We start from the raw sequence: 1,153,433 nt of genomic DNA on the forward strand, positions 1-1,153,433 counted from the left end.
ACTGGTGAGATGCCCCAAAAACACAAGAAGGCTAAATGATATGCCCAACATCACAAAAGAAGTTAAAGTAGCAAAGAAGGGATTAGCCTTCCAAATCACAAACCATCCTTCTCTACTTACCCCCTCTTTGCTACAGTGAGCAAGCGATGCTGTTCCAGGATTCCCTGACCCAGAGGACATGCTTCCTGAGACCTGCTCCCAGCTCATGTTTCAAACTCCCAGGCGTTACATTCGAATAGCCTTTATTTTTATGTTACTGACAAATCTACCCAGACTTACAAAACTGTTCCCTCCTCGCGCACCTTCATACAGCTGAGAGCCTCAGAACTAGTGTTCACGCTCCTTAGGGCGGGGCACGGGGTGGGCGGGGGGGAGTGATCAAACGGTTAAAAACTCAGGCTCCAAAGTCAAATGACCTGGACTCAAATTCTAGCTATGTAACCTGGGGCAAGTTACTTAGCCTCTTTCCTCATCTATAAAATGGGGATGAATAATAATGCTTACCTCATGAGGGCTCAGTTAAGTGATGTCTATGAGAGGCTTAGTACAGTGCTTGATGCAGATAGCTCTACAAGTTTCTTTTTAATTTTTTATTGACATATAGTGGATTTACAAGCTGCATAAATTTTAGATTATAATCATTACCTTTTGATAATTTGAGGCAGAACATTCCTATCACACGGGACAACAAAGTCTGACAGACCTCAATCCTTGAAATCACTCAGTCTGCTTCAATGATCTCTTTCTTGGAGAAATTCTTCCACTAAAAGAGTATAATTGGGGGGAAAGCAAGAAGAGAAAAGAAGGTGGACATATTCTGCCTTTAATGGAATTTCAGCCGCATTCTCTACTCTTGTATATTCCCCCTTAGCAGGGGCTAGAAACCTGGGGACTACATTTTCCACCATACCAACCGGGAGGATTCCAGGTTAGCTTGTGTGATATTTGGGAGAAGGAAGCAATCTCGTTGCTCCCGCATCAGGAACAGGCAAACATGACCCACAAACATGAGCTTTGCCTTTACACATTTCCCCAGTAAAGGCCCGCCTCCGTGCTGCAGGCAAATGTGACACTGGCAATTGTTCCTGCAGGTTCTGAAATTTCCTGATTTTCCATAAGCTAGTGGTGGGCCTGAGCACTCATGATGGTTTTTCCCTCACCTTTATACCTCCACTCTTCCAGAGATTTTGCAAGCCCTCTATTCCTTGTATTAAGTCTCTTATTGCTTGAAATACCTAGAGTGGTTTCTGTTTTCCTGATTGGTTCATTGCCTAAGGAGTGAGAAGTCTCAACATACTCATTCATTCAACAGTTATTTATTGAGTACCTAAGACAGTCAAGGCACTGTTCCGGGTGTTAGGAAAACAGCAGCAAACCAAACCAAAAAAGACCTGCCCTCCTGGAACTTACATTTTTGTGGGGCAACATACTGGAAATAAATGAGTAAACAAACAAATATGGCAGGGGTTGATAAGTTCAGGGCAAGGAGGACAGACAGTGTGGGATGGGGTAAGGGGCACTATTATAGGGTAGCCCTGGAAGGCTCCTTGCTAAGGTGAAATTTGAGCTGAGACCTGAAGGAAATGAGGGAACAGGCATGCAGCTATCTGGGGCAGAGTACTTCGGGTAGAGGAGATGGCAGGAACAAAGGCCCTGAGGTGCTTGGCCTATTGAGGGAATAGCAGAGTCAAGCCTCACTGCGGCTGCAAAATCAGAGCAAAGGAGAACAGTAAGAAGTGACCGCAGAGGGGTGCAGGGAGCTAGCCCAGCATCTCCAAGTGAGATGAGGAGCCATTTGGAGGTCTTCAAACAGAGGAGTGACACAATCTGATTTATGTTTCATTCAGATCTCTCTGACTACCACGTTGGGAATAGAGAGTTGGGGGCCAAGGCAGAAGCGGAGACCAGGTAGAACGTTGTTGCCATAGCCCAGATGAGAGATAAAGGCAGCCTGGACCAGGCTGGTAGCCGTGGAGGTGGTCAGTGCTGACCATGTTGCCTGTCTTCTTGGAATCTATGTGTAGGTGCACTTTCTTAAAAAAGTAAAATATACATAACATAAAATGTGGTAAAATATACATAACATAAAATTTATCATCTTAACCACTTTTAAGTGTGCGGTTCAGTGGCACTAAGTGCATTCACAATGTTGAAAACCATCACCACCATCTACCTCTAGAATTTTTTCGTCTTCCCAAACTGAAACTCTGTACCCACCTAACTCCCTATTCCCCCCAGCTCCTGGCAACCAACATTCTACCTTCTGTCTCTATGATTTGACTACTCTAGATGCCTCATCCACATGAAATCACACAGTATTTGCCTTTTTGTGACTGTCTTTTTTCACTTAGCATAATGTCCTCAAGGTTCTCCTTGTTGGCTGCCATGTTTTGAAGGTAGGATTTGGCAGACTGAATGAGGAAGAGAGAGCAAGAGGAGGCAAGAACGATTCCTAGATTTTTTGACCTGAGCTGGATGAAGGGAATACTTTGTGGAAAGCTGAGCTAATAAGTCAGCCCACAGCAGTGTCTACCTTCCAGCATGTTCTCCCATCCCATTCGCCCCTCCCACTCCTGCCCTCAGCACCTCGCAGGCCTCACTACAGCTGGCGTGTCAACAAGGGACTGGTGAAACATTTAAATCTTTCCATCATCCAGATGAAAGAAACAAGGAGGATCTTGACATTCATCCTGCCCTCCCCCAATGTCAGTGAAACAGAAAACAACTCAAGAGTCTAAGAACACCATCAGAGAACAAACAACCATCTCAGGCACCGATCTACACACCCTCAGAGTCGGCAATTCACCAACTAAAATGCTACAAGATAAGATGCTGAGAGAATCTTGTACACATTATCTCAACCTAAATAAAGAGTGAGCGTCAGCAAGGAAAGCTCTCCCACCGAATCCGGCCCTGGAGCCTGACAGTTCAGTCCCTGTTCACAGAGAAGGTCTCAGAGCCAGTTGCTTTCCTCTTTTCTCTTCCCATGACCATTCCCCTTGGTCAGCACTCATTTCCTCATAACTAGGGTGTTGGTGGTGGTGTCCCCACAGCATTCTGCCTCTGGTCTTGCCCCACCCCAGTAAGTCTTACAAGGAGATGCAGACGAATCACCCCCTGCTCAGAGGTTTAATGGTCCCCTTTTTCTAGGGCATCAGTCCTTGGGTAGGAGGGATGGCTCAGTGGACATATGACACTTTTTGGAGGGGCTATTTCCAACTACCTCCGCTCCTGGAGACTCTCAAACCACCCTCCTGGGGCTGTGTGCTCCCTCCTAATCTGGGAACGATGGATCTGCACAACAAACTCCTTTGCATGACCTTCAAGGCCCTCCCTGAGCCGGCCCCAACCTAACCTCTCCACACTTAATCTCAACTACTTTCTTCCACACACTCTAACGTCCAACCAAGCTGAGCCCCTCATTATTTCCCCACACACACGCTGTGCAACCTCTCACCCATGCATCTGTTTTTGCCTTTGCTTAGAATGGCCTCCATCCTATCACCACATATTCAGTCCTCCCTCCTACAACGTCCAGCTTCAATGCCACTTCCTCCAGGGAGCCCTTCTTTGATCCCTCCACCTGGATGGACTATCTTCTCCAAATCCCCGTGACTGTCTGCTGTGGGCTCCTTTCCTGTGGGAAGATCCTTCTCTCCTATCAGACCATGAACTCTTTAAGGGCACCGTTCAGTCACACTCTTATTGGTTCCTCTCACAGGGCCTGACACGAGTCTTTAGGGTTCAAAGTTTGTTAAATCAATGAACAGATAAGACAATCATTTATGTGAGTCAAATATATAACTAGAAAATCACTCAGCACAGGGACTCCTGGAAATGTCAGTATCTTATTCGTTTCCTTGCTCTATGCCTGCTACATATCATCTGTATTATCACACACAAAATCCAATGAGATAACAGAAAAAACACATCAACTTTTATCGTAGGTTTGTATTAACTTTCACATTCTCAATTGCCCTGTTTTTTCTCAGTCCTATTCCATAGTTTTAATATCTTATTATTGATCCATTCATTTTACTTCTTTACCAAACAAAACAAAAACAAAAAAAGAACTTTAAATTTTGTCCAATACTCCTGAGAAATCCTCCCTCCCACTTAAGTCAAAACAAGGGTAACTATAGTAGGTTGAATTTCGGCACCCGACGAGATACATCCAAGACCTAACGCTCCCCCATCACCTGTGAATGTGACTTAATTTGGAAATAGAGCTTTTGCAGATGTAATTAAGTAAAGGATCTCAAGAGGAGATCATCCTGGACGTGGAGTGAGCCCTAAATCCAATGACTGGTGGGGGATCTGAGACACACACACACAGAGGAGAAATGGGGGAGAGGGCCATGTGAAGGCGGCGGCAGAGATTGGAGTGATGCTGCAACAAGCCAAGGAACTCCTGGAGCCACCAGAAGCTGGAAGAAGCAAGGAAGGATCCCCACCCCCTAGAACCTTTGGAGGGAGCGTGGCTCTGTTAACACCTTGATTTTGGACTAATGGCAGAACTGTGAGAGAATAAATTTCTGCTGTTTGGAGCCATCGAGTTTGTAATTTATTATGGCAGCCACAGGAAACTAATACTAATAGTCATTGTATCAGTCCCCAAATGACACCCAAACCCAGTTCTTCAGCCAGTCTCCTCTCTTCCTATTATGTCTTTTTTAAAAAAATCATCTCCCTTTCCCCATTTTACTTGGCTTTCCTCTCTCCCACCTTCTACCTTTCAGCCCCTGTCTCTGTGTGGGCTGCCATAAAAAATGCTACAGACTGGGTGGTTTAAACAATAAACATTTATTTCTCACGTTCTGGAAGCTGAAGTCCGAGATCAGGGTGCCGGCACGTCGGGTTCTCGTGACTTCTTCCAGGTCGCAGACTGCCGACTTCTCCTTGTGTCCTCACATGGTGGAAAGAGGGCAAGCTAGCTCTCTGGCCTCATATAAGGGCAGTAATCCGTTCCTGAGGGCTCCACCTTCATGACTAATCATCTCCCAAAGGCCCCACCTGCAAATACCATCACGCAGGGGAGAGTGGGTTACATAAACATTCAGTCCATAACAGTCCCCTTTCCGCCTTTCTGTTTTCTTTCTGCTTCTTACTGTTTCTTTCTGGTTTGGGTCCCACTATTCCTAACCTCGCTTCATCGTGCCAGTGGCACCTCTGGACCTCCCCCCTGAAAGTCCCCCGTGATGAATGCTGGGTTTATACTGCACACTTCACCGTGTGGGAGCTGAAACCTCTCATTTGGAGCAAAAGCCACAGGAAATAAGCAAGAAGCTACTCATCATGTCAGTAGAGAATCTTAGCCCTCTACCTATCCACTCGCCTTCCACATCTTCTTTCTCTTTCAGGTCATCATCTCTCCTGATAACCAGTAATTTCAGTCATTTTCTACATGCGTTTCTGTTGGTCTTCTGAGAATTCTCATTTTCTGGAATAGAAAGGCCTCATCGTCTTTGGTGAGCCTGGGTGGTGCAGGGGGTTAGTGTGCTGGGGGAGATTACAGGGTGACAGGGATGGGGGCAAGATGGCATCACCCCACTTTCTGCCGACCCTCAGCAGGAGGGAGTAAACAGAGCAGACAGCACCTGGGAGAAAGGAGATATTTCTAATGACCTCCTTCCCGGGTTCTTCCCCGGAGCCTGTGTTATTCCTACCCTTCTGGGGCTCTGCATTTCTTTCACTGAGCCAGAAAAGAGCTTAGTGAATGAAGAGTAAAATGTCCTAGCTGCGTAGGATGAGTGTAGGAAGTCATCAAACCAGGGCTGGAGGCCCCCATCACAGCAGGGCTTACCTGGTGAAACACCACTCAGAAGTCACCTTTTGTGTGTGTGTGTGTGTGTGTGCATGCACACATGCAAAAGACCTCTTTTTGCGTCCTTTAAATTTTCTCTGTCAAAGAAATGTATGTAAAGTAGTTTAAAATCAAATATCCGAAGGCACTTTTACAATTCCTCTGCCCCATTCCCCACCTGTGCCCCTCTCCCCTGGGGCGCCAATTTTGAACTTCTTGAGGCAGTTATCTCCATTTTTAAAAAGATGCTTATACTGTTATTTCTGTCACTTCTTGATTTACCCATTTTAGACACTGGCTCTTCACTCTGTGTCGTGATGCATGGAATTTCAGCCCTCTGCTCTCTGCTTCCTCCCACCTACGATGTTAATAAAAACCAGAACAGGCTCCTAATTATGGGGCCCTTGCTGGGTGCCGGGCACTGTTCTGTTTTGGCACAGCTGGTCACCCTTTCCTCCTGGACACACGGTGGCTCCCAGGGCCCCACACTCCCTCTGGCTCCTCCCGCCTTACCAACCACTCCCTTGGTCACTTCTGCCGGCTCCTTCCCTTCTCCTTGCCCTCTTCAGGATGGAGCATGCAGGTCTCAACCCGGTCCTCTCTTCTTCCCCATCTACTCTCCCCTGCTTGGTGGTCTCATCCAAGCTCATGGCTCTGAGTACCTCCATTTCTTGATGACTCCTGCCCTGAGCCCAGACCCTTATGTCCGACTCTCTTCTTGACATCTCCACTTAGACGGCTAGTAGCCGCCCTACACTTAACACATCGCACACCCACTCTGGCTGATCATTCCAAAGGCTGCTCCCTCTGCCAACTTCATCATCTCTGTGATGGCAGATCTATCATCACAGTCGCACAGGTACAAAACCTGGGGGGAGGCTGTGGTACAAAGAGAAGACAGAGCCAGTGAGAAATTCCCCACAGCAGATGTGGTGAAGGCATCTTTAAAACAAGCTACTATCACCAACGTTCATAGCAGCATTATTCATAGTAACCGAAAAGTGGGAAATACATAAGTGTCCATCAACAGATGAATGGATAAACAAGATGCGATATATCCATACAATGGAATATTATTCTGCCATAAAAGGAATGAGGTTGATAAATACTCCAATATGGATGAATCTTGAAAACCTTACGCTAAGTGAAGGAAGCCAGACACAAAAGGCCACATGTTGTATGATTCCATTTATATAAAATGTCCAGAATAGGCAAATCCATAGAGGCGGAAAGCAGACTATTGGTTGCCAGGGGATGGAGGGAGGGGGAAATGAAGGGGAACACTAACGGGTACAGGGTTTCTTTCTGGGATGATGAAAATGATATGCAATTAGATAGTAGTGATGGTTGAACAACGCCATGAATATACTAAAAACCACTGACTTGTACACTTTATAAGGGGGAATTTTATGGTGTATGAACTACATCTATAAAGCTATTTTTATGAGCTAATATTCAAATTTAAATTGTTTGCTGTAATGTGTTACTAAGTAACTCATTCTCATTACTCCAACCTTCAGTTAAGGACTGCTACATACGCTGTCTCTGTTAGAACACTTTAAAGCAAATTGAGGGAAAAGAGTGACGTTCTGTGTTTGGGTGAATATGGAGAAAAGCAGACAGCCACACAAGGTGAGATGCAGAGAGGAGATCAAGAATTAAGGAAGCAAAAAATTAGATCAAGAAGTAACTAGGAGAAGCCTGAGAGCTGTGGCTCCTAGAGGTATCTGGGGCAGGGGGGCCAGAAGGCAGGACCTGCTGATTTTCCTCCCGTTAGAGGCATGGGGACTGTAGAGATATTTGCTAATTTCTTCCCAGCCTCCCATCCTTAGTTATGTTCAGATATGTACCTCTCCCTGACCCAGCTCATACACTGCATGGAAAGTCTTTCGTTATAGGGGTGGGGCATTGCCTCACAACTAAGCTAATCAGTGATGGTCCCGAGAAGGACTTAGTGGGTCAAGTCAAAATAAAGTCCAAGACTATTGTTCCGTGACTGGGGATGGAAACAGTGTTTCCTGGTGATATATCTCGGCGAGGGAAAGTCCAGGAACTGCCTTCAGCCATCTTGAGAATATGAGGGAAGAAGTGGTTTGAAAAATGGAACCAACCCAAGATACTAATTCTGACATGAGCCCTGGATCAAGCTGCATCTAAAGCTCTGTCTACTATTGGACAATTCAATTATATGAGCCAATTAATTCCTTTTTATGGGTTGAGCTTTCTGTTACTTGGAGCAGCAAAGATCACATCTATGGTCAGGTGATAATGTTTGAGAGTACAGAGACTGTGCAAAATACACCTTACTATCCCCCTACTATGTTACTAGTTTCGTTATCAAAGGTTTATAAAAAGGGGCATAAAACCTCCTGAAAATTCTGCTTATGAAATATTTGTCTGGGTTTCATGATAATTAACACAAATCCATAAAGGTTTCAAAACTGAAGAAAAATGTAACTGACAAAATTAATTTTGATTTGTGTTTGCCTTAAATATTTTGAAAATAGAAGTCTAAGCTTGGCAAACCCAAGTTAGAGCTGGATTAACACCAATCCTGTCAACATGTCCACCATTTGGTTTCTGTAGGAAGCCAGGTGCCATGTTGTTTTGGAGTTTAGTGGGCTGCAAGTCAAAGTTGGCCATGCCCAGCATCGCTCTTTACCTGTAATCCACCCAGATTGCATTACACAGTTCATGTATCAGCTTCTAGGGGCCTTCCCATCCCAGGAACTAGCTTGGAAGCTTTTCATGTGATGTTCTACGTGACAGATGTCTCTGTATCTAAAATGGAAAATTATAGCAATTGCTGGAAATGTCACCATTATCGCTTGACTATGCAAGAGATGCACCCAAAACAAAATGCTTAAGCAGTGTTGAAAATAAAGTATGAGCAAAAAACTACCAGGCAAATGAAATAAGGAAAAAGCTGGGATCCCACGATATTTATGAACTGAATGTAGAGGATCTCTTGCTTAGTGAAAAAGTGTGATGTATAAAGATGCATAAAGCTTGCTACCTGCCTACACACTGACACAAACTCCCCCAAACTGGTGAACACAGGGGAAAGGGAACTGAGTGGTTGAGGGAAAAGTTTCTAAGAAAGAATTCATTTTTACCCTCTGAGCCTTCACACATTTTGAGTTTTGTACCAAGTGCATTTTTATTCATTCAAAAAATAAATTAGATAATTTACTATTTTTACATCCTCAGGTTATGATCATCCATATTTCTTTAACTAAATGGTGAACAGCCTCTCTAAGGCCCCTCTAAGGCCCCAGCATACACACTGGGATCAGTTCCTTACTCATAATGGTCACTTGCAGTATGAAAAAGAAATCACCTCTTCAACTTCCTGTATTTTTCTTTCTAATGGAGGAAATTTGGGTTAATAAGCCCTTAAATGTTACATTTAAGTTTGTGGCTGGTCATTATTATTAAAGTCATCGGAAGTGAGAAATAATTTTACCTGGCGGTCATGACTCTACCTTGGTCAATAATCCACATTATTTATTTACTCATTCATTTATTCCTTCATTCATTTTTCCTACTTGTTAATTAGAAGCACTTAGTAGAGCAGACTGTAAACCTACCCATAATTTCTCTTCTTGCTACCAGTAGGTCACTGGAAGGTTAATGGTTTTAGCAAACTCCAATATTCCCATCCCCACACACTAACCAGAGGCATGCGTCGGGCTCGGCCAACACCTCATAGCCATCGGTAACCCGAGAGCACCCAATTCTCTGCCACCTGGGCCCAACTCCTCACTGAGTGAGTGAATCATGCCCCTCTCCCAGCTGAGGACCTGGTCAGCTGTCCCCGGGTAGACACAATCTTTTCTTTATATAATGTCTGCTACAATCAAAGCTTTCTAAAAAGCCCTGGGAGCTGGTAAGTAGGGTTTTCCCAGTTCTCCAGAGGAAGCTGGAGGGTGAACTTCAAGGCGAAGCAGGAAACCTCACAACCTTCCTCACCAGCTCTGCTCAGTCCACCTGCCCTCACATTATTCTTGGCCCCTTTCCTTCAAGATTTACTAATGGTTTCCCGGAAGAGACTGGTCTGCAATTTCAATCTCAAAAAAATGCAGTATAGGTGTCATAGTTTGTTCTAATTCCCGTCTCATCTATGTCTCGTGGCAGATCTTGGATATTTTGGACTCTAGGATCTTTCATTTGCCAATATATTTGCCAATATAATTAAATACGGAGCAGAGCAGATCAGCCCACCCCATAGCCTCAAAATTATTCAAATTTTGCTCATCCTCGTGTGCCATAACTGCAGCATCTGCTTGAGTAACCATCCCCCTGCCTGGCAGTCATTATTTCCCACTTGAGGCATATTTAAAAACTAAGTGGATGTGCTTTAGTCTCGCTGTTATCATTTACCAATAAAAGGAAGCCAGATTCAGTGACAACAAGCTCTCTGCAAATTGCTTAACACTGGATATCTTTGGGAGCTTCTCAAAACTGGTGAGAAGAATGAAGAAAAACAGCAATTTTCTTTACAGGGTTTAGAGGCTTTTCCATTGATATTTCTGAATGTCAGATAAGAGCATTGCTGCCTTTCTAAGTATTAGCCACAAGAAGAGAGACAAAAACAAAATAGTTTGTACCACACAGCGCACAGCTAAAGAGCCAGGATATTATTATACAGTTCGTCCATGTATTTAGTTGATAAAATATTTCTACAAGACCAGCTTTCATGCTATTTTGACAACATTAATCTTTGTGTCTATAGATTAAGACAAAGAAAGGTTTTAGCCAGATACTCAAGGTGTCCGAAAGCTTTAGAAAAATATAAATAAAGATTCTGTACTTATAGTACAAAATAGAAACAAGAAACCCAGGCACTTTCTTCTGCCCCTAGTAGATTTCTCGTTTTTGACTCTTGCACCTGTTTGAGGAGGCCTAAGCTAGCTGGCTCCGGAAGTTTGTGCCCTTGCAAGTGCTATCTCTACCTGAAACAACCTCCCCTCTCCACCACTTGTCTGGAAACTTCCTACTCATCCTTTAAGACACAGCTCAGATGTCACCTCCTAATTTTTAGACTCCCCAAGCCAGGGTTGCTGCTCTATCTTCTGTGCTCCAGCCATACTTTGACCATCACTCGACCAGGGCACTGGCCATGGGTGTTGTGATTCACCCATTCACACGTCTGTCTCCCTCACTACACAGCAAGCCCTGTGAGGGCAGGCTCTGTGGAGTAATCTTTAAGGCCCACTACACAGTTTGGTGTGCCTCACTCAAGGAAGGAGCTTACTCATGAACAAATAAATGAATGAGTGACTGACTGAAAGACTGAATGAGATACACACGTCAAAGGCGGCAAGCAGATGGCTGGGGAAAGATAAATCAGTTGTCACCAGCTGCCAGGTCCCACCAGCTGCACCACTCCACTTAAGAGCACACCTCTGGTATCACTCGTGAGAACTGCCTTCCCAGATGTAACAGCCCCTCTTGAGGATGCACGAAGAACTCTCCTCCTTCCCATTGATAAAGAGTGGGCAATAATTATTTTAAATAATAATTTAAATTACTTGATTGATAGCGTCTCCCTTTAATTCATTTTTAAGACATGAAAACTCCACCATATTTTACCATACAATCAGGCATGCTCTTCAAGCGTCACTGAATATCCTCTTGAACAATGGCGGAAATGGGCCTCTGGACAACCACTGAGCTTTGCATGGTGATTTCCACAGGAAACGTATACATGAAGGGATCTAGAGACAGCCTAGGAAGACAGTTTTAAAAAAAGAAACTCGGCATGGAGACTAATGAGGGACTTGGCAGGTGAGACCAAGGATTATATTATAAAAAACCTTATGTCATCTTTTTTGGATGCTCTTTTAATAAATTACTCCCTTTTCTTTTTCACTTCAATGAAAAATAAAATATAAAGTGCAAAATCAATTCTCTTTTCTTTCCAAACCAGACATCCCATATGATGAAATGGTGTACCAATGGTTGGCCTAACAACAACAGTGACGGACATAAGCTTGGTCCCTGGAGTCAGATCTGGGTTGGAATCCCCATTTCATCACTTCTTAGTACCATGCCCTTAAGCTCTTTGTGTGTCAGCCTTTTCCACTGTAAAATGGGGATAATAACACTAACCAATTGTGAAGTTTCATGAGTAAAGTGCCTAGTGTGGTGTCTGGCACGTGCTTAATGCTCAGACTGTTAAGTGTTAATACCGTTATTATCGTTAGTACGCTAATATTTCAGAATTCAGTTCTGTCTTCATATCGGAACATATTAATGTTCACGTTGTATGTTCGTAAGTGGCATATTAATTTTAGACTGGAAATCACCATGTTTTTGGTGGCCAGCTCTAAATGAATGTCCTCCTTCTATTGCATTTTTCCCCAAGGAACTGCATTATTGTACCAAGTGGTAATCACATTTTCGACTTTTATATTTCCCATGGTACCTGGTACACTGCAGAGCAAACAGTGGGCCTTATAAAATGGTACTGAACCAAATATAAGAAAGTGAAAAGAGGGACTTAACCACTGATCCAGTGGTTAAGACTCTGCGCTTCCATTGCAGGGGGCACAGGCTCGATCCCTGGTTGGGGAACTAAGATCCCACATGCCACGTGGCCAAAAAAAAAGTGAAAAGACAACAGAGTAATGCAAGGATGTAGTCCGTGCAGCAGACATGACCTGCAATCAACAACCTAAACATTAATTGAGTAAAGATCAAAGAAAGTAACTCTAGGTACATTCTTTTTTTTTTTTCCTTTGGAAATTTATTTTTATTAATTGAGTTTTAAAACAACGTAAATGCCTATCTTCAGTTAAGTGTTAATTATGATGCCCATTTTTTTTTAAACATCTTTATTGGAGTATAATTGCTTTACAATGGTGTGTTAGTTTCTGCTTTATAACAAAGTGAATCAGTTATACATATATATATGTTCCCATATCTCTTCCCTCTTGCATCTCCCTCCCTCCCACCCTCCCTATCCCACCCCTCTAGGTGGTCACAAAGCACAGAGCTGATCTCCCTGTGCTATGCGGTTGCTTCCCACTAGCTATCTATTTTACGTTTGGTAGTGTATATATGTCCATGCCACTCTCTCACTCTGTCACATCTTACCCTTCCCTCTCCCCATATCTCAAGTCCATTCTCTAGTAGGTCTGTGTCTTCATTCCCGTCTTGCCACTAGGTTCTTCATGCCCTTTTTTTTTTTTTAGGTACATTCTTAATAGCTTTCTCAGAAGCTTTATGGAGAAGTACCTGGAAACCTCATAAAACTAGCATTTCAACTGTGTCTCATCTGGCTGACTTGCTTCACTTGTGTCTCATTTGGCTGACTTGCTTATAAGACGCTGTGATGAGCTTTTCAAGGCCGGCGGAGGGGTGGGGAGAGACTTCACAGAAAAAATAATCTTGGAAACACAGCGTAATGAGCAAACGTTATTTAAGGAACAAGGTTAAATGTGTTCTGTTTTTCAAAATATAAGCCTTTATTATAAAAATCACACTCAAAGTATAAAGCAGGGACAGGGAGTTATTGTTTCATGGGTACAGAGCTTCAGTCTAGAATAATAAACTTCTGGAGATGGGCAATGGTGATGGCTGCACAACATTGTGAATGTACCTAGTGCCACTGAACTGTGTGCATAAACTGGTTAAAGTGGTAAATTTTGTGTTATGTATATTTTACCACAGTAAAAAAAAAAGAGTATAAAGAAGTTTGAAAATCACATGCTTTCACACATCTCTCTAAACATATGAACACACATATATAAAATTTGCACTGACCTTGTCTCACTCAGCTACAGATATCTTTTAAACTCCAATATTTAAGGATGACCTTAAATGAAATAATTAAAGTAATAAGGCTCATTCATATAAAACAATCATAGTCAAATCCTTCAAATCAGCTGGTGGACCACAGGGCTTTCAGGAGGTCTCCAGGCTTCTTGTTACGTTCCCTTAAATGGGCTCAGGTACAAGAGGTAGCACATTGTTTATACAGGAAATTTCAAAGTCAGAAGGGAAAAGCTGTCTTTTATGAAAGTGAAGAGAAGAGAGACAAAGAAAGTAGGCACTGGAAATACTTTCAAGAGGTAAGAAAGCCAAAATCCATAGAAATCATGAAACTAAAAGATTCATGTCACCTTCATTAGTCTTACTTTTTGCAGCCCTAGAAAAGTCCAAGTGCACTGCAAAGAAATTGTTCATAGCTCCATCTTTTTCTGCAAATGACTCATGGGAGACCGAGGGGGTGAGAGAGCCATGCTTTTCTTTTACAATCACTCTGGCCTGCAGTCAGCAAGCGGGCAGGGGCTTGGGCACCGCTGTCCTCTGCAGGTCACCCTCAGTTCCTGGCACCAACCCACCCACATGCACTTGGTGCTCTCAGCACAGTGCGCACGCACGCCAAACACCCACCTAGGAAAGGGTGAAGAAAGAGGGGGAAGGCTGTCTCCCCTCTGTCTTTCTTATGTCTTTGCTGCTCTTTCTCATTATCCCCTATTGCCAGAAAGTAAATTATGAAGTTAATTTTTAGCAGCAAAGTCTGTGTTTTTTGGTCTTTGTTTTCCTAGGATATATTTATTAGCAGGTTCAGTATATGATTGTGTAGTCGGGTGTTTACAAGTTTGCACGTGCAGTTCTTTTCTGTTGTTTTTATTAAAGAGAAAAGTATCCTTTTCCTCAACACTCTGTAAACTAGTCTATTACACTGGACCTGGGTGGAAGTTTCTCCCCATTAAGAAGCTATCTCCCTCCCATTTTAGGGTGGATAAGTCCACACTGAAACCTTAAACCCCTTTGGCTATGTCAGTTCAATAGCCTTTTAAGGAGCAAAGATGGCAGGGCTCTGGAGGGGGAGTCGTCCACTGACATTTCCTCTTATTGCCTTTCTGTGGCCACAAGCCACTGCCAGCGTGACTCAAACATGTCCTATCAACATGCCCAGGACAGGTGACAAAAGCAAAAACAGACAAGTACAACTACGTCAAATTTAAAAACTTTTGTGCATCAAAATTAACAGAGTGAAAGGCAACCTACAAAATGGGAGAAAATATTTTCAAATCTCATATTTGATAAGGGGTTAATATCCAGACTATATAAAGAACTCCTACAACTCAACAACAAAAAAATCAAATAATCCAATTTTAAAATGAGCAAAGGACTTGAATAGACATTTCTCCAAAAGACAATATACAAGTAGCCAACAAGGATACGGAAAGATGGTCAACATCACTAATCATCAGAGAAATGCAAATCAAAACACTCATTAGAATGGCTACTATCAAAAAACCAGAAAATAACGTGGTGACAAGGATGTGAAAAAAATCGGAAGCCTTGTGCACTATTGGTGGGATTGTAAAATGGTGCAACCACTATGGAAAACAGTATGGCAGTTCCTCAAAAAATTATAGATAGAACTACCATATCATCCAGAGGTCCCATTTCTGGGTATACACCTAAAAGCACTGAAAACAGACTCTTTTTTTTTCAGGAATTTAAAAGTTTCCTTTTTTTTTCTTTTTTTTTTTCACAACTCACACACACACACACTGTATTTTATTTTTACAAGAGATAAAGTAACTGACACCAAGCATTGTAAATGGGTGACCACAACAAAAGCAACAATGATTGCAATTACCAAACACAAAACACACTCATACTTTGTCATAATATTGACATTCAGTCCAGTAATCCTCCACTGTAACAGCTCCTTTACTTTGCAGTGAAAATTGATTTGTATATTTTTTGCCTCTGAGTCCTTGTGGGATTTTTTTTTTTTTAATTCAAACAGAAAGTCACAAAAATTATAATCATCCTCATCAGTTCACTCAGTCCTACGTAATTAATTTTTTTTTCATCTTGATCTTTTGTTAGCACTTTTATGAATTCATCAGTTTTCCATTAGAGTTCTGAAAATGCTTATTCATTCAGTTCAGCAGTATAGTCAGTTACCAGAAACCTGTACTTGTCAGTCTTTTCCATGAATTTCTTGAAGATGAAACCCTTTCATAGGAACATTTTTGCGAAAGCATCAGAGTACACCCAGAACTGTCTGAAAACAGACTCTTGAAGAAACATTTGCACGCACGCATTGTTAGCGGTACGATTCACAACAGACAAAAGGTGGAAGCAACCAAGATGAACAGATAAACAAAATATATGTACATACAATGGAGTATTATTCAGCCTGAAAAAGGAAGGAAATTCTGACATATGCTACGACATGGATAAACCTCGAGGACATTATGCTAAGTGAAATAATCCAGTCACAAAAGGACAAATACTGTATGATTCTACTTATGTGAGTTATCTAGAGCAGCCAAATTTATAGACACAAAAGGAGAATGGTGGTTACCAGCGGCTGGAGCAGGGTGAAAGGGGAGTTGTTGTTTAAAGGGTGTATACCATTTCAGATTTGAAAGATTAAAAAGTTTTGGAGATCTGTTTCATAACCATGTAAATATAACAACCGTACACTTAAAAAGGGTTAAGATGGTAAATTTTATGTTATGTGTTTTTTACCACAATTTTTAAAAACGCGCTCCAAATCACAGAGACTTAAGAGCTTTAAGGAATTTTTTTTTTAATGTTTTGGTCTTCTGTGCACAAACTAAGAAGAAAACAGACTCTCCCTTGATTTGAGTAAGGGTCTTGCCTCTGTCCCTTGGGGGAAACATTGCGTAGATGGAAAGCCACCTAATATTTCAGGTGACTTTCCAGAGGATGGAAACCGTGCGCCATTAGAATTATTGTACCTCTTTCTTTCCTGCCCAGCAAAGTATGTCTGGAAAAGTCAAAACAGGTCCCTATCTTTTTTAAGAAGTTTCATTCCTCAGTGTTTGTGTGCATGATATTAAAACAAAAGTCAAATTTTAATATTAATTCAGCTTCATTTTAATTTTAAAAGTTAATGAAGGCCTTAGTCCAAGGTACGCAATGGGCCAGGCATTCAAGATGAAACATGAGGGACTTACAGTTTAAAAGGGAAGTCAGATGAATGAATAAGTAACTGTGCTACAAAATGACTCCTGCTAAAGAAACGCATACATATAAAAAGGTACAGCACAGTATGGGAAGACGAGGAGAGAATATCTAGTGGAGATAGAAAGAGTAAGGACAGGTCACCACTGAGCTGAGTCCAGAAGCATGAGGCAGCTCATCTTAGTGGTTAACCCACAACACAGACTTTGGAGCAGAGGGATCCTGGACGTCAAAACATGGCCCTGCCGCTGCTAGCTTTGTGCCAGAAGCATATTAGTTAACCTCTCTGAGCCTCAATTTCCTTACCTGTAGAATGGAGACAGTAATTTTTAAAAAGTCAATGTATAAAATTATAAGGGTTACCTTAAATAAACTAACATAAATAAATGACCTGCTTGTAGCACATGCTCAATATATGTTAACAGTGTAGTGTTATCAGTTAACCTAAAAGAGAAAGGTGACACAGAGACAAGAACATGTGCAAAGGCATGAAGGTGGAGGCACGAGAGCTCTTGTGTTCTTTGGGAAGAGCCTGAGAGCCCGTGTGCATGGAGGGGAAGGCTTGCAGGGAGGAAGCAGGAGGGGAGGCTGGAAAGGCAGTCTTTGGGCAGTGGGGACCTGTGGAGGGTTTAAGCAGGAGGGTGATGAGACATTATCTGTGCCCCTCATGTAGTCTCTTGGGCCTTACCATTTTAATAGCTGGTCTGATTTCCATGTCTGAGGGCTTCACAGGCTCCCTGCCTGCAAGCACTGCAGGAGGGCCATGAAGTGCCACAGAACTGGCACCTCTCCCCGACCCCAACCAATGCCTGATGAGAGCTGGAGTATAAATACCCCAGCTCTCTCACCCCTCAGGTGGGATAAATCTGAGGCATATATTCCACAGTGACTCCACTGGTTCCCCAGCAGTACTCAGCTCCAGTTAATCACATTGGTACCTGGCTTGATAACACATCCCTTACTGGCTGGCTTCCCTTTCCCATCTCAGTTCCCTACTCCCACGGTATCATTTCCTGGGATCACCTCCCAAATAAATCAAGGACCAGAATCCTTGTCTCAGGGCCACTTTTTTTTTTTTAATTAATTAATTTTATTTTCAGCTGCATTGGGTCTTCATTGCTGTCCGTGGGCTTTCTCTAGTTGCAGCAAGTGGGGGCTACTCTTCGTTGCAGTGCGCAGGCTTCTCATTGCAGTGGCTTCTCTTGTTGTGGAGCACGGGCTCTAGGCACGCAGGCTTCTGTAGTTGTGGCATGCAGGCTTAGTTGCTCCGCGGTATGTGGCATCCTCCCGGACCAGGGCTCGAACCCGTGTCCCCTGCATTGGCAGGCGGATTCTTAACCACTGTGCCACCAGAGAAGCCCTCAGGGCCACTTTCGACAAAACCCATACTAAGACGTGTGCCATGACCTTACCTGTTTAGAAAGATACTTCTTGAAGCAGATGAAGAATGGATTGGACTGGGTGGAGCTAGAGGCAGAGTTAGGAGACCACTGCAATAATCTAGGAGCGAGATGATGAGGGCTTGAACCATATTGTATTACAGGAGTAGAGTGGAAGGGACACTCCAGAGACAGTGAGGCAGGTCCTGAGTGACTGATGCATGTGGTCTAGGTTGGGCAAACAAGATAGTTGAGGAAGAGCCTCCTCTTGTAGGTTTTGCTGCATATGAGGGACTTGCAGGACATTCACTGGTGAAAACCTCAGCAAAAGGTTGGATCTCCAGGTTTACGTATGGAAGTTCTTGGCTTGTAAGTGGTAAATGGGACCATAGGGATGAATGAGGCCACGTGGAGAGAGGATTAAGGAAGAAAAGCTAAAACTAGCATCCTGGGGACACTAAATATTTAAGGATAGTAATAAAAAGAGGCATCGGTCAGAGGTAAGAAGTAGTCATCAACAAGAAAGGAGAGAATCTGGAATGAGTATGTCTTTGAATCCAAAAAGCAGGAAATGCTGTAGTGAATTCAAACAGATTAAGGCCTAGAACAAGGTTACTGGCACTGGCAACTGCTATGTCGGGGGTGACCTCCACCGCAGCTTGAGTAGAGTGATGAAGGCGGAAGGCAGACTGCGGGAGCCGGAGAGACAGAGGGAGGTGCGGGTGTGAGCTCAGAGAGGATGGAACTCTCTTTCAAACTGCTGGGCGGTGACCAGAGGGAGACAGAGGGACCATGGACATGGCGGGGGCAGGGGGAACACATCTAAGGGAAGGGAAGGTGTCTTTTAAAAGATGGCGTAGACCTGAATAAGATTATGGTCTGAGAGAAATAAGCACATGGATAAAGATAAAGCTAAAAGGACAAAGAGAATATTTGATAGAGGAAGGTCAGCACTGATACAACCGGGGAGCGGGGACAACTGCATAGGAGGAAGCTGGCTTTGAAGAGAGTGTGAGGGCTTCTGAGAATGAGGTTAGGAGGTAGGGATGAGTAAAAACAAAGGTAAATTTAGAGATTAAGAGGACTGCACGCTGCACAATTGCACATAGAGGGAATCTGGGCTGGCGCGGGTTGGTAATGGAGAGTGTCAGGAATTAAAGGGCTGCTTTAGGAGCTTGGGCAGCAGTGGAGTGGGGGACAGTGAGAACTCCAAAGGCCTGTGAACTAAGGGACCTGAGCACCAGGAGAGGGCAATGTGGAGGCAGGTGCTGGGGCCAAACCCAAGGAGCAGACACTCCCAGGACAATCCCTGCCTGGCATCTGCACCTTCTGGCCCCGTATCTTAAAGGTGCCATTTGGTCTTAGATGAGCGAGACTGGAGAGCGTGCAAGCCTAAGGGTGTACATTCTCTGTGAAATAAGAGGCCAGGTCCTCAGATCAGAAGGCCCAGGGGTGGGGGAGGAACTTGGAAAAGAGTTGCAAAGATCGGGAGCAGCCTTTGATTTCGTGTTGATTAAGGAGGTCAATGATGGGATGCAGTGTGCAGTCTCAGAGGGCCTGGGCCAGTGAACAGCTTGATGCCCACTTGGCTCTGTAAAGTCTGTTACCCGAATGCACACACATTTCCTTTTCCACATCTTGACTCTTGGCTCCACCTCCACTTTTGCAACTTGCAAACACCTAAAGCCAATAAAACTCCTGGTGCTGACCTTCCCCGGCATGGCGCCCTGTAGGTCTCATGGTGTCCATATCCACTTGGTGGAATGACTCCCCAGTCACCTTCCTCCCAGCACGGTTTTCAACTGTTACTGATTGTGCCTCGTGTCTCCCTTTTACGCCCATGGTTCCCACTTCTCTCTGTAGGTAGTGCTGACCCCTGCCCACTCACCCCCACTATTGCTTCACTGCTCTCAGGACGCCGAGGCCTGGATCTTAGCCATGTATTTGGATAATGTCCATCAAGGAATTAGAAATGCAATCTTTCTTTGGAGTTAGGTTATTACTGTTTGGAAATAGTTCTATTTCCTATGTCATATGAATTCTTAATAGCTAGATAAAGAGAATTTTAAAATTATCTGGTTAATCCTGATTATTGCAGAAATTAACCCAAATTTCTACCTGCCTTACAACTCCAAAGTCAGTGGTAACCAGTGTGTGTTGTTGAATGACCAAATTTAAAGTGGAAGAAACAGTAATAATAAGTTGCAAATGAGTTGTGTGAGTGATTTTCTTATTTTTCAGTATATGTTATTTTGATATATAACTTAAATATATTAAATATCAAAATACACAAAAATATATGTGTATGTTAGTTGATTATTTAATGTGTTTAGTTGGGGAAGAATTATATTCAGAATTATTATGAATTCTTGCTGTGCTATTATTTATATAGTTATTTTAAATCATCTTTTTTCCCTATAACCCTATGATCTTTGAAACCTGTTTTATCAAACTGCAACAGCTTTATTAAAGCAAGTCAAACCCAAACACTTCACTTCCACCTACATTCAAGAAAAGATAGATTCACCGTGACAGAAACAGCAGTGTAAATGCTAACGCAAACACTGTAAATGCCAGAAAATAATAAGGTAAGAATGTTACCCAATGTAGCCTTGGCTGGCATAGGTGCCAAATGGGGGCTTACACTTCTGATAAGAACACAGGCAATTTCAAGCCCCAGCTGTAACACACACAATTATAAAAATAAAGTGCATGTTTTTAAAAGAAACCAAGAAATATTTCTTTTGAAAAATTAAACAAAACAATGAAGGGAACTGCTATATCTTGCTTGTACATACTGCATTTCAAAGAAACCAAATGGCCCTTGAAGGAAAATTATCCTAAATAGAGTAATTCCAGCATATAAATGCAAAAAGAATGATAGAATTTTTTTAAAAATCACCATTTCACAACACTTACTAAATCATATTTATCGGCAAGCATTAGGGAAAGGTTAATGGGGAACGTTATACTGTCTGGATCACACTGACAGCAACTGAACCTGAGCAAGTGATGATAAGAGAGACAACTCAGACATTACATGCCACCTGTGGGGAGGCGATAAAAATATGCCACCTCCGACGAAGTTGATTTACAAAAAAGCAAAAACAAAAGCAAAACTGACCCTGAATTTGATCAAGGCTCTAGGTATAACAATGGGTCTAATAGAAAATACAGGGAAGAGAGGGACATGTCAAATACCACCACAGAAATGCAATCAGACAAACCCAAAATGTGGGAAATAGAACAGAACCAACGGCCAGGGTTTTCAACAAATAAAGAGCAAGAACAAAAGTGGACAGGAGTGTTAAAGACTAAAAGACCCATCAACCAAACTCAGTGTATGGACCTTGTTTGGATCCTGATTGGAAGAAACCAGTAGTAAAAAGACATTTATGAGACAATTGTGCAAATTTGAACAATGATTGTGTATCAGATGATATTAAAGAATCACTGTTAAATTTTTTGTTATGATAATGGTTTCATGGTTGTGTGGAAAAAAGAGGAGGAGATCCTTATCTGCTAATGGTAATATCAAAGCCCTTACAGATGTGATGTTTGGAATTTGTTTTGAAATAATCCAGCAGGACTGAGGGTGGAGGTGAGGGAAACTGTGGAGGGGGAGTAGATAAAGCAAGATTCATGGGTAATGGATACATGGGGGTCCATTTACCCCATTCTTTCTGTGTTGAAATTTCTTAACAGAAAGTCCTTTTTTAATCACCTAAACTGCTGCTGAGTCCATTGCAAAGGTAGTTCCAAAGCAACTTAAACTTGCTTGTGCTCCATCCATAGACTCTTCCCTCATGTCCCCACCTTCTCCATCAAAGCACCCCCTCTTATTTCCAATGTCCCCATAAAGGCCCTTGAAACCAATTGGTCATTGTCTCTGGCTCTGTATATTCAGTCTACTGCCCCCTGCCTCTTTTTACTCTGTCCTATCCCCGAACCCACCCTCCCTCTTTAGGTCTACTTTTTGGATTTTAGACTGTGAACATGACTTCTTTTGCCGTCACCCTCTGGCCAGCCTCTAACAGCCCACTCTACACATAGCCACTCTTCCTCTGTCCACATTTCTTCAACGGGTCTTGCTCCTGGTACCAGGGAGTTCTGAGCCAAGCGGTGGTCCACAGACCTCCTCAGTCTGGTCTCACCCTCCTACCTGTGGAGAGGAACACCTGCAATCCTCCTCCTCGTTACGGAGGTCGAGTACTACAGTAACAACCCTGGCTGTCTCCAACTGCTAACGTGGTCCTTCCCTTATGAAGAAGACAAATCTGATTGGTCCCAGACAAGGGTATGTGTTGAGCTTTGCTTATACTGCTTTTTACCACTTTTTTGAAAAGTCTGTACTGGGCCTGCCTCTCCTGTATTTTTTGTTCTACCAACAAACAGGAAATTAAGGCAACCAATAAATCCTTCTGCCACTGGGATGTAAAAGTCATTTATTACACGGATCATAACAATGGATTCAGAGGTTCTATATGCACTGCTTTCCCCATAGACGAATCCTATCTTGATTTGAGAACGAGGCCCACACTTTGGCCTCAGGTTCCAGCTACATTCTCCAATCTACCTTCTAGCATCAGAAACTATTAGGCTGCTCATAAACTGTCCTGGAGATGTCTTTGATCCCCATTTACCCGGTGAGTTTTGTGCCTGTGTACTATTATGTAGAACTGTGATGGAAAAGCAGGTAAGGAGACCTGCAAATCTCTAACACAAACCAAACTCTTCTTCCTCTACTTATTGTCTAATAACACATCATTAGAAAAGGCCACTGTTGGCCTTGATTTCAGGTCACTAAAGATTGACAACATGTCATTAAAAACTAAATACTATACAAGATCAACTTAAAACATCATTATATCATACACCTAGGAAGCGCTCAGAAGCCAACCTGAGAGGCTTTCACTAACCAAAGACTGTGAGCATCAGTAAGAAAAATAACTATAATGGATTGAAACATACCAAATAGTCGTAAGTTTACAATGATACTAAAAAAACTGATCACTGTTACAGAATGCTAGGAGGCCAAATCATTATTTTGAAAATTGGTAAATAAAGGAAAATATTCAAACATTTATCCTGCCTTTTCTTATAGGACTGTACCACCGGGTAACTGAATAGTAGATGAGAAATATCTTTCTTTAAAGAACAATTTCAACTGATAAGTGAAGAAAGAATGACAGAATTAGATTATCACCATTTCACAGCCCCTGATGTATTAATAAACCCAGCATTCATCAATAACAGCACTGACATCATAGACAGACAACCAGATACCACGTACTTCCTGATGGAAGGACATAACACCTAAAAAGTCATCTTGCCCCGCCCCCGCCCCCCCCCCCCCCATCAAAGCTGAATTTGATCAAGCCTAGATCCAACAGCCAATTTACCAGTTGGAGGAGTCAGAGGAACACGTTCAACTACGTGTATACCAGAGGGTGCAACCGGCAAAATCCAAGCTGTGGGAAACTCTACAGGACAACTTGGTTCCTTCAATAATTAAGTGTCAAGAAAAAAGAAGTTTGGAGGTGAAAACTAAATGTCAAAGGAAACTTAAAAAACATAGCAGCCAGGGCTTCCCTGGTGGCGCAGTGCTTGAGAACCTGCCTGCTAATGCAGGGGACACGTGTTTGAGCCCTGGTCTGGGAAGATCCCACATGCCACAGAACAGCTAGGCCCGTGAGCCACAATTACTGAGCCTGCGCGTCTGGAGCCTGTGCTCCACAACAAGAGAGGCCGCGATAGTGAGAGGCCCACGCACCGCGATGAAGAGTGGCCCCCACTTGCCACAACTAGAGAAAGCCCTTGCACAGAACGAAGACCCAACACAGTCATAAATAAATAAATAAATAAATAAATAAAAACAAAAAAAATACCAGCCAATCACAATGCAATCAATCTCATTTGACTTCTAATTCAAATAAACTGTTTTTTTAAAAGCCACTCATCACATTTGTGGGAAAACTGATCATTTGAACACTGGATAATTGATAATATTAAGCAATTATAATTCTTTAGGGGTGATAATAGTATTGTGGTTGTGTGTTTTGTTTTTAAGAATCCTTATCTTTTAAATGTACATGCTGAAAAATTATGGATGAAATGAAATGATGTCTCGCATTTGTTGCAGAATAATGAGGGGGAGGTGATACCAGCAGATGGAGACAGGGTCAGCCCTGAGCCGACGGCTGCCGAGGAAGGAGATCCTACACGGGGTTCATCGTACCTTTGCCTGCTGACCCTCCAGGATAAAACACCACAAAAACATGCGTATCGGAGTCTTTTTGAAAGTGGGAGGATCCTCTCTGCCTAGCACGACAATTTACAGTTATTATTTTGTTGTTGTTGTTGTTATTACTGCTGTTAAAAAAGAGAAAAAGAAAAAGAATTCGTCCTCTCCTCCACGCCGCCCACTCCCTCAAGGGGGCAAACTGTGCTTTGAGTCCCAGAGAACTGGGCTTCCTTTGCAAACGTGGCAGAATCAAAGCCTTTACACAAACAAACAAACAGCTGACCTGTCTGGAGAATGCAGGTGGTCTCCGGGCCTGGGAAGCGGGAAGGCAGGAGAGGTAGACCTATGACCCCCGTCAGGTTCTAACGTCAGGAGGTATGTGCTGCCGGGGCTCTGCTGTTGGCTGGTGGGCAGTTGGGAGGGAAATGAACTTCCCATTCTCCATGGTCTGGCTTTCACACAGCCTTCTCTGCTACAGTTTCACTATAGTCTTAACCCTCACGCCAACATATTCCCTTGATGGATAAAGAAGATGTGGTACATACATACAGTGGGATAGGGCTCAGCCATAAAACAGAATGAGATAATGCCATGTGCAGCAACACGGATGCAACTAGAGGTTATCATACTAAGTGAAGTAAGTCAGACAAAGACAAACACCATATGATATCACTTATATGTGGAATCTAAAATATGACACAAATGAACCTATCTACGAAACAGAAACAGACTCACAGACATAGAGAACAGACTTGTGGTTGCCAAGGGGAAGGGCAGATAGGGGAGGGATCGACTGGGAGGCTGGGATTAGCAGATGTAAGCTATTATATATAGAATGGATAAACAACAAGGTCCTACTGTACAGCACAGGGAACTTTATTGAATATCCTGTGATAAACCGTGATGGAAAAGAATATAAAAAAAGAATGTGTGTGTGTGTGTGTGTGTGTGTGTGTGTGTATATATAATTGAATCACTTTGCTGTAGAGAAGAAATTAACACAACATTGTAAATCAACTATACTTCAATAAAAATAAATAATAAATAGTCCCTTTAAAAGTCTGTCGAAAAAGCCCTATTTTTGTTTTCTTTCTATTGGCTGTGCCATGCGGCATGCTGGATCTTAGCTTCCTGATCAGGGACCGAACCCGTGCCCAATGCAGTGGAAACTCGGAGTCTTAACCACTAGACTGCCAGGGAAGTCCCAAGCCTTATTTTGAAAGAATGTGCTCAGGTGCCCATCGGTTTCTTCACAAGGGTCATTCTAGTTTTCCTGAGAAGGTGACAGGACTTGTCAGGTGGTGATAGGTGGTGATGACAATGATTGAAGTCAGTTTTGATGTTCAATGATTGTCACGTTCTTGGCAAAAATTGTTAGATTTTAGAGGTACCATGTAAGTGCCCAGATTCTTGTGTGACACAAGGTCAACTGAGGGCTCTTTCTAACATGATTGGCCAGTAGGGGCTTGGGGCCAGACCTGATCTAGAAGAACGAAGTCATGTTTCAGGCACAAGAGTATGATGGTTGCCTGTCACATCTGAGAGTCACATATTATCCATTCCTTCCTTCCTGAATTATTATAAAATTAAGAACCCCCAATCTCTTCCCACTTACCTTTAGACACAAAATTTTTGTTAAGGGCTTACTTTTGGTACCACACTGGCTCCTTGAGATCTAGCCCTTTTAATTTCTAACGCAGCCCCAAAACAATGCCAATCAGGCCCTGCCTCAACCCGCTTCCACTTGGATAAGAATGGTGATTGGAACCGAAGATCAAGAGAGTTTAAAAGAAATTCAGGCAATCATGGGGATCAGGATAGTTCACTTAGAATGAGATAAAAGGAGATTTAATAGATTTCACAAGCAAGTAAAAAAACTGGAGCTGTCATTGAGTTGGATGTAAAATACTTGTAGTATTTTCTAATCCAGGTAAGTCCAGTTTGTCTCAGGGAATCTGAAGGACCACTGAACAGAAAGAACTGGGTGAGAGTCTGAACAGAGGCCCTCAGTGGCACTGGTGGGTAGGGACACAGTAGGCTCTGGGATCGCCTGTGTCTTTTTTGCTGACCTTGCTCCTCCTCCCTATCTCTAAACGTGGACTGCCCCCAGGCTCAGTGCTCAGAGCCCTCGTCTTCCCTACCCACGCTCCCTCCTTAGGGGATCCCATCCAGCCCATGGCTTTAAATGTCATCTATCTACTGACTGCTCCAAGCCTAGCCTCTCCCCTGGGCTCCAGGCTTGGACAGTAAACCTGGATGTTTAATTGGCCTCTCAGTGTATGACCCCCACCACACCCTCCATCTCCCCCCTAAACCTTAACTAATGGCACCCAGTCACTCGGGCCAAAACCTTGTAATCTTCCTTGACATTTCTTTCTCCACTCACATCTAATCTGCCAGGAAATTCTTTTTTTTTTTTTTTTTTTAATTTATTTATTTTTGGCTGTGTTGGGTCTTCGTTTCTGTGCGAGGGCTTCCTCTAGTTGCAGCAAGCGGGGGCCACTCTTCATCGCGGTGCGTGGGCCTCTCACTATCGCGGTCTCTCTTGTTGTGGAGCACAGGCTCCAGACGCGCAGGCTCAGTAGTTGTGGCTCACGGGCCCAGTTGCTCCGCGGCATGTGGGATCTTCCCAGACCAGGGCTCGAACCCGTGTCCTCTGCATTGGCAGGCAGATTCTCAACCACTGCACCACCAGGGAAGCCCAGGAAATTCTTTTGATTCTGCTTTTCAAATGGATCCCGAATCCAACCACTTCTCACCACATCTACCATTATCACCCAGGTTTGAGACACAACCTCCCACCTGACAGCCCACTAGCTCATTCCATAGCACTCAATGGCTTCTCTTCACGTGTAGCAAATAACCAGGCCTTTTCCCTGCCCACACAGGGCCTGGGCCCTGCCTACCTCTCCATCCCCAGCTCCTACCTCTCCCTTCACTCAGGCTACCACAGTCTCGGGGGCCTCCTTGCTGTCCCTTCAGGCTGCCAAACGCTTGGCACTTGATGTCCTCCCTGCAGGGAATGCTCATCCCCAGTACTCCCTCCTGTCTTCCAGGTCTCTGTTCACACGTCACCTCTTTGGAGAGGACGTCCACAACACTGTAGCCAGAACAATACCCCATCACTCTCTTACCCCTTACCTTGCTTTGCTTTTCTCCACAGTGCTTATCCCCACATGACAGATATATCTACTGATTTATTGTTGATCTCCCCAAAGAGAATTTAAGTTCCATAAGGGCAGGGACTTTGTTTTGTTTACTAGATCAGCTCCTAGCATGGAATATCACTAAATAAATGTTTATGAGATGAATGAAGTTAAAATGACATGAAATCCATGGAAATCCTTTCCATGAAATCCCTGAGGTCACTAGATTAGGAAAACGGCTTTTCTTATTCCCAGAAATCCTACAAGTATCTGGACCCAACCTCATTATATAATTTTAAAAGATTTAGAATATAGAGAAAATATTTATATTCATCATTCAACAGATATTTACTGAGTGCTGTAGATACCGTTATCAACTCCTGTGCAGGTAGCCCTTAATGCTCAGAATAACCCTGTAAGGTAGATATGGTTACTGGCATTTCATAGCTGGGCAACAGAGGTACAGAAACATCAATGACTTTTCCCAGGTCACATATCCTGTACCTGGCACAGCTGTAATCCAAAAGCAGGCCCATTTTTCACCCTAAACCATGTTATAATTCTATTTTAGCAGGAGCCTCGAGCCATTCCATTCTGGAACATTCTCTCCCTCCCTGGACAGGCAGCAATATTGCCAATATGAGCACAAAAACCATTTGTGGTTCATCTCATCACTTCCTCTATGAAGTACTCTGTGAGTGCCACCAGCAGAGCTGGCTGCTCTCTGCGCTGATGCCAAAGCACTTTGCTAGCATTGCTGAACAACTATCCCTTGCTATAATTACTTGTCTCGCTGTCTCTCCCGTAAGACTGAAATCTCTCAAGGACAAGGACTGTGTCTCCTATTCATCTCGGCACCCCTGGTGCCCAGAACAGCGTCTGGCATGTAGTGGGAATTCAATAAATGTTGACTGAATGAGCAAATGAACTACACTGGGAAACACATTCCCATCCCAAGAAGCGGGTAGTGGAGCAGATGGCCAGTGGGGGCCTCGTTCTTGCTTTGGTGATCATTCCTCACTTCTCATTTGCATGTTTATTTCCCCAGGTGCTATTTCTTTGCTTGGATATCTGTGACGTCTCCTGCTAACTGTTTTGTGCAACAGTGGCTCATTCTCACCAATCACCTCCTCCAAGTGAAAACCGTTCAGAATGAAAGAGAGTACCTCTTGAATTCAGATTCTGCCTGTAGTGCTGTGCTTTGTGGGATCCATTTCACAGCGACCAGAGGGGTTCTTCTTTCTGACACAAAACAATCTGTGAGGTTCAAATTTGGTGCCTCCTTGAGCTAATCCAATTGAATTCTTTAGTATACATGGTCGTGAGCCTTTAGAAAGCTCAAGTAATCAACAGAATGCAAATTTCAAAAAAAAATCAATGAGATTATTGTTTGCCTATCAAATTGGCAAAATTAAAAACAAACAAAAAAATGCTGATGAGGGTTTGGGATATGAGAACAATCTTCCTCTGGGAGAGCCTGAAAACACATTAACAATAGGCTTTTTAAAAGGTTCCCAGCTCTTTAAAGTTGACCCAACAGTTCCATTTCTAGGAATATGTTCTAAGCAAATAACTAAATTAAGATTTAACTGCCGGGATGTACGTAACAATTTATTATAACAGAGAAAATTTGAAAATTATTTAAATAACCAGGAATAAGGAATTAGTTAAATAAATTAAGGTACGTCCCAACAATTAGATACTATTCAGTGATTAAAATTTATATTTTAGGTGAATATACGTAACAGAGAAAGACTGTTCATGAGGTATTAAAGTGCAGATTACATAACAGCATGTGTAATATGAACCTATAATAAATATTCATGGTGTTTATTTATTGCTCCAATAGCAACCTGACTTCTTACTGGAGTGTTTTCTCCCCCTCACTGAGTGTAGCTGTTTGTTGGATGATTCTTAGGATGACCTGCGCCTCCTCAGCTCCCCGGGCTGCCTCTCTCAGGACACTGACCTGAGTCAGTGCAAGGCCACCCCTGTAGCAGCGGCCCCTGACAGGCTGTGCCAGTTATAAGATGGTTGCTATGTCCTGCTCCCTGCTTCTTTGCCTCCGGAATCTTGCTTGGCTCCTGTCTGCCCTGAGCTTGGCTCCCCTGGCTCCTGTGGGCTCTGTGAACACCCCTTCCTCAGCCAAGGTACCAGCCTGTGAATCCCCTTTTGCTTCAGTTAAGCAGGCTTGTTTCTGTCCTTATAGCCCAAGAACTCCAACTGATGGCTTCCACAGTGATACTCCGAAGAAGTTATATAGAGATACGTATTCTTGGCTTTTCTCTTCTTTTTGCTTACTGGTATTTTCCAATTTGCTTTAAAAATACCATAATAATTTTTAGAGTATTTTACATTTTACATTGAAACTGAGATAACTGATTAGGGTGCAGCAAGAAAATTAGAATTTCTATTTTAATTTATACGCTATCTTCAAAATCAGAATGAGAGCTCACCAACATGTAATACGGATGGACACTAACATTATCACTGGATCTGTGTGTGAGGCAATCACATATCAGGAAGGCAGGCAGGTGGCCCAAGGGCAGCATGTGGGTGCCTTCACTCCCACACACACTTTCACCTCGCTCAGTGCAGTGGTCTTACTAATTTTATGGGTGTCAGGTAAGTGGCAGATTCACAGGTGTTACCTAGTTTTGACAAAACTAGCCCTAATAAACTGGTAAGAGGCTAAAATAGTTTCCTACAAAGTAACCTTGAATTGAAAATAATACTAATACTCTAAACAGAAGTGAACTTCAAGAAAATGGCAGAGCTACAATTCTCCTCCAAGGTAAAAACTATGACAGTCTAATCCGATTTGATGAGAAGTAACTAAGAAATATTGTAAATTATCAAGAAGAATGGTTGGAAAATAGATTTACCTTTACTATTACTAACAATGAACTCTGCCTAAGTAAATAAATATCATGTCTTGAGCAGGTAACCAGGTTCAGAATGGAGCCATCATAATTAGCAAGACATTTAGAAACTAAGCGTTCAGAACACAAAAATAAACCTAGACATTTTAAAAGCTATACTTAGAGTCAGGTGATACTCAATCCATACTACAATAAATTTCATAATCAGCGATAAATGGTTAGAAGCCTCTTTCAAGATTTCTTACTGAGTAGCTGAAGACTTACTAGGAAAGTACCAAGAGATATTTGGCACTTTGTACAGTCACTCATAAAAAACTATGTCCTGAATTTCAGAATGTGCTGCTTTATCTTATCTCTTTCTCCAAACAACTAGAGTTGGCCCCAAGTTTTCAACTTTGTGAATATTTTTTTCAGAAAAATAAAACACCTTTCCTCAAATGAATAAGAGCATTTTCTCCAGTAGGTGAGATGAATAATTCATGTTGCTCTAAAAGCACTATGACTGATAGCAATTTTTTTTTAAAAGAAGAAAGATCCAGCAATCTCGCTTACCCATATATATCCAAAAGAATTGAAAGTAGGGTCTCAAAAAGATACCTGCACACTCATATTCACAGCAGTATTATTCACAATAGGCAAGAGGTGAAAGCAACTCAAGTGTCCACCAGTGGATGAATGCATAAACAAAATGTGGTATGTACAAATAAGGGAATATTATTCAGCTTTTAAAAGGAAGGAAACTCTGTCACATGCTACATCATGGTTGAACCTTGAGGACATTATGCTAAGTGAAGTAAGCCAGTCACAGGAGGACAAGTACTGTATGATTCCACTCATATGAGATACCCAGAGTAGTCAAACTCATAGAAACAAAGTAGAATGGTGGTTGTCAGGAGCTGGGGGCAGGGAGAAAGGGGAGTTGGTTGATGGGTATAGTATTTCAGATTTGTAAGATGAGAAAGTTCTGGAGATCTATTTTACAACAACGTGAATATACTTAACACTATTGAACTGTGCACTTTAAATATGGCTAAGATGGTAAATTTTACACCAGCTGGGTTTTACTACAATTAAAAAAAAAAAAGACAAACCACCTCCTAAAATCTCCTAATTGCACTTTCTAGAAAGAAACATGACCGCTTATAACTAATGACACGACGATAGCGAATCTCCTGGTATCTCCACCAGTACCTCCGGTGGCTCATCACCTTCACCCCATAGATCATAGTATTATCTGCCTACAGTCCCACACTCTCTGACTGTCTATACCCAGGCAGCAGGTTGGCCTATCTGTCTGTCTCTCCCTTCCTTCCCACCCCCTCTCTTTCTCCTTTTGCTCCTTCCCTTCCTCTCTCCCTCCCTTGCTGTTTTCCTGTAAATAATCATTTCTGTCACACTTTAATCTTTAAAGAATTTTCACTTTAATTATCTCATTTACACACCAGTCCTGTAAGGTAGGTGTTCTTTCCACTTTACGAATAAGACGCAGAGACCCAGCAGTATTAAACATGTGCACCAATCACCTAATCACTAAGTGGCAGAGCCCAGTTCGAAATCCCACACGTTCACAATGTAACACTGCCCCAGACAGTGGTTCTTACACTGGAGCATGCATAAGACTCCCCTGGGATATCTGTGAAAATGTGGGTTCCTGGGTCCCACCTCCAGAGAGTCTATTCTCGGGGTCTGGAATGGGACCCAGGAGTCTGAATTTCTAACAAGCACCCCTCCCAGGTGCATCTAAGCAGGCGATTAGTAACCTACACTTTCACTAGGTGCAGGCCTCGGAGACGGCCACGCCTGGCACAGGCAGGGCACATGTGACCATGAGGATCTCTGCTTATTTAACCTGCCCAGAAGGGGCAATGGAGTGACATGGATCTTCTATAGGGAACTGGCTATATAAACAAGGTACTTTCTTACCTGGAAGCAGTTAGAAAAGGGAAAGAAAGGAAAGCAGGAAGGAAGGAGAGAAAGCTCTAAATGCACCTCATTCCACAGAAAATAATCCTGCCCGTGAAAATCCCAACCAGCCTGTCGTCTCAGATGTTCTTCTTAATCTCTTACCATTGGACACTAGGACATTTGGTACCTGCAAAGGGGACTGCATCTGCCCTGCTTTTGGAAGGCGGAAGAAGAACTAGAGTTGGGCTCTTTATTTTCCAGACAGATGCACAGGAGGGAAGCACCTGATCCAGAGTGAGTCACAAGCAAAGCCTAGATCAGGGTGCAAGGATCTCCAGACTGCCAGGCCTGCACCCCGGACCCTGAGTCATGCAGCTTCCCCAGCCCAGAGGTGTGAGAACGGACCTGTCTTTCCACAGGGCCTGGTATGGCAGGCTTTGCAGAAGCCCAGAGTCGTAAGGACAAGCAAACTCTCTACACAGGAGACCGAGCACTCTTCTTGCCAGGAAAATGCCATTGTGATTTAAATTGGATGTTGAGGGCTAAGATGAGTGAAAAGAGGTAAAATATGAATCAAAATGGTTAGAGTATAAAGAAGAGTGTTCCTTTTGCAAATATGCCACATTTATTCTGCAGCTAGGAGATAAAGATGAGATTTCTGTGGGAAGCCTGTTGTACTTTTTCATGGCCGTATAAAAACAAATTTGTGCTAAAGTGAATCATATTGCATAAAGCTAACTCTTATGACTACCGAAGAGATAGTATTTCCTTGAGATGGGGTGTGAAGTTTGACATCAGTCAGAACTTTTGAAAGAATTCTAGAAGGTGAGACTTGGGGGTACCCAATCCTGAGGCATCCTTCCCGAGAAAAGAATATGGTATCTCCATTTATGAAGCGACCGGGTCTAATTCACCAGCCTGTACTTCTCTGGTATGACCAGGGTCATGCAGGGTAACGGGCTTAGAGAAGACAACTCAGAGCTGCCTTGTGGGCTCCGAACAAGTCCGTGCCTGGGCTTATGTGTCGGGCACCAGCACATGCTTTCATGCTACATGTTGGTGCCGGCCCCTGCTGCCAAATGATATGCCCCTGGGTATACTTCCACCTTCAAGGGTGTTCATGTCTCTGGCACCCTCCTTTCCGGCTGCAGTGTGTCGCCTATCATAAGCCACCTGTCTGCTAAAGCTGTGGGGGTCACCACACCCCCTTCCTCATAGTTCTCTGCCCTGGCCTAAGGGCATGTGGCTCATGTTCATCTCTGGGTGGTGATTCTGACAAGCACGGCTGAGTGAGTGGCACATCAGGCCTCCACTTGGCTCTCGCCCTGGCATAATCTCGGGACACTAGAGAAGGAAGAAATGCCTCCCATTACTACACTTCTGTGGTTATTTTTCATAAAACCTTCTATAAATGATGATTCCTCAGCATCATTTTTATTCACTAGTTTTCAAATGGGATGACCACATATTAATCATTTAAACCAGGACACTTCTAAGAGGGAGATCTATTAACAACCACACTGGGACAACAAATGTAGGCTGAGACCACCCTGGGTAACCCAAGACACATGGTCACCCTGCTTAGGAAGCAGTTGAGCTGCACGAAGACGACACAAGAAGCAGAGTCCCAGCTGACCCCGGGTGACACAGAACATGAACAAAAAAGAACTCTTACTGTAGTAAGCCCTGAGCTCTTGAGTTGTTTGGTATCACAGCATAACCTAGCACAAACTGATGAATACAACCCCTTATAGCTGTGACCCATATCGCTGGGTGGCTGGGAGGATTGAATCAGCTAATATATAAAAAGCACTTAGATCAGTGCCCGGCACATAGCGAGCAGTCCCCAGATGTTAGCTATTATTATTAATTATAATAATAACATAGGAGAATGAAGGAACACTCTAAAAACACAGTGAAGTCAAATTTCAAGCAAAGCATGTAATTACTCAGGAATGGCAGGAAAGCCCATCATCTCTCGCTCCCGCTGCACAGCTGTTTGCCCCTTTGGAGGTCCTGAGGCCCTGCCTCCGTCTCTCAGTCTGAGAGCCCGCTTCTACCTGTATGTATCTCTAATACTCAGACTCCAGAGAGCGTTGTTACAACTGCTTTCTTGTGAATTCCTCTACTCCCTTGACCTTTGGTTGCCTCCATCTCACTCAGATGACAAACCTTAACCCCGAATCAATACAACAATCCATCATTTTTGCTCCTGGGCCCGAGTTACTGAACAAAATCCTCCAGGATTTCTTGAAATTCTTACATGGGCTCTTTCTCAACTCTTTCTCCCATTTCCCACAAGAGATATTGCCAAATTTTACCATTCTCCTCAAGCTCTGTAACCTACCACCGTCCTCTTCACTCAGAAAGCAACTAGAGGCCCTGAACGTGCCCTGTCTGAAATGTGGTTGCTGATGGACTTGCAGGTCTCCCTCACTAAACTGTGATCTCGACTAGTTAGGGACTGATTCATCGTGCAGCTCCAGTTCCTAGTACATTATCTAATAATTCTCAGCAAATGTTTCATGAATGAATGAATGAACAATGATAGAGTCTCTTAAGTAGCAGCCCCCTGCATGCCTAGGAGGAAGAATCACAAGCAACATTAAATGTTTATATGTATATATAGGCACATGCAGTGGTGAAGCATCTTTAAATAGAGGTCACTGTGTGTGTGTGTATGAAAGAATGATACAGGTTATGGAAGATTATTCATTTTCCTTTATCTTACTTTCCCCTTTGCTTTTCCACTGTGATTCTTTGTGCTCAGATAACTTTATCCCGCTCTTTCCACAGCTGTACCTCCTGCACCCCATAAAATTTCTCAATTTTCTTACTCAGTATTCAGGACAATATTCTCATGACAGGTATTCTGAATAGGTTAAGAATTCTAAAGACCACAAGAGAATTGCCACTTCCTTACATTACAAATTTCCAATCAGTCTTCTTTTCTCAAGTTTCAATTATCTCAACTCCTTTAGCTATTCCATAAATGGTAGGTAATATGCTAGATCAGCAAATTTAAATTTTTATGCTAAGTTACCATCATCTCAAATGAGATTTGTAATTGGCACTCATAAGAAATTAATTATTAATATCTGTTTCAATGACTTTCCTTCCACATTCTGATTGCTGAGGTGTTTACTGTTTTAAAAAGAAGCTGTCAGGGCTTCCCTGGTGGCGCAGTGGTTGAGAGTTTGCCTGCCGATGCAGGGGACACGGGTTCGAGCCCTGGTCTGGGAGGATCCCACATGCCGCGGAGCAACTGGACCCGTGAGCCACAGTTGCTAAGCCTGCGCGTCTGGAGCCTGTGCTCCGCAATAAGAGAGGCCGCGATAATGAGGGGCCCCCGCACCACGATGAAGAGTGGCCCCCACTCGCTGCAAATAGAGAAAGCCCTCGCACAGAAACGAGAAAGCCCTCGCACAGAAAGCCCTCGCACCCAACACAGCCATAAATAAATAAATAAATAAATAAATAAAAATAAATAAAAAGAGCAGCTCTCTCTTTAAACAAAACAAAAAAAAGAAGCTGTCATCACATTACTACTCATTTTCAATTTATGGTCATTCTGCCCCAAACCAAGATCTTTACATGCAAAACTTTGGGTCATTCTAATCATTCTTCATTTTGTCAGCTTAATTAATTTGAAAGTAACCTGGGTTTTATTGTAGGAAATTAGTAACAATCCATGGATAATGTTAAATATTTTAAGAATAGTTTTAAAATAATTAGCAGTTTGTCATTCCATAGGGCTAGACATACTAAATAAATTTGTGTTTTAAACTGTTATGATCACCTTTAAAAAACAAAATATCTTGAAATGGTTGTCACAAGGCATTAATTAGCAATATGTAGGAATTATAAAATAAAATGTGAAATTAACAAGGACAAGCAATTCTTAAAATGATCTTTCAACTAGAAATGAAGTCTGTAGAGTGTTTAATTTTCATCTATCACCATCATTGTTATATAGTCTTTGTAATGAATTGAATTCGATTCTGGATCAATTGCAGCAGACAACATTTCTTCCATTTCCTCCTGAGAAAAAGGCTCACCTGGGAGGAACAAGAAGGGAAACTCATCATTTACAATCCTCTGATTTTTTTCTTTCTCTTTCCACTAGCCCACTTACTTGCCGTGGAGCCCCACCATCCCCCATTGTGTCTCTAGTTACTCTCCCTGGGGCCATAAAGCCAGCACATCGTGACAGTCCAGAGGTTCAAAGAGCACGCTGTTGGACCCCTGGCAAACTCTGGAGTTATTTTACCTTGCAGGTATCGTATCTCAAGCAATCTATAGAATCAATCGTTTCAGCCAGAACAGCAGGAGGACATGAAAACATCATAAATAAGGTTGTTTATTTACTTAAATTAAAACCACTAAAATTGCCAAAGGATTAACCTCGAGTCATAGTTTTACAGGGAGTGTAATCATTATATTTAGTAAGGGTATGAAGAAAGGATTAACCGGTTGCTATGCAGAAATGCTGAAGAAGAGATAACAGAGGTTTAAGCTGTAACAATGTCTATGAATATTCTCTAACCAGGGTAGGTCAATCTAGTGATCCAGCTGCACCCACGGACAGATGTGTTCATCAGCCACTTCAACAGTCCTCTTTGTTATAGTTTGGCCCAGTGCTGCTGTCAAATGAAACCACAAGTTGGAGAGAAAATCTGTGGGCTTTAGTTGGATTCAGATAGTAGCTGAAGGCCATCTTGGATACTGGTTTCACCAAGATGAAAAGCAAATTCAGGAAGAACATTGGAAACACTGTCATCTATTTAAGATAGAACTTTGTCCTGATATTAAACAAAAATACAGAAACATCCAAATCGCCACCTCACCCCTAAAGAGTCTTAATCCAAGCAGGTAAATTACTAAGGCCTGAGAATTACCTACCTTCTGAGTTTGTCACCTGCCACTACAAACAACGCTTTCTAAGGTGGAATTCAGTTAATAATACAGAAATTATTCAAGTGGGGACTTTTATGACAATGATGATAGTATTACCAAACAATGGGAACGTGCTTGAGTTCTTCTGAAATCATGTCTACGTCCTAAGGAAAGAAAGAATGCCTAAAATGCCTAAAAAGACAATTCCTGAATCTTTCTTATAACCTGATTGTTAAATACTAAATCCACTGCCAATGAACTTTGCTGGGCATGTAAGTCCTTATGAGAATACTGACAATAAACATTTATGGAGAACTACCGTGTGCCAGGCACTGATCTCAGTGCTTCACAGATATTAACTAAGTTAATCTCCCAGCCACCTCACGAGAGGTAAGAACTATTATCCCCACTTTCAGCTGAGGACACCAGCACACACAGAAGACAGGCAGCAGCCCCAGCCGTGAGTGGTGGGACTGGATCTGCACGCCAGCAGTCCAACTCGAGGTCCAGGACCCACACTTGACTGCTTGGAACAAGGTTTTGCTCACAGTGAAATACGGAAGGTGGTCACTGCTTCCTCAGGCAAGGAAAGAGATACGTAGTATTTGATTAAGGATGGGAGGAAAATAGCTTAAGGATTAAAAGCACAAGTTTGGGAGCCAGACTGCCTGGGTTCAAATGCTCTACTGTCTCATTAGCTTTAAGACCCCAGGCAAGTCACTTAACCTCTCTGTGTCTCAGTTTTCCTGTCTGTAAAATGCAGATGATAATAATACTACCTATCTCATAGGCTTGTTATGAGAATTAAGTGTTATTATTTGAATAGCACTTAGAACATTGCCTGGCACATAGGTAGCAATATGTATTTGTTCAAGAAGTTTTTTTCAAGATCTTCCCTGCTGCTAAATGCTGTCTGACACAATACACATACCTGGACACATGTGGACTTCTATCTTGTAGGAACTTGATTCTATGTGATTTATTATGTTCACCATACAACATCCTGGGCATTTAGAATGCATATTCTCAAAGTGATTAATATTCTGTGAACACTGTGAAAAGCTGCACTGTCTCTGTATCCACTGCAGTCTGTTTCTGATTCCTCTGTTTCAGTCAGTAGCACTATCATAATACCCGTCGTCCAGGCCAAAGCCTTGTTAACTTTTGACTCAGCTCCCATCTTAATCCCCGGCACTCTGTTACTCATCATGACCTGTGGATCCTTCTGTAGACAGTCCTATTGTATCAGTCCCTTCTTTCCATTCCCATTGCCACTGCCAGATACAGCCCTTCAAAATGCTGAACTAGCCTCCTAACTGGTCTCCCCAGTCTCTCCTCTTTCTCGCTCATCTCACAAACCTACCAGCACCAGATTAACCTTCCCACAGTCTCTCTTGCATTGTGTGATTCACCTGCTCAGAACCCTACGATGCTTCTCCATTGCCCGCAGGATGAATGCTCCTGAGCCCCGGCCTCCGCAATCTAGTCCCGGTCAATCGACCTAGGTTCATTTCCTACCGTTTGCCAACAAGACCCTCTGGGCCCTGTCTTCTCACAGGGTCCCGAAATATCGTGCTCATTCCCACCTCCCAGTTTTTGTTCATACTTTTTATCAATCTATGTCTCCCCCTCATCAGCCCCTTCACCCATTCTACATTCACCTCCTCACTAATTCATTAATTCAACCAACATTTGCTGAGGCTTACTATGCGTGGGAGGTGCTACAATGCGGAAGATTTTACCCCTGCTCTCAATAACCCACCCAGGTAATTCTACCATCTTAGCAAACCTATTTTCTCTTTAAGTCTTCCCAGACCAAGCTTTCCAGGCTGGTCCAGCCCACATTGATCTTCTGATACTCACTTTTTTCTACTGTCTTATATTTTGAATTGTTTTATAAGTTGGTTTTATTTCCTCCAATAAATTTCCTTGAGAAAGGGAGCCGATTTTAGTATCATTACCTCTCGCTGTGCTTAGTATCCCTCACCTACACAGTGTCATACTAATGACATTGAACTGTTTTGGCTGTTTTGACGAAATCCATATTGCCTAATATAACCTAGGATTTACTTCCCTTAAAGTAATTCCTAGGCTGGTGCTTTGAAACATAACATTTCCATCAAAGTTAACCCCTAAGATAATTTTAACAAGGTCATGAGTTCTTGGATGGCAGTTATGACGATCATGCCACTCTTACTCTCACCCCCTGTATTCTCATCTAACAGTGGATCAAGTCAAAAATGGTCCAATCAGTGGCACGTGGAGATGCAGTCTTAATCTTCCCGACTCAAAATTCCCTGCACTTCTGATTGTCTCAAGTGATTAGCAACTCTGAATCATTCAGGACTCATCTGTGAACTAGTGAACTGAACAGAGACAGAGCTCTAACTTTATATAGGAAGAGGGGAAGTGACCAATATGAGAATGGCTTCAAAAGAATGTCCATTAGGCTACTGACATTCAGGGAAAACAAATTTATACATCAGCCTAAGCAGAGAGAATTCCTAAAGGAAATATGTTGGCATATATAGGTGTGCATATATATGCATGTATGTGTGTGTGTGCACGTGTGTGTGTGCATGCATGTGTGCACAGTTCAAGTGCAAAGCAAATATATATGGTACCATTAGCATAAAAAACTGAAAAATTTTATGTGAATTCATATTTACTTGAGGCTGTATGATCCCTAATTTCACCAACTGAAAAGTTTTTTAAAAAAGGAATTTTTATAGACTCCAATTCAAATCTTCTATCTAGTAACAAGCACTGATTTATAGTGATTGAAAGTTCATTTTTTCCTGGTGGCATACCCTTTATTCTGGAAATACTCTAAGTGAATGGAATGACTTCAATTTATAGAAGTATCATTATACTTTCCAAAATCCTGTAAGGCAATAATCCATCTCCGCTTAACTTACTCTTTGCCCTCTTACCCCCTACAAATCAGACCGAAACCAAAATAATAAGAAGGGGAAATAACTCCTTTTAACTAGAATGATTGATTTTAAAGTATCTCCTACAATTTTTGCCTAATTGTTTTTAAATTATTAATCACTTAAATAAGTTACTGTTATAAGGTAAGTAATAAACCACTCTCACCTTCTTCAGTCATATACTTGATCAATTCTTCCTTAGAAAGAAACCCACGTTTAGCTGGATCTAACACCTAGGGGGAAAGAAAAGATAGATATTATATTTTTTGTTTGGTGAATAAATTCTACATGATGAATTTTTCATGTAAATATAAATATATATAAAATCTGGAATTTACACACCTCAAAAGCTCGAAGAAGGATATCTTCCGGAATTGGTCTATATCTAATTATGCAATAAAAGGAGTAAATGCCACAGTATTTAGCTCAGTCTCTACGTAACAAATGATCACATTAAAAAAAAAAAAAAAGCTGCTAACATACTAGGATATTTAATAATACTTCCCGCACTGAAATATTTTTGGATATCTAGATGATAAAGTTGAAAGTACTCCACACCCACAAGGAATACTTAGTTAAAGATCACTGGCATGTTTGATGTTATCTATTAGCTTTCTCATTATTGTGGAAAATAATCCGAACAAAACTTGTTCCCATTATTATCTACTCCCAGGTAGATGAAGTTACATGCACTGAGACCCTGTGGGATGCATGGGAGGCCAGGAGGCTGGAGCACAGGGAGCGAGGAGGAGAATATTTTCAGATGATGCTGGAGAGAAACAGGGACCAGAACGTGCAGGGCGCTACCATCCATGAAAGTGACTTTGGTTATTTTTGTTTATCTGGGAACAAAATTTCTACAGTAAACCAACTATGGTAAGCTAATGCTACACTTTCTCCAGAAAAATAATTAGGGTTAATTCTTATTTATCATTGATAATTCAAAACAGAAGATAATAAGAATGTTGTTGATTTATGCTTTTTGCAGCTTATTTGCCCTTTAATTACACTTTGCTTATTAGATTAATACTGAAGTGGCTGATACTTCTGAGCACATACCAACCAGCAGTTCAGAAGTATAGAGGAAAATTAGAAGGAAGCTATCCTATGATAAATATTGGTTGAGTATAACATATAAAGTGAAAAAGCCAAGTGTTTTGAAATTAATGCAAGTCCAATCATTACCTTACCTTGACAATTGCACTTATTTTCTTACCTTCTTTCCAGTAGTACTTCAGTCATCACTGGAAGAAATTTTTCAAATCGAATGTATCCAGTGGGTTCTTCTTCCTCCACCTAAACATTCAATAAAAAATAGCCACTTATTCATTCAACAAATGTATTGAACAACTACTTTTTTCCAAGCACTGTGCCAAGTGCTGGGGATTTGATAATGAGCATCCTTGGGCATGGTCCCCACTGACAGCATTTATATGCTGGGAGTAGAGACATATATCCATCAACAAACAACAAAGCTGAGTGTCTAATTATAAGTTTATGTTAAGTACAATGAAGTAAAGGAGCATAGCATAAAGAAAACTTTTCTGGGCCAAATCATCAGGAAAGGCATTCATGAAGAAATCACACTTGAGGTGACTTATAAAGGAGGGTAGAAGATAATCAGACAAAGACAGCAGGGAAGACGCTCCCAGGGAGATGAGATTACAAGACCCTGTGGGATGCGCTGGAGGCCAGGAGGCTGGAGCACAGGGAGCGAGGAGGAGAATATTTTCAGATGAGGCTGGAGAGAGAAACAGGGACCAGAACGTGCAGGGCGCTACCATCCTTGAAAGTGACTTTGGTTATTAACCTAAAACACTGTTACCCTAAATCACTGAAGGTCTCATAGATGTGTGTCTGAAAGATCACACTGGTTGTAGGTGAGGCAGCTTCTGCTGTAGTCTAAGCAGATATGACAAGGGCTTGGATTAGAGTGGTGGCCATGGAGAGAGAAGTGGGTGCTTTCAAGAAATATTTAAGAAGTAAAATCAATAAAACGTGGCGCAGCATCTATTAAGTGCAAGGATAAGAAAAAAAGAGGAGTCAAGGACAACTCCCAGGATTCTGACTTGCACAAATGGGATGGAGTAATGTTTTTCCCTGATATAAGGAACACTGGGTAAGAGACCAGGTTAGGGGACCAATCTCAATCTCAAGGACTAAAATATCTATCGAATCACTGTAATATTTATTAAATAGCCAGATGGCCTGTGGAACATTGTTATATCACCACTAATTAAGAGAATTTTTGGTACCCAGCACCATTAGATGAGAATGAGGAAGACTCATGCCCACAGGGTTCAACTTGGATGGTGTGGCTGACAATACGCTATTGACTTTAACTTTCATGTCATGCCATTTATGAGGGGCTGTAAATTTTCCACTCCCTTTCAAAAATTCTATTAAAAGGCTCACACATCCCAGTTCAACAGTGGAGATTTTTAAAGATTTATTCTTTGAGCAAAAGATAAGAAATCTATAGGTGCTGCTAAGTGGAACACACTGCCATCAAATGACAACTACTTTTGAATGTTTATACTAGATTCTTACCTAGTATGAGTGAAGCCCTTGGACTCCACTATCAGCAAAAAATGTCATCCATCTAAAGACAGAATGACTTGTTTCAGAACTTCTGAGCCCACCAATACGCGAACAATTATTTTCAGCTGCCTCTAGATCCAAGGCAAGCTTTTTGCAAATTAAGGTTCATATGGCTCCGATGTGCCTGAGTAGCACTCTGTAACTCCCAACCCCACAAGCCTCTTAAAAATAAAATGTCCATCTCGTGAGACTGCCTCTGGAGGGATAATTTTTAAATTACAATGTTGAGTTTCTATTCTGATTAATCCAGAAATCTGTTCCAGAAGCTAGAGCAATGGTTTGTTTCCCTTTCCCTACCCCCAACAAACCACTGCAGAGCAAACAGTCTTGACCTTGAAAGATCAAAGCTCCTCTTTAATTTCTGAGCATCCTCATTAACCTACAAACTGTTTTTAGTTTTTCTAAAGGGAGTTCAACTCTACAGCACTCTCTCCATCACATGAGAATTCACAAACACATACTATGTCCCTCATAATGCTTCCCCCCCATCGCCGCGCTGCTGCACAACTTCCACAAGCCCTTGGTGCTCTGAACATGGGTGAAAATGTTGCAGGTCATTCTGGCCTGATAGATCTGTGTAGACCCAAAACTCCACAAAAATAATAAGTTAAAGCAAATCTCCAATAAATCACGATAGCAGATGAGGCATACATTTTCCTTAGCTTTTTTTTTTTTTTTTTTTTTTAAAGAGGGATAATGAACAAACAGGGGACTTGGGGTTAAAAAAAGTAAGAAGAAAAAATGTGTAAGTCCATCTTCAACTTGGGCAGATTGTGAAAATCTTTCTATGACTCAACACTGTCCTCTAGAGGCCACATCTAATCTGTTCTTTTGTACTAAAAGACGTACAAGCAATGGCATAAAAACAATACAATTATATGATATTTCTAAATATAGCATTAATGAACTGTATAATATATACTATATACTACTTTATATTATAAAAAGTTTTTTATTCTTTAAATAAATTTATTTTTGAATAGTTTTAGATTTACAGAAAACTTGCAAAGATAGTAGAGAGTTCCCATATACCACCCCACCCCGCCCCAGTTTCCTCTATTGTTTACCCTTTCCTTACTATGGGACAACTATACTTGGTTCATTGTCACAACTAATGAACCAATACTGACACATTATTATTTACTAAACTTTATGCTTTATTTGGATTCCATTGGTTTTCTAAGAGGCATTTTAGGGAATTCCCTGGCGGTCCAGTGGTTAGGACTCTGTGCTCTCACTGCCAAGGGCCTGGGTCCAATCCCTGGTCAGGGAACTAAGATCTTACAAGCTGTGCAGCATGGCCAAAAAGTAAAAATAAAATAAATAAGTTTAAAAAAATAAATAAAAAATAAAAGGCATTTAAAAAAATCTGGTACATTACTCTACCATAAAAGAGAAACAAGAAGAGTAGGGTAGAATACCACTCCTGGCAATCTGGAAATGAGTGGGTAGAGGGAGGATAAGAGGTGGTTCTATTATTTCTGGTGCAGGACAAACTAGTTAACTTTATGAGGCCATGAGTAAGACAGGACAAAAACACTACTTTCTAGAAATGTTATGCAATGATGGCTCAATGATTATTTAAATCCACATATTAAAATGCCTTTAAGATTTAATAGAAATATATCAAATATTGAACCATTCTTTATAGTATATTGTATATATACATATATAGATAGGTAGAGTTATGGGTTGAGTTGTATGTTCCCAAAATTCATATGTTGGAGTCCAAACCCCTAGTACCTCGGAATGTGACTTATTTGGAGAGAGGGTACTCACTGAGGTAATCAAGTTAAAATGAGGTCATTAGGGTGGGCCCTAATCAAATATGACTGACGTCGTTATAAAAAGGAGAAATTTGGACACAGAGACAAGCACACAGGGAGAACGTCATGTGAACATGAAGACAAGCCATCTACAAGCCAAGGAGAAAGGCCTGGAACAGATCCTTCTCTCATAGCCAACAGAAGGAACCAACCTTGCCAACAACTTAATTCTGTACTTCTAACCTCCAGAACTGTGAGACAATAAACTTCTGTTGTTTAAGCCACTGTTTGTGGTACTTTGTTACAGCAGCTCTAGCAAACTTTACACACACACACACACAAACACACACGCACATTGTTGTGAAGCTTACATGAGATAAGACATAAAGGTTCTTTGTGAACCTTGAATTACTATGATTATCATTATTTCAATCAATAGTGTACACACTTCTGATTCTATATCATGCAATGATACCTCCTCCAAAAAGAATCAATCTCTGGTGCTAAAATTTTAGACACATCCTCCTTGACCCACCATATGGACCTAACTTTTTACAGAAGTTTGATCTTGCCTCCTATCTGTAAAATGTCACATGGAATGTGACGTGAATGTATTAAACTGCTGGGCTAATATCTTCTCCCTCGAGCCCTGGATCCCTGCCTAGAGGACAGGGTATGCGGATTAGCAGCAGTGATGTCTCCACCTTTGCTGTTCCCCTACATGCTTCTTGGACTGATAGGAGAGGGAGAATAATAGACAGCCACCAAACACCTCCCTCCTCTTCAAAAGACAAAAACAAACAAAACAAATATATCTTGTTACTACAAACATGAATGAGGCAAAGTAAGTTATAATCTAGTCTGTTTCATCTAAGAGAAAGGCTTATGAGCTTGAAAGGAGGTAATAATTAGAAAGTAACCTCCGTAGCATTTATGAATGCAAAGGAAATAAAACCTCTTTGCAGGAAGATCCTCAGCTTAGCCTTCAAGTACCATTTATAGTGAATTCATCTTAATAGCCTGCCAGCAGGTGTCCGCCCTGATACACCTGGCTTCTCCTCCTCCAAAGAACTATGGTGGTAGAGGCAACCTGAAGACACTGCCTCCTTGCCACACAAAGGGGCCACCTCCACAAGGCTAGCTAGCACAGTGCCTTCAGACAGTCCATAGTCTCTTTGCATCCTTGTGCCCAATACAGAGAAGTCTCAATAAATATGTAAATACTGTGGGATATTTTTTAAAAAGCAACATTTATCTAAGTTTCAAAGCATGAGGCAAATACTGTTTCTCACTCTACTTTGGTAAAAGTCAATTTTCTTAATCTGTTTTGCTTCTGAGGAAATTCGGGCACAGGGAAGTGAAGTGCCTATCTTGGTCCTCAAAGTCGGTCAGGTGTTCTGATGGGATCATAGCCCAGGGTTCTTTCTCCCATTCCCATAGTGAAATCATCAGGCCACCTCTTTTCTCATTAAAGCATTATTTATTTTAATGCTGAACTCATTGATAGGTATAATAAAACACAGTGAAAATTCATTTCTCCCCAGTGACATACAATCAGTCAATAAACTGAACTATTTCATGCTTCAAGAAAGCAAGATAACACCAGTAGTTAAGATGGTTTATAAAGCACCTACATTTCATCTAGCTCCAGGTCACCAAATAAGATACACACATGATTTTTTAAAACTACTTATAGTAAAAAATATAAAAACAAGGAGATAAGGAGATACTTCAAGTTCGACTTGAATACCACATATACAAATTTGGACATAAATCACGTTTCAAAACCAAAACACAAATACAATTTAGAAAGTATTTCTCTACTTTGGATAGAATAAAATAATAACAAAAATTCACTGGCATTTGCCAATTATATTATCTTCACAAATAAAAAACCTGAAAGCTACCTACTTTAGAAAAATTATTTACTCCAAACATTCCAGAGGCTGTTGTGTAAAAATTGGGATATGTACTTCTTTTGGGTAATAAGTCTCTTTCTTAGTACTGGAAGTATCAAAAAAGACTGAATCATCTTTTGGCTGGACTATCAGAGAGTCTAAGAATCAACAGGAGGCTAAACCATGTGATCAGTAAGGTCCCTTCCAACTGTAAGTTTCTATAATTTGAAGCGATGGGGGGAGTTCAGTGGCTGTCAAGCCATTAATTTCCCCATTTTATCCTCAGGTCAGGGTTGGGATGGGGAGGGTAAGAGGCTCCAGCTACACTAATTGTTTCACACCCTTCAGTTTCATTTTCTCTCCACGGAGGCATTGAGTGTCCCTCCCTACTCCTAGTAGAGCCCTCTCCTATTTGACAGAGGCAGTAAGTATTGAAGCAATTACCACTAAGGTAATCCCCTACCAATTTATATCAAAAGCAATTGTTTAAAATTGTGTTGCAAAAAGACTGGAGGAAAAGCTCTATCCTGGGTTGAGATTTGGTTAAGATTTGGTTAGCACAATAAATATGCAAATACTGTATAAACTTTATTAGGTCCATAGATATATTTAAAATCACATTTATAACAACATGTTAATTTAAAAATATCACTGTTTTTATATTTTATGAAGCAATTTTACTCAAACTCTCTATGTATCTTCAACAACAGACTTTCTGGGTTTTTAAAATATTTATTTATTTATTTAATCTATTTATTTGACTGTGCCAGGTCTTCGTTGCGGCATGTGGGATCTTCGCTGCGGCATGTGGGATCTTCAGTTGCGGTACACGAACACTTAGTTGCGGCATGTGGGATCTAGTTCCTTGACCAGGGATCAAACCTGGGCCCCCTGCATTGGGAACATGGAGTCTTAGCCACTAGACCACAGGGAAGTCCTTAGACTTTCTGTTTCTAAGAGTTTGACTACTTTAGATACCTCATGTAAGTGGAATCATGAAGTATTTGTCTTTTTTGTGACTAGCATTTTCACATATCATAATATCTCCAAGTTTCATTCATGTTACTGTATATGACAGGATTTCCTTCTTAAAATGTTACTTTTTAAAAATTAGATAATAGTATGAAAGAATCATCTTGATGTAATATTGAGTAAAAAAGGTAAAATATTCTGGTTGTGTTTGAGTGATGGATACAAGACAGATCACTCCCTTACTTTTTTCTTGTCCAATTTTAATCAGCATGTATTTTTTTAAATAATGAAATTTTTGTAATAACATGAAAAATCATTGTGATATAATTAGGGAAAAAAGCAATGTTCAAAATTGTACAAACCGAACTGTACTATAAGATTACTGTCATGTTAAAACCATGTGCAGGAAAATAATATGGGAGGAAGCGCACTGAAATACTAACAAGGATTATATTAAGGTGATGGATTGGGGGTGTGGCCAAGATGGCAGAGTAGGAAGACCCTAAGCTCACACCTTCCCACAGGCACACCAAAATTACAACTACTTACAAAGCACCTCCCTATGAGAATTATTTGAAAACTATCAGGAAAGACTTTTCACAACTAAATATATAAAGAAGTAACCATAACAAGACAGGCAGGAGGGCTGGAGACACTGTATTTCCAGAACCCATACCCCTAGGTAGGTAGTCCACAAACAGGAGGATATTCACAACTGCAGAGGTTCCCCACAAGGAGCAAAAGGTTCAAGCCCCATGCTGGGCTCCCTAGCTCAGGGGTCCTGCACCAGAAGATGAGCCCCCAGAATGTCTGACTTTGTGTATAAGAGAGCTGGAGGGCTGTAGGAAACAGAGACTCCACTCTTAAACGGCACACATAAAATCTCACACACTCCGAATCCTAGCACAGAGGCAGTAGTTTGAAAGAAGCCTGGGTCAGACCCACCTGCTAATCTTGGAGAGCCTCCCAAAGAGGCAGGAAGCAGCTGGCCCTCCAAGGGATGAAGGCACTGGCAGCAGCCATTTCTGGGAGCTCCTTCTACCACACTGACACCAGCACCGGCAAGTGCCATCTGGAGTCCTCCCTCTAGCACATTCGTGCTGGGGGCTTATCCACCCACCAGTGAGCTGGCAGCAGCCCCTCCCGAACGCCCCTCCCCAGGCCACACAGACAGCCTCGGATGGACCAAGCCCTGCCCTCCAGTGGGCCGGCAGTGGTTGCCTCCCCTCACCAGGCTGCTCAGCCAACCACACAGGAAGCCTACCCCACCCTCCAGCAGGACCACAGCCACTGCAGGAGGCAGGGCTTTGCAGCCAACTGGGCTGGGGACCAGCCCCGCTTACCAGCATGCCCACAGTAGTCAGCCCTGCCACAGTAGAAGGGCACACGCAGCCCACATAGGGGGGCATATAGCTCTGGTGACCAGAGGGGAGTGTGCTGCTGGGCCCCATGGGACTCTCCTACATAAGGCCACTACTCCAAGATTGGGAAACAAAACTGGCCTACCTAATACATAGAAATAAACAAAGAGAATTAGGCAAAATGAAGAGACTGTAACAAGAGACAAAGAAGGACATTATATAATGATAAAAGGATCAACCCAACAAGAAGATATAACAACTGTAAATATATATTCACCAAACACAGGAGCACCTAAATACATAAAGCAAATATTAACAGACATAAAAAGAGAAATCAACAGTAATACAATAGTAGGGGACATTAACACCCCACTTTCATCAATGGACAGATCATCTAGACAGAAAATCAATAAGGAAATACAGACCTTAAATAACACATAAGACCAAGTGGACTTAATTGATATTTATAGAGCTTTCCACCCAAAAGCAGCAGAATACATTCTTTTCAAGGGCACGTGGAACATTCTCCAGGATAGATCACATGCTAGGCCACAAAACAAGCCTTGGTAAATTTACGAAAACTGAAATCATATCAAGCATCTTTTCCAACCACAGTGCTACGAGGCTAGAAATCAATTACAAGAAAAAATCTGCAAAAAAACACAAACATATGGAGGCTAAACAATATGCTACTAAACAACCAATGGATCACTGAAGAAATCAAAGAGGAAATAAAAAAACACCTAGAGACAAATGAAAGTGCAAACATGATGATCCAAAACCTATGGGCTCAGCAAAAGCAGTTCTAAGAGGCAAGTTTATACTGATACAAGGTTACCTTAGGAAACAAGAAAAATCTCAAATAAACAACCTAACCTTACACCTAAAGCAACTAGAGAAAGAAGAACAAACAAAACCCCAAGTTAGTAGAAGGAAAGAAATCATAAAGACCAGAGCAGAAATAAATGAAATAGAGTAAAAAAAAAAAAAAAAAATCAATGAAACTAAAAGCTGGTTCTTTGAAAAGATAAACAAAATTGATAAACCTTTAGCCAGACTCATCAAGAAGAAACGAGAGGGCCCAAATAAATAAAATCAGAAATGAAAGAGAAGTTACAACTGCACACAGAAATACAAATGATCATGAGAGATTACAATTTTACACCAGTAAAATAAACAATCTAGGAAAAATGGATAAATTCCTAGAAACATACAATCTCCCAAGACTGAATCAGGAAGAAATAGAAAATATGAACAGACCAATTACCAGTAATGAAATCGAATCAGTAATTTAAAAACTCCCAGCAAACAAATGTCCAGGATCAGAAGGTTCACGGGTGAATTCTACAAAACATTTAAAGAGGAGTTAACATTTATCCTTCTCAAACTATTCCAAAAAAATTGAATAGAAAGGAACATTCCATGAGGACAGAATCACCCTAATACCATAACCAGACAAAGACACCACAAAAAGAGAAAATTACAGGCCAGTATCACTAATGAACATAGACACAAAAATTCTCAACAAAATGTCAGCAAACCAAATTAACAATACATTAAAAGGATCATACACCATGATCAAGTGGGATTTATCCCAGGGATGCAAGGATGGTTCAATATTTGCAAATCAATCAATTTGCAATTTGAAACACCACATTTAAAAACTGAAGAATAAAAATCATATCATCTCAATAGATGCAGAAAAAGCTTTCGACAAAATTCAACATCCATTTATGATACAAACTTTCAATAAAATGGGTATAGAGGGAATATACCTCAACATAAGAAAGGCCATATATGACAAACCCACAGCCAACATCATACTCAGTGGTAAAAAGCTGAAAGTATTTCTTCTAAGATCAGAAACAAGACAAGAATGCCTACCCCTGCCATTTTTATTCAACATAATATTGGAAGTCCTAGCCACAGCAATCGGACCAGTGTACACAATATCACACTGTGCACAATACCACAGAATATGTGTACAAATAAAATACTGTCTTGATTACTGCAGCTTCATGTAAATCTTGCAATGAGGTAGTGTAAGTCCAACTTTGCCCTTTCTTGTCAAAATTATTTCGGTTGTTCTAGGTCTTTCACTTTTCCATTCAAATTTTAGAATCAGCTTGTAAATTTCTTCAAAAAAGCTGTGATTTGGCTGAAAATGTACTGAATCTATAGATCAATCTGAGAAGAACTGCCGTCTTAAAAATACTGAGCTTTCTAATTCACAAACAGGTATATCTATGCATTTATTTAGACCTTAATTTCCCTCTATAATGTTTGCTGTTTTCAGTGTTTAAGTCTCACCTTTGTTAAATTTCATTATTTCACTTTTTATGCTATTGTAAATGGAACTGCTTGCTTAACTTCATTTTTCTAATTGTTAATTTCTAGTTTATAGAAATATAATTAATTTTGTATGTTGACTTTGTAGCCTGTGACCTGGCTAAATTCATATATTAGTTCTAATGGCTTTTAGTAAATTCCTTAGGATCTTCTAGATGAACAATCGTGTTGTTTGAAATAAAGACAGTTTTACTTCTTATTTTCCAAACTGTGTATTTTTTATTGTTTCTTGCCTTGTTGCACTGGCTAAGACTTCAAGTACTATGATGAATAGGAGTGATGAACATAGACATTCCTGATTTTAGATAAAAAGCATTGAGCTTTCACCACTGAGTAAGATATTAGCCTTAGGTTTTTTTGTAGAGGTCCTCAGCCAGGTTGAGAAGCTTCCTTTATTCTTAGTTTGCTGGATATTTTTATCTTCAATGGGTGTTGAATTTTTTCAGTGTTTCTTTCTGTATTTACTGAAATGATCATATGGTTTATCTACTTTGTCCTGTTAATGTAGTAAATTAAATTGATTGATGTTAAGCCAACCTTAAATTTCTGGGATAAACACCACCTGCTCAAGATGTATCATCCTTTTTAACATATTTTTGAAATTGATTTGGTAAAATTTTATTAAGGACTTTTTGCATCTATGTTAATAAGGTCTATAGTTTTCTTTTCTTGTAATATGATTGTTTGGTTTTGGTATCAGAGTAATACTAGCCTCAGATAATGAGTTGGAAAAGTGTTCTTTCCTATAATATTTTCAGAAAGATTTTTGTATAGAATTGGTACTACTTCCATAAATGTTTGAGAGAATTCACCAGTGAAATCATCTGAATCTCTAGCTTTCTTTGTGGGAAATTTTAAATTATAAATTTAATTTTGGTAATTGATATGAGACTATTCAAATTCTCCAGTTTTTCTTGGGTCAGTTTTGGTAATTTTTGTCTGTCAGGGAATCGGTCCAGTTATCTAAGTTGCCAGATTTATTGGCATAAAGTTTTTCATAATGTTTCCTTATTATCCTCTTAAAATGTTTGAAGGATAATGATAACCCCTCCTTTATCTTTTTTTTTTTTTTTTTACACAGAAATTACTCTTTAATTTTTGCTTCAAGAAGCAGGGACCAGTGACTACAGATCTCATACTATTAAGAATTGGTAGAAGGGGGCTTCCCTGGTGGCGCAGTGGTTGAGAATCTGCCTGCCAGTGCAGGGGACACGGGTTCGAGCCCTGGTCTGGGAAGATCCCACATGCCGCGGAGCAACTAGGCCCGTGAGCCACAACTACTGAGCCTGCGCGTCTGGAGCCTGTGCTCCGTAACAAGAGAGGCTGCGATAGTGAGAGGCCCGCGCACTGTGATGAAGAGTGGCCCCCACTTGCCGCAACTAGAGAAGGCCCTCGCACAGAAACGAAGACCTAACACAGCCATAAATAAATAAATAAATAATTTAAAAAAAAAAAAAAAAAAAAAAAGAATTGGTAGAAGGGAAATTTCATAATTGAATTGAAAGATTATTTTTTAATTTTTATTGCAGTATAGTTGATTTACAATGTTGTGTTAGTTTCAGGTATATAGAAAAGTGATAGATATATATATATACCCTTTTTCAGATTCTTCTCCATTATAGGTTATTACAAGATATTGAGTATAGCTCCCTGTGCTTTCCTTTAATCTTGACACTGGTAATTTGTATCTTGATGTCCTTAGCTATAAGTTTATCAATTGTATTTGAAAAGACCAGTATTTTGCTTTCAGTGATTTTCTCTGTTCATCTTGTATTTCACTGATTTCTGCACTTCATAATTTTCTTCCTTCTATTTATACTGGGTTTACATTGCTCTTCTTTTTCTGGTTTCTTAAGATGAGAATTTAGATAATTACTTTTAGATCTTTTTGTCTTTTCTAATATAAACACTTAAAGTGGTAAACTGTCCCCTAAGTGCTGCTTTACCTGCATGACACAAAGTTTGACACACTGTATCTTCATTATTGTTCAGGGAAAAATATTTTCTAATTCCCCTTGTGATTTCTTCTTCAATTCGTGAGTTATTTAGAAGTATGCTGCTTAGGGACTTCCCTGGCAGTCCAGTGGTTAAGACTTCACCTTCCAATGCCGGGGATGTGGGTTCGATCCCTGGTCAGGGAGTAGGACCCCACATGCCTCAGGGCCAAAGGACCAAAACATAAAACAGAAGCAATACTGTAGCACAGTATTGCTTTAAAAGTGGTCCACATTAAAAAAATCTTAAAAAAAAAAAAAGTATGTTGCTTAATTCCAAGTATTTGAGGATTTCCTAGTGATATTATTCTCAGTTGATCTTTATTTAATTCTTTTTTTTTTTTGTATCAGAAAACATATCCTTATGATTTTAATTTTTAAAAATCTGTTATGACTTGTTTTATGGCCCAGTACTTAATCTATCTTAATGAACATCCCATGTACACTTGGAAAGAATATGTGTTTTGTGGTTGTTGGGGGTAGTGTTCTATAAATATCAATTAGGTCAGAATGGTTGATGGTGTTGTTTGTATCTTCTATATCTTTGCTGATATTTTATGTAGCTGTTCTATCAATTACTTAGAGAGGGTTACTGAAATCTTCCTCTGTGATTGTGGAATTGTCTGTTTTTCCCTCTAATCTGTCCATTTCTGCTTCCTGTATACTAAAGCTCTGTTATTAGGTATGTAGACATTTATGATTTTTAAAACTTCCTGATGAATTGACCTTTTTTTAAAAATTATTAGCACCTTTAATTAATTATTTATTTATTTATTTATTTATGGCTGTGTTGGGTCTTCCTTTCTGTGCGTGGGCTTTCTCTAGTTGTGGCGAGCGGGGGCCACTCTTCATTGCGGTGTGTGGGCCTCTCACTATCGCGGCCTCTCTTGTTGCGGAGCACAGGCTCCAGACACGCAAGCTCAGTAGTTGTGGTTCACGGGCCTAGTTGCTCCGCGGCATGTGGGATCTTCCCAGACCAGGGCTCGAACCCGTGTCCCCTGCATTAGCAGGCAGATTCTCAACCACTGTGCCACCAGGGAAGCCCGAATTGACCTTTTTTTAAAATCACTGTGCAATGTAATAATCTCATCAACATTGGTATTATTTTCCAAACATCTTTTAGTTCTCCTTTGTAATTACTTTAAATTCTCCATAATACCACTTAGGTTTGAACTTTAAGGGATGAATACCTCTAAATATCCTTTCCACTTGTACTAAAATGCCATTATCTCCTCCCAGCTCTTGCACACTGAAGATCCTAGATAGCTCTAAATTAATATTAAAGGAAGAATTGTTTAGTAACCTGTATGTTGGCAAAATTTTTATTAACCTTTCTCACAGTTGCTGGGTTTTGTGATATTCCAAACAGGCAGAGATTATTTGGGGCAAGTGGCTAACTACAGAATATTAAGTGGAGGGATCAATGCTGAGTGATTTTTTAAATGATCTATTTCAAGAGATACATCAGATTTCAAGTTGATCTCCAGGAAGTGGAGGGCTGAAAGTTAGTATGCATAGACACTAAAATTCAAGTAAATGACAACTAGAGAATGACACACAGATTTCAATTTTTTACAGAAGAATTTTAAAGCATAGTCATTATTTCATTTCAGAGCAAATGAGGCAGAAACAGTTTCAGTTCTGAGACTATGACAGAGCATTTAGCAATACAACATTTACCCCTAGATGTTTACTATTATGTAGCTTTGATTTTCTAAATGTATTTGAATCATACAAATATCTACATGCTTTCTTCCTCTCAGTTATTTGGGAAACTTCAAAAAGGGTAGTCACACCCAAAGCTTTTTAAGCGTCTGGCTAGAATTTAATCTGAATAAACTGTGTTGTGAGCAAGTATAGAAAAACATTTATGGGCTTAGACAGCTCAGTGATCCCTACTGGTCCATAACTGTTCTAAATACCTGTAATTTTCAAAAGTTGTGTCAATGTACCTAAGAAAACGGTAAAGACAAAATAAAGCATTGGGACCTGAGCACCTACTGTGGTTAACTGCCCAAACCCATGGGGGCATTTTGGTAGAGAGCCACCTACAGAGCAAGCAAACCCAAATATGCACTGAGGGCCCACAAAGTAACAGCTGATTCCTCACAGTTATTAAATTTAATCCTCATAAAAACACTATGGTATTGATGCATTCCTTTTGCAGATGTGGAACCAGGCTTTGAAAGATTAAGTGGCTCATCAAAGGCGACATGGCCGTAAGTGGTAGCTATGGGATTTGAACCTAGATCTCCTGACACTAGATGTGGTATTTGCTCTACTTTGCCAGAGAAACCTATAGATCAGGAGTTGGCAAACTTTTTCTGTAAAGGGCCAGATCCTTTAAGCTTTGCAAACCATATGGTCTCTTAACTCCGTTCTTGTAGTAAGTAAACAGCCATAGATAATATGTAAGTAAATGAATCTAGCTGTGTTCCAATAAAACTTTATTTACAAAAACAGGTGGTGGACTGGTCCAGGGGTTGTGGCCCAGGGGCTTTGGCCCAGGGGTTGTGGTTTGCTGATCCCTGCTACACATTAAAACATACAAGCAAACCATAAAAAAATTAGGCTCTAAAGTTTCTCTTCTACTGACTTTCAGAGACATTTTCATTACTGCTCCCTTACTCTACTCAATTACACACAATAATTATGATTTCACTGTAAATTCATCTTCCAGTTCCTAGGTCTTCCACAGTGCCAACTTTCCTCTCCCTAACACAAATTCTAGCTTTGATGATAATCACTTTACGGGAGTGAGCAAAACCTTTTTTTTAAAACAGTGAGGACCAATGAAGGAAAACAGATTTTTTTTTTCCCCCTCTGCTCAGTAATAATACCTTTACTGGATCCCAAAATGAAAAGCCAATTTCCTGCTTTACTGAATACTTTTAAATGCTAATGAAAAATTGGTACTTCTTTTTAGTAATCAAAATGTTAACATGGAGCAACAGAGCCATCTTTCTAATCTTCCATGTGCTTTAGGATTCAAAACATGTCTTCTTATATATTATTTCATTTATCTTTGAAGCAAACTCTGAAGTAGGTGTCATTATGGAGAAACTGATATTCACAGAGGTTAAGCGACTCACCCAGAGTCACAACTCCTTCTCTTCTGTGTAACACTGAACAAGCAAGTACTGTGCTAGGTGCAAGGAAGAAGGAGATAAATAAAATCACACTTCCTTGCCTTTCTCCTTACCCTCTTTGTTGATCCCTGGCCTCCACCAAAACCCACATACCTAGATAAGCAATTCTGAAAAGATTCTTCCCCTGGTGGTTGCCCAGGTAGTTTTTTTTTTTCCCTTCAGGCCTCTGCCTTGTTGAACTGAAAGCTGTACTTGAAATCAGATTGGACACTTTTCTGGAAAACCAAACAGGGCATGAAGCTCTCTGGTCTTGGGCTGTTCATCACCGCTTTATGAGATAATTCCCTCCAGCAACTCATCTACACTATTACAAATAAGCATTTTCAAAAGTCAATGTCAAGGTAGTTATTATTTTATTTACTACTGCTTCTGAAAGTTAGTTATATTTCCCCAAATATATTCTGTAGTCTCTACTGCTTCTATCCCCTTTGAACTGACGTTACTTACTATATTCCTTCATCTGTCAATACTCCCTCTGCATATAGTCAGTCCCCTGTGTCTACTGGCCTTTCTTCAACTAATTATAAAGTGTGTAATATCTAAAGTGAGGTCCTTACTTGATCCATTGCATTACCTGGTCATAAACATTTCTTCAAGATCTGATATTAATTCTTGCAGATCCTGTTGATTTGCTAATTCATATAGCTGTCCTAATGTCTTCACTGAGCACATTTGGTAGTTTAGGGCATTTTTCACTTCAGGTAAGGATTTTTTTTTTTTTTAATTACAAGAAGATGGAGTCGCACAGAGAGTCTGCTGAATGGAACTTTCTTAGCCCGACTTACCTCTGCAATCAGATCATGTAGCTCTCCTTCACTAGGGCAGCATCCTAATGACCTGATAATTGTTCCGATCTCTCTGGGGAAAAAAGCAGTCAATTGCTTTAGAATATAAACTCTGAAAAGACAAGTGCTATATTTCTCTAAATTATTTCAGAGCAGATGTAGCAGAGCAAACAAAGGCATACAACAAATATTGCCTCAAGAGGATGGAAGATACTTTCTGAGGAAAGGAAAAGGCAGACAAGTGAACCCAAGAGAGAAGAAAGAAGTGTTTGTGTTGACTGGCAAGTGCAAGCCCTGCCTGGGCCAAAATCAAAAAGTTCTAGAAAAGGAAAAGAAAGGAGGGAGAAATAAGAAAAAGAAAGGTCAGCCACTTACTAAATGGCTTTAAGTGTTCGTTAATTCTTTTGAGCCTCAGTTTCCACATCTGTAAACTGGGGATGATAATTTGTAATGTGGTGAAGTCTACATTAGTGGCAGAGAACCTAAAAGCATGAGCTTTAGTGGCAGACTGCTAGGGTTCAAACTCCAGCCCTGCAATTTGCTAGACTGGGCAGGTTAATCCCTGTGCACATAATCCTGCCTGGTAGGTAAAACCCAGTATCTCCCTTGAAATACTCAGAACTAGACTGGGAGCAGTCTAAGGGCAAAGAGCCATCGTAGCAAAAGCACAGCTTTCGGCAGAGCAGCCACCCAGTAAATATCAGCTACTCCCCACCCTGCCCCATGGTAATTTACTTCAATTCAACAAATGGCCTAAGGAAAGTAGAAATTATATTCAGTACTCCCTGGGTGCTGAGACAGAGGATTTATAATAGATTGTTAAATATTTCCACTTAAAATGATTAAAAAGTTGTGACATTTTGAATGTTAATTTCACAAATATTCACTTAACTAGAACATTTAGCTTCTTTACCATTCTGACTAATATTGGTGGTGTTATATTTACTCTCTATTTTACTGAGAAAATATTTTAAATAAGAATTTTTAAGTTCTTCACTTAAGGAGGCTGCAGGATGAGTATCAACTTAAGAGAAAAACCTAAAGTCAGTAACCGTGGAAGACGGGATTCTCGACGTTCACTGATTGATCTGAAGGCCAGCTAAACATGTAAGGTCTTCACGCCAACTCTATTTCACACCTCCCTGAGCACCTTAGGCTCAACACCTCTGCACTGCTTTTCATGCCCACAGCCCTCACTGAGGCAGGATCTGAACATGATGCTACTACTAGACACTAAAAATATTTTATGAGATTATACTTTCTCTCAAGAAGCCCCTAAAGGTGACCCATGAAACTGGCTAACACCAATGTAGTAATGTTCTTGTAACATCAGACGGGGCTATTGCATACATTAGAACAAACAGTTAATGAGGCAGGGACAAAAAATATAATTTGAGAAGTATTCACAGATTTATCTCCTCCGTAACCTTCTAGGCCTTCTGTTCTTCGAATCAGAGAACTGCTTCTACTCCAGACTCAGCAGGACAAGAATAAAGGCTTCCTTAACTCACAGAAACAAAGGGAGTGTAGGGAAGGGAGGAGGGAAAGGCCTGAACGCCCTTGCAGGTTAGAAATCTCAGGGAGGTGGGATGGGGAAAAAGAGAAATTTCAGGCCTGAGCTGCGCAGTACCGTAGCTACTACCTCCATCTGGCTATGGGGCTCTGGCAATGTGACTAATCCAGACTGAAATGGGCTCTAAGTTAAAAATATACACGGACTTCAAAAACTTAGTGTGAAAAAAATGTAAAATATCTCACTAATAATTTTAAATTGATTACATGTTGAAATCATAATATTTTAGACATATCAGTTAAATAAAACATATTGTTAAAATGCCCTTTTACTTCTTTAAAATATGGTTACTAGAAAATTTTAAATTATATGTGTAATACTCCTTTTGATGGTACTTTTCTAGGCAATAGCTGCCATCATGATTCACACTTTGCAAAGACAAGTACAGTACATAAAGAGAAAATTAGAATTACATTGTGCTGTGTCAGCAACATAATCAATCCCCTCCTTGTGCTACTCTGAGAAACTTTCAACCTTATTTCTTTATTTATTGGCCGCACCTCACAGCATGTGGGATTTTAGTTCCCCGACCAGGGGTTGAACCCGTGCCCCCTGCAGTGGAAGCGTGGCGTCTTAAGCACTGGACCACCAGGGAAGTCCCTCAACCATACTTAAATGAATTCCTTTGTCGCTGACCCAGGTCTCATGTCTTCTGCCAACATCTATGAAACAGTAACAGACTAACTTACTAGCTTTCAAGGGGGATAAAAGCAAACCATAGACTTGACATGTATACGGATGCACAGGAGAAAATCTGGGCTGGAAACACAGATCTGGTAACAATGCCATGGGAGCAGAAGAGCTCCTCCAAGAAGAGTATCCCGGCTGGAAGAGATGACGAGCCAGGAAGAGCTCAGAGTACCTACACCGACACAGTGGTCTAGTACCTGCGCTAGACACAGGGAAGAGGAGCCAGGGGGTAAGCAGAAATTCAGGACACGGTGGTGTCATGGAAGCTAAGGAAAGAGATGGAAAGATTGAGTCATCTTTGGTGTCCAATGCTGCTGAGAGGTCGAGTAAGACAAGTTCTGAGAAATGTCCACTGGATTTAGTAAAGAAGGAAATCAGTTCTGATTTTTGATCAAGGATGTTTCACTTGAAAGTGGGGGGAGAAATCAGATTGCACTGGGTTGAGGTAGATGGATCTATAAAGTGAAGGGGAAGAAGAGATGTCTGGAGGGGGACATGGTGTCAAGGAAGATTTTTTTTTTTTAATTTAAGACCAGAAAGAGGTGACCATGTTTTAATACCAATGGGAATGAGCCAGGGCAAAGTAGAAGGCTGAGGAGGGCACCGTCAACTGAGCAGGTGGGCTTCCAGAGGAGGTGGGAAGGGCTGGGCCAGGCGCTTAGTGCTGTGTCCACACAGCCATCCGATCTGAGGTCCTGCCACCAGCAAGTTGCTACCTGTGAGAGGGTGGCAGGATCCTCCTCGCAGGCTTAGAAAATTTTACTCTATCCCTCTTTCTACTTCCCTTTGAAGAACCTATCACCATCTTCTGTTCTTCTGAGTGCATCTAGCTAGATTGTCACACTTTGCCTATGCAGACCACAGAAAACAAAGCTTAATGATGTCCTCTAAGCATCAAGAAACTTCTTTCTCTCTAGTCCTGAAACACAAAGGCCTGATGATCTAAGAGAAAAGGGCAAAGACCCTGCGGCTGATGAGTCCACAGTGGCCTAAAGAACAATACAAAACTCAAGAGCTCACCTGTACACAAACAACAGGTCTGCTAGCTCACCCACCCTGCCTCCTGTGGAAAGCTAACCTCTTCCTCTGTGCTCCGGGGCTCTGGAAGCTGTGGTCGGGATCCCTTCGGCTGAACTTGGCACAGAGGAAGGTGATGCTACCCCCGCCTTCCGGCCTCAACATCTCAGCAGCACAGTGATTTTCCTTGTCCTTGTTTTTCCTAAAGACTGCATTAGCCTTGGGATCCCAGTACAATATGAGAGCGGAGGAGGAGGGGCCAACGAACTGCTAATGTTGAACTTTGCCTGGTCTTGGCACATGGGAAAATGGAATTTGATGAGATTTAGAAAAATACAGAAATGTGACACATCTTTTTCCTCTAGGCTATCATGCACTTCATATCTGTAAGCCTAGTTTGTGGTTGGGAGTGGGATGTGAAGGCCTGCCTCGCCTCTGTGTGGAAAGGCAAGGTCCTCTGCCAAGAGTGAATGGGGAGGCACGGGCTCTCATCTGCCACTCGCCACCACGACCTGCCTCTCCAGGCACCCATTTTCCAGCTGGCGAGCCCCGCCCTCGCTCTCACGCTCTAAAGCCTGTGCTTCACCTGCTCTACTGCATAGTCTCTGGGTGCCCCTCCAGAACCCCTCTCCATTCTTCTCCTGCTCCACCCCCTGCGGGCCTGACCTCCTACTGCACCGGCTCCCTTGGCCCCAGGCTTCCGGCTGCAGCTGTCCAACTCAAGGCCGAGCATTGCAGGTTTCCGTTGCTGGGTCACATGCTGCCCAAAACGTAGGGGCTTAAACAACAATGAGTTCTTATTTTTCACAATTCTGTGGGTTGGCTGGACGGTTCCTCCACTGGTTTCCCCTGGGCTCACTCACGCAGCTGTGTTTAGCAATTAATTAATCTACACATATGGTTGTTCAATATTCTATAGTCAACCATTCAAAACTGCCGTTACCATCATCCTGGATTCTGGGCCCCTTAACTTCCATCCTGCCTGCTCTAATGAGCCATCACCCTGAGCAGCTCTAACTTTTACTTTCCTGTTCCTGCAAAGCGCTGCTGGAAGAAAATAATTAACAAAAAACAAAACAAATCAACCATGGCCCACTACAACTTCATGCCATCCAGCATCAAGTATCCTGGACGCCACCTGACAATCCTTTCTTTCATCTCCTGTTGATTCCCTAGAAAACGCCTCCCAAGACAGCTCTTTTGAAGCCTCTCTTGCCTCAAGCTCCAAAGCACTGACTCCCTTAATCTCAGCAGAAAACCCTGTCACCTCCTTCACTGAACAGATGAAAACTGCTAAGGCTGGCACCATCACCAACCCTCCGACCACCTGCTCAGTCAGCTCAGGCTGCTCTAACTACGCACCACAGACTAGGTGGCCTAAACCATGAACATTTACTTCTCATAGTTCTGGAGGCTTGAAGTCTGAGAGATCAAGGCACCAGCGGATTCGGGGTCTGGTGACAGCCCTCTTCCAGGCTTGCAGACAACCACCTTCTTGCTGTGTCCTCACAGGGTGGGAGGAGAGGAGAGCAGGCTGTGGTCTCCCTCTTCTTCTGATCCCATCATGGGGGCTCCACTCGCATGACCTCATCTAAACCCAATCACCTCCCAAAGGCCCCACCTCCAAATGCCATCACATTGGGGGTTAGGGCCTCAACATATGAATATGAATTTGAGAAGAACTCAGATATTCAGTTCATACCACCACCTTTCCAGGCACTTCCCTCACACCACTTTAGAAGTATGTACATACCCCCTTCCTTACAGTCTCAACCTTGGAGGAATAAAAAGTGCTCCTCCTAATAAAGCTAACCCCTATCAGTTTTTCTTAGTTCCAGTCTTGGCTCTTATTCTTGACGCCCCTGCCTCTCTCACCATCTTCACTCTTTTCCTTTATTAGTTGCTTCCTCTTTTGCTGTAAAACATTCACATATCTTCCTTAACTTGAAAAAATTTCTGATAGGTGCCCTACCACCTCCAGCCATTCTATTTCTCAGCTTCCTTTTGCTATCACAATACTTCTTCTAAATTACTTATCTTGTAACTGTCGATTCCATTTCCCACTCATCCACTCCACACCTAACCTCTCTGCAAAATCCTGCCATCACTGGGTCTCAACCCATCAATCAGTCCATGTCTCTCTCTCACTCCCATGTTCCCTTCCTTATCTTCATCTGACCCTCTCTTCTTCCTACAGCCCCCTTAAGTGCCCCCTGCCCAGCACCCTTATTTGCAAGATGATCTCTACTGTTAAAAATATTACAGAAGGCTAAGAGAATAAGAAGTATCTTAGATTTGGACAAAAAGAAGACCACTGGTATCTTAATAACAGCACTTACAGAGGAGAGAGGAAGAGAACTGCCCCCCCCTGCCCCCAAGAGTGCTAGTGGTAAGAAAGTCTAGACCACAAGTACAGAATACACAGTTGAGGAGGATGCCTACTGAAGAGAATGCATGTCACACCTAATGGCACAGCTCCACAGCACTTACTCTGTGCCAGGCACATTCTAGCACAGGGCATATATTAACTCATTTAATCCTCGTCGCCCTATGAGGTAGGTACTACTATTATCTCCATTTTACAGATGAAGAAATTAAATCCCAAAGGTGTTAAAGAACTTGCCTGAGGTCACATATAGCCAATATGTCAAAGCAACGACTTCCTCAGGACTAGGGAAATCTCGGCAGCTGTGGAGAAGTCTGACAAGTGGGCTAAGTAGAGAATGGGGATGAGAACAGAAACAAAATCTCTCACGATGTGAGAAAACTAGATGAATTAGCTTTTTGGCTTAGGAATGGACATCTCCTCTAAGACTCCTAGAAAGAACAGACTTCACATCTCACTCATCTCCCTTATACCACGATCATGATTTGTACGGATGTGAGAAAAAATATCTCCTCACAATAGCTCTGTGTGGTAGGTACTATTGTTTTACAAATGAGGAAAACTGAACCACAGAAACATCAGGTAAATTTCCCAAGATCCTAGTAAATAGTGGAAATGGGATTCAGACATACACAAGCTAGAATCTATACTCTTAACCACTGCGCACTGCTGTCTCTCATAAATCTCAACTGAGCATTTAGTTAGGCTTAAAGGAGAACTTCTTGACTATAACAAGGTGCTTCTAAAGAAAGCTGTGGATATGCCACCCTATGAGAGCCTTGAAGATAGATCCAGGGATCACAAACTGATGACCCAAAGAACAAATGTGGCCCTCAGATAAGGTCTTGTTTAGCATAGCATTGGTTTGCTTCTTTGTTTAGAGGGGACATACATAAATACCATGAGAACTGTCCTACACTTCTGATTCACACACTTATATTACAGGCCCGGTCTATGTAGGAATCTGTGTTCATCACTCCTGGAAAGTATCAGTTTTGTACTGTTTAGGAATTCACCTGCAAGAAGCAGGGGAAGGAGCCAAATGGCTTCTTAGAGTTCTCCCAAGTGGTCTGACTCTAAGATTATTTTTAAAAACACAGACACACAAAACCTGTGGCTTATAAAAGAGAATGTTCTTGTTCTCAGAGGATACACACTGGAGTATTTAAGGGAAAAGGTCCCAGTGCCTACAACTTACTCTCAAAGAGCCCAGCAAAATGAAAATAATAATAAAATGCACAAATACATACATATAAATATATACATGTACATACATATTAATATGTATGTACATATATATGGAGAAAGTGCACACAATCAAAAGCAAGTGTGGCAAAATGTTAAAAATTGGCGAATCTAAGCGAAAGTACACAAGGGTTCAGTGTACCATTTACTATTCGTCCATAAGCCTGAAGTTTTTTAAACTTCATTTCATTCTCATAATCAAAACCAAAGTAGTAAGAAATTCTGCCTTGTATAAACTATTCATAAAACAATTTGTTCTTTCATGTTATACTATTTTTACCATTTTGGCTTGAAAAGCTGATTATTAAGGATGTCTTCACCCTCAGTTTCACAATAAAATATATTAGTTACAACATTTTTCCTCAGTATTTTAGAATTTAATATTGAAAACTTAGCAAGATGATAGATGTAAAATATTCTGTTTCATGAAGTCCAAGTAGAGGTGAAGCTGGATACCAGTCTACCATTCTTTCAGGTAAAAGAAAAGCGTATGAAACGGATGGAGCCCTTTTCATCCCTGGACCAAACAATGAGAAGGCAGCACGGGGAACTGTTCCTGCTGCTGCAGGAAAAGGGCTGTTTTGTTTTGTTTTTTTAATATCTTTATTGGAGTATAACTGCTTTACAATGTTGTGTTAGTTTCTGCTGTATACCAAAGTGAATCAGCTATATGTATACATATATCCCCATATCCCCTCCCTCTTGGGTCTCCCTCCCACCCTCCCTATCCTACCCCTCTAAGTGGTCACAAAGCACCGAGCTGATCTCCTGTGCTGCTTCCCACTAGCTATCTATTTTACACTGGTGGTGTATATATGTCCATGCCACTCTCTCACATCGTCCCAGCTTACCCCTTCCCGTGTCCTCAAGTCCATTCTCTACGTCTGCGTCTTTATTCCTGTCCTGCCCCTTGTGAGTGACTCTAACAAGCTCTGGGCTCAAGCTCTCTAAAGATGAGTAGCACGTCCCAGCGGAACAGTCAGATCAGCCTCTGACCCATAAGGCAGCTCAACGGGAGGTGGCTTTCTGTGGCCATTGGTTTACTGCACTGCCCTGTAAAAGCCACAGAGAGGGCGACGGAGAAGAAAATAATGCAAAGGCAAGTGAGGCGGAGAAGGGAGGTGATGTTTACGTACTCATAGCCCCTTCCGCTCTTGTGTGCTCTTTCTTCAAATGATACCGGACGAGGTATCATATTTCAAGAGGCCTCCTGGGTTCCTAAATAGAGTCCTCGAGAGGGCAGTAAACGGCAATGACAGCAGAAGCAAAGGTAACTCGGAGCTTCTCTTTTTCTCGCAGGTCCTGAGGCACCAAAGACCAAATGATGCCCTGGGCTCCTCTCACGTTATAATCCTAGTGCCAAGAACACGGGACGCAGCACAAGGGGTCAGGTGGGCTCTGAAGAACTCAAGATGGATCTGGGTGGGACAGAGACCCTGGCCATTCTGAAGAAAACCATACTGTGAACATTCAGCCCCATGTGTTGTAAGGCTCCTAAAGGTGAGCTAAGAAAAAAGGAGAAATGCAAGAAAGAATAGAGGCCAGAAAAAGACCAGGTCATTAATTTTTTAGGAAGAGAGAGGTGTGAAAAGGAAGAGATCTAAAAAGGAAAACGTAAGAAAACACTGAAAGAGGTGAAAATATAGTTTTAGGAGACAAGGAATAGAAATGTCAAAGCTTAATGAAAATAAAAGAAAGAAGTTCAGAAGTAAGAGGAAATAAGATAGTAGACAGGAACTAGAAAATGAAACAAAAATATGAAATAGGAAAGTAATTGATAGAATTATATGTAATATTAAGGCTGATTAACCTATTTAACTTCTACTGAATGAGATTTTGAATCAAGTGAATTGATTGAAAATTATGTTAAAGTAACCTTTTAAAATTATTTTAGTATTATTAAAATTATTAAAGTACTTAAAATTATTAAAGTCACCTTTAAAAAAACTATTTAAAAAACATATTGACGTCAAAGTAGTAAAGTAAAATTAAAACAGTTTTTAAATTTTAATAATTTCTTCTGAAGTCTTTCTGTTAGGCTTTTGGAAGAGTAGAGAGAGAGAGAAGGCATAAACAAACTCATTTGTGTACAGGAGTGTGCATGTGGTCAACTGGTTCCTCAGGAGGAAAAGCCCTGATCAGGAGCATCTGTATCTCTATTGGGCAGTTTAAAGATGCCAATCTGACGTCACTCAAGGCGGAGCTGGGAAGAGATGCACAATAGCACACCATCACATGGTATCCTCACCATACAGGAGACATAAATCATCTCCAGAGCATAAATAAGACAAAAACATAGTAGAGTAATTAGGAAGTGGTAAGTTTTGAGTATTTGTTAATTTTGTTATTTTTCACTGGTAATAAAAATATTTATTTTACATTTTACATAGAACAACTTGGAAAAGTATAGAATGCTTTATAAGTTTGTGTGTCACCCTCGTGCAGGAGCCACACTAATTTCTCTGTACCACTGCAGTTTTAGCCTAAGTGCTGCCCACGCGAGCACATTTGCTTTAAGTGTCATTTACTTGTAAGTTTATATAACTTATTATTTTTTTTTTATAAGCAAGGCAGCTTTTTTTTTAAATTAATTAATTAATTTATGGCTGTGTTGGGTCCTCGTCTCCGTGCGAGGACTTTCTCCAGCCGCGGCAAGCGGGGGCCACTCTTCATTGCGGTGTGCGGGCCTCTCACTATCGCGGCCTCTCCTGCTGCGGAGCACAAGCTCCAGACGCGCAGGCTCTGTAATTGTGGCTCACGGGCCCAGTTGCTCCGCGGCATGTGGGATCTTCCCAGACCAGGGCTTGAACCCGTGTCCCCTGCATTGGCAGGCAGACTCTCAACCACTGCGCCACCAGGGAAGCCCTATAACTTATTTTTTGTAAGTTAGGTTTTGACAGTGGCTTGCAGCATTCCTGAAAACTTACTCATCGGTTCTTGTGAGCTGGTACAAGTCAACATGAGTTCACTCCAGCACACCACTGATCCTGTGAGTCCCAGCCACGTCATTCAACAGGTCAAGTGACTTCTGCCCTGCCATCTCTAGACAGGTGCATCTCCTGAACAACCAGCATGGTTAGGACCAACTCACTTAGTGTTCTACCATATATACAAACCAGAAACGAATACAACCTATGTAAAAAAAAAAAAAACTTTTTCCTTTGGAAAAAAAATTTTAAATCAATTTCATGGACTTTTATCAGGGAAGTCCGATTTTAAGGACTTGAAGTGAAACAACTGATTTTCATTTTCTCTGAAAGCCCTACCAAAATTGAGGTGTTGGTAATTTTTTTTAAATTCCATGAGGGACTTCCCTGGTGGCGCAGTGGTTAAGAATCCGCTTGCCAAGGCAGGGGACACAGGTCCGAGCCCTGGTCCGGGAAGATCCCACATGCCGCGGAGCAACTAAGCCCGTGCACCGAAACTACTGAGCCTGCGCTCTAGAGCCCGCGAGCCACGACTACTGAAGCCCATGTGCCTAGAGCCCGTGCTCCACAACAAGAGAAGCCACTGCAATGAGAAGCCCGCGCACCACAATGAAGAGTAGCCCCCTCTCGCCACAACTAGAGAAAGCCCGTGCACAGCAACGAAGACCCAACGCAGCTGAAAAAATAAATAAATATATTTATAAAAAATAAAGTCCTTAAAATCTGCAGAGACATTTCTTTTATCAGAGTAGATTTCTCTTACATTGATAAGAACTGCAAACTAACTCCAAAAGCCTTTTTGGTTAAATACTGGTTTAACTTTGGTTAAGAATTTGTTTCCATAGCTGCACTATATACAGAGTAGTAGATATGGAGGTGAAATCATTCCACAACAAATGAGTCACAATAAGGTTGTCCAATAGTGGCATCATCATTTAATTTACATACGGCAATTGGACCACTTAAAATGTTTGGCCAGGGGCAGGCTGGCTCTTGGTAGGCTCCGTTTTGGTGAGTGCAGTATCATGTTCCTGACACAAGGTGGAGCCAGTGGCATTGAGCTGGGTTGTGAGTCTTCAGCTTAAGGGCAGTCTAAGGTCAAAAAGACCACAAAGTGAAAACCTGATTCAGGATAACTGCAATTCTAAGGGAGAAAAGAATAGGCAAAATATTGTACCTCCTCTATGAAATAGTTGACACTAGGCTAAGTATGAGAAAATGTTTAAAGCAATTCAAAAATGTATAAGAAGGAACAAAGTAGGATTTGAAAATGATTTTTATTTATTCAATAAATATTTTTGAACACTACTATGTGTCAGGTAGAATAGAAAACAAAACAAAGACCTTGGCCTTGTGGAAGGCATTTTTTCACAGACTAAGCTTATTTTGGCAAAGCCATGACATGAAGCTGAAATAATGCCTCATCTCCTTATTTAACAGAACTACTCTGTTCAAAGAAAGGCCTCGGGACTTCCCTGGCAGTCCAGTGGTTAAGACTTCACGCAGCACTATTCGTAATAGTCAAGACATGGGAACAACCTAAACGTCCAACGACAGATGAATGGATAAGGAAGATGTGATACATTTATACAACAGAATACTACTCAGTCATAAAAAGAATGTAATAATGCCATTTGCAGCAACACGGATGGACTTAGAGATTATCATAGTAAGCAAAGTGAGTCAGAAAGACAAATACCATATGATATCACTTATATGTGGAATCTAAAATATGACACAAATGAACTTATCTATGAAACAGACTCACAGACATAGAGAACAGACTTGTGGTTGCCAAGGCAGAGGGGGATGGAGGAGGAATGGATTGGGAGTTTGGGATTAGCGGATGCAAACTATTATATGTAGAATGGATAAACAACAAGGTCCTACTACATAGCACAGGGAACTATATTCAATATCCTATGATAAACCATAATAGAAAAGAATACGAAAAAGAATGTATATATGTATAACGGAACCACTTTGCTGTGAATAAAATACTTGAAATAAAAAAAAAGACTCTGCGCTTCCACTGCAGGGGGCACAGGTTCGATCCCTGGTCGGGAACTAAGATCCAGCATGCTGCACAGCATAGCCAAAAAAAAGAGAAAAAAGAAAAGGCCTCTTTCTCCAAAGTTCCCTATAATAAGTGAGGATCATTTTTCCACTGCTAAAATATGCTTTCTGAAAACCTTCTGTTATTTCTTATATTTTCCTATGAGCTACAGTTCACAGCCTCCAAGGGAGGAACTCTGGATCTACTGCGTATTCATAAAAAAAAGGCTCTATAAAATATTGGACATTATAGAGAGAGATATAATAAATAAATAAGTTAATGACATCTTTACTTTTACATCTGCTATGGCTCAGACACTGCCCTAAGCACTGTGGTTACTGTCATGAATTAAATAGACTAGGTCCCTGCTCTAACCATGGAACTCACAATCAGGAGAAAGTACACACACACACACACACACACACACACACACACACAAAAATAAGTATGAGATAATTTTAGGCAGTGATAAATACTATCAAGAAATCACAGACTTCCCTGGTGGCGCAGTGGTTAAGAATCTGCCTGCCAATGCAGATTCTGCAGGGGACACAGGTTTGAGCCCTGGTCCGGGAAGATCCCACATGCCATGGAGCAACTAAGCCCGTGCGCCACAACTACTGAGCCTGCGCTCTAGAGCCCTCGAGCCACGACTACTGAGCCCATGTGTCACAACTACTGAAGCCCGCACACCTAGAGCCCGTGCTCTGCAACAAGAGAAGCCACCGCAACGAGAAGCCCGCGCACCACAATGAAGAGTAGCCCCCGCTCGCCACAACTAGAGAAAGCCCGCACACGGCAGCGAAGACCCAATGCAGCCAAAAATAAATAAATAAATAAATTTATTTTTTTAAAAAAAGAAATCACCATCACCACCACCATCATCATCATCATCATCATCATTTTCATAACTGTATTAGTTTACTAGAGCTGCCATAACAAAATACCATGACTGGGTGGCTTAAAGAACAGAAATTTATTTTCTCACAGTTCCGGAGGTTAGAAGTCCAACATCAAGGTGCTGGCTGGTTTAGTTTCCTCTGAGGCCTCTCTCCTTGCCTCGCACATACCTGTCCTCTTGCTGTGTCCTCACATGGCCTTTCCTCTGTGTGCCTGCATCCCTGGCATCTCTCTGTGTGTTCAAATTTCTTCTTGAAAGCCCACAAATCAGATTAGATTAGGGCCTGCCCTAATGCACTCATTTTAACTTAACCACTTCTTTAAAGACCTTATCTCCAAATAAGATTATATCCTGAGGTGCTGGGCACTGGAGACATAACTTGTGGGGGAACACAATTCAGCCCGTAACAATAATAATAATTATTACTATACTCCTGCTCCCACCATCATTCTCTGACCACCATTCTTGCCTGGACTGCTGCCACAGCTCTCAGGCAGTCATTCGGCTGCTGCTCTTACCAACCACCTCGACCCATTCTCCTCACGGCAGGCAGAACAATCTTTTAAAAGTGAAAACCACAGCATGCATTTCCTCTGCTTAAGACCCTCCAGTGGCTCCCCAATGCACTGATAATCTAAACTCACTTTCATGACCTACAAGGCTCCACATAATTTGGCCCCTGCTGACCTTTCTGACTTGATCTTATACCACTCTCCTCACAGCTACATTGTTTTTTTTCGCTTTTCTCCAACACACAAACCCCTTCTCTTCATAGGGCCTTCATATTTGCTCTCCCCCAGTTCATCACATGGCTGTCTCCTAATCTTAAAGATCTTAACTCAAAAATTACCTCCAGAGAAACTTTCCCCGACCAGAATGTTTAAACTGTTCCATCCCACCTAATCACCCCTCCTTCTCTAATACATCATCTTATTTTTAATTTATAGCACATTTTATTACCTCATCCTGTTTTAATTACTTCATAGCACTTATTACTATGTGAAATTATATCTATTTATCTGTTTGCTTGTCTGTCTGTCTGTCTCTTCTTTCTAAAATACAAGTTCCATAAGGACAGAAGCCTTTCACTGCTGTATTTCAACACTCAGAAGGAGCTCACACCTCATAGGGACTCAGTAAATATATGTTGAATAATAAATGAATACTTTTCTATACATTCACTCATTTAATTCTCACATCAATCCATATTATAATACCCACTTTAAAAATAAGGAAACTGGAACTCAGAGAAGCCACTTGACCCACTATAGGAACATGACTAGTATGGAGCAGAACTGGAGGCTGGTCCCCCTCCTCTGACTCCTGAGATTCTGTCTCTCAGCATTCTTGGCAATAACACCTTCTTAGAACAAATCATGGTGGTTAGTGTAATTTGGGATGAAAAGTAGTGACAGAGAAAAAGACTCAGATGCAGATCTGAATCACTATGCCTTCTGCATTTTTCTCATGGATGTTCTGGTTATAACAAGGGTTTAATAAATGTTTACTAAATTAATTGACTAAAACATTTTTCATTGTTGTAAAAGGGCTAAATAATTCCAAATTCAACATTGCCAAATGGCTGCTCACTGCCCAAACAATGCAAACAAATAAAAAGCTTAAGAAATAACACTGAAACACCATTGGGCAAACACTACAGTAATCATTGTTATGGATAAGATCAACCAATGGATGCTAAAATTAGTGGGCAAATATTGAGGAGAAACAGGATGTTTGCATGGCCTTGAAATATCTCCCCAGGATATTTACTAATTACAAAGGGGAAAATAACAACCTTATAGTGGGGAAAACCTGGCAGATGCTACCTTAACCAAGAGAGCAAGGTTAACGTCAGCACTGAGATATATCAACATCAAGTACCCCAGCCATGGTGCTCTGAGAAAAATACAAAATCGCTTCTATGGTATTCTTGCCAAAAATGCATTACCTCAATCTATGCATGACAAAACATCTGACATACCCAAACTGAGGGACATTCTACAAAATCACTGAGCAAGACTTTTCACAAGTATCAAGTCATGAAAGACAGAAAGATTGAAGAACTGTCACAGAATGGAGGACCTAAACAGATACAATAAGCAAATACAACACAGGATTCTGCATTGGATCCTGGAAGAGAGAAAGGAGATTAGTGGAAAAGCTGGTACAAATCAGTAAGATCTATAGGTGGAGTTCATGGTTTTGAACAAATGTTAATTTCTTGATTTTGATAACTGTGCTACGGTTATAGAAGATATGACCATTAGAAGAAGCTGGTTGAAGGATACACAGGAAAACTCTGTACTAGTTTTGCATTTCTGTAACTCTAAAATTAATTTCAAAATAAAATGTTTTTAAAAACATCAAAAAGATTAAATTTTAAAATAATAGCATACTAAGTTCCTTTTTTCTCTATGGGCAAAGAATGGAGATTTCTGGTTAATCAGATATTTTTAAAGAGTTACCACTTTTACATATTAGGGATATTAGCCATTTGCAATATAACATTCTCTCAAGTTGTCATTTATCTCTTGATTTTTCAATGTGTTTTTAGCTTGATAAAAACTTTTAAGCAGAATGTGTCAATCTTTTTACTTCTGGATTTTATTTTGAGTCATTTTCTCTACTCCAAGTTCATAAAGGAATTCATCCACATATTTTTTTAATACTTGTAAGATTTTATGTTTTACACTTAGATTTTTGTTGCATAGAGACTTTACCTTGGTATACAACCTGAAGTACAGACCTAATTTTATATTTTTTTAAATGGCTACCTAGTTGTTAAGTCTATCTTTTCCCCACTTACTGGAGATGTCACCTATATCATGTATTACCTTTCCATTGGCACTTGGGACTATTTCTGAATTTTCTGTTCTATTTCATTGGTCTGTTATGCCATACTCTTTTAATTGTAAAGGATTTGTAATATGTTTTAATATCAAATAAAGCTAAATTTACCTCCTTGCTCTCCTTTATCTGCATTTTCTTGGACATTCTGCTTATCTGTTTTTTCATATGAACATTAAATTCACTTGTCTAGCTCCAGAAAAGAATTTGTTGGTATTTTAACTGTGTTTATATTAAGTTTATAAGTTGATTTAGGACTACTTGACATCTTTGTGATTTCAAGTATTCCTATCCAAAAACACGGTACGTCTTTCCATTTGTTCAAGTCTATTTTTATATATTTTTCAGGTTTTCCTAATGTAGCACTGTATTTTTTTGTTATATTTATGTCTATACATTTTAACTTTTTTGGTGCTATTGTAAATGGGTCTTACCTTTCATTATATCACCTAACTGGTCATTACTGGTATAATTGAAATCTTTTGCTTTCTGTATATTAAATTCATTTCCTACAACTTCATTAAACTTTCTTTTTCTGTGCAGTAATTTTTCCACTGATCTTTTGGGTTTTCTGGATATTTCATGATTTCATATCTGCAAATAGAGACAGTTCTCTTTCTTCTACCTTTTCTACATTCTACCATTTTGTGTCCAATATTTATGCCTCTGTTATTACTTGTCTAACTGCTGGCTAAAGCCTCTAATACTAAATAATTATGGGGAATATGGATATTCTTATTTTGTTCCTGAATTTAATGGAAATGCTGATTGTGTGTCCTCATTAAGTAAGAAACTGGATTTTAGGCTGAGATATACATATTTCATGTTACGGAACTATTTCCTCAAAATCTATTTCATTGAGTGTGATGGCTAATTTTATGTGTCAACTTGATTGGGCTTAAGGGATGCCCAGTTGGCTGGTAAAATATTATTTCTGAGTGTATCTGTCAGGGTGTCTCCAGAATCTAGCATTTGAATTTGTAGACCTAGTAAAGAAGATTGCCCTCCCCAACTTAAGTGGGCGTCATTCAATCTGTTGAGGTCCTGAATAGAACAAAAAAGCAGAAGAAGGGCAAATCTGTTCTCTTTGTTTGAGCTGAGACATGCATCTTCTCCTGTCCTTGGACAACCATCCTCCTGGTCCTCAGGCCTTCAGGCTCAGAATGAACTATACCACTGGCTTTTTGATTCTCCAGCTTGCAGATGGCAGATCATGGAACTTCTTGGCCTACATAATTACATGAGCCAATTCCTAAAATAAATCTCCTCTTCTCTTTCTCTTTCCTTCTCTCTCTATTTTAAAGATATACATGTCTTTAAAATTATGAATGTGTGCTGAATTCTGTCAAATGCTCTTAAGTATCTATAAATATGATCCTATGCTATTTCTTCTCAGGTCTACTAATATGATGAAATACATTAATACACTTCCCAACATAGAACTATTCTTTCATTCCTGATATAAATCCCATTTTGCTTTAATATGCTATTGCATTTTGTTGCAAGTATTTTATTTATAATTTTTGTATAGAGCCTCATAAGTAAGATTGTTTTGTAGGGTTTTTTAATGCAATCTTTATTAAGTTTTGGGTATCAATATTATAGTCACTTCAGAAAAATAATTTGGAAGTTTTCCTTCTTTTCTTATTTTCCAGAAGAGATTAAGTACCATTGGGAGTAAAATATTTTTAGGTTTGAAAAAATTCTATGAAACCATCTGGATTGAATGAAGCCTTTTTGTGAAAGAGCTTTTTGAAAACTTGCCTACTGATTCTATGTAATTTAGTGTGTTTAGATTTTCTACCATTACTGGGATCAGTTTCTCTGTGTGTTTGTTTTGTTTTGCTTTTTATTTTCGGCAATTGACTTTTTTTTAAGTGTATAATTCAGTGGTTTTCAGTATATTCACATTGGTGAGCAGCCATTACCACTACTAATCCTAGAACATTTTCATCACCTCCAAAAGTATCCCCATACCTATTAGCAGTCACTTCTCATTCTCCTCTCCCCCTACCTCCTCGCCATCATTAATCTACTGTCTGTCTCTATGGATTTGCCTATTATGGACATTTCATATAAGTGTCATACAATATACGGCCTTTTTTGTCTGGCTTCTTTCACTTAGCATAATGCTTTCAAGGTTCATCCATGCTGTAGCATGTATCAGTACTTCATTCACTTTTTATGGCTGAATAATATCCATTATGTGGATATACCACATTTCTTTATCCATTCATCAGTTGACGGAAATTTGAATTGTTTCTACTTTGGGAGTATTATGAATAGTGCTGCTATGAACATTCATACACAAGTTTTTATGTGGACATATTTTTTCATTTCTCTTGGGTATATACTTAGGAATGAAAATCCTGGGTCATATGGTAACTCTATGTTTATATTTTTGAAGAACTACAAAACTGTTTTCTAAAGTGGCTGCACCATTTTAGACTCCCACCAGGAGAGCATGAGGGTTGTAATTTCTCCACATCCTCACCAACATTTGTTACTTTACTTTTTAAAATTATCCTAGTAGATCTGAAGTAGTATTTCATTGTGGTTTTGACTTCCATTTCCCTAACAACTAATGATGTTTGGCACATATTTATGTGTGTATTAGCCATTAAATGTGTTCTTTGGAGGGATATCTATTCAAATCTTTTACCAACTTTATAAATGGGTTATCTGTATTTTTATTATTGAGATATAAGAGTTCTTATATATTCTGGATGCTGGACCCTTATCAGATATATAATTTGCAAATATTTTCTCCCATTCTGTGGCTGTCTTTTTGTTTTCTTTATGGTGTCCACTGAAGCACAGAAGTTTTGAATTCTGATGAAATCCAACTTACCTATTTTTTCTTCCTTGGTTGCTTATGCTTCACGTGTCATATCTAAGAAACCACTGCCTAATCCTTGGTCACAAAGATTTACACCTATGTTTTCTTCCAAGAGTTTATGTTTCTTCCTCTATTTTGAGTTAAGTTTTGTATATGGTATGCTTCATTCATTTGCATGTGGATATCCAGTTGTACCAGCACCATTTGTTGCAAAGCCTATACTTTCTCCATTGAATTGACTTGCCAACTTTGCTGGAGATCAATTGACCATAAATGTAAGGGTTTATTTCTAGACTCTCAACTCTGTTCCACTGATCTACATGTCTAGCCTTATGCCATATGCCAGAATCACAGAGTCTTCATTACTGTAGCTTTGAAGTAGATTTTGAAATAAGAAGTGTGAGATCAACTTCTTTTTCAAGATTGTTTTTGGCTATTCTAGGTCCCTTGCCATTCCATATGAATTTTAGGATCAGCCTGTCAATTACTGAAAGAAAAAAAAAGGCAGCTGGGATTTTGATAGGGATTGTGTTGAATATGGTGATTAATTTGGGGAGTATTGCCATCTTGACAATATTAAGTGTTCCAATCCAGGTACACAAGACTAGGATAAGCTTTGACAAATTATATTTAACTAGAAAGTTGCCTTTTTCAGCTAGATTTTCAAATTTGCTTATAAAGTTGTACAAACCACTCTCTTATGATATTTTAAAATTTCCTCTGTTTTGATGGTTATTTCCACAAAGTCATCTGTGCATTTGTGTCTCCTTTAAAAAAAAATTGCCATTGGTTTATCTTTTTTTAGCCTTTTACCAAAAAACAGCTTTTCATTTTATTTATTAGTTCCTACTATTTCCCTGATTTCCAGCCCCGTTAATTCTGTTTTTATCTTCTCTCATTCCTCCCTTTGCTTTCTCTCAGTTTACCCTTTTTCCCTAGTTTTTTGAGTTGAATGTCCTATTCATTTTTTTATGCCTTTATTTTTCTTGATATAGGCATTTAATGAGTTTTGATTTGATTATATCGCATAGATTCTGATGTCATTTCCATTTTCATACCTCATTTCCATTATAGTTATTTTCAAGAAGTTTTCAATTTCATGGTTCTAAAATTTCCCCTTTGACCTAAGAATTGTGTATAGACTTTAAATTTTTTCTAGGCTGAGCTCCAAATTTGGGTGTGAATGAGATCTCCCAGGAAAGGGGGTAAAGTAAAAAGATGGATGGAGATGAAACTCTGGTGGACATTAATAAGCCAAATAGAGGGATAGTTGTCCCCAAAAGGAGCTAAGAAGAAGAGTCAAGTTGGAGATGTTGGATGAAAACAAAAGGTGATGTCATGGAAAACAAGGGACAAGACAATTGGTGACCTCAGGGAACACAGTTAGAATGGGAATGGGGTTGGTAGATAGAAGTCAAATTACAAAGTGCATGTTGAAGAATGAACAGAGTGAAGGTTATCACTAAAGCAAACTCCTTTTTTTATTAAGATTCTTAGCTATGAAGAGAAAGACAACGAATGAACATAAGCTGGGGTGGGGGTTACTGGGTAGAAGTTTTAACCGTCGTTTTATATGGGAGACATTTGTGCAGTGGGGTAGTTTAGAATAATAATGGAGGCTTTTCCATCCATAATTCTTTGTACCCTTCCCCCAACCTAGGCAGCTAGGGCATTCCAAGTTCACTGCCTCAGGGAGAGGATAACTCAGCAGAATACAGAGATCAAGGTGAATGCCAAAGAAAGCTTAGTTATGGAAAGGGATCATTACTTGTGAGAGTGTGGCTAAGGCACCTACACTATCCATGCCTGCCCCTGTGGAGACCTCCTTGTTTCTGCCTGGCTTTAGGCCATGTGCTCAGGAGAGCCACCAGGCCTTGTTAGCTTGGAGAGCTCTCAGCGCCAGCTCTATGCTGCTCTTTCGCTTGCAGTCCTAACAACCGGGGCTTATTATGGACAGCTCTGTAAGGCCACCGCACAGACACAGTCATCCAAAAATTTTCCCAAGCTCTAATTAAGATTCCTTTGAGCACAGTATGGGAATCCCTCTTGCTCCATATACCCCTGTCTATACCTGCTACTGTGAGACTTTGTAGCATTGAAGTTTGTTCTTCAAGTCTCTGGTTCAAATCTGCTCATTTTTCTGTGGTTTTTTAGCTTCCCAGGTTTTTAGCTCCCCAGGTGATTCTAATGTGCACCCAGCACTAGGAACTACTGCTGTAGTCCACATACCAACCTACCCACCATCCTGTAGCTAATTTCCTTTCTAAAAACCCGAGTCTAGTCTTATCAATTCTCTGCATTTATGGATTTATCTTGCCTACACAACTGAATCCAGTCTCCTTAGGGCAGCGAATAATCACTCTCTGGCCCCTAACCCACCTTTACACATGCATTTCCTAATAACTCCTCACAACTAGTTACATACCTGCTGCTGTATATAGACAGACAATGCTGCACACGTTACAGAACCCAAATATTAAATAGGTTTGTCTTTAGTAGGTTTATAACTTAGGAGAGACAAGACTATAAGCTTTCAGTTAAAAATATAAATACTTCTAGAGTTAAATTAGCAAAGGAAAACCTAAAATGAGCTCTCAAGGTTAGAAACTCTTACAAAATGCATCACTAGTTTTCAGAAAAAAGTAGACATCTGAGTGCCACTTCTCAGTAATTCAAACACTAAAATAGAAGAAGGCAATGGGTTAGGAGCTGGTGTGGCTACCATGCCTTTAAATAAACCAAGAGCTGCCTTGAATTACAGTGCTTACGGCCTGGCTTCTGGCCTGGTTTCATTTCTGCATTATACAGTGGCACCTCTAACACTTGTTTCTGAATCCTTCAAAGACAAAAATAATGAATTCCCATGCTCCTTGGGACCCTGCTACTGTAACCGAATCTTCTCCCTTTCATAGCCACCTGAATAGAACCCATACCTGTCCAGTCTTTCTCACCTCCCCCCAGGGAAAGAACAGATTTAGACATCTTGCCTTATTATCTCTGTAGATGAAATGGATGCACTTTCTGTCATTCACTCTATCTAGAATACATAGAACACTCAACTCCACTGCTGCAATTGACTACAGTTTAGACAAAGTTACTTGCTCTGTGTTCAAGGTAGAACCACTAGTTACGCCTACTGCCCTCCAACTAAATCTGCGGCAATTTCAAACAATCTGATATCCATAACTTGTGATTTGTGGAAGAAGTCTTAAAGGGAGACATTCTTCATGTCATGCTTGACTGGAGTAGCAAAACAATGATGGCTCTCCTTCTCTGCCCCAGCAGCCCCCTCTGAAGGGGCCACCCCATCAACCAACTTCACTCAGCCTAGGACATAGCTTAGTAAGATACCTAGGGGCCCCAAAGCCTTCCTTGAGTTCCTGTGAAGAAAATTCAATAAGGACAATCTGTGAGGATAATGGTCACTGTTATAACAAACACCAACATCCAGTGGCATAATACTATTGTCACAGAAGTGGCTTATATTAAATTCAAAATGAGTTTTCCTGATCAATAGGTGGCTTTCCTCCAAAAAAATCGTTCAGGGACCCAGCTCCTTCTATCTTCCGGTTCTATCATTTTCAATACATGACTTCCAACGTCACTGTGCTTGCCTGTATCAAGCTAGAAGGAGAAAAAGCCTGAAAGATCACACGTGGAGGTTTTTATGGATCAGGCCTAGAAGTGGCACACATCACTTCCACCTACATCCCATTGGCCAAAACTCAGTCATAATTCCCAGCCTCCCTGTATCTGCAAGAGATTCCGGGAATTATAGTTTAGTCCATGTTCAGGAAGAGAGCAAACAGAATTAGACCACCCAATCTCCACCACAGTCGACCAAAATGACATGAATCCCTAGCACTACCAGGGAAAGGGGGTGTTAAGAAACCAGTGAGTTTATCACAGAGCTCCAAGTGGCCTACAAATTGGGTTGGAATGGCCTAATATTAGGCTTATACAACCTCATCAGGATTTGGGGGTCACCATACCAGACAGGCAATAAGGTACCTGACAGATCCACAGTCTTCCTGAGAGTTTCTTAGTGTATATATTGTTATGTTTTATACCATTTGATCCGCCTCCTTAGGCACAGCTGCTTTAACCAGAGATGGCTACTTAACCAAAAAATGATCTCTCTCTCTATAGGCCTACAAAAGAGAGGCCTATGAAGTTGTCTACTGCAAGAGCACTGCTCAACAAAAGCACTCTCTACTCAATATTGACAAATAGCCAAAGCGGCCTTTTCTCTCTTCTTCCTTGGGAGTTTTAAAGGAAGAAAAACAGAGAGGGATACAGATGAAAGAGAGATGGAAGAGGAATAACAGAGAGAGAGAAAACAGCAGAATCAGAAGGCATCAGAAGCCATGAGTAAGTAGAAGCAAAGGGACAGGAGACACACAGCGGAGGTTAAATTAGTCAGTAGCAAAGTAGGAAGAAGAATCTGGAAGAGAGGGAATAGAAGTATATGAGTAAACAAAGGGGAAAGGTGTGGGGGACACTAAATTAGGAGTTTGGGATTAACATATACACACTACTATATATAAAATAATCAACAAGGACCTACTGCATAGCACAGGGAACTCTACTCAATATTCTGTAATAACTTATATGGGAAAAGAATCTGAAAAAGAATAGATATATGTATATGTATAACTGAATCACTTTGCTGAAACTAGCACCTGAAACTAACACAACATTGTAAATCAACTATACTCCAGTATAAAATAAAAATTTAAAAAAGAAGAAGTGTATGAGTCAAATCACCAGCGTGTTAGGCTGCCAGAAGTGGAATTGAAGTGGAGTCACAGAGTGACTGCTGAAACACTAGTGCCCTGTGTTCCCTTAACAGCAACAAATGTCGCTCCAGTGAGCTAAGAGGCTTGAATGCACTGCAGTCAGTTTTTTGCTTATTCCTTATGATTATAAGAAATAATTACTTCTTATATCACTTATTTCCAAATAGATCCTTACAATACCCTTCAGTTACTAAGAAAACTTAAAAGATTATCTGGTCCCATGCAACCTGAAAGAGTGCAACCAACAGAATGATGACAGGGAGCCAGATTTCCAAACATGCCTGTGGCTATCTGAGCAGACAGTAATGCTTCTTGGGTGTGTCCCCTCTAACTTTCAAAACTAATGAAGATACTGCCATGAACTGTCCTTTGTTATGCATTTGCATCAAGTCTTCCACATTTAATAATGCTGACAGTTTTCAAATGGAAACCAATATTTTATTTCGATGTTAAAGAGAACAGGTTGAGGCCACAGAAGTACGAACTTGGAAGCCACAGAGGGTACACACCCAGAGGCCACAGGAATTATATGCCCAGAGGCCCCAGGAAGTACACTCCCTGAGACCACCGATACTCAGAGAGCCTCTGGCTCCCAATTTTTGTAGACACACAGCAAACCCTGCACCTGATCTAGATAATAACAATAAGTACAACAGACAGATACCTACAGTCCAGAGTCAAGAAAAGTTGACCTCCAAAGATAAAATACAAAAAGTCTTCTTTATAAAAACAGGCAATTAAGTACCCTGAACAGGATAGCCCGAACCCAAGTGTTATTTTTATGTCACAATTCCATCATATTAATCAACTTCCATCTATAAAGCCTGAGACATAGTTTACTGGGATACCTAGAACCCCACACCCCTTCTGATGCCCTCCAATACATTTATGCACTCAGCCTAAGATTAACTGGAGAACTACATCCATTCCAGACTCCTGAATGCCACTGAGAAGCCATAAAAATAAACTTCAGCACAGGTTTGACCCCATCCCATGAGAACATTATCATACTATGAATGTAACCATATGAGTAAAAAAAACACAGGGAGGCAAGAAAATAATATATATGCATTTCCTTGTATATGCATAGCATATTTCTGGGGTGATCCCTAGAAACTAGTGCTTTCATTGTTAATATAGTCTGGAGGGGTTTTGAATGGCTGGTGGAAGGGGCTTAGAGGGACTTTTCTCTGTACTTTGTTCTCTTTCAATTTTTAACCATGTGAATATATTAGCTATTCAAAAATATTTTTCAAAACAAATTTTAACTCCCTTTCCTGATTATTCTCTTCATATCCTGTAACTGTTTAAGATCCACTGCTCTCCCTCAAATCTTACTTTCTCCTTTAACATCTTTAACAAACTCTTCTTTCAATCTCACAGAGTGAGTTTCTGTCTTTGTTAAGACTTCTATAACAACATACCACAAACTGAGTGCTTATAAACCACATATATTTATTTCTCACAGTTGGAGGCTAGGAAGTTCAAGATCATGGCACAGGCAGATTTGGTGTCTGGTGAGAATCTGCTTCCTAGTTAGCCATCTTTTTGCTGTAACCTTACATGGTGGAAGGGATGAACTAGTTCTCTGGTCTTTTTTATACAGCACTAATCCTAATCATGAGGGCTCCACCCTCATGACGTAATCACCTCCCAAAGGCCCCACCTTCAAACACTATCACACTGGGGGGTAGGATTTCAACACATGAAACTTGGGCGAACACAAACATTCAGACCACAGCAGTTTCTTATTTACCCTCTCCACCATCCTACTGTCAAAATTTAATTATGTAGATCAAAATACCCTATCTCCCAGCAACAATAATAAAAATCTTCCTATTTAGGAAAAGGTAAAAAATAACTTGGGCTTACAGGATTTATTTTTTGGCATTCTAGGAAAGGGATAAAATCTTTGAACAATTCCACATGAATAATTTTAGCCTTGATACAATGGTAATGTAATATCACAAATAACCCAAATTTCCAAAATTAGGAGAATGAAAAATTATGAAATGCCTTGCAGCCATTAAAAATAATAATATAAATTTATAAAATGTCATTTAAATACAAAGTATTCAAGTATAAGCAAATGTTTTAAAGATGAAAGAACTCTTGGGATTAACATATACACACTACTATATATAAAATAGATAATCAACAAGGACCTACTGTATAGCACAGGGAACTCTACTCAATACTCTGTAATTACCTATATGGGAAAAGAATCTGAAAAAGAATAGATATATGTATATGTATAACTGAATCACTTTGCCATACACCTGAAACTAATGTAACATTGTAAATCAACTATACTCCAATATAAAATAAAAATTTAAAAAATAAAATAAAGACAAAAGAACTCAGGGAAAAATACCCATGAGCACTTACTGAAAAAAAAAAAAAAAAACAAGAGAATCTAGACAACAGAAATAAATCAAGGAATTCAAGGATGGAGGAGGAAATGGTGGTTAGCAGAAATTCCATTGAACTGTGGGAAAAATATACTAAAAGATTGCATGAATACTAAAGTGTGAACATTCTACCTTGTCAATGTAAAAATATTAATAATAACATACCTAAGATAAACTGGGGTGGGGGGGCTTGAGGGAGAAAAATTAGAAGGAATTTTGAAAGTACTAACACCTTCATCTTCTACAGCAGGAAGTCAGCTGATACTTTTATATTTGAAATGGGTAGTTTTTTTAAAAAACACAGTGACTACAACCTCTTAATGTTTTTCTTGTTATCTTTTCTGAATTTAACATAATGTCTCTCATGGCTAACAAACATTTGAGGTTACACAATTTCTTCAATTTAAATTAATTTTTTTCTTGTGTTACATTCAAGTAAAATTAATACTTTTATTTTTAAAGACCATGATTATTGTGATCTTATTTTTATAGGAATAGTCTCTTCCTTCATTTAATAAGTTTTATTGGTGATCTACTACGTGCCAAACACAGTTCTAGGTGATGAAATACAGCAGTGAACAAAACAGACAGAAACCCCTGTCCTTGTGGAGATTATACGCTAGACTTTTTTCTTCCATAATTTCTTTCTTTTTCCTTCCTTCCCTTTCCTCCTTCCTTCTTTCTTATTAACTCCCCACCCTTTTATCCACTTATCCTATTACACATGGATAAAAAAGATCTAGAATAATAGTTCTCTGACATTAATAATTGTTATTTCAAGAGGTAGAATTCGGGATAATTTTTTTAAACTTTAAGTGATTCTTTAATCACAGTTCATCAGAAGGACTATTACAAGCAAACCAGTTTTTTACAAAGCGACTTCAAAGTGAGACGGTGAAATAAGATATAAACCACTCTTTAAAAATATTTATTTTTATGTATAATTGTGAACTATTTCAGAGAAAAGTACAGAAAAAAATATTACAGGGAATTCCCTGGTGGTCCAGTGGTTAGGGCTCTGCGCTTTCACTGCCAAGGGCCTGGGTTCAATCCCGGGTCAGAGAAGTAAGATCCCACAAGCCACGCGGTGTGCCCCCACCCACCCCCCCAAAAAATTACAGACAGCCTTATATCCAATACCAAGATTTAACAGAAGTTAACATTTTGCCACATTTATTTGCTTCAGATTTTGCTCCCTAACAATAAAACATTGCAGAAACAACTAAAATTCCACTCTTCATCCCTCTCCCTCCATCTTCAGGTGCAACCACTCTTCTAAGGATAATGTTTATCACTCTCATGCATGTATTTGTCTTCATAAACAATAGACTATCACTTTGTACATTTAAAATTTACATTATGCAGTTATCATAATGTTCACTTCCTTTTGCAGTATTTTAAACTCAACATTATTTTTGAAATTTATCCAAGTTACTCACGTAGTCTTATTTCATCATTTATCTTATTCATGTGTGTGAATTATCATTGTATGAATAAAATTATAAAAATTCATCCCCTATCAAGGGGTCTGTGGGTCCAACAATCCCATTCCTCTTTTAAAATATACTTTTCCATTCCACAAAATGCAGGCCCATTTACCTATGCAGTTTTTCAAAAGCTCTTTGAGTGGCCCCAAGCTTTCTCAGGTAATAATTGCTTGGGGAAACTGTCCATGCCATTTCTCCACACTGCTCACACTTGTTACTACCTGATAAAAATGAATTGTGAAATGTTGTATTAACTTCTCTTCAAAAATAGTATTAAAAGTGAACAAGTTGGACTTCCCTGGTGGCACAATGGTTAGGAATCCGCCTGCCAAGGCAGGGGATACGGGTTCGAGCCCTGGTCCAGGAAGAGCCCACATGCCACGGAGCAACTAAGCCTGTGTGCCACAACTACTGAGCCTGTGCTCTAGAGCCCGTGAGCCACAACTACTGAGCCCATGTTCCACAACTACGGAAGCCCATATGCCTAGAGCCCATGCTCCACAACAAGAGAAGCCACCACAATGAGAAGCCCGTGCACAGCAACAAAGACCCAATGCAGCCAAAAATAAATTAATAAATTTTAAAAAGTGAAGAAGTACAAGTAATATTTATGGCACCTCCAGTCCTCTTAGGAAGAGTTATTTCTAAATCATTACAAAAAGGTTCTTATTACCTATATCTTACTGAATTTTAGACAAGATCTAATACACTTAAGGTTCTTGCCAACTGCTTAAGAAACCTGTCTCCTTATCAGTAAAATAAATGAATACTGGGTGTTGCATGCCCCCAGAGACTCATGCTGAGTTGAGATGAAAGCTGTGAAAAAAAGACTCTCTGCATTAGCAAAAGGATACCTGAGGCTGCTAGACTGCATAAGTTTGCCTAAAGACTAAAAAAACAAGGAAATATTAGGAAGAATCTCTTATAGATGTGGCAGGTATAAAATAAACACAAAATAGTGTGGAATACTAACAATAAGGTCACTCTGCAAAAGCACTGAAGCTTAGGAATGGCTCAGATGGATCTGGTTGGAGAAAACGGAAAGACTAGAACTTTTAAAACCAGCATTGGACTCTACCTCACTTTTGTTCACCAAATTCTTGAGTATCAATCTGTTCCGGAATTGACTAAAATTGAGTGTTTAAAAATATATGTTGATCTAACTTTATATACTTTTCAAAAGTCATATTTTTTCACTTGATACTCAATATTCTTGTGGCTTAAGTCATGCAGGTATTATTATTTCAATTTTATAAATAAGCAAAATGAAATAAAAAGAGGTGGCCTATTGTAAAAAACACTGATAGAGCCAGCAACTGACTTTATTGACTTCTAGTGTACTTTTATTGCTAGAATCAAAGATGAAAAGAACATAGATTATAAAAAACTAGACATGGGGCTTCCCTGGTGGCACAGTGGTTGAGAGTCTGCCTGCAAATGCAGGGGACACGGGTTCGAGCCCTGGTCCTGGGCCCTGGTTGCCGCGGAGCAACTAGTCCCGTGAGCCACAACTACTGAGCCTGCGCGTCTGGAGCCTGTGCTCCGCAACAAGAGAGGCCGCGATAGTGAGAGGCCCGCGCACCGCGATGAAGAGTGGCCCCCGCTTGCCGCAACTAGAGAAAGCCCTCGCACAGAAACGAAGACCCAACACAGCCAAAAATAAATAAATAAATAAAAACTAGATATGTTTGTGAACAAGATTAGAGCTACTTTCAAATTAAATTTATCAGCTACATGGAAAAATTAGCTTCCTTACTCCTTTTTTTTTGGTTGCGCTCTGCAGCTTACAGGATCTCAGTTCCCCAACCAGGGATTGAACCTGGGCCATGGCAGTGAAAGCACCAAATCCTAACCACTGGACCACCAGGAAACTCTCAAGCTTCCTTACTTTAGGGGTATTCCTTGTGGAGTGTGCCTTATTTTTTACCAAACTAGCTTTATTCAGGGTAAATTAAATTTATTCTGTTAAAACTACTCTAATGACTTTTGTTTGTTTCCAAAACTTAAATCCATGCTCACAAGGTGTGTCATATGATTAATTTTTCTAAAATTTCTGAATACATGAAAGTAGAAATAGTCAAAAAATAGATGGCATACATTTCACAGCCTAAGGCTAAGATCTTTCATGTATTAAAAGATAAATCACTAAATGGAAAAATGGGGAAAGGTCATGAACTGCCAGTTCAAACAAAGGGAAATACAAATTGTCTTTAGACATGCAAAAAGATGTCTATAATTAGGGAAATGAAAATTAACACTGAGTTTCTAATTTTCACATATCAGATTGGCAAAAGTTCCAAAGTTTGATAATTAAACTTTAAGAGGGAGTGGGGAAATAGGCATGCTTGTATAATGATGCGAGAGAATATACTGTCAAGATAGCAGCACCTACCAAAAATATTCATGCAATTTGACATATTTCCAAGAATTTATCCTAGAGAAAAAGTCTCAGTTGTGCAAAATGACATGCATACTCAGATATTCTTTGCAACATGGACTGTTATAGCAAAAGCCTAGAAACAACCTAAATACCCATCAAGGGTAGATTAATTCAATATATTATGGTACATCCATATAATGAAATGAGGAAGCTCTTTATGTACTAATAAAGAATAGTCACCAAAATATATTTATAGGTGAAAAAAGCAAAGTGCATAGTGATTTATATAATATCTCACCACTTATGGTAAAAATACACACACATCCTGCAACTCAATGTCAAAAAAACAAACAATCCAGTTTAAAAATGGGAAAAGGACTTGAGTAGACATTTCTCCAAAGAAGATGTACAAATGGCCAATAAGTACATGAAAATATGTTCAATATCATAATCATTAGGGAAATGCAAATCAGAACCACAAGATTCCACTTTATACCCACTGGGATGGTTATTTTAAAAAACAAAATGTATTGGCAAGTATGTGGAGAAACTGGAGCCTTGTGCTTCGCTGGTGGGAAGGTAAAATGGAACAGCCACCATGGAAAACAGTACAGTGTTTTCTCAAAAAATTAAACATAGAACCACCACATGATCTAGCAATTCTACATCTGGTTACACAACCAAAGAATTAAAAGCAGGGACTTGAAAAGACAGTTGTGCATCAGTGTTCACGGCAACATTATTCAAATAGCCAAAAGGTGGAAACAACCCAAATGTCCATGGACAGATGGATGGATAAACAAAATGTGTTATATACACACAGTGGAATATTATTCAGCCTTACGGGATGGAATTCTGATACATGCTACAACATGGATGAACCTTGAAGACATTATGCTAAGTCAAACAAGCCAGACACAAAAGGACAAATACTGTATGATTCCACTTACATGAGGTACCTAGTATACTCAAACTCATAAAGATAGAAAGTAGAATGGTGGTTGCCAGGAGCTTAGGAGAGGGGAGAATGGGGAGTTATTGTTTAAAGGGTATGGAGTTTCACTTTGGGAAAATAAGAAAGTTCTGGAGATGGATGGAAATAATGTGAATGTACTCAATACCACTGAACTATACACTTAAAAATGGTTAAAACGGTAAATTTTATGTATATTTACCACAATAAAAAATACATACATACATACACACACTTGTACTTGCATGGACTATCTCTGGAAGAATTAGAGAAACTTATAATAAATCTTGCCTTTAGAAAGGGGAACCAGATAGCTAAGTGAAGAGATTTACCTATCACTATATATTCTTTGTACCTTTAGAATTTTACCCCATGTGTATATATTATCTATTCAAAAATATAATTTTCAATCACACTTATTGATTGAAATCTGAACACAGAGCAGGAAAATGTATATAAGTCAAAATGTATTATGGTCTATGTTTTGTATGAGGAAAAATAAAAATGCCCCTAATTAATGCTACTGAAAACTTGCCTCAATGTTTTTCAAGATGCAACCTTCAAAAACTATTTAACAAGGAAAATGGAAAATAAAATGAACTGCTTCAGAACTTAAAAGATCAAAACAGAACACCCAGATATAAGTAAAAATTCTTATGAGAGTAAAATATAACACTGTTAATCCAGATTAAATAGAGGAAAAACAAACCTAAATTATGTACTTCAAGAATATAAAGTAGAATAATAATACCAGCTAATATTGTTCTAAGCTTTAAATCCCAAACTAATTCATTCCAAGTTAATATTGTTCTAAGAGCTTTAAAAACGTCCACTGACAACAGTTGTTCTCAAACTTTTTGGTCTCAGAACCCCTTTTACACGCTTAAAAATTATTCAGACCCACAAAGAGCTTTTGTTTGTGTGAGTTATATTTATCTATATTTACCATACTAAAAAGTAAACCTCAAAGTTTAAAAATATTTATTTACTAATTCATTTAGAAATAATGATAAACCTATTATATGCCTACATAAATAAAATTTTTATGAAAAATAACTATATTTTCCAAAACAAAAAATAAATTTAATTAGAAAAATGGCACTGTTTTACATGTTTGCAAATCTCTTTAATGTCTGGCTTAACAGAAGGCAGCTGGATTCTCATATCTGGTTCTGCATTCAATCTGTTACAATATCACACATGTAGCTTTTGAAAAACTCCAATATACACTTGTGAAAAATGAGAATGAAAATAGCAAATACTGTCTCAGATTTTTTATGAAAATAGTTTTGGTTTCACAGACCCCTGAAAGAGTCCTGTGGATACACAGGGGTCTCCAAACCATTTTGAGAACTACTTACTTACATCAATCCTATGTGGCAAATGTAAAAACTGAGGCACAAAGAGAATAAATAAATTACAGTCACAAAGCTAGGAATGAACCCAGAAAGTCTGATTCCAATCCCCAGGGTTGCCCCTCAGAGCCAGGAGGAAAGCAGCAGGGGCCCATTTCATAATGTTTTACATAATGATTTAAAAAAACCCACTGGCTGCCTGGCAGTCACAATACCAGACCTCCACTCCACCTAATGTGCTAAAATTTCAAATTAAATCTTTTAATTCATGCAAAGCAGAGGTTAAGGGGTGCCGGTCTGCCCTTCAAGGGAAACAGCGTCACTGAGGGATCAAGCACATTAGGGCAGGAATAGCCAAATGCCCTGGAAGCCTCTCAAGAAACAGCTGTCTCTTCCAAACCGAGCTATTATGTCTGTCTCTGGAACTCTTACTCCATTCAGACCCTTCCTTACACCATTCAATCTACACAGAATACTGCCTTCAATTCTTAATTAAAATGTTCAGAAAGAAGAGTAATAAAGAGACTAGTTCTATCAGATAGTAAAGCATACTATAAATTGATAGCAATTAATATAGGATTGTCCTAGTATATATGATCAGGAGGTAAGGCAATAGATCAGAATACATAGCCTAAATTAGACTCAATTATAGAAAATGCAGTACATTATAAAGTGGATCTAATAATTCAAGAAGTAAATAAACTGAACTGTTCAGCAATTTGAAAAAAAAATCTATTTAGACCTTCACTTTTAATCATATGCCAAAATAAATTCTAGCTAGATGAACTGTTTTTACAAATACAGGAGCCTGCTGAGGCTGGGCAAGGCAGGACCAGACCTTATTCAGCACTGCATCCCCAGGCCTATTCCAGGGCTGCGGCACAGCTGCCCCAAACAGAAGAAACTAATTTGAGTTTCAGCTCTGTGGCTAGCCTATTATTCGATCTTGGACAAGTCATTTTGCTTCTTGGTCCTTAATTTCTGATTTATAAAGACTGGACAGGAATGACACCTGCAGCATGAGAACACTCACTGTAAACTTGAAAGTGCTACACAAATTAGCAGAAGGGGTATAGACTAGAAATTGCATTCATCCATGTTCCTACCACTCAGATATGCTTAGCATTAATATTTTAGTGCTAAAAACAATGCCAATTTTCTTAGTAACTTCATTTTATAAAGTAGACATTTTAAGAACATACACTTTTCGTCGGGGCCTCAGTACAATTATTTTAATTCTGAATGGGTAAACGATGCATCCCCTAAACATGTTTATTTCCCCTGAATTGGCCCTTCTATCAAAAAAAGGCCTGGCATCACTGCTCCAAGGGATTTGGGAAAGTTTCTCTTCACTGCTACTTTCAGGAAGCCTCAGAGCAGGAGACGAGCCCATGAAGTCCATGAAGGGTGGGGTGGAGGGGAGCAGGGAGGGAGGGGGCGGCACAGTCCAGCAAGACACCAAATTAGAGAAACGCTGACATGACCTTGAGCAAACTATTTACCTTCTCCTAGTCTCCAAAAACTGGAGATGCCAAACCCTTACCGTACAAATAAAAAAGACTAAAATGAGGTAATGTACACAAAAACCCTTAGCACCCAACTATAGGTAGACGTCAGAGAGCAAGGCTTGAGTAAATGCTGGTTTCCCTTCTCTGTTCCCCCTCTCTTTCATAAAGCTATCCTGGTTCTTCTTGCACTTTCCCTGACTTCTCTGACAGGGAGAACCCTTCCGCTCCAGTGAGAGGTCTGAGGTAAAGGCACGTGCCATCCATATATTTAGCTATTCAAATTGCAGGTGAGAGTCGCAAGCTCCCCACCCCATCCCAAAGCCTATCAACCACCACTACTGTCCCACCCAGTTTCCCGCTAGGATGCGCACACTACGGAGTGTCATTCACAATGCGCGCAGCGAGGCTGGCGCCACTTGGAGCTGTGCAGTGCTCAGCCCTGCACGTTACCCTCACACTTCCTTGACAATGGCGGAGCCAAGGCTCCCACAAGGGCGACTACAGTTGCAGTGCTCAAGTTAACTCCATTCTCTACCTTATCCACTGCAGTAAAGCCCATAAACATAGTTGAGGTAGCAAACAAAACTTTGTAAGGTGTTACTATAAAGTAATGAAACTGACTGAACTTATCACTCTCCTTTCCTGCAATCGCACCTTGTACCTTCAGGTGTGAGAGACTAAGGAATACATATACAGTCAGCCCTCCGTATCCGTGGGTTCCACATCCGAAGATTCAACCATCCACAGATGTAAAATACTGGGGGAAAAAACCCCAGAAAGTTCCAAAAGCAAAATCTGAATTTGCCACATGCCACAGGCAACTATTTACATAGCATTTACACTGTATTAGGTATTATAAGTAATCAGAGATGATTTAAAATATACGGGAGGGACTTCCTGGTGGCGCAGTGGTTAAGAATCCGCCTGCCACTGCAGGGGACACAGGTTCGCACCCTGGTCCGGGAAGATCTCACATGCCGCGGAGCAACTAAGCCTGAGCGCCACAACTACTGAGCCTGCACTCTAGAGCCCGTGAGCCACAACTACTGAAGCCCACACACCTAGAGGCCGATCTCTGCAACAAGAGAAGCCACCACAATGAGAAGCCCATGCACCGCAACAAAGAGTAGCCAGCCCCCACTCACCGCAACTAGAGAAAGCCCGCGCGCAGCAACGAAGACCCAATGCAGCCATAAATAAATACACAAACAAATAAATAAATGAATAAATTTATATATAAAAAAATAAAATATACAGGAGGATGTAGGTAGGTAATATGCAAATTCTATGCCACTTTTTAAAAGGGATTTGAGCATCCCTAGATTTTAGTATCCTCGAGGGGTGAGGGGTGGGGGGTGAGTTGGGGAGGAGTGGGGGTGTGCCTTGGAACCAAGCCCTTGTAGATACCGAGGGACGACCGTAGCTACAATTTGTCATACATAAAACCTCCTATTGTTCATTCAGTTTAGCTCAAATTTAAAGCACTTAGTCCTGGGAGTTCCCTGGCACTCCAGTGGTTATGACTCTGTGCTTTCACTGCCGAGGGGCTGGGTTCAATCCCTGGTCTGGCAACTAAGATCCCACAAGCCACGCAGGGGGAAAAAAAAGCACTTAGTCACTTCCCACTGTTTTGTCGGCCTCTGTACTACTAGTTTCTGACTCTTGAGATTGTGATCCCATCAAATACTCCTCATTCAGCTTGGTCTCCTGGAACAATGGTATCATTGCCTTTCTTTGATGTACATATGTGGCATAGATTCTACAGCTTCTGTTATATGCATGTATAATCTCCTCTACCTTTTGCCTCTTCTTTCTTCACACTATTCTTTGTCTCCTGTCCTCCATTCTAGATCTACCAGTATTCATGTCTTTTTCTCACCTTTTTATGTTCTTTTGGTTCTTTTGGTTATTTTACTTGAGGAGTGTATCATGTTTAAGTATTATTAATCCTTCTTTGTAATATCCCATTCATAGCTTGATTATACATACCTATGTATTTTCTTTTTTTATTTTTTAAAATTTATTTATTTTTGGCTGTGTTGGGTCTTCATTGCTGCGCGTGGGCTTTCTCTAGTTGTGGCGAGCAGGGGCTACTCTTCCTTGTGGTGCGTGTGCTTCTCACTGCAGTGGCTTCTCTTGTTGCAGAGCATGGGCTCTAGGCACGCGGGCTTCAGTAGTTGCGGCACACGGGCTTAGCTGCTCTGCGGCATGTGGGATCTTCCTGGACCAGGGATTGAACCCGTGTCCCTTGCAATGGCAGGTGGATCCTTAACCACTGGGCCACCAGGGAAGTCCCCATACCTATGTATTTTAAAAGAAAATTCTGTGCATTCACCCAACAAATACACACTGAGTGCCAACTATGTGTCTAGTACTAAAGCTATAGTAGAGTTGGCCTCATTCACAGAATTTAGTCTATAGGTTAGAATAGGCAATGTGGATATATATTCTTTCCACCAGATTATGAAGAATAAGAAACAGTATTGATCCGAAGCAACAGATAGAAAAGACCTTTCACAGGGCACAGAAAAATAAGTACTTTAAATAGCATAATAAATCCAAAGAATGCAAAAAGAAGAGAATGAACCCTCTTCTACTTTACAAGTTGTATCAGCAATTTAGAATTAGAAGAAAACATTTCCAAACCTCACATCCACTGTATTATTTGACTCATGGTCAAATACTTCAAAAGCTTCTTTGATTTTTTTGTGAAATTCTGCTACTGCTGTCTCTGCAAAAGAAAAAGTAAATAAAAATTATTTTAATTTTAAATTCAAAACAAAAATTTCAATAACTAGAAATTCTAGGAAGGAAGAACATGGCAGAACTCCTTCCTAATATTTTTTATTGGGCAGGGGAGAGGCTATGTAGGAGAATGTCTTTACGCTTAGGAGAGGCACACCGAACTCTTTAAGAGTGAAATGTTATGATGTTTGCAATTTACTTTTTTCCCCCCTTCCTAATATTCTTTTTTTTTTTTTAGTTGTTTTGTTTGTTTTTTTATACTGCAGGTTCTTATTAGTCATCAATTTTATACACATCAGTGTATACATGTCAATCCCAATTGCCCAATTCAGCACAACGCCATCCCCACCCCACCACAGTTTTCCCCCCTTGGTGTCCATATGTCTGTTCTCTACATCTGTGTCTCAACTTCTGCCCTGCAAACCGGCTCATCTGTACCATTTTTCTAGGTTCCACATATATGTGTTAATATACGATATTTGTTTTTCTCTTTCTGACTTACTTCACTCTGTATGACACTCTCTAGATCCATTCACGTCTCAACAAATGACTCAATTTCGTTCCTTTTTATGGCTGAGTAATATTCCATTGTATATATGTACCAAATCTTCTTTATCCATTCGTCTGTTGATGGGCATTTAGGTTGCTTCCATGACCTGGCTATTGTAAATAGTGCTGCAATGAACATTCGGGTGCATGTGTCTTTTTGAATTACGTTTTTCTCTGGGTATATGCCCAGTAGTGGGATTGCTGGGTCATATGGTAATTCTATTTTTAGTTTTTTAAGGAACCTCCATATTGTTCTCCATAGTGGCTGTATCAATTTGCATTCCCACCAACAGTGCAAGAGGGTTCCCTTTTCTCCACACCCTCTCCAGCATTTGTTGTTTGTAGATTTTTCTGATGATGCCCATTCTAACTGGTGTGAGGTGATACGTCATTGTAGTTTTGATTTGCATTTCTCTAATAATTAGTGATGTTGAGCATCTTTTCATGTGCTTCGTGGCCATCTCTATGTCTTCTTTGGAGAAATGTCTATTTAGGTCTTCTGCACATTTTTGGATTGGGGTGTTTGTTTCTTTAATATTGAGCTGAATGAGCTGTTTATATATTTTGGAGATTAATCTTTTGTCCGTTGATTCATTTGCAAATATTTTCTCCCATTCTGAGGGTTGTCTTTTAGTCTTGTTTATGGTTTCCTTTGCTGTGCAAAAGCTTTGAAGTTTCATTAGGTCCCATTTGTTTACTTTTGTTTTTATTTCCATTACTCTAGGAGGTGGATCAAACAAGATCTTGCTGTGATTTATGTCAAAGAGTGTTCTTCCTATGTTTTCCTCTAATAGTTTTATAGTGTCCAGTCTTACATTTAGGTCTCTAATCCATTTTGAGTTTATTTTTGTGTATGGTGTTAGGGAGTATTCTAATTTCATTCTTTTACATGTAGCTGTCCAGTTTTCCCAGCACCACTTATTGAAGAGACTGTCTTTTCTCCATTGTATATCTTTGCCTCCTTTGTCATAGATTAGTTGACCATAGGTGTGTGGGTTTCTCTCTGGGCTTTCTATCTTTTTCCATTGATCTATGTTTCTGTTTTTGTGCCAGTACCATATTGTCTTGATTACTGTAGCTTTGTAGTATAGTCTGAAGTCAGGGAGTCTGATTCCTCCAGCTCCGTTTTTTTCCCTCAAGACTGCTTTGGCTATTCGGGGTCTTTTGTGTCTCCATACAAATTTTAAGATGATTTGTTCTAGCTCCATAAAAATGCCATTGGTAATTTGACAGGGATTGCATTGAATCTGTAGATTGCTTTGGGTAGTATAGTCATTTTCACAATATTGATTCTTCCAATCCAAGAACATGGTATATCCTAATATTCTTAATGTATCATTTGGCATGTTTAACTTCCTCTAGAGATCTCAAAGAATGGAGCTTTTTTTTAAACTTTTTTACTGAGGCATAATACACAAACAAGAAAGTACCAAAGGTGCACTGATCTCAAGTACACAGCTTACTGAGTTTTTATATATGTATATAGTCACAGAGCTGAACTACCACCCAGATCAAAATATAGAACATTCCCAGCACCAGCCTATCTTCCATCTCAGTTTGGGTAGATCCTAGCCTGAGAAGCAGAAGGAATCCAATGCCACAGATATTGTGTTTCTCTAGTGTGTCCACCTGTCTTGCTTTACTCTATGCTTGAGGAGGATGGAAATTGGGGAGTGGGAGGCATACAAAAGCAACATGTTACACTCGCTCAAAAAACTTTCAAACTAGTTTTGAGACTAAAACTTACTTAGATGAAACAATTAAAACGTCATTTATTCAGTAAATATCGATTGAGTACCTACTATGTACCACACACTATTCTAAGTGCTACGGTTAGAGCAAGGAACAAAATAGACAAAAATTCCTGCCTCCGTGGAGCTATTTTGTGTGTGGTGGGGGAGATACATAAGCTTATACACACTTGGTAAAATACACAGTAAGTCAAATGGTGCTAGAAAAAATAAAGCAGGGAAGGGACATGGGCGCTGGCAATGTGGGTAGGGGAGAATGGGATGGGATGGTGGTTTGGGAAGGCCTACCTAAGTGATAAGGTGACAGCTGCACAGACCAGAAGGAGGAGAAAGAGCCAGCCTTGTAAATATCTGCAGGAAGATTTTTTTAGCCAGAGAGAACAAGAAAAGCAGAATGGTAGGAAATAAGGTCAGAAAGGTATGAGTTTGGGGGTGGGGACAGATTCTATAAGGGCTCTGCAGGCTACTTTAAGGACGGTGTCTTGTACTTTGAAAGAGGTGAGAAACCACTGGAGGGTTCTAAGCAGCGAAGTGACATGGTCTGGCTTCTATTCACTTTGGCTATTATGTTAAGAATACCCTGGAAAGGAACAAGGATAGAAGAAAAGAGACCAGTTAGGAGGATATTGCTATATTCTAGATGAGAGAATATTGTACTTACTATTTGAAAAACAAATAGTTTTTCTAGAAAAAGTGGAAAGGGAGAGATTAAGTATGAGTTTAGATAATTATTTTAATTATAAATATATTCCCTTTACCCTAACATAACCACTAACATAACATTTTGCTGTATTTTCCTTTCTTCGTACACAACCTTTTATTAACTACCATTCATTCTCCTAACTACTTCACTGAAATGTTTTATTTTTCCAGGTTGCAACATAACCTTCAATTCTGAACAGTACCAAAGGAATGTAATAATTTATTGATAGTGTTAATTTTTCTTTATTATAATAAATAACATGGCAGCAAACTTCCACTAGTTTAATAAGCAAATAAATGTTATCTCATTATTTAAATTTACGGCTCTTTGCTTACAAGTAAGTCTAAATAATGATCCTTTATGCTTGTTTACCACCTCTATTTTCTATGTTATGAATTGTCTGTTCATGTTCTCTGCTCATCCCTACTGCGATTTTCTGTTTTTTCTTAACAATTTGTATGAGCTCTTTAAATAATAAAGACTTAACCCTATGTCATGATTACTGAAAACAATTTTCCAGGTCAGTTGTTTTCATTTGTTTTCCTAAAATGAAAACAGTTCCATCTCCTTTATGATCACCAAAATCAAACATGATTACTGAAGAAAAAAAAAGTGAAAGAAGTTTAGACTAAGTTAAAACCACTTCAAATCCTACCATGCAGAGTTAACTACTCTTAATGTTGTCCTCTAATTTTTCACTCAACAATAAACTGTGAGCATCTTTTTATTCTCAAAATTTATTACATTATAATTTTTAGTGTCTGATATTCCATTATAGAACTTTATTATAATTTATTAAACCAACTCCCTAATTGTAGACATTTAGGTAGTTCCCAATTTTTTTGTTTTTACAATAATTCTTGAGTGAACCATTCTTCCCAATTCGTCTTTGTGCATTTGTCTTATTATCTCGCTGAAATACAATAAGTTGAATTTGTGTTAGATATTGGGAATGCTCTTATTAGTCTTAATAGTACCTTGGGAAAATCTCACTGGTTATAATACTGCCATTGCACAAAGCTGATGTTTGCTTTTTAAATTTAAGATTATTTTTTAAAGTACATTATCTTTTGTTTCTATTTTAGTCACATCTGTTAAGATTTCTTCTCATCCTTTAAAGTTTAGAAACATATCCTTTGAAAGGACCACCAAAAGAGGGAGAAAATCATCCTTTTTCTATAGGTTTGGTGAATACTCAATTCTATTTTCGTCTACAATTTAAAAATATACTTACTCTTAAATCCATCTGAAAGTTATTTTGTCATGATTCAAAGTGAAAGATTAATTTCTAATCTTATTTTAGTAATTTTTTTTTTTTTTATCTTTTTTTTTTTTTTTTTTTTTTTTTTTTTTTAAATTAATTTATTTATTTAATTTATTTATGGCTGTGTTGGGTCTTCGTTTCTGCGCGAGGGCTTTCTCTAGTTGTGGCAAGCGGGGGCCACTCTTCATCGCGGTGCGCAGGCCTCTCACTATCGCGGCCTCTCTTGTTGTGGAGCACAGGCTCCAGATGCGCAGGCTCAGCAATTGTGGCTCACGGGCCCAGTTGCTCTGCGGCATGTGGGATCTTCCCGGACCGGGGCTCGAACCCGTGTGCCCTGCATTGGCAGGCAGACTCTCAACCACTGCGCCACCAGGGAAGCCCAGTAATTTTTAATTTACTAAGCACTTGAGTTTTCCTCCTACTTTATAATGTGTTATAATCCTTTATGTGATGGAGACTAGTTCTATTGTCTATTCTATCAATTCCATTCTGAATTGCATTTCTAGTCTTACACCATTACCATCCTATTATACTTATTACCACTGTTATTGGCCTTCTTTTAGGAATGTTCTTTAATATTCTCACCCGTGTATTCTTCCGAATGAAATTTCGAAATCCAAGTAAAATTTAGAAATTCCAAATAAAACACCATTGGGAGTTTTATTGCTATTGCAATGAGGCTGTATGTTGAGAAAGAATTAACATTTTAAAATAGTTTTTGGACTTCCCTGGTGGTGTAGTGGTTAAGAATCTGCCTGCCAATGCAGGGGACACGGGTTCAAGCCCTGGTCAGGGAAGATCCCACATGCCACGGAGCAACTAAGCCCGTGTGCCACACCTACTGAGCCTGCTCTCTAGAGCCTGTGAGCCACAACTACTGAGCCCACGTGCCACAACTACTGAAGCCCGCATGCCTAGAGCCCGTGCTCCACAACAAGAGAAGCCACCGCAATGAGAAGCCCGTGCACCACAAAGAAGAGTAGCCCCCCGCTCACCTCAACTACAGAAAGCCCGTGCACAGCAACGAAGACCAAACACAGCCAAATAAATAAATAAATTTATTAAAGAATAATAATAATTTTCACATCTAAGAGATACATATTAGCTATATAGCCTGTTTTTAATCTCTAAGTTAAACGTTATGTATTATGGCTTTCCTCATATAAGCCACACACAAATTCTCCAAGATTACGCCTCAGTATTTAAGGAATTTTGTGGATATATGAAGGAATCTTTTTGGAAACCTTGGAAATTCTAGAAGTTGAGATAAATATTGATTTCTAAAAATTTGCTATTGATCTTATATCCATCTATTTCCTGAAAATTTTATTTTCATAATCCCTTTTCAGTAAATTATTTTGTATTTTCTGATAATTTATGTTGTCTCTTCTTTCCAAAATGCATACTTCTTATTTCTCCTTCATGACTTATGACACTGGCCAGAACTACCAAAACAAATTTAATTCATAAAATGATAATGATAATCCTTGCTTTTTAAAAACATTAATAGATTAGAATACTGGTCTTTTACCAGTAAATATAATGCTGACTTGTGTTTTGAAATAGGTATTACTAATAAATCTAAGGCAGTGTTCTTCCATTCCTGTGCCTACATTTTTATATTAAAAACAGTTACTAACTTTTAACAACCTCTTATCAATATTTTCTAAGTTTTCTAAAATGTGTTCTGTTTCACACTCATTCTGCAAGGTGCTTCTCAATAAAAGGATTCAATGATCAAAAATGTCTGGGAGGGACTTCCCTGGTGGCGCAGTGGTTGAGAATCCGCCTGCCAATGCAGGGCACACGGGTTCGATCCCTGGTCCAGGAAGATCCCACATGCCACAGAGCAACTAAGCCCATGTGCCACAACTACTGAGCCTGCACTCTAGAGCCCACAAACCACAAATACTGAAGCCTGAGTGCCTGGAGCCCGTGCTCCGCAGCAGGAGAGGCCACCGTGGTGGGAGGCCCATGCACCGCAGCAAAGAGTAGCCCCCACTCGCCAGAACTAGAGAAAGCCCGTGTGCAGCAACAAAGACCCAACGCATCCAAAAATTAAAATAAATAAAAATAAAAAAAGTCTTTGAGATATTCTAAAGAAACTTGTTAACTTTAATGCAGCATTTTCCAAATTTACTGGATCATGGAATCTCCTTTTTCCAATTGTCATCTGTCAGGAATAAATAATGCTTTAATTGACATTTGGAACTTTTCTAACTCAGGAATCCTCACCCATTGGACACAGGTATGATGTGAATGGATTACAGGGGCATCCAAAAATACTGATCCTCTCATTTCTCAGTGTGGCCAGGTCGAGGTTGGGCAGCAAAACGCAACTATTCCAGGGCTTCCTAGCAGGAGGCTCAAAGCAGTACAGGATCTGATGGCAAGTCCCTTGGTCACACAGGTGGCAAGCGCAACAAATGCTATCAGGTACCCACTGCTCCACACTTGCCATGAAGGTGATCTACCACATGGGCTCCTATTTCAGAAGCCAGAAATCAAATGCACCACTGCTCACCATGGACAAGGAACCCATGGAGCCACTGGAATAGTTCGTGTTCCCCATGTCCATGGAACATAATATGTAATCCAGTGTTGGGACTGAGGAGGCTTGTGGCTCTAAGAAACAGCCCCCAATCCTTATCGTCACATATATTGGCTAATTCTATCCCTGTGCAGCTGATGTGCCCTTTTAGTATCAGCCAAGCCTGCTTCACGGCTCTAACAACACATACATGGTATATAAATTAAATCTTCACCATTATTTTTAAATAACTGATACGAGAAAGTTCAACTGGACTAAAAAACCATTTGCATTATATCACAAAATTTTCTAAGTTATATTTATTAATTAAAGGAGGAGTCTTTGACAGAAACAAACTCACAGATATAGAGAACAAACCAGTAACTAGTGGTTATCAGTGGGGAGAGGGAAAGGGTGAGGGGTGAGACAGGGCTATAGGATTGAGAGACACAAACTACTATGTATAAAATAAATAAGCAACAAGTATATATTATACAGCACAGGGAAATATGCCATTATTTTGTAATAACTTTAAATGGAGTATAATCTATAAACACTGAATCACTATGTTGGACACCTGAAACTAATGTAATACTTTAAATCAACTACACTTCAATTTAAAAAGGATACATTTTTGAGATTATAAATATAATTTCAACTGTTTTAAATTTTTTAGTGGTTGAGAAAAATACTTTTACATTTTTACATAAAGTTTCCCATTGGTAATAAACTATCAAAAATTGAGGAGCTTATATTTAAAAATCTGATCACGAATTGAAAAAAGTCATCCCTCGAATCCACAGGGAGATTGGTTCCAGGACCCACGGATACCAAAATCCGAGGACACTCAAGTTCCTTATATAAAATGGCATAGTATTTGCATATAACCTACACACATCCTCCCATATATGCTAAATCACCTCTAGATTACTTATCATATCTAATACAATGTAAATGCTATATAAATAGTTGCTGGGCACACTGCAAATTCAAGTTTGAATCTGAAATTGAAAGCTTCATATGGTAAACAACTCTATACCCATCACCTGTATCAAACTATGACTGATATTTTGCCGTTTTTTGCTTCTTCCCTATGTCTCTGTCTCTAAGTAAATTGCAGACATTACAATTATTCATCCCTGAATACTTCAACATGCATCTCCTAAAAATAAGGACATCCTCCTACGTAACCTCAATATAATTATGACATCCTTAAAAATTAACAAAAATTCACTAAGATCATCTAATATCTCTTCAATATATAAATTTCTAAATTGTACCATAATGTCTTTTTTATAGTTATTTTTTCAACTTACACTCTAATTAAAGTTTATGTACTACATTTGGTTTTAATATTTTTTGGTCTCTTTTAAACTACAACAGTCCTTCATCCTTCCCTAGTCTCCTATCCCCCTATGAAATTAGCTTGTGGAAGAGACCAGGCTATGCAATGTCTTATAAAATGTCCTACGTTCTGGACTTGTCTGATAGCAGTTCTTGTTTCACCTTCATGTTAAAAAACTACTTCTCCATTAAGTTTCATTCCTTCAGGACATATCACCTGCTACGCCTTCTCATTGCTGTCTTTTACTGAGTCTCTGATCACTTTCCTCCAAATTTATCACCCCAACTAATTCAGTTTCCAACAACCCATCCTCACAGTTCTATTTGATCATCAACACCTTTTGATTCCACTTATTAAAGTCTTTTAAAATCTGTCTCCCTCCCTCCATTTCCACTGCCACTGCTTAAGTTTAGACCTTCATCACTTCTGAACTGGATTAATACAGTCACTTCCTGTCTTTTTGCCTTCAGTCTCCTTTCCCTCCATTCCCATTCCATCCTTGAAACCATAGTCCACATTTTGCTAGGATGATCTTTCTAAAACAAAACTTTGCTCATATGACTTCCTGGTTTAAAATCTTTCAATGGTTCCCAATGTCTTTAAAAAAAAAAACATTCAGTCTCCTTAATCAGGTACACAAATCCCTTTACAACCTTGCCCCCTTTTTATCTCAAAAATGCCATTTCTCAGCACGTTCCCATACAGATTCTCCACTTTGAAAATCTTTGTAGTTTTTCAATTAATATGCTTTTTCATTGTCATTGTGATTGATAGTCCTTCTGTATGGAACAGTCCTCTCCTTTTTCCGGGCTAATTCTACTCATCATTCAAGGCAGTTTAAGAGTAACACACACCTTTCTGAAGGCTACCCTCATCCTCTTTTTCAATTAGGTACCCTCCTATGTAATCATGTAGCATCCATGGATATCTCTATTATAATATTATATCAAACTGTGTTGTAATCAGTGGTTTACTTATTTGTCTCCCCTTCCATACTTGTAAATACCTTGAGAACAACTTTGACACTGCCTGGAACATACTAAAATCTCAATAAATGCTTACTAAATAGTTAATAATTGCATGTGAGATAATCCATATCCCATTTGGTTATGACAATTCACAATTTCCCTTTTTGGTGTTTTGTTGGGTATTAACAGAATTATATTTATTTCCTTCATATAATGAAACTAGGTAACGTTTAATTTTTTTTCTATGTTATAGAACAATTTGTATAACAAGAGAATTATCTGTTGGGTAAGAAATTGGCAAGGAAAGAATTAAGGTAGTATAACAAAATGACAGACAGTAAAATGCAGTGTTTGACAAATTTAGCAATATATTAAAAGGATAACACATCATGACCAAGTGGGATTTATTCCAGGGACACAAGATTGGTTCAACATACAAAAATCAATCAAAGTTCCATACCACTTTAATAGAATGAAGGCAGAAAAGCCACATGATTAGGACAATTGATATAGAAAAAGCATTTGACAAAATTCAACACCCTTTCATGATAATAATATTCAGAAAACTAGGAACAGAAGGAAACTTCCTCAACATGATAAAGGCCTTATATGAAAAACCCACAGCTAATATCATTTTCAATGCTGAAAGACAAAGCTTTTCCTGTAAGATCAGGAATAAGACGAAGATGCTCTCTTTTGCGTCTTCTATTCAACATAGTATTGGATGTTCTAGCCAGATGATCTGGGCAAGAAAAAGAAATAAAAGGCATCCAAGTTGGAAAGGAAGAAGTAAAATCATCTCTGTTCACAGATGATATCATCTTATATGTAGAAAACCCTGACTCTGCCAAAAAAACAAACAAAAACAAACAAAACCTGATAGAGCTAATAAACACATTCAGCAAAGTTGCAGGATATAAAATCAACACACAAAAATCAGTCACATTTCAATACAATAAAAATTTCAATACAATAAAAACAAACAATCTGAAAAGGAATTTTTAAAATTCCATTTACAATATCACAAAAATATCAACCCCAAAAATACGTAAGTTGGACATCATCAAAATTAAAACTTATGTGAATCAAAGGACACTACCGAAAGAGTGAAAAGACAACCCACGGAATGAGAGAAAACATTTGTAAAGCATTTATCTGATAAGGAATTAATATCCAGAATATACAAAGAACTCCTATAACTAAACAACAACAGAAAAACCAACCCAGTTAAAAAATATGAAAACTTTGAACAGCCATTTCTCAAAAGAAGTTATACAAATGGCTTATTAGTACCTGAAAAAATGCTCAACATCACTAGTCATCAAATGCAAATCAAAACCACAATGAGATAATACTTCATGCTCATTAGGATGTCTATTATAAAAACAGAAAATAACAAGTCTTGGTGAGGATGTGGAAAAACTGGAACTATTGTGCATTGCTGATGGAAATATAAAATGGTACAGCTAGGGACTTCCCTGGTGGCGCAGTGGTTAAGAATCCGCCTGCCAATGCAGGAGACACGGGTTCGATCCCTGGTCCGGGAGGATCCCACATGCCGTGGAGCAACTAAGCCCGTGCGCCACAACTACTGAGCCTACGCTCTAGAGCCCACAAGCCACAACTACTGAAGCCCGCATGCTGCAACTACTGAAGCCCGCACGCCTAGAGCCTGTGCTCTGCAACAAGAGAAGCCACCACAATGAGATGCCCACGCACCGCAATGAAAAGTAGCCCCCACTCTCCACAACTAGAGAAAGCCCGTGTGCAGCCAAAAAAAAAAAAAAATGGTACAGCTGCTGTTGTGGAAGACAGTACAGTAGTTCCTCAAAAAATTAAAATCTAATTACCATACAACCCAGCAATTCCACTTCTGGGTATACATCCAAAAGAATTGAAAGCAGTGTCTCAGCAGGTATTTGTACACCAATGTTCATAGCAGCATTATCCACAGTAGCCCAAAGGTGTAAACAACCCAAACAGCCATTGACAGATAGATGCATAAGTGAAATGTGGCATATATATACAAGTGGAATATCACTCAGTCTTGAAATGAAACTATGACACGTACTACAACATGGATAACTTTGAAGATGTTACGCTAAGTGATACAAGCCAGATATAAAAGAACAAATACTGTATGATTCCAATTATATGAGGAACCCAGAATAGTCAAACCCATAAAAACAGAAAGTAGAATGGTGGTTGCAAGGAGCTGGGAGGAATATTTGCCAGGAGCTGGGAGGAATTTGCCAGGAGCTGGGAGGAATGGGGAGTTATTGTCAAATGGGTACAAAGTTTTTGCTTGGAATGAGGAAAAGTTTGGGAAATGGATAGTGGTGATAGTTGCACAGCACTGTGAATGTACTTAATGTCACTGAATTGTGCATTTTTAAATGGTTAGAATGGTTTTTAAAAAATCCTAAAAATCAAAGTTAGAAAGAAAAAAGAACCCACCATTCTAATGAAACTGTTCTAAAATTGATAGTGGTAATGGGTGCACATATCTGTGAATATATTAAAAACAAATGAATTGTATAGTTCGAAAGCATGAACTGCATGGTATGTGAATTATATCTTAATCAAGCTGCTATTAAAAAAGATGGAAGGGATATTATAATTCTTACACTCACAAGGAAGATAATTATGTAAGTAAACATTTCTCTTATTCTAATAAATAATGTGTGTATTTTTTTAAGTTACTAAAATTAAATATTAAAAAATATATATATGCCAATTAATGCAATTTTTAACAATTTTGTGAAGGCAGCCCATTTTATTTCTTCCTTCCCAATCTAAACTTTTATTTCCTCTTCTTGTTTCGTTCCATTAGCTAGCTGTCTTAGTCTACTTGGGCTGCTGTAACAAAGTATCACAGATTTGGTATTTTATAAATAACAGAAGCTTATTTCTCACAATTCTGGAGTCTGAAAGTCTGAAATCAGGGTGTCAGCATGGTTCGGTGAGGGTTCTCTTTCAGGTTGCAGACTCATCATTGTAGCTTCACATGGTGGAAGGTGCTAGGGAGCTCTGTGGGATCTTTTTTATAAGAGCACTAATCCCACACGAGTGACCTACTCACTTGCCAAAGGCCCCAACTGCTAATACCATCACCTTTGGGAGTTAGAATTTCAACATGTGAATCTGGTGGGGGACACAAAAATTCAGACCATAGCACTAGCACTTACAGTATCTTGTTGAAAAGGTGTGGTGAGATGGGACATCCTTGCCTTGTTCCTGTTCTTAGTGGGAAAGCTTCAAGTTTCTCACCATTAAGTCTGATGTTAGCTGTAGATTTTTGTAGATGTTCTTTATCAAGTGGAGGAAGTTCCCCTCTATTCCTAGCTTACTGAGAGTTTTTAACATGAATGGGTGTAGGATTTTGTCAAATGTTTTTTCTGCATCTATTGATATGAATGTGTGATTGTTCTTTTTTGGTCTGTTGATGTGATGAATTACATTAACTGACTTTTGAATGTTGAAGCAGCCTTGCATACCTGGGATAAATCCCACTTGGTTGTGATGTATAATTCTTTTTATATATTGTTGGTAGCTGACAATGCTACCTGAAAGAGTAAACCCAGAGCTCAAGAAGAAAATAGCACCTATGGTATTTCAAAACAAGTAAGAAAAACAGATCTTAAATAAAGTAGACACCACAGTAAATAATACACTTCATTCTAATTCAAATGTCTTGTTGGTTATAAAATTAAAGGGCATACATATTTTAGAGAATAAAGTGGGTTTAACAATTCTAATACTCCTTCTGAATACTATTATCCAAGGTTCCAGGTAGTTAAGCCAACCGACAAGCTAAAACGAAAGCATCACTTTCCTTTTCTTGCCCTTTTCTGATTCTGACTAGTGATCTTTTTTTGAAGTATCCCTAACTTCTTTTATTTATTTAGATTCTTCATCTTGAATATAAAAAAGCCAGATTGTGTATATTATTGCCAAAATATAAGATCTGGCCTCATCATATAGGGCTAAAATACCATAGTAACAAGTCAGAAAGCTATTAAACTATTTTCATGTTGACAGCCTAATGGAAGCTTTAAAAAGTTATACTGTTGTCAGAAAAAATATATTTAAACTATTCAAATTAAATGAAAGTACAACAATGTGTCTTTGCAACAATGGATGTGAATGTTTGCCAAAAATATTTGGCAACTTACATTGTTCAAATCAATATTTCAAAACAACAATGGAAATAATGTCTCTGATTTTAAAATATTTTATGGAAAAATAACTTCTATCAGGAAAAAAATCTTTAGGATTATTAGAATATAACAAATGAGGTATTTAAGGAAATGATTATGTTTTAAGAAATAGATTTTTTTTACCTATAAGTTTATTAAAATTAAATGTAATGTGATCAAGTGTGTTATCACGAATTTTTAACAGTATCTTTGTAATCAAAGTACTTCTCTCTATAAATTTGTGTGTATGTAACATTATTGTAAGTTGGTACTAATTTAACTTAAGTTGGCCCATTATGTGCTCATTAGTTATTAACACACCAGATTAAGATTTTAGGCAAATTTTGAGAAACTTCCATGAAGTGTTTGGCCGATGACATATTTAGGTCATTAGAGAAAAAAAAAATCAATTAAAAACCTCAGAATGTAGAATGGAAAGAAAATTTAGAAGTCATGTAGCCCTTTCAACTAATGGGAAAATTCCCTCTGAAATGTGTTTATGTGGTCATGGATCAGGGTTTGGTTTATTCTTCTGTACTGTCGACTAATCACTTGTTTTTGTTTTTGTTTTTAAGAAGCATTGCATTGACCAAGGCTACCATTAATGAAAAATGTGTTTACATAGGTCTTAAAAAAGAAACAAAAAAAATCCATACACAGTTCTCCTTCATAAGGCACAAAGTCTCATTTAAACTTAACTCTTTATTAGTCATATCAATAGAAAAGTAAAGTCATAATTCATAAATGTGCTCTGGAAATAACAAATCTCTTGCTATAGAATATGTTTAAACTATAACTTTAACATATGTCAAAAAATGCTTGGGAATTCCCTGGCTGTCCAGTGATTAGCACTTGGTGCTTGCTTTCACTGTCGTGGCCCGGGTTTGATCCCTGATTGAGAACTAAGACCCCCTGTGTGGCACAGCCAGGAAAAAAAAAAAAAAAAGCTTGGTTGATAATCCAAGTAACTCTGTCTATTTAATTCATGGTTACATCTAATTCAATATCATAAACGTTATCTCAAAAATTAAATAAAGCTAAAATATAATATGTAACTTTTCAGTAAGGTATATGCAATTTTGTGAAGCTTGGGGAAAATATTAGCAAGAATATATTTAATTTCACAGAAATGTCATGTTCAGCAGGTGTTCTAAAAAATGTTACTTTTTATACAGTGCCCATTTAGCAAAATATGGAATGACCATATGTGGAAATAAGCAGTTTTACAAGATGGTCAGATGATGAAATAATATCAGAAATACTAGTTAACAAGCACATTTTTATAACAGAACAACTGTAATATATGTCAGAGTATCTTATATATTTTTAAATATATTGTATACTGATGGAAGGTTTATCTATTTTGATAAAATAAGAATCTTAGCAGTATTTTTAGGAGTGTCAACAAACAGGAATACTTTTTTCAATTGTTGTGTACCCTCCATTTCCCATGAATTCTTAATACTAATTAACTGTGCTTTTAAAAATCATATCCTTGCTCTTCCCGCCATCTTTCCATGCCGCCATAATGGTGCGCATGAATGTCCTGGCTGATGCTCTCAAGAGTATCGACAATGCCGAAAAGAGAGGCAAACGACAGGTTCTTATTAGGTCATGCTCCAAAGTCATCGTCAGGTTTCTAACTGTGATGATGAAGCATGGTTACATTGGCGAATTTGAAATCATCGATGATCACAGGGCTGGGAAAATTGTTGTGAACCTCACAGGCAGGCTAAGTAGTGTGATCAGCCCCAGGTTTGATGTGCAACTCAAAGATCCAGAAAAATGGCAGAACAACCTGCTCCCATCCCATCAGTTTAGTTTCAGTGTACTGACAACCTCAGCTGGCATCATGGACCATGAAGAAGACGAAAACACACAGGAGGGAAAATCCTTGGATTCTTTTTCTAGGGATGTAATACATACGTGCAAATAAAATGCCTCAGAGGACAAAAAAAAAAAAATCATATCCTTTATGTTAACTTTGGTCAATTATTTTCCTCTTCCTTAAAAAGTAATTCAAAGTAACAAGAAACAAAATTGTACTACAGTTTCAGAAAAGAAACTAAAAAGCATAAGGAAAAGTTCAAGTTTTTGCTCCTTTACTTCCTTATAACTGGATGTAACTAGAAGAGAGAGTGCAAGGTGGGGACAAACTTGACATTATTAAGGGTGGTTTTTAGTAAGACGTATTAAAGGAATTTGGATTTTTTTCTAAGGGCAATAGGTATCAAGTTAGGATTTATAAAGTAGGGAGTATCAGACTAGATTTATAATCAAGGAAGATCACTCTTGCTGCTAGGAGGAAAACCCAACTGGAAGCAAAGAAATGGTTAGAAGATTCATACAGTGACCCAGAGAAGAGATGATGAACATATCCTCACTGTGCCCTATGCTTCCCCATAACTTTGTAATTGTTTGACTGTTTCCCCCGCCCCAGACGCCGACACCCATTAGACTGTAAACTCCGTAAAGTCAGAGGCTTCATCTGTTCTCATCACGTTTATATCCCCAGGCCATAGCACAAAGCAGACACATAGTGGGTACTTAGTGCTCAATAAAAGTTGTTATATGAATGACTAAATGATTTTTAAAAAAAAGAATAACCATATAGATGCTAAACTTAATGCAAATACCCAATAAGCATTGCATTCTATAGCTCAGACAAGCTTCTAGCCTTTCTCTCCTAATCACCTGTGACTACAGATATACACCACCATATTTAGCCACATTTTAGAACTTAAATACAGCAATTATATAATTCCTGAAAGAATGAAGAAGATGATGGGAAAGAAACAGTAGTTCAGATAATTTCAGATGGTGTTTCCAGAATAAGTTAGTTACTAACTGGAGGCTTAGAGTGAAAAGGGTAAAGGAGAGCCCATGTTTGTTTCATTCATTAGTTTATTCATTTACTCAACAAATATTTGTTGAACACCCCTTATATACTAGGCACTGTATTCTTTAAAATATTTATAAATAATGTAGTCCATACACTCTGGACTCACTACTCAGATCCCATCTTTGCCAAGGTAGTATGTAACCTTGCACAAGTCACTTAACCTCTCTGTGACCTAGTCCTCAATCTGTACAATGGAGCTCATGAGAGCTACCTATTCCACAGAGCCACCATGGGCATTAAATGCTTTATGTAAAGTGTTGGGCACACAGTAAGCACTCAAAAACGTAAGCTATTTTTATTCTGTTACATTGGGAATTTGTAACTTGGGGATTGCTTTTACTTTGTATCCAAAAATGTGAACTATGGAACATTTTAGCTTCATTTGCAGGATGGGTATGGAGAATAGGTTTGAACAAATTTTATACATGTACTATATATATCAGATCCAAGGGTTTTATATACATGATTTTATTTAAAAGCTAGAGCTCTGGAATCAGAGAGAACTGGCTTGAATCCACAAGGTCATACTAGCTGCAGCAAATTACCAAATTTCCCTAAGGCTCAGTTTCCTCATATATAAAGTGGGGGCGATGGTAATGATCATGATGACGATGACGACAACTACCTTGCAACACTGCTGTGAGGATTAAAGGGAACAATGTATATGGAGACTCTGGCACACAACAGTGCTTCTTAGGTGTGAGCTGCTATAATTATTTCCCACAAAAATCATCTGGATTAGGCATTAATATCCTTACCTAAAAGATGATGTTACTGAGGCTTAAAAAGTTAAATAAGTGACTTGAGGACAAATATCTAGTAAATGAGAAATTAAAGATTCAAGCCTAAGTCTGTATGGCTTCAAAGATTCTATTCTTTTAGCTATATTACTCTTCTCCTCATTGTTTTTAAAAACTTGCTTAGGTTATAAATAAATATTATCATATACAAGAGCTGGCATTTAAGATTGATATATCTGTAATTCTGCATAATAGGAAGCTTTGAATCTTTGAAATGTTTTCATGTGTAAGTTTTATGATGCTTGTAATAGTTGTAAAAAAAAGACACAACAAATTGTATAATTTTACATTAATATATGGCACAATGAAATAGGACTTAGGGGTCCTAAGTTTTTGTTTCCTACTGAAGATAACTGTTCCAACTGTGACCACTTTTATATCCTATTTTTTTTTAACATCTTTATTGGAGTATAATTGCTTTACAATGGTGTGTTAGTTTCTCCTTTATAACAAAGTGAATCAGCTATACATATACATACATCCCCATATCTCCTCCCTCTTGCGTATTCCCTCCCACCCTCCCTATCCCACCCCTCTAGGTGGACACAAAGCACAGAGCTGATCTCCCTGAGCTATGTGGCTGCTTCCCACTAGTTATCTATTTTACATTTGGTAGTATATATATGTCCATGCCACTCTCTCACTTCGTCCCAGCTTACCCTTCCCCCTCCCCATGTCCTCAAGTCCATTCTCTATGTCTGTGTCTTTATTCCTGTCCTGCACCTAGGTCTTTTTTTTTAGATTCCACATATATGTGTTGGCACATGGTATTTTTTTCCTCTTTCTGACTTACTTCACTCTGTATGACAAACTCTAGGTCTATCCACCTCACTACAAATAACTCAATTTCATTTCTTTTTTATGGCTGAGTAATATTCCACTGTATATATGTGCCACATCTTCTTTATCAATTCATCTGTCGATTGACACTTAGGTTGCTTTCATGTCCTGGCTATTGTAAATAGAGTATAGCCTATTTTTAACATGATTCCATCATAGGGTCTTAAAAGTTACAGGTCATGTACATACTACAATGGGGGTTCTAGCCAGACATGAAAGATTGTAAGCAAGTTTTATTTTATTATATTTCTGTTTACCCAGCTTCAGGGAACATTTCATAACAACAAAAAGAAAGCAAGCAAACAAACAAAGAAAAACAGTAAAAACTTAACCGAAAATATTATCTATTTTTTGGCTACGCCACACTGGCACCCTAGGCACTGAAAGCACGCAGTCCTAACCACTGGTCCACCAGGGAATTCCCAACCCAAAATTTTAAAAAACAGAATTAGGTTGGTTCTCATTCTTTAATAGAGACAACTTAGTAGGGAATAAAGCAATGAAAAGAAAATTAGAATGAATAGAAAAACTAAACTGAGGAAAATACAGCTTGAATAGAAAACATACAGAAAATGGAAGGATTACAGAAAATACACAAAGGGACTTAGTGCTTTTTATTTTAGTAAAATGCAACCATATGGGAGGGTCTCATATGATTATGATCCAAACCAAAGTCAAACTGAATCTTTTTTTTTTTTCACCACACCATGTGCCTTGCAGGATCTTAGTTCCCCACCCAGGGACGGAACCCAAGGCCCTGGCAGTGAAAGCACAAGGTCCTAAACACTGGACCACTAGGGATTTCCCCCTTATATAATCTTAAATTATAATATGTCATGATAAACTAAACTTCTCATGATATACTTGTCATGCCTTTAGTGGAAGAATTTGCTTTCAAAAAATAAAGAACTACAAATATATGAATTATTACAAAAATATTTCATGAATTTAATGCATTAATTACACACTCTCAGAGTCTGAAGACTTCATGTTGTGGACTAGCACATCTATTTGTTTAACTTTAAGCCCTCTCTCACCCAAGTGACAGTCCTATATTTCTACTACATATCTCACCTCCTGAAACTCAACCTATCCAAAACCAAACTGATTTTCTATCAGAACTTCTATCCATCTACAGATGGAAGGCCCTATGAATTATAATTGCCTATGGGCCATTTGCTCATACCACCACTTCTTAAACAGGCTAGTGTGATTTCTCCACTACTGGCCAATTCACTCTACTCCTTTATTTTATTTATTTATTTTTTAACAGATTATTATTTTTTAAAATTTATTTATTTATTTATTTTTGGCTGTGTTGGGTCTTTGTTTCTGTGCGAGGGCTTTCTCTAGTTGTGGCAAGTGGGGGCCACTCTTCATCGCGGTGCGCGGGCCTCTCACTATCACGGCCTCTCTTGTTGCGGAGCACAGGCTCCAGATGCACAGGCTCAGTAATCGTGGCTCACGGGCCCAGTTGCTCCACGGCATATGGGATCTTCCCAGACCAGGGCTCAAATCCGTGTCCCCTGCATTGGCAGGCAGATTCTCAACCACTGCACCACCAGGGAAGCCCTATTCCTTTATTTTATTTTTTATTTTTTATAACATCTTTATTGGAGTATAATCGCTTTACAATGGTGTGTTAGTTTCTGCTTTATAACAAAGTGAATCAGCTATACATATACATATATCCCCATATCTCCTTCCTCTTGTGTCTCCTTCCCACCCCCCCATCCCACCCCTCTAGGTGGTCACAAAGCACCAAGCTGATCTCCCTGTGCTATGTGGCTGCTTCCCACGATCTATTTTACATTTCGTAGTATATATAAGTCCATGCCACTCTCTCACTTCGTCTCAGCTTACCCTTCCCCCTCCCCATGTCCTCAAGTCCATTCTCTATGTCTGTGTCTTTATTTCTGTCCTGCCCCTACATTCTTCAGAACCTTTTTTTTTTTTTTTTATTAGATTCCATATATATGTGTTAGCATACGGTATTTGTTTTTCTCTTTCTGACTTACTTCACTCTGTATGACAAACTCTCAGTCCATCCACCTCACTACAAATGACTCAACTGCGTTTCCTTTTATGGCTGAGTAACATTCCATTGTATATATGTGTCACATCTTCGTTATCCATTCATCTGTCGATGGAAACTTAGGTTGCTGCCATGTCCTGGCTACAGTAAGTAGAACTGCAATGAACATTATGGTACATGACTCTTTTTGAATTATGGTTTTCTCAGGGTATATGCGCAGTAGTGGGATTGCTGGGTCGTATGGTAGTTCTATTTTCAGTTTTTTAAGGAACCTCCATACTGTTCTCCATAGTGGCTGTATCAATTTACATTACCAACAACAGCACAAGAGGGTTCCCTTTACTCCACACCCTCTCCAGCATTTATTGTTGGTAGATTTCTTGATGATGGCCATTCTGACTGGTGTAAGGTGACACCTCATTGTAGTTTCGGTTTGCATTTCTCTAATGATTACTGATGTTGAGCATCCTTTCATGTGTTTGTTGGCAATCTGTATATCTTCTTTAGAAAATTTCTATTTAGGTCTTCTGCCCATTTTTGGATCGGGTTGTTTGCTTTTTGATATTGAGCTGCATGAGCTGCTTGTAAATTTTGGAGATTAAATCTTTGTCAGTTGCTTCATTTGCAAATATTTTCTCCCATTCTAAGGGTTGTCTTTTCATCTTGTTTATGGTTTCCTTTGCTGTGCAAAAGCTTGTAAGTTTCATGAGGTCCCATTTGTTTGTTTTTGTTTTTATTTCCATTTCTCTAGGAGGTGGGTCAAAAAGGATCTTGCTGTGATGTATGTCATAGAGTGTTCTGCCTATGTTTTCCTCTAAGAGTTTTACAGTGTCTGGCTTTACATTTAGGTCTTTAATACATCTGGAGTTCATTTTTGTGTGTGGTGGTAGGGAGTGTTCTAATTTCATTCTTCTACATGCAGCTGTCCAGTTTTCCCAGCACCACTTATTGAAGAGGCTGTCTTTTCTCCATTGCATATTCTTGCCTCCTTTATCAGAGATAAAGTGGCCATGTGCATGGGTTGATCTCTGGGCTTTCTATCCTATTCCACTGATCTATATTTCTGGTTTTCTGCCAGTAGCATACTGGCTTGATTACTGTAGCTTTGTAGTATAGTCTGAAGTCCAGGAGCCTGATTCCACCAGCTCCATTTTTTTTCTCAAGACTGCTTTGGCTATTCTGGGTCTTTTGTGTTTCCATACAAATTGTGAAATTTTTTGTTCTAGTTCTGTGGAAAATGCCATTGATAGTTTGATAGGGATTGCACTGAATCTGTAGATTGCTTTGAGTGGTATAGTCATTTTCACAATGTTGATCCTTCCAATCCAAGAACATGGTATATCTCTCCACCTGTTTGTATCATCTTTAATTTCTTTCATCAGTGTCTTATAGTTTTCTGAGTACAGGTCTTTTGTCTCCTTAGGTAGGTTTATTCCTAGGTATTTTATTCTTTTTGTTGCAATGGTAAGTGGGAGTGTTTCCTTAATTTCTCTTTCAGATTTTTCATCGTTAGCGTATAGGAATGCAAGATATTTCTGTGCATTAATTTTGCTCCTGCTACTTTATCAAATTCATTGATTAGCTCTGGTAGCTTTCTGGTAGCATCTTTAGGATTCTCTATGTATAGTATCATGTCATCTGCAAACAGTGACAGCTTTACTTCTTCTTTTCCGATTTGGATTCCGTTTATTTCTTTTTTTTCTCTGAATGCAGTGGCTAAAACTTCCAAAACTATGTTGAATAATAGTGGTGAGAGTGGGAAACCTTGTCTTGTTCCTGATCCTAGAGGAAATGGTTTCAGTTTTTCACCACTGAGAACGAAGTTGGCTGTGGGTTTGTCATATATGGCCTTTATTATGTTGAGGTAAGTTTCTTCTATGCCTACTTTCTGGAGGAATTTTATCATAAATGGGTGTTGAATTTCGTTGAAAGCTTTTTCTGCATCTATTGAGATGATCATATGCTGTTTATTCTTCAATTTGTTAATATGGTTTATCACATTGATTCATTTGAGTATACTGAAGAATCCTTGCATTCCTGGGATAAACCCCACTTGATCATGGTGTATGATCCTTTTAATATGCTGTTGGATTCTGTTTGCTAGTATTTTGTTGAGGATTTTTGCATCTGTGTTCATCAGTGATATTGGCCTGTAGTTTTCTTTCTTTGTGACATCTTTCTCTGGTTTCGGCATCAGGGTGATGGTGGCCTCATAGAATGAGTTTGGGAGTGTTCCTCCCTCTGCTGTATTTTGGAAGAGTTTGAGAAGGATAGGTGTTAGCTCTTCTCTAAATGTTTGATAGAATTCGCCTGTGAAGCCTTCTGGTCCTGGGCTATTGTTTGTTGGAAGATTATTAATCACAGTCTCAGTTTCAGTGCTTGTGATTGGTCTGTTTATATTTTCTATTTCTTCCTGGTTCAGTCTCAGAAGGTTGTGCTTTTCTAAGAATTTGTCCATTTCTTCCAGGTTGTCCATTTTATTGGCATAGAGTTGCTTGTAGTAATCTCTCATGATCCTTTGTATTTCTGCAGTGTCAGTTGTTACTTCTCCTTTTTCATTTCCAATTCTGTTATTTGAGTCTTCTCCCTTTTTTTCTTGATGAGTTTGGCTAATGGTTTATCAATTTTGTTTATCCTCTCAAAGAACCAGCTTTTAGTATTATTGATCTTTGCTATCGTTTCTTCATTTCTTTTTCATTTATTTCTGATCTGATCTTTATGATTTCTTTCCTTCTGCTAACTTTGGGGTTTTTTTGTTCTTCTTTCTCTAATTGCTTTAGGTGTAAGGTTAGGTTGTTTATTTGAGATGTTTCTTGTTTCTTGAGGTAGGATTGTATTGCTATAAACTTCCCTCTTAGAACTGCATTTGTTGCATCCCATAGGTTTTGGGTCGTTATGTTTTCACTGTCATTTGTTTCTAGGTATTTTTTTGTTTTCCTCTTTGATTTCTTCAGTGATCTCTTGGTTATTAAGTAGTATATTGTTTAGCCTCCATGTGTTTGTATTTTTTACAGATCTTTTCCTGAAATTGATATCTGCTCTCATAGCGTTGTGGTCAGAAAAGATACTTGATACGATTTCAATTTTCTTAACTTCACCAAGGCTTGATTTGTGACCCAAGATATGATCTATCCTGGACAATGTTCCATGGGCACTTGAGAAGAAAGTATATTCCTCTGTTTTTGGATGGAATGTCCTATAAATATCAATTAAGTCCATCTTGTTTAATGTATCTTTAAAGCTTGTGTTTCCTTATTATTTTCATTTTGGATTATCTGTCCATTGGTGAGGGTGAGATGTTAAAGTCCCCTACTATGATTGTGTTACTGTCGATTTCCCCTTTTATGGCTGTTAGCATTTGCCTTATGTATTGAGGTGTTCTATGTTGGGTGCATGAATATTTACAATTGTTATATCTTCTTGTTGGATTGATCCCTTGAACGTTATGTAGTGTCCTTCTTTGTCTCCTGTAATAGTCTTTATTTTAAAGTCTACTTTGTCTGATATGAGAATTGCTTTCTTTTGATTTCCATTTGCATGGAATATCTTTTTCCATCCCCTCACTTTCAGTCTGTATGTGTGCCTAGGTCTGAAGTGGGTCTCTTATAGACAGCATATATACAGGTCTTGTTTTTCTATCTATTCAGCCAGTCTATGTCTTTTGGTGGGAGCATTTAATCCATTTACATTTAAGGTAATTATCGATATGTATGTTCCTATTACCATTTTCTTAATTGTTTTGGGTTTGTTATTGTAGGTCTTTTCCTTCTCTTGTGTCTCCTGCCTAGAGAATTTCCTTTAGCATTTGTTGTAAAGCTGGTTTTGTGGTGCTGAATTCTGTTAGCTTTTGCTTGTCTGTAAAAGTTTTAATTTCTCCGTTGAATCTGAATGAGATCCTTGCTGGGTAGAGTAATTTTGGTTGTAGGTTTTTCCCTTTCATCACTTTAAATATGTCCTGCCACTCCCTTCTGGCTTGCAGAGTTTCTGCTGAAAGATCAGCTGTTAACCTTATGGGGATTCCCTTGTGTGTTATTTGCTGTTTTTCCCTTGCTGCTTTTAATATTTTTTCTTTGTGTTTAAGTTTTGATAGTTTGATTAATATGTGTTTTGGCTTGTTTCTCCTTGGATTTATCCTGTATGGGACTCTCTGCACTTTCTGGACTTGATTAACTATTTCCCTTTCCCATATTAGGGACGTTTTCAACCATAATCTATTCAAATATTTTCTCAGTCCCTTTCTGTTTCTCTTCTTCTTCTGGGACCCGTATAATTCGAATGTTGGTGCATTTAATGTTGTCCCAGACGTTTCTAAGACTGTCCTCAATTCTTTTCATTCTTTTTTTCTTTATTCTGCTCTGAGGTAGTTATTTCCACTATTTTATCTTCCAGATCACTTATCCATTCTTCTGCCTCAGTTATTCTGCTATTGATTCCTTCTAGAGAATTTTTAATTTCATTTATTGTGTTGTTCATCATTGTTTGTTTGCTCTTTAGGTCTTCTAGGTCCTTGTTAAACGTTTCTTGTATTTTCTCCATTCTATTTCCAAGATTTTGGATCATCTTTACTGTCATTACTCTGAATTCTGCTTCAGGTAGACTGCCTATTTCCTCTTCATTTGTTTGGTCTGGTGGGTTTTTACCTTGCTTCTTCATCTGCCGTGTGTTTCTCTGTCTTCTCATTTTGCTTAACTTACTGTGTTTGTGGTCTCCTTTTCACAGCCTGCAGGCTCATAGTTCCCATTGTTTTAGGTGTCTTCCCCCAGTGGCTAAGGTTGGTTTAGTGGGTTGTATAGGCTTCCTGGTGGAGGGGACTGGTGCCTGTGTTCTGATGGATGAGGCTGGATCTTGTCTTTCTGGTGGGCAGGACCACGTCCAGTGGTGTGTTTTGGGGTGTCTGTGAACTTATTATGATTTTAGGCAGCCTCTCTGCTAATGGGTGGGGTTGTGTTCCTGTCTTGTTAGTTGTTTGGCATAGGATGTCCAGCACTGTAGCTTGCTGGTCATTGAGTGGAGCTGCGTCTTAGCGTTGAGATGGAGCTCTCTGGGAGAGTTTTCACCATTTGATATTACGTGGAGCCAAGAGGTCTCTGGTAGACCAATGTCCTGAACTTGGCTCTCCCATCTCAGAGGCACAGGCCTGACACCTGGCCAGAACACCAAGACCCTGTCTGCCACAGGGCTCAGAAGAAAAGGTAGAAAGGAAGCAAGGGAGGGAGGGGGGGAGGGAGAAAATAAAATAAAATACAATAATTAAAATTAAAAAATTTTAAAAAGTATTAAAAATAGAAAAATTAAAAAGTAATAAAAAAAAGAAAGAAGGAAGAGAGCAACCAAACCAAAAAACGAATCCCCCAATGATAACAAGCACTAAAAACTATACTTAAAAAAACCAAAAAAAAAACCAGACAGAACCCTAAGACAAACGGTAAAAGCAAAGCTATACAGACAAAAATCACACAAAGAAGCATACACATACACACTCACAAAAAGAGAAAAAGGAAAAAATATATATATCTATATATATATATAAAAAGGAAGAGAGCAACCAAATCAATAAACAACTCTAACAATGATAATAAACTCTAAATACTAAACTAAGATAAACATAAAACCGGGAACCAATTAGATGCAGAAAGCAAATCTTCCTTCCTTCATTCTCTATGTTGAGCCAAGAACACATCCTCAGTGATTCCATGGCATCCTGTACTTACTTCCTTCTCTTCATTCATTGAGCTCCTACTATGCACTAGATGCTGAAGACACAGTGTAGAACAAAACAAACATTCTCATACTCTAATGGAAAATTAGTAGTAAACAAACTACACAAATAATTGTGATTAAATCATTGCACTGCAATCAATTGTTTGTGCCTGTCTTTCCCCCAGTAAATACTAAATCCTTCAAAGCTATATCAAATTGATCTTTATATCTTCTGGCATTCAACAATGTCTGGCATAAAAGAGGTATTAATAAATAATCTTAACTAAAGGGGAGCAAGGCTTAACTAATGAAGGAAGGTCCTGGAGTACCTCATTCACGATGAGATCATGAATACAAATGAGAAAATTAGCCTTGAACAAGAGTAGGAACAGCTCTTCTATTAGGATAACTAAAGGAAGGTGGGAAAGCAGAGTGCTGATGAAAGTGTGTTTACAGGTAGAGGCAACAAGTTAAGAGAGTTCAGGTCTGATGGCTACCATTTTTTAAATACAAGCAAGATCATCTACTGAGAATAAAGAGGCTGAAGTTGGATCAGATGGCTTAAAGGCAGACTTCCCCAATCCCCAAGCCAGTATTAGGCTAAAGTAGACTTTGTGGATGCTGCCATCTCCTCCTTTTCTTCCTCCTCCTTCCCCTTCCCCCTTCTCCATCTTTTTTTCTCCTCTTCTTCCTCTCCTTTTCCTCTTCATTTTTTTTCACACCCAGAATCCAAAAATTCTTCCTGCTTGGAGAGAATCCCTTTGTATATAGTATTAGCAGAATACAATGTTCTCTCTCTCACTAAGTAAGTCAAAAAGGATAGATCTTCCCTCTCCTAGTCTTCTGGTGACAAAGGAACAGCCATGTGACCTAGGCTCAGCCAATCAGATGTTCTTGTGCAGGATTTTTGAATCTTAAGGAAGTAATACAAAAATGTAGAGATAATTTTTAAATTATTTATGGGAATGGCAGAAGCAATAACAGCAAGAATTTAGTACCAGTGGTCCGGGGCAGTGGCACATTAACCAGATTGTCCTTATAGCATGACTTTAGCTGTGGTATAGGCTGCTGAGCCTCCTTGGTTCTTGTGCTTTTGTCCAAGCTGGTTTCCCAGCTTTCCTGTTGATTTTGTGAACTCTTTACTATCTTCTAATAAATTCCTTTTCTACTTACATTAGCCAGAATCAGTTTTGTTTGATTAATAAACTGAGAGGAGGGAAGGGGAGAGAAGAATCAAGAAAACTAGAGGTCTTGATAAGATCCAACAGCAGGTATTTTATATGTAAGGAAGCAGAACACCACTGGAAATCTAGGAGATTGTAGCTGGCCAATATAATGAAAAAGTAAAGATTTCAAAGTGTCTCACAGGGTTTAGCCATGAAAATAGGATGTTGAAAAGGGGCAGAAGGTCACTGAAGTTGAAAATAACAAGAAATTATGAAACTAGTGTGTTAGATGAATGAACCTTGTCACTTAAGTTACCCAGAATGACGGTAGAATTTGGAATGGAGAGAAAACTGATAAAGAGTGCCAAAGGCTTTGACCAACAAAGAGTAAACTAGAGGGAAATTGATAAATGACAGTGACAAAGAGAAAAGCTGAATAATGTGGAACAAATTTCAAAGGAAGAAGAATTTTTATACAACAATAAATGAGAATTGGAACTAGAAGTGGGCTGATTCAACTTACTACTTGAAGACAAAAAGACACAGGGGAATGAATAGCCCTTACTCAAGATGGCCCCGAAAGAAGTGGTATTCCAGAAAAAAAAAAAAAAGCCAGGGTTAATTTAAGTAAGAGATGTGAAGGATGTTTATTTACTTTAGAATTAGTCTGAGGCTCCAAAAAACCTGCTGTACAGCATAGGGAGCTCAGCTTGGTGCTCTGTGATGACCTAGATGGGTGGGATGGAGGCGGGTGAGAGGGAGGTCCAAAAGGGAGGGAATGTATGTACCCATATAGCTGATTCACTTCACTGTACAGCAGAAACTGATACAACACTGTGGAACAGCTATACTCCAATAAAAAATAATAATAAATAAAAGTAAAAAGGCAGGAAAAAAAAAGAATAAGTCTGAGGCTTCAAAGGACTCCACAGAACGTGGTGAGAAGAAGTCAGAAGGATAAGGTCAGAGCTATATAGAGAAGGGAATACAAAAAAGGATAATTGATCAGAGATGTCCACCTATGAAACGAAAGTCAAATACCAACTGCTGAACATAAGTATACTGAAGAAAATTCATATTTAAATACAAAGACAATAATCCTATGGGCTATTTACCTACTCTTTTATCTAAGGCCTAGGCTCCCAAGTCTTTTTTTCCCAAACTTAGGTTCAAAATCTATGTTCTCTATTGAGTTCTTGAACAACTTACTTGATCTCTTTAAGCTTTAATAGGGGGTAGCAGTTCCTTTCAGGACTGTAAATACCAAATGAACATGTGGCTATCTAACACAGTGCTTAGAACCTGTAGGCACTAATAAACGCTCACTACACTATGAAATTCTTAAAGGCACAAACATGGTAAACAACCTCCAGATGGCTCCCAATGATTCCTGCCTCTTGATTTTCACTCATATGTATAGTCCCCTTTCACATTATACCAGCGTTGATTGTATAACCAATAGAACATGGCAGAAATAACAGTATGTCACTTCCATTATTAGGCTTTTATTGTAGTCTCTCTCTCCCTCCCTCTCTCTCTCTCTCTCTCTCTCTTTTTTCTCTCTCTTTCTCTCCCACCCTCCCTCTCCCTCTCTCCCTCCCTCCCACTCTCCCCCTGCCCCTGAAGATAAGAAATGGCTTCTGGGCAAAGATCAAATTTGGAGCTGCCAGGAAAACACAGTCTAAACATAAAACAAACTATGTGGCTGTAAAATCCTCTGTTAAGACCTCAGAATGATCAAATATTTGACCTTAGGGCACCATTCGAACTAGCAAAACAACCTCTAAAGAGTCTGAGGGTGTCACAGACCCTTTCAATCAAACAATAGAGTTTTGAAAGAAGCTTAATGTCTCTCAGCTCTCTCAGCAGAAGCTCAAAGTAAAAAATGGCTTATCTCTGGGCTTCCCTGGTGGCGCAGTGGTAAAGAATCTGCCTGCCAATGCAGGGGACACGGGTTCGACCCCTGGTCCGGGAAGATCTCACATGCCACAGAGCAACTAAGTCCACGCACCACAACTACTGAGCCTGCGCTCTAGAGTCCGCGAGCCACGACTACTGAAGCCCGCGTGCCACAACTACTGAAGCCCATGCGCCTAGAGCCTGTGCTCTGCAACAAGAGAAGCCACAGCAATGAGAAGCCCGTGCACCGCGACAAAGAGTAGCCCCTGCTTACCACAACTAGAGAAAGCCCACGCACAGCAACAAAGACCCAACACAGCCATAAATAAATAAATAAATAAATTTTTTAAAAAATGGCTTATCTCAAATTTGTGTATGTGGCTTTTATCTAATGGACAATAAGATTCATAGGCGGCCCATGAAGATTTTAAGAGAATTATATTTGCAGAAACACCTCCATCTTGGAATAAAAGGGGATAAAGACAGTACAAAATGAAAAAAGTCTTTAACTCCCAAAAATTCTATTGACAGAAAACAGGTTTAGAAAACTGACTAGCTGAAAACATTTACCATCTCTCATAAAATTAAGGATGACAAGAGAATATAACCAAGAGCCCAGAGGGCTGAGCTAAAAGCCACCTAAAATCATTTCTGGTCAATAGGGCCAGGTCCTAATCAAGAACCTACCAAAATTTGCCCTGCTGGATTTTATGGACCAGTAACTCCTGTGTGCCTCCTATTTTCACCTTTTTTAAAGAGAAGTGTCTATGGAGGTTATCCTTTACCCATTCCACCATTTCATGTCAGGTGGTAAGCGGCAAATAACTTGTTTCTTTAGTTCATAAGTCTACAGATGGACAGAAATTATACTTGAAGAGCTGTACCATAGAACCTCGTCCACACCTGGGCTTGATTTAGATATAACATTTTGGACTTTTACCTAATGCTAAAATGGGATGAGGCTTTGGTGGATCTTGGAAGAGGGTAAAAATATTCTATATGTGGGAAGAATCTGAATCATTGGGGACCAGAGGGAAGACTACGGTAGTTTCCAAGATGGTTCCCAAATATCCCCACCTCTTGGCAGTCACACCATTGTGTAGCTGTCTCCACCATTATTCCAGTGATGTCACCAATAGAATATGGCAAAAATAATGGTACGCCATTTCAGAGGTTAGGTTATACAAGCTATTGTGGCTTCTGTCTTGATCTGTCTTTCTATCTGTCTCTTGGATGACTCACTCTGAGGGATGGCAGATGCCAGGTTATAAGCACACTCAGATGGCCTAAGAAGACTCCCATGCATCAAGAAACTGAGGCCTCTGGCCAACAACCAGTAAGGAACTGAGGCCTCCTGCCAAAAGCCATGTACGTGAGCCCAAGATCTGTGAGACACTCTGAGCCAGAGTCCCCCAGTAAAGCTACATCTGGAAACTGTGTGAGTTGTTTTAAGCTGGTAGTTTGGGGAAGTAATTGGTTGCACAGCAATAATTAACTAATACTGGGACTATGTTGAATTCATTCCTTTATTTCTGTAATCCTAGTTGCTTCACAAATTTTGCTAAATCTGATTAGTTTTATTTTCCCTTCTCTCTCGCATCTGGGTTTGTCATTATCTAAATCTTATAAAGAATTTAAAGTTTGAAAAATTATTTTGGAAGTAGTGTTAAAAAACTTTTACTCACTAAACATATACTAAATTGTGCTCCACTGCTGCTGTGGTCTGCAATTTTAAGGAAAATAGGGTCCAACTTAGCTTTAAAATGAGCTGGATAGGCTTCTATCTTTTCATAGTTTGCTATTTTATTGTAAACAGCTTTTACAAATTTTAAGGAAAGTTTTTCCTTGATGAAAAACTTTTCAAGCCTAAAAACAGTGTGCAATCACAGGCATATCTATAAAAAGATGTCTATCAACTGTACTTTATGGTTTAGAAGAAAGCTTATTGCAGTTTTCAGTTCCCATCAGCTATTCCTATCTCTGTTTTTTGGTGTGGTTTAAAACACACAGTCACAAAATGTAAAACGCCTTCTATAAAATTCAACTGATTTTTTTCTTGAATTAATTGGTCAATTTTAACAGCTTTCTTTATTTTCTGCACTATGAAAACCAGAGTGACCAAAAAAACATAGTTTCCTTACAGATACTCATTTCCTGATTTTAAATAAATGTCAAGATGTTTATTTACATGATTTTCTAAAAATTTGGAGCATTAATATAAAAGTTTAAAATAGCAGGTAATAACATAAGCCCTGCCTATTACTAACTATATATTTGATCAAACAGGTCCTGCCTCCTACTAGCCTATTTCTTTATCTATAAAGCGAGAATAATACCTCATAGGGTGGTTATGAAGATTAAGTATAATAATGTATATAAAGAGATAAATATTGAAGTTGGCTCATAGTAAACAAGCTCTCAATAATGTACCCAGAATAATAATCAGGAAGAGTAATACCAAACAGAAAAATGTCCACTAAAATTTATTTTATTAACTAAACAAGAAAAAAATAACCCAAAATGGGCAAAAATGGGCATTTTCATCTCTCTCTCTCTCTACATGTACATATATGTGAAAAGATGCTCAATACCATGTGTCATCAGAGAGTTAAAAATTATAACAATGACAGTACTGCCATTTTAACAATATTAATTCTTCCAATCCAAGAGTATGGGATATCTTTCCATTTCTTTGAATGCTCTTTTATTTTCTTTATTAATGTTTTATAGTTCTCAGCATATAAGTCTTTCACCTTCTTGGTCAGGTTAATTCCTAGGTTTTTTTTTTTCTTTTTTGTGTTTTTTTTGGTGCAATTTTAAAAGGTATTGTTGTTTTACATTCTTTTTCTAATACTTCATTGTTAGTGTAAAGGAATGCAACAGATTTCTAATACTTCATTGTTAGTGTAAAGGAATGCAACAGATTTCTGAATGTTAACAGATTTCTGAATGTATCCTGCTACTTTGCTGAATTCATTTATTAGATCTAGTAGTTTTTGTGTGGCGTCCTTAGGGAACGTAAGTTGGAACAGCCACTATGGAAAACAGTATGGAGGTTCCTCAGAAAACTAAAAATAGAATTACCATATGATCCAGCAATCCCACTCCTGGGAATATACCCAGACAAAACTATAATTCAAAAGTATACATGCACCCCTATGTTCATAGCAGCACTGTTCACAACAGCCAAAACATGGATACAATCTAAATGTCCATTGAAAGATGACTGGATAAAAAAGATGTGGTACATATATACAACGGAATACTACTCAGCCATAAAAAAAGAATGAAATAATGCCACTTGCAGTGGGAAGCAGCTGCATAGCACAGGAAGATCAGCTCTGTGCTTTGTGACCACCTAGAGGGGTGGGATGGAGGGTGGGAGGGAGGCGCAAGAGGGAGAGGATATGGGGATATATGTATACATATAGCTGATTCACTTGGTTATACAGCAGAAACTAACACAACATTGTAAAGCAGTTATACTGTAATAAAGATATTAAAAAAAAAAAACAGTGAGACACCACTACTCACCTATTTGAATGGCTAAAATTCAAAAAACTAAGAATACCAAATGCTGACAAAGACATGGAGCAGTAGGAAGTGTCATTCATTGCCAGTGGGAATGCAAAATTGCACAGTCACTTTGGAAGACAGTTTGGTAGTTTCTTACAATGGTAAACATAGCCTTACATACATGATCCATCAATTACACACCTTGATATTTACCCAAATGAGTTGAAAACTTATGTCCTCACAAAAACCTGTACTTGAATGTTTACAAAAGCTTTACTTATAATTGCCAAGGACTGGGAGCAACCACGATGTCTTTCAATAGGTGAATAGATAAAATAAACTGTGGCACATACATATATTGGAATATTATTCAGTGATAAAAAAGAAATAAACTTTCAAGCCATGAAAAGACATGTAGTGACCTTGCATATTACTAAGAAACCAGTCTAAAAAGGCTACATACAATATTATTCCAATAATGTGAGATTCTGGAAAATCAAAACTATAGAGGCAGGAAAAAGATCAGCTGTCAGGGGTTTTAAAGAGAGTGGGTAAAATTAAAAAAGAAAAAATTAAAAAATAAAACACAAAGAAAGAGAGGGGGAGATGGTTGAATAAGTGATGGAATTTTTTAGGGTGGTAAAACTATTCTGTAGCATACTATAACAATGGATACATGACACTGCATTTGTCAAAAGCCACAGAACTTTATATAACACAAAGTATGAACCTTAATGTATGCCAATTACAAAGAAAAACATTTAGGAGGTGGAGGCAATCCCAGGATGGGATGCAGATTGTGACAAAAGAAACTGTACTATAAATGTATGAAACAATCTCACTGAAGGAAACGGGGGAGGAAAGATGCTGACCTAAGTAATTTTAGAAATGAGTGGGATCTGTAAGACTAAAGACAAAAGTAACAAACGGCACATAAGCACTGTCCCCCAGCTGACAAAGTTGTTTCCCACGGGGATATGAATTAACAATCTGACACTGCTATACATGTATGCTGAAACTGAACAATAAAGTAAATGCATAGTGTATGGTGGGAGCCAGGTTTCTCACTGTCAGAGTGGAAATTTACTGATAAGCAATAGTAGGATGTTAGAATGATCCATGTAATAATGGATTAGAGTTGGAAATATCAATATGAACTCATGTTCAGCTTAATATTGATACTGATAGTTACACACACACACACACACACACACACACATATATATACCTCTATGTGTGTGTGTGTATATATATATACACACACACACACACGTTAGTGTAAACACATATATTTCCTTGCTCTGTCAGCCAGGAGCACCTAGAAGCAACAACACCCCAGTAGCAGTGAGAACACCTAGAACCTAGATCTTGGTTTCTAATACCATTCTCCAATAAAAGGAACCAGGGTTCTTTGGAGAAATGGCTGATTCTAGGACTGGGGTAAGAAATATAAAGGACGAGCCCAGAGTATCTTGTTGTCAGAAAGTAAGGTTGTGCTTTAATTTTTTTTTTTTAATTAAAAAAAAAAAAACCCTCACATTGATGGGACTGCATCAAAGGGACACAGGAGTCAACTGAAGAGCTCCCAATGACCAAAGCTGGAAGAATTTGAGCAACAAGATAAATAAAGTAGTAGTGAATTATAACCCAAAGTATAAAATAAATATCCATGAGGCTATACTGACACAAATGAATGACTGATTAAACAAATAAAAAGGAGAGAAGAGACAAATCTCCTGTGCAGAAGAATTCCAAGTAATTTATGTAGATTTTCTGCCCTTAAGAAGGCAGAGCATTACTCCCCACTCCTTAAGTATGGTCTGTGCATAGTGACTTCTTTCCAAATAGTAGAGTATGGAAAGGGGGAAAAAAGATATAATTATTATATCAGGTTAGATATGTAAATCATCTTTTCTAAAATACTGAATAAAACTATATATTTCATACTCTGTTAAAAATATATCTTTACATTATTCTTAGTTGTTCCTACTCTTCTAGGTCACAAAAGCATACAGCAGACTTCTTTATTATAAAGTAAATGTAACTAAATTAATATATCATAATACAATGCTTTTTAATTGGTGAAATCTCAGAGGCAAGTTATATCATTACACAGTAATTCCTTTTTCCTTCTTACCATATTAGGCATTACCAAAGCCAACAGTTTGACATTGTATTTGTTTTTCAGTAATGGAAACGCTAAGGCTAAAAACTATCTATTATACCAAGTTAAAATCAAACCATACAAAGAAAAAGCCAAAACAATTTAACATTTAATTTCAAAAGAAGAAATTAATGATAATAAATACAGAGGGAGCTGTCTTAACCAAAATATATGTCAAACTGCCTAAGAAAATAGAGAGGTTTTAAACAGTGCAGCTGGTTTTTTTTCTAAAGCTAAGATGTCTGTATACATATTTAAATATTTAACTAGGTACTCAAAACCCCACGTGCAGAAATGAAGAGAAAATAATAAGCCCCAGGAGGAATCCTTACCATGAGAACTGCTTAAAACACAGAACAAAGAAGGTAAAGAAATGCATTCCAGGTTAATTAACTAGAAGTACAAATAATGTTGTTGTTCTATTTGACCCAAGTAATGCCAATACCTTTTCCAGAGACATGCTGTTTAAAAGAAAAAAGAAGTCAAGACCCAATTAAGTTGTTTTTTGGGGAGGAGAAGGAGTTCTAAATGAATTCTTATTTTATAAACGACTTGATCCAAAAACAATATACCACCAAAACACCTGGCTTAAAAATAAGATACCGGTGGGGCTTCCCTGGTGGCGCAGTGGTTGAGGATCTACCTGCCAATGCAGGGGACACGGGTTCGAGCCCTGGTCTGGGAAGATCCCACATGCCACGGAGCAACTAGGCCCATGAGCCACAGCTACTGAGCCTGCGCGTCTGGAGCCTGTGCTCCGCAACAAGAGAGGCCGCGACAGTGAGAAGCCCGCGCACCGCAATGAAGAGTGGCCCCCGCTTGCCGCAACTAGAGAAAGCCCTCGCACAGAAACTAAGACCCAACACAGCCATAAATAAATAAATAATTTTTAAAAAAAATTTAAAAAATAAATAAATAAATAAAATACCGGGGCTTCCCTGGTGGCGCAGTGGTTGAGAATCTGCCTGCCAATGCAGAGGTCACGGGTTCGAGCCCTGGTCTGGGAAGATCCCACATGCAGCGGAGCGACTGGGCCCGTGGGCCACAACCACTGAGCCTGCGCGTCTGGAGCCTGTGCTCTACAACAAGAGAGGCCGCGGCAGTGGGAGGCCCGCGCACAGCGATGAAGAGTGGCCTCTGCTCGTTGCAACTAGAGAAAGCCCTCGCACAGAAACGAAGACCCAACACAGCCAAAAAATAAAAAATATAAATAAATAAATAAATTTATAAAATAAAATACAATACTGTATTCACTCATCATCTAGCTTTATGTTAACACACACTTTCATTTATCAAATATTTATTGATCATCTACCACAAATACATTTTAATTTAAAAGGGAAACAAACAAGCTATAGTAAACTGTAACAGCAGATGTGCTAAAACTCAGCAAAGTATGCAGACAGTACTATAGGAGCACAAAAGTGGCACCCAACTCAGTTTTGAGGGCGGGACTTAGGTAGAGACCAGAAGAAATAGTCAGAAATTGAAATGGAGAGGTGTTAATTCATCCATAACCCTCTCCTCCAAATCTCAACATGCAGTCACAAAGAAATTTAGAATCTCCAGACTCTAAAACCTTGTCTATTTCCTCTGCTGCCACCTAGTCCAAGATACCACCATCATCATCTGCTCTTGCCCTGGTCCAATCTGCCACAGTGCAGGCAAGTGACATCTTAAAAACACAAACTGAACTGTATTATCTCCCTAATTAAAAGGCTTTAATGACTTCCTCTTGCTCTTGGATAGAAGTCAGCACCCCTGACCTGGTCATCTAATAGGTATGGCCTCTGTCTACTTATAAACCTCATTTCACAGTCTTACCGTCTTACCCACCCTCACCTCTCCACTCCAGCTACACTGGCCCTTATATTCAATGCCTCTAATAAGCCATGCTCCTTTATTTATTTGGGCTTTTAAATCTTCAGTTCCTTTAGCTGAAAACAAGTAGGTTTTTCAGTATAGGGAATGCCACACTCAAAGCCCCTGAAGTAAGAAAAAATTAAGTCAGGAGTCCCTCTTCTAGAACTTTTCGAACTTACCCCAAATATCATTAAATGTTATGTAAGTATGGTTCTCTCCTCTACAGTATATAACCTCTAAGAGGGTAAGGCCCAAATATGTTCTATTCTCCAATGTCCAACATAGTGCCTGACACAATAAGTAATGAGTGGTAACATGTATGGAGCTCTTACTACATGTGAAGCTCTCTGCTACATGCTTTACCACCATATGAGGTAGGTTCTACTATACTCCTCACGTGACATGTGAGGAAGTTAGAATAGTATGTACCTAGCCTAAAGCTACCCAGCTCTTAAGTGGCAGAGCTGGAATTTGAACTCATAAACAGTTACTATAGATTTCATGTTCTTAACCACTATGCAATACCATTTATTCAATGAAGCCCAGGATGAGAAAACAATATATGCACAGGCTTAGTACTTTCATTACAGGAACTTTCAAACTGTTCATTACGGTGAAGTATAGAACGCATGGAGGATGGTACCTACCAGACTTGTGATTAGAGAAAAACCTGGAGAAATAAAACATCATAGTCTGCTCTGCTACAGTTGAGACCGTCCTAAGGCAATGGGAAAACATTAAAAGGTTTTAAACAGAGAATACATCACCAGATAACCAGATTTCAACACAGTAAATGAAAATAATTAAAACAATTAAGAGGCTTTTGCAATAATCCAGTAGACGCAGGTAAATGTGTATGTGTCAGGAAATTGAGGGAGTTTCTATTTTATGGCTTGTATTTTCCCTGCCATATCAGTGAAACAGTGAATAGGGTAATGAGGGAATTAGAGATATAAGATCATGAATTGATATAGATGATCCAAACTCTTTTTGAATCAGTTAATGTTTATCAATGTCATGATAGATAACAAAGACTAAAGTACTGCTCTAGATTAAAGGGGACTAAAGAGACATGACACTGAATACAATATGTGATCCTGGACTGAAATCTGTACTAGAAGGGGAAAATGCTATAACAGCCATCACTGACAACTGGGACAACTGACAAAATTGGAATATGGACCACTGAATTAAATTAAAATGGTGTATCTACACCACATTAACAAAACGAAAGACAAAAATTACATGATCATCTTCATACACACAGAAAAAGCATTTGACAAAATTCAACATCCATACGTGATAAAAACTCTCACTGAAGGGGGTATAGAGGTAGCATATCTCAACATAATAAAAACCATTCATGACAAACCCACAGCTAACATCATACTCAACGGCTGAAAGTCTTCCCACTAAATTCTGGAAAAAGACAAGGGTGCCCACTCTCACCACTTCTATTCAACATAGTACTGGAAATCCTAGCCACAGCAGTCAGACAAGAAGAATAAAAGGTATCCAAGTCGAAAGGGAAGAGGTAAAACTGTCACTATTTGCAGATGACAAGATACTCTACACACAGACCCTAAAGTCTCCACACAAAAACTATTAGAACTAATAAATGAATTCAGCAAGGAACAGGATGAAGATTAATAAACAGAAATTTGTTGCATTTCTTTACACGAACAATGAAATACCAGAAAGAAAAAGTAAAAATATAATCCCGTTTAAAATTGTGTCAAAAAAAAAACCCTAGGAATAAACTTAAACAAGGAGGTGAAAGACCTATATGCTGAAAACTATAAAACATTGATAAGGGAAACTGAAAATTATTCAAAGAATGGAAAGATACCACATGCTCTTGGATTAGAAGAATTAATATTGTTAAAATGGCCATACTACACAAAGCAATCTTCAGATTTAATACAATCGCTATCAAAATACCCAAGACATTTTTCACAGAACTAGAACAAATAATCCTAAAATGTATATGGAACCACAAAAGACCCAGAATTGCCACAGCAATCCTGAAGAAAAAGAACAAAGCTGAAGGCATAACCCTTCCAGACCTCAGACAATGCTACAAAGCTACAGTAATCAAAACAGCCTGTTATTGGCACAAAAAGACATACAGATCAATAGAACAGAATAGAGAGCCCAGAAATAAACCCACACACCTACAGTCAATTAATATATGACAAAGAAGGCAATAAAATACAATGGGGAAAATACAATCTCTTCAGCAAGTGGTGTTGGGAAAGCTGGACAGCTGCCTATATATATCAATGAAATTAGAACACTCCCTCACATCATATACAAAAATAAACTCAAAATGGTTTAAAGACCTAAATATAAGATATGACACCATAAAACTCCTAGAAGGGAACACAGGCAAAACATTCTTGGACATAAATCTTAGTAATATTTTCTTCTCAGTCTCCCAAGGCAAAAGAAATAGAAGCGAAAATAAACAAATGGGACCTAATCAAACTTAAAAGCTTTTGCACAAGGAAACCATCAACAAAACAAAAAGACAACCTATGGACTGGGAGAAAATATTTGCAAACAAAGTGATCGACAAGGGGAATATCCAAAAATACAAACAGTTTGTACAACTCACTATCAAAAAAACAAACAACCCAATCAAAAAATGGGCAGACGATCTAAAAAGACATTTCTCCAAAGAAGACATACAGATGGCCAACAGGCACGTGAAAAGATGCTCAACATCACTAATTATTAAAGAAATGCAAATCAAAACCACAATGAGGTATCACCTCACACTGGTCACAATGGCTATCATCAAAAAGTCTACAGATAATAAATGCTAGAGAGGGTATGAAGGAAAGGGAATCCTCCTACACTGTTGGTGGGAATGTAAATTGGTGCAGCCACTATGGGAAACAGTATGCAGGTTCCTTAAAAAACTAAAAATAGAATCACACACACACAAACACACACAGGAATATTACTCAGCCATAAAAAAGAATGCCTAGAGACTATTATACTAAGTGAAGTCAGTCAGACAGAGAAAGATAAATATTATATAATATCACTTATATGTGGAATCGAAAAAGTCATACAAATGAATCTATATATAAAACAGAAACAGACTCACAGGCATAGAAAACAAACTAATGATTACCAAAGGGGAAAGAGAAGGGGGGAGGAATAAATTAGGAGTATGGGATTAACAGATACAAACTACTATACATAAAATAGATAAGCAACAAGGATTTATTGTATAGAACAGGGTACTATATTCAATATCTTGTAATAACCTACAATGAAAAATAATCTGAATATATATATATATATATAAAACTGAATTACTGCTGTACACCTGAAACTAACACAATATTGTGAATACTTCAATTTTTTTAAAAAAGTGTATCTAAGTTCAACTTCATTGAGATTTTACATAAGAGATTATCTTTTTTCTTATGAAATACATATAAAAGCATTAAGGAATAAAGTAACACAATTGTATGTAACATACTCTCAAATGTTTCAAGCAAAAAATACATATATTATAGATACATAATATGTATTTTTAGTATATGTATATGATAAGGAGAGTGATAAAAATGTGACAAAATGTTGAAATTAGTTAATTTGGGTAAAGGGAATGTGGGAATATCTATACTATTCTTATAATTTTTCTGTAAATTTGAAATTATTTCACAGAATTATTATACAAAATTATTTTTAAAAATAATCAGTGCTGAATAAGAAGGTAGTTCAAGAATAAAATATCTGAATTTAAGATGTCAGAGGTGGCACAATTCTAGATGATGCAATATACAGTTTGGCCATGAGAGTGGGCAGCTGAAGTATAATGGAGATTAAAAAGTCACTGAAACTGAAGTCACATTTGAAACAGTTTCCCTCTCATTTCATTATTATTGCACAGTTTCTATGAAATTTCATTTACTGATTTCACCTGAAGTTTTTTAATCTCTAAATTCCCTTTCACTCTTCTTTTGAAGCTTTTAGTACTTATACTATTTTATAATGTTGTTACCAATGCAAATCTACCAACCAATTAAAGAGGTACATAGCTCCTCTTCCTCATTACTAATGAAGATCTTAAAAGAATTTCAAATCCCCATCTCTTTGACATCCTATTAGACATACTACCACTTTTCAGATTTATTACCTTGGGTCCTACTCAGAAGTATTTAATCTATGTGGTAATATCAAATTGAATACAAATGTTAGTATTTCAGCTACTATATCAAAGTTGGTAAAAATCATGGCACATCACCCCCTACCATCAACTGTGCCAGGTATCCCTAAGTCCTAAATCTCTCTGATTTAAAGTAAACTTCCAGTCTTCCGCAGGGATGGAAGGGAAGTTATCAGCTGGTTACTCCAAGGGATGACAGATCCAACCATTTGCCTTATGACTTTCATCCAAACCTCCCAAATTTAGCCTTACTCCACACACAGGCCATCAGAGACGGCTGCTGCCTCCAATCCTAAGCCCTTCCAGGATTTTACAGCTCCACTTGGTTTGTTTCTTTTAGGCTCCCTCCTCTATAGGCTTACGTTTATTTTCTTTGGTTCTGCTAAGTTAGTGGCCACTCATCCATCAATTTAATAATTTATTACCTCTTGAGTAATGTCTTTTTACAAACCCCTATTATCTCCTCTCCTGTTCTCTTTATCTTTGTAAGTCTATGCCTTTTTTTTTTCCTTTACTGTCATTCTAGTGGGGTTTCAGAAAGGGTAAAAATAAAGGGGTGCTCAATCATCATGCTGAAGTGGAAGTGCCATTCTAGCTGTTTAAATGATGAGGTTGGATGAAATATGTAATTTCCAATCTGAGTGCCTCTGCAAATGTAATGAGGGTAACTCTGAGCTATTTTCAATATTTTTAGAAGGTTAACAGAAAAATACATTTACCCATAATAAGACCATGCAGGGTGACATTAAACTTCTTTACTCAATGTGTTACTCCTGGTTTATTCATTCCTTCAACAAATATTTACAGGCTGACTACTACCTCCTACAATTGTTCTAAATTCCAGGGATTAAACAGTAAGTGAAATAAAGTCTCTGACTTCATGGAGTTTTCACTATAAAAGGACAGACAAACAATAAGCAAAAAGATGTATCTTACCCTGATCATAAGCTGACTGATAATTATGTATCTTTGATTAAACATTTTTAAAAGAAAATAATGTAAGTAGTACAAAAGAATCACAACAAGGTACTCACAGAATTTAGAAATTAGATTATCTTCTGTAACTCCTAAGTATTATAACTAGTAAGAACCAACAAAGACAAGATTGAATGAAATCATTTTTCCAAAGGGGATAGAGGGTGGGGATCAAAGCTGTGTCAAAAGATTCTTGACACAAGGCATTCATTGAATATTCACTGCAGCATTATTTATAGCACAGAAAATTTGGAAACAATGTAAACATCCAACAGTCAGGGAAAGCTTAAATATATTTCATAAATATAATGAATGCCAGGTATTAAAAATAATGTTTGAGAAATACTTATGACATGAAAAAGTGCTTATAATAGTAAGTGGAAAAGCTGGACATAAAACTATATACAAGGTAATCTCAAATCTGTAAAACAAAAAAAATACAAATCTGCCTAGAAAAAACCTGGAAGGAAATATATTAAAATGGCAAATTTTACTCTAGATTCTAGATCAATGGTTTTTTAATAGCATCCTCATCCTACGGTAACTTGTTAGAAATGCAAATTCTCGGGCCCCCAATCCCACCTCAGCCGTCCAAGACTTAACTGGTTCAGAAACTCTGGGAATGGCGCCCAGCAGCTATGGTTTAACTAGCCCAGGTGATGCTGATGTAAACTGAAGTTTGAGAACTACTGCTCTAGATAATGAGATCAGGGGCCAATTTTCCCTTCCTTTTATATAAAATTCCCCTTGATTTCTCTATATGGGGTATAGAGGCTAAGAGCACTGGCTTTGGAGTCCTTGCTTCAACACTTAGCTAAGTGGCCTTGGTCACATTGCTTTACCTGTCTTTCAACACTAAATATTTCAGTCCACTCTATCCTGCTTTACATGGTTTCTGACAAGAAGCCTAGGTAAGGTGTTTTTTTTTCTGGCTTCTTTCAGGATTTTCTTGTTATCTTTGGTTTTCTGCAGTTTGAATACAATATACCAAGGCATAGCTTTTTGCTATTTATTCTGATGGTGTTCCCTTAGCTTCCTGGATCTGGTTTGGTGTCTGTCATTAATTTTGGAAAATTCTTGGCCATTATTACTTCAAATATTTCTTGTGCTCCATTCTTTGATTCCTTTCCTTCTGGTAATTCCAATTATGTGTATTTTATACCTTTTTTAATTGTCCCAGTTCTTGGATGCTCTGGGTTTTGCTTTGGCTTTTCATTTTTTTTCCCTGCATTTCAGTTTGGGAAGTTTCTATTGACATCATTTTCAAGCTCAATGATTCTTTCCTCAACCATGCTGAATCTACTGATAGGCCCATCAAAGGCATTCTTCATTTCCATTACACTGCATTTGGTCTCTAACATTTCCTTCTCTTTCTTAGAGTTTTCATCTCTCTGCTTACAATACTCATCTGTTCTTGCATTTTGTCTACTTTTTCCATTACAGCCCTTAACATATCAGTCATAGCTCTTAAATTTTTTATCTGATAATTCCAAAATCTGTATAATATATCTGAGTCTGGTTCTGATGTTTGCTTTCTCTTCAGGTTGTTTTTCTTGCCTTTTAGCACGCCTTGTAACTTTTGGTTAAAAACCACACGTGATGAATCAGGTAATAGGAACTGAGACAGAAGATCATTAGTGTGAGGCTTTATGTCAATTTTACTAGGAATAGGGTGTGTTTAATGTTTGCTGTAGCTGTAGGTGCCAGATTCCTGAGAATTCCTCCTTAAACACAGTTTGCATCTCACACATCTTTCAGTTGTAATCCAGTGTTATTGTACTGTAGCCCTGTTGATGTGGTGATAAGCTGTAAGTGAAGAAAAGCATTCTATAGTCTCATGATTAAATTTCAGTTTTTTAATGGACCCGGGTCTCTGAATTGTGACCTTCACAAGTGTTTTTTAGCTTATCCCCATCCTCTTAGATGAGACAGGAAGGCTACAGGGCACTGGAGTTGGTTAAATAAAGATAGGTAAGACAAAGCTTTGGTAAGGTCTTTTCCTCCTGGAGAGCAGATCTTTGCTATGAAGAATGTTCTGGAGACTTCAAAATGGTTAGTTTCTTCCTCCTCCTTGCTAGAGCAACAAGGAGGTCTTTCTTGACACTTTACCAGATAGCCTTGTGGGATTCCTGGAAGTAAAACCCAAGGAAGTGTGAGGGACCTCCCAAGACTGTAGGCTCCCAAAAGTTTCTCATTTACACAGACTCCACACAGCCATCAGCTATTCACCAAAATTACGAAGTATTTCTTCCAGTTTATGGCAACAGGGGTGATGACTTCCAAGCTCTTACCTGTTGGAGCTGAAACTGGAATTCCACTTTACCATCCAAGCCCTTGTTATTTGTAGAGAGGGGATAAAAGAGGTATCTCCCACATAGGTTTGTTGGAAGGATTAAATAACATAATTCACGTAAAATATTTAGCCCAGTGCCTACTTCAAAGTGCTCATTAGACTGAGAACTCTTTGAACTGAAGTTTAAAGAAACTAAGTGACATGCCCAAGTAAAATCTGAAAAAAAGCAGTATCCAAATTCAAGCCCAGGTCTTAGGCTGCAAATTTATTGCTACATTTTACTTATTTTTTTAAATGAATTTATTTATTTTTGGCTGCCTCGGGTCTTCACTGCTGCACGCAGGCTTTCTCTAGTTGTGGCGAACCGGGGCTACTCTTTGTTGCAGTGCATGGGCTTCTCATTGCAGTGGATTCTCTTGTTGTGGAGCACGGGCTCTAGGCGCGCGGGTTTCAGTAGTTGTGGCATGCAGGCTCCGTAGTTGTGGCTCGCGGGCTCTAGAGCGCAGGCTCAGTAGTTGTGGCACATGGGCTTAGTTGCTCCACGGCATGTGGGACCTTCCCGGACCAGGGCTCAAACCCGTGTCCCCTGCATTGGCAGGCAGATTTTTAACCACTGTGCCACCAGAGAAGTCCTAATGCTACATTTTTAAAATAAGTTATTTTATTACACTCTTAATACCTAAAAAAATCCATACTAGAGGTTTACAAAGCATTGTCAAGTATTGGACTTGGTAAATATGTTTTCACAAATGGGTAAGAATAATTTATAATTTGCATTCAGATTTTAAAATATAAAAATAGTTGCTAAGTGGGTCTTAAAATTTTGTAGAAATGACATTAGTATGAGACTCTTTAAAAATAAATGCCCCTGGAAAAATCTGACCACCCTGATATCATCTTCTTCTGTTTTCTCCTGTCATTCTTACACATTTACACACATAATTTTTATATGGTTTTAAATGGCTACAATCCAATACATAACAATTTACTTTGTATCCCCATTTGTCAGACAAGTAGATTTTATCAATGTCTCCAAATTTATAAAAAACTTTAAATAATACAAATTTCCAAAGTGGCTTCCAAAAACAATGACAATTTTTTTTTTGGATGAAGCATTTCCATTTGACTTTTTTTAAGTATGGTAAAATAGACATAACAAAAAATTAACCATCTTAACCATTTTAACCATCTTAACCATTCAGTAGCATTAAGGATATTCACACTGTTGTGCAAACAATCTCTAGAACTCTTATCTTGCAAATCTGAACACTATACCTGAAACCTAGCAGGACCCTGTGGAGCTCCTGGGCATGGAAGCCTTTCTGTGTTCCCCATTTCTTGTTTGTAGGGAACAGACTCCAGCCTCCATGACCTTTCCTGAGTCCCAAAGGGCAGATTCAAACAGTTGCTAATCAGGGGAGGGGATGCAGAGACAAGGGAGGAGCAGTCAAGAAACAATAGTGCAGCCTTGGGACAGGGTCCTGGTTCCCCTTCAAGGGATACACATAACCATACAGTAAGTCCCCTACATATGAACCTTCAAGTTGCAAACTTTCAAAGATGCGAATGTGCACTCCATCAACATCAGGCATGAGTGAAATTGCAGCTTGCCCTCTGTCTCCTATTGTTGACGATCCTTCAGCTCTACCATCTTCCACCTCCACTCCCTCCTCCAGTCAGTAACTCTTCTTGTCTGTTCACTCGATGCCAGCACCTGTATGTCAGCTGTTTTACTGTACTACTGTACATTTCAATGTACTGTACCGTCAGGTTAAAAATGTCTTCATTTTTCATATTTGTTTGCTTTTTATATATTTGTGTGGAAAGTATTATGAACCTATTACAGTACAGTACTATGTAGCCAATTGTGTTAGTTGGGTACCTAGGCTAACTTTGTTGGACTTACAAATTGGACATACAAACGCTCTCTCAGGATAGAACTTGTTTGTATGTAGGGGACTTACTGTATCTTTAAGCTCTTCTGCAGAACTAAAACCACCACCAAATGGAAGATGTTCCAGAGAGAGGGTCACAGTTTGATAACCTCAAGAAGCTTATCAGGAGACCACCTGAGGCCAGATTAAAGGAATGCAGGCCCTGCACACACCCTGATCATTATTAGCAACCCACCCTTGAACCACTGCTATAAAACTCCTCACCAAATCCCACCGGGTTGGGACACACAGTTTTTCAGGGCACAAGCCAGCTGTATCCCCCTTTGCCTGGCAAAGCAATAAAGCTATTCTTTGCCAAGACAGAGAACTTCACCCAGTTCTCTGTCTCCAAGATTTGATTCAGCACCAGTGCACAGAGGCCGAGTTTTCGGCATCAAATTTGGCACCCAACATGGGGCTGACTTGCGGACAGCCCCATGGGGGTCCCCTGGTTGGATCGGACACTCCAAGGTTTTCTCCACATCAGCCTCTTTCAAGAGAGCAAAGGATTGGAGAATTCCTTTAAAGGCCAGATCACCTGGGACCCTTGCCTAGAAAGGCCGAGCCCCAGTCATACCCATTCCACCATCCCGGCAGCTGGAACTCCCAGGCAGGAGCAGATGGAGGAAGAGGGACCATCCCAGCAGCTGCTGAGGCCATCTTCATCTCAAGAACATTCCTCTCTTCTTCCTGCCCATGACGGCCTGAATGTTCTACTCTAAGGAATTATCTTGGGGAAGGAGAAAAGTAGTGTCTGGGACGTCGTGATACCTCAGCCAGCATGTGGTACGTCCCCTGGCATGCAGTCCGAGGCCCCTATGGCCCTGTCCATTTAGAGGAACCTTGGTTCCCATTTGGGGGATTTTTTTATTCTGGGAAATCCCATTTGGAAGGCACACTGCTTGGACAGAGGTCACAGGCTAAGTTGGGACTTGGAAGCCAATTTGAGCCTTGTGTTATTTGGTTTTTAGTTTCTGTTTGGTTTTTGGTTTCTTTGGTTCGAGGCTTCTGTTGCTGGCAAGGATTTTGGTTTGTTCTTAGTCCACACATGAGTGTTCTATCAGTCAAACATGGGAAGCGCTTCTTCTTAAATTCCATCTGATAGCCCCCTGGGGAAAATCCTGGCAGACTGGTCGACCTATAGTTATAAACCTATGACTAAGAAAAAGGAATGAGGTTCTATTGTAATTCTGTTTGGGCAACATACATTCTTGAAAATGAGGAAAGGTGGTCTTTGAATGGTAGCCTAAATTACCATACTATCGTCCAGCTAGAGTTGTTTTGTCACAGGAACGAAAAGACAGGAGGAATTTTGTATGTTCAAACATTCATGCAGCTACATAATAAAGAAAGTGAACAGTAAGGTAATAGGAGAATGGTACAAAGAGAAAAGAAAATAATTTTGTCCTAGAGCTGGTTGTTTCTGAATGGGGAAAAAAATAAGGGACAAAATAATATGGATGCAGAATGTGATGGAAAGTGTGTGAAAAAGGGACACTGAGAAGAGTTGTGCATGATCAGGATTTTCTAACATTGGATTAAATCTATTTGGGTAAATGGATTTTGCTGGGAGTGGGCTGGGGCAAGAACGGATTTGGTTTCTCCCTCCAAAGTTTTCTGGGAATATTTTGATAACAGCTTATGAGTTTCTTTGCCTTTAAGTGATCTGTATTTGCCTTTGAAATCTTTTCACTTTGGTTAAGTAAATAAGTATTGTTTGGCAGATTCTAAAAGTTCTTCTGACCTCCAGCCAACTTAGGTGCTTCAGAGGAACCTTGAGGCATCTCAGAGAAATACTAAATTAACATGTTAAATTACATGGGAAGCACTGTCAAGTGAGTAATTCCTAAAAATGTAGTATGTCCTGGTAAAATTTTATCAGTCATTATTCTAGTTATTTGTAAATGTTGTATGTCACAGCAATAACTAAGTTTCTTTTGTCAATCACTGTGACTAAATGTTTAACCATGACTTTTTAAGTCTTTCTGTGATTTATAGACAGTTATTATTACACTCTGATACTTTTGCAAAGTGCTTCATCTTCAAGAGGATTTATGTGAAGGACCCTTTTGACAAATACAGGTCTCTGATAAATTTCACATCACACTGCTGAACTGGGTCTACTGCTAAAAGCACATGTACAATGCTTGTGTAACAACTGGGTATAAACGATAAAGTGTATGGTCTACAAAGTGTTTCCTCATTAACATACCTCTGAGCTTATTCACGATACCTGATCAGTTCTCCCCCAATGTGGACTACCTAGGCAAATATAAAGGAGGCATAGCACCAAGGGACATCATCTACACCCAGAGCAAACAGCTGAATCACTCCAGCATCAAGGGACAAATATTTTGATCCTCAATGTTTTCTATTGAAAGACTTGCAATCAAAAGAGGAAATGATGAAAGAAAAAATATCTGTATGTATTGAGGTATGGGGAAGTCACTCTGGCTTCTACATGGTTTAAGTTTAAAAAGTGGCCTATTTTGTGGCCCTTTGGACATGCATTGTACATCTGCTCTGGCCACTGAGGAAGAGAATACATTTGAAGGTCAAAATGGAATAACTATGGTTCAGATATCCAAGGTAAAACTAAGTGACCATTGTGGAAGTTCCAGTTGTCACTCCTCCTACTTCTAACTGGGTCTGCTGCACCAAAATGGTGGACCAAGGAAATGAGATCTTAAGCAATACAAGACTCGGATCCAGGACTTGGAACTCAAATATTTTTAATTTGGTAGCCATTCCGCAAAATTTAGGCAGGACTACACCCCATTTCAGCAGTAACCCCATTCCCTGAAAGATCTGGGGAAAGATAAAACTGAAAAGGGGGATTAAAACTGAATCCCCCCTAAAACAAAGTTCATCTGCCAAGTTTATGACTGTTTCTATCCAAAATGATTATTCCTTTTCTTGTCCAGCATCTGTTCTCAAGATTGAAGAGTATCAAAGAAAAGGGGGGAGAGAAACCAAGCAGGACTCTGTGGGGCTCCTGGGCACAGAAGCCTTTCTGTGTCCCCCATTTCTTGTTCATAGGGAATAGACTCCAGCCTCCACAACCTTCCCAGAGGCCCAAAGGACAGATTTGAACAGTTGCTAATCAGGGAAGGGAGGGGATGCAGAGACAAGGGAGGAGCAGTCAAGAAACAATGGTGCAGCAGGGTCTTGGTTCCTCCTCAAGGGATACACATAACATCTTTGAGCTCTTTACAGAACTAAATCCCCCAATAAATGGAAGATGTTAGCATTCTTCATTCTAGATTAAAGGAACCAGAGAAGTTCTTCAAGAGAACACCTGAGGCCAGATTAAAGGAACCACAGAAACTCATCAGATCACCTAAGGCCAGATTAAAGGAGTGCAGGCCCTTCACACACCCTAATCCTTATCAGCAACCCTAATCTTGAACCACTGCTATAAAACTCCTCACCAAATCCTCCTGGGGAAGGACACAGAGTTTTGAGGGGCACAAGCCCGCTGTGTCCCCATTTGCCTTGCAAAGCAACAAAGCTATTCTTTTCTACTTTGTCCAAAACTCTGTCTCCGAGATTCAATTTGGCACTGGTGTACAAAGGCCGAGTTTTTGGCATCATACCCATTAAACAACAACCTCCCTTTTATCCTTCCCCTGGCAACCACCATTCTACTATGAATTTGAATACTCTAGATACCTCATAGAAGTGGAATCATAAAGTATATTTGTCTTTTTGTGACTGGATAAGTTCACTCAGCAAAATGTCCTCAAATACGCATGAACATATACATCCATGCAGTGTATATGTCAGAATTTCTTTCCTTTCTAAGGCTGAATAATATTTAGTTTTATGTATATGCCACACTTTCTTTATCCATTCATCCACTGATGGACACTTGAGTTGCTTCCACCTTTCAGCGATTGTTAATAATGCTGCTATGAACACAAGTGTACAAATATCTGTTCAAGTTCCTGCTTTCAATTATTTGGGGTATATACCCAGAAGTGGATTTGCTGGATCATATGGCAATGCAATTTCTAATTTTTTGAGGAACCACCATACTATTTTCCACAGCAGCTGCACCATTTTACTTTTTACATTCCCAGTTAAATGTCCACAAGCGCTTCAATTCCTCTACATCCTCACTAATACATTATTTTGTTGTTGCTGTTGTTTTTTTATAGTAGCCATCATAACGGGTATGTCCATTTGATGTTTTAAATTATAAATCTTCTTGACAAATTTTTATAGGTTAGTACAAATAAATTTCAGTCCAATTTTTCTCCAAACTTTTCTTTTTTTTTTTTTTTGGTTGCGTCACACAGCTCGCAGGATCTTAATTCCCTGACCAGGGATCGAACCCAGGATGCCAGCAGTGGAAGCACAGAGTCCTAACCCCTGGACCACCAGGGAATTTCCTCTCCAAACTTACTAATTCAGAATTAGAGGAAGCAAATTAGGTTTCTATAAGTTAGTTTTCTTCTTCAGTTAGTCTCTCCCTGAATGCTAATCAGTCTAAAATACGGAGAAAACTTATTAAGTGGCCCCCAAATATGCATGAATGAATCATGTGTGAGCAATAATTGGTAAGACTTAAAGTTTTTCTTAACCCTTAGATTCCATGTCATGCATATAGAATCTACTAATCTAAACAGCCACTAACTCCCTAGAATGCACCAACCACTTTCCTTCCTATTTATTCAGCATTCCTTTAATGCCAGGCATTGTGGGGTGATGAGGGTATAAGGATGAATAAGAAAATACTGCCCACATTACAACAATATTATGAAATAGATATAATTATTCCCACTTTACATTTGAGGAACCTGAAGATCCTTAGGTTTAGCATGTTGGCTAAGATCAGATACAGCTTGAGAAGGCTGTAATTCAAATTCAAATCTTACTCCAAAGCTCACGTTTTCTACTATTCCATACTGTGCTCTGTACTATCAACAGTTCACTTTTTAAAAAGTAATATTCACCTGTAATTTCTACTTTTTACTTTAGATTTCCAAATGTTGGGTTTTGAGAGGAATGACACAATATGGGGAAACAAAACACAAAACAAAACAAAAAAAACTTGTAAAACTTCAAAGACATCTAGGAGTTGATAAGGAATTGGAAGCACTTTACCAAGCAATATTATCAAAGCATGCAAAGTCAAAAGAATATTTTAATACAAACAAAAATAGTAAATCCTAGAAAGAACTTTGAGTATCCGAGGCTTGTTTAAAAAAAAAAAACTGACACACCTTCCAAAGCTCACTGGCCTGCCAAAAATTATAATGTTATTCCTAAGCAGTCTGTTTCCTAGACATGACTTTAATCACAAGTAGAAGATCCTTCCAGTCTTACATAAAATTCTCTAGGAGACAGAAACATTAAAATAAAATTTAAAGATCCAAAGAATCAACAGCTGCATTGATTCTCCATTTTAAACAAACAAAACAGAAGAGAAAAACATAAAACAAAAAACAATAATGCTCTGGCTGAGGAAACTTATACAGAAATGACAGAAATTCAAAAATAATTTTTCCTATCCCATTTCAAAAATTCCCCTTTCCGTAAAACAAATAAAATTAAGTCCTTTTTAAAAAATTTAACTTGATTATAACATTTTTAATTCTTCTATTTGCTAACATAACTATGTTACATTTTCTAATCTAGGAAAAAAAAAGTTATACTATGTTAAAGTACAAAAATGCTACAAATAAGCATGATTTCACTGTATATAATCTTACAGAAAAATTTTATAAAGAGAGCAAAATAACCCATCATAGACTTAGTTACTTTTCCTTACCAGTATTCTCACTACTTGTATCAAGATTAATCCCTAAATGTTGAAGAACAGCTAGGTGTGATGGCTATCCAGAAACTTAATCCTCCTTTACAACTTTAAAAAAATTCAAGATTAAATATGAACAATTCAAAATACATGTATGTTTTTATTTTTTAAAGACATGCCAATGAATACCATGGATCTCAAAAAATGTTTGTTGAGCCAGATGAAATAAAAGCATATAGCTTACCTGAAAGAAAAAGGAAAAAACCCCTAACAATAGTTTTATGTGCTTTTAGGTGTAGATTTTTGGGGAAACAGTAAGTAATGCTTTGATTAAAACATAAACACTTTTAATTAATTCAAATGATCTGAATGCAACACTATTTATTGAATTCCTACCATGTGCTGTATACTCTGCAAGACACTCTATACAAAGAAGTGATCTCCCCACCCTCTTGGAGCTTATAAGGCAATGGATATATCCTTCAAAACTATCCTTTTTCTTTTGTGTGATTCCATGCTCATAAAGAAACTTTAGAAATATAGATTTGCCCTCTCCAAAAGCTTAATACACATAAAACAATATATGATATTGCAGAGGTCAGCTTTCTGATCAATGTATCAACATACCCCTATTTAAATTAATAAATCATTATTCAGGTTTGCACATCACTCTTCACAAGTTTAGTTAGCTTGTGTGAATCCTCAAAGCCAGGTCTATTCTTATTAATTAGTTAGACGTAATTTCTGAAACTTAAGTGTTGAAAATCAAATATAGGAGTGGAATATGTGTATACAAATATGATATCAGCACATGAGTCTCTAGTTTATCCTCAGACAACATACTTCTATTTCATCATGCCCTTCAAACTGCAGCTAGTTAACTCATAAAACTGTTGTAAAGAGTAAATGAGACTTCTTCTTGTGAGAGCACCAGAGTCACAACTAACTGCTGAACAATCATCAACAGAAAGACACTGGAACTCACCAAAAAAAATACCCTACATCCAAAGACAAAGGAGGAGCCACAATGAGACAGTAAGAGGGGCGCAATCACAATAAAATCAAATCCCATAACTGCTGGGTGGGTGACTCACAGACTGGAGGACATATATACCACAAAAGTCTACCCACTGGAGTTCACTCCCAACCTGGGGGTCCAGCAACAGGAGGAGGAATTCCCAGAGAATCAGACTTTGAAGGCTAGTGGGATTTGATTGCAGGACTTCAACAGGACTGGGGGAAACACAGACTCCACTCTTGGAGGGCGCACACCAAGTAGTCTGCATGTCAGGACCCAGGGGGAAGGAGCAGTGACCCCGTAGGAGACTGAACCAGACCCACCTGCTAGTGTTGGAGGGTCTCCTGCAGAGGGACGGGGATGGCTGTGGCTCACCAGAGGGACAAGGACACTGGCAGCAGAAATCTGGGAAGTACTCATTGGCTTGAGCCCTCCCAGAGTCCACCATTACCGCACCAAAGAGAATGTAGGCTCCACTGCCGGGTCGCCTCAGGCCAAACAACCAACAGGGAGGGAACCCAGTTCCACCCAACAGCAGACAAGCTGATTAAAGCTTTACTGAGATCTGCCCACCAGAGCAACACCCAGCTCTACCCACCACCAGTCCCTCCCATCAGGAAACTTGCACAAGCCTCTTAGAGAGCCTCATCCACCAGAGGGCAGACAGCAGAAGCAAGAACTACAATCCTGCAGCCTGTGGAACAAAAACCACATTCACAAAAAGAAAGACAAAATGAAAAGGCAGAGGACTAGGTACCAGATGAAGGAACAAGATAAAACTCCGGAAAAGCAACTAAATGTAGCGGAGATAGGCAACCTTCCAGAAAGAGAATTCAGAATAATGATAGTGAAGATGATCCAGGACCTTGGAAAAAGAATGGACGCAAAGATCGAGAAGATGCAAGAAATGTTTAACACAGACCTATAAGAATTAAAGAGCAAACAAACAGAGATGAACAATACAATAACTGAAATGAAAAATACACTAGAAGGAATCAATGGCACAATAACTGAGGCAGAAGAACGGATAAGTGACTGGAAGACAGAATGGTGAAAAGCACTGCCACAGAACACAATAAAGAAAAAAGTATGAAAAGAAATGAAGAAAGCCTAAAAGACCTGTAGGACAACATTAAACGCACCAACATTTGCATTATAGTGGTCTCAGAAGGAGAAGAGAGAGAGAAAGGACCCAAGAAAATATTTGAAGTGATTATACTTGAAAACTTCCCTAACATAAAAAAGGAAATAGCCACCCAAGTCCAAAAAGTGCAGAGAGTCCCAGGAAGAATAAACCCAAGGAGAAACACTCCAAGACACACAGTAATCAAATTGACAAAAAATTAAAGACAAAGAAAAATTATTAAAAGCAACAAGGGAAAAACAACAAATAACATACAAGGGGAGATAGCCTCAACCACCAGAGGGCAGACAACAGAAGCAAGAAAAACTACAATCCTGCAGCCTGTGGACCAAAAACCACAGTTACAGAAAGATAGAGAAGATGAAAAGGCAGAGGGCTATGTACCAGATGAAGGAACAAGAAAAAACCCCAGAAAAACAACTAAATGAAGTGGAGATAGGCAACCTTCCAGAAAAAGAATTCAGAATAATGATAGTGAAGATGATCCAGGACCTCGGAATAAGAATGGAGGCAAAGATTGAGAAGATGCAAGAAATGATTAACAAAGACCTAGAAGAATTAAAGAACAAACAAACAGAGATGACCAATACAATAACTGAAATGAAAACTACACTAGAAGGAATCAATAGCAGAATAACTGAGGCAGAAGAACGGATAAGTGACCCGGAAGACAGAATGGTGGAATTCACTGCTGCGGAACAGACTAAAGAAAAAAGAATGAAAAGAAATGAAGACAGCCTAAGAGACCTCTGGGACAACATTAAACGCAACAACATTCGCATTATAGGGGTCCCAGAAGGAGAAGAGAGAGAGAAAGGACCAGAGAAAATATTTGAAGAGATTATAGTCGAAAACTTCCCTAACATGGGAAAGGAAATAGCCACCCAAGTCCAGGAAGCGCAGAGAGTCCCATACAGAATAAACCCAAGGAGAAACATGCCGAGACACATAGTAATCAAAGTGGCAAAAATTAAAGACAAAGAAAAATTATTGAAAGCAGCAAGGGAAAAACGACAAATAACATACAAGGGAACTCCCATAAGGTTAACAGCTGATTTCTCAGCAGAAACTCTACAAGCCAGAAGGGAGTGGCACGATATATTTAAAGGGATGAAAGGGAAGAACCTACAACAAAGATTACTCTACCCGGCTAGGATCTCATTTAGATTTGATGGAGAAATCAAAAGCTTTACAGACAAGCAAAAGCTAAGAGAATTCAGCACCACCAAACCAGCTCTACAACAAATGCTAAAGGAACTTCTCTAAGTGGGAAACACAAGAGAAGAAAAGGACCTACAAAAACAAACCCAAAACAATTAAGAAAATGGTCATAGGAACATACATATCGATAATTACCTTAAACGTGAATGGATTAAATGCCCCAACCAAAAGACACAGACTGGCTGAATGGATACAAAAAGAAGACCCATATATATGCTGTCTACAAGAGACCCACTTTAGACCTAGGGACACATACAGACTGAAAGTGAGGGGATGGAAAAAGATATTCCATGCAAATGGAAATCAAAAGAAAGCTGGAGTAGCTATACTCATATCAGATAAAATAGGCTTTAAAATAAAGAATGTTAAAAGAGACAAGGAAGGACACTACATAATGATCCAGGGATCAATCCATGAAGAAGATATAACAATTATAAATATATATGCACCCAACATAGGAGCACCTCAATACATAAGGCAACTGCTAACAGCTATAAAAGAGGAAATCGACAGTAACACAATAATAGTGGGGGACTTTAACACTTCACTTACACCAATGGACAGATCATCCAAAATGAAAATAAATAAGGAAACAGAAGCTTTAAATGACACAATAGACCAGATAGATTTAATTGATATATATAGGACATTCCATCCAAAAACAGCAGATTACACGTTCTTCTCAAGTGCGCATGGAACATTCTCCAGGATAGATCACATCTTGGGTCACAAGTCAAGCCTCAGTAAATTTAAGAAAATTGAAATCATACCAAGCATCTTTTCTGACCACAACGCTATGAGATTAGAAATGAATTACAGGGAAAAAAACGTAAAAAAGACAAACACATGGAGGCTAAACAATACGTTACTAAATAACCAAGAGATCACTGAAGAAATCAAAGAGGAAATAAAAAAATACCTAGAGACAAATGACAATGAAAACACGACGACCCAAAACCTATGGGATGCAGCAAAAGCGGTTCTAAGAGGGAAGTTTATAGCTATACAAGCCTACCTAAAGAAACAAGAAAAATCTCAAGTAAACAACCTAACCTTACACCTAAAGAAACTAGAGAAAGAAGAACAAACAAAACCCAAAGTTAGCAAAAGGAAAGAAATCATAAAGATCAGAGCAGAAATAAATGAAATAGAAACAAAGAAAACAATAGCAAAGATCAATAAAACTAAAAGTTGGTTCTTTGAGAAGATAAACAAAATTGATAAGCCATTAGCCGGACTCATCAAGAAAAAGAGGGAGAGGACTCAAATCAATAAAGTCAGAAATGAAAAAGGAGAAGTTACAACAGACACCACAGAAATACAAAGCATCCTAAGAGACTACTACAAGCAACTTTATGCCAATAAAATGGACAACCTGGAAGAAATGGACAAATTCTTAGAAAGGTATAACCTTCCAAGACTGAACCAGGAAGAAACAGAAAATATGCACAGACCAATCACAAGTAATGAAATTGAAACTGTGATTAAAAATCTTCCAACAAACAAAAGTCCAGGACCAGATGGCTTCACAGGTGAATTCTATCAAACATTTAGAGAAGAGCTAACAGCCATCCTTCTCAAACTCTTCCAAAAAATTGCAGATGAAGGAACACTCCCAAACTCATTCTATGAGGCCACCATCACCCTGATACCAAAACCAGACAAAGACACTACAAAAAAAGAAAATTACAGACCAATATCACTGATGAATATAGATGCAAAAATCCTCAACAAAGTACTAGCAAACAGAATCCAACAACACATTAAAAGGATCATACACCACGATCAAGTGGGATTTATCCCAGGGATGCAAGGATTCTTCAATATACGCAAATCAATCAATGTGATATACCATATTAACAAATTGAAGAATAAAAACCATATGATCATCTCAATAGATGCAGAAAAAGCTTTTGACAAAATTCAACACCCATTTCTGATAAAAACTCTCCAGAAAGTGGGCATAGAGGGAACCTACCTCAACATAATAAAGGCCATATATGACAAACCCACAGCAAACATCATTCTCAATGGTGAAAAACTGAAAGCATTTCCTCTAAGATCAGGAACGAGACAAGGATGTCCACTCTCACCACTATTATTCAACATAGTTCTGGAAGTCCTAGCCACGGCAATCAGAGAAGAAAAAGAAATAAAAGGAATACAAATTGGAAAAGAGGAAGTAAAACTGTCACTGTTTGCGGATGACATGATACTATACATAGAGAATCCTAAAACTGCCACCAGAAAACTGCTAGAGCTAATTAATGAATATGGTAAAGTTGCAGGATACAAAATTAATGCACAGAAATCTCTTGCATTCCTATACACTAATGATGAAAAATCTGAAAGAGAAATTATGGAAACACTCCCATTTACCATTGCAACAAAAAGAATAAAATACCTAGGAATAAACCTACCTAAGGAGACAAAAGACCTGTATGCAGAAAACTATAAGACACTGATGAAGGAAATTAAAGATGATACCAACAGATGGAGAGATATACCATGTTCTTGGATTGGAAGAATCAGCATTGTGAAAATGAGTACACTACCCAAAGCAATCTACAGATTCAATGCAATCCCTGTCAAATTACCAATGGCATTTTTACGGAGCTAGAACAAATCATCTTAAAATTTGTATGGAGACACAAAAGACCCCGAATAGCCAAAGCAGTTTTGAGGCAAAAAAATGGAGCTGGAGGAATCAGACTCCCAGACTTCAGACTATACTACAAAGCTACAGTAATCAAGACAATATGGTACTGGCACAAAAACAGAAATATAGATCAATGGAACAGGATAGAAAGCCCAGAGATTAACCCATACACCTATGGTCAACTAATCTATGACAAAGGAGGCAAAGATATACAATGGAGAAAAGACAGTCTCTTCAATAAGTGGTGCTGGGAAAACTGGACAGCTACATGTAAAAGAATGAAATTAGAATACTCCCTAACACCATACACAAAAATAAACTCAAAATGGATTAGAGACCTAAATATAAGACTGGACACTATAAAACTCTTAGAGGAAAACATAGGAAGAACACTCTTTGACATAAATCACAGCAAGATCTTTTTTGATCCATCTCCTAGAGTAATGGAAATAAAAACAAAAATAAACAAGTGGGACCTAATGAAACTTCAAAGCTTTTGCACAGCAAAGGAAACCATAAACAAGACGAAAAGACAACCCTCAGAATGGGAGAAAATATTTGCAATTGAATCAACGGACAAAGGATTAATCTCCAAAATATATAAACAGCTCATTCAGCTCAATATCAAAGAAACAAACACCCCAATCCAAAAATGGGCAGAAGACCTAAATAGACATTTCTCCAAAGAAGACATACAGACGGCCACGAAGCACATGAAAAGTTGCTCAACATCACTAATTATTAGAGAAATGCAAATCAAAACTACAATGAGGTATCACCTCACTCCTGTTAGAATGGGCGTCATCAGAAAATCTACAAACAACAAATGCTGGAGAGGGTGTGGAGAAAAAGGAACCCTCTTGCACTGTTGGTGGGAATGTAAATTGATACGGCCACTATGGAGAACAATATGGAGGTTCCTTAAAAAACTAAAAATAGAATTACCATATGACCCAGCAATCCCACTACTGGGCATATACCCAGAGAAAACCATAATTCAAAAAGAAACATGCACCCGAATGTTCATTGCAGCACTATTTACAATAGCCAGGTCATGGAAGCAACCTCAATGCCCATCAACAGACGAATGGATAAAGAAGTTGTGGTACATATATACAATGGAATATTACTCAGCCATAAAAAGGAACGAAATTGAGTCATTTGTTGAGACGTGGATGGATCTAGAGACTGTCATACAGAGTGAAGTAAGTCAGAAAGAGAAAAACAAATATCGTATATTAATGCATGTATGTGGAACCTAGAAAAATGGTACAGATGAGCCAGTTTGCAGGGCAGAAGTTGAGACACAGATGTAGAGAATGGACATATGGACACCAAGGGGGGAAAACTGCGGTGAGGTGGGGATGGTGGTGTGCTGAATTGGGCGATTGGGATTGACATGTATACACTGCTGTGTATAAAATTGATGTCTAATAAGAACCTGCAGTATAAAAAAACAAACAAAACAACTAATACTAAACTTTCATTGGGTTATTTGTATGGAAATATGTTAATATAAATGTTTCAGACATTACATGAAATTTCTAAAAATCTTGTATTTGTATGGAAATATGTATGGAAATATGTTAATATAAATGTTTCAGACATTACATGAAATTTCTAAAAATCTTATATTTGTATTTGTATGGAAATATGTATGGAAATATGTTAATATAAATGTTTAAAAAAAAAAAAATACAAAGGAACTCCCATAAGGTTAACAGCTGATTTCTCAGCAAAAACTCTACAAACCAGAAGGGAGTGGCACGATATATTTAAAGGGATGAAAGGGAAGAAACTACAACCAAGATTTCTCTACCCAGCAAGGATGTCATTCATTGGACGGAGAAATCAAAGCTTTAAAGACAAAAGCTAAGAGAATTCAGCACCACCAAACCAGCTCTACAACAAATGCTAAAGGAACTTCTCTAAGTGGGAAACACAAGAGAAGAAAAGGACCTACAAAAAAAACCCAAAACAATTAAGAAAATGGTAATAGGAACACACATATCGATTAATTACCTTAAATGTGAATGGATTAAATGGTCCAACCAAAAGACAGAGGCTCGCTGAATGGATACAAAAACAAGAGCCGTATATATGCTGTCCACAAGAGACCCACTTCAGACCTAGGGACACATACAGACTGGAAGTGAGGGGCTGAAAAAAGATATTCCATGCAAATGGAAATCAAAAGAAAGCTGGAGTAGCAACACTCATATCAGAAAAATAGACTTTAAAATGAAGAATGTTACAAGAGACAAGGAAGGACACTACATAATGACCAAGGGATCAATCCAAGAAGATATAACAATTATAAATATATATGCACCCAACATTGGAGCAACTCAATACATAAGGCAACTGCTAACAGCTATAAAAGAGGAAATCGACAGTTAACACAATAATAGTGGGGGACTTTAACACCTCACTTACACCAATGGACAGATCATCCAAACAGAAAATTAATAAGGAAACACAAGCTTTAAACGACACAACAGACCAAACAGATTTAATTGATATATATAGGACATTCCATCCGGAAACAGCAGATTACACTTTCTTCTCAAGTGCACACGGAACATTATCCAGGATAGATCACATCTTAGGTCACAAATCAACCCTCAGTAAAGTTAAGAAAACTGAAATCATATCAAGCATCTTTTCAGACCACAATGCTATGAGATTATAAATCAATTACATGGAGGAAAAAAAAGTAAAAAACACAAGCACATGGAGGCTAAACAATACGTTACTAAATAACCAAGAGATCACTGAAGAAATCAAAGGGAAATCAAAAAAAAACCTAGAGACAAATGACAACAAAACACAACGATCCAAAACCTATGGGATGCAGCAAAAGCAGTTCTAAGAGGGAAGTTTACAGCAATACAAGCCTACCTCAAGAAACAAGAAAAATCTCAAATAAGCCATCTAACCTTATACCTAAAAAACTAGAAAGAAGAACAAACAAAACCCAAAGTTAGTAGAAGGAAAGAAATCATAAAGATCATTGCAGAAAGAAATGAAATAGAAACAAAGAAAACAATAGCAAAGATCAATAAAACTAAAAGCTAGTTCTTTGAGAAGATAAACAAAATTGATAAACCTTTAGCCAGACTCATCAAGAAAAAGAGGGACAGGACTTAAATCAATGAAATTAGAAATGAAAAAGGAGAAGTTACAATGGACACCACAGAAATACAAAGCATCATAAGAAACTACTATAAGCAACTCTATGCCAATAAAATGGACAACCTGGAAGAAATCGACAAATTCTTAGAAAGGTATAACCTTCCAAGACTGAACCAGGAAGAAACAGAAAATATGAACAGACCAATCACAAGTAATGAAATTGAAACTGTGATTAAAAATCTTCAACAAACAAAAGTCCAGGACCAGATGGCTTCAAAGGTGAATTCTATCAAACATTTAGAGAAGAGCTAACACCATACTTCTCAAACTCTTCCAAAAAACTGCAGAGGAAGGAACACTCCCAAACTCACTCTACGAGGCCACCATCACCCTGATACCAAAACCGACAAAGATACTACAAAAAAAGAAAATTACAGACCAATATCACTGATGAATATAGATGCAAAAATCCTCAACAAAGTACTAGCAAACAGAATCCAACAGCACATTTAAAGGATCATACACCATGATCAAGTGGGATTTATCCCAGGGATGCAAGGATTGTTCAATATATGCAAAACAATCTATGTGAAACACCATATTAACAAATTGAAGAATTAAAAACCATATGATCATCTCAACAGATGCAGAAAAAGCTTTTGACAAAATTCAACACCCATTTATGATAAAAACTCTCCAGAAAGTGGACATAGAGGGAACCTACCTCAACATAATAAAGGCCATATACAACAAACCCACAGCAAACATCCTTCTCAGTGGTGTAAAACTGAAAGCATTTCCTCTAAGATCAGGAACAAGACAAGGATGTCCACTCTCGCCAGTATTATTCAACATAGTTTTGGAAGTCCTAGCCACAGCAATCAGAGAAGAAAAAGAAATAAAAGGAATACAAATTGGAAAAGAAGTAAAACTGTCACTGTTTGCAGATGACATGATACTACACATAGATATTCCTAAAAATGCCACCAGAAAACTTCTAGAGCTAATCAATGAATTTGGTAAAGCTGCAAGATACAAAATTACTGCACAGAAATCTCTGGCATTCCTATACACTAACAATGAAAAATCTGAAAGAGAAATTAAGGAAACACTCCCATTTACCATTGCAACAAAAAGAATAAAATACCTAGGAATAAACCTACCTAAGGAGACAAAAGACCTGTATGCAGAAAACTGTAAGACACTGATGAAAGAAATCAAAGGCGATACAAACAGATGGAGAGATATATCATGTTCTTGGATTGGAAGAATCAACATTGTGAAAATGACTGTACTACCCAAAGCAATCTACAGACTCACTGCAATCCCTATCAAATTACCAATGGCATTTTTTACAGAACTAGAACAAAAATTCTTAAAATTTGTATGGAGACACAAAAGACCCCGAATAGCCAAAGCAGTCTTGAGGAGAAAAAACAGAGCTGGAGGAATCAGACTCCCTGACTTCAGACTATACTACAAAGCTACAGTAATCAAGACAATATGGTACTGGCACAAAAACAGAAATATAGATCAATGGAACAGGATAGAAAGCCCGGAGATGAACCCACGCACCTATGGTCGACTAATCTATGACAAAGGAGGCAAGGATATACAATGGAGATAAGACAGTCTCTTCAATAAGTGGTGCTGGGAAAACTGGACAGCTACATGTAAAAGAATGAAATTAGAACACTTCCTAACACCATACACAGAAATAAATTCAAAATGCATTAAAGACCTAAATGTAAGACCAGACACTATAAAACTCTTAGAGGAAAACATAGGAAGAACATTCTTTGACATAAATCACAGCAAGATCATTTTTGAACCACCTCCTAGAGGAATGGAAATAAAGACAAAACTAAACAAATGGGACCTAATGAAATTTACAGGCTTCTGCACAGCAAAGGAAACATAAACAAGACGAAAAGACAACCCTCAGAATGGGAGAAAATATTTGCAAATGAATCAACGGACAAAGGATTAATCTCCAAAATATATAAACAGCTCATGCAGCTCAATATTTTAAAAGCAAACAACCCATTCAAAAAAATGTGCAGAAGACCTAAATAGACATTTCTCCAAAGAAGACATACAGATGGCGAAGAGGCACATGAAAAGCTGCTCAACATCACTAATTATTAGAGAAATGTAAATCAAGGGCTTCCCTGGTGGCTCAGTGGTTGAGAGTCTGCCTGCCAATGCAGGGGACACGGGTTCGAGCTCTGGTCTGGGAAGATCCCACATGCCACGGAACAACTAGGCCCGTGAGCCACAACTACTGAGCCTGCGCGTCTGGAGCCTGTGCTCCGCAACGAGAGGCCGTGATAGTGAGATGCCCGCGCACCGCGATGAAGAATGGCGCCCGCTTGCCGCAACTAGAGAAAGCCCTCGCACAGAAACGAAGACCCAACACAGCCAAAATAAATAAATAAATAAATAAAGCCAGAAAACATCAAAAAAAACAATGTAAATCAAAACTACAATGACATATCACCTCACACTGGTTAGAATGGGCATCATCAGAAAATCTACAAACAACAAATGCTGGAGAGGGTGTGGAGAAAAGGGGACCCTCTTGCACTGTTGGTGGGAATGTCAATTGATACAGCCACTATGGAGAACAGTATGGAGGTTCCTTAAAAAACTAAAAATAGAATTACCATATGACCCAGCAATCCTACGATTGGCATATACCCAGAGAAAACCATAATTCAAAAAGACACATGCACCCCAATGTTCACTGCAGCACTATTTACAATAGCCAGGTCATGGAAGCAACCTAAATGCCCATTGACAGACGAATGGATAAAGAAGATGTGGTACATATATACAACAGAATATTACTCAGCCATAAAAAGGAACGATATTGGGTCATTTGTAGAGACGTGGATGGACCTAGAGACTGTCATACAGAGTGAAGTCAGAAAGACAAAAACAAATATCGTATATTAATGCATATATGTGGAATCTAGAAAAATGGTACAGATGAACTGGTTTGCCAGGCAGAAATAGAGACACGGATGTAAAGAACAAACGTATGGACACCAAGGTGGAAAAGCGGGGGTGGGGGGAGGGATGAATTGGGAGATTGGGATTCACATATATACACTAGTATGTATAAAATAGATAACTAATAAGAACCTGCTGTATAAAAAAATAAAATAAAATTCAAAGAAAACAAACAAAAAAAAGGAGTAAATGAGATATACAACAGTGCTTCTCAAACTTTAATGAGCATGTGGATCATCTGCAGGTGTGCTTAAATGCAGACTCTGATTCAGTAGGCCAGGGGCAGGGACTGAGCTCCTTCCTTTCTGATAAGCTCCCAGGGATACCCGGCTGCTGCCCAAAGCAGGAGGGGACAGGCTGCTCAATCCAGCTGACTGTTCCCTCCCATTTATGGATGTCTTATCTCCCTTACTGATCTCACCTTCCTTGGGAGAAAAAAATATTTTTTTCAGTATTTGTATCCTCCGAAGTTCTAACCTAATAAGAATGCCTTCCATATGGTAGGCATTAAACACATGCCAACTGAATGAATGACATCCAGCTTTGACATTCATACTTCTTCTATGGCTATAGACAGAATTGTTTCTTCTTTGAATTAGCTTATTTTAAATAGAAAAGTATTTTTGAAAATTGAGAAATCAAAACAGCTTTCAATCTACTTTTTTTAAATGAAGAAAAAAAATTGTATTTATAGCATAATACAGCGCTTTTTTTCCCTCAGGCTGACCTAATCATCTTTTTTAAAAATCCACGATTAACTTGTTAAAATTATCTTCTAATGATTCTTCCATTTTTTTGTAAATAACAATTTAATAAATCAAAGTAAGTCATCTGGTTTTCTGGAGAAGTTTTACAACTAATACAAAAAAAAGTAATCATTTTCTTAGGATGTACCTTATACTTTTAAAGCACCACGATAAAATTATAAGGACATCTTAGGAAAGGTAACATGTAAAAAATAAGTCTGACTTTTAGATTAACGGTACCATAAAAAAATCAAACAGTATTATTGCCATCAGTAGGTACCTCTTTTGCAGTTTTGTGGGTTTCTCCGCTGATTTTCTGTGATCACCGTGACAAGTGACTAAGTATCTAGGGCTGGCTTCTACGCTTGTAAATATTACTTGTTAACCTGATTACATCATTGTTCCATGCTGAGAAAAATGGTATGTTTATGTTTCAAGCACTCAAGAAAAGAACAAAGGTGGAGTATTATTTTCATTTCTAAGATGTTTACCTCTACAGTTTCATGGCTTTTTTGATGTTTTTGCGATGAGTTCGCCAATTACCAAAATAAACGATTATTTTTGAGTAACGTAGGATAGTAACCAAGGATCAAGTTTTTAAGCAAACCGCCGAATTAAAACAACGTAATGGTCTTGCAACTAAACATGGATAACCGGGTTTTCGCTTCCCCACACATGAAGCACATCAATCCCCCCCCCTCCCCGATATGGCGCCCCGGCGCCCCGAAGCCCAGTCCTGCCTCTGCCGCCGCGACCGCGCGCGCTGGTCCGGCTGGTACCGCAGCAGAGACCAGGCCAGCGCACGAGGCTCCACGAGTTCCCTCTGGAGTTTGCTCTTTCGTCTTTATTAAAGTTTTTTTTGTTGTTGTTTAAGACAAGACACCAGGCGGGTAGCATAGCGCCGGCCACCAGGCATGCACTTCGGAGCCTGGAGGCTCGGAGGGAGCGGCAGTGCCCTCGAGGCACTCCTCCTACGTCCCCATTACGGAGGCAAAATGGTGGTCGCGAACGCCAGCCCGCTGGCCCGGGCGGGGTTTCGGCGCGGCAGGGGAGGAGCCCGCCAGACTCTGGCGGCCGGATCGGTCCTCACGCAGGCCCGCCCCGGGGCCCACAGCCCGAGAAGCTGCCGGCGTGGCGCCTGCGGCAACCAGAGCCCGGTCGAGGGATTGGAGGCGGCGTCCCCGAGACCATGAACAAGGACGCCATTATGACCCTCCCCTGCCAGCGCCTCGGCCGCAAGCCGCCCTGGAAGCGAGGCTCGGGGCTCGGAAAAAGGGACGAGGAAGGAGGAAGGGGGTCAGAACCAGGGCCAGGCGGGAACCGAGAAGCGGGAGGGGCGGGAGGGGCGGAATGACTGCCTGGCGGGAGCGGAGGGGCGGGGCGAGGCGAGGCGGGAGGAACAGGGGAGGGGGCCTCCTCTGCAGGGCGGGCGGCGGGACCTGGCTCGGGCAGTTCTCTCCCTGCGGGTGGGGTCCAGAGATAGGGTGACCCACCCTGTCCCGAGCTCCCCGGTGCGGCCCGGGATCGCGGCGGGCGGCTACGGCTGAGCTCCCGCGGCGCCTCTTACCTGTGCCTTCCCTGCTTCTGTCGTCCGCCATCTTGTTGCGGCGCCGTCGCCGGGGAGAGCCCTGTCGCTAAGCTAGGTCACGGTGTCCTGGCCCCCTGCAGCCCTGCGGCTAGTCGGCCCTGGAGGATAGGCGGCTCCGAATCCCGAAGGAAGAAGACCCTGGGCGTGGGTGGGGGAGGGAAAGCTTGGAGCGCGCGCCCTCCCCCTTCCCGCCATGGCCCTCTGGCGCCCGGGAGACCGGAAGCCCGGACCCGCAGCCCGCGACCACTGACCCGGGGCCAGGGCTTCAGCCTATTCCTTCAGTACCGAGGCCTGAGCCCTGGTTTTTCTGGCGTGGAGGAAGTATTTAATAATAAAGTTCCGAACCCCTCCTTTCCCTTGTTTATGATCCATTTGGGGACACAATGCTCTCCGCCTCCCCTCCAGTTTGTAGGATGTGGCGTTGCTCGATTTTTTTTACTGCATATTTTAAAACGCAATTGGAGAGATGGGTGCAGAACTCGGCTCCGGGGTGACAGAACCAACCGGCAATCCCACCGCCTCTCCTTCCCGTCCGCACCCCGCGGAGAGGCCGGACTTGCCCCATCTCTGGCCCCCAGTTTTCTCCCGTCCAGTGCTCGCCGCCGGCTCCCAGAGACGGGGACTGCACGGCGGGCGAGAGCTGGAGCTGGGACGGAAAACTGGACCGGCGCGAGAGGAAACCAGAGCCATTAAACCGTTATTACTGGAGGAGCGGAATCGCTGTAGAAAAACATGTGTAAAATCGGCGCAAACACTGCGTCGTCAAGGCTGCGATTTCTGATACAAAATAGAAGGTTCTCATAGCAACAAAAACGTGCCCATCTTATGCTCACTGTTACGTACATGAAATTTCTTGTGAAATTTGACAAGACCTCCAGTTAAAATTACTGGGAAGGAAAGTTTTAAATCTCGCTTTTCTAAAACTTCGAAGCCGTGGCATGATGTTAAGTTTTTGTCTCATTTTAAGGAAAAGTTCACTATACTAGAATATTTTCTTTTAAAAATGATTTTTGAGTAATATGCCTCATGGTATGGTTCAAGCAAATATATATTTTTTAAACGAGATTTAGATGCTATTTAAATGCATGTGTGTACTAATTTAAATTACTTGATTTTATGTAAAAATCGATTATAAACAACTGTAAGTATTAAGAGGCCTTCAAAATAAAAGGTATTTAATGGTTTTACTGAGTTTTTATGCTCATATTATTCTGGTTCTATAATCCCTCAGTAAACCCTAAAGAAAACTAATATTCTTTATCAAAATATTTTTTCTGTAGAAGATATATGGTGCTGTGATCAGCATTCTCTCTGAAATTGACTATAAACAATTGAATCTTCACAAAATGGCTCATATTAGAAGATAGATACATAAAATGAAAACAATCGTGAACAGTAAGGTCTTAATGCCGAAAAATAGGGGAAAGTAGTCATCAGCACTCGTATATTTAAATTTCATAGTCATCATGGTCTAGCTATTGGTTTTTTAAAGACCCCTCTTTCCATATAGACGATGAAGGCCTTTGAAATAAACGTGGGAAACCCCAGCTTTAGTCTTCAGGCCCGCTACTGTGCCTTTTCATGTGCTGCTTTCTGTTTCCTTTTTACGGAATGACTTTCCCTCCTCTCTCTCTCTGCCCTAACATTCACCCTCCCACAGACACACAGATGTTCCCTCCCCGTTGTCAGTGACCTCCTTAAAGGTCATGCACTCCTTGAAGCTTTCCCTGTCAACCCGTTACTCTGAGGTACCATAGCCATACTGTAGACCCAAATCACATTGATTTTCAATGACTTGTTTCCCCCTAACAAACTGTAAGCTCTTGAGGACAGGAAGTGCTTTATTTGTCCATATATCCGCAGTGCCTAGAACAGCTTTTCAATGTTTATGTCTAAATTAATGTGCATTTTAAAAATTAGGACAGAATTTAGTCTTCTCAATGACTTATTAAGAAACAAAGATTTTTATTGTCTAGATTATTTCAAGCCATGTTAATCTCTACTCTGAACTCCTACAGCGTATTTAAGACAACACTCTCTAAATTTGGATGAGTAAAAAAAATTTATGTTAATTAACTCCTCCCCCCAATTAGATTTGAAGACTGGATCCTAATATGTGCACCTTTTGTATACCCACAGCACCTATCCCAATTTGGGGCACATACTATGAGCTTAATATGTACTTTCCAATTGACTAATTGGCTGATTAGATATAAAAGTCTGTAATGATTCTGGAAAACTTTCCACAAAGTGAAAAAAAATGGTTATCCAGGTGATAATTTAAGCCCACTCTGCCAATCAGTGGGGCCAGAGGGATGTGTACAGGTTATGTCTTTTTTGCATGATTGAATTTATAGTGTTAAATTTCTTCTCACAGGCATCTGTTCTGTGCCCATGAGGGACACAGAAATGTTTCTTCTGAATACAGTTGACTCACTTACCTAAGGTGGGGGTAAAGTGGAAAGGGTGAGTGGTGTGAGTAACGCAAAATGACAGTAAAAAATTCTTCACAGCACCTTTACTGTCCTAGTATGGAGATCGTTGACATCTCCTTGGACTAGGAATAATTTTTTTTTAAACTGGATTTTCCTCAGCCATTGCCCTGTACTGACCTCATCATCCTAGGCAAGGCATTAATCTCTTTAAAACTTAGTTAACTTAGAAAAATGGAGATAGCAATGTCCAAGCTCCTTGCCTTAGAGTTTTCATGAGACTGAATAGATGTAACTGAAAGCTTTGAAAATTTTAGAGAACTTGTGAGGAATCCCCACTTCCATGTAGGAAGGAGTACTTAGAGGTCAAACCCCAACTTCTTTTCTGAGATTCAGCTTCGACTTGGAGAGTTTCCTTTTCCTGTGCTTCAGCTACACCACGGGAGGTGGTCTGACTCCAGGTCTTAACGCAGGTTCCTACTAGAATCCGCTGCCTGCCTGATGTGATCTAGCTTACATGATAGAGCTTCATCTTAAGTTTGTGGCCCCTTCCTGATTTCCACCTTGCCATTTTTAAATCTTACCAAGCATGAGCAGCCTTAAGCATATCTAGCTTCCTTGGGCTCTAGACCCAGGAAAATGAGAGGCATGGTGTTACTTCTCTGGTCTAATTCCAGTTTTCTAATGAAAGATGCGTCCCTTCCCTGGATGATTAACATCAAGAATGTCCAGCCTTTCAAGGAAGACACTACTCCTACACTACCCCTACCCATAAGGCAAGTAACCTTACCCTGTGATCTCAAAAGGAGAAACTTAGTAGAATACAACAGGATAAGAGTACAGTTTCATTACAGTTACAATAATAAAAATAACTCTTTAAATACTTTGTGTATATTATCTCTTTTAATCTTTATGAGGCTGATAGTATCTCCGTTTTACAGATGAAAAAGCTATATATTCACATTAATGGCCTGTTTAAGGTTTCAAAGCTGGTTGGTAAGAGAGCTGGCTAGGAATCTAGTTCTGATTCCAGAGCCACTCTGCTATACTGCTTCTTTATAAATGTAAGATATCATTGTTACATTCTATTTAGTAACCTGAATATTTAGAGAGGAATGTTACGGGCAAAAATTCTGGGGGGAGTTTGTCACCTTCCTCCCTCACTTTTTTTTTTACTGCTTCAAAACATCAACCAAAGCAACTGGCAGAGACTCAGGAACTTTAAAGCAACCGGATAATGGCATGCATGTTGTCCTTGTCTGGACAAAGAATTAAACTAAAGTCCTAGCAGGAGAGGAAGTGAAACCCACTCTTCTACCACGCCCCAGCGGTCTGCTCACCTTCTTTTCTTTCCTTCCCACCTTCCTGCAAATTGAGGTTTCAGGTCTCTCAGTAATGAGGGAGAATTGTGTTAAATCCTTGGCTCTGGACAAGAGCATATTCAGTGCCAGAGTTCCTTCAGGCTTTTCAGGGAGACCCAGAGCAGGAAGCTGGAACTGCAGCACTTGGGGGCAGCTTGAAAGTAAATCTTACATGAAACCACAACTCTTAAAGCATTTGGAAAAATAACTTCCTGGCCCTACTTCTGGCAAAAGTACATGTTTCTTTCTATTTCCCTTAAGAACACACATTGACACAGCAAGTTACTGTTTAATTCATTGCTTAAGCATTTCCTGTTCTAAGCAGCACTTTTCAGGGACACTCATTGCTAAGCAACTTTTGATGGGTCCCTGTTCTTTATTCATTGAAAATCAGACCCGAAAGGGGAAGGGTAGTAGCTAACCCAGAGATTCAAAAAATGTTCATGATCTCTCATACAACCTCTTACCCCTTAAGTGTGAAAATAGAGGAAAAGCTAGAATTATACAGGTGATTGACTTTGGAATAATTTTTTTTAGTTCCAGCTTCAAAAATAAATCTTTGAACTTAACTTTCACTTCTTACCGTGTTTACATTAGGAGATAGAACAGTATAGAAGAATTAAGCACGTAGCCTTAGGAGGTAAATGGACCCAGGATTGAACCTCAGTCCACTGTTCATTAGCTATATGACTTTGGGCTTCCACATCTGAGGTTACACGGAGGTAAGGAGATGATTGACCAGGTGAGACATGGAGGCCACCTCTGCTTCTCCCTTGACTTCTGGACTGATTTAATTTCTTGAGACTACGGCCACGCGACTCTCTGCTGACTCTAGGGCCAATAGTGATAATATTTGGAGCATTTACTGTGTTCTTGGAACGATGCCCAGCATTTTACATCATCCCAGTAACCTTATAAGAAAGACACTGATATGGTTCCCTTTTAAAGATGAAGAAAACCAGAGTTAAGATCCCAAAATGTCTTCTCTGGGAGGAAAGGTGGCTTTCCTCTGCTGAGCTCCAAAGCCTTTCCTGAGATGCCTCCTCAGAACCTTAGTCTGGATGTTCCATTTCCTCCTTATGACAAACCACTGGGACACGACTGCTTTCCTGCCTCTTGAAGGAGGGGTTGTCCAGCCAACGAGGTGAAGAGGCGGGCCGTGAGGGGGCTGGAGCATCCCAATCTCTCTAGCTCCACCTTCCCTGCCACCCTTGGTATGACCATGTAGACATTTTTTTTTTTTTAATCTTAAGGGTTGCACTACTGACCTATGGGGAAAGAGATAGGATAATAAAATTAACGAATGGGGATGTTATAAACGTCCTGGAAACTTAGAAAAATTTTACAGACATAGTTCCTGATATATAAAGCTCTTGACACTCTCTGAGATGGTAAGAGCCTGTGCCTGGCACACCTGGCTCTTCCTTCACTCTGCCATTCCAATACTGCCACTACTGAAATTAATTTTCCTTCCCAGAGTTTATACAGATTAACAATAGTCCAGGTGGCTCTTGCAGGACATAAATAAATAAATAAATAAAAATTTTTAAAGCCTAGGAGATAGATAGTTTTATATAGACATATGGATTTTTTAAAAAATTTTATTGGATTATAGTTGATTTACAATGTTGTGTTAGTTTCAGGTGTACAGCAAAGTGATTCAGTTATACATATACCTATTTTCATTCTTTTCCAGATTCTCTTCTCATATAGGTTATCACAGAATATTGAGTAGTGTTCCCTGTGCTACACAGTAGGTTCTTGTTGGTTATCTATCTTATATATAGTAGTTAATCCCAAGCTCCTGATTTATCCCTCCCCCCCGACCATGTTTCCCCTTTGGTAACCATAAGTTTGTTTTCAATATCTGTAACTCTGTTTCTGTTTTGTAAATAAGCTCATTTGTATCATTTTTAAAATTAGATTCCACATATGAGTGATATCATATGATATTTGTCTTTGAGAGACATATGGATTTTTAAATTTCAGATACTGACAAGTAAGTTCATACTATTATTTGTATTATAGATAATTCCAATACTGTTTGCAGCTTTAGAATTGAGCAGAAAATGACTCAGTGCTGTGCCTCATCTTGACTTTGTGGGCCTGGCCTGTGATTATGGCCACTTACCCTTAATAAAATGCCTGTGAATAGCAATCAGTTGAGACTGCCCACTCTCCTGCATTGGAGGCTAACTCCTTGAAAAAATTCCGCATTATCTAGTAACTGCCCTAGAACAGAGATCTGCAACCCCTTCCCCAAGAGAGAATACCACTAAGCAAAACAATACAAACATAAAAAGATTTTTAAATCTTCACAGGTTTTGCTGGGTTTTTCTTTGTACTTTTTTTTTTTCTTTTTCAAGTCAGCTCTATCTTCAAGAAGGTAAGGGAAGGTGTGAGATTGGGAGTGAATAGCGGTGACAGGAAAGAGAGGTTAGGAAGTTATTTTTAGGAAGGCTTGGAGGGGAAGGGAAAGTCAATTACATACAGGGAGTGGGTGCAGGGAGGCTAAGCCAAGGGAAAGCTGGTTAACTGGGGAAGGGCTTACTTAGTCCTCTGGTCCCTCTTGTTTCTTCCTACATGTTCACAATTCTTCCTCACCAAGTAGTGAAAGAAACGCAGCTGCGAACTCCTGGGTGGGAGGCGTGACCTTGTTCATTTTAGCCTCCCTCTCCATTCTTGGAGAAGGAAGTTTTCATTCAGTTATCAGAAAATATTTATGAATATTTTTTTTAATTAATTAATTTATTTATTTATTTATGGCTGTGTCGGGTCTTCGTTTCTGTGCGAGGGCTTTCTCTAGTTGTGGCAAGTGGGGGCCACTCTTCATCGCGGTGCACGGGCCTCTCACTGTCGCGGCCTCTCTTGTTGCGGAGCACAGGCTCCAGACGCGCAGGCTCAGTAATTGTGGCTCACGGGCCTAGTCGCTCCGTGGCACGCGGGATCCTCCCAGACCAGGGCTCGAACCCGTGTCCCCTGCATTGGCAGGCAGACTCTCAACCACTGCGCCACCAGGGAAGCCCCATTTATGAATATCTTATGTCCTGTGTGCAGGACGGTCTGTTAGGCACGACAGGGAGTACCCAAACATGATAGCTGACAGCTGCTTTCCTTTTGCTGAGATACTTTTAGAGCTGGTAGTGTTAAACTAGCAATCTTTTGGGAATTCCCTGGCGGTCCAGTGGTTAGGACTTGGTGCTGTCACTGCCAGGGCACAAGTTTGATCCCTGGTCAGGGAACTAAGATCCCACAAGCCTTGTGGCCAGGCCAAAAAAAACAAAGAAACTAGCAATTTTGGGGGTTTGGGTTTTTGGGTTTTTTGTCATCCAATCTCTTGGTCCCGAAGTTTACTAAATTATTGGCCCACAGAACTCAAATACCCACCCACCAAAGCTACTTTCTCCTTCATATGACGTATAGTGTGTACTATACCCTTCCTATAGTCTCAGCATACCCAACAATGGTTTGTATCTGCAGTGTGTGATCGATTATTAGTTATCCAGAACACCATAGAACTGTGTCATTGGATTGAACTAATGGTGTCTTTTCTCCAGGAGATAAGTGGTTACAAATTTAACTAATTTGACTAAGTCTATTTACTGGGTTTGTTTTTTTTTTTAATAAATTTATTTATTTATTTATTTATTTTTGGCTGTGTTGGGTCTTTGTTGCTGTGCGCGGGCTTTCTCTAGTTGCGGTGAGCGGGGGCTACTCTTCGTTGCAGTGTGCGGGCTTCTCATTGCAGTGGCTTCTCTTGTTGCGGAGCACAGGCTCTAGGCATGCAGGCTTCAGTAGCTGTGGCACGTGGGCTCAGTAGTTGTGGCTTGCGGGCTCTAGAGCTCAGACTCAGTAGTTGTGGAGCATGGGCTCAGTTGCACCGCGGCATGTGGGATCTTCCCCGGCCAGGGCTCGAACCTGTGTCCCCTGGATTGGCAGGCAGATTCTTAACCACTGCGCCACCAGGGAAGCCCACTAGGTTGTTTTTGTGTGTTTGCTTGTTTAGGCCGCTCTGTGCAGCTTGTGGATCTTAGTTCCCCAACCAGGGATTGAACCTGTGCCCCTGCATTGGGAGCGTGGAGTCCTAACTGCTGGCCTGCCAGCAGTTAGAAGTCCCTCACTAGGTTGTTTTATTTCAGTGCCTGGAGTGGGTCCCAAGGCCTTTGAATTCATAGACCTTTAACTAAGTAGAATGTTAACTAGAAATTTAGTACTAACTATGGCTTACATCTCATACGGGAGTGTATATCGTAATCATACGATGATGTTTTTCATGGAAAAAAATATACAACCAAGAATGTAATAAATACTTTTAAAATTGATGTCCACAAACACAAAACCCTCCCTGGATGATCTTAAATAACTATGCCTATACAGAAGTAAGGCTTAAAGCGTATCTTCTTTTTAATGGCCTTCTCTTTAAAACGTGAGTGATGTGAGTGTCCAGTAGACTGTGTTCTTTCTTTACATTAGTTATTTTTAAAGAATAATCACTTTAAGAAGGAACAGCGTAATGGGATAGCCAGGCGCAAGAATCTTGAATTTTATTTCTATTTTTGCTCTAATGTTATTTAGGAATATCTACTGCTGGAATTTCTGTGGATTTATTAGACTTCTATGCCTCCATTTCTTTAAAATGAGTATAACATTTTTACCACTTATGCTCTGAAATCTTAGGATGAGAATTATGATCTCTTCCATTCAGTATCACTTGCCTAGTAACACCACAAACAGAATTTGAGGATCAAACATGTTGAATAGGATCACTATCTTATCTTCATAATGTGAAAAGCAAATTTTATATCCAATCCAGGGTGTGTACACCTATATGCCGTCCAAATCTGTTGTACTCTCATCTCTGTCTGGTCTTGAGCTATCGTGGCAATGAATACTTCTTTATACCCCATAGCAAAATATCACTATTAAAATAAAGTGAATGAGAAAGATATCAGCTAGATATAATCCTAGTTTTAAACAACTGGCCTCAATACCATTCTTTGCTTTTATCAATAGACTTTATTTTTTAGAGCAGTTTTAGGTTTACAGGAAAATTAAGCAAAAAGTAGAGTTCCCATATACCTCTTTTTAGCTCCCTCTACACACAGTTTCCCCTACTATTAAAATCATGCGTTAATATATTCTTTTTTATTACATTTAAATAGTTGAAGACAGCTATTGCTTTGGTGAATAAGAAAATAAGTATTCTCGTGATCGTAAGGAGTTTGACCTGCTGGCTACTGATAGAATTTCTTTGGCACCATTTACACACAGACTAAAGTTATTTTATTCGGTAAGAATTCCCATATTTAAATAGCTACTCAGCTAGTTGGGGGCACAGTTTGTAACCAAACATGATAAAGGAAGCACTAAACTTGTAACATTAAACTATAGACTGAGGTTCTACCCCTAACTTCCCTTGGTTAGTAGCTTTGGCTGTGTCTCTTCACCTCTGTGAAATTCTGGGATGGATTAGAAAAGCTAAAACAGTCCTTTTCCATTCTTTCATTAATTTCGTAATCCCTTGTTCCCAAAGTGAGTAGAAGACTATTTTAAGTGGCTCAAATATGTGTGTGTATGTGTTTTGTTTTTGTTTTTTACTTAGTTCTGTTTTTATTTTAGTGTGTATTAAAAAGTCTAGTACCTTGGACCCATGATTTCACAAATGTCATCGCTTAAGATGAGATTGGTCTTTGGTTTTTTAAATTAGTTAATTTATGTCAAATTAAGGAAAATGTTAAGTATCTAATTATAGAAGTAACAGGGATATGACAAAAACCAGAAGTAAAGAGCATGGAATTCCCTGGCAATCCAGTGGTTAGGACTCTGCTGCGCTTTCACTGCCAAAGGCCCAGAGACTTAAGATCCCACAAGCCGCTCAGCGCAGGGCTAGGGTGGGGCGGGGTAACTGAGTAAGGTTTGGGAAACACTGGATTAATTAATGTACTAACCCATTTGAGAAATTGTTTCAAGTGGGGCTGTGTCCCACAACTCTTTTTTGTGATCTATACTCTAAACAATTTGGCTCAATTAATGAAACTTAGAATTTACAGGAGGAAGACAATACAATAAGAAAAGTATTTTATTAGAGAAATGCCAAGAAGTTAGGGAGCGCAGCGCAATTAAATCTAATCCCAAAATACCTTCACTATTTCTGGAAATTAGACAAAATCTACAGGGCCAATTTGTGAATAAAGGGAAGGGCTAATTAAATCTATTTTAAAGTTTTTCAGGCTCTAACAATTTCCTCACATTGTATGGCTTGTAATTTGATAAATTAGCCATGAACTTATCCTAGTGTTTGAGTTAATTCACAGCTCTTTCTCAAGTAAAATTCTGTCATGATTCTATCAGTAGGCAACTCCATTCTGCATGGCACCAACTGAACTGGCTTTTTATTTGGGAGGAGAAGAGATATTTGACTCTCATTTTTACATAAGTATAAGGCTTCCTCTGTCACCTCAAGTATCTAAAGCATGTGACTCTTTCTTTAATCCACACATGGAACGTATAAGGCCAAAAAGAGTAATGCATTTTATTCATCTCCGTTACCCATGTATCTTTGCCCAATGCCTGAAACAAATACTTGTTAAGCCAAAAATTGAAATAAGTTAATTATGAATAAACCATGATCCTGTTCTGCTAAAGATACACTTAAAATATCAGTCATTTGAAATTCTTTCATCTGTCCATTTTTCTGGATTTTCCATGCTCTACTGGTATAAATCAGAAGGCAAAGAACTTGGATTGTGTCTCAGTTCCCAACCATAAGTTATAATATAGTACTCTTTTAGAGAGTGGACAGAAGGTGCCTTACTTGAATAATTATTTCTGTGGTGTGCAAAGCTGCCGTTGAAAATATCTGCTATTCCATGCAATGTCCTGTATTTAAAGGTTCATTTAATAACCTCCTATTAAGTTTGGATAGTCTTCACTGATGAATGTTTATTGTTTCTTTGCCAGAAAGCAAAATCTGTCTTTTTTTCCCTTAGCTCTTGGGAGCTATCAGTCCTTGATTATAGTAATCCACTTTTTTCAGGTACTTAGTAATACCTATTGCCTCTGTTACTTTTGTAAATGACAATAGCTAATATTCAGAATCCTATGGTGCTAGGCCCACAGCTAGCATACAGGACTTTAACACTCACAGTGATCCTATGAGGTATATGCTATGATTATTCCCACTTGATGTTTTAGAAAACTGTGGCCCAGAGAAGTGAGATTCCTTGTCTTTTGACCAAACTGAGACATGAACTTAGGTAGTCTGACCCTAAAACCTGTGCTATTGCTACTCTCCTATGGTTTTGTCCCTAATTCTCCTATTTTGCATCATGTTTTACAAATAAACCTTTCTATTTTCCAAAGGAGAAAGGTTAATGTTCCTAAATTTATAAACCAATTTTATGGTGAGTCTTTCTGTGAGTTTTTTTCAATCCTTTGTATTGTACTCAGAACATGCATTCCTAAAATGTATCTGTTTTTGTATTTGTATTCTTATGGAAAGATTTGCTTGATGTGATGTGCCATTACTTCAAGTTATAATACAATAACCGTCTGTCATTCTCTTCTTCATGTTCATGGAATAAGATTATATGGTTTAAGGACACACATTCATGGTTTCTTCCCTAAATAATCATGCCTACAGCTGGGGCACCCTAGCAACTAATTGTGTGCTCCAGACAACATTTTAAAAGTAGGGCACTAAAGGAGGCCCTAAGCTGCAACCCTTCTCCTGAAAGCCACTCTGGTCCTGGGGAATGAGTCCTGGGCACAGTGACAAGAGTTTTTATCGGACACACCAGCTCCCAGGGTTTCAAATGACAATGACAGAGTGTTAACCCAAGTTTCTAAGTCTGCCATTGTAAATCTACCGAACACAGAGGGAATAGTTATGAACGTAGCTTCTGTCCCCCATCCTTTCTAGTTATCTACCAGTCTAGCCATGTGTGCATCTGCACCCCAAACATTTGTAACATCAACTGTCCTCTCTTCTCCACCTAAAGATTTTAAGAAAATGCATATTAGTATGTTAAGTACTGAAGCCTCAAAATTAATAGGTTTGTAACTGATGCTATTGCAGACAAATAAATAAGAATATATCACCTTAGTTTATTTATTTGCACATGTAGATATATGCATGTATATATGTATTTTCTGCTGTAGAGAAAGGATGTACCGAACCTGAAACAGAAGATAGATAATTTTATACAAATGCATAATCAGTTTATGCATGTTCTTCTTTTTCTTGTTGTTGTTGCAACTGCTGTCACTGCTTTCCATGACTTGGTATCTTAGATTGAATTTCTGCTCTTGCTATGTTTAGAAACTATTTTTATCTTGGCCAACTGACTTAATATGGAACCATGTGAGTGTTGCTATTTTTAAATATATAATAGTCATCCCTAGAACCCATTTAAAGCCCTGTAGAAGACTATTGTGTGCCTATCCCACTCCACTGCACATGTTCCAGGATGTAAGATAATGATTTTTAAAAAATAAACATTTACTGAGTTCCTACTGTATGCCAGGCAACAGGCTGTGTACTTTCATGTTTTCTTATTTACTAACAACAACAACAAAAGCCTGTGTTGCTAGAGACTTCTTGCCTCACCAAGCATATTGTGACTCTACATGTAATTAAAAAGCTGTGTACTGAGTGGAATAAGCGTGGGTATTAACTCCAGTCAGTCCTGAGTTCAAATCCTATCTTTTTTTTTTAAGAAGATATCTAGGGGGCTTCCCTGGTAGCGCAGTGGTTAAGAATCTGCCTGCCAATGCAGGGGACACGGGTTCGATCCCTGGTCTGGGAAGATCCCACATGCCATGGAGCAACTAAGCCCGTGTGCCGTATCTGCTGAGCTTGAGCTCTGGAGGCCATGAGCCACAACTACTGAAGCCAGAGAGCCACAACTACTGAAGCCCGCATGCCTAGAGCCCGTGCTCCGCAACAAGAGAAGCTACCGCAATGAGAAGCCTGCACGCAGCAATGAAGACCCAATACAGCCAAAAGTTAATTAATTAATTTTTTTGAAAAAAGAAGATATCTAGGATGTAGGGACCCTAATACAACGTTAGCCAATATTTATTTATTTATTTATTTATGGCTGCATTGGGTCTTCGTTGCTGCGTACGGGCTTTCTCTAGTTGTGACAAGCGGGGGCTACTCTTCGTTGCAGTGCGCGGGCTTCTCAGGGCTTCTCATTGCGGCAGCTTCTTTTGTTGCGGAGCACAGGCTCTAGGTTCATGGGCTGTAGGCGCGTGGGCTTCAGTAGTTGTGGTTCGCGAGCTCTAGCTCACAGGCTCAGTAGTTGTGGCTCACGGGCTTAGTTGCTCCGCGGCATGTGGGATCTTCCTGGACCAGGGATCGAACCCGTGTCCCCTGCATTGGCAGGCAGATTCTTAACCACTGTGCCACCAGGGAAGTCCTCAAATCCTATCTTTGCCACTTGTTATCTATATGAAATTGGACAAATTACCTAACCCCTCTGAGCCTCTGCTTTTTCATTTGCAAAATGAAAATAATACTTCCTTATAAGTTGTTGTGAAGAAATATTGGGTTGGTGTAGGATACTAGGCACTTATACACTGTCTGGCACAAAGCAACACAGTAAAAGGTAGTTATCGTTATTTTTTTATTATTCTGAGTGAGTTTCTTTCTGTCCTGAAAAAGAAACGATCAAAGAGCTTGGAAGACACGTGCTAGTTAAAGGATCACTAAGCTGCTCCTACAACTGTTTGACCCAAGCAGTTTCAATTTGCATGGCTAGAAGGTGCTGCAGTAACCTGATGTGGCATTTGAACAACTGCCATACCTTTTGATTGGGGCCTTTCGCCCCTGGGAGTGCTCAGACATCTGCTGGAACCCCATGAGTGAGTCCCGGTAATTGTTTAACAGAATATTAGCTCTGAGGGGTGTGTCTTTGTCTGCTTGGTCATGACACAGCTTACTGAAGAGCAGCAATGCATTACACACACCTTCAGGGGAAATCGTTGGCTCTCACATCTACATCCAACTGGGTCTGAGTTGACACCACCAGGTGAAGATTTCAGAACCCCTGAAGTGTTCTCTGGGAGATGTACTAGATGCTCTCTGGATCAAGGGCACCTAGAGCTTTTCTGGGTGGTCTGAGGTTACACCTTGTGAATTGGAATTTTCCCTGAATGCCAACAGAAAAAGAAGGTTTGGTTCCCCTACTCCTGCTCTAGTGGTCCCCTTGGTGTGGTCTTCTCCACTGTCTACAATTGGACTGTCCTCTTAAGAGGACTTGATACAGTTCCTTTAATTTGGGGGCAGGAGTTGGGAGACCTGGGCTGCTGCAGTTGGTGAGGAAGGAGACAAGAGGTCTTACATTTACTGAACACCTACTACTGTGGCAGAAACTTCACAATGAAAGTAGCATTGCAACAGGTAAATTGGGGGAAGTTTTTCCTCCAACTGTTTGCTTAGCATGAAATTTAACATGTAGTTTAAAAGCAAAATTTATATGACTATTACAAGAAACAAATCATTTTCTTTTGGTTATCTGAACAAAATGAAAAAAAAAGAGTCATCTTGCACTGAAAGTTCACTGATAATCCATGTCTTCTACAACACAATATACTTACAAGAAATATTTGTAGAATGTAATTTCGATAGTCTGATTCCGATACTTCACAGGTTCTAATGGACTTTCTCAAGAGATTATTATACCCTCAGGTATTTATTTACTCCTGAAGTGCAAGAATTTTGACATTTCCCAAATCACCTAAAATAAGTCTCTGTCATAGTGTCTGGTTCATAGCAGTTGCTAGGGCAATGAAAATTTCAATGATGCTGTCTAATACTTCAAGATAAACATTTTTCCAAGTATTTTTGCATGGAATTTTACAAAGTGAAGGGCTCTCACTTTGTTTCATAAAACTAAATGATCTAAGCAGTCCTTGGAGATGGTTGATATTTTAAATCTCTCTCCCTTGTGTACAGTCTTGTTTGGAAAACCATTGTTTTATTTGCCTTAAACAGGCAGTCAGGATTTATGTAAATGGTTGATTGTTCATATGATACAATTCTTTTTTTTTAAAGTAAATCATCACCTTTTTTGACCAGGATTCTTTATTTATTTATTTATGGCTGTGTTGGGTCTTCGTTTCTGTGCGAGGGCTTTCTCTAGTTGCGGCAAGCGGGGGCCACTCTTCATCGCGGTGCGCGGGGCTCTCACTATCGCGGCTCTCTTGTTGCGGAGCACAGGCTCCAGACGCGCAGGCTCAGTAGTTGTGGCTCACGGGCCCAGTTGCTCCACGGCATGTGGGATCTTCCCAGACCAGGGCTCGAACCCGTGTCCCCTGCATTGGCAGGCAGATTCTCAACCACTGCGCCACCGGGGAAGCCCCATATGATACAATTTTGCCAGCAAAAATCAAGTATATAACCACAAAAAGAATTTTACATGTAAATGTAATAGTTACTCAAAATTTTGAAAAAATAGATTTTAATATTTTCACATCTAAATCAAGCTTACTATCCTGCTCGTTATATTTTAAAAGTGTCCATGTTTAAAAATTCGATGTTCTCATTAGAGTTTTTGCAATGGATCAGGCATCTTTGCAGAAATAATGTATTGTTCACTTGAATGCCCAGCAGGCAGAGTTTAGCAGTTGTTATAAAGTAAATTGGCTTTAATGCGGCCATTTAACTGGTTTAACTCATATATATTATCAGATTTGAATGGGACTTTTCAGGGAATTTAGTTTGGATTTTTTGTTTTCAAAGCTTTGAAATTTATAAAAAGAAGCTCTCAGTGAAAAGGATAGTATAATTTAAAATTCTCTGGAAATTCCCTGGCGGTCCGGTGGTTAAGCCTCGGCGCTTTCACTGCTGTGGCCAGGGGTTCAATCCCTGGTCAGGGAACTAAGATCCCACAAGCGGCATGGCGCGGCCAAAAAAAAATTCTTTTTTCCATTGCTTAAAAAGGACTAACTATTTTTTGAATCAGTAATATATGCGCATGGCACAAAATCAAAAGGTACAAAGGCTTTAATAGTGGAAAACAGTCTCCCTCCCTCCCTGTCCTCCACCAACCTAATATCTCTCCCTAAATACAGTTACCAGTTTTTTTGTTTTTCTCTATTTTTAAAAAACCAGATGCAAATATATATACATTTTTATTAATGCCTTTTTAACCTTCCTTTTTGAGTAACCCCAAAAATGTCATAGCATATAATCCTTCCAGAATTCTATATAAAGCCCTTATTTTACATATGAAGCGCAGAGAAAATAAAAATTGTTTATTTTCTCTGACCCTTAGGAAAGTCTTCTATTATACATTAATACAATAATGATAATAAAGTAAACTCTGCTACAGATTATGAAGGAAATAACCAAAATGACCATATCGTATATTTTAACTAAATAGAAAACTAGTTGCATTGAAGTTAAAGATTATAATAAAATATTTTAGGGAATTCCCTGGCAGTCCAGTGGTTAGGACTCGGCGCTTTCACTGCCAGGGCCAGGGTTCGATCCCTGGTTGGGGAACTCAGATCCCGCAAGCCTCGAGGCCAAAAACAGAAAAAAAAATTTTAATTATTTGATAATCATTTTTGTATATACTGTTTAATTTTCTAATTTTCAAATTCCTGAATCAAAGCTTTTCATGAATTTATACAGGATTTGAAAAAATCTAGTTTCCCCTCACTGGGAATCCTGCTCTTCTTACTATTGTTTTCATACGCCAAGTTCAAAAAGTACAATGTACTAGACATTTTAAATATATTAGGTCTAATCCTCATAACAACCTTGCAAGATTGGATTTGTTGTCCTCTTTGGAGATGAAGAAACTGAGGCTTTGAGAACTGAAGTGACTTGCCACAGGTTCAAGTAGTAAGTGCAAAGCTGGGGTGCACATCTAGTTCTAAGGACCCAAGACATGACCCACAATGTTATTTGAAACACAAATCTCCTGGTCTAGAAAAAGGATGTGATGCTTGACGGTGTGGATCTCATTTCATCAGGCATGTGTCAGAAGCCTGAAGACACATTTGTAAACAAACTAGAGTCAGGGAAACTAGGTGAAAATAGATTTAGGTGAGGTGATAATGAATAAAATAACCATATCCTTCAGAGTGTAGATTAGCAGCCCATGTATTTCTGGGAGTCGGTACAACAGGGCTCCATCCTTGGCCCTGTTCTGATCAACATTTTATTAATGCTTAGAACCAGAGCAGTGACTATGGTATGGTAGGACATATAAATACCTATTGAATAAATGAATGAATGATTGTGCTAATCATATATTTAGCTGTCACAAAATTTCAAGTTGCAATAATTATATCAAACAGGAAATTTAAAATTAAAGTATCGTTATAGGCAAATGTGATAGGTCAAGCCTAAAACAATAAAATTTAATAAGGATAAATGTTAAATCCTAAACTTAGGCTTCTATAATTGATTTTACAATGAGAAGATATAGGTATCAAGGTTTTCAGTGTGAAAGAAAGGAAGAGTAGAAAAGGAAGGAAGGAAAGAAAGAAGGAAGGAAGGGAGGAAAGGAGGGAGGGAGGATTGTACTTTTCGTGAATAAGAACCTTCAAATCAGGCTAATAATATGATACAGCTACTGAATGAAATTAACAGACAATTAGGGAACAAAATAAGGAGGGTATTTCTTGTGCTTGCTCTACAATAGTCAGACCCCATCAAGAATGTTGCAAACTCTGGGTCTCTCTTTTAATGGGAACAATAGCCATCTGAAAAAAATCCATAGGAAAGTGACTAGGGTGATGAACAGAGTTAAATCCGTGACATAAGAATAGTAATGGTATTAAGGACTTTAGGAAAAAATAAGTTGGGAAAGCATGATAGCCATCTTTGAAAACTTGAATGGTATATGGAAAAGAAACTATACTTACAGGATATTACTGGACCACAGACTCACATGTTTGAAGAATCCTCAGAGGTTATCTCACCCACCTATCCATCTATAGCTTGAATCACAGATTATAACTTTTACACATATCTCAACGAGAGCATAACAGAGTTGTTGACCTGGAAGCTAGATTAGTGGTACTCAGAGTGTGGACCCAAGACCAGCAGCACCAGCATTACGTGGGTTCTCGTCAGAAATATAAAACTCTTGTACCCCCATCCTAGATCTATGGAATCAGAAACTCTGGAGGTGGGGCCCAGCATCCTGTAGTTTAACAAGCTCTCCAGGGGATTCTGATGCACGATAATATTTGAGAACCATTATAGATCATCAGATGTAGGTGTTTAGCCAAAAACCTTGATTGCAGGTTTTTTTTGAAAACCTACCTTCCCCTCAGTAATTCCTATTCATCTATCCTTTGACCAGGTCCAACCATTAATCCAATTCATCTTGTGCAATGGATATTTGTCAGGTTTTGGCTACACAGCTTCCAAACCTCCTTTCTATTAGCATTTGTCTTCCATTTTATGAGTCTTAAGGGTAGAAAAGGTGTCCCACTGTGGATGCCAAAGGGTCCAGATATTCCCTCTTCCAATCCTCTGGGAACAAGGTATAGACATGTGAGCCAAAATGGCAAATTAGTGGCTCCTGCCTGGAACTCTTAACCTTGAGCAAGTAACACAAAGACAAAGGGATGGTTTAGAATTCATTCATTGAGCAGGGTCTAGGGGCAGCAGATGGCAGGAGGGTCTGATGCTGGTGGTGGAAGCAGAGCATCCAGCAGGTTTCTGTGGGGTGACCTTGGTTTTGGGTGTTTCTGCCTAGCTTTCTGGGGTTTCTGTTCCTTTTCTGAGCCTGTCCCTTTTTCAGACTACCTACAGATTCTATAATCCATCCTATATCCTTTTAATTCAGTACTAAGTTAGGCAGAGTTTGTTTCTGTTGCTTACTAGAACCAGAAGGATACCTACCTACTCTTTCTTAGCACACATTGCATATCAGCTAGGCACTCAGATGAAAACAGGTAATCACCGCCGTCCAACATTAGCAAGGAGCAGAAAAAAAGGTTGAAGCTAGTGGCGGGATAGGGCTCTTTATGCCCTATCATAGTGAATCTTTAGGAAAGATTCCAAATGCTTCCTGAAATAATCCAACATTGCTTGATTTTGTAGAAACATATTAAATTACCAATGGCTGTACCACCTCTGAAATAGTCTCACCAAAGAAATTGAAACAGAATCTAATCAAGCTTCTTGAGCTTTCATTTATAGGAAATGAGGGAGTTAATGGAAGAATGAGTTAAATGACACCAGGAGGAAGCAAACAGGTGAATCCAAAATATGGGACATTGTATAGGACAACTAATCTAGTCTCTTCCATAAGTCAATGACATTAAAAAAATCAGTAAGGAAGAGGGAAGGAGGTCACTCTAGAAGAAAAGAAAATTAGGAGATATAACAGCCAAAGGTAATGTGTACATCTTGTCTGGATTCTGATTCAAATAAACTAATTGTGACATATGAAGAAGAGTAAATTTACAGATAACAAATAAAAAGAAAACAATTTCTCCAAAACCTGTTATTTATATAGTGTCATAAAGCACACCTTTGATTTTTCCATAAATGTTAAATAAGAAGATGATTTGCATTTAATAGTAATAAAAAGATATCTTATGGAATAGAACACCTAATAGTTTCAGACCTATGAGATCTAATCATGGTTACTGCTCTGTGACCCTGAACAAATTACAGGACACACTCAGCTGTAGAATGGGAAGAACCACAAGAAATAGTCATTTAAAGTACCTAATAAAGGCTATGGTAAAGAACATGACAAGCACAAGTGCTACAGAGCTGTAGCTTTTTTAACTGAGAGGGTTTTTTTTTTTTTTTACTATTTTAATTAATTAATTATTTATTTATCTGGCTGTGTCAGGTCTTAGTTGTGGCACTCGGGATCTTTCGTTGTGGCACGCAGGCTTCTCTCTAGGTGTGGCGTGCGGGCTTAGTTGCCCCGCAGCATGTGGGATCTTAGTTCCCCGACCAGGGATCAAACCCACATCCCCTGCATTAGAAGGTGGATTCTTTACCACTGGACCACCAGGGAAGTTCCTAAAGCTGTAGCTTTAAAACAATAGTCCACTAGTGTTTTATGCAGCCTCTAAGGTGGCACTCAATGGTCGCCTCCTCCTGGTGTTCGCACCCTGTGTATTCCCTCCCTTTTGAGTGTGATGTCACTGAGAAATTAGGTTACAAAAAAAGACATGTGGTGTATAATGAATGGACCAAAAAAAAAAAAAAAAGGCATCAGCCTGTCTTCCTACCTGTAAACAGATTTTGCCTTAAAATATCTCAGAATGTGCCCATGAATTGATAATTATGTGTATCTCCACTGCTTAATAGAAAGTAACATTGTTCATGGAAGAATGTGTATCTTAATGAACCACAGGCACATTAAGAAAGGAAAAGAGCCAGACTACCTTTCTTTTTTAAGAAATTTACCATCTTAATCACTTTAAGGATAATTTCAGTAGTGTTACGTATACTCACATTGCTGTGAAGCAGATCTCCAGAAATTTTTCATCTTGCAAAACTGAAACTCTATACCCATGAAACAACAATTCCCCATTGTCCCCTCCCTCCAGTCCCTGGTAACCACCATTCTACTTCATGTTCCTACGAACTTGACTACTTTAGATACCTCATATAAATAGAGTTATACATTGAGACTGGCATATTTTGCTTAGTGTAATGTCCTCAAGATTCATCCATGTTAAAACACGTGACAAGATTTCCTTCCTTTGTAAAGGCTGAATAATATTCTTTGTGTGCATACCACATACTGTTTATCCACTCATTCATCAATGGACATTTGGGTTGCTTCTACCTCTTGATTATTGTGAATAATGTTGTTGTCAACATAAATGTGCAAATATCTCTTTGAGACCCTGGTTTCAATTCTTCTGGGTATATACCCAGAAATGAGGTTGCTGGATCATATAGTAGTTCTTTTTGTAATTTTTTGAGGAACTGTCATACTATTTTCCATGGTGGTTGCACAATTTTATAATCCTAACACTGCACAAGGATCCAAAATTTCCACATCCCTGCCAAAACTTATAATTTTCAATTTGTTTTTTAAAAATAGTAGCCATCAGAGTGGGCGTGAAGTGATAGCTCACTGTGGTTTTGATTTGCATTTCTCTGGTGATTAGTGATTTTGAGCATCTTTTCATATGCCTGTTGGCCATTTGTATATCGTCTTTGGAGAAATGTCCATTCAAGCCCTTTGCCCATTTTTAAATTGGACTATTTGATTTTTTTGTTGTTGAGTTGTGCTTCTTTATATATTCTGAATATTAACCCTTTAACTGATATGTAATGTACAAATATTTTTCTCCCATTCTGTTAGTTGCCTTTTTACTCTACTGATTGTGTTCTTTAATGCACAAAAGTCTTTAAGTTTGATGTAGTTCCATTTGTCTGCTTTTGCTTTTGTTGCCTGTGCTTTTGTCATACCCAAGAAATGATTGCCAAATCCAATGTCATAAAGTCTTCTCCTATGTTCCTTTGAGGAGTTTAATTTTGGGTCTTTAATCCATTTTGAGTTAATTTTTGTATATAGGGTAAGATAATGGTCCAATTTCATTCTTTGGCAAATGCATATCCAGTTTTCCCAACAGCATTTGCTGAAGAGACTATCCTTTCTCCATGAGTGGTCTTGGCACCCTTGTTAAAATCATTTGACTGTATATATTAAGGTTTATTTCTGGGCTCTCTATTCTATTCCATTGGTCTATATGTTTGTCTTTATGTCAGTAACACACTGTTTTGATTTGTAATATGTAGCTTTGTAATATGTTTGAAATCAGGAAGTGTGAGTCTTCCAATCTTGTTCTTCTTTTTCAAAACTCTTTTGGCTATTCAGGATCCCTTGAGATTCCATATGAATTTTAGGATGTTTTTTCTATTTCTGGAAAAAATGCCATTGGGATTTTGATAGGAATTGCATTGAATTTGTAGATTGCTTTGGGTAGTATTGACATCTTAACAATATTAAGTCTTCTAATCTATGAACATGGGATGTCTTTCCATTTATTTGTGTCTTCTTTAACTTCTTTCAGCAATGTTTTGTAGTTTTCAGCATATAAGTCTTTCACATCCTTGGTTAGGTTTATTTTGATATTTTTGATGCTATTGAAATTGGAATTATTTGCCTTCTTTCCTTTTCTGATTGTTCACTGTTAGTGTATAAAACATCCCATTTTAAAAAACAGGAATATATTCTTTATGTTCAGGAATTTTCATATTCCTGAGATTTTGTTCTTTACTGATGCTCCAGGGGAAATGTTTTACAGGCTTGACATACATTTGGAATGAGTGAAGAATGCTATGGAAGTGAGAATTTTCATAACATACACATTTGTCTAAAAGGCTTCTGAATGCAACAAACTTGTGAGTACCTGTTTACCTACCATTAGAGAAATCTATAGGATAATTGACAATCAGATAGTAACTTGTTGGCATAGCACCAACAGCAGAGCGATTTTGACAAGGCCGTCTGTGATTGTCCAGCCCCAGATCCATGAAAGGAAATATTAGGCCCTCAGGTATATATGAAAGAAAACCTTCATAATCTGCCTCAAGCAGAAAAGAGGACACACACAACTGCAATGTCCAGAGGCAGAACTGGCTTTTGGCTTGGCTTGATCTAGGAGTTGAAATAATGTTACCAAGCCAGCCTCCAGTACCAGCCTTAGGCCAGAGCAAGAAGGGCCCCTGCCCAGAACCCTGTGCTGAAGGGCCTGGATATCACAAATCTGGAAACGCAAATACATTTTTTCCCTTTCGATCTTTTAAGAAAGTTTTCAGAGTTTGGCAAATTACGTGAGAAGGATGCAGTGCAGTCCTCAGTATAGAGGATGAGGGGCTTCAAGGTACCCCTGTGCAGAAGAGAAAACTCTAGCCTCTGCCCTGGGAAACCAGAGAAAAAGTTTCTGGCTGTTTTGCTTGCTGCTCCAAGTGTAGGTGTCCAGACCTGGGCGGGGGGGGGGGGGGGGGGGGTGGGCTCCACATCTGGCTACTGAGCATTTAAAATGTGGCTATTCCAAATTGAGATGTGAGTACAAATTACATACCAGAAGTTCAAGACTAGTGCAAAAGAACTAAGTGGAATACCTCATTAATAAAATTTTGTATTAGTTACATGTTGAAATGATAATATTTTCACCTGTTTAACTTTTTATAATGTAGCTGCTAAGTTTTGTTTAATGACATGTGTGGCTCAAACTATATTTCTATTAGACAGTGCTGGGCTAGGCAGACCAAGTTTTCCAGAAAATGCTACACCCTCCCTCTCCTTTGCTCAGGTGGCTTCAGGAAGCGCCTAGAACTGCTTGGAAAATTGAGGTGGGGGGTTGGGGGGACCTGCCTGCCCCAGCTTCCACCCTGCCCTGGTGGTGAATGGCACATTGCTATCCCTAGAACCTCCGTTAGGACCATGGGGGTAATCCCAGGTCAAGAACATGTTCAGGGTGACACAGAATGATACCATCCCACTGCTCTGTGGGGGTCAGATGGTGGAGGAAGGGCTCTCTAGTTTAATGAGGAGCCAGCCATGGCTCATGGGGTGGTGGCCTAGAACTTAACGAATAGAATCATAGAGCTGTAAATATTACACTCCCAAATTCAGAGATTCTTGGTGAGATTGTCTGTCCCCACCCACACCTGTTTTTTTTTTTTTTGCAACAGTTTTTGGATTATGAAAATTGAACCAAAGGCAATTGAGGGAGCTGTCAGGAACCTGCTTCAGCCCCAATCCACTCCTGCAGCACCCTGCCTGGAATACCCAGTGCTTCCACTAAGGCCACTCAAGCCTCCATCCAGCTTAAGCCAACCAGAGTGCATACCACACCCACACGTGGCACAGGCAACTGCTTCTCTCCACTCAGTTTGTGCTGCATTGCTCATTTTTTCATTTGATTTTTTTATATGCTATTCAAAGTACTTTTTCAGGTGTTCACTTTCTGACCTCCCAGATGACCAAAGGAGCTTATCTATCTTCTTTCTTAGTTGTTTAGTCTCTACCCTGGTGTTCTGGGCACAAAGATCACTCAATTACTCTTGACTATCAGTGGAATCTCTTCGTACCAGACGACTCCTCTGGAAATTGAAGTCTTTGCCACCAATGTAGGCCACTCCACTCCATTACTTCCAGGTCACTTAATAGCCACGAGATCACCGTGACCACTCTAGGTAGCTTGTGAACACATAAGGTAATGCCTGGTCATGATTAGAACATTGTTCTCTGCATATGAAATTAAGAACCAAACCAAAACAAAATCAAACAAAAAAGCAATCTCTATGGGACATCTTGGTGAATCAGCTGGGTTTACCTGGCAGTACATGGATGCCAAATCCCTGCCCTGTTCTCCTGTATTGGCTAGTTTGCCTGCCCTCTATAATACATATCCATCCCTCCCACAAGCTGTTTAAGGACAAGTAATCTTGTCTTCATCTGGGTTGACTAGGATCTCCATCTAGTCACGTTTCTCACCCTGACCCTCTACCCTTCATCTGAACTGCTGCAGCCCAAGTTCGGGCCTTAATTGCCTGGCCTGAGCAAAGGAGTCAGCCTTCTAACTGGTCTCCCCGCCTTCAGTCCTGCTCCACTTGAGTCCGTCTTCCCCACTGCCATCATCTTTCTAAATGACAGATTGAGTCACTCCCCAGCTCAAAACTATTTAACACTTCTCTATAGCCTATAGATAAAGTCCAAAAGCCAAAATACTCTACTACAATGCACTTTATTATCTGACATATAACTTTCTGGCTTCCTGCCTAGGGGTACTCCAGCCCATACCAACCTTTTCTCTCCCAAAAGCCTTTGGCCAAAAGAAATTCCTGAATGCTTTAAAAGACTGTGACTTTTGCTCAGATTGTCCCCTTAACCTGAAAAGCCCTCTTCCTTGCAATAAATAATAACTACCATTTGTATAACACATTGTCCTTCACGAAGAGAGGCTTTCTGATAAACACTCATTTGAGAGCTTCATTTCAGTGACTGGGTTTTAATTCACCACTTATTTGCTGTGTAATCATGCGCAATTTATTTAACCTCTCCAGGTTCCTCTTCTTTATTTTTTTATTTTTTAAAAATTATTATTATTATTATTTTATTTATTTATTTATTTACTTATGGCTGTGTTGAGTCTTTGTTTCTGTGTGAGGGCTTTCTCCAGTTGCAGCGAGCAGGGGCCACTCTTCATCGCGGTGCGCGGGCATCTCACTATAGTGGCCTCTCTTGTTGCGGGGCACAGGCTCCAGACGCGCAGGCTCAGTAGTTGTGGCTCACGGGCCTAGTTGCTCCGTGGCATGTGGGATCTTCCCAGACCAGGGCTCGAACCCGTGTCCCCTGCATTGGCAGGCAGATTCTCAACCACTGCGCCACCAGGGAAGCCCAGTGACTGGGTTTTAATTCACCTGTAATCATGTGCAATTTATTTAACCTCTCCAGTTTCCTCCTCTTTACAAAGGAGTTAATAATAACATCTTATCTCCCAGGCTTGCTTTGAGGACGAAATAAGTTAATACCCTTAGAGCCTTCAGAACATTGCCAGACACACAGCACACACTGAATGTGGGTTAGCTGTTATTTGTTGTCCTCACAACACTCTCACTGTTAAACAACAAATAGCCCAAAGTCTTAGAAGTTAGGACTTGGATTTTCCGACTCTAAAGCTTAGTCAGTGGATTTTGCCATAGCACATTGCTTTTCCACCTAGCGAAAATCCTGCTCATTCTTCAGAGACCCAGCTCAAGAATCACCTTCTCTCATCTCTGTGTGACCCTAGGACACAGTGTATTTCATTGAAGATGCCATTGATTGTAAGATGCACCATTGTTTTGTGTGTCATTAAGGAAAAAAAAAACCCTGCCAATAATAACTGTGAGATGCCATCAATTGTAAGATGCATCTGAATTTCGGAGATGTTAATGTGCACCTTGGAATCGGTGAAATAAGGTAAACTCTCCCTTTCCTGGGTTTAGGTGGCAGGCTGCACATATCTCTAATAAGCACACGTTGCATTGCGTTACAGCTGATTGTCAAAAGGGCTGCTTTCCCTCCTAGATATGAGTAACTTCAGGGTAGGAAATACATCTTACTTACTTTGGCATCCCAGTGCCTAACACTGTGCTTGGTACAAGATAGATATATTCAATATCCATTTGCTTAATATAAACTGAAATCCTCATATAAAATCATATTAGACACGGTGAAGGGTACACTGAGAATAAAAAATATGTGACAGACTTTGCATAATAATAAAACTTCGTTGACCCAACAGTTCGACCAGATATACGTTGGCAAGTTGGTCTTCCTGCTTTGAGGTGTAGAAAAATGAATGACGTCATAGCTTTCCTTCCGTATTGCCACTACCTTCCACAGGAAATAGGGACATTACCAGGTATTGTAAACACATATGCATCTTATATGGGTTTTCAAAGACAGATGGCCCTTTTGCCATCAAGAAAAGACTAACAATATTCTTAATGGTCTGAAGCTGTCTATTTTTAAATTAAAGAGGATAAAGAAAAATGTTCATCTCTACATTCTTTTGGGATGCACCTATTCTTTTGCTTTCTTTCCCTTATTCTGGAGGGTTTGAATGACCTGCCTTTTAAGGTTTAAAAATAGGTGCCCAGACTGGGCTTTGAAATATTTCAAAAGTACAGAATTACGTGAATCCCAGATTCTATAAAGATTTTAGCTGCATTTTCATCCCTACAAACACTGTGACTTATGTCATGCCTTCAAAAACATTAGCAGTGTTTTTTTTTTTTCCCTCTTCATCAATCCATTAATCTTTCAATGAAAAGAAAACTTCAAGTGGTGAAAGAAGGTCACTTTTGAAATCTCCTCTGTTGATCTTAAGCATGCATGCACGGTGCAAACCAGCAGTCTGGGGAACACAAACTGACCCACAGGGAAACACGGTGTAGATGAACCTCCTCTCCACTCAGAAGGATGTCTTTAGAGGGCTTCTTGAATGGCTTTCCTAATGACAGAGCAACAACTATGACTGTTGATTCCACTTAGCCTCTCTCTCTTTAGTTGTATAAAACCAAAGAGAGCGTATAGTGGATGGTCCATGTAATGCTACGTTTGTGTCTTGCTCATATTCTTCTTCTAAGATGTGGGTGTTCTTTGTGCATGTGACCTTGCTTTGTGTCATATAACCCTGTAACTTTGGTCCCACTGACCATGAGACAACTCTAGCCAAAGCCAGTGAGCCATAAAGGGAGAATATAAGCCCATGAAGTGGCCTGTATAAGAACCCTACCCAATAGGAGTAATCCAGATTGCATAGTGGTTGGCCAACCTAATCAGATCATTTATCTCGAGGAACTTTGAATATGAACCAGAGAGAAGGCATTAGAAACCGAATCTGAGAAAATGAGTATGGACGTGCCACTAAAGCAGGGTACGAAAGGCTTCTCCTTCAGAGGAGAGAATAAGATGACCATGTCATTAGAGCTGCCATTGTTTCCCACAAGATATTACTCAGAATTACTGTTCTCTATGAAGCTTGGATTTTCTGCTGCTGAGACATTTTCTTGTTTCTTTATTTTCCTGGTATTCTTATATGTTTAAAAAACCTTTTAAAATTAAAAATATGGTACATTGGACAAACTTCAAACAATAAAGAAATATATGTTGGTGTAAATGAAAACTCATGCTTTCCCATTTTAAGATCCCAAAGATAACCTTGCACATTTATTTTAATAAATCATGTTCTGTAACTTGCTTTCTTTACTCAGCAATAAATCATGAGCACCTTTCCATGTTAAAAAAAAATTATCTACCTATCTATCCATCCAGATCTTATTCTTTGCAACAGCTGCATTGTATTCCATCGTATGCATATACTATATTTTACTTATTTTTTAAAAATTTATTTATTTATTTATTTATTTATGGCTGTGTTGCGTCTTCTTTGCTGCGCGGGCTTTCTCTAGTTGCGGTGAGCGGGGGCTACTCTGCGCTGCAGTGCATGGGCTTCTCACTGCGGTGGCTTCTCTTGTTGCAGAGCACGGGCTCTAGGCGCGTGGGCTTCAGTAGTTGTGGCACACGGGCTCAGTAGTTGGGGCTCGGGGGCTCTAGAGCACAGGCTCAGTAATTGTGTTGTATGGACTTAGTTGCTCCGTGGCATGTGGGATCTTCCCGGACCAAGGCTCGAACCTGTGTCCCCTGCATTGGCAGGCGAATTCTTAACCACTGTGCCACCAGGGAAGTCCCTTTATTTTTTATTATTATTTTTTTTTGGCCGCGGCTCGTGGCTTGTGGGATCTTAGTTCCCTGACCAGAGATCAAACCCTGGGCCCCCTCAGAGAGAGTGCAGAGTCCTAACCACTGGACAGCCAGGGAATTTCCTTGACTTTTTTATTAACCACAATAATCTGATACCAATGGCTGTGGGCCTGTTTCAAAGTTTCAAAAAACCACAATACAAATACAAAAGCCACCCTTTCCCACACATGTTTATGTATTTATGTAAATATTTCTGTATCATAAATTCCTAAAAGTAGAATTTGGAGAGTCAAAGGAATGCACACTTAAAATTTTAATAGATGTTGCCAAACTGCCTCCCTACCAGTTGAGGTCATCTAAGGCTCACTCTGTTTCTTGCCATCTAAAGCATGGCAATGTGTAACCAATGTGGATTTGGCTGCACTGAAGGTCAGTAACTCCATCACAGTCAAGTTGATTGTGCCCAAGTTAAAAGTACCTAATGGAATCTATCCCTCATCACCTGGGAAGTGAAGGTGTGTCTTGTCATGCTGTCAGTCTGTTTTACAGACCCTTGCTCAAGTAGGTTACACTGAAATGAGTACCTTGTACATTTTGAGAAGTTCCTGCGATTGTCATTCAAGAACTGTTATAAGCTGGGATTTGTCCTCATAAAAGGCAACAGTCAAAAAGACACACATTAATTTCAAATGTATTATTTAGTGCAGCAGTGTGAACTGAGGTTAAGTCTAAAAAAGGTGAAAGTTTTATACAAAACTGCACCAGGCAGATTTTATGCATGGAGGCATAAAGTTAGAAGCCATCCTTGAACTATGCTATTTGGAAAGGACATGTGTCCAATGATATTAAAATAGACAAAGCAAAAATTGAATTAAGAAAGCTGAACATATCCTTTTAAAATGTAGCAGACTAAGGTGCCAATAGAGAAGCAAGGTCTAGGCTAAACTGAAGGTCGTCTTCATTCAATAACCTTTATTAAGAGCCTATAAGGTCCTGTGCTATGTACTAGGGATTCAGAGACAATTAGGATGGTCCTCTACCTCAAGACTAATACAGATCAGTGAAAGCATAAAATAAGATGGGGCAAAAGGCCTGAGAGACCTGGGGTAAATCTCACAGAGATGACCTCTGGATGGAGACTTGAAAGGTAAGCAGGTATTTTTCAGATCAAAAAAGAAGGGGGAACTATACTCCAATAAAAATTTTAAAAGAAGCAAAAAAACAAGGGGAGGGAATTCCCTGGCGGTCCAGTGGTTAGGACTCCAAGCTTCCACTGCAATGGGCACGGGTTTGATCCCTGGTTGGGGAATTAAGATCCTGCATGCTGCGTGGCGCAGCCAAAGAAAAAACAAAAAGAAGGGGGAAAGCAGTTCGGGTGAAGGGACAGGATATGTAAAATGATCTGACAAGTCTAGGGAATGTGCAAAATGGTAAGTTTCGTGCTCTTGTAGGATCGTGCTAATACGAGTATTGTCAGACATACTTCATCTGAGGAACATCTTTTATGAGCCGTGTGTCTCAGATTGGATCCTTTCTCTCTGTCTTCATTTCCTGTCTGGGATGTGCTGTTTGACGGAAGCCACTGCCCACGTGTGGCTACTGAGCACTTGAAATGAGGTGAGTATGATCAAGGAACTGAATTTTAAACTTCATTTATATCTTAATTCGCTTAAATTTGAAAACAAATGCTCAGTTCAGTTATTGGAAAAATCGTTAAGTATATTTGGGATAACCTGGGTATGTAAATGTACTTTTTCAACTGTAAATTGTGTGCAGTCTGAAGACAAACCAAGTACTTCTGATGAAAATTTAGCATCTGAATTGAGATGTGCTATAAGTGCAAAATATATACTGGATTTCAAAGACAATACAAAAACCAACAATATAAAACAGCCCATTGATAATTTTATATAGATTACATGTTCAAATAATAATATTTTAGACATATTGGATAAGAAAAATCTATTATGAAAGTCAACTTCACCTGAAATTTTTTTTTCCTTTTTAAAATGTGGCCAATAAAGAGAATTTCCTAGCAGTCCAGTGGTTAGGACTCCGAAATTTGACTGCTGAGGACCCGGGGTTCAATCCCTGGTCAGGGAGCTAAGATCCCACAAGCCTCACCATGCGGCCAAAAAAAAAAAAAAAATGTGGCCAAGAGAACATTTTAAGTTATGTGTGTAGCTTGCACTGAATTTCTGTTGCTGTTGTCGGTGTACGTCCTCATCACTCTACACCATTACTAGACTTATCCTCTCAAAACACTAATTTCATCAGACCAGAATGACGAACTCCAAATCACTCATCATGTTCTGGGACTTTAACTCCCTCCTTTCTCCTCAGTCCAGGTTGCATGGGGCTCCTCCACGTCATGTGGTCTCCCTTCCAATCCAGCTGAATCTGCTCTTCTCCTTGGCCCAAGACTCTGCTCCATCTTCTGATTTTTACAAGAGAAATACAAATTTCTATGTGAATTTTTTTTTATTTTTAAAGTGTTGACAACTCCGACAGAAACTTCCTACCCAGTAATGATTTCCTTCTTTTTTTAAAAAAACAGAACCCTGGGCTTCCCTGGTGGCGCAGTGGTTAAGAATCCGCCTGCCAATGCAGGGGACACGGGTTCGAGCCCTGGTCCGGGAAGATCCCACATGCCGTGGAGCAACTGAGCCCATGCGCCACAACTACTGAGCCTGCGCTATAGGGCCTGCAAGTCACAACTACTGAGCCCGCCAGCCTACAGCTGGTGCTCCGCAACAAGAGAAGCCAGCGCAATGAGAAGCCCGTGCACCGCAACGAAGAGTAGCCCCTGCTGGCCACAGCTAGAGAAAGCCCGCGCACAGCAACGAAGACCCAACACAGCCAAAAATAAATAAATAAAAAAAAACAAAACAAAACCAGAACCTTGCTTCAACCCAGGCAGCAAGTCTCCCACATTAAAAATAATAATAATAATAACATTTTCCATTTTCCTTTTCACTGTGGGTGGATAATGAGATAAAAAAGGGAAGTTGTGTGGGAAGTCCAGGTAAACTCCTGGGCCAGCTCAGCGGGAAAGTGCCCCTTTCTTCCTCCCCATCTTCCTCCTTCCCGGCAGAATGCAAATGGCTGGAGCCCCAGCAGCCACTTTTTACCATAACACAATATAGAAGATGGAGGAAATTCTCTGGCCATCCAGTGGTTAGGACTCAGTGCTTTCACTGCTGGACCCCGGGTTCAATCCCTCGTCGGGGAACTAGGATCCCACAAGCCAAGTGGTGTGGCCAATATATATAGATATATGATAGAAGCCATGTGTTAAGAATGGTAGAGCATGGGTTTCTCTGGTGGCGCAGTAGTTAAGAATCTGCCTGCCAATGCAGGGGACATGGGTTTGAGCCCTGGTCTGGGAAGATCCCACATGCCACAGAGCAACTAAGCCCGTGCACCACAACTACTGAGCCTGCGCTCTAGAGCCCGTGAGCCACAACTACTGAGCCCACTGGCCACAACTACTGAAGCCCGCATGCCTAGAGCCCATGCTCTGCAACAAGAGAAGCCACCACAATGAGAAGCCCGAGCAACTCAACGAAGGGTAGCCCCTGCTCGCTGCAACTAGAGAAAGCCCGCGCACAGCAATGAAGACCCAACTCAGCCAAAAATAAATAAATAAATAAACTAATTAATTAAAAACAGACAAACAAAAAAGAACGGTAGGTTGGGGAACCTACCATTACAGCACATCTCAATTCAGATGCTAAATTTTCATCAGAAGTACTTGGTCTGTATTCAGATTGCACAAAATTTATAGCTGAAAAAGTACATTCACATACCCAAGTTATCCCAAATATACTTAACATTTTTTCCAATAACTGAACTGAGCATTTGTTTTCAAATTTAAGCTAATTAAAATATAAATGAAGTTAAAAATTCAGTTCCCTGGCGGTCCAGTGGTTAAGACTTCGCCTTCCAACGAAGGGAGTGCGTGTTTGATCTCTGGTTGGGGAGCTAAGATCCCACATGCCTCGAGGCCAAAAAACCAAAACATAAAACAGAAGCAATATTGTAACAAATTCAATAAAGACTTAAAAAAAAAAAAGGTAGAGCAGAAGGGTAAGTGCCTAGGATCCTGCTGACTCTGGAGTTTCCACCTTGAGTTGCCCACCATTAGTTTTTCTTTTACGTGAGAGAGAAATAAACCTCTATCTTATTTAAGCCACTAAATTGGGTTTTCTATTCAGAGATGGCCAAGCTTAAGCTGGCAGCCACTTTAATTTTTTAAAAAGCACTCTGTAGACACAAAGAAACAAAACAAAAACAAAAGCACAAAAGACATGCCCAAGGCTCACTTAAAAGTATTTGGGCCTCAGTTTCCCTATTTGAAAAATCAGTTCATTTAATCAAGTTTTGGAGACCATTTCCATGTCTAAAACTTTGTGTTTACGTTGATATATTCATCACATATGTGAGTGCCTATTATTTACCAGATACTACTTTAGGCACTGGGGTGCAGCAGTGAACAAGAGTATAAATCAAGCTCTTCCCTGACACTTGTACTCTGATACAGTCAGTGCTGATCTTTAAGCCCGGGTGTGCCCTAACACACTGTGCAAACAATACAAGTCACTTCATTTCTTTGTTCTGGTTTGTCTAATCAGCAAATAGGTTAATAATGCTTTACCTCAATAAAAATAGCTAACATATATATTTGGAGATTATCTCATTTAATCCTTACAACTACCTCAATTTCTTTAAGAAAAACGAGAAAAGAAACTAGATAACTTGCACACAGCCAGTAAGCACTATAGCCAGGTTTCAAAATCAGTCTAATTCTTTGGACGCTTTGAGGATCAAGTGAAAATAATGAATTTGAAAATATTTGGGTAAATTAGCGATTGCATACAAATTCTTTCCATTACAAAGGTCACTAGAAAACTAGAATGCAAACAAAGTTTCTAAGTGGATGATGTGTGTTACACATATTCAGAGGTAATATTCACTAGTTTCTCTGTGTCAGGGACACTTCCCAGAGCTCTATATCCATTGCCCATGAGAAATCAAATAGTGGCCCACGTGCTGGGGATACAGGGGTGAATAAGAACAGGTAAACTGTAGAAATGGATCCACTAAATTAGGGGAACATCATTTCAGGTTAGCATTATTTGGGGAACTGCCTCAGCAGCCACAACCTCCTGCCTTCTTTCTATAGGCTCCTTGCACTCACCATCCTACTTTGTTTACCAGCTTAATTAGCTGAGGATTTGCCCTAATCAGTATCCCTTAATGATGGTTCACTCAATCATTTCACCTTTTGGTTATTTTTTTCAGTGTTGGAGGAAGATAACCTAAAGAAAACACTATGATAAAAATTACAAAATATTAACTTCTGTGATCTTCGTTCCACATGGCACACTGAGAAAAATCCAATACGTTGTTTAATGTATTTGATCAGCTTATATCTTTGCTGAAGCGTTTGGGGTTCAATTAGTGGTAAGTACACAGCAAATTAAGTAAATAAAACAATGAGGCAATAACTAACGCTAGGAAAAACTGTGTAGGAAAGAAAATTTAATTAGTCGTGAACTATATTTATACAGTCATAATAATATAAATTGCAAATATTGATTTAACAAAAAATTATGATGTGACTGTATTGGGAAGATGGAGAGCAAGAGTTGGGGATCATCTTGCACAAAAGAAAACAAGTAGATTCAAATAACCAGAAGAAACAGTTAAAGGAATTCAATGTGGTTACCTCTGGGGAGTGGGAACAGGGGATTAGGAAAGGTGAAACAAGGGACTGCTGGGGTTTTTTCTCTATTATTTGCATTGTTTATTTTTTTAAATTAATTTTTATTGGAGTATAGTTGATTTACAACGTTGTGTTAATTTCTGCTGTACAGCAAGGTGAATCAGTTATACGTATGCATATATCCACTCTTTTTTAGATGCTATTCCCATATTGGTCATTACAGAGTACTGAGTAGAGTTCCCTGTGCTATACAGTAGGTTCTTTTTAGTTATCTATTTTATATATAGTAGTGTGGAGACTGCTGTTTTAATTATAAGTCTGATAGCAGTTTTGACTCTTTAATGTATAAAACTAAATTTAAAAATCATTATAACTTATACAAACAACCCTTTGGCTTTGCCAACTGCCTGATATGTCAAGTCAAATTCTTCAGCCTGACCATGAAATGTCTTCACAATCTGTCTCCACCCTCTCTTATCTCTGAATTTTTTTCCACCTTGTACTCTTGGTTCCCCTCAAGCACTATTCACTTGGCATTCCTTAATCCCTTCAAAAACATCATTCACCCAGCCTGGGATGTCCTCTCTCCTATCTGACCTAAAATCTTACTGGTGGGTGGAACAAAGAAGCACTAGAGTGAAGGTCATCCTCTGAACAACATGAAGAAGCACCAAAATGCAATAGATGAGATCAGTCAACAGTAGATTGAAAGCTTGATAAACTGGGAAAGATTGTGTTAACAGAAGAGGGATGGTCTATCTGCATTTATAAAAAGTAGGATGTTGAGTCATTCAATATAAATTCATTAAGTGCCTAGCATGTACCAAGTGTATACTCCTGGGAGAATATAACAGGAAGTGGTACAGTTAAATAGCAAGAATTCAGAGGGACAGAAATATTACAGTTAGTCTAGAGCGCTAGAACTTTCTAGAAAAGAAGGGTCAATAGACGACCACAAATGCCTCATCTACTAAGCAGACAAAATCTCTGCAGAGAGGAACACTACAGGCTTCATGACGTTAAGGGAATGGTTTGTTTAAGATCCATTTTGCGTAAAACTCTGGGCTAGGTGCCTTATATTCATTTTTCTGAACCATACAGCAACCCAGTGGGCTACCTATTATTAATTCCATTTTTTAAAAAAATTTATTTATTTTACTTATTTTCTTTTTGGCTGTGTTGGGTCTTCGTTGCTGCACACGGGCTTTCTCTAGTTGCGGCGAGCGGGGGCTTCTCTTGTTGCAGAGCACAGGCTCTAGGTGTGCGAGCTTCAGTAGCTGCAGCATGCAGGCTCAGCAGTTGTGGCTCGTAGGCTCAGTAGTTGTGGTTCGCGGGCTCTAGAGTGCAGGCTCAGTAGTTGTGGCGCACGGGCTTAGCTGCCCTGCGGCATATGGGATCTTCCCAGACCAGGGCTCGAACCCGTGTCCCCTGCATTGTCAGGCAGATTCTCAACCACTGCGCCACCAGGGAAGCCCTAATTCCATTTTTCATATGAACAAACTAAGGTCATAAAAGCCAAAGTTTTACAGCCAATGTGAGAGGAGAGATTTGATTTCTGGTCCAATTCTACAAAGAATTTAGTGCCCATTCTTCTCCCACTACACTCCACAGTCTCCCCAGGCAACTGAATCATGCATACCAAGCAACCTCTTATTTAATGACTTCACATGTAGGAAAAAAGTGCTCTGGTTGGTCAATAAAACCTTACTTTGCTAAGCAGTTAGAATAATAGTAAAAATACCAGCTGCTAACATATTAAACATTTGTTATGTGCCAGACACTGTGCTAAGCACCCTACGCTCATGAAGTAGAAACTATTATCTATATCCATTTTACAGAGAGGAAAACTAAGGCAGAAAAGATGTGAATAATTTGCCTTGGGACACAGAACTAGTAAGAGAGAGAGCTTGTGTTCTTGACCATTCTACGTGCATTGCTATCTAACATACACTGTACTGTTGGAAAGATATCCCTTTAAATCATAGTTAGTGAGCGCCCACTCCATGGTTTGGGGCTTGTTGGAGGAATATCAGTAAAGTGTAAGACCTACTCTCTGTCTTCCAAATATTTACAACTGAAGCAAAGAGGCAAGATATACACAGTAAAACTGTTAGGTAACAACTGAGGTTTGTACATAATTAAGTACAAAATTGATTAGGGCAACCAGTAAGGGTGTTGAGATTTCAGAGAAGGGAGGTTACCAAGAGCCAAAGCAGAGATGAGATGAGCTGTGAACAGAACCCAGCAGGAGAGAGAAGACTCTAGGACAGGAGTGAGCATGGTGTCCTGGGAGCCAGGGACCAGCTTCCCCCAGCAGTGGAAGTTCCTAGCGTGAAGCAATAGGATTCACAGGCAACTTCCTTTAGAGCCTCACCTCAGAAATTCTAAGGTTCAGGAGAAGCCTTCTTGGGGCTGCTGGATCAGTCCCCTTTCCAATTCAACTTCAGACAATGAGGTGTCAACAAGGTAGCATGAGCTTCTGAGTTGTAGCTCCATCATCTCCTAAGTAGCTCCCCGGAGACTCAGGGACTAGGAGATTGTAAGCTACTAGAAGGCACACACACACACAAAAGGTTCATCCCCATATCCCAGCACCTCTGACAGAGACAGCCTCTTGCATGCACTCAACAGATGTGTGTTAAACCAGGAAGGAAGGACCCCTGCACAGATAGCTCTCAGTGTAGACGGGCAGCTAAGGGTGTGAGCGGCAGCAGAGTCTCACAGTGTCTGCTGTGTGGCCCTCCAGTTACTTCACCTGTTATATCTCAATCTTCTCATCTGTGAAAAGGGTCTATTGAAAATATCTTCCTCAGCGGGTTATTGTTGTGAACATTAAATGAATGTATAGATGTGAAGCAATTATTCACTTATGTGAATAGGGATGGCATCTATTAAGAGCTATTTATATTACTCTTATTACTATGGGCTCTAGAGACAGACCAAGTGGTTTGAAGCCTATCTCTGTGTATCAAGTGAGTAGTCTCTCCAAACCTCAGTTTTTCCATTTGTAAAATAGATATTACAGTAATACCACCAATCTCATGAAGTTTTGTGAGGATGGAGTTAAATGCACACCAAGCACCAAGCACAGGTCCGGGGCATACCTCAGTACCACAGGAGAGCATCATTCTCCTTGCTTAGTCTCTCCCCTTGCTCAGCTACTGTAGCTGGCAGGTGGCTAGCACATCTCTGAATGAGGCAAGACTTTATGGAGTTGGTGTCGTTCTACAGTCATCAGTTCCTCTTCGGCTTCCTTCTAGGGTGGTTTCTATTTTAAAATAAATTTTAAATTTGTTGTTATGCAATTTTCAAACATATATAAAACCAGAGAGAATAACACAGGGCCTCCCTGTGTATCCATTACCCAGCTTCAATAGTTATCAACACATGGCCAAGATTACTCCACCTACATCACACCTACATTCGCTCTCCTCTCTGACTAGATTCTTTTGAAACAAATGTCAGATATTGTAAAATTTTACCCATAAATACTTTTGTATGTATCTCTAAAATATTGTCTTTTTTAAAACATAATCACAATCATACTACCACATCTAAAAGTTTTAATGAAGATTCCTTAGTATCACCAAAATGCCAACCAGCATTAAAATTTCCTTGATTTTCTCATACATTATCTTTTACAGCTTTATTTTTAATTTCATTTTTATTTTATATTGGAGTATTGTTGATTTACAATGTTGTGTTAGTTTCAGGTGTACAGCAAAGTGATTCTGTTATACATAGACATATATCTATTCTTTTTCAAATTCTTTTCCCATATAGCTTATTACAGAATATTGAGTGGAGTTCCTTGTGCTATCCTTGTCCTTGTTGATTACCTCTTTTGCAGCTTATTTTTTAAAAAAATTGGGATCCAAACAAGGTCCACACATCACATTTATCTGTTTTTTCCAGTCTCTTCCCATCTATGGGTTTCACGCCCTCTTTCCTTTCCCTTTTGCAATTTATTGTTGAAGACACTGAATAGTTTGTCCTGGAGAGTTTCTCATTCTCAATGTTGATGACTGCTTCCCCATGATGTCATTTAATATGTTCCTCTGACCCTTGGAACATCTTGTTGTACCGGAAGCAAGGAAGCTGTCAAAGATGTCTAGGGTGGTGTCAGATAGACACAGGAGCACTGGCAGGAAATTGGGATATTTTGAGCATCAAATAAATAAGTAAATAATTAACTGCAGCATACTGAGCTACATCAAGTATGATAATATCCACAGGTTCATAGTAATGCTCTAAAACTAGACTCATCGGTCACCTTTGAAGGTTGTGGAGGAAGCAACTCTTTATTCCCAAAATGGGTAGATAAAAATAAAGAATCAAGCACTCATTTTGCCTTTCCTGTATGAACTGTATCTTGGGGTAATCAAGCAATTAATGAGAAGAGATCCTGCAGATAAATGAAGAAGGGATGATACAGTTAAAATATTGCCATTTTGCAACCCTTAATGAATAAAGTATCTAAGAAATGATTATCAAGGGCTACTAAAACCATAGGTGAAGGGCTGGTGGGGAACTTTATAACCGACATACCAGGTAAATAGTATCTGTCAACAAACACTGTCATCGCAAAAAGAAAAGCCACCAGGTATTATGTACCCTTGATATGACATAGTAGGAAATGTGCAGCCTGTGAAGTATTCATGCCAAAAATTCGAATCTGATTAAGCCTCTTTTGGCAACTATTGCCTTAAATGTAGTTTGTACTCTTAACATTTATTCTTTTTTTCCCCAAATGAGCAAACACTAAATGAAAATCCAACAAAAATCACAAGGCACTTGTCACACCGGGCACCTCCTAATGTGGGCACCTAAAACAGTTCCAGTAAGTAAATGCAGTCCCCCCAGTTTCAGAACCATTACATTCCTGAGATTAGGATAGCTCTGCATATGACAAGTGAGCGCTGCAGAGTACACAGGGCTTTTAGACTTCGGGATGTGCATGGACGACCTTTTGGCCCCGATATATAAGATGAACTTGTGTTCACACATGCTATGCCTTTAAAATATATTGTTACCGTGTTCAAGAAAATGATGTTACATTGGCAAGCTGTCATCTGACAGCCGAATCATCTGTCAAGAATCCCCGTCGGGGCTTCCCTGGTGGCACAGTGGTTAAGAATCCGCCTGCCAATGCAGGGAACAAGGGTTCAAGCCCTGGTCCGGGAAGATCCCACATGCCGCAGAGCAACTAAGCCCAGGAGCCACAACTACTGAACCTGTGCTCTAGAGCCCACGTGCCACAACTACTGAGCCCGCGTGCTACGACTACTGAGGCCCGCGTGCCTAGAGCCCGTGCTCCGCAACAAAGAGAAGCCACCACAATGAGAAGCCTGCACACTGCAATGAAGAGTAGCCCCCCGCTCACCGCGACTAGAGAAAGCCTGCACGCAGCAACGAAGACCCAACGCAGCCAAAAATAAAATAAATAAATAAATAAATTAATTAATTAAAATAAATAATTTTTAAAAAAAGAAAGAATCCCCGTCGGTGTGAAAGGAGAAACGGAATTGTATTTCTGAAAAGCCACAGCACTGGGGCGAGTTCTGCAGCCCCGGGACACGCGAGGAAGGCGGTCGTGGGTGCACGTCGGGAGCTGCGGGAGCGGCGTGCGCGCGCGCGCGCGGAGTGGTCAAGAGGGTGCCTGCCTGTCCCCTGGGTCCAGCGGCGCGGTTCCCAGGGAGGGCAGGGCCCATCGCGCGCTGCCTGCCTCATTATTTCCTTGAGCGTGTTTTTGATGCGGGCTGCGAAAACCCAACGGCCATAGGCTTCCTCCTATTCTCCAGTGTCAAATTCTGTATTCCTGAATAAGGGCAGGCAGATTCGGATATCATTTTCACAGATAACTTAATTACATATATTTTGAAAACCACAACTCTTAAACATGACCAGCTGGCCGGCAGTGCCTACAGTATTGCACGTTTAATTGGAGTTGTTTAGTACTCCACTTTGTGCTTAAGAACGCTGATACCTTTTTTTCTTGAATTTTATTTCAGAGATCACATGAAAAGTACATGAGTCCCAAGGAATTAAATTACAATACGAAAATGATCCCTAGATGCTTACATTAGAGAGACTATAAACAATTTTAATGTATAGGAAAATTTCAAAGTCCACTGGATTCTTCAATTTACTTCCGTTTTCAAATGCACAAAAGAAATAACCAAATAATACTTTTAAAATAATTTTGAAAAAAAAAATTCATCCTGAAGAGCAGAAGTGACATCTTTTCCTGCTCTTCTAAGTTCTGCCACAACCTGGCACATCAGTAAGAAAAGATCCAAGATGTATTCTGGCATTTATCCTGGTTCTCTTTTCCATTCTCATGGAAATGTGGTGAATGCAATTTCCTCTTAACGGTAGTGTTTAGCCTAGGTTCTATGAATTCAGTTTTTGGGCGGTGGGGTGGGAGAGGTAGAGTGGGATACACATTGGAGTTGAGCCTGAGCTTTTTTGACTTGTGTATGTTGAATCTGAAGGGAATTCTCCTTGCACAGGATGAAAAGTAAAAGATAAGTCCCCTAGTTTACCATCAACCCAGGGCAGAATGATTATTCCAAGCCTGACATTTAATACACCAGTGATCACAGATATTGCCACTGAAAGCTTTCCCAACAAAGCAGGAACCAAAGAACCTTGCAGCAGTGTCTAACTTTAATTTGCAAAAGTGAGGGAGCTGAGAGATGAGGATAAACACTGCAAAACACTATCAAGTATCTCTTTTAACACAAGGGAAAGAACAGCAAAGAGAACCGCATGTATACATATAAGTATGGGCTTACAAAGTGCATTGCACATCCAAATGCAATGTGAAAGTCTGACTGTGAAGAACTGTTTAAAGTATGTTATTTTGCCCAACCCTGTGGGACCCAACCTCCTGGGAACAGTGTCTATGCTACAATCTCTAGGCAAAGAATAAACTGGGATGAAGAGAAAAGTAAGATAAAAATTCTTTTTGTATGTTGTATCTGCATATTTTTTCCTTTCTCTAAGATGCCTAACCCCAATAGTTCTCTTTATAAAATAGTAAAATAGGATGGGGGAGGGGGTGAGGGAAAATACAGTTATGTATAACAGTTGTCATTTCCATGCTTGTGCCTTTACAGCTTTTTCAGTGGTGCTTATACCAAAATATTATTAATTCTTCAATCCATTCATTATCTTGTCTTTGAATTTGTTTCTGCAACCACAAGGAAATGTTACTAAGGCTCTCCTTCAGGCCAGTACCATATTGTTAAATTTTCAAATGTATAGTTCACATACAACGGTTGCTAAGGAATTTTTGTTTGAAAAGTAAAAACGATCATTTGTTAAGGATCATCCTTGTCATGACATCAATATGCTGGATATGGTTTCTTCATTTAATCAGGAAGGCTGTGAGCTTCTCAAGGCCATGGCCATCCCCTCTCCTTCCTTGCCCCAATGTCCTTTACACTGCTAAGACTGCAGGATGTGCTCAGGGGATATTTGCTAAATAGATGAAAGGTTCATGATTCAACTTAATTCATTTCTGTTATAAATAGTGGGCACTGGTGAAATATCATGGAGCACAACTGAAAAGAAAACATTCAAAGATTCAGCTCTGCAGAGGCTGTGGGAGGAGAGGAAAGTGCTACCTGGAAAAATAACTTGTCTTGAAAAATAAATGTAGGGGCTTCCCTGGTGGCGCAGTGGTTGAGAATCTGCCTGCCAAGGCAGGGGACACGGGTTCGAGCCCTGGTCTGGGAAGATCCCACATGCCGCGGAGCAACTGGGCCCGTGAGCCACAATTACTGAGCCTGCGCGTCTGGAGCCTGTGCTCCGCAACAAGAGAGGCCGCGATAATGAGAGGCCCGCGCACCGCGATGAAGAGTGGCCCCCGCTTGCCGCAACTAGAGAAAGCCCTCGCACAGAAACGAAGACCCAACACAGCCAAAAATAAATAAATAAATAAATAAATATTTTTTAAAAAGCATTCATTCTAAAAAAAATAAAAGTAAAAATAAAAAAAAATGTAAAGAGAACTAAAGCCTAAAGTGGAGAAATGAGGTACTGGGCTTGATTTAATGTGGCATCCTTGTCATGATGAACCGGTTACCTTGAAGAACATAAGAAGTTAATTTATTGTGCTTTTGTTAAAAAAAAAATAATAATAATGATTATCTTAGGGTCCCTTAAAATAATTTGCTTTTAATTACATATAAGTATTTATTGTGCTGAATTAATCAATTTTAGAATAAATTAGTCCTAATATATACCAGTATAAGACATTACTCTATGCCTGATAATTAACCAGAAAATTGTTCTTGTTTATGACAGAGAGCCTGCAATACTGCAGTGTGCACTCATCTAAGTATGTTGAATTCTTTGACAGGCAAAGAAATCATCAACTTTTAGTGCTGGAAGGAATCTTAGAAATCTCATTCCAGCATCTTTAATTGATCGAGGAAGGAACTGAGACCCAGAGGGGTGTGAGGACATTCACCAAAACCGACAGAAGGTGATCAGAGTGGCCCGGACAGAAACCCCAGCTCCTGTCTTAGTCTTGGGCCCAGTTCACTGGGGCAGAGCCTACATTAATTATCCCTTATTTATCTTATTGGTTTCTCCTCCCTCTCCAAAACCTTTAAAATACAAGTTTTAGAGAATTCCTGATTAATAATAATAATAAACAGCTATTAGAATGTCCTCAGATTTGTAGAAGCATGTTACACATTATATCCAAAATCATGGTCCCTGGTATAGAAGAGATTTCATTTTTTGAGACAAATATATAAAGTAAGAAAAAACAGAAAAGGGACTTTGTCAAACTTGCTCAAATAGAGCCTTTTTATTTTAATCACGTGCACCAACATTAAATGATCAAACTTTGTAGTAAAATTAAGATGTTGCTAAAAGGTATAAATCAGTCATTTGCAAACTTTCAGTCTTAAAATACTGCTCAGAACTCTAAAACATGTAACAGATAAAAGTGGAGCTGCTCTGCTTGAAGTTGAAAAAGAGAGTTCCAGCAGTTCATCCTCCTCTATGTTTCCATATGGGAATCTCTATGGCACTGTTGGAAAAATCAGTGATTTAAAGGAAATGGTCAGAATTAAGCCTAGACAAACAGTAACTGGAGTAGGCAGAGGCTGAGCTGTCCCATCAGGTTCACAACCAGTTTATTCACTACAGCATGATGAATTGAGCTATGCCACTCTGTGATGCCAAGTTCAAATATACTCATCCTCTTTATTTTTTTCCTGTATGTTTTGCTTGTTCTTTGATTCTCTGTGGCAGGGTTTTAAACAGTAAGATGCATAAGAATCACCTGGGGATCTCCTTGAAAAATGCAGCTTCCCAGCCTCCATTCCCATAAATTCTCTTTCAATGTTTCTGGGGTACAGTTCTTCAATTTGTACTTCAAATAAGTACCACAAGTGAATTTTGGACCCCTCTCTGAGAAACACTGCTCTGAAGCATCTAATAAAATGCCTTACACATGGCACTTATGTATAATACTTATTTTCCTGAATTTAATTTTCACCATATGAATTAAAAAGGGGCTTCATATTTTCAGGTCCTAATAATTATGCAAACTATGATTACCAATTAGTAAATTCAGTAATGTATATTAAATAATATATATTAATTCAAAATGAGATATGTGGGGCTTTATGGAAACTACTTTTGGTAAGAGGAACTGCAATAAGTACAAAACTGGAAAACCATTAGTAAAGAAAAAATAAAAGGAATCTTCTTTCATGTGACACAATTTTTTCTATTTGAAATAAACAACTAACATCATACTTAGTGGTAAACACTACATTCATTTAAAAATCTGAAACAAATGTGTAAGTTGTGTACCCTGTCACCACTGTTATTCAAGGTTGTTCTGCCAGTTTTAGCCAATCAAAGAGAGAATGGAAAATGAGCTTAATTATTGGAAAGGAAGAGATTATTCTTCTTTTCTCCTCTTTTTTTGTAGTTGCTATGTTTGTGTAGTTAGAAATCCCAGGAGAGTCAACTGAAATACTGCTGGAAAGAATAAGAGAATTTAGTAAAGTGACTGGTTATAAAGTCAGTATTAAAAAAAATAGCTTTCCTATAAGCCAGTTACAAAATATAATGGGAAAATGTTCAATTCAAAATAGCAACCAGGGCTTCCCTGGTGGCGCAGTGGTTAGGGATCTGCCTGCCAATGCAGGGGACACGGGTTCGAGCCCTGGTCTGGGAAGATCCCACATGCCGCGGAGCAACTGGGCCCGTGAGCCACAACTACTGATCCCACGTGCCACAACTACTGAAACCTGCGCACCTGGAGCCCATGCTCCGCAACAAGAGAAGCCACCACAATGAGAAGCCTGCACACCACAACTAAGAGTAGCCCCTGCTCGCCACAACTAGAGAAAGCCTGCACGCAGCAACGAAGACCCAATGCAGCCAAAAATAAATAAATTAAATAAATAAATTAAAAAAAAATAGCAACCAAAGAGTATAAAATGTCTAATATGGAAAGAAACTGAAAATCTCTCCTGGAGCACACAAAAGACTTGAATAAATGGAGAGGCATGTCCTGTTCCCGGTAGGAAAGATTTAATGTTAAAACTCTGTCAATTCTCCCCAAATTAACCTAGACATTTAACTCAGTTTCAACAACAACAACAAACCCAAAAGAATTTCATTGGAAATCAACAAAGTGACACAAATATAAAAATCTTGTGAGGTTTCTTTTTTCTCCTAGAGAACGATCTTTGCAAGTAATTCACAGCGGAGGCCTTTGTTCCAAGCTCGTGCAAGTGTTGCTTTTCGAAGTCCTTCTGCCCGGTCATGTGATAGAATTTCCACACAGATGCTGCTGCGGTGACTCTTCACTCTAGCCATCAACCTAGCCATTTTTCCATTTGCCATTTCTCCATATATTAAATGATATGTGCCTCATATATAGTTGTTGCTCAATAATACTTTCCTGCATGGATGGCTTGAGGGATGGATGCAAGGGTGAACAACCTCATTTTTCATTGTGTTCCTACTGATCTGAGCAAAGGGTCAATCATCAGAATACACCAGAGGAATGGTCTCTGGGTGCAAAGAAACCGACTTAATTAGGAGACCATAATGGAAAGTGTAACATTGGAAATGTTGAGCATATTAAGGAAGAGAAAGTACAAGGCAGTATCAGTCCCCATGTACGTGCACCTGTGAACGCTGGTATTCGATTGGCTCCTGTTCCTTCCATTTGCCTCGCTCTCCTGCATCACCCATGCTCAGCTCAGCTGTGGTGAAAAAGCCCTTGTCACTCTGGACATACCGTGCTGTTTCTGACTGATGGTGACCCACTCTGCACTTTTGATATCTAAAAGATCATTTCATTCATAACAGCATAACATAATTCCAAACGGACTGGTATTACAACTTCACAATTTTTACCGCATGTAAGCAAAATCAAGATCCTGGCAATAATCTTTTGTAATATCGTTCTCAGAAAGTTCTTTTAAAAAGTGAGTGAAATGGCAACGGAAAGGCTGACATTATTTCCACGGGTTACATGTGAGTATAGTCTTCCCTCATATTCCTTGTAAATGTTTTGTTTATTTATTTATATATTTATTTTTATTATTTATTATTTTTTTAATTTTTTTATAAATGTTTTAAATGCTACTGAATTGTACACTTTAAAATGGTGAATTTTATGTTATGTGAATTTCATCTCAATAAAAAATAATTTCTGTAATATAAAACTCATCATTTAAACAATCTTAAAGTGTACAATTTGGTGGTTTTTAAAAGCATATCCACGATGTTGTACAACAATCACCACTATCTATTTACAGAACAATTTCATCACCTTCTGAAAGACGCCTTGCCCATTAAAAGTAGTCATTTCCCATTTTCCTCTCCCCCAGCCTGCGGCAACTGATAATCTATTTTCTGTCTTTATGAATTTACCTCTTCTGAACATTTCATATAAATGGAATCACAACATGTGGCCTTTTACGTCTAGCTTATTTCACTTTGCATAATGTTTTCAAGGTTTATCTATGTCATAGCATGGGTCAGTGCTTCATTCCTTTTTATGGCTCAATAGTATTCCATTGTATGGATAGACCATATTGTGTTTTCCTATTCATCAGTGGATGGACATTTGAGTTGTTTCTACTTTTTGGCTACTGTGAATAATGCTGCTATGAACATTCGTGTTCAAGTTTTGTGTGAATATATGTTTTCAGTTCTCTTTGGTATATACCTAGGAGTCGAATTACTGGGTCATATGGTAACTCTAGGTTTAACTTTTTGAGGAAATGCCAAACTATTTTCCACAGCAACTGTACCATTTTGCATTCCCACAAGGAGTGTATGAGGTTTCTGATTTCTCCAGATCTTTTCCAACACTTCTTATCCATCCACCTTCCCACATTTATTTTTACTGTAGCCATCGTAGTGGCTATAAGTGGTTTCTCATTGTGGTTTTGATTTGCACTTCCCTAAGGACCAATTGGTTATTGTTGTCCTTCAGGTTTCATCTTCTCAGAAAGGACTTTGCTAACAAGCTATCTAAGGAGAGAAGGTTTATTCTCTTTCTTATTGTTCTAGCATTCTGTTAAAGTCCTTCAGAGCACTTACCACTTTCTGTTATTATTTGGTTAGCTGTTTACTTCACTTTGTCAAGGACAGTTTCTGGCACATCGTAGGAGTTCAGTAAATATTTATTCAGTGAACAAATCAATCAGAATAATGAGGGGACTTCCCTGGTGGCACAGTGGTTAAGAATCCGCCTGCCAATGCAGGGACACGGGATCGAGCCCTGGTCCAGGAAGATCCCACATGCTGCAGAGCAACTAAGCCTGTGCACTACAACTACTGAGCCTGCGCTCTAGAGCCCGCGAGCCACAACGAATGAGCCCTCTTGCTGCAACTACTGAAGCCCGCGCACCTAGAGCCCGTGTTCTGCAACAAGAGAAGCCACAGCAATAAGAAGCCTGCACACCATAATGAAGAGTAGCCCCTGCTCGTGGCAACTAGAGAAAGCCTGCATGCAGCAACAAAGACCCAATGCAGCCAAAAATCAATCAATAAATAAATAAAATTAAAGAAAAAAAGAATAATGAGACATGGAAATCAAGCAAGGTGGCTGCCAACTGGGAAGCAGTAAAAAATCCAGGAAATTGGGCAGATGCAGGAGCTGCCTAATGAGAAAAAGTAAAGGGTGGTTAGAGAGTCAGTAGGATAACTGTCATGAACACTGAGTGAAGTATGAAAAGCAAGCTTACTATAATGGAATAAAACTGAACAAAATATGCCTTTAGTCTTAAAAAATTTTTCATACCCTTTGACTTAGTTCCATTTCTAGAAATTCATCCTGAGAAAATAATCAGTGATGTAGAAAAATTTATGTATGAGGATCTTTATTGTGGCATTTTTCATATGATTAGAAAGTTGGAAACACCACCAGTGCTTCTCAATAGGGAATGGTTACATAAACCATCCACATGGTGAAATACTATGCTGCCATTGCCAAAGAGAATACAAAAACCAGGTAGGAAATGTTCAGAGGTACTGATTGAAAAAAATTAAGGGCTGAGGCCAGGGACACAGTCCTTGGTCTGAAGGAAGTTTCTTGGCAAAAGTTGAAGGTGAGGAAATAGAGAAAAATCAGGAATCTGGAGTCAGAAGCTAGATAGACACACGTTGAATTAATAAGGGAAAAATCTACTTTTGTAACATTTTTAGCCAAAATCAAAACCAGAAGCCCAAAGAGGAATGACCTAAGTCATCAGTCAGGTGCTTCACGAACACCTACTATATGCCAGGTACTGTTAGCCACTGGGAACACACTACAACTAATACACAAAGGTTGAAGTTGGATGAGGGAGACAAAAAAATTAAATAAATTATCACTAAATGATTAGTTAACTCCAAGTACACAAACTACTGTGATGAGGAAGTACAGGTGTTACCAGAATATAACAGATGTACCTAAACACTGGGGGTAAGGAAGTGACACTTAAACAGAGAGCTAAAGGAGCTGCAGGAATTCTCAAGGCAACAGGAAAGGGACGAGAGGAGGAAAGTGTGTTCCAGGCATTGGGAATAGCATATGTAAAAGCCCTGAGGTGGAGTGAAGTCCAATCTGACTGAAAAATGGGGATGGGGGTGGGGAGGAGGGATGTGAAAAGAGGCTGGCAAGATGGGCAGGGGTCAGGTCATGCAGGGCCTGGTAGGCCATGTTAAGGGTTAAGGATTTTCAACTTTTAGAGCAAGGAGATACCATGAAAAAAAAATTTTGTTGTTGTTTTTTGTTTTTTGATGAGTGGCTTAGTGAGAGTCCCCTTGGACGTTTTTCCACTTTTTAGTGTATGCCCTCGCTCCCTTGACTACACTTTATTAGACCAGAGGTATCTCACCCAAAATTTCCAATAGGTTTCTTTTTCTTTTAGTAGACTTTTTTCAGATTAAATTTATAGTCCAAGATGGTTATACCAAGTGTTAGCTTTTAATTCTTTTTTTTTTTTAACTTTTGGCCACACTGTATGGCTTGCAGGACCTTAGTTTCCTGACCAGGGGTCAAACTCCTGCCCACTGCAGTGGAAGCATGGAGTCTTATCCACTGGACCACCAGGGAAGTCCCAATTTTTTTTTTTTAAACTTTTATTGGAGTACGGTTGCTTTACAATGTTGTGTTAGTTTCTGCTGTGCAGCAAACTGAATCAGTTATATGTATACATATATCCACTCTTTTTGAGATTTGCTTCACATTTAGGTCACCACAGAGCATTAAGTAGAGTTTCCTGTGCTCTACAGTAGGTTCTCATTAGTTATCTATTTTATACATAGTAGTATATATATGTCAATCCCAATCTCTCAATTCATCCCACTGCCCCTTCCCCCCTTGGTAACCATAAGTTTGTTCTCTACATCTGTGACTCTATTTCTGCTTTACAAAAAAGTTCATCTGTACCATTTTTCTAGATTCCACATATAAGTGATATTATGCAATATTTGTTTTTCTCTTTCTGGCTTACTTAACTCTGTATGACAGTCTCTAGGTGCATCCACGTCTCTGCAAATGGCACTATTTCATTCCTTTCTATGGTTGAGTAATATTCCATTGTATATATGTACCACATCTTCTTTATCCATTCCTCTGTCAATGGACATTTAGGTTGCTTCCATGTCCTGGCTATTGTAAATAGTGTTGCAATGAACACTGGGGTGCATGAATCCTTTTGAATTCTGGTTTTCTCTGGATATATGCTTAGGAGTGGAATTGTTTTGTCATATGGTGGCTCTGTTTTTAGTTTTTAAGGAGCCTCCATACTGTTCTCCATAGTGGCTGTACCAATTTACATTCCCACCAACAGTGTAAGAGGGTTCCCTTTTCTCCACACTCTCTTCAGCATTTACTCTTTGTAGAATTTTTGATGAGGGCCATTCTGACCAGTGTGAGGTGATACCTCATTGTAGTTTTGATTTGCATTTCTCTAATAATTAGTGATGTTGAGCATCTGTTCACATGTTTGTTGGCCATCTTAATTCTTAAAGAGAGCAAATATTTCCCCTCTATGAACATTTAAAAGAACACTTGAATAGAACCAAACTGTTTTCAAATCAAGAGAAGACATGTAAACAACCCAAAAATGAGAGTTCAAGTATTTAACAGCTCCATGGAGAAAACAATCTCTTCTTTTGCCTTTGACCTTATAATCTGACTTACTAATGTACTGTCCCAGGCAAAGGCTCATACAGTTTGTTATGTGAGTTAAAAAAGCCATGTTCTTGGTCAGACTGTAGGTTTCTGCTGCAACTCTTTGATCTTTTTTTTTTTTTGAGATATGATTGGTATAAAACATTATATGGTATACAACATAATGATTCAATATTTGTATATATTGCAAAATGATCGCCATAATAAGTCTAGTTCACATTCATCACCGTACATAGTTAACAAAAATTTTTTTTCTTGTGATGAGGACTTTAAAAATGTACTTTCTTAGCAACTTTCAAATATGCAAACAGTGTTATTAACTATAGTGACTGTGCTGTACATTACACCCCCATGACTTATTTATTTTATAACTGAAAGTTTGTACCTCTTGACCCCCTTCACTTATTTTGCCCCCATCCCCCAACAACATCTTCCCATCCCTGGCAACCACCAATCTGTTCTCTGTATCTGTCTATGAGCTTAGGTTTTTGGTTTGTTTGTCTGTGTTCAGTTTATTTATTTAGATTTCACATGTAAGTGAGATCATATGGTATTTGTCTTTGACTTATTTCTCTTAGCATAGTATCCTCAAGGTCCATCCACGTTGCTGCAAATGGCAAGATTTCATTCTTTTTTACAGCTGAATAATATTCCATTTTGTGTGTGTGTGTGTGTGTGTGTGTGTGTATATATATATATATATATATATATATATATATATATATATATATACCCCACATCTTCTTTATCCATTCATCCATCAGGAGACACATGTTATTTCCATATCTTGGCTATTGTAAATAATGCTGCAATGAACATCGGGATATCTTTTTGAGTTAGTATTCTCATTTTCTTTGGATAAATACCCAGAAGTGGAATTGCTGGATCATACAGTAGTTCTATTTTTAATTTTTTGAGGAACCTCCATAACTCTTTGGTCTTTACACCTAGTCTTGCTTCTCCTTACCAAACATTATAGGTGACCAAATGCTTACCAGAGGTAAATAATCAGGTATAAAATACTTTTGAGATTTTCTGGTGAAGTGTAGGTGTCCACTTTAGGCCAGTGGGTCTCAGTTAGGGTGATTTTGCCCACCAGGGGACATTAGGTAACATCTGAGACAGTTTTGATTGTCACAGCTTGGGAAGGGTGATAGTACTGGCATACAGTGGGTAGAGGCCAGGCATGCTACTAAACATGTAACATAAACATACACAGGACAGCCCCCCAAAACAAAGAATTATCTGTCCAAGATGTCAGTCGTGTCAAGATTGTTATAAGGTAAAGAATAAGCCAGTGACCTTCCAGCCATAGAAGAAGTTTTATTTTCCCCTTTTAAAAAAAAATGTCCTTTTACCTAGAAATATGATAAGATTTAACAACAACAGAAAATTACAAGGATTCCAACTCTATGACATCCTGGAAAATTCAAAACTACGGAGACAGTAAAAAGATCAGAGCTTGCCAAGGGTTTGGGGGGAGGGAAGGATGAATAGGAGGGGAACCGTGAAACTACTCTGTAGGATGCTACAACGGTAGATGCATGTCATTTTACATTTGTCCAAAGCCATAGAATGTACAACACTAAGAGTGACCCTAATGTAAACTGTGGACTTTGGGTGCTAATGATGTGTCAATGTTCATTGATTGTAACAAATGTACCACCCCGGTGCGGGATGTTGATGGTGGGTGAGGCAGAGGGTATATGGGAACTCTCTGTACTTTCTGCTCAATTTTGTTGTGAACCCAAAACTGCCCTTAAAAATAAAATTTATTTTTTAAAGGAAAAGCTAATTGGAAAAACAAAACAACATTTAAGAAACTTGGTGAATTTCCCACTCTGACATGTTATTTGAGGAAAGGAGATTTAAAACTTCACAGAGTGAATTTTATAACTAAACCCATCTTTCACTATAACATTCTGAAAGGTGTGACAGTACCAAAGGCAAGATTCAAGTGTCAAGGCCTGGGTGTAACAGCGGTCTCCTTCTGTGGTTGATGGAGCACTAGGTCTGCAGGATGTGAATAGGTCTTACTGGAAAGAGAGTGTTTGGGAATCCCTGAGATAAAGAAAGTAAAACATTTTGTTGTTGCTGTTGTTGTTATTTTTCCTTTCATGAAGAACACTTCCAGGCCTTGCAGATGCCAATGTTCCTTGGGAATCCCTAAGGGGGTTTCCTGTATGCTGCATCTCCCAAACTTCCGTGACCACAAGACCCTTTTCTTAAGGGACATCTGAAGGGACTGTTTTGGACACGAATCAGAAGACATGGGAGAGTCATTCAGGGTGGCTAACTAGCTGGTCTTCAGGCTCAGCTTTTGCCTCTGTCCCCTTGTTTCCTTATTCGTGGTCTCCTTGCTTTTGCTTGTTTTGGTTGCGGCTCTCATCGCCTCCAGTACCCTCATCTCCAAACTTTGGCCTGTTCCCCTAGAACTGAGAGTGCAGTGCTCACGGTGGGGTGTCTGCAAGAGAGGGATGGCAGTTTCATCCCTGTGTGGTGACGACAGCCTCCCTCAATGGCCTCCTGGCCCTGTGCTTCGTGTGTGGCTGGTCCTAGCTGAGTAACTTGCATGCTTATACACTTCCCGCAAGCTTGCCATACCCACTTTGTGAGCCCCGAGCATGCCTCGCTGACTCTGAGAAAGAGAGGGGTTGAAATTCATTTTTTCTACATTGTAGAGGAAATTCAAGTCCTTTTAATGGTGTTGGGTAAAATTTTCAAGTCAGCTTCGCGAGACCTCTCTCCTGACATCCCCGCCTTGCCTACAGTACAGGGGAGTTCCTGTGTTTCTTCGAGTGGGTGTGCCTGTGCTATTCTGGGTCTTTCTTTCCCGGTTGCCAACAGAGCAGGTGTTTTTCATGGAACACGAGAGCTGCCAGGATCCACGTTGCCTCCCCCTTTGTGCTCAACACTTGTGTCTGGGCTGTCTGGTGCTGCCAGGACGGTAGGTTTATTTCCCTACCCTTCTTTTCCCATTGCATGAAGAGATGAAGCAATCTGTTAGACATACCCACAATTTTCTTTTTGTCTTTATAAGGGAGGAAGAATTTCTGACTTTTGCTATCTTAATATTTAAAGTGGAATATCTAGTCAGACCCTTGGAACTATTTACCCAAAGACTAAGTAATATTTGAATGAGTTTGTCTGCAGTGTTTCACTTCATCAAACACTCAGGAACCTCTGTATGTCAGACCCTGTGCTGGGTGCTGGGGATAAAGGGATGAATGAGACACATTCCATACCTGACACATTCCATACCTGGAGGCTGAAACAAACAAGAAAACAAGCAAGCTCAGTAGGGCAGGAAGTGCTGTGAGGGAATCTGTACACAGGGGGCCATGAGGTACAGGGAGAAGCAGTCCACTCACCTGAGGGCTTCAGGTGGGCTCCTGGGAGCAGATGCCCTGAGCTGAGTCTATGAGACTTCTGCAGGAACTCCCAGCACGATGCATTTCCTTCAGGTTACAAATGAGTATTGTATTTTCAAGTCGTTTTGTATAACACATATAATTGAGAACATTTTACTTATTTTCATCTTGATTAAGATTTTAAGGATTATTGCTAAATGGGTGGCTACCATTACCAAAGTGCTCATTTTGTCAAAGGTAGCGAGAAGAAAGTCACAACAGAAAAATCTATCAAGGCATCTTAGGAACCAAATGATAATAAATCACATTTGTATGACATTTTAAGAGTTTGCGAAGCACTATTGCATATATTGTCCTATTTGGTACCCATGATAATCTTACGAAGTAGGTAGGGAGATTGCTGATTAAACATAGCCCAGTCAATACAAGGGTTCATCTTCGCTGCCTCCTGAAGCTCTGCTAAATGACAGAAAAGAAATGAAAATAGCATAAACCTATAGGGTCAAAGAGAACAGAAGAGAAAATAACAGTGAATGAGAAGTGGCAATACATCTTTTGAACATGGAAATTGGATGAAGGGAGGTGACTCACATCAAAAGGGAAAAGCAGCACTAGGTCAGAGGAGGGTACTGATATGCTCTGCAGAATCCAGAAAGGCTCAGGACTGGCAGAGACCAGCATCTGCTGAGTGGGGCAGAAAACAGAGGAACTGGTTCAAAATCTGTAAAAGATTTCCTGCCATGTCCCTTCCACTACTCCACATAGCCAGGTGAAAAATCCTATTCCTTACCCTGCCCCAGCCCCGAGGCCCAGGAGTCCAGAGATTGATTTCTGGGGAATTGAACTGTAGAGGTCCAGACTCAGGACTAGCTGACATGCTGGAAAGCAGGAGTGAGGCACTGGGCTAAAAGTAAGAGGGGGTTATGTGACAGTGCATCAAGGCTCTGCCCCCACCTGTTCCCACAATGCTGTCATGCAGGAGTGTAATAGCCTCACCCTCATCCTCAGTAGAAGAATGACTCCTCCTTGGAGAAACTGTTGAGCTAAAATACTAAATTGCTGGTGGGGAGAGGCAGTCCTATCACCCTCTAGCAAAGCTCAACATTACCAAGCCTCAGTTGTGTTTCCTTTCAGCTTTTTAGTGCGTCAACGTTTAATGCAAATGGTCATGCAAGAATTCCTGGACATTTGAGTGAAGGCTCCCACATTAAAGACAGGAACTAAACAAACAAACAAATAGGGAAAAAAACTTGGAGAAAACAAAGGCAGTGCAGGAAACGGGAAACAACCCTCAGAAACTAATTGGTATCCTCAGAGAGATAGGATAAAATGTTAGCAAATTTTTTAAAATGAGGAAATTTCCCATAACATAGAAAGATGGGCCATAAGAGAGAAATGATTTTTTAAACTAGAGGATTAATTCAGATAGTCCAGTAGTTAACTAATAGGAATTTAAGAAAAAGAACATAGAGAGGAGAAAATTATTAAAGAAATAAGAGAAAAGGATTTTGCAGCATAAGAGAGCAGGCCTCAAGATTCAAAGGGCCCATCCAGGAAAATGGATGAAAAAAAGATCTACACTAAGTCATATCTTCATAATATTTCAGAACACCAGAGATAATGACAAATAGTAAAAATCTCTACAGAACAGCAACAACAAAAATAAATCTCAGAATAAAGATTCTGGAATCAGAATGGCAGTGGAATTCTCAAGAACAGCATTGAAAACTGGAACACAACTGAGCAATGCCTTCAAAATGTTGAGGAAAAATGATCTTTCAACCTAGAATTCTCAACTTTGTGCAATAGTTAACAAACGCGCTTACCCTACTCTTACTCAAGTGAGAGTATAGAATAAAGACATCTTCTGACACAAACAGATGGAAAGATATAACATGTTCTTGGATTGGAAGAATCAATATTGTCAAAATGACTTTACTACCCAAGGCAATCTACAGATACAGGGCAATCCCTATCAAATTACCAGTGGCATTTTTTGCAGATCTAGAACAAAAAAATCTTAAAATTTGTATGGAAACACAAAAGATCCTGAGTAACCAAAGCATTCTTGAGAAAGAGAAACAGAGCTGGAGGAAGCAGGTTCCCTGACTTCAGACTATACTGCAAAGCTACAGCAATCAAAACTGTATGGTACTGGCACAAAAACAGACACATAAATCAATGAACAGGATAGAAAACCATGTACCTATAGTCAATTAATCTGTGACAAAGGAGGCAAGAATAAACAATGGAGAAAAGACAGTCTCTTCAATAAGTGGTGCTGGGAAAACTGGACAGCTACATGTAAAAGAATGAAATTAGAACATTCTCTGACACCATACACAAAAATAAACTTTAAATGGATTAAAGACCTAAATGTAAGACCTGATACTATAAAACTCTTAGAAAAAAACATAGGCAGAACACTCTTTGACATAAATCACAGCACTATCTTTTTGGATACTCCTAGAGTAATGAAAATAAAAACAAAAATAAACAAATGGGACCTAATGAAACTTAAAAGCTTTCACACAGCAAAGAAAACAGTAAACAAAACAAAAAGACAACCGACAGATTGGGAGAAAATATTTGCAAATGAAGCGACCGAAAAGGGATTAATCTCCAAAAAAATACAAACAGCTCATGCAGCTCAATAACAAAACAAACAACCCAATCAAAAAATGGACAGAAGATCTAAATAGACATTTCTCCAAGGAAGACATACAGATGGCCAAAAAGCACATGAAAAGATGCTCAGCATCACGAATTATTAGAGAAATGCAAACCAGAACTACAATGAGGTATCACCTCACACCAGTCAGAATGGACATCATCAAAAAGTCTACAAACAATAAATGCTGGAGAGGGTGTGGAGAAAAGGGAACCCTCTTACACCATTGGTGGAAATGTACAGCCACTATGGAGAACAGTATGGAGGTTCCTTAAAAAACTAAAAATAGAACTACCATATGACCCAGCAATCCCACTACTGGGCATATACCCGGAGAAAACCATAATTCAAAAAGAGTCATGTACCACAATGTTCAATGCAGCACTATTTACAATAGCCAGGACATGGAAGCAACCTAAGTGTCCATCGACAGATGAATGGATAAAGAAGATGTGGCACATATACACAATGGAATATTACTCAGCCATAAAAAGAAATGAAATTGAGTTATTTGTAGTGAGGTGGACAGACCTGGAGACTGTCATACAGAGTGAAGTAAGTCAGAAAGAGAAAAACAAATACTGTATGCTAACACATATATATGGAATCTAAAAAAAAAAAAAGGTTCTGAAGAACCTAGGGGCAGGACAGGAATAAAGACGCAGATGTAGAGAATGGACTTGAGGACATGGGGAAGGGGAAGGGGAAGCTGGGATGAAGTGAGAGAGTGACATGGACATATATACACTAGTAAATGTAAAATAGATAGCTAGTGGGAAGCAGCTGCATAGCACAAGGAGATCAGCTTGGTGCTTTGTGTCCACCTAGAGGGATGGGATAGGGAGGGTGGGAGGGAGACACAAGAGGGAGGAGAAATGGGAATATATGTATATGTATAGCTGATTCACTTTGTTGTACAGCAGAAACTAACACACCATTGTAAAGCAATTATACTCCAATAAAGACGTTAAAAAAAATGTAATCTAGAAAAAAAAAAAAGATACATGCACCCCAGTGTTCACTACAGCACTATTTACAATAGCCAAGACATGGAAGCAACCTAAATGTCCATCGATGGAGGAATGGATAAAGAAGATGTGGTACACATATACAATGGAGTATTACTCAGCCATTAAAAAGAACAAAATAATGCCATTTGCAGCAACATGGATGGACCAAGAGATTATCATACTAAGTGAAGTTATGTCAGACAGAGAAAGACAAATATCATATGATATCACTTATATGTGGAATCTAAAACAATGATGCAGGTGGACTTGTTTACAGAAATGAAACAGACTCAGACTTAGAGTGGGCTGGTGGTTACCAAGGGGAAAATGTGAGGGGGAGGAATGAATTGGGAGGTTGGGATTGGCATATGCACACTACTATATGTAAAATAGATAATCAACAAGGACCTACTGTACAACACGGAACTATACTCAATACTCGGTAATAACCTACATGGTAAAAGAATCTGAAAAAGAATAGATATATGAATATGTATAACTAAATCACTTTGCTGTATGTCTGAAACTAACACAACACTGTGAATCATCTATGTTCCAATATAAAGTTTAAAAAATTTTTTAAAAAGACGTCTTCAGCCAAGCAAGATTTCAACACTTTTAGTTCCTGCACATCCTTCCTTAGGAAGCTGCTAGAGGAGAAGATCCACCGAAATGAGGGCGTAACCCAGTAAAGAGTAGGATACAGAGTCAGGAAAAAAAGGAATCCATCACAGGAGAGAGGAGGAAGAAAGCCTCAGGACAGAAGCTGCCACTGGGGAGTCCCAACCCATGTAGCCCAGGGACAGAGGCGCCAGCAGGATGACATCCAGGGGAGAAGGGGCACCAATAGGTAGACTTAACTTGATGCGCTTGACCATGTAGAAAATCTTGTTCTGGGGCTTTTCAATTCAGTTGGAGAATGTGGAAAGAAGTAGTAATAATAATATGGGAAATTAAGCAAATGAGAAATTAAGTAGTATAAGAAAGGGAATATAATGGTTATGCATAAATTGGCTCAACAGTAAATAAGACTTGCACAGTAATAATAAGGTAAAAAATATTGACTTAATGAACATTTATATAATTACGTTTGGGTGATTCTGGAAGTAGAAGAGGGAAGGTGGGATAATATAAGAGCATGGTACCTTCATCTTCCAAAATCATAAAGTCCAATTGTAATACGTCTGAGGTGTGTAGCGGTATAAGCATATTAATTCTTATGGCATTATAAACAGTGAGAAGAGCCAGCTAAAAGAACGGAAAGAGTTTGCTCTCAGAAGACTGAAACTGAAGGATTAGAAGGGTTGGGAAGTCTTCTGGTTACTATTGTGGGTAACAGGTCACCCCCATGTTTGGTGGCTTTAAACAGTAATGACCCTTTTCTGCATTCTCTCTCCCGGTTTCTGTGGGTTGGGGTTTCAGTAAGGTCTCTGCTAGGCAGTTGTGGATGAAGCCTGAGCTGTGCTGTCAGAGGCAGGAAATGGAGCTGGAGCTAGAGCAGCAGGGGCGGAGCAGCTAGGGCAGCGGGGCCTGGCCAGGTATCTCTCTCTGCCTTCTTGTCATCTCGGCTTCACTACAGGATCTCTCCAGGGCAGCTAATTTGGGCTTTTTCATAGCATGGTGACCTCAGGGCACTTGGACGGCTAATATGGCAGCTCAGGATTCCAGAGGTGAGTGTCCCAAGAAAGCAAGATGTCACATGGCACCTATGATAGTTTTCTGAGTCAATCTGACTGGATCACAGAATGTCCAGATACCTGGTTAAGCATTATTTCTGTACGTGTCGTTGAGGGGGCTCCTGGAAGAGATTAGCAATCGATTCAGTCAACTGAGTCACGTCGATTATCCTCGCCATCGTGGGTGGGCATCACCCTATTCGTTTAGGGTCTGGATAGAACAAAAGGCAAAGGAAAGATGAATTTGCTCTCTGCCTGATGGCCTGAACTTCTCTTGCTCTCAGAGCTCCTGGTTCTCAGGCCTTTGAACTACACCTACACCACTGGCTGTCCTGTGTCTCCATTTTTTGGACAACAGATGAGGCGCTTCCCAGCCTCCATAATTTCTAATAAGTCATATACATGACTTATTATAAATAAATGACTTATTGTAAATACATGACTTATTATAAATATATATATATCTCCCCTATCGGTCTGTTCCTCTGGAGAACTCTAATACAGCATCACTTCTGCCGTGCTGCTCTACCAGTCAAAGCAGTCACAAGGGTCGACCCAGGTTAGAGGGCAGGAAGCATGGACACCACTCCCTGGGGGGAATGTCATGGTCTCATTGGAAGAAGAGCACTGTGGGATAGGAGATACCGTTGTGACCATCTTTGGAAAATACACTCCATCATAGGTAGGGAATTGCTGTCTTTTGTAATAAGCCTTGTAGTATTACTTGACTATTCAAACAATGTGTGTGTGTTATTTTTATAAAAATCCAAATTAAGTGTCGAGGATACTCTTATCCTCTAGCAAATGAGGGAAATGTTGTCAGAGAGATGAAGAGAATTCCTGAGACAGGGCTAGGGTTTCAACCAGACCCCTCGCTCTTACTTCAGAGCTCTTTACTGCTAACCAGATGACCAAGGAGAGTCACTGTCATTTATATTAATGATCACAGTCTACCTCAATTACAATAGTTAACAAGTGCACTGGCTCTCCAACCTCAGCAATTTTAGCCTTACCTGAATATTAGTATGACTTTGAACGCAATTTATCAGACCTCAACTAAGCAAGATCAAAGCAGACACTGAAAATGCTTAATGTGATGCTTCAGGCACCTGAAAATTGAATTTGGTTCTTCAGGGGATAGACCCTGGAATTGGAGTTACGCTTAGTGTCCTTTGGGGTGATTCTGCCTTAGGCTGGGACTTTTCAGTGCCCACTTAAAACACACACACGCACACACAATTGCCAGGCTAAAACACAAAAAAAAACAAAAGTCTTTTAAATAAGGCTCTGCTGTGACTTCCCTGGTGGTCCAGTGGTAAAGAATCCGCCTCCCAATGCAGGGGACGCAGGTTCGATCCCTGGTGGGGGAACTAAGATCCCACATGCCGCGGTGCAACTAAGCCCACGCGCCACAACTACTGCGCCCACGCACCTCAACTAGAGAGAGAAAGTCCGCACGCCACAGCTAGAGAGAAGCCCGTGCCACAGTGAAAGATTCCCGCGTGCCTTAATGAAGATCACGCATGCCACAACTAAGACCCGATGCAGCCAAAAAGAAACTAAATAAGTATTAAAAAATAATAGTAAATAAATAAGGCTCTGCCTAGATTAGTAATGCAACTCTTGTCCATCCTCTAAACATCTACCTGCACAAACCACAAATTTCCCGAGAGAGGACATTGAACTTGGGCCTGTGATTGCCCAAATCTGTTCCCATTGGCAGGATGTTGCATTGCTCCGCCACAGAGTCACTCCTTCTGAGGAGCTACTGCTATTCCCAGACCACCGCCAAGGACTAGGACATCACTCCTGGGTAGCCAAGTATATTGCTCAATTTTGAACCTGGTCTATGAAGCAAGAGTGCCACGTGCAAAACAAAACAAAGCAGCATGAACTGTAAATTGAAGCAGGACGAAAAAGAGGAAGCGTTCCCAAATTATATTCTTGAAATGTTTAATGGAAGTCAGTGCTGCTTGCTTCACTGAAAATGATCTTTATGAGTTTCTGATTAGAAAGAAAATGTTTCTGGGAATCTGGATTCAAGCTGTGTGAAGGTGAGTGGGATTTAAGTGACTGCACGACAGAGAACTGAGTAATTCTAAAAGCTGCTTTAAAGAAAACAAAGGCATAGAGAAAAAAGGCAGGAAAGAGTGGAACACAAATCTCAGAAAGTCCTTTGCAAATAAAAGGGCTTAGGATAGCCTTCAAAAGAATCCAGGTCAAAATGACAGAAAGAAGGGAGAGAAAACAGGGTTCCAGGGCAGTGCTAGGCAAGCTGAGTTGATGATGGGGTAGCTGTGACCGTGAAGCAGTTATAACCAAAGAACGTGGGTAGGCGTGTGAGGCTCCACAAGAAAAGACGTGATTCCTCTAGAGACCAGTCAGGGCTGTGGCGTAGAGCCCAGCCTTGAGACTAGAAAAAGGAGATGTACTATGCAAACAGAAGGGCCATAACAGAGGCTTTGAGGTGCACCTAGAGGGAATTTGTTAGAACTCTATGCAAGGCTGAGTGTCAGGAAGTAATACCCGCGCTGTTTGTTATGAGCTGAACTGTGTGCACCTCCACCAAATTCATATGTTGGAATCCTAACCTCCAGCCCCTCAGAATGTGACTGTATTTGGAGACAGGGACATTAAAGAGGTGATTAGGTTAAAATAAGCCCATTAGGATGGGCCCTAATCCAATCTCACTGGTGTCCTTATGAGAGGAGGGAGTTCAGACACGCAGAGACACCAGGGGGTACATGTGAGGACACAGGGAGAAGACAGCTGTCTACAAGATGAGGAGAGAAGCCTCAGAAGAAACCTATTCTGATCTTGGACTTCTAGCCTCCAGAACTCTGAGAAAATAAATTTCTGTTGTCTTAGCCCCCCAGTCTGCGGTATTTGTTATGGCAGCCCTAGCAGATGAATACACCGTACTACTACGGTGGGTAGTTTGTAATCTGAAATTCTCTCTGGCTGTGGTGAAACTTAACCCTGTGCTTGATCTGACTTTGTTGGCTAAACCAAAGGGTTGCGTTGGAAAAAGCACAGTAGCAGAGAAACCTTAGGGGCAGGGTCAAGACAGAAGAATTTGGTTTCCATTGGAGAAATGGCTTCCTTCTTACCCATGGGACTGAAAGGAAGTTCTTCACACTCTTGCCCCAGAGGCAGGAGGGGGCAACATCATGCATTTCTTTATCGTTCACATTTTAACGTTAGGTCCAGCAGGACCTTTCTAATGCATAGATGGATACAAATTTTTAATGAGACTTGTTAAAATAACAGATGCAAGTAAAGACTATACTGCCTAGTGAATTTGTTTATTTTTCCCAAGCAAAGACAATTCCCCATGCCACTAATGCCCTAATTGAAAAAATAAAACATTGTGGTTGGAGAGCCATAATATAAATGACAAACTCTGAGGTCTTAGTTGGGATGCAGGAGGAGCTGGCTGACTGGCAGGGCTCTTTCTTTTCCCTTCTTTGCTTCCCAAGAAGGAATTTTTTTAAGACAAAAAGAAAAAAATTTAAACAACCAACTATAATAAAATGAGATGGAAAATAACTTTATAAATATAATATTCTGAGGAGCCAGAATAGGGAAAATTGTAATAGGGAAATGTGTCCTTTCAGATTTGTCATCTGAAGAGCTTTGAATATCACTCTAAAGACCTCAGATTTTACTTTGTAGACATGATGAGGCATCAAAGGTGCAAAGAGGTAAGCACATCGGTAGTTTAGAAAGTTAACTATGAGAAGTTCCCTGGTGGCCTAGAGGTTAGGATTCCAGGCTTTCACTGCCATGGCCCGGGTTCAATCCCTGGTCGGGGAACTGAGATTCCACAAGCCATGCAGCGCAGTCAAAAAAAAAAAAAAAAAGAAAGTTAACTATGAAAGCCAGAAGGAGGGGATTGTGAGACAGGTTAGGGCCCAAAAGTAGGGAAAACAGGAGGTTTTACAGCCCAAGAGAGAGATGAATAGGTCCTGAATGAGGGCAGTGGCCATGAAAATTGGGAAAGCAGATGGATTATTCCAGAGATATTCAAAGGTAAAAGCAGAAGGAATAGGTGATTTGTTGAAATGAGTGGGGCTAGGAGGAGAGAGTTGTGAAAGGTGAAGTCAAGGTTTCTGGATTAGGTAGTGTTTTAGTTTCCCATGATTGCTCTAAAAAATTATCACAAATCTAGTGTCTTAAACAACACAAATTTATTGTCTTACCGTTCTGGAGGTCAGAAGCCTGACATGGGTCTCATTTGGCTAAAATCAAGGTGTTAAAGGGCTGCATTCGTTTCTGGAGGCTCTAAGGAAGAATCTATTTCCTTGCCTTTCCCAGTTTCCAGGATACCTGCATCCCTAGGCTCATGGCCACCTTTTTCTGTGTTCAAATCCGGCAATGGCACACTGAGTCCTTCTCTCTTTGCATATCTGACCCTTCCATCGTCACATCTCTCTCTGACCATAGTCAGGAAAGATCCTCCACTTAGTCAGGAAAGATTCTCCACTTTTTAAGGACTCATGAGATTAGACAGGGCCCACCTGGAGAGTCCAATCTTCCCATCTCAAAGTCTGTAACCTTAATCACATTGGCAGAGTTCCCTTTGCCACCTAAAGGAACCTATTCACAGGTTCCCAGGATTAGGTTGTAGACATGTGAGGGAGACATTATTCTGCCTATTACAGGTATCAAAGAGCAGAACTTTTCAAACGGACCCATTAGTGGGCTGTGAAATGAATTTCATAGACTACTACCAGTACTTTTTCTTTAAAGGGGAATAGAAATTAATAGAGTACAGTGTGTATACTAAGAGTATTAGTGTTTCGTGAAACTTCAATTTAGTTTTTTATGTGTGAGTATACTGGATTGTGATATAAAATGTATTTCTTTTTTTTTCTTCTTTTTTTTCCCTCATCTTTACTGGAGTATAAATGCTTTACAATGTTGTGTTAGTTTCTGCTGTACAACAAAGAGAATAAGCCATATGCATACATATATCCCCATATCCCCTCCCTCTTGAGCCTCCCTCCCACCCTCCCTATCCCACCCCTCTAGGTGGTCACAAAGCACCGAGCTGATCTCCCTGTGCTATGCTGCTGCTTCCCACTAGCCATGCATTTTACATTTGGTGGTGTATATACGTCAATGCTACCCTCTTACTTTAAAATGTATTTCTTACTGAGGGTCATGGGCAAAAGTGTTTGAAAACCATTGACTTAGACAAGAAGATGATAGGAATGTTAAGTAAAATAGAACATAATGTTAACCGCTAACATTTATTGAATGTTTGCCATGAGTGTACCTATTCTAAGTCTTAACGTTCATTAACTTGTGTAATCTTTCCAACTATCAATACACCAGATCCTTCCATTATCTCCATGCTGTGAATGAGGAAATGGCGAGAGATTGAGCGTCTTGCCTAAAGTCACACAGCTAGAAAATGGTATTGCTGGGATTTAAAATCAGACAGGCCAGTTCCTAGCTCCTAAGTCTGTATATTTAACACCATTCTGCTGTGTCTAGGACCACCCAGGGCATGAGAAGGAAGGCAATCTTGCCCTTCTTCTTCATCCTGCTACCCTGAGAACTTTGCCCATGCATAGTATCCTATTTAAAATAGTTGATGCTGGGAATTCCCTGGCGGCCCAGTGGTTAGGACTTCGTGCTTTCACTGCCAGGGCCAGGGTTCGATCTCTGGTTGGGGAACTCAGATCCCTCAAGCCCCGCACTGCGGGGCCAAAAAATTTAAAAATTAAAAAAAAAGTAGGAAATGCTAATAACTGTACAGCAGAAAATAAACTTCTTATATAACTCCAGGTATGGGTGTGTACTGGGAAAAAAAGAGGAAGGTTCTCTCAATCCAAAGTACAGCGACCTTCTCTCTACAGGCTGATAGCCTGAACTGTACCTAGGAGCCTAAGTGTAATACACATCATTAAGACTAATAAGTACAAAATTAATATTGTTCCCTTAAGCAACGAAGGACTTACCAATAGATAATGTTCTTAGACATGCAATACGCCATATATCATGAATACAAACTATATTTTATTTTGATGATAACTATTCTATTTTTTGTCATAGCCATCAAATAACAATTAAGTGATTAACCATCATTCCCTTTGCTGTGGAATTAGGGAAGAAGAGAGCTGATCCTTTCCCTTGGAGAAAGGGTAAGAAATAAAAGATATGAAATGCTCATTGTTCTTTTTTTTTTTTTAAATTTTACTTATTTGGCTGTGTCAGGTCTTTAGCTGTGGCGCACAGGCTCTAGAGCACGTGGGCTTAGTTGTCCCGCAACATGTGGGATCCCAGTTTCCCGACCAGGGCTCAAACCCATGTCCCCTGCACTGGAAGGCAGATTCTTAATCACTGGACCACCAGGGAAGTCCCTCATTTTTCTTTTTGATCAACTTTGTGTCAAAGCCTTTAAGTTAAAGAAAAAAACAAATGAAAAAAAACACTTAGGGAAACTTATTTCCCCATCCATAAAAAGGAGATAATAATAACTATCTCAGAATGTGAGAATTTGATGAGATTATGTACATGAAAATTGTTTTGCAAGCTATAAGGTGCTGAGATGTGAATTAACTATATTTGTGAGTTTGTTTATCAAACATTGATGTAATACTTAATACAAGCCTACCATTGTTTTAAGTACTTTGCAAATATTAATTTATCTAATGCTCATAAAACCTCTATGAGGGAATTCCCTGGAGATCCAGTGGTTAGGGCTCTGCGCTTCTGTTGCAGGGGGCATGGGTTCGATCCCTGGTCAGGGAACTAAGATCCCCGCATGCTGCATGGCGCAGCCAAAGAAAGAAAGAAAGACAACTTTATAAGTGTCTCTTATTATTCTCATTTCATAGATGAGGAAACTGGGAGCTCCCTGGTAGCTTAGTGGTTAGGATTCTGGGCTTTCACTCCTGTGGCCCGGTTTCAATCCCTGGTCAGGGAGAGATCCTGCAAGCTGTGAGGCCAAAAAAAAAAAAGATGAGGAAACAGGCATGGAAAGGTTAAAAAATTTGCTTCCCCGCATAAAGCTAGTAAGAAAGGGAAAAGGGTTCTACCTCTAGCAGCCTGGCTCAATTCTGTGCCCTGAACCACTCTGCTATATTGCATCTATTAGGAATATTAGGATGGAAACTTTGCCCACGTGTCAAAGGAATCAGGTAGGTGGAAGTCAAATGAGGTCTCTAGCTTCTAATCCGACTATTGTCATCTCTCTACTTCTTTCCATTTTGTTTGTTATCGAAAGCGGGGGTCTATGCAAGACTTTGCTCCTGGTGGTAACACTGACGTTAGACCTTGAAAACCAGATTATTATTTATTACTCTGATTAACCTCATACTTTCGATGTTCCCTTCTCTTTATAATGTTTCCTTTCATTATACAGTATCTTCTTATCTACTTCCTTACATTATAAAAAGACTGACATTTATTCAGTGGAAAACTATGGAGGAAACCAGAAAACATGACCATCATGCAAACTTCAGATTATGTACAAACAATGTGTGATTCCTTTTTGAAGTGAAATATGTAATATTTACTCTCAAGGATGCTCAAAAGATTTTTTAATGGGTAGGGGGTTCTCAGGATTCTAGAGTACAGAGCCCAATCTACCTTCTGCTAAGCTGTCCTTATCCCAGTAATGTGTCTTCTACCCCAGAGTCAAGTGTAACTCTTTCCCAGGACTTGGACTTTGTTGAAGGTATAAAATAGCAAAATTTGTTTGGACATGTGGGAATGAGAGCTAGAGATGAACAGTTGAAAATAGTTGGTAAAACAAGGATAAAGAAACTGAGAAAGCTGTGTTGATTCTGGCAACAAAAAGTCAGGAAGGGATGGCTTTTAACATGAAGAATATGAAGGAAAGCGAAAAGAGAAGAAAGGGTAAGAGTGAAGGAGCCTCTATGATAATATGAGATTCTGTTGGTGGAAGCATTTGGTCATGGGAAAAACCCTAAACAAACACTATGTTACTGTCAACATCCTATTTTTGTATTAGGAAACATTAATTGAGCACATATTAAGTGCTGCTAGCTGCTTGGAATACAAAGATAAATATGACCAGTCTATCTAGTGAAAGCATGTTTTACATACAAAGGGTGGCTGGTTTGAATTTTGAGTGTATTTCACAGACTATTAAATAAGTCCAAGAGTGCACCTTTATGTCACCCGTAGCAGGCACTCTATGAATATTTATCGAATTGAAATATTAGAAATGGATAGGACCTGCTTCAAAATACTTAACTACTGATGCATTCATTCAACAAAATGTTTTATTGTGGTTAAATATGCATAACATAAAATTTACCAGTTGACCGTTTTTAAGTGTTCAGTGACATTAAAAACAATTCACAATGTTGTACAACCATCACCCCCATCCATCTCCAGAAGTTTTTCATCATCTCAAATATAAACCCTGTACCCATTAAACAATAACTCCCCATTCCCCCATTCAACAGATTTTTATGTATTCCTTCATTCAAAAAATATTTATTGAGCACCTGTAATTCAGCCCGATTCTCCTCATTGTGGGAGGTCTGTGTTACAGAATGAACAGGACAGATGTATTCTGCACTCCTGCAGATACAATCTAGGGAAGGAGACTAGCAGGACAGTAACGACAGGTGGGGAGCTAACATCGCTCGCCACTCGGCGGACCCTTTGCATTGGCAGTGCTCCTTTGAGGTAGGTCTGTATTACAAACAAGTGTTAGGACAAGGGAGGTGCGACCGCCATGGGGGATAAAGCTCAGTCTGGAGGATAGAACTTGGTCAGGGCATCAGGATTACGTTGAGACCTGAAAGTTGAGTTGGGGGTTAGCCAGGCCAAGAGTTTTCCCAGCACAGGGAAGGACACCGAGGCTGGCCCTGGGAACAGATGGGTCCCGCCAGGCCGATGAAGTACAGAGAAACCCGAGGTAAGACTGCAGAGGCGGCAGGAGCCACCTCCTGGAGGGCCCGGGAGGGTTCCCCGCTCTATCTCCAGGGCAGCAGTAAGCCACTCAAGTGCTTTAAGCTGGGCCTTAAAAAGATTCACCATTCTTGTGAATTGTTAATGAGTGATTCACTTCCCTGCAGCTCTTTTTTATCATGCTGATGGCAAGTACTGCTAACTTTGAACACCTGTGATAGAAAACCCACTAGTATTTACATTGTAAAATCTTTCTGTACTTGTGTTTGAAAGTTCCTGTTCTGGGAATTCACATTTAAGTAAATGATATAACCTGACTCAAGGTCTGATGAAAGATAAAACTAGAAATTAGTTTCATTTTGCACCCCAACACACCTCCCCTAGGTTGGGAAAAAAATCATATCACCTTTCAGATACACACAAAGTGTGAGCCTAAAACAGAATTGGCCGCGGTCTTTCAACTTGGGGATTTGTGTCAATTCCCTCAGTTCCTCCTGGACAAATGTAAATTAAGATTCTGTTTACAAAGTGCTTAATTAGCTTGCCTAGGCAAAATGATCAATCGTAATTTGAGAGTGAATTTGCTTCAAACTCGTCTGTCGTAGGACTGCTGGCCTGCTCTACTATTTAGGTAATAAAGGCCAGGTTCAGAATTTCAGTTTCTGGAGGGGAAAACATGGATAAGGTAAGCGCCTCTGAGGTAAAACTCCATTCTGCACCGTTAGATTGTGCAGCTCTCAGCCGACAGTGCCTCAATATCCATCCCAGGTGGATGGCGAGCTCATTCATCACCAGTGGATGCGCAGTCAGTGACTTTGTCTTCACATTTTAAAGCACTGCACTCTTTTTTTTTAGTGCCTTATCAGTTTTAATATTTTAATTTTTTTACAATAATAACAATGCTTCCGCAGAAGTAAGGTGAATAAGGCACCTGGTTATCTTTTTCCTTTAGCAAGAATGGTGCTTGTGAACTTTGTGCACAGATAAGCATCCAAGAGTCAAGAATCTCTCTGGACTATTTGTTTAAATATGACTTTACTCCAGGAGAAAGATGAACTGAGCGTGGTCTCAACGTCCAATCAGAAGAGGGGTAGCTTATTAACCCAGCCAATACCATGATCTTATTCCTAGAGCTATCAAACTTAAATCGTAAAGACTCAAGAAACACTATGTTATTACCACTCAATTTCAGAGTGAGATAGATAAAAACTTCCCCCTTCTTTTTTTCCCAAAAGTCTATGTTTCATAAGTAAGTAATAATTACATGTATACCATACATTGACATTTTATAGTTTAGTATTTTCACATACGTGACTTTCACCTCTCAGGGATAGATAGGACATTATCATTTTATTTTATTTTTAATTGAAGTATAGTTGATTTACAATGTTGTGTTAATTTCTGCTATACAGCAAAGTGACTGTTATACACATACATATATTCTTTTTTATATTCTTTTCCATTATGATTTATCACAGCATATTGAATATAGTTCCCTGTGCTATACATTAGGACCTTGTTGTTTATCCATTCTAAATGTAATAGTTTGCATCTACCAGCCCCAAACTCCCAATCCATCCCTCCCTTCCCTCCTCCCCCTTGGCAATCACAAGTCTGTTCTCTATGTCTATGAGTCTGTTTCTGTTTTGTAGATAGGTTCATTTGTGTCATATTTTAGATTCCACATATAAGTGATATCATATGGTATTTGTCTTTCTCTTTCTGACTTACTTCATTTAGTATGATAATCTCTAGTTCCATCCATGTTGCTGCAAATGGCATTATTTCATTCTTTTTATGGCTGAGTAGTATTCCATTGTATAAATGTACCACATCTTCTTTATCCATTCCTCCATCGATGGACATTTAGGTTGTTTCCATGTTTTGGCTATTGTGAATAGTGCTGCTATGAACATAGGGGTGCATGTATCTTTTTGAATTATAGTTTTGTCTAGGTATACTCCCAGGAGTGGGATTGCTGGATCATATGGTAATTCTATTTTTAGTTTTCTGAGGAACTTCCATACTGTTTTCCATAGTGGCTGTACCAATTTATATTCCCAGCAACAGTGTAGAAGCGTTCCCTTTTCTCCACACCCTCTCCAGCATTTGTTATTTGTAGACTTTTTAATGATGGCCATTCTGACTGGTGTGAGGTGGTACCTCACTGTGGTTTTGATTTACATTTCTCTAATAATTAGTGATGTTGGGCATCTTTTCATGTGTCTACTGGCCATCTGTAAGGACATTATCATTTTATAGGTTAAGAGACTGAAGTTGAAAGAAGGAAGCAACTTTGCCTAAGGTACCTGGCTTGTGAGGGATATAGCCATTTGCTGAGCTATACCTATCTACAAAGGCTCATTTATTCCACACGTCATGTGTCCTGAATGCTTACCTCTCAGGCTAATCTAAGAACATAAAATGAACTAGACATGCAGCAGTGTCCCCTTGAGAAGGTCAGTCAGTAGGAGACAGACACAGAAACAGATCATCATAAAACCATGGGGCAAGAATAGCACTGGAGATTTTGGAAGCTCCGGGGAGGCATACCTAATACAATAAAAGGTGAGGGGGGTTGGTGCTGGCAATCAGGAAGATCTTCTTGGAGGAGGTGACACCTATACTGAATCTTAAACATATTAGATTAAGCAAGTCCTAGCCTTATACAATCTCATTATCACTGTGAGGATGAGATAATGATATAATATTTATATGTGTAATATATGATAAGTAATTAAGAAATGATGCGATGATGCAACTAGACAGTGACTCAGGGAGATGACCCGTAGAAAATACAGCATCATTACTTTTTGCTAAGAAACAAAAAGTTGTAAAGACTCTCATACATACATTTTCTGTCTCTGTCTCTGTCTCTCCACGTGGTCCTGTAACTGGGCTACCACTTGACAGCTAAGCTCTACCTATCAAGGCTGCCTGGTTTCCTCCCACACATCACCTCCCCTTGGATTACAAATTTCCTGTTGTGATCCTGTATTCTTCAGAACTCTCCTGGATATTCAGTTTAACCCTGTTTCAGTGGTATAAATAAGTAGAGGGAATTGGAACAAGTTTCCAGACCTGACATGTTGCTAAGGTTTTCTTTGGTTCTATGACTTAATTCATGTGTCTCTTAATCTGTTTGTGACCATTTTTGGAGTGAGTGGGATGAAAGGAACGGGTTAGAGGTTGAATGCTTTATGTATACTTGTCCCAAAAGCCCCCAAAGCTAGGCATTGCACAACTTCTCCCCCTTAGTAAAGACTGTGCCCCCTCCCACAAAATATCCCATCTCCATTCTAATGTCAGCACTGTTTAGAAAATTAACCCAATAGTTATATTTACCAAGACTGCATGGTCATGTCAGAGCCCAAATAAACATCACTGTCATTTAAGAAAACCCTCAGAATCTTAAGTGATCTTTCTTCACAGCTCCTTTACCCTTCTCAAGACGATACAAACCCATTTGACCTTGTCAGAGTGGCCTTCATCCCTTCTCACTTGAAATAGCCTCCTACCTGCTCTTCTCGCCCATGCTCGCTTCAAGACCCTCTAGCCAGGGCTTACAAACACATGGACAAAGACGTAGTTTTTTTGGCCTGCATAGTGTTGGCCACTTCCAAAATTCAGGGGATGTCATAGAAAAATGAAGATTTCCCATGTCCCTTAAAAATGGGAAAACCTGGCAATCCTGAGTCCTGTTCCCACATGGTCATAGAGTCATAGAGACCCTTTAAATAGGGTCCTTCGCTCTAGTTCTCTGAAATCTTCATCACTCCCAAGGTGCCCCTGACCTGAGACCAAGTGACACTTATGTGTCTCATCATGACTGCAGTTTTTCTTACACCTGGATCTCTTCATTCATTTATATATCCTGCCTAGAACCTGTAGGCATGTGAGTTTTCTATACTCTTCTGCCTTACATGATCTTTCTAAAATTTGGACCCGATCATGCCACTTCTCAGATTAAAATTCTTTAGTGCCCTCACTCCCCACCTCTTTATCAGTGGAGGAAGCTCCAACTTCTAGCTTGTCTGGGTTCTTTTCAATCTGCCTCTTTGTTCCCTATAGCCATTCCCTACCTTTACCCCTACCCTTGCTCATGCCCCCTTCCCCCAAACTTTATACTCCAGCCATACTGAATTCTAGCTATAGCAATGATTCTCACCTCTGTGCATTTGCAGAGGCTGTTCCTACTGCCTGGAGTGTCCTTCCTTCTCTCTCAACCTCCTCAATTTTGAAGAGTCAACCTTTTCAGGTGCCTTTTCCCCCAAGAAGCCCCCTAACCCATTTCCCAAAGTGAATACACACCACTATCGTAGCACTCTCATAATATACTACTCTTGTAATATAACTGTTGGCTGTCTCTTTCTCCTATACTATACACTATGAAATCTTGCTGGAATTAGAACATGTCAGTTCTGACTTTGAAACTCTATCACTGGTGTAGGAAGGAGTCTGGGCATGGAAGTCAGGCAGCCCTGAATTGATATCTCAGCTTTACCACTTACTAAACTTGATAAGTTCCTTAATCCCTCTGTTTCTCAGTTTCCATATATATAAATTGAGACTAATAATTCCCACTTTATGAGATTACTATGAGGATTAGAGATATTTTGTATAAAATGCCTAGCACAGTGGCTGGTACATAGCAGGCACTCAATAACTGGCAGTTGATATCACGAATAAATGAATCAGGACAAAATACAGCAGACTTAAAAGATAGCCCAACTAAAGTGTGCTTGGGGGCTTCCCTGGTGGCACAGTAGTTAAGAATCTGCCTGCCAATGCAGGGGACACAGGTTTGAGCCCTAGTCCAGGAAGATCCCACATGCCGTGGAGCAACTAAGCCCGTGTGCTATAACTACTGAGCCCGTGAGACACAACTACTGAGCCCATGTGCCACAACTACTGAAGCTTACGTGCCTATAGCCCATGCTCTGCAGTAAGAGAAGGCACTGCAATGAGAAGCCTGTGCACCGCAACAAAGAGTAGCCCCCACTCGCCACAACTAGAGAAAACCCATGCACAGCAACAAAGACCCAGTGCAGCCAAAAATAAATAAATAAATTAAACAAATTAAAAAAAATAAAGTGTGCTTGGGTGGACCAAAGTGAAAGCAGTGAAAAGAAGGAAAGGTTATACAGACACAGAGTATACACACAGTATCTAGGCAATTAAGACAGTGCAGAAGGTGTTTTTAGTTTGATTTTTCCCCTAAACACCTGACAGCTTTTTAAAAAATTGAGATATAACTGACATATAACATTATCTTAGTTTCAGATGTACAGCATAATGATTCGATATTAGTTTATATATTTGGTATTTGTATGCAAAATTATCAACACAATAGGTCTAGCTAACATCCATCACCAAGCGTAGTTAAAAAAAAAACTTTTTTCGTGTCATGAGAACTTTTAAGATCTACTCTCTTAGCAACTTTCAAATATATAATACAGTATTATTAACTATAGTCACCATGCTATATATTACATCCCCAGGACTTATTTTCTTGACAGCTTTTTTTTAAAAAAAAGATTTATTTATCATTTGTTTATTTATTTTATTTATTTTTGGCTGCGTAGGGTCTTAGTTGCGGCACGTGGGATCCTCGTTGAAGCCCACGGGCTCTTTTCTAGTTGTGGCTCACAGGCTCCAGGGTGCATGGGCTCTGTAGTGGTGGTGCATGGGTTCCAGAGTGCATGGGCTCTGTAGTCAGCAGCACTCGGGCTCTCTAGTTGAGGTGCGCAAGCTCAGTAGTTGTGGCACGCAGGCTTAGTTGCTCTGCGGCATATGGGATCCTAGTTCCCTGACCAGGGATTGAACCTGCGCCCCCTGCATTGTAAGGAAGATTCTTTACCACTGGACCACCAGGGAAGTCCCTTCTTGACAGCTTTTAATGAAAGACTTATTTAATTATCATCTGGCAGAAGTCTGCAAATGATAGGCAGCTCTGTATATGGAATAATAAATATGATATAAGATAATCTTAGCTAATTACTGCTTACCTGCAAATGTCATACAACTGACTTCTTGAAGGTGTATGTGAGGTTTTGTTTTGTTTTCACATGTGTGAACGTTTGTGGGTGGGCAAGCATGTGTACAGACCTATACCATGGGAACGCTATAGACAGTGGCTCAGCGAATGGTCAACATGGCTGGATCCCCATGTAGCTGTACCAGTGTCCCATAGCATCCTGGTTATAGCTTGTATTAATGTCCAAACTGCAAGTTCCTGGAGGTCTGGGACTGTGTCATTCATATTTGTTTTCCCTGAACATAGTACACTACTTGGTACATAGTAGTGTTCAGTAAATATTTGTTAAGTAGATAAAAGGATGAATTGGGAGTTGACTCTGTGTGTATATATCTATAAATGTATGATACACACACACACACACACACACACACACACACACACTTTTACTCTAATTCCTGGGGCCAGCTTTCCATATAGTCTGGCTGTTGAGCCACATATAGACTAGAGTTGGTCCCTCGGTGTAAGCTGTACTTTCAAAGCAGTCTATAACAGCAGTGTCCCAAAGAACTTTCTGTGATGATGGAAACATTCTATTCTGCATTGTCCAATATGAGACCAATGTCTATGAAACATTTGGAATGTGGTTATGTGACTGAGGGATTGAATTTTTAATTTTATTTAATTTTAATTAATTTTAATTTAAATAGCTACCCTGTGGCAACTGTATTGGTTAATGCTGGTAAATAATCTCCTGTGTGTCATCTCTATGTGCTTTTCCAGATCCTAGTCAACTGATAGATTCTGGATGATACTTTTGCATGGTACTTATATCTGGAGTTGGAAGACTTTCTTAATAGTCTAATACAACCTTCCAAATAAAGTAAAAAAAATTTGTTGAGCATCTGGTGCTTGGCAATACCGCTGGAGTTATGGAGAATATGAAGTCCCTACCTTTGTGTTGCTACTATCTAACAAGGAAATGGATAAGGAAAGATGGAGCATTAAAATAGAGAAATAGACTACACAGCCTTGGGCCTGGCTCCTCTAAACATGAGTATGAAATCCGTTTTTAACACAATCCTGCTTCTAGATGGAAGCAATTGTGCAGTACACTATAAATGTAGAGGGGAGGACCTGGACATGTAATTAAATCTATGGGCCATAAAAAATCTGTTCAGTAGTTCTAAGAGTTTAGTTTAGGATCACTGACGAACCTTGGTGTTGTTCACTAATGGTGTCCACAATAATAATAGCTAAGTGGAAAGCCGAGCTTGCAAAGAAATTTACTTGTTATTTATTTAGTTATTTTGCTGGTGTTATGCCAAGAAGACTCTGCTGAATAAAATTTATTATTACAGCCTCTGCTTGATTTTCTGATAACTCTCTCTTACAACCAAGAGTCCTTTAGTTCAAGTCAGGGTTGCAGTATAGTTCACACATTTTTAGAGGATATTTTCATTTTGGAGCCCCCATCTTGTTCCCCAGTGCAGTGCCAGGCTCTCGGTGAATGTTTTGGGGTCGTTTGTTTGTTTGTTTTTTGGCTGCACCACACAGCTTGCAGGCTTGTGGGATCTTAGTTCCCTGACCAGGGATTGAACCTGGGCCCTTGGCAGTGAGAGCGTGGAGTCCTAACCACCGGATGGCCAGGGAATTCCCTCTCGGTGAATGTTGATGGAAGACACTGTACAGGTGCTGGAAAAGTCAAGTTCCTCTCCTTGTCCTCAAGGAACTTAGACTAACTTCGAGACAGATGATTATGTCGCAAGTAGAAGGTGAGAGCTTATGAGGTAATAATCCCTTTAGTCTTTCATCTCATTCTTGGCTGTTTGGCTCAGGATGGTCTAAATATTTTCTTCACCTTTTCTTATTAGGTACTGTGATACTGGCCAGCCACCAGTAACGTGTGATAGTGTGCACTTTCTATAAACTCCTCATTGCTCAACCTGCCTCGGTATAAGTTTTGGTAAATGTTAATTAGTCTTAACCTGGTAAATATTTTAGTTATCAGAAAAGCCCTGATATCTTACTATTAACTACATTATTCTAGTTTTCCTGCAGCTTTCTAATGGGCACATCTTATTCTACAGAAGCTATATAATTTATGTGAAGACAGAGATTCATAACATCAAAGACGAGATGATTCAAACAGTAACCATTTACTTTATTTATTTATTGCCACAGAAATAAAGTTATTGGAAAACCCATCAAGAAATTATTTTTCCTCTATGAAAATACTCAATATAAGAAATGGGAACTAGGAAGCAACATGACCAACAAAATACAGTCTGGGGAATTCCTTGGTGGTCCAGTGGTTATGACTTTACGCTCTCACTGCTGAGGGCCTGGGTTCCATCCCTGGTCGGGAAACTAAAATCCCACAAGCTGTGCAGCCAGAAAAAACAAACAAACAGTCTGAGGTCTTATAGATATCAATACTTTTGATAATAGATGACATTCACCTGCCCAAATGAACCAAATGGTTACTCAGCCAAATAACCATTAAAAATTCTTGATTTTCTTTCCATTAAGATGAAAGGTAGGTTGTGCATATCTAGGCCGTCTGGTCTGCCTCAATATCTGATAAACTACTGAGGCAAGTGAATGCTGAATAGATAGCTTTGGTGTTATCGCCAGGCACTGAGTGAGGCAGTCATCAGTCAGCGGCAGCTTGGGATGCAGGGCTTACAGCAGGGCTGAGTGAAGGTTGTGAGGTTGAGGGTCTCCAGGCCTAGGGGAGGCTGGGAAGAGTTGAGCACGAAGCAGGTGGGCACACAGGGCCGAGGAATGTGGCATGCTGGGGGACAGCTGTCATAGCAGGTTGGCTCCAGTAACTAAACCGTGTGTGGGCAGATGCTGGGCAGGCCGACTCCACATCGGCAGCATTTTTCAGATGAGCAGATTGTGGTGGCAGGGCCGGTGTGGACACTGTGGCAGTAACCGGAAGCACAGCAAGCCATGGCGTTGGGACTCTGGTTTGCTTTTGGAGAAACCATTTAGTTTAAACCTTTTAGCCTGTTGTGGTATCCAAGTCTAAAGTAAATGGGAGTATTTTGTACCATTTAAAATTCAAAAACTGTAATACACTAGTTCACATTTCATGTCTACTAATTAATTATAAAATGCTTTGAGACTCTCATGCAAAGTTTTGAATGTAACAAGTAAAAACCTGAATATGAATAGCCAATATTTCAAAGTTCAACAGTGCTCCTCCATTGACAGTCTAGAGTCAGCAAAGAGGAAACTCATAGAAGGTTCTCCCTGGAGAGGCTCTACAAATCTTCTAGTCTGCTCTGCTTCATTTATAGAGGAGAAAACGAACATCCAGAGGAGATGGTGCAGTTTGCCAAAGGTCACACAGCTGGTGACAGTGCCAGGCCTAGCAGTGAAGCCTGCACTCTCTTGCCCAGACTTCATTTCACTTTTTCCCAGACTGACATCTCACCATGAACAATTCATTGACAATTTACAAAATATATATAGTTATAATTTCCTAAATAAGATTGAACAATCCAACTCTAGATTTCCTTAAGTTCATTAAATTGCTCAACATAGCTAATGAAGACTGATATATACTGAGCTCTTACTGTGCTTCCAGCCCTGTACTCAGAGTTTACATTATCTCGCTGAATTTTCCCAACAACCTCATGAGGCAGGTATCATTTTAGACATGAGTACTCTCAGGTATAGAGAGATAAATAGATTGTGCAAGATCACACAGCCACTATGTGGTCTAGCTGGGCCTGCAACCCAGGTCTGTCTGATTTTTAACCTTGTACTTTTAACCAGAATTTGAAACACCCTCCCTGCTGATTGTGCTTTCCTGTTAGTCTATATGAAAGTGTACTTTTAATACTTAATAATTTGGAGGTACTTGTGACTTCTCATATTTTCGTAAGAAGATGGGAAAATGTATCTCAGTGTGTTTCATGCTACTTTTATTAAATTGGGATTGATTGTGTATACCAAAAAACAATGAGTCAATGGAATAGCATCTTGAGTCCATTGAATTTAGCATTCTTGTCAGTTCATGTCACTTCACTGCTAACAACCCTTCAGTTTCTTCCTTCTCACTGGAGGCAAAAGCCAAAGTCCTTACAAAACCACTGGCAAGGCTGCTGGCAATCTGTATCTCCCCTCCTCTCCCTAACCTGCCTGATCTCCCTGTCTATCTTTCCCCTCAGGCCTACTTTTTGTTCCCTCCACCTCAAATGTTACCTTACTTCTTAGGCTTTCCTGACCATCCCATTTATAACTGAAAATCTCCCCCCCGCTGCAGCACACCCTGCCCCTCTCCTGTTTTACATTTCCCTGCAGTACTTGTTACCGTCTCTATTTTATTTATTGGCTAACTCTAAGAGAATGAAGGCATAATTACATAGTTCACTGCTGTATTCCTAGTGCCTGTCTTAGAGAAGGTGCTAAAAAATATTTGCTGAGTGAATTATGTGACAAACTACAGATTCAGGTATGTGCCTTTGCTTCAACCTCAAAATGTTAGCTATATATTCTGAGCACTATAACTCTCTAACGCCCTGTCATAGGTCTATTACCCATGGGTAATTCACTAATCATTTTTTGCTATTGAGAATTAATTTTCCCCCTTTTCCACTCTGTATTCTTGGTAGTCTCCAGGATTTCAAAAAGGGGGGGATTTCAAGTTCCTTATAGGTCCCTCAGCAATTTAGAGAAAGTGATCTGTACTTTTACTGGTCTCCGTAGAACAGGACTATCATAACAGCATTAAAAGCATAAGAAGAAAAAACAATTATTAAAATGAAGTCACTATTTGTACTTTCAAGTGGTAAAATAAAATGTTGAATGGTAGATTTCAGCTGTTTGTAAAAAGGACAAACAGTTAAGATGATGGCTGTTTGACCATTTACAAAAACTGTTTCTCAGTTAAATGTGGTGTAAGAAGGCCCAGTGTAATGAAAAGAACCCTGGGGTGGGGGGAGGACCTCAGCTTCCTGGGCTATAAAATGAGCAGACTGAAGATGATCTCCAGGTTACAAAGGTCTTGGAGGCAAAGCCATGGAATTTTCTCATGCCCATCTAAAGTTATATTTCATGTTTATAATTACAACTGATTTAAGAACAATTGTTATAAATCAGTATTTAGATATACATTTTTCATAGGCTTTTTCCAGTTAAATAGAAATTGTTTTCATATCACTAATACTTAAAATTGTAAATCATATCTAAGGACACATAAACTTAAATGACCATCATAATAACTATATTTAACTCTGATTCATTAGGGGACTAATTATCCAGTTTGTGAACATTTAAGCCCCCTGTAGTTCTCTTCCTATTTTGAACAAGGGCAAAGAATTTGAAAAGCTCAAATTCCAGTTTGTCACTTGTTTATAAGCTCCAAGGACATTACAACCAAGGGCTAAAATGAGTTTTTGGCACCATTAGGAAGTTCCTATTTTGGGTGCTATCCCTTCCACCTTCATTAAATTGAACTGAGAATTACTAGTACTATACATAATTCATTAATTTCAACTCAAATCATTTCACAAATGTTAAACTTTCATCTTTATATATGACTGCATGGTAAAATGCATGAGTCTTAAAAGCTTTTGAAAAGAACTTTAAAAATAAAATTTATTAATCAGTTAAATCATACTAGCCTATGGGAGAAAGTTCACATGCTTATTTTTCCAAAGTTCGAATTAAAATTGGGGCAGCATTATTGTGACAGCTAAAGCACCAAACAGTGGGTATAGCTGACCTCCTTAGTCAGAGATAGACTAGACTGGAACATTGGCAAGCCACTGTGCAGATTCTCTGGGGTTTAAGACGTTCACCTCTATCACATATTTAAATTCTGGCACTCCTACCTAAAACTTGAAGAACATAACACACCTCTTACTTAGTAAAGAGAAAAATTAAACTTCTAAGACACACCAAAATAACATTTCTTTCGAGAGTGATCGTTTTCTTTTTACAAAATCACAGCCCTTTATTTTTCATGAGCTTTTATGAGGGTTTCATCATAATTTGGCCAGAAGTATTCCTATAGGAAAAGTAATAGAATCAAAGTGTGTGACCTAGCTGGGTCTCATCCTCATTGTTAACTACGGGGACTTCGTAACTGGATGACCAGGTCCTAAATTGGATAGAATAAATCTTAAAGGTGATCCGTCTTTTTGGTAGGTAAAGAAAACACAGAATTGCAGTTCTGAGGCTTACATGACTTCTTTGGCTAGAAGTGCCATAACAAGGCCTGTAAAGTATACGCTTTGCAGTATGGAGTGGAGTACACGTTCCAAAAGCAAGCATTTTTATCTCCCAAACCCTGCATCAGGGGTCATGGGAAAGACAAAAGGAAGGCCCTTGCCGAGTTTAAAATTCAATTCGCAAGGCAGGACTTAGGAAAATTAAACCAAATATTAAACGGAAGAAAATCCCCTACGTAGAGTAATTGCCAACTTGCGTTGTACAAATCAAAACTGAAATAAAATTTTAGGGCGTTCTAAACAAATAGCTGGAGAAATAGATACGACAAATATAAAATGGAAGAAAAGGTGTTGGATTCGAGTTGATAATGCCAACTTGAGGACCGAAAGCATTTGGGTAGAAGCAGCCTCCGGGCAAGGCAAATAGCAAACGAGTACTGCCACCAAAGATCTGGAAAGGCCAATAAATGTTGCAGTGGGTCAGTTTAACTGAAGGCGGTTTCCTCCTCCTCCTCCATTAGCTCGGCCCCAGTTGGAAGCGCAGTGCGCGGCGCCGCGCTCCCGGCCCGTGGCTCGGGTGGGAGCGGGGGGAACAGGCGTGGGCGGGGCGGAGCGGGCGCGGGCGCTCAGGCGGCGCAGGGGCGGGGCGGCTATATTACGTGCGCGGCACCGCCCCTGCGAGAGGACGTTGCGTGCTCGCTCGCGCCAAGCGAGTCTCCGCGTCTCCCTCGCGAACTCGGTGAAAGGAATTGGCGCCGTTCGACACCAGGCGGATCCGCTCTGCAGCAGGAACCCACCTCCAGCCGCAGCCGCAGCCGCCGCCCGGGCCGAGGAGCAGCCTCAGCCGCCGCCAGTGGCCGAGTGAGCGGAGCCGAGTTTGAGACAGCGCCTAGCGGTGAATCGGGGCCTCACCATGAGTTCCTCGCCTGTTAATGTGAAAAAGCTGAAGGTGTCGGAGCTGAAGGAGGAGCTCAAAAAGCGGCGCCTGTCCGACAAGGGCCTCAAGGCCGAGCTCATGGAGCGTCTCCAGGCCGCGCTGGACGACGAGGAGGCCGGGGGCCGCCCCGCCATGGAGCCCGGGAACGGCAGCCTAGACCTGGGCGGGGATTCCGCCGGGCGCTCGGGAGCAGGCCTCGAGCAGGAGGCCGCGGCAGGCGGCGATGACGACGAGGAGGAAGAGGAGGAGGAGGAGGAAGGGATAGCCGCCCTGGATGGCGACCAGATGGAGCTCGGGGAGGAGAACGGCGCCGCGGGGGCGGCCGACTCGGGCCCGATGGAGGAGGAGGAGGCCGCCTCGGAGGACGAGAACGGCGACGACCAGGGCTTCCAGGAAGGGGAGGATGAGCTCGGAGACGAGGAGGAAGCCGCGGGCGACGAGAACGGGCACGGGGAGCAGCAGCCTCAACCGCCGGTGGCGCCGCAGCAACAGCCCCAGCAGCAGCGCGGGGCAGCCAAGGAGGCCGCGGGGAAGAGCAGCGGCCCCACGTCGCTGTTCGCGGTGACGGTGGCGCCGCCCGGGGCGAGGCAGGGCCAGCAGCAGGCGGGAGGTAAGAAGAAGGCGGAAGGCGGCGGAGGCGGCGGTCGCCCCGGGGCTCCGGCGGCGGGTGAGTGCTGCGTGGTTGGTTGCGCGCGGCGGGAGGCCCGCGCGGGGTGGGGACCGTGCCCAGGCCTGCCGGAGCCCCGCTGGGGGAGGAGGGAGCTCCGCCGCGGGAGGGCGCCCCCGGGGGGGCGGGGGCCTCTGCGAGGGGGTGGGGGGGGAAATCCCGGATTAGACGTGAGGCCTCCGCTCGGTGTGTGACGGCGGCGGCAGCGCCTCCATTATGTGGTTGGGGGGTGGGGGGGGGGAACTGCAGCTGCCGCTGGAGGGGGAGGAGCCGCGGTGGCGCCGCCGCGCTGCGTGCACGCAGTGCGGGCACATGTCTCGGGGGGAGGGGAGGCCCGGGGCCCCGGCGGCGCGCTGTGGCGGCTCCGGGCCGCGGTATTGTGCAAGGCGCGCCGGGCTCGGCATGACGTCACTTCCGGCGGGCGGGGCTGGGCGGGTCCAGCGGCGAGCAGTACAATGCGGCCGCGGGGAGCGCGGGCCCGGGTGGGGGAGGGGAGTGCGGGCGGGGCGCTTCAGTCCCTCCCCCCTTCCTGAACTCTCTCTGGGATACACGTGGGCTTCGGGCCTGGGCCGCGCTAAGTTTTCATTAGCTTTTTCGAATATTCGAGTAGGCTGGCAAAATTAGCAATGTCCTTAGACTGCGTCACTAATTATAGTCCAGTTCCAAGCGGGTTTTTCTTTGAATTCTCATTTGAATCGTCGATTGAAAACACTTAAAAAAATGAACAGGGAAAGTAGAGCTTTTTTGGGGCGTCAAAACAGAAGAGGTTTTTTTGTTTGTTGTGTTGCGGCGTGGTCTCTTATAAAGGGGTGTCGTGTATTGTAGGAGACGGCAAAACAGAACAGAAAGGCGGAGATAAAAAGAGAGGTGTTAAAAGACCTCGAGAAGATCATGGCCGTGGCTATTTTGAGTACATTGAAGAGAACAAGTATAGCAGGTAGAGGATGCTAACGTAGTGTTACTTGTCACCTGTTCTTTATGCTTTGGTGGGGAAAGCTGTATCAGGAGACAATTCTGTCTTTCAGAGCCAAATCTCCTCAGCCACCTGTTGAAGAAGAAGATGAGCACTTCGACGACACAGTGGTTTGTCTTGATACTTGTAAGTGAAGCTGTTTCTCCCCTGTTCCTCCCCCAATTGTCAAATGTGGTTTTTGGTTACAAAATATTAGAAAACTTAACACGTGTAAACAGTTGTAATAAAAATAGGAAGATGATGGCTTATATTCAGATTCTGGGCACTTAATATTTAGTATAGTAGTTGTATTGATAATTTTACAGGCTCTAACAATTTGATAAGTTTTTTGGTATGGCTTTAAAGTTCTCATTTGTAGGAATGTGAAATTAATGCCAACATTTGACTGTCTAGCTAATGGAAACTTGTAAGACTACTTATAACTTGTCCATTTAGGCTTCTACGATAAAGTAATGTTATTTTTTTGTGGAATTATGTTAAGTGAGCTCTTTGGGCTAGTTAAATATTAATGGCTTTCCCATTAGCACGCCATTATATTCCCTATTCTAAAAGATTGTAATAATACTTTTTCAATAACTGCTCTTTTGTTCTCAATTCCAGTTCAGTAGCTGCTGCTTTAAGCTAAGTTGATTTCTTCCAAAGACCTGGGGCAGCAGCAGTGGGCTCTCACTGGGCCACTAGCTTTCTTCAGCAGCGAATGGTATCAATGGCAGCGCTGTAAATACTGCTACTTTACCCAGTTGGGTTGCAATTGAGTATGAGGAAGTATTGCAAACCTCTAAATGGGCCTTGGCTGTCAGATTCCTAGTTTTTCTAATACAAAAGAAAAATCGTTTGGTGTTGTGATCAGAAAGTACAATTCTTTCTGTGATAGAACAAAGGGTAGAAATAATTGCTTAGAGGTAAGGTGTCAACTTGTCCTGTAGATTTAAGGAGTTGAAGCTTAGATTCTCATGTTTTGGAATACATATGGTTTTTATTTAGATGTGTAAGGCAGTGTAAATACAAGTTTTGGTTTCTTATTGTATACGCTTTACCACATAATTGAGATAGTGGAGTGTTGTGTTTTTTTTTTTTTTTTAAAGACTTAAACATGGAAGAGTAGTTGAATGTTTTACGTTAAATTCAGTTGCTTAAATATTGGCGAGATACTGAAGCAATGATTTGGCAAGGTAATGCTATTATAAAAGGCTTTTAGCTCCTCACCTAGGGATATCAATTTAAGTGCATTATTGGGTTCAAACACAATTGGTTGAATTGAAAATTCTGTTAGTGATGATCGGGAATAAAAGAGCAAAGCTAATTTAAGGAGAATTCCAAACTGTAGATTTAATTTCATTTCAGCAGTAGCTTTCTAACTTCAGTGCTCCGTTGACTGAGAACTCAGAAGGTGCATGCTAATGAGCCAGTGACCCAAAGGTAGCTAGGTTAAAGACGTTTTGGATTTGGATTATTCCAAAGTGTGTAATCCCCTATTGGTATTGATTAACAGGCAAGTCTGGGGAAAGGGGACCTAAAATGCTGTAGTAGTAACAGCATTAGATGACCAGGTTTGAATTTTGCAGATTGAAACTGCCTTAACAAGTTTTAGCAAACAATTTAAGATCTAGAACCCCTGTAAAGTGCAGGATCAACAGCTCATACTCGTATTTTAAAATACTTGATCATGGCCTCCCTTCAGTTTTATTGTGGCACTGGTAAATTCTACCTGGTCTGGCATGCTTCACTTTGATTTCCTGCTATCCTCTACTGCTTGCCTCTAAATCAAGGTAAAGAGCAGAGCAGGTATGTATTAATGTCACGTTGTCTTGATTATTTTATATACTTAAAATACACATACTAAACCTCAATATTGGTTAGTTGCACAGGTAGTGTATGCTCTAGTTCATAATTTGGCAAGAATTGACTTGGTGGGAGCGGGGCTTGAACTGAAAATTCGAACAACAGCATGATCTGTAAAAATGTATGCAACATTAAGAAATATGAGAAAATTTAATAAAGTTTTGTCTATATAGCAGATACATTTATATTGGATATCAAAAGAAATAATATGGTATTTGATATAATTGCAGATAATTGTGATCTACATTTTAAAATATCAAGAGATCGCCTCAGTGCTTCTTCCCTTACTATGGAGAGTTTTGCTTTTCTTTGGGCTGGAGGAAGGGCATCCTATGGTGTGTCGAAAGGCAAAGTCTGTTTTGAGATGAAGGTAAATGCAATCTTGTGGTGTCTTTTTTTTAAGAACCTTTATGAGTTTTTCCCTGACACTTAGATGTCACTGGAACTTGTAATTTTTCAAGTTTTTGTGGGACTTGGAATCTATGATCTGTAACAGTTTAGGATGTTTGTTATATTAGAAGTTGCCATATAGAGCCAGCCTAATTTTTATTTAGAGTGTTCATTTTTTATCAGGCACTTGAAAGGCCCACCATGGGTTTGAAAATAAATTTGGTTAGGCTCCTGTTTTTGTTCCAGAGAAAAAACATGTTAAAGGAATACTTTAGTTGGTTTTGAGTATTGAGAATATGTAATTTCAACGTTTTCTTTTAAACGTGAATTAACTAAGTACTTAACCATTTTCTGTTTCAAATTAAAAGCTCTTACATCAGTTGTTAAAGTTCTTGTGGAATGCTAGGGGGAAGAGTAGAGTTGGTGTCTTTCTGTACTTTGTAGCTGGAGAAAAATTAGCCCATTGCCCGAATGAAATAAACCAGCATTGGTTCAGTGGTTTATTTTCCTTCGTTTACAGTTTAATCATTTATGATTTGACTTCCAGGTTACAGAGAAGATCCCAGTAAGGCATTTATATACAAAAGATATTGACATACACGAAGTTCGGATTGGCTGGTCACTAACCACAAGTGGAATGTTGCTTGGTAAAGTTTCCATTTGAGTATCTATGTACTCATGAGTGTTCAGGGTTTGATTTCAGTAGTTAGACTAGAAGGCATTCTAAACTTTTTGCCTGTTTTTAGAGATGAATAATAGTAACATGGACACTGGCTAAATTTTAGCTTTTCTTTCTTTGTGGTTACTTGGTTTATGACTGATGGTTGAAAGAGAATATTATCCATGGTATACAATTTGGCAGCTAGTTATATAACCACCTAGCTGTCATTAACTTTATATCTAGTATAAAGTCAGTATAGTTTTGAACTCTACATCTGGAATGTTAAAGTACGTGGGTCATTGGACTGTTTTGAAAAATTGATTTCATGAAAGTTAATTATTTTCTTAGGTGAAGAAGAATTTTCTTATGGGTATTCTCTAAAAGGAATAAAAACATGCAACTGTGAGACTGAAGATTATGGAGAGAAGTTTGATGAAAATGATGTGATTACATGTTTTGTTGTAAGTCGTAGTTAAATTTCTACATATAAATAGCAAGTTGGTAGATACGAGTATTTTAACATATCATTGTCAACTTTCAATACTAATTCATTTTGACTGAAAACTACTTAATGTGAAGTTGATCCGAAAATCTAGTCTTTTAGGGCAATATTAATTTCTGCTTGTGGATATAGGTGTTCTAGTTGTATATAACCAAATATTAAAGCTCTTTAACGTATAACCTAAATATGTTTTCTACAGAATAAAGCTTCACTCCTAACTTGACTTTTTTTTTTAAAGAAGTGTTATAAGAAGCAGATTAAAACCCATTAATTTTTTTCTCCAATTAACAGAACTTTGAAAGTGATGAAGTAGAACTCTCCTATGCAAAGAATGGACAAGATCTTGGCATTGCCTTCAAAATCAGTAAGGAAGTTCTTGCTGGACGACCACTCTTCCCGCATGTTCTGTGCCACAACTGTGCGGTTGAGTTTAATTTTGGTCAGAAGGAAAAGCCATATTTTCCAATACCTGAAGACTATACTTTTATCCAGAATGTCCCCTTGGAGGATCGAGTTAGAGGACCAAAGGGGCCTGAAGAGAAGAAAGATTGTGAAGTAAGTCACTTTAAAAAAAAGAATTTTGAAGGTTGCTTTTGCTTGGCAAAAATGACATTTAGAAGAGTTGGATGGCTGGTCTGTTTAATTTACTAACTGCCATACATGTTTTTCCCATTAAAAGGCTGTGAAAGTTCAGATATGTAAACTGGGCTTTTGTGCATTTAAAAAAAATATTTAAAGAATTCTTTCCATTGTAGGTGGTTATGATGATTGGCTTGCCAGGAGCTGGAAAAACTACCTGGGTTACTAAACATGCAGCAGAAAATCCTGGTAAATACAACATTCTTGGAACAAACACCATAATGGATAAAATGATGGTAAGTAAATTGGGCATGATTTCAGCATTTTTAAGACTAGAAGGTATTCGGGGTAACCGTTTTGTCTGTCTTTATCCATTTTGTTAGTATCTTAGAGAGAGGAGTTTGGGCAGTTAAATTGGTTATTTAAGCAGGCTCTTTACCTGTAAGGTAAACTGCCTTCCAATGGCTAGGCTTCCTTCTCTTTCCTATAGAAGGTTTTTGGACTTGGATTATCCAGTAGCTAAAAGTGAATTGAAGGCACTGGGTGTTGTTACAGGATAAAATATCCTTTTCTGTAGCAGTGGGAAAAGGCAATATTTAAATTTTGAAACTTTAACTTTTAAAAATAGGTGGCAGGTTTTAAGAAGCAAATGGCAGATACTGGGAAACTAAACACGCTGTTGCAGAGAGCTCCACAGTGTCTTGGAAAGTTTATTGAGATTGCTGCCCGTAAGAAGCGAAATTTCATTTTGGATCAGGTAAGCTGCAGCTTTGAGATTGAAAAAAGTAACTGATAATTATAGAATTAATGTTTGGGGTTATAAACTTAACTTTTTTTTTTTTTTTTTTTTTTTAAAAAGACAAATGTGTCTGCTGCTGCCCAGAGGAGAAAAATGTGCCTGTTTGCAGGCTTCCAACGAAAAGCTGTTGTAGTTTGCCCAAAAGATGAAGACTATAAGCAAAGAACACAGAAGAAAGCAGAAGTAGAGGGAAAAGACCTACCGGAACATGCAGTCCTCAAAATGAAAGGCATGAAATTTATTTCTACTGTTATGTTAAATATCTTTCTGTGATTTATATCTGTGAACTTAAATTTTGTGTCAGTAATACTGTTTCAGGAGTTAACTCTAAATGAGCGTACTTCACTTGTTTAAGGAAATGTAATTAAAACATGAATAGATATTGTATGCTTTGCAGGAATTAAGCTGCTTGAGAGTTGTAGGCTCTAGGATTGTGAATGTGTATGTAGTGGATTTGTAGGTTAATATGATTTAATGTTTTGTAGGAAACTTTACTCTGCCAGAAGTAGCTGAGTGCTTTGATGAAATAACGTATGTTGAGCTTCAGAAGGAGGAAGCCCAAAAACTTTTGGAGCAATATAAGGAAGAAAGCAAAAAAGCTCTTCCACCGGAAAAGAAACAGAACACAGGCTCAAAGAAGAGCAATAAAAATAAGAGTGGCAAGAACCAGTTTAACAGAGGTGGTGGCCATAGAGGGCGCGGTGGATTCAATATGCGTGGTGGAAATTTCAGAGGAGGAGGCAAGTTAATTTTGAGTATTATTTATTTGGTTCAATGTTGAAACAAGTGGTAATCTGTAATCTTCTAGTTTGGGTCTGTATGTTTTTCTGCTGAATTTAACATAGGAAGTTTTTGATCCTCATGTCCTAGCTGTCTTAGTAACCATAGTAAAATACTTCATGCGATTTGATGGTAAACACACCTAGGTTATGTTGAATGGTTAAATTAAACATTTTCTTCATAAAATAAAGGAATGGTCCAGAAGAACCCTAAGTCGTGTGTGAAGAAGATAACAACACACTGTTAAATGAATCGTCTCTTGTTTTAGCTCCTGGGAATCGTGGTGGATATAATAGGAGGGGCAATATGCCACAGAGAGGTGGTGGCGGTGGCGGAAGTGGTGGAATTGGCTATCCATATCCTCGCGGCCCTGTTTTTCCCAGCCGAGGTGGTTATTCAAACAGAGGGAATTACAACAGAGGTGGAATGCCTAACAGAGGGAACTACAACCAGGTAATGATTTAAGATTCCTGCAGACACTGATTCTCTGTTAATTTAGTCTGGAAAGTTAAAGGCATATGTTGTGCAGCCTCAGTAAGAGGAACACAGCATGTACGCATAGTGATGGTAAAATGAGTCAATTTCATTTATATTGATTTTTCAAGTGCATTAACTAGCAGCAAGTCAGGTGATGTCTCATAACGAATAAGTTAATCACCTGAGAGCAAATGCAGCCGAGAGTGCTCAGAGGTTAATGGCTGACTGGCAATCTATTTCTGTGGCTGTGTCTCCTCTTCTCCCCCGCCCCATATACAAACCTAACAACTTGTGCTCTTCTTAAAGGTTTTCTTCTTTTTTGTAGAACTTCAGAGGACGAGGAAACAATCGTGGCTACAAAAATCAATCTCAGGGCTACAACCAGTGGCAGCAGGGTGTAAGTAATTCCTTATGTGCTTTTTTGTACATTTAATTGTATTTTGAATTTATAAGAGTCAATCTTGAAAAAAGATCTTGTCCAGGGATTGAAGTGTTTATAAGTGTTACAGGGCAAGGTGTGAATTGTGTTGCAGTTGTAGCCATAATATCTTTTGAAGGCAAAATAGGTTGGAGTTTGCTGTAACTTAATATTTTTAAATAAAATAGTATTTAATACATGGTTCTTTTTACTGCTAGCTTTAATTGTATAAACTAACCAAGTCATAATGTGTTTCCTTTTGTAATGTGAATTGATAATGGGATATTAATACCAACTAAATCTGGCTTGATAAATCAGAGGTATGACAGGTATAAATTTGTCTCCAGCAATTACTCTGAATTAGATTGTCATTTCCTAAAAGCAGTTTGAGTGGCTTATTGATGTTTTTTCTTTAAAAAAAAAATTTTCTCTTACAGCAATTCTGGGGTCAGAAGCCATGGAGTCAGCATTATCACCAAGGATATTATTGAATACCCAAATAAACGAACTGATACATATTTCTCCAAAACCTTCACAAGAAGTCGACTGTTTTCTTTAGTAGGCTAACTTTTTAAACATTCCACAAGAGGAAGTGCCTGCGGGTTCCTTTTTTAGAAGCTTTGTGGGTTGATTTTTTTTTTTTCTTTTCTTTTTTGTACATTTTTAATTGCAGTTTTAAAGTGAATCGTAAGAGAACCTCAGCATTGTGCACGATAAGAGAATGTGTCAGTATTTCAGGGTTCTACATTTTATCTGTAAAATGTGACTTTTTTTTTATCACAACAAAAGTAAAATGTTGCTTTGTACCTGGTGTCTTTTATTAAGAATTTACTCCCCCCATTTCTCAGAGATAACAGTCGGGAGTTATTGTCACAATATAATAGAAATGTTAGCAACCAGATTCATGTAAGGACTAAGTGGTCCTCATGAATTACATAAGACTCTGTACTGCTCGTATTACACTCCATCCTCTCTGTAGTTTGCTGAGTAGTGGAGGGGTAAGCTAAATAGTAGTTTTTGACAGTAACTGGGAAGGCTCTTTCTTTTTAAATAACAATGCAATTGGCATATTTGGGAATGAAGATAAAGTTTGGAACTAAGATAGAGAAGATGGAGTGTATGTAGAAGGGCTGTTAAAAATGTAAAACTTGGTTGCATTATTTGTGGAGGCTCAAACTTGTGAAGGTTAAATACCATAATTTTTCCATTTGTTCTGCATTTTGATTCTGAAAAGAAAGCTGGCTTTGCCCATTTCTTATTAAAAAAACTTGTTGTAAATCCAGTTGTCTAATGGGATCTATATGAAGTTAGCTATGTCTGTATGCCCTTCTCCCACAAAATACTGTATAACTAGTGTGCTTGTAGTAGTTAACTCCACCATCTTTGTAAGCTAATGAAATTGTGAGTCACCCATTTATATCTTAATTTTTAATCATGTCAGTTCTTGAATGGGTATCTCCTTAGCCTGCTGATTTCTTTTTCTTTCTAAAGAAAGTGGGTGGAGAAATTAATTTAGACGTTTGTTTGCAATAAAAAGAATTCATTTTACTCTCGTTTTGGGATTCTCGCCATCAAGGTTCAAAATCCCTTTATGAAACTCCCAAGAGGAGAAAATTTAAGTGTGTGCTTTCTGGACAGCTTATTCTCTGTACTTGGAACATTTAGGTTTTAAAAACTTAAATGTATACTGACAATTGACTTTTTAAATTATGAAGTAAAGTTGAATGCTTCCCTTCCCCTCCCCGCCCAGATGACTTTTAACATTTAACGAGGGGAAAAGGTACTGGCTGGGAGAAGTTAACACTCAGTTTATCATCTTTACAAAATGCTAATGGCTGTCCTCAACTGATAATTATATATACATCTATATAATACATGAAACTCTGGGAACAGATGCTTTTAGAAGCCATCATGCAAGCCAGTCACTACTACACAACACTGCTAACTTAACCGTAGTTATGTGATAACATTAGATCCCCTAATTGTAATTTTATTGGGTTTGCACAGAACACTTAATCTTCTAAAGGACCCTCACTCATGTGAGGTGAGGAATCAGGAGTCAAACTGTAGAACTAAAACTTGACATCAGTTTAGTGTTTCATTGGTGTTTTAGGTTGCTTCTGGTAAGTATAGGTTTGTTTATATTTCTGACTGCTTAGATTTTTGTTTTAGCTATTTAAAATCAGATTTTTAACTATTTATACTCCTAGGAATTTTCTTGCTAAAAGATGAGCTGGAGTTGAGTTTCAGATGATGGTGTAGGTTCAGTTGAGAATTTTTTGGCCTATAACCCTACAATTACCATAGGAATACTTAACAGTACAAGATAGTGCCTCAGGGGCTTTTGTCTTTTTAGCAATTAACTTACTGCTAGCAACTATTTGCATGGGTCTGCTTTTCAGTATACATCAGTATTACTGGGGTTGTATAGACTTATGGGGAGGGGGGGAGTAAGCTTTGTTGCTAATCAGTGTTTGTGTCCTAAATATTTAGGTGCTATTGAAAAATCTTGGATATGCCTTCTAGCTTAAAATTGCTTATTAAAGAATTCATATTCTAATCATCGCAGTGGGAGAGTGATGGCCAAGTGACATTTGGTAGGCTGTCATGCCTGTGTAGCACAGAAAATTTTGGGAAGAGAGATGGGATAGATAAAAATGTTGCCCAGGAAAATGTTAAGTTTTAAAAAGCAGGTTCAAGGTCAGAATTATAGTAACACCTGCATTTGTATGAAGTGAAATAATCCTAGAGAGTATTTAAGAAATTAAGAAGAGGGAGTGCACCATATAGCAAATAAGAGAAAAAAAGTTGATGCCAAGTTTGGCAGAACGAGATCTGTCAATCAGAAACTTGGGTTATTGTTCACCCCTTCCCTTGCCTACCTCCCCTCAATGGCAAGCAAAACACTGAATAAACAAAAACTATCTGAACAGATGTCCCAGTTATACCCTGAGAAAACTCACCTGTGAGACTGCTGTTGGTTTAAGGGGTGCTTTCACTAGAAACTTTTGCATATAGTTACTTAATACGTATCATCCTGAGGCAAGAATTGGATTAGGTTGGTTACGAAGACGTTAATCAGGAAAGAACAGAAAGTGCTTTAAGATAGAAATCATAAAGTAACTGGAACTGTAAAAAGTTTTCTTTGTTGCTGGTAGGTTACACCTTGTTACTCCTATCTAGCCTTTGGTGGAGGGCTCTGGCTCTGACCTAGGAGGCTGAGACCAGCTTCTGGCCCTGATATCCAGACAGCAAGATGAAATCTTAAAATGAAGTATGAGTCAAATCCATTTGACATTGAAGTGACCATAAGAAGCCGTATTAAATCTAGGAAACGATAAACTGTCATTTGCCTAGGATCCTGTCTGAAAGTAAATATGGAACTAGATGTCTTGAATACTAACAGGATTTTAAAGCTTCCTAAAGACAGTTTTCCTTGAAAAAATACGATTTTCGAGGAAAGGCAACTCAGTAGTATTTCTTTTTCACCTCCTGTGGAGTTTACTTTCATGGACAGACTGTTCTGTATTTGCCTCAATTGTGGAAATTGACATTTTTCTATGAACTTTTACTTAATATAAATTGGCTTTTATCCTAGAGTTGTTTTTATAACCCGTCCCATTGCACAAATGAGGAAACATTTTGATAGCTTGTAAGGCAACGGTATAGACATCTTTCACATGTAAAGATCTGTAAGGGTATTTCTGATGTGCTTTAAAAGCCTAAACCAGAATAAAAATACGGAAGGCGTAAACTTGTATCTTCAGTCCAAGTCGTAGTTTCTGGTATTAGACATAAAACACATCTTAAAATCATTAGTTTCCATAATTTCCTTCTTACACATTGAAATGGTTTGAATCTAAACTTGGTCGTTGTTCATATTTCTGGGGCTCTGGACTTTATAAAAATGGGTTTAGGTTTTAACATTTTAGTAATAGTCAATGAAAGTAAGGGTGTATGTTACTGGCAGTGGCCTGGCAATAAGTTGCAATGCTTAGTTTATGTATTGGAACTCTTGCTTATGCATGAGTTTTAAGGGACTGTTAAATTAGTGCTTTGAGTTAGAAGCTTACCAACTGCCTCATCTCTAAACAGCAATTTGGATTTATTAGGTTAAACCACAGTTTCTTCAAATCATTAATTGCCTTAACTAAAAAATAGGTAAAACTGCAATATCCTTGTGATGTGGAGAGCCTTTATCTTGGGTAGTTTTCAGATGTGACTTTTTTTGGCCCTGTCATTCCACAACTTCTGTGCGAAAACATGCAGGTAATAGATCTAGCCAGTTCAGTGCTTGAGTTTTATTTAGGCTGCTCTAATCCCCAGTTCTTAACTTAGTACTACAGGTACATGTTTACAAGACATATAGTAAAAATACATTGTCCACCTAACTCCTGTTGAAGTGACATTTGTTTTATTAATCCTTACTAATCTTGATGTTTAAAAAGTAAATCCTTAAGAATTTGGAAATGACCTACAGTACTGATTGAGGTAGTATGTGTCCCCAAGTGTGTTGAGGTAGGAAAAAAATGAAAAACCAGCATCCCCAAGTATCTTAACATTAATCTTAAGTTACAAACTTGTGAATTTGAACAGGAAATAACCTACCTTAACATATAATTTTTATATATTTTGCTGATTAGGTATGCCATTTTATTTGGTCACATTTAGTAAATTTCAACCATGCAGATAGCTGGATCTCAGAAAATAAGAGCTTTAGGTAGGAAGGAAATGGCTAACAAAGATACTTAAGTAGGCATATATACTTTCATATCTTAGCCGATTGACTAAAGATACAAGGTGATAGGATATGTTCAATTAGTTTGCCCAAGGAATTAGTCCATGAGGAATGGTAGACTTGAAATAGGTGGGAATATTACTCATAATGTTAACCAGAATTACTCAAAAAAATGTAACACCTGTAAATTGTGCAATTAGGTTGGGAATGTGCTGTCCACCTGGGAAGCTGAATAAGTACAACTTTTTGGCATTATGTAGATAGTTGGTCCTTTCACTTGTGATTGTAGATCCAGTATTAGGGGAGTAAATGTTGCAGGTAACTGATAGGCCAGGACATCTGTAATCCGTTTGGTTAGGTGAGTTACTGGGACAAGAACTTAATCGTGTGTTTAATATGTAATCATTTGTAATTATCACCTAGGAGTATTACAATTTTTTTCTCCTTCTCATGCCAGGAATCAACATATACTTGCATCTTGACAAGGAACAGGGGTTTTGCTTTTAAACAAAACTGGATCTGTGGGTATGAGAAACTATTATAGTTGAAAGTGATGTGGGAATACCAGTCCAGGCAAATGGAGAAAAGTCTTACGGAAAGGTTCAGTTAATTTGTTCAAATATTTCAGTTACAATCACAGTGCTACACCAATGGCACAGCAGTTATTCCGGAGCATGCCCAGCTTGGGTGTCTGCACAACTGGATGTTATGAACGGACTACAGGCCTGGAAAGCTAGCATAGTGTTTAAAACCTGTGAACACTGAACTGTTGTGGCATGTTCTTTTCTGCCAGTCCTCTAATACTCCATTCTGTGATCTTACAGGAAGTAAAATTAGTTTTGCCTAGTAAGATATATTTTATACTTGCCAAGCACTTGAGAAGCACTGCCACAAATTAATATCAGCCAAAATTGTTTTTTTTTAAAAAGCAAAAGCAATCAACTTTGAGATGGCCACTGTAGACATTTAACTTGCGTGGCTTTCATGAGAAAGAAAAAAAGAGGTACAGAGAAAGTGAGATAGTTAATAACCTCAGAAGAACAGTTGAAGCTTACTTGAATGACAGGATAACTTTTTACAGTAGTTGTTAATAAGGTATCCTTTCAGTTGTCTGTAGTTAAGGGAGATGGGAGAGTCACGGTCAAGAACAACGAAAGGTTCCAACTTACTTTTTTTTTTTTTTTTTTTTTGAAAAAATAAAGCAAAAAATAATGTGCTGATTTAAATTTCATCTCCTTTTCCTTAGTCTGTCCATGTGAATGTGCTGTGTGGAAGAGTAAAAGGGTCCAAGTAAATGTGTTCCAGTGATTCCAATAGGTATTCCAAATTAATTGCTGCTTGTACATTTAACACATGTTATACTGGGCTTCCAGGATCACCTTAATTAGAACTCCTCTTACTTTAAAAAGGCAGGGGAAAGGGAGAAATTAGTAACTAGGTGCATAGATTTATCTATAACAGGAAAGAAAGGTTCTCTAGTATCTCCTTTGCATACCTGAAATGTGAGGTATTTGGTGATATGTTAGCAATTGGTGGTCCTCTTGAATAGGTTAAAGGCAGTACATGCAAATAGAGCCAAGTCCCTTTAAGGTTAAATCCTTATTCTAATGGTTCAAATTCCTTCTATTTAATGTTATGTAAGACATTGTTTCAACACCCTCCCTACTTGTAGAGTTGAAATACTTCCTTACAATATTCTAATACAGAGATATCTAGGATACCTATGTCCTTGGGTTCCCAGAATCTTTCTGCATCTGTATTAAATGCACAAATACTTTTTGTTAGCTTATAATAACTTGGAAAATGATCTTTCTGGATAATGAAGTGATGTAAATTTACATCAAAGTACAGAAAAATCAGGAAGTGAAATTTAAGACAAGGACTTTGATTATGCTAGTCCAGAGCATGTACTTTCTTGTTGCCCTGAAATTAAAGACTTAATAAGAAGCTTAGAAGAAATTAGTTTTCCCCACTACATACTTGAGAATAATGTATTTTGATGAAGTGAGAGGACTTGGGTGCTGTACTGACTGAAAATATAACTACCAGGGTTTCCTCAGTGAAATACAGTTCTACTCTGTCAAATAAAAGCAATCTCTAAAGACTTTTGAAGAGCAGACAACTTAGAGTAAAAGGTTAAAAACTTAAAGCCATTTCTGTTCATTTGAGAAAAAACATAAACTAGAATGTTTTTAAAAGCAAACTTAGAATTTAGATAGTAGAACATGTTTCATTTCATGTGACTAGTCTTTGTGGTCTAAGGGGGAAGACATTTTTGTGAAAACCCTTTAAGAAACCAGTATATGCAAATTTGAATCCCCTAAGGGTAGGCCATATAATAGGTGTTTTACAACTTACAGAACTTAGTAGAAGTTATTCCTAGAAAAGGGTAGAAAAGATAGCTGCCTGTTAAGTCCATGTGAACATTTAGTGAACAGTAGAAACCTTTAATTTAGTACTTATAGTCACTGGTAGCTTTCTCAAGATAAAAATACTTGGAAAAAGTCATCTTTAATCTCTAGAAAATAAAGAGTGGTTGAAAAGACTCAAATGTTTGCAACAGTGATCAGTAGTGCTCACATTACGAACTTTAAAATGTAATACTTTATTAAAAAACTAAGCTTTTTTGTCCCTAAAGCTTGTCTTAAAGTTTAAATATGGAACTTAATGCACAAAATAACCTGTGTAAGATACCAGTATTTGGGTGGTAGAGGATATTGTTATATATTATTACTGACCTGATTTGATGATCAATGGACCGTATTTTAAGATGCTTCCCAAAGATTTTATTCTAGAGTACTATTAAAAACCACAGTTAAAGCAATCAGTAATTTTTCTACTTTCCTCATTAAGGTATTCTGCTTTCCCAAAGTAGTTTACGTTAACATCACTTTTAAAGGGGTGTCTTAATCCCCATCCACCACAGATTTTTACCTAGGAATAGAAGGATTCAAACCCTATTTGATCCCTAGCTTTTTGCTGAAAAGTGCATAAACAGGAATCCTGAATTTATTATATAGACCTCCTCGCATTATAAAATCGAAGCAAAGGGAAACCAGCGATGGAGTAGAGGTACGTAGACTGAAGAGATGCTTGCAAATCAAATAATGGTATTAGGGATAGTCAAATTTCTTGTTGGCAAACTTGGTCAATAGAAATCACAAGTCCAGAGAAAAGCTAGTTAATTTTAAATTCCCTGAGGTTCTTTTACTGAGAAGTAAAGCAAGTAGTCAAGGAAAAACAAAGAGGGAGGGGTGAGGGAAGGGGGGGAACTGCATAAAGCACTTAGAGGTAGTTAATTAAAGTAGGTATGATAAGCTGCAAAGTTTTAAACCTACTAATTGCCACAATTCTATTTTAATCAGCTATTTAGCTGGTACCTACCGCTATATCACCTAGTGTGAAATTTCGGATTTAATGGAATAATGAAGGAAGCAGTGCAGCTGGAGGCTTCAAGTGGGCTTGGAAGGTAGGTTACTCTTTAAGCTTAAATTTGGAAAGTGTAAGCTTTTGGATGAGAGGGACTAGTGAACATTTAGTAATTAAACTAACATGTGTTGACTGCTTTATACCAGACACTTGATTGGGAACGTAAAGACAAAAATTGATAGGGTTCTTGTAGCACAAGTCAGTGACGAATGGAAGTGCCAACTATGTTAGTGGAACATGAAACAAAGTAGTATGAGAGCCTAAAAGGTGATGATCTTAATTCTAGAAGTTAGTGAGCAAGAGAGTGGAAGGTTATAGAGAGGAGGTAGGAGAAGGGCATTATAAGTGAAATGAAAACATTTGAGCAGAGGTATGAATTCAGTTCATGGTGGCCAGAGGTACACTGGAGATGGGACTGGCAAAACTTGGCAGTTTGAACTTGAAGTTGGGCGGCAGAGTGGAAGACGATGGGACTGGAGGGACCAGAAGTGGAAGTGTCAGGATCAGCGTGGAGGCCGTTGGAGGTCTGGTACCAATGCTTTAAGGGCCTAGAGCATGTTGAATGGTCCAATAATTCATTAATGCATTTTGTATCATTTTAATAGGTAAAGAAGAAAAAGTGCTAATGATTTAAGTTTATGAAATGATATTTGAAAAGTAATCCAAATAAGTAATTATATTTAAATTTCTGTTTTTATCCAGGTCTCCAATTTATGCAGTCATTCCGCTGTGAAAATGAACTAACCTTGTTATCATTGAAGGCCTTGGAAATTTTTACCAGCCGAGAGATTTTTCTCTTACTCAGGGTAAGATGTAATCATAGTGTGCTAGAGCTGGAAGGGACTTGACTTCCTTAATCCATTTGCCTGATTTCGTATGTTACATGTTATCAAACTGAAGCTGAGAATGTAAGTGGCCTGCACAGCTTGTTAAATATCAAATTTGATTAGTACTCATCAATTCCTCCACCCCACCCCAACTCATGCCTTTTAAAACATGAGTGACTGTCACATGGAATTTTTAACATAATTGTTTAAGATCAATTTGAATAATATAGACTGCACTCAGCTTTGGTTTGTGTCAGTAACGGCAGGCAGATGATCTTGAAAAAACTTCATTCTCTTTTCTAATAACCTTCCCTTGTTAATGTCCAAGTCTTTCCTTTGGTGGCTGCCAGATGATTAGGATCAATAAAAATCTCGTAGAACATATATGCTTGACAGTGTCACTCATGATAGGGCATTTGGTAAACCATATAGCTTGTGTACCCTAACCCTTATAGTGACAGCCATAAGAAGGTGAGCATGGGAGGGAAAATGCGACCTCTCTTGTGAACTGGAGCAGGCCCCTACCAATCCTGAAAACGGATTCAGAACAAAATAAAGTTTCAAAACATCTCTTTCTTGATCTGTTTAGCTCACCGTGATAATCAGTAGGACCAGTAATAATGCCACAATCCTATCCACTGGTGTCTTCTTTCATACTTATCATTTCTTAACCAGAAGGTCTCTAAGCCTGTGTTTTAAGTAATGTTGATATTTATTAAACCAAAAATGATGAATGAATGAATAAATGCTGTGGACTTAGTTGGGTGTTGGGTGCTTTTTTTAAATGGCAGCCAATTGAATTATAAATGTCTACATTAATGGAACAATATGTGTGTAATTCTGCAGTATTCTCCTTTGCACCAAGCAAGTTTCTGAAAATATTTTTATGTGTGCCATGTACATATTTAAGTTCTACTTAAAAATAAAAACTCTGCATACATCCAAAAAATATTTAGAGCAGCTAAAAACCACCTTTACTTTCTGAGAGGTGACTCACCTGTTGAAGTGGAAGAATAGGGTCAAGCAATGGGTACGTTTTTAAAATAACAATTGCAAAGTGATGACCCATTAGTTTTAAGTCTGATACAACATCACTGGCTTTCGAAATCAGAAAGTATCCCCTCATTTTTAACAGGGTACAGTAATACAGTTGTGATTTTTGTTTTTAAGGCAAGTCTTAACATCGAACTGAGATTTTATTTCTTCAAACGTCAGGTGTACTCACTGCTTACTATAAGGAAACGCTTTTCTAAGCACGTTAAACACAAGGTTTATTTTAAGTACGAGTCCACTATGTGCTATACTGACAGTAGATACAGGGCCAGAATAAGTTTGTAAATATTCATACACATGTAAAAAAGACTACAACTTACACATACTTTATTTACTTGGTTGAAAGCCTTATGGTATATAAAATGCTTTCTATAGTTGATCTCGGCTTTGTTCACACCGAAGTGAGTTGTATCTGGGTTTTCTGTGCTCAAGACTGCTCAATTGCTGCTGCTGCTGCCGCTGTTGGTTTGTTTTCTTTCAGGATCAAGGTGGGTACTTTCATATAAAATCTTGTTTTTAATTCCTTCTCTGGCAAGTCTTTCCTGGATTCTTAGCTTTGCATAATTATACCTACAATGGAACCTAGTAATGAGAACATGAATAAATTATTGATATAACATACCTGTAGAAACTAATTTGAAATTTGTAATCAAAATTTTTAAATGCTTACAGATGACTGTCAGTGGTTGTGAACACATTCTTAAGGTAGCATTTTCAGATGTTATGCCATAGGCAGGGATTGAAATGAGCATTAGGATAAGATAAAAGGTTGAGACCTTCCTAAATGAAGTATAAACCCTGACATGGCATTAATGCAGTGCCTAATGTCATGCATTCATCTGTTCGTTTGACAAATAACACAAAATGTGTGTGTATATATACATATTTAAAAGATTGAAGGCAGTCCAGCAATATAATTTTGTAAGATAAATTTCAGTGAGGGTGGGGAATCTCAGTGGGAGATTGCTCTGAGTAGAGCATGTGCTTTGGAACTAGATAAACCTATTACAGTCGTGGATCTTCTTGAATACTTAGCACACATACCAGCATCCTAAAGTCACCAAGATAAATCCTCCTATTCCAACGTCACATGATCTTCTAATTCTACCTGTCAAAAGGAAGCATAAACACTAATACACTGCATGTTATAATACTTCATCTAGGAAAAAAACTTCAGAGAAACATGTTTTTTATGTATAGAGAGAAGCAGATACTCACTAGTAAACAAAAAGTGTCCAAGGCCAGCCACGACAGATCCTAATGAGCCATACAATGTCGAATCCCGTGCACAGGGGATGTTTTCAACATCTAAAATTCCTAGGAGCTTAAAGGGCTACGAAAAATAAAAAAACTTAGATTGGACAAGAGAATATTTTATTTTAGGGTGGTTTGGCAAAGATTAAAACCATCTTTAATCATCCTGCTTTGGTATACAATATGAATCTAAAATGGAAACCCTGAGAATTTGACCAGAAAGTCCTAAGCAGGTAGGGTAAATTAAACCTAGATTATGGTACCCATGGTTATGCTATAATTTGTTAATCAACTGGTTTGGAGATAAGGTAAGGGCATACATTATTTTATGAGCTCTTTAAATATCTGTATGAAATCATTTGGGGATTTGGCTATCATTGAAATTTAAAAGCATAATTTCCTTCTAATAACCTGAGATGCATAGATGGGCAAAGTGAAACTGTCCTAACCATGTTGCTTATAATATTAGTATACTGCTGTTTTAAATTCCTTTAAGGAGGACTGCAGATTTTCTGTGTTAACTAGTAACAACACATCGGTTGCGTCTGTAAGAATAAATGCTTTGTGTTGAGACAAATCTAGTCTGTTTCTTGCCTGTGATATGAAGTTGCTGTTGATTGTATTTCTTTGTTGATAGTACATGGTAGCCACACCTAGGTGTGATGAAAAAAGCTGGATATCTAGAGGGTTGGATTTTATTCTCAGCTCTGCCGCTAACTTCTGTAACCTGTAGGACATATTTTTTTATCTGGCCTGCAATCTGTAATGAAGGGGTTCAGCTAGGTGATAATTTAAGTTCCTTCAAGTGCTAAAATGAATGGTTTTAAAATTCTTTATATAGTCTTCACTGGATTTATGGATTTGTTCTCCCTCATTAAAAAATACTGCCACTTTAAGCATAACATTTTCAACTTGAATGTCTTCTCACTCTCACTCTGTACTTAGGGGTTTTGGGAGGGCAGGACAGAATTTTATAAGTCACGCTTATGTTCTGCTACAGCATTCTTCTATTCATAAAAAAAAAAAAAACTTAAGGTACTGTTTTCATTTAATGTAGCTTTTAAAAAGGAAGCCACTTGTCCATTCTTTGGGATGAGATATACCTAGATGGTAATACACTGTAAGGGAAAAAGAGTGGAAGAAATGGGAAAAGGACAGTAAAGGGCAAGTCAGATTAAAGGTTGAAACATGAAGGTATTGTGTTTGCTTTGGCTGGGGCTTCTGCAGGAAAGACAATGTGACTTGGTTCCTAATAAAGCAAAAGTTACATACTCTTGGATCATTATGTTCCTTTTTTTTTTGCCTCTGCCTGTCCCGCCCCAACATGTTTACTTCATGAACACAGCAGGTGCTCATTGAAGTGCAGACTTGAATGTTAAAAGGCTCTTTAGTACAAATCTTCATGGACAAAGAGGTTGGGATTTAATTCTGCTTCTAGGCTTTTCGTTTAATTTAGCAAAAGATGATTGTTTCTCACCCTCAGGTCAAGAGCCAGGTGGAATTTATGGCCCCAGAGGGGAAGGAGGGTGTGATCTGTTCTGCAGCTAGGCCGTTGCCCTGGGGGAAGGATGCTAAATAGACCGAGATGGGGTGGTGGTGTTTAATGTCAGATCTTAGACGGGAGTGAGACCAGCAGCTTCTACCACAGGGTAGAATGTTAAGATGGCTTTCACATTTAAGCAGAGAAAAAGAAAGGAACCATCAAGTGTCGGCCGCAGCATGCCAAACACTGCACATCTCTGCCAAAGACAGCACTTGTTTCAAGGCTTCTGGGCTTTTTCATTTGGATTCCGTTCCATAATGGAGCCCTAGTGTGACCCCAGGATACACCAGAATCTGCAAACTTTGCGTGGGGGGGCATTTGGATAAAATTATCAGCCCCAGTTCTTTGCCAAGTGTGTAAAATAAACTTGCTGAACATCCGAAATGGTGCTGTTTGTTTAAATCAGCTAGGTAGGTAACTTTCTGAGCTTTTTAGAGATTTTCAAATCCCACCCTCAGATTCTGACTCAATAGGCCCCAGGCATTTATGTTTAGGAAACCGCCCACCCCTCAAGACTGGGAGAAACACTGCTTTAGAGATTTTAGAAAAGTAAAAATTTTGAAATTGCAGATAATGGAATAATCCAGTTTATTTTGAAAGATAAGCATATCCTTTTTAAGTGGTACCTTCTAAAACCAGCAATGTGGGTTAGAGGCCAAGGATGCTACTGCTTAATGTCCTACAATGCACGTATCACCTACAAAACTGCCTTGGTCAATGTCAGCGCCAAGGCTGAGAAGCCAGTGCTTGTCTAATCTCATAACTTTAGAGGTGCCAAGGAGCGATTAGTGCCCGGCCCTTTATATCCCTTGTTTTTAATTCTCACAACATCTTTGTGACATTTTCTCTGAAACAGGCTCAGGGTTTAAGTAGAAGGCTAGTAAGTGCTGGCAGAGTGGAAGTGGAAGTCAGTCTGACCCTGAAAGCCTGTCATTCCCACTGCAGCATTTAACCCTTTGGTTTTTTAGTAAACACCAAGGTTCACATATAGAGAGTAACAGAACTGAGTACATAACTGTAGACCTGCAATTTGTATCAAAACTGGGTAAGGATGTACAAAGACTTTTTCCCCTTTACTAGTAGGGAATTTTCAACCTCCTGGTAAAGTTGGAGTTTAGACTGCTGATGACTTAAAAGCAAGTATGGAATACTGTAATGAAGTCTTCAGCTTATATAATATTTTTGAGAGTACACTTAACTTTGATTCTCAGAAATGGATATAAAGAGTCTAAGCCTGAAGTCACTTTGAAGTAGTTATGTTTGTAATGTTCAAGGCATTTAACATTCCTCTTTTATTCCCTAGTTGTCTGCAAACTCAAGGTTCACCTGCTATTAACAAAGCCTTTAAATGTAAACTAAAATTTTAGACTTTTGGTAAGCTAATATTTTTAAGCTTAGATTTAGAAAGGCAGCCTTACCAACACACCTTGATGGAATTAAGGGAAGCTCAAAAAGAAACTTATAAGCCAGAATGCCAATTTAATAATTTATAGGAAACATCAGATCAAATTAGAGCTACTTCATTTCCCACTGTTAAATGTATCTGCATCAGTGCTCATATTCTGCCTTTCCTTTTATTTCAAAGGAGGAACTGGCCCTACTCCTATTTAAAACTAGTGCTCACTTTGCAGTTGATTACTTTCTCCACTCAAAAGACCTCTGCTTCTGTGGTTATCCCATCTTTCATTTGCATTACTTGTTTTTCCTCCTTTTAATAATCTCCAGTCTAGAAACATACAAAATAAATCCCCCTCTCTTGACACCCTTTCCCCCCAAGCCACCATCCCATTTTTCTGTTCCCTGTCACTGCAAAACTAGTTACCTGTGTGTGCTTCTTCACTTACAAACCTACGCTCCCTTTAACTTGCTTCAACCAGACATTTACCAACTGCACTCGACGGAAACAGCACCACTGAGGTTTTCTAAAAGACAATCGTTTTGCAAAATCCATCATACTTTACATCTCAGCACATGTGGCACAGATAATCATTTGTTTTTGAAACGTTTTCTTTGGCTTCAAATACAGTATTAATCAAAAAATTTTTTCATATATTTCTTTTCTTGATTCTCAATGGGTTAAGCCACCCTCATGACCCTAAAATGACAGCAGTTATCTCCTATCAAAGGTACAAAAAGGATGAAAGCCCCATTCAAGATCCCAGTGTTCTCACAAAACAATCTAGAATTTTGTGTTTGAAGTTATGGTGCCCCTGGAAATATGCAAGTTTCAAACAAGGGTACATTTTGTTGAAGTAAGCATATTCCAAATAGTATGTGAGACTTTAAAAACAGAAAAGGCACCTGAACAGTGTATAAATTGACAATTTTTTTGAAAACAAATATGGAAACAATTTACCCAACATCTATTCATAACCATTTGATGATCTAGGCCAAATTTAGATGGAAAATTCCCCAGAGAAGCAAGAACGCTGAATAAGTGATCAAAATTTTCAAGCTGAGCAGAGAATATCCTAAAACTATAGGTGCAGTGTGGCACACAGTGTGGGTCTTCAATAAATATTTGTGAATCTAATTGATCCAACGTTAATCTCTCTATGGCTTAACTATTTAAAACTTTCTTCTTCCATTGCCTTTTTTAAACACTTATTTACTCTGCATTGAGGATATAAAAATTGGGTTCCCTGCTCTTAAGACACAAATTAACTTCCAGTATAATGCTGTAATGATCCAGCAATGTACAAGGTGTCCGGGAGATAGGAGCCGAAGCACCTCAGTCTCTCTTGAGGAGTCGGGAAGCCCTTCAGGGGAGACCGGAGATACCCCTGTTTAGCTTTAATACACCCGGAGAAGAAAGCATGAGAAGAGTCACACGTCCCTGAACAGTTAGGGTTAGTTAGGTGATGAGCTTTGTGTCACAGGCCGAGAAATTAGGATTTATCCAGAAAGCAATGAGCAGCTACGACTGGTTTTAAGCAGAGAGGTGGAATTATGCATTTTACAGGGTAGCCCCCAAGGACGACTGTGGAAGGTGAAGCGAGGAAGGCAGAGCAGGAAGACATGAATGCCAGCCAGCGAAGCTATTGGTTACATATGATACTGCATACTCCACGTGGTCGAGTGAAAACAAGGTTAACGGGAAAAAAATCTCAGTCTGTTCATCACCCTCCTGCTCAGGATATAAATTCACTCGAATATAACCAAGTTCTCATTCCTCAGCATTTACCGATTCCTCTGTTAAGTGAAGTATACAGCCTTAAAGACAAGGCACCTGTCCTCAGCTTTTAAATCCCTCTTTGCTAGTAAATTACAATACGAGGCCCCTGTCAACAGAACTTTCTTTCCAAAGGGATCCGTCTTGTGACCTGCAGTAAGCTATCGGTACCGGTCCCCTCATCCTCCTAGTTTGGGTCACTTAAATCATGGCAATTAAGATAAAAATGTCGGGGGATGGGAGGAGGGGACCTGTTCGATTGCAGAGAAGCTAATGACACGTGCTCCCGGCCCGGGTCTCCCAGCTCTAGAGGCCGCGTCCTTAGGCGCCGCCCGCCCGTGCTCCGCGCGCCCCGCCGCACCCCGCCGCAGCCCGGATTACCTTCCCCTTCCCGGGCTCCCCGGCCTCCGGCGCAGCCGCCATGGGAACAGTCGGCGCCTCTCCCCCGCCCCGTCGCCGCCGCGGGCCGCCGTGAGCGGACGCCCCGCCCCGCCCTGGCCAGCCCGGCCCGCGCCTGCGTTCGCGCTGTCCGCCATTTTAGGGAACGTTTCCCAGTCTCCGCGGCGGCAGCACCGGCCGAGCCGGTTGCCTTTGGTGTGGCCGCCATTTCCTTTGTTCAGTTGAACGGATCACGTCTCCTCCACCGGGGCTCTCCCCAGCCCGAGGGCCTGGACCAGGGGAGGAGGAGGAGGAGGAGGACTCGTGAAGCAACCGCGCACCCGGACTCTTGGCACTTCGAGGCTGCGCCTTTTTCCGCCCCCGCCCCTCCTCTCGCCCCAACCGCCATTTCTAACTGTCGTCCGCGCGCGTGCGCTCGCTCCCGTGCATAGGCGCTGGGCGCGCGCGGCGGGGCGGCCGGGGCCGCGCGGAGGGGGCGTGCGCGCCGCCGCCGCTTTGTCCTGGGAACAGGAGCCCCCACCCCGCCCCCCACAAGCCCACGGCCCGGAAGTCGGCCCGTACTGGTTTGCGGCCCGCGTCCCTTTCGTGTCCTTTGTCTTCCCGCCCCGGGACGAGTCCTGGGCGACCCCGGCAGCTCCACCCAGCGCCAGCCACCGTTTCGCCCCGAGCGAAAGTGTGGTCCAGCGCTCACACCGCTTACTCCCTTCTTTGGTTTCATCTGGGAGGGGCTTTAAAATAGCGCCACTCGGTTTGCCTGAAGGAGACTGGGGACAAAATGGAGGGAGGACCTTGTCAGTGAAGACGCGTCAGGACGTTTGTGCCCGCCGTGCAGGCGGGGAAGGCGGGCGGGGTGAAGTGAAAAAAGGCCTGCGACACGCGTTTTTGAATGCTAGGTAGTGTTCCACGTATACTCCGCCCTACGACTGCGACTTAGCGTGAAATCTGCGTATTGGAGACAGCAGTCGTCTGGTGTGAGACAGGGCTTGACCGCTTTCTCAGCCCTCTAAGTCAATACAATTCCTTTTCCCGTATTTTTTTTTTTTTTTTGCACCGTAAGGAAAATGTCCCTATCAAAGCCATAATTATGCCTCCTTTGTTTATGTACCTTTATATTTCAAAGTATATTCCTGGGAAAATGTTCAAGCTTTAGAGTGTGTTATTGTGCAGAGTCATGCTGCTGTGCACACAGTAAGGGCTGGATAAGGTTCGCGGTGCTTGTTTGCTATCAGCTGCCAATGAGGTGTTTTCTTATTCCTTATGCTTTCATGATCATTTAATACCTTTCTACACACCCAGTAAAACACACAATTTACGACTTAAAGTGTGATTTTTTTTTTTAAATAAGTGACTTTGGGGGAGATTAAAGTGCTCTAACATACTGCTCTAATATTAATTAGAAAGTAGAATAAACGTCACCCCGCCCACGATATCCTGCCAGTTTGGGGTTCTTAGCTGGAAATCTTGCGCTAACTATGCTTTGAACTCTTGGTCTGTAAGGTAATATTTAAGGCAGTAATATTCCATAAAGGAGTGAGGAATTCTCTTGAAGTGATTCCTAATAATGTTGTAAAGGGAGGAGAACTGGAAAGTACCAGGGCCATCCTACTTTATTTTTTATTGTAACTTTGAAAAATTGCTAGGGTAAACTTAGGGTCCATTTCATTTGTCTTTGAAAAGTATTTTCATACATTATTTCTTTATATTAAATTTTTTAATTTCACAAAAATAGCATGTTTGATTGTTTATTTTTTTATTTTCATAGTTTATGGAGTGAAAAGCAAAAATCTTTTTCACTTTCACCCTTTTTTCTCCCCTATTTAAAGTAAACACAACTAACAGTTTAATACGGCTCTTTCCAAACGGTTTTCTTTTTTCTCTTCTTTTTAATTAAAACAACCCTGGAATATAGACTAAAAAGTAAAAGTCTCTTTATACCATACCTGCCCCCATACAAGTGTGTCTGTATATGACACACATATCTAAATGGCTACAGTATGTAATTTGCATTCAACAATTTACTTTTTACCATTTAACACTATGTTATGGAAAATTTTTCATGTAATTATCTATAGATTCTCATTCATTTTAATGGCTGCTCAGCAATCCTTTAATCATTTTCCTTCTGATTGACCTAGACAGTTTCATTTTTTTTCACTAGTCCAAGAAATGCTTCAATGAGCATTTTTATGCATTTTATGCATATATCTTTGTGCACGGGTTCAAGTATTTCTGTAGGATAGATTTCTGGAAATGGCCTGATTCAAAGGGGTATGTGCATTAAAAATTTTAATACATACTGCTAAATTGCCTTCCAAAACTACTGCCAATTTACATTCCCCATTATAACAATGTATGAGAATGCTTGTTTCCTCACAACATTCTTAACACTGCATAATATCATATTTAAAAATTTTTGTTGATCTCATGGGTGAAAAATGGTGTCTTGATTGCTTTTAAACTTTCCTGATTACTAGTATGGCTGAACATTCTTTCAAATGTTTATTAGTCATTCTTTTCCTAAACATTTCCTAAAAACTTACTTACTTGTTAACTTTGTTTATGGAGTCTTTCATTTTTCAAACAACTTTCTATTTTGTTTTATTATATTTTTTTATGGAGTCCAATATGTCGGTGTTTTCTTTTATGGCTTTTGATCTTGTGTCTTCCTGAGGCCTTAAGGCCTTCTTGACTCCCATAATAAAAAAAAAATTGAAAATAATTGTCATATGCTTTCTCATTAATAATTGTGATTATCTCTTTTCCTATTTCTTAAAAGACCAACTTTTGGTATTATTGACCAAGGCTATTTTTTTCTATTTCATTTTATATTTTACATTTTTTCTATTAACGTGGTATCTATTTTGTTGTCTTTTTTCTTTTTGAATCGACTACTTAAGTTCACATATTCTCCATCTTTCTTGATTTGTAGCAGTTGTATTTAAGGCTATAAAATTTCCTCTGAGAATCATTTTATCATATGTTGTCACAGATTTTTGACAGGTAATATTCCTACCACCATTCTTTTCTAAATTTTCTATAATTTCAGCTTTTCTTTCTTTTCAAGTAAATAAATTTGGATATGCTTTTGGTATTAATTTTTAGGTGTTTTGTTTTACACTGTGGCCCATGTATTTCTACTCTTGAGGAATTTTTTTTATTTTTGTGTGTGTGTGTGTGTGTGTACTACCTAAGAGATCATTTTGTACATGTTCCATATGCTTTTGAAAAGAATGCATTCTCTATATTAGCATTGTTAAGCTTATTCATTATAATAGTATATTGTATACATTATAAATATATAAAATATATAACTATATGATAATAACATAAATTAAGTTTATTAATTGCCATTCAGCTGTCTTTTTTTCATGGTAAGAGTTGTTTCATTGCAAGCAACAGACTGACTGTAGTTAGCTTGAACAAGAAAGAAATTTATTGGGAAGACGTGGAGAAGCTCAATGAACTGATAAAGAGTTTAAGAGTCAGGTCTTGAAAAGGACAATGTCCAGGACAGTCCCGGGGGTCTTGATAGCAAGAACTAAAGGAGTGGCCTTCCAGGATGACAGTGATGGCCTGTTCAGTCTTATTTCTACTATCGTGCTTTGCTTTTCAACCATGCTGTCTGCTGCAAGACTCCCTGTTTGTCTGGTAGTGGATGCAGATGCCCTGAATGAGTGGGTAGTTTAGCACAGTGGGTTGAGTTGGGGCCAGAAAAACTCTTCTTTAAGAGTTCCTTCTCTCACGGTGGCTGTAAATCCCCTGGCACACGGCCCCGAGTGCCTGCTTTCATCCTCTCATCTGGGAGAGAGTGTCTGGTGTCAGTAATCCCACGCTAGAAAGCTAATAGTTATCTGTAGGCAGCAGGATGGTGAGGGGTGAAATGGTTGTATCGTTTTAGGGATTTGGTGGGGCTGTGCTGGCAAACCCGCTTTTCGAGGTTCTCTCTTAAGCTTGTGTGGGGTTGTTTTTTAATCACGAATATTGTGTTTAATAATCAGTCTGATTCCAGCTTCTCTGTATCGTTCAGAAGTTCCTAACTGTCCTGGTCTGCTGCTGGTACATTATCCTGTCTTTCCAGCAGAAGTATCAATTTATTTTTATTTTTATATTCCTTTTTTCATTTCAATAGGTTTGGAGGAAGGGGTGATAAAAAATTGGGTTCAATCAGCCCTCTGTAACCAGAAGTTTGAATTTTCCTGCTCTTCTTTCCTATTTGTGTGTGTCCGTGTGGGTGTGCACATGAGCATGTGTTTAAGTCTAATGGTACTATAGGACTTGTAAAGAAAACCAGCTGTTTTCCACCACACTTCTCTTCGTTCTGAAGTTCTGCACCCCACAGGCAATGACTTTTATCTCTTTTGGCCCATTCTTCTGGTAGTTTACCTTCATATTTCTAAGTAAAATGCTCATTCTCCTATTTCTTAATTTTTCAATTTTAGGCGTTATCTATTGATAATGAAAATTTATCTCTCTTTTCTACTCCTTTCCCTCCCCCTCATCCTCTCAGTATGGTCATGTCACATTTTAAAAAGCTAAATAAGCATTCAGCATGTACGTTATTATGGCAATGTAAATGGTCATAGCTGAGCCGTGTGGGGTACTATGATTTCATTTCTTTTCTTGTAAAATTTAAAATTTTTCCTGGAGTTAATAATTGCTTTGTTTGTTTGCTAAATTTTGTTAAAGCTAGCTCTTATTGACTCTTCCTTCCTTCCTTTTCTTTTTTCTTTTCTTTTCTTTTCCTTTTCCATAAGAGATTATCTAAATTTTAGCATATAATACTCATTTGGCTCATGGGACATTTGGCGCTTGGGACAAATGTGTATTACATGCTCTTTTTTTCCCCTTACTAGCTCTAAAGAGCCGGTTGTAGACATCTCTTGCTAACTCTGTGTTCAGTGACTTCATCCTGGTAACTTAAATTTGGCTATGGTGGAATTATTTATGCCATAGAAGTCAACAAATGCTACAAATCAGTGCTTCTTTCTTTCTTTTTTTTTTTTTCCTTTTCAAACAGGTGGTTTACCAATATACCACTGAATGCACCTGTCATTGATTTTTCTCTCAAAATTCGCCTACAGAGTCATAAAACTCTCCACAATATAGTAAAAAACATTGTATGATCTGCCTGTCATTTTTTTTTTTTAAAGACATCTCTCCTGGAGCTTGTCTCCTCTTGGTCCAGTCTGTTATGGTTGCTTTCTAAGACTGATTCCCAGACATCATCCTGGGGTTTCTCATCACCTCATGCCTGTGCCAAATCACCTGCTTCCTCAATTCCTCATCTTCCTCTTTCCTGGCTTACTCCCTCATTTCGGAGGAGTACATCCTCCAGTGGCTTCCTGGAGAAAGTTTGCATAGAAGGTAAATATTTTGAGATCATCATGCCTAAACATTTTTTTTTCTTGACAGCTTTGATATTTGGTTAAAGTTGCATTTCTAGAATTATTCTCCCACTAGAATTATTATTCCTCCTAGAAATAAAGCAATCTCCTATATAATCATAATGCCATTATCACACCTAAGAAAATTAGCAGTAATTTCATAATTCATCTAGAATGTACTACATATTCAAAGTTCCACAATTTTTCAAGAAAATTCCCCAATTGTACATTGTTTTTATTTTTTGTTTTCAAAGAAGCATCCAACACTGCATTTGGTATTATGTCTCTTTAATCTCTCTTAGTCTACAACAGTCTCCCTATCTTATCTCTTTTATGCCATTGACTTTTTAGAAATTCTGAGACAGTTATTTTGTAGACTGTCCCATGTTCTGGATTGTCTCGGTGTCATTTAACTTGTCTATCCCCTTTGTTTTCTATAAAATAGAAGTTTAGTCTAGGGCTGCACTGTTCAATGTGGTAGCCACTAGCCACATGTTGTTATTGAGCACCCGAGATGTGGCTAATGCAACTGAGGAACTGGATTTTAAAATTTAATTTGAATTAATTTGAATTTAAATTTAAAAGCTCAGGGACTTCCCTGGCAGTCCAGTGGTTGAGACCCTGCACTTCCAACGCAGGGGGCATGGGTTTGATCCCTGGTTGGGGAACTGGGATCCCACATGCCACGTGGCCAAAAAACTAAATTAATTAATTAAAAAAAAAAATTAAAAGCTCATTCAATTTCATTAGTGGAAAAATTTTAAGTAGGTTTGGAACAACTTGGGTATGCAGATCTACTGCTTCAACTGTAAATTTTATGAAATCTAAATACAGATCAAGTATTTCCAATGAAAATTTAGTATCTGAATTGAAATGTGCTTTAAGTGTAAAAATACACACTGAAGTTTGAAGACTCTGTACCAGAAAAGAATGTAAAATGTTAATTATTTTAATATTGATTACATGTTGAAACACTAATATTTTGGATGTGTTGGGTTAAAGTATATTATTATATTAATTTCACCTGTGGGTTTTGGTGGTGTTTTTACTTTTTAAATGTGGCTACTAAAAATTTTAATATTACATATATAGCTCACATATTTTTAATGACATGTGCTAGTCTAGAAGCTTGATTAAATTCAGGTTAAACATTCTTTGCAAGAATACTTCTAGATGTTGTTGTGTATTTCTTTTTTTTTCTTTTGGCCTCACGACTTGCAGGATCTCAGTTCCCTGACCAGGGATTGAACCTTGGCCATGGCAGTGAAAGGCCAGAATCCTAACCACTAGGCCACCAGGGAGCTCCCTGTTGTTGTGTATTTCAAATTGCATCGTATCAGGAGGCACATATTGTTCCACTATAAGTGATGCTAACTTTGGTCCCTCAGTTAAGGTGGAGACTGCCAGAACTCACCATTGTAAAAATGCACTTTTCTTTTTGTAATTAAAAATCCATGCAAATATTCTGTTACCAAAAATCTATTCACCTAATGGTTTTAGCATTTTTTGATGATCCTTGCCTTGAATCCATTATTACATCGGAGGTTGCCAAAAGGTGGATTTTCTTTTCTTTTTAATGAACATTTTCATGCCCTTGATTTTTTTAATTCTTTTTTTAAAAATAGATTTATTTATTTATTTATGGCTGTGTTGGGTCTTCGTTGCTGCGCGCGGGCTTTCTCTAGTTGCAATGAGCGGGGGCTACTCTTCGTTGCAGTGCTCGGGCTTCTCATTGCGGTGGCTTCTCTTGTTGCAGAGCGTGGGCTTCAGTAGTTGTGGCACACGGGCTCAGTAGTTGTGGCTCGCGGGCTCTAGAGCACAGGCTCAATAGTTGTGGCGCACAGGCTTAGTTGCTCTACGGCATGTGGGATCTTCCCGGACCAGGGCCCAAACCCGTGTCCCCTGCATTGGTAGGCGGATTCTTAACCACTGCACCACCTGAGAAGTCCCTGGATTTTCTTATTTTTGTGAATTCATCTCCATTTATTAGCTGACGTTGGTCTATAAAGAAGAGCTCCTCACATCTCTGGATTTACAAAATTTATTTATTTAATGTGTTATAGTCAATTAAGGTCATTCTTTTTGATGTTCAGTGCACTTCCTTGTACATTCCCTGCCCCAGACCTGTAATCAACCATTTCTTCAAAGAACTCATGCTCCTTTCAGTGGGGATTAAATTGCTTTTTAAAGCCACTTGAGATGAATCTTTTTTTTTTAAGTATAAGAAAAACATTGATAGAATTTTATTCAAGTTAGCTATGCTTTGTATACACATGTTAATCTATATTGCTAAACATAGAACTAAATCATTATACGTCCAACAGTTATTTTCTTCAATCCATGTTAAAACTAAATCTTGGATAGTCTTAGGCCTCATATTTGTAAAAGTAGGTTAAAATACCTCTCTGAAAATGAGTAAGCAGAGTTCTCAGTTCATTCTTGTTACTGTGTGCTAGGAATTCTGCCTATGCCTGGGGGCCCCGGGTTGTACGAGAACTTCTGCTCTCTCCATCATCATCGTTGTCTCCCCTCTCTTCCCTTCTCCTTTTTTTTTAAAAAAAATCTCAGTCATATTTTTATAACTCCCCAGTTTATTTTTATTTAGTTATTTATTTTATTTATTTATTTTTGGCTGTGTTGGGTCTTCATTGCTGCACGCGGGCTTTCCCTAGCTGTGGCTAGTGGGGGCTACTCTTTGTTGTGGTGCGTGGGCTTCTCATTGTGGTGGCTTCTCTTGCTGCAGAGTACGGGCTATAAGCGTGCAGGCTTCAGTATTTGTGGCCCTTCGGCTTAGTAGTTGTGGCTCGCGGGCTTAGTTGCTCCACAGCATGTGGGATCTTCCGGGACCAGGGCTCAAACCCGTGTCCCCTGCATTGGCAGGTGGATTCTTAACCACTGTGCTACCAGGGAAGTCCCCCCAGTTTATTGTTTAACAATCTTTTCTGATATCTATCCGTATGAATTTGAGGTTATCTCAAAGTGCACAGATATTACTCATATTTCCTATAAATTTATTAAACACTGATGAGAAAATACTTATTAACTTACTAACACATCAGTATTTAAAGGCTTCAACATAATTCCTTTTTCAACAAATGATTTTTTCCCACCTAAGCCAAGATACATTTACATTGGGTTTATGTGTGCATATGAAAACAGACACCTTCCTCAAATTGATCATAAGATAAACCAGCATGCAGTGTCCTTCTTTCTGGATATAATTAAATTTTCAGAGGTAAAGTGGTTCAAATGGGAGCAAATAAGCTGAGTTCCTTATGAAATAATCGAGACAAACAAAATTTTAGAAATATTTAGGTGCTAAAGAGTAATCCCATAAATCTTTCTCTCATTCCTATCCTTTTAACAGACGCGTGTGCACTGTGGGTATTTGTTAATTAAAACACTTGAGTCTAGATTGTATGCGCCTATGGATGGGGCTATTCTTATTCAGTAAAAGGCCCTGAGGTAAAAAGATGAGCAGTATTACAGGTGGATAGAAGACATTTGTTCTTCACCAAGTTACCTACGTAAACTCACTAAAGAGGCAGAGTAGAGTATTTGTCTCAGTGGGCTCAGACGTTGACCTGGGCCTTATAATGCTGTTTTACTGCATTCTGTTTTGTTGATTTGCTAATTTGTTTGTTCCATTATTTTTGAAACTAGGGCAAAGTAGGAGGTTCAACTGGTCTAAGAACACTTAATGTACTCCATAAACCGTCTGAATCAAAGATTTTTATTTATTCTTCTGCCAAACACGACAACTGATTTCCATCTCCAGCAGTGAGTGGACGCAGTGTTGTCGAGCTTCTCCAAGAAGGCGCTGTAGCACCTAATACACCCCGAGGACACGGTCTCAAGAGTTGGAGTCATTCCCATAGTAGGGACCTTCAAGAATACGTTGTTTTTGTGGATCATAGCTCCCAAGTGGTTCAATTATAGCTTTGTGTTTTTATTATTTATTTATTTTTAGTATTTATTTATTTATTTATTTTTTAACATCTTTATTGGAGTATAATTGCTTTACGTTGTTGTGTTAGTTTCTGCTGTATAACAAAATGAATCAGCTATATGTATACACATATCCCCGTATCCCCTCCCTCTTGCGTCTCCCTCCCACCCTCCCTATCCCCTCTAGGTGGTCACAAAACACCGAGCTCATCTCCCTGTGTGATGTAGCTTTGTGTTTTTAAATGTGATTACTTTTTCTATTCAAATCTCTCAGATTGATTTCACCCTTACATAGTATAACCAAATGAGGCGGAGTCTTCTTTTAACTACCCTGTTTCATATGTAGACATTTCTGCACTGTCTGTCCTCCAATAATCAGAAACGTTTATCTGAAATGGGCAGATTCCCACCTCCTGTTGCACCGTCCCAATCCTGCCACGCTCTCAAGGGCAAGTTCAACCAACCCTCTTCCATGAAGCCCCCCAGACCACCTTCACTTGAAGTGATCCCTTCTCTTCCTGGGAGGTGGTAAAGAGTGGGCATTCTGGTAACCATGAGTTACCAGCTCTTTGACTTTGAACTTCTCTAATCTCTCAAGCTGTAAAATGAGGATAATAATAATTCCCTGTCTATAATTACTGTGAGAATCAAATGATGTAAAGTGTTCAGCAGTGCATAGTGTTAGCTAAATGGTTAATAAATTATTGTCTCAACTCGCAGAGTACCTCTTGACTGAACGCTGACTTGGAGATTATTTGCTAGTTTGAACTATTAGTTTCCTCACGCTGAATCTGTCATCTCCCAATTGTCTTGAGGGCAGAAACCATGTCTTTGCCTTTTTTCTTCCACATTCATCTGATACAATGCTCTTTCGTTCAGGTAACTGAGTATACCTAGAAACTTAAAAAATGGTTCCCTATCAATATAGCACCACGTACTGAGTGCCAGCTTTGAGCCTAGCAGTGGATTGCAAATTAGTATACAATATTGAGCAGCACAAACAAGTTCCTTGCGTTCCTGGGGTTTATTTGCTGGTCTGGGGAGATGGATGATAAGCAAGTTAGTATAACTAAGACATTAGGGCTTGCATAGAATTAAAATGTGTTTGTAAATTACAGTGCCTCATGGTGACTTCTGATTGTGTGGTAAGAGAAGGTCACTCTGAAGGTACAGATAACAAGGGGCCAGCCTGGGAAAATTGGTTGGGGGAAAAAAAGCAGAAAGAGGAAAACCTGGTGCAGGGACCCCGTGTGGGAATAAACTGTGGAGTAATTGAAGGGCTGGTGTTGCTAAAGTGAGGTGGGTTGCAGGGTATGCAGGGAATGTAGCTGGAGAGGTGGAGGGCCAGGACCACAGGGCTGGGGCCACAGCTGGGAGTCTGGATCTTGTTCAAAGTGTGATAGAAAGCCACAGAAAGATTTTAGGAGCTCGGTGACACTTTTGAGATTTATGTCTAAAACTGATTATTCTGGATGCTTAGGGGTGGGAACAGGGATTAAGGGATGCCACAAACGAGAGAGGAGGTTTTCTACATACCTAGGTTTCAGCAAAGAAATAGGTAGAGCTTCCTGAATGCTTCCAAGATGGAACCTCATTTGAATGGCTTTCTGTGAGTGCATGCTATGGGCCCATGGCTTTCAAGCACGTCCTTCCTAAGGTAACCCATGGATGAGTTCTAAAATGTTGCAGAATTTTACCAGTTTGGGAGTCTTTTCTCATTTCCTTATCAAAAAATTAAAGCATAACTCTTTTAAAATTATTCAATTTAGGGAATTCCCTGGTGGTCCAGTGGTTGAGACTCCACTCATCCACTGTAGGAGGCGCGGGTTCACAATCCCTGGTCAGGGAACTGAGATCCTGCATGCCTCCTGGCGCAGCCAAAAAAAAAAAAAAAATTAATTTATTTTATACAATAGTCTATAAGGAAATTACAGCTCGTTACTTTAATAATGTATCTGCTTAGTGCTACTTTGTATTATTATTTTCAATCTTATTGTAAAATAAGGCAAGAATCTCATTTTTTAAAAAGAAGCTTATGCTTTATTTAGAGTGTAACTCTTTTAAATACTCCCATACAACCTAAAAGACTGAACATTGTGCATGTTTTAAAATATAGGTGGATTAAGCATGTTTGAAAAACCAATAAAATGGAATGGGATAGTTGCTTTAAGCAACAGAAGGGACATATATTTTTAGCAATATCCGTACTCCAATGGTTGAACCTTATTGTTGCGGGTAGTCACAACAATAATGTAATTATAACTCGGAAATAATTATAAATCAGAGTAATGAAGATAAACCTACAAGAAGATTATGCATTAGAAAAACATTATTGCAAACTGTCAAATAGTCTTCCAAAATAAGGGAAATGTAAACTAAAATATCAGTGAGATACTGTTTCACACCCATCATTCTCATATGCTGCTGGTGGGAGTGTGTATTGATACAATCACTTTAGAAGACAACTTGTGATTATCCAATAAGGTTAAGGATGAGAGCCCCAGATGACTCAGTGATTCCACTTCTACGTCCAGAGGCTAGGTTTGCTGACCCCCCGCCAGTCCACAAAATGATTGTTACTGGTGTGAATGGAGGTAAGAACAGAAACTGAGAGTACCTTTTGAGAAACCTGTGTAGCATTCACATTGCTGAAATATCCAAGCATATGATTTTTGTGTTTTACAAAATATCACAACAGATTGAAAATTTAAAAATGAAAACAGAACTGATTCATCATGGACAGTTTGAGAAGTACTACTCCTTCTAGACCAATACTTCTTAGACTTGTTTTGTGTATACAGATTTCCTGGGAGTATAGTTAAAATGCAGATTCTAATTCAGTAGTTCTGATGCAAGGCCCAAGACTCTGCATTTCTAGCTCCCAGGAAATGCTGATACTGCTGAGCTTGGAACCACACTTTGAACAGCATCACTCTAGATTCAACTTTGATTCATGTGTAAAAGGGGGCATATGTGAGAATATTCATAGTTGTATGTCTGTAATAGCAAAAATACTGAGAAAAACATAAATGTTCTTGAACAGAAGAATGATAGATTAATTATGGTTAAGTCATGTGACCCAGCGATCCCACTACTGGGCATATACCCTGAGAAAACCATAATTCAAAAAGAGTCATGTACCACAATGTTCATTGCAGCACTATTTACAATAGCCAGGACATGGAATCAACCTAAGTGTCCATTGACAGATGAATGGATAAAGAAGATGTGGCACATATATACAATGGAATATTAGCCATAAAAAGAAATGAAATTGAACTATTTGTAGTGAGGTGGATGGACCTAGAGTCTGTCATACAGAGTGAAGTAAGTCAGAAAGAGAAAAACAAATACCGTATGCTAACACATATATGTGGAATCTAAAAAAAAAAAAAAAAAAGGTTCTGATGAACCTAGAGGCAGGACAGGAATAAAGATACAGACGTAGAGAATGGATTAGAGGACACGGGGAGGGGGAAGTGTAAGGTGGGACGAAGTGAAAGAGTAGCATTGACATATATACACTACCAAGTGTGAAATAGATAGCTAGTGGGAAGCTGCGGCATAACACAGGGAGATTAGCTCGGTGCTTTGTGACCACCTAGAGGGGTGGGATAGGGAGGGTGGGAGGGAGACGCAAGAGGGAGGGGATATGGGGATATATGTATACGTATAGCTGATTCACTTTGTTGTACAGCAGAAACTAACACAACACTGTAAAGCAATTATACTCTAATAAAGATGTTAAAAAAAATGTGTATTATATATATACATTATCAGTGAACATGATCTATAGTATCATATCAACATGGATGATTTTTACAAAGATGTTGCTAAACAAATTGTAAGTAGCACAAAAATATATAAAGTGTGATGCCATTTACATAAAGCTTAAAATTATGCAAAATAATAGTATCTATGTAGGGATGCATATACATTTAGTAAAAGCATAAAGATACACTTAGAAATGATGATATCAAATTCAGGCAAGGGTTTCCTCTTGTGGGGAGGGAGGGGTATGTGACTGGGGAGAGGCAACTAAGAGGATTCTATTCTACTTTATAGTTTATTATTACTTCATCGGGTGACAAACAGGTAATTTTTTTTTGGTCTCGCTGCACGACACGTGGAATCTTAGTTCCCCGACAGGGGTCGAACCTATGCCCCCTGCAGTGGATGCGTGGAGTCTTAACCACTGGACTGCTAGGGAGGTCCCAGGTGATTGTATTTTATGCTTTCTAAAAGTTTGAAATATCTTTTACATCACATTTAGAAAGCAGTTTAAATTCATCCAGTATAAATTTACCCAAATTTTAAAAATTCATGAAGTAAGTCTCAAATATGTCCTGCACTTTTTAAAGTTTTGCAGGGTGAGGGCACAGTGGTTGGAGGAGAAGAACGCCATTAAACTGGGGAGAAGAAATCTGAAAGCGGAAAAAGGGGTGATTTTGAGAACTTGTGCTTTTTTTTTTCCTCCCTCAAATTTGTTTAAGCTAAACTTGGGTGCAGGGTTTCTACTCCCCTTGCATCCCAGCTGTGAGTGAATATAATGCATGCCCCGTGGCTGTAGTGAGCATGGTTTATCCAGCACTAGCTCTGTTACGTGTGAGCTGACCACCCTGATTCAGGCCCCCGCTGTCTCCAGCCTAGGTTACTGGGCAGCCTCCTGGCTGGTCTTTCTGCTTCCTCTCTTAACCCTCATATGGTCTTTTCTCCACACAACACCCAGAGTTATTCTTTCAAAACAGATCAGAAAAGTCATTCACCTACTCCCAACCACCACCGGCTGGCTCACTGTGGTATTCAGAATGGAGTCCGAAGCCCTTAGTACAGCCTCCTTGGCCTTCACGAGCTGGCCTCTGTTACTGCGCTGGTCTCATCCACTGCTCTCCCCTCTTGAGCCCACACTCTGGCCCCATGGCCTCCACGGTGTTTACCCAACGCACAAGCTCACTCTTGATTTCAAGGCCCAGAATTCCCTCCCCTGCCTGGATCTTCTCTTGGTTCTCTCCTCCCACCGTCAGGTCTTTGCTCAGAGGTAGCTCCTTAAAGAGGCCATCTCTGGTCACCCTCTCTCAGGGAGCACTCCCCCTTCCACCGCTCTCTATCCCTTTAGCCCACTTTTTCTTCTTAACCCTGACTGTCACCAGATGTTTCATGAGATATTGGATTACTGTCTGCTGTCACATATACTTGACTATAATAAGCTCTTGGAAAGCAGGGCCTTAACTATTTTGTTTTCTGCTTTACCTCCAGGGCCTAGTACAGTGCCTGGCACATAGTAGGTAGTCCATAAACATTTGTGGAATCATGGATGAGTGAATCACTGAATGAGTAAGGCAGAGAATTTTGACCACTTGCTGTGGCTGGGTGGCCACATTTAATCTACTAATTGCCAGATAACTCAGGAACAATCTTGGCATTTTTTATTGCCAGTTTAGAAGACAATAAATTCTTGATAAAACATATTGCTCATTGATCATTCTTTGACATTATGAAGTCATTAAATAGCCCTTTTCCCCAGCATACAGTTGAACAACTTTATATTAATAAGCAGGGTTTACACATCTTCAGGAAAGAAGAATTAACATTTTAGTGCTCACTATGTTCTAGGTACTTTGCATACATTGTGATTTTATTTATTATTCTATTTCTTTTTTCCCCAGCAACTCTGTAAGATAGATATTTTCATTTCATAAAGAAAATGAAGTTCAGAGAGGTTAAGTATTTGCCTAGAGTCACAGAGTTGGTTCCATAATCCATATATTTTATAGTCAACATAAAGTTGTATGTTCCATGCCTGTATGAGGATCATTATCTGCATCACTGAATGTTATTGCTGGGAGGAAATGTAGACCCCCTTTAATCCAGGCTTCTCACATCACAGGCAAGAGAACTGAGGCCGACTAGGGCACCTGTCCACTCACCTCTTAACAGGAGAGCAGCCTCAGTGCTTCTGGCTCTTTCACACGGCCTCCTTCTGCTCCAAGTATGTACCGTCTTTCCTATAGTTATTTGCAGATTCCATATTTGTGAATTCACCTCCTTGCTAAAATTTATTTGTAACCCCCAAATTAATACATGGGGCACTTTTACAGTCGTTTATAGCCATACACAGAGTGGCTGAAACTCCAAGTTGCCACTGCACACGTTCCCAGCTGAGGCTGAACAAGGCTGCACTCGGCCATCCTGTAATAGCCCTAATGCTGTAAAAAGCATCCCTTTTCATAGTCTCGTTTTTTTTGGGCTGCGTTGAGTCTTCATTGCTGCACGCGAGCTTTCTCTAGTTGCGGCGAGCAGGGGCTACTCTTCGTTGCATTGCGTGGGCTTCTCATTGCAGTGGCTTCTCTTGTTGTGGAGCACGGTCTCTAGGCTTGCGGGCTTCAGTAGTTGCGACTCGTGGGCTCTAGAGCGCTGCTCAGTAGTTGTGGCACACGGGCTTAGTTGCTCCATGGCATGTGGGATCTTCCCGGACCAGGGATCAAACCCGTGTCCCCTGCATCGGCAGGTGGATTCTTAACCACTGTGCTACCAGGCAAGTCCTCGTGGTCTCTTTAATGCCATTTTTTTGCATTTTTGTGCTTTTTGTTGTTGATTATACTGTTTAAAATGGCCCCCAAGTGCAGTGCTGCAGTGCTGTCTAGTGTCCTAAGCACAAGAAGCCTGTGATGTGCCTTATGGCGAAAAATATGTGTGTTAGACAAGCTTGGTTCAAGCATGAGTTACAGTGTGGTTGGCCGTGAGTTCAGTGTGAATGAATCAACAATATCTATTAAATGGGGTGTCTTTAAACAGAAGGGCGCATAAAACAAGTTTCTGTATTGATTGGTTGACAAAAATGTTGTCACTGGAGGCTCACAGGAACCGAACCCTGTATTTCCCCTAGGAATTTGCTAACTCAGCCTTGGCGACTTGATAGAACACAACTGTGGTGAATGAGAATCACCTGTGTTTGGGGAACACATTGCAGAGTTGCATCTGGTTCCAGAGGCAAGTAAGAGGGAGTGATGTTAAAAAATGGAGACAAGCTCCAGTCCCTAAAAGAACTAGTATTTAGCTGTAATTTAAAAGTATGATGGTATTTTTTTGCTGGTAAAACCTTAGTTAAATCTCTAAAGCTTCAGTGATTGCTCTCTCCAGGATGGGAACACTGCGAGAACGTAAAAACAGTTATTCTCACTGTCAGTTTCTGACTGTATGTATGCTATAATTTTAGTATTCTTATTTTTGACTTTTTCTAAGCACAGCCGTATACTCTCATTGTTAAAATGGGAGATAATTGTAGTAAGGCAGAAAGAGCACTCAGTTTGGAGGCAAATTCTGGGGATGAGTCAAACTCTGATGCCTCCTGGTTGTGTAACCTTAAGCAAATCTCTGAACATTTCTGACTCAGTTTTCTAATCTGTAAAAATAGAGACAACAGCCAATCTTAGCTAACTCACACATCTCAGGTGTTCTAAGGGCTTCTCATTTGACCTTCACAACCCTGAGAACACCTCAGTTTACAGAGGAGGCAATTGAGGCCCAGAGAGGTCAAGTGACTGGTTCATGATCACACAGCTAGAGAGAGCAGAGCTGGGACAGTGAGCCCAAGATACTGGTCCTAACCACACACAGCCCCAGCCTCTCGGTGGCCCTCACCACCTGCTGTCTCAGACAGTCCTGGGGGATGGGGTGGTGGCATAAGGGTATAAACCCCGGAGCTAATAAAGTGTAAGGTATTACTATTTTTTTCACTAGGGTTAACATTTTGAATATTAATATTTCAGAAGGGGATTTTCCCTTAAGATATGTGGTTTTCAAAAAGTTTGTTGGAGCCATTAAGTATGCTTGTATTCATTCAGGGACCAATTTTTTGTTGTTGTCATTGTTGCCAAGACTCATTTCTAATTTTATATAGAAAGTGAATTGAAAGGAGGATTTTAAGTGGATATTTTCTTTTTAGAAATCCTTTGTGGAACTTATCTTTTGCATTCAGAATAGGATATTTGTGTTTGTATTTGAGGGTGATTTTTCAATGGCACAAAACGAGAACTGTTTTACTAGCAGCAATATATAAACTAATTATATTTGAAAAAGAAAAAGAAGAGGGTAAAAAATAGTAGCATAAAATTAGGGAGCCATTGAAAGTCTGTGCAAACTAATAAATTAGCCCTTGGAAACTCCATCCCTCCCTCAAGAAAAAAAAAAAACTTTGTCACTAAATTGAAACTAAAATTTTCCCTGGTGGGTTTCACTCATTCACTCACTCATTTATTCACAGATTTTTTTTATCATCTGCTATGTGCCTGGTGCTCCTCTACACCAAGAGAATACAGCAATGAGCAAGACAGGCCCTGCCCCTCGCTCAGGAAGCTTCCTTTTATTGAGGGGAGACGGGCAAAAGCAAGTAGAATAATTTGAAATTGTGGTGAGTCTATGAAATGGCACCGCTTTACGCTGGTGTGCTATTGTGTGAGACCATAAATGCTTGCGGTTTTAAACTGCTGAATTTTGGGGTAATTTGTTCTGCAACACTAGGTATCTACGACAGTCCTAAACTCTTGTGTTCAATTTTTCTTCCATTGGCATCCTTGGCCAACCTCCGACAACCTGACGAACCTGGACATTCTTCTTTTGTGAGCTCAGACCCAGGCTACAGAGTGTTGCTGAAAAAAAAAACAAACCCACAAAGCAGTTTTCATGCTCACCACTGTCATTTGGACCCTCAACACTACCCTACAATGTTTTCCTAGAGAATTCTCTCCTTCCCAAACGTTCTCTACCGTTTTTAAATCTCTGAGCCCTTCACCTTCCCTCCCCAGCTCAGTAGGTGCCCGCACTGTCTACATGAGAGGAAGATACGAGCCCTGTGCCTCCTGCCACTCATCTCTGGCCTCCTGCGCCCTCGTCCACCTCTCCTTTTCTTCTGTATCAGAGGAAGAGTTGAAGTCAGTTTCTTCATCTAGAATCTTCCATTCCGTCTCCTCCTACCCTCTCAGGCTCTTTCTGTATTCAACAACTTTTCCCTGTCCCTGGCTCAGCTATATCAGGATATAACCAAGTTCTAGTCTCTTAACTCTGAAAAGGAAAAAATCCTCTTCCAAACTCACATCTTTCTCTGTCTACTCCCTATCTCTTTCTTGCCTCCAGTGCTTAATCCATTAGGTCTGGCTTCTGCCTTCATGAAAACTATTTATGCAGAGGTTACTGATCTCCGTGATGATAAATCCAAAGGCTACTTTTTATTATGGGAAAATAAATTTTTTTGTTATGGGAAATTTCAAACACATGTATAAGTAGGAAGAGCAGTGCAGTGAACTTCTATGTGCTCAACACCCAGCTTCCACAACTAACAACTTCCCACCTGCTTGACCCACTCTGGGATTATGTTGAAGGAAATACCAGGTATCGTATCCTTTATCCCAAAATATTTCAGTATATATTTCAAAAATATAAGAATTCTTGGGCTTCCCTGGTGGCGCAGTGGTTGAGAATCTGCCTGCCAATGCAGGGGACACGGGTTCGAGCCCTGGTCTGGGAAGATCCCACATGCCGCGGAGCAACTAGGCCAGTGAGCCACAACTACTGAGCCTGCACGTCTGGAGCTTGTGCTCTGCAACAAGAGAGGCCGCGATAGTGAGAGGCCCGCGCACTGCGATGAAGAGTGGCCCCCGCTTGCCGCAACTGGAGAAAGCCCTTGCACAGAAACGAAGACCCAACACAGCCAAAAATAAAAATAAATAAATAATTAAATAAATAACTTAAAAAAAAAAGAATTCTTAAAGACCATTTTTAAGTCTTTATTTTGATTGGCCATTCAACAACATCTAACATTGTGTTTTATTTCTCCCTAAACTTTGAAGTCATCATTCTTTTTCACTCCTCTTGGTTGCTTTCTGGCCTCTACTTTGAAATTTTCTTGTTGGCTTTATCTCCTCTACCATCCCTTCATTTACCTGGGGCTCTGGCCCTGCTGTCCCTTCTCACCCTGCCCAGCAAGTCCAGCCCTCCCAGGCTGCACTCACCACCCACCTCCGGTGGAGCCTGTGGTCCCACCCTGTTTCCTGAACTCCAGGCTCTGCTCTCCATCTCCTACCTGACAACTTTCCCGGGATCTCTCACAGGTACTTCAACTTGCCAGAACTACGCTTATCACCTTTCCCACCAAACCTCCCCTGTTGTGTTCTTCTTTGTTAAAATGTACCACACCCACCCAGGTGCTCAATCCAGAAACCGAGGAATAATCTCTTTGCTCCCCCCAACTGTCCCCTACCCCGACCCTGAAGCTAATCGTGAACAAGCCCTGTAGATATGATCATCTGAATAAGTCTAATATCCGCTCATGTCTTTCCATCTTCCGCATCTCCATCAGAGTCACCATTATCATTCCGCTGGATTACCAGTTTCCTAACTGGTTTTCCTGCTTCCACTCCAGCCCAGCTCCCACCCACCCCACCCTAAACCACGTGGCCCACTGCGGCCACAACATATAAAATCCTGTCTTGTAATCCACCACCTAAAACCTTTCAGTGGCTCTTAATTGTTTTTAGGATAAAGAACCAAAATCCTTAGTACTCGACTTCCCTAATTTTTCAGTCTCATGCATGCCATTTCCCTCCTCACTCTCAAAGTTATGGCCAAGAATTTAGAAGTATTTTAAGTGGTTTATTGAAAAAACTGGACTTAGCAGGTAATTTGAATTAACCTTACTCTGTGGACTCATTCTGTCGATGAAACTATGAATATGTCCCATAGCTTTTTTGGTTTCTACATCTGTCATTTGAATAGCCTAAAATCCCATTGAGTTATACTGAAACTCGAAATTTATTTAAATTCTAAATTTCCCCCCTTTCTGAGCTTGGGCCTACTTAAGGCTGGAAAACTAGCAGCAGTTTCTGACCCCTCTGGGTTGGATCGAGGAGAGGGTGGAATGGGGGAGAGAGCAGTGGTTGGCGCTGCTGTAAATGGGCCACGGAGTGGCGACGGTTGTCTGTGGAGGTGGTGTGCACAAGGGGGGCCCTTCTGACCCCACCTCCAGCTGGTGCTCTTAGGTGACCTTCTGACCTCCTGTCTAGGAGGTCTCACCTCTGGGTGTGCTCTTAGATGAAGTCCTTAGATAACTCCAGGCACCACCCCGTCATAGGGTCCACATATGGTCCCTGGAAACATTTTCCCTTGATCTGCCATCAGGGAAGTACAGCTCCTTTCTTTTTTTTTAAACTTCTTTATTGGAGTATTATTGCTTTGCAATGTTGTGTTAGTTTCTGCTTTACAACAAAGTGAATCAGCTATACATATACATATATCCCCATATCTCCACCCTCTTGCGTCTCCCTCCCACCCTCCCTGTCCCACCCCTCTAGGTGGTCACAAAGCACCAAGCTGATCTCCCTGTGCTATGCGGCTGCTTCCCAATAGCTATCTATTTTACATTTGGTAGTATATATAAGTCCATGCCACTCTCTCACTTCATCCCAGCTTACCCTTCCCCCTCCCTGTGTCCTCAAGTCCATTCTCTACATCTGTGTCTTTACTGCTGTCCTGCACCTAGGTTCTTCATAACCATATTTTTATTTTTATTTTTTTAGATTCCATATATATGTGTTAGCATACGGTATTTGTTTTTCTCTTTCTGACTTACTTCACTCTGTACGACAAACTCTAGGTCCATCCACCTCACTACAAATAACTCAATTTCGTTTCTTTTTATGGCTGAGTAATATTCCATTGCATATATGTGCCACATCTTCTTTATCCATTCATCTGTCAATGGACACTTAGGTTGCTTTCATGTCCTGGCCATTGTAAATAGAGCTGCAATGAACATTGTGGTACATGACTCTTTTTGAATTATGGTTTTCTCAGGGTATATGCCCAGTAGTGGGATTGCTGGGTCGTATGGTAGTTCTATTTTTAGTTTTTTAAGGAACCTCCATACTGTTCTCCATAGTGGCTGTATCAATTTACATTCCCACCAACAGTGCAAGAGGGTTCCCTTTTCTCCACACCCTCTCCAGCATTTACTGTTTGTAGAATTTAAAAAAAAATTTTTTTTTTTTTAAATAAAGCTTTTATTTATTTATTTATTTATGGCTGTGTTGGGTCTTCGTTTCTGTGCGAGGGCTTTCTCTAGTTGTGGCAAGCGGGGGCCACTCTTCATCACGGTGCACGGGCCTCTCACTATCGCGGCCTCTCTTGTTGTGGAGCACAGGCTCCAGATGCGCAGGCTCAGTAATTGTGGCTCACTGGCCCAGTTGCTCCACGGCATGTGGGATCTTCCCAGACCAGGGCTCGAACCCGTGTCCCCTGCATTGGCAGGCAGATTCTCAACCACTGCGCCACCAGGGAAGCCCCTGTTTGTAGATTTTTTGATGATGGCTATTCTGACTGGTGTGAGGTGATACCTCATTGTAGTTTTCATTTGCATTTCTCTAATGATTAGTGATGTTGAGCATTCTTTCATGTGTTTGTTGGCAATCTGTATATCTTCTTTGGAGAAATGTCTATTTAGGTCTTCTGCCCATTTTTGGATTGGGTTGTTTGTTTTTTTAATATTGAGCTGAATGAGCTGCTTGTAAATTTTGGAGATTAATCCCTTGTCAGTTGCTTCATTTGCAAATATTTTCTTCCATTCTGAGGGTTGCCTTTTGGTCTTGTTTATGGTTTCCTTTGCTGTGCAAAAGCTTTTAAGTTTCATTATGTCCCATTTGTTTATTTGTTTATTTTTATTTTTTAAAAATGTATTTATTTATTTATTATTTATGGCTGTGTTAGGTCTTCGTTTCTGTGCGAGAGCTTTCTCTAATTGTGGCAAGCGGGGGCCACTCTTCATCGCGGTGCGCGGGCCTCTCACTATCGCGGCCTCTCTTGTTGCGGAGCACGGGGTCCAGATGCGCAGGCTCAGTAGTTGTGGCTCACGGGCCTAGTTGCTCCGCGGCATGTGGGATCCTCCCAGACCAGGGCTCGAACCCGTGTCCCCTGCATTGGCAGGCAGATTCTCAACCACTGTGCCACCAGGGGAGTCCCATTTGTTTATTTTTGTTTTCATTTCCATTTCTCTAGGATGTGGGTCAAAAAGGATCTTGCTGTGATTTATGTCATAGGGTGTTCTGCCTAAGTTTTCCTCTAAGAGTTTTATGGTGTCTGGCCTTACACTTAGGTCTTTAACTCATTTTGAGTTTATTTTTGTGTATGGTGTTAGAGAGTGTTCTGATTTCATTCTTTTACATGTAGCTGTCCAGTTTTCCCAGCACCACTTATTGAAGAGGCTGTCTTTTCTCCATTGTATATTCTTGCCTCCTTTATCAAAAATAAGGTGACCATATGTGTGTGGGTTTATCTCTGGGCTTTCTATCCTGTTCCATTGATCTATATTTCTGGTTTTGTGCCAGTACTATACTGTCTTGATTACTGTAGCTTTGTAGTATAGTCTGAAGTCAGGGAGCCTAATTCCTCCAGTTCCATTTTTCTTTCTCAAGATTGCTTTGACTATTTGGGGTCTTTTGTGTTTCCATGCAAATTGTGAAATTTTTAGTTCTAGTTCTGTGAAAAATGCCATTGGTAGTTTGATAGGGATTACATTGAATCTGTCGATTGCTTTGGGTGGTATAGTTATTTTCACAATGTTGATTGTTCCAATCCAAGAACATGGTATATCTCTCCATCTGTTTGTATCATCTTTAATTTCTTTCATCAGTGTCTTATAGTTTTCTGCATACAGGTCGTTTGTTTACTTAGGTAGGTTTATTCCTATTTAATTTAATTCTTTTTGTTGCAATGGTAAATGGGAGTGTTTCCTTAATTTCTCTTTCAGATTTTTCATCATTAGTGTATAGGAATGCAAGAGATTTCTGTGCATTAATTTTGTATCTTGCTACTTAACCAAATTCATTGATTAGCTCTAGTAGTTTTCTGGCAGCATCTTTAGGATTCTCTATGTATAGTCTCATGTCATCTGCAAACAGTGACAGCTTTACTTCTTCTTTTCCAATTTGGATTCCTTTTATTACTTTTTCTTCTCTGATTGCTGTGGCTAAAACTTCCAAAACTATGTTGAATAAGTGGTGAGAGTGGGCGACCTTGCTCTGTTCCTGATCTTAATGGAAATGGTTTCAGGTTTTCACCATTGAGAATGATGTTGGCTGTGGGTTTGTCATATATGGCCTTTATTATGTTGAGGTAAGTTCCCTCTGTGCCTACTTTCTGGAGGGTTTTTATCATAAATGGGTGTTGAATTTTGTCAAAAGCTTTTTCTTCATCTACTGAGATGATCATATGGATTTTCTCCTTCAATTTGTTAATATGGGGTATCACATTGATTGATTTGCATATATTGAAGAATCCTTGCATTCCTAGGATAAACTCCACTTAATCATGGTGTATGATCCCTTTAATGTGCTGTTGGATTCTGTTTGCTAGTATTTTGTTGAGGATTTTTGCATCTATGTTCATCAGTGATATTGGCCTGTAGTTTTCTTTCTTTGTGACATCTTTCTCTGGTTTCGGCATCAGGGTGATGGTGGCCTCATAGAATGAGTTTGGGAGTGTTCCTCCCTCTGCTGTAGTTTGGAAGAGTTTGAGAAGGATAGGTGTTAGCTCTTCTCTAAATGTTTGATAGAATTCGCCTGTGAAGCCTTCTGGTCCTGGGCTATTGTTTGTTGGAAGATTATTAATCACAGTTTCAGTTTCAGTGCTGGTGATTGGTCTGTTTATATTTTCTATTTCTTGCTGGTTCAGTCTCAGAAGGTTGTGCTTTTCTAAGAATGTGTCCGTTTCTTCCAGGTTGTCCATTTTATTGGCATAGAGTTGCTTGTAGTAAACTCTCATGATCCTTTGTATTTCTGCAGTGTCAGTTGGTAGTTCTCCTTTTTCATTTCTAATTCTGTTGAGTTTTCTCCCTTTTTTTCTTGATGAGTCTGGATAATGGTTTATCAATTTTGTTTATGTTCTCAAAGAACCAGCTTTTAGTTTTATTGATCTTTGCTATCGTTTCCTTCATTTCTTTTTGATTTATTTCTGATCTGATCTTTATGATTTCTTTTCTTCTGCTAACTTTGAGCTTTTTTTGTTCTTCTTTCTCTAATTGCTTTAGGTGTAAGGTTAAGTTGTTTATTTGAGATGTTTCTTGTTTTTTGAGGTAGGATTGTATTGCTATAAACTTCCCTCTTAGAATGGCTTTTGCTGCATCCCATAGGTTTTGGGTCATTGTGTTTTCATTGTGATTTTGTTTCTAGGTATTTTTTGATTTCCTCTTTGATTTCTTCAGTGATCTCTTGGTTATTTAGTAGTGTATTTTTTAACCTCCATGTGTTTGTATTTTTTCAGATTTTTTCCTGTAATTGATATCTAGTCTCATAGCATTGTGGTCGGAAAAGATACTTGATACTATTTCAATTTTCTTAAATTTACCAAGGCTTGATTTTGTGACCCAAGATATGATGTATCCTGGAGAATGTTCCATGAGCACTTGAGAAGAAAGTGTATTCTGTTGTTTTTGGATGGAATGTCCTATAAATATCAAGTCCATCTTGTTTAATGTATCATTTAAAGCTTGTGTTTCCTTATTTATTTTCATTTTGGATGATCTGTCCTTTGGTGAAAGTGGGGTGTTAAAGTCCCCTACTATGATTGTGTTACTGTCAATTTCCCCTTTTTGGCTGTTAGCATTTGCCTTATGTAGTGAAGTGCTCCTATGTTGGGTGCATAAATATTTACAATTGTTAAATCTTCTTCTTGGATTGATCCCTTGATCATTATGTAGTGGCCTTCTTTGTCTCTTGTAATAGTCTTTATTTTAAAGTCTATTTTGTCTTATATGAGAATTGCTACTCCAGCTTTCTTTTGATTTCCATTTGCATGGAATATCTTTTTCCATCCCCTCACTTTCAGTCTGTATGTGTCCCTAGATCTGAAGTGGGTCTCTTGTAGACAGCATATATACAGGTCTTGTTTTTCTATCCATTCAGGCAGTCTATGTCTTTTGGTGGGAGCATTTAATCCATTTACATTCAAGGTAATTATTGATATGTATGTTCCTATTACCATTTTCTTAATTGTTTTGGATTTGTTATTGTAGGTGTTTTCCTTCTCTTGTGTTTCCTGCCTAGAGAATTTCCTTTAGCATTTGTTGTAAAGCTGGTTTTGTGGTGCTGAATTCTGTTAGCTTTTGCTTCTCTGTAAAAGTTTTAATTTCTCCGTCAAATCTGAATGAGATCCTTGCTGGGTAGAGTAATCTTGGTTGTAGGTTTTTCCCTTTCATCATTTTAAATATGTCCTGCCACTCCCTTCTGGCTTGCAGAGTTTCTGCTGAAAGATCAGCTGTTAACCTTATGGGGATTCCCTTGCATGTTATTTGTTGTTTTTCCCTTGCTGCTTTTAATATTTTTTCTTCGAGTTTATGTTTTGATAGTTTGATTAATATGTGTTTTGGCTTGTTTCTCCTTGGATTTATCCTGTATGGGGCTCTTTGTGCTTCCTGGACTTGCTTAACTATTTCCTTTCCCATATTAGGGAAGTTTTCAACCATAATCTATTCAAATTTTCTCAGTCCTTTTCTTTTTCTCTTCTTCTTCTGGGACCCCTATAATTTGAATGGTGGTGTGTTTAATGTTGTGCCAGAGGTCTCTGAGACTGTCCTCAATTCTTCTCATTCTTTTTTCTTTATTCGGCTCTGCAGTAGCTATTTCCACTATTTTATCTTCCAGGTCACTTATCTGTTCTTCTGCCTCAGTTTTTCTGCTATTGATTCCTTCTAGAGAATTTTTAATTTCATTTATTGTGTTGTTCATCATTGTTTGTTTGCTCTTTAGGTCTTCTAGGTCCTTGTTAAACATTTCTTTAATTTTCTCCATTCTATTTCCAAGATTTTGGATCATCTTTACTATCATTACTCTGAATTCTTTTTCAGGTAGACTGTCTATTTCCTCTTCATTTGTTTGGTCTGGTGGGTTTTTACCTTGCTCCTTCATCTGCTGTGTGTTTCTCTGTCTTCTCATTTTGCTTAACTTACTGTGTTTGGGGTCTCCTTTTCACAGGCTGCAGGTTCGTAGTTCCCGTTGTTTTTGGTGTCTGCCCCCAGTGGTTGAGGTTGTTTCAGTGGGTTGTGTAGGCTTCCTGGTGGAGGGGACTAGTGCCTGTGTTCTGGTGGATGAGGCTGGATCTTGTCTTTCAGGCGGGCAGGACCGCATCTGGTGGTGTGTTCTGGGGTGCCTGTGAACTTATTATGATTTTAGGCAGCCTCTCTTCTAATGGGTGGGGTTGTGTTCCTGTCTTGCTAGTTGTTTGGCATAGGGTGTCCAGCACTGTAGCTTGCTGGTCGTTGAGTGGAGCTGGGTCTTAGTGTTGAGATGGAGATTTCTGGGAGAGCTTTTGCCGTTTGATATTACGTGGAGCTGGGAGGTCTCTGATGGACGAATGTCCTGAACTCAGCTCTCTCACGTCAGAGGCACAAGCCTGACACCCGGCCAGAGCACCAAGCCCCTATCAGCCACACGGCTCAGAAGAAAGGGAGAAAAAATGAAAGAAAGAAAGAAAAAAATAAAATGAAATAAAATAGTTATTAAAATAAAAAATTATTAAAAATAAAAAAATTAAAGAGTAATTTAAAAAAAGAAAAAAAAGGAAGAAAGAAAGAAGAGAGCACCCAAACCAAAAAACAAAACCACCAATGATTAGAAGCAGTAAAAACTATACTAAAAAAATAAAAATAAAAATAAAACAAAACAAACAAACAAAAAAACAAACCCCAAAATACCCAAAAATGGACAGACAGAACCCTAGGACAAATGGTAAAAGCAAAGCTATACAGACAAAATCACACAAAGAAGCATACACATACACATTCACAAAAAGAGAAAGAGGAAAAAAAAAAATATATCCTTGCTCCCAAAGTCCACTGCTCAATTCTGGGAGGATTTGTTGTCTATTCAGGTATTCCACAGATGCAGGGTACATCAAGTTGATTGTGGAGATTTAATCTGCTGCTCCTGAGGCTGCTGGGAGAAATGTCCCTTTCTCTTCTTTGTTCGCACGGCTCCTGGGGTTCAGCTTTGGATTTGGCCCTGCCTTTTCATGTTGGTCGCCTGACGGCATCTTTTCTTCGCTCAGACAGGACAGGGTTAAAGGAGCAGCTGATTAGGGGGCTCTGGCCGGGGGGAGGTAGGGGTATGGAATGCGGGTGAACCTGTGGCAGCAGAAGTCGGCGTGACGTTGCACCAGCCTGAGGCACGCTGTGCGTTCTCCTGGGGAATCTGTCCCTGGATCACGGGACCCTGGCAGTGGTGGGCTGCACAGGCTCCCGGGAGGGGAGGTGTGGATAGTGCCCTGTGCTTGCACACAGGCTTCTTGGTGGCTGCAGCAGCAGCCTTAGCGTTTCATGCCCATCTCTGGGGTCCACACTGATAGCCACGGCTTGCGCCTGTCTCTGGAGCTCGTTTAGGCGGTGCTCTGAATACCCTCTCCTCACGCACCCCAAAACAATGGTCTCTTGCCTCTTAGGCACGTCCAGACTTTTCCCCGGACTCCCTCCCAACTAGCTGTGGTGCACTAGCCCCTTTCAGGCTGTGTTCATGCAGCCAACCCCAGTCCTCTCCCTGGGTTCTGACCTCTGAAGCCCGAGCCTCAGCTCCCAGCCCCCATCTGCCCCAGCGGGTGAGCAGACAAGCATCTCGGGCTGGTGAGTGCTGGTCGGCACCAATCCTCTGTGCAGGAATCTCTCCGCTTTGCCCTCTGCACCCCTGCTGCTGCGCTCTCCTCTTTGGCTCCGAAGCTCCCCACTCCGCCACCCGCAGTCTCCGCCAGTGAAGGGGCTTCCTAGTGTGTGGAAACCTTTCCTCCTTCACAGCTCCCTCCCAGAGGTGCAGGTCCCGTCCCTATTCTTTTGTCTCTGTTTTTTCTTTTTTCTTTTGCCCTACCCAGGTACGTGGGGAGTTTCTTGCCTTTTGGGAGGTCTGAGGTCTTCTGCCAGCGTTCAGCAGGTGTTCTGTAGGAGATGTTCCACATGTAGATGTATTTCTGATGTATTTGTTGGGAGGAAGTTGATCTCCACGTCTTAATCTTCCGCCATCTTGAAGGTCTCTACAGCTCATTTCTAAGTGATTCTCCTCACTCTGCCCACAGACAGTTCTGTGGGACAGTTCTGCCTTGGCCTCTCACCTTTCAAATGCCCACCTTTACGTCTCCCCAGCTCCATGCTCTCTCAAGGGGCCTTTTGGAGCCCCTCCACAAGCTTGAGTGAGAAGGGAGGACCCTCAGCCCTTCCCCCACAGTGGAATGGGAGGGGACACACAGCTCAGCACCAAAGAAATTCCCTCGCCCTCTTTATAAGGTTAGAAGAGGGTGTTGATCTAATGCTGGTGGAACTAGGTTGGATTTTGCCCTTCACAAGTTTGGTGTAGATGGTCTAGTCTAGTCAGTGTCTCAACTGATAAGTGCGGAACTTGACATTTATTGTTTACTATTGATATTTGGCCTCTGGGGCCTTTGCTGAAACTCTGACAATGAGAAAGTTTACATTTAACATCTGGATGCAATAATTGATATTTTATTTACAAACTCTTTAAAACTTCTCAGTCCAAGTCATTGCATCAGCTTATAAGTAATAAAGATACAGTCTGTTGAAATTAAATACAATTATACTAAGATTAGAATTATAATTTAAAAATTAATTTAGTCTGGCCTTGATTGCCACTACTCCAAATTAATGAGATTTACTATAGTTTACACCACTGACATAAATTTAAATTCTAAGTAGAATTAAATTTTTTTTTTTATTTTGAAAGATTTCAAATATACCCCAAAATAGAGGGAATAACATAATGAGCTCTCAAGTATCCCTTATCTAGCTTCAACAATCAACCTTTGACCTATCATTTCATTTATATCACTCCATCCCCTTTTTCTGCTAGAATATTTTAAAGCAAATCACAGACATTGAAGGGATTTCCCTGGTGGTCCAGTGGTAAAGAATCTGCCTTCCAATGCAGGGGACGCAGGTTCACTCCCTGGTCAGAGAACTAAGATCCCACATGCCGCGGAGTGACTAAGCCTGCACGCCACAACTACTGAGCCAGAGCACCTCAACTAGAGAGCCCACGTGCTGCAAACTACAGAGCTCATGCACTCTGGAGCTCGTGCACCACAACTAGAGAGAGGAAAAAAAAACCCCTCATGCCACAACTAGAGAGAAGCCCGCACGCTGCAACGAAGAGCCCATGCACCACAACGAAAGATCCTGTATGTATGCCGCAACTAAGACACGACGCAGCCAAAAAAAAAAAAAAAAAAGCACAGACATTGCATTATTTTACCATAAATACTAAAGTAGCTATCTCTGAGAGATAAGAGCATTTAGGAAAAAAAAAAACCTCATTGGTATTATTATGTTTAATAAAATTACTACCAGTAACGTGAATAAGAATCCAGTTTATATTCACATTTCCCTGAATGTCTCAAAAATGTCATTTTACAGTTGATGTCTTCAAATTGGGACCCAAACAAGGTTTACAAACTCCCTTTGGTGGCTATCTCTTTTGAGTCTATTTTAATCTATTTTAATAATTGCCATTTTTTTTTCAAGACATGTATTTTTTGAAGAAACCAGTTTATTTGCCTGTAGAATTTCCCCTCTGTTAGATTTGGCTAACTGATGGTTGCTGGTTCATTTACTTGTTCCTGTACCCTCCTGTTTCCTGTAAACTGGTAGGTAGAACCAGAGGCTTGATTAGATTCAGGTTTGCTGGCAAGAATACTTCATTGTGGTGCCATGTACTTCATTTCTCACTTTCAAAGACTGGCCAAGTGAGATTGTGGTGCTGTCAACCTGATCCCACTATCTTAAAGCTCCTCATCAACCTTCCAGATGACGGTTTTAGTAGTTATTGATAACTGTGACCCAAATACCTCATTTAATTAGTGCCTACCATTCCCTCCAGATTTATTAACCAGACTTCTATAAAGAAGAACTTTCCTTCATCAACTATTTAGTTACCTTGAAAAACAGGCTGAATATGAAGGCAGGATAAATGCTTGGCTCTTTTCCTTCATTTAGCAATTTTCAGAAAAATGTGTTGGTACCGTAGCAACCTCCAAAGACAAGAAATGGTTTTTTGGGTGTGTGTGTGGGGATGATTAGTGTCATTATAAATACTTGGATTTTTATAATTTAGTTGTTTTTCAACCCATTGTAGCCACTAGCCTTTTGACACTCAAATTGTTCCATTTTTGGCCATGAATTGGTTCCTGTATCTAACAATGTGGCCTCTCTGTTACTGGGGTGCCATTGCATCTAGGCTCTTTCAGTGGGCAGAGATGGAAAGAAAAATTTTGTTAAATTATGAATTTATATTGATATTCAAATTAGGACATTTACAATCTGGGCACTAGGGATGCTCATTGCCATTAGGTGTGATTGTTTCTTGACCTTTTTAGTAGATAGCTACTGTATACCAAATAATAGTACATATTAATGGGTTACAGGATTTTTACTCATGTTTTCTGGATTTTATGTTCCTGTCTCTTTTCTTTTATGCTGAAAATCTTGGTTCCTAAGATAGTATAATGATTTTCCCTATCTATCCCTATCTATCTATCTATCTATCTATCTATCTACCTACCTATCTCCTTTTCGTCCTTGGAGTATACCCTGCCAGGGGTGTGCCGTCAATACTGTGTTTTAGTCTTTCTTTGTGTGGCTATGCCACCAACTTGATATTCAGTTAGATTCATTCATTTGTTTCACTTGGTCAAACATTTTGAAGTTTTAAAAATTTCCCTGCCCTTTGTTAATTTTATAATAAAAATATTTCTAGGAGATATGTTTGAATAAATACCTTGAGTTGATGCGTCCAGGAGAGAAGGGCCTCCTGCCTTTGTACCTGTGCTCCTCTCCTGCCCCTAAAATGCTTCAGAGTCACTTTTGTGCATGCTAGGCACCCTGCCATGGCCTTTGCAGACACCTTTTTGTATGACCATTTCTATCTCTAAATGAGGGAGATATTTTTATTACTATTTTGCAGATGAATAAATTGATTCTCAGAGAGGTCAAGCAACTGCTTAAGTCACACAATTAGTAAGTGGAAAGTCCAGAATTTATCACAAGTGTGCCTTGTCTAAAACCCTGTCTTCTTTTCCATTTTGCTTCATTACCTGTCAGTAATAACTCAATATGTGTAAATTTAAGTCGAGAACTTTGTTCCATCCCATTTCAGTAAAGGTTTAGCATGTTTCTTTTCTACTGCTTAAGGCTACGTCCAGCCTGTTCCTAGAAGCTTTCTTGGTAATAGTCCAAACTGGAAACAATCCAATTACTCATCAGCAGTAGAATGAGAACGAAAGAATTACTGCTAATGTGACAACTTGGGTGAATCTCAGAAATAGAAGGTTGAGTGGAAAAAGCCAGATGTAAAAGTGTGTATGCTGTAGGTTACCATTTATATAAAGTTCAAAACCAAGATAAATCTATCATCTAGAAGTTGGGGGGAGGGGTCAGTGAATGGGAGGGGGTGGCAGTGCTGGGTGCCAGCTCTTCTCTTTCTTGATTTGGGAGTCGGTTACAGGGGAGTGTTTGCTTTGAAAAAAAAAATCAATATTAAGCCAATATTATTATCCTTATCATCTTTATTTAATGGCAAAGGAAACTGAGGCTTAGAGAGGTTAAATAATTTGCCCAAGGTCACATGAAAGTGGCTGAACGGGATTCTAACTCTGTTCTCTCTGAGGCCACAGTCCATTTGCTTAACCACTGCGTAATGCAGCAGAAGATGAGCATGCAGGAGACAGCCATCTGCGGTGTGAGGCTGGCAGTGGGTGGGGTGGGGAGGAAGCTGAGAGGTTGGGAACACCGTGGGGGACTTAAACCAGGGGCCAGCCTGGGACAAAGTGTGTTCCAGAGGCTCCTGGGGATGTTCTAACATGAGAGAGGCTGGCTTTTGGCTCTGGGGGTGAGGCATGGGGTCCCTAAAGAGCACTAGGGGTTTGGAAAAAGCCACGGTGTCCACCCAAGTGGAAATTTTAAAATCTGTGACCCTCCCAATGTGATCCTGCCCATTCATCCTTTTCACTTCCCTTTCTTCGCTATTCATTGGCATCCCACCTCTTCACCACTAAGATCCTGTCATCACAGTAGGAAGGATATGTGACCTTAAGGTGTTTCTAATGAACTAATACATGAAATCTCAAAAAGGAACCAGAATGAATAATTCTAATCCATTCTAACAAATATATACCATACACATATACACCCACAGACACTGCATCACACCTTTAGGATGGCTGGAGAGGTATGGCAAATGCCGTAATAACAATTAGAGTTAAAGGTTAAGATTTACTGTTGTATTATCTATTGCAGCCTTGTAGAAAAATTCTAAAGTTCAAAGCATCTTTTTTTCTCAACCTATGAACAATTCATAAGCTTTTTATTAATATTTCCTTAGCAATACAAAGCAGCTGAGGCACATGATTTATTAACAAAAAGAGGTTGTATCACCTGTTCTCCCGTTGTTACAGGAGAGCCATTCTTTCTGACCTAAGATACAGGACTGTCAAGCTTAGCCTGAGCTCGTATCAATAAAATCCTATGGAAAGCAGCCCTTTCCTCATTGCACATAAAGAAAAGTGGTTCTTTTTTTTTTTTTTAAACATCTTTATTGGAGTATAATTGCTTTACAATGGTAGAAAGATGGTTTTTGGATTAGCAGTCACAAGTGGCCTCACCCTTGTTCTAAGCCTTGGTGCTTCAAAGACCATCCTTCATTCCTGATTGGCCCTCAAACCTGGCTGGTGCACTGTTATTCTCCGCCTGCCTGGAGCTGGGTAACATATTTGAGAGTAGTTTCTGAATTGCCCTCAATATCTCTGTTCCCCCTACCAGTGGGCTATCATCTCTTATTAGAAGACCACACTGAAAGCGTCTCACCTTTCATTCTCCACATGTTAGGTCCTAATGTTTTGTTATGATGGTTTATGAGGCTTTATTATAACTTATTAAGTAAACTAAGACTTTTTTTAAAGGAGGAGAAAGCTGTAGTATTTTCAGTACATACACTGTATTTACATGTTGAATCTAACTTTCCGAATAAAAATTGCCAGCACTGACACTCACTTATGTAGATTGTAATCAAAGGACAATGAATAATTGCTTGCTTTATCCTAATACGTACATGGCATTACATGAACATTAAAAAAACCCCTTTTCTCAGTGCAAACACAGATGCTATGGGCAACAAATAACACACCCTAGTGGCTAACTCCAGTAATTATCATTACATTACAGCTCTAAAGTTAGGTGTAAAAACAAAGTTACAAAAACCCGCTGTGTATTTGTGTTGATGTGAGAAGATTCCACAAATTTCTGCTTTGCAATTTCTTTATATTATTTTAAAACTTTCTGTTGGAAAGCAAAGCACAGATACAGAAAATCACAGAAAAATGAATGTATAATGTAATGAATTACTGTAAGGCATATATTAATATTTAATTTAATATTTAAGTTAAATTAACATCTGTTAGTAACATTTAATATTGATACAATATTATATTAACAGTTAATGTATTAATATTTAATTATAAGACATATATTAATGAATCATTATAACAACCTTATAACTACCACCCAGGTCAAGAAATAAAATTTTGCCAGCCACTGAGAAGGCCCTCCATGTGCCCCATCCCAATCATATCCTTCTCCCTCAAATAACCAGTAAAATAATCCCTTAATTGTGTTTCTTTATGGAGTGTCCTGGAACAACACTGGGGTTAGTGGTGCCACTGGGGGGTCAAAAATCCACATATAACTTTGGACTCCCCCCAAACCTAACTACTAATAGCCTACTGTTTACTGGAAGCCTTACTGGTAACATAACAGTCTATTAACACATATTTTGTATGGTATATGTATTATACACTATGTTCTTACAATAAAGTAAGCTAGAGAAAAGAAAATGTTATTAAGAAAATCATAAGGAAGAGAAAATACTTTTACAGTACATATATGTACTTATTGAAAAAAAATCCGCATGTAAGTGGACCTGTGCAGTTCAAACCTGTGTTATTCAAGGGTCAACTGTAGTTCTTTTTTTTTTTTTTTTTAACTTTTGTTTTATATTGGAGAATAGTTGATTAACAATGTTGTGTTAGTTTCAGGTGTACAGCAAAGTGATTCAGTTATACATATACATGTACCCTTTTTCAAATTCTTTTCCCATTTAGGTTATTACAGAATATTGAGCAGAGTTCCCTGTGCTATACAGTAGGTTCCTGCTGGTTGTCTATTTTATTTATTAAAAAAATTTTTTTTAATTGGAGTAAAATTGCTGTACAATATTGTGTTAGTTTCTGCTGTACAATGAAGTGAATCAGCTCTATGTGTATATATATATCCCCTCCCTCTTGGACCTCCCTCCCCCCACCATCCCACCCATCTAGGCATTTGCAGAACACTGAGCTGAGCTCCCTGTGCTTTATGGCATGTTCCCACCTGCTATCTATTTTAAGCATGGTAGTGTATATATGTCAGTTCTCTTCTCCCAATTCGTCCCACCCTCCCCTTCCCCCACTGTGTCTACATGTCTGTTCTCTACATCTGCATCTCTATTCCTGCCCTGCAAATAGGTTCATCTGTACCATTTTTCTAGATTCCACATATATGCATTGCTATACGATATTTGTTTTTCTCTTTCTTACTTCACCCTGTATGACAGACTCTAGGTCCATCCACATCTCTACAAATGACCCAGTTTTGTTCCTTTTTATGGATGAGTAATATTCCATTGTATATATGTACCACATCTTCTTTATCCATTCGTCTGTCAATGGGCATTTAGGTTGCTTCCATGACCTGGCTATTGTAAATGGTGCTGCAATGAACATTGGGGTGCATGTGTCTTTTTGAATTATGGTTTTCTCAGGGTATATGCCCAGTAGTGGGATTGCTGGGTCGTATGGTAGTTCTATTTTTAGTTTTTTAAGGAACCTCCATACTGTTCTCCATAGTGGCTGTATGAATTTGCATTCCCACCGACAGTGCAAGAGGGTTCCCTTTTCTCCACACCCTCTCCAGCATTTGTCGTTTGTAGATTTTCTGATGATGCCCATTCTAACCAGTGTGAGGTGGTACGTCATTGTAGTTTTGATTTGCATTTCTCTAATGATTAGTGATGTTAAGCAGCTTTTCATGTGCCTCTTGGCCATCTGTATGTCTTCTTTGGAGAAATGTCTATTTAGGTTTTCTGCCCATTTTTTGATTGGATTGTTTGTTTTTTTTTGATATTGAGCTTCTTGTATATTTTGGAGATTAATCCCTTGTCAGTTGCTTCATTTGCAAATATTTTCTCCCATTCTGCGGGTTGTCTTTTCGTCTTGTCTATGGTTTCCTTTGCTGTGCAAAAGCGTTTAAGTTTCATTAGGTCCCATTTGTTTACTTTTGTTTTTATCTCCATTACTCTAGGAGGAGGGTCAAAAAAGATTGCTGTGATTTATGTCAAAGAGTGTTCTGCCTATGTTTTTCTCTAAGAGTTTTATAGTGTCTGGTCTTACATTTAGGTCTTTAATCCATTTTGAGTTTATTTTTGTGTATGGTGTTAGGGAGTGTTCTAATTTCATTCTTTTACATGTAGCTGTCCAGTTTTCCCAGCACCACTTATTGAAGAGACTATCTTTTCTCCATTGTATATCCTTGCCTCCTTTGTCATAGATTAGTTGACCATAGGTGCGTGGGTTTATCTCTGGGCTTTCTATCCTGTTCCATTGATCTATATTTCTGTTTTTGTGCCAGTACCATATTGTCTTGATTACTGTAGCTTTAGTATAATCTGAAGTCAGGGATTCTGATTCCTCCAGCTCCGTTTTTTCCCCTCAAGATTGCTTTGGCTATTCGGGGTCTTTTTTGTCTCCATACAAATTTTAAGATTTTTTGTTTTAGTTCTGTAAAAAATGCCATTGGTAATTTGAATTGCATTGAATCTGTAGATTGCTTTGGGTAGTATAGTCATTTTCACAATATTGATTCTTCCAATCCAAGAACATGGTATATCTCTCCAACTATTTGTGTCACCTTTGATTTCTCTCATCAGTGTCTTATAGTTTTCTGAGTACAGGTCTTTTACCTCCTTAGGTAGGTTTATTCCCAGGTTTTTTATTCTTTTTGTTGCAATGGTAAATGGGATTGTTTCCTTAATTTCTTTCTGATCTTTTGTTGTTAGTGTATAGGAATGCAAAAGATTTCTGTGCATTAATATTTTATCCTGCTACTTTACCAAATTCATTGATCAGCTCTACATGTTTTCTGGTGGCATTTTTAGGATTATCTATGTATAGTATCATGTCATCTGCAAACAGTGACAGTTTTACTTCTTTCCTGATTTGGATTCCTTTTATTTCTTTTTCTTCTCTGAGTGCCGTGGCTAGGACTTCCAAAATATGTTGAATAATAGTGGCGAGAGTGGACATCCTTGTCTTGTTCCTGATCTTAGAGGAAATGCTTTCAGTTTTTCACCATTGAGAATGATGTTTGCTGTGGGTTTGTCATATATGGCCTTTATTATGTTGAGGTAGGTTCCCTCTATGCCCATTTTCTGGAGAGTTTTTTATCAAAAATGGGTGTTGAATTTTGTCAAAACCTTTTTCTGCATCTGTTGAGATGATCATATGATTTTTATTCTTCAGTTTGTTAATATGGTGTATCACATTGATTGATTTGTGTATATTGAGGAATCCTTGCATTCCTGGGATGAATCCCATTGATCATGGTGTGTGATCCTTTCAATGTGTTGTTGGATTCTGTTTGCTAGTATTTTGTTGAGGACTTTTGCATCTATGTTTATCAGTGACATTGGTCTGTAATTTCCTTTTTTTGTGATATCTTTGTTTGGTTTTTGTATCAGGGTGATGCTGGCCTCATAGAATGAGTTTGGGAGTGTTCTTCCCTCTGCAATTTTTTGGAAGAGTTTGAGAAGGATAGGTGTTAGCTCTTCTCTAAATGTTTGATAGAATTTGCCTGTGAAGCCATCTGGTCCTGGACTTTTGTTTGTTGGAAGATTTTTTTTTTAATAAATTTATTTATTTTTGGCTGCGTTGGGTCTTTGTTGCTGTGCGCGGGTTTTCTCTAGTTGCTGCGAGCGGGGGCTACTCTTCGTTGCAGTGCACGGGCTTCTCATTGCAGTGGCTTCTCTTGTTGTGGAGCACAGGCTCTAATGTGTGTGGGCTTCAGTAGTTGTGGCATGCAGGCTCAGTAGTTGTGGCTCATGGACTTAGTTGCTCTGCAACATGTGGGATCTTCCTGGACCAGGGCTCGAACCTGTGTCCCCTACATTGGCAGGCAGATTCTTAACCACTGTGCTACCAGGGAAGTCCCATGTTGGAAGATTTTTAATTACAGGTTCAATTTCATTACATGTAATAGTCTGTTTATATTTTCTAACTCTTTCTGGTTCAGTCTTGGAAAATTGTATTTTTCCAAGAATTTGTCCATTTCTTTGAGGTTTTCCATTTTATTGGCATATAGTTGCTTGTAGTAATCTCTCATGATCCTTTGTATTTCTGAAGTGTCAGTTGTTACTTCTCCTTTTTCATTTCTAATTCTATTGATTTGAGTCTTCTCCCTATTTTTCTTGATGAGTCTGGCTAATGGTTTATCAATTTTGTGTATCTTCTCAAAGAACCAGCTTTTAGTTTTATTGATCTTTGCTGTCGTTTCCTTCATTTCTTTTTCATTTATTTCTGATCTGATCTTTATGATTTCTTTCCTTCTACTGACTTTGGGTTTTCTTTGTTCTTCTTTCTGTAGTTGCTTTAAGTGTAAGGTTAGATTGTTTATTTGAGATTTTTCTTGTTTCTTGAGGTGAGATTGAATTGCTATAAACTTCCCTCTTAGGACTGCTTTTGCTGCATCCCATAGGTTTTGGGTCATCATGTTTTTGTTGTCATTTGTTTCTAGGTAGTTTTTATTTTCTCTTTGATTTCTTCAGTGATCTCTTGGTTATTTTAGTAGTGTGTATATGTCAATCCCAAACTCCCAATCTATCCCTCCCCATACCTTCCCCTTGTAACCATAAGTTTGTTCACTAAGTCTGTGAGTCTGTTTCTGTTCTGTAAATAAGTTCATTTGTTTCATTTTTATTTTAGATTCCTCATATAAGCGATATCATATGATACTTGTCTTTCTCTGTCTGACTTACTTCACTTAGTATGATAATCTCCGGGTCCATCCGTGTTGCTGCAAGTGGCATTATTTCATTCTTTTTAATGGCTGAGTAATATTCCATTGTGTATATGTACTGCATCTTCTTTATCCATTCATCTGTTGATGGATATTTAGGTTGCCTCTATGTCTTGGCTATTGTAAACAGCACTGTCATGAACTGGGGTGCATGTATCCTTTCATGTCATGTTTTTTTCCTGATATATGCCCAGGAGTGGGATTGATGGATCATATGGTAGCTCTACTTTTAGTTTTTTAAGGAACCTCCATACTGTTCTTCATAGTGGCTGTACCAATTTCCATTTCCACTAACAGTGTAGGAGGGTTCCCTTTTCTCCCACACCCTCTCCAGCATTTATTGTTTGTAGATTTTTTTTTTATGGCTGTGTTGGGTCTTCGTTTCTGTGCGAGGGCTTTCTCTAGTTTTGGCAAGCGGGGGCCACTCTTCATCGCAGTGCGCGGGCCTCTCACTCTCGCGGCCTCTGTTATTGCGGAGCACAGGCTCCAGACGCGCAGGCTCAGTAATTGTGGCTCACGGGCCCAGTTGCTCCACGGCATGTGGGATCTTCCCAGACCAGGGCTCGAACCCATGTCCCCTGCATTGGCAGGCAGATTCTCAACCACTGCGCCACCAGGGAAGCCCTATTGTTTGTAGATTTTTTGATGATGGACATTCTGACTGGTGTGAAGTGATATCTCATTGTAGTTTTGATTTGCATTTCTCTAATAATTAGTGATGTTGACCATCTTTTCATGTGCCTCTTGGCCATCTGTATGTCTTCTTTGGAGAAATGTCTATTTAGATCTTCTGCCCATTTTTTGATTGGGTTTTGGTTTTTTATTTATTTATTTATTTTTAGTTATTTATTATTTTTGGTTGTGTTGGGTCTTCATTGCTGTGCACAGGCTTTCTCTAGTTACAGCAACAGGTGCTACTCTGTTGCGGTGCGTGGGTGTTGTGGTGCACGGGCTTCTCATTGCAGTGGCTTCTCTTGTTGTGGAGCATGGGCTCTAGGTGCAGGGGCTTCAGTAGTTGTGGCTCATGGGTTCTAGAGCACAGGCTCAGTAGTTGTGTCACACAGGCTTAGTTGCTCCTCGGCATGTGGGATCCTCCCAGACCAGGGTTCGAACCTGTGTCCCCTGCATTGGCAGGCGGATTCTTAACCACTGTGCCACCAGGGAAGCCCTTGTTTGTTTTTTTTGATATTGAGCTGCATGAGCTGTTTGTAAATTTTGGAGACTAATCCCTTGTTGGTTGCATCATTTGCAAAGGTTTTCTCCCATTCTGTGGGTTGTCTTTTTGTTTTGCTTAAAGTTTCTTTTGCTGTGCAAAAGCTTTTGAGTTTAAATAGGTCCCATTTGTTTATTTTTTTTTTTATTTTCATTACTCTAGGAGGTGGGTCTAAAAGGATCTTGCTGTGATTTATGTCAAAGAGTGTTATGCCTATGTTTTCCTCTAAGAGTTTTATAGTATTGGGTCTTACATTTAGGTCTTTAATACATTTTGAGTTTATTTTTGTGTATGGTGTTGAAGAATGTTTTAATTTCATTTTTTTTTACATGTAGCTCTCGAGTTTTCCCAGCACCATTTATTGAAGAGACTGTCTTTCCTCCATGGTATAGTCTTGCCTCCTTTGTGATAGAGTAATTGACCATAGGTGCATGGGTTTATTTCTGGGCTTTCTATCGTGTTCCATTGATCTATACTTCTGTTTTTGTGCCAGTACCATACTGTTTTGGTGACTGTAGCTTTGTAGTGTAGTCTGAAGTCAGGGAGCCTGATTCCTCCAGCTCCATTTTTCTTTCTCAGGATTGTTTTGGCTATTTGGGTCTTTTGTGTCTCAAGGAAAATATATTAAAAGCAACAAGAGAAAAACTACAAATAACATACAAAGGAACTCCCGTAAGGTTATCAGCTGACTTCTCAGCAGAAACTCTGCAGGCCAGAAGGGAGTGGCATGATATATTTAAAGTGATGAAAGGGAAGAACCTACAACCAAGAATGCTCTACCCGGCAAGGCTCTCATTCTGATTTGAAGGAGAAATCAAAAACTTTAAAGACTTGCAAACTGGTTCATCTGTACCATTTTCCTAGATTCCACATATATGCGTTAATATACGATATTTGTTTTTCTCTTTGTGAATTACTTCACTCTGTATGACAGTCTTGCAGTTGCAAGACAGAAATAGAGACACAGATGTAGAGAACAAACGTATGGACACCAAGGGGCAAAGTGGGGGGTGGTGGTGGTGGGATGAATTGGGAGATTGGGATTGACATATATACACTAATATGTATAAAATGTATAACTAATAAGAACCTGCTGTATAAAAAACGAAAAACAAGAAACTTTAAAGACAAGCAAAATCTAAGAGAATTCAGCACCACCAAACCAGCTTTGCAAAAAATGCAAAAGGAACTTCTCTTAGCAGAAAAGAAAAGGCCACTACTAGAAAGAAGAAAATTACAAATGGAAAAGCTCACTGGTAAAGGCAAACATAAAGTAAAGGTAGGAAATCATCAACACAAAAATATGATATCAAAACCAGCAATCATGAGAAGAGGAGACCACAAATGCAGGATATTGGAAATGCTTTTGAAATTAAAAGACCAGCAACTTAAAACAATCTTGTTTATATATAAACTGCTATATCAAAACTTCATGGTAACCACAAACTGAAAATCTACAATAGATACACACAAAAGAAAAGAAAAAGGAATCCAAACTCAAGTGTAGTTCTTTCACCCAAGTAAATAACCTGAGACTCTATACTTGTCCTCTTAAAATTTTTGATATGATTCTAAGTCTGTAAATCTTAAGTTTCCCCTTGATCCCTTTCTCAGCCTTACAATTTATCTGTTGAAAAACCTGAGTCCCTTGACTTGTAAAATTTCCTACAGTCTGGATGTTGCTGACAACATACTCTTAGTACAGTTCAATATGTTCTGGATTTCCTACCTTTTCGCAGCTGGATCAAACTGAGTGTTTTTTTTTTAAATTTTTAATTAATTAATTAAATTTTTTTTTGGCTGCGTTGGGTCTTCATTGTTGTGCGCAGGCTTTCTCTAGTTGTGGCAGGTGGGAGCTACTCTTCGTTGCAGTGCGCGGGCTTCTCATTGCGGTGGCTTTTCTTGTTGCGGAGTGCGGGCTCTAGGCGTGCAAGCTTCAGTAGTTGTGGCTCGCGGGCTCTAGAGCGCAGGCTCATTTGTTGTGGCACACGGGCTTTGTTGCTCCACGGCATGTGGGATCTTCCTGGACCAGGGATCAAACCTGTGTCCCCTGCACTGGCAGGCAGATTCTTATCCACTGTGCCATCAGGGAAGCCCCAAAGCGAGTGTTGTTGAGACTTGGGTTCAATCTCTTTGGCAAGACCATAGGTGGTGATGTGATCTTGAAAATCATGAGGCACAAATGTCTGGTTGACTCCCTTTTGTTATGATAAGTTAAGCACTGATGCTTAATTCCTAAATCCATTAATTTGTTGGGAGTTGCAAAAATGGTAATATTCTATCAGTTCTTTTTCATTTATTAGTTGTAATACTTTCATAAAGAGTTGTCTCCCTTCATTTATCATTTCATTACCCAGTGGTACAATTCATGTAGGAAAGGCAGGAAAAATGTTTGATTCTTTCCCATTAAGTATAGTTTTTCAAGATAAAAGATTGGTTCTCTAATATTCTCCAAACATGATGACTACATTTTAAAAAATATATATATAATATATAATTTTAGAAAGGGATTTAAGCAATTTCAATCTCTTGGTATACTGAAGCATAAATTGCCCCATCTTTGATGAGTGAATGCCTCTTCCAATTGGCTCCTGCATCCTTTTTATAAGACCTAGTGTCTTCCATAGCTTCACTGTGATCTGATCTGACGAGATGATACTTCAAGGGTCAATGTGTATATTTCCTTCTCCAAACCAGGAATCAGCCATTCACTCATTTGCTTTATCCTTTATTACTCATACAACAATCTCAGAGCAACAAAATTAATACTACTACAGCCAATATGATTACTAAAGAGTTTTTTTAATAAAAACCTTTATGAATAGATACAGGTATATGCATAACTGAATCACTTTGCTGTACACCTGAAACTAACACAATATTGTTAGTCAACTATACTCCAAAATAAATTAAAAAGTTAAAAAAAACCTTTTTTTGGTAGGCTCCCTTACCCTGTTCTTGCGCCTTTGAAAAAAAACAAGCTGTACTATATCTACATTGTCAGACCATATGACCGCTACAAATTATACTCACTCTCTCTTAACTCTCATTTGGACTTAATTCTACAAGTAACTATGCATTTAGTGGTTACCATTAGTCTATCTCAATGTCTCTCCAGCAAAAGCTCAGGTTCACTTTCCTGTAAAAAGAAGGGGAAATAATGTGACCAACTGTGTCCATGTTGAGATGGATTACAAATAGTAGATAACATTTCATAATGCCCACTTAATAAAATTCAGCCTGCAAACTCTGTGAACTCTCTTGCACATGTGTTGGAGAATTTCTCATTTATGATCCACCATCCGATCTTTGTAGTTGGTGGCAGTGGTGATGAGGACAGTAGGAGGGAAAGAGAGGGCTGGACTTTCTCCCTCCTGTTTCCTAAACCAGGGTTTCTCAACCTTGGCACTGTTGACATTTGGGTCCAGATAATTCTTTGTTGTGAGGGCTGTCCTGTGCCTTGTAAGGTGTTTAGCAGCATCCCTGGCCTCTACCCACCAGATGCCGGTAAGACTTTCCCTGCCCCCTTCCCCACCAATTGTGACAACCCAAAATGTTTCTAGACATTGCCAACTGCCCCCTGGAGGATAATTACCCCTGACTGAGAACCACTGCCCTTGAAATTGCAGTTCCACCCTCATGATTTGGCACATTGTAATTTTAAGCAGTTAACCCCTGAGTGAAAGGGACTTGTTGTAAGGTGCAAGTCCTGACTAATGCTGTCTTGCCTTTAAGCAATATTAAAATTCCTTGAAGGGAAAACTTGTGGCTGAGAGCTAACATTTGCATAGCATAACGTAACATTCATACAATTCACAAAACACTTTTCACTTAATACTGTTTAGTGAACTCCGTAGGGATTATTAAATTTTCCTATGTTGTAGATGAGAAAGCGAGCCCCAAAATGGCTCAGTATCTTGTATGAGGTCAGAACAGAAGCAGTGGAATAAATGACACATTCTTGATCAAGCTCTCATCTTCGTAGAAAGAGAGATCCTTTCTATTTTTGTTGCACAAGGGGAAGTATACACACACGCAAGCATGTTCACAAATACACTTCTTCTTTTGGTTGCTAACTCTGTGGAATGTTTCTTAAGATTTCCATTTAATATAATTTTCTTCAGGAATAAACCAGGAATCCTCCATTACAGAAGACTCAAGATGTTATTGCATATTTTACCACCAGGTGTCGCCATAGTACATTTACACGTGTTTCTTCCATTGGTGAATTCCCAATTTACTACATTCACCAAGGATTGATATTTCAGCTAATTTTATATGTGTATTATGTAACTCGAAACAGCCCAGAGAGTATAATGAGGATTAAAACGATGAAGAAGGTGATGTTTTATGAGAAGACCAGTGAAAGAGGAACCACGGTTAAGAGGGGATTTTTTTTTCTACTTTGCAGTTGACTTTACATGTAAAGGAAGGTAGATGCTTGACCTTCATTGCTATAATTCTTTTTAGAAAAAAGTTGCTATGGACTGAATGTTTGTATCTCTCCCAAGTTCATTTGTTGAAGCCCTAATCCCCAGTGATGATATTTGGAGGTGGGACCTTTAGCAGGTGATTAGGATTAGATGAAGTCATGGGAGTGCAGCCCTCAGGATGGCGTTAATGTCCTTCTAAAAAGAGGAAGAGACTTGAGATTCATTCTCTCCCTCTCTGTCTCTCTGCCATGTGAGGATACAACAAGAAGGCAGCCATCTGTAAGAGAGCACTGGCAAGGAATCTAATTGGCTGGCACCTTGATCTTGACGTTCCCAGCCTGTGAGAAATAAATTTCTATTGTTTAAGCCACCCAGTCTATGGTATTTTGTTATATCAGCCCGAGCAGACTAAGACAAGTGTCCATAATATTTTCCCATTGTGATTTTCAAATAATGTGGGTACATTGGTTTTTTTTTTTTCAAAAGCCCCTTTACCAAATATTTGAGTTTAATTCAGGACAAAGATTGCTGAGATGGAAGGTGAGGGAAGTGTGCTATGGATGCTAAAGGAATGTAAGGCAGTTTCCACTTTCAAGAACTCACAGTCTACCTGTAGAGATAAAAATGCCCTTGTGAAAACAAAGTACACAAGGCAACTTAGGATCCAGGACCAAAACGGCCTTTCCGATGCTAAGGGCTGTGTCGCAGGCAGGCTTCTGTGGGGAGCAGAATGCTTACTTCGGAGTGCCCTTGGGATCAGCGTGGATGGAAGGGAGGGGTCAGAGCTGGACTGAGCAGAGGGAGAAGGCAAGCTGGGGTCTAGGCCCAGGGACAGCCTCGGCTCCCCCCATGGGAGTTCTGGAACTAGAAAGGGCCGTCGGAGATGTCTTGGATTGAGCCAAGATTGCTAGACCTTTATACTCCTGCAGGTATCGGCAGTGGATATGGGCTACACCAGAAGATGGGAGAATATTTGAAAATGCACATGGAAATGTTAATACTGAATCAAAATGGCATGCCTTGATTATTACTGACATTATGCTGGTAAAACAGTTGAGTGATCACAGGACCACTGATCAGTCACAGTTTCTGGATGCCTCAAACGTAAATGGCATGGAAGTAGGCTATTTAACCTTCCAAAGGTCAAGACTAAACCAAAGTCAATTAGCAGTCTGGGGCTAGATACTGAAACCAAAGCCCACTTGCATGTAGCTTTTGACCTAGAGATCCCACTTCAAGGAGTCTATTCTAACTGCACTGGACAGTGTTGACTGTCCGGCGTCCACCCCTGTGGGGACAGCACCCCTCCCCTTTGCGGAGTTTTCACCTTGGACTGAGAGGCTCCCTGTGGCAGAGTCCCACAGCCTAGGGCAGCTGGGACAATGAGTCGCCCTTGAAGGGCGATGGGGTGGGGACATCACCGAGTCCCCCAAAGGCTATCAGAAATTGTCACGGGAGGGAGGGAGCTATGTGGGCAGGATGTAGGGAAAGCTCCTGAGGGCAGTGGGATCAGGTGGGAGGGAAAAAGAAGGGGCCTTCCTGGGGGAAGGGAGCCGGATGTAGGAAGACCCAGAGCAGGCAGGACAGGCTGTGTGAGAGGAGACCCCTGAAGAAAAGCCATCTTGTCTTGTCCCTTTGAATGGAGGGTGGAGGGGTGCGCTGAGTTGGGAAGAAGGAGAGAGGAGGGGAGGGTTGTCACAGTTTGTCTCTGAGCCTGACATATCCTCAGTGACTCTGACTATTGCTACCTCCAGATAGAATCTGACTTTGTAACTGGCCAGTCACAAGAAAGAAGACCTCTAGCTTCTGACTTGCTTCCTCAGGTCCCATTTCTTGCTGCTGAAACACCGTGGGTAAATGTATAATGTTTTGCTTTGTCTTCCCCACTTGACACCACTGTTACTGAATCAGTAATGTCTTAGAGAGATCATACTGATCTTAAAGTAGCCACGGTTTCTACCGAGTTTTCTCAGATTATGTGAAGCCACACATACTCCTTCTGGGGTTCAAACAATGTATATACTGGTGAATGTGAAAATGAACTGCAAGCATTTATTGCTGCCTTGAAAAAAAATTTGTTTATTTTCAATTTTGTTATAAAGATAATATATACTAACATTTAAAAATTATGACAAGACACCAAAGTATAAAGAATAAAATGAAAATCACCAGAAATATTCCACTTTCATATAGATAGGGGTGTGTGTGTGTGTGTGTGTCCATACATGTTAGAATCATAAAGTATTTATTGTTTTAGTTTCGTGTCTTGCTTTTCACTTCACATTAAGCATTTCCACGTCACTGAATGCTTTCAAAAACCACAATTTTTAAAGATTATATACTATTCCATCAGTGGATAAACAATAATTTGTTTAACTGTCCCCCTTACCAGGTACTTAGGTTTTCTTTCCTTTTCCTTTTTCTCTTTATTTTTCTGCAATTATACCAATATATGAACATTCTTTGTGTGCATTTCTGATAATTTCCTTAGTATATTAATAAGAATCTCTCAGTTGCAAGTGACAGAAGCCCAACTCAAACTAGCTTGAGGCAAAAATGGAATGTATTTGCTTCCATAAATGGACAGAAGAAGAGCTGCCTCAGGGTTGACTGATTGGTCCCACGGGCTCAAAGGAATTCTTTCTGTCCTGTCCATTTCTCTCTGGGCTTGGTCTCCTTTCCTCCGAGTCTATATAATCTTCCTAGATGAGTCAGGGATGTGCCCTGAGGTAGATCCAGCTTTAAGGGATCTTAAATCATAAACCCCAAAGAGGAGAACATACTTGACCTCCACCCCAGTATGTAGAAATTCTCAGAAAGGGCTCTGAGTGCTCTGGCCTGGGGTGTGAGTGGACACCCACTTTGGACCAACTGTATCCAGGGTGGGCACTATGATTGGCAGCCTTCACCAGAACCACCTGGTTGAAAAGGAGGAGGAAAAATTCCCCAAGGGAAGTCCCCACAAGGATGGATGCTGAACAAAGCCAACATTTGTCCCTTACAGTTGGAATAAACTCCCAGAAGTTGGATTTCTAGGTCAAAAGATGCATGCAAATTGGGCTTTGGTTTCAGTTTCTGGCCCAAATCTGCTAACTGGCTTTGGTGTTTTCTTGACCTTTAGAAGGTCAAATAGCTTACTTTCATGTCATTTATGTTTATGACATCCACAAACTGGTGACTGATCAATGGTCCTGTAATCACTCATCTGTCTTATCAGCATAGAAATGTCAGTAACACTCAAGGAATGTCATTTTGATTTAGTATTAAAATCACTTCACTTTCAAATACAGGCAACCTTCTTGATGTAACTTGGAGTGAAAAGATTTATCTATATTTGCAGAAGATAAAAGATGGTCACTAATTCTTTAACCCTTCCCCCATTGAGAAGAAACGTCTGTGTCCCCTTCCCTTGAATTCGGGCAGGAGCTGTGCCTGTTGTGACCAATAAAGTGATGTCATGTCAATTTTGGGGTCCATGTCTTAAGAAACTGGCAACTTTCACTTCCTGTCTCTTTGAACACTCTGGGAGCCCTGGGCCACCATACAAGACATCTCATTACTCTGAGACCACTGTGCTGAAGAGTCCAAAGGAAGGCTCTTTGGTAGACATTCCCAGCTGAACCCAGTCTTCCAGCCACCACTGCCACCTTGTCACACATGTGAATGGAACTGCCTTGGACCCTCCAGATCAGCCCATCCACCAGCTGAATGAGTGACCTCAGTACCACGTGGAGCTGAGCCCTGCCTGAATTCTTGATCCACAAAATCATGAAATATAATAAAGTAACTGTTTTAAGCCATTACATTTTAAGCCAGTAAAGTCTTGGGGTGGTTTGTTAGTAATAAAGAACTGGACAATATTGTTGCATGAGGTTGGTGTGGACTACTATTTCACTGTGGGACCAAAGCACAGGTTATTTATTCATTCTCCTGACAATGGGCCTGGGGTTGTTCACACGGTTTGCTATTAGGAATATTTTTGTGCATATCTCTTGGTATAAAAATGTAAGAGTATTCTTGAGTATATTTATAAAGATGCAGTTGTTGGGTTGCAGGATACATAAATGTTTAGCTTTACAAGATTATCTTAAACTACTTCTCAAAATGCCTTTACTAATACATGCTCCCTCTAGCAATGAGTAACACAACCCTTTGATACACATCCTCTCTAACACTGAGTATTGTTAGTCATAATTCTCGTCCTTTGAATGCTCTTAAAATTGATCACATTGTGGTCTTAATTTTGCATTTGTTAATGAGATTGAACATTTCTTCATATGTTTATTGGCCATACATGTTTCCTCTTCTCTGAAATTCCTGCTCATGTCTTTTTTCCCTACTGAATTGTTTGTCCTTTTTATTGTTGCTGGCATTTATTGATTTGTTGGAGTTCTTTCATATATTTTCAATACTAATCCTTAATACTAGTTTGATGCAAATATATTTTCCTAGTTTGTACCTTATCTTTCTATTTTCTTTAAGATGTCTTTCATGAATAACATTATTAATTTTAATACAGTCACATTTATCAATGTCCTTTTTTAATATTTTGTACTTTGTACCTTAAGAAATCCTTCCCTATCTCAAGGCCCCAAATACATTCACGTAATATTTTCCTTTAAGTGTTGTTGACATTTAAGTCTTGATGACTCTGGATCTTATTTTTGCATATGGAGAAAGGTAGGGCTCTAATTTCTTTTGTGTGTGTAGGTACATCTGTGTGTGTGTGTGTGTGTGTGTGTGTGTGTGTGTGTGTGTGTGACCATTTTGTTCCCCCAGTTCCATTTACTGAATAGATACTCCTATCCCCACAAATCTGCTATATTATCCCTGTCCTATATTGAAGATCTATGTAATTGTGTTTGCCTTTCGGGGCTCTCTAGTCTACTCCACTGGTTAACTGGTCTATCACTGCACTGTACCACACCGTCTTACTAACTATAGACTTGTAATAAGTCTTGTCATAATGTGAGGGAAGCCTTCCACCCTAGATGTCTTGACTATTCTTGGCCTTTTACTTATCTCTCTAAATTTCAAAGTCAGTTTATTAATTTCCATGAAAAACTCTTGGTATTTTTTTTTAACACCTTTATTAGAGTATAATTGCTTTACAATGGTGTGTTAGTTTCTGCTTTATAACAAAGTGAATCAGCTATACATATACATATATCCCCATATCTCCTCCGTCTTGCGTCTCCCTCCCACCCTCCCTATCCCACACCTCTAGGTGGTCACAAAGCACCGAGCTGATCTCCCTGTGCTATGTGGCTGCTTCCCACTAGCTATCTATTTTATATTTGGTAGTGTATATATGTCCATGCCATTCTCTCACTTCATCCCAGCTTATCCTTCCCCCTCCCTGTGTCCTCAAGTCCATTCTCTACATCTGCGTCTTTATTCCTGTCCTGCTGCTAGGTTCTTCAGAACCATTTTTTTTTCTTTAGATTCCATATATATGTGTTAGCATACGGCATTTGTTTTTCTCTTTCTGACTTACTTCACTCTGTATGACAGTCTCTAGGTCCATCCACCTCACTACAAATAAATTAATTTCATTTCTTTTTATGGCTGAGTAATATTCCATTGCATATATGTGCCACATCTTCTTTATCCATTCATCTGTCGATGGACACATAGGTTGCTTCCATGTCCTGGCTATTGTAAATGTAACGAACGTTGCGGTACATGACTCTTTTTGAATTATGGTTTTCTCAGGGTATATGCCCAGTAGTGGGGTTGCTGGGTTGTATGGTAGTTCTATTTTCAGTTTTTTAAGGAATCTCCGTACTTTCTCCCTCCACAGTGGCTGTATCAATTTACATTCCCACCACAGTGCAAGACAGTTCCCTTTTCTCCACACACTCTCCAGCATTTATTGTTTGTAGATTTTTTGATGATGGCCATTCTGACCGGTGTGAGGTGATACCTCATTGTAGTTTTGATTTGCATTTCTCTAATGATTAGTGATGTTGAGCATCCGTTCATGTATTAGAATCTATATATCTTCTTTGGAGAAATGTCTATTTAGGTCTTCTGCCCATTTTTGGTTTGAGTTGTTTGTTTTTTTGATATTGACCTGCATGAGCTGCTTGTACACTTTGGAGATTAATCCCTTGTCAGTTGCTTCATTTGCAAATATTTTCTCCCATTCTGAGGGTTGTCTTTTCATCTGGTTTATGGTTTCCTTTGCTGTGCAAAAGCTTTTAAGTTTCATTAGGTCCCATTTGTTTATTTTTGTTTTTATTTCCATTTCTCTAGGACGTGGGTCAAAAAGGACCTTGATGTGATTTATGTTATAGAGTGTTCTGCCTATGTTTTCCTCTAAGAGTTTTATAGTGTTTGGCCTTACATTTAGGTCTTTAACCCATTTTGAGTTTATTTTTGTGTATGGTGTTAGGGAGTGTTCTAATTTCATTCTTTTACATGTAGCTGTCCAGTTTTCCCAGCACCACTTATTGAAGAGGCTGTCTTTTCTCCATTGTATATTCTTGCCTCCTTTATCAAAAATAAGGTGACCATATGTTTGTGGGTTTATCTCTGGGCTTTCTATCCTGCTCCATTGATCTATATTTCTGGTTTTGTGCCAGTACCATACTGTCTTGATTACTGTAGCTTTGTAGTATAGTCTGAAGTCTGGGCGCCTGATTCCTCCAGTGCCATTTTTCTTTCTCAAGATTGCTTTGGCTATTTGGGGTCTTTTGTGTTTCCATACAAATTGTGAAATTTTTTGTTCTAGTTCTGTAAAAAAGGCCATTGGTAGTTTGATAGGGACTGCATTGAATCTGTAGATTGCTTCGGGCGGTATAGTCATTTTCACAATGTTCATTCTTCCAATCAAAGAACATGGTATATCTCTCCATCTGTTTGTATCATATTTAATTTCTTTCATCAGTGTATTATAGTTTTCTGCATACAGGTCTTTTGTCTACTTAGGTAGGTGTATTCCTAGGTATTTAATTCTTTTTGTTGCAATGGTAAATGGGAGTGTTTCCTTAATTTCTCTTTCGGATTTTTCATCATTGGTGTATAGGAATGCAAGAGATTTCTGTGCATTAATTTTGTATCCTGCTACTTTACCAAATTCATTGATTAGCTCTAGTAGTTTTCTGGTAGCATCTTTAGGATTCTCTGTGTACAGTATCATGTCATCTGCAAACAGTGACAGCTTTACTTCTTCTTTTCCAATTTGGATTCCTTTTATTACTTTTTCTTCTCTGACTGCTGTGGCTAAAACTTCCAAAACAATGTTGAATAATAGTGGTGAGAGTGGGCAACCTTGTCTTGTTCCTGATCTTAGTGGAAATGGTTTCAATTTCTCACCATTGAGAATGATGTTGGCTGTGTGTTTGTCATATATGGCCTTTATTATGTTGAGGTAAGTTCCCTCTGTGCCTACTTTCTGGAGAGTTTTTATCATAAATGGGTGTGGAATTTTGTCAAAAGCTTTTTCTGCATCTATTGAGATGATCATATGGTTTTTCTCCTTCAATTTGTTAATATGGTGTATCACATTGATTGATCTGTGTATATTGAAGAATCCTTGCATTCCTGGGATAAACCCCACTTGATCATGGTGTATGATCCTTTTAATGTGCTGTTGGATTCTGTTTGCTAGTATTTTGTTGAGGATTTTTGCATCTATGTTCATCAGTGATATTGGCCTGTAGTTTTCTTTGTTTGTGACATCTTTCTCTGGTTTTGGCATCAGGGTGATGGTGGCCTCATAGAATGAGTTTGGGAGTGTTCCTCCCTCTGCTGTAGTTTGGAAGAGTTTGAGAAGGATAGGTGTTAGCTCTTCTCTAAATGTTTGATAGAATTTGCCTGTGAAGCCTTCTGGTCCTGGGCTATTGTCTGTTGGAAGATTATTAATCACAGTTTCAGTTTCAGTGCTGGTGATTGGTCTGTTTATATTTTCTATTCCTTCCTGGTTCAGTCTCAGAAGGTTGTGCTTTTCTAAGAATGTGTCCGTTTCTTCCAGGTTGTCCATTTTATTGGCATAGAGTTGCTTGTAGTAAACTCTCATGATCCTTTGTATTTCTGCAGTTTTCATTTCTAATTCTGTTGATTTGAGTCTTCTCCCTTTTTCTCTTGATGAGTCTGGCTAATGGTTTATCAATTTTGTTTATGTTCTCAGAGAACCAACTTTTAGTTTTATTGATCTTTGCTATTGTTTCCTTCATTTCTTTTTCAATTATTTCTGATCTGATCTTTATGATTTATTTCCTTCTGCTAACTTTGGCGTTTTTTTTTTCCTTCTTTCTCTAATTGCTTTAGGTGTAAGGTTAGGTTGTTTATTTGAGATGTTTCTTGTTTCTTGAGGTAGGATTGTATTGCTATAGACTTCCCTCTTAGAACTGTTTTGGCTGCATCGCATAGGTTTTGGGTTGTTGTGTTTTCATTGTCATTTGTTTCTAGGTATTTTTTGATTTCCTCTTTGATTTCTTCAGTGATCTCTCGGTTATTAAGTAGTGTATTGCTTAGCCTCCATGTTTGTATTTTTTACAGATTTTTTTCCTGTAATTGATATCTAGTATCATAGCATTGTGGTCAGAAGAGTTACTTGATACAATTTCAATTTTCTTAAATTTACCAACACTTGATTTGTGACCCAAGATATGATCTATCCTGGAGAATGTTCCATGGACACTTGAGAAGAAAGTGTATTCTGTTGTTTTTGGATGGAATGTCCTATAAATATCAATTAAGTCCATCCTGTTTAATATCATTTAAAGCTTGTGTTTCCTTATTTATTTTCATTTTGGATGATCTGTCCGTTGGTGAAAGTGGGATGTTAAAGTCCCCTACTATGATTGTGTTACTGTCGATTTGCCCTTTTGTGGCTGTTAGCATTTGCCTTATGTATTGAGGTGCTCCTATGTTGGGTACATAAATATTTACAATTGTTATACCTTTCTCTTGGATCGATCCCTTGATCATTATATAGTGTCCTTCTTTGTCTCTTGTAATAGTCTTTATTTTAAAGTCTATTTTGTCTGATATGAGAATTGCTACTCCAGCTTTCTTTTGATTTCCATTTGCATGGAATATCTTTTTCCATCCCCTCACTTTCAGTCTGTATGTGTCCCTAGGTCTGAAGTGGGTCTCTTGTAGACAACATATATACAGGTCTTGTTTTTGTATCTATTCAGCCAGTCTATGTCTTTTGGTGGGAGAATGTAATCCATTTACATTTAAGGTAATTATCGATTATGTTCCTATTACCATTTTCTTAATTGTTTTGGGTTTGTTATTGTAGGTGTTTTCCTTCTCTTGTGTTTCCTGTCTAGAGAAGTTCCTTTAGCATTTGTTGTAAAGCTGGTTTGGTGGTGCTGAATTCTCTTAGCTTTTGTTTGTCTGCAAAGGTTTTAGTTTCTCCGTCAAATCTGAATGAGATCCTTGCTGGGTAGAGTAATCTTCATTGTAGGTTTTTCCCTTTCATCACTTTAAATATGTCCTGCCACTCCCTTCTGGCTTGCAGAGTTTCTGCTGAAAGATCAGCTGTTATCCTTATGGGGATTCCCTTGTATGTTATTTGTTGTTTTTCCCTTTTCGCTTTTAATATGTTTTCTTTGTGTTTAACTTTTGATAGTTTGATTAATATGTGTCTTGGCATGTTTCTCCTTGGATTAATCCTGTATGGGACTCTCTGCGCTTCCTGGACTTGATTAACTATTTCCTTTCCCATATTAGGGAAGTTTTCAACCATAATCTCTTCAAATATGTTCTCTGTCCCTTTCTTTTTCTCTTCTTCTTCTGGGACCCCTGTAATTCGAATGTTGGTGCAAATGTCTCTAAGACTGTCCTCAATTCTTTTCATTCTTTTTTCATTATTCTGCTCTGCAGTAGTTATTTCCACTATTTTGTCTTCCAGGTCACTTATCCATTCTTCTGCCTCAGTTATTCTGCTATTGATTCCTTCTAGAGAATTTTTAATTTCATTAATTGTGTTGTTCATCATTGTTTGTTTGCTCTTTAGTTCTGCCAGGTCCTTGTTAAATGTTTCTTGAATTTTCTCCATTCTATTTCCAAGATTTTGGATCATCTTTACTATCATTACTCTGAATTCTTTTTCATGTAGACCGCCTATTTCCTCTTCATTTGTTTGGTCTGGTGGGTTTTTACCTTGCTCCTTCATCTGCTGTGTGTTTCTCTGTCTTCTCATTTTGCTTAACTTACTGTGTTTGGAGTCTCCTTTTCACAGGCTGCAGGTTCGTAGTTCCCGTTGTTTTTGGTGTCTGCCCCCAGTGGTTGAGGTTGTTTCAGTGGGTTGTGTAGGCTTCCTGGTGGAGGGGACTAGTGCCTGTGTTCTGGTGGATGAGGCTGGATCTTGTCTTTCTGGTGGGCAGGACCGCATCTGTTGGTGTGTTTTGGGGTGTCTGTGACCTTATTATGATTTTAGGCAGCATCTCTGCCAATGGGTGGGGTTGTGTACCTGTCTTGCCAGTTGTTTGGCATAGGGTGTCCAGCACTGTAGCTTGCTGGTCATTGAGTGAATCTGGGTCATAGCATTGAGATGGAGATCTCTGGGAAAGCTTTTGCTGTTTGATATTACGTGGAGCTGGGGGGTCTCTGGTGGACCAATGTCCTGAACTCGGCTCTCCCACATCAGAGACACAGGCCTGACACCCAGGCGGAGCACCAAGACCCTGTCAGCCACACTGCCAGCTACGTGGGGAGTTTCTTGCCTTTTGGGAAGTCTGAGGTCTTCTGCCAGCGTTCAGTAGGTGTTCTGTAGGGGTTGTTCCACATGCAGATGTGTTTCTGATGTATTTGTGGGGAGGAAGGTGATCTCCACGTCTTACTCCTCTGCCATCTTGAAGGTCTCCTCGGTATTTTGGTTTTAAGCATGTTAAGATCATAGATAAACTGGGGAGAACTGACATCTTTACAATACTAAATCTTTTAATCCAGGAGCATAGTATTAACTTAGATAATTTTTAAGCCTTTCAAGATTTTATAATCTTCCTCATATGGGCCTCTGATTTTCCACCTGAAAAACAAAATATTTGAGAGTCATTTCCAATGATCACTATTGCCTGGTTCTACATATTCCACTATTTGAACTAAATATTGAATTATGCTATCGCTACTGTTCATATTTGATTCTGTCACCCTCCTCATGTGACCCTTTTCAGTCATGTTGGGCACATTCTGTTGTTAGTGTTTTGTGTTCATGTTCACTTCAGAGAAATTATGATACCACCAACATAACTTTAGTGTTGTTAAAATCCTGGACCCTGGAGACAGCTAAGATGAGCTTAAAGGGATCATGAACTGTCAGTAGCCTTTGGGAAAGTTTTAGTGGTTTTCGTGTATCACATGATTGCCTTAAGTTGGTAGTATACTTTTCAAGTGACTTTCTTTTATTTTATTATTTTTATTTTTAATTGTGGTAAAATACACATAACATAAAAGGTACCATCTTAATCACTTTTATGTGCACAGTTCACTAGTGTTAAGTATATTCACATTGTTAGTCAGAAATTCTTCATTTTGCAAAACTGAAACTCTATACCCAATAAATAATAACTCCCCATTTCCCCTCTCCCCAGACCCTGGAGGCCACCATTCTATGTTCTATATCTATGAGTTTGACTAGTTTAGATACCACATGTAAGTGGAATTATACAGCGTTTGTCCTTTTGTGACTGGGTTATTTCATTTAGCATATGTCTTCCAGGTTCATCTGTCTTGTAGCCTGTGTTAGATTTGCTTCCTTTTTAAGGCTGAATAATATTCCATTGTGTGGATATACCACACTTTGTTTATCCATTCATCCATCAATGGACACTTGGGTTGATTCCACCTTTTAGCTATTATGAGTAAAGCTTCTGTGAAAATGGGTGAATTTCTGTTTAACTAATACCACAGAATTAATTTTGAAAACTCTAAAGTCTATACTGTGAAGGCTAGTTTCCCCTCAGAACTTTCCTGCAGTGAATGGTGATGCATTTTTTTGAGGTTGAAGTGCCCCTCAAAGGCTTTCTTGAGGCAGATGAATTTGAGAAAAGCAAGAAGACATGAGGGCCAGCTAACAATCTCTTTTAAGGTAAATATAACTACAGTAGAAGCTGTCTCCTCTAATGTGACCAGGATCAGTAGTTGATGAATTAACAAAAAGATCTACATCAGTATGGAAGTTCTTTAAAAAACTAAAAATAGAGCTTCCATATGATCCATCAATCCCACTCCTGGGCATATATCCAGAGAAATACATGATTCAAAAGGATACATGCACCCCAGGTTTCATTGCAGCACTGTTTACAATAGCCAAGACATGGAAGCAACCTAAATGACAGAGGAATGGATAAAGAAGAGGTGGTACATATATACAATGGAATATGACTCTGCCATTAAAAAGAATGAAATAATGTCATTTGCAGCAACATAGATGGACCTGGAGATTATCATACTAAGTGAAGTAAGTCAGACAGAGAAAGACAAATATCATATGATATTATTTATATGTGAAATCTAAAAAAATGATACAAATGAACTTGTTTACAAAACAGAAATAGACTCACAGACACAGAAAACAAACTTTTGGTTACCAAGGGGGAAAGTGAAGGGAGGGATAAATTAGGAATTTGGGATTAACAGATACAGACTACTATATATAAAATAGATAAACAACAAGGACCTACTGTATAGCACAGGGAACTATATTAATATCTTGTAATAACCTATAATGGAAAAGAATCTGAAAAATAATACATATTATATATATAACTGAATCACTTTGCTGTACATACACCTGAAACTAACACAACATTGTAAATCAACTATACTTCAATTTTAAAGGAAAAGAAGTTGCTTTACACTGGTGATGTTTTAAACAAACAAGCAAATGAACAAAGATCTATATCAAATATTTTAACCTAAAACACAAAATGGACATTGCTTTGCTGATCTCTTGGTACAGGGTAAGGCCTTCTTTTTGAGGATGAATCAGTTGATTGGAGTTCTGTGTGATTTCTTGAGTAAACCACACTCATAATTCATTATAAACAGTATCCAGTTTCGGTTACTTAAGTGGAGCAAGAATGTAGACAGATGCTAAATAATCTGCGTGCCAAATCCTTCCAGATTGTCACAATTTCTTCCTTTTATTTTGATAGGTATCTTTCCCATAGATAGCACTAAAAAAAAAAAAAAAAAAAGTAACTCATCTATATCTAGTTTTTCCAAAGCTTTCCACTTAGACTCCATAGAAACTTTTTACCCTAATGTGTCATTGGTATATATATATTAGGTTATAAAGTTATAATAAGTGAGATTAGCATAAATAAATTCGTGAGTAACAAAATTGGATGTTTGCAAACAACCAATTTACATCAGCCAAGGATGCTTCTAGCTGAAGGGGTCAGACACGCAGTGGGGTCCAGAAGAGCAATCTCACCACAGAGAGGTTCCAGGTGCTCCCAACACTGGTAGGGCATGTTGCAACAGGAATGGAGAACAGGGGCAATGGGATGAACTGGTTAAGTGGAGGTCAGTTATGAACAAGTCTGTTATGTCTGAATAAAAGTATAAACATTTAACTATCTCAAAGCACTGCCCTTGATTCACAAAATAAAAAGACAAAGTAATATTTAAAGAAATAGTAAAGCTAAGTATAAGTTAAATACATCCTCTTGATTTTTATCAATGATTAGCTCACGTTAGATTTTGTTTCCTGAGTCTGAAGCCTTTTAGTGCCTCTCCAACCTTAATGGTCATGGGAATCACCTGGGATGTTTGAATATGCACATTCAGATTTAACAGGCCTGGGATGGGCCTGAGAGGCTGCAGGTCCACCCTCCACACCTTGAAGAGGGAGTCTATTAGCACTTAGTGGGGGCTGATGGGCATCCAGCACTCAGAAGGGAGGCCTTACCAGATATTTTATTTTTGTTTTTTACCAGCTTTATTGAGATATAAGTCACAGATCCTGCGATTCACCCATTTTATATACAACTCAATGGTGTTAGTGTACTCAGAGTTATGCAACCATCAGCATCATGAATTTTAGAATATTTTCATCATCCCAAAGAACTCCCCCTATAAATTCGTGGTCACTTTCCTCCCCGACTCCTTAATCCTCAGGCAACCACCAATCTACTTTCTGTCTCTATAGATTTGCCCATTCTGAACATTTTAAACAAATACAATCATACAATAGTAATCTTTTGTGTCTGGCTTCTTTCACTTAGCATAATATTTTCAAGGCTCATGCATGTGGTAGCATGTATTAGTACTTCATTCCTTTTTATTGCCCAATAATATTCCATTGTGTAGATATACAAACATTTTGTTTAACCGTTCATCAGTCATTTGGAGTTTTTTCCAGGTTTAGGCTGTTATGAAGAAAGCTGCTATGAACATTCACGTACAAGTATTTGTGTGGACATGTTTCAGTTCTCTTGGGTGTATATCTACGAATGGAATCCAGGGTCATATGGTAACTCTTGGCTTAATATTTTGAGGAGCTGCCAAACTGCTTTCCTAAGTGGCTGCACCATTTTTACATTCTCACCAGCAATGTATGAGGGCCCCAATTTCTCCACATCCTCACCAATATTTGTTATCTGTCTTTTTTATTTTTATTTTTTTTTATTTTTTAATGCTATTCTTGTCTGCTTACATTCTTTTTATTTATGTATGTATGGCCGTGTTGGGTCTTCGTTTCTGTGTGAGGGCTTTCTCTATTTGTGGCAAGCGGGGGCCACTCCTCATCGCGGTGCACGGGCCTCTCACTATCGCGGCCTCTCTTGTTGCGGAGCACAGGCTCCAGACGCGCAGGCTCAGTAATTGTGGCTCACGGGCTTAGTTGCTCCGGTGCATGTGGGATCTTCCCAGACCAGGGCTCGAACCCGCGTCCCCTGCACTGGCAGGCAGATTCTCAACCACTGCGCCACCAGGGAAGCCCTATCTGTCTTTTTTATTGTACTTTTTGAGAAGATGTGAAGTGACATCTTTTTGTGGTTTTAATTTGCATTTCCCTAATGGCTAATGAGACATTTTTTAATGTCTTTTCATGTGCTTATTGGCCATTTGTATGTCTTCTTTGGAGAAATGTGTCTATTCAGATCTTTGGCCCATTTTAAAATTCTGTTGTCTTTTCATTATTAAGTTGTAAGAGTTCTTTATATGTTCTGGATGCAAATCCCTTATCAGATACATGATTTACCAATATTTTCCTCTAGTCTATGGGTTGGCATTTTATTTTCCTGTTGGTATCAGTTGAAGCAGAAAAGTTTTTAATTTTGATGAAGTCCAATATATTTTCTCTTTTGTTGCTTTACTATTAGAATCATATCTAAGAAGATTTTGCCTAACCCAAGGTCACAAAGATTTACTCCTATGTTTTCTTCAAAGAGTTTTATACTTCTAGCTCTGTTTTTTAAAAAAATTAATTAATTAATTAATTAATTTTTGGCTGTGTTGGGTCTTTGTTTCTGTGCAAAGGCTTTCTCTAGTTGTGGCAAGCGGGGGCCACTCTTCATCGCGGTGCACGGGCTTCTCACTATCACGGCCTCTCTTGCTGCAGAGCACAGGCTCCAGATGCGCAGGCTCAGTAATTGTGGCTCACGGGCCCAGCTGCTCTGCGGCATGTGGGATCTTCCCAGACCAGGGCTCGAACCCGTGTGCCCTGCATTGGCAGGCAGATTCTTAACCACTGCGCCACCAGGGAAGCCCTACTTCTAGCTCTTACATTTAGGTCTATGATCATTTTGAGTTAATTTTTGTGTATGGTGTAAGTAAGGGGACATCCAGTTGTCCCTGTGCAGCTTGTTGAAAAGATTATTCTTTCCCCATAGAACTGTCTTGGCACTCTCGTCAAAAATCAGTTGACTGACAAAAAAACAAAACAAAACAATAATAAAAGTGAGGGTTTATTTCTAGACTCTCAATTCTATTCCATTTATCTATATGTCTATCCTTATGCCAGTATCATACTGTCTTGCTTACTGTAGCTCAGTACTAAGTTTTAAAATTGGGAAGTGTGAGTCCTCCATTTTGTTTTTCTTTTTCAAGATTGTTTGAACTATTCTGGGTCCCTTGCAATTCTATGTGAATTTTGGGATTGCTGACTTAAAAAAATTGCACAATGTGAGAGTTGTGAGTTAAGTTTTCTTTGGTGCAAAATGAGGACTATAGCCCAGGAGACAGCATTTCAGATAGCTTTGAGAGACTGCTCCAAAGAGGTAGGGGGAAGGTCAGTATACATGTGATTTTTGTGAAGGGGGGAGTACATGCAATCAAGCACATATTTTGTAGAAGTTTTCTGCTAGTCACGAGGAGCAGACATCACCATGAAGGAATTTAGTGCCTTTCTAGATATGAGGAGATGCAAGAATTGGGCTCATAAAATCAGCTCCTGAAATAGCTAACTATCTGAATACCTGTTCTGCCAGTTTTTCCAGAGCACAGAGTGCCTCATTTCTGCTCTCCACCGTGAACTCCCTTCAGGGGGTGTTGAAGGTCAGCAGCTGCAGCAGCACGTGATTTAATCCTTGTAGAGGTAGATGGCAAGTGCCCATGGCAAGTGCCAATTTGTAGTTGACAGGATCAACATTGATTTCTTCACAGAGTCAGCTGGGATTTTGACAGGCATGGCATCAAATCTATAGATTTATTTGAAGAGTATTGCCAAATTAACAGTGTCAAGCCTTCCAATCCATGAACATGGGATATCTTTCTATTTATTTAGGTCTTCTTTAACTTCTCTCAACAAAGTTTTGTAATTTGCAAAGTTTTTAATTTATTTTGTTGCATTTATCCTTAAGTATTTTATTCTTTTTGATGCAATTGTAAATGAAATTTTCTTAATTTCAATTTTGTATTGTTCATTGAAACAGATTTTGTATAGAATACATACTAATCGGATTTTGTATATTAATCTGTAGTCTGCAACCTTGCTGAATTTGTTTATTAATTCTAATACTTTATTACTGTATTTCTTAGGATTTTCTATGTGTAAGATTATGTCATCTTCAAAAAGAGATCATTTGGTTTCTTCCTTTCCAATTGGAAACCTTTTATTTCCTTTATTTATTTATCTATTTTTTTACTTAATTGCCCTTTCACCACATTTTTAGAGCTGTCATTATTACCTTGATGGGTTAAGTCTTTGACATTCCAGTCATTACACATTTGGAATCCTGAACCAAGCTCTGGGTTCCTGGGCTGAGCAGAGTTTTTCTTTTAATAAGCTGACTGGGAGGGTCAGCTTTTCTCCCAAGCTCTGCTAATTACTACCTCAGTGAAGGAACCGTCTGAGGTTAGTTTCCTTCGCGGTCAAAGCCAAAGATCTCACACCTGTGGAGTCTCAAAGGCTCACATACTCTGCATTTCCCTTGCAGTGAGGGTCTCCCTATCCATGTTACCGCCTTCAGCCACCTCAGTCCTCTTTATCAATACTCTTTGCCAATCCCTGCCATTCAACAGTTTGCCAAGGACCAAGCTCCTTTCCTCCGAACATTTGCACACTTTTTAAAGTAGGGAAATGTAGGTATATTCCCACTGTTAACTCACAGGAAAAATGTGTCATCAGAGAGCTGCTGATGCGACAGTCTCCGTAATGTGCGTGAACACACATATGCATCTGATTTTCCATCTGACAGAGGCAGAAACCCTCCATAGCCGTGACGGGAAGGATTGGGGAGTATCACTGCTCCCATTTTGCTTCTGCAAAGGGCTGACTTCTGTGCCGTGTACAGGGCTGACTGCAGCCCCAGTCAGGAGGACGCCTCCCCAGGGAGTGGACCGCAGCCTGGAGCCAGCGTTTCTGGGCCCCGAGGGCAGCGCGTGCCCTCAGAGCTGTGCTGCCCTTGGGAGGAAAGCTCAGAGCAGAACCAAGGGGCCGCCTGGCCTTCACCGCTTGGGAATCCCTCCTGCAGAGCGGCGGAATAAACCAAGGGTGGTGACTTTTCCGGCTCTGACGAATGTTGGGCTGAGCAGGGGCTCCTGTGTATTCGGTTCTCTTGTCTAATGGCATTCAGATCAGTCTGTCTAGGCGCCAGCACGCAGTGCGTTGCGGTCGGGGTGAAACCCGGTCACCCGCGCCTCCCTCCCGTCTTCATGGCCGAGGTCCTGGTCAGTCACGGGGGGAGGAATGAACAGCGGGTCAGTGGCTACATTTGTTTTCCTGGTAAAGTCTTTGCAGCTAAACTGATCACCTTGCACTCTCGACCGACAGCGTGGTCAGCTTTTCAATTCAATTGGTACACATACGATATTACTAGCACTTGGAGAAGACAACTGTTCAGAAGAAAAGGACTTTCACTTCGGTCATCACCTCATGTCCCAGGCCTGGAGAGGTTGACCCTTCTTCCGTAGGGATGGTGATCCTCTGTTTTCCATTAAAGTCCAGGAGTAAAACCATACATGGTCGTGTTAGGGAACCGTTGCCGGAAGCCGCCTGCCTTGGCCAGGCACACTAACAACCGCTTGCCTGAGTTGTCTCACAACAGGTCTCCATAAAGAACACGGTGCTGCCTCTGAAAACTGGCAGGGAGAATTTGGGAGGGGCCAAAAGCAGGAGGGAGGAGATGCCAGCCCCTGTGTCCTGCTGACCTCCCAGAATCCTTCACGTTGGAATCCATCTTGGCTGAGAGTTGTTCCAGGAAGGACCCTGAGTCAGACCAAATATGGGCTAAGCAAGATGACTGGCCAGAGACAACCCAGAAAGTAACCCCATCACCATAAAACCCGAGACTGCGAGCCACGTGGCAGAGCAGTTCTTCTGAGGTCCCTCACCCTGCTGCTCTCTGCCCAGCCAACCCTTCCCGATAGTCTTTTGCTTTGTCAGTACTTGGGCCTCAGACAATTCATTTCCAAGTGTTGGACAAGAGCCCACTCTTGGGCCCCTTCCTGCAACAGCTGGACGAACTAAGTCACACTCCTGAGTTCAGTGCTGTCCAATAGGGACTTTCTGCAATGATGGAAACATTTGACATCTGGGCAGCCTGACACCGTTGCCACTAGCCACCGGTGGTTATTGAGTACTTGCAATGTGGCTAGTCCTCCTGAGGAACTGAATTTCTAATTTGAACTAATTGAAATTCAAAAAGCCACATGTGACAGTTGGCTACAGTATCAGTGCAGCTCTATATAGAATAGATAGATTTGCAGCAACATGGATGGACCTGGAGATTATCATATTAAGTGAAGTAAGTTAGACAGAAAGACAAATATATGACATCGCTTATATGTGGAATCTAAAAAAAAGAATATGCAAAAGAACTTATTTACAAAACAGAAACAGACTCACAGACTTAGAGAACGAACTTATGGTTACCAGGGGGGAAGGGGGAGGGGAAGGGACAGATTGGGAGTTTGGGATTGACATATTTAAAATAGATAACCAACAGGGCCTATTGTATAGCACAGGGAACTCTACTCAATATTCTGTAATAACCTAAATGGGAAAAGAATTTGAAAAAGGAATAGATACATGTATATGTATAACTGAATCACTTTGCTGTACACCCGAAACTAACACAACGTTGTTAATCAACTCTATTCTAATACAAAATAAAAGTTTTTAAAAAAAGGATACATAGAAACACAGACACCAAAGGACTCCCACATTAGAGACACGTCTGCTCTGGGACAGTAAATCCTCTAAATAAATTAAAGTATTTTTTTTTTTTGCTTATGAGGAGGAAGAGGGTAAATTACTTTTAAAATTTTTACCCACCAGGCAAAGGTCTCACTGTAAAGAAAAAAGTTAGAGTGTTTAAAAGAGAAATCTGAGGATTGTTTTTCTAAAAATAGGATGTTATTAAACAAAATTTTAACACCAAAATAAAAGGGCTTTTATTATTTGGAAATAATAAAAGGAACTATAGTTGTAAATGGCATGAGTTTGGGTTAATCTTATAGTCTCTTTCTGCTAATGGAGCCTTCTTTTATTTGTCAAGAAAGTCCTGGCAAATCAGAAAGCCCTGACAAATGAGTGGTAAAACTCTGCTCCAATAACAAGGATATGTTAGTTTGGCTGTGGCACTGGTTCTTAGCCCAGGAGGCACATTAAAATCATCTGGGTTTTGTTTACTACTACACTGGTACCTGCACCCCATCTCCAGACATTCTGATTTAATTTTAACTGGCCGAGGCTGGAGCCAGACTAAACTTCCTAGTAAGTCTACTCACTAATCGCTCATCCAGCTAATCACCTCTAGGTGATTCTAAGGTGCAGCCAAGGCTGAGAACCACTGATTTATAAGGTGAAGCTGAGGATCTGGTCACCCTGATCTGCTAATGCTATTAATTCAAGTGAGACACAGACTTTCAAACTTGTTGTTTAAATAAAACTTCAATGAAATCCCGAGTTTTCTTTTACCTCCTTGCATGTGGGTGGAGAAGGACGATAATCCTCTTCCTGCTTAGCATATGAGACTCACACGTGTTTAGAAAACAGATGTCAGTTTTAATAGAATTACTACCAAGGAACAAAGTATTCAGTGAGATAATCAGTATTTGGGGGCTAAAGTTTATTTCCAAGACAATTTCTGAAATCCCAGGATCATAACAGTTTTTTTTTTTTGCTTGAAGTTAATATTTGCAAGGATAGTTTATGATGCAGAAGAGCATCTACTTTTCTCCAGCTTCCAGAAAAGAGGGCACGCTTCTCTCCTCATTTTGATGTCTTTCACCAGCCCTTAGAAGAGCCTGAAGTTTTCAAAGCTAAGTGCTTGAATTCCATCAGTGAGCCTGGAGAGGTGGAAAAATGCAAGCTGAGAAGATAAAATCTTAAAATACAGATTTTAAAAAGGGCAGAGAGGGAATTAACAAATGGAGTATGGGACTTGCAATGTTTTGCAATTGCAATGTAACCCTATTAGCTTACACAGGTCTGATCAGCTGCCCCATTTTGCTGTGGAGTTCGCAACCTCTCTAAGGAAGAGCCTTGTTCGCGGCTCTTTTCCGATCTTGGACTTCTCAACCAGAAAGGTTCAGGATGTCTCTGACTAGATTAAAAAAAAAAAAATCTGTATCAATGAGATGTCACAGCCCCTCTAGAAAAGCCTACTTCCATGGTTACTTCCTCTTAAAACTGGACTCATCTTGGGAACCCTCCTACACTGTTGGTGGGAATGTAAATTGGTGCAGCCACTATGAGGAACAGTATGGAGGTTCCTTAAAAAACTGAAAATAGAACTACCATATGATTCAGCAATCCCACTCCTGGGCATATATTTGGAAAAGAAGAAAACTCTAATTCGAAAAGATACATGCACCTCAATGTTCACTGTAGCACTATTTACAATAGCCAAGACACGGAAGCAACCTAAATGTCCATTGACATATGAATGGATAAAGAAGATATGGTATAGATATACAATGGACTATTAGCCATAAAAAAGAATGAAATAATGCCATTTGCAGCAACATGGATGGACCTAGAGATTATCATACCAAGTGAAGTTAAGTCAGATAGAGAAAGACAAATATCATATGATAGTACTTATATACGGAGTCTAAAAAAAATGACACAGGAACTTCCCTGGCGGTCTAGTGGTTAAGACTCTGCACTTCCAATGCAAGGGATGTGGGTTCGATCCCTTGTCAGGGAACTAAAATCCCACATGCTGTGCAGTGCGGCCAAAAAAGTATAAAAAAATAAAAAATAAAATTAAGAAATTAAAAAGTGATACAAATGAACTTATTTACGAAACAGACTCACAGACATAGAAACAAAGTTACAGTTACCAAAGGGGAAAGGGGAGGGGTGGGATAAATTTGGAATTTGAGATTAACAGATACAGACAACAATATATAAGATAGATAAACAACAGGGACCTACTGTATAGCACAGGGAACTATATTCAATATCTTGTAATAACCAATAATGGAAAAGACTCTGAAAAAGAATAGATATATATAAGTATAACTGAACCACTTTGCTATACACCTGAAACATTGTAAATCAACCAAAAAAAACCGAAACAAAACTGGGCGCATCTTTCCTAGATTGAATGTGACCCTTCTCTGTTGTAGCTAAAGCGTATTTCTTCTGTGGAGATCGTAAGCAACCTGTCTGCATCCCTTTGATAATAGACAAGCCCCTTTCAAATTACCAGTGAAATTCTTTCCAGGCCGAGCACCTGTAGCTCCTATAATTTTTCTCACTACTAACAAAAATAATTGCCATTCTCCAAGTGCCTACTATGTGTCAGGCACTATAGTAAGTACTTTTCATTTAATCCTATGAAATAGATATCATTGTTCCCATTTTACTGACTAAGAAACTGAGGTTTAGAGAAAGTGTTTTTCCCAGGCAGAGGGAGCAGAAAGTACCAGCCCTAAAGCAGATGCCTGGCTTGTGGCCTAGGAGAGCAGTGAGGCTGGAGCAGAGTGAGTGAAGAGGGCAGTAGGGGAGGAGGGTGAAGAGATGAGGGGCAAGGTCAGGTGGGGGCTGTAGTCCATGCTAAGGCTTTCTCTCCAAGAAATGGAATGCACTGGAAGGTTTTAAGCAGTGGGGTGATGGAATTTAACCATATCATTCTGGAAGCTGTATTGAGGATCAACAGTAGGGACTCAAGGACAGAAGCAGTGAGACCTGTTAGGAGACTATTGCAATAATCCAGGCGAGGGATGATAGTGATTTGAATGAGGGTGGTGGCAGTGGGGGATGAAAAGTGGTTGGATTTTGGATATGCTTTGAATGTATGGTCAATGAGATTTGCTAACAAACTGATGTGCGAAGGGAAAAAAAGAAAACAGTCAAGGACCGTAGGAATATCTTTGGTCTAAGCAACTAGAAGAATAAAGTTGCCTTGACCTGAAACAGGGAAGACTGCCAGAAGGGCTGGTGAGTGAATTGGGAGCTCAGTTTGGGGCCTATTAAGAGGCTCCTTCAATATCCAAGTGAGTTTCAAGTAGCAGTTGGATAAGTGGGTATGAAGCTTGGGGGAAAGGTTCCTGATGAAGATAAAAATTTGAGAATCATCATCATACACATAGTATTTAAAACCGTAAAACTAGATAAGAGTCCTTCAGAACTGATTACAGATACAAGAGAAAAAATGTCCCAATACTGAGTCCTGGAGCACGCTGACGTTTAAAGACCATGGATGTGAAAAAGAAGCAACGAAAGGACTTGAGAAAAGGGGCTAAAATGTAGGAGAAGAACCAGGAGAGTGTGGTGTCCTGGACATCAAGAGAAGAAAGAGATTCTAGAGGGAGAGAACATCAGCTGTGTCACATTTCACGGATGGGTCGAGCAGGAAGAGGGCTGATAGCCGACAGGACTTTGCTGGTGACCTTGAGGGCTACTCAGTGGAGTGGTGAGAGTGAAAGCCTGGTTGTGGTAGATTCAAGAGAGACAAGAGGAGAGACGTCGGGGGTGGCAGAAGGACACTGTGTTCAATTATTTCAAGGAATTTTGTTGTAAAGGAAGGAAGAGAAATAGGCTGGTAGCTGGAGGGGGAATTGATGGGAAAAAGACAGATGTTTCTACGTTGATGGGAATGGTTCAGTAGAGAGAAAACATGATGGTGCAGGAGAGAGAAGAGATGGGCTAGAGCGGCTGCCTTGAGTGGGTGAGGTGTGTGGAACCCCCTCACATGACGGGGTTTTGGTCTGAGAGGGGCGGTTCACCATAGTAATAGCGGAGTAGGTTGAGTGCGAAGACGCAGGTGCAGGGGGGAGGGGAAAGGGTGGGGGAGGGGGAGGGGGAGGGGAAGGGGTGGGGAAGGGGGACCGGAAGGGGTGGGGAGGGGGGACGGGAAGGGGTGGGGAAGGGAGGGGGAAGGGGAGGGGTGGAGGGCGGGGGTGGGGGGAATGTGGAGGAGGTCTTTTTCTGATGGCTTCTGTTTTCTTGGTGATGTAGGAAGCAAGGTTGCTGAGAGGGAGGTTGGGGAGGAGGTGTTGAATGTTTGGAGAACAAAGAGAGGGTATGAAATCATCATCTGGGAGTGGGAGACGGAATAGACTAGTAAGTATAGTATGTTTGTAGGGCATCATTCTGGTCCCAACTGACTTTATCATGAATTTAAAGGGTGACTAGAGAGTGTGACTGTGGGTTTTTTTTGTTTTTTGGGTTTTTTTGGTCGTGCTACGTGGCATTGATTGTATGTTTTTGTCCAGCCATTGGGAGGCGCAGGGCCAGAGCAGGTGGAGAGTTAGATTAACCACGGTAATGGTTTCATCATAAGGCCTCAAATTAAGAGAGGGGCAAAGGAGTGGAAGCCATGAGCAAGTGAGTGATCACTGTGATTAGTTACAGAAGCAGGTGGATAAGGAGAGAGGAGAGGACATGAGGAAGCTGGGGGGCGGGTCTCTAGGTTTTAAGATGGTAGGTCTCAGTGGGGTCATAGGGTTGTTGGAACTGGGATATTGACTGGGTTAGCTGGGCAGAGAGGAGAGGCGGTCTGAGAGTGCGATATGAACAGGCTACAGCTGTTGGTAATGACACGGTTAAGGGCCAGACTCTGGCTGTGGTGAGACAGGAGGGGAGGAGGTCCAGGGCCTGGGGAGCCCAGGCCAAGCTGACCAGGGCTTCTGTAGGCCAGTGTGGCCCCTCTGTCCACCCAGCGAGTTTCTAGGAAGCATTCTGCTCTCCTGTACACAGGCACTGGCAGCTTTGTTTGGGGAAGGGGCCCCAGAGGTGACCATCAGAGCAAAAAGGAGAGGAGAGGAGAGGGGAGCAGAGCAAAGCCTGCTTTCTCACTGAGCACTGTTATTTACGATTTTGACTGCGTGCCTATATCTTCCACTATATACTCACGGGCAATAGATGATGAGTCTGAGTGAATGGCTGATCAACTCAGACACTTAGTTTGTGTGCGGCCTTGAAGCCACAGCTGGTTTGAAGCCAGGGCCTGCTGAAGGATGCTATGACCGGGAAATGAACTTTCACTTTCCTTGGCCTCAGGAGACTTTGCTGGGTTTGTTCTGCACTAGGAACCTGCAGCTGGAGAGCAGAGAGGAACGTGTCCTGCTCCAGGATGGGCAGGTGAGGTGGGGCAGACGTGTGTGTGTATATTGGGAGGGATGGAAGAGGTATAACCCGTCCCGCCCGCCCCATGAGAGTAGCTGAGGTGAGCTCCTCGTGTCCACTGGAGTCCTCACTTTGCGTAGCTGTCCCTCTCTGGGGACTTGCACAGGTCGGAAGCTCCTCTCTGCCTGGGAGGGTGCTGCCTTGTCTTCTCCTCTCCTGCACTATGCAGCCGTCTTTGTAAGTTTTTGTGCTCTTTGCCGGGAAAGAAAGTCTCCGTGCACTTACTGTGTCCATTAGCAGCTCACCATCCCTTGCTCCCTCTTCCTGCTGGGACAGTTGTGCAGGCTGTAGTCCATCAAGCTGATGAGGGACTTGATTTACTTGACTTGGTATAAAGGGGCATTGGCCTTGGGAAGTCACTTAACCTCTCATGCCTAAGTTTCCTGGTCTTTAGAAATGGGGAATCACTTATTCTATAAAGTTGCTAAGATGATCAAATGAGATAATTATGAAAATGCTTTGAAGCTCAAAAAAATTACTCGTTAGTATTTTGTTATCTTTGTAGAAATAACAGCAAATGAGGGAAAGAAATTCAAGCAGGAGAGCGAGCGAGTGTGAATTACATCCTGGATAGAAGAAGACTGTAAATAATGTAAGTCTTCAAGGAGCCAGCCATCCTAGACCAGATTCCCATAAAAATCAAATTGGGAAGAAATAAAGAAAAGAAGTTAACGTTCATTGCTGAAAAACAATGTATTTCTTTTAGCCCCTGTGGGAAGGGAGTTATTATTTTAGTGTGGGAATAAGAATATAATTCAGTTTTTCCCAATCAGAACCTTTTGATGTGTTACTATGATTCACAGGCTATGACTCACATATTAAAATTCTCTCTAGTATATTACTAATAGTTTATATTCCTTAAAAAGGAGATAAGATGAAGCAGAGGGATTACATAATTATTTTCTTTTAAGCTTATGCCTTGGATTTATCTGACATGATAATTTAAGGAGGAGAAACTTTCCTTCCTGCAGAGAAAGAAACCTCATTATATTCTTCAGTAATCACATTTTCAAAATGCTTGTTAAAATCAGCCTTGGTACTGTTATTATTATACTTTGTAACCTACTATGTAAGAAATTAATTTTTCTTAGGCTAGGAAGAAGGTTAAATTGTTATGCCCCACCCCCAAGATTTCTTCACTGTTAATAGTTATTCTAAAATACATTCATTATGTATTTTTGAATTATATTTGTCATTTTGAATTATGATTATCAAGATTTAAAAATCCATAAGTTCATCAAAATACAATTAAGTGCACTACTTTCCTACCACCCACTCATGTCATCAAAAGGATCAATCAAATATAAGACAAGCATCAAGCCGGGCATAATACAGATATTTTAAAATAGATTTCATTTATTCCATTTTATTGAAGACAAGCATACCTAATCAAAAATATTCTAATCTGGTAGATTCAAGACCTATTGATGATTTGAACCTTGTTTGGATTCTATTTAAATGCTGTTGAATGGGAAGTTACAAACTTCCTGAAGAATAAAGGAGTTTATGCTTTATTTTAGCTCAACTATCTTGACTTCATTAGGCCAGAACCACACCAAATTTCTCAGGATATTGAAATAACGACGATGATGATGAATATATATCAGTCATCAGAGTAAGTAAAATGGTTTCGGCACTCTGTATATATACTTTTAATCCATCCCACAACACTCAAGTTTGAGGAAACAGCCTCAGAGAGGTTAAATAATATGCCAAAGGTCAGTCAGCTAGTGGGTGGCCGAGCTAGAGCCCCATACCAGGTCAGACGTCATTGACATGACGCCTAAATATATATTCTACCAAACGAAAGGAGAAACCCAATTTGAAGAATTTTAACAAGGCACTTGATTCAGGCCAGAAGTTTAATTTGAAGGCTAAATAATTTAGATTGGCTCTCTGCCTTTGTTAACCTAACCAGTCAGTTTTTATCTCCCTGGGTGCGCCTGGGTTTGAGTCTCAAAGAATATGCACTTGGAAGAATTAAGAGGAAAAAAACTTCTTTGGACAGTATATCTTCAAAAAATCATCCAAAGCGTGTTTGTGCTGTGGCTTTTCCCCAGAGCCAGATATGAATCAGGTTTTAAATCAATTTCTTTCTGCTGAGAAATTTCAAAGCGAGAATATTCAGAAGGAGACTCAGGGAGAGCAGGACAGGAACAAAAATGGAAGAAAATTTACTGCATGATGTTACCTCAACGCAGTCAGTTTTGTCAGGATTTGCCAGCTGTGGCCTCACTTCGATTAGACTGGAGTCCATTGTTTTTGGCAGTAGTGTGAGGGTCCCGTGGCCAGGGCGTGCCCCGTCTTTCCTGTCAGGAGCTCCACGTGAGGCAAAAGAGATGCTCCTCAACCCAACTGGGTTTTAATTTAAGGGAATCAAAGCAGGAGCTGTAGGATTCTGTTCCCAATCCAGGAATCTTGAGAGGCTGAAAGATACTAGCCAAGAAAACATGTTTCGTGGAAGGAATTTATAACAGGATTATCTCCTAGGACATTTCAACGGATGTTTCCAATAGACCAAGTACCCACTCCCACTCACCCCCTCTTTAAAATATGTAGAGTTGAAGCATAACATACATTCAGAAAAGGGTATAAATCCCAAGTGTATAGCTCAGTGAATGTTCACAGCATGAGACACCTGTGTAACCAACATCAACTCAGGAAGTAAGACATTGCCACTAACCAGAAGCCCCTCCACAGCGGCCCCTCTCCTGACCTTTTACAGAATAGATCTGTTTGCCTGTGTTTTTACTTCACATAATTGGAATACGTTGTTGTACCCAGTGATGGTTAATTTTATGTGTCAACTTGACTGGGCCATGAGATGTCCAGACATTTGGTCAAACATTATTCTGGGTAAACAAACAAACAAACAAAACCCAAACATTATCTGGGTGTGTTTGTGAAGGTGTTTTTGGATGAGGTGAACATTTGAATCCGTAGATGGAGTGAAGCAGATTGCCCTCCCCCGTGTGGGTGAGCCCCGTCCAACCCAGTGAAGGCCTGAACAGAACAAAAGTCTGCATGAGCAGAGTCTCCTCCTGCCTGCCTGTCTTCATCTGAGACTCAAAGGTTTTTCTGTCTTTGGACACGAACTGAAACATGGGCTCTTCCAGGTCTCCAAACGTCCGAGTCTTGGGCTGGAACTTAACACCTTCAGCAATCCTGAGTCTCCAGCTCGCTGACTGCAGATCTTAAGACTTGTCAGTTTCCACAATCGGCCAATTCCTTATAGTAAATCACTATATAGATATTTAATTGGTTCTGTTTCTCTAAAGAACCCTGAGTAATGCATACCCTGCTTGCTTTTGCAATACTTTTACTTAATGTAATGAACAAAGTCTGTGTTAATTAACAAACTTGAGCTGAGTATGCGGAGTGCTTATCTAGCATCTGTCATGTCTTATCAATGCAATGCTTATGTTTCCTATTGTATTTTTTCTTGGATTATAGTTTTGGTGAGATGGAGGTCTCCAGAGGACCGTACCTCCCATTTTCAGTCTAGCTGAGACTTCACGCCTCCCCACATGAGGACAGTTATAAATGATGGAACCAGTAAGTGCAAAATTCCACCTGGACCCTGAATGCACAGGGCTGAAAACCTGGATCCAAGGCAGCTGTCAGAGGCGTGCTCACTGAATGGATGGTTTACCTGATCTGGAGGCGAACGAAGAACCAGACCCAACTCAAAGTAGCAAAGCGAGTTTTATCCAATGAAGACTTGTGACTGTCATCCTACATACAGAGCCCCACTTGGCTTTCACGTTAACACGTCGTTGATAGATAATAGGGGATGGAGGAGGGGGGACAAAGCTACATCTGGGGCTGGGGTGCCTTCCCCAGCATTTCCGTGACAACTGTCCACACTGGTCAGTAGGTCAGTCATTTATTGGAATATGACCCAGATGCTAATCAAGGCTTCCCTGTCCATCTGGCTGCTGCATTCATATTACGTCACATTATCCTTGATGTAAAACTTGGCCCCTTCACTGTTTTCCACTGGAAATCCATCTGTACCAACAATTTTGTGAGTTTTAACAGAATTCTGCTGAAGGATTTGGAGTAGGGGGCTCATTGTAATACAATGTACTGTGTCCCTGTCTCATTCCCCACTTTGCTTTTCCTCTTTCTCAGAAGCTCCATAAACTACTCTTCTGATCTTATGGGTAGTAATTTAACAAACACCTTGTGTTGCTTGAGAATGCCTGGGAGATCTCACTCTTAGCCCCAAGGAGCTTGTCAAAGTATTTCTTCCAAACACATATAGCACTTTCCCAAAAAGATTTAAGGAAATAAACATTTCCCCATCTCATTGTAACTTGACTAATGACATGAATTTTCTATGCTCATCATTAGGCCCAGGGAAAATATAGGAGAATATGATTCCCTAACCTCAAGGCATTTAGAGTCCTGCTGGAGAGACAGTATACATGAAATGGGAAATACTTCAGTGCCAAGCTATGAGGTAACTCAGGCAGTGAGGGTTGAGAGCCTGTCTCATGTGAGTTACCTCATAGCCGTGCTGCTCAGCTGGGGAAATGGATCTCCAGGTGGGTCTTGTAGGCTGGGCAGGATTTGGTTTGGCTGAGTGGTGGGAGGAGAATGGTTCAGAGTATGAATACAGCATCAGGAAAGTAATGAGCATGACAAGGGCTGTGTGCGCGTGTGTGCGTGCGTGTGTGTGTGCACGTGTGCCAGGAGGAGATCGGGCACTTGCTGAGAACTGATGAGAAAGAAACTTGGCTGGGAAAATGGGGTGAGATTATGGAGGGCCCCAAAAGCCAGAAAGAGGTGTGGACCTTAGACCAGTGATAATGGACAGTCCCAGCAGGTTTCTCTAGGCAGAAAGGGAGGTACCTCTGAGAAGCCACCCGAGGAAGCCCAACCTGACAGCAGCGGCTGTCACTCAGGCCCAGGTGTTGAATGTCTGCATTAGGAGGGGCAAAGGGATGGGAGATGAAAAGGCAGATCTGAGCGAAAAGGAAGCATTGTTGAAGCAGTTGATCTGCATTGGCTGTAGGCATGAAGGAAAGGGCTCTGCCCTGCCTGAGGCAGCCCCTCTCTGAGCGCCCTGCTTAGAATCAGGGTGAGGTGGGCCCTGGGGTGGGCTACAGGTGCTCTTGGGTCTGGACTCATGTCTTTCCCTGGGCGGCCCCCTCCTCCTCTCCCGCTGTCATCCTCTTGTCTTCTGTGTTAATTCTTACCGTGATGCCGCCACACTCCACCACCACTGTGGCTTCCTGAGGTTCTGCTTAGAAGAGGCTTCTAGACAAATACAACATTGCCAGCCAACTAGACTTCAATAAAAAAAATGTTTTTAAAGAAATTACAAAAATTAAAAAAAGAGGCTCCTCGTGACCCAGCGAATAAATAATATATGAGTTGGTCCTGCCGTGCTGGGAGGGAAATCCTCTCTAAGTTATTGAGAACCTGGAATTGCTTGCTTCCTTAGAAGGGATTCCTAACCGGGGGATTATGGAAACGTTTCATGAGGTGCATGGATTTAGGAAGTTACTAACCTCCAACTAAAATCCAGCACTTCCCTCCGTTATAAATGCAGGCAACAAACCACAGCAGCTCCAGCAGTCCCTGTGACTCTGTCACCAGCAGAACCCACAGATGCTCTATATCACATCGGCTGTTTTGGATATCCAGAATTACTGTTTGCACCCATCACTTCCACAAGTTTGATAGTTATAGTAGACCTGCTGCTCTATCTTGCTATTAAATATGCTGATAATGAAGCAAATAGATTATTTATCACAGATTTTTAAAATATTTGATTTGTTTCCTTTATAAGCCTATGTACTGATATTTTACCTTTAATGCATCTAGAAACATTATTCTTGAGAGGTCCACACAGACTTCACCAGACTGCCAAATGAGTCCGTGGCACAGAAGAGGTTAAGAAACCCAACTAAGTTCTCAGTTTGGGTCTAAGCTGTGTTCCTGTGCATGGAGTTGCTGCAGTTCACCATAAATATGACTCACGCATCAAAGAACTGCCAAAACATGGGACTCAATAGAACATGGTTGCCTGGAAACTAAAGCTTGATTAAATTTTTACTTTTTTGTTTTTTAAAGGAAATAAAGCATCGATACCTATAGCAGGCTGACACGTGGTCTTCTTTCTCCCACGTACCTCCAAAGACCACTCCCGGGAATCTCCAGCCCCCAGGAGAGGTCAGAGGACGCGCCCCCTCCCCTGTGCTTCCTGACCTGTGTTCTCTTTCATCCCCTGGTCTGCTGCTTGTGTGGGTGGGGAGGGTGGAGATCAGCATACTCTGAAATAATCAAAATCATCCTCCTGGTCCTCAGATATTCATTAAGTATTTCCTACGTACAGGATCATGTGCTGGGTGTGACTATATTAGAGTGAACCTCAGTTTCCTCACGAATTCATAATACTATCTCACATTTTATTGCACCTAGTGAAGTACTTTTGTGCTTCCCATTTGATTCCCACACTTTTGAAGATGATACTATAATAATCTCTGTCTCACAAATGAAGAAACTGAGGCACAGAAAAGGGAGGAAAGATGCACTCCTCAGAGAAGCTAAGCCACCAGCTTGATACTCTGTTGTGAACACCATTCTGCAGTTTTAAAATTTGGATGGCAAGGGAAACCAAATCCTATTTCTTCAGACTTCTCAGCAATTTCATGCCTGAAAAAAACTACGTGGTAATGATTTCATTTACAGACCTTGAGGAATGTTCCAATTACAAAGTGTTAAGTAGCCTACTATGACGTAAAAATTTAAAAATCTATCTGTATTACCTTCCAAAAATAAAAAAAAAGTGCAATCTGAGAAACTGTAGTGTTTCTGCCTCAGAAATACCGGGTAAGCACTTCACACTTAATAGATTCTGTCACAGAGATTTTCTCTGTTCTTACAAATGCTTTTGTAGGAGGGCGAAGCTAAAAATAGAGCTGAAGATAACATTCGTAACCTAAAATATACATAATTTGGAAGGTCTGCCACGTACAGTGATTTCAGGGGCTGGTAATTTTCTGCTGAATACTAGCTGTTTTGATAATCCCCCCAAATTTTTCAGGTTACAATGCTGCTTAGCACACAGCACTGTCAGACATTTTAATTCAGGTTATCTGGGTAACTGAAGGTATGGGTGTGTGGCATTCCAAGGAAGACGGCTGTTCTCATTCATAGGACATAAGTTGACTTTGGATTTGTGAAACCCAAATTCCAGTTCGATTTTCTGGAGAGTTATTGTATGACCTTGAGAAATTGCTTCATGTGTCCATTGAAAAATCTTAGCCTGTCCTATCCACGAGAACAGATGTGACCCTTGCCTGAAAGGGTTTTGAGCACATTGAAGAGATAGATATTTCCACATTTATATATATGTAAATCTTAGGAAAGACGGTGCCCTCACCCTTGAATTGACGTGACTTTCCAGGTCCTGTACCCACACATACCTGACAAGAACCTCTGTCCCAGTTCCAGTTTCTGGGTGAGACAATTTCTCTGATGCAATCTGGGTTCTAGACTCTGTGGCCTGGGAGGGGTGAGATCAGTTAATATGAGGGCTGGGGGCTGGAGTCGTAGAGAGGTGGCGGTTGGGGAACAAGCATCCATCTCCACCTTCCAGAGCCTTCCCTGCGGTGGGCTGTCAGGTCTGAAGATGACGTGCAGGCAACAGAACAACGTGCAGAGCTGGGGCTGCTCCTGAGGGCTGGGAGAATGCGACTCCCGTGGGCAAAAGAGAGCCTTACCGAGACGACCTCTCCCAACGTCCCGTCACCTCTCCTCACCCCCACAGGGTGGGAAAGTCTCCAAAACGTACTTGGCCCTAAAATTTTACTGGCCAGTGTCTAAACCACAGAGATTTCAGCCCTTGTTTCTTTTCAGAAACAACATTATCCACGCATCCAAATATCTTCTTTTGAAACTGCTAGGCTATTGAGTGTTTAAAAAGGAATTTGTTGACTGAAACAAATGTTTTGGGTTTCCTTAGCAGAGGTTGGAACGAAGCTGCTTCTCCTAGCCATCTAGGTCCCGCCCCGTTTGTTTGAATCACCTGAATTTTTTGCCCAGCTGCCTCAGGAGTTTCTGACAGAACCACGCAGCAAACTGCTGCAATCCTCCACTTAACATCTGCAGCAAAGTCTTTGGTGCCAAAGGCCAACAAGGAGCTGGGTGGTTTGAAATTATTGTCCAGCTGGCTATCTCTGAGAACCTCACAGCTGTCCTTGAAATGGAACAAATTTGGTTGTCCCCATCTTAACTCTTATTTCACTTTTTTTTTTCCCTTAGGTGTGGAAACTGAGACACCAAGAGAAAGTAACCTGACTTTATGGTAATGATTTTGATTTTGTGATTTAGAAACTCCAAGTGCCGTGAGAAAGTCATTCTCTAGGTTTCTGGAAGTACACACAAATAGGCTGGCTTGGCCTCCACAGCCTGTGGTCCTTCTGTGGTAAATGGAGGGGCACACCTTCCTCCTCTGACATCTTACCTCTTGGCATTTCCTCTGGGCTGCACACTGTGCTGGATTAGGTGGAAACCTAGGTCAGTCACTCAGGCACTTGCTCCTGAAATGGCTGATAGTTGAGGTAGGTGGTTTCAAACTTCTGTTCAAATCACATGGATAAGTGTGACTATTTTCCCCATCACACTGCACTAGGGGCCACAGTGACAAACTCTTTTTATGCTATAGTCTCTCCATATTTTTTCTTTGAAAATTTCCAAATATGCATAACAAGAGGGAACATAATGATCCCCATGTGTCTACCGCCCCAGCTTTAACCATCACTGACATTTTGCCAGACTTGTTTCATCTCCCCATCCTCCTTCTTTTTTTCCTGGATATTTAAAAGTAAATTCCAGACATCGTGTTTCACACTTAAATTCTTCCGTATGCACCCCAAATTAATTTTTTTGGAAAATAAATAGTAATGCCACTATCACACCAAATAAAATTCACAAGAATTCCTTAGTGCCATCTAATACCAAGTCCATATTCAAATTTCTCCTTTTACAGTAGATTTGTTTAAATTGACAAGGTCCACTCATTGTGTTTGGTTGTTTTGACCTTAAAGTTATGAGTGGAGAGCTCAGGGCAGAGGATGGAGGAGAGTGGTTGCGTCAGTGACTCAGACCCTTTCCCTCTGAATTTCGCTTTTCCTTTGGAAATTCTCTCTGGATTCCCTTTGCCATTACCTCACGTGGCTATAAGTTACAGTTTCCATTTAAAATTCTGTCCTAGTGACTATAAAAAAATCCACCCCCCCCCATGTAAATTGGAGCCGCTACTGTGAAAAACAGCATGGAGGTTTCTCAAAAAACTAAAAATTGAACTACCATATGACCCATCAATTTCACTCCTGGGTATATATCCAAAAAAATCCCACTAATTTGAAAATATACATGCATCCCAATAGCAGCATTATTTACAATAGCCAAGATATGGAAGCAACCTAAGTGTCCATCAACAGATGAATGGATAAAGATGTGAGATATATATATATATATATATATATATATATATATATATATTAGTCATAAAAAAGAACAAAATTTTGCCATTTGGAGCAACATGGATGGACTTGGAGGGCATTATGCTAAATGAAATAAGTCAGATAGAGAAAGACAAATACTGCATAATATCGCTTATATGTGGAGTCTAAAAAAATACAACCAACTAGTGAATAAAACAAAAAAGAAGCAGACTCACAGATATAGAGAATAAACTAGTGGTTAGCAGTGGAGGGGGGAGGGGCAATATAGGGGTGGGGAAGTACGAGGCACACACTATTGGGTGTAAGATAAGCTCAAGGACGTCTTGTACAAAATGGGGAATATAACCAATATCTTGTAATAACTATAAATGGAAAGTAGCCTTTACAATTGTATAAAAAATTTATTTAAAAATCCCCCCTTTTTATATCTTCCTTATAACAAAGTAGGCTGGCATCATCTCAAAGAATATTACAAAGACAGCAAAAGAAAAATTGAAATGAAAAAGCCACACAAATAACTCAAAGACTATACAAAATTATCTTAACAAACAACAGGTCCCTGACCCTACACTAACAGACTCGTGATTAAGAAGCACACAGACCTGGCTCCTTTGCACACCCTGGTTTAAGAAAACTGTATTCTTTTTTTTTTTTTATAAATTTATTTTATTTTATTTTTATTTTTGGCTGTGTTGGGTCTTCGTTGCTGCATGTGGGCTTTCTCTAGTTGCGGCTAGTGGGGGCTACTCTTCGTTGCGGTGCGTGGGCTTCCCATTGCAGTGGCTTCTCTTGTTGCAGAGTACAGGCTCTAGGTGTACGGGCTTCAGTAGTTGCAGCATGCAGGCTCAGTAGTTGTGGTTCACAGGCTCTAGAGCACAGGCTCAGTAGTTGTGGTGCACGGGCTTAGTTGCTCCGCGGCATGTGGGATCTTCCCGGACCAGGGCTTGAACCCGTGTCCCCTGCATTGGCAGGCGGATTCTTAACCACTGCACCACCAGGGAAGCCCAAGAAAACTGTATTCTATTTCCAGAAACTCAGTGCAGCTTTGTCTTGGTCCCTTTCCTACCAGCTCCCTGTCTCCATGGGGTCAGGGCCTTCTTATTTCCCAACACAGCATCTAATTGTGTATATTGTTTTTCCCCAAGAACACTATGAAAGCTTCTTCTCTCATAAAAACAAACAAACAAAAAAACTGAAACAAAACCCAGGCAAACCCATACCTCTGCCTGGTTCAAACCTTCCAGCGCCCTCTACCCTGCCCTGGTAGTACTTGGTTTTCCACCTGGGAGGGTTAGTCAAATTCTCAGTCGATCCACAGGCAGGGTTAGTTCACAAGCCTTTCCTGGTGTAGCCTGATGTCTCTGCCAGCCATAGATCCTTCCACAGCAAAGTACACATCAGTGTCCTCGTCAGTGAAATGGGATACTGTTTCTATCTACCTCACAGGCTTGTTGTGAGGCTGAAATGAGATCGTGCCTATAATACCCTTATATTACAGCGTGGCAAGAGTCAATGAATGATAGTGATGCTGACGGTGATAAAGGTGATGATTCTGATGACGCTGATTCAGGAGTATTCCTCCTTCTCCCTCACCCACCCACCACCTGTGATCTCACAGGTCAGTCATCCTGCAAAGGTCTACATGGTAACAATAGAGACGGACTTAATGTAGGGTGGTGAAAAGGTTTCCTCTTAGGTGGCGATATCTCTCTGTAGGAAAATTCCAAGCTGATTGAGGCTGGGTAAGATCCTCGAGTCAGGTATCTACAGGTGGTGAGGTATCAGTGGAAAGGGGAAAACTTTGCTTTTGAACAAGAGGGAGGAATAGTCTTTTTTTTTTAGTTCGTAAGAGGAGAGAAAAGAGAAGGAGAGAGCAGAGAAGAGAGTGGCAGGGTTGGAAAGAGCTAGGAAGAGTGCGAGAGTCGGGGAAGGCCACGGAGGCTCCACAGAGGTGGACACCTTGACACTTAGCGTTCTCTGGGAAGTCATTTGTATTTTTAATTTGCGGTTTGTGAGCCTGTTATCCAGTTCCTGCTCCGAAATTTCCACGAAAGTCTACATATTTCAGAACATTTCATGCTTTATGTGGGAGGAAGTTCGTGAAAGTCAGAGAGAGGAGAACATTAGGAGGCGAAGGATTTGTAGAAATCCTGGGGAGAATGCTTTGGATTTCCACAGGCCATGGTTTTGGGGGTCTTCTAAGGGGTGGTCCTGTCTGACATCAAGGTTGCACTAACATTGCAGCAGCCTTGACATACTGATGACAGGATCTGCCCATGCACAGTAAAGGAAAGAGAACCTGGTTCCCTCATAGTCACTATAATAGCATACAAACATTTGAGGTGTAATTATCCAATGTCCTTGGATACATAATTTACTTTCCTAACACGGAAACCAGGCTTTTCCTAGGATGCATTTATGTCATCAAAATTTTATCTCAAAATATCTGGATAAAACTTTTGTTCTTATAATAAAAAGCAATTTTGAAACAGTCGCCTGGTAAAATCTATATACTAGAATGAGGCCAACATCCATCAAGAGAAGAGGCAAAATCTGTTCTGTTTTGTTCAGTATATACCCCACTTCTGGCCCAGTTATCTGGGTAATGGCAGGGGTCACCCTTGGTGATCTCACTCTCCCACTTCATGTCTCTGCTTACAAATGTGTCACCTTTCATATACAGGGTTGATGTCACTGGACTCAGCCTTGCTGGAACTGAGCGCTGATGTAATCTTCTAATCCTAGGGCTCGGCTGGTGCAGCTCCACCTGTACCTGGTGGCATGGTCAGCAGGTGTCTGAGACAGGGGAGTGTTAGGCTATAGAAGCGAGGACAACTCTCTCATGGTCCGGGTCCCGCTGGCACAGTGCTCGCTCCTGCAGAGCTAACTGACCTTTCTCTGTCCAGACCACAGAAAACAAAGCCATCTGTTTCATACCCCACATCTCTGCATCCCAAATTTTCCTGGGAAAGTTTCCAGGAGTTGGAGCTCCCAGAGCTTGCCATTAGCTCCAGGCCTTCAGAAACAAAGGCCCTGCTGGGACTCACGTTGGGAGAACCTGTGTTTGCTAGGAGTGTTTAGGGCAGGAGATGTAAGCAGGTGGAAATGGAGAGGATTCCACCTCAGCAGCGCTAGCATTTCTCAAGCACCTGTTTTGTGTCAGGCCGTGCGTTAGGGCCCGACACGACCCGTCTCGTTCGCTCCTCGTGACAGACGAGTGTTAGGTGGGGGCAGCAGCCGGTGCTCTGATGAGACAGCTGAGGTTGCAAGAGCACCCACGACCTGAGCCACGTTGCTAACTCCGAATCAGCTCTGTATGACCCCAAAGCTAACGCTCTTAACGACGCTATTCTGCCTCTTTTTCTGGGTCTGACTCTGTCCAAATCTGCTGGCCCTTCTTGCTCTTCCTAACTTCGGAGACTGCAGGTCTCTGAGGCTATTCTGGGTACCTGGGCTGGGACAAGGCGGGCCTGAGAAGCCTGCTTCTGCTGGGGCTCCGGGCCGTGGAGAGTGCTGCAGCTTTTGGTCCAGGAGATCTGCTGAGGGACCTGGGAAACTCCCTCAAGGTGCCTTAATGGAGAGTGCCCTGGACTCTCCCAGGACCCCCGGTAGGGTAGCAAATGAAATGACAGAAGCCCAGTTAAATTTGAATTTCAGGGAAATAATTTTTTAGTACATGTATGCCTATGCAATATTTGGGATATACTGATACTAAAACATTATTTGTTGTTTATCTGAAATTCAAATTTAACTGGGCATCCCGTATTTTCTCTGGCAACCCTAGACCCAGCGTCTTCTACGACTCAGTGGCTGTGCATGGTGACAAGTGTCTGAAGACTCCAATCTCTGAGCCAGGCCTGAGGCTCTGTTTGAGGCTGCCCAGACCTCCCCTGGTGGCCTGGGGACACTGGGGGCCCCGAGAGCAGTGGCAGATGCACAGGCCTGGCAGGAGTTGCACCAAGAGCATCCACACAGTGAACCTGTGTAAGGAGAAGCCTGCACACAGGGGTGCCAAGCAGGTGCCTCCTGGTGTCTCGAGAGTGGAGTGACCGAGGAACAAGAGGGGGCTTGAGGCAGAATAAAATAGGAGGCAAAGCCAGTCAGCCAGCGTATTAGTTTGCTAGGGCCACCTAACAAAATACCACAGACTGCATGGCTAAACAACAGAAATTTATCTTCTCACAATTCTGGAGGCTGGAGGTCCAAGATCAAGGTGTTGGCAGGTTTGGTTTCTTATGAGGCCTCTCTCCTTGGCTTGTAGGAGGCCACTTTCTTCCTGTGTCTTCACAGGGTCTTCCCTCTCTGCATGTCTGTGTTCGGATCTTCGTATAAGGGCACCAGCCATATTGGATTATACTCACCCTCATGACCTCATTGTAACTTAATTACCTATTTGGACCCTATCTTCAAATACAGTCACATTCTGAGGTTCTAGGGGTTCAGACTTCAACATATGGATTTCGGGGGCACAAAATTCAGCCCATAACAGCTAGAAAAAGATTCAGGAAGCATGTGAGTTGGTTTGTGCAGGGAAATGGCTCTGTCATGGTGCCCTGGGGACCTCGTACACATCCACATAGGCCACACGAGCCAGGCTTGAGTTGTAGCTGAAGCCACATATTGGCAGAACAGCCTATAATCTTCCTGGAGCATGAGGCCATGTGAGGCTTGTAAGGAACTGCAAGACCATTTTCTACTTGCCTCCTATCTTCCTGGGAGGTGGTTGTGAGATAGTTTCTCCTCCCCTCTCAGGTTCCCATGATGCATGAGACTTTCTGCCTTGTCCTCCCTGCGCTTGGGCACAGTTGCAGGCTGTAAACTAGCTGCAGCCTGGCGTCAGCTCCTCAGCAACAGGGTGCCCCTCCATTTGCGTTGCAGTCATCTGGCCCTTCTGTTTCAGTGCTGCCCTGTGCTCGGCTGCGGGAAGCTGGCATCTTTGGCTGCTCTTCCTTGCACTGTTCATATAAACAATACGTCAGAGCTGGGGCTTGTTGTTTTGTTACCAGCCATATCTGCCAGGACTTACCTTGCGCTCACTCTCTGGTTCAGGGGGCAGGAAGCACAGACAGCCTGAATACAAGGAGGCACCCATGGAGAGCTGGGGAAGAGGCAAATGAAACATAAAGCAGTTCTTAAAGGGGAATGGCTTCTGGGGGGTGGCCCCGTGCGGTCATGCCCAGCTGAGGGGCACACAAAGGACACTTGCTGTTAGGGTGTACTCAAGGGTGATGGGAACTGAAAGGCTCCTGCCAAGGTGATTGGAAATTTTAAAAATTGCTAGAAATAAGGACTGGATAGCTGTTTGTGGTTTTTTTTCCCCCCTCCTGTTTTGTGTTTTGTTTTGTTTTTTTCGTCCAAAGGCTACACAAATATTAAATGCTGACCCCTAACTATTGACTGTGGGTGTTTTGGAGGATAAATGTACTAGAAGAAGGCATGCTATACTGGTAGGGCAAAGAGTTGAAAGCTCAACAGCAGCAGAGTCATTTACTATCCTGGGTTCAAAGAATCTGGGGTTCAAATCATGTCTCCTTAACTTACAAGCTATGTCATCTCAGGTAAATGATTTTACCTCTCCAGGCTTTAGTTTTCTCAGTCAGCAAAGTGGGAATTTTTCAGTTGGGAACCACTTCACTTGAGTTGTTGTGAGGATTGTATAAATAATTGACCCATTGTGCACTTACTGTCTGCCTAGCGTATGCTAAATGCTTTATGTATCTTATCTCATTTAATTCTCACAACTCCTGGAGAGGTAGGATTGTTATTATACCAATTTTACAGATGAATAAACTGAGGCATTGGAGGCACTGAGAGGTTAGGTAACTTGCCCAAAGTTAAAGCTAGTAACTGTGGGAGCCAGAATTCAAACTCAGGCAGACTCACTCCTGGTCCTGCTCACCTGTCAGTGGGCTACAAAATGAATGAGAAAAATTATACAAAATGTTAGGAAGAGTGCTCAGCACATAATAAGCACGATACATGGTAGCTATTATTTTAGCTTTTCCTTACTTGAATTTGACAAAATTAACAAGTGTGAAAAAGTGTACAAAGAAGCAGGAAAAAAAGATGTTTTCTTCTCTGTATTTGTGTTTTTCAAAAATTCCACAAAAATCTTACGTTTGCCATCAGAAAAACTTATTGAAAAAAAAAAAATCAATCATAATCCTACAAGGCTAGAGGCGTTTAGGTGAGGTTACATGAAGAAAATCAGGTTTTTTTGAGAGCTTTCCTGAAACTCTGGTTCCCCGCTGGCCGAAAAATACAGGACGCCTGAAACGAGTTCACAAAATACTGGAAGCCTCCAGGGCAACACAAGCGTGGGACTGAAATCCAAGCCTTGATCTGGTGAAGGCTGTGCAGCCACCTTCTGGGTCGACGCCTAATACAGTAAACGCGGCTCTGGACCTAGGAACCTCCTAGGCCCCTTGTGGTCTGTTTGAGGCCATGTCTGAAGATAACAGCGAATTCGGTTGGCTTATTGGTGGACCGAGGAATCAATCACTTGGGACTCTGGATACTGGTATCTCCTCACTTGCTGGGGCTGGGGGTTTGCGTTCGGTACCCGGAGCGGAGGCCTCTGCCGGGCATTGTGGGGTCAGCGTTCGGGTCTCCTTGGCAACGCCTACTGGGGAAGGCCGCGGGGCGCACTCCGGGAGGCGGCAGAAAGGACTCGAGCGGCCCTTCCGCGTCTTGAGGCCTCCGCCGAGCCGCCCGGCCCTTGGGTTCCCGAGTCTCGGGCCGCGGCCCCCGCCCGGCGCGCTTGTACGTAGCAGAGGCCCAGGCCTGGCATGGCGGACGCGCGGTCCAGCGGCCCCCAGCGCGGCGGCGCGCGGCACGGGCTGCTGGAGAGGATGGCGCGCCTGAAGCGGGGCGGCCCGCAGTTCGCCGAGCCCGAGGCGGAGGGACGGCGCGCGGCCGGCGACTGCGGCTCCTGCTCGGGCTGGTGGTGCTGGCGGCGGCTCTTCCCGCGGGGCGCGGCCCGCGGTGCGCGCAGGAAGAAGGCCCGGTACATGCGGCCCGGGCCGGCGGCCCAGGAGCGCGGCCGCTGGGGCCCCGCGAGCCTGCGGAGGCTGCTGCAGAAGCTGGCGGTGTGGAGGCGGCGCTGTTTGTGGCGCGGGGAGCGGCCCGAGAGGCTGGAGGAGATCCCGCTGCTGGCGCTGCACCGCGCGCAGGTCAGCGACTAGGCCGCGGCCGCCGGGAACCCTGCCCCGCCCCGCCCCCTGCACCCGGAGCTTTGGCTTCGTTTCATTTAGTAAAGACAAGAAATGAAAATAAACCGAATTCCATTTGAATGAAAGAACCCAGTTTTTTTTTGTTTTTTGGGGGGGTGTTGACATGCATTTGAAACCAAGCGACTCCGTCCTCTTGTTTCTCTCGGGCAGGGGCCTCGATGCAGTAACCGAGCTGGAAAGCAGTAGCTGCAGAGGCCTCCGGATCCCTCCTGCTGCTGCCCCGCGGGGGCATTGTCTCTCCCTAAACACCCACGTAAGAGCTGGGAGCCGCAGGGGTCTTCAATTGGAGCCAGGCCCTCTGGGATTAAAACTTTTTTTTTCTTTTAAAGAGGGTTGCTTGAGGTCTTCACATAAACGTGAGCGAACTCTGCTTTGATCTTTTGTTTACAGGCGTTTATGGACCCGTGTAAACCAACATTAGAACCAAGGCCTGGAGGCTGGATAGGGGAGTTTGAAAACTTGTGCTGGAGATAAAAGTGCAAAGGGAGAGGAATCCGGGAGACTCCTGAGTGGGTCTTTAACTTCTTCCTCTTCCTCATCAATAAAAACTTGCTAACGATACTCTGGATCTACAGGCCTGTGGGGGTGAAAGTAAAATATTAGAAGTGAAAGTGCTCGAAGTACACTGAAAGAGCTCTACGCAGTCAACGTATTTATTATTAAACTGGTATAATTGTCTCTCTCCGGGCTACTCCCAGACCGCTCACCATCCTACTACAGTCTTCCCTTACTGCTCCACCCGGCCAAAACCTCCCTTTAAACTAGCAAACTAGAAACACTGAGCAGTGGGCCTCCAAGTGCTTCCCTTGCTGTTGCTGATGTCGCTGGGGAGCTCCTGAGGCCTTCCAGGGGGTCTCCCCATGCCCTTGACCTAGAGAGTCAGTCTTTGGGGAAGGGTGGGCATGGAGGATCACCACGTGGTTAGTTCATTGCAGTGGTAGGGGAGTAATGAGGGATCCCGAGACCGGAACCTCGGAAACTGGGAACTGCAGAGAAAACAAGGCAGAGGCCGGAAAGCTGGGGCCGGGAAGGGAGGCCCCACAGGACAGAATTCTGTGTAACTGAGGTTAGGTGTATTTTGTACTTTTACTAATTTCTTTATTCCGGGCGTCGTCCAGACAGCTTAAGTTATTCTATGGGTTTGTGATAGGGGAATACATTTTCACCAGAAAAGCCATTAAGCCTCATAGCCAGCATCCATCCTTATGAGGAAACCAGTGGGGCTTTCTTGCCTTATAGCTGATTGGACCAGGGATCCCAAGATGCTTGGCAGCATCCATAGGGAGCAGCCTGATGGAATCTTCCTTGCTTGGAGGGGTTGAAACTAAGAGGCCAAAAAGGAGAAACCATTAGAAGAATACCAAATTGCTGAATCCTCAAATACTGGAACAGAGGTGCTGTTGAATAACATGTAAGAAATTCCAACTATTTAATGTTTCCTGGGTTTATTTCTTTCAGAAAGGAAAGAGCCAAATTAAAGCAGAATTAATTCTCTCTGATCCTTAATTTGAATGTAGCTATGCCTTTCTTGATTTGACTGACAGTCCGTGGCCTCTACAATACTTCTTCTTCACGAGGCTAAGGAAATTGGTCTAGACTGTGCCTGGGTCTGCGCGGATACATTCACACACACACACACACACACACACACACACACACACACACACGTCAGCTTTGTGTATAAGCACATGGAATAATGTAAATGTTTAGCTTAGAGAATTTATTATGGTGGTTTAATGTGTGTCCTCTGTCTTCCTATTTTCACCCTTACACACAAAAGTCTTACATTTTTGGTAATGCTGTTCACCTGCGATTGGTGCCTCCTGGCCATTGATTATAATGAATTCCTCTCAGACCAAGAGAATGGTAGCTTCTACTAGATTTGGTAGGCTGATATACCAGCAGGTGTCTCTTGCCAAAGCCCAAATTCAGCAGAAACATGGCCGCTGGGTGTAGATGCTACAGTAAGGTTTTGGGGTAAAGTACCTGCTGGTGGTCTCTTCCCCCATTATACCCCACCCCCTGGAATTTTACAGTATTTCATGGTGACGATTTTAACTTCTGATCTTCCGGGGCTGGAGTAGTACCAGCTTGTGACTTGTTCCTCATCCAATATCCCATCTTCCTTTGAGCAAAAAACCAATAAAAAGAAATGCAGTGCCTCATATTCAGCCATTTTTGGTTGAGTGTTTTCTGGTGCAGATATTCCATGCTTGCAGATATTCCAAGCATGTCTCTTGGCCAGAGGAGGTAAGTCAGGTTGGGTCTTCACTTAAGTGAAGCTCTTTTAGTTGCCTCTTGCCAAGGCTTTTCTAACCCCAGATTTCCGTAAGGTAGCTCTGCCTCAGGCCACTTCAAGTGGAAAAGTGTTAGCTGTAAGGAGCCAGAAGACCATAGGTCTTGAGGCAGTTCTGGGACTCCTGAGCCTCCTCCCATCATATCCACCCTCTTCCTTTCTCGCCACTGATAGCCAGTTGTTCTGTATTCTCCTGGCTAGATCTGAAGGACATGGTCTGATTGACAGGTAATTACCTTGGTTCCTGTGGATGAAGCCAGGCTACTCCATGGGTGGCCAGCCAGTCTAGAGTCTAGCTGCCTTTGGATCAATGGGTCCACCCCTTGTCCAAGCCCCTGTTTAAGAGAAACTTAAATTGCTTCCCTGAAACAGCAGTGGGGGTGGGCTGGGGGCTGTGTAGTTTGCACTAGAGTGGACAAATGGACATGGGCAGACACCATATTGAGATGTTCAGTTTGAGTTAGTGGCTATCATCGTGTGTAAGCCCTGAGGTGGGCATCCAGAGGGAAGATATCCTTGCCAATGCTATACCCTGTATGCCTTGAGATGGGGTTTCTAGAATGCTTTGCCCTAAAAGGTGGCTTGGCCTTTCTATCTTGCTTCCCTTCTTCCTCTTTAACAAGAAATCTTTTTCTTTATAATAATGTCATTACTCCCATGTTCATCTGTATGCAGTCTTGTGAATGTGGCAGGGCAGGCAGTCTTACCACATTTTTAAAAAGGACTACGAGGCTCAGAGAGGTTGTACTAACCTCTAATGGCAAAACAGGGATTTAGATATATTGTAACAGGGAAGAGCCAATTCTGACTCCATGTTGGATCTGTTTCTTTTACGTTAACCTTTGCTTTTCGTTGCTTTTGTTATTATAATCACTGTCTATAGCTGTAAGCATACATAGTGGCCTGCCACAGGGAACCCTGCCCCTCTGCCTGACTGTTAAAGTGCCTTTGTTCAGCTCACAGAGAGATATTCTGACCCTGCGCACCTGTGAATGGTTGCAGAAAAGAAGAAATTAACACATCCCCTCCCCATGCAATCCATGCAAAGAGATGTTTTGCAAGATAAATGGCCTTTTTACTTTACTTCCTCACCTCCTCCCCCTCTCTGTTCTAGAAAAGAAACTGGCATCCAGACCCTGATAAGATGGTTTTGGGGGGACCCTAGTCCACCATCTGCTCGGTCTGCCGGCTTTCTGAATAAAGTCATATTCTTTGCCTCAACACCTCGTCTCCCGATTTATTGGCCTGTTGTGCGGCGAGCAGAGCAAGCTTAGACTTGGCAACAATATTTCTTATTTCAAGTTCTGTGCAGTTTATAGATCAGAAATGCTGTGATACTTGTGAGCACAGGGCAGGAAGGGGACGGTGGGACAAATTGAGAAGGTAGCATGGACATATATACACTACTATGTGTAAAATAGATAGCTAGTGGGAAGCAGCCGTATAGCACAGGGAGATCAGCTCAGTGCTTTGTGACCACCTAGAGGGGTGGGATAGGGAGGGTGGGAGGGAGGCCCAAGAGGGAGGGGATATAGGTATACATATAGCTGATTCACTTTGCTGTACAGCAGAAACTAACACAACATTGTAAAGCAATTGTAATCTAATAAAGATGAAAAAAAAAAAAAGAAAAAGAAATGCTGTGATGCTGGAAGGTCTTTGTAAATAGAAAATTTTATTTGATAAATGTCTGGTGCATAGGAGGTATGCTTATTGAGTTAAAGAACAAGCGAAAGCACATGAGGGAAACTGGTAAACTTTTCCTATGGAAAATCTCCCTTCCCAAAAGGAGAATGTCATCATTTCAGAGCTTTTCCTCAAGTAATGGAGCTGCCAATAAAGGTAGCTCTTTTTCTATTCCAGGTAGAACAGGAAAAAGACAGCAAAGCCTACTCTCCACAATTTTGGGAGCTCATTGACTCCAGTGATAAAGTAAGACAACTTGGTATGTGAGGAATTATTTCCCGTCCTAACATGGTTTAGATTTCTTCTGATCTTGAAGGAAAAAAAAAAAACCATAATGTCCAGATTAAGTAGATCCATCCAGACTGTGGCCTGGGATGAATAAAAGAGCTCTATCAGGACTCTGGCTTACCACTGACCAGAGGACCCAAGGCCTGGCATGCCTGCACAGTCTGCCACGGTGGTCTTGGGAGCCTGAAGGAAGGAGCTGGTGAGGGAAAGAGAGGCCTGTCCCCCCACCCATCAGTGCCTCCTTGGAGAAGGACGTCAGCCTCCTGAGGAGCTCTGAACTCTGAGTTCTGGGTGGTGGCTGGGAACCAAGGGGGAAGATCAATGATGCTGGGGGTTCTTCTTAGAGAAGGTATTGTTGAACCCAAGTTTGTGTGCCTGACGCACAGTGAGGCCAAACAAACTAAAACTTCGGAGTACAGAGCAGAGGAAGTTTTATTGCAGGGCCAAGCAAGGAAAATGGATGGCTCATGCTCAAAAGACCTGAACTCCCCAATGGTTTTTGGGAAAGAGTTTTTAAAGGCAAAATTTGGGGTGAGGGCTGCAGGGTGTGTGACTTTCTTCTGATTGGTCGGTGGTGAGGTAACAGGGTGAGGTTCCAGGAATCTTGTGCTCAACCTGAAGTTACCATCCTCCAGCTGGGTGGCGGACTTAGTTCCTGTAGAACTCAAAGATATATTGTCATGTCTTGAGGAGGAACTAGGACTCTGCTTTATTGCTGCACTGTTGTTTTTTGACAGCCTTTCCTTTGTTTCTGCATTCCCTCATTTCCCTAATTAATAACTGTTTGAATCTGCCCTTTGGAACTCAGGGAAGGTCTAGGAGGCCAAAGCATTTTTTCCTACAAACAAGAAACACGGTAAAGCTTTTGTATCCAGGAGAGCCCCACAGGGTCCTATTGGGTTTCAGAGAGTGTTCAAGAGAGATCTTAAAATGCTTTACCCTCTGAAAGAGAAGGGGAGAGAGGCTGTATATTTGGGTTACCACTGAGGAGCCCAAGGGGAGGAGTGTCAGCTCACTAATAGACCAACCTGCTCAGAGTTCCAGAGCCTTCGCTCTGCCAAGGGGCTCCAAGGGGTGTATAGAGGGCCACGTGTAGGCACGTGAGGCAGCCGTTTCCCGCCAAGGGAGAGAGGTAAGATTTAAGATGCCTCCCCAGCCCCCAATCTGATTTATAGGGGTACAGGTAGACTTTATTTACATTTATATAACACTATATTCCTGACAACCACTATGTGACCTGAATCATTTAAAAAATACTTTTAATTGTGGTAAAATACACATAAAATGTATCATCTTGAGGCAGGAGATAGATGGGCCCCAGGCTGAGTAGCTGGAGTTTGCCCCCTGTGGATAGATACTCTAAGATGAAAGATGAGCTGAGCCCTGCCCAGATAAAAGATAAAGAGACCACATATTTCTAATTCTTGAGGTCAAGGAGACCTTTCCGACTGCACATGCACAGAAAGGCTCCTCAGGGCTCAAAAAGGGAGGGGGCGCCACCCATAGGAGGTGATGTCAACCTACCCATAGGCCTCTTCACTAGACTCCATCTTGGCTAAGACATGTGTGTGCGTACAGGGGAGGACCCTGAGATAAACCAAATATGGACCCAGTGCCAGGCAAGCAAGATGACTGGCCAGAGGAAACCTGGAAGAAATGCCCCATATAAGTGATTCAAACTACCACAAGGGCACGACTCTCTCTCTCTGAGTCTGCCCATGTGAATCTATTCACACATACCCTTTTTCCTCCTAATAAACACTTTACTTGTTTCACTACTTTCCGTCTCTTTGTGGGAATTCATTTCTACAAAGCCGACAGGCCAGGGCCTTGTCACTGGTCCTCGTGGCTAGGATTCAGTGCTCTCACTGCCACAGCCTGATTTCAATCTCTGACCAGGGAACCGAAATCCTGCTTCAAGCCACTATAGGCTGAGACCACCCGAGATCAGTGTTAACCATCTTTAAGTGGTATTAAGCACATTCACATTATTGCATAACCACCATCCCCATCCATCTCTAGAACCCTTTTCATCTTGCAAAACTGAAACTCTGTACCCATTAAACAACAACTTTCCCTTCTCCCCTTGAAACCTAGCAGGATCCTGCAGGGCCTTTCCAGGTACAAAAGTTCCTCCACGTCCCCCGTTTCTTGTTTGTAGAAAAAAGGCTTTAGTCTCCTAGGCCTTCCCTGAGGTCCAATGAGCAGGCACAAGCAGTTTCTAATTGTGGACTGAGGGAACACAGAAACAAAGGAAAAGCAGTTAAGCAAGAAAAGTAATAACAATAGTTCAGTGATAAAACAGAGTCCTAGTTCCTACATAACAATCTGACATATCTGCAGGGTTGTTCTGTAGGAACTAAGACCCCACCCAGCTGGAGGATGGTGACTACATGCTGAGTACAAGCACTAGATCCCAGACTGGTTGAAACCAGAAGGCTGATGATTAAGATTCCTGAAACATCATCCTGTTACCTCACCACCAATCAATCAAAAGAAAGTCATGCGCCCTGCAGCCCTTACCACAAGTGCTGCCTTTAAAAACCCTTCCCTGGAGGCCATTCAGGAGTTCAGGTCTTTTGAGCACAAACTGCTCATTCTCCTTGCTTGGTGCCTGCAATAAACACTGTACTTTCCTTCACCAAAACCCAGTGTCAGTAAACTGACTTTGCTGCATGGTAGGCGAGCAGACCAAAGTTCAGTTCAGTTACATCCTCCCTCCTAAGCCCCTGCAACCATGGTTCTACTTTCTGTTTCTATGCATTTGACTATTCCAGGTATATCATAAAAAAGGAATCACGCAGTACTTGTCCTTTTGCACTTGGCTTATTTCACTTAGCATAAAGTCCTTTAGGTTCATTCATGTTGTAGCATATATCAGAATTTCCTTCCTTTCTAAGGCTGAATAATATTCCATTGTATATACATACCACATTTTGTTTATCTGTCATGGACGCTTGGGTTTCTTCCCCTTTGGCTATTATGAATAATGCTGCTGTGAACATGGGTGTACAAATACCTCTTCAAGACCCTGCTTTCAATTTTTTGGATACATACCCAGAAGTGAAATTACTGGATCATATGGTAGTTCTATTTTTAATTTTTTGAGGAACCACCATACTGTTTTCCATAGTGGCTGAACTGTTTTACATTCCCACCAACAGTGCAAGTGTTCCAGTTTCTTGAATTCCTCACCACTTGTTATTGAAACAACACATAAAACATTGACCAGCTTAAACTGGTTTTGCTTCCTTAAAACAGACTGTTGATTAATCAGATCTGTAGCTATTTTACAGAGATAGCACTGCCCAAGTGCAAGAGGGGGACCCATGTTTCTAGGATGACTCCAGAACCAAGAATCTTCGATCTATGGAACTCAAAGAATAGAACTGTTGCCCCCAGAGCCACAGGCTAGAAGTCCTTCAATAAGGAAAATCCAGCTTCCAAGCAGCCTGAATATCTTGGTTACCACATATATGGACTGGTTAGAGACTAGCCAATCAGCTTCTGCCCCTAACCCCTTAAATTTCACCTCAATCCTGGATTAGGGAGACAGATTTGAGCCTTGTTTCCTGTCTCTTTGCCAGTCATTCTCACAATAAAGCTTTTTCTTTTCTCAAAAACTGGTGCCATAGTATTGGCTTCAGTGTACGAGAGTCAGCAAACCCTTACTCGGTAACATTTTCTGTTTGCTTGTTTGTTTATATTTTTGATAGTAGCTATCCTAATGGGTGTGAGTTAGAATTTTATCATGGTTTTGATTTGCATTTCTCTAGTGATTGGTGATGTTGAGCATCTTTTCATGTGCTTATTGTTTATTTGCATATCTTTTTTGAAGAAATATCTATTCTAGTCCTTTGCCCATTTTTTCATTGAACTTTTTTCCCTTGAGTTATAGGAGTTCTTTATATATATATATAAAATATATAATTTGAGAATATTTTCTCCCATTCTGTAGGCTGCCTTTTTACTCTGTTGATTTGTGCCCTTTGATGCACAGAAGTTTTAAATTTTGGTGTAGTCCAATTTATTTTTTTCTTTTGTTGCCTGTGCTTTTGGTGTCATATCCAAGAAATCATTGCCAAACCCAATGTTTTCTCCTAAGAGTTTTATAGTTTTAGCTCATATGTTTAGGTCTTTGATCTGTTTTAAGTTCATTTTTGTATACAGTTAAGAATGGCAAAAACTCTCCATTCAAACCCCTGTCCTAGGAGACTTGACCAAACTTGAACATGACTTCTAACCACCTAAAGCTACTTCCCTGGGACACCCAGCCCCCTTTTGAGTTCCTGTCTAGAAAAGCTCAGGGCTGTCAAAATAGTTTACTGTTTGTTCTAGCCAACACCTGAAGATAGGCCCTTGACCTCCTCTCCTTAAAGCATTTACTAAAGGAAGTTTATAACTGTGAATGTTCCTCTGTTTCTTTGAGATGTAGGACTATCTCCTACAACTGAGGAGCATCTTTCTCAGGGACCTGAGAGCCATTCCTTTGAAATGTAATCATCAGGAAGGGTAGGGCTCTGTCTCCCAGTCCCTCCTAACTTCAGTAATTGCCAGTTAGCAGGAACAGCTGCTCAAGTCACACTGACCAATCACAATGACCTGATGAACCCTTTGTCATTTGTCACTTGTGCCGCCAACTGCCGCCACTGCCGCTGCCACCGCCAGTCTCCCTTTAAAATGCCCAGTCACCTCTGCCAATTCAGAATAGAGCTCAGCTCTTTCCCCTATTTTCAGTAGTAACTGAATAAAATGTTTTTGTCGCTTTAACTCATGTCTGGCTTTGTTTATCATTGACAATGGCATAAAGTAAGGGTCCAACTTCATTCTATTCTGTGTAAGGATATCCAATTTTCCCAGCACCAGTTGTTGACTGAATCATCTTAAAAGAGCAGAGAGCTTGTCATTCAAAGGACTCGTAGGTAAACACTTTTGCAAACTGAGGAATTCTTTTGTGTGGCAAACACTTCCTTAAATTTTAAAAAGAACGCACATCTTCATATACTAGATTTTTGAATAATGCTCTATTTCTACATAGGGGTAGTTTACAAAATGCTTTCCTGTGTAATGTCTCATTTGACCCTGCTAAGAATCCTGGGATCAGTAAGTAATGCAGGCCTAGAACGCCATCCCCTGCCTCCAGCCTCATTGCCCCCTTGAGGCAAGATCCCTGACCCCAGCCCTCTAAGGCTGGATGGAGCTGCTTATGGTCTCGTTTTTTTTGTTTTAAGGCAGATCTATGGACCCCAAAAAGTGATATGAAATTGGAAACCACAAGCAGGGATTTCATTAGGTCAGAACTAATGGTTTAATTCTATTATAACTTCAGGTAGAATAGGGTTAATAAGAAGCCATTGCTGCAAGCTGTGTACCTGGAAAGGGCAATCAGATTTATACACTATTCTGCTTTTCTATTAGAGCCCCAGACTATTACTCCTAGTCTCTGTGTTTACCCGAAGAGGATCTGGGGGGGTGGGAGGAGGTATGGAGGAATGCAAGACCTGTTCTTCCTCATGAAAAAGTCCATATTTGTAGGTCAGGATGCTTATCTCCATATTCAAAACAGAAGCCTGTCAGCAACATTGTGACAGTGGGGGACACGGTCTTGCTTAATTCTGGAGCTGTCAGCTGATGGAATAGGAATCCAGCTGGGTACATTGTCCTTGACAGTTGCCCTCATCTCTCATGGGTGTGTGCTTGCGGCTGCTCAGTATTCATTTCTCATGCTGCTTGGTAAGAACACCCCCTCCCCCTAGTCTCAGCCATTAGGTTTGCAAAAGATCAACTGACCCTACTCCCAGGTCCAGAGATGGGTTCTGATTGGCTTTACCAGTGGTTCTCAATCCTGATTCACCTGAGGAGTTAAAAAGCGCTGGACTCCACTCCCAGAGAGTCTGGTTTAATTGTCATGGGTTGGGCCTGGGCATAGGTTTTTGATTTGTTTTTTAATAGACTTTACTTTTCAGAGCAGTTTTAGGTTCACAGCAAAACTGAGCAGAAAGTACAGAGTTCCCGTCTAGCCCTTCTCTGCTCCCGCTCATGCATAGCCTCCCCATTATTCACATCTCCTCCCAGAGTGGAATATTTGTTACAACTGATGACCCTACAGTCATACATCATTATTACCCAGAGTCCATGGTTTACATTGCTAGCATGCACCCCAGTAGTGAGGCCAAACAAACTGAAACATTGGAGTTTGGAGGAGAGAAAGGTTTATTGCAGGGCCATGCAAGGAGACAGGTGGCTCATGCCCCCCCCCAAACCCCAAACTCCCCGAAAGTTTTCAGCAAAGCATTTTTAAAGGCCAGGTGAGGGAAGGAGGTCACAGGGTATGTGATCATAATATACTCATGCATAATTCTCTGATTGGCTGATGGTGAGGTAACAGGGCGGTGTCACAGGGGTTAACATTATCAATCTTTAGGCTCCAGGAGGCCTGGGGGCTGCGTGCTCATGGTCATCAAGTAGTTAGCGTCTTCCATTTGGTGGGGATTGAGGGCAGGGCGGTTCACATCTGTAAAACAACTCAGGAAATGTGCATACTTCAGAGAGGAGCTAAAGCAGAGGATATGGGGGGAGGGCCTGCCCCGGGAAGGCCCCACAGGGTTCTGCTTGATTACAGCATTGGGGTTCACTCTTGGTGTTGTAATTCTCTGGGTTTTGACAAATGTATAATGGCATGTATCAGCCATTATAGTATCATACAGAGTAGTTTCACTGCCCTAAAAACCCTCTGTGTGGGGGGAGGGATAAATTGGGAGCCTGGGATTGACATATACACACTGCTATATATAAAATAGATAACTAATAAGGACCTACTGTATAGCACAGGGAACTCTACTCAATACTCTGTAATGACCTATGTGGGGAAAAGGATCTAAAAAGGAGTGGATATGTGTATATGTATAACTGATTCACTTTGCTGTACAGTAGAAACTAACACAACATTGCAAATCAGCTATACTCCAATAAAAATAAAAAACCTTCTGTGGTTTGTCTATTCATCCCTTCCTCCCCCCAACCCCGGCAATAAACTCCTGACAACCATTGATCTTTTTACTGTCTCTATAGTTTTATCTTTTCCACAATGTCATATAATAGGAATCATACAGTATATAGTCTTTTGAAATTGGCTTCTTTCATTTAGTAATATGCATTTTTAAAATTGCTCTGGTTAGTTCTAATATGTACCCCTGTTTGAGATCTTGTCTTAAGCCAGTCAACCTATTCCGTTTTGTGGCTGTGGTGTTTGGGTCAGGGATGGGCAAGTTTCCCAAGTGGGTCTAGTCACAGCAGACTTTGGTACATAGGCTCTTTTCTGCTGGCCCCAAATGAGGATGCCTGTAGCCCACCCATGCTGCAGCCATAGTGGCACCTTGAGGAGAGGGCCTGCCTGAGACTGGAGCCAGTACTGAGGAGGTGGAGCTGAGAAATGGGGAGAAACTGGGTCCTGACACATCGTATGAGCTTAGCTAAGAAGATAGGATAAAGCTGTGCCCAAAGCCAGATTGACCCCTGGGCTGTTTGGATGGATGGGTTAGGATGCTTTTGGCTTCCACAATAGAAACTCAATTCAAAGTGGCTTACAATTGAACCACTTAAATTATTTCCTGAGGGGTTGTATCATATTACATTCCCAAGAGGAATGTATATGTGACCAGGTTTCTGCATTCCCACAAGCATTTTTTGTTATTACTATTTTTCACCTTAGTCTTTTTGATAGGTGTATAGCCATATGACACAACAATTACATTTTTGGGCATGTATCCCAGAGAAATGAAGACTTATTTTCAAACAGAAAATTTGACACAATTGTTTATGGAAACTTTATTCATAACTAGCAAACACTGGAAAATATCCAAATGTCATTCAATGGGTGAATGGATGCACAAAGTGTTATACATCTGTACCATGCTATACTACTCAGCAATAAAAATGAATGAACAATTGATACATGAAACAACTTAATTGAGCCTCTAAGGAATTAGGTTGAATGAAAAAAGGTCAATCTCAAAAGGATACTTACTATATGTTCCACTTGTACAGCATTCTTTAAATGAAAAATTGTAAACATGGTAAACAGATTAGTGGTTGCCTGGGATTAGTGGGGAGGGCATGGGTACAGCTATAAAAGGGTAGCACAAGGAAGTCTTGTAGTGATGGTATCATTGAGTATTTTGATTTGGTGGTGGATACTCAAAGCTACATGTGTGATAAAATTGTACAGATCTACGCACGCAGAGAGACACATGAGTACAATGGTGAAATATAAATCAGTTTTATGTACTGTACTAATGTAAGTTTCTTAGTTTTGATATTATAGTACAGTTACATATAACATTAATATTGGTGGAGGATGGGGAAACGGTCATGGGTCTATTACTTTGTATCTTTCTGTGAATTTTTAAAAATAAAATGTTATATGTGAAAAAACAAAACAAAACAAAACAAAAAAACAAAGTGGCTTACAAATAAGGACATTATCTCACGTTATAAGAAACCCACAGGGAGACCAGTTCCAGGTTGGGTGATCAGCAGCTCACTAAAGCATAAAAGACCCAAGTTTTTCCATCTTTATGTTCTGCCTTCTTTGGTGTAGTGCCTCTCTACCTTTAGGCTATTAGACGCAATATGGCAGTTCCCATGTATCTTTTAAATATGAGAGTATCCAAAAGAAGAGGAGGACTGTATCTTCCAATCTTCTTCATAAGAGGGAGGAAGACTTTCTCAGAGTCCCCCAGCAGACTTCACTTCTGTCTCAATGGCCAGAAGGGGAATGGGGTTACCGTTAATGGGTAAGACTATCAGGGTTTACCCCTGGCCCAGGGAATAAGGTCAACATTTCAGGGAGTTGAATATCTAAATAAAATGTGGGTTTTAGAGAACCCTGATTCTCTAAAGAGAGAATTTTAGAGAAGAAGGGAAGATAAATGATAGATAAGTAAAGAGTGATCGCTATTGCTTTATTGCCATTCAAGCCAAAAATTTTTGCAGATGGCCTGACAGAGGGGTTGGGGACAGACCCAGTCAGCACTGTGCGAGGATAGATGATGACAGTCCCATAAGGTCAGAATGATGCGGCTTTCAAGTCCAGCAGACCCTTGGTCCACCCCTGAAGCCCTGTTAGCAATAGGCTGCTTGCTAACTGGCATCTCGCTGATGAAGCGGTTGATCATGGAGGGTGTGGAGTCTCCTGACTGACTTCCATCCTTTGGCAGTGCAGTGCAGTGGGCACCGACAGTGTGGGAAATGGTAGTCTCTCTCCTTGCCAGGCTGTACCAGGCGGCCTTAGGGAAGACTGTCAGCATCAGTGAAATTGCAAGCGAGCGATGGAGAGAGCCAAGTGACAGAGCTGGAGGGCAGGCAGCACGTGGGAAATGGGAGAGCCAGTCATGGTGGGCTTGCATATCTGCTCTGCTTGCCTCTTACCAGCTGTTTGACCATGGGAAAGTTGTTCAATCTTCCTGAGTCCCAATTTTCCATCTCTAAAATGTGGATAGTGACATCCATACAGGCTAGATGAGGACTACATGAAGAAATGTACAGGAGACGGCCTGGCACATAGTAGGTGCTCAGTAAACACGTTCTCCATTTCTCCCAGGGCACCTGAGACATAAGAAAGAGCACAGGCTTCAGAGGAGACTTGAGTTTGTCTCCAGGCTCTTTGCTTTACCAATGGCCAGTTATGTTTATTCCTCAGAACCTCCCTTTCTCTCTCAGCTGTGAGGATTACATGGGATGACGTAAAGGTGCACCGAGGTGCTCAGGACATCTTGCTTTCCTTCCTTGTAGGCCCACACTACTTGAGCTGAGGTAACACAGCCCAGACAGGTTCGGGGAGGAAGCTTCCTGTGTCCCCCCCCACCCCCCATCCTTCCTTAAGCCAGCGTTCCATTAAGAACAGTTGGCTGGCACCTGAGTCAGAACCTACTGTGGTGTTGGTTAGACGTGCATATTCCTGGGGTCCATAGGATCTGTTGACTCAGTCTATTGGGAAGCAATGCCTAAGGGAATCTGTGTTTTAAACTTCCCAGGAGATTCTTAGGCCTGCAACTCAGGGATCACCTTGGAGGGGTGGGAGCTGTGGGGAAAGGCTTCGGTGGGTCGCTGAATCACCTGCTCTTCTCTCTCCCAGGCCCACCTCCTGGGCCAGGTGGGACGTTTCCCGAGCCTATGTGGAAGCTGCCTATGCATGTTACACTGCACCAGTAGAAAGTGACCTTGGGGAGCAGCAATACCCTCCTTTTACAGAGGAGGGAACTGGGCTCAGAGAAAGGAAGTGAACTTGTCCCACATGTCAGGGCTGGGACTAGAATGAATGTTCCCTGTCTTCTCCCATTGCAAGCAACAGGCGTGAGCGTCAGGCCCCCATTGTCCAGGTGGGGTGGCCAGGTCCCCAGTGTCCAGGTGGGGAAGGAAGTGGGAGGTGATCAGGGAGCTTCTCCATGCACGCATTTCTGGTAAACTGACTGAAGAGGTCTGAAAAACAAAACAAAAACTAAAGAGCCAGAATCTCTGAGACTCCAGTACAGTAAGTCCCCTACAGACGAACCTTCAAGCTGCAAACTTCTCAAAGATGCAAACGTGCATTCGTATGTCCAATCACGTAAGTTAGTTCACATGTCTGGCATACATTGTCATGTGCGTGCATCCTCTACAAGTGGTTGTGCTTTTGTGTAATGTACTGTACAATACTATATAGAGTACAATAGTACAGTATCTCTATTTCAAGCCCAGGATGTCTGGAAGCAAGTGTAAAGGCAGCAGTATATAGCCGATTGTGTTAGTTGGGTATCTAGGCTAACTTTGTTTGACTTATGAACAAACTGGGCTTATGAACACGCTTTCGGAATAGAACTCGTTCGTGTGTAGGGGACTTACCGTAATTTGCTTTAACTTCTTTTTCTCATTCTATATACACACTGACTTTCATATTGCGTAGACTTCAGGCCCTGCAACCTGTACTGGCAGTCATGGATAATTGCAAACTGAAGGCTGTCTCTTGCCCCAAAGCTCCCTTTTGTGAAGCAGCCAGGGGAGGGGAAGGCAACCTTGACCAGTGATCACTTCTAAGCCAGCTTTCCCAGGCCAAGGAACAGAGCGAACAGACCAAGCTGAGACACAGTGTATTGAATCATTTGAAAACACACAGCCTGAAGCAAGGAGGACGAGATGGGGTAACACACGGGATAGGGTACTGGTGGGGTGGAAAGAGCACACAGTTATGCAGTGTTCATCAGGGCAGCAGTCTGGATTCCCTCCACACCTGGAACACTAGGGGTCTAGGGAGTGAGGGGCCCTGAAGCTTAAGCTTCATTAACTCCATGGAGAATCCCATTGTCTCTCTCTCTCTGCCACATTGGCTCACCCCACTGATGGTGGGGTTGTGAGGACCAGAGCTGAGGATGGGCAAGGTGGCTCAACAGAGTGAAGATGTTTGAGGTTAACGTTCACTCTGCTGAGGAGAGATGCAGGACGAGCTTCCCTGGCCACAGCTGTGCTCATCCGTTACCTACAGAATCGCTGGAGAGTTTGCCTGGCAGGCTGGAGCCGATTGGTGTCACCAATGGGTGGTTGTATTAGTCATGTTTTTTTCCTTTTCTGTATTGTATGATGCTTTGACATTTTGGGGCCTGGCAAACCTGGGGAGGGACTGCTGGTCCCAGCATTAGCCAATTCCTTGAAATCACCAACAACTTTGTTTGTGAGCCCGCCTTTGATATGCAAATAATCCAGAGTCTATAGGTCCCAGGGCTGGGACAGTATCCCCTTGCCCCAAATCACCCCAGGGCCAGGCACTGGAAAGATGAGGGACTGCTCCTATAGCCCAGAGCCTGCCGAAATTATTCAAACTATCTAATCCTCTGCCTGCTCAGTTTGCCTACCCTGCCTTGCCTGTTTCTTTCCAGGAAAACCACAATAAAGCCTCCTGCCCATGCTTTCTCCTCACTTATTCTACTTCCTAACTCACCTAGGTGCTTCCGCATGTGGCCTGGCATGCCTGTTTCTAGGGATTTGTGAGTATAAAGATGCCTTCCTTCAGGACAGTCATTTCTGTGTCTGCGTGTCTTATCATACCTGGTACATTTTAAAAACAGTGACCAATTTAAGACTCATGACTATTGAGTACCTCATGTACATCTTGCATATCTAGTGAGTTTTGGTGCCTCGGACACATTTTACTGTATTGTGGTATTTGGTAAAATATTTGGTAAAAAAATAAATGTGTTTTACTGTATTGTGGTATTTGGAGTTCCAGGGTATCATACAGTGTATAATGAATATTTGCAGCTTCACGTGCCTCCTTGGTCTTCCCATCCATCCTTGCTCTTTAGCACGCATGTGCTCTACTTATTTTATCTATACTGAATATGTCTCACAGGTAACTAACTAATTAGCTATACTTAACCCATCTTCTGAGTTCTGTGTCTGTCTCACAAGTTATTAGCATCTTCATCACCTGTGCTTAACATGTAAGTTTGTCTTTCCTGGATGCTGACCTGGTCCTCTCCAGCAGGTGCACATTCTCGGTCATGCAGCACCCACATGCTACGAAGGGCTGTGGAGCTGGAGTCCCTCCCTAGCTGGTGCTGGCCTCGTCCTGCCAGAAGGACCTTGTTTCCTCACAGCCTCTCACCCTGAGCTGCTATGCTGAGAACTAAATGAGCAAGTGGGAGCAAACAGATGCCCAACCCGGGGCCCTGGGTGGCTGAGGCCTGACTTGTCACAGGGTCGCAGGGCCCAGCCCCTGGCCCTGCAGCTGGTGCAGGGTCACAGGGGACTGCTGCAGACTGGTCATGACCCACACAAATGTCTGACTTGAGGGCCGCTGGGGACTTAGGGGGGAAGCGCTCACTGATCTGAGGTGCACACCTGGGGAGGGACAGGTGCTGAATCACACAAGGTGACACTGCTCCCCCAGGGGGAGGCCAGTGCTCAGTCTAATGCCTGAGTTTCCAGGGAAGGGAACGTAATAGACCTACTGGGGGTTGTTCGGCTCTCACAGGACTTCGGATGAAGGATCCTTTCAGATTTTATGATGGTCCTTTCAGATTTTGTTCAAGCTCCCTTTCTATAAGCATTGAACAGGTGTCCATGGAGGGCTAGACCAAGGACCAATCTGACTGGCAACGACACTCTCTCCTCTCTTGGTTTCTAATGATGAAAGCTCAGTTCCTGGCCAAACTAGTTGTCCCAGTTCTGTCTTTCCTTGGGGTGAATCCTCTACATCAACAGACTCTGGTAGCCTTTCCTGCAGAAGGGTCCAAACTTGTCAGAATACCTACTAGGCTCAGGCCTGGACCCCACGTCACCCATGTATGAGAAGAGAGGACAAGTCTGAGGACAAGAAATCACCAAGTGCAGTAAAATAAGCAGCGATGTCTCCTTTGGGGCCAGTGAACCCTGGTAGGAAAAGCCTAGGCTCTAAAGGTGGCCAGATGTATCTACCTTTGGACCTGTTCTGCAAGCTCCTCTGTGAAATGTGTAACAGCATCTCTCCTCGAGTCGTGGTGAGGATTCGAGTCCTGGCATGTGGTGGACATCCTGTTCATGACTGTCCCCTGGGAGGAGGAAAGGGCTGGCTCCATGGGCCCCCTGAGAGGCATCACCAAGAATTACTTTAATGTTTTTTCTCCTATGGAGCCTGTTTTGAAACTTTTAATCTGCCTGGCTACATTTATTAGTTTGTTCTTTCATATTAAAAAACTGTATTTTACTCAAGCTTATTTTCCCCATTTTATTAATCAAAGACATTTATAATCAAAGACTTTCAAGTAGCACAAGGTAACCAGTATTATCACACTCGATGCAATCTGAGTCACACACAAAAACAGTGCAATGCAATGCAATGCAATTGTAATGAAAATTAATACATGAGACCATCATTACTACTTTGAAGCACCTGGATACCCTAATTTCAGAAGCTTTACTCCAGATTAAATAGCATTGACAGTGCTGTCTGGGCATTTCCTGAACTTTTACTATATGTCAGGCTCTGTTCCAGCAGTTTTGCAATTTACCTCAGTGAATTCTCGCCATCGTCTGCTGAGTAAGATGTGCTGTCAGTCTTGTGTTATAGAAGGACAGAAATGGCAACATATGTGGGTTAAACAGCAGCTGGAAACAAAAGGAAAAGCAGATGCTTGCCTCATTTCTTTCTCCTGAGAAAGGAACTGTGCCCCGAGGAGGAGAACTGCATCTTCCACTTGCTCCTGAGAATGGTGTTGTCCCTTACACTGTAGCAGAATAAAATGATCTGCATATGCAGATAATTTTACACAAAAATTTTGTTACTGAAGGTTCAGAATAAACTTTGGGGAAATAGAGGCTGGACCATGATCTCTGAACCCCTCATCTCTTAGGTCCTTTGTCAACTATTTTTAAAGATCTAAAAATTTTTTTCTGATTGTAATAAAATATTTTAAAATAACAATCCTTAAAATTTTTTATTTCTTCCTCCTCACCCCCTACCTCTGCTTCCTGAGCCTTTATATTTCCAGATATATGTGTATCTAATGCAGCAAGCTGTGTGATATAAAACATCAGGTGAAGAGTTTAATTAAAGTGATCCTGAATGGGTTGTTCCCATACTCAACTGGTAGAAGCTCATGTAAATCCTCTTGGGAGCAACACAACTTCGACATGGGCCTGAGAGAATCTCCATAGTTAAAGTTCCAGGGAACATGAACTCACCTTAAAAAAATTATAAAACACACAAAGAAGCAAGGCACTCTATGTATGAGCATGAAAAAAGAAGCTAGCAGCAATAAGCACATAAAGATTTAGACACTGGAATTATTAGATAGGGAATTTTAAAAGTATCTTTAAAGAAAAAAAACCCTTAAAGCTTGAAAGTATAAGCAGGGAGCAAAAGATTGTAGGGAATGAATAAGCAGATTTGGAAAGGACTCAAATAGAAATCCATGATACGAACACATATCTGAAATTAAAAACACAATGGATAAAGTAACAGATTGATCTGGCTAGAGATAGAGACAGTAAACTGGAAGGTAGATCCACATAAATTACCCAAGATGCAGAACAGAGAAACAAAGAAATGGGAATATGTAAAAGAGAAATTAAGAGATATAGAGCATTGGGAGGGTGTAATAAAAGTCCAGCTGGAATTCTAGAAAGCGATATTAGACTAGATAAGAAGAAATGTTTAAAAAGATTATGGCTGAGAATTTTTCAGAATTGTTGAAAGATATATTGCTTTTCAGATTCAGGAAGCCAGAAGACTCTCAAACAGAGTAAATAAAAAGTCATCTCTACCCAGACAAGTTATAGTGAAACTACAGGCTACTAAAAATCTTAAAGTCAGCCAGAGAGAAAAGAATCACCATGAGAATGTAAACTCCATACAGGCAGGAATTTTGCCCATTTTGTTAGCTGATTTATCCAGATGGAAGAGTACCTGGCATATAGTATGTACTCACACATATCTGAAAGAAAAAATGAGTGAATCAACCTCCTACAGAGGAAAAGGAGTTAGACTGATGGTTGACTATTCAATAGAAATCACATTATACCAGGAAACAAGGAAGGGGAAGGGAGAAAGAAAAAGTGGGAGAAATAAAACAGCACAAAAGAAGAAGGTAGAGGTAAAAATTGAATACATTAGTTATCAAGGTAAATGTATTAAACTTTGTTAAAAGACAAAGAATCTCAGGATTAAGGGAAAAAACCAACAACAACCATCCAACTATATGTTGTTTATAAGAGACACACCTATAACAAAGGACACAGGAAAAATGAAAGTCAAATTAATGAAAAGGATATACCAGACAAATACTATTCATGTTTGTTTCATGAATAGTATTGTCATGAAAACAAAAGTATTTAATGAAAACAAGTAGTATTTTCATGAAAACATTCATGTGAAAAAAAAGAAAGCTGGTGTATCTATATATTTGATAAAATAGACTTTAAGAAAAAGAAGATTTTTTTAGAAATAAGGAGGGTCCCTATATATTGACAAAAGGTTTTTTATTTCAACCAGAAAGCAATAACCTTCTAAATATGCATGTGCTTAATAATACTGTTTCAAAATATATAAAACAAAATCTAGCAGAAATATGAGGAAAATTTGAGTAAACCATCATCTTAGTAAGGGATTTTATAATTAATCAAGTAGATGAAAAAAAATTCAGCAAGCAGATTTGAACAGCACAATTAACAAACTTGATCTCATCAACATGTAGAGAAAAATGTGCCCAATAACTGGTGAATAAACACTCATGGAACACTTAAGAAAAACTGATCCCACAACTAAAAACATGAAAATTGCAAAAGGAAAAATCTCATTGGTATAGGCAAATACACAGTAAAGGTAGTAAATCAACCATATATGTAACCTTCCTAGTAGGAAGGTTAAAAGACAAAAGAAGCAAAATCATCTATATCCACAATAAGGAGTTAAGTCATATATAAACAAAACAAAAAGATGTAAAATATGATGTCAAAAACAATAAACGTGGAGGGGGAGGAAAATTGCAGGGTTGTTGAACTTAAGAGATCAGCAACTTAGAATAATCAGATATCAAGTAATCATCTGTATATTATGATACATATATATATTATGATAACCACAAACCAAAAATCTGTAATAGATACACACACAATAAAGAGAAAAGAATTGAAACATAACACTAAAGATAGTCATCAAATCACAAGAGAAGAAAGGAGAGGAACAAAAAAGGAGAGGAACAGATGGAGAGATATACCATGTTCTTGGATTGGAAGAATCAACATTGTGAAAATGAGTATACTACCCAAAGCAATCTACAGATTCAATGCAATCCCTATCAAATTACCAATGGCATTTTTTACGGAGCTAGAACAAATCATCTTAAAATTTGTATGGAGACACAAAAGACCCCGAATAGCCAAAGCAGTCTTGAGGCAAAAAAATGGAGCTGGAGGAATCAGACTCCCTGACTTCAGACTATACTACAAAGCTACAGTAATCAAGACAATATGGTACTGGCACAAAAACAGAAACATAGATCAATGGAACAAGATAGAAAGCCCAGAGATTAACCCACGCACCTATGGTCAACTAATCTATGACAAAGGAGGCAAAGATATACAATGGAGAAAAGACAGTCTCTTCAATAAGTGGTGCTGGGAAAACTGGACAGCTACATGTAAAAGAATGAAATTAGAATACTCCCTAACACCATACACAAAAATAAACTCAAAATGGATTAGAGACCTAAATATAAGACTGGACACTATAAAACTCTTAGAGGAAAACATAGGAAGAACACTCTTTGACATAAATCACAGCAAGATCTTTTTTGATCCACCTCCTAGAGTAATGGAAATAAAAACAAAAATAAACAAGTGGGACCTAATGAAACTTCAAAGCTTTTGCACAGCAAAGGAAACCATAAACAAGACGAAAAGACAACCCTCAGAATGGGAGAAAATATTTGCAAATGAATCAACGGACAAAGGATTAATCTCCAAAATATATAAACAGCTCATTCAGCTCAATATCAAAGAAACAAACACCCCAATCCAAAAATGGGCAGAAGACCTAAATAGACATTTCTCCAAAGAAGACATACAGACGGCCACGAAGCACATGAAAAGCTGCTCAACATCACTAATTATTAGAGAAATGCAAATCAAAACTACAATGAGGTATCACCTCACTCCTGTTAGAATGGGGATCATCAGAAAATCTACAAACAACAAATGCTGGAGAGGGTGTGGAGAAAAGGGAACCCTCTTGCACTGTTGGTGGGAATGTAAATTGATACAGCCACTCTGGAGAACAATATGGAGGTTCCTTAAAAAACTAAAAATAGAATTACCATATGACCCAGCAATCCCACTACTGGGCATATACCCAGAGAAAACCGTAATTCAAAAAGACACATGCACCCGAATGTTCATTGCAGCACTGTTTACAATAGCCAGGTCATGGAAGCAACCTAAATGCCCATCAACAGACGAATGGATAAAGAAGATTTGGTACATATATACAATGGAATATTACTCAGCCATAAAAAGGAACGAAATTGAGTCATTTGTTGAGACGTGGATGGATCTAGAGACTGTCATACAGAGTGAAGTAAGTCAGAAAGAGAAAAACAAATATCATATATTAATGCATGTATGTGGAACCTAGAAAAATGGTACCGATGAGCCAGTTTGCAGGGCAGAAGTTGAGACACAGATGTAGAGAATGGACATATGGACACCAAGGGGGGAAAACTGCAGTGAGGTGGGGATGGTGGTGTGCTGAATTGGGCGATTGGGATTGACATGTATACACTGATATGTATAAAATTGATGCCTAATAAGAACCTGCAGTATAAAAAAACAAACAAAACAACTAATACTAAACTTTCATTGGGTTATTTGTATGGAAATATGTTAATATAAATGTTTCAGACATTACATGAAATTCCTAAAAATCTTATATTTGTATTTGTATGGAAATATGTATGGAAATATGTTAATATAAATGTTTCAGACATTACATGAAATTTCTAAAAATCTTATATTTGTATGGAAATATGTATGGAAATATGTTAATATAAATGTTTCAGACATTACATGAAATTTCTAAAAATCTTATATGTTCTGGTATAATGTTATAAGTAATAATCCTAGTTATTACTTTAAAATGTATATCTCAGAAATAACTAATTTTCTTGTCAACTGCATTATTATGAACTTTCATCAAATCTTTTACCGTGGTCATTTTTAAGTCTTTTCTCATTTACAGACAGTTCTGGGTGTACTCTGATGATTTTGCAAATATGTTCCTATAAAAGGGTTTCTTTCATCTTCAAGAAATTCATGGAAAAGACTCTGACAAGTACAGGTTTCTGGTAACTGACTGTACTGCTGAACTGAATGAATAAGCATTTTCAGAACTCTGATGAAAAACTGATGAACTCATAAAAGTGCTAACAAAAGATCAAGATGAAAAAAAACAATTAATTACATGGGACTGAGTGAACTGATGAGGATGAGTATAATTTTTGTGACTTTCTGTCTGAATTAAAAAAAAAAAAAAAAATCCCACAAGGACTCAGAGGCAAAGAATATACAAATCAATTTTCACTGCAAAGTAAAGGAGCTATTACAGTGAAAAAAAAAAAAAAAAAAAAAAAAAAAAACAACTACAAAAACAATTAACAAAATGACAATAAATACATAACAGTCAGTAATTACTTTAAATGTATATGGACTTAATACTCCAATCAAAAGACATAGAGTGGCTGAATGGATACAAAAACAAGACCCATATATATGCTGCCTACAAAAGACACATCAGACCTAAAGACACATACAGACTGACAGTGAGATGATAGAAAAAGATATTCTGTGAAAATGGAAATCAAAAGAAAGCTGGGGTAGTAATACCTATATCAGACAAAATAGACTTTAAAACAAAGACTGTAACAAGAGACAAAAACAGATATTACATAATGATTAAGGGATCAATTCAAAAAAATATAACTGTTGCAAATATATATGCACCCAATACAGGTATACCTAAATTCATAAAGCAAATATTAACACACGTAAAAGGAAAAATTGACAGTAATACAATAATAGTAGGGGACTTTAACACCCTACTTACATTAATGGACAGACAATCCAGACAGAAAATCAGTAAGAAAACACTGGCCTTAAATGACACATTAGACCAGCTGGATTTAATAGCTATATATAGAGCATTCCATCCAAAAGTGGGCAGAATACACATTCTTTTTAAGTGCACATGGAACATTCTCCAGGATCACACACTAGTCCACAAAACAAGTCTTTGCAAAGTTAAGAACATTGAAATCAAATCAAGCATCTTTTCTGACCACAGTGCTATGAGATTAGAAATCAACTACAAGAAAACAAAAACTGCAAAAAACACAAACATGAAGAGGTTAAACAATATGCTACTAAACAACAAATGGGTCACAGAAGAAATCAAAGAGGAAATAAAAAAATACCTGGAAACTAATGAAAATGAAAGCACAGTGATCCAAAATCTATGGGATGCAGAAAAAGCAGTTCTAAGAAGGAAGTTTATAAAGATACAAGCCTAGTCAAGAAACAAGAAAAATCTCAAATAAACAACCTAACCTTATGCCAAAAGGAACTAAAAAAAGAAGAACAAACAAAACCCCAAATTAATAGAAGGATAGAAAAATAAAGATCAGACAAGAAATAAATGAAATAGAGACTTAAAAAACAATACAAAAAAAATCAATGAAATTAAGAGCTGGTTCTTCGAAAGCATAAACAAAATTGATAAACATTTAGCCAAACTCGTCAAGAAAAAAGAAAGAGGACCCAAGTCAATAAAATCAGAAATGAAAGAGGAGAAGTTACAACTGCCAGAAATACAAAGGATCATAAGAGATTAATATTAACAATTATACGCCAATAAAATGAGCAACCTAGAAGAAATGGGCAAATCCCTAGAAATGTATAATCTCCCAAGACTGAACCAGGAAGAAATAGATAATATGAACAAAGCAATTACCAGTAATTGAAATGGTAATTAAAAAATTCCCCCCTAAATAAAAGTCCAGGAACAGATGGCTTCACCAGTATTTTATACCATTTAGAGAAGACTTAATGCCCATTCCTTCAAACTGTTCCAAAAAAATTGCAGAGAAAGAAATGTTTCTGAACTCATTCTACAAGGCCACCATCACCCTGATATCAAAAGCAGACAAAGATACCACAGAAAGAGAAAATTACAGGCCAATATCACTGATGAACATACATGCAAAAATTCTCAACAAAATATTAGCAAACCAAATTACAATACATTAAAAGTATCATATGCCATGATCAAGTGAGATTTATCCCAGGGCTGCAATATCTGCAAATCAATCAGTGTGATATATCACATTAATAAATTGAAGAAAAAATATTATATGATCACCACAATAGATGCAGAAAAAGCTTTTGACAACATTCAACATCGATTCATTATAAAAACTCTCCATGAAGTGGGTAGAGAGGGAACATACCCCAACATGATAAAGGGCATATATGATAAGCCCACAGCTAACATCATACTCAATGGCAAAAAGCTGAAAGCATTTTCTCTAAGATCAGGAAAAAGACAAGGGTGCCCACTCTCACAACTTTTATTTAACACAGTATTAGAAGTACTTGCCACAGTAATCAGATAAGAGAAATAAATAAAAGGAATCCAAACTGGAAGGGAAGAAGTAAAACTGTCACTGGTTGCAGATGATATGACACTATACATAGCAAATCCTCAGGATACCACCAGAAAACTACTAGAGCTCATCAATGAATTTGGTAAAATTGCAGGATACAAAATTAATATACTGAAATCTCTTGTATTTCTATACACTAACAACAAACTACCAGAAAAAGAAATTAAGGAAACAATCCTACTTACAACTGCATCCAAAAGAACAAAATATCTAGAAAGAAATGTAACTAAGGAGGTAAAAGATTTTTACTTGGAAAGCTATAAGACATTGATGAAAAAAATTGAAGACAACACAAACAGATGGAAAGATGTACTGTGTTTATGGATTGGAAGAATTAATATTGTTAAAATGACCATACTACCCAAGGCAATCTTCAGATTCAATGCAATCCCTATCAAAATTCTAATGACATTTTTCACAGGTCTAGAACAAATAATTCTAAAATTTGTATGGAGACACTACAGCCAGCACAGAGAGCTCAGAAATAAACCCACACTAATATGGACAATTATTCTATGACAAAGGAGGCAAGAATATAAAATGGGGAAAAGACAGCCTCTTCAATAGATGGTGTCCAGAACACTGGACAGTTATATGCAAATGAATCACACTGTACTACTCTCTTATACCAAGCACAGAAATAAATTCTAAATGGATTAATGACTTAAAGGTAAGATCTGAAACCATAAAACTTCTTGAAGAAAACATTGGCAGTACTCTCTTTGATATCAATCTTAGTAATATTTTTTGAATATTTCTTTTCAACTAAGGAAAACAAAAGAAAAAATAAACAAATGGGACTACAAAAAATGAAAAAGCTTTTCCACAGTGAAGGAAACTATTCACAAAACGAAAAGGCCACTACTGAATAGGAGAAGATATTTGCAAATAATATATCTGATAAGTGGTTAATATCCAAAATATACAAAGAACTCATACAACTACACACACACACACACAAAACCTAAAGAAATAACCCAACTAAAAAATGGGCAGAGGACCTGAATAGATATTTTTCCAAAGAATACATACAGATGACCAAAAGGCACATGAAAAGATGCTCAACTTCACTAATCATCAGGGAAATGCAAATCAAAACCATAATGAGATATCACCTCACACCTGTAAGAATGGCTGTTATCAAAAAGACAACAAATGGCAAGTGTTGGCGAAGATGTGGAGAAAAGGGAACACTCGTGTCCTGAATGTAAATTGGTGCAGCCACTATGGAAAACAACATGGAGATTCCTCTAAAAATTGAAAATACAACTACCTAATGATACAGCAATTCCACTCCTGGGTATTTATCTGAAGAAAACAAAAACACTAACTAGAAAAGATATACGCACTTCTATGTTCATTGCAGCATTATTTACAATAGTCAAGAAATGGAAGCAACCCAAGCTTCCATCAATAGAAAAATTGAAAAAGAAAATGTGATACACACACACACACACACACACACACACACACACACAATGAAATATTACTCTGCCATAGAAAAGAATAAAATATTGCCATTTGCGACAACATGGATAGACCTCGAGGGTACTATGCTAAGTGAAATAAGTCAGACAGAGAAAGACAAATACTGTATGATTTCACTAATATGTGGAATCTAAAAAATAAAACAAATGAACAAACATAACAAAGCAGAAACAAAGTTATAGATACAGAGAAAAAACAGGTGGTTGCTAGAGGGGAAGGGGATGGGGGATGAAAGAAATAGGTGAAGGAGATTAGGAGGTACAAATTTCACGTTGCAAAATAAATGAGTCACAGGTATGAAATGTACAGTGCAGGGAATATAGTTGATAACCCTGTAATACATTTGTATGGTGGTATCGTAACTAGACTTATTGTGGTGATCATTTTGAAATGTATAGAAATATTGAATCACTAGGTCATGTACCAGGAGTTCCTACAGTGTTGTAAATCAATTATGCTTCAAAAACAAATAAACTCATATGGGACTTCCCTGGTGACGCAGTGGTTAAGAATCCGGCTGTCAATGCAAGGGACATGGGTTTGAGCCCTTGTCCGGGAAGATCCCACATGCCACGGAGCAACTAAGCCCATGAGCCACAACTACTGAGCCCATGTGCCACAACTACTGAAGCCTGCATGCCTAGAGCCCGTGCTCCGCAACAAGAGAAACCACCACAATGAGAAGCCTGCACACCGCAATGAAGAGTAGGCCCTGCTCGCCGCAACTAGAGAAAGACCTTGCATAGAAATGAAGACCAAATGCAACCAATAAATAAATAAATTTATAAACAAAAATAAATAAATAAAAATGTTGAAAAATAAATAAATAAAAAGTATATGGGAGGATGTGTTATATGCAAATAGTATGTCATTAAAAAGAAAAAATTAAACTCATAGAAAAAGAGATCATATTGGTGGTTACCAGAGGCAGGGGGTGGGGGAACAGGGAATTGGATGAAGACAGTCAAAAGGTACCAACTTCCAGTTATAAGATAAATGAGTACTAGGGACATAATGTACAGCATGGTGAATATAAACACTGCTGTTTGTTTTATATGAATGTTGAGTATAAATTCTGAGTTCTCATCACACACAAAATTTTTCCTATTTCTTTAATTTTATATCTATTTGAGATGATGGATGTTCACTAAACTTATTGTGATAAACTTTTCATGTTGTATGTAAGTTAAATCATTATGCTGAACGTCTTAAACTTATACAGTGCTGTATGTCAATTATACCTCTATAAAACTGGAAGAAAAGAATTGATCATGCAGTAGGCTATTAAACCTTAACAACTTTCAAAGAATTAGTATACAGTCAACATTTTTGGACTACAATGCAATTAAATGGAAAATCAATAAAAGATAATTAGAAAATTCTCAAAAACTCTCATGAGTTTGAAAATTAATGTACGTAATTCTAAAAAAACTTGTGGGTTAAAGACTAAATAATATTGTACATTACCAAATGTAAAATAGATAGCTAGTGGGAAGCAGCCACATAGCACAGGGAGATCAGCTCGGTGCTTTGTGTCCACTTAGAGGGGTGGGATAGGGAGGGTGGGAGGGAGACACAAGAGGGAGGAGATATGGGGATATATGTATACATATAGCTGATTCACTTTGTTATACAGCAGAAACTAATAAACTGTTGTAAAGTGATTATACTCCAATAAAGATGTTTAAAAAAAAAGAATAAATAATATTGAAGACTAGAAACTATTCTGAACTAGATGATATCACCAATATTATGTAACCTAACCTGAGGAACACAATATTTTGAGGAAAATATATGATTTAAATTAGACAACAAGATTGTGGATTCTGAAAGTAGCTGAGAATTCATGAAAAACAAAGAATAGCATAATAAACCAAAAAAAAAAGCGAAAGAAGGAACATTAAAAAAAAAAAGTAGAAATTAATGACAGACAACATAGTCATACAAGAGAGTACAAATAAACCCCAAAGTTAATCTTTTGAAAAAGAAAAAAAAAACTTGTATAATGGAAAAACCAAACTGGCAGTACTGAAAGAGAAGGGTGGGGAAGGGGAGAGAGAGAAAAAAGAAAAAATATTAATAATAAAAAAGAGGACATAACTATATATCTAGAAGAAATTCAAATGGTAACAAAAGAATATTATGAACAATTTTATGTACTATATTTGAAAAAATAGATAAAATGGATAAATTCTTCCAAAAGTATAACTTACAAAAAATAGAATTGAGAAACAATTGAATATCTGAATAATCTTGTAATTATTAATGAAATTGAATCAATATATTTTAAAATATTCCCATGAAGAAATCATCAGGTCCAGTCAGCTTGACAGCCTAGTTCTACAAAACATTTAAAGAATTTATCATTCTGCTCATACACAGACTTTTCTAGAGAACAGAAGAAACTCTTCCTAATTCATTTTATAAGGCCAGCACAAGCCTGAATCCAAAACCAGACAAGGACATTTCAAGAAAGGAAAATTATATGACAATTTCACTCAGAACTTAGAATACCTATCTACTTATCTATATATATACTTACCTACCTGTCTGTGCTCCTATCTATCCTAAATCCAGCAACACGTTAAGAAGATATAATGACGAAGTTGGAAGTTGGGTTTAGGCCAGATGTGCAAGGAACACAAAGTTGAAAATCAATTATTTAGAAAATCAATTAATGTAATTCACCTCATTAAGAAATTAAAAGAGACTTCTGATTCTGGCCATTATGGACTAATAGGGTTCCAACTTGCTCTCCTGCTGTAAGCAACTAAAAAATCGAATGTGAGATGTGGAACAACTGTTTTCAGACATTGGACACAGGCAGTGCAAGACTGTGATCCCTGAAGAGGGTAAAGGAAATAAGTGAGATGAACCTCACAACTGCCTTGCCTTTCTGCCTGTAGGCACCTTCTGGACCACAGTGTAGGGAGGGGGTTCCCAAGCAGAGCACGAGTCACTGAGTTGAGAAGACAGGGTTCAGAGTTCAGGAAGGCAGAAGATGCTGCAAGTTGTGGGACAGAGTTCTAGAGAGGATATAGTTACATAGAGAAAAGAGATCCAGCATTCTCCATAGGGGTCACCTTGAGACTTTGCTTGATACTAAGCGACAAAGAAGTGGGTGAAACTCCATGAATCTGGGCAAAGAATGACCTGGAAGCTTTAAGCTAAACAATTCCCAGAGCTCCACAGGACAGAGTCTGACCAGTCAGACTCGAAAGCCCTTGTTAATCATCTGGGGTACTCCATAGTGAGACCTGAAGAGCCACACCTTAATAGGAGGGCTAAACCACCCCTAGAGCATGGGCTACTACGAACCAGCCATAAAAGCTTACAAACAAGCCTTGGAAAGATCAAACTGATCTGCAAGTAATTTAATTGCCAGCCAGAAAAAAAACCCCCTCAACATCCTTTAAAGTACAGACACTCAGCAATGTAACATTTGAAACATATAACATTCAATCAAAAAATATTATGTATGCCAATAAGCAGAAGAACGTGACCCACAACCAGAAGAAAAATCAGTCAATAAAAACAGACAGAATTTAAAAACAAACAAACCAGAAATGAAAGCTATGATAGAATTAGCAAATAAGGACTTTAATATAATTATTATAAATATGCTCAAGGATTTAAAGGAAAACGTGAACAGAATGAGGAGAGATGGAAGATTTCTGGAGACTAAAAAATATAATATACTAAATAAAAATTTCACTTACTGGGATTTATATCAGATTAAGCACTGCAGAAGAAAATATCAGTCAACATCAACACATAGTAATAGAATAGAAGCTATTTGCACTAAAGCACACAGAGAAAAGAAGACTAGGAAAAAGATCAGAGCATTTGGCAATGTGACAATTATCAAAGCATTCTAACGTATGTGTAATTGGAGTTTCAGAAGGAGAAGAGAAAGGGTGGGGTGAGGGGAAGCACTGCAGAAAAAGTAGTTGAAGACATAATGACTAAAATTTTTCAAAATTTTGAAAACTACAAGAAAACCACTGTCTCACAGGAAATGTTAAAGGAATTCTTCATGTGAAAGGAAAATGATGTCAGATGAAAACTTGGATCTATACAAAGAACACTGGAAATGGTAAATATGTGGGTAGATTTAAAATATTTTTTGTCATTTAAAAGTTTCTTTAAAAGATAACCATTTTAAAGCAAAAACAATGACAAAGTATTCTGTGGTTTGTAACATACATAGAACTAAAATGTATGAAAACTAGCACAGAGAACGGGAGCGAAAAAATTGAAGTATACTGTTTTAAGGTTCAAACAATATATGTGAAGTGGTATAATATTATTTGAGTGTAGACAGTGATGAGGTAATGATGCAACCACTAGACACAGAACAAAACAACACCCACAGACATATGAACCTAAAACCGCCCTAGAAAAATAATTTTTTAAAAACCCCAAATACAGATTGCTAATAAAATAGATAAAATGGAATACTAAACTATGCTAAATAAATCCAAAAGAAGTCAGGAAAAAGGAATAAAGGAACAAAGAAAACACAGGACAAATGGTAAAAAAAAAAAAGCTAAGTGGTAGATTTAGACGGAACCATATTGATAACTGCATTCCATGCGAAAGTCCAAGAGCTCCAATCTAAGAGATTGTCACACTGGGATAAAAATGCAAGATTCAATTATATGCTATAGCTTTAAAAAAAACGCCCACTTTAAATATAATGACACACAGATTGAAAATATAAAAGGATGGAAAAAGATAAAAAACATCATAAGAAAGTGTGATTATATTAATACCAAAGTAGACTTCAGAGCAAGGAATATAACCAGGGATAAAGAAAGAGATTTTCATAATAATAAAGGGGTCAGTTCATTAAGAACATAATTCTAAATGTCTAGGCACCCAATAATAGAACTTCAAAGTACTTGAAGCAAAACTTGACAAAAACTTGAAATGCTAAAAACTTTCATTTAAGATCAAGGAAACATTGTTTGAGAGGTCTTAGCCAAAGGCATAGAGATAAATAAATGAGACAACATTAAAATTATATGGGTTTGAAAGGAAGAAACAGAATTGTCATTATTTGCAGATGATATAGCTGACTATGTAGAAAACTCCAAAGAATCTCAGATATGTAATTAGAACTAACAAGAGAGTTTTGCAAAATTGCTGGAAAAAACTTTACCTATAAAAAACAATTGCAGTCACAGGTAGGAGGAAATATTTGCAAAACAAATATCTGCTGAAGGACTGTTATTTAAAAGATACAAAAAATTCTTAAAACTCAACAATAAGAAAACAAATAGCCCAATTAAAAAGTGGGCAAAATATCTGAACAGTTACCTCATCAGACAAGAGATCCAGATGGCAAATAAGCATTAAATAGATGTTCAGCATCTTTGTCATTAGGGAATTGCAAATTAAAACAGTGAGATACCACTATACATCCATTTGAATGGTCAAAATCCAAAATACTGACAATGCCAAGCACTTACGAGGATGTGGAGCAACAGGAACTCCCATTTATTGTTGGTGGGAATGCAAAATGGTACGTCCACTTTGGAGAGTTTGGCAATTTCTTACAAAGCTAAACATATAATCCAGCAATCACATATCTTGGTATGAACCCAAAGGATTTGAAAACTTAAAAGTCCACACGAAAACCTGCACATGAATGTTTATAGTAGCTTTATTTATAATTGCCAAAACTTGGAAGCCACCAAGATGTTTTTCAGTAGGTGAATGGAAAAACAAACTATGGTACATCCATACAGTGGATATTATTCAGAAAAAAAAAAAAAAAGAGGTATCAAGCCATGATAAGACATGGAGGAACCTTAAATACATTTTGCTAAGTGAAAGAAGCCAAGTCTGAAAAGACTACATATTGTATGATTCCAACTGCATGGCATTCTGGGAAAGACAAAAATAGAGAGACAGTAAAAACACCAGTGGTTTAGGGATTAGGGATGTGGGAAAAAGAATAAGTGGAGCACATGGGTCTTTTGAGGCAGTAAGATTATTCTGTGTGATGCTTCAATGGTGGATATGTGACATTATGCATTTGGTAAAACCCATAGAACTGTATAATAGCACAAGAGTGAGCCCTAATATAAATGGACTTTAGTTAATAATAATGTATTAACTGGTTCATCAATTCACAAATGTGCCACACTAAAGTAAGATGTTAATGGCAGGGGAAAGTGTGTGTGTGAGAGGCAGTATATGGGAACTCTTTGTTCTGATCGATTTTTCTATTAATTCAAATCTGTTTAAAAAAATAACATCTATCATTGTTTTAAAAAATGAAAAATGTCAATTGCATTTTTACATATGAGGAACAATGAGTCCGAAAAATATAATTAAGAAATAAAAGATATCATTTACACTAGCAAGAAAAAAATATAAGGAACATAGGGATATAGCTAACAAAATACATGAGAGCCCTTTATGGAGAAAATTATAAAACTTTATTGAATGACACTGAAGGTCAGTATACATGGAGTGATAGATCATGTTTTTGGATAAAGACAATATCATAAAGATATGGGTTCTTTACAAATTGATAAATTAATTCAATGCAATTCCAATAGGATTTGTGTGTGGGTATGTAACTTGAGAAGTTGATTCCAAAATATACATGGAAGAGTAAAGGGCCAAGAATAACCAAATAACTTCCAGAAGAAGATGGGGAAACTTACTTTACCACATACTGAGACTTATTATAAAGCCTTAGTAATTAAGACAGGGTATCATTAGTCTGGAGATAGTAAGTAGACCAACGGAACTAGAGAGCCCAGAAACAGACTCACATATATGTGGAAACTTGATTAATGGAAATGGAACTTGTAGGTCAGTGGGTAAAGGGTAGACTATTCAACGTATTGTGTTAAGGCAAATAGTTACCTACATGGAAAAAAAGAAATAGATAAGTCACACACACACACACACACACAAAATCAATTCTGGTTGGATTAAATTCTTAAATACAAAAAGCAAAGATTAAAATATTTAGAAGAAAACGTAGGAGAATTATCTTTCCAATTTAGGCGGAGAGAGGGATTTCTTAGGATTAAAAAAATATTTACCAAAGAGAAAAATACTGATATTGCTGACTACTTTAAAATGAACTTGTTTATCAAAACATACTTTAGGACTTCCCTGGTGGTCTAGTGGTTGATACTGCATGCTTCCACTGCCACGGCATGGCCAAAAACAACCAACCAACCAAACAAACAAAAAACACACTTTAAAGACAGTGAAAAGACAAACACCAAACTGGGAGAAAATCTTTGTAACACATAGAACTGTCAAAGAAGAGTAGCCAGAATATGTAAATATTTTCTACAAATCTGTAAGGAAAAGATAAATAACCTAACAGAAAAATAGGCTAAAGATAGGACAGACATTTCACAGAAAAAAAAAAAAGGCCCAGAAACATAGAAAGATTCTTAATCTTATTAATAGTCAGGAAAATGCAAATTAGATGCGCAGCTAGATGCCAATTTATGCCTACCAGACTGGCAAACATTAAAGAGTTAGTCAACATCAGGTCTAGACAAGGGTGTGGAGTAATGGGAATGAAAATCTTCTGCTGGTGGGATTGGAGAGTGTTACAGCTACTTTGGAAAACAATTTTGATTACCCAGTGTTGACAAGATGATACAAGGACTTTCAGATGATTTGTTAAATATTATAATATATCTAGCAGGGGCTTTGAGTTTTCCGTGATGCATGTAAGAGAAAAGTGCCATGATCCTCTTCTGATCTGTAAGAGAAGTTTTTTTCAAACATCTATAACTTTTAGGAATACTGAGACAACTTACAACATTATAACATTATAATTAAGTCAGTGAATTAAGACAAGCAACCAAATACTGGTTTCTTTGGAGGTTATTTTCACATGGTGGTTATTTTCACAGGATGTGGCAACAATTTCTAGAGTCATAGGAGTCGAACAAGACCCTGCTGCTCTGAGTTGCAAATAGTGATGAATAGTCACATGTGTCCACTTTACATGGGAGAACAGGACACATTCCGTTAAAAGTTTTGAACCAAACAAGCAGATTCCTTTTTTTTTTTTTTTCCTTTGATAGAGTAGTTAGAGATCTGAAGTGATTTTACTTTTATTTCCTTCACTTTACGCCAATCATGAAGTTTCACAGTGATTTCTGGGGTGGAAGAGGGAAGGTGATGTTGAGAATCATCAGGGCTGTGGTCCAGATGGCCCCAGGAGGTGTGGGCCTCACTGGGGCAGCTGGAAGAGCATTGACAGCCCAGCGGGCAGGTAGGTGATGTTCGGAGGGACAGCTGGTACGTGATGTCCTCCGAGGCCTCCAACTGGTGCAGCTCAATCAGGCGGTCGCCTGCAGTGGCAAGTGAGCTGGCTATCAGCTCCGCTGCCTTGAAATCGCCCTCCGCAGAGACGATGGCTGCTGTTTCTGCTGCTCAGCCTTTCCCATCACAAGTCTGGCCCTCTCTGCTTCCTGCTGAGCCATCTGTTTGGCTCCCACCACTTCTGTGAACTCCTTTCCGAAGGTCAGAGGTGTCAAGGGTTATGTCATCCAGGATGAGCCTAAAGGTGGCTGCTCCCTCCATGAGGTCATCGCTCACCTGCCAGCTCTCTCTGGCGATCAGTTCTCCAGCATCCAAACGAGCCACCACGGATTTGAGGATCTCTGTAGTGATGGACGGCAGCATGTGCTCATCGTAGTCTTCTCTGATGCTGGTGAAGATTCGGGGAAGTGGCTAGTAACCGGCTGGAAGGGGATGTTGACATTCTGTACATCTTTGCTTCCAGTGATTACTGGCACGTTACGTGGTGGAGGGCGGTAAACAAAGGTAATTGGTTTCTGCACCCAAGGGATGAGAAAGTGAGTCCCTTTTCTTACAACAATGTCCTGCACTCCACAGAACGGGTCAAAGGTGATGGATAGCTCTGTGCCCAGCATCTGTATTATACAAGGCAGAATTTGCCACGCCTCCTGCAACGGCTAAGGCCAGGCTAAACTTGCCGATGGACTCAAACACTGTCTCCTTCTGCTGGACCCACTCACACCTTAGCAAGCCCTGGCTCCTCCCGGGCTCACCCCCTTCCCCTCCAACACGAGGCAGAGGCAGCTGATCCCCTATATTCTCACCTGCCAAGCAGATTCTTTGAACCACTTTTGTGATGTTGAGTATCGTCCTCCTAGCGGCTGTGTGGGAGCAGGGAACAGCTCTCACCTCTGAGTAATGAAAAAAATACTTTTCAAGCCCAGGCTCTGAAATTTCATTATATGACATTATAAGAAAATAGCCTGTGGAGCTCCGTTTGACTAGCAGATGGAGAGAAGGCTGAATAGGATTTTATTTAATGAAAGTGCAGTAAGAAGAATACATTGTTTTTTTCTAAAAATTAATAAAGTTGGATGTGCACATTCCCTCCAACTTTGCAGCTCCCCTCCCAGAGAAGCGGAAACCCTTCCATCTTCCCTCCAGCCTCACAGCTCCACCCGCAGAGGAACCCTTCCATCTGCAGCAGAAGGTATGCCTTACGATATTCATAGCCATAAATTGAAACAGGCCAAATGTCCATTAAAAGTCGAATATATAAATAAAACTGTGGTATATTTGTACAACAGAATACAGCAGTGAAAATGAACTATAATTGTACACATAAACATGCATGAATTAAAGAAATATGTAGAATTTTTAATTTTTTTTTTTTTTTTTGGCCATGCCATGCACCTTGAGGGATCTTAGTTCCCCAACCAGGGATCAAACCTGGGCCCCCTGCAGTGGAAGTGCAGAGTCCTAACCACTGGACTACCAGGGAATTCCAAAATATGTAGAAATTTTTTAAATCACAAGGGAGTATATACAAAATGATTCCATTCATAAAATGTTTTGAAATAGGTATAAGCAAATAATGTACTCTCTAGGGATGCATCCGTGGGTATTAAAAACCATTAAAAAGAAAAAGCAGGGTCTTCCCTGGTGGCGCAGTGGTTGAGAATCTGCCTGCCAATGCAGGGGACACGGGTTCGAGCCCTGGTCTGGGAAGATCCCACATGCACCGGAGCAACTAAGCCCGTGAGCCACAATTACTGAGCCTGCGCGTCTGGAGCCTGTGCTCCGCAACAAGAGAGGCCGCGATAGTGAGAGGCCCGCGCACCGCGATGAAGAGTGGCCCCTACTTGCCACAACTAGAGAAAGCCCTCGCACAGAAACGAAGACCCAACACAGCCATAAATAAATAAATAAATAAATAAATTTAAAAAAAAAAAAGAAAAAGCAAAGGAATGATTAACACAGAGTTTGGGATAGCAGTGGGGGGAGGGGGAAGTGACTGGGGAGGGAGATGGTGCTTCTGATGTCCTGCTCAGGTTCTATTTTTTAGGCTGGGTGTTGGGTGGGGGGTACAGGAAGTGTTCGTTTTATTATTTTTCAGACTGTACATATACATCCTATATATTCTTTCATATATATGTGTGTGTGTATATATGTATGAAACATATATATGTAAACCAAAATGTTGTTTATAAGAGTGAATAGGACATGAAAGTGCATGAACTTTTGTTGTGGAGTGAAATCGGGAAATGTTGCCCTGCTTGGGATGAGGGAGTGAAGGGACGGTTTGTCTTGGGTTTTCGGTTTTGGCTGAGAAACCATGGAACATGTTTTATGCTGACAGGAATGATCCAGTGGAGAAAGGGAAATTGGTGTTTTGAAGGAGAGAAGGAATAATGTTGGAGCAAGTCCTTGAGAGATGAGAGAGGGTGAGATCTAGTGACAAAGGAAGGCTTGGCTTTTGAAAATAGTAAGGACGTTTTCCCACTGTAACACAGACAGTGACTCTGGGTACAAGCTCCAATGAGTATGTAGGTTGAAAAATTGGAAGCTGTGAGATAATAGTAAATATATGTCTTGGTCTCTGGCCCCAATTCCAAGCACGGAGCTCCTAGAACCCTTCCTTGTAAATTCCTAAGTGATACGAGCCCCAGGAGCAGCTTTTGTTCTATTGAGGCCACTCTGGGTGGGTGCCTGATGGCTCCTGGTCTCCAGAAAGACTAAGCTGTGATTAGAGGCTTGGAATTTCTACCACCCATCGATTCCCCCCCACCCCCACCCCCCGCCACTTCTCTAGAAGGGTGAGAGGGGCTGAAAATGGAGTTAATAATTGATCATCCCTGCGTGAAGAAGTCTCCATAAAATCCCAACAGTATGAGGTTTGGAGAGTTTCCAGGTGGCTGAACACATCCGCATACCAGGAGGGTGGTGCACTCCAACTCCACGGAGACAGAAGCTCCTGTGCCCGGAACGCTCTCAGACCTCGCCTTGTATTTTTCTTTACCTGGTTGTTCATTTGTATTTTTTTTATCATATCCTTTAATAAACTGGTAAATGGAAGCGTTGCCCTGAGTTCTGTGAGCCTCTCTAGCAAATCAGACTCAAACTTGGGAACCTCCGATTCGTACCCAGGCTGGACAGAAATTGTGGGTAACCTGGGGCCGTACTACTAGCGATTGGCATCTGAAGTGGGGGGCAGTCTTGTGGGACTGAGCGCTTAACCTGCGGGATCTGATGCCATCTCCAGGTAGACAGCGTCAGAATTAAGTTGTAGGTCAACCAGCTGGTGTCGTGGAGAACTGCTTGGTGTAGGGAAAATCCCCACACATCTGGTGAAGAAGTGTCACAAGTGAAGTGTTCTGTGTGACAGTAAAGGAGAAACACAAGGGAGAGAGAACTGGGTATTTTCCCCCATTACAGAGGTCAACTGCCTAAATTGTCTCTATTTTCAATGAAGCATAAAATGAGGTTCTCAACTGAAATGCGTGTGGGGAACACGTGGGAGGTTTGAAGAGATAAAGTCTGAAGTGTCATCCAGGAGAGCAGCGAGCAGGCTTACAAGGGACCTGCAGGAAACCGCGTGTGGTGCTGAGAGACGGGAACGTTAAGATAAAACTGGTCAGCCCAGCCGTGTGACTTCACCCTAGCAACATTCAGCGGATCAGGCATGGGCACAGAGAGGTCTGGGTCTGAACAGGGCTGGGTTTGCCAGGCCATGAGATGAAGGGAGAAAAGGGCACAGAAGTGGAGGATCCTGAGAAGGAAACAGTTTAATTACTGACGGTGGAATTTAGGCTGAGAAGAAAAATGAAAGATGGGGCAGGGAGTAATATTAGTAAAACGAGGGCTGAATTTAGTGGATTTGGGATCTTAATGCGGTCAAAGACTTGTCTCAGTGTGTGGGGTACTCAGGGGAGCTGGGAAGTTAGTGGTCAGAGATTACTTGAAATGGAGATTTTAGCAGAGGCGCAGTTACTGGTGACGACAAGTCTAAGGTTTGCGTGCTTGGCGGAAGTGAGGAGATCAGGAGCCTGAGACAGAGATGGTAGTGCTCAACCCAGGATAGGGCTGCCTACCTCCTGGGGGCAATACGCGTGGGGACGTTTAATGTGGCCACGACTGTGGAGCTGGTAAAACTCTGGTAATTAGTGGACAGAGTGTAGAGATGCCACGTGTCTTGTAATGGGCAGGACTGTCTAGCACAAAGGATTGTCCTACCCTGATGGCAATAGAGCCCCAGCTGCGAAACACTGGGCTAGGGTATTGGATGGGTCACCTGCATGAATGCAGAGTCACTGAAGACAGGAAGAAGGTGGAGAGGAAGACGGAGGAGGAGAGGGAGAGCAGAAGAGAGCCACGAGGGAGCAGCTGGTAGAACTCGGTAGCGCGGTTTCAGTGGAGCCGGAGATTTGGAAGCAAAGAGGAATGGGAGACCGAGGGCACATACCCCGAGGGAGAGAGCACCACAGGGGAGAGCTGGGTTTCAAGAGAGGTCAAGAAGCATTTGAAAAAGTGGAGGCTCTTCGGCATTTTCCTGTCACAGACGGGGAGTTCCAGAGGGTACATTGGAAGGTGGGCCAGTAAGGATGAGGAGGAGGGCTGGCCAAATGAGAGCGTGCCCAGAGTAGCTGGGGAAGAGGACCTGGGCACGGATACTTCTGGTGATCTAAAGTAAAACATCAGGGCTGGCCGCGTGATGGCTGTAGCCTTGGTGGTCTCTCGCAGGAAGATGGATAATCAGTTCAAACTATGGTCCAGAATCCTTAGTGCACGGAACAGGGGCTTCTAGGTAACCATTCTTTGAAGTAACTCCAGAGGGTTCAAGTTTATCTTTCACATTTATGAGAGTACTCCTTGAATAATTTATATGGATTCAGTCAAATCCAGGAAAAATTCGGAAAATCCTACCACACCTCTACTGAAGTTTGGAGAAGATTCAGCTACCAGGTCCTTCAGACGTTCATGACTCCAGGCTGCCTGACAGAGTCAAGTCACCTCATCCAGGAAATTCTGATTTCTATGGGCAGAGTAGGCTGGAGCCATGCAGAATTGAGTCCTGTGGGCTAGAGCAGTGCTTCTCAACCCTTAATGTACATGTGAATTGCCTGGACGTCTTGTTAATATGCTGATTCTGACTCGGTGGGTCTGGGCTGGACCTGGGTTCTCCACTGCAGAAAAGCAGTGTACTTGAGTGGAAAGAGTAGAAGCCTTGCAACTGGCTAGGTTCAAATATGGATTTTCCTTATGCTGTCTGTGCGTTCTTGGGCTACTAACCACTCAACTCCTTTGGTGTAAAGCAGGAATAACATCATAGGCTGTTGTGATAATTAAATGAATAGCCCAAGGAGCACACAGCAGGGGCACTGCGGGAGGACTTCTCTTTCCCCTTTGTCTTGTCCACAAAACCCACTGCCTTTCCAGACTCAACGTGACACCTTTTCGTATTCGTGGGCATACTGGCCTTCTGTGGTGTGTCAGCTGCCTGCGAGGGCAGCTCTGTGGTGCCCACTCATTGACGCCAGTGGGAGAGGAAGGCACACGAGTCTTCTTCTATCTTTGATTAGGGCCAAGCTGGCTGCCCTGGCTCCCCTTAGCCTTTCTTTTTTCAGTTTTGTAATCTGAAAATCCCAGTCCCTATTTGGATGGATAATCACTGGCCACCAAGACTAAGGGTCCTAGGCGGACCGAATGGCTTTTCCTTGTCTAATTTTTCCACTGCCCTGCCCAATACATATTCCTTTTCTAGTGTGGAGTGAGTAGAGCAGGCCGCCCACCCTCCCTCTGTGGAGTCTGGCTTAGTGACTTTGCTAACTTTACCCCTGAGTCCACCTGCCTGCAAGGCTGTAAGGACAGCCTGGTGAGGCCTGTGGCTTCCTCTGCGTGGCTGCAGCTTCAGAAGCACCTGAAGGTTGCCCAGGCACTAAATCCCACTAATCACCGGGAGTTAGGGGTGTGAAGGAAACAGCCTGGCGGTCAATGGCTCCCCTGAGGCCCACTAAGGCCATGAGTGTTTCGTAGAACCAGGCAATTATTTCTGAGTGAAGGGGTCCCGGGGTCAGGGAGATCAATGTAGATGGCTCTACGCCACTCCTCAACAGCCCGGGGGCAGTACATTCTTGATTGGGTCCACGAAGCCCTCCCAGTGAGGGCAGGGCTGCAGGGCACAGGGGCGCCCATCTAGCCTTTGGAAATGAATGCCTCCCTCACCGAGCTGGGATTGAGAGGAGGCCTCGCTTAACCTTAGCTTTTCCCTTGGCCTTGACAAGATGGACTCTTCACGCTTCCCAGTGTAGGAACAAGGTATGATCCTCTTTGGGAGGATTTTCCTTTTGGGGAAAGGATCAAAGGGACAAGCTTGAGAGGGCTCAGCAGTTCTCTGGGTTTAGAATCCATAAGGAAATAAGTAGCTGCCTGCCTCTAATCTACCTCTTGGAATGCAAAGCACGGAGCCACTCATCTTTATTAGCACGTGGACTTCTGCACACTTAGAACAAGGTCCGTATCTGGGTGATAAGGAGAACTTCAGGAGCAGATTATAATGGGAAAGAAAAAACCACTGTCCCTCAGTATATTTGGTATCCTTTCTACCAGTAAAACCAGTTGCTTTACCAGATTTGAGTTGGTGATCAACTTGCTATAGTCTATCAAAAGCCTATTTAGACTGGGGGGAAAATTCCCCTTTGGCTCCTGTCCTTGAGAACAAGTGAGTTGCAGACCATTCCTACTTAGCAGAGAGTGGACAGGCATTGACAGACCACAAATGACCGCCATTATTTTTTAATAATACTTAATCCAAGAGAGGTCTTTTGAGTTTGTGGAGGGAAGTATTACTTGGCTAGGTACCAAAAGGCCAATGGAGACGGGGGAAGGGTCAGGTTGGAGGTGCAAAGCAGCATAGGTTTGTAGAAAACGAGGTGCACAGTCACCCAGGCTCCTGCTCGCTCGATGCTTCTAGATGGGGAGAGTGTGTGCACGAGCAGTGGGGGCAATTCCCCTGCAGGTCTCTTCCCTGCGATCCTGGCAGAGAGAAGAGGGCATGTTCTCCCTTCCCAGCCTTGTCTCCATCCCCCAGAAGCTGGGGCTGGCACCGCTGCCTGGGAGCAGGTGTGGTTATGCTGACAGTTAAGGACTTGGCCCGTGGACCTGAGCTCGAGGGGAATACATGAGAATAAATGTACGTGCAAATACAAGAGAAATGTATGCTGGAGAAGGGCGGACTATGTTTCTGCAGAGCAGATGGGATTCTTGGGTTTCAAAAATAATCTCCCTAGTGGGCGTAAGACAGACTACAAGGACATACTATACAACACACGGAATAAAGCCAATATTCTGTAATAACTGTAAATGGAGTGTAACCTTTAAAACTGTATAAAAATAAAAACTATCAAACAAAAGTACCCCTCCCCAACACAAATATATAACATTTGCAGTCTCCTGGAGGTCAAAAAGCACTAGAAAACATTTCTTATAAAAGTATTTTTTTAATAAATTGATGTATTTCAATGTTGTTAACATGATAGCCCAATGCTATATCAAGGTAGCAAAAGTGAAGATTCCTGGTATTTTTTTTTTTTTATATAAACACTATGAATGACAGTACATTTGCATTCAACTTCACAAGAAATTATCCTCAGGTTCATGAAGATTCTTGAACAGCTGTAACACCTTTCAAACAGTGAAGATGTGTATTGACTGAGGAGACAATGAAAGTCTAATGACTGAGCTGCACTCTAAACCATACTGAAGGAAAGGGGTACAATGGCAGTATGGCCAGCTTGCTGGACAAAACCCAAGCCTTTTAAACTTAAGTCACTGAAAGAAAATACAACATGTATCAAAATTACAGAATATCTTATAGAAATGGACCCATTAGAAGACACACAGATTAGAACCCTGAAGCAGTGAATGAGTTTCTACCCGTTTTGTGATGGAAAGAAGCCATGGATATAGAGTCCCACAGCTGTCTGTAGGGTTGAATCTCCTCATACACACAATGCTATCAATTGGTGAAAACCAGAATTCCCTGCTATGTACAAATGCTGGTGAAGGTAACTTGCACTATTGCTGTGGGTCAGAACAATAGTGGGCTGGATTTCAGGCATCAAGTGGAGGCTCTCTTTACTGCTGTTATCACTCACTGCCTTCTACCATTCAACAGGCCACACTTTCCAAAGCTGATGCCCCTTTCTTAGGGTTGAAAGAAAGAAAAAACAAAACCCAAGGGCACTGAAAACAAACAGTAGAAACCAGCAGCTTCTGACCCTCTTAACACTATATTACTGTCCAACCCACAATGAGAAATGTGTTTCGCTTGGTTACAACTGCGAAGAGAATATCTGATGCCATCATATCACATGTATCTTAATGACCGGATTTTTTATACAGGATTTTTCTTAACAGAGGTCAGGTTGAGAACAAGATTCTTTTCCTCCAAGGGCAAGGGAAAGCTGGTGAAATGCTAATTAACTGAATTCATCCTCAATTTTGAACTGTAGTGGACAAACTGACTTAAATGAGATTTTCTAAAGTAAAGACATTTCTTTATTTCTCAACCTCAAGTACCATTAGACTGCAAGCAATCTCACGTCCAGAATTTTATCTGGTGGTTCTATGATAATTGGCCTCAGGCCATTATTTATTTTTACTAGGACCTTAACACTATTTTTAAACTCCAAATGCTGCAGATGAAAGTCAATACAACAAAATAACAATAAAATCATTTGTGTGCTGAAGTGCTGGATTCTGGATAAGCAAAGGTGGAAGGCTCCTGGCTACTCGCCAAGAAGTGCCTAAATAATGGCCACTCCTTCATGTGTGTCTGTAGCACAGATTTAAACTCATGTCTATTTGAATGGATTAGAAAAAACTGGAATCCACCACATTATTAAAAACAAAAATCCCAAGCGAGCGGCATCAAACATTTTTCACTAACCTGGGTTTTAGTGACAGGACTCTTCTTTGAGTGAACTGATTCACTGTCAGAGTCTGCACATTTTATTCTAAATCTCGTATTTAGACCTGAATCAGGTCAACTTTTCATAGAGATCATAGATTCCTGTCACGTCTCTTAAAACAAGTGCTCTGCCCCCCCCTAAAGAACTGAGAATAATTTGTAAAAGCTTTCCTCTCCAGCAACAGAACAGTCAAAAGCATAAATTAGGTTAAGTGGCTTCATTTTCCTCAGGTCAAACCCAAGGTTTATTTTCCCTATGAACAGGGTGTGCTTAATTTGATAAAATGACTCAAAATCAGCTTATGGAAAAGTTAAAAATGTAGTGTACTGAAAGATATGTATCCTTACAAAGAGCAATAGAAAACAATCCAATCTAGAAGTTTAAATAAAAGTAGATGATTTAAAAACTAACGATATATATATATAAAGCTGAAGTCACTGCCTTGGATAATTTATACACTGCATCCAATATTTTATGTAGAACATTCATTCTTAAGGCAGAAAAATTGAATTTGACATGTAATGACTTGGCTCTTACATCCAAGGGTCAAACTGGGAGTAGACTTGAGCAGACAGATTCCTTGCTAATGAGGACTTATCTGTGGTGACAATTTCATTCTTCAAGTAGGTTATGTAAGAGACATACATTTGAGAGAACAGAAAAAGATGAATAAGACACATAAATATGAGTTTTCAACAAGAGGTAACGAGACTAAGCTCTCTATTATGAGGTGAAACTACTCCCATAACAAACTAACAAACTCCAACATACTCTTTCTGGTATGGTACATAAAATGTTTAAAATATCAAAGTATTAACTTTTTGGAGAGTGTTACTTTAGACTCTAGTTTTCAAGGTGTAGTATAAAAGGTAGCCTGAATAGTTAAAAGCAGTTGAATGTCAACTCACACTGCTACTCTGAAGGCTACCACTTAGGATATTCCTGCCCCACAAACAAAATCCTGTGCAGGGAGGATATCAATATATATTAAAATAAAAATGAAGCCCCCAACACATGTGCAAAAACACTTGTTACTAGTAAGAATACCTTTAACGAAAAACATCTTACTTACAGAATCAGAGGCATCAAAGCCAGACTGACACGAGAGTATACCACCCCGTGGAGGTGGACGGATATTTGGGATGAAAGCCACTGTTCGGTGGAAACCTCAGGAGCTGTACCACTCGGAGTGGAGGGAGTGCTGAGTGCCCAGGGTCGGGCACCTCTTACACAGATCAAGGTCCCAAGCCCTCAGGGCTGTGTGTGCTCCTTCACCTCTGTGCATCCTGGTACCAACACGGTAACAAAAACAAACACAAACCTAAAAGATAATTCTTAAGCAGGTGATGGTGACTATAATTGTGTAAGTACCTTCTCGTGTGCCTATTATTTATGCCGAAGCTCGGGCAATTGTCAGAAGTGTACAAAGATTACCTGCCTAATTTTTGAAGACATGAAGATTTTCTTCTTTCATGGTGGCAGGAGTCCATGCAAGATTTGTAAACAGCGATACAAAATACTGTAAACATAACTTAACAGAGCTTATATAAAACAGAAGTAAATCCAAATTTACAAGTGGGTAAAAAAGACAGAGGGAAGCTTCATACAAAGTTTTCCCTCCTGCGCCAAGTGATTTTTTTTTTTGATTACAAATATAATCCTGAGCTGAAAAACTGGGATTTGGGGGAGAGCCATCTTTGCATACAAAATATCCAAAGGACGTTTACTCTTTTACTTTTCTCTAGTGATATTCAACTGCCAGAGACAGTTCTGAAGGTGTGACTCTGGAGACATTTACAGTTTAGTGTGGCGCCCGGGTCTGGAGCCTGCGGCAGTGCTGCCCATGGAGGCGGAGGCTGCAGCATCCTCCGCTTCCTCCAGTTCGTCCTGGAGCTCCTGGCTGACGCTAGACTGCAGGGCTGCGGGAGTGAGCCACTCCTTCGGGAGGCAACTCTGGAGAAAGGGTATACAGGAGCTGAAGTAGGCAAGCCGATTGATCCAGCGAGGAATCTCTTTCCCACAAAGAATCTACAGGAGAAAGAGTGCAGTATTAGGTGAGAGGTTAGGGTTATCTGGTCAGCTGCCAAGGAGTGGAGGGTTGGGGAGGGAGGCGGATATACAAAAAGGCCACTGCACGTTAGCCTTTGGTGCTGTTACTTCCGGCCGTTGATGACAAGCAGCTCCCTAACTCGGAAGCCTGGGGTCCCCCTACTGTCAGCTCCATCCCTTCCCTTCTGAAGAACTTTGTTAAGCTGCTTACTTTTTACATCTATAAAATCAAGCTAATTCCACCTGGCTCCTTTCTTTCTTTGGTCTTTGTAACTGCTTTGAGAAGCATGTAAAAGTATTTTGAACACACAGAAGACTTGTTAATACAAGATATTATTCAAGTAACAGAAGCTCCAGGCAGTTCTCACCCTTATCCTGTTCTCAGGACTTGTAAGCCCCCTCTCTTCCCAACTGCAAATAATAAGAACTAGGTCTTTTATAATACACTAACTTTACTCTTTATTTATCCTCCTTCCCTTCTGCAGTCAAAACCAGGCTTAACTAATCCATGCTTTACTGTCCCTGTGGTGTTTTTGCCTCCAATCATGTCAAAGATTATAATCATTATAATTATGATCTGGAAGTACCATCTATTTTAGCTTAGTTGGTTTCAAAGTATCTTACATCCAAAAATTAGCTAAAATGTAAATAAGCTGGCACCTGTAATCAAGCAATGTAACTTTTCTCCCTAAAGGTTTAGCCCTATGCCTTAAGGGCTACATTTAAATACTATGTCTCTGTCTTAACTACAGGGCCAGGCGGTGGTCTCAATGGAGGGAAGGTGGCATGTTTTGATCATTTTTGATCACCCGGCCTGGAAGCACAGAGAGGTAGACAGTACTTAAAAATACCCGAAGAATGTGAATGAATTAGATCTGGGGGAAAGCTGAGCAATGACATTATACCATTCCTATCTGTCTATTCTAAAAAACACAGGCAAACAAGTATTACATTATATTTTACACCCAAGACATAATTGGGGATATATGTATATTTGAAGGTTACCACAGAGTGGTGACTAGGAATAGTTAGGTTAATGTAATAAGCCATTGTTGACTATCCAGCAGCTGTTTTCTTCATTCTCCTTCCTAAATCCTGATTTTATTCAGTAATCTACCTTCCTCCATATATCAATGTGCTTCATAGGAAGCTGACTTCATCCCAATACCTGCAGGTGTCTTGATTAACCTAAAACAGAGGTCTGTAAACTAAAGCCACCTGTTTTTATAGGTAAAATTTTATTGCAACACAGCCATGCCCCTTCATTTTTTTTTATGGCCTACAGTTCTTGGGCTACCATGGCAGAGTGGAGTCCAGGAATAGTCCACAGGCCTAAAATAGTTACTATATGGCTCTTTCAGAAAAAGTGTGCAGATCCGTGATCAAGCCAATGTCTTTTAAACTTTGAGTCAAGATCCATTAGTAGCTTTGGCATTGTAACTTGAATTCTTAAAATGAAATAGACTGTAGATACTAGGGTAATTGTGACACTTGTTTTAGTTATGTGTACATATCTGGATCATGATGTAAAATATATTTCTTACTGTAGGTAGTGGTCAAAAAATATTTGATTCATATAACAAAGTTACTTTTGCATTTAAGCTTCACTTTGGTAATCCCTCTTTCTAGGAATTTATTCCAGAGACACACTGGCAAAATATGAAAAAAGGTATGCACAGGGTTATTCATTACAGCACTTTTTTGTAGGCTAAAAATAACCCAAATGTCATTAACAGGAAACTGACTGAATACATTTTGGCACAAACAAGGAGGACCATTTAGCTGTGAAAAGAAATGAGGACTATCCCTATATACTGTTACAGAATAAACTCCATGATATAACGTGAAGTTAAAAAAACAAAGTAAAGTGTGTGTAGGATGCCTCCCAAATATAACGGTGGACAGGAACAGAGTAAGTTATAGACATTCCCATTCTAAAAGGGAGAACATGGAAGGAAGAAAGGAATCATTAGTCCCAAGCAATTTCCTTTTATAAATTTATTTTATTATTTATTTTTGGCTGCACTGGGTCTTCGTTGCTGCACGCAGGCTTCCTCTAATTGCGGCGAGCGGGGGCTACTCTTCCTTGCGTTGTGCGGGCTTCTCACTGAGGTGGCTTCTCTTGTTGCGGAGCACGGGCTCTAGGCACGGGCTTAAGTAGTTGCAGCATGCGGGCTCAGTAGTTGTGGCTCACGGGCTCTAGAGCGCAGGCTCAGTAGTCGTGGCACACGGGCTTAGGTGCTCCGAGGCACGTGGGATCTTCCCGGACCAGGGATGGAACCCGTGTCCCCTGCATTGGCAAGCAGATTCTTAACCACTGCACCACCAGGGAAGCCCCCCAAGCAATTTCAAAATCTGACTGGGCAACCTCCATTAGGTTTCAAGGCCTGGGACTAATCCTCTGTGGCCCTCAGTTCTGTCGTCTGGGCCCTTGAAACTACCCTTTTTCGCCAGGCTGTTTACTGCCTGTGAAATTTGGGAATCCAACAGTCATCTTTCATTTTGTCCTCTTTCAGTCCAAGCCGGCAGTGTTTCTGCTAATATAACATCCTCAAAAATGTTGAGTCTCCTGTGGGATTCACTCTATTAGATAAGAGGTTCCTCTACAGATCTTTCTTGGAAAATCCCACTTCTATTCCTGATTTCCACTGAGATGGTTGAGAGGATCCACGAATCACATGTTTAATCTCTTCAGCAGCAGCAAAAGGTTATCCAGTCACACCCTTGGCCTTCTCTCCACAATACGCTTTCCTAACAGTAAAGCCCTCTGCTATGTTAATTTTTCTCTGTACAGCACAGGAACCAATTCTTTCTTTGAAGACTGTTAAGTAACGGAAAAGAATCAAGACATCTATCCTACCTTTCCTATGTGGACTGAACCTCACGGTAACTAGGGGGTATGGCCTTTATTTATCCTGATTCAAACAAACTGTTAAAAAATTATGACAATTGGAAAAATTTCAACATTGTATATTTGCATTATATTAAGGAATGCATGTTAATTTTTTTTAGGTTGATAATATTTGTAGTTATGTTAAAAAAATCTTTATCTTCGGAGCTACAAGGTAAACTATGTACAACTGAAATGAAATAACACCTGGGATTTGTTTCAAAGTAATCTAGGGATCAGAGTGTTATTTCGGAGTGGGCATTTATAGATGAAACAAAATTAGCCATGAGTTGATAACTTTTGAAGCTAAGTGATATGTATATCAGGCTCATTATACTATTCACTCTACTTTTATTCAGGTTTGGAATTTCCCACTGAAAATATTAATTTACAGAAGGTATTCAGGCCAGTGGCATTTAGTAACGGCAATGCCATTCTTCTTGCTAGTGACTGGTTTAGAAATGGCATTCGACCCAATTCTGGCCATGAAATATGACCTGCTTTGGAAAGGGTGGGAAGTTCTGGAAAAAGTCTCAGTTTCTCTGAGAGAAGTAACGGGAGAGACAGAGCTTTCTTTTTTCTCTTGATGTTGGTCTATCAGGATATGGTGCCTAAAATTGTTGCAACTACCTGAAAACCATAAAAGGAGCTAGCCTGAGGGCAGAGCCAACCTAACACCCTAAGGATGGCAGCTCAGAGAGATAAAAAGACCTTAGGCCACTGATGACACACACAATTGAGACACTGACCATACTGACATGGAGCCCACCTTATCCTGGACTTCTTGTTTTGTGAGATAAAATATTTCCTCATTGTTTAAGTCAATCTGAATCAGATTCGAATGCATCTGACCTGTAGTGTAGGGGTTGGGAAACCTTATCTATAAAGAGCCAAACAGTAAATATTTTAGGCTCCACAGACCATTTGGTTTCTGATACAATTACTCAACTCTGCTGCTGCAGCCTGTAAGCAGTAAAGATGATAGGTTAAAAAAATGAGTGCGGATGTGTTCCAGTCAGATTTTAATGGATACTGAAATGTGAATTTCATATAATTTATACATGTAACTATATATTCTTCTTTTGACCTTTTCCCAACGGTTTAAAGATGTAAAAATTGGGACTTCCCTGGTGGCGTAGTGGTTGAGAATCCGCCTGCCAATGCAGGGGACACGGGTTCGAGCCCTGGTCCGGGAAGATCCCACATGCCATGGAGCAACTAAGCCCATGCGCCACAACTACTGAGCCTGCGCTCTAGAGCCCGCGAGCCACAACTACTGAAGCCCACGCGCCTAGAGCTTGTGCTCCACAACAAGAGAAGCCACCGCAATGAGAAGACTGCGCACTGCAACGAAAAGTAGCCCCCGCTCACCACAACTAGAGAAAGCCCGCACGCAGCAACGAAGACCCAATGCAGCCAAAAATAAATAAATAAACAAATAAATAAATAATTTAATTAATTTAAAAAAGGTAAAAACCATCTTTAGCTTGCAGGCTGTACAAAAACAGGTGGTAGGCTGGTATTGTTGTGCAGGTTGTGGTGGTTTGCTAATCCTTGTTGTAGAGAAGCATCTGAAATGATAACTATGATGCTTCTTAGAATTTCTGGAACAATTCTGAATAACAGAGTACATATATCAACAATCATTTATAATTAGCTATGGTTTTCTATCTGCAACTGGTTATACGACACATGTAGAAACTATGTTGTCAGAGATGTAGACGCACATTAGATTTAATAACTTTTTAAGAGTGCCTAACATTAAATTTTTTTGCCTTGATTATTTGGGGTTTACTAAAGATAGTCCCTTACCTCCTTCACTATCCAAAATTCTAGTCTCAGTTGTCACTAACAAGCTGGCTAGCCTAGGCTAAGTCCCCTAACTTTTGAGTCTCAGTTTCTTTAACAATTCAGCACTCACACGGGTGAAAGCATGAAAACTGTGACCTAAAAAGACGGCTCCAGGGACATCTAGAATTGTTCTTCAGGCACTCAACTCCAATATGGTTTTAGGGTTAGACCAGGGCTGAGGTGGTGTTACAGATGCTCAATAAAGCTAATAATTTATTTGGGAGAGAGGATAAATTGGAACCAAAGGAAGTAACAATAAAATATAACAAGCACTGAACTAAGCAGTCTGGGTCTAATCTGAGTTCTCCACAATCTTGCTAAGTCATTTCCCCAATCAGGGCCTGTTACTTAGTCTATAAAATGAGGAGACTAGATTAGATGCTGTCTAAAATCTTTGCTAATTTTAACATTCTATGGATCTTTGAATGCATTTCCTACAAATGTAATGTCTAGGGTCAAGAAAGCTTAGAACTACCTTCTCTCTTCCTTGAAAATCAACTTGGTCACCTCTGCGGTATCAATGCAACCACTAGACTAGTGGGTGCTTCTCCAACTGTTACAAATCATCTGGGATCATGTGAAAATGAAGATTCTGATTCAGTACATCTATGGTGGGGCAGAGATGATGTGTATCTTACAAACTCCTATGTGATGCTAATGCCGCCGGTCCTCAAGAAATAACTTGAGAAGCACAGCAGTAGTCTGCTGTAGTCCTGTCTGAAACCTATGCTGTGGAAGCCACGAGGGCAGTGAAAAGGGCCAGGTAGCTAAGCAGCTCTGCAGAGGAGGTCACTGAAGCAGCAGCTCATTTTCTCTTTTACACATTTCACAATTTCTGTGGTACCTGATGTGGCTTCTGCAACCATCTGCTAAGGGTCAGAAAGCTGGGAAGCTGTTTCAAGTGCTATTTAATTCTCCAGACCTTATTTTATAATCTTTTGCTTTCTTCCCATCATTTTCTTTTTTAAAGTCCTTTAATTTGGATCTACTTTTGGTTTTCTGCTTGGCATTCAAGAACTGGGAAGGCAAATAAGTGCGTGTGTGATAAACTGGCAGAGTAAAATTTCAAGACAGGAGAAATGAATTACTTATTAATAAGTAAGAGCCAGAAAAATTTCAAGTTGGCAACTAAAATTTAGGAAAAGAGAAATCATAGTGGCTAAGAAGCAGAAGTCACTTAAGCATTAATTTTTAAAATTTTTTATTATTTTTATTTTTTTCTTCCCCAACCCCCTAGGCATTAATTTTTAAGTGAAAATATAAGATTGTGATGAAACAAATTAGAATAAGAGACCCGTTATTGTATTCACTCTACTCACTGCAAAGTCATGAACAGAATTACAGTTTAAAACTGTGCTGACTCTAAAGTTACCAACTTTGGAAAGGTCACTCATATAAAAGAAATATTCACATAAAAGAAATAAAATACCATGTATTACACAACATAAATAATCAGAAAAAAATAATTGATTAAATATAGTGGGACAGTAAATATACTAGTGTTATTTATTTGAAGAACTTTTAGAATAAAATTTAACCTACCTCTGATAAAGCCGAAGAAAAGTGATTGCAGTTTTTATGCATCAAATGGTAAGCGTTGCCTTTGTATTCTTTTCCCAATTCTTCTACAATTTTTTCTATATCATCTTCTAGGAAGTCGGTGCTCCCTAAAACAACAGCTTCTCTTAAAGAACAAAAAAAAAAAAGAAAAAAAAAAAAGAAGAAAAAGAATATAGCTGCGTGAGTTATAGGTATTATAGGCATGCTTAAAGACTCATTTCCAGAAATGCTTATTGCCAGGAATATTATGACTGATGTAACAAAGCAGGGTTACTGTAAGAAGACTAAAAGGTAAATGAGGTATTTTAATAATTTCGATTATTTTATTTTCTACTTTTTAAAAGCAATAAACTCTTAAGTATACCACTTCTAAATAATACAAATGCAAAATAAGTCATTTTCTTTATTAAACAGTGTCATATTAAAAATATAATATCACAGTTATTTTTATTACTATTACATTAGCAGTTACATTATTAGAGAACCAGATCCATGCTGCAAATATTCTTGCTTAATTACACTCACCATCAAATGGCTGGTCATATTCTCACTTAGAAATAATCTTTTAAGTTATCTGCCACTGGGCTGCAGTGAGATGAACTGTCAAATGACTAATTTTTAAAAAAGCATTATAAAACCAAAACCCCCCAAAACAGTACACCACACCAAAAAAGCAACCAACCCCGCCACCACTCCCAAACTACTACCTTGGAAATGCAATAGACATTATTCAATAGAGAGTAGAATTTTAGTCAGATACAAGTTAGGCATCCAAGAAAGCTGACAGTACTTAGAAAATCCTTTTATCTAGCAGGTTTGACCAAAGGGAGACCTAAGGAATGGATTCAGGCTGGCATTATAGCACTTCTGTGTGTAAATATTTCAAATTAGTTATAGGTTAAGAGAATCATTAACTCAGTAGTGATAAAAAGATATAGCCCTATACTGAATTTCAATGTTATAACCTCATTTCACTATTTGTCACTTGGCAAGTTAACTGTTATAGGTCCAGAAGTTTCTTTAAAGTTCCTTGAAACTAAGATTCTAAATATCACTTTAAATACAAAACTCAATTAAGGAATGGAAATTTGATTATTAGCATTCAGGTTTTCAGTGCTGTTTACTACACATAAGGCTCCACAGTACACTCAGATCCACACATTTTAGGTTTATCAATACATATAATACACGTACCTTAACAACAGTTTCTTGGCTAATCTATTCAAATTATTGTAGTTTAGTTATTTCAAGTTTGTAAACAGTGTCCCTTTCATTGGGAAAATGAAGAGATTTTTAAGTGTTAAGTAGGTCACAATAAAACTTTCCTCCATCTCCCCCCAAATAGGAGACTGAGGGGAAGTAGTCATTATATAGGAAATGTTTTCTAAAGCAGAATCTTATACCAGGTAAAAACATTTTTAAAGTAGACATAGTAACTTTTGTGGGTCCTGAATAAGAGCAACAGACTTGCTTATTTCAGGCACTTTATTTGGCTGATTACTATCTTTATACAACAATTTAGATTTGATTTTAAAGTGTCCACAACTAAAACAACATTAAAGAAACATTTTAAGTGCCTAGATTTTAATCTACAGAATGAATTCTGTATGCCTGAAAACAAGCTTTGGCATCTAAGACAGTGTAATAAAAATTTTCCTCCCTACTTACTTAAATTTAAATGTTTCTCCTAGTTCAGAAGCATTTCCTGGGGAAATTTCAAATATTCCAGAAAAGGGGTAAGGATGGCCACCATAAGCAAATTCTGAAAAGAGAAAACTCATGATTTTTAGTATTTATCACATAAAACTTCACCAGTATGCTGAATTAGATTTAATAAATGATGAGGATAATAATGATACCATCTAAATATTTTTCAATTTAGTAATGCTTTCACAAACATCTTATTTACCTATTACTTGTATAGAACAGTTGACGTAAAGGACTTGAAACTCTAATAACAAAAGACGCTCAAAGGTAATCCTGACTTCTATATTTACTTTATATTGGCTAGAGGAGACTGACTAACACTCAAAGGTGAAAAAAGTCCCTGTGTTTACCTATCACGCCAAAGTATGTAGGTGGTCAGTTCTGTGTTTTGCCACTTTCTGAATTAAAGTGATCAAATTTCAAACCTGGACTTTACTGGAAAAACTGTCTAATAACAATGAGTTTTCATGGTTCCTGGGATGAAGACTCTTGGTTTATCTTTGAGTAAGAGTGAAAAAACATTAGCAAACCAGAAAAACTGAATTCAATTCCCCTCATTCAAGAAAAGATAAGCTGCAAAATTAACATACACACCCACGCACACATAAAGACACACACACTTTCCACAGCACATCTTTAAGCTAGGAGAGAGCTACTTGTACTACAGTGAATGTACATCCAGCCTCATCAGATACAAACTCTCATTCAGAACAAAAATGGAGAATGGTTTCAAATCAGGAAGGAAATAAAATTTCTGGCTACAATTCTGGTACGAGATACTTCGATATTTAAGTGGCAAATCTTAGTAGACTTACTTAAAGAATTCCAAACAAATGCTTAAATTAATCTTGTCACTTAAAATTTATTAAATATAATCTTATAAGGTCAGAACAAAGCATGGGAAAGAAAAAGGCAATTCTACAATACATTTACTTTCGATTCAGACCTTTCAGAAAAAAAAAGCAATAATGTAGAATAAGAAAGTATTTAGCATTTAATTCTAAAACAGACATTAAAAATTTAATGATAGAATTTTATAAAACACTGTAGATAAGGTTAGACATGGAAAGATCGTATTTCGATTTTCAACTTTCTCAATTATAGTAAGGAAAGTTGTAGACCTACTTATTCTTCTATTCAAGAAGCAATAATTCACTTTTAGGAATGTATTTGGCCCTGGCTTTGCTGTTTTGAGCCATGTTTCTAATTATTCCTAAGTCATTATATGAATGGGAGCAATGATTAGGCAGATAAAAGGATAATGGACTAGTATATAAGAATACTTGGGTTCAAGTCCTAGTTCTGTTAATTAGCAGTATGACTTTCAGCAGGTTTGAGCTTTAGTTTCTTCATCTGAAAAATGGAGAAAATGTCTCATGCTCTAATCTACCTCAGAGCAGCGTGGTCATGTGGTCCAAAATTCGATGGCACTTAAAAAAAAACAACTGTAACACACCATACAAATTCAGTTAAAAGGGAATATACACGCAACTTTGGCAAAAGCCAAATCAAACAGGGAGCAAACCCACAGACTACGATTTCACCCGTATCAATACTCCAACCACTGGAACTTTCAGCACAAACCTCACTGCTTTTTGGGATTATCTGGTAGATGCAGTCTTTCAGGTAAAATGGAGCTTATATGGCAGATCTTTATAGCCAACATTTAATATGGTACACTGCACCTAGAAGCAGTTAATTTAGCATATAAAAAAGGGACAGTAAAACACCACACTGACACATTTAAGTAAATGAGCCTTTTCTTTGTATTAGCTAAAGTTGGTATGTAGTCTTCAGGGGTAACTGGGAGTAAACTGCAGTAATATTATAGCAAAGACTTCTTAGCTGAAGCAAATAAAAGCATTTCTGCTATACGGTGAGTTTATGATTCAAACTAGTATATTATTACAATCTTGATGAAATCAGCAATGTGATCTGTCTTATGCAGAACATTCTACTTACAGCTTGATCAGGAGATTATCTTGTATCAAGAGAGAATTAGAACAAAGGAAAAAGCTGTTGAAACAGAGCTGCTTGATTTGAGCGGCTCCAGTTATGTTTATCATAATGAAGGGTAATAAAGAATAAAAAGGGCTAAGTTAATGACAAAGGCCATCATTCTTAAGCAAAAAGCTAGATGTAATCAAAGGCAGGATTTGCTCAGCGATATTTTTTAAACTTTATAACTATATGTTTGTAGGTCTACAAAAACAAATTTATTACTGAAATTCCCTCAGGAAATTGGTATTTCAAGTTTGACATTCTAGCACCACCCTTTTCCAACCAAAATGATTATTTTTATCACACTATTTTTCAAAGTGCAAAGTTTCTTAGGAATGCCAATACATATTAAAGCAAAACTGTCATAGTATAACAATCTCGAAAGGAAAATATTTTTTAAGACATAGTATCTAGAATAAAAGATAACCAAATCAATGTACACTTGTGTACTTTGAGTACTTTCTCCCCAGATACATTCCACTTTGGGCATTTTTCCAAAATACAGTATAAACAAATATGGGGAGATTTTCTTCTACTTTTTACAATACAGTATGGAAGTACTTTAAAAAAAAAAAAAAAAAGGAAGAGCTACAGTCATGATTTTGCAACGCCTTTAAATGAGAAAAATCTTCAGAAAGTATATTTAGACTGTGTGTACACGTACCTCTGCCATACACTTCAATTCCTGAATGAAAAACTCCAATTCCGATGGATGAGGTGTATTCGTTCATCCAATACTAAAGAAAAAAAAAAAGATTCAGAATATTTGTTCATTTATAATTCAAATCCACGTTATAGGAGGCTACTACTTTCCAAACCTTTTACTGAATATTTAGGCCTTTCTAATCCCATTTCTTGGTATTTTCCTTACAGGTCTGAAACTCCCATGATAACGACGCATTCAGTCCTAACTCTGTGCCTCTGCTTATGCCACATCCCATATGGAATTCAAATCAAAGTCTCAGTTTGTGTATAAGCACCTTATCTAAGGCTTAGCACATAAGCCATAATATCTAAACCTGGTTAGGTTGGGGAAAAAAGTGATATAAAAAGTGATATAAAAGTGATATAAAAAGTGATATAAAGTGACTTTTTAAAGAATCACATATAATATCTGTGTTCATACCTATTTTTCTTCTGTCTTAAGTGTTCCCTTTCATTCTCTGGTATGCTCCCTGAAGACAGGGATATTTTATTCTTTTTCAAAAGCATTTGGCATATATGCCCTGATTCAGCTCAAAGTTTGATAATGATAATATTAGGAATAAATAATATGAGGTACAAAGATTAGAACAATCTTCTTACTGTTGGCATGAAGAAAAACTTCCCAGAAAAGGCAATATCTGAACTGAGTTTTTAGGAACAAATGAGATTTCCCCACACAGAAAATATGGAGGGTAAAGTGAGGTTGCTGGGGGGGAGGTGGTGGGGAATGAGAAGAAATGCCAGGTAGAGGGAAGTGGATGTACACAAGTAATGTGATGTGAAATTCTGTGAGATGACTGTGAAAGGGGTTAGTGTGGAAGGGAGAGGGTTACACCTAGAAGGTAAAGGAGTTAATGCTAAACAAACACGTAACACTTAACAGTGTTACAAACCTATTTGATTTCTCCCAGGTTAGAGGGTAGATGATTTGATTTTAATTTTTCTAGGTTTATTCAAGTCTTAACCTTGGCTTCAGACCCCCAGCCAGTTTCTCCCAGACCTGGGAAAATGCACATTCTCATACACTGCTGGAGGAAACATAAATGATATGGGAGATTTTCCCCCCTAAAATGTTACTGGAAGAAAAATTAAACAATAATAAACAAGAAACATTTAAAAAAGAACAAGGGACTGTCTCATCTAGATATCAAAATAATCATTAAAACAGTATGGTACTGTTGCAGGAACATCCTTGTATACATAAGAATCTGGTATATGAAAAAGGTAGTATTTAAAATTAACGATAAAGAATAAGTTATTATAAATGTGTTGATAAAATTGACTATGCATAAAAATATATTTCACACACCTAAAAATTTCAGTGTCTCTAAAAATAATCGTATAGAAGAAAATAAAATAGATTAAAAAAATCTTAAAATGAACTTATCTACAAAACAGAAACAGACTCACAGACTTAAGAGAATGAACTTATGGTTCCCAGGGGGAAAGGACAGACGGGGAGTTTGGGATACACTGCTATATTTAAAAGAGATAACCAACAAGGACCTACTGTATAGCACAGGGAACTCTGCTCAGTATTCTGTAATAAGTTTTAAAAATAAAGAAAAAAAAAATCTTAGATGGGAAAAGCCAACCTAAGTAAAGCAAAACCTAGTATAGAGGAAAACAACAGATATTTAACATAAACATTTACAACTTTTTATTGTGTAAAACTACACAAACAAGAACAAAAGATAACAATACACAGGGAGAAAAAAGTTGTTAACACCAAGATTAGTATGAGAATACAAGTCTTCCTCTCTATCTCATCCTATTTGATTCCTGATTTTGGACAGTCTGAATTTAGATGGTAAGTTAGGAAGGTGAGTGACACCTTTTTATCTGAATCAATTTGATTTTGGATGGACGGTAGTGAGGGTACATATAGTAAGGGATTTCTCAAAACATTTATCCAAATCTATTTAATTCCAGAATTTGGGCAGCAAAAGTTCAGACAGCAAGGGATACTATATACAAAAACTCCACTAAAAAAAAATAACTCCCACAGACAAAAGTGAGCAATCATAGAAGAAATCAGTGGCTAACAAACATGGACTAGTAAACAGATCTCCCTAGTAAACAGAAAAATGCTAATTAAAACAATAAGTTACCATTCATTTTTTTTGGCCACTCAGCTTGCGGGATCTTAGTCCCCTGACCAGGGATTGAACCCAGGCCCTAGGCAGTGAGAGTGCGGAGTCTTAACCACTGGACCACCAGGGAATTCCCTACTTTTTTTTTTTTTTTTATTCATTGGATTGGCAAATATGCAAAATATTGCTAATACTTAGTGTTGGTGAGGATGTCAGGAAGATACTGCAGAAATGTGAATCAACGACAATTAATTAACCATTCCACCTCCTGGAATCTAGCCTACAGAAATGCTTGAACATAGGCAGAGACGTGTTCCAGGGTATTAACTGCAGCTGTCTATAGCACTGAAAAACTGGAAACAATCTAAATATCGATAGGAAAATGGCTACATAAACAATGGTAAATCCATATTATGAACTATCATACAGCTACTGAAATAAATGAGTTAACTCAATACGTAAGGGCATAAAAAGATATCTAAGACACATAAAGTAAAAACACCAGGTCATAATACATTATCTGTAGCAAGATCACATTTTTGTAAGTTAAATAAATTGGCCCTGAGTGTACGTTTACATGCTAAATATGGAAAAATAAAACCACGACCAATTACAACAAAAGAAAGTTTGAAGCATTACAGCTCAAACTGTTAACAGTTTGGGGGAGGGGAGTAGATATAGCCCAGGGGTGGGAATACAGGTGTGTAAAGGAATACTTTCACTTTTAACTCCATACATTTCAGGATTGTTTTCTGAATTTTCTGAATTATGTGTATTACCAACTTTTATAATTAGAAAAATGTTAAAGTAAAATACTATATTCTCTTAGCTTAACAGGTTTCAATTTATTTGAACATTTATACTATCTTAAAAGAATAGGCTGCATATATATAAAACACAAGCAGCAGCATTATCTGTATTAGCAAAATACTGGTAACAACTTAAATGTGCACCTATAAGGTAGTGGTTGAATAAACTATGATAAACAATATTTGGAATATTACAAAGCCATAAAAAGAAGGGGGATATTCTCGAGAAACTGATAGGGAGTAATTTCTAGGATATGTTAGGAGAACAAAAGGAAAAGAAAAATGGAGACATGGCAAAATGATACAGAGGCTGGTTTGATGGTGCTTTCATTGGTCAACTCTGGGAAAATCTGAATATCAAAAAGAATAACGACAATAATGGACTACAGCATATTGAATAACAAATAATCTGAGTCCATAGTAATACCAAAAAAAAAACCCCAAACCCCCAAACAAAACAGAACAGAAAAACAAAAAGTGAAAGGAGAGAAAGCTCTTTTCACAGAGGAAAGTCACCTAATAAATATGAAGTAAAGGCAGAATTAAATAGTTTTGCACCTCCAGCTGATGCAGGCAAGGATCATGGATGCTAAAACCATTGGGAGAAGGTTGCTGGAGAACAATGTTCCCATGGTCTTAAAGTATCAACCCCACATTGTCCTAAATTATAAGGAGAAAAGATACCTTAGCAATGGAAAATTATGGTATCATCTTATCCAAGTGATTAAACTGAGTGTCATCAATAGTTGGACAAACTGATGTTATGTGCCTCCTGATGTGATGAAATAGAAAGCATTTCCTTTGTTAGTTTTCTTGTCAAATATATTAAACAGAATATAATCATAAGGAAAAATCAGATAAGTCTGGATTGTGGGATATCCTATAAGAAAAGTAGCCTCGTCTTTTAAAAAACAATGACATTAAAGTCAAAAGAAGGGCGGCTATTCTTTAAGGAAGATTAAAAGGACACGATAACTATCAATATAAACAACGAAGGAGCCCTGACTGGATCCTAGATTTAAAAAAGAACAAAAAGCCAAAGACATTATTGGGGGAATTGTGGTAAATATTAATATGGACTGTTCATTAGATAAATTATTGTACCAACTGAAAACTTCTTGGGTGTGGTAAATAGTACCGTGGTTAAGTAGACAATGTATTCTTAGGAAATACATGTTGAAGTATTTAGAAATGAAATATTATAATGGTTGTGACATTTTCTGTGTGCGTGTGTGTAGAATAGGGTAAAAGAAAACAAATATGGTTAAAAACTGGTGAATCTAGGTGAAGAGTACATAAAACGTACTCTTCTTTCACTTTTTTTGAAGATTTAAACATTTTCAAAATAAAAAGTTAGGGGGAACCAAAGAGAACAATCTACTCCTCGTCTCCTTCCGACAGAAAAGATGCCTTTCCAAGTTTCCTGCTATCCTCCTCCTTTCTCCCCTGCCTTTTACAGAAAGAGAGTAGAAAATACCACAAGCTGATCATGCTAGTCTGCATAAAAATTCTGCTAGTCTTTTTTAAAAAACTGAGTTATAATTAACATAGAATGTTATATTAGCTTCACGTATACAACACAGTGATTCAATATTTTTATATGTTATGAAATGATCACCACAATAAGACCAGCTACCATCATCACCATACCAAGTCATTACAATCTTATTGATTATATTCCCTATGTGGACATCACAGCCCCAAGACTTCATTATTTTATAGCTGGAAGTCTGTATCTCTTAATCCCCCTTCACCTATTTCATCTATCTTCCCACCCCACCCTCCTATGGCAACTACTATCTATGAGTTTGTTTCTGTTCTGTCTTGTTTGTTCATTTGTTTTTGTTTTTTTATTTCAGATTCTACATATAAGTGAAATCATATGGAATTTGTTTTTCTCTGACTTATTTCACTTAGCATAATACCCTCCAGAACTATTTACGTTGCTGCAAATGGCAAGATTTCATTCTTTTTTTAATGGCTGAGTAATATTCCAATGTGTGTGTGTATATATATATACAATATATATATTGTATATATACACACACACACACACATATATACATATATACATACACACCACATCTTCTTTATCCATTCATCCATTGATGGACATTTAGGTTGCTTCTATATCTTGGCTACTGCAGTCAGTGGTTTCCTTGGCAGCCAACTTCTAGGACTTAAATTGTCTCTTCCAATTGAGAAATCTCATTGCTTATACTGTTTACAACCAATAACTTGATCTACTAACTGATTTCCTTAACAATGACACCAACAGGCTTTTGTTCTGGATGCAGACTGCTCCTACTTAAAGTTACCTGTTCTCTTTTTACAGTGTGAGCACTTCTCTTTCAAAATATAGAGTATTTTAAAAAAGAGACAGATACAAAATTGTTGTCTGCAATAATCAAAAGGTTTTAAACTCTTAATAAGTTGAACATTTATTTCCATTTAATGCCTAGTATCACTTAATTTTAACACTTTATCTTTTGTTGACCAGTAAACAGCCTTCTGAAAGTGCTTTTATAATAAATTTCCATAACGGGAATCTAAAGTCTTTCATGGATTAAAAAAAAAATCTGCACACTTATTTTTAGCCAAAGAGTTAAGAAAGGGTTAGGATGGGAGTGTACTTGTCAGAGCGGGGATCCTGGACTCAGAAATCTTTTATTCTCTGCTGCTGCACAATTGAAAAAAATCAAAAAATCTCTTCCAATTTCTGTATGTTGCCTGGTGTGTGTGTGTGTGTGTGTGTGTGTGTGTGTGTGTGTGTGTGTGTGTGTGTGTGTGTGTGTGTGTGTGTACGTATATACATACTTTAGTCTGAAATTTCCCTGCATTCAAGACTTTACATTCTACATATAAAAGGTTATGTTTTGACACATTTCATAAACTGGAAAATCTATAAAATGAGAGAAACTTAAATATGAGAGAGAAATGTACCATCTAAAAATCTGGTCAGTCCTTTGGAGTTTACTATAATGAGATCTGACCTATATAAGGTTTCTAAAGAATTGCTGAGACACTGCAATGAAAAATGAATACCTGACAGGCTTTGCAAGTGGTAATGTTACCTCTACTCTCAGATGGAAAGTTGGGCAATCAGGTAAAGTGTTTCTGCTCAAGGTTTAGGCAGCCGGCAAGCTGCTAGGAAAAGGATTTCTTAACCCAGAGATATTCCTTTGAACAGTATTAAAAAGCAGAAGTTACCCGCTCCTAACATTATTTGTTTCCTAAAGGCTCTGTCTCAATATTCTGTGCCAGGCAGGAATTAACGCTGATGTTGCTTATTCACTGTTAGCAATAACAATGAGGGACTCAATAGTTCTTTGCTTTTCATGTTCTTCGTATCTTCTATCCTTAGAAAGGGCCCCAAATGTTAAGAGTTAATTTATTTTCTAGATTAAAGCAACTATTTACTAGTTAGATATCTATTACTAGATATCGCTACTGAACTAACAGAAACAAAATGATTATAAAGAATACTATAAGCAACTGTATACTAACAGATTAGATAACTGAGATGAAATGGATAAATTCCTGGAAAGACACAAAGTACCAAAACTGAATCAAGAAGAGATAAAAATCTGAATAGATCTACAGAATGGGAATGAAAGAAAAGAGAATGAATTAGCTATTTTAAAACTACCCTCAAAGAAAAGCCTACAACCAGATGATTTTGGTGAATTCTACCAAATATTTAAACAAGAATACTAATTCTTCAAAAACTGCTCAAAAGAAGAAAAAGGGACTCTTCCCAAATCATTCTATGAGGCCAGCATTAATTTGACACCAAAACCAGACAAAGACATCATAAGGAAACTACAGATCAATCTCTTATGAATACCGACTCAAAAATCCTCAACAAAATACCAGCAAATTGAGTTCAGCAACATATAAAAAGGATTATACACCACGACCAAATGGTATTTATTCCAGGAATGCAAAATGGATTTAACATCTCCCAAAATCAATTAATGTAATATACCATAGCACTAGAGTAAAGGACAAAATCCACAAAATACAACACTTTTTCATGATCAAAACACTCAACAAACTAGGAATATAAGGAAACTTCCCCAACTTGATAAAGGGCATCTATGAAAAACTCACAGCTCACATCATACTTAATGGTGAAAGACCTAATGCTTTCCCTTTAAGATCAGGAACAAAACAAGGATATCTGCTCTTGCCACTTCTATGAAACACTGTACTGGAGATTCTACCCAAGGTAAACAGAGAAGAAAAAGAAATAAAAGACATTCAGATTGGAGAAGAAGTAAAATTATCTCTATTTGCAAATGACATGATCTTGTATATAGGAAATCATAAGTAATCCACTAAAAAAATACTAAAACCAATAATAATAAACAAGTTCAGTAAGGTTGCTGGGTACAAGATTAATATACAAACATCAACTGTAATTCTATATACTAGCAGTAAACAATACAAAAATGAAATTAGGAAAACAATTCTCTTTACAGTTGCATTAAAAAATATTTAGGGATAAATTTAACAAAGAACTACATAACTTTGTAAGTGAAAACTATGAACATCACCGAAAGAATTTAAAGACCTAAATAAATGGAAAGACATTCCATGCTCACAGATTAGAAAACTTAATATTGTTAGGATTGCAGTACTCTCTGAATTGACCTGATTCATTGCTATCCTTATCCAAATCTCAGCTGCCTTTTCTGCAGAAATTGACAAGCTAATGCTGGAAATTCAAGAGACCCATAATAGCCAAGACAATCTTGAAAAAGTTGGAATACTCACACTTCCTGATTTCAAAACTTAGTACAGGGCTACAGTAATCAACACACTGTGTAACTGGCATAAAGACAGACATACAGACCAATGGAATAGAATTCAGTTCAGAAAGAAACCCTTATATTTATGGTCAACTGATTTTCAACAAGGGTGCCAAGACAATTCAAAGGGGGAAATAAACAGTATTTTCAAGAAATGGGACTGTGACAACTGGACATTCACATGCAACTAAATGAAGTGGGACTCCTACCTCACACCATATACAAAGATTAACTCGAAATGAATCAAAGACCTAAATGTAAAAGCTAAAACTATAAAACTCTTAGAAGAAAACAAAAGTATATCTTCATGATCTTAAATTAGGCAATGGTTTCTTAGTTGTGACACCAAATATACAAGCAACAAAAGAAAAAAATAAATTGGACTTCATAAAAATTAAAACCTTTCGTGATTCAAAAGACACCATAAGTAAAGTGAAAAAGCAACCCACAGACTAGGAGAAATTTGATAAGGGATGTATATCCAGAATATATAAAGAACTCTTAGAAATCAAGAACACCACAAATAACCCAATTAAAAAATGGGCAAAGGATCTAAATAGGTGTTCCTCTAAAGAAGACAGACAAATAAAAACTACCATTAGATGCATTTCACACCCACTCAGATGACTAAATTCAAAAAGACAGATATAACAAGTGTTGACAAGGATGCAGAGGAACTGGAATCCTCATACACCGATGATGGGATTTTAAAATGGTACAGCAGTTTTGTTTATTTTATTATTTTTAGTTTAAAAAATTTTTTATTTTATATTGGAGTATAGCTGCTTAACAATATTGTGTTAGTTTCAAGTGTACAGCAAAGTGATTCAGTTATACATATACATGCATCTATTCTTTTTCAAATTCTTTTCCCATTTAGGTTATTACAGAATATTGAGCAGTGTTCCCTGTGCTATACAGTAGATCCTTGTTGGTTATCTATTTTAAACATAGCAGCGTGTACATGTCAATCCCAAACTCCCAATCTATCTTCTCCCCCCACCCTTCCCCCTGGTAACCATAAGTTTGTTCTCTAAGTCTGTAAGTCTATTTTGTAAATAATTTCATTTGTATCAATTTTTTTTTAGATTCCATATAAGCTGTATCATATGATATTTGTCTTTCTCTGTCTGACTTACTTCACTTAGTATGATAATCTCCAGGTCCACCGTGTTGCTGCAAATGGCATTATTTCATTCTTTTTAATGGCTAAGTAATATTCCATAGTATATATGTAAAATGGTACAGCAGTTTTGGAAAAATTTGGCAGTTTCTCAAAAAAATATTAAGCCTAGGGTTACTATATGACCCACAATTTCACTCCTGGGTTTATACTCAAGAGAAATGAAAATATATAGTCATACGAAAACTTGTCTCAATGTTCACAGTAGTATTACTCACTATAGCCAAAAAGTGGAAACAACCCAAATGTCCCTCAAATGATGAATGGATAAATACAGTGTGGTATATCTATAAAATGTAGTATTATTTCTCAAAAAAAAGGAAAGAAGTACTGATGCATGCAGCAAATGAATGAACCTTGATAACATTATGCTAGGTGAAATAAGTCAATCATAAAAGACCACAAAGTATATAATTCCATTTATATGAAATGCCTAGAATAGGTGAATTTATACAGATAGAAAATAGATTAGTGGCTACTTATGACTGGGAGGTTTGCAGGGAAATGGGGAGTGACTGCCAATGGGTATGGGGTTTCTTTCTGGGGTGATGAAAAATGTCTAATATTGAATGCAATTATGGTTGTAAAACTCTGAATACACCAAAATCCACTGAATTGTATACAAAGGGTGAACTATATGGTATGTGAACTATACCTCAATAAAACTGTTTAAAAAATGCTAGGAATAGAAGTAAAGGATCTACTAACTTGTACCAAAGGGTAGAAGGGTATATAATTTCACAGTTGGCAAACCTAAACAAAAACTATTCTATAAATATCATGAATCCTCCAAGGACAAAATTTCCTGCAGATACTTATCTCCAATCAAAAACTTCAATTATTTCTCAAATTACAGACCGCATTCCTAATTCCAGATAGCTGCCTTCAAAAACATGCAGAAAACAGACTATAAACAAATAACATATCAAGAACAGAAAAAAAAAAGGGAATTCCCTGGCGGTCCAGTCGTTAGGACTCTGCACTTTCACTGCCAAAGGCCTGGGTTCAATCGCTGGTCAGGGAACTGAGATCCTGCAAGCCACGCAGCGAGACTGCAAAAAAAAAAAAACCCAGGAAAAAAATATGCTCTAAATATACATGTTCTGGTCAACCACCGCTCATATATAAACAGCAGCACATTACTGAATAAATTTTATGAAGTAAATGAGATGTTTTTCTTTGGTGTGAGTTTTTTTCTGAATGGACTCCAAAGAGGGTAAGCCTTCCACAGAGATGCTCTCTAAATGTTTTTTTTTTTAAAATAAATTTATTTATTTATTTTTGGCTGCATTGGGTCTTCGTTGCTGCATGCAGGCTTTCTCTAGTTGCGGTGAGCAGGGGCTACTCTTCATTGTGGTGTGCAGGTTTCTCATTGCAGTAGCTTCTCTTGTTGCGGCACACGGGCTCTAGGTGTGCGGGCTTCAGTAGTTGTGGTGTGCGGGCTCAGTAGTTGTGGCACACGGGCTTAGTTGCTCCGCGGCATGTGGGATCTTCCCGGACCAGGGCTCGAACCCATGTCCCCTGCATTGGCAGGCAGATTCTTAACCACTGCACCACCAGAGAAGTCTCTAAGTGTTCTTGTTTCTGTTAGGGCTTCCTAGCTCTGTTATCAGAGAACACGCCTGGAAGGCTCACTCTTTAAAAACTGGGCAGGCTGCCTGTGGAAGACAGGTGTTTAATTCAAGGTCAGCAAGCCTTATCTAGTCCTTCTGCCTCAAAGTCCTGCCAAGGCTATGCAGACAATACGGATGATGCCTACTTTAAGTGGAGATTTAATGATATAACTGTAAACAAGCAGAAAAAGTACAGCAGTCCCATGGCACCCACGGGGGATTGGTTCCAGAACCCCCCCAGATTCTCAAGTCCCTTATTTGAAATGGTGTGGTACAGTCAGACCCCTGCATCTGCGGATACGGAGAGCCGGCTGTGTATGAGGACTGAGTCTTTTACTGAATGATTTCAGTTGTGAAACTCTCCTACAATGATTTGCTGTTGATAGTTATTCATGCAATTACTATCCTCTCATAGTTTAAGAGTTTTTAAATTAATAGTGTTTCTCAATGCTCCTCTAACTTGTTTTCCATCCTTTGTCATTACTTTAAAAAATTATTTACCACTGTCAAAACGTTTCACATGGCATCTCTGGAATTAAAATCTCCCTACAAAGCTCAAAAGAGCTTCTTAAACTTGCTATGTGGAAATTCATGCTTTTGTAGAACCATAAAACATTGATATTTTCTAACAGAAGATATAAATATGCAACATGAATCACAGCCAAGAACATGCATCCATGAAAAACAAACAAACCAAGCTGCTGAATTAGATATGACTGGATGTTAGCAAGATTTCTGTTAATTTTTGTTGGGTATGTCTTCATTGATTTTGTTGTCTAAATAGCAGCAGATGCCAAAAGTTTGAAATTATATACTTGGGAAACATGGATAATACAGGACAATTATATTTAAAGGCTTAGCTTTTTATTTGAATTGGGAAAAGACCACTTTTATTGCTAGAGTTTGTCCAAGTCTAAGAGTACAACCAGTATTCAGGAGACTAGTTGAACTATTGCTCTGAGACAACTGCAGAAGCTGGGATGAAGAGGTATATATAATGACACTGGGGCCAGCCCTGCAGAGAAAGCTTACCACACAGGGCCACGCTGTGTGAGGCAGGAGTGAAATGGAACACTAGGGGCAGATCCACTAAAGGAAACTATACATTCAAGTTTACCCAATGCTGACAACTATACAATCTCTCAAGGATTATATGAAAAATCAGATGTTTTCATTTGAAAGTTTACAGTTTGATTCTTCTCAAACTTTTCCCAACATACGAAAGGAAAACAGTAAACCAGCCAGCTGCTACCACAAAATAGTATCTCTCGAACCACGAAACAACAGCAGAGTTACCACAACATGTCCATGTCAACCACCTACTAAACCATTTGGTTAGCTTAATCTAAGGCTATCTTTCCCTTAGGATCAAACAGGAAAGCCCACAACGTTCCTTTGTTCCAGTCTGGATCACAAGAGTATTGCTTCTATTATCTTTGAATTTACTTCAGATTTTATTGCTTGGATAGAAAAAGGTTGATCCAAGCATTACAACGAACAATGCTGAAGCATTTGAACTACAGTGGAAAGACACTGGGCTGAGCGTCAGGAGATGGGGGTTCTTTGCCTTGTTTTCTTCATAGATATTTGGTAACTTTAAAAAAGTTTTTTTAAATTTTATTTAAAAATTTTTTAAAATTTTATATTGGAGTATAGTTGATTAACAATGATGTGTTAGTTACAGGTGTACAGCAAAGTGATTCAGTTATACCCATACAAGTAGCCATTCTTTTTCAAATTCTTTTCCCATTTAGGTTATTATAGAATACTGAGCTGAGTTCCCTGCGCTATACAGCAGGTCCTTGTTGGTTATCTATTTTAAATATAGTAGTGTGTACATGTCAATCCCAAACTCCCAACCTATCCCCGTCCCACACTGATATTTGATAACTTTTAAAGATACCCAATATGTCTCAAAAAGTGTTTGATTCCAATTCAGATCCTGGAGCCAGAACACCTTGGTTCAAATTCTGACTTCATTATTTACTAGTTGTGTGACCTGGGTAAAGATATTTATCCTCTCTGTCCTTACTTATAAAATGGAGATAATAAATAGTATCTTCCACAGAGGACAATTATGAGGATTAATAAATTAGTATGTATAAAGTACTCAGAACAGTGCTTGACCTATAGTAAACATTAAGCATTAGTAGTAGCAAACACATCTATTGATAATATGATCCTTCCCTAATACTCTGTTCTACACATTGGTAAAGGGTCGTATGCACGTGTAAATAAGCAGATTGGTTCTGGCTATCTGTTAATTCTCAGAATTTTCAAGAATCTTTGGGAGTTGATGTCAAATTACCAAGAGCAGTGACTCACTAAACTGAGTAGCAAACAATAGCAGAGTTAATTTGACTCTAAGACTCCTATAAGCAATTATTTATATTCTTGAAAAGTACAGATCTGAGTAAAAGGTCTCTGTAAATAAGGCAGTGGTTTTATAGGATTCTTATAGATTCATGAAGGACATGAGCAAAGGGCTGGAGAACCCATCTCACTTTGGTGCTAGGACCTTACAGTCTTATACTTCCTAAGTCCATGGAGGTGGCAAGTAAGTAAAGAGAAGAGGGCCAAGGAAGGACCACTAATACACGCTTTACCTCCTCTGATAGCAGCCAGTGTCACTGAAGTGTAGAAGGCTTATCAAAGCATTCCAAAGTATTAATATAAAAAGGTAAGAGGAAACCATTCACAGAAAAGTTATCATCTTGAAATATGTGGGAAGGCAATGAATACATAAATAACTATAGTTAACTTTTGAGCTCAATCTTGCTTCAATGCAAAAATTGGCCTAAATATTTCTATTTATTATTTTAAAGCATTGCTTACAGAAGTGAACTGACTGTACTATTTTATAGTCATATATTAAAATGTTAAGTTCTTCTTCTGATAGAGAACTTTCATTAAACTTATTTTAGTCAGTGATTTGCTTTATTCATTTAATAAAATGTTATGCTTCCTGTTTGAAAGCAACAGCAATGATAAATACTATCTCCCTAGTCTGGAACTTAAAACACTTAATATAAACACTTAGAGCCTGGGTCTGACTTCCTTAGAAGGCAGTATTAAATGATCTAAGTATAAAGTATGACTGTTTCCCCTATAAACTAGAACCAGTGTTCACTGGATTAAAAGTAAGCATTTTACTTAATTCCCAAAAAAAGGTGTTTAGGACAAGGCATTTCAATTACTGAGTTAAAATTCCAAAATAAACTGTGACTAGTAGAGATTGTGGGATAATTATTATAGTGTCATCTCATATAAAACTGTCCTTGATGTTCACACTGTTAAACTACCTTATGAGGTCTTTCTGGTACCACTGGATTTAGCCCAAAATAACCTTACAGCAAATGCTATCTAATATTGACAGTAAATCATATTTAATGCTAGTCATAAAGCAGAGAGACAATAACTCACTGAATGAACTGAGATTTTCTAGTATCTTTTTTAGATGAAATCATGAATATCCAGTGCTATGTCTGTTAATTTGCCTTATACTATAAGAAATATATAGATTCTATTCCATTATAATTATTTCTAAGAAAATGTCCAATCTTTTCACTACCTGAAAATATTATCTAATAAGCACATGGCCGACTTTCTATGTCTTAGAAAAAAAAATCTTTATGTAACAAAAACATTTTCATTACAAAGTTATTTATAAATTGTTGATAACAGTAGGTATTAAGCCTCAATTTTTTAGAGTACATAATCTCTCCTGATTATGAAAGATTTGTCAGTCATTTTTTAGTTAATAGTGTTTCAAGTTTCATAAATGTTCTGTAAAAAAAAATTTTTTTTCTTTTTGAGACAGTGTAGCCAAACATAAACATATGCACAAAAGCTAGCCTAGTCAAACTTCCTTGTTTGCTGGGACAGTTCCAGTTTACGTTTGCTTCAATATAACTATTAAGCCTGCACCCTCTTTTACTCTGTGGTCTCAGTTTTGATGATAAAATTTAAAGTTAGCCTAAGACTGGCCTTCTTAAGAACTGTACTCTGAGTCTTAAAAAGCTCCTAAGCACTGTCCTGATCTCATGAGTGTGAATATGCCTAATTACATACTGACATGATAATCTAAAAACCAAGGAAAATGTGGTGACATGTATTTTGTACAGAGCTAAAGGTTCCTCCTCTTTATTAACTACACAAACTAATTTTCAAAAACAAATTATTATGTTTACCAAAGGATCTAATTTCTAAGACCCACAACAAGCTAGACACAGGATGACTGTGAATTAAGTTATTTAAAGGAGAATAGATTTTTAAAAGTCAAATCAACAGTGAACCGAATGCCCCTTGAATATTTTTAAGACTAACCCTATTTTATATAATCCACTGTTTGACTCTACTAGTGATGATAAGTAGATGGGGCAGGGTACTGCCAATTCTTGGTCCTGAACCACATCTACACCAGAAAGCCATGTTCTGGAAAATCTCTCGTATCAGGCACTTAATTTAGTTGTGTGAAATAAAAATGTTAGTAAAACCCTGAAACTCCTTTTAAGAAGGCCTATTTGTACCTGACTATGCTCCTGGATTGGGTTCTAAAACTGCATGAGATCTGAGACAAAGTCTTACTTAATTCTGTACCCTCCATGTTGCTTAGTGTATTGTATTATATTGTACTTAGATCACTCAAATACTTGATGAGCTGAAATGTAGCAAGGAATATGTAATGCTTTTCCCTTTGTCCTGTTCTTAAATGTGACCCATGGGAAAGCAACTCCATTCTTTCTCTCATTCAAGAAATATGTATTGAACACCTATTATGTGCTAAGAACTAGCAATACAGAAGTGAACATGATCAAGTTCCTGTTCTCATGGAGCTTGCCTTCTTGAGAGGTATCTCTTAAACTGCAGGTTTAAAACCCATTAAAGAATCCTAAAATCATTTCAGCGGGTTGCACCAGCATTATTTTAAATGAATGAAACATAATGCAATAGAACTTATCAGAGGACATCACACACAGCAAGGTGTTTCCTGAACATCTGGTTTCAGTTACATGAGTGTATAATAAATATTATGTAAAATGTATATTTTAGTTGGTCCAGGATAAAATTGAGAAACAGTTCTAGCAGGTTCCCCTAAATTGCATCTCAATTTAAATCTCATTTAAAATTTTTACTTACCTACGAAGCTATAAATAAAGCAAGTTAGACAACTTTGATTCAATACAATGTATGTGCCAGGGACTCTGCCAGGCACCGGGGGTACAAGGGTGATTAACTCACAGTGCTTGTCCATAAGAAACTCAGTAACAATGTAAACAGTCAGTCAAAATTTGACAAATATGTGTGTAATAAATTAATAACTCATTTTCTGGGTTACTCTAACACATGCTTTCACTTATTCTTTCATAATAACAGTCCACATAAAATATGTAAATCACTTTTGGGATATTCAAGCAAGTAATTTGTGCCCAAGGCCACATAATGAGTGGCTAAACTGTAAACAGAGCCCAGGTTTCTTAGCCTTCACCTGGTGCTTTTTTTAAATCACATGACTACTTCCTAATAGTCTCATGTGGCTTTGATTTTCTTTACATGATCTTGAAGTATCCTGAAACTTCAGAATAAGATGCAGATCAATACTATTAGTTCATTATTTTTCCTTAAATGTGAAATTATGGTGACCTATCATGTACCGTCGCAAGTAAAAAGAAATAGCCATCACTTACTCTTTGCCTAAATGCCATATGACATGCCTACCTTATTACTAGTTTAGTAATGTAGAGACCTCCTATTCTGGGAACTAACCCTCAAATCTGAAGGAGTGGGAAAGTCTAGAAGATACGTTCCTTCTGGAAACTAGAATTTCGACTGTACTTCAACCAGACAACTCTTTTTATACTATTCAGTAGACTAGAATACACACAACAGATTATACTGAGAACTGCTGGAGACAATTAACATGTTAACTTTATCTGGTGGTTCATTTAACTTAGTGTTGGGCAGTGAGCTAGAAATTATAATTACACTATGGTATACAAACCAATCTCAAGCTAAGTTGTTTATTTTTAGTTTCCACAAATATTTAAAGACATAAATTAGATCCATTAAGTTCATCTGGCAGAAAGGCTGAAGACCAGCTGTCAACTCTAACACACAAAGGGAAAAAAAAGGCTATACAATTAACCCCAACTTTATACAACTTTATACATATGATGGAGATCTTGGAGATGGTGTCAAATGTACAAAAGCCCACATTTTTTTTAATCTAAATTTACTATTAATTTTTTTATACAATTTTTAAAAGGTTGCTTTCCATTTACAGTTGTTATAAAATACTGGCTATATTCCCCGTGTTGTACAATACGTCCTTGAGCCTATCTTACACCCAGTAGTGTGTACCCACCCCCGCACTCCTCTTTTCCGCACCCTTGCAAACTGGTAACCACTAGTTTGCTATCTATTCTACAACAGCCTGCTTTTAATGTTTCAATCTGGGGAGCACTTTGTTCTGTGTACTAACACTCCTTTAGATAAAGTGAAGAAATTCCAAAACTCGAGTTATTAAGTGTAGCAACGGCTGAAAGTATACAAACGGAAGCTCATTTAGCTTCTACAATCCCGCAAATAACAACACTAGCAATAACAATAGCTAACACTTTCTAGTGCTTATCATGTGCCAGGTATCATTCTATGCATTTTACATAAATTGACTCATATGATCCTTAAAAAAACCCTATGAGCTAGGTACAGTACTATACCCATTTTATTTTATTTTTAAATTTTTTGGCCATGCTGCCTGGCATGTGGGATCTTAGCTCCCCGACCAGGGATCGAACCAGCACCCCCTGCATTGGAAGCTTGGAGTCTTAACCACTGGACTGCCAGGGAAGTCCTATTCCCATTTTAGAAAGAAATAGAAGCACAGAGAAGTTAAGTAATTTTTCTAAAGTCACACAGCTAAAAAGCAGGAGGTAGAATACAAATCCATGCAGCCTGATGCCAGGCTAAACCACAAAAAACTGCATTTCATTACTTCCAATAACAGATTCCACACAGTAAGCGTGACCAAGGAGAAGGTAGAGAAGGCGTGACCAAGGAGAAAGCAGGCCTGTCTCAGCCCTGACTCTTTCTCACATCGATACTCTTGTTCTGAACCAGTGTGGATGCTTTAGGACTCTCACTTGCCACCTGACTGGCTAGCGAGACCCGTCAAGACACCAGAGCAAAGCAGGTCCCCGGAGGTGAGCAGCCAGGCACAGGGTTGAAACCCAAAGCCACTGCAGGTGTCCAGCAGCATGCTTCTCCATCCTGCAAGTAGCAGCAATGAACAAGAGGACACAGTGGAGGAAGAAACTGTTTCAGGACGACAAGTCCCAGGAGAACTTCAGGTAAGTCCAACAAACCTTTTTAAAGTGATTACTATGTTCCAAGCTCTGGGAATAAAAAGAAGAGTAACACACCGTCTCTGCCCTCAAGCTCACTGCAGGGTGAAGAACTTATAAACAGAGATAATAAGGACTGGAAAATATTACAGCATATTCATATGCTGACTGGAATGACAGTAGAGGGGGAAAAACGGAGAGAGAACAGAAGAAAAGCAAAGTCCTTGCACAGGAGAGCATGGGCTTCAGCACACAGTGGAAGGTTTGACCTCAGGCAGGGACCCTGGCAATTCATTCCCTTTCCATCTAATAGGAGGGAGGTGAACAGTGGTGGCGGAAGGATGAGAAAATTCTCTTCTATCGTTTTTTTTTTTTTTAATTTAAGTGAAATAAGCAGTGAAGCCATCAGCTGACAGCAAGGAATGTGGGGAGACAGTACGAAATACTGTAGTTGTCTTGGAGAGTGGGAAAGTCAGTTGACCATAGAAATAAGGAAGCATTGCCAGATGGCACTTAAGGTCCTCTTGGGGTTTGTGGTCATGATTTTAAAGTGAGATTAGTCTGTATGGTTGTATATTTTTCTCTAGCTGCATTTGTCTGCTGAGGTGTAGAGTACATGGAGAGTTCAATTTAACTACATTTGCCAGACAAATATGACAGAGGGAATGATTAAAATGGTAGACTACAAAATCTAACTTAGATGGCAGGGGGAGAGCATGGGAGTGATTATTTTAAGGAATTGACTCACGTGATAGTCGGGGGTGGCAAGTGTGAAATTTGCAGGGCAGGAGAGCAGTCAGGAAAGGCAGGGAAGAGGTGATGTTACAGCTCGGCTGGCGGCAGAATTCCTTCTTCCTTACGGGACCACAGTCTTTTCTTTTAAGATCTTCAACTGATTGGATGAGGCCCACCCACATTATGGAGGATAATCTGCTTTACTCAGTCTCCTGATTTAAATATTAATCACATCTAAAAAATATCTTTATAGCAACATCTAGACTGCTGTTTGACTGAAAACTGGGTACTCTGCCCTAGCCATGTTGACCCATAAAATTAGCCATCAGATGACCATTTACAGAAAAGGTTTAGGATGTAGGGGATTTTAAAAATCACTACCCATTCATGAGTTCCAAAGAGCACAGTTAAAGTTAGTTTAGGAATGGGTGTAAGATTAGGACAAATAAAAAGAGAAACACAGCACTTTCCAAGGATGAGGGCTGCTATATGGTGGTTAAGGGCACAGATTTTAGTGTCAGAGCTCTTTGTTCAAGACTGCTCTATCACTTATGGCATGATTCTGAGCACATTCTTCAACTAAGCCCCAGTTTCATCATTTTTTAAAAAGGATATGAGGGAATGGCTTATTGCAATGGCTGGCATACAGAAAACATTCAAAAATGTTAGCTCTAATTTTTTTTTAAAGGTTTATTTATTTATTTATTTATTTTTAATTTATTTATTTTTGGCTGCGTTGGGTCTTAGTTGCGGCATGTGGAATCTTCGTTGAGGCATGTGGGATCTTTCGCTGCGGCACGCAGGGCTCTTTGTTGTGGTGCGCGGGCTTCTCTCGAGTTGTGGCGCGCAGGCTCCAGGGCACATGGGCTCTGTAGTTGTGGCGCCCGGGTTCCAGAGCGCGTGGGCTGTGTAGTTTGCAGCACGCAGGCTCTAGTTGAGGCGCGCAGGCTCTAGTTGAGGTGCGTGAGCTCAGGCTTAGTTGTCCTGTGGCATGTGGGATCTTAGTTCCCCGACCAGGGATCAAACCCCTGTGCCCTGCATTGTAAGGCGGGGTCTTTACCACTGGACCACCAGGGAAGTCCCGTTAGCTCTTATTATTATGAGAAAAGACTCAATATTGTAAATCTATCAATTCTCCCCCAAAATTATTCATAAATTTAATGTCATTACACTTAAATTTTCAATGACATTTTTTATAAATTGATTTTAAATTTTATTTGAAAAATAAATGTGTGGGAAAAACAAAGAGAATTCTGAAAGAGAATATGAGAAACTTATCACCAGTTATCAAAACACAGTAGAATACTGCAATTAAACAACTGTAATGGTGCAGGAAGTGGTAACTAAATAAATGAATAGTATAGAAAGTCAAGAAATAAACTTATATATCCATGATAATTTAAGACAGGATAAACGTGGCACGTACCTCCAATTAACATGGGGAACCATGGATCATTCATTAATTAGTACTGGTTTTCGACCTGGGAACAAACATGTAGATTATTTCTATAATTTTAGGCTAGGGGAAGCCTTTCTAGGGATGACATGAGACTGAAATGTCATAAAACAAAAAAATCTTGTGGGCTACTGGGTATACAGCTAAAAGAACTGAAAGCAGAGACTTGAACAGATTTATTTGTAGACCCATGTTCACAGCAGCATTGTTTACAATAGCCAAAAGGTGGAAGCAAACAAGTGTCCATCAACAGATAAACGGATAAACAAAATGTGGAATATTATTCACCTTTAAGAAGGAAGGAAATTCTGACACATGCTACAACAGGGATGAAACATGAGGACACTATGCAAAGAAAAATAGGTCAGTTACAAAAAGACAAATAATGTATGATTCCACTTATATGAGGCATCTAGTCAAATTCATAGAGAAAGAAAGTAGAATGGGAATAACCAGGGACTGAGGGGAAGGGGAAGTGGGAAATTGTTGTTTCATGGGTATAGTTTCACTTTTGCAAGATGAAAAAGTTCTGGAGATTGGCTGCACAACAATGTGTTATACACTGAACTACACAGCTAAAAATGGTTAAGACAGTAAATTTTATGTGTATTTTAACAAAATCAAAAAAAAAAAAAAGACAAAAAAGTATGGAATTTTTTTCACAGCCTTACAAAGTACTTCTAAAAAAGAAAATGAGTAATAGCCATGAAAACTTTGGAATGATAATAAAGGGAAACTGGCCCAGCCATATACTAAGTATATTGTGAAATTATAATAATTAAAATAGTGTAGTAATCAGACTAGGATCAATCCTGTATGGGCAAGAATTTAGTATTATGATAAGGATGACATCACAATTTAGTGAGGAGAGACTTTTATTTCAAATAATGTGGGGTTAATTAGTTAATTTTTGAGTTATTGTTTTGGGGGTAGGGGACTATCACAGTCATACACCAAAATACATTCCAAATAAATCGAAACAAAATTATTTACAAGTATCTCGTTTCCCTTTATTATTGTTCTGCCTTTCTCATAATTTAAGATTATTTTGGCAGTCTTCTCTTTATATTCTAGTAACCAACTGGATGATACTTGAACAATAATCGTGCTTTGGAATTTAAATATTCTTATAGAAAATCTGACAGTCAACAAATGGAAAGTGTAAGTATAACCTGTCTTAAGAAAAATCCATTTAACAAAAGATTTCACCTAAAATAGTAGGCTCTCCTTAGTATTTAAAGTATTTAATTTATAAGTTTCACTAAATTCTATACTGTTAACTTTATTCATCATCACTTGACCTCAGGATCGATATACACTATACCACTGCAGTTTGAAGGGTCTGTAGTCATCAACATGCTTGGACCCTTAACATCGGAGTATTTGCCAATCATAAAAGATTCCCATACTTTACTTTCTGAATACAGTTGACCCTTGAACAACACGGGACCACTTAATACGTGGATTTTTTAAAATAAATATACAGTCAGCCCGCCGTATCCACAGGTTCCACATCTGCGCACATGGAGGGTCAACCACAGGATTTGAGCATCTGCAGATTTTGGCATCTAGGGTGGATCCTGGAACCAATTCCCCCATGGATACTGAGGGACGACTGTACATCAAATTTTCCATTTTAAATTACTAGGTTAACATTTATTTCATGCCAAGTCAAGGGACTGCTAAAAGGGAACACTGAACATTTTTGGGTTTACAAAATACCTTTCACAGATGGTGTGGTAGGCAGAATGACTCCTTAAGATGTCCAGATCCTGCTCTCCAGAACCTGTGAATATGCTATATTACATGACAACGGGACTTTGCAGATGTAAGGTTACAGACTTTAAGATAGATACTACCCTGGAATATCCTCGTGGGTCTCATCTAATTATAAGAGCCCTTAAAAGCAGAGAACTTTTGCTGGATGGAGGTAGGAGACATGTGGGAGAAGGGAGGCCAGAGATATGTGAAGTGTGAGAAGGACTCAATGCATTATTGCCGGTTTGAGGATGATGCAAGCGGCTTTAAGCATCTGAGAGAGGCTCGGCTGACAAAACAACAAGGAATGGGACCTCAGGCCTACAACTGCAAGCAACTGAATCCTGGGAACAATCTAACGGGCTTGGCAGCAGATGTGTCCCCACAGCCTAGGCCAGCTGACACCTTGCTTTCAAGCCTTGTGAGATCTGGAGCAAAGGAACCAGCCTAGTCCACCTGAATGTCTGACCTACAGAAGTGTGAGAGAATAAATCTGCATTATTTTAAACCACTAAGTTTTGGGCAATTTGTTATTGTGGGAATATAAAACAAATATATAGAGGGACTGGATTCTTTTATAAACTAAACCAAAAAAAAAGAAAGAAAAGAAAAAAGAAGAGGAGATACTGTCAGAGATAACATAGGAGGGCAGATTTATGACTGTCCCCCTTTTTTTTTTAGCTAGACTCACGGGTCACTGTTTCTATGTCAAGTGGTAGGAAAGTCACTGGCCCAAGAAGCATACTTGGTACAAGAAAGTTAAGACTAGTTCCTATTAACTAGTTAAATCTTACTAAAATTCAGGAACTGACAATGTTTTTGAAGGGATTATCTTCCAAGGAGTGACTAAAATCCAAGTTCAAAGAATAAACAGATTAAGAACATTTCTTCAGTCTAGTTACACAGTGTTAAAAAAATAAAAATCAAAAACAAAACAAAAAAACAATGTCAAAGAAGAATAATTGATGTTATTTTGCTATCCTATTTCCCTTCTTCGTCCAATAAAGCTAAAATCCTGCAATAAACTAAGTAAAAGTACAAGGAAAAAACCCCAGAAATAGGTATGTGACACAGGGAGAAGAGGGACCAGATGACCTTTTCATGCCATTTAAGTACTAGCACCATTCCCGATAAAACTGCCTAGTTAAAATCCCATTCAATTGGTAAGTATTTACTTGCAGAACACATTCTAGTGGCAGGCCCTGTTCTAAACACTGGTGGTAGTACGATGCTGTCAAGGAACTTACAGTTTAGTGGGATGCACAGAATTATAATACATGCAGTGATTGAGACACGTAGAAAGTACAACTAGGGCACAGATGTCAAGCCAAGTCTGATGAATAAAGGCTAAGCTACAGCTACAAGAAGCAGGGGGTTACAGCTGATCAACGCTGGAAGAGGACATTCCAGACAGAATGATCAGCATGTGTAAGAGAACCTGGGTACAGTACAGCTTATTCGGATAACGTAAAAATTTCATCGTGTGAGCATAAAGAGTGTATGTTGGGGGGAGGGGAGACAGTGGGGGATTGGTAGGAAATGGGCCTTTAACAAGAAATGGGGTGGGGCTGGGGGGGGTTCGGTAGAATAACGGGGAAGGGTCTGAAGTCAGGAAAGGAGAAAAGGGAAAAAAGTTTGTTCCTGGACATGTTGATTTAATGATATTATGGAATCACTTAGGTGAAAAGTATATTTAAATGAGTCTGAAACTCTTTCAGGAAGTCTGAATTAGACCTACAGATGTACGGTAAGTCAGACCGTGTCACACCTGCATGGCCTCACACTCTCTAGGAGTGTAATGCAGACAGGAGGATCAAAAGAATGGAGTCCAGACAAAAACTGCCTCATTTGAAGAGTCCTAGAAATTGTTTCTTTTCTATTAAGACTCTGAAGATGTACAGGTACTATTTAACAATAGGAAAAAAATTGTTTATGGAATGAATCTACAAACATCATCATATTACTGCGTATTTTTACTTTATAAAAATTCCTTAGTAGCACAAAATCCGTATCTATGACAGATATGAAGACTTTGTGCTAAAGTGACTATACCAGAGACTGGCCCAGCAAGTGAAACTAATCTGAATCACCTGCTTTACTATGTATGCCAGTAAGTTAGCAATATGTGAATAACCTCATTCCCAAGACTTGGAAAATAACTCCAGGACATGTTTTATTGGTGGTAGATTACCCCAAAGTACAGAGAGGAACATAATCACTGAGAAGGCAGCAAGCAATAATTAAGCAGCACTCTGTAAGATTAAGTAGCCTTTTGAGGATTATACTATTTCTTCATGAGAAGAAAGTTAATTCAAATGACCCTGATACAATTATTTTCATGTATGTGGCAGAGTTATGGGAGAAAAGAAATGGTGAGCAGCTCCCAATCTACTGAACAGGAAAAATACAGTCACCTAGAGCAGGCGACAGTCTCACAGAGAAAGAGGTACAAGGATACACCACAAGAGGTCCCTAGAAACAGTGGTTATAAGTGCAAATCAAAGGCTGATTTTCATGTTTACGAAGTCTGGACTAGACAGATAGTTGATGTACTAGGCCTGTACAGACAGACCACAGCAATCCTCATCAAAGTCATTTATGATGAATAGGAAGTACTACCAAAGATAAAAGGAATTTGCCCTTGACATCAAGCAAAAATGTTTCAAAAACCAAAACTGACTTGAGAAAAATGAGTATAACAGATACAAATTTGTACCTCAACCCACTGGTCTTAATTCTAAAACGTAACTCTGATCACATTGCTCCTCACCACAAAAACTTTAAATGGTTCCCCCTGGCTCACAGACCACCCCTTCAGCCCCAAACCAATAAAAATTCTAATCAAACTGAAAGTTTTGTCTCCTTTCATGCGTCCTACACTCTAGCCATACTGGATTTCCCAAATCCAACCTATGCTTTCCTACTCCTGCCACTCTGTTCATGCTGAATGTTCCCTGCCTGCGGAAATCCTACCAATCCTTCAGGTTTTGCCCCCTTTATCTTTCAGCATTCCCTGATCCTACAAGCACACTCAGTCTTCTTTACATCTTGTTCTGCTCTTATCAAAAGCATGGTATTCGGGCTTCCCTGGTGGTGCAGTGGTTGGGAGTCCGCCTGCCAATGCAGGGGACACGGGTTTGGGCCCTGGTCTGGGAGGATCCCGCGTGCCGCGGAGCGGCTGGGCCCGTGAGCCACAATTACTGAGCTTGCGCGTCTGGAGCCTGTGCTCCGCAACAAGAGAGGCCGCGATAGTGAGAGGCCCGCGCACCGCGATGAAGAGTGGCCCCCACTTGCCGCAACTAGAGAAAGCCCTCGCACAGAAACGAAGACCCAACACAGCCATAAATAAATAAAAATAAATAAATAAATAAAATTAAAAAAAAAAAAAAAAAGCATGGTATTCTGTTTTGGATTGTTACTACTGTTGTAACTCCCCTATGACTTTCTAAATTCCTTAAAGAAAAAAGGATAATTAATTAATTTTTGTGACTTCTACAGGGTCCTAACTAAATAATTGTAGGTTGCTGAGTTAGTGACACAAAACACTGACAGACCGAAAGCCCTTAAAAGAACATATAAAAGCAAGTTTATTAGAAGTCTAATAATTCAGCTAGTTACCATTCTGCTAAACATTCACATGCTCCTTCTCCTCCTGCTGACACAGGAATTATTCAGTAGAGAAAATAATGAAACAGACTGTGGTCTAGAAATTCTAGATCCTATTCATAGTTACCTGGGAAGGTTTAACCTACCCTGTTCTCTGTTTCCTTTGTAACTACCTACTTTACAAAAGTGATGTGAAGAATAAGATCTTTGTTACCCAGTTAATATTTTTTAAATCTTTCAGGACACTCCTCCCTTTAAAATATACTGGTTTTAATATCATCTCTAGCTTCTCCTACGTTTACCACATGGCAATGATTTTTGTGATTCACAGAATACCTAAAGTGTAAAAAAGGCCATTATAAGCCAAAGAATGTATTTTCAGTTTTATTAAAAAAGCAAAACACTCTCTTCCTCTACTTTCACAGACTCCTTTTAGGCTATGAAACCGTGGTCCTCTGGCCATTGCATAATCGTAATTTCTAAAGAGGTTTAATAATGTAGAAGAAAAGGGATATTGTGCTCTCAAGAGCAGAATATATCCTGAGGGACAGACGGTTTGTAACAATCTTCATGAATAAACAAGAAACCAAATTCAGATCTCTGGGGGCGGGGTGGGGAGGCAGGTAAACAGAAACAATAAAAGAGCAATAAAAATTCTTGGAAAATAAAGGCATCCACAGCTATCCACAAAAAGTTTTACTCTAGAGAATTATTTACTCTAGAGAATTATTACTCTAGAGGATTACAGTCTTCTCTGTAACTTTTTCTATCATGTGCCACTTTTCTCAGTACGTTAACACATCTCCTTTCACCTCCCAAGTTTATATGTGAGCTCAACAGAGATCTGATCTCAAATCTCAAGCAGTCCTTATGGCCTCACTTAATTCCCAGACTGTGGCATGGGAATCCCTTTCTACCCAAGATGTTACACTGTAAATTTAAAAACTTAAAAACAATACAAGGGAGTAAAAATTTTAGATCTATGAATGAGAACCGAGACTCCTGACCGCCAGTATTTTTGCTCTTCTGTATCTTTAAGACAACAAAAATAATGTTGGGGACTTTTTCATTTGTCAATCCACTTAACAAGAAATTTTAAACATCGCAGGTAGAAGGGACCCCTTATGAAACAAAAACTAATCAACCGAAAGCAAACAAACACAAGCACGCATCTAACTGCAATAGTAACTGTGTACTGGGTATTTCAATGGCAATATTATAAGGCAAACCAATCCTCGGACTCAATTCTGTGTGCTCACAGTACTCCAAAGTTAGATGACAACAAACAAGTTCTTCCCGTCACTCTGCTGTGGTCACGTCAGATACCTGTTGCATCACCTGGAAAGTGGTCTCCAGAATCTAGGAAAGGAGCACCACCATGATCCCTAAATAATTCAGCTGGGCTATTTTCTGGATAAATTTTAGCCTCATTCATTTTAATGAGGTTGCCTTGGAGGCAAGGGTGTCTTGGCTCCTGTTCACCTTTAAAGAGACTCTGTAACACAGACATCACAAGCGGTGACTTTGTGGACTTAGAAAGAAGAGCTTGGGAGTTTTTGAAGTCTTGGGCTGGTTTGGCAGAGCAGGCAGTCGGCGTGGGAGAAGCGGGGCTGCCCCGGAGTCCGGGTGGTGGAGTGGGAAGTCCGACCCCGCGACCCAAGCTTCGCGGAAGGGACAAGAGGGTCGGGCCCAGCCCAGGGTCCGGGCCAAGTCGGGGCACGCGAAAGATTCAAGGCGAACCGAGTCTTGGCCAAAGCCCCGGGGCAGACTGGGCAACGCTAACAAGCGCGTCGACGTTTACAGGGATTAAAAAATAATACTCCCCTCCCCCCACCCCAGAGAACCAAGCGGGAGGCAGCGACGCGAGGTAGGAAGCGCGTGGGGCCGGGTCCGAGCCGACCGGCGAGAGGATGCGGGCCTGGGCCGGGCTCCGGCCGCTGGGGCCGTACTCACCATGTCGTACACGTTGAGCACCACTAACTGGTTAGCCCCCATCCTCCTCCCGGCGGCCGCCGCCTCGCCCTCCAGCTGCTTCGTCTCCGCGGGGCCGAGGCCGCTCTCACCCCCGCGGACGCCTCAGGGGGCCGGAGCCGGGCACTAAGCGCACAGCGCGGCCCGCGGCAGCCGGGGCGGGAACATCGGGAAGCGACTCGTTCCCGGGCGCCGCCAACTAGACGCTCTGCGCCGACCCGGCCGGACCGCAGGCGGCCCGCTCCGGCTCAGGCGCCTCCCCCGGCGGCAGACACGTGGGGGGAAGGCGGGGCCCAAGTGAGGGGCGGGCGCCAGGCCCCCGGGGGCGGGGCCGGCCGGCCGGCGCCGGGGCTGGGCCCGCCTGCGCTCTAGCTTCCACTGCCGCGCTCGGACCTAAGATGGCGCAGCCTCGGTGCCTCTCGGCCCGGGAGGAGCGGGTTCCCAGAAAGACTACAGTTCCCAGCATGCAGTGAGGAAGCGCAGAGGCGGAGTCTTAACTGCGGTCGTTCCTCGCGGCGTGTTGCCAGCCGTCGACTACAGTTCCCAGCATGCTGCGGGGGCCCGGTGCTTCGGGCCTGGCCTCCCCGGGAGACTACAGCTCCCAGCATGCAGTGCTTGCGGTCTGCGCCCCAGCACTTGCCGTATGCTCTTGCGGCTGGTGCGGTCTTCTACCTGCCTTACCTCTCTGCTGTTGCTGCGGTTAGTTTCTGTTGCGTTTAACTCGGTGAAGCCTTCGGAATGTGGCAGAAGACCATATTGATGACGCCGTTTTCCAAATCTCTCCTCATTATTATTATTATTATTAATTAATTAATTATTCTTTTGCAAGGGGAGGGGTGGGGAAATACAGGAAGGCGGGTTATTGGTGGGGGAAGGGGTGTAACATGCATCCAGTTAATCCTCAGTGTGGAATTTTACATTTTACGAAAGTATCCTGTTGACATGGGAAGAGAGTACAGTACTCATAGATTAGCGCAATCCTGGGACGCAGTATGTGATTTTGCATTCGTTCAAAAAATATTTATTTGCCTGCCCTTTGCCAGGCCGTGATGTAGGCCCTGGGGAATATAGAAATGAACAGGAGGGAGGACAAACAAAATATCGGTGATATGTGCTTTGTAGAGAGTTAAAATAGGATGAAGTGATTGAGAGTAAGCTTAGATTGGCTGCAGTGTGAAGGTCTAGGTGACGAGGTGATGTTTAAGCTCAGATCCGAATGACAAAAAGCCAGCCCTGCAAAGCTAATTGATTCAACCAATTAAGAAGCTATTCCTCAAGTGCACGCCAAAAGGTGGCTTGGATATTGGGGGTAGTGGGTAACACTGAAGAAGTTAATTTGGAATATTTTGGAAGTAGACTCTACAGCAGGGGTTTCCCCCGCCCCCCCCCAACACACACACACACACACACACACACACACACACACACACACACACAGCAGGAGCTGAGCAGCAAGCGAGGGAAGCTTCATCTGCCGCTCCCCATCGCTGGCATTACTGTCTCAACCATTCCCCCCGCCCCACGACCCCCTTGAAAAATTATCTTCCACGAAACTGGTCCCTGGTGCCAGAAAGGTTGGGGACCGCTGCTCTACAGGACTTGCTAATGGATTGGATGTTGAGTTTGTCAGGGAGAGAACACTCAAGGATAATTTCTAGATTTTTGACTTCAGAAATTGTGTGGATGGTGGTACCATTCATAAGATGTGAAAATTGTGAAGAACAGGTTGGGAAGAGGGAAATCAAGAGTTTTGGTTTGGTCTTGTTAAGTTGGAGATATCATTTAGACCTCCATGATGTCAAGTAGGCATTTGGAAAAACTGGAGTCATGACCATGATAAATGGACTCTAAAGCCTTAGGACTGACTGGATGACTTAGGAAAATGTGTAGCTTAGAAAAGGTAAAGGGGTCAAAGACAAAGATCTAGGACCCATCATGTAGAGGAGGAAGAGGAATCACAGAGGCAGGAGGAGTACATGGTAGCACAGAAGCCGTAAGTATTAGATACAGCAGTATGGAGGTCACTGGTAGCATTGACATGAGCAGTGTCAGGGGAGGAGTGGGATCCAGAGAACATGTGCAATGGTTTGAGGGGTGAGTGTATAGTGAAGAAATGGAGACTGTAGGCAACTTGGGGCAATAGTGGGATAAGGCTGTGTGGTCAATGGAGGACATTTTAAAGATGAGAGATACTAAAGTATACTTGTATGTAAAAAGAGAGAAATTGATGATGTAGGAGAGAGAGGGGATTTCCATGGGCAAGGTAAGAAGGGGAAGAGATCCAGTGCATAAGTGAGGGTTTGGCCTTTAGTAGGAGGGATGCTTTATCTGTAGTGACAGCATATAAGGTAGATGCAAGTGGATGGTGATGGTATGGAAAGTGTAGAAGACAAATGAGGGCAGTTCTTTTCTGATTTGTTTCGATTTTCTCAATAAGAGGCAAGATCACTGGAAAGTTGGGGAGGGGTGGGGTGTAGGGAATTTGAAGACAGAGGAGAAGGTGTAAAATAGGGCATACAAATATACCAGGGAAATAGGGTTGAATTGCCAGGCAGTGTTGAGTGACAGTAAATGCTGTGTGCATGATTGTTCTTTGACTTATCCTCAGGTTGTGGACAAAGTTCTAAAATTCATTTTTGGTGTACCCAGCTGCTTTGCTTCCCTTCCCCACTGTGGCCTTTATTTCCTCCTAACCCAACTGAACAAACTACAGGTGTGGGGAAAGGCAGGCACTCTCCATTAACACGTCATAACCCCTCCTACTGAGGGCTCAAGCTACTGGTTCATTTCACCTCTTACTCTAAACACTCCCTTTGCTCTTTGTGATCTCAGCTACTCTGTCAGCTGAGTAAGGATCACCTGTAAGCTGAAAAGTCTGAGGCCCCCCATCTCCAATCCCTGTATCTCTCTTGAGCACTAGGCCAGTATAACCTGCAGCCTATTAGACGTCTCCACCAGGTGTATTAGTTTCCTATTGCTGCTGTAACAAATGACCACAAACTTAGCGGTTTGAAACAACACTACACGTTTATTACCTTACAGTTCTGGAGACCAGAAGTCCAAAATGGGTCTCCTTGGACTAAAATCAAGGGCTATGTTCTTTCTGGAGGCTCCAGGGGAGAATCTGCTTCCTTGCCTTTCTTACTCATCTCCTAGAGGCTGCTCTCATTCCTTGACTCATGGTCACATCACCCTGACCCGTTTCCGTCATATCTTCTCTGACTCTCCTGCCTCCTCCTTTCACTTACGAGGACCCTTGTGGTTACTTTAGGCCCACCTGGATAATCAAGGATAATGTCATATCAAGATCCTTAACCTAATCACATCGGCAAAGTCTTTTTTCCTATGTAGAGTAATATATTTGCACGTTCTGGGGAACTGGAATGTGGACATCTTTGGGGAGCTATTATCCTGCCCACCATACAGGATGTCCCAAGGTCACTTCAAATTAACCAGTTACAAAATTGAATTCACTGTCTGATGATGAACTGAGTTGTATTGCTCATGTAATTTAGGTACTGATCTGCCAGTAACTGAAATTATCCATCATTCATTCATTGATTCACTGAGCAAGTATTAAAGCCCTCTTGAAGCTTACTAACGAGTGGAAGACAGAAAAAAAGTTATGTATTCATTAATTTTTAATTTAAACTGAAGGGCACAAGCAGTAGTAGAGCATAATAGGAGACTTATTTGTGGTGGTTGTCAGGAGACAGTAACATTAACAAAGAAAATGTAATTAAATAGTTGTAAATGGGGTACTGGAGGCTGAAAAAGACAAAGAAAGGAACACTAAGGTATCAGAGAGGTAGTAAGCACCAGAAGCAGCTATCACCCTAGGCCTGGAGGCACAAAGAGGCTGGGATTTAAACAGTTTTAAAGCTTGGAGGAGAGTGCTGTGGAGGTGGAATCCAGAGCTCTGAAGGGGGAAGTTTGGCAGGCTGGTGCTGCTGGTGCCTCTGAGCGGCACGGTGACACGGGTCCTGGAAAGTTTTAAAAACTCCAAGCTGGAAATCAACCACTGCTCCTGAAATCTGCTACCACTGCTGGGATGAAGAAGCGTGACTAAGCTCACGCTGACAGGAAAGGTGGGAACCAGGAAGTACTTTTCTTCCTCCTGTTGCTGGTGTCCGTCCAGTACCTGGTACTAGAGAAAGCTCCCAGGGAGCTAGGTCTGGGGCAGAAATGTGGTTTGCAGAGTCCTGGCCTCAGCAAGGAAAGGCAGATTTGAAACTGAGAGATAGTAGCCTCATTACAACCTACCACAAACAATTTCTTAGGCCACCTGAAGGATTTGAAGCATTATAAAGGAAAATACATTTTAAAGCTTATTGCTGCCTGAACTGTGTTGTAGCGATGAACTGAGTCCACGCGTGTTTTTTCAATTACTTGAAGTATAACTGACAATATTATATTAGTTTCAGGTGTACAACACAGTGATTCAATATTTTTATAAATTACAAAATGATCACAAGAAGTCTAGTTACCATCTCTCACCATAAAAGATGATTCCAATATTATTGACTATATTCCCTATGCTGTACATTACACCCCTGCAACTCATTTATTTTATAGCTGGAAGTTTGTACCTCTTAATCCCCTTCATCTATTTTGTCTTTCCCCCAACCCCCTCCCCTTTGGCAACCACCCATTTATTCCCTGTCCCTACGAATCTGTTTTTTGTTTTGTTTTATTTGTTCATTTGTTTGTTTTCACATGTAAGTGAAAACAAACAGTATTTGTCTTTCTCTGTCTGACTTATTTCACTAAGTATAATACCTTCCAGGTCCATCCATGTTTCACAAATGCCAAGATTTGTATATATATTTTAGTTTTCATTCTCTATTTCATTAGAAAAAACAAAGCCACTTTGAATCCTTTTAAGAGGTGTACATACATTTTAAAATACAAAAGATGAAATAAAGTTTAAAATCTAAATAAATAGAAACAATAATGGTATGCTATTTATTTTATTTTTATTTTTAAATTTTTCTCTCTCTGTTAAAAAAAGTTGGGTTTTCTTCCTGTTTGATGTTTGTTTCTCTGACTTTTAAAAAACTAAAGTATATATATTTTTTCTATTGCCAACTTGTTGTTAACAATTTTTGCTTTAAGATATGAATTACATTACCTCACATTACATATATGAAGCCAAATTACACTAACTTAGTTGTTTACAACCTCAAATCTTACTCCCGGTACACATTCCAATAAATTTATTATGTAAAAACAATAGTTTTTTTGTTTTTGATTTTTTTTACAGTAAAGTTTTCAACTACAAACCTTGAATACGTGAAAGATGTTTCCAAGGACAAGCATAACAGCACTGATAAAACCCAAACTGACTAAATGTGTTCTCACAATATGAGATGGCATAAAAATAAATAAAATTTTCTATTATCACAATTGCAACAATAACGTACAGATAATAATGGTTTGTGGATGAATATTAACTATTCTAATTCTAGTTCCAAAAGAAAACAACAGATCATTTTAAAAGTCTATATTTAAAAGGCAATGCTTTGTCTTACTTCCCATAGGGCTACTGCTGATTCCAGCTTTAAAATGTAAAGTATCCAGCTTGAGTGATTAGCTCAAATTGTATTGAGATTGGGAAAAAATAAATCATTGCCTTTGTTTTGGAGTAACACAAAAGACTCACTAACTTCACATACAGAAACTGAGTTTATGTACGTTAACAACATGAGTTTTGAGAAGTATAAGCTGTCAACTAGCTATTTCTAATACGGAATAGATATTTTACAATATGATTAAACTTTACACATGGTCTCAAAACTGAAGAACAATTTTAAGTTCATCTTCAATATGCCAACATTATGTATCTAGGAATTGGTTCCTAGGTTCTGTCACAGAGAGGAAATCCCTTAAGCATTATGTTGAGTGGTCATTTTCAAAAATGCTAACTTATATTTCACTGAGTGTTTGGTGATGGTGGAGTAAAGGCAGGAGACTGATGAACATAACTGCCTTGATAAAGGATCCTAGACTTGTATAAGCTTGTGCAACAATTTGGATAATCCTTAGTGGTTAAGGGCAACTTCATGCAACCAAATAACATGAAATTAAATCAATAACCTTAAAAAAGGCTAAAATGTCTTTTTTCCCCCAAACACAGCAGAGAGGGATGTGAATAATGTACATACAAACTGGGGTTCTGTCAATGACAACAAGGACTATGTGTTGGTTCATATCAAATCCAAGAATATTAGACAACCAAACGTATAACCTTCTTGTGGTTTTCTTAATATGCAGCATTCATTACGGTAGTTAGGTCCCTTCACTGGTTTTTTTGCAAGTCTGAAGTTGTGTTTCTTGTGTCATTGCCGGCATCTCCACCCTCAGAGCTGCTTTTATTTTCTTCTTCTTTGCAGTCCTTGTCATCTTCATCTCCTGGAGATTTCCGGGACTGTTTAGAGGATTTCTTTGAAGTGTATGACTTCTTCCGTTTCGAGCCTGCTTTTTCATTCTTTCTTTTGCCTTTTCCATCTTCTTCCACTCTATCACCTTCTTCCTCACTGCTTGCCTCTGCAGTATTCCCGCCTTCTCCCTCGGTTTCTGAAGAGCTCTGTTGCTGAATGGCCTGGTGCCCAGTAAACTTTACTCCTGGGTTATTTTCTATCTCCCACAATCCTTCATTAAGTCCTTTCCGTTTGTTTGCCTTCCCAACCTTGTCTTTGTATTCCTTATAAGGGAAAAGGTCTTTGGGACCTAGAAATGCAGTTTCATGGGTGCCAAAAAAGAAGATAGGATACTTATTTGCTGGAGGCTTCACAGCTCCCTCCGGGAGTTCCTCAATCCGGGCCGGCCACTGCGGGTAGCCCTTCATCTTGGCGAAGACCAGGTCGCCCGCCTTGTACTCGCGGGGCCGCGGACGCGCCATCCCGGCCGCTCCGCTTCCTGGTTGTCCTTGGGCGCCGCGAAGATGCCGGGAGGCCGCCCCGCCGCGGGCCAACGGACTGCGCTGCGCTCCCCGCGGGCCGGGCGGGCGGGCGGACTAGGGGCCGCTCGGATCAGGGGCAGGGGAGAGGCGGCGGCTGGGGCGAGGGGTGGGCGGGGGGCGCAGCAGGCCCCGCGCCTCACCGCCCGGCAGCGGGGGAGGGGAGTCCCCGGCCGCTCGGCTCTCGCGGCGGCGCTGCCGCCGCCGCCGCCGCCGCCGGCCTCTTTCCCCCAGAACTAAACTATAGTTGATTTACAATATTGTGTTAGTTCAGGTGTACAGCAAAGTGACTCAGTTATAGTTTTTGCTAGATTATATTCTGTTACAGGTTATTACATGATATTGAATATAATTCCCTGTGCTATATAGTAAATCCTTGTTGCTTATCTATTGGTATTTTAGTATACAGTAGTATCTGTTAATCCCATACTCCTAATTTGTCCCTCCCACCCTCTCCCCTTTGGTAACCATAAGTTTGTTTTCCTATTTCTAGTTGTGGCCTTTTCTTTGCCATTTAAAGAAGTCCCTTTAACATTTCTTGTAAGGCCAGTTTAGTGGTGATGAACGCCTTTAGCTTTTACTTTTCTGGAAAACTCTTTATCTCTCCTTCAATTCTGAATGCTAACCTTGTAGGATAGAGTATCCTTATAGGTTATAAGTTTTTTTCTTTCAGCATTTTTAATACATTGTGCCACTTCCTTCTAAACTGTAAAGTTACTGCTGAAAAATCAACTGATAGTCTTCTGGTGTTTCCCTTGTATGTAGCTAGTTGTTTTTCTCTTGCTGCTTTTAAGATTCTCTCTTTAGGGGCTTCCCTGGTGGCGCAGTGGGCGAGAGTCTACCTGCCAGTGCAGTGGGACACGGGTTCGAGCCCTGGTCTGGGAAGATCCCACATGCCGCGGAGCAACTAGGCCTGTGAGCCACAATTACTGAGCCTGCGCGTCTGGAGCCTGTGCTCCGCAACAAGAGAGGCCGCGATAATGAGAGGCCCATGCATCGCGATGAAGAGTGGACCCCACTTGCCACAACTAGAGAAAGCCCTCGCACAGAAACGAAGACCCAACACAGCCATAAATAAATTTAAAAAATTAAACTTTAAAAAAAAAAAAAGGTTCTCTCTTTAACTTTTGACATCTTAATTATAATGTGTCTGGGGGTGGCCTCTTTGGTTCATTTTGTTTGGGGCTCTCTGTGCTTCCTGGACTTGGATGTCTGATTGCTTCACCCGTTTAGGGAAATTTTCAGCTATTATTTCTTCAAATAGGTTTTCTGTCCCTTACTCTCTCTTCTCCTGTGTTCTCTATGAGTGTTAGCACACTTGATGTTGTGCCAGAAGTCTCTTAAACTATTTTCAGTTTTTTGGTTTCTTTTTCTTTTTGCTGTTTCAGTTGGGTAATTTCCGCTAGCCTGTCTTCCAGGTTGCTGATCTGTTCTTCTGCATCCTCTAATCTGCTACTGATTCCTTCTAGTGTATTTTTCATTTCAGTTATTGTTTCTTCAGTTCTGATTTGTTCTTTTTTATATTTTCTTTCTCTGTTGAAGTTCTCACTGAATTCAACCATTCTTCTCCCAAGTTCCGTGAGCATCTTTATAACTATTACTTTAAACTCTTTATCTGGTAAATTGCTTATCTCTTTTTTGTTTAGTTCTTTTTGGAGGTTTTTGTCTTGTTCTTTCATCTGGAAGATATTTCTTTGTCTCATTCTGTGTTTGTTTCTATGTATTAGGTATATCAGTTATGTCCCAGTTTCAAGCCTGGGAGCAGTCTTGAAAGAGTGGCCTTATGTAGAAGGCCTATGGCCAGTGCCACACCTGTGGTCACCAGAGCCAAGTGCTCCAGAGACATCCCCTGTATGGGCTGCAGACACCCACATGTTGTGGTTGGGCTGTGATTGCTTCAGGCACAGTGGTGGGCAGGTCTGGCTCCCGCAACTGGGAGCCACTTTGGAGGGGTGCTGGTGTAGGCTGAAACTGCATGCTGGGTGGAGTGGGGCAGGAGCTGCTTTGGAGGGGCTGGCTGGGGTGGGTCCTCAGGAAAATGGTGGGGTGGGGCACATGGAGTTATCTAGGTTGATTGAGAGTGACAGAAATGGTGCCTGTCAGCTAAATGGAAGAACTAAAAAAAAAAAAAAAAGAAAGTTCTACCAGATCCCTGCCCATCTGGCACACATCCTAAAATTAGTCAATGAATCTTCTTCTTGTATGACCCAGGTGTTTTTCAAGCTGCTGCCTCTGGGCTGGGACTTGGAGCCAACAAGTTTGAGGGCAAACCCTTCAGGAGTGGAGCCTCAGTTTCCCACAGCCCTCCAGGTCTCCCAGATGTAAACCTCGCTGCTTTTCAAAGCCAGACGTTATGGGGGCTCATCTTCCTGGTGCAGGTCCCCTGGGCTGGGGATCCTGACATGGGGCTCAGACCTCTTGTTCCTCAGGGGGACCTCTGCAGTTGTGATATCCCTCCCTCTTGTGGGTGTGGGGTTGTGGGTTCTGACTAGATGTCTCTACCCCTCCTGCTTGTCTTGATGTGGCCTTCTCTTTATATTCTTATCGGTAGAAAGTCTATTTAGTCTTCAGGTCATTCTCAGAGATAAGTGTTCTATATCTAGTGGCAGTTGTGGTGTGTAGGGAGGTGAGCTCAGGATCTTCCTACTCTGCCATCTTGATCTGGAACAGCTGTTTCATTCTTAACTGGTACAATGTGACCTGGGGCCCACAACAGCATTGCTTCCCAGGCACTGTGATTGGACCAGAAATGAGGTTGGTTTGTTATTTCGGTTATCTGTATGAGGATATACCCTTGGGAATTTCATAGGATGGGCAGATAATTTAATATTGTTGTCCATGTGAATGTGAACTGTTTCAGATATTCTTTTCTTGTGGGATGGAAAAGAATGCATTTTCCAAGTCAGTAGTTGCATACCATATACCTGAGGCCTGATTAACCTGCCCTAGCCCTGATTCCACACCTGGCATACTGGATGCAATTGGCACTACTACTTGATTAAATCTGCAGTATTCTACTGTCATTCTCTAGGATTCATCCATTTTCTGCATGGGCCAGACGGGTTATTAAATGAAGATCTGACAGAGACCACCAACCCTGCATCTTTTAGGTCCTTAATTGTGGCATTAATCTGTGCTATGTCCTGGAAAATGATAATGATTTTCTAGCTTTCTCAGGGGTGTGTGTGGGGATGGTTTCAGAGGTTTCATTTGTCCTTTCCCACTATTATTGATCCTACTCCACAAACTGGGGGCTCAGTGTGGGCTTCATTCCAGCTGCCAAGTATATCAATTTCAATTACGCACTCGGGGACTGAGGTAAAGACCCCCGGCATGGCCAAAGCCACTTTGGCCCTCATAGGTCCCCACTCTAAAGGGGGGGCTTGATGACACTTTGGGTCTCTAGGTATCAATGTTAACTCAGACCTGCATCAAATAGTCCTCAAAACATCTGATTATTCCCCGTTCGTCAGTATAGTCACCTGAGTAAATGACCATAGGTCTGAGGGGGAATTGTCACGGTATAGACTTGCCACATGGTTGCAGGGTCCTTCTTCCTAGGGACCTGGCCACCTCTTCAGGTAACGGATTCTGGATCTGAAAATCTACTCAGGTCTGGGGACTGGAGCAAAGGATTGTGACTTTTTATAGGGACAACTGCCCTCAACCTCCTCCTCCATTCTTTTCTTTTCTTAGATGTTATCATCCAGCAGCCTTGTTGACTGCTTGATAATTTTGCCACTAACACCACTATGTTCTATCGTCACAGCTCCCTGTAGGTCAAGCCCCCATAGTTGCACCTTTCCTGTCATTATGGTAACTGTGGCCTCCTGGCTTCAGGAAGTAAAGTGCCACTACCAAACCTCTCTTACTTCAGGGCCTCATCCACCCGACGAGTCCTGTAGCCACCTCACCTATTGTCATCCCTATCTGCAGAGGAGAGACACCACTGGACGTTTTAGTGATGCTGATGGTCTTCTCATCAAAATGCCCTTGGTGATTAGTGTGCCATCTGGACCCTTTGATGGGACATAATCCTCTGCTGGGTCTTCTGGGCTTGTATAATGCCTCCATTCCAGCCCCTCCACCTCCCTGAGCCTTTTCATTCCCTCCTCTACCAACTGCCCGGACACCAGGTTTTGTTTCTTTTTTACTTTGCAGAGCGTTGGCCAGCATTTTTTCTAGGCTTCTAAGACTCACTGGGTCTTTGCTAGGGCATTAGTTAAATCCCACATCCTGAGAAAATGGCTCAAACTCAACAAATTCTTGCTTATCCAGTTTTAAAGAGGCCTCAGAATCCAATCCCAGGCATACTCCCCTGGTTCCTGCCAGTACATGCAGGTTCATTTTTGTACTTCTTCCTTCCCGTATCAGGCCCAGCACCAGCTGGATTATGCTGGGATTTAACCCATCAGAGGAGGTGGCGGGGGACCTATTGTCTTGTGGGGGAGAAGCTTCTGCAGAGCCTTCCAGCCCAGCAGAAGTGGTAGCTCTTTCTAGAGGTAGACAGGCCATGTCTGCATGCCCAGAGGGTGGGTGTGGGGTGGAGTGGCTGTGGAGAGACAACGTATTCAGAGCCATCCATCCAGATGACTCTGTCCCAGTGTTTACAATTCCAGGTTTTCCCTACCAGCACCTCGACCTTTGCATAACAGACCTGCCTTGATTGAGTGTTCAAACAGCTGTAGAGCCCTGTGATTCCCGGGTCTTCAGCCTACTGTTAAATTGTGTCTACCCTTCCTTTACTGGTGATGCTGGTCTCTATATACGCTACCACTGAGGCACTCTGGTTCCCACACTTAACCTTTAACTGCTGTGGTTCTTTTTTTCACTAACCTTCTGCAGATTGTCAAGGGATAACAAGTGTTGGTGAGGATGTGGAAGTAAGGGAACCCTTGTACTCTGTTGGCAGGAATTTAAATTGGTTCAGCTGCTATGGAAAACAGTATGGAGTTTCCTCAAAAAATTAAAAATAGAACTGCCATATGATCCAGCAATTCTGAGTATATAGTCAAAGGAAATGAAAACAGGATTTCAAAGAGATACATGCACTCTCATGTTTATTGCAGATTACTATTATTATTATTCACAATAACCAAGATGTGGAAACAACCTAAGTATCTGTCAACAGATGAATGGATAAAAAAGATGTGAGATAGCTATATCTATATTTATATATAGAGAGAGATATGAATATTATTCACCCATGAGAAACAAGGAAATTCAGACATTAGAGACGACATGGATGAAACTTGAGGGTATTATGCTACATGAAATAAACCAGACAAAGACAAATACTGTATGATATCACTTATATATGGAATCTAAAAAAGACTTAAAAAAAAAAAAGCCTAACTTCTAAAAACAGAGTAGAATGGTGGCTACTAGATGCTGGGGGGTGGGGTGGGTGTGGGAGAATTAGGGAGATGTTGAAGGCTACAAACTTGCAACTAGTAGGTGAATAAATCTGGAAGAGCTAATGCACAGCATAGTGATTGTAGTCAACAATTCTGTATTGTAAACTTCAAAGTTGCTAAGAGAATAGATCTTAATTGTTCCCAGCACAAAAAAGAAATGACAATTATGCGACATGATAGAAGTGCTACCTAACACCATGGTGGTAATCATATTGCAACAGATAAATGTATCAAATCAACTCATGTGTACCTTAAACTTACACAATGTTCTATGTCAATTATATATATTACATATGTTTCATATATATGTGTGTATATATATATATACACTTAGCAGTAACCAGCAACCTTCACTGTATTTGTTAGCCCCATGGTTTTCAAATGTTTGCTCCATTGTACCTGCATAACACTCCCCTCCATCAGGACATTTCCCCAGGTCACTACCAATAAAAACTTTAGCAATTAAACTACCACCTTGAGCCAGGAACGGTTGGTGCCTTGCATACCCTTCAGGATGGTGCCCTCTTTGCCTGCTGGGTACTGGCTGAGCCAGTCTCAAATCCTCTCCCACTTCCTGTTTTCTCAGACCACTCACATTACCCCTGGTGTTAGTCCAGGTCCTCTGGAAACTGTCACCAACATTGGATTAAGTGTGCAATAGTTTTATTAGGTAAATGCTTGTCTGAAAGGAAATAGGACATTGTGGAAGGTAGGCGGAGTCAGAGAGAGAGAGAGATCAGGTGGAGGTGCCCTCAACTGCCATGCAATATGAAGGAGGTTTGGTGAAGCCTTCAGGAGTCCTTGAGGCAGGCTGGCAGGAGTCTTGTGTTTACCTAGGATCCAGGCTGCTTAAGTATCCCCACCACACTCAGTCACTGGAGAGGGAGCGACTTGAGGGTGGGTTGGAGGTGTGGCCTTGGTGCAAATGTGGTGGTGGATTTCAGGGGGCAGCAGCTGATGCCCTGGGTCAATTACACTCCTGCAGTAGGAGGCCTGCAAGGAGCATCCTCATGGCTGCCACAAACCACTCATCTTCACCAGCCCACCTGCATCAACACACATGAACTCTGGCTTCCCTCCTATAACAGTGGGTGAAATGTTCAATTTCAGCGCTGAATCACATTTTATCTTGCCTACTCAAAGATTTTGATCCAGCAGTTACCCCTTTCTCTCCTGGATCATCAGTTTTCCCTAGTCACTGGATTATTCCTGTTAACACTCAATAGCACCTTCCTGACCTCACCTCTGCCTCCAGTTGCCCTCCATTTCTTTGCTTCTTATAGAATAAAAGGAACTCCTCGAAAGAGTTGTTTACACTTGCTGTCTCCACTGCTTAAATTCTCAGTCTTTTGTTCAAAGTGAGAAGAGATTTCCTCAGTATGATTAATTAAGTAGTATAAGTTCAGTGTGGTGAGAAACAACAGTAAGAAAGCAAACATCACCTGGAACTACATCATTTTAAGTTTGGTGACGATCACGCTTTCATTTGTCATTATGCACAGACACATCGTTTTACATAAAGAGAAGAATTGATATGCTATGTTCTTTTTTTTAAAATCATCTTTTTTTCTTTTTTTTTTTTGGCCACACCAAATGACTTGTGGGATCCTAGTTCCCTGACCAGGGATCCAACCCAGATCCTCGGCAGTGAAAGCACAGAGTCCTAACCACTGGAATTCCCTGCTATTTTTCTATTGTTTCCTTATTCCCCAGTTTTGAGGGTTTTGTTTATATCCTTCCCTCTCTATATCTCTTGCTACATACCTTCTCCCGCTCCTGCAGTGTACAGACATACACATGCACACATGCACATGATGTACACAAAATGCTACACGATACATTCCATACTTTTCTCTACGTTGTCATACACAGAGCTTTTGTTTTGTTTATATAATGGGATCATACTATAAATACTTCCTTGCAGCTTGTTTTTCTCATTTAACAAAACCTTGTGGAAAATCTTTTAAATCAACTAATACAGACTGATCCGTATGGTCAGTGACCAATCATTTATTCAACCATTCACCTACTGATAGACATTAATTCTCCTTCTAGAGTTCTGTCACACTATCTATCTATCTATCTATCGATCATCTATCTATCTATCTATCCACACACACATATATGTATATAATAGTTATATATAACTATTATATATATATAAAACTATTTGAATATTATGTATACATTGGTCCTCCCATCTCATGGATAGACTCCTAATTCCCAAGAGTGGGATTTCTGGGTCCAAGAGAATGAATATTTCAAATTTTAATCGATCTTGCCAGATTGCTTTCCAAAAAATCTTTAAAAATTCACGTTTCCTTCAGAAATGCAAGATAATTTTTTCTCATCCCTGATTCTTATTCCTTCTCAAGAGTATTACCCTTCTGAGTTTTTGCCAACAGGTGAGGAAGGTAGCTTCATTGTAACTTTGGTTTGTATCTTTCTGACTGCTGGTGTGGTTGAGCATCCTCAGCGCATAAGCACCTGATTTTGGAGCCAGTCTGACTGATGCTTCACCTACCAGCTGTGTGACCTTAGAAAAATTATTTACCCTCTCTGTGCCAGTTTCCTCATCTCTATAATGGGATAATAATAGTTCCAATTGCATAGTGTTGTTGAAGAGGATTAGATAAATTATTAGAACAATTTCTGGCACATAGTAAACCCTAAAAAAAGTTGTTTTTAATATGTTTATTGGCTATGTTCTTCTGTGAAATGACTGTATTTTTTGCTCATTTTATATTGGGTCATTTTCTTTTTTTGTTCCATCAAATATTTCTATCAGATCTTGTTTCACCTCTTTCAATAAAGATTTTAAAGATGTTTTTCATGTATGGCATACACCTTTCATATTAAATTTAATTCTATGTAATTTGTCACTACAATAAAGATTATTTTTTATTATTTCTATTGCTGTTAAACTGTCATATAAATATTATAGAGAAAAAGTATTAAATTTTAAATATTTGTCTTATATTGAGCCATCAAATGCTCTTATTCTAATAATTCTTGTTCCTAATTTTGGGTTTCCTAGGCATATAATCTTATTATTGAAAGAGAGTATTTTATCTCCTTTCCCCTAACATTTATAATGGTTATTTTATTTTCCTCTTGGAATGTCAGAACCTTCAAAACAGTGATGAATAGCAGGTATCCCTGTTTTGTTCCTGATCTTAGTAAAATGAGAAATTCTACTTGTGGACAATACCTTTGATCTGTGCCCGTCGAGTCCCATCTTGCTCCTGATCTTCCACTCTTTATGTCTGCGCTGTGGATTTCAGACTTGTTTACCCAGCCTCCACAATCACATAAGCCAATTCTTCTTCTTCTTCTTTGCTTTCTTTTTTGATGAGGGGAAAGGAGCCAATTTATGAAATTAAATAAAGTTCAATGAGGGAGTGAAGAACATGAGCTAGGATACCACCGCCCTGGCTGGGCCCAGCACAGCTAAAGCTCAGCACACCATGTATCTCTGGCTTTTCCTCCCCATATGCCAATTCTTTTAAATAAATCTCTTTATACACACACAGATACACAAAAACACACACAAAATCTCCTGCTGGTTCTCCTCTAGGTGGATCCTGATTGTTCAAATACTAATTGTTTAGAAAGCTGTGGTCACATTTGGACAAGTTAATAAGCTTATTTTGAGCATCAAAATCAAATTTGAAAACTTGAAATTAAGACAGAGTATTAGCCTCCTATTTTCAATATGATAAGTTATATTTCATATGTGAATCTACCATTAGAAAAACTTCTGAAATATCTTTGACAGACTATTTAAATTCACATATTTATTAAGTCTTTTATACATAAATTAACTACAGCCATATAAGGTTCATATGAAAAGTTTTGTGCAAAATAATAATATTTGATACATTTAAATATATTTTCAAAAATTTTCTTTCATTCTTAGGAAGGATTGTAATAGCCAAACTTAGGTGGTTTTTAAACTTTTTAATTTTTTTTTAAAAGCCATGTAAGAGTATACAGACTACCTTAAGATAAAAGTGAACACATTAAGGATTAATTTAATGACATACATTATATATTAAAATAGTTCTGTTTTGGGTAATTTAAGAACATTTTTGAGATTTTGAATTTGGTGATACTTACTATGAGCTTATACTTAGTATTTCTTGGTCAAACACACACACTCTCAATATGAGTATATATACACACTCTTTCTACATACATATATTCATAGTAAATAAACTTTCATTTTTCTAATTATTCTTTTGTTTTCTTTCAGATTTCTGCAGTGGTTCATAAATATATTCTCTGTAAATCCTCAAATAGTGAAAGTAGCTCAGAACAAGAATACTGAAGAACAGTAGCATCAGGAGAAAGAGGAAAGCTGCAACCATGTAAGCACTTGGGCTGAAATAAGAAAAGAAAAGCCATTAGAAGTCATTGTTCACTTTGGTTGTTAATTTTTTAAGTCAAATAATTTTTGAACAGCTAGCTGCTATGCCATTGTTCTCTGTTAATAACTAATAAGATTCATAAGACATCTTGTCTACCCTCAAGATGTTTACCTCTTAGTGTTTGAGGCTGACCAGGGAAGAAGATAGACAGTGTGATTGATTGATCAATATAATGAGAGAAGGAAGTATAAAGTTCTATGGGAGCCAGGCATCAGGAAGAACTTCCCGTGGAGTTGACTTTTGAACTGAGTATAAAGTAAGAGTTAGCTAGATATGAGCAGGATTAGGAGTATTAGTATGAGTTAGTTAGATAGAAATGTCTGGGAGTGTAGAAGTAGACTAAAGTGGGCATAACGTTTTAGGCAAAGGGAGATGCATTTGCAAAGACATGGAAGCACGAGAAAACTTTAAGATCAGCCCCAGACATTCTGGAACTAAAACTAGTTTAATGTGATTAGAATTTAGGTCGTGGGATCAGTGGTTAGAGATGAGGAGTCATAGGTTGTTCAAGGTGAGAAAGACAGCTTTTATCAAGCTACAGGGTATGAATTTTAGTCTAAGGGCAAGAGGGAGTTTCAGACATGTGATATAGCATTCTCCTTTTAGAAGGATGATTCTGACTGTAGTGTGAAGAACGGATGAATAGGAGGCATGAGTGTGGAGGGAGAAAACCAGTTATGAGGTTTTTGTAATAACCAAATATGGTGAGAGTTTTAATTAATTACTGGCTCTACAAATGGGGAGAAATGGATAGATCTAAGATATATTTAGAAGTTAGATTGGATTGATCTTGGTGATTGTTAAGATGTGGGGTTTGAGAAATATGTTAGAATAAAGGATGCCTCCTAAATTTGGGGATGAGGTAACTCTGAGGATGGTAGCACCATTCACTGACATAGGAAATTCACAGGGAAGAACACTTTAGAGGGTATGTGTGAATACGGTTGGTTTACTTTTGGGCATATCAAATTTGAGGTACATGAGGGTCAACCAGGTATGTGTGTGTGTGTGTGTGTACACTTATGAGATACTACTTTCAGCTGGGATCCAGACATCTGCCTCTTCACCTCATGTTCCTCCCATCAGAGTAGATTTATTTCTTAAGCCAAACACTGTGCTGTTTTTTATTTCATGTCTTGGTACCTGACTTTAGTTTTTAGTTCCCTTTTAAACCATATTTATTTGTTTGCAGTATTACACTTTCCCCAGTTCCCCAGTCTCATTAGTCTGACCTTCCTCCTCTGTGGATACAAGCTTAATCTAGCTCTAGTGAATCATTTCCTTCTTAGAAATTAATTAACTAACTTAATAAACACTCTGATATATGCCAAGTACTGTGCTAGGTGCTGGGAAAACAATAATGAGTAAAAATAGATATGGTCTTCATCCTTAGAGAACTTACATTTTAGTGGGGACATAATCATTAATCAGATAATGAGAAAATAAATATAAAATTGAACTTGTGATAAAAACTAAGTAGGAGAGGTATACAATGCAATGAAAGCTTCCTATAGCAGGATTTAGCCTGGTGAATTGGCCAAGAAATGACCCCATGGGGAAAAGAAAATTATTCTAAAATTTGAAGAATTAAATAGAAGTGGCGTTGGTAAAGTTAAATAGGTAAAGAGGGGAAGGAAGAGATTCCAGATAGAGAAAATAGCATGTGCAAAGCTCCTGCTATGGACCAGAGTATGGAGAAGACTGGGGATTGAAAGAAGGTTGATAGGTCTGGAGCTGAGAAAATGAGGGGAACATTATGCAAGATGAGACTGGAGACATAGGTAGGGGCTAGAGCAGAAAAGGTCTTGTAGGCCATGTTAAGAAGTTCCCATTTTAAGGAAAGAAACTTAAGGGTTTTAAGCTACTAAAATTAGCATTATGAGTCTATTGCAGTAATTTGGATCAGAGATAATGGTAACTTGGATTCGAGTGGTGTGGTGGTGATGGGTTTGGTAAGAAGTGGATTCATTTAAGGGCAGTTTAAGAGGTTAAATGAATGGGAGGCAGTGACTGGATGAGCTGGAGGAGAGACAGAGAGAGAAATGAATGTGATCCCTAGGTTTTTGTTTTTCATTTTTGACTGCTAGATGTTTGGCTTGTACAGTTTGATGCGCTATTTCCTGAGTGAGGGAACATTGGAAAATAGGGTCGCCATATTTTTCAACTCCAGAGGGCACCATTCACATTACAGCCTATGTGAATGAATTCTCCTTGAGCTGTGCAATGACAATTCATAGGGCTGAATGCAATTACCTTGATAAGTTATTTTACAGTGGTACAAATAATGGGGTAAGGGAATGGGTGGTAAGATCATGAGTTCATTTTTGGACATGTCCAGTTTGACCAGTCTTTGAGATATCTAAGAGAAGAGGTTAAGTAGAGAGTGGGATATATGGCCCTGGACTGGGCTGGAGATATGATTTGGGAGTTGTGTGTTTACAGATACTAACTGAAATCATGGGTATGGATGAGCTTGCCAGAATGAGCAGCTCAGAAAACCAGGACTGAGCCCTAAGGAAGGTCAACATTTAATGGCTGGTGATATACGTTGAGGCTCTCTTTACTAGAGAGAGAGAGAGAGAGAATGGCTACAGAAGGCTAGGAAAACCTGTAGAGCAATATGGCAGTCAAAGGGAAAGTCAACACTAATGGAAGCTCAAATAAAATGTGGACTGAAAAATATCTGTCAGATTTAGTGTAGGCCAGTTCCAGCTCAAGATGGTGACAAAGGAGGCTCCTGAACTAACCTCCTTCCATGGACACACCTATCCTACAGCTACATATAGAACAACTCCCTCTGAAAGAAATCCAGAAACTAGCTGAGCAACTCCTACACATTGGGTGAACGAGAAAAACCCACTCACATAAAAACGAGTAGGAGAGACTGAGGCACAATCTCACCCAAACCCCCAGCCCCAGCACAGCAACATACAATGAGGAGGGAACTCACAAATCCTAGCTTCTCCCTAAGGAGTTTGGATCCAATATCCAGTACCCCAACTTTTAAAACTTCCACCTGAGGGATGGGACCCCCAAACATCTAGCTCTGAAAGCCAGCTAGGCTTTCATCCATGAGACCCACAAGGCTGTAGCAAACAAATGGGCTCCTGAGGACTCTTGGTGGCTAACCCCCTCTCTCACTCCCCGCTCAGCACAGAGCCAGCAGACTGAAATGCCCATCTCCCAGTCTTTCCATGAAAGAGACCTAGTTGCCTATCTTAAAAGCTGAAATCTGAGGGTTAGTCTCCTAATATAACACAAATCTAGGGGCCAACTGCAATCTTCTGCAGAGACTGGGAAGCTGGCAGATGCCATCTTTGCGCTCTCCCTCTGCCTCTCCCCAGGTCACTGGTATCTCCCTGAAATGATGTTGTGCACACTTCCGATGCTCCAGTTTCTACAGCTGCTGCTCAGGGGGACACACCACTTGATCGCCTGGCTCTGGTGGCTAGCAGAGCTTATGTTCACCAGTCCCACAGGACTGTAACAACTGTTCTTAACTGGCTATTCCCTTAGGGCTCAGTAGAGAGGGAAGAGAAAGAAAGGCTGTCTTCTGGTCTTTCTCTGAAAGAGGCCTACATGCATACTTTAAAACCTGCTGCTTGAGAGTCCAGCTTCCAGCCAGGCTGCATCTAGGCTCTGACTGAGATCCTCCTCTTTGGGACGCTGACAGGTCTTGGTACACCCTCAACTACTGGGAGACACTAAGAACGAAGAAGGCAGCTTGGACAATCACAAAGGTTTAAAAGACAAACGACAGCTAGGGCTGGGCTGAACAATAAGTTCCATCTGGGAGAAGTGGCTGTTTTATCTATTGCATAGAAACCAACACAGAAAATCTAGGAAAATGAAGAAACAGAGAAATACATTCCAAACAAAAGAACAAGATAAAACTTCAGAAACAGACCTTAATGAAATGGAGATAAGTAATTGACCTGATAGAGTTCAAAATAATGGTCATAAAGATGCTCAGTGAAGTCAGGAGAACAATTCATGAACAAGTGAGAATTTCAACAGAGAGACAGAATATATTAGAAAGTACCAAACAGATTTAGTGCAGGCCAAAGCTATTCTAATGAAAAGTAATTGGTGAAGGGATAACAGAGAAAGCAGGCTGGATGGATTAGCAAAATAGGGATGGAATATAGGGAAATGAGAACTATGAGTGTAAACAAGCCTTTTAAGGAGTTTCTCTTGCAAAAGGGTGGTAGCTGGAAGGGGATATAGTTGCTGTTGTTGTTGTTTTATTTGCTTAAAAAACTTGAGGGTGATTAAAAGCCTATTGGAAGGATCTATTTGTGAGGGAAAGTTGAATATATAGAATAGAGAAGTAATAATTGATTTGGAATTTTCCTTAGAAAGTGGGAAGGAATAGGGTTCAAGGCATAGGTAGAAGAATTATATTTAAAGAGGATGTAGAAGGATAGAAAGAGGAGAGAATGGGTATAGATGTTAGTTGGTTTATATGTTTGGAATCAGAAATAAAGGTCTGATGGCTTCTAATTTCCTGTCTGATGGCTTCTAATTTCTCTGTAAAGGTGAAAAAAAAGTTCATTTGATGATTGTTAAGGAAAGGAGGTCCAAGGAGCAAGCTAATTAGATAAGGTCTGAAGCAGTTGTTATGGAGAGTGGAAACGCTGGTTGACCAGAGAAAGAAAGTAGGATTTCCGGGTAGTGTTGGCGACGTATTTGAAGTTGGTTATCAATTTGCCCTGTTGTGTAACTTTCTTTACGGGGCTGCTCAGATGTAATCACAAAGAAAGAAGGTAGTTGGGGGCTTGCCAGAGGGGTTGCCAAATTCCAGAAAGATAAGGGAGTACTAGAAAATGTTATTGAAATAATAGCCTTTGTTTGAAATGTAAGGAAATAGGAAGTAAAAAAGGGGAGAATGAAAGTAGAGGTGGAGGTCCCAATGAGGATGAAGAAGAATTGTAGCAGGTGTAGTGAATTAGCAAGCTGGGAAGGTCCAAGAATGAGATGTCTGAACTGATGCTTAGGAAGCAGAGAAGTTATGATGGTATTGAGAAGTTATGAGAGTATTGACAGTGTCCAAGGCATGACTGTGGGAGTGGATGGCCAGAGTACAGTGCAGGAGGGGGACACCAAGGATTAGGAAAGGCCACGATGGTGGGGCTTGATGTGGAGATGAAAACAGGATGGCATTGAATGAAGTGGAGTTTGGAGAGGATGAAGCAATGAGGACAGAGAAAGGACAGGGGTATAGCAGATTATATGAACCTCAAAAGGTAAGTGTTTAAAAAAATTGTGGGGGGGTTGTTTTTGTTTTTTTAGAAGAACCAGAATAAATAATAATCTGGGAGTGGTAATGGTGCTCTGAGGCACAGACAGAGAGCTCAGAGGACAGGATTTAGGTGAGTTTGCTGGTTAAATGGTGGCAACTCCAAAGGACACAGTGGAAAATTGAGGAAGTGGTTGAGCACTGGGCCAGAAAGCAAAGAAAGAGTAAGATCTTTGCCTCCTACAAACTGATCTTCAGCCACTGTTTGCTCATGAAAAGGTCTCTCTTACTAGGAAGATGTTCACCACCAGCTAACCCCTGCTCTGCCTCTGGACCCTTCAGGGCTCAGGCGTAACAGAGACTGAACTGCAGTCACTAACCTAATGGACTATCCCCTATGCTGCACCATATTCTCTGGCTGCTAAAATCCAGCTATAGGGGGGCTTCCCTGGTGGCACAGTGGTTAAGAATCCGCCTGCCAATGCAGGGGACATGTGTTCAAGCCCTGGTCCAGGAAGATCCCACATGCCCCGGAGCAACTAAGCCCGTGTGCCACAACTAGTGAGCCCACGCTCTAGAACCCGTGAGCCACAACTACTGAGCCTGCGTGCCACAACTACTGAAGCCCGTGCACCTAGAGCCCGTGCTCCACAACAAGAGAAGCCACCGCAATGAGAAGCCTGCACACCACAATGAAGAGTAGCCCCCCGCGTGCCACAACTAGAGAAAAACCCGCGCGCAAAGATGAAGACCCAACGCAGCCAAAAATAAATAAATAAATAATAAATAAATAAATAAATAAATAAATTAATTAATTAAATAAGTTGCATGTTTAAAAAGAAAAATCCGGCTACTGGGAGGTGAGCTGGAGCAAATAGGTGAGATGCCCCTTTACTCCCTCCTCTCCTCCCTAACTCACCAACTCCCCCCTTCTGTTGGTGGATACTTGGGTGGATGCATGTTCTTAATATTCATCTAAATCAAACATACAAATCTAATGAGAAAGAGAAGTTCCTGCAAAAAGGCTATGCATGTTTCCTAAACTTTCCTAGAAACCAGGCATGGCTTATCTCATTTGCAGATTATTCACACCATTAACCTCCGATTAGCACAAAAAATTGAGGAGTCAGTAATATTCAAAGTAGGGCCATAAGTAACTTCAGTGTTTGTGGTCCACTCTTGTTTAACATTTTCCAAAACAAAAAACAAAATAAAAACACAGCACAGAGAAGCAGAGTCATCTGCCGTTCCAACATTTGTATTACGACTTTTTACTCTGCTCTCCAAGGAAACTAAAGCTGAGTCCAGGGAAATGCTTTTACTACCCGTTCCCTGCATGTATTGGAATGATGGCCAGTGGTCAAGGGCTGACTCAGGGTCATTGGGGCACAGCCACTGTCTCCTCCCTGTCCCCACTGCTGCAGTCTACCATCTGCCCTTAGGTGGAGTTGAAAGACGCTTTTGATTGGGAAGACAATGGCTGTTGAAGGGGATGAACAAAAGGGGACCCAACTGCAGCAACAATTTTCAGGAATTCCTACTTGCTGTATCCCTGGTTTAGTAGATACATACAATTTTTAGGATGTCACATATAGGACAGAAGTATTAGTGTCCCAGGAAGATAGGGGAGACATTTGTTTCCTTTTTAGCTGCCACCATATCCTTTACAACTTCCCTCATTAAAGCCTGATTAGGCACCAGTCATTACCTGGGAATCACTCCAAAGGTCTCTATTGCAAATATAGTGGTGAGGTTACAGAAACTGCAAATTAGAAAAAAAATATTAAAGATTAAATTAAATACAGTGTATTACAAGACTCCCTGCACATCTCTATGGTAACAACCAAATCATGTATAATCTTAGTTAAGGTGTCATTTTCTTTTTTATTTTTTCTTTCAAGATAGTTAATAATTTTATTATTACTAAAAGAAATTTATATCAAACTGAGCATTACCTTCCATTTTACAGAGAAAAATCTCCACTACAGAGTAAGGAATGAGAATTATTAATGATGAATTGTGTAATTTCATTTAAATCACATCTATATGACAAACTATCAAGTTGGTTATTTAGTCTATGAAGAATTTGATATATTTATAAATCAAAGGCCTTTATAATTCAGAAAATTACTATATTTAAATATATACTCCCTTCTTTGTTCTGCTGATAATTTCACTGCAAAATCACGGTTGGTAGACTGACATCAAGGAAGACTTGCTAAGAATTTTGTTCCCTTAAGTGGACAACTTCACTAATTTCATTAGCTTTTTTTTAAATTGAAGTACAGTATAGCTAATTTACAAGGTTGTGTTAATTTCAGTGTAAAGCAAAGTGATTCAGTTATACATATATCTATTCATTTCAGATTCTTTTCCCTTATAGGTTATTATAAAATATCTAGTATAGTTCCTTGTGCTAAACAATAAGTTGGTTGTTGGTTATCTATTTTGTATATAGTAGTGTGTATATGTTAATCCCAACCTCCTAATTTATCCCTCCTGGCTCTTTTCCCTTTGGTAACCATAAATTTGTTTTCTATGTCTGTGAGTCTATTTCTATGTTGTAAATATGTTCATTTTTATCTTTTCTTTTTTTTCTTTTTTTTTTTTTGGATTCCACATATAAGTGGTAGCAATATGATATTTGTCTTTCTCTGTCTGGCTTACTTCACTTAGTATGATAATCTCTAGGTCCATCCATGTTGCTGCAAATGGATATAACATCTTTATCCATTCATCTGTCAATGGACATTTAAGTTGCTTCCATGTCTTGGCTATTGTAAATAGTGCTGCAGTGAACATTAGGGCACATGTGTCTTTTCAAATTATGGTTTTCTCCAGATATGCCCCTGAGTGGGATCCCTTGATCATATGGTAACTCTATTTTTAGTTTTTATAGAAACCTCCATACTGTTCTCCATAGTGGCTGTACCAATTTACATTCCCACCAACAGTGCAAGAGGGTTCCCTTTTCTCCACACTCTCTCCAACATTGTTATTTGTAGACATTTTGATGATGGCCATTCTGACCAGTGTGAGGTGATACATCAGTGTAGTTTTGATTTGCATTTCTCTGATAATTAGTGATGTTGAACATTTTTTTCACATGCCTATTCGCCATCTGTATGTCTTCTTTGGAGAAATGTCTATTTAGATCTTCTGCTCATTTTATTTTTTTTTTTTTTGTGGCTTATTCCTTTTTTTTTTTTTTTTTAAACAGCTCCTGACTTGTTTATTTATTTATTTATTTATTATTTTGGCTGTGTTGGGTCTTCGTTTCTATGCAGGGGCTTCCTCTAGTTGTGGCAAGCGGGGGCCACTCTTCGTCGTGGTGCGAGGGCCTTTCACTGTCGCGGCCTCTCTTGTTGCGGGGCACAGGCTCCAGATGCTCAGGCTCAGTAGTTGTGGCTCACGGGCCCAGTTGCTAAGCGGCATGTGGGATCTTCCCAGACCAGGGCTCGAACCCGTATCCCCTGCATTGGCAGGCAGATTCTCAACCACTGCGCCACCAGGGAAGTCCTTCTGCTCATTTTTTGATTGGGTTGTTTGTATTTTTAATATTGAGCTGCATGAGCTGTTTATATATTTTGGAGATTAATCCTTTGTCCATTGATTCGTTTGCAAATATTTTCTCCCATTCTGAGGGTTGTCTTTTCGTCTTGTTTGTAGTTACCTTTGCTTTGCAAAAGCTTTTAAGTTTCACTAGGTCCCATTTGTTTATTTTTGTTTTTATTTCCATTACTCTAGGAGGTGGATCAAAAAAGATCTTGCTGTGATTTATGTCAAAGTGTGTTCTTCCTATGTTTTCCTCTAAGAGTTTTATAGTGTCTGGTCTTACATTTAGGTCTCTAATCTATTTTGAGTTTATTTTTATGTAAGGTGTTAGGGAGTGTTCTAATTTCATTCTTTTACATGTAGCTGTCCAGTTTTCCCAGCACCACTTAGTGAAGAGACTGTCTTTTCTCCATTGTATATCCTTGCCTCCTTTATCATAGATTAGTTGACCATAGGTGTGTGGGTTTATCTCTGGGCTTTCTATCCTGTTCCATTGATCTATATTTCTCTTTTTGTGCCAGTACCATATTGTCTTGATTACTGTACCTTTGTAGTATAGTCTGAAGTCAGGGACTCTGAGTCCTCCAGCTCACTTTTCTTCCCTCAAGACTGCTTTGGCTATTCGGGGTCGTTTGTGTCTCCATACAAACTTTAAGATTTTTTGTTCTAGTTCTGTAAAAAATGCCACTGGTAATTTGATAGGGATTGCATTGAATCTGTAGATTGCTTTGGGTAGTAGAGTCATTTTCACAATATTGATTCTTCCAATCCAAGAACATGGTATATCTCTCCATCTGTTTGTATCGTCTTTAATTTCTTTCATCAGTGTCTTATAGTTTTCTGCCTACAGGTCTTTTGTCTCCCTAGGTCGGTTTATTCCTAGGTATTTTATTTTTTTTGTTGCAATGGTAAATGGGAGTGTTTCCTTAATTTCTCTTTCACATTTTTCATCATTAGTGGATAAGAGAGCAAGAGATTTCTGTGTATTAATTTTGTATCCTGCAACTTTACCAGATTCATTGATTAGCTCTAGTAGTTTTCTGGTGGCATCTTTAGGATTCTCTATGTATAGTATCATGTCATCCGCAAACAGTGACAGTTTTACTTCTTCTTTTCCAATTTGTATTCCTTTTATTTCTTTTTCTTCTCTGATTGCCATGGCTAGGAAATCCAAAACGATGTTGAATAATAGTGGTGAGAGTGGACATCCTTGTCTCATTCCTGATCTTAGAGGAAATGCTTTCAGTTTTTCACCATTGAGAACGATGTTTGCTGTGGGTTTGTCATATATGGCCTTTATTATGTTGAGGTAGGTTCCCCCTATGCCCACTTTCTGGAGAGTTTTTATCATAAATGGGTGTTGAATTTTGTCAAAAGCTTTTTCTGCATCTATTGAGATGATCATATGGTTTTTATCCTTCAATTTGTTAATATGGTGTATCACATTGATTGATTTGTGTATATTGAAGAATCCTTGCATCCCTGGGATAAATCCCACTTGATCATGGTGTATGATCCTTTTAATGTGTTGTTGGATTCTGTTTGCTAGTATTTTGTTGAGGATTTTTGCATCTATATTCATCAGTGATATTGGTCTGTAATTTTCTTTTTTTGTAGTATCTTTGTCTGGTTCTGGTATCAGGGTGATGGTGGCCTCATAGAATGAGTTTGGGAGTGTTCCTTCCTCCGCAGTTTTTTGGAAGAGTTTGAGAAGGATGGGTGTTAGCTCTTCTCTAAATGTTTCACAGAATTGACCTGTGAAGCCATGTGGTCCTGGACTTTTGTTTGTTGGAAGATTTTTAATCACAGTTTCAATTTCATTACTTGTGATCGGTCTGTTCATATTTTCTATTTCTTCCTGGTTCAGCCTTGGAAGGTTATACCTTTCTAAGAATTTGTCCATTTCTTCCAGGTTGTCCATTTTACTGGCATAGAGTTGCCTGCAGTACTCTCTTAGGATGCTTTGTATTTCTGTGGTGTCTGTTGTAACTTCTCCTTTTCCATGTCTAATTTTATTGATTTGAGTCCTCTCCCTCTTTTTCTTGATGAGTCTGGCTAATGGTTTATCAATTTTGTTTATCTTCTCAAAGAACCAGCTTTTAGTTTTATTGATCTTTGCTATTGTTTTCTTTGTTTCTATTTCATTTATTTTTGCTCTGATATTTGTGGTTTCTTTCCTTCTGTTAACTTTGGGTTTCATTTGTTCTTCTTTCTCTAGTTCCTTTAGGTGTAAAGGAACCTGCATCCCATAGGTTTTGGATCATCGTGTTTTCATTGTCATTTGTCTATAGGTATTTTTTGATTTCCTCTTTGATTTCTTCAGTGATCTCTTGGTTATTTAGTAATGTATTGTTTAGCCTCCATGTTTTTGTGTTTTTTACGTTTTTTTCCCTGTAATTGATTTCTAATCTCATAGTGCTGTGGTCAGAAAAGATGCTTGATATGATTTCAATTTTCTTAAATTTACTGAGGCTTGATTTGTGACCCAAGATGTGATCTATCCTGGAGAATGTTCCGTGCGCACTTGAGAAGAAAGTGTATTCTGTTGTTTTGGGATAGAATGTCCTATAAATATCAATTAAGTCCATCTTGTTTAATGTATCATTTAAAGCTTGTGTTTCATTATTTATTTTCATTTTGGATGATCTGTCCATTGGTGAAAGTGGGGTGCTAAAGTCCCCTACTATGATTGTGTTACTGTCAATTTCCACTTTTATGGCTGTTAGCATTTGCCTTATGTATTGAGGTGCTCCTATGTTGGGTGCATAAATAATTACAATTGTTATATCTTCTTCTTGGATTGATCCCTTGATCATTATGTAGTGTCCTTCTTTGTCTCCTGTAATAGTCTTTATTTTAAAGTCTATTTTGTCTGATATGAGAATTGTTACTTCAGCTTTCTTTTGATTTCCATTTGCATAGAATATCTTTTTCCATCCCCTCACTTTCAGTCTGTATCTGTCCCTAGGTCTGAAGTAGGTCTCTTATAGACAGCATATATATGGGTCTTGTTTTTGTGTCCATTCAGCAAGCCTGTGTCTTTGGTTAGAGCATTTAATTCATTCACGTTTAAGGTAATTATCAATATGTATGTTCCTATGACCATTTTCTTAATTGTTTTGGGTTTGTTTTTGTAGGTCCTTTTCTTCTCTTGTGTTTCCCACTTAGAGAAGTTCCTTTAGCATTTGTTGTACAGCTGGTTTGGTGGTGCTGAATTCTCTTAGCTTTTGCTTGTCTGTAAAGCTTTTGATTTCTCCATCGAATCTGAATGAGATCCTTGCCAGCTAGAGTAATCTTGGTTGTAGGTTCTTCCCTTTCATCACTTTAAATATGTCATGCCACCCCCTTCTGGCTTGTAGAGTTTCTGTTGAGAAATCAGCTGTTAACCTTATGGGAGTTCTCTTGTATGTTATTTGTCGTTTTTCCCTTGCTGCTTTCAATAATTTTTCTTTGTCTTTAATTTTTGCCAGTTTGATTACTGTGTGCCTCGGCGTGTTTCTCCTGGGTTTATCCTGTATTGGACTCTCTGTGCTTCCTGGAATTGGGTGGCTATTTCGTTTCCCATGTTAGGGAAGTTTTTGACTATAATCTCTTCAAACATTTTCTCGAGTCCTTTCTCTCTCTCTTCTCCTTCTGGGACCCCTATAATGCAAATGTTGTTGTGTTTAATGTTGTCCCAGAGGTCTCTTAGGCTGTCTTCATTTCTTTTCATTCTTTTTTCTTTATTTTATTCTGCAGCAGTGAATTCCACCATTCTGTCTTCCAGGTCACTTATCCGTTCTTCTGCCTCAGTTATTCTGCTATTGATTCCTTCTAGTGTATTTTTCACTTCAGTTATTGTATTGCTCATCTCTGTTTGTTTGTTCTTTAACTCTTCTAGGTCTTTGTTAAACATTTCTTGCATCGTCTCGATCTTTGCCTCCATTCTTTTTCCGAGGTCCTGGATCATCTTCACTATCATTTTTCTGAGTTCTTTTTCTGGAAGGTTGCCTATCTCCACTTCATTTAGTTGTTTTTCTGGGGTTTTATCGTGTTCCTTCATCTGGTACATAGCCCTCTGTCTTTTTATCTTGTCTATCTTTCTGTGAATGTGGTTTTTGTCCTACGGGCTGCCGGATTCTAGTTCTTCTTGCTTCTGCTGTCTGCCCTCTGGTGGATGAGGCTATCTAAGAGGTTTGTGCAAGTTTCCTGATGGAAGGGACTGGTGGTAGGTAGAGCTGCATGTTGCTCTGGTGGGCAGAGCTCAGTAAAACTTTAATCTGCTTGTCTGCTGATGGCTGGGGCTGGGTTCCCTCCCTGTTGGTTGTTTGGCCTTAGGCGACCCAACACTAGAGCCTACCCGGGCTCTTTGGTGGGGCTAATGGTGGACTCTGGGAGGGCTCACTCCAAGGAGTACTTCCAAGAACTTCTGCTGCCAGTGTCCTTGTCCTCATGGTGAGACACAGCCAGCCCCCGCCTCTGCAGGAGACCCTCCAACACTAGCAGGTAGATCTGGTTCAGTCTCCTCTGTGGTCACTGCTCCTTCCCCTGGGTCCTGATGTGCACACTACTCTGTGTGTGCCTTCCAAGAGTGGAGTCTCTTTTCCCCCCAGTCCTGTCGAAGTCCTGCAATCAAATCCCTCTAGCCTTCAAAGTCTGGTTCTCTAGGAATTCCTCCTCCTGTTGGCAGACCCCCCAGGTTGGGAACCCTGACATGGTGCTCAGAACCTTCACTCCAGTGGGTGGACTTCTGTGGTATAAATGTTCTCCTGTTTGTGAGTCACCCACCCAGCAGTTATGGGATTTGATTTTATTGTGATTACGCCCCTCCTACTGTCTCATTGTGGCTTCTCTTTTGTCTTTGGATGTGGGATATATTTTCTGGTGAGTTCCAGTGTCTTCCTGTCAATGATTGTTCAGTAGTTAGTTGTGGTTCCGGTGCTCTCGCAAGAAGGAGTGAGAGCACGTCCTTCTACTCCTCCATCTTGAACCAATCTCCCTTCCTATGTTTTCTTCTAGGAGTTTTACAGTATCCAGTCTTACATTTAGGTCTTTAATCCAGTTTGGGTTTATTTTTGTATATGGTGTTAGAGAATGTTCTAATTTCATTATTTTACATGTAACTATCCAGTTTTCCCAGCACCACTTATTGAAAAGACTGCCTTTTTTCCATTGTATATTCTTGCCTCCTTTGTCATAGATTAGTTGACCATAGGTGTGTGGGTTTACCTCTGGCCTTTCTATCCCGTTCCACTGATCTATATTTCTGTTTTTGTGCCAGTACCATACTGTCTTGATTACTGTAGCTTTGTAGTATAGTCTGAAGTCAGGGAGCCTGATTCTGCCAGCTCCATTTTTCTTTCTCAAGATTGCTTTGGATAATTGGGATCTTTTGTGTTTCCATACAAATTGTAAAAGTTTTTGTTCTCGTTCTGTGAAAAATACCATTGATAATTTGATAGGGATTGCATTGAATCTGTAGATTGTCTTGGGTAGTATAGTCATTTTGACAATATTTACTCTTCCAATCCAAGAACCCACTATATCTTTCTATCTGTTTGTATCATCTTTGATTTCTGTCATTAGTATCTTATAGTTTTCAGAGTACAGGTCTTTTGCCTCCTTAGGTTGGTTTATCCCTAGGTATTTTATCTCTCATAATTTAGCATATTGCTTGGAATGAGACAGGATTTAACTAAATAAACATTAATAATATGATTTCACCTATCTTCATGTGGGAGAAGAGACAGGAAAAGGACTTAGTTTTATTGAGTCCTTTCTATGTGCCCAGCAAAGTTAGGGATTTTTATCCAAGTTCTTCATTTAATCCTCTGGATACTATAAGATAGCTATTACTGACTCCTTTCACAGATAAATAAGCTCAAAGAGACTAAACAATTTGCTTAAGACTAGATGTTACTAGTGGCAAAATTAGGACTCAAACCAAAGTAGACTCTCTAGCATAGTGTTCTCAAGGTCCATCGATGTTGTCTCAGGTGGTAAGCTTTCCTTCTTTTTATGGCCAGATAATATTCCATACCACATTTTCTTTGTCCATTCATCCATCGTTGGACACTTACGTTATTTCCATATACTGGCAATTGTAAATAATGCTGCAATGAACATGGGGGTGCATATATCTTTTTAAGTTAGTGTTTTTGTTTTCTTTAGATAAATATGTAGGGGTGGAATAGTTGGATCATATGGTAGTTCTATTTTTAATATTTTGGGGAACCTCCATACTGTTTTCCATAGTAGCTGCATAAATTTACATTCCTACCAACAGTGCACAAGTGTTCCCTTTTCTTCACATCCTCATCAACACTTATCTCCTGTCTTTTTGATAATAGCCATTCCAACAGGTGGTTTTGAGTTGTATTTCTCTGATGATTACTGATGTTGCGCACCCTTTTATGTATGTCTTCATGTATGTCTTCTTTGGAAAAATGTCTAATCAGGTCCTTGGCCCATTTTTAAATTGTTTTGTGTTTTGTGGTTTTTTTTTTGCTATTGAGTGGTATGAGTTCTTTATATATTTAGATATTAACCCCTTATCAGATATATGATTTGTTAATATTTTCTCCCGTTCTGTAGGTTTCCTTTTCATTTTGTTGATGGTTTCCTTTGCTGTGCAGAAGCTTTTTAGTTTGATGTAGTCCCACATGTTTAATTTTGCTTTTGTTGCCTTTGCTTTTGGTGTCAAATAAAGACAAAGTGCTGCAAAGACTGACATCAGGGAGCTTACCACCTATGTTTTCTTCTAGGAATTTTATGGTTTCAGGGCTTATGTTCAAGTTTTTAATCCATTTGGAGTTAATTTTTTGTATGGTGTAAGATAGTGGTCTAGTATCAATCTTTCACAGGTGGCTGTCCAATTTTCCCAAAACCATTTATTGAAGAGAATGTCCTTTCCCCACTGTATATTCTTGGCTCTTTTGTCATAAATTAAGTGATTGTATATGTGTGAGTTTATTTCTAGGGATTTCTATTTTGTTCCATTGATCTATGTGTCTGTTTTTATGTCAATACCATACTGTTTTGATTACTGCAGCTTTGCAATATAGTTTGGAATCAGGGAGTGTGATGCTTCCAACTTTGGTCTTCTTTCTTAAGACTGCTTTGGCTTTTTGGGGTCTTTTGCAGTTCCATACACATTTTAGGATGGTTTGTTCTATTTCTGTGAAAAATGTCATCGGAATTTTGATAGGGATTGCTTTGAATCTGTAGATTGCTTGGGTAATATGGAACTTTATTTTTCTCTTCATTTTTTCTTTTTTTTGAGGAGTTTTCTGCTCAGCCCCTTTTCTCATCACCCTCAATTCCTTCACTGTGGGTATCTCCTAAAAGCTCTTTTCTTCTCATAAGTCAGTTAACTTATGTGTGCTCATGGAGTCACTATAGGAGATGCCCACGTTTGTGTTTTGAAAACTCTTTATCATCAGCTATTCCCTCCAACTCAAGGCCCAAATTAAAATTTTTAACTGTTTATAGGACATCTTCACTCAGATATGTCATTGTCCTCTCAAATGCAAAGTCAGAACTCTTAGAAAAAGAAAGACCTCAAAGAAAAACCACCTCAGTATCTACAGTGGTCAAAGAAAATACCTTAATTTTTAATCACCTAGTGTAGAAAACTTGAGACCATATCAGTTCCTTCTTTTCCTTCATTTGCCACACTAGATCAATATAATATCTCTTTTCCTGATAAATATTTATTAGACTTTTTCCTTTCTTTCCACTCCTCCTGCCAACAGGACTTCCTTTGACCCTTGTCTTGTTAATTCTACTCCTCTCATTTATCTGCAATTTATTTTCCTTTTATAAGATTCTTTATTCTCAGGCTAATTTTCCTAGAACTATACTATCATCACAACACTTCCCTAGTAAAGATACTAAAGAGACTCTCTAAGACATGGTTTGAAATTGAATTCAACATTATGAATTGCCTCGAATCAGTCTGCACCCTTTGTTTTTTACCTTCCTCACTCAAGGTATTTTCCACCTTCTTTCTTTCTCCACGAGCCATATGTTAATATTCAGCTCCATTCCATTATTAGTGTGATTTCTTTCATCTGAAGGGTCTATCTTAGTTCTCTGGCAATATAAATTCTTAATGTTCCCTATCCTCCAGGAAGTTTTCTCCTGATGCTCAAGATAGCATTGATTTTTCCCATCTCTGAATTATTACTATGCCTATCAATAATACAAATAATTATATTTGAAAAATATATCATGCGTTTGCTCTGATTTAACCTCCCTTGGTTTTATGTGTACCCTCCACTCCTCCTTCCCCAACCAGTTTAATTACAAGCATCTTAAAGGCTGAGATTATCCTTATGCTCTATTTGCATCTATCATAGCAATGAAACATAGTAAAGTACTCAGAATGTAACTGTGAATCGATTAATTTAATTAATGTTTAACATGAAATCTTATCTCCCACTCCCATAGAATGTTTAACAGGATTGCTCCAAAATGAAACAACAAATATGACAGGCATACCTTGGAGATGTGGGTTCAGTTTCAAACCACCGCAATAAAATGAATACTGCAATAAAGTGAGTCACACAAACCTTTTGCTTTCCCAGTGGGTATAAAAGTTATTTTTACACTATACTGTAGTCTATTAAGTGTGCAATAGCATTATGTCTAAAAAGAGACTGTGCATAACTTAATTAAAAAATACTTTATTTCTCAAAAAATGCTAACCATCATCAGAGCCTTCAACAAATCATAATCTTTTTGCTGGTGGAGGGTTTGAAATATTGCAAGAATTACTAAAATGTGACACAGACAGGAAGTGAGCAAATGCTGTTAGAAAAACGGCACTGATAAACCTGCTTGATCAAGGGTTGCTACAAACCTTCAATTTGTAAATTGAAGCACAATAAAGTGAGGTGTAATAAAATGAGGTATGCCTTTAATTGGATAGCTGGGTGGTATCAAATTAAATCAAGAAAATAAAAATTTAATTTTTAGGAACTAATGCTAAAACTATTATAATGGAACATTTATATTCACCTATAGTTTGGATCCAGGATCTTCACACGAAACACATACATTCCGGAATGGTCCAAGGGCCAAACTAAATGGTTATGGTTAGACTTGTTGATAATCTCATATGGTTGATTTAAGTCTCCTGGTTTTCCAATAGCATAAGAAAAACAGTGCTTATAGTTCTGAATAGAAAACAAAGACAAAAACCTTAAGGTCATTAGCTGACTTTAATAAACAAAATTATATACTCATATATTTATTTTGGAAAATTATTTAGAGATATAATAGTTATTCCTATCTCTTCTATCATTTTAGTGTAGTATAGTATTTTTAGAGGCTATCTTGGGTTAAAGTTTGATAAAAAGTGAAGCTTAGTGAAAGAAAATGCTGTGTTTATTTATTTGCAAACAATAATACATTAGGGTGTTGAGAATCTGTAAGCATTTAATTTCCCTAAATCGAAAACCACAAAATCCTTCAAGGATGCTTAATTTGGGACAGACACTATTTTGATCATAAGGTATGGATACAGTAGTCAAATCTTCCCCTAAGACTTTTATTTATCCCCATTACCACTGCTGTCTCTCTGTGGGTCTCATTTATTTATCTCCTGTTCCCTTTTTTAAAAGCATAAACACTATATATTTTTAAAGTCACTTTATTAAAGCTAAGGTAATAAAATAAAATCCTAAAATAATACATGGCATTTCTTCTGGATTCTTGTAGGTCCTGTATGCTTTCACACCCTACTTAAAGTCTTGCTTGTCTCTCTGTCATGTATTCTCAGTGAGGCTGAATTCTTTCTATAGCTTTTAAGTGAGTAACTCCCATTTATTCAAGTGATATTTATTTCTTGTTCTTTCCTTCATATTCTCCCTACATTTTGACATTTTTCAATATGCAGATATTGTATTCTTTCTTAACTCTACTTGGTTTTGGAGATAATCAGGAACAGTTCATATAGGTCCCTTATTTGGCTATGTATACATAGAAGTCCCTTCTATAGCTCTCTCACTTTATCTTTATTTATATATACTCCGGTATTTACCCTCCTGTTTGAGAATTTTTTTTGAAGGTGAGTATTGCCTTCACACTGAAAATTCCTCTACTTTCCTTCTTAACAGGTCATTTTCTTTTACATAGGTGAATCATTCCATAATTATATTTTAATTATAAGTCCCATCCCTAAAACTCTTAATGATGTTTTACAATTTCATGGAGTGTTACTGTATGTCTTGATAAACTGCAAAATAATTCTTCTATCTCTCTCCTTTATCACATTTACTATTATTTCTTCCCTTTGTCTGCCTTTCTACTACTTTACTCTCTGGCACATTTATAAAGCAATATGTTAGGTGTAGATTAATGAAAAACAAGTAAGAGACTCATCATTATTATTTTTTTCTTTTGAACATCAAAAAATTCATTTCTGCCTTTATTTGTATGTATGTACTTGTTTATTTATTTTTGAGATATAATTGACCTATAACATTATATTAATTTCAGGTGTACAACATAATAATTCAATATTTGTATATATTGCGAAATGATAACCACAATATGTCTAGTTAACATCTATCACCATACATAGTTAAAATTTTTTTCTTATGATGGGAACTTCTAAGATCTGCTCTTTTAGCAACTTTCAAATATACAATACAGTATTATTAACTACAGTCACCATGTTGTACATTGCACACTGATGACATTTATTTTATAACTGTAAGTTTGTACCTTTTGACCACCTTCACCCATTTCACCCCCTACCTGTGGCAACCAATCATTTTTTGATGTACCCTAACTTGAAAACATGATATGTCTTACTATTATTATTTTTTTGTTGGTGAAGTTTCTTGTAGGCCAACACGGGCCTGGGAACTTCTTGTTCTACCAAGTGAGTTAATACATGAAACCATGAACTTAATTGAAAGAATATGTGGCACATACTAAATATGTGCAGGAACTGGACACATATCCTCACAGCAATGTATTGCTGATAAGGACACATTCATCTTCTATCATTACATGTATTTTTTGTGTATAGACACCTGGGAATATTTATATTGTTTCCAACTTTCTACCTAGTTATTTCCTGATGTGAAAGATGATTCCCACTGATTGTTGCTCCTATTTTTGTCATGCCTGATTTTCCTATTGTAGTAACAGACTTTTTTTTTCCAATTATTGTGTTTTTCCCTTTTCTTTTTAAGTTGAAAGCCCACTTGATCAAGCTATATAGCCTCTAAGAAAACACATCAGCCCTGGCCTCATGAATTACAATTCTTTTTTTTTTTTTAACATCTTTATTGGAGTATAATTGCTTTACAATGGTGTGTTAGTTTCTGCTTTATAACAAAGTGAATCAGCTATACATATACATATATCCCCATATCTCCTCCCTCTTGTGTCTCTCTCCCACCCTCCCTATCCTATCCCTCTAGATGGTCACAAAGCACTGAGCTGATCTCCCTGTGCTATGTGGCTGCTTCCAACTAGCTACCTATTTTACATTTGGTAGTATGTATATATCCATGCCACTCTCTCACTTAGTCCCATCTTACCCTTCCCCCTCCCCATGTCCTCAAGTCCATTCTTTATGTCTGCATCTTTATTCCTGTCCTGCCCCTAGGTTTTTCAGAACCTTTTTTTTTTTAGATTCCGTATATATGTGTTAGCATACGGTGTTTGTTTTTCTATTTACAATAGCCAGAACAGGAAGCAACCTAAATGTCCATCAACAGATGAATGGATAAAGAAGATGTGGCACATATATACAATGGAATACTACTCAGCCATAAAAAGAAACAAAATTGAGTTATTTGTAGTGAGGTGGATGGACCTAGAGTCTGTCATACAGAGTGAAGTAAGTCAGAAAGAGAAATACAATTCATCTTTAGCCAAGAACTTCTCAGATTACTATGTCAGTAATGTCCAGAAACTCAACTCACATCCTGAGTTATAAGTATGTAGCTAGCCATTCATAACCCACATTCTCCCTTTCCTTCTCAAACTCCAACATTAACTTGGAAGAACCTGTGAAAATGCCACTTTTGTTTATGAGTCCTTCAGATTTTCTCTTGAGAATTTACAATCTCTAGAGCCACTTCACAGATTTTTATGCAAGTGTCATTCATCCTTGTAGAATCAGGACTATGTAGCAATCAGTGCAGCTCCAAGAATTGGAAGGCTATTTCATTTCAGTTATATGTTTCAGGAAGAGAGCACCTCTGATTGCCATGTTGAATAAATATACAGTGACACTCTTCAGTAAGCATAGCCTTACTCACTAGGACATAAATAGTCTTTGCAGGTACCTGCCTTCTACTATATTCAGACTCTAGACTGAATCCACCCTTTTAGTGGTGAGCTTTTTGTCTCTCATATGGTAGAACTGAACACTTAGGGCCTGGTGTGGCCACTCCAGAATCTTTATAGAATGTAAACCACTACTTCAATGTTTCTTAAATGTGGTCCCCAGATCAGCAGTATCAGCATCACCTGGGAACTTGTTAGAAATGCAAATTCGGGGGCTTAGCCCCAGATCTGATGAATCAGAAACTTTGGAGGTAGGACCCAGAGATTTGTTTTAGCAAGTCCTCTAGGTGATTCTGATGACACTTCGAGGTGATTCTAAAATTTGAGAACTAGTGCACTGTATCATACCGATTGAGGCAATCTCCAAGACTGTTAATTATCAGGTAGCTCATTCCTTCCTAGGACTATGTTATTTTGTCATATCTTATAACATTTGGGTGCCCTTTGTGAGATTCTGAGTAAGAAGGTCACTTACATTTACCCTCAACCCCAGATTCTTGGATGTCCTTCAACAAGAAGTTAGAGGGTAAGTTTTGTTTTTAACGGATTCCATTACTAGTTTACTTCCTTATGATTTTTTAAATAGCAGAATAATACTCTTTGTAATAGGTGGGTGACCTATAATTAATGAATTAGTTCCACAAATATTTATTGAGCACCCGTAATGGGTTAGATGCTAGGGATACACCAGTGAACAAAACAAACAAAATTCCCTCCCCTTATGGAGCCTACATTTTAGTTGGGGAGCCAGATAATAAATAGGATAAATAAATAAACTATATAATGTGTCAGAAAGTTATAAATGCTAATGACATTAAAGAAAATAGGGAAGGGAGATAGCAACTGTCATGGGGTGATGTTTAACTTTTTCGGTAGAGTGGCTGGGGAAGTCTTCATTGACCAATTGATTTTTAAGTAAAGACCTGAATAAAGGCATTAGCTAGTCATGATGGGGGTGCAGTGGGGATGGGGTGCAGTGAGTCCTGCTGGCTTTGTCATAACTCAAGTGACATGGGAACCATCACATGGTTTTGAGCAGAAGAGTGGCACGTTCTGATTTATGTCTTAGTAGGATCAGTCTTGGTGCTGTGTTGTGGATAGATTCATGGTGGGCAAGCCTGAAGCAGGGAAACCATTTAGGATGCTATGGCTATAACCCAGAATTATGTTACTAGGAAGATAGGGAGTGTGGTTGGAAAATGGATGGTTTGGAGTTGGGAATACAGAGGGAGATACATATCGTTTGTATATATCTCTATCTTGACATGTATAGGTTCTGATGTAGAAGCAAAATAACATTCTTATTGTAGGGTTTACATTTTACAGGCTGAAGTACCTTATATGTCACATTTTATTCATGAGATATGATTTGATTTGCCAAATAACATAAATTAATTTCAATTTAAGAAAATTTACTTGAAAACAGTATAGGCTTGATAACTGGCATTCAGAAATGCTCTTTTAGTTACACAAGATTGAAACTTCAGGCATTCTTTAGAAAGACTCAGTCTCAATGCTTTAACATGTTTGTCAGATATTTAATAATCTGCAAACAGATTTTCAGAAGAGAAAATTAAAACAAAATTGTTAGTAATGCAGGGGCAACAGAAGATCAAATAGAATTAAGATAAAGCATTTTAGAAATCATAATATAATCCAATAGAAAAATTGGATTTGATTTACAAAATCAAATTTAAACACAAAGTGTTTCGATTAACTACTTAATACTAAAACGCCAAGTTAGTTATTATAAATAAACAATTTGCAAGGTAATATTTTTCTTACCTCAGGTCCCCAGGCTTCTTCTAACGGGAGGTGCTTGTTAAGCTCAGTCATTGACTTCCATGTCTGAGCTTCGTGCAAACAACCACTCTGTCAAAAGGTTTTATATATATAGAAAGATTTTATATATATATGTTTTGTATATCAATTTATTTCTAAGTATTTAATATAGTTTAGTGCTGTTGAAAATTATATATCTAATTTTTAAATTATTTAAATGTTTGCTGACATACAGAAAAACAATGGACTTTTGTATATTGACCTTATACAGAGAGAACTTCTTAAACTCACTTATTAACTTTGTTTCAGATGAACAGTCATGTTATCTGTGAATATGAGTTTTATTTCTTCCTTTCCAATCCTTATACTTTTAATTTATTTGTATTGTTTATTGTTTACCTTATTACAGACATCAGGAACAATGTTGTATAGAAATGGTTAGAACATGCCTCCTTGTTTCATTCCTGATTTCAGAGGGAAGGCTTTCACATTTTCACCATTAAGTATGATGTTTTATACAGGTTTTTTGTAACGACATTTTATTAGGTTAAGGAAGTTACCATTTATTTATAATTTTCTAAGATTTATTTTAAAAATAATGTTATGTATGGGTGATAAATTTTTAATCAGATGACTTTTCATCAACTGTTGTAATAATCTTATGCCTTTTCTTCTTTATACTGTTAATATAGTGGATTACTTTGATTTTCAAATGATATCCCCAACCCTTAATTTATGAAATAAAGAAAACTTGGCCTGGATGGATTATTATTATTATTATATTTATTTGTTTTTATTTTTGGCTGTGTTGGGTCTTCGTTGCTGTGCGCAGGCTTTCTCTAGTTGTGGCGAGTTGGGGCTACTCTTCCTTGCGGTGCACAGACTTATTATCGTGGCTTCTCTTGTTTCAGAGAACGGGCTCTAGGCACGCAGGCTTCAGTAGTTGTGGCTTGTGGGCTCTAGAGCGCAGGCTCAGTAGTTGTGGCGCATAGGGTTAGCTGCTCCGTGACATGTGGGATCTTCCCGGGCCAGGGCTCGAACCCGTGACCCTGCATTGGCAGGCGAATTCTTAACCGCTGGGCCACCAGAGAAGACCTGGATTATTTTTTAATAAGTTACTGTATTTGATTTGCTAGAATTTTGTTCAGGTGTTTTGTATCTATGGTTATGAGTCAGATTGGCTCATCATTCTCTTCTCTTAAGGTCCTCATCAGGTCCTCCTGGATTCACAAAATGAGTCGAAAGTGTTTCCTCCCACCCTTACACTCTGGAAGAGTTTTTATAAAGCTGAAGTAAAATTTTTCTTAAATATTTGGTAGATTAGAGTTTTCTATTTTTTGGAGCGGGGGAATACAAGAAATTTTGGTGTATCTTTCAAGGCATTTGTCCATTTTATCCACTTGTCCATTGCCAAATTTGTTGATATAAATTTGTTTATAATAACCTCTATTATTTGGATTATAAAATGGTGATATTTCAATTCTATTTTTTCATTTGTCAACTGGAATAATTTTATAAAGAGATGCTTCCCCTCATCTACTGTTTGGTTGTCCATTGGTAGAGTTCATTTGAAGAAAATAGGATAAATATTTGTTTCTCTTTATTTACCAGTTTTCAAAATAAGGAATTGGTTTCCTCTCATTCTATAAAGGTGATTAAAAAAAAATCATCATGAATTCATTGATTTAATATATTTAATGAGTTTTACCCTATTGCAATAATTATTCTCCACGAAACTCAAACTGTCCCATCTTTGGCCAGTAGAAACCTCTTGATGTTGATTTCTAATTACTTTTATTTATTTATTTTTAATTAATTTAGTTTATTTTTGGCTGTGTTGGGTCTTCGTTGCTACGTGCAGGCTTTCTCTAGTTGTGACGAGCGGGGGCTACTCTTCGTTGCGGTGCGCTGGCTTCTCTTGTTGTGGAGCACGGGCTCTAGGCATGCAGGCTCAGTAGTTGTGGCACACAGGCTTAGTTTCTCCGTGGCATGTGGGATCTTCCCGGACCAGGGCTCGAACCTGTGTTCCTTGCATTGGCAGGCAGATTCTTAACCACTGCGCCACCAGGGAAGCCCGATTTCTGATTACTTTTACATGACTCTAGCAGTCCTTGATACTTACTTGCTATTGGGTATGCCAAACTATTCTAGGCTCATCTTGTACATTTCTTCCTTCAGGCGTGGAATCAGCAATTTATCTAAGAATGCCCAGTATATTTAGTGGGAAACGGTATTTCAAAACAACAATCTGGCTACTAAGGATACTTTCAGTTACTGATTAGTTATGTTTCTAAGGATTTTAATGGTCAGAATAGGAAAATTTTATCTATCTCTCTATTTGATTAATAAATTTATATCCAGAGCAATATCCAATACCTCATGAGTTCATATTGAGTCTTATTAGAATTCAAGATTTTTGTCTAACTTCTTCTATCTTAACATATGTATCTTCTTGCTTTTACAACAGAACACTTGGTGAGGAATGGTAGTATTAGAAAATGTCATTATTACACATTTGTTTTATCTCACATTATACACCTCAAAACTTTAGAAAAACAATACAAATATTATCACCAGTGTCATGATTACTGAAAGCACTTATATTTTCCCCTTGTATATGCTCTTCACATTCTCCTATCATATTTTATAATTGTACTAGATCTACATTGTCTGAGAATACACCCATTATATATTACATTCTAACCCATTTAACCCTCATTTTGTTTTAGTCCTGTAAGTAACTATATACTATATTATAATGCTTCCTCCTAGTCCTTATGTTGATATCTCTTTAATATTTTTGGTTTTCTGAAGCTTCTTACTTAGTAAATTATTCAGGAAGGGCTCTTGGAAACAATATTATCAGAGCTTTCTACATACTGATAGCAGTTTGTGCCATTTACAGTGTAATCAGTTTTGCTGGATATAAAATCCTTGGCTTGCATTTATTTTCCTTTAGTATCTTAAATATTTGACTCCACTTTCTCCTGGCATACAACACTGCTATAAAATGTCTGATGATAATTTAATTTTCCTTATAAATTTCTTGCTTTTTTGCCTATATGCCCACATGGGTTGGCTATTCTGATTTGATATTCTGAAGTATATGGTATGTTCTTTCAATAAGAAGTTTGACATTTTTTTTGGGGGGGTGGTTGTGTTTTGTTGAGTTATTAGTATTTGTTTTGTTCCTTTGCCTTGGTTCTCTTTTTTCAGGAATTCCATTTATTCTTTGCCTATCCTCAATATTTGTCACTTTCTCTCCAATCATTTTTATTTCATCCTTCATTTCTTTTTTACTTAAAATTTTTTCCTCTTTTAATTTCATGTAACTTGTAAGACATTATCTGTCGTTCACTTTCATTTTTTTTAATGCTATTTCTATTGTATTCAGAATTTTAGGTTTGAAATTATTTTCTTTCAGTAACTTAAAAATATTTTTCTTCAAAGACTTCTGGTTTTTATTATTTCTATTGAGAAATAAGCTTTAAACCTTATAGTTACTTTTTTGAAGGTAACTTACTTTTTTGCTCTGAATACTTTAAAGATTTTTCTCTTTGTTTTTGATTTTGGAAATTTTACTGTGACGTTTTTGGATGCAGATTACTTTTTCTGTGCCTTGATGTCTTTCACCAGTTTTGGAAAATGTTGCTTCTGACCAATACTCTCTCTTCTCTTTTTTTAGGACTCCAGTTCTTAGCTTTGGATCTCCTTTATGTTCTTTGTCTATATTTTAAATCAGTTTATCTCTCTATGTGTAATTCTGGATATTTCCCTCTGATCTCTCTTCTAGATGTCTAATTCTCTTTTCAGTCATCACTCCCAATAGTTGAGTTCATACTTCCAGTTATTGCAATTTTAATTTTTTTTCTAGAAGTGATTAGTAGCTCAGATATAGGCATGGATAAGGCAGAAAGATTAATGTTTAAAGTTGCATAACACTAAACAAGAACAATACCGGGGAAAGTGACATATAGGCATTGGGAAGACAATAGCTGAAGGACTGAACTGTGGAGCTCAAGTTAGATAGGAAATGAAGAGAAGAAAAATGGGAGAAGCAGAGGGTTTCTCTAGATATCTAGAGATATCTAGATTGTGTGAGAAAAATAGGCAGAGGAGTAATGGGAAAGAGAGAGCTAAAGAGTTCAGAGACTGAAATGTTTGCATTTAAATGTAATTTTAATAGGAGGAGCTATATTGGTCGGCTTCGCTGCAATAATAACTCCAACCCTCAGGGGTTTTACACATTAAATTTTAATTCTTGATCACACATAATCCAATGCAGATGTCCCTGGTTAAATGGCTCCTATGGATGACTCTCCTCAAAAAAGTAGATTAAAAACTCAGACTTTTAAAATCTAGTGGCTTCTTGAAGTCCCTTATCCCCTTCATCCAGTTCCCATCTACTCCATCTTTAATCATTGCTGTAATATATTGACATGTGAAGGAAGATGGGAAGCATGGAGGTGCATGTGAAGTTCTTAAGTACTTCATCCTGGACACATATAACTTCTGCTCATACTCCAGTGATAAGAATCAGTCACATGGTCCAACTTAGTTGTGAATGAGGCAGGAATGTGTGATGGGATGGATTTGTTTGGTCACATAATTGCAGTAATGTGGAGGGGAGTAGCAGGTGGAATTCAGGTCTCTTTGTTGTCACCCGCGTAGGTTCTACTTCTTGGAGAATTAAGGTCTCTGGTAGATGAGAAAGTTATTTTGGAAGGAGTCATCCCTGGTTTTTTATGAGATCTCTGACAAATCTCAGGAATCAATGCTGGTAACTTCTAGAGAGGCTCCATCATGATGGGAGGCTCTCAAGGGCAAAAAGCCCCATGTAGAAGGGATGGGAGTGAAGTGTGATGATTTGGAGTAGGAAGGCCTTTCTGCTGTGGCCTGCAAAGTGAACAGGAAGAATAAAGGAGATTCACTGTGGAAGCTGAGAATGACCAGTCATGGAGGATGAAGGAAAACCAGGAGAGTGTGGGGACAGTGAAGCCACGGTCAGTGGGTCAAATGCTGCAAAGAAGTCAAAGTGAGATGAAGCCTAGAGTGTGTCCGTTTGATTTCGCACAAATGTGATGAATGTCTGAGAGTGAAATGCAGGCCCATAAATAATCAAACATTAAATACAATGTGGAGAGAAAATAAAATATGAATCAATAATTGCATCATCCTACTATAAACATTATCTTTTCTGACCCCTTTAAGTCCGTTCTATAGGACAGTGATTTCTTTTTTCATAAATGAATTTTCATAGTCATAGAATTCAATATAGAGGTCATATTTTTTTTTCCTACCTACAGTTGACTGGTTCTGTTTTCCTTAGATAATTTATATAGAGATTTAAAATGGAAAGACTTGTCTAATTGCATGCTAAATTCTATTTAAATCCAAAATGTCATACCTTCTTCATAGTGTTGTTAAAGCTATAATCATCCCTGCCATGTATTTCCCACACTATGAAATTTACTTCAACATCTTCAACATAGCCACTGTCATTGTATCTGAAAGAGACAGCGAACACAAAAATAATAGTTTAGTGCAGAAGGGCTAAAAGCTCCAGCTCTCAAGACAGATGTGCTTAGGTTTAAATCCTGTCTTTATCACTTAGCTTTGTGACCCTGGGGAAGTTACGTAAACTCTTGAAGCCTCAACTTTCTTATCTGCAAAATAATAACAGTACTTACAGTATAGGTTTCCTTCAGCTCTCAAAATAAATCTCAGGACTTCCCTGGTGGAGCAGTGGTTGAGAATCCACCTGCCAATGCAGGGGACATGGGTTCGAGCCTTGGTCTGGGAAGATCCCACATGCCATGGAGCAACTGGGCCCATGAGCCACAACTGCTGAGCCTGCGCGTCTGGAGCCTGTGCTCCGCAACAGGAGAGGCCGCGACAGTGAGAGGCCTACGCACCATGATGAAGAGTGGCCTCCGCTTGCCGCAACTAGAGAAAGCCCTTGCCCAGAAATGAAGACCCAACACAGCCAAAAATAAATAAATAAATAAATTAATTTAAAAAAAGAAAAGATGACTACTATCTTTAAAAAATAAAAAAATAAATCTCATAGTAACAAAGCAGAAAATTTTCACTTTTTTAACATTTGGAACCATAAGTTCTCTTCAGTTTGATAGGAACCGTGTATTGATAAGGTGAGTAGGTGAGGCCATGCTGTCATGGCTGGTAGCAGGGAGAAAGATGGAAGGGAGCGATGAATGGAGGAAGGGCAAAGCAAGTATTCTTTGGTGTTACTTAATCAGCAAATACTCTTTGGGTGCCTATTATGTACCAGAGAATTAAAGCACAGAACTACTATGATTAGAACTGAGAAGGTACAGATCTCTCTGGAGGAACCAGCTGGAAGATGTGGCTAAGTGTTAGAGGATCAACAGCATCAGTAAGAGATGAGGTGGGGTTGAGAGGCAGAAACAGTCATAAGCTCCCTGGAGCTATAGTCACGCACAACCCCTGCTCAGAGAATGCATGATGACTTCCACCAACAGCAGACACCAGCAGACAGTTTAACGTGGACAGGGTGCCCACTCCCCTGATGTCAGGACTGGAGACATAAGCCCCACTGAGCTTACAGTATTTACCCCAAACTCAGTACGTTTTAAAGGAGATGTATTACTGGGGCTTCCCTGGTGGCGCAGTGGTTGAGAATCCGCCTGCCAATGCAGGGCACATGGGTTCGAGCCCTGGTCTGGGAAGATCCCACATGCCGCGGAGCAACTGGGCCCGTGAGCCACAACAACTGAGCCTGCGCGTCTGGAGCCTGTGCTCCGCAACAAGAGAGCCGGCGATAGTGAGAGGCCCGCGCACCGCGATGAAGAGTGGCCCCCGCTTGCCGCAACTAGAGAAAGCCCTCGCACAGAAACGAAGACCCAACACAGCCATAAATTTAAAAAAAAAAAAAAAAGTTTATAAAAAATAATTGTTGAAGTCAATTAAAAAAAAAAGAGAGATGTATTACTTCAAATTGTTATGATTTTTTCTGCTACCATATGAAAATAGGGCCTTGAGAAAAAAGCTAAAGGCAGTTACTGATAAAGTCATACCTTTGAATACCAGAGCTTGACTGTTTTAAAAATGGTTACATGCCTTCCTTCTCCATTGCCCATTTTTCTGAATGAAATTGTCCCCCGCACCCCTTGGATGGAAATTTCACTTAGGACCTTGGTCTCAGGCAGGTTGCCTCAGTGTCTGATGTATTTTCTTGCTTCACGTCTCTGTGTCTATTCATAAAAAACAGCAGATGCTTTGCAGTGTCCCCTTACTCACTGCCCAGGTCTCTGCCTGACTTTGCAGTCATTCTGTCTAGCTTTGCAGGTCGGCTATAACTCACTACCATCCACCCATGGTCATAAAAAACAGTTTTTGTTCCTTTCTCACAAATTGAGAAGAAAACATTTTTAAGTGTCAGAAAGTGTTATCTGAGAAGCTATTTTGTTTCTATCTTTAATTAGTTTTTAGAAATCATAGAGATGAACTCAGGTGTGGTTAAGTGGGGATTGGTGCAGTGGTGCTTCACTTCTTTCTTGGCATGTGATGGGGGTTATAGAGGGCTCTAGATTCTAATGAGAGCTCTGGACCCTCCCCACAGGAAAATGCACACGTGTGTGGGCATGCACACAATTTTCTATACAGTTTCAGAGATTTGGGCAAAGCTCTAATTCTAGGAGCTTTGGAAGGTGCAGCACGTTTGACCGCATCTTCTGAAAGCCATCAGATTCTTGAATTAATAAAAACTAGTTGCAAAGACCTATGTTTTATTTAAAGATCTTAACTGAATTCTGAGCAGGCATCTTTTGACAATCACAAAAGCAATAAGCTACAGTGTCATCTAGTGGCAATAAGGATAAGTTACATGACTCATACTTTCTGGGTTTATAATGATCTTTGATGTTCTATGTATTTCATTGAGAATATGGGACCAAAATACTTGCCTGTGTAAGCATGGCTTATTTTCATTAAATTTCATTAATGTGAGATATAATACTAATTAAACCTGAGAGATTCATGAATGTTACTACATTTTGTAACTTCTCCTTACAATTTGTAACTTCTCCACTATGGCAGTTCCACTTTGAAAATTGGGAAGGAGAGACCTCTCTGTTGATCCATTAGACACATATGTTTTCAATCCTGTGTGGTCACTCTAGATAGCCCATTGTATTAACCTTGTCTTTTACTTTCTGTAATGTGATGCTTTAATATCTAGGGCCTTGCTTACCTTGGAGGGATGCCCCTCCCAGGGTTAACTCCTAGAGGTAGTAAACAGCTCTCCTAGGAATGCCTTTCATATGCAAACCAACCAATCCAGAGTCCATACCCCCAGCCACCTCCTTTATGCGTTGTCACACTGGGCCACTATCTACCTGCCCTAATCACCCCAAGATCAGGTACTAGACAACAAGACAGTACTTATGCCCAGAGCCCACTGAAATTACTCAAAATAGCCAATCCTAAACCTGCTTACCCTGTCTCATCCATTCCTTCCCACAGAAAACACAGTAAAGACTCTTACCTCTGTTTTCCCCTCACTTCCTCTGTCTCCTGACAGACCCTGGTGCTTCCTTCTGAGGCCCTACATGGTGTGCTGTGCCTCCTGTTTCTTGGGATTGGTATTTACAATATATACCTTCCTTCACGACAGTCATTTCCACGTCTGTGTGTCTTAACATATCTGATTAAAACAAATCTTGAGTAGCCCTAAAGCACCCCTAAGACCTGTTACTGAACTTCCTGCATCACAGTAGAGCAATTATGTCCCACTGTTTCCTCTGGGTTGCTTCTGTAGCACCAAATTCTGGTTTAGGATGGGTTGTCATGGGAATTAAGAAAGCAAAGAGGCAGCTGGGATGACATATTCCCCGGTGGATCGTACTCCCAGGACTTGCTTTATTCCTATTAATGTTTGATAGTGAATCTGTTATTGTTTTATCTGTAAAATTCTGCCCAACCTTGTTCCTGAGCCATCCTCTACAAAGGTAAGGCATTTATCATAATTTAGAGACTTGGTCCACACACTAATTTCCTAGTGACTACACATGTCTGCCTGTTTTCTCAAGGCTTAATTAATTAGCACCCAAATTTGCCTCTGATAAATACCTAATTGAACACCGGGTTATCAACTATGTATTGCTATAGTTCAGTTGAATTGAACTCTGAGCCTTACTGATCTGCCTGTCCCTCTGTAGTTAACCTCAACTATTCAATTGATTATCCTACAAGAATTGGAGGCAACAAGCTTTATCAAGTGATTCCTTGTTGCAGAGATACAAAAAGTTACCCCTAGGGAAAAGTACTGCCACAATAGTCCAAAGGAGTGCTGCTCCAAAAGTCTACTTTCTGACCCCAGCATCTTCCATCTTTCACATCCTCTCACCTGCCCCTTGACCTCATAGGTACTTCCAGTCCTCTGTTTCCTGTCTGCTTTCCTGCTACACAGAAGTTCCTTTCTAGCTGCTCTGCCTTCCCCAATCAGCCTAATCTCATGGTTGATCATCTGACCCGCTCTCTCACTAGCATCCTGGATGCACTCAACTGTTCCTCCCCTTGCATGTAATATCTAACCTAGACATTGGATGGTACCTATGACTTCTTCATCTGTGCATGTGCTACTTCAGGCATTCAATGTGGGTGAGGATTGGACCCACTCATGGTATCTTACCTCAGTTGTGCCTTTGGTGCTGTCCAGTAATCTTTTTACTGGCCCTTAGCCAGCCCCTTCTCATATTACCCTAAGTGACCTTTGATAGTCTCCTCAAAGACCCTCCTCAACCCCTCCTTTCTCTCAGTTTACAGGTGGCCCTCCTTCTTACTTCATGTAAGTAAATCGAGGCTATCAGACATGACCTTTCTCAACTCCTACATTCCTATTTCCAAACCAGTCACTTTCTGCATTTATTTTTACTCCTTCCCTCCAAGTCTCAGAGGATGAATTGTCCTTTCAACTTTGCCACGTGGGCATTTGATTCTACTTCCCCAGTTTTCTTCATGGACCTTGCGCCTGTAGCTTACGCACTTATTTTTTTTTTAATTAGGAAATATTTCATATATGCAGAAGAACACAGAGAATAATGTGAAAATTATTACTTATCATTTCCATCCTGGTTTTATACTTTACTTATATATAAATGTATCCACAAATCATATATAGTATTGATTTATGGGTTTGAAAATATACATACATGATATTATACTGTGACTATCTTTTGGTGATTTTTTTTTTCACTCGATATTAGGTTTTGAGACAAAGCCATAGAAATTTCCAGTCTCTTGATCTCTGTTTTCCTCATCAGCAGGGCCTTCCTCATCTCCCTTCCTTCCCTATCCAACCTGAACTTCATGGCTGGTCATTTGATTCCCCCTTACAAGCATCCTAGCTCATTCATTTTAACTGCTATTTGGCATTCCATTGTCTAACTACACAGGGTATTCATCCAAATGTTCACTGTATTTTACCTTACATATGTTTCACCACAATTGCTAAAAATCTGTACTTAAAAGATACCATAAATAAACATTTCAACCATCTGTCTTTTTTACTTTGTTTATGGTGTCTTCCACTGCAGATTTTTAAAAATTGAAATATAGTCGATTTACAATACAGTAAGTCCCCTACATATGAACCTGTTCCGTTCTGAGAGTGAGTTCGTAAGTCCAATTTGTTTGTAAGTCCAACAAAGTTAGCCTAGGTACCCAACTAACACAATTGGCTATATAGTACTGTACTGTAATAGGTTTATAATACTTTTCACACAAATAATACATAAAAGCAAAGAAACACAAAAAATAAGAAAACATTTTTAATCTTACAGTACAGTACCTTGAAAAGTACAGTAGTACCAGCTACATCACCGCTGGTTTTACACTTGCTTCCGGAATCCTGGGTTTGAAATAAAGATACTGTACTACGGTGTTCTACACAGTACTGTACAGTAAAGTACACAAAAGCACAACCACCTGTAGAGGATGCACACACATGACAAAGTACACCAGACATGTGAACTAACTTACATGATTGGACATGCGAACGCACGTTCGCATCTTTGAAATTTTGCAACTTGAAGGTTCGTATGCAGGGGACTTACTGTATTATATTAGTTTCAGGTGTACAACATAATTGCTGGATCATATGGTAGTTCTACTTTTAGTTTTTTGAGGAACCTTCGTAGTGTTTTCCACAGTGGATGCACCAATTTACATTCCACCAACAGTGTACAAAACTTCCCTTCTCTCCACATCCCCACCAACATTTATCATTTGTAGACTTTTTGATGATAGCCATTCTGACAGGTGTGAGGTAATATTTCAATATTTTTAGAGATTATTTAACTAACTATTAATCTAAATAATCTTATAGATTAATCTATAATTTTATAGATTATTTAAATAACTCCATTTAAAGTTATTACAAAGTAATGGCTATACTCCCTGTGCTGTACAATATATCCTTGTTGCTTATTTATTTTATACATAGTAGTTTGTGTCTCTTAATCCCATACCCCTATCTTGCCTCTCCCCTTTTCCCCTCTCCTCTGAAAAACACAAGTTTTTGTTTTCTATATCTGTGAGTGTCTCTGTTTTGTTATATACATTTGTTTCTTTTATTTTTTAGATTCTACATATAAGTGATAACATAGAGTATTTGCCTTTCTCTTTCTGACTTATTTCACTAGGAATAATATTTTCTGGGTCCATCCATGTTGTTGCAAATGGCAGAATTTCATTCTTTTTTATGGCTAAGTAATATTCCATTGTGTGTGTGTGTGTGTGTGTGTGTGTGTGTGTGTGTATACCACTTCTTCATTATCATTTGTTAATGGACACTTAGGTTGATTCCATATCTTGGCTATTATAAATAATGCTGCTATAAACATTGGGATGCATGTATCTTTTCAAATCAGTGTTTTCATTTTCTTTGGATATATACCCACCAGTGGAATTGCTGGATCATATGGTAGTCTATTTTTAGTTTTTTGAGGAAACTCTGTACTGTTTTCCATAGTGGATGCACCAATTTACATTCCACCAGCAGTGTACAAATGTTCCCTTCTCTCCATATCCTCACCAACATTTATTATTTGTAGACTTTCTGATGATAGCCATTCTGACAGGTGTGAGGTGATATTTCATTGTGGCTTTGGTTTGCATTTCTCTAATAATTAGCAATGTTGAGCATATTTTCATGTGCCTGTTTACCATCTGTATGTCTTCTTTGGAAAAATGTCTATTCAGGTCTTCTGCCCATTTTTTAATGTGGTTTGTTTTTTGGATATTGAGTTGTATGAATTGTTTATATATTTTGGATACTAACCCCTTATTGATCATATCATTTGCAAATATTTTCTCCCATTCTGTAGGTTGTATTTTTGTTTTGTCAGTGGTTTCCTTTGCTGTGCAAAAGCTTTTAAGTTTGAATTAGACCCCATATGTTTATTTTTGCTTTTGTTTCTTTTTCCTTAGGAGACATATCCAAAAAAATATTGCTATTATTCTCTTTAATCCATTTTGATTTTATTTATGTATATGGTGTGAGGATATGTTCTACTTTCATTCTTTTACATGTAGCTGTCCAGTTTTCTCAGCACCACTTCTTGAAGAGACTGTCTTTTCTCCATTTGCTTGCCTCCTTTGTCATAGATTAATTGACCATAAGTGTGTGGGTTTATTTCTGGGCTCTCTATTCTGTTTCATTGACCTATATATCTGTTTTTGTGCCAGTACCATGCTGTTTTGATTACTATAGCTCTAAGTATAGTCTGAAGTGAGGGAGTGTGATCCTTCTAGATTTGTTCATTTTTCTCAACATTGCTTTGGCTATTATTCAGGGTCTTTTGTGGTTCCATATAAATTTTAGGGTGATTGGTTCTAGTTCTGTGAAAAATGTCATAGGTATTTTGACAGGGATTGCATTAAATATGTAGATTGCTTTGGGTAGTATGAATAGTATGAACATTTTAATATTACTTCTTCCAGTCCAAGAACACAGGATATCTTTCCATTTCTTTGTATCATCCTCAATTTCCTTCATCAATGTTTTATACGTTTCAGAGTATAGGTCTTTCACCTCCTTGGTTAAGTTTATTCCTAGGTATTTTATTCTTTTTGATATAATTTTAAACTTGATTATTTTCTTGCTTTTTCTTTCTGATAGTTCATTATTAGTATATAGAAAAACAACAGATTTCTATAAATTAATCTTGCACCCTGCAACTTTACTGAATTCATTAATTAATTCTAATAGCTTTTTTTGGTGGAGACATTAGGATTTTCTACGTATAGTATCATGTCATCTACAAATAGTAATAGTTTATTTCTTCCAATTTGATGCTTTTTGTTTCTTTTCCTTGTCTGATTGTTATGGCTAGGACTTCCAATACTTTGATAAATAGAAGTGTTGAGAGTAGGCATCTTTGCTTTGTTCCTGATTTTAGAGGAAAGGCTTTCATTGGGTGTGATGTTAGCTCTGGGTTTGTCATAAATGGCCTTTATTATTTTGAAATATGTTCCCCCTATACCCACTTTGATTAGAGTTTTTATTATGAATGGGTGCTGAATTTTGTCAAATGCTTTTTCTGAGCCTATTGAGATGATTATGTGACCTTTATCCTCCCTTTTGTTAATGTGGTGTTTCACATTGATTGATTTATTAATACTGAACCATTCTTGCATCCCTGGAGTAAATCACACTTGATCATTTTATATATTGTTGAATTCGTTTTGCTAATATTTTTTGAGGATTTTTGCATCTAAATTCATCAGAAATATGGCCTGTAATTCTCTTTTTTGTAGTGTCTTTGTCTGGGGTGGTATCAGGGTAATTGTGGCCATGAAGAATGAATTTGGGAGTGTTCCAATTTTTTGGAATAGTTTGAAAAGGATAGATATTAGCTCTTCTTTGTGTGTTTGGTAGAATTCCCCTGTGAAGCTCTCTTCAGTCCTAGACTTTTGTTTCCTGGGAGTTTTTTAAATTAAAAATTCAATTTCACTACTAGTGATAAGTCGGTTCAGAATGATTGTCTATTTCTTCCTGATCCAGTCATGGAAGGTTGTATGTTTCTACAAATTTGTCCATTTCTTCTAGGTTGTATAATTTGTTGGCATATAACTGTTCATAGTATTCTCTTACGATTTTTTGTATCTCTGTGATATTGTTTGCTATTTCTTCTCCTTAATTTCTTATTTTATTTGGGTACTCTCTTTTCTTCTAGATGAGCCTGGCTAAAGGTTCATTAATTTTGTTTATGTTTTCCAAAAACCAGCTCTTGGTTTTATTGATCTTTTCTATTTTTTCTTGGTCTCTATTTTATTTATTTTCTCTCTGATCTTTATTATTTTTTTGCTTCTGCTTATTTTGGGCTTTGTTTGTTCCTCTTTCTCTAATTCCTTTAGGTGATAGGTTAGGTTGTTTATTTGAGATTTTTCTTATTTCTTGAGGTAGGCTTGTATTGCTATAAAATTCCCTCTTAGAACTGCTTTTGCTGCATCCCATAGATTTGGGAAAGTTGTGTTTCCATTTTCATTTGTCTCGAGTATTTTTTGATTTCCTCTTTGATTTTTTTCATTGACTCATTGGATTTTTTAGTTGTGTGTTGTTTAGTCTCCACGTGTTTGTGCTTTTCCCGTTTTTCTTCCTGGGATTGATTTCTAGTTTCATACTGTTGTGGTCAGAAAAAATGCTTGATATAATTTCTGTCCTTCTAAATTTGTTGAGACTTGTTTTTTGGCCTAGCATGTGATCTATCCTTGAGAACATTCCATGTGCACTTGAATAGAATGTGTTTTCTCCTGGTTTTGAATGGAATGTCCTGTAGATATCTATTAAGTCCAACTGGTCTATTGTGTCATTTAAGACCAATGTTGCCTTATTGATTTTCTGTCTGGTGATTTGTCCATTGATGTAGGTGGGGTGTTAAAGTCCCCTACTCTTATTGTATTATTGTCAATTTCTCCCTTTATGTCTGTTAATATTTGCCTGATATATCTAGGTGCTCCTATATTAGGTGTGTGTATGTTAATGAGTGTAACATTCTCTTCTTGTATTGACTCCTTTATCATTATATAATGCCTTTCTTTATCTTTTATTATAGACCTTGTTTTAAAGTCTATTTTGTCTGATATGAGTATTGCTATCCCTGCTTTCTTGTTGTTTCCATTTGCATGAAGTATCTTTTACCATCCCCTCACTTTCAGTTTGTTTGTGTCTTTAGTTCTGAAGTGCATGTCTTGTAAGCAGCATATAGATGGGTCTTGTTTTTTAATCCAATCACTGACCTATGTCTTTTGATTAGTGCATTTAGTCCATTGACATTTAAAGTAGTTACTGATAGGTATGTATTAATTTGGTTTTGTTACTTGTTTTCTGGTTGTTTTTGTAGTTCTTCTCTGTTCTTTTAGTCTCTTCCCTTGTGATTTGATGATTGTCTTTAGTGGTATGTTTTCTTCCTTTTTCTCTAGTTTCTGTGTATCTAGTATATGTTTCTGATGTGTGGTTGCCACGAGGTTCCAACATATTGACCTATAACTACATCTGTTTTAAACAGGTAGTCCTTTAAGTTCAAGCACAATCTAAAAGATCTACAGTTTTTACTACCCTCCACCACATTTTTGGTTTTGATGTCATATTTTGTGTCTTCATGTTTATCCCTTTACTGATTATTGTAGTTATAGTTGATTTTACATTTTTTGTTTTTTAATCTTCATACAAGCTTATTTCAGTGGTTGATCCTCAGCCTTTACTATATATTTGCCTTTACTATATATTCTTCCTTTATTTCCTTTCCTATAGATTCTTTCTTCTTGTTATAGCCTATTCTTTTCCACTTAAAGCAGACTCTTTAACATTTCTTTTAGGGTAGATTTAGTATTAATGAACTTTTTAAGTTTTTGCTGGTCTGAGAAGTTCTTTATCTCTCCTTCAATTCTAAATGATAATCATGATGGGCAAAGTATCCTAGATTGAAGATTTTTCCCTTTTAGCACTTTGTATAGATCATGCCACTCCCTTCTTGCCTGCAAAGTTTCTGCAGAAATATCAGCTGATAGCCTTATGGGTGTTCCCTTGTATATGACTCTTTGTTTTTCTCTTGCTACCTTTAGAATTCTCTTTATCTTTAAACTTTGCTATTTTAAGTATGATATGTCTCGGTCTGGGTCTGTTTGAGTTTATTTTGTTTGGGACCCTCTGTGCTTTCTGAACCTGGATATCTGTTTCCTTCTTCAGGTTTGGGAATTTTTCAGCCATATTTCATCAAATACTTTTTCAACCCTCTTCTCTCTCTCTTCTCCTTCTGGCACCCTTATCATGTGCATGTTGATATGCTTGATGCTGTCTCAAAGATCCCTTAAAACTGTTATAATTTTTTTTTCTTTTTGCTCTTCTGATTGGGTGATTTCTATTATTCTATCCTCCAGATCACTTATGCATTCTTCTGAAAAATATGAAACACCTAAAAGATGTTCTATATCACCTAGTCTGCTGTTCATTCCTTCTAGTGTGTTTTTCATTTCAGTTATCATATTCTTCAGTTCTGACTGGTTCTTTTTCATGTTCTAGTTCCTTGTTAAAACTCTCACTGTGTTCATCTATTCTTTTTCCTAATTCAGTTAGCATTCTTATTACTAATGCATTGACTCTTTAACTGGTAAATTGTTTACCTCTTTTTCACTGGTTGTTTTTTCAGGGGTTTTCTGTTGCTCTTTCAATTGAAATGAATTCCTCTGTATTCTCATTTTGCTCAACTCTCTGTGTGTATGAAATTAGATGAAACAGTTACCTATTGCGGTCTTGAAGGGGTGTCCCTTTATGAGAGCATCCCTATACAGTGTGCATGTGCCCAGTGGCTTTGGTGGGAGAGCTGGATCTGAAGTGAACACAAGTCCCATCTTTTCACAGGGTGTACTGGCAACCATCACCTTGGTAGGATGTGGGACTGGAGATGGTAGGGCCAGAGCCAGGTGTCAGCCAGGGCTTCTCCTCTGCTCTGTGACCATCACCACCCTATAAAGGGAGGGGGCGAGTCCCAAGTTGCTGAAGCAGAAGCCCTGAAGTTTGGGTCTGAGCTGGCTCTGTTCCCTTTAAGTGTGTGCTCTCCCGCCTCCCAGCACTGGAACCCTCATCCCAGAGGGAAGCAGTGCTGGAATAAGAGGGGCTGGCATGGAAGCTCGGCATGTGTCAGGGTACAGGCTGTGGTGGTCTGGCTGGGGTCAGACACCTGGACTGCTTCCAATGTGCTGCCTGTGAAAGTGCCAGTAATGGCTTCCCCCACTCCACTCAGACACTGCTTTGGGTCTGAACCTCCTTTGTCCCTCACAGATGAGCCTCCCTTTGGCCTCTGCCATCCTGGCCAAGGTGTGGAACTGTGTCATGAAACAAGCAGGACTCAAGTGGTCATTTGGCTCAGGCTAGGATGTGCACTGGGGCATCGTGGGAAACCAGCCAGCCACCTGTGCAGTCTCAATCCACCCTCTCCACCCTGCTTCAGGAGCAAGCAAGTGTGTGCTCCTCATGAGTGGAGTTCAGGCTTCCTACAGTCCTTCTGTTAGTCCCACTGGCCTTCCAACCAGCCAAGGGGGCTCGTCTTCACAGTGTTGGACCCCAGGGCTCGGGCACCCAATAGGTGGTTTGAACTGCTCACTCCCTCGGGAGGATCTTCATCCATGTAACCTCCTTTCTCCTCTGAATCCCCTCCCAGGTTCACAGGTCCTGACCTGATCACTTTTCTTCCCTTCCTACCCAATTCTGTGTGGATCTTTCTGACAGCCTTGGTTGTAAAGGAGTCTTTCTGCCAGTCTCCAGTTAGTTTTCAGTGAGAATTTTCCACATGTAGCTGTATTTTCAATGTGTTCATGGGGTGGGGGCAGAGGGAGAGTCCATGTCCTTTTACTCCACCATCTTGATCTCCTCTCCCCAGATTTTTTTATCATGAAAAATATGCACAATGTAAAAATTAGCATTTTAACCATTTAAAAATATACAGTTCAGTGGCATTAAGCATAAAACTTCGTTATATGATCACAACCATCTGTCTCCATAACTCTTTTCATCTTGCAAAAGTGAAATTCCAGTTAGCAGACATTTAATCCTGTCCAAAATGTCCATAGTATATTTGGTCCATCCCAAAATGTCCTTCTTTGATATTTGCAGGACCATTTTGTCCTGTCCAAAATGTCCATAACACATTTGATCTATGCCAAAATGTTCTTTATATTTGGTCACTTTTGGTCCTGTCCAAAACATCTATGGAGGCATTTTGTCCACAGCAAAAAGTCCTTGATATTTGGTCCTGTCAAAGCTATTTGGCATAGACCAAATATTTTCATGAATGTTTTGGACAGAACCACATTTCAAGAACTTTTTGGCATGGACCAAATATCTTTTGGATCAAATGTCTTATGGACATTTTAGACAGGATCAAATGTTCTGCAAGGGAAACTTCTTACCCACTAAATGATAACTTGCCATTCCCTTTATCCTACAGCCCCTGGAAAGCACCATTCTACTTTCTATGAATTAACTACTCTTGGTACCTCATGAAAGTGGAATCATACAGTATTTGTCCTTTGGTGACTGGCATGTTTCTTTTAGCACAATGTCTTTAAGGTTCATGCATGTTGAGGCATGTGTAAGAATTGCCTTCCTCTTTAAGGCTGAATAATACTCCATTGTAGATATGTATCACATTTTGTTTATCTGTTTATCTGTCAATGGACACGGATTGCTTCCACCTTTTGACTATTATGAATAATGCTGCTTAAGAATATGATGTACAAATATCTGTTCTAATCCCTCCTTTCACTTCTTTTGGATATATAGCCAGAAGTGAAATTGCTAGATCATAGGATAATACTATGGTTAACTTAATAGTTAACTTGCTAGTTCTTTTATCCTTCAGCACTTAAAAATGCCATTCTATTGTTACCTGACCTCTACTGTTTCTTTTTTTTTTTAAAGATTTTTAATAAATTTTTATTTTATATTGGAGTATAGTTGATTACTAATAATTAATAATGGAGTATAGTTGATTAATGGAGTATAGCTGATTAATAATAAATTTTTATTTTATATTGGAGTATAGTTGATTAATAATGTTAGTTTCAGGTGTACAGCAAAGTGATTCAGTTATACATATACATGTATCTATTCTTTTTCATATTCTTTTCCCATTTATGTTATAACAGAATATTGAGCAGTGTTCCCTGTGCTATACAGTAGGCCCTTGTTGGTTATCTATTTTAAGTATAGCAGTGTGTACACGTCAATCCCAAACTCCCAATCTATTCCTCCCCCTCCTCCACCCCTCCCCCCAGTAACCATAAGTTCATTCTCTAAGTCTGTAAGTCTGTTTCTGTTTTGTAAATAAGTTCATTTGTATAATTTTTTTTTTAGATTCCACATATAAGTGATGTCATATGATATTTTTCTTTCTCTGTCTGACTTACTTCACTTAGTATGATAATCTCCAGGTTCATCCATGTTGCTGCAAATGGCATTTCATTCTTTTTTTATGGCTGAGTAATATTCCATTGTATATATGTACCACATCTTCTTTATCCATTCCTCCACTGATGGACATTTAGGTTGCTTCAATTTCCTGGTATTGTAAATACTGCTGCAGTGAACATTGGGGTACATGTATCTTTTCTAATTATGGTTTTCTCCAGATATATGCCCAGGAGTGGGACTGCTGGATCATATGGTAGCTCGATTTTTAGTTTTTTAAGGAACCTCCATACTGTTCTCCATAGTGGCTGTACCAATTTACATTCCCATCAACAGTATAGGAGGGTTCCCTTTTCTCCACACCCTCTCCACTATTTTTTGTTTGTAGATTTTTTGATGATGGCCATTCTGACTGGTGTGAGGTGATATCTCATTGTAGTTTTGATTTGCATTTCTCTAATGATTAGTGATATTGAGCATCTTTTCATGTATCTCTTGTCCACCTGTACGTCTTCTTTGGAGAAGTATCTATTTAGGTCTTCTGCCTATTTTTTGACTGGGTCATTTGCTTTTTTGATATTGAGCCACATGAGCTCTTTGTAAATTTTGGAGACTAATCCCTTGTTGGTCACATCATTTACAAATATTTTCTCCCATTCTGTAGGTTGTCTTTTCACTTTGTTTATGGTTTCCTTTACCATGTAGAAGCTTTTGAGTTTAATTACTGACCTCTACTATTTCTGGTGAAAAGTTTGCTGTAATTCTTATCTTTGTTCCCCTGCATGTAATGTATCATTTTTTCCCCTGTCTAGCTGTTCTTAAGCGTTTCTCTTTATCTTTAGTTTTCAGCATTTGTCTATGTTGTGCCTAGATGTGGTGTTTATTGAGCTTCTGGGATCGATGGGCTACTATTTATCACCAACTTTGGATATATTTCAGTCAATATTTCTTCAAAAAAATTCTCCAATTCTATTTAAGTTAGATTGCTTGATATTGTTCCATAGGTCATTGAAGCACATAATTAAAAATATTTCTTTCCTGTGGTGTAATTTGGATAATTTCCATTGAACTATCTTTATTTTCACTAATCTTTTTATCTGCTTTGTCTAACTTCCTGTTAAGTCCATGCTATTAATTTTTATTTTTAAATTTCAGATGCTGTATTTGCTTTTATTCTAGCATTCCAAACTGACTGTTTTGAAAATTTATTTATTTTTGGCTGCATTGGGTTTTCATTGTTGCACGCAGGTTTTCTCTAGTTGTGGCGAGCGGGGGCTACTCTTCATTGCGGTGCATGGTCTTCTCATTGTGGTGGCTTCTCTTCTTGTGGAGCACAGGCTCTAAGCATGTGGGCTTCAGTAGTTGTGGCTCACGGGCTCTAGAGTGCAGGCTCAGTGGTTGTGGCGCACAAGCTTAGTTGCTCTGCAGCATGTGGGATCTTCCCGGACCAGGGCTTTAACCCGTGTCCCCTGCATTGGCAGGCTGGTTCTTAACCACTGTGCCGCCAGGGAAGTCCCCAAATTGGCTCTTTTAAAAAAATAGTTAGCATTTCTTTACTGAGATTTCCTGTCTGTTCACCCATCTTCTACAATTTTCCTGAGAATCTTTTAACATATTTATACTTGCTGAATTAAAGTCCTTGTCTGCTAATGCCAGTCAGAGTCTGGGTCATCTGTAGTCTGCTACTACTAACTCCATTTTATTGCTTTGGGGTCATTTTCCTGTTTCTTTGGATGTTTAGTAATTTTTGATACTGTACTGAACATTTAAAATTATACATTGTTGACACTCTGGGTTTTGTTATTTTCCTCTAAAGAATTTTGTTGTTGTTGTTACTGTTGTCCTTCTTTTTCTTCTTCTTCCTCCTCTTCCTCTTTTTCCTCTTCCTTCTCTCCTTCTCCTTCTTCTCCTTCTCCTTCTCTTTCTTCTTCTTCTTCTGAAGATAAACAACTCGTGGATCTCCCTGACCCTGATGAAGATTAGTTTTAGGACTTGGAAGGCTTTACAGTTGTTTAGTTTTGCCTTTAACCCCAGGACATAGCATTTTGTCCTTAGCTAACACTTTTGGTTTCAGAAGAAAGCCTAAGGTGTTTTCCAATACCCTCTAATTTGGTGTGACTTTGTCCAGATTTGTCTCCCAGCATCAGGTAACTATTGAAATCTCTGCTTCCTTTCCTTACACATGAACAGTTCAAGAATTAGCCAAGAATTTAAGGAAAAAGTTTTCTATACTTTTGTTGCTCCTCCTGCATGATGCTGTCCTTTCCAAGATTTTTCACCTAAATTTACAGCTGTTTCACAGTCACATACTTTACTGTCTGTCTCTTAAGTCCAGTAGATCTGTCATTTTCTGTTAAAGCCCGATTCCCTCATACCCTGCCAAAAACTACGAAGTGACCTCAGAGGACAGTCTTACTTAGAAATCTTTCCTTGTTTCAAGGATCATGTCTTTTGCAATTTTTGCTCTCTAATGCTTCTAAAGAATTTTTTATTACAGTTTGTCTAGAGCATATATAATTGGTATTGGGCAGAGTGTATGTCAAATAAAACTACTTTGCCATTTCTAGAACTTCAATTCTGGAAGATATTTGTCTGGATATTTTTAGCCCATTGTTTTTCTATATAAATTTTAGGACCTACTTGTTAAATTCTGCTGAAAACCCTGATGAAATTTTATTGGAATTTCATTTAAGTTATGGATAGATTAGAGAAGAACTGATACCTTTATTATAATACTGAGTCTCTCTATCAAAACGTGGTATAGTTTTTCAAGTATTATAGTTCTCTTCTATGTATTTAATAATGTTTTATAAATTTTGCTATACAGGTCTTGTACAACTTTTATTAAATCTATTCTACCTTATTTTATTTTTGCTATTGTGAATGGAATAATTTTTCTATTATACAGTTTACCCTCAAAAACCATGGGTTTAAACAGTGTGGGTGTGCTTATATGCAGATTTTTTTCAATAGTAAATACTACAGTACTACACAATCTGTGGTAGGTTTAAATCCACAGATGTGGAACAGCAGTATGGAGGAACCACATGTGTGGAGAGCCAACTATAAGTTATATGTGAATTTTATTATTTTTATTATTATTACTATTATTATTTATTATATGTACATGGAGGGTTGTTCAAGGGTCAACTATATATTCTAGTTAGCATTTACTGATGTATAGAGACATTTTAATTTATTGTATTTTGATCTTGAATTCAACTTGCTGAACATTCTTCTAAGGTCTAACAGTTATTGCATATTTCTCTCATAAATTATGTATACCTGACTTCATTTAAAAATTCAATCTTAGAATTATTGTCTTTTAATATAGAAGTAAGTGCTTTAAAATTTTGGTCATTATTAATATATTTATATGTATTTCTACTATGTAACTTTTTCTTTTTACTAACTCTGTATTTTTTTCTCTTTTCATCTATAGCATTGCTCAATAGTGTAAGTTGGTCTAACTTCATTGCTACAACAATCCTCAAAATCTCAGTAAGTTAACACAATAAAGTTTATTCCTTACTCATTTTTTGTTCCACTGTGGGTGGAATTAGAGGAGGGGAGATGCTCTGCTCCACATAATCCTTTAGAGACCCAGACTTTTTCCATTTAGTAGACCATAATGCTTCTGAGTCCCTTTTGGATTCTCCAAAACTGGCAGATGATAGAAGATAAAAAGAAATAGCTGGGAGGATCATGCAAAACTTAATTTTTTGTGGGGGGGGCAGAGTCCAAGCCTGACTGGTCATGTGACACTTTGGTCCACATTCCACTGTGCAGTATTCAGGCATATGGCCCCACCTAACTGCAAAGCATGCTTAGAAACAGAGTCTAGGTGTGTGCCCTGGAGGAAAAGAAAATGGGATTTTGTATGTTCATTAAGTTTTCTCCTTATCAAGCTTTTTTCAAAAAAAACCACTTTGTTCTTTTTATTCTTCTTGTAGTGACTCTTCACTTTAAAAGCCTTGACCCCCCACCTAAACAATACTAAGATTTCACAATAATTTAACTCTAATCATCTTGCTTCAATTCCACATGTTGAGTAGTATTATTCCATTTCCATCTTGTTTTCACATCCATCAAAGATATTATTCTTAAAATTTATTTCCACAGTTTATCTTTCTTTACTTTAACCAAAATTTCTTTCCTTATGATTGATTCCTCTACTTTACTATTTTCTTTTTTGGGCTTATTTTTCTTCTTATTGAATAAAACCCTTCAGTAGTTTTTTGTTTTGTTTTTATTAAGGATTTTTAATGTAAACTCTTTATTTGCATAGGTATTTATTTCACCCTAACTCTTGAATAAAAGTTTATCTAGATTTACAATCTAAGATTAAATTCTTTTCCCTCAGCTCAATGAAAATATCATTCTATTACTTTTGTCCTATTTTCGCTGATAAGAAATCTCTCAATATAAGTGGCAGTCTATTGTGGGTAATCTATCTTATCTGTATGGCAGCATATAAACATTTTCTTTTTTTCTTTTGTGTTCTATGATTTCATTTTGAGTTACTTAAGACTTTGTGTCAATCTTCACCCTGATGACTTAGCCCTTTAATAAATTATGGAAAGTTTTCTCATTCTATTTGATTGAGTTTCACTTCCCTTTCCAACCCATTTTCTCTAATTTCTTCTTCTGGAGAAAACTATTAGGCACATGTTAGAAGAATTTGTCATTCTTTCCTCAATTGTTCCTAAATTTCTTTCTTATTTCTATATCTCCTTAACTATTTGTGTTGCATTCTGGTTGATTTCCATGTCTCTCTCTCTCTTTCTTTCTTTCTTTTTTTTTTTTTTTTGTAACCCTCTCTTTACCCATATCTTTAGTGGTTTGTAATCATCTCTAAAATTTTGAATTTAATAGCTAAGATTTTATATCTAGAATTTCTATCTTTTTAAAACATGCCTACTTTCTTTTCCTTTTTTTTTAATATGATTTTTTTTTTTTTTTTTTAGGCCACACTGTGTGGCATGCGGGATCTTAGTTCTCCAACCTGGGGTCAAACCCATGTCCCTTGCATTGGGAGTGTGGAGTCTTAACTACTGGGCTGCCAGGGAAGTCCCCCTACTTTCTTTTCATAGTCATATTTTTTGTTATAGTTTGTTTTATTTGTCTTCTTTTTTTCTTTATTTTTCTTTAACAATATTTTATGTATTCAGATTGCTTTATTTTTAGTTTTGTTGTGCCTATCTTTCAATTTATTTTATCTTCTAACTCTCCCATTTCCTCATATGGTTGGTAAACCTTTATTGACAATTCTTTGGTGGTGGTGATTTTTCCAGTGGGAGTCTTATGCCCTGGATTTGCTTTTTCAATTGCTTCTGTTGGAGCCTTAGGGATTTTATGGCTACGTGACATGTTTTTAGCTTCTTTTTTCATCTATTGATTTTTATTACTATAGTCTTTTCTTATGTATGTACATTAAATTTAGATCCCTGTCCCCATGCAGCCTTAGGTTGACATTAACATTCTTACAGGAGATATTTTTTCCCACATTCATGCAGGTAAAACTTTCTTCCTTATTTCTCTGGTCATTGAGTAGAATTTTCTAGTCTTCATATATCCTGGATTTATGAAAGACCTTTCTGGCCCCACAGAGGGTTTAAAACCCTATCTCCTAATTCCTACTTCCAGTATCCTGGATCAATATTCCTGGACTACAGTAGATCACCTGGAGCTGACTACTCTTAGAGTTCTCTCTTTACTTCTGTCACCTAGAGATTGCTCTTCAAGTTTGGCAATGCATAAAATATTTTGTTATGTTTTATCAAGGATTGTGTGTGTCTATGGTGGGTGGGGAGTGATTCAAGTGAGCTCAATCTGTTGCATTACCATATTCAGAATGACTGATTTTAAACTTTTCTTCCTTTATTAAAGAAAGCTCAACTGTAACATGTAAACTGTAAACTTGAATTGTAAACATGCTCATATCTTTTATCCTAAAAAAAGAAACCTCATGATTTTGTGTTTTACTCTATAGGTAAATTTCAACCAAAAGTTGAAAAAGTGTAGGCTACATTTTGCCCCTACATAAAAACCTTTCATTGATTTTGCAAAGCCCCTGCAATCTGACTTCTGTCTGTTCTTACCATTTCATAGAAACTACTCTTATAAGGTTCACTAATGCTATTCTAATGTCAAATCTAATGGGCATTTTCAGTGATGGTTTAGTAGGTCTCTCTGAATTTGACTCTTTTCCTCATTTTTTCTTAAAAATTCCTATTGTGGGGAGGAGGAAGGGTAAGCTGGGACAAAGTGAGAGAGTGGCATGGACATACATACACTACCAAATGTAAAATAGATAGCTAGTGGGAAGCAGCTGCATAGCACAGGGAGATCAGCTCTGTGCTTTGTGACCACCTAGAGGGGTGGGATAGGGAGGGTGGGAGGGAGGGAGACGCAAGAGGGAAGAGATATGGGGATATATGTATATGTATAGCTGATTCACTTTGTTATAAAGCAGAAACTAACACACCATTGCAAAGCAATTATACTCCAATAAAGATGTTAAAAAAAAAAACCCAAAAAACCAAAACAAAATAAATAAATAAATAAAAGACAAAGGCAAAAAAAAAAATTCCTATTGTCTTTGCTTCCAAATTCCACATTATCTATGTTGTCCTTGTGTTTCTCTGAATGTTTTTTTCTGGCTCTTATTTCTAGACTCTTTTTTCCTCTCACCATCTTTGAATATTGTTTTTTGTTTTTTAGTAGGGTAAATCTTTGGCTCATAACTCTTCTTATTTTCCATATTATAGTTAAAATGAAACACAACTTTTGATACTTTCTTTTATGTGGAGGGAGCTCAATGAGTATAACATTCTTGGTCTATCTTTGCTCTTCTATTCACTTTGCCCCTTGGGAAGTGGGTTGACTTAAATGATTGATAACTTAGAAAAGAATAAGCTGGGCATGCTTGGCTTAGCTTCACATTTTTCTTCTTATGAGTGAATTTATTGTAGGATAACATGTTCTTTTCTCATTTATGTTATACATTTACAGGGCCTCCAAGTTGAGAGACCAACAGCGGATCAACAATACCTGTGACTGGGGAGATAATTCTTCTTAACCCTGTTAGGTATAGTATTAGTGGTGTAGTATCAGGAAATTCACTTTCTGCAAATGTAAGCTACATCTGTCAATATATATTTTTTGTCAGTAATAAGTGATGAGTAATAATATTCATCTTCTGACTCATATTATTCAATTCACTCAGGATTTGGTCAGGGAAGAGGGGTACAATTGGACTTCCTATGTACCCCAGTAATTCTTTATGATCACCCACAACAATTCTTAATATCACAAAATTTTTATTGACTTCCAAATATATCCCTAGCTCAGACAGTTTACATGAACCTCAGATGCTTCAATTTAACATTTTATTGCACATCTCCTTCTGGATGTCACACAGACTCAAATTAAAAATGTCTAAAAATCAACTAGTCATCTTCCCCTGTAAGCGTACCCTTTATTCTCTATTTATATTACAATTGATGGTATTAAAATTTGTCCAGTTTAGGGAAGCCATAAACATAAAATTCATGAGTTCATTCAGCAAATATTTATAGATTGCTTACTATATGCTAGTCAGTGATCTAGGTGCTGGAGGATATAGCAGTGAACTAAATAAATAAAAAGCTCTTTTCTATGGAACTTCCATTACAGTAGAGGAGAAAAGACAATACACAAGTTAAATAAGTAAGATGTATAATTTGTTAGGTGGTAATAAATACCATGAACAAAAAAGACAGGTGAGGAGTGAAGGTGGTGCAGAGGCAGCTTATAATTTTAAACATGACAGTCAGCATAGGTCTCATTAAGAAAGTGACATTTGGGCAAAGACTTGAAGGAAGTGAGAGAACAAACTAAGTGAACATCTGGGGAAAGAGCATTGCAGGCACAGCAAGCAGCAGGTACAGTGGCCCTGAGGTGGGAATCTGCTTGGCTTACCTGAGGGACAATAAGGAGGCCAAGTGAGTAGAATGGAGTAAGTGAGGTGAAGCTCACCAGGAGAAAGGTAACAGGGACAGAAGATCACATAGAGCTTTGTAAATCAGAGTAAGGACTTGGATTTTACTCAGTGATTATACATTTTGAGCAGGAGTGATGTGCTCTAACCATTTTAAATGATTCACTGTTGCTGCTATATAGATGCAAGGGTGGAAGCAGGGAGACCAACAGAAAGGTTATTTTAATAATCCAGGCGAGTAGTGATGGCTTGGATCAGGGTGGTAGCAGTTCAAGTGGTGACAAATAGTCAGATTCTGTATGTATCTTGAAGATAGAGCCAATAGGATTTACTGATGTATTGAATGAAAGATATAAAAGAAAGAGTGGATAGGGTGATTCCAAAGTTTGACCCAATCATCCAGAAGGATAGGGTTGATATCAGTTGAAATGAGGAATGCTATTGATGGAGCAGATTTTGAGGGTAAGATCAGGAGTTCAGTTTTGAACAAGTTAAGTTTGATATATCTAGGCAATATCTAAGTAGAAAAGTGATTTACGTATTCAACATCTAAGTGGATTTATGGGTCTGGAGTTCAAGAGTTTTGCAGACACTGTTAGTGCTCACCAAATAACCCTGTGCCTGTTTACATTTTCTAGCCCACCTTGAAGTTAGATTAGGGCTATGGCATTAGGTTCCAGATAATTGGATGTGGGTGGAAATGATGTAAACCACTTCTAGGCCTGACCCTTTAAGACATCTCAGGAAATCCTCTAGTCTTTTTTTTTTTTTCAGTTTTCCCCTTTCATAGTGGTAGTCTAGGAGGCCGTGTCAAGATGATGTAGGTACGAAATATGTCAGACTATGACATGAAAAAGGTTAAGCACAGAGATGTTAGGGTTTGTTACTGCAGCATAGCCTAGCTGTATTTGACTAATACAATGGAGGATATTCAGGCTGAAGATACACTTTAGGGGTTTATCAATATATTGAGACATTCGAGCCATGAGACTGGATGACATCACTGAAAGAGCAAGTTGAAGTGGAGAAAAGAAAAGAAAGCTTTGAGCCTTGGGGCATTCCAACATTAAGAAGTCATGGAGAAAAGGAGAAACTAAGAAATTAAGGAAGAGCTATCAATGAGGTAGCAGGAAAAGTAGGAAAATGTGATATCCTGGAAACCCAATAAGGAAAATATTTCAAGTAGGAGGAAATAATCAACTGTCAATTCTTGTTAATGAGATCAAGTAAGATGAGACCTGAGAATTGATCACTGAGTTTAGCAATATGGAGGCCAAGGCCGTTGGTCACATTGGCTAGCAGTGCCAATGGAGTGGTGGGCGTAAAATCCTGACTGAGAAAGATTTGGGAGAGGATAGGAGAAGAGCTGGTGACAGTGAGTATAGTAGCGAGAGGGGTAGTGGGGTCAAGAGAGGGTTTTTGTTTGGGTTTAGTTTTTGGTTTTGGTGAGGGAAAGAATTGCATATTTGTATGATGATCCAGTAGACAGAGTAAAGATGATGATGCAGGAGAAAGAGGGGGCAATTTCAGGAGCAGTGGTTTTAATTAGGAAAGGGGGTGGGTATCCAGTTCACAAATGGAGGGACAGGCCTTAGATACCCATATACTTTATCTGCGGTTACAGGAAGACAGACAGAGTTAATGGGTACAGATGCTTGAAGATGGATAGATAACAGTAGTAGAAGTTTGCAGAAAATCTCTTCTGATCGATATTACCTTTGACTCATTCATCTTCCTCATTCTCTCTTTCCCTCATCACTCACATCTGTCAATTATCAAGCCTGCCTGTTATTATGAGTAATTTTCTCATAAGTGATTCCTCTTTTTTGTCTTTGTTGCTATCTCAGTCATTTGTTTTTTGTCCTCCCTGGACTACCAGTATAGTTTACTACCTGGTCTCCTTACTTAGACATGTTTCCCTGAAATTCATCTTCTACACTTCTTCCAGAGAGAACTAGCTAAAGCAAATATTTAATCATGCCACTCTACCATAAGAATGGATAGAAAGTCTTCCATGAGCTGGACTCTACCTAGCTAGTTTCCCAGCCTTTTCTCCTGATACATCATACCTCACTATGTGCTCTGATAACATTATACCATTTGAACTATGAAATTTCTTCCTCTAACTATCACTTTGGCTTGAAAGTCTTACTCAGTGGAATTCCCTGTTACCTTCCCCACTTCTCCTTCTCTCCTATGCCTTCAGCTAGATATTCATTATCCTTTAAGACTCAGTGACTCAGCTCAAATACTCTGGGAACACCTTCCAGAGCCCCTCTCCCTTCCATAGCTGAGTTGGATTCTTTTCTTTTCAGTTTCAATACCAACCACCCATGTCATTCCTTTCTATTGTTCCATTTAGCGTATCAGTTCATATCTAATTTATCAGACTCTTGAGCTCTTGAGAGCAGAAATCCTGTGTTATTCATCTTTGAATTCCCAGTACTTGGCACAGTAATTGGGGCAAAGTAGGTGTTTAATAATGATGATATGAACTGAAGAGTGCACTTCTCTGGGAGAGAACATTAAGATTTTTTACCACTGGAGGATTAGGCACTAGATAAAACAAAAAAACAAAACAAACAAAGAAAAAAACTAGGTCTCAGTGGGGGAAGGAGTGCCTCGGGTGCCCAAGAAAAGAAGTGGCATGATTAGATGTCTAGAAGATTGAAACTAAAGAAGATAGCAGATTAGCCTGATAGCTCAGAGAACCCATGACAGAGGGATTGTAGGAGGGTAACATAAGAGGATGAGGGCACAGCACAGAATCTTAGAACTGCCATGGATGAGAATTGGGGGGTAGTATGTGCTGGCATTCCAACAGGGAAAGCTCTGATGGCAAAACTAAATTGGAGTGCCTGATTCATTACTTCACACCTACCCACCCTAAGAGATCTCAGAAGCTGTCTTCAGCCTGAGGACCCCAAAAGCTGAAAGCATTGACTAAAATTTTGATGTTTTGCTCGTACGAATTTCACTTCCAGTAATGTATCCTCATGGCATATCTGAACTAATGTCCATACATGTACATAAATGGATATTCACCACAATTTTGTTTATAATAGCAAAAAAAAAAAAAAAAAAGAAACCTAGGTCACTTTTCTCATATTTTTCTATATTTTAAATTTTGTAACAAGCTTTATAACTTTTTTATAGTCATAAATCTAGAATAAAGTCAGAGAAGCAAGCAAACTAGCACAAAATCACTTGGGAAAGCATTCCTTGTAGTATTTTATTCATATTTTTATCATGAAACATTTTTATAAAAATTAGGTTACAGATAATATTTTAAAAATCTCCCCATATACTATCCCTTATTAGTAATCTAGTTTCTCTCTTTGCGAGCATTCAGTTATTATTGGCACATGGAAAGAAGTCATATGTCACCAGGGGGAGGTAGTTCCTATAACAGGGAGGGGTGCTGGAGGTTGTGGAGAGATTTAGAGAGGATAAAGCAAGGGTTAGGAGACTGTCTGCAACCATGAGAAGAGTCTCAGCTCTCTTACCCACTTATGTCTCAGCTTCTAAATTGTAATCTCCCTCAACATGCAGGGACCATGGATTATCCAACTTCCCATAACTAGTACTGAAAACCTAGTGTTGCATATATTTGGGTGCTCAAAAATATTTGTTATTAAATGCATGATTAATTAGGCTTCTTTTCATACTTTTATTTTGAAACTTCCAAAGTAAGTTAAAATTTTTAGTGAGAATATACTTACAGTTGAACCACAGGGTGAAACTTTTCTCTGAAATCAACTCTCAGTGGGCAGCCATATTTTTCCCAATTATATTTTACTCTCTAGAAAAGGAAAAATGCTTTAGTTATTTTCTATATTTGGCTGATTGACAAAATTATAGTTTTCTTACCAAATGTTTAGATGGTCGATCCCTCAGATATGACCTGTAAAAAAACATTTTCATTACTTAGAATCTTTCCTCTTCTCAAACTTAAAAGTTAAAACCATTACTTTGTTTGGGTAAAGAGGTATCACAAAAGTCAAACAGATAACCATAATTACAAAATACTCCTAAAATATGTGGAGATTAAACAACATACTTCTAAATAACACACGGATCAAAGACAAAATCTTAAGAGAAGTTAGAAAATATGTTCAACTAAATGAAAATGAAAACACAACTTATCAAAATTTGTAAGGTGCAGCAAAATCAGTGCCTAGAGGTAAATTTATAGCAATAAATGTATATATCAGAAAAGACTGATGATAATAAGAATAAATGCTAACTGATTCTAAATTATTGATACTACATTAATATAAAACTCAATGTTTATGTTAAAAAATACTTCTTACTTTTCAATGATGTAAAAAAAATCATGCTGAAGACATTCTTTTTTATCAAATCTACAAAAAATAAAACATAATGAAGTTGCAATATCATTCCTTATTTACTAGCACAAACATTTAATCATTTAACTCAGTGATTCTCAAACTCGAAAGTATCACAGAATCATCACTTATTGAATTAGAATCTTTGGGGTTGGTGTGTAGCCTTAGCATTTCTATTTTTAAAACTCAGCTTCACAAATGTTTCTGAAGGTACCAGAATTTGAAATATACTGATTTACCTCTTATATTTGATACATGTGAAAATTTGTAGAAAATCCATCAAAGTAAAGACAAATTTCTTTGGACTGTTTCATTCTTCATAATTTTTTAAAACACAGAGTTCTAATTACTACTAGAGACTCAGTTGCACAGGTAAGGATCTATTTTAAGAATTCACATAATTTCTAGTTAGGGTTTATGCAGACATAAGGCTATCATGGTCTATAAAATGATAGAGATTTAGTAAGTTAAATTATTCATTTGACCATTTTTGCTGGCTGCTTCCAGTGTAACTCAGAAGGAACCCCAGTCACTGCTGTGTTTATATAGATATTGGAAGCCTAGGACCACCTCCCACCCTGAATTCAAATTAGACCCCAAGAGATGCCCTCCTTCATATACAAAGCTCCTGTCAGAAGTATCATGGGCCCCATAGGTAACCTTTGCTGATTGTGAAAACTTAGGCCAACCACAACCTGAATCCAAGAAATTAGGGTCATTTTTAGAGTTCCAGAGCAGTGGGTCGTTGACTAAGAGATCTGGAAAGAGGTCCTGAAATCTGTGTTTTCAGACATGCTCTCCAGGTGATTCTGACGAGCAACCTAGTTTGACAATTGCTCTGTAAACCTTCCCAGAAATAGATTGATTCAAGCTGTTTTGCATCTCACTGAAGAAGGAAATCTTCATGCAGTGATACTGCGTACAGGGGTACTGGGAATTGATTTTGGTAACATGTTGCTTAGAGCAGTTATCCTCAAATTTTAATGCTCCTACTAATCTTGGAAATTTTGTTAAAACAGAGATTCTGACTCAGCAGGTACAAGGTGAGGCCTGAGATTCTGCATTTCTAGTAAGTTCCCAGGTGATGCCGCTGCTGGTCCATAGATTATACTCTAAGGAGCAAGGATGTAGACCATCCCAGAAATAAGATGCTATATAGGCTGTTTAAATCAGTTAACCTTTGTGTTTTCTGGAAAAATACTTATGGGAAATGCAAATTCCTTGCTGAATGAGATGGGAATATTTAATTATCTGTCCGGCAACTGATTTTAACAATTCACTACTCAAAAGATTATTAGAATGACAGATGAATAGACCTTTGTTTTGGATGAGAGCAAGCCACTTCATAAATAGATTCAGATAAGAGTCAATGTTACCCCCACCCTCACCCTAACTACAGGAAAGGAATTGCAATACATTTTTGTCTCCATTGCACATTCCACCTCAGTTAAATAGATTTGGGTATGCTGACCTTTACTCTCTCCCATGCAGAAGAAAGAGCTGTGGATAACACAAGTTCCAGTGTGCTTCATTATGAACCATAGTAAAAATCAATAAAAGTCACACCTTGGGATTCTCTGAAGGAAACACTGGTGGTTCGGTTAGGTTTGCTCTAAAAAACTTTCTCATGGAAAAAGGTGCAGGAAACTGAGGCTTCTCTCTTGTGGTTACAAGCAGTTCTCTGACAGAAATGAAATTATAACGGGTTTGAGTAGGATAGACAACAGAGAGGTATGTTTTTCTCCCTCTCATTTCTCTGGAAATGAGTTGTACACTGAAGAGCTGAGAGAGGTAATGCAAAGGATGGAAACTGGCTTATGAAAAGTGAAGGTAGAGAAAAATGCTGGTAATGGAGACAGAGGTTAAACCTGTCTGATCCAAATGTAATATTTGAATGATTCAAATGTAATATTTGACTTGGCAAAAAAGTTCAAACAAGTCTGGTTTGGACAAATTATCAACTTATAATGGATTTCATATGGACATGTCAGTCATTGGGCTAATATTATCGCTAGTAATTAGCATTTAGTTCACCATTCGTTTTTAAACATAAAGAGTAAGACAAGTCAAATGCAAATATACTTGCCCTTTAACAGCAATGAATTTATTAGCATCACAGCCAACAGATATTTGGAACACCTAAAGTAAAGTAATTTAGGTGATGAGTTTAGTGGTTCTAATTCACATGATCTAAAATATTACTACAGCTAAAAGCAATTACATTTTAGATTTGAAATAACCTTTTAAATGTAGAGTTTTGTTATACTGCTCTGTGCTGTTTTCCTCCTTCTTCTTCGATCACTTTTTTCTTTCTTTGCTTCCTTTCACACTTACTGCTCACAAGACCCAAAGGTTGGGTCTCTGCTTTCTTACTTCGATGTGATCTTTCACTACTACCTCTACAACCATGACTATCAAATCTGTAGTTCCAGCTTGCACCTGACTCACCTGGCAGGTTTCTGTAATAGTGAGTTGGCCAAAAAGTTCGTCCAGGTTTTTCCGTAAGATGTTATGGAAACACGAATTTAACTTCTTTTTAGAGTCAGGGTCCTGGTTCTTCCTCAACTGGGATAAGCTACTTATATTTCTACCTGGCTCCAGGACACCTTACTCACTACTGTCTACCCTGGCCACCTCTCCAACCCCCACCCCAGGCTTTCTAATTGGGATTTAGATACTTGCTTTCTGTTTTAAACATGTCCTGTATGTTGCATATTTCCACAAGGCAAATCTAAAAACACCCTTGGGGATCAGGAGGGCGGGGTTAGAGAATGATGTCCAGCCAAGCTTGATAGATTTAAAGAATTGCACATGCTAAGCCAAGAGCTTTCAGTCTTCATTTGAAAGGCATGCTCCCTAACAGGAGTTCATGGATTTTATTTCTTGAACTATCTGATCTCACCCATAGGACCTGATTTGTTCTCTCAACAACTCTACCCACAGTCCTTGCTGTCCATCATTATTAAATATTTTCCCATCACACGTGTTTAGAAACATGTGTCTGCCCTTTATCTTTACTAAATTATCCATATAAGGTACATGGTTGGCTGAGTTCCTCAAGTTTTTCATAGTTAGGATGCACCATCACTTGATGATCTTATTTATAACATCTCTTCTTTTATGGGTCTTAGTTCACAAAAATAATTCCTAGTCTCAGAATTAACAACCATGACTCAGGTTAAAATACATGAGTTGACCTGCAGGTGGCTCTTGAACAGGAGCATGGGTACAGAATATGGGAAGTATGAATAAGACTGTTTTGTAGGGTACCCACTGCTGGAGGGCTGACACATTTTCCTTGGGACAGGACACCTAACAGAGAAATTCTGACATGTAGCCCAAATGAAAACAATGAATGTAGTAGTTTTCTTTATTTAATATTATTCTCTTAAGTACAGAGACAGGCAAAACTGTTTCTGCCTTAGGTCAGAATCAGACACAGCGTATTCCCTCGAACTGGACAGAACAACTGAACAGAGAGGAATTCTAAAGGCCTTCAACACAGAAATGTTGGTAGACAATATATTAGACAGAGTGTAGTCATCTCTCCCTGGGAAACTTCATCTTGGAAGGAATTACTAACACCCTCTGAGGACCGGTTTACTCGGGTGGTCTCATTGCATTCTGGTTCTTGGTGTACAGTTAAAAAACTGAGATGCAGCCCTGTTGGTGCTGTCTGTTCTATTTGCTGCTCTGCTGCATGCTATGAAGACTAAGTAACAAAGATGGCAGGCTCATGTCCAAATGGCTCAGTCCATGGTCCATTTGGTCCAGCAGGTTTAGCAAGGGCTTAACTTCATCCAACTAGAGAAGTCTGTGGGTCCTCTGTCTATAATATTTATCCAGGAGGCCGATGACTTGCTTACCAGTGGGGATAGGAGCACAAAGAAGGGTCCCTGTGATTGAGAGCATACCTTGTAGTTGTGTATAGGTTTTTATTTTCTTGGCTAGCTAGAGGACCTACCTCCACAAGGCCACATTTTCCTGTTGCCTAAAGGGCTATGGCATATTCCATTATCTTCTACTATATGGCATACTCTCCATTCTATTTCAGTGGGTGGGTCAATACAAACTACCTGAAATGGGCACAGATGGTGGCTAGATTTGAACGGTCCATGTCTTGGGGTGTGCCAAGGAAGAAACCAGTAATATTAGACAATTTCTCTGTGACGGGTACCGTTCTGGGCATTTTACATAAATTATCTTATTTAGTACTCTCAACAAAGTAGAGAAATACTGTGAGATGGATATTATATTTCCCCTTTTACAAATGAGGCAGCTGAGACTCAGAGTGTTTAGGAGCTTCTTGAAGCCAGTAGGTGGTAGAGCTTGGATTTGAACTCAGGTTAGGTTAACATGTTTTTGTAATGCCTGGGCTGGGCAGGATAGGGTGAATAAGGATCCCTAACAAATCTACAAATTAGACAGGAAAAAGATGGAGGAAACCACGGTGCTTCAGGAAGGCATCTTATATGGAATAGGGTAGAGCAGTCAAGGAGCTGAAGTTAGAAAATGCAGACCAAGGCTGGGGCAGGAACTCACTAGGTTACTGTTTTTTGCTTCCTCAGCAGATTAAACTGGGTAGGCAGCATGGTGGATAAACAGGGTGAGTGGTCAGTATGCACCTGCAGGCAATTTCCTGGGGAAGCAGTGTGTGTGTCAGCAGTGCTCAAGGATGGATCACGTCTGCCTCAGTTTAAGGCTCCCTTTAAATTCATGGAACCTTGGGACTTCCCTGGTGGTTCAGTGGCTAAGACTACATGCTCCCAATGTAGGGGGCCTGGGTTAGATCTCTGGTCGGGAACTAGATCCCACATGCTGCAACTAAGAGGTCCCATGCCGCAACTGAAAAGATCCCACATGCTGCAACGAAGATACTGCACGCAGCGATGAAGATCCTGTGTGTTGCAACTGAGACCTGGTGCAGCCAAATAAAAACATTTAAATTCATGGAACCGTGCCCTGGTAGGAAGAGGTTCTTGGTGCTGGGGTCCTGAAGAGCAGGGACTATGTCTCATTTAACTTTGAATTCTTCATGTAGGTATTCCTCATTGTGCTATGCCTGATATATAGTGGGCGCTCAATATATGTTTATTGATTATTAGTTGGAATGAGAAGGAATAAAGAGAGGAGGCATCCCTCAGTGTGGAACAAAGACTCAAAGGAGGTGGTGGTGGGTGATTGCCTGAACACCCCACTGCTATATCACATTGCTGTGCTTTTGTATATGCCTCTTCCTGCTCAACTTCTACTTACTCTTCAACAGTCATTTTATGCATCACCTTCTTTTCACCTTTTCCCTCCCAATCAAAATTGCTTACTTTTTCCTCTGGGCTATCTGGTAACTGTATATCTCACATTCTTTTACACTAGTTTATGTTTTCCCCTTTGGAAGGGACTCTTTTCATCTTTGTAACTCCCATCACTTAGCACGCAGACTGAAACATAGAAACGTGGTAGGCACACAATAAAATTTTTTGAATGAAGAAATGATCCAATTTTTAAAATAAATAAACATAGCATAAATATGGATATGACTGGCAGTCTTTTCTGACAAACCATATCCAACTTTAGCTGTTCTCATTAATTTCAGTTTTCCTCTACACAATTTTATCTATGTTCAAAAACTAATAATTTGGGGCTTCCCTGGTGGCGCAGTGGTTGAGAATCTGCCTGCCAATGCAGGGAACACGGGTTCGAGCCCTGGTCTGGGAAGATCCCACATGCCGCGGAGCAACTAAGCCCGTGTGCCACAACTACTGAGCCTGCGCGTCTGGAGCCTGTGCTCCGCAACAAGAGGGACCGCGATAGTGAGAGGCCCGCGCACCGCGATGAAGAGTGGCCCCCGCTCACCGCAACTAGAGGAAGCCCTCGCACAGAAACGAAGACCCAACACAGCCATAAATAAGTAAATAAATAAATAAATGTTAGAGAGAATTGAAAAAAAAAAACTAATAATTTTACATCTTTGTAAGTGTTTATATTCTGATGGTAAACTCATGGAGGGCAGTAATCTAATCTTTTTCCAAAGTAAAATAATGGTCTCTCTACAGTGAAACATTACAAAATGTTGCTAAGTATTAGGGGGAGTGGTACTGAATGGAGTTAATATGTATTATTTAGTTTTACCACCCATGTATTATGGAAGTAAAATTTTCAGTCTTCTACCCATGTCACTTACCTTTTGGGAGACTGGACACGTTTTTGAATGTTCACTAGGTCTAACGTGAACAAGCAGAAGACCTGTGTTTTGGTATCTAGGAGAAACAACATGTACAGGTGATTATAGAATCACAAGGGATGTAGCCATGAGTCTGCCTTTGTGCAGAACAGATGAAAAGTCCCATTAACATGTTGTGATTGAACTGCCTTCCCCCCCCACCCCACCCATGAGGAATTCTAGAGGCCTGGTGGTGGTGGTGGTGGTGACGGCTCGTTGTTTCTGCTAAGGTGCCTTGTGGTCATATCCTAAAGTCACTCCCATCTCATGGTATCCCATATTTTGGCCAGCATAGGATAGGCACAATGGGATAAAATGAGTTTCTATCAGCATTTCAAGCCCTCTGTTTCATTCACACCCTCAGTCTCCTGAGGATGGGGCTTTGCTGCTGACATCTTGCCCTGCTTCCTGACAGTATTACAAGACCGTAGCCGTTGCATAGGTTCCTTCTCTAGCCTCTACAGATTTTTTCTTTCTATTGATAATGCTTTTGGAACAATAGATATTAAGTTATGAAGTTAGTTTTCTGAACCACATTATGCTGCATAATATGATCTGACTGGAAGCAAAAGGGAGATCAGACATAATGCCTTTGTAGATTATGAAATGCAAGTGAATAATTTTGTGCTCAGGCAAAATAGGAGGGCTCAAAAATTACAGAAGAAAAAAATCTGAAAGTATTATTCCTTCCCTGCCCCTACTAAGGTTTTTACTTTTTGAAAGAAGTGGGAAAAAAACAAAACACAAACAAACTAACCACAAACAAATGTTCTTTTCCTTCCAATATTCATTATATTTTAATATTTATCATATATTAGATATAAAATATACTAAATAAGTGAGGATACAAATAGCACATTTTTATATTTTTAAATCACTGTACCATATTTCATCAACTCTAAGATACATTTTTTATTTCCTTTAACACCTTTGAAAACAAGAAGCATCTTATAATTATGTCAGTTATGGCTTTTTTCCCCAAATTGATGGAAACTTTGAGTTGATATATTCAGTAATATAGTATAGCTCTGTAAGAAAAGGACACCAAAGTAAATATTGCATCTTCAATTTTCTACATAATTTTACTTATAGGTAGATTTTTTTTTTCTGCCATGGCTGATTTCAAAGCTTTTGGTATTTCTTCTCAAGTCTCAGACTGACCTAAAGTATCCTGGACAATTTGATATATACTGTACAGCAACAGAATTCTGAGTAAATATCCACAAAATCAAAAATACCCAAAGGAACCCACAACATTAGAAGAATCAAGAGAAAAGTTGGTGAGTTAGGGGGGAAGGGATGTATTGAGCCTCTCTTGACTACTGTATCTAAAGTAGCATTTTTCCCTACACTTCCTGGTCACTCTCTACTGCTTCTTTCTGCTTTATTTTTCTTAATAGCACTTATAATTATTTGGGACCATCTTGTTTATTTACTTCATTACTTTCTTCTTGTCTTCTCCCACTAGAGATATGTCACACGACAGCAGTACTCTATCTTTCTTGCTCACCATGTGTTTTGAACACCTAGAGTGCTTGGCATGGAGTGGGTATTCAAACTCATGTGGAGTAGCAGCCTAAAGAAAAATGAACTTTTCCTTAGAAGAACAATGCTACCTTTCCAGAAAATATATTGAGTCAGGACATAATGATAACCTAATGCCTTAAGATACAATTCCATGTTGGTTACCTTCCTCCAGAAATTAAGTGTTTAGGTGCTACCTTATTCCAAGATTCAGAGATGGTGTTTTACCTGACTCTACTCATAATTAAAGACATTTTGGGATTAGAGTTCTAGTTTTTGCTTAAAGATAGTATGTAAAGACTTCGGGATGGGAATGAATGATATAAGGTGCTCAAAAATTATTGAATTAAGAAATAGCCTGGTGTTTTTTGCACCTTCAGTTGGATGAGTAGCACCATCAGATAGGTCATGTTTTCATTTAATTAAAGGAGTATTTTACATTTTTATACAGAATACTATTTTCACATCTTTCCAGACATTTAAAGGAATTTGAAATCTGGATATTTAAAAGGATATGAGGTCATTTAAATAAAAGAATACATATAAATCAGTAACCTGAATAGCATATTTAATATTGAGTAGGTTCTTTTAAAAGTCTTACTTACTGCAACTTGAAATAATCATCTACTGCCTCATAATTTATATTCTGAGAAAATGTTACTGTCTGAAAAAGAAAATAAAAAAGTTTATGTAAAGTAGGAAAATTGGGAATGGGGACAATGGATAATTTCAAGACAGATATAAATCTTTCTTTAGGCAAGAAAAATAATATATTTAGCACTTTTTTCTAATTTATTTTCTTTCCTATCTCAGAAACTCCAATTATGTAGATATTAGATTTACTTTCTTACATTTCCTTATTTTACTTTTAATTTTATATTATCATAGTTCTTTTATTTATACTGCTTCTCTCTCCCTCCTCATTTGACTTTTGTTGTAGCAATATTCTTATTTTTATTTTTCATTTATAGCAGCATAGCAAACTTTTCACTTTCTTCTGTTTTCTAATAACCTGTCTCTGGACCTTTTAATTTCTTCTTTGATGTTTTCAAATCATTACAAAATCACATTGTCTGTAATTTTTGAGACCATGGGGAATTATTTGCCAGAATCTTTCTTCTGTTGTTTCTGAGTAATTTTTTTAAATGTCCATTTGCCTTTTGCATATTTCTTGCTATTTTCTTCCCTCCAGGCCACGTTTCGTCTCAATTTTCAGTATTCCGTATGGTTGCTATCATCACAGAGTAAAGCCATTTATAGAACATATATGATTATAGAGGCAAAAAGTTATAAACCCCACATTTTTAAAGTATGGTAGCTACAATTTCTATACCCCTAAATTACTTTTTTGGTAGTTCTTTGTTATATATATAAATATATATATAAACATAAGTATAACTATTCTATATATAAATATGCTATATATCTCTAGATCTTTATATATAATATAAATATAATATATATGTATATATATGTGTGTGTATATATATAATATATCTATATATCTATATTGATCTCCAGAGAGAGATCAATTGTGAGGATTGGCTAATCTGTTGTGATGAGAACAGAGACTCTGTGTCTCTAAAACACCTTAGTAAAAAGTTTTATTTCCAAAACAAAGTTTATTTACTCATATGCTGTATGCTAAGTGGTGTGACATAAATATGCAATCTTTTATGATAAAGTTGAAGGCTGTGAATGTCATCACATTAAAAATAAATCTAGTTTCATGTTCAAGGAAAGGAACTATCAAATTTACACCTGTATGCTTTTGTATGCCATGTTTTCCTTCATATGTAATCTTAAAAATAACTTTATAAGAAAGAAATTTGCCAGAGACAGAAATGAATGAACAATAAAGATGACAGTTAAAAACTCATGGGGAAACAGACCAATCACAAGCACTGAAATTGAAGCTGTGATTAAAAGTCTTCCAACAAACAAAAGCTCAGGACCAGATGGCTTCACAGGCGAATTCTATCAAACATTTAGAGAAGAGCTAACACCTATCCTTCTCAAACTCTTCCAAAGTATAGCACAGGGAGGAACACTCCCAAACACATTCTACAAGGCCACCATCACACTGATGCCAAAACCAGAAAAAGATGTCACAAACAAAGAAAACTATAGGCCAATATCACTGATGAACATAGATGCAAAAATCCTCAACAAAATACTAGCAAACAGAATCCAACAGCACATTAAAAGGACCATGTACCATGATCAAGTGGGGTTTATCCCAGGAATGCAGGGATTCTTCAACATACACAAATCAATCAGTGTTATAAACCATATTTAAAAAGTGAACAAGAAAAACCATATGATCATCTCAATAGATGCAGAAAAAGCTTTTGACAAAATTCAACACCCATTTATGATAAAAACCCTCCAGAAAGTAGTCATAGAGGGAAGTTACCTCAACATAATAAAGGCCATATATGACAAATCCACAGCCAACATCATTCTCAATGGTGAAGAACTGAAACCATTTCCACTAATATCAGGAACAAGACAATGTTGCCCCCTCTCACCACTTTTATTCAACATAGTTTTGGAATTTTTAGCCACAGCAACCAGAGAAGAAAAAGAAATAAAAGGAATACAAATCAGAAAAGAAGAAGTAAAACTGTCACTGTTTGCAGATGACATGATACTATACATAGAGAATCCTAAAGATGCTACCAGAAAACTACTAGAGCTAATCAATGAATTTGGTAAAGTAGCAGGATACAAAATTAATGCACAGAAATCTCTTGCATTCCTGTACACTAATGATGAAAAACCTGAAAGAGGAATTAAGGAAACACTCCCATTTACCATTGCAACAAAAAGAATAAAATACCTATGAATAAATCTACCTAAGGAGACAAAAGACCTGTATGCAGAAAACTATAAGACACTGATGAAAGAAATTAAAGATGATACAAGCAGATGGAGAGATATACCATGTTCTTGGATTGGAACAATCACATTGTGAAAATGACTCTACTACCCAAATCAATCTATAGCTTCAGTGCAATCCCTATCAAGTTAGCAATGGCATTTTTCACAGAACTAGAACAAAAAATATCACAATTTGTATGGAAACACAAAAGACCCCGAATAGCCAAAGCAATCTTGAGAAAGAAAAACGGAGCTGGAGGAATCAGGCTCCATGACTTCAGACTATACTACAAAGGTACAGTAATCAAGACAGTATGGTACTGGCACAAAAACAGAACTATAGATCAATGGAACAGGATAGAAAGCCTGGAGATAAACCCATGCACATGTGGTCACCTTATCTTTGATAAAGGAGGCAAGAATATACAATGGAGAAAAGACAGCCTCTTCAATAAGTGGTGCTGGGAAAACTGGACAGCTACACGTTAAAGAATGAAATTAGAACACTCCCTAACACCATACACAAAAATAAACTCAAAATGGGTTACAGACCTAAATGTAAGGCCAGATACTATAAAACTCTTAGAGGAAAACATAGGCAGAACACTCTATGACATAAATCACAGCAAGATCCTGTTTGACCCACCTCCTAGAGAAATGGAAATAAAAACAAAAATAAACAAATGGGACCTAATGAAACATACAAGCTTTTGCACAGCAAAGGAAGCCATAAACAAGACGAAAAGAGAACCCTCAGAATGGGAGAAAATATTTGAAAATGAAGCAACTGACAAAGGATTCATCTCCAAAATATACAAGCAGCTCATGCAGCTCAATATCAAAAAAACAAACAACCCAATCCAAAATTGGACAGAAGGCCTATATAGACATTTCTCCAAAGAAGATATACAAATTGCCAACAAACACATGAAAGGATGCTCAACATCACTAATTATTAAAGAAATGCAAATCAAAACTACAATGAGGTATCACCTCACACCAGTCAGAATGGCCATCATCAAAACATCTACAAACAATAAATGCTGGAGAGGGTGCAGAGAAAAGGGAACCCTCTTGCACTGTTGATGGGAATGTAAATTGATACAGCCACTATGGAGAACAGTATGGAGGTTTCTTAAAAAACTAAAAATAGAACTAACATGCGACCCAGCAATCCCATTACTGGGCATATACCCTGAGAAAACCATAATTCAAAAAGAGTCATGCAGGAATAAAGATGCAGACGTACTAGAGAATGGACTTGACGGCATGGGGAGGGGGAAGGGTAAGCTGGGACAAAATGAGAGAGTGGTAGCGTATATATGGACATATATACACTACCAAATGTAAAATAGATAGCTAGTGGGAAGCAGTTGCATAGCACAGGGAGATCAGCTCGGTGCTTTGTGACCAGCTAGAAGGGTGGGATAGGGAGGGTGAGAGGGAGGGAGACGCAAGAGGGAAGACATATGGGGATATATGTATATGTATAACTGATTCACTTTGTTATAAAGCAGAAACTAACACACCATTGTAAAGGAATTATACTCCAATAAAAATGTTTAAAAAAACAAACAAACAAAAAAACCAAAAAGAGTCATGTACCACAATGTTCATTGCAGCACTATTTACAATAGCCAGGACATGGAAGCAACCTAAGTGTCCATCGACAGATGAATGGATAAAGAAGATGTGGCACATATATACAATGGAATATTACTCAGCCATAAAAAGAAACGAAATGGAGTTATTTGTAGTGAGGTGGATGGACCTAGAGTCTGTCATACAGAATGAAGTAAGTCAGAAAGAGAAAAACAAATACCGTACGCTAACACATGTATATGGAACCTAAAAAAATTTAAAAATGGTTCTGAAGAACCTAGGGGCATGACAGGAATAAAGACTCAGATGTAGAGAATGGACTTGAGGACATGGGGGGGAAGGGTAAACTGGGACGAAGTGAGAGAGTGGTAGCGTATATATGGACATATGTACACTACCAAATGTAAAATAGATAGCTAGTGGGAAGCAGCCACGTAGCACAGGGAGATCAGCTTGGTGCTTTGTGTCCACCTGGGGGGGTGGCATAGGGAGGGTGGGATAGAGACACAAGAGGGAGAAGATATGGGGATATATGTATATGTATAGCTGATTCACTTTGTTATACAGCAGAAACTAATTTACCATTGCAAAGCAATTATACTCCAATAAAGATGTTAAAAAAAAAAACTCATGGAGAATAGATTGAGAAAGTTTAACATATGTTTAACCAGCGTTACAGAAGAAGAGAAGATAGAGAAGAGGTATAGACAATATTTGCAAGATACCTGATGAAGACAATGATTCAGAGATGTATGAGGCCCAAGAAATCCCAAGCAAAGAAAGAAGTAAAGAAACCTGCAATTAGACACCTCATAGTGAAAGTGAAGAAAGCAAAGAATAAAATCTTAAAAGCAGCTAGAGGGAAAGGTGTTAAAATTGCAAGTGACTTCTCAATGTGAACAATGGAAGCCAAAAACCAATAGAATAATATTTTTAATGCCATTTAAGAAAATCATCACCAAACTAGATTTCTATATCTGGAGAAAATATTTTTCAAGAACAAAAATGAAATATAGATGTTTTCAGATGAACAAAAATTGAGTATATAATCACCAGTAGCCTCTCACTAAAAGAAATGTTAAGGAATGTACCTAAATCAGAAGGAAAGGAATACAAGATGGAAGCACTTATGATAAAAAGGAAAAAAGATAAAGATAGGGTAAATACACATTGCTGTATAAAATAGTAATAACACTGCCTAATAGTGAATCTATGAATTCAATTACATGTGAGTTGGGGAAAGAATAAAGTATTTAATTAAATTTAGTCTTGTATAAATTAAACATTCAGGTTATAATTTCAAAGGAAAACTGACTAGAAATACAAACAGAATGTATAACTGCTGAACCAGTGGAAGGGGGAAAATGGAATGATAAAAAGTATGCAACTAAACCTAAAAAGGCAAGAAACTAGAGGAAAAAACATAGAAAGAATGGGAAAATAAAAGTACAAAGCAAGATGGAAGGCAAAACCTCAAACATATTATTAATTCCAATAAATGTAAATAGACTAAATGCTCCAATTAAGGGACAAAGATTTTCAGACTAGACAAAAATAACAAAAATTTAAAAACTCAAATATATGGTGCTTATAGGAAACATACCTAAAACATAAGGCAATAGAAAGATTGAAATTAAAAGGGTAGAAATTGTATGGAAATATTAAGTAAAAGAAAACCTGATATGGCTATATTAAATATGGAACAAAGTAGACTTGAAAGCAAAAAGTATTACTACAGAGAAAGATGGTCATTTCATAATGTTTAAAGTTTCAATTCATCAGGAAGAGAATTTAAAAACTTGGATGCATCTAATAATATGCTTTCAAATATATAAAGTAAAAATTGACAATCAGATTGAAAATGATACCAGATGAAAATCTGGATCTTCACAAAAAATGAAGAGCACTGGAAATGATAAATATGTATATAAATATAAAATGCCTTTTCATTATTTAAATCTCTTTTAAAAGATAATTGATTATATAAAGCAACAATAATAGCAATTCATTGTAAGGTTTATAAAATATGTAGAAGTAAAAGGTATGGCAACAATAGTACAAAAGCTATGTGAGGGAATATAGAAGTATACTGCTATAAGGTTATTATACTATAAATGAAATGATACAATATTGAGGGCAAACTGAGATAAGTTACAGATGTGTACAATAAACCCTAAAGCATCCAATAAAAAGCCAAAATGAATAAGGAATAACTAAAAAAGCCAACAAAGATGCAAAATGGAATCATATAAAAATAATCAAAAAGAAGGCAGAGAAAGTGGAAAAAAAATTTAAAAACAGAAGGGACAGATAGAAATCAAATAGTTAAATGGTAGATTTAAACCCAACAATACCAAAAAAAAAAAAATCACGTTGAATGTACCCAATAAAAAGGCAAAAATGTTCAGAATAGATAAGCAAGTAAGATCCAACTTAAAAAAAATTGAAAGACACAAATGATTTTCCATACTAAAAGGTTGGAAAAAAAAGATATGTTGTGCTAACATTAATCTAAAAAAGGCTGGAATGGCTATATTAATATCACACAAAGTAGATTTCAGAGCAAAAATTATCTCCGCAGTAAAAGGCATCATGTTTTAAAATGCACATGAAACACTTCTCAAAATAGACCATATTTAGAGCTATAAAACAATTCTCTATATATTTAAAGGGATTCAAATAAAAAATATCTTTTGTTACTATAATGGTATTTATTTAGAAATCAGTAACAGAGAGTTATCTGGAAAATCACTGTCCTTCTATATAACCCATAGGTCAAAGAAGAAATCACAAAGAAAATGAGAAAGTATTTTGAACTGAATGACAATGAAACCACAAAATATCAAAATTTGGGTATACAGCTAAAGCAGTTCTTTTTTATTTAAATTGTGGTAACATTGGTTTATAACATTATATGTTTCATGTATACATTATGAAAAATAGACTTCTGTATACACTACAGTATGTTCACCACCAAAAGTTTAGTTTCTATCTGCCAGCGTACAGTTGACCACCTTTACCCATTTTGCTCTCCCCCTACACACCTTCCTCTCTGGTAACTCTAATCTGTTCTCTGTATCTATGTTTAGTTTGGTTTGGTTGTTTATTTTAGGTTTTTAAATATATATATTCCACATGTAAGTGAAATCATATGGTATTTGTCTTTCTCTGATTCATTTCGCATAATATCCTCAAGCTCCATACATATTGTCCTAAATGGCAACATTTCTCCTTTTTTCATGGCTGAGCAGTATTTTATTGTTTATACATGGTTTTTTCCCACGGTTTTTCATGGTGCTTGATGAGTTTTTTCTCTGCCTGAGAATTTGAAGTAGCGAACACCAAACACCTCTCTTCTTTAGGTAGAGCTTTTTTTTTTTTTTTAACTTGATTTTGACAGTTCGATAGATTGATAGATTGGTAATTACGGCCTTTCTTTTGTTTTTTGGTAGGTGGTGCTATTGCACAAGTTTTTGGTTTTTCTAACGTGAGCTGCCTCTGGCTATGTTTAAGAATCGGCATTTCCCACCCACCTCTGCCTCTCCTGGAGGTGGCATCACCCTATGCCCTAGTTGTCACTGCTTGTGCCTCCAGGGTCACTGGTGCCTTGCTGTTGCTGCTGGTCTTGCTGCTGTTGCTGGTGTTGCCACCTGGGGCACTGCGTTGGTGTGGCCTCCACTAAGTCTGGAGTTGCCTGAGTTACAGGACCTGCTGCTGTGAGGGGAGGCGGAAGACAGGGAGGCAGCCACAGTCATGGGCACCTCTGCCACATCTGGAGTTGTTGGGCTTTTGGGCACTGCCTCTGTGGGTGGTGGAGGGCTTGAGTCGCAGGTACCTCTGTAGCTGGAGAGACAGGGTCAAAAGCCATGCTGCTGCTGCTGGCCATTTCCCTGTGGCAGTGGGCACCACTGTGGCAAGAAGGTCGGAGTCATGTGTGCCACCTCCCCTCTGCAACCAGCAGACTCAGCCACTGCAGCTGGGGGCTGGGATTACTGGTATAGCCTCTGCTCTTCCTCCAGTCCCCCTGCTCTATGTGTTCCAGCCTACCCACATTTAGATGTACACATGTGTGTCCTGGTGTGTTGGACAGAGGCGCCTTTGTTGAGTTATGGATTTTTACTGGTTGTAAATTGAAGGGGAGGGACAAAGAGAGCGTCTCATGCCACTATGATGCTGATGTCACTTCTCTAACTAAAGTAGTTATTAGAGAAAAATTTATAGCATTAAAGTCCACATTAGAAAAGAAGAAAGGCCTTAAGTGAATGACTTAAGCTTCCATATTCAGGAACTGTAAGAAGAGAAACAAATTAAACCCAAAGTAAGTGGCAGAAAGGAAATAAGGAAAGGAAATAATAAAAAATAAATAATTTTAGGACTTCCCTTGTGGTGCAGTGGGTAAGACTCTGTGCTCCCAATGCAGGCAGCCCGCCTTCAATCTCTGGTCAGGGAACTAGCTCCCATGTGCATGCTGCAACTAAGAGTTCGCATGCCACAACTAAGGAGCCTGCCTGCCACAACTAAGACCCATCACAACCAAATAAATAAACCAATCAATATTTTAAAAAAAGAAACTCAAGGAGTGGTGCTGCAAGATTTAAAAAAAATAATTTTATGAATAAAATCAAAAATAGAAAATCATTACAGAAAATCAATAAAACCAAAAGCTGATTCTTTGAGAAAATCAATACAGTTGTTAAGTTCCAGCCAGGCTGACTGGGTAAAAAGGAGAGAAGAAACAAATTACCAATATCAAGAATGAGAAAGTGGATATCACTACAAATTCTACAGACACTAAAAGGATAATAAGAAGATATTATGAATACCTTGTGCCTATAAATTTGACAAGATAGATGAAATGGACAATTCCTTGAAAGATAAAAACTACTAAAATTTGCTCAAGAATAAGTAGATAACCCCAATATCCTTATATCAATTTAAAAGATTGAAGTTGTAATGAAAAACATACAAAAAACACCAGGCCAAGAGGTCTTCACTGGTGAATTCTACCAAACATTAAAGAAGAAATAATACAATTTATACATCAATTTTTCTATAAAATAGAGGAGGACCTCTCCCCAAAACATCTTAAGAGGTCAACATTGTTGATACCATAACCAAAAAAAGACATTACAGGAAAACTATAGACTAGTAACTCTCATGAACTAATAACCCTCATGAAGCAAAACTTCTTAACAATATTTTAGTGAATTGAATCCAACGTTATATGAGGATAAAATATTATGACCAAGTGGGATTATTCCAGCAGTGAAAATAAATTATTGGAATTCACCATATTAACAGACTAAAAAACATGATCATTTTAATAGATGCTGAAAAAGCATTTTATGGAACCCAGTATCTATAAATGACAGAAACTCAGCAAACTAGGAATAGAGGGGGCTTCATCATCCTGGTAAAGGGCATATATTAAAACCCTCGAGGTAACATCATACTTAATTGTGAAAGACTGAATAATTTCTTTCTGATTGAGAACAAGTCAAAGATCTCCACTCTCATTTCTTCTAATCACCACTGCACTGGAGGCTCAAGATGGTGCAAAAAGCAAAGAAAAAAAAAGTCACATATATTGGAAAGGAAAACTGTATGTGTACACAGATGACATGATCACCTATGTAGAAACTAGGGAATTTACCAAAAATGCTACTTGAAATAATAACCGAGTTTAGCAAAGCTGTGGGATACATCATTGATATATAAAATAAATTATATTACTATATACTAGCAATGAACAATCAGAATGATACCATTTATAACAGCACCAAAATATGAAATACTTTAAAAATATGAAATACTTAGGGATAATCTGACCAAAAATGGACAAACTTGTACACTGAAAAGAATATATTTGGAGTACTTACACAACCTGATTTCAAGAATTATAGGGCTTCCCTGGTGGCGCAGTGGTTGAGAATCTGCCTGCCAATGCAGGGGACACGGGTTCGAGCCCTGGTCTGGGAAGATCCCACATGCCACGGAGCAACTGGGCCCGTGAGCCACAATTACTGAGCCTGCGCGTCTGGAGCCTGTGCTCCGCAACAAGAGAGGCCGCAATAATGAGAGGCACGCGCACCGCGATGAAGAGTGGTCCCCACTTGCCGCAACTAGAGAAAGCCCTCGCACAGAAACGAAGACTCAACACAGTCATAAATGAATAAATAAATAAATAAAAGAACGTGAATTTCTTTAAAAAAAAAAAAAGAATTATAAAGGTACAGTAATCGAGACATTGTGTTATTGACATCAAGATAGACATATAAGTTAATGGAACAGAACAGAATTCAGAAATAGATTCCCATATATATGGCCAGTTGATTTTTTACAAAGGTGCCAAGGCAATTCAATGGGGAAAGGATAGTTTTTTCAACAAACGCTGTTGGAAGAGCTGGCTTCGTATTAAAAAAAGAAAAGTATCTTGACCTTTACCTCACAGTGCATACAAACATTAATTTGAAGTAGATCATAGACCTTAAAGTAAGAGCTACAACTATAAAACTTCTAGAAGGAAAAATGAGGAAAGCTTAGTGACCTTGAGTTTGGAAAGATTTCTTAATTACAATCCAAAGTAAAACTATAAAAGAGAAAAGCAGTAAATTGGACTTCATCAAAATAAATAAAACACATTTTCAAAAGACATTGTTATGAAAATGAAAACACAAGCCACAGACTGGGAGAAAATATTTGCAAAACACATATCCAACAATGAATTTATATCTAGAGTTTATAAAAAAACTCTTACTACTTAATTATAAGAAGACAATCCCTTAAAGTTGGGCTTACAAGTTGAACAGACACTTCACCAGAGAAGATCTACAAATAGCAAATAAGCACTTGAAACAGTGCTCAGTATCATTAGTTATTAGAAAAGCATCAGGGAAATGTTAATTAAAACCACAATGAGATATCACTATATATTAACTAAAATAGCTAAAACTAAAAAATCCCAAACAAAACAATAACAACAACAAAACCAAAACACAGATCACACCAACTGTTAGCAAAAATGTGTGAAGCAAGTAAAACTACTGGTGGCAATGTAAAATGGTACAAAAAATTTGGAATACAAATTAGCAGTTTGTAAAAAATTAAACATAGTCCTACTTATGATCTAGCCAGTCTGTTCCTATGTATTTACCCAGGAGAAATGAAAGCATAGGTCAACACAAAGAGTTGTACACAAGTGTTCATAGCCATTTTACTTGTAATATCCCTAAACTGGAATCAATCCAAATGTTCATAAACAAATGTGGTTAGACAAATTGTGGTGTATCCATACCATGGAACACTACTCAGCAACAAAAGGGAGCAAACTATTAATGACCACAATGTAATAGATAAACCACAAAATGATTATACTGAAAGAAGGCAGAAAACATATTGTATGGTTCCATTTATGTAAAATTCTAGAAAAAGTAAACTAACCTATACTGATAGCAATCAGATCAGTGGTTGCCTAGCGATGGGGAATAGAAGGAGGAATGGATTACTAAGGAGCATGAGGAAATTTGGGGGGGTGATGGACATGTACATTAGTTTGATTTTGGCTATTATTTCATGGCTATACACATATGTCAAATTGTACACTTTCAATGTATGCAATTTGTTGTATACCAATCACATCAATAAAGCTCTTTAAAAAGACAATTTGAGAGAATGAAAAAAAATTCAACGAGAAAGAGGCACACAACCTAATAGAAAAAGTGACAAAAATTGGAATTTCACAGAAATGGGAATCCAAAAGCCAATAAATATATGAAAAGTTATTCAACCTCATTAATAAGAAGAGAACAGCAAACAAAATATAATACACACACATTCATCAGGCAAAAATTAAAGTTTGACTATACCAGTTATTGGCAAGTATATTAGTCTGCTGGGGTTGTCATATCAAAATACCACAGACTGGGTGGCTTAGACAACAGGAGTTTGTTTTCTCATAGTTTTGGAAACTGGAAAGTCTAAGACCAAGGTGCCAGCAGATAGATTTCATTCTGATGCCTCTTCTCTTGGTTTATAGGTGACTGCCATCTTGCTGTATGCTGACATGACCTCCTTTGTGCATGCAGGAAGAGAGAGAGAGAGAGACAAGCTCTCTGGTGCCTCTTCTTATAATGACACTAATCCCATTAGACTAGGGCCCCACCTTCACAAACTCATCTAACCTTAATTATCTTTCAAAGTCCCCATCTCCAAATACCACCACTTTGGAAGTTAGGGCTTCAACATATGAATCTGGGGGGACACAAACATTCAGCCCATAACTGCAATGATGTGGAGCAGCAGGATCTTTCAAACAGTGTTGGGGGTGTAAATTGTTTTAACTGTTAAAGTTCACCATACACATACTCTATGTGCTGGTTATTAAACTATTGTCTTTCGGCTCCAAACCCACTATTCTATATGCAGCTTTTTGGTGCAGGGTTTGAGATTCTGCAAATCACATTTTTTCCTTTGTTAGTTGACTCTCTTTTAGATATTGCAAATACGGGGTACTGGAGAGCATCTAGAAGATAAAGATAGGAGAAAATATACTACTTCTTGTTTTTCTCATTATTCCCATCAGTGTCAACCTGGCAACTCTTCATCCTGGCAGTAGCAGTTGGTAAAGGAACTGATAAGTGACAAACACACTCCCAGAACAAGCTTCGCTCATGAACGCCCTTTGAGGTACAAGCAATAGCTGGCTGGCGCCTGTTTCAGAGACTAGAGTTTCAGCAGCACCAGCACCAGTCATATTGTCCCCTCCTCAGAGATCTGGATCCCAGAGCTGTGGAGTCCCTTCCTTGGAGCTTCTGAGACAACATACCAGGTGAGCAGTACCCTCTCCTTCAAGGTGTGGGTTCTAGGTCTGTAGAACACTTCCCCTAACTTTCTAGTTTGTAATAACCCAAATTTCTTCCCTCCGTTCCCTCTATTCCAGCCCTAGAGGTGGAACAGTCACTTCTTGTAGTTACTAGCTCTGTGTAATCTCAGTGTTCCTTTTTTTCTTTTCATTTCTCTCATATATCCAGTTCTACTAATTCCCTATATTGATTTACCTCTGCTAAGACAATTGGTTTGATTTCTGTTTTTCTGGCCAGTGACTTACTGATACGGTTCTTGGTATGGAAGTAGTATCAAGAAACCAACCCACAAAGATGGAATCCTGGGATTGACTTCATTGTGTCCTTGGCCTTGAACACAGTATTAATCTCTTTGCCAATGGGAAAGGGATTCTATTATTTCACGGTATGCAGAAACGTTACAAATAATCAAATTATCACCTGTTGTTGATTGTGATATAGTATTTACTGAGGCAAATGCCCTAGGTGACAAAGTAGCCATTGAATTTAACCATTAATGACAGTGAAGACGGCTGAAATGATGGCTGCTTCTGAGTGTCCTAGATAATTTCCAGAAAGAAAGGTTAGATCCTTACACTACAAGCTCAATTTATTATTGTAGAAACAAGGTTTTATGGTATTCCTAAAAGAGTCTCTTACTTATTGTAACCACAGAGTTGACCTCACTGAAAATTAGATACAAAATTTAGGTTTGCCAGTAATTAAGATAGTGTGGTACTACCATAGGATTGACAAATAGATCAATGGAACAGAATAGAGCACCCAGAAATAGGTCTACACTTGTATGAATATTTGATTTTCAATAAAGATGCTAAGTAATACAATAGGGGGGAAAAAAAGCTTTTCAAGAATACTGAAGTAACTAGGTATTCAAATGGAAAATAACTTTGTTGTTTCCTTGATCAAAAGTCACCATACACAAAAATTAATTTGAGATCGATCATGGACTTCAACATAAATGCTAAAACAATAAAGCTTTGAAAAGACATCATAGAAGAATATTTTTTGTGACTTAGGGATAAGCAAAAGTATCTTAGAACACACAAAAAAATAACCATAAATGAAGAAACTTTATCAAAATTAAAGTTTTCTACTCATTAACAGTCACCATTAAGAAAATGAATAGGCAGGTTCTGGTTCATGATGATAACACAGGAGGATCCTGAAATCACCTCCTCCCATGGACAACACTGAATTTACAGCTACGTACAAAATAATTTCCTCTGAAAGAAGCCCTAAAACTAGCTGAGCAACTCCTACTCATCAGGTGAACAAGAGAAAAACCCACATTGAAACAGGTAGGAGAGACTGAGTCACAGTCTTACCACAAACCCCGGCCCCAGGACAGTAACCCATGAACGGGAGGGAGAGAATTCAAAGCCCCACACTTCTCCCTGAGGAGTAAACAGCTTGAACCCCACATCTGTCACCCCAACTTTTAAGACCTGCACTATAGGACTGAGCCCCCAAAACATATGGCTTCAAAAGCCAGTGGGGCTTGTGTCCATTTGACCCACAAGGCTATAGCAAACTGAGGAACAGTTCTTAAAGGCGCTCATGTGAGGACTCATGGACCCCAAGTTGCAGTGTAAAGAAGCCAACTGAAAAGTGCCCAGACTTTCTGTGAGAGAGGCTTAATTGCTTACCTTAAAGCATTGGCCTGGGAGTTCCCTGGTGGTCTAGTGGTTAGGATTTGAGTGCTTTCACTGCTGTGGCCTGGGCTGGGGAACTGACATACCACAAGCCATGTGGCACAGCCAAAAAAATAAAAAGTAAACTTTGATTATTTAAAAATAAAATAAAATAAACTTTGATTATTTAAAAAGAAAGAAAAATAAAACATTGGTCTGAGGGGCAGGTATCTAATTTAACAGACATCTAGGGTGTGGCCTACTGAAATACTCCAAAGACAGAGGATGATGGGCTCCATGTTTGTGCTCTCCTTCTGCCTCACTCCAGTTGCTGGTATCACCCAGAAAACAGCTTCTACACTCATCTTGCACCCTAGTTTTTGTGGCTGCCATCCATGGGTTGCCTCTTGATTGACTGGCTCTGGTGGCCAGTGGGGCTTGCACTCACTGGACCTGTAGGACTGTAATAGATGGAAGAGGAGGTCTTAGCTGGCTGCACCTCCAGGGCATAGCAGGCACAGTCTTTCTGTAAAAGAGGACTATTAGCTTATCTTCATAGCTATGGCCTGAGAGGCAGGTTTCTAATTAAAACTATATCTAAGGGCTGACTGTAATTCTCTTCAGAGACCTCATAGGGGCATAGGGGAAGCGTTACCTTCGTAGTCTCCCTCTGCCTTGCTCCAGGTTGCTCCAGCTCCCAAAAAGCAGCTTGTACACACGTCTGGTGCTTTTTTGTGGTTGCTGACTGGGGAATGCCCCTGGATCACCTGGCTCTGGTAGCCAGCAGGGCTCATGTTTGCAGGTCTCATAAGATTGTTAAAAAGTGATAAATAGTTCTTAACTGGCTGTTCCTTCCAGAGAACAGCACAGAGATGGTAGACTGAAATACACCCCAAGTCTTTCTGTGAAAGAGGCCTGTTAGGTTACTTTTATAGATGTGGCCTGAGGGGCAGGCTTCTAACTAAACACACATCTAGGTGCTGACTATAATTCTCTCCAGAGACTGGGGAGGCTGGCATGTGCACCATCATTGCACTCTCCCTTTGCCCCACTCCAGGTTGTCAGTATCTCAGAGAAGGTAGCTGTTATACACATCTGGTGCCCCAGTTTTTGTGTTGGCCACCCAGAGAACACATCCATCAATAGTCTGGCTCTGGTGACCAATGTGGCTTGTTCTTACAGGTTCAAAGGGATGGTAGCAAACAAAGAAACATTTCTCAAATGGCTATCAGCCTAAGGCTCAGCACTGAGGCAGCAGACAGAAATGCCAACTCCCTGAAAGAGGTACATTTGCATAGTTTAAAAGCTATTCCCTTAGTGTCTGACTTCCAATCAACTTGCATCTGAGTGCTGAGATACTCTCCCCACTTTGAGAGACTGACAGGTCTTAGCACACCCTAAAATGCTGGGAGCCACTAAGAATAATGTAGGCGGCTTGGACAATCACAAAGTCTTGAGAGACAACTAAGAGCTCAGGCAGTGTTGAATGATAAGGTTCATCTCCTACACAAAATGACCCTTCAAGACTAGAAGAAGTAGCTGTTTTATTTACTGCATAGAAACCAATGCAAAGAATCAAGGAAAATGAAGAAACAGAAATATATTCTAAATGAAAGAATGAAATAACATCACATAAAAAAGGTCTTAATAAAATAGTGATAAGTAATTTACCTGATAAAGAGTTCAAAATAATGGTTGCAGTGATGCTCACTGAACTCAGAAGAATGGATGAACAAAGTGAGAATTTCAACAAAGAGATAGAAAATATAAGAAAGTATTAAATAGAAGTCACAGAGCTGAAGAATACATTAACTCAACTGATACATACAATAGAGGAGTTCAACAGCAGAATAGATGAAGTGGAAGAAAGAATGAATGAACTCAAAGACAGGGCAGTGGAACTCACCAAAAACAGAGCAGGAAAAAGGAAAGTGAAGATAGCTTAAGGAACTTATGGAACATCATGTGGACCAACATTTGCATTATAGGAGTCCCAGAAGGAAAAGGGAGTGAGAAAGGGGCAGAAAAATTGTTTGAAGAAATAATGACTAAAAAACTTTTTTAACCTGGGGAAGGAAACAGACACCCAGATCCAGGAAGCTCAGAGAGTTCCAAATAAGAAAAACTCCAAAAGACCCACACCAAGACACATTGTAATTAAATATCAAAAGTTAAAGACAAGGAGAAAGTCTTAAAAGCATCTTGTTGTACACAAGGGAACCACATGAGACTATCAGCAGATTTTTCAGTAATAACTTTGCAGGACAGAAGGGAGTGGTATGATATATTCAAGGTGCTCAAAGTAAAAAACTGTCCTTCAGAATTGAAAGAGAGATAAAGCGTTTTCCAGACAAGCACAAGCTAAAGGAGTTCAACATCACTAAACCCACCTTACAAGAAATATTAAAGGCAATTCTTAAATAGAACGAAAGGGTGCTGTTAGTAACAGGAAATATGAAAGTATAAACCCAAGTGGTAAAGGTAAATACATAGTAAACTTCAGAATAATCTAATATGTGGACATGGTGAGTTAATCACTTATAAAGCTATGAAAGTATGAAAGTTAAAGACAAAATACTAAAAATAACTACAATAATTTGTTCATAAATACACAAGATAAAAAGATGTAAATTGTGACATCAAAATGTAAAACATGGGAGGGGAAATAAAAATGTAGAGCTTTAGACTATGATCAAATTTAAGTTGTTATCAACTTAAAATAGACTATTATAAATATAAGTAATATGTTTTATATGTAAACCACATGGTAACCATAAAGGAAAAACTTATAGGAGATACAGATAAGATAAAAGAAATGAATCAAAGCAAACCACTAAAAAAGTCATTAAACCAGAAAGGAAGAGATCAGAGAAGACAAAAGGAGCACAGAAGAACTACAAAACAGCCAGAAACAATTAACAAAATGGCAATAAGTACATACCTATCAATAACTAATTTAAATGTAAATGGATTAAATTCTCTAATTAAAAGACATAGAGTGGCTAAATGGATGAAAGAAAACAAGCCTTCTGTATGCTGTCTACAAGAGACTCACTTCAGATGTAAAATTACACACAGATTGAAACTGAAGGGATGGAAAAAATATTTTATGAAAATGGAAATCAAAAGAAAACTGGGGTAGCTATAGCTATCAGACAAAATAGACTTTAAAACAAAGACTAATATAGACAAAGAAGGTCATTATATAATGATAAAGGGGTCAATCCAACATGATATAACACATATGCACCCAACATAGGAGTACCTGCATATATAAAGCAAATATTAACAGAGCTAAAATGAGAAATAGACAGCAATACAATAATAGTAGGGGACTTTAATTCCCTACTTTCATCAATAGATCATCCAGACAGAAAATCAATGAGGAAACATTGGCCTTAAACAACACATTATACCGAATGACTTAACAGACATATCCAGAACATTCCATCCAAAAGCAACAGAATATATATTCCTCTCAAGTGCACATGAAATATTCTCTAGGATAGATTATATGTTAGGCCACAAAATAAGTCCTAATAAATTTAAGAAGATTGAAATCATATTAAACATCTTTTCTGACCATGTGGTATGAAGCTAGAAAGCAATTATAAGAAGAAAACTGGAAAATTCACAAATATTTAGATATTAAACCTTAATTAAACCCTAGAAAAATGGTACAGATGAGCCGGTTTGCAGGGCAGAAGTTGAGACACAGATGTAGAGAACAGACATATGGACACCAAGGGGGGAAAACTGCGGTGGGGTGGGGATGGTGGTGTGCTGAATTGGGCGATTGGGATTGACATGTATACACTGATGTGTATAAAATTGATGACTAATAAGAACATGCAGTATAAACAAACAAACAAACAAAACAACTAATACTAAACTTTCATTGGGTTATTTGTATGGAAATATGTTAATATAAATGTTTCAGACATTACATGAAATTTCTAAAAATCTTATATGTTCTGGTATAATGTTATGTCATAACCCTAGTTATTACTTTAAAATGTATATCTCAGAAATAACTAATTTTCTTGTCAACTGCATTATTATGAACTTTTATCAAATCTTTAACCGTGGTCATTTTTAAGTCTTTTGTCATTTACAGACAGTTCTGGGTGTACTCTGATGCTTTTGCAAATATGTTCCTATAAAAGGGTTTCATCTTCAGGAAATTCATGGAAAAGACTCTGACAAGTACAGGTTTCTGGTAACTGACTGTACTGCTGAACTGAATGAATAAGCATTTTCAGAACTCTAAGGAAAAACTGATGAGCTCATAAAAGTGTTAACAAAAGATCAAGATGAAAAAAAAAATTAACTACATGGGACTGAGTGAACTGATGAGGATGAGTATAATTTTTGTGACTTTCTGTTTGAATTTAAAAAAAGAAAAAATCCCACAAGGACTCAGAGGCAAAGAATATACAAATCAATTTTCACTGCAAAGTAAAGGAGCTGTTACAGTGGAGGATTACTGAACTGAATGTCAATATTATGATATAGTATGAGTGTGTTTCATGTTTGGTAATTGCAATCATTGTTGCTTTTGTTGTGGTCATCCATGAAAAAAAAAAACCTTCTGCTGAACAAACAATGGGTCAAAGAAGAAATCAAAAAATACTTTGAGACAAATGAAAATGGAAACTCAACATACCAAAATTTATGGGATGCAGCAAAAGCAGTTCTAAGAGGGAAGCTCATAGTGATAAATGGCCTACACCAAGTAATAAGAAATATTAACAAAAAAAATCTAATTTTACACCTCGAAGAACTAGAAAAAGAAGAATAAACAAAGCCCAAAGTCAGTAGAAGGAAGGAAATAACAAAGATCAGAGCAGAAATAAATAATTAGAGACTGAAAAAACAATAGAAAAGATCAATGAAACTAAGAGCTTTTTTTTTAATATAAATAATATTTACAAACCCTTATCTAGACTCACTGACCAAAAAAAAAAAAAAAAAGAGAGAGAGGACTCAAATAAATAAAAACAGACATGAAAGAGAAGACATTACAATTCATACTACAGACATAAAAATGATCATAAGAGACTACGATGAACAATTATATGCCAACAAATTGGACAACTTAGAAGAAATGGATAAATTCCTAGAAACATGCAACCTACAAGACTGAATCATTGAGAAGTAGAAAATCTGAACAGACAAATTACTAGTGAGGAAACCGAATCAGTAATCAAAAACCTCCAGAAAAACTTAAGTCCATGACCAGAATGACTTCACTAGTGAATCATACCAATATTTAAAGAAGAATTAATGCCAATCCTTCTCAAATTCTTCCAAAAATATAGAAGAGGGAACATTTCCAAACTCATTTTACAATGCCAACATTACCCTGATACCAAAGCCAGACAAAGATGCCACCAAAAAAGGATATTACAGGCCAATATTCCTGATGGACATAGATGCAAATATTCTCAACAAAATTTGGGAAAATAAATTCAACAATACATTAAAAGGATTATACATCATGATCAAGTGGAGTTTATTCCAGGGATGCACAGATAGTTCAACATGCACAAATCAATCAATGTGATATAGCACATTAACAAAATGAAGGATAAAAATAATATGATCATCTCAATAGATGCAGAAAAGCATTTGACAAGATTCAACATCCATTTATGATAAAAACTCTCAACAAAGTGTGTAGAGAGGAAAATACCTCAACATAATATAGCCCATATATGACAACCCTATACCTAACAACATACTCAGTGGTGAAAAGTTGGAAGTTTTCCTCTAAGATAAGGACCAAGACAATAATGTCCACAGTCACCACTTTTATTCAAGTTCTAGCCAGAGCAATTAGGCAAGAAAAAGAAATAAAAGGCATCTAAATGAAAAAGGAAGAAGTAAAACTGTCACTACTTACAGATGACATGATATTATATGTAAAAAACCCTAAAGACTCCACCAAAAAAACAAATCAGTAAAGGTGCAGGATACAAGATCAATATATATAAATCTGTTGCATTTCTATGCACTAATAAGGAACTGTCAGAAAGAGAAATTAGAAAACAATTCCATTTACAGTTGCACCAAAAAGAATAAAATACATAGGAATAAATTTAACTCAGGAGATGAAAGACCTATACACTTTAAACTATACAATATTGAAGAAAGAAATTAAAGACACATATAAATGGAAAGATTCTATATGTTCATGGATAGGAAGAATTAATATTGTTAAAATGTCCATACTACCCAAGCTATATACAGATTTAATGCAATCCCTATCAAAATTCCAATGGCATTTTTCATAGTAATAGAATAAACAATCCTAAAGTTTGTATGGAACCACAAAAGACCCTGAATACTCAAAATGCTCTTGAGAAAGAGGAACAAAGCTGGAGTCAAACTACATTACAAAGCTGTGGTAATCAAAACAGTAGAGCATAGGCATAAAAACAGACTCATTGATTAGTGGCACAGAATAGAAAATCCAGAAATAAAACCCATGCATAGGTAGTCGATGAATTTATTACAAAGAAGCCAAGAATATACAATGAGGAAAGGATAGTTTCTTCAGTAAATCGTGTTGGGAAAAATGAATAGCCACCTGCAAAACCTCTATCTCACACCATATACAAAAATCAACTCAAAATGAGATTATAGACTTGAATGTAAGGTCTGATACCCTGAAACTCCTAGAAGAAAACATAGGTGGTAAGCTCCTTGGAATTGGTCTTGGCAAAAGTTTTTGGATTTGATACCAAAAGCAAAGGTAACAAAAGTAAAAATAAACAAGAGGAACTGCATCAAACTAAAAAGCTTCTGCACAACAAAGAAAGCTGTCAACAAAATGAAAAGAAAACCTAGTGATTGGGAGAAAATAGTTACAAACCATACATCTGATAAGAGGTTACTATCCAAAATATATAAGAAACTCCAACAACTCAAGAGCAAGAAAACAAAAAATCTAATTTAAAAATGTTCAGAGGATCTGAATAAACATTTTTCCAAAGGAGACATACATATGGCCAACAGATACATGAAAACACGTACAACACCACAGGAATGCAAATCAAAACCACAATTAGATCTCACCTCACACCTGTTAAATGACTATTATCAAAAGGACAAGAGATAAGAAGTGTTATCTTGTAATGAGGATTTGGAGAAAAGGGAACCATGAATTGTTGGTGGAAATGTAAACTGGGGCAGCTACTATGGAAAACAATATGCAGGTTCCTCAAAACATTAAAAATAGAACTACCATATGATCCAGCAATTCCACTTCTGGGTATTTATCCAAAGGAAGCAAAAACACTAATTTGAAAAAATATATGCACCTCCATGTTCACTGCAGCATTGTTTATAATAGCAGAGACATGGAAGCAACCTAAGTATCCATCGATGGATAAATAGATAAAGAAGATGCGGTAAGTATATATACAATGGAATATTTTTCAGCTATAAATTCTCCTGCCATTTGTGACAACACTGATGGACCTAAAGGGCATTATGCTAAGTGAAATAAGTCAGACAGTGAAAGACAAATATCATATGATCTCATTTATATGTGGAACCAAAACCAAAACTGATACCCCCATGACCACATAGATAGAGAAAACAGATTGATCATTGCCAGGAGTGGGGGATGGGTGAAATGGATAAAGGTGGTTACAGGTACAAATTTGCAGTTAAAAAATAAATGTCATGAGAATATAGTGTACAGCATGGTAACTATAGTGAATAATATTGCAATTTGAAAGTTGCTAAAATAGTGGATCTTACAATTCTCATCACACAAAAAAATTTGTAATTATGTGTGGTGATGGATCTTAACTAGACTTAATGTGGTGATCATTTTATAAAATATACAAATATTGAATCATCATCTTGTACAACTGAAACCAATAAAATGTTACATATCAATTATACCTCAATATTAAGAAAAGAATTTAGGTCAATTAAGATATTCAGAAATAATTTTCAAAATTTCAAAACTAACTTTTGGTATAAATATCAGTATGAAACCAGCTAACAACATTAAAAACTTTAAAAAATTAGTTGTCCACTTTTGTGTATGGGTGTTATACTCAGTTTTTTCATCAGAAATTAATGATTACTTATGAAGCTTAACACCATAGTGGCCAATAACTATAACATTCTAATACTACTATAGTTCATCACATCTAAGATGCTATCATATGTAAGACTCAACCCAATTTCAAAGATGTTAAATGTTAAAAAAAAACCTAGAAAACTATGCCTTAGAAATGATGAAATATTGTGGTGGTGGTGGTAGTAGTAGAAACAGCAGAAGTGGTGATAGTTGTAGTAGTAACACATACATATAGTGCTTATTATGTGCCAGGTGCTCTTCTAAGCTCTTTACATATATTAACTCATTTAATCCTCATAAGTAAAGTAAATACTATCATCATCATCATCATCATCATCATCGTCATCAACTTCAAAGATTTAAAAACTTGCTTATTGTCATCAGCTAGTAAATGATAGAGCCAATAGTTTATTAAAAAATGCAAATTTGGGAGAGTGGACAAGATGGTGGAGTAGAAAGACCCTAAGCTCACCTCCTTTCATAGGCACACCAAAATTACAACTATTTACAGAGCAACTATTGATGATAATGACCTGAAGACTGGCAGAAAAGATTTTCCACAACCAAAGAAGGAACCACAATGAGAGGGGTAAGAAGAATGGAGATTCACTATAGTCAAGACCCACATCCCTGGGTCAGCAACCAAAAAATGGAAGATAATCATAATTGCAGAGGTTCTCCCCAAGGAAGGGGGTGTGTCCCTACATTGGGCTCCCCAGCCGAGGGTTCTGCACCAGGAAGAAGAGTTCCCAGAATGGCTGGCTTTGAAGGCCAGCAGGGATTGTGACTCTGCTCTTAAAGGGCATGCACAAAATCTCACACATTCTTAGTCCTAGCACAGAGGCAGTAATTTAAAAGGAACTAGGATCAGAACCGTTTGCTGAACTTGAAGAGACTCCTGGAGGGGCAGGAGGCAACTGGGACTCTGTCTGGGAACATAGACTCTGGTGGCAGCCATTTTGGGGAGCTGGTTCTACCACAAGGACATTGGTGCTGGCAAGTGCTCTTCTGGAGTCCTCCCTCTAGCCTATTCTGGGGGCTTACCAGCCACCAGTGCATGGCACCATCCACAGTCCCCCCCCAACCCTCCCAGCCAGCCATCATGGGACCCAACCCCACAACCAGCAGGATGGCATCAGCCTTGGGACTCCCTGGACAGTACAGCCAACTATGTCAGGACCTGGCCCTCTCCACAAGCAGCCTCAGCAGGAAGAAGGACTTGGCAGCCAACCAGGTGGGGGCCAGCCCCCACCTACCAGTATACTCACAGGCAGCCCTGCCACAACAAAAGGGCCCACTCAGCCCACACAGTGGCACCCCTAGATCATACAGCTCCGGTGACCAGGGGGGAGTGCACTGCTGGTCCCCATAGGACAACTCCTACATAAGGCCACTTCTCCAAGATTGGGAAATGTAACCAATGTACTTAATACATACATATAAACACAGAGAATTAGGCAAAATGAGGCGACTAAGGAATATGTTTCAAATGAAGGAACAGGATAAAACCCAAGAAGAAAAACTAAGTGAAATGGAGGTAAGCAATCTACCCAATAACCAGTTCAAGGTAATGATCACAAAGATGCTCAATGAACTCAGGAGAAGAATGGATGAACAAAGTGAGAAGTTTAATAAAGAGTTAGAAATTATAAACAAGAACAAAACAGAGCTGAAGAATATATTAACAGAAAAAATACACTAAAACATGAAAATTTTAATGTTTCATAATCCTTTGTATATTTTGATTGGTAACTAGTATTTTGAAGGGTTTAATTGCAAGTGGACAAATATACATTATACATGCAATTCTTGGAAAGAAATCCTATGAGAGTGTATGCAGATATTGGAGCTAGATAATCAAAGAAAGTTGTGCTGTGCTGACGAAAAGTGTAAATCTTTGTTTTTGTTCTGGAAGGAGGGAGTGCCTCAGCTTCAGAAAAGTGAGTTAAATATACTCCTTGTTTCTTGAAACATGCTCAATCCAGTCTTGTTTATTGTATTTTACTTTTCCCCTGTATCTTCTTCCCCCATTCCCTTCCCTCATAATAGGCACCCATAACATATATCAAGCAAGTATGATGCTTTACTTGTTTGATATATGTCCTTGGCTATCTTTGTAGTCTTATAAAATGAACAATACTCTTTTTTGCTTGTGATTTGTGTGTAGTTGTTTGTAATTTTAATAAATGTTACATAGTAACATTTGATAGGTCTCAGTTTCTTATTCAACACTATTTTTCGTTCAAGACTATGTTTTAAGGTCTATCCATGTAATTGTATATAAATCTAAAACAGCTTTATTTGTTTCAAAACCTGTTTATGCCAGATTGCATTATTATTGTAATTGTGGAATTAAACTAAATATTATGGACTGGTTACATACCAGTGTAAAAATAGAGTTACTCTTTCCCTGAAAACTAAGTTTGGAACTGCTTTGGAAAGTTTTGATAAAGCAAGTCACAGAAGAAATTGCTGAGCTAGGTATGAGCAAGATAACACTAAAAGGCTGGGAAAAAATTATAAAAATCTAGAACATTGGTTGTTTTGCTAATGTCTTTAAGTACCCCCCCGCCCCCGGCTATTTTAAAGAAACTGAAATGCGAACTAAGAGATGATGTCTTATGAATAAGACTACGCAAGAAAGGAGATGAGGAATTCCAATCAGTGGACTAATTTCAAAGCAAAGTCTGTGGTCCTATATTAAAAGATTGACTAATGAATGTACATACATCTATTTAAGTTAAAGTAAAATGTTTCACATATAGCACTTTCCTTTTTTAAATGATTCTTCACTTTAACTTACTTTGGAATTAAGTGAACACTTCCATTCCACTGTATCAATTAAGAGGCCCACTATTGTATATGCTTAAGAAACCTGAGCCTAGAAAGGGAGAGTGGGGAATAGAATATACAATATTTGGGAAGAAATTACAGTAACATGTAAAAATGCTTATGCTATAATATTACCTAGGAAAGTAGTACACAAAATAATATACACAGTACATTTATGTCTATTGTGGTAGATTGTTTATGAAGATGGCTGCAGTAATTCCTCCCATTCCTGTAGGTAGGTCCCTTTACAGTGTAAGTTTGCTGTTCTATTAAGAGGTGGAGTCTATTTCCCTATCATGTTAATCTGGGTTGGCCTTGTGAATTGCTTTGACGAATAGAATGTAGCCAAACCTAGGCCTTGAAAGGCCTTGTGGATTCTGCCTTCACCATCTTGGAACACTGCCCTGAGATTGCCATGTGAAGAAGCCAGGTCTAGCCTGGAGGATAGAGGACACATGGAGCAGAGACAAGTGCTCCAGCTGAGGCCCCTTATACTAACAAGCCAGTGCTTGCACCAAACATTTGACATGTGAATGAGGCCATCTTACATTATCCTGTCCCAGGCAAGCCACCAGATGACCACAGCCTCATGAATAAACCCAGATGAAACCAGCAGAACTGCCCATCTACTCGTAACCCAAATTGTTGATCCACAGAACTTGTTGTTTGAAGCCATTAGGTTTAGGGATGGTGTTATAGTGCAATAGATAGCAGATAGAACTCTACAGAGCAGTCATGCACTACATAAAAAAAAAGGAAGTGAACAATACAGTTGACAAAGAGTTCTACAGGAATGTGTTTTTAAGTGGCAAAGAGGCCCTGGATATTGAAAGTAAATATTGTTGCTCAGGAATTAATGACTTACCATATCATTTTTCATTAAAAACTTACATATTTCTCAACATTTTCAAAGCTAAATTTGGAGGGAAAGCCATTCTTTTAAATGTTAATATTATAATTTTACATTTATTAAAATCAAATGAAAGAATTTTAAAATATTAACTTACCATGGTTTTAGTGCAGTATCCTGAGGCAATTTCATAGTGAACCTGATTTTTCTCTTCTAATATTTTTGGGCCATATGATTCCACAATAATATACAGGCCAATATTTTCTGGATAGACTATTTGAGCCCAAACTGACAGGTTTTGTCCCTTGTCCAAAAGATAAAAAGCATGAAAAATATCATTATGAAATGCCATGTAGGGGCATTTTTCTTTTGTTTTGAAAGCTATACTTTGTGCTTCCAGTTTTAAGGGATATTCCTGTGGATATATTGTGCCATTTTCAAAAACATGTATGAGATACATTTTACCAGATGTATTCAAGGAAATTAATGATTTTATTGTGCTATTTGTCCATAAATGCAGCTTTACTGCATCTTTAATATTAATCTTGAAATAAAACATGACATTATTTTCCATTTTTACCACAATATTTCCATAATAATCTGGAAAAAAGAGAGAAAAGTTTGTGTTATTCTATGTTGACATAAATCCATGCTGTTTTATTTAAGTGCACTATTAACCAAAATAATTTCTTTCATAGTGATTATTTATATACTTCAAGAAAATTAGAGTGTTCAGGCACAAACCCATAACTTTACAAGATGTTTGAGAGCTTCTCTCCCACTTCATAACAGAGGGTTTTTTTTTTCTGCATACCTTTCTCCTCACATTCACTCTATCACTTTTATAATCACATTATTAACATAGAAGAAAGAGCTGGAATTAGTGCATTAAATAATAAATGAGGATGAGCATGACAGGAATGGTATTATTAGGAAGCATTGTATTATGGACTGAATTATGTTCCCTCAAAATGCATATGTTGAAGCCCTAACTCTCATTGTGACTGTATTTGGAGGTAGAGTCTTTAAGGAGGTAATTAAGGTTAAACAGGTCAGAAGGATGGGGCCCTAATCCAATATGACTGATGTCTTTATCAGAGGAGGAAGATACACCAGAGAGCTCTTTCTCTCTCTGCATGTACGAAGAGGAAAGGCTATGTGAGGACAAAATGAGAAGGCGGCCACTGTCTTCAAGCCAGCAAGAGAGTCTTCATCAGAAACCAATCCTGATGACACTTTGATCTTGGACTTCTAGCCTCCAGAATTGTGAGAAAATAAATTTCTATTGTTTAAGCCACCTAGTCTGTGGTATTTTCCTAAGGCAGCCATAGTAGGCTAATGCAATTGGGATGAAGAAATGGTGGTGGGAGGGAGACAGCACCTCTTCAGGTTCACTTTATACAAAATAATTAACTTTCTCCCCTTAATACAGTATTATGCCTAAGTTGTAGAGGTTCATAGACAATAAGTCTCTTAACCTCTTTGGTTCTATAGCCATATGTATAAAACGAACAGTTGGACTAGTTGGTTTCATAACTTCCTTTCCAGATACGACACTCTTTGCATACAGTCCCTAGGAGTATATTTTCTTTAATTTTCAAAAACAACACTTAGAAAGGACTGGCTGAAAGGAGGAAGGTGAATTCAAAGAGTTAGGGAGGTTCGGAGCTCTTTGTGCGTTTGCATCTTACATTTGGAATATGAATAATTAAGTGACATTTTCACAACTTGCCACAAATTATATTCTAATCAAGCTCTTAAATAAGAAATACCAATTTTTTTTAGGCTCAGAATACTTTAATAAGATAACAGTGTCAGCATACTACCATTTTCCTATCACACTGCTCATTAAAAACATTATTAAATGAATTTTGGATTAAATATGAAGTTAAGATGAAAATTAGGAATTATTTTTTTAAATAATGAGGATAAGAACACTATATATAAAAGTCTGTGGGACGTAGCTAAAGCCATGCAGAGAAAAGTTCATAGCATTATGCTTTTCATAGTTTTAAATGCTTAGAAAACAACAAAAACTGAAAATAAATGAACTAATTATTTAACTCAAGAAGCAGGCAACAGAATACCAACATTACAAACAAAAAGCAGAAGTGAAGAATCATTAATGACAAAAGCAGAAATTAAGGAATTAAATCAAAAAGAAAGTAGATTTGATAAATCAAAGAGTTCTTTTCAAAGGAAAGGAAAACAAAAACAAAAAATTCTAAAAGAACTAAATGATATCTTGCAAGCCAAACTATCAAGGAGTGGGACATAAACAATATTATAAATAAGCAAGAGAATATGATTACAGATACATAAGAAATTTAAACATTAAAATGGGAAGCCTTTGCCAATAAATTAGAAAATCTAGAAAAAATGAATGCTTTCCTAGGAATAAACAAACTTCTAAAATTGACTGAAGAAGAGATGAAAGACTTTAATAGACCAATTAGAGAAAATAAAATTAATGAAGAGATATAACATTCCTGGTTGGGAAGACCTGATATTGCAAATATGCAATCATCTATTCAATAAATATCAATATTTACTGAATGCCCACTATAGCTACACACTGTTTTAGATATTTGGGAGGGACATATTAGTAAAAAAACTGAAATATCATTTTCTTTTGTAGCTTCTATTCCTTTAGGGAAGACAGCCAATAAACATAAGATAAGTAAATTATACAGTGTGTTAGGTGATTAAAGCTACAGTAATCAAAACAATATAGATCTTGTGGAGATAGATGAGGGAAGGGGATAGCCTAGAAACTGAACCCAGTTAACATGAGGAATAAATGCATAATAAAATTGGCATTTCAAATCTGTAGGGTAAGCGGTGTTTAACAGAAGACTGATTTGAAGGCAACACCAGGTTTCACAGGAAAAATAGAAATAAAAAATAAAATTAGATTCCTTATACCAAATATAATTCTAGATGAATTAAAGATTGAAACATAAAAATTATAATGATAAATTATAAAAAGAAAATATGTGATAATATCTTTATAATTGGAAAGACCTTTCATATTATGACATTACGGAAGAATTCACAAATAAAAATACTAACAAATTTGACTACATAAAAACTGAAATTGTAAATGTCAAAGTCCCTGCAAAAACGCACCAGAAATTACACACAACAGAAAATATTTGCAATACGTGTCAAAGACAAATGGATAATATACATTATAAGTAAAAAACATATCAATAAGAAAATAAGCAATCCAGTGCAAAATATCTAAACAGTATGAATTGACAATCTGCAGAAAATATGACCAATGAACATACAAAACTAGATAAAACATCTAATTATAAAATGTGCAATAAAATGAGAATTACACATTTTTCTTCCACACTATGGGTAAATAGTAAACAGATTTTATAAAAATATACATTTTTCAAATACTTTTGGGTGAGTTTAGACTGACAATTTTAAGGATTTATCAACTTTTTAAATATTCAGGATTCTGATTCAAGAATTCTATATCTAATAATCTATGTTACAGGAATACTTGTACAAGCATACAAGTATATATATACATATGTATATATATGCATATTCTCCACAGTGGTTTCTTTAATTTAATTTTTATTTTATATTGGAGTATAGTTGATTTACAATATTGTGTTAATTTCAGGTGTGCAGCAAAGTGATTTACTTATACATATACATACATACATCTTTTTCAGATTCCTTTCCCATATAGGTTATTATAGAATATTGAGTAGAGTTCCGTGTGCTATACAGAAGGTCCTTATTGACTATTTATTTTATATATAGTAGTGTGTATATGTTAATCCCAAACTCCTAATTTATCCCTCCCACCACCTTTTCCCTTTGGTAACCATAAATTTGTTTTTGAAGTCTGTGAGTCTGTTTCTGTTTTGTAAATAAGTTCATTTGTATCACTTTTTAAGATACCATATAAAAGTGATATCATATGATATTTTTCTTTCTCTGACTTACTTCAGTTAGTGTGATAATCTCTAGGTTCATCCATGTTGCTACAAATGGAATTATTTCATTTTTTTTATGGCTGAGTAATATTCCATTATATGTATGTACCGCATCTTCTTTGTCCATTCCTCTGTTGATGGACACTTATGTTGCTTCCATGTCTTGGCTATTGTAAATAGTGCTACAATGAACATTGAGGTGCATGTATCTTTCTCAAATTATGGTTTTCTCTGGATATGTGCCCAAGAGTGGGATTGCTGGATCATATGGTAATTCTATTTTTAGTTTTTTAAGGAACCTCCATACTGTTCTCCATAGTGGCTGTACCAATTTACATTCCCATCAACAGTGTAGGAGGGTTCCCTTTTCTCCACACCCTCTCCACTATTTATTGTTTGTAGACGTTTTGATGATGGCCATTCTGACTGTGTGTGGTGATACCTCATTGTAGTTTTGATTTGCATTTCTCTAGTAATTAGCAATGTTGAGCATTTTTCATGTGCTTTTTCACCATATATATGTCTTCTTTGGAGAAATATCTATTTAGATATTCTGCCCATTTTATGATGGGGTTTTTTTTTTTGATATTGAGCTGCATGCACTCTTTGTATATTTTGGAGATTAATTCCTTGTCGGTCGCTTTGCTTGCAAATATTTTCTCCCATTCTGTGGGGTTGTCTTTTCATTTTGTTTATGGTTTCCTTTGCTGTGCAGAAGCTTTTAAGTTTCTTTAGGTCCTACTTGTTTATTTTTGTTTCTATTTCCATTTCTCTAGGAGGTGGATCAAAAAAGATCTTGCTGTGATTTATGTCAAAGAGTGTTTTTCCTAGGTTTTCCTTTAAGAGTTTTATAGTGTCCAGTCTTACATTTAGGTCTTTAATCCATTTGGAATGTATTTTTGTGTATGGTGTTAAAGAGTGTTCTAATTTCATTCTTTTACATGTAGCCGTCCACTTTTCCCAGCACCACTTACTGAAGAGACTGTCTTTTTTCCATTGTATATTCTTGCCTCCTTTGTCATAGATTAGTTGACCATAGATGAGTGGGTTTATCTCTGAGCTTTCTATCCTGTCCCATTGATCTATATTTCTGTTTCTGTGCCAGTACCATACTGTTTTGATGACTGTAGCTTTGTAGTACAGTCTGAAGTCAGGGAGCCTGACTCCTCCAGCACTGTTTTTCTTTTTCAGGATCTTTTGTGTTTCCATACAAATTAAATAAAAATTTTTGTTCTACTTCTGTGAAAAATGCTGTTGATAATTTGATAGGAATTGCATTGAATCTGTAGATTGCCTTGAGTAGTATAGTCATTTTGACAATATTGATCCCTCCAATCCAAGAACATGGTATATTTTTCAAACTGTGTCATCTTCGATTTCTTTCATCAGCATCTTATACTTTTCAGAGTACAGGTCTTTTGCCTCCTTAGGTAGGTTTACTCCTCGGTATTTTATTCTTTTTTGATGCAATGGTAAATGGGATTGTTTCCTTAAATTCTTTCTGATCTTTTGTTTTAGTGTATAGAGATGCAACTGATTTCTGTGTATTAATTTTGTATCCTGCAACTTTACTGAATTCATTGATGAGCTCTAACAGGTGGTATCTTTAGGATTTTCTATGTGTAGTATCAGGCCATCTGCAAAGAGAGACAGTTTTACTTCTTCTTTTCCAATCTGGATTCCTTTTACTTCTTTTTCTTCTCTGATTGCTGTGGCCAGGACTTCCAAAACTATGTTGAATAAAAGTGGTGACAGTGGACATCCTTGTATTGTTACTGATCTTAGCGGGAGTGCTTTCAGCTTTTCACCACTGAGAATGATGTTAGCTGTGAGTTTGTCATATATGGCCTCTATTATGTTGAGGTAGGTTACCTATATGCCCACTTTCTGGAGAGTTTTTATAATTGAATATTGAATTTTGTCAATTTTTTTCCTGCATCTATTGAGATGATCATATGGTTTTTATTCTCCAGTTTGTTAATGTGGTGTATCACACCAATTGATCTCTGGATATTGAAAAATCCTTGCATCCCTGGGATAAATCCCACTTGATCATGGTGTATGATCCTTTTAATGTATTTTTGGACACAGTTTGCTAGTATTTTGTTGAGTATATTTTCGTCTATGTTCATCAATGATATTGGCTTATAATTTTCTTTTTTTGTGGTATCTTTTTCTGGTTTTGGTATCAGGGTGATGATGGCCTCATAAAATGAGCTTGGGAGTGTTCCTTGCTGTGCAATTTTTGGAAAGAGTTTCAAAAGGATAGATGTTAGCTCTTCTCTAAGTGTTTGATAGAATTCGCCTGTGAAGCCATCAGTTCCTGGACTTTTGTTTGTTGGAAGATTTTTAATCAAAGTTTCAATTTCATTACTTGTGATTGGTCTGTTCATATTTTCTATTTCTTCCTGGTTCAGTCTTGGAAGATTGTACCTTTCTAAGAATTTGTCCATTTCTTCCAGGTTGTCCATTTTATTGGCATAGAGTTGCTTGTAGTAGTCTCTTGGGATGCTTTGTATTTCTGTGCTGTCTGCTGTAACTTCTCCTTTTTCATTTCTAACTTTATTGATTTGAGTCCTTTCCCTCTTTTTCTTGATGAGTCTGGCTAATGGTTTATCAATTTTATCTTCTCAAAGAACCAGCTTTTAGTTTTCTTGATCTTTGCTATTGTTTTCTTCCTATTTCATTCATTTCTGCTCTTGACGTTTATGATTTCTTTCCTTCTGTTAACTTTGGGTTTTGTTTGTTCTTCTTTCTCTAGTTCCTTTAGGTGTAAGGATAGATAGTTTATTTGAGAATTATTTTGTTTCTTGAGGTAGGCTTGTATAGTTATAAATTTCCTTGTTTGAACTGCTTTTGCCGCATCCCATAGGTTTTGGATCATCGTGTTTTCATTGTCATTTGCCTCTAGGTATTTTTTGATTTCCTCTCTGATCTCTTCAGTGATCTCTTGGTTATTTAGTAACGTATTGTTTAGCCTCCATGTGTTTGTGTTTTTTACGTTTTTATCCCTGTAATTCATTTCTAATCTCATAGTACTGTGGTCAGAAAAGATGCTTGATATGATTTCAATTTTCTTAAATTTACTGAGGCTTGATTTGTGACCCAAGATGTGATCTATCCTGGAGAATGTTCCTTGCGCACTTGAGAAGAAAGTGTAATCTTCTGTTTTTGGATGGAATGTCCTATAAATATCAATTAAATCTATCTGGTCTATTGTGTCCTTAAAGCTTGTGTTTCCTTATTAATTTTCTGTTTGGATGATCTGTCCATTGGTGTAAATGAGATGTTAAAGTCCCCCACTTTATTGTGTTACTGTTGATTTCCTCTTTTATAGTTCTTAGCAGTTCCCTTATGTATTGAGGTGCTCCTATGTTAGGTGCATATATATTTATAATTGTTATATCTTTTTCTTGGATTGATCCTTTGATCATTATGTAGTGTCTCCCTTGTCTCTTGTAACATTCTTTATTTTAAAGTCTATTTTATCTAATATGAGTATTGCTACTCCAGCTTTCTTTTGATTTCCATTTGCATGGAATATCTTTTTCCATTCCCTCACTTTCAGTCTGTATGTGTCCCTAGGTCTGAAGTGGGCCTCTTGTGGACAGCAAATATATGGGTCTTGTTTTTGTATCTATTCTGGAAGCCTGTGTCTTTTGGTTGGAGCATTTAATCCATTCACGTTTAAGGTAATTATTGATATGTATGTTCCTATTATCATTTTCTTAATTGTTTTGGGTTTGTCTTTGTAGGCCCTTTTCTTCTCTTGTGTTTCCCACTTAGAGAAGTTCCTTTAGCATTTGTTGTAGAGCTGGTTTGGTGGAGCTGAATTCTCTTAGCTTTTGCTTGTCTGTAAAGCTTTTGATTTCTCTATCAAATCTGAATGTGATCCTTGCTGGGTAGAGTAATCTTGGTTGTAGGTTCTTCCCTTTCATCACTATAAATATGTCATGCCACTCCCTTCTGGCTTGTAGAGCTTCTGCTGAGAAATCAGCTGTTAACCTTATGGGAGTTCCCTTGTATGTTACTTGTCGTTTTTCCCTTGCTTCTTTCAATAATTTTTCTTTGTCTTTAATTTTTGCCAGTTTGATTACTATGTGTCTCAGCGTGTTTCTCCTTGGGTTTATCCTGTATGGGACTCTCTGTGCTTCCTGAACTTGGGTGGCTATTTCCTTTCCCATGTTAGGGGAGTTTTCAACCATAATCTTTTCAAATATTTTCTCAGGTCCTTTCTCTCTCGCTTCTCCTTCTGGGACCCCTATAATGCAAATGTTGTTGCGTTTAATGTTGTCCCAGAGGTCTCTTAGGCTGTCTTCATTTCTTTTCATTCTTTTTTTAAAATCTGTTCTGCAGCAGTGAATTCCACCATTCTGGCTTCCAGGTCACTTATCCATTCTTCTGCCTCAGTTATTCTGCTATTGATTCCTTCTTGTGTATTTTTCATTTCAGTTATTGTATTGTTCATCTCTGTTTGTTTGTTCTTTAATTCTTCTAGATCTTTGTTGAACATTTCTTGCATCTTCTCGATCTTTGCCTCCATTCTTTTTCCGAGGTCCTGGATCATCTTCACTATCATTATTCTGAATTCTTTTTCTGGAAGGCTGTCTATCTCCACTTCATTTAGTTGTTTTTCTGGGGTTTTATCTTGTTCCTTCATCTGGTACATAGCCTTCTGACTTTTCCTCTTGTCTATCTCTCTGTGAATGTGGTTTTTGTTCCACAGGCTGCAGGATTGTAGTTCTTCTTGCTTCTCTCCTTTGTATTTCCGTGGTGTCACTTGTAGCTTCTCTTTTTTCACTTCTAACTTTATTGATTTGAGCTCTTTACCTTTTTTTCTTGATGAGTCTGGCTAAAGGTTTATCAATTTTGTTTAACTCTCAAAGAACCGGCTTTTAATTTTATTTATCTTTTCTATTGTTTTCTTCATTTCTATTTCATTTATTTCTGTTCTGCTTTTTATGATTTGTTTCCTTCTACTAACTTTGGGATTTTTTTATCTTTCTTTCTCTAAATCTTTTAGGTGGAAAGTTACGTTTTTTATTTTAGATACTTCTTTTTCCTGACGTAGGCTTGTATCACTATAAACTACCCTATTAGAACTGCTTTTGCTGTCTCCCATAGATTTTGGATTGTTGTGTTTTTGTTTTCACTTGTCTGCAGGTATTTTTTGATTTTCTCTTTGATTTCTTCAGCGATCATTGGTTCTTTAGTAGCATATTGTTTAGACTCCATGTGTTTGTGTTTTTTGTAGTTTTTTCCTGTAGTTGATTTTTAGTCTCATAGTGTTATGGTCAGAAAAGATGCTTGGTATAATTTCAGTTTTCTTAAATTAAGAGGTTTCTTTTGTGGCCTAGTATGTGATCTCTCTTGAAGAATGTTCCATGTACACTTGAAAAGTATGTGTATTCTGCTGCTTTTGGATGGAAAGTTCTCTCTCTATATATCTATTAATTCTATCTAATGTGTTATTTAAGGCCAATGTTTCCTTATTAATTTTCCATCTGGATAATCTGTCCTTTAATGTAAGTGGGTTTAAAAGTCCCCACTATCATTGTGGTACTGTCAGTCTCTCCTTTTATATATATTAATAGTTGCTTTATATGCTTAGGTACTACTATGTTAGGTGCATATATACTTACAATAGTTATATATTCTCCTTGGATTGATTCTTTATCATCATGTAATGTCCTTTTTTGTCTCTTGTAACAGTGTTTGCCTTAAGGTCTATTTTTTCCAATATAAGTATTGTTACCCCAGCTTTCTTCTTGTTTCATTTGCATGGAATACCTTTTTCCACCTCTTCACTTTCAGTCTGTGTGTGTCTTTGGATATGAATTGACTCTCTTGTAGGCAGGATATATATGTGTTTTGTTTTTGTATCCATTCAGCCATGTCTTTTTTTTTTTTTTTTTTTTTAACATCTTTATTGAAGTATAATTGCCTTACAATGGTGTGTTAGCTTCTGCTTTATAACAAAGTGAATCAGTTATACATATACAATATGTTCCCATTTCTCTTCCCTCTTGCATCTCCCTCCCTCCCACCCTCCCCATCCCATCCCTCTAGATGGTCACAAAGCACCGAGCTGATCTCCCTGTGCTATGCGGCTGCTTCCCACTAGTTATCTATTTTACATTTGGTAGTGTATATATGTCCATGACACTCTCTTACCCTGTCGCATCTCACCCCACCCCCTCCCCATATCCTCAAGTCCATTCTCTAGTAGGTCTGTGTCTTTATTCCCGTCTTGCCACTAGGTTCTTCATGGCCTTTTTTTTTTTTTTTTTTCCCCTTAGATTCCGTATATATGTGTTAGCATACTGTATTTGTTTTTCTCTTTCTGACTTACTTCACTCTGTATGACAGACTCTAACTCCATCCACCTCATTACAAATACAGCCATGTCTTTTGATTGGAGAATTTAGTCCATTCACATTTAAAATAATTATTGACATGTATGTTCTTATTGCCATTTTGTTAATTGTTTTGCAGTTATTTTGTAGTACTTTTTGATCCTTTCTTCGTCTTTTGTTCTCTTGTGATTTGATGACTATCTTTAGTGTTATGTTTGGATTCCTTTCTCTTTTCTGTGTGTGTATCTGTTATAGATTTTTGGTTTATGTTTACCATGAGGTCTACTTATAACAATGTATATCTACATGTGATTGTTTTAAGTTGCTGATCTCTGAATTTCAAACACATTTTAACAAACCTGCATTTGTACTCTCCTCCCTGCGTGATTCCTGTTTTTGACATCATATTTTACATCTAATTTTTTTGTGCATCCCATAACTGCTTATTGTGAATATAGATGATTTTACTACTTTCATCGTTTAAGCTTTCTACTATCTGTGTATGTGGTTGATTTTCTAACTTTTTTTGTATATTTGCCTTTACTGATGAGCTTTTTCCTTTTATAATTTTCATGCTTCTGGTTGTGGCCTTTTCTTTTTTGCTTAGAGATATCCCTTCAACATTCCTTTTTAAGCTTGTTTGGTGGTACAGGACTCTTTTACCTTTTGCTTGTCTGTATAAATTTGACTTCTCCATCAAATCTGAATGAAATCCTTGCCAGGTAGAATATTTTTGTTTGTAGGTTTTTCCTTTTTATCACTTTAAATATATCATGCCACTCCCTTCTGTCCTACAGAGGTTCTACTGAAAAGGCAGCTGATAGCCTTATGGGAGTTCCTGTGTATGTAACTTGTTGCTTTTCCCTTATTGCTTTTAATATTCTCTATTTTTATGTTTTGGCATCTTAATTACAATGTGTCTTGTGGTTCTCTTTGAGTTGACCATATTTGGGACTCTCTGTGCTTCCTGGACTTGGATGTCTGTTTTCTTTCCCAGGTTAGGGAACTTTTCAGCTATTATGTCTTCAAATGTGTTCTTGGCCCCTTTCTCTCTCTCTTCTCATTCTGGGACCCCTATAATGCAAATGTTAGTATGCTTGATGTTATCCCAGAAGTTTCTTAAACTGTCCTCATTACTTTTCATTCTTTTTTCTGCTCAGCATCAGTGATTTCCACTACTCTGTCTTCCAGATTGCTGATCCATTCCTCTGTATCATTTAGTCTAATGTTGGTTCCTTCTAGTGTATTTTTCATTTCATTACTGTATTCCTCACCTCTGGTTGTTATTTATATTTTCCAACTCTGTTAAAAAATCTCTAACTTATCTCTCTGTGCATCCATTCTTCTCCCCAGTTCTTTGATCATATTTATGATCATTACCCTGAACTCTTTCTTGGGTAGATTTCCTATTTCCACTTTACTTAGTTTTCTGGGGTTTTATCTTGTTCCTTTGTTTGGAACATGTTCCTCTGTTGTTTCATTTTGCCTAAGGTTGTTTTTATTCCTTTGTATCTGGTAGGTTATGTTTCCTGACCTTGGAAAAGTGGCCTTTTGTAGGAGATGTCCTATGCATCCTAGTAGCACACTTCCCTCTCATAACCTGAGCTATATACTCTAGGGTCATTCCCTATATGGGTTGCATATGACCTTCTGTTGTGGTGGGTTGACTACTGTGGGTGGCTTGGTAGGCTTTGTTGGCTCCAAATCCAGTTGGTTGCCAGGGTCTGCCTTTTAAGGAGTCTGCCAGCCACTGGTTGGTGGAATCGGATCATGAGGTGGTGGGCTGCAGAACCCCAGGGGTCCCCGGTGTTAGTGCTTTTTCACTGGTGGGTGGGGTTAGGTTCCGGGTCCAGGAAATCCTGGGATTGATGCCTGTCCACTGGTGGGTGAATCCAGGTCTTGGAGCTAGTGCCAGCTTACTATTGGGCAGAACTGGGTCCTCAGGTCTGGCTGCAGGGCCCAGGGGCCCCAGAGTTGATTTCAGATTGCTGATGGGTGGGTCCAGTTCCTGACACAGCTGGATGTGGAGTCCAGAGTGTTCCAAAGCTTGTGTTGGCCTGCTGATGTGTAGGTTCAGGTTCCAGCTGGTCACAAGGTTGGTGCTGGTCCACTGGGTCCCCAGGTTGTGGGCTGTGGTTGTCCTGTGGTTGTCCTGTGGCTAGTGTCTGCCCACTGGTGGGTGAGGCTGGTCCCAAGGCTAGAGCAGGCTTTCTGGTGGCTGGTGCCTGCTCATTGGTGGTAGAGCTGCATCCTGGGGTCTCTGGCTACAAGGCCTTGGGGGCTCCGGGTTTAGTGCTTGAGCTCTGGTGTGTGGGTCCAGGTCCTGGACCCTCTGATTGGCAGGGCTGTGTCCAGGAGTGGCTGTGGGCTCTGGGGGTCTTAAGGAAGCCTGTCTGCTGGTGGGCAGGGCTGTGTCCCCACCTAGTTAGTTGCTTGGCCCAAGGCATCCCAGTAGTGGTGGCTACAGGCTGTTGGGCATGGGCAGGGTTTGGTCCTGAAGCTAATAAACTAGAGGAAGAATTCCAAAATGATGCTTGCCAGCACCAGGGTCCATGTGGTAGAAAGAGCTCTCAAAAATGGCTGTGGCCAGTGTCTGTGTCCCCAGCATGAGCTCCATTTTACTCCTGCCTCTCCAGGAGACTCTCCAAGATCAGCAGGTAGGTCTGACCCAGGATCCTTTCAAATTACAACTTCTGCTCTGGGTCTTGGAGCATGTGACATTTTCTGGGTCTCTATTTCCCACAGCTCTCCAGAACTCCTGAAAGTAAGCCCCACTGGCCTTCAAACCCAAATGTTTTGGGGAGTCATCATCTGGTGCTGGGGAGCACAATGTGGGGTTCAGACTGCTCACTCCTTGGGGAGACCCTCTGCAATTATAATTAGTCTCCTGTTTGTGGGCTGCCCAGAGACATGGGACTTGAGTATACTGTGACTCCGTCCCTCCTACCAGTCTCATTGTGGTTCCTCCTTTATATCATTAGTTGTAGATCTTTTCTGGCAGGTTCTGGTCTTTTTCATCAATAGTTGTTCTGTAAATAGTTGTAATTTTGGTGTGCTTGTGAGAGTAGTGAGCTCAGGTCCTTCTACTCTGTCATCTTGTCTGAGTTCACCTGTTATATTTTGAATTTGCTTTTTAAAAAGTCTGGATAAATTCACAGGAACTTGTTAATAGTGGGTTATCTGAGAAATGGAAATAGTGAAGGCTGAGGACCTTTAACTTCATATCTCATATACTTATAAACTGTTTAAACTTTTTATTTCAGCATTTCTGAATGGCTTTCAGTACAATATTCAAACTTTAAGGTCCTCTAAAATCTATCCCCAACTTATCATTCTGACCTTATCTTCTTTTCACTATGGTCTTTTAAAAACACAAATATCCTGCTTCTCTCTTGCTTAAAACTCTTTAGAACCTCCTAGAGGCCTTAGAAGAAGGTCCAATTTCTTCATACGACTTTTGAAGTCTTTAATAATCTGGACTCTATTTCTCCAGAAGAGACTCATCCCTTTTCTCTCTGCAGAACTCTGTTTCTGCAGTTTATCTTTCAAGTTCTGGAAAGTATCCTGTCATCTCTGTCTCTGGGTCACTGGGCACACCAATCCCATCAATTGTCTTCACTGTCTAACCCTGGCTTATTCAGCAGATCTCAGTTTAGATACCACTTCCCTACCTCAAGGTAGCCTTCCCTACTTCCATGTCTCCCAATTTGGGTAAGGTACTCAATCTGTGTGTTTCCATAGCATCCTATATTGTCTCTATCATAGAATTAAACATGTTGCTCTATTTGCATGTTAACTTGTCTTTATTCTATGCAATTTTGTAAACTCTGGGAGGGTGGGAATTGTGTTCAAATTACCACTATATCTCCAACCCCTAGCAGAATGCCTCACAAATAGTGGTGCTCAATGAATATTTTTCAATTATTTATTCCAAAAAGTACTTATTATATACTGTTCTAGATATTGTGGATAAAGCAGCAAATATAACGAAGTCATGCAGAACTTTTTTTTTGGTGGAAGATTCAGCTAACAAATAAGTACACATATCATTTGTTAGGTGATGATAAGTGCTGTGAACAAAATAAAGAAGTGTAAGGGGCAGAGCAGGGGAGTTAGGTCAGGGTCAGGGAAGAGCTCTCTGATAAGGTGATATTTGGACTTAGACCTGAATTAAGTATAAGAGTTATGTAGATATCAAAGTGAGGAATATTCTTGGCAGTAGATATCCAGGGAAACAGTAGATATCCAAGGAATAGCAAAGAGGCCAGTCTGGCTAAGTAACACTGAACAAAGGGTCGAGGGATAGGAGATGACATCAGAGTCCTGGGCCAGATCACATATTGTTTTTCAGGTGATGCTAAAGGTTTTAGATTTTATTCTGAGTGATATAAGAAGCCAAATGAGGGTTTTAAGCAGAGGAATAATATGATTTTGCATATATTTTCAAAGGCTCACTCTGGCTGCTAGGTGGACTCTGGTTAGGGATGTGGACTCAAGGATAAAAGATGAGAGACCACTTAAAAATCTCTTGTATGTACGGGCTAGAGAGGATAGGGGCTTGAACTGGAGTGGGAATGGTGAAAAAAGGTTAGATATTAGATACACTTTTTAGATATAGCCAACAGGATTTGATAATGGCTTGTTCGTGGGATGTAAAAGGGGAGGATTCAAGGATGAGGTGATGGTTTGTGGCTGGAAGAAAAGAAATGCTGTTTACTTGATAGGGGAAGACTAGGGAAGAAGCAGGTTGAAGTGTGGGTGAGGGAAACAAGGATTCAGTTTTGGGTAGTTAGTCTGAGATGCCCACTAGTCATCCAAGTGAAGGTATCAAGAAGGTAGTAGGAAATAGTAGTTTGGAGTTCAGGCTAGGGGTCATGGATGGAGGGCAAAGAATGAATGTAAATAGAGTTCAGAAGATGTCTGAGAACCAAACCCTGAGGTAATTCTCCATTTAGGAATTAAGAAGATGAGAATGGAAAAGAGGCTGAGGAGGAATAGCTAGTGAAGTAGGAGGAAGACCAAAAAAGTGATACCCTAAAATTCAGTGAAAAAAAAAGTGTTTCAAGAAAAAGGCCATGTTGAATTGTTTCAAATGCTGCTGCCAGATCATGAAAGATGACTGAAAATTTGCCACTGGATTAGAAAAGTGGAAGTCATTGAAACTCTTGATAAGGGCAGTTTCTGAGAAAATTTGATTAGAGCGGATTCAAGAGAGAATTAGAGGAAAGAGGAAAAAGTAAAACTAGGCAATACTTCCTTGGAGTTTTGTTGTAAAGGGGAGCAGCAAAACTGGATGGTTGAGAGTTGAAGGATGATATGGGGTCAAGAAAGACTAATTACAAATTACAGTGATATCTACTTTAAATTTCATGGTTAATTTATCTCCTAACTAGATTCCTTGAGGATTAAACTTTCTATTTCTTTGCATTTCCTATAATGTTTAGTACACTACCTCAGGAATAATAACATGAAGAATAACTACTATTAACTGAAGGTTTACCACTTGCCAGGTATTATTCTAAGCATTTTATATACAATCCCTTATCTAATCAACACGACAGTCCTATATTCTAGATTAGAAACCTGAGGCTTGGAAATGTTAAATGACATGTTCATGGACTTGAAAACAGATCTATTTAACTCTACAACACCTGTTATAGATTAATTGAATTGTGTCCCCTCAAAAAAGATATGTCGAACTTCTAACTCCAAATACTACTTCAGAATGTGACCATATTTGGAAATAGGGTCATTATAGATATAATTATTTAAGATGAGGTCATACTGGAATAGGGTTGGCCCTGGTGTCCTTATAACAAGATGACCGTGTGAAGACACAAGAATTCTATGTGATGACACAGGCAGCAATTGGAATGATGCAGCTGCAAGCCAAGGAATGACAAGGTTTGCCAGCAAGTCACTAGAAGCTAGGAAAGATTCCCTAGCTTTCAGAGGGAGTATGGCCCTGCCAACACTTTGAATGTGGACTTCTAGCCTTTAGAACTGAGACAATAAATTTCTGCTGTTTTAAGTTTGTACCATTTTATGGTACTTTGTTATCGGAGCCCTAGGAAATGAATACAACAACACATACATTGAAAATGCATATGTAAGTTGCATATGTATCTGCTGATTGACCAAAATGAACCTCTGAAAAAAGAATCTGAGTTTGCCATTTTGCTTTGTGAGATCCTACTTAACATTAATAGAATTTTAAAGATTAATAGAATTTTAAAATTAGTAAAACAGCACCTTTATCAAAAGCACCATATATTAATCCATTAAAATTATTACATCTTCATAAGCAAGATATCTATTACGAAATCTAGAATAATTTTTGCAGAATGAGAATACCTTACCCATAAAAACATCATGAATAGTGCTGTTATGTGATAATCTTGATAGATTTCCAAATTCTGTAGGTGTTTGTAAAACTCCAGTATCTGTGAAATTATGATAATAATAGTAGATCCTATGTTTGTCCCATAGTATTAATTCTGGCATTGATGAATATATAAAATTTGGAATTAAAAAAGTGTCAGTAGTGACATCTAATGCAAAGTCTTGGAATACCCACTGTTCTGTATCTTCATTGTATATCACTAGGTAAATCGTTTTGATGATGTTACATGTAATGCAGTAATTTAATAACAAGGCAAGTTCCAAAGGGTGTCCTGTATACTCAACATTGTGTATAGTCAGAGTAGCAGCTGATGACATATTTAGAAGTTCTTTCAGTTTTTCAGTAGTTATTATTTTAACAAATTTAAGCAAAGCATATCCAAGATAAACCTCATTTTCTGTCCAGATTGCCATGCTGCTTCTTCTTCCTTTATCCTGTGACAAAATTGAAAATAATTAGACAATCTTTGATTTTAGGGACAGTGTTAGCAGTTCCCATCTTCTAATTTGTTACATTTAAAAATAAAACAGTAACTACTAAGGTTTAATTTTTATTATATTTCTGACTAATACTTCAGACACAGAAATATATTACATGAAAATATATTACACGCAAGCATAAAAATAAATATTTCAGTAATTTTATTATTTTATATACTTTTCCTATCAGTAGAAATAATTATTCTTAATTCCCTTTTAAATCCTCAAAGAGCATCAACCTTCTCTTTTCTTATGTATTTATCCACTTTGGCCAGGAGTGCCCCTTTGACGCTGATGTTTACTAAGGTCAAGATATAAGGACACTTACATAGACAGAGGAATGGATAAAGAAGATGTAGTACATATATACAATGGAATATTACTCAGCCATTAAAAAGAATGAAATAATGCCATTTGCAGCAACACGAATGGACGTAGAGATTGTCATACTGAGTGAAGTAAGTCAGAGAAAGAGAAAATATCATATGATATTGCTTATATGCAGAATCTAAAAAAAATGATACAAATGAACTTATTTACAAAACAGAAACAGACTCACAGATTTAGAGAACAAACTTATGGTTACCAGGGGGGAAGCATAGAGGGGAGGGATAGTTAGGGAATTTGGGATTGACGTGTACACACTGCTATATTTAAAATAAATAACCAAGGCAAAAAAAATAAGGATACTTCAAACATTATTTTTGGAATTCAAACTTCCTTGGCTAAAGAGAAGAGAGAACTTAAAACCTGAGACAAAACAATACTACCATTTTATGGACACTCTTAGAGAGGAAGGCCATGCACAGACTGCTATGTTTGAAATTCAGTGGGCATAATTTCATTCAGGGAGCCAAGGTCTCCCTTTCCCCCTGTTTCCCCTCCCCAGCTGTTTCTAATTCTTAAAGAGTTTTACTTAAAATGTAACTTCTATGTCCATGACAATCAACAGGAGTCTTTTGTGCACATCTTGTCTCCCTAAATAAATTTGTATATCTATTTAATGTACAAATATTTAGTCTATACTCAAACAGGATGTAGACAGAAATCGAACTGATAATTTAAGAAAAGAGACCATTTGGGGTAAAAAGACATTTTACCAAACAAAGATTCAATTTAAAGTCTAGAACTTCTGTTGCTAAAAACGAGTGTGAAACAATTCTCAAAAGGGAAATAGATTAGAAACAAAATGATGAGCCCTTTATAGAAAAGACACAGCTATTCTCACTATTCTTGGCAGAGGGATGGGAAGGGGAATTTGTCATAAACACGATAGATGGGAATTCCAATTAGCCCCAGACATGGAATGAGATTTCACCCACCCAAAACTCTTTCCTATAGATCTTCACTTAGTGCTTGGGTACAGTAAGCCAAGGTCTTGGGGCAAAGCAGGAAAGCTGAGTAATCCCTCTGATGCATTCAGGGTCTCTCCCAAATATAAAGCAGTAACCTCCTGAAGATGGGGAGGGGCCAGGCAGCAAGGCAGTAAAGTTGAGAGAAATCCATTAGCATTCTGGATGCTCAGCTACCATAGACAGGGAGTAGGATAAACTGAGAAAAACTCTCCCTCTGAGATATGTGTGGCCTTTACTGAAAGTATAAAGCAGTCTCCATGCTATATTGGGGTCAGGGAATCAGGAGAGAGAGATAGAGATCTCCCAAGGCAAGAAAATCTAGGGGCTGATGAGAGAGGAAAGAGAAATCTTCAGTGATTAAGAGAAAAAAAAAAAAAAAAAAAAGAGCTGGCAGCTAGACTCTAGAGCAGAGATGGCTCTTCTAGGGTTTGGAAAGCTGGTGATTCAGTTGTGAAATATGAAGAGATCTCTGGAATCCTGTCAGTGCTAAGATACCAGGCATGGCAAAAAAGAAAATAGCTATGATAAAACACAGAAGATCTAGTGGAAATATGGGCAACAAGAATGCAGAGATGGGGAATTACAGCCAAGATACGTAAATGATAAAAAAAAAACCAGAATGGAAATGCTAGAAATTAAAAATATGATACCAGGAATAAAGAAATTATTAGATGGATTTAAGAGTAAACTGAGAAAAGAAGAGGAAAAGAGCAATGAATTTGAAGAGAGGTTAATAGCATGTAACCAAACTGAAATACAAAGAAGAAAAGCAGAGTTGAAAAAAAATTAACAGGTCATCTGAGATCTGTGGGACTATATTAAATGGTCTCATATATATGTTTTTGGAATCCAAGAAGAAGAGGAAAAAGAGAATGGTGCTGAAAAAGTATTTGAAGAAATAATGTCCAAGAACACCAAAAATTAATGAAAGACATAATCCCAGAAATCCAAGAAGTTCAATTGAACCTCAAACAGGATAAATACAAAAGAAATTACACTTGGGCACATAATAAAAGTGCTGAAAACCAAAGATAAAGGGAAAACCCTAAAGCAGCAACAAGTAAAAAGACACATTATATATTTGAGAACAGTAACATGAATAATGACTCACTTCTTACCAAAAATGATGAAAGCCATAAGATAATGGAATGGTATCTTTATAAATTGCTTTAAAAACAATTGAAAAACAACAAAAACCACCTGTCATCCTATAATTCTGTATTCGGTGGAAAATGTCCTTCAAAAATGAAGGCAAAAAAATAAAGACACTTTGATACAGACAAATGCTGAGAGAACCTGCAATACAAGAAATTTTAAAGACGTTCTTCAGGTTGAAGGGAAATGAAACCAGGAGGAACACTGGATGTGCAGACAGAAATAAAGTACACACAGGAAGGTATATATAAAAAACTTATTTTGCTATCAGTTTATATCTATATATCTTTATCACAATTGACTTTTTAAAGCAAAAATATTAACAAGGTATTTTGGGATTTATAGCATATTTAGAAATAAATATGAGACCAGAGTACAAAGGATGGGTGGGGTATAAATGGAGTTGTATAGTTATAAGGTTTTTACACTGTTGTGAAGTAAGTTTTATTTAAATTTAGATTCTGATAAATTAAAGATGATTATTGTAAAGTCAAGTGCAACTACTAAAAAATAATTTTGAATTAAAAAAAATCAATACAGGAGACAACATAGAAATACTGAAAAATACATGATTCATCCAGAGGAAGACAAGAAACAAAGGAACAAAGAACAAGAGGCATTAATAGAAAACAAATGCTAAGATGGTAGACTTAACCCCAACCTTAGCAATAGTTATATTAAATTTAAGTGAACTAACTATTAAAATTTGAAGGCAGATATTGTCACACTGGAGAAAAAGCAAGACCCTATATGCAGTTTACAAGAAATATAAAGTCACAGACAGGTTGATAGTAAAATAATAGAAAAACTTACATCATTAAGCATGAAACATAAGAAAGCTAGTGCAGCTATATTATTATATATAAATAAAACCAAATGAAATATCACTTCACACCTGCTAAAAGAGTTTAAATAATAATGACTGGAGGGGGCTTCCCTGGTGGTGCAGTGGTTGAGAATCTGCCTGCCAATGCAGGGGACGCGGGTTCGAGCCCTGGTCTGGGAGGATCCCACATGCCGCGGAGCAACTGGGCCTGTGAGCCACAACTACTGAGCCTGCGCGTCTGGAGCCTGTGCTCCGCAATAAGAGAGGCTGCGATATTGAGAGGCCAGCGCACCGCGACGAAGAGTGGCCCCTGCTCGCCGCAACTAGAGAAAGCCCTCTCACAGAAACAAAGACCCAACACAGCCAAAAATAAATAAATAAATAAATGTATTAAAAAAAACAATAATGACTGGACACACTAAAGGTTGGAGAGGGTGAGATGTGGAAGTAAATGAAAAAAGGCAGCTATAAATAATTTATAATGTCTTAATTACTATAGCTTTATAATAAATTTTGATACATGGTAGAAGAAATCCTTTGCCCCAACCCTCTCCTAACCCTCAGCCCTTTACTCCATCATATACCTTTTAGAATCATTTTCTGATTTCCACAAAGTAACACTGCATCAAATCTACAGATAAGTTTAGGAAGGATTTAAAAATTTTAAAATATTCTGCATTCCAACCAAGATCTCATACATTTTTAGTGGCATTTATTTCTAGATAAGTTTTTTGTTCTACCCTGAATTGCCATATGACTTTTAGAATCAAATTCTCAATTTCTATAGAAGCCTGCTAGGATTTAAATAGAAGTTGTGCTGCATTTCTCAAGAATTGACATTTTAACAATATTGAGTTTTTTCCACCTATGAACATGATACATCTGCCCATGTAAGTCTTTTACTTTGCTCAATAATGTATGTAGTTTTTAAGTATATATATTTGCACATCTTTTGTCAGATTTACCCCTAAGTATTTAATATTTTTGAATCTATTTTAAACAGTATTTTTTAAAATTTCAATTTATGATTGTTCATTTATATGTTTATATATTTCATATACAAAATTAACTTGTTATATTTCATATAAAAATGAAATTGATTTTTATACATTGATCGTGTACACTGCAATCTGGTAAACACACTTATTAGCCCTGATAGCTTTTTGAAAAATAGATTTCATAAGCTTTTCTACATCTAATAATGTTTGAATAAAGACACTTTCCTTTTCAATACAGATTCCTTTTACTTGTTTCTTAATTCATTGCACCTGTTAGAACTGTCAGTACAATGTTGAATAGAAGTGGTGTGGGCAAACATTCTCACCTTGTTCTTTATTTTAAGCAAGAAAGGGAAGAAAGAAACAAAGGAACAAATGGTGTTAATAGAAGACAAATACCAAATGGTAAGTTTAACCAACAACAGCAATAATTACATTAAATCTGAGCAGACTAAATAGTCTTTTACCATTATACAATGCTATCTTAAGGTTTTTCATAAAGGTTCCTTGTTAAGTTGAGAAAGTTCTCTTTTATTCTTAATTTGCTGATTTTTAAAATCAATTGTGTATGTTGGATTTTGTCAAATGCTTTTATGCACCTATTGAGGTGATCATATAGTTTTTCTTTTGTTATTTTCTAATAAGGTGAATTACGTTGACTGACTTTCTCTTGTAAATCATTCTTTCATTCCTAAGATAAATCCCACTTGGTCATGATGTATTTTCCTTTTTATATATTTTTGGACCTGGTTTACTAAAACTTTGTTTATAAGTTTTAAATCTTTGTTTATAAGCGATATTGGTCTGCAGTTTTATATTCTTGTAATGTGTTATTCTTGGTTGTGGTATCACATAATGCTGGCCTCATAGAATAAATTGGGAAGTGTCCCCCCCCCTTCAATTTTCTGAAAGAGTTAAGAAATGGTGTCATTTATTTTAAAAATATATCATAGAATTCACTGGTGAAATACTCTTGGCCTAAAGTTTTCTTTGTGGGAAGGTTTTTAAACAAATTCAATTTCTTTAATTGATACAGGGGTATTCATGTTACCTATTTGTCTTAGGGAAGCTTTGGTAGTTTGTGTAAATTTGTTTTAACTTTGTATTTAAAGTTGTTTAACATGGCCCCACTGTGAAACAGGTTGGCACCAGCAAAGAGCTCACCTGATCCATGCAGATGGCTACACAGAAACCCAGCCCTGTCCTCCAATGGGCTGCAGAAGCCCCATACCCATTGGGCCACACAGCTAACTGAGCAGGAAGCCTACCCTGCTCTCCAGTGGGCCCACAGCCACCACCCAAAGAGCAGCCTCACAGCCAACTTGGCGAGGTGCCAGGCCCACTGACCAGCACACTCATAGTAGTCAGCCCCACCACAACAGAAGTGTGTATTCAGCCTACATCAGGGCTACCACTAAAGCATATAGTTCTGGTGACCAGAGGGGTGTGCTGCTGGGCCCCATAGAATGTCTCCTATGTAAAGCCACTTCTATAAGATCAGGAAACATAACTGACTTACCTAACACATAGAAGTAAACAACAAAGAATTGGGAAAATGAGACAGAGGAATATGTTCCAAATGAAGAAACACAGCAAAATCCCAGAAATAAAATGAAGAGAAGTGGAGAAAAGCAATATATCTGATAAAGTGTTCAAGATAATGAATATAAAATGTTCAATGAATTTGGGAGAAGAATGAATGAACACAGTAAGAATTTCAACAGAGTTACAAAATATAAAAAAGAACCAAACACAGCAGAAGAATACAATAGCTGAAATTTAAAAAATAGCCTAGAAGGAATCAACAGTAGATTAGATGATACAGAGGAACAAATCAGTGATCAGGAAGACAGAGTAGTGAAAACCGCATGAACTGAACAGAAGAAAGAAAAGAATTAAAAAATGAGGATACTTTAAGAGACCTCTTGGACAACATCAAGCATACTAACACTTGCATTATTGGGGAGAAGAGAGAAGGGAGGAGAAGAGAGAAAGAAAGGGGCAGAGAATTTTTGAAGAAATAAGAGCAGAAAACTTCACTAACCTGAGAAAAGAAACAGACATTCAGGTCCAGGAAGCACAGAGAGTCCCAAACAAGATGAAGAGCAAGACAAAGTATAATTAAAATGATAAAAAATTAAAGATAAGGAGAGCATCTTAAAAGCATCAAGAGAAAAGCAACTAGTTATATACAAGGGAACTACCATAAGAGAATTACCTGACTTTTCAGGATAAATGCTACAGGCCAGAAGGGAGCGGCACAATATATTGAAAGAGATGAAAGAAAAAAATGTACAACCAAAAATACCTGGCAAGGCTATAATTTAGATTTGAAGGAGGAATAGACTTTTACAGACAAACAAAAGATAAAAGAGTTCAGCACCACTAAACTGGCTTTATAAGAAATGTTAAAGAAACTTCTCTAAATGGAAAAGAAAAGGCTACAACTAGAAATATAAAAATCGTAAAAGGATAAATCTCACTGGTAGAGGCAAACATACAGTCAAGATAGTAGATCAGCCACTTATAAAGCTATTAGGAAGGTTTAAAGATAAAAGTAGAAAAATAATCTATATCCACAATAAGTAGTTAAGGGATACATAAACAAAAAGATGTAAAAAAGACGTCAAAAACATTTAAAAAAGGGGGTGGGTAAAAAGGTAGGTTGGTTAGGATGTGCTCAATTTTAGACCATCAACTTAAAATAATCACACACCTATATATAGGTTGTTATATATGAACCTCATGGTAACTGCAAACCAAAAACCTTTAATAGATACACAAAAGGAATACAAACATAACACTAAAGATAGTCATCAAATCACAAGGAAAGTGAACAAAAGAAGAAGAAAGGAACAAAAAAGAACTACAAAAACAAGTGGAAAACAACAAAATGGCAATAAGTACATACTTATCAATATTACGTAAATGGACTAAATGCTCCAATCAAAAGACATAGAGTAGCTAAATGAATACAAAAATAAGACCCATATATAAGCTATTTACAAGAGACTCACTTCATATCTAAAGACACATGAAAATTGAAAGTGAGGGGATGGAAAAAGGTATTTCTTTCAAATGGAAATAAAAAGAAAGCTGAGGTACAATATTTATAGCAGGTAAAATAGACTTTAAAACAAAGACCATAACAAGAGACAAAGAAAGACATTACATAATGATAAAGGGATCAGTCCAAGAAGAAGATATAACTAATGTCAATATATATACACCCAAAGTAGGAGCACCTAAATACATAAAGCAAATATTAACACACATAAGAGAGAAACTAACAGTAATGTAATAAAAGTGGGGACTTTAAGACCTCAGTTATATCAACAGATAGATCATCTAGACAGAAAAACAATATGGAAACCCTGGCCTTAAATGATACATTAGACCATACGGAATTAATAGATATACACAAAACATTTCATCCCCAAATAGCAGAACACCCATTCTTTTCAAGTACACATAGAAAATTCCCCAGGATAGATCACAAGCTAGAGCAGAAAACAAGTCTCAATACATTGAAGAAGACTGAAATCATATCAAGCATCTTTCTCAACCACAATGGTATGAGACTAGAAATCAACTATAATTAAAACAAAACTGTAAAAAACATAAACACATGGAGTCTAAACAACATGCTATTAAACAAGCAATGGGTTAAAGAAATAAAAGAGGAAATAAAAAATCTGGATACAAATGAAAACAAAAACACAATGATCCAAAACCTATGGGATACAGCAAAAGCAGTTCTAAGAGGGAACTTTAAAGAGATACAAGCTTACCTTGGGAAACAAGGAAAATCTCAAATGATCTAACTTTACACCAAAAAGAACTAGAAAAAGAAGAATAAACAAAGCCTGAAGTTTGTAGAAGGAAAGAAATAATGAAGATCAGGGCATAAATAAATAAAATCAGAGACTAAAAAGGCAATAGGAAAGATCAATGAAACTAAGAGTTAGCTCTCTGAAAAGATAAACAAAATTGATAAAGCTTTAGCCAGACTCATCAGAAAAAAACGCAAGATAGCCCAAATCAATAAAATTAGAAACAAAAGAGAAGTGACAACTGATACCACAGAAATAAAAAGGAGCATAAGAGATTACTATTAACAATTACACACCAATGGAATGGACAATATAGAAAAATTGGATACACTCTTAGAACTTACAACTACCCAAGAATGAATCAGGAAGAATGTATAAACAGACCAATTACCAGTAATTAATTTGAATCAGTAATTTAAAAAACTCCTAATAAACAAAAAAAATTACATGTGAATTTTATCAACATTTAAAGAAAAGTTAACATCTATCTTTCTAAAATTATTCCCAAAAATTGAAGAAGAAGGAATGGTTCTGAAGTCATTCCAAAGGTTGCATTACATGGATACCAGAAACCAAAGACACCACACAAAAAGAAAATTACAGACTAATGTCACTGATAAACATAGATGCAAAATTCCTCAACAAAATATTAGCAAACCAAATGCAATACATTAAAAGGATCATACACCATGATCAAGTGGGATTAATCCAGGGATGTAAAAATGGTTCAATATTCAGAAATCAATCGATGTGATACACTACATTAAGAAAGTGAAGAATAAAAATTATATTATGATCATCTCAATAGATGCAGAAAAAGCTTTTGACAAGATTCAGCATACTTTCATGATAAAAACTCTTAACGAAGTAGGTATAGAGGGAACATACTTCAACATAATAAACAGCATGTATGACAAACCCACAGCCAACATCAAATTCAACTGTGAAAAGCTAAAAGCATTTCTTCTAAGATCAAGAATGAGACAAGGATGCCCACTGTCACAATTTTTATTCAACGTAGTAATGGAAGACATGGCAATCAAATATGAAAAAGAAATAGCAGGAATCCGAATTGGAAAGGAAGAAGTAAAACTGTCACTGCTTACAGGTGACATGAAACTATACATAGAAAATCCTATAGACTACTGACTCCACCAAACAGACAAACAAACAAACAAAACCTCCCCCCAAAACACCAGAAAACAAAAACCATTACAACTAATAAATAAATTCAGTAAGGTTGCAGGAAGCAAAATTAATATAAAGAAACCTGTTGCTTTTCTATACACTAATAATGAACTATCAGAAAGAGAAACTAAGAAAACAATCCCATTTACAATTGCATAAAAAGATTAAATATCTAGGAATAAATCTAACCAAAAAGGTCAAGACTTGAAAAATATTAGACACTGATGAAAAAACTTGAAGACAACACAAAAATTGGAAAGATATACCATGCTTATGGACTGGAAGAATTAATGTTGTTAAAATGACCACATTATGCAAGGCAATATATAGATTCAACGCAATCCATATCAAAATACCAATGGCTAACACAACATTGTAAGTCAACTACACTCCAATAAAATTTAAGAAACATTAAAAAAATTGCCAATGGCATTTTTTTTACAGAACAAGTAATTCTAAAATTTGTATGAAAATACAAAGTACCCCAAATAGCCAAAACAATCATAAGAACAAAGCTGGAGGAATTATGCTCCCTGATTTCAAACACTACTACATAGCTACAGTCATCAGAACAGTATGGTACTGGCACAGAAACAGACACAGAGATAAACAGAACAGAATAGAGGACCCCAAAATAACCCACATTTATATGATCAATTAATCTAAGACACAGGAGACAAGAATATTCAATGGGGAAAAGACAGCCTCTTCAGTAAATGGTGTTGGCAAAACTGTACAGCAACACACAAAAAAATCAAACTCACATACAATCTCATACCACATATAAAAATAAACCCAAAATGGATGAAGATTTAAACATAAGACCAGAAACTGTAAAACTCCTAGAAGAAAACACAGTCAGTATGCTCTATGACATGGATTTTAGCATTATTTTGGGAGATCTGTCTCCTCAGGCAAGGGCAACAAAAACAAAAGCAAACAAATGGTACTACATCAAACTAAAAAGCTTTTGCACAGTAAAGAAAACTATAAACAAAAGTAAAATGCAGCCTACTGAATAGGAGAAGATGTTTGGCTATTATATATCCAATAAGGGATTAATATCCAAAATATGTTAAGAAATCATACAACTCAACATCATAAAACAAATAATTAAAAAATGGATGCAGAACCTGATTAGACATTTTTCCAAGGGAGACACAGAGATGGTCAACAGACACATGAAAGGTGCTCAGCATCACTAATCATAAGGGAAATGCAAATTAACACCAAAATGAGATAATACCTCATAACTGTCGGAATGGCTATAGTTTAAAAGACAACAATAAGTGTTGGTGAGGATGTGGAGAAAAGGGAACCTTGTGTAGTGTTGGCAGCATTGTAAATTGGTGCAGTTACTATGGAAAACAGTATAGAGGTTCTCAAAAAGTTAAAAATAGTACTGCAATATGATCCAGCAATTTCATTTCTGGGTATTTACACAAAGAAAACAAAACCACTAATTTGAAAAATATATATACACCAATGTTCATTGCAGCATTATTTGTAATAGCCAAGATTTGAAAGCAGTTTAAGTGTCCATGGATAGATGAATAGATTAAAAAAGATGTGACATAATCATAAAATAATATAATGGAAAATTGCTCTGCCATAAACAGAATGAAATCTTGCTATTTGTAAAACATGGATGCATCTAGAGGGTACACTAAGTGAAATAAGTCAGATTAAGATAAATACTGTATGATCTTACTTATGTGTGAAATCTAAAAAACAAAACAAACAAACACAACAAGATAGAAATAGACCCAGAAATACAGAGAACAAACTGGTAGTTCTGGGGTGTGGGTCATGGAGGGGGGACTATGAAACAGATTAAGGGGGTTAGGAGGTAGAAACCTCTGGTTATAAAATAAATAAGTCACAGGGGTGTAATAGATAGCATAAAGGATATGATCAATAATATTGTAATAACTTGTATGGGGACAGATGGTTAGTTACTGGACTTATTGTGGTGAAAATTTCATAATGTATGCAAATGTCAAATCACTAAGTTGTACACCTGAAAGTAACATAATGTTGTACATCGACTATATTTCAACTTAAAAAAATTGTTTAAAAAAATTGTTTAAAACATTCTTCATTAAAATTAATTTTTATTGGAGTATAGTTGCATTACAATGTTGTGTTAGTTTCTGATGTACAGCAAAGTGAATCAGCTATACATATAAATATATCCTTTCCTTTTTGGATTTCCTTCCCATTTAGGTCACCACAGAGCAATGAGTAGAGTTCCCTGTGCTATACAGTAGATTCTCATTAGTTATCTATTTTATACATAGTAGTGTATATATGTCAATCCCAATCTCCCAATTCATCCCCCTCCCCTTCCCCTCTTTGTGTCCATATGTTTGTTCTCTATGTCTGTGTCTCTATTTCTGTTTGCAAATTGGTTAATCTGTACAAATTTTCTAGATTCCACACATATGCATTAATATAGGATATTTGTTTTTCTCCTTCTGACTTACTTCATTCCGTATGACAGTCTCTAGGTCTATCCATGTCTCTGCAAATGGCATAATTTTGTTCCTTCTTATGGCTGAGTAATATTCCATTGTATATATGTACAACATCTTCTTTATCCATTCCTCTGTTGATGGACATTTAGGTTGCTTCCATGTCCTGGCTATTGTAAATAGTGTTGCAATGAACACTGGGGTGCATGTACCTTTTCGAATTATGGTTTTCTCAGCCCAGTAGTGGGATTGCTGGGTCATATGGTAGTTCTATTTTTAGTTTTCTTAAGGAACCTCCATACTGTTCTCCATAGTGGCTGTATCAATTTACTTTTGCACCAAGAGTGCAAGAGAATTCCCTTTTCTCCAAACCCTCTCCAGCATTTGTTGTTTGTAGATATTCTGATGATGCCCATTCTGACTGGTACCTCATTGTAGATTTTGTTTGCATTTCTCTAATAATTAGTGATGTTGAGCATCTTTTCATGTGCGTCTTGGTCATCTGTATGTCTTCTTTGGAGAAATGTCTATTTAGGTCTTCTGCCAATTTTCTAATTGGGTTGTTTTTTTGATATTGAGCTGTTTGTATATTTTGGAGATTAATCCCTTGTCAGTTTCTTCATTTGCAAGTATTTTCTCCCATTCTGAGGGTTTTCTTTTCATCTTGTTTATGGTTTCCTTTGCTGTGCAAAAGCTTTTAAGTTTCATTAGGTCCCATTTGTTTATTTTTGTTTTTATTTTCATTATTCTAGGAGATGGGTCAAAAAAGATCTTGCTGTGATTTATGTCAGAGTATTCTGCCTACGTTTTCTAGGAGTTTTATAGTGTCTGGCCTTACATTTAGGTCATTAATCCATTTTGAGTTTATTTTTGTGTATGGTGTTAGGGAGTGTTCTAATTTCATTCTTTTACATGTAGCTGTCCAATTTTCCCAGCACCACTTATTGAAGAGACTGTCTTTTTTCCGTTGTATATTCTTGCCTCCTTTGTCATTGATTAGGTGACCATATGTGTGTGGGTTTATCTCTGGGCTTTCTATTCTGTTCCATTGATTTATATATCTGTCTTTGTGTCAGTACCATACTGTCTTGATTACTGTAGCTTTGTAGTATAGTCTGAAAAACATTCTTTTCTTACCTTATAATAGCAGTAGACTTGGTAGTGAGTCCACTTCTTTCAATCCTAATATTGGTAATTTGTGGCTTTTAAAAAAATCTTTAGTCAGTCTAGATGAAAGGATAAAGAAGATGTGGTGCATATATTCAATGGAATATTACTCAGCCATAAAAAGGAATGAAATCGGATCATTTGTAGAGACGTGGATGGACCTAGAGACTGTCATACAGAGTGAAGTAAGTCAGAAACAGAAAAACAAATATCGTATATTAATGCATATATGTGGAATCTAGAAAAATGGGAGAGATGAACTTCTTTGCAAGGCAGAAATAGAGATACAGATGTAGAGAACAAATGTATGGACACCAAGGGGGAAAGTGGGGGGGTGGGGTGGTGGTGGTGGGATGAATTGGGAGATTGGGATTGAGATACATACACTAATATGTATAAAATAGATAACTAATAAGAACCTACTGTAGAAAAAAAATAAAATAAAATAAAATTGAAAAAAAAAGGAGGCTGTGAGCTGCAACTAAGACTCAGGGGAAAGAAAAGAAAGAAAGAAAGGAAGGAAGGAAAGAAAAGAAAGAAAGAAAGAAAGGAAAGAAAGAAAGAAAGAAAGAAAGAAAGAAAGAAAGAAAGAAAGAAAGAAAGAAAGAAAGAAAGAAAGAAAGAAAGAAAGAAAGAAAGAAGGAAAGAAAGAAAAGAAAGAAAAAGAAAGAAAGAAGGAAAGAAAAGAAAAGAAAGAAAGAAAGAAAAGAAAGAAAGAAAGAAAGAAAGAAAGAAAGAAAGAAAGAAAGAAAGAAAGAAAGAAAGAAAGGAAGGAAGGAAGAAAGAAAGAAAGAAAGAAATTCCTCAGCAAATCAAAAAAAAATCTTTAGTCAGTCTGGGTAAAGAGTTATCAATTTTGTTGATCTCAAATAATCAGCGTTTGGTTTCACTGATTTTCTCTGCAGTTTCTGTTTTCTATGGCATTAATTTACACAATGATTTTTTCTATTTCCTTTCCTCTGTTACTTTTGGTTTAATTTGTGCATCTTTTTGCTATTTTCTTAATGTGGAAGTAGAGATCATTGATTTGAGACATATCTCCTTTTCTAATACAGGGGACGAATACTATAAACTTCCATCTAAATAGCGCTTTAGTAGCGTACTGCCAAGTTTGACATGTACTGTTCTCATTTTCTTTCAGTTCAAAACACTTTCTAATTAGTTTTTAAGAATTGTCTTTTGACTCGATTATTTAGAAGTGTGTCAATTTCCTAATATTTTTTTGATATTGCAGATATCCTTTTGTCATGGTTGCTAATTTAATTCCATTGTTGTCAGAGAACACAAACTTTGTATGATCTGAATACTTTTAAACATACCTTGACTTGTTTTATGGCCTAGATCAATGATCTATCTTGGTAAATGTTCCATATGTAATTGAGAAGGATGCATATTTTGCTGCTTTTCTGAGTATTCTGACATGTTCTATTAATTTCAATTTGACCCAGATGGTTTACAGTGTTGTCCAAGTGCTCTACTCACTTACTGGTTCTCTATTTGTTCTAATTCATTACTGAGAAGAAGTATTAAAGGATTTGACTATAATTGTGGTTTTATCTGTTTATCCTTGAAGTTCTACTTTTTGCTACATATATTTGAAGCTCTTTAATTATGTTCATAATCATTTATGATTTTTATGTGCTTGTGATGAACTGACTCCATTACTATTGTGAGATGACCCTCTTTAACAGTGGTAATATTCTTTGCTCTGAAATATACTTTTATATTAATACAGATACCCTGGCTTTCTTTTTAAAGATGTTATCATGTATACTTTTGTCTATCCTTTTATTAATTTATGTATTATTTTTAAAATTTTAAAAATTTTTAATTTTTTTAACATCTTTATTGGAGTATAATTGATTTACAATGGTGTGTTAGTTTCTGCTTTATAACAAAGTGAATCAGCTATACATATACATATATCCCCATATCTCTTCCCTCTTGCAACTCCCTCCCTCCCACCCTCCCTATCCCACCCTTCTAGGTGGTCAAAAAGCACTGAGCTGATCTCCCTGTGCTATGTGGCTGCTTCCCACTAGCTATCAGTTTTACATTTGGTAGTGTATATATATACATGACACTCTCTCACTTTGTCCCAGCTTACCCTTCCCCCTCACCAGGTTCTCAATTCCATTCTCTAGTAGGTCTGCATCTTTATTCCCATCCTGCCTCTACATTCTTCATGACCTTTTTTTTCTTAAATTCCATGTATATGTGTTAGTGTACAGTATTTGTTTTTCTCTTTTTGACTTAACTTCACTCTGTGTGACAGACTCTAGGTCCATCCACCTCACTACAAATAACTGAATTTTGTTTCTTTTTACGGCTGAGTAATATTCCATTGTATATATGTGCCGCATCTTCTTTAACCATTCATCTGTCGATGGACACTTAGGTTGCTTCCATGTCCTGGCTATTGTAAATACAGCTGCAAGAACACTGTGGTACATGACTCTTTTTGAATTATGGTTTTCTCAGGGTATATGCAGAGTAGTGGGAACTGCTGGGTGATAGGGTAGTTCTATTTTTAGTTTTTTAAGGAACCTCCATAATCTTCTCCATAGTGGCTGTATCAATTTACAATCCCACCAACAGTGCAAAAGAGTTCCCTTTTCTCCACACCCTCTCCAGCATTTATTGTTTGTAGATTTTTTTCATGATGGCCATTCTGACTGGTGTGAGGTGATATCTCATTGTAGTTTTGATTTACAATTCTCTAATGATTAATGATGTTGAGCATTCTTTCATGTGTTTGTTGGCAATCTGTATATCTTCTATGGAGAAATGTCTATTTAGGTCTTCTGCCCATTTTTGGATTGGGTTGTTTGTTTTTTTGATATTGAGCTGCATGAGCTGCTTGTATATTTTGGAGATTAATCCTTTGTCAGTGGCTTCATTTGCAAATATTTTCTCCAATTCTGAGGGTTCTCTTTTCATCTTCTTTACGGTTTCCTTTGCTGTGCAAAAGCTTTTAAGTTTCATTACATCCCATTTGTTTATTTTTGCTTTTATTTCCATTACTCTAGGAGGTGGGTCAAAAAGGATCTTGCTGTGATTTATGTCAGAAGTGTTCTGCCAATGTTTTCCTCTAAGAGTTTTATAGTGTCTGGCCTTACATTTAGGTCTTTAATCCATTTTGAGTTTATTTTTGTGTATGGTGTTAGGGAATGTTCTAATTCCACTCTTTTACATGTAGCTGTCCAGTTTTCCCAGCACCACTTATTGAAGAGGCTGTCTTTTCTGCGTTGTATATTTGAGCCTCCTTTAGCAAAAATTAGGTTACCATATGTGCATGAGTTTATCTCTGGGCTTTCTATTCTGTTCCATTGATCTATATTTCTGTTTTTGTGCCAGTACTATACTGTCTTGATTACTGTAGCTTTGTAATATAATCTGAAGTCAGGGAGCCTGATTCCTCCAGCTCCGTTTTTCTTTGCCAGGATTGCTTTGGCTATTTGGGGTCTTTGGTGTTTTCATACAAAACGTGAAATTTTTTGTTCTAGTTCTGTGAAAAATGGCAGTGGTAGTTTGATAGGGATTGCATTGAATCTGTAGATTGCTTTGGGTAGTAGAGTCATTCACATTGTTGATTGTTCCAATCCAAGAACATGGTATATCTCTCCATCTGTTTGTATCATCTTTAGTTTCTTTCATCAGTGTCTTATAGTTTTCTGCATACAGGTCTTTTGTCTCCTTAGGTAGGTTTATTGCTAGGTATTTTATTCTTTTTGTTGCAATGGTGCTACTTTACCAAATTCATTGATTAGCTCTAGTAGTTTTCTGATAGCATCTTTAGGATTCTCTATGTAGAGTATCATGTCATCTGCAAACAGTGACAGCTTTACTTCTTCTTTTCCAATTTGGATTCCTTTTATTTCTTTCTCTTCTCTAAGTGTTGTGGCTAAAACTTTCAAAACAATGTGGAATAACAGTGGTGAGAATGGGCAACCTTGTCTTATTCCTGATCTTAGTGGAAATGGTTTCAGTTTTTCACCATTGAGGACAATGTTGGCTGTGGGTTTGTCATATATGGCCTTTATTATGTTGAGGAAAGTTCCCTCTATGCCTACTTTTTGGAGGGTTTTTATTATAATGGGTGCTGAATTTTGTCAAATGCTATTTCTGCATCTATTGAGATGATCATATGGTTTTTACTCTTCAATTTGTTAATATGGTGTATCCCATTGATTGATTTGCGTATATTGAAGAATCCTTGCATTTCTGGGATAAACCCCACTTGATCATGGCGTATGATCCTTTTAACGTGCTGTTGGATTCTGCTTGCTAATATTTTGTTGAGGATTTTTGCATCTATGTTCATCAGTGATATTGGCCTGTAGTTTCCTTTCTTTCTGACATCTTTGTCTGGTTCTGGTATCAGGGTGATGGTGGCCTTGTAGAGTGAGTTTGGGAGTGTTCCTCCCTCTGCTATAATTTGGAAGAGTTTGAGAAGGACAGGTGTTAGCTCGTCTTTAAATGTTTGATAGAATTCGCCTGTGCAGCCATCTGTTCCTGGGTTTTTGTTTGTTAGAAGATTTTTAATCACATTTTCAATTTCAGTGCTTGTGATTGGTCTGTTTATATTTTTTATTTCTTCCTGGTTCAGTCTTGGAAGGTTGTGCTTTTCTAAGAATTTGTCCATTTTTTCCAGGTTGTCCATTTTATTGGCATATAGTTGCTTGTGGTAATCTCTCATGATCCTTTGTACTTCTGCAGTGTCAGTTGTTACTTCTCCTTTTTCATTTCAAATTCTGTTGATCTGAGTCTTCTCCCTTTTTTTCTTGATGAGTCTGGCTAATGGTTTATCAATTTTGTTTATCTTCTCAAAGAACCAGCTTTTAGTTTTATTGATCTTTGTTATTGATTCCTTCATATCTTTTTCATTTTTCTCTGATCTGATCTTTATGATTCCTTTCCTTCTGCTAACTTTGGGGTGTTTTTGTTCTTTTTTTCTAATTGCTTTAGGTGTAAGGTTAGGTTGTTTATTTGAGATGTTACTTGTTTCTTAAGGTAGGATTGTATTGCTAAAACTCCCCTCTTAGAACTGCTTTGGCTGCATCCCACAGGTTTTGGGTCGTCGTGTTTTCATTGTCATTTGTTTCTAGGTATTTTTTGATTTCCTATTTGATTTCTTCAGTGATCTCTTGGTTATTAAGTAGTGTATTGTTTAGCCTCCATTGTGTTTGTATTTTTTAAAGATTTTTTCCTGTAATTGATATCTAGTTTCATAGCGTTGTGTTCAGAAAGGATACTTGATATGATTTCAATTTTCTTAAATTTACTGAGGCTTGATTTTTGACCCAAGATATGATCTATCCTGGAGAATGTTCCATGGACACTTGAGAAGAAAGGGTATTCTGTTGTTTTTGGATGGAATATCCTATGAATATCAATTAAGTCCATCTTGTTTAATGTATCATTTAAAGCTTGTGTTTCCTTATTTATTTTCATTTTGGATGATCTGTCCATTGGTGAAAGTGGGGTGTTAAAGTCTCCTACTATGATCGTGTTACTGTCGATTTCCCCTTTTATGGCTCTTAGCATTTGCCTTATGCATTGATGTGCTCCTATGTTGGGTGCATAAATATTTACAATTGTTATATCTTCTTCTTGGATTGATCCCTTGATCATTATATAGTGTCCTTCCTTGTCTCTTGTAATAATCTTTATTTTAAAGTCTATTTTGTCTGATATGAGAATTGCTAGTCCAGTTTTCTTTTGATTTCCATTTGCATGGAATATCTTTTTCCATTCCCTCACTTTCAGTCTGTATGTGTCCCTAGGTCTGAAGTGGGCCTCTTGTAGACAGCATATATATGGGTCTTGTTTTTGTATGCATTCAGCCAGTCTGTGTCTTTTGGTTGGAGCATTTAAGCATTTACATTTAAGGTAATTATCGATATGTATGTTCCTATTACCATTTTCTTAATTGTTTTGGGTTTGTTATTGTAGGTCTTTTCTTTGTTTTGTGTTTCCTGCCTAGAGAAGTTCCTTTAGCATTTGTTGTAAAGCTGTTTTGGTGGTGCTGAATTCTCTTAGCTTTTGCTTGTCTGTAAAGTTTTTAATTTCTCCATCGAATCTGAATGAGATCCTTGCTGGGTAGAGTAATCTTGGTTTTAGGTTTTTGCCTTTCATCACTTTAAATATGTCCTGCCACTCCCTTCTGGCCTGCAGTTTCTGCTGAAAGATCAGCTGTTAACCTTATGAGGATTCCCTTGTATGTTATTTGTTGTTTTTCCCTTGCTGCTTTTAATATTTTTTCTTTGTATTTAATTTTTGATAGTTTGATTAATATGTGTCTTGGCATGTTTCTCCTTGGATTTATCCTGTATGGGACTCTCTGTGCTTCCAGGACTTGATTAACTATTTCCTTTCCCGTATTAGGGAAGTTTTCAACTATAATCTCTTCAAATATTTTCTCAGTCCCTTTCTTTTTCTCTTCTTGTTCTGGGACCCCAATGATTCGAATCTTGGTGCATTTAATGTTGTCCCAGAGGCCTCTGAGACCGTCCCTCGATTCTTTTCATTCTTTTTTCTTTATTCTGCTCTGCAGTAGTTATTTCCACTATTTTATCTTCCAGGTCACTTATCCGTTCTTCTTCCTCAGTTTTTCTGTTATTGCTTCCTTGTATAGAATTTTAAACTTCATTTATTGTGTTGTTCATCATTGTTTGTTTGCTCTTTGGCTGTTCTAGGTCCTTGTTAAACGTTTCTTGTATTTTCTCCATTCTATTTCCAAGATTGTGGATCATCTTTACTATCATTATTCTGAATTCTTTTTCAGGTAGACTGCCTATTTCCTCTTCATTTGTTTGCTCTGGTTGATTTTTACCTTGCTCCTTCATCTGTTGTGTTTCTCTTCTCATTTTGCTTAACTTACTGTGTTTGGGGTCTCCTTTTCACAGGCTGCAGGTTCATAGTTCCTGTTGTTTTTGGTGTCTGCCCCCAGTGGCTATGGTTGGTTCAGTGGGTTGTGTAGGCTTCCTGGTGGAGGGAACTAGTGCCTGTGTTCTGGTGGATGAGGCTGGATCTTGTTTTTCTGGTGGGCAGGTCCGCATCCAGTGGTGTGTTTTGGGGTGTCTGTGACCTTATTATGATTTTAGGCAGCCTCTCTGGTAATGGGTGGGGTTGTGTTCCTGTCTTGCTAGTAGTTTGGCATAGGGTGTCCAGCACTGTAGCTTGCTGGTCATTGAGTGGAGCTGGGTCTTGGTGTTGAGATGGAGATCTCTGGTAGATTTTCACTGTTTGATATTACATGGAGCTGGGAGGTCTCTGGTGGTCCAATGTACTGAACTCAGCTCTCCCACTTCAGAGGCACAGGCCTGATGCCCGGCCAGAGCACCCAGACCCTGTCATCCACACGGCTCAGAATAAAAGGGAGAAAAAAAGAAAGAAAGAAAAATAAAATAAAGTTATTAAAATAAAAAATAATTAAAAATTAAAAAATTTGAAAAAAAGAAAGAAGAGAGCTACCAAAGCAAAAAACAAATCCACCAATGATAACAAGCACTAAAAAGTATACTAAGAAAAAAAAACAACAGCAAAAAAGCAGACAGACAGAACCCTAGGACAGATGGTAAAAGCAAAGTTATACAGACAAAATCATACAGAGAAGCATACACATACACACTCGCAAAAACAGACAAAGGAAAAAAATATATATATTGTTGCTCCCAAAGTCCATCGCCTCAATTTGGGATGATTCGTTTTCTATTCAGTTATTTCACAGATGCAGGGTACATCAAGTTGATTGTGGAGATTTAATCCGCTGCTCCTGAGGCTGCCGGGAGAAATTTCCCTTTCTCTTCTTTGTTCGCATGGCTCCTGGGGTTCAGCTTTGGATTTGGCCCTGCCTCTGTGTGTAGGTTGCCTGAGGGTGTCTTTTCCCGCTCAGACAGGACGGGGTTAAAGAGCAGCTGATTAGGGGGCTCTGGCTCAGTCAGGCCGGGGGGAGGGAGGCGTACGGAACACAGGGCAAGCCTGTGGTGGCAGAGGCTGGCGTGACGTTGTAACATCCTGAGGTGCGCCGTGTGTTCTCCCGGGGAAGTTGTCCCTGGATCACGGGACCCTGGCAGTGGCAGGCTGCACAGGCTCCTGGGAGGGGAGGTGTGGACAGTGACCTGTGCTTGCACACAGGCTTCTTGGTGGCTGCAGCAGCAGCCTTAGCGTCTCATGCCATTCTGTGGGGTTCCGCGCTGATAGCCGTGGCTTGTGCCCATCTCTGGAGCTCGTTTAGACGGGACTCTTAATCCTCTCTCCTCACACAATACAAAACAAAGAGCCAGAAAATGTCTCTTGCCTCTTCGGCAGTTCCAGACTTTTTCCAGGACTCCCTCCCGGCTAGCTGTGGTGCAGTAGCCTCTTTCAGGCTGTGTTCACGCAGCCAACCCCAGTCCTCTCCCTGGGATCCGACCCCCGAAGCTGGAGCCTCAGCTCTCAGCCCCCACCTGCCCTAGCCATTGAGCAGAGAAGCCTCTTGGGCTGGTGCGTGCTGGTCAGCACCGATCCTCCATGCAGGAATCTCTCCGCTTTGCCCTCTGCACCCTTGTTGCTGCGCTCTCCTCCATGGCTCTGAAACTTCCCTCCCCCCACCCCTGTCTCCGCCAGTGAAGGGGCTTCCTAGTGTGTGGACACCTTTCCTCCTTCACAGCTCCCTCCCACTGGTGCAGGTCCTGCCCCTACTCTTTTGTCTTTGTTTTTCCTTTTTTCTTTTGCCCTACCCATGTACATGGGGAGGTTCTTGCTTTTGGGGAGGTCTGAGGTCTTCTGCCAGCATTCAGTAGGTGTTCTGTAGGAGTTGTTCGACATGTAGATGTATTTCTGATGTATTTGTGGGGAGGAAGGTGATCTCCACGTCTTACTCTTCCGCCATCTTGAAGCTCCTCCTATCCTTTTATTTTATGCTATTTTTGGCTTCATATACAAAGTATGTTTCTTGTAGGCACCATACAGTTGGGTCTTGCTCTTTTTGATCTGATAATCTCTGACTTTTAATTATAATGTTTGGATCATTTACACTTATTTATTTATTTTAAAAATATTTATTTATTTGTCTGTGTTGGGTCTTAGTTGCAGCATGTGGGATCATCATTGCTGCGTGCAGGATCCTCATTGTGGCATGCAGGATCCTTAGTTGCAGCATGCAAACTCTTATTTGCAGCATGTGGGATCTAGTTCCGTGACCAGGGATCAAACCTTGGCTCCCTGCATTGGGAGCATGGCGTCTTAGCCACTGGACCATCAGGGAAGTCACTGGATCATTTACATTTAATTGATTATTTTATGGTTATGTTTAACTCTGTTATCTTATTTGTTTTCTACCTGTCCCAGCTTTTCTTTTTATTCTTTTCCCTCTTGTTTGAGATTAACTGAATATTTTTTATGATCACATAGCATAATTTTTAATTTTGTCATTTTAGTGGTCACTGTAGGGCTGATAATATACATCTTTAGGGACTTCCCTGGTGGTCAAGTGGCTAAGACTCCATGCTCCCAATGCAGGGGACCCATGTTTGATCCCTGGTCAGGGTACTAGATCCCACATACTGCAACTAAGAGTTTGCATGCTGCAACTAAAGATCCTGCATGCCACAATGAAAGATCCCACATGCCACAACTAAAAGATCCCACATGCCACAGCTAAAGATCCCACATGCCACAATTAAATATCCTGGACACCACAACTAAAGATCCCGAATGCGGCAATGAAGATCCTGCATGTAGCAACTAAGACCCAGTGCAGCCAAATAAACAAATAAACAAATAAGTAAATATATATTTAAAAAAATGTACATCTTTAACTTCCCACAGATCATTAAGTGATATTATACCACTTCAAATACAGTATAAAAATATTGCAAAAGTGTATTTCCACTTCTCCTCTCTTGTCTTTGTCATACATTTTATTTTTACATGTGTTATAAACTCTAAACTACATTGTTACTAGTTTTGTTTAAACACTTATCTTTTAAAGGGATTTAAATAATAAGAAGAAATATTATAAATGTAATCTTGTAGATACCATTTCCGGTGATTTTCACTTCTTTGTGTAGGTCCATAGTTCCATCTGGTATCATTTTCCTTCCACTCAAAGGGCTTCCTTTAGCACATTTCTTCTTTGTGGGTGTGCTAGTGATGAATTAGCCCAACTTTAGTATGTCTGAAAAAGTATTTTCACTTCATTTTTGAAAGATATTTTCATGGCTTTAGAATTCTATATTGGAAAGATGTTGCTCCACTGTCTTTTCACTTGCATTGTTTCCAATGAGAAATCTGATGTTATACTTATCTTTGTTCCTTTGTATATAAAATATTTTATTCTCCTGACTGCTTTTAAGATTTTTCTCTTTATCATTAACTCTGAGTAATTTGATTATGTGTCTTGGTATAGTTTTCTTCATATTTCACATGCTTGGGATTCACTGAGCATTTTACATCTTTATGTTTCAGCTTTAATCAAATTTGGATCATTTTGGCCATTAATTTTTCAAAAAATATTTTTGTACCTCCTTCCTCCTTCAAGAATTCCAAGTACATCCATATTAGGCTGCATGAAGTTTCACAGTCACTGTGATGTTCTTTTTATATCATTTATTTATTTTTGGTCTTTGTTTTCTCTGTATTTCATTTTGAATAGTTTCTACTGCTGTGTTTTGATGTTCACTAATCCTTTCTTCTATAATGTCTGCTGGTAATCACATCCAATGTCCTTTTTAAAAATCTCAGACATAGAAGTTTTCATCTCTAGAAGTTTGATTTGGATATTTTTTTTAAACATAAAATATCTTCCTATCTCTACTTTGCATGCTTTTTTCCTCTCTAGCTTTTGAATATGTGAAACACAGCTATCTCTTTTAACATCCTTGTCTGCTAATACTAACATCTGCGTCAGTTTGGGTTCAATTTTGATAAGTTAATTTTTCTCTTCAATATGGGTCATATTTTCTTGTTCTTTGTATGCTTGGTATTTTTGATTGAATGACAGAAATTGTGACTATTACCTTGTTGGGTGCTGAATATTTTTTAAAAATATTCTTGAGTTTTGTTCTGAGATGTTTTAAAAGTACTTTAAAACAGCTGGATACTCTTGGGGTTTTTGGTTTAAGATTTGTTAGATGGGACCAGAGAAGCACTTTGTCTAGTGATAATTATTCCTCAGTAGTGAGGCAAGACCCTTAGGAGCACTGTACTCAATCCCCCATGAATTGTTATGTGTGTTTTCAGTCTGGCTGGTTAGAACAGGTACTATTCCCAACCCTGTGTGAGCTATAAATTCAATTCCTTAGTCCTTTCATTTGGTTCTTTCCCCAGAATTGGATAGTTTCCCCACAAATATAGACTGATTGATACGCTGCTGAATACATGAGGGGGGCCTCTGGCAAATCTCTAGATTTCTGTGTGCAGCTCTTTTATCATTGCTATTCTGCTTTGCAAGCTCCAGCCACCTTTCTTCTCCTGACTATCAGTTCCACTTCCTCAACTAAGTGAATCTGCTGGACTCTGTCTCAGTCTCCTATGTCACTGTTCCCTGGTCTGGGAACTTTCTCAAGACATTAAGCAGGGACAATTGCAGGGCTTATCTTCATTCCCAATGTTTTTGAATATATAAAGCATTGTTTCATACTATTTTTTGCTGTTGTTTCAAGCTGGAATATATATATATATATCCTATTTTTTATTCTATCTTGTACAGAAGTGAAAGATTCTAATATAAGCATTTAATGCTATAAATTCCATTTTAGGTGCTGCTTTAGCAGAACTCCATAAAATTTGACATCTTATATCCTCACTTTCATTCAGTTAAAAGATTTTCTAAAGACACTGATGAAGAGAACTTCGAGATGATGGAGGAGTAAGATGTGGAGATCACCTTCCACCCACAAATACATCAGAAATACATCTACATGTGGAACAACTCCTACAGAACACCTACTGAACGCTGGCAGAAGACCTCAGACTTCCCAAAAGCCATGTGGCTGACAGGGTCTTGATGCTCTGGCCAGTGTCAGGCCTATGCCTCTGAGGTGGGAGAGCCGAGTTTAGGACATTGGTCCACCAGAGACCGCCAGGCTCCACATAATATCGAATGGCGAAATCTCTCCCAGAGATCTGCATCTCAATGCTAAGAGCCAGCTCCACTCAAAGACAAGCAAGCTACAGTGCCAGACACCCTATGTCAAACAACTAGCAAGACAGGAACACAAACCCAGCCATTAGCAGAGAGGTTGCCTAAAATCATAATAAGGTCACAGACACCCCAAATCACCCCACCAGATGCAGTCCTACCCAGCAGAAAAACAAGATCCAGCCTCATCCACCAGAACACAGGCATTAGTCCCCTCCACCAGGAAGCCTACACAACCGACTGAACCAACCTTAGCTACTGGGGGCAGACACCAAAAACAACGGGAACTACGACCCTGCAGCCTGTGAAAAGGAGACCCCAAACACAGTAAGTTATGCAAGATGAGAAGACAGAGAAACACACAGCAGATGAAGGAGCAAGATAAAAACCCACCAGAGCAAACAAATGAAGAGGAAATAGGCAGTCTACCTGAAAAAGACTTCAGAGTAACGATAGTAAATATGATCCACAATCTTGGAAATAGATTGGAGAAAATACAAGAAACGTTTAATAAGGATCTAGAACTAAAGAGCAAACAAACTGATGAACAACACAATAAATGAAATAAAAAATTCTTTAGAAGGAATCAATGGCAGAATAACTAAGGCAGAAGAACGGATAAGTGACCTGGAAGATAAAATAGTGGAAATAACTACTGCAAAGCAGAATAAAGAAAAAAGTATGAGAAGAATTGAGGACAGTCTTAGAGACCTCTGGGACAACATTAAACGCAGCAACATTCGAATTATAAGGGTCCCAGAGGAAGAAGAGCAAAAGAAATGGACTGAGAAAATATTTGAAGAGATTATAGTTGAAAACTTCCCTCATATGGGAAAGGAAGTAGTCTATCAAGTCCAGGAAGTGCACAGAGTCACATACAGGATAAATCCAAGGAGAAACACGCCAAGACACATATTAATCAAACTATCAAAAATTAAATACAAAGAAAAAATATTAAAAGCAGTAAGGGAAAAACAACAAATAACATACAAGGGAATCCCCATAAGGTTAACAGCTGATCTTTCAGCAGAAACTCTGCAGGCCAGAAGGGAGTGGCAGGACATATTTAAAGTGATGAAAGGGAAACCCTTCAACCAAGTATACTCTACCCAGCAAGGATCTCATTCAGATTTGATGGAGAAATTAAAACCTTTACAGACAAGCAAAAGCTAAGAGATTTCAGCACCACCAAACCAGCTTTACAACAAATGCTAAAGGAAAATTTCTAGGCAGGAAACACAGAGAAGGAAAAGACCTACAATAACAAACCCAAAACATTAAGAAAATGGTAATAGGAACATACATATTGATAACTACCTTAAATGTAAATGGATTAAATGCTCCCACCAAAAGACATAGACTGGCTGAATGGATACAAAAACAAGACCCATATATATGCCATCTACAAGAGACCCATTTCAGACCTAGGAACACATACAGACTGAAAGTGAGGGGATGGGAAAAGATATTCCATGCAAATGGAAATCAAAAGAAAGCTGGAGTAGCAATTCTCATATCAGACAAAATAGACTTTAAAATAAGGACTATTACAAGAGACAAAGAAGGACATGACATAATGATCAAGGGATCAATCCAAGAAAAAGATATAACAATTGTAAATATTTATGCACCCAACATAGGAGCACCTCAATACATCAGGCTAATGCTAACAGCCTTTAAAGAGGAAATCAACAGTAACACAATCATAGTAGGAGACTTTAACACCCCACTTTCACCAATGGACAGATCATCCAAAATGAAAATAAATAAGGAAACACAAGCTTTAAATGATACATTAAACAAGATGGAATTAATTGATATTTAAAGGACATTCCATCCAAAAACAACAGAATACAGTTTCTTCTCAAGTGCTCATGGAACATTCTCCAGGATAGATCATATCTTGGGTCACAAATCAAGCCTTGGTAAATTTAAGAAAATTGAAATCATATCAAGTATCTTTTCTGACCACAACACTATGAAACTAGATATCAATTACAGGAAAAAAATCTGGAAAAAATACAAACACATGGAGGTTAAACAACACACTACTCAATAACCAAGAGATCACTGAAGAAAGCAAAGAGGAAATCAAAAAATACCTAGATACAAATGACAGTGAAAACAGGATGACACAAAACTTATGGGATGAAGCAAAAGCAGTTCTAAGATGGAAGTTTATAACAATACAATCTTACCTCAAGAAACAAGAAACATCTCAAATAAACAACGTAACCATACACCTAAAGCAACTACAGAAAGAAGAACAAAAAAACCCTAAAGTTAGCAGAAGGAAAGAAGTCATAAAGATCAGATCAGAAATAAATGAAAAAGAAATGAAGGAAATGATAGCAAAGATCAATAAAACTAAAAGCTGGTTCTTTGAGAGGATAAACAAAATTGATAAACCATTAGCTAGACTCATCAAGTAAAAAAGGGAGAAGACTCAAATCAACAGAATTAGAAATGAAAAAGGAGAACTAACAACTGACACTGCAGAAATACAAAGGATCATGAGAGATTACCACAAGCAACTATATGCCAATAAAATGGACAACCTGGAAGAAATGGACAAATTCTTAGAAAAGCACAACCTTCCAAGACTGAAACAGGAAGAAATAGAAAATATAAAGAGACCAATCACAAGCACTGAAATTGAGACTGTGATTAAAAATCTTCCAACAAACACAAGCCCAGGACCAGATCGATTCACAGGCGAATTCGATCAAACATTTAGAGAAGAGCTAACAACTTTCCTTCTCAAACTCTTCCAAAACATAGCAGAGGGAGGAACTCTCTCAAACTCATTCTATGAGGCCACCATCACGTTGATACCAAAAACAGACAAAGATGTCACAAAAAAAGAAAACTACAGGCTAATTTCACTGATGAACATAGATGAAAAAATCCTCAACAAAATACCAGAAAACAGAATCCAGCAACACATTAAAAGGATCATACACCATGATCAAGTGGGGTTTATCCCAGGAATGCAAGGATTCTTCAATATACGCAAATCAATCAATGGGATACACCATATTAACAAACTGAAGGAGAAAAACCACATGATCATCTCAAAAGATGCAGAAAAATCTTTCAACAAAATTCAACACCCATTTATGAAAAAAACCCTCTAGAAAGTAGGCATAGAGGGAACTTTCCTCAACATAATAAAGGGCATATATGACAAACACAAAACCAACATCATTCTCAATGGTGAAACATGAAACTATTCCCTCTTAAATCAGGAACAAGACAAGGTTGTCCACTCTCACTACTATTATTCAACATAGTTTTGGAAGTTTTAGCCACAGCAATTAGAGAAGAAAAAGAAATAAAAGGAATCCAAATCGGAAAAGAAGAAGTAAAGCTGTCACTGTTTGCAGATGACATGATACTATACATAGAAAATCCTAAGGAGGCTATCAGAAAAGTACTAGAGCTAAATAATGAATTTGGTAAAATAGCAGGATACATAATTAATGCAGAGAAATGTCTTGCATTCCTATACACTAATGACAAAAATCTGAAAGAGAAGTTAAGGAAACACTCCCATTTACCACTGCAACAAAAAGAATAAAATACCTAGGAATAAACCTACGTAAGGAGACAAAAGACCTGTATGCAGAAAACTATAAGACACTGAAAGAAATTAAAGATGATACAAACAGATGGAGAGATATACCATGTTCTTGGATGGAACAATCAACATTGTTAAAGTGACTATACTACCCAAAGCATTCTACAGATTCAATACAATCCCTATCAAACTGCCAATGGCAGTTTTCACAGAACTAGAACAAAAAATGTCACAATTTGTATGGAAACATGAAAGACCCTGAAGAGCCAAATCAATCTTGAGAAAGAAACATAGAGCTGGAGGAATCAGGCTCTGGGACTTTAGACTATACTACAAAGCTACAGTAATCAAGACAGGATGGTACTGGCACAAAAACAGAAATATAGATCAATGGAACATAATAGAAAGCCCAGAGATAAACCCATGCTTTTATGGTCAACTTATTATTGATAAAGGAGGCAAGAATATACAATGGAGAAAAGAAAACCTCTTCAATAAGTGGTGCTGGGAAAACTGGACAGCTACATGTGAAAGAATGAAATTAGAACACTCCCTAACACCATACACAAAAATAAACTCAGAATGTGTTAAAGACCTAAATGTAAGGCCAGACACTATCAAACTGTTAGATGAAAACATAGGCAGAACACTCTATGACATAAATGACAGCAAGATCCTGTTTGACCCACCTCCTAGAGAAATGGAAATAAAAACAAAAATAAAAAAATGGGACCTAATGAAAGTTAAAAGCTTTTGCACAGCAAAGGAAAAGGAAACCATAAACAAGATGAAAAGACAACCCTCAAAAAGGGAGAAAATATTTGCAAATGAAGCCACTGACAAAGGATTAATTTCCAAAATTTACAAGCAGCTCATGCAGCTCAATATCAAAAAAACAAACCACCCAATCCAAAAATGGGCAGAAGACCTAAATAGACATTTCTCCAAAGAAGATATACAGATTGCCAACAAACACATGAAAGGATGCTCAACATCACTAATCATTAGAGAAATGCAAATCAAGACTACAATGAGGTATCACCTCACACCAGTCAGAATGGCCATCATCAAAAAATCTACAAACAATAAATGCTGGAGAGGGTGTGGAGAAAAGGGAACCCTCTTGTACTGTTGGTGGGAATGTAAATTGATACAGCCACTATGGAGAACAGTATGCAGCTTCCTTAAAATACTAAAAATAAAATTACCATACGACCCAGCAATCCCACTACTGGGCATATATCCTGAGAACACCATAATTGAAAAAGAGTCATGTACCACAGTGTTCATTGCAGCTCTACTTACAATAGCCAGGACATGGAAGCAACCTAAGTGTCCACTGACATATGAATGGATAAAGAAGATGTGGCAAATATATACAATGGAATATTACTCATCTATAAAAGGAAAGGAAATTGAGTTATTTGTAGTGAGGTGGATGGACCTAGAGACTGTCATACAGAGTGAAGTAATTCAGAAAAAGAAAAATAAATACCGTATGCTAACACATATATATGGAATCTAAAAAAAAAAAAAAAGGCACTGAAGAACCTCAGGGCAGGACAGGAATAAAGGCACAGACGTAGAAAATGGACTTGAGGACATGGAGAGGGGGAAGGGTAAGCTGGGATGAAGTGAGTGAGTCACATGGACTTATATATACTACCAAATGTAAAATTGATAGCTAGTGGGAAGCAGCCGCATAGCACAGGGAGATCAGCTAGCACTAGTTATTTCTGTTGTATCCAATCTTCTATTTAAAATGATCGTTGAATTTTACATTTCAATTTTTGTTAGTTTTATCTAGGTTATATTTTAACATTTATTTTTACATATTTAAAATTTTTGAAATAGAATCTACATACAGAAAATCGACCAAATATAAATAAATAAATAAATAGCTGGAAGATTGATCACAAAGCAGAAATCTGTGTAATAGCTACCTAGATTAAGAAATAGAATATAATCAGAACTCCCAAATATCACACATGCTCTCTCCCAATCACTACATCTTTTCTTTCCAGGATAATCATTATCCTAAATTTTATGGTAATGACTTCCTTGCTTTTAGTTTTACTCATTGCCTTGTCATTTGATAGATTCCTTTTTTCTCATGGTTTCCAATTTCTTTTCCATTTATTTAAATCTATTAAAGATATTTTAGATTCATTTTATTCTCTGTCGTTGGTGGTACACCTCTCTACAGAGGTCTCTGAGAAGCTAGGTCAGAAAGATAGAGTTATTTACAAGCATAAATAACTCTACAGGGACTTCCCTGGTGGTCCAGTGGTAAAGAATCTGACTTAGCAGGGGAGTGGGTTTGATCCCTGGTCAGGGAACTAAGGTCCCACATGCCATGGGGCAACTAAGCCCATGTGCCACAACTATTGAGCTCATGTGCCTCAACTAGAGAGCCTGTGTGCCATGAACTGCAGAGCCCACACGCTCTAGAACCCATGCACCACAACTACAGAGCCCACATGACCTGGAGCCTACCCTCCACAACTAGAGAAGAGAAAACCTGCACGCCACAACTAGAGAGACACCCGTGTGCCACAGCGAAAGATCCTGCATGCCTCAACGAAGATCCCATGTGCTGCAACTAAGACCCGATGCAGCCAAAAATAAATAAAATAAATAAAAAAAAATCTTAAAAAAATAATTCTACAAAGAGCTGCATAGTATAGTCTCTGATATATCACTGCATTAAACAGTATGGTAAATATATCTAAATGTGCAGGTATAATATACATATACGTAATCTTTTTACTAACCTTCAATAAATAGTTGATCCAACACCATTTTCTTGATGTAATGCCAATAATTCCACCATCAGGAAGATTTACATTGCTTCCCAGTCTTTTAAATGCATTATAATTTTTAAAGTAAAGAATACCATTTATTAAAAAAAATATTCCATCCTGTGATAGGGTCACATCAGACACACTGTGTCTTTCATCATCAGTCAGAATGTTTGGAGGCACTCTGATTCTGGTCCAAGTACGGAATGAATCATTTGTCTGAAAGGTCTCCATATCACCTACCACAACAACAAATGAAGGAACACAAGCAGCCCAATCTGCCATTAACTGACTACCTTGTGGTGAAGAGACTGGTAAAAACCCAGGAATCTCAGGTATTGTTAACAAAGAAAAAGTCAGCAGGAAAAAAATATCTGCAGTAAAGCAATCTTGAAAAGCCACTTGATTTCCTCTAATCTCCTTTAGCACATCATCTGCTGTCATCGGTATCGAGATATGCCAGGTCCTAAGAAGAGAAAAATAGAAGATATAAGAATAAAATGCACGCTCTCCTTCTCATCCATCTTGCATGGTGCTGACATTTATCATCTTTTATAAAAATTTTTATTTTTATCAACATAAGTCTGGGTAAAACAAAACAAATAGTACTAAAACATTACCACTGCCCCATTTCTCCTCATTCCTCACCTTAGTTCTCAAAGAAAAAGTTTTGACTCTTACAGCTCTTTGTCCTGGAATGTGTCTCCATATTCTCAAACAAATATTCTTATACTGTTCTCTTAGTATATAATTTTATACATTATTGTCTTCTTATATGACAAATGAAAATGTATCTGTCTCATAGTACCTACCCATACATCTCCTCTTCTCTCAAGTTAATATCACAGTGTTTAGCTAAATGTATAGTATTTACATTGTTATTAATATATATTGTTTACTACTGAGAAATGTTTAATTATGTTTTCTTATATTTATGTTTATTTACAATATTTCTCCTAAAGTTAATAATTATTTCATTTAAACATTTGTTTAGTTTTCTAAGTTTTCCAATAGGTAATTAAAATGGTGCTCCATAATATTTTCCATGTGGTAACTGCAGAGGTAATCTAGTACTTGTTTCCTGGAGTTTCCCTTTATTACTCTCTGGGTTGAAGCCACCATTTACTGGATCCAATGGTTTGATCTTTCTTGTTTTGTTAAAACACATTTTTCAGTTCCTCTCTGTTAAAGGGTATGTGAACATAAAGTTTTTGAGACCCTGAATCCCCAAAATATCTTTATTTTACATACCTGCTAGATAGTTTGGCTAGGTAGAGACTTCAGAACTTTGAGGGCGTTTTCTCCAGCCTCACGTATTTAGCTTTACTAAAGGGGAAGTCAGATGACACACTGACTCTTGTGATTCAAATGAGTTGGCTTTCTATAAGTTTTTAAGATTGTCCCTTTTTTTCCTTTGTATTCTAAAATTTGACAGAGCTGGGTCTATCTTTTGAAGTGGACACAGAGGAATCTGTGAAAACAAGCACTCTGACATGTATCTTAAAACTTATGAAAAGTTCTAAGGAGAGTTTCTCAGCAGGGCAATCCAGGAGACATCAGGCTAGAGGATGTTCAGTAAATGCTTCTTGAGTTTCCTATTTCCTCAATGAATACACACTTGGTTGTGGTGATGGCATTCCGACCACTCAGAATGAGGTCCTGCCAGGTGAAGGGAGCCCCATGCTGGGCCAGTTGTAGGAATGTCATCAAACCTCTATGCCCTAAATCATGGCACCATTAAACTTGGTGCAGTTACTGTTTTGGGCAAACCACACCACTGACTCTAACATTGGTTTCAAGCACATTTTTAAAAAATCACCAGTATCATTTTGTTATTGTCCACTGGCTACATAATAATCTCATATACACAGCCACGGTACAATTATGTATTGGTGACTATTTTGTTTGAATGGATAATTGGTTATCTACAAGACCTAGGAAGGACCCAGCGCTCAAGGCCTGGCCATGGCATACTGAGCTTTTCAGTTTTCCATGTCTGTCATTTTGTTTTCAAACCTTTGAGTTTTTAAAAAAATTATGACTACATTTATACACTTTTCAATTTTTTTCTTACTTGTTTCTCATTTTATAGCATCTTAATCTTCTTAATCTTCTTTCATGTGTATAATATCTTCTCTTATTTCTGTGAAGACACTATTTTTGTGAACTTTTCTTTGGCTCCCTGCTGTGTGCTATGTCCCCTGAATTCAGTTGTTCTGTTTATTGATTTAGGTCTCTTACATTCATGTTGGAGGCTTTCTGTAACTGGTTGCCCTTGGCTGTCCATTAATATTTACAAGAGTATCAGTAACAAGTGGTGAGACAGCTTTGAGGAATACCCCTTACTCCCACTGTGCCCCACTCTGCTTCTCTCCTCCTGATTCTAAATTTAAGTATTTCTGACCAGTTAATCCAAAGAAGAATCCTCTAGCCTGCCAGCAGGATATATGCTAGGTTTCCATATTCAGGGAGCTTGACTGCAGGCACCCTGGGGATTTCCAATTACTTCAGAATTCCCTTCTGCAAGCTCTTAATTAACAGAATTTCTGTGCTCTACTAAGTCAGTTACCAGTTCTCTCTGTGCTTTCTATCTTCTGTGCTTGCTTCCTTTCCCATTGTTTGTTTTCATAGGCTTGCAACTTTAAAAACGTTTCTCCTTGTTATTTTAGCAAGATTATGGAAGAGAACAGAGATAAATAAATATATTTAATCTGCCATGTTTTAACTTATCTGCTCTAAACTGAATTTCATTAAGTCATGTTCTGGTTAGAAACTTCAGTGGCCCCTAAATTATATCCAGCAAAAATTCAAACTATTCCAATACTTTTCATGGAAGGTTCATTTTTTTCCTATTCAATTTCACTTGCCATATTATATTTCAGGTGTGTTCTTTTTTTTTTTTTACAAACTAATCTAATATTAATTTTTTTAATTAATTAATTTATTTTTGGCTGTGTTGGGTCTTCATTGCTGTGTGTGGGCTTTCTCAGGCTGTGGCGAGCAGGGGCTACTCTTCCTTGTGGTGCACGGGCTTCTCATTGCCGTGGCTTCTCTTGTTGCGGAGCACAGGCTCTAGGTGTGTGGACTTCAGTAGTTGTGGTGCACGGGCTCAGTAGTTGTGGCTCACGGGCTCTAGAGTGCAGGCTCAGTAGTTGTGGTGCATGAGCTTAGTTGCTCTGCAGCATGTGGGATCTTCCTGGACCAGGGCTTGAACCCATGTCCCCTGCATTGGCAGGCAGATTCTTAACCACTGTGCCACCAGGGAAGTGCCAGGTGTGTTCTTTCTTTTTGCCTTCCAAACTGTTTGTACCCCCTCCCTTCTCTTAGAGCACCCAGTCTCTCTTCTCCATCTCTATATTCTACTGGTCCTTCAAGTCCTACTCAAGAATTATTTCTTCTATTTTGCTTTCTTGTTTTACCACAAAATATATCTTTTATAAGGACAATCTTTTCTAAACCCAAATTAATCAATCCAATTATATAGTTTTTTTTATGGCATCCAAGGCAACATTCTTTAAATGGATATCTGACATTCTGTACATATGCATATTTTATTTCTATTTCTTTAAAAATATCATTTATTTACTAATTTTTAAAACAAAATAATAAATCATGTTATACAAGAATATATGATACAAAACACACACCTTAAAGAATAATACCAAGATGAACACCTGTGTAATAATCACCCATATCAAGAATCAGAACATTGCCAGTAACTTGGACATTTCCTGTATGTCTCTTCTTTCCCCCTCTTCCACCCACTCACATATAGTCACTGGCCTGATTTTTTAAAATACTGAGACATAATTGACATATAACATTTTATTAGCTTTAGGTGTACAGTATAATGACCTGACATTTTTATATATTGCAAAATGATCACCACAGTAAGTCTAGTTAACGTCCATCACCATACATAGCTATAAAAATTGTTTTTGTGATAAGAACTCCTAAGATCTACTCTCTTACTAACTTTCAAATATACAATATAATATTATTAAATAGAAAATATAAATATAAAAATCCACTAGTATAGCTGGATACTTTAAAACTTCTCTATCAGTAGTTAATAGATCCAGCAGGCAGAAAATCAGTAAGGACACAGTTAAACTGAAGAGCACCATCAATCAACTGGATCTAATTGACATTTAAAGAATACTTCATCCTAAAACAGCAGAATACACATTCTTCTCAAGATCATACGGAGTATTCACCAAGATGCACCATATTCTGGGCCACAAAACACACCTTGAAAAATCAGAAATCATCAAAGTATGCTCTCATATCACAATGTAATTAAGCTAGAAGTCAATAACAGAAAGATACCTGAAATTTCCCTAAATATTTGGAGATTAAACAACACAATTCTAAGTAATATATGGATCAAGGAAGAAATCTCAAGTGAAATTTTAAAATATTTGGAAATAAATGAAAATACAACTTATCAAATTTGGGAGATGACCTGAAAACAGTGTGTAGAGGGAAATTTACAACATGGAATGCATACACTAGAAAAGAAGAACTAAAAATCAATAATCTAAGCTTCCACCTTAAGAAACTGGAGATAGAAAAGCAATACAAACGTACAGCAATCAGAAGAAAAATAATAATAAAAATTAGAGCAGAAAGCAGCAAATTGAAATCAGAAAAGCAGTAGAGAGAATCAATGAAACCAAAAGCTGGTTCTTTGAAAAGATAAATAAAGTCAATAAACTTCTAGCTGAGCTAAGAAAAAAAGACAAAGGACACAAATTACTAATATCAGAAATTAAAATGGGCCATCACTACTGATCTCATGGACATTAAAGAGTAATAAAGGAATACTCTTTATTAAATGAACAATTAATGGACAATTCTATGCCCACAAATTCGATAACTCAGATGAAACGGCCCAACTGAAAGGTACAATGTACCAAAAATCACACAAACAGAAATAATGTGAATAGGGATATATGCATTAAATAAAATAAATAAATAACCAATTACCTTCCAAAACAAAAAGCACCAGGCCCAGACGGGTTCACTGGTGAATTCTAACATTTACGGAATATAGGATGTCAGTACTCTATAATCTCTTCCAGAAAATAGAAGCAGAGGCAATACTTCCCAACTTATTCTATGAGATCAGCATTACTCTAACACCAAAACCAGATAAAAACATTACAGATAAAGCTACAGACATTTAAAATCCAATAATGTGTAAAAAGAATTATTTACCACGACCAAATGGGATTTATTCCAGTTATGCAAGTCTGGTCCAACATTAAAAATCATTTAATATAGTCCATCACATAAACAGGCTAATGAAGAAAAAGCATATAATCATATCAATAGATGCAGTAAACGCATTTGACAACATCCAACACCCACTCATGATAAAATCTCTCAGCAAACTAGCAACAGAGGGGAAGCTTCCTTGACTTGACAAAGGAGCATCTACAAGAACATACAAAAAACTTAATGGTGAGAAATTAGATGCTTTCCTCCTAAGAACAGGTACAAGACAAAGATTTCTATTCAACACCATACTGGAAGTTCTAGCTAACACAATAAGACAAGAAAATGAAATAAAAGTTTTACAAGATTGGGAAGGAAGTAACAAAATGTTCTTTGTTTACAAATGACATGATTATCTATGTAGAGAATCCCAAAGAACAGACAAAAAAATTCCTGGAACTAATAAGCAATTATAGCAAGGTTTCAGGATACAAGGTCAACTTCCATGCTTTAAAAAACTAGTTTACCACATATATGTATTAATAAACTACATATTATTTAATTTTTCAACTTTTTGCATTTTATATAAATGGAATCATACTGTACTTTTCTTCCATGACTTGCTTTTTTCATTCAATATTATGTTGTGAAATACATTCATGTTGATTTGTGTTGCTGTGTTTGATTTATTTTTCACAGCTGTATAATGTATATATTCTATAGCATAATTATACTAGAGAATGTTTATCCATTTCTCTATGAATGGAAATTAGTGTTTCAAATTTTTTCCTATTAGAAACAATGCTGCTACAAATATACTTTCACACATCTCTTGATGCACCTGTGCATGGATTTCTCTAAGGTATATACTGGTGCTGAATTGTGGAACCATTTGATATATGCATCTTCAACTTCGGCTGACAGTGTAAAAATATCTTTCAAACTGTTTGTGCCAATTTATACTTCTACTAGCAATGTATGTAAGTGTTCCCATTGATGCACATTTCTATGGTGTGAATGTTTGTGTGTGCCCAGAATTCGTATATTGAAATCCTAATGCCCAATGCGATGGTAATAGCAAGTGGAGCCTTAGAGAGGTGCTTAAGTCATGAGGGTAGAACTCTCATAAGTGGGATTAATGCCCTTGTAAAAGAGGCCCAAGAGAGCTCCCCAGTCTGTTTCACCAGGTGAGGATACAATGAGAATTCTGACACCCAGAAGAGGGCCTTTAACCAACCACACTGGCACCCTGATCTCAGACTTCCAGCCTCCAGAACTGTGAAAAATAATCTGTTGTTTATAAGTCACCCAGTTAATGGTATTTTGTTATAGCAGCCTGAATGCTGAAACATATTTTCACCAACAACAGTCTAAAATGTTAACATATTTATCAATCTGGTGTGTGTAAAATAGACCTCTCTGGGCTATTAATATTTTTCTCTAATTGTTAATAAAGTCAAACATCATTTCATGTACCTATTAATGAGTTGTTTATCAAATCTTTGCTTTTATAATTTGAGGTACTTTTATTGATTATAGAAAATTTTTCCTGAGGCAATAAAGATATTTTCCTATCTCTTTTTAAAAGTTTTTCAGTTTAGCCTTCCACATGTATGTCTTCTGAGGTTATTTTATTATTATTGGCATTATTATTAATCTCAGATTATTTTAATGTATGATATGAGGTAAGTAATTATGATATGAGGTAAGAATAAAGTAAAGCTTCATTCTGTCCCTATTAAGATGATCAGGTAGTTTTCTCCTTTAATCTATTAATGTAGTAAATTACACTAAAACATTTAAAATATTATACTAACCTTGCACTTCTGGTATAAACCAACTTGATTATATGTCATATCTCTTTTCATATATTAGTGGGTTTATTTTACTAATATTTTATTCAGAATTTTGTATCTAGGTTCATGAATGAGATAAGCCTATAATTTTTCTTTCTCATATAGACCTTGCCTGAACTGGTATATGATAATTTGCTAACTTCATTTTGCAATTTAGGATTGGAATGATCTGTGCTAGTGCTCTCTCCCCGTCCCCAAAGATTGTTAAATACTGATTAAGTTTCTTTGCTCAACTTCTATATTTCCTTTTGAGTCACCTTTAAAAAACTATTTTTCTAGAATGTTTTCTCTTTAAGTTTTCAAATGTATTGGTCTATAACTGTTTATGTATCTGCTACGTCTCTAAAGTATGTTTGTTTTTAAAAACCTAGATTAGTCTTTCCACATTTTTTCACATTACTTGTTCATGTAAACCCTTTTTTCTCAACTCAATGCCACCTCTAAGATGGTATCTAAATGGATCTCTCTGTATTATCACCTAGTGTATTTCTTTCATAGTTCTTGATACAACATATTATATTGTTTACATATTGTTAATTATCCATTTCCCATCTTAGAATTTGAATTATAATAATTTGAATTCTTGAATTCCCAATTAAAAATTGAATACAGAAGGTAGGAACCTCGACTATACCCCTAGTTTCTAACAGTACCTTGAATAGTAGATGTACAACAAACATGTGTTGAAACAATTGTGGAAATCAATTGACATACATGTGCCAAAAAACTAACTTAAATCTATACTTATTCTGTATCTAGTTACCATAAAGTTGAATTTCTTTTTTTTTATTAGCTAGACATATAACATTTTATTTTATTAAAGTACAGTTGACATACAATATTATGTTCATTTCAGGTGTACAACATAGTGATCTGACAATCAAATAAATAACAAAATGATCACCATGATAAATCTAGTAACTATCTGTTACCACACAAAATTATTACAGTATGATTGACTATATTCCTTATACTGTATATTATATCCCTGTTACTTATTTTATAACTACAGGTTTGTACCTCTTAATTCCCTTTACTTATTTCTCTTTCTAATAATTTTGTTACTAGTGTATAGAAATGCAACAGCTTTCTATAGGCTACTTTTGTTTCCTGCATCTTTATTGAATTTATTTTTTAGTTCTAATAGTATTTTGGTGGGATCTATAGGATTTTTAATATATATAATACCATGCCATCTGCAAAGAGTTTTACTTTTTCCTTTCCAATATGGATTCATTTTATTTATTTTTAATGTCTGATTGCTGTGGATAGGACTTTTAATACTATGTTGATGAAAGTGGAGAGACTGGGCATCCTTGTGTTGTTTCTGATCTTAGGGAAATGCTTTCAGCATTTCACCGAGTATGATATTAGCTGTGGGTTTGTCATATGTGGCCTTTATTATGTTCAGGTATGTTTCTTTTATACCCACTTTGTTCAGAATCTTTATCATAAATGGAATTTGTGAAAAGTTCTCTTCTGCATCTACTGAGATGATCACATGATTTTTGTCCTTCATTTCATTAATGTGGTATATCACACTGATTGATTTGTGGATATTGAATCACCCTTGTTTTCCCGGGATAAATCTCACTTGATTATGGTGTATGATACTTTTAACGAATTGTTGAATTTGGTTTTCTAATATTTTGTTGAGTAATTTTGCATCTGTGTTCACTAGTGATATTGACTTGTAATTTTCTTGTTTGTAATGTCTATGTCTGGTTTTAGTATCAAGGTGATGCTGGCCTCATTGAATTAGTTCCTGCTCAATTTTTTTTTGAATAGTTTGGGAAGAATAGTTATTAAGTCTTCATTAAATGTTTGGTAGAATTCACCTGTAAAGCCGTCTAGTCCTGGACTTTTGTTTGTTAGAATTTTTTGATTACTGATTCAATTTCATTACTAGTGATTGGCCTATGCAGATTTTCTATTTCTTCCTGATTCAGTCTTAGAAGATTGTATGTTTTTAGGAATTTATCCATTTCTTCCAGGTTGTCCTATTTGCTGGTGTATAATTTTTCATAGTAATTCCTTACAATATTTTGTATCTCTGTGGTGTCAGTTGTAACTTCTCTTTCATTCCTGAGTTTATTTATCTAGGCCAACTGTCTTTTTTCTTGATGTGTCTGGCTAACGTTTTATCAACTTTGTTTATCTTTTCAAAGAACCAACTCTTCATTTCATTGACCCTTCCTTCCCTCCTTCCTTCCTTTTTTGTCTCTGTTTTATTCGTTTCCACACTCTGGTCTTTACTATTTCTTTCCTTCTACTAACTTTGGGCTTTGTTTGTTCTTCTTTTTCTAGTTCCTTTAGGTGTAAGTTTAGGTTGTTTGTTGGTAATTTTTCTTCTTTCCTGATGTAGACCTGTATGGCTATAAACTTGCCTTTTAGAACTGCCTTTGCTGCGTCCCAGAGACTTTTTTTTTTTAAATAAATTTATTTATTTATTTTTTATATTTGGCTGCGTTGGGTCTTCATTGCTGAGCATGGGCTTTCTCTAGTTGCGGCAAGTGGGGGTTACTCTTCGTTGCAGTGTGCAGGCTTCTCATTGTGGTGGCTTCTCTTGTTGTGGAGCATGGGCTCTAGGCGCACAGGCTTCAGGAGTTGTGGCACATGGGCTCAGGAGTTGTGGCACACGGACTTAGTTGCTCCGTGGCATGTGGGATCTTCCCAGACCAGGGCTCGAACCTGTGTCCCCTGCACTGGTAGATGGATTCTTAACCACTGTGTTAAGGAAACACAGGGTTAGGGTTAGGGTTAGGGTTAGGGTTAGGGTTAGGGAACACCACCAGGGAAGTCCGTACCATGAGGTTCTTATATAACAACCTATGTACATAGCAGTCTATTTTAAGGTGATGCATGCTCTAAAGTGTTTGAGCATGTTCTAAAGGCACTATATTTTTACTCCCCCTCTCAAGGTTTTGTTTTTTACACCATCTTTTTGTTTTGTGTATTCCTTAACTAATTATTGTAGCTATACATGATTTTATTAGTTTTGTCTTTTAACCTTCATACTGGCTTTATAGTTGGTTGATCTATTACCTTCACCATAGTCTTGCCTTTACCAGTGATATTTTTTCTTTCATAATTTTCATATTTCTACTTATTATTATTATTATTTTTCTGTTTAAAGAAGTCCTTTTAACATTTCTTGAAAGGTTAGTTTAGTTGTGATTAACTCCTTTAGCTTTTGCTTGTCTGGAAAACTCTTTAGCTCTCATTCAATTCTGAATGATAATCTTGCCAGATAGGGTATTCTTGGTTGTAAGTTTTTTCCTTTCAGCACTTTGAATATGTTGTGCCACTCCCTTCTGGTCTGTAAAGTTTCTGCTGAAACGTTAGCTAATATTCTTATGGGGATTTCCTTGCATGTAAGTATATGTTTTTCTCTTGCTGCATTTAAGATTTTCTCTTCATATTTCACTCTTGGCATTTTAATTATAATGTGTCTTGTGTGGGCCACTTTGAGTTTATCTTGTTTGGGACTCTGTCATTCCTGGGCTTGGATGCTTGTTTCCTTCACCAGGTTAGGATAATTTTCAGCCATTATTTCTTCAAATAGGTTTTCTGCATTTTTTTCCTTTCTCTCTTTTTCTTCTGGGACCCCTAAAATGCAAAGATAACTACAACTTGTTGCCCCTCTAGTCCCTTAAATTATCCTCATTTTTTGGGTTTCTTTTGCCTTTTTCTGTTTTTTTTTTCAAATTTTAATTATAATTTATTTATTTTTAAAATTTTTAATTGAAGTATAGTTAATTCACAATATTGTGTGTGTTAGCTTTAGGTGTACAGCACAGTGAATCTGTGCAGAACAAAAGAATCTGAAAAAGAATATATATATATATATATATATATATATATGTTATTACAAAATATTGAATATAGTTCCTGATGTTATACAATAGGTCCTTGTTGGTTATGTATTTTATATAATAGTAGTGCGTATATGTTAATCCCAACTTCCTAATTTATCTTTCCCCCCCCTTCCCCTTTGGTAACCATAAGTTTGTTTTCTAAGTCTGTGAGTCTATTTTGTAAATAAGTTCATTTGTATCTTTTTAAAAAATCCCATATGTAAGCAATATCATATATTTTTCTTTCTCGATCTTACTTCAGTTAATATGATAATCTCTAGGTCCATCCATGTTGCTGCAAATGGCATTATTTCATTCTTTTTTAAGGCCAAGTAAAATTCCATTGTATATATATATGTCACATCTTCTTTATCCATTCATCTGTAGATGAACATATATGTTGCATCCATGTCTTGGCTATTGTAAATAGTGCTGCTATGAACATTGAGGTACATGTATCCTTTCAAATTATAGTTTTCTCCAGATGTATACCCAGCAGTGGGATTGCAGGATCATATTGTAACTCCAGTTTTAGATTTTTAAGGAACTTCTGTACTGTTCTCCATAGTGGCTATTCCAATTTATATTCTTACCAACAGTGTAGGAGGGTTCCTTTTTCTCCACACCCTCTCCAGCATTTACTATTTGTAGACTTTTTGATGATGGTCATTCTGACTGGAGTGAAGTGATAACTCATTGTACTTTTGATTTGCATTTCTCTAATAATTAGCAATGTTGAGCATCTTCATGTGCTTGTTGGCCATCCTTATGTCTTCTTTGGAGAAATGTCTATTTAGATCTTCTGCCCATTTTTTGATTGGGTTGTTTTTGTTTGCTTGTTTTGTTTTGTTATTGAGTTGTATGAGCTGCTTGTATATTTTGGAAATAAATCTCTTGTCAGTTGCATCATTTTCTCCCATTCCGCAGGTTGTCCTTTCATTTTGTTTATGGTTTCCTTTGCTGTGCAAAAGCTTTCAAGTTTCATTAGGTCCCATTTGTTTATTTTTGCTTTTATTTCCATCACTCTGGGAGACGGATCCCCCAAAATATTGCTGTGATTTATGTCAAAGAGTGTTCTGCCTATGTTTTCCTCTAGGAGTTTTATACTATCCAGTCTTACGTTTAGGCCTTTAATCCATTTTGAGTTTATTTTTGTATATGGTGTTACAGAATGTTCTAATTTCATCCTTTTACACGTAGCTGTCCAGTTTTCACAGCTCCACTTGTTGAAGAGACGGTCTCTTCTCCATTGTATATTCTTGCCTCCTTTGTTGTAGATTAATTGACCGTAGGTGCATGGGTTTATTTCTGGGCTTTCTATACTTTTCCATTGATCTATATGTCTGTTTTTGTGCCAGTACAATACTGTTTTGATGAGTGTAGCTTTGTAGTATAGTCTGAGGTCAGGGAGCCTGATTCCACCAGCGCCATTTTACTTTTTCAAGATTGTTTTGGCTTTTTGAGGTCTTTTGTGTTTCCATACAAATTTTAAAATTCTTTGTTCTAGTTCCGTAAAAAATGCCATTGGTAATTTGATAGAGATTGCACTGAATCTGTAGATTGCCTTGGGTAGTATAGTCATTTTAACAGTATTGATTCTTCCAATCCAAGAACACAGTGTATCTTTCCATTTGTTTGTGTCATCTTTAATTTCTTTCATCAACATCTTATAGTTTTTGGAGTACAGGTCTTTTGCCTCTTTAGGTAGGTTTATTCCTAGGTATTTTATTGTTTTTGATGCAATGGTAAATGGGATTGTTTCCTTAATTTCTCTTTCTGATCTTTTGTTGTTAGTGTATAGAAATGCAACAGATTTCTGTGTATTAATTTTGTATCCTGCAACTTTACTGAAATGAGCTCTGGTAGTTTTCTGCTCTTTTTGCTGTTTTGATTGGGTAATTTCCACTAGCCTGTCTTCCAGAACCATTTTTTCTGTATCATCTAATCTGCTATTGGTTCCCTCTAGTGTATTTTTTATTTTGGTTTTTGTAGTCTTTAGCTTTGATTCCTTTTAAAATATATTCTATCTCTTTGTTGTAGTTCTCACTGTGTTCCTCCATTCCTCTCCTGAGTTTGGTGAGTATTTTTATGACCATTACTTTGAACTCTTTATCTGGATGGTTGCTAATCTGTTTCATTTACTTCTTTTTTTTTTTTTTTTTTTTTTAGGTTTTGTCTAATTCTTTCATTTGGAGCATATTCTTTTTTCTCATTTTGCCTAACTCTTTGTGTTTGTTTGTTTCTGTGTATTAGGTAGATTAGTTACTTTCCCCAGTATTAAAAGAGTGGTTTTATGTAGTAGGTGTCCTGTGTGGTCCAGTAGTGTGGTACCCCCTGGTAGCCACAGCCAGGTGCTCCAGGAGAGTTCCTTGTGTAAGCTGTATGTCCTCCTCTCATGGCAAGAACATGCTTGCCTCAGGCATGCTAGTGTTCAGGGCTGGCCTCTGTGCAGTGGGCTATGAGTTCTGGTTGCAACTGTTTCAAGTGCCCTACTATGCAAGGCTTGCCTCTGAGGCAGGAATCACTTTGAGGGGATGCCAGTGGCAGCTGAGGGTGCCCAATAGGACTGGTAGGGCAGTGCTTTTGAGGGGCTTTGGTGCTTGTTGGAGGCATCCACTGGAACTGGTGGGGTGGGAAGGCCATTTAGGAGAGGTTCCACTACCAACTGAGGGTGGCTGCCAGGTATGGTGGGGGGCAGGGGGCCACTTTGGAGGGGCTCTGGTGCTAGTGGATGCTACCCACTGGAACTGGTGTATTGGGAGGCTGCTTTGGAAGGGCTGTGCTGCTGGCTGGGTCTGGTGGTAAAGGGGGCCATTTGGAGGACTCTGGTGACAGCTGAGGGTGAATGCTGGGTCTGGTGGGGTGGGGGCATCACTTTGGAGTAGCACTGACTGCATCAGGTCCACAGGTGAACCCAGAACTGAGCAATCAGTATTAATAGTTTAAATAGGGAGAGTCAGATATGGTGCCTGCCAGCACTGGGACAGCTAGATAGAGGGCAAGCCATAAACAAACAACAACAACAAATCTGATGCTCACCAGCTCCTCAGTACCCAGAGAAAGTTCCAACAGATCTCTGCCCCTGAGGCATATGCCCTAAAATTAGTCAATAAATCTCCTTCACATATGACCCAGGTGCTTTTCAGACTGCTGCCCCTGTGCTGGGACTTGGAGGGAGTGAATATTTGCATGCGGCCTTTAACAGCAGATTTTTGGTTTCTTACAGCTGTCTGGCTCTCCTAGACACATAAAGACCACTGGTTTTCAAAGCCAGATATTATGGGAAATTATCTTCCCAGTGCAGGTCACCCAGGCTGGGGAGCCTGATGTGGGGCTGAGCCCTCACTCCTCAGGGGAGGACTTCCAAGGCTATGATATCCCTCCTGCCATTGGGTTGTAATGCCAGCAGTGTGAGTCCCAGTTAGACTGTCTTGGCCACTCCTACCCATCTCAATGTGGTTTTTCCTTTTTATCTTTAGTTGTGGAATATCTTTTCTGCTAGTCTTCAGGTTGTTCTCAGAGATAGTCTCTCTATATGTAATTGTAATTTTGGCAGATCCATGGGAGGAGGCATACCCAGGCAGAGTCTTACTACTCCACCATCTTGTCCTGACAATATTTGATCATAAAGTTGAATTTCTGAATAGGTTTGCTTCCTAAAAATGGCAAAGAGCTTTTGCGTGATGTTCAAAATTTTATTTAATAGTTCTATGGATATTGGGATATAAACTTGAGGCTATACATTTATTAGAATATAATGGAAGTTTGTGTTAGCTCATTATGTTTATCTTAGGAGACGGATTTTTACCCACTGATGTTGGTGATAATTAACTCACTATGTTATTATTAATTTAGCTCTAATTAACCCAACTGGATAAAAATATCTATGCAAATATTCTTAATATAAGGACCACAGCTTAAGAAGGAAATGTTTGAAAATATATTTCTCCATGAAAAACATATTTGTAAGTAGGATAATGTGACTTACAGCAGTATAAAGCTAGGCAAAAACTTAACTTCTTACAGCAGAATAGATTCCCCACCTGATAAGTTTTTAAGTTATTTTAACTTTTGTTTTTTGTTTGCAAAATATTCTCTTTAAAATTTCAGCTTTGCTCAGCTATAATTGACAAATAAAACTCTAAGATATTTAAAGTGTACATCACTTGATATACATACATAATGTGAAAGGATTCCCTCCCACCCAACCTGGTTAATTAACATCCATCATCTCACACATTTATCTTTCTTCCTTTCTTTGTTTTTTGGTGAGATATTTAAGTTCTACTCTCTTAGCAACTTTCAAGTATACAATACAGTGTATCAACTACAGTCACCACGTTTTACATTAGAGCCTCAGACTTTATTCTTCTTATAACTGAAAGTTCATACATTTCTTACCAACCTCTCCCTATTTCCCTCACCCCCGAACCCTAGCAACCACTGTTTCTCTGAGTTTGACTTTTTTTTTTTTTTTTTCAGATTCCACATATAACTAATACCATGAAGTATCTCCTGTCTTTGTCTGGCTTATTTCACTTAGCATAATGCCCTCAAAGTCCATCCATGTTGCCAAATGGCAGGATTTTCTTCTTTCTCATGGCTGAATAATATCCCATAATATAGATATAGTCTATTGTGAACAATGCTGATGTAGACATAGGAATGCAGATATCTCTTCATTATCCTGTTTTCCTTTCCTTTAGAGATATACCCAGAAGTGGAATTGCTTGATCATATGGTACTTCTATTTTTAATTTTTTGAGGAAGCTCCATACTGTTTTCCATAAGGCTGTACCCATTTACATTCCCATCAACAGAGCACAAGAGTTCTCTATTCTCCACATCCTTGCCAACACTTCTTATCTCCTGTCTTTTTGATGATGATCATTCTAACAGGTATGAAGTGACATTTCATTGTGGTTTTGATTTGTATTTCCCTTGTGATTAGTGATGTCAGGCACCTTTTCAGATACTTGTTGGCTACTTATATGTCTTCTTTGGGAAAATGACCATTTAGTTCCTCTATTTTATATCGGATTTTGGTGTTGTTGTTGCTATTGAGTTGCATGAGTTCTTAATATATTTTGGATATTAACCCCAATCAGTTACATGATTTGCAACTAATTTCTCCCATTCGATAGGTTGCCTTTTTATTTGTTGAATTGGCTTTTGGTGTCAGATCCAAAATATCAGTGCCAAGACTGATGTCAAGGAGCTTACCATCTATGTTTTCTTCTACGAGTTTTATGGTTTCAGGTCACACATTTAAGTCTTTAATCTCATTTCAAGTTCATTTTTGTGTATGATGTAGAATAAGTTTCCAGGTTTATTCTTTTGCATGTTACAGTTTCCCAACACCATTTATTGAAGAGACTATCCTTTCTCCATTGTATATTTTGGGTCCTTTGTCATCAATTAACTGACCATGTATACATGGGTTTATTTCTGGGCTCTTGATTCTGTACCATTAACCTATGTGTTTTTATGCACATACCATACTGTTTTGATTACTACATCTTTGTAATACAGTGTAATGTCAGGTAGTGTGATGCTACCAGCTTTGTTCTTTTTTTTTTTTAAACATCTTTATTGAAGTATAATTGCCTTACAATGGTGTGTTAGCTTCTGCTTTATAACAAAATGAATCAGTTATACATATACAATATGTTCCCATTTCTCTTCCCTCTTGCATCTCCCTCCCTCCCATCCTCCCCATCCCACCCCTCTAGGTGGTCACAAAGCACCAAGCTGATCTCCCTGTGCTATGCGGCTGCTTCCCACTAGCTATCTATTTTACATTTGGTAGTGTATATATGTCCATGACACTCTCTTACCCTGTCACATCTCACCCCCCCTCCCCATATCCTCAGGTCCATTCTCTGGTAGGTCTGTGTCTTTATTCCCGTCTTGCCACTGGGTTCTTCATGGCCTTTTTTTTTTTTCTTTTTTTCCTTAGATTCCGTATATATGTGTTAGCATACTGTATTTGTTTTTCTCTTTCTGACTTACTTCACTCTGTATGACAGACTCTAACTCCATCCACCTCATTACAAATACCTCCATTTCATTTCTTTTTATGGCTGAGTAATATTCCATTGTATATATGTGCCACATCTTCTTTATCCATTCATCTGTCGATGGACATTTAGGTTGCTTCCATGTCCTGGCTATTGTAAATAGAGCTGCAATGAACATTTTGGTACATGACTCTTTTTGACTTATGGTTTTCTCAGGGTATATGCCCAGTAATGGGATTGCTGGGTCATATGGTAGTTCTATTTGTAGTTTTTTAAGGAACCTCCATACTGTTCTCCATAGTGGCTGTATCAATTTACATTCCCACCAACAGTGCAAGAGTGTTCCCTTTCCTCCACACCCTCTCCAGCATTTATTGTTTCTAGATTTTTTGATGATGGCCATTCTGACCGGTATGAGATGATATCTCATTGTAGTTTTGATTTGCATTTCTCTAATGATTAATGATGTTGAGCATTCTTTCATGTGTCTGTAGGCCATCTGTATATCTTCTTTGGAGAAATGTCTATTTAGGTCTTCTGCCCATTTTTGGATTGGGTTGTTCATTTTTTTGTTATTGAGCTGCATGAGCTGCTTGTAAATCTTGGAGATTAATCCTTTGTCAGTTGCTTCATTTGCAAATATTTTCTCCCATTCTGATGGTTGTCTTTTGGTCTTGTTTATGGCTTCCTTTGCTGTGCAAAAGCTTTTAAGTTTCATTAGGTCCCATTTGTTTATTTGTGTTCTTATTTCCATTTCTCTGGGAGCTGGGTCAAAAAGAATCTTGCTGTGATGTATGTCATAGAGTGTTCTGCCTATGTTTTCCTCTAAGAGTTTGATAGTGTCTGGCCTTACACTTAGGTCTTTAATCCATTTTGAGTTTATTTTTGTGCATGGTGTCAGGGAGTGTTCTAATTTCACACTTTTACATGTAGCTGTCCAATTTTCCCAGCACCACTTATTGAAGAGGCTGTCTTTTCTCCACTGTATATGCTTGCCTCCTTTATCAAAGATAAGGTGACCATATGTGTGTGGGTTTATCTCTGGGCTTTCTATCCTGTTCCATTGATCTATATTTCTGTTTTTGTGCCAGTACCAAACTGTCTTGATTACTGAAGCTTTGTAATATAGTCTGAAGTCAGGGAGCCTGATTCCCCCAGCTCCATTTTTCGTTCTCAAGATTGCTTTGGCTATTCGGGGTCTTTTGTGTTTCCATACAAATTGTGAAATTTTTTGTTCTAGTTCTGTGAAAAATGCCAGTGGTAGTTTGATAGGGATTGCATTGAATCTGTAGATTGCTTTGGGTAGTAGAGTCATTTTCACAATGTTGATTCTTCCAATCCAGGAACATGGTATATCTCTCCATCTATTTGTATCATCTTTAATTTCTTTCATCAGTGTCTTATAATTTTCTGTATACAGGTCTTTTGTCTCCTTAGGTAGGTTTATTCCTAGATATTTTATTCTTTTTGTTGCAATGGTAAACGGGAGTGTTTTCTTAATTTCACTTTCAGATTTTTCGTCATTAGTGTATAGAAATTCCAGCTTTATTCTTATTTCTCAAGATTCTTTGGTTATTTGAGGTCTTTTGCAGTTCCATACAAATTTTAGAATTGTTTGTTCTATTTCTGTAAAAATTACCAATGGAATCTTGATAGGGATTGCATTGAATCTGTAGATTACTTTGGATGGTATGGACATTTAAACAATATTAGTTCTCTATATGAACATGTAATATATTTCCATTTATTTTTGTCTTCTTTGATTTTTTTTTTCATCAATGTCTCATAGTTTTCAGTGTACAGATCTTTTACCACTTTGGTTAAATTTAATCCTATGTATTTTATTCTTTTGATGAAATTGTAAATGGGATTGTTTTCTTACTTTCTCTTTCTGATAGTTCATTGTTAGTGTATAGATATACAACTGATTTTTGCATATAGATTCTGTATCCTGCAATCTACTGAATTTTTAAATTAGTTCTCATAGTTTTTGGAGGAGTCTTTAAGGTTTTGTATACATAAGATCATGTCATCTATAAATAGAGACAGTTTTACTTCTTCCTTTCCAATTTAGGTGCCTTTTATTCTATTTTTTGCCTAATTGCTCTGGCTAGGACTCCCAGTACTATGTTGAATTAAGTGGTGAGAGAGGGCCTCCTTGTCTTGTTCCTGACCATAGAGAAAAAGTTTCCAGCTTTTCGCCATTGATTATAAGGTTTACTGTGGACTTGTCATATATGGCCTTTATTATATTCACTTTTATTATGTATGTTCCCTCTATACTCACTTTCTTGAGAGTTTTTGTCATGAATTGATGATAAAATTTGCCAAATGATCTTTCTGTATCTATTGAGATAAACATATGATTTTTATCCTGCATTTTGTTAATCTGGTGTATTATACTGATTGATTTGTGTGTGTTGAACCATCCTTGCATCCCTGAAATGAATCCAACCTGATCATGGTGTTTGAGCCTTTAAAGGTATTGTTAAATTTGGTTTTCTCATGTTTTGTTGAGAATTTTTACATTTATACTCATCAGGTATTGGCCTGACGTTTTCTTTTCTTTTAGTGTTCTTTTCTGGTTTTGGTATCAGGGTAATTTTAGCCTTGAAAAATGAGTTTGGAAGATTTCCCTCCTCTTCTATTTTTTGGAAGAGTTTGAAAAGGATTGGTAGTAAGTCTTCTTTAAATATTTGGTAGAATTCACCACAAAGTATTCTTAAATAAACATACATATACAAATACTTTACATACTCATGCTAGTATTTCTATAGAAAAAATTCTTAGAAGTGGGAATGTTAAGTCATAGGTTACATATATTTAAAATATACATTCTGCAGCAATCTCCCTCCAAAATATTTTAAACGAGTCTATATTTTTCAACTTACCTGTTTTACCAATTTACACTCCCAATATTTCCCTATGTTCTCCCCAAACCTAATCTCCTTCTCCATCTTCTTCTTCACTTCCTCCTCTCTTCTCCAGAAATCTTCTTCCTTCCCTTCCTCCTCCTGCTCACTCTGTTACATTTTTCTTCTTATTACCCTTCTTCCTTTGGTCATATCACATTTGTTGGGATTATAAATACAATGTGGGAGAACAAGTAAAAATCAGCATGCTTTTATTTTTCATGATGTAATGAGAATAATTCATGTTTCATCAATTAACTTAGTCTCTGATATGTATATTTGTTTTAAGTTAAGCAAATTTTCTCCTAATTCCAACTTATTAACCATTTATAAAGTCAAAATTGCATGTTAGATTTTATCAAAAACTCTTTACATACCTATTGTAAACAATTATGTCATTTTTTCCCTTTAATCTATTACTATAGTAAATTACATGAATTTCCTAATGTTGAAACATCTTTGCATATGTAACCACATTCTAGAATTTTTAAAGTCATGTTTAAAAATAAAGTGGTTTTGATTTTAATATAGTAACAATGCATCTATATTAAAAAAAATTAACATATTCTTGAGCTCTGTCTGCCCAATTTTTTATATTTGAACTATGCTAGCCTTACATAATGAATTGAAAAGATTTCCATATTCTTAAACATATGTTATTTAGTTTGAATAATATAGAGATTGTTATTTTACGCCAATAGCCTTAGGAGAATTTGCTCACAAAACCATCTGGGCTTGATGGCTTGAAGAAGGAGATTAATTTTATTACCATTTCAATTTTATATATCTTTAAAAGATAAAAAATTTCTAAAAAACAAGTGACATCACAGTCATCACATAATATTTTAACAGTAGTTCCTGAATATCTAAATATCCAGACAGTATTTAAGTTAACTATCTTCTAATTTATAGGTTCCTCCACCCTCTCTCTCTCTCTTTTTTTTTCTTTGTAATTTAGTTTTTGAAGGAATGAGTTTACTGGGCAATATTTTAAAATATAAAACAACCAGGTTGGTCATGTGCATGCCCAAGACTGTGCCTTTTGAGGGATGACCTCAGAGGCTTCATATTGTGGGGGAAATAAACTTCACTAAAGTAGTCCAGTCAATCACTAAACAAATAAACAAGGAAACAACAAATAATAATCCACTAGAGGGACTAAACAGTAGATTTGAAATGTCAGAAGAAAGAACTACTGAACTTGTAGGATGATTGAGATTATGCGATCCAAAGAAGAGAGGGAAAAAAAGTGAAGAAAAATGTATAGAACCTCAGAGAAATGTGTGACATCATTAACTGCATCAACATATATGTAGCTGGAGTGTCAGAAGAAAAGGAGAGAAAAAAAGGAGGGAAAATTTTGAACAATAGCTGAAAACTTTCCATATTTGATGAAAATCATTAATCTATACATCTAAGAAGCTCAACAAACTCCAGGTAGGATCAATACAAAGAGATCCACACACTTAACATATCATAGCAAAAATGTTGAAAGCCAAAGTAAAGGAAAATCTCAAAAGCAGCAGGAGATAATTAACATTACAAAGAAGGCACATCCTCTCACCCAACACACACACACACACCAAATTAAAAGCTGACTTCTTATAAGAAATAATGGAGGGCAGAGGCAGTGGGATCACATATTTAAAGTGTGGAGAGAAAAAAAGTCAACAGAAAAAAATAAGTCTACTTCATTTTTCAAAAATGAAGTAGAAAGTAAGACTTTTCCAGATACACAAAAAGAAAAGAACTTGTCATAGAAAGTCTGCGTTATAAGAAATACTAAAGGAAGATCTTCAGGTTGAAAGCAAGACACAGCACACAGTAATTCAAATCCACATTAAAAAAAAAACACAAAAAACAATGATAAAGGTAATTATACAATTATAAAAGAGTATAAACGGGGCTTCCCTGGTGGCACAGTGGCTAAGAATCTGCCTGCCAATGCAGGAGACACGGGTTCAAGCCCTGGTCTGGGAAGATCCCACATGCCCTGGAGCAAGTAAGCCTGTGCACCATAACTACTGAGCCTGCGCTCTAGAGACCACGAGCCACAACTATTGAGCCCACGCACCACAACTACTGAAGCCCATGCACCTAGAGCCTGTGCTCTGCAACAAGAAGCCACCATGATGAGAAGCCTGCGCAGTGCAACAGAGTAGCCCCTGCTCGCCGCAACTAGAGAAAGCCCATGCGCAGCAATGAAGACCCAACACAGCCAAAAAAAAAAAAAGAGTATAAATGTATGTTTTTCCATTTTTCTCTTAACTGATTTTAAAAGCAATTTTATAAAGCAACATGTGTTTAATTGTATTGTTGGGCCTATAACATAAAAATGTAATATATTTGCTAATAACAACATTATAGAGAGGGATGGGAACACAGCTATATTGGAGAAAGGAAATGACAACAGATGATAACTCAAATCCATAGGAACAAATGAAGAGAACCAGATATGGTAAATGAGGAAGTTAATACAAGTGCTATACATGTATACTGGCTCTCCTTTCTTCCCTCAGCTTCTTTAAAAGATATAAAATTACTCAAGCTAATAGTTATAACAACGTGTCATTGGGTTTATAGCATATATAGATATAATAATATGCATAACAATAGTAGCAAACAAGGCCAGTTGGGGTAGGAAATAGGAATGCTTTCCTATATCTCACTGGAATTAAGTTAGCATAAATCTGAATTAGATTCTGATAATATATATATATACATGGCCTGCCCTAGATAAAAAACTAAGAAAATATTTCAAACAATATAGTGAAAAAAATTAATGTAATTAAATTGTTACACACTGAAAATACTCAATACTAAAGAAAACAGTAAAGGAGGAATAGATGAAAAAAAAAGACATAAGAAATATATTAAATGAAAAGAAAATGACAGACATAAATCCAACTATGTCAGTAATAACCTTAAATGTGAGGGGACTAAGCAGACCAGTGAAATGGCAGAGACTAGGTAACAAAAGAAGATCCAACTATATGCTGCCTATAGGAGATGCATTTTACATTCTAAAATACAAATAGGTTGGGAAAAAAGGTATGGGAAAAATATATCATGCAAAGGAGTGGCTATACTAATATCAGACAAAATAGATTTTAAAACAAAATTAAAAGTTCCAAAAATAAAGAGGGATATTTTATAATGTTGAATGGTCTGTCCATCAGGGAAATATAATGATTATAAATGTATTCATCTGACAACAGAGACATAAAATACATGACGCAAAACCTGACAGAAAAAAGGGAGAAAGAAATGATTCAACAATAATAGTTGTAGACTTTGATATACCACTTTCAATAATGGGTAAAACAACAAGCAGAAGATCAACAAGGAAATAGAAGACCTGAACAACACTATAAGCTGGCTAGACATAACAGACATCTATAGAATGCTCCACCCAACAACAGCAAACTACAGAAACTAAAGAATGAATAAATGAAATGTTGGTATACCCATATAATGGAATATTACTTGGCAATAAACAGAAATGAAATACATTTGGCCTTTGCACAATGCAGGGGTCAGGATGCTGCCTCCCCTACCACCCACCTCCACCAACAGTCAAAAGTCTGTGTATAACTTTACAGTTGGCTCTCCATACACTTAGTTCCACATCCATGGATTCAACCAACTGTAGATTGTGTAGTACTGTAGTACATATGTATTGAAAAAAAAGATCTGTGTATAAGTGGACCTGTGCAGTTTAAACCCTTGTTGTTCAAGGGTCAACTGTACTGATATATGCTACAACATGGATGAACCTTAAAAACATTATGCTAACAGAAAGAAGCCACTCACAAAAGAACATATATTGTATGATCCTCTTGATATGAAACAATCCAGAATAAGCAAACCACAGAGAGAGAAAATAGATTAGCAGTGTTAAGGGCTGGGTGAGGAGGGAATGGGGTTTGTTCTTGGGTTGATAAAGGTGTTCTAGAATTAGATAGTGGTTGCACAACTCTGTGAATATCCTAAAAAATCATTGAATTGTACACTTTAAAAGGGTGAATTGTGTAGTATATGAATTATATCTCAATAAAGCTGTTAAAAATAGAGAAGAAACAAATGGTACCAATAACCTTCCTACCTGCCTGCTAAATGAGACAAGGCCTTTGGCTTGGTTTTATAGCAACTGCTTCTCCTCCCTACCTAACACCCAAAGTTTTATAAGATCAGCAGGAATTTCAGCTCCAGATTAATATTTTATCTCTCTAAATGGCACCCTCTACTTTAACCACGAATTGAACTTCTTTGCATCTCCTAGAATGCATCTGCTTTCTTAGGTCTCTGTTTGAAGGCCCTCTTATATGTTGCCCTGCTCTTTGAAAGCCTCCTCCAACTGGCTCACTTTTATTTCTTTTCAATAATGCAGATGTCACCTCTTTAGGAATGTCCTCCCTGAGGCTTAGTTAGTGCACCCTCGAAGCCTTAGTTGCTATACCATCTATATATTTCACTTCACCCTGGGCTCACTTCTATCATAGCATCTATTTGTTTACTTGTCTCCCCCACTAAACTATAAGGTCCATGACTGCAAGTATTGTATCTTTTAGTTATAAGCACCTTGCCCTGTGCCTAGGTGCTCAATAGATTAAGAAAGCCTGTCTAGCCGCATGTAAATCAATGAAGTTAAAACAAATCCTCACACCATATATAAAAATAAACTCAAAATGTTTTGAAGACTTAAATATAAGACATGACACCATAAAACTCTTAGATGAGAACATAGGCAAATCATTCTCTGACATAAATTGTACCAATGTTTTCTTAGGTTAGTTTCCCAAGGTAATAGAAATAAAAGCAAAAATAAACAAATGGGACCTAATCAAACTTACAAGCTTTTGTATAGTAAAGGAAACCATAAACAAAACGAAAAGACAACTTAGGGACTGGGAGAAAATATTTGCAAACGATGTGACTTACAAGGGATCAATGTGCAAAATATACAAACAGCTCATATAACTCAATATCAAAAAAAACCCAATTGAAAAATGGTCAGAAGATCTAAATAAACATTTCTCCAAGGAAGACATACAGATGGCCAACAGGCCCATGAAAAGATGCTCATCATCACTAATTATTAGAGAAATGCAAATCAAAACTATAATGAGGTACACCTCACACCAGTCAGAATGGCCATCGTTAAAAAGTCTACAAATAATAAATGCTGGAGAGGGTGTGGAGAAGAGGGAACCTTCCTGCACTGTTGGTGGGAATGTAAATTGGTGCAGCCACTATGGAAAACAGTATGGAGGTTCCTCAAAAAACTAAAAATAGAGTTGCCATGTGACACTGCAATCCCACTCCTGGGCATATATCTGGACAAAACTATAATTTGAAAATATTCATGCACCCCAATGTTCATTGCAGCACTATTTATAATAGCCAAGACACGGAAACAACCTAAGTGTCCACTGACAGGTGAATGGATAAGAAGAGGTGGTATGTATAAACAATGAAATATTACGCAGCCATGAAAAAGAATGAAAGAATGCCATTTGCAGCTACATGGATGGACCTAGAGATTATCATACTAAGTGAAGGAAATCAGAAAGAGAAAGACAAATACCATATGATATCACTTATATGTGGAATCTAAAATATGACACAAATGAACTTATCTACAAAACAGAAACAGACTCACAGACATAGAGAACAGACTTGTGGTTGTCAAGGGAGAGGGGGAGTGGGGGAGGGATGGATTGGGAGATTGGGATTAGCATATACAAACTATTATATATATGATGGATAAAAAACAAGGTCCTGCTGTGTAGCACAGGGAACTATATTCAATATCCTGTGATAAACCATAATGGAAAAGGATATGAAAAAGAATGTATATATGTATATGTATAACCGAATCACTTTGCTATATGTAGAAATTAGCACATTGTAAATCAACTATACTTCAATAAAATAAATTTTAAAAAAATGTTTGTCTAAACCCCATGATCACCTACTAACTTTAACAGTAACAGATTTTACTTCTCAGGGGTGTGTGCGTGTATGTGTGAGCACGCGTACGCCCGTGCACTGATGATGGTAATGATCGTGATATCAGTCATATCACTGTGGCTCACTTTAAAGAACCAGCAGGAAACATTTTGAGATATTGCTAGGATTTGCCACCATCCTGAATGAGACTCTTGCGTTGACCTTTAGCTATTAATACAAATTGTGAAACTATTGGAGTGTGACTGGTATTTTCTGAGTTGGTAACTAGTTCTGATTATCACAATTTTAATGTGTTCAAAGAAGCTCCTTGGAAATTACATATAAGATATTTCAGGAAATTCCACTAGGGTTTTTAAATTTCTTGAAGTTTCTGATAATTATTTTACTTAATTTTAAACATAAATTTTATATCCGAAATTTAAAAATTAAATACCCATTCTTCATTTTTCTATGTGGAAAATAAACTTTTCTCCTCAGAATGGTATATATGGCAGGCTTCTGTCCCAAAGTGGCCAACTGTTTGCTAAGTATTATGGAATTCTGTAAGAAAAAAAAAATTCCTCTTTTTAATATTTTCAGAGCCAAAATTAATCGGAAATTACATCATGATATACTGAATTTATTATTTTAGTTAAGACATTGTTTATATTTATAAATTTACCACATTTTCAAGATTCAGCTTTGGTATTTTTCCTACTATATAGCTTCCTCCCTATTAGAACCTTATGAAATATAAATGTCAAAATTTCCAACATGTTGAAAACACTATGCACAATCAGAATCCTGAATAAACTGAGATTATGGAGGCTCTTAAATAAATACCCTTAGTTTTAAAATTTTCTTTCTTTCTTTCTTTCTTTTTAACATCTTTATTGGAGTATAATTGCTTTACATTGTTGTGTTAGTTGCTGCTGTATAACAAAGTGAATCAGCTATATGTATGCATACATCCCCATGTACTCTCCCTCTTGCGTCTCCCTCCCACACTCCCTTTCCTACCCCTCTAGGTGGTCACAAAGCACCGAGCTGATCTCCCTGTGCTATGCAGCTGCTTCCCACTAGCTATCTATTTTACATTTGGTAGTGTATATATGTCAATGCTACTCTCTCACTTCACCCAGCTTACACGTCCCCCTCCCCGTGTCCTCAAGTCCATTCTCTACGTCTGAGTCTTTATTCCTGTCTAGCCCCTACATTCATCAGAACCTTTTTTTTCTTTTACATTCTATATATATGTGTTAGCACATGGCATTTGTTTTTCTCTTTCTGACTTACTTTACTTTGTATGACAGACTCTAGATCCATCCACCTCACTACAAATAACTCACTTTTGTTTCTTTTTATGGCTGAGTAATATTCCATTGTATATATGTGTCATGTCTTCTTTATCCATTCATCTGTCGACAGACACTTAGGCTGCTTCCATGTCCTGGTTATTGTAAATAGTGCTGCAATAAACATTGTGGTACATGACTCTTTTTGAATTACGGTTTTCTCAGGGTATATGCCCAGAAGTGGAATTGCTGGGTCATATGGTAGTTCTATTTTTAGTTTCTTAAGGAACCTCCATACTGTTCTCCATAGTGGCTGTATCAATTTACATTCCCACCAACAGTGCAAGAGGATTCCCTTTTCTCCATACCCTCTCCAGCAATTATTGTTTGTAGATTTTTTGATGATGGCCATTCTAACTGGTATGAGGTGATACCTCATTGTAGTTTTGATTTGCATTTCTCTAATGATTAGTGATGTTGAGCATCCTTTCATGTGTTTGTTGGCAATCTGTACATCTTCTTTGGAGAAATGTCTATTTGGGTCTTCTGCCCATTTTTGGATTGGGTTGTTTGTTTTTTTGATATTGAGTAGCATGAGCTGCTTGTATACTAGGAGATTAATCCTTTGTCAGTTGCTTCATTTGCAAATATTTTCTCCCATTCTGTGGGGTTGTCTTTTCATCTTGTATATGGTTTCCTTTGCTGTGCAAAAGCTTTTAAGTTTCATTAGGTCCCATTTGTTTATTTTTGTTTTTATTTCCATTTCTCTAGGAGGTGGGTCACAAAGGATCTTGCTGTGATTTATGTCATAGAGTGTTCTGCCTATGTTTTCCACTAAGAGTTTTTGTCTGGCCTTATATTTAGGTCTCTAATCCATTTTGAGTTTATTTTTGTGTATGGTGTTAAGGAGTGTTCTAATTTCATTCTTTTACATGTAGCTGTCCAGTTTTCCCAGCATCACTTATTGAAGAGTCTGTCTTTGCTCCATTCTATAGTCTTGCCTCCTTTATCAAAGATAAGTTGACCATATGTGCGTGGGTTTATCTCTGGGCTTTCTATTCTGTTCCATTGATCTATATTTCTGTTTTTGTGCCAGTACCATACAGTCTTGATTACTGTAGCTTTGTAGTATAGTCTGAAGTCAGGGAGCTTGATTCTTCCCACTCCATTTTCTTTCTCAGAATTGCTATGGCTGTTTGGGGTCTTTTGTGTTTCCATACAAATTGTAAAATTTTTTGTTCTAGTTCTGTGGAAAATGCCATTGGTAAATTGATAGGGGTTGCAATGTATCTGTAGATTGTTTTGGGTAGTATAGTCATTTACACAATGTTGATTCTTCCAATCCAAGAACATGGTATACCTCTCCATTTATCTGTATCATATTTAATTTCCTTCATCAGTGCCTTATGTGTCATATTTAATTTCTTTTATCAGTGTCTTATAGTTTTCTGCATACAGGTCTTTTGTCTCCTTAGGTTGGTTTACTCCTAGGTATATTATTGTTTTTGTTACAATGGTAAATGGGAGTGTTTCCTTAATTTCTCTTTCAGATTTTCATCATTAGTGTATAGGAATGCTTGAGATTTCTGTGCATTAATTTTGTATCCTGCTACTTTACCAAATGCATTGATTAGCTCTAGAGTTGTCTGGTAGCATCTTGTTATCTGCAAACACTGACAGTTTTACTTCTTCTTTTCTGATTTGGATTCCTTTTATTTCTTTTTCTTCTCTGATTGCTGTGGCTAAAACTTCCAAAACTATGTTGAATAATAGTGGTGAGAGTGTGGAACCATGTCTTGTTCCTGATCTTAGTGGAAATGGTTTAAGTTTTTCACCATTGAGAACGATGTTGGCTGTGGGTTTGTCATATATGGCCTTTATTATGTTGAGGTAAGTTTCCTCTATGGCTATTTTCTGGAGAGATTTCATCATAAACGGGTGTTGAATTTCATCAAAAGCTTTTTTCTGCATCTATTGAGATGATCATATGGTTTTTCTCCTTCAGTTTGTTAATATGGTTTATCACATTGATTAATTTGTGTATACTGAAGAATCCTTGCCTTCCTGGGATAAACCCCACTTGATCATGGTGTATGATCCTTTTATTGTGCTGCTGGACTCTGTTTGCTAGTATTTTGTTGAGGATTTTTGCATCTATGTTCATCAGTGATATTGGCCTGTAGTTTTCTTTCTTAGTGACATCTTTGTCCAGTTTTGGTATCAGGGTGATGGTGGCCTTGTAGAATGAGTTTGGCAGTGTTCCTCCCTCTGCTATATTTTGGAATATACTCATTTTGGAAGAGTTTGAGAATAGGTGTTAGCTCTTCTCTAAATGTTTGATAGAATTCGCCTGTGAATCCATCTGGTCCTGGGCTTTTGTTTGTTGGAAGATTTTTAATCACAGTTTCAATTTCAGTGCTTGTGATTGGTCTGTTTATATTTTCTATTTCTTCATGGTTCAGTCTTGGAAGGTTGTGCTTTTCTAAGAATGTGTCCATTTCTTCCAGGCTGTCAATTTTATTGGCATATAGTTGCTTCTAGTAATCTCTCATGATCCTTTGTATTTCTGCAGTGTCAGTTGTTTCTTCTTCTTTTTCATTTCTAATTCTGTTGATTTGAATCTTCTCACTTTTTTTCTTGATGAGGCTGGCTAATGGTTTATCAATTTTGTTTATCTTCTCAAAGAACCAGCTTTTAACTTTATTGATCTTTGCTATCATTTCCTTCATTTCTTTTTCATTTATTTCTGACCTGATCTTTATGATTTCTTTCCTTCTGCTAACTTTGGGGTTCTTTTTGTGTTCTTCTTTCTCTAATTGCTTTCGGTGTAAGGTTAGGTTGCTTATTTGAGATTTTTCTTGTTTCTTGAGATAGGAATGTATTGCTATAAACTTCCCTCTTAGAACTGCTTTTGCTGCATTCCATCGGTTTTGGGTCATCGTGTTTCATTGTCATTTGTTTCTAGGTATTTTTTGATTTCCTCTTTGATTTCTTCAGTGATCTCTTGGTCATTTAATAGCATATTATTTAGCCTCCATGTGTTAGTATTTTATACAGTTTTTTTTCCTATAAGTGATATGTAGTCTCATAGCATTGTGGTCGGAAAAGATACTTGATACAATTTCAATTATCTTAAAGTTACCGAGGCTTGATTTGTGACCCAAGATATGATCTATCGTGGAGAATGTTCCATGAGCACTTGAGAAGAAAGTGTATTCTGTTGTTTTTGGATGGAATGTCCTATAAACATCAATTAAGTCCATCTTCTTTAATGTATCATTTAATGCTTGTGTTTCCTTATTTATTTTCATTCTGGTTGATCTGTCCATTGGTGAAAGTGGGGTGTTAAAGTCCCCTACTATGATTGTGTTATTGTCGATTTCCCCTTTTATGGCTGTTAGCATTTGCCTTTTGTATTGAGGTGCTCCTATGTTGGAGCACCTCAGTGCTCCAGGAATTGTTATATCTCCTTCTTGGATTGACCCCTTGATCATTATGTAGTGTCCTTCTTTGTCTCTTGTAATAGTCTTTATTTTAAAGCGTATTTTGTCTGATATGAGAATTGCTACTCCAGCTTTCTTTTGATTTCCACTTGCATGGAATATCTTTTTCCATCCCCTCACTTTCAGTTTGTATGTGTCCCTAGGTCTGAAGTGGGTCTCTTGTAGACAGCATATATATGGGTCTTGTTTTTGTATCCATTCAGCCAGTCTATGTCTTTTGGTTGGAGCATTTAATCCATTTACATTTAAGGTAGATATCAATATGTGTGTTCCTATTACCATTTTCTTAATTGTTTTGGGTTTGTTATTGTAGATCTTTTCCTTCTCTTGTGCTTCCTGCCTAGGGAAGTTACTTTAGCATTTGTTGTAAAGTTGGTTTTGTGGTGCTGAATTCTCTTAGTTTTTGCTTGTCTGTAAAGGTTTTAATTTTTCCATGAAATCTGAATGAGATCCTTGCTGGGTAGCGTATTCTTGGTTGTAGGTTTTCCCCTTTCATCACTTTAAATATGTCCTGTCACTCCCTTCTGGCTTGCAGAGTTTCTGCTGAAAGATCAGCTGTTAACCTTATGGGGATTCCCTTGTATGTTATTTGTTGCTTCTCCCTTGCTGCTTTTAATATTTTTTCTTTGTATTTAATATTTGATAGTTTGATTAATATGTGTCTTGGCATGTTTTTCCTTGGATTTATCTTGTGTGGGAGTCTCTGCGCTTCTTGGACTTGATTGGCTATTTCCTTTCCCATGTTAGGGTAGTTTTCAACTATAATCTCTTCAAATATTTTCTCAGACCCTTTCTTTTTCTCTTCTTCTTCTGGGACCCCTATAGTTTGTTGTTGTGTTTAATGTTGTCCTAGAGGTTTCTGAGACTGTCCTCAATTATTTTCATTCTTTTTCTTTATTATGCTCTGTGGTTGTTATTTCCACTATTTTATCTTCCAGGTCACTTATTCGTTCTTCTGCCTCAGTTATTCTGCTATTGATTCCTTCTAGAGAATTTTTAATTTCATTTATTGTGTTGTTAATCATTGTTTGCTCTGTAGTTCTTCTAGGTCCTTGTTAAACATTTCTTGTATTTTCTCCATTCTATTTCCAATTTTTCAATCATCTTTACTATCTCTACTCTGAATTTTTTTTCAGGTAGACTGCCTATTTCTTCTTCATTTGTTTGGTCTGGTGGGTATTTACCTTGCTCCCTCATCTGCTGCATATTTCTGTGTCTTCTCATTTTGCTTAACTTACTGTGTTTGGGGTCTCCTTTTCACAGGCTGTAGGTTCGTAGTACCCTTTGTTTTTGGTGTTTGCCCCCAGTGGGTAAGGTTAGTTCCGTGGGTTGTGTAGGCTTCCTGGTGGAGGGCACTGGTGCCTGTGTTCTGGTGGAGGAGGCTGGATCTTGTCTTTCTGGTGGGCAGGAACATGTCCAGTGGTGTGTTTTGGGGTGTCTGTAAACTTAGTATGATTTTAGGCAGCCTCTCTGCTAATGGGTGGGGTTGTGTTCCTGTCTTGCTAGTTGGTCATCATGGGGTGTCCAGCACTGGAGCTTGCTGGTCCTTGAGTGGAGCCAGGTCTTTGCGTTGAGATGCAGATCTCTGGGAGAGCTCTCACTGATTGATATTACATGGTGTTGGGAGGTGTCTGGTGGTCCAATGTCCTGGACTCAGCTCTTCCACCTCAGAGGCTCAGCCCTGACACTCAGCTGGAGCACCAAGACCCTGTCAGCCACATGGCTTTTAGGAAGTCTGAGGTGTTCTGCCAGTGTTCAGTTGGTGTTCTGTAGGAGTTGTTCCACATGTAGATGTATTTCTGATGTATTTGTGGGGAGGAAGGTGAGCTCCACGTCTTACTCCTCTGCCATCTTGAAGGTCCTCAATACCCTTAGTTTTAATGTCAATGAAATACAAAATGGAGTTTCTAAAACTAATCTGTTGGAATTATTTCTATATGAGCTTGACTTCAAAACAACATACCCTTCAAGGCATATTTCAAATATATCTGGAGGCTCTCGAAAAATTCTATTAGTATAAAGATAGATCTTACATGTTCCCTCTTTTTCTCATGAGATTTAAGGGGATGTTGAATTGACTGGAATTATTCCTAATAAAGTCTTTTTAGAATAGAGGCAGCAGTTTCATTATGGGGAATACCTAGAATAAAAAAATCAGATAATGAGGGCCAGTCTAGAGTCCTCCAATAATGCTCCTGTTAAATTTCCTAGAAATATGTCAACCACCCACAAAGGAACATTTGAGATTGCTGTAATGAGTATCAGTAAGTGTGTATTTATTGGGACTGCGATTGCCTAATAAGAGGATTTATCGTATGTTTTGAGAGTAGTAATGGTGGTCAGGGATGGCTTCCTTGAAGAATAGAAGGTTAATGATTTTGATAGAGAAAAATAGATTTGCCTGGTAAATACTTGATAAATAATAGATCTTTTAAATTTTGTTTCTAAAAATCTTATTCACTATTCAGAATTTTAAATATAACTATCCTTCATATACCTGCAAAGGAAAAGAGTAAATGGAGCATTCTTAATGTAGCAAAGAATAAGATGGAAATAAAATACAACAAGCAACCTATACAGCAAGATGACAGAAAAAAGGATATACTAAGATAAAGTTAAGACAATTATGTCAACAAGCTTAAGAACATATGTTTCTCCATTAACAGGTTAATTCATGGTCATTAAAGATGGTTTTATAAATATAGAAAAAAATTACCACAAAGAAATCATCAAAAGTATAAAAAACATATTTAGGATATTTTCTTAGGATTTACCAAATGTAGGTTACTGTTATGTATTCATGTTATATAACCTGAAGTCTATATAAACATCATTTTAAATGACAGCATAATATTCCATTGAGTGAGTTATCATTACTTACTTAACACTCCCTTATTGGACATTTAGGTAGCTTTATTTTTTCACTTTTATAAATATTATTGCCATGGACATTATCAGATACAGTCTTTTCTAAATTAGCACTATTTCTTTTGATTACATTCTTGAAAATGTGATTACTGGATCAAAAGTTATGAACACTAAAAATTCTTGATATGAATTGAGCAAAATGATTTCTAAAAGGAATATGCCTATTTATTTTATTACTATTATCATCAGCAGATTTCACTATCTAGTGCCTAACTTCTTATACTTTTTAGAAAAGTATTCTAGTTGTAACATCAATATATGTTTATACATGCTGCTAAATTTAATAAATATCTTTTTGCTTCTTAATTGATTTTTCAGCAGCATTTGAAACATTAGACTAACTTCCCCTTTTCAGGTAGTGTTTCTCTGTTACTTGGCTTACAAGCACTTCAAACCAGTATGTCCAAAACTGAACTACTGCCTAGAGATTCTGCCTCCCAAACCAGCATTTATAAATATTTGTTGAATAAATAAAGAAGAAAATAATCTCACAACCCAGCGGAGAGTAAAGCTCTCTCACAATTTGCATGGAATCTTTTTTCATCCCTTCACTTTTCTCCTATGTGCGTCTTTAAATGTAAAGTGAGTTGCTTGTTGACAGCATATTGCTGGATGTTTTTTAAAAAATCCATTCAGTCGTTCTATGCCTTTTGATTGGGGGTTTAATCCATTTGAATTTAAGTATTTATTGATAGATAAGGTCTTAATATTGCCATTTTCTTAAATTTTTGGTCTGATTTGCAGTTGTGTTATTCTTCTCTTTCTCTATTGCTGTTTTCCTTGTTATTTGATGATGTTTGTAGTGCTTTTCTTTGATTTTTTTATCTTTATCTTTTGTAATAATATGTCTGATAGAAACTATATATTAGTTCTTTGTAACTTCAGGCTTTCATAAAATGTCTTACAGTTAAAACTATTTTAAGTTGATAGCAACTTCAATCACATAAATAAACTACACTTTTACTACCGCCCCCTTTGTGTTCATGTAGTCAGAGCTTACTTTTTTGTGTGTTATGCATCTATTAACAAATTTTTGTCTTTTAACTTTTATATTAGACTTAAAAGTGATTCATGCACCACCATTACAGTGTTATATTGTTCTGTATTTGCCTATAAAATTACCTTTACCAGTGATAGATCACATGTTAAATCATAAAATAATTTTTAAGTCTTAAAAATTTAAGAAGATTAAAATCATTGCAAGTATCTTTTCCAACCACAATGGGATGAAACTAGAAATCAGTAATAGTTTGAAAATATGAAGAATCACAAATACATGCAAATTAAACTGCACAATCTTGAACAATAATTTGGTCAAAGAGGAAATCAAAGGGAATTTTTAAAATACCTCAAGACAAAGGAAAACATAAACACAACATAATAGAATTTATGGGATGTATCAAAAGCAAGACTAAAAGGGAGGCAATAAATGCCTACGTTAAAAAAAAAGATCACAAATAAACAACCTAACTTTACACCACAAGGAACTATAAAAAGAGAAGCAAACTAAGCCTAAAGTGAGCAGAAGGAAAGAAATAATAAAGATCAGAGCAGAAACAAATCAAGTAGAGAATAGAAAAAGAATAGAAAAAAAATCAACCAAACTAAGAAATAGCTTTTTGAAAAAATAAACAAAATTGATACATTCTTAGCTAGGCTAAGAAAAAAGACAAAAGTCTCAGATAAATAAAATAAAAAATGAAAGAGCAGACATTACAACTGATACCACACAAATGCAAAGGATCATAAGAGAAAATTGTGAGCAATTACATACCAAAAAATTGTATAACCTAGAAGAAACGTACAGATTCCTACAAACATACAACCTACTAAGAATGAATCCTGAATAAATAGAAAATGTGAACAGACTAATAATGCATAAGAAGACCTAATCAGTAAGCAAAAATCTCCCAATAAAAACAACAAAACCAGGACTAGATAGTTTAACTGGTGAATTATATCAAACATTTAAAGAAGAATTAATACCAATACTTCTGAAACTCTTCCCAAAAATTGAGGCAGAGGGAACACTTCCCAACTCATTTTATGAGGCCAGCATTACCTTGATACCAAAACCAGATAGGAACATTACAGGAAAGAAAACTTGAGGCCAATATCCCTGATGAATATAGATGTAAAAATTATCAGCAACACACTAGCAAACCAAATTCAACAGCACACCAAGAGGATCATACACAATGATCAAGTGGGATTTATCCCTAGGTTGCAAGGATGGTTCAACATATACAAGTCAATAAATGTGACACATCACATTAATACAATGAAAGACAAAAATCATTTGATCATCTCAATACACACAGAGAAAGCATTTGACAGAACACAACATCCTTTCTTGATACAAACTCTCAGTGGATTGGATATAGATGAAATCTACCTCAACATAATAAAAGCCATATATGACAAGCCCATAGCTATCATCATACTCAATGGGGAAAGGTTAAAAACTTTTGCTTTAAGGTCAGGATGAAGACAAGGGTGCTCAATCTCACCACTCCTATTCAACACAGTACTGGATGTCCTAGCCAGAACAACCAGGCAAGAAAAAGAAATAAAAAGCATTCAAATTGAAAAGGAAATAAAAATGTCTTTGTAGATAACATGATCTTATATTTAGAAAATCCTAAGGAAGCCACCAAAAACTGTTAGAACTAGTCAACAAATTGAGTAAAGTTGCAGGATACAAAATCAACATGCAGAAATCAGTTGCATTTCTATATACTAACAGTGAGCTATTTGAAAAAGAAATAAAGGAAACAATCACATTCACAATAGCATCAAAAACATGAAGTACTTGGGGATAAATTTAACCAAGGAGGTGAAATATCTGTAAACAGAAAATTATAAGACTTTGATGAAATAAATTTAAGAAGACACAAATAAATGGAAAAATATCCCATGTTCATGGATCAGAAGAATTAATATTGCTAAAATGTCCCTGCTACTCAGAGCCATCTACAGATTCAATATAATCCCTATAAAAATCTCAATGGCATTTCTTCACAAGAGTAGAAAAAATAATCCTAAAATTTGTATGGAACCACAAAAGACTGCAAATAGCCAAGAAAATCCTGAGAAAGAAGAACAGAGCTAGAAGCAATCACACTTTCTGATTTCAAACTATAACACAAAACTATAGTAATCAAAACAGTATGGTACTGGCATTAAAATAGACACACATAGCAAGGAACAGAATCAAGAGCAAAGAAATATATGCATATATGTTCAACTAATATTTTACAAGACAGCCAAGAATACTCAATAGGGAAAGATAGTGTCTTCAATAAATGTTGCTGGAAAAATTTATAATCATGTACAGAAGAATGAAATTGGAACCTACCTTATACCAATCACAAAAATTAACTTTAAATGGATTAGAAATTTAAACATAATACCTGAAACTGTAAAACCCCTAGAATAAAACAGGGGAAAAACTTTTTTGACATTGGTCTTGGCAATGATTTTTTGGATATGAATATGACACCAAAAGCACGAGCAACAAAGGCAAAAATAAGTAAGTGGAACTACATCAAATTAAAAAGCTTCTGCACAACAAAGAAATAATCAACAGAGTATAAAGGTAACCTATGGAAAGGGAGAAAATATTTGCAAGTCATACATCTGATAAAGGGTTTATATGCAAAGTATGTAAGGAACATATACAACTCAATAGCAAAAAAAGAAAACAATCTGGGCTTCCCTGGTGGCGCAGTGGTTGAGAATCTGCCTGCCAATGCAGGGGACACGGGTTCGAGCCCTGGTCTGGGAAGATCCCACATGCCGCGGAGCAGCTGGGCCCGTGAGCCACAATTACTGAGCCTGCGCGTCTGGAGCCTGTGCTCCACAACAAGAGAGGCCACGATACTGAGAGGCCTGCGCACCGTGATGAAGAGTGGCCCCCGCTTGCCACAACTAGAGAAAGCCCTTGCACCGAAACGAAGACCCAACACAGCCATAAAAATAAATAAATTTAAAAAAAAAAAGAAAACAATCTGATTGAAAAATGGGAGGAGGAATTAATAGGCATTTTCCCAAAGAAGACATACAAATGGCGAAAAGGTACATGAAAATGTGCTCAACATCACTAATTATAAGGGGAATGCAAGTCAAAACCACAGTAAGATAGCATCTCACACCACTTAGGATGGCTATTATCAAAAAGACAAGAAAGAACAAATGTTGACAAGGATATGGAGAGAAGGGAACTCTTGTGCACTCTTGGTGGGAATGTAAGTTGGTACAGAAATTATGGAAAACAGTATGGAAGGTCCTCAAAAATTTAAAATCGAACTATCATGTGATCCAGCAATCCCACTTCTGGATGTATATCCAAAGGAAAAGAAAACAGGACATCTATCGAAGAGATACCTTCACTCTCATGCTTATTGCAGCATTGTTTACAATAGCCAAGATATGGAAAAACCTAACTGTCCGTCAGTGGGTGATTGGATAAAGAAGATGTGATATGTAAAAATGTTAAGTGAAATAAGTCAGACAGAGAAAGACAAATACAGTATGATCTCACTTTCATGTGGAATCTAAAAATGCTGAATTCATAGAAAGAGTAGAATGGTGGTTACAAGCGGCTGAGCAGTGGGTGAAATGGGGAGAGGTTGGTCAAAGGGTACAAATTTCCAATTATAAGATGAATAGGTTCTGGGGATCTAATTTATAGCATAGTGAAAATAGTTAACAATATTCTATCAAAGTACCTGAAAGTTGCTTAAAGAGTAGGTCTTAAATGTTCTTACCACAAAAAAGAAAATATAACTGTGTAAGGTGATCGAGGTCTTAAAAACTCTACTAAGGTAATCATTTCACAATATATAAGTATATTAAATCAACATATGTATACTTTAAACTTACACAATGCTAAAGATCAATTATATTTCAATAAAGCTGAAAAAAGAAACCAACACTCACTAAAAACAAAACAAAACAAAACCCAACCCCAAATTTATTGACTCTAGAATGGATAAAAAATGTGTGTTGTGGGCTTCCCTGGTGGCGCAGTGGTTGAGAACCTGCCTGCCAATGCAGGGGACACGGGTTCGAGCCCTGGTCTGGGAAGATCCCACATGCCGCGGAGCAACTGGGCCCGTGAGCCACAACTACTGAGCCTGAGCGTCTGGAGCCTCTGCTCCGCAACAAGAGAGGCTGCGATAGTGAGAGCCCCGCGCACCGCGATGAAGAGTGGCTCCCACTCGCCGCAACTGGAGAAAGCCCTCACACAGAAACGAAGACCCAACAAAGCCAAAAATAAACATAATAAATAAATAATAAATAAAAATTTAAAAAAAATGTGTGTTGTGTTGAAACAATGAATAACATACAGCAAAGAAAATGAGCAAACTATAGGTACATATAACATGGATAAATCTTATATAATTATGATCAAAAATAAAAAGCAATATGCAGTGTATATAAAGCATGATTCCATTTATTTAAAGTAGAAAAACAAAAATAAAACCCAATAAACCGCATTGTTTAGGAATCATGCAGTAAACTAAAGAGAAAAGCAGAGCAATTATTATCACAAAATATTCAGAATAATGGTTACCTCTAGGGGAAGGGAAGGATTATGTCCATACAAGCACCTCTACTGTGGAGGGAGAAATTATGTTCATGGAGGTGGAAAATATGGGGACCTTCTGTACTACTGTTAATATTTCATCACTTGATAGTGGTTATATGGTTATTTATTATTATTCACTAAACTGGATACTTAGCTTTTATGTTTTTTTCTTTATGATGTAATTCATAGTTAAAATGGTGAAGGAAAAAAACCTCAAATAAACTAAAACCCTGAGCCTTTTAATAGTTATTTAACCACATGTACAAATAAGTTATCCTGTACTGCATCCCTGAGTCACATGCTACTGCTGGTTCTCTTTTCCCTGGTGTGGGTGTTGGGGAAAGGGTAAGGCTCAGATAGGGATGTGAGACAGAAGTGGGTTGAGGTTCAAAGGTGAAATAAAGTACAGAAATGAGTTAAACGTAAGGGATTATTTTGAGTTCGAAGTCAGGGATGGTTAAGAGTTAGGGAAGAGAATGAAGAATGAAGAGTCAGAGGTAGAATTAGGATGTGGGTGTCTGTTAGGCACATTATCTATTGGCTGATAAAAGCCCAAACAGACAATTTATATTTTGCCAGAGCTATTTTGTTAATGATTTATCAAAACTGCAATATTACAATAATCCCTTCAAACTGCTCATGTAACAAAAATCCTGATTTGGTCACGGCAGGCATCTTAGAGGCAGTGATACCTGACTTGAGACTTAAATATGACTAGATGAGGAAAGGGAATGGGCAGCTGCTGTGGAGAGAATGGCATAAGCAGAGACACAGACTCATGGAAGAGAAGATGTGTAAAGGGAGACAGCAGAGTGCAGCTGCTGGAGACAGGATATGTGGAGAGCTAAGGCCAGAGAAGAGTGGCAGAGATGGGATACTCAGGGCTTTGTGTGCCATGTTAATAGTCTAAGACTCGAGTCTATGTTGTTTGTGAGCTCAAACAGCTCAATATCAAAAAAAACAACCTAATCAAAAAATGGGCAGAAGATCCAAATAGACATTTCTCCAAAGAAGATATACAGATGGCCAACAGGCACACAAAAAGATGCTCAACATCGCTAATTATTAGAGAAATGCAAATCAAAACTACAATGAAGTATTACCTCATACCAGTCAGAATGGCCATCATTAAAAAGTCTGCAAATAATAAATGCTGGAGAGGGTGTGAAGAAAAAGGAACCCTCCTACACTGTTGGTGGGAATGTAAATCAGTGCAGCCACTATGGAGAACAGTACAGGGGTTCATTAAAAAACTAAAAATAGAGTTACAAAATGATCCAGCAATCCCACTCCTGGGTATATATCTGGAGAAAACTATAATTCAAAAAGATACATGAGAAAAAAAACCACATTCACAGAAAGATAGACAAGATGAAAAGGCACAGGGCTATGTACCAGATGAAGGAACAAGATAAAACCCCAGAAAAACAACTAAATGAAGTGGAGATAGGCAACCTTCCAGAAAAAGATTTCAGAATAATGATAGTGAAGCTGATCCAGGACCTTGGAAAAAGAATGGAGGCAATGATTGAGATGATGTAAGAAATATTTAACAAAGAGAGAGAAGAATTAAAGAAGAAACAGAGATGAACAATACAATAACTGAAATGAAAAATACACAAGAAGGAATCAATAGCAGAATAACTGAGGCAGAAGAATGGATAAGTGACCTGGAAGACAGAATGGTGGAATTCACTGCTGTGGAACAGAATAAAGAGAAAAGAATGAAAAGAAAAGAAAACAGCCTAAGAGACCTCTGGGACAACATTAAACGCAACAACTTTCACATTACAGGGGTCCCAGAAGGAGAAGAGAGAGAGAAAGGACCCAAGAAAATATTTGAAGAGATTATAGTAGAAAACTTCCCTAACATGGGAAAGGAAATAGCCACCCAAGTCCAGGAAGCTCAGAGAGTCCCATACAGGATAAACCCAAGGAGAAACACAACGAGGCACAGAGTAATCAAATTGGCAAAAATTAAAGACAAAGAAAAATTATGGAAAGCAGCAAGGGAAAAATGGCAAATAACATACAAGGGAACTCCCATAAGGTTAACAGCTGATTTCTCAGCAGAAACTCTACAAGCCAGAAGGGAGTGGCATGACATATTTAGAGTGATGAAAGGGAAGAACCTACAACCAAGATTACTCTACTTGGCAAGGATCTCATTCAGATTCGACAGAGAAATCAAAAGCTTTACAGACAAGTAAATGCTAAGAGATTTCAGCACCACAAAACCAGCTCTACAACAAATGCTAAAGGAACTTCTCTAAGTGGGAAACACAAGAGAAGAAAAGGACCTACAAAAACAAACCCAAAACAATTAAGAAAATGGTCATAGGAACATACATATCAATAATTACCTTAAACGTGAATGGATTAAATGCTCCAACCAAAAGACACAGGCTCACTGAACGGATACAAAAACAAGACCCATATATATGCTGTCTACAAGAGACCCACTTCAGACCTAGGGGCACATACATACTGAAAGTGAGGGGATGGAAAAAGATATTCCATGGAAATGGAAATCAAAACGAAGCTGGGGTAGCAATACTCATATCAGATACAATAGACTTTAAAATAAAGAACGTTACAAGAGAAAAGGAAGGACACTACATAATGATCAAGGGATCAATCCAAGAATATATAACAATTATAAATATATATGCACCCAAAATAGGAGCACCTCAATACATAAGGCAACTGCTAACAGCTATAAAAGAGGAAATCGACAGTAACACAATAATAGTGGGGCACTTTAACACCTCACTTACACCAATGGACAGATCATCCAAAGAGAAAATTAATAAGGAAACACAAGCTTTAAAGGACACAACAGACCAGATAGATTTAATTGATATTTATAGGACATTCCATCCAAAAACAGCAGATTACACTTTCTTCTCAAGTGCGCACGGAACATTCTCCAGGATAGATCACATTTTGGGTCATAAATCAAGCCTCAGTAAATTTAAGAAAAGTGAAATCATATCAAGCATCTTTTCTGACCACACGCTATGAGATTAGAAATCAATTACAGGGGAAAAACCGTAAAAACCACAAAGACATGGAGGCAAAACAATACGTTACTAAATAACCAAGAGATCACTGAAGAAATCAAAGAGGAAATCAAAAAACACCTAGAGACAAATTAAAATGAAAACACGATGATCCAAAACCTACGGGATGCAGCAAAAGCAGTTCTAAGAGGGAAGTTTATAGCTATACAAGCCTACCTCAAGAAACAAGAAAAATCTCAAATAAACAATCTAACCTTACACCTAAAGGAACTAGACAAAGAAGAACCAACAAAACCCAAAGTTAGCAGAAGAAGAGAAATCATAAAGATCAGAGCAGAAATAAATGAAATAGAAACAAAGAAAACAATAGCAAAGATCAATAAAACTAAAAGTTGGTTCTTTGAGAAGATAAACAAAATTGATAAGCCATTAGCCAGACTCATCAAGAAAAAGAGGGAGAGGACTCAAATCAATAAAATCAGAAATGAAAAAGGAGAAGTTACAACAGACACCGCAGAAATACAAAGCATCCTAAGAGACTACTACAAGCAAGTCTATGCCAATAAAATGGACAACCTGGAAGAAATGGACAAATTCTTAGAAAGGGATAACCTTCCAAGACTGAACCAGGAAGAAATAGAAAATATGAACAGACCAATCACAAGTAATGAAATTGAAACTGTGATTAAAAATCTTCCAACAAACAAAAGTCCAGGACCAGATGGCTTCACAGGTGAATTCCATCAAACATTTAGAGAAGAGCTAACACCCAACCTTCTCAAACTCTTCCAAAAAATTGCAGAGGATGGAAAACTCCCAAACTCATTCTATGAGGCCACCATCACCCTGATACTAAAACCAGACAAAGATACTACAAAAAAAAAAAATTACAGACCAATATCACTGATGAATATAGATGCAAAAATCCTCAACAAAATACTAGCAAACAGAATCCAACAACACATTAAAAGGATCATACACCATGATCAAGTGGGATTTATCCCAGTGATGCAAGGATTCTTCAATATACACAAATCAATCAATGTGATACACCATATTAACAAATTAAAGAAGAAAAACCATATGATCATCTCAATAGATGCAGAAAAAGCTTTTGACAAAATTCAACACCCATTTATGACAAAAACTCTCCAGAAAGTGGGCATAGAGGGAACCTACCTCAACATAAAAAAAAACCAAATATATATATATACACACACACTCAAAGATTCATAGCAGCACTATTTACAATACCCATGACATGGAAACACCATGTGTCCATTGACAGACGAATGGATAAGAAGATGTGGTATTTATACACAATGGAATATTAGTCAGCCATAAAAAAGAATGAAATAATGCCATGTGCAGCAACATGGATGGACCTAGAGATTATCATACTAAGTGAAGTAAGTCAGACAGAGAAAGAAAAATATAATATGCTATTGCTTATATGGGAAATATAAAAAAAGTGATACACTGAACTTATACACAAAACAGAAATAGACTCACAGATATATAAAACAAACTTATGGTTACCAAATGGAGAAAAAAATAAATATATATATATATTTTTTTAATCACTTTACTGTACACCTGAAACTAACATAACATTGTAAATCAACTATATTTCAATAAAAATTTTTAAAAAGGAAATGTACTTAATGTCTCTGAATTGTACTTGTAAGAATGTTTAAAATGGTAGATTTTATATTATGTATATTTCCCACAATAAAAATGTATACATTAAAAGGATGAATAAATGCATGAATTGAGAAAAAAAAGTCTATGTTGTTTGTAATGGAGAAATGTTTTAAGGAAATGATATGATCATGAATAAACATGGAAATTTAAAAGAAAAAAAGCAAAGTATTAGGTATGCATGAACTAAATAATGTTAAATTATGCATATTTTCACTTAAAAGATTAGAAATTAAGTAACAATAATACTTAAAGTGTTTAATTACCATTAATTTATTTTATTCCCTCTAACGTTGATTGCCAAATAAAACAATTAATCGATTGGTTGTCATTTTAATTTATCAGTCCATCTCTTGTGAATTTGATTACCATGAGGCATGACAGCCTGCTGTTAAAAAATCATATCTTGACTCATTAAGACATAAAGAATCCCATAAGAAACTAAAACTTCTCATTTTACGTTTCTCTTCTATACATTTTGATTGTAACAGAAGACAGAACTTGAATCTTGAAAGAGATAAATTTGTAACAGATAAAAGAAAGGACTTATTTATTCACTGGGCTGCACTTTTAGGAAAATCATTAGTCTCAAGTGGTAAAGGATTCAATAAAGGACTAGACAGATTTTTGAAGGATGACTTCAACATAGATGCTCAAGAAACACTTTTAAAGCATTTTAACGGTCAGCCTCTTTATGAATAATGAAGTCATAGAAAATACGGAGAATGCTCAGTAAGAATTCTAAAGAAAGATTTATAATTGTAGAAATCGAGCACAAGTTCAAAATCACTATAATGACTAAACTAAATTTAATGGATAATTAAAATGTATCTAGTTCTAGGCTGCTTAATATAAATTATTCACAGCCCTTAAAAAAGAAATGTAGCATATTATTTTATCTATGATAATAATAATGTTTCCACCTACTAGGGAAGGTTCATTTGCATTCCATAGCAATTCACTAGGGTCTGCGTTTTCTGGATCGTATATCCATATAACGATAACCTACGAAATAAAATGTGGTTGCATTTCTTGACACTTTGGACAAATTTTATTTTTAGTTGTGGCAAAACATAACCATAAAAATGTTTTCATTTGTTTTTAAAATTTCGAATATCTCAGTTAAAAATATCAAAAGTAATATGTGTTGTTTTTAACAAGAGAAACAGTCCAAAGAATTAATAACATCCTCTACACTCCTGAGGTAACTAATGTTAAAATTTTGTATGAATGCTTATATGTCTTTTTCTACACCCACAGACACAGCAGCCTCCCCACACACTCATACACTTTTTACAAAAATGAGATTACACTATTCATGTTATTTATAATGTGCTTTTGTCACTTAATACACCATAGCCATTTCAATAGATGTAGATCTAATTCTTTTTATTGTTTTCTTCTTGAATAGACAATTTATTCTATTATAAAAATAAATTATATTAAAAATACAGTGAAAATTGTCTCTCCCACCCTGTACTTCATCACTCAGTTCCCACAAGTCTACTATACCCTGCAAGTAACTACTATTGGTAAGTTTTTTTGTATTTCTATAAAATTTTTGTGCATAACCAGTGTTATTTTTCTCCTTTTTATATAAATGCTAGTGTGCTAAATGCATTTTTGAACATTATATTCTTCACTTAAAGTTATATCTTAGAGATCTTTAAATATTCTCATTAATCTTTCATATTATTTTACATATTATTACAAATTATGGAGGAACCATAATTTAACAAGTAACCTACTAATAAATATTTGTTTATATCCTTTGTCATTACAAAGTTATAATGAGCAACTCTGAACATATATTATTTTGTACTTTTGAGTATTCCTAAAAGTGGAATTGTTGAGTCATAGAGTATACGCATCTGTAATTTTTGTAGATACTGCTGAATTGTTCTCCATAGCAGTTGCAACAATATACCTTCTCACCAGCAATGTATGAGATCTCTTCTTTCTTCACAGCCTTCCCAACATGATGTGTTGTCATACATTTGGATATTGTCAGTCGATGGATGAAAAATGGTATGTTGATGCAGTTTTAATCTGCATTTCTTTTATCATGAGAAAGTTTGAGCATCTTTCCATATATTCAAGTCCTATTTCTATTTCCCTTCTGGTGAACTATTTGCTCATTTCCTTCGCTCATTTTCTATTGGGCTGTTAAGTCTTTTATTTATTAATTTGTAGAAGTTTTTAATGTAAAGAATGTTCTATATGTTCTATATCTTGATCTGTGTGGTGGTTACATAGACATATATGTACATATGAAAACTTTATTACTTTTATAATTATGTGGCATCCCTCTTTATCCTATTAAATCTATTTGCCTTAGATTGTATATTGTCCCTATATATGGCTACCCTTCCTCCCTCCCTCCTTCCCTCCCTTTTATATTCCCTTTACCTATAGTAATCTTCTCTCAACCTATGTAATTTGAGTTAACAGCTAGTATTTACTTTTTGTTATTTTTCTCCATGCTATGCATTTGCAGAGATATACACAAATACATGCGTACATGTATTTTTTAAAAGAGGCATCTTAAGACATTTTTTTTAAAAAGAACATTGGATCACATTATACACACTTTCCACATTCTCCCTTTTTTTCACACAAGTATACATCATTGAAATTCCCCAGTGTCAACTCTTTTAATGCCTGAACAATATTCTATGATGTGCTTATACTGTAATTTACAGATCAATGTCTCTAATAATGGAGATTTACTGTGGCTCCAGTTTTGTTTTGTTTTGCTTTGCTTTACCACTATTACAATGCTGCAAAATATAGATCCTTTTCCATAGAGCCGTATATACTAGAGGTTTTATTTCTGTGGAGTATATTCCCAGGAGTGGGATTATTGATCCAAATGGTATATATATTTTTAATTTTAATAGATGTTTCCATATTGCTCTCCAAAAATGTGAATAAGGCTCTAACTCCTCACACTTTCCACCAGCAAAGTTTGAGTGCACCCTTTTGCCCAGATCCCCTCTAGCAATAGCTATTTTCCCTTGTTCAAGTTTTACTAGTGTGATGAGTGTGACATTTCATTGTTAATTTAATTTGAATTTTCTTGAGATGAAATGAAGCTCAGCATCTTTTCATGTTTCTTAGATTTGCTTTTGTGTACATAGCTTCTTTACATTCTTCTATTGGCACTTACCATATTCTTATCATTTGTAAGAGCTCTTTGTTTTGTTTGGACTTTAGGTATACAGACACAGAATTAGAATAATCACAATCCTCAGTCCATGACACACTATCGTTATTGGCATATGCAATTATGTATAATGTATAATGTATAATGTATAATGGTTTTATGCAATTATTTAAATTTTAAATTAGTAAAATGAAAACCAGGAACCCACCATCCAACTCGAGACCTAGAACCTTACAAATCTTTCATTTACTTATATATTCCTCCCTTTTCAGGTTCTCTGTTTCTGCCCAGAGGTACTCACTTTCCTGAATTCTGTGTTTATTTTTCATTAATATAATGATAGATTTTTGAACTTGATCAGCCCACACATAACCCCCTAGGGCCTGCTTTTTTTTTTTCTTTCAAGATTATGTAACTAGGATTTATTCATGTTATTGCTCATAACTGAGCTCATTCGTTTTCATTACTATTTAAAATTCCATTATGTGAAAATACCACAATTTTTCCATTTTTCTGTTAATGGGCATTTGGATTCTTTCTGTTTGGGATGGATGAATTTTATGAGCAATTCTACTATGAGCGTTTTTGTTTTTGTTTTATTGGAGTATAGTTGCTTTACACTGCTGTGTCAGTTTCTGCTGTACAGCAAAGTGAATCAGCCATACATATATATATATATATATATCCCCTCTTTTTTGGACTTCCTTCCCATTTAGGTCACCACAGAGCACGAAGTAGCGTTCCCTGTGCTATACAGTGGGTTTTCATTAGTTATCTATTTTATACATAGTAGTGTATATATGTCAATCCCAAACTCCCAATTCATCCCACCCCCCAGCATTTTTGAAAATGTCTCTTGAGGCATGAGTGCAAGAGTTTCTCTTCAGTATACACTTATACTTATTCTACTGGAGTAGAATTGCTAAGTATATACTTAGAATATATATTTATACTCTTGAGTATAAGTTGTCAAGTATGTGTAAGATAACGTAGAATCATTTCTCAAAACTTACGTCCCTCCATCTCTTTTCAACACTAGGGATATTAGCTGTGTAGTGTCATCTATGTTGCAAAATTTTTTCATAACTACTTGTTGTTTAAGTTGACTTTGTTTATGGCACTACTGTGATAAAGTTTTTAATTTTCACATTTTCAATTATGACTACCTTTTATTCATAGATTCTGGTTTCCAATCTTGAATAAGATTTCCCTTGATTCCATATAGTACAGCTTCAAGATTCTCCTGCAATCCGTCCAGGGTTTTCTGCTTTACATTTGTCTTATATGCCAAGGGAATTTTTCTCTTTTGTATGTGGTGTAAGCAAGGATTCTACTTTTGTTTTCTTCCAAGAAGACAGCTTAGTTTACTATATCATTCCATATAAATTTTAACATATTTTTTCAATCAAAAATTGGACTCTGGTGTCCAGTTAGAAACTTTAAAAAACATCTTTTTTAAGCCATTCAACAAAATTTGAGTGTAGTTCTTGATACAGGTTCTGTGTCTTCTTATATTTATTCTTAAGTATTTTATAGTCTGTACTGCTATTATGAATTTAAAATATTGTACACTTCTTTTTCTTATTTTATTACTTACACTATTATGTTCAAGACAATATTAAGTAATAATGGTGATTATGAGCATATCCGTCCAGTTCCTGATTTTAATTGAATTAGAAATATCTCATAATTTATAACAATTATTGTTAGTTATTTGGGAAGTAAATTTTTTTATTAGAATTAAGTAGTTTCCTTCTAAACTTGTTTTGCTTAGTGTTTTTATTAGAAATGGTTGTTGAGTATTTAATTTTTTTTCATATCTTTATTGGACTATAATTGCTTTACAATGTTGTGTTAGTTTGCGCTGTATAACAAAGTGCAACAGCTATATGTATACATATATCCCCATATCCCCTTCCTCTTTTTTTAAAATTTTATTAATTTATTTATGGCTGTGTTGGGACTTCATTTCTGTGCGAGGGCTTTCTCTAGTTGCGGCAAGGGGGCCACTCTTCATCACAGTGCGTGGGCCTCTATCGTGGCCTCTCTTGTTGCAGAGCACAGGCTCCAAACGCGCAGGCTCAGTAATTGTGGCTCACGGGCCCAGTTGCTCCACGGCATGTGGGATCTTCCCAGACCAGGGCTCGAACCTGTGTCCCCTGCATTGGCAGGCAGATTCTCAACCACTGTGCCACCAGGGAAGCCCTCCCCTCCCTCTTGAGCCTCCCTCCCACCCTCCATATCCCACCCCTCTAGGTGGTCACAAAGCATGGAGCTGATTTCCCTGTGCTATGCAGCTGCTTCCCATTAGCTATCTATTTTACATCGGGTAGTGTATATATGTCAATGCTACTCACTTCGTCCCAGCTTCCCCAACCCTACCTCCCCTTGTCCTCAAGTCCATTCTCTACGTCTGCATCTTTATTCCTGTCCTGCCCCTAGGTTCATCAGAACCGTTTTTTTTTTTCTTAGATTCCATATATATGTGTTAGCATATGGTATTTGTTTTTCTCTTTCTGACTTACTTCACTCTGGATGACAGGCTCTAGGTCCATCCACCTCACTACAAATAACTCAATTTCATTTCTTTTTATGGCTGAGTAATATTCCATTGTATATATATGCCACATCTTCTTTATCCATTCATCTGTCGATGGACACTTAGGTTGCTTCCATGTCCTGGCTATTGTAAATAGTGTGGCAGTGAACATTATGGTACACGTCTCTTTTTGAATTATGGTTTTCTCAGGGTATATGCCCAGTAGTGGGATTGCTGGGTAATATGGTAGTTCTATTTTTACTTTTTTAAGGAACCTTCATACAGCTCTCCATGGTGGCTGTATCAATTTACATTCCCACCAACAGTGGAAGAGGGTTCCCTTTTCTCCACACCCTCTCCAGCATTAATTGTTTGTAGATTTTTTGATGAAGGCCATTCTGACCCATGTGACATGATACCTCATTGTGGTTTTGAGTTGCATTTCTCTGATTAGTGATGTTGAGCATCCTTTCATGTGTTTGTTGGCAAACTGTATATCTTCTTTGGAGAAATGTCTATTTAGGTCTTCTGCCCATTTTTGGATTGGGTTGTTTGTTTTTTTGATATTGAGTTGCATGAGCTGCTTATATATTTGGAGAATAATCCTTTTGTCACTTGCTTTGTTTGCAAATATTTCCTCCCATTCTGAGGGTTGTCTTTTTGTCTTGTTTATGGTTTCCTTTGCTATGCAAAAGCTTTTAAGTGTCATTAGGTCCCATCTGTTTATTTTTGCTTTTATTTCCATTACTCATGGAGGTGGGTCAGAAGGATCTTGCTGTGATTTATATCATAGAGTGTTCTGCCTATGTTTTCCTCTAAGAGTTTTATAGTGTCTGGCCTTACTTTTAGGTCTTTAGTCCATTTTGAGTTTATTTTTGTGTATCGTGGTAGGAAGTGCTCTAATTTCATTCTTTTACATGTAGCTGACCAGTTTTCGCAGCTCCACTTATTGAAGAGGTTGTCCTTTCTCCATTGTACATTCTTGCCTCCTTCAACAAAGATAAAGTGACCATATGTGCATAGGTTTATCTCTGGGTTTCTATCCTGTTCCATTGATCTATATTTCTGTTTTTGTGCCAGTACCGTAGTGTCTTGATTACTGTAGCTTTGTAGTATAGTCTGAAGTCAGGGAGTCTGATTCTTCCCACTCCGTTTTCTTTCTCAGAATTGCTTTGGCTGTTTGGGGTCTTTTGTGTTTCCATACAAATTGTGAAATTTTTTGTTCTTGTTCTGTGAAAAATGACATTGGTAGTTTGATAGAGATTGCATTGAATCTGCAGATTGCTTTGGGTAGTACAGTCATTTTCACAATGTTTATTCTTCCAATCCAAGAACAGGAAATATCTCTCGATCTGTTTGTATCGTCTTTGATTTCTTTCATCAGTGTCTTACAGTTTTCTGCATACAGGTCTTTTGTCTCCTTAGGTAGGTTTATTCCTATGTATTTTATTCTTTTTGTTGCAATGTTAACTGGGATTGTTTCCTTAATTTCTCTTTCAGATTTTTCATTGTTAGTGTATAGGAATGCAAGAGATTTCTGTACATTAATTTTGTATCCTGCTACTTTACCAAATTCATTGATTAGCTCTAGTAGTTTTCTGGTAGCATCTTTAGGATTCTCTATATATAGTATCATGTCATCTGCAAACAGTGACAGCTTTACTTCTTCTTTTCGGATTTGTATTCCTTTAATTTCTTTTTCTTCTCTGACTGCTGTGGCTAGAATTTCCAAAACTATGTTGAATAATAGTGGTGAGAGTGGGCACCCTTGTCTTTTTCCTGATCTTAGAGGAAATGATTTCAGTTTTTCACCATTGAGTATGATGCTTGCTGTGGGTTTGTTGTATATGGCCTTTATTATGTTGAGGTAGGTTCCCTCTATGCCAACTTTCTGGAGAGTTTTTATCATAAATGGGTGTTGAATTCTGTTGAAAGCTTTTTCTGCATCTATTGAGATTATCATTTGGTTTTTATCCTTCAATTTGTTAAGATGGTGTATCACATTGATTGATTTGCATATATTGAAGAATCCTTGCATTCCTGGGATAAACCCCACTTGATCATGGTGTATGATCCTTTTAATGTGTTGCTGGATTCTGTTTTCTGGTATTTTGTTGAGGATTTTTTCATCTATGTTCATCAGTGAAATTAGCCTGTAGTTTTCTTTCTTTGTGACATCTTTGTCTGGTGCTGGTATCAGGGTGATGGTGGCCTCATAGAACAAGTTTGGGAGTATTCCTCCCTCCACTATATTTTGGAAGAGTTTGAGAAGGATAGGGGTTAGCTCTTCTCTAAATGTCTGCTAGAATTCGCCTGTGAAGCCATCTGGTCCTGGGCTTTTCTTTGTTGGAAGATTTTTAATCACAGTTTCAATTTCAGTGCTAGTGATTGGTCTGTTCATATTTTCTATTTCTTCCTGGTTCAGTCTTGGAAGGTTGTAGTTTTCGAAGAATTTGTCCATTTCTTCCAGGTTGTCCATTTTATTAGCATAGAGTTGCTTGTAGTAGTCTCTCATGATCCTTTGTATTTCTGCAGTGTCAGTTGTTAGTTCTTTTTCATTTCTAATTCTGTTGATTTGAGTCATCTCCCTATTTTTCTTGATGAGTCTGGCTAATGGCTTATCAATTTTGGTTATCTTTCAAAGAACCAACTTTTAGTTTTATTGATCTTTGCTATTGTTTCCTTCATCTCTTTTTCATTTATTTCTGATCTGATCTTTACGATTTCTTTCCTTCTGCTAACTTTGTGCTTTTTTTGTTGTTGTTGTTGTTCTTTCTCTAATTGCTTTATGTGTAAGATTAGGTTGTTTGAGATTTCTCTTGTTTCTTGAGATAGGATTGCATTGCTATAAACTTCCCTCTTAGAACTGCTTTTGCTGCATCCCATAGATTGTGGGTCATCATGTTTTCAGTGTCATTTGTTTCTAGGTATTTTTTGATTTCCTCAGTGATCTTTTGGTTATTTAGTAGCATATTGTTTAGCCTCTGTGTGTTTGTATTTTTTACAGTTTTTTTTTTCTGTAATTGATATCTAGTCTCATAGTGCTGTGGTCAGAAAAGATACTTGATACAATTTCAATTTTCTTTAATTTACCGAGGCTTGATTTGTGACTCAAGATATGATCCTGGAGAATGTTCCATGTGCACTTGAGAACTGTTGTTTTTGGATGGAATGTCCTATAAATATCAATTAAGACCATCTGGTCTAATGTGTCATTTAAAGCTTGTGTTTCCTTATTTATTTTCTATTTGGATGATCTGTCCATTGGTGTAACTGGCGTGTTAATGTCCCCTACTATTATTGTGTTACTGTCAATTTCCACTTTTATGGCTGTTAGCATTTGCCTTATGTATTGAAGTGCTCCTGTGTTGGGTGCATAAATATTTACAATTGTTATATCTTCCTCTTGGATTGATCCTTTGATCATTATGTAGTTTCCTTCATTGTCTCTTGTAATAGTCTTTATTTTAAAGTGTATTTTGTCTGATATGAGTTTTGCTACTCCAGCTTTCTTTTGATTTTCATTTGCATGCAATATCTTTTTCCATTCCCTCACTTTCAGTCTGTATGTGTCCCTAGGTATGAAGTGGGTCTCTTGTAGACAGCATATATATGGGTCTTGCTTTTGTATCCATTCAGCCAGTCTATGTCTTTTGGTGGGAGCATTTTATCCATTTACATTTAAGGTAGTTATCGATATATATGTTCATATTACTATTTTTTTAATTGTTTTGGGTTTGGTTTTGTAGGTCTGTTTCTTCTTGTGTTTCCTTCCTAGAGAAGTGTCTTTAGCATTTGTTGGAAAGCTGGTTTGGTGGTGAATTGTCTTAACTTATGATTGTCTGTAAAGCTTTTGATTTCTCCATTGAATTTGAATGAGATCCTTGCTGGCTAGAGTAATCTTGCTTTCAGGTTTTTCCCTTTCATCACTTTAAATATGTCCTGACACTCCCTTCTGGCTTGCAGAGTTTCTGCTGAAAGATCAGCTGTTAACCTTATGGGGTTTCCCTTTTATGTTATTTGTTGCTTTTCCATTGCTGCTTTTTAATATTTTTCTTTGTATTTAATTTTTGATCATTTGATTAATATGTGTCTTGGTTTGTTTCTCCTTGGATTTACCCTGTATGGGATCTCTGCGCTTCCAGGACTTGACTATTTCCTTTCCCATGTTAGGGAAGTTTTCAACTATAATCTTGTCAAATATTTTCTCAGTCCCTTTCTTTTTCTCTTCTTCTTCTGGGACCCATATAATTTGAATGTTGGTGCGTTTAGTGTTGTCCCAGAGGTCTCTGAGATTCTCTTCAATTCTTTTCATTGTTTTTTCTTTATTCTGCTCCTCAGTATTCATTTCCACCATTTTGTCTTCCAGCTCACTTATCCATTCTTCTCCCTCAGTTATTCTGGTATTGATTCCTTGTATAGTATTTTTAATTTCATTATTGTGTTGTTCATCATTGTTTGCTCTGTAGTTCTTCTAGGTCCTTGTTAAATGTTTCTTGTATTTTCTCCATTCTATTTCTGAGATTTGGGATCATCTTTACTATCATTACTCTGAATTCTTTTTCAGGTAGACTGCCTATTTCCTCTTCATTCGTTTGGTCTGGTGGGTTTTTACCTTGCTCCTTCATCTGCTGCATATTTCGCTGTCTTCTCATTTTGTTTAACTTACTGTGTTTGGGGTCTACTTTTCGCAGGCTGCAGGTTCATAGTTCATAGACGCTTTTCCATCTTTTCATTTTTATGTTCTACATTCTGCATGATTCCCATTCCAAATCACTAATTCTGCAATTTTCTCAAATGTATCTAGTCTTCTATTTAACCTGAATTTTTGTTTTTAGATGCCTATTTTTTCATCTGAAGACATTTATATAGGATACTTTTTAATGTACAATTATGCATAATCCTTATTCTTGTTTTCTTTGTTTTTATCCCTTCTTTTATCTTTGTGAGCATTCAAAATATGGAGTTAATAATCTTTCAGATGGTTCTCATCTTTAGTTTTGAAAAGTATGAACTTTCTCCATTTTTATGTGTGTGTCTATTCCAGGCAGTTTTGTCTTTTTTGTGGTTTATACCTTTTATTTTGAGATTATTTTCAGAGGGTTTGTTTTCTATGAGAGTCCTATACCCTTGGTTATGAAATGGATTTTATAATCACCTCTGCCTGGGCCCTATGTGTTTCACTGCTTGCATTTTTGTGTTTACCACTCGGCTCTAGGTTCCCCAACCTCTTGAGAGGTGTTTAACTTGGGAATCCACCTGAAACTCTGTGAAGGTAACTCCTTGTCCATTTACGGCCCTCAAAAGGATGTATCATTTATTTGCAATTACTCTAAGACAGTGAGTGAACCCTTACTAGTTCTCATTTTACAGACCTTTCATAAATCCTAGCTTCATGTAGGGAGGTTAGTTTCAGCTCCTCCCTCTCCCATAGGTTGGAGGCTTCATTTTCTATTCCCATACACATGTTGAAACATGACCCTTTGTCTACTAGGGCTTATATTCTTTCTAATTACCTTACTTCAGAATTCATTCTTCTCTAACCCTGGGTTTTAGTTCTTTAGTTACTTCTGACAACTAGGAAATTCCTTTACTTGCTTTTAAATTCTATACACAAGCATACCAATATTAATGTAAAAGTCTACACTAGTATTATACACAGGTATTTTGTAAAGGCATTTCTATATGTTTTGAGTGAGATGGAGGCTATTCTGCATTATCTGGGTCTGTAATAGGTATTCTACTTTTAGAAGTTTCTCTCTATTTTCTGTCTTAAAATTCCTTATCCACTGATAATACTTTCTTCCTTTTTTTGCATTGTTGTAGTTATAGACTTAATAAATAATCCTATAATGTCAGCTGGGACTGGGATAGGGATACATATGAACACATGAGCTCATTCAACCATCTTGATCCAATACAGGAAGTTTATTTCTTCTTCTTATTTTTCTGCCTCTTCTTTCCATTAAATCACTACGTTGAGAAAATGAAAATATTTATAGAGCTTAAGTTTCCAAATATTACCACCTTATTTCAATTTTCAAATTTTTGAATATATCTCTCTGTCATACTTCTAATCAGCCTCCAATCCAGATGTCAAAACTTTTGGATCTCAAAACCCCTTCATAGGCTTAAAAATTATTGAGAATCCCACAGAGCTTTTGTTTTATGTGGGTTAGCTCTATCAATATTTATTACCATATAACAAATTAAAATTGAGAATACTTAAAGATATTTATTAATTTATTTTAAAATTTATGATAAACCTATTACATATTAACATTAACTAACATATTTTTATGAAAAAAATTATTTTCCAAGATAAAAAATAGCAAGAAGATTGGTTGTTTTACATTTTACATTGTAAAATCTCTTTAATATCTGCTTTAATAGAAGAGAGCTGGCTTATCATCGGTGCTCTTACAGTCAAGCTGTTGGTATATGTTATTTTGGTGGAAGTATATGGGGGGAAATCTATCCTCACACAGATATGTAGCTGGAAAAGCACTGACCTCGTGGACCTTCTAAAAAGGTCTGTGAAGACCTAGGGGATCTTAGTCTATAACTTGAGTAACCACTGCTCTAAGCAAATTTTATTGAAAATTAGTTTAGAAAATTCCTCTTCTAGTAAATATGGAAATAAGATGGAAATAATATAGTAGTAATCTATGAAGGATATACAAAAACTTTAAAAAGTTTTACCTGGGTTAAATTGTTAGTGAAATTTCTGTTGGGAAAAAGAGAAATCATATTTTAGTAAACAGCATGCTAAATATTAGTTTGAATAGTCTACTTTCAACATACATGTTTATAAATCTTTGAATATTCTCTTTATATTCCATCACAGATACATAAATGATTAAATGCTAAATGTCAAAAAGAAGCTCATGTCAATAATTAAATATAATTATTGATCCTCATGTGTTGTCAACAAAAGGCTGAGGGGCATGAATCTATATACTTTCTTAATAATACTGTAAGCTCACATAGCCAAAGTTGCATGATTAATGTTCTTTAAAAATTTGACATGATCAATGCACATTAAAAAGTCTATTGAGTTTAGGGACTTCCCTGGTGGTCCAGTGGTTAAGACTCTGTGCTTCCAATGCAGGGGATGCAGGTTCAATCCCTGGTCAGGGAACTAAAATCCGGCATGCCACACAGCATGGTCCCCCCAAAAAATAATTCTATAGAGTTTATATGTTTTAATTTATGTCAAAACCAAATTTATCAATTAGCACTGCAAATGCTTCATTTATCAGCCTTTCAGTGTAAATTTTCTGAAAGGAGCAACATTCACTTGTATGTTTAGTTATATGTTTTTTAGAAAGTAATTATTGTCACTTTAAAGATATCTGTATTTTTAAAATCATATAATCTCTAAAAGTCAATGACTCAGGACTGTGTTTTCATTTGTGCATAGTGTTTAGTACATTATTAGGTACAAAATAAAATGAAGATGTTTGGGGAATCAGTAAATGTGCATGCAGTGAGTTTCTGAGACCGTATAATGAAAATAATATTTTATATGTTCAATCTGTTATATAAGCAAGCCACTGAAAGTAAGTACTATAAATCCTGACAGGCAAATGTGCCCAAAGTTCAGAAAGTATGAAGTTTATCAAAAACATCCCCTGTCAGTACACAGGCACCTAAAACCCACTGCAGCTGAGCATGTGCACAGTACTGGCTTGGGCCACCAGTGCTGCCTGCTTAGGTCCCTAGCTACTGGACCTGGAGGCACTGCTGAGGACGATCATAGCCCTTGCAGTCACCCTGGTCACCCTGCAGCATTTGGTAAAAACAATGCAATTCTTGATGTTTTGGACCCCAGTGGCCTGAGCTGATGAAACATGCCCCACTGGATCCAGAGCCACCACTTGCCCCTGCACATGGCACCCCACACCACTAGACCTGCAGTCACAGCACGCTCCAGCATGCACAACCACAGGTGAAGGTCTTTTCTTAATGAAGTCAGTCTGTGACATCTGGAAGTGGTGACTGCTTCTTCAAATGTGCAGACACCTACACAAGCTACAGGGACCATGAAGAATCGGGGAAACATGACACCACTTAAGGAACACAGTAAACTCCAGCAATGACCCCCAAGGAAATGGATATATATATACGAATAGCCTGACAAAGAATTCAAAATAGGGTTCTAAAGATGCTCAGAGAACCATGAGAGAACAAAGACAAGCAATTTAATGAAATTAGAAAAACAATACTAGAACAAAATGAGAAGTTCAACAAAGAGATAGAAAACATAAGGAAGAAACAAATTGTGGCGCCGAGGAATACAATGACTGCAGTGAAGAATTTATAAGAGAGCTTCAACAGCAGACTGGAACAAGCAGAAAAAATAATCAGTGAACTCAAAGACAGATCTTTTGAAATTATCTAGTCAGAAGAGCAAAAAGAATGAAAAGGAATGACAAAGCCTATGAGATCTATAGGACACCATTAAGAGAAACAATCTATGCATCATTGGAGTCCCATAAGGAAAAGATGGGGAGAAAGAGGCAGAGGCTTATTAAAAATGTGTAATACCTGAGAGTTTCCCAAACCTGGGGAGAGATTTGACATCAAAGTTCATGAAGCTAACAGGTCATCCCAAGATTTCAATCTCAAATGATCTTTTCCAAGACCATTAAGATGGAACTGTATAAAATTAAAGACAAAAAAGACAATTTAAAAAGCAGCAAGAGAAAAAAATTCTCTCAAAAAGGGAAACCCCATAAGGCTAACAGTGGATTTCTAGGAAAAACTTTGCAGGCCAGGGGAGAGTAGGCCAAGGGAGATACATTCAAAGTGCTGCAAGAAAAAAAAAAACCTGTCAGCCAAGAACACTTTACCCGGGTAATTTGTCCTTCAAAATGAATGCAAGATAAAGCTTTTCCCAAACAAACAAAAGCTGAGGAAGTTCATCATCATAAGATCTGTCTCACAAGAAATACTGAAAAGTTCTTAAAGCCGAAATGAAAGGCCTTTAATTAGTAAAATGAAAACATATGAAAATATCCAACACACTGGTAAAGGCAAGTATATAGTCAGGTTCAGAATATGTTAATATTGTAATAAGGTGATGTGTTAACCACTTACCTCTAGCATAAATGTTAAAGGGCAAAATGTATTAAAAACAGTTATGGCAACAATAATTTGTTAGTAGAAACAGAATATAAAGAGATGCAAATTATGACATCAAAAACATAAAATATGGAGGGATAGTAAAAGGGTAGAGGTTTTGTATGCAATAGAAGATAAGTAGTTATTAGCTTAAAATAATCTGTTACAGATTTTGGAGAGGGATCAAGATAACAGAGTAGGAGGAGGTGGAGCTCACCTTCCCTCACAAATACATCAAAAATATATCTACATGTGGAACAAGTCTCACAGAAGACTAACTGAAAACTGGCAGAAGATCTCCTAACAACCAAAACTGCAAGAAAGATCTCCACAAAACTGGGTAGGACAGAAAAAAAAAAAGCACATCAGGTCAGGACCAGCACCCATGGAAGGGATCTGTAAGGAAGAGAAGGTCCTCACTGGCTGCCCTAGGGAGCCCACTTACCTGCTGGAAAATCCACTGAGACAGAAGGACTGGAGAAGCCTAGACTCTGCTTGCAAGGAGTGCACACATGCTGGCTTGCTAACAATCAAGGAGGAGAGAGATGCTTGCACTGGTGGCTGCTGCCTTGCTGCACTTCCCAGTCCGAAGGGGCAAACACCCTTGCCCTGTTCTCTGTACCCCACTGCCTGGTGCAAACTCTAGCAAAGATTCATTCTAGCTATGCAGAGACAGATGGGACACCTTGGGTATGATCTCGGCAGAACTGCAGAGATCATTGTCAGCGCACACATGGGGGCGGAAGATCAAACCTGGCAGATGTTGTCAGTGGGCACACTGGGTGATGTCACAAGAATACAGAGTGAACAAGCACTGAATCTTGGGCAGACAGGCCCTGGCAGAGGACTCTAGCTAAGCAGAGACAACTGAAGAACCTGGGGTATGACTAGGGGGAGCCTCAGAGCCCATTATCAGCATGTGTACACAGTGGTGGTGAGTCTAGATGTAGCAGACACTGTCAGTGTGCACACAGGGCTGCACCACAAGAACGTGGGGCTAGGCACTAAATCTCGGGTGGACAGGCCCTGGACAGGAGTATAAGGCAAGAAGCCAGTCAGAGTGCCCTGGCTCCATCCACTCCACACTGCAGCTTAGCACCAAATCTGGCAGCCCTGGTCTCAGGCAGCAGCACAGCCACCTCATTTAGAAAAGTAAAGACAAAAACCACATGATCATCTCAACAGACACAGAGAAAGCATTTGACAAAATTCAACATCCATTCAAGATAAAAACTCTCACCAAAGTGGGTATATGTGGAACATATCTCAATATAATAAAAGCCATTTATGACAAACCCACAGCCAACATAATGCTCAACACTGAAAAGCTGAAACCCTTCCCACTAAAATCTGCAACAAGACAAGGATCCCCACACTCACCATTTCTCTTCAACATAGTATTGGATGTCCTACCCACAGCAATCAGACAAGAGACATATATAAAAGATATCCAAATTGGAAGGGAAGAAGTAAAACTGTCACTATTGCAGATGACATGATACTCTGTATAGAGAAACCTAAAGTCTCCACACAAAAACTATTAGAACTAATAAATGAATTCAGCAAGGTAGCAGGATAAAAGATTAATATATAGAAATCTGTTGCATTTTTATACTAACAATGAAATATCAGAAAGAGAAAGTAAAAAAACAGTCCTGTTGAAATCTCATTCAAAAAAATAGGAACAAACTTAACCAAGGAGGTGAAAAATCTATACATTGAAAACTATAAAACACTGATAAAGTAAATTGAAGATAATTTAAAGAAATGGAAAGATAGCCCATGCTCTTGGATGGGAAGAGTTAATATTGTTAAAATGGCCATACTACCCAAAGCAATCTACAGATTTAGTGCAATCCCTATCAAAATACCCATGACATTTTTTCACAGAACTAGGACAAATAATCCTAAAACTTATATGGAACCACAAAAGACCCAGAATTGCCAAAGTAATCCTGAGGAAAAAGAACAAAGCTGGAGGCATAAACCTCAGACTTCAGACTATCCTACAAAGCTACATAATCAAAACGTGGTATTGGCACAAAAACAGATATGTAGATCAATGGATCGGAACAGAGAGCTCAGAAACAAACCCACAAACTTATGGTCAAATAATCTGTGACAAAGGAGGCAAGAATATATAACAGTGAAAAGACAGTTTCTTCAACAAGTGGTATTGGGAAAGCTGGACAGCTACATGTAAATCAATGAAATTAGAACACTCCCATACACCATATTAAAAAATACCTGAAAATGGTTTAAAGACCTAAATATAAAATAGTACATCATAAAACTCCTAGAAGAGAACATAGGCAAAACATTCTCTGACATAAATTGTACCAATGTTTTCTTAGATCAGTCTCCCAAGGCAAAAGAAATAAAAGCAAAAATAAACAAATGGGATCCAATTAAACTTAAAAGCTATTGCACAGCAAAGGAAACCATCAACAAAATGAAAATAAAACCTATGGAAAGGGAGAAATATTTGCAAGTGATGCAACTGACAAAGGGTTAATATCCAAAATATACAAATGGTTCATACAACTCAATATCATAAAAACAAACAACCCAATCAAAAATTGGGCAAAAGACCTCTAAATAGGCATTTCTCCAAAGAATACATAGAGATGGCCAACAGGCACATAAAAGAGGCTGAATGCTGCTAATTATTAAGAGAAATGCAAATCAAAACTACAATGAAGTATCACCTTACACTGGTCAGAATGGCTATCATCAAAAGCCTACAGTTAATAAATGCTGGAGAGGGTGTGGAGGAAAGGTAAACCTCCTAAATTGTTGGTGGGAATACAAATTGGTGCAGCCACTATGGAAAACAATATGGAAGTTCCTTGAAAAACCAAAAACAGAGCTACCATATGATCCAGCTATCCCACTCCTGGGTATATATCCAGAAAAGACAAAAACTCTAATTTGATACATGCACCCCAATTTTCATAGCAGCACTATTTACAATAGCCAAGACATGGAAGCAACCTAAATGTCCATCAACAGAGGAATGGATAAAGAAGATGTGGTACATATATACAATGGAATATTACTCAGCCATAAAAAGAATGAATTATGGCCATTTGCAGCAATAATGGATGGACCTAGAGAATATTACACTTAGTGAAGTAAGTCAGAGAAAGACAAATATTATATTCCACTTATATGTGGGATCTAAAAAATAATAAAGTGAATCTATATACAAAACAGAAACTCACTCACAGACATACAAAATAAACTTATGGTTACCAAAGGGGAATGGGAAGCGGGTATAAATTAGGAGTATGGGATTAACATATACAAACTACTATACATAAAATAGATAAGCAACAAGGATTTACTGTATAGCACAGGGAACTATATTCAAAATCTACTAATAACCTATAATGGAAAATAATCTGAAAGAAATATATGTATATAAAACTAAATCATTTTGTTGTACACCTGAAACTAACACAGTATTGTGTATCAACTATATTTCAATAAAAAAAAGAAAAGACAATCTGTTATATCTATAAGATGTTTCAACCACACACACACCAGTTATAGTAGATACATACAAGATGAATAGAAGGGAGTAAAAGAATACCATTATGGAAAATCATCAATTCACAAAAGAACAGCAAGAGAGGAAGAAAGGAACAAAGGGATACAAAAGAGCCAGAACATAATTAATAAAACAGCATTAACAAGTCCTTATCTTTAAAAAAATACTTTAAATGTAAATGGATAAAATTCTCCAATCAAAAGGCATACAGTGGCTGTGTGGATAAAAAAAAACAAGACCCAACTATATGCTGCCTACAAAAGACTCACCTCAGCTTCAAGGACATATATAGGCTCAAAGTGAAGGGATGGTAGAATATATTCCAGGTAAATGAAAACCAAAAAAAGAGCAGGGATAGCTATACTTATATCAGGAAAAATAGACTTTAAGTAAAAAAGTGTAACAAGAGACAAAGAATTCAATATATAATGATAACAACCAATTATTCAAGAGGAAATAACAATTGTAAATATATATGCACCCAACATCAGAGCACCTAATATATTAAGGAAAAACTAACAGATCTAAAAGGAGAAATAGACAACAATATAATAATAGTAGAGGATTCCATTTTCACCAATGGACAGATCATCTAGACAGAAAATCAATAAAGGAATGTTGTACTTGAACTATACTTTACACCAAATGGGCCTAAAGAACATTCCATCCAACAGCAGCATGCACAGTCTTCTCAAGCACACATGGAACATTCTTCAGGATAGATCAAATGTGAGGTAAAAACAAGTCTTAGCGAATTCTAAAAGACTGAAATCATACCAAGTATCTTTTCTGATTTTTCTTTATCTTTTCATACCATGGTATGAAACTAGATCCATAACAGAAGGAATACTAGAAAATTCACAAATATGTGTAAATTAAACAACACATTTCTGAACAACCAATTGGTCAAAGATGAAATAAAAAAGGAAAAGCAAAAAATATCTTAAAACAATGAAAATAAAAACACAACATAACAAAACTTATGGGATGGAGCAATAAAAGTTCAAGTCAAGAAGGGAAATTTATAGTGATAAATGCCCACACTCAGAAAAAAGAAAGACCTCAAATAAACAATATAACTTTATACCTGAAGAAAATAGAAAAAAAAAAAGAAACAATTCAAAGTTAGCAAAGGAGAGGAAATAACAATGAAATAGAATAGAAATAAATGAGACCAAAAAAAAAAGAATAAAACTAAGAATTTTTTTAAAAAGATAAACAAAATTGGCAAAACTTTAGCTAGACTACCTAGGAAAAAAGAAAGAAGACTCAAATTACTGAAATCAGAAATGAAAATGAGAAAATCACTACCAATTCTACAGAAATTTTTAAAAAAATCATAAAAGATTACTATGAACAATTATAGGCCAAAATATTGGACAATCTAGTAGAAATGGATGAATTCCTAAAAATATACGACCTACCAAGAATAAATCATGAAGAACCAGACAAACCAATAATGAGTCAGGCACTTGAATCAGTAAGCAAAAATCTCCCAACAAAGAAAAAGCCCAGTATTTGATGGCTTCACTGGTGAATTCTACCAAGCATTTAAAGAAGAATTGATATCAATTCTTCCCAAACTCTTCCAAAAAACTGAAGAGGAATGGATATTTCACAACCCTTTTTGCGATGCAGCATTACCCCAATATCAAAACCAGATAAGGGCACTACAAGAAACGAAAACTACAGGACAACATCCCTGATGAATACAGATCCAAAAATTCTCAGTGACATACTAGCAAACCAAATTCAACAGCATATTAAAAGGATCATACACAACGATCAAGTGAGATTTGTCCCTGGAATGCAATATATGAAAATAAATCAATGTGATAACCACATTAATAGACTAAAAGACAAAAATCATTTGATCATCTCAGTACATGCAGAAAAAGCATTTGACAAAATACATTATCCTTGATTGATAAAAACCCTCAACAAATTGGATATAGAAGGAACATACTTCATCATAATAAAGGCAAGATATGACACACCACAGCTAACATCTACTCAATCATGAAAGGTTGAAAGCTTTTCCTTTAAGGTCAGGAACAAGACAAGGGCACTCACTCTCACCATTTCTATTCAACATAATAACTGAAGTCCTAGTGAAAGCAATCAGGCAAGAAAAAGAAACATAAGGCATCTGAATTGGAAAGAAAGAAGTAAAATTGTCTCTGTTTGTTGATGATATAATCTTGTATATTGAAAATACTAAAGAGTCCACCCCAAAATTGTTAGAACTAATCAATAAATTCAGGAAAGCTGCAGCATACAAAATCAACATGCAGAAATCAGTTGTATTTCTATATACTAATGATAAACTATCTGAAAAAGAAATAAAGAAAGCAACAATAGCAATACAAATAATAAAATACGTAGGAATAAATTTAACCATGGAAGTGAAAGATCTATATACCAAAAATTATAAGACATTGATGAAAGAAATTGAAGAACACTTAAATAAATGGAAAAATATCCCAGGTTCATGGATTGGAAGAGTTAATATTGTTAAAATGTTCATACTACCCAAAACCTTCTATACAGTCAATGAAATTCGTATCAAATTTCCAACGGAATTTTCACAGGAGTAGAAGAAACAATTCTGAAATACATATGGAACCCCAAAGACCCCAAAGAGTCAAAGCAATCTTGAGAAAGAACAAAGCCAGAGGCATCGCATTTCCTGATTTCAAAGTATAATACAAATCTATAGTAATCAAAACGGTATGGTACTGGCATTAAAATAGATACATGGAGCAATGGAGCAGAATAAGGGCCCAGAATTAAACCCTCACAAATATGGTCAACTAATATTTGACAAGGGCGCCAAGAACAGGATATGGGCAAAGAATAATCTTGAAGAGACAGTGTTGGAAAAATTGGATATCCATATGCAAAACAATGAAACTGGACCCTTACCTTATACCACTCAAAAGATCAACTCAAGGACTTCCCTGGTAGCGTAGTGGTTAAGAATCTGCCTGCCAATGCAGGGGACAAGGGTTCGAGCCCTGGTCTGGGAAGATCCCACATGCCGCGGAGCAACTAAGCCCATGCACCACAACTACTGAGCCCACGTGCCACAACTACTGAGCCTGTGCTCTAGAGCCCGCAAGCCACAACTACTGAAGCCCACGCACCTAGAGCCTGTGCTCCACAACAAGAGAAGCCACCGCAATGAGAAGCCCACGCATCACAACAGAGTAGCCCCCACTCGCTGCAACTAGAGAAAGCCCGCGCACAGCAACGAAAACCCAACGCAGCCAAAAATAAATAAAAATTTTTAAAAAATCAACTCAAAATGGACTGAGAACTTAAATATTATACCCGAAACTGTGAAACTCCTAGAAGAAAACATAGGGAAGAATCTCTTTGATATCAGGCTTAGCAATGAGTTTTTGTATATGACATCAAAAGCACAAGCAACAAAAGTAAAAATCAAAAAGTGAGAATACATTAAACTAAAATGTTTCTGCACAGCAAAGGAAGAAGATGAATAAGTTCTGGGGATCTGATGTACAGCATGGTGACTACAGTTAACAGTAATGTATAATAAAAAGAAAGACAGAGAAGATGCTGGTATTGGGTTAGTGAAGGAATGAAAGAGTTTTAAGAAGAAATAAGTGATACCCAGCATTAAATGTGGTACAGAAATCAAATAGTAAAAGGACTAAAAAAATCCCATTAAACTTTCAGTGACGTTGCCAAAGCAGTTTAAGTAGATAGACAGATAGTAGGCAGAGAGTACTGGGATAGACTGATGAAGCAGAACAGTGTTACAGTGAATTTGAAAAAGATGATAATTTGAGCATGACCCCTTGGATTCTTCTCCCTTCCTCTTCTGTATTCTAACCCTAGGGGAGAGAGAGAATAAAGCAAGAGAGTTTAGTTGCTAATACGGTACCTGATCCATGAATTCTCTTCCCTCGGGTCAGAATTCTGGTTTGTGGGCAGAGTCAATAGGTTAGAAAAGCCCAGGGAAGAGAGGCAGTGCTCAGCAGGGCCTTGTACTTGAGGTTTAATGCTTTGCAGTCTCTGTCTTGAAATTCTTAATAAATGTATCTTTGAACTTGTGGTTTGTATGTGAAGTATGATAGGAAAATGAAGCATGCACTTGGAGGTTTGGCTCATGTAATACTGTCTCCTATTACCTATCTTCCCTATGGGACAGACTCTTGGCCACCCACTCATTTATGCCCTGGCACCTTGGGTCCTGCCTGGCCTTCCCCTTCTCACTCCTTGTCCTGAAAACTAGTTCTGGGCTCAGGTATGAGGAGGGTCAGCACAGGGTGTTTAAGTCCTGTGACATCTTGAAGTAAGGCATGCCAGCAATTGTCCTCCCCATACCCCAGCTAGCAAAATTATGGTGTGGCTGATGGAGGTCTCATCTACGCAGGGATGAGCTTCTTACCCACCCCCAATCCAGGTACCAAGGGTGTCACAGGGCAGAGGTTGCAATATCCTTGGGTGATGCCTATCAGCTATGGGTTGAGGTGGTAGGCCCACTGTAAGGGAAGATGTCTGGTTTGATTTCTTCAGACCCCACCTCTGGCTGAAGTATTATATGTCAGTCCAATGACTGTTGAGAGGGAAAACTGAGCAGCTAATGGGCTGCACACATGCTAAACCTGGTGACTATATGAGTTTGCAATTGACCCAAGAGTATTCTCATGTCCAAGAGAGCATGACATTAAATTCCAAATAAAAAGTGCCATGATGGGTAGAGAGTGACCACAGAAGAAAGGAAAAGCTTTATATTTAATACTTTCAATGGTATTTTTCCCTTGGCTTTTGAACCAGAGGCCCGCCATATTCATTTTGCACTGCACCCAACAGATTACATAGGCAGTTATGGATGCGATAATGCAGAAATGGTAGAATATAGTATACAATGGCACTTTCCTCTAGATAGTAGGATTTTAGTAATTAAAAATTTTTAACAGATGATGAGAGAACTAGAAAACTGAAAGAAACATTTGAAAAAATAGTCTAGAATGAGTCATGGGAAATAAAAAGATAGGAAATATGAAAAGATCTGAAGCATCAGGAAGGGCAGAATGAAATGGTGGAATGTTTCTATTATGGAAATTTAAAAAGAAAGAAGAAAGAGAATGAGAGAAAACCAGTATTTGAAAAGATAGTAACTGAATTTTCAGAATTGATGAAAGGCTTTAATCTTCAGATTCAGGAACTATAATAAATCAAAAGTAGGATAAATATAAAGAAACCTACAATCGCAAAACTCCAAAGGTAAGGTTGAACTTCTTAAAACAGCTACAGAGAAAATAATGATTACCTAAAAAGGAAAAACCATTAGACAGAGAGCAGACTTCTCAACTGAAATAGCAGGAGCCAGAAGTCAATGAAAAATAATTCTAAGGCCTTGAAAATCAAAGGTTAAAGATACATGAACATATTAATATAAGACAGAACATAAGGTGAAAAGCATTACAAGTGAGAAACAAGGTCACTACAAAGTCTCAATTCTTCAAAAAATCTTAATAATTCTAAAGTTATATGCACCTAAAAGATAAACTCAAAATAAAAAGCAAAAATTTAGATACCTACAAGGAAAAGTGACATATCTACCATCATAGTGAGAAATTTTAGCCAATATCAAGTCAACAATGAGTCAAATAAGTACACAAGGTTTGAACAGTACACTTAACACACCTGATCTACTGGACATAAATAGCATACTTCATCCAACAATAGGAAAATATATTTTCTTTAGTTACGCATGAGACATTTATAAAATTTGACTACATGCTAAGCCAAAGATTTGATTCTAACACTTTTGTGATCACAATACAATTAGGTTAGAATTCAATAACAAAACAATAATTTAAAAGACTCATGTCTGTAAATTTAAAAATGCATTTCTAAACAACTCATTGGTCAAACAAATTGTAGCAGTTACTAGAACTATTTCTGAGCAATAATGAAAAATTACAATTATGAGATATTCCAATATTTGTTGATGCAGCTACAGAGGTACTTAGAAGAAATTTTATTTCCTTAAACACATACATTTGAAAAAAAGGGAAGTCTTAAGCCTAGTAGGCTAAATAACTAATTCAAAAATTTTAGAAAAACAAATTCAAAAAAAGAAATAATGTAAAAAACAAATGGAGATAAAATTGACAACAATACAAAAGCTCAATAAAGCCAAAAGATGGTTCTTTGAAAAGACTAATAAAATAGAAATATCTCTAGGAAGAAGAACAAGGAAATAGAAGGAAGGCATAAATAAAAATATTAGAAATGATAAAAGAGAGGCATACCTACAATTACTTCAGAGATTAAACAAATGTAAGAGGATATTATGGACAACTTTATGACATTAAAATTGATACTAAAATTGCTAACTGAAGACATGGATGAATTCCTGGAAAAAAAAATACTACAAAAATGGATTTTGTAAGAATTAGAACTCCAAAATAGGATTTTAACCATTAAAGAAATTGAGTTAATAGTTATAAAATTTTCCCCCCCACACTCAAAAATTCCAGGTCCAGGTAGATTTCTATGCAAGTTTCCATCAAATATTCAAGGAACATATATTTCTAATCTTACACAAAATCTCTCAGAGAATAGAAAAGAACAACTCATCCTAACTTACATGATGAGTCTAGCATAGCCTTGATATCAAAAGAAGAAAAGGATAGTACAAGGGGAGTAAAACCACAGGCCAATCTCACTCATGTATATTCGCACACAAAAAAACTAAACAATATTAGCAAATGGAATCTATCAATGTATATGAAAGTTAATTCATCAAGACCAAGTTGGCTTATTCCAGAAACACAAGGTTAGTTTAATATGGAAATATTAATAACTATTATCAATCAGATTAACATAGCAAAAGAGAAAAACTGTATGAACTTTTATGTGGAAGAGAAAAAAGCTTTGAATAAATTTCAACACCAATTCATAAAAAAATTCACAGCCACCTTGGAATAAAAGGGAACTTCCTTAACCAGGTAAAGTTTAACTCATAAGCTGTAACAAATATTATACAAAATAGTGAAATGATGAGAGCCTTCCTTTTAAGATCAGGAATAAAATAAGGAGACCTGCTATCACCCTTCTAAGAAACATTGTATTTGATGTTCTAGACATGCAGTAAGAATAAAAGGAATGGAAGCCATACTTATCAGAAGGAAAAACAAAATCATCATTATTTGCAAGTAATCTGATTTTTTTTAATTCCAAGAGAATATATAAATAAATTATCACAATATAAGAGTTTAGCAATGTTGCTGAATGCAAAAATCAACATTCAAAAGTAAACTGTATCCTATACAACAGGAATAACTAGTTAGAAATTGTAATTTAAAAAATTTGACTATTTATAATAGCAAGAAAAAAAAGAGTACCTAGGAATAAGTCTAATAAAAATGTCCTGGAACCTTTATTAAAAATTACAAAATCTTATTGGCAGACATGTAAAAAGACCTAAGCAAATGGAGGGTTATATATTATTCAGGAGTAGAAAGACACCCCAAATTGATTAAAATATTTAGACAAATTATAAAAATCCCAACTAAGGTTTTTGTAGAATTTGACAAACCAATTCCAAAAATTTATAGGAAGGAAAAATAGGCCCATGATATAGCTAAGAAATTCCTGAAGGAGGACAAGAGTTGGGGTCAGGGTGGGGTGGGTATTTGTACTATCACTTCTCAAGATTTAAAAAATAAAGTTATAGTAATACAGATAATGCAGCATCTGCTCAAGTACAGACAAATATATCAGCTAATCCATTTGTGGTTAACTAAAGCTAAATACCCTTAAAACACATTAATTACTTTTCTTTTGCATTACTTACATAACCTTGCTTCTTGGTAAGACTCTGGGAAAGTGTCAGTAATTCAGTGAAGAATGGGTAAATGTGTACTCCTGGTGGGGCTTGCTGAAATCTAGTTATCAGGACTTTCAATTCAAAGGTTACACATAAACTGCAGAGCCATCTGACTTTAAGGGACCACGTGAACCAGGACAGTGAAATTATCGGCAACAATTATGATTTACTGAAGACACAAGTATTCTGATAGGTTCTGTTTGGGTCATATGGCCATCCTCAACTAACTGCTGTGGCCAATGAAATGTGGGGTTGTGGAGGTAGTACCACATAAATCACATGAAATTAATAATTTCACCACAGAATAGGGGAGGGATGGTTCCCTCAAAGGAAGGGATGTTAAGTAGATAAAAAGAATTAGGTACATTACAGTCATCTGGAGAGCAGGGACCATATAAGACAGTTCTTTTTATCCTACACAGTGCTTAGGATATGCTTGGACTATGATACCAAAAAAAAAAAAAAAAAACTCTGATTCATTGATGCATTTTACTTATTGATTTTATAATGCGATTAACTATTTTTTCTTGTACCAGTTTTTCCTTCTTAGTTATATTCATTCACCATCATGTTAAAAAGAGTTTGAAGAGCTATCTAAGAAAAGGAGAGTGCTTTTGGAATATAATGTATACAATGGAAACAAAAGAAGCCTGTAATCTGAAAAACCAGAGTCAATTTCCAATGCTATCTTTTAGTAGCTGCATATTTTTTCCAAATTATTTAACCTATCCAAGTTTACATTTCCTCATTTATAATAAAGATAGTAATACTTACATTTAACTGGTTATTATGAAAACTGACATAGCTAATTTACATAAAGTATGACCATGTAGAAGCAGTATATGTTCAAATAGTGGTTGTTATTGTTATTTTTACTGTTTGTTCTTCACTATTAGTTGGGCATTAGTTGGGTACATTTGAGGATATCTTGATTGGTGAATAAAAGCTTATAGGGAAACTATAATGCAGATAATCAATTTGTGGTTAACTAAAGCTAAATACTCTTAAAACACATTAATTACCTTTCTTCTGCATTACTTACATAACCTTATAATACCACAGAAAGCAAGTATGAGAACTGTCCACAGATAAATAGCGTTCTTCTTCTAAATCCTAAAAGAAAATGCAAAAGAAACTATGATAAATTTAGATGACTGATTGTTTCTATTATATTTGTCTTTGTGAAATTATATATATACATTTTTTTACATATGAGATATATACATATATCATATGTATATTTTACCCCCAGTTCCTAATATTTAGTCTTTGACCCTGGTTCCTGACTCCTAGCTCCTAACACTTTAATTTCCTGAGTAATAGGAACGTCTGGCACAGAGCCCCTAAATTCCTTTTGTTCTAATGAGGCAACTCTTGGTGGGCTCCTGGCTGGGAACTGATCACTAGAAAAACCAACCCATGGTTAAAAGCTTGGAAGTTTCAGCTCAGCCTCCCATTCTCAGCTCAACCTCCCCCATTCTCTGGAGAGTGGAGAAGGGCTGGAAAATGAGTCAATAATCGATCATGCCTACTTGATGAAGTCTCCATAAAAGTCCTTAAAGTATGAGAGTAAGAGAGCTTCCAGGTTGGTGGACACATCCACAGGCCAGCAGGTGATGTACCCAAGTGCACAATGACAGAAGTTCCTGTACTCAGAACCCTTCTGGACCTTGCCCTATGTACTTCTTGACCTTGTTGTTCATCTGGATCCTTTTACCATATCCTTTATTTTAACCAGTAAATGTGTTTCCCTGAGTTCTGCTGTGTTTAACAAATTGAGTTATTTAACAAATTACTGAAATTGAGGAGAAAGTTATGGGATCCTGGATTTATCACCAGTCAGTCAGAAGTATAGGTGACAACCAGGGATTTGCAATTGGCAACTGAAGTGGGGGCAGTCTTGTGGGACTGAGCCCTTAACTTGTGGGATGTGACATTAACTCTTGGTAGATATTGCTGGAACTTTGAATGGTAGTACACCCAGCTGATACAGGAGAATTGGTCAACGTTGAACCACCACCCACCAACCAATATCTGGACACAGAAGTGTTCTCTGCAACTGTACAAAGGAAAACAGTGAATTTTCCTAGAAAGTCTTCCTCAATGAAACACAACTCAATTAATTTCCTTGTTTAATTGTTCTCAACAAGAGATGAATTTGCTTGCAAAGAAATGTTTGGCAATGCTTGGAGACATTCTTTTGTTGTTATAACTGAGGTCTTTTGAGTGCATTTCAAAAGTCACACATACCTCCTTAACGGCTGTAAGTTCTGATAACACTATATATAAATGACAAAGATATTCCTATATATACATGTATTAGTGTGTACATATTTTTTACATAACATTACACATTTATGTGGACTTCCAACACATAACAAAAGGGAGAGAAATCCTTTACTTCCTCAGGAATTGTGTTCATGAAACTGGTAAACACACAAACTCAAAAAGCCAAATTCAAATATTTTTCAATCTACAGGGATTGAAATGTGAATTACTATATTCATCTGGCCTCTCCCACTTCACCCTGTCTACCTGTTCCCTGAAAATACAGGTTACTAAGTAAAAGGAAAGCAACAGAACTTAGAGAAACACTTTACTCATGGGAAAAAAAAAAAAAAGTAAAAAGAAGGCACAAGCCCCAAAGTACAGGCAGGACTTGTCACATGAAGTCTCTACACAGCAATGGCTTTAGATACACTTATGTGGGAACATCAACTATAAGGTGTGTGGTCAGTACTTTGTTACGAACTAGTACAGTGCCATTGCTTTAAAATTCCTTATTGTTAGGGGTGGAGTGAAGATGGTGGAGTAGGAGGACACAGTTTGTGTCTCCTCACAAGTAGGGCATCGACTAGGTGCTGGTGGAGGACCTCAGACACCCTCAAGGGGACAGAAGGAATCCCCATGCCACCAGGTAGGACATGGGAAGGAAGGAGGGGAGGAAGAAAAGTTGGAGGTAGGATGGGACTGGCATCCCTGAGGGAGGCTGAGGGAGGGGAGATGTTCCCACACTCGGAGGGGCCCACTCATGGCGTGGGGATTGATGGGGATGGAGAGGGACCTTCTGGGGATTGGGGGATCAGAGAGGAACACGGCCAGCATCTCCCCTGCCACTTGCGCCCTGGCAAGCCTCCTGGGCCTGAATCCCCCCATCTGGCCGGTCAGATCCTGGGCCTAAGCACCCCCGCTGAGGCCTCTTCCAGCTGCACAGGTCCTGGACCTAACCCCCACTCCTCAACTAAGGGCTTTTCTGGCTGCATAGGTCCCAGGTCTCAGCCCCACCACCCGCTAAGGCCTTTTCTGGCTGCGCAGGTCCTGGGCCTGAGCCTCACAGCCCCTAGGCCTCCTCCAGCCTTTTTTAAAAAAATTCTTATCTTTTAATCTTATATTTTATTTTTTCATTTTTAAAATTTTATATATATATATTTTTTTGCTGTTGTGGTTCTCTTTTGTTTTTTTATTTTATTTTATTTTTTATTTGTTGTTATTGTTCTGCTCTTTTTTGTTTGTTGCCTTTTTTTTTTTTTTTTGCCACACTGTGTGGCTTGCAGGGTCTTGCCTGAGCTCCTGTGGTGGGTGTGTGGAGTCCAAAACACTGGAGTAAAGAGAAGCTCAGACCCCAAGGAATGTTAACTGGTGTAAGCTCTCCCAGAGGTCCTCATCTCAGCACCAAGACCCAGCTCCAACCAATTGCCTGCACACTCCAGTGCTGGATGCCTCAGGCCAAACAACCAGCACAACAGGAACACAGCCCCACAAAACAAAGAAAACGAGATGACAATAAAATATGTTACAGATGAAGGAGCAAGGTAAAAACCTATAAGAGCAAATAAATGAAGAGGAAATAGGCAATCTACCTGAAAAATAATCCAGAGTAATGACAGTAAAGATGATCCAAAATCTTGGAAATAGAATGGAGGCATGGATTGAGAAAATACAAGAAATGTGTAACAAGGACCTAGAAGAACTAAAGCACAAACAAACAGTGATGAACAACACAATAACTGAAATGAAAAATACTCTAGAAGGAATCAATAGCAGAATAACTGAGGCAGAAGAATGAATAAGTGAGCTGGAAGATAGAATGGTGGAAATAACTGCTGAAGAGCAGCATAAAGAAAAAAGAATGAAATGAGGACTATCTCAGGGACCTTTAGGACAACATTAAATGCACCAATATTCGAATTACAGTGGTCCTAGAAGAAGAAGAGAAAGAGAAAGGGTCTGAGAAAATATCTGAAGAGATTAGAGTCAAAAACTTCCCTAAGATGGGAAAAGAAATAGCCACCCAAGTCCAGGAATTGCAGAGTCCATACAGGATAAACCCAAGGAGAAACACACCAAGACGCATATTAATCAAACTAAGAAAAACTAAATTCAAAGAAAAAGTATTAAAAGCAGCAAGGGAGAAGCAACAAATAGCATACAAGGGAATCCCCATAAGGTTATCAGCTGATTTTACAGCAGAAAGTCTGCAGACCAGAAGGGAGTGGCAGGATATATTTAAAGTGATGAAAGGGAAAAACCTACAACCAAGATTACCCCACCCAGCAAGGATCTCATTCAGATTCAACAGAGAAATCAAAAGCTTTACAGATAATCAAAGCTAAGAGAATTCAGCACCACCAAACAAGCTTTACAACAAATGCTAAAGAAACTTCCCTAAGTAGGAAACACAAGAGAAGAAAAAGACCCACAAAAATAAATGCAAAACAATTAAGAATATGGTAATAGGAACATACATATCGATAATTACCTTGACTGTAAATGGATTAAATGCTCCAACCAAAAGACACAGGCTCACTGAATGGATACAAAAACAAGACACATGTATGTGCTGTCTACAAGAGACCCACTTCAGATCTAGGGACACATACAGACTGAAAGTGAGGGGATGGAAAAAGATATTCCATGCAAATGAAAATCGAATGAAAGCTGGAGTGGCAATACTCATATCAGATAAAATAGACTTTAAAATAAAGACTGTTACAAGAAACAGGGAAGGACACTACATAATGATCAAGGGATCAATCCAAGAAGAAGATATAACAATTATAAATATTTATACACCCATCATAGGAGCACCTCAATACATAAGGCAAATGCTAACAGCCATAAAAGGGGAAATCAACAGCAACACAATAATAGTGGGGACTTTAACACCCCACTTACACCAATGGACAGATCATCCAAACAGAAAATAAATAATGAAACACAAGCTTTAAATGACACAATAGACCAGATAGATTTCATTGATACTTATAGGACATTCCACCCAAAAGCAGCAGAATACACTTTCGCCTCAAGTGTATACGGAACATTCTCCAGGATAGATCACATCTTAGCTCACAAATCAAGCCTCGGTAAATTTATGACAATTGGAATTATATCAAGCATCTTTTCCGACCACAGCTCTATGAGATTAGAAATCAATTACAGTAAAAAAACTGTAAAAAACATAAACACATGGAGGTTAAACAGTATGCTACTAAATAACCAAAAAATCACTGAAGAAATCAAAGAGGAAATTAAAAAATACATAGAAACAATGACAGTGAAAACACAATGACCTAAAACTTATGGAATGCAGCAAACGCAGTTCTAAGAGGGAAGTTTATAGCAATTCAATCTCACCTCAGGAAACAAGAAAAATCTCAAATAAACAATCTAACCTTACCCCTAAAGCAACTAGAGAAAGAAGAAGAACAACAACAAAAAAACTCCCAAAGTTAGTAGAAGGAAAGAAATCATAAAGATCAGAGCAGAAATAAATGAAATAGAAATGAAAAAAACAATAGCAAAGATCAACAAAACTAAAAGTTGGTTCTTCGAGAAGATAAACAAAATTGATAAACTTAGCCAGACTCACCAAGAAAAAAAAGGGAGAGGATTCAAATCAATAAAATTAGAAATGAAAAAAGAGAAATTACAACTGACAGCACAGAAATACAAAGGAGCATAAGAGACTACTACAAGCAACTATATGCAAAGAAAATGGACAACTTGGAAGAAATGGACAAATTCTTAGACAGGTATAAACTTTCAAGACTGAACCAGGAAGAAATAGAAAATATAAACAGACCAATCACAAATAGTGAAATTGAAACTGTAATTAAAAATCTTCCAACAGGGGGTCCTCGGGAAGATGGCGGAAGAGTAAGACGCGGAGATCACCTTCCTTCCCACAGATACAGTAGAAATACATCTACACGTGGAACTGCTCCTACAGAACACCCACTGAACGCTGGCAGAAAACGTCCGACCTCCAAAAAGGCAAGAAACTCCCCCCGTACTTGGGTAGGGCAAAAGAAAAAAGAAATAACAGAGACAAAAGAATAGGGACGGCACCTGCACTAGTGGGAGGGAGCCGTGAAGGAGGAAAGATTTCCACGCACTAGGAAGCCCCTTCGCGGGCGGAGACTGTGGGTGGCAGAGGGGGGAAGCTTCGGAGCCACGGAGGAGAGCGCAGCCACAGGGGTGCGGAGGGCAAAGCGGAGAGGTTCCCGCACGGAGGCTCGGCGCCGAGCAGCACTCACCAGCCCGAGAGGCTTGTCTGCTCACCCGCCAGGGCGGGCGGGGCTGGGAGCTGAGGCTCGGGCTTCGGTCGGATCGCAGGGAGAGGACTGGGGTTGGCGGCGTGAACACAGCCTGAAGGGGGCTAGTGCACCACAGCTAGCCGGGAGGGAGTCCGGGAAAAAGTCTGCAGCTGCCGAAGAGGCAAGAGACTTTTTCTTCCCTCTTTGTTTCCTGGTGCGCGAGGAGAGGGGATTCAGAGCGCTGCCTAAACGAACTTCAGAGACGGGCGCGAGCCGCGGCTAACAGCGCGGATCCCACAGCAACAGGGGCGCAGAGGGAAAAACGGAGAGATTCCCACACAGAGGCTCGGCGCCGAGCAGCACTCCCCAGCCCGAGAGGCTTGTCTGCTCCCCCGCCGGGGCGGGCGGGGCTGGGAGCTGAGGCTCGGCTTCGGTCGGATCGCAGGGAGAGGACTGAGGCTGGCAGCGTAACACAGCCTGAAGGGATTAGCGCACAACAGCGGGCTGGGAGGGAGACCGGGAAAAAGTCTGCAGCTGCCGAAGAGGCAAGAGACTTTTTCTTGCCTCTTTGTTTCGCGGCGCGCAAGGAGAGGGGATTCAGAGCGCCGCCTAAACGAACTCCAGAGAAGGGCGCGAGCCGCGGCGATCACCGCAGACCCCACAGCAACAGGGGCGCAGAGGAAAAAAACGGAGAGACTCCCGCACAGAGGCTCGGCGCGGAGCAGCACTCACTAGCCCGAGAGGCTTGTCTGCTCGGCGGGCGGGGCTGGGAGCTGAGGCTCGGGTTTCGGTTTCGGTTGGATCGCAGGGAGAGGACTGGGGCTGGCGGCGTGAACACAGCCTGAAGGGGTTAGCGCACCGCAGCTGGCTGGGAGGGAGTCCGGGAAAAAGTCTGCAGCTGCCGAAGAGGCAAGAGACTTTTTCTTGCCTCTTTGTTTCGCGGCGCGCAAGGAGAGGGGATTCAGAGTGCCGCCTAAACGAACTCCAGAGAAAGGCGTGAGCCGCGGCGATCAGCACGGACCCCAGAGACGGGCGTGAGACGCTGGGGCTGCTGCTGCCGCCTCCAAAAAGCCTGTGTGTGAGCACAAGTCACTCTCCACATCGCCCCTCCCGGGAGCCTGTGCAGCCCGCCACTGCCAGGGTCCCGTGATCCGGGGACAAGTTCCCCGGGAGAACGCACTGCCCGCCTCAGGCTGGTGCAACGTCACGCCGGCCTCGGCCGCCGCAGGCTCGCCCCGCCTCCTCTGTACACCTCCCTCCCCGCGGCCTGAGTCAGCCAGAGCCCCCGAAGCAGCTGCTCCTTTAACCCCGTCCTGTCTGTGCGGGGAATAGACGCCCTCAGGCGACCTACACGCAGAGGCGGGTCCAAATCCAAAGCTGAACCCCAGGAACTGTGCGAACAGGGAAGATAAGGGGAAATCTCTCCCAGCAACCTTAGAAGCAGCGGATTAAAACTCCACAAACAACTTGATGTGCCTGCATCTGGTGAATACCTGAATAGACAACGAATCATCCCAAATTCAGGAGGTGGACTTTGGGAGCAGGATATATTAATTTTTCCCCTTTTCCTTTATTTGTGAGTGTATATGTATATGCTTCTGGGTGCGATTTTGTCTGTATAGCTTTGCTTTACAATAGCTTTATTTTACTTCACTATATTATAGCCTCTTTCTTTCTTTCTGTCTTTCTTTCTATTTTTTCTCCCTTTTACTCTGAGCCGTGTGGACGAAAGGCTCTTGGTGCTCCAGCCAGGCATCAGGGCCGTGCCTCTGAGGTGGGAGAGCCAACTTCAGGACACTGGTCCACAAGAGACCTCCCAGCTTCACGTAATACCAAACGGCAAAAATCGCTCAGAGATCTCTATCTCAACATCAAGACCCAGCTTCACTCAACGACCAACAAGCTACAGTGCTGGACACCATATGCCAAACAACTAGCAAGACAGGAACACAGCCCCATCCATTAGCAGAGAGGCTGCCTAAAATCATAATAAGGCCACAGACACCCCAAAATACACCACCAGACGTGGACGTGCCCACCAGAAAGATAAGAGCCAACCTCATCCACCAGAGCTCAGGCACTAGTTCCCTCCACCAGGAAGCCTACACAACCCACTGAACCAACCTTAGCCACTGGGGACAGATACCAAAAACAACAGGAACTACGAACCTGCAGCCTGTGAAAAGGAGACCCCAAACACAGTAAGATAAGCAAAATGAGACGACAGAAAAACACACAGCAGATGAAGGAGCAGGGTCAGAACATACCAGACTTAACAAATGAAGAGGAAATAGGTAGTCTACCTGAAAAAGAATTCAGAATAATGATAGTAAGGATGATCCAAAATCTTGGAAATAGAATAGACAAAATGCAAGAAACATTTAACAAGGACGTAGAAGAACTAAAGAGGAACCAAGCAATGATGAAAACCACAATAAATGAAATTAAAAATACTCTAGATGGGATCAATAGCAGAATAACTGAGGCAGAAGAAAGGATAAGTGACCTGGAAGATAAAATGGTGGAAATAACTACTGCAGAGCAGGATAAAGAAAAAAGAATGAAAAGAACTGAGGACAGTCTCAGAGACCTCTGGGACAACATTAAACGTGCCAACATTCGAATTATAGGGGTCCCAGAAGAAGAAGAGAAAAAGAAAGGGACTGAGAAGATATTTGAAGAGATTATAGTTGAAAACTTCCCTAACATGGGAAAGGAAATAGTTAATCAAGTCCTGGAAGCACAGAGAGTCCCATACAGGATAAACCCAAGGAGAAACACACCAAGACACATATTAATCAAACTGTCAAAAATTAAATATAAGGAAAACATATTAAAGGCAGCAAGGGAAAAAAAACAAATAACACACAAGGGAATCCCCATAAGGTTAACATCTGATCTTTCAGCAGAAACTCTGCAAGCCAGAAGGGAGTGGCAGGATATACTTAAAGTGATGAAGGAGAAAAACCTGCAACCAAGATTACACTACCCAGCAAGGATCTCATTCAGATTCGATGGAGAAATTAAAACCTTTACAGACAAGCAAAAGCTGAGAGATTTCAGCACCACCAAACCAGCTTTACAACAAATGCTAAAGGAACTTCTCTAGGCAAGAAACACAAGAGAAGGAAAACACCTACAATAACAAACCCAAAACATTTAAGAAAATGGGAATAGGAACATACATATCGATAATTACCTTGAATGTAAATGGATTAAATGCTCCCACCAAAAGACACAGGCTGGCTGAATGGATACAAAAACAAGACCCATATATATGCTGTCTACAAGAGACCCACTTCAGACCTAGAGACACATATAGACTGAAAGTGAGGGGATGGAAAAAGATATTCCATGCAAATGGAAATCAAAAGAAAGCTGGAGTAGCAATTCTCATATCAGACAAAATAGACTTTAAAATAAAGACTATTACAAGAGACAAAGAAGGACACTATATAATGATCAAGGGATCGATACAAGAGGAAGGTATAACAATTGTAAATATTTATGCACCCAACATAGGAGCACCTCAATACATAAGGCAAATACTAACAGCCATAAAAGGGGAAATCGACAGCAACACAATCATAGTAGGGGACTTTAACACCCCACTCTCACCAATGGACAGATCATCCAAAATGAAAATAAATAAGGAAACACAAGCTTTAAATGATACATTAAACAAGATTGACTTAATTGATATTTATAGGACATTCCATCCAAAAACAACAGAATACACATTTTTCTCAAGTGCTCATGGAACATTCTCCAGGATAGATCATATCTTGGGTCACAAATCAAGCCTTGGTAAATTTAAGAAAATTGAAATCGTATCAAGTATCTTTTCCGACCACAACGCTATGAGACTAGATATCAATTACAGGAAAAGACCTGTAAAAAATACAAACACATGGAGGCTACACAATACATTACTTAATAACGAAGTGATCACTGAAGAAATCAAAGGGGAAATCAAAAAATACCTAGAAACAAATGACAATGGAGATACGACGACCCAAAACCTATGGGACGCAGCAAAAGCAGTGCTAAGAGGGAAGTTTATAGCAATACAAGCCTACCTCAAGAAACAGGAAACATCTCGAATAAACAACCTAACCTTGCACCTAAAGCAATTAGAGAAAGAAGAACAAAAAAACCCCAAAGCCAGCAGAAGGAAAGAAATTATAAAGATCAGGTCAGAAATAAATGAAAAAGAAATGAAGGAAACAATAGCAAAAATCAATGAAACTAAAAGCTGGTTCTTTGAGAAGATAAACAAAATTGATAAACCATTAGCCAGACTCATCAAGAGAAAAAGGGAGAAGACTCAGATCAATAGAATTAGAAATGAAAAAGGAGAAGTAACCACTGACACTGCAGAAATACAAAAGATCATGAGAGATTACTACAAGCAACTCTATGCCAATAAAATGGACAACCTGGAAGAAATGGACAGATTCTTAGAAAGGCACAAACTGCCGAGACTGAACCAGGAAGAAATAGAAAATATGAACAGACCAATCACAAGCACTGAAATTGAAACTGTGATTAAAAACCTTCCAACAAACAAAAGCCCAGGACCAGATGGCTTCACAGGTGAATTCTATCAAACATTTAGAGAAGAGCTAACACCTATCCTTCTCAAACTCTTCCAAAATATTGCAGAGGGAGGAACACTCCCAAACTCATTCTACGAGGCCACCATCACCCTGATACCAAAACCAGACAAAGATGTCACAAAGAAAGAAAACTACAGGCCAATATCACTGATGAACATAGATGCAAAAATCCTCAACAAAATACTAGCAAACAGAATCCAACAGCACATTAAAAGGATCATACACCATGATCAAGTGGGGTTTATCCCAGGAATGCAAGGATTCTTCAATATACGCAAATCAATCAATGTGATACATCATATTAACAAACTGAAGGAGAAAAACCATATGATCATCTCAATAGATGCAGAGAAAGCTTTCGACAAAATTCAACACCCATTTATGATAAAAGCCCTGCAGAAAGTAGGCATAGAGGGAACTTTCCTCAACATAATAAAGGCCATATATGACAAACCCACAGCCAACATTGTCCTCAATGGTGAAAAACTGAAACCATTTCCACTAAGATCAGGAACAAGACAAGGTTGCCCACTCTCACCACTATTATTCAACATAGTTTTGGAAGTGTTAGCCACAGCAATCAGAGAAGACAAAGAAATAAAAGGAATCCAAATCGGAAAAGAAGAAGTAAAGCTGTCACTATTTGCAGATGACATGATACTATACATAGAGAATCCTAAAGATGCTACCAGAAAACTCCTAGAGCTAATCAATGAATTTGGTAAAGTAGCAGGATACAAAATTAATGCACAGAAATCTCTTGCATTTCTATACACTAATGACGAAAAATCTGAAAGTGAAATTAAGAAAACACTCCCATTTACCATTGCAACAAAAAGAATAAAATATCTAGGAATAAACCTACCTAAGGAGACAAAAGACCTGTATGCAGAAAATTATAAGACACTGATGAAAGAAATTAAAGATGATACAAATAGATGGAGAGAAATACCATGTTCCTGGATTGGAAGAATCAACATTGTGAAAATGACTCTACTACCCAAAGCAATCTACAGATTCAATGCAATCCCTATCAAACTACCACTGGCATTTTTCACAGAACTAGAACAAAAAATTTCACAATTTGTATGGAAACACAAAAGACCCCGAATAGCCAAAGCAATCTTGAGAACGAAAAATGGAGCTGGGGGAATCAGGCTCCCTGACTTCAGACTATATTACAAAGCTTCAGTAATCAAGACAGTTTGGTACTGGCACAAAAACAGAAATATAGATCAATGGAACAGGATAGAAAGCCCAGAGATAAACCCACACACATATGGGCACCTTATTTTTGATAAAGGAGGCAAGCATATACAGTGGAGAAAAGACAGCCTCTTCAATAAGTGGTGCTGGGAAAATTGGACAGGTACATGTAAAAGTATGAAAATAGAACACTCCCTGACACCATGCACAAAAATAAACTCAAAATGGATTAAAGACCTAAGTGTAAGGGCAGACACTATCAAACTCTTAGAGGAAAACATAGGCAGAACACTCTATGACATACATCACAGCAAGATTCTTTTTGACCCAGCTCCCAGAGAAATGGAAATAAGAACACAAATAAACAAATGGGACCTAATGAAACTTAAAAGCTTTTGCACAGCAAAGGAAACCATAAACAAGACCAAAAGACAACCATCAGAATGGGAGAAAATATTTGCAAATGAAGCAACTGACAAAGGATTAATCTCCAAGATTTACAAGCAGCTCATGCAGCTCAATAACAAAAAAACGAACAACCCAATCCAAAAATGGGCCGAAGACCTAAATAGACATTTCTCCAAAGAAGATATACAGATGGCCTACAGACACATGAAAGAATGCTCAACATCATTAATCATTAGAGAAATGCAAATCAAAACTACAATGAGATATCATCTCACACCGGTCAGAATGGCCATCATCAAAAAATCTAGAAACAATAAATGCTGGAGAGGGTGTGGAGGAAAGGGAACACTCTTGCACTGTTGGTGGGAATGTAAATTGATACAGCCACTATGGAGAACAGTATGGAGGTTCCTTAAAAAACTACAAATAGAACTACCATACGACCCAGCAATCCCACTACTGGGCATATACCCTGAGAAAACCATAGGTCAAAAAGAGTCATGTACCAAAATGTTCATTGCAGCTCTATTTACAATAGCCAGGACATGGAAGCAATCTAAATGTCCATCGACAGATGAATGGATAAAGAAGATGTGGCACATATATACAATGGAATATTACTCAGCCATAAAAAGAAATGAAATGGAGGTATTTGTAATGAGGTGGATGGAGTTAGAGTCTGTCATACAGAGTGAAGTAAGTCAGAAAGAGAAAAACAAATACAGTATGCTAACACATATATATGGAATCTAAGGGGAAAAAAAAAAAAAAAAAAAAAAGGCCATGAAGAACCTAGTGGCAAGACGGGAATAAAGACACAGACCTACTAGAGAATGGACTTGAGGATATGGGGAGGGGGTGGGGTGAGATGTGACAGGGTAAGAGAGTGTCATGGACATATATACACTACCAAATGTAAAATAGATAACTAGTGGGAAGCAGCCGCATAGCACAGGGAGATCAGCTCGGTGCTTTGTGACCATCTAGAGGGATGGGATGGGGAGGGTGGGAGGGAGGGAGATGCAAGAGGGAAGAGAAATGGGAACATATTGTATATGTATAACTGATTCACTTTGTTATAAAGTAGAAGCTAACACACCATTGTAAGGCAATTATACTTCAATAAAGATGTTAAAAAAAAAAAAAAAAAAAAAAAAAAAAAAAATCTTCCAACAAACAAAAATCCAGGACCAGATGGCTTCACAGGACAATTCTATCAAACATTTAGAGAAGAGCTAACACCTATCTTTCTGAAACTCCTCCAAAAGATTGCACAGGGAGTAACACTCCCAAACTCATTCTATGAGGCCACCCTGATACCAAAACCAGATAAAGATGTCACAAAGGAAGAAAATTACAGACCAATATCACTGATGAACATGGACTCAAAAATCCTCAACAAAATACTAGCAAACAGAATCCATCAACATATTAAAAAGATCATACACCATGACCAAGTGGGAATTATCCCAGGGATGCAAGGATTCTTCATTATATGCAAATCAATCAATGTGATACACCATATTAACAAATTAAACAATTAAATTACTAATAATAAAATGAAATTTAATTAAAAAATTAAATTTAATAATTAAATTATTGTCTCAATAGATGCAGGAAAAACTTCTGACAAAATTCAATACCCATTTATGATAAAAACTCTGCAGAAAGTAGGCATAGAGGGAACCTACCTCAACATAAAAGGCCATATATGACAAACCCACAACAAACATCATTCTCAATGGTGAAAAACTAAAACCATTTCCTCTAAGATCAGGAAAAAGACAAGGGTGCCCACTCTCACCACTATTATTCAACATAGTTTTGGAAGTTCTAGCCACGGCAGTCAGAGAAGAAAAAGAAGTAAAAGGAATCCAAATCGTAAAAGAAGAAGTAAAACTGTCACTGTTTGCAGATGACATGATAGTATACATAGAAAATCCTAAAAATGCTACCAGAAAACTACTAGAGCCAATCAATGAATCTGGTAAAGTAGCAGGATACAAAATTAATGTACAGAAATCTCTTGCATTCCTATACACTAACAACGAAAAATCTGAAAGAGAAATTAAGGAAACAATCCCAGTTACCATTACAACGAAAAGAATAAAATACCTAGGAATAAACCTATCTAAGGAGGCAAAAGACCTGTACTCAGAAAACTATGAAACACTGATGAAAGAAATCAAAGATGACACAAACGTATGGAGAGACATACCATGTTCTTGGATTGGAAGAATCAACATTATGAAAATGACTGTACCACCCAAAGCAATCTACAGATTCAATGCAATCCTTATCAAATTAGCAATGTCATTTTTCACAGAATTAGAACAAAAAATTTTACAATTTATATGGAAACACAAAAGACCCTGAATTAGCTAAAACGATTTTGAGAAAGAAAAACAGAGCTGGAGGAATCAGACTCCCTGACTTCATACTCTACTACAAAGCTACAGTCATCAAAAGAGTATGGTACTGGCACAAAAACAGAAATATAGATCAATGGAACAAACAGAAAGCCCAGAGATAAACCCATGCACCTGTGGTCACCTAAGCTACAACGAAGGAGGCAAGAATACACAATGGAAAAAAGACAGTCTCTTCAATAAGTGGTTTTGGGAAAACAGGACAGCTACATGTGAAAGAATGAAATTAGAACACTCCCTAACACCATACACAAAAATGAACTTAAAATGGATTAAAGACCTAAACGTAAGACTGGACACTATAAAACTCTTAGAAGAAAACATAGGCAAAACCCTCTTTGACATAAATCATGGCAAGATCTTTTTTGACCCACCTCCTAGAGTAATGAAAATAAAACCAAAAATAAACAAATGGGAGCTAATGAAACTTAAAAGCTTCTGCACAGCAAAGGAAACCATAAACAAGATAAAATGACAACCCTCTGAATGGGAGAAAATATTTGCAAAGGAAGCAACGGATAAAGGATTAATCTCAAAAATATACAAACAGCTCATGCAGCTCAGTATCAAAAAAACAAACAACCCAATCAAAAAATGGGTGGAAGATATAAATAGACATTTCTCCAAAGAAGACATACAGATGGCCAAGAGGCATGTGAAAAGATGCTCAACATCACTATTTACTAGAGAAATGCAAATCAAAAGTACAATGAGGTATCACCTCACTCCTGTTAGAATGTGCATCATCGAAAAATCTACAAACAGTAAATGCTGGAGAGGGTGTGGAGAAAAGGGAACCCTCTTGCATTATTGGTGGGAATGTAAATTGATACAGCCACTATGGAGAACAGTATGGAGGTACCTTAAAAAACTAAAAATAGAACTACCATATGACCCAGCATTCCCACTACTGGGCATATACCCAGACAAAACCATAATTCAAAAAGAGTCCGTACCACAGTGTTCATTGCAGCACTATTTACAATAGCCAGGACGTGGAAGCAACCTAAGTGTCCATCGACAGATGAATGGATAAAGAAGATGTGGTACATATATACAATGGACTATTACTCAGCCATAAAAAGGAACGAAATTGGGTCATTTGTAGAGATGTGGATGGACCTAGAGCCTGTCATACAGAGTGAAGTAAGGCAGAAAGAGGAAAAACAAATATATATTAGTGCATATATGTGGAATCTAGAAAAATGGTACAGATGAACCTATTTGTAGGGCAGGAATAGAGATGGAGACGTAGAGAATGCACATGTGGACATAGGGGAGAAGAAGGGGTGGGATGAACTAGGAGATTTAGATTGACATATATACACTGCCATGTGTAAAATAGCTAGCTAGTGGGAACCTTCTGTATAGCACAGGGAGCTCAGCTTGGTGCTCTGTGATGACCTAGTTGGGTAGGATGGGTGGGAGGGAGGTCCAAGAGGGAGGGGATATATGTATCCATACAGCTGATTCCCTTCGTCATACAGCAGAAACTAACACAACATTGTAAAGCACTTATATTCCAATAAAAAATTCGTTATTATTATTATTATTATTTTTGTTGACTAGAGAGGATTCAACATCACTCTTATTTATTTGCATTCATATAGCTTTCCTGAATTGAAGAAAATGTAGTGGAATACAAATAAATCTGCTAGAAATGGCTCTTTAATTGTTGATATTGTCATAGGAGTATACGATATGAGACCCACTTATCTGGGAGTACTGTTATCACTAAGGTGGTAACTGGGGCTTTAATATATTTATTAATAAAAAAGCTAATGTAAAAATCATATATGGTGATCTCCTCTTATCCACGGGGGATATATTCCAAGACCTCCAGTGGATGGTTGAAACTGCAGATAGTACCAAACCAGCCCTATATATACTGTTTTTTCCTGTACATACATACCTATGATAAAATTTAATTTGTAAATTAAGCACAGTAAGAGATTAACAACAATATATATAAAGTAAAATAATTATATCAATATGATCTTTTTTCTTTCCTTATTTAGTCAAAAACTTTCACCTTTGCACTTAAAGGAAGCACTTAATTGCTTCTCTTTGGCATATCTGAATTGCCAGAATCACTGTTCTTGCACTTTTGGGGCCATTATTGAGTAAAATAAGGGTTACCTTCACACAAGGTTATCACAAAAATAGATCTGATAACTGGGACAGCTACTAAGTAACTAATGGGTAGGATATGCTAGACAAAGGAATGATTCATGTCCCAGGCAGGATGGAGCGGGACGGCATGATAATTCATCATGCTACTCAGAACAACTGCAATTTAAAGCTTGTGAATTGTTTATTTCTGGAATTTCCCATTTAAATATTTTGGACCACAGTTGACTGTGAGTAACTGAAAGCACAGAATGTGTAACCATGGATAAGTGGGGAACTACTGTATCAGTTCATAACATAATTTGCTATGAGATACATCTAAAAATTAATGATATATTGACAATAATTTAAAAATACCTCTTATAGTTACAAGTCAACTATTTAAAACAGGTTAAATTAAGTTAAAACATCAAAAATAAGGCAAAATAAAATGTAACAGGGATGATTATTTAAGATTTACTAATTTATCATTAAAATCAACTTACTGGACCCGTAACAATTGGTTTTATAATCTGAATACCAGGAGAAGAACAACGTAGTTCTGTCTTGGGTGATCTAGCATTTAAAAACAATGGGAAAGGAGAAATAAGTATAGATGCATATGAGATTCCCCTACTACTTTTTAAGCCTAAAAACTTCCATTCTTTGCTAATAAGAAAAATAAAGAAATATAGCAATAGTTTACTTCTCTCCTATTTTCAAAGTGATTTTATCTTTCTTTTCACATCTATTAATGAAAAGAAATTTACATTAAACCACAGCCTTGAATCTGAACGTCCACACTATATGAATGGTTTTTACGCATACACTGAGTTTCACAGCAAATATCTTACCTTTTATTTTTTATAGAACAAGTTCCTGGCACACTCCACTCAGAAAATAATGTTCCTTCATACTCTAACTTAATCTGGAAAAGAAGGTAAAATAGCTCAAACAAAACTCTGCTCTAAAATTTTTTATCTCAGTGTTTAGATGTAGGGCTCAATTTTCCGAGTCATTATTTAAAGAGAGAATAACTAAAATTCAATCCTTTTGAAATTGTACAAGTAAAGGAAAAATAACAACTTTTATAGGACACTTCAATAGTCTCCCCCCAACTATAAGATTTTTATTTTATTTTACTTCAAAAGTAATCTATTAAGTGTCTAGAAGGTGACACTTAAGGTGATACAATCATCATAACTTTCTTCAGTCGCATTTTCCTTATTTCCTTATTTCTACTTTTTTTCCTTCTTCCACACTCTTTCATTTATAAGCTCTTTCTTCCTGGAAGTATGCTCATACACTTTCTAACATTATCAGTCTTAGTCTCAACACTGGTCATCCTCTTCAGCCAGAGTTGGAGCCCAATTTCACCTCCTAATATTGTTACATAAAATTATGTACATATATATATGTATACAGTTTTATGTATATATATAAATATTGTTTCATTGGTTTTACTTGAATGGGGATTATAATACCAGCTATCTCATATATTTGATGTTATAGGATTAATGACAGTGTATAAGAAGATAAAAGAGAAAAGTTCACCAGAAGCTATGATACAACCCTGTAGTATGTAAAGCAAAATTTGATAGAATTACTAGAAGATATTTTAAAAGTCACAAATATAGTGGTAGACTTTAACACACTTTTTTCAAGCCATAGATTAAACCTGAAAAAAAGGTAGTTACAGTTGACCCTTGAACAACTCAGGGGTTACGGGCACTGACACTCCACACAGTGGAAAATCTGCCTGTAGTTTATAGTTAGCCTTTTATAGATGCAGTTCTTCAGTATCTGTGGTTTCACATCCACAGGTTCAGTCAACCTTGGATTGTGTAGTACTTTAGTATTTACTATTGAAAAAAATCTTTGTATAAGTGGAACAGTTCAGCTCAAACCTATGTTGTTCAAGGGTCAACTCTGTGTGTGTATTTCTAAAATTAACCAATACAAAATATATTCTTTTCAATCTCACATAGAACATTTACCAAAATTGACCACATTTACAAAGGAAGTATTAGCCAATCTCAAAGTATTATTATCACACATACTGTGCCTTTGATAATAATGAAATAAAATAATTAGAATTTCTCATAGTTAATCAGAAAATATTTTAGGATATTTGTAATCTTTAAAAACAACTACTTCTGAATGATTCATGGAGTAAAGCAGAAATCACAATGAAAATTACACAATATTTATGAATAAACAATAAAAGCAGTTGATTTCATCAAAACCTGTAGCATGTAAACAGGCCTTAAAGGAAATTTATAGCCTTAAATATATATAAAAGAAATAAGGTAGTTTGAAAGTGAATAAACTCAGTTTTCAGTATAAGACGCTAATAAAATAACCACAGAGAAAACTCAAAAAACTAAAAAGAAGGATACAAGAAAGAAGAAAAATTGGAATTTACAAAAGGAAACAAATTGGGACAGATTAGTGGTGATGTAATGTTTTAATCTACTCAAATTTCCTTATAAACACGGAGAAAACAATTAGTATAGCACCAAAAAAAACACTGGACAACATCAACAATAAAACTCAGTGACAAGGTATCCCTCAAAATCCCAAAATAAAATTGGGTTGAGACAGACCAGTTAAAACTACCAGACTCATGTGATATCAGCAAGAAAGCAAAAGAAAGCAAGTATGATAGGCCTTAGAAGAAAACACCTCAGTCAATGATAGGTATTCAGTGGCAACCATGGCAGGACAATTTGAGAATAGCAACTCTAACCAGAGGGATTTTTACACTTTTCAATTTCTAAGTAAGTGCAAGAGGTCTCTGATAACGTCTGAAAGGGCAGGAGGAACTGGGACCTATCCTGGGCATATATCTGGAGAAAAACATGGTGCAAAAGGATACATGCACCCCAATGTTCATAGCAGCACTATTTACAATAGCCAAGACATGGAAGCAACCTAAATGTCCATTGGCAGAGGAATGGATAAAGAAGATGTGGTACATATATACAATGGAATATTATTCAGTCATTAAAAAGGATGAAATACTGTCATTTGCAGCAACATGGATGGACCTAGAGATCGTCATACTGAGTGAAGTAACTCAGACAGAGAAAGAAAAACATCGTATGATATCGCTTATATGCAGAATCTAAAAAGAAATGATACAAATGAACTTATTTACAAAACAGAAACAGACTCACAGACTTAGAGAATGAACTTATGGTTACCAGGGGGGGAGGGATGGGGAAAGGGCTAGTTAGGGAGTTTGGGATTGACATGTACACACTGCTATGTTTAAAATGGATAACCAACAAGGACAGGGAACTCTGCTCAATGTTATGTGGAAGCCTGGATGGGAGGGGAGTTTGGGGGAGAATGTGTAAACCCATCTAACATTGTTCAAAATAGAGTAGTAGTGTCAAGGGCCACTAGCAAGTCTCCTTCAGACATCCAAGGACTAGAAAATTACTGAAGACAAAAAGTTACAGATTCTCAGAAAAACCACATCCTATAGAAGCACAGCCAGCTCAGATACAACTGTGGACCAAAGTAGATATAAACCCACCCTCTCTTTCCTGCACCTTGCCCTTTGAAGCCCAATGAACGACTCGAACCCCCACCTTCAGTGCTGATGCCACTCTATGCGTCTAGCCCCTTTCCTCCCTTGGAAAGTGAATAAAAACGTTCTTTTCTTCCCTTGTTAATACTTCTGTGAATTCTTTCACAACCTGTATCGGCTCACCTAACAGAATGGATACATGTATATGTATGGCTGAGTCACTTTGCTGTGCACGTGAAACTATCACAACATTGGTAACCAGCTATACTCCAATATAAAATAAAAAGTTAAAAAAAACAAACAAAAAATGAAATCAATGAGCCAAAGACACCTTCCAGGACAAAGATCCATAATGAAGAAAGATACAGGAAAAAGAATACCAGCTGAGCTGGAAAGGGACAATAAGAACAAAGGAAAGAGAAACTACAGATAAATGAGGGAGGGAAACAGAATCTGGAAATCTCAGAAAGTATTAGCCTTAAGAGGTAACTCTAAAGGTTAGAAAAGTTATTTTGACCCACCACTCCCTCCTTAAAGAGCAAGAAAATTAATTTCATGCTTTAAAAAAAATGAGCAATAGAAAGAGGATCACGGTAAAATCACACACAGTTATAATAAGAAAAAGTAGAGAGTAAGAAACAGAATAACATCTCTGTAAGACCATACTCCATATATATATATATATATATATATATATATATATATATATATATATATATATATACACACACACACATACATATATATTTTGGTCATGCCGCACAGCTTGCGGGATCTTAGTTCCCTGACCAGGGATTGAACCCATGCCCCCTGCAGTGGAAATACAGAGTCCTAACCACTGGACCACCAGGGAATTCCCATCAATAAATAAATTAAAGCTGTAATGTAATATGAGGGTTAGTTTTATGCGTCAATTTGGCTAGATTATAGTACCCAGTTATTTAATCAAATGCTAATATAGGTTTTTCTATGAAGGTATTTTATAGATGTGGTTTATATCTACAATCAGTTGACTTTAAATAAAACAGAACACCTTTGATAATGTGGGTGGAGTCCCTTTCGATCAGTTGGAAGCCTTCAGAGCAAAAACTAAGGTTTCCTGGAGAAGAAATTCTGCTTCAAGACTACAGCATTAATTCTTCCTTGAGTTTCCAGGCTCCAGCCTGACCTATCAAACTTGCCAGTCCCACAATCACATGAACCAATTTCTTAAAATAAATCTCTTAATATAAACATATATAAATTCTATTGGTTCTGTTTCTCTGGAGAGTTATGACTGATATACCAATTATTTCAAAATGAGGCAAAATAAATAAGAAAGTGATAGAAATTATGAAAGAAAAATATAAATCAGACTTTAAAACTCATAAATTTAAAACTCATAAGCTAGAGCTCAGGAAAAAGTAGAAATAAAGAAAAAGTCAATTTAGAAATGAACTAAATTAGAAGCAAAATTGTGAATAAGCCTAATAAATAAGGTTTTGAGATAAATAGAAGGTTTTCTAAAAAAAAGAGATGAAAAGTGACTCAAGAATAAGTGACAAATATTAAAGATAGGCAAAGAAAATCCAATATATACACAGTTGTGAAGAAGAAAACGTAAGTGATTGAGACAGAACAATAACATTAAGATTAACAATAACTCAAGAATAATATGTGAAAAAAATAACTTGAAACAATGTATTGAAAGGGTGCAACTCATACCTAGGAAAAACAATTAAGAATGATTTTTTAAAAGACCAACCCAGGACCTATATAAATAAAGGCATTGAACCTGATAAGAAACCCTTTGGGGATCCTGACAAAAAGAACAAGTTATTTACAAGGGAAAGAATATCAGATTTCCAGTAGACTTTTCAAGTGTAACACTTTATGTCAGAGACAACAAAGTAACATCTGTAAAAAGATATAAAAATATTAGCCAATAACTTTTATATCCAGATACACCAACTTTTAGATAAAAGTTCACAGATAAGGTCTTATGACTCAAGAAATATTGCTCTTATGAGCCCTTCCTGAGGAAACTACTAGAAAAAGAGAAGTTCAGACCACCAAAATGACTGCAGAGACATCAACATAAGGACTGATGTTAAGTATTAAATAGGAATTATTCTGTAGAAATATGTCTACATGGTGGCTATTAAAAATGAATATAGTTGCTAATGACTATACTCTGACAATGTGTCAAAACATGAGTGCTAGGTGAATTATGGTTAGTCCAGGTTAACAGTGGCCAAATAAGTTCAACTCTCTCCACACATTTCCCCAAAAAAGTACACAGATAAACAAATAAAACCAAGAAAATTCTACATTACAGCATAGAAGACAAAGTACAATACAAACTTCAAGAAATCTGTAAGTAAAAGAAAAAACAACAATTTTTAGCACAGCTCTCACTCAAGCCCCTGTCATAATCCTTTGTGGAGAGTAAAAGAGCTTCTGAAAAACTGCAGAAAACAGAAAAGACATGAACAGAAGTTTAAGATTGAATTTAAATCACCCACAGAAAGAGAAAGTACACTCTAAGTGCAAAAAATACTGCAAAAAGACTCCTGGAAGATCAGAGCACTGATTATGAGGAAGAGACTTAAAAGTGTGTGAGAGCTGAGGTGGGAGCCTCAGAAAGGCATCACTTTTGGAGCGAAGAAGATAAAGGAAAGGAGGAACACCCTTTGGAAAGTGAGTGGTGAAGGGAAAGAGAAGCAAGGGGGAGAAATTTAGGATATTACAAGCTAATAAAAAAAAACCTCAAAGTAAATACAACATCCCCAATAAGAATCCATCAATTAAAGAAACTGCACATTGCTACAATGAGATAAAAAAGTAAACTTTAACTAGAGATCTTTTAAACTAATCCAGACTGCCAACCTATCCATGAAATTCATAAATATAAGCAGTTTTTATCTATACAAAACTACTATAAGAGAATAGAAAATGAAAATAAAAGCATTTCAGTTAATAAAACTGCCTTCAAAAAACCAAACACAAAGCAGAAGAAAACTGCAAACTAACATCCTAAACTGAATTAAATATCCTCAAACAAGTATTTGATGATGAGAAGAAAAATCATGAATTATAAATTTACAAACAAGGAACAGAAATGAACCACAAGTAGAAATAAGAGTTGACAACTAGGAATGAAACAGATGATTATAAAGCAAATGAAGACTAAATTAAAAGATAATGATGGGAGATTACATTTAAATAAAAATTGAATAAAAGGCATTGAAGAAAGACAGAAAAACAACCAAGAAAATATAAATGAAATAAGTAAAGAACCAGAGAGAAAATGATTGAAGTGGAAAGCAGACAGAAAAAAAAAAAAAAATCCAGCATCTGTATAATTGGAGTCCGTGAAGTTGAAAAGCAAAATAATGGGAAAATAACTAATATTTATATTTGGTTTGTCTTTTTATTACTGAATTATAATAGTTCTTCATATATTCTAGACACAGGTCCCTTATCAGATACTTAATTTGCAAAAATTTTCTCCCATTCTGTGGATTGTCTTTTCACTTTCTTGATGGTGTCCTTAGAAGCACTATAGTTTTTAATTTTGATGATGTCCAATTTATCTTTTTTCTTTTGTTCCTTGGGCTTTTGGTGTCATATCTAAACTATTGCCTAATCCAAGGTCATGAAGATTTTTCCATATGATTTTTTTCTATGAGTTTTATAGTTTTAGCTCTTATACTTAGTTCTTCTATCCATGTTGAGCTAACTTTTGGATATGGTCTGAGGTAGGAGGCCACCTTCATTCTTTTTCATGTGGATACCTCATTGTCCCAGCACTACTTGTTGAAAATACTATTCTTTTTCCATGGAATTTTCTTGAAGTAATTGTGAAAAATCAATGAAGTTTTAATTTCTGGACTCTTCTGTTCCACTAATCTATTTTCCTATCCTTATGCCTATCTGACACTGTCTCAATTACTGCAGCTTTGTAGTAACTTTAGAAGTCAGGAACTGTGAGTCTTCCAACAACAAGTCTTCTTGTTCTTTTTCAAAACGTTTTGCCTATTCTGGTTCTCTTGAATTTCCAGGTGAAATTTCATACAAAATTACAATCAGTTGGTAGTTTTAATAGTTTTCTTTTTAATGGATTCCTTAGAGCTTTCTACTTAGAAGGTCATGTCATATACAAATAGAGGTAGTTTGTTTCTTCCTTTCTGGTGTGTATGTCTTTTATTTCATTTTCTTGCCTTAATGCCTTAAATATGGACATGGTGTTTATATTTTTAAAATTTAAGTCATCATTTTTACATACACATTGAAATGTTTATAAATAAAATATGTCTGGGCTAGTTTCAAAATAATAAAGGAGGGGATAAAGTAGGTAGTAGAGTCAATGAAACAAGATTGGTCATGAGTTGGTACTACTGAAGCTGGCTGATGGGTATATAAGGACTTATTAAGTATAATAAAATAATTTCTATATTTTATATATGTTAAAATTATGCTAACCTCTATACTTTTGTGTATGTTTAAGTTTTTCCATAATAAAAAGTTTTTAAAATGTGAGTTTAAAACAGAGAACAAGTTCTGTGGCAATTACCAAACTTATATACAAACCTCTCTAATGATGTATAAAAATTGGTATAGTCAAGTGGCTTCAGAATGTTTCAAAAATGCTTACCAACTTCCAATATTTTAGGTTATTTGGGGTTATTAAACAACAAAAAAAATGAAATCCCACTTAAATTCACATAGAGTGGAGAGAGATTTTTTTGAGATATAATTGACATGTAACATTATATTAGTTTCAGGCATTCAGTATAATGATTTGATATTTCTATACATTGTGAAATGACCACAGGAATAAGTCTAGTTAATATCCATCACCAAATATAGTTTAAATTTTTTTCTTTTGATGAGAACTTTTAAGATCTACTCTCTAAGCAACTTACAAATATGCAATACAGTATTGTTAACTATAGTCACCATGCTGTACATTACATTCCCATGACTTACTTATAACAAAGTTTGTACCTTTTGACCCCCTCCGCTAATTTCACACTCCCCCATGCCCCAACTCTGGCAACCACCACTTTGTTCTCTGTATATATGAGGTTTTTTTAAAAATTGATTCCACACGTAAGTGAAATCATATGGCATTTGTCTTTCTCTGACTTATTTCACTTATCATAATGCCCTCAAGGTCATAAATGTCAACATTTCATTATTTTATGGCAGAATAGTATTTCATTGTGTATATACACTACATTTTCTTTATCAATTCATCGATAAGACATTGAATTGATGAGATACTTAGGTTGCTTCCATATCTTGGCTATTAGAAATAATACTACAATGGACATAGAGGCATAAATTGAATATCTTTCCAAGTTAGTACTTTCATTTCCTTTGGATAAATACCCAGAAATGGAATGACTGGATCATATGGTAGTTCTGTTTTTAATTTTTTGAGAACCCTCCATAATGTTTTTCCATACTAGCTGCACCAATTTGCATTCCCAATAACATTGCACAAGAGCTCCCTTTTCTCCACATCCTTGACAACACTTGTTATTTCTTGGCTTTCTGATAATAGCCATTCTAACAGGTGCAAGGTGATATCTCACTGTGGTTTTGATTTGCATTTCCCTGATGGTTAGTGATGTTGAGCACCTTTTCATGTACCTATTGGCCTTCTGTACGTCTTTGGAAAAACGTATATTCAGATCCTCTGCCCACTTTTAAAATCAAATTGTTTGTTATTTTTCCCCTGTTGAGTTGTATGAGTTCTTTATATATTTTCTATATTAACCCCTTATCAGATATATGATTTGCCTTTGAGCTGTTCCCTTTTCATTTTGTTGATGGTTTCCTTTTCTGTGCAGGTTTTTGGTTTGATATAGTCCCATTTGTTTATTTTTGTTGCCTTTGCTTTTGGTGTCAAATCAAAAAAATCATCACCAAGACTGATGTCAAGGAGCTTACTGCCTATGTTTTCTTCTAATAATTTGATTGTTTCAGGCCTTACCTTCAAGTCTTTAATCCATTTTAAGCTAATTTTTGTGTATGGTGTAAGACAGTATTCCAGTTTCATTCTTTGCATGTGGCTGTCCAGTTTTCCCAACACCATTTATTAAAGAGATTGTTCTTTCTCCCTTTTATAAACTTGGATACTTTGTTGTAAATTAATTGGCCATATATGCATGGGTTTATTTCTGGACTCTTTATACTGTTCTATTGACCTATATGTGTTTTTTTGCCTATACCATACTGTTTTTATTACTATGGCTTTGTAATATAGTTTGAAATCAGGGAATGTGATGCCTCTAGCTTTATTCTTCTCTCTTAAGATTGCTTTGGCTGTTTGGAGTCTTTTATGGTTCCACACAAATTTTACAATTGTTTGTTCTATTTATGTGAAAAATGCAAATGGAATTTTGATAGGAATGTCATTTAAATGTAGATTGCTTTGGGCAGTTTGGACATTTGAACAATATTAATTATTCCAGTCCATGAGCACAGAGCACCTTTCCATTTATTTGTGTCTTCTCCAATTTCTTTAAGACATTATCATATCTTATAGTTTTCAGTGTACAGATCTTTCACCTCTTTGGTTAAATTTAGTCCTAGGTATTTTATTCTTTTTGATGCAATTCTAAACAGGATTGTTTTCTTAATTTCTTTTCCTGATATTTCATTATTAGTGAACAGAAACACAACACATTTTGAATATTGATTTTTTTATCCTGTAATGTTACTGAACTCGTTTATAAGTTCTAACAGATTTCTGGTGGAGTTGTTAGGATTTTCTATATATAATACCATGTCATCTGCAAATAGTGACAATTTTCATCCTTTCCAATTTGGATTTCTTTTTTTTTTTTTTCATGTCTGATTGCTGAGGCTAGGACTTCCAATACTCTGTTGAATAAAAGTGGAAAGAGTGGGCATCTTGTTCCTGATCTTAGAGGAAAAGCTTTCAGCATTTCACTAAGTATGAATGAAAGGGGTTTAGCTGTGGGTTTGTCATTTATGGCCTTTATTAGGTTGAGGTCCATTCCCTCTCTGCACACTTTGTTGGGTTTTTTTTTTTAATCATAAATGGATGTTGAATTTTTTCAAAAGCTTTTCTGCATTTGAGATGATCATATGATATCTATCCATCATTTTGTTAATGTGGTATATCACACTGACTGATTTGCTGTTTAACCATCCTTCCATCCCTGAAACTGAGTCCCCCTGCCAAGTTTATGATTAACCTCTCTATCTAAAACATCATTCCCAGGCTTCCCTGGTGGCGCAGTGGTTAAGAATCCGCCTGCCAATTCAGGGGACATGGGTTTGAGCCCTGGTCCAGGAAGATCCCATATGCCGCGGAGCAACTAAGCCCGTGTGCCACAACTACTGAGCCTGCGCTCTAGAGCCCACGAGCCACAACTACTGAGCCCGCATGCCACAACTACTGAAGCCCGTGCACCTAGAGCCCGTGCTCAACAAGAGAAGCCACCGCAATGAGAAGCCCCTGCTCACCACAACTAGAGAAAGCCCACGTGCAGCAACAAAGACCCAACTCAGCCAAAGATAAATAAATAAAATAAATTTATAAAAAAAATAAAAATAAAAATAAAACGTCATTCCCTGTCTTACCCCACGCCTTGATTGAAGAGTAACAAAGAAAAGGGGGATTGAAACTAAGCAATGCCCAGATGGGCCTTTCTCGGTAACAGACCCCCTACATGCTCCCCATCCCTCACTTAAAGAAAAATTTCAGTCTCCTGAAATTTCCCTGAGTTGCAAAGTCTGGCTCAAGGATTAATGATCAAAGGAGTGAGATTAGGCAGAGACAAAGAACAGCATTCAGGCAAGAGAACTGGTAACAACTGAAACAATAGATCAGCCATATAGCAGAGTCACAGGACTTTTAGCTCCTCCCTGAAGGACACAGAAAGTAATGTCTGACACACATTCCTAAGTTGTTTTTACAGAAACCAGACCCCCACCAGATGAAAACTGCTGACCACAAGCACATAGACCTCCAAACTGGTTAAAACCAGGTTGATGATTGAAATTCCTGAAACATTACCCTGTTACCTCACCATCAACCAATCAGAGAACTGCACACAAGCTGATCACGCACCCTGTGACCCTCTTCCTCACACTGTCTTAAAAAACCCTTCCCTGAAAGCCATTAGGGAGTTTGGGTCTTTTGAGCATGAGCTGCCCATTCTCTTTGCTTGGTGCCCTACAGTAAACTCTGTACATTCCTTCACCACAACCCAGTGTCAGTAGATTGACTTTGCTGTGTGTCAGGCAAGTGGGCCCAAGTTAGGTTTGGTAAAATCCCTAGAATAAATCCTACTTGATCATGATGTACGATCCTTTTAATGTACCATTGAATTTGCTAATATTTTATACTGCTTGCTAATATAATGCACTGTTGATCTGCTAATATTTTGTTGATAATTTTTGCATCTTTGTTCATTAGGGATATTGGCCTGTCATTTTCTTTTCTCATGGCATCCTTGTATGGTTTTGGTATTGGGGTAATGTTAGCCTTGTAAAAAGAGTGCGGAAGTATTTCTTCCTCTTCTATGTATTGGAACAGTTTGAGAAGGATTAGTATTAATTCCTCCTTGAATGTTTTGTAAAATTCACCAGTGAGCCATCTGGTCCTGGACTTTGGTTTGTTGGGATGTTTTGATTATTGATTTAATCTCCTCACAATTAGTTTGTTCAGATTTTATATTTCTTTATGATTCAGCCCTGGAGGTTTGTATGTGTCTAGGCACTTATACTTTTAGGTTGTTAAATATGTTGACATGTAATTGTTCATAGTAGTCTCTTATGATTCTTTGTATTTCTGTGGCTATCAGTTGTAATGTCTCTTTTGTTTCCAATTGTATTTCTTTGACTCCTCCCTTTTAGTCTGCTGAGTCTAGCTAAAGGTTTGTCAATTTTATTTATCTTTTGAAGGAACCAGCTCTTAGTTTCATTGATTTTTCTATTGTTATTTTAGTCTTTATTTCATTTATTTCTGCTATGATCTTTGCTGTTTCCTTCCTTCTACTAACTTTGGGCTTCATTTATTCTTCTTTTCTAGTTCCATGAGGTGTAATGTTATGTTGTTTGAGAATTTTCTTGTTTTTTTTCTATATATATATATATATATATATATATATATATATATATATATGCGTTTAAGTTTTGAACCTACCTCTTAGAACTGCTTTTGTTGCATCCTGTAAGTATTGATATGTAGTATTTCCATTTTCATTTGTGTCAAGGTATGTTTAGAGTTCTCTTTTCTTCTTTGACCCATTGGTTGTTCAGTAGCATATTGTTTAATCCCCATATATTTGTGAATTTTCCAGTTTTCTTCTTCTTGGCATTGATTTCTAGTTCCATACCATTGTAGTCAAAAAATGATGCTTGATATGATACCAATCTTCTTAAATTTTAAGACTTATTCTGTGGTCTAACATATGACCTATCCTGGAGAATGTTCCATGTGCACTTGAGAAAAATGTTTATTCTGTTTCTTTTGGATGAGAAGTTCTGCATATATCTGTTAAGTACATCTGGTATAATGTGCCATGTAATCTTGATGTTTCCTTACTGATTCTCTGTTTGAATGATCTATTCATTGATAAAGGTGGGGTATTAAAGTTTCCTATTATTATATTACTATTTCTCCCTTTGGGGTCTGTTAATTTTTGCTTTATATATTCAGATGTGCCTATGTTATGTATATAAATATTTACAAATGTTTAAATAGTCTTGTTGGATTGACCCCTTTATCATTGTCTTTGCCTCTTATTACAGTCTTTATCTTAAAATATATTTTATCTGATACAAATATAGCTAATCCTGCTTACTTTTGGTTTCCATTTGCATGGAATACCTTTTTCCATCCCTTAAGTTTCAGTCTGTGTGTGTCCTTACTTATAAAGAGTCACTCTTAGACAGCATATAGGTTGGTCTTATCTTTTTATCCATTCAGCCACTCCATGTCTTTTGATTGGAGCATTTAGCCCATTTACATCTAAAATAATTATCGATAGGTATGTATTTATTACCATTCTGTTAATCATTTTCTGGCTGTTTTGTTCTTCTACGTTCCTTTCTTCTTCTCTGCTCTCTTTTTGTAGTTTAGTGACTTTTTTAGTGGTTTGCTTGATCCTTTCCTTTATCTTGTGTGTATCTACTGTAAGTTTTTGTTTTGTGGTTACCATAAGGCTTACATATAAAAACTTACAACAGTCTATTTTAAGTTGATAACAATTTAAGTTTTACGACAGTCTAAAGCTCTACATTTTTATTCCCCCACCTCCACATTTTATGATTTTGATGTCACATTTTACATATTTTTATCCTGTACGTCCCTTAGTGTAGTTCTAGTTTTTACTACTTTTGTCTTTAAACATTCATACTACCTTTATAAGTGATTAATCCACTACCTGTACTATATATTTACCTTTCCAGTGAGATTTTTTTCTTTCAAATATTTTCTTGTTACTAATTAGCACCCTTTCTTTTCAGCTTAAAGAAGTCCCTTTAATATTTCTTGTAAGGCAGGTTTAGTAATGATTAACTCCTTTAGCATCTGCTTGTCTGGAAAACTATCCTTCCTTCAATTCTGAATAACAACTTTGCCAGGTAGAACATTCTTGCTTGGAAGATTTTTTCTTTCAGCACTGTAAATATATGGTGCCAGTCCTTTCTGGTTTGCAGTTTCTGCTGAAAAATCTGCTGATGGTCTTATGAGTGTTTCCTTTTACATAACAAGTTGCTTTTCTCTTGATGATTTTAAGATTTTTCTCTTTGTCTTTAACTTTTGACATTTTAATTATAATGTGTTTTTGTGTGGGTCTCCTTGGGTTTATCTCAGTTGGAATTCGCTGGGATTCCTAGATCTGGATGTCTGTTTCCTTCCCCAAGTTAAGGTAGTTTTCAGTCATTATTTCTTCAAAAAATTTTCTGCCCCTTTCTCTCTCTCTTCTCCCACTGGACCCAACAAATGTGAATGTTAGCCCACTTGATGTTGTCCTAAAAGTCCCTTAAGCTTTTTTTTTTTTTACATTCTTTTTTCTTTTTGCTGCTCTGATTGGATGAGTTCCACTGACCTGTCTTCAAGTTCTCTCATCACTTCTTCCACTTCATCTGATCTGCTACTGAACTCCTCTATTGTATGTTTCAGTTCAGTTACTTCTTCAGCTCTGTGACTTCTATTTGGTACTTTCTTATATTTTCTACTTCTTTGTTGTTGTGGTCATTGTGTTCATTTATTCTTACTCTTTATTTTTTTTTTTTAATTTATTTATTATTTTTTTATATTTATTTTTGGCTGCATTGGGTCTTTGTTGCTGCGTGGGGGCTTTCTCTAGTTGCGGTGAGTGGGGGGCGACTCTTCGTTGTGGTGCACGGGCTTCTCATTGCGGTGGCTTCTCTTGTTGCGGAGCACGGGCTCTAGGCACGCGGGCTTCAGTAGTTGTGGCGTACAGGCTCAGTAGTTGTGGCTCGCGGGCTCCAGAGCACAGGCTCAGTAGTTTGGCACACAGGCTTAGTTGGTCTGCAGCATGTGGAATCTTCCCGGACCAGGGCTCGAACCCGTGTCTCCTGCATTGGCAAGCGGATTCTTAACCACTGCGCCACCAGGGAAGTCCCATTTATTCTTCTCTTGAGTTCAGTGCTCATTTTTATGACCATTACTTAATTTTTTTGAAGGATTAAAAAAATTTTTTATTGACATATAGTTGATTTACATTGTTGTGTTAATTTCTGCTGTATGCCAAAGTGATTGTTATACATATATATATATATTCTTTTCATATTCTTTCCCAATATGGTTTATCACAAGATATTGAATATAGTTTCCCTGTGCTATACAATAGGACCTTGTTGTTTATCCACCCTATATATAATAGTTTGCATCTGCTAATCCCAAATTTCCAATCCATCCCTCCCCCCACCTGCCCTCCCCCTCGGCAACCACAAGTCTGTTTCTGTTTCGTAGATATGTTCACTTGTGTAGCATTTTAGTTTCCACATATAAGTGATATCATATGGTATTTGTCTTTCTCTTTCTGATTTACTTCGCTTAGTATGATAATCTCTAGGTCCATCCATGTTGCTGCAAATGGCATTATTTCATTCTTCTTTATAGCTGAGTAATATTCCATTGGAGATATATATATATATATATATATATAGATATATATATAGATATATATAGATATAGATATCTATATATATATCTATATATAGATATATATCTATCTATCTCACATCTTCTTTATCCATTCATCTGTTGATGGACATTTAGGTTGTTTCCATGTCTTGACTTTGTAAATAGTGCTGCTATGAACACAGTGGTGAGTGTATCTTTTCGAATTATAGTTTTATCTGCAAATATGCCCAGGAGTAGGATTGCTGAATCATATGGAAACTCTATTTTTAGTTTTTTGAGAAATCTCCATACTGTTTTCCATAGTGGCTGCACCAATTTACATTCCCATCAACAATGTAAGAGGGTTCCCTTTTCTCCACACCCTCTACAACATTTATTATTTGTACGCTTTTTATTGATGGCCATTCGGACTGGTGTGAGGTAGTACATCATTGTAGTTTTGATTTGTATCTCTCTAATAATTAGTGATGATGAGCATCTTTTCATGTGCTTATTGGCCATCTGTATGTCCTCTTTGGAGAAATGTCTATTTATTTCTTCTGCCCATTTTTCGATTGGGTTGTTTGTTGCAATTGAATTCTATGAGCTGTTTGTATATTTTAGAAATTAAGCCCTTGTCAGTCACATCCTTTGCAAATATTTTCTCCCAGTCTGGAGATTGTCTTTTCATTTTGTTTATGGTTTCCTTTGCTGTACAAAGCTTATAAGTTCCATTAGGTTCCATTTGTTTACTTTTGCTTTTATTTCTACTGTGTTAGGAGACTGACTTAAGAAAACATCGGTACAATTTATGTCAGAGAATGTTTTGCCCAAGTTCTTTTCTAAGAGTTTTATGCTGTCATGTCTTATATTTAAGTCTTTAAGCCATTTTGAGTTTATTTTTGTGTATGGTGTGAGGGTGTGTTCTAACTTCACTGATTTGCATGTGGCTGTCCAACTTTCCCAATACCACTTACTGAAGAGACTGCCTTTTCCCCTTTGTATATTCTTGCCTTTTTGTCAAAGATTAATTGACCATAGGTGTGTGGGTTTATTTCTGGGCTCTCTATTTTGTTCCATTGATCCGCAAGTCTGTTTTTGTGTCAATATCATACTGTTTTAATTACCGTAGCTTTGTACTACTGTCTGAAGTCTGGGAGGGTTATGCCTTGTGCTTTGTTCTTTTTCCTCATGATTACTTTGGCAATTCTGGGACTATTATGGTTCAATATAAATTTTAGGATTATTTGTTCTAGCTCTGGGAAAGATGGCACTGGTAATTTGATAGGGATTGAATCAAATCTGTAGATTGCTTTGGGTAGTATGACCATTTCAACAATATAAATTCTTCCCATCCAAGAGCATGGGATTATCTTTCCATTTCTTTGAATCATCATCAATTAGCTTTACAAATGTTTTGTAGTTCTCAGCATATAAGTCTCTCATCTTCCTGGTGAGGTTTATTCCTAAGTATTTTATTTTTCTGATGTGCTTTTAAAGGGGATTGCTTGTTCACATTCCCTTTCTGATATTTCATTGTTAGTATAAAGAAATGCAACTGATTTCTGCATGTTAATCTTGTATCCTGCTACCTTGCTGAATTTGTTTATCAGTTCTAGTAGTTTTTGTGTGGAGTCTTTAGGGGTTTCTATATATAGTATCATATCTGCATGATGACAATTTTACCTCTTCCCTACCAATTTGAATAGCTTTTATTTCTTTTCCTTGTCTGATTGCTGTGACTAGGACTTCCAATACTATATTGAATAGAAATGGTGAGACTGGGCATCTTTGTCTTGTTACAGATTTTCGTGGGAAGGCTTTCAGCTTTTCACCATTGAGTATTATATTGGCTGTGGGTTTGTTATAAATAGCTTTTATTATGTTGAGATATGTTCCCTCTATACTCACTTTTGTATGGGTTTTTATCATGAATGGATGTTGAATTTTATCAAATGCTTGTTCTGCATCTATTGAGATGATCATTCGGTTTTTGTCTTTTCTTTTGTTGATGTGTTATGTCACATTGATTGACTTGTGTATGTTGAACCATACTTGTGACCCTGGGATGAATCCAAGTTGGTCATGGTGTATGATCTTTTTTATGTGTTGTTAGATTCAGTTTGCTGATATTTTGTTGAAAATTTTTGCATCTATATTCGTCAAAGATATTGGCCTGTAATTTTCTTTTTTGGTAGTCTTTGGTTTTCGTATCAGGGTGATGGTGGCTTCATAGAATGTCTTTGGGAGTCTTCCTTCCTCTTTGATCTTTTGGAAGACTTTGAGGACTGGTATAAGTTCTTCTTTGTATGTTTGGTAGAATTTGCCTGTGAAGCCATCTGGTCCTGGACTTCTGTTTGTAAGGAGTTTTTTCTATTTCACTTCTAGTGATCTGTTCAAGTTATCCATTTCTTCTTGATTCAGTTTTGGTGGGTTGTATGTTTCTAGAAATTTGTCCATTTCTTCTAGGTTGTCAAACTTGTTGGCATACAATTGTTCATAGTATTCTTTTTTTTTTTTATTTTTCTGTGGTATCCATTGTGATTTCTCCTCTTTCATTTCTTATTTTGTTTACTTGGGTCTTCTCTCTTCATGGTGAGCCTGGCCAGAGTTTTGTCTATTTTGTTTACCCTTTGAAAGAACAAGCTCTTGGTTTTATTGATTTTTTTCTATTTTTTAAATCTCTATTTATTTCCTTTCTGATCTTTATTTTCTCCTTCCTTCTGCTGACTTTAGGTTTTGTTTGTTATTATTTTTCTAATTCTCTTAGGTGGTGTGTTAGGTTATTTGAGATTTTTCTTGTTTCTTAAAGAAGGCCTGCATCACTATGAACTTCCCTTGAAACTGCTTTTTCTGCAACCCATAGATTTTGTATGGTGGTGTTTTCACTGTCATTTGCCTCAATGTATTTTTAAATTTCTTCTTTGATTTCACTGTTGACCCACTGGTCTTTTACTAGCAGGTTGTTTAGTCTCCATGTAATTGTATTTTTCTCATTTATTTTTCTGTGGTTGATTTCTAGTTTTATGCTATTGTGGTCAGAAAAGATGCTTGAAACAATTTCTATACTTTTAAATTTGTTGAAGTTTGTTTTGTGCCCTAGTATGTGGTCAATCCTAGAGAATGTTCCATGTGCACTTGAAAAAAATGTGTATTCTGCTTTCTTTGGATGTAATGTCCTGAAAATATCAATTAAGTCGAACTGTTCTATTATATCATTTAGGATCTCTGTTGCCTTATTGATTTTCTGTCTCAAAGATATGTCCACTGATGTGAGTGGGGTGTTAACATCTCCTACTTTATTGTATTCCTGTCAATTTCTCCCTTTGTCTGTTAGTATTTGTTTTATGTATTTGGGTACTCCTATACTGGGTGCATATATGTTGACAAGTATAATATCCTCTCCTTGTATTGGTCCTTTTAACATTATACAGTGTTCCTCTTTATCTTTCTTTATAGCCTTTGTTTTAACGTTTATTTTGTCTGATATGAGTATTGCAACCCAGACTTTCTTGTCATTTCTTTTTCCATGAAATATCTTTTTCCATCCCCTCACTTTCAATCTATATATGTCCTTTGCCCTAAAGTGGGTCTCTTGTAGGCAGCATAATGTAGGCTTTTTTTTTTTTTTTTACCCAATCTGCCACTCTGTGTCTTCTGACTGAAACATTTAGTCCACTGACATTTAAGGTAATTATTGATAGATATGTATTTATTGCCATCTTAATCCTTATTTTCCCATTGATTCTATATTTATTCTTTGCCCCTTTTTCTTTTTGTTTTTCCTTTTGTCATCTGTTGATTTTCATTTGTATTATGCTTGTGTTCTCTTCTTTTTGGTTTTTGTGAATCTATTGTTTCTGATTTGTGTTTAACCTGTTTTTCAAGTATGTTAACCCCTTCCTATATCCACTTGCTTTAGACTGGTAGTCATATAGCCTCAAACACGTTCTGAAAAGAAAAATTAAATTTCTTACTCTCCTCCCCTCATTTTATGATTTTTGATGTCCTCTTTTACATCTTCATGTTCATCTGTTTGCTGTTCATTGTGGTTATCATCACTTTCACAGAAGCTTTTAAAATTTTTTAAAAATTTTCATACAGGCTTAAGTGACTTACTTTCCAATTGTGACTTTCTCTTTCCTATTGATTCTTACTTCTTTTCTATTTAGAGAAGAACTTTCAATATTTCTTTTAGGATACGTTTAGTATTGCTGTATTCTTTTAGTTTTTGCTTCTCTCAGAAATTCTTTTTTTTTTAACATCTTTATTGGAGTATAATTGCTTTACAATGGTGTGTTAGTTTCTGCTTCATAACAAAGTGAATCAGTTATACATATACATATGTTCCCACATCTCTTCCCTCTTGCGTCTCCCTCCCTCCCACCCTCCCTATCCCACCCCTCTAGGTGGTCACAAAGCACCAAGCTGATCTCCCTGTGCTATGTGGCTGCTTCTCACTAGCTATCTATTTTACGTTTGGAAGTGTATATATGTCCATGCCACTTTCTCACTTTGTCACAGCTTACACTTCCCCCTCCCTATATCCTCAAGTCCATTCTCTAGAGGGTCTGTGTCTTTATTCCCGTCTTGCCCCTTGGTTCTTCATGATCTTTTTCTTTTTTTTTCCTTAGATTCCATATATATGTGTTAGAATATGGTATTTGTTTTTCTCTTTCTGACATACTTCATTCTGTATGACAGACTCTAGGTCCATCCACCTCATTACAAATAACTCAATTTCATTTCATTTTATGGCTGAATAATATTCCACTGTATATATGTGCTACATCTTCTTTATCCATTCATCTGTTGATGGACACTTAGGTTGCTTCCATGTCCTGGCTATTGTAAACAGAGCTGCAATGAACATTTTGGTACATGACACTTAATGAATTACGGTTTTCTCAGGGTATATGCCCAGTAGTGGGATTGCTGGGTCGTATGGTAGGTCTATTCTTAGTTTTCTAAGGATCCTCCATACTGCTCTCCATAGTGGCTGTATCAATTTACATTCCCACCAACAGTGCAAGAGGGTTCTCTTTTCTCCACACCCTCTCCAGCATTTATTGATCGTAGATTTTTTGATGATGGCCATTCTAACCACTGTGAAATGATATCTCATTGTAGTTTTGATTTGCATTCCTCTAATGATTAATGATGTTGAGTATTCTTTCATGTGTTTGTTGGCAATCTGTATATTTTCTCTGGAGAAATGTCTATTTAGGGCTTCTGCCCATTTTTGGATTGGGTTGTTTTTTTGATATTGAGCTGCACAAGCTGCTTGTAAATTTTGGAGATTAATCCTTCGTCAGTTGCTTCATTTGCAAATATTTTATCCCATTCTGGGGGTGGTCTTTTGGTCTTGTTTATGGTTTCCTTTGGGGTGCAAAAGCTTTTAAGTTTCAATAGGTCCCATTTGTTTATTTTTGTTTTGATTTCCATTTCTCTTGAAGGTGGGTCAAAAAGGATCTTGCTGTGATTTATGTCATAGAGTGTTCTGCCTATGTTTTCCTCTAAGAGTTTGATAGTGTCTGGCCTTACATTTAAGTCTTTAATCCATTTTGAGTTTATTTTTGTGTACGGTGTTAGGGAGTGTTCTAATTTCATACTTTTACATGTACCTGTCCAGTTTTCCCAGCACCACTTATTGAGGAGGCTGTCTTTTCTCCACTGTATATTATTGCCTCCTTTATCAAAGATAAGGTGACAATATGTGTGTGGGTTTATCTCTGGGCTTTCTATCCTGTTCCATTGATTGATATTTCTGTTTTTGTGCCAGTACCATACTGTCTTGATTACTGTAGCTTTGTAGTATAGTCTGAAATCAGGGAGTCTGATTCCTCCAGCTCCGTTTCTCTTTCTCAAGATTGCTTTGGCTATCCGGGGTCTTTTGCATTTCCATACAAATTGTGAAATTTTTTGTTCTAGTTCTGTGAAAAATGCCAGTGATAGTTTGATAGGGATTGCATTGAATCTGTAGATTGCTTTGGGTAATAGAGTCATTTTCACAATGTTGAGTCTTCCAATCCAAGAACATGGTATATCTCTCCATCTATTTGTATCATCTTTAATTTCTTTCATCAGTGTCTTATAGTTTTCTGCATACAGGTCTTTTTCTCCTTAGGTAGGTTTATTCCTAGATGTTTTATTCTTTTTGTTGCAATGGTAAATGGGAGTGTTTCCTTAATTTCACTTTCAGATTTTTCATCATTAGTGTATAGGAATGCTAGAGATTTCTGTGCATTAATTTTGTATCCTGCTACTTTAAAAAATTCATTGATTAGCCCTAGTAGTTTTCTGGTACTATCTTCAGGATTCTCTATGTATAGTATCATATCATCTGCAAACAGTGACAGCTTTACTTCTTCTTTTCTGATTTGGATTCCTTTTATTTCTTTTCCTTCTCTGATTGCTGTGGCTACAACTTCCAAAACTGTTAAATAATACTGCTGAGAGTGGGCAACCTTGTCTTGTTCCTGATCTTAGTGGAAATGGTTTCAGTTTTTCACCATTGAGGACGATGTTGACTGTGGGTTTGTCATATATGGCCTTTATTATGTTGAGGAAAGTTCCCTCTATGCCTACTTTCTGCAGGATTTTTATCATAAATGGGTGTTAAATTTTGTCGAAAACTTTCTCTGCATCGATTGAGATGATCATATGGTTTTTCGCCCTCAAGTTGTTAATATGGTGTATCACATTGATTGATTTGCGTATATTGAAGAATCCTTGCATTCCTGGGATAAACCCCACTTGATCATGGTGTATGATCCTTTTAATGTGCTGTTGGATTCTGTTTGCTAGTATTTTGTTGAGGATTTTTGCATCTATGTTCATCAGTGATATGGGCCTGTAGTTTCCTTTCTTTGTGACATCTTTGTCTGGTTTTGGTATCAGGGTGATGGTGGCCTCATAGAATGAGTTTGGGAGAGTTCCTCCCTCTGCTATATTTTGGAAGAGTTTGAGAAGGATAGGTGTTAGCTCTTCTCTAAATGTTTGACAGAATTCACCTATGAAGCCATCTGGTCCTGGGTTTTTGTTTGTTGGAAGATTTTTAATCACAGTTTCAATTTCAGTGCTTATGATTGGTTTGTTCATATTTTCTATTCCTGCCTGGTTCAGCCTCAGAAGGTTGTGCATTTCTAAGAATGTGTCCATTTCTTCCAGGTTGTCCATTTCTTTGGCATAGAGTTGCTTGTAGTAATCTCTCATGATCCTTTGTATTTCTGCAGTGTCAGTGGTTACTTCTCCTTTTTCATTTCTAATTTTATTGATTTAAGTCTTCTCCCTTTTTTTCTTGATGAGTCTTGCTAATGGTTTATCAACTTTGCTTATCTTCTCAAAGAACCAGCTTTTAGTTTTATTGATCTTTGCTGTCGTTTCCTTCATCTCTTTTTCATTTATTTCTGATCTGATCTTTTTAATTTCTTTCCTTCTGCTAACTTTGGGGTTTTTTTGTTTTTCTTTCTCTAATTGCTTTAGGTGTAAGGTTAGGTTGTTTATTTGAGATGTTTCTTGTTTCTTAAGGTAGAATCGTATTGCTATAAACTTCCGTCTTAGAACTGCTTTTGCTGCATCCAATAGGTATTCGGTCTTCGTGTTTTCATTGTCATTTGTTTCTAGGTATTTTTTGATTTCCTCTTTGATTTCTTCAGTGATCTCTTGGTTATTAAGTAGTGTATTGTTTAGCCTCCATGTGCTTGTATTTTTTACAGATTTTTTCCTGTAATTGATATCTAGTCTCACAGCATTGTGGTCAGAAAAGGTACTTGATACGATTTCAGTTTTCTTAAATTTACCAAGGCTTGATTTGTGATCCAAGATATGATCTATCCTGGAGAATGTTCCATGAGCACTTGAGAAGAATGTGTATTCTGTTGTTTTTGGATGGAATGTCCTATAAATATCAATTAAGTCCATCTTGTTTAATGTATCATTTAAAGCTTGTGTTTCCTTATTTATTTTCATTTTGGATGATCCGTCCTTTGGTGAAAGTGGTGTGTTCAAGTCCCCTACTATGACTGTGTTACTGTCGATTTCCCCTTTTATGGCTGTTAGTATTTGCCTTATGTATTGAGGTGCTCCTATGTTGGGTGCATAAATATTTACAATTGTTATATCTTCTTCTTGGATCGATCCCTTGATCATTATGTAGTGTCCTTCGTTGTGTCTTGTAATGGTCTTTATTTTAAAGTCTATTTCGTCTGATATGAGAATTGCTACTCCAGCTTTCTTCTGATTTCCATTTGCGTGGAATATCGTTTTCCATCCCCTCACTTTCAGTCTGTATGTGTCTCTAGGTCTGAAGTGGGTCTCTTGTAGACAGCATATATATGGGTCTTGTTTTTGTATCCATTCAGCCAGTCTATGTCTTTTGGTTGGAGCATTTAATCCATTTACATTTAAGGTAATTATCAATATGTATGTTCCTATTCCCATTTTCTTAATTGTTTTGAGTTTGTTATTGTAGTTCTTTTCCTTCTCTTGTGTTTCCTACCTAGAGAAGTTCCTTTAGCATTTGTTGTAAAGCTGGTTTGGTGGTGCTGAACTCTCTTATCTTTTGCTTGTCTGTAAAGGTTTTAATTTCTCCATCAAATCTGAATGAGATCCTTGCTGGGTAGAGTAATTTTGGTTGTAAGGTTTTCTCCTTCATCACTTTAAATATGTCCTGCCACTCCTTTCTGGCTTGCAGAGTTTCTGTTGAAAGATCAGCTGTTAACCTTATGGGCATTCCCTTGTGTGTTATTTGTTGTTTTTCCCTTGCTGCTTTTAATATTTTTTCTTTGTCTTTAATTTTTGATAGTTTGATTAATAAGTGTCTTGGCGTGTTTCTCCTTGGATTTTTCCTGTATGGGACTCTTTGTGCTTCCTGGACTTGATTAACTATTTCTTTTCCCATATTAGGGAAGTTTTCATCTATAATCCCTTCAAATATTTTCTCAGTCCCTTTCTTTTTCTCTTCTTCTTCTGGGACCCCTATAATTCGAATGTTGGTGCATTTAGTGTTGTCCCAGAGGTCTCTGAGACGGTCCTCAGTTCTTTTCATTCTTTTTTCTTTATTCTGCTCTGCCGTAGTTATTTCCACTATTTTATCTTCCAGGTCACTTATCCGTTCTTCTGCCTCAGTTATTCTGCTATTGATCCCTTCTAGAGAATTTTTAATTTCATTTATTGTGTTCATCATTGTTTGTTTGCTCTTTAGTTCTTCTAGGTCCGTGTTCAACATTTCTTGTGTTTTCTCTACACTATTTCCATGATTTTGAATCATCTTTACTATCATTATTCTGAATTCTTTTTCAGGTAGACTGCCTATTTCCTCTTCATTTGTTTGGTCTGGTGGGTTTTTACCTGGCTCATTCTTCTGCTGTGTTTTTCTGTCTTCTCATTTTGCTTAACTTATTGTGTTTGGGGTCTCCTTTTCACAGGCTGCAGGTTCGTAGTTCCTTTTTTTGGTGTCTCTCCCCAGCGGCTAAGGTTGGTTCAGTAGGTTGTGTACGCTTCCTGGTGGAGGGGACTAGTGCCCGTGTTTTGGTGGATGAGGCTGGATCTTGTTTTGCTGACGGGCAGGTCCATGTCTGGTGGTGTGTTTTGGGGTGTCTATGGCCTTATTATGATTTTAGGCAGCCTCTCTGCTAATGGATGGGGTTGTGTTCCTGTCTTGGTAGTTTTTTGCCATAGGGTGTCCAGCACTGTAGCTTGCTGGTTGTTGAGTGAAGCCGGGTCTTGGCGTTCAGATGGAGATCTCTGGGAGATTTTCGCCATTTGATATTACGTGGAGCTGGGAGGTCTCTTGTGGACCAGTGTCCTGACGTTGGCTCTCCTACCTCAGAGGCACAGAGCTGATGCCTGGCTGGAGCACCAAGAGCCTTTCATCCACATGGCTCAGAATAAAAGGGAGAAAAAAGAGAAAGAAAGAAAGAAAGAAAAAAAGAAGATAAAATGAAATAAAATAAAATAAAATTATTAAAATAAAAAATAATTATTAAGAAAAAAATTTTTGAAGTAAAAAAAAACACGGACGGACAGAACCCTAGGACAAATGGTAAAAGCAAAGCTATACAGGCAAAATCACACATAGACGCATACACATACACACTCACAAAAAGAAAAAAATATATATCTTTTGCTCCCACAGTCCATCTCCTCAACTTGGTATGATTCGTTGTCTATTCAGGTATTCCACAGACACAGGGTACATCAAGTTGATTGTGGAGATTTAATCTGCTGCTCCTGAGGCTGCTAGGAGAAATTTCCCTTTCTCTTCTTTGTTTGCACAGCTCCCAGGGTTCAGCTTTGGATTTGCACCTGCCTCTGCGTGTAGGTTGCCTGAGGGCATCTGTTCTTCGCTCAGACAGGATGGGGTTAAAGGAGCAGCTGATTCGGGGGCTCTGGCTCACTCAGGCTCGGGGGAGGGAGGGGTACGGATGCCAGGCGAGCCTGCAGAGGTCAGCATGACGTTGTAACAGCCTGAGGTGTGCCGTGTGTTCTCCCAGGGAAGTTGTCCCTGGACAACGGGACCCAGGCAGTGGCGGGCTGCACAGGTTCCCAGGAGTGGAGGTGTGGAGAGTGACCTGTGCTTGCACACAGGCTTCTTGGTAGCAGCAGCAGCAGCCTTAGAGTCCCATGCCCATCTTTGTGGTCCGCACTGATAGCCGCGGCTCGCGCCCATCTCTGGAGCTCCTTTAAGCAGCGCTCTTAATCCCCTCTCCTCGTGCACCAGGAAACAAAGAGGGAAGAAAAAGTCTGTTGCCTCTTCGGCAGGTCCAGACATTTTCCCAGACTGCCTCCCGGGTAGCCATGGCGTACTAGCCCCCTTCAAGCTGTGTTCACGCAGCCAACCCCAGTCCTCTCCCTGGGATCCAACTGAAGCCCGAGCCTCAGCTCCCAGCCCCCGCCCACCCCGGCGGGTGAGCAGACAAGCCTCTAGGGCTGTTGAGTGCTGGTCGGCACCAATTCCCTGTGTGGGAATCTCTCCGCTTTGCCCTCCGCACCCCTGTTGCTGTGCTCTCCTCTGTGGCTCTGAAGCTCCCCCCCTCCGTCACCCGCAGTGTCTGCCCATGAAGGGGCTTCCTAGTGTGTGGAAACCTTTCCTCCTTCACAGCTCCCTCCTGGTGGTGCAGGTCCCGTCCCTATTCTTTTGTCTCTGTTTTTTATTTTTTCTTTTGCCCTACCCAGGTACGTGGGGAGTTTCTTGCCTTTTGGGAGGTCTGAGGTCTTCTGCCAGCATTCAGTAGGTGTTCTATAGGAGCTGTTCCACATGTAGGTGTATCTCTGATGTATTTGTGGAGAGGAAGATGATCTCCGCGTCTTACTCTTCTGCCACCTGGAAGCTCCCCTCTGAGAAATTCTTTCTCTCTCCTTCTATTCTAAATGATAATCTTGCTGGGCAGAGTATCCTAGGTTACAGATTTTTCCCTTTTAGGACTTTGAATACACCTTGCCACTCCCTTCTGGCCCACAACTTTTCTGTAAAGAAATCAGCTGATAGCCTATGGGGGTTCCCTTGTAATTAACTCTTTGGTTTTATCTTGCTGGCTTTAGAATCCTCTCTTTAACTTTTGCCATTTTAATTATGTCTTGGTGTAGGTCTGTTTGGGTTCATCTTGTTCAGGACCCTCTGTGCTTCCTGTACCTGGATATCTGTTTCCTTCTTTAGGTGTGGGGAGTTTTCAGCCATAATTTCTTCAAATACATTTTCAATTCCCCTTTCTCTTTCTTCTCCTTCTGGGATCCCCATTACACATAGATTGGCATGCTTTATATTATCCCATAGGTCTTTTATATTGCTTTCATTTTTTTTTCACTTGGTTTTCTGTCTGCTGTTCTGATTGTGTGATTTCCATTATTTAATCTTCCAGATCACTTATTAGTTCTCTTGCCTTATTCACTCTGCTATTCACTGCCTTTAGCTCAGCTTTTGTCTTGGCAAATGAGTTCTCTAATTTTTCCTAGTTCCTTTTTATAGTTTCTACTTTTTTTTTACAGTAACCTGCATATCTATCAATAGCCCTTCTTAATTCCTTCAGCATTTTCATTATCTCCTTTTTGAACTCAGTGTCTATTAGACTGAAGAGGGCTGTTCCATAGTTTGTTCTTTCAGGGGAATTCCCTTGATCTTTTAATTTGGAGTGCTTCTTCATTTTACTTATATTTCTCTTGCTCTATGAATTTAGGAGAAACAATATCCACTGTGGTCTTGGAGGGCTATTTTTATGTGGGAGCGTCCCTTGTGTAGACTGTATGGGTTTAACATTTTTGGTGGAAGTGCTGTTTTGAGTACAGATGCCTGCCGCCTCTTTCCTTGGTGTGTGCTGGCTGTTATCCCCTTGATAGGAGGTATGACTGGTGTTGTGGTGGCCAGAGCCTTCACTGGATGTTGAGCAGGTCCTCCTCTTTGCTCTGTGGTTGTCACTGCCCTGTCGGGGCAAGGTCTGCTCCTTAGTTTTAGGAATAGAAGCCCCAGATCCATTTCTGAGCTGCGTTTCTGAACTGCAGTGCATGGTATGTGGGATTGGAGTGCTCTCACTGGGAGAGGAGCCACTGAATATTCCTCTGCCAGAGCTGTTCACTGGTGAGTGTGCTCTGTTGTGTCACCTTTCACCCGTTGTGCAGGCTCACAAAGTACACAGTTGTTGGCACTGTGCTCAGCCCCACCTCAACCATGGGCATGCCGGTAATCAGCCCTCATGTCTCACAGGCATTGTTTTCACAAGGCCACCAGCACAGATCTACTGAAGTCAGGTGCCAGGACTGGAGTAGTCATGCACCTGGACCTGCTGTGCAAGCTATGGAGGCAGCCCAGATCCTGACCTGGGTCAGCCCCCATGTGCATGCACCCACAAAGCCCACAGCTGCTAAGGCCAGACCTATCCCAGCCATGAGAGCACCCATTGTCTGCTTGGATGTCCTACAGGCGCTGAATTTACAAAGCCGATGGTGGAGGTGTAAATCAGGGGCTCACTGAGCCACGGGGAGAGATTCCAGCCCTACTTCCTAAGTCACACAGCCCTGGGGCTCAACTATGATTTCAGCCCCGCCTCTGCATGTGGGCAACCCATTGGCCTGCTCCCGGAGCCTGCCAAGGTGGCGGCCAGTGCCAGAGCCTGCTTAGGCGTGAGCCCATCAAGGTGGTGGCTGGGGCTGCGAGCCTGCCCTGGCAGCGGCAAGGGCGTAGGAGTCTGCTAGGCAGGAGCCTGCTGAGGTGGTGGATGGAGCATGCACTCCTGGAGCCCATGGAGGTGGAGGCTGGTGCATGGAGGTGGGGGCTGGTGCCAGGAGAAAGAGGCTGCTATGGCAACCCCACTCCTCCCTTTGTGCACCACTTAACAATGGAGCTTTGTTTCTAGGTAGGCCCGGGCTTCATCAGCAAACAGCTCTGGTTGTGGCTGTAATACACTCCAGCCCCTTCAGGCTGTCTCCTCCGCACAGCCAACACCAGTCCTCTAAAACCTGAGTTTCAGCACCCAGTCCCCACCCATACCAGTGGATGCGTGTCTCAGGCTGGGGCATGCAGGGTGGTGGCACGACCATCTGTGCAGGTCTCTGTTCTGCCTGCCACAAACCAGTTGATGCACTCTCCTCTGAGCATGTGAAGCACCCTTTCTGTCCTGGCTGATCTCCCCACCAGGGAGGGGGCTTCCCAGAGTGCAGGAACCTTTCCTTTTTCACAGCTCCCTCCCAGGGGTGCCAGTCCTGTCCCACTTCCTCTTTTGTTTTTCCTTTCATACTACCTGGTTATGTGGAGATCTTTCTTGTCCTTTCAGGTTTTTGAGGTCTTCTGCTAGTGTTCAGTAGGTATTGTGTGAGAACTGTTCCACTGTAGATGTATTTTTGATGCATTCGTGGGAGGAGATGAGTTCCACATCCTTCTACTCTGCCATCTTTATTCCTCTCCCCAACCATTATCAGGTAAATTACTTATCTCCATTTCTTTAAGGGTTTTTTTTTCCCCTGAGGTTTTATCTTATTCTTTTGTTTGGAACATATTCCTCTGTTATTTCATTTTCTTTGACTCTTTGTTGATTTCTACAGTAGATGGAACTACCATCTCTCCCAGTCTTGAAGGCATGGCCTTGTGTAGGAGATGACCCTACTGTTCAACCTTGCCTTAGCTCTTGGTTATCTCTCTTTGTGATTGTCCAAGCAGCCTATTTTATTTTTAATAGCTCCTAGTAGTTGAGGATGTGCCAAGACCTGTCAGTGTCCCAAAGGGGAGAATCTGTCAGCACCTAGATTCATGCTGATTAGCATCCAGATCCTCAGGCAGCAGCTTTTAAAGTGTGCAAATATATACTGTCCTGTGGGATTGCAAGCATATAAGCCCCACTGGCCACCAGAGGCAGGCAATCTGTGGTGATTCCAGGGCAGCAGTCACAAAAATCAGGGCTCCAGATGAGTGTACAAGCTCCTATATCAGAAATACCAATGAACCGTAATGAGGCAGAGGGAGAGTGCAAAGACAGTATCCAACAGTGTATGTTCCCTAAGAGCACCTTCATGTGTACCAATCCTCATGCTGAAATTTCAGGAAAAGCAAAAAGGTGGGGAGGGACTTTTTAAAATGCTTTCCATCAAGAAGATTCATGGACTACTTAATCCCTGAAGTATTATGCATACTTAATATTTTCTTTCTTTCTCTGAATATTACTTTCAAGCAAGCACAATACCGCTGGTTTTATCATCTACTCTCTTGACTTTTGTCTAACTTCTGCTCTGATAATCAAACTCTGGCTCCTAATCTGCATTTCTGCAATGACATAACTTTATTGTTTTGGGGACCAATTATCAATTAAAGATGAAACATTTCTGTCACCTATATAAAAGTAATAAAGGAACAGTAGAAAAGAAAAAGGGGGATTTAAAAAAAAGATTAATAAAATGGTCAATCATATAACAAAGTTCTTCAAGAAAAAAAGATGAAGTTCATAAACAAATAATATTAGAGAAATAAAATAACTACAAATAGAAATTTAAGTGATATGTAAAGATTATAAAGAAATGGATAGCAATAAATTTTAAGACAAATGCACATTTTAAAAGGAAATATAGTTTTAATAACCTAAATGGGAAAAGAATTTGAAAAAGAATAGATACATGTATATGTATAACTGAATCACTTTGCTGTACACCTGAAACTAACACAACATTGTTAATCAGCTCTACTCCAATATAAAATAAAAATTAAAAAAAGGAAAATATAGTTTACATAGATTCCTTTTGCCTGGTTTTGAATAATGTAAATACAACAATATCTGTAAATAGAATATGAATGTAAACTGATACAATTACTTTGTAAAATCTTTTGGCACCATCTACTAAAGCTGAACATATGCACATGCCTTATGACTTATCAATTCCACACCTAGGTATACACCCAGCAGAAATACATACATATGTTAAACAGAAAATAGGCATAAGAATGTTCATAGCAGCCCTAATCACAGTAGACTAAAAATGGAAAAAACTGATTGTTTATCTAGAGTAGAATGATATATATACTGTTGTATGTTAATTCAAGGGAATAATATACAGAATTGAAACTCCAACAACATGAAACATGTTGCAGAGAGGATCAGTCAAATCTACCAATAGAAAAGAAGTTCAGAACTCAACACATCCATATATAAAACAAAGATGATACCAGAAAAAATAATAAGGAAACAATAGATTTTTAAATACATGTTGGTTCATTCTATGGAGAAAGTAATGTAAATGCCTACCTTATATTATATACAAGGTGGACTCCAGATATTACTTATGACCTTTATTTGAAAAGTAAAAATATAAATCATATAAAAGAAAATGTAGGATAAAAATCTTTGCAACACAGGGTAGGCAAAATTTTTTCTTAAATAAAATTCCAAAAAAGTATAAACTGTAACATCAAATAAGGGAGGGGATGGCTCAACAAAAGTCATCTTTTTAAAAAATAAAGTATCCATGGACAAAGCCAATGGTTAGATGAGTAGATGAGAGGCTAGGAAATGATAACTAAAATATTTTAAATCAACATTTGACTAATACATAGAGTGGAACGTAGACAATGCTCTGTAACGAGAAAAGGGCAGAAAATTAAGTGGAAAATGGGCAAAAATGAAAAATGAAAAGGCAATTCACAGGAGAATCCTGCATAAATATGAGAAACGATGCTCAAAATCACTAGTCATCAGAGAATTGAAAATAACAACAGCAGTAAACTATTACTACGTAGTAATGAGATTGGTTAAAAAAATGGGAAATTCAATAATACCAAATTCTGGTGAAGATGTTCACTGGGTAAGAATATAAATTGTGATTGCCATTTTGGAAAAAATCTTGCAGAATTTAGTTAAGTTAGGTGTCTGTTTCCCTATGTCCTACCAACCATAGCTGAAAAATTATTGCACAGATTCATAAAAGGACATGTAGAAGGGCATTCATCACAATGTTTTTTGTGGTGGTAGGAAGCCATTCATCCATCATTAGGGAGTGGAATAGATAAAATAATATACACACACACTAGTAATCAGGCGGCATTAAGAAGAAATGAACTAGACAATGTTGAATTTAAAAAGTAATGTAGAGAGGGAAGTCTATAGCTTGGGTGACCATGCATCCTGGTTTGTCTAGACAGTTCCAATTTATACCTATTGTCCCAGCATAACTGTTAATAGCACTATCTTTAATTCTCAGTAGTTTAACAATATACTGCATGGTCATCCTATCTGTATCATAACACCGTTTTGTGAATGTTGAATCACAAAAACACTCAAAACAACACTACCTATTTTTGCTAAATACATATTTAAAGACATTTATTGGAGGGGGAATTTATATTAGGAAGATATATAGGATGAGGAAATAAAATAAAGATAAAAGAATGACACTGTGCTGTATGACTGAGTATGATTAATTTCGCTCTCTGCTGCGAAGTCAAAAAAATTAATAATTATAGTTTAAAAAAGTAAACACTTACGGTACTTCTGGTACTAAAAATGTGGTAGTTTGGGCTGTTACTGGAATACCTGCAGAGGAAAATGTCAAATATGAATACTAAAACTAATTTCTCCCCCAAATAAAAGGGATTCTATACTTGGTCAGAGCATGCCTGAGCTGCTATGAGCTTTACATTTCTGCCCAAGCACCTTCTTAGAAAGTATAGTCGGGGCTAAAACTGGGAATATCAGCAACATCTACCCATAACTCAAGGTGCGCTCAAGGTTGCTCAGTATCTGAAGACACTATAGCAAGAAGTAAATACTTTTACATCTTGTTTTTGTTTTAGAATAAAAAGTGTTGAAGAATATTGACTCTAACTCCTTCACCTGTAAACTGAGTTAAAATAAAATGAATAAAGATTGAAAATCAAAAAAACAGTATTTCTTATCTGAAGCAATGAAGTAAAGAGCAAATTTCTATGAGTCCTTGTTCATTATCATTTCTCGCTATAATTCAGAGTACTTTAAATTCTGTCTATATGATTTATCTACTCTCCAATAAAAATATAATGTGAGCCACCTATGGAATTGAAAGTTTTCTAGTAGCCACATTAAAAAAGTGAGAAAAAACAAGTGATATTGCTTCTAATAATATATTTTATTCAAAAGTATTCTTTTTTTTGGTACTAAGTCTTTGAAATCTGGTGTATATACTACACTAACAAAACATCTCAATTTTGACTAGCCACATTTCGAGTGCTCAAAAGCCAGATAAGGCCAGTGGCTATATCATAAAGCATCATCTTGAAATTCCCTTTACCTTCCCTTTGCTTCAGTAATCTATTCCATGTCTACATTACACACTTAATTGCCATTGGAATTGCTCCATCCTTAAAATCTTAAATCAGAGGCAATTTCTGTGTGTATTTGTATGTGGAATTGCTGGGATATCACTATGTAACTCTTTTAATAGATGTCAGTCACATAATGAAATATATTTTATTATTTATAATGAAACATATTTTATCTATATGCAGATTGCAGATCAAATATAAAAACATTTTAATGTATTTTTATATATCCCTATAAATTAAAATGGAATATATTTTCATCAAAGGTCTCTTTTCAAGTAAGTATGAACCACCTCCCACTTATGAATCTAAGACCTCTTTCACTATAGTAAGAAAGACAGAAACCTTAAGAAAGAGAAAAATACAAGTGAAAAATTCTGTATTTTAATTTACAAAGTTAACCTGGGCAATCTGTGAATGAAACCTGGTAGCTAAATAATAAAACTACCTTCTCTGACAAGCCCTTTTCCCCACCTTCTCCTTTATCAGCTTCCAACTCCTACTAAGGCTGGGTACAGGTTATGGAGGGAACAGTAGCTAAAGGAGTCATATTTAGTTTATTAACTTCATCACAGACAACTATAATAACACCTTCTCATTCCTGCTTCCTTAATTATGTCAAATATTTACTGTGTTATTGTTGGAAATGGATCTGGAATGCTCAAGGGTGTGGGTGTGCAGATGGCCCATGTGTTAGGACAATTTTTTAATGAAAAGGACAGTGTCATCTCACTCTGGGACTCTAAGAATGTACCTTTCCTATTCTCTCTAGTGTATTCCCACTCTACCAATTCTTCAAAATCAAAGAGAATTCTTGACTTTTACCCCTTCCTTCATCTCCTAGGAGATAAGTCCCTTCCTGACTTCACTTTTTCTCTCTCTATCCAGCCTAAAAAATATATTCTTTGGGTAAACCATTTTCTCTCAAACCCCTTATTCATCCTACTATATCTGTCCTGGAATTGGTCCTCAACAGGTCATCTGACAGAAGCATATGCTAAATCATTCATGTGGGACAACCATATATTGCAGGAAGCACAGGATTCCCAAAGAAAGTCCAACCCCCACTGGATATATTAATCTAACAGAAAAAAAGACTTTGAGACAAAAAGTGTTTTCAAGGACAAAGAAGATCAATCCATTATAAGTGTGACCCAACAGAATAGTAGAGCATGAGAAAACATATTCTTTTCAAGTGCATTATGGAACATTTAGAAAAACTGATCATCTATTAGGACATAAAGCAAGTCTCAACAAATTTCAAAGAATAGGTATCATGTGGACCCTGCTCTATGATTATAGTACAATTAATGGAGACATTATTAACAAAAATATAATCAAATATTTACATATTTGGAATAAAAACAAACTTCTAAATAATTCGAGGGTTATAGAAGAAATAGTGATTATAGTTAAAAATGTTTAGAAGTGAATGATAATGAAATGATTACATATCATTTCTTATGGGATACAGCAAAGGAGTACTATATGGGGTATTAATACCTTTAAATGCCATATCAGAAAAGAATAAAGACCAAAAACTGTGAGCTAAATGTCTGGCTTAAGATATTTGAGAAAAAATATCAGAATAAGCCTAACAAAAATAAAAGAGAGAAAAGTGAAAACAGAAATCAATAAAATAGAAAACAAAGATAGGTAAAACAGACAAGCTTCTGACAAGACATTAAATGATTTGAAGTGGTACTTTAAAATCTACACTAAAACACTTATGCTCAGGGGTTTAACATATGAGTCCAATCACAACATTCAAGGAAAAGTTATCCTAATCCTATACAAATTTTTCCAAAGAACTGAAAAAGAGATAATACTCTCCAGCTCATTTTGTAAAGCTAGTGTAACACTGATATCAAAACCAACCTAAGACATTATGAAAAAGAAAAATATAGACATAAAAATCCTAAAGAAAATATTTGCAAATTGACTACAACAAAGTATAAAGAGATAATAAACCATGACCAAGTTGCACTTATCTTATGTATGCAAAGATGATTTTATTAGAAAACTCTACAAATGAAACTCACCACACATTTTAAAGAGGGAATAAAACACAATTGTTTCAATAGGTAAAAAAAAATAATAAAATTTCACATAAATTCAAAATTTTAAAAATTTACTAAAGAAGAAATGCAAAGAAAGTTTCTTAACCATGATAAAAACCATCTACAGAACACCTAGAGCAAACAATATCCTAGATGGCAATTAGTACCATCCCCTTAAAAATTTGGAATGAGAGAAGGATGCCACTATTACCATGTCTATTCAACACTGTGTTGGAGGCCTTAGCCAATACAATAAGAAAAATAAATTAAGATTGAAAAGGAGGAAACAGAACCCATTTTTATAGAAGATCTAAATAGAGATACACAATGCTCACTGGATAGGAAGATTTAATATTCATATAGATGTCATTTCTTCCCATCTATAGAAACAGATTCACTGCAAATCCAAGCAAAATCCTGAGTTTTTCATAGTACTTGACAATCTGATTCTAAAATTTATGTTAAAGTGTAAAAGTCCAAGAATGATCAGAACCCTTCTCGAAAAGAATAGGGAAGACTTGCCCTACTAGATATGATGACTTAAAACATTGTGTTATTGGTACATCAGTAGACAAACTGACCAATGGAACAGAGCAGAATAGTAAACTCAGAGTAGGCATATGTCCATATGGAAGTTTTGTATAGGACAGAGGTGATATGTCAGATCAATTGAGGAAAATGGAGGTGAAAAATAGATCTGGATCCACAAGGAAAAAGAAGGAACTGCATTCCTACCTTAGATCATTTAAGAAAATCAACTCCATTGGGATAAGAAATATCAAAAACCAAATGTTAATGCTCTTAGTGTAACCAAGCAGGACCCTATGGGGTCTTCCTGGGACAGACTTCTCCCCCCTACATCCTCTACTTGCCTCTTGCTTATAGAAAAGCTTTAGTCTCCCATGCCTCCCCTGAGTCTCAAAAGGCTGGCTCAAGCATTAATGAAAGAATGTGAACACGCAGTAACAAACAACAGCAATTGGGCTACAAGAGCTGGTAACAATTTAAATAATAGATCAGCCATATAGCAGTCACAAAATCTTTAGTGCCTCCCTGAAGGACATAGATAACAGTGCCTGATGCACATTCCTGAGTTGTTTTGCAGACACTAAAACCCCCACCAGAAGGAAGAGGTTAACTGCATGCTGACCACCAGTACATAGACTCCAGACTGGTTGGAACCAGAAGGTTGATGATTGAGATTCCCAAAATACTACCCTGTTACTTCACCAACAACCAATAAGAGAATTGTGCACAAGCTAATCATATACCCTGAGTCCCTCACCCTCAAACTGTCTTTAAAAACCCTTCCCTGTAGTCCATTGGTGAGTTCAGGTCTTGAGCATTTATTGCCTCCTTGTACCTGCAATAAATGCTGAACTTTCCTTCACCACAACCCAGTGTCAGTAGATTGGATTTACTGCGTACCAGCCAGCAGACCCAAGTTCAGTAACGTTGGTAGAAAGTTTAGGTAAATACCTCTAAGACCTCGGGGCAGGGAAATATTTCTTAAATAAAACATCTACCCTGGAATTCTCAACTCCCCCACCCCCCAAAGGCTAACAATAAAATACAAATTCATTATATTACGTTTAAGAAATCTTGTCCTTTAAAAGCACACCTTATTAAGAACTAAAATTCAGGGAATCTGTGACTACCATGACAAAAAAATACCATTTTTGTCTTCTCTAACCTCTAATTGAAATTTAGCATTTCCTTAATTATGAATGTACACCAGGAGTTGGCAAACTACGTTCTTTGGGCCAAATCCCATCTGTTTTTGTAAACGGATTTGTATTTGCACACAGCCAAGCCCTTTGTTTACTATTGTTGGTGTATGCTGTCCCCTACAATAGCAGAGTTGAGTGGCTAAGATATAGACTGCATTGACTGAAAAGCCTAAAATATTTAATATCTGGTCCTTTATGCTAAAGTTGATGACTTCTGGTGTACAACATAACAAACGTTATAAACTCCCTAGGTTCACAGGTGAACCTGAATAATATCAGCTACCATAATTTATTGATACAGGCATGTGTTGAGAGCTTGAAATATATCATTGTATTCAAGCCTCACAACAACCACATGAGACACGTTTAATCATCATCATTTTATAAAGAAGAAAATGAAGGTTTACAAAGTTCTGTCAGAATGCTACGTTTTTACTTTTTCTCAGTACTTCAATAATCCTTTCCAACGGCTACTCTCACTCTATTTGAACTCTCCATCTGTCCATTGAGATGCCATGGATCCCTTCCTTCTGAAACCTCTATAATAGTTTGATTTATTGTGGGTATCCTTACATCTTAATGTTAGAAGGTAATAATAACTGTTATAGCAAAGCCTCCATTAAACAGAATAGTCGCAAAATCTGATTTTTCTAGTTAATCATCTGTATTTTAACCTGTGTTGAAAATCTAAAATATTTTGATACACTTTCCAATCCAGTAGTCACCTAATGTTGACCAAAAAGCAAACTTGCATGGAGGATCTCTCAGAACTTTAAAGTTTTCCTTCCCCAAATCAACCCACTTTATGCGGGAATTACATACCCTTACGTTTGTAGAGTGTATATTATAAAGCACTCTCTCACAAATCATTCAACCACAACTACCTAACGTAAACCATCAACTACCCTGTTACCCTAGTGAAGCGCGCGCACCCCCCGCCCCGTCCCCGCCACTTCTGGTGGACACTTTTTGGTTCTCCTGTGCTTCTCTTCCCTCTGGCAAAAGGGTGCAGTGGGGTCCAGGGGATGGCGACGTGAAGGTACCGCGACCCTACGGCGGGAACTTGAGGAAACAGCCAAGTCCTAACAGCGTGCCCTCATTTCCCGCCCTCATTCACTGAAAACTCTCGGAAGGGGCGGGGGGAGCCGGGGCTGGTGTTGGGGGAACTGGGAGACCAGGCTGTGGTCTACAAGAGCGCCTGGCCCCGGAACGCTGAGGCGCCGGGGTGGGTCCCCGCCTGTCCGGCCCCAGGGGCGCCCCCCTTGCCCGCGACTGGCGTCTCTTTACCTCCACAGAGCCGAGCCGCAACAGCTCAGCCAAGACAGCAGCACCGCCACTCCTGAGGCTGACATGGCTGGCGCCGGTTCGCGGCCACCCAACAGCCCGGCGCGCCCACCAGTCCGCGCGCTGCCGCGGACGCCGGTGGCTGGAGGTTGTCGGTGCCCGCGCCGGGGGCTGGGGTCGGACGCTCAACGCGAGGCGAGGGCGTGTGCGCCCGCGCGCCAGCCGCCCCTGGAGAGGCGAGGGTGCGTGCAAGCGCGCGCTGAGGCCGGGGCTCCCCAGGCGTCAGAAAGTTAGCTGCTGGACGCGAAAGCGTTAAATCAGATTTTCGGCAAAGCGAAGCTATGCTTTTTTGGAATGAAATAGCAAAACCACTTAAACTGACCACTGAAAATCCGAACTGACAGGGTGAAGGTGAAACTTTTAAGTTAGTGTATCTTTTAGCCCAAATCTTTCTTGTGACAGTATATAATCATTGCAATAGCTGTTACATATCTGGCAGTACTTTCCAGGGAGCAGGCACTCCATAAGTGATTTTAAAGGTGAACAGAGGGGGCTTCCCTGGTGGCTCAATGGTTAAGAATCCGCCTGCCAATGCAGGGAAAACGGGTTTGAGCCCTGGTCCGGGAAGATCCCACATGCTGCAGAGCAACTAAGCCTGCGCACCACAACTACTGAGCCTGCGCTCTAGAGCCCGTAAGCCACAACTACTGAAGCCCTCGTGCCCAGAGTCCCGTGTTCCGCGACAAGAGAAGGCCCCGCTAGCTGCAACTAGAGAAAGCCCGCGTGCAGCAACGAAGAGCCAAAAATAAAATAGGTAAAATTTAAAAATTAAAAAAAAAAAGTTGAACAGAAATAAATAGTAAAGTGTGCCTATTGAACACCTGCTTTATGCCCAACACTATCTCGTGCACTTGAGTACAAAAGAACAGAAACAGGACAGGACCTTCCTGGTGGTCCAATGGGTAAGACTGCACTCCCAACCGGGTTCCATCCCTGGTCGGGGAACTAGATCCCACAGGCCGCAAGTAAGAGTTCACATGCCGCAACTAAAGATCCCACTTGCTGCAACTAAGACCCAGCACGGAGGGAGAAAGGAAAGAAGAAAGGAAGGAAGGAGAGAGAGACAGCATTCTGGTTTGCAAAGGGATTTGTAATCTTGTAGTACAGCCAAGGTAAACAAACACCAAAGTTATCACGTAGTATTATAATTTATCTGTTTACTTGTACCAAATAATCTGAATCCTTGAGGACTATAATTGTATCTTTATTCATCTTCGTGTTATCAGTGCACAGCATAATCTTATTTTGTAGTAAGTTCTCAGTGTTTTCTGACTTAATGAATCACTGAATAAAAGTAGTAAAATTTGCTCTAAGGACTATTAGAGAATGTATATATATGATTTGGGAGACACTACATTTAATGCGATTCTATTCCCAGTTTATTCCAAAGCAACTTTATATCAGAACTAGATGTCATAGTTAATTTGTATTGCAGTTGGAAGAGCATTAGATCAGCAGTAGGCATTGTCAACCACAAAAATAAAGCAGCTAGTTATTTTACCAGCAAAATGGGTTTATTTGGGAGTAGCAGAGAATTGCAATTCAGGACAGGCAAGCTATGGTGAATCACAGGCAAGTCTGAAGAACAAAGGAGAAGGGGCTTGCTTTTATTAGGTTTTAGGAGGAAATGCTTGAGTTGTTTTGAACAAACGTGCATTGGAGAAGAGCCAGGGTCAGAGGTTATGGCAGTTTCTCTTTGGGTACAAGTGTTAGTGCACTGCTGCTGGGTCAAGGAGGGATCTTCCTTCCTTTTTCTTAAAAGCAGGAGATAAAATTGCTGTGTGAAAAATGTCCTCCCTTATACCAGAAGGAAAGTAGCATTCTATCTTCCTTCTTGCTGCTGGTTATGCAGGCTGCAACAAGTGGCAGGTGGGTGAGAGCTCCCTCTTTAGGGCTTCCTGACTCCATTTAAGATGAAGTTGCCTTTATTTTCACTCACACCCCTCATCTCAACCCCAGCGCCATTGCAGACACATCATTTTCACATAGCTCTCCAGGAATTTAAAATATTCCAAAGCTCAGCGGGAAAGGCTCGTGGTTAACTCTAATTTTGAAGCAATCTAAGGAATCTGATAAGCCTGCATCCTTTCCCTATACATAGTATTTCCCCCATCACATAGCAGTTAAATGACATGGAATTGAAATGACAACCAAAAAGTGCAGTCTGGGCAAGGGGGGTAAGGGGGGCGATAAGATGGAGTGGCTTTGTGGGAACAAGAATATCCTGCTCTTGGAGTGGTAAAGAATCAAGGTAAACAGGGGGACGTCAGGACCATGCCTCAGCGATTCATTCTTGAGCCAGTGCCTAGGCTGTACAGGCAGAACCTGCTTTCAAATGACTGAATTACTTACAGTTGGTGGTTACCTTATTGTAGGTGCCCAAGTTGGGTGAGCTCACTTTCTATTGAAAGCCCTTTTGTCTTATCTTGAAATTTACCTCCCCTTTGATAGGGACAACTCCTCCCTAAAATGGAACTCCAACAGCCACCCAACCCCTATTTCACATCTCGTACCAGAGCTTGTTCAGGACAAAGTGGGAGGAAAAGATAATGTGTAAACCTGTGGGAACCGATCACTCTCTCCTCACCTCCTTAGGACCATGAGTGTCCCCAGCCTACATTCCAGCTCCTCACCAGTTCCCCCAGGTCATAGTTCCATCCTGGCTCCTAATCTGAAATAGACTGTCTGGGGTCACCAGGGACCCTGCACTACTTGTAACAGAGGACATGTTCCTAGCATGTCAAATTAGCATCATTTGTTACAATATCGTGTTTTGGGTACATATAGTTTATGTCATAGGCTACAGAACTACTCATGGATAACATTGTTTCTATAATACATGAGCAAAATGCATTTCAAGTTTCGATAGACATGAAATGAATTTGGTGGACACTTCTGCCACTTCACCCTAAATTCTGACATTTAGACACATAGTCCAGGAATCCTTGATCACAATTGAAAGATTGGCACCGCTGAAGTTAACACCTTTATTTTCTGAAGACTTAGCCATAGTCATAGTCACACTGATGTACACGCTGCATGATCCTGTATTACATCTGTTTTCATTCTTTCTCAAAAGGCATTAGAAAAAAGTGCAGTACCTAATTTATAACCCACTATTCCTGCATCAGAAATATAATTCACTCTAATCCCTAACTCCATTTAAAAAATTTGCATGAGGGCTTTCTTGGTGGCACAGTGGTTAAGAATCTGCCTGCCAATGCAGGGGACATGGGTTTGAGCCCTGGTCCGGGAAGATCCCATAGGCCGTGGAGCACCTAAGCCCATGTGCCACAACTACTGAGCCTGCACTCTAGAGCCCATGAGCCATAACTACTGAGCCCGCCTGCCACAACTACTGAAGCCCACGCACCTAGAACCCATGCTCTGCAACAAGAGAAGCCACCACAATGAGAAGCCCATGCACCACAACAAAGAGTAGCCCCCCCTCTCTGAAACTAGAGAAAGCCCGCGTACAGCAACGAAGACCCAACACAGCCAAAAATAAAATCAATTTATTAAAAAAAAAAAAAATTTGCATCAATACTTTAAATTAGTCCCATTAAAATAATATAGCATCCAATGGAGTTTAAATTCCCTTAACAAGTATTTATCAAGCTATTAAAATGTGGCAGACATTGGGCCAGGCACCAAACATGTAATAGTAAACAGGATATTCTTGGTCCCTACACTTAACGGAACTTACCTTCCTTAGAGATGAGCAAGCAGAATCAAGGGTTTAATTTTTAAATGTATATAGGTTTAGGAGATAATAGAAAAGAAATGTAATCTAATTATGAAGGGTCTAAGAACTAATGTTTAGGAATGTGAGCTTTATATAGGACCATTCATTGGTTACATTCTTCTAAAAGCCTTTTTATTATAAAAACATATATTCAGAAAAGTGCACAAAAGATGTGTACAATTCTTAACAATTTATTACATAACCACTATGCAAATGTTTAAAAAGTAGAACATTATCAGCATTGCTTAAGACGTCCTTATGCCCCCCTCCCCAAACTCATTACTCCTACTTTTGTCATGAACCAAGCATCCATATACATGGGTCTGTTTCTGAGCTATTTGGTTCCATTAGTCTTCTATCCATGTGACAAACTGTGATATCTATCTAACAGAAGAATTCTCCCATCTTGTTTTTCTCCCTGGCTTCTTTGGCTATTCTTAGTCCTTTGCATTTTCATGTAACTTTTAGAATCAGTTTGTTGAATTTCACACACACAAAAAACTGTTGGGTTTTATTGGGATTTTATTAAATTTATACATCAGTTTGGGGAAAGTTGACATATTTACAATATTAGTCAGGAGGAGTCAAACTTCTTTCCTAAAGGACCAGATAATAAATAGTTTAGGTTTTGCCTCTTAGAGGCAAAATTGAGGGTATTATGTACTTATATAACCATTTAAAAAGGTGAAAACCATTCTTAGCTCACTGACTCCTGAATCTCAGTAAATCAGATGCTGTTTTGAATGGATTTAGACTGTGGACTCTGGTTTTATGGCCCCATAAATTTGTTTTCTTTTAATTTTTCTCAGTAATGTTATATAAGGTTTTGGGTGCAGTCTTGCAAATCTGTTATTCCTTCCACTGAATTCTTAATTTTGGTTATTGGATTTTTTTAAATTCCGGAATTAACTTGTTTTTTCACATGTTCAGGTATCTGCTGAAATTCTCAAAACTTGTGTATCTCCTTGAACAGAATAAGGAGTTATTTGATAGTCTATGTCTGAAAGCTCCAATGTGTCCATCCTCTTTGGGCCTGCTTCCATTGTCTTTTTACTGGTTTTTTGTTGTTTGATATGCTTGGTTGTGTTTTATTGTATTCAGGATATTTTAGTAGCAAAATTGTTTGTAGAAACAATTCGAAGTTTAGAATGATGATGTTTTCCTCTAGAGAGGGTTTTTGTTTGCTTATGCCAAGGGTTTGGGGAAACTCCCACTTTAGGATCACCTTAATCCAATTTTAAGGACTGGGATAATTGGAAGCTGAGCTGCAATCCCCTTCGAGAGCCTTTTCCTTCCCTACTTCTGGTTCACCCCTATTCCTAGGGGGCAAAGGCCTGAGGGCCACAAACCAAAGTGAGGGGCATTCACCAGGTCTACTCCCCTTTGACAGACTCTGGCCCCTACTTCTGGAAGGCTGTCAAAATCACACATCAGCCTCTGAACTGCCTCCTCCAAGTTTGACAAGTGCTAGAACAGTGGCCTGTAACATTAAGCCCACCTCCCAGGGCCTTTATCTTCTCAATGGTCCTGGTCCAATAATTCTTCAAACTCATGTTAGCTCTCTGATTCCTTTGGATTTTTAAAATATTTTGTCCAGCCTTCCTAGTTGCCCTCAGTGGGATGGTCAGTCCAAATTACCTATCCACCATTACAAGAGCAGAAATCCTCATTAGTTATTTGTTAGAGTTACTGGAGTAGCCTCATTCATACACAGCATGGTAACAATATGTAAAATGTCAGTACACCATTGTCCATCTTTGATTCTGTGTTAAAAAAGAATTTTGTAGAAACCATTAGGCCTTGGAAAAATCAATTGCTCTCCCTAACAGGAAGGTTTCTATACTCATAGCAGCAAGCATGGGTTACCTCTGTCTACCTATAGCAAATAGCAGTTAACTGATTCACACATCTTTATTGAGAGCCTATTATATGTGAGGGGAATGAAGAGATGACATTCTCACCTTAGAGCAGAACTAAGTGACTAATTAACTAGTTGACGTATCTCAGACAAACCCTAAAGTTCAGGTTTCAGCTCTCTTCTGCTTTTTCAAATTATATATTCTTCCCAAGGACATGCAAGAGTCTAATTTCGACTGCTTAAATGCCTTTATTTCTTTCAGATAAAACTGAAAAAGCAGAATAACAGCTCGATATTTTTGGCTATTGGGGCAATAATGTTTGGCAATTCTCAAAAAAATATAAATGACCAGTAAGTATATAACTTTTCATTAGAAATAAAATTAACAAATTACACAATGAGATTTTTTCTATCAAGATGGCAAAATATTCTTTTAATGATAATACACAATGTTAGGAAGGGTTCAGAGAAATGCTCTCTTCTGCTGGAGAATAAATTAGCACAGCTGTTTTTGAGGAGTACGTGTCAATACAGCAAAACCTTGAAAATGTGCACGCCCTGCAATTCCACTTTTAATGATGTAGCCAAGGAAATAATTAAGAATGTGTGAACAGATTTAGCTATAAGGTTGCACGTTATATCACGTTGTTTATAAGAGACTGGAGACAATCTAATAGTGGATCGTTTAAATAATTTATAGTACAGAAATACAATGGAATACTAAAAACAATGGCGTATATAGATGGATACCTACTGACATGGGAAGTCAGTATTTTGTTAAATGGAAAAAGCAAGTTATAAAAGAGTGTGATCTCATATTTGTTTTAAAAGACCATGCATGTTTATATACAGTACATATAGAAAAACATTGAGAAGGATGTACACCATATAACCATTGGCAATCTTTGGATGGTGGAAATATGAGTGATTAAAAATATTTCTATACCCATTTTTGTATTTATCTGAAATGAATGTGTATTATCTCTGTGTTTAAAAATGGGAAAGAAAAGTCAAAGCCTAATTTAAAAAATGCTTTGCCTAGGTTTTGGCTTGTGATACGAGGGACCATATGCACCTAGAGGCATCTGCTTGGTTTTGCTCCTTATGACCTGAGTGGATAATTCTCATTTTTGTTCTTGTTTTCCTGCAAATGCCATAATTGTGGACAACAGTTCTCTCATTTTCTACTAGAGCTCATTGAGGCTATGGCTGGGGAAGGAAGCTGCCTTTCTAGGGGAGTAGGTTGGTTGCAAAAGGCCCATACTTTAATTGGGGAACACTTAGAGTAAGCTCTGTGGAGAGGAAGGAGGAAGCAACCAGAAAACAGATGCAAAGGAATGGACTGCAGATTGTCTCTATTTAGTCGTCACTTCAATTCTAGGTCTACTGAATCTTAGAGGTAGGGATGATGGGTGGATACCTAAAACCTGGTTATATAGATTCCCTCTAAGATGGTGAGTCATTTCAGGAGAGAAATGACAGAACAACTGAAAATAATATTGAACATCAAACTGCTGCTAACATCAAACTGTTAGAGCAACCCTACAGCTATAAATAGAGGCATTTGATGGAAAGTTTGTATTCTGGGTTGGTATAGAGATTCCAAATGAACCCAGACTCAGAGAGGACCATGCCCAGTACATTCAGTAAATGATGACACTATCCATTAAAGGAGTCTCTCCTGAGAGCAAATGAAGAGTCACTTGTCCAGATAAGACAAACCTATAAACTCATGTATAATATGGCAAAGGCCTATCCCTTCTATATCCCATACCCTCCATTCTGATTCCAAGAAATGTGTCCAAGGTAATGTGTTTCTGATTAGCAGTAAATACTGGTTTGTAAATGCTTTACTTTTAAAAAGGATAAATTACTGTAGATAAAGTTAGCCATAAGAAAAAGTCATCTCAGACACTCGTATGTGTTCTTGAATGAGAGAGGAAAAAGGTGGAGTTTCAACTATCAGCACATGAGCATCACTTCTCATATGTCACTGTGGCTAAAAGGTTGAATACTGCCGTTCTAGAGCAAGAAACAAGGGAGCTCCCGGATAAAAGAGAGCCCAGGCAGAATACCAGGCAGGAGAATCAGTTTGTGAAAGTACCCCAGGGTCCTAAAACTGGGGGGAAAGGGAAATTAAGAAATGTTGTGATGCAAAGCAAACTAAGCAAGAGGCATGCACTCGAGGCTTTGAAGAAGCAGGATTAGCTCTCTGCATGCTCAACTGGACATATTGATATTCATAATTTATATTAGTACAGAGAAGGCAGTTACAGTTATACCAGGTTAAATGCCAGTTCTTGTGGGGTGCAGCTGTTACAGCTGGGTGTGGAGCTGATTCCCTTCCCCTCAGTTACTCATGGGAAACCTGTTCCATGGCCACATAGAAACTGTTCTTGTCATCGAGGCAATGCCAGCCAATTGGTCCGATTTCACAGTCTGCACAGACCAGAAACCTGTTGCCCACATCCTTAGTGAAGCCCATGTTCTGAAAGATGAACATGTCATCACCGGCCAGGGCTCCTAGGGAAGGTCGCCATCAAGATTGCTGCCATCGGCTAGAGTTGGCTTCTTTCTTATGGAAGGGCAGGAAAAGCTGCAGTGGAAGAGAGCATAAAGAATACAAAAACTGAACTGGCGCAGTTATATCATCACCCTCATTCTACTTATACTTTATAACTGCTCCCTAGCAGTTTCTTGGAATGAGAACAAATAAGGAACCCTGTCATTAAATTACAGACTAGGATGCTGGGAGGCTCCTGTGCTGCCTCTGGTCCATGCCCTGATTCTTAAGAGACATGAAAGAGGAACTTTGACTGGTTGCCGTGGTAACTTGGCTTCACTGCTATCCTGACTATGGTCCATAAGGCTCTAGCTGTTCCTAATCTCCCCCTGGCTCATTCTGCCCCAGCCACACTGGCCTTCTTGGCTTCTTCAAACAAGATTAAGTCTGCTCTGCCCTCAGATCTTGGCAAGGCCAGTTCCTTCATGATATTCAGTGCAAATGTATTTGACATTCAGTGTTTAAAAAAAAAAACAAAAAACAAGGTCAACTTCCCCTTAATGCTTCCAAGGAAAGCAAGCTTACTAGCAATTCCTGAAGGCAACCTATTCTTCCTTTGAAAAGCTGACGCTTTCCCTAAATGGAGCTGAGAAATGAAGTCAGCCTCCCAGATTCCCTACCCCTTTGTTCTGAGCTACAGGACAACTCTTCAACACTAGCAAGCTGCTATTATCTTTATGACCAGGAGTCCCTGCCTCCCCTCCCACTGCGGTCATGTCTGCAGCAGTGTAATGGGGCAGGAAAGCTGTATATTTTCTAAATGCCAAAGCTGCCACCTTTAATCTTTCTAGTCTCACCCTGAAACAAAACCTATAAAACTTAAACTAGGCCATATGCCCAGTACCCTCTGGGAATGTGAACTGATGAAAGGGTGGGGCATAAACAAATTACTCAAAAGGAAGAGACAGTATTCATACACCTTCTGACCCCTGTTTTGCCCATTATCTGAATGGCAGGCCTTTCTGTGCTTCCAAAAGCACTCCCTTCTGAGCAGGAGTCATATTAAATGGGTATGTCCCTGGCACACATGAACAATGAAAGCACTGCCCCCATCTGACTGGCAAGCCTAGGGAATGCCTATATACCAGGCTAAGAAACATGAAACATACTTTCCTTTCATAAAGGCGAGTTTTCAAATAGAATTGAACCTGGTGTACAGACCAAAGGCCTGGGCTCTAGACAAGTTGAGATCTATTGAGTTAAAGACAACCAGGTTTCCCTGGTGGCGCAGTGGTTGAGAAGCCGCCTGCCAATGCAGAGGACACGGGTTCGAGCCCTGGTCTGGGAAGATCCCACATGCTGCGGAGCACCTAAGCCCGTGCACCAAAACTACTGAGCCTGCGCTCTAGAGCCCACGAGCCACAACTACTGAAGCCTGAGTGCCCTAGAGCCCACGCTCCACAACAAGAGAAGCCACCACAATGAGAAGCCCACGCACCACAACAAAGAGTAGCCCCCACTCACCACAACTAGAGAAAGCCCGCACGCAGCAACGAAGACTCAACGCAACCAAAAATAATTAATTAATTAAAAAAAAAAAGGTAAAGACAGCCTCTAACGCTGTTATTTGCCTGATTCTCCCAATCCCTAGTGCATGTTTTAATGCCTGCAGCTCTAAAGGAATCTCCCCTCTCAGTGGTTACACAGGACATGTGCTAATCCCTCCCTTTATCCCTAACTGGCCTTGAAACACATGGGACACCAGCCCACAAACCAGATGATGCACCTGGTCTTGAGAGTGGCAATGGTGGCATTCACATCCTTGGGTACCACATCTCCATGGCAGAGCAGGCCATGTATTCGCCATGGTGAGGGTCACACTTGACCCATCTGATTGGAGGGTTTAAGCAGGCATTGGTGATCCCTGACACCAAGAGCTGCTCATGATAGCCCTTCTCATTTGAGACAATGTGTGAGCAGGTCACCAACAGAAAGTGGATGCAGAGGTAGGGCACCAGATTGGTCTGGAACTCTGTGAGGTCCACATTGAGGGCACTATCAAAATGCAGAGAGGCAATGATGGAGGACAATCTGGTCCCTGAGCCGGTTGAGGTTGGTGTAGGTAGGGCACTTGATGTCCAGGTTACAGTGACAGATATCATAGATGGCCTCCTTGTCTACCATGAAGGCATAGTCCAAGTCCTCCAGGGTGGTATGGGTGGTAAGGATGGAGTTACCAACTGCTTTGGACACTTGAGAGGCTGGGTAGATAGCAAACTCCAACTTGGATTTCTTGCCACAGTCAACGGAAAGCTGCTCCATCAGCAGAGAGGTGAAGTCTGGGCCAGTGTCCTCCTTAAAGCTATGGAAGATCAAGAGACCAGTATACCGGGCTTCAGGGTTTGTCTAGGGTAGGAGATAACACTGTTAAGGATGCAGATGGCATTATCATCTGTCCCCAGCCCTCTTCTCCTGACAGGACTCTTTCCTGTCTACAAAACTATTGTGACCTAACTACAACTGTATTCACATAAAAAACACAAAGCTTTGAAGCATAATTTATACTTAACTGTATACATATTATTATACATACAGTGAATGCCTTGACAAATGTATATACCTATAGAACCATCAAACCAATCAAAATATAGAAATTTCCATCACTCCAGAAAGTTCTCTCATGCTCTTTTGCTTCACCTCTATAGATGTGAGAAGAGAATACCTACAAGGGGCTTGGAGTTCCGGGGAGACAGATGACCTAGAAGGGCAGTGCTGTGTGTGTGAAGTGTCAGCGGTGAGGGGAGGGGAGACAAGGGTCAGGTGGACACCGGATCTGTAGTCAGAGAGCTAAGCCCTCTCAGCTTTGTAGCTCTGCCACCTAGTTGCAGGAGAGTGGGACTGGGGCTGGTGGTGGTGGTATCCAGGCCCAACCTCAGACTGGAACCCAGGAACCTGCAGGTTTAACAAGTACCCTTGGTGATTCTGATGTAGCTGTTCCTTGGACTAGAAAAGCATCAGACTATACCAGACACATGAGTAGTAACAATACAAAAGTTCTTCATTTGCAGTATTACATATATCAAATCATTATGTCCTATACCTGAAACTAATATGTTGTATACAATTATATATATTATATACAATATATATTATATACAATAAATTTTTTTAAAAGCAAAAAATAAAATAAGTAGGCTTTATGTAAATTGACAACTAAAAGAAATTCTCCTTTTTAAGAAAGATCTAAGCTTAGGGAGTGCTTTGTCATATTTTCACACAGAATCCCATTCCTCAGGTCACCCGCAAGCCCTCAGTCTCTGAGCAGCAGAGAGTGTGTCTGGACAATCCCTCTAGAGGGCCAGTGCCAAAGTACTGGCTCCTAGCTGGCCTTGGTCCTGGCTCTCCCGGCCTCAGGCAAGGGCTAGGGTAAACTGGAAAAGTGGCTAAAAGCTAAGAGGAGCCTCTCCCAGCTGGAAAGCCCTGCTTAGGAGTCCAAGAACAACAAGCCGAGCTTCTGAGGCAGCTTCCTGCCACCTGCTGGGGCTGGAGATGGATCAAAAATCAAAAAAGGTTTGGATCAGACAATCAGGCTTGACAAAGCAAGGAACCAGCAGGGCAGAAGCCAGAGTCCACAGGCTCAGGGCAGAGCAAGTTACTCAGACTTCTAACCCTAGATCCACACCCAGGACACGCAGCTCCCCCTAGAGGAAGCAAGTGGACAGACAGGCCAGAGGAACCAGCACCAGCCATAGGCCTGTGGTTCCCCTTGCTTCCACACAAGTCCAGCCTCCCAGGTGCCAAGGGCACTTGGTCTGCTCACCAGTTTTTGGATCCACTCCAGCACCAGATCGAGGATCTCCTTCCCCACAGTGTAGTGGCCTCGGGCAGAGGTGCTGGCAGCATCTTCCCTGCCAGATATCAGCTGCTCAGGGTAGAAGAGCTGCCTATACCTGCCAGTTCTTACCCCATCCTGTGCGGAGGAAAGGTCTCCTCCACGCAGGCACTAGGACCTTTGCTGCTGAGCTCCCCCACGTAGAACCGAAGAGCAGGGCCTAAGGGCACACAGCACTCCCGAGGCCCACTTGTAAAGGCCAGTCCTACCTGGGCTGTGAGGGGGAAAGTTCGGGGGTCCCTTTTGCAGTCCCTTCCCTCTCATCATAGCCACTTCAGTCTGCTTAGTAAGGAATCAGTGGTGTGTTCAGGGGACTCTCATTTGACTTTTGATTGGAATAAGAACACAGACTAATGCAGAAAACCCACTCCACAATTCAACATCTATAACAACGTCTTTAGGAAGATGGAAGAGGGGTGACGTTTTCAGGAACAAGAAACTGAGGAAATCCAGACGCAGAAAGGAGGAAGCAGAGGACCCCTTGAGAGCCAACAACAGCCAAGTTCACACAGGTCCACATCCTATTAAGGGACCCATTTCAGTTAAACTCAGCACCCAGTTCCTTAGGCAATGTTATCCCTGAGAGCCTGAGGGTAGGGAAAGGGAAGTTTAAAGATTCTGCTTTAATATCCGCTCTTTTCTGTAGTCTTCTTTCTAGGTCTGACCCCTGACTCAAACATCTAGTGGTTTCCCAGGCAGAGCTCTTTGACTAATCTCCCTCTCAGCACAGGAAGCCCGCAGGACCCCTCCTGAAGACAGAGTCTAGACAAAAGCAACAGACCTTATTGTTGTCCTTGGCTGGTGATTGCCTGCATTCCAAGAGTTTTTCCCCTAAGCAGAGCTCCCAGCTGATTTGGGGGATGGCAAGAATATGGGCTGGGGGTGGGGAACCCACCAAGTGCCCACTCACCTATGACAGAAGGCTCCAGGTCCACAGAGACAGTCCCAGACACGTGCTTGCCAGCCCTGTCTTACTGATGGTGTTGAAAGGAGTCAGCGCAGCTCCCCAGTGCCTTGTTGCTGGGCATAGTGCCACTGGGCTGGATGTCGTGCTCCAGGCAGTAGAGCTCCCAGTAGGCACTACCCATCTGCACCCCAGCCTGACCCACAGGGATAGAGATACACTCATGCTCTAGAGGGAAGCAGAGCTGTGGCACGGTCTGCGGAGGGCCGGGGGCTTTAAAAGACTTCCCTGGGAGTACCCCTTTATCTGTCCTCCCTGGAGCCTGAAGCCTAGCAGTGCATTGCCTGGTTCCCTTTATGGGGTTCCCTTTCCAGGCCTTCCCACACTTTAAGGCCCTCATTTTCTCTTCATTTACCCAGGGCTTGAGAACAGAGATGGCTAAAGCCTAGATCTTCTAGAGAAAGTCAATACCAAGCAGCCAAACCCCACTGCCTAGTGCCCTGTCTTGCTGGCTGGGATGATTCTAGAAGGCGCAGAGCCCCCGCATGCCAAGATAGGGCACCCTGGAGCTTCTAGCCCTAGACCCCTAGGAGAACGGGTCTCCAAGGCCGGGACTTGGTGTCCTCCACACCCTGAGGTGGGCAGAAGATGCAGTTCAGGTCTGTGGGTTAACGGAGGCACAGACTCTGGAGTTAGAGCGCTTTGAAAGCTCATCTGCACCCTCCCCTTTTGGGGGGATATGCACCTACTCTGGACACTTGTCCTGGCCCCCTGAGTACAGAGAGGTTAATCCAGATAACTGCTCGAGGGTCACAATGAAAGCAGAAAACTCACCTCACCCGTCCACTCTCCTCACTGAGGTAACTCCTGTGATGGACAGACTCTCCCGGCTTCTGGTCCTTCAACCCAACCCAGTCTAGACCTTCCCAGATGCAGAGGGGGTCTTCTAGAACATCGGCAGCAGTTTCACAGTTCAGTTTAGTTAGGAACTGTCCTCCAAGACAGCCTCAGAGCCTCCACAGGGGTTCAGCCCAGAGGTGGGGATCCCGAGATTCCCGGGAGGCGCCGGGGCCTGTGTACACACCCTGACTTCTCCCTTGTAACTGAGGGACTTCGCGTCCTTGGGCACCGCAACAAGGCAGAGGTGGGACAAAGCTCACTGACACCCCTGGTCGGGTACGGACCAAACGTCATGCGCCTTAGACCTCCGGCGAGTCCGGCCACCCAGCCTCAGAACCCGAGCGAACCTGCTGGAGGTTCCCCGCCGTCCCGGTCGCCGCCCCCGAACGGGCGTGGTGTCCGAGGCAGGCAGCTCCGCCCCCCGCCCGCGGCTGGGGAAACGCGCGGACCCGGGTCTCCCGCCACGCAGAGTCCGCCTCCCGACGGGAAGGCGCGGAGAGTAGCAGGGCTCCGACGCCCCGTCCGCCCAGCCTTTCCGCACAGCCCACCGTCGCCGCCAAGTCTCCCAACGCCCCCCGCGCCCGGGATGCCGGCGTCCCCTCACCGTGGTCTCTCGGAGAGGTGGAAGCTGCGGAGGGCCCCTGGAGTGCGGGCGCGCCACGAGTCCCCAGCCGCACCACAGCCTGCGGCTTAGAGTCCCCGCCGAGCCGCCGGCCTTGCTCCTTAGCCGGGCTCCAGTTGGGAGGGGGCCACCCCCGCGCGCATCTCTCGCTGCCAGGCCCCCACCCGCGCCCGCCCGTCTCTCCGCTACTGGGCGGCCGCCTGCGAAATATCTCCGCCTTGGCCGGCCCCTGGGAGGTTTGCAAAGCCCAAGGGAGAGAAAGCCTCAGGGGTTCGAGTCCTCCGGCCAGCTTGACCCTCTTCTCTGGTGGTGTATGCTGGGTCTGAGAAGCTGAAGCTTTCAGGGGATGCCTCATTCTGCTTTTGTCTTCGGTCTTTACCCGGGCAACACCGCGAACCTGGTGGGAAAAGCGCATAAACCTTGGAGGGCGATGCAGACTTGAGGTCCACAACCACCACAGAAAGAGAGATGCTGTGATGAGAACCGGGTGCTGGGAGGTTCGAAGGAGGGACAAAATGCGGCTAGGGTGGGGGAGGGGTGGGCAGACAGGTGTGGGCGAGAGCGTCGCAGGGGCAGGTAATTGAAGTATTACCCTTGACTGGGCGGTGGGGGTGGGCAACTGTTCCTGTTCAGGTGGCTCAGATTTCCAAAAGAGCAAGGGGTCCAGGCTGGCTGAAGCAGATCCAAGAGGCCTTGTGGGGTGGAGATGAAAAAGCAGGCTAGGGTCTTGAATGCTAGTCTGAAGCATTTGCACATAATTCCACTGACTCTGGGGAGCCATTGAGGGTCTTTGTTCAGAGGAGTGATGTGATCAGAGCAGCATTTTAGGCAGTACATAGATGTTGCTTGTATCTCCCCCATCCCGGGGGTGGTTTCCTATTTTTCCATGCTAAAAGGGCGTACACACATTTTCCCTCTCCCCAAGCTGTTTGTCAGCTGTCTAAAATGAGGTTTTACTTCTAAATACTTAACAAATTATTCCATTTCCTAATTTGGGAGGGTTAATTAGTGTTTGGCTTTATAAAATGATGGGCACACCACAATGATTACCCTTACTATTGGTGCAGCACATTCCAGAGGAACCCAAGCATCTGTCATCTCCTAGTCTCACTTCCTAGTGGAAAGGTGACTGCACCCAGCTTATGCGGGTCAGGCCTGGAGACTTGAATTCTTGCCTTAGAAAACCTGCAGCTGTAAATGACTTTCTGGTGATAGAGCACACGAAGACTCAAAGTTACTGTGTCACTCGCCAGTGCCCCCTGGATTCCTGCAGCTGTTTTTCCACAAGACTCTAGCCATGTCATTTGAAAGTATCCTGAAATATTTTTAAACTTAATGCTGAGGTGGCAAAAGTGGTTTAAGTCCAGGGTGCGAGGTTAACTTTCGAAATCTGAGAAGTATTCTTTGGTCTCAACCCTTGGGTTTTATGAGGCTGCCAGCTCTAAAGTGGATGCCTCTGGTCAAGGGATAAGAGGCGAGTGTGTGCGTGAATATTCAAGTAAGTATCAATACTTTGAAAACCTTCGTACATACAAAGCTAAGACATGGTTATTCATTGCCTGTCACTGCTCCAAACAAAACTCAAATGTTGTGTCCTACTGAAGGTGGGCATATCAATAATTAAAATGAAGCTACTTGGCCATAAACTCAAAAAGTCAAACTCAAGACCATCATCTCTTCCTTGCCTCTCCTCATTAGGTATCCATTCCACCCGCTAGTGGCGTCGACCAGTTAAAAACATCCTTCCACCACTTCACTGAATAGAGTGCACTCTAAACAAGGGATTATAAATACATTTGAAACACTGACATCCTAGTGTTATTTTATGGAAATTACACAAACCCTCCTCTCTTGATGTAAATATGCTTCTTTACATCACACCAATTAAAATTAGTCCTTTTACAAGGTATTTGGATTTATTTCTATTATCTAAACTGCTTCCAAGTCTAGACTTTGTTTGTTTGTTGTTTGTATTTTGTTTTTGGCCCTGAAGTTCTCAACCAGGGATTGAACCCGGGTCCCCAGCAGTGGAAGTGCTGAGTCCTAATCACTGGACTGCCAAGGAATTCCCTAGATTTTTATTTTTAACTTTTCCTTCTCCTTTTCTCTATATCACCTGTCAACCTGAAAAATAAAACAGCCAGTTATTTTACCAGCAAAATGGGTTTATTTGGGAGTAGCAGAGAATTGCAATTCAGGACAGGCAAGCTATGGTGAATCATGGGCAAGTCCAGAGAACAAAGGAAAGGGGCTTGCTTTTATTAGGTTTTAGGAAGAATTTGCTAGGGTTGTTTTGAACAAAAGTTCATTGTAGAAGAGCCAGAGTCTGGGGTTGTGACAGTTTCTCATTGGCTGCAAGTGGTAGTTAGTGCATTGTTGCTGGGTCAGGGAGGGATCTTCCTTTTTCTTGAAAGCAGGAGATAAAACTGCTCTGTGAAAAACGTCCTCCCTTATACCAGAAGAAAAGTAACATTCTTCCTTCTTGCTCCTGGTTATGCAGGCTGCAACAAGTGGCAGGTGGATGAGAGCTCCCTCTTTAGGGCTTCCCGACTCCATTTAAGATAAGGTTTCTTTCATTTTCACATTTCCTTCTTTGATCACTATCTTTCCTTGAAAGCATCGCTGATCAAGAGTAAGGTTTTCCGCATTTAGAGGTTTTGTCCCTCGTTGCCAGGAAGGAGCTTTCCTGGTTGTCCTGCCCCACGTTGGAGGGAAAGTGCAGACTGGAAACCACTGAGGCCACATTTGAGGGAAAAAGAAAAGTAGGAGGGATAACTCTCAGGCATTTCCCATCTAAAGTCTTTATCTTATCAAGGCCATAAACATTGGAGATCATCTTAAAGTGCTGAGCTAGTATCACCTTTTTTGTGTTACTGAAACGAACTTGGATCCACTCACCCATGCACAGTAAAGCCAATCTACTGACACCAGGTTGTGATGAAGGAAAGTGCAGTGCTTATTGCAGAGCACCAAGCAAGGAGTCCAGGTAGCTAGTGCTTAATAGACCCAAACTTCCTGATGGCTTTCAGGAAAAGGTCTTTAAAGACAGGGTGAGGGAAGGGAGTTGTGGGGTGCATGCTCAGCTCATGGACATTCTTCTGATTGGTTGGTGGTGAGGTAATTGGGAGTCAACATCATCAACCTTCTTGTTCCCAAATGCTCTGGGGTCTATGTGCTTGTGGGCAGCAGAAGTTAACTTCAGCCACCTGGTGGGGATTTCAGTATCTGCAAAATAGCTCAAAGGATATGGCTCAGAATATTAGTTATAGCCCTTGAGGAGGAACTAAAGGCCCTTGACTTTGTTTAATGGCTACTATTGTTATTTTGTCTTGCTTGACTGTTTTCCTTTCTTTATGCATTTTCTCACTTCTTTGATTAAATTTATTCTTTGGAACTCAGGGAAGACCTAAGAGGCTAAAGTTTTCCTACAGACGAGAGGCAGGTGGAGGACATGCCAGGGAGAGTGGGGGTGGGGGGTGAGGGGGTCTGTCCCCAAAAGGCCCCATAGGGTCCTGTTCAGTTACATTGGGTATATGTCATTTTTACAAAGATTTCATGGGCACAAAGCTTAAAATGATTATGCAAAGCACAGTTAAAAGTAATATGACAAGTTCAGTTTGCATGACGGTTCTGAACCAGGAGCCCAAATCTGAAGGTAACGCTAAATAGGTTAAAAAAGGGGGGGGTTGATCAGGTGAAATTTGTTGTAACCAGTGGGCTAGTTCCCTGATCTTGTATAATTGAGTTTTTGTCTCTCCAGAGGCATTTAACCATGTGTAAATGGTGGTATTTGCTATTGAAAAAAATGCCTTCTTGTTCAGCAAGTAGGTAATCAAGGGCTAAGCAATTTTCCAAAACTATTGATGCTTTAGCTAATGAGTCAAGTGATCCTTGTTGGGTTGCTATTGCTTTGGCTGTGGAATTGACTAGCTCTCCTAATGTTTGGAAAGATTTTTAATCATGCATTCACTGGAACTTATTCCGACCCAGAGGAGAAAGGCTCTCCCTTTGGAGGCAAACTCAGAGTCAGGTAGGCCTCCTGAAAGTTCTCTTTTAAGGAGGCTTAGTGGAGTGGGCCAATGGAAGGCTTCAAACATCTTACTCTGTAGCTGATGCCAAGGGGTTGCTGAGTGAAATTAGCAGTAGCACTTGGGACAAGCGAAAAAATTTGTTACAGGATGGACTAAAGGGTCACCATTGTCATGAATGGATTGAAGTTTCTGGTGGCAAACACAACAATTAGGTAAGTGTCCCCCTTTTGTAACAGATTGAAAATGCAGATAAGAGCATTGTCTTTCCAAGAAGAGGGAGAGGATAAGGCAAGAAGTAATAGAGGAAAAAGGTACATAGGCCTGGTCCAGTCATTTTGGGAAGAAAGATGTGTCCTTCAGCTGTTTCCTTCAATTCCTGATCAGTTTGATTCAGCAGTCTCCAGTGCTTGTTATAGGATGGGATGCCAGGTGGAGTCTTCTTTAGCTGTGAGATGTTTACCCAAGGTTTGAGTCTCTTTGATGTTTTGCTGCATCTGGGTAGTGAGGGGGACCTTGGTGTAGTCCTTTCCAAGGAAATTCAAAGGCAACCTTTGTTCTTATTGATTCCAAATCAGAAGGGTTGGAGAAAATTGGAAACATTAGTTTGGAGATTTGTAGTCAGATATTGAGGAAACAAGAAGATTTTAGGATCCAGTCCAGCTTATAGATATATAACAAAACCTTAAAGAAAATTAACAGAACAAGAATCTAATATCTACAAAGGTGCAAACATAATTTCGCTCTCCATAACTATCCCCCTTTTATCAAAAATAATTATAGTAAAACTAATTTGTATTCAATTTGGCTTGATTATTTACATAAATGCAGTAAGAATAGTGATTGACCATATAAGCTCTTTTTAAGATTACTTTGCTGGAAACTTACAAGCAAGGTACCAGGCTTATTTTTCCAAGAAGTTCCTTAAAATTGGTCATATCTGAGTCTACGTAGCTCTCTCTCAAACATGACATTCCAATCAAAGCCTAGTCAGTATTTCCAATTGTATCCTGTTATAAGAAGAACAGGTTCTCACTGAATTCAAGTAAATAACTGTACTGTCAGGAAAAAATACTTAAGAGTTTCCAAATTCTGGAAGGATCAGGTAGGAAAAGATAAATATTTCATCTTTGTTTACAATTGCTGTAAGTCACAGATGCTTAAGAGAAAAAGTTTCCTTAAATCTGGAAAAGTAAACATTAGGGGACTAACACAAGAAGTCATAAAAATTATAATCATCCTCAAAAAGACTTCATTCAGAAAAGTAAAACATTAGGGAACCAGCATAAAAAATCATAAATATTATAATCATCCTCATTTGTTCATTCAGCCTCCTGTAAATCTTGTTGATATTGATCTTGGGTTAGCAGCTTTATGAATCAATCAATTTTCCATTAAAGTTTTAGAAACTTTTACCCAGTTCAGTGTTATGATCTTAAAGTTATCAGAAACCTGCATTCTAGAGCGGTGGTCCCCAACCTTTTTGGCACCAGGTTTGGCACTGGTTTCGTGGAAGACAATTTTTTTCCCACGGACGGGGGTTGGGTGGGGAGGATGGTTCAGGAGGTAACGCGAGCAATGGGGAGCCGCAGATGAAGTTTCGCTGGCTCCCCTGCCGCTCACCTCCCACTGTGCGGCCTGGGGGGTTGGGGACCCCTGTTCTAGAGTATTTGTTAGGGTCTTTTCCAGGAATCTCCTTGAAGACGAAGCATTTTTATGGGAATATTTTTGCAAAGCATCAGAGTAAAACAATAACTCTCTGTGAATGACAAAAGACTTAAATGTCTGTTATTAAAGATCCAATAAGAGTCCACTATAATGGAATTGACATGGGAATTTGGTAAGTTCTATGACACACATTTTAAGATAATAGCTAGAATTATGAATGATAATACACCAGAACATATCAAGATTTCTAGGAATGTCATATAATTTCTGAAACATTTATAACATATACAGATGCAATATAAAGAAGGCTTAGTATTATTATTTGACAATGCTTCCCATGTAATTTCCCAAATAAGCCTAATTAGTTTAATATCTCCTTTTTAATAAAGAGAGAGAACAGATCCTTCAAGATGCTCCAGAGGCCCTCCAAAAAAATCCCAAAGTTAGTTTAAGGTCAAAAAGACTTCATTTATAGTTTGATTTTGGGGAAGTTTTTCAAAAATATCAAAAATTTTGGACATGACTAAATTGGATCACAGATCATTATAAAATAATACTTATTCATTTAACTAAAGTGACAAAAAGATTTCAAAGGTTAGAGCATTGTTGCTGGGGCAGGGAGGAATCTGCCTTCTTTTTTTTAAAAGCAGGAGATAAAATTCCTATGTGAAAAATGTCTTCCCTTATCCCAGAAGAAGAGTAATATTCTTATCTTCCTTCTTCCTTCTGGTTATGCAATCTGCTAGGAGTGGTACCTGCATGACAGCTACCCCGTTGGGGCTTCCTGACTCCACTTAAAATGAACTTAATTTATTTTCACAGTATACTTGGGAATCTAGCGACAACTGAAACACTAAACACTACAGAAAGGACCTGGGCTCTGGACTCAGACCATCTAGGTACCAGTTCAGCCCTCACTAGAGGAAGTTTACTAACTTTTAAACCCTGTAAAATAAGGATAAGATAGTTTTACCTACCTCCTATGGTTGTGGGAATTAAAAGTGCATTATAGTATTCGGCATATATTGTATGACATGGGCAATTCATTCCTTCTCTCTGAACTTCTGTTACTAATATGTAATATGAGAAGGTATAGGACTCTACGTGTTCTCTAGATTTACAGGCCTAATGTCCTCTACATTACTGCTTTACTTTCGAGTTTGCCTTTTTGATGCCTGTTCCCATCTCTGTTCTTACTTCCAGAACTTTACTTTCCAAATTCTAAATCTATAGTACGTTTCAATTTCATCCCATTTATATTTTGAAATTGCACCCTTTGTATTTTGTACACGCTATCTCATCCCTTAATAAAAACAAATTAAAAATTATTTAAATATGAACATTTTCAGAGACTGAAACGTGCAGATGGCAGACACCAAATCACTGGTATACGTCGCTTCCGCCAGAGCGCTGCCGGGAGTTGTAGTCTGACGCACAGGCACACACCTCCCCGCCTCTCCAGTTTGAAAAGCGGGAGGAAGGGCGGGTGGGCGGGGCGTTGAGGCTGAAGCGCGCTCGAAGCCCCGCCCCCGCCCCTTTCCGCTCGCCCGGTTCGCCCTGGAGGGGCGCGCCCGGCCGTGGAAGGGGCGTGGCCTTTTCCTAGGGGGCGGTGCTGCCGAGGCCGGCGTCCTCCGGGAGGTCCTGGTTCCCCCCGACAAGAGGGCGGCGGGAGCGTGGGGCGGGCCTGGCGGGAGGGTGGCGACCCGGCAGGCGGGGCGGGGGCGGGCTGGCTCTGGCTCCTTCTTCCTCCGCATGTGGCTGGCGGCCGCAGAGCAGTCCAGTTCGAGCACTCCCGGCCGCCCGCGTCCCATTCGGGCTCTCCTCGCGTCTCTGGAGCCATGGCGTTCGCAGAGACCAACTCGGCGGCATCCTCCTTGCCCAACGGCGACTGCGGCCGCCCCAGGGCGCGGCCCGGAGGGAACCGGGTGACGGTGGTGCTCGGCGCGCAGTGGGGCGACGAAGGCAAGGGGAAGGTGGTGGATCTGCTGGCGCAGGACGCAGACATCGTGTGCCGCTGCCAGGTGAGGCGGCCGGGCTCTGATGGGAAGCCGGCCCCTGAGCTCGGGCCCAGAACTCGCATCCACCGTCCAAAATAAGGTGTCACCTTGAGGTTCTTTCCTCTTATTATGAGCTGCGGCGACGTGGAGAAATGGCGGGAGGTCGGAGACCCCTGCCCTGGGGCCTTGGGCTGAGGGCTCGGGGTGGCTCCGGAGGAAGATGCGGCTTGACGGGGAGCCTTTGAGATGCGCGATGCCTGGGGAGTTGCAGTTTTCGGTCTGGGGACCAGTGCTCAAACCCAGGACTGAGGCCGGGGTGGAGGTGGGCTACTGTTCGAATTTGAGGAGCTACCGCCCGAGGCCTGCTGGCGACTCTGGGCGGAGATCCTACGGGGCCGCAAAACCTTCCCCATCATCACCCATCCGCTCAGGGAGACCAAGTGGGCCGAAACGCCCTGAAATCCAGACTCACCACTCCCCCACCTGCAGGCCCCGAGCTTGCAGAGCTTTGCCTCCTCCGGGCCACTTTGTTGACATGAGAACCCACCTCCGGGGCTTAGGGCTGTTTGATGACTGTTTAGTGGCCCCGGTGTTTTTACTCGGTACCCGGTATACTAAGGGGAGATTAATTTTACATGTTGGTCCCAGAGGTGGGAATCCCACCCAGCTCTTTTACGATTGAGGCAAGTGAAATACACGAGTGTCAAATCTAGTATTTAGAAATATTTACAGTGTTACGCTCACATCTAGAGTGAACTTTCGGGAAATGGAATGGTAAGGTACTTCCTACCGGGAGACACGTGGTTTTCAATGTAAGCTTTCTTCCTATTTGTCGTTTGCTTTGAAGCAGACTAGAGGCTAGGCCTGTGTAAAGGCTCTTAGATAACTATTACCAATTTCAAAATTCGAAATAGTTGAGCAATAACCACTTTCAAAACGAATGGTAGTGTAATATCTGATGTTAACTACTGTCTGTTTAGGTTGCAAGAATGTTTCTTCTTCATGAACTTAACCTGGCACAATATAATGATGCTGTGTACGTTCTAACAAGTTCATAGGCCCACTTGATTGGAAGTTTTCTACCTAAAATTGAGTACCATTTGAGCATGCAGAAAAGGTAATCATAGGCACATCAAAAGTTAAATAAAAATCTTGTTTTTTGCATGCAGAAATCCATCCTGCCCATTCCTTGGTTAAGACAGCTGTTGCACCAGTTGGCTCTTAGTATTACCACTAGCACCACCACCACCATCACCACCACCACCACCACCACCACCTCCTCCCTTCTAGCCTTCTATTCCTCCACCCCTCTGGCAACACACATACCTTACTTAATAACACCCCTAAAGGGGTTGCCTCACACTGCCTTAGGAGCTGCTCCAGAAGGCTGGCCTTCACCTTCCTTTTGTCTTAAAATCAGATCTGGCTGTGCTGTGGGGAAAGAAGTATGAAAATACCTAACTCTTTCTGGGTAGGAGGGGAGAGGCTGAGACCTGTTTATTTACTTCGCTGTCATTTCTGACATCTTCCTTACACAGAAATAGTAGTACTTGGGTTCAGCTACATTATGGCTTCTAAGAAGGTTTTGGGAATGTGACCATTCTACCTTTATTCTGAAAGATCCTCAGTTTTAACATCCCTTTGAAACGCAGTAGAATTAGTTTGTTGATTGGAGAAGGTGCTACTGTGTTACTGTAAAAAGTAGTCTTGAAGGAGCTCATGGACCAATCTGATCTGATGCCCTTGGAAAGTCTAGAGAGAAGTGACTGAGAAGGAGCCAAGTTTGGCTTTAAAATGTTAGCTGAAGATAGAGAAGAAACATACGAGCAGACTTGTTAGGCAGACTTTACTCACCTGGAAAGTTTTGACTTACTACCTTCCTTATATTATTTAAAAAGTGTTGTATTCTTCTAGTGCCTTTTAAGAGCTCATCATTAGAAGGATTCTTATGTCTTGTTAGTGCAAGCAGATAAGTAATGAATAGACTTAAGAATATCCCTTGTGATTCACCTTGGTAACTTTATATCATCTGGTCAGTCCTAGCAAGCTGACATCTACTTACTGAAGTTCTCCTGACTTATAAAATTGATGGTTATGGAATGTTGAAATTCTTAATAAGTATGTATAGAGAGCTGGGAAAAGTCAACTTTAGGAAAGACATTTTGAGCTTGAATTGCCATGTTTGATGATTCAAATTTTGTGTATTATTGAAAATAATATGCACTTTGTTAGAGTTTAAGCAGTATATTTTTGTCATATTCATGCCATAATCTCAAATTTTATACAGTCTTTCTCCAGAAGTGGTATACACATAATGTATCTCTAATGGAATCATAAAATAAGGAATTTTTTCCAATAAAAATACAGTTTTTTTAAAAAGAAAAGCTGACACTGCATTTAACTATATATTTTAATATATAAAATGCCTTTTTGGAAAGAATATATGCAAAGCTAGTGGCATTTTCATCATCATAGCACTTAAGACCTGTATTTTAGATTCAAGATTTATAGGAAGTTACTTATAACTTGTTAGATACACTAGATCCTTAAATAAGTGTGTAGGACTTGCATGAAAGGATGACTTAATTTTAAATCGATAGGTCTTTTAAGAAAAAGAGAAGAAGAATTAAGTATAGGACCAATTCCTAGCACAGTTCATTCTCCAAAAATCACATAATGAATATCTACAGGGGACCACTTAGCCCCAGAGTTAAAAGCTGAAAAAGGCAGGGCTTGTGCCCACAGGGAGCTTATAGTCTAGTGGACAACTGTTTCTTAAACAAGTATTTCCCAGGGTGGGGATAGAGAAGGGTACTAGTACAGGTTTTTCAAAGGGTTAAAGTATGGGAATAGGAAGGCTCCTTCCTGGCAACACAAAAATAGTTTTATTAGGAGAATATTACTGTTTTTTTCTCCCCAAATACTCTCAAAATAATCTATTATTCTTTATTTTCTTTATTTTGTTGAGTAGAAACTACAGAGATTTTAACTATTGTACTTTATACCATACCTTAAGCATGGGCTTATTTATTGTTCTGGAGAAAGTAAAGCTTGGTAGTCTTAGCTACAACTACAGGCATGAAGTTGCCTGTCATCAGGACTAGCTAGAAGAGTATTTCTTTGTGTTTTTTCCCCCAGGGCTTTAAAGTTAATATAAAGAGAAAATATTAACTAAAATTAATTATAAAGGGAAAGTATATCCTGTCACTTGCTATATAAAGTTGGCCATAAAAGTAAACACAATGAAAAAAAATGTTAATTTCTAGCTAGATGCTGGTATTTGCTGAAGGCTCTGAAACCAGCTATTAGCAAGTGATAAAGAAATGTAAAAGACATACCAGCCACAACTGAGACGTTCTCCTTGAAATAATCAGAAAGGTTGAAAGATAATTTAAAAGAGAATAATTTCAGTGTTTTTTAATGCCTTGACCTTATACAGCTAAAATTATCTTCTCAACCACTTTCCATAATTTTGAAGATGGTGGAGAATTAGCATTTAAGGTAAGCCATTCTTCCAGTTTTATAACAATTGCTATTTCTGTGTCTCCTATCAGGATTGTTTTTTATATGTAGTATTTCCCAAGTGCCTACATAAATGTATATCAGTGTGTGGTGTACTTGGTTAACTCCTGCTTTCTCGGATTACTGTGTTTTCCCTACTAGAATGTACGTTTTCTCAAAAAGAGGACTTGTTCCTTTTTTGTTTTCTTCCATAGCACCCAGTACTGTGTGAGGCAGAGAGGAAGTAAATACTCAACAAATAATTATTGGGTGACCTGGATCACCCTTAGAAATTTCTGTGAATTCAGTAGTTTAGCCCTTTCCTGAATTATTTTAACATACCCCTGGACAATTTAATTGACTGTTGGCTTGAGTTTAACGTGGAATCCCCAACTTTCCTTGGATTAACATTTAAGTAGTATTTTTAGCTAGTATTTTTTACATTGTACCATTATGTTCAAAGGCTTTTCTAGTTTACTTTAGACTTATTTCTTGTATCTATGAGAAAATAGATAACTGATAATTGTATCATTTTTGTGTATTTCCTCAGCAAATTTCAGTTGAATGCCCTGTGATTCTAGTAAATAGTTTTTCCTTGTTGAGGACAGTAGATCTCAAAGTTTGGTCAATGAGGATGTCCCAAGTTGTTCACTATTTCAACTTATTGTATTAGTGTATATAATATACCATTATCACTATTTTTGAGGTATATATTTTTAAATTATATGAGGTTGTCTCAGTATCAGATCAATATTATTCTGTTTCTTTAATTTTGGTGAGAACGGGTGAGTTAGTTTGGTAGTTTTAAGTAACTCTAGGAAAAACTTTTGCCTAGAACAAATCTAGAGTGAACTGGTAAATTGATAATATAGTTAATAGCTTACTTACTGTAACTGAATACAAATCTACTTATAGTATCTTTTGGGGACTAGGTCAGATTTTGACACCAAAGATTAATGTGGTTGAGCTACATACCAATAAGTGAAGACTGGTGATATTAGAATACTTTTATCTAACGCCAAAGGGATATTGAGGTATTCAGTATTGTCTGGGGAAAGCAGTTGAAAAGAACAGTAAGTATGTATAGCACAGGGAACTATACTCAATATTTTGTAATAACCTATAAGGGGAAAAGAATCTGAAAAAAATATATATGTATGGGACTTCCCCGGTGGCACAGTGGTTAAGAATCCGCCTGCCAATGCAGGGGACCCAGGTTCGATCCCTGGTCTGGGAAGATCCTACATGCCACGGAGCAACTAAGTCTGTGTGCCACAACTACTGAGCCTGCACTCTAGAGCCCATGAGCCACAACTACTGAGCCCGCATGCCTAGAGCCCGTGATCCGCGACAAGAGAAGCCACCGCAATGAGAAGCCCGCGTACCGCAACGAAGAGTAGCCCCCGCTCGCCGCAACTAGGCAGAGCCCGTGTGCAGCAATGAAGACCCAACGTAGCCAAAAATAAATAAATAAATATTTATTAAAAAATATACATATGTACGTATAACTGAATCTCTTTGCTGTACACCTGAAAGTAACACAACATTGTAAATCAACTATACTTCAGTAAAGAAAGAAAGAAAGAAAGAACAGTAAATAGAGGACAGTTTCCATGGCTACTCTGGCTCCAAGATGGAATGGTTCTTTACATTGGACCAACTTTTAATTATATTTAATTCAATATAATAAAATTCCGTTTTATAAAAAAGAGGTCCCATGAAATTTTTTAAAATGGGATTTTTGTATCAAGCTTTTAAAAACCCTTTTAAAGGAAGAATTTTATTCATGAGAGAAAACTTTTTTGACTTGAAATCTGCAGTTCAATTTCAATGTGTTTTAAGAAAATACCTCCATAAATGTAATGATTAAGTGAATTTTTATCAAGCATTTACAGAGAGCTGCACAACATTATTGGTTTATGCATTTTTTGCTTGCATGTCTGATCTTCCTGACTATGACCCTGGTCATCTCTGACCGTTGTTTAGTAAGTGTGTATATTAGAGTTTGGTACCTAGAGTCTAGAGCTTCTTAATTAGGAAACTGAGATCCTCCAAGGCAATGCCTCGTTCCATTTTCATTGTGAGAAGTTGTTTTATAATGGTAATTTAAGGTACAAAATACAAGGTACTTGAGATTTTTGTCATTTGTGTGACATTTATCTGTGTATGAAACTGGAAGGTAACCATAATACTGTAAGGTAAAGCAGATACCGTAAGCCTTTAAGAGATAACTGAGCAGTATACTTGGGTGTCTTTGCTAAAAAGAAATTCAGATACCCTGTATATGTTTTCCTATCTCGTGTGTCTGGTTACTGTTGAATAGTTTAATTTGATCAACTTACTGCTAGTAACTTAAACCTGCTCTACTTTGAAATCATAAGCTAATTGCAATTATATGAATGTTTTTATAAAAGAACAGTCATCCTTGTTTATAATTGCTTTATTGCTGTGGATTGATATGTTTTAGTTTTGGCAAATAGTGAAATGTTTCATCAGGAAAGGGACACAGGCCTTTCAGTGTTTACCAAGAAAAACAGCACAGGTAGTAAGCACCGAGACTCAAAAGATTGTTAGGTTTCTAAGAAGCTTGAAGACTAGGTAGGAAGTGGGAACACTTTTTTGATTGCTGGAATAGTTCAAAGGCATGGGGTCTGCGACATTGCTGTGCTCTGCTGTAATCCATAGCGTTTACTCCGACTTCTTGATTGATGTTCATTTTGAGCTCTGTGATTACTGTACAGTGTTCATGTATTCAGAGCAAAAAGGACAAAGAGAAGACACATACTATTTTAGAGGCCTAAGTGGCCTGAGAAATGCCTCTTGGCTATGTGCATGAGCTTGTTAGCCCACAACACTATTGCTAAAAAGAGACATCATTGTTTCGGGTTGTAACACTGAGTGCCTTCATCTCCTCTCCCAGCAGAAACTCACTTAGTTGCGAGAGTGATTTTGGGAAGAGGAAGACTCAGGAGTCACTTTTGCAGACTAATGTCATTTTGTTCCTGTCTAAATTTTTTTTTTTTAAATCTCTCCTGGACCTTCTTAATTAGAAACTTACACATATCAACATTTCCTGATCCAAACTTTTATTCTAGAGTTGGGCTTGACAGCCTCTGGTTCTGAGGAGTGGTGGAAAGAAACTTTAAAACATTTGTCTTCCGACTTTCTTAAGTTTAAAATTAAATTGGGGGGGGGGGAAAGTACACATGGAAACAATATAAAAGAATTAAATACTATTATTTTGAAATATACCGTCTAAAACCCCAAGAAACAAACAAACCAGTGGAGCCCAAAAGTGGCTTCATATTGTGTGGCAAGTCTCTGAGGAAAAACATAAGTCTGTAATGCCTTATATGATATTTAAGAGAACAGTTACAAAATAACTAAATACTAAATAATATTATATCATCCCTGTATCCTGCAGTACCATGTTTTAGAGGTTCTTGACAGCATAAATATTAAAATTTAGAAGTTAATCATTTTTTGAATTGAAGTATAGTTGATTTACAATTAGTTTCAGGTGTACACAAGTTAATCATTTTATATTCAGTTATTACTAGCACAAGATGTGAACTTAGAGAGCCAGCTGTATACATACCATGTTGCAATGAGTTTGTTTTGTGAATCATTTGGATTCTTTGTCTGCAAGCAATGGAAAGAGATTGTGTTAAGCAAAATGCCAATATGTTTAAAGGAAGACCAAGATGCCTAAACCTTAGAGTGGCCTGAGACAAAGGCAGACAGCTCCTGGGATCTCAACAGCCAGAACTGGCAGCCTTTCTCTTTAGGATGCTCCCTTAGGTGATAGCCATCTCTGACTTCGAAAATCAAATTCCCAAGAGAGAGGAGCTTGATTGGCTCAAGCTTGGATCAGGTTTCCCTGTCTGGATCAATTACTGTGGACAGAGGGGATGATTACTATGATTTACAAAGTAAGGGGTGAGGGAGAAGGGAAGCAGAGGGACTGAACATACAAAAGGTATAGCTGACCTACAGTTAATTTCATATGGGAAAATTAAGAAATGAGGAAACATTAATTCAGGGTGAGTCTCATTTGTAAACTGTTTTCTAATATCACTGTAGACCGCTAGTGCTTTTCTACAGGGAAGAATGTTTGGTGTTAAATAGGTTTTTATTATTTTAACTGTAATTAAAATAATGAGAGTTAGCTGTATTGGTTTTTAAAAACTAAAAGTACATACAAGAAACTTTGCTCTTCATCTTTGAGAACACAGAATTTTAGTTCTGCTCCCCCCGCCCCCATCATAATGTTCTAATTTATTTCAATGAGATACAGTTTTTTCCTGGTCATTAGGAAGCTTATTTAATATTTACATTCAATCTTAATGTAAGAATAATGGTCAAAGAAAATAGGTAAAATAAACACCAAATTAGGGGATGTTTTTGTGATTGTGGTGAGTGCTGATTGGATGACTGGATTTCTTTTTTTTTGATATATTCTTTACTTGAGTACTATTAATTTGCATTTATTCTTTTTTGGGAGGCAGTAGAATGGCTTTATTTTCTCAGACTTGTAGAGTTTTGTTTTCTAAAATTAATCAGTCCATATCAAATGAGTACTAACAATGTCATAGAACTTTATTGGTCACTGCGGGGGAAGCGAAGAAGTAGTGAGCCCTTGTACTTAAAGATCGTCTCACATCTATCCCCACTGAATTTTACATTTGTTCTTGTTATTTAACATAAGAAAAAATATCATATAAGGCATTATAAACTTCGGTTTTTCCTCAAAGAGACTTCCCACACACTATGCAGCCACTTTTGGGCTCCACTGGTTGGTTTGTTTCTTGGGGTTTTAGATGGGACATTTTAAAATTAAAAATGTTCAAAAATTAAGACATCTGAGATTCATTAAGAAATATTTTCTCTATTGATAATAACTGATCTGGAAAACAGCATTAATTACTATTCCACAGCTCCTTGTTTGTATAACAATTAATTGAACATATTTGTTTTTTTAGTTAAGTAGTATAAAATATACAGCTATGATAATTAGAGATATTTGTTAAATGCTGCATGAATGAGTGGGATCATAAGTGTTATGGGAATTTACCAAAGCAGCAAGAGGTTATGTATAGCAATAGTTATGTATAACTATTAATATGTGATTAATATTAATTAATATTAATATGTGATTAGTATCTGGGAGGATAGTTTACCAAATTTGCTTCGGGGAGTCTGTTAAAAGTATCAGTAGAAATAGGGATATATTTATCTCCCATCATTTATCTGGCCTTCCCAGTGCTACTTAGGAGAATTGTTAAGCATAATTAAACAGATACGTCCTTGCTACTTATCTTGGTACATACTACATAGAGTTGCCCATGTGAGAAGCATTCCATCACAAATGTGGGAGCCTGCAGTTCAGAGTACAGTTGACCCTCCATATCCCTGGGGTCTGCATCCAAGGATTCAATCAACCATCAGTCGAAAATATTTGAAAAAAAATTCCAGAAACTTCCATAAAGCAAAATTTGAATTTGCCATGCTGGCAACTATTTACATAGCATTTACGTTGTATTAGGTATTATAAGTAATCTAGAGATGATTTAAAGTATACTTGAGGATGCACGTAGGTTGTATGCAAGTACTACGCTACTTTATACAAGGGATTTAAACATTTGTGGATTTTGGTATCTGTGGGAGTCCTGGAACCAATCTCCTGTGGATATGGAAGGAGGACTGTATGTGCCCTTGTAACTTCGTAGTGGGTATTGGTGGTTGGGTGAGGCTGGCAGTGGTGGTCCTATTGAAACTTCTTTGTTTTGCTATCTGCTAATAACATGTGACCTTTCCATGGACCTGTGTTTCAGGACAATTTCCTGAGCTCCCAAGAAGAATTTTGTATATTCCACACAATTTATAAGTATTTTAGGTTAGCATCCAAGTAGGCACTTCAAATTTGAAGCTTCATCTGGGGCTTTTGGTGAAATGACCCTATACTCAAACTTATTTTATATATGTAGATTTAATTTGTCAAGAAATTCCTTGTGAGTAGCTCCTTCTCCGTTCACCTCAGGACTCTTTTCTGCACAATGAGTGTTTCAAGATTAGAAGCTATTATACCCCAACTCCCTCTTAGGGCACTAGTGACTGAATATACTAATAAGCACTTACATTTTCTCCCCTAACTCCTTAATAGGAAAATTTTAAGGTTATTCTTGGGTTTATTTAACCATATTTTCCTACTCAGTCAAACAATTTCAATGGGATTTAAACCATATAGTAATTCTTAATAAGGCATTGGTTATTGAAAAATCTTGGTTAATGTTTGAGTGAGCAAGCTGTTCACTAAAGTGTGATTTCAAGCCTTCTGCAGCTGAACTTTTCCAGCCTGAACCACCACCTGTATGTAAACTTGGAAGAACTCAAAGAATTAAAGCAATTTATTGCCCTCAAGTCATTTATCACCAATCACAACCACCTGCCTCAAACAAACATATCAGCCACTATCTTTCCATCATTACTTCCTGTCTTGGTAAGATATTATCTAAGAGAGTAGTAGGCTTTGTTACACACAAGAACAACCGAGTTAATAATTATTTCACCAAATGATTAGTATATCTGTAAAAATAACTTTGTGTAAAGGAGACTTACTTTAAAGGTCTACATCAAAATTACAGAGTAGATTGTTTTTTATATTAAGCAAATGATGGATTAAAAAGAAAACTGGTTCTGCTTAAATAATAATGCTTTATTGGTTGTTTGTCTCAAAAGTCATCAATACTATTAACAGTTTAATACAAATTCATTAAATTTAGTGTTTTATAACAATTTAGAGTAAATAGTTATAATAACAAATTAACTCTTTCCTAGGATTTGAGGAAATTTTAGTGACCTTCATACTCTGAAAAGATTTTTCCTGAAAAGTTGGGGGACGTTTCCTAAATCATAAAAAGTTGTGATAAAAGGACTAATATTGGTATGAGGGATAGAGTAAAAGGAAAACCGTAAAAACCAAGTAAGAATTGTCCTGTGGATTATTTAAAAAAGACTTTAAGTTAAGATCAATATATTCTTTTTTTAAAAAATATATTCTTTTGTTATGTAATATATGTTTTAAGATTCTGTCAGGATTGGTGATAAACTTGCCAAGTGTGAAATAATAGTAAAGTGTGTACCAGGAAGTGTATTGCGACATTGTTAATAATGACAAAAGGTTGGAAACAATCTGAATGCCTTTCTTTGGGACCAGTTTAATAAATTATGTGTCCATATAAAAAGGAGTGTAGTGCATCTGTTGAAAGAGATGTTCTGTTTACAAGGTTATGGAATGAGCTCCAAGATATGTTAAGTAAAAAAGCAAGCTGCCCAGGTGTGTATCTTTGCTACCATTTGTATAGGTGGAATAAAACAATGTATAAATATGTGTTTGTATATGCAAAATTACTTAGGGAAGGACACAAAAAGCTGGTGGTAACAGCAGCCTTGTACCAGGGAAGGGGAGGGTGGAGTATGGGAAGGACTTCACTTTTTATTGTGCATCCTTCTGTGCCTTTTGTATCATATGCAGATGTTGCCTACAAAAAATAAATAGTAAAAAATATTCACCTGTTGCCTTGATGGTATCAAGTGAAGGAGGTATTGCTTAACACTACCACTTCTGTCTTTCCTGTGTCTTGTCATCTACTTGTTATCTTGTGGACTATAGGCCACCACCACCAAGTCTTTTTTTTTAATTTACGCGACATACACTAGTCTTTAAGCAAGGAATTCTTTGCTCTGTACAGTGCAAAACACAGTGTAAATAAGTGTTTGCTTTCTTGAAGATTTTTTTGCAGGACCTATTTTTCTGGCATTTTTGTGAATTCATGATGATGATGGTAAAAGTAAGTAAAATACATTTGTCAAATAGCCTTGCGATCAAGTTGAACTAGTCATCCTCAGGAGATATCGTTTTGATTGTTTTTTTTTTTAAATGTCCCACAAAGATGTTGTTAAACCTTTTACTTGTTCAGATATATTCCTAGTTTGCTGTTTATTTTAAAATTTTTGCTAGTATTGTGTAGAAGTTTAAACATAATCAAGTTGTGTCTTTTCCCCATGCTTTTTAAACTTAGAAATTAGCAATATTATCTGGTCACCTAATATTCAGTCTCCTTTGTACCTAATTTTTATAATTCAACTTCACATTTTGTTTCATAGAGTGGAAGTTTCACCATGGGTTTATGCTGTGATTCTCAGCTTTAGAGGTTCCTTGACCCAGTGTATTACTTTAGCCAGAGATGAGCAGATTCAAGAAATCGGTCACTAACCAAACTCACGAGACTGATTTTAAAATTTAAAAATTATTCTCCAGGATATCCAGTATTTGAGGGATTTACCTGGGAGATATCCTAGTTGATAAGTCCATGTAAGAATAATAATTTTAGGTCATAAAGTTGCTTGACACACTCTTAGGACAATGAGAATTATATGAATATTTATATCAAGTTAGGGTAACTGGATAGATTTTTCTATTTTAAGGATTTTTTTAAGATAAATATCATGGAAAATTAATTAGATTGCTACACGTTCTACATAGTGCCGGAAACAGAATAACAAACTAATTGTTCCCTGTACTTTGTTCGCTTTTTTCTCTCTTTTAAAAAGGGATATGGGACTTCCCTGTTGGCGCAGTGGTTAAGAATCTGCCTGCCAATTCAGGGGACACAGGTTCGAGCCCTGGTCTGGGAAGATCCCACATTCCACGGAGCAACTAAGCCTGTGCGCCACAACTACCGAGCCTGCGCTCCAGAGCCCACGAGCCACAATTACTGAGCCCATGTGCCACAACTACTGAAGCCCGTGCACCTAGAGCCCATGCTCCGCAACAAGAGAAGCCACCGCAATGAGAAGCTTGTGCACCCCAACGAAAAGCAGTCCCTGCTCGCCGCAACTAGAGAAAGCCCACATGCAGCAATGAAGACCCAACCCAGCCAAAAATAAAATAAAATAAAAAGGGATATGTCTTCCTATCTTCCAGAAACCTGAGCTCTCCAATTTCCAGATCCTGTTAGGAATAACCATTCAAGTAGGGAGAGGAGAGAGGATAGACAAACTATTGTAAAGCCTGTAAAGAATAAGTATTCATGGCAAATACTTGGGTTGCCTTATTGACATTTTAGCAGGAGATCATTAATTCACTTTGGAAAGAGATATATTACTTGTCATATTTATTGTCAGGTTCATTTTTCCCAATCTTGTATTTCAGGGAGGAAATAATGCTGGCCATACAGTTGTTGTAGATTCTGTGGAGTATGATTTTCATCTTTTACCTAGTGGAATAATTAATCCTAATGTTACTGCATTCATTGGTAAGTATATAAACTGAACTTAGGGACTTTCTTCCCCCAATTGATAATAGTGTTTATTTTTCATAATCTAAACTTATTTAATCTCTAATCAAATGATTCATTGATTGCTTATTAATCTTGACAGTGGTACCTTCTGGAATATACCTAACTTTGGCTGTTTTACAACTCTTTTAGATCATTTAGCACTAATACTTTTTTGGAATGATTACTTTGCATTTATTTCTGATCATTGGCAATCTTAATTGTATAACAAAGTGTTAGATCATCAAATCAGTTTTCCAAACACTATGAAGCATATTAAGAAATACAAGAGGTCTGTGTTTCATGGATAGATTCTGAACGCTTATAACATAAGATGCAATCTGATATTTTCTCTTCTAGTCTTTTATTTTTAAAAATGCTCATCACAACCCAATAAATTGATTTTATGGCCACTAATAGGTTTGAGTCCCCAATTTGAAAGACTGTGATCTGGTTCAATTTGCCTAGAACTATATAACTAGTTTCTTTCAAAATAATAGTTTCACTTTGTTTCAAAGAAATTTCAAATTATATTGAGTGTAGTTTTAGTGTTTTATATTCTGTGTATTATGTTCTATTATGTATTTACATTATACTACCGTTTAAAACTTGGAATCATTTCTGTGGTAATTCCCTGATAAATTAGAATGTCCTACTAATCAAAGTGCCTCACTCTTCTACTATTCTAGATAAAGGGTTATTGAAGATGTATGTCTATATTATAAATATAGATGTTTAAATTTGGGATTTGCTTATTTGTGTTTTTTTTTTTTTTTAGGAAATGGTGTGGTAATTCATCTACCGGGATTGTTTGAGGAAGCAGAAAAAAATGTTCAAAAAGGAAAAGGTATGAAAGAATGAGTCTGCTTTGTCTGGCAGCCAGTTATTTTTTTTTTTTAATAAAGTATTATTGGGCTCTCATTCCAGAAAAACTTAACATTTTTGTCTTCTACTTTAAAATTACAGATTATTGTAGGACAAAATTTTTAATGTCAGTTATTAAATTTTATTCATTGTAATCAGTGTTCTAAACAAAAGAGAAACATAACAAGGTCATTGTGTAAGTCCTGATTTTTTACACATTGGTCATCTGCAAACTTTAGGTAGCTAGAATTACTATATGCTGGTGGCAAAACTCTAGGAAATTCACGAGTTCATTTTGTCATTTGTGCTCATTAGCATCCACTTCTACAGAAGCCAAAAATTAGCTTAAGGCAGTCAGAAAGCCACTGTAGCCCATTTTGTACACTTTTAGTCTCATTTCCTAGAGGATCTGGAACTCCCTTGGTTACTAGAACCCAGGGACAAAAGAGGTTTTTTAGGTCCCTGCCTCCAAATGAGGGAAATGCTTCTTCTATGCAATGTTTCCACTTCCATCTTTAAAAAAAAAAAAAAAAAAAAGACTTGATTTCCTGCCTTTCCTAATCTCTTCTGGATTTTTGGAAGTCTGTTTACATTCAGTTTGGCTGCCTTGCTAGGGTTTGAAGGGAATGTGGCAATGCAAATGATACACAATTGAGGAAAATCATTAGTGTAGTTCTCCCTGAGCTCATATTTAAAGAACTAAATTCTATTACATCGTTAAAGTTTATTTTTCACGTTTAAAAGTAGCAATCCATCCTCAAGTGTTCCTAACAACTAAATCTGACTTCACGGAATCCTGTCTTGCTATTATCTCTGTTGTCTTCCCTGCATTTTTACCTGTGTGTTGTGTCTGCCTTTTTAATTGGTCACCTTGAGGTTCCCTTGCTGCTCTCTGCTGTCCTTCATCCCCTTTACAATTTTGCCCTACTCTGTTTCCTTCTGGCCTACTAACCCAGCTGAATCTACTTATTGAGTTTCTTTGTAATATTTTGTTATAATATTCCCTAAGCAAACTTTAGAATACATATGTGTTACATGTCAAAAACAGCTATAGAGGGGAGGCTTAATAACTTCTTTCATCTATAAGGAATGTTTGTAAAACAAATCTTCGGATACTATCAAAATTAACAACTAATTTTTAATATTCAAATACTAATTTTGAAAATAGGGCTCGGTGGCTTATCCTTAGAATACTAAGTTACTCTCTTTAAAGAAAAATATTTAGATTCATTTATTTATTCATTCAACAATCATTTTTCTTGAACATTTATTGGATGACAGACCCCATACTATGAAAATTCATGGCCCCTACTCAGGCATTCACACTTAAATGGGGAGACACATATATCTTCTTATAATTCAGTGTGATAAGTGCAGTAATTGATAGTACTTTGGAGGAATTAGAACATTTTATTATTTTGTTTAATCACACTTTTTATAATTGTCTTTTGGGAAAGGGTGCCGTACCCAAAATTAACTCCCTTTTCTCAAAATTCTCCCCTTGCTTTGAACCTCACCCCCACCCCCCCGCCCCAACAAAATGATATTTCCTACCATTCCTGTTTTGGATTCCTAAAAGTATTTTATGTGGCTATGGCTGGCTTGAGTTTGGAGCTTTTTAGAGCAAAACATTTAGAAAGAATTTGTGAATGACTTTGTATAATGAATGACAGGTGAGAAAATTCTTGTTAAACATATTTCCTACGCAGAAGAAAAGATGCTAAAATGACTACTTTGGTGAAAAACACTTTTAAACAGTGTATTTCTAAGGAAATTAAGATTTAAAAATTATTATACAAAATGTTCAATTAAATGTATCTTTTTTTCCCTTCCCTCTAGGTCTGGAAGGCTGGGAAAAAAGACTTATCATATCTGACAGAGCTCATATTGGTAAGGGGGACGTAATGCATTTATTTATAACTATCTTTTTATCAGAAACATCACATGAAAGCATTTAGTAACCAATTTGTCTTTAATTTTACTGAACACTAAGTAGGATGAATTGTAATAATTGGGTTCAGATACATGGACTCTTATTCATTTTTTTCTTCTGTTTTTGATAAGGGCTAGGTTAAAATTTACCTATTTCTGAAGAATTAGCTAATCAGATGAATAATTTAAGCAGTATTTCATGAGACATCGCTATTTCTATTAAAAAATAAGCCACATTAAAATACAAAGAGCTTTTATTTGCACATATTAATACTCACGTAAAAGTAGGTCTACCATCAGGCAAGTCTTTAGAGTGATTCATTGTACCTAAAATGTAATAATACTGCTTTTTAAATGATGCAGATTTTATTCAGACTAGCCTTCTCCTCCATTGGTTAGAACAAACTGAATTCTAAAATTAATTTCAATCACCACCAGTATATTTGAAGTTTGTTTCCCTGTTATTATCCTATCTCTGAAGTGATAACATTTTTAATTACCAGTGACATGATTAAGAGGCAATAGCCAGGAAAGAGAAAGAACTATAAACCATGTAAGAACTTCTGTGATTGATTAGAACTCTTAAATTGTATTTAAATATGTATGTCTCCTGAGGCAGTAGCTACTATAGTTTTAGCATTGACCTCCATTTAAGAGGCAAGCCCATCAAAATTTTCTTAAGAGTATTTATCAGCCAAGTGACAGTACCTCCAAATAACAATCACAGACTTGAATACTATGCATAGTCTTAGGAAATCAATAAAATAACTTATTTGAAATAAACTGTACTGGATTGACATACAGCTTTTATGTGAAAACTCCCTTTTCATTTCATAGTTTGCCATAGGCTTCTTAATCTATAAAATCTGAAAAGAACAATTTGTGATTACCACTGCAAAACACTTTTATATTAGTTCATATTATCGTGTATGTTGTCCATGAGTAGATTGGTATTCCCATACTGAAGACTTTGCTAGTTGTTAGTGTGACTAGATAAAATGTAAAGAATACATACTTCTGTATTTTCCATAAAACAAAGTAGGCTGTGAGTCATTTGTATTTCACCTGACTATTTAAATTATGAAAATATTAACTATCAATTATACTTGTGTTTAAACTGAACCTTTTCTTTGAAGAGCTCATAGTTTTTTTATTTTTTAGCAAAACTGCAATTTATATTTCCAGAGTAATAGCGTAGATGCATAACTAGACAAAAAAAGAAAGTAGGAAGCTTTGCAGTCCCAAATAATAACATGTAATTTGGATGAGGACAAAAAGGTTTCATTTTGCCTTCATGAGGAAGGAGGTTGTAAATCTGTCATGTTTGTTGGCCATTTTAAGCTTCTGATTAAAAAAGAGAATCATACTCAGCCTGTCACCTATATAGTTTAAAATATTTTTTGGTTATTACCTTAGTACTTCTAAACTTTTACATATCATCACTATAGGCCTGTAATATAGGAAGCAATATTGTATTATTTTTCTTACTGACAGTCTCTTAGGTATATAATAAAAATTATATTTTTGTGCATTACTTTTGTAGTGTTTTTTATCTGCTTACACTCACTAATCATTAACCTTATATGTATTTTATTTTGTTAACATGAGTCATCTTTAACTTTCTAGTTTTTATGTATAGCCTTTTGGTATTCATTGCCTCTGTCTTGTGAATAAATGATGAAAGCCGCTACTTATCTTCAGAACTTTGTAATGGTCCTCTGTCATCTGCTATGTGAAATTCAATATCAGAATACCACAATTTAGGATTGCAAAATAGGATAATACCTAGTATGTACTCTTTGAGTAACTTATAACATTAATGCACATAATCAGGTAAGTAGTTCGGCTATGTGTAGATGTAAATATATGCTGATGATATCAATCTGTTGAAAAGAACATGGTGTTAAGAGAGATACCTGTGTTCCTGTCTGGATTCTCCACCTTTTTTCATTATAAATGCTTTGGGTCTGTCACTTGACAGTTTACATTCTTGAACGTAGCACGGTGGTTAAGCAAGTTGCTTAATTACTTTAGAGTACAAAAACCAAAGAAAATACTAATACAAAGGGGTCAAAGGACCAGAGTAATAGGAAAGTAATGTGGTTTAAATTATAACAAATGTGAATTAATTTTTAAATTTTTAAATTTATTATATTTATTTAATAATGGTTTTTCCTTTTCCATAAATTTATATTCTTAAAGGAAAGTATTTCTTTTAGAGGAGAACTGAGCCCAGAGGAGATAGCTCTGACTAAAATTTAGATATTAGTAGTAATATGTATAATAATATATGTATTCTTTAAAACATGTGTTATTAAAATGTCTATAAGAAACATGTATTTTTAGTACAGTCAATTCTGAAATGGTGAAAAGAAGTAAATAATGTTATCAAAAAATCAAATCAAACTAACTAGAAAATTGCTGAGAATCATTGCTATGTAACCACTTCACATTTTTGCTTCAGGGACTCTCTTACCATAGGACTGAAAGGACAGTTCTCTAAGTGCCATGGTAATTATGGCATTAGAACTCTCATTTCAGTACTAAGCACAAAACCTAGTCTGGTACATAGATGCTTAAAAATATTCATTCTTTCCAAGGATTTTTAAAATTTCTCATAAAATCCTGAGATTGTCAGTACAAAGTATGATGGGTGATATGCAGTATAGTATAATAGAATTACAGGGTTTAGAATTTTAGAGATCTGGATCCAAATGTTGTTTTTGTGTCCTATGGCAAGTTATAAGTCTTCCAGGCATTAGTCCCCACATCGGTAACAACGTCTCACACAAGGCTGTGCCCATGTGAGAAAGAGTTTTAGCTGTTTTATTCATAAATATGCCCAGCACCTAACTTAGGTGCCCTACCCCACTTGGCCAAGATGTACTACTTTTTCATCTGGAGGCATACTGGCCTGTAGTTTTCTTTAGTTTTAGTGCCTTCATTTTTCTGAAAGAGTACATGTAGGGGTGGTATTATTTCCTTTTAAATGTTGGCTAGAATCTTTGAGGGGATGTTTTTAGTTATAAATTCCACTTCTTTAACAGATATGGAGAGATTCAGGTTTTTCTGTTTCTTTTTGTGTCAGTTTTGGTAATTTATGTTTTTTCAAGGACTGTATTCATTTCATCCAACTTGTCAAATTATTGGCATAAGGTTTTTAATGTTTGTGTATTATCCTTTTAATTTCTGTAGAGTTTGCAGTGATGTCCTCTCTTTTATTCCTGGTATTGGTAATTTGTATCTTCTCTCATTTTCTCTTGATCAGTCTAACTAGAGCTTTCTCCATTTTATTGATTTTGAGTTTTTTCCCCAAAGAATAAGCATTTGATTATGTTTATTTTCTATTTCATTGGTTTCAGCTCTTTATTAGTCCATTCTTTCTACTTTCTTTGGGTTTAATTTGCTCTCTTTTTTTTTAGCCTCTTTAGAAGCTTATTAGATTATTTACTTTAGACTTTTTTAATATAAGCATTTGAAGTTATACATGTCTCTCTAACACTATTTTAATTGCATTTCCAAACACTGACATTTTGTATGTTTATTTCCATTCAGTTGAAAATACTTTGTAATTTTTTTGTGATTTCCATTTAATCCATGAGTTAAATATGATGTTTATGTTTCTAAATATTGGAAGATTTTCCTGATTTCTCTCTAGTATTTATTTCTAATTTAATTTTGTTGTAGGCAGAATATACTCTGTACAATCTTAGCCTTTTAAAATTTGTTGAGATTTGTTTTATGACCTATTATGTGGCCTGTTTTGATTAATGTTCTACATGCATTTAGAATATGTGCTCTGTTCTTGTTGAGTAGTGTTCTTTAAATGTCAATTAAATCATATTGGAAGATAGCATTGTTCAGATCTTCTGTATCCTAAGTGATTTTCTATTTACTTGCTCTGTCAGCTACTGAGAGAGAGGCATGTTAAAAACCTCCAACAATAATTGTTGATTTGTCTATTAATTTCTTTTCAACTTTGTAAGTTTTTGCTTTGTGTGCTTTGAAGCTGTTAGGTGCATGTATATTTAAAATTATGATTTTGATGAATTAGCTCTTTCATCATTATGAAATGTTCTCTTTATTTATGGTGATATTTCTTATTCTGAAGTCTACTTTGATATTAATATAGCCACTAGAGCTTTCTTAAGATTAGTGTATCTTTTTCCATCCTCTAATAATCTTTAATCTATTTATATCTTTATATTTATGACTCATTTATTGTCGACAAGATGTATTTGGGCCTTGCTTTTTATTCATTGTGACAATGTGCCTTTTAATTGGAATGTTTTGACCATTTACTTCTAGTACAGTTAATTAGCAGTATGGTTGAATTTATATCTGCCCATTGTTTTCTATTTGTTTTTTGTCTTTTTTTCTTCTTTCCTGATTTCTTTGGGATTTGATATTTTAAATATTATCTCCACTATTAGCTTATGAGCTATACCTCTTGTTTTATGAATTTTGGAAGTTGCTCTAGGCTTTATAGTCTGCATCTTTAAATTTCTCATGATCTACCTTAAAATAATGTAACATTTAACCTAAGGTCCTTACAACAAAATGCTTGCATTTCCTTGTAAAGTCCTTTGTGTTATTATTGTCATACATTTCACATCTACACTGTTATAAACTCCACAATACATTGTTAATATTTTTGCTTTAAACAATCAATTTTCCTTTAAAGAAATTTAAAAATGACTAAGTTGTTGGCCAGTTCTTTACATTATCATACTTAAGCAAGTATGCGAAGAACTATCTATTACATCATAATTGTGCCCCTTCCCATTGAATTTCATAACAAAATTTTAATATAAGAGATGTTTATTGAGGAAAAGAGACCTGAGAAATGACTGAGAGTTTAAAATTTTTTTAAGCATTTGAAATCCAAGGTTTGCTGGGTGTCTGTCCTTTGATTCAACAACTATCGGAAGCCTAATCTATGTCAGGTGTGGTGTTGGGCATTGATGATTCAGCAGTAGAAAAGATAAAAATCCCTTAATGGAGCTATAGTAGGGAACACAGGTATGTAATGTACCATGGTATATAGTGATACATTCTGAGGAGAAAAAGTAAATCAGAGAAAGGAGACCGGTAGTGTCAGGCATTTGGAGGAGGTGGGTGGGGAACTATAATTTTAGATAAAGTGGCCAGAGAGGCTTCACTGAGAAGATGACATTTGAGTAAAAACCTGAAGAAGATGCAAGATGAATAAGGTCTAGAGATATGCTGTACGATCTTGAGGTTATAGATTACGATACTGTATTGTGACTTAAAGCGGTCATAGTAAAAGAAAAAAAAAAAACTTTAAAAAAAAAAAAAAAAAAAAAGACCTGAGAAGGTGTGAGAAGCAAGCAAAGTCGATATTACATGTCCTGAGGCTCACACTGGACACTTTAATACAGTATAAAAATAGTGTTAATAAAACTTAACTATGATAATTAAAAAATAATAAGATGGTGTTAATAAAACTTAATTACTGAAGGTAAACAATTATCTTTAATTTAAAATTTTTTAGACTGAATCCCCAAGGTGGCATTTTGTGTTTTCAGTATCTAGGCTGTAGAAAATGGAAGAGATACTCGAGCAACTTCAGACAAAGACTGTTCTTTCAAAAATGGTAGTTGTGGTATTAAGGCTCCATGCCATGATGAAGCTTTATGAAAGTGATGATTCTGATTGTACTCATAGCTTCCTGGAACCTAGAAAAACCTAAGAAAACATTAGCTCTACGGCAAGGTACTTGGCTCACCTGCTTTGCAACAACTATTTGTGATTTGCCAGCTGCCTCTGTAACTTCTTTGATCATAAAAAATAAAACGTGCTGAAATGCAAATGCTTTTTTATTCAAAAGAAGTGGCGTACTCCAAGGTCTCAATCTTGTCCTAAGTGATTTGCAAAGTCTTAGTTTAGTGGAGCAGCTCTTAAGAACTATTCTGGCCTCTCAAAAGTAGATGACGAAGGCTAGGCTGGGCACCAAAATAGGAACATTATAATGAACTAATCATTATAGTATATAATAGCGATCTATCGGCCAAGGATTAGAATCCATGTCATAGGAAAAAGTAAACATTTTAACATACCACGTAATATAGAAGGTGCGGCACAAATGGTATACACATATTTTACTCCTTTAATCAGCATGTACCTTATTATACAGAGCCTTCTAGTACCTGAAAAGGGTACTCTGTTAACCAAGGAGGTGAAAGACCTGTACACTGAAAACTATAAGACAGTGATGAAAGATATTGAAGAAGAAACAAATAAATGGAAACATATTCCATGCTTATGGATTGGAAGAATTAATATTGTTAAAATGTTCGTACCACCCAAAGCACTGTACAGATTCAGTGCATTTGGAATTCAGTGTGTTCAGTTACATTGGAATTCAGCGCAGTTCCAATGGCATTTTCCACAGAAATACAACAAACAATTGTGAAGTTTGTGTGGAACCACAAAAGACCCAAAATAGCCAAAGCAATCTTGAGAAAGAATAAAGCTGCAGGCATTATGCTTCCTGATTTTAAATTATATTACAAAGCTATAGTAATTTAAAAAATAGTATGGCTTTGGCATAAAAACAGACACACAGATCAATGGAATGGAATAAGGGGCTCCAAAATAAACCCACACATATGTATTCAATTAATTTACAACAAAGGAGCCAAGAATATACGATGGGGAAGGGACAGTCTTTTCAATAAATGGTGTTGGGCGAATTAGAGTGCTACACGCAAAAGGATGAAACTGGACCACTATCTTAGGCTATACATGAAAACTAACTCAAAATGAGATTAAAGACTTGAACCTAAGACCTGAAACCATAAAACTCTTAGAAGAAAACATAGATGGTAAGCTCCATAACACTGGTCTTCGTCATGATTTTTTTTATTTAACGCTGAAAGCAAAGGCAACAAAAGCAAAAATAATCAAATGGGATTACATCAAACTAAAAAACTTTTGTACAGCAAGGGAAACCATCAACAATATGAAAAGGCAAGCTACAGAATGGAGAACTAGTTGCAAATCATGTAGCTGATAAGGGGTTAATATCTAAAATATATAAAGAACTCATACAACACAATAGAAAAAAAAATTTAAAAAAGGACAGAGGAACTGAACATACATTTTTCCACAGAAGACATTAAAGATCACCAACAGGTACATGAAAAAGTGCTCAACATCACTAATCATTAGGAAAGTACAAATCAAAATCACAATGAGATAATCACCTCACACTTGTCAGAATGTCATCAAAAAGACAAGAGATAACAAGTGTTGGTGAGGATGTGGAGAAAAGGAAACCCTTGTGCACTGTTGGTGGGAATGTAAATTCATGTAGTCCCAGGGAAAACAGTACAGAGAGGGAGAAGGAAGGAGAGGAGGAGAGGGAGAGAGAAGAGAGAGAAGGCATAGAGGCATATTCAGACAGGAAAAGCATATGCCTTGGAGCCAGGGACTTAAAAGAATGCCTGTATGGTGGTATGGGAGGGCAAAAAGGGGGCAGAGTATAGTGTAAGATGAAAGGGCAGACTATACAAGGAGCACATGTAAAATAGTTTTGTCTTTTTCTTTTAAGCAATAGAAAGATACTGAGTTTTAAAGACAACAGTGGTGATATATCTGTGTCTTGGAAAGATGACTGTGGCTGCATTAAAACATAGGAATTAGAGGTGTCCAAGTGTGGAAATAGGTACACTCATTAGGAGGCTACAGCTTTAGTGAGAGATGATGGAAGCTTGGGACCAGTGAGGAAGAGGGAGATAATCAACATAATCCCTAGATTTGTGGAGTCCAGAACTTCAAGAGGATATCTTAGTAAACTGAGCTTTATAGAATTGTAGGGTAGGGTACTCCAGAATTACTCTCTTAAGGACTCATTTTTAAAAATAGAATAGATTGCAATAAATAGGAATGAATGACCAGGCATATTTTCATATTAATATACCAGTTAGCATTATAATCTTCACTCCCACCATTATTGTTGCTTTTTAAAATGTATCCATTCAATTTGTCATAAAGAAATTAGGCTTAAGGAATTTCTAACTTCAGTAACTTAAAATGCAATGTATGTTGTTTTCCTGTATTACTTTTGTCTCAGCAACAACTGATTTTGTTTTTGCCCCCTCAGTATTTGATTTTCATCAAGCAGCTGATGGTATCCAGGAACAACAGAGACAAGAACAAGCAGGAAAAAAGTATGTTTTTGTGTGTGTGTGTGTGTATGTGCAGTTTAAGCATATCTAGTCTTTTTTGTTTAAATTCTAGGCCAGAAGTTTAAGAAAAATAACTATTAGGATATCCTGTTTAGATTTCAGAGAAAATCAATAAGACTGTAAAAATAAAGGAAATAGCGTAAAAATTTCATTCTTTGTGTTGATCTGACCATAAGAACTGCATTTTTCTTTTCTAACTCAGAGCTTGTTTTGATTTATTTTTAAGTTTGGGTACCACAAAAAAGGGCATTGGCCCAGTTTATTCTTCCAAAGCTGCTCGGAGTGGACTCAGGATGTGTGATCTTGTTTCTGACTTTGATGGCTTCTCCGAGAGGTAACTACCCTGTATTTCAAAATGGAAAGAGCAAATGGATTTTTAGGATTTTTTAAACCCAATATGCAAATTGATAAAAATCAGTATTCTAGTTGAGTAGTGGGAGTTGGCTTTTTTGTTTCATTTGAAATATTAAAGTTATTTTTTATTACATTTGAATTGGTCCTTAATTTGAAATTAACTTCACGAAAACAACATGATGTTGATATCATATCAGTACCCCAAAAAGACAAAGCCAAAATTATATTTAAGGATTGGAGTTTGGAATGTTTTACTGAGAAATAGAGATGTTTCCAGGGGGATGTGGCAGTGCTGTGGTGGGGTCACCACAGCCTAGGGTCCTCGGATTTTCAGCCCCAAAGACTCTGTTGTGTCCTCCCACCTGGAAATAATTAGGCTCTCAGGTACTGGTGAACTATTGTGTATCAAGCTCACCTTGAAAAATAGAAATGCCCCATTGACACTTAATCTCTGTAGAAAAATCTCCATGGGAAACCTGATAATCATCCGAAAACTGTATGGTGACTCAGTAACGAGGTGTTAGTTGGTCACATCTAATAACAGATGGCATCAAAGATTGCTCGCTGTATCCATTTTCAGTCAGCAGTTTGTCTGTCTGCACTGTTGGGACACCTCCACTGAGAATATTGGAGACAAATTGCTAACGCCTGCCTCTGTCTCTCTTAAAAGCGTCATTTTAGACCGTCCCCTTTTGTCTTTCATGCAGTACAATATAGTTAATTCAGATTTAAGTCTTGTGGTTACAGATTTCAGTCATTTCCTGCTCCTCCCACCCCTCACACACATCACCTTAATTATATTGTTGATATCCCTATCAGTAAAAAATATTTTGAGTGTATCATTTATTCATACGACTGATCTTCTTTATTAGATTCTGTTTCTCAGAGTGTAACTTCAGTTTGGGGATTGTTATTCAGACCACTTATCTCCGGAAACCATTTGAATCAAATGAAATTATTCAGAATATTTTTAAACAGAGCTGAGGTCTTGATTTATCTGTATTTTTCAGGTTCAAAGTTTTGGCTAACCAGTACAAATCTATATACCCCACTTTGGAAATAGACATTGAAGGTGAATTACAAAAACTCAAGGTAATGCTTTCTGACATTTATAATGTCCTTTTTAAAACTCGTTTGCCAAACTGGCATCTAGATCTTTCATTCATTCAGTCTTTGTATTAGGAGCTGAAAATATAAGATTGAAGAACATGTGGTTAATAAGTGCCACACAGATATGTTTAAAGTATTATAGGTAAGAAATGATGAAGTGAATTTGTATTTTTAAGTCTAAAAGCATATAGCCTAAAAGGACGTGGCATGTTTGAGTAACTTCACATGATGTAGCTTAAACAAAATATTGAGTGGGGAGCAAGGAGCAAGAATAAAGTACCTGAAAATAAAGTTAGACAAGTAGGGGCCAAATCATAGGTCTTATGCTGGTCTTATATGCAGTGATAGGGAGTTTAGCTATTGAATAATTTTTGAGCAGAAAAAAAGACCAGCTTTGTATTATATAAAAATCACTCATAGGAATTTGGGGGATAGATCAACAAAGGGACAAGTAAGAGATGATAACTTTTAAAACTAACCAGCCCATTTAAGACTGTTACCCCATAGGGTCAATTTCTTTAGCACTGTACTCTTAAGAGACAAGTAAGGTAATTGGCCAAAGATTAGGCCCACAGTTGGTGCCTGAGTTAGTCAGTAGTCAAGTTGCCTATCCTCTCCACCCTTCCATTCTTCCAAAATCTTTGGTGAGTTTCAAGCTGCTTCTGGTGTGTCTGATTGTCACTCTTAAATAAGTATGACATCAATTCCAGAACTGAATAGGAATTTACATACCTGATATGTCATTTTAGAATTGTTGCAGGCCTTAGGTCTAGCCACTCAACTGAATTTCTAAACAAAAAATGACCTCCAAGGAACATTATAAATGTTAGGTATTTGGATTTCAGTGTATGGATTGTTGCTTGGAATAGACTGCCGTTTTGTTTTCATTCTGTCATGCAACAAATATTTTAAATTTATTACTAGCAACTTGGAAATATTTACGTACTAAAGTGCGGGTATATCTTTTCAATTCTATTTTATACATGTTCCGAATGAAAGGAAAGTAGGTGAATAATAATGACCAGAATTAGGTAAGAAGATTCTTAATAGGTGATAAACAGTATTCCCCCCTTACCCTTGGTTTCACTTTTCATGGTTTCAGTTTCCCATGGTCAACTGCAAAACAACTCATAAGTTTTAAATTTGAGACTTTCTGAGTAGTGTGATGAAATCTCTTGCTCTTCTGCTCCATCCTGCCCAAGATGTCAGTCATCCCTTTGTCCAATGCATCCCACCCATTAGTCACTTAGCAGCCATTTCACTTATCAGATTGACTGTCATAGTATCACAGTGCTTATATTCAAGTGACCCTTATTTTACTTACTAATGGCCCCAAAGCACAAGAGTTGTGATGCTGGCAACTTGGATACACCAAAGAGAAGTCATGCAGTGCTTCCTTTAAGTGAAAAGGTGTAAGTTCTCAACTTAATCAGGAAAGAGAAAAAATCATATGCTAAGTTGGTAAGGTCTACAGTAAGAATGAATCTTCTTCTATCCATGAAGTTGTGAAGAAGGAAGAAGAAATTTGTGCTAGTTTTGCTGTTGAACCTCAAACTGCAAAAGTATAACAGTGCATGATAAGTGCTTAGGATGAAAAAGACCTTACATTTGTACAGTAAGATATTTTGAAGGAGAGAGAGGCCATATTTATATAACTTTTATTACAGTGTAATGTCATAATTGTTCTATTTTATTATTGGTTATTGTTGTTAATCTCTTACTGTGCCTAATTTATAAATTAAACATTATCATAGGTAGGTATGTATAGGAAAAAACACAGTATGTGTACAGTTTGGTACTGTCTGCGGTTTCAGGCATCCCCTGGGGGTCTTGGAACATATCCCTCTAGGATAAGGGGGGGACTACTATATATTGAACCAAGACTTTAAGGAACAAGGGTTGTGATGAATGGCACGGTCATTTCAAGCATTAAGAAAAAGGACTAAAACAGGAAGAAGCATGAGATTGGGGACTAGAGCCAAGGGGGGAATTATATTTTCATCAATAGGTATAACATACTCAGGTGAGTTCATGAGTGGGTCTTGGAATTTCCATACTAGTCTGGCTAAATATTTAAACATGGTTGAAACTAGATTTTATTGTAGTTATACTATAAGCCTTGGGGAAACTCTTGTTTATATTATATTTTTAATTGAATTCCTAAAATTAAACAGTATTATTAATACTTTAAACGTGTTTTGAGAAAGTTTTATCATGTTTGTGTGTATGTTAGTATTTGATATTATCTACTAGTAATACTGCTAAGGTATTTTACTGTAATGGAATACAATGGGAAAAGAATATTAGTCAATTATTGATACTTGCATGCTTGGCAGTGTCACTTGTGGCCTTCACCACATTTTGAGAAAAACCTTGATGCAGTTTATGGTTATATGGACTATAAATGCTGCTTTTTTAATACCTACAAAATATAAAAGCATAATGTAATATATTCAGGTCTTATTTATTTTCCTGAAAGCTGGTTTATGAAGTATGAGTACTTGACTATTCGGAAGATTGTCATCATTATTTGCAGTGAGGTTAAAATAGAACCTTTGAATTTCATTGTATCTCTACTTTTCTTGAAATAGTGTCTCTTTTCTGGTTCTGGAGAATCAGTATGAGAGACCAAAGCCAATCCTAATGTTGCAGTAGGGTGGGCACCGTCACCAATCCCTTTCTACTTTGCATTTGTCAGTTTTCACTGTCAGAGTCAGGTAATTTTTACTCGTATTGGTTTCACTGTAAATTTATTAGTATACGTTGAACTTGGTTTTTGTCTTTGTATATAGAGTTATATGGAAAGGATTAAACCAATGGTGAAAGATGGAGTTTATTTCCTATATGAGGCTCTACATGGACCACCAAAGAAAATCTTGGTAGAAGGTGCAAATGCAGCACTACTAGATATTGATTTTGGTAAGTGAGATATGACTTATGGGGAGTTTAACTGAGTCCTAAATTGCTTAAGATATAAATAATTAATGTTAACATTAAAGGATTTTAAAATAAGGCTTTTCGCTTGTATATTCAGGAATGATGAAAGTTTGTCATCTTATACTAACCCCTTTTTTTAAAAAAGGAATATTTTGTGTTAAGTTCTGCAGTTCATTAGAAAAATGAAATCACTATTTGGGTCAGTGGGTTTGGGTTTTATAAACTGTGATTTTTTTTTGTTGTTTGGTTTATGGTTCAATTCCAGACCTCATTTCCTTGGAACTGTAAGATGATTAGATGAATCCTTTGAAAGGATCTTTAATTCAGCCTTTTTAAAAATATCAAAAGCTATTATACATTGTTATTAAACATGCACATTCTAAGATCTATGGAAGTCTGTTTAATGAACTCCCTGGACGTGAGATTCTGAGTGGATTTAGAGCATTTCCTCCATCTTCAAAAAGTTAATGCTATCGTCTTCAAACTGCTGCCTTTCTTGGCCTAATTTGTTGGCCTTTTCATCTAAACATGATCTTTCAGGATAAATCTGATTTATCAGATTTCTCAGCTCTTACTGACATTTCATTGGCTTTTGACTCCAAGTAAGCCAATTAAAGAGTATTTCTCTATAGTAGATATGTATTTTTGATACCATAATATGCCTATCCAATCTGGAAAGAAAGCAGTGTCTAATTAGCATAGTGAATAGTTTAAGTATGAAGAGGATCTTGGGGCCAGGGTTTGGGGAGGTGGGGGAAGTACACCACTCTTTGCTTACTCTTGTCGTTTCTGGGGTTAATCCCTGAAGACAGATCAAAAGGTCAGAAAATGCTGAATACCACAAAATTCTTAGTGTACTGTTGTCACTCCAGGTTGCTGGTGCACCTTAAATATTTGTATCAGGGGAGTAAAATAAATTTGCTTTAAACTAACAGGAGAGTGTTAAAATATATATAAGTCTACATAGAATAACACCAGAGTTTTGGCATTAAATTATTTAGCAGTCATTTAGGTGAGTGCCTACCAGAAAGAGCTGAGTAATTGCATGTACTCAAGGAGCCTCTCTAGTATAAGCACTACAGCTGTAGCTTAACCACCTATGTTTTTATCTCTCTACAGACAAAAGGAATCAGGACTAAAACATCGAGGCTTTGAAAGGGCGGTTACAGTTATATTCATAAGTCTGTCAAATACCTAGAATATACTCAAATGCAGAATTTTTAAAATAATGCCTGTCATTTGTGTATATTTTACTGTTTGTTTCTATTTTTAGGAACTTACCCTTTTGTAACCTCTTCGAACTGTACAGTTGGAGGTGTTTGTACTGGCTTGGGTATGCCCCCTCAAAATGTTGGAGAAGTGTATGGAGTTGTGAAAGCTTATACAACTAGAGTTGGTATTGGTGCCTTTCCTACAGAGCAAGACAATGTGAGCCTATCTCTCAGTAAATCTAATTTAGAAGTTTTAAAATAAAAAATCATGCTTTTTTTTTTCCTTAATGAATTATTGTCTTCTGTGCATTTCACTTAATTTGCAAGAGGAATCAGAGCAACATTAAAGAAAATTATATACACCTTTATTGTTAGTGGCAGCAGATTGGCAACAAAAGGGGAGGGATTAGTGGGTACTTAAAGGTAATTGTAATTGCAAGGCTAAGTGACAGGTGGGTTTATGAAGGGATTAAGATGGTAGAAGAGAAAGAAGCTAAAAATAACAACTATCTTTCACCAAGAGCTTATTAGGGGTCAAGATTGAGGAAAATGATCTCCAGACATTGTCTAATCATAGCCGACACTTACTTGGTGGTGACTTCGGGCCAGGCACTGTTTAATTGCTGTAAACTTAGAAGCTCTTTGGATCCTCACAACAACTCTGGGAGCTGGGTGCTATTACCATCCCCATTCTACACATGGGGAAACTGAGGCATGGAGAGCTGAAGTAACTTGCCCAAGGCCACACAGATAGACAAGGCTGGAATTCAAACCTGACAGAGCAACATATTAATTGTAATTATGTCAGAATACGTGAGGTAATGAAATGATGGCTTTAATCAGAAAGGTGTAAATTAAGGAACAGATAGATCATAGATGGGAAAACTAGGCTGTAGGGAGTGGCTGTAGCTTAGAACTTTGAACATTGTTTTCAACCTCAATTCTCTTCAAAAGGACATTGTGGTAGCAACTACTAGATGAGAGTTTGCCTTATGGTTTTCAGGAAAATCATCAAACTAAAGTTCTTAGAACAAATTGACCTAACTTATCTATTTTAATAAATACTTACTAACAACTTAGTTTTTAATATGCAGCATTTAATGTAACATAACATAAAAAATGTTCTTGGTTTTAAAATAGTGGTAAAAAGTGAAGCCAAAAGTGGATCTATCTCAAATAATGCCTCCCTCACATAAAATCTATCATCTCTATGGAATTCTATCTTCAACTTACTTATTTTCTGAAAGATGTTTATCTCTAAGAAACTTTGACTTGTTATATGATCTTAAGTATAATTCTACTAGATTTAGAGCATTGGTATTCTAGTCCTAAGGTTTTATTTTCTGTTCCTTAGGAAATTGGAGAATTATTACAAACAAGGGGTAGAGAGTTTGGTGTAACTACTGGAAGGAAAAGACGGTGTGGCTGGTTGGACCTTGTTTTGCTCAAATATGCTCATATGATTAATGGATTTACTGCGTGAGTATTCTTAGAAACATTTATTTCATAAATGACAATTCATGACCACAGGTTAAGTTTTGTGGAGTGCAAACTAGAGTAGTGCACTAATAGAAAAATTTCACTCTTTAGACTCCAAATGAAATTGCAGTTCAGGGTAGAAGTGGACCAAGATATAGGGGAAGGACACATAAGGAGAGGGGCCCCAGGTTTTTTTCCTAGACATCCAAGGTTGGGAGAAAAGAATCGTGATACTCTTACATGCGTATAAGTATAGAGGAAAGTAAGACAGGCAGTTAAAAAGGTAAGTAGATAGATAGATGGAGCAACATAGAGTATATATATATACAGAGGGGAAGCAGTATAACAGTGGTTTAGTGGATGAGCTTGAGAGATGTCTGACTTCTAGATTCAAATCTCAGATCCATGCATTATGCTGTGTGACTTTGGGCAAGTTGATCTTTCTGTGCCTTTTTCATCATCTTTAAAATCTAGATAATAGTACTATCTACTTCAAAAGGGTATTTTGAAAACTAGATGAGAGCATATATAGCATGCTGCATGGCACACTAAAAATGCTACGTAAAAGTTGTTATTAACACATACACACAAGTAAATGTAAAAATGTATTCATGTTTGTATTAATTATGCTTAATTTCTAGCAAATAACAGAATAAAGGATAAAAAAGTAATCTGTGGACAAGAATCTCAAACCTAGTGTTTTATCTAATTTCTATAGATTTTCCTGTAAAACTCTGTTTTTCAGTCAGTTTATTGGGAGATTTTGATGTATCATGAAGAGGTCCTTGATGTGGTTTCCTCACTCTCCTTTGACAATTTCTGACCAGAAGGGTGGAATTGATGGTAAGGAGAGTGAAGAAATGAGGATGGATAGCATGTGTGTAAATGTACATGTATCTTGTCATCCATGTGGAATAGTCAGTTTTGCTGTGTCCCACAGCCATAGGATGCATCCTTTACTCCAGGCAGCCCTCTATGGATATGTGTTGGTTGATCCTGAGAAACTAAGCAAGAGGATGTGGCTCTATCAAAGAGTGAAAATCTACTATAATTATTAGAAAAGTAACCCACTAGTAGATCAGTTAAGTCATTGTTTTTATTATGAGGAAAAATTACATCAGTATATTGCCCTGTAGTGTTTTATGTGTGGCGCGCTTTAAAATATAATCCTAACCAGTTTTCAGAATTGCTTTGGAACTGTTAGCTTTGTATGAATTTTTCTTTACTCCCTTATCAAGTTAGTTGTTAGGGCCTTTAAGAATTTGCTATTTTAACGTCACCTTTTCTTCCAAAATTAGGTTGGCACTTACCAAATTGGATATTTTGGACATGTTTACGGAAATCAAAGTTGGAGTTGCATACAAGTTAGATGGTGAAATTATACCTCATTTCCCAGGTACTCTTTTTTTCAGGCTGTGTATAAAGAGTATTATTAGGTGTATGTATTAGAGCAATTCATAAAGCTCTTCTGTATAATTTATGATATATAGCCACAGACTTGATATGCCCTTTGTGAATAGTGCAAGTACATTCACTTACTAGCATTTGTTTCCTAGCTGCTATGCATTTGGGTGCTGGGTCGCAGCAAGCATGTGCTCAAAATAGGAAAGAAGAGACATGGTACCACTGAGCCCGGTTATGCTGCTCCTGAATCTTATCGTCCCTATTTTGAAAGTAACCTCTCTGTAGGCATTCCTCCCTTCCTTGAGAAATGTGAGACAGGAGAAAAGAGCCCTGCTTTTCAGGGTAAGCAGCCTCTTAATACATTAACAAACTATGTCCTTCAAGCCACAGGAATGATTTTTTTCTAACTTCTATTCTGTGTCTAAAGTGGATAGATGTAGGGAGATTTCCTACTTGAGGCGATGTGTTTTTTCAGGCGTATCTTTAGTTGTATGATTTCTTCAATTACTCAGGAAGTTCCAAAAATGTTTCCAGCTTCCAGAAATAGAAACTGTTAAATTGTTTAGTCATCCTATAAGACTAGAAATATGTCAAATGAAGGAATATTGACTAGCTTAATGGAACTTGGTAGGCTGGTAGGTTTTGTGACCAGTCCTTGGGAATTGAGGAGAGCTGCAAGTTCTTAGAAACATGTTTAAAGTCATTATTTGTTAGCTAACATCTGGGCCATCTCCAGTTTGGTTTCTGTTGACCATTCTTTTCCTTGATTGTGGATCACTGTTTCTGTGTCTAATGCCTTTTGGTTGAATATTGGACATTGTGGATAATATGTTGTGGAGACTTGGATTCAGTTGTCTTACTCTGAAGAGTATTGGTTCTTGTTTTAGGGGACAGCTGAATTACTGGCTGATCATCTTGAACCTTGTATAGCTTGGTTTTATGCTTTGTTAATATAGTTATGTGGAGAGCCCAAGGTGTTTCCCAAATCTCTCTAACCTAGTGTGATATAGTCTCCAAATTGTCTCCTCTGTGGATCTTGGCAGAGCTTGGTTTTAGGCTTTGTTGGGGTGTTGAGGGGGGAGTCTGTAGTAGATTTCAATCTAAAGTATGGTTTTTACTTTTAATGAACAGCCTTTCTGTTGTCTCAGCTGGATGCCAGGAGAGTTAACAAGGTATAAAGAGATCTCTCCAATCTGGCAGTGCTGGAGAGCCAGTGTACCCTGTTCCTTCCCTTTTACCAGCACTGCTTGACCTCTAGAATCTTTGTCCCACTCAACTATGTGACAACTGCTATCTGGTAAGCCTCCCACAGTCCCATTCTTTGCATGTATGGTTGAACTTTAGCCACAGGACTTTCACACAGACTTCTGGGGGAGGTACCCTCTCTGTCTGTATAGCTCCCACCTGTCTGACACTTAACCTTGATGATTCTAGCTACTTCAGCTTCCCTGAAATCTGATGTCTGCCTTCTCAGGTCAGTGGGACCACCATTCTCTACTGACTCCAGGGTCCTGACTTTCATTGATCAGGAAATTGTCCCTAGGCAGAGAGTTGAGTAGTTTTGGGAATTGCTTACGAGTTTTCTTTCTCTCAGAAACCACAGTTTGTGCTGCTTATTGACCACTGCCTGGAAAGAGTTGTCGTATATTTTGTCCAGTTTTACAGTTATTTATGCTGGAAAAGTTAGTCTAGAACCATGTACTCCATCATGGCTGGAAGGAGAAGCCCCACTGAGTCTCTTGATTCCTTCTTCTATCATCTGTCACAAACAGTTCTGACTTAGTGTGGTTCATCACTTTCTCTAAGCGTCTAAGAACATTCCTAGTAGTATGCTTTCATCACGTTTGTATCATGGATCATAGGAGAGAACTCCCATATCAATATATTCTCTTACTAAACTTTTTATTCCACCACTCACAGGACCCCTTGATCCAGTACCTTTAGGATCCAGTTCCGTACATACTTCTTTGGCTCCTACTGGTAAATGTTGGCTCAGTCCTACAGATCCTTCAGAATGTAGCCCCTCTCCTCCTTTAGCAGGCCCCACGCATCCTTGGCCAACTTATGTTGTACCTTGACCCTAGATATTGTTTGCTGGTCAGGAGGGGAGATAGAGGTAGGCCCTGACAGGGCCACAAGCTGCCTTGCAAGGCAGAGGCTTCTGCATCATCCTCAAGCAAAGGGAAGCCTTAGTCTTTAACAGAAAGTAGTAGGCCATTCTGCAGGCCATCAGCGAATCTAGGGATTCAACCCGGATGTCTCATCCAGAGTCTCAGGATCCCACTTTTTTCTCAAACAGGATCTGGCCTTGTCATAGCAGAGTTGCTGGATTTGAGAATTCAGCTTTCTCTGAGCTCTGCTGTCTGTATGATTGAGTCCTAAGCCTGATCCTCAGCTTTTCCTGCTCTCTGCTATAGGAGATGAGATTCTCTCTAGGTGTTTTCATTCATCTTTCATTGTCTTTCTCCAGTTCATGAATGGCATTCATCTAGAGCCGTTCAATTCCGTTGTTCCATTGTGCTCATTTCTCAATGCTTCAGGTATTGCGAGTGCTGTACTTCCTACCGTGGCATCCCAGTTCACCTCCCATGAAAGTTTTAACAGTTGCACTACTATGACATGCCAGAGATTATCCATACTCTGTCCACCACTAGTGATCCTCCTCATTGCCAGCCAGCTAGCCAATGATCCAGCTTCAAGATTGCATTTTATAGCCTTCTTCCTTATACCACTCCTGGCACCAACTGTCTTACTTTTGGTTCCCTGGGAAACAGACTCTCTGATATAGAGATGTATATGGAGGTAGTTTGTTTGCAAGTGCTCTGAGCAGCAACATCTGTAAGGGAGTGAGAGAAGAAGCGGGATTAGGCAGAGAGAGAAGTTGAACTACAGAGAAGTTCCATGAAAAGCCCTTAGCTGATCCCATAGGGGAGCTCTGGGGCTAGAATAGTTTTTCAGAGTAGTCCCAAATTAAGGTAAGTAGTCAGGTCCTTTGTATCCCCACATTGACAAGTCATTGGATATGGGCTGCTCCAGGGAGACAGCTGGGGAGATTCTGAACTGTGAGTTCTCAGCAGGCAGTACTCCCATAGCTGGGGAATGAGTGTCTGAATCCTGAAGAGGGAAATCTGGACAGTGTACCATAGCATCCACCATACTGTCTCTAGTCAAAGAAACTGTTCTTGTTTTAGCACCCTTTCGGTTTCTATTAGGGAATACAGAGAAACTGGTTAGGTGAGATAATGAAGAAAATTTCCAGCAAAGCCTTTGTATACATTCACAAAAACAATAGATTTCCCAGCTGAGAGCAAATATGCAAACCTTCTTTCTGTGAGATTGCTGCCATTATACAGATCCACAATCCCTAATCCATAGTGTGGAAATCTAAAAAGCTCTAAAAATTGAAAGTTGTGAATTTGGCACCAAAACTATTTGATGGCAAAACCTGACTTGAACTGATGTTATTAGAACTAATAATCTACCCACTTAGAGTGAATAATCCTGTTGCTGCAGAAATATGTTTGATTATAAAATACTAGATGGTGCACTGTTTTACCTTTCTAAATTCTGAAAAATTCTAAATTCCAAAATGTATCTGGCTCTAAGTATAAGAGATTGTGAATCTATGATACATCAAAAAGTTGTTTGACAATAGGCAGTGTACACCATGGACAAATATACTTATTCCTTTAACTTTCAGCAAACCAAGAAGTCTTAAATAAAGTTGAAGTTCAATATAAGACTCTCCCAGGATGGAACACAGACATATCAAATGCAAGGACTTTTAAAGAACTACCTATTAATGCACAAAATTATGTTCGATTTATTGAAGATGAGCTTCAAATTCCAGGTAAATATAAATAGTTTATGAAGAACTATCTTTTTCTACTTTTGACTTAACTGTCTACTTTTGAAATAGGATAAAAAACAAAATTATTACAAAAAAATAAAATTATTACTTTGTAGAGTGCTCACGATTTGCACAAATGCCCAGGAAAATATAAAATAATTTTATTCCCTAGAGTAAATATAATCATCTTTCTCTAATCCTTCGTATGCCTGAAGATAATAGATTACCTCTCGCCCTTTTGACCCTGCTTATAATTCTCTGTTAGTCTGTTTTTTACCCTCTGACATTGATTCTTATTCCTTTTTCCCTCTTAATAACAAATTCTTTGTGTCCTTACTACCACCAAAAATGGTTTGTGGTTTTTTTCATTTGGGGTTAAGCCACCCTTGAGAGTTGGGGGAGTTTCTTGACTAGATATTAGGAAATAATAGGTACAGAAAATAGGAAATCCAATTTTAAAAAATATAAGAATAAAGAATAAAACTCTTTATTAAAAAACATGTAAGCTGGCCAAGGAGTTAGGCATAACCAAGTTATGGCTATGACTAGTTATGTGAAATCTTTCTTTTAAAACATTGCTTTTTTCCTTTTTTTTTTTTTTGCACTGTTAGAGATTTCAGAGACAAAAAGTGAAGTGAGTGGGAAGTATCCTCTGTATAAAATCTGTTATGCACTTAATCTGATTTTGTATTGTTCCTTATATTTGTGGTTCATCTCCAAACGTGAATCTTGTTTTTCCATATTGCTAGCTGTGTTTCCCAGCTTGAGATCAAATCTTGTAAGCATGTTTGCTCACTGCCCTTAGTCAACATCTTTTGAAATATAAACAACCATGAATTTAACAATGACATCTATAAAATGCCATAAAGGTTTACCCATGTGGTGCAGACTATTAGAGATTCCCCTGGACTGGTACAGTAGCCAAGTTCTCAGGCTGTGCAAGTTAAAACAGTATTCTTTTCCAGATATTTCTACTTTTTGTGAGATATGAAAGTTAGAGTGGTACTGCAGTGTCCTCTTAATATCATCCATTTATCAAAGATGCTTATCTTTTCTAGTTAATTAGGAACTTGATTAAAGGTTCTTTAATCAAGTTAGGTCTCTGATTAAAGAACCTTTAGTTTCTTTAGGTCTCTGCTAGTTTGGGCCAGTATTTTACTATACTAATCATTAGGAATTGAATAGTTGTAAACATTGTGCAATGAAAACAGGAAATGGTAAGGCAAACTACCCTGTGCTGAATGTTGACTGCACATTCTGTTTAGAAATTGGCATAATCTGCTAATAGAGAAAAAAAGATAGCAAAAGACACAGTGGGGAAAAGTTAAATGGTGACATTGAGAAAAGTGTGGGATCTGTTAATCTCAAAGATTGAACATTGTAAATGAATTAATACTATTCTTATACCATTTTTTTTCCCTCTCCCAGTTAAATGGATTGGTGTAGGTAAATCCAGAGAGTCTATGATTCAACTCTTTTAAGGATTTCCAGTGATGCAAGAAACACTCCTTGAGAGGGGGGGAAAGGACTTTCTTAAATATTTCATTTATGATCTACAAATTCAAGAATAAAGACATTGAAGTGAGTTTTAAGCCCTACAGTTGCTTCCAGTCTTTTCAGATGGATGGCTGGTGTGGAGATACACTTTGGCATTTTTCAGTGTCAGCGTCCTTAGCTGGCATAATTGCCGAATCATCTGTTGCTCCTGCTGCTCATGGTGCCACATTTTCTTTCAATGTTTAGTAATAATATGATCAATGTTGTTTGAAATCTAACAGAATTACCTTCAATGTAGTTTTTCTTCATTATTGTTATTGTGTCATAGGTTTTACCTCTATTGAATGGTAAGAACAATTAACGCAGTTTTGCACAAATATTTTTACATTCTGATCATTCAGTTCTGTCATTGTAATCTTCGTTGTTCAAAAAAAATAAGAGAGGAGTCCTGTAAACGTTTGTAATGCTATAAATTCTGTTTAAGTTGTGAACTGTTTATTTTCTGCTGAGACCATTGCAAATTTGAGCTTTGGTGGTGGGAGGGGGTTATATTCATGGGTCCTTTAATTTGTACAGAACACAAAACTTATTTCTCTCTGTAAATTATTTAATACATTGAACATTTAGTTAAATGTTCAAAGAGAAAAAGTGTTCACTAAAACAGCAATTGTAATGTTAAAAAAAAATTAGTCATTAAAGGATCTGTTGTGATATTTGGTGGATATTTTTCTTTAATTTCAGACAATTCTGAAATGTACAGCTTTCTTTTTTTATCTTACCATTATTTATAAGTCAAGTGGATTGTATTTCAACATCGTGCCTGCCAATATGCCTACAAAGTCATCTATAAGTGTCCAAATGAACCCAAATTTTTGGTCATAATGTTGATCATGCCTTTATTTCTTCTTGAAAAAAAAAAAAAAGAGGTGTTATTTTGACTATTTGGCTTAACATATTGTGTTGTAGATTATCCTTCAATGAACTATTTTACATGTTTAAATTAGGTGCCACTTAAATTTATTTTATTATACCATCAATAGCTGATTAAAAAGAACCAACTATTTCTAGTATGTTTTGTGTATTGTATTTTTGTTCTGATAAAAGAAGTAATAGTAATACGACTAGTATATGTAAGAAAGAGTTTTATCTTTATAGTCTGTGGAGGTAAGGTGAGGAGAGATCAAAAACAGAATCTTTGAAAGGATCTAAATGTCTTTTATCTTCACTAGATATATTTTTATTAATAATTAGTTTTTAAAGTCCATTATCTTGGCTATAAGCATTGCATTATTGACACACATTTTTAATAATGGTCCAGAAGCAAATGTAAAGAACCCTCTCTTCAAGTCAGGAGTGGTCTTATTTTTGTACCAAAAGAGTGTAACCTTCCTATTGATGTTGATACACATTTACATATTTTTGATCATTTTGAGTGATTCTCCTGTTTCTCTTTAAAAGTGAGCTGTTTGCTGATTAAACTGGTTGAGAGGATCTGTTCTTCAGATACAGTTCAGTCTTTAAAATCATAGACAACTGTATTAAAATAATCTTTGTTGAGCAAGTGTATATGCCAGGTATTAAGTATGTGGGTGACAAGTACCCAGTCTTTCTAAAGTTATTGTAGTGAGGACAGCATGCTAAACACACATATGCCAGGATGGAAAAGAACCAGAGTGCTGTGCAGGAGAACCTAACCTAAATTTGGAAAAGGTCAGAGAAGGCCTTCAGTAGAAACAGCATTTAAACAGACCAAAAGGATAAGTGGCCGAAGTACAAAGTAGTCCATATACAAAGACTCAGAGGCTGGAAATAATTTGGAAAGTTTGAGCAACTGAACAAAATAAGTGAGGGGCTGGTGAGGCTGCTAAGGCTAATGAGGTTGGCAAGAAAAACTGGGAGGAAGGTGATGCCAAACAACCAAACCATGTTTTGTATGAAAGAAGAGGACTATAGGCCGAAACGTATACATATGCTTCAGGAGGCATCATGAGAGCACGGAACAACCACTGAAAACAAAATTCTGAATCATGAAACTTCGTAGAAGGGACATGAATGACAGAACAAGATATTTCAGTGGGGAGAGGACCTATTTAGTATATATGTTTTATATGTTAATTGATTAATATAGTTGAATGAAGATGTCAGTCCTTCACAAATGAGTATATGAATTTAATGCCATTCCAGTCGGAATTGCCGTGGTGGTCTTTGTAACTGGACAAAATTATACTGAGGCTTAGGTGAAAAAACGAATGTGCAAGAATTCCTAAGATATTTTTGAGAAAGGAATGTGTTGAGAAAGGAGGTCTTTACTCACTGGATATTAAAACAGTATAAAGCTACTATAATCAGAGTATGTGATACTGTCATGGGAAAGAACAGATACATAAGGGAAGTGGACTAGGCATTCCAGAAATAGATGCAACATATATGGGAACTTAATATAGGCATTTCATTTCACTGGGAAAAGAATACATTAAAAAGAGTGAGAGCAAAACAATCTCAACATAAAATAGAAATTTATAATAGAATAAAAATCTAACTTATAAAAGTTTTAAGTAATGAAAGTAATATAGGAAAATAATTTTAGAGCCTTCTAAAGAAAAATAAGACACTTGGAAACCCTAAAGAAAAATGTACAGATCTGACCAAATTAAAAGTTTTAAAAATACTATGAACAGGGCTTCCCTGGTGGCGCAGTGGTTGAGAGTCTGCCTGCTAATGCAGGGGACACGGGTTCGAGCCCTGGTCTGGGAAGATCCCACATGCCGCGGAGCAACTGGGCCCGTGAGCCACAACTACTGAGCCTGCGCGTCTGGAGCCTGTGCTCCGCAAGAAGAGAGGCCGCGATAGTGAGAGGCCTGCGCACTGCGATCAAGAGTGGCCCCCGCTCGCCGCAGCTGGAGAAAGCCCTCGCACAGAAACGAAGACCCAACACAGCCAAAATTAATTAATTAATTAATTAATTAATTAAAAAAAAAAAAAAGATCTGCAAGCATTGTCTGCAGTCTGGGATTTGGGGAATTCTGGAAGGCAGGTGGCTTCCATACCCCTATGTTTACCAAACATAAAAAAAAAAAAAAAAAAAATACTATGAACAAAATTTTTTAAAAAAAACAAAAAATGAAAAAACAGAAGTAAAACTTGGGGAAAAAATATTTCATCACATATCCTTAAAACACAAAGAGCTGCCTCAAATAAGAACATGACAACTAATAGATAAGCAAAGCTTTCATTTGGGAGGCTTCTGGTCTTAAGCTCTGTGAAAATGTTTCTTTGATAATTCCCTCTACTCTTAATTTTTTGTTGTTGTTGTTGTTCTGTCTCTAGAATGCTTACTAGTTAGATGATGGACCTGATTTGTTACTATATGTCTTTTTTTTTTAAAGTCATTTTATTTGCTTTTTGATTCTCTATAGAATATTTCAGAATTTTTTCTAAATCCTGTCAATTTTTTAATTTTTAGCAATCATTCTTAATTTCTAAGAGCTTTGGAAAGATTGCTTTTTCATGTTTATGGATTTAATTGTTTTGACCCATCTCTTGTCAAATGATAAAGCAATTTTTTTTAGCTTGTTTTAGGTTCTTTTCTGTTCCCTGAATTCCCTTTCCTCTGGGATAATTTCTTCTGTTTGTTTTGTTTATTTTGGTCTTTGTCTTTCATGTTGTAGTATTTTTTCAACTCTCTGGTGATCCTTGGTTGGCTGTTCACAACTAAGAGTGGAGATGTATGTATATATACATGTGTATATATATGTAACTGTGTTCTTGGGGGGAGTTTATTAACTGGTAGACTTCACTTTGGGGTGTTGAGTAAAGAACCAACTACTGTGCTGGGGGGTTCCTAGGGAATAGAATGTAGGATTCTTTCCTTTGGGATCATTTCATTTCTTAGAGAAGAACCTCTAGCATTTTGCCTAGGGAGTTGATGCCTAGTTGTCAGGCTTTCTTCTTGTCAGGATAGGGATGTTAACTCCTGTATCGAGACTTTCAATTAATCTTTCTTTTTACCAGCCCCACATCTCACTACAGCCCTGTGTCATATCTGGGGTTCTGCATCCAAAGCACCTTCCAGGTCTGTGATGCCAGTAATCTTCCTCCTTAGCTACATCCTCAGATGCTGCTGCTGCTTTTTTTTTTCCAACAGTGATGCAGTTATTAGGCGGAGGCAATTATATTCTTACCTGGTCCCACATAAAACCACTGGACTAAATGTGAGATGGTTTGCCAACACCAGCAACAAGACTGGTAGTGGGGCATTAAGAACAGGTGACAAGTCTTCTTAAGGCTGATCTTGATTCCCTGCCCTAGGCTGACCAACTTAGTCTGAAAAGAATTTGCAACATGTAAATATTTCAGGATTGTAGCCATCTGGATATACACTTACAAGTAGTTCTGTTACCATTATTTCAGTCTAAAAGAGTCACTTAAGAATGCCAAATGTTATTTTGTTCAAATGCCATGGTTACTTTAGTATAAAATCCTTTCTTTCAAAGCCACCTCTCTTCACAACAGTAATGCTCTGGCAGTGAATTAAGTGGTCTAGGATTCGATGAAACTGTGGCTAATTTCTGGTCCCAATCTGGAATGTAAAACAAATTAATGATTTATTTTAAGACTACTTAATTTTAACACACTGTCCTTTCAACAACAATTGTGTGCAATAAAATAATTTACAGGATTTAAGACAAAGGAATATATTTAAAAGATGTGGGAAAAAAGGACTTAGAAGGTTATTTCTGTGGTTCAATCTCTGATTAAGAAGCATATTATTGGATTATTTCAAAATGTAAATAAAATGAAATAAATTATATAAATTTGCATTCTTACATTCTAATTCTAGACAACCCCCCCAACCCTTTAAGCCCTACATTATAAACAGGCCACTTTGTATCATCTTTGTATCAAACTGCTGTTGTTACATCCCTAAATTCATACCCAATGGAGTTCCCTCATGTCTTATAACTCCTTGTCTACAATCACCAACAGTTCTGCTTATCTAAAGGTAAGGGTTCAAGGAGCTTGTGTTGAATACTGCAATACTGCATCTACACCTAATGAGCCAAAGACTAGAATGTTTCAATGATAGCGATATAGTAAAACTTTATCATGGACCTTGTATTAGGTATTTTATTTACATTAACCCTAATATTCACAGTAATCCTCAGAGGCCCGCTGATATTATCATTACCTCAAAGAGATTAATTAACTTGCCCAAATTTACAGGACTCGCGAGGGGAGGAGCCCACACTTAACCCAGGATTATCAGGCCCCAAAGTCCCTAATTTTTTCATTGTTCTTTCCACCTTCCACAGCACTTCAACAGAATTTAAAGATATAAACATTTCTTGATATTAAGAATGGATAACATTTCATTTACCCAGGGAATATGGCTAGAAATGCCATCTCTGGAAGATTTTAAAAATCAAATTTAATTAAGCGTGATCCTGTCCGTACTCAGTAGCCATATGACTTCTCAAAGCTTACTGTTGGATTAAATAGTAGCTCTGACTTTCTCGAGGATTGCATTGTATTCCAGGGAAATATATTAATGAAGTTTAGAAGTGTTAGGAATCCTACTTAATAGTCTTAGTGATCCTTGTTGTAGGAATTATCAATATAATGGAGCTGAATTATATTTACATTTAACCAGGTAAATGCAACAGTAAATGTTTTAAGAACACACAGCAACCTTTTTTTGGGATTTCTCCTGCCATTCCACTTAGTATATATGCCCACAGACTGGATGCTATCAAGCCTGAAATATACTATACAGATTTGTGGGTGGGGAATACTATGGAAAGAACTGTGAAATGATTTTTTAGATTTCTTTATCATTTGACAAAGTGAAATTATTGTTCATGTGGATTTGTGTGTGATGACTTCTTTGAAATTCATTGCTGAAAAATAAAATGAAGAATTGAGAACCACAGAGAAAATTTAACCAACTTGCTGAAGAATCCCATGTATTCCAAATACTTTAATGATTTACTATTATTTAATATTATCACTTTGAGCAATTTAAGAAATTTTGAAGGATAACCTTGATTATATATGATTATGCCCTGGTTTTAGAAATTAATCACAGTATAAGATGTAATTCCAGTGTATTAGGTTTTTTTTTTAAAACAAATATTTATTATGGCACATGTTTATTCTTGATCAATAATAATAATAGCTAACATTTTTGGAGGTTTCTTAATGTTACGTACAGGCACAATGCTAAATTCTTTATACGGGTATCTCAATTCTATTAGGTAGATACTATTTTTATCCTTTTTGCACATGGGAGAACTGAAGGTCAGAGAGTCTAAGGGTCACACTGCTACTGAAAGAATATATTTTATTTTGGAAGAATGAGGTTTTTGAATTATTTGGCACCAGGGTGCATAAAACAAGGGCAATTTTCATCTGAGGGGCCATCTCACTCTTCCAGGCTATAAATTCTGAGGACGAAGTCTTCATCTCTTCTACTGTGTCTTGCACATAGTCAATGCTTAATAAATATTTCCTAAATAAATAAATGAACCCCTATGTGCTGAGAAAGAATTTTACTGAAGAAGAATTTCTTAGGCAATAACCATGATCTATCATAATCTATACATAATCTGTTCTTCAACTATTCCCAAAAGAGATAAGAACTGCACATGAAATGCAAATCATTGCTAATCTAGACATAAGCTCTGCCCTTAAAATCTGATCACAAAGACTGATCAATGGATAAGATAAAAAAACCTTACACCTTGATAAACAATGTAATATTTACTTTATCTTATTCTGTGAAAAGCCCTTCCCCCAAATACTCCTTCGAGGAGTCAGTTTCTTGAATTAAACAAAAACTCTATTCAGTCTCTGCTCCTTTCTCTATCAGTGCTCAGCTTTGTAACAACTGTGTTAGGTCTCTTGCAGACCAGCCTTTTGCCTGCCTGATTGCCACCTAAGTATCTCTCAAATCCATGTAACTCTCTGTACTGCTACTGAGACAGGCTGGGGACCTGGGACCCTTTGCTACAGTGTTGCAGTGCTTAAACCTGGACAAACCTCCTACAGCAACAAAATACAAAGAAACTATAAGGGACTAAAAATAACTGTGTGCATGCTCAGTTGGGGGTAAATTATGGACAAAAAGACCGGGACTTCCCTGGTGGTGCAGTGGTTAAGAATCCACCTGCCAATGCACAGGACACGGGTTCGAGTCCTGGCCCTGGAAGATCCCACATGCCATGGAGCAACTAAGCCCGTGCGCCACAACTACTGAGCCTGCGCTCTACAGCCTACGAGCCACAACTACTGAGCCTGCGTGCCACAACTACTGAAGCCCACGCACCTAGAGCCCATGCTCCGCAACAAGAGAAGCCACCACAATAAGAAGCCCGCGCACCACAACGAAGAGTATCCCCTGCTCACCGTAACTAGAGAAAGCCCGTGCACAGCAATGAAAACCCAATGCAGCCAAAAATAAAATAAATAAATTTATATATATATATATATTAAAAAAAGATACAAAAAGACCAAAAAACCCAACTGCCACTTCCAAGGAGCCAGAAGCAAACACCAGGTGTCGGGAGCTTTTGCTCTGTTCATACCCCCTGCACACGACACCACCAAAGGGGTGGGCAAAACAGCTAAGGCACTCCTCTGGCCTGACCCCTGAACACACACCTACCCTCACCCCATATAAGGAGCCAGCTCACCCCCACTCAGGGAACCATCAAGGGAATCTGTTACTTTTTTTGCTCCCTCCTGCAACCGCTGCAGGAGCCCCAATAAAGCCTTGCCTGAATTTCTTGTCTGGCCTCTAGTCAATTTCTATTGATTGGGGGAGGCCAAGAACCCTGGTCGGTATCAGACTTAGTGGCACCCAGCATGGGGCAGTTGTACCCTGTTGGGGAGAGGACCTGGGCACCTCCGGGACCACTGACTTCCGCTTCGTCATGGGTGACAAGCGGCTGCCTGAACCTCGTATTTCGGCGTCACTACGTTTGGTAAGTCTGCCTTCCTGGACACTGGGGGTCTCAGGACCCTCATTCAGACAATGCTTTCCCCTCCCCCTTGTCCTCTTCCCTCTCCTAATATCTCCCTACTTCTCCTGTCTCTGTCCTCTCCTAATTCTCTGTCCTATCCTTCCGAGAGAGTGGACATCGGGCAGCTACAGCATCACTCCTCCCAGCTTGTGAGACCTGCTCCCTCTGGCCGGCAACGGCTCACCTTGTCAGGTGACAAGCAGAGAGGTGGGAGAGGCTCGCCTCACACCATGCAGATCCTGGTCCAGCAGGCTCTCCCTGATGGGAATTTATGAGAGTGATAGAGGTTTAAACCTCATATCATGTAGTGGCTGCAAGTCCTGTTGTCCCAGTATTCTTGCCTTTGTTTTCCTGCTGCCTCTTTCTCTTTTTCCGTCTTTTCTGTCCCTCCTCCCTTTACCTCTCCCTTGATTCTTATACCTGCACTCCCGTCCCCTTTCTCCTGAAAACTTCTTGTTTGTGTCTTTAAGTTTTTGTCATTGGTATCTTTGTTTTATGTAGTTTTGTCTGTCCAACTGCTCCTGCAAGTCTCTGCTGACATTGTGGGCATGGTGGAGCACTTAAACCTCGAAATACAAACTGGCCACATGGCCTGAGGCTCCAGCCTTGGGTTACTTAGTGGGATTTTAAAGAGAGAAAAAAAAAAAGGAGAGGCGCTTGCATCTCTCTTCTGCCTTTGCAATGTAACTATTCTGCCTGGGCTCTCAGGAACTACCTGATCCATCTGTAGTTCTCCAGACTGAGGAAAAAAAAAAAAAGAGGCATTTTAAATTCAAGCAGAAAAACTGTGAGATCTCTGGTTCTGTCTGTCTTTATATAAAAATTAACTTGTAAATGAGCTGTATTTAATTTGCTTAAAAGAAATTGAGTGCTTATATACATTCTCAGAAATAAAAAAGAAGCTCACTAGAATACATTTCAGGTTCGTGTGATCTGGGAAATATTTAATATTGAATTAATACTTGGTATTAGAGCTAGCTTAAGCTTGTGGTTTTAATTAATACAGACCTGTCTTTAGAGACATCAGCATTAAGTACAATACTTTCATTGTACCTAGGGTTACTGAAAGTCAATAAATGCATATTGTTTCTGTTATGAAATTTGTCAACAGGGAAAATAACCCAATATCATTAAACTTTTAAGTAAATGTAACTGAGATAAGAGCTTTTTGTTAAACTCTATAGGAATAATTATGTTTTGGTAATGTCCATCTAAAATAGTCTCTCCAAATTTTGGTAACTTGAAACAAAATTAAGTTAAATGTTAAGAATTCATTGAATATCCAGGCCATTTCAGATAAGATAAAATTTTGGAACATTAATTGTTAAGCATGTCTAAATTTACCTACTTTTGTCTTCTTGTGAGAGAGAAACTAAAGATGTTTGATGCCACCTTGAGATGTTCTCTACCAATCTATAGAATGTTAATGTAAAAGACAGTTCATGGTGGCTTAAGGAAAGTAAGATGTGTGTTTTCAGAAAAGAAGGTGTGAGGAATGGAAATATATTTTGTTGAAAGGAAAAAAGGGTGATTTTGTCCTAGAGCTGGTTGTTTCTGAATGGGAAAAAATAAGGGACAAAATATGTCTACAGAAATTTGCAGAAGGTTTGTGGAAAAGGAACACTGAGAAGAGAATTTTGTATGTGGTCAGGATTTTCTAAGGTTGGATTAAATTCAATTAGGTAAATGGATTTTATTAAGAGTAGGTGGATGCAAGACTGGATTTGGTTTCTCTCTCTCATAAGAGAGCAAAGTTTTCCTGGAATGCTGCTTTTGATAACAGATTGTGTGAGTTTCTGTGCCTTTAAGTGATCTGTATTTACTTTTGCAATCTTTTCTTTCACCTTAGCTCAAGGAATAATTTTTTCATGGTGACCTATGATTCTATCTGATTGGGTGTTTTAAAACTTTTTGAAATTTTTGACAGACTTCCCAAATATCAAGTTCTTTTGACCTCCAGCTAACTTTGGGGTGCTTCAAAGGGCCCTTGGAGCAACCCAAAGAGAGATCCTAAACTAGTTGGGTTCATTTGGTATGTTAAATTACATGGGAAACATTGTCCAAACTCGCTGTTGCTTGTGTCAAGTGGAATCATCAGGTTCTCCCCAGTTTTATCATAACCACCAAACAGATAAGGGAAAGGGTTTGGGGTTCTTCTGCAGTCTTGTCTCTCACCTTACTCTATGTCCAGAAATCCCCTTTGGGAATACTCCCACCTCTAGGCCCTCAGGTCCTGACTCCCGTGGCATTTTTCATTATGCCCAACTCCAATTCCTCCAGGAGTTCCTTTTTGCACCTCTAGGACCCCCTTCACTCTAGGCCTTGGCAGCCCAGACCTTGTTACAGACTACCTATTGGGCTGGCCACTTCCAAGCAGCCCACATCCTAGGCTTTATAGATGCTCATTCTTAAGGACTACACCCCAACCTAGGGAAACTTGTTATAGGACATAAACTTTATAGATAACAGATCCCCCCCCTCAAGGAGAGCCCTGGCAATGCGCTGGCACTGACCCCTTGCATGAGGGACTGGGTCGACCAGAGACACCTGGTTAGGAATTGATGGGAAAGTAGAGGACGCTCAAAATCCCATTAGGTAAGAAGGGAATTTGGAAGACACTCCGACCCGCTTCTGACAAAGGCCTCCTGGTAAAATGTCTCCAGGACACAGACTTCATATCTAGGAGCGCTCTTTCTTGGTTGCAGGTTACGCAACATGGAAGGATCCTCTTCTAAGCCAGAAGAAACACCTCTGGAATGTATTCTTAAAAATTGGAAATTTTTAAAAACTAGATGGGCTGAAAAGGGGAAAACTTACACTTCACTGTAACACTGCCTGGCCTTTATATAAGTTGGGGGGATGGATAAAAATGGCCTGAAAATGGGTCTCTAAATTACAATATCATCTTGCAATTGGATCTTTACTGTTGCAGGATGGGAAAATGAACTGAGGTTCCCTATGTTCAAGCCTTCATGATCCTTTACCAAAACCTCGCTCTATGTGGCTCCTGTAATCAAAAGCCTGGGGAATCAGAAAACACTCCCAACATTTTAGATGATCCCCTTCTAATCCTCCCCAGTTCTCAGGGGGGAAACCAAGTCTCCACTGCTTCTCCGGAGCCACCTACCTCTCCAGAGCCACCTACTTCCCCAGAGGCACCTACTTCTCCAGATCCCTCTGACAAATCCCAAACTCCACCTCCCTATGTCCCTTTATACCCTCCATTACTCCAGAAAGGAGAGACTTGTCCCTCTGAGCTAACTCACAGTGCAACTTCCTAGCACCCAAGATCAGGAAACATATGCCCTCTTAGGGAAATGGCAAAAGGTGAACAGACAATCAGAGTACATGTGCCCTTCTCTTTAAGTGACTTAGCCCAATGCAAACAGAGACTGGCTGATTTTCTGAAGACCCTAGTCAAAGTTTGCTGAAGGGTTTCAGGCCCTAACTCTGGCCTTTGACTTAACTTGGAAGGATGTCCAGATAGTCCTATCTACTTGCTGTACCCCTGAGGAGAAACAGAGAATTTGGGCAGCAGCCCAGGGGCGCACTGACCAGCTTGCCGGGTACCAACACGAACTTTTTGTTATGGGAGGAGACGCAGCCCCAAATCAGGAGCCCCATTGGCATGATAGTTCCTGGGAGGGAACAGAAGCCAGAAATCACATGATCCAATGGGTATTAGAAGGGATGAGAAAGTGTATCAAAAAAGCCAGTTAACTATGAAAAGGTTAAAAGAGTGACCCAAGAAGAAAAAGAAAATCCAGCCCTCTTTCAGGGACGGCTTATGGAGGCTTTTAGAAAATTTACTAATATTGAGCTGTCCATTCCCAAGGGTCAACCCCTGCTGGGACAACATTTTATCAGCCAGTACACTCCTGATATTAGGCGGAAACTCCAGAAGTTACAATTAGGCCCACAATCCCCTATGCCCCAACTCCTAGAGGTGGCCTTTGGGGTACTTAATAATCGAGATCAAGCTGAGGAGGAAGAGAGAACCCAAGGTGAAAACAGGCAGGCCAGGGCTCATGCTAAACTGATAGCTGTTGCTGTCTCTCATGCCATGTAACCTCAAGGCAACCTAAGGGGGCCAAGGAAGTTTAACCATCCATCCCACAAGGGGGAACACTTCAAATGTAAGTCAACTGACCACTGGGCCCAAAAGTGCCAAAAAAAAAAGCCCCCTGGTCCATGCGCAGTCTGCAAACAAATAGGTTATTGGAAGTGAGACTTTCCCCCATCCCAAAGGCGAAGGGGGGACTCCCACTTCAATACGGCCATGCTGGATGACTGAGGTGGCCCGGGGATTCTGGCAGCTCCCCTTCACAAGATGTCTATCTCCTTTGAGGAGCCCTGGTGGTCCTTAACATGGCAGGTAAGAAAATCAATTTTTTAATTGATATGGGAGCCACTTACTCTGTCCTGATCTCTCACACTGGGCTTCTCTCCTCTAAAAGCTGTACAGTGACTGGTGTTGACAGAAAGCCTCACACCCATTACTTTACTGGGCCTCTCACTTGCCAATGTGAACAGCGTTTGATCTCACACAACTTTTCAGTTGTGCCTGAGTGTCCTACCCCACTACAGGGGAGAGACCTTCTGGCCTCCCTTGGAGCCATATTATAATTAGGAGACCCCAAGCAGCCCCTTTTCTTGACTCTAAGACAAATCAGCTGGAAGAACAGGGGTCTATTCCCAGCCATATTCTACACTAAACCCTGCAGTTTGGGACAAAGGAATCCCTGGGAAGGCTATAAATGCCCAACCTATAAAAATTAGCCTTAAGCCAGAAGTTGCTTATCCTAACAAGAGAAAGTATCACATAAAGTTGGAAGCAAAAAAGGGTTTGCAACCCCTCATAAATAAATTCTTAAAACATGGCCTCTTAGTGCCCTGTCAGCCTCCATGCAAAACCCCTATTCTGCCAGTTGTTAAGCCAAATGGGGAATATTGAATGGTGCAAGACCTTAGAGCAGTAAATGATACAGTGGTCCCTATACATCCCCTTGTAGACAATCCTTACAATATATAGTCCAGAAACCTTGAGATGCCAAATGGTTTACTGTGCTTGACCTCAAGGATGCCTTCTTTTGCATCCCAATTCATCCCTCATTACAGGATCTGTTTGCCTTCAAGTGGACTAACCCTCACTTGGGCCAAATGCAACAATATACCTGGACAGTATTGCCTCAGGGGTTTTGGGACCGTCCACAATTGTTCACCCAAGCCCTAGGAAAAGAACTAAGGGAAATACACCTAAAAGAAGAGGCTATTCTACAGTATGTGGGTGATATATTAATATGCAGCCACACCATGGAGACCTCAGATCAGAATACCATAGAAGTCCTTAATTTCCTTGGGGCCTGGGGTTACAGGATATCCCAGAAAAAGGCACAAATTTCAAAACCACAACAAGTTAAATATCTGGGATATATTATAAACCCTGGAAGTAAACAGTTATCTCCAGATAGAAAACAAGTTACATTAGGCCTAAGTGCCCCAAAGACAAAAAAAGTCTTCGTACTTTCTTAGGCATGGCAGGATTTTGCAGAATTTGGATTCCAGGATTTGGACTAATGGCTAAGCCTCTATATGAAGCCACTAAAGGCCAGATACAGAACCATTACTTTGGAAGGGGGAAACAAGAAAAGGCTTTTAATAATATCAAATATTATTTGATATTATTAATATCAATAATATCTGGCCCTCATCAGAGATCCCGCTCTGAGTCTCCCTAATTTAAAAAAGCCATTTACCTTGTACATAGCTGAAAAGCAGGGGACAACTCTGGGGGCTCCTTGTACAAAAGCTAGGAGAAGCTCCTCAGCCTATAGGCTATGTTTCCAAGCAACTAGATTCCGTGGCCCGAGGTTGGCCTGGCTGCCTCTGGGTGGTAGCTGCCACTGCTTTGTTAGTGGAAGAAGCTAGCAAGCTTACCTTTGGACAGCCGCTGGAAGTCCAGACCCCTGATCAAGTACAAGGGACTCTGGAGATTAAAGGCCACCATTGGCTAACTGGAGGCCACCTTACTAAGTACCAGGCTTTACTCCTTGACTCCCCAGAGCTAACTCTCAAAAGTTGCCACACCCTCAACCTGGCTACACTGATGCCCGCAGAAAGCCCAGAACTAACACATTCCTGCCTTAAGACCCTTGACCTGGCTTATGCCTGTAGGCCTGATCTAACAATCCAGGCCATAGAAAACCCTGAGAAAGCATGATTTACTGATGGCAGTAGTTTCATTAAAGATGGAGTCAGTAGGACAGGGTATGCTATTGTGAGTGCTTATAGCGTTACAGAAGCAAAACCTTTGCCACCTAACAAACACTTCAGCCCAGAGGGCTGAGGTAATAGAGCTAACCTGATCCTTAACCTTAGGGGAAGGAAAAATTATAAACATATATACAGACTCAAAATATGCCTTCCTTGTTTTACATGTCTAGGCAGCTATCTGGAAAGAAGAGGACTTTTAAATGCAAAACACTCCCCTGTGAAATATGGAGCTGAGATTTTACATCTCATAGAAGCGGCTCAAAACCAAAACTAGTAGCAGTCATTCACTGCTGCGGGAACCAAAAGGAAAAATCTCAAATTACGCAAGGGAACAACAGGGCAGATTGGGAGGCATAGAAACAGCCCTGATGCCCAGAAAAGAAATGGCTTTAATCCCATCCCTTACCCCTTCTAACGTCATACCTAGTTACTCAACTTCTAAGGAGAGCAGGGCCCGAGACAAAGGGAGAACTAAGAGAACAGGTGGCTGGTGGCACATACATCAGAAACTGCTCATACCCCTTTCTGAGCAGTGGAAAATTATTAAAGGACTACCTGATTCTCTCCATCTGGGGAGGGATCTAGAGTCCCTGCCCAAGGTGGTACTTGACAACTGATTAGCCCTCGATCATCTATTGGCAGAACAAAGAGGGGTGTGTGCAATTGCCAATACTTCTTGTTTTGCATATATGTCAACACCTCTTCCCAGGTAGAAACCAACATTGAGAAAATTTGACAATAAGCCACCTGGGTTCAGCAGACAATTAATCACCAACTCTTTCTATTCAATATGGGCGGGGAAATTGAAAACTGCTTATCTAGTTTGTTCTCTTGGATTCCACAAGGTATAAAAAACTTTCTGGCAGGAGTTTTTCATTTTCTCATAACCCTTTTCTTTTCAGTCATACTGATTTATGCTATATTTTATCTAGTACTCCGTTGTCTTCCCTGCTGTTGTAAACCTGTGACTAAGAATTTTTGGTTCAAGAAGGAGACCTGGGACCAACAGGTTCAGAGCTTCCATTCTAAAAATAGAGCAACATGTTAAACTTTAACCCTGAGGTTAACAAAATATACGCCCAAACAGAATGGCTTCTTGGCAGGGATGACGTAGCCTCCCCTGTGTGGTCAACAGTTAAGGAAACCCTCCCAAAGTTAACCTGGTTCCTTTCCTTTCTAAACCCTTTAATGGCTATTGTTGTTCTTCTCCTTTTTAGCCCTGGTTTGTTTAACCTTTTGGTTAAATTTGTGTCTTCTAGGCTCCAACAGTTTGAAGTAAGTCTCATGATGGCTCAAGGAATTCAAACCATTCCAGCAGAGAGTGGCCCAGGTCCCTACAGGTCCTTGGGACAGTCAGCAAGGGACTCATACACCTCTAGGGTAGGCTAGGGTCTGTGGCCCCTGTCCAGCAGAAAGAAATTTCAGAAGAAGAGAACTTCAGCCCCTTACCCCTTAAGAATAAAGGTGTAGGGCTTCCCTGGTGGTGCAGTGGTTAAGAATCCACCTGCCAGTGCAGGGGACATGGGTTTGAGCCCTGGTCAGGGAAGACCCCACATGCCGTGGAGCAACTAAGCTTGTGCACCACAACTACTGAAGCCCATGCACCACAACTACTGAAGCCCATGAGCCACAACTACTGAGCCTGTGCTCTAGATCCCGTGAGCCACAACTACTGAATCCCCCACCTAGAGCCTGTGCTCCGCAACAAGAGAAGCCACCACAATGAGAAGCCCGCTCACCGCCATGAAGAGTAGCCCCTGCTCGCTGCAGCTAGAGAAAGCCCGCGCCCAGCGACGAAGACCCAGTGCAGCCAAAAATAAATAAATAAAATAAATAAATTTATTTAAAAAAAAAAAGAATAAGTGTGTAGAGTCTCTCAGGGGCAAGTGAGACAGGCTGGAACCCAGGACCCTTTGCTGCAGTGCTTCCACCTGGACGAACTTCTCCTCAAGCAACAAAATACAAAGGAACTATAAGGGACTAAAAACAACTGCGTGCAGGCACAGTTGGGGCAAATTATGGACAACAAGATACAAAGAGATCAAAAAAAATCCAACTGCCACTTCTGAAGAGCCAAGCACAAAAGCAGGGTATTGCACATGCCCCCCGCACACACCACCACCAAAGGGGTGGGAAAAACACCTAAGCCACCCCTCCAGCCCCCTTGGACACACCCCTACCCTCACCCCATATAAGGAACCAGCTCACGCACCCCGCTGGGGAACCAGCAAGGGAATGTGTTACTTGTTTTTGGTCCCTCCTGTGGCCGGCCGGCACAGGAGCCCCAATAAAGCCTTGCCTGAATTTCTTGTCTGGCCTCTAGTCAATTTCTACTGATTGGGGAAGGCCAAGAACCCTGGTCGGTATCACTACCTCCCATCATCAGTTGCCTAACTTGGCACTGGTTCCTAACTTGGCACTGGTTCCTAACTTGGCTGTACAATGGAATTATCTGGAAGTTTTATAAATTATTGATGCTTGGGACCTTCTCCCTCCCACCAGGAGATTCTGACTTAATTGGTATTGGGTATATCCTGGGCATCTGGATTTTTAAAAGTGATGTAACTGAGGTTAAAAACCGTCAGCCTAACCCCTGCAATTGCCTCCTGACCCTTTGTATTCAATCTTTGCCCCACTCTACTCCCCATCCCGCCCCCTTTTTCTTCCCCACAGTTGGAGTAATCTTTTCAAAATGCAATTTTAATCGTGTCACCTCCACCCTCTTTAAAACTTTTCAAAAGTTTCCCATCAATCTCAGGCTAGAGGCCCCAAACCTGAAAATGGCCTGTAAAGCCCTCCTTGTTCTGATCTTGCCATCTCTTCAGCCATATCCTTCTTGACTTCTGGCCTCCAACACACATTTTTTTTTTTTAGTTCTTCAAACATGTCATGCTCTTACCACAGTGCCTTTGTATATGCTGCACTCTCTGTGAAGCTCTTCCCCTCTTCCTTGCCTAGTTAACTTTTAGCTCATCTTTCAGCTCTCAACTTATCATTTCTCTGACCTGTTATATGCTCCTATAGCACCACATAAATTCTGCTTCATAGGATTTATGACGGGTGAAATTTTATGCTTATTTCTATGCTGGTTCCCCACCGAAGCTCCTTGAATGTAGAAACTTTGTGTCTATTTCTGTTTCACATGGTGTTGATGAAACCTTGCACACTGATTGGCATATAGTTAGGCTCTCAAATTAGTTACTGAAGGAATATGTATGAATGAATGAAAATGTGCTTGACATCAAATCTATCAGTGAGTTCAACTGATGTCAGCTCCAAAATATCTCTGGAACCCATTTATTCCTTTTCATCTTCCCTGCTGGTCCGAACCACCATCACCTCTGGTCTCAACTACTAAACAGTTTCCTCACTGGTCTGCAAGCCCTCCCTCTTGTTCCTCTCCAAACAGTGTCCTAATGGCAGGCAGACTGATATTTTTAAAATACAAATGATATGCCACTCCTCTGTTCAAAATTATTCCAAGTCTTCCCATTGTTCTTAGAATAGAATCCAAACATCTTACCACTCTCATCCTCACTGACTACCCACCAAACTACACTGGCCTCCTTTCTGTTCCTCAAACATGCCAAGCCCTTTCCAGCTTTCAGGCTTCGGCACTTACTATTCCTTTTTCCTGAAATGCTCTTTACATGGTTTTTTCTTATTTTCCAGGGCTCAGCGAAAACTGCATAGAGGTTTTCCCTGACTGCACTGTTAAAAGTAACCTCCCCTGGCTATACTCATCACTCTGTTTACTTCCCTTATAGCACTACTACAATCTAAAATTTAAAAAAAATATGTACTTGGTCATGCTCCATATCCCCCCCCAGAATGTCAGCTCCATGAAAGCAGATGTCTTGTCTATCCCGGTCACTGTACCCCCAGCAGACAGCACAGTGTCTACTTTGTACTGGGTGCTCAATCAATGACTGAAGCATCTTATGATTGCCAGCTTCCAAGATGGACCCCAATGATTCTCAACCCCTGGTATCCGTGCCTTGGGTCCTCTCCTCCCACACTGCTTCAGGGCTGAGTGTTGTGTGACTTTTGAACCTAAGCCATAAAAGGCATTGCAGTTCCCAACTTTATCTCAGATTACTCATTCTAGGGGAAGCTAACTGCCATGCCATCAGGATGCTCAGCCTGGAAAGGCCCACCTGGAAAGGCATGGAGGCCTCAGTCCCCACCCAGCATGTGACAGCCCTGTGAGTAGTCATACCTGACAACTATGTGAGTGAGCCACCTTGAGGGTGGGTGCTCCGGCCCCAGCTGAGCCTTCAGAGGATGAAGCACTCACTGACACTGAATGTTACCTTGAGAAAGACTCTGAGCCAGAACTGCCCACCTGAGCAGTTCTCAAATCCTAACCCACCAAAACCATGAGAGATAAAAAGCATCATCATTGATGTTTTAAGTCACTAAGTTCTGGAATGATTTGTTACTGCACAATGGATAACTAACATGCACACAATCAATGAGTCAATGAATGGAGCAATGAATATTTCAACATAAATTTTCTCTTGAATTAGTCAGGCTTCAAACCTCACTAAGTAGGGCACTAGCTAATTCTGTCTTCTTGTGTTGCCTAGCCTACACTTTCCAGTACCATATTTTCAATTGTATACAGATCCCAACTTGACACTTCTTCTGCCTAAAACCATTATTTCTATCAGAGGCGCCAACAATCCTGCAGTAGAAGTGGGAGGCTATGCAATTAGCTTTAATTTCTCTCCTGTGAATTCTCTACCAGTCCTGTCGTTTCTCTCTCCTGACGCTTTGCCATATGAGTCTTCTTCCCATTTCCCGTGAAACTTCCTCAGTTCACTTTAAGAGCAAGGTCTGGGAGTGTGACATCTCCAGACATGACCTAGACTGATGACTTACCAGTTGCTTGCTTGAGTAGGTTTCTAAGTCTCTAAGCCTCCGTTTCCTCTTCTGCTAAATGAGGTTAATGACAATACCTACTTCATGGGGGCAGTACAACTCACTGCAGCCCTGCGTGTGACACATGTATGAGTAAATCACTTAGCACGGTTTTGGGCACATGACAGATATTTTCAATTCTAGCAAGTAACCTAAAACGTAGACTTGAGTCTCTATTTTACAGACACAAAAAGGTTCAGAAAAGTCAAGTGTCTTGCCCAACACCACGCAGCTAGAATGTGCCAGGCCTGTAGCCCTCCAAGGCCTGGATTCTGTTCACTGCCTCTCACTACTCCATCCCGCGGTTCTGCCATGGCCTCCCAGCTGCTCTTCTCACCTGCCAGCTGTGTCTTCTCCCACCCATGCTAAGCAGCCTGAAAGACTAACATCCTCTGAAGCTGACTGGGTCACATCCTGGACTCTGATCCTACAATGGCTCTGATTGTCCAAATTCAACTTTCCGGACTCCTGCAGCTCCTCTTCAGTTCCAGGCATTCTCGCCCCCTCTGACTGTCCACGTTTTCCTTCCCACTTCCTCGTTCTGCCTTGCCCAGTCAGCCAGGTCCTCATAGCTGGATTCCCCCCTGCTCTCCCAGAGCTCACAAACCTCCCAAACTTCTTCTCATCCGCTGCCTCTGGTATGTCGCCCTGTTTCTTCTTTCCCATGCACATCTTATCTGTCAAGACCGAGCTTAGCTCTCCACTACTGCATGCTGCTTTCCTGGCTGTTCCAGGCCCCAGTGACCTCATCTTTCAACTCCTGCTCCTCTACTTGGTACTTAATCACTCTCTGATAGGTTGACTGTTGCCTCATCTTCCCAATTAGCTTGTGAGCTCCCTGATGCTGAGCTCATAGTCTGGACTTTTACCTCCTCCCATGGCACCTAGCCCAGGTATTTGCTTTGCTAGACGTTAACCTTGTTCTATAGGTTTGGAAAGAATTAGGAATTGTCTTCTAAAATAAGCAAGGGAGAAACCTTTTGTGTCTGTCTAACAAGACTTCCGCATAGCAGAGGAATTGTAAAGAAGTGTTTACTATCACTTTGGAAACTAGAGGCCACCTAGAGTCCCTCATACAAAGGAAACAGATTTCACGCTCAGTCTCAAGAAACTGCTTCGGCCGTCCTGCAGGGACAGGAGCCCCACTAACACTTCCGGACGACCCCTTCTTTCCAAGCCCTCCTCAGCCCCGGCAGTGCCCCCCACCCCACGGCTGACTCCCTTTAACATAACCTTCTTACAAGAGCGAGGGGATATGGGAATATATGTATACGTATAGCTGATTCACTTTGTTATACAGCAGAACCTAACAGAACATTTTAAAGCAATTATACTCCAATAAATATGTGAAAAAAAACCCCAACAACATAACCCTCCTAAGGTCCCCTGCCTGCGGGACCCTAACTCCTACCACCCTGTACCTCCTCCTCCAAATGACTTAATTTCAGCTCTCACCCTCCTCCCCATTCCCTCAGCTCACTCTCTTCTCAGGCTCCAACCTTCTCTCACCTCCCAGAAGCCAGGTTTGCCCTTATCCCAGACTCCTCCAGTCAATCTCTGGCCCCAGTCCCAGCTTCATCCATTACCACCCCCATGCCTGGCTCAACTCCCCAAGATCTGCCTGGTCCTGCTGGGTTCCCACTCTTTCCGATTGCTGTCATTTGCTGTCCCCTCAGGACCTGAGTCCCAGCCCTGCTCTGGCATCCCATCCAGGCTGCAGCTCTTTTCTCAGGGGCGACAAGAAGGAGGGCAGATTCTTCCCATTCCCCATCCCATTCCTCCCCACCATCCTTCTACTAGTTTTCTTATTTTTAATTTTATGATAAAAAGTGGCTCGCTTTAAAGAAAACTGTTGAATAAATAGTAGTACAAGTGATGCTCAGCTGTGACAGAGACAATATAGCTTAAAGGTCCAGCACAGAGCTTGGCCTGGGGCTGAATTCTGCTTCTCCTAGGTACTGTGATTTGGGGCTAGTTAATTAACTGTCTCTGCAACTTTGTCACTGTTTACAGTGACCAAGAAATAATAGCATTTACCTCAGAGAGCCGTTAGAAGGACAAAATATGTGCCTGCTACAGTGTAAGAGCCTCAGAAATATTGGGGTTTACTCATTTAGAAAGTCTGTCAATGAAGGAATCCATTCCGTGACTAAAATCCAAAGTGTCAGTGACTACAGAAGTACAGGTAATTTTTCAGGTCATGTCCATGTGTACCCCCCAGGGTCATATCTGTGGGGGGCCTCGGCCCCTCAGTACTCTCACACAGGCTGCAGCATGGAGAAATACTACATAGGGAATTTAGAATTTTTGAAACACACCTCCAGTTATAAAATAATTGCCAGGAATCCATTTCAAATAGGAGGATGAGGGGGGAAAATTCCTCTAACAATATGTTTAGGCACAATAACAAATTTGTCAAGTGATAAAGTGCTCTGAGGAGTGGTCAGACTCAAGTTTGCTTCCTACCAAGGACATTTATGAATTTTCAGTCTTAAAGTCTTCTGTACAAGGAGCTAGGGGGAGGAGGAAAGGAGGAAGCAGTCTAGGGGCAGCTCCCTAAATCCTTCTTCCTGCACCCAGACACACACGCATCCCCTTCCCCCGTAATGTGACTAGTCCCAGACATACTCCCTGAGACGGCAAGCCCATGGGAGATGCTCATCTGTGGCCCAGGCAAGGTTTTGCTTTCAGAGAGTAAGAACACTTGATCTGACTTACCCATCTTGTAAAATGGCAAAGAATAGTCTCTTTGGTACGTAGTTTCTTTATACCATGGTTCGGCAGGCTTTGAATGTCTTCGAAAACAAATGTATTGAATGAGAGTTTGTTGGTCTAATTGAGGCTGATACTGACTTTTTCTCTTAGGTGGAATTTCCAAGTCTATGAGAGGTCTAAATGAAAATAAAAACAGCTTGCTGAATACCCATTCAGTAGAAGAAAAACATTCCACTTTCTCATCAGCTGAAATCTATTCCCTAAAAGTGGCCAGGAGGCTACCAAGATAGTATCGGCAAGACTCCATAACTCCAAGGCTAGCCCTAGCAAAATTATCAGTAGATGGTTCAAGGATTCCAGACCCCTGTTCTTCCCTTTAACATCCCTCCTCCTTCCCAATCACAGGTCACAGAAGGTGACCTACATCAAAACTTCCTCTGGAGCTGCCTACGCATGGCTACTTCTTATACTCCAGATCTTCCCAATGCTCTTTTGCAATGTAATTTTTCTGTGGATATTTGGTACCCGCAAGGAACTAATGCTTTCTTTTGACCAGACTAACCACTATGGTGCATATTGGTGTTTGATGAACCTGAAATTGGTTACAACCTTCTTGTACCCTCTACTCAGATGAGAACCCTATGAAGGTAAATGTAAAGAAGAATCAAAATGTGGTGGTGGAATATCTTCATATACTTGTGGGAGTATACATTTACTGTTGCAACTTGTTTGAGAAGACTTTGGTGATATGTATTAAACCTTTAAACTGTGTATATATTTTGCCCTAGAAACCCAGAATTTAGGAATGTCAACAAAGACTTAGCTCTAAGAATGCTTGTCAAAGTATTTTTATGATAATAAAAAGAGTGGAAACAATTTCATGTGGAAAAAGATAGGAAATTATTTAAACAATGATACAGAGATATACAGAAATATCATGCCAACATTAAAGTGATGCTGTAGAATTATAATATTTGAGATGGAAAAAAAGTCCACAATATATTTTATATAAAGAAAGGTTTCAATTGAATTGTACACTTTAAATGGATGAATTGTATGGTATGAATTATCTCAGTAAAGCTGTTATACAAAAAATGGTTTCAATCAACAAAATATTAGCAAACTGAATTCAACAAAACATTAAAAGGCTCATACACCATGATCAAGTGGGGTTTATTCCAGGGATACAAGGATGGTTCAATATCCACAAATCAATCAATGTGATACACCACATTAACAGAATAAAAGAGAAAAATCATGTTTTCATTTTGACAGATACACAAGAAGCATTTGACAAAATTCAGCATCCATTTATGATTAAAACTTTCAACAAACTGGGTATAGAGGGAACATACTCCAACATAATAAAGGCCATATATGACAAGCCCACAGCTCACATCATACTCAATGATGACATGCTTTTCCTCTAAGATCAGGAACCAGACAAGGATGTCCACTGTCTCCACTTTTATTCAACATAGTATTGAAAGTCCTATCCAGAGTAATTAGGCAAGAAAAAGAAATAAAAGGCATCGAAATAGGAAAGGAAGAAATAAAACTGCATTTATTTGCAGATCACATGATCTTATATATAAAAAAACCCTAAAAATGTTATCAAATAGCTGTTAGAACTAATAAACAAATTCAGTAAATTTGCAGGATACAAAATCAATATAAAAATATCTATTGTGTTTCTTCTATAACTAATAATGAATTATCTGGCAAAGAAATTAAGAAAACAATCCCATTTTCAGTTTCATCAAAACAACAAAATACTCAGAAATAAATTTAACCAAGGAGGTGAAAGACCTGTATACTGTAGATATAAGACACTGATGAAAGAAATGGAAGAAAACACAAATAAATGGAAAGATATTCCATGCTCACACATTGGAAGTATTAATATTGTAAAAATTTCCACACTATCAAAGCAATCTACAGATTCAATGCAACCCCTATCAAAATTCCAATGGCATGTTTTCATAGAAATCAAACAAACAATTCTAAAATTTGTATGGAATCACCAAAAACCCCAGATAGCCAAAGCAGTCCTGAAGAAGAAGAACAAGGCTGGAGATATCACATTTTCTGATTTTAAACTGTATTACAAAGCTATAATAATCAAAGACAGTATGGTATTGGCATATAAATGGACACATAGATTAATGGAATAGAATAGTGAGCCCATAAATAAACCAAAGCATATATAGTCAATTAATTTATGACAAATAAGCCAAAGTATACAATGGGAAAAGAATAGTCTCTTCAGTAAAGTGTGCTGGGAAAATTGGACAGCCACATTCAAAAGAATGAAACCAGGTCCCTATCTTATACCATTCACAAAATGGGTTAAAGATTTTAATGTAAGACCTGAAATCATAAAACTCTTAGAAGAAAACATAGGGCGTAAGCTTTTGACATCAGTCTTGGCAATGATTTTTTGGATTTGACACCAAAAACAGTCAACAAAAGCAAAAATAAATAAACATCAAACTAAAAAGCTTCTGCACAGCAAAGGAAACCATCAACAAAATGAAACAGCAACCTACAGAATGCGAGAAAATAATTATCAATCATATATCTGATAAGGAGTTAATATCCAAAATATGTAAAGAACTCATACTACTCAATAGCAAAAAAAAAAAAAAAAAAAAAAACCCAAAAGGAATACAAAACAAAAAACCTATTCAATTAAAAAATGGGCAGAGGGACTGAATAGACTTTTTTTTTCCACAAAAGACTTGTAGATGGCCAACAGGTACATGAAAATGTGCTCAATATCACTAATCATTAGAGAAATGCAAATCAAAACCACAATGAGATATCACCTCACACCTGTCAGAATGGCTATCATCAAAAAGACTACAAATAGCAAGTGTTAGCAAGGATGTGGAGAAAAAGAAATACTCATGCACTGTTGGTGGGAATGTAAATTGGTTGCAGCCACTATGGAAAACAGTATGGAGATTCCTCAAAAAACTAAAAGTAGAACCACCATATGATCCAACAATTCCACTTCTTGGTATTTATCCAAAGGAAACAAAATCACTATTTCAAAAAGATATCTGCACTCCCATGTTCATTGCAGCATTATTTACAATGGCCAACACATTGAAACAACTTAAGAGTCCATTGACAAATGAATAGATAAAAAATATGTGGACTATATATGATATATTAATGTAATAATTATTAATATTAATTATAATAATTAATCACTATTAAATATAATAATTATTATATTAATTAAATATAAGAGTACTCATTGTGTGGGTGTGTATATATATACCGTGAAATACTATTCAAGCTAAAAAAGAAGAAAAGCCTGGAGACACCTTCAAGATGGCGGAGGAGTAAGACGTGGAGATCACCTTCCTCCCCACAAATACATCAGAAATACATCTACATGTGAAACAACTCCTACAGAACACCTACTGAATGCTGGCAGAAGACCTCAGACTTCCCCAAAGGCAAGAAACTCCCCACGTACCTGGGTAGGGCAAAAGAAAAATCATAGACAAAAGAATAGGGATGGGATGTGCACTTCTTGGGGGGAGCTGTGAAGGAGGAAAAGTTTCCACGCACTAGGAAGCCCCTTCACTGGTGGAGACGGGGGGTGGCGGGCAGGGGGGAAGGTTTGGAGTGACGGAGGAGAGTGCGGCAACAGGGGTTCAGAGGGCAAAGTGGAGAGATTCCTGCTCAGAGGATCAGTGCCAACCAGCACTCACCAGCCTGAGAGGCTTGTCTGCTCACCCACCAGGGCAGGTGGGGGCTGGGAGCTGGGGCTGGGAGCTGAGGCTCTGGCTTTGGAGGTCAGATCCCAGGGAGAGGACTGGAGTTGGCCGTGTGAACACAGCCTGAAGGGGGCTAGTGCATCACAGCTAGCCGGGATGGAGTCCAGGAAAAAGCCTGGAACTGCCTAGGAGGCAAGAAACCATTGTTTCGGGGTGCGCACGGAGAGAGGATTCAGAACACTGCCTAAACGAGCTCCAGAGACAGGCGTGAGCCGCAGCTATCAGCACGGACACCAGAGATGGGCATGAAACTCTAAGGCTGCTGCTGCAGCCACCAAGAAGTCTGTGTGCAAGCACAGGCCACTATCCATACCTCCCCTCCTGGGAGCCTGTGCAGCCCACCACTGCCAGGGTCCTGTGATCCAGGGACAACTTCCTCAGGAGAGCACACAGCATGCCTCAGGCTGGTGCAATGTCACGCTGGCATCTGCTGCCACAGGCTCGCTCTGCATCACCTACCCCTCCCTTCCCCCACAGCCTCAGTGAGCCAGAGCCCCCTAATCAGCTGCTCCTTTAACCTTGTCCTGTCTGAGCAAAGAACAGATGCTCTCAGGCGACCTACATGCAGAGTCAGGGCCAAATCCAAAGCTGAACCCCAGCAGCTGTGCAAACAATGAAGAGAAAGGGAAATCTCTCCCAGCAGCCTCAGGAGCAGCGGATTAAATCTCCACAGTCAACTTGATGTACCCTGCATCTGTGGAATACCTGAATAGACAATGAGTCATCCCAAAATTGAGGCGGTGGACTTTGGGAGCAATTATAGACTTGGGGTTTGCTTCTGCATTTAATTTGTTTCTGGTTTTATGTTTATCTTAGTTTAATATTTAGAGATTACTATCATTGGTAGATTTGTTTATAGATTTGGTTGCTGTCTTCCTTTTTATTTTAATATATAGATACGTATATTTTTTTCCTTCTTCTCTTTTTTGTGAGTGTGTACGTGTATGCTTCTTTGTGTGATTTTGTCTGTATAGCTTTGCTTTTATCATTTGTCCTAGAGTTCTGTCTGTCCATTTTTTGTTTTTTGTTTTAGTATGGCTTTTAGTGCTTGTTATCATTGGTGGATTTGTTTTTTGGTTTGGTTGCTCTCTTCTTTCTTTCTTTCTTTTCTTTTTTCTTCATTACTTTTTAATAATTTTTTTATTTTTTATTTTAATAACTTTCTTTTTTCTTTCTTGCCTTCTTTCTTTCTTCTTTCTTTCTTTCTTTCTTTCTTTCTTCCTTCCTTCCTTCCTTTCTTTCCTTCTTTCCCTTTCTTTCTTTCTTTCTTTCTTTCTTTCTTTCTTTCTTTCTTTCTTTCTTCCTTCTTTCCTTCCTTCCTTCCTTTTCCTGTCTTTCTTTCTTTCTCTCTTTCTTTCTTTCTCTTTCTTTCTTTCTTTCTTTCTTTCTTTCTTTCTTTCTTTCTTTCTTTCTTTCTTTCTTTCTTCTTTCTTTCTTTCTCTCTCTGTCTCTTTCTTTCTTTCTTCTTTCTTTCTTTCTTTCTTTCTTTCTTTCTTTCTTTCTTTCTCCCTTTTCTTCTGAGCAGTGTGGCTGACAGGGTCTTGATGTGCTGGCCAGGTGTCAGGCCTGTGCCTCTGATGTGGGACAGCCGAGTTCAGGACATTGGTCCACCAGAGACCTCAGGCTCTACGTAATATCAAACAATGAAAACTCTCCCAGAGATCTCCATCTCAACGCTAAGACCCAGCTCGACTCAATGACCAGCAAGCTACAGTGCTGGACACCCTATGCCAAACAACTGCCAAGACAGGAACACAACCCCATCCATTAGCAGAGAGGCTGCCTAAAATCACAATGTCACAGACATCCTAAAACACACCACCGGACGCGGTCCTGTCCACCAGAAAGACAAGATCCAGTCTCATCCACCAGAACACAGGCAACAGTCCCCTCTACCAGCAAGCCTGCACAACCCACTGAACTAACCTTAGCCACTGGGGGCAGACACCAAAAACAACGGGAACTACGAACCTGCAGCCTGCAAAAAGGAGACCCCAAACACAGTAAGTTAAGCAAAATGAGAAGACAGAGAAATATGCAGCAGATGAAGGAGCAAGGTAAAAACCCACCAGAACAAAAAAATGAAGAGGAAATAGGCAGTCTACCTGAAAAAGAATTCAGAATAATGATAGTAAAGATGATCCAAAATCTTGGAAATAGAATGGAGAAAATACATGAAACATTTAACAAGGACCTAGAAGAACTAAAGAGCAAATAAACAATGATGAACAACACAAAAAATGAAATTAAAAATTCTCTGGAAGGAATCAATAGCAGAATAACTGAGGCATTAGAACGGAAAAGTGACCTGGGAGATAAAATAGTGGAAATAACTACCACAGAGCAGAATAAAGAAAAAAGAATGAAAAGAATTGAGGACAGTCTCAGAGGCCTCTGGGACAACATTAAACACACCAACATTCGAATTATAGGGGTCTCAGAAGAATAAGAGAAAAAGAAAGGGACTGAGAAATATTTGAAGAGATTATAGTTGAAAACTTCCCTAATATGGGAAAGGAAATAGTCAATCAAGTCCAGGAAGTGCAGAGAGTCCCATACAGGAGAAATCCAAGGAGAAACACGCCAAGACACATATTAATCAAACTATCAAAAATTAAATACAAAGAAAAAATATTAAAAGCAGCAAGGGGGAAAAACAACAAATAATATACAAGGGAATCCTCATAAGGTTAACAGCTGATTTTTCAGCAGAAACTCTGCAAGCCAGAGGGAGTGGCAGGACATATTCAAAGTGATGAAAGGGAAAAACCTACAACCAAGATTACTCTATCCAGCAAGGATCTCATTCAGATTTGATGGAGAAATTAAAAACTTTACAGACAAGCAAAAGCTAAGAGAATTCAGCACCACCAAACCAGCTTTACAACAAATGCTAAAAGAAACTTCTCTAGGCAGGATAAACAAGAGAAGGAAAAGACCTACAATAACAAACCCAAAACAATTAAGAAAATGGTAATAGGAACATACATATTGATAACTATCTTAAATGTAAATGGATTAAATGCTCCCACCAAAAGACATCGACTGGCTCAATGGATACAAAAACAAGACCTGTATGTATGCTGTCTACAAGAGACCCACTTCAGACCTAGGGACACATACAGACTGAAAGTGAGGAGATGAAAAAAGATATTCCATGCAAGTGGAAATCAAAAGAAAGCTGGAGTAGCAACTCTCATATTAGACAAAATAGACTTTAAAATAAAGACTATTACAAGAGACAAAGAAGGACACTAGATAATGATCAAGGGGTCAACCCAAGAAGAAGATACAACAATTGCTGGAGCATTGAGGTGCTCCAAAATAGGAGCATCTCAATACATAAGGCAAATGCTAACAGCCATAAAAGGGGAAATCGACAGTAATATAATCATAGTAGAGGACTTTAACACCCCACTTTCACGAATGGACAGATCATCTAAAATAAAAATAAATAAGAAAACACAAGTTTTAAATGATACATTAAACAAGATGGACTTAATTGATATTTATAGGACATTCCATCAAAAACAGCAGAATACACTTTCTTCTCAAGTGCTCATGGAATATTCTCCAGGATAGATCATATCTTGGGTCCCAAATCAAACCTTGGTAAACTTAAGAAAATTGAAATTGATCAAGTATCTTTTCTGACCATAATGCTATGAGACTGGATATCAGTTACAGGAAAAATCTGTAAAAAATACAAACACATGGAGGGTAAACAATACACTACTTAATAATCAAGAGATCACTGAAGAAATCAAAGAGGAAATACAAAAATACCTAGAAACAAATGACAATGAAAGCACGACGACCCAAAACTTATGGGATGCAGCAAAAGCAGTTCTAAGAGGGAAGTTTATAACAATACAATCCGACCTCAAGAAACAAGAAACATCTCAAAGAAACAACTTAACCTTACACCTATAGCAATTAGAGAAAGAAGAACAAAAAATACCCAAAGTTAGCAGAAGGAAAGAAATCATAAAGATCAGATCAGAAATAAATGAAAAAGAAATGAAGGAAACAATAGCAAAGATCAATAAAACTAAAAGCTGGTTCTTTGAGAAGATAAACTAAATTGATAAACCATTAGCCAGACTCATCAAGAATAAAAGGGAGAAGACTCAAATCAATAGAAGTAGAAATGAAAAAGGACAAGTAACAACTGACACTGCAGAAATACAAAGGATCATGAGAGATTATTACAAGCAATTATATGCCAATAAAATGGACCACCTGGAAGAAATGGACAAATTCTTAGAAAAGCACAACCTTCCTAGACTGAACCAGGAAGAAATAGAAAATATAAACAGGGCTTCCCTGGTGGCACAGTGGTTGAGAATCTGCCTGTCAATGCAGGGGACACGGGTTCGAGCCCTGGTCTGGGAAGATCCCACATGCTGCGGGGCAACTGGGCCCGTGAGCCACAACTACTGAGCCTGCGCATCCGGAGCCTGTGCTCTGCAACAAGATAGGCCGTGATAGTGAGAGGCCCGTGCACCGCAATGAAGAGTGGCCCCCGCTTGCCACAACTAGAGAAAGCCCTCGCACAGAAACGAAGACCCAACACAGCCAAAATAAATAAATAAAAATAAATAAATTTAAAACTATATATATATCATCTCAAAGAGGGCTGCACAGTACTTGCGATTTAAAAAAAAAAAAAATGACCTAACAAAAATCTATAAAAATATATATATATATATATATAAACAGACCAATCACAAGCACTGAAATTGAGACTGTGATTAAAAATATTCCAACAAACACAAGCCCAGGACCAGATGGCTTCACAGGCGAATTCTATCAAATATTTACAGAAGACATAACACCTATCCTGCTCAAACTCTTCCAAAATATAGCAGAGGGAGGGACACTCCCAAACTCATTCAATGAGGGCACCATCACCCTGATACCAAAACCAGACAAATATATCACAAAGAAAGGAAACTACAGGCCAATATCAATGATGAACCTAGATGCAAAAATCCTCAACAAAATACTAGCAAACAGAATCCAACAGCACATTAAAAGGATCATACACCATGATCAAGTGGGATTTATCCCAGGAATGCAAGTGTTCTTCAATATATACAAATCAATCAATGTGATACACCATATTAACAAATTGAAGGAGAAAAACCATATGATCATCTCAAGAGATGCAGAAAAAGCTTTCAACAAAATTCACCACCTATCTATGGTAGAAACCCTCCAGAAAGTAAGCATAGAGGGAACTTACCTCAACATAATAAAGGCCATATATGACAAACCCACAGTCAACATCGTCCTCAATGGTGAAAAACTGAAACCATTTCCTCTAAGATCAGGAACAAGACAAGGTTGTCCACTCTCAGCACTATTATTAAACAGTTTTGGCAGTTTTAGCCACAGCAATCAGAGAAGTAAAAGAAATAAAAGGGATCCAAATCAGAAAAGAAGTGATGCTGTCACTGTTTGCAGATGACATGATACTATACATAGAGACTCCTAAAGATGCTACCAGAAAACTACTAGAGCTAATCAATGCATTTGGTAAAGTAGCAGGATACAAAATTAATGCACAGAAATCTCTCACATTCCTATACACTAATGATGAAAAATCTGAAAGAGAAATTAAGGAAACACTCACATTTACCATTGCAACAAGAAGAATAAAATGGCTAGGAATAAACCTACTTAAGGAGACAAAAGACCTGTATGCAGAAAACTATGACATTGGTGAAAGAAATTAAAGATGATACAAACAGATGGAGAGATACGCCATGTTCTTGGATTGGAAGAATCAACTTTGTGAAAATGACTATACTATCCAAAGTAATCTACGGATTCAATGCAATTCTTATCAAACTACCAATGACATTTTTCACAGAACTAGAACAAAAAATTTCACAATTTATATGGAAACACAAAAGATCCCCAATAGCCAAAGCAATCTTGAGAAATAAAAATGGAGCTGGAGAAATCAGGCCCCTGACTTCGGACTATACTACAAAGCTACAGTAATCAAGACAGTATGGTACTGGCACAAAAAGAGAAATATAGATCAATGGAACAGGATAGAAAGCCCAGCAATAAACCCACACACCTATGGTCACCTTATCTTTGATAAAAGAGGCAAGAGTATACAATGGAGAAAAGACAGCCTCTTTAATAAGTGGTGCTGGGAAAACTGGACAGCCACATGTAAAAGAATGAAATTAGAACACTCCCTAACACCATACACAGAAATAAACTCAAAATGGATTCGAGACCTAAATGTAAGACTGGACACTATAAAACTCTTAGAGGAAAACATAGGCAGAACACTCTATGACAAAAATCACAGCAAGATCCTTTTTGACCCACCTCCTAGAGAAATGGAAATAAAAACAAAAATAAACAAATGGGACCTAATGAAACTTAAAAACTTTTGCACAGCAAAGGAAACCATAAACAAGACCAAAAGACAACCCTCAGAATGGGAGAAAATATTTGCAAATGAAGCAACTGGCAAAGGATTAATCTCCAAAATTTACAAGCAGCTCATTCAGCTCAATATCAAAAAAACAAACAACCCAATCCAAAAATGGGCAGAAGACCTAAATAGACATTTCTCCAAAGAAGATATACAGATGGCCAACAAACACATGAAAAGATGCTCAACATCACTAATTATTAGAGAAATGCAAATCAAAACTACAATGAGGTATCACCTCTCACCAGTCAGAATGGCCATCATCAAAAAATCTAGAAACAATAAATGCTGGAGAAGGTGTGGAGAAAAGGGAACCCTCTCGCACTGTTAGCGGGAATGTAAATTGATACAGCCACTATGAAGAACAGTATGGAGGTTCCTTAAAAAACGAAAAATAGAACTACCATATGACCCAGCAACCCCACTACTGGGCATATACCCTGAGAAAACCATAATTCAAAAAGAGTCATGTACCACAATGTTCATTGCAGCACTATTTAGAATAGCCAGGACATGGAAGTAACCCTAGTGTCCATCGACAGATGAATGGATAAAGAAGATGTGGCACATATATACAATGGAATATTACTCAGCCATAAAAAGAAACGAAATTGAGTTATTTGTAGTGAGGTGGATGGACCTAGAGTCTATCATACAGAGTGTAGTCAGTCAGAAAGAGAAAAACAAGTACTGTATGCTAACACATATATATGGAATCTAAAAAAGAAAAAAAAAAGGTTCTGAAGAACCTAGGGGCAGGACAGGAATAAAGACGCAGACGTAGAGAATGAACTTGAGGACAAGGGGCGGGGGAAGGGTAAGCTGGGACGAAGTGAGAGAGTGGCATGGACATATATATACACTACCAAACGTAAAATAGATAGCTAGTGGGAAGCAGCCGCATAGCACAGGGAGATCAGCTTGGTGGGTGGGAGGGAGATGCAAGAGGGAGGAGATATGGGGTTATATGTATATGTATAGCTGATTCACTTTGTTATAAAGCAGAAACTGACACACCATTATAAAGCAATTATACTCCAGTAAAGGTGTTAAAAAAAAGAAATAAAACCACTTAGAGCCACCAAAAAAAAAAAAAGAAAAGCATGCCATTTGTGACAACATGGATGGACCTTGAGGGTATTTTGCTAAGTGAAATAAGTCAGGCAGAGAAATACAAATACTGTATGATCTCACTTATATGTGGAATGTAAAAAAACTGAATTCATAAAAACAGAAAACAGAATAGTGATTGCCAAAGGTGAGGTTTGGGGGGTGGCGGAAATGGGCGAAGATGGTCAAAAGGTACAAAATTTCAGATATAAAATAAGTTCTGGGAATGTAATGTATTGCATGGTGACTATTGTCAACAATGCTATATTGTATATTTGAAAGTTGCTGAGAGAAATAGATCTTAAAAGTTCTTATCACCAGAAAAAAATTGTAACTATATGTGGTGATGTGTATTAATAAACTTGTGGTAATCTTTTTGCAATATGTACATATATAAAAATCATTATGTTGTATACCTTAAACTAATAAAATGTTATATGTAAACTATATCTCAGTAAAACTGGGGAAAAAAGTGTTTCAAAATACCATCTCATTCTATTTTGTGTATATCTGGAAGATTCTACATGATTATCTATCTCTGGGTAATGACATTATGGATAATTAAAAAATTTTTTTTGATTATCAGCATTTCTAAATGTTTTAATAAACATGTATTTTAAACTGTAAAGTAGATGAGCTGAGCTGCTAGAGATGTGAAAAATATTAAATGTTTGGTGAGATTTAAGAATATCTAAATCCAATCATTCTGAGTAGGACGTCATCTAACTTGATTGTATAACCATGATTAATCACACTGAAATGTGATGACTGACAGTGTTTAATCATAACACATTATGTTTAGATACTTGGGTAAAAACCTGATTGTGGTGTGCCTCCTTTAAAGAGAGAGTGTGTTAGCAGAAATGGAGTGGCTTTACCTGAATTTCAGAAAAGGGAAGAGCAAGACTCTGTCTGTGTGTGTATGGTACTGGACAGGGGAGCAATGCTAGATGGATGCAGAGGTGCTCTGTTGTGGACTGGCGTGGAGAAGCACCAAGAATTCCCTCCCACCTCTACTTGCTATTGTTTTGTGCTTAATAGGTATTTGGTCCTGCAAAGTGGATACCTTATATGGCGGGCAGGAGCACTTCTTTCCCTACAAAAGCTTGTCTCCTGCTGTCAATCAAAATATTAGCTGTCTGATGAATGTGTCAGTCTCTTGTGAGTTTGTGTTCTGCCTGACTGTTACTGCTGTCTGGTCACTTCTGTGCCACTGACACGTATGGCTTCTGAACCAGGTCCTGGGGATTGCCCCTAGATCTACCCCTGCTAGACTGTCAGCCTGCTCTGCTTTTGCTTTGAATGTTTCTATGGAACCAGAATCTTCTCCGTTGTCAAGTAATACATCAGTATTCTGAAGACAAGACTTTCACTCAAAGGAGGAGCTCTAATTCTGAAAATATCAAGTTGGTGGGAGAATATATCTGGTGAAGGTAAGCCATTAGGCAACTATCAATTTAAACTATGACTATAAAAACGGAAGTTAGGACTGGTCCAAATAACTGCATTATTTCCTGTTTTGTTTTTTGCTCGTCTTTCCTTATTCTTATTCTTAACCAGAAGTTTAATAAAGTCATTGATTGACGTTTGCACTAAGTTTTCTCCCTAAGACTAATCTTGGGCAGGCACAAGTCTTGTCAGAGTCAAGGTTCCCTTTGCCCGAGTGTCCTGTGTTAGGAGGAGGGTGAGGCACTGGAGTTGGGGGGCGCGGTCAGAGTCCACAGAACACACGTGGAGAGTGCCCTGTGGAGCTGGCTTCTGGCAGTGGAGTTTTGTTGTTTCCTTCCTTGTTTATCCTCTGGCAGAGAACATGGCCCTAACAAGAGTTTGATGTAAGAATGTATTCGAGTTAGAACAAAGAGCCTTGAACAGCAATCAGAAAATTGGATCAACTCACGTCCCAGCTTTTACACCAACCAACTACACCTCAGGCAAGACATGTCACTTCTCTGGGCTACATCTTATTTATTAAACTGAATCAGAATTCAAAAAGCTAAAGCTACTTCCAGATTGATCATCTATTAAGTTCAGACTGTGTGCTGCTTTATAGTTGCCATGGCTCCCTTTTCTTTGCTTGGAGAATAATCAGGAGTTGACTACATCAAAGGCAATTAAGAGAAGAAAAGAAGTTTGTAAAATATACTAGATGATGAACTCAAAATAATAGCAATCATATTTTGAGTGTTTACCATGTTCTAGAATTTTATATCAATTATTTTATTTAACAGATAAGTCACTGATACTCAGAAGGAATGAAAACTGCCTAAGATCAAACATTTCATAAGTTACTCAAATTGCTGTTATTAACTGCTGTGGTTTCCAGCCCCGCAAAACTAGAAAATAGCATTGAAGTACCTACTTTTTTCCCCTTTTTGTTAAAATCACCTGCAGAAAGGCAGAAACCATTTAGACCAAATTTGTAATTTTATTGAGAAGGAAACTGACTCTCAAGAAGTTTGTTATTTGACTGAGTGAAAATGCTAAACTCATGGTGTGTCTTAAATTTCTTTGATGATTTAATAAAATTTTATATTTATTGCTAATTATAAAAGTGATATATGTTCATTACAAAAAATCTGGAAAATAGAGAAAAAGATAAAACACGAAATACAAATATCAATAATCTCACCATTCATGAAAAACCATTGTTAACATTTTGCTGCATTTCCTTCCAAATTTTTCCATCCACTAAACAATAATAATTATTATTGTTATTATTATCATTACAAATTGTGATTCCCCTTTTTTCATTTATTATTCTAACTTTAGTGAAATTTTTGAACATTAAGATTTAGGAAGGTGTCTCACCTGAGAGATCTCTTCACACTATAAGCATAATGAACTCTTGCAAGCTGCCCAGGGTAATAGCCATGGAGGTCCTTTCCTTGATGAGCAATGAATATACTAGTGGGAACAGTAAGGGGGTGAGAGAAAAGCAATTATTATGATTAGTTCTTTACAGAAGAAAAACAGCTGTGGTATCATAAAAAATACATTCAGTCTTTATCCCCAGTTCCTGGCACAAAGTTCATAAAACCTTTGGAATCTCTTGATAGGAGTGTCTTTTGTTATCCATTTTTCAGGATTTAGTTTTCAGGATTCATAAAGAAATATTTGACATGTCAGGTATTAGGTTCACAATATCAGAAAAAAAAATAAGAGAATATATAAAACCAGTGGGGCAAATGTTGATAATTGTTGAAAGATGGAAATGGATACATGGGGCTTCCTTATACTATTTTTTCTACTTTAGATATTTTTACAAACTTCCACAATGTTTAAAAAAACTCTGATAATTCAGTATATAGGGGCTAAAAATGAAGAAGCACTGTGAAGGTCAAAGCACAAGGTGCTTGTAAACCTAGAGGAGGGGCTGTAGCCCTGCCTGGGAGGGCTGGGTTGGGAGGACGTTTGGAAGCACAAGAGTGAGTGAACGAGGTGGAGAGTGAGGGGAGGTCTTCTGAGGCGTGAGGTGAGCTGGGTGGGGTGTGTGCAGCTGAAACACAGTGATGTCAGCGGGAGGGACTGAGGGCTAGTGGTGCCCAGATCTTACATTCTGAAATACATCTTCTTTTATAATTACTTACTTTCCTTTTAGATTATGGTTATAGCATTATATTGATATTTTAAAATTACGTGTAGTTGGATTATGTTATTTACAGATTTTATTTCAGGAGAGTAGCAGGGACATTACAAAATATTTGTTATAAACAAAGGGAGGGTTTGTCTGAAAGGTTGAGAACCACTGAGGTAGGTAATAGGGAATCTTTGTAGGATCTTTAAGAAGATTTATGACAAACGCAATTTTTATTTTAGCAAGATTTCACTGGTGGCCGTATGGAAAACAAATTTGAGGACAATCTGACTAGAAGTAGAGAGACTGGTCAGGACACAATCATAGTAATGTACTACGTGGGGAAGCTCTCACTTTGTGGTGGAAATGTGGATGAGAGGAGAGGTCTGACTGAGATCACTGTTAAGAGAGAGTGTTGAGAGTGAAAAAGAAGGAGGGGTCCAAGACAAGGCTGAGGCTTCAGGCACTGGGGAGAAGGCTGCCATTCTCCAGGAAACAGAACACAGGAAAGTGACCCCTGTTGAGAGGATGACTATAGAGTCTGTGTTATGTGGGGTCTTTTGGGACCTCCACAGGTTCTGAGCACTTGGTAGGTGCCATAAGAATTCAAGAAGAGTCAGTAGAAAGTAGTGCATAGGTCTGCATGAAGTAGCTTGCCAAACATGTGTTGGATGATGAATGGAAACTTGAACTATGCCTCCATTCCAACCAGCATTTATTGAATGTACATAACGTACTCTGCACACTGCTAGGTTCTGCAGATACAAAGGTGACTAAGAAGCAGGCCTTGTCCTCATAATGCTCTTTATGTGCTGAAATTGTGATCTGAATAAAGGGTCAGTGGGGCACAAAAGAGGGAGGGGTGTCTAGGGTTTGGGCAAGTAAATAGGATGGGGAAGAGGTTCCAGGTGAGGGGAATTACAGAAGCCAAGACAGAGTTGGGATCAGCGTGGAGTGTTGTGTGGGCCAGTGGGGACCTTGTTGTCTAGCTCGTGCAAAAAGCAAGTGCTCTAAGCAGGGCGGGTCTGTCTGTCTATGCAAACAGGACCTCAGGGAGCTCTAATTTTCAGAAAAACCACAGGCTGTCTAGACCTGCCCAGCGTCTGGGATAATATGACTGATCCCTGAATAGTAAATAACAGCAGGGGATTAGGTCATAAGAAGAATTACTGGCACTGTAATAGGGAATAAATGACATTTCTGAGTGCACGGGAGTGGGCGATACAGCTTTCTTAGGCACCCATCCAGTTTCCAAGCACTACCTTGGAAAGATTACCCTACGGCCACGTTATACTTTGTTAAGCATCCAGTTGGAGTTCCAGAATGACACTGGCTTCTCACAGTTGCTATACTGTTTGCACTAGGCTGTGTTTTGACTCTGGGTTCCTCCCTGGCATGAGTCCAAGCAAGCAGCCCAGGCACTGCTCCTAGAAGCGGTCTGTACAAGCCGTCTGAGAATGGAGAAGCCCCTCACCAGTACCAGGTAACATGCCCACCCCAAGTCCCTCGGGAGTCTCCCTGGGTAGGTTTTGGAGTGGAGAGAATGGGAAAGTGTGTAAGCAGGTAGGTGTTGGAGGCAGGGCTGGGTGGAGACGTGGAGAGTTTTGAGAAATGAAAGCATGATACATTTTTCCTCCAACTCTTTGGGTAGACTTTCCAAGTTCCCCCATGTGGCCTTCACCTCAAACAGGAGAAAGCTCTCGATTAACAGGTTAAAAGGTCGGTTGTTTGGAAAAGAATGTGTACCTCTTAAGTGGCAATGCCTGGCCTGGCGTGGCAGTCAGTATTCCCAGAGGCTGCACAGTACCCGGCCTCTCCCGAGGCGGGGTTGGGTGTTAGGCAAAATCGATTAATGGGTAAGAAAGCTGGGCTGGCCTCCAGACCTGGCCCAGGAGCCCCACCCTGGACTCTGCCCAGACCCATTTTATTGACTTGGCTTACAAGATTCTTGAGTCAGCTGTAGAAAGGTCTTTCCTTCTCCTTGGGTGGGAGTAGAAGTCCAGGTGCGTCTGATTCCACCCTACAGTATTTACCAGTCCCTGACAGCTTGGCTCTTTGAGGTGACATGTTTGGTCCAGACAAGAGCAAACCCATCCCCTGGGAGGGTGAATGTAACCAGAGCAGGATCTGGGCTTACCTGCAGGCAAAATCCAACATGCACAGGGGAGGATCTCTCTAGAGAATGAGGTAGCCTGTGACACAGTGACGATGCAGCCCTTGTGTCAGTGTTGGGCTTCATACATTACAAAGCATCTTTACAGAGATGATCTCATCTAATTCTCACAGTCACCTTGCCAGGTAAACATTACTAACACCCCATTACAGAAAAGGAGACTGAGGCTCAGAGGGGTTAAGTGGACTTTCTAAATATCACTCAGCTGATAAATGCCAGAGGCATGAATCAAACCCAGTTCTCTAAACTTCATGTCACATCCAGAGTTATCTTTGTATTTGTGCAATGACTTCTTTTCAGAAGAGTTCAGAGTTATTTTTGTGTGAACTCTGTGATTCGTTCACTGTGGGCAGATAGGAAGTAGATGTCCTGTACTAAAGGAATAGGAAGAGAAATAGACCCGGCAGTGTAACTGGAGGCTGCTTTCAGTTCAATAAAACAAGGGTTTTATGCAACAGAAGTCTTTGGTCCCATTTACGTTTTATTCTTGGGCCATCGATGAACTCAGAGAAAGAATGAAACTACTTAGTTTCTGTCTGTGCGGCTGCAGCCCATGTTGCAAAAGCATGAGAGTGGTTTGTTTAATCCCAAGAAGAGTAAATGGGTCCCCTCTGAAATTTGGGCTTGGGTTCCTTACTAAAGCTCTTCCCAAGCAAAAACCAACATCCTTCCAATCTTTTGGGAATCTGGAATTGCCTGTTTGCTTGGATTCTGCCATGAATGTGGGATTTTTTTTTTTTTTTTTTTTACAACTTTCTCTAAACCCAAAGAAACTTCACTAGAACCTCTGGTAGCAGTTATCTCTTAATCAGGGAGCAAGCAGCAGGGTGAGGTGAGCAATTCCAATTCCCTAGGTGTCTGTCCACCTTGCTGCAGCTCTGGAGGTGTCTGTATTTGGAAGAACATTACCTGGGTGGGATCCCTGGGTGACGGTCAATAAATTCTCGTAGCCGGATGGCAGTCATGATGGATAGGATTCTGAAAAAAAAATTAGAGTGAAGCTTCGTATTGCAAGTTTATATACATTTCCAGGCATGAGCTATCTAGTACTACAAAGTCTGGCTTGAAGGACCATCATAGGACCATCATAGCTTCTGCTAGACTATTTAGGGAAGGAAATAGACTCAAACAAAAAGAAATGGAATGCATAAGCCAATACATATAGACATGCTTTTCTTTAAAAATAGAAAGTACTGTGCAAGTTGGGCACGTAGCCTCCTTTCTCACCCTTCTTATGGTGCCTTCCTACTGCATGAGCTTGCAGGCTAAGCACTGCATCTTCCATACTCCCTCACAACTAGAATTCGGGATACAAATTAGGATCCTCCAGTCGGATGTAATTGAGTGAGATTTGGAAGATGAAAACGAGACAGAGGCTGTTTCCTGCTGCTTTGACTTGTTCTACCGGCAAGGCGGTTGTGACGATGTGGTTTTTTTTTTTTTTTTTTTTCCAGCAGAATGCCCCTGTCCAATCTGCAGCTTTGAGGGTGTCAAAAGGCAATTGTGTTGAAGGCAGCGCTGAGTGCTGTGTTCTAGTGTTCAAACACCAGCTTCGTGAGTGTGGAGAGGGGGCTGCAGTGGCAGTGCTGGTGGCTTTGGGACTAGGTTCTTGAACTCAATTGTCTGGAAGCAGTTTCCTGATCAGGGCACAGGTAGCTGCTTCCATGATGGGTCAGTTTTGTGAAGGTGTTCTAGAAGATTCCTAGAGGCCTTCCCCAGAGCCTAACCCTCCAACCTTTCCAATGATTTTGTAAGCACCTCGTTATCTACATCAAACTCTTTCTGTTTCCTATACTGGCCCTGGATTTAAACATGTAATATATAATGTTTCCAGTCTAAAATTTCATATTGCATCTGATTATCTACTGGAGAGGACTTGCCACAGAAAAACCACTGCATCTAAGTATTCAGTAGAGAAAGTGTCTACAATGGGGAGGAAACTGAATGCCTGGGGGACAGAGGTGGGAGAAAGCCTTACTTTTTTACAGTTTACCTTCTGTGTACCTTATGAATTTTGTACTATGTGTATATATTATGTATATACAAAGACAGTTGGGCCTCGGATTTGCATAAACATGGTGTAGCAGGAGAACGTTGGACTGAGACCCATGTGACCTGTGGCAAATCATTTTCCCATGGGAGTGGACTGAAAGTTTGTGTCCCCCTGAAATTCATAGGTTGAAACCCTAATCCCAATGTGATGGTATTTGGAGGGGGAGCCTTTGGGAGGTAATTACATCATGGGTGTGGAGCCCTCATGAATGGAACTAGTGTTCTTATGAAAGAGACCCCAGAGTGCTCCCTGGGCCTCTTTCTGCCATGTGACGATACAAGAAGTCGGCAGCCTGCAACCTGGAAGGGGTCTCACCAGAGCCCGACCATGCTGGCACCCTGACCTCGGACTTCTAGCCTCCAGAAGTGTGAGAAAGAAACTTCTACTGTTTACGAGCCACCCAGCCTCTGAAATTTGTTATAGCCGCCTGAACAGACTCAGGCGCCCACTAAGTATATGGATGATTACAATATCTTTCTGGAGAGTTAAGTGAGGCAGTAATGCACGTGTGAGTGTTTTCTAACCTAAAAAGCATCTGTGAGAAAGGAGAATATATGCGTTTCTACTTATGAGCACGTATAATGTGTCAGGTAACATGCATGAACTCATATTAGACTCCCAGAAACCCTGTGAAGTGTTTATCACTACTTTACTGACAAGAAAACTGAGATTCTGAGAAGTAGAATAACTTCTGAGGAACCATGGTTAGAATCCTCTGGCTCCAGAAACATTTATCTTAACGACTATGCTATATCAAAACAACCATGGGGCCCCCAGACCATCAGCCAAAACAAAACTGGGGACAACCCAAAAGAAACAGTAACCAGGAGGGAGAAAGGATTGGAAAAAAGCGTGTGATGCCTTTCTCTCTTCTTTTTATAACTTGTTAACTTACTGTCCACAGGCCAGCTGGCTGCTTTATTTCACCTCCATGTTTTTCAAGCAACTTGAAAATTTTCAAACAAGATTATAACAGAACAGTTTGGCTAGCCAACAGAGCCTGTTAATTACAAAGTGTGTTTTTACTTTTAGCACTGGTGTGCTTATTTAAAAAAAAAAAAGATGGAAGAAAGAATGACAGAGAAAATCTGAGTAAACACAGTTGAGTTCTCCCTTAAGCTCAGAAACGTGACTGCTGGGATTTCATTTTACTAGAAGTGACATGCTGGAGAGAAGAATGCAAGATATTTAGGACATTTGTGCTCCTAACAAAGAAAACACCTAGTGTGCCTCTGATGATAGAGTGATTGCTCAGTGACTAGAAATTCTGAATCAGCACCGCAGGGAACACCAGTCCTGGGTGGCTGTAACTTGGCTATGCCAAAGAAACCCTTTCAGAGGAACGCATTCATAGTCCACTTTGAGTCTAAGCCTAAGCTTCCAGAATAATCAGGAGACCTTGTCTGGGTGGGTGACATTGCCATTCTGCACCTTTAGAGGATGCCTCTACCATGTGTATAGGGTACCAGATCACATTTTGTGTGGTTAGCTATCATCTCTTGAACACACAAGACAATGTAGTTTGCAGTAAGATATGTCAGTGCATTTTATTTTAATCTTAAAAAGTAGAGTCACGTACCAAATCTGAATGTGACTCACTTATGAGCACATGTTAAACTTGTCATCATTTCTATACTCACAGCCAACACTGCACAACTGTTGTTAGAGGCACCATGAACAACATAACTTTTATCTCCTTTAAAATATATAATTTTTTAGTTGCCTTAATAGAAGATTCTCCTTCTGATGTGCCCTTAGTAAAATTCTTCCAGCGCAGACATGAGTTCTATCTGTACCTTCATCCTACCTTTCATTCAATTTCATATTAATCTTGGGAAACCTTAAACGTTTTTCTTTTCTTAAACTGAAATACAATATACTCAGGGTAAATAATGCTATAAAATAATATTAAAACCACCCATAAACAACTATTTTCATTTTTTATATTTTATGTGTATATACTCAGGTTTATACTTAAAAACTTGAAAACTCAGTAGACATTCTATTTTATATTTTTGGGTTTTCATTTAACAATATTTCATGAAAAATTTTCCGCATTGCCACAAAGTATTCTTAATTCTAATATTTAGTGTTCTTTTGTGTTGTTTGGTGAGGCCCACCCAACACTCTATTTAAACAGTATCCTCTCCACTTCCACCCCTGGACTCCTTATCCATGCTCTATGCTTGATTTTTCTCCACAACACTCATCACCATCTGCCATACTGTATGTTTACTTAGGTATCTTGTTTATGTCTGCCTTCCCCATTAGAAAGTAATCACCATGAGGGCAGGGAGCTTTGTCTGTTGTGTTCACTGCTGTACCTCTAGGGCCAAAGATAATAACTGATACACAGTAGACATTTAATAAATATTTACTGAATAACTGAATGTGCCATAATTTATGAAACCCAGTCCCTTAATGTTGGACATTTTGGTCATGCTGAACATCTATATGTTTGATTCTATTGAATTTATTTCTTAGGATACATTCCCAGAAGTGAGTCAAGGTTTGGGCATCTTCATGGCTCTTACTTACGAGGATTTTAGCCACTTTCAGTTATTAAGGCTGGACCCTAAATCACTATGGTTAGACTCCTAGGGCACAGACATTAAAATTTAATAATAGAATTTGTATTATGCTGATTTCAGAAGGTGAACTAAGGTAAATGAATAAAAGATGTACATTCCAGCAAACTTCCTCAAAGTTAATATTCAACATGCTGACTTTGGGAAAAAATATATAAGATTTATTTTGCCAACTTTCTCAGCAACTTTTTGGTATTATAGAATATATTATGGATCAAATCAAAAGTTTATAAAATATAGTAACATAGTCAAAAACCTGATAAATTCTGCTTATTTATGGCAATATTTCTTAGCAAGCCATGAAGGAAATTTCTCAACCTGATAAGGAACATCCATAAAAACCTACAGCTAACATGACATTTAATGGTGAAAGCCTGATTTCTTCTTGAAATTAGGAACAAAGCAAGGATGTTACTCTCACCACTCCTACTGAACATGCTGCTGGAAGTCTGACTCAGTGCAATAAGGCAAGAAAATGAAATAAAAGCATACAGATGGGAAGGAAAGAAAACTATCCCTATTTGTAAATGACATAATTGTGTAGAAAATCTCAAGGAATCTACAGATAAAGTTCCTAAACGAATAACTCTTTTTAACAAGATCATAGGATACAAAGTCAACACATAAAAAAATTATATTTCTATACTTTAAGTAAAAAACTAAAACCAAGATTTAAAACACAACTATTTACAATAGCTCAAAAAAAGGAAAAAGGAACATTATGTATAAATCTAATGAGACATTTACAGGCTACGTATGCTGAAAAGCACAAAATCCTGATGAAAGAAATCAAAGACCTGAGAGACAGTGTGGTCATGGATTGGAAGACTCAACGTAGTAAAGATGACATTTCTCCCCAAATTGATCTGATTTGTCTGGTTGAACTAATTAGCAGGATTTTTTGTGGATATAGACAAGCCTGTTCTAAAGTTTATTTGGAAATGCAAGGGAAATAAAATAGCTAAAATAATTTTGAAAAAGAGCAATCACATTCTGGTAGAAAGGGGATGGAAAAAAAACTAGTCCTCAGCTGACAACCAGACATTTTACATATGTTCTTTCATTCAGTCCTCACAAGAGTCCTGAGAGTTGTTTGTTATTATCCTGAATTTGTAGATGTTAAATTACATGTTTAAGGTCACATAGCCAGTAAACAAAAAAATCCAGATGTGCCTGACTCCAAAGCCCATCCTCCTTCTCCTCGAGTGCCACTGATTCATTGATTTACTCAGCAAACATTTACTGATCAACTACCTTTGCTTGGCATTGTACCAGGCACTAGGGAAAAAGCATTTGGCAAAAGGTATGTGATTCTGCTCTCATGTTGCTTATGTGGTAGAGGAGTTGAAGTCAGATATTAATCATAGAGTTGCACGATCAATGTGAAATTAAAGCTCAGTAACTGCTAAAACAGAATCCTTTGACAAGTTAGCTTTCAGGTAGTTGAGGGGCTGCATCCCTCCTTGTCTCTTTTGGAATTCTAAAGGAACAGGCTCTAAGAATGGATAAGTCACATTTGCTTCTGGACATTCTCCCTGATATGAAACTTGTGAGAAGCTCTCCTTTTGGAGATGGGCTTTCTGAGGTTTAGAAAAAGATTTTAAATACTGACACCTACTTTTTATGGTAGGAAAGAGTTAAAAATAATATTTGTTAAATTAAAGTCTTACAACGTCAAGTGGAACCAGCAGCAATTACCTGATAAGTTAATTAGCTTGTGAACCTTAAGTAAATGATAACTAGCAAGTTATCATTTAATTAATCTGCCCAAAGAAGGGGCAGAGGCAGGATATTAGAGTCAGGGTCCCAAGACTCTGATGTTATTTATCTGGTAATTTTTGGAAAATTTGAGGAATAGTTAGGGAGTGGCATTTAAACTGGTGTACAAATGGCAACAATTTATTTTCTAAATGTAGTTTATAACACCAGAGTCCTGAGTGTCCCCTTTCCTTGGAGGTGTGGCATCAGCACTCATTGCACTGGGGGAAGTTGGGCCCCTGGGGAAAGCCATGCCCTAGTAATCTGACAGTGCAGAGAAGGCATGGGGGTGGATGGCTATCTCAGAATTCATATGACCCGCCCTGACTAGGAGTATGACAGCAGCCTTGCTGACTGCCGGATTGCTCTGTGGCCAGGGCAATGTCTCCCAGCTGCTTTTGAGCATGTGTGTCATAAGAGGACATTTAGAAAATGGTTTTCAGTAACTGAGTTACTTTGACAGTCCCCTATTGCTTCTGTTTCCTCAGGAAGCCAGTGTTCCCAGTTCAGGAAGGTTAATTACCCACTTGCTCTCTTCCCCTTCCACACCCCTGCACCCAACCCCCAAAATTCCTACCATGAATTCTGCTGCCTGAATGCTTTTTCCTTCCTCTTTTTCTAGTCTAAATTCCACCCATTCTTCAGGGCTTTATTTAGGTCCTTTACAATCTCTTACTAGCACTATGAGTTCCAAATGGTCCGTTGCCTGCCCCTGAATTCACAGAGCCCTTGATTAATGCTATTACGCATTTTGGTTCTCAGTGGTTCATTGGTTTCTGAACTCATTTATTCATCATTTAAGAAAATGTTTAATGAGTGGCAATTTTGTGCCAGGCCTTGAATAAGATTCTAGAGATTCTTCAAAGAACAAGACATGAGTTTCATACAGTGTCTTTCCTCTCAGTTAAAATTATGTAAGCTCCTGGATCTTGGAACCACGTTGTTTTGATGGCCTCTATCTTTACTCTCCTTGTCCTCCTACCACACTGTCTTGCAAAGTGTTCCCCATCAAAGGAAGTGCTCAATGCATACTTCAGAATGAATGAATAAATGAAAGAATCCATCCGTCCATCCAACAATCAGTCCACTCAGTAATCTAGTAATCTAGTTAAAAGTTTTTAAGCTTTGTTCTTCTTGTATCATAAAGAGCCAGATACCTTAATATAGGTATACCCTATTTCTAAGAAAAAAAATGTTGATCTAAAACTCTTCAAATAATTCAAAATTGAAAGGTATGAATATTCAGTTTCCAAAAGAATTCTTGGCTTTACAAAATGGTCTACCACAAAGTTTCTTTAAATTGTGAGCTCCTGTCCCTAGAACATTCAAAAGGCAATCAGCTATTTAGCAATGCAACAACTAAGTGAGAGAAGAGAGAAGTACAGGCAGTAACTGGCGTTACCTGCTTAGGCTGCAGTGGGTAGAGACCTCCTTGTTCTTAAAAGCAGTCCTCTGAAGACAGCAGTTATTTCAGCTGTCTCCTGGTGTTGTAAAGGCTCACTGCAGAGTTGTGGGACTTGATCATTTTACATCACTCAAAGGGTATTGTGATGCACTATGGGTTAGAAAGTTTTGCTTGGTAATGCCTTTCAGGTCTCAGACTTATAAAAAGTAGAGATCTTTGGTCTCTGTGACAGCCCAGCTGCACATGAAAGACAGGATAAAAATTGGTGCGGAAAGGAAAACCATGTGGGCAAGTAACCTGGACTAGTTAATCACTAGAATTTTCTTTTCTATAAAGATTATTCCAAAGACAACATAAGGTCAAAGATCTGAGAGGTGCTGTATTGCAAGCACTACCCTTTGCAAGCTAAAATTGAGAAAGTAGGGGCTGGCAAGAGGGACAAATGAGTCTAGCTCTGCTTGGTCCAAGACTAGATTAGGCTCTATCCTGTTAGTACTGAAGGTATCAAAGGAGGCATTTAATTAGCCATTTGTCTGTCTTCTTTGGAAAAATGTCTATTCAGGTCATCTGCCCATTTTCTAATCAGACTGTAAGTTTTTTTGCTACTGAGTTGTATGAATTCTTTATATAATTTGGGTATTAACCCCTTATCAAACATATCATTTGCAAATAACTTCTCCCATTCAGTAGGTTGCCTTTACATTTTGTTGATGGTTTCTTTCACTGTGCAAAAAGTTTTTAGTTTAATTTAGTCTCATTTGTGTATTTTTGCTTTTGTTGCCCTGGCCTGAGGATCCAGAAAAATATTGCTAATACTTATGTCAAAGAGCATGCTACTATGTTTTCTTCTAGGAGTTTTATGATTTCTGGTCTTACATTTAATATTGAATCCACTTCGAGTTTTTATTTATTTATTTATTTATTTTTGGCTGATTGGGTCTTTGTTGCTGCACACGGGCTTTCTTTAGTTGTGTCGAGCAGGGGCTACTCTTCGTTGTGGTGCATAGACTTCTCATTGTGGTGTCTTCTCTTGTTGTGGAGCAAGGGCTCTAGGCACGTGGGCTTCAGTAGTTGTGGCACGTGGGCTCTAGAGTGCAGGCTCAGTAGTTGTGGTGCACGGGTTTAGTTGCTCTGTGGCATGTGGGATCTTCCCTGACCAGGGCTCCAACCCATGTCCCCTGCCTTGGAAGGCTGATTCTTACCCACTGCACCACCAGGGAAGCCCAGAGTTTATTTTTGAATATGGTGTAAGAAAGTGGTCTAGTTTTATTCTTTCGTAGGCAGCTATCCAATTTTCCCAAAACCATTTATTGAAGGGACTATCTCTTCCCCATTGTGTATTCTTGCCTTCTTTGTTGTAGATTAAGACTAAACCTGCGATATCTCCGAGGTATGCCTGTAGTCATTCTGAGAGCTACGAGGTGATATTTCATTACGGTTTTGATTTGCATTTCCCTGGTGATTAGTGATGTTGATGGGTTTATTTCTGAGCTCTCTAGTCTGTTCCATTGATCTATGTGTCTATTTTTTGTCCAGTACCATGTGGTTTTGATTTTCATAGCTTTGTAGTATAGTTTGAAATCATGGAGTGTAATACTTCCAGCTTTGTTCTTCTTTCTCAAAATTGCTTTGGCTATTCAGGGTCTTTTGCAGTTACCCACAAATTTTAGGATTATTTGTTTTAGGTCTGTGAAAAATGCCATTGGTGTTTTGATAAGGATTGGATTGAATCTATAGATTGCTTTGTGTAGTATGGACATTTTAACAATATTCATTCTTCCAATAAAAGAACACACAATATCTTTCTATTTCTTATTTTTTTTTTTAATTTTTTAAAAAAATTTTTATTATTTATTTATTATTTTTATTTTTGGCTGTGTTGGGTCCTCGCTTGTGGAGCTTGTGAAGGCCTGTGCGAGGGCCTTCCCAGCCACGGCGAGTGGGGGCCACCCCTCATTGCGGTGCGTGGGCCTCCCACCATCGCGGCCTCTCCTGTTGCGGAGCACAGGCTCCAGACGCGCAGGCTCAGTAGTTGTGGCTCACGGGCCCAGCTGCTCCGCGGCATGTGGGATCCTCCCAGACCAGGGCTCGAACCCGTGTCCCCTGCATTGGCAGGCGGACTCTCAACCACTGCGCCACCAGGGAAGCCCTCTATTTCTTTATATTATTTTCAAATTCCTTCATCAATGTTTTATAGTTTTCAGAGTATAGGTCTCCTGCACCCTTGGTTGTTTATTCCCAGATATTTTATTCTTTTTAATGCAATTTTAAATGGGATTGTTTTCTTGCTTTCTCTTTCTTTTTTCTTTTTAATATTTATTTATTTATTTAGGCTGCACTGGATCTTAGTTGTGGCATGCAGGATTTTCAGTTGTGGCATTCGAACTCTTAGTTGTGGCATGCATGCGGGATCTAGTTCCCTGACCAGGGATCAAACGTGGGCCCCCTGCGTTAGGAGTGCGGAGTCTTACTCACTGGACCACCAGGGAAGTCCATCTTGCTTTCTCTTTCTGACAGTTCATTATTAGTGTATAGAAAAGCAACAGATTTCTTTATATTGATTTTGTATCCTGCAACTTTACTGAATGCATTTATTAGTTCTAATAGAGTTTTTGGTGGAGACTTTCAACATATAGTATCATGCCACCTGCAAATAGTGACAGTTTTACTTCTTTTCCCCAATTTGGATGACTTTCATTCTTTTTGTTGTCTGATTGTTATAGCTCGGACTACTAACACTATGTTGAATAAAAGTGGTGAGAGTGGGCATTCTTGTCTTATTCTTGATCTTAAAGGAAAAGCTTTCAGCTTTCACAATTGAGTATGATGTTAGCTGTAGGTTTGTCATATATAGCCTTTATTATGTTGAGGTGTGTTCCCTCTATACCCATTTTGTTGAGATCTTTTATTATAAATGGATGTTGAATTTTGTCAAATCACCTATAGAGATGATCCTATGATTTGTACACACTTTGTTGAGAGTTTTTATTATAGATGGTGTTGAATTTTTGTCAGATGCTTTTTGTGCATCTATCAAGATGATCACATGACTTTTCTTTTCCTTTTTGTTAATGTGGTGTATCACATTAATTGATTTGTGAATACTGAACCATTCTTACATCCCTGGAGTAAATCCCACTTGATCATGGTATATGATCATTTTACTATATTGTTGAGTTTGGTTTGCACATGTTTTGTTGGGGATTTTTGCATCTATGTTCATCAGGTATGTTGGCTGTATTTTGTTTTTTTTTTTGGATTGTCTCTGTCTGATTTTGGTATCATGGTATGCTGGCCTTCTAAAATGAATTTGGAAGTGTTCCTTCTTCTTCAATTTTTTTTGGAATAATTTGAGAAGGATAGATATTAACTCTTCTTTAAATGATTGGTAGAATTTATCTGTGAAGTCATCCAAACCTGGGCTTTTGTTTTTTGAAAGTTTTTGATTACTGATTTAATTTTAATTATTAAAAAAAACTTTTAATTTTGAAATCATTATTTAATTTTATTACTAGTAATTTGTCTGTTCAGATTTTCTATTTCTTCCTGATACAGAGATTGCATATTTCTAAGAATTTATCTGTTTCTTCTAAGTTGTCTAATTTTGTTTGTATGTAATTGTTTGTAGTAGTCTTTTATGATTCTTTGTATTTCTGTGGTGTTGGCTGTATCTTCCCTTACATTTGATTTTATTTATTTGGGCCCACTCTCTTTTTTTTTCTCTGTGAGTCTGACTAAAGTTTTATTAATTTTGTTTACCTTTTTCAAAGAAGCAGCTCTTAGTTTCATTGATCTTTTCTGTTTTTCTTTAAGTCTTTATTTAATTCCACTCTGATCTTTATTATTTCCTTCCTTCTACTAATTTTGGCCTTTGTTTGTTCTTCTTTCTAGTTCCACTTGGTGTAAAGTTAGATTATATTAGGGATTTTTCTTGTGTCTTGAGGTAGGCATTTATCACTATGAACTTTCCTCTTACTACCACTTTTGCGCACCCCATAGATTTTGGAAAATTGTGTCTCCATTTTTATGTGTCTCAAGGTATTTTTAAATTTCTTCTTTGATTTCTTCATTGACCCATTGGTTGTTTAGTAATATGTTGTTTAGTTTCCACATGCTTGTATTTTTTCCAGTTTTCTTCTTGTAATTGATTTCTAGCTTCATACAATTGTGGTCAGAAAACATGCTTGATATGATTTCAGTCTTCTTAAATTTATTGAGACTTGTCTTGTTGCTTAATACATAGTCTATCCTGGAGAATGTTCCATGTGCACTTGAAAAGAATGTGTATTCTGCAGTTTTTTGATGGAATGTTCTGTATAGATCTATTAAGTTTATCTGGTCTAATGTGTCATTTAAGGTCACTATTTCCTTATTGATTTTCTGTCTGGATGATCTGTTCATGGGTGTAAGAGGGGTGCTAAAGTCCTCTACAATTATTGTACTACTGTTAATTTCTCCCTTTATGCCTGTTAATATTTGCTGTATGTATTTAGGTGCTCCTATTTGGGTGCATAAATATCTGTGAATGTTATATCTTTTTCTTGGATTGACCCCTTTATTATTATGTAATGCCCTTTGTCTTTTGTTACAGTCTTTGTTTTAAAGTATATTTTGTGTGATATGAGTACTGCTTCCCCAGCTTTCTTTTTATTTCCATTTGTGTGGAATACCTTTTTCCATCCCTTCACTTTCAGTCTGAGTGTGTCTTGAGGCCTAAAGTGAATCTCTTGTAGGCAGCATATAGATGGGTCTTATCTTTTTATCCTCTCAGCCACCCTATGTCCTTTAATTGGAGCATTTAGTCCATTTACATTTAAAGTGATTATTGATAGATATTTACTTATTGCCATTTTGTTGATTGTTTTCTGCTTGTTTTTGTAGTTCTCTGTTTCTTTCTTTGTCTCTACCTTTGTGGTTTGATGATTTTCTTTTCTTTTATTTTTTTTTTGGTTTCCCAGTGCATATAAAAGTTATATTTACACTATATTAAGTATGCAACAGCATTATGTCTAAACAAATGTATACACCTTAATTAAAAAATGTTTTATTGCTAAAAAATGCCAACCATCACCTGAGCCTTCAGCAAGTCATAATCTTTTTTCTAGCAGAAGATCCTGCATCGGTGTTGATGGCTGCTGACTGTTCAGGATGGTGGCTGCTGAAGTTTGGGAAGGCTATGGCAATTTCTTAAAATAAGACAACAGTGAAGTTTGCCACATTGATTGACTCTTCCTTTCACGAATGATTTCTCTGTAGCATGCACTTTACCCATAGTAGAACTTTTTTCAAAATTGGAGTCCATCCTTTCAAATATGGTTTCATGATTTTCTTTAGTGTTATATTTGGGTTCCTTTCTCTTTATTCTTTGTGATTTTTACTGTAGGTTTTTGGTTTTGAACCATGAGATTCATTAATATGTATGTATGTGTATATATATATATACATACATATATTTAGCAGTTTATTTTAAGCTGATAGTCACTTAAGTTCAAGGGCATTCTAAAAGCACTACATTTTTATTCCCTCCATCACATTTTATGTTTTTGATGTCATAGTTTACATTAAAAAAATTTTGCATATCCCTTTACTTGTTGTAGTTATAGTTGGTTTTACTACTTTTGTCTTTTAACTTTCATACTACCTTTTTAAGTGGCTAATCCCCCACATTTACTATGTATTACCCTTATCAGTGAGACTTTTTTCTTTCATATATTTTCTTATTTCTATTTATGGCCTTTTTTTGGCTTAAGACCAGTTTAGTGGCAATGAACTCCTTAAGTTTTTGATTGTCTGGGAAACTCTTTATCTCTCCTTCAATTCTGAATGATAATTTTGCTGGGTAGAGTATTCTTGGTTGTAAGTTTTTCCTTTCAGCTCTTTACATATATTATGCCACTCCCTTCTGGCCTGCAAAATTTCTGCTGAAAAATCAGCCAATAGTTTTATGGAGGTGCCCTTATAGGTGACTAGCTGTTTTTCTCTTTCCACCTTTAAAATTCTCTCTTTTTCTTTAAGTTTTACCATTTTAATTATGCTATGTCTTGGTGTGGATTTCTGGGTTCATCTTCTTTGGCACTCTCTGTGCTTCCTGGACCTGGATATCTGTTTCCTTCTTCAGATTAGGAAAATTTTCAGCCATTATTTCTTCAAATCAGTTTTCTGCCACTTTCCTTCTCTCTTCTCCTTCTGGGACCCCTATAATGCAAATGTTAGTATGCTTGATGTTGTCCCAGAGATCCCTTAAACTATACTCATTAAAAAACATTTTTTTTTCTTTTTGCTGTCCTGATTGGGTGATTTCCACTACCCTATATTCCAGATTGCTGAAATGTTATTCTGCATCTTCTAATCTGCTGTTGATTTTTTCTAGTGTATTTTTGCATTTCAGTTATTGTGTTCTCTAGTTCTGATTGGTTCATTTTTATATTTTTTATCTCTTTGTTGAAATTCTCACTGAGTCCAGTGAGCATTTTTATGACCATTGCTTTGAATTTTTTATCAGGCAAATTACTTATCTCTGTCTCATTAGGGTCTTTCTCTAGGATTTTATCTTGTTCTTTAGTTTGGAACATATTTCTCTGTTCCTCATTTTGTTTGACTTTCTGTGTTTGTTTTTATGAATTAGGCTAAACAGTACCTCTGCTGGACTTGAAAATGTGGCCTTGTATAGGAGCATCCTCTGGGTAGACTGTGTGTGCTGGGTGGCTATGGCAGACTGGTTGGAGCTGGAGTGGGTGTTGTCTAGGGGTCCTGGGGTATGCTGTGCTGAGCTGCCTTGGTGGAATGGCTGGAACTGAAATGGGTGTAGGATGGAGTCCAGAGTGCATCAGGCAAAGGCCTTTTTGAAGGGATGGCTGGAGCTGGAGCTCCAAACATGGGCCAAATTTCCCCAAGATGTGCTGAATCAGGGACACCCTAGTGAGAGGGCTAGAGCTGGAGCAGGCAGGGGCCATGGGGCACGAGGTGCTCTGTGCCTCAGTCATGCTGGTGAGATGGCTGGATCTAGGGTGGGTATGGACCAGGAGTCTCAGAGAGCTCTGCAACAGGCCTCCCTTGTGGGAGGACTGGAGTTGGAATGAGCACAGGCCAGTGGATTTCCCAGAGAACATTGTGCCTGGGCAACGTTGGTGGGATGGCTAAAGTTGGAGTGGGAACAGGTTGGGTTGTCCTGGGGTGTACTGCTCCCAGGCTGCTTGGTGGGATGGCTGGAGCTAGAGTGGACATAGGTTGGGGGTGTCCCATAGTACATTGCATCAGGGCCACCTTGGGGGATGGCCATAGCTGGTGTGGGCCAGGGGCCTGGGGCAGCTGGGATGGTCTTGGTAGACTGGCTAGAGTGCCTGGACCATGTTCTTACCTGTGCTATCAAGGTGGAGGGGAGAGGCAAAAAGTGGCACTCTCTCAAAAACTGGTGCCTCCCACCCCAGAGAGAGTTTCAGCAGTTCTCTATCCATTTGGAAGATGTTCTAGGGTTAGCAAATGGATTTTCTTCATGTATAGTCTAGGTGCTCTTTAACCCACTGGTTGTTTTTGCTGTGTTAGGGTGGGCAAGTCTGCACGTGGGCCCCTTAGTGATATCCCTCCTCATTGTAGGTCTCTGGGTTGGGGGTGGGGTTCCTAGTCAATACCGTGTCTCTGCCTCTCCTACCCATCTCTCTGTGATCCCTCTGTCATTTGTGTGCAGAAGCTGTTCAATCAGCCGTCAGTCCTTCCTCAGGAGGAATTGCTCTTTATGTAGGTCGTGGTGTCTGTGAGTGGAGGTGAGTTCAGGGTCTTCCTACACCGTCATCTTGGACCCCTCCCAAGCTAGGAAATAAAGTATTTCCATAAAGTTTCAGGTGGCACTTAGGAGAGACCAGGGGCTACATGGAACAAACACAAAATAGTTTAATACCAGAGTCTTGGTGACACAGCATTTTGTTGAAAGTAGACGGGTTAGAAAATTTAAATATAAGAACAGAAGCAATCACTGAGCCAACACTAATAGAAATGACATATGGTTCTATTGCCAGTCATCGTGTTAGTTATTTGATACATACCATCTCAGATCCCAACCTTGACCCTCGCAGGTAAACACCTCTGTTTGAAATGAAGGCTAAGAAAGGCTAAAGAACTTGTCTGAAGTCATACCACCAGGCTGTAATGAATCTGGATTTGAATTATGCTCTGACACTGAAGCCCAAGTTGAATTACATTTTAATTAAAATGTGTTAATTCTTAATTTTGAGAATAATAACATGTTCTTTATGAAAGAAAAAAACAACCAACCAAATGAAAAATCCCCATGATATTCATGGGAATGTACCTAGCAGTACAAAATAGAAAGTAAGAAAATGAACACAAACCTCACTATTCAGAAATTATCATTGTCCACAACAGGTGAACATCAGTTTTGACATCATTTTAAACATATAGACAGATTGCCATCAAGAGTTAGATAGCTTTATAAACCAAAATAATTTTAGGAAACTGGGATCATAATATACATGCCATATATCTAAAATATAAAAGTATAACCTAAGTAAATTTAAAAACATTTAACTAAAGAGTCAAATCAAAAATTGTGATGACTGATCTCCACAGTATAAGAGGTCACATGGATTAGTCATCATAAATTCCTCTAAACAATAGGGACTACTTTTGCATAAAGATGCTCACTGGTATAAATTTCTTCAAGCTTGTGCCAAGCTTATTAACCTCTATACATAGTTTTTCATTCTCTTCAGTTTTAAAATGATCTCCAAATTCTTGCACCCACCCCCAATGGGTTTCTTGTAAATAACAAGCTAATGCTTCCTTTAGAAGAGTGTTAGTGAGATTGTCCTATAAAATCTGGTCATAAAGCTATGAGACTATCATTCCTATCAGCCTATCATAGTCTATCAGCTATGACAACATGTCATATTGTCATTTGACTCTCTTCAATGGCAAGATATTGCTAGGTCACCCTAACCACTATCCAGGGAAGCAATCACCTTCTCTTATAATACCCAAATCTTATCTTCAGTCATCTTCTCTACACTTAATCTCACACTTCTTCCCTGGTGACATCAGAAAGTTCTGAGACCTTCCTTCCTCATCTGCACAGAACATCTAAATATTACTTTTAAATAATACTTGTTCTCATCATTCAGATAACATAGAAAAACATAATTAGGAATATTAATCAGAAATCCTTCAATCCAGGGACACTACTATTAATTGTTGACCTCATTAAATATATTAGTTATTATTGGGGTAGGGTGCCATGGTATATTTAGATTCCCATGAGGGTTGGCACAAAAGAAGCCTTGACTTCTAGTGACCAACACTTTATTCTAGGACAGAGCAACTGTGCTGAGTATTCCTCACCTACTTTCCTGTTACATCCCCTTTCCTTGCCACCCTGACGATGGAGCCAGCCGTACAGGGTGGGTTTTCCTGCCATTCCTCTGGTCCCCTTGCTGGCTTTCTATACCACTCTGTTCTAAAGGTGCCTTTCAAGTGGATGAGCCTTTAGCCACAAAGAGGGTGAGGATCCCTGGAGTGGAGAATGTGGTGTCCTACCCAGGTCCTCCCCTTCAGGAGATGGAGGATGGGAGGCATTTTCACATCTGCGTAGACTGTATGTTGCCTCTTCATAACTTTCAGCTGAATCTCCCTCCAACAATTGCCCTTGACCAAAGAAGACTGTCTTCCGGACTCTAAGCTCCCATCAGTAGGCAGGCTACCTCCAATGGCTTGTCAATGTGAGGACACCTGGGCTCAGTTTGGAAAACGCTGAAGGGCCTGCCCAGCTCTAATGGTCCCTGTGGAGCCAACTAGCTGAGGTTGAATTGCTGTGTCTGAGTTCAGTTTCTCCCTCTGCCCAATCCTGCTCACTTTGTTCCATTACAGAGCTAGTTCCTGAGACTCTTTCCCAGTAAACCACTTCCATACAATTCTCTGTTGCAGAGTCTGTTTCCCAGTGAACCTGATTTAAAAGAGCTGATTCTGGAAGTTGTCTGAGGAAACAGACTCTGAATTGAATTTTGGAATTCCATCATCCACTGGCAGACTATTGGTGAGGACATCGCCACTGGTGGCAGGTGGAGCAGGGAGAGCCCCTGGCATTCTGTAGCAGAGCAATTGTTAAGACTTTCACTTACAGGATATGAGAGGAAAGGAATCCACTGGCAGGTGCAGTTTCTCAGGCATTGGAGAAGTTGGAGGAAGAAGTAATTATGAGAGTAATGAAATTGGATGGCTCTGGATGAGTACCACCGTGTTTTGGTTTTTTTTTAAAGATATAAAAAAATGTATTTATTTTTATTTATTTTTGGCTGCATTGGGTCTTCGTTGCGGTGCGCGGGCTTCTCATTGCGGTGGCTTCTCTTGTTGCAGAGCACGGGCTCTAGGTGTGCGGGCTTCAGTAGTTGTGGCACATGGGCTCAGTAGTTGTGGCTTGCAGGCTCTAGAGTGCAGGCTCAGTAGTTGTGGTGTATGGGCTTAGTTGCTTCACGGCATGTGGGATCATCCTGGACTGGGGCTCAAACCCGTGTCCGCTGCATTGGCAAGCGGATTCTTAACCACTGTGCCACCAGGGAAGCCCTGCCACTGTGTTTTCCAGTAAGAGAGTGAACATCTGAGGGTGATTGATTAAGCATTAATTTAGGCAAAATGTGAAATCAGAGGCCTCCCCTCGGCAGCATATAGAAAGACCCTCATTTGCTGTGCTAGGAGGGCAGAAACTGATGAGAGTCAGTCTCAGGACTTAGGTGTAATAGAAGTGAAGCCCCAGAGAATAGTTCCAACAAGTTTGCTATGCCAGTGTCAGGGCCGTTGTTGGAAAGGAGTGGCAACCTAAGATTTGGGATGAGGAAAAAGAGTCAATGCATTTGGGAGCCTTGAAAACTCAGACTCATCTGAATTTCTGGGCCTGCGGAAGTGGCCCACTCCTCTCTTTTAAGGGTTTCTGTTCCTCTCTTGCTTGAAGACAATGCAGAGGCCAGCTTCCCTCTTCAGAATCTACCCATTTTTCCTCTTCTGGCCACAGGAAAATACTTAGACCAGGTAACAATGTAACCTGCCGGGAAAATGCTAGACTTGCTTAGAGAGGAACAAAATTGTGAGTCAAAAGAATATAAACTGAATTCTAATCATAAGGAAAGTTTAGATAAGCTTAAATAATTCCACAGAATAACTGGCCTGAACTCTTTAAAAATGATAAAATGAAGGAAGATAAAGAAAAGCTAAGAAGCTCTTCTAGATTAAGAGCCTAAAGAGATAAGACAAGTAAAAGTACCATGTGATCTTGGACTGGATCCTGGTCCAGACTGTAAAAGGGCTCTGCAGCCGACCCAGACTGCACCTGCTGGAGCCCCAGCTGAAAGCATTCAGTCCCACCCCAAGAATTTCCCTCGACTAAAAAGAGTTGCCTTTGCCCAGACTACACATTCTTCCCGGGGCAGCCCACATCCAGTGGCTGGTTGACATGGGTGTACAGAAGCCCGGGCTCCTAACCCCAGTTTGGGATGTCTCTGAAGTTCCATTCTAGCTTTGGAGCGCTTCATGGCATTGGCTGAGGCCTCTGATGCAAGTGACACACAGTTCAGCTTATCCCTTTGTCAGACCCTGTTTCCTTCACTCCCTTATATGTGTGGCTACAGAAGCACACTCCAAAAACTTCCCCCAAACACATTTCTATCACAGAGTGTGTTTCCCAGGAAACTCTATGTGAGAGGCCAACCCAAAGCTAAAAGGCCTCTCCCTTTAAAAACCACAATCTCTGCATTCTCCTTCGCTCCCAGTCCAGTACTGGGGAGGGGAAGAGGAAGTGGTGACTAAAAAGTATTCCATTAAAAGAAGAAAAGAAAGAAAAAAAGAAAAAGTTTCTTCCCTGATCAAAAAAATTATTCTCAACTTACTGGTGCCATAACATCTAACTAAAAAATCTAAAAATTTAAGAACTATCTAACACAATACTCCTCATTAACAGTTTAAAATTTTCTCTTTATCAGACAAATACTATATGAATGTTCAAGGAGAACCTACCAGGTGCTCATTACTGCTCTGGCCGCTGGGAGTGAGGAAAACCTAGGAGGGTTGGAGTCAAACACAGGCCAGAACTGCAGCTCTGCTGGTCAACTCTGCACCTTGGCTACAAAGTAGGACAACAAAACCTACCACGTAAGGGTCATTCACATCAGGATTATAGGAGATAATGCCTGTGGCAGCAGTTTGTTAGTTTGCAAAGGTTAGTTATAACTATATAGGACAGTATAGACCTCAAAAACTACTTAGACTTGGATGTTTCATTCTGACTCATGAATCTGTCCTTTAGGACAATTGCATATTGGACACTTTTTCAGATATTTTATTTAGAAAAATTTCAAACTCATTGAAAAGTTGAAAGAATAATACAATGAGCATCTATGTACCTTTCACCTAGTTAGAGCAGTTTTTAATAATTTATGAAGTTATATAAATTTTTTTCTGAGTCATTTGAAAGTAGACATCATGACACTTTAAAAATGAACAGAAATCTCAATTAGAGTCTAGGCGCTAGGAAGGGGAAGCCATCAGGCTGTGCTAGGATAGCAGAGCCCAGCAGAGGAAAAAGAAAAACTCCTCTTCTTTCCTGGCAAGGATTCAGCCAGTGAAAGCCATGGACACTTTGTTTACTGTATAAACGCTTTTTCCCCTCTATAAAAGCGTTCTCCTTCCCTTGTTATGGGGGGGACTCATGTGGCCCGCCATGGTTGCAGACCCGGAAATGCAATTCCCGTTGATCTTGAATAAACCATCCTTGCTGGAGAAATAACTGGTGTCTATTTATTTCAGGTCAACGCTATTAACCCCAGTATGTTGTCTCACCTAAGAAAAGTGACACTAAAAATTCTACAGTATCATCTCATATACAGTCCAAATTGACTCAGAAGTGTTTTTGAAAGCTGATTTTTTTTTTAATGATTCAAAATCCAATCAAAGTTAACACATTGCATTTAGTTGTTATGTCTCTGGTCTCTGCTAATCTATAACACATCCCCTCAGAATATTGTTGGCTTTTTATGATAATGACTTGTTTTAAGGGTCCACATTAGTCGTCTCATAAAATGTCTCACAGTCTATTTTTTCTTTTTCTCATAATTGGATTTTAAGTAAACATTTTTGGCAAGAGTACCACATATGGTATATTGTGGCGTATTATATACTTTTAAAGACCTGACCAAGCTGTATGTCAACCATAGCTCAATAAAGTGATTTTAAAAAAAAGACCTGACCAAGAAGTTAGATAAAGTTCTTTCGGTTTTAGGTTACAAAAATGATTACTATTAACTTGATTAAAAAATTAATTTCTTAGAGTAGATTATAAAATTGAAGGAAGGATGAGAATCACCAAGCTTCAGGAAGGCAGGCAACAGGACAGGTCTTGGGACCCGAAAAGCAGGGTTTCCTGGTCCCCTGGGCACTGAAATTGATATGACAGTGACAGAGCCCATCTGTCAGGGGTTAGGATCACATAGCATGTTCCCAGCCACTGGGGAAATAGGATCAGGCAACCACTCCAACTGCTTTCTATTTACCTGATGATCACAATTTACTGTTATATGAGGCTTAAGTAAAAATGCTTTTTTTTTTGACTTGTGGGATCTTAATTCCCTGACCAAGGATTGAACCCGGGCCCCCAGCAGTGAAAGCCCAGAATCCTAACCAGCGGACCGCCAGGGAATTCCGTAAAAATGCTTTTACTTGCTTTAATTGTTTGATTGTCCCAACAGACCAAGAGAAAGGAAAGTCTGTGAAGAATCCCAAAGCAACAGAATGTCTCCTGAGTCATAAAATCATTTTATGCATCTTGCAGACTGAATGAACGTGTCACCTCAAAAATGTAAACGTTGAAGCCCTATTCTCCAATGTGATGGTACTTGGGGTTGGGGCCTTTGGGAGGTAATTAGGGTTAGATTAGATCTTGAAGGTGGGACCCCCATGATGAGTATAATGTCCTCCTAAGAAGAGGAAGAGAGAGAGAGAGAGGGAGAGAGAATCTCTGTATGTGCATGGAGAAAAAGCCATGTAAGGACACAGTGAGAAGGCAAATCAAGAAGAGAGCTCTCAACAAGAAACAAATCAGCTAGCACCTTGATCTTGGACTTGCCAGCTTCCAGAACTGTGAGAAATAAATTTCTGTTGTTTAAGCTGCCCTGTCTGTGGTACTTTATCATGGCGGTCTGAGCTGACTAAGACAATACATCTTGTTAGTTTGCCTTCCAGCTATAACCCTCTGCTCCCTGATTAATTTAGTCACTGAAGGCCCAATCACCCAGGCCGTAAATCTGGGAATCACCTAAGAATCCTGCTCTCTCAGCTCTCACCTCTAGTATCTCACTAAATGGTTTCAGTTCTTCCTCTCATTACGCTGTCCTCACTTCCCCCTCAACTTCTGTGCGAAGGATGGGGACTCGAGCCTATGGGCTGCCCCCCACCTCCCATCCCCCTTCCTTCTTGGTTAACACAACCCCAGTTCTGTTAGGGTGGCAATGGGCCCAGCCCCAGTGGATGATTCATGACTGACCACAGCCAATGGTGACTTTTCTGTCCTTCCTCACAGCTTGGAGTGGGCTTGTGACATGGTCAGGCCAGTGGGACACAACAAAGTCTGCTGGGGTTGCTGAGCAATATTTTCCTCACTGATCAAGGAGACATCTTTTCCCGCCCACCCCTTCCTTTCTTCCTGACGGAGAACACACGTCGGGAGCCCAGCAGCCACTTTGTGGTCGACGAAGGCCGTGCTGTCACATGTGCTGCCGCCTGGATCTAGAACACTTCTTCTGCTTTGTCTGTCTGGCTGATTGTGATTCATTATTCATCTAGGGAGCCTCCCCACCCGACCTTGTACATACCTGGTCACTATGTACTGTTTACTTGTGTCTCAGCCCACGTACACCTGATGTCGGCATGTATCTTCTTTTTTTTGTGTTTCACTGGAGTCAATTTTTTTTTTAATGGATTAGTCTTGCTTAATAATGTCTTATTTATTTATTGGTTGAGTTGGGTCTTTGTCACTGCACGTGGGCTTTCTCTAGTTGCAGTGAGCGGCGGCTACTCTTTGTGGCGGTGCATGGGCTTCTCACCGCGGCGTCTTCTTTTGTTGTGGAGCGTGGGCTCTAGAGCGCAAGCTCAGTAGTTGTGGCGCACGGGCTTAGTTGCTCCACGGCATGTGGGATCTTCCCGGACCAGGGCTCGAACCTGTGTCACCTGCTTTGGCAGGTGGATTCTTAACCACTGCGCCACCAGGGAAGCCCATGTATCTTCTCTTTGTGAGAAACAGCATTTAGTTAAGAGCAAGAAATCTGGCCTTTCAAAGCCTTGGGTTCAAATTCTCACTGTGCTACTTTACCGGTTCCATTGGTCATTTCTTAATCTCTAGGCCTTCGAGTTTCCTTTTGTTTGAAAAGTGGCAATAATAATATTATACATATCATAGGATTTTTGTGGAGAATAAAGAATACATGTAAAATGTGTAGCATGTACCTGGTACACGGTAACCTCTCATCAGGCATTAATTACTGTTGATATTTCTGCTCTGGTACCTACACAAAATCACTCACTAGATGAATAAGCTCTGATTCCTAATTCAGTTCTGAACTCCTGTCTCCAAGTTCAGTGCTCTTTTTAATGGACTGCCGTTTGAGGGAGTTAAAGAAACAAATGCTTTGCTGATATCTTGGGCTCAAGTGTGCTGCTGTTGCTGGCTGTGTAGTGACACATGCATATGCCTGGTGGCATCACTCAGACCCAGATGTGACTTGGTCATCTGGCCACTTAGAATCTAGACGAGATTGCATCCAGCCCACAATACCATTACATGAGGAAGTCCAAAGCCCTCTCAAGATTTCAGCAAATTTGAGGATAGAGAGGTAGCAGGGGGTGGTTATGTTCTTATGTCATTTTCACTTTCAATTCCAGCTTCTTCAATTTATGAGTATTATAGAGTCTGCTATTTGTACCCCAATATCCATTCTGTCCTTCTTCCTCAGTAATAAAATCCTCCATTTTTAGCACAGATCAGGATTGACTCAACCAAAAACCATATAATTTCTCGGTCTCCCTTTCATTTTTTCAAGAAAATATATATCAAGATTCAGAGACTACAGCTGGAGCGCAAAGTGGAAAACTTGTTCTCTCCGGCAAGGAACCCAATCCAGCACAGTTCTAGGCTCTGCGGATGAGGTTTGGGGGAGGGGAAATGTAGTAGAGTTTTTAAAGCCCAAAGAGCAAGTACTGCTTCTGTCTCATATTAGAAAAATCAGTGTCTGAGGCTGCTGATTGGCTGGCAACATTTAGGTTTGTTCATTAGGTAAGTGTTGAGCAGGCTGAGAGCTGTGGTGTATATGAGGGGTACCTGCCTTGGGATCACGGCCTCCAGTGGCCTCTGACTGAGTGAGAATTATAGTGCCCAGTGAGGTCTGCACCAGTGTCAGAAGGCTGGGTGGCCAGGTGAACGTTTGCATCTTCGTGTGGCCATGCATCTAATTCTGGCCAAGTAAGTGCAAGTGGAAGTGTTTTGTGCTGTCTCTGGAAAATATCTTTAAAGAAAGAGCCATGGCCTTCTCCTTGCTATTGGATAAAAATGGAGGTAAGATGCAGGGATTTGAGCAGCCCTGGGACCCCATGATGGAAGCCAGGCATCTAGGATGGTGGAACAGTAAGTTCAAAGAAGCTCACTCCCTCCTGATTGTGGAGCCACCAAAACAACCCTTGACTTTGGACTGTGTTTAGGTGAAAGCACACTGAGCTTCTGTCTTTTTAAAGCCCATCTCTGCACAGCCAAACCCAAATATGTGCTGAGCAGGACAAGATCCATCTTCCTTAAAGGCAATCTTGTTTTTCAATAGGATTTTCCCACCCACTCACTCCTCTTCATTCATTCATTCTTTGAAAAGTGTTATGTATTATATACTAATACTTCTTTCACTTTATACTTAGGAAAGGACAGGAATTTGAGTACAAAAACAGTGGCACTGGGAAAAAGCCAGATGTTTTTGTGACTAACATCCTTTTTTAGTTCCCAAGTCTAATGTGGCCTGTAGGAAGCAAGGATTGACTAATAACTTGGTTGTCACAACACAATCAGAGTTTACAGTCATGTTTTTAGAGCTAATAATAACCATGGTACGATATGAGTATTTGTACTGTTTCATTGTGGAAACTTGTTTTGTTTCTCCTCCTTTCTTTGCAGCTCCACTGAGCATGACAGACGAGTGCTGATATTTTTCCTCGCCTCCTACGAGGCTTTGAACACTAGGTCCGGCGTTTCTGATGCTAATCACTTGGACTTTGGCTCTTTGCTACGATGTCATTGGAAAATGACAAGACCCTAGAGAGAAATGCCACAGATGGGAACCTGGAACGTAGGCCACCGTCAAAATTAAATTTATGGAAAAGAAAGAAATGCAAAAAAATTTGTTTACGTAAGTTTTGGAATAAGAGTCATACTTACTCTGTAACTTCCATTTGTTGAGCACTTACCACAAGCCTGACATGTTATAAAGTAGTTTTTAAGATTATTTTTCTTAATTCTCACAATGATACAAGGTGGGTAATGCAAAATTCATTTTACAATGGAAGCAAATGAGGCCTGAAAACATTTAGTAACTCACCCATGGTTACACAAGCAGTAAAGGTAAAGGTAGTCTCTGAACCCAGGTCTGCATGACCCCAAAGCCTTGCTTTGAACGATCATTTTCCCCTGCCTCCTTTGAGCATCCTTTGAGTACAGTGGGTATACTGGGTCAGAAGACCTGGGTTGGCACTCAGTAGCGCTCTGACTTTGGGTGTATTTAAATACTCTGGGCTTCTGTTTCCTCATCCAACAGCATCGTGTCCTCCTGTGCCCATCAGTGACAGGACATCATTGTCCCACAGCCCAGTCCTCCTGCTTCTGAGGTTTCCCATCTTGTAGCCTCATGTGATGACTGACTAATGTGGAGAAAACTCCTGGGAAGATTTTATTGGGCAACGGAATAGGTGGTGTTGGGAGGTTCCAGAAGGAAGAGAAAGAAGGAACTGCAGGTAAATCACGATTCCTCTCCCACCTCGGCTCCCTTGGACCACAGCTGTTGTCCTGGAATTGGGTGACTCAGTACTTGTGGCGGGAGACAGGGCTGAAGTTGCCAGAGGAAACCAAACAATTCTTATTTACCGAACTGTCAAAATCCTATGATTGCAATTAAGGAGGTAGGCAATTAACTGTGTCTTAATTATGGCAGCTGCCACTTCATCTGAATGCTGCAATTTGCACAGAGAATGGGAGGAGACTTTAAATTAATGTGTGTCTTTAAACAACGAAAAACACTGATGGAGCCTAAAGAAAATTGTCAGCGGTGGTCTCAGAGGCCCCTCCTGAAAAGAGGCCTTGTTATAAAATATGCTTACAGAACACCACAATTTTCCTCTGCCTTTGTTGCCTAATGGCTGCATTCTTAATAAATGCCCGAATGACATTATTATATCCCATTTTGTATACAATACAATTCAGTGATTTTAATAGCAATATCATCTGCGAAACCCTCTGCAAGTGTCATCTTTTTTTCTTTTTTTTTTTAAACTCAGCTTTAAAACAAAGATTTTAAAACAATGAGTCCAGACACATGGATAGAGAAACAAGCTTTTAAATTTAGGATTTTAAAGGGCAGTCAGATCCCCATCTGTACAACCACACCCTGAGGTGAGTTTTATCATCACACATTACATACGAGGAAACTGAGGCTCAGAGCAGCTAAGAAACTTGCTAAGGATCACAGAGCAAGCTATGAAGTGGCCAAGCCCAGATGCGACTCCAGAGTTTGCTCTTTTCCCAAAAGTTGGTTGACTGCACGAGGTCAAGGTACCACAGGGAGGGACCCCAAACAGGGGAGAGGACAGAGCTGTGGCAAATCTAAGGTGAGCAGCACTTGGAAGTTGCTGGGTGTCAGGGAGGGCCCTGGCAGGTGGGGCTGGACTCAGCTGCATTTAGAGCTGTGCTTCAGTCCCTGGGAGGCCCCAGGGTAGAGTGGTAAGGACATAAAGCTTGCAAGCCAAACTGACCGTGCTTCAACCTCTGCTCCTCCATTTCCGAGCCAGGTGACCTTGGGAGATGTCTTCACTGTCTCTGAGTTTCAGTGGCTTCAACGCTCTTCATCTGCATTTGGGGACTAGATCAGCTTTGCACAACTGCTGTGAGGATAGAAAGGGATAACGCATGTCAAGGGGATAACGCGGGCACACAGAAGCCACCCGGCAAATGCTAGCTCATCCTCCTTTTCCCAGAAGGGGACCCAGCTCAGATCCGGGAGGCATGGGTGGTGGTTGTGGGGGGATGTTCTGGGAAGATGCCAGAAAAATAAAAAAAATCCAGGAGCTTATGATAAGAAGTAGACCATGTGTTGGGGGAGGGAGACTCAGTCTAGGAACAAAGTCATGATGCCCAGTTAGAATCTCCAGGACCAGACCAACGTGGACAGCAAGTACCGCAGACTTCATGTCGAGTCCGGGAGTTGAGTTCGAGGCCCTCCTGCTTCAGGTCAGAGTGAGTCCTTGGACCTTCCCGTGACACTAAATGGCTTAGCTGGGGGGAGGGGGAGACACTGAGTGTGGGGTTGGGCAGGTGCCCACATCAGAAAGCCAGCTGCGAGGCCCTGGGTCTGGGCTTCCCCTTGGCAAGCCCTCTCGTCTCAGTCCTTGCATCAGAGAGATCACGACGGCCGGCGGTGGAGGAGAGAACTGAGTGAGGCGCCGGGCCCTGTGGCTGCGAGCCGCCCCACCTTAGCCGGCTCGGCTGGGACAATTGCTTCTCTTGTCTGATTGAACTTTGACCTCTCTTCCAGAAAGACAGAATTTTCAATACAATATAATAATTTAGAGATAAAATTATATAGCAGTAGAGTTGATGCCGTCAGCACCTTCACAAGAGAGTTGAGAGTTACAGACAGGAGCCTCCCTGACCTTGGCGACAATGGGCCCTAATCCTCCGTGGCGTTACCTGGCTTTCTTCCTCATTTCTCCCACCAAGGTCAGCATCCAGGAAAGGAACTGATGTTTATCATCCGGATCCTAATGTAATCTGAGGTTTGGCTTGCCTCTCCCAGAAGAAAGAGCATTTTAGCCTCTCCATTTGTAACCCACATAATTACAGAGGATCACTTATCTAACCACCAGCAGACATGCTTAGCCAGGAGACCGTGATGCTCTGTCTCAGAGAGTTGCTAGTAGTTTCCTAGAGGGGAGGGCGGAAGACGAAAGAGCACAAGGTGGTGGTGACACAGGGGGTGCAAGACAGACGAAGGGCCAGGGGGATCATCCCAGTGAGCCCCGCTGTCTTAATAACTGATTTTCTTATTCTCTAGTTGCAGGAGTTTGCCACACAGGGAAGGCAGACTCTGCACCTTGTAAATCTTGTATATCCAGATTCAACACAGAGGCAACAAATGTTTACAGGCTCCAGTCAACTGAAATTAATATTAGGCAGACTCTAGGGTCCCTGCCCATCATGCTGTCATTCAGCCCTATGAAGCCACCTAAAAATCTCCCTTGCCCTTACAGAATCACAGAAAGTAGAGCTGGATGAACCTTGGAGACCATTTGGCCTCCAAGGAAACTGCCCAAGACCAAAGTAAGGTTTGTTCATTCATTCAGAACTTCTTACTGGAGCACCTAGTGTGTGTGGGGCATGGTGCTAGTTACCAAGTATACTGTGGTTACAAAACAGGCTGCAGGCAGATCTAGAGCAAATCCTCATCTCTTGACCCTGTCTTTTACTTTTTCATAACTCATGGGAAGGCCGGTGAGCCCCCTGAGCCCCCTAAGCGTTCTCTCTAAGGTGTTTTGTAGAAGTAATTTAATGAGATTCTCAAGACAGGAAAACCACTTTTGCCTGTTGTGAGTGAAGAACTTGGAATGAGACCAGGAGAGGAAGTAGAAGGTTTGAGAAGAGTTAAAGAATCTCCAAAACAGCGGTCAGAAGACTCAGGACCCTGGAAGCGAGGAGCCAAGCAGATGGGCAGAAGCGAGTGGGAGCGGTCAGGAGCCCGTGGAGGGTGCCTCGCCCGGCAGGGCCGGCTGCTGCTCAGCTCTGCACTGCTGCTGCTGTTGTGGGAAAGTGGGCCCAGTGTACCCAGTCCTCCAGCTTTTCCAGAGAAAACAGATTTCTAATGGGAACTTTACTGACTTCCAGTACCCTGAGCAAACAGAACAAAACATGGAGTTACATTTATCCTATCAGCCATCCATTCTTGTTCTTGCCACTATGAATCTCAGATTTAAAAAACTACTTAGATGCATCAAAGTACAACAGATTACCTCTCTTCTTCTTTAATCCCATTCTGTATTTCCTGCAGTGTTTTATTCTTTGCTTTAAGAAAGGTTCCCAAGTTAATTATTCACAGTGATGAAATCGAAAATTTTAATTCAGTGGTAGAACCCCATTAGCAGAATCCATTCCAGGGGGTACACTGGGGGGCCTTCAACAGCTGAAGATGTGGGGCCTCAAATGCCAAGGAAAGCTGGGGTACATGTTCATGTGAGGAGTATTGTCCTGTCCTGCTCTTTTCTCCTCGGGCTCCCACATTGCCTCTTGGCAACGAGAAAGTATCCAAGGAAACCCTTCCCGTTTCATAGACAAGGAAACTTCCGCTGCTTCAGAGCTTTCTCTTCACCTCTGGAGACTGGCACTCCCAGCTGACCACCGGGGCTCCCAGGGCTGGGGTGTGCCTTGCTGCTGGTACCCCGGGAGAGGTGATCTTGGGGAACAGGTGTGGCCCTCATCAGTCAAGCAGAAGAATGCGGCTTGTCTAGGGCATCAAGGATTTTAAATATTTGCAGAGTTCATCCATTCTTCATTTGTGAAGCTAAGAGTATTATTTTTTAAATGCTTTTTAGCTGCAGATATGGAATTTAGGTAGTCTACTGTGAAAATTACTTGCTCATGGTCACTCCTTACAAGAAGCAGTGGGTGCTTAGAGATGGCTGCTTCTGTTAACTGACCCGCTGCTGTCATTTCAACATCGTTTTTGAGTCCTTCATCGTCTGCTGAATAAAGACCAGACTCCTTCATCTGACATTCCCGGTCCTCCATCAGCCAGCCACAGTCTCATCTAAGGCCAGCTCTTCACAGACACCATGCTCCAATCACCCCAGGCTATTTGCAGTTCCCTGAACACATTGTAAAGCTTGTTTCAGTGCTTTTATTGCTCTAACCTGATATGCCCTTCCTTTCATTTTCCAGTTATTAAATTTCACTTATTTGCTTCCTTAAACAGAGTACTGGGATTACAAATATGAATGAAATGTGGACCTTGTACTGCAGAAGTTAGAATCTAACTAACTCACAGACATAGAAAGAAATAAGCTCTCTCCACCTGGCTAACTCATCATACTCCTCAGGGCTCCTATATTCCTGTCCACTGGAAAGCTTTTAATGACCAGTAAAGGTTGGGTCATGTGCCATAATTATCATAGTAATTGTCTAATTTCCGCCCACTAGGCTCTAGGCTTTTTGAGAGAGGAGATTTTTTTATTCATAATGGCTCTTTCAGTGCTTAGGAGAGTGGTTGTTTGATATATGTTTATTGGACAGAAGAATGAATGAATTGTTAGGCTAGAGGAAGCACATGGTGCTGGGAGAACAAGCAGAGGGCACATTCATCCCAGGCATTAAAGCCAGAGAACATTGCCCAGAGAATGCCTAAGCTGAGTTCAGGGAGTGACCAAAAGTAAGAATAATCAGTTAAGGACTTCGGGTTTCTGGATCCACATGTAATGTGCTTGGAAACTGCCACTCACTCCACTGTGACAAGTGAAAAGCTGAACAAACTGAGAAAACGACAACTCTTCTTAGATGCATAAGAGATGTGAAGTCACAGGGCAGCCTGCTGCCTCCAAAACTGGGGAGGCAGAAGGTGAATACGGAGAATCACAGCTCACTGGAGCAGAAACTCATGAGCACAAACTTCACGGGAACCAGTTCCGGAGTAGCAAAACCTGAACTGTAGCTGACAAATTACTGAGGGCTCAGTGTGGACAAGTAGGAGAGATACAGACTCCAGGGGGACCCAGTCATAAAGGGGTCCCACAGTTTTGTGAATATCAGAGAAAGATCCCCACATGCTTCTGGCAGGTTGCTGGGAAAAGGAAACATTTGAAAAACACCAGAGCATTTTGTTCTTCTTAGCAAGGCTTGAGAAAATATTTTACCAGAGCCTAACCTGCTGGGATATTACTAGAGCCTAACTGACATGGAGGAAGGGAAATACCCAACTCCTGCCCACTCTAGGCATCCTGTCCCAAGAGGGAGGGACTGAGAAGCACTGGTGAAGTTCATAGTCTGCGGTGCAGGCTTACTGAAACTACTGAGACCCAATCATAGGACTGTAGACCACTTCCCTTCCCCCCCACACTTCACCACCACACTACTAAAGGCCTACATACAGCAGTTTCTTTTACCTGGTATATCATACCAGATGTCAAGGAAAAAAATGACAAAACTTATTAAAAAGTAAAAAACACAGTTTGAGGAAACTGAACTAGTATCAGAAACAGACTCAGACATGGCAAGGTTGTTAGAATGATCAGACCAGGAATTTAAAACAACTATAGCTACAATGTTAAGGGCTCTAATGGATAAAGTTGAGAGCAGTAAATAACAGGTGGGCAATGTAAGTAGAGAGGCAGAAATTTTAAAGAAGAACCAAAAAGAAATGCTGGAGATCAGAAGCCCTATAACAGAAATGAAGAATGTCTGTGGTGGACTTATAAGTAGACTAGATATGGCTGAAGAAAGAATCTCTGAGCTTGAGGATATGGCAATAGAAACCTCTAAGACTAAAAAGCAAATAGAAAAAAGGCTGAAAAAAGCAGAACAGAATATTCAAGAACTGTTGGACAACTACAAAAGGTGACATATATGTAATCAGAACACCAGAAGGAGAAGAAAGAGAGGAATAGAAGAAATATTCAAACAATAATGACCGAGAAACCCCCTAAATTAATGTCAGACACCAAACTGCAGACCCAGAAAGTTCAGAGAACACTATGCAAGATAAATGCCAAAAAACTTCACCTAGACATATCATATTCAAATTACAGAACATCAAAGATAAAGAAAAAAATCAAAAGATAAAGAAAGAAGCCACAGGTGAACAAAAAAACACCTTACCTATAGTGGAACAAAGATAATTACACTCAACTTCTCAAAAACCATGCAAGCAAGAAGAAAGTGGAGTGATATATTTAAAGTACTGAGAGAAAATTCTAATCTAGAAATATGTACCCTGTAGAATTATCCTTTAAAAGTGAAGGAGAAATAAAGATTTTTTTTTCAGACAAACAAAAATTGAGGAAGTTTTGCCACTAGGACTGCCTTGCAAGAAATGTTAAAGGAAGTTCTTTAGAGAGAAGGAAAATGATATAGGTCAGAAACTTAGACCCACATAAAGAAAGGAAGAGCACTGGAGAAGGAAAAAGTGAAGGTAAAATACAAATATTTACTTTTCTTATTCTTTATTGTTATAAAAGATAGCAGTTTGTTCAAAATAATAATAGTAACAATGTACTCAATTATATATGCCTATATTTGCATATATATGTTTATATACACACTTAGGTATATATGCTTATATGTGTTTATATGTAAGTGAAATAAATTACAACAATGATACAAGGAATGGGAGAGAGGAATCAGGGTTATTTTATTATTATTAGGTACTTGTACTCCTCATGAAGCTGTATAGTGTTATTTGAAAGTAGAGTTGGGATATTTGTAAATGTATATTGCAAACTATAGGGCAACAACTAAAACTTTTTTTAACAAGAAAGATAACTGATATGCTAAGAAAGAGAGACAATGGAATCATATAAAATGCTCAGTTAAAACCACAAAAAGCAGAAAAAAGGAGTGGAGGACAAAAACAGGAACAAAGAACCAGGGCAACCAGTAGAAAACAGTAACAAACATGTTAGATAATGATCCAACTATATCAACAATCACTTTGAAAGTCCATGGTCTGAATGCCCCAAAGGAAAGACAGAGTTTGTCAGAGCAGATCAAAAACAAGACCCAGCTATATGTTGTCTGCAAGAAACTCACTTTAAATATAAAGACTCATATAAATTAGAAGTAAATGGATGGAGAAAGATATATCATGTTAACACTAATCAAAATAAAATGAGAATAGCTATATTAATTTCAATCAAAGCGAGTTCAAAGCAATGAGAGTTATCAGGGCTAAATAGGGGCATTGCATAATGATAAAGGGGTCAATTCTCCAAGAAGACATAACAATTCTTAATGTGTATGTGCCTAACAACAGAGTGTCAAACTACATGAGGCAAAAAAACTGATAGAACTGCAAGGAGAAATAGATGACTCCATATTGTAATTGGAGATCTCAACACCCCTCTATCAGAAATGGACAGATACAGCAGGCAGAAAATCAATAAGGAAATAGTTGACCTCAACAACACCATCATTCAACTGGATGTAATGTACATCTACAGACTACTCTATCCAACAACAGAAGAATATAAATTCTTCTGAAGCTCACATGAAACATTCACCAAAATAGATCACATTCTGGGCCATAAATCACACCTTAACAAACTTAAAAAAAAGAAGTCATATAATATCTCCTGTCAGATCACAATGGAATTAAGCTAGAAACCAATAACAGAAAGATAACTGGAAAATTCCCCCAATACATGGACATTGTACAGTACATTTCTAAATAACACATAGGCCAAAGAAGAAACCTCAAGAGAAATTAAAACATATTTTGAAAATGAAAACACAACAAAATCTGTGGGATACAATGAAAGCAGAGCTTAGAGGGAAATTTATAGCAGTGTATGCATATATTAGAAAAGAAGAAATATTTAAAATCAAGAATCTAAGTTTTCACCTCAGGAACACAGAAAAAGACCAAATTAAATCCAAAGTAAGCAGAAGAAAAGAAACAGTAAAATTTAGAGAAGAAATCAATAAAATTGAAAACAGAAAATCAACAGAGAAAATCAGCAAATCCAAAAGCTGGTTCTCTGAAAAGATCAATAAAATTGATAAGCCTTTAGCTAAGCTAAAGAAGAAACAAAGAGAGAGAATACAGATTACTAATATTGGAAATGAAAGAAGGGACATCACTAGAGATCCCATGAGAATTAGAAGGATAATAAAGAAATACTATGAACAACTCTATGCCCACAAATTTAAAAACCTGGATGAAATGGACCAATTCCTTGAAAGGTACAATCTGCCAGACTTACATAAAAAATAACAGATAATGTGAACAGGTTTATATCTATTAAAGAAATAGAATCAATAGTTAATAACCTTCTAAAACAGAAAGCACCAGGCCCAGATGGATTCACTGGTGAATTCTACCAAACATTGAAGGGACAAATTAAACCAACTGTCTACAATATCTTCCATAAAATATCACAGGGAATACTTCCTAATTCATTCTATGAGGTCAGCATTACCCTGATATCAAAACCAGACAAAGACATTACAAGAAAGAAAAATATAGACCAATATCTCTCATGAACATAGATGCAAAACTACTCAACAAAATACTAGCAAATTGAATCCAACAATTTATAAATATACCATGACCAAGTGGGATTTATCCCAGGTATGCAAGTCTGGTTCAACATTTGAAAATTAAGTAAAGTAACCCATCATATCAACAGACTTAAAGAAGAAATTCTCATGATGAAATAAATAGATGCAGAAAAAGCATTTGACAAATCTAACACCTATTCATGATAAAACTCTCAGTAAACTAGGAATAAAGGAGCACTTTCTCAATTTGACCAGGACTATCCACAAAAATACTGCAGCTAACATCATACTTAATGGAGAAACTAGAAGCCTTCTTAGTAAGATCATATACAAGGCAAAGATGTCCCCTCTCACCAATCTTTTTCAATGTGGTATTGGAATTCCTAGGTAATGCAATAAGATGAGAAAAGGAAATAAAATGTATACTGATTGGGAAGGAAGAAATAAAACTGTCTTTGCAGATGACATGATTGTCTATGTAGAAAATCTGAAAGAATTGAGTAAAAAAAACCCTCCTAGAACTAATAAGCACTTATAGCAAGACTGCAAGATATAGGATAATATACAAAAGTCAATTGCTTTCCTATATACCAGCAATGAAGTGGAATTTGAAATTGAAAACACAATAACATTTACATTAGCATCCCCCAGAATGAAATACTTAGGTATAAATCTAACAATATATGTATAAGATCTATGTATAATGTCTTTTATATAATCATAAATGGGTTAACTAATCAGGAAAAGACAAAAAAACATAAATGGGTATGTACTGCATAATAGAGCTGCAAATGCAGGAAGCAAAAATTGACAGAATGAAAGAGGTAAGTAAACAATTCCACAATCATTGTTAGAGATTTGAATACCTCTTTATATCAGCAATTAATCACAGAAGAACTAGACAAAATCAGAAATAATTTATTTGTTACTTATGGAACACTAAACTTAAAAATGGTAGAGGGCTTCCCTGGTGGTGCAGTGGTTGGGAGTCTGCCTGCCAGCGCAGGGGACACGGGTTTGGGCCCTGGTCTGGGAGGATCCCGCGTGCCGCGGAGCGGCTGGGCCCGTGGGCCACAATTGCTGAGCCTGCGCATCTGGAGCCTGTGCTCCGCAATGACAGGGGCCGCGATAGTGAGAGGCCCGCGCACTGTGATGAGGAGTGGCCCCCGCTTGCCGCAGCTGGGGAAAGCCCTCGCACAGAGACGAAGACCCAACACAGCCATAAAAAAAAAAAAAAAAAAAAAAAAAAAAAATTCAAATTCTCCAAAGAATTCCCCTCTCAATTGCTGTATTAGTTAGGGTAACACTAGCTGCAAAAACAAACAAACCCAAAATAATAAAACAGCTCAAACACAATAGAATTAAAAAAATAAAAAAAAAAAAGGTAAAATATAAATTCAACTCCAAATGGTATATTTACCAGGATACTACATGTTATAGATAATAAAATAAATCTCAGTAATATTCCAAAGATTGAAATTGTACCAAGTGTATCATATGACTACAATGGAATTAATTTCAAATCAATAAAAATAAATAGGACAAAGCCCAAATAGTTGAAAATTAAACAATACATTTCTAAATAATCAGTAAATCAAAGAAAAAAAATACAAGATAAATTAGAAAATGTTCTAAACTGAATGAAAATGAATATATAGCACATTAAAACTTGTGGGATTTAATGAAAGCAGTCCTTAGGGGGAAATGTATAGCTTTAAATGTTTATAATAGAAAAGGAGAAAGGTTTCAAATCAATGACCTGAGCTATAAGCTTAGAAACTAGAAAAATAACAAATTTAATTCAAAGCAAGGAAAGAAATAATAAATATTAAAACAAAAACCAATAAAAGAGAAAACAGAAAAATAGAAAAAATCCAATAAAGCAAACCTGATTCTTTAAAAAGATTTATAAAATTGATAAACCTCTAACCAGATTGATGAAGTAAGAAAAGAGAAAAGACATAAATTCTCAATGTCAGGAATGAAACACAGGACATCACTACAAATCCTCCAGAGATTAAAAAGGTAATAAGAAAATATTATAAACAATTTTATGCCAATAAATTTGACAACCTAGATGAAACGGACAAAATTCTTGGTATATACAAATTACCAAAATTGACCAAAAAAGAGCAGAAAACTTGAACAGCCTTATACCAATTAAAGAAATTGAATTCATAATTAAAAACCTTCTCACAAAGAAAACCCTAGGTCTACATTGCTTCATTGATGAATTCTTTTAAACACTTAAGGAAGTGATACTATCAATCCTATATAAACTCTTTAAGAATATGGAGGAGGGAACACTTTCCAAGTAATTGTACGAAGCCAGCATTACCTAGATTCCAAACCCAGACAAAGAGATCACAAGAAAACTTCAGACCAGTTCCTCATGAACATAGACATGAAAATCCTCAAAAGTATTACCAAATTGAATCCAACAATATATAAAATGGATAAGTGGTATTTATCCTGGGAATGCAAGATTGATTTAACAACTAAAAATGGATCAATGAAATTCACACTACTAATAGAATAAAGGAGAAAAACTATATGATCATTTCAATAAAGGCAGAAAAAGCATGTGACATATTTCAACACCCTTTCAGGAGAAACCAAATAGGAAACTGGAATACAAGGAAACTTCTTCGATCTGACTAAGAGTATGTATGAAAAAACCTACAGCAAATGTCAATGCATCCTGCCTAAGATCAGGAACAAGACCAGGACATCTGCTTTCACCACTTCTATTTAACATTGTTTTGAATGTCCTTGGCAGCATAATTAGACAAGAAAAAGAAATAAAAAGATATATATTTGAAAAGAAGTAAAATTCTGGTGGGGATGATAAATGGAAAATAGTATGGTGATCTCTTGTTAATTAAACAGACTTACCATATGACCTTGTAACTCCACTCCTAGATATTTATTCGAGAGAAATGACAACATATTCCATACAAAGATGTGTATATGAATATTCATAGCTGCATTATTCTTAATGACCAAACACTGGAAACAACTCAAATATCCATCAGTTGGTGAATGGATAAACAATTGTGGTATATCCATACTATAGAATACCACTCAGCAATAAAAAAAAAAAAATTAGTACATGGAACAGTATTGGATGAATTTCAAGGACATTAGACTGAGTGAAAGAAGTCAAACATAGAAGACAAAACACTGCATATTGTATGATTTTAGTACAGTGAGAGAAAGTAGATCAGTGGTTGCCTGAGGGTGGGGAGAAGGGATCAACTATAAGGATGACACAAGGAAGCTTTTAAAGTGAGAGAACTACTGTATATCTTAACAGTGGTGGTAGTTACAGGCTTTCATATCATTACCAAATCTTATCAAACTGCACACTTAAGGGTGATGAATATTTTTGTATGTAATACCTTAATTTAAAAAAAAAGACATTTTTAAAGTGATTGAGCAAGAGCTTGGCCACAGCAAATCTGGTTTGACTCATTAGCTGTGGGCCATGGGAAATCTGTTTACCCTCTCAAAGCTCAGTTTCCAATTCTATAAAATGGAGATAAGAGCATCTTAGAGTTATTGCAATGAATACATGGGATAATTAATATACCTGCCACCAAGTTAATGTTCAATACGCATCAGTCCTGATGATAAAGGGAGGCCAGCAGGAGAGGAAGAAAGCATATCTCAGGCTGTGTGAGGCATACAGACGGGTGAGTGGGAGAGCAAGTTATTCAGTCTGGGGGAGTAGAGACAGAAGAGACAGAAGGGCACTCGGAAAATGAGGATACAGCAGCCAGGGGGCAGGCCTTTGAGGAGTGGAGTTACAAGGTCATATGGTAAGTCTATGTTTAATTAACAAGAGATCACCATACTATTTTCCCTTTATCATCCCCACCAGAATTTTACTTCTTTTCGAATATATATCTTTTTATTTCTTTTTCTTGTCTAATTGTGCTGTCAAGGACATTCAAAACAATGTTAAATAGAAGTGGTGAAAGCAGACGTCCTGGCTTTGTTCCTGTTAATTTTATTTGGAAGGAGAGTTATTCAAGTGGTGGTATATGCAGTGCTTAACTGAGTCTGGGAGCCAGACTGGACTTGAACCCTGGTTTTGTCACCAGCTGTGAAACTTTGGAAAGTTCCTTAAGTTCTTAGTAGTTTTCTCACCTGTAAAAAGGAAATAATAACAGTATCTAATTCACTGAGGGTTAAATGAATGATGTGGTTTCCACAGTCCCTGGAACATCTAAGCACTTGATCAACGTGATTAAACTTGTATTTTCTTGTGTGGAAAGTGGTTTGTAGAAAACTGGCAGCAAGGAGATCCTTGCGTAAGTGGTTTTGTTATCTAAGTGAGAATTGAAGGTGATGTGAGCTAGGGAAGTGATAATAAAGACAGGAAAGGAGACAGGCTGGAGGTATACCCAGAGGTAGAATCCACACAACTCTGGGACTGATTGGATAGTCACGAAAGCGAGAAAGGAATCAAGGGTAACACTCACTGAAGTTTCTGGTCTGAGGGGTGGTGCCATTTGTCCAGATCTGGGAGACAGCAGACCTCCAGTTTCCACATCAACTCTTCCCAGGAGGAGATTATTGTACTTGCTCATGAGTCAAACATGTTTCCCCACTCTATCTCCTAAGTACCCCCAACAAATGCTTATTACATTGGATTGTTGATCAGCAAGGTAAGAGGAGTATCAGTAAGTCTAGAATGATCAGTGGTGACTCTTGGATACTGAGAAAAGGAAATGGTCACCTTTGAGACATAAATTGAAAGGACTGACTTCATGATGAAAGTGAGTTTATATAATCTCACTGTATCTCCTCTGTATGCCCCTTTGTGAGTCCAAGAAATACTGAAACACAAACTAGATGAAAAATACCCCTAGAAAAAAGGAAGGGAATCTTACTATAATACCAAGTGAAACCCACAAGTCTGCTTCTTACTTGGAAGACAAGAAAACAATAGAGAAGATCCTGCTCCTTCTGGACAAGAATGGCTGCACAAAGCATCACAGCAAACACATTCCATTCAAATACACTGTGGCTTCCTGTGGAGGAATTGACTCATCTATTATGTAAATGTATAATATATAATATTACATAGTATGTATATTACATTATATTTGTTGCTTGCTTGGCTAAGTTTGCTGATATATTTACTTTTCCTTCATGTACTGATTACCTTGTAAATAATTCAGAAGGTTAGTTTTAAAAAAATATGTCCTTGAAAATAGGGTTGTCACTTATAGCCCGTATAATGTATATGGCAAGAAATATAATATACTCTATTGAGACAGACAATTTAACCTATAACAACTAGGATGCAGGTCATTTAGGGTGGCCAATGTGTAGGACATGTAGAGTGGAAGGCAGAGGGAAGTGAGACCAGAGAGACTGAGGCAAGACTTTCAATAAAATAATAATAATAATTAATAATAATGGCAAACATTGGTTGAACAGTTGTTTTATTCCAGGCACTATTCTCAGTACTTCACATATATTAGAATATTTATTTTTACAGATTTGGAAATTGAGGCACAGAGAGCATACTTTGCTCAAGTTTGAAACTTTCCCCAAATTCCTCCAAAATGGATTTATTTAACAAAAAGAAAAAGGAAAAAAGAAATGATGAAGGAAAGTGACATTTTCTGTGGGGCGGGGAAGCTGCTTTATCAGGTTTCTGGAAGCCGGCTCAATGTGACTCCTCGTTAACCAGACTGAATTGTTTTCTCTCTCCTGAAAGTCAACTGGTCAGGGAGCTTTGAGTCAGGATTGAGTCATAGCTGTGCTATGTTCTCCAACCAGAAAACAAACCTTGTTTTTTAAGTCACCAAGGAAATGTTTGAATAAACTAAATGTACTTCTGTAGTTATATGTCATCTCTGATTCATGATCTTTGTATGGTTCACTTGTAAATGGTTATTCTGTTTGTAGCAGAGTTGGTACACTGGATATTCTTTACACTCAAATTGGTCTTGTACTGTCTTTCCCAGTCTGTCCTGGCACAACTCTTTGAATATCTTCTTAAGAAACAATAAAAAATTTACTAATTATTCCAAAGCTGGGCAAACCAGTTCAACAGGCCTCAGTGCAAGAGGAAAAAGGAAGAGAATCAAGTGAAAGACTGTTTTTTTTCTGATTATTGATATAAAAGCTGTGGTTTTGTACAAATACTACCTCTGTTTTTTTGAATTCCTTCCAAAAACCAAAAAGTCCAACCGGGGACAGAGAAAATCCAGTGAAGAAAGATCAAAGTTATTCCTGTTAAGGTTTTTGTTTTTGATTTTCCTAGACCCAAGAACATTACCCAAGGATATTAATGATAATGACAATGTTTTAAATAAAGAGATTGAGCAGCCTTGTCTAAAGGTCAACTAGACCATCAGACAAGGCACTTTTAGTGATCATAGAATCACATGTTAGAAGCAACCTCAGAGAGCCCCTGGTGCATCACTTGTGTGTTAAGAGAGACAGAAGCCAAGGAAACAGCAGTGACCTGTCAAGGTCACAGAGCTTAACTGCTGAATCAGTTTCCATACTCTTTTATGTATTGAATGTCTGCGATTAAATGTGATAGTGGGGTAGAGATTTGCAAACAGTAAAAGCTGAGGTGTAAGATATCTTTTATTTTTTAATAGCGCTTTCATATATCATTTTCTCATTAGAAATTTGTCAGAGCTGGGGACACCATTGAGCCTTTGAGGGATTTAGAAATCAGGGAAACTCTTGTTATATTTGAATATGCAATGGTTATATACGTACTGGCTTAGGAAGTCAAGTTTAAGTGTTTGAAGGTTTGTAGGTTGAATTTCATGATTGTTTTCTTCAGGGCTGTCATTTCTACACACTTCTTTTATGTTCTCCTCCTCATCTGCCCACTTTACAGAGTCACTGCCCTGCTCATGAAGCATCAAGCCTAGAAGTGGCCCGGTATCTAGTTAGGAAGAAATGTTGGGGAAAGTGGACCCTCTAGAAATCACTTCCAGGACCCAATGCCAAGTTTGGAGCATACTTTTTCTGAAGAAGAAGATAACTGCTCTGAGTTTAGATGACCAAGTAAAAGATGATTATGTTAATCCTCCTCAAGGAAATCGATTTTAATTATTTTCTTTCAAACGATGAGCCAATTGTCCCATCATTGATTGAACACTTTATGCTTTACTTTTATTATATGATTATATCACAGGAAGTGAGAAAGAATTTCAATACTATTTCTTTCATTTCTCAATCCTGTAACTGTTGTACACAGTTTTAATTCTTATAGCTTTATGGACAAGGCCCCTTAATTACCTGAATGGGCAAGCAGAGACAGAATTTGTTGCCCTGAGAGACTTGTGGGCACTTGCCCCTTGGCACTGATCTGCGGTGTACAAGGACCCCCAAAGAATCACTGGGATGCTTTGTTGCTCTGGTTTGACCATGGCTAATGGATGTTTTTTCCAGACCTCCCCACGGAGAGTAAGTTAATCACAATGGAGGCTTGACCTACCTTTTAAAATTCTAAAACCACAGGTCAACATTAACATTCATTTCTCATTGGAAATAAACATGGCAACCGCCATCACACCACACACCTACTCCTCTTGGACTGCAAGCCAGAACGTGTTCATTGTAGCAGTTATTTGCACTTTGTCTCAGTTGCCTGCCAAGCCAAATCTATTGGTCTATTTTGGCATGTAAGCTCCATTAAAAATTTATTTTTATTTAGTTGGGCAGTCCAATCTTGTTTGGCTGTCTAATTCGGTTTTAGTTTCCTATTTGTCACTTCTCCTTTCATGGTTTTTTGGGCTCATTGCCCTTCTTATTGTCATGGGCAACCACATTGTTGGTCCTACTCACCTTGCAAATCCCCTAGCATAACCCAACAGTTTTCACTTGAAAATACAATAAGGATGCAAGATATAATACAGGATGCCATGCACTATTTCGGACATAATTTATAGGGTACCATGCAATATTTGGGATATACTTGTACTAAAAATTATTTGTCATTTATCTGAAATTCACATTTAACTGGGCATCTGCATTTTCATTTGCTTAATCTTGCCACACCTAAAACAACTATCTCTGTGCTTCCAAGACATAATAATGTGCAAATGGGGCCCATATCCAACTCACAACCTGGGCTTCCCGTCACTTCTTTATCTCCAAAAACCAATGGCCTTTTACTGTTAAGACCACTGGTGTGTGTATGTGTGTGTGTGCATGCCTGGGGGTTGGGGTGCAACAAGATAAACCCAAACATATTTTATTATTGTTACTCTGTTGATATGAATAATAAAACTTAATTGAAAAATTGATTTATTTTTCTTCTGACATAAAAGCAAAATGATAAAAAAAAAAGAACCCCACAAACTCAGGCCTCCCCTTTGGGCTCTCCTGCCCACTGCCTCAGAGCAGCTCTGGTACATCACCCGAACGGCATGCACTGGAATTCCTTGGACCATGAATGTACTATGGTTACCATACATGTATCATTTCAGTCATGGGAGTCACAGAGACCCCCTGCTGGCTCCCCAGTCCATGAGTTTAGTCTGAATTTGAAACAGTTCCTTTTTATTCACACCTGAGATGGCCTAGTTCCAGAGAAACTGAGCAACCTTGACACTGATCAGTGGCTATGGAAACATAGGCCAAATTCCTTTGTGGCAAGACTTCTGGTGAAAAATATCTTCAGAGCCTAGCCAATGATCCTCCTGCATTGAAAAATGTTTTCTAATAAATGTTCTCTGTGTCAAGAAGGAACTACTTCTCCCCACAAAACTCTTTTTAAAAAATGAACCAGAATGGTTGAAGGGTGGTTTCATTCACTTTTTGCCTACTTTCAGAACCTCAGATGGCAAATAACTTATTAAGTGATTAGCATATCTACACAGGTGAGATGTTAATGTAGTGTCACTTTGTTCTCACAGCAGATAACAGGATCCTGGTGGGTAGGGTTGTCCAACAATCTCTCTCAAGTACTTCAGAGCAGAATTATCAGCCTTCTGTATTCCGAGCTTCCAGATCCTACTCTTTGAATAAGTGTAAGAAATATTCCCTATAGGTTAGCACACCTGTCTCTAGAAACATTACCCATGGAAAAATTATGCTCCCATTCCTATTCCTTGTCTTTTAGACCCATCACAAATCCAGGTATTTAAGGTCCTAAAGTTAACTAATTCTACCATGGAGAAGGAAATGTAAATAAAGGTTAAATAATCGTAAAAGAGAGACCATATGTCCCAGAAGACAGCATGCACCTTGATGGGGGGAATGAGCACATTAAGATAAATCATGTCCACGTTGCAAGATGCAGGATGTTCCAGTCTCCTTCCCCATGCCCTTGCAGATCTGAAGGACTTTGGGAGTGCTGCTGGCTGAGAGCCCTCAGCTGTCAGCCTTCTCCAGAAATTACCCTTGGCTGCGAAGGGCCATCTTGCCCAAGGTCATGTCCTCTTCCTGGGACACCCTGTATCCAATGACTGTCCTTTGTGGGGTCATAAAGGCTCAGACGCCTTGCCCCAAATCATGACAACTCTGAAGGGACATCCCAGTCTTAAAGCTCCCCATGGGGTCAGCTGAGGTTTTGTTGAGACCACAGCACGGTCCAACTTCTCCTTTCAATCATTTCCCTTTCTTTCTCCAGGGATGTTAATCCCAAGAACATTCTCTAATAAGTTTCCTGCATGCTGATCTCCATCTCACAGTTTGTTTCCCCGGGAATCAACCTGTAACTGTTGCTACCAGCAATAGTGCAAGAAGCAGATGCTAAGATGGGATTCTGCAGCTGAACCACCTGCTGTCCAGCTGGCAAAGTTGACTTCATAACTGCTGGTAGTTGGGACACAGCTTAGCCCTGGTAAAAGGTAACAGTGCAATTGTTAAAACTCTGGCCGGTAGAGAAGTTGGATGGCATACCAGTGGAAGGAGATACACTAGTAGGTGAAAAGTATTAGACATTTAAGAAACATGGGGTGGGGGTGGGGAGGAAGGAATTAGAACAACAATGGATTTGGATGACTTGCAGGGGGGAAATTGATGCTTTGGAGAATGAAAGGCTGACAGTGATTGTACAGATTACAAGGTAGGTATAAAAGTGAGAGGCCTTCTTGGCAGCATGTAAAGGAATCTCTAGCTCCTGTAGCCAAAGGGCAGAAAAAACTGAGGATCAGCCCAGGATTTAATTGTAAGAGTAGCAGAGGGTTGAACACTCAGCCTAGGTAGGTTTGCTCTGTCCAGGTCAGGACTCTCATTAGTAAAGAATGGGATCTGAAAATATGAAGTTGAGACAGCAGGGGGATGCACTTGAAAATCCTGATTCCCTGAATGCTCTGAGCCCCCAGAATTGGCTCCCTCCTCCATATAAAGGACTAACATCTACCCACATGCTTGAAGACACTGTAGAGGCTATTCCCTTGCATGACAGCAGGCACCTTCGTCAGGGTCTGCCCTCACCTGCCCTCTTGAACATTAGGCCAATAACTAGCATGAAGAGACACCATTCCCCAGCTGGGAAAGTGCTGGACCTGCTAGGGGAGAAAAGGAACTATACACTGAAGGAGCTGCAGGGCCCGGCCGACATCCATTGGAGGGGGCCCGCAGTGTACAGAGAGGCTGGGTTCTGAGAGTGCTGAGTCAGAGAGTGGGGGATAGGGTGGGAGAGTGAGGGCTGTATTGACTCTATGTTCTTATTTTCTGTATTCTTGATCCTCTGGCATTTGGGGCCTTGATCCTGAAGAGAGTGCTACACCCAGGGCTAGCTAATTCCTGGAGAGAGCACATGACTCCCCTGCAAGTGGGCTTTTCATATGCACACCAACAAATCCCAAGCCCATATCCCTCAACTGTCTCTTTAAACAGACTCTCACACACCAAGTCAATAGTTCCCCTGCTGTAAGTCACCCCACAGCCAGGTACAAGACAACTGTGGACCACTCTTATAGTCCAGAGCCTGGGGAAATTATTCACACTATCCAATCCTCAACCTATTCAGAGTACCTGCCTCACTTATTCCTTTCCAAGAAGACCCCCAAAAGGCTGTAGGCCATGCTCTCCCCCTCATTCTTTTGATTCATGACCATCCCTCCTCCTTCCCCACGTGGCCCTGCATGGGAGATGTGTCTCCTGTGTCTGGATATCTGTGAGTATAAACGTCTTCCTTCATAACAAACTTTTTCATGTCTGTTGTCTTACCATACCTGTTTAAACAAATTCTCGGTATATTTTTAATATAGGGGTGGAAAATAAAGTTGGACAAGGGAAATTTTATAGATTTGGGAGCATTCTTCTGGGATATAATATTTAACATTCTGGCCAGGATCCCAGGAGACGGAGCAAATATAGCTCCCAGAAGACTGGAGAAAGCAATGGCCAATGTTAAATCAAGTAGATGTGCCAGAACTATTGAAGCAAGAAGTGGAAGAAAAGATCAGAAAGGTCAGAGAAGTGAGCCATAGTATATCTATACAGTGTAAGGCTGGAAAACCCACCCCAGTGACTACAAGCTATAGGAGGTAGGAGGTGGGTGTCTGGAGGACACTCCACTTACTGAAGTGATAAGGAATGAGCTGAGGAGAGGGATGCCAGCATTGTTGAAAAGTTCAGTGGTGGCCGTACTCAAAAGGCCAGGGCTGATGTTAGGTGATACCATAAGAGAACCACAGTCCCTGAGATTGTGGTTTCAGTGAGAAAGATAAGATCCTGAAATAATAGAGACCAAGCGGTTACACCTAACTGTCAAAAGGAAGATGGCACAGTGAGTGGCCAGGTCAGTTGGTCAGCTAAGGGACCAAGCCTACTTAGAGTTATGGAGATGGTAAACAGAACATGTGTTCCTAAGACACTGTAGATGGGCACCAAACACGGGCATTATTTACAACCAAAAAAATAAAGGATGGACAGGGGCAGCTGCCATAACTTAAAGTCACAATCCCTTGTCCATTTTCTGGACCTGAGTTAGTTTTCAGGCCCATTGATTGAAGAAGAGCTGGGTTCTTTCAAGGAAAAACCCCACAACATCACAATTGTATGTAATAATGTTTGTCCCAGTCTTTCTTCAATGATTTTTGTAGTTATTTTCTTGGATAGTGACATTGATCATCCTCAGAGTCAAGAAGCATGATCATGGCACCCCTGTTTGAGTGGAGGCATATTGGGGCCAGGTAAAAAATGGAATTCTGGCCTGAGTCTGGCTTACAGTGAGTCCACTGGGCTCACTGAACCATCTGGTGGTCCTTTCTCCAGAACCTGAATATACAATCGTGATGAAGATACTTGGTGTTGGCTTCACCCCCACATTGGTTCCTTGGCTTCTGGGATAATAGCTACTGTAGTTAAGAAGGAAGAGAGGAAGTCTTTGAAACTCTCCCCTTCTTCCCTGCATTAGCCAAATAGTAAAGCAAAACAAATATTCTATCCCTGAGGAAATAGAGAAAGTCAGAGACAGAGACTTAGGGGTAGGGAATGAAAGATGCCTCATGATCTGGAGAGAAAAATGAGACTCCCATTTATCTCTTGTTATAGATCTTCCAAGTGCATCTGGGATGTATAGAATGGATCCTAACAATAGAAGTTCACCTTGGAGAGAACTATGTGGTTATTTAAAAAATTCATTCAGAATAATCTCCATATTGGCCAGTTTTTCCAGGACTGTCTTAAGGAGGGAAGGGAGCCTGAAGGACCACACACCCAGCAACCTTTCATGGCCAGCCTGGAAGGGAAGTGGCACAACTTGGAAATAAGCATGTTGGAAACACATAGGGAAACAAGTCTTGCTAGGGGCCTGATGACTGTGCCTCTGCAGAATTCCTATCCAAGGCTCAGGGCCAAATGGGTCAACCACGTCCAGGTCAGGCTGCGGTGACCTCCTTGACCTCATCCTTCTGGTTTGTGACCTGTCACAGGTCACCAGCACGTTTCACTCAACAAACTTTGACTAGATATTGAAGATCACTGATTTTCAAACACAGAGGACTGGATTATGTGAGATATTAACAACACGATTTCCAAGAGAATTATAGCCCTGGAATGGATGAAGTTTCCGAAGGCAGATCAAAGATTCTGGGAGGGCTACGGTGGGAACCTGACTGGAGGCTGGAGAGACGGCTGGAGAAGATAACCTCCAGTGTCATTGCTCTAAATGCCTCACACCCAAGGGACCATCCTCTTAACAATCATTGTCAAAGCCAGTCATTGTATGAGAGGAGGAAGAAAAAGGAAAAGAAGGAAAATTAGGGCAGGCTAATAAAGGGACAATGGAAGTTCAAAAGATTAAAGGTAAAAAAGTAAATATAAGAAAAATAAAACAAAAACAGTAAAATTTATAAAATATAATAAACAACCCACTAAATCTGAAAGGTAATGAAAACAATAAAGGATAAAATGTCTGAGATTTAAAGCAGAAAAATAAAAGGTGAAACCCTTTTATCAGCTAGATTAAAAGATTGAAAACCTGCGGAGATAGATTTTAGCCTGAGAGTGGAAACATGTGTAATGGGCAGAAAGGAGCTGCATTTCTCTTTCTTTGATAGGAATAAAAAGAAGAGAAAATCAGGAAAGACAGAGTAGGAGTGAAAAGGCCAAACATGAGTCTAAAGTTAAATTAAAATTAAAATTGAAGGCATGCAACATATAGGGCAACGGGTGATCCTTAAAATGATGCCTGGGTGCCCGGCCCTGGGGGCACAGCACTGGGGGCACAGCACTGGGGGCACAGCACTGGGTCTTGTCAACCAGATGGGCCCCTACTCTCACTCCTACATTTAGCTTGAAGAAAGCCTCTCAAGGTTATGGCCAAATTCCAAATCAGTTCCCTCTGAAAGTTGATCTCATCCACCCAAAAACAATATTTAAAGCCCTCGAAGAATGCTGAACATGTGAAAACGCAAGGCATTGAGAGGAGGGCGGCTTCTCATGCTCCTTCCTACCCAGTCAAGGAGGGTAGTCCCCAATCTTTGTGACACTCAAACAAGATGACAAATGGTGTCAGAAACTGTGGAAGTTCAAACATCTTGTCTTATTCTCTCCTGAATATTTCCCCCATGAAAACCTTCAAATAATGTCAAAAGCAGGTTCAAAGAAATTGAAATGATTTACTTTGAAATAATTTCAAGTGTATAGAAAGTTGTGAGAATAGTACACAAAGAATTCTTGAGTCCTCTCTTATCATTATCAGAACCATTTAAGAGCAAGTTGCAATCACAATGCCCTGTCACCCCTAAATACTCCAGTGTGTGTTTCTGGATACAACCCTCTTGTGGGTTGAATAGCACTCCCTCAAAATGTATGCCCAACTGAAACCTCAGAATGTAGTCTTATTTCGAAATAGGGTCTTTGCTGATGTAATTAAGGATCTCAAGATGAGATCACCTGGGTATAGGGTGGACCCTAAATCCAGTAGGCTGATGACCTTATAACAAGAGGAGAGGACAAAGAGGGACCCAGAGACATACAGAGGAGAAGGTCATATGAAGATGGAAGCAGAGATTGAAGTGACGCTGCCAAAAACCAGGAAATGCCAGGGATTGCCGGCACCCATCAGAAGCTAGGAGAAACGCATGGGACAGTTACTCCCTCAGTTTCCAGAAGGAACCAACCCTAACTGACTGACACCTCGATTTTGAACTTCTAGGCTCCAGAGAATAGAGTTCTGTCATTTTAAGCCACTCACTTGTGGTAATTTGTGATGGCAGCCCTAGGAAGCTAACGCAAACCCTCCAAATGAGGAACCAACAATGGCACAACACTAGCACCCACTCCACAGACCTCCTTCAAATTTTGCCAGCTCAGCCAGCTCTCTTCCCTTTCTGGTCCAGGATCCAGTCAATCCTGGGACACACGGTACCTTTACTTGCTACATCACTTCAGTCTCCTTCAACATGGAATAATTTCTCAGAGTCTTTCTGTCATTAATGTCCTTCAGTTTTAAAGAGTACAGGCCTTTTATTCTGTAAGATGACCTTAGACCTGGTTCTATTTGACATTTCCTTTTGGTCAGACCTCGCCATGCATTCTTGGTAGCAACATCACAGACAGGATGCTGGGCTTTTCATATTACAGCACACGATGTCTCCCTGTCCCACCAATGGTGACATTGATGTTGAATGCTTGGTAATGTTGGCATCGTTCAGATTTCTCCCCCATCAAGTTACTACTTTTCTCTTTTGTAATGGTAAGCATTTTGTGGGGAGATTTTCTGAGATGATACCAACATCCTGGTCCTTCTCAACCTCCACTCATCAGCTTTAGCATTCATTGTTGACCCCTTACCTGAATAAATCATCAGCATGATGGTGTCATATGATGGTTTCCTATTTCCACCATTTTTTCTACATTTATCACTTGGCAGTCTACTATAAGAAAGAGCTTTCACACACATATCCCATTAACTTATTTATTCATTTATTTTCAATATAGATTCCTATTTTATTTGATAATTGAAAATAAGATATTGTCATATCATTTTGATGTGTAGGTTGTCTCAGATTTAGCCAGTGGGATCTCCTTCAGCTGGCTCCTGTGTCCTTTAAATATGTCCTAGTCATTCTTTAAGTATCTCCTTACTTTCCGGCATAAGAAGATATTCCAGACTCACATTGTTTCTGTTCTATCTTTGGAATCAGCCATTCCTGGTTCTTTTAGTAAAGAACGGTATTTAGAAACCAGTGTTAGATGTTCTATGTGCTCATTGCTACTGGGATGTTATTATTTCTGGCGCCTCTCTGTTGATAGAGCTAGAATTTGTTTGTGTATATATATACATCCCCCCCCAACATACATAACTATATCTGTGTGCATCTCTATCTCTATATATCATCCATATCTATGTATATAGATTTATATTTTTATGTTTATATATATATTTAAAAACAATGAATTTATACTATACTTCCAGTTACAATCCAATACCTCAAGTTCCTTTTCAACCTTCCCTTTTCACTTCCTGTCATCCCTCCAGCCTGGCTCCCATTGTCCTCTCTACACTTACTCACTTGCTCAAGTTACTTATTTGCTCAGTGTAACCCATTCCAAGCTCTTCACTGCCTCCATGGGGACCCTTCCCAGCACCACCCCCGTACAGCTCAGCCCTTAGACAGTGAGGTCTCTGAGAGAGGAAAGGAGGGAAGAGAAAGCTTGAAAGCAGTTTAAAAGAAAAACATGGAAGAGATAACTCTCCTGGAAGCCAGTTGCAGAATGTGAACTTTGATTCTATAGCACATATTTTGCCCTTAATGAAAGGAGGAAGTGAAAGGCATTATGGTATAGTCAGTCAGAAGAAGAGAGGCCTGAATTTCACCCGGTTCCACCATGATATTCACAATTAAGCAAAGCCAAATAGAAAGAGAAAGTGGGCTGGTGTGAGAAGAGAGAGAAGAAAAAAGAGAAGAAAGAGGCAGAAAGAACTACAGTGGCAGAGATAAGGCTTTTCAGAAAGTCCTGGGGGCAACATTCTTTCCCAGGGCCTCCTCCTCACCATTTGCATTGGGGCCACCCCAAATCTGACTGTTACCCTTCCTGGGCCCAGACTTTCCTTTTCCCCAACACCTCTCCTCTTGGACCACCAACATTGGGGTCCCCTCAATACAGCCCCTCCCCACAGGCCCTGAGACCCAACCCATTTTCTATCCGACCGCAGGACTCACACTGCTGTCCTTAGTACTTTGGGGCTTCCTCTGCCTATATTCTTGTGTTGTAGGTGGATCTGAAGTCAGGCAACTCTAGAATTTAAAATTCTACTCTGTCCACATTCTAGCTTTGTGTCCTTGGACAAAGTATTCTCTGAGCATCTATTTCACCACCTTTATAATACACATGGCCATATAAATCTCATAATGCTGTTTGAGTATTAAGTGAGTAAACTAGCTTTCTCTTTCTCTTTGTACAAATCAAGATGGCTGGTCTTGGACTTCTTGTAAGTTCCCATTAGTCCAGAAACAAAAGTCCAGCGCAGTCTTGGCAAAGACTCAGAGAAATGACCTTGTTTGTCTACAGTGAAACACTTTCTTAAGAAAACATTAGATATTAGGAAGGAGATAGAGCTAATGGCAAGAGAAATCTTAGTCATAATAAACTTCCATGACTCAGTAACCGGGAGAAAATCGATAAGGAATAGAAATTGTTTTGAAAGAAGAGAAACAAATGACACAATATTACAAGAATTATATACTGAAGTATGTAATTAAGTGGATTCTGGCAGAAAGAATCTAGTATTCAAAGATTTAAGCCTAGTCTTAATTCTCAAAACAGCTTCAATACAATTCCTAGTATTCTTTATTCGTTACTTACTTCCTGGGTTGTGTTATAAATCACAGGGTCATTAGGGGGAAAAAGTTACTGGGAAAACCTGTGCAGGCTCACAGGCCTGGCTCTGGCTGCCACCCTCCCTGCAGCAGCCTCTCTACTCCCTTTGTCCAAGAGACATTTTCTTTTTCCTGTGTTGGGGAGGACTTCTAAAGGAAGTGAGACCAGGAACCTGGAAGGTGTCACTTGAAACAAGAATGAGTCCTCTTCCTTCCTCTGAGCAATGACCACCCTTTATTTTGGCAAAGATGCTGATTTGCAAATCTGTTGTAAGGGGTTGGGGGTGACTCTCCAGCCCATGCTGGGAAGTTTCAGTACTAAAGTAACGCAAGAATCTCCTTATAAACCAGCCTCCACTGTGGGAAGGCATGGAGGCCTAGGCCACTCCTAGAGTCTCTAGCACAGCCACCTCCCTGAGGCTTTGTTCTTTTTGGCCTCATCCAAACAAACAGGCCGATTTCCCAGCAGCACTAAAAAGTCCCTCTGTGACTTTCTGATGTGCAGATTTGGCTTCAGAACTCAGCTCTCAGTAAACTGCTTCTGTAATTGAGGCTGGATGCCTCCAGGTGGCACCAGAGTGCCGCCCTCCTGAAAGGAATCTGCCCCGGGATAGAAGGGAGAATAGTTTCTCCCCCCACCCAGTTCATTTGAGGAACTACTGCCAAGAAGAATCTTCCCAATGATGAGGTTTCTACTCTGCTCAAAGCCCATCAGAGGTTTCCTGCTGTCTGCGAATAAAGCCAAACTGTCAGTGGTCTGGGCTTGAGATCAAGCTGAGATTCAGTCTTGTCTGAGCAAGCAGGATGATGGAAGAGGTTGGAGGTAGAGGGGAGGAGGCTTTTTAAGTCTGGGGAAAAGAGTTGAAGCCGCAGAAACAATGAGCCTGAGGAGGAATCCCTGATGACCATCTCTTTGTGTCTTTGCAGAGGGGCACTGCAGGCAGGAGAGGCGGGCCCTGCTTTCACCAGGACTCAGGACTCACTAGGCGGGTAATGAAATGCGACGCAGAGTGAGGAGGGGGTGTACACTTCCAGGCATGCCACAACAGCTGCGACAGCGCCTTGTAGCAGCCCTCACCGGCCTTCGTGGGCAGCAAATAGTAAAGGGCCAGGACCAAAGAACACGAGGGGACCCTGTGAACATGTGAAGCAAACCCCAAGGACCCCACAAACACTTGAGAGGATTTTGCAAAGTCAGATAGCCTCTAATTAAGGGTGTCAGGACAAGAGCCAGTGAAATAGGGTTAGGTCAGTTGCCGGCGTCTTATTAGACCTCCACGCTGAGAGACAGAGTGGCTGCCTTAGCGTGTTCTAGCTGCTACAGCAAAATAGCACAGATTGGGTGGCTTATAAACAACAGAAACTTATTTCTCGCAGTTCTGGAGCTGGAAGTCCAAGATTAAAGCACCAGCGTGGTTGAGTCTGGTGAGACCCCACTTCCTGGTTCATAGCGGATGCCTTCTCACTGTGTCCTCGTGTGGTAGAAGGGGCGAGGGGGCTCTCAAGGGCCTCTTCTGCAAGGACACAAATCCCACTCATGAGGGCTCCACCCTCATGACCTAATTACCTCCCAAAGGCCCCATCTCCTAATACTATCACATTGGGGGTTAGGATTTCAACATGTACATTCCGGGGGGACACAAACATTCAGACCATAGCAGTGGCCATATACTTTATCGTCCTGGGTGGTTTTATTACTAAAGTAACTCAAGAACCTCCTTATTATAAACCATCCTTTCCTAGATTCTTGCTGTTTCATGACGAGAAGAAACTTTTTTCTTTTCCTATCACTCTACTCGAATACATTTGATCAGATATTCTTTTCCAGCTCCTGGACAATCTCTTGGGCAGGGCCTATAACTTCTTCAGTCACGAAAGTCCCAAGCTTTCAGGAACTGGAATAGTCTCAGTTTTTTTTTTTTTTTTTTTAAAGAATCAATTTTATTTATCTATTTATTTTTGGTTGCGTTGGGTCTTCGTTGCTGCACACGGGCTTTCTGTAGTTGCGGCGAGCGGGGGCTACTCTTCCTTGCGGTGAGCTGGCCTCTCATTGCGGTGGCCTCTCCTGTTGCGGAGCACGTTCTCCAGGTGCGTGGGCTTCAGTAGTTGTGGCACACAGTCTCCACAGTTGTGGCTCACGGGCTCTAGAGCTCAGGCTCAGTAGTTGTGGCACATGGGCTTAGTTGCTCCGCGGCATGTGGGATCCTCCTGGACCAGGGCTCGAACCCATGTCTCCTGCATTCGCAGTCGGATTCTTAACCACTGTGCCACCAGGGAAGTCTCTAGTCTCAGTTTTGGATGTAAAGTCAGAGCTTTGTCTTCCAGCTGATTCAAAGCTGAGGTCTGACCAGCAGCTGTTGGGAAGCTCCGATCTCTCCTCTTGCTCCAGCTCCTTCGCTTGCTCTGCTGCCTCTGGGTTTTCCAGTGTTGGTAGGGGAAGAAATGATAGCAAACTGACACTTCTGATAGTGAAAGGGTACTACTAATAATTATGCTGGGGCAACTGGCCTAAGTGCACACTCTCCACCAGATGGGTGCAAAGCCATCCTTCAAGGTCTGTGTGGCTAGGCCATGGCCTGCTTTTGCAGCCATATTTGTTGTCACTCCCACTTCTGTGAGCAATGTTCTGGTGTTCGGGGCCAAGATATACTACCTCTCCCCACCCCTCCAGCTCCCCTAGGCTTCCTTGCTTCCTTGAGAAGCTGTGTGATAAAGTGTGAAGACACAAGACCAGGATGCTGGTGACCTGGGGAATTGAGCCCTAGCTATGTTTCTTATCTGCTGTGTGACTGTGGGCACACTACATGTCCTCCCTGAGTCTTGCCTTCTTTACCTATGGAAGGGGAATAATGCCATCTATTCCACAGTGTTGTGAGATTAAGTGATGTAAATTATGTGGACGTGTGATGTGAACTTCACATGACCGTTCAGATGCTAGGATTTCTTTCCTTGACATTTCTTTCTGGTCTCATCGGTTTCCAGAGGAAAAGGGAACCATGAAGTTAGTGTGGAGTAGTGGGGGGAATGGTGCAAGTATCTGTATTTTTATCTCTCTGACTCTCCCCAGCACTTATTCCTCATGTCCCCACCAGCTTACATGGGGAGCTTTACTTTCGGTGGCATGGAATTGTGCCCAGAGATTTGTCAGTTTTGTCCAGCTTTATCCTACAACAGTGCCTGGTACAGAGTAGGAGCTCAGTACACATTTGTTGAGTGGAGGTAGTTTGTAACATAACAATAAGAAATATAATGATTGTGTTATTTCTAAGCCCATCGCCTACCTCCTTGTCTCCATTTGAGGGTCACTGCTCTGGGATTGTTCAAAACATATTTGTTGAGCCCAATTCTGTGCCTAATTCCAATGGTGGATGTGAGGAGGGACAGATACAGAGATGAATGAGAAGACCCTTGACCCTTAAAATCTAAAGTGTAAAAGGGGAGGAAGGATACAAATGTAAATGAAAATAACCTTTCCCTTTACTTTCTCCAGATGAGAAAGCATTACAAGTGTCTTAGTGCTCAGAAAACACAAAAGTCCATATGTTTCATTGACCAAATTATACACAAAAATGTACATTAAAAAAAAAACTTTTTAAAACCCTCTTTTAGAAAATGCTTGATATTGCCTTTTTATTTTTCCTTTTAAGCTATCTGATAAAGCCTCGCCTGAAACATATTTCTCATTTCCTAACAGTGGACATTCCTAAAAATAACATCAGATACAAGCTTTTTATATTCTTACCCTGGATATTAACTTGCAGTGAAGATCCCTTAAAGTTTAAACAGCCATCTAGCTCAAAATGGGAATTATGAACAACCAATTACACTTGATTGCCAAAAGGGTCCAGGATCCTTGTGATGAATAACTTCTCCTCTCTGACTGTAAAGATTGAACGGATAGAACATTTCAGCTGAAGACAGAAGTGATTTCGTTGGTTAAATGTACACACCAATTCATAACAGGTAAGAAATTAACTGGAAGGAAACAGGACAACTGTGGGCATGCAAGTTGGCCTTCAGAATAGGGAGATGTGGCAGCTGTGTAGTCCGAAGGGCTGCTAGAGAAGCGACTCGAAATCAGTTGGAGAGCTAAGGAGGTAGCAGCGGGTTAGAAGAGAAATATTGACAAATGAGGCAGTTTGGATACTTTGCAAAGAGACTGATTTAAGAGCCACTGTGGGAGTCGGGGAGGCCAGGGAACATCAAATCTGGAGTGTCAGGCAGACCCTCGTCTGAGTTTTGTGTTCAGCCGAGAGACTGAGCACAGAGGAGAGCTGGTTCAGGAGCCTGGGTCCTAGTCCTGACTCTGCTAAGTGCCGGGGAGAGTCACTACAACATTGTGACCCCAGTGTCCTCAGCTGGTGACTAGAGGATTAGGCTAGACCAGTGGTTCTCAGCCTTTACTATACATTAGAATCATCTAGGGAGTTTTAAAAATCCACTGCTGCCTGGGCTTCACCCCCCGCCCCAGACATTCTGAAGTAATTGGGGTAGGGCAGGGTGCAGGCATGGATGTATTTAAACAACTTTATGGAGATACAGTTCATACGCCAAAAAATCCACCCTTTGAAAGTGTACAATTCAGTGGGTTTTAGGATACGTACAGCATTGTATAATCATCACCTCTATCTAATTTTACAACATTTTTTCACCCCAAAAAGAAACCCATGTGCCTATTAGCAGTCCTTGTTTCCCCCTCCACTAAGCCCTAGGCAACTAGTAATCTACTTTCTGTCTCTAAAGATTTGCCTATTCTGGACATTTCATAAATGGAATCCTATAATACCTGGTCCTTTGAGATTGGCTTCTTTCCCTGAGCATAATGTTTTCAAGGCTCATCCATGTTGTAGCATGTGTCAATACTTCATTCCTTTTTATGGCCTAATATACCATATACTAAGCATGGATAGTTTTTAAATTACTTTTTAAAAAATAGACTCTATTTTGGGGGAAGTTTTAGGTTCACAGCAAAATTGCGATGAACATACAGAGATTTCCCGTATCCTGCCCGCACACGTGCATAGCCTCCCCCGCCATTAACACTCCCCACCAGGTGATGCATTTGCTGCAACTAATGGACCTACAGAGGCAAAACATCATAATCACCCAGAGTCCATGGTTTCCGTTATGGTTCAGTCTTGGTGCTGTACATTCTGTGTGTTTGGACAAATGTGTAATGATGAGTATCCAACATCATAGCATCATACAAAGTAGTTTCACCCTAAAAATCCTCTGTGCTCCACCTATTCATCCTTACCTCCCCTTGAACTCCTGGCAACACTGATCTTTTTACTGTGTCCGTAGTCTTGCCTTTTCCAGAATGTCATATGGATAATTTTAAAGTTCTAATATGCAGCCATGATTAATAACCAGTAGATGATCATTAAGACCCTGCTGGGCTCCATGGTGCTCATGGGTGGGACAGGAGAGCCAACCAGAGCCTCTATCTGGCAAAGCCAGTCTCCAACAGTGCCGTGTCTGTGTCCTGACTTACAGGTGAGAGGGCAGCTCGTACCTCCAGTTGGGACCCTGTTTTGCAGTGTGGATGACCATTGCGCTCTGGGAGCTGGGCGTGTGTGAGTCTGTGGATGAGGAAGCGCACACCACGGCCCAGGCTGAAGACATCCCAGTTCAGTGTCTTTGTGACCAGAAGGTCACAGATAAGTCCTGAAAAAAGGTCAGAAAGGTGCTTCTAAATCCTGAAAATGATTTCATGGAGTTTAAGAGGCTCCCCCGTTGCATAAAATACAGATTTAGTTGTGAAGCCATCCAAATAAATTCACTGGTTGAGCAAACTCGCAGCTGTGCCATGTTCCTCCTCTAGAGCCTTTGTTTGCCCCTTTGGCCTGTTGTCCATTCAGAAGACCCCAACTGGGTTCTTGCCAGTTACATGGGTTGGCACCAACCCACTGAAATTGCCATTCACTGGGTCAGAAAAGATGGTTGCAGCTGTTCCCATCTTGGTTGGGATCTTTATTGTAACCAGAGGTGTTTAGACCATTAATGGGAAGTGGGTTAATACTTCTGTCCCTGCTTTTTTTTAACCTGGGAAGAAACTCAGTGCTTTTCAACACTATCACAAAGCAAGATGAAGATGAAAGAATGCACAAAACTCATAAATGCAGCCATGAAGTCACCTCCCATTATTCTGGGGTTACAGAAGGGACCCCTGGTTCCACTACTGCCCCCAGTAACCTGCTCTCCAATCAGCAGCTCTAGTGATCTTTGTAAAATATAAATCAGATAATGTTTCTTCCTCTCCTTGGTTTAATAACCCCGTAGTGGCTTTCCTGTACTTAGGATGGAATCCAAGACACTTAACCTGGTTGAAAAATCCTGTGGTATCTGGCCCTTTGCACTTGCTTTTCTCTCTCTTTTCCCACCAATTTATACACAATCTGCTGTCTCAGTGTCAATGTCTTTTCCTCAGAAATGCCATCTCTTTCTCCTTTACCCACTGTCTAAGCTAAACCCCATTCTTCCTTTTTCTTATGGCATCCTTCGCTGGCTTCACACAGCTCCTCACCATTTGTGAGTCTATGTTTCTCATGTTAGTTTAACAACCTTCCCCCCACCAGACTGTAAGCTCCATGTTGGATTTGTGCCCACTCTGTTCTCCTGTGCAGTGTCTGGCTGTGATTTCATACTCAGAAATACTTGTTGAAGAAGTGATCGAATGCGTTGGTGCATGGAGGGATTCCTGGGATTCCATAGTCCTGGGGTTGGGGTGCTATTCAGGGCTGCAACGGCTCGGGAGAGCTATGGATATGAGGAAAGGAGGGGCGTGAGGCCCAGGGATGTGATAGTTACCTACAAACAGTGAAAGAAACAGGAAGCCAATGGTGAGTGGGTGTTTAGGACCAGGGAACAAAGGGTCAGACACCAAACAACTTGTCAAGAAAACAGATTCATGACACAAGTGATGCCCTTACAGCCAAGGCAGCTCCGATAGGTGGGGCAGGAAGGGTGTGTTAGGGAGAAGGTAGGAGACCACCGAAGCTCTGTGAGGAGTTTAGGGCAGCTCCCCGTGCTTTGGAACACAGCTCTGTAATCTGGGAATCTGGATGAAAGGTCAGAGGGAGCCTGGTGGATATTGCTACCATTGGAGTCGTAAGAGACTCTCCTCCTTCCACTGAGCACCAGCATGTAAACCTGGCGTTCCAGGGAGCTACCTCCTCTACAGGTAATTTCAGGCACGGAGGATGGTCAGAGGCCATGGTTGCCCAGGAGCCCAAACTGACACCCAGTGCAGGGAGGAGAACATACCTTAAAGTCTTCTCAGAGGCCAACAGTGTGCACAAACCGTGGTCGGGCACCTCCACATCTGGACTGCAGAGGCATCATGAGGTATTGGAAGGCTTTCGTAGGCAGAATAGTGGCCCCTTCCCAGCGGTGGTCAGACAGACATGTGACGACAGAAGCTGAGTCAGAGATGCAACACTGCTCACCTTGAAGACGTGTGGGTGACCTCTAGAAACTGGGAAAGGCAAGGAAAGGGATTCTCCCCTTGCCCAAAATATGACGTCCAACTCAGGTGTTTATAATCAGTTCATAGCTCCTCCCAGTCCATATGAAATTTACCAATCAGGTGACAATTTTAACATAAGCAAAGTTGCCTGGCGGTTATAGTTGACATTCCCATTCTATTTGGTTTCCCGGGTGTGGTAGGCAGAATAATGAACGGCTTCCTGAGGATGTCCACCCCCTAGTCCCTGGAACCTGTGAACATGTTACCTTACATGGCAGAGGGGAATTAAGGTGGCAGATGTGATTAAGGTTATTAATCAGCTGACTTTAAAATAGGGAGGTTATTCTGGATTATCTGGGTGGGTCCTTGGAAGTAGAAGAGGGAGGCAGGAGCGTTGGTGTCAGAGGGATACAATGTGGGGAGGACTCAACCGGACACTGCTGGCTGTGAAGGCAAAGAGGGGTCACGAGGCAAGAAATACAGGAAAAGGCAAGGAAATGGATTCTCTCCTAGAGACTCAGAAAGGATTAGCCCAGCCAATGATTGATTTCCATCCAGTGAGACCTGAGTTGGACTTCTAACCAACAGAACTATAAGATAACAGCATTGTGTAGTTTAAAGCTGCTAAATTTATGATAATTTGTTACAGTCATTAGAAAACTAATACAAAAACTCACCAGACCGAGTGTGGGTTAAAAATCTCAGCTCAGGTATAGACAAGTGTTACTGAACCAGGTTCATTTTGCCCAGCGCACAGCAAGCCAAAACACAGAGACACCGAGGTTTGCAGCAAAGAGAGGGTTTATTCGCGAGGCAGCCATGTGAGGAGATGGGAGAACACATCTCAAATTCACCTCCCCAGAGGCAAGGGGATCGGAGTATTTATGGGACAAGGAATAGAGAAGCAGGGCGGCCTGAGGCATTGGAAGCGAGGGAAAGGTGATTGGATAAAGGTGTGGTAATCATTCTGTGCAGTGTAACTAGGCTACATACAGGCCTCTGCACATTCACAGGGGCACCAAGTGGACACTCGCACATGCCCAGTTGAAGCGTCGGTGGTTCTACCCAGTCTCAACCAGCTCGGCTCCAACCAACTAGACACTGCTGACTCCAAGCTCCTAGAAAACAACACGGGCAAACATCTTATTGTTTGGGCTACATGTCGCTTGGAGGACGTGCAAGTCTTAAAACGACTTTGATTAGTGAAGGCAGGTGAAATTGGATTTGACTAATCATTACCCAGGGTTTCACAGGTGTCAAATCATATGTTATATGTCAATTATATGAGGCCACAAGCAGTTCCCCCTGGGAGATGAGACGGCGGGGGCAGGGGCAGGGTGGAAGGCCAGAAGTTCCGATGATATTGTCTGCTGGGCTTAGGTGTAGATGTATTGATATATCCTGTAGGTCTTTACCTCTCCATTCTGCAAATATTTATTGAGGACTGTATTAGTTTCCTAGGGCTGCTGTAACAACTTACCACAAGTTTGGTGGTTTACAACAACAGAAATTTTTTTTCTATAGTTCTAGAGGCCAGAGTTTGCAATCAAGGTGTCAGCAAGGCCATGCTCCCTCCAAAGGCTATAGGGAAGAATCCTTCCCACCTCTTCCAGCTTCTGAGCGCCCCAGTTATTTTTGGTGTGTGACAGCACAACGCCAACCTCCGTCTTCACATGGCCTTCTTTGTGCCTCTGTGTGTCATTTTCTGTCCCTTATAAGGAGACTCATTGGATTTAGGACCTACCCCAATCCAGTATGATTTCATCTCAATTCTTATCATAATTACAACTGCAAAGACTATTTCCAGATAAGATCACATTCTGAGGTCCTGGGTGGACATGAATTTTGAGGAGACCCTGCTCAACCCAGCACAAGGATTTATTATGTCTCAGGCACCTTGCTAGGTTCTGGAGGAGGAACGTCCTTAAATAAGAAACTAAAGAAGCCAGCAAGCAAACTAGGGTTGTGATAAGTGCTCTGAAGGCCATGAGCAGGGGCATCCATGGGAATCAGTGTGGGTGGCAAGGAGGCCTTAGAGAGGGTGGTCAGGAAAGTCCAGTCTGCAGAGCAGAGCTGAGCTCCAAAAGCCAGCGAGGACCAGCCACACAAAGGTGAGCAGGAGAGCCTGCACCTGATGGACGGGAGGACCAGAGGCCCTGGGGAGCTGAGGGGCTTGGCAAGTTCCCAGGGGAAGAAATCCAGTGAGACTGGGGCAGGGGGAGAGCGAAGGCAGTGACATGAACTGAGCTTGTCTAGAGCAACCTTTAAGAATTTGGAGTAGAGAGAAGACATTAGACTGCATGTCTGAAGGTTCCCTCTTGCGGTGGCCTGGAGGATGGGGGGTGGGGGGGGGAGGCAGGGAGATAAAACAGGACATTACTGCAGCCTTCCTGGAGAAAAGAGGCTGAGAGCCTGGGTAGTTCACATGTACCCAGGGATGGGGCTGGGCGGCTGGGAAAGGCACCTGGTGGAAGAATGGACGGGACTGAGCTGGTGAATAGACTTGGGGTGAGGGAGGAGGAAGAGCCCAAGAGGTCTTCCAGAACAGGGTTTCGATGACTGGGTAAAAACCAGTGCCATTTACTGCAAGGGAAGTGCAGGAGAGAAAATGCCCAGTCACTTGGGACAGCTCGGAAAACACTGGGCATGGAGCCCAGAAGGCCACCAGGGAGCTGCCACCCTGCACAGTCCTCCTCCTGTGCTGCCCACACCTACCTCAGGTCCAGGCAGGTCGGGACCACCACTGTGCCCTGTGTGATGGCTGTTCTTTGCCCTCCGTGGGGCCCAGAACGGGGAGACAGAGGGAGAGCAGCCCAATCACTTGCCAGCCATGACCAGGCAGTGCCCATCGTTTGTCGGATGTTTAGAATTATGGACAAGAGACTTCAGGTCCCACTGAGGTTCTCTAGAGGGAGGGAGGGAGGGAGGCCACAGCCATTGAGGAAATATTTGAAGAAGGTAAACATCCTGATCAAGCTCACACAGCCAGTAAGTTGCAGAGCCAAGACCCAAGCTTAAGTTTCCTGATCTGGGCAACTCTCTTCTCTTTCCATGGCCCTTTGTCACTGGAGAAGGGCATTGTGGAAAACAGGTATCAAAGTCCAGGGGTTGCTGGGGTGGTTCAGGGTGAACATTGACACAGGCCTGTTTCCATTAGGTCAGTTTGATGCAAAAGGTTGTCAGTCTGTTTCAGAGACCCTGCTTCTTCCATGAGGATTGGTTTCAAGAGGGTTGAGTGTAAGGGAGCTCTTTCTGGAGTGCTCATATGATGTTTTTTGAAAGACCTTCTTACACTGTCCCTCTTTTATTCTGCTTCCAGGCAGAATCAAATCAGGCACAGAATCAAATTGATCACAGTCATGAATTCATAGAATGAAAGGAATTGTCCTTAGAAGACTCTTCTATTTTTAATTAGTTATTATTTTCTCCCTTAGTCCCCCAGCTGCAATCCCATTACCCTCCTCCTTCCCTGCCCCTCTTTGCATACCTAGACATATATTTACTGCAGCTCCTTCCACTCCCCCTTCCACCACACCCACATATGGAGACATCCTTGATAGTATACAGTGTTGTTTTGTATGCTGTTTTAAAACTCTTATAAATAGTGTACTATAAATATTCTGTTTCTTACATTTTGGGCTTAACATTATGATTTTGAGATTTATACATGTTTTATGTAGTCTGGGTAATTTCTTCTGTCTACTGCAAAGTATTTCACCAAATACATACAACATATGTTGCTTGTTCATTTCCCTGGGAAGGGGCCCTAGGTTGCTTCCAACTCTGTGACACATCCAACTCTGTATGAACCTCTTTATACATATTTCTTTGTGAACTTGTGATGATTTCTCCAGTGTATAAACCCAAGGCTGGCTTTCCTGGGTTCTAGGGATACACATAGAAAACACCCTTCAAAATGGCTCACCAGTGACCTTTGAACCAACAATGCTCAAAGGTCACGTTTCCCCACACCCTTGCCAGCATTTGATATTGTCCAACTCTCTAATTTTTGCCAACTTGATGCACATAAAGTGGCATTTTGTTAACTCAGTATGATTCTCCCAAAATCCTAATGTCCATAATCATCTTCGCTAGGACTGAAGGGAACGTAATTAATGTATCAAGTGCTGTGCTAACTGCATTTCTATTATATGTACCTTATAGCCTTTCTTTCCCTGACTTAAGTTCATAAGTGCATGATAAAAGTGCCTGCTTCACAGTGTTGTTGTGAGGCTGATCTAAGGGTCTGGCCCTTGTGCTCAATAGAGGCAAGTTATTCTTATTATCATAATTACTGTGAATATAAAGTAATTAGCACAATGTTTGGTACACAGCATTCCAGCAGAGTTTAGGCTCCATCAGAAAAGGGATTTTGTGTCTCTTGTGCACAGCTGTATCTCCAGCACCTAGAAGAACGTTTGGCCCACAGTTAGTGCTCAATAAGAATTTACTAAATGAATAAATAATAACTGTAAGCTTCTATAACGATGGTGATGATGCATATAAAGTAACTAGCACAGTGGATGGAACATAGGCCTCAATAAGTGTTAGCTAATGCATGTTAGCTCTTATTATCATTAACTCATGTCACAAAGACCCCCATGTTGGGACTTCCCTGGTGGTCCAGTGGTGAAGAACCTGCCTTCTAATGCAGGGGACATGGGTTCGAGCCCTGCTTGGGGAACTAAGATCCCACATGCCGTGGGGCAACTAAGCCCGCATGCCACAATTATTGAGCTCAGAGGCCTCAACAAGAGAGCCTACGTGCTGCAAACTACAGAGCCCATGTGCCCTGGAGCCTGCGCGTCACAACTAAAGAGAGAAAACCCGCATGCCACAGCTAGAGAGAAGCCCACGCATTGCAATGAAAGATTCCGTGTGCCGTGACTAAGACCCAACACAGCCAAAAAAATAAATTAAATAAATAAATATTAAAAAAACAAACAAACAAAGACCCAGTATCTTTGCTGTTGCTTTAGTCACAGGAAGGAATTAGGCCACTGATTCTCAAAATTGCTTGCACTCTGGGATCATCTGGGGAGACGTAAAAGTAAGTGTTAGCTGGTCAGTCTCCCAATATACAACTCACCTCTTGTCTCTCATCACAAAATACTAATTAATTTACAAAAGGAAAAAGAGTACTTTTACAGTAGAGAAGCCTGGCAGACACCATCTTAATCAAGTGATCAAAGTGGATGTCATCAGTAACATGACAAATAAACATAGTGGGCCACCCAACAGGATGCAATGAGAACATAGTGCCATTTCTGTGATATTCTTGTCAAAGATGAATAAACTAAATCCCCTCATAAGGAAATATTGAACAAACCCAAATTGAGGGACATTCTACAAAATAATCTTCAAAAGTATCAAGGTCTGAAAGTCAAGGAAAGGCTGAGGAACTTTCCAAACTGAGGGAGACTAAAGTCACCTGACCGATAACTGCAACTCATGATTCTGAATTGGACCCTTATCTGTAAAGAATGTTATTAGGACAATTAGTGAAACTTGAAATCTGAGGATTAGTTAGTAGAGATATAACAATGTTAATTTCCTGATTTGCGGTTTTTTATTGAGGTTATATAGGAGAATGTCTTTGTTTGGGGGAAATAGACACTAAAATGTTTGGGGAAGGTGGCACGCTAGGTTGGCAAATTACTCTCATTTGGTTCAGGAAAGAGTTTTTTTGTATTGCGTTTGTACCTTAGGCAGTTTGGGCTGCTATAACAAGGTACCACAGACTGGGCAGCTTAAACAACAGAAATCTATTTCTCACAGTTCTGGAGGCTGGAAGTCCAAGGTCAGGGTGCCAGCATGGTTGGGTTCATCGTGAAGGCCTGCTTTCTGGTTTGCAGGTGGCTGTATCATCACGTGACAGAGAACAGAGAGAGGCAGCAAGTCCACGTGCCTCTTCTTATAAGGGCACTAATCCCATTCCTGAAGCTCCACCCTCATGACCTAATTACTCCAAAGGCCCCTCCTCCTGATACCATCACATTGTGGGTTAGGGTTTCAATAGATGAATTTTGGGGGACACATTCAGTCCATAGCAACTTCCAACTTTTTTGTAAATTTGTACTTGTTTGAAAAAAAATTATTAAAAATTCTGGTTGGTTCCAATTTAAAGCTGATTTAATTGGTATGGGGTATAGACTGGTCTGCAAGTTTTAAAAAGTCTCCCCAGTCGTCTTATGTGTTGCCAAGTTTGAAACGACTAAGTTAGATCTTTTCTGCAAGATGATCAGTTAATTTTCTGTGATGAATTATTTCCCATTTTCTGAAAGCCTTGCACTGGGCAGTGTTTCCAGAGGGTGGTGGGCCATCACCATCCCTCCCTGTAAGCTCAGGAAAAGGCCAACCTTTGTGAAATGGGTGAGGGTGAGTTTCTCTCTTGGGTGTGTAAGTGCCAAGGGTACCTCTATGGACCAGCAACACCTTGACTCCTGCAATTGACTGCCCCACATCATGGAAAGGATCTCAGATGATGGCTGGCAAAGTCACTTGTCAGGTGAGACTGGGGTTCAAGTCCTGGCTTCACCCCTCACTGGCTGGGTGACATGGGTTATTCACTTCAGTTCACAAGCCTTAGATTCATCCTGCATACCTCTTCATAGGATTATTGTGAGGATTAAATGAAGTCATTAGGGCATGAAAATCACCTAGCACAGTGCCCAGAATGGAATAAGCATTCAATTCACGCTAGCTATGTAATATAAGTATAATGTAAGAAATTTTCTGATTTCCTGAAAATATTAATATTACCAAGGGTTTTTGAGTGTGTGTGTGTGTGTGTGTGTGTCCTGGGAGATGTTGCAGGCCAAGAAGGAGAATAACGTGCTGACAGCTACATCAGTTCAGAGAGCTAAGACCCCAAGTGGGTGGGAATAACCTTGCCATCTGTCCTTCCCTCCCTGCGGGCAGGCCTGGCAAACTCTTGAGAGGTGAGTGTGGGTCCCAATATGGGGGCTAACTGTGCCCAAACTCCCTTTGGCTACAATCTCTTCATGACCCCAGCGGTAGAGAAAATCCCTGCTCTCAGGAGGTTTAAGATCCAGAGGGAAGTGGCGAAATTAGTGGAGAAAAGAGGGCAGCAACTGCAGGAAGAAGCCCCCAGGACAGTCTAATCCGCCTTTTCATCTGAAGGTTTTGAAGGGCAGAGAGAGTCCACTTTTGACACTGTGTCTTTGGCTCGGATCTTGCTAGTAGAGAGCTGCAGAGAACAGTTGTTTGAAGGGGAAAGGAGGTTAATTGTTTTAACTTGAGCAGAGCAAACTTGGAAAGTGAGAAATCCTCCCTCTTCCAATAGGCCTCTGGTCCAAAACCACACCTGGCCTCGCATCCTTCTAATGATAATCCCCACAGAGTTCCAGGTGTTCAGCCCAGTGACTGATGGTGAGCCCTGCCGAGTTCAGAGGGACAAGATGGAGGCTATATATAAATCCAACAAAGTTTCAAAAGGTAAAAGACGCATGACCGATTACGAAAGCTTATATTGCTCTGGGAGACTGCCGAAGCTTTATTTCTGCCCTGGCTGATATGTTGTTCTGTTCCCTCTTGGAAGACAAGGCAGTCTCTAGGCCACAGTTCCTCATCTGTGAAATGGGGTGAGATTATCCACCCTGTGGGACTCATCCTGCGTGAGGCACCTCTGAAGGCTCCAGAGCACAACAGCACAATGCGCTCTGAAGAGCTGGTGCCAGTATTCCCAATGGCAAAGGCATCAGGGCCAGCTGACGCCTCAGGAGGCGTCTGAGAGACCAGTGGGGGAGAGCTGGTGGCGGGTCACACCTGCGAGCTTTGTGAGGGTTGCCAGGAGGACTGCACGATGGCAGCAGCTGTGGGGCGAGGTCAGCGGGCAGCCCAGGCAGGAGTCGGGCAAGAGGGGGCCCCTTGGAAGGTGGCGGCTGGCATCCGGCTCTGCTCCCAGCCTCTGTTGCCATCACCGAGCCACACACGTCGACAGGAGGAGGCCAGCACTTGATGATGCCAGCAGGGAGGAAACTCGGAAAAGTCGAGAAAGGTGAACGCAGAGCCACTCAACAAGATCCAAGCTCTAGAATTAAGATGTGCCCTCTTAGAGCTGATGGTCTGGGGCCAAGCACAGGCTCTCCAGAGGGGCGAGGGCTAAGAGATCACCTTTCCTAATCCCTTTATTTTATACAAGTGGGAACTCAGGCTCGGAGAGTATTGGTGGCTTGCCCAAAGACTCACAGCTAAATAGCTGCAGAATAACCAGTCATTTCCTACTTGTTTACTCTTTTCAATATAACTTAGTCTCCCTAAATGGTTCAGCATATGCCAAACTTTTGGAATTTTCTTTCTCCCGAATAAAGGTAACTTCAAGAGGTGCTGTGGCCTGGTGGATAGAATGAGGAGTGGAACTCTGGTCTTCCGGGTCCTTGCTTGTACTCTGCTCCGAACCAGAAGATGGTCTTAGAGATGGCATTTAGTGCAATAATTTAAAGCTTGGCTTAACCTCAAAGTCTTCCCCAGTGCCTTGGGGGTGGGAGGCGGGAAGTGCACCCACCCTGGGGGAGCCCTGACCCTGAGCGGGGAGGTGGTGTGTTGGTTCTGGCACACAGCCAGGCATGGTGACGGCTGTGGTTAACATAGTCCTGAGTGTGCCTTTCAGGTAACTACCCTTCAGCCCAGTCTCTGGACACACATTTCATAAGCAAAACAAGGCGACCTTCCAGGGAGCCCATGGGCTGTAATGACTCTTCCTCCAACCTCAAGGCCCCATTGGCAGCCACTGCCCCATGATGGGCATCGTCAGGAGCTGTGGTGACAAGCCCGGTGGTAGGAGTGGTGGCAGCTTGGCCTAGTGTGACCACAGCAACCAGGCCAGGGGGCACCTAACCAGCCCACAACAGCAAAGGCCCCTCTTGAAGGGGAGAGTCCCTCAACTTCACTGAATTATCAGCCCGCAGCCTCGGAGTGAACCCGGGTCCTGCTTCTCACCTGTGGTCGGATGATCTGGAGTAAGTCACTTTACATCTGAGCTTCAGTTCCCCAAACTGCAAAATGTGCAATAACATCGTAGACTAATGGGGGTCATGGTAAGAACTCAATGAGATAACATGACAACAATACCTAGAATAGTCCTAGAATCTCAGGAGTCACTCAACAAGTGACATTTCCTTCCATTTTCCTCTTAGGGTTAAATATCATTGAAACTGTCATCCAAGCTCTTGGTTGTCTTCCATTTGGGCAAATAAGCACATCAAACACACACACACACACACACACACACACACACACACACACACACACACACTCTGTCTCTCCCTTATACATAAATTCGAGAAAGAACCCTAGCTTGTCAGTGCTTACAGGCACTGTGGAAATGCCCAGGACGGAGCTCTCATCACACAGGTGAGGGGCTGGTGCCCTGAGAGACAGTGCGGCTTGGCCAGGGTTGTGCGGGCACAAGTTGCATAGCTTGTACTTCCTGCTAAGTCACGTCATGGTCTCCAACTTAGTTGTGGGATGTTTTGGGACTGTAAGCTGATGGCAAGAAGATGAGCTTTGTCTCTTAGATACCAGGGCCAGGGAGGGGACACACTGCTGATGCATTAACTGGCAAGAAGATGAGCTTTGTCTCTTAGATACCAGGGCCAGGGAGGGGACACACTGCTGATGCATTAACTGGCTGACCCAGAATGTCTGATATAACTCCTTCCTCAAATATTTTTGAGATCGTAACATGTCATCCTGGCTTTGCACTACTCAACCTGGCAGCAGAGAGATTTGAAATTTTTCTATTACAATCTTCTCTGTATGATGATGAGGTTTCCTCAGTTTTGTGCGGTTAGTGGGACAGGGGGCAGTAGTCAAGGTCTTGGAGAATTTGTCCTTGCTTACACTAGGTAATTCATGTAGGACACAGAAAGGTGGTGCCATCACACACAAGCACACGCTTGCACATACGTGCACACGCATGTTCTCTCCAGCATGATTGCCAGCACATCTATCATCCAGCTGTCACCTCTTTGACTTGGTAAAAGAGAATACACAAAAGTGAAATAAGAAGAAATCATCTGCTAGTTCAAAGCCCATTTCAGAAGGGAACCTAAATATATTTTTTCTCCATTTCCTCTCTCTTCCCTCTGTTTTTTTCCTCTTTTCTGTCTTTTTTTTTCTGACAACACTGAAGATCCCCTAAAAGTGGTTAGATCCCTTCTCATCTCTGCTAAACGAATGCTGTCTCTACCTAAACCAGTATAAATAAATCAAGACCAAACATCACTTAAGGGCAACGTCCCTCTCACTCATCTCTCCTGTGTCTGCCAAGTAAACCACTCAACACAAACAAACTCCACTCCCACACTTCAAAAGTGATGATGATTTTTCCTGATGATGACATTATTTTGCTCATTATGGAGAATTTGAAAATCATTTAGAAGTAAAACAAAGAAAAGACAAGTCATTTATAATCCCACAAACTCTGGAACAATCTGTGTTAAAATTTTAGTCTTTTTTTCTTCAAAGATCACTTATTAAAACAAAACACAGGGACTTTCCTGGTAGTGGGCAAGACTCTGTGCTCCCAATGCATGGGGCCCAGGTTCGATACCTGGTCAGGGAACTAGATCCCGCATGCATGTCGTAACTAAGAAGTTCTCATGCCAAAACTAAGAGTCTGAGTGCAGCAACTAAAGCCTGGTGCAGCCTAAATAAATAAATAAATAAATATCTTAAAACAAAACAAAACAAAATGCAAACTCGAACTAATACCAACAATGACATTTTGCATTTTTTTGTTTTCTGACATTAGAGCAGGAGCTTCTTCATGTCATTAAATAGACTTTGAAAACATAATTTTTAATGGCTGCAAATTATTTCCTCATTTAGCTCTCCCTCTATTTCTTTAACCAGATTCCTATAGTTGCATATTCAGGTTTCCAGCTTTCCAATATTATATGTAATTCTGTGATTATCATCCATGCACACAAATTCCTACCCACATCTCAGACATCAACTGAGACTGACCAGGTGAAATGGTCTGAAAACTGCCAATTCTGAAGCTGGTGGAAGCTGAAGACATCTTCAAGGTTGCTGCTAATTGGTGGGGGCCTGGGTCCCCTGGCCTCCTCTTCCCTGGGTCTGGCCTTCCCCCTGGGCTGCCTTGGTCCTGGACCACGTTTACCCTGACAAGGGACTCAGATCCTTCTCTGGTTTTCACAAGAGAAAATCATTCACATGAAACAGTGATGTGTTTAGAAGACATTGGTGAAGATTGTGGGGGTCCCTGATGGTGCCACTTGGTGGTCCTTTCCCTCCTTCCCTCTTCTGCTCATCCTGGCCCAGTCCTTCCCTTCTGTCATGCAGTGCTGTGACCTTGTTGTCACAGGCATGGCATGAGGCCACCTGATACACAGGCCCTTAAGAGTGGGGCTCATCTTCTGTCTAAGCAATCTTCTTAACAAAGGCAGTTCTCACCCTAAGAGGAATTCTAGTGCAAGCATTGAATTCTCACATGTGGAAGAAGTTGGAATGTAGCAGGGGAATGTCTGGGTTGAACGGTATGAAAAGTAGGCATTGAAAGGTGTTTAAGGCCAAGAATTAGATGTGGGATAAGAATATAAATAACACAGGACTAAAACAAGTAATTTTAAAATTTGTATGGAAACACAAAAGACCCCGAATAGCAAAAATGATTTTGCAAAAGAAGAACCAAGCTGGAAGAATCATACTCCCTGACTTCAGACTACACTACAAAGCTACAGTAATCAAAACAGCATGGTACTGGCACAAAAACAGACACAGAGATCAATGGAAAAGGATAGAAAGCCCAGAAATAAACCCATGCACTCATGGTTAATCTATGACAAAGGAGGCAAGAATATACAATTGAGAAAAGACAGCCTCTTCAATAAGTGGTGCTGGGAAAACTGGACAGCCACATGTAAAAGAATGAAATTAGAACATTCTCTAAAGCCATATACAAAACAAAAAAAAAAACTCAAAATGGATTAAAGACCTAAATGTAAGACTGGAAACCATAAAACCCCTGGAGAAAAACATGGGCAGAACACTCTTTGACATAAATCACAGCAATGTGTTTTTTGGATCTGTCTTTTAAATCAAAGGAAATAAAAGCAAAAAAAAAAAAAAAAAAGAGACCTAATTAAACTTAAAGGCTTTTGCATAGCAAAGGAAACCATAGACAAAACAAAACAAAAAAACAACCTACTGAATGGTAGAAAACATTTGCAAATGATCTGACCAATAAGGAGTTAATATCCAAAATATATAAACAGCTCATACAACTTAATAAGAAAAAAAAACCCGATTTAAAAAATGGGCAGATAACCTGAATAGACATTTTTCCAAAGACAAACAGATGGCCAATAGGCACATGAAAAGATGCTCAACATTGTTAATCATCATAGAAATGCAAATTAAAACAAGAATGAGATAACACCTCACACCAGTCAGAATGGTTATCATCAAAAAGAACACAAATAACAAATGTTGGTGACACTGTGGAGAAAAGGGAAGCCTCATACACTGTTGGTGTGAATGTGAATTGGTACAGCCACTGTGGTAGACAGCATTGGAGGTTGCTGAAAAAACTAAAAATAGAGCTGTCATATGACCAAGCAATTCCACTCCTGGGTATATATATGAAAAAAAAAAAAACAAAACGAAAACACTAATTCAAAAAGATACATGCACCCAATGTTCATAGCAACATTATTTACAATTGCCAAGCTATGGAAGCAATCTAAGTATCCATCAACAGATGAATGGATAAAGAAGATGTGGTATGTATGTATGTGTGTATATATATCTCAAACAATGGAATACTACTCAGCCGTAAAAAAGAATGAAATTTTGCCATTTGCAATAACATGGACGGACTTGGAGGGAATTATGCTAAGTGAAATGAGTCAGACAGAGAAAGACAAATACTGTGTGATATCACTTATATGTGGAATCTAAAAAATAAAACAAACTGGTGAATATAACAAAAAAGGAACAGACTCACAGATACAGAGAACAAACTAGTGGTTACCAGTGGGGAGAGGGGAGGGGAAAGAGCATAGGCATAGGGGATTAAGAGGTACAAACTACTATGTATAAAATAAATATGCTGCAAGGATATAGTGTACAACTCAGGGAATATAGCCAATATTTTATAATAACTATAAGTGGAATATAACCTTTAAAAATTGTGAATAACTATGTTGTACACCTGAAACTTATGTAATGTTGTACATCAACAGTACTCAATAAAATTACCAAAAACTAAAAATAAAAAACCAGCTCTTAGTTTCCAAAAGAAAAAAAAAAAAAAAAGAATATAAATAACGCCACAAGTATTTGTTTATGTTGCCAGACTCCAGAGTCACAATTTTAATGTGAACAGCTGACTTAGCCCAATGGCCTAGTCCTGGGAGTTCCATCTGCCTATAAATAACCTGAGAATCATCCATTAGAAATGATTATAGAAAACTTAAAGTCAGAAGAGATTCTAGTCTCCTCCTAAACCACCCCCTTACCCCCAGCCCCCCTCCCCCACCTTGCCCAGGTGACCCAACTATATGTCATGTTGCCGGTGAGCGTCAAATCCTCTCTCCAGAAGGACCACCTATTAGTGCAGCCTTAGGACCAACTTTAGATGCTTCTAGAAATCTGTTACTTTTATGACTGATATAAGTATTAAAATGGATATGAACTACGGAACAGGTAGATATTTCATCATATTAAGCTTAACAATTAAAAACGAACCTCTAGAAAAGCATGAATTCAGTCCCTCAGCTGCAAAACGGGGAAGGCTGGCAGAATGAAGCTTTTGGAGGCTGTGTGAGCAGGGATGGAGCTCAAGGGGCACACTGGTGTCCTTGGTGAGGTCACTCAATTCAGAAGGTATTTATTAAGGTTCAGATGTGTTTCCAGACATGAGAGGCCCTGTGAGACCAGTAAAAGTTTTTAAGGAAAAACCCACTGGAAGGCTGGGGCCCAGCCCAAATCCCAGGGGAAAAGACACACGATGGGGACCCCATCCAAGAAGAAATGGTGGAGCCTGCAGGTCCTGAGGATGTGAGCATTCTGAGGCCAGTGGGGGGAAATGGAAAAGGAGCCCATCTGGATAGGGCAGGAAAGGCTCTGTGGAAACATCAGGAGTTACTGGTGTAAAGTGCAGGCAGCAAGCCTCCCTGGGTCTTTTCTGTATGGGTCAGTCCCCCAGCCCGTTACTGTCCCCTGAAGGCTGCTGCCTTGGAGTCCACCAGTATCAGTTCTGTTAGCTGAGTTTGGTGTCTCTTTTCCATGGTGTCAGTTTTTTCTCAAGTAGCTGGCATCTCCTGGTGGGGCTCATAACTGCACTCAAGACCTCCTCATGGCTTGCCTGCACCGCTGGGCCCAGGGACTGCAGGGAAGGAGGTGGGCTGTGAGGTGGTGTGTCAGCTCGGAGGACTCTCTTCTTTTCAGGGGTGTGCCTTTCCAACCTAAACGTCCCAACTCATGAGCCTCCCAAGGCTACCCCAAGCCAGTCACAGCGACAGATCCCCAGACCTGCTCTTTATGCTTGGCCTGAAGCACCAGCAGGGGGCTCCACCTCTGTGGAGCTGTCCTCTGTCCTTTGTGCCTTGGGCTGTAGCTTCCTCTTTTAATCCCATCCTTGCCTGCCATCTGGGTTTTGAGGATTTGACATAATTTCTAGATCATTAAGAGCACTCCCTTCTTGGTTTCCTATGCTCTCATGATTTAAAAAATGTCTTTTAAAAAAATATTGTTTAGGGATTTGTGGGTGGGAGGGAGAGGTAAGGCATGTGTTCTGGTGGTTATCATAAACAAGTCTCCCAGTAGAACAGTCTAAACTCCCAGTTCACATGAAAGATGCTCTGCATCACTAATCATCAGGGAAATGCAAATCAAAACCACAGGAGATATCACCTCACACCTGTCAGAATGGCTATCATCAGAAAGATAGGCAAGGATGTGGAGAAAAGGGAACCCTCGTGCACTATTGGTAGGAATGTAAATTGGTGCAGCCATTATGGAAAATAGTATGGAGGTTCCTCAAAATATTAAAAATAGAACTACCATATGATCCAGCAATTTCACTTCTGGGTATGATATCTGCAGCCCCATGTTCATTGCTGCATTATTTACAATAGCCAAGACATGGAAACAACCTAAGTGTCCACCGATGGGTGGATGGTTAAAGAAGATGTGGTATATATATTCCATAGAATATTATCCAGCCATTAAAAAGAAGGAAACCCTACCATTTACAACAGCATGGATGGACCTTGAGGGATTATGCTAAGTGAAATAAATCAGACAGAGAAAGACAAATACTGTATGATATCACTTATAAGTGGAATCTACAAAAAGCCAAACTCATAGATACAGAGAACAGATTGGTGGTCACCAGAGGTGGGGACTAGGAAGTAGGGGAAATGGATGAAGGTAGTCAAAAGGTATAAACTTCCAGTTATAAATAAATTCTGAGATGTAGTGTATGGCGTGGTGACTAAAGTTAATAATACTGCATTGTATATTTGAAAGTTGCTAGGAGAGTAGATCTTAAAAGTTCTCACCACACACACAAAATTGTAACTGTGTAAACTTGTGGTGAAGGATGTTAACTAAACTTATTCTGGTAATCATTTCACAAGTTATACATATTACCAACTAATTATGTTGTACACCTAAAACTAATTACAATGTTATATGTCAACTCTATCTCAAAAAAAAAAAAAAAAAAAAAGAATAAACTTCCAGTTCAAAGGAAGGGTCTCTTCAAACATATCAGATTCTTCTAAAAATTTCCTTTCCCTTTCCAGGGAAGAAAACTAGTTCTCTAGTTTTGTGTTATTAGTTTTGGACTCTGGTATAAAGTGCCACTAAGTTCTTCTTCTGGCCCAGATTCTGGGTGAAAACAAGCTAATGAGAGTTCACGTAGGGGGATTTGAGTGTAAAGATGAAGACACAGACAGACAGACAGATGGACAGAGAGAGCCTCCCAGGGCACTTGTAAGCTCCAGGACACAAATGACACTTAGAAGAGTGCAGGTGGGGATGGGGCTGATTTGGGGGGTCAGGTATGATCCACACCCCATGCTGGGCAGTGGGCAGTGAACCCTCTGTTACATAACTAACTCATTCATTCAACCCACACACATTACTGGATGCCTCCTGCATAGTGAGGGAGGCGAGCATGAACAAACATTAGGACCCATACAAGTGCACCTTGTGAATCTCCCCAGGGTTCTCTGTGATTCCTTCCACAGTGCAATGCAACTCACAAATTAAGGCACACTCCTCTGCCCGACTACACTCACTTCAGGCACCAGCTGCAGGCTTGGGGGTTCCCAGGCCCTGCACACTCACCAACTGGCTAAAATCCAGAGGGTTCCCAGCACTACCTCAGGTTTCACAATTTGCTACAATGACTCACAGAACTCAGGGAAGTGCTGTAGGTATGATACAGTTCATTGTAAAGGATGCAAATCAGGACCAGCCAGGGCGAGGCCCGGGAGGGTCCTGAATGTGCTCTTCTGGGGTCCTCAGGGTGCGTTACTGTGACGGCACGTCGATACGTGAGCACCCCTCAGGGAAGCTTGCCCAAGCCTCGGGTGGCCAGAGTTTTTATTGGGATGTAGTTATGCAGGGGTGATTCACTGAATCATTGGCTACAGTGATTGAACCCCATCTCCCCTCCCCAGAGGCTGGGCCAACATCACATGGCTCAGAGGTCCAGCTCTCTAATCACATGTTGGTCTTTCCCCCTCCAGACTCTTTTTCTTTTTTTTTTTTAAAGTCGTTATTGAATCTGTTACAATATTGCTTCTGTTTTATGTTTTGGTTTTTTTGGCCACGAGGCATGTGGGACCCTAGCTCCCTGACCAGGAACCCGCACCCCCTGCATTGGAAGGCAAAGTCTTAACCACTGGACCGCCAAGGAAGTTCCCCCCACCTCCAGACTCTTCACACCTGGGGAAGGCAGTACCCTCAACAGCCGGTTTGCACGGCTTGGAATTTGTCCTGGGGATGAAAGGGAAAGGTGGAAGGAATGAGACACAAGCCCCCATCCTGAAACTACCTAGGAACCCACCACGAGTCACCTCATTAGCATAAACTCAGGGGTAGCCTGAGGGGCCACCATGAATAACAAGACTCCTAGGACTCCAGAAAGTCCAAGGGTTTAGAGGCTTCCCACCAGCAACCAGGGACAAAGGTCAATCAAAATCTTTATTATACCACACGTACCACATTTCCTCTACTTCTTCTCCTTAAACTTTTGTAAGATATGGTATACAGGACAGGTATTTTAACCACTGGGATATGAATAAGTGCATCCTAAATACATCTTTTTAAAAGTCCTAAAAATAGGGCTTCCCTGGTGGTGCAGTGGTTGAGAATCTGCCTGCCAATGCAGGGGACACGTGTTCGAGCCCTGGTCTGGGAAGATCCCACATGCCGCGGAGCAACTGGGCCCGTGAGCCACAACTACTGAGCCTGCACATCTGGAGCCTGTGCGCCACAACAAGAGAGGCCGCGATAGTGAGAGGCCCGCGCACCGCGATGAAGAGCGGCCCCCACTTGCCGCAACTAGAGAAAGCCCTCGCACAGAAACGAAGACCCAACACAGCCATAAATAAATAAATAAATAAATAAATAAATAAAATTTAAAAAAAATAAAAAAAATAATGGAATTCCTTTAAAAAAAAAATCCTAAAAATAAGTGTATTTACCCAAATACACGAATTCACTGGTTCGTGTTTGAAGCTGGCAGTGCCCCCGCTTCCACTGTTGCCCATCATGGCTGACCGTGTGGACGTGAGAGTACCCAGTCCTGCGTGCATTCTGACACCCCGCGCTCTGACCTTCTGCAGTCTCTTGCACGTGACTGGCACCGAAACCCACATGCTTGAAATTACAAGGTCCATCTTCTTCAACACATCCCAGAAAACGAACAATTCTGTCAGCAGTCTCATTGTGCCAACAATCGCCTTCGCCTTGTCAGATCATATGAACTTCAGCTCAGAAAGTCTGGCCACCATACCTCTGATTCCTACTCTCGTTTGGCTGATGTAAGTAGTTTATACGGTGCAGAAAAACTCTGAAGAAAAATCTTCCCCTCTCGTACCTTCCGGAGGGAAGACCCTGACTGCCACCCCCTCCCAGTGACAGCAGGAGGAAGAAGCACCTCCTCAGCGGTGGCTGAGGAACAAGCCGCAGGCTCTGTCCACAGGCTGGTCTCTGGAAGATTCTGGGGCAGCCCGATGAGGGTTAGGTGGGGATGAGTGACCTCTCTGACTGTGGAGTTCTGGCACGGCACTCTGAGGCCTTGGGAAGGAGACCCTCATTCTGCAGGGTAGGGGCGTGACCTTTCCCTTCCGTCCCCCTGACCTGCCACGGGATCCTCCTGGGACCACAGAGCCCTCCTCTGTTCCTGTCTCCCGCTAACACGCAGGCTCACTCATGACATTCAGGAGTCCAAAGGTGGCTGCCTGAGGACAGGCCTAGATGAACAAAATTTGGAAACAGGTGGAAGCAGAGCCCAGCCTGGGGGGGCAGAAGGCCTAGAAATCTGAGTCATAGCTCCTTACCACTCATCCAAGGATTTGATGTCCCTTTGGCAGGCATGCTATTTTCTCTCTGCAAAACTATTGATCTTGCTGCCAAATGTGCCCTAAGCCTTCTTCCTGCATCAGTGAGACGAGTGATAAACTGTGTAACTGGAGGACAAAAGGGGCCAGCCCGTGGGTGGGTAACCTCTGAGCTCAGGCTAGCGTTTTGGACATTTTTATCAGTAGACCCAGCCCTGGCTGGTCCACCAACCCAGGCAGGGTTGAAATTTAGCGTGAGGTGAGGACTACAACATTCGGGTTTGTTCACCAAGTCCAGAGCAAGGCACCAGAAATTCTTGGCTTCCTCCAAACAGCTGCACAGAAGCAGCGGCCAAACCCATCTTGTGTTTGATGAGTCATCCCGCGTCAGCCCTGTGCCGCGCAGGCTTCTGTGGGTGCTTCCTCAGCGGCTGCCTCTGGCTTGGGCTTTTTCCAGAAGAGGAGGTAGCCAAATACTCAGGCCCCAGTACTAATGGGTGCTTTGCGATTCCAGGTAAGTAGAGTTTAACCTCCAAAGGTTCATCTGTGTTCCTCGTTCCTCATGATCTCGCTGGCCCTATGAAAAAAGGCCGAAGAAACTGGTTTTACTTAAATCAGGAAAGTGAAAGCTAAGGAATTTGACAGTCTGTGCATTTCGGAAAGCAGGTAACAGTGTGAAGTCCTTCTCCCTCTTATCCGAAGGCTCAGGCTTTAATTTATAGGAGGTTAGGCAGCAAAACAGGCTGTGAGTCTCAGAGAGGTCTTACCAATATAATGAGATAATCTACTTCTTTAGAGATTTTAAAAAATATATTTATGTGTATTTGTGTATAAGGTTTACAAGTCGCTTTTTATATGCAGTCTTATTTAAGCTTCACAAAACTCTAAGAATCAAACATTTATTATGACCTCCACTTTACAGATGAGAAAACAGGTTCATAAAAATGAGAAGATTTGCTCAAGCATGATGCCACAAATAGTTGATGGGCGCTGAGCTACAGAACAACATTCTGACTCCATATCAATCTATGTTTTCCCTGAACAATCCAATCTATCTTCTCGAGATGTCTTAAATGAAAGCCTGTATAAATATTTGGAAGATTCCTTCAAACAACCTGTGTTTTACCATTCTTAGAAGTTGATTTTATCTAAATTTGCACATCCTGAAGACGGCCACAAGATGGCAGGGTAGCCTTGGCGATTGGAGAATTGGCTCCGTCCCTTGCACCAGTAGAGGGCTGTAGTTCCTTATTTCAAAAAGTGAGAAATGAAAACAAAAAGAAAATCAAAACAAAACAGTAAAACTTCAGTGACTACACTGAAGAAATGGATGGGATGGTGGGAGGTGTGTTTTTCTTTTTTCTTTTTCTTTTTTAAGTTAGGCAATGAGAGTTCAAACAAACAAGTCTCCATTTTCACCACTGTGTTTGCTTTTGGAGGCACGAGGTCAGGGCTCGGGCCAGTTGCCGAGCCTACATTATTCATCTGTCCAGCTCCAGCCCTGGAACAAATATGAAGAAATGAAGTAGCTTCAGTCGAGGGGAAACAGTGTTGTTATTGTTGCTGGTGACAGTTCTATTTGCCAACAAACATAAAAACATACTTTGGAACCGGGAATGGGCTTGTCAGAGGGAACTTTTGTTCCATGTTTGGGCTGGGAGGCTTCCAGATAGAAATCAGGCTGGCATTTGAACTTCAGGAGGCAGGGAGAGAGCTGTGCACAACAGCCACTGACCCAAAAGCCTGGGCCATCAGCTGCAGTTTTCATCTGGGTGTTGTTTGACTGCCGTCCATGTGGCTCTGTGCTGCCAACTGGGGTCACTGGCCTGCCTGGGTATCAGGGGGGAGCAGTGCAGGGCACGCAGTCCAGGACGATGGGCTTTCCACAAAGGGCATAAACAGACTTTGGATTCGGAGCTTTTGGAAGGTGGTCCTCACTCGGGGGCTCTGGGATAGGGAAAGCGATCCTGATGCTGCAGGATTTATTTGCTGTCAGGCCCCAATTATCCCAAGATTCTTGGCAGCATCCTTAGGATCCTTTTGCTACATGGGATACTTTAGGGATAAAGCCACCCTTCCTGTGTCTGCTGGTGCTAGTTTAAGGTAGGTAAACTCATGTGGATGCCCATCTAGAAGGCATAATTCAGAGGGCCAATCTGCATATCCCCGCTACTGCCACATAATTCAAGGTGAAGGGCCTGTCCAAAGCTGTCTGGGGGCTACCGTCTCTCTCCACAGGTAGACTGGACTTACACTAGTACGGTATCTATTTGGAAAGAGGTAAGCTTGATGAATTACTACTGCAGTGAATGTCATTAAGACATGGTAGAACTGGAAGCACCCCATACATGTAAATTCACTGCTTCTCAATTAACCTTCCCCAAAGCCACGGTCTCACAGTGTCAAATCTCACTTTACTTTAAACTTTAAATCTGGAAAGGCATCTTAGAGATGACACGGTCCAAAACTTCCATGTCTGTGCTGACGAGTTCCCTCCCAGGAGTAGTTCAAAGATGGTTGACAAACTGACGAGCCCCTTATTTTACAAGTAAAGTAACCACTCCCAGAAGGGCAGCGATGGCCCCAGTCACACACCTAATTGGCGGCCAACCAGGGGCCGGAACACAGCTGCCAACTTTCAGGTTAGTGCTGCTTCTACTCTATATTGCTTCCTTGCATCTTAAAACCCTCAGAATTATTGTAAAGCCTTATTTTAATCTACAGATTGCTTCAGGACTACACAGTAACAAGCCAGATGCAACCGGAAGAGAGACCTCTTGTTTCCAACCTTCAGATTCATTTGAGTCTCAATTCCAACCACCAGGCCTTGTAAACCTTAACTGACTCTGGAGCTAAAAAGTTTAATTACCAGCATTCAGCCTCAGATTTATGGATATTTGCGATAGAGGAATAGAAGGTGTTCAGTAGAACAGAGGCCGACAATTTTTTTTTTTTTTTTCTGTAAACGGCCAGATTGTAAACATTTTAGGTTTTGTGGGCCATACATTCTCTGTCACAAGGACTCAGTTGTGTGGTTCTGGCATGAAAGCAGCCAAAGAAGATTTGAAGATGAATGATCACGGCTGTGATGCAATATGACTTTACTTACAAAAACAGTCTGGGGGGTGAGCGGGTGGGACGGATTTGGCCCTTGGGCCAAAGTTTGCTGACCTTCTGCAAGAGAAGACTTGGTCTCTGACTTACTCTTCTGTAGCACATTCCAGATCTAAGCAATATACTCTTCATTTGTCTTTGAAGAGTATATTGACATTCAGGTGTCTCCACCCAACTTAATACATAGAATTAATTTTTTTCAGTCAGAGACTTGATAGTCCTAATTAGGCGCTTGATTTGTGTGGGCCTCTTGTGTTGCTGTATCATGCAATTTGAGCCCGTGAGGTAGGTCAGTCAAGGCAACAAAATAACAAATCTCAGAGATGAGGAAACTGAGGCGGAGGCACAGGGATGGGAGTCTGAGCCCTTCTTTGTCTATGGCGTGCCTGGGGCTGTGTGATGCCAGGCACTGTTCTTCATCATCTCATTTAATCCTCACAAGATCCTGGGGGACTTTTACTACTATGCCAGTTGTATAGATACATCCTCAGAAAGATTAAATAATGAGTCTATTCTAGTAAGCAGCAGAGCTTCCCCTGTACCACACTGAACGTTCAATTCTTAGGAATAATCACCTGTTCCAGGGCAAGGAGGGCATATTCATAATCCGTACATGTTTAACTCCCGCACTTTCCTTAGTGCTCAGTAAATGTTTGTTGAATGTTAAATGAGCTTTTGATGGGATGACAAGATCTTTTCGTTGTAAATGTTTACCTAATGTTCTTTTTGAAAATAACCGTCTGCGGGAGCAGTCCCACCTTGGCTTGACCCAAGCTCTCAGCTATTAGGTGCAGGATTTCCCCTTTAGTGTGAACGACGACGACGTCAGGCGCGGGTGGAGGGCCTCCCCGGTCACCAGCAACCTCCCCAGGCTGCAGCCCCTGCCGGGGGTGCTGGGTGTGGGCGGAGACGTCTGGGGGCGGGGCTCTGAGTTCCTTCCAAGTTCCCACCTTCTACCCTGGCGGGCAGAGGAAAGTCACAAATGCAAACAAAAAATGCCATTCAAATGCCATTCAGTATACCTCAAAGATATATTCTTTCTCTGAATGGGTGGCAAGTTTAGGGGTCTTCAGGCCAGCACTGTTGTGGGCTGCCGGGAGCTGCGGCCCCTGCCACGTGACTTTGGAGAGATTGGCTCACTTGGGGCAGTTTCAAGTCTCCTCCTGGGCCCGTCCCGGGCCATCCCGGAGCCCCATCCCGTTAGGGGAGGAGGGCAGCCGGAGCCGCTGCGTGTTGTCGGCGTGCAGGCCTGAAGGGTGGTGGCAACATTTCGGGTGGAATTGCCACAGCTGCGTCCGCAGTGAGGACGGGGCGTTCCCGCTGATCCAGGGCCGCCCCGTGTGACCAACTCCAAAGACGTCTTTACACCCGGACCTCTCCAGTTGGGGACCAGACCTCAGTTCATCCTCAAGGGGAATCAGGAACAGAGAGAGAGGGGGACTTTGGGTTCTGATAAGATGGGGAAGACACACTGCTTTCGGATTCCGTCAGGGGAAGAGATGGAGGAGGTGGGTGGTAAATTCCTGAACTGAGGGGACGGCCCACCTCCGCCTCCCCTTTCAGGAGGCCTGGCTGCCTGCCGGGAGGGGCTGTGACACCCCCCCCGGCCCCCCATAACAGACTCACCGTCTTTGTATCAGTTTTCTGTCTGTAAAATGAGGACATGGGATGATAATTTCAAAAGAGCCTGGGGTTGAATGCTTGGAGGGTCAGGGATTTTTTTTGGGGGGGGGGGGAGGTAGTGATCTTATTTTAAAATTTTAATCATTTTGACGACTTTATAATAGAAAGGATTAATTCTTTGTCATATTTGGTGTTAAATTACCCAGTTTTGGTTTACCTTTTGATTTTTTTGACAAAAGGAGCAATTAATGTAATTAATTCTAGAAATAGTTTCGTGACTTTTTATATTGCTTTCAAAGTTTTTTCTTTCCCCTACAGAGACCAAATATTCATGCATTATTTTTAAAGGTTTTATTCTTTACATTTAAGTTTTAAAATATTATTTTTTGTTTTAAAAATTTGAAATTAGTACACACCCATTTAAAAATTCAACTAGAATATATGTGTCTGTATATATATATAACTTTCATGAGAAATTAAAATGCCACATTTACACCCAGTCCCATTACCTTCTCCAGAGGCAACTAGTGTTAACAATTGATGTGTGAATTCTTCAGACTTTCTTTAAATTTGTGGCATATGCATGTGCACGTGTATGTGGCATTTATTTTTACATAAGTAAAATGCACACACACATATGTATACAAGAGCATTCTACAGCTTGGTTTTCTTCACACAACACTAGCTCTTGGAGTTCTTTCCATGCCAGCGCACTTAGCTGAACCTTATTCTTTTTAATTGCATGATATTACATATTATACATGTACTGTAATTTACACTTGACTTTTAAATTCATCTAAATTTTGTGTGTCAGTGAAAGGTGTGAGATGAGGATCCAAATGTATTTCCCTCCCCCAAGCAGCTGATTTACCCAACAGCAACTCTTTCCCATGGATTGGGGTGGGGGCATGTTTTAGTTTATAGTCTGCTTTCCAAGTCGGCACAGTGGACAGAACTTTCTAAAGATAAGGATGGCAAAATGTGTACGCTCCTCCACGGTTAGAAAGTGCGTTCCTGTGCGGAATCGTACTTGCATCTCACGGTGACTCCGTGACACAGGAAGTTATTATTTTTTAAGTTTTACACCCGAGCAGGTGAGGCATAAGGTGTAAGGGGTGAGGTCAAGGGGCCGCCCAAGGTCACACAACTAAGTGTGAGCTGGGGCTTGAATTCAGGTCTGCTCACATCCAACTCTGAGCTTTCCTGGCACCGAGGCCAGGACCAGGAGTTTCAGCAGTTCAAAGACATGAAGACGGTGAGCGCCTCTACCTTCCTTCCTCCCTCTTTGCCGAATGCTCTTCTTCCTCTCTTCTTTCAACAATTATTTACTGTGTGACAGGCGCTGTGCTAGGGTTTGCCATACAAAAGCTTCAGAACTTTCAGAAGCTACTTATTCTCAGCTTCAGCCTCTTCACCTGTATAATATCTATGAGGTACGTTTAAGCCCCATGATTCTATAAAAAAGGCTCTTCCAATTAACCAGGAAATCAAATTCAGCAAACCACCAATTTCCTGAAGCATTTTGTTTAAAACTAAGGGTTTACTGTATTATTTTGAGAACTTAGGATCCCAGCAATGGAAGGGATTCTGTACAATCACTTGTTCTGTCTGGCCTCTTGTAGATGATGGATAAATTTTTCAGGAGAAACATTGCCTAATCTTTCTGTCTCCCCCCCATGCCCCCCCATTTTTTTTAAAAGGTTTAAAACAACAAACATTTATTATTTTACAATTTCTCTGGGGCAGGAATCTGCGCATGACTTAGCTAGGTTTCTCTGGCTAGGGGTCTCACCAGGCTGCATCAAGTCTTGCCCAGGGGAGGACCTATTTCCAAGCTCACTCACTGGCTGTGAGCAGGACTTGTTGGCAGATTCTGGCCCTCACTGGCTGGTGGCTGGAAGCATTAATTCCTTGCTCTGAGGGCCTTTCCACAGGGCAGCTTCCAACGTGGGATATAACATGAGAACTGACTTCCTTTAGAGCAAGCAAGCAAGAGAAGGTGTGTCCAGACAGAAGCCACAGGCCTTTTGCACCTCACCTTGGAAGTGAGATCCCATCACCTCTGCCACCGGAGGCAGGAGCATTGGGGGCCTACTGACTTAGAGGCTGCCGACCATTGTAGGAATCTCTGTTCCTTAGCCAAGGCCTAGAGAGGATAAGGAACTTAGTTTTACTTAGTAGCAGCAGAGGAGCTGGGGGACAGCCAGGTAGTCTGGCTGTGGAGGTTGCTCTCAGCACTACGTTGCTCTCCTGCCTTGCAGTTGGAAGGCGGAGTGGGCTCAGTCCTGTACTTAGAGGACAAGGGGGCGTGGGCTGCATGCGGAAACGTCCGACTTGGGCAGGCATCTCCTTTGCGAAATGATTAGAGGAAAAGCTTGCATTTGCTTAGGTATAGTAGGCTTTGCCTTAAAATTTGAACTACATGGAAATAGTAATGATTTTCCAAAAAAGGAGTGCAAAAGAATGTAGAGAAAAGTGTACCTCCCACACATCCTTTCCCCTGGTACTTTACCTTCCCTCTTCAGAAGCAGTCCCCCCTACCATGTTCTTGGGCATCCTTCCAGAGATATTCTATGCATGCACAAGCTGGTGAGAAGAGCCCTTCTTCTTCTTTTTAAATACACACATAAGAGTAAAATGTGGACACACAGAATGGGAGATGATAAGGACTCATCCAGTAATTATAAAAAACAAGCCAAAAAAATCCTACAAATCAAGAAGAGACAGATGACCAACCAGATAAACCAACAAGAAAATGGACTAAAGACATTTTACAAAGGAGGAAAGCCAAATGGCCACTAGACACACACAGTGATGCCAGACTTCACCTGTCCAAAACCACAATGATACACTAGCGCATCCCACAGGACGGCTAGGATGTGAAGGGTAGAAAGCACCAAGAGTTGGTCCCCACAGTGTGTGAGTGCCTCAGTTTCCCCACGGCTCCATCAGCACATGGGGTTGTCACTGCATCTTGTTTTAGCCACTATCACAGGTGTGCATTCTAGGTTGTTCCTTTAAAAAAAATTTACTGCTAAAATTTGTTTTGAAAAGCAATGAATATATATCATGTGGAATTTCTGTTTCTTTGTGAGAATAAGCAGATTTGATCAGAGCACTTTGATTTCAACTCTGACTTATTTGTTTCAGATCTTTTTTTTTTTTAAGAAAAAAACAGGTGAAGCCCTCTGTGCATCCTTTCACATTCTGTTTCTGTTGGCTCAGAGGTGACAGCTTATTCTGAATTTGTTATCATTTCCATGAATATTTTAATGTTATTTCTATCCATAATAACATATAATACTGGTTTTCATGTTTAAAGCTGTATCTACATGTTAGCATACTGTACATATCATCAGGCAGCCTGTTTTTCTTCCCTTTTTTTTTAATTCACATGATGTCTTTGAGCATTCTCTGTGTTAGTGTATATAGCTCTAGTTTATTCATTTTAATTACTGTATAGTGTTCCGTTGAACCACAGTTTATTTATCCATTATCTCGTTGATGGGTTTAAGCTGTCTCTGTTTTTCCCCTGTTACAAGCAGTACATCTCTGTGCACCTGTAGGAGTGGAATTCCTGAATCAGATGTGTGTCTCTAACACACTAGCCCTGCTCTTCAAAGGGCCTGTACCAATGTTCACTCCCGCTGCAGCATGTGAAAGGCCCCATTTCTTTTCTCTCCCTCTTCACCAGCACTTAATGTTGTTAGCTTTCTTCTGTTTGCCAATCTGCTTGGTGAGAAATGGTATTTCAGTGGTGATTTAATTGGCAATTTCCTGATTACCAGCTTGGTTAAGCATCTTTTCATTAGCCGCTGGGTATCCTCTTGTGAAAGGCACATCCACATCTTTTGTCCATTTTTTCAACTAGATTGCTTGTTTTTCTTTCTGACTTGTAAGAGTTCTTCATATATTCTAGATTTGCATCCTTTTTCACTTGTACAGATCACAAATATCTTCCCTCAGTCTGCACAGTCCCCAATTTGCCTTTTAACTTTGCTTAAGATGTCTTTTTTAGATAAAAGTTATTAATAACAACATAGTCAAATTTATCAATCTTTTTCTTTATGATTTGTTCTTTTTGTACCTAGTTTGAAAAGCCTTCCTAGTCTGAAAACGTAAAACTATTCCCTTCTATTTTCTTCTAAAAGTTTTGGAGTTTTGATATTTTTTTCACTTAGGTATTTAATCCATGTGTAATTACTTTAAAAAAATTTATATTAAGGATCTACTTTTATTTTGTTTCTCCAGATGAGATAACCTATTGGCCCAGTACCATTTATTAAACAGTTTATTATTTCCTTACAGATTCAAAATGCCAGTTGTGTCATATATCAAGTTTACAGATATGCCTGGGTCTGTTTCTCAACCTCTGTCTGTTCCTTTTCTGTTTTATTTTGTTTTGTTTTGTTTTGCCCCTTGTGCTGCTACCACATTCTCTTAAGTACAGTAGGTTAATAAACATTTTTAATATTTGATAGGCTTGTTGCTGTTCCTCATTCTTTGTTTTCAGAATTGTAGCTGTTCTTGGCCTTTTGTTCTTCCATGTGCACTTTTTGATCAGTGTGTCAAGTTTGATCTAAACCACCAGATACAGAGAACTGTGGAGAATCTGTGCATAATTGACATATTTATGATATGTGGTGTTCTCATCCATGAATGTGGTCTAATTCTCCATTTATTCAGGCTTTCTTTTATGCCTTTTGATAATATTCTGTAACTTTCTTCAAAGGGTCTTGAACATTGTTAGAGGGAAACTTGACCTTTGATCGGGATTTCTGTGAGGAAGAATTTTCCCCAAGAATACTTTCTTCCTTCACCCACTTCACCTGGGAGAGATTTGCAAAGACTAACTCAGTTTAGCTCTATCCTGTTTTCTTTTGGGGAATAAGAAGCCTGTAGTGAGCAGGCAGTTTTCTTGTTCCTCTAAAGTAAGCTGTTTTTTGCTGAAAGTCCTGTTGAATATAAGTTGTGACAATAGCATCCTTCTCTCATTGCTGACCCCAGCGAAGACGTTTCAACATTTTTTCCATTAAGTGTGATGTTTCCTATAGGTTTTTTGGTAGATACCTTTTATTTGTCCTTTTATTTCTAAGTTGCTAAGAATTTTTATCATGAATGGTTATTAAATCTTATAAAATTATTTTCTACATTTATTGAAATAATTGTATGCTTTTTCTCCTTTATTCTGTTTACAGGTGAATTAAATTGATTTTTTACTTGTAACTTTAAATTTTGGTGTGATTTAAAACTTACATAAAAATTGATTTGTACAAGGAATACTCATAACCCTTTACCCATGTTTACCAGTTGTTTACATTTTGCCTAATTTGCTTTATCATTCTATATATTCACATACATATATATATACATATACATATATGTTACTTTTTTTTTCTAGAACCATTCTAGACTAGATTGGAGATATTATAAATCTTTACCCCTAAATACTTCAGTGTATATTTACTAAGAAGAAAAACATTCTCATATAAAACTGGAGTTCAATAATCAAGTCAGGAAATTAAACACTGATCCTTGACTGTTCCTATATGTGAATGTTAAACCAACCTTGCATTCTTAGAATAAACCACTATGACATGACATTTTATCATTTTATCTTCAATATATGTCATTGGATTTTATTGGTTTTCTTTTAAAAAAGAAAACATGTGTTTATGAAAGAACTTGGCCCTATAATTTTCTTCTTGGTAATGATCTTGCTCAGTTTTAAAAAGTTGGGAAGCATTCTCTTTTTTTCCATTCCCTGAAAGAGTTGTAAACAATTGGTGCTATTTCTTCATTAAATTTTGTAAAGAATTTACTCCTGAAGGAGAGAGAAGTTTTTAAATTTGGGATTCAATTTAATAGATAAAAGACTAGATTTTCTTTATTTTTGTATCCATTTAGTAAATGTTTTTTTAACTGTCATTTAATCTAATTTTCTAGTTTCTTGTCATAAGTTGCTCATAATATTATTCTATTATCTTTTTAATATATGAGGATATAGAGTTTTGTCCCCTTTTTCATTCCTGATATTTTTATTTGTGCCTTCTCTCTTTTTTCCTTGATTAGTCTTACTATGGATTTATTAATTTTATTACCTTTTAAGCAACCAACTTTGGTCTTGCTGTTTCTCTTTTATATCTTTGCTTCCCATTTTATTAACTCTTATTTTTCTGTTTTTATTTTCTTCTTTTTGCTTTCTTTGGATTTAATTTGCCACTCTTTTTCTTCTCTTAACTTCTTAAGATTGATACTAAGAGCAGTGATTTTCAGCCTTTCTTCTTTTCTAATATATACTTCTAAGGCTATAAATTTTCTTTTAAACACAACTTTAGCAGCTTTCCATGGGTTTTGATATATAGTATTCATCATAATTTCAAAATACTTTCTAATTTCTATTAAGATTTCTTCTTTGACTCAAATAATGTAGCAGTTTATTACTTAATTTCTAAATATATGTAGGGATATCTAGTTTTATGTAACTGATATCTAGTTTAATTTTACTACAGTCAGATAATATACTTTACATGACTTCTGTGCTTTCACACTTTTTGAGACTTTCTTTATGGTAATATTGGTAAAGGGTGCAGGTGTACTTGAAAAGCATGTGTACTTCAGTTCTTAGGTGCAATATTCGAAATAAGCCAATTAGTTCAAGTTTGTTAGTCATATTATTCAATTCTTTTATATTCTTGGCAATTTTTTTCATCTTCTTAATCTATCAGCTAATGAGAGAGGTGTGTTAATATCTCTCTATGACTTTGGATTTGCCTGCTTCTCCTTTAGTTATGTCAGTTTTTGCTTTGTATATTTTTGGTCTATGTTATAAGGTATATATAAATTTAAAACTGTTAAATTTTCCTGATGAATTAACCTTTTATATATGGCTAAAAAATTCCAACCTGATAATCTTTTTTTGGTGACTTTAATCAGATTTCATTTTTGTGATATTTTGTGACTTATGTTTTCCAATCTTTTTCTTAGTATTTTTTTTGCATTCCCCCTAATTCCTCTTGGGAAGTTGATTGCCCCAACTTTGTTCCTCTTGCTGGTTTGGAATTCCTCAAATATCTATTGATCACAATCACACCTACCTCCTTTTTTGGTATAATGGTAAACAACTCTAGCTTTACTTTTTAATAAAAAATTAGATTTTAGTTGTATTTTTTCATTCTCCATAGTTATAATTGATATTCTATCCATTTCCATACTCATCACTTTTTTTTCTTGCTTGCATACCATAGTTTATCTTTGGGTTTAGTTTCATTTTCTTCTTTCTTGCTAAAGAATATCTTACAGTGAGAATCTGTAGGGGTGTAAGCAGTTAACCTTTGTATATCTGAAAAAAATCTTTATATCACTTTCATTGTTAAATGGTAGTTGAGCTCAGTATAAATTTCTTGTTGATGCTTAATTTTCCTCAGCACTTTCAAGATATTACTCCATTGTCTTCTGACCTTTATTGGGGCTGATTTGAAATTTGCTGAGTGTCTAATTGTTATTTCTTTGTGAATAATTTTCCTTTTTATCTTGTGGCTTTTAAGAGTTTCTCTTTATCTGTGTGGTTCTACAGTTTCACTATGATGAGTCTAGATGTGTATTTATTCTAGAGAGTTGGAGAACACCTCTCTCTCTATATATATATATATGTGTGTGTGTGTGTGTGTGTGTGTGTGTGTGTGTATACTTTTTTTCTGTGTCTTACTGGTGAATTATTCAGTATTTCCTTCTAATTAGCATTTTTTATAGTGTCCAGTCTAGAATTGATCTTATTTATTGAGTTTTTTTTTTAATGAATATATTTTTGTATCCTGGCCTTGGAAAGTTAACTCTTTTCATATATACCTGTTCTTCCTTTATTTCTTCCCTCTTCATATTTTCCTGGTCTCTTAAAATGAAAATTATTATTTCATTTGTGTCTTTTTGCATTATAAACATATATTTTTAAATTTAAAAAAGTCTTTTCTAGGCTGTTCCATAAAATTGATTTAATCATAAATGAATTCACATTTATATCCTTGATTTCATTCTCATTAGATTTCTTCTTTGGTTGGGGATTTTGGTTTGTATTCTTATAGTTAGTGGGAAATTTTTGTTTATGCTTTCTCTCTCTCTCCACCCCACCTTCCCATATTTTCCTCTCCCTATAGTGATTTTACAGTTGTTCAGAGCCGTTGTGATCCAGACCTCTAGTCCTTAGCCATTTCTACTATTTCAAGGCTTTCTTTTCACTATAATATTGGGGATATCATATTCACTAAATTTGACTGAGGTTCTTTGTCACAAAACCTTTTCCTTGTCTTCCTGTCTCCCTAGCCAAAACCCCAGTTTGTCAGCAGCTTAATTTTTCAGATTCCTTTCATCCCAGCTCTTGCCTTTCTCAATGAAAATGACTCTAGTTCCCCTTTCACGTGGAGCACTAGTAATGCCCTCATTCTGCAGGAGTGAAATTCTGGATCATCGCTACCTGCAGGCCTGTGGTTTCAGCTGCTGCTCACCACTTTTTGTGTCTATTACGGGGTGATTATTTTGAAGCCAGTTATTTTGCTTTTGTTTTGTTTCTTACCTGACATTGCTATGTCTTTGCAACAAAGGGGTGTGAGACACCACATGAACTCACTGCACTGGCTTGATCAGAGTTCTATCCTGTTCTTGAAGAGCTCCTCATCCTTCTTCCAGTCAATGTCACCCTTATGGTCATGTAGTTCTGCATATGGCCTTGATGCTGGGCCTGGGTGATAATAGAAGACTCCTTTTACTCATAGCTCCCAAAGGATTTCCTGCATTATCTCTAAGGGACCTTTGCCTGGGAAAGGAGGTATCAGTTGCAAAGGCCGTAAGCGTTCCCTGTAAGGGTGGTCCTGGAGGAGAGGGGGCCATGGGGGATAAGCAGTGGGCTTCTTCTCCAGGCTGCTCTGCTCCACTAAACTTCCCACAGAAAAACAAATTTTTAACTGCCAGAAACACAGATGTGGAAATGTTGAAAGAACAAGAAATTAGTTGCCTACATTGTGTCACTTTTTTATATTTCTTATGAAACTGTAAAAAACTCTCAAAAATTCCCAATTAGAAAATAGAAATGAAGAAACATTATGAACCTTTTTTATGTAATTGACTAGAATACAGAGTAGAATTGGAATTTAAAATTTCTTCTATAGTTACTTTATATTACTTCCTCCTAATGAATTTCCTTAAGGAATATTTGAGAAAAACCAGCACATTTTAATGATCTAACGTGTATATTAATTGGTTCATAACATTTCTTAAATAAGAAATTTCTAGTGAGTTTGAATTATAACTAAATCAGTACATTGTGTAGAACTCTTTAATTGGAACAAATCTAGATCAAATTTTTTTTTCCAGGATAAAGCTGGACGTAATGGCTGGTTCAGTGTAGACTGTCTCTTTATAGCCTGTTAACACAATATAGAGGCACATTCAATTTTGTGTGCACGTGTATGTGACTACAAGGGGTTAAAGACCCAGGTTCTCTTAATTCTGAGAGCATGTGGTGGCCAGCCCAGAGCCAGATTGAGCCATGTTAATTTCCCAGAAGATTTCAAAGAATTATCTTTTGAAAAGGGGAAGTTTGGCTAATAAAAACCAGGATAACCTCCGGCAGTCACATGGAGAAGAATAGAAACAAATTACTCCTGGCTTGTTCGACATTGTTGCTGGGGGCTTTCTCTGGCCAAACCATACTGCTTTGTTTTTCTTTACTCCAAAGAGGGAAGTTATTTCAGTAATGTCCTGGGAAAGGCAGGAGTACAAAGTTGTGCCAACTGTTCATCTGTGTCCTCTTTCTTAGGTTCAGCTCTTTGGGAAGCATGTGAGGACTGTAAGGGCTTTGGTGCCATCAGGTCCTGGGTTTGGATTCCTGTTTTGCCGCTGACATCCAGGAAATCAGAGAAATTTATGTTTCCACTCTGAGCTTCAATATCTGCATCTCTTAAAGAAGATAATTAATGCCTACCTCATGGCCATGATGGCGAAGATTTGGATATGATAAGGGCTGTGATGCACTTGGACACAGTAGGTGCTGAAAAAAATGCATAGGGATTCCCGGAGTCCCCTTGTGGGATCAGTGCCTCTCTTCCTCTCTGACAGTTCCTGAAACCTCACCTCTCTTGTAAGTAGGTTCTTGAAAGCTGGAGCCAGATGACTGATACAGGTTCTGTGTGAAGATTAAGGAATTTGAAAATAAAATATCGGTTATCTATCGGCTGTATAACGAATTACCCCCAAACTTAGCAGTTTAAAACAACCATTTCACTGTGCTCACAGCTTCTGTAGGTCAGGAATTCAAAAAAAACACAGCTCCACAGTGCTATGACCTCAACTGGGAGAATTCAAAGGCTGAGGGAAGAAATCCTGTGCAGATATCTTCACTCACATTCCCCGCCCAGTGAGGCCCTCATATTAGGAGCACCTATACATGGCATCTCCATGTGGCTTGGGCTTCCTCAAAGTACAGCGGCCTTTACTGTATGGCAACCATGGGTCTGAAAGCAAGTTTCCCAAGAGAACCAGGCAAAAACTGTAACACTTTTCTTGTCCTAACCTTGGGGGTCACATAACATCATTTCTGCTGGGTCTCAAACCCCTCCAAGTTCAAGAGGAGGCAACAGGCTCCACCTCTTGATGGGAGGAATGTCAAGATCACATTGTAAGAACACATGAAATGGGAGCTTTTGTTATAAACTCTTTGGAAAATACAATTTGCCACAGGGGTGAGTCAATAATAAGTCCTTGAAATTTTTTACTGGATCTGATAGGAGTGTGAAAGATAGAGTTGAGGAGAGAATATCTACAATGCCATTGACGCAGTGATTCAGGTTGAAATCATGAATGGACAGAAGGGAACGTAGAGAAGTAGACATTGGGATAGGGTCAGTCTCATGCAGGCGATGAGGAAGAAAATCAAAAGGGGAAAGAGGAGTCAAGAGACTCTGAGGTTCTGAGCATGGATGCTCAGAAGGGAGGTGCTGCTATTACCTGAAACAGGGACGTCACAGAGAAAAGCAGGAGCTCCCTTGTCCCTCTTTACTCACCACAGACTTGCTCATCTTCCAACAACTCACATGTATAAGTCTCAATCTATTTTGCATGCATGCCCTTTGCTTTTCACGGATCTGCATGTTAGCTCAGATCCTGAGGTCTCAGTAAGTCCCTAAGGGGCTGGGATGATGACTCTTTGAGAGATGACATCAAGGGCTATAACTGGAAATGAAGCCATTTATGAATCAGGTTTTGAATCAAGATCCTGTGTTAACTAAGCTTTCCTATATAACTAAAAGTCCAGGAAGAAACAACTGCCCATGTGGAGCTTCTGCAAAACGTTTTAATACCATCGTGAAAGGTATGATCCAAACATTCCCTGGGGAAGGATCTCGGGTTTCTTTTATAGCATGATCTGTCCTTGGAGATCAGGCCCTTAGGAGAACCATACTTGATCACATTTTGAAGGCTCTGCTGGCAGTATCCTCTTCTTCCCTGGTCTCTGCTATCCAGGGTACAGAGATGGTTTAAGTAACTTCACTCATTCCAGAGAAGCTTAACTTCACTTCATTCCAGAGAATTTTGGGTTCACAAGAGATGTCAAAAGGAAGTTAGTTATAAGATCATTTTAAAACATTCTAAATGAATGCGATCCTTCTCCTAGTGGCCAGGGGAGGCTAAGCAGTTATTCCAGAGAAACTGCCCTTGCTTAAACATTTCAGGAACTGGCCTTTAGGAATTGTTTTTGAAGTCACTCCATGAAACCATCATCATTATATATTTTGTTTTTGACCCCAGATTGCCTTACCCACTTTTATTTGCAAGTGACAGGGATTAACTCAATTTAAGTGAAAAAGCAAATTTATTGGTTCACATAACAGGAAAGGTTGGAGCGAACCAGCATCAGGTATGGCTGGATTCAGGGGTTTAAATCGTATCATCAGATCTCTGCCTCTTTCAGTTCTCTCTGTCAGTTCAACTCATTGTGTAACACTACAGATGGCTTCCTGCATATGCCAAGGAGGAAGGCTACCAGCAACCCCAAGACTACGTCATCCCAGTTTAGTAACCTCAGGGAAAGGAAGGCCTGCTCCCCACTAACCTCCCCTTCCCCATTCCCACCCTTGTTCTTATATCATTCCCAGGCAGGACTCTGATTGTCCAAGACTGAGCCACGTGTCCATTGCTGTGGCTTGGAGGGAAAGATTTGTTACTAGGAAAAAAAAAAAAAAAAAAGCAGGCAAAGCACATGCTCTGGGAAGACAAAAATAGTAGTGGCTAGTGGCTGTCTCATCTGCTTTGCTTAGCATTCTTGACACTGATTAACCTTTAATTGTTCCCAAAACCAGCCCTGGGAGCTTGTTAGAAATGCAGATGCTCAAGATCTATCCCAGCCCTACTGAATCAGAGCCTGCAGTTCAGCAAGATCCTTTGGTGAGTCTCATGTACATTGAATTTGGAAACAGGTGGGCCAAAGGAGAAAGGCTGGCCAATGGCTCTGAAGGAGCTTTCCAAAAAGGAGTTTGAGAAGGTTCTGCACATGGCAGCATGATTGGAACAGGCAACCAGCATGTCCAGGCTAACACCACAAGGAAGGAAGCAGGCCTGGGCACCGCACTGGTGCCCCAGGCAGGGATGCAGACACCATACCGCAGCCTGAGGTCAGAGGTATGCTGAGTGAAGGAAGTGATGTTGATTCTGCATTTTGAACGAGGCACCCCTTGAGCTCCCTGAGCACAGCACCGGGAACCTGGGTGGTCCAAGTCTGCAGAGGTGCCTTCAGTGGCTTCTACAGAGAAGAGAAGAAAGCTTCAAGGCAAGAATGTCAATTCCAGGGCTATTATAGTGCAGGCAAAAGCTGACATGACTTTGCTCTCTCCCTTTTTTTAACATAAACCTTTTTGAAACAAAATATTGAATACTACTGTCAGTCATTAGAATGATTCTGAAATTTAGATCCTATCTAGTTGCAAATAGAGCCACTTCATGCATAAGAGTTTATGCAAAACACAATCATACCTAGACGGAATTTGCCCTTTCCCCAGCGCATTAGTCATAGGAGTTGGATGCAGAAGTTAGGTAAATTCTCGGTCAACTCAATCAGTTCCCCTCTCATTTACTTACTTTAAATCGAGTATTTCTGTACGAAGTGCTGCAGAGATGAAAGCCAATGGAAGTGTAATTAGATAGAAAGTTTTAGAGGACTCAAGATCTGGACCAAAGACTGGAATTGCTTCCTGCTGTCTGTCTCGAGGCCATGAGGCCTTGGAAACACAACACTGGAATGCGACACAGGCTATAATCCAAAGTGACGGAGAGCAGATTTCTCTGGGTCTCCAGGCTATGCTTTCCTTTCAGGGATGGGTCTTCCAAACAGTGTCCTTCCCATGTGTGTATCTGCTCAGGTTGCCACACAGTCCAGAGACCTCGGGAGATGCTTTTGCATGCAGAGTCCTACCAAGTCGTAGAGCGTGGGGTAAGGACATAGTTTCCAGAATCAGACCCACTGGGTTTGAATCCTTTTTTTGCCACTTATAGATGCATGATATTGGGCAAATTACATAACTTCAGTCTCCTCAACTATAAGATAGGGTTAGCAAAGGATCATTGTGAGGATTAGATGAGAAAATGTGTATGAAATGAGGTGGCAGAGCACGTGTCTTTTCCCAAGCACCTGGCACAGAGGAGGTATCGACTCTGGATGTTAAAGCACTTAAGCTCCCTTCGCAGAGCATGGAAAGCACTTAATTCACAGTAGCTGTTATTGTTCCCTAGCCTTTGTTCAGTTTTGTATGATACTTTCCTTCAAGATGCTGCACGGTCAGCCTCTGCATTCCATTCACATATGATGAATATGAATTAACATTAACTCAGTCTTGAGAATTTCATGACATACGTTCTTGAGATAATTGGACACACTCTGAGGTTTCATCGAAATGTGGAGTCCTGAACAAATTTACAATTCACAGTATGTAGTTGTTGGTCTTGATCACGTTAGGAAGAAGATTCTGGCACCCACATTCATTCTTTAAGGTCCCTGTGGCTCCTCTTGTAAATAACCTCTTCCTGTGCACAACCAAACAGGACTTGGGGGACTTGAGTTCGTGATTCTCTTAGATCCCTTTATTCCCTTTTGTTATTTTTAGTACTGGGCCTGTGCTCACTTGCAACAAGTATTTGGGTTCCTGGCTTCGGTTAATTTTTCCTTTGTTCATCCTACATAGTTGTTGAGCACCTCATCTGGGACAGTCAGGATGCCATGCCCTGGAGAGAGATAAAAATGCCAGCTTTAGGTGACCGCTTTCCCCTCCAGCCTCTGTCTCCATCACCCCCTTAGCCGCATTTGGGAACAAGCATGTAGGATGCTATCCATCTTCCCTTTACTCTGTACAATCTCTTCCCTTCATGGAAAACTGGAAGTCTTTCCCACTGGAAAGACTATAAGACTATCCCCAAACTATACCTGTGTCCTGAACTCTTTTCCAAACCCAGGACTCACATCCTCAAGTCTGGTGGACATACTCACTGGCTGTTGGCTGAGCCTCATTCTCAGGGCCTTTTGAGTATCTCTTTTGTGAATTAAAACCAATTTCACTCCACCAGAATTTTTGAAGGACCATGAAGATCTATATTTGGGTCTGTTGGCTTATTTGTTTCTTCAGTGGCAGTTTTTCCTAAGAATACCTTGGCCCTTTCTTCTTCTTTTTTTTTTTTTTTTAATAAATTTATTTATTTATTTATTATTTTTAGCTGTGTTGGGTCTTCGTTTCTGTGCGAGGGCTTTCTCCAGTTGCGGCGAGCGGGGGCCACTCTTCATTGCGGTGCGTGGGTCTCTCACTATCGCAGCCTCTCTTGTCGCGGACCACAGGCTCCAGACGCGCAGGCTCAGTAGTTGTGGCTCACGGGCCCAGTTGCTCCTGTGAGATCTTCCCAGACCAGGGCTCGAACCCGTGTCCCCTGCATTGGCAGGCAGATTCTCAACCACTGCGCCACCAGGGAAGCCCCGGCCCTTTCTTCTCTACTGATGTGCCCAAGCAAATCACTCCCCCTAGGACATTCTGCCCCTCTCACTTCCCTGCCCTCATCTGTTTGTTAACGTGACCCATCCTAAAATGTTCAGTTCAAATGTTTCTCTGAGAAGCCTCTTGAGCACAGTTTCACCTGCACCAGAATCATCTCTTCTCAAATTCCCTGGAGTCTGCATGGCCCAAATGACTCCAGGTTCAGGACTCTGAGTGTTCGTGTTGGGGTTATCTGGGTGCTAGTTCCACAGCCCCCCTTCCCCTTTGGGGAAGCCCAAAAGGGCAGGGGGACATCCTGCATCTTGCATCTGTCTCATAAAGCCTCTAGCAAAGTTTTCATTAGCTGGATGACCATAGGCAATTGACTTACCCTCTCTTCCTCTGTAAAAAGGGAATCTTGTTACCCAACCTCACAGAATATTTCATCTAACAACCTGGCTCAGGGTTCCCCATAACTCAGTGTTAGATATGTTTCTACTTTCCTTGCTCACTCTTTGTGCTTCTTAGATGTTCAATGCATATTTCCTGAATGAATGAGTTAATTAATAAATGCATGAATCAGATGGTTTTCTATTCCAAAGTGCTCACAGCCCTGATGATGTTTATCTTCATTGATGCTGAGGACATGATTATTACGTAAAAGACTGTAACTATGGACTAGTTCTTCTATTTCTCCCTCTCGGGCATTGTTTAGGACTTGGGGTAGGACAAAAGAGTAATTCAACATATGTAAACACTGGCTGTTATTCTTTTCAACTTTTGCAAACCTGATAGTAGAAAAAGGCTGTTACACTGTTGTTTCAATTTGCATATCTCTGATTACCAGTGATTTGAAGTACTCGTGAAAAAGCAACAGAAATACGTGTTTTAAACCACTTGAAGGCTGCTGAGTACTTCAAGTACTCAGGCACATGATTTAGAATGGCTGGGCATGCAGGCTAATGCAGTCAAATTCCCACCACTTCCCAGGTTGTGAGGTCCCACAGAATGTAGTAGACCAATTGCGCGGCCAGAGAAGACTGGTGTTTCAGCAAGGACATCTCCCTGGCAAGCCCTGGGAATGTGTATGCGGTCCTCTGACCTGTGCTGTGCTTTGTCACTGTCAGAAGCCACGGCCTTCCATCAAGACCCCCTTCCTTGGAAATCTCTCGCTTGTTCTCCCGCCAGTGGTAAATGAGTTCTTACCTCAATGCACTGGGAGAATGCTTGAGCCTGTCCCTCCTGCCCAGAGTCTGGACTTCACTCCTCAAGATCCAGGGAATGAGTGACCACCTTCCCTCAGTCCAAAGCCCACCTTTTAGGTGCTCACTCCCATGTCAGGACAGACTTTTGTCCAATGTGGATGAAAGTGAGAGCAATTACACTGTCGCACTGATGGGACTCCACCCGCCACCTGAGGAGTCTGGCCTTAGCTTTGTGCTTCTCGTGGAACAGCCTTCACCATAAAATGACCGGGCCATTCAGTCTTGGATAATCCTACCTGTGGGGCTTTGGTAGAAGGTCAAAACGGGCTTCAGCAACTCCTGTCTGGTCTCTTTTGGGAATCGTGCTGCCCAAAGTGATGATCAGCTTCCTACATCCTCCTATTGTCTGCTCCCAATTTCCTGTGAGCCAGCACTTGGAAAATAAACTTAAAAACATATCAACTAAGAGCAGAAAATAAATTTCAGAGACCATATAATCTAAACCCATTTTTAAGAAAGTAAGGAGAGAAGGTGCCCACCATTGAACAACCTTTTACATGATTACGCACAGCAATTTGACTTTCCTACTCTGAATTTGGATCTTTGCTATACCTTTGCCTAACCCAAAGTCCCACTGAAGTGTTTTTTCCTGATATAAGGGAGCAGAGATGAATTCAGACTTCACCATGTCTAGATAAATCACTTCACTATAAAAGATGTTGGCTTTTCCCTGGCTTCTAATGATCAAAATTATACACATGCTGATAGATAGACAGGTAGATAGAGATGGATGTATGCATGTATGTATGTATGTATGTATGTTGGACTTCAGCCAGGTTCCACAGGTACACGTGTAAATGTGCACCCCATTCTTCATTGTCATTTCTTGTAGTGATTCAGTCAGGCAGGAAGAAGCCAAGGTCAGCATGGGAACTGGATTCAGAATGCCTCTGAGGAGGGTTATCACCTGCCCATCTTGAATGATGGGGACAGAGGTACCAAAGGCTGTGGATTTGAGGACTGCTATCAGCCCGGTGCTGTCCTTGACCCTCTCTTCCAGGTGATTACCATGTAGCAAATCAATCAATAAACAGTTATCATGTGTCTGTTAAGTACCAGGCACTGACGGCCTCTGAGGGAAATGCAAAAAAGAACTGAAATTTACCTTTATTCACGTAGAAAGAGAGCTGCTAGAATTTAATCAATTTTTAAAATTATTTATTTATTTATTTATTTATTTATTTTTGGCTGCGTTGGGTCTTCGTTGCTGTGTGCAGGCTTTCTCTAGTTGCAGCGAACGGGGGCTACTCTTTGTTGCGGTGTGTGGGCTTCTCATTGTGGTGGCTTCTTCGTTATGGAGCACAGGCTCTAGGCACATGGGCTTCCGTATTTGTGGCTCGCGGGCTCTAGAGCACAGGCTCAGTAGTTGTGGCACATGGGCTTAGCTGCTCTGCGGCATGTGGGATCTTCCCAGACCAGGGCTCAAACCTGTGTCCCCTGCATTGGCAAGTGGATTCTTAACCACTGTGGTACCAGGGAAGTCCCTAGAATTTTATCAATTTCATGTAAGGTAGTAAAATGTACACCTTAAAACACCTTTCTATGACTTCTGATAAGTAGCCAAGTGAGGCACTTTACCCTAATAATTAACTGCCTGGGTTGAAATTCTGACTGTGCCACTTACTAGCTGAGTGGCCTTGGCCATGTTAACACCTCTGGGTGTCAGTTTCCACCTCAGTAAAACAGGGTCAGAGTAGCTACTTTAGCGTCTGCATAGGGCTGCCGTGAGTATTCAGTGATGTAATTCATAAAAAGTGCTTCTAATGGTGCCTGGCACATGGAGAAAGTGCCCTGAATGTTAGTTACAATCACCATTGACCTCCCTTCTGGCTGTGAATGTCCAGGTCCTTGGCAACCCTGACTCAGAGCTTAACAGTAAGGGCCAGCAGCACAGGAGGCCGTGGGTGGCAGAGGAAGGGAGAGCTGGTCTGATGCAGGAGGTCAAGGAGCTTTCGGGCAAGTTCCACCTGGAAGTTCTTGGGTTTTTTTGTTGTTGTTGTTTTTATGAAAATGTTCATACACACAAAACAGTGGAGAGAAATGTGTAATGGATGCTTACCAACCCATTTCCTGGATATGACAGTGGTTAACATTTTGCCATATTTATTTTATCTATTTAAAAAAAATTTCACTGAAGTATTTTAAAGTAACTTAGAAATATTACATTTCACCCCTAAATGCTTCACTGTGTATCTCTGAAACATAAGGGCATTTTCTTCCGGAAGCACAATATCATTGTCCCACCTAACAAATCAACAAGTCCCTAGTCTAACACCCAGCCCTCCTGGAGTATTTCAAATGACCCATTTGATTTCAAAATACACTGCTGGGGAGGAGACCATTCTGAAGCCAAGATACGAGTGGCTGTAGGTAGGAAAGAATGTTCCAGGTGTTAGGATAGGGAGGGGGACGTACTGTTGGCCACTGTCCCTCTTGTCCCCCTGGGAAAACATAGCCTGGTCTGAGGTCCTTTGTGTGACTGTGCTCATTCCAATTTGCTTCTTTCCAAAGGAGAAAAACATGTTTTTGAAGGCTGCTTGACAGACAGGAACGATATTAATAAATGACATGCAAATTTCTTAATTTCACTTTGGCTGGATATATGATTGCTACTTCTGAAATACAGGCTGGTGACGGAGCTTCTCTTTTAAAGAAGATTTCTTGAGCTCTAAGTGTACGTTGGGTTGTCCAGCTGAACATGGCTGGTGGCTGGGGGCAGGATCACGCTGACCTGAGAGGAAGTAAATAAGGACATGTTCAAATGAAAACTGGCCCTAAATAAGAAGTGGAGAGTTTAATTTTGAGACTGTTTCTTGGGTGGAGATACCACAAAGCTTTGACTGAAAAGCTGAAAAGTTCTTTTTATAGCCCTGTTGCTCGCACATGCGAAAGCAACTTTGTCGACTGGACTTTTTACACTTAGCTTTTGTGCTGGGGCTGCTCCTCTATTTCTCCTTCAATCCCACATGTTGCTGGGTGAGAGCCATTCTCCACTGCCCTGGCTTGGGTGCCCTGGGCTTCCCAGTTCAAACCACTCTTCCCCTTCTCCTAGGAATAGGGGTGAGGGCTCTCCCCATCAGTCTATGAAATATGCAGGGACCCCTCTGGTCGGAGTGTTGGCCTGTGGTGTTGCAGGGTCGGGCCCCAGCCCCATGGTGCCCAGTAGCAAAGGCCATGGGCTCTGGAACAAGACTACTTAGACTCAAAGCTGGCTTTCACCACGTGCTGCTGGTTCCCCTTCTCTCTAGGGCAGTGAGTAGCCAGTTTTTCAAATATGCTGTTTTCTTATATTTACACCTTTGTCAAGGTATTTTCATTTGTTCTGGGAAAGACTGTCCTTCCCCAAGAATGAGTGAATCACATTCTTATGTAATGAAGAAACGCTGCAACTACAAGTTGAGGGTGAATCTTAATACAAGATGGCCATGTGTTTCCTGCTAGGTGTTCTTAACTGCCTGACTTATTTAGTTTTAGTAGAAGGAACTCAGTTTTCATCGCCCCTTTTTTTAATAGACATGTTTTCTCTTGCCTGTGGGGTTCATGTACTTAAAATAAAACCCCATGGAATCCCAGGTTCAAGAGAGAAAAACGACTGGTAATACAGAGGAGCTTTTTTATATGATCTGAAGGTCATAGCCAGGCATAAGCCAAATACAATTTTATTATTTAACAAGTAACACAGCACTTATAAACCCCACTACTTGGATTTATAAGTAATATTGTACAGTAATCCATAAAATTAAAATAATACCACCAGCTATTAGCAGGTCATGAGCTTTGACTAATTTGTAAAATAGTGTTTGTAGATGCCAATAAGGACTTTGAAAGATGTGAATATTTAATTTTATTTATTTATTTATTTTTTAACATCTTTATTGGAGTATAATTGCTTTACAATGGTGTGTTAGTTTCTGCTTTATAACAAAGTGAATCAGTTATACATATACATATGTTCCCATATCTCTTCCCTCTTGCATCTCCCTCCCTCCCACCCTCCCTATCCCACCCCTCTAGGTGGTCACAAAGCACCGAGCTGATCTCCCTGTGCTATACGGTTGCTTCCCACTAGCTATCCATTTTACGTTTGGTACTGTATATATGTCCATGCTACTCTCTCACTTTGTCCCAGCTTACCCTTCCCCCTCCCCATATCCTCAAGTCCATTCTCTAGTAGGTCTGTGTCTTTATTCCCATCTTACCACTAGGTTCTTCATGACTTTTTTTTTTTTTTCCCTTAGATTCCATATATATGTGTTAGCATACTGTATTTGTTTTTCTCTTTCTGAGTTACTTCACTCTGTATGACAGTCTCTAACTCCATCCACCTTACTACAAATAACTCAATTTTGTTTCTTTTTATGGTTGAGTAATATTCCATTGTATATATGTGCCACATCTTCTTTATCCATTCATCCAATGATGGACACTTAGGTTGCTTCCATGTCCTGGCTATTGTAAATAGAGCTGCAATGAACATTTTGGTACGTGACTCTTTTTGATTTATGGTTTTCTCAGGGTATATGCCCAGTAGTGGGATTGCTGGGTCGTATGGTAGTTCTATTTTTAGTTTTTTAAGGAACCTCCATATTTAATTTTAAACCGAGCCTATTGACATTGTTCAGAAGTCTACTGAGTCAACTAGTCCTGGGCAGGAACCTCCTCAAACAAGAGGATGACAAGCAATGCCAGGGCACAGTTCCAGAAAGTTCTTTAAGCAGGTCAAGAGAGTACAGATTTTTCAAATGATTGAGAACTGGGAGAAAGTTCTGAGAGGTAGAGTCAGTTGTTTAAATCATTGGAAAAAGGGGATTTAAATAGCCTTGTGTAATCTTCAGCATGAGGAAAAAGAAGAGTGAATGAGAGAGAAAAGGAATTGCTTCCTTTACTTAGCCATAAATGAAAGCTGTATGTTTAAACATGAGCCATACAAATGAACTGCCTTATTGGTAAAGTCTGGTAATGATTTCGTTAAGCACCATTAGAATGGATGAAGAAGATACATGTAATCTCATTCTTTCCCTCATTCAAGGCTACAGGCGTCATAGTCCTTGGGACTCTTGCTTTTGGTCAGATGCCATATCACTGTAGCCACAGATTGGCTGTGAACCGAGTTGTGGACAGCCACTGAAGTTTTTGGTAGGATGGATCTTGACTTATATACAGGTACCAAAATTCCTTGCCAGGTCCTTGCCAGTCACTGTGGTAGATACTTCTATCTGTTCACCTACCATCTAGGACTTCCTCAGACTTCCTGTCTTAGGAAGCCCCAATTTGACTTGGGGTAGCCATATGGCTCACCAGAAACACTCTCATTCTTCATGACAGCTGGTGGAGTCCACATAGCACAGTTGGGCCCATGAGAAGTGGGAAGAAGTCCTTGGGAGTGTGTCTTTTTTTAAATGAAAAGGCTGAGCTTTACCAAGAGAAAGCTTCTTTTACCCTTTGTTCCCCACCTCACCCCCAGGATGCAGATGTCAAAGACACAGGTGACAGTCAGCAGATGAGTATGGAAGCCTGACCAGGGTAAGAATGGAGTGAGAAGCAGAAAGAAGGAAGAGATCTGGTCTCTGGGAGCATCACTGAGGCACTGCACCTGCCCTGGACTGTCACCTCCGAACCTCGTCCTGTGAGAGGAATAAAGCCTACTTCTTTAAGCCACTATCGTTTTCTGTTACTTTTAGCCAAATTCGTTCGTAAATGATACTGATCCAAAGAAAAGTTCTTCCAGAAAACCTGACCCAAAGTCACTTAGCAACTTATTAGCTGCTTTTTCTAGCAAACAGCACATTTTCAGCCCTAAAAATCCAATAAAAAGGAAAACTTTACTGTTTCTTTTTCTTCCTTTTCAGATCAGGTAATTCCAGATATCAATAATATTTCAAGTGTGTGAGGAGCAGAAGTTCTGTGCTTTTGACACTGTGTTACTTCATCCTTCTGTTATCACCATCTTAATGAAAAAAAGCAAGGTGACTGCAGTATTTCTGCTTAGTTTCTTTACTCTCTCCATTGCTGCCAAAGCCTTTCTGTAAGGGGCACCCAGAATAAGGTCATATTACCTTAATTCATATAGCATGACTTTGGTCACAGGTCAGGTAGAGTATAAAGAACAGATCAGATGTCATCGTGTATATTTCAGTGGCCTTCACAGCTGCTTTACCTTTCACGGGGAGGTGTGCTTGTCCTGAGATGCTCAACAACATCCTAAGGTGCATTCCATTGGCATGAAGGTTTGTCCAAAGTCCATGATAACTGGCCCGACTCATTCCCCAGTGTAAATGGGCCAGAGCTGGTCTCTTTCAACCTAAACAGTTAAACCGTGTTGTCAGATCCAAGATGAGAACCAGAAAGTGTACCAGAATGTTTCTATGGACATGGATAAACTCTTCATCTTTACTGACCATGAGAATAGCCTCAAAGCGGGGTGGGTATCATCTGAAGATAGAGTGCAGGTGACTATTCCTCAAGTCCTCCTAGAAGGCTTCACAGTGGTGCTACGTGTTGACTGTAAGTTTGAGGAAAGCCAAGGTCGATGGCGCCTGTGCTGTGTTGTCATGGTGTCTGTCAGCGGTGTCAGCTGTTACTCAAGGTGGTTCATCTGGGTCATAAAGGCTTAAGCACTGTGGTCGTAGGAGTGGTCAAACAGGTTTCGCAGGTCCAAAAAAAGCCAGAAAATAGAATAAAAGCCAAGAAGTGTAAATCCTAGTCCAAGGAGTCAAAGGCATGTCCAGGATATCCATAGAATCTCACCAGGGATTGGAGTAGAATTATTGATGCAGCAGAAGTTTTTGGAGCCTGCAAGTTGTTTCACAAGCAATCCTAGTGTAAGAATTCTGATACATTTCAAGTAAGCCCATTTTAAGCTCACCTTGCCAGGGAACCCCAGGGGGAAGAGACTAGCAGAGAATCTGAAAGTCTGTGGAGCCCTGATCTGGACCTGCTGCCACCTCCTTGCTGCTCTGAGAGGCCCTTGTCCTAGAAATCCTGACAGTCACCCTGGGCACATGGAGAGTCACAGGATAAACCTGGAGTATTTTCTTGGACCATTAATTTTGCTTAATGATATTTAGATAACCAAGAACATTTTTATGCTTAAATAATATATTGTCTAGTATAAGGCAAAATTTGCATGAATTTTAAGGAGAAGCACAAGTCTTCAAAGAACTCGGCATTGTTGGTGGGTTATGTCAGGCACTCAGCTTCACTCTCCTCTGATCCTGCAGGAGTGCTCTGGTGGAAAAGGTTTGAAAGCAGTAAATAGATGACAGCACTTTGCAAGGCGCAGAGCTCTTGTACAGATGTGATCTTTGGATTAGTCTCTCCTCAAGGAGGAGAGAGCCGTGTGTTGTCTTTCTCTCCCCAGTCTCTTCCCAAGTAATACAGAAGAGAACAAGGAAAAAAGGGAAAAAAATTACTCAAGATCTGGTCCTCCAAAGACAACCACAGGTGACATTTGGGTGGACATCTTTCAGGGTGCCCCTTGATACATACGGCAGAGACACGTGGATTCCATTTTACACAAAGAGTGATTGTATCTGTGAGCTTCTCTGATGGGCAGGAAACTTTTTAAGTTTTCAGATCGGTTTGAGTTAGGTTGACTGAAACAAATTACCATTTCCAGATACCCTCTCATAGCAAACAATGTCACACACCACCGCGAATAGAGAGAACCTTTCACATTTACCAAGAGGCAATAAATATCATCTCTTGCGTTCTCTTTTAAACAACAACAACAAAGTAGGACTGGTAGGTGCTCAATACATGATTGTGGGATGTGTGTCCAAGGATGAAAGTTAAAGTGCCATCGTCCCCCAGGCCAGGACCGTGCAAGGGTGAAAGGCCCTCTCACGACTTCCTGGCTGTGCGTCGGAACGACCCAAGCATCACTGTCCAGCTTCCTGCTGGGTTTCCCATCACCCACGGCCTCCGTGGTGGGGGGATAAGCCCAGAGAGCTGAGCCCATCTGCCCGCACTGACGGTTCCCGATGTGACACCGGCCTGCTGGGGTGGACGCGTGCCAGGAGCGGCCAACCGCAAGAGGCCCGAGCGAGGGAGGTGGGGCAGGGGGCAGATAGCCCGTCCTCGGAGGTCCTGGTTACAGCTGCTGCCAGCATGGCGTGGGCGAAACCCTGCCTGGGGCACAACTGCCCAGCCTGGGGGCGCGACTGCTTTGAGCAAAAGCTTTGTTCTGAGAGTGACTTTACAAGGTGGTTCTATAAGCAGTGGCAGAACTTCAGATGGGGATAGCAGCCTCAAGCCTCTCTCCTGTGTGTTCTGTGTGCACCGCTGGAGGGTAGAAGCTGAGGCTGCAGACTCTGCCCTGACTTTCAGTGCCCCTTAGAGCAGTCTCCGCCCTACCCCATCTCTCTCTCCCACCCTCTCTCTTTAAAAATACCCGTCTCTCTCCCTCTCTCTTCCTCTTTCTCTCTCTCTCTCTCACATACACACACACACAATGCTTATCCTACCCTGAGATCCATGAATGGGAATTTTAGGTGCCAGCTTTCCTTTGAGCTAATGCATGTAAAAAGGGCCATCTCCTTAAGAGTAGCACATAAAAGTGGGTCCTGAGGGAAAAGGGGGAAACTCTAACTCCAAAGGCCTGGAAATTTACAAAGGATGCATAAGGACTAAGACACTGGCTTTTGAATCAACCTGGATAGGGTCTTAGCCATTCCATCTATAAGCTGTTAAGACCTTGGCCAGCTTACTTAATGCATCTGTACAATGGGGAGACCACCTCAGAGGACAGTGAAGATTAAAGGCACTCACACACAAGCACTAGCGGAGTGCCTGGCCCAGAGGAATGCTCAGTAGGTGGCAGCTGGCTAGAAAATCTACCTAAGGGCCAACCTCAGCAAACCCCAGAATTCTTGGAGCTGGGAACTCAGCTGAATAAGGATGTAACCCTTGAAGCCTGCCCCCCACCCCCATTCCTCAAAGTCTTCCTTCTGTGCCGGCCACGTGCAGTCAGGGCCACAGTCCAGCACGCCCTCCACCCTTGTATTTTCTCTGTGTAGGTCTCAGCTCCCACTAACCTTTCAGCTCTCAAGCAACTAGGATTTATACTTGTATGTCCCTGTTTGAGTCCAGCACTGCACATTCATTAGTGAACCACTCTGTAGTGTAGCCAACTGGCTGAGAACACAGGATTTACATTCAGACAGAAATGGGTTTGAATTCCAGCCCTGCCACTAGTCACCTGTGCAAATGTATGCAAGGTTTTGTAAGTTCTTGGATCTTAGTTTCCTGAACAGTGGGATGGGAGTAATAATAGCATGTAAGGTTTCTTATAAGAATTAAGTTAGTAATAATTGTAAACATTTGTAAAGCACATGGTAGACACCTCGTAAATATTAGCTATTTTTCATTTTATTAATACTTTTATTATTACTGTACTTAAGTTAATTTAGTGCTGAAAGTAAAACATGACAAGACTGTGGGTTTTGACCTTCATAAAAGAAAGCTGCAGATTTTTATCCTTTGCACATGCCCAGGGTGTGCCTTGGATACAGAGAAAGGAGAGAGGAATGCCCGCAACTCTGTCAAAGCAGGGACCAGTCCTCTGTGACCCACAGGGACTCACTGCTTTGCTCAAAGCTCCTATTGTTGCCTTGTGGCAAGTTCTGTTCTCCAAGACCATTGACTGACGACTGTTTATGACGCTTTTTGGGGAAAGACATTAGATCCATACGAGGTTAATTATTATTATGCAAAGGAAGAAACCCACGAAGTATTCATAGTCCTTTTGGGTGGCATACATATTCATTTCTCTTTCTTAAAAATGATGCCTCGTTTTATTTATTTATTTGGTAACTTCTTCACTCTGTTTCTGAAAAGAATAAAAATGCAGCCTCTACCATATTAGCTCAGGCAACTCTGCTTAAGCTCTTCCAAGGTTCTCCATTCCACTCAGGTGTAATCCCAGTCCTCACAGGAGCCCGCAAATCTGCAGGACCTGACCTCTCAGCCATCGCTCACCTCCGTTCCTCCCACTGCTCTTAGTTGCTGGGTCCCAGCCACACTGACTTGCTTGTTGCTCCTGGCATACACTGCGCCAGCTCTCCTGCAGGACCGTTGCACTTCCAGTGCCCCTGCCTCGAATGCTGTTCCTTCAGGTGTCTTCATGGCTCGCTCCCTCACTTCCCTCAGGCCTCTGTTCAGAGGTCATCTTAACCAGAAAGGACTTTCCTGAGAACCTCATCTAAAAGAGCACCGGCCACCCTGTTGCTCTGCCCCCTCTACCCTGCTTTGTCTTTCAGCACAGCACTTACTACATTCTGAAATGTGTGTGTTTGCTTGTCTGACTTCTCCCACTGGAACATAAGCTCCCTGAGGGCAGAGACTTTTATTTCGTTCACTGCTGTAGACCCAGCACCTAGCACCATCCTAACACACAGCGGGCACTCAGTAAATATTGAATGAACAAGGACTACACGTCTCTTGAGTTCTGCACGTGAGCATGGAGGAGGAGACACTTTTGCAAACCCACTTCATTATGAGAGCTTCAGGTGCCCTGTAGCGAGGGTCAGCTCGCTCCATGGACAAAATGACTCGGATGGGTGGGTGCCTTCTTCCACTGTGGTCTCCGTGACTATTTTGACTATTGGGCCTGCAGCAAAGCACAGCCAGCAGATGAGGGGATGGCTTTCCGATAGAAGGTCTTACATACCACACAATCTCGATGCAGGTTCCCCATACCCCCAACCCCCATTTGAAAGTAGAGCGTTCCTGTGAAAACTTTCAAAAGCCGGAATGGCTTGTAAATTGAAGAAGCAGTTACCTTAGGACACATCTTGCCAATGGATGCACAAAATAAATCAAGATAAAGCGCAGATGCTCACAGACACAGTTCAAAGCTCTGGAGGCTTGATGCTGAGATGCTCAGGGCAGTTCCCAAGGAAGGAGCTGGGGTGCCGCACTTGCAGCTCCAGGTGCATCCTGCCTCTATAATGACTCACTGCAAGACACACACTGAGCCCTTTCTTCGATTTGGGCCTTTTCATAAAAATCACAAGTCCTCTTCAGATTTCTTTCGATTCGTGAAGACAGATACTAACGTAAGCCTTTCGTAAAAGCGAGGTGGTGTAAAGCAAATTTTTGAAAAGCAGGGGATACCTGTACACATTTGAATTAAAAAGTACTAAAGAAAAAAGGGGGAAAATGACTATGTAAAAATAGACCTTATGAGATATGTGTTATTTTCTTTGCAAGAGGGTTGAGAATAGGGATTTGTTAGAGTCAAGAGAGATGTTCTGATGGCATCTTGCACGATTTTCCTTCTCCCCAGTATTTTTATGATATTAGGAAATCAGAGAGGGCTTTACTCTCTCTTAATCATGGTATGTCCTGGAAGATCAGGAGACCGTTCAATGCCTTTCCCACTGCTTAATCATGAATTTTCACTAAGATGAAAAAGTGAAATTTACTTCTTATAGAGATGGATTTTTAATGGTGCTTTTGTTTTTTAAGTAAATGCTCTTTGTAAGACAAAGAAATAATATAGAAGAGAACAAGGAAGAAAGAAAAATGGTTACTCAAGATCTCATCCTCTGATGAACACCACAGGTAACATTTTGGCGATCATCTTTCAGGATATCTCTTGATGCGTGGATTCCCTTTTACATAAACGGCTCATATTATACATTTTATAGAAGCTACTTTCTTCACCCAATACTGTATTTTGAGGACACATTTCTATGTCAAGATATGTAAATCTTAAACACCATTTTTAACAGCCTTCAAAGGAATAATCGTATTCCATTGTATGTAGCCAGTTTCCTACTGACCCATATTTAGGTTGTTTCTGACTCTGCTGTTAGATGAGATTGTATATATAAGGTACTCCGTGGGCTCATTCCAGGAAGCTCTTGCCCCAGCTGAACTATCAGGCCCCCATGGCATTATCACTCTGGAAATCTGTCATCACCACTGATCAACGGTCTCCCTCCCCATGCCCAGCCCTGAAAACACTGTCTTAAAGGCTCCCCAAACCCAGTTCTTAACATCAACCAAATAGGCTCTATTTAGTCCATCTACCACGTGTAGAGGAGGGTTTATGTACTTATTTTTGACTTCCTAGAAAAATTCAGAACACTTTTATATTGTATCTGGCCTCAATTGTCTGTGCCTTTCTCTCACTCCATCCCCTCACTTTCTGATAACTGCAGCTCCTGGAGAATTACACCTCTTCTGCTGGATACAGTTCTGATGGACCTGGGGGTGGGGCAGGCAGGCCAGTCACTAAAACCCAGTGTGTGAAGCAGCCAGCCTCTACTTCCATTCTTTCCTCGGCCCTTCTGCTCCCCACAGCCTCCAGGTCACAGGTCTGGAAGCTACGGGGGTTGGTGCAAGAGCCCCTGCACAGGACTGATCCATCTTCAGTAGGGATACCAAGGAACCTCCCGAGGGAGGTGTGTCTTATCTCAGTGGCCTTAAATATCTCCTTTATTTTGTTTCAGGACATGGGCGGGGGGGGGGGGTGGAGGGGGAGCAAAGCCTTGAAATAATAAACTTCAGTGCTAGGTGGGCTTTTTTTTTTTTTTAATTTCCTCTCATTGTGTCCCATTATTGCACTTGTTAGGGTGACTTCTCTTTGCAAAACCCTGCTGTGCTGGGTCCAAGCGTGCCTCACTATTATTAACCTGTTGGACAGCTGAGGGTCAGAAGCATCCAGAAGCTACATGACCCACCCAGGATCATGTGGCAGTGCCCCAGAGGCCTGGGACTCAAGCTTCTGCTGAGGGACCTGCCCTCGGCTCAGGCAGAGGGCATGGGGGTTGGCTCATGTTACACAACCAGGTCACATGCTGGGGGCTGGGCTTCTCTTCTTTTTCTTGACTCACTATCAAGCAGCCACGGAAGGAGGTGGCAAGAAACCCTGGTGGACTTGTTTTAGAGGGTCTCTAGAGATGGGTGGTGACATCTTTCTTAGGTCTGTCATCAGCATGGGTGGATTAGGAGGTCCCAGGCTGGGTAACTCAATAGTTCACTGTGGCCCTACACTGACAACACCATGTACTGAAGGGTATCAGCTGTTCAGCCCCAGTTATAAAGTTATAAGGAAAGAAGAGGCTGGGGCAGCCAGAGGGAAACTAACCCTATTGAAAGTCCACTCTGAGCCAGGCGTTGTGCTGGCACTTTCACGTGTATTGTCTCTTCTGCTCCCTGAGAATCCAGTCAGCAACTCTCACTCTTCTTCCTCCTTTGGGTTGAGGAAATGGGATGATCAGAGCTGCTAAGTGGAAAGTAGCTATTGCACGATGGAGACGGGGTTTTAGCGCATTTATGTCTTCAGTCCAAAGTTAAGCTCTTTCCCTGTTACCACACTGCCCATCAATAGCACCCCAGGACAGCCTGAGTTTTGCAGGAAATCTCCTTGGAGTGAGACGTCTTCCCGTGAAGGAGTGCTGCTAAATCTCACGCAGACTCATCAGCCCCATTTGCTTCCTTTCCGAGTTGCCGTGTCATCTGAGGAGAGCAACGTCAAAAGTTGGTGCTTTTCTCTGAAACACTTGATGAGTTTCTCTCCAGACTGCAGTTGGCTCAGGGGCACCATTTTGGCTGCAATCCAGCAGAGTTTCATTTTCCCTTTTTTATTGAAAAATCGACATCTGGGGAATTAGAGCCTTTCCATATTGATTTTTCAGGGGCAAGTGAAAATTGCATTCTGCACAGTACAGAACCAAGAAAGTGCCACCTCAAGTGGTGACAGGCTGATGCTTGAGTGGCGTGCTGTACGAGGAATGATGGGGCACACAGATACAGATACAGTCTCTTTGTACTCTTGCCAAGCAAGAGTGGCCAAGCAACAGCTAATTCTCAATCCATGTAAAATGATTTCTGGAATTAAAACTTTTTTTTTTCATTTGAAAAGAAAGTTGAAGAAAGAGACCTAAGTGAGAAGAACTTTGGAAACTGAGTCTGCAGTTTCTCCTTTCAGTACATCAGGGGTGGGTCAGGTCCACACTTGGCCCCCTACCTCCTCCGAGCCTGGTACTTGAAGACTGTGAAGGCAGCCGCCCAGAGTCCTGCTTTTTTCATTCACTTTGAGGCCCAGAAAGTTATGAGCCCAGATCGTGCTCTACCACTTACTACCCAGATTGCCCTTTTGCAAAATACTTCATGTCCTGAGCCTTGGTTTTTTCATCTGTGAATTGGGGATAGTATAGAAACTACTGCGTAAGGTTGCAGTGAGGATTGACTGAGTAAATATTAGTTGACTGACAATCAATAAGCAAGACGATCCATTTGGGTTTGATAAACGTGTCAGTTGTGTGCAATCACCATGTCCCGTTTCTCAGCTGGGCCAGCCCCCTAAGGAGTTTGAAGTGTCATGGAGTTCACGGCATTCAGGGCAGGTGGACCTATGTGAGGCATGCGTTGCCATTTTTGATTCTAGTCCCTCTTTCTGTTCCATCGGGGTAAATAGTCAGTTGTGGGTGAAAACTGCCACCGCTGCGCAGTCTCCCTCTGGCGAAAGGCTCTCTGCGAGTTAATAGCAATTCGTTCTTCTCTTCTTTGCCCCCTCCCCCTGCCCTCTTTAGCACCTGTGAAATGTCCTATCTTTTTCTCTTTTCATACTCAGGCTAAATGTGAACATCAACCAAAGCCCTGCAAGTGACTCTGGCAGGAAATGAGCAGGTCTCTGCGAAGCAGAAGAGCTGGACTTTGGGGTGGAGCACGTCTGCAGCCTCGGGGATGAGGATGAAGCGACTACCCCGGGCGGGTACCGAGCCAAACTGCAGCTGCTTCTGGGTCTCCCAGGCACCGGCTTTGAAGGGAACCCGTCAGCCTGGCATCCACGAATGTTTCAGTCAGATGTGCAGCCGCTGGAACAAGAAATCAAACAACTGCTTTGAAGATGAAAAGCCCTGGGAGCACACGGAGCCCCTTTATTACCGCCCGGAGTGCGCCGACTCCGCACCGTCACTGCTCTGCTCGGGCTGGTGAAGGGCAAACCCAGCCGGAAATGCCAAGTGAAAGGGAGAGGAGCAAGTAAAATGCTGGGGGTGGGAGAGGGGAAGGGGTGGGTGCCTGTGCTTTGAAATTCTGCCCCGGAAAGGCCTCTTCAATGGATCCCCTTCCAACCTGCCCTAGTACAACAACTGGACGTGGCATGTGACAGGCGCTGTAGACAGATCGTGTTTCACACGTGCAGCTGTAATATCTGGCACACAGGTGTTTGGTTCTGTGTTTGCCAGCTGCTCTGCAGCGCCCTGCTTCTCTGGATGGGGCGGAGGTGGGGCAAACCCTCACACTTGTTGCTGCCAAAAGGGAGGAGGGGGCTGGAAATTCCTGCCAGTGGGCCGAGGGCTCAGTGTTGGAGTCAAGGCTTGCCCCCGGGGGTCCCGGGGCTCTGCCCGTGTGCTGTCGCGGGATGGGGGCTGTGGCTGCATGGGAGGGGGAGCAGGGTGACCAGGGCACCCCCAGCAAGCTGGCCAGAGTCCCAGGAAGGCCAGTCAGGAGGAGCGAGCTGAGGGAGACTAGGCCCCTGGGCTCCTGGGTCGGTTGGTTTAGGTCCCGACTCCATCTCTGAGTAATTGTGAAATCTGGCCAACTTTCTTAACCTGTCTCAGCCTCAGTTTCGTAATCTATAAATGGAGTATGGAACACCTGGTCCTTGGGCCCTTGGTAAGGGTTCCATGAGACAGTGTGTAAAGCACTCAGGAACCAGCACTGCTCTTGCTATTCCCACCTGGGAAGGTGGGTCAGGGCAGGTGCTCTCCAGGCTCCAGGGACAGAGCCCTGGACCCTTGTCCCTGTCAAGCAAGCCCAGCGGTTCTGTGTCTCAGGGTGGATGGTCAGGCCCGGGTACCCCCAGACACAGATAATTGTTTTTTTGCTCTTTTTCCTTCCTCAGGGAGGAAGACGGCTGTGTACTCAGAAAACTAAAGTCATTGAGGAAAGGCAAAGCAGGGGAGTTTGGACCTGCACTTCCAGTCCCCAGCCCCTCCCCTCCCCTCTTCCCCTGACCCAGAACTCCCCAGTTTGCGATTGTCCATGGCTGTGACTGTTACATGGAGATCTCTCTTCGCCACAGGACTCTCTGGAGGCCGTGGGCCATGTCCACTTTGCCCACCAGTACATTTCCTACACCCAAGAAGCCTGGATAGACTTTTTCTATGGGAGCAAAGGCTTGAATGGGTGGATGAGTGGGAGGCTGTCTTCACTGCCTCTGCCTCTCCCACCCCTATTTTCAATTTTTTTTTTTATTGAAGTATAGTTGGTGTACAATATTATATAAGTTTCAGGTGTACAACATAGTGATTCACGATTTTTAAAAGTTAGACTCCATTTATAGTTATTCTAAAATATTGGCTATATTCTCTGTGCTGTACAATATATCCTCATAGCTTATTTTTCTTCTTTTTTAAAAAATTTTTATTGGAGTATAGTTGATTTACAATGTTGTGTTAGTTTCTGCTGTACAGCAAAGTGATCAGTTATACATATGTGTATATCCACTGTTTTTTAGATTTTTTTCCCATACAAGTCATTACAGAGTCTTGAGTAGAGCTCCCTGTGCTATGCAGTAGGTTCTTATTAGTTATCTATTTTACATATAGTAGTGTGTATATGTCAATCTCCCAATTAATTCCTTCCTGCCTTTCCCCCTGGTAAACTTAAGTTTGTTTTTCTACATCGGTGGCTCTATTTCTGCTTTGTAAATAAGTTCATTTGTATCATTTTTTTAGATTCCACATATAAGCAATATATGATATTTGTCTTTCTCTGTCTGACTTACTTCAGTTAGTATGATAAATCTCTAGGTCCATCCATGTTGCTGCAGATGGCATTATTTCATTCTTTTTTTAATGGCTGAGTAATATTCCATTGTCTAAGTGGTTCTGGGAAAACTGGACAGCTACCTGTAAAAGAATGAAATTAGAACACTCTCTAACACCATACCCAAAAATAAACTCAAAATGGATCAAAGACCTAAATATAAGGCCGGACACTATAAAACTCTTAGAGGAAAACATAGGCAGAACCCTCTTTGACATAAATTGCAGCAATATCTTTTTTGATCCACCTCCTAGAGTAATGAAAATTAAAACAAAAATAAACAAATGGGATCTAATTAAACTTAAAAGGCTCTGCACAGCAAAGGAAACCATAAACAAAACAAAAAGACAACCCACAGAATGGAAGAAAATATTTGCAAACAAAGTGACCAACAAGGGATTAATCTCCAAAATATACAAATAGTTTATTTATTTTATACATAATAGTTTGTACCTCTTAATCTCCTCCCCTATCTTGCCCCTCCAGTATCCCCTCTCTCCACTGGTAACCACGAGTTTGTTCTCTCAATCTGTGAATCTGTTCCTTTTTTGTTATATTCACTAATTTATTGTATTTTGTAGATTCCACATATAAGTAATATCCAGTATTTGTCTTTCTCTGTATGACTTATTTCACTTAGCATAATACCCTCCAAGTCCATCCATGTTGTTGCAAATGGCATAATTTAGTACTTCTTTATGGCTGAGTAGTATTCCATTGTATGTATATATATATATATATATATATATATATATATATACACACACACACATATACATACACACACACCACATCTTCCTCATCCATTCATCTGTTGATGGACACTTAGGTTGCCTCCATACCATCCCTATTTTAAGGACAGGAAACATGCATGTTCAAAGGATGGACCTGTGGCCACGTGTCCAACCCCACATCACTCCTGGCCCTCAGACCTGCCCTCTCCATTTCTCCCAATACTTCTCTCCGTCTCCTGAGACTGGGAGATGGGAATGCCCAGGTCTGCAGGAGGTTGAAGGAGGATGAGAACAATGGGGATCCCAGGGGCAGGGGCCATGCCAAGCTCTGTGTTTGGACTTGGGGCTAATGCTGTCTTTCTGAGTGTGCTTCCTGAAGGTTGCAAACTGTTTGTTGAATGAGCATTCTCTTTTCTTTTTTCCTCTCATCACCACTATCCCATTTCTTTCAAGGAGCTGGCTCCCCCTCTAGTGAGGCTGGGCAGGAGGGAGCCCTCCTGCCACAGTCCATCCACGGCTGGGCCTCTTTCACGCTTGACCTGTGCGTGCTAAGATATCTCTCCCAGAAGGGTCTCGCTCTCTGGCTGAAACCTCTCCACTACCCCTCTGCGATCATTGCAAAGTATGAGAAGTATGAGGAAAGGAAGCATGCTTATTTTGCACCTGTTATGTGCCAGGCACTGTGCTAAACACTTTATAATCAGCACGTTATTGAGGTAGGTGTGATTACTCTCCCCACTTTACAGATAAGAAAACTGAGGAACAGAGATACTAGAACTTTCTCAACATCAATTGATAGGACTGGGGTTTGAATCCCAGTCTGTAGGATACCTCTGCCTTTGCTCTTTCCATGCCATTCAGCATTGCTAAACAACCTCATACAGTAATTCATGTGCATGAACAAATAACCATGGCCATGGGCCTGTATCCTTTCTTTCCGAGTACCAGTGTCTCTTTGGGTGATAATGCCATTCATTCATTCAGTCATTCATCCAATAAGTAGGTATTGAGCACCTACTGTGTACCAGGCTCTCTTCTAGTAGCTGGAGATAAAGTGATAAAGTGGATCGAAAGAGTTCTCCTCCGAAGTGCTTATACGGTCGAGAGGCAAATGCTAAATGGATAAGCACACAACTCAATTAGTTGGATGATTATAACTGTATTAAGTGCTATGCAGCATCAAGGGAGGCTTCCCTGAGGAGGAGACAATATTCCCAGCTTTGCCATCAACCAGGCAAGTGTCTTGAAGGGCAGAAACTTTGTGTGAGGACAACATTTCCACAGCCAGGGGGAGAAGCACCTGATTGTGCATTTCAGACAGACGTGGGCCACTGAGGCATCGCCCAGCTCCTCCCGTTCAGCGCTGAGGGGAGTGACAAGCACGTTGTAACATACCAGAGGAGGGAAAAACCCACACCAGAAGAGAATCAGTGCTCTCTTGGCACCAGCCCACCAGTGTGGCAAGGCTGCTTCTGTTTGGGTCTGTATTTTTCCTGGTACCTAAGGGATTGTCTCAGTGACCCTCACACGCCACTCCACCCGGAATGGAAAATCACTTGTTGAAAACATAAACAGAGCTTATAATAATTGGCAAGACACAGACAGCTAATCACCATTCTCTCTCCTCTTGCCCTTCCTCTGTTCCTGTTTATGAGACATACTGCCCATGTTTTCTATCACATTTTTGCTCTGCTCTTGAAAACAGAGAGAACAGCTCTGTGTCGTAGGCTGCAGAGCCCCTTTGCTGATGTGACAGGACACAGGGAAGAGGGAAGCAGGGGAGCTAACCCAGACTTCCCCAGCCCATCCCTCCTTCCCTGGAAACTTTGGTTTCTGATGGGGTAGAACAAGGCCCCTTCACTTCCCTCCTCCTCCTCATCCAATGAAACCTGCAAGGATTGCTTTCCTGCCGCATTCCAAAACTTCCTCCAAAGTTGTTCTGGGCAAGGTGGATATTGGATCTCTGTTGATTTTTGTTCCTTCCAAGATATGAGCTAGCCAGAGGGAAACACAAGATGCTTAGCCCACCTTTCCTATTAATGAACTATTTGGGGTACTCTGGGCTGCATAAGAGGAGACAGTGAGATGTTTTCTGTGGAGCCCTAGAAAGTATCAGTAGTTTCCAAACGCATCCTCACTCAGTGGGGCATGCAGCCAGGCCTGGCACACATGGGCACATGTACTCTCTTCCCCAGCCACTTTAGGACTGCAGAGGCTCAAGAACAAAGCTGCTCCTTCCCACCAAGAGTCCGGGACCCCTAGTTTACAGTCTTGACTTCCAAGCAGCCAACCTTCCAGCTGGCTTACAATTCAGTCCCGGGAAGGGAACAGGGACACTCAGGTTGCCAGAAGACCATGTAGTGACCTTAGCTGACTTAGTTTCCCCCCACACGGTGCTTCTTTACCTGGTGGGAAAACAAAACATTAACCCATGGCTCGTTGTGCCCACAGGACACAAATCATCTGGTCCAGTTGTCTTGTTTCCAAGGCCTCTAGTGGCTATTTGACTTTAAACACAACCTTAGCTTCTTAGGACACCTGTCTCTTCTTGACTTGGATGCTTGTTCACACTTTAACTTTTAGTAATCTTTCTACCCTATAAGCCTCAATATCCACATCTATAAATTGGGCTTTACTCTGAAAACAAATGAACTTCCCAAAGTGTCGCACGTCTAAATTGAAAGACATAAGGGCTGCCTCGTCATCTGTCCCAGCAGTTACACTGTTGCTGCCTCCGATTTTCCTTTGGACCATTTCTCCATAACTCAAGGGGCTATCTTTCTTGTTGGCCACTTTGCAGATGGGGCTGGGGGTGGGACAGGGAAGTCTCATGAGGTCTCAAGGCAGGAAGGGTTGATGGCAGGTTATCTCCCCCACCCCCCAACATACTCTGAAATCAGCCCAAGTTCAAGCAACCATCTGATACGTCAACTCAGACCTCATGATCTGGAGATTTGCAAGAAAAATTGCTTTGTTTTTGGAAGGGAGACTTAAATCTCCCTTAAATCTCCCTTTTTCCTTTGCCTTCTACATCTGGCCAATATAGTCTTTGTGGTCTGTAAGTAGCCAGGAAGAGCTCTCAAAGTCCGTTTACAGATCTTTCCTTCTTTCTATTTGTTTTATCTATTTATTTATTTATTTTTGGCTGTGCTGGGTCTTTGTTGCCTGCGCGCAGGCTTTCTCTAGTTGCAGCGAGCGGACTTCTCATTGAGGTGGCTTCTCTTATTGCGGAGCACAGGCTCTAGGTGCATGGGCTTCAGTAGCTGTGGCTCGCAGGCTCAGTAGTTGTGGCGCACAGGCTTAGTTGCTCCACAGCATGTGAGTTCTTCCCGGACCAGGTCTTGAACCCGTGTCCCCTGCATTGGTAGGTGGACTCCCAACCACTGAGCCACCAGGGAAGCCCAATCTTTCCTTCTTTTAAAAAGGATACGTGTGTGTGTGAGCATATACACTTGACTAATTATTAGTGGGGCAATTGATGATTCTAAACGACAAATAACATAATATCCTTGAACTGACTCCAGAGGCCTCCCATCCCCTGGGCACTTTCCAGCTCGCAGTGAGGAGAGCTCTGTGAGGATCAGATTTGTGGTTTCATCCAACCTTTTAGAACAGGAAGATTCAGAATTTGGAAAGTGATCCATCCTTTTCCTGAGAAAGATGGAATGGACCACTCTTCAGTGTCTGTGTCAAGGGAACACGTTGAACATACTCAGGCATAAAAGACTTTTCTCAAAGAGGGCTTGTATGTCTTGTTTTCTGCTCTAGCATTTGCCATGTTATGCATTTGAGATCAGTGGAGAATTCTACTCTCTTTTTGCTTGGCTGCTGTCTGTTGAAATACAGGTAGAATTGATTTATAATCAACTGCCAGTGATAGACAGATCTGTACTATTATTATTATTAACCCTCTGAGAGTTGCCACAGATACCAAAAGATTCCTTCAGTTCAATCAAAATTGAGCACAAGTCTATCACTTGACCATTCATTCTAGGTCCACTCTTCAGCACCACAGAGAATTAGCTACCCACACCACCACCCCTGGCACCATCGCTGCCCCTGGGTATTGGAGACAGTCATCCTGTGTCCTGAAAACCCATGTGCTCTTCTCTGGGAAGGCTGTCATCCAGTGAGTCCAAACTACTCAGAAAGGGCTCCCTCCACTTTTCTTCCTGACCGAGGGCTCTTCCTGCTGCCAGGGTGTACCCCTGGCTCTGGACTCTCTCTCTTGGGATTCCTGCCCTGCTGAGCTGACTTCCTGCAGTCCTCTCCCACCAACTCTAATGCTTCCTTTCCTCATTGCAAGTAACTGAGAATTGATTACACCACCTTAACAACGGACTATTAGGAGGCCTGGGGTTCTCAGCTCCATCTCTGGATTTCTGTGAAAGATTCAACTGGGGTAAAAGTATGCAGCAGAAATGTGAATGCAGGAAAACAGAAGTGGATAAGGTCTCTCAGGTCATGATGCAACACCTAAGTAAGGAAAAGAGGAAATTCTGGGGCAACCTTGGTCCATAGACTTTGTAGATAGTCAGGCAAATGGAGCAGTGTTCTTCCCTTGAATAAATTTTGCTGGAGAATGTGGTGAATGTTCTTTTGACACAAAACCTCACAAATTCAGGCTTTTGACCAAGGAGATTCTTGAGAAAAAAGCAGATCCACATTAACATGAGACCAAGGTCTGGCCTATTAATTGTCCTCCAAAACATCTAACTCAGCATCCCAATTCCTCTTTCATAACGTCATCATGATTATTTAAATCTGTAGATTTCTCAATGAAAATGCTCCTATTTTTGACTTGTACAACCACAGGGAGAAAGTTGCATGTATTTAATGGTCGGATTTTATTCTACTTCTGGGTCCTGTCAATTTTGGGGATAGTAGACAGTATTCTCCAAGTGCCCTTAATCAAAATTCTCAAAGAGAACACGGGTGCTGAATCATGGAACTTACCATTAGCAGTGGCTCCATTCTCACTGGAGGTCAGGGTGGTTGCCCAGCCCCACTGGCCCGGCGGAAGGGACACAGCGTGCATATCAGCTGTCACGTTCCCTCCTTCCCACTCTCATGACCCAAATCACACCTTCAAACTGAGACTATTACTGTACTCTTTCCAGATCTTCCTGCTTCTGTTATTTCCAATGCTCTCTTGCCACTGGTCAAACTAATTTTCTTAAAGCTTTGCTTTGTGTATGTCACTCCTCTCCTCAAATGACCATTAGTTTGTAGCAGCTTTTCTTACATTCTGTAAGGATTAATAAGCATTCCATGAAAAAGGGATTTTGTAGACAAAACAAAATTAAAGAGTTGCTTTACAGCAGGACTTTTTGGAGCCTTAAGATGCTAATAAGCATTGCAAATTTTCAAGCACTTCCCCCAAATTTACTTGACTGGGATGCTGGCAGGAAACAGATGGCTCATTCAAAGAAGTAATTGCAGGGACTATTAGCAAAAGTGTGAACAGATTAAAGAAACCAACAAGGGGAAGATGGAGCGCCCGGGGACTAGCAACAGAGGGGACTTGGGATAAAGAAGAGAACAGAGCCCAGGACAGGTATGGGCTTGAGAAGCACTGTCTGACAGGAGCCAAAACCTCCTGAGGCCGGGCCACTGGCAACCCACACGGAGGCAGAATAAACACCCTGCCTCTTTCTCCTGCCACTCCAATCATCTGGCAATTTTCCTATCATCCGAACCCAACACTGAGCCAAAGGGCACAGGAGTCCAAACCATACAGTTGCTAGAAGTCAGCCTTACAGGGCACAGAGGGAGGCAGAGAAGAGGGTGGAGAGGGGACATTCGACACAACTTTCCCCGCCGTGGAACATCCGTTAACATCTGGTAGAACACTGCTTTCGGAACGGCATCTGGCCAGCACTGGCCTAAAATGTCCAGTCCACACCCGAAGCTGGGCGTTTAAATCCCTCCATCATTTGCTCACACACTAGACCCCATGCTCTTCCCCCCTCACTACTCTGCCTTCATGTGAACTCAGGAAAACACGCTCAGTCTCACGTCTCAGGCTTTGCCTCGCGTTGTTCTCTCTGCTGGGAGATCCCATCATGGGCAACTCGTCAGCTCAGGCCCATTCCATTTCCCTCCTCCTCACGGAACTTCCATGGCCACCTCAGGTACAAGTTCATTCTCACTGCCCTCAGCAACGGGGACCACAGATTCCAATTTAGAATAGACACTATTCGTAAAGATTTTGTGTGGCTTCCAGAAGTGAGAGACAATCTGAGAGGTGTTGTTTAGATGCCCCTAAATATCAGAAGGGCTGGAGACAGAAAAAAGAACGAAATAATGTCATTTGCAGCAACATGGATGGACCTAGAGATTGTCATGCTGAGTGAAGTAAGTCAGACAGAGAAAGACAAAGATCATATGATATCACTTATATGTGGAATCTAAAAAATGGTACAAATGAACTTATCTACAAAACAGAAATAGAGTCACAGATGTAGAAAACAAACTTAAGGTTACCAGGGGGAAAGGGAAAAGGAGGAATAAATTGGGAGATTGGTATTGACATATACACACTACTATATATAAAATAGATAACTAATAAGGACCTACTGTATAGCACAGGGAACTCAGTACTCTGAGTATTTCCCATAATGATCTGTATGGGAAAAGAATCTAAAAAAGAGTGGATATATGTATAACTGATTCACCTTGCTGTACAGCAAAAACTAACACAACATTTTAAATCAACTATACTCCAATAACAATTTTCAGAAAATAAAATAAATTAAATTAAACTAAATTAAAAAAAAAAAAAAGAAGGGCTAGAGAACGCTGGTGGCTTCTGGGGGCAGGCTCTCTCGGGAACCTCAGAGGACTTTCCATCCAGGCCACTGATTTTACATTTATACTCAGTGCCTGGATTTCCACTTAGCCTTTACCAATGTTACCTCTTTTCTCTCTATAAGAAGCTCTGTGACCCTCGAGTCTACAGATGCTTGCCATTTTTCTCCTTTCCCTGAGCTGTCATAACAGCACCAGGGCATGAGTAGCAGGGTGCCAGCGGTGCTGTGGGTAGGGTGGAAAGAAGGATCAAGCAGTGGAGCCGCGACTTAGCAACCAGATGCGTTTCTATTTGGGCAGTTAATGTGGGGATGCCGGGCTGAGGCAGTGTCTGATCTCCTGGCCACGGTCAGGCAGACCCATGTGTGGCGGGGCGGGTGGAGAGGGGCTGCTGCTGGGAGCTGCTTGGGATGCAGAGGAGGGTCTGTCCCCAGCAGCAGCCCCGCCTGGCCTCACCTTCCTCCTTCGCGGCTTAGGAGCTGGAACAAGGCTCCCTTTCGCAGCCCTCTTCCACACCATTCTCTTGCCTTGTCTGGTTTCAGTTTAACTGGATGGCAGGCGAGAGAACCTCTGGCCGCTTCCTCCTTATTCAGCAAGAGGATGTTTGGGGGAGAGTGTGACATTTCGTGGGAACTGGAGATTCAGGAATGTTAATCTCCGTTTCCCTATGCTTACGTAAACATGCCGACTTCAGTATTCCAATGATTCCCACATTATCTGAGCTTTTCCAAATCACCTGATTAGAGGGTGTGCAAGGCACTCTTTATCTGGTGTGTAACAGCTGGACCTAGACCTCCCACTGAAAGGCTCCTACCCCTCTGAGGTAAGGCTTATGCCCCAAGTTCTAGATTTTAAGGGAATCAGTGAACAGAATTGCATCCCCTGTGGCATAAAGTTTTAATGGGACTTTAAGCCCTCAGCTCTACCTGGTTTTTTAGGAAGCTCTTGATAAACCTCAGTCTTGATGAGTCTGAGGGGGCACACTTTGCTTTGTAATGACGTGACAGTGTGTGTGGCGGGGGGAGGAGGGGGTGGACAATGAAACTCAAAAATGCCACCTTGCTACTTTTCCTTCTCTTTAAATGCACCCTTTCCCCCTTCGGGTGGGGTTAGAAGATAATAAAGAGATCATCTAAGGGAAGGGCTGCCTTGCCCAGTCTGGCAGCGGAGGGCCGCCTGGGAGGCATTTCTGCCTTTGGTTGGAAATGGAACCTTCCTGCCCGGCATGGTCTCTCTCACTGTGGCCTAAGAACAGACATAACTGCCCTCTGTGTGTTGTGCCGGGCTGCCCAGGTCCCCTTTGCTGGGAGAAGGATGGGAGGGGAGCAGGCCTGTGACAGTGGGACAGGTGCTGCTGTCCTGCAGGTTCCACGGAGAGTGGGATAACAGCGACCTGTGCCCTCCACTCCACACAACCCAGCGATCCTACCACCAAGCCCTGCAAACGGAAGACCCTGGTTAAGAAGCACAGCAGCTGGGCTCTCTCCATCTGTGGGGCAGGAAGCCACCCTTCGCCAGTGGATTTCCAATAGGAGTGACGCTTTCTGGAAGTTAGCACCTCATACGGCTTCTTTCCTTCCTTGGTTAAAGCGCAGGAAACTCTGGACCCCAGCAGCCTGGAGAGCTCTTCCTCCCCATCTGGGCACCAATGCAGTTCTTTTTTCTGGAGGTGCTGCTTCTCCCCAGCCCAGCCCTGTCCCTCCCTGTCCTCATACCCAGGAAGATGTGTCTCCGCCCTGGAGCGGCCCCCTTCCCCTTCCTCCACTCTTTCCCCTCCTGGTCCTTGGGGACAGCCGGTTCCTCCAGCACTGGGCTGCCACCTCAGCCCCTCGCACTGAGCTATGTGTTCACAAGCAGCATAGGTGCTGTAACCCAGGGAAACCTGGGACCTAGTTTCCCCAGGATGCTTGTTAGTGGACTTCATGCTCCTTTGCAAGCTCTTTCTCGGGATCCTGTTTTACTCCATCCCCCAGTAATTTTGTGCAAGATGGGTGGGCGAGCAGCTTGCAGGCTATATCTGTACCGTATTCCCATTCCTTCTCAACTGAACGCATGTTTTGAATGTCAGCCATTCACAAGGCACTGAGCTCAGAATTTCAGGGGAACCCAAAATGCCTAAGATAGAGTCCCTGCTCTCAAGGAGTTCAACATTTAGAAGAGGTAATAAAACAAACATACTAGTACCTCCAGGCAAGGCAGGCCAGGGTAAGAGGTCCTACAGAGAGTCAGTCCTAGCCCCAGGGATGAGAGCTGCAGCCAGCCTAGGCAGGGGACCTTGGGGCAGTGGTGATGGGGCCAAGGAGGGACTTCAGGAGCCACAGGCCTGGGGCAGCCCGGTGTGCAAGCAGTGGCCACTCACCCCTCGGTGGGGGGGGAGTTCTGTAGCCAGACCTAGGAACTGCAAATGTGAGTGTTCTTTAATTCTGCCATTCCCCAATCCCACTCCCCCTCCAGGGCTCGTTTCTGCTCATTTTGATCCAAGACAACAGGATGCGCACAAGGCCTTTCTGGGGAGCTCAGGGGGAAAAGTTCTGGATCTGAGATGGAGCCTTAGGCCTTCTTCCTCAAAGCTGGATTTGTCGGGAATTATTTCACTCTATATCCTAAGGGAAATAGAGTTCCTACAGAATTTCTCTTTTCCTGGGAAACACTTCTGGTAGCGTAGAAACTTTCGACAATGGGAGATGAACAAATTGAGAAAGAAGAGCTTCCTCTCTTTCCTTTTTCCTTTTTGGTGGGATCTTCTCGCTCTGCCCAGGTACAGTGGTGCAGGTGCGAGAGCATTGCAATTTTTTTCTACGGTGATTCTGCTTCTGACATCCTCTGGCCTATTTTCAATTTGATGAAGATTCTTAATGCAGCTAATGCTGCTTGTTCCTTGATGTGGGACAGGCTGAAAGACAGCACTTACTATAATAATTCTTCCTCCCAGCCTTGGTCTCCCAGCTCCTCCCTCCCAACCCGAGCCACATTCGGCCTCTGCTCACAAAGGCACACACTGTAGTCCCCTAAGAGATCAGCGTGGCCCGATAGGCACCTCTCACAGTTGGTACTTTGTGCATCTCCTGGGGTAGGCGGTCACTCTCCTGCCAGACAAATGGCAGGTGGAATCAATAGCCCCATGGTCTCCTGGGAAGGGTGCCTTGGTTCATTCCAGCCACACTGGAGCCTCCCCACTCAACCCCGCCAAGGATTTCTCCTTCAAGGGCAAGGTCAATGCCACCTTGGGTGGGGAAGGGCAGAGAAGAGCTTCTAATGCCACAGCACTGACAAAAGGACTAGAAAGAGATGGCTGCTGAAAAAGGGGGGGAAATTCCATGGCAGTTATTTATTTATCTATTCATTTATTGACATACAATTGATTTATAACATTATATTAGTTTCAGATGTAAACATAATGATTTGATATTTGTATATATTCCAAAATCATCGCCAAAATAAGTCTAGTTAACATCTATCACCATACAGTTACACATTTTTTTTCTTGTGATGAGTGATTTATTTTATTCTGATTATTTGGCTAGGAACTATTGACCAGAAGGATTAACATCTTCACTGTGAAATATCCATTAACTAGATGTGAAGGTGGGTGAGTGCAAATGTGCTGATGCCTCAGTGTGCCCGGGTGCCGTCATTTCCTGCTCTGCGGCACTGTGACATTCTGTGCTACTCCCCAGACTTCTCTCCCACCTGCACCTGCCCACATGCTCCAAACACTGCTGTATGGCATACACGTTTACATTATGCAGAACATGTATTATTGTACGTTATTTCTATCAACATCCATCCCACATTTAAATTCCATACCTTTCTGAAATCGTTCAAATTTCAAAACCAAAGTAAAACAAAACTGATTTTGAAAACGTCTGAGAATTTCAGCGCTCATCCCATGATAACTAAACCCCTTGGCCCACTGGTATCTTGACTCCAAGGCTGGGCATCTGTCCTCCAGGAGGGCAGAGATGGACCCCAGATTGCTGTTTCAGCATCCTTAGCCTGCCTGTTACAGGCCTGAGATGTGCAGTGTCTCAGTCTGCTGGGCTGCCATAACAAAATGCCACAGACTACGGGGGTGACACAGCAGAAGTTTATTTGCTCACATTTCTGGAAGCTAGAAGTCTAAGATCAAAGTGTCAACATGGTCAGGTTCTGGTGAGAGTTCTCTTCCTGGCTTGCAGATGGCTGCCTCCTTGCTGCGTCCGCACCTGGTGGGGAGAGGGCAAGCTCTCTGGTGTCTCTTCTTACAAGGATGCTAATCCCATCATGGGGCTGCACCTTCATGAACTCATGTCAACCTAATCACCTCCCAAAGGCGCCGCCTCCAAATACCATCACACTGGGGGGTAGGGCTTCAACATATGAATTGTGGTCAGAGGGACACAATTCAGTCCATAGCATGCAGGTTTTGTGTGTTTTAATGTTGTTCCAGTGGTAGTGACGAAAATATAAGCTGACTTGTTGGAGTCCCTGAGGTGTGCAAATCCCTGGAAGAGGCGCATGTATGCAATGTCTTATTGATTTACACACACACACACACACACACACACATACGATCTCGTTGGATCCCCACAGAGTGGGTGCACTTGTTTTCATTTTCAAATGGGAACACTGAGGTTTTCTGGAGTTAAGGGATCCAAAGTCCCTACTGAGCAGAGGTCATAAGAACTCAGTCTCTTGTTGGCTCATCTAGTTCCTTCTGACCAGGCATTGCGCTTCTGGAACCTCCTCTCTAGATGGGAGGCCAAGATAAGAAGAGAAGAAAAGTGGAAAATAGTGAGAAATCACTAAGGACAGCTGCACAGGGAACTATGTCATGTACCGGGTTGTGGGACAAGACTGCTAGTAGCATAGTAGGGACAGGGTCATTTGGTAGGAAAAACCCCACTCCTCCTTCTTTTGACTGTTCAGGCTCAAGTTGCTTTCCTCCTGAGGGCCTGGGAACATAACTCCTGGGGTCAGGGAGAGAAAGGCCCAGGAAAGCGGGCGCCTGTCCTGGGCCACATAGGACTGGTCCCTGGGCCCCATAGGACGCCTCCCGGCTCAGGTTCCACACTGCCCTCTGGCCAGAGGTCACGGGCAACTTATTGAGGTGGTTGCTTGCGCCCTTTAGCTACTGGATCCCGATGGAGTCTCCCCTTAAAGAATCTTGGCAACAGTTGTAGCCTCTAGTTTCTGTTTTTAGAAACAGCAAAAACAACATGAAAGGACAGTGCTTCTCTGATAAGGAGCCACCTGATAAACATCAGCTTCCTACCACTGCAGCTGCTCCTAGGGGGCTCTTTTCATTGCAGCTGCTCCTAGGGGGCTCTTTCGGTGTGGGCACTTGGGATCACACTGCTTCCTCTGCCAACAGTAACCTCCCTTGTACCGTGTGCCCTCTGCCAACCCTGCCTAGTGTCCCAGCTACTCGGAGGCCCAAATCAGAATGTGTATATATACATAATACAATAGAAACTTCATATATGTATATATCTATATAGGCTGATATATATATATATTTTATATATACACATATCTGTGTATATGTGTGCATGTATGTATACATACATGCACACATGTACGCATGCAAAGGTATACACATACTTACACATATGCGTGTGTATATACCTACATTGTCAGTTTGGATGCACCCTGGCACTGTGCTAGACCCTATTCTCAGGCCACCTCTGTGAAGCAAGAATGGGCCATTCTACAGATGAAGAAACTGAGGGCGGGAGACATTATTTGGCTGCCCGGAGTTACATGACCAGTAAGTAGCAGAGCAGGATGGAATCCGGTGCTTCCTTGCTCCAAGGACTGCTCTTCTCGGTGGTGGCCCTTGGCCTTTCCTGGTCCAGGAGGCCCCTGGGATGAGACCCCTACCATCCAGGACCCTGGGGAAGCACTGGCTTGGGTTCTTTTCAGGGTAAACCAATGTGGCTGAGCTCTTGTTCTTTTCCCAGACCTGAACTTTTTTCCTTCCTATTCTCTAATGTTAACAAAACAAACAAAAAGCATGGTTTATGGTGCACAGAGCTTGATTTGACTTAATATATAGAGCACACATATTCCTCAGGAGTCCATTAAGTCTACCCGAGTACAGGCTATGGACCACGTCTGAGAAGGGCCTGAGCCACCGCGGCCCTGGGTTCATCCACAGTTCACGTGGCAGAAAGGAGTGAGTCACTCGTCAATGGCACAGCCAGGGCTGGATTACCCTGCGGCTTCCTTCCTTAAATGGGCAGAGATTCCAACTGCTGTGTGAATAACAAAGACCGTAATGTCCCACTCACCAATGGAGAACAGGCCAGTGAGCAAAGGAACCGCAGCAGCTGTTTTTTTCCAGAGTGCTGAAGGCTGCAACCCTAGCCCCACTCAGCTGTTACGGTCAAACCTTGTGGGGTCCAGCAGAGAGCACAGATGGCCCAGGGCCATTGGTCCCACCCCTGGAAAACCGCAATCGGAATCTCTGTCCTTCGGACAGGGCTCCCCCAGCGAGCTCGGTGGCCAGCTCCCTGCCCAGGGCAGCGCTACTCTTTTAGTTGAAGGGAAACAGTGTTAGCTGGTGATGCTTTGGGCAGTGGAATGACACTGAGAATGCACAGGACAACAAACCTCATCTTCTCCCTCAAACCTGTAATGCCCCATCTACGCCTCCCTTCTTATCCCTGCCTTTTCGTTCTTGATTCTCCCGTTTGTCTGTCTTTTGGAGCACTGGCTAAGTGTTGGATAATTATTAAATGTGAAATGTATTACATGGCCTTCGTGCACTGTGTTTTCTTGTTAATTAAGCTACAGCAGAGGAATACAAAAAATCACCCCCATCCTGACTTCAGATTCTTTCCTGCATGACGTGTAAGTCTATGAAAAACTAAGCTTTCACATTTGTTGGAATCACCTCTAAAATCTCATCATTCTTCTTATGAAAAGGAAAAAAGAATCAAAGGTATAGCAGAAAGAACACTATGAAGGGGGCTGAGATCAGAACAGTATGGAGGTTAAGAACATGGGTTCCAGAACCAGTGGGCAGGGCTCCCAGTGCCGACCCTGTCACTGTCTTGTGGGACCCTGGGCAAGTCCCTTCAACAGTCTGGACCTCAGCTCTCTCGTCTGTGAAATGGGAACAGTAATTCTGAGCCTCCTAGGGCTCTTGTGAGGATGACATGGGGAAATACGGTATACTCTGTAGTTAGCAAGAGCTCAGGAAATGTGAGTTCCACTCCCCTCCACCACGCCCCCCCCCACCCCCGACCAAGTATTGATATTTTCCAACTCTAGCGCAAACATCACTTGGATAGGCCTTGGCAGATAATTTAAGGCAAGTTGGCTGCCCAGAGGAATTTGCTGCAGTCCTAAGGCCTCTCCATATTAATAGGACTAATTGTGTCGAAGCTGATGGAGCCTTTGGTTCGTGGCCAGAATGCGGAGGCATGAGGCCCTCTTTCATGCTTGTGAATGGTGGGGTTTGGTGAGCTTCTTTGATGAGCTTTTTTGTCCATATTCAATGAGGTCAGTGTCCCTTCCCTAGAATGGAAATGGGGTCAGTGTCCCTTCCCTAGAAACACCTCACCCACGTCTTTGCCCCTTAAAGAGGCTGCTTTGTTGTTGCTGCTGTTGTTCTATCAAAACTTTCTTTAAATTGACCTCCTTTCTCCACACTGTAGGCTAAAATTCTGGGCGCCGATTAAATGTTTCTGAAAGGAGCCCTAATGCCTTTGGTTAAATGCCAGATAACTCTCCTGCTGGAAAAGGACCCTCTTCTGACGTACCCCAAGCTCTGCACAGCATAAGGGACGCTGACCACCGTGCCCTCCGCAGGTAGAAAGAATCCCAGGGTTTCTCCACAGAGAAGAGGGCAAGCGCCTGCCTGCTCCCTCTGTGTTCTCGCCCCTTCTCACTCTTTGTCCATCCGCCTTGCAAGGCACTCCTGTCCCAGGCTCAGCTACAGGTCCAGGATGAACAAACATGTTGACTTCCAGTAAGTCCTTGGCTACCCAGTTCCCCGCTCCCACCCGGTGTTGAGAGCTGTGGCATGGAATTAGCATGTGGCTAAGGACCCAATGAAGCCATTGTGGTTTGAACCTAGTGGGCAGGACCTGACGCTCCACAGGGCTTGTTGGGTTGCAGCAGCTAAAACTGTCCAATGTGCTCATAGTTATTTCCTGACACAGATTTCACCCTCTAAAATCGCCTCACAAATAAGGATTATGATCCCATTTTGAGGATGGACTTGAGGAAGAAAGAGAGAGTGATCTGCAAGAATACAAACCAGAATGTTAGAAGTTACATCTCCACTGTGGGATTACAGTTCATTGAATTAATTAATTAATTTATTTATTTTTGCTTAGCTGTATTTTCTAAATTTTCCCTACCAGACATGTTTCATTCTTGTAATAAAAAGAGATAAAAATTTACGTTTTAAAGTAAAAATTACTAAAACAGTAGCCCGAAAGTACATCATTCTCTCCTCCAGGATGAGCTAAATCCCGACAGTTTTCCCTTTTTTCAGGTATGCTCTGTGTGAGTTGGTGAGCGCTATTTACAAGGCTATTTTAAACTAACAAGCTTATTTTGGAAGGTTGTGATAGACTTAGAGGGAATTACAGGATTTGAGTTGGGCCATGTCTTGGATGCAGTGCCTGTTTTGATGGACAAGGAGAAGAAATGACTAAGTGCCTCTTTGGCTGAAAGGAAGCAGGATCAAGCCTCTTCAAGTTTACAATGGATCCAAGTAATTACCTTTTTTATATGTCAATTTAAAAATCTGGCATCCCCTCAAGAGGCTAAGCAAGGACCATGTCTCTCTTTACACTTCTTTTTTCAAGAGTATTTGGTCACGGAAGGAGTTTGGCTTGATTAGGACCCTTAGTGCTTGCAAACGTGTGCACCGAGGTGTTCCTCCTGAGGGGCTAACCCACTTTTCAGAGCGTCAAGGCAGCATTTGTAACATAAAAGAGACATGTTAAGATGACTTTCTTCCACGGAGACTGAAAGCTCTGCGCCTAGGTACTCAGATCGCATGTTAACGTTATGGAGGCACCGTGCTACTTTGTGACCTGCACTGAGGCCCGGAGAAGGTGTGGGGCGCTGTGGTGGGAGTCCTACTTGTTCCCCATGCCCGCCTTCGGGACGGGGTCTACTCTTTCAGCTCTGTTGCTTTCCCTCTGTTCATGAATAAGGGGACTTGCTGACCCAGAGTTTCCTTGAGTGTTTTCTGTCTGTCTTCCCTCTGCCCCAGAGATGCAGACGCTCCAGCGGCAAGGGCCTGTGTGCACAGACCCCAGGTGCTGAATGCCTGGCACTGTGGGCTGGACCTGGAGCGGCCGCATCTCAGCCTGGGATTTCAACTCTCAGCAGAGCAGATAAGGCTTGATAGACCCTGGCTCTGGGCAGGCCGGGAGAGCCCTCCATTTTGGAAAGGCTCAGGAGGTGTTGGGAGAAATTGGCAAGGTTCGGGCCAGCTACAGAGAATCTGTGCTTCTCCGCCCGCTAAGATTTGGTGAAGACTTCATAGACTCATAGACGTAGGAGGCCGGCGCCAGAATTATAACTAGAGTTCCAGAATATCCTGGGGCTAGCCTAAGGGAGAACTGCTGGAGAGTTGCTCTCAGAATGGCTTGGGAGGGAGCTTTGGATGTTTTCATTGGAAATAGTAATGTATTTCCTCTGTGTGAAAATGCAATCATGTTACTGCTACATATTATAAATGGGTTTGTGTGCAGAGCCAGTGGGCAGGCTTGGGATTTAGTGCTTTCAGGAGAATCATAACCCTGGTACCTGTATGCTGAGGCAGTTTTAAAAATGAGACCATTTAGTATCAGGCGCTGTTCATCCAGGAAATAGGATCAGCCAGAAAGTTGCAATATCTGATCCAATATGGCACACTGGTGGCACTTTGCTTTATGTAATAGGAGTTTCCATCAAAATTGCTTATAAGTTGTTTCGTGGTGCGGTGGGGAGATGTAAATCCTGTTTTCTTGTTGACTTACACTGCAAGTTCATAGACTGCCAAAATTACAAAAATAAATCTTAATTTGGTCCACTACAAGTTCAGAATTTTTGATAACTCAAATGTGATCTGTGAAAGTTTATATTTGTCTGCTTAGCTAGCTGTTTCTTTGCAGAGAATGCAAACTAATAGAACAACAACCAAAAAACCCTGATGAACGATGTTTGAAATCCTTGATGGAAGCAACTATTTCCAAGCAACTTCAAATATTTTAGAAGAACTAATTACAGGAAAATTACCATTGTCCTAAATAAACAAACATGTATTGAACACTTTGTGGGTTTTATGAGAAGGATTTGAAGATAAACAAGACAGTTTCTGCTCTCAGCATCTAAATAACAAATACCGGCAGAGCAATTACAATTATTGGGCTCAAATAAATTGAATACAAGACAGAATGCTTTAAATACATCATTTTCAACTTCCCACCTTCTTAGAAGAGGATACTACGTTTCTTGCTGTACCTCCTGCACCTCATATTCAAATCTCAAACCAATGAAGCCCAATTTCTAATCCTGCCAATCAGCTGACATATTTAGCTTTTATGAACCAATAGACAATCAATAGCCTGACTTCAGTTCTCTTCTTGCATAAAATTTTAGTAGCATTTGCTACTATTGTCTGTTTTACACGATTATCCCTGTCTATTTTCTCCTTTCTAGTTTCCATCCCACCTCTGTAAATACTCTTCTTGAGTCTCTTACTAGCTGTTCTGCAGATCTTATAATGCCACTGTTTTCCCAGGGTTCCATTCTCATATGTTTCTCTTCTCACTCTGGATACCTTCTCTGAACAAGCTCATAAGCTCCTGTCACTTCAACCACAATTGGTATATATACCATGACTCAGAAATCTGCCCTTAACATTGACTTCTCCAGAGGCAAGAGTAAGCCACCCAAAGCTTCTGAGCACTAAGTGACATAAAAAGAGGAAGATTGTTACGGCGGTAGTGTGCGTAATGGACCGGATGTGGGTCAACAGAGAAGGCATGTGGGCTAGGAACGTTTTGTGTCTAGGTGAGAGGTTACGAGATACTTTATATACATTGATCTATTGTATCATTTACTTTACTTCCGTTATGCTTCTTGCCACGATATCTTGAGTTATCTGTTTATGTGCCTACCTCCTTTACCAGTGAGCTCTTTGAGGTGAAAGACTATGACTTCCATCTTTGTACCTTTTGGTCCGTAATAAATATGGCAGCATGATTTACTTGTACCAATAGGGCAGCAGTGGGATTGGAAAGAAGGAGCTAGGGAAGACATTTTAGTTATTGATAGTACTTGTTGACCAGTTGAATGTGGAGCCTGAGAGGTGGGAACAGGTGAGAAGGACACAGAGCGTCAGATTGAGGTGACTGGCAATGGTGAGGCCGTTAACTGAGATGAGGCATACAGAAAGAAGGTGGCAGTGGAGCCAACATGTTGGGTGTGGGTTGCACAGAGATTGAGGCACAGTGGAATTTGGATGTGGAAATATTTGGGAGGCAGATAGAAGCACAAAACTGTGCTGATCTACTGTGAGTTATTCCGTGCAACTAAAACATTAAAACTGGGAATTTAAACAATTATGTTAATGGCTGAATTATAGCATCTCTGGGTTTAGAAAGATCCTTAAAAATCATCTAGTCCAGTTGTCTGTCGAATACTTTAATCCTCTATAGATCTTTCCTGCCGACCTTCCTGCACTTTCGTCTCAGTTGGTGAGTTTTCTCAGTATTTACAGCTTTTTTCCTTTTTGATTCATCTTTAAATACTGTGGTCTCTTTTACTGTCGGTTTTAAGTTTCTCTGGCCTTTTTTTTTTTTTATCATAACAGATTTTTGCAAGTCATCTATTTAGCAAAATCTTTTATTTACCTGGCTTGAGTGTCCATAATTTTACTACTGGACAATCTGAAAATAGGGTTCTCCATAAGAGAAGCTTTGGATTAATTGGGAGACAAGAGGTAAGAACTGGGTTAGCACATAGCAACTGCGTCTTCTTATCTCCAAGGTTTCTACTCTTCTTGGATTTTCTAAGGGAAGCAGGAGGCAGACTGCCTGGGAGTGTGTCTTGGCTGCCCTGCCAAGAACAGACCACTATCTCTCTAGCTGAGAGCTAGTGGGCAGGTTACTTAACCACTCAGAGCTCTGGCTCCTTCCAGTGAATGGACACACTGATGGTATCAATCTCACTGGGAAGATTGAATGTGGAATGTTTAAATAGTCTTTGTCACATAGTTTGTCTTAATAAATATTAGCTCTTATTATTACTATCTCAGGCATACCCATCCATGCAAAGAACAGTCGGTACTGGGGAAACATCAAGAGAATGAGGGAAGGTGGCAGAAGCAGTCCTTGCTTCATCTAATGACAGAGAAAGGAAATGACTAGAATCAGGGAGGTCTAAATGTAACACAGAGGAAGCTTCTGCACTCAGCCAAGAGTCACTCCGCTCACAGTTTTCCAAGGGAGAGAATTACGGGAAGACGCAGCTTCCGGCATTTAGAAGTGAGAATGTTTTCATGCTCGTTGTGAGGCCTATTTTAAATAGTTTGGCTAATTAGGTGATGATTAAATTACACTGCTCCCATATGTTTGTGCTTTCTTCTATGCAGAATATATCTGCCTGAAAAGTTGTAGGTGAACTATATGTTTGTGAAGGAATTTTTTTGATACTTTGCACATAATTAAGTACTCAAATGTATTAAATGGTAAATTATTTTATAAAGCCAATAATAATAACAGCTAACATGTTCAAGCACTCACTATGTGCCTCACATAATCATCATTTAATCATATGAAGTTGGTGCCATTATTATTTCCAATTAACTCTTGAAGAAACGGAAGTCCATAGAGCAATGAATTCTTGGTATTGTGAAGATCTCTGTCATTTCTTGGTTTGCGTGTTTGATTTTTGTTGTTGGGTATTCTTAGAACAGAATGCACCTGCAGGAGAAATGATAGAAATGACTTTCAATAGATCTCTAAATAGATGCGGCTGCTAAAGCATCAGGAGGGGTGGCATATGGCTAAGCTGAGGATAGGAACCGTGGAAATGGTATGGTGGCTCTTAGAATATGATGGACAGAGAAGGGGCGATGAGGAGGAAGGATGAGGCAGATTGAGCTGGAGCCCCCTGTGAAACCAGACTCATAGAGAGCCCCGGCAGAGCAATTACAAGTAAGCCTGAAGGATGCTGGCCTTCTCTTCACTGAAAACAACACTAGCCCATTATAAACTGACCCAGCCAACCTGTACAGCCTCATCTATTATTTCTTCCTCTCAAGCCCTACTTTCCCAAAGCAGTAAACTACTAATATGCCAACTAATATGTGAATTAGTAGTATGCCAAAACATACTATTTCTTTTCACATGTCTGTTTTTACACACTGTATACTCTCTATCTGAAATGCCCTTCTTCACAGCCCTAGCTGGTTGATTTAATAAAGCCACTACTTATTTTGTACCCATTCTCTTGCCAAACACTTAACATACATTATCTCTAAGTCTTATAACAATTCTGCAAGGTAGGCATTATTATGTCCACTTTGCAGATGGAGAAACAGAGGTCCTTCCTCTGTGAAGCCTTCATGGACTTCCTCAGATAACTGTGTATTTCCCAATAGTCTTGTAATACTCTTTACACACCTATAAAAACAGTATTTATTAAGGTTGTATTCTAATAATATGTCTGCATGGCTATCTTGCTCCCCTGGTATGGGTTTTATAAAGAGAAGGGGGTATACTTTTACATATCTTTATAATAGTGTCTTCCCTCTCTCCAGTCATCCAACCAAACCTTCCACATTGTTCATCATATAATATGCCCTTAATAAATTATTATTGAATTAATGAATAAATTAATTAATGCTAAGGAGCTCATTTGTGAAGCTGTGAACTTCCTCCTCTGTCAGATTATTGATTCTGCCTCTAATTATGCTCCCTGTCTGCATCCCACGCTAGTGTGATGAGCATTAACCAGATGGCCAGCCATGGAGGCGTCCATCCTTGGAACCCAAAGCCCACTTCCCAAGCCAGTGTGCTGGAAATGCTTGGAGACCGTACCAGGCCCTTGGCTACCTTTTCTGTGGCCCCAGCAGCAGAAACAGCACCAAATCCAAAGACTGTGTGAAACTCTGAATTAACCCTTCAGGATCTGACCTGGCCAGAGAAGTCCTCGGCTTTCCCAATCCAAATCCATTTTATAGCAATTGCTGAGTCACCTCACGTCAACATTATTCAGCACAGACATGCTAGAAGGCCAGTGGCTGCTCTGACTGAGGCTTCTTCCAATGTGTGCTGCAGCCAGACATCCAAGCCCCAGCACTAATATGAAGTTTATGACTTGATGTAAGCAGAATCACTTAACCTCTCAGAGTTTCCCACACATTCCTTGTCAATCATTCCCTGGCATCTCTGTCAGTCTTTGACCTACCTTCTTTTAGATTCCATCCACCTCTCCTCCTTCAAAACATGACGTGACTTGTTTCCAGAACAGTTGTCTAGAAACATGATTAGATAATGAACTGAGCCAGCCTCTGTCATTGAAAGGGTTAACACCCCTTCCCTGGTGACTGACCAAAGCTGAGCTGCCACTCAGGTATAGATAGTGACTGTCTATTCAATCAAAACAGTGCAACACGGGCACCCTGCGTCCTGAAGAGGCCTTCTCACTGGTGTTCTGGCCATAATGTGCAATGGGATAAGTCATTCAGCTTTGATTTTCAGAGTTGTTCTACAAGGAATACAGACTCCTTGCTAAAGTGACCATCTACCCTGGTTTGTGCCCGTTGTCCCAGTGTCACTCTGTCCAGGTTTGCATTTATCTCAGATAGAAGTGTCCAGGTTTGGAAGATGTAAGTTTCCCTGTTCCTTGCTGGCTCTTCATCCAGCCTCAGTCCACTAATAGGACGCAAGTCCAGCTTTGCATTAGCTGTAGCCAGGGAGTGTATTGTACTGTGCATCTGGGCGTGGGAAGAAACCCAGCCAACAAAGGGCAGGCGATTCAGCAGATGTGTGCAAACAAATGGGGGTCTCGTCAAGTCAAGCTGACCCAGGCCCAGGCACAGGCAGGGAGGCTGCTTCTGGGGGATGATTGAAGAAGCTCCACCTAAAGCTGGCCCCTGTCACCACAGAGGCACTTCTTAGGAGGCTTTGGGAGGCTGTGCATTGTTTTTCTGGCTAAAGACATTATGTAAATGCTTATGGAGGAGCCATTAACTGATTAACAGCTGAGTATAAATTAGGTTGTATGATTAAGTGATTAATACCTATTGTGAGCTAGCAGAGCCCGAAGAGAATAGAGTCTGATGAAATGAGACTAAATATTTTGCCTATGCCATTACAAGGTTTTTAGGTAGATGTGTGGCATCTCATTTGAATGTGATTTTTTTCTACTATTTTGTCACAGAGAAAGAAAAAATGATGAAAGGTGGGGGAACCGATCTTGAGTAAACCCAGATGCATTGTTCATACGTCACATTAAACCTCCCAGCAGCGCCGTGAGGAAACAGCCGTTATCCCCATGTTACACATGAAGTGGTGGGGCTTGGAGGGACCAATCAAATTGTCCGAGATGGCAAAAAACCAGGACTGACAGCCAGGATGGACCCAATCTTTCACACCTTTCCACAGGGTCACTGGTGTTGAGAAATTTGAAGGAAAAGCGTGCCTTGTTCTTGAAAGAGTTGTAAGAGTTGGTGATGACTGAGAAAGTGATGAAAAAGAGGAGAATGTGAAGTTGGTGGTGGTGATGACTAGTTTCAATACTATGTGCCAGGCACCCTGCTAAGCTTTTCACATATTATTTTATTTAATCCTTTTAGAGTGCCTGTGTGGTAGGTGTTATGAATCTAATTTTTGCAAATGAGAACATCAAGACACTGACTGAGAGGCTGTGCCAGAATTTGAGCTCAGTGCTTTCTGATGACAGAAGACCTCAGCACATTCCGTGTTTCTGGCCCCTGCCCTCACTGACCCCTGGTCTGCTGAAGTGAGACCCAAGGACAGGCAAAAGCTCCAGACTGGAGCCTGACACCAAGAGACCTTGAAGTGACAAGCTCTGGGAACACAGCTAGAGATAGAACTTACTGTTCTCCATCAGGATTTTGACTCAGGAAGAAAAATTCTGAGCAATATAATATTAAAAAAAAAAAAGTCTAGCATTGAATTAAGTGCCAAAAATAATTAAATATTACCTAAAAGAGTATAGAATTGGATCTGAGAGTATGTATTTTCGTAAATTTTATTCTCTGTATCATTTTTGTAAATAAAGATTGGGAGTCATGTTAAGCTAATTTAATTGATGACTATTGAGATGGGGAAAAAAAAGATAACTGAACCCTTTTAAGGTCTATATTAGGAAGAGATTGAATATCCAATGGACAATGTGAGACCTTTGGCTGCTGAGGGGTGAGGATCTAGCAAGAGAAATCCAGAAGAAGTCTGGAGTGCTGAAAGACAGTGTTTCTTTCTAAAACTGCCTACAGATGGGGACACAACCAAATGCAGAGTATTTCACTTGAGAAAAGCAAATCAATGCATGAATACGTAATGAGATAGTATTAACTTTAAGTGAAGACAACAACCGACCTAGACAGACATTGTTGCTGTCAGCACAGCAGCATTAGCAAAATTACTAGGTGGGGAAACTTTCCCTTCCAGTCTTCCTATTCCCGTTCTCAGTCTTCCCTTCACTGAGGTGCAGGTGCTAGGGCTGCTTCTGGAGATCCCAAAGCCTCACTGAGTGAAGATTTTGCCCTTGCGTCAGGATTCTTCCCCCATCATCAGACACTGAACTTTTCTTTTGGGACGGATTTCACCAGATAAACAAATCCATGCAGATACTTAGCAAGTTGCTATTAAACATGAAAACAGGAGTCGCTTCAATCCTTAGATGTGCTACTAATGCTGAGCTTTTTATAGACGAGGGGAAGCTGGTGGGGAACAGTTTCTGGGTGCTGCTCTGTGCAGGTCTAGACAGGTCCCTGGGGAGGTCCTGAGCCAGGGAGAATTGGGGCTGCTGGCCCGACAGGGGTGTGTGGAGGGGAGCACCGCACAGAGAGCGGTTAGAGAGTCTGTCACTAGCGTGATTTCCCAAGCGTACTCTGACCTCAGACAAGACGCGGTTGACCCCAGCCTTCTTTCCTCCAGTAATTTGTGTCACAGCCCCATTTGGATAAGGGTCCAGAGGAGGGATCCCTGTTGTTTGCCCCAAACCCCTGAGCTTCTTGCAGGCAGGAGCACGTCTTAGCCCATGTAGAGCCAGCGCCTTGCTCACACAGGTGTTGATGTTGATGCCACCAACACCAGTGACGAGGAGAGTTCAGAAATCATCCGTCCTTAACTAGTGGCTCAGCTCTGTTATCTGAGTAATGTTCTGATCCGTATGTCTGCACGCCAGATTTTCCCTCCCATCCTAAGCATTTGGTCTCTGATTTTCCATGTATCTCTAGATATTTTTAATTTCATCACATAAATTCTTGTAATCTACTCATAAAATAAGTCAGTGTGTAAATAAAGCAATAAATAAAGTGCTCGGATTTGTAGGATTATCACAAGCTATTACCTGGCCTTTTAATAAACCTTTTTTAAAGGAAACATGACAATATTATTGCTGGACCTCCTCTTTGTAACGTTATATTAGAAAGAGACCATCTAATGTACATGTGGGGTACACGATTTCCCTTGGAATTCCCATCTATCCAGTACTTGTTTTCTACACTTAATGCCTTCAGAAATCTCTGCTAAAATCCTCTGACAAAAGTTAGTGCTCTGAATGCCACAAATGCATTTGAACTTCGGAGTTTTCAATATTTGCAAATAAGGTTGAAAGATTTCTTACCCCAAGGGATGGGGCATCAGTTCTGCAGAAAACCAGGGCACAACAGCATTAGGGGACCTGGTCCCTGGCCCCTGGAGCAGGAGAGCAGGTAAATCGAATCCTGGTTTGTTCCCAGTGTTGGCCGTGCTGTCCCTGTCTCTGGGGTTGGGAGCAGCCGAAGCCAGGTGGGCGAGGAGCAGAGCGGCTGTGAGCTCTCTAAGGTGGCCAGATGGCAGGGAGCTGCCTGCTGGGCACGAGATGGCCAGCCTAGGCATGGGCACTTTTGCTGGAATTTGCTCTCTGTTATCAGGGCGCCAGGTGACACGGGTCATCTTCCGCTTCAAGCCAAGTTACAGGACAACAGGAGAAATCTGCCACCTGGCCGAGACACCTCGGTGAACAGCCCTCACATGGGCTGAGCTGCAAGTCGATTCTCAAAGAACAAAATTCTCTCTTGTCTGGTCCTAAAGGGCTCCTCCTGTCTAGTCCTATGCAGGAGCTTGGCCGCCTGCAGGCCTTTGAGAGTTGAACTTTAAGTTCATTGGCCAGCTGAACCTTCCAGCTGACCCTGAGGTGTCTCACAGTTGTGCTGCAGACCATAACTCTATCCCCACTCCACGCCCACCTTGGTCCCCCACTCACCATCTGTTTTCTTGTGTGCCGCTTCCTGAAGGAATGTGAGTCACAACAGATTTAGCAGGGGGTTGAACCAAATGACTTTACAAAGAAAGACAATTTCATATAAGGAATAATGGCCTAGAAAAGGGAAGGTTAGGTGTGAGGGTAAGAGTGCTGTCTGATGGAGGCTACAAGCTCTTCTAGCCAGGAAATTGGGCTCCGTGGCCTGAACCAGGGAAGGAAGGATTTCAGTAAGATCTGCTCTACAGCTGAGTAGCCCTCTAAGATGAAAGACCACAGCCTTTTTTTTTTTTAACCTAAAACATCCCAACAGTCGAGTTACTCCTCAGTGACTAGCAGGTACTATAAATAACATCAGAATCAGAGAACAGAATCAGAGAACTGGACCAGGATCTTACCATTACTCAGCCAGCACCCTCCCTTTAGCGAGCTGAGGCACGGGTGAGTGTCAAGTGTTTATGATGGAATTCCCCCCACAAATTTTATGAACATTTATCAACACTTGCATATGTTTTCGGGCCCTCCCTTCCCCTCCAATCCCGGCCAATAATTGAGAAAAGCCCTGTCATATGCAAATCGTGGCAGAGAAAAAGGATAGTCAAGTCCCCATAAAGGGAGTTGTGAACTTCATTGATCGGAACCCCGAGTTGTAGGCAACAAACCTTTCAGAACAAGACTGGGAACTTCGGCTCAGGATAAAGTCTGGATTCTTAGTCCTGTGAGACCAAGTTTTCACAAACAAATCTTTAGATATCTGGAGAATACATTCTCACTTGGGGCCTAGGGTGAAGAACACTTATAGGTGTTATGTTAGTCAATCCAGGAATAAGACTAAAGATAAAGGGCCAATCGGAGGACCCTTGGGAATTGTCCCGCGAGGGCTAAAAAGAGTTGTACCAGCATGGGGGAGACAGGGTCCTGCAGACAAGAGCGCTGCAGGAGCATGAGAAGTCTTCTGGGGGCGGGGGGCAATGTGCATTGGGGGGGGGGGTCCTTGCAGCCCCAGCAGGACGCAGGCCTGCGAGTGCTCACGTGTGTGTGCTGCTGGGAAGTGACCAGGCTCTGAGCCCAGGGAGGTGCCCAGCAGGTGGGAGAGAATGGGCAGAGTAGCCCTGCGTGCAGACCGAGGAAGGAGAAGCACACAGACAAAGGTGAGTGAAGGTGAAGAAGAAGAGGCCAGCCGGGTAAAGGCCGTGGAGAATGTTCTCTACCGGGCAGGTTCTGTGAGAGCTCAGAGCCCTGCCCCGGGTCATGTCAGCTTTTGCCTGAAGGTGCCCGGCAGTCTGACAAGTACCAGGAAACTTGGGGTGTGTGCTGTGGTTGGAGGACCACACTTTGAGCAATGAGGAACTCAAACAGCCTTGTGGGCAGCCTTGTGGACCGGATGCCGTCGTCTGGGGATTCTCCAAGGGAGAAACCCAGAAAACTCGCAACAGCATTTCTTTTTTTTTTTTTTTAATTTAATTAATTAATTTATTTATTTTTGGCTGTGTTGGGTGGGTCTTCGTTTCTGTGCGAAGGCTTTCTCTAGTTGCCGCGAGCGGGGGCCACTCTTCATCGCGGTGTGCGGGTCTCTCATTATTGCGGCCTCTCTTGTTGCAGAGCACAGGTTCCAGACACGCAGGCTCAGTAATTGTGGCTCACGGGCCCAGTTGCTCCGCGGCGTGTGGGATCTTCCCAGACCAGGGCTCGAACCTGTGTCCCCTGCGTTAGCAGGCAGATTCTCAACCACTGCGCCACCAGGGAAGCCCCACAACAGCATTTTTGTCGTGTGGAGGCTCCTGGAAAGTTGCCCATGAGAAAGGAAACCCCGGGCCTAGCTGGAGCCACCAGTCCAGAGCTGGAGCCAGATGACCCCTGGGAAGCTATGACTTCATAGGCACCGCTGGTGCTTCAAGGAGAGCTCGCTAGGCTCTCAGGTGTGGGACGGGCTGAGCGTTTACGTGGAGTCCCCGGCCTTTCGTCCTTTGCTCAGCTTCCTCAAACCTCTCCAGTTTTCCAGATTCCTTATCTCATTCTTCCCTGCTGTCTATGGAAATCTTTTCTCCTATAAATAATTTTGTAAGTTCCTTATACTGGGTGCAAATGCTGGAGAAGTCTTACATATTCCAGAAGGATTGATATTTTAAGAAGGGCAAAACCTTGACCCAAAGAAAGGCAATTTTGGTGGGTCAAATATAAAGACCTGAACACCTGTGTGTTCAATTTAGCACATTTGAGGGGATATACAGATTTGTAAATCGACCTGGATTGGGGGTAGGGGCAGAATTTTAAGCCTATGTGAAAGGTATGGGCACAGCGTTTTTGGGGTGTGGTTATGTGGCGTGGGGTGGTGGAGGAAACACTGGACGGGCAGTCAGACCACCTCCCTCTCAGGGTCTCCATTCCCGATCTGTAAAGTGAGTGATTTGGCCCAGGTAGATGACATTTAAAAACTTTGCAGCTCTTGAAGTCAACAATTTTCCTCATCATGTGGGATCCATCATTCCGAACCCGGAGAAGCAGCTAAGCACCCTGGATGCTGGATCAGGTGCCATATAGACAGAGATTCCATCAGAATGGACCGGAGTTCAAGACTTTCAAAGTAAGCTCAGTGTGATACTCACACCTGGCAGTGTCATTTCAAAGGTAGGGGAGGAGAAAGCGACAGCAAACACCAGGAGAGGGGTAATCTCCTCTGTGGCTCCTGGCACCGACTCTAGCCCAAGACCATCCTATAAGAGTTGGTATCTTTAGTTTTTTAAGGAACCTCCATACTGTTCTCCATAGTGGCTGTATCAGTTTACATTCCCACCAACAGTGCAAGAGTGTTCCCTTTTCTCCACACCCTCTCCAACATTCATTGTTTCTAGATTTTTTGATGATGGCCATTCTGACCGGTGTGAGATGATATCTCATTGTAGTTTTGATTTGCATTTCTCTAATGATTAATGATGTTGAACATTCTTTCATGTGTTTGTTGGCAATCTGTATACCTTCTTTGGAGAAATGTCTATTTAGGTCTTCTGCCCATTTTTGGATTGGGTGGTTTGTTTTTTGATATTGAGCTGCATGAGCTGCTTGTAAATTTTGGAGATTAATCCTTTGTCAGTTGCTTCATTTGCACGACCCAGCAATCCCACTACTGGGCATATACCCTGAGAAAACCATAATTCAAAAAGAGTCATGTACCAAAATGTTCATTGCAGCTCTATTTACAATAGCCAGGACATGGAAGCAACCTAAGTGTCCATCAACAGATGAATGGATAAAGAAGATGTGGCACATATATACAATGGAATATTACTCAGCCATAAAAAGAAATGAAATTGAGTTATTTGTAGTGAGGTGATGGACCTAGAGACTGTCATACAGAGTGAAGTAAGTCAGAAAGAGAAAAACAAATACTGTATGCTAACACATCTATATGGAATCTAAGGGGAAAAAAAAAGGTCATGAAGAACTTAGGGGCAAGATGGGAATAAAGATACAGACCTACTAGAGAATGCACTTGAGGATATGGGGAGGGGGAAGGGTAAGCGGTGACAGAGTGAGAGAGTGGCACGGACGTATATACACTACCAAACGTAAAATAGATATCTAGTGGGAAGTAGCTGCATAGCACAGGGAGATGAGCTCGGTGCTTTGTGACCACCTAGAGGGGCGGGATAGGGAGGGTGGTAGGGAGACGCAAGAGGGAAGAGATATGGGAACATATGTATATGTATAACTGATTCACTTTGTTATAAAGCAGAAACTAACACACCATTGTAAAGCAATTATACTCCAATAAAGATGTTAAAAAAAAAAAAAAAGAGTTGGTATCAGTGATATACAGCTTGAAACTTGATCCTTTCCTAGGGAACAGAATGGGGGTGCAGTTCCTGAGAAAGCGAATGAACAGAAATTAGCCTTCACCAGCTGCTCCTGTAATTACATTTAAATTCAGTTCAACTAATTTCTTACACTTGATAAAAGCAGTTGTCTTTCCAAATTATTCTTAGACTCTTCTATTCCAAACACAATATAAATATACTACGGTCAGGTTAGGAAGGCCTTTCTCTGTGGGCCTCTCTGTCACTCACATTCTGCTTGGCCCTGTGCTGGGACACAGTTTTTTGTTAACAGCTCAGAAAACTAAACTGCCCTATTAGCATAAAGAGTCTGTGACTCATTGACTCACAGATTGTAAATCAGACTAACGTTGCATTTTAATTAATTATATTAATTTTAGGGGAAACAACAAAACTGAAAAGTCTGCAGTGCTTCATTTACTGAGAACGTCTGAAATGTCTTTTATTTTTAGCAAGAGCCATAAAAACATCTCATACTGAAATAATGTAAAAATCAAGGAAGGGTTGTATTACTCAGCGTGATCGCGCCCTTTAAAAGGCTTTGACATTTTCTTTATTTTTGTAAGTTTTTTAGAAAGAAATATATATATATATATTATATTACATCCACATCCACATATGCATACGCTACACCAGACCCTCTCTGTAACAGTATTCACTACTGACTGTAATTCAGTATAAAGTGTTTCTATCTTAGAGCTTCTCAAAGGGAGGTTAATTACTTGAATTATCATAAAGAACTTGCAATTAGTTAGCTTCATTTAAGAGACTGCCCCATGGTAAGAAAGACTCAAATACTTGTGGTGTACACATACACAGTCTATTCATTATTTATTATTCATTTGCATTTATTTAATTTCTCAAGCTAATGTATATTAGCACTTACTATGGGCCTGGCACCTGTGCAGGTGTTCAGAGCACAAAGTGGAGGTAAAATGGGTTAAACCTGGTTAAGTGGCATAATAGAGTTAAGGACACAAGGCTTTGGGAGCAAGGAGAGAGCCTCTGAGAGCACCTGGGAGCAATGGGAAAAACTCAGAGTTGGTGGCATGAAGGAAAACCAATAGTGAAGATCTACAGTTTTCAGTCCGGGGAGTAACTATCACCTGCCTTGTGTATGCCAGATGCTGGCCAGGTGTTTGGGAATCCAGAAGTGAACAAGCTAGACACAGTTATCACACTTTTGAAGTTTACAATCAAGTTGGGAGATGGTAATCAAATAATGACACAGGGATTAACTTGCTATTTTGCTATTTTAAGAGCCTTAAGGAAAAGTACAGATGCTTTAAGAATATACTTTGTAGGGGAGCTAAGATACATGCTGAAAGTAAGGACAGGCTTCCCTGAGAAAGTGACATTGGAATAGAGATCTGACAGATAAGTAGAGAGGCCAGCCAGGAGAGATGGTGGAAAGAACATTCCAGGCAGAAGGAAAAGATATACAAGGCATTAATAGGCGAGGAAGCTTGGTATTTGCTAGGAACTGAAAAGAAGCCAGAGAGATTAGCAAGGTGGGTTAGTGTCTTAAGACTAGGACTGGAAAGGTGGGCAGGAACCAGATCATATAAGATTTGGGCTTTAAGATAAGAGCAATAGAAGCGTAATAACACACTCAAAAAATAAAAATGAAAAAGGAATTTGTTTGGGGAGGAGAAGTATGAATTTAAAAGCACCTAGCAAAAAAAAAAAAAAAAAAAAAAAAAAAAAAAAAAAAAAAAAGCACCTAGCACTATGCCTGAGGTTTAAGAAAATTAGTCACTCTCCCTCTTTGTGTTCTAAGCTTAGGTCCTTCTACTAGGCTAATCTATGTACTCTGCACCTTTGTCTTGGGCTCCGGGAGTGTATTCTGTCCTGTCAGTTCTGATTTTGATTACTAACCTAGTTTTTCAATTTGTCCCCATCCTCTGTGATGACCTATGATATCTGCTATGGTAAGCCATCTGGATGATGGAATATCTCACTTATTCAATTATTAATTCAACAAACACTTACTGAACATCTCTTTTGCACAGCAATCCACTCCTCATTGAGCTTAGAGCATTGCAAAGGTATAAGATACATGCATAAAAATTATAATATTGAACATTCTACTGGAGATCCTAGACAGTGCACAAAGGCAAGGAAAAGAGGGTGGGAGGTAAGAGTATGTTCACAGGAAATCCAAAATAACCTACCGATAAATTATTAGAATTAATAAAGAGCTTTACCAAAGTAGCTGGATACAATAGCAATATACAAAACTCAGTTGTATTTGTATAAATTAGCAACAAAATGTATAAAAATATGAACAATCAATGTAAATTTTTTAAACATATGCAAGATCTTTACGGACAAAATTTTAAAACCATGTTGTGAGATATTAAAGAAAACCTAGATAAATTGAGAAATATACCATATTCATGGATGGGAAGACCCAATACTGGAAAGATACTAATTTTTCCAAACTGATTTGTGGATTCCATGTAATCTTAATCCTAGTCAAAATCCAAGCAAGTTTTTTGGTAGAATGTGACAAGTTGATTCTAAAACTTAGATGTAAATACAAAATATACCTGACTCTCCTGAAGAAAAACAATGAAATAAGAGGACTTGCTCTACCAGACACCAGATCTGTTTTTTTTTTTTTGGAATTTTTGAATTTTATTTTATTTATTTTTTTATACAGCAGGTTCTTATTAGTTATCTATTTTATACATATTAGTGTATATATGTCAATCCCAATCTCCCAATTCATCCCACCACCACCACCACCCCCCCACCACTTTCCCCCCTTGGTGTCCATACATTTATCTCTACATCTGTGTCTCTACTTCTGCCCTGCAAACTGGTTCATCTGTACCATTTTTCTAGGTTCCACATATATGCGTTAATATACGATATTTTCTTTTCTCTTTCTGACTTACTTCCAAGTCTGTTTCAAGTTATAGTAGAGGCAAGGTGGTATTAGCACAGAGATAGACAAATGGACCAATGGAGCAAAATAGAACAAGTAAAGGATATGCATATGTGTGGACACTTGATATCTGATAGAGGTGAATGGCAGATCAGTAAGGAAAGGAATGCCTTTTCAATGATGAATTCCAAGTAGATTAAAGGTCTAAATGTGAAAGGTAAAACTACAACCTTTTAGATCATAATATAGAATATTTTCATACAAGAAATATAAGCAATATCTCCTTAAACAATATTCAAAAATGAAAAGTTTATTAGTTTGGCTACATTAAAATAAAAACGTGTTTATCAAAGGATACCATAAAAGTAATAAAAGATCAAACTTTAGGGTGGAGGAAGATATAAATGTTACATGTTATGATATTTGTAATATATAACTGACAATAAATTGACAATATATTTAAAAGACTACACCATATCAATAAGAAAAACTCAATCCAAAAGAAAAATGGGCACAGCCCAACAAATTACAAGAGAATAAATCCAAATGGCCAATAAACATAGGTAAAGCATTTTATGAATAATGAGGGAGATGCAAACTAAAAGCACAAAGAGATAACACTACACACCCACCAGATTGGCAAGAATTAAAAAGTTTGATAATACCAAGTATTGGCAAAGATGTGTAATAATGAGAAGTCTCATACACTTCGGGGGAGGAGGGTGGAGTATAAACTAGTATAGCTGCTTTGGAAAACAATCTGGCATTATCCACTACAGTTGAAGATGTATACAACTTATAACTCAGTGCCTCTATCACTACACGTGTCCTAGAGAAACTCATGTATGTGTACACCAGGATAATATATGCCAGAATGTTTAAGGCAGAATTACTTGTAATTATTCAAAATTGGAAATAAGCCAAATGTTCTTCTACAGAGTGGATAAATTGGGATATTAATACAAAAGAAGACCCTATAACAATAAAAATAGATGCAGCTATTTGCAACACAAATGACTCTCAAATAACATTGAACAAAGATATAAAATGAAAGAATACATACAATCTGATTTCTATTCATATACAATTTGAAAACAGGGAAAACCAAACCATATTGTTTATGGAGACATACCAAAGTGGTAAAACTATCAAATAAAGCCATAAAAGGATTATTACAAAAGTCAGAACAGTAGCTCTTTCTAGGGTAGTGGAAGAGTGATATGATTGAGGAAGGGTGCCTGGAGAGCTTTCAGACTGCTGGCAATGTTCTGATTCTTGACCCAGGTGGCAGTTACAATAGGTTCACTTTATTATTACGTGTTAAACTGTACATATGTTAAAGTTTTTTTTCCTGAATGAATATCACAGAAAAATTTTTTTTAATTCTATGTATAATTTGTGTGTTTCCAAGGATTTCCTGTCTTCTGGGATTACTCTTCCCTTGCATAATCAAATAAGAATAATAAGTCTCCATCATGTGTGACTGTGGGGAGACTAGTCTCCTGGTCATTTTAAGTGGCCTTTTATTTCAAACTGCTGCCGCAGGCTGCTCCTGCTACCTGACTACCGCCCACCCTTGCAGTGATGGTGCTGTAACTGGGTGGCCTCAAAACAGGGGACTGGGTGCTCTCCACTACTCCCATTCCAAGCACAGTATTCACCAAGCATTTTTGATATTGCAAGTTATCAGTGTGGTATTGTTGAGCTTGCACAAATGTGTGAATATTTACTTATTTATAATTTTTATACATTATAAACTAACATTTCAAGTGGATGTAAACCCATATTTCAAAAATGTTGACTTTTCTGGTTACCATCTTGACAGACCTGGTTAGTCATGATTATTTTTTTCCTTTAAATATGTCTGATGAAAAGCCGTTTTCTTGGGGTCCATTTGTTTTTGTTATCAGCATTAACTTCAATCTCCAGTTTCTTTGCAGGAATCTTTTTAAACAATTTGTCCACTTTTTTATGAGGATGAATTTAGATAAAACTAGATGATATAATTCATAACCTCACTCAACTGCCCATGTGTAAATTATAGTATACCTCAATAGATCAGAGTAATGAATAACACTATATTAGTTACATTTTGCAAGTGCCCTCAAAAACTTGGTGGCTTAAAAGATTTATTATCTTGTAGTTTCTGTGTGTCAGAATTCCAGGCTTGGATTCACGAGGCACCTTTGCTTCAAGGTCTCTCATGAGGTTGAAGTACCATCCAGGGCTGTAGTGTCATCTGAAGGCTTGCTGGGATGGGGGCAGGGAGAGGGAAAGGCAAGTTATCCACTTCCAAACTCACTCATGTGGTGACTGGCAAGCCTCAGTCCCTTTCCAGCTGAGCTTTCAATGGAATTGCCTTACAACATCCCCCAAGTGAGCAATTCAAGAGAGAAACCAAGACAACAGCCACAATTTGACCACAGGAGTGAGCTCCCATGCAGGGCCAGCTTCATGGGCATATGACCTGTGAAGTCTCACAGGGCCCTGGGCTTAGAAGGGCCCTACACTTGGATTAATGCTCTGCTGTACTATCTTGAAATTCTTGATAATTTTTGAACAAGGAATCCATATTTTCAGTTTGCACTGAATCCTACAAATGATATAATAAGTCCTGTACCCCAAGCAGGCATATTTTTGCTAAATGTCACTCAACTCAAATTAGAGCTACATTTTACCAGGTGAGGACACCTAAATGAGGGTAATCAGGTTCTCTCTTAGGAAATTCCACTAAAGTCTGAAGCTGGGAATAGGAGTCAGGTCACAAAAATGGGAGAACTATGGAGAGAAGGTCCAGAAAATGCTGCTTCTGAAGTCACCAGAGCAATCTTGGTTCTTCCCAAGTCCTGGACATTCAGCTCTTCCTTCAATTCCATGATCTATCCCAGGCTCTTTTCAGTAAATTTGTCTTTTTGCTTCATCTAACTGTGTTTGGGATTTGTTCCTTTTAACCAAAGAATCTTAATGGATTTAACCAACTTTGTTGGTTGGCCGAGCTTTGGCTAAGACTGCACAATAGCTTCCGACCTAGTTGGTGGTGTGCTGGAGGTGGCTTACGCACACTTGCGAGAGTCAGTTTTGTGCATTTCTTCCCAACTTGGTGTTCAATGATGTCATGAAGATAGCTTGAAATCAGTCACGGTGGAAGTATTTACACACAAAAATCAGAAAATGCTGCAAATCAGGAATTTTCCCCCAAGAGAGTCAGTTGTTCAACATTTACCAGCTTGCCACTGGACCTAGTCCTGCTTTAGGATACGATGAGGGAGTTACATGGGACTAGGCTCTGTAGGGATAAGGCAGTGAAAAAAGAGACAGCCCACAAATATAACAACAAAACTCCAAATCCTAACTCTCATGGTGCAGTGGCTGCCTTCAAGTAGTCTTTCCAGCTCGCAATGAGAATTGCTCCCACCACATTGTTGCCTTTAGCAACCATGAGCTCTTCCCACCCTGTTTATTGGAACAGGGCTGAACACATTATCTGACACGGACCAATCAGATTCTCTCTCCTGGATTCAGTAATTTCCTGTTCAAGATGGCAGGATGAGCAAAGTATTTGTTTTTATCCTCTCCTGAGAGTTCAATAGAATATAAAGGAATAAATCCACAAATATGAGAGAATCATCAGAAGGTGAGATATTTCAACAAATTTCTAGAGTATAAAGAGAGTTTGGGAGCCTATTAACAGACAAAACAGAGTGAGGAAGCCTCAACCCAGACAAGCCGGGAGACTACTACACAGAGAGGCAAATTGCCCCACAGAAGCTGGAAATGCTGCAAGCTCAGTTGGTAGGTACACAACTCTACTTACTCAATGACTGTACCAGTTGTGTTGGCGTGCTCCATTCCTCTCTCTTCACCCTCCCTAGGAAGGCAGCCTAGTTCTCTACACATAAGCAAAACAAAGGGGGCCCGTGCTAAGGGAATTAGGGTTGATGGGGCAGACGTGGTGCCCCTGGGTAAAGACCTCTCCATGCTTGCATTCGGAGGCCCTCCTAGCCCCAAACCTGGTGCTCCTCCTTGCCAACTCCTCCTTTGCTTATTCTGCCAATTGTTGAGCCCTGCTCACATCTACAAATTTCCCAATCATCCTATTTATGAAAGACCAGAAAAACAGACATATACATAAAACAGCAGAAAAAAACCACCTAGCAACCTGAAACAAGTCAAGACACCCTCCCATTCTTAATTATAAACAGACAAGCAAAGCTAACCAGACCTCAGAATAAAATGAGTAGCATGAAAACAAGGCAAAACAGAATGAAACACAATAAACTGATCCTGAAAAAGGGAGATAATTAAGAGGAAAAAATTGAAAAGTGAATAAAACACAATAGAATGTACTAAGTGAGATGTGAAAAGTATGGAATTCATATAACAAGAACAGAATGCTTTGAGAAAGGAACAAAGCAAACAGACAAGCAGTGCAAATGAGACAAGAAAGAGCACTGGTGTGTTAACCATACAATTGCAAAGTAAAATTCTATTTAGGAGCTGGCACTTTCCTCCGTGCGGGATGGAATTAAGAAATATTTTAGAACTCAGGAGCTGGGTTTACTATCTTCCCCCTGTGAAAGCAGCATGAAAGAAAGCCAGCCTTCAGAGAAGAGTGAGAAAGCAGAGTAAACAACAAACACAGAGAAAGAGCAAAAGCACAGCTGGATTTCCAGTTTCCTCCCAGCTCCTATTTCATGATCCTTGAGTAGTCCCACTGCCTTTGGCTTCTGTGAAATATCCCAGTATCTTCTTAATAAAATTCCCCTCTTGGTTCAAACTAGGTCAAGTTGGGTTTTGTTAGACAGAAGACAAAAGAGTGTTAACTAAGACAACAGGGCTGGTAAACTGGAAAGCGATCCAGTCTCAAGTCTCTCAGGATTGAATGTAACTAAATGGAGGTTCAGAGGAAGAATCAAGCCCAGTGATTGTACCCTTGTTCCTGTGGTTAACTTTTCCTAAATTCTACACTGACATTCAAATTGTGAAGTTGGACAGCAGATGCCCCACATGCAGTGTTTCCTGCATTTACATTTATTTTCTTAACGTCTTGAAAGAAAGATGGGGCTTAGCCTGCCAAATCTCTAAGCACCTTATAATAACCTATTCAGACATCATATGGAAGGATTAATTTAGCTACTTCATACATTAATACAGCAGAAAACAAACTAAACTACCTTTTCATGTATCCGAGGCAGCCTGGGAATTTTAAATGCCACTGTGGATTTACCTGAAAATAATACATTTTCATCCTTAAAGCCAAACTTGGGGGAAGAAAAAAAACAACCTAAAGAGAAAGAGCCTCAAATTAGCAATTTGACTGGTAGAACATTACATCAGCCCCTAGTTCTCCTCCTCCCTCCTCAAGATGTTTTCCCCCCATGTCCTTCCTTCACTTTGCCCTCTGGAAGGAAACTAAGTGCAAAGGAGGCCTGGCATGTTCTGATCCGGAAGAACATTCATGCCCCTGGTGTGATCCAGCTAAAGGAGAGAACTATAGCTTTGGTGGGAGAAAAAGAAAAGGAAAGTTATCAAGAAAATGGAGATCTCACAAAATGAAAGATACAGATGTTGGAGGAATGGAGCTTTCTGATCTTAAAACCAGCTTTGCCTTTTTCAGATGCACAGTAATGGTATTTTTCTTTGTGGATTTTGGTCTTATTGGTTGGTTTGTTTACTTGTGTTCCAGCTTGAGACAAGTTGCCTTCTCAACCCAGCCACAGTCCATGAATTTGTTGTTTAACCCAAATCCAATTGAGAGTTGCAGGAAAGAGAAGAGGAAACATCTCACACCCAAGTGGCCCACACCATAAACAAAGGGGAACCTCGCTGTGCCAACTCTTGGCTTCAGATGGGCCCAGCGGGGAGCTGGAGTCCCTGTGCCAGGCTGAGGGCAGCCACCGAAGCAGATGCTGAGCAACTCAGAAGAACTATTGATTTCAGACGCTCAAATTCCTCAGGGTGGCCACCCACCTCCCTTCAGTGGGAGGGCGGAAGTAGCTGGGAGCTGTGTTGCCCACCGCTGGCTGCCAGCACAGCTCGAGTTGGGAGATGTGTCCCCAGCTTCTGGCTCCAAGCAGGAGGTTTGTTAGGAATCAGCATTGTCTCTTTATGAAGATTTATGGAGAAGCTGACGAACATTAGGCTGTGAAGCAGAACTCAGGTGAGCTCTCTCCCCTATGTGGAGGATTCAGGAAGGCGGTTCGGATGATCAAGAATGATTCCCTTTCCTCTCTGGTTCCCACTGGTAGCCCAGCCCTGGGCTTGGCCCAGGAGGAAAAGCCAAGGTGAAGCATGCGTGGCTTTCTGGCTACATCCATTCTTCTTCAGAGAGAAAGAGAGAGACTGGCACTTTTTGTGGCATCTCACACAGAGGGGAAAGGCCAAGATAAATGGATAGTTTCAAGGTCATTAGCTTCCTGAGCTCACAGTTTGCTTTTCTCTGCCAGAGGACTGCTTGGAGTGGTTATAAATGTTTTGTGGCTGGGCCAGGGGAGTCCAATGTTGGACCTGGGGCTCTGAGACCTACTGCCAGTGGCAAATTTGGACTCTGGGGCTGTGGAATATGCCTTCCCTCCCTTCACATGCTTGCCATGAGAGAGCTGGAGCAGCGAAATGCAGGGTGCAATCTCTTGGAAACTCTAGGGCCTCCATCATCGGTGCCTGGCCTTGGGAGCAGGGACCTGGGAAAGACTGGGGAAGAACTCAGAAATGCTCCAGGGGTTCAGTCTTTCTAACCCATGAGGAGATGAGGCAGGAATTAGGAAGGCAACACTTTAAAAGAAGAGGGGGTCGAGGTGGGCGGCCTTACAGTGATGGGGGGAGGTGGGAAGGGAGATGGGGAGAGTAGGGATCTTCATTCGAACTCCACTGTGATCTGAGCTTTAGTTTTGTTTCTCTTTTGTTTCTTTCAGGGTTCTCCATGTTCTATTTTGACTATACCACATCCTCACTTCTCTTTTTAACTTCAAAATTTTTAATGTGCTCTTAAATATTTGACAGAAAAAACAAAAGCAAACTTTAAGTTTCAACAATTTCCATGGCTCCAAATTTATCCCCGAGCCTTGAAATTGTACATGGACATATTTTTTTCCATCAATGTGTGCATATATGCTCTGTATTGCCCACATAATGTGATTTATAAACATGTTTCCACATATTAGCATAGACTCCATGTGTATCGCTTTAAGTGGCCATTAAATAAGTCACTGTGGTGATATCTAAGGGCCTTGGTCATTCCACTATTTCTGGATGTTTGGGTTAAATATCTCTATATTTATATCTATAATTTTATCCCAAGGTGTATATATGTATGTGTGTGTATGTATATATATGTGTGTATATATATAAATATATATATATTTTTTTAATGTATGTATCTTTAAAAAATTTTCTTCTTGTGCTAGTCCTTTTCTTTTGCATCATTCCTCTGGGTTATATTCTTAGAGCATCAATTACCAGGTCAAAAATATAAATCTTTCACAGTCCTTATTACCTACTACCACTTGGTTCTCCAAGAAACAGAAACCTAACCCTGATGCACAGTGTTGGTAACATTATGCAAATGAAGGGTCAACGTAGGTTTTTATCATTTTTCATTTACTTTTGGGAAGGCTGCCTTCCTCCATTTCTTTTTTGCTCTAGTTGCCTTTTCTCCCAGACACTCATATTTTCCAACCACCCTCATGTCTATCCTGATTTCTCTCCTCACAACTTGTCGTTTAGTGAGGTGTATAGCACCCTGTGCATTTGGCAAATGGCTGGTGACACACCAGCTGCCCAGTAGACCGGCCTAGAAAGGGGCTGCTGGCGGTTAAACAACCACACACAAGGCATGATCTCCAGATGCAGAATTTTCAGGCAAGAAGGCCTCCTCACTTCTGCTAGATGCTGGGTGTTTTCCAAAATTCACCTTCAGGGTGTGGTTGATGAATTGGTAGGGGTAAGAGGTGAGGCACTGATCACGGCTCAGGTCCCCTGGCTGAACTTTTTGGATGTGGGAAGGCAGGGGGCAGGAATGACATGATTTCCAGAGGGATCTGGCTGTCCCATGCTTCACTGCTCAGAAAAGTCCCATGTGCCAGGTAAGCCTGCCGATGCAGGCACACTGCTCCCATTGAGACGAATGGGGACAAGCAGTTCCCCACACACTCTACAGGACTGAAAACACACAGCAGGGTGTTTTTTTTTCACGTGGAGGGAGAAGGATTAGGGCCCTGGAGAGAGCACTCAAACCAGAGATTTCTTGCAGTGTGGTGCCTTCCCAGGATTCTAGATCTACTGAGAACATCACGTAATCCGTCACTCACAGAGTTGATCACTTTGGGATTCAACCAACGAGCAGGCCGTGATAAAGTGAAGAAAAACAAACACCTTAGAAATGACATTGCCAGGCTCCTTGGTACCCGTTGGTACCCATGTATTGTTTGGATTTGTCTGTAATTGTGGGTTTATGATGAGGTCCATAAATGTGCAATCTAAGCAATTTAATTTGTGGGAGCTTTAGGAAAAAGCAGCTTAGACTTCCAAAGTAGACCACGTGGGTAACGGACCTGCAGAGTTGCAGCTGGTGCAGCCCTCCAGAGGTTTCCCCTTCTTCTGTAAACGCCTCCTCGGATCTGTCCACCACACTATGTACCCCACACAGGGCGGACGGTGGAAGAGGGTGCAATAAACAGTGTGGAACAAGTGAATAAACAAATATGTCCTTAGTGTCCTCACTTCAGTGGTGAGAAGACTTCGGTCAGGGAAAGTTCAATAGCTGGCACCAGGGATGTGGGTATTTCACCGGATGCCTAGACGAGAGTCAGGCCTTCTGCCTCCTGGCCAGGCTCTTTCCTCTTAGCCTGTCTTATGAAGTGGTGATGACTAATTCTTGCCCATACTTTATAGGGCCATTTTTGAGAAATTAAAGCAACATAAAGAAGAACTTATATTTTGTAACTATATGCATGGTGATAGATACTAACTAGACTTGTGTGGTGATCATCTCATATATACATTTCACAAAATATACAGATATTGAATCATTATGTTATACACTTGAAACTAAAATAATGTCATATGTCAATTATGATTCAATTTAAAAAAAAAAGGACTTACCCACCATCAGGGTAACATAGCATCAGACTGCACCCGGGGTAAGTGTTGGAATCTCTCTCCCAGGAGACTTTTAAAGAAAGAACAGACCAATCACCTTGTCTAGACTATATCACCCAATCATCAAACACCATGTAGCATCGTGTAGCTTTATGTGGTTCCTGAGCATTTATATTTGCATTACTCATTGGAGTCTTGTAACAACTTGTAGATATAGGTGTTGTTGCATTTACTGATGAGGTAAATGGGCTGCAAAGCAGCCATGTTCTCTCCTCGATCACACAGCTAGCAAGAGGCAAAGCCAAGATACGAATGTCCAGTATTTCCCATAAGCAGCCAACATCAAGGATTAGGACCAGGTCCCTGACACTGTAGTGGCCCAGGGATCGTTATAATAACTAACATTGCTTAGGCACTAATGTGCTAGATGTTAACTCATCTGATTCTCACAGCAACCCTATGAAGTAGGCACTACCCTCATCTTCATTTTTCAGATGAGAAAACTGAGGTACAGAGAAAAGAATAACTTGGTCAAGGTCACCCCGCTGGTTAGCTGCAGAGGCAAGATTGGAACCCAGATGGTCTGACGTTAGACCTGAACTGCTAACCACACATCTCCAAGAAAAGGTGAAGATGCATGTGCTCATGGTTATCACGTGGCTTCTGGAGGGTGGAGGGTCTGCTTGCTTCTTTGAGGACAATGTCAGAGTTGGCCCCCCCAAATCAGGGGAACGCCTCCCTACAGAGGCAGGACAGGCTGATACAGGAACTGGTTCCACATATCCGAAGGCTTTGTGATGTTTAGCCCTGAATACCCCAGAACAGAGAAGAACAGGGCATTTAAAGCTGAACCAGAATAAGTGAGAATGAACAGGGGAAGTGTGGTCTCTGCCTAGCCCTAGATGACAGTGGGCGTTCTCAAAGGGCAAAAGCAGAACGGGCAGCACCCAAGAAATGGGTGCCGTGGTTTGGCATTACAGGGAGTGCCCAGGCTGCGAGGGTAGGTCCTGCCACAGGCCGTGGGCCTGTGTGTTGTCCCTGAGAGAGAAGAGACAGCCCTACAAAACACAGAAGCACAGGCAGAAACTGTTAATAACTCAGATGCATCAATAGTCATCTAGTAGCCCTGACACAGTTGGGGACCACCTGAACCAAAAGTAAAGAAATGGCTTTTGCATTTTTCTTTGAAACTGCTCACTGTGGGCTGGGAGCTGCCATCCCCCAAGTGTCAGAGAGGGACAGGGGTCTGGAGAGTTGCTGGATGAAGCGACTTGGCCCTGCTCACGGAAGGTAGATTGGCACGGTTCCTCGAGGCCTGGGCTGCTGAGGCAACACGCATGACTGCTCCCGGCAGCAGCATGCCTTCTGACATCGAGCCCGGGGAGGCCTGGCGGCGGGGAGAGTGGGGTTTGGCGCCGAGAGCCCCAGAGTTGGACAATTGGACTGTTCACAGTTGGGCCACTTTGGGCTGCTGCTAGTTCCGGCTTTTGCTGGATGCTATTTTTCCTTTTCAGAACCATCTCCATTCTGGGTCCCCTTATCTTTCCTTCTGTTTTCATCCTTGTCTTACACAAAGGATGAGGCTAAATGTTCAAGGATCCCCCACCCCAATATCCAGTCAATTAACTTATTCATTTGTTAATTCGTCCATTAATCAGACATCAATTACTAGGCCCCAACTGCATGTCAAGCCCTGTGCCAGGCACCATATATGCAGCACAAATATGAATAAGAAACAATACCTCCCTCCAGGAGTTTCTAGACTGTTAATCTTGGAGGTTAAAAGCAAAGATCAGTTTCAGCAAGTAAATAATTAAACAAGGATCTGTGAACCACTATTAGAGTCAGAAGAGAGAGCTGATTCTAGTTACTTCATAGTCCCCAAGAAAATTGTCCCCTGATGTGACCATCCTCATACTTCTCTGTGCCTTCAGAGAGGCAACAGGAGTTGCAATTGGAGTGGATGGGAGTCCAGTTCCCTGGTTCCCCTGGTGACTTCTACCTGAGGCTTTCCCAGCTCTCCTAGTCCCTGAGGACCTCAGAGAGGAGCACAACGTGGAATCCAGCACACCAGCCCTTACACCAGCAAGGAGGAAATGCAAAGAGCGGGTGGTAACAACTAGCTGTGAGGAAGCATTTTTTAAAAAGGAATTTCATCACAGGACTTCCCTGGTGGCGCAGTGGTTAAGAATCCACTTGCCAACACAGAGGATACAGGTTCGAACCCCAGTCCGGGAAGATCCCACATGCCACAGAGCAGCTAAGCCCGTGAGCCACAACTACTGAGCCCGAGTGCCACAACAAAGAGCAGCCTGCACGCTGCCACAACTAGAGAAAGCCTGCACGCCTGGAGCCTGTGCTCTGCAACAAGAGAAGCCACCGCAATGAGAAGCCCGCGCACCACAACGAAGAGCAGCTCCTGCTCGCCACAACTAGAGAAAGCCTGCACGCAGCAACGAAGACCCAACGCAGCCAAAAATAAATTAATTAATTTAAAAAAAAGAAATTTCATTACAAAGAATACTTTTATGAATCTCTGCTACAACTCGGGAATCTTATATCCATTGTCTGCGGTCTTAGAACGAGGTTGCAGGGGAGCATGTTATCTCCACCTTGCACGTGGAGCAACTTGAAGCCCAGAGAGGTTAACTAACCCATGCTGGGTCTCATGACTAGTTCGGGACCTAGCAAGTGTTTGAACTCATGGAGCCGAGATTCCCCAAAGATAGACGGGAGGGTCTGGGCAGCTGTTCCACTGATGATCATGTAACTGGACCCCCAGACTTGGACAAAAATGTTCAACAAGAGAATTTCCATGGAGGGATCAACCAGCCAAACTGAGATTCTTGATCAAAAGGATAATTTTGAGTTTTGTTTTGTTGGCTTCTGGTTTCTGTTCATTTATATAAGGAGAGTGTATGGAGAACCTGAGCTCTGAACTACGTTCCTCGATGGGGGAAATAACTTGAAGCTATCTGAGTGGTTATAGCTTGAATTAGTTTATTAGATTTACCTAATCTGTCACAGAGCAAGTACCTGAAGAAAGGACATGTAAATACTGATGGAGAGAGAGGAAGGTCCTCCTGAGAGTGCACACACCAGCAGGAGGGTTGCCAGGAGAGGTGGGAGGACCCTGGGTTACTGAGCCGGAGGTGAGGGATATTCATGACATCAGGTAAAGAGGATGGTGCCAGAAACTTGCAGCAGTATCACCGTTCACTTAGAGCCAGTCCTAGAGATGGCAGGACATGTGTCACTCACAGATCACAGAGCTTTTGTTTTTGAGAGAAACTTTGAGATCATATAGGCCACCTCTCTTGTTTTACAGAAGAGACTGGAAGGTAAAGTGACTTACCCAAAGTCATAGAGGCAATTAGGATATAGCTGAGTCTTGGTTGCTGATTTTTCAACTTCCTGTCATGCACTGCCTCTAGCATACCATGCTCTAGACCACAGGTCAGCAAACTCTTTCAGTAAAGAGTCAAATAGTAAATATTTTAGATTTTGTGAACCATACAGCCTCTGTGGCCACTACTTAACTCTGTTGTGTTGCCCTGAAGCAGCCACTGACACTATATAGATGAATGTCCAACAAAACTTCATTTTTAAAAATCAGGTGGCAGGACATCCCTGGTGGCACAGTGGTTAAGAATTCGCCTGCCAATGCAGGGAATATGGGTTCGAGCCCTGCTCTGGGAAGATGCCACATGCTGCAGAGCAACTAAGCCCGTGCACCACAACTACTGAGACTGTGTGCCACAACTACTGAAGGTAGCGCACCCAGACCCCGTGTTCCACAACAAGAGAAGCCACCGCAATGAGAAGCCCATGCACCACAATGAAGAGTAACCCCTGCTCACCACAACTAGAGAAAGTCCGTGTGCAGCAATGAAGACCCAACACAGCCAAATATAAATAAATAAATAAATTTATATTTTAAAAAAAAAGACATTCACAGAAAGATAGACAAAATGAAAAGACAGAGGACTTTGTACCAGATGAAGGAACAATATAAAACCCCAGAAAAACAACTAAATGAAGTGGAGATAGGCAACCTTCCAGAAAAAGAATTCAGAATAATGATAGTGAAGATGATCCAGGACCTCGGAAAAACAATGGAGGCAAAGATCGAGAAGATGCAAGAAATGTTTAACAAAGACCTAGAAGAATTAAAGAACAAACAAACAGAGATGAACAATACAATAACTGAAATGAAAACTACACTAGAAGGAATCAATAGCAGAATAACTGAGGCAGAAGAACGGATAAGTGACCTGGAAGACAGAATGGTGGAATTCACTGCCACAGAACAAAATAAAGAAAAAAGAATGAAAAGAAATAAAGACAGCCTAACAGACCTCTGAGACAGTATTAAATGCAACAACATTCACATTATAGGGGTCCCAGAAGGAGAAGAGAGAGAGAAAGGACTGGAGAAAATATTTGAAGAGATTATAGTCGAAAACTTCCCTAACATGGGAAAGGAAATAGCCACCCAAGTCCAGGAAGTGCAGAGAGTCCCATACAGGATAAACCCAAGGAGAAACATGCTGAGACACATAGTAATCAAATTGACAAAAATTAAAGACAAAGAAAAGTTATTGAAAGCAACAAGGGAAAAATGACAAATAACATACAAGGGAACTCCCATAAGGTTAACAGCTCATTTCTCAGCAGAAACTCTACAAACCAGAAAGGAGTGGCACAATATAGTTAAAGTGATGAAAGGGAAAAGCCTACAACCAAGACTACTCTACCCAGCAAGGATCTCATTCAGATTCGACAGAGAAATCAAAAACTTTACAGACAAGCAAAGGCTAAGAGAATTCAGCACCACCAAACCAGCTCTACAACAAATGTTAAAGGAACTTCCCTAAGTGGGAAACACAGGAGAGGAAAAGGGCCTACAAAAACAAGACAATAACAATTAAGAAAATGGTAATAGGAACATACATATCAATAATTACCTTAAACGTGAATGGATTAAATACTCCAACCAAAAGACACAGGCTTGCTGAATGGATACAAAAACAAGACCCATATATATGCTTTCTACAAGAGACCCACTTCAGACCTAGGGACACATACAGACTGAAAGTGAGGGGATGGAGAAACATATTCCATGCAAATGGAAATCAAAAGAAAGCTGAGTAGCAATATTCATATCAGATAAAATAGACTTTATAATAAAGAATGTTACAAGAGACAAGGAAGGACACTACATAATGATCAAGGGATCAATCCAACAAAAAGCTATAACAATTATAAATATATATGCACCCAACATAGGAACACCTCAATACACAAGGCAACAGCTAACAGCTAAAAAAGAGGAAATCAACAGTAACACAATAATAGTGGGGGACTTTAACACCTCACTTATACCAATGGACAGATCATCCAGACAGAAAATTAATAAGGAAACACAAGCTTTAAATGACACAATAGACCAGATAAACTTGATTGATATTTATAGGACATTCCATCCAAAAACAGCAGATTACACTTTCTTCTCAAGTGCACATGGAACATTCTCCAGGATAGCTCACATCTTGGGTCAAAATCAAGCCTTGCTAAATTTAAGAAAATTGAAATCATACCAAGCATCTTTTCTAACCACAACCTATGAGACAGAAATCAATTACTATCTTGATAGTAATTGATCAAAATGGGGAAAAAATGTAAAAAACACGAACACATGGAGGCTAAACAATACGTTACTAAATAACCAAGAGATCACTGAAGAAATCAAAAAACATCTAGAGACAAATGACAATGAAAACATGACGATCCAAAACCTATGGGATGAAGCAAAAGCAGTTCTAAAAGGGAAGTTTATAGCAATACAAACCTACCTCAAGAAACAAGAAAAATCTCCAATAAACAATCTAACGTTACACCTAAAGGAACTAGAGAAAGAAGAACAAAAAAACCCAAAGTTAGCAGAAGGAAAGAAATCATAAAGATCAGAGCAGAAATAAATGAAATAGAAACAAAGAAAACAATAGCAAAGATCAATAAAACTAAAAGCTGGTTCTTTGAGAAGATAAACAGAATTGATAAACCTTTAGCCAGATTCATCAAGAAAAAGAGGGAGAGGACTCAAATCAATAAAATTAGAAATGAAAAAGGAGAAGTTACAACAGACACCGCAGAAATACAAAGCATCCTAAGAGACTACTACAAGCAAGTCTATGCCAATAAAATGGACAACCTGGAAGAAATGGACAAATTCTTAGAAAGGGATAACCTTCCAAGACTGAACCAGGAAGAAATAGAAAATATGAACAGACCAATCACAAGGAATGAAATTGAAACTGTGATTAAAAATCTTCCAACAAACAAAAGTCCAGGACCAGATGGCTGCACAGGTGAATTCTATCAAACATTCAGAGAAGAGTTAACACCCATCCTTCTCAAACTCTTACAAAAAATTGCAAAGGAAGGAACACTCCTAAACTCATTCTATGAGGCTACCATCACCCTGATACCAAAACCAGACAAAGATACTACAAAAAAAGAAAATTACAGACCAATGTCACTGATGAATATGATGCAAAAATCCTCAACAAAATACTAGCAAACAGAATCCAACAGCACATTAAAAGGATCATACATCATGATCAAGTGGGATTTATACCAGGGATGGAAGGATTCTTCAATATACACAAATCAATCAATGTGATATACCATATTAACAAACTGAAGAAGAAAAACCATATGATCATCTCAATAGATGCAGAAAAAGCTTTTGACAAAATTCAACATCATTTATGATAAAAACTCTCCAGAAAGTGGGCATTGAGGGAACCTACCTCAACATACTAAAGGCCATATACGACAAATCCACAGCAAACATCATTCTCAATGGTGAAAACTGAAAGCATTTCCTCTAAGATCAGGAACAAGACAAGGATGTCCACTCTCGCCACTATTATTCAACATAGTTTTAGAAGTCGTAGCCATGGCATTCAGAGAAGAAAAAGAAATAATAGGAATGCAAATTGGAAAAGAAGAAGTAAAACTGTCACTGTTTGCAGATGACGTGATACTATACATGGAGAATCCTAAAGATTCCACCAGAAAACTACTAGAGCTAATCAATGAATTTGGTAAAGTTGCAGGATACAAAATTAATGCACAGAAACCTCTTGCATTCCTATACACTAATGATGAAAAATCTGAAAGAGAAATTAAGGAAACACTCCCGTTTACCATTGCAACAACAAAAAAATAAAATACCTAGGAATAAACCGACATAGGGACACAAAAGACCTGTATGCAGAAAACTATAAGGCACTGATGAAAGAAATTAAAGATGATACAAACAGATGGAGAGATATACCATGTTCTTGGATTGGAAGAATCAATATTGTGAAAGTGACTATATTATCCAAAGCAATCTACAGATTCAATGCAATCCCTATCAAATTACCAATGGCATTTTTTTTACAGAACTAGAACAAAAAATCTTAAAATTTGTATGGAGACACAAAAGACCCCGAATAGCAAAAGCAGTCTTGAGGGAAGAAAACGGAGCTGGAGGAATCAGACTCCCTGACTTCAGACTATACTACAAAGCTACAGTAATCAAGACAATATGGTACTGGCACAAAAACAGAAATACAAATCAATGGAACAGGATAGAAAGCCCAGAGGTAAACCCATGCACCTATGGTCAACTAATCTATGACAAAGGAGGCAAGGATATACAATGGAGAAAAGACAGTCTCTTCAATAAGTGGTGCTGGGAAAACTGGACAGCTACATGTAAAAGAATGAAATTAGAACACTCCCTAACACCATACACAAAGATAAACTCAAAATTGATTAGAGACCTAAATATGAGACCAGACACTATAAAACTCTTAGAGGAAAACATAGGAAGAACACTCTTTGACATAAATCACAGCAAGATCTTTTTTGATCCACCTCCTAGAGTAATGGAAATAAAAACAAAAATAAACAAATGGGACCTAATGAAACATCAAAGCTTTTGCACAGCAAAGGAAACCATAAACAAGACAAAAAGACAACCCTCAGAATGGGAGAAAATATTTGCAAACAAATCAATGGACAAAGGATTAATCTCCAAAATGTATAAACAGGTCATGCAGCTCAGTATTAAAAAAACAAACAACCCAATCCAAAAATGGGCAGAAGACCTAAATAGACATTTCTCCAAAGAAGACATACAGATGGCCAACAAGCACATGAAAAGCTGCTCAACATCACTAATTAGTAGAGAAATGCAAATCAAAACTACAATGAGGTATCACCTCACACCAGTTAGAATGGGCATCATCAGAAAATCTACAAACAACAAGTGCTGGAGAGGGTGTGGAGAAAAGGGAACCCTCTTGCACTGTTGGTGGGAATGTACATTGATACAGCCACTATGGAGAACAGTATGGAGGTTCCTTAAAAAACTAAAAATAGAATTACTATACGACCCAGCAATCCCACTACTGGGCATATACCCAGAGGAAACCATAATTCAAAAAGACATATGCACCCCAATGTTCATTGCAGCACTATTTACAATAGCAACATCATGGAAGCAACCTAAATGCCCATTGTCTGACAAATGGATAAAGAAGTTGTGGTACATATATACAATGGAATATTACTCAGCCATAAAAAGGAACGAAATTGGATAATTTGTAGAGATGTGGATGGATCTAGAGACTGTCATACAGAGTGAAGTAAGTCAGAAAAAGAAAAGCAAATATCGTATATTAACTCATATATGTGGAACCTAGAAAAATGGTACAGATTAACCGGTTTCAGGGCAGAAGTTGAGACACAGATGTAGAGAACAAACGTATGGACACCAAGGGGGGAAAGTGGTGGGGGGTAGGTGGTGGTGGTGGGATGAATTGGGAGATTGGGATTTATATATATACACTAATATGTATAAAATAGATAACTAATAAGAACCTGCTGTATAAAATATAAATAAAATAAAATTCAAAACAAAAATCAGGTGACAGGTCAGATTTGGTCTACGAGACATAGTTTGCTGACACCTGCTCTAGATATTTCCCTTTTCCAAACATACCCTCCATGTAAGGAAATGGTCACAGTTGAGTGCCAGTGATTGATAGTTTGCAAGACAGAGCCTTGTCTTCCAAGTGCCAAAATTCAAGGTACGGAGAGCAGCCAAGCTCCTGTGCTGCATCCTTCAAAGAGCAAAAAGAAACAGGATGCCAACTTTGTGAACTTGAACAAAAAGTGATCATTCGAGGAAAGAAAGAGTGAGGAGAGAGAACCCTGACAATTAGTACTCACTAGCTCAAAGAGAATCACTAATGAGGGGTGATGGCCAGTGATAAGGAAATGCGTATCAATTTTCCAATTTACCTCCAGCAAGCCTCTCAGTTTTAGAAGGGATTCAGATTATAATTGATTGAAGAACTAAAACAGGTAGATAATTGTTCCTCAGGACCATCTCTCTTACCAACTCAAGGGCAAATGGGTAAAAAAAAAAAAAGAAAACTCACTCAAGGATGTGGAGAAAAGGGAACATTTGTGTACTGTTGGTGGGAATGTAAATTGTTGCAGCCACTGTGGAAAACAGTACAGAGGTTTCTCAAAAAACTAAAAATAGAACTACTATATAACCCAGCAATTTCACTCCTGGATACACATACCACAAAAGCAAAAACACTAATTCAAAAAGATATATGCACCATGTTCATAGCAGCATTATTTACAATTGCCAGGACATGGAAATAACCTAAGTGTCCATCCGGAGTTGCATGGATAAAGAGGATGTGAGATATATATATATAGATATAGATATAGATATATAGATATATATAGATATATATGCAGTGGAATACTACTCAGCCATAAAAAGAGAATGAAATTTTGCCATTTGCAGCAACATGGATGGACTTAGAGGGCATTATGTTAAGTGAAATAAAAGTCAGACAGAAAAAGACAAATACTGTGTGATATCACTTATATGTGGAATCTAAAAATACAACAAACTAGTGAATATAACAAAAAAGAAGACGACTCACAGATATAGAGAACAAGCTAGTGGTTATCAGTGGGGAGGGAGTGGGAGGTACAAACTATATAAGATAGGCTCAAGGATGTGTTGTACAGCACCGGGAAAATAGCCAATATTGTGTAATAACTGTAAATGGAAAGTAACCTTTAAAAATTGTAGAAAACTAAAAAAATTTTTAGAAACCTCACTCAAACACTTGAGGGTGTCTGGCCAAGTTACATCTTAGCCCATGCGGGGAGGAAGAACATTCAGGGAGAAGAGATGGAGGGAGGAGTAGTGTGAACCCAAGAAGTCCTTTACTCAACACAATTGTGTATTACATAGAAAGAGAAAAACTCCTTTCCTCAAGACTGCAGTGATGGGTTTATATGACTTTTCAATTTCGAATCCTAGGATCTTTTATGGGATAAATCTCCAAAGCAATGAGTTTCTTTAATGGCATCTTTTTGTCTTTAGAATTTATATCTTTCTTATAGATCATAATCCCTCTACTACATAAGAAGAATGCCCCTCAAAATTTTAAGACTTGGGATTTCCTAGAGAAAAGATTCTAAAGGAACTCATAGTCTCATGGTGTTTGATTCACTTGGAAATATCTAGAATGTAAAGAGTAATATAAAGAAATCTTATTGGGTCTTTCCAGTTCTGAAAGTAAAGTCTATATAATTTTAGCCTCTCCCAACTTCTTGTTTTCCCATCTTGGAGATTACTAAGAGTTCTTGGAGCCTGGAAGACACAAAGCTCTCCTTGAATCTTCCAGCCCTTGTCACTATGTCTAGGAGAAGCAAGGTGAGTGGTGGCAGCAACTGTGGTATTGGGTATTTTGGAATTGATTTTAAGGTTCCCTAGATGCACCACTTCATGGGACACAAGTATAATTTATAGATAGGTTCAAAACAAATAATTTTTCATGACTCTTTCAAGAGCTTGTAGAAGGGACTGCGGATTCCTACTATTACAAACACCTAACTGAGAAGCATCATGCTGGTGTTATTGGGTATAATTCTAAGCTTTCAGATCAGCTCTTTCCATGCCCAGAGACAGCAGTGTCTCAGGCTTTAAGCTTGTGAGTCTACACTGCTCATGTGAGCACCTCTGATACTCACTTTATCGGTTCCCAATTCTCTCCCTATTGGAACTCTGTTGACTACTCTGAAAGGCAATTAAAAATTGTTGATTATCCCTCACAGGTGATCTCAACTTACTTTTGAGTTCTGTGAAGTGAATTTTGATTGCTAGGAGCTGTTTCCTTTTTACCCAGCTGGAAAGAATATGGAAACATTTCTGCCTTGCCTTTCACATTTGATTGATACTTTTCACTTTGAAAGCTAATTATATCTGATGTGAAGGGAAAATGGGATTCAGAAATATGGGTGTTCTTTTCATGAATTTTCACTCTGAAAATGTGGGTCATCTGTTCATTTTTTTCTGCCTCAGTTTACCCACTGTCCTGCTAAGGTAACGTTCCATTCCTTGTCCTCTAAGAGAAGTGAGTGATGGAAGTGACCATTATAACCCATGATCTCACAGACTCTCAGCCCAGGAAGGACCTCCCAGGTCACTCTGTCTGACCGTCCACTTGTTACAGGAATGCTCTCACAGGGTCCATGACACGTGGTGTTTGGTCCCTGTGTAAACTCTTCCAGGAAATGGAGCTCTCCATATTCAAGGCAACCATTTCATTTCTAATAAGTCTAACTGTTAGAACCTTTTTCCTTATACTCAAACACCTTTCTGTTATATCTGCCTACTGGTCTTAGTTCTGCCTTTTGAAGCAAAGCCAAATAGATGGAATTTCCACTCTTTAGTTTGACTTCTCTTTTATAGCCATATTTGTAAGTTGTTTGAGGCACAATTTGAAGAGCACTCTGAGAAAAATAAATGTATTGTTACATTTGTTGTGGTCATTCCTGCTATTAGTGAAGTCTTAATTAAACAAACGAACAAAACGTGTTCCAATGAAGTAAGAAACCTATTGGGTATGCTTGTTCAATACATTAGTTACCTGAGACACAGGTAACACACATCCCTAAATCCTGCCTGGATGATGGCTTCTCTCCCATCTGCAATGTTTACACAGCTAATGAGGTGGCTGCATTTTCAGTCTGACCAGGAAGTCAAGGACCTGGGAATCCCAAAAGGCTTTCAGATGAAATACCTTGGATATGTTTATAAATGTTAATCAAGAGATTATAGCACCAGTTGGGAGAAATTTTTATCAAATCCTCCACCTTAGGGGATGGAAGAAGTATTGTTTATTTGTTCAACAAATATTTGTTGAGTATCTCTTATGTGCCATGCTATGTTCTAGATGTTTGTGTTACATCAGAGAACAAACAGACAAAAATCCTTGTCCTTATAAAGCTTACATTCTGGTGAGAAGATTTTTTACTTGTGTAATAAAACATCAAAATAAATAAGTATATTACACTGTAGGTTAAAAGGTGGCAGGTGTTTTACAGAATAAAAAACTGAACCGCCTTAGGGGCAGAAACACTGGGGGGGGGGGTGAGGGTGAAGGTTGCAGTTGTAAATAGGGTGTCAGGGTGGGCCTCCTCAGAATATGACAGCTCGATAAGAGACTTACTAGGAATGACCAGGAAAGTAGGAAGAAAACCAAGAGAAAGTAAAATATAAAAATATTGTCTTGAGTATTTAAAAAGTCCAAGGAGAAATCATTGAGGATTGCCTTTAAAATGCTTAGCGTGGGCTTCCGTGGTAGCGCAGTGGCTAAGAATCCGCCTGCCAATGCAGGGGACATGGGTTCGAGCCCTGGTCTGGGAAGATCTCACATGCCATGGAGCAACTAAGCCCATGCGCCACAACTACTGAGCCTGCGTTCTACAGCCCTTTAGCCGCAACTACTGAGCCCTGATGCCACAACTACTGAAGCCCATGTGCTTAGAACCCATGCTCTGCAACAAGAGAAGCCACCGCAATGAGAAGCCCGCGCACCGCAACGAAAAGTAGCCCCCGCTCGCCGCAACTAGAGAAAGTCCGCGCGCAGCAACGAAGACCCAACGCAGCCAAAAATAAATAAATTTATAAAAATAAATAAATAAAATGCTTAGTGTGATTTGGTCATTGCGAACTAGCTTTGTGAGTGTGGGTCTGCGTGCTGAGAGGGGAAAAGTGACATAGCTACTGGGCAGAGTGTGGCAATGCCCACGGGTGGATTGATTCAAAGCCAGAGGTGTTTTTTGTGAAAAACAGAACACTCCGGAAGACAAGAGAGGTAAATCTGCATGCTCAGACTCACGCCCACATGAACAGACTAAGGCAAAAAGGATGGGCCTGATCCAAGGTGGGGCCTCCACAGTACAGAAGAGGAGAGTGGAGCCCACCAGTGTGACCAGAGACAAAAAAAAAAAAAAAAAAAGGCAGAAGGAAGAACTCCTAGTTCTGCCTATTTTAACTGAGGGGGTAGTTAAAATATACATCTTAGGCTGTATCTCTCTGCACTGTTCTGAAAGCAGAATAAATTAGGGAGACAAATCAGAGAGCTACTCCCCCGAACTGAGCTGAGAAGGAGGTGCTGGCACATTCTCTTAGTTTCTACCAAGGTTAGAAATGTTGGAAATGTTGTGCCTAGAGCCTAAATCCTAAGGAAACTCACTGCTGAGCCAATAGACGGAGTGTAAATTCAGAAGCATGTCTTGGGCCTAGAAAGACAAAGATGAAGCCTCTGCCAGAAGAAGCCATCATCTCAAGGTTAAAGGTCTATTGAAAAGGGTATCAAAAAACAGGCAACACAAAAGGGACTGTCTTGTTCTTTGACTCTTTGGAGCCATCCTCGTGACAGACCACTACAGCGGCCTGCATACTGCCCCCTGGTATCCCCTTCCACCCTGAGATAGTTTCCTTGGGCACCAAAATGAGTTTTGTGTGCTCTATTGTCAGAGACCTACAGAGAAACCAGAGATCTGGGGGAACTCAGGTCATAGGGATGCAGAGTTTAATGGATGGAATCCCCTCAAGCTATGCTTTTACTCTTCAGGATTTGGGACAGCTAATTCCAAACATTAACCACTCGACAAGGTATTTAGGGGCCAAGAAAATATCTGAGAACTGAAAAATGTATTTTCTCAAAAGAAAACTGTAAAAATGAAATTAATAAATACTTATCTTGCGGAACATGATATGATAACCACCACTTCTTTAATCGCTAAATTTAGTATTAATAAAAATTACACTACACTTGAACACAATGTATAGATTTTCTCTTTACAAGAATTCCTATGTAGACACAGGAGCTGCCAGGAAACCATCACCAATCATGATTTAAATTACTCATAGCCATATAATTTCAAAAGCAAAAGTATAATTCTAAACTTTATTTTTATAGCAAAATAATACCTTCAAATGTGGGATGTGGGTACATTTTGATATATGTGGTATAGGACGGGGTTTGGAATCTTCAGAAATAAGTCTAGGGACTAAGAAGGTGTGAACATAGACCTGACCTGAGGCCATATGTTGGATGCCAGGGAGACAGACACCCATTTAATCTGTAGTTAGGAAGCCAGGGTATATAAAGATAAAATAACAGTTACATTATAGGCTTTAGAGAAAAGGTTCCAGTTCAAGTGCCAGGGCTCTGTGGTGGGAAAGCCTCTCTGCTGCAGTTCCCTGTGGCTGGCTCCACCCTTACCTCTCCCGCGTCTTCTCCCCATAACATGGCCTCATTCATTTACTTCAGCAGCTCCTTTCTGGAACAAATTCTCACAAAGCAATCCCTTCCAGAATGCTACAGTGACAGAGTTCTCACAGGCTTTGATTTATGGGATTTGAAACACTTTCTTTTTGGAAATATTTATATTTGATCCCATTTGGACAGACTGCACATAACTAGAGCTTATCACATTGTTGGAAATCATGGGCAGGCTCTAAGAGGCAGGAACCCTGAGTTGGCCAAGGGCTGGGAGTGTAAAAATTAATATCCATTTGTGCTTTGCCGTCCTCAACCCCTGATAACTGTAAATAGTGTTTGGAAGAGATTGGGGTGCATCATGATCTATTACACGGTGGCGGTGATTCTGCTTGTTATGTCTTCAACAGTGATTTATCATTCTCTGCAGTGACACAAATCATGGGCCTTTGCCTGACCCTCTGGAATGTACGCACGATTTGCAGACTGTAATGGTGATGAATTTGTGTCTATATCATAACATTTTTAACCTGAGCTAAACCTGACCTCCTGCTTCAATTTGGAAATGTATCGAACGTGAACTTTTGCAAATCTCTTTGGTTTTACTGGTATTATAGTCTGACCCTCTTTTCCACTTTTTGGGGGGACTAATGAGAATCAGTAAATAGTGAGAAGGTCAAATTTGAGATGAAAACATTTTCTCAGTTTTTCCTTACCTGTTATTCTTTTCACGTAAATACTATAGTGAGTAAAAGATCGGTACAGACTTGCCTTGTTCCAGCAATCGACACCCTTGTTGATTGGAGGATTAACAAGGAAGAGAGCCCTGATAGCCTGATCTTTCAAAATCTGAAAATTAAGAAGAGTCTACTAATCTCTCCCTGGGTATTTATTTGAAGGATGTGTGGGCTCTAGTGGACAGGTGTTTGTGTCTGTGTGTATACATTTTTCCCAAGAATGAGGCAGGCAATTGAGCCCAAGCCTTTTCAGGTTTCCCTTTAAAGCAATGATTTTCTCTGAAACAGGGTCTAGGGACTTGAGAAGGTCTTTAGGAGTTTCTACATGAAAACGCTATATTTCTTTGGGTTATTTTCCTTTCTGTGAAGTGTGATAGCAGTATGAAATATCAAAAAAATTAAAATAAAATGGAAAACTTTGTCTTTCCTGTCTGGAATGATCTTTCATATTCTAATTGATTGCCTTTTTTTCATTCATTTGAGAAACCCAAGCATCTTGGGTTAAGAAATAATATTTGAGTTGCAATGATTACATTTAAATGGATAACTTCAAAAGAAAACAGCTGCAATTTATACCAAAAACTTGTTTCTTTTAGGTATTTGTCCTAGATTCTCAGTTTTGAGACAGAAAATGAAATGATGCTCCAACCTGGCCAAACAGTGAAGAGGGTGAATTTTCCCCAGGGTTGCATGTGGTTAGAGCACTGACCCCTACATCCCTCAGTCAGTAACGGGCTCCAGGATTGCCTTACCTGATGCCTTCACCGTGTCCTTGCTCACCCACAGACTGTCCCTTGTTTTCAAATGCCTGTCAACAAGCTAAGATGACGAATTTGCCTGTGATAATGTGCTGAGGCAATATGCATTTTAGCTGAAGCCTGGAATCAACTCCGCTTGTACTGCCGAAGCCTGCAGTGACTTCAGGGGTGGAATTTCAGGTGAGCGTGAATCCAGGGAAAAGTGGAAGCACATTGGTATTGGTTACATCCTCACCTCACAGACAAAGAAGATACAATCCCTTTTCTGCCTTGTTTTTCTAATTTTTAGATGTGGAATTCTGAGTCATTCTCAAAACAATAGAAATTTCACAAGGATTATCAAAAGTGATATTAATTTGCTAATTTAAACAGATGAAGAGGAATGACAATGAATTTTCACTGTATACCAGTACTTTGTCATATATAGTGGGTTATTAATATCACCCTGGAGCTTTGGCAAACACTATTCTTCACCACATTCTACTTTTTCATAAACATCTTATCTCATCCAACCTAACATAACTCCTAATACTTTATATAACCATGAAATCCAACACTCCACCTTCATTGGATAGTTCTTTTTCAAAGCCCAATCTTTCTTAAACTCACTTCAGATGACAACAACATTAACTGCTATTTTATGCACACACACAGACAGACTTCTTCACAACTTTACTTCTTGGTAACTTACAAGTGCACTAGTTGACAGCATCCTCAATTAGCAGAGTCATTTCCATATCCTGGACATATACATTGATCAGAAAAGATGACAATTTATTTTTAGACAGACGCAGACTGCATATTTTAAATATATTTCCCATTTGGCAAAAATAGTGTTGTAGCTAATGTATGTACAATATTTCCAAAAACATTGGTACTTTCCCATAAATATCTTCCATATTTTTTTTCCAGTGAGTAATAAAAAAGGTTGAGGTGGGATGTGTTTTATCCCACCACATTATATCATTCCTATTTTTCCTCTTTGTTGGATGGCAATCAGGGGCCCTGATGCCAAGCTTTGGAAGCAACAGCATCTGGCTCCTTGGCAGATCCTGCAGGCAGACTTGTTGCCAGCCTCTAAGCTGTGTCTGGGTCTGTTGCATGGTTTGGCTGCAGATGGACTCTCTGGGTTGCCTCGTGCTTCTGGAAGCCAGTCCTGGCTTTCCTTTGATTCTGAGGACTTTACTCATTTTTATTCATTTGTGAAGAAGGGCCCATCCAAATGCTTTATGAAACCAACACTGGAGAACATTAATGGATCAAATTTTGCCTTTGAAAAGGCAGAGGTCAATGTGTGTTTGGACAGCAGACATGGCATTCTGAAGATGGGTCTACACATGTCTGTGTGTCTTTCCATGAACTTCTATTCTAAGGAGCTTGGAAAGAGGCCAATTATGTTTCATCGTCTCTCGTCCGCCAGGATGAGGCTGTGTAGTTACCTGGAAAGACAGAAACATGGGAGAGCTCAGACTTCCTCAGATCAGTAAAACCTCCCATTTCTTTTGTCTTTTCAGTGAATCAAACGCTGAGGAAATAAACACACATGATGGAGCTCCTCTCATCTTCGCTCCTGTTCCATATTATTGCCCATATGAGTATGGGACTCTACCATACCTAGAAAGAAGGATGAACATTAAGTCTTAATTTAATCTGAACTAAGCACACATATCAAAGCCAGATCACTTCCATTAGTGTTCCCTAAGGCTCTGGCCTCCTGGGAAAGGCTATTGAATTTTCTTGACATTGTGAAACCCTCTCACCATTGATTTTTTTACCCATGACAATCCACTAAAAATCTTTATATCCTGCACACACAAACACGCCCACAGCCTAATTAAAATATAACTTATTTTTGTTTTAAGGATTATAAGAATTTCATGAGTGCATTCACTCCTTCATTGATTCAATTGTTAGCCGCTTTTTATTGAACATTTATTATTTGCTAAACAGAAAATATTGCTCATGGAGTTTATATTCTACTGGGGAATCTGGGCAATAAAACAATTATCAAGTCAGTTAACAAGATAATTTTAGGTAGTGATAGTGCTATGAGGAAAATAAAACAGAGTCACTGGATGAAGTGTTCGTGGGGTAGGAGGAGAGCTACTTAAGACTGATTGGAAGGATTATTCAAGGAAGCGACATTAGATCTAAGACCTAAATGACAATGAACAGGAGCCAGCTAATCTGGGAGAACAGTGACCTGGAAGAGGAAATACAAGGGCACCACGGTGGGAATAATCTTGGCACATTTGAGGAACAAAAAGACATTAGATATCATAGCAGAGAGTCAGGAGAAGAGTGAATGGCAAGAGGCCCTATGAGAAAGGTAAGCAGGGGCTAGATCACGGAGAAGGTGCTGCACCACTGTGGGCCACGGCAAAGCGCTCGCAGTTTGTTCTAAGAGCAATGGGCAGCCACTGGAAGTTTTAAGTGGAGAAATGACATGATCTAATTTATATGTTTAAAAGAGTCACTCTGGCTACTCTGTAGAGAAGGAAGAGTAGAAGCAGGAAACCAGTTGGAAGGTTGTCGCAATAGTGAGATGGATGGTTTCAGATAATAATGCTAGTAATACCTACATTTATTGAGTGCTTACTGTGATTTTGGGGCTGGTCATGCTTTATATTAGGTGAGGCTCAAAAAAAGAAACCTGACTTAGGAGTTATCTTCCCCATATCATAGGTTAAAAAAAAAAAAGGATTTCAACCTATAAATGTCTAATTCAGGTAGGCATGCTGCCTCATGCTATGAAACCAAACCAGAGTAAAAAACCATTACTTTACTTTTTTTGGTATGCCTTCAAATAAGAAAGATATGCAGGTAAAATGTATGTTTACATATCAAAGCCTTACCAATAAAATGAACAGTTCTTTCACAAACTCTAATTGGGATTTTAAAAAGTCATGGCAGATTGCTCTCAGAAAACACTAAGAATTCATACAGCAAGCAGTTAATCAAGGCTTAGGATACCTTTCTGTGCAATTGTAATAATGGTGAATGGAATTCTGTTTCTATTACAGAAAACCTGGGTTTTCCTGGAAGACTTCACACAGGATTTTCCTTCATCTCTGAATTCCACTGGCTCTTTGAATGCCTCTTAGTATACCCGTGGGGCATGGAAAAGAAGAATTTCTTTCCCTGAATTTATCAGGTGTTATATTTCACAACTCTTTTTTTTTTTAACATCTTTATTGGAGTATAATTGCTTTACAATGGTGTGTTAGTTTCTGCTTTATAACAAAGTGAATCAGTTATACATATACATATGTTCCCATATCTCTTCCCTCTTGCATCTCCCTCCCTCCCACCCTCCCTATCCCACCCCTCTAGGTGGTCACAAAGCACAGAGCTGATCTCCCTGTGCTATGCGGCTGCTTCCCACTAGCTATGTATTTTATGTTTGGTAGTGTATTAAAAAAAAAAAAAAAAAAAAAAAGGTCATGAAGAACCTAGTGGTAAGACGGGAACAAAGACACAGACCTACTAGAGAATGGACTTGAGGACATGGAGAGGGGGAAGGGTAAGCTGTGACAAAGTGAGAGAGTGGCATGGACATATATACACAAGTCTTTTAATCACCAAATTTATCTGTTTCCTTGAGTTGAAAGCTTCTGGAGATGTGAGAAAAGTAAGCTCTAATATACCAAGGAGTAGGAAAGGGCTCTGTCAGCAAATACGGATATTTACTGCTCTCTATGGTTGCACATGTAACAAAGAACACAGAAGAACAATAAGAGCATCACTACCACAGAGACACGACTAACTAATGGGGGCAATCTGCAATGCAGCGTTTGTGTGCCAGTTGAGCTCTCCACCAGATTTTCAAATCTATGCTAACCTTGGACAAAAGAACATTGTTCTTTGATCATCACTACTTAGTTAACTTCACCAATTCTGTTTTTTCTCTTTTTTAAAATCATTACAAATGTCAGTTGCTGTTACTTTTATATTGGTTCCCACTTCTGGTTTCTCATCACTTTCTGTAACGGCAGAAATGTGTTCTCATAAATGTATATTAAACATCACCAATCCCCCTCAATTCCTCTAAATCAATCTAAGTTATGTACACTAAAGTTTTCATCCCTATGAAGCAAGTAGGTGCCTCCACCAAGATAATGTGCATGTTTGGACTCAAGTCATCAAATCCTTTAACTCGAACAGAGTTTTTAAAAAATCAAATATTTGACAGAATTAACAGGTCATTTGCCTGAATGCATCAATTAATTTAATCAAGAAAATAGAACCAATTATGTATATATGCTCAATCATAGTACTGAAATCACTTCCATTTGAAGCCCATTTTTAAACTAATACTTTTGGAGAAAATATTTTCCTTTATACTAAAACTTTGTATACTCCACCTAGGAGCAAATACTTCCTCAGAATTCTGCCACTTGTTTTCTGTCAGTTGAAAATGTTATGTCAGTATAAAATATTATGAAATCTTCCCTACAACTTATTATTGAAGCATAGCTAGTTTCACATGCTTACTATCACAGATATTAGGATCCAACCATAATGACCTTGAGATTCCTCATTTAGGCATGAGCAGTGACTATTACTACTCTAAAAATACCACAAAACATAAAGGGGGCCTGGTCTTGAAGACTGAAGTGTCCTTTTACTACATGGCTCAGAACCTTCCTAGAACATTTAACTTTTCTGGCCTCAAACCTAATAGCTTCTGGGTTTCTTCCTTTACATATTGAGTTCTTTGAAAACATGATATTTGAGTTCAGGTGACCAGGATCAGTTCCCGGAGAGAAGTGTGGCCAGAGAGTGGGCTGTCAGGACCCCCAGCATTCCATAGGGCCTTCCCTTCATTGCAGGCGTCCTTTAGTTGGGTTACAGCATGCGTTACGTGAGTCCCACATTATAGCCCTTTGTAGGCAGACTTGTGGCACCGTTTACAATTACAAATTTTTCAGAGCCATTTGATCTCCGGACAGACCATCTCTATAGTGTGGTCCTTAGTCCTAGGACTCACTTAACACAAACACGGCAGGCTCTGTGGAATGCTGTGAAGATTTGTGGATCCCTGGCAAATAACCCTGATGAGACTGGAGCAAAAGGTTGGAGTACATCTTAGCTGTCCCCCTGAACATTAATAAACATTAAGTAACTTGTTGAAGTTTCCTCTCCTCCTTCCCCATCTGAAAGTTCCCACCACCTTTTTGCTTTCATTGACATCTGGTGTTGTTCTGAGGATCCTGCTTTCCTTGAAGCTCTCGCAAGGAGGAAGATATTTTTATTCTACACCCTACATATCACAAGTTTTAGAGGTGCAGTGGGTGTCCTTGCTCTCTTTGCTGCTTCCTCTATTCTTCTTCAAAACCCTACTTTGAAATAAATATCATCAGACTTCATTACTCATTACTCCTCCTCATTTTTTGAGCCTACTGACCTCCCAGTTTCTCTCGGTCATTCAGAGATGGCTTGGGCACCTTGCTTACTGACCCCCTTCCCACTGTCATCATTCATGGTGACTTCATCCTCTATGTTGATAATCCAGCTAACAACCGGGCCTCTTATTTCTTTGATCCCCTTTGCTCCAAAGACCTTTTCCTCTAGAGGTCGGCTACACACACTCATGGCCATATGTTAGACCTTGTCATTAACAGCAACTGAACAACTTCCAAAATCTCAAGTTTAGGCACCTTCCTCTTTGACCACCATCTGCTATCCTTCCTGTTACTGTTCTATTATCCCCCTCAAATAGTACTGTGACACTAGCATGACTGACAATCTATTGGCCCACCTCCACTTTTTCACTATTCATCACCACCACCACCACCTCCTACACACACATATTCTCACTTCCTTTCTTAGCTGAGATTCCTGGCCCAGCAGCATAAACACTCCTTTGCAAATACCCTTAACAACTGTGCCTCTTTCTTCCTCGATCATGCATGCTTATTAAAGTTCCAATACTTGCTCAACCTACCTATCCGCTTATTCTTCGCTGGGACTCAAGAGCTAAAAGTTACTGAACTGAAATCACTTTGCTTCTTTTAAAAAGGAAGTGTACCTGCTTCTTTCTATAAGGCCAAGTCCTCCATTTATGATCTGAATCTCAGCCCTTGTGCTCATCTCAAGGACTTTGCTCCTGCAATTATTTCATCTCTGTCTTTCTTCCTTAATTTCTCTCTATGTCTTATATTCACTTCCATCAGTGAACAAACAAGAATCAATAGCATCCAGGTTAAAAAGTCTCTTGACACCGCTTCCCATTCTGGGTCCAGCCTCACATCTGTGCTTCCCTTCAGAGGAAAATCTTTGAAATGATTGTTATGACTTATCGTTTCCCTTTTCTCACTTCTCAATATCGCTTAAAACCAGTCCAATCAAACTTTTGTCCCCTTCATTGCACTAGAAAGGCTTTGATCAAGGTTGCCAATGCCAAAGCCAGGAGTCAGCTTTCTGCCCTCCTCCTGGGGGAGCTCTCAGCAGCATTTGGAGGGAGGGACTGCTCCTATACCCCAGTGACTCTGCGTTGGGCTCTTCTCATGCTTCCTTCTCTCCACTTCTCCTTAAGTGATGGGGTGCCCCAGGACTCTGTTCTTGACTTTCTAATTCATCTACATTCTCCCAAGGTGATCTCATCCAGTCTCATAGATTTAAGACTTACCTATATGTTGTTGACCATTGCACTTATTTATCCAGCTCTGACATGCTTTTGAGCTCCAGATTCAAATACTCATCTCAACGTCCTCACTCATATGACTAACAGGCACCTCACAATCAGCAGTGTCAACATTGAACTTGATTTTTCTTCCTTCTCTCAGATCACTTCCTCTCCATCATGACCAAACTTTCTCCCTTTCTATATATGGCATCATGATCCACTCAATTGCTCTGACTATAAACCTTGGAGTCATTATTGATACTTCTCCTTCCCTCAAGCTCTACATCTAATCTATTGTACAACTTCTAAACTATATCTCCAATCATGGTCCAAGGCCCCATCATCTCTCATTTGAATTGCTTCCCTGACCCCTATTGTCTATCTTGCACAGAGCAGAAGTAAATTTACTAAAGCATAAATCAGATTTATGTCGCACACACACCCCCAAAGCTCTCTTATGTCTTTTAATTATGCTTAAAATGAAATTCAAAGTGGCCACCACGATCTGGATCCTGCCTTCCCTCTGACCACCCCTGAAACCCCTCTTCCTGTTGCCCTCTACACTCCAGCCTCACTGGCCTTTCAGCCACACTCATTCTCAAGACCATTGCTCCTGCTGTCCTGACAGCTTGGAGGACTCTTCAGATCCTCAGATCTTTGTGTGCCGGCCTCCCTCTCATTCAGGCCTCAGCTCAAATGGCCCCTCGGTGGAGATTTCTTCATGCCCTTGCTCAAGCAGTGCCCTGCCTTCCAACCCCAATCCCCAGGTGCTTTCTCCTATAGAGCCTTATTTTATCTCAGGGCACTTAGAATTACTTGAAATGATCACATTTGTTTGTTTTTTGTGTTTGTTCCCTGTGTTCCTCAATTAGAATGTAAGATGTCTGACAAACTAAAAGCTAAAATTATGTTTCTTTTCATTTATCACAGAAAAATGTTGTAAGATTTAATAAAATGAACTTACTTCTTTAATGTGATCATTCTCACCAGCAACTCTCACACTCATGAAAACATCAAAAAACACCGCATGTACTACCCTGCAATGCTCAGGGTGAAATATGAATAGATCATAGACATAGCTATATATGTGTAATTGATATTTTTTGTATTTCGTGATGATTAATTGTCAAGAACAGATGTTGGAGAGTTGTGACTACCTCCTTGAGAGGCTTTAGTAAGGTCTACAGTTTAGTTTAGCCTCGATCACGTGAGAATACTTAAAGTACATGATTAGGATGGGTATGTCCTGTGTACTCCTGTAAGTCTGCTCTGCTCACTTTCTAAATTGTAACTTTCATTCAGACTGACACTAAATGTACAGTTGGCCCTTCATATCCGTCAGTTCAGCATCCATGAATTCAACCAATCACAGATGGAAAAAATTTTTTTTTAATTCCAGAAAGTTCCAAAGAGCAAACTTTGATGCACACTGGCAACTCTTCACATAGCATTTACATTTACACAGGATTTACATTATATTTACAACTACTTACATAGCATTTACATTATATCAGGTATTATAAGGAATCTAGAGATGATTTATACAGGAGGATATGTGTAAGTCATATGCAAATACCATAGTGTTATATATATTATATATAATAGCAAGTACCATTTTCTATTAGGAGACTTGAGTATCTGCAGATTTTGGTATCTGGTGGGTCCTGGAACCAATTCCCTGTGGATATGAAGGGTCAATTGTCATTGATACTTCCTGAAAGATGCAGAACTCTCCCTGGTTTGGGTGTTGCTGCAGGCCTGCTTGCCTAGGCTAGGGGGAGCCTGCGTTCTGACGATGGAGATTCCTTAGACATGGAACAACTTAATCTATGCCTAGTGAAGCCTGTGGAAGATGCTGGGTGACTAATCCCCAGGGACTACCCCAGAAGTGAGGTCAGTATGGGTAATGCCAAAAGCTATGGAGATGGTGTCATGTGGCTAGAAACACCTTCAGCAAGGCCTAAGAAAATTAAGAGACACAAACTGTAGAAGTGGGGGTAATGGCAAAGGCATTCAAAGAATCCCTTTGCGCTGGGAGTACATGCAGGAGGAAATCCTATCTAGGAGGGGAAGTGAGTCAGTGCTTGCTTACAGCACTGGAGAAGGAGGACAATCGTATTTTGTAAGAGGCTTAGCTTATATCCTTGAGCTTCAAAAAATTCTCAGATTTTTTCAGGTTCTGTCTTTGAATTCTAGAAAAGGTGTCTGGGGAAGGGTCTTAAGGAGAATATAGCTGTGGAGGGAGGAACAGGTCGGGGGCCACACTGAGGGGCAGCCGCTCTGGACAGCACTAGGAGGGGCCCTTGAAGGCATTTCCCGTGTACCCAGGGCCTTTCTGGGGAGTTGGCAGTAGTTCGATAACTATGCCTTATCCTATCTTTTAAAATGTAAAACTAATGCTGGACATAGCGCATTTAGGGAGGTGATCTGTAGTTTACATAGTACTTAAAATTCCTGAAGCCAACTCTGGTAAATACTTGGAATAAATTGTGGGAAATCACTTAAATAATTTTGCAAACATCCATCTAATGCTTAAACAGAGGCCACCTAAAAACGAGGGAAAGCTGCCAGGCGGCAGTGTGCCGCGTGCCTGGGAGGTCAGGAGCAGAGTGGGGAGGCCCAGGGCGTGCGGAGATTGCCCATCGGGGGATTTCAGCGAACTCTACCCTAGTCTCATTTCTCAGAATGTTTTCTCCAACCTAATCTCAAACTCACTCTCAGAAATAGAGGAAGAATCCCTTTTCATTTTTCACGAAGTTATCAACTAAAATACTTCCGTGAACGCTGGGGAGCTCTATTTAAAGGATAAATCCTGAATATACCTCCTCCTGGCCCTGGAGGGGTTGTGACTCATTCTGCCATTTGCTATGAGATTCTCATGTGAACCATCGGTGGCCTGGGTGGAGGGAAGGATCCCGATGCCACCGCGATCTCCTCAGGAGGAAATGGGGAACTAACCATGAAAGCAAGCAAACCAGTCAACACGTGCTTGAGCAAACAGCACCCGGCAGGGCCCTGTAGGAGAAGCAGCACGTGCCCCTCGCCCCACCTCACCCGGCCTTTCAAGGGTCCTCCCAAGTCCACCTCTCACAGCCTCCTGTTTAGAATTTCAGTTTTTCCTCATATAACGTCAAGGGGTGATAAGAAGCTATTTATCACTCTGATGGGTTCGGACTCTTAATGTGTGCTGTCACCTTGAAAGATTATTCCCAGTGTGATTTAGCAAAACGTAGCTGATTCAACAACCACTTGCCTGCTCCCTATGGGTCAGCCTTGTGGAATCCCTGGGGATCCAGAGAAAGAAGAAATACAGCTCCTGTTCTCAAGGAGCTCATGGTCAGTGAGAAACCCAACCCAGCAAATCAACAATGACAATTCTGTGTGCCATGTTGTCTATGAGGTGTGCACAGTATGTCGTGGGGGTACAGATCAGGGTAAAGGTAAAGATGCTGAAGCTGAGTTTTCAAGGAGAAATAGAAGTTAGGAGAAAATGCCTCACGACCAGGAAGAACTGATGCTGGGGTTTGGATGTGTGAGGGAGCAAGGCCCTTTCAGAGATGTGGCTGGAGGGGAGGGTGGGTGTGGGCACTTGGGAGAAGCTGAGGTAGGCAGGGACGGAGCAACAAGGATCCCTCTAGGCTATACTAAGAAAGTTGACATTTACTCTGGGGAACCTGGTATGATTGGGCTTATATTTTAGACAATTTATCCTGGTAGCAGTATAGGGACAGAAGAGAGAGGAGCAATACTAGAGGTTTAGGATGAGGATGAAAGTGTGGGATTGAAAGATAGATACTTCATGAATAGAAGTGCCCGGAATTGATTACCCACAGTATAAAGAGAGAAGAGAAGTTGGCTATGATGCCCAGGTTTCTGATTTAGAGAAGCCCACTTTGCTTATAAATGCACCATTGAAGGATATTTTTTAATGGAGACAAGTCAACTTAAAAAGTTTCCCAAGTTTCCAAACATTAGAGTTTCTAAGGTAAACTCAAATAGTTTGATTGGACAAGCTTATACTAGGTTTCACTTTGACTTTGAATCAAGAAGCAGGGAGCTTTAAGTACCCAAGAGGACTCTGGATTGCAGAGTTGAGTTATGATGGCTTGACTTTCTCAGGGTATATTAGGATTCCCACTTTAATGGGGTGTGACCTTGAATGCACAAAGGATGAGGGTCCCAAGAATAGAGATTCTGCTGCCCTGCAAGTGAGATATATAAATATGAATGTCAAGCCACTCCAACGCCTGAAAGCCTTTTTAAATGCCTGAGAGTTCCAAAGGGCATCGGGCCTCACACAAGCACAATGAAATGATAATGAAGACGACCAGCAGTGGGACCACCCACCAGCAGGTTTATTGCTGTAACTAGGAATGAAGGGTCTCCCTGGAACTATTGACAGTGGATGGCATTGTCATTTTTAGCACATGCTAAAGCTGTGATGGTGAAAGGAACTGTCCCTTTTAAACCAGAGCCAGACTATTTATGGACTCCCTGCTCCCACCGTATTCTTGCGCCATGGTCATAGGTAAGAAAAAATGGAAAATGGCTGCTGGCTTGCCCCACATTTTCCCAAATTCCCTGTCCAAGCTTAATTAACCGAGGAAGAAATACGCTTCAGGGGCCTTTTTCTGGAGGGCCTCGAGCTTAAGTTCAGCATAGGCTCCCACCTTCCTCTTTATTCCCCTCCGTCTTCTGGCAAAACTTGAGCCCCATCCTCACTCAGGCCACCCACAGAGCTGTAGGTCAAAGGACTACCCTTAACCCTGATGCAAGTTTCTCTCTCCAACTCTAAGTAGAGACAAAAATCACTTGCTTTAGTGTGTGGAATGCAAATATTAGGTAATAATATTATTGTCCCTGCTTTAGAAACACACACAGGCATGTGTGCATGTGGCAGAAACTGCACCCACAACCTGTGCTCTAGAAAGTGAGTGCAGGGAAACAGTTTTTGTGCTGTCTTTTCATTATTCCATAGTTAAGAATACTCCATGCATGAAGAGTGTGGTGAAACTTTAGTGGTTTTTAAGTTCTTCCTACGGGCTTTTCAACTCGATAGATAGTCCAAATAGTTGGACAGGAAGGAAGGAAGGCGGAGGGGGAGACATAAGTGGTCAGTTTGGGTTGCAGCACAGTCTTGGGAGCAGGCCAAAGAAAGTGACTTTGGGGTCAAGAGAGTTGATACATTTTCTTTTCCTCTAAGAAGTGTAGTTTCTCTCATCCCAAGGGCTCCATTCAGCTGCACACCCAGCTTTTTTTTTTTTTTTTTTTTAGGTGATTTCTAGAATGAGGGATTCATTCATTCCAGAAATGCCACGTGCCAGACACTGGAGTGAGTGAGGGCTGCCAGGGCTGTCACAGTGTGGGTTCTCTTCACAGCACCTAGTAGGGTTGCTCCACATAGTAGGAATTCCATCCGGGTTGATGGACTAAGAGGAAGTCCTTAGGATCAAGACCACTTGCAAAGATTGACATCCATCTGACAAGAATCGAGGCCAGCAATGTGTTGGTGTACAACAAGAATGAATACTCTCCGGTGAGTAGGTTCATCATTTCACTAGGAGTTGGAGGACATCAACACGAGGCATCGGGGAGAGGCAGTTTCGAGACACCCATGGAGCCATTGCCAATGGCCCTCAAACTGTAACAAGCCACAGAGATGGTGTCTCCACCACAGTGAAGCACGTCGGCTGCAGGAGTAGGCTACGGGGGGAGACACATCTGGCTTGGATCTTACCTTTGCCTTTCACGAGCTGTGTAACCACAGATATCTCAATCTCGTCAAGCCTCAGCTATCTCATCCATAAAACTGGGTATGAAAATAATATAACCTTCTCGTGGAATTACTGTGAAGTGCTGTAAAATAGTGCCTGGAACATTATAGCTCAAAATGATACTTAGTATACTGTAGTTAGTATATGATTATACTGTATGGGTCAAGAGCCAGGGGATACAGATAGGTGATGGTCCCAGGTTTGGGCACAGAGTAGAGAACACATATATTAAGACCCTGCATTTTGACCAGAACTGTGACTTCCAAATTAGGCATAGCTTTGGAATAAGACACCTATTCTGAATATCACTGGCTTTGTTTCTCTCCAACCTCCCTCATACACGCTGCCCACCTGCTTCACTGCTAATTCCAGTGTGTGAGGGTTCACAGGACCATGTCAGGCCACTGTCACCACGAGAGAGACAATTTGTAACACATTTTGTCTTCAGTTCCCTAAACTCACAGGAAAAGTACATGCTTGAGAACCCACTACCCTTATTTCACCACTTTCAGCACACTTTTACATCATCTGCCGCACAAATTTTGCTGAATTCCCAGCAAAAGCCTCAACAGGCCTGAAGTCATAGACTGCTCAGAAAACTCTCCATTTTCTCACAAAGAGGAACTTTTCTTTGACTGTGCCCCAGCAAAAAGCTTTCCAGGTTATAGTTCTAACTTTGAATGAGAAGTAGATATGTCTACATCTCTTGGACAAGGAGATTCACAGGTAGGTAAGAAAATCCTGGCAAATATACATAGCATCCCATTTGTTAGGAGTTCAGGATGGCGGAGAAGAGAAGGGGGGTGCAGGGAGGAAGGAGAGAGAGAGAAGGTAGGTAAAGAAAGTAGACAGGAGTGTGACAAAATCACCTATATACTTATTACAGATGGAATCTGATATGGCTTTAGAGAAGAAAAATCTCTGAGTTGAGAAATAGTAACTTTTCTTATCTAATGACTCCTACTGAAAGAGGGATAATTTTTATTGGTAATTTTGGTTATTTTTGATTCCCATAATTTCTAAAAATGAATATGTATTTCATCTCTGATGTGGCTTTACAGCTATCACAGAATGCAAAATTGAGGATAAAGTACGGTAAATGGTAATTCACGCAAAAAATGTGATATTTGTGCCAAAAGAGTGATTCCCTCTTACCTACTGTCATATAAAACACTCTGGGCCTATGTGTAATCTCTGGATATTTCTTGTTACAATATTGGGTGCATCTAAAAGATATGGGAGGGATTTCAGTGGTCAAGAATCCACTTGACCATGCAGGGGACACGGGTTCGATCCTTGGTCCAGGAAGATCCCACGTGCCGCGGAGCAACTACACCCGTGCGCCACAACTACTGAGCCTGTGCTCTAGAGCCTGCGAGCCAAAACTACTGAGCCCATGCACCACAACTACTGAAGCCTGCACGCCCTAGAGCCCACACACCACAACTACAGAACCCACGATCCACAACTACTGAAGCCTGTGCACTCTAGGCCCCGCATGCCGCAACTACTGAGCACGAGTGCTGCAACTACTGAAGCCCATGCACCTAGAGCCCGTGCTCTGCAACAAGAGAAGCCACCACAATGAGAAGCCTGCACACAGCAATGAAGAGTAGCCCCTGCTTGCCACAACTAGAGAAAGCCCACACACAGCAATGAAGACCCAACGCAGCCAAAATAAAATAAAAGATTAAAAATATAAATAAATAAATAAATAAGTAAGTAAATAAAAGCATGGGATTGTGAGATTGTAACTAAGAATCCTTGATATAAATTCTATGGTGTTCTCTGATATTTTTTTTATTAGCTTTTGAAATTTAAGGTCGTATAGAACTGAGTTAACAGGCACTTGCATACGCCCAAAGTCTCTGAATACTTTGAATTAGGTTAAAAATTTCTCAGAAAATCCTCCATATTTTAAACAGACACCTTTGTTACCTGTTAGATCTAAGCTGCTCTAAAAGCCATCAGACATAACAACATTATTCACAATAGCCAAAATGTAGAAACAACCCAAGTGTCCATGGATGAATGGATAAACAAAATGTGGTATATGTGCAGTGGGATATTATTCATCAAAAGGAATGAAATTCTGATATATGCTACATGGATGACTCTTGAAAACATTATGCTAAATGAAATATGCAAGTCACAATAAAGAAAAATATTTTATAATTCCACTTATATGAGATACCTAGACTAGGCAAACCCATAGAGACAGAAAGAATCAATATTATTAGGGACTTGGGGGAGGGGAGTTACTGTTTAGTGGTTATAGAGGTCCTGCTTCACGTGATGAAACAGTTCTGGAAGTAGATAGTAGTGATGGTTATACAACATTATGAAAATGCTTAATGCCATTGAATTGTATACCTTAAAATGGTTAAAATGGTAATTTTTATGTTACGTATAGTTTAACACAAATAAAAAAGAGAGAGAGAGAGAAGGAAAGAAAGGAAGGAAGGAAGGAAGGAAGGAAGGAAGGAAGGAAGGAAGGAAGGAAGGAAGGAAGAAAGAAAGGAAGGAAGGAAGAAAGGAAGAAAGAAAGAAAGAAAGAAAGAAAGAAAGAAAGAAAGAAAGAAAGAAAGAAAGAAAGAAAGAAAGAAAGGAAGGAAGAAAAAGACAGGAAGAAAAAAGAAGGAAGAAAGATAAAAGGAAGGGAGGGAGGGAGGAAGAAACCAAAGAGGTACCACTTGACTCTCACTATCTGGGACCTGTTCTTTGCATCTAAAACTTCTGAAGAACAGAAGTTTGTTTTGTATCTCTGTGTTCTAATAATAGACTAAACTGTACCTCACAAAATGGGCTCAGGATTCCCAGAGTGAACTAGGCACAAACAGAGAGATAAAGTAAGCTGTTCCTGAAACATTTAGATTGTTGCATATTTATGGCTGAGGAAAGAAGGTGGGGGATGGGAGGGTTTAAAATAAAGAGAGTAAAAAATACCTGAGTTTTATAAGAGAAAAGGATCAGCAATGAGAAATACAGTGACAAAAACTGAATAAGGAAACTACTTGTGGAATAATATTAGAAGCTCTATATGTAGTACTAGAAGTTTCTTGCTTATACATTTTTTCTTAATCCCTTGGAGAGAAGCTGAAAAGTTTTTCCTTTTCAAACATCTAGTGTTATTTTTTAAAAAAATAACACTAAGCAGTTAGTATATTAGCCTATTCTAAACATTCACTTGTAGTGATTAAGATTATGTATACAAGGGAGCCAACTCAATTTCCCCTGAAGTTCATCAGGGATGAGGCCTCTAAATTTGGGAAATGTTGCTATAGAGCTTCTCAAGATCACCATCATAGTCAAACAAAATTGGAATTAGTTAGAAAAACAGTTCTTCAGTTTAAGAAATATGTCCCAGGGACTTCCCTGGTGGTGCAGTGGTTAAGAATCCGCCTGCCAAGGCAGGGGACACAGGTTCAATCCCTGGTCCAGGAAGATCCCACACGCTGCAATGCAACTAAGCCCGTGCACCATAACTACTGAGCCCACGTGCCACAGCTACTGAAGCCCGTGTGCCTAGAGCCCGTCCTCTGCAACAAGAGAAGCCACTGCAATGAGAAGCCCACACACCGCAACGAAGAGTGGCCCCCGCTCGCTGCAACTAGAGAAAGCCCGCGTGTAGCAACGAAGACCCAACACAGCCAAAAATAAGTTAATTAATTAATTAATTTTAAAAAAAAAAGAAATATGTCCCAAAGTACAGTTGTGTTTGGTACCCTTGGAAATGACATCAGGGAAGAACACAGCTTGGGGGACTGAGAGAAAACTGTCTGATGGTTTTTGAGCATAATAGTGAGCATTCCAGCTAACATCAACCAGTTCATTGTCCAGGGATAGAGTTCTGAGAGTTAGGTAACATGACAACAACCAAGATGCAGGGTGGGTACGCATTTAGAAAGAGCTAGTAAAATTCAAAATCAGTTTTTGGTGGTGGGATGCCCGTGTGCCTTGTTTCTACAAACTCTTACCACCCCCCATAAGGTGGGGAGAGGGACAATACACATGAATCTATCTATGATGTCCATTCTTCCTGGAGACACTGGCTTTGGAGAAGGAACCAAGAATGCAGTCAGATGGAGCTGCACAGTGGGAGAGCTCAAAGAGGGTATATAGCCAGTCTCTCTCTACTAAAGTTGACAACTACCAGAGCTAGAGCCCTATCAGTGACTGTTAAGTATGAAATAGGACCATGCAGATGTGGAAAGAATTCTAATGGGGCTGAGTAGAAGAGGAACAGCAGAATTGCCTCTATACCTATGACAGATACTGATGGGATTTTCGAGATGTCTTTTATGCTGACTGAGCTGAGAAAGAACTCCTGTGTGACCAGAAGCTCTGTCCAAATTATTCACATGTAAAGATAACTTTTGGCTGGTGGTTGCAGCTGCTATTGACAGAGCTTTGTGAGACCTGCTGGCTTGCTTTGCACAATAGGGAGTCATTCTGTCCTTCCCCACCAAGGCTGGGGTCAGACGGTCCGTTTGTTGCTATTGCTGCTGCCACTGCTGCTGCTGTTTTTCAGCTGTCCAGAGCAAGGCCATGTGTTTGAAGTTGGGCACAGTGTGCCTTTGAGGTGGCTCTTTGGCCCATTCATTGCAGCTGTTCCACCTGTGCTGGCACAGAGCAGCTGCTGGGCCCCTACACACATCCTGCCCACAGAACACAGCATGGGCTGAGTGCCCTTCAGTTCTGGGAGGCTGCCTAAGCCACGCCTTGCTGTCCACTGTGACCATATCTAACGTCCAACACTGGCAGCTACCTTTCTGCCAGTTGTTTAGCATTGCCTAGGCCCAGGTCATGAGTCTGATGTCTGTGGGAGCTGCTTAGTTGCCCACACTTGTTCTGTGACTCCAGAAGGTTCAACTAACCAAGGAACCTCATAAATGTGAGTCCCTGATTGCAGGGGAGACTGGTCAAGAGAATAGAGTTGAGCTGATGGAGACATGTCACTCCTGCTGCAAAAACCACTCAGAATCTTCCCTCCATGAGCAATCGGCTGGTAGGAGCCACACTGTTTCCTAGGGAGCGCATTGGCTTCACCACCTCCCAGCTGATCTTTGGTGGTGCATTTAGTGGTGATGGTCTTCAAATGCAATCTTGCCTTAATTAAAGGTTCTGCCTCTTAATAAACAACTTTTTGACTGCACAACAAAATTTATTGAAAATTTAAAATCTTATATAATGTGTGTACATCACTGGCTATGTGGGGCATTTCACTGAAGAGGGCTAGAAAACAAACTCAGTTTTTACCTAATCTAGAATAATGGGCTGAAGTTATAAATTAGATAAAAAATTTCTCCATGGACTTTATGTCTATAATGGACTGTAGAATATACACTCTTTGTACAGGATTGACTTGAGGACTAAAAAGTATATTTATAGTATATTGAATTGAAAATATTTCTTCAGAGAGAGTGACACTATCAAGATGACAACATAGGTCATTCTGACTTCAATTCCCCTCACAGAAAGACAAACTATCCACTATCCATAGACAAGCCTGCATTGTGAAAATCCCAGAACCCAGGAGTGAGGCTGAATCCTCTCCCCTGGACCACAGAGACTGAGAAGGACCACATTAGAAGGGTAAGAGGAGCAGCTACACTCTGACTGCATTGCCCCTCCCTCAGGCCAGCACAGTGCTTCATCAAGATAAACTCTCTGGGCCTCAGTTTCTTCAGTGTGAAAAACAGAGCCTCATAAGGTGGACATCCAGCTTCCTGATCATTACAGGATGCTTCCCAGGAGGCCCACTTGGGTCTTACCTCCCAGATCCCAACCAGTGGCTCTGCCCATCTGTAGAGCCAAGCCAGTAGCTCCATATAGCCAAAGAAGTTGGTTGTCAGTTCTACCTGATTTGGGTCCCTAGTTAAGGAGGTGTACTGGCCATGGAGCCCATTCTATGGTTCCACCCAAGTAGGGAATCAAATTTGCAGCACCACTCAATTGCTGAATATAGCTTCTAGTACTGCTTGACCAAAAGGACTGGTCAAAGAACCCAGACAGCTGTGTAGCCCATCCTGCAGCCCTGCTTGGGCAGGGATCAAAGCCAGCAGCCCTGCCCAACTGTTAATATGACCTCTGGTCTGGCCCTGCATAGCCAGGGAGCCTTGGAGCCCAGCCTGTGGTAATATCCAGCCACAGAGCACAGCCTATGGCTATGCTACATTACTGAACACAACCTGTAGCCTTGCCCAGGCAGGGAGCCTGGACACTGACCCTGCCCATCTGTGGAGCATGGGCTCTAGCTCCACCCAACTGAGGTATATAGCTGGAGGCCCCTCTCAACCACAGAGCCCAGCCTGCAGCCCTGCCCAACTTCAGGGCACAGCATGAAGCCCTATCTAATTGCAGAGCAGAGCCTGAGGTCCCATCCAACTGTGAAACCCTGAGAGGCAAAAACCAAGAAGGCAGAGTAGAAGGACCTTGGACTCACCTCCTCTCATGAGCACACCAAAACACAACTAACTGCTGAATAGCCATCAATAAAAAAGACTGGAAACTGCCAAAAAGATATTCTACATCCAAGGATATAAAGAAGAAACCACAACAAGACAGTAGGAGGGGCACATTCATGATATAATCAAATCTCATACCCCCTGGGTGGGCGATCCTCAAACTGGAGACTAATTATATCGCAGAAGTTCTCCCACAGGAGTGAGCGTTCTGGGCCCCATGTCAGGCTCCCCAGCTTGGGGGTCTGGCATCAGAGGGAGGATCCCCCAAAGTATCTGATTTTGAAGGCCAGGAGGGCTTGATTGCAGGAGCTCCACAGGACTGGGGGAAGTGGACACTCCACTCTTGAGGGGCTCACACAAGGTCTTGTGCATACCAGGACCCAGGGCAAAGGCAGTGACTTCATAGGAGCCTGGGCCGGACCTACCTGCTGGTCTTGGAGGGCCTCCTGGGGAGGCAGGGTGTGGCTGTGGCTCTCCCTGAAGACATGGACAATGGTGGTGGAGACTTTGGGGAGTGTTCAGCTATGTGAATGTCAAGGAGGCAGATAACTTGCTTGGGTCATCAGCACCAAGACTGGGCCCCATCCAACAGCCTGTAGGCTTCAATACTGCGACACCTCAGGCCAAACAACCAACAGGGCAGGAACACAGCTCCACCCATCAGCAGACAGGCTGCCTAAAGACTTCCTGAGCCCACAGCAGCCTATAGACACATGACACAGCCCCGCCAACCAAAGGGCCAAGACCCAGCTCCACCCACCAGTAGGCAGCCACCTGCTTCTCCCACCAGGAAGCCTGCACAAGACTCTAGACCAGTGTCACCCACCAGGGGACAAGCATAAAAAGCAAGAATACTACAATCCAGCAGCCTGTGGAACTGAGTCTGCAAACACAGAAATTTAGACAAAATGAGGCAGTAGAGGAATATGTTCCAGATGAAGGAACAAGATAAAACCACAGAAGAACAACTAAGTGAAACAGAGATAGGCAATCTACCAAAAAAGACTTCAGAATAATGAACATAAAGATGATCCAAGATCTCAGAAAAAGAATGGATGCAGAGTGAGAAGTTACAAGAAGTTTTTAACAAAGAGTTAGAAAATACAGAGAACCAAGCAGAGTTGAAGAATACAATAACTGAAATGAAAAATACACAAGAATAAATCAATAGCAGAATAAGTGAGGCATAAGAATGGGTAAGTGAGCTGGAAGACAGAAAGGAGGAAATCACTGCCATGGAACAGAAGAAAGAAAAAGGAATGAAAAGAAATGAGGACAGTTTAAGAGGCCTCTGGGACAACATTAAATGAACCAACATTTGCATTATAGGGGTCCCAGAAGGAGAAGAGAGAGAGAGAAAGGGCCTGAAAAAGTATTTGAAGAGATAATAGCTGAAAACTTCCTTAACATGGGAAAAGAAACAGTTACCCAAGTCCAGGAAGTGCAGACAGTCCCAGGCAGGATTAACCCAAAGAGAAACATGCTGAGACACATATTAATCAAACTGACAAAAATTAAAGACAAAGAGAAAATATTAAAAGTAACAAAAGAAAAGCAACAAATAACATACAAGGGAATCCCCATAAGGTTATCAGCTGATTTTTCAGCAGAAACTCCACAGGCCAGAAGGGAGTGGCATGATATATTTAAAGAAACAAAGAAGGACACTATGTAATAATCAAGGGGTCAATCCAAGAAGAAGTTATAACAACTATAAATATTTATGTACCCAACACAGGAGAACCTCAATATATAAGGCAAATGTTAACAGATATAAAAGGAGAAATTGACAGTAACACAATAATTATAGGGGACTTTAACACTCCACTTACATCAATGGACGGATCATCCAGAGAGAAAATCAGTAAGAAAACCCAGGCCTTAAGTAACACATTAGACCAGAAGGACTTAATTGAGATCTATAGAGCATGCCACCCAACTTTGAAGCCCTGCCTGTAGCCCTGACTGAACATGGAGTCCAGCCAGTGACACCATCTGGTCAGGGAGCATGGCCTGAGACACCACCCAACCAGAAGCAATTGCAGAGCCCAAACCCTGCATCATCACAGAGTCTAACCTGTGGCACTGCCATGCCAGGGAACACAGACTACAACTTCATCCAACCAGAGGTGATTGCAGAGCCCAGTTAGTGGCCCTGCATGACTGCAGAGTACAGTCAGCCCTGCCCAATCAAGGAACCCACTCAGTGGCCCTACTTAAACATGGAGCCCAGCCATCAGACCCACCCAACCACAGAGCTCAGCCAGTGGCACACCCCCAATGTTACAGTATGGGCAGTGGCACCTCCCAACTAAAGACACCAGTAGCAAGTCCCACCTGCCCACAGATCATCCAGTAACCCAAGCTGAGCTGACTGGTGAAGGCCTTTCCATGCCAAAGTGAACCTGTAAAGTCTGGAAGAGGAGACCACTTACTCCAATGCACAGATACAAACACAAGGAATCAAGAATGAAGTAAACATGACAGCACCAAAGGAAACTAATAATGTTCCAATAACTGACCCTAAAGAAATAGAGATCTATGAACTATCTGACAAAGAATAAAGAATAATCCTCTTAAAGAAGTTCAGTGAACTATATGAACACACAGAAAACTAAAAAAAATTAAGAAAATAATGCATAAACAAAATGAGAAGTTCAACAGGAAATAGAAACCATAAAAAAACTAACCACAAACAGAAATCCTAGAGCTGAAGAATACAGTGACTGAACTGAAGAATTCAATAGAGAGCTTCAATAGCAGACTTAACTAAATTGAAGAAAGAATCAGGGAACTAGAAGATAGGTCATTTGAAAATAACCAGTCAGAGGAGTACAATGAAAAAAGAATAAAAAAGACAGAAGAAAGCATACAGAACTCATGGGACATCATCAAAAGAAACAATATACACATTATGGAAATCCCAGAAGGAGAAGAGAAAGAGAAAGGGACAGAACATCAATTTAAAGCAATAATCGCTGAAAATTTCCCAAATTTGGGGAGGGAAATGGCCATCCAGATTGATGAGGCTCAAAGGACCTCACTTAAGCTGAAACTGAAAAGGGCTAGGCTTAAGAATTTTTATAATTTAATTGTCAAAAGTCAAAGACAAAAAGAGGTGTTCTTCAAGCAGAAATAAAAAGATGCCAATTAACATCAGAAAAATATATGAATGTGTAAAACTCACTGGTAGTGATAAATATATATATATAGTCAAAGACAGATTCCCTAATATTGTAATGGTGGTGTGTAATTCACTTACAAGTCTAGTTTAAAAGTTACAAAAAGAAACATATTAAAAATAACCAAAACTATAATAATTTGTTATTGGACACACAGTATGAAAACAATGTAAATTGTGACATCAATAACATAAAATGTGAGGAAGAGAGAAGTAAAAGTAGAAAGTTTCTGTATGCTATCAAAGTTAAGTTGTTATCAGTTTAAAATATGACTTTATAAATATATTTTATGTAAGCATTATGGTGACTACAAAGGAAAAGTCTGCAGTAGGTATGCAAATGATTATGATAAAGAGTCAAAGAGTTTCAAGATGGTGGAGAAGTAAGATGTGGAGATCACCTTCCTCCCCACAAATACATCAGAAATACATCTACATGTGGAACAACTCCTACAGAACACCTACTGAACCCTGGCAGAAGACCTCATACTTCCCAAAAGCCAAGAAACTCCCCCACATACCTGGGTAGGGCAAAAGAAAAAAGAAAAAAACAGAGACAAAAGAATAAGGATGGGACCTGCACCTCTGGGAGGGAGCTGTGAAGGAGGAAAAGTTTCCACACACTAGGAAACACTTTCACTGGCAAAGAGGTGGGGTGGAGGGGGGGAAGCTTTGGAGCCATGGAGTAGAATGCAGCAACAGGAGTGCAGAGGGCAAAACAGAAAGATTCCAGCTCAGAGGATCAGTGCCGACCAGCACTCACCAGCCTGAGACGCTTGTCTGCTCACCCGCCAGGGCGGGTGAGGGCTGGGAGCTGAGGCTCGGGCTTCAGAGGTCAGATCCCAGGGAGAGGACTGGGGTTGGCTGCATGAACACAGCCTGAAGGGGGCAAGTGCGCCACAGCTAGCCGGGAGGGAATCCGGGAAAAAGTCTGGACCTGCCTAAGAGGCAAGAGACCATTGTTTCAGGGTGCGCGAGGAGAGGGGATTCAAAGGACCACCTAAACGAGCTCCAGAGATGGGCGTGAGTGGCGGCTATCAGCGTGGACCCCAGAGATAGGCATGAGAAGCTAAGGCTGCTGCTACAGCCACCAAGAAGCTTGTGTACTAGCACAGGTCACTATCCACGCCTCCCATCCCAGGAGCCTGTGCAGCCCACCACTGCCAGGGTCCCGTGATCCAGGGACAACTTCCCAGGGAGAACACACAGTGTGCTTCAGGCTGTTGCAACGTCATGCAGGGCTCTGCCACCACAGTCTCACCCCGCATTCCGTACCCCTCCCTCCCCCCGGCCTGAATGAGCCAGAGCCCCCTAATCAGTTGCTACTTTAACCCCAACTTGTCTGGGCAGGGAATAGACACCCTCAGGCGACCAACTTGCAGACATGGGACCAAATCCAAAGCTGAACCCCAGGAGCTGTGCGAATAAAGAAGAGAAAGGAAAATTTCTCCCAGCAGCTTCAGAAGCAGCAGATTAAATCTCCACAATTAACTTGATGTACCCTGCATCTGTGGAATACCTGAAGAGACAACGAATCATCCCAAAATTGAGGTGGTGGACTTTGTGTGATTTTGTCTGTATAGCTTTGCTTTTACCATTGGTCCTAGGGATCTGTCTGTCCTTTCTTTTTTTTTTTTTTTTTGTATAATTTTTAGCACTTGTTATCATTGGTGGATTTGTTTTTTCGTTTGGTTGCTCTCTTCTTTATTTCTTTTTTTATGACTTTTTAATTTTTAATATTTTTTTAAATTTCTTATTTCTTAATAACTATTTTATTTTATTTTTTTCTTTCTTTCATTCTCCCTTTTATTCTGAGCTGTGTGGCTGATAGGGTCTTGGTGCTCCAGTCAGCTATCAGGCCTCTGTCTCTGAGGTGGGAGAGCTACGTTCAGGACATTGGTCCCTCAGAGACCTGCCGGTTCCATGTAATATCAAATGGCAAAAGCTCTCCCAGAGATCTCCATCTCAATGCTAAGACCCAGCTCCACTCAATGACCAGCAAGCTACAGTGCTGGACACCCCATGCCAAACAACTAGCAAGACAGGAACACAACCCTACCCATTAGCAGAGAGGCTGCCTAAATCATAATAAGTTCACAGACACCCCAAAACACACCACTAGACGTGGTCCTGCCGACCAGAAATACAAGATCCAGCCTCATCACCAGAACACAGGCACCAGTCCCCTCCACCAGGAAGCCTGCACAACCCACTGAACCAACCTGAGCCACTGGGAGCAGACACCAAAAACAACAGGAGCTATGAACCTGCAGCCTGCGAAAAGGACCCCAAACACAGTTAGTTAAGCAAAATGAGAAGATAGAGAAACACACAGCAGATGAAGGAGCAAGGTAAAAACCCAACAGGCCAAACAAATGAAGAGGAAATAGGCAGTCTACCTGAAAAAGAATTCAGAGTAATGATAGTAAAGATGATCCAAAATCTTGGAAACAGAATGGAGAAAATAGAAAAAATGTTTAACAAGGACCTAGAGAACTAAAGAGCAAACAAACAATGATGAACAACACAATAAATGAAATTAAAAATTCTCTAGAAGGAATCAATAGCAGAATAACGGAGGCAGAAGAAAGGATAAGTGCCCTGGAAGATAAAATAGTGGCAATAACTACTGCAGAGCAGAAAAAAGAAAAAAGAATGAAAAGAATTGAGGACAGTCTCAGAGACCTCTGGGACAACATTAAATGCACCAACATTCGAACTATAGGGGTCCCAGAAGAAGAAGCGAAAAAGAAAATTTGGGACTGAGAAAATATTTGAAGAGTTATACTTGAAAACATCCCTCACATGGGAAAGGAAGTAGTCAATCAAGTCCAGGAAGCACAGAGAGTCCCATACAGGATAAATCCAAGGAGAAACACGCCAAGACACATATTAATCAAACTATCAAAAATTATATACAAAGAAAAAATATTAAAAGCAACAAGGGAAAAACAACAAATAACATACAAGGGAATCCCCATAAGGTTAACAGCTGATCTTACAGCAGAAACTCTGCAAGCCAGAAGGGAGTAGCAGGACATATTTAAAGTGATGAAAGGGGGAAAATCCCATGACCAAGATCGACCAAGATTACTCTACCCAGCAAGGATCTCATTCAGATTCGATGGAGAAATTAAAACCTTTACAGACAAGCAAAAGCTAAGAGAATTCAGCACCACCAAACCAACTTTATAACAAATGCTAAAAGAACTTCCCTAGGCAGGAAACACAAGAGAAGGAAAAGACTTACAATAACAAACCCAAAACAATTAAGAAAATGGTAATAGGAACATACATATCAATAACTACCTTAAATATAAATGGATTAAATGCTCCAGCCAAAAGACATAGACTGGCTGAATGGATACAAAAACAAGACATGTATATATGCTCTCTGCAAGAGACCCACTTCAGACCTAGGGACAAACACAGACTGAAAGTGAGGGGATGGAAAAACATATTCCATGCAAATGGAAATCAAAAGAAAGCTGGAGTACCAATTTTCATATCAGACAAAATAGACTTTAAACGAAAGACTATTACAAGAGACAAAGAAGGACACTACATGATGATCAAGGGATCAATCCAGGAAGAAGATATAATAATTGTAAATATTTATGCACCCAACATAGGAGCACCTCAATACATAAGGCAAATGCTAACAGCCATAAAAGGGGAAATCGACAGTAACACAATCATAGTAGGGGACTTTAACACCCCACTTTCACCAATGGACAGATCATCCAAAATGAAAATAAATAAGGAAACACATGCTTTAAATGATACATTAAAGAAGATGGACTTAATAGATATTTATAGGACATTCCATCCAAAAACAACAGAATACACTTTCTTCTCAAGTGCTGATGGAACATTCTCCAGGATAGATCATATCTTGAGTCACAAATCAAGCCTTGGTAAATTTAAGAAAATTGAAATCGTATAAAGTATCTTTTCTGACCACAGCGCTATGAGACTAGATATCAATTACAGGAAAAAATCTGTAAAAAATACAGATACATGGAGGTTAAAAATTACACCACTAAATAACCAAGAGATCACTGAAGAAATCAAAGAGGAAATCAAAAAATACATAGAAACAAATGACAATGAAAACACGATGACCCAAAACCTATGGGATGCAGCAAAAGCAGTTCTAAGAGGGAAGTTTATAGCAATACAATCCTACCTCAAGAAACAAGAAACATCTCAAATAAATAACCTAACCTTACACTTAAAGCAATTAGAGAAAGAAGAACAAAAAAACCCCAAAGTTAGCAGAAGGAAAGAAATCATAAAGATCAGATCAGAAATAAATGAAAAAGAAATGAAGGAAATGATAGCAAAGATCAATAAAACTAAAAGCTGGTTCTTTGAGAAGATAACCAAAAGTGATAAACCATTAGCCAGGCTCATCAAGAAAAAAAGGGAAAAGACTCAAATCAATAGAATTAGAAATGAAAAAGGAGAAGTAACAACTGACACTGCAGAAAAACAAAGGATCATGAGAGATTACTACAATCAACTATATGCCAATAAAATGGACAACCTGGAAGAAATGGACAAATCCTTAGAAAAGCACAACTTTCTGAGACTGAACCAGGAAGAAATAGAAAATGTAAACAGACCAATCACAAGCACTGAAATTGAGACTGTGATTAAAAATCTTCCAACAAACAAAAGCCCATGACCAGATGGCTTCACAGGCGAATTCTATCAAACATTTAGAGAACAGCTAACACCTATCCTTCCCAAACTCTTCCAAAATATAGCAGAGGGAGGAACCCTCCCAAACTCATTCTACGAGGCCACCATCACCCTGATACCAAAACCAGATGAAGATGTCACAAAGAAAGAAAACTACAGGGCAATACCACTGATGAACATAGATCCTCAACAAAATACTAGCAAACAGAATTCAACAGCACATTTAAAGGATCATACACCATGATCAAGTGGGGTTTATCCCAGGAATGCAAGGATTCTTCAATGTATGCAAATCAATCAATGTGATTAACCATATTAACAAATTGAAGGAGAAAAACCATATGATCATCTCAATAGATGCAGAAAAAGCTTTTGACAGAATTCAATACCCATTTATGATAAAAGCCCTCCAGAAAGTAGGCATAGAGGGAACTTACCTCAACATAATAAAGGCCATATATGACAAACCCACAGCCAACATCGTTCTCAATGGTGAAAAACTGAAACCATTTCCTCTAAGATCAGGAACAAGACAAGGTTGTCCACTCACTCTCACCACTATTATTCAACATAGTTTTGGAAGTTTTAGCCACAGCAATCAGAGAAGAAAAAGAAAGAAAAGGAATCCAAATTGGAAAAGAAGTAAAGCTGTCACTGTTTGCAGATGACATGATACTATACACAGAGAATCCTAAAGATGCTATCAGAAAACTACTAGAGCTAATCAATGAATTTGGTAAAGTAGCAGGATACAGAATTAATGCACAGAAATCTCTTGCATTCCTATACACTAATGATGAAAAATCTGAAAGAGAAATTAATGAAACACTCCCACTTACCATTACAACAAAAAGAATAAAATACCTAGAAATAAATCTACCTAAGGAGACAAAATATCTGTATGCAGAAAACTATAAGATGTTGATGAAAGAAATTAAAGATGATACAGATGGAGAGATAAACCATGTTCTTGGGTTGGAAGAATCAACACTGAAAATGACTACACTACCCAAAGCAATCTACAGATTCAATGCAATCCCTATCAAACTACCAATGGAATTTTTCAAAGAACTAGAACAAAAAATTTTACAATTTGTATGGAAACACAAAAGATCCCGAAGAGCCAAAGCAATCTTGAGAAAGTAAAACAGAGCTGGAGGAATCAGGCTCCCGGATTCAGACTATACTACAAAGCTACAGTAATCAAGACAGTATGGTACTGGCACAAAAACAGAAATATAGATCAATGGAACAGGATAGAAAGCCCAGAGATAAACCCATGCACATATGGTCACCTTATCTTTGACAAAGGAGGCAAGTATATACAATGGAGAAAAGACAGTCTCTTCAATAAGTGGTGCTGGGAAAACTGGACAGCCTACATGTAAAAGAAAGAAATTAGAACACTCCCTAACACCATACACAAAAATAAACTCAAAGTGGATTAAAGACCTAAATGTAAGGCCAGACACTATCAAACTCTTAGAGGAAAACATAGGGAGAACACTCTATGACACAAATCACAGCAAGATCCTTTTTGACCCACCTCCTAGAGAAATGGAAATAAAAACAAAAATAAATAAATGGGACCTAATGAAACTTAAAAGCTTTTGCACAGCAAAGGAAACCATAAACAAGATGAAAAGGCAACCCTCAGAATGGGGGAAAATATTTGCAAATGAAGCAACTGACAAAGGATTAATCTCCAAAATTTACAGGCAGCTCATGCATCTCAATATCAAAAAAACAAACAACCCAATCCAAAAATGGCCAGAAGACCTAAATAGACATTTCTCCAAAGAAGATATACAGATTCACAACAAACACAGGAGAGGATGCTCAACATCACTAATCATTAGAGAAATGCAAATTGAAACTACAATGCGATATCACCTCACACCAGTCAGAATGACCATCATCAAAAAATCTACAAACAGTAAATGCTGGAGAGGGTGTGGAGAAAAGGGAACCCTCTTGTGCTGTTGGTGGGAATGTAAATTGATACAGCCACTATGGAGAACAGTATGGAGGTTCCTTAAAAAACTAAAAATAGAACTACCATACGACCAAGCAATCCCACTACTGGGCACATACCCTGAGAAAACCATAATTCAAAAAGAGTCATGTATCACAATGTTCATTGCAACACTATTTACATTATCCAGGACATGGAAACATCCTAAGTGTCCATCAACAGATGAATGGATAAAGAAGATGTGGCACATATATACAATGGAATATTACTCAGCCACAAAAAGAAATGAAATTGAGTTATTTGTAGAGAGGTGGATGGACCTAGAGTCTGTGATACAGAGTGAAGTAAGTCAGAAAGAGAAAAACAAATACCATATGCTAACACATATATATGGAATCTAAAAAAAAAAAAAAAGGTTCTGAAGAGCCTAGGGGCAGGACTGGAATAAAGACACAGATGTAGAGAATGGACTTGAGGACACAGGGAAGGGGAAGGGGAAGCTGGAACGAAGTGAGAGAGTGGCATGGACATATATACACTACCAAATGTAAAATAGATAGCTAGTGGGAAGCAGCCACATAACACAAGGAGATGAGCTTGGTGCTTTGTGACCACCTAGAGGGGTGGAATAGAGAGGGTGGGAGGGATACGCAAGAGGGAGGAGATATGGGGATATATGTATGTGTATAGCTGGTTCACTTTGTTATAAAGTAGAAACTAACACACCATTGTAAAGCAATTATACTCCAATAAAGATGTTAAAAAAAAGAGTCAAAACATATCACCACAAAAAAGTCATCAAATCACAAAGGAAGACAGCAAAAGAGGAAGCAAGGAACAAAAGATTTACAAAACAATCAAAAAACAGTTAACAAAATGGCAATAGTAGTCCCTATCTATCAAAATTTAAACATAAATGGATTAGTTCTCCAAATTAGAGACATAGAATGGCTGAATGAATTTTATTCAAAAAAAAGAAACAAGATTCAATGATATGCTGCCCACAAGATACTCACTTTAGCCTTAAGGATGCAGGTAGCCAGAAAGTGAAGAATGGAAAAAGGTGTTTCAAGCAAATGGTAACCAAAAGAAACCAGGGGTAACTATATTTGTATCAGACAAAAGCTGTTCTAGGAGGGAAGTGTAAAGTGATAAATGCATACATCAAGAAAAAAGAAAGATCTCAAATAAAAAACTTAACTTTACCAAGGTTGGATCAGTAATTACAGATCTTCCAACAACAAAGAAAAATCCAGATGATTTCTCTGGTAAATTCTACCAAAGATTTAAAGAAAAATTAATGCCAATCCTTTTCAAATCCTTCCAAAAATTAGAGGAGGGAACACTCCCCAACTCATTTTACAAAGCCAGGATTATCCTGATACCAAAGCCAGTTAAGAACACTACTAGAAAAGTAAACTACATCTCAATATCCTTGATGAATAGAGATGTAAAAATTTTCAACAAAATACAAGCAAACTGAATTCAGTAGCTCATTAAAAGGATCATACACCGTGATCAAGTGGAATTCATTCCTTGGATGTAAGGATGGTTCAACATATGCAAAGCAATTAATGTGATACATTACATTAAAAAATGAGAGATAAAAATCACATGATCATCTCAATAGATGCAGAAAAAGCATTTGACAAAATTCGGCATCTGTTCATGACAAAAACTCTTAACAAATTAGGTATAGAAAGATGGTACCTTAATATTGCAAAAGTCTTATATGGCAAGCCCACAGCTAACATCATACTCAGTGGTGAAATGCTGAAAACTTTTTCTTTGTGATCAAGAACAAGACAAGGGTGCCCACTCTTACTACTCCTATTCAACATAGTACTGGAAGTCTTAGCTAGAGGAATCAGGCAAGAAAAAGAAATAAAAGATATCCAAATCAGAAAGGAAGAAGTAAAATTTTCTTTGTTTGAAGATAATATAGAAAATTCTTATGACTCCACCAAAAAAAATACTGTTAGAAATAATCAACAAATTCATTAAAGTTTCAGGGTACAACATCCAGAAAATCAGCTGTGTTTCTATACACTAACAAGGAAACATTTGATAAAGACATTTTTTAAAAATCTCATTCATAATAGAATCAAAAATAAGAAAATACTTAGGAATAAATTTAAACAAAATGAAAGATCTGTACACTGAAAACTCTTAAGACTTCGATGAAAGAAATTGAAGATAAATGGAAAGATATTCTGCGTTCATCGATCAGAAGAATTAATATTGTAAAAATGTCTATACTACCTAAAGCCATCTATAGAGTCAATGCAATCCCTATCAAGATTCCAGTAGCATTTTTTAAAGAAATAGAAAAAAACTAAAGTTTGTATGGAACCACAAAAGACCCCAATTAGATAAGGCAATCCTGAGAAAGAAGAGTAAAGCTGGAGGCAACACACCTCCTGCTTTCAAAGCTATAGTCATCTAAACAATCCAGAAATAAACCCATGTGTCTCTGCTCAACTAATATTTAACAAGGGAGCCAAGAATACTCAATGGGGAAAAGAAGTCCTTAAAATATTAAAAATGGATGAATCTTTAGGGAATTATGCTAAGTGAAATAAGACAGACGGAGAAAGACAAATGTTGTATGATCTCACTTATATGTGGAATCTTAAAAGCAGAAACAAAAACAAAAAACCAAACTCATAGAAACAGAGAGAAGTTTGGTGGTTGTTGCCAGGGGCAGATCAGGGCAGGGATGAAGATCTTAGTTATAAGATGAATAAGTTAGGTATGTACAGCATGGTGACTATAGTTAATAATACTGTATTGTATATTTGTATATTTGTACTCTTAAGAGAGATCTTAAAAGTTTTCACCACACCTAAAAAAATGTAATAATATGCAAACTAACCTATTGTGGTAATCATTTCACAATATATACACGTATCAAATCATTACATTGTACACCTTAAACTTACACATATGTCAACTGTATCTCAGTAAAGCTGAAAAAAAGAAAAATAAAATATCTCCCCAGAATTTTGGAGCCAATTTTTTAATTTTTATTTATTTATTTATTTATGGCTGTGTTGGGTCTTCGTTTCTGTGCGAGGGCTTTCTCTAGTTGCGGCGAGTGGGGGCCACTCTTCATCGCGGTGCGCGGGCCTCTCACTATCGCGGCCTCTCTTGTTGCGGAGCACAGGCTCCAGATGCGCAGGCTCAGTAGTTGTGGCTCACGGGCCTAGTTGCTCCACGGCATGTGGGATCTTCCCAGACCAGGGCTCGAACCCGTGTCCCCTGCATCGGCAGGCAGATTCTCAACCACTGCGCCACCAGGGAAGCCCCGGAGCCAATTTTTTAAAACAAGTTAGCTTCAAGACCACTTATATCTTAAAAACTGCCTGAATAAAATAAGAAGACTGATGTTAACTTAATGTTATAATCCTGAACTATATATCTGCAGATTAAAAAGGAGGTCACCCAGTTATAAAAAGGTAAAACAATTGATGAAACAATTTATCAATAAAAAAATTATCATTTTAGTGAGACTTGACCCTTATCTTCAAGGTACTCACAGCAAAAAAGGAAAAATATGATAAATTATTGATAACTGCAATTCTCAATTTGAATTTTCCTGTCCTTGTAGGGACAATTAATACTTGATTTGTTAAAATTAAAAATTCACAAGTTCAAAAACCTAATTTTAAGCTTTTGGGGTCAACTAAAATCGTTTTATTCTATTTACACATCTACTACATTTTGCAACCACTTTTCTGAAACCTTTCACTACTTAATTGAATGCTTTTAATTTTTTAAACAGCATTTATAAAAATTATACCCTCAATTTCTTTTTTTAGTGCTTCAATTGTCTGATTAATAAACAAAAATTTCTCAAGTACCTACATTGCTCCTCTAAATCTAGTAAAAGGAAATTTATATGTATGGTAAATCTTAAGCTCTTATAAACTATTAACCATATTGTTTAGAACCTTGGTAATAGTCTCCTATACTTTTCACCTTAAAATCATAATTCAAATTAATTAACAAAACTTCATATTTTAAAATGAAGTTTGAAATTAGAATGACATCCTGTTATGTATTGAAATACGCCTATTTCTCTTAAACATTCCAAATATTCAATACAGCAAATATACATATATTATTTCCAAATGTAGCTAAAATCTTAATACATTTTATTTATTTCAACATTTAAATATTTAATTCTATATCTTCTCAGGATTAAAAAAACAAAACAGAACAACTAACTAAAGTAACAACTTTGTCATCCTGACCAAAGCAAATATATTCAGGTTTCTTAAAGACCTAGAGCAGCGGTCCCCAACCTTTTTGGTACCAGGGACCGGTTTTGTGGAAGACAAGTTTTCCACAGATGGGGCGGGGGGTGGGGAGGGAGGTTCTGGTGGTAATGTGAGCGATGGTTCAGGCGGTCCTGTGAGCTATGGGGAGAGGCAGATGAAGCTTCACTCACTCACCCGCTGCTCACCTCCTGCTGTGTGGCCTGGCTCCTAACAGGCCTGGCGTTGGGGACCCCTGACCTAGAGATACCCTTTGTTAGATCCTGGGCTTGATTCTTGCTGCAGTCATGATGAGATACAATGATATCTCTTTGTTGTCACTATAAAAGGTACTTCAAAACTTGATAAAGGGATTGGTCTCTTGCCCATGTCCCAAGACTTAAATTCTATACTACTTAGTTTTTTGTCTACTTCCTCAAATCTACAATTCCAACCAAGATGTAACTAATTTCCTCCACTGCCACAATTAGATTTGTTTCTTTAACTCTTTTGACGTGTGTGAGTATCATCTTAATGGATCCTGAATATCTCCCAAGTCTTTGCCTGCCTGATTCCGTGCACACAACCACAGCCCTGCTAATGGCAGCAATGTGCCACAACAAAAGCAAAGGTAGAAATGCACAGATGCCATGGCTGAGAGCTACCTAACCCAGCCTGATAAACAGGAGCTAGCAAAGCAAGAATGGAAACAAACTGGTTAAACCCATGTTTTAGAGAGAACACCCTGGCAGCAATTTATTTGACAAGAATGAAGGCAGGGAGATGGTTGCAAAATTCCTGGTGAGAAATGATATTAGGCAGTGAGCAGTTATACACAAATAAGGGGACAAATACATGCATATACAAGAGGTAAAATTCACAAGATGGTGATAGATTGGAGGGTAAAGAAGAGGAATCTATATTTTTCAATATCCAATCTCTTAAGCAAGCTTCAAAAACAGTTGAATTTGGGCTGAATTTTACAAATATCTGTAGGAAGATGTTCTATGTTGTTGCTTGAAGTGAGAACAGAAATTTCTGAATGACAGCTGTATTGGGGTGGGTAGGAGGACAAAGCTGTCATTTTGTTATGAACATTCAAGAGCCAGACTTGTACTCTCACTCCTTCTGAAGGTCGTCTCCTTTAGTTTAAAGGCCACTTCTTCAGGAGGGACTTTCCTATTCTCTCACACTCAGTGAGGGTCCCTTTCATACACTCTCAGGCTCTATGTCTTCCTTGAATCATAAGAATCACACATGTGATTCATGTGTATTTGTGCATAATCATTTGAGTACTTGGATGTCTCGCCCACTCCATGAGAACTGGGCCGTGCCTGTCTCTCTTGTTCTATGATAAATCCCCAGCACCTAGCACAGTGTCCAGCATTGAAAAGGTGTTCAATAACTATTTGTTGAATAGGTGAATGAATGAAAGACTATAGCAATGACTGAATGAATTAATGAATGAAAGTGGTAAGCAGCACAGGTCCCTCAAGGTGGAGACAATCCAGTGTGTTCCTTACGGTGGTGCTCTGGATTTTTCTCAAGCACGTGTGGAGCTTGAAAAAAGTTGAGTGTGAAAGGGTGAGAGTGGTTAAAAGCCTTAACTTCAGCATCAGGCAAATCATGTATTGAGACACCTTTCACCGTAAATAAACAGGGAGATCTCAAACAACTCTTTTAATCTTAAGACTTTAGTTTTCTCATTTGTAAAATGGGAATAATTATGGTATGGTACGTGTGTATTCAGTTTTATCTCAAAGAGTAGAGGATTATATATGAAATAATTTTAAGCTAAGCAAATGCCTTAAAATCAGCAATTCAGTATTCTCCTTTATCTTACTTTGCCTTATATATAAAAAGGTATATAGAACCTTCTAGAATGAAGGCAAAGGTGTCAGTTTAAAAGCTATAATAAATAGGAGGAAGGAGATGGGGGAGGGCAGCCTTTAGATCTGAGAGCCTAGGCAACTCTTAGAACATTATGTGCAACTCTCAATACAATCAGAAGAAAAGTAAATACTTTGTGAATTATGTTATCAAAATTATTAAAAGTAATACTAAGTTGGAAACATTTTAAGTGGTAGTATAATGTAGGGCCTATGAGTAATTTAACCCCAATGGTTTATGTAAACATTTATCACACACATTCAGCATAATTACTTTGGGTATTACATTTAAAAAAATACAAATTGTAGGAAAAAAAATTTTTTTCACTGGGGAATTCTGACTCCAAGCCTTACATGAAAGGTAGCTTCTCAAATTTATTGCCAGGTTTATTATATTCTGGTTTATAGTAACATTTTAAAAAATACCAATTGTATAAACATGGTTGATATCACCAGGGTCTTCTGACTCTTAACCTTAGTCTGAATGTGTCCTCTCAAGTTTATTGCCAGATTTATGATTTTACGATGCTCTGATTTATAGTACCTGGAAGTTACTATACAGCATTCTGGTTTTTATCATAATCACCTTTGAATGTTTATTTATGATCACATTAGTATTGTGCTTTAGTATTTCTGTGCTTCTGAAAATTTTATGGCCCATGAGAAAAGAATCCATGGGACATCTGCTCCACCAATAATCCCTGGCCTTCTAAAGCAACTGATCTCATCAGAATTTATTGATATGGTACTATTACATCACAAAAGACAATAATGAGGGGCTATATCTTCTAATTAAGTAGATATTAGCAAATGACTAACTCCATAAAACATATTCCTACATTATTACAAACATTAAGAGTAAATCAAAACCTGAAATCTGTTTTCAGATTTCAGATGGCCACATGTGGCCATCCACAGATCACATCCGGAGACCCTGGTATTGTAGAGCCTCCCTGTAGGGGCAGGAAGTAAGAGGGTGACCAGGTGGAGCCAGGGGCACAAAGTGTCACCCTTAGTCTGGGGCTCATTGTGCACTATTCCCATTCCAGCTGCAACTGTTGGCAGGGAAGTGGTTTCCGGGGGACGAGGGGCCCAGTGGGGAAAGCACCTACAAAAGTGAAAATTGTGGCTTATGTGTACTCTATGCAGAGGTCGTATTAATTCAGGCCAAGATGCGAATAAAAACCCATGGCCATCCCCACTTGCCTTGTGGAATAGCAAACAGAACTCGGAATTCGTGATGTTCCCTACACACTGCGTTCACAGCCTAAGGAGAAAGGACCTATTTGCCATTTTCTGAGAAGTGTGGGCTTTCCAAAGATAAGGCGCTCGAGTCACTGTCGTGCACGTATCTGTTTAGTCATACTGAAGAGGAGTTGGGTTTTGAAATGTCAGAACATTGGCCTCAGTGGAGTGGGCGTGGTTCCCGTTTGCGCAGCACAGAATTTGGAGAAACAGAGTTGGTTCTGAGCTGAACGTGTTCAGCTAGAATCCCTACCTGAGTCTCTGACTCTCCAGAGGAAATTGGTGCGCCTGTAGATACTTGGATAATTAAGCAAAGCATAGAAAACCCACACAGCCTGCTGGGTCCTTGGGGGTTGTGATGCTTGAACTTACATTTGGCTTCTGGAGCCTGTCTCCTTCTGTGTGGCTTCCCCATGTGCCTTGGAGGTAAATGCAGAGTCCAAGCTCTCTCCACTGTCGCCTCTCAGAAGGGTGAATCAGAGCAGATCAAGTACAGTCACGCTCCATCACATGAGGCACCTAGCCAACCATGCACGTTGGCATGTATGGTAGATTGACAGGCTAAGCCAGAAGCTAGAAATTCAAAGTTTGTGGGTTTTAATCCCTGCTGTGCTGTGTGTGACCCTAGGTCAGCCTCTTGCCATTCCTTCTTCTCCAGCGTCCACATCTGTAAAAGGGGAGGAAGGGTGCACAGCTGGTAAATATTAGTAACGTGTTGCTGTTGAACTGATGGATGGGAAGGCCTCAGCACGCTGTCACCTGCTCCTTAGGGAATGTGGAAGGGTTCCAGGACATGAGCCCTCCTAGTGTTTTCTTACATCCTCCACATAAGCGCCTCATCCCATTTCTGGATAAAACCTCATGTTACTCCTCCATTCTTGGGCATCTCTGGCCAGGCAGTGCCCTTGCCACAATTGCCATTGGAAGCCAGTGACAGGCTGAAATTACAGTAAGGAAGAGGCTAAAGCAGTGGAGAAAATGGGAAGATTGCAGACCAAGAGAGGCAGAAAATAAAGCTGCACCCAGGCTAGAGGGGCTTAATGTCTTGACACCATGGGCCTTAGAGTGAGACAGACTTGGGTACAAACCCCCATGCAGCTGTGACTTAACTGCCCTACACCTTGTTTTCTCCAACAATAAAGTGAAAATGACAACGGTGCCCACATCAGAGCATTGCTGCGCAGATGAAGCCCCTAAGTGCGTGCAGAGCCCCTAGCACATTGTTGGCATTTGGTAAGTGATAGCTAATTAGGATTGTGACTATGCTTACTCAATGCTGCAGCTAAAATGTAGAGGGTTTTAATTTCTTTTTTTACCATCCTACCTTTTTCTATATACATCTCGTGGCCTAAACTGGGAATCTAGATCTAGCTGGGAGAGGAAGATCTGGATTTATTGTACGTTCTTTTTTCAAATTAATTTTTATTGTACACTCTTTACCTACCCTCTCAGGGTTTCAGTGTGGCTCCATTCACAATAAAGCATCAGCTCCTGCTCTTCTGTGGGAGCTGATTTCTTCCGGAGAAGACACACAGAGTAGCCCAAGCAGCCTCTAGAGGCAGCTGGTCTAAGGTTCAGATGGGCTGTGGAGAGAGGATGTCAGCCTGGAAGAACCTTACAGGGAGACAGCCCATCACGTGACTTGATGGTTTCTTGTCTGGTTCCCTCTGTGAGTTGCCATCTTCCTAGGCGCAGAGATCCTGCTTCCCAGGGGTTTGAAAGAGGTATGTATGTAAAGTACTGAACACAGTGACTGGCATGTAGTTTTCATGAAATGGTACCTGGTCAAAGGCTGCTGCTTATTATGATGTTTACAAAGTTTCTGATGTTTATATTCTTAGGCTTTGGCTTTTAGAAAGCATTCAGTAAATGTTTGTTGAGCTTTTTTAAAAATTTATTTTATTCAAGTATAGTTGATTTACAATGTTGTGTTAATTTCTGCTGTAGAGCAAAGTGATTCAGTTATACATATACATATTATTTTTCATATTCTTTTCCATTATGGTTTATCACAATATATTGAATATAGCTCCCTGTGCTATACAGTGAGACCTTATTGTTTACCCATCCTATATATACTAGTTTGCATCTGTTAACTCCAAACTCCCAGTCCATCCCTCCCCCACCGCCCCTGTCAAACCTTTTTGAAAAGTCTGTGGTGATCATTTATGGAGTCTATTCCTGTACTGACTAGCTGGTTTGACATTCTTGAGCCTACAAAGTAAAGAATAATGGAAAAAATTTCTATTTTGTCTGAAACTCCAAGAAATGCTGTGGCTAAATCTAGGGGTATGGTTTCCCATAATTCAAGATTGAAAGACAAACACAGAGGAAAATTCTCACAACTTCCCCTAAGTCACCCGGTGTCTGAAACATCCAGATGCATTCATTCTGAGCAAAGTGGAAGTTGAAAAGTTGTTTAGTTTCCAATGAGCACTGTTTTTTCATATCCATTAATATTATGTTGAACTATTTCAATCATCCATTTTTTATAGGTCAAATATTGGCATCATAATAATAAATGTGACTTTCACAAACATTTATTGCATTGAAATAAAACAAGAAATTAGTTGCTAATATAGATGGGTTTCAATGTCTGTCTTGTCAAATGAGAAATTTGTAAGAGTACCATTCTACATTCACAATGTTGTGACCAAAATGACCTACATTTTCCTTTTCTTAACAACAACCTAGGTACATGTGTGAAAAGAGTTTAGTCTAGTTTTATGATTCATTTTTTTTCTAAGGACTAATGTGGGAATTTACATTATCATTAAACTTTTTTTTTTTTAAATTTAGCAGAGACCCAGACAGAACTACCATGTGCCAGGCACTGTTTTAAGTACTTTGGACATATTGACTCATTTGTCCTCTTAACAATCCTATGAGATAGGTACTATTATTATCCATGTTTTATGAAAGAGAACTGAGGCATAAAGAGGTTAAAGAAACTTACCCAAGGTCACACAATTGTTAAATAATCCAGGCAAGCTACACTTCTCACTGCTGTACTGTTCCTTCATGCCAAAGATGGGCACTAAAATAAAGACTAATGAAACACTCAGGTGGATTAATACTAAATTGTTCGTGTCTATCAAAAACTGTCAGTTGTATATTTTTATGTTTTCTAAATGGTCAAATAAATTAGGGTGACTATCCAGTCTATATAACTTAATTCATTAAGGTAAATAGCTAAGAAAAGATTCAAGCATTTAAAAGTGGTTTTGTTAGCATGCGTGGCCATTTTGATGCAGCAAATACTTTAAGACATACCTTAATATGTATTAAAGAAAAAGATTCCAAAGAAATCTAAGGAAGATTGGGACCAGAGAAAAGTATAGTTGAATTGCAGCTCTACTACTAACCAGCAGCAAAACCTTGGAGAATGTGTAACAGGGAAGAACCTTTGTATTCTATTACAAGTTAATCACTAAAGGAGTGTTGCTTATAAGCTGAAATACATAATGGCTCATCTCTGGGAACCCTGCCTCCCAGGTAATGAGCATTAAGCTAAAATACCTTTGTTTGGCTCACAGGAAACATCCTGACCAGGCCCACCTGCGAATGACTGCAAGGAGGAAGAAATTAACACATCCCCTCCAGAGGCTGAGCAGAACCAGGAAATGTTTGATTTTCCTCCCTCCCCTTTTAGTATAAAAGAAGCCTGAATTCTAACTCAGGCAAGATGGTTCTTTGAGACGTTAGTCCACCATCTTCTTGGTCTGCTGACCTTCCAAATAAAGTCGCTATTCCTTGTCCCAACAACTCGTCTCTCGATTTATTGGCCTGTCGTGTGGTGAGCAGTACGAGCTTGGACTCGGTAACAAATGTACTTGACCTTCCCGACCCTCCATTTTTCTTCTGTGTAGTGGATGTCAAATAGCTTAGACAGTTGTAATGATGATAGGAAATAACATATACACAGTGCCTAGAGCAGTGTCTGGCTCATTGTTGGTAATTAATACATGTTTATCCCATCCCCACCAACTTCCAGAGCTCTCAATATTGGCAAATAATAGAGTTCACCATGCTCAACGCAAATTCCTCTTAAACAATTCCAGCACATGATTTTTTTTTTTTCCTCTGAATATCTTTTCAACAATTGAAGAGTTTGATTCTAATACCTTAAAATTGTGAGTCATTTGTTCAGAGGATAATTGGAAAAGAAGGAAAGTTTAGAAATTTAAAACAAAGATATAAGAGTAGAGATTTTGCAACAAAATTTTAGGAAATAAAGACAGCTAAGAGAAAGGAAACTAGGTTCTGAAAATTAGACTTCCTTTGTTGGAAAGGAGAGAAACAAGCTGTGTCTATGAGGCTGTGAGTTTTTCACAGCCAGTGTTATGACCCTAGAACCAGATGTGTTGCAGCAACTTGCGTAACGTCTTTCCTAATTCAATAATCCTAATTTCTATAAACACAGCAAAACCTGGAATGTGGGAATCAAAATGATAAAGTTTAAAGTGTTTGAGTATTTAAATGGAGAATTAGATACAGAATTAGTATCATTATTATTTGTAAGGCGATATGAAAATATAGCCATCTGATTAAATGTTTGAGAAGGAAATCCTAGCAAACAAAGCATTATAAATAAAAATTAAGTTCATAATATTCATTATTACTGGTTTGAGCTATGAAAAACACCATTAATGCTTATCATTCTTTGCTGTGCTATTTTGTTTTAGGGGATATAAAAATATGTACAAAGTTTTTATAAATTCAATCTGTGACCTCTGTCCCAGTAATCCTATTTTTCCTATAAGATCTTGAGCTCCCCAGCTGTGGATTTTCTACCTTTCAAAGTAGGAAACTAATTCTCACCATCTGAGGAACCACTAAGCATTACATCATGTTATTTGTGTATTTCACGTGCCTTGGAGAGATGTCTTGTGACGCTTGATCGATATGTCTCACGGAAGCTTTAAAATTCTATGACTATGACGAAGGACACTTTGAATGAGTTGTTCACCACTGTTTTGGGTGCTCAATAAATATTTGGTGAAAGAACAGTGTACTACTGTTCCTTTCCTTTGGTCACCTGCAATAGCTCAACATCATTAAATGACCATGTATGCCTGGCCTGCCAGGAAACTCAGAGCCAACCTCTATGCTCAGTTGGTATAGCTTTTCTTGACCTAATCTCATCCCTCGTCTTGGTTATTACTATCTTTTTGCTTTAATCTTCTGTTAATGGTTTGGGGTATTATTGTACCTCTGCTTTCATTAAAAGTTGCTGAAATCCTCCCCCCCCTTTTTAAAGATGCTCATTGTATATAAGTAATTAAATAGCCATTTCAAATCTTAATACAGATGAGCCTAGGAGATATTGTATAGGTCAGGTCTCTGTATTTACTCATTTCCTTTCTTCCTTTTTTGAAAGGGTTGGTTTTCAGGACATGTATGCAGTACCCATATTTTACTGTGCATTTATTTAGCTGACTGGACACATTTTCATGCAGTGGTTTTTGCCTGCATTTATAGTCCAGATTTTTCAATAGTGTTATTGACTGTTTAATGAATTATTTATAAATGCATTTATATACGCTAATATTTGCATTTAATATAGATGCAAATCATTCAGAGGATTACATTTTAGTTTGTGGTGAGTTATAGACTCATAAAGAATAGCAGTAAGAGAATCAAAGAAAACTGTCCAAATTTACAAACAGGCAGCAAATGCTGAAATCATAAATTAAAAGACAAGATGCAACCAAGGTAGCCATCAAAACTTTTGGCTTGCCTTCAACCAAAATCCTAACCTATATCAAAATAAAGAGTATACCCAATTGAGTAACGAAGTTTTCTAGAGAACCAGACCCTGCATCTAACAAGACACCAATTTCTAAACAGCTTAATTGAATTAATGAGAAGATTACTCACTTGGCAGGACGTTGTGGTGTGGCGGGGGTGGAAGTTGTTGATCACAGAGCAGCCAGATTCAGGCGCAATTGGCTGCTGCTGTCAATTTAATTAGTAGTATAGATCCTGCCTCAAATAGTTCTTCATTCCAGTATTTGGTGTTAAAAGAAGTATCGGTCATCATTGGTGTGTTTGATTGAGTGCATAAGTTACTTCTCTGCATTTCTTTTTCTCTCCCATTCATTCGCTCACTCACTCAACAATGAGCACCCACTATATAGCTAGGAACTGGGGATACGAGTTGATGCAGAACCTTAAAAGGTAGACATTCAAGGCCATTTAGATGGAATCAAAGGAAATTCTCCTTGCTCTGCCTCCAAAGAGATTTCCTTTATGGTTCACTGATAATTTCAGGTCTTATTTTGAAAATGTATTCATAACAACTTATCAAAATGTTAGTGTCAGAATCCTAGGATTTAAAAAACCCTTATTTTACCCTCTGGTTTGTGGCATTTAAAATTACGTTCCCTGAAATGCTTTGAGTTATATTTTCCCAGGTTGTCTTTTAACATAATAGAAGTAGAACTGGGATTTCTCTTGAGGTAGTCCCACAGAACAGGCCAGCTTCATAGCGCACTGAGCTGGTGAGAGCCAGTCTGGTCTGATTTGAAGAGATTCAAGGCACAGCTCCCTAGTCTCCAAATCCCCAACTCTCACCTGTCTTTTCATCACTAGAGCATCACAAGTTTGGGTCTCAGAGGCTGAGATGATATCTAGTTCCCTTTTAAATAAGAAATCTGTAGAACCCCAAGACTGGGACAGGGGCACCTGGGGATGGGGGCAGGGGAAGAAACCTGGAAAGGGGAGAGACAGAGGAACTGTAAGGGAGACCAGGGTACTCTGCAGCACCCACACCTGGTTTACCTCAGGTCCTGTCATCAGAGAGGTTTAGAGAGGAAGACAGGAGGAAAATATGTGGTTTCCTCTCTTCTTTTTGCAAGAGCGCGGCTGCCCTTCCTGATTCTGGTGAGGCGTTTGATGGTCGTTAGCACCCAAACCCTCTGAAGACTTGCTATTTTGCAACTGCACACCTCAGTATCATCAGCTCAAAGAGTGTACCTTCTTATTGGGGGTGAGATGAAGCATTTTATCTCTAGGGTTAGGCCTCTGTGCTGCTAGTGGATTAGCTAATAGCAGAAACAGACTGATGAATGGGTCCGAAAGCCACAGAGACTGCTCTTTGCAATAGTGAATAAATATCGGATTACATACAGAGGTTAGCCTCAGTGACCTCTCAGCAAGCCCAGGTAAGAATCTTGCAGTCCTGTGCTGCTCTCCCAAGGGTGCTACAATAACCTCTTATGTACCCGGAAAAATTTTTATCAATGCCCTATAGGTAGGAGCCCAATCAAAGCTTTTGCTCTAGAATTTTAGTGTCTTCAAGCAGGCATGTTCTCATATTCACTGGTCCTTAGCTAAAATGAACATCACTAAAAGGGATGTCTTTATTTGTATGTAGTTACTGATGAGAGTAATTTGCTTCAAAATAGAAGCTGTGACTGATAAGACAATCTATGTGCTTAAATCATTCTAGAAGTGTCATAATTATGCTTTAAAAATGTCTTATATGGGAGAGTATCTTCTATATGAGAATATATAACATTAGCCGTGTACATATAGTTCTTTTCAATGTTTAAAGTATAAGCAATAGCATCCAAAAGTGATTTATGCAATAACATCAATTCCTTAAAGAGAGGATATTCTGGTTATCCACTGCTACATAACAAACCACCCATTAGTGACATAAAACGTCAAGAACAATCATCATTTTTATTATAATTATTAAATGATGGTGATAATGATTGTCTCTCACAGGTTTGGGGGGTTGACCAAGCTCAGGGTCTCTCCTACGACTATAATCAGACAACAGTGACTGGGGCATCTTAAAGTCTTCCTCACTCACATGTCTGGTAGTTGATGCTGGCTGTCAGTTGGTGTGTTAACCATACCTTTTTATTCTGATGCTTTGACATCTGGGGCCTTGCTGACCCTGGAGGGACCAGCCCTCTCAGACCTAGCTGGCTCCTAGAGAGTAAATTACTTTCATATGCAAGCCAACCACCTCCTTTATGGGCTCTCACACTCTGGACCCCTAGATACCTGCCTGTCACCCAGAGGCAGGTATCAGACAACTAGAGACAAGTCCTACATCCCAGAGTCCATCAAAATTACTCAAACTAGCCAATGCTAAGACTGCTTACCCTGCCTCATCTGTTCCTTCTTGTGGAGGCCACATTTGCCTCCATTTTTGCCCACATTTTCCCCTCATTCCTGCTGCCTCCTGGTACTTCCATGTTATCCTGTGTGGCATGTCATGTCTTCTGTTATAGGGAGCTGTGAAGTCATGAAGTGACTCATTTTTGTGTCTGCAAGCCTTAACACACCTGACTAAAATAAATCCTGGGTACATTTTAAAACAGCTGGGACCTTAGCCGTTAGCCAGATCAGCTACATGTGGCATCTCCATGTGGCTTGGGCTTCCTTACATTATGGCAGCTGCATTGTGAGGATGAGACTTCCAGGAGAGAGTTAGATGGAAGCATTATCACCTCTCTAACTGAGCCTCAGAAGTCTCTCAGCATTCCTTCTGTCACACTCTCTTTGTTAGAAGGTAGTCAGTAAGGCCAACCCGTAGTCAAAGGAAAGGGAGTTAAACTCCACCTCTCAATGGGAGAAGTGCCAAGGAATTTGCAGCCATGTTTTAAAAGCACCACAAGTGGTTTTTTATTCATGATCTATCCATGGCTCCTTAAATAACTAATGAGCCCAGGGAATTCCCTGGAGGTCCAGTGGTTAAGACTCCGTGTTTTCACTGCTGAGGGCCCAGATTCAATCCCTGGTTGGGGAACAAAGATCCCACAAGCTGTGCGGCACAGCCAAGGGGGAAAAAAAAACAATGAGCCCAGTTTGAGAAGGACAGTTTTGCTCAGTTCAGATGTTTCCACATGTGGAAGTCAGGTTCAGTTTTTAAAGTGCTGTTTCTATCATCCAGCTTTCACAATTTCATCATGGCACTGTACATATTTTAAAAATTATACCTCTTTAAAAGTTTTACGACTCCCTACATTGTGATCTTTAATGCCTTAAATAGTGTTAAATTATTTAAAATAATTCAAAATTATTTTAAGTTCAAATTTGAAATTTTATTTTAACTTCCTGTCAAGCCCCTTTCTTAACACGATTTGGAGAAAAGTATTCACTTAGAGAACTGATTGTGGGCCAAAATTAAAAACAACAATAAACAAACATTTAAGAATCAATTAAAATATTATTAAAATTAGGTTCTGTGGAAGGTGGAAAACAGGATTATAGCCGTAGTGTTACTTAGAAGAATTTATGTTTTTCCACTTTAATTGTTGCCTTTATTTTCATTAGTTTATTTCAAAAGAGAAAGGATTTGAAGAAAATTGTAGAGAGAGCATTCTCTCTCCTAATTGATGGTCAAGTGATACTTCAAAATTCTTGATGACTCTTTTTAAGACAGTAGATAGGGAGTGAGTTTAGCTATTACATAGTGGTTTGGTTTCATTGATTGGTACGTCAGCCCAGAGTAGCTGAATCTTCTTCAAGGAAGTACAATATGGGCATTGGAAAGGTTGACCTCAGCATGAGGACAAGGAAAAACCTGGCTGTCTGGGCAAACCCTTCAAAAATAATCAAAATGAAGTGAGCATTAGGGTTCGGAGTGAAGGAAGACAGTCTAGGCATGAATCATAGAGATAAATCCATAAAATCAAAGCAAGGAAGGAAATGTGACCTATTAAAGCACTGAGGGGAGATAGAAAACACTCTTCAAGGAAACATGCATGAGGAAAAGTAGAGAAAATGCTTTCCCATTTTTAGATGGGTCTTATAGGCAGAAGACTTTGAAAAGGCAGGCCTTTTTAGCAACAACTTGGTACTCAGTTAAACAAAAGGATTCTTTTTAAATCTACAGGTTCTGAAGGCTTCACCCCGTAAGAAATTTTTCAGATCATTGTGGAGGTAATGGTTCTCCTCTTCTTCACATGATGAAGTAAAATATAATTACAGAAGGATCAGTTACAGTATTTGATAACACCAAAAAAGAAAAAAAGAAAAAAAAAAAATGGAAGAAGAAAGTCACCTAAGAAGTCAATCTCCTAATCTCCAGGAAGGACCACATCCAAACTCAGCTCGCTCAGCCAATGCCGCCCTCCTCTTTTAAAAAGCTTCTTGTAAGAAGCACAGGAGGAGTTGTTGTCAGGAAGGGACTCCTAAATTCCTCATTCAAGTCTCCTCTGTGACTAAGCAATAAGAATGCATCTGTCTTTTCTTCACTCAGTAAAGTAGTACGTTACTTTAGCCTTTCTTTATTAGAAACCCTCTCTTCATTTTCATCTGTTAAATGAAAAGTCTCTATCTCTTCCAATTTTCCCTTAAGTCATGAAGACCAATCCTAGTCTAGAGAGCACTGATTCCGTTATGATTCATATTTGCTGAACTCTCTTTGTTTAGGCATCCAAACATCAAGTTCTTTGTTTAAACTGTGGGGCTCTTTGCTGATTATTATCTTTAAACCATGAGATACTCTGACCCTCAAGATCTTTTTCTGTTCTATACCAAAATAATAATAACCACCCTATGTCTTTCCTTGTATTTATGTAGGGAGCTTCTGTCCCTAATTTTTTTAATGCTGTAAATTACAGAGTAATTTAGAGTAAATGATACTATTCTACTTTGCATTAGAATTTTTTGTCTTATGGTTTCTATCTAATTAAAGTTCGTAATGGGCAGGAACTATTATTATTATTATTGTGTCTTTTATAGTGTTCATCAAGAGCCTTGCATAAACCTTTGTCAGAAGTATATAATGTTGAATCTATGTGTATTGATACATTGTGTATCTATTATACTGTAGTGTAATCACGACTTACACTTTTCTATCTTCCTAACTAGACTGTGTTTCATGTGACTTTGTATACCCAATAACTGGCACTTAGAACGTGTGCAAAAAATGATTTTGAATGAAATGTTGGTTGAATAAACTTTTGTTGGATGGATGGATGGATGGACAGATAGACCATCAACTTGTAATACTAACCAAACCCAGAATAAATTTGAATCTACACTGGTTTACTCTTCCTGTCTTCCTTTTAGGCCATCTTTAATCTGATTAAATGGTTATCCGTTTAATTACCTCTTAATCAATCTAATTAATTTATTTAATTAAGTTAACTTTTTTTTTAACTTTTTCTTGGGTTTATTTATTTATTTATTTATGGCTGTGTTGGGTCTTTGTTTCTGTGCGAGGGCTTTCTCCAGTTGCGGCGAGTAGGGGCCACTCTTCATCGCGGTGCGCGGGCCTCTCACCATCGCGGCCTCTCTTGTTGCGGAGCACAGGCTCCAGACGCGCAGGCTCAGTAAATTGTGGCTCACGGGCCTAGTTGCTCTGCGGCACGTGGGATCTTCCCAGACCAGGGCTCGAACCCGTGTCCCCTGCATTGGCAGGCAGATTCTCAACCACTGCGCCACCAGGGAAGCCCAAATTAAGTTAACTTTTAAAAGAGATGGACCTTTTCAGAAATATTTTCATTTACAAATGAAAAAGGAGGGCTGGGAGGAGCTCCGCCGGCAGACCTTGGACGGATTGGGTGCCAGCAGCCTCCACCCTCTGGTGTTCCTGGGCGTGTTAGTCATGTGCTGCGAGTCCTCACACTGAGATACTCGCAGAAATACGTTGCTTCTGTGCTCTTTGCTTTCTACATAACAGCAGCAGAGTACTTTGGGAAGAGATGGTGAGCTGCTTGGAGGAGGAGGTGGATCTGAAATGCCTGAGGAGGTGGAGAGGCGACCGTGGAAGGAGAGGTTGAGGGCCCAGGCCCTGCTGCCATCTTCACGGCCCTGGGGCACCTTGCTGAGCCTCGATTCCTTCATGAGGAACATTTAGGGGCTGAACTGCTTAATTTTTGAAATTCCTTCTAGCTCTAAATTACCTTGATTCTATGTGAAGCCAAAATAAAGAAAGAATGGTATCTCCTTACGCATACGTTCTTCTATATAACCCAGTAGCAAAACACGAGGCCTGTGTTTCCAGCTCGCTGCTTTAGACACCAATTCACAAGCCATTCTTTAACGTGAAAGACATTGTCTGCATGCCTTGTGAAAGTGAGTCTAGTTGTATATGGGCCAGGGTGCGTACATGTGGGGGAGAGAGGGAGAGAGAGAAAATCACGTTTGGCCTATTATCCTGACCGTAAGAGGGCACCACTCCCAACACCTTTCCATTCCTGATCTGATTGACTATAATTTCTAAACCTCTACAGTATTTTACATACAAACATTTCCAAAACACTGCCTCTCCTAATTTCTTTCAAGAAGGAAGAAAAAAACTATCTGTGCCCATGTAACACTCCATTCCACTGGATTCTTCACCTCTTTTTTCTTAATCCTGTAGTGCCAGTGATATGCATGCATTTTGTTGTTGTCTTCTTTGTTTTTAAACTATCTTAAAATACTAATAAAGGAAAAGTGACCAACAGATTCAAAGAAAGAAGGAGATGTGGTTAACACAGAAGCTGCTTTTCCAGGGGGGAGCACTTACAAGTCCAAGATGAGACTCAAGTGTCATTTGCCTGGAAAAGAGAGGAGCAGGAAGACAGATGTTTTTCTCATTATTTTTATTTGTAGACACCATTGCTGATCTTATATGTCACCACCTGAGAGGGCCAGTGCAGAGCAAGACAGCTGTGCATTATCTATTCTTGTGACTTCCTCAGGACACGGGGAAGGAAATTGTAGCTTGCATTTTTTTCCCCTTAATTTAGAGACCACGGCTTTTATAATAAAGATATTGAGCCATCATTTGTTTCTATTGTCAGGAGACGGACTCCCTTTCTTCTCTTTCAGACCAGTGTCTTACCCTGTTGCTCTTGGTGGGTAGAAACTTTGTAAGAAGTCTAAAACTAAGCAGGGCAAGTGGGCAACGTCAGGGTCAAATGTATATCTTTCCCTTCTTTTAGTTTATTTTGAAACATTCATATCATTTTTTTAATATCCCAAAGGGCCAACTAATTCATGCTGGGGTCTTGCTGCATGTTGTCATATTCAGACTTGGGTAATGACTTTCAGGTTTTCTCATTCAGTGAGAATGTGAGCATCTTTTCCCAGGTTTACTCAAGCCCACCCTTGATGGCTGGACCGGAGCAACCGACAGTCCAGGAAATGCTGCATTCTTGTGTGTGTTGGGCAGGATTTCCTGCAAAGGATCAAGAAAACATATTTTCCCATTGCTTTGTTTAAACTGGAGAAAGGCCTTGTGTCCAACTGGAGATCCTGTTAGTCACTGCCATGGCAACTAAGGAAGACAGGCAGGTCACTTGTTGGCACTGATGGTCACCATCCCAACAAAAGCAAGTGATAAGACAAGGTGCTTCTGAATCTGCCCCTGAGCTCCCCGTGGTCTGCTGCCCTTCCATTCTTCTAGTTGGCAAAATGGGAAAACTGCAGCTAGAACCAAATGGAAGCAACAAAATATGAACTAATATGCTGGAGGTGCAGTTTGGTTTATTAGCACCCTTGCTTGATAACATTTGTGTGAGCCATCTCCTTATGAATAAGAGGAAAGAGTATCAGTGTGTAGGAAAAGGGGAGGACAGGGTCAGAAGTAACTCTGTGGGTCTTGAAGTGATTGTCTCCAAGTCTTGCCTAGAAGAGATAGAGTTCTAAAGGGGTTGATGTTGATGTTATAATGGGGAGTCAGAAGATGGACTAATGATCTAGAATGTGGGATATCAGTCCCAGGTTTGGTGTAGTATCTAACACTGAGCTGGCAACAATAAAGCTAACAATGGAAGCAGTGAGCAGACAATCTTGGATGTGATTTTCAAGCTCAACAGATCTGAGCTCCACCCACCACAACCTGGAGCTTGCTTCCTGAACTGCAGGCTTCTGTCAGCTGGATTTTCCTTACTATTCAATCATTGTCTTCCTACTCCTTTGATGCCCTTTAAACATCTTGCACTTCTGTGACTTTACAGAATTTGTTTGTGGCTATTTGGAGATGGACCTCCACAGTGAATACACTGGGGCCATTTGCTAGGTCAGTGTTTCCCAGAATGGCTCCATTAGGAAGCTACATTTCAAGGGCTTCTTTCCTGACGTCTCGGCACAACTCACTTGCTAGGGTCCTGAGTGCATAGTAGAGGTCAATGTTCACCAGAATACTGGGGATTGAGAAGGCCTGTTACACTGGTAACAGGCTGAAAATGAAAGTAAGTTATATAGAAAAGTATTCTCAGTAGGGTTGCATGTTGGTTCTTGACAAAGAACCTGCCTGGCTCTTAGCAAGAGTTAAATAAACAAAAGAAAACAAAAAGGAAAATGAGAATAGGCCATAGGTATAAGGATCTTTCAGTTGCGTTATAGCTGCTTGGTGTTTCCTAGGTTGGAGAGGAAGACAAGTCACCTGCCACACCATCTCTAATGGGATCCTGTGATATTCTTCTCTTGTCAATCAATAAAGTCCCAAGAAGGAAGCTATGAGGCTAAGAACAGTGTTTAAGATGAATCCAAAATGTCAGCAGTAAGTTAACTCCAGTCTGGAGAACTCTCCATTAATACTATCAGGATAGAAAAACCCTTATTTTTTATTCTCATGCACATTTTCAGAAATGCTGCTTAAATTAGGCAGTGATAAATTGACCCAGAATAATTTTACACGTGTGCACACTCAAAGTAGAGTCCTAGAATGATGACTGGAATAAAAAAAACTAGATCCAATTCTCAGACAAATTTCCAAGTCTACATCTCCATGACTTGAGTGAATTGACTAGGCTGAGGAGCACCCTCTTTGATGTATTCCATCCAATACATGTTCCAGATTCTGGGTTTTTTCTACCAGGAAGTTACATAAAGAAACTCGTATTCTCATCATTTGAAAAAAACACAAAATTTATAAAATACAGCGATCTAGGCAGTATGTTATAAATGCCTAAAGATAAACACTGTATGATTCCATTTATAAAACGTACAAAACAGTCAAAACTAATCGATGCTGTTACTGATTAGAATAGTAATTACCCTCATTTGGGAGGGGGTAGGGGTTAAGGGGCTTCTACATTCTGTTTTTTTTTTTAATCTGTGTGCTGGTTACATGAGTATATTCAGTTGTAATAATGTAAACTTATGCATAATTTTTGTATACATGTTAAACTTCAGTTAAATTTTATTTAATTACCCAGAGGTAATATAAAAGTAATAGAGACCTTAGTACAGGAGTTCAGAAGGATCACACACCAGCATCTGGCTGACATTATGGAGAGAGTGAAATTGAAGCTGGGATTAGACTGATGGGGAGGATTTGAATCTATGGAGTCAACTTAGTCTTGAAACTAGAACAATTCCTAGCACACAGCAGGCTCTCAATAAATGTTTGCTGAATAAGGGAATGAATGAATGAATGAAATATGCACATTTTCCAAATGAAATATTCAACAACACAGCTTTATAGATCAGACAACCAGGTGAAGCTTCCAATGTGTCAGGTTCTAAACCTACCTGTCAGTAACTGCATTATAGTAAGTTTGTGAAGCAGTTTTTGTGAAGTTCAGGACCTCCCATGATGGGCTAGTATGTGTGTATGTATGTCTAAACACTTACAGATACATGCAGTCTGCCACTTTGAGCCAATTTTTGTTTGGTGGGTTCATGCAAGATGTGAACTAGGTAGACACCTAACACACTCTCCAAACTGGTACACAAGCACATCTCAGAGCACAAGCTCTCAAGGACAGGGACCCTGTTTTTTGCATCTTTTGTTACTAAGACCTGGCACAGAGGCTGGCAACAATTAATGCTCAGAGAATTTCAGCTGGATAAATGAGTGAACCCAAGTCCTTTGTGCAGGCTGATTCCATCACAACGTCTTGCTCCACCTCCTCTGTGGGCTCAATAGCTACAGGCAAATGCTAATATATTTTTTTCTGTGTTTATGGCTGGAGAGTAGAGGGCAGGGAAACATGCTATCGCTTCTGTTTGAGTCTGAGCTTCAGAAGGTATGTGTCCTTAATGTAGTCCTCACAAGTCCAAGTTTGGTCCTCAGTTTTGTAGGTCAAGAAGAGTGAATTAATGTTCATCCAGGAGTGACAGCCTCCAGAAAATGACTCATAATAAACCAAAAACTTGATTTTTAATCAAGAATTATATGAAAGCATATTTACACTTAAGATGAGAACCCTTACATCATGTCATTAGTATTTTTTATTTCTACTCCAAAAGTTTTCTTGAGAAATTAAATTAGCATAAGAAGGTTGTTTGGTGAATATGATCAGTGCAAAGGAAGGTGGGTGATCTGGTTGAGTATGGATTTAAATTTTATCAAGCACCTACTGTATGTCAAGCACTGTGATAGATTCTAGGTACTTTCACACGTCACTTCACTCAACCTTATTTAATCCTCACAGTAATCTTGTACAATTAATGTTCTTGTGTTATAGATGAGTTAATCAAGGGTCAGAGAGGTTCATTGATATTCATAGCATCATGATTGAGTGTAAATAGACAAGCAGTAAGTACTTACAAAATGAAGGAGTAAATTAACCAGTAGAAACCTGTTCCCCAGCAAATAAGTGGAAGAGATGTAATTTGAACCCAGGCCCTCTGATTCCAAGTTCATCACTCTGGAGATTATGATAGCGTGGTGTGCTCATAGACAATATAAAAGTTGACCTGCCAGTTAGATTGGAATATCTCTATCAAGGGACTCTTTTCCCCAGCTAGTAGTAGAGATGCGTGAACAAGTTATTTTTCTCGGGTATACATTCATTCATTTCTTCAACAGATTTTTAATGAACACTCGCTATGGGGCCAGCACCACTAGTTAATTGCTCTGAGACTTGGATAGATGGTATGTAAAGCATAGTAATTGCTATTTTGCATGGTTATTATAAGTAAAACCATTGTCAGGATAAAGAGATTAAAGATACGGTTCCTGACCACAAGGAACCCAGTCTAGTGGGGAAAAGACAAGAAACCAAGTAAATATGGCAAGGTTTCCTAGGGAATTTGTCTTGGAAGAATTCGTGTTGCTATAACGAAGTACCAGAGACTAGATGGCTTAACAACAGAAATTTATTTCTCTGTTTCGGAGGCTGGAAGTCTGAGATCAGGATGTCAATATGGTCAGGTTCTGGCGAGAGGTTTCTTCCCAGCTATAGACTGTGACTTCATGTTGTGTCCTCACATGGTGGAGAGCAAAGAGGGAAAGCAAGCACTCTTGTGACTCTTATAAGGGCACTAATCCCATTCATGAGGGCTTTTACCCTCATGACTGAGTCAACCCTAATCACCTCCCACAGATCCCACCTCCTAAACCATCGCATAGAGGGTGGGGTTTCAACATAGGAATCTGTGAGGGACACATTCAGTCCATAACAGAATTCATGAATGAGCTTGAGAGAATATTTTTTTTGTTTGTTTTGCCTTTCTATTACTTTGATAATTGCTTTTATTTTTTTTAAAAAAAATGTGTTTAATATCAACCATGTTGTAATGATATCACTGCTTCTAATAAGTGCTAGCAATGCTATTGTACATGGTCAGGTAAAGCAAAAGTCATCATCACCACCATGATATGGCACTAAATTAGTTTCCTATAGATAATAATGAAAGGAAATGTACCCTGGCATCCCTGCCTTTTTATATAGGCCCAAGTTAAGTTAGGGGAAATGTCATGGAAAAGAAACAATAAATTTTCTGTTTTTACCATTGAACATCATGGGTTACAAAAGCCACAGTGTTCTTGTGTGGCCAGTGAAAACACAAATCCAATCAAACTGCCCATTCTCGCAACACATCAGACAAGGTAGATACTTTTGGTTGGAGCCTTACAAAATGTGGCAGTGCTTTAACCCAAAAAACTTTGTTTTCATTCATCTCTCAAAGCTGCTAACAATATTTTCAAGGAAAAGAAGCCACACACAATTGTGAAACCACGTGTCCTGGAAAATAGTCAAAAGACTTCTAGTTTGAATCAGAGAAGAAATATTGAAACTGGATCTCTGTCATGTAGAGTTATCCATTCCAGAATCACTAGCAGTTCTTTAATCATTTCTTTTACTCATTTGATGAAGGTCATGGAAGAATTGGCTTATAAGCCATTTCCCTTGAAGACAGTTACTGACATCTTTCAATGCATCTAGCTCTTGGTTTTTGACCATTCGGTACACACTGATACAAAAAAACTCTAGTTTTGTGAGTCCCTTTTGGAACCTCAAAGGCCACTGACATCTTCAAAACTGTTAAAAGTTCCTTCGCCAAGCATGCGTCAGACCTGGACACAAAATCTTGGTACCATACTTGAAGTGATGAAGCACATGCTATGCTTGGCATCAACCCACCTGGTTTCGCTCCTTTAGTAAATAAAGAAGCACAACATACCATCGTGTCTTATTGCTTTTGACATTGGCATGTGCTCGTATCTAAGACTTGGCCAACGATTTTGAAATCATGTCCACTGCTGTGCAGAATTTGTCAATTTTATCAGAGTCACAGCCTTGAATTTTCCATTAACTATGTATAATGGAGAATAGATACTAGTCAAGAGATTTTGTCAAGGAAGTAAAAGAGAATATGACATTCTTCCTTTATCCATGTAAATTCAGTGACTCGCCAAATGTCAAGTCTTGAAGTATTTGGTTGAAACTCAGGCAGAAGTTATTTGTTGTTATTTGCTTGTTTGCACTGAGAAGAAAGAAAGGCTTTCTCTCAGAACATAGAGGAGATTGTTCATGGGCTTGACTTACTTGGCAGATATTTTTTTCTTAATAACAATATCAGTCTTTCCATTCAAGGCCCTGCCGTCATTATATCGGTGCTACCACTCTGGAAGAAGAGAATGAGGGCAGACAATTATGTAAACTTCCAGTTCTGGAGGACATGCTTCTGTAGGTTGAAGTCAAAAGGGCCAAAACTAACCAATGTCTTTGAAAAAAGATAATCTGTCGTGTGGTGGTTAGCCTCCAAAATGACCCTCCATGAGTGTCACCTCCAAGTTTTCACACCTCTGTGTAGCTGCCTCCTGCAATAAGTAAGGGTGATCCGTGTAATCAATACAATATCACAAACATGTTTGTGTGTAATTTCTGAGGCTAGGACATAGAAGAAACTCGGCTCCCATATTTATTTATGTTAATTCTTATTCTCTTTCATTTCTAAGTGTACTATTTCATAAAATTACATGCTCATTAAGGAGGCACATCTTTTCTGAGGTCTATAGCTCCCAATGCATTGGGTACCTGGAATCCACTAGAAGGAAATCAGTAACCAGTAAAAGGGTTTGGGAAAAACAAAAGATAGCTTCAGCAACTGGCTACACTTGGGGATGCTGTCTAACGACACGGCACTGTGGGAATTTCCTCTTTCTGCCCAATTCTGCCTGCCCCTCTGTTTAGGAGAAAATCTGTTTTAAAAGAATCACAGAGATTAAGCTTTAGGGTCAGGATTTTATAAATCTACTTTTAGTGTAAAACATGAACAAATTTTGTCTAGGTATAAGGAAAAGAATTTTTAATCTTTTTCCCAGACTGAAATGTATTTAGATATATTCAAGCTTCACATTTTACTTTCCTTTATTAATTAGCAGGGACATCTGCATTAACACAGGTTCATTAATTTATGATCTAGTGAGTCTTTTCTACCTCTAACTTCCCTGATGAAAGAGAATGAAACAAAAAGGAACTGTTTGATCAAGACTTCTCCCACAGATTTAAAAGATGGTCGTTGAATAACATTAAAGATATTGATTTTGCTGTTGTCTTTTTAGTTTGTTGTGAGATAAACATATTAATCAAAAGTGAAGGCATTAAAATTCAGATTTTATATTGCTACTTGCTAAATAATTAACACGAGAGCACGTTGTCATTTTCTTTAAATTCTAAATAAAACCAAATGTCAGTAATGCCAACCCAAGGTGTACCATTTCTTGAAACTAAAATCACAGCTTCCTCTGAGGGACTGTCAGAAAACATAATTGAAATGATAAATAGTGTTGTTACACTTACTCATTTGGGGCACAATCTCATCCTTCCATATCTATTTTCTTCTCTGTCTGGGTTTGAGTCTTGGAGAGTTCTCCTGGTACAACATTCTGGAGTCAGTCAGTCATTCATTCCAAATAGAATCCTCAGAAACAAAAAGAAACATGTATCACAAGTATATTAGTTTCCTATTGCTGCTGTCATAAGTTACCACAAACTCAGGGCTTTAAAACAACTATTACCTCACTGTTCTGGAGGACTGAAGTCTCACCCAGGTCTCCCTGGGCTGAAACCATGGTGTCTGCTGGGTTCTGTTGCTTTCTGGGTGCCTTAGTGGATAGCCCACATCCTTGCATTTTTTTAGTTTCTAAGGGCTGCCGCATTCCTGGACTCATGACCCCCCTTTTCCATTTTCAAAGCCAGCAACAGTGGCTGAATCCTCGTAGCACATCTCTGTGACCCTTTTGTGTAGTCACATCTCCCACGGACTCCTCCCCTGCCTCCCTCTTCCATGTTTAAGGGCTCTTGTGACTACTTGGGGTCACCTGAGCAATCTAGGATAACCTCGCCATCTCAAAACCCTTGACTTCATCACATCTGCAAAGCCTCTTTTTGCCATGTAAGGTAACATATTCACAGCTTTAGGGAATAGGAAGTGGGCTTCTTTGTGGACCATTATTCTGCCCACCACAACAATTTTTAAAGTGTCTAAAAATAACATTCCAACATTCATTTAGAATGCAGTGCATTCCTCCTCCTGAAAAAAACAAATTGTGTTTTATAAGTTATAAGAAGCAAGTGAATCCCCAGGACTGCACCCCCTAAACTATCATATACAGTGAGTCCCCTACATATGAAACTTCAAGTTGCGAACTTTCAATGTGAACACGTGTTTGCATGTCCAATCACGTAAGTTAGTTCACATGTCTGGCGTAGATTGTCACGTGCGTGCATCCTCTACAAGTGGTTGCATTTTTGTGTACTTTACTGTACAGTACTGTATAGATTACAGTAGTACAGTGGTACAGTATCTTTATTTCAAGCCCAGGATGTCTGGAAGTAAGCGTAAAAGCAGCAGTGATGTATCTGGTACTGCTAAGAAGCGCCAAGCGATAACGATGGAAACAGAAGTGAAAATAATTGAGAGAGTGGAGCAAGGCAAAAAGATGGTAGATGTCGCTTGTTCTTATAACATGAATTGTTCAACCATCGGCACGACTCTAAAGAACGAGGACAAGATCATGGAACATGTGAAGTCTGCTGTGCCAGTGATGTCGACAATAATATCGGAGAAGCATGGAAAAGTGATGGAGAAAATGGAGAGACAGCTCAGCGTGTGGATGCAGGATCAGCATCAGCATCAAGTCCTGCTCAGCTTAATGTTGATTCAAGGGAAAGCTAAAAGCCTTTATGAAGACTTGAAGAAGAAACACAGCGAAGAATCAGAGGGCGCATCTTTTAATGCCAGCCATGGCTGGTTTCATCGGTTCAAGGCTAGAGCCAACCTTCACAACGTAAGTGGTGAGGCAGTGAGTGCAGATATGGTAGCTGCCCAGGAATTTCCTGAAATGCTTCAAGAAATTCTTGATGAAGGCCTGTATTTACCCGAGCAGGTTTTTAATGTGGATGAGACAGGACTCTACTGGAAGAGGATGCCAGACAGAAGTTACATCAGTAAGGAGGAAAAGTTGATGCCAGCCTATAAAGCAGCAAAGGATAGGCTAATTCTGTTGTTTGGTGGCAATGCTTCTGGTGATATGAAGCTGAAGCCTCTCTTAGTTTATCATTCAGAGGACCCAAGAACCCTTAAAAACATAGCCAAGGGCTCCTTTCCTGTTGTGTGGAAGAGTAACCTCAAAGCCTTGGTTACACAGGCCATTTTCCAGGACTGGTTTTTCTACCACTTTATCTTGGAGGTAGAGAAATATTGCTTGGAGAAGGACATCCCATTCAACATTATTTTGCTGCTGGACAATGCTCCGGGACACCCCCCATTCATGGACGACTTTCATCCCAACTTCAAATTAGTGCCACCGAATACTAGGTCGCTCATCCAACCTACGGACCAGGGAGTTATAGAGACTTTCAAGAAATATTATTTATGTCACACTTTTCGACAGGCAGTAAAGGAGAGTGACAAATCAGGAACAACCCTGCAACAATTTTGGAAGGACTATAACATCTACGAGGCCATAAAAAACATTGACTTTGCTTGGCGTGAGGTTACAGCTGTCACCATGAATGGAGTTTGGAAGAAACTTTGCCTGCAGACTGTTCACGATTTTCGTGGATTTGAGAAGGTGAATGAGGAGTCCAAAGAGGTCTTCAGCAACTTAGTGACCCTCAGCGAGAAGCTGGAGCTAGATCTGCAAGAGGAAGACTTCACTGAACTCCTTGCTGTGCAACACAAGGAGCTTACTAATGAAGACCTGGTGGAATTGGAGGCCCAGAGAAAAAACGAAGAGAGACAAGAGGAAGAAGAAGTAACTGAAGAACAGAAGAGATTCACGATGCAGGAAAGAGCAAGGGGATTTTCTTTATCTGAGGAGGCACTGTTTGTTTTAAAGGCACAGGACCCGAATGTAGAACGGTACATGAAGGTTGCAGCAGCTGTTCAGAATGCAATCCAGTGCTACCATGTCATCTATGACCAGAAAAAAAGAGCTACTACCTAGACATCACTGGATCATTTTTTCAAGGGTGTGGATAGAATTGAATCCAGTAAGGAACCAGAACCTTTGCCATCAATGTCAGGTGTGAGTGAAATTGCAGCTTGCCCTCGTCTCCTATTGCTGATGATCTTTCGGCTCTACCATCTCCCACCTCCTCTCCCTCCTCCAGTCAGTAACTCTTCTTGCCTGTTCACTCGATGCCAGTGCCTGTATGCCAGCTGTTGTACTGTACTACTGTCCTTTTCAAGGTACTGTACTGTAAGATTAAAAATGTTTTCTTTATTTTTTGCGTTTGTTTGTTATGTTTTATTTGTGTGAAAAGTATTATAAACCTATTACAGTACAGTACTATATAGCCAATTGTGTTAGTTGGGTACCTAGGCTAACTTTGTTGGACTTAACAAACAAATTGGACTTACGAACGTGCTCTCGGAACAGAACTTGTTCGTATGTAGGGGACTTACTATACAGGTATCATATACAAATAAACTAAACTTAAACAGACCATGGCTGCCAACAGCAGGAGTATCTGCTTTCTTTGCAGTGAACTTTCCTCTGATCTGACCATAAAAAGAAGAGCAGGGAGTGCACAGTCCATGAAACAGCACTATCTGGAGAGGGACCATGCATTTCACAGCGGTATTATTGTGGCTGTCTTTAAGATTCCGTCGCAGTATTAAGTGTTAGTCCTACAAGTATTACCGTTGTATTTAGAAATTTTTGTTTTCAAGAATATTTGATCCATAGGGAAGAAATATATGTCTTAAATTTGTTACACATGAAAGAAATTGGGAGGGTGGCCAATATTTCTTTCCATTTGGCATTATTCTAGTTTCTCTCTCCCAGAGACAGGCACATCATAGATGCACGTTTTCAATTATGTTAACCATTTTCTTCCCAATAGTCATTATTTATGGACTTGAAAAAGCAATACATTTCTTAACCATGCCCTTTTTCTATGACTACTTATAACATGTTTTCAGATGCAGATTCATAAGTGTTCTTATTTGCATGATATATAATTGGCATTCTATAAAATTAGAGTGGTTGCATAACGCTGGCAATATGGTATTTGTTCATTAATTATGTATATATATATATATACACATATACATATATAAATATATACATATGAAATTATATATATAATTATAGATTTGAAATATATATGGAATTCATTCAATTTTGATTAGATAAAGAAAAACAAATGACAATGAAATAACTAAAATTACAAAGGACACTCGTTTAACCAGCCAAAAGTTTCTTTTAAATGTACATTCCATATGTGAATTTAATATAGCTGAAAATGCTACCTGGAATTCCAAATGTGAAATAAGATGAAACGGTGTCCTTTTGGGCTTCTTGGATAAAAATCAGGGCAAAAGTGAGTAATGGAAGATTTATTTCCCTGCTGGGCAAATGGCACAGATTTCCTTTTGATGGTCAACTGTTTCCGACACAGTTAGAAGGAGCCCTGGTGTTGCAAACTCCACCCTTGATCATAAACATAAAGTTACAATGAGGATAAATGTAAGACATATGCGGCCCACATTTTTATTCCTATAAAAGTATCTTGGACAAATGAGAAGGAGAGTGTTTTTTCAAATCCTACAGGTGGTTTCAGTTAGTCAATATGTTTGTCTAATTGCTCAAAAGTTACCTACACAATATTGAGAACAGATATTCTTTTGTAAAGTTCCTTAATCAGCTTCTGAACGTTGCCAGCGTCCTCTTTAGCATAAATCCTCTTTTTCTGCATGCAAAAGCTGAAATATGCCATGTTCTTGTTTTACCCTTTGCCATCCAGTCTCAAGAAGCTGGATCTGACAAACATAGCATTAAAAAAAAAATGGGCAGGGGACTGCCACCAGCTGTTGCCAATGAAACAACTGCGGACCCTGCATTGGTAGCTTCCTCCTCTAACTTCATATCCCCATGGTGCTGGCAGTAATTGGGAGGGGGGTTACAGGGGCATTTCTCTCTCAAGGGAGATAGTAAGAATATTAATATTAATGCAATATCTGCTCTTTCAGATGGGAATGGATAAGATGAAATGATTTAAAGAAGGCTTCATCAATAGTTCCATTTCTTGGCAAGAAAATGATGCCTTTGCATTTAAGAAAGAACATCTGGGCGGAATCACAGTGGTTAAAAGAATTGGGTGGTTGGCAACCAAAAATTCACCTTCTTGATAGAGTTAGATTCCTTCCCCTCTCCCGCCCTCCCACCGCCTTCCCTTGGGACTTCTGGCCCTGCTGGGGGCAAAAGCAAAACTTTGAAATGCTTCACTTGAAAATATGTGCTTACATTTCAGCACTCTTTTTGTGACCTTGCTGCTTACTGATTTATTTGCAGGGTCTAAGAAGGCATCTGGGGTAGCTGGTCAATATGTCTGATTCTGAAGAAAGGCTGGCCACCCTGGGAGCCCTTTTGACTCTATGACCCCACATCTGGCCCATGAAGCTCTTTCTGTCCCCATGGCGGCTTGAGAAGTGTCTGCAACCAAGAGCTCTTTGGAGAAATGTGAACAGTTAGCCAAACCTTTCAAAGTCTGGGAGAGCTGAGAGGTTGCAGCTTGCTTCTGACCAGGACACCAGCAAGGCCGCAGCACAAAAGGACTGTGCACATGGCAGATAGATAGGGGTTTCTTAAGACATTAAATATTTCAAGGTTTTACTACTGAAAGCACAAGCGGAGCCCTGTGTAGGAGACAAAGATGTATGGCCTCAGGGAGGAGTTGGGGACACTCTGTTCCTTTACTGTTCTCTCTCTGAATGGTGATGACCGAGCATGGAGACATTTGTGACCTGCATCCCCCCTTGCCAGATGCCAGACGGCCATTAGTTAACCAGTGACATTCCTGCCACCAGTCCACTCTCCCAGCTTTGGGAGTTGAAGCCAGGGGTACGGAGCAAAGTGGGGCTCATCAGGGCAAAAATCAGCACAGGAGACAAATTTGGAGGGTTACAGAAAGGCAAAGGCACCCAACTACAAGTCAGAGTAAAGAGGAGGGAGGTATTCAGAAAGAGTCTTCCAACCTAATGTGAGTTTTAAAGATCACAGTATCATCCTAAGGGACACCCCCTGTCTTCCCCAAGAGCATTCCTTCATACAGAGCTCATTCCCCAGTCTTTATATTTCTTTGTAACTCTGTAACTGTACACCCCCCCCCTAAAACACCTGTGCTACCTTTAATATGATGAGGCTCATCCTAGGTCTGTTTCCTTGCAGAGCAAGCTGGGAATCACTGTATCAGTCACAACTCTTCTTAGCCCTCTCTCCTTTTCTCTTATTCCTTACCTTATTAATATGCTATTCTTTGATGTTGTATTCTTGCAAAGTATTTAAAACATCACTAACATCATCAAGGAGCACTTTTATATACATATTTGTACATCATGTGACATTTCTTGTGTTCAAAGAGAATTTCCTTGTCTTCTCCATCAGAATGTAAGCTCCATAATGTCACTGAGTTCCCAGTGCCTAGAACTGTACCTGGCATTTACTTGCTTGATAAATATTTGTTGACTAAATGAATTAATGAATGAATATAAGTCTACTCTCATCCGTCTAAGAGCACAGAGCCTAAGAAAGTACACATGTGTACATATATCCAAAAACAGAAGGCTGACATATAACCGGGCAGTAAAATGCTGGCCAAGTTCCATTTCATAAGATGATGATTGATTCCATTAACCATTGTTGTTCCATTTTTGGACCACAGGCAGGTGAGATGCTTCAAAATCCTTCTTGGAAACATGCATCCATACACGTGGTTTCTAAAGAAACACTATTCTACTCTTTAGTACATTATGTTATTGCTATGGAAACAGCAACATTTTAAAGAACACTGGAACTTTCCAAATACAGTATTTATTCTTCTTGTAAAAGCAAAATAATGTGTTTCGCTTAAGAACTTGTTAGGTGGCCTGCAGCTAAATATAAAGAGACAGATTCTCATCATGTGTAAGTCTATGGGAAAATTTGGACACCAGCTTTTCCAGATACATTTTAAAATAAACTCAGTGCAAAACTCTAGGCATAATTGGGGTCTTCAATGAAACACTTAATACATTAGATTTGTTTTTTATATAGAAAAACTATTTATATTTGAACCCCAGAAACCCCTCTGCAGGATTGCAAGCTGGCATTGCCTTTGGATTTTCAGAGGACGAACTTCACTTGCTACTTTTGTCTATTATTTCACCAACACCTCTGTAATGCTCAGCTGGCTAGTGTGGCCCTGGCTCTCCTGGACTGGCATTAAGTTTTCACCAAAAGATTTTGAGAAAAAAGCATAACCCATATCTAGGCTCTAATAGAACAAGAGAAGAGGAACCAAGTAGGATTAGATGGGTGTTATCAAAGGTCACTCAACTCTAGTTCACACACATGGAATTTCCGTATCAATTGACAATATCCACTTGTAAAATTTCTCTTCCTTAGTCATGCGTTTCTAAAGCAAACCTAGATAGATGCAATTTGAAAACCTCTCTTTCTATTGATAAAAAAGTAGGAGCAATTCGTTAAGATGTGCAGTCCAGCATTATAGTGATCATAATTTCTGCCTTGTATTAAGTGCAAAACTGATAGTTTTAACATTTAGTTCAAGTACATTATCCATGTGCAGAGGTGGTAACACCCCACTTCTTTCCTGGTGATGGAAAGACCACAGACTGGAAGCCACGAGACTAGATTTCGCCTCTGCCCTTGCCACTTGTGAGCTGTTTGTCCCCGAGCAGATTACAGCCTCCCTCAGCCTCCCTCCGTTCCCCAACTTGTCAGGTTACCCAAATAAGGACACACATACAGAACCCAAAACAGGTCTTAGTAAACAGTAATTCTCTTCTTGTCCTCAATAAAATAAAATAACCATTGCATTTCTCTTTATTTTTGTCAGCCTGTTAAAGTACAAGTGCCTTTAAAGCTTCCAGGATTTGACCATGGACAGAGTTCACTTAAACAAAACATGTCTCCTGTTAGTAATTTAGTTCAGATAAAAGATAGATATGTATTTGACAAAATATATTGCTCACATTATAATAATTTGTAACTATGTGTCATCTTCTATGCAAGAGCTCAAAGGGGTTTGCAAATAAAAATACTTGCAATGCATATAGCTATGGTTAAATATTATAATTAACTTTAGGTAAACTAATAAAAACAAATTAAGTGATTTACATACGATTTTTTACTATTGAATACTTTGGTGACAATACATGAGAAAATACAAAACTTTTTGTATTCTATCTACCGCATGAATGGCAAGTATGTGCTTCATAGACCCCGCTCTCCTCTTCTGGGACCTTACCTGCCATCATAAACTGATTGCAATGCTATTTCACATTGATCCTCAGAATTGTTCACAAACACTCCAAGCAGCCACCATCAAGCAAGTGGAATTGGTTGATTAGTTTAAGTCTATTTGCTTCCTTGAGTTAGACTTATTTCCAAGTGTTGTCTACATTGGGAATGAATTCACATAAGGGAGCACAAAGCTTCATTTGCATGCTTCTTTGTTATTATTTTTTAATGTTCACTAAAATATATCCTTGAAAATTTACTTATTTGTCAGTTTTAATGGGACCTGGCACAATTAAATTCCTCAATGTATTAACCCTCAGAGAAAGAAAATTTACTGAAAATCCTCCCTCCCTGTTATTCAGAGAAAATAGTGTCTATTCAGCTCTCTAAGACCTCCCGCTAAGCCAACACGGGCCTCCATCTTTTTACTTACTGCATTTCACCACTGAGGCCTGATCCTTCTGCTTGCTCCATGGCCTGGCTCCATCATGTTTCCTCTTTCTGCCTTCTATCGCTCATGTTTCCTTTTCCTGGATCTTCCCATACTCAAATTTTTAGAGGAAATCACCACCCTGTCTGGTTCCACTGCAAGTGTATGGTTCCAATTTCAGCCAGATCCTCAGGACTGCTCAGCAGTTCTACATAACCATAGTTGGCCCCTTTCCCCATCCATTTCATCAGAGCTTCTGAATCTTCATCAGTCTTCTCAGCCTCCACCCCCTGGCTCCTTGACTCAACAGATGCCAACCTGTCATAGAGAACGTGGATGCCGTTAAGTATGGACTCCCAGCTCCCCTGAGCTCTGCCTGAACCTCTGCACACACTTATTCTTGGCTCCACCTCACCTTCTTTCCCCACAGTGTCCCTCCCCTTGTCCCTGTGCCCCACACCTGATCCAAGGCTCTATGCTATTGTTTTCCCACCCCTCCCCCAACCCACCTTTAAAATATTTTCTTGGACAAATGCTCCTGAGCCTAGACATGAGATCAAGAGTCTTCCTCACCAAAAATAAACAAGCAAGGAAGCAAGCAACGACAAGGCACTTTCTTTGAACTTGAGCCTGACACTTGTGCTTCATCCCACCTCTGAGTTTTTTCTTCACGCTCCCTCTGCATGGGGTAAAATTCTACCTATTTCTGTACATCCAAATCCTGCCCATTTCCTAAGACCCAAACCAAATGCATTTTCCTTCCCCATGTCCCCAAATGCAAACAGTGACTTGCTTCCCTGAACTTACATATTGACCTGTGCCTTTCTACCAAGAGCACCTCTTCTCTGTGTTGTAATTATGTGTCTGTCTGCTCTCATAACTACTGGAAGCTAAATAAGGTCAGAATCTGTGTCTGACTTATCTTTGTACTCCCAAAAGTGCCCAACACATGCCTGTACACTGTAGGTACTTACTTAGTCACTGCCATTTTAGAGAGATTAGGAATCTGAGGCAAGGTGCTCTTAGAGACGTACCCTAAATCAAAGCTGGTAAATTGCAAAGTTGTCACTAATTTTTGTTCTCTTTCAACTCCTTGTACAAATCTGTAATCTTAAAAAGTTCACTGCAACTAGTTCAAAATTATAGAAATTATATCATTTTTGTGGTCTGTAGCAAGTTTCTTCAAATGTCTACTTTCCAAAGACTTTTCAAACATTTTTATTTTATGTTGCACATAGTAGGAGCTAAATAAACATTGAATGAATGAATAAATGAACAAGCTTTGGATAATGACAACCATAAAACTTAAGTTTGTTAAGGGTAGAAAAATAAGAAGTGTTCTGGTCAGAGGGAACCCCACTGGAGGCCAAGGTGAGGATACAAGACTGCTAATAAAGAGAAGAGTTGCCCCTCTGCCCAACTGTGAGGTTCCATTCTCTTTGTCGGGCTGCATTTCCATATTGAGGATTTTGACAATTTAAGGTATTTTAAAATTACAACGTAAGTGTCATTTGTTTTCTGAATTTGGTTGCCAAATTCTGATCCTTAAGGTCTAAGATAAGATTATTACCTGCCAAAGGAGAATATTAGGAGAAGATTTATTTTCTGCTCCCAAATTTCACACTGAAGAAGCCTCTTCAAATGTTGAGCCAGGAGAGCAATTCCAGACAATTAAAGAAAACCAGTCAAGACCATTTTATTACCCACTTTCTGTAAGGGCAGGTGGAATATAAACTATCGTATGGGTACAGTTGGAGACATCTCTGCTGAAGAGAATTTGGACGCCTTTGTTGCTTTCCAGGTTATTTACAGTGATTGATGTTCACCTGGATCTAAGTTTTATTATATTTGACAATGACAGGATTACGTAAAAATTTCACAGCACCACAGGTATTTCAGGGAGATCAAAGTACAACCCCTGCATAATAAGCATTTTGCAAATGCTGAGGAATGTACACTTTGTTATGGATGGTACACTTTGTGGCTCTGAATAGGACTGGTTGAAAAACATTCACTTGAACACAAAACAAGAGTCTATTATCCAAGGAGTGTAAGAACTCTATTGCACCTTAAGAGAGAGAGAGAAAAGAGGTTTAGTATCAGACAAGAAAAGGAGAGTATTAGCCCTCAGCAGAATTTCCAGTAATTGCCTCACTGAAAAGGCTCTAAATAGAGTAATCACATAATGGTAAACTTAATGGTATAAAGAAATGATTGAGCACATTTAGGTGGGACAACTGGAGTCTGGAGGTATTTGTTTTTCATTCCTCCCTGGAAGGCAGGAGCTGTGTTTCATAGCTGTGGGAAGGAGCCATAAGATTGAATATGGAGATTAAAATACATCATAATTGCTTTAGTCAAATGAACAGATTTTATACATAAGAGGGATCTGTAAGCATAATTTAAGGAAGGTTTTACATGGAAATGATTTATCAGTTACAACTCCAGTTCCCAACTACCTTATACAATTTGTCTCCCCAAGATGGATATTTTAATCTCCAATTTATTAAAAGATGAAATGTTGGAATGTTGGATAGATTGAAATCATTTGTCAGATCACGAAGTCCTCATAACATTTCTCAGCCTTAATAACACATCTGCTCTTAGAATGTGGTCTCTTGATAATAGCTGTCTGAAAGTGTCTGAATTTAGGGATTATTTGAGACAACAGATTTCCTTCTATTTGGAATTGAATGAGGCGTCTGCTCCCTCACCGTTAGCTTTGTGTGATAGTCTCAAGGCATTCATAAAAGGGCAGATTGTTTTGAATATCATGAGGAGGAAAAAAGACCTTTGTTGACAATATGAGATATGGAAAGAGGAATTAAAAACAATATGAGATTTGGAAAGAGGAATTAAAAACACTTAAAGGTAGTAATTTATGTTTAGAAATATTATTCCATAGTTCCTTTTCCAATCTTCTGTTGGTACTCCTAAAATAACAATTTAGAGAAGACTTTGATAGAAAACTAAATAGAAATTCACAAAATTTTATCTGATTTGATTCAGTATAACCAACAGAACTCAGTAGAAATGGACAACCATAATCATTGCAAAGACCATATGCCAAACTAAGTGTCCAAATGCAAGAGTAGACTAAACACAATGAAAAATAATATGTGAAAATTACCTTCTCCATTTTACTTCCAAGAGAGAATATTCCAAAAGATGAAACCATAACAAAACATTTGTGCAACTTCAAGGATAAACTATATATACAAAGAAATGCAGGTCAAGAGCTCAAACATCTTTGAAGGTGCATGGCTGATAAGAAAGAGACCATTATCAGCTTCTTGACTGCATTTAATTACAAAAATTATCATGTATACTTGGACAAGTTCATTTTCAAATGATGGTGTTGCCCTTTTGTTTCCACACACACCCACAAAAATATTCTTTACATTTAGAAAGAAGTAAAAGGAAATTTTTAGCTAAGTTTCCTGATATCTGCGTATTGTCATCCTACAGATAGCTCCACAGATGGCATTAATGGATGTATAACAATGAGATAACATTTTATTATAAAAACCGTGCTCTTCCTATGAATCAGGCCATATCACATGTACATATACAAACATGTATATTTTTTAATAGAGCTAGATTTTCAGATTGTATAACTGTATGAAGATGATTATGACAATGAAGCATAAAAATTGCACCCTGCCTGAAAAAATGCAGCTGTCCAATCACTTACCATATAGGACAACACCTAATTATTTTGGAATAACTAAAGGTGTTATGAGAAACACCACCCCGGTTGTCTTTTGTTTTTCAAGGTGTCCTTATTCATTGGTCTTTCAGTTACATTTGACACCACTGATTACCCTCGCTTTGGGAACCTTTTTGCCTTTGGACTTTCTGCCACACTATTATCTCTTGCTCTCTCTTGGACAACTCTTTCTCTGAATTCAGATTTTCTTCTTCTCCAGAGGTTTTCTCAGTGGGTTGGAGGGTCAGGAACCACATCCTGGAGAGAATCTGGATGTATGAGGGGCCTCTTCCTGTTGTCCAGTGAAGGGCTACTGGCATGTAATGTGAGGGAGGTGGGGGAGGGGAGAGGAGCAAGAATGCTAATTTTCTAGGATACACAGAACTGTTCCATAGGACAAAGACTTCTTACAGCACTTCACTTTGGGGAAACACTCAGTGGGAAAACCAAGTTCTTGACCTTTCATTTATTATTTCTGAGCACTTTGCTTCAACTGGGGTCAAATCTCCCACATACACATAAGACCCCCAAGACTGTCTCTCCCACTTTGTCCCTTGGTGGTCCTCCAGGCCCTCCACACCAGTTGCTGATGAAGATGTCTTCATGGGCAGTTCCAACTGAGATCCACCCAGAAGCCTGGCAGATGGCTAGTCTTCGCTTCTACTTCTAACTTTTCCTCACATCCAAATGATTGAGTTCTGCCAGTTCTTTTTATCTATAATGTCTTTTGGAAATGTTTCTTTTCCATTGCCACAGGAAACCCTTAGCAGACACCTGTGTTTACCCCAGATCTATCCTAAGTGGCTTCCCAAAGGCAATCCCTGCCCTTTACCATCCATCCTATACACTATTGCTACAATTATTTTTATGGACCACTCCCCACCATTTTTGATAATCCACTATGACAGATCTTGCTTCTTAGTTCTCACTGTGACTCTTCATCCCACCCTCAGTGACTGTCATATCTCTTTCCCCCTTTTCACCCTTCATATTTTACTGTCCTCTTGTTTAGACCTTCTGTCCCAGTCAAGCTTATCTGCTTAAGAGCATAGTGTGAACTTTTTACTCCTTCCTCAGAACTTTTATACCTATGACTAATGCTGACCCCATCTCATCTCCCTCCTTACTTACAGGCTCAGTAACAGACTGTGTGGAGTCAAATCAGAGCCTGAGAAAAAACGAAACATCAGTAATATCAATCCTGTCTCTCTTTAAATTTTTGACATTTTGTTCATTATTAATTTTGTATTATACAAATTTAATTTTAATATGAATTGTGATTTTTAAAATAGTGCACTAAAATATTATTTACCTTAATTACTGAGTTTTTGGCACCCCTTTAAATTTTGCACCAGAGCAAATTCCTCACTCAGCTTGCCCTAGCCCTGCTTAGTGGTTTCCTCTCCTCCCACACTGCTCCTCCTGCAGGGCAACCCTGATGAAGACTTTCAGTGCTGGGAGCTCCCTTGATGTAACCCTTGCCTGCTGTCAAGGGCACCGTGGTTACATGTTGCCATGGGGGAGCGCTTGTCATCCGCAGGTTTGGGGTACTTGGTCCCCCTCTAGGACCAAGGCTCCTCTGCTATGCTCGTCACAGGACCAAATACCCTGCCCTCCACTCAATGGATGCTTAATAAAGATCCACGAGCATAACAGAATATACGGCACAGGGAACTCTACTTAATACACTGTGGTGACCTAAATGGGAAGGAAGTCCAAAAAAGAGGGGCTATATGTATATGTATAGCTGATTCATTTTGCTGTACAGTAGAAACTAATCCAACATTGTAAAGCAACTATACTCCAATAAAAATTAATTAAAAAACAAAAAGAGCTGCACAGCTAAGATGCAATAATAGGAATGTTGGCCTCAGAGAACATCAGAGAAACAGGCAAACAAAAAATCCTCACATTCTTCCACTAGTACCTGTGACTAGGTTAGGTTTATCTCATCAAGAGTCCTGGAAGAATCCTTTTCTACAAATAGAAAAGTAAAATAGGCATTGGCACCATTCCTGTGGTATGGTGGCTTGGGGGTGAGTCTGAGCAACCCCTGGATTGTACTGGGTCCCCTCCCATTAGTCACTTCCCAAACTGCCACTCCCAACTGCCGAGACTCTTGCAATTCAAACAGTCCATCTCTTTCACAGTGAAAAAGTCAGAATAGCTCCTTCCACCTCCACGGCTATCAAATAACAAGGTTAAGTATTTCTGAGGCATGTGGCAGAATAAATTAGTTTCATCTCACTAAAGAAAGAAGACATACCATGTTGGAAGATAAGCCTGGGAATCTGAGAGTGAGACTTTACACACTGAGCCGGCCTTCGGTGACACTGTTTTGAAAATGAATAGAATCAGATATTTGGACTCTTTAACTTCATACTTCTAAAAGTTCTGTTCTCTGCCCCTCCCCCCAAACAGCATTTAATTGAGTTCTGATATTCAAAGAATGGGCAGCTGGGAATCTAGGTCAAACCTCCTTCCTTTCTCTGTGCCTCCTTCTTTTTCTGTCCCACCTCCTCCTCACTCACTTCCCTTTCCACTTGCTTTCCTCTCCTCTCCCTCCCAAATCACCTTTCACATATCCAGATATGGTTAAAAGCTCTAACAGTACACAAGAAAATTGAGTAACCTTGGTAGCACTAAATTCTTTCTCTCTATATATACCTTTCTAAATCGTTTCAATGTATGATACGTTTTATGCAGAGCAAACATATAATTATATATGAGGCTGTTCCAGGCACTTCTAAAACGTAGTAACTTCTCTAAGATTTGATTATTTTGAACATTAGACAAGTGGCAAAGAAATATATATATCTTTTTCAACTAAAAAAGAATAGGAAAAGGGATATAAGTAAACATGAATTCTCTGTTGCTGTTACATTGGGACCCACTTAACTATCCAGTACTGATGGGGTTATTATGAGGCATTAAGCTGTCTGTCCTGAGTAGAAGGCAGCAGATTTAGGTGCGTTCCCTCAGGATGTTGGAGGGCAGGGGCTGACTGCAGAGAAGGTTCTCCATGGTCTCTGTGGGACCCATTTCCCATCCAGCAGGGTCTCTCCCCCCAGGTAGTATTAGCTCACTGGGTCTACTGGCATCAATAGAGCTTCTAACACAAAATTCTTAATCTACTGAACAAATGTTCTATTGTAAAAATAAATGGTAAGCATCCTTCTACCACCGATATTTGAAAAGCCAAGAAGAAAGACATTTGAAAATCATTACATATCTGTCCAAACAATGTTTTATATTTTCTGACCTCTAAACGTTGACATTTAAAGAAACCAATGTGAAGCATGGATAGCAGTTTGGTGAGCTCAGATGTTAAAAGAAAACACATGGAAAGTGGTGCATTTAAACATAAATAATATGTATAGAGAAAAAAAGGAAGATGGAGCATACAACCCAAGGAGATTACAAAAGAGCTTCAGGAACACGTAAGAATAATATAAGGGAGTGTATTAGTTTCCTGTGGCTGCTACAACCACCAACTTGGTGGCTTCAAACAATTGAAATTTCTTCTCTCACAGTTCTGGCGGCCCTGAGCCTACTGCGAGCTTAACACAAGGTAGCCTCACATTCCAGCCAGGTAAAAATGTCCTCAGCATCTAATGCTCCAGTCACAGAAGCAGTGTCCTAATTAGGGGAATAATGGAAATTATGGGCAACATGGCAGAATAGAAAGCCCATGAGTCAAGTTGACCAAAGTGATGTGAGCAAATTATTTTAAATTTCTAAGGTTTTATATCCTTACCTATATAACACATACCTGAAAGGGTTATTATGTAGATTAAAATAAATCGCGAATGAGGGCCTGGCACATGGTAAGTTGTAAATAATGTGAGTTCACTTCTTCCTTTCTCCTCCTTTAATTTCTTTTGTACTTTGTGCAAGGCCAGTCATGGATGGAACAGTGTATTTAATTTTGGCCACTACATTTTAAGGAACACAATGACAAACTGTAGGTACAGCCAGAAGAAGGATGCTAGATTGGTGAAGTAGCTGGAAACTACATCTTATTATAATAATAATGTCTTACGTTTCTTTAACATCTTATAATTTTCAGAGGGTTTAATCTCCAAAACAGAACTCTCAGGTAAGCTGACAAATGTTAATTTGTAATTAATATAATTCATGTTTTATATACGACTCTATAAATGCCCAGAGAAATTAAGTGGCCCACCAAATGTCATGGGGCTCATATATAACCAAGATGGGACACAAATGCAAGTTTACTGAGCACTCACTAACAATTTCCTCTTTATTACACTGCCTCCCTTACAAGAAGTGGTAGAAGGAACTGGGAAATATTCTGGAGATGTTTACAGAAAGACAGTAAACATCTGTCTGATAACTGCCTTAAAATATTTGAAAGATTGTCCTGTAGTAAAGGGAAAAGAACACTCTCCCCAAAGTACAGACCAGGATTGGTGGGTGGAGATCACAGCCAGACAAACTTTAGCTCAACATCAGGGGAATCTTTGGAACCATTAGAGGTAAACAACAGTAAGGTTGACGAGGGCGATATTCAGGGGTGCAAAGCAGCGACGACTTTGTTGGGATATCGGTTGAACTAGATCCATTCAATTATTCCATTGTTAAGTACATAATTATTGAGCAAAACCCTGTGCTAGGCATTGTGGGAGACAGAGAGGTAATTAAGATCTTGTCCTCAACTACGTAGATCACCTCAAATGCCCCCACAACTTTAGAAATCATACGGGTGTTTGACATTTTTATTTAAACAGATTTTTAAGACATTTGGGAAAACCCAATTGGTATAACAGTGGAGACTTCAGCAACTGACAGAGTGACGCTTACATCCACCTAAATGTTGCTTTATTTTTCAACATTGAATGGACATATGAACAAGTGTGCATGGCCGTGTGAGAATGGTGTTCATCTTTCTAAATGAGAAACAGACAATGGGACAGGATGACAGTTGTTTTCTCTTTCTACATCGTCCTTCTGAGGGACTCATTCTACTTATTCCTGAACAATCTAGAATGCTAGCTGTAGTTTGTAGAAGGGCAGGTCACTGTACGTAATTCTCTCCGCCTTTGAAATTAAAAAAAAAAAATGTAACCATGTGCTATTCTAAAGCATTTCAATATTTGCATTTCTAATTCCTATAAATCACAAGCATTTATTTTATGAAACTTGGAAAGATCGCTATTTATCTCAAATTATACCAGCTATGCCGGCATCACACCAGAACACAGAATTACGGAACATATGAGATAGAAACCTGACACTCAGTTCTCTGCGATGTGTTAAGCAGAGAAAAAAAAAAAAAAATGTACTGCTGTATAAAAAGCTGGATAATCAGTTGCAAACCTCAAATTATAAGATTAAATCAATAAAGAAAACAATTGAAAAGTTACACTCAAATCAGAACCTCTGAAGACAGTCCAAGGGACATAATGGAGAGCTGAGTAATGAAATGAAAACAAACACTCTCTTAAACTGCTATGGAATTTATAATCTGGATTAAATATGGATTTTGCTCAAATCCATAACTCATGTATATTTCTCTTAAAATAACCTGTTTAAGTGTGTTTGGGCTTTAGGAAATTGTTACTGTTGTTGCTTCTTAAAAAAATAGACTAACACACTTAATGGCACAAAGGAAATAATATTTTCTACGACTGAAAGAAAAAAGACAGTGATTATCTTTTCCAGTAAATTAGTTTAAAAAGCTAGACCTAGTCCACAGGCAATTTCCAGCTCACCAGATTTTCCCAGGTTTTCCCACATTTATTAGTGTCAAAATAATGATGCATCTGGTAACAGTAAGCCATCAGAGCCTTGAGATATCACCAAGAAACAGTTCTTTGGATCAGAGTTCCAAATTTTATTAAAATTCTTACTTCCCACAGACTGATTTATCTCTGATACGCTCTCTTATGTCTCCCCCCAGGATACCCACCCCTATGATGCTCACAAATTAAAGTATATTTCTTGCTACAGGGGGACTAACAGACCTTCTACAGATGTTTGTTGAGTAGATCTCAAATTCCTGATTCAACTGGCACATGAATAGAGATTTTTCCTTTGATTAATGATTAACTACTTTAAGAAGTATAAACTTAAAACCTTCATTGTTTCAAAAAGCTATTATTTTATTTCTTAAGCTTTCAGAATAGAAGTGAGCTACAAATTTAAGGGCCTATCAAGGATTAGAAAATTTGCCTCCCTTATAGGAGCAATGAAAAGGAAGAATATTTTTCTCTTTTCAATGGCGTTATAGGATTGAATCCTGTACCTGAAGAACAGGAAAGAGACAGGTCTAATTTTATTCAATTAACAAATATTAAATCAGGAAAAAATCCTCTTACTTGATTCATGCCCTTCCTTCAGCAATGACTCATTTCTCATCTAAACTGTCATTTTAAGGTTCAGAATGATGGAATCTCATCCAATTTTGACTCCCAGGCTTCGCTTATTGAGGTCTGCATATATTTGGTTACCATGATCTCAGATGACTTGTTGCTAAAAGAATGTGAAGCCAGGAGGCTATTTAGAATTGTGTGATGATTGCAGAATCCTAAAGCAAAAGAAAGCTGGACCCTGCCTTTGAATCCTCTCTACTTCTGTTCAAAGGAAAATCTATCCTACAGTGAAATAGGTTCCGTCACTTTCCTTCAAGACACATTCCTGCTTCTCACAGCTCTCTACTGTGGGAAAATATTTTATACATCTAATCTAAATCCTTTTTATTCCAGCAAATGTTCATTTATTCCCCTCCAGTTTAAGAATAACATGTTACTGTCCTCTGTGTGCGATCATTGTGCCCATGAAGACTAGGATCAAACAGCCCTGCAGCCTGCCACAAAGTCCTACTCAAATGCTCCCATTATGAATGATGTGCTTCAAAGTCTATATTCCATGGTTAACACTTTAAGAAATCTAAACTACACATTTTCATGTTTGACATAATCATTGAAAGTACTGTTTTACGTGTCAGGCTTTGGTCCCTATTCTGACTGTGATTTTATTAGCTGTGTGATCTTGGGCAAATTGCCCAACAGGGACTAATAACACCTTCCACAGAAGTTTGTTGAGAAAATGCAGTGAGATAACACACAGAAAATGCTTAGCACACTGCCTAGAACACAGTAAGTACTCAATAATTGGTAGTTAATATCACTTCAATAATTTATAAGCTTGGTTATCAAATCTATAGATTTAGATGTTGAGTTGTTACAAATTTAGGGAATTACCATGGCCTGAAAAGTTAGCCTCCTTATGTAACTTCAAGACCCATATGATATCCAGGTTGAGATTTAATATCGGTTCACATCGAGTGATTCTAAATCACTCCCTAATAACATTATAATAACAAATAAGCACCAACAGTATCCTAGTACTTTGGAAAGTTTTGAGCAGACGTGATCTAAGAGATCTAAGACATGATCCACCTACAATGAATTTAACTTAACCTACAGATGGGGATTTGGGCTCTCTAGGCCAGTCCAGTGCCTTGCAAATGTTTGTTTTATTTACTGACAGAGGTTAACATTTTCTTTAACTTAATCTAGGAAAGGGTAAGATGAGAAAGTGTCCCTAACCAAATCAAGGGGCAAAGAAGGGAAAGAGAAGAGACTTAGAGAAGAGACTTCCAAGATGTAGTTAGAAATGTGAGGAGTGAAGAAAGGGTTGATGTGTGGTTACAGTGAGATGGGGGTCCAGGAAGAAGGTGAGATTGATTGCTGCAAGCAGCCTGACTTTGAGCTGGGTCTTGATTTGGGAGGACAGTCAGAAATGTGGGTTGACCAATGGATGGAAGAAAGGAAGAGCCTCAGGAACAGGGTCACAGGTATCCTTTGGGTTGGGGAAAGCTTGGCTTATACTCACATCTCAGAGAGGGTTTCATGGTGTGCCAGTGCGTACTGAGCTGGGGATGAGGAAAACACTGGACTGAATGAGCTTTCCAAAGCATCCACTCTCAAAGGATACTTTTTAAAAGACTTTTTATACTACTTCATAAAATTGGGCACAATACTTTTAGAGTGCAGTATCTGAGCTCAGGGGTAGTCATGGAGTCTGTCCTCAGCACAGGGAACATGGATCTTGCTCAGATCTGTACAGATACAGTTAAGAGCAATCATTCATGCCTGTCTGCTTTTCCCTATTTCCTCCCTCCCCCCCTTCCTCTCTTCTCTCCTTTCCTCATGCAAACATGGAGGAGTTTTGCTCATTATTTACTTCCAGATCCTCTACAGTTTTTTTAAAGTATATCTGAAATGTATCCCAATGATGAAAATCTTCTCAACACAAAGTACTTAATATGGAATATTTATCGAGACAAGAGAAAAGGAAGGTTTCCTAACTTTATTTTTTAAATAGTATAATAAGTATGCATATGGATAGGTAGGTAGAGGTAGATAGATAGAATTATGGGTTGATCTAGCTGTAGCTCTCAAATCAGAAAGAAAACTTTTCTTTTTGTAAAGTGATTGCTCAGAATAAGCCTTATACTTTGTAGTATTCACCAATAAAGTAGACAAAATTATGAAGTTGACCATTTTTTAAATCTATTGCATCTTACTCTGCAGGCATTGACAAAAAAAAGGAAAGAATGTTGGTTTCAAACTTTCAAAAAAATTCATTTCTGAAGGTAAATTGTACTTTCAATAATTATTAGATGTTCTTCCTAGAGAAGCCTGGCAAAGGGGGCGAAGTTACTTTGATTGGAAAGTCAAGTACCAAAAATGTAGAAGTTTGAGTTACCTAGTCGCGAGGCATCAAATCCTAGTTTTGACAAAAGTCTCCTTTTAATGTCTCAGTGTCCCATTTCCTAGACTCAGGGAGTATCAGAGCTGGGAGGACCTTGGATGTTCCCTGGTTTCAGCTTCTAGTTTCACATTGGGGACCTAAGGCCCCCAGGGAGGTAGGTGACTTGTACAGGATCCCCCAGTTAGTAATTAATAGAGCCAGGACTGGAAGTGTGGGTGTCTCTTGATTCCCAGTTCAATGTTTTTTCCACTACAGCATGCATCTTCTCTTGACAGAAATGGAACCTGCATCAGGAGCCTCCTGGGAGATGCCATGTGGGTTTTTGTTTTTTGTTTTTTTTTATAACTGTGATGCATTTCCTTACTCCACTTTGAGAAAAATGCTGCCAAACTGTTCTCTAGGGAGTAGAGCCTCTATAAGGAGAGGAGAGCTCTCATGCTTGGAGATCACAAAGAATAATCACTCATTTAACACCTAAACTGCATCCCAAAGGCCACAACCACCCTGGGGAAGATGATCTGATGGAGAGCATCTGAATTGCGTTCAGGAGAAAAAGACACAGAGAAAAGTTGAGGAATTTAGCAGCCAAGGGATGTTGGAGTAGAATTGAAAAGTGAGCAAGGCTCGAGAATGGAAGAGCTATGGGTAGCAGAAGAGAAGCTCAGATCGTCTCTATCTGATATAAATATAATATTATTTTTATACATATACAAAATATTTATTCTTTATATCCACTGAGACCCCAATAAAGAACTAAATAGATATCTTTTGGCTATCCTAGGGGGTTGGGAATCCAGGATTTTTCCATGTGTGCATTTTTCATCCATTAAACCCTTGGGGAGAAGGGAACAGTGTGGGAGAATAAAGGAGTCTGAATGGGGTCAGACAAAAAGAAGAAAATCAAGAGATGAATAGAACTAAAACATAATGGCTGGATGGGACAAGTACAAAGTGTTTTGTGCCCGGCTCAGCAGTGAACCAGTGATCAGTTTCCTTAAAAAAAAATAAATTCTGAGGATTTCCCCCCTTTGTTTTAGAATTATGTCAATTCAGTTTCCTTTATTTTACCAGAAAGATAGCTTTAAATTAATCTAAGCATACAGAATGAGTCTAGGTATTCTACATAGTACACCAAAATTCCAGATAAGACTTTTTAGAAATATTTTATTTTACAGAGAGTATTAGATATTTCTTTACCTGTAGTAGGTGCTGAATAGATATTGGTTTAGTAACATCCAGTGGTTTGTTAATGGACTTAAGACAGTAGCACCCGTGTGAAACCAAGTTCCTGGCACGTACACATTCAGGAAGCATCCTTCATGTGTTTTGTTCCCTAAACGCAGTCTGAGTATAAGAAATCTTATGAGATCTCATATCTAACTGATTTTGTGTTTCTTTTTTCACTGACGTTGAGAGAAGAGTCTTTTCAGCTATTCCTAGGAATCATGTTCTTTGGCACGTGTTAAGTTTCTCTCTGTACCACCTGACCGCGAAACAATGCAATGATGGGACAAAGCACATTTTTTCTTTGGACCAAGTTCACATTTATTCCGAGAGCAAGACTGCAGGGGTCTACATGGTACCCTAATGATGACTGCACAGACCGTGTAAGATGAAATAAAAGACAGGTCTTGTCTCCCCCTAAGTGTCTTAGATCCTTGTCTCTGAATGCAGACGTCCGGGTCCCTCTCCGACAACTGCCTGCTGCCTGCCGCTGACAGGAGAGTTCAGCAAACACAAGTGTCTGCAACGTCCCTCAGGTTCCCAGAGTGTCCCGGGGAAGGGTATGATTTTGCACTGAAAGAGCATTCCCAGGTTCTGACCAAATTTTCAGTTACGACTTCCTCAAAAGAGAGCATTTGAAAAAACAAAGCCATTTCTACTCACATGAAAATACATTCAACAGATAAAAAATTTAAATCTCTATCCAGAAAGTATAAAATGTCCACTATACATTCAACAAACTCATCAACACCACAGGTGGCTTGTTGGGACCCTTGAGTCATTTATGCTTCGTCCAACAGACTCCCCCCGCCCCAGGTTGAGACAAGCAAACTCCTGAGATTTATTAAGTGGCCACACCCTCTCACAGTGAGGGATTTCTAGAAAAATGCAAAGGGGACATTATATTTCATCCAAAAGAAGTACTATTCGAGGCAAAAATTTTTCTTTGTGTCTTAAAATTCACTTTGGATGAATTTTACTTTTTTCTTTCACTTCCAATAAGTAGCTATGAACAGAGAACTCATGTTTTTCAAATATAACCTTTTAAGCAGTTCTAACTGTTCTTGTCAATTATATTACTATTGTTGTTATTATTATTTCCAAATCCAAGGAACTGTGCTTCCATGTTGTCTATTTGGAATAGCTTAAACTAGATCATCCTTCAAAACACTTCTATGTTTTGTGGTTCATTTGAATTAAAGTGCTTAGGATTCAGTATCAACAAGCAGCAAATGACCTTTGTAAATACACCTAATTTACTGAGTCCATTAGGTTTATGATAATAAATAAAACCTCTGTAATGCTTCATAATAACAATAATGCCTTTCAAATGACTCTCTGCTTAATGGCCAATTTCAGAGCATTAACTGATGTTAACAATCAATTTCCTGGATATTATTGTGCTTCAGTTTATAAATATCAAATTATATAGGTCATAGTGTTACCTATGCAGGCCAGTTGCAGGATTTATACTGATATTCTGTAGAAAAATTGCCAGGCATTGTATCATGATGATTTTTTTTAATCTGATTCTCGGCAGGTTACTAGGCTTTTGCACTGACACTTTTCTCTAACTTTTCCCCCTCAGGATCAGGTAATTAAAAGGGTATTGATGCAAAGGGAAGCAGAACACCACATGGCTTGGCAAAGTGTCTCTATAAAGTCCTGTCCTGTAGCTGTGGATACAAACTCAAGCTGGTCATGTGCAGAACTCCAGCATGTTGAGCCCACTACCCCTCGGCACAGCCAAATGTTTCAGCAGCTGCCCTTTTGTCCTGTTTCTTAAATAAACAAAGAACAGATACAAATTAATGACCTAGATTTATTGCAAAACACACTGCCTTCCCAGAGCAAACAGCCTTAAAAGAACAGATGCTAAAATCACATTTCTTACTCACAGACCCCTAGAGAAGATAGTTCTGTGAGCATGTTAGTTTCTGTTCTATAGAAATTAGTAATTAATAGAATGTAACTGTGGTGTACAACATCACACTTACCCCGATTTTACAAGCTTCCAGGCGTGGGCCGAGCCCATGGTTTGTTCCATGATCTGCTGCCCCATTCTGCTCCAGGGTCTTAACAGCTTTATTTCACTTTTGCATTTTACTTGACTTTTTGCTAAGAATGATCAAAAGATCATTTTCCTAAGATTTTAAATAATAATTAATGGGTCGATTTGGTTAATATCGTTGCTAATACGGTTTCTAAAGAGTGTCAGGAATATCAGGAAATTTCTTTTGTTTTACTCGGAACCACAGGATGGAATGATATGAAAATGGGGTACTTTTCTTCAAAATGTGTTTCAAAATTTGCTTTCTGCTTTTCTTCCTTGGTTTTCGTTTTAACCAATGCCAACTACACATAACAAAACCCGACAGAAACAATGAAAACCTTGCTGCTGATTTTGCATCCAGAGATTTAGCAGTAGCTTCTAATTTATGGCAAATGGGAATGAAGCTAGGTCACCTCCAGGCAGACATCAGAATGAAAAGGTACAGTATGTCGTTGGCCACACGTTGTGCATTCTCTCTATCCCACACTGTACAATATTTCCAATCTTATTCAATAATTTAATATACATTTTCTTGTCAAGCTTCTTGGCAGCAGGCTATGCAGCTTGCAAGATGGACTGAGAATGCCACAGGTGGGCTGATTAGCGGGTGGCATTTCTGAATTCTAACAAGCTGTTAGCATTATGTCTGTTTGCTTTAGGTACAGATGTGAAATGATTTGACAGTGGATTTCAAAAGTGAGTGAGTACATTTTTGTATGTCAAACTATGGAAATATGTTTTTTTTAAATTTCACACATTGATGGTATGTATTGTATTTATTAATTTCAGAAAGTGTATGCCACTGACATGGCATAAAAATTAAAAAGCAGTATCCATAATGTATAAAATGAACAGATTGAATAAACATCCCACCCCCAGTTAATCAGAGAGTCTTATCTCGTGCTTCAGAAAAAGTCAGAGGTTGGAATAGCTCAGCCACAAAATAAGAGTCTTTGAAAAGTTTGTTTTAATTGGGTTTACAGTGTGATGGTGATTTTTTTGAAGGAGAAAAAAAAGAAGCAAAAGGGAAAACAACGACCACACGCAACAAATGGCATGTGGAACACTTGCCAGTCACATTAAGTGACATCTGCCCTTGTCTAAAATTTCAAAGGTAATTTCAGGATTTATAAAGGGAAGCCTGCTTGACATACATAAAAGCAATTTAAAATAAATCTTAGAAATTTAAATTTTGGTGTATGCTTAAGGCGATGATACAGATTTGAAATCAGAGACAGACACCCAAAAGTTAGAGAGCAAACTAGATGACATCTAAAGGTAACTCCAGGTAATGATCGGTGCAGTGGAGGTTGGGGAAGGCTTTCTTTCTGAGGATGGTTCTGCTGGGGCCCAGGAGGAATTCAAAGGCAGATGTTTGTGCTTAGGCTTGTGCAGGTGATTCTGCTTCGAAACTATGGTTTCAAGGATGATGATGGCTCCACCAGTCTCCAATGTGTTCTCTTCCCCTGTCCTTGGGGAATCCATCCCCACTAAAAATAGCCACACCTCTGCCTATGGAATAGCTTTACAGTAGATGTAGGTGGAAAGGATGCCTCCATCTTTCTCTGGTAGGATCTGAGAAGCCCCTCGATTACATTCCAGCAGGGTTAGAAGTTAGACCTCAGCATCTGAGCATAGCAGATACTCAAGGTGATCCCATTGCCCATACAGGACACCAGGGAACGTAAGGAGGAAGCCCCCAGAGAAACCTTGGTCAGAATTCTGCCACCTTTGGCTCCAAGTTGAGTCTTCAGGATGTAATTGCCAGTCAGCACATCACATGAGGCATGAGAAGTCATCGCAGAGAGCACCAAGCAACATGAAAGAGGATTTTGTCTCCATCGTTATCATTGATGTTAAGAGCTCTAAACGATCTTAAAGAATAGCTAATATGACAGTCTGATTTTAAAGATGAAAAATCCATGCCTTAGAGAAATCAAATCATTTTACAAACAGTGCTTGGTTTGTTCGTCCCAGCGGTGCTGTGAGGTGAGCTGCGATAGCATGCTTCCCAGGTGAGAAAATAGACTTGGGACAAGCTGTTTGTTCACGGTCACACAGCAGGGCTTCTACACTCCAAGTCCACCCCTGCAAAGTAGTCACTAACCATCTTTATAATAATAATAGTCTTTCAACCAACGTTTGTTGGGCACCAACTTTGTGCCAGTCACTTTTCTAGGTGCTGAGGATAGGCAGTGTATAAAATTGACAAAAATCCATGCCCAGGGCAGCCTACCTTCTGGTGGGAGAGACAAAATGAAGTGTCTTGTGCCATATTTAAGAAGGTGAAAGGATTTCAAGAAAAATGAAGCCAACGAGGGTGATTCAGAGGGTGGCAGGGGGGATGACTGTGGTCTGGGAAGGCCTCCCTGGAGGAAGCGAGGCAGGAGCCATGCAGAGATGGGACCGACTTTCCAGGCAGAAGGAACCAGTACAAGTCCTGAGGAGGGAGCAGGTCCTGCAAGATCTCGGAACACCACGCCACTGGACCAGCTGGGGGAGAGTGGTCGCCAGGCTGCCCAAGACGTGCTGGGGGCGTGGGGAGTCTTGAGGCCACGGTGGAGACGGAAAGCATTTCCAGGGTCATGGGAACCTCGCCATTGTGGAAATTCCTTATGTTCTTATGGGGGAGGGCATTGCAAATTCCGCAAGAGAGACTTCCAAGTGAATATTTTGGAGCCTAACTCACTTTAAAAGGGGAGCCTGCCATTGGAGCCCATACAAAATGGGCTAGAAACGGCACTGTCCCATCTAGGATTCAAGCACTTTGTGTACAAAACTGGAACATTCTCGTGTACAAAATGGTTTTGTTTTTTAGCTTTTGCCATGATTTTCCCCAGTGTATCAAGCCTCCTCCTCTTGCGGGGAAATGGTGCGTTCTCTAGACATTTCCATCAATTTCAACATCAACAATATAAAATAATAATAATAATCCTAGCTCCTAGACTTTAGAGACTATGTTTTCCTGTCTTTTTTTTTAAACTAGTTTTTCTCACTGATTAGCTTTTGGCTAATAATTTCTTACACACTTCTATATTCTACCATATCAAGTATACCCAAACCTTAAAAGTAGTAAGAAAAAGGGTATGATATGGAGCCCAAATGGAGATCCTTGATAGCCCAACCCAGGTGGGTCTCTGTATTGTTACCCTTATCCTTGATGCCTGGACTACTGTAGATGCTTAGTACAAATCTGTTGAATGTTAAAGGCATTTTCATCAGAAAAAGAAAATGGATAGCCAAGGAAAATTATTTTTCATTTTACCTTCTCAATGCAATTGTAATGTGGGTAATTTTCTTCTCCATCGTCCAGCCTACTTCCAGAAATAGCATGTGCAGGAGCAATGTGAGGCCATCTCGAAGGGCCTGGAGCTAACAGAAGATCTGTCTCTCCTGGGCCAGCATCTTGGGAGGGATTTATATACAGAAAATCCACTGGCTGTGACTCCTGGGTGACAGGCTTTGATGTCTCCTCATCCAGGGAGGCTCAGGGAGAAGTCAGAGTCCGCAAACACTGCCTGACCTCGTGCGTTTGTCCAGCTGCTGCAGGTTGTTTCGGCCTCCCCACTGCAGCCCAGCTGCTTCATGCTGCCGTCGCGTGCCCGACATCACTCACCCAAATCGTCAGGCTGTAAGTCTCAGCAAGTACTCCTCCCCACCCACAGTAGCACCATACACGATACCGTTAAACACCCAAGTCGTGAAGTGAATGCCAGTCTACATTTATTTTCAGCACACACAAAAAAGACTCCCTTGAAAACAACACTGATCGTGGTAAAGAACATTTCTTTATTGCAACGTGCCCATCTCTGTGCAGAAGGAGACCACTGCTGGTCTGTCTCGTGGAGGACCAGCACTTGAGTGATGCACTTGGAGAGATGATGGATTCGCGCTGCTCCAGCCCACTCCCAGCTTGCCTGGTCCCCCCTGTGACCAATGGCAGGCATTTGCGAGACAGCTGGCGGGGTGAGGGGTGCAGGCTGAGGCTGTGCTAGAGCTCACTGGCCTCTGCACGGATCAAAGACTCATTAGCATCCCGCTCTCACCAAATCAACTTATTGGCTCAGACGATCCGTATTGCTTTAAACCCTTAGACAGCTATAAAATGCATTTGTCAACTAGGCAGGGTTAGGATATGATTTTTGACAGGTCCCATCAAAAGACAAAAGGTATACAATCCCAAAGGCATACATAATTCTAGTTTTATGGCAAATACAAATTAATAATTATTTCCCAAAGTACCAAAATAATGACTTGGGGTTATAAAATATGACAAATAGTCCACAAGGAAATTCAGAAACTATCTTGACCTGGAAGATCTGGTGGCAGACTACTCAAAATATGACTTTATGGTTTGTGATGCTTCAAGAATTTCCTGAAAGATTTATAAGATTGTAGAATTTACAGTGTGGCAGTGCATGTTTCCTAGGACATTAGAATATATTTGTTTGTGTGGCTCAGTGGACAAAATGAAAGTGGAGTACTCAAGAGACATTGAGTTCTAATTTATATTTCACCACTGACTAATTCTGTGGCTGATCGAAGCTATTTTACTCCTCTGTGTTCTAATTTTGCTAGAAATAAGATGAGAATTACAACAGTCAGTTATTTACCTTTCAGGTAAACTGTGGAAAGACTAATAAAAAACTGAATAACCTCTTTATGAAATATCAAGGTCTAGCCACAACATAATGAGAATTGCTTTTATCTATAAGGGGAACTTTGCTGTCGATGTGAAAAAGTTACGTTTTGGCTTTGTAAGTTCGCCCAGCCTGAGGATTTTCTGTGTAGGCTGTTCAGCCTGCTGGAAATAGCAAAGGTATCAACCTTTCTGCTGTTCATTTTCCTTTTAAGAATCTCCAGTTCCCATTATGTTATTGCCTGGAAGGAAAAGAAGGCAGCAGCCTGTTTTGCAGTTGGAGCCTGACGCTATCCGGGTGGTTCTCAGGTACTCAGAGCACGGGGAGCCAGGCAGACTTTGTGCCGCCCACCCTCTGCTGAGCTTCCAGCCCCGGTGTCGGCCATGGAGCTGGCACCACGGGAAAAGCTGAGAGGTCTGTGGTCTCTGGAGCGCCAGTTCACCTGTCCAATTCATGGAGATGTTAAGCCTGCGATGGCCAGATTCTTGGTTTTGTGGTGTCAAGTATAGTAGTTGGGGAGGAAGAAAGAAGAGCACTGAGTTAGATCCCAAAAAGGAAATCATGGAAGGTATATAGACATCTTTAAAAAAAAAAAAAAAAGATTAAAAGTGCCTCACATTGCACGAAGCGCAAGCAGGAAACAGCTGTTGAGTGGAAGGGATAATGGATGGCAGGGCTGGTGATCAGCGCAGAGGAGATGGCTCAGTGGTCCTGGGCAGGGGCAAGGATGCTGCTGCCAGGGAGAAGGGAGTGTGTCAGGGCAATAAATCAAGTCAGGGATTCCAACCATTGGGTTTGCAGTGAGGATTTGCTTCTCAGTGGGTTGCATTTCCTCACTAATAATTCTCTTTGGTGGAAAAGAGAAGAATAGAGAAAGAAACTTTAGGACCATTTATATTATGAACCAATTGGGGGCCACATTGAGTTAAACGCTGCTCATTTTCAAGCCGACCTCTAATGAAGGGACTTCTGCCTTTTCACTCTTTGCTCAGCATGTAATTAGGTACTTGAATTCTTAACCACATTGTATTTGCCAGATAATGGGTGTACAGTTGTTTATATGACTTAAAATTGACTTTAGAATTGAAGATGTTCACGCTATGTGTCCTTAGATGTTTTCTGAGCCTAGATGTCTTAGATTCCACATCCTTGCATTTTTTATACAGTGACTCCCTGTATAGTATTTTATGCAAATAGTTTGTCTACAGACATATTAGCATTTTTAATAGTTTAAAATCTTTCATTCCAGTATATTTAAATATATAAATTTCAGATGCCTTGCCATGTATTCATACGTATTTATACAAGGTTAAATTTCTATTAGACTGATAAGCCGGTTCATTTCTTAAATATATATATATAAGGGTTTTTAGTGAACAGCGTGCTTTCACATCCAGATTGAGCATGTTTTTAGTGTCGGGTTGATTTTTTTATCCTATACATTTTACTAAAAATAGTTTACCAAAAGCAAAGTCTGCTTTAATTTAATTATACTTTAAAAATCCATCATCTGCCAGCAATTAGTTACAGTAACATTAGAACTTGAAACTATAGTCAGCAAAAGAGAAATCCCAAATCAAGAAAGTTCACCGTCAGGTTGCAGAAAGGCATCCATTTACTGGTCTTTTCACCTTCCTTTCCTGTGGTGGGTATTTCACAGTTAATGGCAAAAGGGAAGGATTTGGAGGCAACCTGGTGCTCTGTGAGGTGGGGCGGGGGCTCTGCTGGGTGCCATGGAATGACGGCATCCTCTTGATGCTGATACAGAAAGAAGGGTCATAGCCATGCCAGGACAGTGACAGCAGGGGCAGCTGCCACCCCCCTGGCACATGCCACTTGACTCAATGCCTAAAGATAACAAAACAGAGCCATAGGAAAACAGAAGAATTCCATTAGCCAGAGCAGTCATCCTCCGGGAGAGGTGAGCAGGCTTCAACCTGCCAAAGTTCTGTGAGTAATGAACGCGGCCCCAGAAAATTTATGGATTCCACAGTTTTCAACCACCCTACAAGGTTTTTCTACGCCTCTCAGCGGTTTTAAATGTATGCTTCTCTGTTGCCTCCTCAACTGCCATGCTGAATGGGCAGCTTGGAGAGCCGAATCTCCTCTTTCCTGGAGGGGCTGCTTTCCTCAGTGAAAAGAGCTGGGTTTAACATTTAGTTTAGAAAAGGAGAGGAAAGGGGGAAAGGAATAAAGAAAATAGATGCAGTGGGGATGCAAAGAGAGAAAGGATTTAAAACAATGAAAGTCTAACGCAGAGCAAAGGAACAGACAATAGGCAATAAGCATCTCACCTGCCTTCTTCCGGAGAGTTCTTGGCTTATTCAGGAAAAAATATGGAAAAAGGGAAATCAAGATGTACAAAGAAAAAAAATCCTCCAGGCAAAGAAAAGAATGACTATGGCACTAAGATAAAAGTGTGAGGTACACAAAAGTCAGAAAATCTGAAGTACTATAGGAAACACTACCAGAAGTGTAATCTAGATATCTAAATGTGTAAACGTGAAAGTCAAGGAACAGTAAAAAAAAAAAAAAAAAAATCATTCAAAAGGAATTTAAATCTTCATCTAAATTGTTTGGCAATGTCATCTTCCAGTTAGCTGAACTGGATAAGCTCAACGTGGAAACCCTTAACTGTCTGTGTAAGCACAGATAATTATTTAACACAGTTAACGATCTCCTTAAAGACTGAGGAATTCTTGTTGACTTCAAGTCATCGTTAGTTTCAATCCTTATTTTTTTGCTAGAAGCCCATTTACTCTACTTGAGTGTAGTGTTTAAGAGCATGGACTCTGGAGTCATACACATTTGAGTTCAGATGCTAGCTCTGTCCTTCCTAGTTGCAGGAGTTATGGTTACATAACTAGTTATAAGCAAGTTGCTTAAATTTCATCTGTATAACAGGGACAATAATAGTAACTTATTTATAGGATGGTCATGAGGATGAAATGAGATAATGGATAATGAACACAATAAGCAGTTAATAAATCTTAGTGCTGGTTGTTTTATTATTATAATTTCCACTCTGTATGAGGAGATATAAGATCTATCCATTAGCCCAAATATTTTTCCATGTCATTTATTGCTGTTATAAACTTGTTTTCTTGGAAGGCTCAAGTTCTCTCTGCCTTTAAAATGGAATATATTGGGGTTCTTCTTGGAGGATCCTTTGTCCTCCCATGTAAGATGCTGGCTATAAGACATTGGCCCGTGGGCGTCAGTATTCACCAGATGGCTCCTTTCCTTTGTCTCTTATTCCCTCCTGCCCAGAACAGTAAGATGGAGACTGGCCCCAAATGTCAGGACAGGAGGGGAGGGAGAATTTGATCAGTCCAGGATTACAGAGAGGTAGGTTAATTTTCATTGATATTTCCAATACGATGAATTATAGCGTATTTAGGCACAAAGTCCTATTTGTACATCTTTTGCCATTATCCTAACATAAAATGGAAATCCACTACCACTTTCTATTTTATGTCTATCTCCCAATACTAAGGTTCTAGTTCTTAAAATAACTCCATGTGTAGCCAATTAACTCAAGCAGAGCATGAAATTTTCGAATTATTTTTAAAACATTGTTTAGCCTATACTACTTTCTAAAAATAATACAAAAACAAAGTAAACAAACAAACAACACTTTAAAACACACAATCTAATTTTTGTGGGCTACCAACTCAGGGCAGCTCCAGAGAAGCTGGGCTTCCCAAGAACTCAGGACTCTCCTCTGCCCACTGAGAATGGAGTTTAGCACGTGTGTGCTCGGCAGGGCCAGGGAACCCAGAGTCATGGGGTAGACAGCGAACAGGAAGTTTCCTGGTGGAATCAGAGACTTGGGTAAACTCAGTGTAAATACCTGTGGGATAGGAAACTGACTTCCCAGCTAAAACAAGATCTTGGGAAAATCTGCTGGGTGAGTCAGAAAATATACACGCTCGCAGTCTCCCTTTTACATTTCTTTTAGAAAATGGCATTTATCGGCCCAGTGACTTCTCATATGATGCGGGGAGTTTGCACCCTCTGAGCCCTTCAGGTGCATCTTCCTTCCCCAGGAGTGACCCTACCTCGCAATGGGAGGTCGACAAAAATCACAGCCCAAGATGGTATGACAGCAGCTTGATTAATAACGATTATCACAACAGATGGAAAACTGTAGACACAACTTTCCATAGAATGAGTCTTCCACAAAATCTCTTGATGAGACAGAAGGATGGTTAGCTACCACAGCATTATTCCTTACTTAACAGAATAAAATTGCTGAATTTCTACCCACCGCTTTTGATAATTTTCACAAATCTCCGGCAATTTACTAGTCGGGTGTGCGCAACTTCTGAGGGCAGCAGGCTGCACGCTCTTCTTGAAAGAGAAGCGTGCATCCCTGAGAAAAACTGACTACATGGGGCTTCTCTTCAGCAGTTCATCTTTCCGGTGGGTCCACATACTTGGACCTCTGCTACCGAGAGAAAACGAGTTTTATACCCCCCACCAGAATGTTTCTTGATCATTTCGGTTGTTTTCCTTCATCCCTGCTTTTTGTTGTTTGCTTTCGTTTACAATGCAAATAGCCTCAGCAGACGATAACCATTAATTCTGGAAAGCAGAGCCAGAGACTTTTTTTATTCCCTCCCTCCCCTCACGGCCCAGCTCAGCATGGAATAGAAAGGACCTGGCCCTCCTCCTTCCTGGCCGCTGCTGGAAGGAGAAAGGACAGACGGCCCAGAAGGCCCTGGAGGCTGGGAGGGCCCCAGAGAACCGGCTTCAAGACGGAGGGAGGTGATGGCAGCCCAGGCGGCAAGATGAGAGGAAGGCTCCTCTTTCCATCCAAAGAGCCTTCCAGAGCTGGGTAAAGATGCCAGTCTGTGTCTGAGTCTTCAAACACTGTTCTGCGCTCCCTTTCCCAAACCAAGGGGAGCGCCCTCCAGCAACTTGCTTAATTACCCTGTTCTTCCGAGAAGCTAGAAAACTCCCTCAGCTGAGGAGTCCACAAATTGAGCCTGAATTGCCAGCAGATTCCCGTCATGCAGACTATTCAGAGTATTAATTATACTAGTGAAGGCTCTGCCCCACTATTAAAGAACCGAATCGAAAGGAGACTGCATTTGCTGTGAAACTTGAACACAGGCGCCCTGTCAGTGAGGGGCTTCGGGCGGGGGAGATGGAGAGCCAGTGCGTTTCTGTCCCGCTGAGCTGTAAACTGCTCAGCACCTGACAGTCCTGGGCAAGGACGACGGGGCTGAGCTGGGGGCTGGAAGAGCTGGATTCCAGCTCCTGCCCCAGCTCCTCGCCTGCATGCCTTGGACTAGTCACTTGTCTCTGCTCACTGTTTCCCCGACTGTCAAATTTGAGGAAGGAATTCATGAGACTGGTGTGAGAACACGGGAGATAACAAAAGTGAAAGCACCTTGTAAATTCCAAGGGGCTGTACACAGCGAGGTCTTCGTCCCTGGTGTGAACCTACAGGATGTAGGAGCAGGTCAGGGAAGGAGGTACCCTCTCAGGCTCCGGCTGTCCGCTCTGTAATTGGTGTCTGCTTACTGGGTCCCATCAGTGGTGAGCTTGCCAAGGCGGACAGTGAAAAATAGGACAATGGATATTTCGCGTTAGATAAGGAAATGGTATGGTCAAGATTAGATGTAGGAGTTTTGGGATCAGAGAGACTGGGTTCCAAACCTTTCTCTGCCCCTTGTGTGCAACGCTGGGCAACTTATTCAACCTCACTAAGCCTCCATTTCCCCAACTGTAAAATGGGGGTGATAATGACGTTGCCCTTCATGGGGTTGTGGTGATGATTAAATGAGAGAATGCCTGGTAAGCATGGGCACAGCACCTGGCACAGGGTCAGGGCCGATAAACGTTACCCAACCTTTGTCCTGTAGAGTCCGACTGTTCTGTTTGTAACTCCAGTAGACCTTAGGTGAATTGCTAGTGTTCAGCCATTCACTAAGCTACTTTTTCAAGCCATCCAAGGTTTAGTTCAAATGCTACCACCATCATAAAACTTTTCTTGGTCCAGTCCCAAGCCCTGCTCCCCAGCCTGTACTAAGCTCAGTGTTAAGTTCAGGGCCTGCTTCGTGGGCGTAGGACCTGTACAGCTGGAAAGGGCTCCACGTTTACAAAGGCCCCATACTTGGTTTAATGCTCTGTTGTTGCTGCTGTCTTTTTGAACAAGGGACCCTGCATTTTCTTTTTGCGCTGGGCCTTATAAGTTATGTAACTGGCTCTGGTTATAATAGTTTGCTTTTGCCTCCGTTCTGCCTTGTAAATTTTATAATTTGTTGTTAACATGCCTTTAAAAAACAGTTGATTCTCATTATGCATGGATTCCATAATTGCAAATTTGCCTACTCGATACATTTATTTGTAATCCCAAATCCAAGTTCACAGCCCTGGCCTAATCATTCACAGACATGCATGATGTGGTGAAAATTTGAGTGGCTCAACATACACATTTCCAGCTGAGGTGGGACAAGGGACACTCTGTCTTCTTGTTTCAGTTCATACTGTAAACAAGCGTCATTTTCACAGCCTGAACTTTGTTCAGGCATAAGTTATAGTGTTGGCCATGAGTTCAGTGTTAATGACTCAACAATATCTATTAAATAAGGTGTCTTTAAACAAAAACACACATAAAACAAGATTATGTACTGATTGATTGATGAAAATGTTGTGACCAAAGGCTCACAAGAACCTGACCCTGTATTCCCTTTGGAGAGATGGTTCAGTATTTGCTCAATTGAGTGTTTGCAGTGGCTTTGTAGAATGTAGGTAGAGATTTGCCTCTAACTCCTTTAAAGGCAGTGACCCTGTTTTATTAATTTTCTCATTTTCCCATTGTCATGTTTGCCCCTACCCCCAGTGCCTAGTACAGTGGTATTCAAGAAAGTGAACTGAAGTAAGTTATGGTTCTGACTTTTTGAAGAAACATTAACATCCAATTGTCACTTCTGAGATTTTACTGCTGGTTCCCTATGAAATCAAAGTCTCCTTGAGATATTGTGGTTACATGAAAGACTACCCCACCCAGCAAAAGTTATAAGTTACTCTCAATTTTTTCCTCGGTGAAATGAAAGAGTACAGCAGTGAATGGTCATGGACTAAAACACCTAAATTCTTCATGATCTGCAGACAATTACTGAAGACCTAGACTTGAAATTTGTTAAGAAAGAAGTTGTCATAGAGTTCTTAAGGGATGCATAACAAACTAAGGGGTTTGTACTTTCAGAAAAACAATTTTGGATATAGGAGAGATTTCTATTTTAAGTCCTTCTCAAGTGAACCATTTATAAGAGATTAGCTGAAATAAAGAGCCTGGCAAGAATGGCACCCACTGCTTGGGACAGAAGTTAAAGACTTCTGGAATAAGTAATATACTTATCATCTGTTTAAAGCAGATAAGATTACTGGATTCCCGTCTGGGAGTGTCCTAGAGTCTGCAAAATGCAGAAGTGGATGAAATAATTTGCTCACTTATCAATAGGATGATAGTCATGCCCATTCTATCATAGATGACCCTATCTCCAAATCTGAAAAACATGCATTTTCTATTGGCTGACTTCAAAACCTTCTCCTGATATCTATCCTGATCTTCCTTGGGAGGAAAATGACTTGACTTAGTCATTTTATTCATTGTGTTTGAAGAATAACGTGTATCTTAAGGGGTCATAATAAGTGAGCACCTGGCCCCAGGACACAGTTATTCCTCCCCCACCCCTCCTCCCACCTCCGTGCTCTGAGATCTTGGCTCTTGACCCTTGGCTGCTGGCTCTGGCCCCTATCTCTTGACTCTGCCTTTCCTTCTTCGGAAGTATGTTCATAGCTAGATAGGCTGCTTCAAAAATAATAAGCACAGACCACTAAGTAAACAAGTAAGGCTGAGACAGCCCTGTTCACAAGAAAGATGAGGCTCCGATTTGATGGATAAACCATTGATGAAACAAGCGTAAAAGCATAGCAGGTAATGAAGAAATGATTGATGTGTCCTGACAGCTGATAAGTGTACGGTGTTAGACAATGTGTCTTTTGAAAAGAGGAATTAAAAGATCTTGATGACATGTCAAGATGACCCTTGATGACATGTCTCTTTGGGTTTGGCTAGTAAACAGAAATAAGGTTACTTGAATTGAAAGGCAGGTAAGAAAGAAGAGGTTCCAGCTGAAGAGAAGAGCGGTCCAAAAGGCCTGGAAGGAAGATGTGGAACTATAAATAGCACACTTGGGTTACAGTGTAGAGTATGAAGTTGAATGTGAGAGGGGAGGAGGGAATAAACTTGAGTTATTTAATTGAGTCATATGATAAAAGCCCATGAATTCAAGGAGAAGGAGTATGCACTACAGCAGGCAATGGGGATCCACTGAGAGTCTTCCAACAGGAGAATAAGGTACTTAGAACTGCAATTAGAAAATAAATGCAACAGTGGTGCAGAGATACTTGGAGAAGGACAAGAACAGGGAGAGAGGCCAGTGAGGAGGCTTTGGCGACAGCAGACAGCAGGGAGGAACGAGAAGCACGGCTCCAGAGGAATGACATGGCAGAGATTGAGTTTGTGGCCTTGGAAACCGAGCATGTGGGGTTGAGGGTGCACAGAGAGAAGGGGGATTCAAAGATGGGGATTTTGAGCCCCAGTGACTGGGAAGCAGAGGTGTTTAGTGAGTGAGGTGGATAGAAGGTTTTGGCATGTGATGTTTAAGATGCTGGAAGCAATTGAAAATTGGCAGAATCTAGATATGACTTCATCTGAATTACATTTCAGATATTAACGCACCAACTGTTCCGACTTTATTTCTCTGTTACCCAGCAGTATTTCTCCAAGAAAGTGTGTCCAGGCTTGATTTCTCAGACCTGAGGTAATCTAGGGAGTTTAGCCTGGCTCTGATCTACTGGTGTGTGTTAGAAGTGATGTCTGCCCTAAAAGACTCTGAGTCGAGATTGTAACGTCTTTAGACTTTAGGTTACTTATAGAGTTAGCAAAATCTTTATCTTATCCTTTGTACCCCTCCCCCCCAATCTCATCCTTACAGTTAGATCACATGCACACACACACACACACCACACACACTATTGAGTTTCTATTATTCCAAGCCCAGTGCTAGCATCTGCGAAGGATAGATACAGAGGTGAATAAGATGCTATGTTCTCTTCAGAAGAGCTTACGGTCTGGTGAGGACTCCAGTAGTTGGCTGCATTGTGGGTTACTGAACACCCACTATGCACTGAGCACCATGTTTAGGAGGCATTAAGAGGCAACGCTGCCTAGCGGTTAGGCACGGATTGTGGTAGCTAATGTGTAGGCCCTGGAACCAAGTTAACTGGACTCAGCATCTTGCTCTAGTGCTTATTCATCATGAGAACATCAATCAAATTCTTAAGGGTCTTGGTACCTCTGTTTTCCTATCTGTAGAATGGGAGTAATAATAATTCCTTCATATGGTTGTATGGAGATTAAATAAGTCAATAAATATAATCTACCATTATGTGCTAGGAGCTCATACATGTTCCTAGCACATGATAAGCACTCACTAAATCTTAGCTATTATTGTTAGACACAAATATGATCTCATTTAATCCTTACATTGGTTCTGCAAAACTAGTATTATTTTCCCCATTCATGAATGAGGACCTCAATACTCAGGAAGAATAGCTGACTTGCCCCAGCTTGTCATTAAATGAAAGAGCCATGGCATGAATCCAGGTAAGTCCATTGCTCATTCAACAACATTACAATACATCTTGTTACGGGGTAGAGTGAATTAAAGAAGGATGCTGTAAATCTCAGTATGATCTAAAACCTCGAAACGGAAGACAAGTTTTAAATGGTTGATAATGAAATAATCAATAATGATTAGAACTGCTAATATAATTTCCCAATTTAAGTTTATTCCACAAATAACCTTTTAACATTATTTGATTGTGATAATGAATTAGATTGACCAGGTATTTTCCTCTTGGATTTCATGAACTATCCCTAGAGACATGGTTTATTGAAAAATTAGCTCCTAATTTCCTATGGCTGAAACCAGTTTGCTAAACTTAATAAATAAATTGATGAATTTTTAGAAGATGTCAAGTTATAGTCAAGTGTCTGAAGGCTCTGTACGAATGTTAACAAGATATACACACACACACACACACACACACACACACACAGAGGTACACAAGGTCAGTTATGAGGCTGCAAGGATGAGCTCTGTGTTGCACAGAATTAATCACATCGTAGAGGTTGGCCGCTTCCTGTCCAAGAAGCTGATGTGAAGAAGTCCAGGCTAGGCTGACTTTTCCCTTGGGCTCTCCGTAGCACTTTTACATTCCTCCCTTAAGATTCTTTTCAAACTCTACCTTTAATTTGCCATCTGGTCGACCTCTGAGGACTAAGCTTGAATCAGGCTCCTGCTCAGGCTGTATTAGGTAAGATGTTTGCCTGGAGTGGCCCACAATGCACATAATCCAAAGGGAGAACATCAACCCTGGCCAAAAATGAAAGCCAGAGGTCAGTACAAAAAGAGTTGTACCAACCTACCGAGACAAAGAGACAAAGGTGAGACTACAAATGAAAAATGAGAGATAAATCTGAAATCAAAAATATTCAGAATGGTTCAAGAGAATGGCTGTGTTAAGAAGAAACTACCCCTTACATGCAGGAGAATTCCGGGCCCATTCTTATCGGGTGCTAGCCTAGATCTGGACAAGAGAGTAGCTATTTAAACATATGTTGTCTCTGCACTGAACCACAAGCCTTTTGAAAGCATGATATGATGTGTATCTTGTCATTTTTGTATCTCCCATAGAGTCTGACATATGGCAGACACTTAGCAAATATTTGTTGAATGAATTAAGGAATGATGAATAGAGGTGATGATGCTCTACCAGCACTACTACCTCAACCAGTAATAACACCTATCACTTTTGGGACATTTGCTATGTGCCCAAAATTGTGCTAAGCACTTGGCATATATATTTTTTAATTCTTACAAAACCTTATAAGGCAGATGCTATTCTTAGCCCATTTTATAAATGAAGAAACTAAAGCTTAGAGAAGTTATCTTTTCCAAAATTGCATACCTAACAACTGGCAGAAGCAGCATACTAACCCAAGTCTGCCTGATCCCTCAGTCCATGAACTCGATCATTCAATTACACTATTTTGGAAGCCCAGCCTTGTCTGACCTTGAATTGGATTCTAAAGGTTGTATAAGAGAATTCCCTGTTTCCCCCTTCAATCCCCACCACCCAAACTGAGTTCAGTTCCCCTCTTCTGTACTTTTTGGGCAAGTCTCCACCATATACTCAATACATTGTGAAATAGTTACATTTAGATGAGCATCTTGACAGCAAGGACACTTATGTTCCCCTATGGTGAATACCATAATGCCTGGAATACATTAAATAAATGTTTGTGGAGTTGACTAGCTACTAACTTCTGAATTAATGATGGTCATTAGACGTCTATGTTTACTAGAGACCATTTTGATTTTGATCCATGGATTCCCTCATGTAAGGACTGAAAGGTCAAGAGATAAGATAAACAAGGCTATTTCAACACCCCTCAGCAGCTACCTTTGGAGCTGGATTTATTGCCTTCTTGGGTGAAATGTTGGCCCTCAACTTTGCTGAACTGTCAAGAGTGGTGATCTTAGGTGTGAGGCTGTCAATTGCCCCACAAACTTTCTTTTTAACTCAAAAGTGCCGTCTCGCACTGGAATGGGAGATCTGTCATGAGGAGTTCACAGGACCACTGGACCTCCAAGGAGGTGGGGCAGGGGAGGCCATCAGAAACAAGGATCACCCTGTTCCCAACTTTAAAATTAAAATAGTAAAATAAAGGAAGAAAATTTAAACTATAAAAAATGTAAAGCTTTTAGTAAAAGATTAACAGTAATAATAAGAGCATCCTAGAGTAATGGTTAAAGAGCATAGGCTTTGGAGTTAAACAAACTTGTTTCAAATTCAAATTCTTCGTTCACTACCTGAGTTATACAGGGCAAGTTACAATCCTAAGCCTCAGTGTCCTTGTCTGTAAAATAGTACTAATAATGACTACCTTATATGATACACATTAGATAATGCATGTGAAATATTTAAATCAGCACCTACTATATAGCAATGGCCCAATAAAAGATAGTTGTTATTCAAACAGTTAAAGCTTATTTATTTACTTAATAAATATTTATTCAGCACCTACTGCATGCCAGGCACTATGCTTTACCCACCAACATAGAATAGTGAGCAAATACGTATCAGGTCTGGGCCCTCACAGAGCTTCATGGTGAACCATAAAAGTAGCCACAGACTCTTGTCCTCCTAGTATCCACACCCTCAACAGGCCCTTTGAGTGCCTTCCCTCTTTGATGCTAAACTTGGTCATGTGACTTGTTTTGGCCAATGAGACGTTAGCCAACATGATACAAGCAGAGTCTTGTAAAATGCTTGTGCTTTGTCCTGTCTGGCTGCTCTTAGAGCCCTGCTGCCACCACCATGTGAAGAAGCCCAAGCTAGACTGCTGGATGTTGAGAGACATAAAGCGCAATTGTTGCTGTCTCCTTGTCCAACAGCTGCCAAACTTCTGAAATGTGAGTGAGGCCATCCTAGGATCATTGCCTCCAATTGACCTACCAACCGACCACAGGAAAATTAGAGTGCCCAGCAGAAATCAGCTGATCGGCTGACCAGAAAACCTACCTAGCCAGTTCATAGAATTATGAGCTAAATAAATGGTACTTGTTTTAAACAGTTAAGTTTTGGGGTGGTTTCTTATACAGCCAGAGCCAACTGATACAAGCTTACAGCCTAGCATGGGGATCAACAAACTTTTTCTGCAAAGGGTCGAATGGTCCATATTTTGCCTTTGCAAGCCATAAGGTCTTTGTGGATATGACTCAGCTCTGCTATAGTAGCCCAAAAGAAGCCATAGACAATATGGAAATGAATAGTCATGACTGATTTGCCCCGAGGGCTGTTGTTTGCTGACCCCTGCTCTAGCACAAGAAACAGACATTACTCAAATAATCACGAAAAGAAATACGTGCATATAGACTATAATAGCTACTGTGCAGCCAATGCTCATCATGCTATTAGAAAGAATAATTGGAGGACCTGTCCCAAGCTGGTCATTCATTTACAGTGTCTTGGTTAGATTTCCCCAGAAGCAAACCCTGAGATAAGGATTTGAGTGTAACAGTCTGTTTGGGAGGTGACCCAGGAAACATGGTAGAAGAGTGGAGACACGAGATAAAGAAAAAAGCCATTATGAAGCAAGTTAATGGGCAAGTTAACCCACTGGCAAGTGAGGCTTAGTCTGCTGGGGCCTCTGAGAGATGCCCTAGGTCACTGTGGGCTGAAGAAGCTGGGCTGTCTCTTCTCCACCTCCCACCCATCATTGTTGGAGGGTGGCTCCTGGAGGGCTTCACTCGCCGACGTTCTGGCCAGCGAGAGCACTCGGGCAGAGGGTAGCAGTTCACAGGAAGAGTTGGACCTGGTAGCGAGGCACGCCAAGGGCTGTGGGTGGACTCCAAGAGCGACTGCTGCAGAAGGCTTCCCTGTGGGAGCCAGGTCTGAGTTAAGCTCTGGAAGGAAGGATTAACAGCCACAGCTGAAGCGTAGATGTAGAGATGGTCCCCTAGGGAGGAGGCTATGCAGAGAAATAGAAAGAAGCCTAGAACTAAGTGTTTAGGAAAACCTACATCAAACGGAGGATGAGCCAGAAAGGGGACTATATTCGTTTCTCAGGCTGCCGTAACAAAGTACTGCAAACTCAGTGGCTTTAAGCAACAGAAAGTTATTCTCTCGCAGTTCTGTAGGCCAAAAGTCCAAAGTCAAGGTGTCAGCAGGGACATACTTTTTCTGAAGGCTCTAGGGGAGGGTCCCTCCTTGCCTCTTCTTAGCCTCTGGTGACTCCTGGCAACCCTTGGGATTCCTTGTTTTGTGGGTGTATCACTAAAATCTCTGCCTTCATCATCACATGGCCATCTTCCCTCTGTTCGTATCTGTGTCCAAATTTCCGTCTTCTTATAAGGACGTAAGTCATTGGACTAGAACCCACCCTAATGACCTCATTAATTTGATTGCATGTGTAAAGACCCTATTTCCAAACAAGGTCATGTTCTGTGGAAGTTAGGACATGAACATATCTTTTGAGGGAATATAATTCAACCCATGACAGAGACCGACAAGGAGCAGCCGCAGAGAGGAAGAAAATCCGGAGAGTAGGCCGTCATGCATAGCCACAGGAAAGCAGCGCTTTGCGGAGGAGGGAGAGCGCGTCATAAATAAGGTGAAGACCACTCATTGGATTTAGAAATGCAGACAGCATGGTTCTTACCAAGAGCTGATTCTGTGGAGAAATGGAAGAATAACAGCAGTGAATGCGACATGAGGAAATGGAAATAGCATTCAAATCTATCAAAACGCTGGCCAGTGAAAAGGAAGAAATAGATAGAAGCAAAGATTTACGGGGCCGAGGGAGGATATTTTTTAAGATGGCAGAGATGGGAAGGACCGAGTTTGGAGGGAGATGTTGAATATGGAATTGACCAGCAAAACGCAGGATCCTGAGGAGACAGGAAGGAATGGGTTCCTGGGACCAGGCATCTCTGTTGTTAGAGGCGGGGACAAGTGGAGACATGCAGGCCCCAGAATGATCCCCTCTATGCTTTACACCCTCGTTCTTCCCACCTAATGGCCTCATTTGCCAGTCTTAGGACAATCCGCTTGGTAACAACTACCAACTGATCTGCCCCCAGGGAGATCTGTTTTTCCACATTTTCCTAGTATTTCCCTTCCTCGTGATCCTTTACCAATGTTTGTCAATAACTGTCTTTTGGGTCTACCAAGGCTCTGTCTAAAAGGATTATCCTGAGAGGAGGGAGCATAAGGGTGCAGGGCTTTGGTAGGTGTGTGCATTATTTATTCATCTTGCAAACAGCCCCAGCAGGTAGGCAGGACAGCATCGTTATTTTCACTTTACACAAGAGGAAACTTGACTCCAAGAAGTCAAGGGTTTTAGACAAGATCACGTGGATTTAAACCCCCCATCCTTAGATATCTTGTTGGAGCTTTTTCCACTGCAGAGAGCTGCCTCCCTCCACGTGGTATCAATAGTGGTTTAAAAATTACATCAGAAAAGGAATATTACGGCCTCCAGAAGGAAATGGAATATTTTTTTCTCCAAGATTTGTAGAGTAACAGGAAATCTTTATGGCCTTGTTTTCTTAGGACTAATGAAGCAGGCTGGTGTCTTGGGAACTAAATTTGCCTTCCCTGAGAAGGCCATACACCCGAATGATCCAGATGAAAGTACACAAGAACTATTTTCCCATCATCTTAGAGCATTATCTATCCAGCACACATTTACTGAGCTCCTACTATGTGCCAGGGATTATTCTAGGGACTAAGGAATAAAAATGAATTGGGCATCATCTTTGTTCTCAAAGACCTCAGAATCCGGGGAATAGGCAGGCACGTTCGTGGGCAGGCTACCCTGGTCACGTGGAATGGTGAGCCCTAGGGATACACTCCAGCATCTGGGGAATGATGATACTTCAAGGAAGTTGGGGGGACATAAACTCTGTGGGAAGAGAGGGGAGGGAGGAGAGCGGGCCCCAGGAGATCAGGCCAGGGAGGCAATAATAAGAGCAATAATAAAATACACTTGTGTGGCATTTACAGTTTTATATAATTTTTTTCATTTAGTTTTTGCAGCAACCCTTTGAGAAGTAAACAGTAAAGCACTCTCTCCCCCATAAAGGTAGCTCTGGGAAATGAGCTTTCCCTAAGCAGCAATGTATTCAAAATGAATAAAGTAAGAAATCTGCCCATATTATGCTACAAATTCATTAGACTTGTCTTTCTGAGTTTCAATTGACAGATATCGTCTAGTTTGGGGGGCTCTAATTTATCATGTTTAGCCCAAGCGGCGCTCCACACTGTCTTCTCTTAAAGGTTCCTAATTCTGCCAGCTGAGCTCTGAAAGTTGCTTAAAGTCTCAAGCCCTGTCTTCCCCACGTTCTGCTTCCTCAGCCATGTGTTATCTGCCATGACACAGCTGCAGTCCTTCCTGGTATTTTGTTAACTGATCACCAGTGTGGGCACCAAGAATGGACAGCTTCAACTGGAACACTCATTTAGGCGGAGCTCTAGGCAAGTCTGCTAACGATGAACTCCCTTCTTAAGGAAGTGATTCATACACCACAGTTCATCCATCCACCCTTCCATTCACCAAATGTATTGAATGCCCACTATATGCAAGACACACACTGATAGACTATGTAAAGGATTCAAATAACAAGACACGTATTTGGAGTCTATTGGGAAGAATAGGATGAGCACACAAATAACTAAATAATGTGCAAATCAAAGTGAGGTAAGTGAGAAAAGGGAGCTAGGATCATCTGTTCTTTTATTTCTTCAGCAATCACTTATTAAGCCCCAATTATGGGAAAGGAACTATGCCAGGTTCTCTCCCATATGTTGCCTTATGTAATCTTCACAACAAGGAGACAGAAGCTCTTAGCTCCATTTTATAGATGAGGAAACCGAGGCTCTCCTTCCTTCCTTCCATGGAAGGGCTTCATGGGAGAAGTTTGTTCTTTCTCTGTTTGGGAGTTCCTTTGCTTGTTTTGTTTATTGTTGTTGCTGTTGTTCGAGTCTGAGGTTTGCGCATGATTTTAACATTTGAATCGAGGAGGATTTAACAGGAAGCTGAAGAAGCTTGGCCTTCAAGGACCCAAGTTTTCATGGGTTCCTTTCAAGGACTCCTATGAGGAGCCATAGACAAGTGTTCACATTTTCAGATGTTTCTGTAAAATTTGCCAAAGTAATGTATTTTAGCATTCTTCTTAGAGAGGCTGTCCCAAACTGTGTACACTTCAGGTCCCACAAAATCTGGACACATTACTGCACTGAAAGAAGAATGAAGGGCATGTGAAAAAGAGGAAGCTGCTGACAAATGCAGTGAAGTGGAGAAAGGTCGGTCGGGGGACACATGGGACGAGAGTGTGTGGCCCTTTCTGCGCAGGACCAATTCAAGGCAAGGCTAGAAAGGACGATATAATGGCTTCCTCGACCCTGCATCTGCCCCCTCCTGTCTTCCTCTTGGCAACAGTGAAAGAGGGACCTTTCTCCTCCGCAGGGCCGATCTCCCCACCCAGGCTCAGATTCCTACTGAGGGAGGGAAGGAAGGGAGGGGAGGAAGGAAAGAAAACCTCCTTGAAAGATTTTTCCTCTCCAGACTCAGCCCTTTCTTTTTCTCTCCGTTCTTGGCCGAAGTTCTTGACAGAAATCATCTTCCCTTAACTGTTTCCATCCTCTCAGCTCGGATGACTTCTCAGCCCACTGCAGTCTGGCTTCTCCCCCCACCAGCACCATCTCCTCCTGCAAGGAAACTGCTCCTGTCAATGTCGTCAGCAACCTCCTTGCTGAGAAAACAACCAGCTCGTGCTCTGCGGTCCCCATTTTCCTTGGCATCCTGACTTTGAGGACCAACTCCCAGGATTTCCTCCTGCCTCTAGGCCTCCTCCCTGTCCGTCTCTGTGGCAGGCTCTCCTTCCCACGTCCAGCCTTGAACACTGGCGTTCCCTGCTTGTCCCCAATCACGATGAATATCTCTCCTGTGTGTCACAGGCACTGACTCTCATCATGTCTGAAGCTGAGCTCAGCATCTCACACCCCAGCCCAGCCCTGCCCAGACCTGATAGCTGCCCGTCCGATGCTCCGGCCCAGGAAAGGCACCACTGTCCACAAGCTGCCCAGGCCAGAAACCTGTGGAAGGGACTTGTCACCTCCCTCTCTCTCACCCGCTACCTCAAATCATCGCCCAGACCTGCCCTCAACATTTCACGTCTGTCCCCTTCCGTCCACCCCCAACGCCACGACTCTTGCCTGGGTTCCTGGACGCACCCCGTCACTCGTCCCCCTGCCTCTCTTCCCCCTTCTCACCGACCATTTCTCCAAACTGCAGACAGAATGGACTTTCTAAAACACAAGTCTGTTCACGTTCCTCCTCTGCTTGCACCCCTCAGTGGCCTCCCGCTGCTCTCAGGACTGAGTCTGAACCCCTGCCAGGGTTTTCAAGCCTTTTATAGTCGGGACGACCTCCCTCCTGCTGTCATGCTCGTCTCATGGACTACAGCCCAACTGCACTGCTCGGATTCTCTTGCCTCTGGCCTTTCACTACCCTGCGCCCCCTCCATTTTCCTGCCCCCCACTCCCACCCTCCAGCCTGGCCTTTATCTGGATCCCTCCTGTGCCTTCTTCAGGTGACGGCAAATGATTTTAGACAGGAAGCCGTCACTGACGTCCTAGGGATCGGGCTACGCAGCTCCACAACACTTCCCCCGTGGACGCTACCATACTCTCAGATCAAGAGAAGGCACCAGGACTTTGTCATTTTGCCTCCACAGTGGCAGCCCCAGTGCCTGGCACATGGAGAAATAAACATGTGTTGAGCAAGTCATGAATGAAAGATTGGAGGAAACTAGGTGCCCGTGTGCACTGACTGAATGCCAGGCTGGAGAGTTTGGGTTTTATTTTGTGCGGGAAGTGGTGCCAATGCAGGGTTGGGAACAAGGGAGAGCGAGGACCGGACCTGTGCTTTAGAAAGTTCACTCTGGTGGCACAGTGGTTGGAGGCTTCATAAAGACAGACAGCTCCTAAAGCAGGAAGTCCAGTTAGAAGGCCCTTGGGAAAGTCCAGGCAGGAGGTAGCCAAGCACGGGCACAGGCGGGGAGACGGCCGCAGGGAGGAGAAACAATGCAAATATCACATTGACAGACCCCATCAACTGATTAGCCTGGGGCTGGGGGAGTCCAGGTGACCAGGGATGGTCTTAGACCTGTTCTCTTTGTCCCCCGAAGTTTCAGGCTCTGAGACTTTGAGCCTCCGCCCCAAACGTTTATGGGGAGAGCAGATATTTGCATAGCACTGGGTTCTTACTGCTGTTTTTATTATTACCTACCCAAACAGAACTTGACTGATGAAATCGACAGCAGCTTGCGCTGGTGTCTCTTTACACAGAGAGCGTGTCCCCAGCCCCTCCAGGGCTGTAAAGAATATCTACGGCAGAGGATTGTGGGTTTGGCGTTTTGTTTTGTTTTTCAATCTTTAAATGCTCTGCTCAGCGCTCTGCAGTGGAGCTTTCCCCCGTTCACCCTTCCTGGGCAGCGGCAGCAGTCATCAGAGCGTGTGCCACCGTGGCACAGCCGGCATGGGGACAGCCGCCCACCGCGCCCCCTAGAGTCCAGAGCACAGTCAGGAGGCCCAGCAGCCGGCTCTCCACGGGGTGGAACTGGCAAGGAGCTCATGTCTTCTCTGCTTCCCACAAATGAAAACTTCAGGGCACAAGGTTCATCGGAACATGATTTATCATCATCCGGCATAGCCTCACTGGGGTTCAGGTGTTCAGCAGTTTCACCAAGCTCAATATTTCTGAAACACTTATCCCTGTTGGACAGGCTATTACTGATGAAAGCAGGAAGGCTAAAGACAGGAATGTTTTCACTGAGTTCAACGGCACTGTGCTACACTCACAGATCACAGCACAGGACACACAGGTCTACGATGCTGGCGGTGAAGAGTGTGGACCTGGAGGTCAGACCACTTGGAATCAAAGCCCAGCTTTGCCATTTACTGGCATCGGGACTGTGGGCAAGTCTTTCAAGCTCTCTACACCTTAGTTTTCTTCTCTGTGAAATGGGTGGGATAAAAGTAACAATGCCCAGGGCTATTACAAGCATTAGAAGAAATGATCCACATAAAGCACTTAGCAGTCAGCACTTAGATAGTGTGGTTTCTCAACCTGCAGACCCCTTCAACAGAGTAAGTAATTCTAATGGCCATCTGCTTCCCTTTCCAGGTCTTTATGGTTCCCCATCCCCAAGGGCTTCTTCTTCTTTTTTTTTTTTTTTTAATTCATGGTATTATATCCCTCCTTAAAAAGAGCTTCCAAAATGTAATTGCCCCAGGAAATGATTAGTAATAGTTTTTTTTTTTTTTACATTCTTAAAAATTGTGTAAAATTACAAATATAAAATTTACTTTTAGTGGGACTTCCCTGGTGGCTCAGTAGTTAAGAATCCACCTTCCAATGCAGGAGACACGGGTTCAAGCCCTGGTCCGGGAAGATCCCACATGCCATGGAACAACTAAGCCCGTGCGCCACAACTACTGAGCCTGTGCTCTACAGCCCGCGAGCCACAACTACTGAAGCCCTCGCGCCCTAGACCCCGTGCTCCGCAACAAAGAGTAGCCCCCGCCTGCTGCAACTAGAGAAAGCCCACACGCAGCAACGGCAAGGCAGCCAAAAATAAAAATTAATTAATTAATTAATTAAAAAAAAATTTACCATTAGTGACTGTTAGTACATTTACAATGTTGTGCAACCATCACCACTATCTAGTTCCAGAACATTTCATCACCCAAAAGGAAACCCCGTACCCATTAGCAGTCATTCCCCATCCATCACCCCCACCCCAGCCCCTGGCAACCACTAATCTGCTTTCTGTTTCTATGGATTTGCCTATTCTGGGCATTTCATATTAAATGGAATGCTTCTTTTATTCCTAAGACAAAGTTTCATTTCTCCTTGGAAGCAGTAAGTAAGCTCTGTCAGGCAGGGACTTTTTACTGTGCAACTGTGGGCGAGTTACTTAACATTTCCACAACTTGGCTTCCTCCCCTAGAAAGCAAGGATGACAGTCATGGGACCCCCACCCAGGGCTGTGTGAGGAACGAATGGGATGGCATATGCCCAGTGCTTAGTAAGTACTCTCAACTATCACTCATGTTATTTTCGATGACACAAGTAATGCAGGTTCTTTGGAAAACAGAAGTGTACACATAAGAAAAGAAAACTGCACCCGTCCCCCAGCTACACTGGCGGTTGAAGGTCAGTGGCCACATCTTACCTTAGTGTGAGCAGTGGCGGCCCCAATAGCAGGTACTGGGGTAAGTGGACCGGAGCCTGCCTCTCTGCACTGTGACAACGTGGGTGACCTTGGACAAGTCACTTAGCTCCTGTGAACCCTATTTCCTCATCTGTCACAATGGGGAAACATCCACTGCAGGAGGCCAATGTGAGAAGCAAAAGAGATGTTCAATGCCAAGGGCCTGACTCATAGTAGGGTCTCAGCAGCCAAGGGCATGCTTGGGCCCCAGAGAAGGCAGCAAGCGAGGAGAGGACTCGGTTACAGGCACTGCACACAGAGGTCATGCAGATCCGGGGAGAAGGTGGGGGTCTGAGGGGCCGTCAGGATTTGCAGAGGCAGAGACATGAGGAAGGACTGTGCAGGCGGGGAGAAGGAGCTGAGCATGGCAGCGATGGGGGTTGTTTTATTCCCTCACTAACCTTCACGTGCGTCGCTTCCATCTCTCTATCCCGTTCACTCTTCTCCAGGTCCCTGCATTCCCAGGAAAGTGGGCAGTGAGTGGTGCAGAGGACGGACGTGGAAGTCGTGAGTGGCAGCAACTACAGCAATAGTAAGGGCTGGATTCATAGGGAGGGCTGCCGTGGGCCAGGCACCAAGCCCACTGCCCTTTCTCACTTCATCCTCAACTCCAAGGGAGGGAGGGATGAGGGACCTCCTGCTGTAACAGCTCTTGAGGACGGAGACAGAGACAGCAGAGGGGCTGCCAAAGGGCTGAAGTGGAGGCACCCGGTCTCCACAGGCCTCGGCTCTCCCAGCCACACCTCCTTGGAATCTGAGGAACCGTAGCTTCTGAGAAGGGAACAACAAAGAAGAAGGCAAACACACAGACTTATGTTCAATTCAGAAAGACCCTAGAAAGTAATAGGCCAGTTGCCTCAGGTATTGGAAACTGCCATATGAAACTCAAAGTGCTAGGCCAAAGTCACATGCTTCTTTCAGAAAGCCAAAGCAAGGCCACCTGGGCTCAGAATATGCCAAACGTCAATTAAACGTAAACTGATCCCTCAATGCACAGCCGACCTGAAACAGGGCCAAGGTTGTTCACTGGGTTTTGCCCACATGGCACCAAGGAAGTCTGACTCCTGGCAGAGGGTACACATAGATTGGCCGTGAGTATCCTAGAGCACGTAAACTGTTGTGACAATTGCACTGCAGTTTGCTCCATCAACTAAGAGATGACTGTGATCATTCCCAGCTCTTCCATGGGCCGCAGGTGACTAGGGTAGAGCCATCTCCTTTACTGTGCTGAGTAGCTCAGATGGTGAAAGGAACACCAGGCAAAACCAAGTTTTATCTCCGCACCACGAACCAGCTGTGTGACCTTAGGCCAGCCACTTAACCTCTCTGGCAACCACAGTTACCATCAGTTACCATGTTCCCAGTGCTAGCTCGGTGCCTGGCCCACTCGAAATGTTTGTTGAGTGAGCAGATGCATAAATACAAGAAGAAATGAGCAAATGAATGAATTGCAGCCGGGACTAAATTAAACAAGTACTTCAGGTCCCTTTTCAAGGGGCTAAGACCACCATTTCATACCTTGCGCTGCTTAGGAGGGATAAGTGAGAGAATATTTGTTGAAGGTTCCGGGACAGTGGAGAGGGTAACTTGTGTGCAGGTCCCAGGAGAGAAGAGCTGCAGGTGGGGGGAGCCAGCTGCCCAGGAAGTAGGTGGGGAAGAAGGAGGGGGTGGGCACAGCTGAAGCCTGGGGGGGAAGTCCCGGGGGGAAGTGGGTGGTCGAGCAGTGGGAGGAGGGGAAGCCCACACACTGGGGGCGCCCACATGGTGTAGGTCATCATCTAGTCTCCCCAGAGCCCTGTGAAGTCAATATATCATCTCCATTTTATTGAGAAGAAAACTGAGGCTCAGAGAGAATAAGACACATAACTAAAGTCAAGAAGCTGGAAGTGTTGGGATTTGAACCCAGGTTTAGCCAAGTCCAAAGCCAACATTCTTTCCCTCTCCCAGTGCTGCCTCCTGGAGAACACAGAGCATAACAATGCGAATTGTCCACGAGGCTCCCTCGGCCTCCATCCTGCTGCCCGCCACCTACAGCCAATCAGTCCTGTTGACCGGCTCTCCTGAGCGGATCTATGATCCACCTTCGTCCCTTGCTCAGCCACTGAGGGACTGCAGGTAAGTGTGTTCCTACTTACCATATACTTCTCTTTTCACAACACTTATGATACTTTACCATAATTTTTTTGTTTAATTGTTTCATTAACCAGTAAGTTCTATGAGGGCAGGAACGTTGTACCCTCATGTGTACAGTTGTCACTTCATAAACCACCACAGCAAGTCTCCTGACAGACCCCGCCAGCTTCTATCTCACTGCCCACGCACAGCCCACTTTCACAGAACAAGCAGAGGGTTTTCCAGAATGCAAATGGAAATGTCACTGGTCTGCTCTAGGATGAATCTAGATTCCCTAGGACCCAGCATTGCCTGTCAGTCCAGAGTATCCCTCCTTACTCTCCCCTCTGTACTGGATTGGATGGGACCCCCCAAAAAGGTGCCACATCCACATCCTAACACCCCGACTCTGTGAATGCTAACATCTTTGCAGATGTAGTCCAGTTAAGGATCCTGAGATGAGGAGATCATCCTGGATTACCCAGGTGGGCCCTAAATCCAAGTACAAGTGTCCTTATAAGAAGAAGCACAAGAGGATGGACTTCCCTGGTGGCGCAGTGGTTAAGAATCCGCCTGCCAATGCAGGGGACACGGGTTCGAGCCCTGGTCCGGGAAGATCCCACATGCCGCAGAGCAACTAAGCCCGTGTGCCACAGCTACTGAGACCGCGTACCACAATTATGGAAGCCCACGCGCCTAGAGCCCGTGCTCTGCAACAAGAGAAGCCAATGCAGTGAGACACCCGCACACCACAACTAGAGAAAGTCCACACGCAGCAACGAAGACCCAACACAGCCATTAATTAATTAATTAATTAATTTTTTTAAAAAAAAGCAAAAGAGGAGAAGACACAGACATGGAGTAGAAAGCCATGTGCAGATGGAGGCAGAGATTGGAGCATGTAGCCAGAGGGAATCCCTAGATCCACCAGAAGCTGGAATTTAAGAGTGAAGGAAGGAGTGAGGCCCCACTGACTTCTTGACTTTGGACTCCCAGTCTCCAGAACTATGACAGAATAAATTTCTATTGTTTTAAGCCACCCAGTTTGTGGTAATTTGTTATGGCAGCCCTAGGAAACTCATACACCTTCCCCCACAGTGCTCTAGCCATACTCACTGGCCTGAGAAAGAACTAACAAGCTCCTGAAAGCTGCCTGGTTCTCTTTCTGGGCTTTTCACATGCTGATCCCTCTGCCCAAAACACTCTTCCACCCCCTTATTGTGTGACTAACTCCTACTCTCCTATCACTTCTTATGAAAACGCTTCTGTAACACATCAGCCGGGCTGGGTGTCCCTTACCGTGTGTTCCTACTTACCATATATTTCTCTTTCACAACACTTATGATACTTTACCATAATTTTTTGTTTAATTGTTTCATTAACCAGTAAGTTCTATGAGGGCAGAAACGCTGTACCCTCACGTGCACAGTTGTCACTTCATAAATATTTGCCCTCTACCGTATCATTTTTTCCTCCCCTCCCACACCCAACTCAAATTAGCCTTCCTAGGCAGGAACCCATGAATAGAAATCATCCTTATCCTTGTTGCCCTGGTACAATCTTTCTCTCCTGTGTTTGGGCCCCTCAAAATTTTCTACAGTTCTACTTCCGGCTCTGGCAGGCTTGAATTAAGGCTCATAAAGAGGCTATAAAGAGCCACTGGGCGTTCCCTGATGGCCTAGTGGTTAGGATTCCGGGCTTTCACTGCCGTGGCCTGGGTTCAATCCCTGGTCAGGGAACTGAGATCTCACAAGCTATGCAGCGTGGCCAAAAGAAAGCTATTATATGGCCCCAAGCCTACCCAAGCATAGTACCCCCTTTATCAGGTCACAGTGATTGTCTTGCTGATAAGCACACCATCTAGGTCAGGTTAGAGTTTTTTATTAGGATTTAAATACAGATGTTCAGAGGATGCCATCCTCTTCCTTTTGGGGTCACTGGCTGGGACAAGGCCAGCTAGGACCATCTTTGTCCAATTCCCCCATCGTGTGAGGAAAGCCCATTTTGAGGTATAAATACAGAAGCAAACCCAAGAGTGGGTGGGGAGGGAAAGAGAGCTAAATGTCATTGTCATCTGAGTCCTTGTGCCCAGTCATCCCTGAGGCCACTGCCACCCCCAGACCTCCCCAGATGTGAGTTAGTGAACTCTCTTCTTTTGTCAAGCTAGTCTGAGTTTATTTCTGGTCACCCGTGACTGAAACGGTCCTGGCAGATGCAGTGCCTCTGCTGCTTGAAAGGTACCATATCACCGGTCCACATGGCCCTTCTAAGGGGGAGCTGCAGAAACTTCTGTTTTGGTGAGTCAGCGCCTGCCTGAGCTCCCAGCCACGACTCGGCTCTGTCTACCTTCAAATCACAAACTCTTCTCCTCTCCTGGTTGCCCAGGTGCCTTCACAGGCAGGCAGGAGGGGGAGGTCAACAAAAGCTGGAAATAAGATAACATCTTCTATCAGTCCCCAAAGTTCCCCCGATGCAGGTCACAGTAATTTGAGCAAAAACAGCAACAATGAAACCCAAGGTGCCTAAAATACTCATATTTGTTTTCTACTGAGTCTGTGACACCCTGAATCAATTAGTCTTATGCTTCTCCACCTTGGCCTTGAGGACCTAACTCTAACCAGGAGCCTCCTTCAAACTCTGATTGTTTTGCATCTTTAGGGAGGGGGCAGCGACTACCCAAGGAGTGACAAGCCACACGTCCAAACAGCCTGTGTCTGCCATTTAAAGCAATCTCAGGTCGGGGAGCCACATGTCCCTGAGGCTTACTCTCTCCTTCCAACAGGCAGATGCACTTCTCAACTGTGACACTGTGACTGGGGAAGCACCTGAGAGGGCTAACGTAGCTTTGAGAGAAGCCAGCACCCTGGCTTGGAGGACCTCTTTCACAATAACCAACATTGATGCCCCTACCCTTACCCTGGCCCCTCTGTGCTCTGCGCCCATGGATTCCTGTGTCCCAGGTTGAGGACACATGGCTCTTGCCTGCTGTAGAGCTCTTCATTGCACCGTCTCCTTCCTACATCCCAAACAGGGGGAAAGGGAGAAGCGTCTTCTCTGTCCACAGTGCTCTGTTACCCGATCACACCTCTGCCGTGCCCGTGGGGCACGTGGATCACTGTTAAATCGCTGAGAGGCGAGGTCAGAAATTAAGTTCTGTGGCCTCACCAGGATGAGGCAGGTAAGGATTTCTTGAACATGCTCCAAGATTACCAAATGATAGGTAACTGGAGAGAAATTAGATGAACTAAGTTAAATGAAAATTAATTTATATTTTACAGTACTTTAAAAAACATACATTATTTCATTTAACTACTTGGCCATGGGTTAGAAATTAACTGGTGTTAGACCACAGGGGAGAATATATTGTTCTCACTTGCAGATAAATAATATTTTTTCATAGTTTCCCTTTAATTTCAGTAGAGAAATGTAATGGGCCCCTATGATTTTGTCAGCTCAGCACCAGCTTCATTTCAGGGAACGCTCTCTCAGTCCCCTAGGGAGTTCGCCCTTGGCCTTCCCATACCTGTGCCCTCCACATGCATATGGCTACCATGTGGACTGCAGATTGGTACAATGGGCGTGACTTTGGCACAGCCCATTGGTCAAGCAGTGGGCGCCCAATCCAAAAAGGCCAATCAGAATTCTCCCCAAGGATTTGGGAACTGCAGCTGACAAAAGAAGTCAGCCTTTCCCTGGGTGTCTGAAATTGAAGACATGTAAATGCAGAAGCAGTTGGCAGTCTTGTTCCACCATGTGGACTGAGGAATAGAAAATGCCAATCAGCAGAAAGAGTTCAGAGGCAAGGAAAGGAGAACAAATCCTGACAGCCTCTGAGCTCCCACTTCTAGCTGCTCCCAAGGCCTGTCCATATTCCTCTTTTGGATTCCATTGAATCCATGTAGCCTTATAATAAAATTTTTGTTTGGCTTAAACTAGCTTAAGTTGGATTTCTGTTCCTTGCAACCAAAAGAGTTTTAACTAATAAAAGAATGCAGTCCTATTTCAGTCTCACTTACATGCTAATCTTGAATTTCTCGACCATTTTACTTTGTGACTTCAGGATGAAACAAAATAAAAGTGAAAATATTTGAGTTAGACTCTAGTACAAATTAGTCCGCCATCATTCTCTTGGACTGTTTTTTTCACACAACAATCTGGTAGGGTTTTCCTCCATACTGGAATGGATTAAGTACAAGCGAGACATACAGGGGATGACTAGGTCAGTGGTCTAGCTGCCAATGACAAAACATGGGATTTTTATGACAGTCACTAAGAATTTGGTCTTCCCTAAGTTTAGAGTCCATTTGTGAGTGCTGTGTGTTCTCTTTTGATGATCTACCTAACTCAAATGTCCTCTGATTGGTAGACCTATCACCAGTCCCCTTGGACACTCCAAATTCAGTGAACCACGTCTACAGCAATGGTCTGTGGTGCGCCCCTTCCTATGGAAGCCGCTGTCTACCAGAATTAGCCTTTTCATTTACAAGGCCTGTCCTAAGAAAGTGGCAGGGAGCTGTCCAACCAAGACTCCGAAGAGGAGCTGAACAAGCGCACAACCTTTGCAGGACTAACAGGGATGACTCCTTAGCCAGGAGCCCTTGGCGCTTGTTCACTGCTAGTTAAAATAGTGAATGACAAAAACAAAGGTGATATCGTCCCATTCACTTTCCCAAAAGTATGTGTGGAACTAGATAAGCTCTTGCCTGATATCTGGCTAGGATCTCTCAGGGTTCTCCTATGAAAAAATAGAAATTAACCCAAAACCCACTGGGCTTGACCAAAGACAAGGAGGCATGTGTCTAGCACGTGCGAGGGAAAACACAGCTGGATGTTAAAAATCCAAAGGCAGGTAGAAATGCTCACCAGCCTTGCCCGTGCCCCCCCCCCCACCCCCCCCCCCGTCTAAGTGAGTGTGCCTTTGATCACTCTGAGCCTCACGAGCCTGAGTGGCACATTAGTCACCATTTCTACTCTAACTGGAAAATATTTCCTTGTTATCAGCCCCAGTTTAATCAGCATTTCAGTGAAATAGGTTTAAAACACCCGAGGAATTTAGAGCTGGAAAGAACCTCAGAGTCATTTGGCCCAAGAGTTTATTTTAAAGATGAAGAAAAAGAAGCCCAGAGAGATACAGTCACTTGCTCAAGAGGCACAGCCAGCGAGCAGAGGGCTGGAGAGCAGAAGCGCGTCACCCCGCGCTGGCTCCAGGCTCTGAGAAACGAGCGCGGGGCCTTCTGGATCGCGCTGCCCCCCGGGCAGCACTGCACGCGCCGAGGCCTAGATGTCCAAGAAATCAAGGGCACACTGGCTCTTCTAAATTCTCCACGGAGAAAGTTCCAAGGCGCTGGGGGCCGATGCGGAGGATTTTCAAAGGCCGGCAGCGGAGCCCTGCTCGCAGGGACACGGGCCAGATGTCCTCACGTCCCCTCTGCAGACGCTGGGCCGCCTGCTGCAGTCCACCCCGCGCGGGCGGCACGGCCGCATCAGGCTCCCGCAAGCCCCGGGCGCGTTCAGAACACACCCAGGGAGCCGCCGAGAATTCCTGCCCGGGGGAAGTGCAGGGGCGGCGGGCTGGCTGCGAAGGTCAGTCTGTCTCCCCTCCCTTCCTTCCCTGGTCGCTCCCTGTGGCGGCAGAGAAAACAATGAACCCGCGGGGCAAACAGAAGACAGCCTGACGCATCACCACGCTGGGAAGCGAGGGCCCAATTGCTAAGCAGCTTGAGTGGGGTCGTGAGAAAACCGTGGGGTTTTCACAGAGCAGGTGGAGTTCAGTGCAAAGGCAGAGTGTCTTGCCAATCACTGGAGGTGACACTTTTGTTCGGTTTAAGAAGTGCAATTCCAGGGGCACTTTTTTTCCTTGAAAAAGAGACTGTAAAGACAATATAAATTTGTTTAAGCTCAAGACGTGAAACTGATGCCATGCCTTCTCAGCTTTCTAAATTAGGGATGGCGGTGTAATTCAGCATCACCTGAAGCCAAAACTCACCTGAATAGAATTAGGAATTGTCAGTGAATCCCCACTCACATCTCCAGAGATGAGTCTGATTCTTCTAGACTCACACATACACACACACACACAGAGAAATAGTTACCCTTCTCCTTGGCCCTGGAATCCTATTGAACAATAGATATGCCCAGGACATGTGGGGTTTGGAGCGTCTATGTGGAGAAGAATGTGCAGGATTTCTCAATCCCTATTATTCCCCTCTCTGTGTACGGTTTGTGTGTCAGCTGCTACCTGAACAGAGGTGGCAATTCCATATAGGCTGGCTAAGAGGAGAAAACTGTTCTCACTCGGGTTCTATAAATTACTCATATTCTCACTTTAATATCAAGTACGATATGTATTAGAGTGCATAGTTTTGGCTAGAATCAATTTGGAAGGCAGTCAAATAAAAAACAAAATAGGAAAATAAATCCAAAGTAAAATTTATGACATGATTTTACTCCCATTACATTCCACTTAACAAATGCATATGTTTTACAATATCTTTAATAATAATTATTAAACATAGTAAAATACTTCCAAACTTGGCTCATTGCATAATTGTACTCCGAGTGAAAAAAAGTGATCTGAAGCCTTGTCAATATGCCACTTCCTCCTCCCCCAGCTTTTAACAGAAGCAGCCTCCAGTGGAATAATCCAAGCTGTGTTCAAGAAGTTGGCAAGTAGGTCCAATTAAATGTGGTTTTACTGTATTCTGGCGTTTGCATATCTAGTTTGCCAAGAAGTAATCTTTCACAAAAAAAAAAAAAAAAAAAAAAAATCTGTACTGGCCCAGACACAGCCTGGATGGTGCAATCCATCACATAACTTTACCCCATGACTAAGATAATCTTTTTTTCTTAAATAGCTGTGGAAAACGTATCATACATCCATCATATTCCTATATGAATCACAAAACACCATCCTTTACGGAGCCTCTTACATTTATACATGACAAACTGAAATTCATCTGAATAGCTCTATTTTAATTATTAAACTCAAACGGGGTTACTTTTAGCCACCTGAGCTTGATGTATTTATTCAGGTGTACTCCAGTCGGATTATCTGAATGAGGCTATAAACGACCCTATTGACTATGAAATGCTGGCTTGTCCAAGCTGCAGTCATCCACATTCACAAACCAGGGACCTGAAATTCAGGGACGGACATGCTCCTCCTCTGAGCTTTGCAAGTGAAATCCTGCGCCGCGGTTTGCTGATGTTTTATACACTCCTGATCCCTTATGGAGGAGCTCACTCTCATAGCCCCTTCCAGCTAACCCACGCGCTACGTGAACAATCCAAAGTCCAGATGGAAAGCTGTCAACAAAGAGACTCCTTCCGCTCTGCCTACCGCATGATTCATCCCTGGCATGAAGTCAGGCCGGAGATGAGCCCACCACCTTGACTCCCATAGGTGAGCCAGGAGAGGAGCACAGGTGCCCATTCCTCTGGTCAGCAGGGAGGGATCAGGTCAGAAAATGCTGCAAAACACACACACAACCTGGCCTTTGTTATCAACCGTCACGAGCTCATTAAAAACACATGCAGAAATGGTTAAACAAAATCCTCTAAACCTTTTACAAAATTGCCAGTCTATTAGAAGGACTGAGCTCACACCAAACTCTCCCTTCCAATGTGTGCAATGGAGCAGCTAATGTCCTTTGGACTCTTGTCTATGGCACCAAGCAAAAGGAGGTGGGGGGGGGTGTTTGTTTTTGCTTCTTGTTGTTGTTTTTTAACTTTTTAAAAACGAAACTCTTAAATATAGCAACCAAAAGGACTATTTTACCAAACACATACTGTTGAAGTCATTGCCTTGTAAAAAAAATCCATGAAAATTATAAAATAAAAAGGGAGATTTGTGTCATTCTATCAAAGAGAGCAAGAAGGAAAAGAAAACCAGATGACTGTGGCACGAATGCTTTTGTGAAGTGGCATTGCATCAAAGAGCATAGTGGACTCACTGAATGGGGATTTTGAAGCCTGTTACGAGGAAAAGTTGGATCGTAAGCTTGATCGGGGCAATATTTACTCAAAGTTTCCTTATAAGGAACAGAGCGTTGCATTCCATCGAGTCGTGGACTTTCACCAGGTGCCTCTTCCTCCAAATGGATGTATTTGCTATGATGCAATTTGCCCATAGATTTGCAGTGTACCATAACATGGCTCTAACACATAAAATAGCACGTTGGTGACGTGAGGCCTGAGATTGAGATGTCCTGAGCTCTGATCTGGCATGTGCCACCTTCTCCTGGTGAGATGGGAGTAACTCATTTAAATCTCTGATAAATCATTTTAATATGTGTGCTTCTCTGGGGAGTTGTGCTTGTTCGTTATCACTATATATATTAATCATACTGTTTTTTTATATTATGATGCAAGATTAAACATAAGCTGACGCTTTCGGTCTTGGTCTCTCCAGCCTTAAGAGAAAAAAATGTGTCCAGCTTAGGTTTTTGGATTAATCAGATAGAGAGCTGAAAGGGCTTTGGGAGATTCGTCAAAAAGAACCAAAAGTATGATGTACGTTCTACAAGGTTTGTACGTACCTAAACACGGACACACGTACAGACCTACCTGAGACTGTAGGATCTTTTTCATTCCTATGGTACTTGGACTTTCACATTTCGTGTAGAAATTGCTTTCCTCAGGGCCTGCTTAAAACTGAGATAAAGTTGAATCTGTTAGTGCTCGATGAATTTAAATCATAAAAATTCACATTAAAAAAAACCCACGTTGGTAAGAAGTCTTTATGATAAGGAGAAACTTCATCTTGGTGTAAAAATAATAATCATTATAATAGTGAGGTCACTGCAAATGTACATAGCACTTTTCTGCTGAGAGTTTAATGCTTTTGCAAATTCATTTTCACGCTATTCTAAGAAAGAAGATGAGAAGGGCGTTATTTTTCTGGTCTTTCTTACAAGCGGAGAAATGAAGGTGTCAGGGTGGGGTTCCTCCAGTGGCGAGTTGGTAGACCTTCCCTAACTTTCTCTTGAACCTCCTTTCTCTTAAGCAGATGATACTGAGAGAAGGAGGTTAGAAACATTCCAAGTAACCAAGGCCAGTTTTCAGATTAAGTGGAAAGTTATTCAATTTTCCCCTTTTAGCAGCAAACAAGTTTTGAGGTTCCTGTCTTGGCTGCCACCCTCTGCCATGCACCCGTGTTTCTTCTCTCCCTTTAGCACGTCCAGCAACAGCTCTGTCAGCCCTGCAGTTACTGGCCTGCAAGTAGCAGTGCCTCGTTGTGGTTGAACTAGTAACATATTTGGAAACCTAAGCAACCCTTTCATGGCTGGGAGCAGAGAGGGAGAGTGTGTCAGTCAGTAGAGTCCTGCCAGGGTCTCAGCTCTGGGGACCCGGAGGTAGATGGGCCTAAACATGCCGTCCTCACTCTCAGGAGAGAGTGTTCTGCTGTGATAATTTTTTTAATAGTTGATAGGATCCAAGTCAGGAAGAGAAATATTCAACAGCATAATTCCAATCTTAGGTTCAACTTGTAAATATATATAGCAGACAATAGTAAGTTCAATCATGGTAAATATATATTTACATATTGCAAACTTTACCATTTGGGCATAACCAGAATGTTGATTTCAGATTCAGACTTGATCAAAGATGTGCCCCGAACAAGGAATTCAACCTCCACGTGCCTCTAAAGAGAAAAAAAACCTCATGTCTAAAATGATAGATACCTAAAGGTTTGGGGAATGTATGAAACGTTTGCAGAATGCTTTGGAGCTCTCCCCTTCCCTTATGCCTCGCTCTGTACCTGCTCTTCCACTTTTAGGATGAATAAACTGGAAGTCACTTTTGCCCATTCCAGCTCTAAGTTTTTGTGATTTCTAGGAAGAACATGTGATACAGCAATTTGTAAGGGGAGAATATCAGTCACACAATATAGGTCTTCAAATAATGGGGAATAATTGGGCCATTCTGGCCATTAGATTTTTGCAATTTGAATAACAAAATTAACTCATTATTTCAAAAGCAACCAGTCCAGAATGCAAATTTTAAAATTCAGGATACAGATGTAAGCTGGGAATTGTTTTTGTTTATAAGGCTTAAGAATTATATTATTTTAGGAGAGAGAAAAGAATTATATATGTATTAATTAAATAAGGATAACAACATGAGGATTGATTGCCTCATACTTCGAGGGCCTTGTTTGACTGACTTTTAAACAGAAACACTTCAATCATTTAAAAGTCTTCCATGCTGGTCAAGCCTTCAAACCGCCTGTATTTTGACGAAAGTATTATTTTTACTGCAAGATAAGCACCTTTACAAAGCAAATTGAATAAACGATGGCAAACCCGCCCTCCCTCCCCCTTTTGCACATAAGAGATTCTAGTACTGCCTTGAGGCATCCCTCAAGTAAAATAACATATAAATAGAATGTGAGAAATTACCACGTTTTCTAGACTTCACACGTAGTATGAAAAACAAAACTTCATTGTGCCTCAACATATCCTTTCATTTTTTTCTCTTAACCTAAGGATCTCATTGAGTTCAACGTGGTTTATTAAAAGGAGCGCCTGGAAATGCCTCAGCTCCTTGGTCCGCAGGCTTCGGACTCGCTCACTGGATATATGTATGTGGTTTGCTGGTGCAGACTGGTAAATAGGGCCAAGCTCAAATGTAGTTTTCATTCAAATGTATTTCAGTTTTTCAAAATGGTAGAAATTCACACACAAAAACAACTTGGTTGAAAAATTCCATTGTGCAATGGTATCAAAAATCACTCAATGCATAAAATTTACCCTCTTATAATCAATAAAAGGACACTGAGAAAAACAGAGAACAGACTATAAAATATGAATTTTAGTTTGAGTCTCAACAAAAATAAAAACCTAAAGAATATTCCATCTGCCAGCCTTCAGTTTCTTTTTCATTTATTTGGCTGCAAAATCTTCGGGTTTCTGAAGAGATACTAAATTTTACAATAAGGGCATGTGTATAATGGCTATGCTTTGAATATAAACTTATACCATTTCTCCCTGCTGCCATGTAAGAGACCCTCTTTCTCAAAAGCAGTTAGTTATAGAAATAACCTTATAAATTAGATTTTCTTGGAATATGGTTCTACGCTCAAATTTCTTCTATTTGATGAGGATTTTAAGTACACAGAGAAATAGTTATAAAAGAGAAGAAATGGATTTTTTTAATAGATGCCACAAACTTCTGTGGCTATGGTTCACAAGCAATAAATGCTTTTCCTAAATGTTTTAATTATCTATCAATCATTGTATCATTGTGCTTTTCTAGAACTTATCCAAATAGACATCCTAGGAAGCATTGTGGTGTGTCTAGTAAACATGCAATAGGCACTTCAGTGTTACCAAACAGCTCATTTACATGACACAGTTCTAAAAAATGGTCCACACGAAACATATATACATATAATTTTTAGTCTGTTTTTAAGAACAAATTTAAAAGGTTCAGATTAAAACCTTAAATGCTCCTACTTTGATCACAGATCATTTCAGAGCAATAGACATACACAAATAAGTGTCAGGGTGTTTAGTAATCCCCTCAAGGTTGAAGTGCACACTGCACTAGTATGATTTTTTAAAAAGAGGTGACTCTGTCCTTACTTATACATCGTTTTGAGTAATCTATATTTTAAACTTACACGTGGTTAATTCTTCTAAGCTCTGTCCTATATGAAAAGTTAGCTCTGATTGGGCACAGCACGCGTAAATAAGGCTATGCTAGTCTTTCAAGCTCAGTATCATTGTACTTACATGCATTATGTATTTAAACAACAGAGTTAATCTAGCCTATAAATGTTTACAAATATTCAAATACATTTTTCCATGTACCACTTCATATTAACTACAAATATACTTTTTACAAACTTGAATATTTAGGCCAATATGACTTTTTAAAATTCCTATATAGTCATATTAAGCCTGCATATTGACATTGACTAAAAGCTACTTGATTTAATGATTAACTACAGAGATTATAATAAACTGTAAATAAGTCATTTCGGTGAATGGACTCTCTATCTGTGTCACACGGCCTCTCAAAGCCACTCTAAATATCCTCACTGAAACTGTTACTGACTAATGTGCTACATTTTAAAGCCAAATTGGGTTTTTGCTCCTCTCCTGCCAAACAAACTAGAGAGAATAGCCTCCTATAGCAAAATGCAAGCTCAACTGCAAACCCATTCCTGAAGACAATTAGAAAAGGGGAACAAGTGCCTGAAAACTTCAAGAAAAATTTTAGTTTTGACTGAATTGTTTTGCAAACTACCCTTCAGCCAAAGGAAAGTACCATGCTCACTTAATCCTAGGGATCAGGAGTAACAGTAAATTAGTAAATGTTAGAATAGAATCAGGAAAGTTAACTAGATAGTTCATTTCTCTCTCAAAAAAAAATCTGATTTCTTTCAAGTGCTTGAATATTTTAGGGAAAAGCTATTCTATGAGCCTGAATTATCTGGACAATTAACTTAACAAATTATTTAGTGTAAGCAGATACTTATAAAGTAGTTGGGCTTAAAAACTTTTCAAGTTACCGTTTCATTTCTATGACCTCATCCTTCCTTGTTACAGTGTTTTAAATTTGGAGTTCAGTTTCTTTCACAAGAAGTTACAGAAATTAATTAGATTTCCAAGGGATCAGTTTGCAAAATGCTAAAAGTTTAATTTCTAAAATGTCTCTGTAAATGAATGAATATTTCTAAAAACCTCCAGCGTCATCAGTATGATCTGACTGCTTTAGCTCTCCTTTTATAAAACTAAGAAAATCTAAGAAGGGGTGGGGAAGGCTAGTAACATAAAATGTTTCTTTCTATGTTACTACATTGACAAAGTCAAAAGATAAATGGTTCTACATTTTCGACCAAAGGATCACATACAAAAGATACTTTGCCATGTTTCAGCAGGCCAAAGGTAGGAAATTTTTAACATAAGAGACAAAAATCCTATCAGTGTAATAAACTTGGACTGTAGCCAAAATGAAACTCCTAAAAGTTATTTGCTTTTAAAAATAAAATTATTGCTTTTTTAAAAAAAATGGTATTATCTCTAGCATTTTAATGGCAAATGACTTTAAAGAGAAGAATTGAGCTCTTCAGTCCTGGATTTCAAAATTCACACTTACTGGATTCACTGTACCTTATCAGTAAGTTTCCAACATGGAAACAATTATAATGAAAAATTTAGATCAATATCTACAAATTAAAACTAAAATTATCTGAGTTTCCTACCCAGATGTATGTGAAAGTTTCCCTCATTATACTAGAAACCAAAGACTGTTTTAAGCTGTGTAATAAAATGTAGTCATACAATACAGGAAATTTTGAGATGGTGAGGTTTTTTTTTTTTTTTTAATTCTAATCTGGTACAATGGGATTTTTAAAGTCAAGTTTTTATATGTTTTGTGTTCTACTGATAAAACTTTTGGGAGATTCAAGATTTTTTAAGTAGTATTACTTCTTGGGTTAAAAAAACAATTGTTTTCTTTGATAACAGTTCAAAACTTTTGTTTTACCTGAAAAATAAATATTTCAGCCATTTTAATGTGAGCGCTTATATAATTTTAATAAAACGTTTACCTTTTTCTAGTCTTCCAATAACCTGTTTGTAGATCATCACGACAAGCGTATTTTAAAAAAAACAAAAAAAAAAACATAAAAAACAAAACTCTACTTGATTCACCTATTAATCTGGTAGCATGATTAACTAGAAAGGAAATCCAAAACCAGTATCCTTAACATAGCATACTTCTTGGATCTCCTAGGGTACACCTTGCACACAATGCTGGCCCCACATTAATCTAGGGCATAATTGATTATCTAAAAGAAACAGATGTTTTCAAAAGTAAATGAAACCATATATTTAAAATATACTTACGTATCAGCCCGATGTCAAAAGGGGGAGCAAACTGAAGGGTTTCCAACATGATTATGTGAAAAATTAATTTCCTTTTTAAAAAATGTAGTGAATAAACAACTGATTCCTTCACTTATCAAATGTGGCGATTTGTGTAATTGTTCTAGTTTTGCAAGGAATGTTTTAAGAAGTTATTTCTTCCAAATTTCATGTCAAAATATTGTTTTTATAAGTGGATCCAGTTAAGATAATGCTCCTCATTTAAAATTAGATGCTAGTCAATGAAACTAAATTACAACTCTCGATATCCTCAGAAAGCTTTGAGATGCTGTGACCATTTCATGTGAAACAATGTGTGGTTAGTTAAAACCAAGTGAGTTTCATGTAACAGAAATCCTGTTTCAACAAAAAAAGGGAAAGTAGGATCCCAAATAGTAAATTACTGATTGCACTTTATGACAATCTTTCGGGATTCCCATCCAAAGCCATCAGGGAACTTACAACTGGTACATTTTCAAGCTCCAGACCTTATATCCCACTTCCAACAAAGTTAAGAATATTAACCTTACTATAGGTCACTAATATAAACGTATTTAATTTTGACAATAATCATGTAAAACTGTATTTTCATAGGTATCTTTAAGGCTGGAAGTTATGGACAATTATAGATTCCAGGATTTACAAAAACTCTCAGGTCGGTGCCAGCCCTGCTCACACTTAGGACGACAGCGTGTAACAATTCCTCTATAGAACTGTCCGGCACGTGTGAGTGCTGTCAGTTCTTTAGGTCAACCAGCAATGTTTCTCACCTTGACAAGCCCAATGAGGCAAGCATGAAGTTGGGACGATCACAAAAATTACGGAACAGTTTTTTTAAATGGTTGCATGAACTTAATTACATTTTAGTTAAAACTTAGGAATTAAAACCTAGGAACTTTTGAGTTCTCCCAGGAACAAAGAGGACGTATACAGCTATTCTTGAACAGTCGAATGCCTGCTAATTCGATTGCCTAGAATTCCAGTCGTTAGCCAAGCAGTTTTCCAAATTAAGACATCCGGTCTCCTTCAATTTTCCACTTAAACCAGAACACAGAAGAATAGATTTGACCAATCAACTTCGGATAAAATTACCCATGAAAATATGACTTATGGTGTACGGATTAGTAGTTGTACAGCATATTACAAAAAATCTATGAAACTTGAGGTTTCACAGATTCACAAATTTCTAGAGAGTTACCTTAACATTCCTGATCTAGGCTATAGAAAATGGGTCACATTTTTTAAATGTGCATTTAGTATCTTCTTAAATGACTAGAAGCGAAATGTTTGCACACTTACATTTGAGTGATTTAAGGCATTCTAATAATCCATAAGCTCTGTACAGAATTGGTATTAAAAAGAAAGACGCCATGTATGATACATATTTAGGATCTATGTAGTACACAATCACAATGTAAAAAACGCACAAAAATTCTCAGTTCATATAATTTATTGCAGTTAGCACACAGTTTAAAAATTCACCAACACACCAATAGTACAAAACTAAACAGCATTATAAGTTATTCCCCCCTCAGGAAAATAAAACATACTATGATTGTCAAAGCTAGATGTCAGTCTAAGTTTTAGAACAAAGGAAGAATGTGAAACTAATAAAAGGAAAAAGCAATCACTCACAATGACCACAAAAAGAAAATCCAAAAGAAAGTCCGTTTTCTCACAGACATTGATTGTCTTCTCTAAATTAATAAAAATTATTTCAACATAAACTGTATTTTAAAAAAACTAGAAACTCTTCAAGTAACTAAAGATAATGCTCCAAGGCCATTTTCACAGCTTTTTTTGTTTGTTTGTTTGCTTTAAATGCCATTACAGCCAAATTAACACACATTTGACCAAATATTTCCAAAACAGTCCAGCAACACACAATGGAGTTTTCCATTCAGTATCTTAAGCACAAAAATAGGCTATGTTTACAGTAGTTAAGGCGATCAAATTTTAAACAAAAGCAATTAAAAAAAAAAAAAGGGAAAAACAGCAAACGTTTTCCATGCTACTCCCATAGACCTTATTTGTAAGTGCAAGACAGGAAAACAAACACTGTGCAAAATGCTTTGCCCTGCGTGCTGGTCATTAAAACCACACGTTGGGCTGCAGCCTCTGCTGCCGCGATACACATAGTCTACTAACCCCCTTCCCCATGTCAATCAAGGCAGTCCAGTCCTTTCAGCCTGGGGCTTTTTCAGTCCATAGAATCTTTTCATGAGTTTGGGGGGGGGGGGGATGGGGGAGGGGCGGGAGGGAAGGAGGAAGGGAGGGAAAGGAAGAAGGGGAGAAAAAGAAAAGGGGAGCAAAAAAAGAGAATGACCTATTGTCAATTTGTGCAGTAGTTACTCTAAAAACGCTCAACTGGGTAAATGTGTACATCTAAACTTTGAGCTGGCCTGGGTTTTGTGCAATTAGAAGTTTTGTTATAAAATGCACACTGCACATGCAAATCTTTAAGCCGTTTGTAAACATTTATATTTTCCTTGTTATGTAGCGAAGTTATCAATTTGCAGCTTAAGTTTTTATTCAGCTTAACAGTTTCAACTTAAAGACAGTGGGAAAGTCAATTTAAATTATATAAAATAAAAACAGTGCATTAACGTTCTTCATAACACCAGGTTTTTTTTTTTTCCAAATGGTGCTATTTTTCTAAGGAAATTAAATAATTTTAAACTCACTCGTTAAAGTTATACAATGCAAACAAAGACAAAAAATATATTGAAACTCATGCATTTCTGTAGCGTTAATATTTACTTTTCAAGACTCAACTAAGAGCATCAACACAACCTGTCAAGTCCTTTGACACCCCCCCCAGCCCATGTAATCAATTACAGTATACAATAACAGTAATTCACATTTTTCAACACACAGTTCAACACTGCTGAAGCTGCAATATCCTTTTTCATCCCAAGCAAACCTTCACAAAGACAGCGTCCCAGTGATCCCAGTGTACTTTCAGAATTTCTCTCATTGGGAACCGTCAGAAAACCAGAAGTTGCCACAGAAAGTTTTAAGTCAACTGCTTGTTTAAAAATAGATAATCCAGCATTTCAGAAATTTTCCATTTGGGTCTAAAAGCATTCAGGTTTCCAACAGCCAGAAAAGATTCATGCAATTTGAGACATATAAAGAGGCTAATAAAACTGGAGGGAATTTCTACTTAAAAAAAAAAAGGTGGGAAAAAAAGAGAGAGCTCAAAAGACACCGCAGTGCTGACAAAATAGGCCCTAGGAAAGCATTTTGTGATAGGACGATTTGTTTCAAAGGTTCTTATTGGCTTACTTCCCCTACCCCCCTTGAAAGAAAGAAAAAACACCTCTCTATTCTCCGACTTGCTCTAAAGTTTCTTTTACCAGAATGCTAAATTAGTGAGATTCTCATGCTATTCTAAAGTGCAAAAACAAGTTAATACCCCAACCTTTCAGTTCCAGGAAACAAGACTGCTTTTAGACCGTACCACAACTATATAGAGATCTATTTATATATAGGTATATATATATTATTTATATATATATATAAAATTATTTCCAGAGTTCTTGAGAGCTATCTTCTAAGGTCCAGTCTCTGACAGCGGGCAGGCTCAGCGCCTCGCTTTTGACGGACAAGGAGTTCACCAACTCACAGTGGAACTTGCGGATGTGCCGGTACAGGTCCCCGGACTGCGTGAACCTGCGCTCGCACCACTTGCAGGCGTGCGGCTTTTCGCGCGTGTGCACCACGGCGTGGCGGCTCAGGTTGTGCGAGTACTGGAAGCTCTTGCCGCACTGGGTGCACGTGTAGGGCTTCTCGCCCGAGTGAGTCCTCTCGTGGCGCTTCAGGGTGTACATGCAGGAGAACGTCTTCCCGCACAGAGAGCAGGTGGGCACGTTGACGTCGGCGGCCGGCTTGCTGCGCAGGCCGTCCTGCTCGCGGAAGTGCGTGCTCAGGTGGATCTGCAGGATGTGCGGGCTGGGGAAGACCTTGTTGCACAGGGGGCACATGAAGATCTGGCCCGCCGGGCTCAGGATGTTGGAGACGTAGGGCAGCAGGCCGCTGTCCATGCCGCCCTCCACCTGGACCCGCTCGCCCTCGGGGGTCATCATCTCGTCGTCGCTGCCTTTGTCCTCCCGCTCCAGCTCCCTCAGGACCGAGTCCTCCCTCAGCGGAGCCAGGTGGGCAGGCTCATACTGTACCCTGTTATTAGCGCTCACACTCTCTTTCACAGTGCTATGTTCCATGTCATAGTCATTAGTGCCAACATCACTCTCATCACAGGAGGCCTCTTTCTCCACCTTCACCTGCACCAGGTTGCTTCTCAGCACGTCCTGTGAAGAGAAATAAGAGCTGTTCAGATTTTCAACTCCTGAAAGGCTGGACTTGACAGACAGGTCCAGCACACAGTCAACATCTGCCGAATCCCTCACGGAGGTGACAGACCTCTGGGACAAAGACTCTGTCGAGCTGCAGGGGCTGGCTACTGCTTTTCCAGCTGCTGTGGCGTGTGGCTCTGCCTCTCCGCCAGCCTGGGGGATGCCTGCTGAGTCCGAGGGCAATCGCATCCACATGTTCCCAGGCTCGGCCGCCAAGTCCCTTTTGCTAGGCAAGATGTTCAATTTTTCATCTTCCCCTTCATCTTCATCGCTGGGCAAATCGCCTGCCATGTGGCTGCTGCCATCAGAGAGGCTCTCGACTTTGTCCGAACAACTTGAAGCATCTTCTTCCTTTTTGGTGCTGTCGGCCTCTGTGGTGGCTTTCTCTTTCAGCTTCTTTTTGCAGACTTTGACAATGTCATACATGTGGAGATAACTGGCAGCTGCTAGCACGTCTTCAATGGGCAAGTCTTTGAACTGGAGTTTCCCTTCATACATGAATTCAAGCAGGAGAGCGAAGGCTGGGGCTGTAACAATGTCGCTGTTCAGATGAACAATGTCTCTTTTGTCCAGCTGGTCCTTGTAAAAGAGGTGGAAATACATGCTGCATGAAGCCAGTACAGCTCGGTGCGCTCGGAACTGGGCATCTCCCACCAGAACAGTGCAGTCACAAAGAAAACCCTGATGTCTCTGCTCGCTCAGACACTGCAGCAAATGTCTACTATGGTCTGGAAACTCCATACTGTCTTCATAACCTGGGAAGAGAGAAATTTCTCATGAGAGCCTGCTTAGGAACAACTTTTCAAGGCTCTAGTCCCCATTAAAAAAAAAAAAAAAAAAAAAATCAGCTTGGGCCACGGAGGTACATGTCCCTGAATTTTAATCAGGCTAATGACCCAAGCACTACCAAATCACACACACAAAACCAAATGCAAGAAGAAAAATGTACACTTTTGAAACTTCTTACCCCAGCCAAACAGTCTCTGATGCATCTCCACCTTCCTTGAACTTTTAGTCAAGTTTTAAAAGCGTTAATTTCAGTACGGTCTCTTACTGAGAGTAAGAATTTAGGTCTCTTTCAGAAGAAATTTAATTAACTCTAATCATCAAATTATGTCCTACAAAACCTACAAAATAGCTTTAATTTCAAAGGGAACAACTCAAATAATGAACAAAGAAAAGTCCCAAACACATTCTGGAAGATTCAGAAAACTTGTTCAACCATCCTTTTTTATTTTATTACTTTTGATACTTGACTGCACTTAGCAAGCACAATTTAAACGCACATTTGGCTGAATCAAGAAAAAAAAAATGAAATCGCATAATTAGTCCAGAAATTAGCAAACAACTTACTTTTAAAGTCAGAGTGTTAAAACAACAAAAGCCCTGTGTATAAAAACAGATGTTAATGCCTTAAGATTTGCAGGTATAGCACACATGTATGAGATCAGAAGGAACTACACCAACAGATGGAAAAGATCATCTTTCCTATGAACAAATCCAAATTTTTTTTAATGAATTGAGAAAAAGAAATGGTTATATTTCTTTGTAAAATCTGTACATCTAGAATATTAAGAACCAGAAGGGCTTTATTTAACTCTGAAAATTCTCATCTAAACTTTGATCTGTTGCAAAGCAAAATGAGTTCCATATTAAAATTAATGCAAACTTTTAAATAAAGGCATATTACATTCAAATGAAACTCAAAAGCTTTACAGGTTCAACATACAAAAAAAGAAAAAAAAAAGTCTTGCTAGTAAAAGAGAAACTATTCTTTTGACCCTGCCATACCTCAGTCAACAGAAAATACTTTGTTTCAACATAATTTGATATATTTTGTTTTCCCACTAGCTTTTATTCTTTCAAATATGTACTGTTGCCCTTATTTTCTGGTGAAAGAGAGTAAAATGGAGGCAGGAGAGACGCATATGTACAAAGGGTCAAAATTCAACCACAAAATTCAACTCCTTAAACCTGACTTCCCCTTTCCTATGACCAGAAGCAAAGTTCCACACCATCCATCTCAAAAAGTGCATTTGGGGAATGGATACATATTAATTTAATATTTAAAAATTACTTCCCTGCTTCTTCTACACTTTGCCCAAGATGGGCTAAAACTTTCAGCCTAACCCAATACATTCTGCAAGATGCCACTGCTAGAATAAACCAAGATTTACAATACAATCACTTTAAGTGCCCCACAGCTAACATCAATCCTAATCCTTGAGAGGGCTAAAAATAAAGATTGGAGGGCAGCTCACAAGGTAGCCGTGATCAAATTAGGAGGCTGAGAGGACAGAGAGGGACGAAGAAGGAAGCTTATAAACATCTGATCCAGCTGACTGTGGCCATATGGCAGCTGCTGCCCAGATAAAGAGATTAAGAATAGAGGAGTGCGATTACAGCTGTCTGGCCAATTCAGGCAGCTCAAATCTACAAGTTCTAAATTAGTCGCTAACACAAAAACTCCTGCAAATAATTATCGTTATGCTGAAATAAAAGATCTCTTAAATATATATTTGAAAGAGAAATGAGGAAACCAGTCTAACTATTCTCCTGGGGACAAAAGTTTTTTTTTTTTTTTCTTTTAAAAAAACCTTCGGTTATAAAAGCACTACAGCTGTATGTTGCAGTAGTGCTGCTGAATGTTTTGAAGAATAAAGTTTCACAGTGGAATTAATTACACAACAATCTAGCTTCTTAACTAGAAAAATCTTCTCATGTAAGTTTGAATGCTGGATTCCAAACAGTTTACTATTTCTCACCGCCCCCCCCCCCCACTCCAAAAGCAAAAGAAATCTAAATAGCAGTGAACAACAACAACAAAAAAAGGATTTTAATCCAAATTGATCTCAAAAAGCAATATTTCAAAGCCTTTCTTAACATTTCAAAACTTGAAATATTTCTGTATATTAAAGTTATTTACCCGATCGAGCAAAAGGGATAAAAATTAAAACTAAACAAGCCCAAGACTCTCAACTCCAGTAAGATGTTCATTTAATACTCAAGTTCATATTTTATTCTTAAACTGGATTAGAAAAGTAATGTGATTTTTTTAAATTAAATAAACACCAAAACAGAAATATGCTCAATCTAATCTCTTGCTACTCCTACCTTTAGGACACATAAACCTGATTAAGTCCTTTCCTCTGAGTCTTGCTGGCTCCAGGTCTGTTACATCGGTGGAAAAAAAGCAGACTAAGAGACAGATGCAAAGTGGAGATGATGTTAGAGAGGAATGAGATACCTTCTCCACCACAGATCCGCACACACTAACTCCCTGTCTGTGTGTTAGAATAAAAGGCTGAGGGATGGCAGGCTGTCAGCTGCTCTGACATCATGTTCAGATGGAAATGCTACCTCCAGCTGTGCTCCTTTTAATGCCATATGCTACTCCTCTACACTCCTGCCACCAGCTTTTTCTTAGGAGAACTTTTCTCTTCTGTTAGTATAAACAAAATACTTCAAAGTCTCCCTTTTTTTCCAAACTTTCTAACAGAAGAAATTGAAAAACTCAGCATATGGAGTTCTACTGTATTTATGGAATAGCAACACTTCTGTCTTAAGTTGGTGGACTGGCTTACATACTGACAGCACACTCAAGCCACGGTGCTATTCAGGAAATCCAGATTCACTTTTATTCAACTCCAACGTTTAGTTTCAAAGGCAGCTTAGGGATATTTTTAAACCAACCCATTTGACATCTCCAGTCCCATTTCAACATTATTACGGCACTTCAATTTTTTTTTTTTTTTTCTGCTGAGGTAATGGTATACATGTCTCAGAATGTTGGAAGACTATTCAGAACTACTACTTCAACCTGGTTCACCATATTATTTCACTCTTATATAACTACTTATCTAAAACTACCTTCTCAGTAAAATTTCTCACCCTGCCAGTTAATGCAAATTTCAACTCTCAATATCAACAAGCTGAAACTGCACTTTCTGAAATCCTGGAAAGTACTTCAGTTCAATGAGGCAAATTAATAAACAGATACAACCTGCTACAGCCACTTAAAATGAATGCTGCATCTGCGTATCTGATCCGACTTTCTGCTCAGAAAGAGAACTTGGTCTTCCCCTTGATCTGTGTCCCATAACAATCTTTTTTTTGGGTCACTCTGTAATGTTCATGATCACAAGAAAACCTTTCAGGGAGAAAGGGGGAAGGGGTGTGGGAAGCCAGGTCTAGCAAGTTGGGGAACTTTTTAGCTAGATTTGCGGGTCTTTTCGAATGGCTGATGAAGTTGTAACGTAACCCGGGCTGGCCTGACCAGTGCCCTGCAAGGGGCTGCGACATCTGTGAATGTCGAAGTCTCCACAGACTCTTGTGGGAGTGAGGAGCAGAAAAGGCGCTGGGGCCTGAGGCGCAAGTGTCACAGTCCTGGTGATAACCACTCCGTTCTCATTAGAAAACCATGGCCAAGAGTTAAATAAAGAGTAACAAAGACCAAGGTCTCTATCCTGTGCTTCTTGCTTTCCCAAGTCGCAAACCCAACTTTCTCTAACTTCGCGATGAATGACATAATTATGAATGCCTATTTCAGGAGGCACTCTTTGGGGATAAATTCCTTCTCAGCCACACCACCTATTCTGTACAAATGCCCTCGCCTCATTCCAATATATCAGACATTAATCACCCCATTTACCCAGTGGGGTGGGGGGCGAGTGACAGATTAATGAGCCCGGAGCACCGCAATGGGCCAGCGACTCCCACTCCACAAATCAACCCCTTTGCGCCTCGCAGCCTCAGGTCCGGAGAGGTTTTGTGAGGTTGGGTTTTGTTTTTCAAGGAGGTGGGGGTGGGGGTGCGGAGCAGGGAGGGGGTAAGAAATGCAAATCTTTACGTAGTTGGCTGTGCATAAAACACTAGGGGAAAGAGGAAGGTTAAACCACAGGGAAGGAGGTGGAGGGCGTAGAGCCGGTGCAGCAGGAAAACACCTTAAACAACAGACGAGAAAACAGACCCGGGTCACGGCAACAACAAAAGAAAAGTCGTAAGAAGCCGGGGGAGGGTGGCTGCTACCGCTTCCCTGCCGCCGCGGCGCGAGCCCCCGGCAACTGCCCCGGCCCGGGAGGGGCCTCCCCGCGGGCGCCGCCGCAGCTGCAAGGGTCCCCGGAGCCACGGCCGTCCCGGCGCCGTGCAGCTGCACCGCTCCCAAGCCCCCGCCCCGCGCCCCCCGCCCCCGAGAGGCGCCGCCGCAGCTGCACCGGCCGGAGCGCGCCCCGCGCCGCAGCTGCACCGGCCGCACCCCGCCCGACCCGCAGCTGCGGCGGCCCGGCCCCGCACCCGGCCCCCGCCGCTGCGGCGCCCCCCGCCACCCCTAGCTCCACCCGCACAAACTAACTCCACTCGCGGGGCCCGGTCGCCCGCCCGCCTGCCCGCACTGCCCCGCCGGCCGGGGCCGCACAGCCGGCGCCCCGCCCTCCAGGGCCCGGAGGGGGCGCCGGGTCGGGGCCGGGGGCCGGCGCCGGGACTCACACGGAGCGGCCCTAAGTCACCGCGTCCCCGCCGCCGCCGCGTCCTCCGCCTCCCGGCCGCCGCCGCCGCCGGACTTGGTGGGCTTCCTCCTCCGCGGGTCCCCCTCCCTCCCTCCCGGCCCCCCCGCCCCCCAATCCCGGCTCCGTCGCCCGCTCCCCCTGCCCCCTCCCTCCCGCCCACCCACCCCCGCTGGCAGCCGGAGGAGCGCGGCGGAGCGAAGAGGCCCCACTCTCAACGGCTCCCCATGGCAGCAGCCCAGCGGCGGCCGCAGCCTGCCAGACACAGCGAGGGAGCGAACGAGCGAGGAGCGAGCGAGGAGCCCGGGCCGGGGGGCGGGGGGGGGGGCGGGGGGAGGGGCGGGGGGACGCACCACGCACGCACGCGGCGGCGCCGGCCAGATGTTCCCCCCCCCGCCGCCCTCCCTCCCGGCGCTGGGCTGCTGCGATTGACCGAAAGCGGCCGGACCGGGTTCCCCGCCCGCCCCCAGCACGCAGTCTCCTCCAATAGGAGGGCGGCTTTTCCGGGAGGCGGAGGCAGTGGCGGGCAATCGTAGGACTGACAAGAGGGCCCAGCCAATGGGAGGGGCGAACCGGAGCTGCCGCTCGCGCGTGCCAATCGCAGGCAGAAACTGTTGGGGTGGGCGGGCCCGAGCGGGCGGGGCTGGTAGCCAGGCGGTGCGGGCGGAGTCGGCGGGAGGGCGCAGCGGCGGTGGCGGCAGCGGCGCCCCTCTGGGGGACTTGGCCGTGAGAAAGTGAAAGGAGCCCGCGGGCGGCGGCGACAGCTGCGCTGGGAGGGGCTTGTTTCCAGGCTAGGAGGCCTCGCGCGCTCTGGGGGTGCGGAGCGAGCTTTTCGGTGTGCGCCGTGACAACCATAAATACAGTTTTGAACGTAGTGGGGCTGGGCTGCTCGAAGTTGCGGAGGTATCCGCCGAGGCAGAGCACCCGGGACACACATGACCTGAGTCCGGCATTAGGTGGCTCCCTCTGCTCCGGCTGCTGTGGGTGACGACGCCCAGGCCCTCGTCTCCCAGAGCGCAGAGGGTAGGACTAAGGGACGTCCTCCCTCCGTCCCGCGCTGCCCCGTCAGCAGGTGCAGGTGCGCGTCGGGCTCAGCGAACGCCACCGGCTTAGACGGGCAGTTTCTGGGCGTCATTCTCAGGGCGTCTTGTCACAGACACAGCGGAGCACCTGTATTTCTCGCAGAACCCTCATGTCACGTGTATTTGCAGTGTTACAAGTAGCCATTCCCAAGTGACCAAATTCTAGAGAACTACAGCAGAAGTGATACTTGCAGAAGCCATAGCCTGATTTCTTAATTGGTATGTCTCAAGCCACAAAGTTAAACTATGGAGGGAAGATGTAAGACTGTTGTATCGTTTCTCCCTCCCTTCAAATAAACTTTTATTCGATTCCTGTTCTTTGCAATTAAACTGTGTTCATCACGGCCACCAAGAAAAGTAGAAACTTCTACCTCAAGAAATTGGAAATCTTGTTGAGGCAAGAATTACAAGTAAAAAGTTGAATAACAAGGGGGAAATCTGTTCTAAGAATATAAAATAGAAAACTGCAGAGTGAGGAAGTTAGTACACTAGTAATTGTCAAGTGAAATGTGTTTATTCTTTGCTAACTGAACTGAGACTGGCAAGCCTGTTGCTAACCAACTTGCCAGGAGACCTTTCAACTGGGCAGAATGTGCTTTCACTTTGTTCCAGGTCAGATGGGTAAACTAAGTTGAAAGTATTGTGTAGGCAGATCAGACATATTGAATTACTAATGAAGTAAAAACAGGAGCACGCAAAATTCCTGCAGCTGATATTGGAATATCCTGTTAGAAGCAGGAGTGATGTTCTCTACTCTTTCCTCAACGTTTTCATGTACCTTCATGATTGATAACTGAGGTCAAGGCCATTCTATGACAACTAGAGTTTTTTATTCCATGAACTATATTCCATTTGTGCTTTTGGTGAATTCTAGATCTTTTAGTCGGTTGGTAGAGGGCCCAATTTCAGTCTGACCTGTTTAAAGTTAGGGAAGTTTATAAATATTCTTGATAAAGGAAATACACTCTTTTGAAAACAGGTGAAAAGAAGTGCATGCTTTGCCAACAAGTTCAGGAAAGAATTGGGAAAAGAAATATCTGCATTCTCAAAGTTGTTTCTCACCTACTAAAAGTTAAAAATAAGAAAAGTAACATCTCTGGACAAAAAGACAAAGTAATTAATAGTGTCAGCATATGAAATAAGAAGTTCATGAGAAAATTAGAATGTTAAGATTATCCATAAAAAGTTTAGAAACTCAGCTCTGTAGCATGTAAAGCCACAGCTCTAACAAAAATTTTTACAAAAAGCACCTACAGATAGGTTAAATCCCCAGAGATGTGCTGGGGGAGACACTGATGCATCAAAAGTTAGGAACATTGTTTTTTAGATATAATTGTCATCACTAGGATCCGTTTTGAGAGCTGAGTAGTGTAACCAGGAAATGTAGATTAAATAGATACTTAAGGAAGCAAGTTTGTAGTCCCTCAATTATTTAAAATATTTTCTAAATTCATGAAAATGCATGGAATATTCATACATTGTCAGAACCAATAAAAATGTTTCTGGAGTATTTACTGTGTTCAAGAAAGGTACTGTGATGGATACAGAAGACAACAAAAAAGTATGAGACATCTTCTCTCCTTCTTGGAGTTTAAATTTAGTTGGGAAAGAAATGGCATAAATATATAAAAATCTGAACCAATGGAAAAACTAAATAACAATATAATAGGATATGAATGTCAGAGCTAAATTTAATATTAAATTTTTATAAACATCTTGTCCCTGGTCTCTGGTTGCCATTGCATTTTCTCTGCCCTTTTTTTACATTAAAGACAATTTCTTTTACTCTGACTTATTTTTTTAAGTGTTATAAACTTACTGTAAAAAATGATACTTTTAATCATCTTTGGAAAGTCATCAGCATACAAATTGTAAATAAAATAAGACTGATTTCTGAGGTATCATAATACAGAATGATGACTATTTTTACTGGGCACCCACTGGAACCATGGAAGGTAAGTCAGACTCTAAAGCACCCCTTCAAGTAAGCTCCTCAAAGTAGGGACTGTTTGGCTTAGCAAATTAGTAAGATACAGAGCTGCTTGCCAGAGTTTGAGAGCCAATAATCTTTCTTTATTTTTCTCTCCCACAGTGGAAAAAATGCAAAAAGTATAGTCTCTAAACTATTAGAAAAATATACCATTGCTTCCCTCTGGAGGAATCCTAGTCCTAATACAGTTCTGATTAATCCATACTTTTCTGGGAGTCCTGAAATTTAGAATGATACCAGTCAATTTAACCATTCATGGTTAGATTTCTTGCCAGAGAACAAGATTTATGTTTTACTAACACATGCATTTTGACCAATAACAATTTAACACTATAAAACATTGACATACCAAATAAAATTTAATTTGATGAGCAACTCCATAAAATGAATGTCTGACTTTTAAATGTGAACCACAGGTCAAATCTCTGAAAAAAATCAGTGTTTTTATTACACTTTGTGCAATAGATCATGTTGAAAAAGTTATCTGTGAAATTAATTTTTGAATATTGACTTTTTATAAACTTCAAGTATAATTGGATTTTTTTCTTTAAAAAATAGGGAGGCAAGCATTAATAATAAAAGACCAGCTATTCCAAAGTGTAATGTTTTAAATATAAGAACTATAAAATGTGACAAAATGTGAGTAGAAGTTAACCTGGTTTTGAATCTAGAGAAAAAATACACTAAAATGAAAAATTTGTTGACGCTTCTATTAAGTCCACTTTCAATGTCATAGCACACATGAAATTCTATTAACTTATTTAGATAGTCTCTCTCCCTCTCTCTCTTTCTCTTCTGGCTTTTAGAAATGAACAGGTTGAAATGGCCTAAAGGGAGAAGGAGACACAGAAACACAGCTGACACAATAGTAAAAAAAGGAGATGAGCAAACTGCAACACACACCACTGTAATGAAATGAAGGAGCATATTTCCTAAAGCATCGTGTGTGTGTGTGTGTGTGTGTGTGTGTATACACACACACATATATAAAATAATTACACAAGCACATTATATACCAAATCATTTCTTAGGTTATAAATTCTGTAATACTTGAATCTATTAAATTCCTGAACTATGATAAGCCATAAATAGGAGGTAATTCATCCTGATTCTCAGCCCTGAAGACAGAAATGTTATAAACACTTGACGAAAGGTCCTTAACAGATTTACACAGAGCACTGGGGACAGACCCCCCTATACTGAAAGCAGAACGAGCCTACACCAGTAATTCAAACCTATCTGAGGTCTGTTAAAGGGCAGAGAGGAGCAAAAGATACAGTCCTCCCAAAACTGCTTTTCCTGTATAGCCAGTTTTCAGTTGCTTACTGTAAATCAGTGCTTTTACATGACCACCATAAATCCAGAGACAGCATAATGGCTGAAGGAGGCTGATAGCTCAGGCTTGGCTGAGACCAAGACTGGCCCCTTCGGAGAACTTAGGAAGAAAGCAAACAGCCACCCAACCCACACCTCTTTCCTCTCTCTCTCTCTCTCTCTCCATCCCTCCATTAAATTCATTATGCCTCATGGCATATGGAAGGCAAAACAATGCATACAATGACGCTTTTTACAGTTAACTTTGTGCTATAATAGATTCATTATTCTATTGGCGTATGATCCCAGGTAACTTTTGAACCCCAGGTTGGTTCTCTTCCTTGCTACACAGAATGCCTTCCTGCCATCCACTGATGTCAGTTCAATCAGTTAAAAAGTATTTAAATACTATCCTAAACAAAATAAATTTGTAGAGACAAGTCTACCACCCTTAAAAATCACACAGTTCCTCCAAAATCTGAATGTTGGAACTGTTCTATTGTTTTGGAAGTTATATTAATTAAAAGATGCCTTCATTTTATCTGTGGGTTTTTTAGATTTAATTTTTTAAAATAATCTGAAGAAACATATGACTTTTCCAGATGAATAGATTCTGTTAAAGAAAGGTTTAATATGAACCTATGATATTCATGCCCCATTTTTAAAATAACATAAATCTTTGAGTATTGATTGTTCTAAAATTCTGTAAAGTATATATAGAGAGAGGTAGTTTGTTTTTGTTCAAAATGAAAGAATAAAACTTCTAAATATTTAAATGTTCTTAATTATATTCAGTTGCTTAAATTTGGATGCAAATGAGCTTAGAAAAAGTGAAGTAAGAGAGATTACCAGAATTGACACCGCATACCTACTACATGACAATTGTTGTGCTTCTGACCAAAAGACAGAGACTTCACCTGTCTGCATTCCAATACAAGGATAAATTTTTCCTTCGTTTTAGGCCTGCTCCACCCTCAAAAGCAGAATCTTTTTGGGCTTTAAACCGGCAGAAAGGAAAATGATACATCCAAAAATTATTTGCTGAGAACTTACAAATACATAAGAGAAATATGGAATTGCAATCTCATGGTTCTTGTAAAATTTCCATGTTCTAGGTGCTAAAGATACATGAAAGAATATCATCCTCCCCCCTTATATTTAGGACTTCATTATGCATAAATGTCATTGTGAACCCACTGGACAAAGATAACATTTCATTTTTCGTTCATGGCTAATAAATGCATACCAACCCTAACTATCATAATAATATAAAATTGTCGTGATCAAAACCTTTTCTTATAAAGGAATCCTTATGAACTTAACACAAACGTCTTGATACATACCGAATTCAGACTATTCCTGGTAATAAGAGCAGACAGAAGGTTAAATCTCACTCCAGAAATTTATTTCACCCTTAGCGATAACATGCAACTCAGGAAGTTACTTCCCTTACAAAGAACTAGCATTTATGCTTAAGACTAAAATGATTATTTTTAAAGTACCCATTTTACAATGCAAATGTGTATCTAAATTAAACCCAGTAAAAAAAAATAAGCATTTTAAGTTGAAGCTGCAGTAATGACTTTATGGGAGACAATAGGAAAAGTGGTTCTTGAATATGAACGCAGAAGAAAACAAATTTCAAATTCCTTCCAGGTGTCTTGAAGATTTCTTTGTTCCCTGGCTCTGTACCTTAATGTTTTGGCACGTGTTTAACTGAGTAGCCCTTGCTCTGAAGTTGTTTTACAAAACTAAGGCTGTTCAGCAAGATCATAGCAAAAGAAAAAAAAAAAAAGGGCAAAAAACTGACAGCTGATCTACATTGCCAAGCCATGCCTTAGCACTTGAAACATGGGACAGATGCAGGAGCAGAGGTTTACTAAGACAGAACAGCAACAAAAGTCTTTGTAACAAAGACACATGCACAGAAGAGCATTTTAGACAGAGACAAATGACAGAGACAAACAATATAAAGACAATAGCTTTAGAGAGGAGAGGTAGGGTGATAAAGGAAAGTGAAAAGATGGTGGCAGTGGAGAAGCATGATTGAAGAGAGGTGGAGAGAAGGAACGGTCGCCACGGGAAGTCTGTGGTAGAGGCCTGGGTGGTGGAGATGGTGCTGGTGGACGTGAGGGCAGAAGAAAGGTAAATACAACAGAGATGTCAATATTTCTTCCTGGGCTCTGCTGATCCTATGCTACTATTATTTGTCAAATCATATCTTGCTCATTGTCCTTAAATAATGCTTTATGAAATAGCTAGCCCCAAAGTAAAGAGGATTAGAATATACTTGGTATTTAACTGTTTCCAGACATTGTGTTGCCACAATCAGGGCAACTGTGTGTGCCTGTGTGTGTGTGCGTGCATGCCCTTATGTGCATCTAGGTCATTAGTTTGGCTGGTTTTTCTGATAAGACCTGCTCAATACAAACTAGGTTTTCTTAATATAGAGTTAGAGCTTCACAGCAAGCACTCTCATTACTTAGATTTAGGTTGATCTTATAGAGGAATTGTGGGGATGTACTGACATTTCACTGAGAAATATGACCTATTCATTAACCTAACTAATTACATTTCGGAAATTCATTCATTCAACAGACACTAAATAACATACATGGGGCCTGGTACTCGGCATATCAACCTCCATATAAAACATCTGACCTGGATCATAGCCAGATGCATAAATTAGCACCAGAAAGAAAGAGGGTTGAACAACTTCAATAAAGAAAAAATTCCCATGATCTAAGATACCGACTCCATTTTTGCTCACTATCTTCCTTGACAGCTCCCTCAGGATGAGAACTTTTTCTACAGCATTAGCAACTGTACCTTTAGCACCTAGTAAGAGTTCAAGAAAGATTTATAGGCAGGAAAGGAGGGAGGGAGGGAGGGAGGGAGGGGAAAAAGAAGGGAGAGGTGAAAAGAAATAACTTATAACTTTTCATTTTTCCAGAGGCCAGAGGCAATAACAGTGCTTTACCTGTTCAACTGTTCCCTTCAAACTCAGGAAAAAGTGAGAAGTACAATTTGTTCTGTAGACTACCAGAAAAAGTGTCCATTTACTTTCTTAGAGGTATTCTGACCCAGTATAGAAATAACCCAGGTGAATGTGGTAGAGACTTTACTCCTAGTGGAATCATAGCAGTTCTCTAGCATATGTAAAGAGTATTCCATCTGTGAGGCATTTTAGAAGTGAGTTACTCCTCAACAGATCTGTCGTAGGCATGGGTTGTGTTGTGATTTTTGTTACTTGGAGGAGAATGTAGATACAGAATGGCTAAGTGGCATATCCGAGGCCCCAGATTAAGACAGACGCATTGCAGGGCTAGTCATCAATTCCTTAAGTCACTGTTCTTCAGATATTTAGGCCACTTTGAAACTAAAAGAAAAACCTCCATTGTTTTTAAACAAATTTAAATCTACTAGCTTTGAAAGAATACAGCCTATCGGGTCTTTCTCCTTAAGGAAAAAGTCCATGATCTCAATTGAACCACACAGACAAGCTAAAAATGTAATGAAAGAGATTATTCCTGACTTTTCAAGTATAGCTTCAATAAAGGCATATGCCATTGGTGGATATAAATGAAGATGCCTCCAAACAAGAGATGTTTTCCCTTTCTGGACATCCTATTAAGACAGTAGGGTCCTAAAGCAGTAAATCTGGTGCAGAGTTATCTATAAAACTGTATATATGGGTGCACCCTGTGACTATGAAAGATAAAAGATTATATTTTTCATTTGCATGGTTTGTTGGGTTTTATTTGGCAGATACAATAATACAGGCTATGCAGAGCCCATAAAACAAAGTGGGAACAGCAGCTCATTTGGTGGCAGAATGTAATAGTTACGGCTAAAAGGCTTACATAATTCATCTCAAACCCTTACGCCTATATTTACTGCTGTTTAAATGAAAATCAAACTCTCATGGCCATAAGGAGGGATCTGGTCAGAAATTTGATTGAGATCCTTTCTTCTTACACAGCTTCTGAGATGATCAATCTGCAACACTTAAAAATAGCTACAGAAATGTCCAAGAATAAGCATACATTACCTAAGCACATTAGTACCTCATGTGTCCAATCCTACTTCTCTAAACAACTCTAAAACTCCCACAGAACGAGAGTGAGTGAAGATAGAGGCCCTGTTCTTTATTATGACTCGGAATTCCTAGTTAGACTCAGGAAAGCCTCAGAGCAATATAAGCCATGGTTAAGAAATAATGTTTAGCTTTCAGATGATGTTTAGTGCAAGATAATACTTTGGGGGGATGGGGTACAGCAAAGGGGGACAATACAAAAGCAGGGTTGAGGCATGTGTCGTTTAAGATTATTAAAAGTATCTATTAGCTCATAATTCTAAAAGAATATTTTTAAATTCAGGATTGTTAATGACTTTATTCTTGTTATGTTGCAAGAGTGAAAACTTTGACTCTCAATTGTGACTGCTCAAGACTTCTGTTTGGGGGGATGTTTTTCGTTTTTGTTTTGTTTTTTTAAGGATCGGACCTAAAATAAAATTTGTTAAAGAGAAGTCTGTACCATATTATCAAATGTACACCAATTTAGTGAAAATGGAGCTATATGACTTAAAAGAGCTGTTCAAAATAACAATATAGCTTTGTTTTCTGCAGATCTCATAGAGGTAAAATATATAAATATTGATATATAAACATATATTTTATAATAATAGGCTATTGTAATATTTGTGATTAAAGTAGTCTTGAAAATAAAAGAATTAACTCAATCATTTTTAAATGACTAGCTTACCTTCTCCATATAAGTTAAAAAAGTATGAAAATAAATAACAACATGTGGCCTAAATTTTACCCACCATGAGCAAGTAGCTATTTTTGAAACTGGGTTATTCCTCTTGATTTTAGAAATTCTTTATTATTTTTAAGTAAATCGATATAGATATTAAAGTGATTAGCTCTAACTTTCCAAATTTGAAAATTTTATGCCATTTAAGATGTCACTATAGGGCTTCCCTGCTGACGCAGTGGTTAGGAATCCACCTGCCAATGCAGGGGACATGGGTTCGAGCCCTGGTCCAGGAAGACCCCACATGCGGCAGAGCAACTAAGCCCGGGCACCACAACTACTGAGCCTATGCTCTAGAAACCAAGAACCACAACTATTGAGCCCACACGCCACAACTACTGAAGCCCGCACACCTAGAGCCCGTGGCAACAAGAGAAGCCACCGCAATAAGAAGCCCACGCACTGCAATGAAGAGTAGCCCCCGCTCACCGCAACTAGGGAAAGCCCGCGTGCAGCAACAAAGACCCAAAGCAGCCAAAATAAATTAATTAATTTAATTAATTAATTTTTAGAAAAGAGGTGTCACCATATACATACATGCACCAATTTGGAGGGGAAAGACAAATTTTTAAAGTTATTTTAAGCCACTACTAAAAGCAAGTAATTCATTTTCTATATAATAAGATAATTGGTAGACTTCATCTTGCTTTGGTAGTAAGCTCAAGCAGTTTGTGTGTGTGTGTGTGTGTGTGTGTGTGTGTGTGTCTATGCAAGCATAGCTTTAATTGCATATTCCTCAAGTTTAATAGAAAACAACTACAAGAAAAAAAAAACAAGGAACATTAAAAAACAAATGGGATATTATACATTTTCATTTGAAACCAAAATGTTGTTGTCATAAATATATTATAACCTTGTATATTTACTCTTGTCGGGAAGATGTTTCATTACTAATCCATATTCACATTTCAATCAGCTGATTTTCATGGCCTTCTAGTGGCTGCAGGGAAAATCTGACAAGTAGAAAGGAAAATAAATGGTAAGCTAACACTAAGAGAATTTCAAAAAGAAAGAAAAGAAAAGATCAAAAGGGGAGAAAAATGAAGAATGGAGAGAACCAAATAAAATTAGGCAAAGTTTTAGGAATAAGGCAATTATACAAATTTGCAGTTAATTTATTTTTCCCAATATATAATTTTTAATTGGAAAACTATGCTTTAATATTTTAATTAAAAAGAAACTCTCCCTTGATTAAATGAAAAACAGTCGCTTCATGTCTTGTAAACATGAAGAGTCTAATTCTAAAGTCTTGACAGCTAAAGGGGCTCTGCTACTGTTTTGGATTGCCACTCCACTAAGAGGTACATGGACATCCAAAACAGGAGAGAAGCGAGTAAGAAAACAAAAAAACTTTTTTCATTCAAGGACATTCCAGCATGAAGAAGCATCACTTTCTGAACCGCCTGTTATCAAGGCAAGTAGATGTTAGTTTGGTCAGAGCGAATATCCAGATTCTATTATACTAGTTGAGTAAAAGGATTGATTTATGTTTTTCTCCCACCTCCATGCTATGTGCCTTCAAACCTCACCTCATCACAAATATTTTCCTTTTCATTCTTTTATTTTTGAATTCTTAAAGCATATTATTATTATTATTTTTAGTATTGCAGTCTCCAATAGTCCTTACTTTCACTCAAAATTACAATACAGGGGACTATGGCCAATGCTATGCAGATGGCCAAACAGATAATAAAGACTCAGTTCATGAATAATATCCACTCAGAAAGAGGACAAAAGCAACAGGAAAAAAGAGCCCAAATTGGACAAAATGTGCATGCTATATTTAAAAAAACACACACGCAATCATTGTCAGAGATCATTAAGGGTGCCCTGTCATTTTAATAATATGCCAGTGGCACCAATTTGATGTGACTGTTTGCTCTTATAGTCAATAAAAAAAGTCATAACTGCTATCAAATTGAAATTTAATTTATTTTCTACACAGCCCTTTCTGTTTTCCTTGTTTTTTCTTTTATACCATTAACACTTTTTTTGTTAAAATATGTGTGAAAGATTAATTTGTAGAATGAGGGGAGCTGTGGGTACACAGCACAGGACAGATGGCGTGGGTGGGACGTGACAGTTTTCGTCTGTGGAATCATTTTGTTGTTGCTATTGCGAGTGAGCAAAATAAAACTACTGCCACCACGATCATTTCTTGGGAGCCCCTCTGATAAGGTGTGCTGCTTTTCCTCATGTCTGGCCCTGCCGCTTGGGGATTCAGCCACCCTCTACTCTATAATCAGCCCGTTCGGGACCATTGTTAGTCAGCCTGAGAGCCCTGGAATTTTAAAATTGTATTTATATAGAATTCCACCCGACTTCTGTATACAATGGAATGAAATATACTCTTTCTTGGTGAGCTATTTTGAAATGAATTAATGATCTGTCCTCTCTGAGATCCTGTATTGTAAACCCAAACACATGAAACTGTAGATGCAGAAAAAGAATGATTTTTTTTTAAGGAGAGGATTTTTTGGTTTTTTGTACCAGTCTAAAATTCATACTCACACTCATACTCAAGGGGGGGGAGAAATGGTGCAGATTTATATTCAAAGATTCACTTTTTGCCTTGGAACAGCCCTAATTTACACATAAGTGTTGTAGGAGTTCGCTATTGTAAAGGTTCTTATTGAAGAATAAAGCAATTAGCACAGAAAATCACTGTCATATGGCACACACAGACATTCTGAGAAAAAGTAAAACTTTGAGAAGGAGGAAAAGGGGAATTCAGGACAGCATGTGGGAGGGAAGATGCGAGTTCTTTTTATGTACAAAGAGATCCATTAACAATATCCTTATCAGTGTCCTTCTTCCTTGTTAATTGAACAGACTTGCAGTGCCCAGAACGTGTGGACGTGATTGCAAATAAAAGGGGTGAGGGTAAATAAGGGCGTGCAAATGAAAATGGCTGGTGGTTAATTCATGGCAAGAGAAGATTCGCCTGAAGAAAAACGTTCACAAAACCTTTGCCTCAAACTAGTGCTTCTGTCAGAGGAAGGCAAGATGGTCCACAAAAGGATGTTAGCAAACACAGAGTGGAACGTGTAACCCTTCTGCAGTCATGAGGCCGCTTCAGACTTGAGATTAATGTGTTCTGGTGGATAGGGTATTGATATTCGTGTCATTTTATATTATTATGTTATTTTCTTAATTCGACTGTAGGCTTTCCCAGAGAGGGATTGCTCCACATCAGGCAGCCTCCACAAGTGCACTTCGTTGGCAACCAGCACTATGGGATCAGGGATATGAGGAGGGGCCGTGATGGACGCAGCAGGACAGAGTGGTTACAAGCATGGGTTCTGGGGACAGACCGTTTGCACTGGACGTCAGGCTGCTCCAGCTATGCAACTGTAACCAAGTTACTTTAACATGTCCAAGCCTTAGTTTCCACGTCTGTAAAGACAGGGATGACAATAATAGCATGCACCTTCATTATAGTGCTAGTCCTATAGAGACAGTCCTTTGTAAAGCATTTAGACAGTGCCTGGCAGGTAGTTAATTAGCCCTCATTTCCTAGGAGTCCCTTTTCGGCCTTTGCCAGCACCTGATGCCCAAGGGCACACAAAACTCCAAATCTTTGGTATGAAACATTTCTTCCTCCGTTTCATTAGGGGGTAGTGCAGGAAAATACAGTGTTGGAATGTACGTGGGTAGATGGGGAATGAGGGAGAAGTGGATATAATTTTAAAACCAAATATACAGTATTACACAGAGGAAGGATGTCACCAGTGTCATAGGAAAAGTGGGGGAGATCTGGTGTATGTGTCATATGTCTGTAAAATAGAGTACACAGAAAGGAAACGTGATGATGAAAGGTGTCTACCACATATCTAATTTAAAAAGTTATTTATTTTATATTTTATTTGTTCTACTAGACTTTCTCCATGATTCAATATAGTAGTGGGCATTATAGAAATGGAGGACAAGTTCTTGCTGTTCCCTCACCACACATACAGACATAAACAGACTCAGAACAGACGTAGATCTATCCATAAATCAATACCACGATCACAATACTAGCCTTGCTTAAATTTAAACAATTGCAGAGCTTGTTATTTATACTCATATGTGCATGTAATTACTTCTTTCTATGCATCCTGATACACAGATGTAAAGTATCCCTATTCTTCCTTTGTTGTCTTATGCAGTTATGTTTATGTCCAAAACACTGGAGGATAGTTAATTCACTGGCTCCAGAGGAATTCTGATGGGCTGAGACTAGGGTGGAAATGATAAGCTATAAGAATTTCATATTTTTAAAATATAAACAAAAATTTGTGTATATGTAAGCAGATGTATGTCTAAAATTGCATTTTGTATAAGTCAATTCTTCCTTCACAGTAAGAAGTTTGTACTTATTAAATGTAGTAAAGTTTTCTGGAGGTGTACCCCAATAGCTGTTCTTTCTTTTTTCTTTAGTAATAAAACTCAACTTTTACTAAGTACATGACAGCTAAAAATAAAAACTACATTTCCCAGCTTGCTTTGCAGCTAGATCTATCCATATGAGGAGTCTGGGACAATGAAATATAAGTAAAAGTGTTTTGTGGCAGTTTATAAAAAGCTCCCTATAAAAATAGTTATTATACCTTTTGACCCCTTTCTTCTTTGCCCCTTTCTACCATCTGGAAAATCGACGTGATGGCTGGAGCTTGGGCTGATATAATGGATCACGAAAATGAGAGCCACACTACAGGGAGTGTGCAGACGTGAGCTAAAAGAAGCTTCTGAATTTAATGACTTCCTAAAGTAACCATATCAGCCCAGGACTGCTTACTTCTCAACTTTGTTTCTGTAAGAGAGAAATCATGTTTAAGGTCTGGTTATTGAGAGTTTCTTCACATGCAGCTGAATTTAATTCTAACTGATGCTTTACATATGCCTTTTCCTAAAGCACAATGGAAGGTAGGGTGTATACTACCACCAGGATTTGTATCTTTAAAATGGAATATAATATCATGTAACTATAGCAACATAACAAAGGTTATACTTAAATAGTAGGTTGTAATATACTTACAAAACACATATTTAATACATATAAAATATTAGTTAGGGTAAGTAATGTTAGCTGTTGAAACAACCAATCCCCCCAACTTCAGTGGCTTAATTTTTAAACAGTTTATTTCTGACATAATAGTCTGCTGTGGTCTGGCTGGGCTGGAGGAAGGATGCAGGGCCCCTGTTCCAGGCAGCTATTCTGACAGCTAGGATTTTTCTATCTGAACCACCAGAGACCTGGGCCATTTTCCATGCATGACCTCCCAAGTCTCAACAGAACAGAAAGGGAGCGTGTAGGATCAGACATAGGAAAAATTTAACAGTCCAGGCCTGGAGTAACATTTGACACTTCTGCCCACATTCCATTAGCCAGAACTCAGTCACATGACCCCAAACTAACTACAAGAAGGCCTGGAAATGGAGTTTAGCTGTGTTCCCAGGAAGAAGAGAAGGAACAAGAGCACTAGCTCTCCCTGACCTAAAATATACACAGAAAATATAGCTTCCAATATCCCTGTTTCTAACTTCTTTGCTAAAGGCCAAATTAAACAAGGACCACATGCTCAATACAGTTCACTGTGTAGCAAAATATTCTTCATAGGTCATTTTGATGTTGAAACATCTGAGTCAAACATATCTGATTATGGAAGAGGAGTTCCCCAAACAGTGAAGCTTCAATCACAAGCCCTGGCCACTATTGTTCTTTTGATTCTTACTATTGCTCTTTCTCCTTGTTCAAGTGCTTTTCCTGTGATGAGAGGTAATTCTTTAACATCTATGGAAGACATTAAGAAGAGTCTCCATAGCTTTATACTGCTGAATAAAATAGTTAAAATGCATTTAAGTGATGGTCTGGGAATATAGTGCTGGAGATAACAATGGATCATTAAGGCAGAGCTTTTCCATTTTCTCTTATACTACTGTTGTATATTTTGTAGGCTTTGTGATTATGTGCTACCTGATAACTTGTGTAAAATAGGATCATTTAGGGTATTTTTAATATGGTTAGACCCTCCAAAAACAGATTGAGAGAGAGAGAGAGAGAGATGATAGATAGATAGATAGATAGATAGATAGATAGATAGATAGATAGATAGGGCTAGGTGGGTGGGTAGGCGAGTAAGTGGGTGAATAGATAGGTAGATAGATAAAACTCTATTGTTCCTTGGAAAATTAATCATTATGGTTTCATTGAACCAACGTTTTCCTCAAATTCTGGGTAATTATTAACGATAACCCATTCAAGGAAATGTGATTGAGATAAAGAATAATAGATTCAAGAGGAATAAAATCCAAGATCCCATTTCAACTGAATTACTAGTTTGTGGCCTGCATAATAGGACAAGTTATTTCATCACATTTTATTTTGAGAATCCTTTTTAAATTTTTATAAAAAGTTTGAAACTTCCTTTTCCAGAACTGTCCTGAAGATGTTGTCACTATAAACTATTATTTCCTTTCATGGTTTGATTTTGTAGTTCAGCTCTTTTCCAGAGGTTTGAGGCATATGATAGGCAGAAGGTAAATTTTAGAGTATCTGTCTATTTCCCAGGTGAAATATAAAGCAAGTTTTAACGTTTTGGATTAAACTTCACTGGAAGCATAAGAGTGAATTTTGAATTTTTGTGTTAACAGAAGAAATCTGAAGCATTGGTGTTCATACAGAATAAAAGAGGAAATTGGTACAAAAATGTTTTTGTAAAACCAGGAAGAATTTTAAGTTAAAAATGAGAAGACTTTCAATCAATTTCTGTATATTTCAAGGAAGCCCCAATTTAGGATTGTTGGATTTAGGATAACTGGGGCCACACGTTAGGATTACTTGTTACATGTCTAATGAGCCTGGCACGTAGTAGGCACTCAAATAGAGTTTGAATGAATGTATGTGAATGACTAGGACCCCAGAGTTCTGGGAGAAGAAGAGGGTGAATAGGGAGACAAGAGTTGGGGTGGTCTTCACCTTCAGTGAGAAATGAGAGGACCTTCAAGGATGCCCAGTCCTGCAACCCCAGCAGGAAGCACTCCTGGATAAATAGGACTCCGGCATCTCTAAAGACATGTAGTGAATAATTTTCCTGGTGTGAATAGAGTGAATAGTCCACTCTTATCTACCACAAGGAAATCACCAAGCACTTGCCAGTGTTTTGTGGCTTATGGAAGGAGAGACTTCTCAGCTCTAAACCTCTGAGGTTTAGGAAAACCATCAGGAATTCTTCAGCCTTCTGGTGCTTTTTGGTGTGGAGCCAGAACTGAGCTAATCCTTTTTCCCTCGAATTTTTTTCCACATATTCAGGCTTGACGGTCTGGCCACGGGCACAGGTCACTAATTCACAACGTTTAGTACTCATTAGAACTATCTGGGGGCTTTACCCAACATATTATTGCCAGGGTTCCACCTCAGACTTACTGAATCCAAATCTCCAAGAGGGTCCTGGACATGGGATCTGGGGATGTATGCCTTAAAAAAGCCTCCCTGTTGAATGTTACTTGTCAAAGACTGAGAAACTCTGGTCCACCTCACCTCTGCCGTTAAATGAAACTGAGTGTTAATTGGGGCTTTGAGTGTAATTGTCACAGCTTTTGGTCACCAGCTTGATATAAAAGGACTAAGTCCATGTCCTTGCTCATCAGTGATTTTTTTTTTTTAATAAAGTGTTTGGTTTTTTTTTTAAATTATTTTATTTATTTATTTATTTTTGGCTGTGTTGGGTCTTCGTTTCTGTGCGAGGGCTTTCTCTAGTTGTGGTGAGCGGGGGCCACTCTTCATTGTGGTGCGCGGGCCTCTCACTGTCGCGGCCTCTCTTGTAGCGGAGCACAGGCTCCAGACACGCAGGCTCAGTAGTTGTGGCTCACGGGCCCAGTTGCTCCGCGGCATGTGGGATCCTCCCAGACCAGGGCTCGAACCCATGTCCCCTGCATTGGCAGGCAGATTCTCAATCACTGCGCCACCAGGGAAGACTTCATCAGTGATTTTGATCATGAGCAAAATGCTAACCTTGCTGCAGTCTCTACCCCCACCTCTAAGGGGTATAGTCTGGGCATCTTCATATTGTACCATTGTGTTAAACACTTACAACTTACCTATATAATTCCTAACCGTTTGGACTAAGTTCCTGTGAACATATTAGCACTAGAAAAAAGATTGAATGCATGTAGTTGGACTATTAATAATTATAAAACCATAACTAACAATCTGGAGACTCATTTAATACCATTAAAAGAATTAATGCATTTCTCAGTATATAAATCAGAGGCTAGAGTACTATTAAATATGATTTTCTTCATTTAGAAAATCCAGAAAGTAGATTATATCTAGTTAAGAACAATCTGGTCTATAACCAAAGATACTTTCAAACAAGAAGCCAAAGTCAAAATATTGGATTGCAATTATGAGACTATCAAATAACTAAAAAAAAAAAATGGGATCATTTCCATCACCATTTTCCAGGTTCCTTTTATTATTGCCAGTGCTATAATAAATTGCAGACAGAAAGAAAAAAGGACTACTTGGGATTAATGTTGTATGGTATTTTTTTATTTAGCCCGCTGTCTTTTTGAAACACTGATTTCCATCTATTCTGAGTCTTTTGATATAGATCAGTTAAACTTGAATGAGCAGTCTTCTCGTGTAGTTTGCTTTATCCTAATGACAAGAATGGAGTGTGCTTTTTTCCTCTTCAACAGTTTATAAATAGTCCATATAAAAGTGCCCATTACCTTTTTTATATATACTAAGCTCGTTATTGAGAAATTACACCTCCTCAAACCGCCAGGCTTTTTTGCATCTAAATGAAACTCTTTGCATTTAAATATATATGGCAGGAGAAATCAGTAAACACTAATGTTCAAACCCCAAGGGGGCAGCCTGCACACAGATGAAAATATGACCAGGCATGTATACAGTTTTTGTTGCATGGCACCAGGCCTAGAGGAGAAAACGAAAGCCTGCGTAAAAGAGTTCACCCAGAGAAGTAAAAGAACCCGGTATTCGGGTGTATCTAAGCACATATGTAAACTCAAAAGAGTCAGTAGAAATCCAGACATTGTTTCAAACCACAGCATAAGATTAACAGTGCATAAACCACAGCACATTTTTGCTAAATTCACATTTACTTAATAATACATATCACCAACTTTGCACTCAGATGTCAAGGCAGCAGGCAAAACACGTTAACTTTAGGAGTCTAGCCAAGGACCATTTGCTCATCCATGGGTGGGTTCTAAGAAGGCCAAAGCCAAAATAACAAGACGGGCCATTCTCTGGGCAGTGGTTGCTCGCCAAACCACCTCCCAAGGGGTGTGCTGTCAACCGCACTCGATGAGAGACAACATGTGGCTAACACAGGCCCATTGCTGTGATGAGAAAAGCAGCCACGAGCACAAATGCTGACGGTGGTCAGCGCATGTTGTATTCAAAGACTGGCTTACAGATTGGTTTGGCTAAGACTTGGCTAAGGTGTCTAACATGCAAAATTTATCTGAAGACATATTTGTTTCCTACGAAAGAGATTTAGGTAAGGGGCAAACAACAACAGCGATTACATCTAAAACTGAAATGCATTTACTGAGTTCCTATTGTTTCCTAACTGCTACCAGAGTGGCAAGACCATAGCTTCCAGTTCTCATCAAGATGAATTATAGCAAGTCAGAAGCTATTTCAGGCTTATAAGGCATTCCATAGAATGCCTTTTCAATGTCATATGACTGGGGTCTGCTGGGAGAGAATAGCAATAAGAAATGCCTCGTGAAGTTAAGGATGCAGGGTGCCTCATTCATTCATTTGTTCAAGAAAGCTCTGTTGAACTCTTTCCACAAGGTGTGTACACACCAGGCGGGATGGGTACTGAGACCCACGCAACACTGTCCCTGCCTTCTAGGCCCATTTATTCTTACTGTCATTGACGAATCATCATCATCATCATCATCATGTAAACAAATACTCCACACAACAAATACCGGTCCTTGAGTTTCCCCTAAAGGAAAGGGGAGAAACATCTATCTATATACTTGTCATTGCTATTCATTTTTGGATAATGATTGTCATTTCGGTGAGTACAAGCAGAAACAGGGCTGTTGGCCACATACCTTAGGTGGAGCCATGTGACCAGCTCTGCCTGATGGGCTGTGAATATGTGACTTTTACAGGTCAAAACTCAGGAGAAGCAATGCTCAACCCTCCAGCTGTCTCTTCCCTTGCTGGGACAGTCAAGGAGGACTCATGAGGAGATGACAGAGATGCAAGAGCAGCCTTGATGGTCAAGCTACAGCATGTGGACAGATGTCTGGGGGGGTCCTCCAGCCCACAGTGGACTTCCTAAGTGAGAAATGGACCTTTGTGATGTCACTGAGACTTGGGGGCTGTTTTTCACTACAGTATAGCCCCCTGATAAATGTTTTGCCTAGGACTTTTAGGTGAGACAAGAAATCACTGACTCTGGAGAAATGAAAGCAACTTTATGAATTAATAACAGACTCACCTAGTACAGATAAATCCCCCAAAGGAAAAAACAATTTCTCCCTGTGTTTTTTTCCCGCTCAATCAACCCCAGCCTCACCGACTCATCCCAGGATGCTAGGCTGTGACAGTTGCTGCCTCCCTCATATGCCTGGTGTCTTGGGCTCCCAGATACCCCCAGGTATTCCAGTCTCAGTGTATTCATACCTCTTTTCTTCTAAGTTTAGTGGAAGCAATACTGGGTTTTGCTAAGTGAAAATTTGTTACTAAGAAATGAAGATAAAGTAAGTACAAATGTATGGAAACAGATGGATTTGCTGAGTATAGATTTTTAACCAAAGTGTATTTGATCCTCCTCTTCCATAACATTGGCAGGATAGTTTTTGATCCCTGTATCCTGAATCCATTTAGTTAAGACCAACCTGAAATGGAAAGGAGTGATTTGAAAAGCCTCATGACTTGGCCAGATGCTAATTTTATTTATTCACCCAAAATTGTGACAACATAAGACATACTCCTTTCTATGGAACAATCATATTCCTTATGAACAATATAACTCTTCAAGAGCAATGTTCTCATTAATAATTAATTTGTGGTTTTAAAGCACTTTGTATGTTCAAAGTAATAACTATAGTATTGGGAACAATAATAGTCATCACCATATTTTAAGCCTATTCATGCACAGAAGAGAGTAAGGAAGTTCTTTATAATGTAAATTATTCCTAAGCACTAGAAATTCAGTTTACCCTTATAAACATTACTTAATTTCAAATTCTTCCATTAAAATATATACTTGTTGGGGCAACAAGCTCTATATTTAATTGCTAATTCTTTCAGAATAAAACAATATTGAATCTTACTTTGGGTGAGAGAAAAGTGACCACAGATGGAACGTTAATACTTTCAGGGCATAGTTTAACCCCCTGGAAGAAGTAAATCACATGTATTTCTTGTTAAAAAAAAAAAAAAATTAAGCACCTTTCTTCTTGTGTGTACTATGTTTTAACCCACTATAAACCCGATATTTAACAGGGGCTGTGGTATAGAGGTTAAGGACATAGACTCTGAAGTTGAAGTGGGTTTTAATTCCTCCTCTGCCACTTAACTGTCTGTGTGACTCTGACCAAGTTCTTTAACCCTCCAGGGCCTCATCTCACTTGTAAAATGCAGATTATAATTGTCCCTACTTTAAAGCAGTACCTGATATAGTAATGTAATTATAGTGTTTGTTGAATAAAAATGAATTCATAAACTAGCTGTGAAGTAGAAAAACAGTGAAAAATACCAATCTTTGATTCTCTATAATATTCCAAATTTGAATGTGGAAAAGTTTCTCATGCCAACACCCATAATGGCCACCAAAAAGCAATGGGTACAGAAACTGGCTGTTTGGGGAACTCAAATTCAGAGGACTCTCAGACTTTGGGTAATTACATAAGGGTGAATTATTCCCTCCAATATGCCAAAGTTAGACTAAAGATTTAGTCTAACTAAATCTAACAGGGCTAACAGGGTCTACTGGGACACTGCTGGTGGAAGTGAACCCCAAGCCCAGCACAGGGGCTACTGAGTCCTGGCATTGGGAGTGGAGGTCCACACTCACATATCTGTAGCTACAGAATCCAGAAAGCTCTGACAACCAAATGTTGTCTGTTTGTTTTTAATAAGGGAAAAGCAAACTCACTTAGCATCAAAACTCATCCTGAATGAAGACGAGGCTCTTTGGAGTCTTTATTTATCCCTCTTAGTGTGAATCTTCATATGTTTATCACAGAAACAGTAATACACCTTTTTATGGGTACTTCCCCAGACCTTGCTGGGATGTTATATGATTCATGCACCGTGTTACCTTCCTAAAATTGGAAAAGTCCTGAATTCCAAATCCCATTTGGTCCCAAGGATTTCAGGTAAGGGATTATGGACCCAGACCTTCTCACATGTGATGCTTTCTGTTTGGAAATGGGGAGGTCATGGAGAACTCTAAGCTCTCCCCAGTGTTGAGACGTGAGCACCATGGAACCTTTTCTCTTGCCTCCTCAAAGCCAGAAGGTGGAAAAAAGAATGAGAGTCTTTGACCAAATATTAGAATCATTCTGGAAGTCTTTTCTCCCAGAACTGCTGCAGGGAGGTCTACTGTAGAGATTTACAAGGAGTGGCTGGATAAGGACCAGGACATGGAAAGCACAAATGATCAAACCCAGCAGCAGCACTATTCCCTCCTCAGTAAGCCATGGGCAGTGAGTTAGCGCTAAGGAGTAAGAGGGCCACCCCAGGGATGCATGTGAAGAGAACATCGGCCAGACCAGGACCACATGGAGGTCTAACAGAAAGGCTCCACTGCCACCCAAGCCATGTTTGTATTCACATCTCATCACTCACTTCTCCAATCTTGAGACAGGCTGGGACCTGGGACCTGGGACCCTTTGCTGCAGTGCTTGCACCTGGACACACGTCTCCTAGAGCAACAGAATACAAAGAAACTATAGGGGACTAAAAATAACTGTGTGCAGGCACAGTTGGGGCAAACTATGGACAACAAGATACAAAGAGACCAAAAAAGCCCAACTGCCACTTCTAAAGAGCCAGGAGCAAAAGCAGGGTGTCGGGAGCAAAAGCATTGTACTTCACATGCCCCCTGCACTCAGCACCACCAAAGGGGTGGGCAAACCACCTAAGCCACGCCTTGGGCCTGAGCCCTGGATGCATCTCTACCCTTACCCCATATAAGGAACCAGCTCGCCCCCACTTGGGGAGCAGGCAAAGGAACCTATTACTTGTTTTCGCTCTCTCCTACGGCCACAGGAGCCCCAGTAAAACCTTGCCTGAATTTCTTGACTGGCCTCTTATCAATTTCTATTGGTTGGGGAAGGCCAAGAACTCTGGTCAGTATCAGCAGCACATCTCAGTTTAGGCTTGCCACATTTCAAGTGCTCAGTGGCCACATGTGGCTGTGGCTACCTTATTGGATTGAGCAGGGCTAACCTGGTCTTCCCTCCACCCCACCTCTCTTCCTGATCCCTTCCTCACACCCCCACAAAAAGTCCCAGGGAATTCTGAATTCCTCTTGATTATACAAAGCTCTTCCCCTGTTTCTGCTCCTTTATTCCAGGTCTGCTTCTACTTTGTCAACTTCTATTTTATTTTTTAAATTTTTAATTATTTATTAATTAAAATTTTTATTGGTGGATAGCTGATTTACAATGTTGTGTTAGTTTCTGCTGTACAGCAAAGTGAATCATCAACTTCTATTTTAAGAGAGCCATTTTCCTTAGAAGTAAGTTGGGTGTTTGATAGTAATTTCTTTTCTCCTCTTACATTATAGAAACTATTATTATATCATGATCTGACAGATAGGGAAATTTAAGTTCAAAAGTTAAAGATTCATCACAGACACAGCGTAAGACCATGGCAGTGCAGCGTGAGCCCACAACTCCTGAAGGGTTGCCTTTCAGCTTTAAAAGTTAAAAGCACATGGCCACAGACTGGCAGATTTGTTCTCCTTTTTCCTTCTCTGGGTCTGTCATTGGCCTCTGTTGGGTCTCCAAAGTCTTGGGCTTAGGGGGGCTTTTGCTCATTCCTCTCCGTACACTCTCTCTAGCGATTGAATCTTTTCTCCAGCCTTCAACCTGCATGCCCAGCTGTCTGCCACAGTTCACCTTCCTGTCCCCAGTCCCACCCTCCTTGCCAGGTGTCCACCCCTGCTCCTCTGAGGCCATTGTCTCTATTAACCCAGAACCTGGGTCTCCTTTGGTCTTGGACCTCCCAGGCCCACACCCTGCCAGTCACCATGCCCTACTGACTACAAGCTTAAAAGTAATTTTAAGACTTATAATGGAAATTTTAAGTGTTTAAGTTTGTAAACAATATTCAAATGTCTGATAGAACTTAAAAGTCATAATATTAAAACTCCCAATTTACCAAGTTTAAAAAACTTTAAGGTCATTGGAAGGTTTTGCTTGTCAGAGTCATTAATTTGCAAGATCAGGCATTTGAAGTTGCTTAGAAAGAAAATTGTGTTAAATTGATCACTGCATTTTAAGAGAAACTACTAGTTAATGCAAATGGCACTAATGGATTATGGGGAATTTAGTCCTTTCAACTTGAGTCAATCAAAAACTAATCAAAGGCGTCTCTTTTTATTTTATATAAAATGTGCTAAATTTATAAACAGAATAACTAGATTTGTAACATAAACTTAAAGGCTTTAGGAAATTGGGCTTTTAAATGTGTAATTTTAGTAAGGTGAATATTAATTTAAACCCCCAGGTCTATTGTGTTCCTTGAAGGGGGCTGGGCAGCCTCTCAACCCTTTAAGCATCCATGCCGGTTCCCCTCTGGGCCTCCACACGGCTGAGTCTATCAAAGAAGGCCACGGGCAGGAAGTTTCCGGTGGGAACAATGGCTTGGTGATGCCACAGAGAAGCAAGAAGAGGGGCCAGTGCAGCCGGGAGGAGGAGGTGGAGCAGAGGAAGCTTGGTTACCCAAGCCCGACTCCCCTCAACCTCGAGGGGGGCTGGAGTCCAGAAGCAGAAAGAGGTTTTTATCAAACATGCCCTTTCTACACATGCGGAGGCTTGGCCTTGTCCGCAGAGCTCTTCTCTGGGTGCTGTCTCATCTGCTGTCAAGGACACTCATTAGATCCAACTGTAGAGCTGTGGCAAATGAAGCTCTGTGAGGTTCAGGACATGCTGTTTTTGTCCACTTAAGCTACTGTAACGAGAACATCGGAGCCTGGTGGCTTAACCAACAAGCATTTATTTCTCATAGTTCTGGAAGCTGGGAAGTCCAAGGTCATGGCAACAGCAGATTTGGCATCTGGTAAGAGCCCACTTTCTGGTTCATAGATGGTGTCCTCACGTGGTGGAAGGGACAAGGGAGTTCTCTGGAGTCTCTTTTAAAGGGCACAAATCCCACTTATGAAGATTCCACCCTCATGATCTAAGCACCTCTCAAAGGCCCTGTCTCAAAATACCATCACATTGGGGATTAGGTTTTAACATAAGAATTTTGGGGGAACAGAAATGTACAGTCTATAATGTACACTCAAATCCCAGGACAGGGGCAACAGAACCTGAGCTGAGTTCCGTGCCTTGTGGTTCCTGATTCTAATGTCACCAGCACACTCCACTGTCTGTAGAAAGCAAACACAAACTTTAATGGAGAAGCAGAAGGGTCCTATCTAGCAAATTGGATAAATCCATAAGCACATATTATGTAGCTATCCTGAAATAAGGCCTGAAAGATACTTGTCATGGCTTTAGTGCTTCTATTCAGTGAATGTGACTATTGTCTCTCTCAGTGGATTCCATTTTAATGACACAGCACTGTCCCCAGCAGGAGACTGTCTGGTGACTGCAAGTAGGGCCAACAGTATTTAAATCACATTAGACATCATAGACACTCCAAGATGGAAGGAGAATTCCCTAATTAAAGTTTTGTTAGATGGCTGCTTTAACCATTGTTAATTTTTATCAAAGCAGGTCTTCTATAGAGTGATTAAGGGCCGCCACCTTCTCAGACAAAACTCTGCTTTTGAGGAAAATGGGGGGCACAGCACAGAGTAAAGGATATTTCACAGATGCTTAATGAAATATTGATAAGAGGTGGAAAAGGAAATAAAGCAGGAAAGCATTTAACCCATTCATATTTTTGTTTGTTTCAAATCAATTGTAATTAGGAGACAAAATAGAAAATTAATAAATTAGACCCATTATCAGTTGTCATTTTAGTCATCAAGCCATGTGCCCATCGTGCCTCTTTGATAATAGTTGAACACAAGAATTGGGACAAGAATGGTGAACTGTCATGACACCGGGAAAAACAGTTTTTTCTACCCCATTGAGCTAAACTTTGTCACTTATCTGAGTGATAAAAACAATGTTATACGTAGGGTTGTTAGATTTAGCAAATAAAATATAGGACACTCAGTTAAATTTGAATTTCAGGTAAAAAATAAATAACTTTTTAGTATAAGTATAGCCCAGATATTGCATGGAACATAATGCAATATTTAGAACATAGTATACTAAAAATTCTTAAAATTTTTCCATAGTTTGTGTTAAATTCAATTTTAACTGGGTGTCCTGCATTTTATCTGGCAATTCTAATTGTATAGTCATTGGGCTTATGTACACCTAATATGCATTTTTTTGAATTAGCATTAATAGAAAAAAAAGAAAGAAAGAAATGCAGTGCAGGCACAGTCTTCTTTAGTTCTCATTTTACAGTTGGATAAAAAGATCTTTCTTAACCTTATGGAGTTTCCATCTTAGGGAAATATTGGAGTATGGAAGAACTAGCCCAGGGCCACCCGGTCAATATGCAGTGGAGCTAGGATCCAGACCCAGGTCTGCAGGAGTCCAAAGCCTGCTCTTCACCATGACCCTGCATTACCTCTCAGATGCTGAGTTAATAACATAGGAAAGTACTTTTTTTTAAAATTCTGATAAAATACACATAACATAAAATTTACTTTAACTACTTTTTAAGTGTGAAGTTCAGTTATGCTGAGTACATTCACATTGCTGTGCAATCAATCTTCAGAATTCTTTTCATCTTGCAAAAATAAAACTCTGTATCCAGTAAACAACACCTCATTTCTCCCTCCCCCTTCCTCTGGCAGCCAGTGTTCCATTTTCTGTCTCTATGAATTTTACTATTCTAGGTCCTTCTTATAAGTGGGATCATACAGTATTTGTCTTTTTATGACTGCCTTATTTCACTTAGCATGATGTCCCCAGAATTCATCCATGTGTAGCATGTGTGAGAATTTCCTTCCTTTTTAAGGCTGTATAATATCCCATTGTATGTTTATATCACATTTTGTTTATCTATTCATTTGTCAGTGGACACTTGGATTGCTTCCACCTTTTGGCTACTGTGAATAATGCTCCTATGAATATGGGTGTACAAATATCTGTTTGAGTCCCTGCTTTCAATTCTTTGGGGTATATATTCAGAAGTGAGGCTGCCGAATCATATGGTAATTCTATTTTAATTTTTTGAGGAACTGCCATAGTGTTTTCCGCAGTGGCTGCACCATTTTACATTCCCACCAACAGTGCACAAGAGTTCCAGTTTCTCCACGTCCTCACCATCACTGGTTATTTTCTGGGGTTTTTTGTTTGTTTGTTTCCTTTTTATAGAAGCCATCGTAATGGATGTGAGGAACCACTGCTTTTTTTGTCCATGATAAAATCAAATACAAACCATATAGTTTGATTTTTTTTTAACTGATTTAACTATTTATTTTGTTGGAATCTGCAGAGACTATTTTACTGAGTGATTTGTTCTGTTTGATACTATAATCTACACTATCATCAGCTATTATGAATAATAATGACCAACGTGCGCTGAGCCCCTACTGGAGGCCAGGCGTGCTGAGTGCTACACAGCCGTTGTCTCATTGAAGCCTCACAACAACCCTGCCAAGGGGATGCTCACTCTCATTGTTCCCATTTGGCAGATGAGGAAAAGGATGCTTAGAGAGAAATTAAGTATCTTGTTCAATTTAGCCATAAAGCTAGAACTTAAATCCAAGTAATCTGACTCCTACTTGACCCTACCTTTTGGTGGATCTTGATAAGAAAAACACCTTCCGAATCAATGTGACACATTTGAGGGGAATTAAACATTTGTTGACTAATGGAATCATTCTAATATGACTCCTTTCAGAGAGCTTTAAAGCTTCTTTAAAAAAAAAGAAAAAAGGAAACAGCTTTATTGAGGTATAATTTACTTACCATAAAATTCACCCATTTAAAGTGTACAACTCAATGGTTTTTAGGACATTCACAGATCTGTACAACCATCATTACAGTCAATTTTAGAACATTTTTATCACCTGGAAAAGAAACTTTGTACTCTTTAGCTCTCACCCCTTAACTCCCACTCCCTCCCAGCCCTCAGCAACCACTAATCTACTTTCTGTCTCTATTGATTTCCCTATTCTGGGCCTTCATATGAATAGGTTCATGCAGTATGTGGTCTTTTGTTCCTGGTTGCTTACAGTTAGCATAATGTTTTCAAGGTTCATTCATGTTGTAGCATGTATCAATGCTTCATTCTTTTTCATGGCCATGTTAAAATTCCAGTGTATGAATATGCCATGTTTTGTTTATCCATTTGTCTGCTGATGTGCATCTACCTTTTGACTATTATGAATAATACTGCTATAAACATTTGTGTACAAGTTGTTGTGTGGACATATGTTTTCATTTCTCTTGGATATATACCTAAGAGTGGAATTGCTGGATCATATAGTAACTCTATGTTTAATCACCTGGAGAACTGCCAGACTGTTTTCCAAATCAGCTGAACCATTTTATATTCCCACTGGCAATATATGAAGGTTCTGATTTTTCCACTTCCTTTCCAACACTTGTTATTATCTGACTTTTTATTCTAGCCATCCTTGTGGGTGTGAAGTGGTATCTCATGGTTATGATTTGCATTTATCAACTATTTATATATCCTCCTTGGAGAAATGTCTATTCAGATCCTTTGCCCATTTTGAAATTGGGTTATTTGTCTTTTTATTATTGAGCTATATGAGTTATTTATATACTCTAGATACAGATCCTTTGATACAAATCAAATATGTGATTTTCATATATATATATTTTCCATTCTGTAGATTGTCTTTTCATTTTCTTGATGGGTCCTTTGAAGCATAAAAGTTTTAAATTTTGATGAAGTTCAACTTATCTATTTTTTTTCTTTTGTTGCTCATGCTTTTGGTGTTATATCTAAGAATGCTTTGCCAAATCCAAAGTCATGAAGATTTCTTCTAAGAGTTTTATAGTTTAGCTCTTACATTTAGGTCTTGGATCCAGTTTAAGTTAATTTTTGTATCTGGTGTGAGGTAAAAGTCCAATTTCATTCTTTTTCATGTGGCTATCCAGTTGTTCCAGCACCATTCGTTGAAAAGATTGTTCTTTCCCCATTGAATGGTCTTGACATCCTTGTTTAAAAATCAGTGGACCAGAGATGTATGGATTATTTCTGGACTCTCAGTTCTCTTCCATTGATCTGTATGTCTATCCTTGAGCCAGTACCACACTGTCTTGATTGCTGTTGCTTTGTAGTAAGTTTTGAAATCAGGAAGTGTGAGTCTTTCCACTTTGTTTTTCTTTTTCAGGACTGTTTTAACTATTCTAGGTCTCTTCCAATTCCATATAAATTTAGAATTAACTTGTCAGTTTACAAAGAATTCAGCAGGATTCTGATAAGTATTACTTTGAATCTGTAGATTATTTTGAGGAATATTGTCATCTTAACATTAAGTCTTCTGAGCCATGAACATGGGATGTTTTCTCATTTATTTAGATCTTTAATTTCTTTCAAATATGTTTTGTAATTTTCAGAGTATAAGTTTTACACTTTTTTGTCAAATTTACTCCTAAGTATTTTTATTCTTTTTCACACTATTGTGAATTGAATTGTTTTCTCAATTGCATTTTTGGACTTTTTTGTTTATTGCACGTGTATAAGTATGCAATTGATTTTTGTGTATTGATCTTGTATCCTACAACCTTGCTGAACCTATTTATTAGTCCTTAGAGTTTGGGGGAGGCTTTTTGTTTTTGTTGGGTTTTTTAGTGGATTTTTTTAGGATAAGAACTTTAAAGCTTCTTGACTTTGTGGAAGAATCATTGATCTCATGAGATTCGTGTTAGAGAATAACTTACTGCTTTCGTAGACCATAAGATAAGACCCGAAATCTAATTGGAAAGGTGAAGAAAGTCTGGAAACCATCAATGCAAACTCTAAGATAAAAGTTAATAGGTCATTATGGAGGACACTCTCATACGGAGTAACATTAGGATTGAAGGTGCTGGTTGTTGCTTAGGAAAGGTAAAATTACACTCCAGAGCAACCTATCTGATACAACTTCCTGTGATAGGAGGAAATGTTTTATTATCTGCCCTGTCCAAAACAGTAGCCCCTGGCCACATGTGAATATTTAAATTTAAAATAATTAAAATTAAACAAAACTTGAATTTCAGTTCCTCAGTAACACTGGCCACATTTCAAGTGCTCATTAGCCATATATGTCTAGTATTGGACGGCACAGATATAGAAAACTTTTCCATCGTCACAGAAAGTTCTATTGGACAGTGTTGCTCTAGATTCTCCAGTAGAGCAACCACTAGGTATTTATAGTTGTGGGCTGGAGGGAAATAAGAGAGGAGAAAAAGGTATTTCCACTTTTAAATGATTCATAAAAAGAACAAATTCAGCATATTAGATGATCCAGTTAATGCCTGTATCCACAACTATCACAGAGATGTTAGAAGAAAAAAGGAATTCACAATTTAATGGTCCCTCTGTACTCTCCAAGAAAGGTAGAAATGTGAGTGAGGGAGTAAAACAAAAGAGTTGTAAATTCTAGAGAATCATGGTGTTGAAAATCTAGTGTTGGACTTCCCTGGTGGCGCAGTGGTTAAAAATCTGCCTGCCAATGCAGGGTGCACGGGTTCGAGCCCTGGTCTGGGAAGATCCCATGTGCCGCGGAGCAGCTAAACCCTTGCGCCACAACTACTGAGCCTATGTTCAAGAGCCCGCGAGCCACAACTACTGAGCCCACGTGCCTAGAGCCCATGCTCTGCAAAAAGAGAAGCCACCGCTGTGAGAAGCCCATGCACCACAACGAAGAGTAGCCCCCGCTCGCCGCAACTAGAGAAAGCCTGCACACAGCAATGAAGACCCAATGCAGCCAAAAATAAATAAATAAATAAAATTTTTAAAAAAGAAAGAAAATCTAGTGTTTAGTTTTAAGGGAAAGAGAAAAGTAAACATCCATGGTGTTATAATACTTTTCTGTGAAATCCTGCAGACTCTCATTGCAATGACTAAGACCTGGGTTCAAGTGCAAACTCTGCACTTACAGGTGTGACTTTGGCTAGTCACTTAATTTCTCTTTGTTGAGGTTCTCTCTTCTGTAAAATGAGAAAAGGCATGTAAAGTACTTAGATGTGCATCTAGCAAATAGTAAGCATTCAATACACATTATCTATTATTACCAGAGGGTGAGATAATATTGTACATAAGTGTGATTTGTGCTAAAAACCCTTGAAACAGCTTCTCATTGCCTACAGTGTAAAACCTAAGGTCCTCAGTGTGGCCCACAGGGCACAAGTCTGGTCTGTATTTAATGCTTAGGTTTTCTCTCTCAGGGATCCACCTTGTGCTTCAGCTTTATTAACCCCATGTAGCTTGTATGTAGTTTTCCAAACACCAAGTCGTTTTATATTTCTACAACATGCTCATGCCATTCCTTCTGTTGGAAGCCCTTTCCAGTATTCTTAGACAAATCAACATGTACTGATCTTTTAGTACTCAAAGAGGTTGGGTTAGGGGCTTCTCCTATGGACTTTCATTGCTTCTGTACCTACTGTTTTGATTGAAATCATCTGTTTAGGGGTCTGTCTCCACCAATAAGATGAAAACACTATGTGTTAGATACTGTGTTATGGTTTGAGGGCATAGCAGAAATGAAAAAATAATGGTCCCTGCCCCCCATTAAGCAGAATTTGGAAACAGGGAGGGATCTTATCTCCGGTGTCTCTATATCTTCAAAACACAGCACATGCTTGACACATGGTAGGTGCTTAAAAATCTTGAAACAGCCAGAACCTAACACGTAGAGAAAGGACAGCTTAGCCCAGTACCAAACTTCTTCTTAACATGTGATCTGTTGAGTGTTTTAAAGGAGGAACCAGAGCTAATGAGCAGAATGAAGACATTACCTAGTGTCTCTCAGGCACACTCCACACTTTCAGCTTTCTCTAGCACTTTGTGAGGCCACCAGTCCTCAGATACTCAGCATTGTCTTAGCTACCCATGGGCTCCTGGCTTCCTCTCCATCACAATATCTTCTCCCTTCTGTTGAAATGATTTATTAAGTAAATTAATTCCTTTCTAATTAAACAAAAACTCATTTAACACTTTATAGCCTAAAATTTAGCCTATGTCCCTTTTTCTATAGCATCATCCTTCCTGATACAGAAGCTCAAATGTAAAATCTCCTCTCATATACAGACAAGGAGCTCTTGCTGTCTGGGATACACAGACGATGCTACCTCAGATAGAGAATTAGCCCCTTGCCCAGTACAGAAGCAATATCTAGACCATAGCAAATTTCTAACAGAAGTACTTGAGAGTCCTGATTACTTAAAGTTAATCTGGTTAATATAAAGTGAAACTGGTTAAAGAGATAAGCTTCTTAAAGAAGATTCATTTAAGAAGAAATTTCAATGCTGGCAATAAAAATTGTCAGCCATATAGAGACGAGGCTGTATGGAGAGAGATTCTGGGAGCCAGTAGAACCTCTAAGCGTTCTCAATTATAGCAATTTGTATTTTTCCTGGATGGGTATTAGTGGGTCAATTTACACATATAATATCATGTCATATAAGTAATAATATTTTATCAGATACTGTATTTTTACTAAAACAATCCAGGGGTCCCACAGATAGTTAAGGTTACTTCCTAATGACTGTAGCCACAACTTCTGGGTTTTTTTTCCAGTACACAGATTCAGATAATCAAGAACAACAACTGTGTGCCACGTTGGATAAAGATGGGTAATTGTTCCCCACCGCACTGTGAATCTCACGAAGGCAGGGTCTCAGGCTCATCCATTTCTGGACCTATAATGCCTAACATGGTGCTTGGCCCGGAGGAAGAACCCAGAACTTCTTGTTGAATGGGAGAAGGAAGAAGCCCAGGAAAGAAGAGGAATAAAGGAAACAAGAATTATCTTAGGTCCTACAGGGCCAAAGATAGTCACTATCCAGAGACTTACAGAGAAAATTTGGAACAGTAAGTGGTATAATCCATGCCAACCAAATATAAATGGAATCCCATTGGGCAAAAGGTACAATAGTTGAATTAAATTGGTTTTACCAAAAGCTCTACTGTTTCATTTACTTATCTCTTCAGAAGTTGCATAGACTATTGTACATTTTATTGGCTATAGGAGCAATAAACACCTATAATTGAAAAAATTGTCATAACAACCCTTTCCCAGTTGTTCATAACTTTCTAAAATTACAGCCTTTTGTTCAGCATTTTCTCCATTTGTTATCAGTCCAAAGGCAACTTTTGGAACTTTGAGAAATAACTCTCATGTTATTTTTAATTTAATAAAAGTTAAATCATCGTCTTCTCCCTTAAAATTAAACTCAAAATAGGAGTGAATTATAGAACCAAATACCTTCCCAAGGTGAAACAGCAAGAATTTGAGGTTCAAGTTAGGAAATACTAATGATTCACTTCTTCTGAATCTTCAAAAATACATTTTTGTTACAAATTTTACTTTGCCTTTTTACACGGGCCTAATGACATTTTATCTTTAAACTATCCCAAGCCCCAGTGCTAAGTGATGTTTTCCTTCATGGAGGATATAATTTCATATTCAACCAGCACAGCATTTTCAGGCCTACCAATTAGGTCAGTAGAAGGAATTATCACCCTTCTAGTCATGATGTCTTACCTAGCAAAACTGCAGAATGAAATGGAAAGGCCCACAAAGAGGATAGGGAAGCAATTCAGTAAAGTAAAGGAAACTGGATGCTGAATTTCAAGAGCACCATTATTATTTGCTGTGCTTTGCATTAATAATTAGTATTCTGCCTGGAGAGGAGATATTTCCAAACTTGGACTTTTGCAATGATTAAATTTGGAGTTTAATTTTGCCTCTTAATCTTTGTTGGCGCTGGCACTAAGCTTGCTCTTTTACGGCTGGCTCTGTTGAACAATAAAAGTAACCATTTGAAAAGTCAAACAGGAGTGGTTTTTAGGAAACCAGCAGCCAAACTGATTCACCGCATTGGCCTCCTTCCCAGGGATAAAGCAAGGCTAGGTAGTTGTGGCAGCGGTTGTCCTGGGTGAGAGCAGAATGGTTACACTCAGGATTCTCTACTGCATGGCTGGTCAGGCAAGTTAAAGAATGTCTAGGATGAGAGCAATAATGGAGGTGACCGGACTAGAGCAAGCCCTGAATTAAGTTGGTACATTCAAAGTTGCCATAGAAACCCTGTCTGAATGTCCTCACTTCTGCAGAACTGATTTGATGGTTCAATGCTAATATGCCTTCTTACATTTAATGACATATGAAATAGAAAATAGATGAATATGGACAAAAGAAAACATACCCTAATGTCTGAAATAAGAATGAAATACTTTTCTAACACTAAGTCGTCTTTTTAAACCTATGACTGAAGAAGAGGTGGCATGGGGAGCCGTGGCTGAGAGCTGTTTAGCAGAGTCTTTCTGCCTTTGCGTCAAATGCGGCACTCTGAAAGGCACTGCTGTAATTCAGCTACCCAGCTTTCACTTGAAGCCAAATGAAATGCAAAGTTGCCTTTCAATAGCAAACCTCACTGAGGAAATGCCAGTTAGCAATTGTGAGAAGTTTCAGCTACTGTATTTTCACATATTCAATTTTACCACTAAAAGTCCGTGAGAAAACATTTGGAGGCTCTTTAACGCTGGTTACATTATCAATTAATCCATAGTGTGTTTTAAATAAATATTTCTATTAACTGTAACAAAAACCAGCATTTGTATTGCTTGCACCTAAATTATCATCATCATTGCAAAGCAGATGCGGGTCGCAAGATGAGGCAGACAATCGGCACTGTAATTTGCCCAGTAACATTGTTTTAGATCTAATTAGTGCTTATGCAGAGCCTTTACAAAAATGTGAAAACTGCACCAGGATGTAATTGTTTAATGAATTTAGTGCAAAGCACATCTGCATAAATTCCATTTTCGCTGAAAAAACTAAGTTCAACTGCTATTTGCTCCAGAGCCAAAACATTGTGAATTGTGCCCACTGTGCTTTAGCCCTGCTCTGCTGGCTTGGATATTTCAAATAAATACTACGAAGTTAAAGCCTCCAGCTGCAGACCAACCCATCTGTAGATGTTTGTTATATTTGGCAGTATTGTAAATGATTGTGCCTTCCTGCTGGGGAAAAAAAAAGAAGGGAAAAAAACAAGGTTCTGTCAGCAAAAAAAAGGGTAAAAGTTTGAAATATGCATCACCCAACAAAAGTGCAGTTTTGCATCTGAGTCTAGTTTACCTAGCAGTGAATTTTAAACACCTGTTCACATTGAGCCTCCCATATAAGCTAAATAATATCCTTTTTCTCTGTTCTCCCCAACATTTAATTTCTGTTAAAATCACAGAAAATTAAATTGGACACAAGTCTGAGGAAAGTGGAATTTGAGCCTTTCCTTTAAGTTTTCAGAGATTTTACTAGTCACTTTTTGTGACCAGTGTTTAAATATAAAAATCCATAAATTCTACAAAAAGAGACGAG

At 39.6% G+C, this 1,153,433-nt stretch overlaps 9 protein-coding genes, 1 long non-coding RNA gene and 6 pseudogenes across 32 annotated transcripts in view; 6 read left to right on the forward strand and 10 right to left on the reverse strand.

Annotated features, from left to right (window-relative positions):
- Nucleotides 1–36,153: 36,153 nt before the first annotated feature.
- DRC8 (dynein regulatory complex subunit 8) lies at nucleotides 36,154–165,537 on the reverse strand. Of its 5 annotated transcripts, none has more exons than XM_082471152.1 (8): nucleotides 159,019–162,809; nucleotides 130,012–130,082; nucleotides 93,072–93,156; nucleotides 57,032–57,104; nucleotides 41,373–41,452; nucleotides 40,499–40,541; nucleotides 40,323–40,389; nucleotides 36,154–36,385 (listed from the first exon to the last, which is right to left on the reverse strand). In XM_082471152.1, exons 2-8 carry the CDS (start codon nucleotides 130,052–130,054, stop codon nucleotides 36,270–36,272), a joined length of 507 nt encoding a protein of 168 aa, XP_082327278.1. In that variant the 5' UTR covers nucleotides 130,055–130,082; nucleotides 159,019–162,809; the 3' UTR covers nucleotides 36,154–36,269. The 5 variants fall into 5 exon arrangements, with proteins under 5 accessions (XP_082327278.1, XP_082327282.1, XP_082327280.1 ...); XM_082471156.1 differs by lacking the exon at nucleotides 159,019–162,809 and adding an exon at nucleotides 138,094–138,211; XM_082471154.1 differs by lacking the exon at nucleotides 57,032–57,104 and having other exon boundaries at nucleotides 93,077–93,156; nucleotides 159,019–165,537.
- Nucleotides 104,518–118,570, forward strand: LOC309665062 (small ribosomal subunit protein uS8 pseudogene; annotated as a pseudogene). Its single transcript has one exon. The product of its transcript is annotated as a small ribosomal subunit protein uS8 pseudogene (transcript).
- Nucleotides 165,538–183,899: 18,362 nt separating the features above from the next.
- Nucleotides 183,900–387,576, reverse strand: LOC309664898 (prohibitin 1 pseudogene; annotated as a pseudogene). The gene is made up of 2 exons (XR_014268396.1): nucleotides 382,514–387,576; nucleotides 183,900–184,198 (listed from the first exon to the last, which is right to left on the reverse strand). The product of XR_014268396.1 is annotated as a prohibitin 1 pseudogene (transcript).
- On the reverse strand, nucleotides 234,198–238,701 carry LOC309665103 (keratin-associated protein 3-3-like; annotated as a pseudogene). Its single transcript has one exon. The product of its transcript is annotated as a keratin-associated protein 3-3-like (transcript).
- On the forward strand, nucleotides 238,974–248,815 carry HNRNPU (heterogeneous nuclear ribonucleoprotein U). Of its 2 annotated transcripts, none has more exons than XM_082470108.1 (14): nucleotides 238,974–239,846; nucleotides 240,672–240,783; nucleotides 240,872–240,945; nucleotides 242,892–243,031; nucleotides 243,599–243,698; nucleotides 244,061–244,173; nucleotides 244,506–244,769; nucleotides 244,970–245,089; nucleotides 245,422–245,550; nucleotides 245,653–245,821; nucleotides 246,078–246,332; nucleotides 246,641–246,825; nucleotides 247,175–247,246; nucleotides 247,705–248,815. In XM_082470108.1, the coding sequence occupies exons 1-14, from the start codon at nucleotides 239,156–239,158 to the stop codon at nucleotides 247,756–247,758; spliced, it is 2,478 nt and encodes an 825-aa protein (XP_082326234.1). In that variant the 5' UTR covers nucleotides 238,974–239,155; the 3' UTR covers nucleotides 247,759–248,815. The 2 variants fall into 2 exon arrangements, with proteins under 2 accessions (XP_082326234.1, XP_082326235.1); XM_082470109.1 differs by having other exon boundaries at nucleotides 238,976–239,789.
- On the reverse strand, nucleotides 257,211–264,056 carry COX20 (cytochrome c oxidase assembly factor COX20). Of its 2 annotated transcripts, XM_082471196.1 has the most exons (4): nucleotides 263,665–263,790; nucleotides 258,533–258,647; nucleotides 258,359–258,422; nucleotides 257,211–257,896 (listed from the first exon to the last, which is right to left on the reverse strand). In XM_082471196.1, the coding sequence occupies exons 1-4, from the start codon at nucleotides 263,704–263,706 to the stop codon at nucleotides 257,752–257,754; spliced, it is 366 nt and encodes a 121-aa protein (XP_082327322.1). In that variant the 5' UTR covers nucleotides 263,707–263,790; the 3' UTR covers nucleotides 257,211–257,751. The 2 variants fall into 2 exon arrangements, with proteins under 2 accessions (XP_082327322.1, XP_082327321.1); XM_082471195.1 differs by lacking the exon at nucleotides 258,533–258,647 and having other exon boundaries at nucleotides 263,665–264,056.
- On the forward strand, nucleotides 339,386–349,624 carry LOC309665052 (uncharacterized protein C1orf202). The gene is made up of 2 exons (XM_082471215.1): nucleotides 339,386–341,162; nucleotides 342,769–349,624. Exon 2 carries the CDS (start codon nucleotides 349,113–349,115, stop codon nucleotides 349,506–349,508), a length of 396 nt encoding a protein of 131 aa, XP_082327341.1. The 5' UTR covers nucleotides 339,386–341,162; nucleotides 342,769–349,112; the 3' UTR covers nucleotides 349,509–349,624.
- Nucleotides 387,577–392,309: 4,733 nt separating the features above from the next.
- Nucleotides 392,310–434,350, reverse strand: DESI2 (desumoylating isopeptidase 2). Of its 5 annotated transcripts, XM_082471100.1 has the most exons (6): nucleotides 433,929–434,330; nucleotides 426,582–426,636; nucleotides 406,525–406,597; nucleotides 403,821–403,914; nucleotides 402,135–402,276; nucleotides 392,310–395,830 (listed from the first exon to the last, which is right to left on the reverse strand). In XM_082471100.1, exons 3-6 carry the CDS (start codon nucleotides 406,589–406,591, stop codon nucleotides 395,597–395,599), a joined length of 537 nt encoding a protein of 178 aa, XP_082327226.1. In that variant the 5' UTR covers nucleotides 406,592–406,597; nucleotides 426,582–426,636; nucleotides 433,929–434,330; the 3' UTR covers nucleotides 392,310–395,596. The 5 variants fall into 5 exon arrangements, with proteins under 5 accessions (XP_082327226.1, XP_082327225.1, XP_082327227.1 ...); XM_082471099.1 differs by lacking the exon at nucleotides 426,582–426,636 and having other exon boundaries at nucleotides 433,929–434,328; XM_082471101.1 differs by lacking the exons at nucleotides 426,582–426,636; nucleotides 433,929–434,330 and adding an exon at nucleotides 410,152–410,287.
- Nucleotides 434,351–438,905: 4,555 nt separating this feature from the next.
- On the reverse strand, nucleotides 438,906–441,117 carry LOC309664930 (hepatoma-derived growth factor-related protein 3 pseudogene; annotated as a pseudogene). Its single transcript has one exon. The product of its transcript is annotated as a hepatoma-derived growth factor-related protein 3 pseudogene (transcript).
- A 9,477-nt stretch (nucleotides 441,118–450,594) lies between these two features.
- Nucleotides 450,595–714,664, reverse strand: CATSPERE (catsper channel auxiliary subunit epsilon). The gene is given in 25 exon segments (XM_082471320.1): nucleotides 450,595–452,185; nucleotides 452,187–452,266; nucleotides 452,269–452,310; nucleotides 452,313–452,323; nucleotides 457,699–457,752; nucleotides 468,546–468,703; nucleotides 473,622–473,708; nucleotides 479,026–479,125; nucleotides 504,772–504,851; nucleotides 504,920–504,953; nucleotides 505,363–505,413; nucleotides 507,485–507,537; nucleotides 511,580–511,655; nucleotides 513,748–513,806; nucleotides 540,060–540,502; nucleotides 556,580–557,050; nucleotides 588,576–589,072; nucleotides 614,878–614,984; nucleotides 633,394–633,471; nucleotides 644,874–644,898; nucleotides 659,763–659,833; nucleotides 676,537–676,606; nucleotides 676,885–676,958; nucleotides 708,647–708,695; nucleotides 714,537–714,664. Coding segments are annotated over 25 exon segments (2,871 nt in total). The 5' UTR covers nucleotides 714,602–714,664; the 3' UTR covers nucleotides 450,595–452,149.
- Nucleotides 714,665–724,433: 9,769 nt separating this feature from the next.
- On the reverse strand, nucleotides 724,434–728,689 carry LOC309637792 (tubulin alpha-8 chain pseudogene; annotated as a pseudogene). Its single transcript, XR_014268407.1, has 3 exons — nucleotides 728,656–728,689; nucleotides 728,330–728,501; nucleotides 724,434–725,061 (listed from the first exon to the last, which is right to left on the reverse strand). The product of XR_014268407.1 is annotated as a tubulin alpha-8 chain pseudogene (transcript).
- Nucleotides 728,690–736,417: 7,728 nt separating this feature from the next.
- Nucleotides 736,418–775,470, forward strand: ADSS2 (adenylosuccinate synthase 2). The gene is made up of 13 exons (XM_082471000.1): nucleotides 736,418–736,734; nucleotides 749,426–749,528; nucleotides 750,328–750,396; nucleotides 752,253–752,303; nucleotides 760,474–760,540; nucleotides 760,785–760,892; nucleotides 761,923–762,004; nucleotides 764,815–764,941; nucleotides 766,233–766,387; nucleotides 767,525–767,649; nucleotides 768,948–769,045; nucleotides 772,754–772,903; nucleotides 774,332–775,470. Exons 1-13 carry the CDS (start codon nucleotides 736,552–736,554, stop codon nucleotides 774,382–774,384), a joined length of 1,371 nt encoding a protein of 456 aa, XP_082327126.1. The 5' UTR covers nucleotides 736,418–736,551; the 3' UTR covers nucleotides 774,385–775,470.
- Nucleotides 775,471–777,487: 2,017 nt separating this feature from the next.
- On the reverse strand, nucleotides 777,488–822,584 carry SPMIP3 (sperm microtubule inner protein 3). The gene is made up of 4 exons (XM_082471361.1): nucleotides 814,356–822,584; nucleotides 810,508–810,603; nucleotides 796,336–796,508; nucleotides 777,488–778,979 (listed from the first exon to the last, which is right to left on the reverse strand). Exons 1-4 carry the CDS (start codon nucleotides 814,409–814,411, stop codon nucleotides 778,888–778,890), a joined length of 417 nt encoding a protein of 138 aa, XP_082327487.1. The 5' UTR covers nucleotides 814,412–822,584; the 3' UTR covers nucleotides 777,488–778,887.
- On the forward strand, nucleotides 810,515–917,770 carry LOC309665172. Its single transcript, XR_014266265.1, has 2 exons — nucleotides 810,515–812,756; nucleotides 917,577–917,770. It is a non-coding gene; the product is annotated as an uncharacterized lncRNA (long non-coding RNA).
- A 106,655-nt stretch (nucleotides 917,771–1,024,425) lies between these two features.
- Nucleotides 1,024,426–1,153,433, forward strand: part of LOC309664706 (tigger transposable element-derived protein 1 pseudogene) — a 477,505-nt pseudogene continuing 348,497 nt past the window's right edge. The window contains exons 1-2 of one of the 2 annotated variants that reach the window (XR_014268429.1): nucleotides 1,024,426–1,026,422; nucleotides 1,026,488–1,054,118. The product of XR_014268429.1 is annotated as a tigger transposable element-derived protein 1 pseudogene (transcript). Of the gene's footprint in view, nucleotides 1,054,119–1,153,433 lie in introns of those variants that run through there. The other variant, XR_014268418.1, reaches the window with a different exon arrangement.
- On the reverse strand, nucleotides 1,110,017–1,118,751 carry ZBTB18 (zinc finger and BTB domain containing 18). Of its 6 annotated transcripts, none has more exons than XM_082470183.1 (3): nucleotides 1,118,424–1,118,562; nucleotides 1,116,054–1,116,137; nucleotides 1,110,017–1,113,694 (listed from the first exon to the last, which is right to left on the reverse strand). In XM_082470183.1, exons 2-3 carry the CDS (start codon nucleotides 1,116,064–1,116,066, stop codon nucleotides 1,112,112–1,112,114), a joined length of 1,596 nt encoding a protein of 531 aa, XP_082326309.1. In that variant the 5' UTR covers nucleotides 1,116,067–1,116,137; nucleotides 1,118,424–1,118,562; the 3' UTR covers nucleotides 1,110,017–1,112,111. The 6 variants fall into 6 exon arrangements, with proteins under 6 accessions (XP_082326309.1, XP_082326308.1, XP_082326306.1 ...); XM_082470182.1 differs by lacking the exon at nucleotides 1,118,424–1,118,562 and adding an exon at nucleotides 1,116,943–1,118,086; XM_082470185.1 differs by lacking the exons at nucleotides 1,116,054–1,116,137; nucleotides 1,118,424–1,118,562 and adding an exon at nucleotides 1,118,608–1,118,750 and having other exon boundaries at nucleotides 1,112,763–1,112,894; nucleotides 1,113,007–1,113,694.

The sequence above is a fragment of the Balaenoptera physalus genome (assembly GCF_965194825.1).
Source record: "Balaenoptera physalus genome assembly, chromosome: 1".
Lineage (NCBI taxonomy): Eukaryota > Metazoa > Chordata > Mammalia > Artiodactyla > Balaenopteridae > Balaenoptera > Balaenoptera physalus.

Excerpts from the sequence above, each read along its gene's own strand:
- DRC8 (XM_082471152.1), bottom strand. The coding sequence starts at position 130,054 with ATGATGTTTTATTTCTCCAGGTTTTTCTCTAATCACAAGTCTG. Across the intron at positions 57,105-93,071 it reads AATAATACAGTGGATGTGAG|AGAGATCGGAACAATTATCA; the intron begins GTTTGGAAATGT and ends TTTTTTCCCCAG. Across the intron at positions 36,386-40,322 it reads CAAGTATATGACTGAAGAAG|GTGAGCCTTTTTCTCAGGAG; the intron begins GTGAGAGTGGTT and ends TGTTCCTCCCAG.
- HNRNPU (XM_082470108.1), top strand. The coding sequence starts at position 239,156 with ATGAGTTCCTCGCCTGTTAATGTGAAAAAGCTGAAGGTGTCGGAGCTG. Across the intron at positions 239,847-240,671 it reads CCCCGGGGCTCCGGCGGCGG|GAGACGGCAAAACAGAACAG; the intron begins GTGAGTGCTGCG and ends CGTGTATTGTAG. Across the intron at positions 245,551-245,652 it reads GAAATTTCATTTTGGATCAG|ACAAATGTGTCTGCTGCTGC; the intron begins GTAAGCTGCAGC and ends TTTTTTAAAAAG.
- COX20 (XM_082471195.1), bottom strand. The coding sequence starts at position 263,890 with ATGGCGGCCACACCAAAGGCAACCGGCTCGGCCGGTGCTGCCGCCGCG. Across the intron at positions 258,423-263,664 it reads GGGAGCCCGGGAAGGGGAAG|GTAGAATTAGAAGATCATGT; the intron begins GTAATCCGGGCT and ends TCCTTTTGACAG. Across the intron at positions 257,897-258,358 it reads TTGGTGACTTTAGGATGCTG|GTTCCATTGTAGGTATAATT; the intron begins GTATGTGTGCTA and ends TCTCATTACTAG.
- LOC309665052 (XM_082471215.1), top strand. The coding sequence starts at position 349,113 with ATGGCGGACGCGCGGTCCAGCGGCCCCCAGCGCGGCGGCGCGCGGCAC.
- DESI2 (XM_082471099.1), bottom strand. The coding sequence starts at position 433,970 with ATGGGGGCTAACCAGTTAGTGGTGCTCAACGTGTACGACATG. Across the intron at positions 406,598-433,928 it reads TGCTCAACGTGTACGACATG|TATTGGATGAACGAATACAC; the intron begins GTGAGTACGGCC and ends TTTTTTCTTTAG. Across the intron at positions 395,831-402,134 it reads TTTCTTCGGCTTTATCAGAG|ATTCTTTGTGGGAAAGAGAT; the intron begins GTAGGTTAAATT and ends TTTCTCCTGTAG.
- ADSS2 (XM_082471000.1), top strand. The coding sequence starts at position 736,552 with ATGGCGTTCGCAGAGACCAACTCGGCGGCATCCTCCTTGCCCAACGGC. Across the intron at positions 767,650-768,947 it reads ATGATTAATGGATTTACTGC|GTTGGCACTTACCAAATTGG; the intron begins GTGAGTATTCTT and ends TTCCAAAATTAG. Across the intron at positions 769,046-772,753 it reads AATTATACCTCATTTCCCAG|CAAACCAAGAAGTCTTAAAT; the intron begins GTACTCTTTTTT and ends TTTAACTTTCAG.
- SPMIP3 (XM_082471361.1), bottom strand. The coding sequence starts at position 814,411 with ATGACTGCCATCCGGCTACGAGAATTTATTGACCGTCACCCAGGGATC. Across the intron at positions 796,509-810,507 it reads AGTGTGAAGAGATCTCTCAG|ACCTCTCATAGACTTGGAAA; the intron begins GTGAGACACCTT and ends ATTTTCATTTAG. Across the intron at positions 778,980-796,335 it reads TTTGCCATTTTACAAGATGG|ATTGGGACCAGAAATTAGCC; the intron begins GTAAGTCAGATC and ends TTTACATTCCAG.
- ZBTB18 (XM_082470181.1), bottom strand. The coding sequence starts at position 1,113,931 with ATGCATCAGAGACTGTTTGGCTGGG. Across the intron at positions 1,113,695-1,113,906 it reads TCAGAGACTGTTTGGCTGGG|GTTATGAAGACAGTATGGAG; the intron begins GTAAGAAGTTTC and ends CTCTCTTCCCAG.